The following is a 1,153,433-nucleotide window of genomic DNA, read 5'->3' on the forward strand; positions in this document are numbered from 1 at the left end:
GACTGGAAACATCTCACCTGGTCGGACGAGTCTCGTTTTAAATTGTATCGAGCGGATGGACGTGTACGGGTATGGAGAAAAGCTCATGAATCCATGGACCATGCATTTCAGCAGGGGACTGTTCAAGCTGATGGAGGCTCTGTAGTGGTGTGGGGCATGTGCACTTGGAGTGGTGTGGGGGCCTTGATACTTCTAAATACGACTCTGACATGTGACACGTACGTAAGCATCTTGTCTGATTACCTGCATCCACTCGTCTCCATTGTGCCTTCTGACCGACTAGGGCAATTTCAGCAGGTCATTGTGACACCCCACACGTCCAGAATTGATACACAGTGGCTCCAGCAAAACTATTATGAGTTTAAACAATTTCGCTGGCACAAAATTCCGCAGACTTTGTAAGACGTCGTGGTCTCCTGACCTTCATAGCTTACATATTCCGCCCTCACAATCATATTCCGCACATCAAGACGCTTCATTCGAACCCAAACTCGATAAGATAAAGTCAATGTTGTATGAATTCATGTAAACGACATGCAATTACCAAGTAAGCGCACCGTGGTTGAGATACATTCCAGACACAACGGTCACAAAAGCTTTTATTTCGGGAGAGAAACTGCACAATGGGACGCCGGTCCCGTCAGAAGATGACCCAACCTATTTCGGCCAGTGACCGCCCGTGTAACGGACAGCATGGGCCCGAGTGAAAGGGGGGAACAAGCCTGTGTTCGGCTTAAAAGCAAATTCCGCTACATTGTGTGGGAGCGGCCAGCCTATGCATTCTTTACACATAGCACTCAGTTTCAGAGATTTTCACATGGAGACAGCAAAACGCCAAACGCCAATGCTACAGGTTTCCGGGTTGGTCGCCTTAAACGAAACGTTATTCTCCCGTTTTAGAAGAGCAATGCTGATTGGCAGACGATATTTCTGACGCCTTGAGCTGAAGGAGTAATGGAAGAGACCGAAAGATATACCCCTTCACGTCTGGCGTGGGGGGCGCCGTTCCGTTGTCGCTCTTGGAGCGAGGAACAAGTCTCTCCTCAGTACGTCACTGGGAGAGCACCTCTGTCGAGAGCGAATCGAAGTGCTACTCTGTATTGAGTCCTTGCGATTAAGCGTTGCTCACTGTGTTGGCTGACACACTTATTGTGCTGTGTGAGCCGACGGAGTTATAGTTAAACGCCTGCGAGCGAATTTTGAGTGTCATCGTAGTGAACTGGTTATCTGACTGGAGTACCACGCCAGTAGTTAGACTAGGGGCCAATAGGAATCCTTGACATCATCAAGGCATAGGGAGAGTTTGATTGGCGAAGATCAATGCAGATAGAACGAGAGTTATCTTATTTGTCAGCAGGGAGCGGCGCAGACAGCAGTCATCGCAGGTAACGGTATTGTGCGCTACAGCTATTGCGAGCCCCATATTGCCTCCACAACAGTACACTTCACTGCATTTCACACGCGACAGCCTCGACCGTACCTAGCAACATTCTAAAGGATAATTATTCAAGCTGAGTAGGTGCGCCTCTCAGCCTTTCTGCCAAGTCAACAACCATCTTAAACTTTGTACAGAGTTATCATTGAGAGGTAACTTCACGTTCTGAAAAGAACCAGGATATAACTTGTTCTATTCATAACTAAAAGTGCCATTGTGATTTCTCAGAATTTTTGCTAAATAAATAATAACTTTCGTTAGTTTCATGTTTTTCTTACACTAACTAGCACTACTCCAGTACCCAAGTATCCCACTAGTTACGTAAGAAATTTTGTGAATTTTTGTGTCATTTCCTTACAGCGGACGACTCCAGAAGATATTTATTGCTGAAAGTTTTTCAGACATTTCTCTTTAGAACGTTAGCAGCGTCTGTTTGACTTCTGTAGTAGTGTGGCGGTGGAAATTGCATCTTGCAGGAGCCACAGGGTAAAGGGTACATCTCAGATTAATCCGATGCGCAGAATAACAGAATAACAGATCAACCCCATACCTCAGAACTTGAACTTTATTGAGCAAACCTGGAACGCCTTGCAGCGTGCTGTTCAGGAGATCTCTCCACGCCCTCATACCCTTACGGATTTATGGATAGGCCTGCAGGATTCATGGTGTCAGTTCCCTCCAGCACTACGTCAGACGATAGTCGAGTTCATACCACGTCGTGCTGCGGCACTTCTGCGTGCTCGCGGCGGCCCTACACTATATTAGACAGGTGTACCAGTTTCTTTGGCTCTTCAGTGTACCGAAGTTAAAAGTGGACAATAATGGAGCGCCGCCAACGAACTAGCAGTTTAGCTACTACAATTACGGAAGGAATACTCAGTGGCTGGGCACCAAGCCAGCTTTAGCGACAGGGCTGTTTAAACATTGCAAGACGGAATAGGTGAAGCGCCGCAATCCAGCTAGCGTGACAGTTTAACTGTGAACACTTACTTCTGCATAACCACTATACCCACTATGTAACCACTATGTATTCACGAAATAGAAAAAATAAGATATTGGGGATGTCCAAATGACCGTCACTCCAGGAAAATTTAGGTTTTTCATGATTTTACAAAGCTGTTTGAGACATATGTCTGGATGACGCCTTTCTAGAGGGGAGGCCCAATTTCCTTCCTCAACAATCTTCAAGACGAACTTGTGTTCTGTCGCTAACGATTTCGTCGTCGACGGGACTTTAAAACCTAATATTCTTTCCTTTTCCTTGGACTGCCTGGCAATTCAGATTTTTAAGTTCTTCTGCCATATTCTCCCGTCAGTCGGCCCTATATGCTCGTTATTTTCACCTAGTACGATGGGCGTTCGATAAGTTCAAATGGTTCAAATGGCGCTGAGCACTATGGGACTCAACATCTGAAGTCATCAGCCCCCTAGAACTTAGAACTACTTAAACCTAACTAACCTAAGTAAATCACACACATCCATGCCCGAGGCAAGATTCGAACCTGCGACCGTAGCAGTCACGCGGTTCCGGACTGAAGTGCCTAGAACCGCACGGCCACCGTGGCCGGCTGTTCGATAAGTAATGCAACATTTTTTATCAGTCAATTTCGGTTGTAAAAATACTGATTTCGTTCTGGGACACCGTGGAATATTCACGCTTCAGTCCCTATAGTTTCATGAGGGGTTTCGGTAAGTGGCAGCGCTATGCGTAGCCTTCAAAGTGGCATCTGTAACGGAGGTGCGTTCCAAACGGGGAGCTGTCATTGAGTTTCTTTTGTCGGGAAACCAGAGCATAGCAGATATTCATAGGTGCTTACAGAATGTCTAAGGAGACCTGAAAATGAACAAAAGCACGGCGAGGCATTGGGCGAGGCGTCTGCCATCATCGCAAAAAGGTGACACTGCACAACTGGACGTCTCTGTTGGTAGTGCTGATACACTTGTCCACCTGTTGGGGAACTTGCCGCCTAACAGAAGACCATAAAGGGAATATCTAGGGGAATTGCTTGCGCATTACGAGGCCAATCGTGACAACTTTTTGTCGATCATCGTCATAGACAATGAAACAAGGTTTCACCAGTTCGAACTGGAAACAAAACAGAAATCCATGAAGTGGCGCCACACCACCTTTCCACTTCCGACTTCCATCTGCTTAGCCCATTGGAGGATGCACTCCGCGATAAGCGGTACATGGATGATTGGAATTATTGATATAGTTCGGATGTCGACCAACAGAGTGGTACAAGGCGAGCATACAGGCTCTCCCAGTAAAGTGGCGTACGGCCATCGTATTGAACAGGATTATGTTGAAAAATAATAATTTGTAGCTAAAAGAGTGGGAAATAATATGGAGTATTGGAATCCTGACTAAAATGAACCTACTTTCAGAAACAAAATGTGTTGCATTGCATATTGAACGCCCCTCGAGTGCATCCAAAAAGTCCTTAGCAGTCCTCTTATAGACTGTACAAGTATTTTCTTAGCAATAAATTCCCAGTCGATATAATGAATTTCCCCTACTATTTTATCACTTTTTCCTTAGGTCAGGATACTCGGACACCAGAAGCGTTCGTCAGTGTACATGCTTCGGGTTTTACCAGAAGTTGGGCCGGCCGTGGTGGCCGAGCGGTTCTAGGTGCTACAGTCTGGAACCGCGTGACCGCTACGGTCGCAGGTTCGCATCCTGCCTCGGGCATGGATGTGTGTTAGGTTTAAGTAGTTCTGAGTTCTAGGGGACTGATGACCTTAGAAGTTAAGTCCCATAGTGCTCAGAGCCATATTTATCAGAAGTTGCAAACAATTCGGTGCTACAGTACCAGCCTCAATGCCGTTATTGTCGAATGTTGTCTGCGAAGAACAGACCGTTTGAGCTTGTGCAAAAAATTGGGGGGTGTCGAGGAAAGAAAGTGCTAATTCTCAGTTTTGCGAGTGTTAGTTTGATCATGGTATCTGTTGTAAATTTGAAAGCACAACTTACCGGTAACAAGCGCTTCAATTTTTACCTCTAGAGAGAACCGGCACCCATATAAATTATTTGATCTGATTGTCTTTAATAAACATATAACATTCAATAACAAAAATTAACGTTTCGTCGGTTAAGATTTTCTTCTGACGCCCCCTTCAATTAAACAATGTTCACCTCTGCGGAGCAGCTTTAAACCCATAGTTGCTCTAAATGAAGAGCTAATCGCAAGTAAATTTTTTTTCTTATGTTGGAAGCATTTCAGTAGGAAAGTAATAGTAACTTACCGTGCCCCTGTTCACTGGCCGCGACAGTGTAATAACGTCCACGACGCGCGGCCGCTCGCTTCTCACCAACCACGAAGGAAAACGTGAACAAACAGTACCTACAAGTAAGCCTATATGATAGTCACATTTCGCACCCTCAATCATTAACCACCACTCTAACTACTCCCTGACGACTTGTCTGACGAAGACCAACGGGGTAAACATATCTTATCAAATGTTGGTAGGAGGACGAGATGTGGTGAATGGATAGAGGACTTCCACCTATCCCCACCATGACTAGCCTTTCGACGAACTTCAAACAAGGTGGCAGGAGCTATCTAGCGATCATATTTCATCAAATCCAAGATGCCTTTGGGCAAATTGTGTTGTCTTTGTAAAGAGACGCTTATCTTCCCTACAATATATTTTTGTCATCGGTCTTCTGACTGTTTTGGTGCAGCCGGCCACGATTTCCACACCTGTGCCCACCTCTCCAACTAAGAGCAGCACGTACATTCCACGTCCTCGATTATGTGTTGGGTATATTCCAATATTTATCTTTAGCTACAGTTTTGTTCCCTACGGTTCACTCAAGTACAATGGAAGCTGTTCTCTAACGTCTTACCACATATCCTATCATCTTGACCCTTCGTTCAGGTAGTGTTTCCCGCGTATTCCTTTTCTCGTCAATTCTGAGGAGGATCTCTCATTCCTTCTCTTATCAGTGCATTACTTTCCAGCCTCATCACATCTCAAAAGTTTCAATTCTCTTCTTTCCTGGTATACGCACAGCCCATGGGACATTGCCATAAAGTTCTATGCTCCATAAGTACTTGCTGAGAAATTTATTCCTCAAATAACATGTTTCGTACAGCTATACATCTTCTAGCCAGGAATGACCTCTTTGCCTGTTCTGATCTGCTTCTTGTGCTCTCCTCTCTTTGTCCATCATCCGTTACTTTTTTAACTGAGTAGAAAATTCTATCACTTAAAACACTACGTGATCTCCAATTTTGATGAGAAGTTTATAGCTAATCACATTTCTGCTAGTGCTGATTACTTTCGTCTTTCTTTGCTGTCAGTCCATATTCGGTGTTCACTTATCACGTTTCGTACATCGCATCAAGGTTTACATTAATAGAAGAATTATGGACACTTGATGTGTGTACTGAATCTGTATAGGCCTACTTACCACTATGCTGCTTATGCTATTAATCTCTGAAATTTTTTTCTTGCATTTGATTAAAATAGGTTAAATCGTACATCATTGTTGAGTAACGAAACAAACTAAAAACTAAAACTGAACCACTTTACAGCCAAAAAAAAAAAAAAAAAAAAATGGCCCTGAGCACTATGGGACTTAACTTCTCAGGTAATCAGTCCCCTAGAACTTAGAACTACTTAAACCTAACTAACCTAAGGACTTCACAAACATCCATGCCCGAGGCAGGATTCGAACCTGCGATCGTAGCAGTCGCGCGGTTCCAGACTGAAGCGCCTAGAACCGTTCGGCCACAGGGACCGGTCGTTGCAGCCACCTCTGTCTCCTCTTCAAATGAAACATGCAGAATGCTTCATTTATTGCTAATTAGAGAATTGCCTTGGCATGTGTCAAGTGAAATGAGCCGTATTTGTCTGCAAACTAGCGACGGAAATAAAGTATTTTATAAAGTGAATGATAGCAGCTCTCATTTGTATTTACAATTGATTTTGCGCTTCGCAAAAGGAAAAAAAATTAGAATCCTATAATATCACCGAGCCACAGTTGGAATTAGTGAACTAGTATATTTGCCTTGGTGTATCACGTTGTGGAGATATGAAATGGAACGATCACATAGGCTGGGCAGTAGGTAAAACAGGAGGCAGACGTTGGTTTATTGGAAGAATGCTGGAGAACTGCAATGACTCTACAACGGAGATTGCTTACAAAATACTGGTGCGACCCATCCTAGAATACTGCTCAAGTGTCTTGGACCTGTACCAATGCCTCACAGGTGATAATGAAAGTATACAAGGAAGGACAGCAGGAACGGTGAAAAGTTTGTTTGGTACATGGGAGAGAGGCGGTGAGATGCTGAAAAGAGCAAACCTGGCAGACGCTCGAAGACTGTCGCAAATTGTTCCGTGAAAACCTGCTCAATAACTTCAAAGTCCGCAGCTCGTGGTCGTGCGGTAGCGTTCTCGCTTCCCGCGCCCGGGGTCCCGGGTTCGATTCCCGGCGGGGTCAGGGATTTTCTCTGCCTCGTGATGACTGGGTGTTGTGTGCTGTCCTTAGGTTAGTTAGGTTTAAGAAGTTCTTAGTTCTAGGGGACTGATGACCATAGATGTTAAGTCCCATAGTGCTCAGAGCCATTTGAACCATTTTTAAGTTCAAAGAATCAACTTTAAATGATGAAGCTAGCATTATACTTCAACCCGCTACAAATAACTGCAATAGGGACCACGAAGAAAATATTACATTAATTACAACAAGCACAGAGGCGTCCAAGCATTCATTCTTCCCTCTTTCCATACGTGAAAGAAACGGCAAAAAGCCCTGACAACTGGTACAATGGAGAGCACCTTGTACCTTGTACTACACAGTGTTTGCAGAGTGTGCGTGGGTAGATGGTTTTTTCATTAAAAAAGTCGTGTGATTGTTCCTGACTTAATCTGAGGATAGCATGTCGTCCGCGAATAGTATCATTGTTGTCCCGTCCACGCGAATGCCACTCCTAAACGTAAAGACAGTCTTTCATTCTTAATCTTCCCTCTTGGTTCTTGTGTATATTGCATATTACTTGTCTCACCCTGAAGCTTATCAGGGTTTTTCTGCCGTCCGTTATATCCGAGCTGTGCTAGGCGCATCTGTCCAGAACCGCGCTGCTGCTACGGTCGCAGGTTCGAATCCTGCCTCGGGCATGGATGTGTGTGGTGTCCTTAGGTTAGTTAGGTTTAAGTAGTTCTAAGTCTAGGGGAGTGATGACCTCAGATGTTAAGTCCCATAGTGCTCAGAGCCATTTGAACCATTTTCAGGGTTTTTCTGAGAACTTCAAACAATTTTCACAATTTTATGTAGTCGAACCCTTTTTTTAGTTCGACAGATCCTATGTCTTGATCCCACTTTTTGACTAAAGCATGAGGGACTATCGTAGGGATTTGAAAATTGTTACAGATGCGCGGAGGGCAGAGGTGTCAGTATATTCCGTGTGTAGTGAGGAAGTGGCAGCTGCAGGCGGGCACTGGGGAGGCTGGCTGGTGGGGAGGCGAGGACATCGCGTGACTGCGTGCCACGCCCCCTGGCGTTCCTGCGCACGCCAGCAGGCCGCATCGCGGCATTGCGCCCACGTGGCCGCGATCCTCCACTATGACACGCGCACTCTAGGAGACCCTCGGGGCGAAGGTGGCTGATTGAGGAGTCGACGGAAGTCACTGATATCGACCAGTATTGCGTGCATTTTTTGGCCGCTGGCAGCCTTATCTGGTAGATATCTTGATTGTTTGTTGCTCCGTAGAAAGTAAATATTTGTTGAGTAACGCCTGGTAAAACCCATAAGCTGCATTTAAACTGGGTTTGGAGTGTAGAAACCATCGTCAGTTGCATCTGATATAACGTGCTTACTGTCATGTAGGACAGATTTCATACATAGTTATGACTAGATTTGAAATATCCGCGTGGTTTTATGGTTTCCAGATGAACATTGATTTGAACATGACAAGAAATATATAATTATCGCGAACATAATGTATATAGAGATTCGTATTATGTAAGAAAACTTAGGTTTCTAGTGTTGTGTGTGTGTTTGTGTGAAGTCCACTAACTTATGCTAAGAACAACACACACACACCCATGCCCGTGGGAGGACTCGATCTCGGCGGGAGTGCACGCGCAATTCGTGACCGCGCGGCTAGTGGTCTGCATACGGTTGATATGCTAAAGATACTGACATGCGTAAAATTGTTTGTTGTCTTCTGTATTAGGAGACGCTGACTATGAGTTCTACATCCGAATACCAATTTGAGTACTAAACATTTTAAATGCAGTTCATGCGTTTACAAGATGTGCTTTAACAGTTATCTAGTAGACAACACTGTGTTTAGTGTAGCTACGTCTACAAATGTACATGAGAGACTCTAAATATAGATAAACGTAAATTAATGCAGACGAATAGGAAAAAGAATACCGTAATGTTTGAATACTCCATTAGTAGAGTAGCGCTTAATTATTTGGGCGTAACATTGCAGAGCGATATGAAGTGGGACAAGCATGTAATGGCAGTTGTGGGGAAGGTGGATAGTCGTCTTCGATTCATTGGTAGAATTTTGGGAAGATGTGGTTCATCTGTAAAGGAGACCGCTTATAAAACACTAACACGACCTATTCTTGAGTACTGCTCGAGCGTTTGGGATCCCGATCAGGTCGGATTGAGGGAGGACATAGAGGTAATTCAGAGGCGGGCTGCTAGATTTGTTACTGGTAGGTTTGATCATCACGCGAGTGTTACGGAAATGCTTCAGGAACTCCGGTGGGAGTCTCTGGAGGAAAGCAGGCGTTCTTTTCGTGAATCGCTACTGAGGAAATTTAGAAAACCAGCATTTGAGGCTGACTGCAGTGCAGGTTTACTGCCGCCAACTTATATTTCGCGGAAAGACCACAAAGATAAGATCAGAGAGATTAGGGCTCGTACAGAGGCAAATAGGCAGTCATTTTTCCCTCGTTCTGTTTGGAAGTGGAACAGGGAGAGAAGATGCTAGTTGTGGTACGAGGTACCCTCCGCCACGCACCGTATGGTGGATTGTGGAGTATCTATGTAGATGTAGATGTAGAGACGGGGAGCTCGCTACTACTGCAGATGACGCGGTAAATGGCTCCCCGACGGTCAGTGGAATTCAAACTAAGAAGTTATTACTCCAAGCTCTTTGTCGTTCATAAGTTATTCTGTCGTTTAGCTGTCCATAGGTCTCTGCTGTAATTGTCGTATTTCCTTACGTGCTGGCAACTCCTTAGCTGCCTAGAAGGAGTGGACGTCTGGTGGAGTTCAGTCGCTACAGCCTTCTATCGACTGCGCGAATGTGTCTGCAGACAGCGCTGATGGTGTGTAAAACACTCGCGCCGCCTGTCAGAACCTGTCACGGATGCCACGTACCTGGGTGACTCTGGGCAGTCTCGCAGTAGTTACGTCACAAGATGAGGGGCGGACGCGGAGTTAATGGTCGCTCTATGTTGTGTGTAATTTAATTGAATATTGTGGGGTCTTGCCCATTCGTCTCATATAGGGTGCCTAAGGGATGCTGCGTTCTCGGAACAACAGTTCAAGCAAATAACGCTAGGAGTTTTATTTCAATAAAGCAGATTGACAAAACTTAACTTTTAAATAACAGTGGTGTGGCAAGCGATGAGCGATATGCAACATAAATCCGAGTCCTTTGCTGTATATAATGTTCATGCAAGTTTGACACACAGTTTGTGGATCACTAATAACTGTTCTGCGAGTGCCGGTCTACAACTGCGCTAATCCTGTCCACTGATGTCCGGCCGAGGCTTGCAGGAGAGGCGCTTATATCAACTTCGGCTAGATGCCGCTCCTATCGTGGTGACGTCCTGGTCAGCGCGCTATTGGCCGATGTCGTTTCACCGCCTTCTCTTCTCTTACGTTCTTCACCATTGCTTCGGCGCTTGTGGTTACCCCAGAACAAATATCGTCTTGTGTATTAACATTTTCGAAATGCTGAACACAGTTGTGTGCAAGCTTAGAGACCAAGGTCCTTAAAACGCTCAGCAAAGTGCTTGCATAAGCGAACTGGTAAAGTCGCATGTGGCTAGAAGCACGACGAAGTGTGCGTCAGTACTGTTCACACAGAGATCAAGCTATCACAGCGTTGAGCGCTATAAGGTGATCTGTAATTCTTCCTTTCTCTGAGGCTGCTCCATTATATGCTGTGGTTGTAAAGAAGACGGATAAAAGGAAACTTTCATTCTAGGTGAAAAAAATCGATGAGCAGACGGAAGAAGAGGGATTGCATGACATTTCTTCGAAAATGACTTCTTTTGCAGTACGTATAATCGTTTCAAAATCGATTGAGAACGAGCGAGGATAATTAGCTATTCGTTTTGAACTCATGCAATAGAAACTAAGGAAGGAGGACACTGTGATAAAAAAGTTACTCTAAGGTTCCATGCCACTGGTACATCGAAGTCTGTCAAAAAACTTCAATTTTGGTACGTGAACATCCTCTCTGCCAGCAGCACTTTTTGTTTCAAATCTTAATGTCATGTCTTTCTCGGCGCTACTATGAAAGCAGACCTTTTATTTCCTTTTTAAATTCCTCCGCTGCCGTCTGCAGCGTACACTTGTTTAACGTACAACATGCTTCATTTAATACTGTCACGTTTGCTCCAGTCGCGATAATCTTTACGTCTGATATCGGGAAAACACGGCTTCAGTCCATGACATTCAATTAAAACACTCGCATGTTCTTTGCGCGGAATAACCTTCTTTATTCTCGAAATCGCTTTGTCAGTGCGTCGCGGGGACTAGAGTAGCACTTCAGCATTTGAAAGCACACGTGTGCGTCGAGTCAACGTTTCGGCTTTTACCGACACCATTCATGCGACATCGTATGAGCTTTCACGCATGGATATAGACTTGCTGTCGGTCTGAAGCAACGTGCAGCAGCAACGTGAGGGCAGGAGGGTGGGGAGGAGGGAGGGAGGGATAATAGGCTTCGGCAGTCTGCGCAGCTCCGCCGACTATTATTGTGCACAAACCGTCTCTGATGACCTCGTTGTCGATGGGACATCAAACTCTAATCTTCCTTTTTTCTTCTTCTGCGCTAAGAGAAACGTGTAAATAGACACATGAGTTGACAGCTGTCGAAAAGCAATAAGTACGGGTAGAGATCATTCTATTTCAATCGAGTCAGCTACTTCGTCAGCTACATCGCCGAGAGTAGTCTTTGAATGTTGTGGCAGTGCTGGAAACTGAGCTGAGCTACCTCACCTTAGCGTACTGAGAGGTTTGTAGAGAGAAGTGGGTCTTCCGGAGCCATTCCCTATAGCTGCAAAGGAGTCGGTCGATAATACACGTCGTAGGATTCCGAAAAAGCGAAACTCGAGTTTTAGGAAGTGCTTACTGATGAAAAACTGGATCGGATTTTTCCTTTAACGGCTAAGGCAAACGAAATATGCCCTTTCGTATGGAACCGTTTTCATGGTAAATTCCTAAAGGTGCTAGAGTTACAAGATTACAAACGTTAGAGAATTGATCCTACACCAATTAGCACTAATAAACACCCTCATATTTGACGAGAACTCTCCTCGTTAGTGGTACCTTGAAATAAAACCATGTTTTTTTTAGAGAGCACGGCAGTAATTGTGTTACGTTTAATCGAGATACGGTTGTCTACCGCCGTTGAAGATGATGTGAGTGCGCTTTATGACGGTAATGATTCAGAGATAGTTCGATAAAGGAATTAGAAAAAAGTAACATTTCATCGCAAGAATTTGCACTACTAGAGAAAAAGGGGTGGGGAGTGACTTGTTAATTCTTATCGGCAAGATATGTGATAACGTCATGAGTTAAGTCTAAACAGTCCGCAGTGTCTCGTGGTGTGAAAATACGAGTTACCGATGATGGGTGTACCTATTGAAACCCTTTTGTTACTACTTAATAACATAAACTGTGCGAGTTGGCACGGATGTGAAGAACTGGACTCGTATGTGGGAGAAGCAGGGCTTAAGTACTTGTCCATGTATCCTGATCCGAACTGCTTTAGTTTCCCTATACGACTTGGGGAAAATTCCGGTGGGTTGCCACAAGTGAAGCCACGGTTGATTTTCTTCCCTACTTTATCCAATACAAGCTTGTACTCCACCTCTAATGACTTTGACATCGAAGACATAGGAAATTTGCTTTTTCATTTGGGGTAGTATTCATGGTAAATTCTTAAGGGTGCTCGAGTTTAAAGGTCACAAACTTTGGATAATCGATCATACGCCAATAATCAACAATCAAACATCAACTTACCTTTTTTATGAAGACGAGGGACGTTTTCCGGCAGACAGTTTCACCCTCTCAACTCTCGCATCATCATCATCATCATCACATACATTAACAACATTGTACTCCACATGCTTTCATCGCGGTCGTTTAAGCTAATCACTTACAACAAACACAAAATAAGAAAGGAATCACTTTAAAAATTGAGGGGCTGAACCTACTGCTTGGAATGCGCTAGACAGTTGTGCAATACGACATTGGTTACCATTGAAGTTTTATTTGGAATTCCGGTGACAGCAAAAGAAAGCATTTATATTTTGTTTGCATATTTTGTTGGTCAATGTAAATTCACTACTCATTTGAATCATCGTCTGTATTAATGAATGAATTCTCATTAGGTGCTTCAATAGTAGCAGTCGGATGGAAACTCATTTTTCATCTGCGTATCACTTATCACTGATCAGTATAAGTCAAGACTTCTAAATCACTCTAACCGTCTTCTTCCGAAGGTAAGTTTTAGGTTTCTAACAAGTGCTTTTCCACGCGTCGATCGAAAGGACGCGAGCAGTCGTAGCACTGAAGGATGATAAAGAACACTTTACAGTCGAGCTGCAGACTGCGGTTAGTGGCTCCAGCACATCCAGCGAGCAGCGAGATGTATGGCGGGCAGTAACTGTTGAGCAGTGTCCGGCGCAAAGTGGCTGAGTCAGCGCCGCGACGGAAGCGGAAGGCCGGCAATCAGCGCGCTTGTCCGCTCCCCGGTCCAGGCGTTCCTTCCCAGACACTCCCCCTCCTGCTCTCCGGAACCCGACAAACGACGCAAAGTAAAGAGGCCGGAAGAGTCGCAGACATAAGCAATCAAACGGAAGGATGGCCCTCTCCCTTTTTAAATGTATCTCGAACAGTTATTTTGGATTGTGGTAAATGTTGATAGCGGGTCGCTTCTTAACGAGCTCCTAAGTTCTCGGCACAATATGGGCCTTCTGAGTAAGATTGTTCGCTGACTGCAAGAAGTACATCTGTCCGTAATTCCGTAATTGCAAGAGCGTACAGCTTTGCGGCTTGCACAGAGTGTTCTTCTCTCCTCCCTCCTTTAGTAAAATGCATGCAAGATGACTCCATTACCGAGAAGGGTGGTGCAGTGCTTAAGAAATTCGACCTGTATCCGTGACGATGAGAGTTCAGATACATGTGTGCTGGACCAGAGCTCGGAATCTTCCCTTACGCGCTCATTGCTCATGCCGAGCTATCTTTTACAGCTCCGACTGCTCCATTCTCTTTTACGGCCTCATGTCCCCATCCGACTGACAGTTTTAGTCTATCAGAAAAGTTTCTAACAGTACACACTCCTCTGCAGAGTGAAAGACACATTCCGAAAATAGCCCCCAGATCGCGCCTAAACCATTTTCTCCGGGATGTCCTTTTTCTCTGGAGTGCTGCTCCACCAACACATGCATGAGAAGTTCTTATTAGTTTGAAAAGTAGGACAGAGGTACTGACAGCAATGAAGCTTTGAATGCGTGCTGTGAACTGTTCTTGGATAACGCAGTCGGTAAAAGCAATGCCTACGAAAGGCAAGGTTTCGAGTTCAATCCCGGTCCGTCACAAAATTTTAATCTGCTAAGGAAGTTTCAGAACAGCACAAACTCAACTGCAGAATTAAATATTCAGTCTGAACCGCTTAAGTCACGTCCAATTCTTTTCGTAATTTTTGTCCGTTCAGTCATGTCCACTTCGGCCATAACCTCGGTGTCAACGACTTTCCTTTAAATGCTGCAATATTGTGTAACTGTTTCGGGATGCTAAAATATATCCATACGTGAGCAGTTCTTCAGTTACATGTTAGCGTTGCGTAACGTCGTACAATCCCAACAGGGACGCAAATCATATGCCTTTCATTTTCCTATACAAGTTTATGCTAGAGTACGAGTCATCGGTAAACAAGAATAGATGATAATACAGCAGTTAGCAAAGAACACAAAGAGAGAACAACTTTGGGACTACACATTGCTACCCTCGACAGCGTTTTACATGCAGTAAATTACCATTCCTTTTTTCCAAGATTGCAATGATATTGTTTTTTGTTACCGCATCGCTTGAATAACAGTGTGAAATGTTTAGTTTGCGTAATTTTGTTTTCTTATTGTTGACAAAAGGTATGGAGTGCAAGATTTAAATAGGCTGAATGTATTGGCACAGAGCTTATTCTTCTTGAAATGGATCAAAATGGACACCTAGTTTAACATAGCCATAGGTGGCTAGATATCCAGAAACTGTGACTAGCGTTTCCATTCCATAAGGTGTTTTGGAGATATTTGGGGTTAAAAAGAAAGGAAGGGAGATTACAGTGTAACATCCCGTCGACAGCGGCTTTATTAGAGACGGAGCATAAGTTAGGATTACAAAAAGATTGCGAAGGAAATCGGCTGTGCCCTTTTCAAACACAGTGTCGAAAAGAACAATTGAAAATTGCCATTTCTCCTCTTCTAACTGGCCGAATTCTGGAGAGCGTATTATTTTTGTCAACTATGTTACCACTGGGTGCCTCTACATCAGCTACTACCGTCTTGATAATGAGACTGACATACATTGATGTTTATAAAAGTTCCGATTCAGCGCAGTAAGCATGAAACAGAATCCCGGTGACACTCAATAACGGCTATTGTCGACGAACTGCCGACATTAGTGGGATGTATCGCCCGCTAACAATAGTGATCCCATTATGCATAATGTTGAGACCGAACATTACGAGTCACGTTTACGGATGGTCGGGACCATGCTGAATTTCCGAGGCAGTACAGTATTTCTTTCAGCGTAATGTGTATCGTAACAATGTAGTACGGATAACTGTTCTCGGAATTATGTGTTATGTTTGACTTTATTTGAATAATAATAGAAATAAAAGGATAGGAGCGGATGAAAAATACAACAAGCTCTCCTCACTTAACACCAAGGCGGCTGTTGAACTTACAGACAAAATTCTATTCGACAGTCTCTATGAAGTCTCGCTTGACTTCACTTCATGCCAGACACTGAGAGGAAGTTCGGGATTTGACGTCTCGTACATGAGACGAGAAAAAGTTTCGGGACTCTTACATCATTTAAATACAGAACAGTTGCAACATGTGATGCGAAATCGTAGAACATAGTATATAATATAAGATCACTTTCTGCCTATCCTCCTATCACCCTCCCAGCTCTCTTTCTCGCATCCCCCTCAAACACACACACACACACACACACACACACACACACACACACACAGACAGAAGGTCCAGTGTCATCAGGGAGAGTGACTGTGTACTGCATGTTTGCGGTATGACGCTGAACAAATACAGGTTGATTCAGGTGCCCCTACTGAAGTCATTTTATGCAATCCGCAATGTTATATCTGGCCTACAAAAACCAAGCGTGAGATTTTCATATTCTGTCGTTCGCAAAGCGCAAACCATTAGACCTACAGAGAAAACGAACACAACCTTCTTGTAGAAAATAGAATGTATTTAATTTTGTACTGGGATACGTTTTCGCGGAAGGCCACGGTTTTCGAGTTTTTCAAGAAAAACGTACAAAAGTGAGCCTCCACTCCCACACCCATCGCTTAACAATCAGAGTTTTTAGTGTGTTGTCCGTGGCACTCCCTCCTACCACTGTACACTAATTTCTCACTACACGAGCTATTTTCAAATATTCCACCTTTTTTGGTCGCTAATGATTGGGCTGTTACGCCACCACCATAGTCGGCTATTTCGTTAACATTAATTAATTTCAACGTGTCCATAAGGGTAAAGAAAGAAAAACGAATTTTGTAAACGTTTTGCTAAAACTAATTACGTTAACCATTCGAGCCAAACTGAAACATTACAAGCACAGTAGTCTCGTAGTCAGAAGGCCTGACACATACAACAATGTAATTGTTAGTTTATGCTGTTAGAATTCACAAAACTGTTAGCTAAAATTTACACAAACGTCAATTATTCAATTTGTAAGTGATCGACTAACCCGGTGGTGCAATAAAACCAGTCACTGAAGACTAAAAGAGGTCGGCTGTGGGGAAATAATTCGCGGTGTCCCAAATTTTTGTATCGTTGTAGGAAGGTGTGTCATGAACAACACTAGAAATCCTGAATGGTGGAGGCTGAGTGTGCGAGTGTGTTTGAAAGTCACTTTCGTACGTTTTTCTTGAATAACTCAAAGAGTATGGCCTCTAGAGAAAACTTCTCCAAGTACAAAAGGTCCTGTTCATTTGTTCTGTAGGAATAATACTTTGCGCGTAGCGAGCGAGAGAAAATGAAAACCTCGCACGAGGTTTTTGAAGGCCAGGTATAACATTTTGGGGTGCACAAAACGACATTGGTAGAGGCAGCTAAATCACCCTGTATAAGTCTATTAGCCGATCATCATCTCTTGTAGAATCTGACCAGGAAAAAATGGGTGTTTGGTGATAAGGAAAACACAGTAGAGTTTATATTTTTCAAAGGGAATCGTCTGAAAGTAGAATAAAGGACCTGGAAATAATGGACATGACGTAATTCAGACCTGACCAGTTTCATTACAGGAACTGAATGCTCTTGGTCAGGCTGCAGTCGGTGAAAATTTGATGTTCCTCACGAGTGACCATATCAGTTCAGAATTACCATACTGTATTGTCACTTGAGAGGTTCTCATGGACACACCTGGGTCTAGATTCTTCTTGTTTGGGGTTGCAAGAACAAATTCAATATCATCACTTTTGCCACAAGAATTTCACATTGCTTTCTGCTTACTTTTAGTGAGAAATAGGATAAGAGTATAATATTATTGTTTGCGGTTCCCAAAACGGTATAGAAAGCCCTCTTTTTTTCATGGAATGTAGGCCTTCGATGTAAACACAGCAGATGCTCACGTGAGCTGTCCGGATCTAAGGACAAGGGATGGAGCAGTCTCATGTCTCAGCGTGGGCTTGTCGGGTTTACAGGTCATCAGGAGCGCTCCATTGATGCGGGCAGGTGCCTTAACAGCCGCCGATATGAGGGCGGGCGTGATTCATGCCGGCGATTACCTGCCTCCTGTAATAAACACGGCGGCCGCGCCGGCTGCGAGGAGGCGCGTAACTAAGGCCGTGTCAGCGCCGGCCGTCCTGCCACGCAGTTGCCCGCTATCCTCAACGGCCGCGTCTTCATCCGAGCCTCCTCTAATGGCCGCTCCGAAACGTTTCCCTACGTCCTTTTTTTCAGATGAATTTGCCGTACTACGCAGAGCAGGCTTGGGCAAATGCACTATTATCGGCACGGGCGCCTGTGAGCACCCACACTGCTTGCCCACAAGTGCTGTCAGCCCCTTCAACATGTCTGCTAACACCACTCATTTGTTAGCGATGGCTGCACAGCGAGACGGGCCTCTTTACTTCGTGTCGTTATTGTTGTCGGTGTCGAAGTCTGTTTGGCATTCGCGGTGGGACAAAATTAGTGAGAGAAAAATGGCTGAGGACGAGCTCAAATCCTCAAAACGGAAATCGGTTAAATCTCTATGCTTCAACCGTCAGTGGGAAGAAGATTATTTTCTATTGAAACACAGATCGGCTCTCTGGGTCTGTTTCGTAATGCTGTTTTATCGGGATGGAATAAGTACAGTTTGACGAGAAATTTCCAACTCTTCCGTGATAAATTCGTGATCGCTTTGAATGGCAAGGACAAGAAGGCTAAACTACTCGAGACAAAACAGAAAAGAAAGAAAGAGGAAAGTTCATATACATGTATGGCATTTCCTGGAAATGTCTTTTAAAAGACGTTATGAGGTTTTAGCCTCTCTATTTTACCTCTCCGTTTTGACGTATTTACAGGGACAGAAACATCTCATCCACAATGATGGTGCATTGAGAGTGCACCATAACACATCTCGTAAAATAACCGAAACAGCACGTCCCTTCAGCGATGGATAATTTGTTAAAGAGAGTTTTGTTGCTGCCCCAACAGTCTTCTGTCTAGCGACTCTTTCGCTCTTCGAAATAGTTCTTGTTTCACGGAGAACAGTCTGCAGACGCACTGAAGATGTCGCGAACAAAGTGGAAACGCAACTGAAACATAAGACTAAAGATTTGGTTTCCTTTTTCCTTGGTTTTGGATGAAAGCACTGATGTAACAGATGTTGCTCAGCTTGCTGTATTTGTGAGAGGTGCTGACGCTGAGTTCAGAGGAAACATTATTGACAAATATGACCTTTGTTGGAAAAACTTTCGTTGATTGTAACAGGTAAAACTCCTGCAGTGGTTGGTCATAAGCCTGGTTAGTTACTTTGATAAGGAACAAGTGAAAGAGTTGGCATCTAGCAGGAAATACCAGCAGTACTCTGTGTCCTGCATCACGCTGATCTGCTGGCAAAATGTGTTAAAATAAGTGGCGTCGTGGGCGTTGTTGTAAAAAGAATTAATAACAAGAGATCGTACGGTTTGGGCCATTGGCAGTTTAAATTGTACCTGGCAGAGCTGGAGTATAATTAAGGTGATGTGCCATATTTTTTTGAAGTACGCTGGTTGTGTCGAGGTGTTGTTTTAGAACGTTTTATCAATCTGCGAAAGACGTGCAAAGTCTTATGATAAAAGTTGGGTCACAAAAACGTGCATCCTAGCGTAAATTCACTTAATTTTAATGAAGACAGAATTGGTATAAGATAACTATTATTACTTCTTCATTCGACGGCACTTTTATATAACAGAAGATTGGTCATTAAGACAACACTACAGCAAATGCTTTGCACATGTTACATTATGTCGTAAGTAATCATTGCATTGTCGTACTATAATAATTACGACAGTACAAAGAATACTAACGTGACTACAAATTCGAGCGTTAGCTGTCAATCGTGTATTATCGGCAGTTTTCGGTACTGTTCGCGAGCAGCAGAATGCGAGCTGCGTGCGCATCGTGCCCCTAAACGATAAAAAATGTCTACAGCGCCCGGGGTCAGCTCTGATATAGAGAGTTTGAAAAGAAACAGTGCGTAATTTAACAAGTTCAGTTCATTATCTTATATCGCACGTAGATAGAAACCACGAGTATTGAGGCTAGAGAATAAGCGAAGGAGGAAATGAAAAAAAATTTAACAAGTTCAGTTCATTATCTTATATCGCACGTAGATAGAAACCACGAGTATTGAGGCTAGAGAATAAGCGAAGGAGGAAATGAAAACCAAGTCATTAGAGAGGAAGCACATCCTAAATATAAAAAGAACATATTTCTGAAAAAAATAAATTTGTTAACATCAAATATAAATTTCAGTGTTAGGAAGTCTTTCTGAAGGTATTTGTCTGGAATATAACCTTCTACGCTAGTGAAACGTGGACAATGAACAGTCCAGACTATATGAAAATAGAAGCATTTGAAATGTGATTCAACAGGAGAATGCTGAAGATTCTTTGGGTAGATCGGATAACTGATAGGGAGGTACTGAATAGCGCTAGGGAGAAAAGAAATCTATGGCACAGCTTACTGCATGAAGATATCAGCTGATAGAATACAACCTGAGGCATAAATGAATCGTCAATTTAGTAACGGAGGGAAGTGTTGGGGGTAAAAATCGCAGAGGTCGTCTGAGGTTTGTGTACAGTAAGCAGGTTCAAATGCATGTAGACTGTAGCAGTTCGGTAGAGATAAAGAGGCCTGTACAGGATAGACTAGCCTGGAGAGCTGCATCAGATCCGTTTTTAGACTGGAGATCACAACATCGGAGGGAATTGGAAGAGATCTTTTCAGCGAAATCATCGAGGCGCTCGCCGTAAGTGATAAGGAAATACTGATGAAAACTGAAATCTCAGTGGCTGACAGGTGCCCTGAATCCTGAGTTTCCGGAATGTAAATTCATTGCTTTAACGTCAGAAACAATATCAAAAATGACGCCATGAGCATATTTAAATCAAGTATAATTTACAATATTTAAGATCAAGAATAACTTACAATATTTCATTTCACTGCAAAATTTAGTAAAGCATCACAAAAATTAGAAACGTAGCTCTAGAAAAAGCTGGTGTCAGAATAAATGAGAGTTTATTGTGGATGCAGCCGCTGCAGGTCATGAAAAAATCGCAAAGAAGGGACGTCTTCATTTTTTCGTGTGAATACTATTTATAGATGTACTAATAAAAAGACGCAACTCACTGAAAACGCAGATAAGAAAAGTAAACAAAACGAAAACCAGAATGAATCAAAGTAAAACCAACACTGCTCAACTTTTTCGAGAGGGATTATTAGTTTTTCGAGAGGGATTACTTGTCGCAACTGAGAGTGTAAATAGTGAAACTTCCACGAAGATCACAAAAAAGTGCAGTGTGCATAATACTAACTGAATGAAGGCTTTAGATGTACTGTTGTATGGCATAGTTAACATGAGTAGTAATTATGATCTGGGTAGGTCTTCTCATCTGGAAAACGTCTAGACCGAAATAGGCACCACAAAGCCACGTTGGCGAAACAGTGGAATAACATGTGCCAAGAATGTTGATTTCCTGTGATGAACTGTCCTATCAAACATTCCTGGTAGCCTCTGTCATTGCTGAAGTGCCGCCGCCATCCACTATAACTCTGTCTTTATCTCGCGCCGTTCTGTACGCCACAAAAATAGTGGTCCTCAGGATCCACCTGCGTGTAGTAGGCAGTCACTCGGCACTCGATTAAGTCAATAAATCGTTAGCTTTTTATGGATGTGTGATATTTGCCATTCTGCTTTGTTCATGGACTCAGTGCTTCTACACTGTTTTGCATGTCTAACGCAATGAAGACCATACGCAGTCAGGCTTATGTATAATGTAATTGTCAAAATACGGTCATCATAACGCCAGGAGAATAATAACATTAATATTATTCCTCAGTAAAAAACAATAACAAGATTACTACTATTTCCAATATTGGACTAAAACAACTGTAAACTCACCCTTTACAAAATCTTCCAGATATTGTTATGAAAAATTACAACTCTTTAAACAAACATGCTAAAATATGTGGTACATAATAGTAAGTAGAATAATAAAGTTATCTGAGGTACTACAGCCAAAGTTAATACTGAATATAAAAATCTTGACATTCCATTTGCGAAACTCTTAAAATAAGACAAGATATTAGTTTACTAGAGATTAAAGTCTTTGTCCAGAGGTGTTCGAGGAAGCCACGAAAGAGTTTTCTGGGATATTCTGACAAAAAAGTTAAAAACTGTATAAATAACTATGCAAAATCCTTATTTGAAAATCTTTGTTTGTTTTAAACTGACAGTAAAATGCACACAAGAGAATGAATTATGAGGTCATATATAAATAGAAGGATAATTCATAAATTGCGATGCTTGAATACCAACATACTTTTGTCTCTAATGATCAAACAGTAACAACTGCTAATAAAGGTAATTTTGGAAAAAGACTGATATGATTTAAATACGATAGCCACCACAGTTGAAAGAAATAATACGGAAACTTTATAAATAAAAGGAAGTTATAATCTGGCATAAGGAAAACAAAATAGAATAATGACAATTGAGAACAACTAAAGACTGAGAAAGATACGAAATTACAAGTCCACTGCTGTCTCACCAGTAGATTACAGAGAAAGTGTACAACGATATGACATGTACAAAAACGTTTGTTTTTGATTTCTTTTTTTCCTTTATGTATTGCTCGGAGAGATCGGAATTGTCTTTACTCGCTTAATACGTGATGGGTACCATTAAAGTACAAATTGCAGTTAGAAAGTTTTCCTGACATAGACTCTGTCATAATTGGTGAGAATATGCAGGCTGATTGACTGTCTTTTCGATAACCAGCCATTATTGCTCGGTTGTTTCCAGTCACTAAATTTTTTTTATATCAGTTAAATTAATTAAATTGTTATTCAGTGCATTCCGCGTAAGAGTAATTACATCATGACTTGTAAAGATACGTATGGCGTCTGCATTCATTATATTTTTTGGATTATCATTTGTCAGTATCAAAGTTGTCATGATGTGATAATCAATGCATAGGCGCTGTTTGCCGACCGATGTGGCCGAACGGTTCTAGGCGCTTCAGTCTGGAACCGCGCGACCGCTACGGTCGCAGGTTCGAATCCTGTATCGGGCATGGATGTGTGTGGTGTCTTTAGGTTAGTTAGGTTTAAGTAGTTCTAAGTTCTAGGGGACTGATGACCTCAGATGTGAAGTCCCATAGTGTTCAGAGCCGTTTTTTTTAGGCGCTGTTTTTTCATCGTCGTAGCTCACGCTTCATTTTCGATCTTTTCGTGTGATACTGATCAACGAGGAACACTTGCAACTTCTTGAAGCAATGTCAAAACGACCCTTGGAAGTTATTTTGGGACTCTGGCGCTCAGTGCTAACAGGATGGTTATATGGTAGAAACCCAAGAGCTTTAGAAACAGAAAATAGTTTCACAATATCGTACATACAATCAGCTGCTGGGCAGAAGATTTTGTGGAGACAGTGAGTTCATCATCAATTAACGCTAATAAATTTCTCAGTTTGCAGGATCATACGTATTCAACGGCCATGTCTCTCCAGGATATCTGTGATTATGTAAATCGTGCTGCCAAATTACTTGACGACTCGCTGCTAAAAAATGGGCTAGCAGTATCGTCTCACTTATCACATTTAATAACTTACAAACATGTACAGAATTTTACGCTGCAGATGGAAGTTGGGAGACCTTGCAGTATTACTATTCGGGCTGCTCGAGTCTTGGGACCAATCTATGGCTCACAACAGACGAGGTATGCCCTCATCAGACCTGAGCTTCCGAGACTAGAACAAGCGATATATGTTATCCGTATCGTATGATTCGATCTAATCTGCCTCGCAAGCGTACTATCAACTGTCAAAACCGCAGTAATACGGAAGGACAGTGACGTTCATCTTATAAATGTCATGAAGAAAGCGGTTCCGCTAAGGCTGTACGAGGACGCGAAGTGCAGCATGCACTTACTTATTGCCAATTTCAGTGCATCCAACAGTATATATATATATATATATATATATATATATATATATATATATATATATATATATATATATAACGTCTTTAAGAGGCTGTAACCCTGTAACCTGGACACATCTAATCTTACACAGAATGTCTGTAACGTATCATGGACTGTTGTGCAAATCATCGTATAGCGAGACGATGAATAACGTGGTAATATAGTTACAGAACAAGCTACTGTAATTGAGCTGTTGTTTACTATTTTTTCCTCGATAATCCAAAAAATGTTACTGTTGTCCGTTCCCTGACGTCTTGTTATGATGTCTTATTAACCATTATGTGCTCTGATTGTATCTGTACAAATTAGGCTTCACTATCAAAGACACGACTTATCTAATAATCTGACGACTGAGTGGTCTGTTCACAAAATGTCAAAAGCATAGATATAATAAAAATAAAAACATGAGACTGTAGATTACGGCTTGTGACAACACCAGTAGTGCTGTCACCGACCTTCAATAACATGAAAAATGATCCTACTTGTTCTCGTAAAACAAACGACAGCGCTCCTCGTTGTTTTGGCTTTGTCTATGTTCGACGCAGTGGGACTATGTATGGTACAGTGTGAACTGGCTGGAGAGAACGACAGCATCTGTGGCACAGATAACTACTAAAGCCGAACGCAAACACGGCAGATACCCTCCGACATCTCGGATTTGTAGATGATCGATGTGCGTACGCCGATTACATGGATAAATTCCATACGGCCACATGCTGCCATAGCAGTGTAAACAACGCAGGTCTGCGACTTAATACGTCACTCTGAGAAATAAAGCCTTATCATGCATGCCGGATGGACTCAGTGACGGATGTAATAGCAAGGCAGTAGCGCTTTAATAGATAAGATACGAGTCTGTGAGTAGACAAGGATAATGGATGCTACGCTTTTGGAAAAAAATACCACTCTTAACGATAGTAACGGAAAAACACAAAAGTGCCTCAACAGCATTAAGGCAGTTTAGCAGTAGACAACAGGCAGTACCACTATTATCATAGTAGGAGCGATTCCGCGGACAACACAAAAAGACACCAAAACCAGTTCTGATATGGAAAATAAAGAATTAAGCGGGAAAAATAACGCGCAGCTTACAGAAAGATCCAAAGGGGATGTTTTCTCAACTAAAACCCTCTAACAACTTAAAAAAGTCCTGTTTCCATTTAGCTACTCGTCGACATCAAAATCAATCGAGGTTGGGAACACAAGACGTCGTGCCCTTTCAAAGGAACAGTTCCGGCATTCAGCTGAAGCGATGTGGGTAAACAGTGAGAAATCTGAATTATTATTTCAGGAGGTGGCTCTGATCCTCGAATATAAGTGAAGATTCTCAACGATTGTGCCAACTTACGCTGTAGTCTTTGAAAAGAGTCACTTCCTACAGAAAGGGCGTACCAGAAGACAAACGCCGATCCCGAATATCCACTGTGTCGCAGTAATTTTTCTTCTTTACTGCTACTAACAATTATGATAGATAAAAGCTTGATAGATAAAAGATAGATAAAAGCTGTGTACCGATCACAGAACTTCATCAACTAAGGTGCTCGGTAGCGACTCGGGACCTGCCCTAGCTGCAACTCTGTGAGAAATGCTCACTCTGGAATTAAACTACGGCTTGTGGTGTAGTCAAAAGTTTTAACTGCGTGACAAATTTGCTATTTTCGTGTTTTTTGAGGGCTCAGTTTGCTCGTAGTAGCGACTCTGTGAGGAGTAAGCTGTGGCAGTACTCACGCCATTACATACATTACATGATCAAAAATATCCAGACACCTATCAATATATAATAATTTTTTCATAATGCGGGCCACACTTATAATATATTTCTTTAAACTCAGTACTACCATTAGACTGTTGTTTATTAGCAGTGTTACGTTTACACTTACACAATCATGATTTCGGCTTCAGAGTGCCATGCCATTATCAAGTGTTTCAGGTGTTATATAGTACCTAAGATGGCATACTGTCGTATTTAAAATACACTTAGACACATTGGCTAAGGGGCGATATTTCTGGAAAAGCCTACTGCTTTGTTTCATCACTGAGTATACCATCTTGACAAGATGGTATACGCAGTGATGAAATACGACAGTATGCCATCTTAGGCACTGTATAACACCTAAAACACTTGATAATGGCACTTTGAAGCCGAAATAATGATTGTGTAACTGTAAATGTAACACTGCGAATAAATGACAGTCTAATGGCGGTACTGACTTTAAAGAAACCTGGTAATATGACGTGTGTCAAACCTTCGCATTTATGAAGGCTTGAACTCTGCTGGGGACATTTTGAATGAGGCGTCTGGCGTCCCAAGAGAGATGGCAGCCCGTTCTTCCTCAAGGGCTGAAACCAGTAAAGGTTGTGGTATTGGACGATGGAGTCTGGAGCGAAGTCGACATTCCAGTTCATCTCAAAGGTGTCCCATTGAAGTATGCTCGGGACTATGGGCAGACCAGTTTATTTCAGGAACAATGACCATAAAGCATTGGCTGACAGATGTTGCTTTATGACAGCGTGTGTTATAGTGTTAATACAAACAGTCACCGTTTCCCAACTGTTCCTCTACTGTACGCAGTACGCTTTACTGTAAGATTCTTTTAGAGTTTGTTAAGTGCAATAAGGGAACCGTATCTTAACCACGGAAACCACCCTAACCTTCCACCTTATTGCTAGGCGCATATCGTGATTCATAATAGCAAACCACTCGTTTCCAGGCACCTACAGTCCAATGGCGTCGCTCTTACCATCATCCCGGGCGTCACTTAGCGTTGACTACAGAAATGTGTGGGCTGGTAGACCATTGTACCTAATTCCTTTTAATTCGTTACGGACAATCATTCTGCCAGCTGGGCTGCTGGAAGCACTTTGGAATTGACGAGTGATTCCTTCCGCTGATTTCGTGCGATTATTTACGACAACCCTCTGGAATGCACGACGGTCACTATCCGTCAGTACATGAGGTCCGCCTGCCGGGGTGGCCGAACGGTTCTAGGCGCTACAGTCTGGAACCGCGCGACCGCTACAGTCGCAGGTTCGAATCCTGCCTCGGGCATGGATGTGTGTGATGTCCTTAGGTTAGTTAGGTTTAAGTAGTTCTAAGTCTAGGGGACTGATGACCTCAGATGTCCCATAGTGCTCAGAGCCATTTGAACTATTTCTGAACATGATGTCCCGCTGGTTTATATTTAGCTGTGGTTGTTCCTTCGCGTCTCCACTTCACAATCATACCACCAACAGTCGACCTGAGCAGCTTTAGCACGACTGAAATATCCATGATGGATTTGTTACTCAAGTGACTTCTATTGACCAGCCCACGTTCTAAGTCACTCAGGTCCGCCGGCCAACCTATTCCGCTGTTACTGCCTGTACACTGCCAACACAACACTCCCCGTCTCTACATCACATAGGGATGTCCGGATGCTTTTGATCAGATAGCGCACGTTACCTATACGTTACCCCAGTACGAGACTGCTTGTCATGTCTGCGTATGGTATGCGCCTGGCGCGCATCATTCGAGATGTGGGGAAGATGGACCGCATTGCGAAGACATCTGGATGACATTACGCGTGGCCTCATTATTAGCAGATCAGGGGCTGGTCACGGTCTCTGCGAGGATTTTAAAGAATTAAAATACGTCCGTAGTCTCATCTCTCAGCTTGTAGGAGATTCCATGAAGAAGGAAGCAATGAAGGGCAGCTTGGGAAGGTTGATCATGTGGTGCAAATAGGCCCCAGGGCCGTTTCTTCGGCTTGCATGCTAAAAGATTTTTAAGTAGAGTCGTAGCAGCAGTCTTTGGGTCGTACACCTTCCGTCAGAGAGCGCATCAGCGGCTTTTAGGAGATACAATGTATGATTGGCCATCCCACATGCATTGCATCATACACACAAACTCCAAGTGGCCAGGATGAATGTTGTGTCTAGCGTACAGTGAGTAAACTCAAGAACAGTGCGATATTTCTCTGTTCAAGGAAGAGTCGTGGTTGAACCTGGAGAGCGGTTATTTCTGTCTGTTCAAGTGATACGCCCTGGGTCTTCCATTAGATTAGATGTCAGCGTGCAATTGAAGAATCTCCATTTCCGTTAAGTGGCAATTTGCGCACGGTCTACGCCTGAAATGACGATCCACGCCATATTGAGAGACTCAACAGTCTACGCTTCTCCTTTCCAATATTGGAGAAACAGAGCACTCTACTAAACATTTACGCATGTTGTTGGGGCGATCTAATATTGTAATTTGTAATATTAGAAGCCAGAATAGCTTGACTTGAAGTAGTTTATTTCATGGCCAGTTTCGATAGTAACTAGCTATCATCTTTAGATTCTTAGGTCTCCCAGAAATATAACTGCTTGTCAGTCTCGTCGACATGCTGAGATCACGCTCCAGTTTCAATAATTCAGCTCCACACCGGTTTGTCAAACATGTAAAACTTGCTAAGTGAAATATCTAGTCTTCCTGAGCTGACGTCGACGTATCATCTTCATTGATCACCTATTTCTGCTCCTGTACTCCTCATTGGCGCTATGGATATTTTATTTAGCAAGTTTTATTTGTTTGACAAACTAGTGAGGAGCTGTATTATTTAATTGGAGCATGCTCTCACTATGTCGACGAGAGTGATGTGTATTTATATTTCTGGGAGATCTGAGAATTTGAAGATGACATCTAGTTACTGTCGAAACTGATCATAAAATAAACTATTTCACATCAAGCGATCTTGGCTTCTAACATTAAAAATTACTCTGCTAAAAATTGAGAATGCAAATTTACTTTTGTCTCGGTAACGCAGACGACTGTACGTGGCAATTTTAAATGCTTATAAGAGTGTCAGAAAGAGCTTTCCGGAAAAAAGGAGCAGGAACCATGTAACTCAGGGGAAGGGTTCATATTTTTGACCAGTGTAGTTGATTTATATCTTACACTCACTATGTAATGGGACGCCCTTTTCTAACTTGACCCTTTTTTTATGGAAGTCGCCGATACCAGGATTAATACCGAATCTGGTATAGGTGAACATTCTCGGCAGTTTCATTGAAGGAGTTTCATTTGATTTTGCATGCTATGTATTGTATTTCAGACTGGCATGTGAAAGGGGAAATCAACTTGTTACACTCTGTATGTACGGTTAAAATTATTCTTCTTTTAGAAGTATTTGAAATTACGAAATATTTGGCCTACTTAAAATTCATAGTATTATTTACGCAATCTGACGATATTTGTTAAATTTATTTCTGGACTCATTTATAAAATAATGATATAATTTGGTAACGATTCTTCCTTTGTCAAGAAAATTTGAAAAACCTTTTACTTTGTGAACTCTTTGGAATACTGTGAGTACCGCAGAATGTAAGTAATATTGCGCGTGCTTCTGATGGAATCAAACGTGTTTTTGAGTGCGTCACTAATAATGTAATTGGTGGTGTGATAGAAGTGGAAATTGTGAAAAAATGGTTCAAATGGCTCTGAGCACTATGGGACTTAACATCTATGGTCATCAGTCCCCTAGAACTTAGAACTACTTAAACCTAACTAACCTAAGGACAGCACACAACACCCAGCCATCACGAGGCAGAGAAAATCCCTGACCCCGCCGGGAATGGAAATTGTGAAGACAGTGTGATATTTAATAATGTGACAAAGAATAAAATTCAAGAAATATACAGGCAAATCTTCATCAGTGATTTAGTCATCAGGAACCCACAACGTTAAATCAAAATTTCGGCAGCAAGAATGTACCCCTAGACACAATAACAGCAGCCAACAACAAGAGAAAATGAACATAAGTAAAAACTTGTTCTTGTGTATATCTTACGCCTCTCAAACCTTTAAAAATTTGTGTGGAGAGAGAGAATTTTAGTAGTGATGTGCGGGAACAACTAGAAAAATCAATTTCAGTTAAGGTGAACTGGTGACCAAGTTCCACGCCTGCTGTATGAAGGCGGAATAGGACCATCAACTACCGTCTAGTCTTCCGCTCAGCTTTATGAAGTATCGTACCTGCCACGGTTCTTTCGCTAGACACTCCGTGATTACTCCAGTTCTGTTGTGCGTCGTGCACAGTGCCCGCCAGCTACCTTGTCGACGCGGCAATGTTTTGGCGGACACGCGCAGCGCTGACAAGGAAGGGGGCGCGCGGCCCCAGATGTAGAACAGAACACAAGAGAAGGGGGCGCAGCGCGGCCGCGGAATCAAAACTTGTCCATTAGCCGCCCCGCCCCGCCCCTGCAGCCGCTCTTTTTCAGCTGGGCAGACAAGAGAAACTCTTTTCAACTATCGACGAGGGACAATCAGCGGCGGGGAGAATCGATACACCGCCACACGGCCGCCGCCGCCGCCGCCCCAGCACAGCCGCAGCTGTCTTACTCGGTTGGCTGCCCGTTTTAAACTTCGGAGTATCCGGCTGCGTCACAAATTCTACGGGAACACAGGCTCGACCACGAGATATCAACAGTTGTGAGCTATACCTATAATTTATTTAAATAAACTATGTGATCAAAAGTATCCTGACACCTGGCTGAAAATGACTTGGAAGTTTGTGGCGCCCTCCATCGGTAATACTGGAATTCAATTAGGTGCTGGAAGGTTTCTTGGGGAATGGCAGCCCATTCTTCACGGAGTACTGCACCGAGGAGAGGTATCGATGTCGGTCGGTGAGGCCTGGCACAAAGTCGGCTTTCCAGAACATCCCAAAGATGTTCTGTAGGATTCAGGTGAGGACTCTGTGCAGGCCAGTGCATTACAGGGATGTTATTTACGTGTAACCACTCCGCCACAAAAAAATGGCTCAAATGGCTCTGAGCACTATGGGACTCAACTGCTGAGGTCATTAGTCCCCTAGAACTAGTTAAACCTAACTAACCTAAGGACATCACAAACATCCATGCCCGAGGCAGGATTCGAACCTGCGACCGGAGCGGTCTTGCGGTTCCAGACTGCAGCGCCTTTAACCACTCCGCCACAGACCGTGCGTTATGAACAGTAGCTCGATCGTGTTGAAAGATGCAATCGCCATCCCCGAATTGTTCTTCAACAGTGGAAAGCAAGAAGATGCTTAAAACATCAATGTAGGCTTGTCATGTGAAAGTGCCACGCAAAACAACAAGGGATGCAAGCCTGTCGGCCGGGGTGGCCAGCGGTTCTAGGCGCTACAGTCTGGAACCGCTACGGTCGCAGGTTCGAATCCTGCCTCAGGCATGGATGTGTGTGATGTCCTTAGGTTAGTTAGGTTTAAGTAGTTCTAAGTTCTAGGGGACTGATGACCTCTGAAGTTAAGACCCATAGTGCTCAGAGCCATTTGAACCATTTTTAAAATTTTTTTTTTTTATGCAAGCCTCTTCCATGAAAAACACGACCACACCATAACACCACCGCCTCCGAATTTTACTGTTGGCACTACACACGCTGGCAGATGACGTTCACCGGGCATTCGTCATACCCATACCCTGCCATCGGATTGCCACGTTGTGTACCGTGATTCGTCACTCTACACAACGTTTTTCCACTGTTCAATCGTCTAGTGTTTACGCTCCTTATACCAAGCGAGGCGTCGTTTGGCATTTACCGGCGTGATGTTTGGCTTATGAGCAGCCGCTCGACCATGAAATCCAAGTTTTCTCACCCCCCGCCTAACTGTCATAGTACTTGCAATGGATTCCGATGCAGTTTGGAATTCCTGTGTGATGGTCTGGATAGATGTCTACCTATTACACATTACGACACTCTTCAACTGTCGACGGTGTCTGTCAGTCAACAAACGAGCTCGGCCTGTACGCTTTTGTGCTGTACGTGTCCCTTCACGTTCCACTTCACTATCACATCGGAAACAGTGAACCTAGGGATGTTTAAGAGTGTGGAAATCTCGCGTACAGACGTATGACACAAATGACACCTAATCACTTGACCACATTCGAAGTCCCCATTCTGCTCTCTCACGATATCTAATGACTACTGAGGTTGCTGATACGGAGTACCTGGCAGTAGGTGGCAGCACAATGCACTTAAAATGAGAAGCGTATGTTTTTGGGTATGTCCGGATACTTTTGATCACATAGTGTAGCATTAACTCGAGCTCCCAAATATCAGATCCGCAACTCCCGTGGATATACTTATCTTTTAGTCCTTTGCTATTCAAGGTTAGTTGATTGAGCTGTTTATCAGATGCATAAATAACGAACAGAAGTTTCGAATAACATTTCTTTATTGTGGCTTAAAAAACACTTGTTCGACCGGTTCTGAGCTTTGACCACCGGTTTTCTGGATTAATAGCAGAGACAAGGGGACCCTTTCGAAACTTTCGCACTTCTATAGTTTTCAGTAGTGACAGTCTTTGAAATAAGGGTTGTTGTTGTTATTGTTGTTGTGGTCTTCAGTCCGAATACTGACGTTTATTGCATCTCTCTATGCTACTCTATCCTGTGCAAGCCTCTTCATTTCCAAATAACTATTGCAGCCTACATCTTTCTGAATCTGCTTCCTGTATTCATCTCTTGGTCTCCCTGTACCAAGTTTACCCCCACGCTTCCCTCCAGTACTAAACTAGTGATCCCGTGATGTCTCAGAATGTGTCCTTCTAACCGATCACTTCTTTTGGTCAAGTTGTGTCACAAATTTCTTGTCTCCCTAGTTCTGCACAGTATTTCATTATTAGTCACGTGACTGACCCATCTAATCTTCGGCATTCTTCTGCAGCACCACATTTCAAAAGAATCTATTCTCTTTTGGTCTAAACTGTTTATCGTTCGTGTTTCACTTCCATACATGGCTACGTTCCAGACAAACACCTTGAGAAGAGTATTCCTTACATTTAAATCTATATGCAATGTCAGGAAATTTCTCTTCTTCAGAAATACTTATCTTGCCATTGCAAGTCTACATTTTTTACCCTATCTACTTCGGCCATCATCAGTTATTTTGCAGTCGAAATAACAAAACTCATCTACTACTTTAAGTGTCTCGTTTCTTAAAATGATTCATTTAGCTTCTCCTGATTTAATTCAACTACATTCCATTCTCCACGTTTTGATTTTGCTGACTGTCATCTTATATTCTTATCTCAAGACACTGTTCATTCCGTTCAACTGCTCTTCCAAGTCCTTTTCTGTCTCTGAAAGACTTGCAATGTCATCGGAAAATCTCAAACTTTTTATTTTTTTCTCCCTGAACTTAAATTTCTACTCCATTCCTTTTGGTGTCCTTTGCTGTTTATTCAATGTAAATATCGAATAATATCGAGGTTATGCTACTACCCTTTCTCACTCCCTTTTCAACCACTACCTCCCTTTTATGCCTCTCTACCCTTATAACTGCCGTCTGGTATCTGTATAACATTTCGCTTCCTGTATCTTACCCCTGCTGCTTAAGAATTTCAATAAGAGTATTCCAGTCAACATTTTTAAAAGCTATCTCTAACTACGCAAATTCTATAAATGTAGATTTGTCTTTCCTTAATCTGTCTTCTAAGATAAGTCTTAGGGTCAATATCGCCATGCGCGTTCCTGCCTTTTTTCGGAATCCAAACTGACCTTCCCCGAGGCTGGCTTTTATCAGTTTTACATTATTCTGTGAGGAATTCTTGGTGGTATTTTGCAACCATGACGTATTGAATTGATAGTTCGCTAATTTTCAAACCTGTCAGTAACTGCTTTCTTTGGAATTGGAATTACTACATTCTTCTAGAAGTCTGAGGGTATTTTCCCGATCTTGCACATCAGGAGGCAGAGTTTTGTCATGGCTCGCTCTCCCAAGGCTATCAGTAATTCTGACGAAATATCGTCTACTCCAGGGGCCTTGTTTCGACTTAGGTATTTCAGATTTTTGCCTAATTTTTCTCGCAGTACCATATCTCCCATCTCATCTTCATCTGCGTCCACTTTCCTTTCCATAATATTGCTTTCAACTTCATCTGCCTTGTATGGAGAAGCTTCCGCTTCTTTGCTTAGGACTGGTTTAACACCTAAGCTCTTGCTATTCATACAGGTGCTCCTCCTTTCACCAAAGACCTCTTTAATTTTCCTGTAGGCGGTATCTAACTTTCCCCTAATAAATTATGCTTCTAAATCCTTACATTTGTCCTCTAGCCTTTCTTGCTTAGCAATTTTGCAATTCCTGTCAGGGTCATTTTTAAACGTTTGTATTCCCTTTCGCTTACTTCATTTTCAGCATTTTTAAATTGTCTCCTTTCCTCAATTAACTTCAATCTATCTTGTGTTAGCCAAGTATTTCTACTAGGCCTTGTCGTTTTACCTATTTGCTCCTCTGCTGCCTTCACTATTTGATCTCTTTAAGCTACCCATTCTTCTTCTACTGCATTCCTTCCCTTGTTCTAGTCAATTCTCTCTCTGAAACTCTCGACAACCTCTGGGTCTTTCAACTTATCCAGGTCCCATCTCCTTAATTTCCTGCCTTTCTCCTATTTCTTCAGTTTTAATCTATAGTTTATAACCAATAAATTGTGGCCAGAGACCACATCTGCTCCTGGAAATGTATTACAGTTTAAAATCTGGTCCCTAAATCTTTGTCTAACCATTAAGTAATTAAATCGAAACCTTCCGGTGTCTTCAGATCTCTTCCACATATATAACCTTTCTTTATAATTCTTAAGCCATATATCAGAGATGATTAAATTATCCTGTGTGAAAAATTCTATCAGGCGGCTTCCTCTTTCTATCCTTTCTCCCCAGTACATATTCACCTACTGTTTATCCCTCTCTTCTTTTTCCTGTTGTCGAACTCCAGTCCCCCCATTACAATTAAATTTTGGTCTCCTTTAACTATTTGAATAATTTCTTTTATCTCATCACACATTTCTTCAATCTCTTCATCAAGCCTAGTCGTTGTGATAAGGGTAGTTGTGGGACTGGAGAGGAAACATCTTTAAAAATTAACCGAACGATGTGAAATAATAGTCATGAATTTATGGTACATCCCTGTATATACATTTTCATGTGTTTTGCATTCGGAAAGTTTGTTGCGGCTTATACGACGGGCAGTGATTAGGGCCTGTCAGTAGTGCCACATAACCCATAACTCTGAATCGACAAACGTTTTCAGTTACAGTATCCACGTTAGGCCGTAGTAGCAATAGGTAAATCACAATATAGGCGACAGTGACAAGTATGTTTGACGTTTCAGAAAGGATATTCATTTAGAAAGTCAGGCAGAGACAAAAGACTACCGCAGTGCTCACTCTTATTATATCAGACAGTACTGTATATGAATTATTCAGTTAATAAGTACTTTAAAGCAAATAAATGATATTTGTAAGTTAACACGGAAAGGAAGTCTCTTATTCGTGATCAGTAAGTTAGCTTCGTAAAATATAGGTAATGAAACGGGGCATCCATAATGCCCCTCTGCCTATGATAGTTAAAAGTCTCTTTTACGTTAAAATTTCGGTCAAATAGTGTGTTTTAGCGTAAAATCGGTATGCAATATCAGAAGTTGGTTAAAAAACCTTTCTAAATATACGTCATTAATCCCTGTAGAATTACTATGTGTTGAGCTAAAGGGATGTTGGCTTGAGATATAATATATATGATATGGAAGATCCAGCGATGAGGAGTACATTTCGACTCTCAGTCGTTTGATCAGGGCGACAGTGATACGGAAATACTAAACAGACGTTCAAGAGAGGGATTCTGCGTCAAGGACAGGTTTAGCCTAGTACTGAACTTCCGAGAGTACGTCCCGGAAAGGTCGGCCAGTATATTACTTGTTCCCACATAAAACTCGCGAATTGACAACAGCGAGAAAATCAGAGAAATTAGAGGTCATATGGATGTTTACAGACAATCTTTCCTCCTAAACACCATCCGTGAAAGGAACAGGGAAAGGAGAAAAAGAGTTCTACGAGAAGTACCCTCCGCCATACACCATAAGGCAGGTTGCAGAATACGGATATCGAAGCAGATCAGGTAACCGACTATCGTACATCAATTAATAATCAATACAAACACACTACTAAGGCACACAGATCGTGGATCACTTTGCAGTAAAACTGGCTAGCATAGATAGGACGCTCACTCAATCAGTAGTATTTTTAGTACGTATGAGAGGGGCGATAGATGTGGAAGACACCTTCATCTTTCAATGGAATTTAAAAGAGAGGTAGTGCAACATTTGAATAAGTTTTCTCATAACACAGCACAGCCACTTTTACTAGTATATCATTATTAGCTGAATGATCCCTTGAGGTTGTTCAGCCACCATTTCGGGAAAATTTTGTGTTCCAGACGCATTAGCAACTTTGTTGCATGCAAGACTTTTGTTTAAGCATATCTGTTTAGTGTATTTCTCGGTTACGAGTGCGTTGTTGATAGCGAAGTTAGGGGATGAAGTTCAGAAACCCATATAACCTACTTTCAAATAGCATCAGATGAGCCACGTATCATAACGTTATCAAACGACATACGGACAGCCATCAACAGCTCCATAATGAGAGACATTGCTGTTTTGTTTGGAGTTTAACAGTCGAAAGCACCACCGATTTTTGTTATCAGAACCTATACCGCATCACAGCTCTTCCGTTTGGAAATCATTTAATAGTGACGATAGCTTCTTCCAGTGCGTGGATTTAACGTGGCCAACTCCGTGTCAAGGATAATGAAGGACTGGAGAAACGTTCAGTTCTCTGATGCCGACCACTGTGGCCGAGCGGTTCCAACGCTTCAGTGCGGAACCGCACTGCTGCTACGGTCGCATGTTCGAATCCTGCCTCGGGCATGGATGTGTGTGATATCCTTAGGTTACATAGGTTTAAGTAGTTCTAAGTCTAGGGGACCGATGACCTCAGATGTTAAGACCCATAGTTCTTAGAGCCATTTTTGAAGTTCTCTGATAAGCAATGAATCATGTTACATCATCCGACGTGCGTAGTGGATACTCCACGTGGTACATCTTGTCTACGAGAGTCACCTGAGGTTCAAACACAAAGCGGTTGTCATAGTGTGTTTCATTCTGCATACAGATTTTGTTGTGGACGCGTCCCACAAAAGGCCCAATTATGCCGAAATATGGCGTCACAATTTGTATTTGTAATTTCTCACCCATCGCAGCCTTGTGGTTTACCGTACTATCATAGGCATTAACATGAGATTGTACCAGTAAAGGATAATCATATTTGTTCACAGTGCATACATTAGGAACTGCTAGCTTCATTACTATTATTTTCATTATTGTTAATAGATTTGACCAGGTATGAAGGCTATTCGCCGTAGAATGAACGATACTGAGCGGTCTGTACTCTCACATAATTTCCCAATTTTTACTCTGTCAAATGCACCCTTAAAGAAAGTTTAGTTACACGAACCAAAAACAAGGTGTGTAAGATAATGGACAGTCGAAAGTTTAATCTCTGTAATTGAAAGATAGTTACACGTCAATAATCGGAAATATCGAAAGTTCACAAAGAAAAAAACGACGTCTTTAGCCGCCTGGATTAGGTTGACTCAGATGTAACATTTAGACAGCTGCGGAAAATTAAATTCGGCATGATATTTTACGAGTTACGTCGGTTTGTTTTGGCTCCTTTAGCGTCGTGCTATGGTACTGTGGCGCTGTAATTTCAATGTCTGCTAGGACCACAGACATGTACCTACAGAAAAACAAAAATTAATTTCGTAGCTTTATTTTTTTGAGGTAGCTGTTAAGTGTTTGTGATTACCTCAAGTATCTGACGTAGAGGTAGCAGTGCGTTAATTGCGGCAAGTCTTTAACAGTACAGGGTTATCGACTGCTACTATATTCTGCAGAGTACCAACATAAAATTCACGTAGGGATTGTTCGTAACGGAGGTGTTGCCTGACGAGAGGGGAGCTCCTGTAACCGGTGGCCCGAGCCTCGAAGCCCAGTCGCGTCAGAGGCGGTTCAGGGCTCGAGCCGCACGCCACGCCGTTCCACACTTATCTGCTGCAGGGACTCCGAGGGAACGGTCGGCAGGATGGCCCCGTGTTTGTCCAGCGAGGATCCGACGAGTGTTGGGGTAATATTTGAGCCCGTAACTAATTTCCTGTGGCAGCGCCGACCATATGGCGCCGCGCTCTCGGCCGCGTTCGGAGTGCTATTTTGATAGCAATTAAACCGCATTAGATAGGTGATGATGCGAGAGACATATGCTGCGGTGTCTGCCCCGGTGATTGATGGCTGCCGACCCGCTTATCGTCCCCGAAAGACGCCTCCCGGGGCGGCAGCGGACGGCGGACGGTAGAGCTGGGCCTTCGGACCCGCACCGGGGTCCGCGCCCTGCGCACAGCTGTCGCAAAAAGCGAATTCACGGTTGTCAGAAAGCAGATAGTGCCCCTAAACGGGCGTATGGCGCCAGTTTTCCGTGTTTATTCGCAGGTTATCCGGTTTACATTCGGCCGTCCTCGTCGGATCGACACCAGAGAGCAACTCGTCACATGTCAACGTCACAGCTGAGTGCCTGTCGTAACTGAATGCTTCAAAGTCCGACATGTTGCCCAGTATTTGCCTACAAAATTATGCCGACAATTTCCCTGCAACGATAAACTTTCGTAATTGAACCGTTCCTTGTTAATCAATGCTCAGCGATAGTCTGGGATTACTGCTTGATGGTTTTACTAAAGAGAAACCTACACCTGCCTTCACATATTTTCGATTATCCTTATACGATATTTATATAGGTTCTACGAACACTTATGTATTGGATAGTACCTCATAAGCTCCATTAATCTCTTTGGTTGTCGACTTTTGCTGTGCTAAACACGATAAACGACATTGTTGGTTTTACTCATTTGACTTTCAGGGGTAAAACGAGAATGGGGTTGGGGGTGGGGGCTGGGGGTAAGAGAATGTAAGGGAACCGCATTAACTTCTGTCCTTCGTAGGGGTGTGTAGGTGGGGGGAAGTGTGACTTTCGTTTCCTCTGCTCTTTTAAATTACTATTCCCACCAGAATTTAAACTGACAAGTTTGCATGCAGAATGCACATACTTACACATAGCCAGATTGTATAGAAGTTCTTGATACAAACGAAGTAAATAGATCTCATTAGTATACACCGCATCCACAAAGAGAGTGTGTGTAATATTATTACAAGATAAACAAATGGAATATTAAACACTCGTTACTGCTAGGTAACTTTGGTGTAAAGTTTGGAGATTGTTTCAGTATGTACCTTTACTTTGTTAACATGGTTTTGCATCATATTAACCTCACTGTTTCTTCTATATCACCTCAAGGGGAGCACGCGCTCTGTTAGATTATCGTGTAGGGAGCTCCTCAGTTGGTCGACCAGCTTGGGGATCGCACTTGAAGCAGCTAGGGAACTGGCCGCCTGTCGTATAGATAACCCGCGCAACGCAGTGCTACGTGTTCTTCACACGCCACGACAGCACGAGTAACTGATGAACACTAACACATCAACATTACCCTCTCTCCGTCCAATCCACGTTTCACATGCACGTTACCCTTGAAATGTTGCAAAATTTCTCCTCAATATTTTCACATGATTGAAAGCTCTTCTAGTGTGAAATGGACAATCTACGATTAGAAAACCCTGCGCTTGGGAGACAACTATCACAGTGTTTTGTAGTGCGCTTCAGTGTTCTTAAAATGATTACAACGGCGTGTTTATAATTCTGAGGTTGTTAACAAGGTAATACGGCGTAAACTGTCATAGAAAGAATTGCATCGTAATATCGTGATTCAGCAGCTTAGAAAGCCCGTGCTGTGGTGACGAACTATTGGAGAGTAATGAAATAAAATGTTGCAAGTTTGTTGAGCTTCTTTGTTTCATGATCTTAGCTGTTTTGAGTTTTAAATTACCTTTGTGGCAACGTTATTCGAAATCCATATAAACCTTTTGGTTGGGTACACCAGTTTAGAGCAAGAACATGGCTAACAAAGTGATATATTGTTGAGATTAACCTTCGGACTCGTGACTATTTTGCTTACTTTTTGTTTACTACCCAACCAGACAGAATGCCAATGTGATCATTCACAGTCGTAGTTGTTCAGGCCATCGATATTGTGGACATTATCTAATTCAATTTTCGTTCTGTCCGAAACGGAAAATTTACAATCATTATGTTTTACCAGTTTTGAATTGCGCAGAGAGACATGGTAATTTAATGCGCAAACTCTTAAAAACTTAGGATGGCCCAGCAAACATGGAAGAATGTGTTTAGGAGTTACCATGAGAGATAGGAAAACAACAAATAAATGGATCTGGGAACAGGCTGTGGCCAGCGGCTGTGACTGTAATAACAATGAAGTCGAAGTTGTCGTGATATGTACCTAGATGGCCGAGAAGAAGGTGAGGAAGATAAAGAAGGTGAGGTAGATGGCATTAGAAAACGTGCTAGAGCTACGATGTTGTGTGTGGCTCATGCAGTGCGCGGAAAACCTGATCAAGTACAGAATGATTAGCTTCATTATTTTTCGGTATTGACGTTGACTTTCAAAATTCATGCAAAGGAATATTGGAATACGAAATCGCAAAGTAAGAGCCTCTCAGGATTTATTAGAAAAGGGATGAAATCCCAAGTACGTTCTACATATATCGAAGTTTTTGACTTCAAATGTTGTAATGAGAAGCTGGTTACGCTTTGGGTCGGTTTGATAATGGTAAAAATAAACAGCTGTTGGTCATCTGCAATGAAGTTTCCTCAAATTAAAGCGTAACTTAAATAGATATCAAACATTATGTCCACTCGTTTTCGTAATCATCAAAGACTGTTGCTGGGTAACATCGCCTTAAAGTTTGGAGAAACGACACTGTTCCTCCAACCATTTGCTGCATGGCATTTAATATTTGATTATACGTTGTACCAATAGTTACTTCTGTAAAGTAAGATCTGTTATTTAAAGCAATGTATTGGTTAAAAACATCGCATTTGAAGTATATCGCGTGGGTATGTTATATTACTTCAAATGAGATTAGGACAGGTAAAATGTGAATTTTCTCGTGTTCTTGTACACAGTTTTAAAAGAATTATCGTCGTCAGAAGACACATATACACTGAAGAATTATTGTATTAACTACAGAACTTCAGACGAAGATAGTATGCTCTAGACACATCAAAATAAGTTTTGCATCCTAGTGCAGTGGAATGGTTTCGATTGGACCTGACATCTCGCCAGCAAAGAATCGTGTTTGAGACCACAGAGTCGTAACAGAGAGAAATAAGGCATCTGCCAGGGTTCGGTATTAGGTCCATTAATCTTCTTACTGCACGTCAATGAGGTGTCGTCAGTTCCGCTCCAGTGTGAATACGACATGTATGCTGATGAACTCTACTTACGCGCAAGTGCAAACAAATCAATTCGAAGGGAAATATAGAGAATGTCAATGCTGACCTGTGTGCATTATGGGAATGGCACAGAACATCCATCCAAAATTCAAGCAGTCTTAGATGGTCATCCTAGGCTCCTTAGCTCGATTTACGGAATCCCCGTAGTCTTTAATCGTAAATGGGACGCATATAAATTCCTATTCCTCAGCAAAAAGTCTAGGAGTAATAACAGATGAATATCTAAACTGGAATGAACATGTAACTAGAATTTTCAAGAAGCTTCCAGCTTAACACCACGCTCTATAAAAAATTATGAAGCTCTTTTCCTCTTATTTTAAAAGAGAAACTTGTAAAAACCACTACTACCTCAAATTGTTCGCTTCAGTGATGTTATCCTGCGTGTGAGATAAGAAAGTGACTGCGTGTGAGATCGCTCTCTAAGTTTTCATATATTTTTAGGTTTCAGATACATATTTTAACGGTTTTTGTCGTAATATTTACTATATAAGTGACGTATTAGTGGTTTCTTCATTCACCTCTGCCTTTCTTGTGTTGTGACCTGATATTTGTGAGTGTTTCGTATCGAGCAACTTAACCTCTTGCCTGTGTTTACTTTCCGGGCTGAGCAGTTGCAGCTGTAGCAGCGCATCGAAAGCTAAGTACTAATTAATTGTTTGTGTATAGTGGTTTATTTAGGAACTTTAGTAGTCTTCAACCGGTGTTCTTGGTGTTTTCTGGTGAAATAATTTCAGAAGAACCTTTTGGGAACTGTTTCCAGCTTCGTTACTGTGTCATTAGACGTTTGATTCTCTTTCTGTATCAGTCTTTTGCTATATTCACATTTGTCGTTTATTAATACTGTTAATAATAGTAGTTACTTCCCTTGTAGAGTAAGTTTGTGATTATTGTAGTCAGGTTTTTAACATCTTCTTATTGTAGTAGCGGAACTTAGAAAAAGTAAAATTTTACCATGAGTGAGAATGTTGCTTTGCCGTAGGTTCGTGAGTAGTGGATTGCGGTGTGAGACTTGTTCGAAGTATTTTCACTGGGGGAAATGCAGTGGGGAAGCCAGTGGGCATTCTGGTGAGATCCTCTCCTGGAACTGCAGGTTATGTAGCAAGAGTAAGTTGATAGAGGAGCAAGAGCGTAAGATCTGTGCCCTTCAGGTGCAGTTGAAAAACGCACAGGAGGAGCTAGATAGGATGAGGAGGGAGAAGGGGGTTGGGGAATGGGAGCTGGCTGTTGGCAAGAGATCTGCTAGGAGGAGAAGATTTTCAGATAGTTTTACTATTGGTGTTTACAATAGATATGACCAACTGTCAGGGTCTAGTGGAGAGGGACCTCTAGTAGCTGTAGATGTAGGAAGTATGCAGCAGACCTCAGTAGTTACGGTGGCTAGAACAGTTGCAAAGTGGAAGAGGAAGAAGAAGGTTCTGCTGTTAGGTAGTTATCATGGCAGAGGTGTAGGCCAGCAGTTGCAGGAAGTGCTGGGGAGTGAGTACCAGGTCACCAGCATTGTGAAGCCTAATGAAGGATTGGCACAGGTGACTGTTAACATAGGGGGTTTATGTAGGGATTTTACTAAAGAGGATCAGGTAGTGATTGTGGGTGGGGCTGGTAATAGTATTGATAGGGATGGGGAGTATAACATAGATGGTGACCTGGAAAAGATAGCCACTCAGACTGGCAACACGAATGTGCATTTCGTGGAACTCTTTCAGCGTCACGATCGGCCTCATCTTAATACAGCCGTCAGGCGTAATAACATGAGACTTGGGGGTGCGCTGATGACAGAAAGCATGGGTCACATTTCAGTAGTGTCGGTGGAGTCTATCAGCACGACGGGTTTCACTGGACATGGCCTGTACCTCAACAGGTATGTGAAGGGGAGGTTGGCAAAGCTTATAGGTGACAGCATAGGTGGGGTTGGTGGGATCACTCATGGGAAAATTCCTGCAGTAATGGGTGTTAGAGCTGCACCTTTTTTAGATTGAAGTCAGCTGATAGGTATTCCTGCCTAAGGGAAGTCTCTATAACAAGGGAATCACTTTTGACAAAGCTTAGGTATCCGAGTAATGAGGGAATTAGTATATTTCATCAAAATATACAAGGTATTAGAATTAAAGTTAGTGAACTGCTTATAGATGTTGACTCTGAAATTATTGGTATATCTGAACACTTATTAAATAAGGAGACAATTCAGAGGCTTCCTTTACCAGGGTACAGGTTGGCAGGCAGCTTTTCTAGGAGCTCTTTCCGGTGTGGGGGAGTAGCCATGTATGTGAAAAACGGTATCCCATTTGAGTCAATTGATGTTTCAAAGTACTGCACTGAAAAGGTGTTTGAATGTTGTGCAGGTGTGGTTAAATTAAACGGAGCTAAACTTCTAACTGTTGTTATTTATAGATCCCCAGACTCCGATTTCACAACATTTTTGCTAAAGCTAGAGGAGGTTCTTGGTTCACTTTATAGGAAATACAAAAAGTTAGTTATATGTGGTGACTTCAATATTAATTGTATAAGTAACTGTGCAAGGAAGAGGATGCTGGTAGACCTCTTTAATTCACATACTCTTATGCAAACCGTATTCGTATTCTTTCCAACTAGAGTGCAAGGGAACAGTAGAACAACCATAGACAACAAACATTTTTGTTCATTCATCATTACTAGAAGGGCATTCTGTTAGCCAAAAGGTGAATGGCCTTTCAGATCATGATGCACAAATTTTAACTTTCAAATATTTTTGTGCAGCAACACGTGTTGAATATAGTCATCAGCTGTTCAGGAAAGCTGATCACTTTGCTATAGAGACCTTTGTAAACCTTATAAAGGAACAAGAGTGGCAAGATGTTTATAGTGCTGATACAGTAGACGATAGCTCTTTGAAAGTTGCTTTCCGTTAGAACGTTTAAAACAGGGAACTAGCACAAACAGGCAGCCTGGGTGGCTGACTAGAGGGATAAGAATATCTTGTAGAACAAAGTGGCAATTATATCAAAACGTTGGAAACAGTCAAAATCTAAATGCAGCAGCCCTTTACAAACAGTATTGTAAGGTGCTAAAAATGTTATTAGGAAGGCAAAAAGTATGTGGTACGCAGATAGAATAGTTAAGTCTCAGGATAAAATTAAAACCATATGGTCAGTCGTAAAGGAAGTTGCTGGTCTGCAGAGACAGGTCGAGGATATAGAATCAGTGCGTAGTGGGAATGTCCGTGTTACTGATAAGTCGCATATATGTACAGTATTTAATAATCACTTTCTGAATATAGCAGGTGAACTAAATAGAAACCTAGTCCCAACAGGGAATCATATAGCACTCTTAGAAAAAAGTGTTCCGAGACTGTTACCTGAAATGCTCCTCCATGATACTGACAGGAGGTAGATTGAGTTAATAATTAAATCACTAAAGACCAAGAACTCTCATGGATATGACGGGGTATCTAGCAGAATGCTGAAGTATTGTTCTATGTATATTAGCCCAGTTCTCAGCCATATCTGTAACTTTTCCTTTAGGAGTGGTCGGTTTCCTGACCGATTAAAGTACTCGGTAGTGAAGCCACTTTATAAAAAGGGAGACATTGATTATGTTGACAATTTTAGACCTATTTCTATGCCATCGGTGTTTGCTAAAGTTATCGAGAAAGTTGTATATACAAGGTTACTGGAGCATTTAAATTCACATAATTTGCTGTCAAATGTTCAGTTTGGTTTTAGAAATGGTTTAAGAACTGAAAATGCTATATTCTCTTTTCTCTGTGAGGTTTTGGACGGATTAAATAAAAGGTTGCGAACGCTAGGTGTTTTCTTTGATTTAACGAAGGCTTTTGACTGTGTTGACCACAAAATACGAGGGCGGTTCAGAAAGTAACCTCCGATTGGTCACAGTGCGGGTTGTGGGGGGAGTAGCGACGCCATTTGTGCGTTCACGCACTCAACAGGTCTGTCGGCATCAAGCCGTGGTCGAGTGAACGTCGTACCTGCGCTAGTTTAGTTTTTGTGGCAGTTTGAAATGTGTGCTGCAATAGAAAACCCCGCCAAATGTGAAGTGCGTGCTGTCATAAGGTTTTTTACAGCCAAAGGATATTCTGCAGCAGCTATTCATCGTGAGGTTTGTGCCGTGTACGGACCAAGAGTTATGAGTGAAGGAGTTGTCCGTGAATGGGTACGTTTATTTAAAAGTGGACGAGAAAACGTTCATGATGAAGAGAGGAGTGGTAGACCATCATTGGTGACTGACGAACTCGTTCAGAGAGTTGATGCAAAAGTTCGTGAAAATCGACGTTTCTCAATGTCGGAGTTGTCTACTGGTTTTCCACAGATTTCTAAGACTCTCTTGTACGATATATTGACATCAAGATTGGGTTACCGTAAGTTCTGTGCACGATGGGTGCCCAAAATTCTTACCGATCACCACAAAACTCAAAGAATGGCCTCTGCATTAGACTTTCTGTCACGTTATGAGGACGAAGGAGAATCATTGTTAAACAGAATCGTGACCGGTGACGAAACCTGGATTAAGTACGTGAACCCTGAGACAAAAGAACAATCAAAGATGTGGACACATTCAAATTCGCCTACCAAACCAAGAAAAGCCTCGCAAGATTTTTCTGCCAGAAAACTGATGGCAACGGTGTTTTGGGATGCCAAAGGGCTGTTGTTGGTTGAATTCATGGAACGTGGTACGACCATTAATCAAGACGTGTACTGTGAAACAATAAAAAAGTTACGACGGGCTATACAGAACAAATGCCGTGGTATGCTGACTTCCGGTATCGTTTTTTTGCACGGTAACGCCCGTCCTCACTCTGCTCGCAGAACTACGGCCCTTCTTGAGTCCTTCAAGTGGGACGTTATCAACCATCCACCTTACAGCCCAGACCTGGCGCCAAGTGATTATCACCTCTTCATGCATTTGAAGAAATGGCTCGGGTCACAGCGGTTTGATGACGACGAAGAGCTCAAAGATGCGGTCACATGCTGGCTCCAGGCACAAGCGGGTGATTTTTATGCAGAAGGAATTTCAAAGCTTGTGAAGAGATACGATAAGTGCCTCAATCACTATGGAGACTATGTAGAAAAATAGTGCAAAGATGTAGTTGTAAGATGTATATATTAAAATATTTTTATTTAACTTGGTGTATTTTTTAAATCAACCGGAGGTTACTTTCTGAACGGCCCTCGTATTACTGCAGAAGTTGGACCATTATGGAGTAAGGGGAGTAGCTTACAATTGGTTCACCTCTTACTTTAAGAACAGAAAGCAGAAGGTAATTCTCCGCAATATTGAGAGTGGTAGTGATGTTCAGTCGCAATGGGGCACTGTTAAGTGGGGCGGTCCCCAAGGGTCGGTGCTGGGGCCACTGCTATTTCTTATTTATATAAATGATATGCCTTCTAGTATTACAGGTGATTCAAAAATATTTCTATTTGCTGATGACACCAGATTGGTAGTGAAGGATCTTGTGTGTAATATTGAAACAGTATCAAATAATGTAGTACATGAAATAAGTTATTGGCTTGTGGAAAACAATTTGATGCTAAAACACAGTAAGACTCAGTTTTTACGGTTTCTAACTCACAATTCAACAAGAACCGATATTTTGATCAGACAGAATGGGCATATTATAAGCGAGACGGAACAGTTCAAGTTCCTAGGCGTTCGGATAGATAGTAAGCTGTTGTGGAAAGCCCATGTCCAGGATCTTGTTCAGAAACTAAATGCTGCTTTATTTACCATTAGAACAGTATTTGAAATAAGTGACAGTTCAACACGAAAAGTAGTCTACTTCTCATATTTTCATACGCTTATGTCGTATGGTAGTATTTTTGGGGTTAATTCTTCTGGTTCAAAAAGGGTATTTTTGGCTCAAAAACGGGCTGTTCAAGCTATATGTGGTGTAAGTTCGAGAACCTCTTGTCGACCACTATTCAAAAATCTGGGAATTCTGACATTGCCCTCACAGTATATATTTTCTTTAATGTCGTTTGTTGTTAGCAATATTAACCTATTCCCAAGAGTTAGCAGCTTTCACTCAGTTAATACTAGGCAGAAATCAAATCTGCATGTAGAATGCACTTCCTTGACTCTTGTGCAGAAAGGAGTGCAGTATTCTGGTGCATCCATTTTCAATAAGCTACCACAAGAACTCAAAAATCTTAGCAGTAGCCCAAAGTCTTTTAAGTCTAAACTGAAGAGTTTCCTCATGGCTCACTCCTTCTATTCTGTCGAGGAGCTCCTGGAAGAGCTAAAAAATTAAGCAAATTCCAGTGTTACATTGTTGATTTTCTTCATTTAAACTTACGACTTGTCACCTGAATATTTTTTTTTATATTTTATTTTATCTGTTTCTAATATCTTGTTATAATTTCATGTATTGACTCGTTCCATGACCATGGAGACTTCTCCTTAATTTGGTCCCACGGAACAATAAATAAATAAATAAATAATAAATAAAATTTTTCTGCGCTTGTAGCTTCTGCGTACGATGTATCTCGAACTTCCGACTGTCCGCTAAGTTTTTGAGATCGTATGCACTGTTTTTCTGGTAACGTGTAGACATTTCCGTATACTCAGTCTCCTATACCTTTTTAAAAACTTATACTGTCCTCATATTTCTTCCTGACCTTAACGCACTTGCCTGAACCACACGGCAGAAACATACATTCCGATCAGAGTAAGATCATTTGTTTCTCACACCACCACTCAGCTCCCTTCTGTAAGTCATATTTAGCAGCAGGTACTCGACTATGGAGTGTCTCTTCCACTGTATCAGGAAACTAAATAAAATCACCAGCTTCAAATGACTGCTAATAAGATATCCACCAAAACAACTGTAAAGTACAGTATGTCTCTGTTCTACACACACCCTTTATTCCCTTACAACTATATGCTCTTCCTTCCCACCAGGTCTTCCTCATTTCACAAAGCCTTAGCTGGGGCAGTCTATCGGAATTTCTCTCTGAACTCACTATGTCATAAAATACCACTTTGTGCACAGTTATTTATATTTGTACCTACTACTGTCTCTATTATCATACTTCTAGTAGTAGCAATAAGGTATTGCTGGTTTTGTTGCTATTAATTCATTGTTAATACCATTATTTCAAACGGCATTAGATAAAGCCAAATACTGTTCAAAACCATTTCATATTATGTTACTATCATTTCAATACTGTTTATCATGTTAAAAATATTAGCAGTTTGTAAATAAACGTGATGTAAAAAGTATTGTACGTGAAAAACCGTTGTTAGACGTAAGAAAGGGCCTGATAGCCGTAATCTGATGAGGGCTATAAATTAGTAACGTCGGGTGATAAAACGGCCCAGGAAATGTGTCTAACATATGCCAAGCACTGCTGCCATCGCAGTGGTTTAATTGCATTTGTGCGTGGAAGAACGAGGAAAGTATGTCATCATTTGATCCGTAGTATACTGACTGTTTCTCTCAAAGGAACAGAAGTAACCACGACAGTTCAAAGACGACTGCATAGTTCCAAAACATCATGTTCAAAACACCCATTGCTTAGTGTCCGAGCTGCAGATTTTCTGAGATGCAGTAAGTTGCTCAGGTGTGTTATTATTCTCTTCGGTTTCTCTTGGTTGTGTAGTTATTCTAAACCGTTCTGTGTGCTTGTTCCAATCAATTGTCAGTTCACAATACGATGGGAATGCGACTGCTTTTCGGGACAGCTGAAGTTATGCCACTTTGCTGCAAAGTTATGAAGTAATAATTTAACATTCTGACTCGTGATATTGTTATCCGATCGGTTACTCTGATGGCAGAATTCGTCTAGGAAACGTGGAGCTTGCCCACATAAGAAGAAGTGCCAAGCATGTACCACACGTACGTCAATCGGATGGTTATTTATGATGTATGGTGGAGCTGGCCTGTTTAGTTGTACTTCGATGAGCTACTGTGTACAACATTCAAAAATGCTTCAAATGGCTCTGAGCACTATGGGACTCAACTGCTGTCGTCATAAGTCCCCTAGAACTTACAACTACTTAAACCTATCTAACCTAAGGACATCACACACATCCATGCCCAAGGCAGGATTCGAAACTGCGACCGTAGCGGTCGCGCGCTTCCAGACTGTAGCGCCTAGAACCGCTCGGCCACTCCGGCCGGCTGTACAACATTCAAATCATGTGATGACGAACTACTAAAAAATCTATACGGGGAATAATATCATTTGTTTAACCCGAGTCTGAGAAATACAATATCAAAATTCCGTTACATGACGGTGAGTGTTCCCTACAGATGGTATGCGTAGGATAAATAACAATTTTTTAAGTGGACAGGGTTTGAAACGGCTCAAGCTATCCTAGGTTATGATGTTGCTAACGTCAACATGATGACAAAGAGGAAAACAGTGGCTCGAGTATTGCCTGTACTATTACATGCTGAAACGCCCTTTCTGTGCCAGTTACAGCCGAACAGAGCAACGAAATAAAGAATCGCATCTTCCTGCCACACAGTTGTGAAGCTCTGTGTGAGGAATGGGACAGTATTAATGAAAAGGGCATAACTACGACAGTGAAGATAGCATGCAGATGAGAAGAGTGTCGATGACTGCGAGAAGTAGCGGTCGTCCAACATTGGCGACAGTAATGGCGCCATCGAAACGGGCGACCGCTAGAGCAGTGGCTACGCCGGGCGTCGGGCCGAACATCTGCTCCGCCACAAGAACACGGCTTTTCAATAAGCCAGATAAAGGGGCCCGCGCCGTGGCTATATGTGCTTCGTTAATTTCCCCGGCTAATGCATTTTCTATCAGAAACTCGTTTTTCCAGTCGGAGGCCCGGATGCGGGCGACGCACCTGCCGGCAGGAAGCGACCGCTAGCCTCCCACGGACAGCAGACAGATGCCGCACCGCTACTCGCGTGACACCACCTCCACGCAAACACTCTCTCCCGTGACAGCTCCCGGGAACAGGAAGCGTCACCGTCACCGCTGCCAAGAAACACCCGCAGCATGTTCACTGTTTCGGGGTAACCTAGCAAGATGATAATTACAAAATTATGAAGGCTTTCGTGGTCACTTCTTGACAAACAGCCTGTTGGCTTCTGTCTCGTTTTCTTCGGCCGACGGTTGCTTGATGATTTTTTTCTGGCATTTCACCAGCACGAGTGGCTGGCGTTGTCAAAGCTTCACTCTCCATTGCTGGTGGTGGACTGACGTGGAGCTCGAGGCCACAGGTTATATATACCTGTCGCACCGACGTAATAACCAGAGAAAAGACCTCGGAAGCTGACGCGACAGGTAGATATTATTTGCGGCCGCGTGTTCGACTCCAGTCCGCCACCAGCAATGGAGGGTGAAGCTTTGACAATGACAACCACTCGTGCTGGTGAAACGTCAGAAAAATCATCAAGCAAACGTCTGTCAAAGAACCGGGACAGAAGCCAATACAGCTAATTGATTGCCCACTTCAGTTAGGCCCCAAATATCACGCAATGGGCCCATGTATGAGGTTTATGTAAAGACATTTTAAACAGTGTGAATGGGGGACGCCGGCTACATTTGTCAACTTCCAGTATCTCATGCGTCTGCTAACTCGCGAACAAATGGCTCTGAGTACTATGGGACTTAACTTCTAAGGTCATCAGTCCCCTAGAACTACTTAAACCTAGCTAACCTAAGGACATCACACACATCCATGCCCGAGGCAGGATTCGAACCTGCGACCGTAGCGGTTCCAGACTGTAGTGCCTAGAACCGCTCGGCCACCTCAGCCGGCTAACTCGCGAACAGTTTTGCCACGACAAGGTTCTTGTGATACAATCATTCTGGAGGGATCTGTGTCTATTCTTTCTGCTACACAGTTGTCCCGAGCCCATCTCGTCACTGCTGACTCCGCAGCCATAGCTCTACAGTGAACTACGTGTGTGATCCGTCAGTATGATGCTCCCATGTCCACCACGCCAATGGTTCGACCTTTCTCAGTGTCCGAAGGATGGCAATAAGCTTCCCGTGCACGCCCTCTGGACATGCTGTGTTGCAGACTCCTTCTGAAAAGTTCTAGTGACGTTAGATACGTCCAATGGACATCAATATTCACACCATTAACCATCTGCAAGAACGACTTTCTTCTGCACTGAAAATATTGTTAATAATCTCGCATGCGGATGAAATTTTAATTAACATACCCCACAGGTAAGGAAATACGGCAATATGAGGGAAGCCTTCGTTCGAGATGTTCGTGTAGCACCAATTTACAAAACGCAGGAACATTGTGTCCTATCCACAAACCAGTAGGTCACGTTTCGACTCAGTGAACTCACACTAGTGCTTTTGTGTAACAATATAGAGAGGTGTAAAATAGAATGCCTTCATGGGGACCATCGTAGATAAAGCAGATGGAAGACTTCGGTTCATTGGTAGGATACTGTGGAAGTGTAGACAGTCTATAACTGATGTTGTTTACAAAACATTCGTGCGACTCATTCTAGAATATTGATCAAATGTGCGAAACTCGTACCATATAGGACTAACAGGGGATGTTATATGGATATAGCAAAACCGCGGGCTCGTTTATAGACTTTATGTCTTCAGTTGACAAATATGTGAATGGTCATAGGATTCTTTGAATCTCGGAAGGGTGTCATGGAATCGGTTAAAAATCAAAACTGCTAAATTTTTGAATACAGATGTCAACTACCCCACGAAAGCTTTCTTGCAAAATTTCAAGAACCGTAATAAGAGACAAATCAGCAGCATCCTATAGCCACCTGGCCTATCACCCCCGTAGGAATCGTTAAGACATCATCATCATCATTAATGTTCTGCCAAAAGGCAGGTTTTCACATGGTAGTTCTCCAGGCTGTCCGGTTTTCTGCCATCCTCTTCAGTTCCGCATAATTTGCTCTTCCCATTATGTCATCTGTCATCTTGTATCTGCTTCTTCCTCTCAGTCTTCACCCACAAATCAGTATTTGCTAGAAAGCACTCCCTTCTCTATGAATGTCCCAACCAGTTCTTTTTCCTGTCTCTTATAACCTTCAGCAGACATCTTCTCTCACCAGCCCTTTCCAGTACTCTTTCATTAATCACTCTTTCCATCCATCTTCTCCTCTCCATTCTCCTCCACATCCAAATCTCAAATGCTTCTAACCTTTTTCCAGCCTCTCGTCTCAGCGTCCATGTTTCTGCCCCATATAGTGCCACACTCCAGATAAAACATTTTCCAAGCCTTTTCCTTAGTGCTTTATCTGATTTGCCATATAAGTGCTCCTCTTTCTGCTTAATGCCTCCTTCGCTATGGAAATTCAAGTTTTCACCTCCTGGTGACATCTGAAGTCTTCAGTTATTGTGCTTCCAAGATATTTAAGTGCACTTACTTGGTTAATTGTAGCTTGTCCTCTTTTAATATTGTGCAGTCTGCGTCTTGTACTGATGACCATACTCTTTGTTTTTGCTGTGTTTATTTGCATCCGGAGAGACAAGAACAGCCTAATTACAGAGCGCACAGAGAAGTCATTCTTCCCGCGCTTCTTAAGCGACTGGAACGGCAAGAAACCTTAATATGTGATACAATGGGAAGTACCCTCTGTCAAGAAATTCGCAGTGGACTGCAGAGTACTGCATGATAATGGATGCTGAGGACACACACATGAGCGCTCGTTTCGAACGCGAGCATCTGGCAGGCGGGGCGGTGCATTAGTTCATCTCCTGGCAGCCAGGTAATCGGCGGGGCGCACAATGCACCGAACAAATGGTGGAACTCCCGACTGCTAAGGTACACACATATGGCAGGAAAGGGGTGTCATGACGAAACTCTGACTGAAATAAAATGTGAGAACGCGAAAATGTTTATTGCCGCATAGAATATTTTTACAGTAAAGAGCCAAAGAAACTTGTACACCTGCCTAATATCTTGTAGGGCCTCCACGAGCACGCAGAATTGCCGCAACACGACGAGCCACGGACTCGACTAGTGTCTGAAGTAGTGCTGGAGGGAACTGACACCATGAATCCTGCAGGGCTGTCCATAAATCCGTAAGAATACGAGGGGGTGGAGATCTTTTCCTAACAGCACGTTGTAAGGCATCCCAGATATGCTCAATAATGTTCGTGTCTGGAGAGTTTGGTGGCCAGCGGAAGTGTTTAAACTCAGAAGAGTGTTCTTGGAGCCACTCTGTAGCAATTCTGGACGTGTTGAGTGTCGCATTGTCCTGCTGGAATTGCCCAAGTCAGACGGAATGCACAACGGACAGGAATAGATTCAGGTTATCAGGCATGATGCTTATGTATGTGTCACCTGTCAGAGATGTATCTAGACGTATCATATCACTCCAACTGCACACGCTGTAAGACGTCGTGGCCTTCTGACCTTCATTGCTTACATATTCCGCCCTCACAATCATATTCCGCACATCAAGACGCTTCATTGGAACCCAAACTCGATAAGATAAAGACAATGTTGTATGAATTCATGTAAACGATATGCAAATAACAAGTAAGCACACCATGGTTGAAATACTCGAGGCTGGCGTACACACATACATTCCAGACACGACGGTCGCAGGGGCTTGCTTTTGGTTTGGGAGACGCAAACTGCACACCAGGGGGCCGGTCCCTTCAGAGGACGACTCAGCCTATCTATGTCGGCCGGTGACTGCCCGTAGAGCAGACATCGTTGGCCCAAGTTAAAAGGGGGAACGACCCCATGTTCGGCTTAAATGCATTGTTTACACATAGCACGCAGTTTCAGAGATTTTCACAGGGAGACAGCAAACGCCAAACGCCGATACTACAGGTTTCTGGATTGGCCGCCTTAAACGAAACGTCATTCTCCCGTTTTAGAAGAGCAATGCTGATTGGCAGACGATATTTCTGACGCCTTGAGCTGAAGGAGTAATGGAAGAGACCGAAAGATATACCCTTTCACGTCTGGCGTGGAGAGGGGCCGTTCTGTTGTCGCTCTTGGAGCGGGAACACGTAACGAGAGCGTGTGCGCTCGTACGTGTACTCAAAGAGCGAGGAACAGGTCTCTCCTCAGTACTTCACTGGGAGAGCACCTCTGTCGAGAGCGAATCGGAGTGCGACTCTATATTGAGTCCTTGCGATTAAGCGTTGTTCACTGTGCTGGCCGACACACTTATTGTGCGGTGTGAACGGACAGAGTTATAGTTAAACGCCTGCGAACGAATTTTTGAGTGTTATCACGGTGGACTGGTTATCTGACCGGTGTACCACGCCAATAGTTAGACTAGGGGCGAATAGGAGTCCTTGACTTCATCAAGGCGTAGGGAGAGTTTGATTGGCGAAGGTCAATCCAGATAGAACGAGAGTTATCTTATTTGTCAGCAGCGAGCGGCACAGACAGCAGTCATCGCAGCTTACGGTATTGTGCGTTACGGCTATTGTGAGCCCCATATTTCCTCCACAACAGTACCCTTCACTGCATTTCACACGTGACGGCCTCGACCATACCTAGCAACATTCTAACGGATAATTATTCGAGTTGAGTAGGCGCGGCTCTCAGCCACTCTGCCAAGTTAATAACAGCCTTAAACTTTATATAAAAATTTCATTAGCGAATCCTATCCTTGAGAGGTAACTTCACATCCCGAAAAGAACCACGATATATTTTGTTCAATGCATAACTAAAAGTGCCATTGTGATTTCTCAGAATTTTTGCAAAATAAATAATAATTTTCGTTAGTTTCATGTTTTTCTTACACTAACTAGCAGTACTCCAGTACCCAAGTATCCCACAAGTTACGTAAGAAATTTTGTGAATTTTTGTGTCATTTCCTCCCAGCGGACGACTCCAGAAGATATTTTTTGCTGAAAGTTTTTCAGGCATTTCTCGTTAGAACGTTAGGAGCGTCTGTCTGACTTCTGTAGTAGTGTGGGGGTGGAAATTGCATCTTGCAGGAGCCACAGGGTAAAGGGTACATCTCAGATTAATCCGTTGCGCAGAATAACATCTCTGATCAATCCCACGCACACAACGCCCTGACAGTCCCCTGCTGATTTGCAGGGTCCATGGATTTATGAGGTTGCCTCCATGCCCGTACACGTCCATCCGCACGATACAATTTGAAACGAGACTCGTCCGACCAGGCAACATGTTTTCAAGTCATCAATAGTCCAGTGTCACTGTTGACGGACACAGGCGAGCCATAAAGTTTTGTGTCGTTCAGTCATGAAGGGTACACAAGTGGGCCTTCGGTTCCGAAAACCCATATCGATGATGCTTCGGTGAAAAGTTCGCACGCCGACACTTCTTGATGGTCCAGCACTAAAACCTGTAGCAGTTTGCTGAACTGTTGTACTTCTGTCACGCTGAACGATTCTCTTCACTCTTCGTTGGGCTCGTTCTTGCAGGATTTTTTTTCCAGCCGCAGCGATGTCAGAGGTTTGGTGTTTTACCGGATTCCTGATATTCACGGTACACTCGTGAAATTGGGAAAATCCCGACTTTATCGTTACCTCGGAGATGCTGTGTCCCATCGCTCGTGCGCCGACTGTAACACCACGTTCAAACTCAGTTAAATCTTGATAACCTGCCATTGTAGCAGCAGTAACCGATCTAACAACTGCACCTGGCATTTGTTGGTTTATATAGGCGTTGCCGGCAGTATTCTGCCTGTTTACACATCTCTGTATTTGAATACGCATGCCTATACCAGTTATAAGTCCAAACTACGCACGTTACACCAATATAAATGTTTGTCATTTACACTAATGTCCTTTTCAGATGGTGTGAGAACTTTATGTGCTACGAACACAAACAAGTTAACAAATCAAATACACACGTTTATACTGTAAGCTATACTCACCATGCTTCGATACACTGAATAGTTTTATCGGTAAAAACGATAAATAATTCTGCACCTCAGCAAATTAAGCGGAATATGTAATTCTTCGCAATAACACATATAATGAAGTCACCCCATTGTAGGTGTATCAATTACCTGTTTCCTGTCTTACGATTCTACAATATTTAGCGTTTATGATAGTAATATTAAGACTGGTTAAATCAGCCATTAGTATAGGCTTTTGCCAAGAGCATAAAGTGCATGTGTTACAAATTCTGAGGATATCAGGTGCAAAAAATCTGAAGACGATTCGGAATAACTACCCACTTAATGTTTTATGTTAACTGATATGTCTTTTATCAATAATAAGAGTACGAACAGACCTAGAATGTAGTTTAGAGGTGGGTAATGACCGAAAGAAAGGGGGCTTTCTTTATCCATCTATACATTTTGATGCTGTTTTCACAAATAGAAGGACTAATTCATGAGCAAGGTTTGAATATACAGGGTGTTACAAAAAGGTATGGCCAAACTTTCAGGAAACATTTCTCACATACAGAGAAAGAAAATATGTTATGTGGACATATGTCCGGAAACGCTTACTTTCCATGTTAGAGCTCATTTTATTACTCCTCTTCAAATCACATTAATCATGGAATGGAAACACACAGCAACAGAACGTATCAGCGTGACTTCAAATACTTTGTTACAGGAAATGTTCAAAATGTCCTCCGTTGGGGAGGATACATGCATCCACCCTCCGTGGCATGGAATCCCTGATGCTCTGATGCAGCCCTGGAGAATGGCGTATTGTATCACAGCCGTCCGCAATACGAGCACGAAGAGTCTCTATATTTGGAACCGGGGTTGCGTAGAGAAGAGCTTTCAAATGCCCCCATAAATGAAAGTCAAGAGGGTTGAGGTCAGGAGAGGGTGGAGGCCATGGAATTGGTCCGCCTCTATCAATCCATCGATCACCGAATCTGTTGTTGAGAAGCGTACGAACACTTCGACTGAAATGTGCAGGAGCTCCATCGTGCATGAACCACATGTTGTGTCGTACTTGTAAAGGCACATGTTCTAGCAGCGCAGGTAGAGTATCCCGTATGAAATCATGATAACGTGCTCCATTGAGCGTAGGTGGAAGAAACGAAAATGAGCTCTAACATGGAAATTAAGCGTTTCCGGACACATGTCCACATAACATCTTGTCTTTATTAGTGTGTGGGGAATGTTTCCTGAAAGTTTGGCCGTACCTTTTTGTAACACCCTGTATAATTTGTAATTATAGTAATAATGAGTGCGTAATGAATGCAGCATTATTCGCTCCATATTTAATTGACGTTTATAGTGTCATCTCGTGGCAGTGAGTGGAGCTACGAACTGTTCGTCTAAAGAGGAGGAGACATCTGGCGGGTAAAACAATAAAGCAAACAACCGCCGCAACTCCAGACAGTAGCGAAACTTGACCAGAATCTATAGACATCTATCACTGTATATCTGTAAACATCACCAGATATTATAAAGACCCCCATCACGTTTCTCTGTCTGCATCTGAAACTTAGTCTCAGAAACTACTGTAGGGAGCTAAGGCATTCTGATACGTATTTTACGAATACGCTGTCTGACAAAAGAACGAAGCACCCAGAAGCTTCGCAGATTGAGAGGGTATGTGGTGCTATTTCAACAACAAAATGGAGTTAAACATAGAATGAACTCGGCAGTGCGAGCCCACTTTTCAGTACGACCTTGCACCACCTCTGGCATGGATTCATGCGCTGATTCAATTGGGAAGGGTCTCACAAAGCCATTGTACTCTGAAACAAGGTGACCCACAACTGTTGTAGTTGGTTCTTGTCTTCCTGGCTACTGGCACGGTGACTGAGTTGACGTCCGAACTGGCTCCACACATATTCCACTGGTGACAGATCTGGGGATCTCGCTGGCCACGGCAGTACCTCAAAGTCACGCAAACTATTCATAGCGATGCGTGCCATGTGTGGACGAACATTATTCTGTTGCAAAAAGGCACCACATACTGTCGCACGAGAGGTAACACATGATGAAGCAGGATGTTCGTGACGTAATGTTGCAATCGCTATCAGCCGTGACCTGAATTCATACCCGTTGCCTCCTCCCTCCACCACATCATGACGTCCGGAGTAATACAACTCTTCCACTCCAAAACATTGGAAGGATGGGAACTATCCTCAGGTCGCCGCCATACGCTGAATACAACGCGACGCCACTCATCTACGGTCCATGCTTCCCGGTCACGATACCACGCCGAACACAACCGTTTGTGTTGCGGTGTTAACGGTAGCCCACGCATGGGACAGTAATTCGCTCGACCGGCTGCTACTAGTGTCTCGCTAGTGGTGGGGGATGTCACAGGATACTGCAGGGAGACCATTACTAGTACTCGGGTAGCAGGCACAGATGTGAAGCGTTTACTAAGTGCTTGGAGCCCAGTACGGCGATCCACTCCTATGGTGTTTAGACGTGGTTTTAGGGAACCTTGACGATGCGTGTGTTATCTGTCGCGTTTCCATGGAATCTCACAGCGGGCCACTGTTACTTCGGAATAGCTTTCAAATCTGGATATTACACGTTTCGACCAGCCGGCAAAATGGAGACCCACAATGAAGACCCTTTCAAACTCTCTCAGGTGCTGATAACGCTGTCTCACACGAATATGCCGCCTCTCTGCGTTCTTCACAATGATCACTCAACATCTGACACTGTTCACGCCCCTTATTTCCCCGGCCTGGCCTCGTAAGAAAACTATACACAAACAATACTAATGGTTCAAATGGCTCTGAGCACTATGATACTTAACATCTGAGGTCATCAGTTCCCTAGACTTAGAACTACTTAAATCCAACCATCCTAAGGAACTCACACACATCCATGCCCGAGGCAGGATTCGAACCTGCGACCGTAGCAGCAGCGTGGTTCCGGACTGGAGTGCCTAGAACCGCTCGGTCACAACGGCCGGCCAATAGTAATGCAGTATGGTCGTTGTTGTAACTGTGACAGGTTGCACCTCAAATCATTTATATGTCTACTGATGGAATGTACTTGTAAGAAGTTACATTCACATACGACCATGTATTCTGGGTGATTTTTTGTCAGGCAGTGTAGCGCAATTAACGAGGGTGCTTCGTATCTATCATTTACAAGTCGTTCGGCCGTAGATACTTACTACTACGAGCCGCGAAGCCGAGGCGAATAGTTAGTATATGTATGGGTTCAGTGCATTTTTAGTGAAATTTGAATGGTAGTAAAACTAATGCATTTACGTTGTAAGTAAAGGGGCAGTGACATCAGGGTGTCCCAGGAGGAATGGTCAATATTCAGGGATACGACAGGAAAGATCATTCGAAGCAAAACTATCAACGATGGGTTATAAAATGCTTACTTTAAGAGCCACAAGCACTTCTTCATATTACGATACTGTGAAACAAATCTGTTCTAGTACGACCTCTCTACTTTACATATTTGGAGAGATGGTAGTATGGACCAAACCAAGGAAAAAGTGCAGTAAATGAAGGCTCTAAAGTGCACATCTTAAGAGCTATTAGGCACTTGTTCATCTTCTCTCAAGACATGCATTTTAGAAGCCCACGTTTCTTAGACAGTTTTTTCCTGTACAGGTCCATACTACCTCCTCCCAGAATATGGAGGGTAAAGAGCTTGCTGTAGAAGAGAATTTTTTGACAGCGTCGAAGACGAAGTGCTTTCAAATGAGCTCATATTTACTAGATTTTCTTGCATCAAATGATCGTACCTGTCATTTCCCTGAATACTAACCATTGCCGGCCGTGGTGGCTGAGTGGTTCTAGGCGCTACAGTCTGGGACCGCGCGATCGCTACGGTCGCAGGTTTGAATCCTACCTCGGGCGTAGATTTGTGTGATGTCCTTAGGTTAGTTAGGATTAAGTAGTTCTAGGGGACTGATGACCTCAGAAGTTAAGTCCCATAGTGCTCAGAGCCATTTGAACTAACCATTCCTGCTTGGACACCCTGCGTAAGCGAGACACACTACTGCCGCACTTTGCAGTCACAGCTCGGTGTATTCGCAGTAACATTTCAGTCTCAGTGGTGTTATGAATCTTCGTCAGCGGGTAGCGTGGAATTAGATTCTGGGCGTACCAGTGTGAAAGACGTTGAACTGTAAGCGATGTTTTGAACTTTGTTTTATTTCATTACTTTGCGCCTAACAGGTGCTCTCGGACAGCGAGAACTTTTAACTTTCGATTGATGTCAGACGCTGTTGTGTGGTGATCTACGCAGAATCATTTCTCTTACAAATTTTTGTAGGCATAACACAAGAGTGCCATGTTACTCATAAGCAGCAGCTTTTAGCTTCCCTGTATATTGGATTTCGGATCGCCTACCATGTCCCAAAAGCAAACGAGATGTCCCTTCTTGTAATCAGCAGTGTATAATTTCACATGATAGTCTTTCCGCTTTGTTTACGTGACAACGGGTCTAATCATCGTCGACCGACACACCTGGTACGCCGTTTGCTTTTTAGTGTCCTACGTGGTTTCTTGTTCTGTGTCGCAAGGCGTCCAGGAATAGCCTAGAGTATCCTAGGCAGCAGTTATAACTGATATAACGGATGGTCGGCTCGGCCTTTGATCTGTGAATACACAGGCATGTGGTGAAATGAATTGTGGCGCTGGAACAGTGTTCAGCTTGTAGAACCGCCCCCCACACCTGTCCGCGGGGAACACGCGTCCCCCGCGCCGTGTCTGCATTCTGCCCGGTTACACGCGACCCCTGACCTGCCTCTCCGACTTCCTCAGGAACGCCAGCTCCAGCTCCAGCTCCCCGCGGCTCCGCTGTTTACGACCCTCCGGCAGGCCGCCGCCTTGTCCGCCGTGTAGCTAATCGCCTATATCGCATATTTGCGTCGGTAACTGCTGTTCGCCGGGCTCGGGGAATCCGTGGGAAAGGCGCTTCGATACGCCTCGAACTCGTGTGTAAACCGTGTTGCGGCAGTCGAAAGGGATCTATTATGTTGCCATGCGCGAGCATCTTATTCGATTAAATTTCGAGATTAAGGAGTCGCAATATTTCTTCCTGTCTTCAGCCATCTGTTTCATTTCTTCATGCTGGCTCCAGTATCTGTTTAGATTATATGCAGAGAGTGAAACTAACTCTTTCTTGCCGTAAATCTGTTTCGTAGTTAACTGGTCTAAGCTTAGACTGCAGAAGAATAACTCGTGCGTAGGGCGTTAGCCAGCGACGTGAAACAACAACGAGCATATTACCCATATAACTGGAGGGCTTAGATAAAGCTTTTGACAATGTTGACTGGAATACTCTCTTTCAAATTCTCAAGGTGGCAGGGGTAAAATACAGGGAGCGAAAGGCTATTTACAATTTGTACAGAAACCAGATGGCAGTTATAAGAGTCGAGGGGCACGAAAGGGAAGCAGTGGTTGGGAAGGGAGTGAGACAGGGTTGTAGCCTCTCACCGATGTTATTCAATATTGTATATTGAGCAAGCAGTAAAGGAAACAAAAGAAAAGTTCGGAGTAGGTATTAAAATCCATGGAGAACAAATAAAAACTTTGAGGTTCGCCGATGACATTGTAATTCTGTCAGAGACAGCAAAGGACTTGGAAGAGCAGTTGAACGGAATGGACAGTGTCTTGAAAGGAGGATATAAGATGAACATCAACAAAAGCAAAACGAGGATAATGGAATGTAGTCGAATTAAGTCTGGTGATGCTGAGGGAATAAGATTAGGAAAAGAGACACTTAAAGCAGTAAAGGAGTTTTGCTATTTGGGGAGCAAAATAACTGATGATGGTCGAAGCAGAGAGGATATAAAATGTAGACTGGCAATGGCAAGGAAAGCGTTTCTGAAGAAGAGAAATTTGTTAACATCGAGTATAGATTTAAGTGTCAGGAAGTCGTTTCTGAAAGCATTTGTATGAAGTGTAGCCATGTATGGAAGTGAAACGTGGACGATAAATTGTTTGGACAAGAAGAGAATAGAAGCTTTCGAAATGTGGTGGTACAGGAGAATCCTGAAGATTAGATGGGTAGATCACATAACTAATGAGGAGGTATTGAATAGAATTGGGGAGAAGAGGAGTTTGTGGCACAACTTGACTAGAAGAAGGGATCGGTTGGTGGGACATGTTCTGAGGCATCAGGGGATCACAAATTAGAATTGGAGGGCACCGTGGAGGGTAAAAATCGTAGAGGGAGACCAAGAGGTGAATACACTAAGCATATTCAGAAGGATGTAGGTTGCAGTAAGTTCTGGGAGATGAAGAAGCTTGCACAGGATAGAGTAGTTTGGAGAGCTGCGTCAAACCAGTCTCAGGACTGAAGACCACAACAACAACAACTGGAGGGCACTGAAATCTCCAAAACTACATTAGTATTAGACAAATTACAACATCTAACTCTCCCTTGAGGCCGAGCCGCTACCCCTCATATAGGTATGCCTGACATTGTCAAGTTAAGGGGCGATCTAGAGCAATGTATAACCAGAATTACGGCTTCATACACCTAAGATCGCTATCGTACAACATTTATTATGATGACTGGATTCAACAAACTACATTGCATCATCAGGTCTGTAAACCGTAGATCAACATATTGAAGCACGCAGGAATCAGATGTAAAGGGGCGTAATACGCTTTTACATAAACACGGGCTATACCATGGAATATAACATACCTTCTGCAGTACAGTTCACTGAATCTTGATCTAATGCGTATTATACCTTATCACAGAACGATACTTCATGAACTTGAGAACAATAGTATAGCAGCAAGTCAAGCAAAAAGTAACTATTACGTAAAACAACCTACATATTGCACTTATTACACAAGCTCATGTTGGTAGATAAGCAGTATGAAGAAGGAAATTCTCAAGTAAACATCACAGATTTTACAACAAGCCACCAGGTGGCACTGTGATAGTAGTTACATACAAAAAAAGTTATGTCATATAAAGTATAAAGGTAAACCAATGATCCAAGAACGTTACATTGCAGACATTTTAATAAATAATTTACGTCAGAGTACGTTATGCTTATTTTGTTATAATAATTTTAAATTAATTTATATAAAATTAAAACCACCTTTAAAAAGATGAAAGAGAGCATTGTACCTTCAATATATTGTTTAATACACACGAAGCGAAGCCAGTCATGTGGCACGTTCGTATTATAGCTCTAGAACATCGTAACAGTGAAACACATCGCTGTTGCTAATGGCAATTCTCAGGGCTTAGTCGAAGATTTTTAAGGAAAACTGAAAAAGAAGTTAAGATAACAAGGATAGTGTACTTCAGGACAAAGAAAAAAAGCTAAAACCTAAATTAAAATACATTCCCGTGACATGTAGAGGCAAGTTATCGGACAAAACTGAACGGCACTTCCGGAAGTCAAATGTTATTTCCGCATTTAAAACTTCCAAGACGCTAAAATCGAAGTTAAGACGCAAAACTGAGATGAGTGATGACAAAAATAATAGAACGGGTGTTGACAAATTAAATTGTGGCGAATGCAGTGGTTTTTATGTTGGACAGACGCTTAGGTCATTTATTACGAAATTTAGGGAACACACTGGTACTCTTAATAACACCACTTTCGGATATCATCTCAGAGACAGGAAGCATAGCATTACTGATATTCGTCGTAACATGACAGTCTCAAATGTTCCCAAATGCAAAAGATTAGATATCTTAGAAAATCGACAAAGTTATAGTTTTAAGAAAGGATCATCGAACAATTTTTTAAATGACCACTTAATGTCTAGCGAGAAAAAAATTATTACTACTTTTGATGATCTTTTGTGATTTGTTTCTACGAAATTTCTCTTGTCAACATGATGTGCTTCCATAATTTCAGTTGAGGTCTCCTTGCTCTTCGATAATGTTCTCCTTTTGCTCATACATTGGGATTGCGGAAAGCCCACACTGGAAAGACATTGTCTTCCCTCTGGGGTTGCTGACATTCATCGTAATACTTCGACCTCGAACGTTATTTTTTGCACTTCGAACATATATCACGTAGACACTGGGCGACACACTGGTTGTGAGCCTTCTGGTCATATTTTGTTTTTGGTAGTTGTTAATTTATAAAATGTATAGAAATATTAAACATTACGACATGGCAGTTTTTCGGACTATGCTATTCGTTCCGTTTGTCCCTGACGGTTCCTATTTTACGCTTAGACCTCGAGCACTATGCCAGTACCTAAACCTCGAGCTAGAAGTAGATAGCTTAATATAGTGTGAATTATGTATAGAAAACTACATGGTCCTGTTTGTATAGCTGTTATGACTATATGAGTGTTTTTATGAGTTCATTAATTGAGTGTATTATGTAGCAAAATTTTTTGTATTACATAGCAAGTTTCAGGATTATGCAACATATTCCTGTGGTCTTGTAATTACTTTCTTTTATACCAAGAGCTAGAGCACCATATTAGTAACTAAACGTCGAGCTACTAGTTGGTGGGGTAAATATTGTAATATCTATAAAGCCAGATAAATGATTTCGTGGTACGGCTGCTTTACAAGTAATGACATATTTGTGGTAGTTATGAGTTCCTTCGTGTTTGCTTAACTACGCCGAGGTACTGAACAACAGTGGTTGTCGAGGCTTCGTGCTGTCTGCATATTATGACACGCATATTTTTATTGTATTTGTTTTTATAATACGAACATGCCATATGACTGGCTTCTCTACTTGTATATTAAATGGTATATTGAAGGTAAGTGCTTCTTATTATGTTTTTAAGGTGTTTTTAAATTTTACATAAATTTATTTAAAATGATTATAACAAAATAAGTGTAACGTACTCTGATTTGGATTATTTATTTTATGTCTGCAATGTACCATTCTTGGATTGTTGGTTCGTCTTTATACTTCATATGACACGATCTTTTTTTTTTTATCTATTACCACAGTGCTACCTGGTGACTTGTTGTAACTTCTGTGATGTTTACTTGAGATGGTTGGTTAGTAGGTTGGTTGAAAGAGGGCGGAAGGGACCAAATTGCTAGGTCATCAGTCCCTTTACTTGAGACTCTCAGTCTCCATCCTGCTAATGTACCAACATGAGCTTGGATAATCAGTGAAACATTTAAGTTGTTTTATGTAGTAGTTACTTTATGCTTGACTTACTGATATGCTGTTGTTCTCATTTTCGTTAAGTATCGCTCTGTGATATGACACTATAATCTGCTTCTGATCAACATTCAATGAAATGTACTACAAGAGGTATGTTATATCCCGTAGTTCAAATGGTTCAAATGGCTCTGAGCACTATGGGACTTAACATCTGAGGTCATCAGTCCCCTAGACTTAGAACTATTTAAACCTAACTAACCTAAGGACATCACACACATCCATGCTCGAAGGAGGATTCGAACCTGCGACCGTAGCAGTCGCGCGGTTCCGGACTGAAGCGCCTAGGACCGCTCGGCCACCGCAGCCGGCATATCCCGTAGTATAGTCAATGTTTATGTAGTAGTGTACTACACCCCTTTACATCTGATTCCAGAGTGCTTCAATACGGTGACCTATGCTTTACAGATCTAATGACGGCAAAGTAGTTTGCTGAAGCCTTTCATCACAATAAATACTGTATAGTAGCGAGTTTGGATGTATGAAGTTGTACTTCTGTTTCTATTCTTCAGTAAGCTCCTAGATTGTTCTTAAGTGACATAGAGGATCCTGCTCCATTCCTCCTACCTGCGACTACTCCTTGAAAGTACCATGACTTAAAACTCCTATTCTGCCTGTACCAATCACATAAACAGAACTTTCCATTACGGAGACGGACTACTACTAAAGCGAGAAGACAGAGGGTATGACTATAGCACGATGCCATTAAATAAGGCAGAACACTGTCAAGTCGTATTCCGCGATGTCCACTTACGTCCATGTTCTGCAAACGACAACAGAATGCGTAGCAGAGTATACTCTCGGAAAGGTCATGACTGTTTCTTTTACTTATATTATAATCTTACTAGCTGCATTAATTTTCCTTGACGTGTAGCACAAATTGCAAAATCACTAGCAAAGATATTTTAATTCATAGTTTTTTAAAGCCTTCTCCACAATAAGCTTCCAATCGCTGCTGCACATTGTCCTCTCAGACTACTCCCCTAATTGAATAAATTTCATATGTACATGACACCCATACCGCCATGTGGTCGAAATTGTGGAATAGTAACGAACGAAATAGTTTACTGATGTAACAGACAGCCTTGGCGGAACTGTGACGTCTTTTAATCGATGTTTGGTTGCTGTGGATCCTAGTATTTGGAAAATAGTAAAACAGATTATGAAACCTGAATGCCAGTGATTGTATTAGACAGAAACTTCAATCAGAATCCTCCCTGGACCGGCATGTCACGTATCCTACTAGTATTTCTGGTAAGAAGGAAGAAAGAAACAAATATGTACGGTGAAGTACTTGGAAAACTTGAATATGTTTTCGATATGGTTATCTACTTTATCCGCAACAGAATTAACTTTTTTATTTTTATTTTTTTTTTTGCCTCTAGGTCATGCAGCCAGCTCATAATTGATGTTGAGGTCTCACGCGCTCGCCCACACACACACACACACACACAAACACACACACACGCACACACACACACACACACACACACACACACACACACACACACACACACACGCATACGTACGCACTGTTGCGGAACTATGTTGCGCAATTTGAAATTGCAAGTAATTGATTGCAGACGTTACCGGAGGGGCAAGTACTTAAGGCATTATGTTCGACATTTATGAGTAGTTCCTGTCGAACAAGAGGTTATGGCAGTAGCAAAGATTTATGCTGGAGAAAATGCCACAAATATTACGCATGCTGTTGTTGTGTTACATGTGGAAGGAAATAGCACTACTGCAGGTTGCTGGTTAGCTGTGACAGACCTAGAAATAGAAATTTCATGTACTATGAAAAGAGAAGGCCGGCCGCTGTAGCCGAGCGGTTCTAGGCACTTCAGTCCGGAACCGCGCTGCTGCTACGGTCGCAGTTTCTAATCCTGCATCAGGCATGGATGTGTGTGCTGTCCTTATGTTAGTTAGGTTTAAGTAGTTCTAAGTTCTAGGGGACTAATGACCTCAGATGTTATGTCCCATAGTGCTTAGAGCGATTTGAACCATTTGAAAAGAGAAACAATTTGCCTTACGAGAAACGTAGTGGCATGTTCGTCAAAATTTAATTTTTTAAAAGATTGGTCAAATAATTAAAATTGTTTGCACTATCTTTCGGCTCCGACATTAAGGAAACAAACCTTTGGAAATTTACGTGTGAGGACAGATAATCGAGTAAGAGTGGTACCGAATGCGCAGGTCAGTTGCTCTACAAGGCCAGCACTCATTTACTTAATTCCTGTGAAGCAGTTGTAGAAGCAGCTTTTGTTGCGCAAATGGGTAGTGACCATAATTGTACCACTATGTTTAGAGCATTCTTAATCGGTTGCAGGGATCCACATTGTTATTTTTTCAAAGTTAGTTTATTTACTGTTCCTGGATGTGGCCTCATCGAGATTTTGTTGTAAATTTTATGTGCAGATTCAGTAGTAAATAATTTGTACACTGTTCATTCACGAGTGTATCAGAAAACAGTAATATGACCGAGAAGTTTCCATGAAAGCACGTAAAACTGCATTTAGCCGCGTCGATGCTGATAAACATAATTATTAACATGTTTTTTCGAAAGGCTCAAATGGATACAACATATAGTTTTTGGTTAGCAACTATATGAAATTTTGTGCCTGATGTGTAGCCTAGAAAATAAAGACTTTCGTATTGTACTCAACGTTTCTATTTGAAGTGTTCGTCGGCTGCACAACTCAGTTGGTTAAGTTTATGCTGTCTGGCCGCTGGTACAAGGGGCAAGCAAATGAAAAAAAGACAGGTGGAGAAAAGTACGTAAACTGCTCATTATTTCAGAAGTATTGGTCATGACTGTTACTACAATTGTTGCATTGTATGACAAGAAAATCAGTGCCTTCATGGGAAACGGATGCAGTGGCCTACGGAACCATGACTGTACCCAGACGAGCACACCTTCGTCCGAAGAAAATTGACGGTCACGAATGTGTTTTTTCAGGTCTCCAAAAATATGTAAATCGCACGGAGAGAGATCGGTACTGTTTGGAAATGGCATCCCAGTGAAACTTCCGCAGAGTAGTCGAAACAATACCGGCAACATGTGGGCGAGCATTATCCTGCAATATCATGATGCCATCCGTTAACATTCCAGCGCGTTTGGACTTCATGGAGCGCTTCAGTATTTGCGAAGTGTCCATGTACCATTGTGCGTTAATTGTGGTGCCGTGTTCCAGCAAGGCAATGAGCAGCGGGCCCTTGCAATCAAAGAAAAAGGTCAGCATGACTTTCCCGAAGATGGAACACCATATACACCCCCGAAAAAAAAGGCGACACCCTCAAGGACTGTGTTGAGTGGTACCAGGGCACAATATGCGCATGTTGAGTGGCTGTGATGTTACTGGCTCCTTTGTCACGGTCATCAGTAATCAGATGGTGTTCAGGAAGGCAATCTATGCCTCCTCTATTTTGACTCTGCAGGCAGTAACTGTGCTGAGTTTAGAGGAGAACAGTGTTTACAACACTCATTCTAGGGTGCAACCATGTGTCCCATCAGACGAATACGTACCCCAGTTGAAGGACTTTAGACATTTCAACGGTGTTGTGGTCGTGCGGAAAGCTTGATGAGTGTGTTGACGTATTCTTGCACGTGTTGGACTTGATATCGGTAGTTTGTCGTTGCTTTCGGAAGTGGTCTGTGGAACATTTCCACAGCTGTAGACAAGGTTGTCGACGTCTGCGTAGTACATACATATGCCAAGATCGATGCATCGCGCGAGAAGCGGTGGCCCACCGAACATCATCCTGGGACGAAATCCAGGCACATATTGAACCTACCGTGTTATCAGATACCATTGGGAACATTCTGCTTGCATCAGGATGAAGGTCACGGGTGCTCCGGGCCTGGCTACCACTGATGTCACGACACCGCCACGTATAGAGACTCTACTGTCGTGAAATAGTTGATAGGAGAGTCAAATGGTGCTCAGTTATCTTCATTTATGAGAGTAGGTTCTGTGTGTATGCGACTGAAGGGCGCACACACTTGGTGAGGTGTCTACTCCAGAGAGCATTCGCCGACTCATAAGCCCCAACCCAGTCTTCGTGGTGGTGGGGTTCATCTGTTTATAACTTGCGGTCACATTTGTGATCTGGTATTTCTGAAGTAATCAATGCCCGCTACAGCGCACAGGCGCAGGCTGTCATCCCAGCGCTACCGCCAATTGTTCGACAGGAAGGTGATGTGCTTCTTCAGGAGGGCAATGCACGTCCACATAAGGCTGTTGCGACGCAACGTGCTCCTCGTGGTGTACAATACCTGCCATGGCCAGCAAGATCATCAGATCTCTCATCAGTTGAACACATATGGGGCATGCCGGCCGAAGTGGCCGTGCGGTTAAAGACGCTGCAGTCTGGAACCGCAAGACCGCTACGGTCGCAGGTTCGAATCCTGCCTCGGGCATGGATGTTTGTGATGTCCTTAGGTTAGTTAGGTTTAACTAGTTCTAGGGGACTAATGACCTCAGCAGTTGAGTCCCATAGTGCTCAGAGCCAGCCACATATGGGGCACGACAAAACTCGTTCACAAGGGCCATACCATTGACGAATTGCAACAAAAGTCTTGAGATGCTTGGGACAATCTATCGCAAGATACCATCTGGCACCTGTATGACCGTTTGCATGCCAGAAAACACTGCTGCGTTGTCTCCAGATGGGGTGCATTGTGTATTGATGCGACTGCTTGGACATCCTTTACTATGGCAAATGTGTTTCATTTGGTCTGAATTTCTTATCATATAATCCTACAACGATGAACTACATGTAGCCTCACTTCCCAATAAGACTATCTTTTCCTTCAGGGTGTTCCAAATTTATTTTATTTTATTTTATTACGGGCAGTGTAGAAGTTTCGCTGGCGTTGGCCTGGAGAGTTCGGTGGTTTTCTCGTCCCCACGAACCGTCATTATTGTTCTGTGTTGACGACTGAACCTTCTCTTGTGACAGAGCGTGCTGTTGCTGTATCGTTCGTAACGAAGACTAAACGTAAACGCATTGTTCTTAGCATTTCCAAGATATTAAAATAACAGCTTAAGAAAGGTGCTAGAAGAATAAGAGAAAAAATCAACAACTGTACGAAGAATATGACTTGGAAGGATGCTGTCTAAAATGACGTTAGAAGTTACAGTCAAGGACGCAAAAGTAACAAAAGCTGTGAATAAATTCCTTCCCTCAGCCGGCCGGGATGGCCGAACGGTTCTAGGCGCTACAGTCTGGAACCGCGCGACCGCTACGGTGGCAAGTTCGAATCCTGCCTCGGGCATGGATGTGTGTGATGTCCTTAAGTTAGTTAGGTTTAAGTAGTTCTACGTTCTAGGGGACTTATGACCTCAGAAGTTAAGTCCCATAGCGCTCAGAGCCATTTGAACCATTTTCCTTCCCTCAGATGGGTCTACCACTGCACGTGAGGAGCTATCAATCAGTCAGTTTGTTTTCGAATTGCCAGGGCTGATTTAAGAATCTGCAGGATTTGAAGAATGAGACCGGGAATATATTCCAGACTGCTTCAAATGTGATATCGATGACCTGGGCTACAAAGTATTGACGAACGATGTCTCATCGGCGGCCAAGACCCTTTCGACGACGAGGAAGAGCGTAACGGCAAAGACTGTGCTGAGCAACAACCATCCAGTGAGGAAGTTTTTCACAGTTTTGTGATTAATTCAGTACTTATTTGTGTCATATTCGTATGAACACTGGAACATTATATTTACGTAAATGATCGATTATCCGTAATAATATCAACTATCGGAACACTCCCCTCTCGAACCGTCTCGGACAATCGACAGTCCACTGCAGTGTTTAGTTTCGGGCTGACCAATGCGAACGTGCGCCTCTCTGTCATTAGGCTGAGAAACAACCTGCAGGACGTCTACGTCTGCTGGTTAGTAGTAGGACAAGGCGACAGTGTCTTGCTGTGCAGGGAGGTCAGAATGTAATCGTTGCCGAGCCACTTGGAGTGCTTGAGCCCGGAATACAGGGCTGGCCTCATTATGGCAGTTCATCACTCATGCTGGCGCCTCGCAGCCAGGGCGGAGCGCCGTCTGCGGGAGAAGTCCCGGTCCTTAGCAGTCGAGAACCCATTGTTCTCACTTCCCGACTTAAGACAACGGGCGGCCCATTGTCTTCACTTATTAACTTGGTACAATGTTACAAACTTACTCCGCGGTCCGATGAAAGCGTCTAGCCTCTGTGAAGTGTTGTTAGTCGCATTAAGCTCGGATGCCTCGGCGTCTCTGACGTTGTTAACTTTACACAAAGGGAGCGCGCGCCCCTCGGTAGGAGCTTGTTTGGAAGGAGGCGTGCTGGCGACGGTCAACGCAGACGCTATTACCAGCGCGCCAGCAACCTGCAAACAGGAATAAGTTTAACAACTTTTTGCATAACTGGCTTCTACAGTCAAAATGTTATTAAAGCGATTAAATGTAAATCTATAAGTTTATATAACAAACCTTAGTAACACTGACAATTAATTAGAAGTTACGTATTCAAGACCTTGCTCCCGCTTGCAACAGGCATTTCGTTCTTGGATACAGTGTTTCTGTTCAACATACTGGCGATTCTTACAGTCTCCTACCCACCACTTGGCATGTAAGGATGCTGAGTGTGTGTAGAAGTGTTTATATTCTGACCTGCCAGGTAGATAGCAGAACTGCGAAATTGTTCAGATATCACAAGAACCGTTATTTGTGGATTCCTGAAAGAATTTCTCTACAAAGTAATTTAATTTAATGAGAATTGGCAGCCTATTTTTAGGACAAACAATCCGTTCTGGAATCTTAATACTAGTTTCAGATAGTTTTAGATGACAATGCCATGCTACTCGATAAGTGAAAACAAACAAATAAAAACAGGAGAAAACTGCATAAATGCATTCTGCAATGTACTTAACTTCAACAACGTTAATTAACATGCATCTGCATCTACATGGATACTCTGCGAATCACGTTTAAGTGCCTGGCAGAAGGTCCATCGAATCACCTTCACAAAAATTCCCTATTCTTCCAATATCGTACAGCGCGCGGAAAAAACAGTGCGAGCTCTGATTTCCCTTATTTTACTAAGGTTATCGATTCTCGCTATGGAGGTCGGCGCCAACAAAACATTTTCGCATTTGGAGGGGAAAGTTGGTGATTGAAATTTCGTGAGATAATCTCGCCGCAATAAGAAACATCTTTGTTTTAATTACGTGCACCCATTTCTTGTATCATGTCCGTGACACTCTCTCCCCTGTTTCGCGATAATAGAAAACGTGCTGCCCTTCTTTAAACTTTTTCGATGTACACCGCCTATCCAGTCTTGTAAGGATCCCCAACCTGCACCAGTATTCTAAAAGAGGACGGACAAGCGTAGTGTAGGCAGTCTCTTTAGTAGATCTGTTACATTTTCTAAGAGTCATACCAGTAAAACGCAGTCTTTGGTTTGCCTTCCCCATAACATTTGCTGTGTGTTCCTTCAAGTTTAAGTTGCTCGTAATTGTAATTCCTAGGTATTTAGATGAATTTAAGGCCTTTGGATTTGACTGATTTATCCACTTACGTGGATGAGCTCACACTTTTCGTTATTTAGCGTCAATTGCCAATTTTTGCACCATACAGACATCTTTGTTGTAAGTGGGCAACTATTCCTAACTGACGTTCAACATTACGATCTTGCTTGGTTGAATGCAACACAAAGAACGGTTTAATATACTACTCCAAACTAAACACTGATCTGGAGGAAGAGGCACGCTTGTGACTGAATCATATGTAAGGTACTCCCTGCGCGATTGCAATGCGTCATTAGTTTTGGTGTACGGTGTGTCCTTGGATGCGCGGGACGCTAGCCGACTGCATCTGCTTCGCGCTGCCTGTCAACCTACAAAACTGCTTATTCTTGAATGAAGTGCCGGTCGTATACTCTTATCGAGTTCTTGTGTGAAACAAAAGACTGTTTCTCCCTAGTATGTCTGTAATGGGTGTGTATACTCACTCGTCTGGTTGGTGGCGCGACATGGACAGCGATGTTCAAATATGTGTGAATTCCTAAGGGACCAAACTGCTTACGTCATCGGTCCCTAGACTTACACGCTACTTAAACTTTTTTGTCTGCAAATGCCATGTGTCGAGCTACCCCTCTGTGAAGAACACTACCTTCCTGCAAAACTGGAGCCTGCCAACGAAACTGCCACATGCAGGGATTATTCCTCCCACTCTCAAAACATTACTTTCAGCCATCCTGTCTGCTAACTCCACCTCCCTTTCCTCGAAATTTCCAGACTGTTCCATCAATGAGAGAACATACTACGAGAGGCCCAAGCTTCTACTACCTTTCATACACGTATGTAGATATCAAGCACTGTTCACATGAGTGCCATGTGCTGTTTTAACTACGTATCTCTTTCTCCGCCTCCGAAAACGCGTACCATCCAATTAGTGTGAACTATACAGTCGCCTCTCCATTAGGACACCTGATGCAATAAAGGCGCCTTTGACCCCCTGTGGCAAAACAAGTTACGCGACTCTGTTGAGACCCAGATGCATCCCCGTCATATTTATGACCCACCCCTCTTCTTCGACATGAGTGTGCGACGTGACATTTAAATAAAAGTATGGAATCGTGGCTCAACGCCTCCTCTCCATTCCATCTGCTTTGCTACTGAATTGAATGTACATGCAAATGGGAAAAGGGATTACTTAGTATCGTATTCCGATCAGAGAAGTACACTCTCATTATCATTTGATATTTTAATATGCAAATTCAGTCTGTTACAAGTAAAGTATATTCGGTGACATATCATTCTAAGCGTCTCGTCGAGGAGATGCCCACAGAAGGTGGTAAAATGGACTGTCCCCTTATCTGTTACTCATGGAAGGTGGTAAAAAATGGACTGCCACCATGCATCTGGATGAAAGAACGTAATATTTAAGTGCTTGGTAAACTGTATCAATTACTCAACTATTAGCGATAAACGTGAACAAAAGTCATTGTGTCTAAGAACAGCTGTTGCAGCATGATGACAGTTTCCTGTTCACAAACTACATTTCTACATTTGTGCCAAAAAAAGAAAAAAATAACTCGTGGCGATTACGATCATACACAAGTATAGGTATTTGCATTCAGGTATAAGTCGAAGTTCACAATAGCTTCGCATCATACATTACTGGCCATTAAAATTACTACACCAAGAAGATAACGTGCTACAGACGCGAAATTTAACCGACAGGAAGAAGATGCTGTGATTAGCTTTACAGAGCATTCACACAAGGTTGGCGCCGGTGGCGACACCTACAACGTGCTGACATGAGGAAAGTTTCCAACAGATTTCTCATACACAAACAGCAGTTGACCGGCGTTTCCTGGTGAAACGTTGTTGTGATGCCTCGTGTAAGGAGGAGAAATGCGTACCATCACGTTTCCGACTTCGATAAAGGTTGGATTGTAGCCTATCGCGATTGCGGTTTATCGTATCGCGACATTGCTGCTCGCGTTGGTCGAGATTCAATGACTGTTTGCAGAATATGGAATCGGTGAGTTCAGGAGGGTAATACGGAACGCCGTGGTGGATCCCAACGCCCTCGTATCACTAGCAGTCGAGATGACAGGCATCTTATCCACATGGCTGTAACGGATCGTGCAGCCACGTCTCGATCCCTGAGTCAACAGATGGGGACGTTTGCAAGACAACAAACACCTGCACGGAAAGTTCGACGACGTTTGCAGCAGCATGGACTATCAGCTCGGAGACCATGGCTGCGGTTACCCTTGACGCTGCGTGAGAGACAGGAGCGCCTGCGATGGTGTACTCAACGATGAACCTAGGTGTATGAGTGGCAAAACGTCATTTTTTCGGATGAATCCAGGTTCTGTTTACAGCACCATGATGGTCGCATCCGTGTTTGGCGACATCGCGGTGAACGCACATTGGAAGCGTGTATTCGTCATCGCCATACTGGCGTATCAACCGGCGTGATGGTATGGGGTGCCATTGGTTACACGTTTCGGTCACCTCTTGTTCGCATTGACGGCACTTTGAACAGTGGACGTTACATTTCAGATGTGTTACGACCCGTGGCTCTGTCCTTCATTCGATCCCTGCAAGACCCTACATTTCAGCAGGATAATGCACGACCGCATGTTGCAGGTCCTGTACGGGCCTTTCTGGTTACAGAAATGTTGAACTGCTGCCCTGGCCAGCACATTCTCCAGATCTCTCACCAACTGAAAACGTCTGGTGAATGGTGGCCGAGCAACTGGCTCGTCACAATACGCCAGTCACAACTCTTGATGAACTTTTTTTTTCACTTGGTGCTTATATTTTATGACCCACCGTCTAATTTCTTATGGTGGGTCGTATGTTGACACTTAGCCGCTGTGACTGGGTCCGGAGTCCGGAGTGACTGAAAGTAACACCACACCGGCTCCCGTCCCCACTCACACCGTTGCCCTTGTCCCGCCACGTGGAGGCGGGCTCTGTTTAGATCCATTTGATATCTTTTTTTTGTGCAGCATTAGAAAAACTTATAACTAATACTAAATCAAGTAAGATATTAATAAACAATACGAAATTAAATATTTAGAAAGAAGGAAGGAAGAGAACTGAATAGAGAAGGGATAGGTATAATATTGCCCGTCACCTGGTTGTGGGCGGCGGCCCGGGTCTTGGAATGACCCTCAAGACGCTGGCCGTTGCTCACCATGCCTTTAACATCTACCATCCTAAAAACTAACTTAACTAGAAGAGATTAGGGTACGTTAAAGCTAGAAACTAAGACTAAGACCTCCATGTCCAGCCTGCTAAACTATTTACGATATACAATAGAGAGGTAACTGATTTTGTGCTTTGCTCAAAGTTGCTAATGAAAGGGTACTTGTCGTAAAAGTAATAAGGTAATGACGCTAACGGTTTGTGTTGAGCCTACAAGGCTCCTAGTAGAGTACATCAGGCGCAAGCACCTCCCGGCCCCGCCGACAACACGACCTGAACGGTGGTTTTCCCCGGTCTACCATAGGTATCCGTCGGGTTGGGCTCAAAAGAGAGGAACCACAATTAAGATCCTTCCATCCAGGACGTGCACCGCCTCTTACCAGGATGGCGTAGGTCCCTTGAAGAGGTGCCTAACTTTAAGCTTCAGATCAGAAGTTGTTAGTGTAGAGGAGGTTGAGGTATAGGCTGTGTAGGTTGGTTGTACAAACAGTTCACGCTGAGCCATTGAGACTTACAATGATGCGTGGTGTGGCAGTTAGCACCTTCCGGCCCCGCCAGCAACACAGCCTGAACGGTGGTTTTCCCCGATCTACCATAGGTATCCGTCGGGTTGGGCTCAAAAGAGAGGGGCCACAATTAAGATCCTTCTATCCAGACTGTGCGCTGCCTCTTAACGGAAGGCGTAGGTCCCTTTAAGAGGTACCTTGCTTTAAGCTCTTATTAGACATGGAGATGCTGTTAACTATTTACATATAAGGTACAATCTGTTTTTAGGATTGTGTATGACTTGTGCACCTCTTGTCGGTTGTTCCACTCTGTTATTTGAATTTGACTTGGTTGACACTATGGATCATCCGCGCTGGACGCTTCAATATCTGTGTTGGTGCCCTGGTCTGTATCTGTTTCTTCTTCATTAGTCGTGGTGCTAATCATATCTGTGTCCCCCTGGGCATCGTGACGTCTGTTTGGACCGACTTGCCTTCGGTAGGGTCTGTTGCGCAAGTATTCTATTTGTTGGATCTTCGAGATTTCGTCCGTTAGTTTGTTGAGTTCAGTCCACCTTTCCGGGTCGCGTATTATGGGATGTAGTTCGTTCTGTGTGTTCAGGCGATTTATGTGTACTGTGTGTCTTATGTTCGTGCGTTGTCCGCAGAAGAAGACAGTATGTTCTGTGGTATAGTGTTGAAGCTGCATGGGCAGCTGTACCTGTACACGCCATCCATGCTCTGTTTGACTCAATGCCCAGGCGTATCAAGGCCGTTATTACGGCCAGAGGTGGTTGTTCTTGGTACCCGTTTATCATCTGCATTTCTTCTTGGTGTAGCATTTCCAATGGCCAGTAGTATAGATAAAAATTCTTAGACATAATGGATGAACGCATGTCTCAGGTAGCTAGTTCATTTCCAGTGGTGTTTTTGACAACTTTTAAAATTTGTTAATTCTTGACGGCGACTTCATACACAGACATAAAAGCACTGAAAACCCACCAAGTCTTAGTTTTCGTTTCTTATACTGACGGCACTTTTAAAAACTTTGCACAAACTACTAAGTACCGCTCTTTTTTACTTTTTTCCATATTTGAGATTGAGCTAAATTTACTGGTTTACTCTATCGTCACCGCAGTACATGGCCCAGTCACGTTAATGTGACCACTGCCTATGCTCGATGTTAATGTGCAGCAACCACTCACAGACGGCAGGTAGCAGGGGTATATAATGCCTGTCGGTGGGACGCGGAAACAGTGCAGTCGTTTTGGTATTGCGGAAAAAGGAGCGATTTATCTGACTTCCAAATGGGATTGATCATTGGCTTTCGGTGCAAGGGCGGAAGCATCTCGAAAACAGCAAAGTTCGTAAACTGTTCACGTGCCGCCGTGGTTAAAGTATACCTTGCACGCCAAAATGGTGCGATCCAAAACTGCCGCCGAGGCAACTGTGGTGCACCAAGGGCCATATATGACAGCTGTGGCGATATGTAAGGGAGAATAGACATCACTGTTGAGCTACTGACGATGAACTAAGAGGCTACCAACAGTGTCCCCTCAACGGACCTTTCAACGAAAGTTGCTGCATAGGCGTCTCCGCCGCAGGCGCCTCGTTCATGCAGCCATGCTGACAGCCATTCATCTGCGACGAAGGCTGGAATTTGCACGCCAGTATCGCTTCTGGACGTCCACTTAGTGGTAACATGTGGCCTCTTCAGATGAATCACGTTTAAGCTCCGCCGGACAGGAAGCAAACACTCTGCAACAATAGTCGGGAGGGTCCAGACAGGAGGAGGAAGCATTATGGTCTGGTGAATGTTTTCGTGGCATTCCGTGTGGGATCTCGTCATTCTGGAAGTCACTATGGATCAACACAAGTATGTATCTATCCTTGGGTACTATGTTCACCTCTACATACAGTGTACTTTTTCCTTGCACAATGGTATCTACCACCAGGACAATACAATGTATCACACAGTTCGCAATGTACGAGAGTGGTTTGAAGAGCACGAGGAAGAATTTACCGTACTCAAAAATGGTTCGAATGGCTCTGAGCACTATGGGACTTATCAACTGTGGTCATCAGTCCCCTAGAACTTAGAACTACTTAAACCTAAGTAACCTAAGGACAGCACACACATCCATGCCCGAGGCAGGATTCGAACCTGCGACCGTAGCGGTCGCGCGGTTCCAGACTGTAGCGCCTAGAACCGCTCGGCCATACAGACCGGCTTTACCGTACTCCCCTGGCCACCAGACTCCCCAGACTCGATCCCAATCGAGAGTCTGTGAGACCAACCCAATCGAACATTTCGCGCCATGGATTCTAAACAGAGAAATCAAGTGCAGATGGCTACGGCACTGCAGTCGGCATGAATCCACAGTCCCGTCGGCACCTTCCAGAACCCCACTGACTCGCTTCCCGACGTCTTCCGTCTGTCCGCGGTACAAAAGACTGTTATTCAGGCATTTAGAAGGAGGTCACCCTAATGTGACTGGACAATGTATAAGCGGCATATTAATGAAAGAATCTGCAGCTAGTACTGAACTTATATCTTTGCCTTTCAGGAGAATTCTTATACAGTATACTTCCCCATACCGATAAATTCGTCAAGCAGTCTAAATGTTTCGTATAACAACCTTCTTGCATCAGCCAAAGAAGATAAAAACTGGCTAGTCGAGGGCTTCCCGTACCGCAACGACACACATCTTTAGCTACAAAACTCGAACCGGACACACATTACCGACATTGTCCTTTAGAGGACAGAGCTCTTCGGTACCACTCTGGCTACTGTCCAAAAGACATAACTATATAAGTGGTCTCATGTTGATGGTCTCAAGTAGGACAAGGCAGGAAAGAGGTCGTCGTGGAGTTTCCCAGAACAAACAAAGACAGGGGTCAACGGCAGAGCACCACAGCGCTGTCATAAAGATCTCATGAGGGAGCACTTGCAACCGCTATAGCACCCAGGAAACTGTATTAGGAGCACCAAGAGAACTGGTCGTTTTACCTTACTATTACTTTGTGTTATATCCTTTCTAACGAAAAAGTCACACTTGCTGACCCAGAAGATACTCTCCTTTCCTTACACCTTCACCATACGCTGCAAGTAACTTGTCCCTGTCCTTCCAATTACCGATGAAACACTGAACCAGCAGTCGTGAGAAACGGGGCTCGAAACGCGTCGCGACATCCATGTGTAGGTTTTCAATGCGTTCCCTAAATCGTTAAGATGACTGCAGTGACGATTCCTGTGAAATCTCTTTCCCATCTTTCTTCAGTCTGAAGGTTTGCTTCCTCAACGTTAAGGATGATAAACCTCAATCATACTAAATCCAAGTTCGAAGGCGTGTTAGCTAATCAGGACGCTGGTCATAACGTTCTTTGCGCAAATACTAATTTAGGGGCCTAAGTGTTTTGGTCTCTGGAGAAAATGTTACCGATGACAGCTGCAGCATTCCCGGTAGCACCACTTTTGGTGCAGTTTTTCTGCACAGTTGCACAATGACTTTACTTGTACAGAAATGATCTAGCTGTATTTGTTAACAGTTTACATACATAGAACACTGCAGTAAATACTTCAAAAGTCGATGTTAATAACTCATTAAGAAACGATTTAGGCTGACAAAAAAGCTTTGGTTTACATCCTCTTCTCAGCATATACAGAGTGAAGTAGTCAGGCTCGTACAAGAGAGATACTTCTAAAAGTGCCCATAATTGATGCTAATTCTTGCGGTCGTTTCCTTAACAGTCGTGAGTGATGTTAGTGTGGGATATATCGTTTAATGTGCTCATCCCCGGATCTGAGAGAATACTTCCCACTCCTTGAACCGTCTCTCTCTTTCTATGCATCGCAGAATCATTAGTTAACCTGTAGCTTGCTAATGTTTTCGTCCCCATATGAGTACTAGTCCAACATTCTGTATAACTGTTGATGCTCTAGTCGTTGCGTACCCCTACGGTTCCACCCTGTGCTGGTGCTTGCAGCGTGCAGCTACAGGTACGTACGCACCACTTGCTGCCTTAGCGGATGCCCCGCTGGCCTGTACCTTTCTTCCAGAAAAGATTTCTTACAGTCTTTCCTCTCTCATTCTTTCCTCGTAATTTTTCATATCATACTTGAAGATTCCTCTGATTTTTTGATAATATCAATCAGTAGGTCTAATGTATCCATTTTTTCTCCAGTTTTGCGAAAGCCAACATTTTACATTCACACAATGTCATGCTCATGGCATATAGTTCCACAAACCCCTTAAGCTGCAGGCGAATATTTTATAGCGCCATAGTTCTTTTGTTGGTCAGCGTCATTGACCTGTGGAAGACTGATGCCTCCGTTACTTCGGCCATCGTATGTGATTTTCCTTCGTAACAACCACAATTCATTCTCGTTTCCTGGTACTGAGTCACGCCAGTTTTGTGTTTAGCAGCTAACTATTTTTATTTCTATTACGCTTCAATAGTTAGTCTTATATTTCACTATCGTTAAGTAGATTGTTATTACATTCTCTAGCAGCCAGTTGTAAATCTTTTTTTTTTTTATTTCAGCATAAACGCCTATGAATTATGTAAATATTATCTTTCGAATACGTTCTCGTAATATTTTTACTACCATTCCGATTTTTTTTCACTTGCTTCATTCTTTCTACACCCTGTAAGGTGAAGAACGGTAGTGAGGGGATGTAACCGTGCTTAACGACCTGGATTACAAAGTTTGTTACATCTCTAATGACCTGGTGGTCAACGAGACGTAAAACTTTACAACTCCATTCGTTTGAAGGACTACCACAGTAATTGTGTAATTTCCTAACATTAAGATCAAGGCTCACATTTAAAAGACCTGTCTATATTATATGTAAGTTGTCCGTCAGTTTTTTTGTTAGACACTGGGTTTCCGGGAATCGTATACATTTTGTTTCTTGAGGAGCGTTTTTAGTGCTCACAGAATGTCTTTCCCAGATTGTTTGCGTTGTATTACGTCAGATGGTTTTCTACAATGCCAGCAGAAGCCCTTATGAAAGTTAAAATGCAAATATTAAGAGAAAGGGATCATTCCAGAACGAGATAGCAATCACTCGTGCGTAAACAGGGACTGTAAAAATAAAAACATCGACAACGGCTAGCGTATTGTGCGGGACGGCAAACCGGACATGTTCACGAGAAAACCACAGCCTGGAAATTCGAAGTTTTGGAGCTGTCAAATGTAAAGTGGATGCCTCGACTTCGACACATCACAGGACCCAAACTAAGTATTTACGAACATTAGTTCCGTCTTGAAACTTTATCAGTTTACTTTCTTGCTCGAAATGCTAAGCGCTCCGCAGGCGCAGTCAGTGTGTTTATTTTACTGTTATGACTAATGTGCTCCATAGATGATTAAGATACGAATCGCAACCCGAAGAAGATCTGACACCACCGTTATAAAATTTAAACTCCCACAGCGCTTTCCGATCAATGGCTCCCTCTTAAAATATGATCTGTGGATCAAATGGACTTAGCGTAACGGGTTAAAGTAAACCGTTCCAAAAACGTTACTAGAGTTCAGTAATTGTTTTACAATGTTCGCAAGTCGTCGTTCTTTCGCACCAGCCTGAGCTATTGCTCATTCAGCTGCATCTTGGATACTAGCTGACATCCTTCGAGTCAGCTCAGCGGGTCCACGCCCAGGAAAATATATCAGCGACCCTGAAGCCATTGTGTACTGCTGGCGAACAGGGACCATCATTATAGGTTTCGCCGCCTGAAGACACTTGAGTGTTGAATAGGAGCGTGGATACCAAGAGGCTCTGGTCCTGTGCTGGCAGCACTCTGCGATGTGGTGTTGATAGAAGACAGTCAGTTCCTCCATCAGTAGTTGGTAGGCGGCGAGTAGCATGAAGTACATCTTTGTCTAGTTCAGAAACTGTGCTGGAGCATTTAGGACATAAATTCACTACAGTATCGTAACCATGGGATCGAGTGCTATTACTGTGAATGTCATTGATCCCAATGATCAGCTTATGACGAGAGCTAGAGCAGTGAAGCACTTAAAGGGAGCTAGCGTGGGGCTGTGAGGCGTGGCTCGGTTCGTAATGACTGCATGTGCCCTCCTTATTGTGCTTTATTCACTTAACAGGCTGTTAACTGCTGTGTCAGTTCCTCACTATGTGCCCTTGTGGAAGATATGGAGCTCCTTGCTACGTGTGTGACAAACTGACGAATATTCTAGTCTTGCTTCCATTGGTTTTCCATCGCAGCCTCCCTTCTGCTGAATGGGTATCCTCACTCGGCAGATAGTGTTGTAATTTGTCGTCGACCTGACCCACTTACGAGATACTGGATCGCTCCTTACATCCGCCTCTGTCTCAGGCATGAGCTTGTCCATGACAATGTGAAAGACTTAAACAAAATTTTCTAATTTCTACCCGTTTACTATTCTGCGCCATAACAATATTCTTGTGTTTTCACCAGCTGCAACATAGTCGCATATATGAACACTGATCAAATACTGTCAAATATTTTTTATTCCAATCTTTGATCACAATATCAATTCCTTTGACGATGACAGGTTTCAGTCTGTAATGACCATCCTCAGATCTTTTCAACACCATGTCCAAAAGTGACGATGCCATTACGGCCTTATCACTTTAGGACATGACGTAGGAAAGAACTGAGGACGATTAGCCGAGCGGTCTAAGGCGCTGCAGTCGTGGACTGTACAGCTGGTCCCGGCGGAGGTTCGAGTCCTCCCTCGGGCATGGTGGGTGTGTGTGTTTGTCCTTAGGATAATTTAGGTTAAGTAGTGTGTAAGCTTAGGGACTGATGACCTTAGCAGTTAAGTCCCATAAGATTTCACACACATTTGAACAGATCTGAGGATGGTCATTACTGACTGAAACCGGTCATCGTCAAAAGAGTTGATATTGTGATCAAAGACTGGAATAAAAACCATTCTTGTGTTTCGTCAGCAACTAGTCCACATCACTTTGCTCTGCACCTGGACTGAGAACTTTTGACCTTGTTTTCGTTGAAGTATTACCGAAGAACTGTTCGAAATCTTAGACGTCATTGCCGACAGTATGGTAGTTGTACTGATGTTTGATGTGGACTCCACACAAAAAGCTAGAGAAGAAAATGCCATAAAAGAGAATGTGTTTCCTGTACGATCAGAAGGCTAGAAATTTGTAGCTGACTGCAGCACTTTCTCTGGCAGGGAGTATTTGTCGCGGCTCGGCCCCGGCTTCTGGCAAACAGATTGGCGGACATGTGCTGCGGGGGCAGCCGAAACGGGAAACATCGGCGGCGCTGTCGCTTTCAATTCGCGGCGGCCATTGCTGGCGTGATTTAAAGGAAAGGGGGCCGGCCTTTTGTGATATTTTTCAGCGACTCGCTGTCCGCGACAATGGCGGCGGGCGCGGCGCGTGGCGGAAGCGGCGCGGGTCGTTATGAGCCGGAAGCGGGCGTGCGGACTGCGGAGGCGGCCGGGAGCCGCCGGTAACGAGGGCGAAGCCACACAGCACGCAGCGGGCGGCCCGCGCAGAGGCACTGACGCCACTTGGCGGCGGCGGCGCCTCATTACCGGCCGCGAGACAATGCAGCCGCCACAAAGGCGGCCGGCTTCCACCGCCCTTAGCACAACCCAACAGCGCCCTGCAAGTTCTCGCGCCCGTCTCCGTGGCTGAAAATGCGCCTATACGGCTGACCTGCACACCCTGGCGTGTTCTGCAAGCGCTCGTCTCTCCTGCGCCGTCATTTTCTCAAGCAACCTCTCTAAGAGGTGAGAATAATAACAAATGGTGGAGCCAGATCCCGCTGCAAATTTTCCTGTCGCTCGGTTTGTCTGGAGCCGTCCTCTGAGACAGCAGTCTGCAATCGCGATATTTATTACTTATCATATGGTTTTACAAGTACACAAAACTGTTGTTGTTGTGGTCTTCAGTCCAGAGACTGGTTTGATGCAACTCTCCATGCTACTCTATCCTGTGCAAGGCTCTTCATCTCCCAGTACCTACTGCAACCTACATCCTTCCGAATCTGTTTAGTGTATTCATCTCTTGGTCTCCCTCTACGATTTTTACCCTCCACGCTGCCCTCCAATACTAAATTGGTGATCCCTTGATGTCTCAGAACATGCCCTACCAACCGATCCCTTCTTCTAGTCAATTTGTGCCACAAATTTCTCTTCTCTCCAATTCTATTCGATACCTCCTCATTAGTTATGTGATCTACCCATCTAATCTTCAGCATTCTTTTGTGGCACCACATTTCGAAAACTTCTATTCTCTTCTTGTCTAAACTATTTATCGTCCACGTTTCACTTCCATCCATGGCTACACTCCATACAAATATTTCAGAAACGGCTTCCTGACACTTACATCTATACTCGATGTTAACAAATTTCTCTTCTTCAGAAACGCTTTCCTTGCCATTGCCAGTCTTCATTTTATATCCTCTCTACTTCGACCATCATCAGTTATTTTGTTCCCCAAATAGCAAAACTATCTACAATCAAATGGAAATGTCCAAGCATAACAACCAGTCAAGAGATCTTTGAGTCACTTGATGTTAAGTTCTCAGATGACCGTCAAATCCTCGAAGGGGGCAACCCTAGCCAATGTAACCCATTGTTTGCTCCTCCGCTCCGCTGTCGCATTTAGCAGATGGGCGGATAGCCCACTTCTTCATTGTGTATCCACCTTTTCCTTGCCCTGTCCTAATGCGGTCCAGCCTCAACTACATTGGCGTGGTACTTCCAGTCCCCTCGACCTTGCTTGCTGGATCTTGAATCAGGTATGCATTGTCAGTAGGTTGTTCATTCCTGCGTTGTCTCCGTTTGAAGGTCACGTGGCCGGCAGCTGTGACCGAGCGGTTCTAGGCGCTACAGTCTGGAACCGCGCGACCGCTACGGTCGCAGGTTCGAATCATGCCTCGGGCATGGATGTGTGTGATGTCCTTAGGTTAGTTGGGTTTAAGTAGTTCTATGTTCTAGGGGACTGATGACCTCAGATATTTAGTCCCACAATGCTCAGAGCCATTTGAACCATTTTGAAGGTCACGTGAAAATAAATGATACTTTCTAAATCAACTCAGCGTGATTAGTATGTTTTCAGACGAGTTGTTGGTGGATCTTGTAAGCCTCATACAAAGGAGAGTTCTTATGATAAGCAATCTTTTTGAGCAAGTTTATGTTTTCTGCTTTCCCCTTTAGATCTTGCGGAGCATTTTTAACTACGACAGGCAGCCACTGAAAGAGAATAGTTCTGACGTTACCAGTGAAAACTCATCTACATCTACATCTACATTTATATTCCGCAAGCCACCCAACGGTGTGTGGCGGAGGGCACTTTACGTGCCACTGTTATTACCTCCCTTTCCTGTTCCAGTCGCTTATGGTTCGCGGGAAGAACGACTGTCTGAAAGCCTCCGTGCGCGCTCTAATCTCTCTAATTTTACATTCGTGATCTCCTCGGGAGGTATAAGCAGGGGGAAGCAATATATTCGATACCTCATCCAGAAACGCACCCCCTCGAAACCTGGCGAGCAAGCTACACCGCGATGCAGAGCGCCTCTCTTGCAGAGTCTGCCACTTGAGTTTGCTAAACATCTCCGTAACGCTATCACGCTTACCAAATAACCCTGTGACGAAACGCGCCGCTCTTCTTTGGATCTTCTCTATCTCCTCCGTCAACCCGATCTGGTACGGATCCCACACTGATGAGCAATACTCAAGTATAGGTCGAACGAGTGTTCTGTAAGCCACCTCCTTTGTTGATGGACTGCATTTTCTAAGGACTCTCCCAATGAATCTCAACCTGGTACCCGCCTTACAAACAATTAATTTTATATGATCATTCCACTTCAAATCATTCCGCACGCATACTCCCAGATATTTTACAGAAGTAACTGCTACCAGTGTTTGTTCCGCTATCATATAATCATACAATAAAGGATCCTTCTTTCTATGTATTCGCAATACGCTACATTTGTCTATGTTAAGGGTCGGTTGCCACTCCCTGCACCAAGTGCCTATCCGCTGCAGATCTTCCTGCATTTCGCTACAATTTTCTAATGCTGCCACTTCTCTGTATACTACAGCATCATCCGCGAAAAACCGCATGGAACTTCCGGCACTATCTACTAGGTCATTTATATATATTGTGAAAAGCAATGGTCCCATAACACTCACCTGTGGCACACCAGAGGTTGCTTTAACGTCTGTAGACGTCTCTCCATTGATAACAACATGTTGTGTTCTGTTTGCTAAAAACTCTTCAATCCAGCCACGCAGCTGGTCTGATATTCCGTAGGCTCTTACTTTGTTTTTCAGGCGATTGTGCGGAACTGTATCGAACGCCTTCCGGAAGTCAAGGAAAATAGCATCTACCTGGGAGCCTGTATCTAATATTTTCTGGGTCTCATGAACAAATAAAGCGAGTTGGGTCTCACACGATCGCTGTTTCCGGAATCCATGTTGATTCCTACAGAGTAGATTCTGGGTTTCCAAAAACGACATGATACTCGAGCAAAAAACATGTTCTAAAATCCTACAACAGATCGACGTCAGAGATATAGGTCTATAGTTTTGCCCATCTGCTCGACGACCCTTCTTGAAGACTGGGACTACCTGTGATCTTTTCCAATCATTTGGAACCTTCCGTTCCTCTAGAGACTTGCGGTACACGGCTGTTAGAAGGTGGGGCAAGTTCTTTCGCGTACTCTGTGTAGAATCGAATTGGTATCCCGTCAGGTCCAGTGGACTTTCCTCTGTTGAGTGATTCCAGATGCTTTTCTATTCGTTGGACACTTATTTCGATGTCAGCCATTTTTTCGTTAGCGACGATTTAGAGAAGGAACTGCAGTGCGGTCTTCCTCAGTGAAACAGCTTTGGAAAAAGGTGTTTAGAATTTCAGGTTTACGCGTGTCATCCTCTGTTTCAATGCCATCATCATCTCGGAGTGTCTGGATATGCTGTTTCGAGCCACTTACTGATTTAACGTAAGACCATAACTTCCTAGGATTTTCTGTCAAGTCGGTACATAGAATTTTACTTTCGAATTCACTGAACGCTTCACGCATAGCCCTCCTTACGCTAGCTTTGACATCGTTTAGCTTCTGTTTGTCTGAGAGGTTTTGGCTGCGTTTAAACTTGGAGTGAAGCTCTCTTTGCTTTCGCAGTAGTTTCCTAACTTTGTTGTTGTCCCACGGTGGGTTTTTCCCGTCCCTCACAGTTTTACTCGGCACGTACCTGTCTAAAACGCATTTTACGATTGCCTTGACCTTTTTCCATAAACATTCAACATTGTCAGTGTCGGAACAGAAATTTTCGTTTTGATCTGTTAGGTAGTCTGATATCTGCCTTCTATTACTCTTGCTAAACAGATAAACCTTCCTCCCTTTTTTTATATTCCTATTATCTTCCATATTCAGGGATGCTGCAACGGCCTTATGATCACTGATTCCCTGTTCTGCACATACAGAGTCGAAAAGTTCGGGTCTGTTTGTTATCAGTAGGTCCAAGATGTTATCTCCACGAGTCGGTGCTCTGTTTAATTGCTCGAGGGGCTTCATTAAATTGCGCCTCAGTTTTTGACATGTGCGCAGCCTTTTCCCACACAGGAGCAAGAGGTTCTTCAGCAGATCACACAAGGGCGGTTGCAGAGGAGCGTAGAGTATTGCCGCCTGCATCCCAGCTGCTTCCGGGAAGCGTGTGAAATGTGTATTCATCTCTTGGTCTCCCTCTACGATTATTACTCTCCACGCTGCCCTCCAATGCTAAATTGGTGATCTCTTGATGCCTCAGAATATGCCCTATCAACCGATCACTTCTTCTAGTCAAGCTGAGCCACAAACTCCTCCCCAGTTCTATTCAATACCTCCTCATTAGTTATGTGATCTACCCATCTAATCTTCAGCATTCTTCTGTAGCACCACATTTCGCAAGCTTCTATTCTCGTCTTGTCCAAACTATTTAATGTCCACGTTTCACTTCCATCCATGGCTACACTCCATACAAATGCTTTCAGGAACGGCTTCCTAACACTTAAATCTATACTCGATGTTAACAAATTTCTCTTCTTCAGAAACGATTTCCCTGCCATTGCCAGTCTACATTTTATATCCTCTCTACTTCGACCATCATCAGTTATTTTGCGCCCCAAATAGCAAAACTATCTACAATCAAATGGAAACGTCCAAATCTAACAACGAGTCGAGTTTTTTGAGTCACTTTATGTTAAGTTCTCAGCGTCTCACTAAGGCTGCACGTCTACTGCTTAACACTGCCTGGTCACCACTAGAGGGTCGAATGCACATTTGTTGTTTGTAGTTGTTAGTTCAAGCTGCCACCGTACTTACGGCGCTGAAGTCGTTTATACGTCTGGAATGAAATTCTGGCCTGACCGTTACGTCCATCTGCGACGTGCGTGAATTGTCAAGTGGTTAACCACAACAGCATCTCACTCCCTCGGATGTGATGTCGAACGAGGTTCTGAAGATGAATAATTCCGTAACTAGCAAACTTTTGCCACATGTACTGGGATTTTGCTGAGTTCGTGTCAGAGTGGAGGAGATTTCGCACAGTATTGTCTGGAACTGAAGTAATCTATTGCATTCAAGGCAAGGGATGACTATGGGTGAATGGGTACTTACTTTTAGGAATCCTAATGAGTGCCGTTCGATATAGAGGGGGTTTGTTTTAACTCCAGACAGTTAAATATTTCGGAAACGAGGCATCGTACGAGAAAAAAAATGTTTTACGTGAAAAGTTAACACTAGTAAAGGGGACATGTGTCCATCCTAACCATCTACGAACCACCTTTCCTGCGTGGGCAGGATCAACCTTGTATTTTCAAATGGGAACCCCCCCCCCTTCCCCATTTTTATAGCATATTCGGATTCTAAGCCAAAAAAATACGTCTGGATTATTTAAACCATTGTTTTCCATTCGTGGAAGATGGTGCTGTAACCAATAAATATCAATTGTGGCTGTTTTTGCAATTAAGAATTGACGCATTCGACTCGACATTTCATTTACGATGTAAATGATGTATAGTTTTGTGTTCTGAAAGTTGGTATTGGTGATGAAACTTTACTTGTGTGTTGCAAAAGTGATTGTGAATATGGCTGCACATTGATATTTCTGGCAAATAAAGTACTTGTATGGCAGCGTAGTTTTATGTTCCCTACAGATTTGATCGTGATGAGTTCACAAACCACCGGAAAGCTTTATTTCAGTGGCCGCCGTCGGACCTTGCCACCCGGGTGAATGATTTCCATGTGTGTTTTCATCCAACTGTCGTAACTGGCACGCTGACTATACGGGGCTACCGGCAGAATATAAATCATAACTATTGTAATAACGCAACATGTCCATGACAGGTGCACCTGCTATGGATACTCACCGAAATCAAGCAGCCCACTGGTGAGAGGCAAGGGGAATCACCGAAATCAACGGGCATAGATAACTATTATAGCCACGGCGTGGATCGGTGATCCCGCTAAACGTATTTTCTAAGAAGACATTGAAAAGGTATGTCATATTATATTGTACAATCAAATTTTCACCACTAAAGTAAATTTCGAACATAAATATCAACAGATGGAACACAAAGGTTTTCATTCACATCGTAAATGAAATGTGGAGTCAAATATATCGATTCTTAATCGCAAAAACATGCACACTTGATATTTGTCGAATACAACGCCACCTACCACGAATGAAAAAGAATGGTTTCAGTAAACCGTACGTATTTTTTGGCGTAGAATACGAATATGTTAAAAATGGGGGGTTTCCATTTGAAAAAACAAAATTGAACCCGCCCACTCTGGGGAGGGGGTTTGCTTAGCAAGTGGCCACGTGTAGCATAGGCAGACGTCCCCTTTACTGGTATTAACTTTTCATCTAGAACTTTTTTTTTCGCACGATGCGTCGTTTTCGAAATATTTAGTTGTCTCAAATTTAAAGAAACACCCTGTATATTAGAGCGATAGTTGGAAAGAGTGAGGGCTTTGCTACAGCCGAAAGGATGAGCACACCGTCATTTCGGTGGGAAATGTGGAATGCTCGGAGGGGAAAATGGAAAACAACGCTCGCAGCTAGGCCCGAGGAGCGGCGGCAGGTAGTGTCTTTAGTGCGGAGGCGGGCACATCCGTTTGGGCTGAGCGCGCGCCGGCCGTGTCCGGTTAATCCGGCGATCGGCCGGCGCTGCGTTGTTTATAGGCGGGCGAGCGACTAATCAGCGGCGGCCGGCGAGCGGCGCCGTGTCGCGGCTTATCTGGCTCTGCAGCCGGCTCAGGCCAGATTAATGTCCAATCAGGCCGCGCAGCGCCGCGCGGCACCTGCAGCCGCCGCTGCCTCCGCCCTGTCACGTCCCACTGTCACCCGGCCACTCACACCCGCCGGACCACGCGCCTCCGAACCTCCTACACGACTGGAGCGAGTCTCGCGAGAAATCGTACCGACCTATAGAGCTGCTTCTTAAGAGCGAGTACACTGGAGTGGCAAAAGTAATGGGGTAGGGGTAAACATACAGGGTGAAAAGTATTTAAACCGACAAACTCTGGGAGGTTGTAGGGGACATCAAAACAAATATTTTTCCCTAATGTCATTTTTTCCTATGAGGAGTATTTAAACCGGTAGAGGAAGATTTCTCTGGCAGCAAATTAATTAAACCAACAAAAACTTTTCCACTTTTTTATGACCAAGAGACAACAACTAGGTAGCAGATACGGCCCAATTAAACAGTCTCCAACAACACCGACCCACGCATTTAACGAAGAACCGCACTTGATGAGCGCTAGTAACTGTGGCATGTGGGTTATCCTCACTCCAAACATGCGAATTGTGCATGCTGAAGACTCCATCACGCCCGAACGTTGCTTCATCGGTAAACAACACAGAGGATGGAAATCTAGGATGCATTTCACACTGTTCCAGGTACCATTGCGAAAACTGTGCTCTCGGTGGATAATCAACTGGTTCCAGGTTGTGGACACGCTGTAAGTGAAATGGACGTAACAATTGCTCTCGAAGGACTGTTCTTACAGTCGTCTGATTCGTCCCCATGTGACGTGCAATTGCACGAGTGCTGATTGAAGGATCCCGTGTAACCTCCCCCTCACTTATCGACCTTAATGACAGTGAAAAATTAAACCGCGTGTACCTAATGGAAATTTGGGAAAGCAATCGTCACCGAAGTTAATCTGTCGGTAAAGAGGGAGGAAAGGGTTACATCTAAATGAAAGGAAAAATGCAAATGAAACTGGTGGAAATTAATTTTGAAAAGGGGTAAAGTTAATAAAGAAAGTAAATGTGCGGCCGTTACGTTAACAATTAACTAGCGGTAATTAGATATTTGAGATTTGGGGGAAATCACGGTCGCCAGTCCTAAGGACAATTACTATAGTAACTGAAAAAGAAAGGTTATTACACATATAATTAGCACTAGAAGCGTGGCAACTGAAGGTTGACACGTGTAGTGTGAAAACTGAAAGTTTGCCAGAAGTAATAAATTTCGCTACACTCTGACTTAATTTAGCAAATAATTAATAAAACCAGAAAATCGAAAGTTAATTTAGTGACTGAAGTTAATAGTGAGCTTTCTTTCTGAAGCACATCGAAATCCAGTAAACTACGGTTAGTCTTGGACTACCTCAACAATCATTTCAAAAGCAACTTGACTCTACGCAATTTAGAAACAAGAGATTTAACTTTGAACTTGAATTAAATGATTCTGAACAATTAACAATAGTAAAATTTAGTACGTACCAAGCTGAGCTGCAGTCACAGGTAAGCTAAAATATGCTAACAAAACTCGCACTCTTAATTTGTGCTCGTGTAATCTAAATATTGTAGCCAGCTATGAATACTTTAACTGAACTTTGAAATTAAAGCAGTGAAATCTAATTATATTATTTTAATGCTGGCGTTTGAATTTCAACGACACTCGGGTTCATTCCGGAAAAGGAAGGGACCCTGCTTGGTAATGCAATTGGGACAATGAGCAACAAAAGTTCATGCTAAGTTGCTGTAATTTTGCGAGGCAAATGGAACAGTTTGAAAAGCTGAGGTCTGCCATACAGTTCTGAAACTTTACGTGCTTTTAGTCTTCCTTGTTGGTTGATTGAAGGTTTGAAGTCGTCGATCGAGGAGGTGGCGACAGTCACTCATTGTCGGCCGTCGCTGTTGCAGAAGCTGGATGTTGGCGCGCCTTCTTCTCGACACGGTCACCAGACGAAACGGGCTCTTGATGTGCGCCAGCTAATGCTTCCCGTCCGCGACACCATGTCAGAAACTATCATCGCAAGTCGAACGCAATTACATGCTGCCAAACCCCGAAAGCGCGGCAACTCGCGGGAGCGTCACACAACACACCTGCTCCACTGCACTACTCCAGCCAGACTCCCTCCGCTTTGCCCGCGCTCCACGCGGCAGAGTTAACACTACCAAAGATCCTACACACTTTGATTCTTCACACGACCTATCGATGTAATCTTGCGATAGCAGTTTTCCTTAGGCAAGACCCAGCGTAAAAATACAAATAATATTTACGAAACAAACCAATTATACATCGACATAAATGCATAAATATATATATACAAATACTAAAACAATTACAATATGTAAAGACACAGAAATGTCATATATTGAGGTAACAAAACAAGGAAAAAAAATTATAGTACAATAGATGGAAATAGGAGGATATGCATTTCCGGCGTTACACCCGCTCCACATGCTGCAAGACAGCTTCCTCAAATTCCAGCGTTCTTACCGTGCGACGGCATCCCTGTCCAGGTAATCTGCTAAATGACCTGGACTCACTCAGACGTTGGTACACAGCATCAAATGTCGTATGATGCAGGATATGGCGATTAGGATATTGTTGTTGATAAACCCGCTGTGTAGCTCGTCCGTTGTGGTGCGCTATGTAGTACGCACCAATCATGTCAGTGTACTCACTCCAGGTGTATCGCTCCATTAGTGCACTACTACAATGGTGGACGGCAGCTGCCTACAACTGAAGAGCGTAATACGCCCTCTAACTACTGAAGATCGTATTACTGCCTCTATCAACTAAAGAGCGTAATACGGCCTCCAACGGTTTAAATAATCCTCGTAGGAAAAAATGACATTAGGGGAAAATATTTGTTTTGATGTCCCCTACAACCTCCCAGAGTTTGTCGGTTTAAATACTTTTCGCACTGTTTATACAGATGGCAACAGTATCGCATTCGCACGGTAAAGATCAGTGCATTGGCAGAATTGTCATTTGTACTCAAGTGTTTCATGTGAAAAAGTGTCCGACGTGATTATGCTCGCACGACCGGAATTATGACTGTGGACACGGAGTGGTAGTTGGAGCAACACGCATGATACACTCTATATTGTAAATCATTAGGGAATTCAATATTCCGAGATCCACAGTGTCAAGAGTGTGCCAAGAATACCGAATTTTACGTATTGCCTCTCACCACTCTCTTCACTTAACGACCTAGATCAGTGGTGTTTGCGTAGTGCTGCCAGTGCTAACAAACAACCAACACTGCTTGAAATAACCACAGAAATTAATTTTGGACCTACGACGAACGTATCCATTAGGACAGTACGGCGAAATCTGGCATCAAAAGACTACAGCAGCAGACGACCGACGCTGTATATTAGATACAGGCTCCCAGGTAGATGCCATTTTACCTGACTTCCGGAAGGCGTTCGATACAGTTCCGCACAATCGCCTGATAAACAAAGTGAGAGCCTACGGAATACCAGACCAGCTGTGTGGCTGGATTGAAGAATTTTTAGCAAACAGAACACAGTATGTTGTTCTCAATGGAGAGACGTCTACAGAGGTTAAAGTAACCTCTGGCGTGCCACAGGTGAGTGTTATGGGACCAATGCTTTTCACAATATATACAAATGACCTAGTAGATAGTGTCGGAACTTCCATGCGGCTTTTCGCGGATGATGCTGTAGTATACAGAGAAGTAGCAGCATTAGAAAATTGCAGCGAAAAGCAGGAAGATGTGCAGCGAATAGGCACTTGGTGCAGGGAGTGGCAACCGACCCTTAACATAGATCCTTTATTGTATGATTATATGACAGCGGAACAAACACTGGTAGGAGTTACTTCTGTAAAATATCTCGGAGTATGCGTACGGAACGATTTGAAGTGGAATGATCATATAAAATTTATTGTTGGTAAGGCGGGTGCCAGGTTGAGATTCATTGGGAGATTCCTTAGAAAATGTTGTCCATCAACGAAGGAGGTGGCTTACAAAACACTCGTTCGACCTATACTTGAGTATTACTCATCAGTTTGGGATACGTACCAGGTCGGGTTGACAGAGGAGATATAGAAGATCCAAAGAAGAGCGGCGCGTTTCGTCACAGGGTTATTTGGTAAGCGTGATAGCGTTACGGAGATGTTTAGCATCTAAACTCAAGTGGCAGACTCTGCAAGAGAGGTGCTCTGCATCGCGGTGTAGCTTGCTGTCCAGGTTTCGAGAGGGTACGTTTCTGGATGAGGTATCGAATATATTGCTTCCTCCTACATATACCTCCCGAAGAGAACACGAATGTAAAATTAGAGAGATTCGAGGATTTCCGGCAGTCGTTCTTCCCGCGAACCATACGCGACTGGAACAGGAAAGGGAGGTAATGACAGTGGCACGTAAAGTGCCCTCCGCCACACACCGTTGGGTGGCTTGCGGAGTATAAATGTAGATGTAGTGCCTTTGGTAACGACACGAAATGGCCTGCAGCTCATCTCCTGATCTCGTGCCATATCGGTTGGACCCTTGACGACTTCAAAACAGTGGCTTTAGTCAGATGTGTCCCGATTTCAGTTGGTAAGAGTTGATGATAGGGTTCATATGTGGCGCAGACCCTACGAATCCATGGACTCAAGTTGTCAATAAGACACTCTGCAAGGTGGTAATAGCTCATAAAGGCGTGGGGTGTGTTTACATAGACTGACCTCGGTCCTCTGGTTCAACTGAATCTATCACTGACTGGAAATGGCTGTGTTTGACTACTTGGAGACCATTTACAGCCATTGATGGACTCACGCTTCCAAAAAATGATGACGTTTTTATGGATGACGATGCTCCATATCACTGAGCCGTAGTTGATCGCGACTAGTTTGATGAACATTCTGGGCATTTTCGAGCGAATGATTTGGCCACCCAGATCGCTCGACATGAATCCCAGCGAATATTTATGGGACATAATCGAGAGATCAGTTCTATACACAAACTTGCACCGGCAAAGTTTCGCAATTACGGGCGGTAATAACGGCAGTATGGCTCAGTATTTCTGCAGAGGACTCCCAACGACTTCGTGAGTCCGCGCCACGTCGAGTTGTTCCACTACGCCGCGCAAAAGGAGTCCGACACGACATGACTTTTCTCACCTTGGTGTAATACTGTGTGGCATAGACCGTGCAGAGTTAACGACGCAGCCATCTGATGGGGCTGGTGCAGAGATCCACGCCGTTCTACAAAGCTGGACACTAAAACTGCATCACCCTGAAAACGTTATGAAATAAACATTAAAGTGGCATAAAGAGTGTAACTTCCTTGGAAGTGCAAATACTGGATATTTAGAATTAAAGTGCAGCTGCTCACAGAGGCCCAGTGTGGGCTGCAACTATGGTACGGGATGCGAAACTTGGTAGATATTCTAATGCGCTAATGCGGAACCGATTTACGCTGGAAGAAATTAGAAACACGTACAGAAACGTTTTCATACGTTATCGATTAGCAGCGGGACATTGGCAGAATAGGTCAATCAAGTGAGAATGCATAATGTTGATTTTATCAGTAATCGTTGCTTAGACAATGTGTTCAATTTGAGCGCCAGAGATGTGGACGAGATGCTGCATCCGTAAAATGATGTGTTTTATGCAGCAGTTACAGTGAAATCCGAGAAACGTGATCTTGTATTCTGGCCTTCAGATCACGTGGAGTCCGAACGTGTCCCTGGTAAACGAGTTGTTATTGATAATCCCAGAGCCAAAAGTCAGATCGATTTAGATCAAGGTCATGCATATGAAAGAGCTCTGAAGATAGCACCTTTGTGGAAGGTTGCATTACGCAGAAGTTTCACTGGGCGAGTGACATGAGATATTGCCACATCAGGGGACTTATGACCACAGCAGTTGAGTCCCATAGTGCTCAGAGCCATCTGAACCACTTTTATTGCCACATCCCGCATGAAAGCAGTGGTTTCCACTCAGTTGCGCTCTTCCAAAGCAGGAATCACAAAATGGTTCAAATGGCTGTGAGCACTATGAGACTGAACATCTGAGGTCATCAGTTCCCTAGAACTTAGAACTACTTAAACCTAACTAACCTAAGGACATCACACACATCCATACCCGAGGCAGGATTCGAACCCGCGACCGTCAGGAATCACATCCTGTACAACGAGGTCTCTATAACATGCAGACTTCACGGTACACCTGACACACTCTCTGGGTGTATTCTCTCCAAAGAAGAACGGACGAGAATCAAGGTGGTTGTGAATCCATACCGCACAATCAGATACGACGAGTGCAACGACTCTTCGTTCACAACACGCGGTTTAACAGAACTCCAAAATGGGCAGTTTTGTGTATTGACTGTACCTTGTAGTGTAAAATGTGCCACGTTATTCATCAGCTTTGATCGGTACCAGAAACCGAAGAGAAAATTCAGATCGTTGCTGCACCTTTTGATCTTGTTCATGCCATCTTCTTTAAACCGTTAAATGACATCCGGCCTCTTCTCAGACCTTTCTGTGGGCGATACTCTCTCACTGCAGCACTGCAATTGCTACCGGGGCACATGAAACAGTTTCACTACTCGCACACTGTCTCTCTTTTTTGATAGTCATATTGTTCACTCAAGCCCCAAATGACGGCGTGGATGTCATACACATAGTGTACAGCGCCAGATTTGCACCTGGTGGCGACCGACTTTAAAGTTAAATGGTAGCGTAGATGTTTATGGTACGGCCACGCATCTGTCGCAGTGTCCGATTATTGTGAATCTAACTTCCAGATAAGTGGCTAACATGCAGGTAGGATATGATTGCTGGGTACTATCTTACAGTGTAAATCGGTTCTGCATTAACGCATTAGCGTATCTACCAAGTTTCGCTGCCGTAAGATAATTACAGTTCACGCTGGACCTCCGCGGGTAGCTGCACTTTAATTGTAACCAGCCAGTAGAAGTATGTCAGCATAAGCTCCCGAAGTGGGTGTGAGAAACACCGTTTACATTTCATACAGGGTGGTGTACGATAAGCCACCCGATTGAATTTTGATCTTAGAAGTATACTATTGGGGCAATAGCTTTCAAATTGTGCGCTCAACTTCGTGCAGTTCATGGAAATTACGCCAGATGTCGTTGAGAGTTGATCGCTTCGGTTGCGAGTTCGCCATTTCGGTTTGCCGCTGTGGCTGACAAAGGACGGTTGACCGTCGCACAAAGGACGAAGATTGTGTTACTGTTCGCGGCGATGAACAGTGTTACACTGACACAGAGAAGGTTTCGTGCTCATTTCGGCACACGGTGGGCTACCAGCCGACAGACAATACGCAGATTACATAAAAAATTTGAAGGTACTGGTTCTGTTTTGGAGTTTCAGCGGCCACATGCGCGTACCGTACGTTCATCGTTACTCGTAGTCCGAGTAAAACAACAAGAAGAGCCAGTGCCGAGTTGGGAATTTCACGCCGATCTGTAAAAAGAATTATTCAGTCCGACCTTTGCTTGTATCAATACAAGATGACTGTGGCGCATAAGCTTACTGCGAGATATAAGGAGCGGAGAGTGCAGTTTCCAAGGTGGTCAATCGAGCAAGACCAAGAGGCAGTGCTACACAACACATGGTTTTCTGGCGAAGTTTATTTTTACTTGAACGGTGTTGTGAACAAACAGAACGTTCGATTCTGGGCACGTGAACCTGCGCGAATAATCCACATGAAAGACACCTATGAGGAGAAAGTGTGTGCTCCCTGCCGCCGTTGCATAAGCAGCTGCCAGCAGCAAGTCGTATACCCTTAGCTTACTTATTTGTTACATAGTTTAATTCTTAATTTCTTTGCGTGTTTTTGGGTACTTGCATTGTTTAATTCATAAATTTCGGGCGTATCATAGTATTTGAGAGTTGTAGCATCGCGCTTTAGTGTTTACTTCGTAGATTCTTACTTGAATTGCGTGTGAGTTTCGTATAGGATGTGTAATTTCGAGTTTTAGTTGCTGTAATCGTAAATTCAGAAAGATTGTAGCGCAGTCGTTAGGCATTTGTACAGATAAGTTCATACATTCTTTGCGTGTTTCCCTTGCGTTATCTAGGCATGGACTCGTGTTTCAGTAACTGTTGTTCAACATCGATTAGAATGGACAGGGACTGTGATTGCTGTGTTCGGATGAGGGTTGAGTTGGCATCCCTTCGCTCACAGCTGCAAGCGGCGCTGACTTCGGTCACGCAGCTTAAGGCTGTTGCCAATGGACACCACTGTGGGGAGCTGGACTTGGGTATCACGGGGATGTCAGCCTCGTCCCGTCTGTCCCCAGATCGGTCTGCCGCTGTGGTTGGCCCGGTTGCTGCCCGCAGTGGGGTTGACCCCTCGCCTGTGGTTGATTGGGAGGTCGTTCCAAGGCGTAGCAGGCAGCGAAAGGCGTCCCCGGAGGCTGATCAGAAAGCCTCCCGGTGCGTCTGACTTACAGGTTTCAGACACTGTCTTTGGCTGAGCCAGATGCAGCTGCCTGCCCTGTTTCAGAGGATGATTCTCAGCCTTCAAGGTCCGGGCAATCGCAGAGGGTGGGCTTATTGGTAGTTGGGAGCTCCAATGTTAGGCGCGTAATGGGGCCCCTTAGGGATATGGCGGCTAAGGAGGGGAAGACATCCAAAGTGCACTCCGTGTGCATTCCGGGTGGAGTCATTCCTGATGTGGAAAGGGTCCTTCCGGATGCCATGAAGAGCACAGGGTGCAGCCAGCTGCAGGTGGTGGCACATGTCGGCACTAATGACGTGTGTCACTTTGGATCTGAGGAAATTCTCTCTGGTTTCCAGCGGCTATCTGATTTGGTGAAGGCTGCCGGTCTTGCTTACGAGATGAAGGCAGAGCTCACCATCTGTAGCATCATTGACAGAACCGACTGCTGACCTTTGGTGCAGGGCCGGGTGGAGGGTCTGAATCAGAGGCTCAGACGGTTTTGCGACCGTGTTGGCTGCAGATTCCTTGACTTGCGCCATAGGGTGGTGGGGTTTCGGGTTCCACTGAATAGGTCAGGAGTTCACTACACTCAGCTGGCGGCTACACGGGTAGCGGAGGCTGTGTGGCGTGGACTGGGCAGTTTTTTAGGTTAGAAGGCCTCGGGAAAGTACGGAGTGGGCTGCAATCTCAAAGGGTGCATGGCAAATACAGGACGTGCTTGGATCAAGGAACAGTCGGAATTGTTGTAAATTGTTGTAGTTGTGCTGGGAAAGTCCCTGAGCTACAAGCGCTAATAGAAAGCACAGAAGCTGAAATCGTTGTAGGTACAGAAAGCTGGCTAAAGCCTGAAATAAGTTCTGCAGAAATTTTTACGAAGTCTCAGACGGTGTTCAGGAAAGATAGATTAGGCAGAATTGGTGGTGCAGTGTTTGTGTCTGTCAGTAGTGGTTTATCTTGTAGTGAAGTCGAAGTAGATACTCCGTGCGAATTGGTATGGATGGGGGTTATACTTAACAGCCGAACTAAGTTAATAATTGGCTCCTTCTACCGACCCCCAGACTCCGATGATATACTTGCTGAACAGTTCAGAGAAAATTTGAGTCTCGTAACAAATAAATATCCCACTCATACGGTTATAGTTGGTGGGGACTTCAACCTTCCCTCGATATGTTGGCAAAAATACTTGTTCAAAACCGCTGGTAGGCAGAAAACATCTTCCGAGATTGTCCTAAATGCTTTCTCCGAAAATTATTTCGAGCAGTTAGTCCACGAACCCACGCGAATTGTAAATGGTTACGAAAACACACTTGACCTCTTAGCCACAAACAATCCAGAGCTAATAGAGAGCATCATGACTGATACAGGGATTAGTGATCACAAGGTCGTTGTAGCTAGGCTCAATACCGTTTCTTCCAAATCCATCAGAAACAAACGTAAAATAATTTTATTTAAAAAAGCGGATAAAGTGTCACTAGAAGACAATCTCCATTCCTTCCGAACTGACTCTGCAAATGTAGACGAGATGTGGCTCAAATTCAAAGATATAGTAGCAACATAAATTGAGAGATTCATACCTCATAAATTGGTAAGAGATGGAACTGATCCCCCATGGTACACAAAACAGTGAAAGGTGGCTACACTGTGCCACTGCGCCAGAGATTGCGCCAAAGAGTACTATTAAGCCGCCTCCACAGTGGTTGTCGAGAGATCGTAGAAGTCAGTGCTTGTTGAAAGTTCGTAGCAGACAGTGTGTGTTAAGAGCTCGTAGCAGTCAGTGTGTGTTAAGAGATCGTAGAAGTCAGTGCTAGTAGAGAGCTCGTAGAGGGCAGTATGTGTTAAGAGTTCGTACCGAGATGTGCTAGTGGGCACTGCTTGTCATGAAGTCGGAGTGAGATGTGGTAGTAAAGAGTGTTGCTCCATGTTTTATGCAATTATTTGATGGGAGAGATAGCAGATGTTATTGTAATGAGTGCATTTCGTCAATATATATGAAGGTAAAATCTACAATGTTCTTTTATTAATTGTGTGTCTGAAATAATGCGTCACTACAGGTTCAGTCAACAAAGCATCTGGCTTGTGTTCTTGTATTAGAGTGAATTCTGGTTTTCTTGCGTAATTATAGTTTTTCTAAATTTCTTTGTCACGTCAGTATAGTTGGTATTTAAAAATTCTTGTCTTGTTGGAAAGGAACCGTGCCAGATGTGGGCGTTGAGTCACACTCCCACATACAGAACAGTTACATTTGTGCTTGGATTTTGTAGGTTTTATAGTTGCTGGGGACTTAATTAATTGATTGTGTTTACGAAAATCTTCTTACATTGTTTGTTGCAGTCAGATTGCGTAATAATTCTAGTCAGGGCCAACCGTTTACGAGACACTGCGTAATCATACAGTTACTAAAACTAAAAACATTTTCAATTAATATTTAGTTAAGCCCCCATCCTCGTGGCGACCGCTGCTTCGGATCGTCCCTTGGAATCTTCTGATTGTGAAAATAGTAGACGGTAGTTGTGTTGTAGTAATTTGTAGTTTAGTAATTGTAGTCTATATTGCATGTGTAGATTTGGTAATTAGCATTCTTCTAATGGTATTTTTCAAAATTTAATTTTTATTGCCTTGTATACGCGTTTGACGATTTAGTGCAATTATTTCAATTGTTCGTTAATCGTGTTTGAAGGAAACATCTCGTGTGAATAGTATTGTTGGAGATAAGGAGGCATTGTGTGTAATTTTCGAACAGTGACGAATTTTTTATATTTTGTAAATGATTACGCGGTCAATGAAACAGGCAAAAATGATGAATAGTCAGAATAACGAAATTGTTAACATGGCGAACTCGCCAACAGAGGAAAACAGTGTCATGAGTAATGTAGTGGAAAACAATTTAATAAGCAAGGAAAATAGTCCGGTAACAGTTCAAAATGTTTCTCAATCAGAAAATTCACAGATTACGAGATTAACGACAAAAGAGATAAAGCAGTTGATGAGTGTAATATTAAATTTTCAATCTGAATTAAAAACAGAGATAGGAACAATTATAACCAAGTTGAAAGCAGTGAGATCACAGTTAGGATCTGAATTAAAAACAGAGATAGGGACAATTAAAACACAGATGGGAACAATGGAAACTCGGTTAGGGTCTGAAATTAGAACTGAGATGGAAGCAATGACAACACGGTTATGCTCACGAATAGGGACATGTTTCAAAAATACGAATGACGAATCAGATAAAGAAATTAGAGAAGAAGTACAACCGATTTTGAAGGCTCACAATAATAGCTTAATTTCAACAGAAGTCAGACATGAGGAACAGGGCAGGGACGAGGAAGAAAAAGATCGCGTGATAGTACAGAATTTTTCAGAGTTAAATTTACAACGTGCAAAGGATAAGGAAGAAATAATTGAAGGAACCGAGGAATCCGTACCAAATGACAGAATAAATAACTTAACGCAACAGTGTGAACAGTTAACTACTAAATGTGACAACACCGAAACCCGAGTCGCGACATTTACAGAAGACATAAATAAACAGAAAGGACAATTAAGTGACTCATCGGAAAGAGTTGAGATGATCTCAGATAAATTGACAAGTGTTAGTTTAGCAGTAGGGTATGAAGAAAATAATTTATTTCATTTACGGGATGCGACAAGAGAGCGCCAGGCGCGCGAACTTGACAATAATCGACATTTGGACCGGGACAGACGCGGTAGGTCTTTGTCGCCACGAGGTGCAAACATTGACTATAAACACTTCTTAACTGTTCGGAAGATTAAGATACTTCGCAATTCGAAGAACGACATACATCCATGTTCATGGCTAGATCAATTTACGTACGCACTTCCGCCAGATGTGCCACTAAGTCACAAACTAGAAATTATGTGCAGCTATTAAAGTCCTCAGGGGATTCACTACTCTAAGTGAATATGTGCCGTAGCGAGCATAGGGCCCCGAGCTGTAGTGGTGCTATTTCTCTTTTAGTTTTCTGTACCGCTGCCTACTCTTTTACTATTCTTTGCATCTGTCAAACCAGCTCTTCGACTATCAATCTATCTAGTGAGTAAGTAAACAATAACCGGATTTGACTACTTACCTAAATGAGATTTCGAAAATTACTGTTCTAACTTATTAAAGTCCTCAGGGGATTCACTACTCTAAGTGAATATGTGCCGTAGCGAGCATAGGGCCCCGAGCTGTAGTGGTGCTATTTCTCTTTTAGTTTTCTGTACCGCTGCCTACTCTTTTACTATTCTTTACATCTGTCAAACCAGCTCTTCGACTATCAATCTATCTAGAGAGTAAGTAAACAATAACCGGATTTGACTACTTACCTAAATGAGATTTCGAAAATTACTGTTTGAACTTATTAAAGTCCTCAGGGGATTCACTACTCTAAGTGAATATGTGCCGCAGCGAGCATAGGGCCCCGAGCTGTAGTGGTGCTATTTCTCTTTTAGTTTTCTGTACCGCTACCTACTCTTTTACTATTCTTTGCATCTGTCAAACCAGCTCTTCGACTATCAATCTATCTAGTGAGTAAATAAACAATAACCTGATATGACTAATTGTACCTAAAAGCAATTTCGGAAATTACCGTTTGGACTTACTGTATCTTCAGCAGCATTCATTCGTAGCTTAAATGAAATTTTACCTGTTTGTCTTCGTGACAATATTACTTCTTATGTTGACGACATTCTTATTGCTAAACGTTCTTGGAGTGAGCACAACAAAATTTTGGATTCATTATTACGTATTTTTGCACGAGTTGGCATGACAGTGAACTTGGAAAAATCTGAATTTGGTCGTTCTCAGGTGAAACTTCTCGGTCACATTATTTCTACAGAAGGTATTCTTCCTGATCCAGAGAAATTAGACGCTATTCGTAATTATGCTGTTCCTACTACAAAACGTGATGTTCGTAGTTTCCTTGGTGTCTGTAATTTTCTTAGACGCTTTGTTAGATTGGACGATTTGGCCACACCTCGTTTTTGCGATCTATTTGGAAAGTTCTTTTTAAACGAAAATCGGTCGACAACTCCGTTTGGTTAGTCTGTATTCCTGATGAGTGGGTCAATAAATTGATTTGGTATACGCATTTCAGTTATGCACACTTTGGTCCCAGAAAATGCTTTCACAAATTACGAGAAAATTGTTACTTCAGTAATATGGAAAAACGTATTCGATCTGTTCTTGCCAAATGCAAATTATGTCAAATGGCTAAGCCTCCAACGATTTCTCACAGAGCACCGTTGTTTCCCATCATTCCAGCGAAATTAAAGGAGATGGCTGCAGTCGATTTGTTTGGTCCAGTGGTTCGTTCTTCTAATGGTTTTGCGTACATTTTCGTAGCAGTGGAGTTGACGTCAAAATATGTGTGTTTTACACCTTTACGCAAAGCAACAGCTCGTTCAGTATCCAACGCTTTTATCAAACATTTTCTTAAAGAAGTTGGTCATGTTGATAAGGTTATATCAGATAATGGATCACAGTTTCGTTCTAAAATTTGGCTTCGTACTCTACAGCGTCGTAAAATTAAACCAATCTTCATTTCACTTTTTCACCCTCAATCTAACGCTTCAGAGAGATGGATGAAGGAAATCAATAAATTGTACCGTCTTTATTGTCATCAGAATCACAGAACTTGGGATCAGTATCTTCATATTTTTCAAAACATTCTGAATGAACTTCCTAATGACTCAACTTCTTTACCGCCTCTATTGATATTAAAAAATAAAGTACCAACAAATCGCATTTCTGAAATCGTTCCTTTTCCGCCTTCACGGAAACTGCGGCATTCTGAAGTTGTCAACCTGGCTCTACAAAATATTGCATCTGCGGCTGCTAGAAGAGAGAAATCAGCTAGACGTCCTGGTCGTTTAAAAATCTTGTCAGTTGGTCAAAAGGTATTAATTAAATCCCACCGTTTGTCTCACAAAGGAAAAGGCTTATGTCGCAAATTTTTTCTGCTTTATAACGGCCCATATAGAATTCGCAAAATTATACATGATAACACTGTTGAAGTAGAAACTCTTAAATCTCGACGCTCTAAAGGAATACATCATATATCAAACGTAAAAATTTTTGTGGAATGACATACTTGTGAGAAACCAACAGCTAGATGTAAACACGCAGAGAGTACAAGGATACCGCGCTGTGTTTTGGCGGCGGCACATACTCAAAGCAACAGTCAAGTCTGCGCGCCGCACAAGGCAGTCGTTGACCGCGACAATAGCTTCCTACGTCACGCGCCTACAGCTGATCGAGCGCTCAGTGCGAATGCACTGACAGCCGTAAACAAATACACAGTCTAATTTCTCCGACTAAATTCAGTATAAAGCTATAAGGACTTGTTGAATTGTGTTATTAACATTCAGTATTTTGCAGGATACGGTTGTATAAAGTATTTAAGAACTTCAGGTAAATTCTGTGCGTGTCCGACGTTAAGACGACCTGCTATCGAGAAATTTTCAGGAAGAATGTAATTTCGAAGAAGAAACTAATAAACTAAAAAAGGTAACTGTTAATTGAGTTTATTTTTCAGGTAACATATTTCCACTTAGGTACGTACTTTAGACGTAATTTGCTGCTTGCGATTACGTGACTCATACTTTGTGCTAATTTCATGTTCTATGAATTTACGTGTGAAGCGACGCGCTTGCGTACGTTAACTGAATTTGACAATGATTATTAATGAACTGGGTTGTAACTTGTATATATTATGCATCGCTTGGCTGCTATGCTTTTTCACTGATGTCATATTTTTCTATTATGTGCCTGCTGTGCTTATTTATTTAAATTATAATTGTAACCTGATTTATTGTGCTGATGTGATTAGGTATGTAAGTTATACTTTGTGATTTATCTGCTTGCGCCTTCATGTTTACTTATTAAGATTACATATGAACATTTATTTGCGTATGCAGATATGATGATAATGACCTGTTTATTACGTAAGATATATGTTTGCTGCTTTTTGTATGGATTGCATATTTACACATTTCTGTTTTGTTGTCATAACTACTCTTCAATTTAGAATATAGAAATGCTGATATACTGTGTATAAACATAGAGTTTAGGTCACACTACTGTATTAATTATAGATTGTTCGCTTGGCAGAGCCTCGTTGTAGGAATTGTGCTGCATCCACTTGTTGACATTCTGTTCTCCACTGGTATATTTACTCGCTATTGCTTGTTTTGCTTACGCTCAGTGCCTTACATTTTAAGATAAGAAAATGAACTGCTATAATTCGACGAACGACATTAGTACAAGAAAGTCATAGAAGTCACATGAGCTGAGGTTTTATGGAAGCTGTATAATTTATGCAAATAGGAAGGAAGCTAACGACATGACATATCATTTCTAGGTTTAGACCATTGACAGTTATTACACTGCATTTTTCGTGAGCAATTGAAATAGGAAGTGACACTTGACACAAAAAATACTCCACATGTTTGCTTCTGCTATGATTCTTGAAGTGGTGTACACACTGTGAAATATTATGATCATTCACACTCCGTAATCGTACTTAATTACTGAGAGTTATTCGAACTAAGTCTGTTAGAGGTTATGTATGCATTTCTTTGTTTATAATTTATAATGAGTAGAAAATTTGGGTCAGATGGATTACACAGAGGTTGTGTGTGGACACTGTGTCTTCGGATTGTATGGGATGCTGAATTGAAGTTGCATTAGGATTTTATCTGTACTTGTTCGAGGAGACTGACTAGAGGAAAGAGTTGTGTTGGAAGTGACATGATATTGGCAATAAGGTTCACATTTATCGACGTATTATTATAGGTATTGAGAGTATATGAAGTTGATGATTATTGGAGTTTTTGTGGACAAGAGGTAAGGTAAATGATATTGATGATAAGACGTATTGAAGAGGTATTATTGAGGTATTATTGAGATTGTGTGAAGTTGATGATTATTGGAGTTTTGGTGTATAAGAGGTAAAGTAAGTGAGGAGCATATTTTTTTTGTTGGTCTTATGGAACAAGGAGGATGAAGATACCAGACTAGAACACTAAAATAGAAGGAAGATAGTCTATACACACACTTTGTTAAATAACTAAGCAGTATATACTTTTTTTTTGAAGAGAGGAAGTAATTTGCATATCTTGGCTCACTGACAGTTGTTCAGCAACAGTACATTTTGATCTGGCTTGGCAAACATTGGTCTTGACATGATGACTATGACGTTGACTAACTATTATTGACTGTTATACATTGCTGCCAGTACTACTTGATACACATGATGAACATCAGATTTAGACAGAATTTCATTTACACAATTAACACTATTCAATTACACAGTAGTACTTAATGTGGATGAGAGATGAGTGAGTGTGTTCTATGTGTTTTCCTTTACTAATCCTACCCACCCATCTCCTAAATATTATTTTATTGTTTGTAGTGGCTTGCACTGACACCCATGAATATTATAGGTTTACTGGTATTTGTGTATTGTAATAGTTAATAGGATAATTATCTGATATCATTTGTGTGTTTGTTATGATTTGTATGTTACTGTAAAAGCATTTGTATGTGCATTCAAACTATTGTTCATGCCTGAACTGTCTGATTAGTGAAGAGAAATATTCTGAACTGTTACCTGCACTTTTCAACATGATGTGTGACACTAGGACATGTTTAATTTCTGCTCATAAACTCTGATAAACAGTGTGATCAGTGCTAGTGAATTTTTTGGAACTGTTTCTACTGAAATGATGTTACTTCTTGCTGTCTGCACCGGCTCAACATTGCTGGGTACAACTGATGAACTGTTTCTACTGAAATGGTGTCACTTGTTGGTGTCTGCACCTGCTCAACATTGTTGGGTGCAACTGATGAACTGTTTTTACTGAAATGAAGTCACTTGTTGCTGTTTGCACCTGCTCAACATTGCTGGGTGCAACTGATGAACTGTTTCTACTGAAATGAAGTCACTTGTTGCTGTCTGCACCTACTCAATATTGCTGGGTGCCACTGATGGACTGCTTCTACTGAAATGGTGTCACTTGTTGGTGTCTGCACCTACTCAACATTGCTGGGTGCCTCTGATGGACTGCTTCTACTGAAAAGATGTCCCCTGTTGTTGTGTGCACCTGATCAACATTGCTGATGCCACTAATGGACTGCTTCTACTGAAATGGTGTCACTTGTTGCTGTCTGCACCTACTCAACATTGCTGGGTGCCACTGATGAACTGCTTCTACTGAATTAATGTGACTTGTTGCTGGGTGTACCTGCTAAACTTTACTGGGTGCAACTGATGGACTGCTTCTACTGAAAAGATGTCACCTGTTAGTATCTTTTTTTTGTATAAATTAATCATTCAAAGCATGTGAACATTTGTATAAACTGATTTTTTTTGTATATTGTGTAAACTATTATGTAAAGTCACATGTATGAAAAGAAGTTGTATTGCTTACTGTATTTCATATATTAGGTTAGTGAAAGGTCAGTGCAAAGCCAAAATTTTAACTAATTATGTGATATTTAGGTATTAATATTATCCTTTATTTTTGTCTGTATTTTTCTGGACGAATTTGGTGGTATTTTCACCACCAATGCTGGCAAAAATACCATCAAATTCTGGCCTGTGGAGGAGGGGCATATGAAAGGTGGCTACACTGTGCCACTGCGCCAGAGATTGCGCCAAAGAGTACTATTAAGCCGCCTCCACAGTGGTTGTCGAGAGATCGTAGAAGTCAGTGCTTGTTGAAAGTTCGTAGCAGACAGTGTGTGTTAAGAGCTCGTAGCAGTCAGTGTGTGTTAAGAGATCGTAGAAGTCAGTGCTAGTAGAGAGCTCGTAGAGGGCAGTATGTGTTAAGAGTTCGTACCGAGATGTGCCAGTGGGCACTGCTTGTCGTGAAGTCGGAGTGAGATGTGGTAGTAAAGAGTGTTGTTCCATGTTTTATGCAATTATTTGATGGGAGAGATAGCAGATGTTATTGTAATGAGTGCATTTCGTCAATATATATGAAGGTAAAATCTACAATGTTCTTTTATTAATTGTGTGTCTGAAATAATGCGTCACTACAGGTTCAGTCAACAAAGCATCTGGCTTGTGTTCTTGTATTAGAGTGAATTCTGGTTTTCTTGCGTAATTATAGTTTTTCTAAATTTCTTTGTCACGTCAGTATAGTTGGTATTTAAAAATTCTTGTCTTGTTGGAAAGGAACCGTGCCAGATGTGGGCGTTGAGTCACACTCCCACATACAGAACAGTTACATTTGTGCTTGGATTTTGTAGGTTTTATAGTTGCTGGGGACTTAATTAATTGATTGTGTTTACGAAAATCTTCTTACATTGTTTGTTGCAGTCAGATTGCGTAATAATTCTAGTCAGGGCCAACCGTTTACGAGACACAGCGTAATCGGACAGTTACTAAAATTAAAAGTATTTTCAAATTTATTTAATTAAGCCCCCCATGCAACAGGTCCGAACGCTGTTGCAGAGGCAACGGAAAAAGCATGCGAAGTTCAGAAGAACGCGAAATCCCGAAGATTGGCTAAAATTTACAGACGCGCGAAACTGGGCACGGACTTCAATGCGAGATGCCTTTAATAGGTTCCACAAAGAAACATCGTCTCGAAATTTGGTAGAAAATCCCGCGCGCTGTCGGGAGTGGAATGGTAGAGAGATAGTATGATTGTGGTTCGATGAACCCTCTGCCAAGCACTTAAATGTGAATTGCAGAGTAGTCATGTAGATGTAGATGCAGATGTAGATGTACGTGTGGATCGCGATGTCAAGCCATGGAATCTTCGGTCCGTTCTTCTTCGATGCTGCAGTAACCGGTGAACGCTATTTACACATGGCCTCATGTCTTCCATTGAAGGAACAATGGTTCATGCAGGACGGAGCACCCCCCCCCCTCCCCCCATACTGCCAACGTTGTGATTGATTTCCTACACGAAAGACTTGGCCCCTTTGGGGGTTCCTTAAAGAGAAGGTGTACCACAGAAAACTCGAAAATGCAGTGCAACTTAGGGCCATAATTGTGGAGCTATACCGTGCCATTCCAGAAGATTTGTGTCGGAGAGTCGTCCCAAATGCACGTGTGCGACTGGAGGAAGTTGTAAACCAAAACGGCAGTCATATTGAACACCTGATTCATTAGGCTGCATTTACAAGCTGTATTCTTTACTTCAGCATCAATAAATTACAAATCTTGTCAACAACAAATGTGTTACTCATGAAACAAATCAGGTGTCTTATCGTGGGCCACCCTGTATATAAAGAAAGATTAAGCAGTGGGTTTCTCATTCACAAATCTCATCTGAATCGACTTTGTATGTGGGAAGAAGGAGAAACATCTACAAGCACGTTTTGGAGTTCGACTGCGGCGAGGTCGTGGCCTATAGAGACTGCAGTTTAGCGTTTCATGATGTTGTAACCCGGAGGCATTCCTCAGATATACTTGTATAAGGGGCGATTAAAAAGTTTCCGTCTGAAATCCTCACAGTCCAGAATCGGTTCGCCAGTCGGCAAAATCAACTTGAGCGTTGAAGCAGTCATCTCACCAACGCAGCAGGTTGACGATACCGATTTGGTAAAACACCGTGTCCTGCTGCATGAAGAACTCAGTAATTGCCTGCTCGACATTCTCGCCGGACAGGAATCGTTGACCTACCAAGGCCTTTTCGAAGGAACCGAAGGCGTGGCAATCCCAATGGGGAGTGATCAGCACTATAAGGCGGACGCTCGGGTGTCTCCCAACTCAAGTTGCCGTAACTTCTGCGTTACGACCTTTGCTACGATTTGGTGACGTGCTGTATAATGAAGGAGCATCACCCCTTGTCGCACTGTTTCACAAGGACGTGTACCGCTTTGTTTCCTTCGGCAGCAAAGAAAAGAATAACTTCACTTTGCTCCTATTTGTACTCATCTGGCAGTAACGTTACCATTGTTCACGTTTTTGCATTTACGTCACACACGTCGGAAAGACGCGAATGCCATACTGAACCCTTTCCTACGTGTCAGTGCTTATATACCGCATTGGAGGCGCGCTACGTTGCCTATACACTGTAGCAATGCCGTCAAACGGAAACTTTTTGATCGCCTCTTATATGAAAAACATGGCAAAGCCTCAGTAGAGTGTCTAATAATAGCGGAATCGAATGCTTAAGTGAGTTCAGTGATAGTAGGCAAGCAACTGAAAAGTCGATGAAATTAACCAGTTGTGGCCGTGCAGTTCTAGGCGCTTCGGAACCGCGCGACTGCTACTGTCGCAGGTTCGAATCCTGCCTCGGGCATGGATGTGTGTGATGTCCTTATGTTAGTTAGGTTTAAATAGTTCTAAGTTCTACGGGACTGATGACCTCAGATGTTAAGTCCCATAGTGCTCAGAACCTTTTGATTTTTAACCAGTTAATTTACGTGTTGCCAACGGCCATGCCGCATTGGTAACACCGGTTCCCGTCAGATCACCGAAGTTAAGTGCTGTTGGGCTGGGCTAGCACTTGGATGGGTGACCATCCGGTCTGCCGAGGGCTGTTGGCAAGCGGGGTGCACTCAGCCCTTGCGAGGCAAACTGAGGAGCTACTTGATTGAAAAGTAGCGGCCCCTGTCTCGGAAACTGACCTACGACCGGGAGAGCGGTGTGCTGACCACATGCCCCTCCGTCTCCGCATCCCGTAACGCCTCTGAGCTGAAGATGACACGGCGGCCGGTCAGTACCGTTGGGCCTTCATGGCCTGTTCGGGAGGAGTTTAGTTTAGCTTTAATTTAAGCGTTAAAAATAATTTTCCCCGACCAAATGAAACCACCCATGGCTTGCCTGAAAAAAGGCCATCGAATAGTGTATTTGTGTGTGCGTGGGAGGGGTAGCAGTTTTCAGTCAATTCAGAAAACTCACGAGAAGGCGAAAATCAGTAGAAGTTCATAGCTGTTACTTTCAAATTCAACCTGCAGCCACGTCGACACGTGGGGACACCAGTTCTGCCTGTGTCTGGAGACTGGACGACTTATCATTGCTTCTCATTTGTTTCTCAATATTTTTCCGTATATTTTTTCTTGTCCTACAGCAAGACGACAGTTCGCCAAATAACCTAAAATTGTGGGCTGACTAAATTCCAATGTATGTGCCGAGACTACCTAGCGTTTACCATGTTTTTATCATCAATATATATTATTTATTTCCAATTCACTGTGACTTACTGGTTTGTAGTTTGCCTCCTGTCCCGTTCATTAACTGAGTAATTAATACAGGACATAGAAACAAGCACTGTAGGAGAAGAGGGCTGATGTCTCCACGGTCCAGGGAACAGATGACTGGCATGTGAGAGTGTTTTTATCTGCTGATAGGGAACCAGTTACGGGCAGTGGATCTCACTTTCATCAAATCGATCAATAATAAATCCCCAAAGCCTGCAATATCATTGCTGGCACTGGTCGTGATCCCACAGTTGTCATGCGGAAGTGGTATCGATGGGTTCAGTAGGGTCTTTCGCAACACCATGCAGAACCTCAACGGACTCACGTGACTATCGCCTGAGAGGTGAGACGTAGACGGTGTCCGGATTAAATGTAGTAACTTGAGACTAATTCAGATATTTATTGGCGATTTGCTTCTACATGTATGGTAACTCAAAATGTTTCCTGTATTTGCATGCGGCAGCTGGTACTGCGTGCGCATTCGCGTATTTGCTTCGTTCACATAAGCGCGCGTCGGTAGCTATGTGGACCACAGCAGGAGGTGTTATGGCGTGCTTTCTCTCGCTGACGTAAAGTCTGTTAAACTGGTAAAACTTCGATTTCAGCGTCAGTATGGACTACGACCAACTGACGATGTACCCACTTAACGTAATAATCAAGAAATGGGGCAAGAGGCTTCGGGGAATTGTGAGTTTGCTTTCGATGATGGGCCCCCGTGCCAAGCACGCAATTCCAGAGACTACTTTTGAATTACTCCCTACGTCCTTCCAGCGGAGTCCTCGTAAGTCAATCCAACAACAAGTAGGCAGTTATAGCTGTCTCCTTGGACTGTACACGATGTTGTCTGTGAAAGTTTGCGCTTACGGGCGTGCGAGGCCACAAAATCAAGCCTGAGGACATGCCGCGACGAAGATACTCGCGGAGACAATTCCAGTAAAAACAGATGAAAACGACGCATTCCTCAATTTCGTCTGTTTGACGGACAAGGCTACATTCTATACTTCCGTCACGGTAAATACACACGGTCGCCGCATATGGGGAATTGAACCTCCCACCCCCACCACCCGCCCCCTCCCACGGAGTGACAGAGTGCGAACATGGTTCTCCGAAAGTGAAATGTGGATTGCTGAATGATATAGTTACAGGCCCTTCTTCCTCGTGGAGCCTACAATTATTGCAACAACGTACGTAGACAAGTTGGAGCTGTGTGTAGGGCCACAACTTCCTCGTGACACGATCTTTCAACAAGATGGCGGGACATGCCATTTTGCGAACCTTGTGAAGCATTGCTTGGATCATGAGTTCCTAGGGAGCTGGATTGGGAGAAGTAGGCCGTAGATTGCTTGGTCCCCTAGAAGCCTAGACACTAAACCACTTGATCTTTTTCTGTATCAAGAATTAAGTGTACCTGACACGAGTTCGAGGTCTACCAAACCTGCGCCATTGCATTCGCGGAGATATCGCGAATGTTACGGTTACAGTGCTAAAAAACAGTAGGAGAGAAGTGGAATGCAGAAAGGATGTGTGTCGCGCCAATAATGGTAGCCCATATTGAGGTGTATTAGGTGTGTAAAAATACATTTTTAGTTACCATTCTTGTAGAAACATACCACCAGTAAATATATCAATTACTTTTCAAGTTATTACATTTTATATTATTGTATGTTGATCGTGGACAGCGTGTATTATTCGCCCGGCCGTACGGGATCATACAGGCACGTTACATTCCTTGAGTCAGGATGTGGCAAGTATCCACACAGGTAGTGCGACAGTTCATGAGCACCACGGGCTCCCAGCACCGCGAGGATTGCCGCTGCCCTTGGCGCGGCAGCATAGTGAGGCGTAGTGGCATTGGTGCGTCCAGTGACGACATTAATGGATGCAGGAACGGGATAACGTACCCTTGTGTGGAGCTTCTAAGGAAAAACGTTGCAATGAGTGTGATGGTATTGGGTACTAGTGGCTACTCAACAAAATGACTTATCGTTCGCCTAGTTGGTAAGTTTGACAGCTACCGTTACATTTTTGACGTTTTACGGACGGTGGTTATGTTCTATCTTCGAGGTCTCCGTGACATCTTTCAGCAAGATAATGCAATACTACATGTTGCCCGTGCAGCCCTGACCTTCCTCGATATAGTGGGTGTTTGACAGCACTTTCTCCAGATGTCTCACTCAAGCTGCAAAATTATATTATTGGACAGCTTAAAGTTTAGGAGATACGACGGCATAATCATTACTTTGAGTGAAAATGAAACTGCAGGGTGGAATTCTCTAGATATACAGGTGAAATATATGTACTAATATGAGCAAAGTATGTTAAACGTGTATGAAATATATTTGAGATGCGCGTATGCGAGCAAAGTCACAGGTAAAAAGCTCATCCTAAACCCCTCGAACGAATTCATTCAAATTTGGTAGGCATGTTAGTCCACTCTGGAAAGAAATACTTTAGGGGTAGGAACGACCAGCTTCCTATTGTGGTGAGTGTGGTAACATGGAGAGAGAACGGAGGACGAGGAGTTGGCTAGTCAGTGAGGGGGAAGAAGGAGATAGGCACAGACAGGAGCAAGAGGAGACGGACATAGACAGAGAAAGGGTAAATGTACAGAGAGAGGGGTGTGGAGGAGACGGCCAGAGTAAGGAAAGAGGAGGAGATAGAGAAAGGGGGAGGAAGAGACAGGCAGAAAGATGTGGAAGGAGGGGATCAAAACATACAGAGGGGAGGAGGGAATGGACCGAGAAACGGAAGAGGAGGAGTGGACAGAGAGAGGAGAAATGAGAAAATGGACACAGAAATCAAAGTCGAGGTCATGAACAGTGAAAGGGGAGAAGGGACTAGACAGAGAGAGGGAGGAGGAAGAGATGGACAGAGAGATGGGGAGGAAGATGTTGACAAAGAGAGGGGGAGTAGGAGATGGAATTAGAGTGGAAAGGAAGAGATGGACAGTGGGGGACGGAGCAGATGGACAGAGGGGGGAGGAGGAGCAGATTGAGAGAGGAAGATCGATAGAGAGAGGAGCAGGAGGAGATGGGCAAAGAGTGGGGGTGAAGGAAGTGGACAGAGAGAGGGGGTAGCGGAGATGAACAGAGAGAGGGAGGGGTTGAGGTGATGGACAGGGCTGAGGGGATGGATAGAGAGAGGACAGATGAGAGGTGGATGAAGAGAGGGGATAAGAAAAGATAGAGAGAAAGAGAAGAAGGGAATGGACGGAGATAGGGGCAAAAGGAGATGGACAGAGGGAGAGGGAACAAGGACCGAGCTAGTAGGGAGGATGAGATGATCTAACAGAAGATATGAATAAATAAATACCCAGGCAACACCGGATTTCTCAGTTAGTCGAATAATACATGTGGAGGTACTGAATCGAATGTGGGAGAAGAGTTTTATGGCACAACTTAAGTAAAAGAAGTGATCGGTTAACAGGAAACATCCTGAGTCATCAAAGACTTTTCAATCTGGTAATGGATGTTTTTCCAGAGTAAAAACTGTAGAAGGATACCATGGCTTGAATACAGTAAGCGGGTTCGAATGTATGTAGGATGCGGTAGATAAGCACACATTTATGAAGTTTGCACAGGACAGACTAGCAAGGACAGTTATACCCAATGAGTCTTTTGACTGAGCATCGCAGCAACCACCACAAGGCATATATAAGCCACCATACTGTAAGACACTGGCAGAGTGTTGTCGCAATCCTTGGAGATCTGTAATGAACTACACACATAATATCAGCGACGACCTCATAATATCGACCGAGCGAGGTGGTGCAGTGGTAAGGCACTAAACTCGCTTTCAGAAGGATGGTGATTCAAGATTCCGCTTGTGGCCGCTCAGCTTCAGGTATCTCACTGTTCCCCTAAATACGGTGAGATGGTACCTTTGACAAAAATTGGCTGACTTCCCCCTACATCGTGCTTTAACTACGTCTCTAATGATCTCTTCATCGACAGGACGTTAAACCACTAGCTTACTTTTTCTTCCTTGAGAGTACTGGTGACGCCGTAGCCGAGGACAGGCGCAAGTGAGAACCCTAATATTATTCTAAAGATTACTATTGTACCAGCAATCACTTACCTTTCAGATGAATGTTTGTTGGGACTCTCTATGCAAAGTGAAGGCAAATTAATGTAGGTTAATTCTTACAAAGAAGAAAACAGCAACAACACACCAAAAATACTTCGCCACAGTGGAATAATAAAAATCGGAAAAGGACGATAATGTAAAATATATCTTGGAATTCATGTGAACCGCCGTCTGATGATGAACTTGCCAGTTCGAAACCGGTAACGGCGCTATTTACCTAAATAAATAGCAGTATTAATAGTGGCTGGTTGCTGTTTTCTTCTTTATAAGAATTAACCTACATTAATTGTACACAGAGATGATCTCACCATGTCAGTTTTAGACAAAATAGCATAAGTGAAGTTAATCTGTATATAATGTATTTCCTCATTCACCGATGGTTCAGTCACGCACACTATCGGATATTTGCCACAGACATCAACTGCATTGAGCCTCCAGTACATGGTTTTTGAGGAAAGTAGAACTTCCAAAACAGCTGCGCTACTGCATCAGTCAATTTCTGATGCCCGTATGACACAAGTCTGTGACACACAAGTAACATTTGAAGCCGCTGGCTTCTGGATGGGATAGAATTAACTACTTTAAAAAGGAAATCGCTCGCCAGAAGCAGCAGTGATGCGAGACGTGAGCAGACTGGCGCCTTGCGCTGCCCCAGATTCGCGCTGAGGCACCTGAAGTAGCGTTCTCTCGCGTCAGCTGCTTGGACACCTGTCTGTTGCATCCGCTTTTTGCTCGCTGCTTGTCAGCGACCATTCAACAGCCACCTTGTTCGCTTCCGTCTACTTCTTTTCTTCTGCCGCAAACAGAACATGAGTTTCACTTCTAAAGCCTTGTGAACGGTAACGGATAGCATACAATACAATGGGCTCATTTCTTGCTGATAGTGGATGTTGCTGTTGTGGCACTCAGTCCGAAGCTCTCCACGCACATCAATCCTGTGCCAGCTTCTTTATCTCCTGATAAGTACTGCAGCCTACTTCCACTTGACCCTGCTTCCTGTATTCATCCTTCGCTCTTGCTCTACAATTTTTACCCTCCACACTTTCCTTTATTACCAAACTGACTATTCCTTCATGACTCAGGATGTGTCCCATCAACCAACACGCTCTTTTGGTCAAGTTGTATCATAAATTTCTTTTTTGCTCAGTTCGATTCAGTGCCTCCCCATTAGTTCCACTAGTCACTTTCATACAAAGCTACACTCCAGACAAATACCTTCAGAAAAGACTTTCTAACATTTAAATTCATATTAGATGCCAACAATTTTCTCTTTTTCAAAAGCGATTTTCGTGTTGTATCTCTCCTGCTTCGGCCGTCATCAGTTGCTTTGCTGCCCAAATAACGAAACTCGTCTTCTACTTTTCGTGTCTCATTTACTAATCCACTTCCCTCAGTATCACCTGATTGTATTCGACTACATTCCACTATCGTTATTTTACTTTTGTCCATGCTCACCTTAGAATCTCTTTACAAGACGCTATCTTTTCCATTCAATTACTCTTAAAAGTATTAGCCGTCTCTGATAAAATTACGATGTCATCCGAAAATCACTGTTTTAATTTTGTATTTCTTGTCTCTGATCTTTAATTCACTTCCCAAATTTTTCCGTGGTTTCCTTCACAGCTTGCTCAATGTACAGATTGAATAATATCGGGAATACTCGACAAGCCTTCTCACGCCCTTTTCATTTATGGCTTCCCTTTCATGTCCTACGACTCCTATAACTGCAATCTGGTTTCTATACTAGTAGTTGTAAATAACCTTTTGGTCCCTGAATTATGCCAACACTACCTTCAAAATATCTAAGAACGTATTCCAATAAACGTTGTAAGCTTATGTTTGCTGTCTTCAATCTCTCTTCTAAGATAACCCGTAGTGTCAATATTGCCTCCCGTGTTCCTACATTTCTCCAGAACCCGAACTAATCAGTTTCATGTCTTCATGATCGGCTACTACTAGTTTTCCCGTTCTTCTGTAAATAATTCGCGTCTGTATTTTGGAAGCATGACCTATTGAACTGATATGTCGGTAATATTCACACCTGTCTGTATCTGCCTTCTTTGACATTCCAGTTTTCACATTTTTCCTGAAGTCTGTGGACATTTCGCCTATCCCATATATCTTCCACAACAGGTAAAATAGTTGTATCACGGCTGGCTCTCCGAAGGATCTCAGTAATTCTAAGAGAATGTCGTCTACTCCAAGGGCCTTGTTTCCACTTGGGTCTTTCAGTACTTCTCACAGTCTCATGTCTTCCAGTTCTCTGCATCTACTTCCTCTTTCTTTATATAGTACTGTCTTCAGGTTCGTTTCCTTTGTACAGCTTCTCTATATATTCCTTCTAATACTTAGGTGTTACTGGTATGTACCAGTCTAATGTGCCTTGTGTGTAATTCCTCTCTTTTGGTTTTGGTCACCCGGCCTGAGAACACACCAAAAACTCTTCCCTAACATTTAGATACCATAATAAAAATTCCTGTGTGGCAGTGTAGATACGTCAGATGAAACAGAAATACTATCCAATTCATATCATCTTCAGATATGACAGATCAGCCAAAGAAGGGCAGTTTTCCAGAGTTTGAACTTCTTATCATGCGGACAAGACGACAGAACAGAGCGAGTATGGAGACGTGCGGGTGGGCTGCTTGAAGATTAGTGTAGCATATATAACACTGATATTCGGGATAGTTAAAAGGAAATGTTCCGAAAAATGGCAAACTTGTGTCGCCAAACCCTGTTGAGTGATTTTAGAGAACCTGTATTCGAGGAAGGCTTGAGAAGCCACAAGCCCTTTGCCTCATCTCCTTTCACTTCTTCAACTTTAATTATGGAACTGGAGGTGAATTGAATTAATGAGATCACAGTGATTGTATGAGCTGATTTTACTTCCTCTTATTAAATTTCTGTAATTTAACATGGTACTGGGTACATCAGTTTGCTTTATGGCCGAGCTTTGGAAGCAAAGAAAGCTGTAAATATGAGACAGGTGACTTGTGGCTGGCTCTGAGCACTATGGGACTTAACATCTATGGTCATCAGTCCCCTAGAACTTACAACTACTTAAACCTAACTAACCTAAGGACAGCACTCAACACCCAGCCATCACGAGGCAGAGAAAATCCCTGACCCCGCCGGGAATCGAACCCGGGAACCCGGGCGTGGGAAGCGAGAACGCTACCGCACGACCCGGTGACTTGTAGTGAGGCTTGGTCAAATGAGCCACAAGGACTGTGGGCCCTGCAGCTTTCACAGAACTGCAGGGCGGAAAGGAGCAGGTACAGCTGCCTTAAAAATGTTGGGGGCAAAAGGCGCTTTGTTGAATGTTGAGCAGGCAGAGAGGCTATTCTACAGTTTACAGCATGGTCAATTGCCGAGATAAAAGCTTTTGTTCCAAAGGACGGAACGCTACCAGCGGGTGGTAAGTGCTAGGCTCTATGTTATGTTGTGCAATTTCACTTCCTTCCGTGCTGCAGGAAAGGCTGTGAGCATACTGTTTTTCAGCCTCTCGGTTTCTTAGGATACCAGGAAGAGTTCACCGTCAGTATTTCTGTCACTTTTCCAGTGAGAAGCCAGCTTTCCGCAGAACAACCACCTATTCGCTGAACCGTCATGAGATATACTGGTAAATCCTAAACGTGAAATCCAAATTTTGTGTAACTTGGAAACAGGTCCGGAACGATAAAACTTTACAAGGGACACAGAACAATAATGGCAGAGAGAGAGAGAGAGAGAGAGAGAGAGAGAGAGAGAGTATAAACTGTAAGTTCTGTTTACACTTGAACTACATTATTGGAAAAAGGGTAGAAACGTCTACTTATCATACATAATGCTCAGTTTTATCATTGATGTTCATGTTTGACAGTTTTAAATTTTCATCTCTAAAACCATCGCGATGACAAATATATAGCTCACCGCGTCAAGCTATCAACATAATAATAGTGAGGGCACAACCTGTCACTCCTTGTATACTTTCGTCGTTACATTCATAGTTCATTAGTTTACGGCCATTTTGAAGCTGCTTCTTCGTTCATTGTATCGTGCCTCTGGAGTGTTTCCTTAATGGTTATTATGTTCGTGTTGTATGTTTTAAAATATATACCATGTTGCTTTGTGTATTCACTAATCTATGCTGCATTATGTCTTCAGCTTGTCTTCCATTGACCGTAGGGCCAAAATCACCCTGCACGTTTCTACGCTGCTGTTATTTGAGCGTACCACAGACCAAAGAGCATTATACCGTAGCAAACAGTCACGTTCGTAACGACTGGAGACGGAACAGTAAGCAGAACATTGGACTCAAATTCAGCCATTAAAGTGTGTGGACATAACAACAAAAACATGCGGACACACATCGTGCGGCTGTAAGGTAAGGAAGATGACATCTTCTCACACATGGGTTTTCGATTCTCTGGTAATTATTTGCAGCAATCACGAAATGACCAAGAAAGATGCCATATAAAGTCCTTCCTCAGTCTACATTGCAAAACAGGATGGGAACAGTTCTTCTGTCGATCTTAGCGAGTCCCGTAGAAGGCACGAGCTTCGGCAAAACCACCTAGTGTAGCCTGACTGACACTACAAACTAACAAGAAAGGAATAGAATCTTGGTAGATCAGTTTACTAATAAAGAGTGGCTGAATCGGATTTAGCCAAAAACGTTAACGAGACAACTTGACTAAAAGAGGGGATTGGTTGATAGGACACATCCTGAGACATCTAGGAATAGCTAATTTGGCAACGGAGAGCAGTGTGGCAGGAGGTGGTTAAGTTTGTAAAATGAGACTAACGGGTGAATACAGTTAACACTTTTAAATGAATTTAGGATGCAGTAGTATCGTAGGCATGACAGTATTTGCAGAATATAGACTTGTGTGGAGGGCTTAACTTCGGATTGATTAGTGAAGTACAACAACAACGACAACGGCGGCGGCGATGACGACGACGAAGAGACACTCAACCCACATGCAGGAAAGTTGAATACTTCTCACCCTAGGACACAGATGTCACGTTTATCAATGAATTTGTTTCGTGCTCGACATTGCGTGTCATGTGGAAACTTGATCTGTAGGAAAACATTATTCATAAGGTCTTTTAAAGTAGCATTGGTGTGTGTTTTATATTCGACGGCATAAACTTGAATACTGTACAGTCATAAAATTCTTTGACTCAGAGAGTTATATTGGGACAGACATTTCAGCCAATGCTGATGAAAGTCTATGAGCAGCGTACTTCTTTATTTTTAAAGTTAAGAAATGGACGGCTGAATTCCTTGTTTTATGACGAACCAAATGAAGGATGCTACAGAACAGGAAACATAGAGAAAATGCATAATATAGCAGGTGTAGAAGTATGAAATCGGAATTTCCCTCTAGATGGTGCCAGACGTCAGTATAAGGCCCGTGAGACCGCGTCTGCAGCGCCACCTGCTTCCTGTAACGGTTGATGACGAATGTCAACACACAGTAACTCAAGTTCCATGCATCGGTATCTGCTTCAAGCCCGTAAACATGTCAAGTTTTGTGCCTATAAACTACAATTTGCGGACAGCACTGGTTTTCTGTTATCATTTGAAGGAAACAGCTACAGAATCGCATCGAATGCTTGTCGAAGCTTTCGGCGAACATGCTCTTGGGAAAACATAGTGTTTCGAGTGGTTCAAAAAAATTCAAAAGTAGTGATTTTTGCGTGAGAAACGACTAGCGCTGGAAATCACCGAAAAAGTCCGAAGAAAACGAATTGCAGGCCTTATTGGAAGAAGATGATATTCAGACTCAACAGGAACTCGCGGAACAATTGAATGTGACGCAAAAGCTGTTCTACTTCGGTTGAAAGCTATGGGAAAAGTGCAGAAAGTGGGAAAACGGGTCCGCATGAACTGAATTAAAAACAGCAAGTAAATCGAAAGACTACTTGTGAAATGTTGCTCGCCAAATACAAAAGAAAGTCAATTCTCCATCGAATAGTGACAGGTGATGAAAAATGGATATATTTTGAATATACTAAGCGTCGTAAATCATGGATGAATCCAAGCAAACCACCGACATCTACTGAAAGACCAAATCGCTTTGGAAAGAAGACAATGCTCTGTGTTTGGTGGGGTCAGAAGGGTGTCATCAATTATGAGCAGCTAAAACCTGGTGAAACCGTTAACAATGTTCACTACCAACAGCAAGTGATCTATTTAAATCGAGCATTAGGTGAAAAACGCTGCTTTCATTGCTGTTTCATTCCTGCCATGAACTGTTGCACCATTGTTTCACCTGCTGACCAAATGGCCCCACGAAGGATGAAGGCACCCAGCTTGCCAACAATGCTCAGCAGACCCGGACGATTATCCATCCAAGTGGTAGCCAAGCCCGAAGGTAATAACTTCGGTAATCTGCCACGAACTGTTGTTATCACTGCAGAAAGGCCGTTGGCAATATTAATAATAATAGTAATAATAATAATGATATTATATGGAGTACTTAATAATAATAATGATATTATATGGAGCACTATGTGTGTGTGTGTGTGTGTGTGTGTTTGTCGGTAGCTGAGTGGTCAGCGCGGTCAATTCTAAGGGCCCAGGCTCGAATGTTCGATTCCTGGCTGGGTCGGAGATTTTCTCCGCTCAGGGACTTGGTGTTATGTTGTCCTAATCCCCATCGACGCGCAAGTCGCGGAAGTGGCATCAGATCGAAAGACTTGCATCTGGCGAATGGTCGACCCGATGGGAGACCCTAGTCACACGACATTTACGTTTTTATACAGCACTATAGTATGCATTGTGCTGCTACTGTTGTGTTATACTGTCTGTTAGTTTCCTTATCTGATTCAAAGTGAGTGATGAAGCAAGAAAATTCTGCTAGTGTCAAACATGGGCCTTAATTTGAGGAAGAAATTTCTGAAGAATGTACATTTGCAACACGGTAGTGGAATATGGACTGTGGGAAAACAGGAAAAGAAGAGAACCTAAGCATTTGAGAAGTAGTGCTACAGAAGAATATTGCAAATTAGGTGGACTGGTAAGGTATGAAATGAGGAGGTTCTCTACAGAATCAACGAGGAAAGAAATATATTGGAAACAGGGAGAAGAAGGAGGGACAGGACGATAGAACATCTGTTAAGACATCGGGGAATAACTTCATTTGTACTAGAGAGAGCTCGAGAATGGTTCAAATGGCTCTGAGCACAATGGGACTTAACATCTGAGGCCATCAGTCCCCTACAACTTACAACTACTTAAACCTAACCACCCTAAGGACATCACACACATCCATGCCAAACCTAACTAACCTAAGGAAATCACACACATCCGTGCCAAACCTAACTAACCTAAGGACATCACACACATCCATTCAGGATTCGAACCTGTGGCCATAGCAGTTGCTCGGGTTCAGACTGAAGCGCCTAGAACCACTCAGCCACAGCAGCCAGCTTAGAGAAAGCTGTAATGGATAAAAACTATAGACGAAGACCGAGAGTAAAATACAACCAGCAAGGAATTGAGGATGTAAGTATTGGGACAAAACTGGCATCAGCGTACATTGTGGGCTGCCTACATCAGGGTCAAGTGTACATTCAGAGCCAAACCTATTGTTCTCTTTTGATTGACAGTCTTAACCTATGGTTCTGCTAATGGAATTATGATTGCCTGGGGATAATCTGTCCTATTGATTGACAGATCCTTAACCTTTTGTTTGGTTAAGTGGTTTCCCAAGAAATGTCCACCCCTCACCTCCTTCTTCCCCTACTCTTCCCCATACTCATGCCCAACCTCTCTGGGAATTCTCCTCGCTCATACAGGTACACTTTTGATATCAAATTGATTGACTAATTAATTAAATTGATCAATTAATTAACCTCTCCCCCTCTGAAAAATCATCCAGCGATCCCCCCTCCCCTCCCCCCCCCTGGAAACTGTCGGGAAAAAAACTCAGTTGAGTGGCCATTTGGTGGGGAACAGATTGCAGTGTATGGAATATGTTTAAACAATTTAGAGAAAGTGTGAATATTGTTTATTTTAACAGCTTGTGGAATACAAGACAGTGTATAGAATACAGTTTATTCATTTATTTAAAGAATTTTACAGGAAATCGATTGCAGTGTATGGAATATTGTGTAAACAATTTAGACAATGTGTAGAATATTGTTTATTTAAGAAATTTACAGATTCAAGGTGGTGTATGGAATATTTAAACAATTGTTGTGCTTTTTCATGCCGATTGCGTAAGGAAGCATGTAATTACACCATCACAGATCGCTTAAACATATCTGAAAAACTTTCTCGCATCTCGCCACCCGCTCAGGCTGCCCATAGTCAGGGTGCGCCGGGGATACTGAAGCACCACTGGTCTCTCCGCACTGCTGCCAGCTGTCTGCTGCCATCGAGTATGTGCGACGATCCTGTTAAATATGCAGTAATTGGTTCATTGCAATATGTAGGCTGTAGTCAAAAGGTGACTCGTTCGTTAGGTGAGAGTAACATGAATGTGAATCACCAGTGACTAATCATTAAAAGACGTCTCCATAGGATGCAACTCAAGTATGTGGTTGAATGGGCAGACTTGACTCCAAATCGCAGACCGCATTTCTACCAGAAAGTGTAACGCTATCAGCGAGTCTTGAGAGTGCCTGTAGAACTAAGACTATGCGGGGTGACGATAATATAGTCGTTGTATCGTGTTTTTAACAGCGCGGTCCTTACGCGAAATGTATCTTGCCAGTGGTAAAATCCTTCTGCGGTCAGCTTCAAATGTCGGCTCTTAATACTGTTCCTCGAAAGAGTTTGAAAATGAGCGGAGGTCTTGTGACAGAGGTAGATCTTAGCGCTCCATCATGAGCCAAAAATGAGTTTAATATTTTAGTCCTGTCATGCATGACGTAACGGATAAGAAAATACTTTTTTTCCTACCTGATCATAAAATACTTAGAGGAAATGTAGATTATGCTATACTGTTACAGGATTTCACATCAGGTAACGATATTTCAGCGATGTGGAAAACCATGTATGCTCTGTTTTCTTCTGTCTTCGAAAATGATTGAGTAAAAGAGAGAAATCTACATATCGCATGAGAAATTCGAGTTTTATGGTCAACAATATAGCTGTCTCGGATCGGGTAAAGTGGATTTTATAAACTTCGGGGTATGTCGGGGTGGAATTGGTTAGAATGCTGTATACTTCCAAGTTGTAGGTGCTTGTTTCGCAGTGCACTGGAACTGGCTGCAAGGGCGATCACGAGGGGTCGGCAATCAAAGTAACGGCTTAACTCAGCCTGTGATGGTTGTTTTGGTACAAATAATGTACCAAATTGTCTGATCTTGCCCACGGCAGGGAGGGCTGGTGAAATGATCAATGTGCTGGGTGAACTCGACAGAACTCGACGTGTGTGTTGTTTGCGAGAGAGACTGCGCTGGATGTACTGATAACGTCCGATTTCCTAAGACTCCAATCATCCCTGGATGCCCTCCATGGCCGGGGGTGGTGCACTCTGGCATACACGTGCGTCCACGACTGCAACTGCGATCACGGCTGTAATTTTCACCGACCTCTGGGCGTTGCCGACGGCAGTGTATGAGGTGGTTAGCGCCGTATGTGTGGATCTCGGGACATGAGCATGTGGGATGTGTGAATGTTTCAACATTCTATGCCATCTACCCATGGCATCTACTGCTACAGACTGGATCGTGGTTTAAGTGTGTCGTGTTTAACGCTATTCAATAAATCACAGCGGACTCTGTTGTGTAATGGTATTTGATGTTGTCTCTATCCTGTCATGCAGTGGGCCTTCCTCCTTCACGATACAATGAAGAGAACCAGTTTAGGAATTCTACAGCGCTTGACAAAACCAATCGCAATTTATAGCGATCTCTGACATGTAGCAACGGCAACGTATTACTACGGATTGGATAACGGTTTAAGTGTGTCATATTTAGTACTTCCTAATACCTCGCAGTGCACTCTGTCTTGCAGAGGTATTTGTTGTTGTATTACGATCCCATCGCGTGGTAGGCCCTTTCCTCTGTCCTTAGAGAGAGAGAGAACCAATTTAGGAACCCTGACGGTGTAAAGTCATGTCGAAATTAGAAATTTCAACTATCATTTCATACATCACCGCTTCCAATCGTGACGTCAAATGATAAGAAGTTTAGATTATTTAATGACATATCTCATCAAAAACATATCGCTGTTGCTTATGCACACAGACTACCGTGTACCATTTTTTTATTTCGAGTAATTTTAAATTGTGTGAAGCAAATTTTTTAAATGCTTATATTAACGATTTAATTAATGTTTCCTACAGCGTATCTTCCGAGGCAACATTTATGACATCCTCAAGATGTGATATTCCACACCAGATGAAATAACTCCTCAAGAAGTTCCGTAGGTGTACCACAGTAAGGTGCTCCAGGAAGGGTGGGGCAGTTCAGAGTCAATGGTAGAATGAAATATCCCATGCTAGTTCCTGTGTATCTGCAAAAAAAGCTGCAGCTCTCCCTCCCTTCCTCTCTCTCTGTCTTTCTTTCTTTGTGTGCAGTGATCTTTTTTAAAGTGTATTTCGAGTCATCTTGCTACTGGTTTTGTGACATCGTCAATTTGTGTGTGTGTGTGTGTGTGTGTGTGTGTGGGAAATAGCTACTGTGTTCGCCTTATATCCCCTACATCACGATCATGTGATCGGAAATTAATTATTTATTAACTTCAGCAGTATTTCACGGTCGAATCCCAGTTTGGTATTTGCTTTGGGAGGAAGGCGTGTCTCAGGTGCGCTGGTGTCCGACACGATGGTTCACGCATGCTGAAACAGTTTGTGGTCACTTGAGATGGGAGCAGCAGCCGGCAGCAGCGCGGAGAGACCATTACCTCCTGTACACCCTGACTCCGGGCAACCTGCGCGGGTGGCGAGATGTGAGAAAGTTTTTCAGATATGTTTAAGCGATCTGTGATGGTGTAATAGCGTGATTCCTTATGCGATCGGCGTGAAAAAGCGCCACAACTGTTTAAATATTCCATACACCACGTTGTATCCCGTAAATTGTTTAAATAACCAATATTCCACAGTTTGTCTAATCTGTTTAAACAATATTCCATAAACTGAAATCGATTTCCCGCCAAATAGTCAATCAAGTGAGACTTTTTCTCTCAATTTACAGGTGGGGGAGGGGAGGAGGAGGGTTAATTAATTGCCCAGTTTAATTAATTAGTCAATTAAATTGATATCAAAAGTATTCTTGTACCGCCGGCCGAGCGGTTCTAGGCGCTTCAGTGTGGAACCGCGCGACCGCTACGGTCGCAGGTTCGAATCCTGCCTCGGGCATGGATGTGTGTGATGTCCTTAGTTTAGTTAGGTTTAAGTAGTTCTAAGTTCTAGGGGACTGATGACCACAGATGTTGAGTCTCATTGTACTCAGAGCCATTTGTTGTTGTACTGGAGACGTGCATTCCCAGAGGGGTGGTGGAAGAGGAGGGGTGAAGGAGGGGGAGGAGAAGGGTCGAGATTTCTTGAAAAACCACTTAACCGAACAACAGGTTAAGAACCTGTCAATCAAAGGGATAGATTATCCCGAGAGGGGTCATGATTCTGTTAGCAGAAAATAGGTTACGGATCTGTCAATCAAAAGAGTACAGTAGGTTTGCCCCTGAATGTATACATGCCCCTGATGTAAGCAACCCGCTGTGTGCCATTATGTACTCTTTTTCTTCCACTACTGACATAGATCGCCAGTGCTACTGTGAAATGAAAAGGTTGGCGCAGCAGAGGAATTCGTTTTGGCCGCATCACACCAGTCAGAAGACTGATGACTAAAATAGAAAAGAAAGAAATTTTAGTGAGATATTTAGCATTTGCTACCTACATGTATCACTTTTACAGTCATAGATGGACATCACAAAACGAAATCTACTGGATACACTGGGCCTGCGTCTGTGGCTTGGTGCATGTTTCAAGCAGCCATTCGTCTGATGGACAGTGTGTGTAAACACGACCGTCGACCTGGTGTAATGAGGAACATGATTCATACGACCAGGCGACTCGTTTCCATTGGTCCACGGTCCATGCTTGACGATCCCATGCCCAGTGCAGTCGTAACTCATAATGTCGTTGGGTCAATATGGTGATACCTACCTACTGGTCGTCTGCTGCAGAACACCACGTTGGACGATGTGAGTTGTACGGTGTGCTCCAAAACTCTTGCACCTGCACCACCATTGCACTTCGTCATCAGATCTGTCGCAGATCGCCATTTTATCCTGCTTTACAGCGAGGACAAGTCTCTGACTTCCACGATCTGTAACGAGGCATCGTTTTCCAACGCTTTGTCCCCTACTCGCTTTTTCACCGTCGTTCAACCACTTTTCATGGATGCTTGCGGCAGTAGCGTGCACACAGCTGATCATCTTTGCCGTTTGTGAGATGCTCGTTCGCAGGCGCTGAGCTGCAAAATTCTGTCTTTTTTCAACGTCGGCTATGTCGGTGGATTTCCCTAGTTAGTACCCGTATCGTCATTAGAATGTTTCGTCTCTGCTCACCTTACATACTTTCATCAACGCGTCACGTAATCGCGCCCACACCAGGCACCATTCTTTCTCGCGATGGGCAATGGTGGTTCATCAGTGTAGATTGTTCTTATAGGTTCTATCATATTTATACGTAGCAACACAAAAAATCCCCTCGTTGTGTATTAGACTGGTGCATAAGTTCATAGCATTTTGTGCGTAGTAGTCTTCTGATTGATATAGGTTTTATTTGGCGATTGTCATTTTTATTCGTATCGTAATTCACTATTGCTATTTGAGTTTGTTGATTGTCATTTTGTCATTTGGAGATAGTGAGTGGAGCTGTGGACGCTAGAAAATGAAGTGCCAAGTGGAGAATCGTAACATTTCCGACATTTTCTTCTGTTTGAGTTCAGTTGACGGGTGGCTGCAGCGGAAGCAGCCAGTATCATTTGCACGCTGCATGTTGACAATGCCACTGGACAGAGCACGGAGAGAAATTTTTTTCTCTTCTTAAGGAAGATCGTTTTGATATTAGTGACACTCTGCGGTCAGGAAGACTTACAGAGTTTGATGAAGAGCGTTTAAACACATTAATCCAATACAGTCCAAACGCAACGATCCATGTCAGTGTACTCGTGAACTGGCAAATTTGGGGAACATGTGCATGCAATAGGGAAGCTTAAAAAATCGTGTGTATGAGTACCGCATGCTCTAAGCGAAAATCACAAAAATAAGCGGGTGGCCATATGTCCTTCTCTCCTTCTGCATCTACATCTACATCTACATTTATACTCCGCAAGCCACCCAACGGTGTGTGGCGGAGGGCACTTTACGTGCCATTGTCATTACCTCCCTTTCCTGTTCCAGTCGCGTATGGTTCGCGGGAAGAACGACTGTCTGAAAGCCTCCGTGCGCGCTCTAATCTCTCTAATTTTTTACACTCGTGATCTCCTCGGGAGGTATAAGTAGGGGGAAGCAATATATTCGATACCTCATCCAGAAACGCACCCTCTCGGAACCTGGCGAGCAAGCTACCCCGCGATGCAGAGCGCCTCTCTTGCAAAGTCTGCCACTTGAGTTTGCTAAACATCTCCGTAACGCTATCACGGTTACCAAATAACCCTGTGACGAAACGCGCCGCTCTTCTTTGGATCTTCTCTATCTCCTCCGTCAACCCGATCTGGTACGGATCCCACACTGATGAGCAATACTCAAGTATAGGTCGTACGAGTGTTCTGTAAACCACCTCCTTTGTTGATGGACTGCATTTTCTAAGGACTCTCCCAATGAATCTCAACCTGGTACCCGCCTTACCAACAATTAATTTTATATGATCATTCCACTTCAAATCGTTCCGTACGCATACTCCCAGATATTTTACAGAAGTAACTGCTACCAGTGTTTGTTCCGCTATCATATAATCATACAATAAAGGATCCAGGATCCTTCTTTCTATGTGTTCGCAATACATTACATTTGTCTATGTTAAGGGTCAGTTGCCACTACCTGCACCAAGTGCCTATCCGCTGCAGACCTTCCTGCATTTCGCTACAATTTTCTAATGCTGCAACTTCTCTGTATACTACAGCATCATCCGCGAAGAGCCGCATGGAACTTCCGACACTATCTACTAGGTCATTTATATACACTCCTGGAAATGGAAAAAAGAACACATTGACACCGATGTGTCAGACCCATCATACTTGCTCCGGACACTGCGAGAGGGCTGTACAAGCAATGATCACACGCACGGCACAGCGGACACACCAGGAACCGCGATGTTGGCCGTCGAATGGCGCTAGCTGCGCAGCATTTGTGCAGTGTCAGCCAGTTTGCCGTGGCATACGGAGCTCCATCGCAGTCTTTAACACTGGTAGCATGCCGCGACAGCGTGGACGTGAACCGTATGTGCAGTTGACGGACTTTGAGCGAGGGCGTATAGTGGGCATGCGGGAGGCCGGGTGGACGTACCGCCGAATTGCTCAACACGTGGGGCGTGAGGTCTCCACAGTACATCGATGTTGTCGCCAGTGGTCGGCGGAAGGTGCACGTGCCCGTCGACCTGGGACCGGACCGCAGCGACGCACGGATGCATGCCAAGACCGTAGGATCCTACGCAGTGCCGTAGGGGACCGCACCGCCACTTCCCAGCAAATTAGGGACTCTGTTGCTCCTGGGGTATCGGCGAGGACCATTCGCAACCGTCTCCATGAAGCTGGGCTACGGTCCCGCACACCGTTAGGCCGTCTTCCGCTCACGCCCCAACATCGTGCAGCCCGCCTCCAGTGGTGTCGCGACAGGCGTGAATGGAGGGATGAATGGAGACGTGTCGTCTTCAGCGATGAGAGTCGCTTCTGCCTTGGTGCCAATGATGGTCGTATGCGTGTTTGGCGCCGTGCAGGTGAGCGCCACAATCAGGACTGCATACGACCGAGGCACACAGGGCCAACACCCGGCATCATGGTGTGGGGAGCGATCTCCTACACTGGCCGTACACCACTGGTGATCGTCGAGGGGACACTGAATAGTGCACGGTACATCCAAACCGTCATCGAACCCATCGTTCTACCATTCCTAGACCGGCAAGGGAACTTGCTGTTCCAACAGGACAATGCACGTCCGCATGTATCCCGTGCCACCCAACGTGCTCTAGAAGGTGTAAGTCAACTACCCTGGCCAGCAAGATCTCCGGATCTGTCCCCCATTGAGCATGTTTGGGACTGGATGAAGCGTCGTCTCACGCGGTCTGCACGTCCAGCACGAACGCTGGTCCAACTGAGGCGCCAGGTGGAAATGGCATGGCAAGCCATTCCACAGGACTACATCCAGCATCTCTACGATCGTCTCCATGGGAGAATAGCAGCCTGCATTGCTGCGAAAGGTGGATATACACTGTACTAGCGCCGACATTGTGCATGCTCTGTTGCCTGTGTCTATGTGCCTGTGGTTCTGTCAGTGTGATCATGTGATGTATCTGACCCCAGGAATGTTTCAATAAAGTTTCCCCTTCCTGGGACAATGAATTCACGGTGTTCTTATTTCAATTTCCAGGAGTGTATATTGTGAAAAGCAATGGTCCCATAACACTCCCCTGTGGGACGCCAGAGGTTACCTTAACGTCTGTAGACGTCTCTCCATTGATAACAACATGCTGTGTTCTGTTTGCTAAAAACTCTTCAATCCAGCCACACAGCTGGTCTGATATTCCGTAGGCTCTTACTTTGTTTATCAGGCGACAGTACGGAACTGTATCGAACGCCTTCCGGAAGTCACGAAAAATAGCATCTACCTGTGGAGCCTGTATCTAATATTTTCTGGGTCTCATGAACAAATAAAGCGAGTTGGGTCTCAGACGATCGCTGTTTCCGGAATCCATGTTGATTCCTACAGAGTAGATTCTGGGTTTCCAAAAACGACATGATACTAGAGCAAAAAACATGTTCTAAAATTCTACAACAGATCGACGTCAGAGATATAGGTCTATAGTTTTGCGCATCTGCTCGACGACCCTTCTTGAAGACTGGGACTACCTGTGCTCTTTTCCAATCATTTGGAACCTTCCGTTCCTCTAGAGACTTGCGGTACACGGCTGTTAGAAGGGGGGCAAGTTCTTTCGCGTACTCTGTGTAGAATCGAACTGGTATCCCGTCAGGTCCAGTGGACTTTCCTCTGTTGAGTGATTTCAGTTGCTTTTCTATTCCTTGAACACTTATTTCGATTCAGCCATTTTTTCGTTTGTGCGAGGATTTAGAGAAGGAACTGCAGTGCGGTCTTCCTCTGTGAAACAGCTTTGGAAAAAGATGTTTAGTATTTCAGGTTTACGCGTGTCATCCTCTGTTTCAATGTCATCGTCATCCCGGAGTGTCTGGATATGCTGTTTCGAGCCACTTACTGATTTAACGTAAGACCAGAACTTCCTAGGATTTTCTGTCAAGTCGGTACATAGAATTTTACTTTCGAATTCACTGAACGCTTCAGGCATAGCCCTCCTTACGCTAACTTTGACATCGTTTAGCTTCTGTTTGTCTGAGAGGTTTTGGCTGCGTTTAAACTTGGAGTGAAGCTCTCTTTGCTTTCGCAGTAGTTTCCTAACTTTGTTGTTGTACCACGGTGGGTTTTTCCCGTCCCTCACAGTTTTACTCGGCACGTACCTGTCTAAAACGCATTTTACGATTGCCTTGAACTTTTTCCATAAACACTCAACATTGTCAGTGTCGGAACAGAAATTTTCGTTTTGATCTGTTAGGTAGTCTGAAATCTGCCTTCTATTACTCTTGCTAAACAGATAAACCTTCCTCCCTTTTTTTATATTCCTACTAACTTCCATATTCAGGGATGCTGCAACGGCCTTATGATCACTGATTCCCTGTTCTGTACATACAGAGTCGAAAAGTTCGGGTCTGTTTGTTATCAGTAGGTACAAGATGTTATCTCCACGAGTCGGTTCTCTGTTTAATTGCTCGAGGTAATTTTCGGATAGTGCACTCAGTATAATGTCACTCGATGCTCTGTCCCTACCACCCAGCCTAAACATCTGAGTGTCCCAGTCTATATCTGGTAAATTGAAATCTCCACCTAAGACTATAAAATGCTGAGAAAATTTATGTGAAATGTATTCCAAATTTTCTCTCAGTTGTTCTGGCACTAATGCTGCTGAGTCTGGAGGTCGGTAAAAGGAGCCAATTATTAACCTAGCTCGGTTGTTGAGTGTAACCTCCACCCATAATAATTCACAGGAACTATCCACTTCTATTTCACTACAGGATAAACTACTACTAACAACGACGAACACTCCACCACCGGTTGCATGCAATCTATCCTTTCTAAACACCGTCTGTACCTTTGTAAAAATTTCGGCAGAATTTATCTCTGGATTCAACCAGCTTTCTGTACCTATAACGATTTCGGCTTCGGTGCTTTCTATCAGCGCTTGAAGTTCCGGTGCTTTACCAACGCAGCTTCGACAGTTTACAATTACAATACCGATTGCTGCTTGGTCCCCGCATGTCCTGACTTTGCCCCGCACCCGTTGAGGCTGTTGCCCTTTCTGTACTTGCCCAAGGCCATCTAACCTAAAAAACCGCCCAGCCCACGCCACACAACCCCTGCTATCCGTGTAGCCGCTTGTTGCGTGTAGTGGACTCCTGACCTATCCAGCGGAACCCGAAACCCCACCACCCTATGGCGCAAGTCGAGGAATCTGCAGCCCACACGGTCGCAGAACCGTCTCAGCCTCTGATTCAGACCCTCCACTCGGCTCTGTACCAAAGGTCCGCAGTCAGTCCTGTCGACGATGCTGCAGATGGTGAGCTCTGCTTTCATCCCGCTAGCGAGACTGGCAGTCTTCACGAAATCAGATAGCCGCCGGAAGCCAGAGAGGATTTCCTCGGATCCATAGCGACACACATCATTGGTGCCGACATGAGGGACCACCTGCAGATGGGTGCACCCTGTACCCTTCATGGCATCCAGAAGGACCCTTTCCACATCTGGAATGACTCCCCCCGGTATGCACACGGAGTGCACATTGGTTTTCTTCCCCTCTCTTGCTGCCATATCCCTAAGGGGCCCCATTACGCGCCTGACGTTGGAACTCCCAACTACCAGTAAGCCCACCCTCTGCGACCGCCCGGATCTTGCAGACTGAGGGGCAACCTCTGGAACAGGACAAGCAGCCATGTCAGGCCGAAGATCAGTATAAGCCTGAGACAGAGCCTGAAATCGGTTCGTCAGACAAACCAGAGAGGCCTTCCGTTCAGCCCTCCGGAATGTCTTTCGCCCCCTGCCACACCTTGAGACGACCTCCCACTCTACCACAGGTGAGGGATCAGCCTCAATGCGGGCAGTATCCCGGGCAACCACAGTCGTAGTCCGATCGGGGGATGCGTAGGACGAGCTGGCCGTCCCGGACAAACCCCCATCCGGAACCCCACAGTGATGCCCATTGGCAACAGCCTCAAGCTGTGTGACCGAAGCCAACACTACCTGAAGCTGGGAGCGAAGGGATGCCAACTCAGCCTGCATCCGAACACAGCAGTTGCAGTCCCTATCCATGCTAAAAACTGTTGTGCAAAGAACGACTGAACTAATCTACAGAGAGCGCAAACAAATCGACACAAAATTTAAACGGTTATTAAAATACAAGATTGCCTAGTAAATGCAGTAATGCTGCTACTTGCGCACTGCTGACGCACTGCTCGGCGGCGGAAGGAGACTACGCGATTTTACACTATTCAGGTACTAAAACGCGATGCTACAACTCTCAAATACTATAAAACGCCCGAAATTTATGAATTAAACAATGCAAGTACCAAAAACACGCAAAGAAATTAAGAATTAAACTATGTAACAAATGAGTGAGCTAGGAGTATACGACTTGCTGCTGCAGCTGCTTATCCAACGACGGCAGGGAGCACACTGACTGTGACCAATAGAGTGCTGCAACGCTCATTGCTCGACCGGTCACTGCTCGCCTGTTGACGGGGGGACCGAGCCGCTCGTGTCCGGCCCCACACGACTCGGCTCGGTCACGTACTCGCGCCATGTCTGATGTCCGGATTCCGGACACGCGGATAACCGAGCATGACCGGTCACCGCTGACGTCTCACCTCGCCTCGCCCCGGCTCGCTGCACTGTACTGTGCAAATCCAACGCCTCTCTCTCTCTCTCTCTCTCTCTCTCTCTCTCTCTCTCTCTCTCTCACACACACACACACACACACACACACACACACACAATGTATTTATCTCTGTGTCTCTTTCGTTTAACACAAAAGTAACGTCTACTAGAACGGCTAAATTCATAAAGCACTTGGAAAGTAAAATGATATACAATCGTGGATAGAAGACGAGTGTCATTTCCAAACAGAAGATGTATTTTTCCTTTCATTAACAGGAAACACTGAATAAGTGTTGTCCCTGTAATCTAGAAGACAACCATCTTCACAAAGAAAGCATACAAAGAACATTCAATATTTACAGACATAACTTGTCACACTTTTGACTTGTTTGCAACAGAAACAAATTTATAGTTATTGTTGATCAGTAAATCACTAGCGCGTTCCGGATTTAACTGGCTGACTTTTGCCACGTTATCTTCTCCATAATGCGCACCTAGATGTATTAATTCTTTGCCTAGTTCTCTGAAACCTTCACCGGAATCAGCATTAAAAGGTCTCATATCGTTAGCACACATTGCAACACACTTTGCTGTAATACTATTTTTATTACTGCCGGTATCCCTGAAGGAGCTGCATCTTTGTGAGGTTTCTTGCAACTATGTTTCTTTAAATGAGTGGTTTCCGACTGGAAACGCACTAATGTGGAGCAGTTTATGCACGATACGTATCCAGTATACGCACTGTTTTCGTCTACAACTAACAGAAATGTAGTCCATACTTGGCTTTTTAGACCTTCCCGTTTCTTCAATGTGTAAACATTGGTTTCAATCTTACGTCTTACTGCACTGGCTTCCTCGCGCTGCATGATTACAGAGAGAAACACACACACCACAAATGAGAAGCCCGTACTGGCTGCAGTCTCACACGGATAATGACACGTGTAATGTGTTTGAAGTTAGGTGCTACGCATTCGGTCACGGCTTCTATGCTCGGTCACGAGAACTAGTGCGGGCAGCCTATCCAGTTAGGGTGTGCTCGCCCCATCTCGTACTTTGTGCTCGCTTACTCGGTCATACAGGACTCTAGTGACCAACCGACACTGGCCGTTCAAAACAAAAACAGAAGACAAACGACTACGCGAATTTACACTATTCAGGTACTAAAACGCGATGCTACAACTCTCAAATACTATAATACGCCAGAAATTTATGAATTAGACAATGCAAGTACCAAAAACACGCAAAGAAATTAAGAATTAAACTATGTAGCAAATGAGTGAACTAGGAGTATACGACTTGCTGCTGCAGCTGCTTATCCAACGACGGCAGGGAGCACACTGCTAATGTATCAGCAGTTGGCTCATGAACAACTACGACCATACCCATCCTTTATCGTTACTGAGGACGAGGAATGGTGTCTTTCTGGTAACATACGGAAAAGAAAGAAATGGTTGGGCCGAAATAAAGCAGCAGCTCCTCGTACAAAGACCTGTGAGCATCCACAAAAGATAATCTTATGCATCTAATGGAACAGCGACGGTGTGGTGTACTGCGAATTCCTTCCCCGAGGTGTAACCATCCCTGCTGACATTTATTGTCAACAACTAGGACATCTTGCGGACACATTCCAAGAACAAGGACCAGGAAGATTGTGTGAACTGACGCTACTCCACGATAAAGTCCGCCCGCATTATGCTAGACTGACAAAAAACGCTATACAGCAGTCGGATTGGGAAGCCATTCCGCACTCACCTTATTAATATCGTCTTGCGCCCTCAGATTTTGATCTTTTCATCTCTCTGTCGAACAACTCTGAAGGAAATTCCTTTCCGAATGAAAATGCGCTCCGAACATGGTTCGGCGACTTCTTCGCCTCAAAACCACGTGATTTCTACACATACTTAATCGAAAAGATACCCCAGTTTTGTGTAACACCCCAAGAAACCTGAAAACCCAAATAAGAATATCATGATAACTTAAAGTAGGGAACAGTGTTATCCTGGCAGGTACGACAACTTTGACAATAATATAACACCTTAAAGTTTTGATGAATACCACTTTCAATAATTACTGAGTATGTCATGATATAAAGCTAGAAAGAAAGAAAGGTTATTTTTAATTAGCTATTAACTATCTTAGTAATTAATTGAACTGTGTGATAGTTGATCAAAATTAATTAACTGTGAACATTTTAATTGAAAGAGTAACTTGATGAACATTGAGCATTGAAAGGAGTGTTTTGCCGAAATAAGATTACGACGAACGAAAGCAAGATAGCATTATAGATTATCTCTGGATTTGCGTCGTGCCGTAGTGAATAATTCTGCCTAGCAACGTAACAACAACTACTGATACTGAACCGCAAAGGCATTTTTCCTCGCCGGTGATGAATGATTCACTGCAGTTAACTAACTAACTAACTAACTGGGCACAGCAAATATCATAAAACCATAACAGACAATTAAAATCAGCAGTTCGCATCGCTGAGAAGACTGTGCGGACTCGCAAATGGACTTTCATACATTACGCGAGGAACAATTTTCTTTAGAGATTTTCAGGTGCTGTTCCACGTTATCCGACGGGACAACCATCACTGCGCGTCGTGTCTCCATTCCACCGACCGAGCTGTAACAGTAGCGGCTCAACATCAACAGCGACAACAAGAAGGGGAGAGGGGGCGTTACATTTGGTAGACTGCTGGATGTCTCAGTTATTTGTATCTGTTCTGTTTATTAAACTTATGGGAAAACGCTACGAACTTATGCACCAGCACAGTAGTTCCAGATTTATTCGCAACGCAGATGCATTTTGGACTTTCTCGGTGTTGCATTAACTGGTCAGCGGCTGTTACAAGAGTAATTTGTCGCAGACACAGTGGCACAAGTCGGTGCGCACTGATCCTGGCTGCCGCCCGCTGGCTTAATGGAAACCCGCAGCGCGCCGATGACTTTGATGTGTGGCCGACATGGTGACGTAACAAATGAGCCGCCTTACTGACGCCCGCGGTCGATCATTAATTGACGCGGGCGGGCACGCCACAGCCCGAAATGGATAGCCCGTCCGCCGAGCGCTACTGACGCACCGCCCGCCGCGGGTTCGCGCCACTCGCTAACAGTGTCGGCCGACAGGACACACACTGCACGTAGTCGTATCGCATAGCTGAAAGCTCCTTTGATGTCCCTGCTATGCATAAGGCGAAGGCTACGGATTTTTATACACTAGTGGCCATTAAAATTGTTACACCAATAACAAATGCAGGTGATAAATAGGTATTCATTGGACAGATATATTATACTAGAACTGACAAGTGTTTACATTTTCACGCAGTTTTGGTGCATAGATCCTGAGAAATCAGTACCCAGAACAACCACCTCTGGATGTAATAACCGCCTTGATACGCCTGGGCATTGAGTCAAACAGAGCTTGGATGGCGTGTACAGGTACACAGCTGCCCATACAGCTTCGCGCCCTACCACAGTTCATCAAGAATAGTGACTGGCATACTGTGACGAGCCAGTTGTTCAGCCACCATTGATCAGACGTTTTCAATGGGTGAGAGGTCTGGAGAATTACTGGCCAGGGCAGCAGTCGAACATTTTCTGTATCCAGAAAGGTCCGTACAGGACCTGCAACATGCGGTCGTGCATTATCCTGCTGAAATGTAGGGTTTCGCACGGATCGAATGAAGGGTAGAGCCACGGGTCGTAACACATTAGAAATGTAACGCCCACTGTTCAAAGTGCCGTCAATGCAAACAAGAGGTGACAGAGACGTGCAACCAATGGCACCCCATACCATCACGCCGGGTGATACGCCAGTATGGCGGTGACGAATACACGCTTCCAATCTGTTGACTCAGGGATCGAGACGTGGGTGCAAGATCAGTTACAGCCACGCGGATAAGGTGCTTGTCATCTCGACTGCTAGTGATACGAGGCCGTTGGGCTCCAGCACGGCGTTCCGTATTACCCTCCTGAACCCACCGATTCCATATTCTGCTAACAGTCATTGGATCTCGACCAACGCGAGCAGCAATGTCGCGATACGATAAACCGCAATCGCGATAGGCTATAATCCGACCTTTATCAAAGTCGGAAACGTGATGGTACGCATTTCTCCCCCTTACACGAGGCATCACAACAACGTTTCACCAGGCAACGCTGGTCAACTGCTGTTTGTGTATGAGAAATCGGTTGGAAACTTTCCTCATGTCAGCACGTTGTAGGTGTCGCCACCGACGCCAACGTTGTGTGAATGCTCTGAAAAGCTAATCATTTGCATATCACAGCATGTTCTTCCTGTCGGTTACATTTCGCTTCTGTAGCACATCTTCGAGGCCAGTAGTGGTTTAAATGGCTCTGAGCACTATGGGACTCAACTGCTGAGGTCATTAGTCCCCGAGAACTTAGAACTACTTAAACCTAACTAACCTAAGGACATCACAAACATCCATGCCCGAGGCAGGATTCGAACCTGCGACCGTAGCGGTCTTGCGGTTCCAGACTGCAGCGCCTTTAACCGCACGGCCACTTCGGCCGGCGGCCAGTAGTGTATTTATTAATGTCAAGTTAAATGAAGAAATGAGGTGCTCCACTCAATCGTTGAGGAAAGGAATATGTGGAAAACAATGACAAACGGCTACAGGATTATAGGATATGTGTTACGACATTTGGGAATTACTTCAATGGTACTAGAGGGTGCTGTAACGGGAAAAACCGTAGGGGAAGACGGAGATGTATAAGGGTGATCAGAAGGTCTCTGTTCGAAGGCTGTACAATCGAGAATATGTAAGCCAGTCAGGCGAAACTGGCGTGAGAATTGAGGCAGTCATGCTAGGTGATGATACCCGTTTGGTAAAACATTATGTCCTGCTGGGTGAAGAAGTCCGTAACTGTGTGCTGCACATCTTCGTCCGACAGGCACCATCGAGCCATCAAGGCGTTTTTTAAGGGACCGAAGCGTGATGATCGCATGGGGGGAGATCAAGATTGTAGGGCGGCAGCTCGAGTATGTCCCACTTGAGCTGTCGCAACGTCTGCGTTACGACACTTGCGATATGGGGACGTGCATTATCATGAAGCAGCAGACCCACCTGCTGCAGTTTTCCCGGACGTTTCGCCTTAATTGCGAGTCGTAATTTCTGAAGCGTTGCACAGCACCATTCTCCAGTGATGGAGACACCGAGGTGCCTTGCAGTTAATTAGCAATAGGTCTCAGTACTGAAGGAACAGTGTGAGCATCACTTTCCAGCAGATGGCTGACTCTTTGAACTTCCTACGACGAGAGGACAATGGATAATACCACTTCTTTGTCCACGCTTTCGACTCCGTTCCCCAGTGGTGGCACCAGCTTTCGTGATGACGCTGGCATCCCACGTTGATCAGCGTATTATGTTGAGTCGCGACCAGCACATAACTTTGCTCTCCGTTTCACGACGTTAGTTTTCAACAGAGTGGCCGGCCCATGCACACACTTCGTTCTCCGCTGGGTGTCGGTCGGTGTTTGTCCTTCGGCAACCAAGAAAATAATAACAGCACATTGGTCCTCTTCGGACGCATTTCTACATCTACATCTACATGGATACTCTGCAAATCACATTTAAGTGCCTGTCAGAGGGTTCATCGAACCACCTTTACAATTCTCCATTATTCCAATCTAGTATGGCGCGCGGAGTGAACGAACACCTGTATGTTTCCGTACGAGCTCTTATTTTCCTTATTTTATCTTGGTGACCGTTCCTCCCTATGTAAGTCAGTGTCAACAAAATATTTTCGCATTCGGAGGAGAAAGTTGGTGATTGGAATTTCGTGAGAAGATTCTGTCGCAACGAAAAACGCCTTTCTTTTAATGATGTACATCCCAAATCCTGTATCATTTCTGTGATACTTTCTCCAATAATTCGCGATAATACAAAACGTGCTGCCTTTCTTTGAACTTATCGATTTACTCCGACAGTCCTATCTGGTAAGGATCCCACACCGAGCAGCAGTATTCTAAAAGAGGTCGGACAAGCGTAGTGTAGGCAGTCTCCTTAGTAGATCGGTTACATTTTCTAAGTGTCCTGCCAATAAAACGCAGTCTCTGGTTAGCCTTCCCCACAACGTTTTCTGTGTGTTCCTTAGAATTTAAGTTGTTCGTAATTGTAATACCTAGGTATTTAGTTGAATTTAGGGCTTTTAGATTAGACTGATTTATCGTGTAACCGAAGTTTAACGAGTTCCTTTTAGCACTCATGTGGATGACCTCTCACTTTTCGTTATTTAAGGTCAACTGCCACTTTTCGCACCATTCCGATATTTCTTCTGAATCGTTTTGCAGTTTGTTCTGATCTTCTGATGACTTTATTAGTAGATAAACAACCGAAGACGGGTGTTCAGATTGTCTCCCAAATCCTTTATGTAGATAAAGAACAGCAAAGGGCCTATAACACTACCTTGGGGAACGCCAGAAATCACTTCCGTTTTACTCAATGACTTTCCGTCAATTACTACGAACCTCTCCGACAGGAAGTCACAGATCCAGTCACATAACTGAGACGATATTCCATAAGCACGCAGTTTCACTACGAGCCGCTTGTGTGGTACAGTGTCAAAAGCCTTCCGGAAATCCAAAAATACGGAATCGATCTGAAATCCCTCAATAGCACTTACCACTTCATGTGAATAAAGAGCTAGTTGTGTAATAATGTTTGGTAATAACGAAGCCATAGTTCCACATTTAGCGCACGCACGTCGGAAAGACACGATCCCACACTTATCTCTTGCCTACATGTCGGTGCTCGTACATATGCATCGAAGTCACGTTACCTTGCATATGCGCTACAACACCACCCTCAAACGTTTGGTGTATTGTTACCAATCCTCATATTGTATTTCATCCTAAACACATGAGGCAACCAGTTGAGGTAAAAGTATATTCAGTTTTTCACATGATTAAGGCCTTCCTTGAAAGAAATTCTAAGAAGAAAAGAAGCCGTACGATGAAACAAGACATGAATCGTAGGAGGCTTAGACTATTCATTTCTTAGTTGGCGAACTCAGTCACTTGTCTGCACTTATGATCCCTACATTTGGAAAAAAAAAAGCGTTTGCCTAATCGACCAGAACCATTAAAAATAGCAGCTCTGTCCTTTCATAGAGATAAGTGGATAGTGCAAGCAGGAAACTTAACTCAACTGTAGAGGGATTTCTTTTATTTTAGGTACAGTGTCAGCGCACTCCGTCAACTAGCTTGCTTATCTGTAGATAAGAGTTTCCTGAAGAGAGCAGAAGTACTACATTCCAAAACAAGAATAAGACTGAACAAGGGCAAAAAGGAGAGACAAGCTACAGACAATCATCTGAGCAGTATTCATGTATCTGAGTTTCGTGAAAAGCTCAACACAATTTTATAATGATAATTACAAGAACGGAGAGGGGGAAAGACGATTCACTCAATGCAAAACTGTGATCGAAAAAGAGCTTGAGAACATTTATTGAGTTTTAATTTACCGCAATATGGTAAACCGGATGAAGATAAGGACCACTGGACACTTAGGTGCACAGGAGAAAATGACACTACAGTCGTACACGTAACATCCAGTACGTTCACGAATCTCGATGAAATGAGTTTTCAGGAGGAATGTATGTTGAAGGTTGTAGTCGGAGTGTTTCAAATTATTTGCCCGAGGTTTCTCAACGTGCTTAAGTTACATACATCCGTATTAACCCAATGAATACTGAACCTCCGAAGAAGACAACGTGGTCTAAACATGAGAAGGGAACGGCCCTTCGCAATATGGAAAATATCCATCAGTTTATATACACTGACGGAAAAAAATCGCAACACCAAAAAAATTCTTAATGTAGAGTAATGAAATTTGGAGAATAATTTTCCTGGGAAATGCAGTTAAGATAATGTTTTTGGTGCGCAAAAGTTTCCATACGATGATGTCCCAAATGTGCTCGATTGGAGACAGATCTGGTGATCGAGCAGGCAAAGACAAGTCGACACTCTGTAGAGCATGTTGGGTTACAACAGCAGTATGTAGGCCAGAGTTATCCGCTTGGAAAACACCCCTTGGAATGCTGTTCATGAATGGCAGAGCAACAGGCTAAATCATCAGACAGAAAATGTACTGTGAGGGTGCGTGGGATAGCGACGAGAGTGCTCCTGCTGTCGTACGAAATCGCATCCCAGACCATGACTCCAGGTGTAGGTCCACAGTGTCCAGCGCGCAGACGAGCTGGCAGCAGACCCTCAACTGTCCTCCTTATAAACAACACATGGTCGTCACTGGCACCAAGTCAGCGCCGGATTTCATCAGAAAACACAAAAGACACTACCATGCTCCAATCAGCTCTCGCTTGACATCACTGAAGCGGGTTGTTCGGGATCAGTGGAATGTACCCTACAAGGCATCTGGCTTCGAGCTGTCCTTGAAGTAACCGATTTGTAACTGTTCGTTGTGTTATTTTGGCCATCCGGAGCACGGTCTTCTTGCGACCATACATTATCGGGACCACTGTTGCCAATAATCTTGTACAGCGGCTACATTCCTGCCAAGTCTTTTTTCTGCAATATCGCAGAAGCAACATCCAGCTTCTCATAGCCCTACTACTCTACCTCGTCCAGATTCAGTAAGTATTGATAATGGCGACTTTGTTGCTGTAAAGGCATTCTTGACTAACATGAACTCCCCACGTCCAATCTCAAAGGCAGCTGACACTGAGGACCACTTAAGCGTGTGTTTAAAGCAAACCCGATTTACATATTATGAGCCTGGTGCGAATATTTAATAGACATCATCTTTCTGATGTAGAAACACGCCTACGAATTTTCGTTTATGTCGCAAACCTCCTTCGTGGCGTTGCGATTTTTTTTCGGATGCAACACTGTGACTGGGATATCGTCCTGATTACAGGTAAAAGGCAGCTTCCTTCGCCGTACCACTTAAATGGGGAGGCTAACGGACCTATCTTCCCAGCCACCTTTTACCCTGAGGAAGAACCACACACTCATTTGATAGTAGGATGATTGGTCCTGGGACCGTCCTGGAGAGACTGGAACGAGGAAATACCCATGCTTCGATCCGGGATTGAGCAAAGCGCCTCGGGAGCCTGTGTCTAGTGTCCTAGTGCTCTACCTAATACATCACCACATTTTTTTTCTAAATACAGTTCTTGGTAATATGCTTATTCGCAACAAACCACAATACACATTGATGAAAACCTGAACAGGAAGTAGCATGTTCCATCATCTTTCGGGCGTGCACTCGGGACAGCGACAATTCTTCTTGCGATATTTCGGCTAGAAACCTCCCAGCCATCTTCAAGGCGAGTCAGAGACTGAGTTCATAGCGTTTGCGCGTGTCTATTTATACGGAGAGTCACGTGATACAAAGCTGCTGAGGATTGAAAGCGCATGCGTCAAAGATATCAAAGTCGCCACTACTGCGCTAGTCGTAGATAAGATGTATATAGCAAAGATAAACATATAAGCGCAGAGTGCAAACAAAATAGTGCTACTGCGAATCCACCGTGCTTGTAAATAAAATAATTAATCTTTAAAAGTGGTGACATCTGTCGGAAGTGAAGATGCAGAAATTCTTTCCGAACGAAGGTGTGAAATAAGCGATTTCCAAGCATTATCAAGATGAAATCCTTCGTCACGGTTTAGCAGGTTGTCGGCTAGTTGTATTTCTACAGCTTCCTTAACAACTGAGTCCCAGGAAGATGCCATGCTATGGATTATAAAGATGTTAAGATTTTAACTACTGCTTCATCTTTCTGGGACTCAGTTGTTAAGGAAGCTGTAGAAATACAACTAGTGGACAACCTGCTAAACCGTGACGAAGGATTTCATCTTGACAATGCTTGGAAACCGCTTATTTCACACCTTCGTTCGGAAAGAATTTCTGCATCTTCACTTCGGACAGATGTTACCACTTTTAAACATTAATTATTTTATTTACAAGCACGGTGGATTCGCAGCAGCGCTACTTTGGGCACTCTGCGCTTATATGTTTATCTTTGCTATATACATCTTATCTATGACTAGCGCAGTAGTGGCGACTTTGATATCTTTGACGCATGCGCTTTCAATCCTCAACAGCTTTGTATCACGTGACTCTCCGTATAAATAGGCACGCGCAAACGCTATGAACTCAGTCTCTGACTCGCCTTGAAGAATGCTGGCAGGTTTCTAGCCGAAATATCGCAAGAAGAATTGTCGCTGTCCCGAGTGCACGCCCGAAAGATGATGAAACATTATGTCCGCCGGGAAAACTTCAAGAATCACAGGAAGTAGCATGTTACTGAGAACCTCAAACAATTAAGTTCAGCTACTTTTACTCTTTGTATAATTGATAATTTTGGAAACAAACGTGTGAACTTGCTAGATTGCGTATTTCCGATCAATAACGCCTTACGGGATAATCTTCTGGGGTAACTCATCACATAAACAGGAAATATTGCTTGTACAAAAACCAGCAGTAAGAATAATTCACTGAAAGGAAAAAAAAGGTCATGGGATAGCGATACGCATATATACGTATGGCGGTAGCATCGCGTACACAAGGTATAAAAGGGCAGTGCGTTGGCAGAGCCGTCTTTGTAGTCAGATGATTCTTGCGAAAAATTTTGCGACATGATTATAGCCGCACGACGGGAATTAGGAGACTCTGAACGCGCAATGGTAGTTGGAGTTAGATACAAGAGACATTCCATTTCGGAAATCGTTAAGGCATTCAATGTTCCGAGATCTACAGTGTCAAGAATGTGCCGATAACATCACATTTCAGGCATTAGCTCTCACCACAGACAACGCAGTGGCGACAGGTTTCACTCAACAGCCGAGAACAGCGGCGTCTGCGTGGAGTTGTCAGTGCTAACAACAAGCAACATGTGTGGAATAACAGTGGAAACCGATGTAAAATGTAAGAACGTATCTGTTAGGACAGTGCGACAAGAATTGGCGTTAATAGGCTATGGTAACAGACGACCGACGCGAGTGCCTTTGCTAACTGCAAGATATTGCCTGGAGCGCCTCTCCTGGACTCATGAAAATATCCTTGGCGACCGAAAAACCTGGTCTGGTCATATGAGTGGCGATTTCAGTAGGTAAGAGCTGACGGTAGTGTTCGAGTGTGCGCAGACCCCTCGAAACTACGGCTCCAGATTGTCAAAAAGGCAGTGTGTAAGCTAGTGATGGCTCCATAGTGAGGCTAGTGATGGCTCCATAGTGCTGTGGTCTGTGGTTACATGGAATGGACTGGATCCTCTGTTCCAACTGAACCAATCATTGACTGGGAACGGTTATGTTCGGCTACTTGGACACCATTTGCAGTAGTTCATGAACTTCATGTTCCAAAAAACGATGGAATTTTTGTGGGTGACAATTCGCCATGTCACTGGGCCACAATTGTTCGCAGCTGGTTTGAAGAACATTCTGGACACTTCGAGCGAATGATTTGGCCCTCCACATAGACCGATATGAATCCCGTCGAATATTTATGGGACATAATCGAGGTTGTTCACAATATCCTGCACCGGCAACACTTTCGCGATTGTGGACGGCTATAATGCAGCATGGCACAGTATTTCTGCAGGGGACATCCAACGACTTGTTGAGTCTATGGCACATCGAGCTGCTGCACCACGACGGGTACCTTGAGGTCCGAGACGATATTACGAGGTATCGCATGACTTTCGTCACCTGAGAATATGTGGTGTTCACCAACGGGCGCCATGTCGGTACCACTTCAAGGCGCTAGGCATTTTAACTTCGCAGTCACAATAGTTATATTCGCTAATAATATTATCCATAAATAATCGAGAAGAAAAGTGATGTCTACGCCTGCAACACTTGAGAGAAAAAATGACCTTTATTACTCACTATTAAAACCATCAGTGACTCAGGAAGGAGTTCAGTATGCTGAAACAAAAAGTTTTGATCATTTGCCCAATAACACAAAATGCCTGACAAATCATTTCTCCAATACAGTTCCTTCTATTTTATTGACGAAGTTCTACCTATACTCTGGTAACCAGTAAAAAATAAAAAAAACAACTGTTTGAGTAGGACTAAAAACAATAGCATGTTCATTAATGTTTTACAACTACATCTACGTGATAACTCTGCTATTCACAATAAAGTGCCTGGCAGAGGGTCCAACGAACCACCTTCAAGCTGTCTCTCTACCGTTCCACTCTCGAATGGCGCGCGGGAAAAACGAGCACTTAAATTTTTCTGTGCGAGCCCTGATTTCTCTTTTTTCATCGTGATGATCATTTCTCTCTATGTAGGTGGGTGCCAACAGAATGTTTTCGCAACCGTAGGAGACAACTGGTGATCGGAATTTCATGAGAAGATCCCGTCGCAACGAAAATCGCCTTTATTTTAATGATTGCCACTCCAATTCACGTATCATATCTGTGACACTATCTCCCCTATTTCGCGATAATACAAAACGAGCTGCCCTTCTTTGTACTTTTTCGATTTCATCCGTCAGTCTCATCTCATGCGGATCCCACACCGCACAGCAATACTCCAGAATAGGGCGGACAGGCGTGGTGTAAGAGTCTCTTTAGTAGACCTGTTGCACCTTCTAAGTGATCTGCCAAAGAATCGCAATCTTTGGTTGGCTCTACCCACAACATTATTTATGTGATCGTTCCAATTTAGGTTACTCGTAGTTGTAATCCCTAAGTATTTAGTCGAATTTAGAGCCTTCAGATTTGTGTGACTTACCTCGTAATCAAAATTTAGAGGATTTTTTTTAGTACTCATGTGAATAACTTCACACTTTTCTTTATTCAGGCAACGGCCTTGCCGCAGTGGATACACCGGTTCCCGTGAGATCACCGAAGTTAAGCGCTGTCGGGCGTGGTCGGCACTTGGCTGGGTGACCATCCAGGCCGCCATGCCCTGTTACCATTTTTCGGGGTGCACTCAGCCTCGTGATGCCAATTGAGGAGCTACTCGACCGAATAGTAGCGGCTTTGGTCAAGAATACCATCATAACGACTGGGAGAGCGGTGTGCTGACCCCACGCCCCTCCTATCCGCATCCTCCACTGAGGACGATACGGCGGTCGGATGGTCCCGGTAGGCCACTCGTGGCCTGAAGACGGAGTGCTTTTTCTTTATTCAGGGTCAATGTCCATTTTCCTCACCATATAGATATCTTATCTAAATCATTTTCCAATTCGTTTTGGTCATCTGGAAACAATCTAAGACGACTACTCAGATTGTCTCCTATATCGTTAATATAGATTAGGAACAATAGAGGGCCTAGAACACTTCCTTAGGGAACGTAGTATATTACTTCTATTTTTCTCGATGGCTTTCCGTCTATTACTACGAACTGTGATCTTTCTAACAGGATATCACGGATCCAGTCCCACAACTGAGGCTATATTCCGTAGACAAGTTGCTTGGTCAGAAGACGATTAGGGGGGGCGGGGCTGAAAATCTAAAAATATGGAATCAATTTGATATCTCCTGTCGATAGCACTCATTACTTCATGAGTATAAAGAGCCAGTTGCGTTTCATAAGAACGATATTTTCTGAATCCGTGCTGACTATGTGTCAATAAATCGTTTTATTCGAGGCAATTCATAATGTTCGAACACAGTATATGTTCCAAAACCCTATTGCAAATCGACATTAGTGATATGGGGGCCTGTAATTCAGCGGATTACTCATACTTCCCTTTTTGGGTATTGATGTGACTTGAGCAATTTTCCAGTCTTTAGGTATGGATCTTTATGTGTGCGAGCGGTTGTATATAGTTGCTAAATATGGAGCTATAGTATCTGCATTCTCGTAGAGGAACCTGACTGGAATACACTTGTAAGTAGGCTGTTTAGGTTTTCTTATTGGTAACGCCACGTAGCGCTCTGTATGAAAATCACTGGCTGTGCTGTGTGCAGTCGGTGGCTAGTTTGCATTGTTGTCTGCCATTGTAGTGTTGGGCTGTTGCCCGTTAACAGCGCGTAGCGTTGCGCAGTTGGAAGTGAGCCGCCAGCAGTGGTAGATGTGGGCAGAGAGATGGCAGTGTTTTGAGAGCGGATGATCTGGACGTATGTCTATCAGAAACAGGACATTTGTAAGAATGGATGCCATGAACTGCTATATATATTATGACTTTTGAACACTTTTAAAGTAAATACATTGTCTGTTCTCTATCAAAATCTTTCATTTGCTAACTATGCCTATCAGTAGTTAGTGCCTTCAGTAGTTTGAATCTTTTATTTAGCTGGCAGTAGTGGCGCTCGCTGTATTGCATTAGTTCGAGTAACGAAGATTTTTGTGAGGTAAGTGATTTGTGAAACGTATATGTTAATGTTAGTCAGGGCCATTCTTTTGTAGGGATTTTTGAAAGTCAGATTGCGTTGCGCTAAAAATATTGTGTGCCAGTATAAGCACAGTCTTGTATAATTGTTCAAAGGGGACGTTTCACACTCTTGACCAGAGGCCTTGCCTTATTTAAGCGATTTAAGCTGCTTTGCGACACCGAGGGTATCTACTTCTATGTTTATGATTTTGGCAGTTGTTCTTGATTGGAATTCAGGAATATTTACTTCATCTTCTTTGGCGAAGGAGTTTTGGAAAACTGTCATCAGTGACTTCACTATTGTTATCGCCCAGTGAAGGTATTAATTGCCTCTTGCCGCTGGTGTGCTTTATGGATGACCAAAGTCTCTTGGCGCAAGCCTTGGCACTTTTTTCCCTCTGCCCTTCACACCGCTACCCTTCGTTCGAATTTCGACCCAATCTATCTCCAGATGAGCGTGTGTTAATGGTTAAGCTTAACCAGACGTACGCAAACATCGCAGTACCCACATCCTGCGAGACCTCACTTTAGTGAAAAATAACCATTATAAAGGGATGGCAGTAGACCTTTCGTCTTGGCCGTCATTCCGGTGTTTGCGTGGACCATCTCCACCTCTTTTTTTACGTCATTGGTATCGACATGAGCCACCACCTGTAGTTGGCTGCACCCTGTGCTCTTCATGGCATCCGGAAGCACCCTTTCCATATCCGGAATGACTCCTCCCGGTATGCACACGGAGTGCACACTGGCTTCATTCTCCTCCTTTGCAGTCATGTTCCTAAGGGACCCCATTACGCACCTAACGTTGGAGCTCCCAACTACCAGCAGACTTACCCTCTGTGAATTCCCAGACCTTGAGGGCAAGGGAACTTCCTTTGGAACATGGTGGACGACTGCATCCGGCTTAGAGACTTCGTCAGCTACAGGTAAATCCCGAAACCTGTTCGTCAAACAAACCGGGAAGGCCCTACGATCGGCCCCTCAGAAAGTCTTTCGCTGCCTGCCAGACTTTGGAATGATATCCCAGTCGACCACGGGTGAGGGTTCGACCTCAGTGCAGGCAGTACCCGGGGCGGCCACACCATTGGACCGATCGGAGGACACGTGGGATGTGCTCAAAATCCCTCGCATCGCTCCGTCAACCCCCCCCCCCCCCCCCCCCCCCCCCCACACACACACAGTGATGCCCCTTGGCAGCAGCCTCAAGTTGTCAAGTTGTGTGACGGAAGCCAACATCGTCTGGAGCTGTGAGCAAAGATTACCAACTCAGTTCGCATCTTACACAGCAGTCACAGTTCCTAACCATTACTGAAGTCGCTCCTGTTTGACGCTCATAAAAATACGAAACAAACGAATGGTGCAATCGGCTTATTAGCAGCAGGAACTCGAGGTGCTCTCTCACTGAGAGCCATACTTACCAAAACAAACAAAAGCCTGTACGATGCGAGCATCGACACAAGCGTCGATAACAACGGTGGTACTTGTGATATTCGCTATTTTTGACTTCATTAAAACAGCAAATGCGAGTAGTTAATACTTTCAGCCAGAAGGCAAATACTTGTTTGTAAATAATGATTAATGTATAATGAGGCGTCGCATGGCGACGGTGGAATTTTGTAAATAATGTAATTCGTCGTCTTTGGGCGGCAATATAAACAGAAAAATACGGATGGATATGCGATCCTTCACTATTTTGTTCGCTGGAGAACAAATGAAGCCTTGAGCGCTAAAGACTTGTACTGTTTTTCTCAAGTAAGATGGACGCAGATTTGTGGCAGTCTGATCTAATTTTTACTAAATGTATAAAAACGTGTTATGTCTAAGTTTGAGTGAAGTGTAAAGAACTATTATAACTTCCCGTGACGACGCACGAGCGACTCAAAGAAGGCAATGGCTATATAAAAGAGCGCTCAATGGACATGATACGGACATAAAAATCTACCGTTATTGTAGTACTAAGCTTAAGGTACGATATATGTTTTAGTTATAATAAATATTTGTTCTGGGAATACTGAATCATTTAGCAGTGCTCATTCCTATCATCTCCTCAGTATTATTTTCATTTTAATTATGCATTTTGCTAAGATTACAGACACCAAGATCAGCAGTCCAATGTGCGTGTTACATTGATAAAAAGAAAACTGTTTTATCGTCATCTTGCATGAGCTTTAATATTGAATTTCCCTTTTGTGTGATGTTACAGTTGTTTTTGCGCCTTTGAGAACTTTCTGGTCCCTTAGGAAATTGTTTTGTCATAACAATAACTTCACAACCGGGTATGATCGTATCTACGATCATGAAGTAATTAGAAAGACGATAACGCAATTTCTTAATCAATAGCACGCTAGTTGTGACTGCCTCAAGCCACGCGAAACTGGAAGTAAAAACTATTCACATCTCATAATGCAATATTTTATGACAATGGTCAATCCATGATTCTTACGCCAATTGTGATTGATAAAACAGTAAGCTAAATCTCACTTTCCAACTTTCCATTGAATAACAACATCACTTCTATTTTGTAACATCACACTTGGCGCCCGAACAGGGACTTGACCAAAAATTAGTTCAGATACTTGGAAAATTTTCTATGTGCTTGTGTTAATAAATGTTCTGTCGTTTCATGTACACATCATCTCTCTGTGAGAATGACGGAAAATATGCTGGTCAATATCGCAGTTTAATTACCGAGAGAAAAGAAAAGAAAAGAGACGTGAATTTGCTGAGACAACATAGCGGTCATCAAGCCATCAAAAAGTAAGTCAGAATTTTGCGTACGCAGTGTAGTGCTTCAGTAGCAACGTTGCTTTTCCAAGTCGATCCACATTTTTTCTATCTCCTTCCTGCTATAGAAAATCTGCTTTATTTTATCTTTCAAAGTAAAATTTTTCGTAGTCTGATAATAGAAATTATTTCTCCCCATTGTTAGTATAGCTGCATTACATTTTCAGCATGGTGGATAGTGTGTGCAATTTGCAGTGAAGAGCATCTTCATTTGTCTGAAACGTTTAGGTTCCATCTTGTCTTCTCGTCAGATAGAATTTCATTTGTTGCTCACGCGAGAGCGGTGCTGTTGGCGGACTCACCACGTCACTGACAAACGACGAAAGCCTTGCGTAGCACGTGGTTTACTGACGAAAATGGCAGATAGTAAACAGAGACAGGTGACAACAGGAGACGGGAGTGAAGACGTTAATAGTATTCCGTACCCTTTACGATCGCGAACGGTAGGTTCCCGTGTGGAAACTGAACTAACCATATCTGTAACAGGGGAAAGTGACCCTAAAGTCCAAATTCTTCCCGCTGCAGCTACAAATGACCTCGGTGCGTTAATGGAAATGCTGAAACAACAGTTTGACGCAGTAAATGAGACTATAAAAACACAAAATGAGACTGTTAACGCCCGATTAGATGCTTTAAGCGAATCAGTAAAAACACAAAATGAGACTGTTAACGCCCGATTCGATGCTGTAAGCGAATCAGTAAAAACACACATTGAGACTGTTAACGCCCGATTAGATGCTGTAAGCGAATCAGTAAAAACACAAAATGAGACTGTTAACGCCCGATTCGATGCTGTAAGCGAATCAGTAAAAACACAAGTTGAGGCTGTTAACGTCCGATTAGAGGCTGTAAGCGAATCATTAAAAACACAGCTAGGCACAATCAAAACAGATCTGCATAAAGAAATTACGGCTGAATTAAATACCCATTTGGGTGAGGTGCAAACTAAGATCAGTGATCAAATTCAGAAAATGCAGAAACAGGTGAAAAGTGAAATAGCTGAAGTATCTGGAACATTAAACACAAAAATTCAGGCAGCTACCAAAGAAATAAACTCAGTTAGAAATGCAGTATCTGACATTGAAGGTGTAGTGGAGGATCTGTCGAGGCAGGTAGACTCAATCAATATTGAAGAACAGGTTAAGAGCACCGTGAAAGCACACACGGAGGCATTGTCGGAACACTACGGTGAATGGATAAAGGGTAAAGATATTTTTACCGAAAAGAAGGTCAGGGAGGAGCTTAGGGAGACTGTCAAGGATGTAACTTCTGAAATCTTAGCTGCTCCTGGTAAGTCGGGAGACACAGTGTTTTCTGAATTGGGACAGATTCGGAGGACACTTACACGGGATCTTCCCGAGTGGAAGCAGCAAGTAGTGGACGAAGTCAGAATGCTGAGAAACTGGGTAGAAAATCCGCACACGCATACGCAAACTATAGGGAACAACTCTTTAGACGGTGACGAATGTCAGTCAACTCCTTATCGTTCACCGCCTGATTACATGCAAAACAACAGTCCTGTTGAGTCCCGATTAGGGAAAATAAATGATCCGCCCACAATCATGAGTTTAATGCAAGAGGAAAGTGTGATTAAGCATCGCACTTTTCCTGTTTTTCGTCCGCAGAAGCGAGAAATACACCCCATCCTGCTCCTAAAGAATTTTTCCGGCATATTTCCCAGGAGCTGGACAGACAGACAGCGTATTCAGTTCGTCACTGGCTTTATTTCTGGTGATGCAGCATTATGGGGAACGGAAATGGTAGACACGTGTAGGAATTATGAAGAGTTTGAGAAAATGTTCTTGGCAAAATTTTGGAGTAATGGGGTACAGCAAAGATTAAGGAAGGAGGTGTATGGTGCGGAAATTTTCAATGAGAAGCATGGAAGTCTCCGGCGATACTTCGAGAAGTATCTAGCAAAAATTAAATTCTGGGATTCTCCGATGTCTTCCAAGGGCGTAATTATGATTCTCAAAAGCAAACTCCCTGTGTCTATTAGAGAGAAACTAGTAAATGTGTCCGAAGAAGACACGGATGTATTCCTTTCTGTGCTGGATTCCTTAGATTTAATTAGCGAAGATGTGCGCTCCAAGGTTGGCAGCGGCAAATTCTTCCCTGACAGCCAGCAGAATGCATCGCACGCGGACAACAATGCGCCGAAGGAGAGAGCGAGCTACTGCGACCGCTGTTGCCAACCTGCCAGCCGTTATGAAAACGCAAACGGCAATAACTTTAAACGGAAGCAGAAAACCAATTACAGTAATCAGCAGAGATACCACCCAATTTACAACCACCAGGTACAACATCAGTACGGAAACCCACCCTTTAATTCTGCGCCTGAGCAGTATGGAAATTCTTCACAAACGATTGGTAATTTTTCAGATGGGCCAGTGTACAATCAAAGTTATAGGTCGAAAAATAGCAGGTGGTATGGGCAAGGCGGAGGCCACCCAGCACAACATCAGAACAACTTTTCACAGGATAGAGGACTGCGGAACAATTTTCAAACGGCACCAAATGCGAACTTTCCTTCACAAGGAAATGGTTTTGCCGGCAACCAAAAGATTGGGCGAAAACAGCCGTCTCAAGTATTTAATTCACAAGTGAATGCACCCAGTGGATTTTACCCCTTTACACCGGCATTTGTACCACATAACCAGCACCAATATGAAACGGAACAAACACTTAAGGCCATGAATGACAAACAGGTTAAACATCCTGCGGAAAATTAGAGGCAGCGCCTTTCAGCCTCCTAGAGGTCGCTGCCGGTTCCAGTGGGGGTACTAACGAATACTCTGATTCTGAGTATGTTAATGCGATACGGTACGACCATGAGACCGACTTACGAGATGACCTTGGACCTGACCTAGAAGCTCAAGACATTAATGACATTTATGATGAACAGGTCCAGGCTTCGATTAAGATTTCTATTGCCAACATTCCTGTCACAGCCATTGTTGATACAGGAGCAAACATCAATGTGATGTCATCATGTCTCTTCAGACAGGTGTCTTCTGTTTCAAAAGTTTTATCATTGCCGATTCAGGGTTGCTCCATATCGGGAGCGATTGGTCCATTGAAACAGAGAGTTAGTTTACAGACGCAGCTTCAACTGCAGATAGAATCTGTTTTGGTTTTTTGCCACTTTCTAAGAGTAAAGAACTTGTCAGTTCCATGTCTCTTGGGGATGGAGTTTCTTCGACAAACAAAAGCAGTGATAGATATTGAATCTGGAATGTGTACCTTTATCGTAAATCAACAACAAGTTGTTGTTAACTTGTTAAGGAGTAAAGTAAAGGCAGTGTTGACATTGCATCAGGTTTGGAGACGACAGAGGACAGGCAAACCGTGCTTTGATCAGACAAATGACCTGACTAAATGGAATGACATAAATGACAATGAGTATGAAGACTTACTTCCTGACACAGACGAGATCGATGGTAAAGCCAAGGAATCAACTGAACTCAGGGGGGGAGCAGAAATATGAGTTGTTCCATTTATTAGTAAGTTACAAGAAAATCTTTTCAAAGAAACCAGGAGTAATAAAAGGGTTCGAGTACAAAATGGAAGTGCTTCCCCACTCAACGTTCTGCAAAGCAAGCTATTCAGTACCCTACGCCCGACGAGAAGCTGTAAAGCATGAGATTAGGAAAATGCTGTGTTGGGATGTTATCGAGTTATCGAGTTATCGAATTCGCCGTACTCAAGTCCCTTGTTGTCCGTACTTGAACAGGACGGTAGTGTCAGGCTAGTACTGGACGCCAGATCAATAAACAAAATAATTGTACCGATAAGGACTCGGCCTGAAGCACTTGAGGAGCACTTGCAAAAATTTCATGGCATTAGATTTTTGAGTACACTTGATTTAAGAAGTAGCTATTGGCAGGTGAAATTGGCCAAGGAATCCAGAAAATATACTGCTTTTATATTTGCCGGCCGCTCGTATCAGTTTAAGGTCATGCCTTTTGGTTTAAATGTAAGCTCGGGAATATTTATTTCTGCTCTCGATTTTGTGTTAGGACCTGAACTTCTGGATGAGGTAACTGTTTATGTAGATGACGTGTTGATAGCCACTAAGAACTGGGAAGATCATTTAGCTATTCTACGAAAGGTGTTTCAGAGATTTCAAGAATATGGTGTTACAGCAAATTTGAAAAAGTCAAAATTTGGAAAAGGTGAGGTAAAGTTTTTAGGTCATGTGATTACACCTGAAGGGATTAAACCCGACCCGGAAAAGTTGTCTGCGATTAAGAATTTCCCTACACCGGTAACTAAGGGGCAACTAAGAGGATTTCTCGGTCTTTCGTCTTTCTTTCGACGATTTCTGTCTGGTCAAGTAATGAACAATCCCGCTTTGCACAATCTTCTGAAGAAAAGTACGCATTGGATATGGACACCAGAGTGTCAGAAAGCTTTTCAGGCAATTAAAGATGGTCTTTTAAACAATAACATTCTCTGTCATCCACAAATGGACAAAGAATTTTGTATCACCTTAGACGCTTCGTTTGTTGGAATTGAATCTTGTTTGTTTCAGATTGAATTAGTAGACGAAACAGAGCAGATCAGAGTGATTAGTTTTGCGAGTAGGGTCTTAACAGAATGTGAAAAGTCCTATTCAGTTACTGAGCTGGATTCACTTACAGTTATTTGGGCCTTCAAGAGGTTTAATTATTACATTTTTGGCAGAAAGATAAAAGCATTTACAGACCATCAAGCACTTTCGTATCTTTTGACCTGTAAATTAAAACATCCGCGCCTGACCAGGTGGTGTTTATTTTTGCAAGAATACGACTTTGATATTGTGTATATAAAGGGCAAGGATAACATTATTGCAGACGCACTTTCTCGTTCACCAGAAGGTCTGCCTGAGACAAGTGAGTTGGTAGAACAGATGTCGAATTACAAAGTTCTTCTTATGCAGGATCCCATTCATAGAAAATATTTCTCGGAACTGTGCAAGCAAATCCAGACACTGCAGAGCACTAAGTGGGGAAAAGTAATCAGACTTCTTCAAGAAAATCCAAACTATAAGTTGTCCAAATTCTTCAAGATTCATAATCAGGTATTATTTCATCGTACCTCTGTGTCATCAGACAACTGGCTTGTTTGTATACCTAGCAGTTTTGTCGAACATCTTTTGTGGTATACCCACATTTCTTGGGGCCACTATGGTCCAGAGAAGTGTAAAAAGAAGATTGCTTCTTACTGTTATGTGCCCAACCTACATCGTCGGATACACAAGTTGCTAAATTTCTGTGTCATCTGCCAAAAGGCGAAAGCTCTGAATATTCCTACTTTAATTCCATTGAATCCGATCATCGCAGAAAGACCTAATCAGCTCATTAGCATTGACCTGGCTGGCCCTCTACCGATGGGTAGGGGAGGTGTCAAATACCTCGTTGCTGTTCTCGACAACTTTACAAAATACGTTCGAATGTATGTTATGAAGACATCTTGTGCTCCGCCTATTATACGCTGTCTTGAAAATGACTATTTCCCTCGATTCGGAGTCCCCGAATCTATACTTTCAGATAATGCATCCAATTTTACTTGCCGCAAATGGCGTGAGTTTTTGGCCCATCACAATGTCAAGCAGATCTTAATATCACGTTTTAGGCCTCAGTCGAATTTGACTGAGCGGATCTTCAAGGAGTTTAACAGTTCGGACGTACATTCCAGACAAGCAAACTCGTTGGGTTGATTTTGTGACACCTTTTGAGGAGATAGTTAATAATTTGCCACACACTTCCACAGGTTTTACTCCACACGAGTTGATATCTCGAAAGAAGGAACAGAATGAGTGGGTTGATCCTCTTCCCTAGATACCTAGCCCTGAGGTAGATCTAGATGTCAAAATTCGAGAAGCTTTAAGTTCCATTTCCACCAATGCTCAATTAAGGAAGAAAGGCTATGATAAAAAAGTAAAAAAAGTTGTAAATTACCATGTAGGTGAAAAGGTATTACTTAAGACTCATTTCAAGCCATCCTTAATATGTAAGAAAAATCGCAAGTGGCAACATATGTACCAAGGTCCTTACCTTATTTTAAGGAAACCGCACATAGCGAGTTATTTATTAACTGACCCGGCTACGGGGAGAGTAAAAGGCTTATTTCACCACCAAGACTTAAAGAAATTTTATAATGGTAGTGGTTAAATACTGTCGTGGAAATGAATTCTTGCTTACTGGAAATTTCCTTGTGTGAACTGTTAATGATAAGTTGAACAGCGCACTGACTACATGGTAACGGCTACTACATGTAAACTTTAAGTATTAAATGCTATGTATGGAAAAATTGTTTATATTGATGGACATGAACTGATATTTCTTCAACAAGCTGAAGCAGGAAATTAAGGTTGCAGAAAGAATTTCAATTTAGCTTTAAGTTAGTATAAAAAAATGTACTTGCGAGGTGATTGCCAGGATCTATATAAATATGTAAAGGTGAGAAATGGAGAAGGATGCGTAAATAAGCACTTCTCTCAAGGTACAAGAAGATTTATAGATTTATATTTAGTAATATAAGTTCTTGAAGTTCTGTTGTAAAAGCCCAAATTACCTGCCTGAAAAAAAAGGTACATGTTCAAACACTCCAGACAGTGGACAGGAGTAGAAGAAATAGCTTAAAGTTCAGTTAAAGCGTGCTGTTAAATGGAAAAACAAGTGGTAACCCGCATGTGTTCACGCAAGGAGACAATAAGCTGTAGTAAACTAAGTTAGGTGAAATACAGTACAAATAGAGGCAAACCATGAAGTATCAATAATGTAGTGTAAGTACTCCACGAGGCCATTAATTTCTATGAAAGTAAACTATTTCCCTGTGATCTGAGCCCAATGTAAAGAGTATATGAGGAATGTTAGCTGACGAATTGATTTCAGTAGAATCAAGGTACTAAATAACCACACAGCAAGCCCCCTGTATCATAGATAAGTCCAAGTAAAGATCTTCAGAAGATTTGTAGTGTAATCTAGCGACCATTAAATACCCTAATTGAAGGCTAATCTAAAGAACAAGCAATGCAGTGATATTTAAACTTAATACTGACTATAACCAGAGTAGACGTAGAAGTACCAAAGCATGCTGTAATGTAAGAGGTTGAAATTTATATATGTGCCTATGTTTATTATGATAATTTTATTTACATGCAGATTTTATTGCAAAAATGTCTCCTAAGACACTCCTCTTATGAAATCCATTTTCCTTGTGCCCGTTCCTTTTGATCCTGGTTCATTAACCCAGACCAAGGGTCGACTTCTAAAAGGCACGTGTGCTTCGAGGCAAAGCAGTGCTTATGAGAAATGAGACACGTAGCGTGATGAACTTCGCTAGCTTTGGTAATGTTTGTTATGGACCGGTTGCGTAAACCCAGTGAACTGTCGGTAATTCCATTCATGCGAAAAATAGTAGACACGCATTACCCTATTTTTTTTAACAGAGAACGATTGCTGAGTACATGAAGCGAAGAGGGAGACCTATTGTTATCCAGTCTGCCCTCAAATATAAAAAAAATAAAATTGGCAAGCACAAAGGAAAGCACAAAAAAAAAAGATTCAGCGTTAAATGCGTACTCGTTAAGTAGTAGATATGCTGCGTGGCAGTAGATAATGATCTTGGGTGCACTAAAGAATAAGTGCAACGAGTGTTGCGAAATCTGTAGTTTTCATAATGTGGAGATGAGCCCTTAAAATAAAGTTTGAAAGTATATTTTTAGGTTCACTAGTGAAAGTAAACCTTGAGATATAAAGAGTCCATTCATAAAGCAGTTGTTCACTGGACTTAACAAAAGGAGTGACCATTAATTGTAAATATTAGCTCGTAAGTGATCTTTTGTAAATAGTAGAATATAAGTGTTTCTGTACCAATGGAAGAAACCTGCAAAATTGATTGTTTTGTAAATGAACTCTATCGGCGAAGGAACCAAGCACAAATGCTGTGTGAAGATGCACACTAACGTGCGACGTGCATAATAAAAATAACTGTTCACTGTATATTAGTGGTAGTGTTGTACTGCAAGTGTAAAAAGAAGTCAAGGCTACGACAACAAGTGCAACGCAAAATTCAGTGTCGTTCTAAGTGCAGCGACAGCTAAAACATTCGTCGTCACTTACCTGTGAGCCTCATGGGAGGCAGTTGACAGAGAAGTATGGAGGCAGCTTCAGTGTCCGGCTCCTCCGATGGAAAAAAAAAAGGAGCAATCGACGACCAGCAGCTCTGTTACAGCCTGAGCGCGAACGGATACTGAGTATTGGAGCTCACCCAACACTGTGCGGCCGCTGTGAGTGGCTGACGTGTGGGTGACGAAACAATCCAAACTTTAAACTGCTAACCGCCATGACTTCCATCGTACATACTGGAGGAAAGACATTTGTACACTTGTGTGACTACATTTTCATACGTAAATTAAGCAATTTTCTTGAGTTGAAGTTAAGATGAGTGAGAAGTAGATTGTTAGATTACTCAGGCCTTAAAGCCATTAATACCGGCACTCCTGAACACTGCTAAAATGATTTATAATCCTGCCGCTTGATGGACAAAGAAAATGAATGTGCACTATAGGAAGACCCTAAACTCCAGACCAGTCCCGATCCTTAACAAATGTATCCAATAGGTTGTAAGTTATACTAATAATTTTCCACTTCTTCTGTTTCATATTGTAAATAAAAACCCGGGAAGCCACTTGAATTCCTGGCACCACAGTGGAAAAGACAGATGTACTGCATGATGAACGCCGTAGACAGCTAACACAGAAAGTGAAAGCATCACGAAGTGTAGTGCTACGTTATTAAACTGTAATTGAACCACAATGAGTCAACAGATGCTCGAACATTGTCCACTCTAGTTTAGTGAAAATAAGCACTCACTGTACTCATGTATTAGTTGTTAAGCTCAAGAGAAAGTAATTTCTGAATTCTATCCCCTAAAGTGCGAAATGAACGTTCACTTATTGTTATAAGCAAATATGGACCAAACTTAAATATACACATAAATGTTAATCTTGGTATTGTGGAATGAAGTGACTGATGAACAAAGAATGAAAAAACTTTATTTTGAAAAATGATAAATATCTGATATATGTTTATAAATGTAATTTCAATTTATGTACATAGTACGCCAGTAACATTATGTAAATGTCACACCAAAAATCACGAATATCTCATGAGGACATGAGGATCGAGGTAATCCTTCGGCATTCCCTCTCTCCTCATGGGAGGCAATGTGATATTCGCTATTTTTGACTTCATTAAAACAGCAAATGCGAGTAGTTAATACTTTCAGCCAGAAGGCAAATACTTGTTTGTAAATAATGATTAATGTATAATGAGGTGTCGCATGGCGACGGTGGAATTTTGTAAATAATGTAATTCGTCGTCTTTGGGCGGCAATATAAACAGAAAAATACGGATGGATATGCGATCCTTCACTATTTTGTTCGCTGGAGAACAAATGAAGCCTTGAGCGCTAAAGACTTGTACTGTTTTTCTCAAGTAAGACGGACGCAGATTTGTGGCAGTCTGATCTAATTTTTACTAAATGTATAAAAACGTGTTATGTCTAAGTTTGAGTGAAGTGTAAAGAACTGTTATAACTTCCCATGACGACGCACGAGCGACTCAAAGAAGACAATGGCTATATAAAAGAGCGCTCAATGGACATGATACGGACATAAAAATCTACCGTTATTGTAGTACTAAGCTTAAGGTACGATATATGTTTTAGTTATAATAAATATTTGTTCTGGGAATACTGAATCATTTAGCAGTGCTCATTCCTATCATCTCCTCAGTATTATTTTCATTTTAATTATGCATTTTGCTAAGATTACAGACACCAAGATCAGCAGTCCAATGTGCGTGTTACATTGATAAAAAGAAAACTGTTTTATCGTCATCTTGCATGAGCTTTAATATTGAATTTCCCTTTTGTGTGATGTTACAGTGGTTTTTGCGCCTTTAAGAACTTTCTGGTCCCTTAGGAAATTGTTTTGTCATAACAATAACTTCACAACCGGGTATGATCGTATCTACGATCATGAAGTAATTAGAAAGACGATAACGCAATTTCTTAATCAATAGCACGCTAGTTGTGACTGCCTCAAGCCACGCGAAACTGGAAGTAAAAACTATTCACATCTCATAATGCAATATTTTATGAAAATGGTCAATCCATGATTCTTACGCCAATTGTGATTGATAAAACAGTAAGCTAAATCTCAATTGCCAACTTTCCATTGAATAACAACATCACTTCTATTTTGTAACATCACATACTCTACGCTATACTGTTATTAAAATAAAATGTTGTGTCTTGTAAGCACTCAAACACGCAAGAAATTATGAAAATAAATTAATAACTACAGAAATAGCTGAAAATAAGTCGCTTCTGTTTGAAACTCGTAAAAATATGTAACAAAACGAACTGTGTACTCGCCTTATTAGGAGCGGGAACTCGAGGCGCTCTCTCACTGACGGTCTAACCGACACTGATCATGTAAGCTGACTCGTTCTACATAATTTCGATAAAAGACTTGTTCAAATGTTCTATGGAAGTTGCAAATATATAAAAAAAGGAAGTTTGCTACCCGAGTGTTAAAATGCTATTTAGGTTCTTAAAAAACAAAACAACAGTCCGAACATGAACGATTAGTGGATTGTTAAGAGTTATTAGGCAAAAGGATTCCACTGACGATAAAGGAAAAACAATGTGTTACACAGTGTTGTGAGGGCAGCAATGACGAACGGAAGAACTATTCATCTCAAGTGAAGATACTATCATCCAAAAGAAAGAAATGAGGTCGCGGAGAAAGGATTTTGCTGCAGTAAAAATGAAAGTAATGGACTAGGACATGAGACAGGAGGGTCAAGAGAAGTTAAACCTTTCTCTAGTAACAGATGTAGAAGAGGGAAGAACGTGAAAATACGGAGATAAGAGGGTGAAGAGAAGTTAGACCTTCGTCAAGTGATAGATGCAGAAGAGGCGAGAACGTAAAAATGCTGAAAGCTCTAGAAAGAGATACTTCGTGGGAAAACGAGGAAATCTGATGCACGAAAAGAGAAGTGCAGAGCTAGTAGTCGCTGTTAATTTCGCCGCCCCGTCCACTTGTCGTGTGAAAAGACCATCCAGCTGTCCAACTCCGGCAGTTTTTCGTCCCCTCTTTCCTCCCCAGAGAGGAGACAGAGTGCGACATGCAGATGTCCGGAGGGCAAGAGGCTACAACGCTTCTGCACAAAAAAGAAAATGAAAAAAAAGAAAAAAATATAGGTGCCCGCAGGCGGAGTTGCTCTCCGGCGGCCAGTACCGCTGCCGCCTTTGTTTACTTTTCGGCGTACATAAGTCGCGAGGCGGCGGGCAGGCGGCGCGGACGGCGGCGATCGTGCGACTTGTGGCGCCCCGGGGAGCCGGCCAGACATGTGTCGCAATCTGCGCCACTCTGCGCCCCCGCCTCGCCTTCCATTAGGCGGTGGAGTGCCGCCCCCGCGGCCGGCAGTAAAACCCGGCGCAGACAGCCGCCTCCGGCGACACGCGCCGCGGGGGGCGGCGGCGGCGGTGACGGGGGCAGGCTCTTAGCGCTGCGCCTCCGCATAATGTCGCGCTCCCGGCCACCTGCCACTCTTACTGCTCCCTACACTCCTTCAACTGTACTGTCTCTCTCCTTTACGTGGCAGATGTTTTACATTTTCCCCCTTTCCTTTCCCTCATGTCGAAACGACATCCGTCAGACTTACCCACCAACAAGATGACTTTCAATTACTATTTCTCAAAATGTAATTAGTTGCTAAGAACTCATGTGCATCGAGGGAGGGGAGGAGGAGCTTAAGGCGCAAAAATAAGAATGTAAATAACTAAAATGTGGACTTTCACGGCCGGAAATGTCATGCCCATTATAATTATCCGGGCAGTTATGCCGCGGTCGGTTGATGAATTCTGTGTCAATTCCCTTTTTATTTTTAACGTTTCGTCCCCGTCTGCGGAGGACATCTTCAAGGGGGTCTGTAGTTCGATGGAAGGTCCAACAAACCCACTGGCTCGCTACTGACTGCCGCTAAATTCCGTGTCCGCGCGCTCCCGCGCCGAGGCGTGATGTCACGTGTTTTGAAAACGTCAGTGCAATTGGCCGCTGTCCGCTGCCGTCGATCGCCGTTGCCATCACCCAGTGGTGGACGGCTGGTACACATCTTCAACACCGGCATCCATATACCGCTTAATTTCACGCCCTCCTCCTTTCGATTGAAATTATTAGGGTGTTGGGCGATTTCGATTGCCTCCCTGTAGAGCCTTTCGTAATATCCGCTAGTGCTTGCGTCTCCTCAAAACGAAGATGGTGGTTACCTGGTTGGAAAGCATGCTCCCCAACCGCTGATCGTTCCGTTTCTCCTCTTCTACAATTGCCCTTGTGCTCTTCCAAACGTTTCGAAACAGTTCTTTTAGTGGGACCCACATAATCATCTCCACAGCTGCATGGGATCCTATACACTCCAGCTTTTTCCAATGGTTTGCGAGCGTCCTTGGCAGGCTTAAGGTATTCCTGTATCTTCCTGGTGGACTTGTAAATTACGGTAATATTCCGCTTTGTCAGGATCCTCCCTATTCTTTCCGTTAAATTTTTAACAAACGGTGGACGTGGAAGTAGCTTTGCGTTTACTCACAGGCAGTGTTACGCAACAGGATGTTTCAGATAGGGTATTTTCTCTGTAATTTACAAAAAGTAAGTGAAATGGGTATAAATTTAAATGGGTAAGCGTAAGAAACGTTATTCTTTCTGCAGGTCCGTGAACATGGTTTCTTTAATTACGAGACAGTTTTAGAAAAGAGTTACAACTTTTTAAAGAAGATTATTCTTTCTGTCATTTAGCTGACATATTTAAATCTACAGTACATCATGAACTTACATTAAATTTAGTTTGGGAATTAGAAACGTTTAATATTTTAGGGATGGGTTTAACATCGATACATCATGAACTTACATTAAATTTAGTTTGGGAATTAGAAACGTTTAATATTTTAGGGATGGGTTTAACATCGACAACGCGCTTTTTGATGCTGTTGTATTCCGATAAAAGAAAGTGGTGATACTAACGGTGAAGCTGATGAAAATTGCATGACCTCTGATTCCCAATAAACAGATGCATTTAGCTGTAACTGCAAATTTACTGCTGTCTCGAACGCTGTCGCCATTGAACCCCTATCTTTTCTAGCAGGCATTTCTGATTGCTAAAAAAAAAAAAAAATAGTTCGAGGGTCGTATTGTATGTTCTGAGGCTTCCCCGGCATATACGTTGCTTCCAAGGTTCTTGGGTGTACTGCCGGATCCAATCGTCGAAGGTCCACGATATTTCAGTAAATAACCGTTCCTCCATCATCAGGTGATGCTCATGGAATGATGTATCTGCTGTGTGCTGGCGGCATTTGTGGCTGACGGTCCATAGTTCAGGCCTCGCCGGCCCCGCACCGTGCACGGTAGTGTGGGGCACATGTTGCGGTGATCCAGTGGAGATTGTCGCATTTAGCGTCCAGAGGGCGCGTTCTGTTTTGATGGAACTCAGTACTGTCCCCCACGCCTTGCTGGATTGGAAGCCCGTGCCCCTGTTGATCAAACTATCAGCCACATGATTTCAGTCACTTCTTTGGAAACTAAGACTCAAAATTTATGGTGGCAGCCAGGCTTTTGTTTGCCGATAATTCATTTTATGTCCATTTTCAGTCTAGTGTCCTGCTATTGCAGACTTGTCGGGCTGAGTGAGCGGGTGTGGCACTCATATTCTGTACATCGATGCTCGATTGTGCCGATCATTTGTTCAATATAAGTTTTCCCGTATTCACACGGCACTTGGTACATAGTCGCTTTTTTTCAGAACCAGATCGCCTTTCATTGTCCCTCGTATTTTGGATAGTGGGCGGATAAGTGTCGTTATGTGGTGTTTTCCCAGTAGTCTACTAGTTTTTGATGATACGTTGCCAGCAAACGTTATGAAAGCGGTCTTCTTATCGTTTTCTTCTGTGAATTTCGCTTTCGTTCCGTTCTTGGGGTTCTTGCGCCGCAGAGCCCTCCGAATCTGTTGGTTGGCGTATCCATTCTCGTGGGAGGTGGATTACAGGTGCCGCAGCTCTGCCGTCAGACTTTGTTCGTCTGAAAAGGAGTATGTCCCGTGTACCAGAGTCTTGAGGACACTGTTCTGCGAGGGTTAGTGGCTGCTGGAGTCATGGGGATGTACTTTCGTACACGTTAGCTTACGGTCAACAGTGGGTGTAAGAGAGCCATCGAGACTATGCTGAACTAGGACGTCGAGAAAAGGAAGGTTGCCATCTTCTTCTATTTCCATGATAAACTGGATGTTTTCGTGATGGAATGTAGATGTTCTGAGAATTTCTGTAATTGTTCCGGTCCATGTGGGCAGATGACTAAAGTGCGTCACACCCGCTTACTGCAGCCCAAGAAGTCTGCAATAGCAGAACACTGCACTGAAAATGGGCACAAAACGAATTATCAGCAAAAGAAAGTCCTAGCTACCGCCATAAATTTTGGGTCTCAATTTTCAGAGAAGTGATTCAAATCCGTGAGACTGATAGTTCAATCAACAGGGCACAGGCTTCCAATCCAGCAAGGTATGGGAGACATCGGAACAGAACGCGACATCCGGACGCGAGATGTGACAGAGACGGCGTGCGGAAGGCAATTGAGACTCCCCTCTGCTCCTCCCTCCGCCCCCTCCCCCCTGCCCCCACCAATAGACGCAGCGGCACGCCCATCACCACTGAGAACGGCGAGAGGCCAGCGAGGCCCGAACTCTGGACCGGTAGGCATAAATGCCACTAGCACACAGCAGATACATCATTCAGTCATCAACACCTGACGATGGAGGATCGGTTATACACCGAAATATCGTGCACCTGCGGCGAGAGGATCCGGCAAGCACACCAGAGAACACTGGAAGTTGCGTCGCGTTGTTAAAAAAAGGAGAGGAAGCCTGGTACAAGTTAATTGCGACTTATCGACACAGTGTTGATTAACCTAGCCTGGAAACTCTTCCCACAGGACAAGACTAAAGAAACAAGTAATTGCAACATGAATGTGCGTTTGATAACTCGGCCAGCCCCTAATCCCACAGAAACTACACTGACAAATTCGTCAAAATGATTTGTAGCCGCGAGAATTGAGGAGACTGAAACCAAGGCAGACAAAGTACTATAAAAAAAGCGCCTGTTGACTGAGACGCAACCCGCTGCATTTCTACGAATTCTCGACCTAAGAAATCGCGGTCGCGTTACAGTGAATCTGTCGTCAGTTTTGTTAGCGAGGACACTGCACCTCAGAATGCGCCCGCCGGCGGAAAGAGGCGTGAACAGGGTGAAATTAGGATTTGTTCCGTCCAATAAAGCCTCGTCTACGGTCTAGGGATCGTTGGAGTGGTGGCAATTCGACGAAAGGGGTCCGCAGCTCGTAGTCTGGTGGCTAGCGTTGCTACCTCTAGATCACGGGGTCCCGGGTTCGATTCCCGTCCGGGTTCGGGATTTTCTCTGCCGATGGACTGGGTGCTTGTGTTGTCCTCATCGTTTCGTCATCATCATCATCATTGGTGACAGTGGCTAGATTGGGCTGTGTAACAAATTGGACTGAGTAGAACTTCGGACTTTGTAAGGGTCTGATGACCGCGCAGCTGAGCGGCCCACAAGCCAAGCATCATCATCATCATCATCATCATTATCGGCGAAAGGGGGGACGGACGAGTGCCCCTGCTCCATGGGGAAACCGTGACAAGAAATTCCAAGTAACAGCGCGACCAGCCTTCGTGGCTATTTGCCATTTTGCGAATAATTATGGACCAGGGGATCCAAACGAAACTTCTGCACTTTATAGTTTTAAATAATGACAGTATTTTTAATGAGTGTGGTTGTAGGAATAAGGGTAGTGTGTGGAGTAATGGGAAACATCTTTAAAAATGAACCGAAGGACGTAACATAATAATATACATGAATTTGTGATACATCATTTTCTATACATTTCCACGCTTGTTATTCCTAACTTTCGACCGCAAAATTTACATTTACCTGTTTTTGAAGAGAAGTTTGATGAGAAATACGAATATGAAATGCAAAGAATTAAGTGAATGCGAAATATATAGGTCGGAACGTAATGTTCGCATCTTTCCTGGTAAATCACTAAGACCACAATATCTTCTAATTGTATTCTGAGATTTTTAATTGCACATTGTGAATTATGTAAGCACCTCAGGCTTTAGAAGCCGTCTGTAAATCACAACTCAAGGCGACAATGACATGTAAGTTTGTCGGGTCGTAAAGTATGTTCGTTCAGAAAGATCAACTTGTACGACAGGCAGAGGTAATGGTCTACCGCAGTGGTCACGGTTATTATCTGTGGCAATGCTGCATATGAATTATCCAAATATCTAAAGGGAATCTCCTATTCGTGATTAATAAGTTAGCTTCGTAGAATATAGGTGAGAAGCTGAGGTACCATGATGCCCTTTTGCCTACGATAGTTAAGCCTCTTTTATGCTAAAATTTTCCTCAATTAGTAAGTTTTAGTGCAAAATCGATATTCAGTGTCAGAAGACAGTTAAAAATCTTTCTATTGGTACCTCATTCATCCGTGTCCGATTAGTATGTATGGAGAAAAAGTTGTTGGTTTGAGTAACAATATACAGGGTGAGTCACTAACTATTGCCACCAAGAATAACTCCGAAAGTGTGATACGAGCTGAAAATTTTGTGGGACAAAAGTTGCATGGGACAACGGGGGCCATAATATGACGATTTTTTGTTGCTAGGTGGAGTCGCTTCAGAGATGTGAAGGTCAACTTTGTTTTTTTAATTGGGATGCTATAGTTTGGACCTATTTTCTGATAACGGCTATCAAGATGAATCCAATTATGTGTAACAGTAAGGTCCTTGAACGTCAACGAAGGTCACAAAGGTGGCATGAACGTCCTCTTACAGAAAGCGTTCGAAGTGATGACCACTGGTATCAATGCAGTGCTGGAATCTTCTTGTCATGGATTGAGTGGTGTTCCTTATCACTTTGGCACTTATCGAAGCACATGCTCTGACAATTCTCTTTGGTAATTTGGAAATTTGTGGTAAGGTTCTGTGGGACCAAACTGCTTAGGTCACCGGTCCCTAGGCTTAGACACTAATTAAACTAACTTACCCTAAAGACAACACGCACACACCCATGCCCGGGGCAGGGCGCGAACCTCCGACGGGGGGAGCCACTTGAACCGTGGCAATGCGCCCAAGACCGCGCGACTACCCCGAGTGGTGACAATTCTCTCTCGCATGTCTTCAGGTGTAGCTGGAACGTCTTTATACACAATGTCTTTTACGAATCCCCACAAGAAAAAAAAATATCCAGAGGCGTCAAGTCTGGCGAACGAGCCGGCCACGGCACATCTCCTCATCCAATCCAAAATTTCTCCCACGAACGTCTCAGCTAACATCATACTTTCGGAGTTATCCTAGGTGGGAATCGCTAGTGACTCACCCTGTATATGATAATTAAATGAAGGCTGGAAAAATTCCTCTGATTAGCCAATACAACGGTGATCTCTAAATGTCGGGGGAAATTAGTTTGATACCATTTAATTAATTATTAATTTCGTCTACTTTGGGAAAATTATTCAGACTGATCCAGGACATACATCAAATGATTTGTAAATCTGCGTACAATCTCAACCTACCGCCGGAAATACGAATTACATTTTGCTGGGCCACTTTCTTGTTATCAGGAAGGCTGAACAGGGCGGCAATCATTCCTAGTACTCACCTTATGGTAGGTTAGAGAAAAGTCTCTGCTCCACACGCGGTTTGAAGCCGTCTGGGCCTATGAGTTCGGTGACATAAACACGATTCTTTAGATGTGCTCACAAAAAGAAATCTGGCGACCATGCTGCCCATTTTAACAAAATGCAGGAAGAGGTGCAGAGAGTGGATGCTTGTTGCAGGGATTGCAGGGATCGTAGTTGACCCTCATAATATTCTGCGCCAAATAGCTGGAAAGACTCCATGATGTTTCATTACATGAACCATCGTTGGAAACAGTCACAGCTATTAAATATCAGAAAGAAAAGTACTCCTACCGAAGCACAAAAAAGGCGAATATGTCCGGGCAGGCCGGCCTTGTGACCGAGCGGTTCTAGGCGCTTCAGTCTAGAACCGCGCGACCGCTACGGCCGCAGGTTTGACTCCTGCCTCGGGCATGGATGTGTGTGATGTTCTTGGGTTAGTTAGGTTTAAGTAGTTCTAAGTTCTAGGGGACTGATGACCTCAGATGTTAAGTCCCATAGTGCTCAGAGCCATTTGAACCATTTGTCCCGGCAGAATTAGGAATTTAAGAGAAGGGAGCTAGCATTTCTATCTGTCTGGGAACTTCAAGGACATTTATATCAATATATTTTGACGCACTCGTACTTCCTTTACCCATGTCGTGTAATATAAACCATCATGTCAAGTAATGTAGCATGCTACATGATGTCATGTCGTGCAGTATGATACAACGTGTCATTAAAGTTTAGGATGCAAGCAGCCTCACTCTGGGATATTTCCTATTACTGATGCACCCCCCCCCCCTCTCGGACACATCCTATTGTAGATGTATCGCACTGTCTAGAAACACACACATTTGTGTCTATTTGCTCTTACACCCCTCACGATACATGTAACAAGAAGTGGGTCTAAGAGAACTCAATGCGCTCGGTACATAGGGTTAAGTCGTAAAAAAGCGTGAATATGCCAAGATGTTTTACTTTTAAAGGTCTCTGAAGCTGCTAGCTAAGTCGACAAACTAGTTCCCTTCTTTTATATCCCTAACTCCGCTCAGGACATATTCGCTTTTATTTCATTTTGGTTCTTAAATTTTACTCTGCCTTAATTTTGATGTTAGACCGCCATACCTTGGCAAATGAAGTAGATTTTTGTTGATTCGGGGGACAACTGATTCGGTGTAGGTTTTTTGTTACTGTCTTTCGAACCATATTGCTTATATAGTGGCAACGGATAAAGCTTTCACAAAACAACACGACGACCATTAATTACATGTACTTGCTACCCTCTTACAAAATTTGAACCGTATCGCCCAAGTCTAAAGTATGCAAGAGGCACGCGTAAAAAAACAGGTTTTTTGCACATAATATCGGAATGAAGCTAGGTTTTTGAGAGGGAGTTTTCAAATTCATCGCAAGAATGCATTTATTATTTATTTGATTCATTTTAAACACATTCCGCGTATTCATTTACTATGCAAGGATTTTTACGTGCTACATTTATCTCGACTTTAAACCATCGTATCTTGACAACGGATAAAGATTATTGGATAACAAATTTCCTTTTGACTCTATCTATTTGCCTAATTTCGTGCAGAACTTAAACCGATTCATACAAGTTTAAAATATAGATGTGGTGCGCTTCTAAAACCTCCCAGAAAAACGTTAAACATTAGTTTCTCTACAACGGACAAAAATTATTGGATAAAGAACATTTCGCTTTGACTTTATTCGTTTGAACCGATTCGTCCAAGTTTGGAGCACAGAAGTGGCACGCTTTTAACACCTCCCAGAACAAAAAAATGGTTCAAATGGCTATGAGCACTATGGGACTCAACTTCTGAGGTCATTAGTCCCCTAGAACTTAGAACTAGTTAAACCTAACTAACCTAAGGACATCACACACATCCATGCCCGAGGCAGGATTCAAACCTGCGACCGTAGCGGTCTCGCGGTTCCAGACTGCAGCGCCTAGAACCTCACGGCCACATCGGCCGGCCCTCCCAGAAAAACATGTTTTTTTTTTGCACAAGGACAACTATTTTTGCACGTAAAATCCGAATGGTGCACATACAAATGGTGCCAAGAGCTGAGCATTAATTTCAGCTCAATTGAAATCTTTTGCAAAAGGAATTAATTTATTCACACAATTGGCCTCGGCGCAAGCTCCGTTTCGTCGTTCAAACGTTGCTTAGTACACTGCGACATAACTACAATAAGACAGATGTTGAAATGGCTGTACAAATGGTCGCTGGTTCAGCCTAAATCAGAAACTTTGTACCCCGTGTTCCTAACTCAAATAGGAACCGAGCACCAGACACACCTCCCACCCAAACTGCCATTCTGCGCGCGTCCTTTTCAGACATATTCGTCACAGCGCTTCGGCGCTATTAACTATAAGAGCGTGTGTCTACAGAGATATTTACTGCCACATAAAAATATCGTAGCCAAGAGCATATGACAGACTGTGAGATTCATTGGAACAATTGTCAGTAAGTACAGTCCATACACGAAGGGGGCAGTTTAGAAAACCCTCCCTCGACCGATACCTTAGAACTGCTAATCAGCCTATGATCGTTTCCAGGTAGTGGAGACGGAGAAAACACAGAGGATAAAGAAAAGAGCACAGTGTTTCGTCACATGCTCGTTTAGTAAGCACGAAAACGTCACTGAGATGCTCAGACCCATTTCAGACGTAACAACATATGCGTTGCGTACATTTAATTATCTCTTCCTCTTCAATAGTCAATTTAAAAAACCAAATGGTACCAACAAGAGGATGTTGACCTTGATATCACTCGTTAGTTTGAGAATTACATGTAGCAGGTAAGCAAGTCGTTTAAAATCGCTTCCAGATTTATAAGCACGTTAAAAAAAAAATGATACGTGCGTCATACTGAGAACAGCATATGCGTGTCCTCGTAGAGATGCTTGACTAGCTTGTAAGACGAAGTATTTAGTCTGCTAGGAGGAAATGGTAGGAGGACGCCTCTGCAAGACGGACGCCTCTGTCCTCGTCATGGTACTCAGTGAAGGAATCTGGCAACTGTTTCCAGAGGAAATTTAAGGAAGCGAAGCTAGAGGTACTTTCCTTCTGGAGCTATGATTTCATTACAAGTATTGGGTTGTAAAGGGCCGCGGCGAAACTTCTCGCCTGCCGAGGTTGCGTGTATGTTCGTTAATGAAGACTCTCTTGTCGGACAGGCCGCGGGGCGCCTGACCCAAGTCAGCAGCTAATTAGGGGTGCGAAGCACTGCGGCAGTGGCAGCGCCGGAAGTCTGGAGGAGGCTCACCTCGCGGAGGACGCTGGCGTGGCGTGGGCGGAAACAGCCGCCAGCGGTTACGTCACGCCGACGTCTTCACTGGGCCGGCGCACGCCACGCCAGCGGGCGCCAACCAGGCTCACTGCTGGTGGCTGGTGGCATTACGCTAACCTTTGGGGGAAACTACGCCTAGGAAGTAGCGATCACACACACACACACACACACACACACACACACACACACACACACACGTATGTATGTATGTATGTTCCAAATAACGCATAAAATGCTTTCAACTATTGTTCTTATAAACGAGTACTCACCGTCACTCATTGTACGACTGTTGAAATGCCTTGTGGACCAGCAGTGGTCACCTGTTCTTGCTCTGAATACTTCCCGGCGTCTTCTGTATTTCGAATTTGTATTTGTCTGCACGTTTATTTCAGAAATAGCCGCGGTCATCCTTTGACCTTACCTACTGGCGATAGACTTCAGTTATCGTACCTCGGGCTAATGTCCTTCCTGAAGATTGTGGTCGGAATAGTTTGTTATGCTGATCAGCCTGGAGCGGCTGAGTGGGAAGTTGACACTTTGACCTTGTCGACACAGAAATGTGTTTTGAAGCGCCGTACTCTTGCGAGGATATTGAAATGACGTAAATATCTTCATGATGACTTTCCGCTCGATACATCTTAATACCGGTATTTTTCCTCCAGTGCAAAATATTAACTTCACGAAGATTTGGTTTTAGTTTTTAGTAACAGGCTGGTGAGTTCCGCCTCCTCCAAAGTATGTGCTGTCTCTAACATGTCTTCCATGTCGACGGAACATTAAACAGCACTTTATCCACAACCACGACAATTATGAAAATGACGATTATTGATCTATATGGGTATCTGATTATTTTTGTTCTAGATAGGTGATTCGCTTCTGCACAATAACTATACTCCATATCCCTCTTTGCCAGTACGCGTTCCGCAAATTCATTCATCTTCATTTGGCGTAATAAATATTCGAATCTTCTGCAAATTCATAGTTAAAACATCAACAACAAATTGGATGCTGCTGCTGTGCTCTGCAAATTCGCAATTCTGTTTAGTTATTACACTTCGCTAGTCGTATATTTACGATATACTGCTGGTTAAGCGTGTTTACTTTCTACTCTGCTTGTTGTTATTCTGATTTTCGCGTTTATAGATGTGGCACGAAAACTTTTCCATTTGTGTCTTGTACAAATGGCTCTGAGCACTATGGGACTTAACTTCTGAGGTCATCAGTCCCCTAGAACTTAGAACTACTTAAACCTAACTAACCTAAGGACATCACACACATCCATTCCCGAGGCAGGATTCGAACCTGCGACCGTAGCGGTTGCGCGGTTCCACACTGTAGCGCCTAGAACCGCTCGGTCACTCCGGCCGGCTGTGTCTTGTACAGAAACAGCCCCATATCCACCACGTTCTCGACTGACTTCTTTGTTTACATCTGAAATTTATATCTATTGTCAGAATTATATTTTGCTTACACGTTCTGAAAGCACCATTTCTAGCTTTAGCTTCTGTATTAGTAAAAAGAATTAAAATTGTTTATCATGGATGTGCTGGGTACTCTGTATGGTTATTAAATAACTGCGTTAGTGACTATTTAATTAGACAATATGGAATATTATAAAAATAAAAATAATATGGTACATTTTATGTAAAAGAATTACTATTACATATTTTACTCAGAGTTGGAATGACATTTACACACAATAAAGATATAACAATTGCATTGGACGGCCTCACAACGGATTATTTTTTTTTGTGGTTGAACTTTGTTTATAATTGTGTGACCAAATTATCGACATTACTTAGAAGAAATTGTTTGGTAACTATGTTTGGTAATTTTGGACGTCATTTCAGGATGCACTACAGTGTCAGAAAGTGGTCGACGGGAAGTAGCCATATCTTTGTTTATATCAGTTACAAAGTAGTTAGCGCAAAGCAAACAGCAGGTAGAGTTCCAACTGAGTACAGGCACACTTGACCTTAATGCGAAGGAAAATGCCGGCTGACAAAAAAAAAAAAAAAAAAATGGTCCAAATGGCTCTGAGCACTATGGGACTTAACTTCTGACGTCATCAGTTCCCTAGAACTTAGAACTACTTAATTACTTAACTACTTAACTAACCTAAGGACATTACACACATCCATGCCCGAGGCAGGATTCGAACCTGCGACCGTAGCCGTCGCGCGGTTCCAGACTGAAGCGCCTAGAACCGCTCGGCCACTCCGGCCGGCCCGGCTGAGAAATATCGAGCGTATTATGTAAACTGAAGGTGGAGAGTGGAGAGAGGAAAGGAATGGGAAAGGGAGGGAACTGATGATACTAGCTGCATCGGGACTTTATGCAGAATCAGAGGTGACGAGTAAAAGTGTGTGCTAGACACTCACTCGATCCCGGCAGTTATTAGGCAGTTGTGTTACCGCTTCGTGACCGAGACACAGTGTTAATCGCAAAAGCGAGGACAAATCTCAGCACGCTCCTTGCGCCAGCACCTATCCACAGTTCCTATCCATATCCTCCGTGCTCGCTGATTTTAGATTCCCGCTGGAGGTCGAACATAGCCGTGCATTGGCACTGATGGTTGAGGATTCATAGCCCCTGCATATGAATGCGTGATGTCTGTTCTTTCGGACACGTGCGAAATAACATTTACTACACATTCAAATAAATATCTTGCGTACACAGCACATTCTTTTTTGAGACGACGCTGCGTGGTAAGAAGCTTTGACCTATAATGATAACCTTTTCACCTAGATATTGAATTAATTGTTAATAAGGATTTTTCAGTTCGAAAGAAGTTGCACAGTCGTAGCAAGAGAAAGGTTTATGGAAAACAGGTCTCATTTCCCGTCAGCACCGAATGCAGAGCAGAAATCGGGATCTGAGGCGCGCGTCGGGCTTCAGTGTGGTACCTGTCGGCAGACTGGGGCGCCCTGTGAAGCGGACGTGACCCGCCGCCAGGGGAGGGGCTTAGCTGAGCTTATATCAGGCTGTCAGTGCAGTGCAGTGCAGGCTGGCTCACACGTCCCGGAGCCGCGCCTTATCCTGGACGTCAGACGTTCGACACTCTGGCGTCAATGCTGGGCCTCGCTGACGTCCACCGCAACAGTCCGTGTTAGCAGTGAGCCGCCCTTCTGTGTCGCATCAAACATCGACACCCTGAATGTGAACCGTGGCGGTCAGAATAGGAGGGGACTGCGGTGCACAACTAAGGCGTTTATTCACACATCCTCGATCTTCTAAGTAAGAGAGTAAGTATACAATCCGTGCACTAAATCTTCCGCGCCGCATAACATAACACTATCGTGTACTGGCTTATCATAACAACATTCAGCTACTTGTGAATATTGGGATGCAGCTGCAAGCATATGAAAGATGTGATTTCGTCAACGGCAAGTTTTGATTGGCTTTCTTATACTCTACTGCAGTTTGCATATCCCTGCAGGATATTTCCACATCATTAGCTTAAATTAACTTCGTGGCGCTTCACCCCGTAAGGCTATCTCCCACCTACCGAGCACTGATGTATCCTCTGCGTAGTGTGTCATTGGATGGAGATAATAAGAGGCCATGTGGTGAGAATATTGCCCCTTTGACGGTTTTATGTTATTAAATAAATGGGCACTTATTTTTGCGGCTTAATATATGGAACGAAGGAGAAATTTAAAGAAGTTCAACAAGCAGAAATAAGGACATTGAGATCTTCCGATGACCCTGTAATTTTGTCAGGAACGGCAAAAGAATGTCGCAATCAGTTGAGCGGAATGAATAATGTGTTAAAGACAGGTTGTGAGATGAATATCAGCAAAAGTAGAACAGGTGTAATGTTGATGCATTAAGTTGTTCTGAAAGCGGTGCTGATATTCAAGACAGTAAAAGCGGGTTAAAAGCTGTGAGCTATTTGGGGAAGTTAACCTTGCATTACTGAGCAACTGTTTCACCACGTATCCAGTCTAGCTTACCAAATTCGCAACCAGACTAACGTTAATTATAATCTTTTAGTACTCATCTTACGATAACCGGTGATATATATATATATAAAAAGACAATTTAAATAAAAAGAAATAAATCAGTTTATATTTGGACATTTATTTTAACATCGATCATTGTTCCGTTAAAATTTGAGCATATTAAACTTGATACATAACTAAACTGGTGCCTTATTTAGGATTGTGAAAATGTGAGTTTGTAATCTTACGGAACACATCAAATATGGAGCCAAGATTGGGAGACTGCATACGACACTGCATTCATAAAATAACACACAAAGAACGTTGAAACATATGCAAGAGGAAATTAACCATCACCAACCGATTCAACTTTCACCCAAAGAAGTTACGTTCGTAGCGCAATCCTGTCCGTCACGAAATTACCACACACTGCTATACTAAATTCATACTAACTCTCTGTGAAATCTTCTCGAAATGAATAGCTGAGGGCTGCTTTGGTGATTACACCACATGCTACACGTGGTCAACTTGGTTTACACAAAGAGCGTAACTCCACAATAATTTTATAATTAAAATAAATTACATCGAAACGCAATTTAGAAAAGAAAAACCTCGAACTGGTTACTATCGTCTTACTATTAACCTGATGGGTCAAACAATTGTATAAGCACGTTGTACTGGTCTCACAAAGTACACCCCACGTGGGTTGAACACAAAGAAAAAAGAAATGGTTCAAATAACTCTAAGCACTATGGGACTTAACATCTGAGGTCATCAGTCACCTAGGCTTAGAACAACTTAAACCTAACTAACCTAAGGACATCACACACATTCACTCCCGAGGCAGGATTCGAATCTGTGACCGTAGCAGCAGCGCGGTGCCGGACTGAAGCGCCTAGAAACGCTCGGTCACAGTGACCGGCTATCAGTTTTCTTTGCCCATATTATGAATTTAAACAAATGAAAGTGTGGTGCCTGCTGCTATCTCTTCTTTTGAGATTGTTTGTAGCGCAGTGCATAGTAGAAATGAGCGTATGGCATTGCGGGCCGGGAGTCCCCCATCCGGGGAAGTTCAGCCGCCGAGGGCAAGTACTTACTGCATTCGACGCCACATTGGGCGACTTGCGCTTCGGAGATGGGGATGAAATAATGATGAGGACAACACAACATCCAGCCCCTGAGAGGAGAAAATCTCCTGCCCCAGCCGGGAATCGAACCCGGGCCCTTGGTGTGGCATTCCGCCGCGCTAACCACTCAGCTAACGGGGCCGGACGTAGTGCATAGTGAAAGAGACTATCAGAAACTTATTGACTAAGATTATGTAACACGGAAAATCAAATTGTGAACTGACGAGACAGCACAGAAAGCGGGTAGTCACACTCCAAAAACGATGAGGTATTTTATCCCTCAGAGAAACCGTTACGGAGAGGGTATCACTATCCTCCCCCCTCCCCATCCTAGAGAGCAGTCAGGTTTTGAATGGCGAATCATAATTTATGAATTACCACCACAGTGAGTGAGCTGAATAGAGATACTTAATGTGAGAGGTATATTTTATAAATGCTACATAATAAGTCAGTATTTGAAACAAAGGGAGGCCGCCTGATTTGTGGTGGAGAATTTGGCGAATGCTGACTAGTCCAATTCAAAATAGCGTACCTAAGTGCAAGGCGGATACCAGCCTGCTCAAAGCCGCTGAGATGGATCTCTCTCTTGGCTTTGATGTGGTACAGGAATTATGTGTCCCAGGTGCCTCACGAGATTATTATCTGAACTAAATTTCCATGGAAGTACGGTAGCACACATAAATGAGTCTCTAGGATTACCTGCTATTTCCTTACCTGTAGTATTACAGTATTTCTAAGATGCTTCTTTTTTGTGACTACGTGGAATAAAGTTATTTATATTAAATGTAGATGAATGTTACTGTGCCTCATGACACCAAAACGTCGTCATAACTTGTGTAAGATCCGCCAGTTGATAATACAGAGTGTTACAAAAAGGTAGGGCCAAATTTTCAGGAAACATTCCTCACACACAAAAAAAGAAAATATGTTATGTGGACATGTGTCCGGAAAGGCTTACTTTCCATGTTAGAGCTCATTTTATTACTTCTCTTCAAATCACATTAATCATGGAATGGAAACACACAGCAACAGAACGTACCAGCGTGACTTCAAACACGATGTTACAGGAAATGATCAAAATGTCCTCCGTTAGCGAGGATACATTCATCCACCCTCCGTCGCATGGAATCCCTGATGCGCTGATGCAGCCCTGGAGAATGGCGTATTGTATCACAGCCGTCCACAATACGAGCACGAAGAGTCTCTACATTTGGTACCGGGGTTGCGTAGACAAGAGCTTTCAAATGCCCCCATAAATGAAAGTCAAGAGGGTTGAGGTCAGGAGAGCGTGGAGACCATGGAATTGGTCCGCCTCTACCAATCCATCGGTCACCGAATCTGTTGTTGAGAAGCGTACGAACACTTCGACTGAAATGTGCAGGAGCTCCATCGTGCATGAACCGCATGTTGTGTCGTACTTGTAAAGGCACGTGTTCTAGCAGCACAGGTAGAGTATACCGTATGAAATCATGATAACGTGCTCCATTGAGCGTAGGTGGAAGAACATGGGGCCCAATCAAGACATCACCAACAATGCCTGCCCAAACGTTCACAGAAAATCTGTGTTGATGACGTGATTGCGCAATTGCGTGCGGATTCTCGTCAGCCCACACATGTTGATTGTGAAAATGTACAATCTGATCACGTTGGAATGAAGCCTCATCTTAAAGAGAACATTTGCACTGAAATGAGGATTGACACATTGTTGGATGAACCATTCGGAGAACTGTACCCGTGGAGGCCAATCAGGTGCTGATATTGCCTGCACACACTGTACATGGTACGGAAACAACTGGTTCTCCCGTAGCACTCTCCATACAGTGACGTGGTCAACGTTACCTTGTACAGAAGCAACTTCTCTGACGCTGACATTAGGGTTATCGTCAACTGCACGAAGAATTGCCTCGTCCATTGCAGGTGTCCTCGTCGTTCTAGGTCTTCCCCAGTCGCGAGTCATAGGCTGGAATGTTCCGTGTTCCCTAAGACGCCGATCAATTACTTCTAACGTCTTCCTGTCGGGACACCTTCGTTCTGGAAATCTGTCTCGATACAAACGTACCGCGCCACGCCTATTGCCTCGTGCTAATCCATACATCAAATGGGCATCTGCCAACTCCGGATTTGTAAACATTGCACTGACTACAAAACCACGTTCGTGACGAACACAAACCTGTTGATGCTACGTACTGATGTGCTTGATGCTAGTACTGTAGAGCAATGAGTCGCATGTCAACACAAACACCGAAGTCAATATTGCCTTCCTTCAATTGGGGCCAACTGGCGGTGAATCGAGGAATTACAGTACATACTGACGAAACTAAAATGAGCTCTAACATGGAAATTAAGCGTTTCCGGACACATGTCCACGTAACATCTTTTCTTTATTTGTGTGTGAGGAATGTTTCCTGAAAGTTTGGCCGTACCTTTTTGTAACACCCTGTATGTGGTTATGAAAGCTGAATCCCTTCTCTGACATAGACATGAAAAGCAGCAGATCCTACTCCTTCATTTTATAGGCATTAAAGCCCAGTGGAGACCACGTTATTTAATATTTAATTTGTTTCTGTCATATTCCAGAGTTACCAGTTGTCAAGCTACAGTTGAGCATTCAAGTCCGAACCTGGTGATATATACAATGAACAGACCGTTCCCCATAACTTGTGAAATGTTACGGAAAAAGAACTAATGAACAACTGGATTTAGACAGGGTAGCCCATTTAAACACGAAATACGTGTTCCATAGCTCAGAGAGATACAGCGAGAAAGGGGCTTTATTGACCTACGAAATGAAACCAGATCTCACATTAAAATCTTGCTCATTATTAAGAAGAATTAACTTGATCCCAGTGAACAATAAAATCTTGCTCATTATTAAGAAGAATTAACTTGATTTCAGTCACTGAATAGAGAAGTCAAATAATAATAATAATGAATTATAAAAAACATGATGAGACCGTGAGAGACAATTGGAGATGAAATTATACAATTAACTAAGTCCATGTAAACCCCCAATGATTGTTGAATTACTTAACAGTTTAAAGAAAAGACCAAGAAAGGTACATATAAGCACCAGCTCCCTTGCCTAAGAGCATGTTGAGCTTAACTGTCTGGCTATATGAATTAATTAAGGACGCTCAAGACTCGCCCCCCTGGTCACGACGTACGGAAATGTGGCTCATGCTTACAATTGTTCTAAAGAGGATGGCTACAGTGATAACTGAGAATTAGGAATTCAGTCCCGAAATCGAGGATCAGCTATAAGACAAAGTCCTTCCTCCCTCATGTCTAGGGGGAAAGCATCTCTCTCTCTCTCTCTCTCTGTCTGTCTGTCTCTCTCTCTCTCTCTCTCTCTGACGATCCAAGGCGAAGAATTCCCCTCTGGAACGCTTAGGCGAAATGTTTCCCCTTTGGCGATCAAGGACAAAGTGTGTACCTGCTAGCGACTCTGACGTAAGGGCCACTTGCTGTTGTATCCCCACAGTCTGCCAGCGGACCCAGCTTACAGAGAAACATAACACACATGATTCACCGAAATAATGAAACTGAAAACTTACTAGGTTCCGTTATATCCACACATTCATGTGTCGCTTGTAAGATGATTAAATTTGGAATTGTGAGTTATTAATTATTAGTCCGACTTCTATCTATTTGGCCCAACGAAGCATGCACTCCGCGGGTAGCTGCACTTGGATGACTGTGAGGTTACTGACGCAGCAAGAAGTTGGCTCCGACGTCGAACAGTGGAGTGGTGCCATGCGGGTATACAGACTTTCCGAGTAAGGTGGCGCAAAGCGGTCACATTGAAAGGAGATTATGTTGAAAAATAGGATTTTGTAGCCAAAAGAGTGGAGAATAATATGGTATATTGGAATCCTGAATAAAACTAACTTGCTTTCAGAAAAAATGTGTTGCATTACTTAATGAACGTCCCTCGTAGCTGTGGGACGATGTGGAAATGATATGGAGGTGATAAGGTGATAAAGAAGCACGTACTGTGCAAGACAATAGATAATCAAGGAACAAGTTAATACGAGTAACTCCACAAAGTTACGCGTATCTAATAAAATATAGGAACCGAATATTTATGTACCATATTCCATGCATGTGAATATTTACAGAACTAGCACTGATTTTCAGCGGTTCAGAAACGATAAACTGAAAGATCATAACATTAATTGATACACATGTAAAATGTGGCCGTGGCGGTCTAGCAAATGGAGCACTTGACTCCAGCCTTAAGGTTTTGGGGTCTACTTCAGACAGGGCCTCGGACTTTCCTTGTTCCTGTGCCTCCAGAACGGCCACAGGTCCACTCTGGCTGCTGTCAAATGACTACCGGGGAATAAGGGGCCGGAGCCATGGGACCGCCACCCTCCCCCTCCTAGTGCAGCGGTGAAGAAAGGATGCACTCTCCCTGCAGTTAAGACAACACCCCGATGTCGAGTTTATATCACAGTCTTAAAAATTTCTTTTACATACATAGAATGGTTAAGTTAACGGGTTTTAAGGAGCTACTTCGTCTAAGTGAAGCATATTAATAGTAAATGCACAACTTGTTTAGTGGTGAACCATTTGGAAGAGGACGGCACCTATGAAAACACATTACTTCCTGTTCGTCCACGTTTGGCCGTAAGAGCTACTTTTCGAACGCAGTCAAGCGCATGTGGCATACTTTTCACTACGAACCTAGAGGCCCCTTACGCGACTACTTCTTCCGACAGCTGCTGAGGCTGACGATGAGCAAATTTCATCTGCAAAATGTCTGTACTTTTTGCAGCCTGTACACGTAGAAAAGTTATCCTGTATACCGAATAAAGAAGATACATTCTATAGTTCATTTGTGGTGGCATTGTGTGTGAGTGTTCCACAGTACATTTAAACATCTGACCATTTCAATCAAAAATGATATACATATATTATACTATCTGGAAAATAATACTATCAAGATAAATAAGACCGTTTCAGCTACATGATAAATTTTTATTTCTGATACTACCCTCGCGGCGTCAGAACCATATCTTCGGGGACACAGATTCGTAATTTATTCCAAACGATAAGCAGCAGATAACAAAACATTCATTGTCTCGATGTGATAAAACCGTTCAACCGTCAAGAGGTCGGTAGACCAAGTTAAAATAAAGCAAAATGTATGAAACATCATCCAGATACAGGAGAACTAAGTTTTACCGTCGTCGTGACAACATGAGGTCCACACCTAGACGAACTGTCAATTTGTCACAATGAGGCAAAGAATACTGGGTCATCTACTGCTTAACGTTTGGAATCAATTATAAATATGTATCCCTGAAGATGTGGCCTGATGCTGCGAAACTAGTTGGATCAGAAAAAAAAAATCATACAAATTATTTGGTCTTACTTATTATAGTTCAGTTCTGCAGCTGTGGATGCCCACGATATAGGATTTGCTGCAAATAATACTGTTTGAGCAAGACAACCATAGTGTCACTTGGGGGCATGAGTTATGATAGAATGTGAGCGATACGTAAATATAACCGAAAAATACTAACGTTAGTGTCTGGTGCCTACTTTCTGGCATCACTTTGCAGATTGGCGACGCTATATAAGGCATTCGATTCAAGTTTTAGTCTTAAAGTACCGATAGAATTTTGTAGAAACTTTTTAGGTGCAGTCTAAATATAATTCTTGGACTACATGAGTTCATAATATTATTCCCACGAATAGTTTTGTGTTGCTTGTTCAAAGGCTGATTCCACGAGGAATTTATTTTGTCTTGCTTCAGTAAATTGTAATTAAAATTAACTGATCTTCCCAGTGATGATTGACAGAGCATGGGAAGAATATTACATAGGAAACACTTCCATAATGTTCTGCTAAATATTTTTCATTTTAGGGATTCTTTTGTGGCTTCTTTTAGAACAGTTTCGCATTTAATGTTGAAGAGAAAACAGACTGCGTTTTTGTTCTACTAATTTTATTTATTTCGAAATAGTTTACGGCTTCCCTCCCAGGGGGAACGCCTTATCGAAGGAACCTTTAGTGCCAGGCGGGAGGGTTTGGGTGCTCCAACGAAGTGAAGGGCTGTGCCGGCGGTAGCATAGCTATCGCCAGGGGCAGCCAGACTGTAGTAGTCTTCACAGAGAGCCAGACGAAGACGAAGTGTGGCCCACGATATAGGGCAGCGAGGACTCAAAAGGCGTAAGGAAGCCAGCCCTGCTAGGGGTGTAAACCCTAAAAAATATCCATATAATCCAGAGTGTGTCTGTGTGTATGGGGGGGGGGGGAGGGGGGCAATAACCAAACACTCTAAAAATTTCGTATTAAGTAACCCCAACAAGAGTATCGGTTAACGGATGGGACATACAGAACACGACTTCGATAAAGAAAAAGTACAGTACTTGCTAACAGTAACTTGGAATATACGAACAATGCTGAAACCTGGAAAAATGAAAGAAACAGCGGAAGAGATCATGAAGTTTAAGTACAGTTCTGTGGCACTACGAGATGTGAAATGGCAGGGGCAAGGGCAGATGGACACGCCTCAGTATTTTCTGTTCTACAGTGGAACAGAAAGAAGAGCAGGGCAATCTGGAACAGGATTTATAATAACAAAAGATATTATGAAAATTCTTTTGGAATTTGAACCTATAAATGAAAGACTCATTAGACTGAGAATAAAAGGGAAATTCAAGAATGTAACAATAATAACAGCATACGCATAAACAGAAAACGCAGAAGAGAGAATAAAAGAACAATTTTATAAAGACAGTGAAAGTATATGATGTAAAGTACAAAACTACGATATTCTGCTATTTTTGGGAGGATTTTGATGCACAGGTTGGGCGAAAAGGATGTGGGAGAGTATCAGGAAGATACGCATTCCATGAAGAACGCAGTGAAAATGGAGATATGTTTTATCATTATGGTGTTACAAATAATTTACTCATCAAGAGTATGTGTTGTCCACCCAAAAGACAACGTCTTGGAAAATGGAAATCAACTGTAAGTGGAGTAGTTAACCAAAGAGACCATGTGTTAATAAAAGCGCGATTTGCCACTTCAGTCATAGATGTACGGAGGTGCAGGTATCAAACATTGATTCAGACACTGCTGTAAAAGCCATACTGAGAGAGCAGTTAGCAAAACGGAATGACCCCGAAATTGTAAAAGCATAATGAATAAAAGTTAAAGACGTCCTGACAGCCAGCGAAGAAACAATGGGAAATCAAGATAGCTGGGACAAGACACAGAAAGTGATGAAACAGCCAGCAGAAGAAAGGAAAGAAACGAATGGTTTGATGATGAATGTATTATAGCAATAGAACATAAGAATGCAACAAGACTGAGAATACTACGGAGAGAGACAAGAAGAAATGTGAAAGTGTGTAAGAATGTGGAAATGTGTAAGTAAAAGGAAAATGAATGGCTAAATGAAAATTTTCAAGCGATAGAAGAACTAAAGAAACAGAAGGAAAGAAGGAAATTCTGTCATGCGATAGGAAAGATCAGAAAAAATTTTCAGGCAACGGATCTGCATATAAAAATAGCTATGGTAAGATAATCAGAGACGAAAATTTTTTGCTGAAATTAGCAGAATTCTTTTAAGATATGCTCAAAACCAACTCAGACTAGGCACTGAGAGATCCACAAGAACAGAAGAAGAATTTAGGGATAAGGGAAGATGAAAGGACTGAAGCAAAAAAGACCAACAATGCAGGAGGTGGAGTCAGTGACATATAAACTGACAAATAATTTCGCACCTGGTGAAGATGGGATAGAGTCAGAGCTTATAAAATTTGATAGTTATCCTCTAATGTGTGTAATACATGCGCTAATAAATAACATATGGAAAAATGAAAGCATGCCTGAGGACTGGAAAACTGGAATAATATGCCTTACGTATAAGAAAGGAGAAACGTTAGCTCGTCTAAGTTACAGAGACGTAACCTGATTGAATACAGCCTGCAAGAACTCTATTTTCCGGGGTGCTAAATGAAAGGATATAAAAGTGTGCTGATAACATCCTCGGAGAATACCAATGTGGTTTCCGGACAAATAGAGGCACTTCTGATCAGTTGCTTGTTGTTAGACAAATGAAGGATAAATTTTACGAATAGATCTCCACTTCATATTTATTGATTTTGAATGAGTTTTTGATAGTGTTAACAGGCCAGCATTGTATGACGTACTAATAGAATTGGACATCTGTGACAAGCTAAGAAGGTTAGTTGAGTTAACAAAGGCAAAAGTAAAAGTGTACAACAAAATGACCAAAAGCTTTAACTTTACAGATGGAGTGAAACAGAATGATGGTCTCTCTGCAGTCCTGTTCGACTTAGCGCTGCATAGATTGTTACAAGAAATAGACAAAAGAGATACAATAACGATGAAATCCAGTCAGATATTCATATGTCAAGATGATATTGCAATTGTGGCAATAAATGTAAACACCCTTAAAGAAACATACTTAATAATGAAAGGAGAAGGAACAAAAATTGGAATCACAGTAAAAAAACGCAAGGCCAGATACATGGTAACGTCCAGTTCAAAGGGCGGAAGACCACCACATGACCTGAAGGCCTCAAATAAATATTCTAAAGCTGTCAACTGCTTCCACTGTATAGGTGTCCTCTTAGCAGTCGATAATAATATGAGGCAATGTATTAGAGAAAAGATACAAGCGGGAAACAGAGGTTATTATGCAAATTTAAAAATATTCAAAAATTCCCTGATTACAAGATCAACCAAGTTAAGACCATACTATTCCCTCGTGCGACCAGTTGTTACGTAACTGTCTGAAATGCGGCCGATGACTGAAGCAGATATGAACAACCTAAGGGTATTGAAAAGAAAATCTTGAGAAGAATTTATGTGCCGTTGAGAGGACGAGGGTTGGAGAATAAGGCACAACGATGAGATACGAGAGCTTATTCAAGGGAAAGATATAGTGAAATTTGTTAAACCTCAAGGAATACGCTGGTTAGAACACATGGAGAGAATGACAGATGACAAGATGCCCAAACGAATCATGAAACGCTGTATGCCACCTGAAAGAAGGGCCAACTGAGAGGTGGATGACTAGATAATGTCTTGACTAACCTTTTCAGGACTGAGATCCGAGGATGGAAGAGAAAAACAGAAAACAGAGAGATGTAGAGGAAAATTGCTGAGGAGGCCAAGACCCAACAACGGCTTTACTGCCGAAGAAGTAGTAGTTTTCGGCTTGTTACCTCATAGCCAGGGCACAAATGACTAGTGTCCACAAGAAGCAATGGTGCTTAGGATACGTAGAATTTGAGACAAGGGTACTATAAACACAAACAGAAATTTAGGTCGGGACATCAGGTGAGAAATTTCAAATTGAGCGTTTTGTCATTCAGGTCATGCAGCAAACATGTAAAATTACAGTGTATAATTATAATATACAGATGGATAGTATCGAACACAGTACGTAACGACAACACACAATATTAAAATAAATACGACACTAAAGGTAAGGTGTACGACAATTCTGTAATGATACAGGTTTGTGGGGACGAATGTGATCATTAGGACTGAGATTTGGGAGTATGTGGCTGCTTGATTGGATCGTGTGAAGCTCAACAGTGAGTATGTGCTCAGCTATAACTGATCATTTAGAACTAGGTTGGTGTATTCAGCTAAATGATTAATGCAGTTAAGTTTTTCCCTTTGTTGGTTCTATGTAGCACTTCTGTGTGGATTTTGTATCTATGACCTAATTATTTTTTTTTTATTTTTACCATCAAGTTTTGTATTCAATTGTTATTATAGTTACAATGTGTAAAACATTTGACCTAAATTTGTGTGTTACATTATTACTCTTAAAAAGATATAATAAAATATGTTTGATTTTACGCAATAGACGATATGGATTCATATTTTTTCCGGTAGCAGACTGATGAAAATATGTGACCACCTATCGCTAGGTGATCAGGTAGTTGTTGATAATTTATGCTATTCATCAATACATGCAACAGCAGGAGGTCATCAGATTTGTAATATCGCTCCGTCTTTGTCGTTTGACTGAATATAGTTCTTCACTTTAATAAAAAGTTTGCTTTACTGGTACCTATCTTCTGTCTATCAGATCTCTTTTTTTCTGATGCAGTGTCTGCGCTACATCGAGGCTTGTACATTCCATCCTTCCTACACGTGTTATAGTTGTTTTGGTTGTTTTTCTTACGTTATACACCTGCAAACTAGTAATCTCCTGTAGAGCTACTAGGAAAGCGTAGACAAGATTTAGCTTTAGTGGATATTTAAAGCAATTAAACGTCACACATTGCCGTTCTGTGTTCTCTAGACCGTTGTACATACAATCTCATTTCGTATTCTTCGTACCAGCCGGTTTGGAAAGCCACACATTGGTCTAATATTAAGGCACGAGGTGGCACAGTGGTTTAGTCAAATCCTTCGTGCTGGCAGATCTCTCTCATACCGAGTTCTCCATTCTCAACCTGCTGGGAAACGCCAAAGAGGGCGTCCCAGGGTCCGATGGAAGTATAGAGTACCAACAATCCTTAAACAAGTGAAGCCGATAGTGGTGGAAGGTGAAGCTATAGACCGTCAACGATGGGATGGCATCTGCAGTAGATGTCTGCTCTGTTGTGACTGATGGACCTCGTTTTCTAGTACTTTTATGATGTGTTCTTTTATATTTTTTTCCTTTTGTAGTGTGGTTATTTCTTTTTTTTCTGTGGTATTCCTTGAAGGCCTGTTAATGCAATAAATGAAGGTGATGATGAGTCTACGTCTCCACGAATTATGGAACTAAATACTAGGTTTATCTTCAGATACCGCTAACCACTTGCTTATAAGAAAGTTTAAATGAGAAGAAAGAGTTTTGTGTAAGAACTCAGGAAGCTTCGTGATCTACTCGTCGACAAAAGAACGTGAGTAGAAATCACATTGAATCGTTACGGTATACAGCTTAAGACGAAGTACTGAGAGTCAAGTGCTGTAGACCAAGTCTAAAACATACTGCTAAACAAGTATTAGAGTCGGATTTTCCAAATCCCCGAAATTTCTCGTTGCCTCGACAGTGGTACATGAACCTGAAAGAAGTCGCTTGATATCGATAGCGGTCATCCTGAAATGGTGCAATGTCTGTTCCTAATTTGTCCATCTGTTCCACTGCCTAAGGAGTACACAGAGTAATTACTCACGTGAAACGTCGCCAGTAACGTGCTCATTGTACCGTATTTCTCTATCGGCCAGAAAGTAAAATCTTTAGCCATGTAGACATCACATTAAAAATTAGCGTTGGAAAAGCGACTAACGTCTCCGTTTCAGCAGAAACTGATCGCCCCAATAAAGGAATGAAGTTCTTAAGCGTCCGCAGTTAGGGAGGGTATTAGTGTCTAGTCCAGGAGGCATACATCGTCAGTACACAGCCCAGTCGCGGAGCAGCTGGCAAACGAGTTTAAACCGAGGGAAACCGGTTTCACTGGCGTTCATCATTCTACACGAACCACGCCGATCTCTGGTCTCAGAGCACTCCGAACGTCTACTCAGATGAAATACCAGCTTAATCATCTGCCTCTTTACCAACGCGCTTCTGAGTGATTAATAGCAGCGCTATAATCCATCGTTACTTTTTATTAGATAGTAGATAAATCTCCTGTGGTCATTAAGCATTTGCTACTATTTCATGGTTTCATCTTCGGCTATCATCGACGAAATGAAAAGTAAACTTACAGTACTGGCTGAACGTTAGTTAAGAAAGTAGTCGTTTGAGACCTATCTGCTTCAGGAAAATAATACATATCTCTCATCTCTCATTTTCTCTTCTTTCGTTATGCTTGGCTGAAAACAAAAGATTATGAAAACACACCTAAGTGTTCGAATTTAGATGATTTTTGATTACGCCCTTAGTATAGCAAGAAAGAGATTAGTACAATCATCTCACTTTATATGAAGAGGAGAATTTCAAGTAGAGAACTGTAGAATAATTACGGAATTATCAAACAGTGTATTCACTGCGAATTTTATCCCTACTAAAGCACATGTGTAGAAGAAAATCCATGCGCGCCGCAGCTGAAAATAACAACTATGCACTGTATTAAAATATTGCAAGTCCAATCGCGAATTCTTAGAATACGTCATTCAGAAGCGTATCATTTATCTGCATAGAAGTAAGAACTAAGTTGTTGGAGATAAATGGAATAAAGACAACATATGAAAGCAAAAAGAAAAAGTTAACAATAGAATGAAAGCCAAAAATGTTGGTTGCCTGGTGAACAGTGTGGAAATATATTAAGTGGTTGAATACTATTAGAAAGAGTATTATATACATAACAAATATGAAAATAAGCGAAACACATCAAAATTCAGTAGTCAAGTATGGCTACCAAATGTCTTCAGTTGTTGGTAACCATTGAAACACCATGACACCTGGTGTAATGCAAAGGGAGGTAGGTTCATTCATCTATACTGACATTAAAGATCGTTGTGTCTCATTGAAGGAAGACGTTTTGAAAAAGAACAAAAACATATCAGTAGCTGGATGGACTGGGATTTGAATTGTTATACGTGAAACTGCTGTTACGCTGCAAATTAGTAAGGGAATGGGAGACTAAAATTTTTAAAATAGGAAAATGGAGAGTAAAATTTTTAAAATACGAAGCGCAGGTGTTACTCACTCGGAAGTATCAAAAGCCGCCGGCCTAGATGTTCAAACATTTCGACGCCGTTACTCTTTCAGAAAGGCAGCAAACTCGACACTCTTGAGACTATGAGCGGGCTCAGCAGAAAATCGTCAGAAGTGTGCACATCGAAATGCCTCCGTAAAGTTATGTAACATACACGAGGTAGGACGCAATATCGTCTATAAGGCGTTCCACTCGGCAGTAAAGACACTGAAACAAATTCATTAAGCAAATGTCGTGGAGGACGATCACTGACGACTTGAGAAGATGGTTCAAATGGCTCTAAGCACTATGGGATGTAACATCTGAGGTCACCAGTCCCCTAGACTTAGAACTACTTAAACCTAACTAACCTAAGGACATCACACAAATCCATGCCCAAGGCAGGATTCGAACCTGCGACCGTAGCAGCCCAGCCGCGTGGTTCCGGACTGAAGCGCCAAGAACCGCTCGACCACAGCGGCCGGCACTTGAGAAGAGCAGAACCGATTTGGTCATAACGAATGGCATCAAAGAGTTGAGTCTCTCCTCGACGACGTAAATACTCCACGCCCACTAGCCGAGATCACTTGATCTGTAGGACCGATAGCGTCCGTTTCGTCCGCACTCTACTCTCGGGTTATGGTACGGTAACATTTTGTGTGTGAGATTGTCTAGTGCTGATCTTACACTTACTGCCTTACAAGAAGATTAACGATCCGTAACCATGGGCAATGAAGTCCATCATCCGTTACTGGAGTCAGTAGAGCGGCCAGCACTAATGGAAAGTAGAGACTTCTACCAAATGTGACTTCAGTCCAAGGCAGAGTCTGCCCTAAAATCCCAACATCGCACGAGTCTGACAACCTACCGTACCGGCGGGCAAGGTTCAGTGTTCAGCACATCACAGCATCTGCCATCGTGGTCCACTTAATGACACAAAGTAGGCAGTGATCTGGGAGAGATTGACCGCTCTCCAAAACGGCATAAGAATCAAACGTACATGAGGCGATCGCCACCATATCCAAGCAGAGCTACCGACGGGACATGCCTGCCACGCTAACGGGCGGCAAGCCCCCGAAACAGGGCGTCGTCGGCATCAGCTTCGAGCTGAAGCAGCGTCCGCGGCAGCCTTCAGTTCGCTGTTTGATTAAGTGTATTCCTCACCGGATTACGTAGCCACCAGCCATCGCGGTAGACCCGTATTCTCAGCAATAAAAATGCTTTGTAGTTTTTGGCGATAATACACTGAGGTGACAAAAGTCATGCGATAGCAATATGCCCATATATTGACGGCAGTAGTATCGCATACACGTGGCATGTAAGGGCAGTGCATTTGTACTCAGGTCATTCACGTGAAACGCTTTCTGACGCACGACGGGAACTAACACACTTTGAACGCGAAATGGTAGTTGGAGCTAGACGCGTGGGACATTCCATTTCGCCCAGTGTCAAGAGTGTGCTGAGAATACCAATTTTCAGGCATGATGCCTTACCACGGACAGCGCCGAAGGCCTTCACTTAACGACCTAGAAAATCGGTGTTTGCGTTGAGTTGTCAGTGCTGACAGACAAGCGGCTCTCCGTGAAATAACCGGAGAAATCAATGTGGGACGAACGACGAACGTACCCATCAGGACAGTGTGGCGAAATTTGGCGTTAATAGGCTATGGCAGCAAACTACCGACGCGAGTGTCCTTGCTAACAGCACGACATCACCAGTAGCGCCTCTCCTGGTATCGTGACCATATCGGTTGGACTCTAGACGACTGAAAAACCGTGGCCTGGTCAAATGAGTCCCGATTTCACTGGTAAGAGCTGATGGTAGGTTTCGAGTCTGGCGTAGACCCCATCAAGCTATGGACCCTAGTTGACAACAAGGGAACAGTGCAGGTGGTGGTGGCTCCATAATCGTACGAGCTGTGTTTATACGGAATAGAGTGGCTCCTCTGGGCCACCTGAACCTATCATTGACTGGAAATGGTTATATTCGGTTACCTGACCATTTTCAGCCTACCGAGCGAGGTGGGGCAGTGGTTAACTCATTAGACTCGCTTTCGGGAGGACGACGGTTAAAACCTGCGTACTGCCATCGAGATTAATATTTTCCGCGATTTCCCGAAATCGCTCGAGGAAAATGTCAGGATAGATCCTTTGAAAGGGCGCGAACGATTTCTTTCCCCACCCTTGACACAATACGAGCTTGTTCTTCGTCTGTAATGACCTCGATGTCGACGGGACCTTAAACCCAAGCTTCCTTTCCTCCTTCCGTAGACATTATGCTCCCAAAGAACGATGGAACTCTCCGGGGTCACAACTGTTCGCAACTGGTTTGAAGAACATTTTGGACAATGTGAGCGAATGATTTGGCCATCCAGATCGCCTGACATGAATCCCATGGAACATTTACGAACATTATCGAGAGTTTATGCACAAAATCCTGTACCGGTAACACTATCGGCATTACAGACGGCTATAGAGGAAGGATGGCTCAATATTTCTGCAGGGGACTTGCAACGACTTAGTGAGTCAATGCCACGTCGAATTACTGCACCACGACGGGTAAAATGAAGTCAGACACATTAAGTGGAACCCCATGACTTTTGTCACCTGAATGTAATCTTGAACTCTGTTTTATTGCGTCTATCTACGCCACACAGGTCCGCACGTTAGCAGAAGTTTGGGGGGCGGGGAGGGGGGCGGACAAGTGCCAAGAACAAAACAGTTGAGAATCAGTAAGACATGAATGCGCAAAGTTATCGGTACTGTTTAATATAATATATAAATCCAGTTACATGTCAGTGGGGAATTACTCTGGTAAATAACTGCAAAGTAAACAATGTGGTTCTAAATGTTCTTATTTGCAGTGGTCAGGTTATTCTTAGCTGCTTAGGAGATGACCTGCAGTCTTCAGCGATTAAGCTGGGAAACCCGGTGAAAAACTTTAACCCGGAATTACCGGTAACATAAACAAAGACGATGGGTTTCCAAGAGAAACAACTTTTGAGATGTAAGGTAGTTATGCAGGATGATATTGAAAAAGTACACAGTTTCAATTACTGAAGGTGTATCTTATTAACAGAGAATGGACAATACCAACAAAATAAATAAATTTCAAAGAATATGAGACACGGTTAACAGGACATTAAGGGGCGAAACCCAGAGGGAGGAAACCCAGTTCCTTAATCTAACGACAGTCCCCATTTTAACATATACGACAGGACTTTAGGGAGCAAGTTTCACATGGCGTCCCTCGCTAAGACCACTGCGCAGCAAGCAGTTTGACACAGTTTTTGCCGGCCGGAGTGACCGAGCGGTTAAAGGCGCTACAGTCTGGAACCGCACGACCGCTGGTTCGAATCCTGTCTCGGGCATGGATGTGTGTGATGTCCTTAGGTTAGTTAGGTTTAAGTAGTTCTAAGTTCTAGAGGACTAATGACCACAGCAGTTGAGTCCCATAGTGCTCAGAGCCATTTGAACCATTTGACACAGTTTTGTCCTTAGTGCTTATTCCATTTCCTAAGTAGGCGTATTTTACTCCCTCTACCCGTTCTTCTGCAACTCTCTATGTCCTCCAGCAAATATTCACTGCCAGAAGAAAGTAGGTCTACATCTTCTGGTTGTACTGCAGACACTGCTCTGCTTCGGTACGGATAGAGGTGCTTCAAAGCGTGGAACTGAAGCGGCGCGGCAACTAGATACGTGTTCCAACGTTAAAGTACGCAGAATAGTACGATTCTTACGAGCAAAAGGTTTAAATTTGCACTCAGATTCACCTCAAAATTCTGGTGGTATGTGGACCAAATGCAGTATCACCTCCAGTCGTAGCGAAAGGTTTCCAACAGTTTGACCGGCCACATAGACATGGGTGATGCTGATCGAGGCGGAAGGCCATCGACATGGAACGCAGACGACAGGGTCCAGACAGCCAAGGAACTGATGCGCAGAATCTGCAGATTTTGCGACGATGAGGACATTTATACAGCGGCTTTCGAAAGGCTCCATGACCTGGGAGCATTTTCTGGCGTCGAGGAATAGAACGATTGTTATAACGTTCCGACCGATGTTTACAGACAGTAGACGAATATGTTGAAAAACAGTGTCATGTGTCTGTGTCACTTTGAAGTGTTGTGCGGCATGCACCACGATTACTTGGCGTGCTATAATTATAATTTTTGAATTTTCCTCGAAGCTGTGAGAACAGGACACTAATAACTCGATGAAACAAGAGGACATCAGAAACTGCTGAGGGGTGGCAGTCTGAACACCCTTGTATTAAAAAGATGTAGGTGAAGGGGATTGGGAATTTTCAGTACAAGTGCTTGCATTGAAAATTGCTCAACAGATTGCAGGATAATAAACTGAACACGAAAGGACGTACTGAACGAAAGAAAAATAACGGAATCCAGAGACATTTAGTAGAGTATGAACCAAAGAGCACCGGAATTTTATAGTCATTTATTGAGTCATTTTCCTGATACATATTCTTGAAGGAAAACTCGTGTTTTCGGTAGGCAAGGGAAAGCCAAGGTATTCAGAAGGTAACAAATACTAAAAAATTAATAGTAAACAAAGATTAGAAGCACAAAATACAGAAGACTCCCGCTGTAAGAGGTGATATTTATATCCATAAAGATATAGTACAGGTTAATATGATATTAGCAAACTCTAGGAGCATCCAAAGAAAGGTCCCAGAAATAGCATCACTTATTGAAGGCTACAATGTCTAGGAACAGAAAGCTGCGTGGAACCGGAAGTGAACAGCAACGAAATCATAAGTTCACATTCGAATATTTAGGTTAGTCACCGAAAAAAAAAAAAAAAACTTGCTAGGTTATCACGAATCCCCGATGTGAATTAGTCTGAGTGAAATGGTAGAACACTTCGAAGAGAATTTACAGAATATCGTTAGTAATTTTCCTGATCATGCGTTTTAAAAGGGGTGACGTCAATTTGTCACGTACAGATTTGGAGAATTATGCTGTCAAAACTGTTGCCAGAGACAGGGATTTGTTTGACATTATTCTGCATGTCTTCTCCGAAAATTAGTTTGCACAGTTCGTTAGAGAACCAACTCCAGAAGGTAATGTCTTAGACCTACTAGCAACAAGCAGATATGAATGTATCGAATCGGTTAACGTAGAGGAAGATGTCAGTTATCGCAAGACTGTGAGAGCAACTACGAATACGGGTTTAATAAGGAATATTAAAGGAAGGTAGGAAGATATTTTTGCTTAGCACGTGTGACAGGATATAAACTGCAAGGTAACAGAGTAGTCTACATCAAATATTCAGTGATGACGACGAAGATGTGGAGCACAAACTGAAAAAAAATTCAAAAGCACCGTTCAATACGCCTTAGACAAGTACGTTCCGAGTAAGATCATAAGGGCTGGGAAAAACCCACCGTGGGTTAATATCCGTGTTAGAAAACTGATCCGTAAACAAAGAGAGGTTCGTTTCATACTCAAGTCAAGTCAAAACCTAGCTGGCAAACAAAAGGTGAAAGAAACGATATGAGCGTAAGGAGGGACGTGAGAGAAGCATTCAAAGGTTCTGAAAGTAAAATTTTGTAAGCAGGTCTGCGTAAAAATCCTAAAGGGTTTTGGCCTTATGTAAAATCGGTAAGAGGATCGAAGTAAACTATTCATTCGCTCAGAGTCCATACTGTCACCGAAGCGGAATGTAACAGAAAGAAGGCCAAACTAACGAATTCGGTCTTCCGGAATTGTTTCACCGCGGAGGATCGTCAACACAATCCCTCCTTTCAATCATAATACGAACGTCGAAATGGCAGCTATCGAGATAACCGATCGTGGAACAGAAAAGCAACTATAATCGCTTCACAGTGAAAAGGCATCAGGATCAGATGAGATAATAATACGATCTACAAACGTTATGCTAAAGAACTTGCTCCCTTCTAGTTTCTCGTAGATCACTGGAATAACGAAGGGTACCTAGTGGCTGGAAAACAGCGCACGTCTTTCCTGTTTTCAAGAAGGGCAGCAGTAAGGATTCACACGATTATAGGCTTATATCGATGATGTCAATCTCTTCTAGAATTATGGACCACGTTCACTTATTATGACTTTTTTGGGAAACGTAAATCTCCTATAAAAACCAGCATGGATTCAGCAAACAGAGATCCCGCTAAACTCAGCTCGCTCTGTTCCTGCATGAGATACATAGCACTGTGAAGAACGGCTCTCAGGTAGATGCCCTGTTCCTTGACTCCAAGAAGGCATTTGACACCGTCCCGCGTTGTCGTTTAGTGAAAAAAAAAGAGCTTATCGAGTATCGGAGCAGATTTGCGACTGGATCAAGACTTCTTTGGAGACAGAACTCAACAGGTCGCCCTTAACGGAAGAAAAGGACGGGCGTAAAGCTAATTTCTGGAGTGCCCCAAGCAAGTATGGAAAATGAAATGTCGTGAGGCGAGGGCCACCCGGCGGGTAGACCTGATCGCCTGATGCAAGTCTTTTGAGGTGACGCCACTTCGGTGGCTTGCGCGTCGATGAGGATGAAATGATGATGATGAAGACGACACAAACACCCAGTGCCTTCGCGGAGAAAATCTCCAACCCAGCCAGGAATCGAACCCGGGCCCCCCGGCATGACAAGGTGGCGTGTTGTCCACGAAGCTACGATAGCGGACCAAAGAAGTGCGTTAGGACTGTTATTGTTAACAGTGTGTATAAATGAAATAGTAGAAAGCACTGGATATTCTTTGCAACTGTTCGCAGATGATGCGGTTGTCTATGACAAAGTAGCAACGCCAGAACACACCATCGATTAGCAGAATGACCCGCAGAAGTTTCTGGCAGTTAAGCCTGAATCTAAATAAATGTAACATATTGTGCATACTTAGGAATAGAAAGTCACTACTTGATGAGAAAATGCTGGCAACAATATCTACCGTAAAACATCTAGAGCTATATTAAGTTGAATGACGACAGAAAACAAATAGCAGGAAAAGTGTATACAGCACTAAGATTCATAGGAAGAATCTTAAGGGAATGTAACTCATCGGCGAAGGAAGTGGCTTAAAAGGCGCTTGTTGGACCCATTCTTGAGTACTGTTCATCGATATGGGATCCTTACCCGGTAGGACTGACAAAAGAGATAGAGAAGATTCAAAGAAGAGTGGCGCGTTTCGTCACGGGATCGTTTAGTCGGCGCGAGAACGTTACCGAGATGCTCGGCAAACACCATAGGCGGTTGTGAAACTTCCTGGCAGATTAAAACTGTGTGCCGGACCGAGACTCGAACTCGGGACCTTTGCCTTTCGCGCTCTACCAACTGAGCTACCCAAGCACTCCGCTGCACAGTGAAATCTCATCCTGGAACCATAGGCGGTTGTTTACAGCGGTGGCATTGTGCATAGCCGAGAGTTTTGCTATTGAAATTTCGAGAGAGCGCTTTCCATGAAGAGACGGACAACCTATTGCTTCCTCATACATACTCCTCACGCAATGACTTCGAAGAGAAAATTCGAGAAATTAGAGCCAATACTGAGGCTTGCCGACATCACTCACCTCATACGCAATTTGGAATAGGGTAGGAGCATTGGTTAGTGGTACCAGAATTACCCTCCACTTGTTAAGTATGATGTAGATAAAGTACACAGCGATTGCCCCAATGACATCTGATACAGATTATGGTCACTACCTTCTGCGTGGCTTTGTGCAAGGAGATAGTTCTCGATTCTTCAAAAGTTCTCTGTCGAAGCGCTTAGGCGTCCAACAGTAAAACCATAAGCATGACTGATGAGAGTACGTTGTGGGATTACAAACTGTTGAGTATCCTGATCAGGGCTGGGTGCTGTTCTAGGAAGTGATATTGCTAGCGGGAAGCTGCAGGCAGGCGGGCTCTTTACACGAGATAAACCCGGCACCAGCTTTGCAGCTACGGAGACGAGGCGCCAGGCGCCAATACGCAGAGTCGGGTGCGGAGGAAGTTGGCCGGCTGCCTGGAGCGGCGAGCGCTCGGAGGCCTTTTCACGGCGCTTTGATTAAGTTTTGCCTCTCCTCCGCCTCGCGCGCTCTCATTTGTTCGACACGGGCGCCTACAAATCCAATACACGGCGCTGCGCGGCGGCAGGCATCTGATAACGCCGACAAAAGGAACCGCCACTGGCGTGCGCCGCGCGCTATCGGCCTCCGGCTTTGTGCGGGCCGCGCCTGCCGCCCCCAGGGAGGCGGTCCGCCTTTCACAGCCCGGCCGCAGGCCTGCATCCATCCTGCCTCCCGCCTCACGCCTCCAGGCGCCGCCAACAAGCGCTGCACCGCGCAGGGCAGTACCGCACTGCTGACGGCACATTTCGTTTCGTCTTTTCTTCTCTCGAAAGGGAACGCGATGTTTTTCGAACACACAGGCAACCTATATTTGTTCTTCACACTGAAGTAATGTCCTTTAGAAATTCCACCGCTTTTCTCTCAGTCATTTTCCTGGTGTGCTCTCTCAGTTCTCTATCCCTTCCCCTCTTCTTCTCAGTCTCTCTTCCTCAGTCTCTATCTGCCCGTCTTTCTGTATCTCTCTTTCCCTCTCCTCTGTGTGTGTCCTCCCCTTTCTTTTGCTCTCTGTCTGTCTGCCCCCCCTCTCTCTCTCGCTCCCTACGTCCCTGTGTCTCTCCCCCTCTCTGCCTCTCTCTCTCTCTCTCTCTCTCTCTCTCTGTCCCCCTCCCACCCTTGCTCTCCCTCCCTCCCTCCCTCCCCCCCTCACTCTCTCTGAATGCTTCGATCTCTCTCTTCGCTGTCTATCTGCCTGTCTCTCTCTCTCTCTCTCTCTCTCTCTCACGCACACACACACACACACACACACACACACACACAGCGGGAGTTTTTCTAGGTAACCTGTTTCTGCAGCAGTTTATATATATATCATGTATTATTTGTTTCAATGAGAGTAGTACACAACAGTTGTTTCAGTTTTGAATACGACGTGTCATCACTGTTGGCTGATGTTTATTACTCGGTTTTACATGTTTTGAAGTCTTCGAGTTTTTTCCGCGTTGCTGACAGAGGTTGTAGTCAAAATAACTTATTTGCCTTTCATTCTTCGCGATTTTCAGGTTTTTATAAGCTTGATTTTTCTTTTGCTGCATATGCGTTCTTTGCACTTCACTCTGGAAAATTTCATACAAGTTTTTTTCACAACAATTTTAGTACATTTTTACCTCTTTCGCATTTAGCAGTTTACACAGTGAATCTGCAACCAAGTTTTTCGACTACAACCTCTACTAGCAACGATGGAGAAAACTGTCTACTTCGAAACATCTAAAAAGGAATGTTGTTGTTGTCTTCAGTCCTGAGACTGGTATGATGCAGCTCTCCATGCTACTCTATCCTGTGCAAGCTTCTTCATCTCCCAGTACTTACTGCAACCTACATCCTTCTGAATCTGCTTAGTGTATTCATCTCTTGGTCTCCCTCTATGATTTTTATCCACCACGCTGCCCTCCAATGCTAAATTTATGATCCCTTGATGCCTCAGAACGTGTTCTACCAACCGGTCCCTTCTTCTAGTCAAGTTGTGCCACAAACTCCTGTTCTCCCCAATTCTATTCAATACCTCCTCATTAGTTACGTGATCTACCCATATAATCTTCAGTAGTCTTCTGTAGCACCACATTTCAAAAGCTTCTATTCTCTTCTTGTCCAAACTATTTATCATCCATGTTTCACTTCCATACATGGCTACACTCCACACAAATACTTTCAGAAATGACTTCCTGTCACTTAATAAAAAGGAATAATAAATGCCAACCGCTACTGATGTAAACAAAAGCGAAAAGCACACTCTTCTGCAGTGCGCTTAAGACACAAAGAATGAACTGACATACTTTTCAGTATGTAGGTGAGGCTACTGCGAAGTTGGCTGTTACTGAATTATCATTACTGCTGTTCTTCTTCATAAGCCATCGCCTTTGAAAACTCTGATCATGAATAATACGAGGGCTATTCGGAAAGTAAGGAACGATAGGTCGCGAAATGGAAACCACAGTGAAAATCAAAACTGTTTTATTTGCAACAGTTAGCTACAACTTCCAGCTACTTATCTCCATAGTCACCTGTCCGACTTAGACGTTTGTCGTAGCGCTGTACCAACTTTCCAATACTCTCGTTATAGAAGGCAGCCGCCAGTGCTTTCCGCCAATTGTCTACGCTGGCCTACAGCTCGTTGTCTGTGCCAAAATGTTGTCTTCATAGCCATTGGTTCACGTGAGCTGAGATGAAACTCAGAGGGAGACAATTACCTGCTGTATTGTGGGTAATCAAACATTTCCAATTGAAAACGATGCAGGGGCATTGTCTTGAAGAAGAAAACGCACGACAGTTATGTAATGCTGGCTGCATAGCTTCAGGCGAAATTTCTCACCAGGCCCTCGTACTTGGTGGGAGACACTATTATTCTATGTACTCGTATCCTTATGTGCTTCCTGTGTGCTCCGAACTAAAAAGAACGACGTAACGCGTTCGACGGGCATACTAGAGACACTGTGCAACACACATGTGCAAAACTTCATCGGCTTTTCACTGTGGTTTCAATTTCGCGACCGATCGTTCCTTACTTTCCAAATAACCCTCGTATTAGTCCACGTGGAATATTAATCACTAACGTGTGATCCAATCTACAATCGGAGGACTCTACACAGATTACAGTTAAATGAGAGACTTACTCTCCACCACTGGCGTCTGCAACTCGTGGTCTAGTGGCTACCGTTGTTGCCTCTGGATCAGGGGGTCCCCCGTTCGATTCCAGGACGGGTTGGGGATTTTCTGTGCCTGGGGCCCGGGTGTTTGTGTTGCCCTCATCATTTCATTATCATCGTCATCATCATCATTCGTGACGGTGGTTAGATCGGACTGTTACAAAAAATTGGGACTGTGTAAAAATTGGGACTTTGTACGGGCGCTGATGACAGCGCAGTTGAGATCCCCACAAACCAAACATCATCATCATCATCCACCACTGGCAGCACGCACCTAGGTACCTGAAGTCGCCAGCGAATTTCGCGTTTGCCGCGGAAGAAGTCATTCATTTCTCAGGCTGTGGAATATAAATTTCATAATTTATATTACCAGGTGGGAGGGGAAGGGGGATTTCCCTAGGCAACGTTGGGTTACTCGCTGAGGAAAATAAGAAATCGTGGATGACCCAGGAAACGCTGCAGAAAACTGTAACACCGGAAAGGCCAAGAATTCCTGATCCACGAAGTGAAGAGGAGGAAGAATTTATATTTGATCAGTAAGGAGAGAGGGGATGGCAATGACACTGTTCATGATGACTAGATTGTGACTTTTTGTCAATGGACACTTTCCTCGGAAGGCAACACTAATAATGAAAGCATCGTTGAACCACCATGCGATCGAATGGGGACTCGTTCACACCCTCTGCCATCAACAAAGCAGATACGACATAATTTTTTTTTACAAACGCCTGTAGATTTTCTTGTTCTGATAGATCACTTAAGTGTCAATAGTCGTGTATGATCGCACATTGTTCACGGCACTAAAATCGCATTCGAAAGAAGAGTGATTCAAATCCCCGTCCAGTCATATAGACTTAGCTTTTCCGTGGTTTCCCTCAATCGGTAAACGAAAATGCCGGAATGGTTCTTTTCAAAAGGACATAGGACATGGCCAGTTCCCCTTTCTTCCATATTCCGATCTTGTGTAGCGTCTCTAATGACTGCGCCATCGGTCAGACGTTAAATGCCAAACTCTAATATTTCTTAATAAGCAGTACTAACACATCGCGATGGAAAGGTGTCTATATGAGCAAAAGGACAAACTGTTTGGAACTGGGCAGCTGAATAACTCTGTAGCGACTCCATAACGTTTCCATATGACTCATTATCTCTGGATATCTCTGTTCCTTGTGTTAATACCGAAGCTTGCTAGCTGCAACAGACGCAACGCAAATACCGTACTGTAATACTTGACAATCCGACTGCTTCACAAAAGGTTTCCACTTAGGCCCACCTTATTATGGTGAGACTTCCCCAGAGCCATAGAAGACGAATAGATGCGACGTACAGAAGCTCTGAAAATGATGTCTCGTTTAAGGGCTGACTGACAGCTGGGGAACCTGTGGGAAGCGTTTTAAGCGCCCCCCCCCCCCCCCCATCCCAACAGGCAAAGCTATTTGGCGATTAAGCAACGCAAAGATCCACAGGGTATTGAGCACGGGCTTCTGGTGTTGCACTGTGTACGCATACCCACGTGTACTCGTTGTCTCCCATCCCAATGTGGCACGCTTGGTTGCAATAGTCGTCGTGAGATATCCTAATGCCTAACAACAACTCTCCAGTCATCCCGTAGAGAGAGACTAGGAGAGTTGTCGATGACATGTAGGTGGCTAGGAGGCTGTGGGGGTGCGCCTTCCCCAGCTGGAATGTAGACAGCTTGCAGTCCGTCGACCGAAGTCCCTCACATTGCAATAGTTGACCGGACACCAGCTCCCCTCGTTAGTAAAGCTTCCTCAAACCCCGAAGCCGCCAAGGTATGGCGCGCTTCGTGCCAGAACTCTGTGAGTTAATCAGTGGACAGGTAGCTAGCCGATCTTCGTTACCCAGTGTCAGTCATGGTTCCTCTGAAATCCAAAAGCAGACAGAATGGCGGCACGTCTGAATGATTTGAGCGTAAACTCGGTTACTTATATACTTACAGCTACGCTATTGATGCAGTTCTGCTGCGGGAAGTGGGTGGGGGTGAACGGGGGGGGGGGGGGAGTGTGGACGAGTAGGTTTGTTGGCATAATATACTTGTCCTGTCAGCTTTTCCTAGCTAGCTTTCCCCCCAGTACGAGTTGCTAGGCCCGGTTAAATTTGCAACATATGTGTTTCTTGGTAGTAAGCAAGTGTTCGGAACTATAACAGTCTGTTACTTCATTCCTGGTCACATTGTGTTTCGGCGTTAGCGGTTCTATACGTCTCGGCTGTGACCAGTCTCGCAAACCCCGTCTGTCTACAGTGTACTGATATAAAGTCAACAGTACTGCCAAGTGGGTTACTTGATTAGCAGATAGGTGGCGCTGGCTTCTACTGCCCAGCCGCGGCTGAAAAAAACTTAAAAATATCTATATAATTGGCGGTCTTTGAAGGAAAGGAGTGTGCGAAGAAGAACGTATCTCGCTGGCAGGTGCATTCAACGGATCATTTGGGGTTCTTTTGGAGAGATCATTGTGGGAGAGATGTATTGAGGTCATTGAGAGCTCATTCAGAGAAGCATTCAGATGGTCATTGTGACGTTCGTTCTGGGGATCCTTTTAAAATAATTTCACATGAGGTCATGCTACGTGATTTACACGTTCTTTCGAATAGTGCATTTGACATTGGATGTCAGTCTATTTTATACTTAGTTTTCAGTCTCTGGGTCTGATACCTGCATTCAGTTCGGTGTCCAGTGTCACTAAGCGACATTTTTACCTTTCATTCCACACTTTTTCTTTAGAATCAATGTTCAGATCCATGAAACAGGACTGTTTACCCATCACTTGACCTACATTTCCAAATATCACTCAGACGCCGGGACAATAACGCTGAATCGACCGCCTCGTGGTTGTTTTACCTGGAGAACTATTAAGAAGGAAGAGAGGAACAGGAAATAGGTTATTTATGCTGCTCTGTCGCCATGCAAAGCTGTGGGTGCATGGAGATGAAAACTGCTGGCAGTCAATCAATGGTCAAGTGACGCCACATAGACTTACCTGGACAGCGACATGTTGTGCCAACATTAGACCAGCTGCCAACATTTTCATGCTCTGCCGATTCCATTATGTGGTGAGATAAAATGGCTAATTCCCCTCCCCCTACACGATCAATTACCGAGTCGTGTCTAAACTCAGTCAAAGTGGCGCCGACAGTTTTGTATTTCTGATTTATGCATAATTTTCTTGTTTAATGATTCCAATTACTACATTTTGGAGCCCAGCGAAGAGTAATTTCAAATCCTATTCAAAACATTTTGACGCACTATTTAAGCCACTTCATTCCACTTCTACTTTACTGCTACTGAATTGATTACATTTTTAGTGCTCAACGCAGGGCTTCGATTTAAGTGCATTCTCAGTTCACTGCCAATGGGGGAATGTCGAACTTATTAGAAACAAAATCGGCAACATTATACCTGTTACGTCAGACGCACTGATGACTTGTATTTATGAAATATTATGGATAGATGATAGACGATCAGGCTCAGAGGACTGCACGTCGTCACGGTTAGGGCTCTCCACCTGCTTCTTTCTTCCGCTGCCTGTCTCCATTTCTCAAAGACAGCAAGTTGCAGCAACTCTTGTCTTTCCCATCCATCTGTCTCCTAAGTCTTCCCACTGGTCTGCTGACTGATAGGATCCAGTTCATTGCTGTTTTGGGCCATCTTGTTTCTCCTATTCTCATAATGGGTCCAGCCCACAGGAATATTTCGGTTTTCGTCATTTCAACATGCTAGACTCCTTGTATAATTCTTCTAGTTCTGTACTGTCTTCTCCATTCTCTCGGAGCAGGGTCCCACAGTCTTCATCTTTTTCTTGTGCTGCGCGGGGTCGGCATGATTATTAACGGATTTGGCACGGACAATTTATGGTGTGGCCGGATGCTCTCCCTTTCGCCACCATAATACCCTCCTGGATTGAGTACGTGTACACCAACTGTTTGCGAGTAGTTGGGTCCCAGATTGGTCCGTTTATTTTTCTTAGATAATACACAAACAGACACCGTTTGGATCCCAACTTTTTATTTACTGACCATCGGTTTTGATCTGCATTGCAGATTGTGTTGAACTCTGGAGCCACTAAGTGCTGTTTGACAACACTTGTGTGAAACACATACTGAAACCGATAGTCGGTAAATAATAAGTTGTGATAAGGATGGTATTTATTTATTTATTATAACAAAAGGGGCACAGTTCCTAAGACATGGAGTCAGTTGTCTTTCCCTGAGGTCTTTTATCTCTAACGTAAGCAGTTGTTTAAGACCTTGTTATCATGTGGTATAGTTTTAGAGCACACATCTGGTGCTGCTAATGTCATGGTTGCATGTCGTTGGGCCCATCTGTACCGCAATGCATGGTCTCGTGGTTGCAAAGATGGACCTCCCATGGACATCGGTAGTGAATTTGCGCATCATGCAGCCTATTGCGTACAGTTTGAGTCGTAACACGACTTCCTGTGGCTGCACCAGCCTTTCTCTAAAAGTGTCATGAAATATCCACACATCAAACAAATTTTGCGTCACCAAGGTTCCCTGATCTCCTGAAGATAGACGTTGACTGTGGATATGGTATCACAAACACAGTCCCTTTGATTATTAAGACATGTCACTAAACACGTCCACAAATGTAAACAACCATGCATGAGCAGCGCCTATTAGGCAGAGGTAGTCCGACAGCCGATCAGTTCCAGTCATTCCACCAGCGTGGAGGTACACGGCTCGTGTTGTCTGTAGTTCAACCATGCCTAGACGGCCAATACTGCGGCTCGATCGCGTCCGCATTGTTACTTTGTGCCAGGAAGAGGTATCAACAAGGGAAGTGTCCAGACGTCTTGGAGTGAACCAAAGCGACGTTGTCCAGACATGGAGGAGAAACAGAGAGATAGGAACTGTCGATGACATGCCTCGCCCAATGGCTGCTACTGCAGTGGATGGCCGCTACCTACGGATTATGGCTCGGAGAAACCCTGACAGCAACGCCGCTATGTTGAATAATGATTTTCGTGCAGCCACAGGACGTCGTGTTACGACTCAAACAGTACGCAATATACTGCATGATGCGCAAATTCACTCCCGATGCCCATGGGAGGTCCATCTTTGCAACTACGAGGCCATGCATTGCGGTACAGATGGGCCCAACGACATGCCGAATGAACCACTCAGGACTGGCATCATGTTCTCTTCAATCTTCGGATACGTGTTTGGAGGCAACCTGGTCAGGCTGAACGCTTTGAGACACTGTCCAGCGAGTGCAGCAAGGTGGAGGTTCCTTGATATTTTGGGATGGCATTATGTGGGGCCGACGTACGCCGTTGGTGGTCATGGAAGGCGCCGTAACGGCTGTACGATACGTGAATGCCATCCTCCGACCGACAGTGAACCATATCGGCAGCATATATGAGAAGTATTCGTGTTCATGGTCTACAATTTGCACCCCCATCGTGCACATCTCGTGAATGACTTCCTTCAGGATAACGACATCGCTCGACTACAGTGGCCAGCATGTTCTCCAGACATGAACCCTACCGAACATGCCTGGGATGGATTTGAAAGGTCTGTTTATAGACGACGTGACCCACCAACCACTCTGAGGGATCTACGCCGAATCGCCGTTGATGAGTGGGACAATCTGGACCAACAGCGCCTTGATGAACGTGTGGATAGTATGCCACGACGAATGCAGGTATGGATCAATGCAAGAGGATGTGCTACTGGGTATTAGAGGTACCGGTGTGTACAGCAATCTGGACCACCACCTCTGAGGGTGTCGCTGTATGGTGGTACAACATGCAATGTGTGGCTTTCATGAGCAATAAAAATGGCGGAAATTATGTTTATGTTGATCTATAATCCAATTTTCTGTACAGGTTCCGGAACTCTCGCAACCGAGGTGATGCAAAACTTTTTTGATGTGTATATTTCAGGATACTGCGTGCTCATTCCCTTGATCATTGTAGCCGTTCTCTTACGCTGCTTCATAATTGCATACAGTATTCAGTACCACCAGTGACTGTCCAGCATATTGGTTTCTTTCCTTTTCTCTTTTCTAATGGTAAGGCACTGACGAATGCAAAGCCTTCAGCATTCTTCGAAGAATCCTTTTAGAAAGATAAAGTTCTAACCAGGTGTTCCTTTCCAGAGGCAAGTGTGAGAAACGCCACTAATTCAGCAACCATGCTGTGGAAGAACTTTCCCTTTAAACTTTTTGAAAGCGTATTCCCATTGATTCATAATGTTATTGTCCATAGAATACGCACTGTCTCGTGCATGCCTAGACGTGTGCCTTTCAGTGGGTCTGCTTCAGTATCGTATCATTGAGGGGAGAAGTCTCATGGCTTCCTACCCACGCTACAGCGCTATTGTTTAATAACAACGAAATACGCAGGAATGGGAGATTTTTTAACATTGTTACTAAATATATACTGGACTGAACTCGCAATGCAAGCTACCATTGGCTGACGAGATTCCTCCTCTGACACAGACAGTCAAGTTTCAGAGCGTAATTATTGACAACAGAGGAAAGACGATGACTCCAGCCTAGCTGTCACAGAGAAGAATGTCCTCAATTTAGCTCTTGGTACAAGGGCAAGCTAAACACAGAATCTCCAGCCGCCACTGCCACTGCCTTGCACATTTACGCCATACAAGTTTGGTAAGAATGGGCCGGCACTGCAAACACTGATGTTAGTTAACTCCCTGCAGGAGTCAATTGCACGTTGTTTTAACGTCTCGGAGCCAGCTAGTTGCTTTCATTATGCATTGGTGTTCGTAACTATTTTTCTATGTCTTTTTTGTAATTAATTAATCACTCTTTCAGTCAATGGTCGTATCCATGAAACATTCTCATAACTGTGCTTTTATCATGCTCAACCACCGGTGCCAAGGTTAAATTTTGCATCTATAATCTCTTGTGTTGTTATTAAATGTTCAGTTATGTCAGGTGTAAGACGTCGTGGTCTCCTGACCTTCACTGCTTACATATTCCGCCCTCAAAATCATATTCCGCACATCAAGACGTTCATCCGAACCCAACCTCGATAAGATAAAGTCAGTGTTGTATGAATTCATGTAAACGATATGCAAATAACAAGTATGCGCACCGTGGTTGAAATACTCGGGGCTGGCGTACACACATACAGTCCAGACACGACGATCGCAGAGACTTTTAGTTCAAGAGAGGCAACCGCACGCCAGGAGGCTGGTCCCACCCCATCTACGTCGGCCGGTGACCGCCCGTAGAGCAGACAGCGTTTGCCCGAGTGAAAGGACGGCCCCGTGTTCGGCTTGAAAGCAAATTCCGCTGGTCGCTGGTGGCCGAGCGGTTCTAGGCGCTTCCGTCTGGAACCGCGCGACCACTATGGTCGCAGGTTCGAATCCTGCCTCGAGCATGGATGTGTATGATGTCCTTAGGTTAGTTAGGTTTAAGTAGTTCTAAGTTCTAAGGGACTGATGACCAAAGATGTTAAGTCCCATAGTGCTCAGAGCCATTTGAACCAAATTCCGCTACATTGTGGGGGAGCGGCCAGCCTACGCATTCTTTCCACATAGCATGCAGTTTCAGAGATTTTCACAGGGAGACAGCAAACGCCGATACTACAGATTTCCGAATTGGTCGCCTTAAACGAAACGTTATTCTCCCGTTTTAGAAAAGCAACGCTGATTGGCAGACAATATTTCTAACGCCTTGAGCTGAAGGAGTAATGGAAGAGACCGAAAGATATACCCCTTCATGTCTGGCATGGAGAGGGGCCATTCCGTCGTCGCTCTTGGAGCGAGAACACGTAACGAGAGCGTGCACGCTCGTACGTGTACTCAAAGAGCGAGGAACAAGTCTCTCCTCAGTACTTCACTGGGAGAGCATCTCTGTCGAGAGCGAATCGAAGCACGACTCTATATTGAGTCCTTTTGATTAAGCGTTGTTCACTGTGTTGGCCGCCACACTTATTGTGCGGTGTGAACGGACAGAGTTATAGTCAAACGCCTGCGAGCGAATTTTGCGTGGCATCACAGTAGACTGGTTATCTGAGCAGTGTACCACGCCAATAGAGTAGGGGCGAATAGGAGTCCTTGAATTCATCAAGGCATAGGGAGAGTTTGATTGGTGAAGGTCAATCCAGACATAACGAGAGTTATCTTATTCGTCAGCAGTGAGCGGCGCAGACAGCAGTCATCGCAGCTTATGGTATTGTGCACTACAGCTCTTGCGAGCCCAATATTTCCTCCACAACGTCCAAAATTACTACAGTGTGGCACCAGGAGCCCTCTTCGGAGTTTAAACACTTCCGCCGCCCTCCAAACTCCACACACATGAACACTGTTGAGCTTATCTGGGATGCCTTTCAACGTGCTGTCCAGAAGAGATCTCAATCCCTTGTACTCTTACGGGTTTATGGGCAGCCCTGTAGGATTTATGGTGTCAGTTTCCTCCAGAACTACTTCAGACATGAGTCGAGTCAATGCCACGTCATGTTGCAGCACTTCTGCGTGCTCGCGGCGACCCTACACAATATTAGGCAGATGTACCAGTTTCTTTGGCTCTTCAATGTAGCGCTCTGCAATATTTGGTTTAGTCGTGGCCATTCACCCGATTGGACAACTCAGACTATTCGTCTTGCCAAACGAATTCTTTGACAATAACTTTCGTTGCCATTGTGTGACACGAGCTTTTACCATGCTGAAAGAAACGTACACATTTGCCGAAAATGTTCCCCTCAAATAACATTTCTGCATAATGAAGATTGTTCACTCTCTGTGATAGCTACAGAATTCCATGTTATGTTTAGTTCAAGATTTTTCAAACCCTTCGACCGTCTCCTCTGCTCTATTACCTCCAATGTACATGACAACTAAGCTTGGATGGCGTATATTGGAGTAACACCTAGAACGGTCTTCTTGAAGATGTCCGCAGTGACATTGTCTATTTGTCAGGGCCGCCTCCCTCTACTTGCTCATATACGACTCCAGTTTGCTTGTGGTTCCCTGTCTTGACATGTTACAACACAAATCAGACTCCACAAAAATAAAATCGTCACCCCAGATGGAGAAATTTATCTGTCTAGTTCGAGTTCAGACAGTGAGTACAGATCATTGGGCGAAGCAGCGGTTGAAAATCTCTACGACAGCTGTCGAAATATTATGTACAAAAAGGAAATCATCTACGCGGTTGGACATAGGGGAACGTATCTTCTACTAATGACACTGGGAAAAGCTCAGAAATCAAAATCCATAACGATTTATGGAGCCTTAACGCACGATTTTCTGATATACGGGCTGATTATTATTAACGTTTAAAAAACCCCTTGTTATGTAGATGACGCTGAGACACATAATTTAATATAAGATACACGGCGCTGAAACTGTCGGGAAATACCCAAAAGTGGATTACAAATGTTGAAAACGTGACGTCACGAGGTGACGCACCAAGCTGCGCGTATAGCGGCGGTTTGTCGACTCTGCTCTCGCCGGTAGGAGGCAGTGCTATACATTGCTCAGCACTACATTATCCGATGTGATACGGTAGTGCCCGTGGCAATACAAGACTACCATGAATAGTTTTACAGTTAACGAGCTTGCAGACATACATCTATGTTACGGTGCTGCCAATTCCAATGCGCCTGCAGCAAGTCGTATTTACGCAGAATGTTTTCCACAATGTGTTTTAACTTCTAACGCTTCGTTCGCTACTGTGGATCGTCGAATGCTTGGAACAGGGTCCCCTCTCATATTTCTATCTTACGATTTTGCTCTCTACTTGCATGCAGTGAAAAGTCGCTATTCCTTCACACGCGGACTTCCCACGCAGCGTGTCTCGTCACCCGGGTGGTCCGGTGACAGGCGGGCACTTCTGATCTGGAAAGGGTTAAGTCGACGGGTGTGAGGAAGTCGAGTGAATGCTTTGCAGACGCCGACATTGTCAAAAGACACGCCCGGAGGGGTCTGAAGTAGCGGCTGCGCTAGAGGTTCCGTTACTTCGCAGAAACTTTGCGGAAACACTTTCTGGTGGGCTACCAGCGAGGCGTGGAAATGACTTGTGTACCCAGGCAGTTGTGGCGGGAAAATTCCCGCGCTTTCTGCAAAATAGTAACTGTGATTGGCTTGCTCAGGGCATAGCTCCGTGACGTAGCAAAATCAGCGCAGAAATTGGCGCCAAGAATCTCCATTGGTGGAATGGTAGTGCTCCGGCAATAGAGTGGAATTTTCCGCCGGTTTTTCGAGTTGCTGATTGGAATGTTTAACCACGGCCACTGTCGTGGGGGCGGGAATGTTGTGTGTTTGGCCTGTACGGGTGCTCTAGGTAGTCAGCTCTCGCCTTTCGGTCGAGGACGTCGAAGCAACCAGCCATCGCCTCCGGTACGCCAAATCGTGTTCTTGCAGTTAAGAAGACAGATTGGTAAGGTATGTCCGCAGCACCGGCAGACAGGGATTTTCCTAGGTGATAATCAGAGCTCAGCAGAGCGCGCCTGTTCGTCTTTTTCTAACTTTGATCTGGCTTGGGTAGCAGCAATTAATGTTGGGTTGGCTATGTGTTTTCTCTTAAGATTTGAGTTGCAAGGAATTGGCTCCACATACCACTTCGTCATAATCCTCACAATCTAGTTTAGGGACAACTTCACATTCACAGCGTTTGTTTGAGTATCCAATTTGAGCCAGTTCGATGTATTGTAAATGTTTCATGTGTCTTTGTTTATTATTTTGTGTTTAGTCTTAATAAATCATTTTGTTATTTTGGACAGAACTTTCATTCTGTTAATCGGTTGAGCAACCCTATCATTCCTTACTATGTTAATGAAACCTTCATTTATTTAACTTATTTATCAAATTAAATTATTGCAGGTGCCAAACTCTCTTCTACTCCACTGGCAGGGTTGATTAGAGTCAGTTCGCGTATTTTTTTTTAAATCCTTATGCAACAGCAAAAGTCGGAGTTAGAATAGGGGGGCTTAGAGCATCAGTTACATATGTAGATTCTAGAAGAATTTAGTGTTAAATACACTGCTAGCCCCGGCACCTCGCATAAAATGGCGACCCTGCCAGGATCTTTCCTGTGAATCGCTGAGAAGCAAGTATTATTTGTAGTAGGGACATTCAGAATTTTTTTTGCTTAATTTTTTTTATTGATTAATACCCAAGTTTTTTTCTGGTAGTTCCGTGTTTAGTTTTAAGAAGCGGCGCATGATTACAGTTTTTGTTTTCAGTGTATATATTCTTTTGTTCATTGTCTTTGTGTTCCTTTGATGGTGTGTCCGTATCACACCCCACTTTGTCGGGTTTGTGTGCGGTTTCTGTATCACAACATATCGTGCGTATAATAACAGCGTTGGAGAGGCATTGTTGAAATTTTATGTCTTTGTGTAAAAAATATATGGAGTAGGTTAATTTTATTGTGCATTTTAGATAAATTTGTTTTTCATGAATGATAACGAGAAGTAAGGCACGACTATTATCGAGCGAAGCTAAAACAAAAGAGGATAGCATAATGGATAAGGGGCAGTTTACTGACGGGAATAGGTTCAGAGATGAGATGGGCACATTTTTAGCAGGACAGGACGCCAGGGTCATTGATGAGGAAGGTGATTTGGACGCGATCTCAGAGCAGCGTTGCGGCCGTGATTATAATAGTGAAGTAGAGGATGAAACAGAGACAGGCACACAGGTCGAGACGGTAGCAGAAGTTTATAATCAAACGAACGAGAGCAGACAGGGACTAGCTCGGCCACGTCAGAGCTCTAGCGCCCAGGTGTCCAGAGTTACATCTCCCATGTTTGAAGAGGATCAAAAAGATGACGTAAACCCAATACTGAGCTTCCTACTATCAATGAAAGAAGAAGCTGACGAACAGCGTAAGAGGGAGAAGGAAGAAGAGGAGAAACAACGTAAGAAGGAGAAGGAAGAAGATGAGAAACAACGTAAGAAGGAGAAGGAAGAAGCTGACGAACAGCGTAAGAGGGAGAAGGAAGAAGAGGAGAAACAATGTAAGAAGGAGAAGGAAGAAGCTGACGAACAGCGTAAGAGGGAGAAGGAAGAAGAGGAGAAACAACGTAAGAAGGAGAAGGAAGAAGCTGACGAACAGCGTAAGAAGGACACTGAGGCAATAATTTCCCATATAGGGGAAATTCGTGGAGAATTACTAACAATAAAGAAAGAATGTGGAGAAGTAAAACAAATGTCAATGGCTGCACAAAAAGTAGCAGGCCTGGCCAAAACGGCAGCAATAGGGGCAATGAAAGTCGCGGAAGCAACTTCTAAACTCGCAGGGCGCTTGCGACGTACAACACAATCCCACTCAAAATCCCTAGCATTCTTAAAAACTCAAGGTAATATCGCGGTTGCGAACACCACGAAACGAATGGAAGAAGTAGAGTCGGATAGCAAAACTAGGGCAAAACGGGCACACGAGCACTGCGCGTTCGGATACCAATGATGGAGTAGACAGAATTGTGTCTCCGAGGAAAAGCCCGCCGTGCTCTAGCCCAATGACCGAGTGCGGAAATAACAATACACACGCAGAAACAGCGAGTAATAGCTCCAATAATTATAGCCCACTTAGGAGAGTGAATTCTGAGTGCCACTTCCACTGTGATACAGAGGTAGCACATCACAGTTATCAGCAAGATAGAACAGGACACTCAGCAGACGTGCAAGTATCGGAAACGAGTGACAACACCAGTGCGAGGATCAGACAGGATTTTGATCACAGTCACTTCCTGTCGATACTAAAATTCCAGAAGTTCAAAGAAAATGGTGGGTCGATGCATCCGAAGAGCTGGGTGATGCAGTTTACAAATTCATTACCGGCATCATGGCCAACCCAGGCAAAATTAGAATTCATGTGTGGACACATCGAAGGCCAAGCCGCGGAAAAGATGCGGGGTGTGGCAGTGACGTGTCGGACTTATCAGGAATTTGTTGGTGAATTCCTGCGGACCTACTGGTCAAAGGAAACGCAAGACAGGATTAAAGAGGAAATAATATTTTGTCCTGAACTGGAAGTGTCCGGGCATAGGAGCGCAACCAAATTTCTTGGTGATTTACTCAAGAAGAATCAATTTTTAGATAGTCCATATAGCAACGGAGAAATCATTAAATTTTGCTTTTCCAAATTGCCAGTTAGGTACCAACAGACACTTGTCGGGAAGTGTGGATCTGACATAGAAGCATTCAAGAGTCTATTGCGCGAACTCGAAGTAGTCTTTGATAAACAAGACGCAAAGGACAGGAATAAGGGGCAAAGTAACAAATACCACGGGCCAGGAAGGGAAGACGACAACAGATCGCATAATCACACTGGTCAGTTAGGAAACCAGGGTTACGGAAGTCAAGGTTACGCTATTCAAGGTTATGGAAACCAAAGACACGGAAACCAGAACGTCAGGGAGCAGGGTCAATCTAGACAAGGAATCTGGGATAGGAGGAATAACGAACGGCAAAGCGACCGTAATTGGAGAGAGCGAAATCAAGGACAACAGTGGAACGAGGAGATTGAAACTAGGCCCGCAAATCCTAATGCACGTCAGAGGAGGGGAAGCTTAACAAGGGATTGGCGCCAGACTTGTGCGAACACAGGCCGCCGGAATTTCGCAGTAATCTCGGACCTGGCCAACTACGGATGATACATTACGAAGATTTATCAGAAATCCTGCTCGAGGAACATAAAGGAACTCCTCGACAAGATCGGTAGCCTCTTATCACAGTAGCAATAGCTGAAAAGAGTATGAATGCGATAATAGATAGTGGAAGCTACATAACAGCAATATCTGAGGCAGCGTACAAGAGGTGCTCTCAGGAGGTGGACTGGCCTGTCCTATCGGTTAAGAAAACCAAAATAAAAGGGGCATTAGCGGGTAAATGTACGGAGGTCACCCAACAAACAAGACTGGAATTCTACTGCCAAGGACACAAAATAGAGTCTAACTTCTGGATCGTGCCAAATCTGGCGATCGACATGATAATAGGAACGGACTTCCTAAATGAACATGAAGCGATAGTTGATCTAGGACGAGGTGAAGTGGTTTTGAGGAAAGGGAATCCCGTCCACATTAAGTTCGACGACCAGCTGATCCCAGCTCAACTACCGTCTAACTGTGTACGGATAAACTATGCGTGTCTGAAAGACAGAAAGAAGAACAGGTCGACGTTGCTGGTAGGGGAGAGGACACGGATGAGAATGAAGTCGGAATAATGGGAGAAATAAAGGAGAAAATAGGAGAAAAAGTGGAAGCAATAAAGAATATAAGGCGCGACCACCGCAAAGAACTTTATAAATTACTAGTAGAACATGCGGAGGTCTTCCTTCCCAAGACAGGATCAATAAAGAACTTCCAATATGAATTTCGTGTACGTCCGCACAACCAGTTTCGTGTGCCACCCTATCCAATCCCCTTGGCATATCGACAGAAAGTAGCAGCTGAAGTTACGCGAATGCTGAGTGAAGGAATAATAGAACCTACGGCTTCAGCGTATAATAACCCGTTAAGAGTAGTCGAGAAGGCAGATGGTAGTATTCGTTTAGTCTTGGACTCGCGACAAATTAATACCATAATAGAACCCGAAACAGACAGACCGGAACGACTAGAGGAACTCTTACAAAACTTCCATGGAATATCAATCTTCTCATCAGTTGATCTAAAATCGAGTTTCTGGCAGATCGAGCTCCATCCAAATTGCAGACAGTACACAGCCTTTTTAGCATTTGGAAGATGTTATCGGTTTCGTCGTCTACCATTTGGTTTGAACGTTTCATCTGCCGCATTCATTCGGGGACTGGACGGCATACTAAGCGATAATTTGAAACGTCATGTCACCAGCTATGTGGACGATTTGCTGATCGCGGAGAAATCTTGGGGAGAGCACAATGCGGTCCTCGGTGAACTCCTTGCGACATTCAAGGAATACGGAGTGACTATCAATATCGAAAAATCGAATTTTGGGACGTCCTCTGTCAAATTTCTAGGACATATCATCACGGGTGAGGGCATTGCGCCAAATCTCGAGAAGATCGAAGCGATTGAAAAGTTTCCCATTCCTACGACAAAGAAGCAGTTAAGGGGGTTCTTGGGGATCATAAAATTTTACAACCGCTTTATATATGTCAAAACTCAGAGCAGTCCTAGGTTGCATCAACTTACAGGAAAGAAGATTCCTTGGGAATGGGATGAGGCGGCCGAATCCGAATGGAAAGCATTAAAATTCGCATTATTACAAGCACCCATCATATCACACCCTAATTTAGCAGAAGAGCTTTGCATAGTAACGGACAGTTCATACTCAGGTCTGGGTGTCATGGTGTTCCAAGACTACGTACATGAAGGAAACAGGGTGTGGAAGACAATTGCGTTTGGTAGCAGAGTACTAGCCAAGAGTGAGAGGAATTACTCAGTAACCGAGTTAGAGGCGCTGGCTATTGTATGAGCGTTTGAAAAATTCAGATACCTTTTGTTTGGTCGCAAGACGAGGGTCTACACAGACCACAAGGCACTTGAGTTCTTGATGACTGCAAAGCTTAATCACAGGCGGCTCATTAGGTGGGCATCATATCTGCAGCAGTACAACTTTTCGATAGAATATATCCACGGCAGTCAGAACATTATTGCAGACGCCTTATCACGGTCACCGATCGGATTTGAGCACAACATTGAAGAAGATCTGGAGGAAAATTACTACTGCCTTTTCTATATGCAGAAAGTAGCCTTTGAAAATTTTATTACCTGTAGTATGCAGGACATCAAGAAGAAGCAAGACAAGGACCCTGCCCTAGTGTTATTGAAACAGAAATGGATAGACAGAAGACACGCCACCATCAGGCAGTTCTACCTCTTGCGGAACGGCATAATTTTCCACCGAAATTATGCAAATGACACTGAATGGGGGGTATGCATCCCTGAACACCTAATAAACAAGGTTATATGGCATACTCACCTCAGCTATGGACACTTTGGACCACGCAAGTGCAATCTCAAGCTAAGGACCATGTGTTACTTTCGAAACATGGAGCGTCGAATTCGGAGGGTACTGTAGGTGTGTAAAGACTGCCAAAACGCTAAGCACACCACTGTGAGCATGCAGGCACCATTATACCCAATCGTACCGACCAAATTAAGACAATTAGTAGCAACAGATTTGATGGGACCTTTGCCAAGAACAAGAAGAGGATATGCTTACGTATTAGTGTTTGTTGAACTAACGTCCAAATACGTTACCTTTACGCCACTGAAGAGGGCGACAGGACGAACTGTATCACGAGCCCTAATCCGGGATTTCCTACCACAGGTTGGTCATGTGAGTAGAATTATTTCTGATAACGGGCCACAGTTTAAGTCAAAAACATGGAACGAGACCTTGCGTCAATGTAAAATTGATCCCATTTTTATATCTTCACACCATCCGAGCTCGAATGCTGCAGAACGGGTTATTAAAGAACTCGGAAACTTGTGCCGGTTGTACTGTAACAAACAGCACACAACATGGGACGTTTTCCTTAAAGACTTCCAGGAGGTGATCAATGAGGCACCCCATGGGATAACAAAATTGGCACCCATTACAGTACTGAAAAACCGGATTCCTAAGGACTTGATAACCGAGGTCGTAAACTTCCCACCAAGGGCGCGAACACAGCACCAAGCCATAGTGGATTTGACTCTCAAGAGGATACGGGTGCAGCAGAGGTCAGGAAGAGACGTGCCGACAGGGGAGCTCGTCTACGACACTTCGAAATTGGACAAAAGGCGCTCGTTAAGTCTTTCCGACTTTCGAACAAACAAAAAATGAAATGCCAAAAATTCTATTCTGTTTACAACGGTTCGTACCGTATAAGGAGAGCAGCTCACCGCAATGCTTATGAATTGGAGACGCTGAAAGGAAAGAAGTCCATAGGACTCACATAAAGGAGTTCGTGGAATAGTAGTAGTGTAAGTAGTGTACATAGTAGAATGGACAAATACATGAACCTTGCTATAGTAATAGTGTAAGTGGTGTACATAGTAGAATAGGCAAAGATATGAACCTTTCTTCGGGGAACAATAATCGTTGCGTTAATAGATTAAGATTGTTAAAGTATTAACATGCTGCGTTTTCTCGCGTAAGAATTTACTGCTGTTAACTTTTTTTGTCTATGTTCTGGATCTCCTCTGTCGTTGCGATAAGAGGCACTACCTTTCCATGAGCTATGTGTTTGTCCTTTCCTATCTGGTGTCCATGTTAAGGGATAAAGATAAGTGACGAGATGTCGCACAAACGGGCGCATACAAGAACGTGCTCTTAGAAGCGTTCTGAGAAGTCGTGATACGCTCCATAGCGGCCACAACCAGTTCGTGAGACGTTCATATCAATGCTTGCAGGCACGCGTCAGTGCACTGCAAGATTGTGGTATATTGCGTGATTTCGAGGATGAATATGGGCAGTATAGTTTTTTGCAGAGCTGCGCCAGCATCGTTGTCTTGCAAATCGGGGTGAACCTGTGAGCGTTTGACTCCAATGGTGCCCTAGACGAGAGAAATGCAGGCATAAAGCCTACCATGCCAATGTGCTGGTTGGGGATTTAGCGTGCTGCTCGTGACTGTCACAGATGAATAACCAGGGACTTATACTTGGATATTCGTGACATACTGTGTAGCTGGCGTGTGTTGGGCGACTGAATCCTCAACAGGAACCAGTCCTGGCTTGGTCATATTACATTGCCTCTGGAAAGGTGTGCTTTGATCGCGAAAACCGCATCACATAGAGAAGGAAGCTGCAACTATAAATTTATTGTCGTGTATAGCCATGGCTAACCCAGTCTCTGGAGTTTCAGTGAGGCGTAATGAAAACTCGGAGGTCATGTCGTACGGCGCGCACATCACTGTCGTCAATAGCGGCGAGCAGCGAGACATCTCAACGTAACAGGAATTATGTAAGAGTATTATATAAGGTAAACAAACAAAAAAAAATGTACGATATACAAGGATAAGTTAAACTGTAGGATTTAACAATAACTAGATTAATATTGTGGGGGTTTTCTACCACAAGTGTTTGGTGCGCGCCTGTTGGGATGTTATTTTTCAGGTCATCAAATCACAGACCCAAGATGGAGGGACGACCGGCGAGCGAACGTAGAATAGTTGCTTGTTCTTTATAAGCTCAGTAAAACTTCGACCTGCATAATAACATAATTTATTCGAAAGACATAGAATGTAGATCGTTGGTAAATGGTAGTTAATTCTTGAGCATGTCTACTGTCGATCTATATAATTAATAATAATATTAGTGCGGGCCCGCACATTTAGCTGTTCATCCAGTGTAGCGTCACACACCATGTACAGTAGTGAGACCGGTCTCTACACAAATATCAAGATAAATTATTTCCATGTCTAAATTTGATACACCAAGATTTTGTTATAATGATAGCCATAGATTAATAACTATAAAAGTAAAATAAGAGTGTCTGAAATGACAGACCATCAATGTGTCATTATGTAAATTTATTATAACATAGAAGGTCATGGGAAACAGTTAGGCATAAGATTTTTGTCAGAACTGTGCAGATGACGGGTATCGTGGCAATGCAGAGGCCAGCCAGCGCAAAAACAAGAGGTCTTCGGCTACCTGCAAGAAGGCGAGCGTCCGGTCCTGCAAGCTGACAGTCACCAGGCCGTATACCTGAGGGATTAGGCGGGATCCTCGCCGGGCCACAAGCGAAAATGAGGCTGGCCGTTGACACTGACACGTGACCCACACGCGACAGCCTGCTAACTCTCTGGACGCGGCAGCCGTTTGGAGGGATTCCCTGCGGCAGACCACGTTGTCGTGAGTACATGAAGAAGATCACAAATCGTGTCAGAACCTGCGCCTCATGTGCCTCAGGACAGAAAGGGACGCTATATACTCACCTGTTTGGGTTTTTACAACTCACTAGCATTGGCCGATCTGCATACACAAAGCAGTATCGTGCCACACTAACAAATGTATGGTCTCATTTCTAACTTCTCCTCTCTATTAGGGAGCAGTTTTAGCAATCGTCGCTCCTAGTTCGATCCTGTATGGATGACCTCACACACTTGTGGAGTCACTCCACGTGCCATCATCCCTCGTCGAACTGCAGTATTGGGAAACGTAAAGTACTGTCCAGTGAGAGAAGAGACCTAGACTAGTGATGTATCCCAACAAGTAGACCTCAGAGACAATTAATCGACGTGAGGAGAGCCTATCACTGTGTCTTCCTACCGTACTGCCGTGATCATATGCGTGGGTCTTGGAGCAATCTCAACAGAGTACTGCAGATGCTCCAGCACACCCTATTGCCGTTGCAACAACGTAGCAACAACACCCGACGTTTAGCCCTATGTGATGTCAGTACTGTGGAATTTGTGAAGTGCTTCGAATATTTCTAACAATGTGATTTAGTGCCTCATTCTCAGCACAGTCATGAACTTTGTGCAATGTGCACGGCACAACTTGATGCCCCATGAACCTTGTTTTTTTTCTTAAATTTCTTTCTCTAGTGTTGTTTTTGTAATGTATGTTATACCTTGTATGTGTTTGTGTTTTACACTGTAATTCTTATTACAAATTACTGTATTGTTCTCCACACCATGGTTTTTTTGTATTTTGTATTTATTGTTGTGTGTATGCAAACAGTGTGTCTGAAGTCCCCATAAACTGAAGCAGATACCACCACTGTCATTGTGAATGGACCATCAGTTCAGGGAACATTTTGTAAAGGTTGTTCTTGCTGCAGGGAGACACAATGAATCGGAGGTTGTAATTAGATTCTGAAAGCTCACAAAGAGATTGTTAACTTAAATAGTATCATGTGTGAGTGAGTTCAGGTTAGTTTAATGATTAAAATTGTTGTAACATCTTGGGCATTTAATTACGGAGCACTCCAACTCTGATTGTAAAGAATAAATTGCTCCATATTTGGCTCACATGCCCGGGCCATATTTAGAGAGTGAGTGTCTGTGTGAATCGGTGTTTGGAAGGGGCTCCCTGGGTATGGATGTGTGATGTGAGTGTTAGTGTTCCATATTAAGAAGGTTAAGTTGGCTACATCATAAATAATCCTCCCTCTATGAGCTGCATTTTTCAGTTGCAGTGATTTTCTTTATAGAGTGCGGCATGTGCAGCCAGTTTGCGAGATTGTTCTTGGGCGATTGACTCACTACCTTGCTCCTAAGTGAGCCAACCGCTCACCAATTACAATCTAAAATGGCGTAGGGGCTATGAGAGGTGGCATGAGCCCCCTCTCATATTTCTATTTTACGATTTTCCTCTCTAATTGCATGCAGTGAAAGTCGCTATTCCTTCACACGCGGACTTCCCACGCAGCGTCTCTCGTCACCTGGGTGGTCCGGTGACAGGCGGGCACTTCTGATCTGGAAAGGGTTAAGTCGACGGGTGTGAGGAAGTCGAGTGAATGCTTTGCAGACGCCGACATTGTCAAAACACACGCCCGGAGGGGTCTGAAGTAGCGGCTGCGCTAGAGGTTCCGTTACTTCGCAGAAACTTTGCGGAAACACTTTCTGGTGGGCTACCAGCGAGGCGTGGAAATGACTTGTGTACCCAGGCAGTTGTGGCGGGAAAATTCCCGCGCTTTCTGCAAAATAGTAACTGTGATTGGCTTGCTCAGGGCATAGCTCCGTGACGTAGCAAAATCAGCGCAGAAATTGGCGCCAAGAATCTCCATTGGTGGAATGGTAGTGCTCCGGCAATAGAGTGGAATTTTCCGCCGGTTTTTCGAGTTGCTGATTGGAACGTTTAACCACGCCGCCACTGTCGTGGGGGCGGGAATGTTGTGTGTTTGGCCTGTACGGGTGCTCTAGGTAGTCAGCTCTCGCCTTTCGGTCGAGGACGTCGAAGCAACCAGCCATCGCCTCCAGTACGCCAAATCGTGTTCTTGCAGTTAAGAAGACAGATTGGTAAGGTATGTCCGCAGCACCGGCAGACAGGGATTTTCCTAGGTGATAATCAGAGCTCAGCAGAGCGCACCTGTTCGTCTTCTTCTAACTTTGTTCTGTCTTGGGTAGCAGCAATTAATGTTGGGTTGGCTATGTGTTTTCTCTTAAGATTTGAGTTGCAAGGAATTGGCTCCACATACCACTTCGTCATAATCCTCACAATCTAGTTTAGGGACAACTTCACATTCACAGCGTTTGTTTGAGTATCCAATTTGAGCCAGTTCGATGTATTGTAAATGTTTCATGTGTTTTTGTTTATTATTTTGTGTTTAGTCTTAATAAATCATTTTGTTATTTTGGACAGAACTTTCATTCTGTTAAGCGGTAGAGCAACCCTATCATTCCTCACTATGTTAATGAAACCTTCGTTTATTTAACTTATTTATCAAATTAAATTATTGCAGGTGCCAAACTCTCTTCTACTCCACTGGCAGGATTGATTAGAGTCAGTTCGTGTATTTTTTTTAATCCTTATGCAACAGCAAAAGTCGGAGTTAGAATAGGGGGGCTTAGAGCATCATTTACGTATGTAGATTCTAGAAGAATTTAGTGTTAAATACACTGCTAGCCCCGGCACCTCGCAACGTCACATGTTCAACATTCGCCAACCACTTTTGGGGTGCTTTCCGACAACAGCGGCCTCAAATTGCTTGTCTCTTCGTTATCTATGTCGCTTCATGGATTTTTATACATTAATAAGATTCGCCCTGTATACTGTCAGGTACCGTGGCATCTACTGTTTACGCATTCTCCCAAATGTTGTGATTTCGATGGAAGGAAAATATAGACATTCTCGGACAGTAAGATTGTGGAACTAGTACATACTTCCCTGTATTCATCTGTAGAAGGAACGTTGTATTAGCTCCCGTGTACCTCTGAACTAAGGCGAGTACGGCCCGAACCTGCAGCGCCTGTAGTGGCCCAAATGACGGCTTTTCGATCTCTCTCCCCGCTCCCCGCTGCTGCCTAACTGCTGCATACGAGGAAGACAGCTGTTTCTGTGGCGAGGGCGTGGGTTCTGGCGCGGAGCGGTATCGGCAGCTCGGATCGCAGCTGTAAATACGGCATTCTCCACGCGGCCCGCTGACGCGCCCGTGATGGATGGCGGTAAATTACACCAGCCCAGGCACCGCTGGGCCGCGCCGGACTGACTCGAGCGCCGAGACGTCCACTCCATATTACAACTCCACACGATAGCCGAGATTGGCCGTTCGCGGTTGATGGTTGACTTGACAGTTTTCCGTACTTCACTCACGCAATTTTCTCTACTTACTTGGACAAACGCCAGACTGTACCACTACTCATTCAGCTACGCCATCATTTTCACTGACAGTACAATTGTTCTGGCAAGTTATGCCTCCAAATTTATTCGTCCCTCTGCATCTTGCATTACGTGCACATGCCTCAGTCAATCTACACTCAGTGAAGACGAGAGAGGCTGCATGTAGCAGGAAAAATCACAAAGGTACCCGAAATACTGCGACCCACCCAGATCAACGTAATTTGGCATACTAGTCGGGTGTCACTCAAAGACATCACCTGTGAGCTTAATATCGCTACGCTCCCGCTTTCGAAGAAATTCACGAGAGGTGTTCAATAAAAAATAATGCAACACATTTTTTATTGGCCAGTTTCTGTTGAAAAAATGCGAAATTTGTTGAGGAACATCGTGGAATATTCGCGCATCAGCCCCTATAGTTTCATGAAGTTCCGGGGTGTCGTATGTAACGGAGGTAGGTTCCGATCAGAGAGCTGTCATTCTGTTGGGCATTCTGTTTAGCATCGCAGATATCCATAGGTGCTTGCAGAATGTCTACGGATACTGAGCAGTACGGTGAGTCGTTGGGCGAGGTGTCTGTCATCATTGCAACAACCTCACGAAAACCTGTCCGATATACAGCGTGCTGGCCTGCCATACATAGCTGTGATCCTACAATGTTGCAACGTTCGCACACTTTCATTCGAGGTGATCGATGTTTCACAAACACCTCGCTTGCTCAAGTCTTTGTTGGTAGTGCTGACACTGTCGTCCACCAGATGAGGTGCTCAAAGGTGTGTGATCGCTGGGTTCCTCGCCGCCTAACAGAAAGCCATAAAGAGCAACGACTGATCGTGACAATTATTTGTCGAACATTGTGATAGGCGATGAAACATAGTTTCATCACTTAGAACCTGAAACAAAACGGCAATCCATGGGGTGGCAGCACACCACCTCTCCGAAGGAAAACTTGAAAGCCCCACCCTCAGGCGGCAAAGTCATGATGAGGTTCTTCTGGGACTCCGAATGGGTTATTCTGTTTGATTGCCTCCCTCATGGTGCAATGATCAACTCTGAAGTGTATTTTGCTACCCTCAGTATACTAAAGAACCGACTATAGCATGTTACTCGCCACAAAAATGTAAACGAAATTCTCCTTTTCCATGACAACGTAAGGCCTCTCACAAGTCTGCTCAACCGAGAGGAACTCACAAAACTTCATTGGATTGATCTTACTCATCCGCCCTTCAGCCCGGATCTCGCACCTTCCGACTCCCATATATTTGGCCAAATGCAGTATTCAATTCGCGAAAGCAGTACGTGGATGATGGGGTTACTGATGCAGAAAGACTTTGGTTACGATGTCGATCAGTAGAGTGGTACCATGTGGGCATACAGGTTCTCACAGTAAGGCGGCGTAATGCCGTCGCACTGAAAGGGGATTGTGTTGAAAAATAGGTTTTTATTGCCAAAAGAGTGAGGAATAATGTGGTGTATTGCGATCCTGAAAAAAGCCAACCTGCTTTCACAAAAAAATGTTACATTACTTATTGAACGCCCCTCTTATACTAAGCGTTATGACGCAGGATTCGTTTCACATCAGACATAATCGTAAGATAATTGGAAGCTACAGAAATTTTATTATGCATATCAGACCCGGAACATAATAAGTTCCGTGAAATCGTAGAATTAGTGGGTGACCGGTGTCACTGATTTTTTTTAAAACATAAGGGAAGCGATCGAAATACGCTAATACAATTTACATCGGATTGGCCTCTGGCTGTTCATTCAAAATCGATGGGCTACAAAGTTTGGATTCACTTCGTCAAATGTAAAGATTTTCGAAGCTGACTGAACACTGATGCTACAGAGACTGGACATAGTATCACCAAAGTTATGCAGAGCTAAATATTTATTTTTTTACTATCTCGCTAGTCTAACCAGAGTAATGCACTGATACCATCTACATCTACATCCACACTCACATCTACACCTACATCTACATCTATATCTACAATCCGCAAGTCACTGCGTGCTGTGCGGAGGAGGGTACCCTGTACCAGTACTGGTCATTTCTTTTCCTGTTCTAATCGCAAACTCAGCAAAGGAAAAACGACTCTCTACATCCCTCCGTACGAACCCTCATCCCACTTATCTTCACTGCCCTTAAGCGAAATGTATGTTGCCGGTTGTGGAATCGTTCTGCAGTCAGCCTCAAATGCTGGTTCTCTAAATTTTCTCAATAGTGTTCATCGAAAAGGTCGCCTTCCCTCCAGTCATTCGTTTAACGACAGTGAGCAGCAGAACTTGTGGAAATATTCATTTACATCATTTTTACATAATTAATTAATTTTATGTCTTACTGACAACCAAAATTTGTACTAGAGTGCAGCAAAGCAGTTAAACATAAATTTCATTTTTGTTATCATAGTTAATTAAACTCGGTAAGCCAGTACACAAAACTGAATAATTTCAAGAAGGGAAATATAATTATAACTACTGAAATGTCCGCCCCCGGTAGCTGAATGGTCAGCGCGACAGAATGTCAATCCCAAGGGCCCGGGTTCGGTTCCCGGCTGGGTCGCAGATTTTCTCCGCTCAGGGACTGGGTGTTGTGTTGTCCTAATCATTATCATTTCATCGACGCGCAAGGCGTCACATTGAAAGACTTGCACCCGGCGTACTATCTACCCGACGGGAGGCCCTAGTCACTCGAGATTTATTATTATTATTACTGCTGAAATATGGGCTTGATCCCTTTCTTATATGTATCTCAGCCGTTTCTTGCAAAGAGGCGCAACAATAAGAGCAAAGAACCAGAACGCAATGATGATCATATTCCTCCCAGACGTGGGAGCAGCTTCTGCAAGAATCTGCCGAGCCCTATCTAAGGAAGGTACCGAGCTCATACTCCTACCGTCTGCAAAAATTAGGAACCTTCTGGGAAAAGTGAAAGATAACCTCGGACTTCGTACACCTGGAGTCTAGAAAAGATTTGGGAAAGACCTCTGTCATCTGCTCACCGAATGCTTTCTGAAATAGCATTATTGAGGAGGAAATCGAGATGGGAGTGACGACGAATCATGATAATCGAGATAAGGGTTTTGCCTTTGACGTAGCTTAACAAGAGGCTTTGAAGTAATAAGACGTAAGAGGAAGCAGTGTGCACCGCGTGGGGCAGCGGTGGTCGCCCGTCTCGGCTTTACATCTGCGTAAAGAACCGACCAGGCCGCTGTTCAACTGTTGTGGGGTTGTTGTTGTGCGGTTTATGGGCCGGCGATACCTATCGTCGAAATGTCAAGCTCACACTGCTATCTTACGCTGCAAGAAACAGATGAAAATTTTGTGAAATCAGGTGATGCTGACTGAATGAGATTGTGGACCGGAAAGAATTGACGCGTTTTGATGTTTGGACTGCAAACCGACAGACAATGGCCAAAATAGAGAGAAAAATAAACACAGACTGGTAGCAGCAAGAAAAGCATTTCTGAAAAAGAGAAATTTGTTAACGTCGAGTGTAAATTTAAATGTTAGGATGCCTTTTCTGAGGTAGTTGTCTGGAGTGTAGCCTTGCGTGGTAGCGAAACGAGGACGACAGGCAATTCAGACAAGTAGAAAATAGAAGCTTTTGAAGGGTGGTTCTACAGAAGAATGCTGCAGATTAGATGGGCAGATCAAATAACAAATATAGCAAATCAGGAGTTACTGAATCGAATTAAGGACCAAAACGAAATAAAGGAATCCAACTGGACTAAAAGAAGGGACTGGTTGAAAGGACACATCCTGACACACAAAGAAACCACTAATTTAGTACTGGAGGGAAGTTTGGGAGGTAAAAACAGCGGAGGGAGACCAAGGGATAAATATAGCAAGCAGATTAAGAAGGATGTAGGTTGCAGTAGTTATTCGGAGATGAAGAGGCCCGCACGGGATAGAGTAACTTGGAGAGCTGCATCAAACCAGTCTACAGACTGAAGTGAACAACAAAAATATTTGTTTAAAGGCGGCGACAACTACGACATGATTTAAATATATTGTATTGATTCCATATAATGCGAGAGAGCAGCGAAAGGTCGTACCGAATTTCTGTTTTTCAATTATTCTGTCCCATTTTTTTCTTAGAATGGCAGCTGTCACCACTACCAAGGATTCGCAATTTTTCTCTTGGTCTTATCTGAGTATTTACGCACTTCCTCGACAGTTAATCCGTTTTCTATACGCTTCTTGTCAATTAATCCGTTTTCTATACGCTTCTTGTCACATAATGAAAGTCAGGAAAATAATTTGTATGTTGTTCGTGCAAGGTGCCAGCTAAACATAGCGCGAAAACCAGCGCGAATGTAAGATAAAGGAGCTTAGTTTTTCGCGTTCCATCGATGACGAGGTTATTATAAACGAAGTTGAACGTCGAGTTGGCAAAGGGTATTGAAAATCGGCCGTGTCCATCTCACTGTTTACCTACAGCAATTTGGGGAAACCTAGATCTGGGAGGTTTGAACGGTCATAGTCCCGAATGCGAGTCAGGTCTCTCAACCAATGGCCCACCTCTCCCCATGCGAACGAAAACAACCTGTGTGTGGACCCGCCGTGCGACGGTTCTGCAGCCTGTGAGAATTCCGCGCGTCAATTTCCATCTAACAAACAATGGTCTACGTGTACGATGTGTCCACGTGGTGGTAAGTTCCTATGGGACCAAACTGCTGAGGTCATCGGTCCCTAAGCTTACACACTACTTAATCTAACTTAACTTACGCTAAGGACAACACACACACCCATGCCCGATGGAGGACTCGAACCTCCGACTGGAGGAGTCACGCGAAACGTGGCAAGGCGCCCAAGACCGCGCGGCAACCCCGCGCGGCTGTGTCCGCGGATTGCGGCGCAATGTTTAATAAGTTCCGTAGCTTCTTACTAATAAATGCTTCTCGTTGCTTCCGCGGCGCTCATCCATCTTCTGTTCCCCTCCATCTCTTCCTCGTTCACTTCTTCCTTTCACTCTATTCTCTCTTTTTCTCTCTCCCTACCAGCCCTCTGTGTGCGGAGAGGACGGAGGGGGAGGGGGCTAGGAGAGGGGGGAATGCGCGAGCTCATGTACATGTTGTGAAAGTTACAGAGAACTGCTAACGTTTGTACAAAAAAGGATAGGTCTGGAGGTGGAAAAGTAAGAGAAATGACGTGGCAGGGTCATGGAAACCTCATGAGTAAGAGGGTATAAGATTGTCGTGATTCCTCTATACGTCATAAGTTAACACCCGCTCAAATTCCAGGCTTGGAACACACCGAGAGAGGTAGCCGACCATGAAAGTTTGACCTGTGACTATGGTGGCCTTACTTCAAATACTACTACCCCCAAGCGATTTCGTCTTCTTGGATTTCGTAAACACTAAATGGGAACGCCAAGAAGGTTCCAGAAATAAGGCTACAAGTCCTTTGATCCTCTTGCAGTTATCATCCATTCCCATCCGTTAAAGTTCTTATCCCGTTATTATCAAATCTCAGCTGAGACACAAACTCTGAATGTCGTTTCGAGAGAAAGAACTGCTGCTGGTAACTATCTTATTTTCCGTTGTTTTACATTAAGCGACTACAGATACAGCGTCAAACGTAATAGCAGTATTCAGCCGTGTGGCATGATCTTTGACTGCAAAACACTTCGACAAAAATTATTTACTGTCTTCAGTGCTCATTCTAGTGACCTTGTTGATGTACTGAATAACAGGAGACGGATGGCGCTTCATACAGCTAAAGTATAAGAAGTCGAATAAATACAGGAAAAAAGAACCAACAGATTGTTTTCCAATATTTTTACACTTCTTCCCTTCTCATCCTGTCCCCACAGCTAGAGGTTGCAGTGGCGTCCCACTCTATACGTGTTTTTATACATTTGGTTGGAATTTTTCCAGGCGGTCCTGCTTTATGCTTTTACGTCATCCTTTTCCATCCCCACCCTCAGCCATGGATGTGCTAGCGGTGTCTTACAGTACAGTTATTTATTCCAGACCAGCACAGAACCAGATACCGCCAGATTACGTATTTATTTCAATTCTTATGGTCAGACACATCCCTCCCCCTCTTTCTGCCATCTCCTCTGCCCCACCTTTGAATATCTCCTTCTCCTCCGTTTCTCTGTCCACCTCATCCACCCCCAATTCTCTGTCCTTGTCCTCCTTCTCCTCTCTCAGTCCGTCTGCTACTCGCCCCTCCCTCTGTCCAACTCCTCCTTGCCACTCTCTGTCCGTCTTCTCCTCTTTCTTTTCGATATCCATCTCCTCCTATCCCCTTTCTGTGTGCCGTTTATAAGTACATGCAGTGGCATATGTGGATACGGTGTGCTAATTGTGTTGCGAATAGAGTAAGTCTCGAAGAAGTAATAAACTCAAACGTCATGCTCGATGCGGCCGTTTTTCACGCATCTCAATGTTTAGAACGTCTTATCTGCTGAACTATGAGCCGTACAGAGATATAATTTTGCACGCATATTCAATGCTACACGTGAACACTGTTTGCAAAATCTGTCACGATTACAGTCCGTAGTCAATAAGTTATGAAGTAAAACGTCGTGCCTTATGCGAAAGTTTTACAGCGACAATCTGGTAGGTGATAAGCTGTTTTCCTTTCACCATTTTGTGGGAATTGTAAGCGAGACAAATTTTCATAAAGGAATGAAATGATGTGTAAAGATTGTTGCTAGTCAAAGTGTGAATAGATTTTTCAAAGAGTAAACATCTTCCCCTAATTTGAGCAATATACTTCAAATCAACAAGTATCTTGTACTACACACTTTCTAAAATAGTCTGTGTTCTTCCTCAGGGTTCAGGCTAAACCCTTGTCGTATTTCAACGAAATCTGTTCAGCGCGTTAGTAATAACAAATTTAAACGTCTTGCATGATGCGATAGTTTTCACGCATCCCAGTGTTGATGACACAATATATCCTGAACTATGATCGTAAAGTGATACAATATTGCCGGTATATTCAATGGTATTTGTGAACGCTATGTTCAAAATGTGTCGAGAATACAGGTAGTAGTAAAGACGTAATAAATTAAAACTTCATAGCTAATGTAAAAATTAACAGCGGAAATGTAATACAGGTGGTTGGGGGTCTCCATAATTATGTGGGAGCTGTCAGCGAGAGAAAGTGTCATAAAGTTTTAAAATTAAGGTTTGTTTGCAAGTCACTAAGTTGGTTCAAATGGCTCTGGGCACTACGGTTCTTAACATCTGAGATCATCAGTCCCCTAGAACTCAGAACTACTTAAACCTAACTAACCTAAGGACATCACACACATCCATGTCCGAGGCAGCATTCGAACCTGCGACCGTAGCAGTCGCGCTGTTCCGGACTGAAGCGCCTAGAACCGCTCGGCCACCGCGGCCGACCAAGTCACTAAGTGCTCTCGGTCTCAAAATACTGGATGAATAAAATCTGGGTGTTCGCGCGTCGTGCTCCACACTCTTTTCCATCCTCAGTCTTACTCCTTGAAGGGGTATGTGGTTCTTACCGCTACAACGATTCTTTCCAGACAGTAAGTGATTAGTGTACCTATTTTGGTTGAAATTGGTCCAGTGGTTTCGGAGGAGATGAGGAATATACAAACATACATTCATACATATGTATGTTTTTATACCACGTATGAATATCTATTTTCCGAGACCTGATTTTGATGAGCTAAACCCCTCAAGATGTCCGAAATTATACTCAAATTACCTGCGAAAACACATGAAATTTCGTCTATCAGCTTTGGAGACTAGTGTGTTCAAACAGACAGAGACAACGGTTTTACAAATATATTGTTAGTGTCGATAGTAACTAATGCGTGTGCCCAGTTTGGTAGAAACTGCTTTCAGCGTTGCAGATATATGCTGATATGTAACTGTCTTTTCATCGCTACTCTATCGCTAGACCCCGTCCTCGATCCCTACCCTACTACTAGGAGTGTAACGTAATCGGAACTGCCACAAACGAGACATGCCACCCTGAAACCTATGAATTCGATAGTGATATCGATCGTTATGGAACATAGTGGTGGTTCGGGTCATACTACCCCCAAAGTATTTTTATACAAAAAGCTAGACAATTGATGTCATGTATACACCAAATTTGGTTGAAGCTGCCCTGGCGTTCCTGATTTATGCTTTTGTGCCTTCCCTTCCCACCCCCACCCTGATCCATGGTGGTGCTACGAGTATCTTACTGTCACAGTAATCAATTGCGAATAGCAAGTGAGATGTGTAACAAGTTTGGTTGAAACAGATTTAGTGGTTTGGGAGGAGACGTGGATCGTACACAGAGTCATCAAGAGTCAACACACACACACACACACACACACACACACACACACACACACATACATGTAAATATATAGATGTGCAGATAATAGATAACTTATTTTAAAACCGCACTCAGAAATGTCCTGTTCCCATAACAGATGGAAGTTTTCTCGAGGCGGTCGCTTGTAAATACTCAGCAACAACGTTAATCCCCGGGTACAGATAAACAGGAAACTGCGGACAGTGCGTCCGCTTCGTTGCCACGCACGCGCGCTGCTGCGTTACCTGTGAGGGAGGCAAGAGGCGCGGAGGCGGCGGCCGGCGGCGGCGTGTGGCGGCGAGCAGTGGCGGCGGACCACTGCACCGGCGCGCCGGCCGCAGCCTCGCCGGCCCTGATTGCCGGCCGCCCAGCCGCGTCCCACACACGAACCCGTCCGTCCGTCGTCTTCACGCGGCGGCCTTGGACCACGCACGCACAGCCTCTCCGCAGCCTCCCGTCACGCCGGACCGCGCCGGGCAATCCCATCCACACTTACTGGCTGGGACGTACGCGAGCTGGACAAAAATATGGAAATACTGCAAGAAAAGTGTGCTTGAATATACATTGAAGGGCCAAAGAAACTGGTACATCTGCCTAATATCGTGTAGGGCCCCCGCGAGCACGTTGAAGTGCCCCAACATGACGTGGGACGGTCGTGACTAATGCCTGAAGAAATACTGCAGGGAACTGACAACATGAATCCTCCAGGGCCGTCCATAAATCGGTAAGAGTACGAGAGGATAGAGACCTCTTCTGAACGGCACCTTGCAAGGCATCCCCGATATCCTCGATAATGTTCATGTCTGAGAAATTTGTGGCCAGCGTAAGGGTTTAAACTCAGAAGAGTGCTCCTGGTGCCACTCTGTAGTAATTATGGACGTGTGGAATGTCGCATTGTCCTGCTGGAATTGCCTAAATCCTTCAGAATGCACAATGGACATGAACGGTTGCAGGTGATCAGACAGGATGCTAATGTATGTGTCACCTGTCAGAGTCATATCTAGACGTATCTCTGTAGCAATTCTAGACTTGTGGGGTATCGACATCGTCCCGATGGAATTGCCCAAGTCTGTCGGAATGCACAGTGGACACGAGTGGATGCAGGTGATCATACAGGATGCTTACGTCCGTGTCAACTGTCAGAGTCATATCTAGACGTATCAGAGGTCCCATAACACTCCAACTGCACACGCCCCACACCACTGCAGAGCCTCCACCAGCTTGAATAGTCCCCTGCTGACACGCAGTGTCCACAGATTCATGAGGCTATCTTCATACCCGTACAAGTGCATCGGCTCCATACAATTTGCAAAGAGATTCGTCCGACCAGGCATCATGTACCCAGTCATCAAGAGTTCAAATCAAACGTGCGTGAAATCTTATGGGACTTAACTGCTAAGGTCATCAGTCTGCGGTAGCGTTCTCGCTTCCCACGCCCGGGTTCCCGGGTTCGATTCCCGGCGGGGTCAGGGATTTTCTCTGCCTCGTGATGGCTGGGTGTTGTGTGCTGTCCTTAGGTTAGTTAGGTTTAAGTAGTTCTAAGTTCTAGGGGACTGATGACCATAGATGTTAAGTCCCATAGTGCTCAGAGCCATTTGAACCATTTGTCATCAGTCCCTAAGCTTACACACTATTTAACCTAAATTATCCTAAGGACAAACACACACACCATGCCCGAGGGAGGACTCGAACCTCCGCCGGGACCAGTCGCACAGTCCATGACTGCAGCGCCTCAGAACGCTCGACTAATCCCGCGCGGCCATCAAGAGTGCATTGTCGGTGTTGACGGGCCCAAGCGAGGCGTAAAGTTTTGTGTCGAGCAGTCATCAAGGGTACACAAGTGTGCCTTCGGCTCCGAAAGCCCATACCGATGATCTTTGGTTGAATGGTTCGCACGCTGACACTTGTTGATGGCCCAGCATTGATATCGGCAGCAATTTGCGGAAGGGTTGGACTTGTGTCACGTTGAACGATTCTCCTCAGTCGTCGTTGGTCCCGTTATTGCAGGATCCTTTTCCAGCAGCAGCGATGTCAGAAATTTGATGTTTTACCGGATTCCTGATACTCACGGTACACTCGTGAAATGCTCGTACGGGAAAATCCCCACTTCATCGCTATCTCGGAGATGCTCTGTACTATCTGTCATTCGTGTGCTGACTATAGCACCACGTTGAAACTCACTTAGATCTTAATAACCTGCCATTGTAGCAGCAGTAACCGATCTACCAACTGCGCCAGTTACTTATATAGGCGTTGCCGACCGCAGCGCCGTATTCTGCCTGTGTACATATCTCCGTATTTGAATATGCATTCCTATACAATATCCTATGGCACTTCAGTGTATATGCCGATGTTAGCCAAGCCTGCAGATTTCACTATTTGGCACTGGTGAAAAAATATTCAGCACCAAGAATGAGGTGTGCGAGATAAACGAAACGTCTATTCAAATTTCGCGTAAGTCGCAAAAGAGTTGTGCTGGTAGCGCCACAATGAGGATGTAAATTAGGTTTGCTGTAAATACACGCTGTAACAGTCGTGAGAGTTCGTTATCTTTGAGACTGGACAAGATTAATTAATGTTCGTCAAAAATGCCTTTAAGGCGACAAACACGCCATTATGAGCACCTCACTGAATTTGAACGAAGTCATGTAACAGGGCTTCGAGAAGCCGGATGTTCCTTCTGTGCTATTGCAGAAAAGCTTGGCAGCAATGTATCCATTGTACATGATTGATGTCAATGGTGATCACGGGAAGGTGCGGTCGCAAGAAGACCCGGCTGTGGCGAGCCTACCACTACCCAGATGGAAGACCTTCGTGGTCGGCGTACGGCTCTGGCGCATCGTACTGAATCTTTGGCAGCAATTCGAGCAGCAGTTGGCACCACAGTGCCACAACGAACTGTTAGGAATTGGTTACTGCGAGGACAGCTCCGAGTCAGACGCAGTGCAGCGTGCATCCCAGTGACCCGAAAAGCACCAAAGTCTGCGACTTCAGTTGTGTCGAGCAGGGCTCGTCGGAGGGCAGAGTCGAGCTCTGTTGGGTTTTCTGATGAAAGCTGGCTCTGCTTCGTAGCCAGTGATGGGGACTGTGTTGGTTAGAAGGCCATTTGGGGGCCTGCAGTCAACCTGTCTGCGTGCTAGACACACTGGACTTACGGGCTGTGGTGCGATTTCGTATGACAGCAGGGGCACTCTCGTCTTTATCCCATGCACTCTGACCGCGAAACTGTACACCACTCTGGTGATTCGATCTGTCACACGGCATTCATGAGCAGCATTCCAGGTGGTGTTTTCCATCAGGATAATGCGTGTCCACATATTGCTGTTGTATCCCAGCATGCTCTATAGAGTGTCAAAATGTTGTCTTGTTCTACTCTATCGCTAGAATTGTCTCCAATCGATTACGTATGCAACGTCACCGGACGACATCTACAGGGTCATCCACAAGCCGCATTAACAGTCCCTCAATTGAGTGACCAAGTGGAACAGGCATGGACCCATCCCAAAAATTAACGTTCGGCATCTGTAAAGACACTTCTCGAATTTAACATTCTGTCGGGTACACCGGTTATTAATGTACCAGCATTTCATATTTTCAATGCTTTTCTTGTGAGCCTGCAAATTTAATCACTTGAATATGTCACCTAGACAAATGTATTCCTGAAATTTCATTACTCTACATAAATTATTTCTTGATGTAGGGATACTTTTCTTCGTCAGTGTATTTGACCGCGAACGCCACCTGTACAGTGTCTTCAATAGTTTATATGTAAATTGAAGGTGGAAAGGGGAAGAAAGGAAAGAAAAGGGAGGGGATTACGGCTGTCACGTATATCGGGACATTACGCGCTATCGGCTGCGACGAGTGTAAATGGTTTCCGATCCGGTATTTGAACCCAGAATCTCCCACATACTAGGTAGGTGAGGTAACCACTGCGCCATTCGGGACACAGCGTTACGCAACTGCGCGGGCTATCTCGGCATCTCTCAAGGCCGATTCTTATAGAGCGCCATCTGTCCGCAGTCCCTGTCTATTCCCTCCATGTTCGCTCTCTGAGATTCTCACAGGAGGTCGGACGTATTTGTGCATCCGCACTGAAGATGGAGGGTCCATTGCCCAGCTAGGCCAATCAATTTACATGATGTCTTTCGGAGATGTCCGAAAGAACAGACGCCTTACATTAATACAGGGTGTTACAAAACGGTACGGCCAAACTTTCAGGAAACATTCCTCACACATAAATAAAGAAAAGATGTTATGTGAACATGTGTCCGGAAACGCTTAATTTTCATGTTAGAGCCCATTTTAGTTTCGTCAGTATGTACTGTACTTCCTCGATTCACCGCCAGTTGGCCCAATTGAAGGAAGCTAATTTGACTTCGGTGCTTGTGTTGACATGCGACTCATTGCTCTACGGTACTAGCATCAAGCACACCTGTACACAGCATCAACAGGTTTGTGTTCATCACGAACGTGGTTTTGCAGTCAGTGCAATGTTTACAAATGCGGAGTTGGCAGATGCTCATTTGACGTATGGATTAGCACGGGGCAATAGCCGTGGCGCTGTACGTTTGTATCGAGACACATTTCCAGAACGAAGGTGTCTCGGCAGGAAGGCGTTAGAAGTAATTGATCGGCGTCTTAGGGAGCACAGAACATTCCAGCCTATGACTCGCGACTGGGGAAGACCTAGAATGACAAGGCAATTCTTCGTGCAGTTGACGATAAGCCTAATGTCAGCGTCAGAGGAGTTGCTGCTGTACAAGGTAACGTTGACCACGTCACTGTATGGAGAGTGCTACGGGAGAACCAGTTGTTTCCGTGCCATGTACAGCGTGTGCAGGCAATATCAGCAGCTGATTGGCCTCCACGGGTACAGTTCTCCGAATGGTTCATCCAACTATGTGTCAATCCTCATTTCCGTGCAAATGTTCACTTTAAGATGAGGCTTCATTCCAACGTGATCAAATTGTAAATTTTCACCATCAGCATGTGTGGTCTGGCGAGAATCCGCACGCAGTTGTGCAATCACGTCATCAACACAGATTTTCTGTGAACGTTTGGGCAGGCATTGTTGGTGATGCCTTGGTTGGGCCCCACGTTCTTCCACCTACGCTCAATGGAGCACGTTATCATGATTTCATACGGGATACTCTACCTGTGCTCCTAGAACATGTGCCTGTACACGTACGACACAACATGTGGTTCAGGCACGATGGAGCTCCTGCACATTTCAGTCGAAGTGTTCGTACGCTTCTCAACAACAAATTCGGTGACCGATGGATTGGCAGAGGCGGACCAAATCCACGGCCTCCACGCTCTCCTGACCTCAACCCTCTTGACTTTCATTTATGGGGGCATTTGAAAGCTCTTGTCTACGCAACCCCGGTACCAAATGTAGAGACTTTTCGTGCTCGTATTGTGGACGGCTGTGATACAATACGCCATTCTCCAGGGCTGCATCAGCGCATCAGGGATTCCATGCGACGGAGGATGGATGCATGTATCCTCGCTAACGGAGGACATTTTGAACATTTCCTGTAACAAAGTGTTTGAAGTCACGCTGGTACGTTCTGTTGCTGTGTGTTTCCATTCCATGATTAATGTGATTTGAAGAGAAGTAATAAAATGAGCTCTAACATGGAAAGTAAGCGTTTCTGGACACATGTCCACATAACATATTTTCTTTGTTTGTGTGTGAAGAATGTTTCCTGAAAGTCTGGCAGTATCTTTTTGTAACACCCTGTATAATATCCTCAATACGTTGCAACTCTTAGTAGTGGTCAGAACAGTGTTCTCTGTAATGGCGAGCTAAGTGTGTTCGAACGTTGACAAATTGTTCGTGCTCTTACAGTGGGTGCTTCTGTAACCAAGGCAGCCGACGTTTTTGGCGTTGTAAGATGCACTGTATCGAAGATTTATGCCGCTTACAGGGAAAGAGAAGAAACAGCATCCGAAAAGTCACAACGCAGACGAAAGTGCGTGTTGAGTGATAGTGACAGACAGTCATTGAAGAGGGTTGTGAAGAAAAATAAGAGAATCACGACCGGAACAGTCACTGCGGGAATGAATGTCACATTCGCGAAACCTGATAGCACCAAAACAACGCGAAAGAAGCTTCACAAGCTGGGAACCGCTGGTGAACTGAAAATCCAAAACCACTCATCAGTGATGGAAGTGTCCATAACAGGAAAACGTGATGCCGAAGTCATAAAACGTGGACTATGGATCACTGGAAGAAAGTCATTTGATCTATCAGTCTAGTGTCAGCACTGTTTCCAACTTCTGCCCCGGTTTAGGTCACAAGAGTGACACAAGGCGGGGGTTTGGTGATGACTTGTGCAGGTATCTCGTGGTACTCCATGGGCCCCATGAGTACTCTGTAAGATCGCACTACTGACAGCGCTTGTGTGACAGTTGTGGCTGGTCAGCTCTATCCCGTGGTACAGTGAATGTTCCACAATGGCGATATTGTGTTCCGTGACGATAAGGCGCCTGTTCACACAGACCGCATCGTTCAAATTGGTTTTTCGAGCACCAGGATGATTCGTTACATCCGCCGTGGGCACTACGCTCACCAGATCTCAATATCTGAGCCTTTTTGACTTACTTTGGAGAGAAGGATGCGTGACTGCTATCCACTCCAACATCGTTACCTAAATTTGTCACATTTTTGCAGGAAGAATGGTATAAAAATCCCTTGAAAACCACACAGGACCTGTATTTATCCATTACGAGACGACCGGAAGCTGTTCTGAATGCCAAATTGTCTCCTAAACCGTATTAGGTATGCTAGCTGCTGGGTTTTTGGTATTTTCATACTTTTTACAATTCCTGTAACTGCGCTGACCTACGGTTTCAGGCTACATGCTACAGCAGTTGCAATTATACATAAATCTGTTATTACCATTTCACTGAATTAATTTGCTACGGGCGTGACTGTACTGGAAACCGTGACACCCATTATTACGAGGATGGAAGGAAGGAATGTTACGGTTTAACGTGCCGTCGACTACCAGGTCTTTAGAATCACAACGTATGCTCTGATTGGTGAAGGATGGGAAAGGGATGGCTCACTGATATGGACGGTGTCTCTTCATATTACATTTATTTCAACATAATTAAAAAATATATCTGATACTCAAGTGTTCCCTGTAGTTATATTGAAGAATCATTGCATTAATTACACATGTCATGATTAGTTACTGCTTTTCAAACACAGTCGCTTCAGTAATGTAGGTACATTGTCAAAAAGAATAGTAACTGTTTCCTGTGTATTATACTCGTATTACACATGTCAGCCTCGCTGATTCATTGGTCACTATCTCAGTTTGAAATGCAGGCCAAATTGACTTTCAAGGAACCGATATTTCACATAGATGGACATCACGTGCGTTTAATTACTATAATTAGTAATTATATTCAAGATGATGCTGTTGTGTATATTCCGGACATAAGAACTTAAACTTCAGTACAGCAGTTTTCTGGTTTTTGAAATTAAAAATCGACTCATTTGATTATAATTTACATTTTCGATAAAAATGTAAACCTTTTGTGTGCAAACAGTTGAAACAAAAAAAAATTAACTGAAATTTGAAAGTTTGATTGTACAGTACAATTTTTACATTTACACATTTAAAAGTCTGGCAAATAAGTTACATTTAACGTAATGTAGTTTTCTGTTCCCTTCGGGGCTGATTTTGGTGAATCTCCTCGAATCTCACGATCGGGATGACTGATTTCGTCGTATTCCTTCGTCCAACTGCCGTAACTCTTGCGCCGGCTACACCGCCATCTACCACGAATGGAAAAATTATTGCATTTAAATCCTAGCTGCTCTTTAGCGTAAATTCCGAATTCGATTTAAAAAAAAGGGGAGCGGATCCCATTTGAAAATCATAAGGTGACCTCCCATGGAGGGGTAGGAGGATTAGAGGATGGCCAGTTTTAGCAAAGACAAATATCCCTTTGAAAATATAAACTTTTCATCTAGAATATTTTTCCATGTGTTGTGTATTTTTAGATATTTGTTTGTCCCAAGTTAAAACAAACACCTTTATGTAGGGTGAACCAGAACTCCGCCGACAAAGTTTCAGAAGTGGCAGTATGTACCAAAACAAGGATAAAACGTCTAGTAAACGTTGGCTCCAAAACGAATAGCTTAAGAACTGTGAGCGCTTGTTCGTCTTCGATACTGTGAAACACGTCTCTTCTGCTGGCAGCTCTCTGCATTCCACATTTTCGGTGGAGGTAATATGGACTAAAGCAAGGAAAAAAAGTCCAGAAAACACAGGCTCTAAAATGCATACCTTAACAGCTACGAGGACATGTTCAGAAGAGGTGTGTTCCACAGTAGCGAAGATGAACAAGTGCTCATTGCTCTAAGGTATGTCTTTGAGTGCCAATATTTATTAGATATTTTTTCTTGTTTTGGTCTTAGCAGCTCTGAAAGCCTGTTGGTGGAGTTCTGATTCATATACATAGAACGGTGATACGAATATCGTGTTGATGCATAATTTTAATGTAACTGCAATACTGACTGGAAACAGGTACTCGCATTGACTTTCGCAGGCTCTCGTCCTGACACATAGGTCCAGCACCGTGTTGATTGAAGCATATGGCCGTTTACCACTTTTTAAGATAATGGAAGTTCTCGTGAAAGTTGTTGAGAGCGCCTAGTAGGTCCACGTTAGACCATCACGGTTGACTTGTCTTCAAATATACTGACGGAAATGGATCGCGTTTCACCATGAACCACTAGTCCGATGTTTATCAAACTTTGTGGTGATGTTCACCACATAATGCCTTATGATAATTTAACTCATTCCGTCTGTAACTGATGTACGTCGTCAACGACAGTAGAAGGTATGAGCCCACGACCGCAAATCACTGTCGTATTCATTGCTTCTCTGTTGACAGTCGCTCGAGAATTTGTCGGCAGATTAAGGATTGTAGCTCGAATTATATTCTGAAATCCTAGAGCACCCATAATTGGCGTGATATATTCATGGCTGAACCTGTCGAATGCCTTTTTGTAGTCAGCTGATATATTATGCTGTGGGAGCGTAGGTAACTGTTGCGTATCCAACGCAGTCGCGATACGTCAGAACTGCGTCGCATTTTGTCCTGCCTGGTACGGCACAAATTTGGCCAGTATTAACAGTTTTGTTCATGACCGTCTTGAAGCACCCAGCAATCACTGGCCTACGATTTTACAGTTTAGAGCATTTAAAATTTACTTTGACTTTTTGGGATTCGGACAATTCAGTCTTCGAGGAATTGTGCTGAAACATATGCTCCTTTTATAGTTCCCTTGTTGATTTGTAGAAAGCTGTCTTTCAGATTTTCCCAGAATACTACACTACTGACCATTAAAATTGCTACACCACGAAGATGACGTGCTAAAAACGCGAAATTTAACCGACAGGAAGAAGCTGCTATGATATGCAAATGATTAGCTTTTCAGAGCATTCACACAAGGTTGGCGCCGGTGGCTGACATGAGGAAAGTTTCCAACCGATTTCTCGTACACAAACAGCAGTTGACTGGCGTTGCCTGGTGAAACGTTGTGATGCCTCGTGTAAGGAGGAGATACGCGTAACATCACGTTTCTGACTTTGATAAAGGTCGGAATGTAAGCTATCGCGATTGCGGTTTATCGTATCGCGACATGGCTGCTCATGTTGGTCAAGATCCAATGACTGTTAGCAGAATTTGGAATCGGTGGGTCCAGGAGGGTAATACGGAACGCCGTGCTGGATCCCAACGGCCTCGTATCACTAGCAGTCGAGATGACAGGCATCTTATCCGCATGGCTGTAACGGATCGTGCAGCCACGTCTCGATCCCTGAGTCAACAAATGGGGACAATTGCAATACAACAACCATCTGCACGAACAGTTCGACGACGTTTGCAACAGCATGGACAATCAGCTCGGAGAACATGGCTGCGGTTACCCTTGACGCTGCATCTCGGACAGGAACGGATACGATGGTGTACTCAACGACGAACCTGGGTGCACGAATGACAAAATGTCATTTTCTCGGATGAATCCAGGTTCTGTTTACAGCATCATGATGGTCGCATCCGTGTTGGGCGGCATTGCGGTGAACGCACATTGGAAGCGTGTATTCGTCATCGCCATACTGGCGTATGACCCGGCGTGATGGTATGGGGTGCCATTGGTTACACGTCTCGGTCACCTCTTGTTCGCATTGACGGCACTTTGAACAGTGGACGTAACATTTCAGATGTGTTACGACCCGTGGCTCTACCCTTCATTCGATCCCTGCGAAACCCTACATTTCAGCAGGATAATGCACGACCGCATGTGGCAGGTCATCTACGGGCCGTTCTGGATACAGAAAATTTTCGACTGCTGCCCTCGCCAGCACATTCTCCAGATCTCTCACCAATTGAAAAGGTCTGGTCAATAGTGGCCAGCAACTGGCTCGTCACAATACGCCAGTCACTACTCTTGATGAACTGTGGTATCGTGTTGAGGCTGCATGGGCAGCTGTGCCTGTACACGACATCCAAGGTCTGTTTGAGTCAATGCCCAGGCGTTTATGGCCAGAGGTGGTTGTTCTGGGTACTGATTTCCCAGGATCTATGCACCCAAACTGCGTGAAAATGTAATCGCATGTCAGTTCTAGTATAATATATTTGTCCAACGAATACCCGTTTATCTTCTGCATTTCTTCTTGGTGTAGCAATTTTAATGACCAGTAGTGTACATAAAATTCGACTGGCTGGCCGCCAGTTCTGAGTTAGATTAGTCGTGGAATTGCCTTCAGTGCGCCGTGAAGGTCGCCGTCAGTGAGACGTTCGTTGAGTTGGGAGTCTTTCCGGTTACGTACAGATTCGTGGCACGTCGCGCAGGAGATTAGAAGTCGCGTTTTTTCAGAGATTTTGATCTCGAAGAGTTCTTTAAAATGTTGCTGTATTTCAGATTTAATGTACCTCCCGGACAGCCGTTTGTGTTAACAGCCCAGCTTCCGTGAAGGTGAGGTGCCTTGGCTCTGGATCGAACCCGACCGGTGGATTATTAACTGGTAGGAGTGCCGATCATCCTAGATGTGGAGTTTACACGGGTTTTTCACATTCCACTAAGCGAGTACCGGACTGGTACCCAAGTCCCGCCTCAGTTACACAATTCGCAAACATTTACAAAACTCACGCTTACTTTCACATGAATAACACTGGAGGCAGACAATTTTTTTCTCAATTTACTTGCTTTCGGAATGTGCCCGTACAGCACTGGAAATGGTACATTATAATCCATTTGGGACATTTCAGAGTAGACATTAGTGTAAGTCGTAGCATGGTACGATGTTACATAGGCTTAATAAAAGACTGAGTCCGATATAAAACATACCTTACAAACACAATATACTGAAAAGAGTAAAGAAGACGAAAATGTAACACAGGATACACAGACATACTATACAATAAAAATCCTACTAGTAGTACAGTAAGAAATCACGAATCGCCGTTGGAACACGTTTGGGATATTGTCAATACAATCGATATTAAGAACCATGTATCTGACAAGGGGAGGCCACGACGCTGGGATCACAGACTTACTTAAAACTTTGTACGCCTTTAGTAGGCAATTAAAACAGCTTAATGTGCAATGATAGAAGGTTGTATACATGGAAGAACTCTGGAGATACCAAAAGGTATCAGATAGATTATATAATGGTAAGACAGAGATTTAGGAACCAGGTTTTAAATTGTAAGACATTTCCAGGGGCAGATGTGGACTCTGACCACAATCTATTGGTTATGATCTGTAGATTAAAACTGAAGAAACTGCAAAAAGGTGGGAATTTAAGGAGATGGGACCTGGATAAACTGAAAGAACCAGAGGTTGTACAGAGTTTCAGGGAGAGCATAAGGGAACAATTGACAGGAATGGGGGAAAGAAATACAGTAGAAGAGGAATGGGTAGCTTCGAGGGATGAAGTAGTGAAGGCAGCAGAGGATCAAATAGGTAAAAAGACGAGGGCTAGTAGAAATCCTTGGGTAACACAAGAAATATTGAATTTAATTGATGAAAGGAGGAAATATAAAAATGCAGTAAATGAAGCAGGCAAAAAGGAATACAAACGTCTCAAAAATGAGATCGACAGGAAGTGCAAAATGGCTAAGCAGGGATGGCTAGAGGACAAATGTAAGGATGTAGAGGCTTTTCTCACTAGGGGTAAGATAGATACTGCCTACAGGAAAATTAAAGAGACCTTTGGAGATAAGAGAACCACTTGTATGAACATCAAGAGCTCAGATGGAAACCCAGTTCTAAGCAAAGAAGGGAAAGCAGAAAGGTGGAAGGAGTATATAGAGGGTCTATACAAGGGCGATGTACTTGAGGGCAATATTATGGAAATGGAAGACGATGTAGATGAAGATGAAATGGGAGATACGATACTGCGTGAAGAGTTTGACAGAGCACTGAAAGACCTGAGTCGAAACAAGGCCCCCGGAGTAGACAACATTCCATTGGAACTACTGACGGCCTTGGGAGAGCCAGTCCTGACAAAACTCTACCATCTGGTGAGCAAGATGTATGAAACAGGCGAAATACCCTCAGACTTCAAGAAGAATATAATAATCCCAATACCAAAGAAAGCAGGCGTTGACAGATGTGAAAATTACCGGACAATCAGTTTAATAAGCCACAGCTGCAAAATACTAACACGAATTCTTTACAGACGAATGGAAAAACTAGTAGAAGCCGGCCTCGGGGAAGATCAATTTGGATTCCGTAGAAATACTGACCTTACGACTTACCTTAGAAGAAAGATGAAGGAAAGGCAAACCTACGTTTCTAGGATTTGTAGAGTTAGAGAAAGCTTTTGACAATGTTGACTGGAATACTCTCTTTCAAATTCTAAAGGTGGCAGGGGTAAAATACAGGGAGCGAAAGGCTATTTACAATTTGTACATAAACCAGATGGCAGTTATAAGAGTCGAGGGACATGAAAGGGAAGCAGCAGTTGGGAAGGGAGTAAGACAGGGTTGTAGCCTCTCCCCGATGTTATTCAATCTGTATATTGAGCAAGCAGTAAAGGAAACAAAAGAACAATTCGGAGTAGGTATTAAATTCCATGGAGAAGATATAAAAACTTTGAGGTTCGCCGATGACATTGTAATTCTGTCAGAGACAGCAAAGGACTTGGAAGAGCAGTTGAACGGAATGGATGGTGTCTTGAAGGGAGGATATAAGATGAACATCAACAAAAGCAAAACGAGGATAATGGAATGTAGTCGAATTAAGTCGGGTGATGTTGAGGGTATTAGATTAGGAAATGAGACACTTAAAGTAAAAAGGAGTTTTGCTATTTGGGAAGCAAAATAACCGATGATGGTCGAAGTAGAGAGGATATAAAATGTAGACTGGCAATGGCAAGGAAAGCTTTTCTGAAGAAGAGAAATTTGTTAACATCGAGTATAGATTTAAGTGTCAGGAAGTCATTTCTGAAAGTATTTGTATGGAGTGTAGCCATGTATGGAAGTGAAACATGGACGATAAATAGTTTGGACAAGAAGAGAATAGAAGCTTTTGAAATGTGGTGCTACAGAAGAATGCTGAAGATTAGACGGGTAGATCACATAACTAATGAGGAGGTACTGAATAGGATTGGGGAGAAGAGGAGTTTGTGGCACAACTTGACAAGAAGAAGGGATCGGTTGGTAGGACATGTTCTGAGGCATCAAGGGATCACCAATTTAGTATTGGAGGGCATCGTGGAGGGTAAAAATCGTAGGGGGAGACCAAGAGATGAATACACTAAGCATATTCAGAAGGATGTAGGTTGCAGTAGGTACTGGGAAATGAAGAAGCTTGCACAGGATAGAGTAGCATGGAGAGCTGCATCAAACCAGTCTCAGGACTGAAGACCACAACAACAACAATGTGCAATTAATAACGTGTACTGCTCTGGAAATTCGGAGAAAATCGCGAGAGAAGTTTTACGAGTCTGTTATGTGGCTCGTGTATCTGTACGGAGGTTAAGAGTTCGTGGCTGCTAAGTGATGCCGGCGTGATAGCTCAGCGTGTTCGGTCAGAGGGTTAGCTCCGCTCTGTAATAAAAAGACTGAGTGAACGGATCAACGAGGAACTTGAACAGGTGTCATCAGACGTCCGCCACGGACAAATGCAACGAACCGAGATCAGCAAAAAAAAAAAAAAAAAGTCATTAGAGTTCGAGCTTAGATAGGCGTATGAGGTGACGGTTCGACTCCCGCTCAAACTTAATTGTTGATGAAATTTTTTTCATAACTGGTCATGTTACTTAATTTGTATAACATTTGAGAGGTAATGTAATGAAAAAAGTGTATTTGCATGCAGTTTCGATTTACGTTTTCCATGTCTGAATGACAAATACCATCCTGCAACGCGTGATGTCGCGAGCAGATCCGATGGGTAATTGTACATTACTCTTGTATGTGGCACATTGTGACTTACTATATGAATGATTGTGAGTGACGACATTCGCATCATTATTTATCGAGGTTTGACTTGGGCTTTCCAAGGCTGTCCGTCGTCCTTGAAAATTTAATTACAAATAGTAAATAGTCAAATAACATATGTAAATCACCACAACTTCATGAAGATGTACGTAGTTTTTTTTCATGATATTACCTCTCAAACGTCATACAAATTAAATGTTGTGATCAGTGATGAAAAAAATATTTGTAGATTAAAACAGTAAATAGTAGCGGTATTCTGTCCTCTGCCTCGTCCACAACCAGCGTGCAAAGCGCGAACGCTAAACACTTGACGATAATGACTTATTACAAAAAGCACCTTCATACCGATACATCAGTCACGTAACAGACGCGTAAAACATCTTTTGCGATTTTCCTGGAATTGTCACACTGATGCACCTTACTACTTGCACATTATTTGTTTCAATGGCCTATTAAACGTGTAAAAAGTTTGAAGCATATTCGTGATCCCACCGTCGTGGCCTCCCCTTGTAAATTAACAACAAAATGTTCTTTTGTATGAGCGGTAAGAATTGTGTCAGAAGCTGCGGATAGAGAATTGAATATCTGTGCAGGTATATAAGTACCATCTAGACAGTATATGACAACAGTATAGAAGAACCAGATTTGAGTATCACATCCATATGCATAAACAGACCAGTATTCAGACACATACATATAGGAGATACATAGTGACATTTAGAGGCTGAGCATTCCGTTTCCTGATGAGTAGCACGTGGGCATGTAGTTATCTAATTGTGCTTTGGTCTTCTGGCGTTCTAATTACCAAGAGCATTACATTAGCAGCGTAGGGAGCTGTATCTTGATGTTGGCTCTGTTGAAAACTCGCACAATAGTTTTATATGTTGCTGTATTGTTGGGCGCTAACAAGATTTGGAGGCTGCTTGGGAAGTGATGACCAGGAGCCCGAAGATTGCTTGTAAGGACTTTTATGTGATACGTGTTCCGAGGACATTGTAGGAATATGTGGTTTGGACCTTCTTCCTCCCCGCATAGAGCAGTAGCGCTGACGTTGAGCCGAGAGAAGTATTTGTTGAATTTCCAATGACTGAATTTCAGCTGTGATGTAACTGTTGTCAAGCTCCCGTTTGTGTCTTATAGCACGGTACTTTTGGAATCGTGAGATGAATAAAGGCGTACTGACTGCCTTTGATTTTAGATGCCCTCGACAATTCCTCTTGCCAAATTGATGACAACCGCTTCCTGAGCATGAGTACCACATCTGTGAGAGAAAATTTATCGTGTTTAAAATCTCCATGTAGAGATGCTTGCTTTGCTACGACATGTACTTTTTCATTTCCAGGTATCCCAGAGTGGCTTTTCATCCATACCATTACAATGACCCATAATTATGCAGACAGTTGGGGTACCCGTCTTCCGTCAAGGAGAGTAACGAATTGGCGACAGGAAGTGCATCCGGCTACCCCTTAAAATTAACAATGCCAAATACGTTCATAGCCAATCCGGTCCTGAGTCGATGCGGGACAATGTCACTAGAAAAAGAAAAACAAAGTTTCATACGTAAGGTAGTGCAGTGTTTCGGTGCGTTCCCCATTCAGTTTACGTAGATCGATGATTTTCTTCTGTAGTTACCTGGCTCTCTCGCAGTCTAAGTGGTAAACTTGAAAGTGTCTTCTCGTGTGTTTTCGATTTTTTGACATCTACCGGTAACCGTTTCGTCTTAAGCTTCTTTATTTGTGGCAACATAGTTGCATTTGCTCCTAGCGGGGTCTTTGGCGCATCTCGCAGGCATTGCTTGTAGGATCTTCTGTGCTGCAGCTGAAAATAGTACGGGCTATTTCGCATAAAAAGTCGATCACATCAAAGTGTTCCCGTACGTCACTTTTTTTCTGCGAACTCCGTTCTCACGAACGGAAAACTACACAGCGGAGACTCGCGTCTTGTAGATGTTGGATTTTAAGTTTCCACTTTCCAGACTCCACGGAGGCAGCATCTAACTATGTTAGAAAGGTGTATGAAGTAAAAGTGTGCGCAGTGGCCTGGGAAACTGGCTGAAAACTTTAGGCAGTCGACTGCATATTGGGAACAGCACTGCGATATGTAGACACGGTCGATTCTACTTCGATCGTCCTTGTGGGTCATGGGCGCCTACTTTCCAATATTTTTGTGGTGCATATCGATGGCGATATGTGTATTCAAGTCGGTTTCGATTTATTTTTTTAAAGTGATTCCTTTTATTTGTTTCCCGCTAATGTACTACAGGAACTGGTAGAAACCACATTCTCGGGTCTCTTATTTTTTGATTGATCATGGTTGTCACTATGTTCAGTGTCAGTAATATTCCCCTCCTGTGATGACACGACAAACTTACGACGAATTTACCCATAGTGACTAGCAAACATACTGTATGAATACGAAAGTATATTAAAGAAGCAATACTCAATATTGTGTTTAAGCTTTCCACACGCGTCAATTTATCGTGGCAAGATGAAAAATTGCGAAAATTCTTGCCCGCGGGAGAGCTTTTGCTCCACGTAACCGGTCAGTAGACACTCTTCTTTGTACTGTTACCACGGTGACACCCCTGTTTCCCGTTTCTAATTATGGTAAACACAGTACTGGAATAACGTAGTTTGAGCACTAGCACTTAAGCTGTGCTGTAGCTGTATGTTGAGACTGTTCCAAAATTTACACAATCTCAAGCAGAAAATGTGACGAAAATTGTATTGCAGAACCTAGAACCAGTCCAAAGATAACGTGCGAGTTGTCGATCGTGCACTAGTTAAGGAAGTTTCTATGCTACTTTTAGATGCTGTTTCCATAACATCGCGGTTGCACATTTGAAGAGTAGCGAGGAATAACGATCGAAGTCCGTCCCAGATCGAGTTTTAATTTTCACTGCCATCTTGTAGTAGAAATGAAGAACTTCCAGGCTGTGAAACTTTAACTTCGGAGAAGTGAGTGATGTCCAGAATACGAGATTGTTATGTAGACTACTTTGGAGTAACAGTCAAAGTTATATTATTCCTTTGAAAGGGCGATCAGAGTCCCCACATTCATGCATTAATTGTTCATTATTGTTTTTCATTGTTGTAAACACAGTCCTGCGATAATATAGTTTGAGACTATAATTTGTGCTGTAGCTCCATGTTGAGACTGTTCGAAAATTTACACATCTCAAGCAGAAGCTGTGAGGAAAATTGTACTGCAGAAACTAGAACCAGTTCAAAGAAGAGCAGACAGAGTTCATGGGCAAATTTCAGATGCTTCAAAACGTATTCGAGCTACGAGTCACAATAACGGCGATGACTGTAAGCGTTCACGTTCGTATTGATTTGTAAATACAACAAGCACAGAGAGAAATGCGTTGATTAAAGAGTTTAATGAAGTAGCATCTCGTGATAAACAGAATGCACATTTATCTGGTCTAACCACTGTGCAGCCTACTTTGCGCAGGAGGCCAAAAAACAATTCCGATGAAGCACAATATCGTAACTTCTCACACAGCTACAAAGTTATGGTAGTAAGGCATGAGAAGACATTTAAAACACCAGTTTGTCATGCAGCACGTCTGTCAGTCCATGGTAAAAATATCAGTTTGCCACGCAGCACTTGTGTCAATCTGCGGCATTAAAAACCGAGCCTCATGATTTTGAAACGTTAACTAGCCACTAGGTAGAAAGCACAAGTCGAGTCCAGGGTAAACTTGGCAATAGGCCACACAAACTTAACGATGAAAGAACAGTCAAAGTTGATGAAAATATGCATTTTATTAAAAGGGCGCACTGCCCATTATAACTTACATGACAGTAAGAAACTATTTATCTGAAGACCTTAATGCTAAGAAGTTACACCAGATGTACTTAAATTTCCGGCCAATCCAGTACGCTGTGAACAATATCGTTTAATTCCTTTTTGACAAAATGTAAGTTTGGGCTATCCTTTGACTGATATCTGCAGAATATGTGACAAATTTCAAGCCGATATTGCTTGAGGCACAGAAAGCTAGCAGTCTCGACGAGATTTGTCTACAGGTTCTGACTGCGAAGAGAAAATGTTCATGTGTTCAAAATGAACTACACTATAGAAAGGCTGCCAAGTTGCATGAAATATAGTGGGCTTAACAAGGGAAGTCTACAAAAATCAAAAACAGATTTGCAGTTGCGCTGGATTACCAGAAACATCACCCACAAGCCAGTATCTCAGCAAGTAAGGTGTACTGCGGACGGTAGCTGTCATTTTACTCATATAATGTACATTGCTTTGCTACAGGGAGTTCCGTGTCCAATAACTACGATCAGACCATTACAAACAAAGGTTCAGGTGAAGTTTCTTCTATGCTATTGCATTACTGCACTGAAGTCATACGCCGAAGTGTACTTGCACTCAGTGTATTCTACGATTCTTCCTCAGGACAGAACAAGAAATACCGTGTGTTTCCTTCCTGTCATTTCTTGGTGCATGCTGAATGATGTTTGAGCGAATCCATATAACTCTTCCAGTGAAGTGTTATTCCTGTCTTGAATGTGGCAAAAATATGGGCCTAGTAAATGCAAAGACAATACGCGAATCGCCAAATGACTGGCTTCAAGTAATTGAAAATTCAAGAAGACTTCCAGAACCCTTTGCTGCTGTGGACTGTAAGCAACATTTTTTTCTTCAGTGGGGCAGTTTCTGAGTGTAAGTTACAAGGATAAATGTCCTTTTGCTAAAAGAACTGTGTCACAGTTCTTAGTGACACAGACTGGTACGCTGACCCATCTGCGACAGTCATATGTTAATCCATATGAATCATACAAGATCATTGGCGCTCTCATCTTCAAGTATTAAAGGACGAGCCCTACCTCCACAAGGTCAGCTACAACTTCTAGGCATCCCTAAAGAAAAATAAGACGATATGTAAATTTTGAAGCAGTTTTGTGGCCCAGAAGTTCAACAGTATTTCAGTTCATTATCAGTAGGCGAAACTCATAATGAAGAAGACTAAGACAACGTTTCGTAATATTACAGACATTGTAACTGTGGCCTTAGATTTTTTCGCCTATTTATATATCGGAATTAATTAATGTTACCGTTTTGCATTATTAAATAATAACTTGTGTGTCATATATAAGGTTGAAAATTTTAGAAGAAAACTGGCTCATTATAATAAAGCTCTGACAATGGTTTCTATAATTTTAAATTCATTTCAGATATTGTAAGGGCTTTGATAATAGTATTTCCTAATTATGTGTATTGCTGTCTTAATTTTTTCACTGTTGTACTGCGTTACTGCAAGTAGACGTCTTATTATGTCAAGATAAAAGATTGCTTTATTGATTATTTGCCATGTGTCAAGTATAAGAGTATACAGTGGTAATATATTGAGGAGGAAAGAGCAGTTTTTAAGCCTTTAAATACATTTACGAATGGGCTTATATCATTTTTATCTTGCAAATTTTGTGTGCTGTTGTACAGATACATATTTTCATTGCTGCACTGCACTATTGTAAGGATTTATTACACCATGATATAACAAATAAAGTAAGCAGCAATTTAGAGAAAATCTACAAATTATTTCCAATTAAAATCTGGTAATACTCCTCAAAATTTAAAATTTGATTTGCTCAGAATCATCTAACTTGGACTTGGATCATTATTACCATTCAGTTTCTCGGTCAACATTTAAGTGAGTGCAATAGCTCGGTATCTTTTGTTTACCATCACTTGTCAGTTCCTGATCACTTGTCAGCTCTGGTGGACACGTTTAAGTCCGCTAGTGCTAATATTTTATAATCTGTTTTATTGATGTTTGTTAAACGGACGTTATACTCGCATGGTTCAGTTGGAGACTCTATTAAAATGTTGCATCATAGTGCTTAAGTAACATAAAATTTTGATCTCTGAGTTAAGGTGAGCGGTCGAGTTGTCCATTGTTGGTAGATACTTAACATTTTCAATCTGACATGTTAGATTCAGTCCCCGTATCTTAAACAAAATAAAATGCAAACCAAGCAAAACATAGACAAAAAAAAAGAAGAACTATCCTTATGTTAACTTATAGAACAATTATAACTGTGAATTGTGTAATCGCTTTCAGATTTGAATTTTTGATTAAATTTCTGGGTCGTCTGCCTAGATATATTTTTCGAGAGTCTCGCTGTCGGCGGTGTCTTTCTTATCTCCTGACGTGCTTAATGCGTCGGGAGGGGTGTCGACGGGGCTTGGTCAGAAATACCTTTTCCAGACTGCTCGGTGGAGTTTATCTTTGTTCGTCTGATGCGCGAATCGGGCAGTTTGCGCTTCGTACTCTTCGCTACCGCCTTGTCTTGACTACTTAATATTTTGCTCATGGCTTTTTTTCGTCTGCTGCTTCCAGCTGACTGTGTTAGTTTTTAGGTGTTGCAAAAGTTTCCTGTTGTGCTATTTCGGAGACTTCCATAACTTCCACGGCTTTAATAATATATGGAAGTTTGAAAGTTGCGTGGCTATCTGCGCGCTGCGGTTCACTTGTTTGGCTGTCTTGTCAGTTGTGGAGTGCACCGTGGTAAGAGCGCTTGGCGCGGTCTGATCTGTGACAGTATTGGCTCAGGATTTTCCTGCGATGTCCTCCCTGTATCGGCGGCTGGCTCCCTGCAATAGACGTCCCTGCAGCACACGTTCCTGAGCCAGGGCCGCATATGTTGTTGCACTACTGCCTGCGTTATCCCAAGAAAGTTGTATTGGTTTCCTTTTCGTGCTGTTTGCACATACATATAGCGACTGTCATGACTGTCCATTGTTTGAAATGAGAGCCTGCTGTCCATCCATAGTTATGAACGAGGGGCTGTTTTTCGAATCTGTATGAACGTCTCTGGCAATGTTGTCTACTCTACATCTAAATGCAGCACCCCGTGTTTCATTGGCTACCGAAAGAACTTTTCCAAAGTGTCCAAAGTATCTCGCAATTGCCTGATATGGGAATTAGGACGGCAAGTTGAAAAGACACACGATTCCAGTTCCATATCCAACATGAAATACATTTGCGTCACTCAGAGAACCTTCATTATGTCGAAATGACCTTTTTCCACTGATGTCTGTGACGTGTATTTCTCGTCTATGTTGATTTTTATAAACAGAAAATTTTATATGATCCAGTTGGAGTACTACTACGTTACCCTCGGCTACCTTTAATTCTAGATTTACGCATTCGTAAATTTCTTAGCCAGGATGGTAGGCCACCTGCTTATCAAACAGACACTGAATAGTCGCTGTTTTGTTGTAAGATCCCATTGTACTTACTGAATGCATGCAAACAGAGCGTACGACGACTATCCCAAGCAGCCAGTTTCCACCAGAGAGCGCTGGAAAACCACCGTCCTCGCAGTGAACGGCGCAGACGACACCGAACACTGCCAGCGGTCGAGTACTTCTCCAAATAACCCAAATAATTCGACGCTTTCACAGCAGGGGACATTGACATCGGCTTTCTCAGAACGGTCGTTGCCGCGTGCTGTGTCTACGCGGTTGAGGTGCCATGTCACGGATTGCGCGGCCCCTCCCTCGGACAAGGCTGTGTGAGTTGTTCTTAGCATAAGTTAGTTTAAGTAGTGTGTAAGTCTAGGGACCGATGACCTCAGCATTTTCGACTCATAGGAATTCACACACATCTGAACATTTGAACGGTCGTTGCTAGGAGACTGGCCTAGTCGTCGCGGACTGGACGTGTAGTCCTGCGTACGGTTGCGCGCCAATAGTGCCGTTAGCCTCCCCTGGTAGCGACAGTCAGCTGTGGACTTGGTTCGCAGCACCCGGCAAGAACTCCTTCAGGGATCAGTCATAACTGACTATGATTGTTTGTTAATATGTTATCTCTCGGTAACTTAAAGAAAACGCTAACTATGCAGCAATGATTTGTCCAGGATTGTAAGATTTTACTTATAGGATTATTAGCCCATTTTTTAAATCTTTACGAAATTTTTTCAGAAAAAACGGTTTGAGATTTGGCAAAACTTCGTAAACTTTGTGAAGCTACAACTAATGTCAATGTCTGGATTTGCCTTTTAGTTACACTTCATGTAACGCGAGTCACTACACCAAAACACATTCTAATGCAGATTATGTGCCTAATGTTATGCTGATTGTATTTCGAATTGTGACTTGATATTTGCGAAGGAAAGTAACTGATCAAGGAGTTATATGCAATCTATTTTCCACAACACAGGAGAAAAACGAAGAAAGAGTACAGCTTAATATACAGTCGACGACAAGATCATTACAGTGTTTCTATAACCTCAAATGAAACGAGATTGGAAAGAAAATTAAAGTTGAGAAGAATATTAACAGTGGCATTTCAAAGGACCATCGCAACACTTGCCTTAATCACTCTAAGGTAAACACAGGAAACCTGTGCACTCGGGGCAGGACGTATATCTGAACGCTGATCATGCTCAGTGCAAATACGGTATGTTAATCATCGCACCAATTCGCTCGCTTACGACCTAAGGTAACAAAGATCGATGTATGAGAGTCGCCTATGGGATATATTTGATAAATTACAGCAAGGTAACGAAGATCGATGTATGAGTGTCACCTGTGACACGTATTTGATAAATTGCAGCATTATTATATCGTTCGTAGTCAGATGACTTACAGATTGATATCAAAATAATGGAAATCTTTCTACGAACATAGATAATGTACCGGTAATGATGTACCACGTTCATCACACAATGCGTATATACACTGAAGCGCCAAAGAAACTGGTATAGGAATGCGTATTCAAATACAGAGATATGTAAACATGCAGGATACGGCGCTGCGGTCGGCAACGCCTACACAAGACAAGTGTCTGCCGCAGTTGTTAGATTGGTTACTGCTGCTACAATCACAGGTTTTCAAGATTTAACTCAGTTTCAACGTGATGTTATAGTCGGCCGCAAGCAATGGAACACAACATCTCCGAGGTGGCGACGAAGCGGGGATTTTCCCGTACGACCATTTCACGAGTGTTCCGTGAATATCAGAAATCCAGTAAAACATCAAATCTCCGACACCGCTGCAGCTGGAAAAATATCCTGCAATAACTGGAACAACAACGAATGAAGAGAATCGTTCAAAGTCGTAGAAATGCTACCTTTCCGCAAATTGCTGCAGATTTCAGGTCTGGGCCATCAACAAGTGTCGGCGTGCGAACCATTCAACTAAACATAATCGAAATGAGCTTTCGGTGTCGAAGGCCAACTCTTGTACGCTTGATGACTGCACGACACAAAGCTTTGCGCTTCGCCTGGGCCCGTCAACACCTACATTGGACTATTGATGACTGGAAACATGTTGTCTGGTCGGACGAGTTCCATTTCAAATTGTATCGAGTGGATGAAAGAGAACGGGTGTGGAGACAACTTCATGAATCCGTGGACCCTGGATGTCCGCTGGGGACTGTTCAAGCTGGTGGAGACTCTGTAATGGTGTGGGGTGTGTGCACTTAGAGTGACATGGGACCCTCATACGACTCTGACAAGTGACATGTACGTAAGCATCCTGTCTGACCACCTGCATCCGTTCATGTCCATAGTGGATTCCGACGGACTTCGCCGATTCTAGCAGGAAAATGCGACGCCTCATACGTCCAGAATTGCTACTGAGTGGCTCCAGGAACACTCTTCTGAGTTTCAGCACTCCCGCTGGACACCAAACTCGCCATACATGAACACTATTGAGCATATCTGAGATGCCTTGCAACGTGCTGTTCAGAAGAGATCTCTACCCTCTCGTATTCTTACGGATTTATGGACAGCCCTGCAGGATTCATGTTGTCAGTTCTCTGCTGTATTACTTCAGACATTAATCAACATCGTGCCACGTTGTCCCGCGGCACTTCAACGTGCTCGCAGGGCCCTACACGGTATCAGGCAGGTATACCAGTTTCTTTGGCTCTTCAGTGTAGTACTCATTACATGAATCCAAAATCATTTTGCAGAATACATTGTAACCTCCCCCTCACTTATCGACCTTAATGACAGTGAAAAATTAAACCGCGTGTACCTAATGGAAATTTGGGAAAAGCAATCGTCACCGAAGTTAATCTGTCGGTAAAGAGGGAGGAAAGGGTTACATCTAAATGAAAGGAAAAATGCAAATGAAACTGGTGGAAATTAATTTTGAAAAGGGGTAAAGTTAATAAAGAAAGTAAATGTGCGGCCGTTACGTCAACAATTAACTAGCGGTAATTAGATACTTGAGATTTGGGGGAAACTACGGTCGCCAGTCCTAAGGACAATTACTATAGTAACTGAAAAAGAAAGGTTATTACCCATGTAATTAGCACTAGAAGCGTGGCAACTGAAGGTTGACACGTGTAGTGTGAAAACTGAAAGTTTGTCAGAAGTAATAAATTTCCCTACACTCTGACTTAATTTAGCAAAAGAATTAATAAAACCGGAAAATTGAAAGTTAATTTAGTGACTGAGATTAATAGTGAACTTTGTTTCTGAAGCATATCGAAATTCAGTAAAATACAGTTAGTCTTGGGCTACCTCAACAATCATTTCAAAAGCTACTTGAATCTATGCAATTTAGAAATAAGAGATTTAACTTCGAACTTGAATTAAATGATTCTGAACAATTAACAATAGTAAAATTTAGTACGTACCAAGCTGAGCTGCAGTCATAGGTAAGCTAAAATATGCTAACAAAACTCGTACTCTTAATTTGTGCTCGTGAAATCTAAATATTGTAGCCAGCTATGAATACCTTAACTGAACTTTGAAATTAAAGCAGTGAAATCGAATGATGCTGGCGTTTGAATTTCAACGACACTCGGGTTCATTCTGGAAAAGGAAGGGACCCTGCTTGGTAATGCAATTGGGACAATGAGCAACAAAGGTTCATGCTAAGTTGCTGTAATTTTGTGATGCAACAATTTTAAAACCTGAGGTCTGCCATACAGTTCTGAAACTTTACGTGCTTTTAGTCTTCCTTGTTGGTTGATTGAAGGTTTGAAGTCGTCGATCGAGGAGGTGGCGACAGTCACTCATTGTCGGCCGTCGCTGTTGCAGAAGCTGGATGCTGGCGCGCCTTCTTCTCGACACGGTCACCAGGCGAAACGGGCTCTTGATGTGTGCCAGCTAATGCTTCCCGTCCGCGACACCATGCTAGAAACTATTATAGCCAGTCGAGCGCAATTACATGCTGTCCAACCCCGAACGCGCGGCAACTCGCGGGAGCGTCACACAACACACCTGCTCCACTGCACTACTCCAGCCAGACTCTCTCTGCTCTGCCCGCGCTCCACGCAGCAGAGTTAACACTACCAAAGATCCTAAACACTCTGGTTCTCCACACGACCTATCGACGTATTCGTTCGATAGCATAGTTTTCCCTAGGCAAGACCCAGCGTATAAATACAAATAATATTCACAAAACAAACCAATTATACATCGACATAAATGCATATATATACAAATAGTAAAACAATTACAATATACAAAGACACAGAAATGTTATATCTTCAGGTGACAAAATAAGAAAAACAATTTGCAGTGCAATAGATGGAAATAGGAGGATATGCATTTCCGGCGTTACAACATCTCGAAGGGCTACAGTTAGTTCTGTGGTTGATGGGAGGAGATTCAAATGGCTCCAAGCACTATGGGACTTAACATCTGAGATCATCAGTTCCCTAGACATAGAACTACTTAAACCAAACTAACCTAAGGACATCACCCACATCCATGCCCGAGGCAGGATTCGAACCTGCGACTGTAGCAGCATCGCGGTTCAGGACTGAAGCGCCTAGAACCGATCAGCCACAGCGGCTGGCTGATGATGGGAAAGGAAATATAAATTTGATTCTCTGATATCTATAGAAGTCGGGAATTGTACGACCCGTGAGGGTAGGATACCATGCATACGTGGGTCAGGATATCGTGTCTGCTTCCCTATCCTCGTCTTTCGGGTTTGACTGGCGGTCATGCAGGTCAAAGCCCAGTCAACAAGAAGTCAGCAGCTGTGTCAAACTATTTTATTAACAACATAGTATTCAGTACAATGTCGGAGACGAACAGATCCTCGCGTCCTGCAAGCGTGGCAGTCTAGCTTCGAACCGAGGTACACGCAGAGCGAAGCAGTGGCACGTCTTCGAACTATGCTACGACAGGCTCGGGCGGTAGCGCTAGGCTAATCACACCTCGCATAGTGCTATGGCATATGACGGACGTCACCTGCTGCTGACTCCCCTGTGTGTGGCTGTCACAGTGACACGGCTCTGAGCGCTGGAAGTTGCAGTCTGCGAGTGCAGTGCTGGGGCGGCTGTGATTCAGTGTGGCACGGGCGACACGGAACTCCACATCTCGACAAATGAGTGCCGGTTAACGAACGATGGCTGTCCAGGGGATGCCGACTGCACAGATGACACAGTGCGAGAATGATGATTTGGCGCCCTGTGTGATGTCCTACTGCAACGCCGTTGCAAATTCTGGCGACGCTCTGTGCGCCAGTGTTGTCGGCTGTGAGGAAACTCCAGTAACAGGTCATTTCGCGCACACCTACAGTACATCTGAAAATGCTCTATCAGATTTGTAAACGCCTGCCTCAGGTGACTGAATGATCTAAAGAAGTATATGCATGCTCTTTAACTTACAGCTGGAGCTGATAACACAGCGTCGTGTTAGCGAAATGCTGCGAGAGTGCACATATTGCTATTGATGCGACTTGTACCGACATCTTCGACAATCGCTGAAATACTGTGTGCAAATGAGGTATCTTTAAGATGGCTATCCCTAGAACGTATCATCCATCAAATATTCCAGGGAAACCTCGGAAACGACGTAACATCTCAGCAGCGTTGTCTGGAAATAATAGCATAAAAAAGTAATTTATTGATGGCAATAGTGCAACGCATAAAAATTCTTAAAACATGACCCATGTACTGTGGTGGGAAAGAAGAGCACGGTATCATGTTGTGAACAAAGTTACAGGTGCTAATTTCAAAGAAGTGCTCAAGAAAATAATTCTACAATCAAGCAGAAAGAGTTTAATAATGAATAAAATCGCTCAATGACCTATTCTAATATGAAGGAAGCGGCAGCTATCAAAGATGTCACTGCAGTAGCTTACGTCCAGCGTGGCTTTTCAGATAGATCCTTAAAATGATTACTTGGCTATGTACTTTGTCCATTCAAGGTGCAACATAACCAATTAATCAACAAGTAACTTTGTTTAATAGGAAATACCAAACCTATAACGAGGCCCGGTAATCCATTGACAACAGTAAACTAAAGATAATCATCAAAACGTTGCAGCCATTCACCTACATGCTATCACACCAGGTAGCCTACATTACATCTAACCTGCCTAGTCAATATCACAATCCGTCATCTCAGAATACCATAAAAAAGTAGGCCTTGTGTAGTAAATGAGCAACCAAGGCTTCTGTCACGGAAAATTATCAGGTATCAGTTACGTAATTAGCACCATGAGATTATGTGCATAAAAATGATTCATTTAAACTTGGCTCTAATATTGCAATACAAGTACGGGTGAACCAGTGCCTTATCACCTTCATCATCCACCTAATAAGACGTGTACAGATTCAAATATCGAAAATCTATCAATTCGATGTACAAGCGCCTACAAGTGGCTCATTTAAAATTACTCTGTTTAAACAACTTAAAACTTGAGAAAGTGGAAATAAATCAACAATACCAATCAAAGAAACTACTAATCTCATTCCTTCTGTCTTAGAATTACCTTTCCTCACGTTACTTTCTATCTCAAAAAGAAATATCTATGTAAATAAAAATCGGTTACAGCATATATCGAAGATATTCTCTTGAGAATGGCTCTACCTATTTGGTTGATTTTTTTATGATCATAATTATCAGGACAAGATTTTTATGACAGAAAATTTTTGGAAAATCCGTCAGAGAAGTTGGAAATCTGCGTCGTATTTCTGAATGAAAATCTCAATCAAAGAAATATAACATTCAGTTTGACAGTTGTCCTATAGTATGTTTTCATAACAACGACAAATTCATATTTTGCAGAAAAGAGCACAATTGAAAGCAATATTTCAGTGTGTTATCGGTGGTGATTTAGTGTTTTGCGAAGATTAAATTGATGAGTTCGTAGTAATTTGAAATGTTGCAAGCATTCAGTTAATTTCAGTTCGTAGTTTATTTCTCTGGAAAAAATACCACCAGTGAGACTGTAACATCGCGAGTCAATACGCCATAGCATTTTATTGCAGTAAACTACTTTGCAGTACGGCTCGTAGCATTGGAGCTGTTGACAGTGATAGAAACAGCAGCTTGTATCTTAGCGTGACTCATTTGCACCCGTCGCTAGCCTAGCCATGGGAAGCGATAGCTGTGTCAATTCGAGCTACAGAATATTCAAGCCCCTAAGAATCTAAATAGGCTATATTACATGTTATTCAATTTAGTTAAAAGTCAATATACTGCCCTTTGTTATTAAAAAGAAGATTGCGTAAAAATCTCAGCTTTCTAGCTGGCATACTTTTTAAGTTAGAGAAAATTACCTAAAACACCCCAAACCGACACTTGTAAGATTAAAGTCAGCTAGGATTCATAACAGTTTGTCTTTTAGTATCTTTTGGAATCATTACTGAAGTTCAAAAAATGTTAGGCCAATTTGTTTGAATTTTCATAATTAAAAACGTTAACTATTTTTCATTTTCGTAATATAAAATTCAGAAAAGATAAGTATTTATGTAATGTGTTGTTGTGTGAGTAAATGAGAATGAGTGAGAGTGTGTATGTGGGACATACGAAAAAATTCAATATTATCTCATGTTAAAACATTACGTAACTATGTCATGGGTAAGTGTTAAGCAAGCAAGTTGCAATGAAAACTGTAATTTCCACACCTTGCTGATGACGTATGTCCAAGGTTACTTGCTTTTGTAAGAAGGCAGCCAGAACAGCCATTTGCAGAGTAATAGTTTTCCAGTTATTTCATGATTAGGTTTCTTTTCGTTTGGTTTCGTTAAACATTTTATTATTATTTGAATAATGAAATGACGTAAATGCATCTGCGAATGTTGATTGGCTTAAGACAGTTTTAGCGTGAAAAAGGACTCGAAGGATTGTTTTGATTGGCTGGTCATTTTGAACAACCAATCAGAGTTAAGCATTTCCCACGCATTGCAAGTAGTTATAGGCTCTGGAAGGAGCAGTATTGGGTCATTTCGCTGGCTAGCGATCAGACGTGCAGGTCATGCTGGACGTGTCCGTCTACATTATGAGTAAAATGAAGAAGTTACTGGTTTCTCGTGTCCGGATTGTATTGCCGTGAAAACAGTTGCATTTACGGACAGATCATGAAAATTTCAGCTTGGTGAAGAAATTTGTTAGAGAGATAAACGCGAGTGAACTTTCAGCCTTTGTAAAGTTCCGTGTGGCAAGTTTCATATTCGTCTGTGGAATATTTGGCGAACAGCTTCTTTATTAGAAATTCACTGAAAAAGAACCGAATGTGAAACTCGTATATTGTAGCAGAGTAATAACCGTAAATCGCTTAGTAATTCGTGCCGGACTTAAGTACATCTCTGGCTGCCTTGTGTGTGCACTGGGCTGTATGAACTGTGAGATGAGGACAGTGATATTATTCGTTAATTAAATACGGGCTGACAGCAAGTGTTTACTTTTGAACCCAAAAACCGGCCAGTGTGGCCGTGCGGTTCTAGGCGCTTCAGTCTGGAACCGTGTGACCACTTCGGTCGCAGGTTTATTTTTAGTTCATGACAATGTTCTTTTAACTAAGAAATTTTACATTGTTATTCGACTTATAACTCATTGGTTAGTAATGACATCATGCCGTCAGAAGTGGGCGGCGCCTTCATTATATATAGTAAGACGTGCACTGATTTCTCCAGTAGTGATTCTCCAGCAGAAAGAGGTTCTTACTCAATGGTAATTTATCGTTTTATAGCTTTATAACTTTATGTATTTTCTTTAATGTATGTAGCCCTCTAATTAAAGCTTTGTACACTTGTAGGTCTGAAGATGACCACAGTAGTGGTCGAAACCGGTCACCTTAATAAATAAATCGTGATCAAGACTGTTTTTATTAGTAAATAATTTTTTCTTTTCATAAGACATTACAACTTTTTACAAACTTTTATTATTAATCAGATAGAAGACGTTTTTTTATTTGTGGAGATTATGAACAAATAGCAACATAATATCCATAAAATATGTTATTGATATGTATGTATAATTGGTTTCATTTAATAATAAGACATTCTGCACTTTTATTCGAAACTTTAATTTATTATGAATATTCACAATTTATGTGATTATCAATTAAAAATAAAAACGTTGTTTTATTGAGGATTACAATTCAATATTAATTAATTAACATTTCAGTCTGATACTAAAAACAGAATTTAAATTCAAATAAACCTTACACTAGTGAGAACCAAACAAGCATCCTCAGATTTACAAACCTAGAAGATTGTGCATGCAATTGCCAAGATTCTAGTTAGGAGATAGAAATGTTTTGAGCTGAAGAGTGCTCAGAATCTTCAAAATCGATTTTTAAGTGGTTTGCTAGAAGTAGATCGTATAGCTTTAGAAAGCTGATGTCTGGGCTTTGAACTTCTAATGCTGTAAGTATGAAGAAAATCTGCGTGGGTAGAGTGGTCCATACAGTCTTCTTGTTAGGTATTCCACAGCTGCGTTTGCTGTGCCTGACAAGCCCGTCTGTTTAGTAACAGATGTTAAATTCATGTTAAAAGTTTGGCTACACACACGCATTTGCTTCCTCCTCATCTCTGGTTCTACCAGATTCCATCATCAGTATATCCCATACTGCCTTTATTTTGTCGTCTGATTTGGCTGTCTTTTAGTCGTAACGCATTTAGTCCGATATCGATATTACTTTCTGCAATATTTTGCAATACGGCTTTTAATGAGCTGTAGTAACAATGTGTGATCTTAAGCTGCCCCGGGGCATCGACTGTTTGTACTGATCTCGGTTGTCCAGCTGGGTGCAGTCGTCTTCGTAACACGATATTTCGAAAGCGTACATAGCCTTTATCTCCAGCTACCTGTAGAATGAGCTTCTTCACTACAACCTGCCACCCTTCACCACTACCTGGTCGTACGACGCGTCGGTTGGAGTGATGGAGGGAGGAGGCGACATCGCCGAAGGCTGTGTGCGAATCCCAATCCCTCAGATCTTCTGTTGGCCCCCATCGGGCGCGGAAAAGGCTCTCGGTCGACGCTGTGATTTCAGTTGGCTGAACGCTCCGTCCCAAGCTTGCTGTTGATCAGCCCGCCGGCTACCCGAATTTCAATTTCCCCCTGCTGAACACAGTCCCATAACGACGATATCTGTCTTAACACTTACAATTTCCCCATACTAAATTGCGCCCCTGTAGCCTCGCATTGTTCTGCAACCACATATTTTGTTGGTTGTTCATTGTGTCTTCTGTGTCTGGATGTATGTCTTACCGCATTTACATGGACTACCATAAACACCCGGTTTACGGAGCCTCGAGTCCTCTATCACCGTACGTAGTTGTGCACGTCTTTTCGAAGATGGGCGGAAAATGCGTCCAATGTTACGTAGAGCCAGGATTCTGCCGGTTTTATTCGATACTTTTCCAGCGTACGGCAGATATGCCATTGTCTTATTCTCCTCGTCGTGTTCTATTTGATGGGCCTGTACCTTCTTCCCAAGGCATGTAGGATTTGTCTCCGCTCTTCTTGACATCCTTAAGGTGGCTGACTATCCTTGTCAGACTTTCTTCATCCGATATTCGACGGGCCTTGTGTGCCAGTGTACGTAGCACACCCTCACGCTGTGAAGGATGATGGCAGCTCGCAGCATGCAGATGCAAATCTGTGTGGGTGGTTTTTTCTGTGCGCACTTTGTCCCATAGCGCCGTCGGTTTTGCGCTTGACTGTTGTTGTTGTTGTTGTTGTGGTCTTCAGTCCTGAGACTGGTTTGATGCAGCTCTCCATGCTACTCTATCCTGTGCAAGCTTCTTCATCTCCCAGTACCTACTGCAACCTACATCCTTCTGAATCTGCTTAGTGTATTCATCTCTTGGTCTCCCTCTACGATTTTTACCCTCCACGCTGCCCTCCAATGCTAAATTTGTGACTACGACATCCAAAATGGGGAGTTCGCAATTCCCTTCCAGTTCCATGGTGAATTTGACACTGGGACACTCCAAGTTACTGATATGGTCGCTGACATTTATCGACGAAGTGGCCTGATACTGCCTTAGAGGTTTGGCAAGCTGGTATGTCAGTGCGTACTACTGGATGTAGAGGAGCATCGTGTTTGTAATCCTTTGGTAAGCCGTAGAGCCTTGACGGTTCAGCATCTCGTGGTCGAAGCTCCTTAACTATTTCCTTCGATACAGAGTGGCGTAGAAGCTCAGTGGTCTCGTTCTCAACGAATTGAAGAACAAAACCAATGGGCTTCTACGCCAGTCCCTGCCGAAAGAAATCATTAAGAAGCACTAGCGCTGTTACAAAGCAAACGGTGGCTTAAAATTCTATGATAAATAAATGGTGGTTTATAATGCTAAGCAAAACATAAAAAACAAAAAATAAAAATAAATAATAATAATAATAATAATAAAAATATGGAAAAAAGAATGTAACAAATGAAAAATAATCAGTTGAATATAGTTATATAATTATGCGGATGGTGTATTTTATTCAGCATGTGACACCACAGTGGACGTTAAAACATGTCAACTAGTTGCAAATGCACTGAGAGGCCTGTTGCTCCATGCAATCGTAGCAGACACATCAACAAAGTTGTTGTTGTGGTCTTCAGTCCTGAGACTGGTTTGATGCAGCTCTCCATGCTACTCTATCCTGTGCAAGCTTCTTCATCTCCCAGCACCTACTGCAGGCTACATCCTTCTGAATCTGCTTAGTGTATTCATCTCTTGGTCTCCCCCTACGATTTTTACCCTCCACGATGCCCTCCAATACTAAATTGGTGATCCCTTGATGCCTCAGAACATGTCCTATCAACCGATTCCTTCTTCTTGTCAAGTTGTGCCACAAATTCCTCTTCTCCCCAATCCTATTCAGTACCTCCTCATTAGTTATGTGATCTACCCATCTAATCTTCAGCATTCTTCTGTAGCACCACATTTCAAAAGCTTCTATTCTCTTATTGTCTAAACTATTTATCGTCCACGTTGCACTTCCATACATGACTACACTCCATACAAATACTTTCAGAAACGACTTCCTGACACTTAAATCTATACTCGATGTTAACAAATTTTTCTTCTTCAGAAACGCTTTTCTTGCCATTGCCAGTCTACATTTTATATCCTCTCTACTTTGACCATCATTAGTTATTTTGCTCCCCAAATAGGAAAACTCCTTTACTACTTTAAGTGTCTCATTTCCTAATCTAATTCCCTCAGCATCACCCGACTTAATTCGACTACATTCCATTATCCTCGTTTTGCTTTTGTTGATGTTCATCTTATATCCTTCTTTCAAGACACTGTCCATTCTGTTCAACTGCTCTTCCAGGTCCTTTGCTGTCTCTGACAGAATTACAATGTCATCGGCGAACCTCAAAGTTTTTATTTCTTCTCCATGGATTTTAATTCCTACTCCGAATTTTGTTTTGTTTCCTTTACTGCTTGCTCAATATACGGATTGAATAACATTGGAGATAGGCTACAACCCTGTCTCACTACCTTCCCAACCACTGGTTCCCTTTCATGCCCATCGACTCTTATAACTGCCATCTGCTTTCTGTACAAATTGTAAATAGCCTTTCGCTCCCTGTATTATACCCCTGCCACCTTCAGAATTTGAAAGAGAGTATTCCAATCAACGTTGTCAAAAGCTTTCTCTAAGTCTACAAATGCTAGAAACGTAGGTTTGCCTTTCCTTAATCTTTCTTCTAAGATAAGTCGTAGGGTCAGTATTGCCTCACGTGTTCCAACATTTCTACGGAATCCAAACTGATCTTCCCCGAGGTCGGCTTCTATCAGTTTTTCCATTGGTCTGTAAGGAATTCGCGTTAGTATTTTGCAGCTGTAACTTATTAAACTGATAGTTCGGTATTTTTCACATCTGTCAACACCTGCTTTCTTTGGGATTGTAATTATTACATTCTTTTTGAAGTCTGAGGGTATTTCGCCTGTCTCATACATCTTGCTCACCAGATGGTAGAGTTTTGTCATGACTGGCTCTCCCAAGGCTGTCAGTAGTTCTAACGGAATGTTGTCTACTCCGGGGGCCTTGTTTCGACTCAGGTCAACAAAGATTAGGCGGGAAGATGTACTGCAGAAGATATTACAAGTTGAAATGTCCCTTCTTGACTATGAATGTTGACTTTTGTATTGAGCACTTAAGACATTTTTGCACTCGTCCACGCGCACAAACACACACACACACACGACTAACACCACCACCATAGTCATAATGAGCCAAAAAATGGAGGAAATTTCCGGCCAGCCACTTAATTCGTAGTCCCATAGATGAAACATATCCGGTTTCGCCACCAAGTTCCTTTGCTTGGTAATGCTTAGGGTAGCGCAAAGAACCAACGAGTATCTCAGTTTCAGAACAGCGGCACAGATGGGCGTCGTGGCCTACAGCCTGGGTGGACACGCCTGGTGCTGGAGAGCCCCGTGGGGCACTTGTTGGCAGCGCCACGACATGCGGCCGTCAGGGAGGCAGCAGGTGTAGCGACCAGCGAGTGGCGTGCTCCGGGCCGCCCACCCGTTTCCGTGAGCTGTCCACTGGAGGCGCCTAAGGCGACGCGGCGAGTGTCGCAGCCGCCATTACCTAAATGCGCCGCCACGCCCTGAGATTAGGAGTGTCACCCAGTGCGAGCACTCATACTGATGAGGGCGACAGTTTTATATAAAAGCGGGAAAACTGACGCGCCAGATAGCACCTGTCGCTCCACCACTCTCCGTCATACCCCGACACTGTACACCTCCTGTATCTGATGTTAACTTACACTTTCCTTACACATCTCTCTGACTCAAATAAAAAATTTTATTATAATTAAACTTTCGCTACCTGACAGCGCCGCCACGAAAAATGAGCTACCGTAGGACAGCGAAACTGTGTGACAAAAATTTCTGAAGACATGCCGAAGAGAAATAACGAATAAACCATTGAAAGAAACACATTTTAGTTTCCACATGACGGTAATATTTGTTAACTGCGTACCATGTTTACATTCCAGGTTAAAACGCCACGCGGCAAAAGTTGATGAGTAATGTAAAGTTTGTACGGATACCATTGTTCGCAATACTTTTAGAACGGTGAAAACTGGAATACTCAGCTGTCGTGACACAGCTCGTGTACTCCTTGAAAATCGCACATTGCATCCAGCATTGTCAGCCATGGCAACAGTAACTTGTTCAGCAACTTGTGGCGCAATTGGCGGTCGGCCTCTCCCGGGAGCAGTTCCCAAATCGCCAGTTAATTCGAACTTCTGAATCACGTTCTTCAACTCCGGTGCGGAAAGAGGACCTCCTCGTATTCCTTTAGCGCGTCGATACTCTCGAAGAGTAGCAGAACATTTTTACTGTTGTTTTCATAAAACGTCTTCACGGGTAAAGCCCCTTTCACCTTGTCCAGGCCCATGCTGACTGACTTCAGCTGCAACACAGAGTGGCGCTTGTGTTGCAGTCCTATCTCGTCGTACCAGTAATGGCGCCTAACGGCAAGTCATGACGCAAATTCTGCAGTGCACAGTGTGGACATCACTCCTATATAATTGGTTATCTATACGGCAAATAAACCGATGGAAAAAATCACAGCACCAGAAATTAATGAATGTAGAGGTACGAAAGTTCGGTAGTACTTTTGTCTAGGTAACGTATGTATGTAATTAACATTGAAAGACCACTGTTTAAGTGCAAGATAATCCATTGCAAACGAGAAATGCCGGTACATTAATAACCGTTATTAATTGCCAGAATGTTGAATACAAGTGTGCAAATGTGCTTGCTTTATATTGTACAGGTGGCATATGTCAGTTTGTGAGATGGAGTTCCATTCTTGTTGCACTTGGTCGGTCAATACATTGACGGTTAATGCTGGTGGTGGATGACGTTGGAGTTGTATCCAATGATGCCCAAAATGTACTCGAGTGGATACGGATCAAGTGATCGAGTAGGCGAAGCTAACATGTCGGTACTCTGTACAGCATTTTGGGCTACAACAGCGGTATGTGGGCGAGCGATATCCAGTTGAAAAACGCCTCCTAGAACGCTATTGATGAATGGCAGCACAACAGGTCGAATCACCAGACTGATGTACAACTTTGCAGTCACGGTGCATGAGATAACCATGAGAGTGCTGCTTTTGTCATACGAAATCGCACCCCAGAGAATAACTCCGCGTTTAGGCCCAGTGTGTCCAGCACGCAGGCATGCTGGCTGCAGGTGCTCAACTGGCCTCCTCCTAACGAACACACGGCCATCATTGGTACCAAGACAGACCAAGCTTTCATCAGAAAACACAACAGACAACCACTACTCCGCCTCCGATGAGCTCTCGCTTGACATCATTGAAGTCGGTTGTTTGGGGTCAGTGGAATGCACGCTACAGGGCATCTGGCTCGGAGCTGTCCATGAAGTAACCGATTTGTAACAGTTCGTTGTGTCGCTGTGGTGCCAACTGCTGCTCAGAATGCTGCTGCAGATGCCCCGAACCCCACGCCGAACACGATGATCGTCTCTTTCGGTAGTGCCAAGTGGCGGTCCGGAGCCCGTTCTCTCTGCGATCGTACATTCTCGTGACCACCGGAGCCAGTAATCATGTACAACGGCTACATTGTTGTAAGATGTTTCTGCAGTATCCCAGAATGAACATCCTGCTTCTCACATCCCTATTACAAGACCTCGTTCAGTGAGCTGTTCCTAATGGCGTCTTTGTCGCCTTAAAGGTATTCTTGACTAACATCAGCTCACCACGTCAAATCTCAAAGGTAACCAACGCTCACGACTTTCACAGCGTGTATTTAAAGCAAACTTGATTTGCATCCTCATAGTGACGCTAATAGTGCCACTCTTGTGCGACTGGCGCGAAATTTGAATAGACAACATCTTTCATTTATGTCGTACAACTTCTTCTTGGTGTTGCGATCTTTTTCCATCAGTGTAGTTTTCCGTCTATGCTGGCTCAAGTAGCGAATGTTTCATTATAACCTCCATTTATTTCAGACTTGCCGGTACCATCATCTTCGGATCACGAATTAGGTGAGAGTTCCATTTGCTGTTGCATTCGTAATAGAATCAAATCTTGGAAATTTGATTTTCGTTGCGAATAATTTGTTTTTAATCTTTCAATCGGAAGTTCGTTTACGAAAGGAGGTTCGGTGGGGGATCGGCCTTTTCACATGGCTGTCATAGTGTTGCTTCAAGTGTTGTTCTTTAAGCGATAGGAAGACATGTCAGTTATCAGCTGGTAATAGTAACAACTATTGACTTTTTACTAAAAAACATTTTCCACGAACCGCTGTGTTGGAAATCGCATATGTCTGTGTACTAAAGATTTTTCATAAGTTTCACCGTTCAAGTAATCTGCTAATAATGTTTTGAAAATGGGAAATGAAGACACGGGGAGCACATTCACCGTGGATTTTCTTGTTATTTCTACAGATCTCAAGCATTAAATCAAAAATGACCTGAGGAATACAGCAGTTCTCATAAGTATCAGATTAAGTAAGATAAAGCAAACCAAACATAGTCTAAATGTTACAACGTATTAATATGTTATATTCTGACTAGTAAATATTCGAATAAGTTAGAAATTAATTAAAAAATTCATCTTGGTTGCAGGCACTCACGTGGACGTTAGTTTCGAAACAAAATAATACTTCATTTCATTATATTTCAATTTGATATGTATCCTCTTACATGACGTAAAATGGAAATTCTCGTATGGCGTTATTGGCCGAAAGATCCCACCTGGGGTTGTTAAGCCGCCGCTTCTGCGTCCTGCGCTTCCGATGCGATGAGAATAACACAAACACATAGTCCCGAGGAAGAAAATATCTGTCCCATCCTGGAATCGAACGCAGGTCGCCGCGGCCTAGACGCAGCAACGCTGAACTCTAAACCACGACCCGATGACTACATGGTGACAGGTAGGTCATCATACTTAAAGTGTGTACTAAATCTTATTTGCGCTACATATGTGACCTGCATAATATATGATCAATGCCAGACAGGATTAGTGTGTAGCAATGCTTGGTATTTGTAGATCTGCAGTAATGTCTTAGGACTTCAGAGGCCCCGAACAACAGTCCTCATCTGCTGAAAGCATATGGTACATATTTTTTGAAATTTAACGAAATGGAATACTTGGCTTAATAACGCACTCTACCTTCGTTATATGCCAGCAACAACAAGTTGAAATATTCGTTTATTGGCGATCTTTGGCACAATAGTCGTTTTTCCCATCAACATGCATCTTTTGTGAGTATAGGCATTTATTTTGAGAAATACGTATTGTTTATACTATATCCGTTATAAAACAGTAGATATATTTATGTAAAAAACAATGCTGTCACATGCCCGAAGATTGATTTGACCACCGCACTGATTTGTTTAACATACTCCTGTTGCCTTCTTCCGGCGTTTGAACTGACGTATAGGAAATTCTATAGTTTAACGTGAGTTGAAAGAAGCGATATGTGAAAGAAAAGTCCTGGGATCGACTGCAAACTGAGCCTGTAATCTGACGCTTCAATGCTGAACCACTGAATAGATTCTAAAATGTGTTAAAATAAACCTGTTGAATGCTCATTGGCAAGATTCAAACTCCCTAAGTATCTATATGTTGTACCTCTCATATGAATTTAAATTTGACGTATCACTTTGGCATGTCCGAGGCATACAGAGCAAAATGATTATTTACCTTCGATTATAAGATTGCTTTTTATTTCCACAACATTTTCACCATCAAATATCAGATTGGCTGTAGTACTGAAACATATGGTAGAAAAACTATCCTTAATCATACAATATATTTGATTTTGCTTCCTACATGTCGATAACTACGACATTTGCAAGTCTGAATGCCACTTAGAGAGCGACCGAGGAGAGATAATCAGTCACATCGCTCGGACGGGGCCACAGATCAAAGATAGAGCATTGCAGTGAGTGACTGACAGTTTGAATGTAGCATTTGAATGTCGTGCCGTTACTGGATTGAATTTTTAATCATCGCCGTTTGTTTGGTACAGGGACAACACGACGAAACGGCCAACTGTTGATAACAAAATATCTAGACAGAAAAATCACAACGTAAAGAGTTTGATCAATGATTTAATTTTGCTTTACGCTTTCCATATAGCTAAACGCATATAACAGAAATCGTGAATAAAATAGAATATCAAAAAGGGCTGAGCAGACTGGGAAGCGTACACCTGGATTTATTGACAATAAAACCGGAGCACTTATTAGAACGGAGGCCTTCATTTTCACAAGGTTTTGCAGTAGGCACTTTTGCTGTGTTTCAAAGACACGAGAAAGTGGTTTAAATCTCCTTATTCATAATAATAAGCGCAGAAAGGGTTACCTTTTATGGTTATCCAACAACTTGCGTTATTCTTATTTCATCGGTAGCTTAGACCCAGTCTCGTCAAATATGAGGAGAGGAAGTGATACGAATGACGGCAGCCGAGATGGAGCATGTTACTTGACTGCCGTCGTTTGCTCGAATGCATCTATCTATTGGTTACCTCTGCAAACACATTTAAAGTGTATCTCGATATAAGTGTATATGTGTTTGTATGTGGGTCCCTTATCTCTGTATAATTATATATTTTTATTTTTATAATTATATTTTTTATGATTTTGGTTGGGATGGCTTTAAATATTGTGGGCTTTTAATTAACTTATCCGCGATAAAACTCGTACGGACATCGGCTGCCCTGAAGTACGTACGATATAATATTTTTTAAACACAACGCACGACTCACCGCCTTCTAATAAATAGTTTGCGTGAGCGCTGCTATTTAGAAAGGAAAATATGCGTATTTTACGCAAACTGTAATTATTAATATGCGTCTCAGGGGCTACTGGTTATTTATGTACCAAACTACACAAAGATTAACTGAGATATTGCTAAGCTTATTGAATGGAATGATTTTCAAGGCAAACCTGGAGAGAATCTCATCTGCCGTTAGGCGGCCAAAATGAAACATACTGAACTCATTCAGTGCTGTGAATGTTGGTAAATAAATCTATCACTACTCTTTTTAACTTTGAAATTACTGAAGGATCAAAATTGAGAAGTCTCTCGTATTTACATTTAATAACATGAATTGTCAGCGTAATGGCCGACTAAATTCTGCTACGGGAGATGAGCTCCCTGCACTACGAAGTCCTGTAAAAATCTTGTTAATCATGAGAGGTTACAACTAACTCAATAATACACACTTTCTAATAACAATTATAAGTAAATTTTACTAAATTACAACCAAACTTACATTAAATATTATCCAGCGCTACAATGGCGCCCTACCGCTAGACGAAACAAAACAGGAGAGCTGGTTCAATTAAAGCATTGTCTCTGATCTTCATGGCCTATGTTACACAGAGATTATACAAAAACTGTTCTTTTTTAATTACATCTATGTTTGTGATTTTTGGTGGTATTATTTAACTTGCATTCTTTACTGTTTGTTATACATCGCGCACACGTACACAGTCTTGAAATGATTTCTAATTCAAACATCTCATAACAAAAACTTCTTTTCCTTTTCTCCAAATGTCCATTTATGTGACGTACCGTCACAAGTGCCAGTAATTTGTCGTAATGATCGACTAACTGTAAGGAAATGTTCAACAATCTCTATAACATTATTTGTTTCAAAACGTACACTGTTTCAAAAATTACAGCTGGAATCATCTAGTCTATGACAGTTTTAGTTACTCAAGTGGCCCATTCCAACGACAAACAATAATACAGTACAAACCCGTAATTAATATCATACTGGGTGACATGTAACACATCTAAATCGTTTACATGTTTCGTTATAGTAGACTTTACTGTAGGTGGAAGTTGTGTAATCATCTCTTTAATTTTAAGAAGTGAAAACCCATCGAAAAAGAAATTTGAGATTTTATTTGGGTAACTTCTTTAAATAATTGCTAATGTTTCTGGCAACATTGTTACAGTTATTGTGCTCCTATGGGTCCTCGCTGTTACTGAGTACACAAAATCAAAACTATTTTCTTCACATTAATTTCCTGTTGCAATAATATTTCTGCTCTAACAACGTAAGAGGTTCCCAAAGAGTCTCTGGACACTAGTATTACAATATTCCACATTTATGTACAATTTTGTCGTGAAAATCGCTACTCAGTAAAACGTCATTCGTTTTCCCTAGCTCGAAGACCAAGTTAGTTACGGTAGAATAGACTTCATTTTGGATGAGACACTACTTCATTATTTGTATCTTCTAAACGTTAGATTTCTCTCGTGTTGACATTTAGTGAGTACGTGATGTAATGTATACCTCTTTACAACTTCTGACCGCGCTGTAATTGCGTAAACATGTAACAAAAGACATTATTAACGAAATGTGCTACAAGCCAATAGAATTGAAGTCATACTATTAATGACACACTAGTAATGAAATGTGCAACAAGACGACAGAATTGAAGTCGAACTCTTACTATGATTATTTGGATTCAAATTGAAACTGTTGAACTTTTGCGTAAAACGTCCACAAAACACTCTGTAAAAGAAATATAATGTACTGTTACAACAATGGCGAGTTACTTGTTTACAACAATTACTTTCCAAAAGCTGTTTCTCGAGATCTTCCTCGAGAATCCTGCAACTTCGAGCTGTCCTTTCGTAATGACCGAAATTGCGTCCTAACAGTAGCAGTGATGACAGAATGTTCGAAGAAGTGACACGTTACCACACTTCGCTCTCTCAGTTACTTGTAATGGATTTGACTTCTCAGGCGTTCATTACTTTCTGTTGAAAGATTATTGAAGCAACGAAACGTCCGGAACATTTCTCTCAAACTGTGGTATGAACTTCACTTCAAATGGAAGGCAACTTATTTCTTTCATGCATTTTATTTCTTGTAGTTACCTATTTGTAATATCTGGCCCCAAATATAAGTATTAAAATACAGATTTTAGCTCTAACAATTAAGTCACAAGAGTTGTACGCCAAAAGATCGTTTAAGTTAGCAAAAAGAAAAGTACTGACATATTTGTATTCTAATACCTGTTTCCACATATATTTAGGTACTCAAATACATATTCTGCTTGTGTCAGATACATCGTAAGAGATTTGTCTAAAAAGTTCGGTCAAACAAATTGCGCTGACAGAAAACTTTTTGTTTTTAAAATAATCTCAGTCGAACGCAATACATTTTTGACAGTGGCGTAGAGCTGCTGGAGACGGTTAGAAAAGGCTTGCTTGGAAAATGTTAGAAGCGCTTATAAAACTAAAACACAGTACTTCAGGTTTTTCTGATTTTTTCTTTTCGCGTATTTAAGAGAAATTTCAGATCATTAATATTTATTTTGTTACGTCATTGTCAGTAATAATTATTTGCAATCCCGTAATGCAAATTTATAGCAAATAATTTAAAAACGGTGTTGTAAAGGAATGTAGTAGATACGTAGACAAGGACAGGGTTTATGCTGTGTGTAAAACAATCTCTAACCAAGTATAATCTCGGCATGGCACTAGCATCGTTGGTACGCGAGAGCGCAAACACAGAAGCTGCAAGTCGACAGTGAGTCAGTAACTACGAGAAAGTATGGAAAACTCACTGTGTGAATTTCGTAGTGATAAAATGTTAGGCAAGGCACTATGATAGTATGGGCCACAGTATCATAATGATTTAAGAAGAGTTCAGTTGTCGTTATCAGATCATCACATCGTATCTACAGCAACTCCACATCAAAGAGAGACCGTGCCCTTTTAGAAGTTCAGAAAGTAGAAAACTTACCAGTGTACTAGAACTGGCAACTGAACATTATAGATAATTTGTTACCTTTAAATTTTGTCAGTGTCAATAATTATCCCAAGTTGTCACTACCAACAATAGGATGGGGTTCCTATCATTGTAATAACCAAGTTTCACATGAATGAGAACAGTTACATTTTCAGTTTCTGAAAGAACAAGATAATAAATCTGAAATCTTGTTAGCTCACTGGAAAGCGAAATTTAACTGACATTGTTGATCAGCTTTTGTAAATTTAAGTACTTTCATTACCTTTTCTGAGAAAGGAATCATTAGTCATTTTCTGGTAAGACTACAGTACATAATTTATTTCAGCAGAGTTATGTAACTTTATATATTTGTCAGCGTGTTGTGTGATGCTTGGCTTTCGCACTTTTAGCTGTTGCTTATGACGTATTCAGCATTCGTTTATTGTGTTACTCGCAATGAGTTTTTTTTATTGAAAAGAAATGTTTAGTAAAACCTGGAAACAGTAAAAATTACAGTGAAATAACCTTTCTCTATTATTACCGCGTTATGTGTCAGTTTAGTAATTGAATTTAGATTCTGAAACATTACAAAGTGTTCAGTGTGATGTTAATTGACTTTCAAACATTTTATATTGTATCGCATTTTCAACCGAGTTTTCTCACATGCATTTATCGTCACTGTTTACAAAAATTTCAGCAGTTACTACGTAAATTCGTATTTTGACTCAACATCATAACTTTCGTAACTTCTGGTCAGATACAATGTGACAAGCGTAGTATTTCATTAGGCATCTTCAGTTTTTGTGAAATTACAGTTCAGAATTAATAACATTCTCGCTAACTACTCAGAATCAGTTGACAAAATTGCGCAATTTTCTAGTTTAGATCTTTGTAAGCGGAGCGTATTTGACTAGTATAACTTTGACTGGTATAATAACTTTCAGTATTACGCTTATTCGTATTCTGCTGGTAAAATATTTCTCAGAGTAGATATCTTTTACGAAAATAACAGAACATTAGACACACCTGTCACTCTGTTGCTAGGGAGAGTGGATAAATTACATATTGTCATAAATTGTCTTTGGATATCAATCGATATGTAGTAAATGAAGTTGTGCTCTGTGGCCACGAAGTTGACATGTTATCGACAGGGTACCGATGAAGAAAACTCAAAGTGTCACATACGAAGTACTGCTGAAGGCCAACAAGCAGCATTTTCTTCTGCGTACTATGGATTGACCTCAGTATGTTGAGGAATATTCTTGTGACGTTTTCTAGGACATTGATCCACCTGAAGAACACTCTTAATCGAAGTGGTTATATCTGGAACGTGTTTTATGTAATAGAATTACTTGGAGTGTCAGGAAATTGGTAAAATAGTTTGAGCGAGATTAATCATTTTTAATTTACTTTTTGTTTACTTCAATTTCCACCGTAAAATTGCTCAGTTGAGTTAAATCGATAGTTAAGTAATTTTGTTTGAGAAAATTAGCCTTCTCTGATCAGAGAGGTGTCGATTAAACTTTTACTGTGCAGTCTGACCCGTAATTTTCTGCACGTAAACGGAGCCATGTGGTACTGTAGTTAAGGCCCTGGACTCACACTCTTGAGAACGAGGGTTTAAATCACTCGTTCGGCTACCCAGATCGAGGTTTTACGTCGTTTCCACAAACTTCCTAAGACAAATGCCAGAATGGTAGCTTTGAAAAGGATACGGCTGATTTCCTTTCGCATCCTTCCCAATTCTAAGCTTGTTCTCCGTCGCTGATTACCATATTGCAGACAGAACGTAAAAGTCTTAATTTTCCTTCTTTCCTGCAACATATAAGACATACTTCCACGAGAGAACCTCCACGGGACGAAGTGGCTAGAGTTACGATCTCCACCCACTATGTTTCTGAAATAGCAGTAACAACGGTCAGGAGTTTTCGGTCTGGATGTTTCGAAATTTTAAGACATGGGAGGTCGGCCTACATGCTTTCTAGCCTGTCTGGAAATTTCTTGACAGCAACTGACTCGAAAAAGCTGTCGATATAATACTGAGCCTTCGAGGAGAAGAAGAAGCCTGGCAAGCAATACAAACCCTCTCAAAACAGGCAAACTAAGCAAAAATAAAGTAAAAGTAAGCACACCGGCAATGAATTAACCAGTCCCAGAAGACACATCGCTAATATCGTGTAATATTGCCTCTATCTCTGATAATGGCCACAATCCGTAGACGAAGGGAGTCCACAGGTTTTTTCAGGTATGCCATATCCAACAGAAGCCAGTCATGAGTGTTTCGATCCTGAAGAGATGTCAGTTTACGTTGATGCTGATTGCTTCAATTCACCCGCTGTTCCAAATAGATTATGTGGGATTAAGGGAGGCTAATACAGCGGGCCAATTGAGGTGCGATATGATGCCTGAGGATTCGTCAAACCATGAACGGATGTGTGCTGTTCTGTGAGCAGGGCTGTTGTTATTTTGGGACCTGGGAGGATGCACAGAACACTTGTCACTTGATGTAGAAGTAGGGTAGCAAAAGATCACTGATGACGTTGAAATAAACATCCTGGTTCATGTTCACGGTAATATCAAGCAGTGGTCCCAAGTAATGGTACAGAAAATAATCCCAAAAACAACGCAGAATCACCTTCGGGATGAACTGGACCGTCCACACACTGTGGATCAACGCCTTGTTGGACCTGAGTGCACTCTGTGGCTGGCATCATTTTAAAGCATACTAAATGGCAGCTCATCGGACCAAATTGCACGGCCCCTCGTCAGCTACTGTCGTCGTTCTTTGTTGTTTGGCCCTCTACAGAAATGCATATTTATTTACCACTGTGAGCATGACTTTTTGCGTAATACGCGACTTGAGACGTCCAATGCACAGCAATATTTTCTAGGTAATTGGTTGAGATGCACCTGAATTCACTGATAGCACCATTTCCTGTTGGATTTAAAATCGATTATCACTGACAAAGCGTGACACTCGTTCCGGGCCACTCTCGGTTAGGACCTTTTTATGACCTCTGTTCTCGCGACGTTTTATAGCTGCGGTTGGTGCACCATACCTTGTAGACACGTTAACAGTAAACTCTGACACACATATGAATCGAAGAATTTCATTCACGGTGTTGTCAGGGCCATGTCCAAACGTGATAGATGGAGTTCTACCATTCTGTCACGTCTCTACATCGACCCATCTTACTGCGCTGATCCCATACAACCGAGCGGCCCACACGAATGACTTCTGTCGACCAACTGGCACCAGTTCTACATCATAGCAGCCCAAAGTGACCTGTGAGCCGTTTTAAGCGGATGACTAATATTTTGTATTATCAGCTGACACATTGACACATTGATTTCTTACAGACTTCCGCCATTCATTCTGTTTATTATACACAAGGAGGATAAGACCTTTGAACAGGATGTGCTCCACATGGCTCGAAGAGACGACGGTCATTGCTACAAAGTACTACCCTGATATCCAAACACAGATATCTCAACTCAAAAGTACATCTGTGGTGTCACTTCGAATGCCATGGAGAGTGCTGCTGGAAATATTGGTACAAATTTCTATGATAGTCTATCGAACTGTAAGCATATGAGGTTCAGGAGCTCCAACTACACTACTGTTTGGAGAAAATGAAACACCAAGACTGGGAGATGTTATTACAACGAAATTTATTCCATCGATTAGGGACATGAGGCTACACAAATAATTAGATTTACGGATCTGTATAAGCCCTGTGACTGTGGTAATTCAGTACTGAGCAGCGCCACTACGTGCTGCAGTCAGAGCAGCTAGACGTAGTGGCATGGACTCAAAGAGCGCGTGAATGTACTGCTGGGGAATAGTCTGCCATGCGGTTCGTAGGCACCTCCACAAAGCATCAACTGTGTCTGCAGAAGGACCTGACTAGTTGCCGACCGACCATATGCAAGACATGTTCGATGCGCGAGATGTCAGACGAAAGGCAGACTGGGCTTGCACATTCCTCGCCACAAGCAACCGGGCGTTGTCCTGCTGAAATATGGCATGTGGAACGACCTGCAATGTAGGCAGTGCTACGGACTGTAAAACCTCCCTGATGCAGCGGTGGTTGTTCAGATTGTTCTCAAGACTTAAGAGGCCAGATCGCGTGTTATTTGCAATGGCACCACAAACCATCACACACGGAATTTGTCCGCTATGCTGACCAACAATACAAGCTGCCCAATTGCGTTCACAAAGGCGGCGTCGAACGCGTATGCGTCCATCACTGTAGGACAAGTTGAAACGCCTCGTCCGAAAACACTACGTTTTGCCACTCAGTACACCAGTGTCGGTGTTCATGTGTCCATTGCAGTCAGAGGTGGTAGTGGGTACTGGTCAGTTGAAGCCGATGCAATAGTATGCGTGCCACGAGGCCATCCCGCAGAAGACAACGCCGAACCATCGACACAGACATGTCAACACCCGTTGCAGTGCTCCAACATTGCGTCAACGGTATGGAAGAAGTTCTTCTGTCTGTTACAGTCAAGTGGACAAGATGACAGTAAAGTCGCGCTGTGGACACATTCTGTCGTCCAGTGCTCTATCGGCTTCTGTGTTCAGCCTCTTGGCTCCACTGATTCCACATACGCCTAACCTAACCTAACCTAACCTATGTTACGGAATGACAGAAGCGCCTCCCGGAGACCACTCCTTCTGCTCTATTCGCACCCAGATGCCGATATTCCACCCTTCGATGTCGGCGAGGCATAGTGGCACTTCATTACATGTTTCCACTTCATAGGACGACTCCGCACCAACTAAGCGTTCCGTAACGCTGACCCGACCGCTCACATAAAAGAGGACGCTATTGAGCCTGCGTTCACGCCATCTCTGTCGCTTTTAAGTTATTTTTATGGTTTCGCTATTCTTCGCGTCCTCTTACCGTGGCGTGTTGTAGTTCACAACTTGTGATTGTTTCGCTTGTTACAACAGTAGCGTAATTATTGTTAGTCAACAGAATGTACAGAAAATCTGATTGCTTCTGTGAAATTCATTGTAACGGCATTTGGAGATCAGACAATACAACGACAATAACTTAACTGGGAAGTAAGTGTTAGCTGAAGGCAGATAATGTCATAGAATGGCAAAGTATCGGGATGGTTTCGATGCTGCCACAGACACAGAGATCGCTCATTAAGGACGCAAGACGGTGTTTGGAGACCTGGATGAGACGGCCCTTAGAGCAGGCGGCGCTGTGTTTTGAGCAGAGCGGAGTTCGCCCGGTGCCCAGTGGACTGGGTGTCGCATCGTGTTAACGAGAAGCCCGCGGCGGCAGCTCTCCTTGTAATTAGCGGGATAATGAGGAGGCGGCCCAGCCAAGAAGACGCGCGGCGCGGCGCGGTGCGGCACTGTGCGGCGTGTCGCTTTGTGGAGCACAGCGCGGGACACTGCTCCTCCACTGGCTGCGAGCACCAGTAATGAGGCCGAGACGCGCCGGGCCGGCTGCCCCTCGTCATTGTCAAATGGGCCGACACTTGTAGGCCCGCGGCCAGACAAGGCCGGCCTCGTCATCCGCTTTTCCTTGAGGCCCGCGCTGCCTGCGTCAGCCCGCCTCCTAGGAATGAGTCTCCACCGCTCATTAGCAGCCGCCTCGGTTGTGGCCACCGTTACCTGAAAGGTATTTCAAATACAGGGTGATTCCGTGAGGATCTTACAGACTTTCCGGGATGACGGAGAAGGGTAAATGTACAAGGGGCGTTCGATAAGTAATCCAACACATTTTTTTCTTGGCAAGTTTAGGCTGAAAAAATGCGTAATTTGTTGTGGAATTTCGTGAAGAATTCTCGCTTCAGCCCCTATAGGTTCATGAAGTTTCGATAAGTGGCGGCGCTATACGCACCCTTCAAAATGACGTCTGCAACGGACGTGAGTGCCAAGCAGAGGGCTTTCACTGAGTATCTTTCGGCGGAAAACCAAATCATTGCATATCTTCATAGGCGCTTGCAGAGTGTCTACGGAGACCTGGCAGTGACAACAAGCACAGCGAGTCTTTGGTAGGCTGTCATCGCAACAAGGCCGCGCAACGGCCGCCCACTGCTGTGACTCCTACAACGGTGAACGGTGGAACGTCCGGACGCTCTCATTCGAGGTGATCTGTGGATCACTATCGAACAATTTGCTGCTCAACTGGACGTCTCTGTTGGTAATGCTGACGCACTCTTCCACCAGTTGTGATTCTCAAAGGTGTGTTCCCGCTGGGTTCCTCGTCTCCTAACAGAAGATCGTAAGGGGCAACGAGGGACCTTCTCTGCGGAATAGTCGTTACATTCGCGATCGTGACAATTTTTCCTCGAAAATCGTCACAGGCCACGAAACATGAGTTCACCACTTCGAACCGGAAACAAAACGGCAATCAATGGAGTGGTGCCACATCATCTCTCCTCCGAAGAAAAAATTCAAAGCCGCACCCTCAGCCGATAAAGTCATGGCGACTGTCTTCTGGGACCCTGAAGGGATTGTTACAGTACACTTGTTCGTCCACTGCTTGAATACTGCTCACCGGTGTGGGATACATACCAAATAGGGTTGATAGAAGAGAGAGAGAGGATCCAACCGGGAGCAGCGCGCTTCGTTGCAGGATCATTTATTAATCGCGAAAGCGTTACGGAGATGATAGATAAACTCCAGTGGAAGACTGCAGGAGAGACGCTCAGTAGCTCGGTACGGGCTTTTGTTGAAGTTTCGAGAACATACCTTCACCGAGGAGTCAAGCGGTATATTGCTCCCTCTTTATCTCGAGAAGAGACCATGAGGATAAAATCAGAGAGATTAGAGCCCACACACAGGCATACCGACAATGTTTCTTTCCACGAACAACACGAGTCTGGAATAGAAGGGAGAACCGATGGAGGTACTCAAAGTACCTTCCGCCACACACCGTCAGGTAGCTTGCGGAGTATGGATGCAGATGTAGATACTGTTTGATTTACTCCCTCATGGCGCAACGACCAACTCCGAAGTGTAGTGAGCTACACTCAGGTAACTGAAGAAACGACTGCAGTGTTCGTCGCCACAAAAATGCAAACGAACTTCTCCATAACAACGCAAGGCGTCAGACAAGTCTGCACACCCAGAGGATCTCACAAAACTACAGTGGACTGCTCTTCCTCATCACAACATGGATCTCACATCTTCTGCCATCCATCTGTATGGTCCAATGAAGGATGCCTCTTCGGGAAGCAGTTTGTGGATGATGGGGAGATTACTGTTGCAGCAAGACTGGCACTTCCATCGACCAATAGAGTGGTGCCATGTGGGTATACAGGCCCTCCCAGTAAGGTAGCATAACGCTGTCACATTGAACTGAGATTGTGTTGAAAAATAGGATTTTGTAGCCAAAAGAGTGGGGAATAATATGGTGCATTGAAATCCTGAATAAAACCAATCTGCTTCCAGAAAGAAAAAAAGTATTACTTATTGAACACCGCTCGTATCAAGATGAGGTAATGGAACCTGGCCGGAACGACCGGTTCGAAAGTTATAAGCGAAAATGGTTCTGATACCTCTGACAGTGGAATACATGTACCGGCACTGTTGTTGCTAACGCTGTAGGGTAGACAACTTTCAGAACCGGTAGTATGGACAAAAATGTTTAGTAAACATGGGTTCTTTAAAGCTCACCTTATCGTCTACGAGCACTTGTTCATCTTCGCTAGTGTGAAACACGTCTTTTCTACCACAAGCTTTCTGGTTTCCGTGTTTTTGGATGAGGTAGTATGGGCCAAAACAAGAAAAGAAGTCGAGTAAATATGGGCTCTCAAATGCATGCCTTAAGAGCTAAGGGCATTTGTTAAGTAGAATAGATGTGTTTCATAGTAGCGAAGATGAACCAGTGCCCATAGACCTTACGATACTAGAATGTATTTTAGAGCCCCTGCATACTGGACTTTCCTACGCTAAATTCTTATCAACAACTGTACTAGTAGATGTATTTCACTGTCAGCGATGTCAGACCGATGTGCACTTATAACTTTCGACTCGATCGTTTCCAGACCAATGTCCCTTTCCTCAAATTGATGCACTTACCCTTCTCCATTACCCATGAAAATTTGTAATATGTCACGGAATCATCCACTTTATCAAACTGAGACGATTCGCATCTCCTGTTCACAAGTCTGAAAAGAATGAAACCTGAACAGTATTTACAAGTACTTAATAGATGCCAGTTATTATGGTGAAAATGCCCTGAACCTCTTGACAGCCCACCTCTATACTGCAAGGATTAAAGTATCCGCCCCTAAACTGATAGAACATTCCTTCTCAGGAAGTACTGGCAAATTTGGAATTGTTCCCCCAGTAGTGTGTGGGCACTGCATTTAATATCATAAGGATACTTCCAGTTCGTAGCTGAGTGTTCGCCGTAATGAAACTGCCTGATTGATTACGTGTTCCCTGTACCTGGATTCGAACCCACCTTCAGATTCGTGTCGAGCCATCCCGTCACATCTTGTTGTCTGTATGAAAGCTTCACTCTGTCAGTACATCTATTTCTTCTTTTCTAAAGCTCTGTTGCGACATTTCTAGACGACGTTATCTGGGGGGACTCATATAGTGGGCAATGCCGTAACTCTTACAATATCAACGTACATTCCATAACGTGCATTACCAAAGGGATGGGGAAGTACTTTAAGCCCATCCGAAAAAAACTAAAGTCGTTAATTGTGGTTGGTCTATATTAACAACACACTTTCTAAGGAGATACTTACCTGTAGGTAGGGTACGGATCCTGAAAATATCTTTTAGCAAACTCTTAGCAATACCAAAGAACTTTCAATAATGTGTACTACCAAAAGGGAGCTACTTTATGATCCCCAAAAAATAAATAAGTAAATGAAGTACAGATTTCGTTAACCGTTACTGACTTCTACTCACAATATACTTTTCGACATATCTCGTACATTCAAAGATATGTTGATGCGTGTATGGGTCCATAACCTCACAATATTGAATATGCATTCGTTGTGAAATATCACATCACTTTTAACAAAGACTTACATTTTTCGGTTACGTTTAACCGAAAAATTTAAAACTTTTATGGAGTCTGGTAAGATATTTCATTAAGAACAATAAACAATTTTAAAATGTAACGAACCTGAATAGATTACAATATTTTCGAAAGGTGAGCATAAAGTACCTCCCACCCCCCTTTCCCTTGGTACTGCAAGAGTTAATCATAATCTATAGATTGTTTCCAGCCACAGAGTTTGAGACCGGCCATTATATTAGGCTTGAGTCACAGACCAGTACACACCTTTAATCTGTCAGAAAATTACCTATAAGATTGTACATGTGACTTGGGATGACACTTTTCCAGACAATGAGAGACTCAATTTGGTCTGACTGTAATATCGTTTGGGCTAACTCCAATTTACTTGATGACCTTAACAAATACACGAGGAGTTTTAGAGTAATGTTCGCAAAGACCAGATAGCAGTACATTTAATCTGCTCAGCCTTTAGATGGGAGAACCAATAGCAATAACTAGGCCAGAATTTGACAGATCTGCCAGTTTTCTGCTACTTAACACAGGCGCTCACGTTTTAGATATCTATGTGTATTATCCTCCAACAGCAGTGACACTTTGCTGAGACACTCTGCAGCGTTAAGGATGACAGTAGCATTTACTGTAGGTCGAATACGACCGAAAAATGTTCAAATTTGTGTGATTTTTTAAGGGACTAAACAGCTCAGGTCATCGGTCCCTAGACTTACACACTACTTAAACTAACTTATGCTAAGAACCAGACACACACCTATGTCCGAGGGAGGACTCGAACCTTCGACGGGAGGGGCCATGCTGTCCGCGAAATGGCGCCTCAAACCGCGCAGCCATTCCGCGCGGCGAATAGGAGCGAAATTCAAACCTTTGTTCAAGGCAGGAATGGTTCGATCGCCAAAAATTTTACCTAGCAGTTTGATGACAGTGCGCACAGCTCCTCTGGATTACAAAATGGTTCAAATGGCTCTCAGCACTATGGGACGTAACTTCTGAGGTCATCAGTCCCCTAAGAACTACTTAAACCTAACTAACCTAACGACATCACACACATCTATGCCCGAGGCAGGATTCGAACCTGCGACCGTAGCGGTCGCGCGGTTCCAGACTGTAGCTCCTAAAACCGCTCGACCACCCCGGCCGGCCCTCTGGATCACACCACGCCTTCTACGCCTGACGAGATCCAACCAGGTAGGTGCTAACCCAAGGTCGTCTAGCGAGCTATGGATGATGCTGTTACAGCATAGCTCAACGTTACTCATTTGTTATGTCGATGCAACTGCGTGTTGCTAAATTTCATCTAACCCCAAGAAAACCCATACGGCACTAGAAATGTATCCCACAATTTCTCTTTCGTTGACATAAAATTGCAAAACCTCTACAAAAATATAGTGTCCATTGAAAATAATATTCGAGTATTAAACACCTGCAGCAGAACACGAATGTTGTCTTTCTCAGATGGATAACACACTATTGTGAACGTCAGGTAATACCCAGCCACCGGGAAACAGTCGTGGGGCTAAAGGTTGGGATCGCTGTTTTAGAGTGCCGCATAGCACGCTACCAACTTTAATGTTACTGCAAAACCATAAAACTTAAGTGCTCCGTTCCACGAGACTCAATAACTGTCGAGCGGCGCCCGCAAGCATCCGCTATATGGAGGCTCCCCCGGCTCGGAAATTGCATGCCTGCGCATCCTGGCCGCGTATCCACACAAAACACGTCGATTTACGGATTATCGCGGCGCCCGCCGGATTTTTTTCAGATTAATAAATTCCAGAATTTCAATTATACGGAGTTGGCGTTCCTGGCGCGGCCGCCGGCTCCCCCTAGGCTCGATCCCGCGGCGGCTTTTAATATTCAGCGCAGGAAACGAATCTGCCATTGTGCGGTCCCTGCCGGGGCGCGGCACGCTGCGGCCTATTGTCGCCTCGGCTCGGCGGCGCGTCTGCTTCCGTGTGGAGGAGACAACACGGGGCGCTTGCCCGGCCCTTACTTAATACACGACACCGAGCACGTACTACACGCCGCGCGGGGGCGGGACCCCACACACTCTGCATTGGCCGTCGCGAGAAAGCCGTGGTTCCAGCAAATCCACGTCTATACTCCGCAAACTACAGTCAAGTGCATGGCTAGGGTTACTTCCCATCGTACCTCTTAACATGGCTTCTTCCTGTTCCATTCTTATATGCTTCTGTGCGTGTTCTAATTAGTCTAATTTTGTCTTCGCAATTCTTACGGGAGCGACACGAATGGGGTCTAGTATATTCTTAGATTCTTCACTCAGTGCTGGGTCTTGAAGTTTCCTAACCAGGCTTCTGTTTTATGCTCGGTGTCTGCTAGTTCAGGTTTTTTAGTATCTCCATGACTCTCTCTGACAGCCCCAACAAACCTGTGCCCATTTCCGGTGCCCTACTTTGCATATTTTCGGTATCCCTTGCTAAGCCCATTTTGTATAGGCCCCACACAATTGCGCAACATTCTGGGATGGGTTGCATGATTTTTTTGTAAGCAATTACCTATGTAAACTACGAGAGCCGTTCAATAAGTAATTTTTCCTGAAAAGAGTTTGGTTTCATTCTAGATTCCAATATACCATGTTATTCCTCACTCTTTTGTCTACGAAACCCTATTTTTCAACATAATGCGACGGTCCTACGGCACCTCACTGGGATTATCTATATGCCCGCGTGGTAACAATCAACAACGGCCTTGCCGCAGTGAACACATCGGATCCCGTCAGATCACCGAAATTAAGCGCTTTTGGGTGTGGCCGGCACTTGGATGGGTGACCGTCAGGGCCGCCATGCGCTTTTGGCGTTTTTCGGGGCGCACTTAGCCTCGTGATGCCAATTGAGGAGCTGCTCGACCGAATAGTAGCGGCTCAGATGACAGAAAACCATCGTAACGTGCTGACCACACGCCGCTCCTATTCGCATTCTCAGCTGATGATGACACTGCGGTCGCATGGTGCCGCTGGGCCACTTGCGGCCTGACAACGGAGTGATTGTGCATGGTACCACTCTACTGGTCGATGGCGGCACCAACGTCTTGCTGCATCCATAGCCTCCCCATCATGCATGTACGGCTTCCCGCGGAGTGCCTCCTTCAATGGGTCAAACAGATGGAAGGTACGAGATCCCAGCGGGTACACACCTTCGAGTACTCCAGCTGGTGTGCGAGTGTATCCGCACTACCAATAGAGAAGTCCAGTTCAGCAGCGACGTGTTTGATTGTGATCCGTCGATCACTTCATCACTTCGAATAAAAGTGCGCACGTTCCAACACCGCAGGAATCAGATACGTGTTCCGTCGGCCAGCACTCGGAGATCGGACAGGTTTGCGTGATTTTGTAGTGATGGTGACAGACGCCTCACCCAACTACTCATCGCGCGTTTGTTCACTGCCAGGTCTCCGTCTGCATTCTGCCAGTACATACGGATATCTGTGATGTTCTGGTTTGCCATCAGAAGAAGCTGAACGACAGTTCTCTGCTTGGAACGCACCTTCGTTACAGACGCCATTTTGAAGGCTACGGATACTGCCGCCACTAATAGGAACTTTATGGATCTATAGGAGCTGAAGTGAGAATATTCCACGAAGTCCCATAACATTTTCCGTATTTTTAACCGAAATTGGCCGAGAAAAAAGTACTGCTTTACTTAGTGAATTCTCTCCGTAATTATATTTTGCCTGTGTCATTGTCCTACCAATGAATCGAAGTCTGTCTCCTTCCTTACCTAGGGCTGGCCTATGTTACCATTACGATTCATATCCCTACGACTTGTTACATCCACACTTTGTATGAGAAGATTGATTTCATTAGCGAGTCTACATCTATATCTACACTACATGACTGCTCTACTATCCGCACTTAAAATCCTGGGAGGCGGTTTATCGAACCACTTTCACTGTGTTTCTCTACCGTCCTAGCCTCGAACAGCGCGCAGGAAACACGAACATTTCTGTCTTTCCATGCGAGCCCTGATGTCTCTTATTTTATTAAAATGATCGTTTCTCTCTGTGTAGGTGGATGCTAACAGAATATTCTGTCAATCTGAGAAGAACATTGTACACTGAAATTTCGTGAAGACATCTAGCCACAACGCAACTGCCACCCCAAATCGCTTACCGTACGTGTGACACTCTCTCCCTTATTTCGCGATAATACAAAACCAGCTCCCTTTTTCAACGTTTTCGATGTACTCCATCAATTCTACCTGATAAGGATTCCGGACAAATGTTCTAGCAGAGAACAGCAAGCGTAGTGCAGATTCTGTCCCTAGCAGACCTGTAGCATCTGCAAAATCCAGTGAGTGTAAATGGATTTAACTGAATCAGAATTAATCGTGAAACAAGCCGAGCAGTTCTAGGTGCTTCAGTCCGGATTCGCGCTGCTGCTACGGTCGCAGGTTCGCATCCTGCCTAGGATGTGTGTGATATCCTTACGTTCGTTAGGATTAAGTAGTTCTAAGTCTAGGGGACTGATGACCTAAGATGTTAAGTCCCATAGTACTTAGAACCATTTGAACCAAGCGCATCATTGAGGCTCAGTTTTGAATTTAATGTACGTGCTCTGAAACGTTTGGAATCATAAACATCGAGGTAGCCAAGTCAGGGCTGTATGGTGGGTGATAAAACATTTCTCATGAAAAAGCTGCAGGAGCGCCCTGCAGTGTGCGGTCGGTAGTTGTCATGAAGAAGGAAATGCATGACAGGTACATTATGTTGAGTTGCATGCAAGCGGGCAACACTTCGCAGCGGATAAGTCACACTTGGCGGGATAATCCAGAACTGAAAAGGGCGACGTGACGAGATCGACAGGCATACTAGAGACATTGCCCAATGTATATGTGCCACATTTCATCGAATTTTCACTGTCGCTTCCATTTTGAAACCTATTGGACCTTACTTTCAGAATAACCTTTGTATCAACGCTACAATGACATACTCCCCGATCAGAAACGTAAAACTAATATCGTTAGGCGGCAAAGTTCCTCTGTGGGGTAGAGTTAGTTGTTTAATAATCTCACATCTAGCTCTGCAAGATCATAAAGCCAAGAAAGCCAAGCAAACATCGTATTGAAATTACTGTGCGTGTACCGTACAGTAGGAGCAGTAGATGTCAGTAGGTGATTTAAATTTTTAGGTGATTTTGGAGTATACGCTACACATACACTACTGGCCATTAAAATTGCTACACCAAGAAGAAATGCAGATGATAAACGGGTATCCATTGGAGAAATATATTATACTAGAACTGACATGTCATCACATTTTCACGCAATTTGGGTGCATAGATCTTGAGAAAACAGTACCCAGAACAACCAGCTTTCGCCGTAATAACGGCCTTGAGACGCTTGGGCATTGAGTCAAACAGAGCTTGGATGGCGTGTACAGGTACAGCTGCCCATGCAGCTTCAACACGATACCACAGTTCATCAAGAGTAGTGACTGGCGTATTGTGACGAGCCAGTTGCTCGGCCACCATTGACCAGACGTTTCCAATTGGTGAGAGATCTGGAGAATGTGCTGGCCAGGGCAGCAGGCGAACATTTTCTGAATCAATAAAGGCCTGTACAGGATCTGCAACGTGTGGTCGTGCATTATCCTGATGAAATGTAGGGTTTCACAGGGATCGAATGAAGGGTAGAGCCACGGGTCTTAACACATCTGAAATGTAACGTCCACTGTTCAAAGTGCCGTCAAAGCGAACAAGAGGTGACCGAGACGTGTAACCAATGGCGCCCCATACCATCACGCCGGGTGATACGCCAGTATGGCGATGACGAATATACGCTTCCAATGTGCGTTCGATACGTTACAGCCATATGGATAAATGCCTGTCATCTCGACTGCTAGTGATATGAGGCCGTTGGGATCCAGCACGGCGTTCCGTATTACCCTCCTGAACCCACCGATTCCATATTCTGCTGACAGTCATTGGATCTTGACCAACGCGAGCAGCAATGTCGCGATACGATAAACCGCAATCGCGATAGGCTTCAATCCGACCTTCATCAAAGTCGGAAACGTGATGGTACGCATTTCTCCTCCTTACACGAGGCATCACAACAACGTTTCACCAGGCAACGCCCATGAGCTGCTGTTTGTGTATGAGAAATCGGCTGGAAACTTTCCTCATGTCAGCACGTTGTAGGTGTCGCCACCGGCGCCAACCTTGTGTGAATGCTGTGAAAAGCTAATCATTTGCATATCACAGTATCTTCTTCCTGTCGGTTAAATTTAGCGTCCGTAGCACGTCATCTTCGTGGTGTAGCAATTTTGATGGTCAGTAGTGTACCTTCCACCTGCGGCAATAACAACTGCTCTAAGCTGATTGGGCATCGATTCGAGCTGAGCTTGGACCGTAGACATAGATACCTCATTCCATACTGCTTCAATTCAGTGCCAGAGTTCTCCAATAGCAGCAACTGGTGAGTTGTTAATTGCTGTTCTCTCAGTAACCCGTAACCAGAAGTTTTCAGTGGGTCCATCATCTGGTGTACGTACTGGTCAAGTCTACAGCCCTTTGTTTCGAGACATGTCGAAACACAGTGGGAAACGTTCGATCTTATGTTATCTTGTTGAAAGACAACGCCACGGAGATCTTGAACAATAGGACACACTCACTGGCTTGAACAGTTCCGAAATATTACGACTGTTATGCGAACCAGAGATGTTCGCATAGTGTAACCGGCGCCACTCATGCCGTAACACCAAGTGCTGGACTCGTGTCACGATGACGAACGCAATCTGGCAAAGTTCGTTCCCCTCCGAATATCCACATACAGGTACATCAACTGATATATTGTACAAAGAACCGGATGCTCGTCTGAAAAAAACGGTGTGGCACCACTTCTGTGTCCATTGTGGTCACTAACACGTGAGCGTGCTGTATCGGCGGAACTCCCTCTACTGCTGTGTCAAGGAAAGCAGCAACAACGTCTTCGTGCAGACAGTCGGTGCTCCTCCAGAATTTGTCGCACTGTCCGTTTGGATAATTGTCTTGATGCAAAGAACCTCATTTCCTGAATTAAGGTACGGGACGTTCTTTCAACATTGCCTTCAGAAACGGAAAACACTGTTTCGTTGGAGGCTCAAGTAAAAATATCCTAAGGGCATTTTGTAAAGAATTCACCATGATGAAGGTTCGTACCCGATAATACACAAAAGAAAGGCTTTCTTCACCGCGCTGTAAGTTTCACGCCGCTGCCTGTCCTGCGGTTCAATGTCTGGAACGTATTTCCTTAGACGAATACGGCACCATGTCTGTGCGCAGCTATTCACTTCAACCCCTCCCATATGTAGTTTTGCCGGTTATGATTACAAGCCATTTACGTTCATCTATTAATTCTTCACAGCAATGATACATGTTTGTGTAGCTGAACACAACTGCCCCGCACGTATACGTCAAGTAATAATTCATTTTCATTAATACCCGTGACATAACACAAACACACGTACAGTGCCAAAACTATGAGCTTTGAGAAGAATAGATATTTACTAATTTGGTAGTTTGTAGGTAAACGAGAATGTTCAGTCCTTCATGGAGGCTCTAGGGAATTTCCTCAACGTCCCTACAGATATGGCCCCTCTGCCGGTGACTGCCAACTCTTTTTGGATATTAAAGCATTTATTTCATGTCATATCGGATTTACTTTCCGGATCATCCTCAAGCAGAGTATTTCAAGTTTTTGATTAAAGTAAACAAACTTTAAAAGATAAATAAGAAAGGCAACAAAATAATAATATATATTCCGTGAGACTTGGTTGGGTGATTGCACTATCAGACACGTTTCGTATTATCGTGACACTACAATCATTACTATTTATTTATTAATATGAATTTCTAATTACTATTTATTTATTAATATGAATTTCTAAAAGGCGAGGATCTGGAAATAGCAAATGACCTACTTCATAACCTCAATGCAACCAGACGATTTAGATGGACAGGGACTGCTGAATCACTCAATTTTCGAATATCAAGTAGAAAAGCATGCTCATTACTAAGGAAGTGGGATGGAAACAAAGTAAGGAACAACACTCGTGTATAAGCTTATGGGATTGCATCACATCTACTGTCCACATCAAGAACACCAAGGGGTAAAATTCATACAAAATACATCAGACGCAAACTTGCATTGCTCAAAAAGAATACGAACGAACAACCTGACTTCTCAAGAACTTCTGCTGCTCTTAAAACTCTAAAACCGGGAAAGGCACCGGGAAGTGACGAAATCCACCCAGAATTTCTTCTGCATAGTGGGAACAAGGAAAAAAAATGATTTCTTCTCTTATACTATGATGTCTGGTTCAGTCCCACAAAAAATAAAGAAATCAAAATCATAGCAATACTCAAGTCGAGCAAGGCATCAGACCAGCCTAAGAACTATCGCCCAGTCGCACTATTGAGCATCCCATTCTCATCACAGCCAAGACTCTCTGTGCTGTGATGAGAATGAGATGTCTTGATCTTAGTCTTTTTCGCTCCTCGGGGATTACGTAGTCCATTTCTGGAAGGTCGGTGTTATTAGCAATCTTTTGGTATTCATACAATAGCGCGCTCTTCCGTCTCTATCAGGAGACGGAATGTGGCTCAAGGTAGGTATGTGGGAGTAGATCGTATTGACACACTAACAATGCGTATGGCCTCATTAAATTGTACGTGCATCTTTTTCACGTGTGGACTATGAAGCCAGACACGCACACACTAGTCTGCTGCTGAGTGTACCAAGCTGAGTGTAGATACCCAGAAAGAGTCTGCTGATGATCGCCAACGAAAACCGCAAAGTTTATGGAGACTATTGTTTCTGGTTTTGAGTTTAGCAGATATTCGTGTCAAGTGCTCCTTAAAAGAAAATGTCCTATGTAACGTGATCCCAAGGTATTTTGGGTGCATATTATGATGAAGTTTGTCTCCTTCAAAATAGACATAAAGGGCTCTGTGTGCCAATCTATTGGACAGATGAAAACATAGAACTTCTGTTTGTATTTGAGTGTGATTGTAATCTCCATTTGCGGAAATAGTGGCTTAAGATATGTAGATCAGATGTTAGTCTTTCTTCAGTTATGGTATGGCAATACATATACAAAGATTACAAAATTACTACACGTCACATTTAAGCACAGCTGTCCAGCACAAAATAACACAAATAATAACAGCTATAGATGGATATCAAGGTCTTTTATGTATTTTACATCATCACTCGTCACTGTGACGAAATCTTCGAACGGACCATTGTAGGCACGTGCGGTACATGTCGATATAATATCGGCAACTGTCAGTCACAGAATGGTGAAGAAGAATTTACCTTACATGTAGAAAATGTCTGCACATCGTCCATGGCCCGTTCGGATGCGGCTCAAAGTAGTCCACACTGTCCGTAGGTGGTCGAATCCACATCCGAACGGGCCATGGACGATGTTTTACAATTCCATTCATTAACAGCCAAAGAAATTGCTCGTGTACTCGTTGAAGGGTTATTTTTCACGGGATGCGGTATGCCCTCTTCCAGTTCTGATGTGCGGCGTCTCCTTGGAGAACCGCAGTCAAACCTGCTGACGGTGAAGGTAGTCTTCCTTGAAGCCACTGCGTCAATGTGGCGAAAATGGTATGCGATTGAGTCTGACGTTGTGGAACCGATCTTGCTAAAGGCGACAGGCAGTGAGACCTGATACCAAGGAAGTCAGGATTGGGCTACGATTGTGGATGGGACCGTAATCAATTGCTGTTGGTTAGTTCATTTTTCAATCACGTACACTTTATTTGGAAACAACAACAAATAAAAGGTGACGATAAATTAAGAAACTTTCCACGGCTGAAGGCCTTAATGACAACAAATTCGAAACTATTTCTCGGCTGAAGGTCCCAGTAGTGATAATTTAAAACTGTTTCACGGCTGAAGGCCTGAATAGCAATCCCTTAAGAACCAGTTAAACATCTTCGAACTTGAAATTACAGATATTAATTTGAAAAAAAGTCATAAAAACTGACCAAACCAAGGAGAGGGGGGGGGAGGGGGAACCACAGACGTTGCACCAGGAATCGATCTGGGAAAGTCCCTCAAAATTTCGCAAGCGATGGGACAGGCAGCCAAGAGTTGCATTCACTTTACGAGATGGTAACTCAAACTAGTGGCAGTTTAATCGCATGACCAATAATCATTTGCCGAATCTACCTAACGTCCGAAGACCAACGCAACGATGGAATAGCACATCCAAGCCGGAACTGGCGGTCAGCACTGCGTCTTCAGACTCCAGTGTTTAGAGCATCCAGAAGCAGAAAGGAACCACTACTACGAGTAGGAAAAAAAAAAAAAAAAACACCACCCGGCCCACAAATCAAGGAAGCTGACGAACTACACGCCTTACTGGACAGCAGCGGCAAGGGGAGGAAAAGTACACTGCTGTAACATACACTAAGCTCCAGGCCAGGTAACTGGGGCGTTAGCAGCCACTAGGCAGGAAAAATACCACTGGTTGAACTTCACAAACTTATAGAATGCAACAATTAATAATAAGAAGTGGAGGAAGGCTAATTAGGTTCGCCTTCCCCAAAAGCTCCACCAGCTGCCGTTCGTCTCAGCGACACTGCGAGCAGCAACACGCAAGCAAATGGCGAGATCTCACAATAATGGAGTGATATGGCGCGCGCCGTTATCCTGTGATCTTGTCAAAGCGCGCACTGTAATCGATTATAGTTCGCTGTCCTGGTGCGGGTGGCGCTCGGGTGGCGATTTGCTATGACGTCGCTGGCGTGTTTGCGGTGGCCGGCGGAAAGCGAGAGGGTAGTTGGTTTTCCGGGTATTGCACGGAACGTGAAGTTCGCTCTGCCTGACCTGCTAGTGACTAGCGCTAAGGTTGTTGTTGTGCCTCGCAATATGAGCAGAGTGGTCTGTGGCGGAGGCGACTCGCCGCTGTGCTGGCCATGCGGTGGTGATTAATTGGAGTCCCCCGTACTTGTTCTTCCTGCCTGTCTGACGGGGAGGTCCGGTGGGGTCCTGTGATACTCTGGCCCGGAGACAACTAGTTGCTGAATTTTGGAGTCGTCTGCCAGGTTAGGGTATGGGCTCGGTTGGCTCTTCAGATTTTCCCCTGGAAGCTCCAGCAACGGTTTCTGAACTTTTATGATGTGGGACGGTGTTGTTGGAACTTTTTGCTGTCTGAGTGGCTCGTTACGATATTTGTTGGTACTAATTTATTTGCTCAACTGGAGTCCTGCCCGGAGTTGCGTTCGTGTATGGTACATTTGGCAGTTGATGTGTTAGGTAAAGTCTGCCTAAGAAGGGTGGTTTTGTACAGTATATACATAGTGAATTACTGCTGCTTGGTATATGTGGTCTTCTGGGACCTGAACAACACGATCTCGTCAATTTGGTTGTGTAACAGAATTTAGTGGTATATTCTGTTTTTTTTTTAAATGTGTTATTATTAACTTGGTGGAATAGTCGCGTTTGGTGTCATTAAGGCACTTTTAAGACTGTGGTTTCACTATTCATGCGCTCTTGGCTTTTATTGTTTCGTTTTAAGAAGCGAGAATTGTTTGAGATTTGTGTGTGTTGGCTTCCGGCACTTATTAAGAGCGCCCGAGTTAACGGCGCCGTGGTTACTATGTGCTGTCCGGATGTTATACTGTATTTTTGAATTTTATCTTGTGTTGATATTATCTGTCGTGTGTTACAGGACATAACCAAGGATCGTAAGTGATTGGCAGTTGTGGGAGGCGTGTCGGGGAGCTCTCAGCGGTTTATTTCGGGGACCGTTTCTGGTGGGAAGGCTCCGAAGTGTTGAGAGTTTGCTCGTCTGTGATTGCGTTGGGACTTGCCCTCGCCCTTCTGTTGTATCAAAGTATTATTTTGTTGTTAGATTTATTGGTTATGTGTTGCGCTTCTTTCATTTTATGGTGCCAATCGCCATTATCTTTCTCAAAGTTTTTTATATAAATCATTTTAAATTGTAGTGCCAAGTTAACTTATTATTGGATTTTGTCTTTTGGGTAAACTCTAAAAGCACTTTTGTAAAAGGTTCTTGGTTTCATGGTGGCAAGCTGCCGTTATTGTTTTTAAAGCTCACTCTTTAACCATTTGTTAAGTTTTGTAAGTTATATGAATTTGTTGTTATCAAAAAGAGTTTAGTATTGGAAATTTAATAAATTGTGTACAGAGTCTGCTGTTTTGATATTATTGGGTGAATCTCCTTGGATAGTTGTCCTACAAGAATACACATTTCATGGAGGTTTCACTGCTTGAATTAAGGTCCATTCAACTTAAACTTCCTGGGTCTGTTTGACAATGAGGTTGTACCCCTTGCGATTACAGCCCTTCCATCCGGCAGTGAAAGCGTGCCGCCAATGGTCCCGGCGTGTTCTTGCTCTGCGCGGACCTGTCTGTTCGTCCGTCTCCAACCGAATTGCCCACTCACCACACGGAAACAGCATAACGTCGCCCCAAAGATAGTACCACCGTTACTAGATAACGATAACCGCCGCTGCTGCCACTAGCGGACAGACAGCACTTGCAAACGTAGTGGCGCCAATGGACACAAGAAGACGACAACCGTAACTATACCAATTAAACGATGACAACCTAGCAATGGCACCAACGCGAGCCGCAGCGCGGCTCAAGCTCTTCCATTATCGTAATCTTCGCCATTCAGAAGGATCGTGTCGGCGTCTTCTGCAAACGTGCGCTCAGCGATGTTGCTTTAGCACTCACAGTCACGTGAATGAATCTCGAACCAGACCTGAGAGCTAGGATAGGCCTCAAATGACATCGTCCGATCCAACGCAACCCCCCCCCCCCCCCTCCCCCAACATGACTACCCTGTTGCAAACCTGCCTAGCAAACGGTACATTTTAGGACATGGGCACCTATTCAGAATATTGCCTATTCACTCCCCTCTACAAATCCTAGAAGTTGAAAACGACAACTTCCGAACAACCTGTGTATCTATTTAATGACGTCTATCCCTTCGGACATTTCAGGAGGACCAGACACCACTTATGTAGACCTAGTTACTTTTAAGAGGGTTAGAAATGGTGCACTGTCGCACTGACTGAAAGTCTGTGACTTCCACAAAACTGTCTGATATCTTGCGGGAATATGTTGTGTCAGTGGACGGCATTTGTATGTTACATGCGTTAGCACAGGTCGCTGTATATTCTTCGGATATTGTTGGCATACCTTTCCTCACATTGCGATGAAAACTCATTTCTCGCAGTCTTCCCTAGCTTCAGCTTACAGAAGTGTTCATACACTCGGTGACGCAAGTGGAGTCGCCCGACAACGTATGAGGAGACAGTAATTAGGGAGGCGGCCAAATAAGGCCGTCAGCCGAGTGGCTCCCCTCCACCTGCTCGACGCCGGGCCTGGAGAGCCCCCGTATTAATTACGACTTTAATCACGACCCACGCTACGTGGCCTGCCACGCTCTACCCGGTAATTTTCAGACCTGTTACGAGCCGGCACCCGTAATAGCATTATGTTTTCACTGCGCACAAGCATCTAGTAAACCAGCATTTAGACCTTTTTAAAAATCGTAAAATTATATAGATTATACGAATAAGTGCGTGTCTCGATTATTAAAAGAAACAGGTAACACGCTCGCATCTATTAGGGACAGATGAGAGGGGCAGACAAACTTGCAACGTGATTCTGATGCGCGTAGTGTCGTGGAGACGGCATCGGTTTAGAAATATGCTGACCCTGTCCAAATTGCATAATTTATGTCTTATTGATTAATGACGCTGTCTTGCGAAACTGGCTCCGCCCTCCTTCCGTTATGGTTGTAGAAGTATCTCTATCGTTGCTAGGGCTGTATTTGAACACGACCGGATCTGTTCGAACAATTTACATCAAAGTTCCGGAAATCTCCGGTTCTGTTCGACCTTTTGATCGGCCTACGATCTAGTGACTTTTGTTGGTACTATCACAACTACCTGTCTTAGCGTTTTTAATGCACTATGGATGTTAATAATTATTAATTGTGAGACACCTACTGAAATATCTTCTATGGTGCATGTCGTGCGTAACAACTGCAACAAATAAATGAAAGATTGCATTCATGATTCTGTCTTATTCTCCAGGTTCCGCTCGTCCCGCGATCTAGTGACGTCTGATGGTACTATCCAAGACGAGTCTTGCTGTCGTAATTCATTCTCACGACAAGAATTACACCCACTTTATTACGATATATTTCGTTATTTCGGCGTTTAATTCTTCATTAAATGCCTTGATAGTTTCATCTGATTGTTACCATCTTGTTCTCAAACTGATTAACGTACGGTAACGTTTTTACCTTTTCGCCTGGTATGTGGACAGGAATGGACCGCTTATTGCAACCTACACTGTAAATCATTACCGCCTCTTAAATAGCAAAGAATATTTTGGGGAGGACAACAGCTTCGTCTTTGTTACCTTTATTCAAAAATCAGTATAAATATTTATATAGCCGTACAATCAATACAACCTGTACTGTGTGAGAATTCGTATTGAAAATTTGTTTAAACACAATAGGAGTTTGTACAGTAACAATACATAATTCTATTTTTATCAGTTTTTCACGAAAATGTCAATTTTTGTCAGAGCCATGGCTTACTGTTGTGGCTAGTATGTAATTTCTTGCATAGCCGTTGCACTCACACCAGGCGAGTCAAATATCACATGATTGTTCGAACAAGCTTGATATTGTATCGAATGCTGGAGCTTATTGGTAAATCCCGTTTGAACGTATCGTTTGCCTAGCCCTAATCCTTTCATTGTCTACGGTCAATTTTTTCACACCCACGGCGTCCTCCAATCCTAAAACCCCTTGCCTTCGCATCAATAGAATACTTGAACCATTACTTCATATAATACATGCCGAAGGCCACTCAAGTTCATGCAATTGAGAGTAAACAGTGTTTTTTTAATCTTTCACATTGTTGCGATTCTAAATGAACTACATATTACTCTGTGTTCAAATAAATTTGGAGAAGGAATTCCAGTTCAGGGAACAGAAATAAAAATATTGAAATTTGTCGATGACATTGTATAAGGGACAATCAAAAAGTTTCCGTTTGGGGGCATTTCTGTAGCGCATACGCAAGGTAACGCATTCGTGTCTTTCCGGGGTGCGTGCGGTAAAATGCAGAGTCGTGAAATTTGGCGACGTTATTGCCAAATGCGCCCAAAGAGGACCAACGCGCTTTTATTCTTTTCTTGGCTGACGAAGGACAAACGAGGTAGACATCCATCGGAGAATGGAGAATGTTTATGGGGCTGCATGTCTGTCGAAACACACCATTGTTGAGTGGTGTGCCAGATTCAGTGCTGAGTGCAGTTGCTTTATGATAACGCACGTCTCCATATCTCAAATGTAACGCACAAGTTACAGCAACTCAAGTGAGAGACGCTCGAGTACCCGCCCTACAGTCGGGACCTCTCCTTATGAAATCATCACGCCTTCGGTCCCTTAAAGAAGACCGTGAAGGCTCGATGGTGCCTTTCGTACGAGGACCTACAGCAGGCAGTTAGGGACTCCTTCGAGCAGCAGGAGACGGTGTCCTACCATACGGATATCTTCAACCCGATGCGTCGGTGCGATGATCGCCTCAAGACTCATGGCGAGTTTGCCTGATTGGCACACCGACTGTGGACTGTGCGACCTGCGAACGAAAACTTTTTGATCACTTCTTATAATTCTGTCAGAGACAAAAAATGGCTTGGAAGAGGAGTTGCGAGGAATAGACAGTGTCTTGATAGGAGGATATAAGATTAAGGATAAAGGAATATAGTCGAATTAAATCAGCTCATGCTGAGAGAAATACATTAGGAAATGAGACACTAAAGGTAAGATGGTTTTGGCTGTTTGGGTAGTAAAATAACTGATGATGGCCGAAGTAGAGAGGATATAAAATGTAGACTTACAATGGCAAGAAAAGCGTTTCTAATGAAGGGAAATATGCTAACATCGAATATAGATTTAAGTGTTAGTAAGTGTTTCCTGATGATATTTGTCAGAAGTGAAGGCTTTTATGGAAATGAAACGTGGACGATAAACAGACAAAAAGGTTCAAATGGTTCTAAACACTATGGGACTTAACATCTGAGGTCATCAGTCCCCTAGACTTACAACTACTTAAACCTAACTATCCTAAGGACGTCACACACATCCATGCCCGAGGCGGGATTCGAACCTGCGACCGTAGCAGCAGCGCAGATGCGAACTGAAGCGCCTAGAACCGCTCGGCCACAGTAGCCGGCCAGACAAAAAGGGAATAGAAGCTTTTAAAATGTGACACTGCAGAAAAATGGCGAAATTTCGATGTACATCATGAAACTAATGAGGAGGTACAGAATAGGACTGGGAAGAAAATAAATTTATGGCACAGCTTAGCTAAAGGAAGGGATCGTTTGACAGGACAGATTCTGAGATATCAAGGGATCACCAGTTTAGTACTGGTGGGCAGTGCGGGGGAGGGGAGTAGGTTAATATCGTAGAGACAGACCAAGAGAGGAATACAGTAAATAGGTTGAAATGGATGCAGATTGCAGTAGTTATTTCGAGGTAAAGAGGTTTGGGCAGGACAGGGTAGTGTGGAGAAACCTTCGGACTGAAGACCAAAACTACAACCATACAAATTTTTTAAATAATTTCAGTCTTCCAGTTTTTTATGTTACACAAAATTTATTAATAAAATTCTAACTCCACACATTCATCGTTATTTGTAGCATTTAATTTGCCTTACAAGATTTTTCAACGTCCGATGTGCAATATTTATTTAATCGAACCATCATAAAACTAGCACCAAAGAGACTGATTATCGCAAAATTACAGAGACTGCCTAAAACATCGAATTTTCACACTACTGTCAGAATTTGTTATGTATTAAATGATGACGGTAAAAAACAGCGCGAAATTAGTGGACGAAATTTTTTACAATATTAACACATTACATGTAGATCTTTTACAACGGGCAGATCATGGACTGGAAACTCAATGGTAGCGTCTTGCCTGTATAAATTACTCTGAAACAATCAAGGCTGACCAAAGTTACTCTGTTGACGGCAAAATTTACATAATTTGATACCCTGCATTAGGACTGGACGATATAGTGGATACAACGTCAACGATGTGTAAAATGTTCACAGCCAAAACTGACGTTCGCTGTCACGGCGAAAACGAAGAGAGATTTATATTAGTAATCCGTTGGACAAATGATCACAAATGAAATATTTGATATGAGGCAAATGGACATTTTATTAGATTATGCTGTGCCAGAAGATCTACATAGAGTGCGTACTACAGGAAGTCGCTCAAATTTTGTTCCAAAGGCCAACGCTGTTGCGAAAGAGTGACGAAAGAGCGTCAAAGTGTCCTAATTTTTTTTTAACACAAGTGAGCACGTACTTGATATGACTTCATTGAAAATGAAAATGACCTGAAAATATGCCCGTTTTAAGCAACATTTTAAGCCAAGATTCAATATTACCGCTATCTGCTCCGATATGATTAATATATGCTTAAGCACCCCGTTTTGGAGACAGAAGGGTGAAAGAGGCCCGACCGCCCGCCGTGTCACCCATCAGCCAGTGGTGTCACGTGGATGCGGTATAGGGTGTTGGGCGCAGCACTCCGCACTGCCGGTCGCAGTCTGGTTAGCAGACCTGGTGCCGGTGCTACACGGCCAAACGGCTCCGCAATTGGCATCCTGTCCTGCCACCAAGGACAAAACACCTGGCAGTAACGGAAATCGAACCCACATCCTATTTATGACAGCCACCCACAGTGACGACTCAGCTGCAGAGAGCCATTTTGGTGTTTCATCGATAGAATATATTCACACTTACTCTTTTCGGAACAATTTCTTTGAATCACATGATTGCTGTTCGTGTTTCGGAAAACACCTACATGTCGTTGCTTTTCACTGACACAAAAATTTTTTGTTGTTCAGTATGATTAGTCTGTTACATTTATTTCATGGGTATATTAATAAGTGTGTGTTTTAACATTATTGACTTAGCATAATACTTGAAGTTATAGAGTGTCCGACTAATTCTGGAACACTAAATGCATAATAATAATTATTATCTAAACTTCAATATAGGAATACTCATTTTGTGTAAGTGCATGTGAGGTGAAGTAGTGAGCGGAAATTTGTGATAAACTGAGTGAAAGCAGTACACTAAACAGCACCTGATTGAGACACGTAAAAGGAAGGAAAATTTTGCAGATGCTGTCAAAAAATCGACGAAAACGAGCACTAAAATCGATGTATAATAATACAGTTCAGTTAACGATGTAATTTTAAGTAATAAAATTTGACCCACAGAAGATCACATATTGGTGTCAAAACATGTCTAGGTAAATATAAAAAATAAACTAATTGTGTTTGCATAAGGCCACCCAGTTTTTCAATATAGAGTCTCGCTAAAGTGAGATTTTAATTTTTCCATATTACCCAACAGCATGTTATGAAAAACCTTATCATGTCATTTCTAATGCATTAGTCCTGAAAAGCTACATCCAGCCTGCTCTAAATGTTACCATCTTCATTTTTATGCGTTCGTGTTTACCCTACTTGTCTGCTACTGTCGTGTGTCCGTATAATGTTATGTTGTTTTATACGTGTTTTCTCGGACAATGAAGCAAACTTCCTTAGGCCATCGTCTACTGGTGAGTTTGACAATATGTCCAAGCTATCCCTATTTTAGTTTCCTTGTATTACGAAGTTTCGCATTTTCGCTTTCCTGTTTATTTGCCTTTTTCCGTTTTCCCGTTTGGCATTTCTAAGCTCTATAAGTGTTTGCGCATTCATTGCCTTAGGTTACAGCTGCCGGAACACATCGACTGTAGACTTTTCGTTTCACTAATGCTGGACAGTCTGCCGTTGGATATGACATAAAGATAGAGAAATGAATTACAAGCGTTTTAATTTATTATTTTATTTGTTTCATATTTAGTTCAAACAGTCTCTTTGCAGCACGACTTTGTTCAATAATGTTATCGCTTCCTTCTGTCTTTCATTGTGGATGTAAATTATGCGATGTTTGGGGGTTACTGTAGTTGATTTTCTGTGCTATTACGGGATTACCTCTGTAGAATTATTGCCTTATGGTATGTGACACCAGGAGTAAATGTGTGTTTCGCTTTCTTTACGCTTTGATTGCTGGCAAATGTGTCTTTGACAACTGTTATTATCACAACAATTGTTCAGTGGTTTTCTTTCGTATGTAAACTTGTGTAATAAATTTGCTCTCATATATTCTTAATTCCTTTCTTCTCCTCATCAGCTTCCGTTTTACTTGTGAAAAATTATCATCACATCCTTGACACATCTGGCCTCTCTAACCATTTCTATCAGTATTTTAATTCTATTGTTAGTTCCCAAATTTAAGCATACGGTGTCCTCATTCGCAAGAGCTGAAGACAGATGCATGTGTTTCATTTGATAATTTACCAGATGTATAGATGTTTTTACGAGATAATGTATCTTCGCTGCTAAATGGAATATGCACTGCCAAAACAGTTCAAATGGTTCAAATGGCTCTGAGCACTATGGGACTTAACATCTGTGGTCATGAGTCCCCTAGGACTTAGAACTACTTAAACCTAACTAACCTAAGGACATCACACACATCCATGCCCGAGGCAGGATTCGAACCTGCGACCGTAGCAGTCGCGCGGTTCCGGACTGAGCGCCTAGAACCGCTAGACCACCGCGGCCGGCGCCAAAACAGTTGACACAAGTATCGTTCGCTCACGTTACATGCTGTGACTTGTCTGACGAGTTACATGAATTAATGTGCCGTCGATTACAAGGACGTGTGAGATAGAGCCGGTTCGTTACCTCCAGAATATCGTACTTGTTGAAATACTACTGATGAACCAGCGACTTGGATTAAACGAAATTGAGAGGTAAAGCCTAATAATAAGACCCATGCCTCCGCAGTAGACAGAATTGACGGTGAACATCCAAAAAGATAAAAGAAAGACAGCTTGTTTTATGTTATAATGAAATAAGAGAGAGAGTGCCACGGATATGACACATGAATTTGGTTGGCTCTAATTATGACAAAAGCGTTTTACGGTGCGGCGGGACCTTCTCATGAAATTACAATCACCAGCGTTCTTCTCAGAGTGTGAAAATATTTTGTTGACGCCTACCTACAAATTGAGCATCATAATAAAATAAGAGTAATCACAGCCCCACGGAAAGATTTCAGTGCTCGTTTTTCCGCGAGCGGAAAAGTAGGGAAATTGCTTGAACGTGGTTCGATGAACCCTCTGCCAGGCACTTAACTGTGAATTGCATAGTAATCGTGTAGCTGCAAATGTAGACGTAGATGCTTCGTACCTTGGCCTGAAGAAAGGCCGCGGCTTGCTGTGAAGTCACGGAACTGTTGCGGTTCAAATGGTACGAAACATTGATCGTTTCCTTGTGTAAAACCGAGCTACGTGCCGCATTGGACGAAGCACCGGACCCGCATTCCCCGTCTTTTCTCGCGTGTTTGAGTTTTCCATGCATTCAGTAAATTACTCAAAGGAAATCTCCAGATTGTAAGTTTAGAAAGTATACGACCTAATTCCTTTCTTATCCTTTTCCAATCGAGGCTGGTGTTCCGTTTCTAATAACTTCACTGTTGACGACGCGTTAGATCCTAAGTTGTCTTCCTTATTTGTGTAAAGTACAGACATTCGAGTAAGAAATTTTGCGCTTTTCTATTGGGACTATTAGATTTCTTAAAAATTTAGTTTGTGCAGTAGTATAGCACAGTAGGCTGTAAAGAGACTAAGACCGTCGGTAGTGACGAACTGCGTGCTCCCGATCTGTCGCCGGCCGGGGTGGCCGTGCGTTTCTAGGCGCTACAGTCTGGAACCGCAGGACCGCTACGGTCGCAGGTTCGAATACTGCCTCGGGCGTGGATGTGTGTGATGTCCTTAGGTCAGTTAGGTTTAAGTAGTTCTAAGTTCTAGGGGACTGATGACCTCAGAAGTTAAGTCCCATAGTGCTCAGAGCCATTTGAACCATTTTTTGAACCCGATCTGTCGTCCCCTCCTCGGCAGCAGCTGTACCGTCAGCGGGCAGATGCAGGCAGGCTTCCCCGAGGTCGGTGACCGTGTCTGCGTGGCGCTGCCCGCTGCCCGCTGCCCGCTGCCTCTGACCGCCGTCCGCCGCTGACAGTTTTCCGCCTCGGAGGAGCCGAGCCGTCCCTCAGGCACGGCGCCCCTGCCCGGGGGTCCCCGCCGCCCTTGTCCGGCGCCTGTGAAGCGAGAAGCGGCTTGTCGGGATTCACACGGCTGTCACTCGTTCACACACCAGGGGCGTTGCAGTCAACATGTGTTTACATTTCTTATTTTGTTCGGGAATTGTACAATACTCTCTCCTATGTCTGTCTCTCCCTCCCTCCCTCCCTGCTCCCCTCCTCTCTCTTCCCCTCCCGCCCCTCTCTCACTCTTTCTCCCTCCCTCATTCTCTTCAGCTGACTTTTGGAACATACAGCCTGTTCGCTATTCGGTAGCAACATACAACTTTGTAAAATCATCATATCACTTACGAAATACGCTATGTTTTTTCCATTTTCCATAGCCAGCCTCCATGGTGTTGACACATCTTCTTTCCTTTCTAAAATGGTCACCGCAGGTTCGAGTACCGTCCTACGCAATAGTGCAGGATCAAATATGCCGCGGCTATGCGTATTTACACTGAAGATCCAAAGGAACTGGTACACCTGCCATGTAGGGCCCCAGCGAGCACGCAGAAGTGAAGCAACACGAAGTCACATGGTCTCTACTAATCTCTGAAGTGCTGCTGGAGGGAACTGACACCGTGAATCCTGCACGGCTGTCCGTAAATCCGTAAGAGTACGAGGGGGTGGAGATCTCTTCTGAACAGCACGTTGTAAGACATCCCAGATGCTCAATAATGTTCGTGTCTGGGGAGTTTGCTTGCCAGCGAAGTGTTTATAAACCCAGAAGGGTGTTCCTGGAGACACTCTGTAGCAATTCTGGACGTGTGGGGCGTCGGATTGTCCTGGTAAAATTGCCCAACTGCGTCGGAAGGCACAATGGACATGAAAGGATGCAGGTGATCATACAGGATACAGTCAGAGACGTAGCTAGACGTATCGGGGGTCCCATATCATTCCAAATTCACACGACCCACACTATTGCAGAGCCTCCACCAGCTTGAACAGTCCCCTGCTGACGTGAAGGGTCCATGGATCCTTGAGGTTGTCTCCATACCCGTACACGTACATCCGCTCGATACGATTTAAAATGAGACTCGTCCGACCGGGCCACATGTTCCCAGTCATCAACAGTCCAATATTCGGTGTTGACGGGCCCAGGCGAGGCGTAAAGCTTTGTGTCGATCAGTCATCAAGAGTACACAAGTGGGCCTTCGGCTCCGAAAGCCCATATCGATGATGTTTCACTGAATGGTTGGCATGCTGACACTTGTTGATGGCCCAGCATTGATATCTGCGGCAATTTGCGGTTCTGTCACGTTGAATGATTCTATTCAGTCGTCGTTGGTCCAGTTCTTGCAGGACCATTTTCCAGCCGCAGCGATCTCGGAGATTTGATGTTTTACCGGATTCCTGATATTCACGGTACACTCGTGAAATGGTCGTACGGGAAAATTCCCAGTTCATCGCTACCTCGGGGATGCTATGTCCCATTGCACATGTGGCGACTGTAAGACCACATTCAAACTCACTTAAATCTTGATAATCTGCCTTTGTAGCAGCAGTAACTGATCAAACTACTGCACCAGGCACTTGTTGTCTTGTATAGGCGTTGCCGACCTCAGCGCCTTGTTCTGCCTCTTTACGTATCTCTGTATTTGAATGCGCATGCCTATACCAGTTACTTTGGCGCTTCAGTATATATTGTTAGGGGTATAAATGCATATATTGTGATCATTAGTACTTTAATATGTAACAATCTCTGTGTGTTCCTTAGTTCTTCTCTGCATCTGACAATCTTCCCGCGAACACGTCACGTAATTTACTACCTGAAGTTTCCCGTACGGTCGTAATTTGACAGCGGCTGTCAGTGTAGACCAACAGTTTTGCATCCACATGTCTGCACTTCAACACAAGTCGTGCTGCCCAGGGGAAAATAAGCATTAAAGATTTGCCTCTTGCCATATGTACTTGCAGCTACTACCCAACCTAAAACCTCACTACTGCTATTCCTATAATTAACAGTCTACAAATGGAGTCAGTGCTAATGTAATGTTGTTCACTACACTGTCCCTAATCACTAATAAAAATATCTGCACTTGTATCTCTAATACCTTATAGGTTTGTGTAAGGATGAACAAGAACTCCATCGGCATACTTCAAGAGGCATTAGTATGGACCAAAACAAGAGAAAACGGCTGATAAACATGGGGTCTAGAACGCATACCTTAAGTGCTATCGGCATCGGTACTGTGACACACATCTCTTCTGCTGAACAAGTTTCGGTATTGCGAAACACATCCCTTCTACTGAACAAGTGCTTATTGCTCTTAAGGTATGCATTTCATAGACTATGTTTACTTAACATTGTCTTCTTGTTTTGATCCATACTACCACTTCTAAAAGTTTCTTGGTGAAATGCAGGTTCACCCTATATATACAGAGTGTAAACCACAATTATTTACAATGTGGCACAGTGAAGGAGAGCGATTCGAGACAAACAGTTTGATGCAGGACGCCTGTAGCTGGTCAAGTCGGAATACTACCTTAAATTATACTACAAAACCATCTAACCGCATGCGCGTTATGAGAGGTTTTCAGTGTACTTTCACTCTTCCCGTGTCAGCTGTTAACTTTAAAGAAAAGTGAATAGTGCCTTTTTGTAAGAAGTTGAACGTAGTTTATTTTTGTACAGGATTACGATTTCGCTAAATTCCATGGTTTTCGGTTTATTCAAGAAAAACGGACAAAAGTGATTTTGAAAAGCACCCCCGCGGCCTTACTAATTCCCCACCGGTCGGGACTGTTAGTATGCTGTTCATGGCACTCCTACCGGTGTCGTGGGCTTTACCACAGTGGGTTTTGCGACCTGTGACGCGTAAGTGGGGTTTCCGACTATAGATATTCTTGCCATGAATTTCCCGACTGTCAAAGGAAGACGCAACAGTTGGGGTGAGGCTGTGTCGACCGTTTCATAATAGGAACATCTGTTCGCATTTTACCCAGACTTAGGACTGGCTACGCACATAGCGCAAAGGCATGCTTAAATGCTTATTTTTAAAAAATTTTATTGTTACCTTTTCATATTTATTTTCCATTTTTCTTTCTACAACATTAATGCAGCAAATGATTAAACATAATCATGCTAATGCGTTAACGCGGAAAAGATTTACTCTGTAAAAATGTTAGTTCCATTTTTGACCACCATTTGCAAATCTGGCGCTGTGAATGCAAGAAAGATATACAGATTGAGTCACTAACTATTTCCACCTAGAATAACTCCGAAATTATGATAGGAGCTGAAAAGTTTGTGGGACAGATGTTGCATGGTACAACGGGGGCCATAATATGACGTTGGCTTTTGTTGCCAGGTGGGGTCGCTTAAGAGATATGAAGGTCAACTTTGTTTTTGCTATAAAAATGGTTCAAATGGCTCTGAGCACTATGGGACTTAACATCTGAGGTCATCAGTCCCTTAGAATTTAGAACTACTTAAACCTAACTAATCTAAGGACATCACACACATCCATGCCCGAGGCAGGATTCGAACCTGCGACCGTAGTGGTCGCGTGGTTCCAGACTGAAGCGCTCAGAACCGCTCGGCCACACCGGCCGGCGTTTTTGATATAGTTTGGTAATTATTTTCTGATAGCGGCTATCGAGACGAATTCAATGATGTGTAACAGTAAGGTCTTTGGAGGTCAAAGAAGGTCACAAAGGCGGCATGAACGTCCATTTACAGAAGTTGTTCGAAGTGATGACCATTGGTATCATGGATTGAGTAGTATTCCTTATCACATCGGCACTTTCCGAAGAACATGTTCTGACAATTCTCTCTCGCATATATTCAGGTGTAGTTGGAACATGTTCATAAACAATGTCTTTTACGAATCCTCACAAGAAAAAATCCAGAGGTGCCAAATCTGGCGAACGAACCGGCCACGACACATCTCCTCCGCGTCCAATGCAGCGATTTGGGAATTGTCTGCACCTCATTTCTAGCCATCAACGAAAAATGTGCCGGACACCCATAGTGTTGATACCACATTCTTTTCCTCGTCCCTAAAGGTATTTCTTCCAATAACAAACCTAATGTTTCTCGCAGGAATGTGGTGTACTTCCTACATTAAGATTTCCTTCGATGAAATTGGGGCCTGCAGTTCAGACCTCCAGAATTCCACACCATACATTCACCGACCACTGTTTTTGGTGTGCAACGTGCCGCAGCCAACATGGATTTTCAGATGCCCAATAATGCATGTTATACAAATTAACATTTCTATGGTTCGTGAATGTAGCCTCGTCAGTAAATAAAATCATTTAATAAATGTGTCATTCCTGTGAATCTGAAGACGAGCCCATCGGCAGAATTCAATGCGACGTATTCAATCCGTACCAATTAATTCTTGGTGGAGACTCATTTGGTAAGGATGATATTTATGGCATGAAGAACACGAACAACACTACTCTGGCTCAAGCCACATTCCCTTGCGATTTGACGCGAACTGACACAAGGATCTCGAACCATAGTGGCAAGAGTACCAATTTCCGTTTCCTTGTTAGTAACTTTCCTTTGCCTAGTATGTTTCCGATGCGTTAAAGATCCAGTTGTTCTCAATTTATCAGACATATATTTAAATTTACGACGTGTAGGGTGAGTACGTTGAGGACATCTTTCAGCGTATAACTCTCTAGCTCTCACTGAATTTCGTTGGCATTCTCCGCAAATGAGAAGCATATCGACTCGTTCTTCGAAGGAATACATCATTCGCATTCGCTTGATTCGACGATACTAGTCTTACTGTTGCTATCAGTGTTGTATTTCGAAACCGTCGAATGGTGTTTACATGTCAATGGCACTTTAGTAGGATATGCCATATTCGGCAAATAATTACTATTTGCACGATATACGAGAGAGAATTGTCAGAGCATGCGCTTCGATAAGTGCCAAAGTGATAAGAATCAATCCATGATAAGGAGATTGAAACATTGCACTGATACCAATGGTCATCACTTCGAACACCTTCTGTAAATGGACGTTCATGCCACCTTCGTTGAACTTCAAAGACCTTACTGTTACACATAATTAGAATCGTCTCGATAGCCGCTATCTGAAACTAAGTACCAAACTCGACTCCACCTAGGAACAGAAAACCAACGTCATATTATGGCCCCCATTGTCCAATGCAACATTTGTACCACAAACTTTTCATCTACTATCATACTTATTCTAGGTGGCAATAGTTAGTGACTGACCCTGTATAGAAATGTTTACATATGTAATGTATTAGGAACGGGACATGGGCAGAAAAGGTCAAACAAGTGAGAAAGGCATAAAGTTGAGTTCGTTATTAACCGCCACTTAACCAGTTTGGCTTGTCAAATGACAGCGTGGATGTCATATCGTGATACAAGCAATGTACAGCGCCAGATTTGCACCTGGTGACCAAAACTGGAACTAATTTTTTCAGTATAAATCGGTTCCGCATTAACGTAGTAGCATATCTATCAAGTTTAGCTGGCATACGATAACTGCAGCCCACACTGGACGTCCATGAGTAGCTGTAGTTTAATTATAACCACCTGGTAGATCCTTGTAATGTCCTTTAACCATTTTTCAAGATCTACGTATCTTTTTCTTATTTTTTGAAGGAGCAAGCTAATGGAATCTTTTTTGATTTCAAATATACCGTTTACTGTTTCCTCTTTCAGCTTATTTATCAGAAGATCTATGTTCCGATGTTTTTAATTTATTGAGTAATTTAGATTTTCATGCCACCTTTCGACACAATTCGTCGTCCTGTGTCGCTGGTTGAAAACATTCCAAATTTCGATTAGTATGCTATGACTTTCCGCTCATTGAGTGACCATAATAGGCTGCGAATTTCATGACCTTTTCTCCACTCGGCATTTCCTCCGTTATTACGATCCACGCTTTATCAATACTGTTTGGTGAAAAATGTGCCATTGCAAGCACGCACGTGGCAAAACAGTCGGAATTCTTTTCTATCTCTGTATTGAACCGTTAATCCCAGTCTTGTGTTTTATTCTGCAGACATTTGCAGGAAGTGAAAATTCAGACCGGAAAGGGATGTTGCAGGGAACACTATTTCCATAGCTTTAGTTGTAGATATTTCAAAGTCCAACACTGCAGTTTTGGATGGGCACCCACACATCTTATTTTTCAATCCAGAAAACAGTCCATCTTAAGTATTTTGAATGTAGTCTTGGAGCAAAGGCAATAAAACAGGAGACACCTTGGTGCTTTTTCTGCGCTTCCCGTGTCAACGTGTATGGTGTATGGTGTTCTTTCGAACAACTATCAAATGCCCGGTTCATATGGACAGTTCAATTTTCACAGAGGATTATCTCCTCTTCTTCACAACAAAACACCAAGATTCTTTTGTCAGGAACAAACGCATCGTCAGTTTCCAAAGAAACTATTGTCTTTAGTTAATTTAAAATGTTTTTAGTTGAACCTAAGAACTAGTGCCAGCGTTCTGGGTCGTCCCAGTAGCTTCCTTTGGGGTTATTCTGCACAGTGCAGTCTTGAACGTTTCGTAAAATGGTATATTTGCAACGAAATCTAAACCTCTATCTTTCAGATCTTGAAATTCCTGTTTAAGAATTTCAAAAACAGGCACTGTGATTTCTTCGTGAAATATTCTATTGCAGTTAGGCAATCTTTTCTCAGTCTTCAGATCCTTCGTCAGGTGAGCAAAAATGTTGCTGTTCAGCCATGATTCCGCCAATTGCACTTTTTAAACATCCTTGGCACTTACTCCGTTCGTAATTCACGCACAGCCAGTTCATACACTCCTCATATTTCCTGTGCGCCCGATAGCGGTACACATCCTTCTGAAGACACGGCTTTCCTTCCATTGTAGTGATTATTTACATTACGCACAGCATATAGAACGCAAGTAGCTTAGGCATACGAAACTACGCGCAGACAAAGGCTGCACTGCCTGGCTCACGGTGGTCGGAAAACATGCGGTGCAAAACTGCTTGGTCGGATGTCCCACGGAATTTGTGGCACCTTCAAAAGGGGTGGAAACACCACGGTCGGAAAGCCACTAAGCCCTCCAACCTACCACTGTGCAAAAATATGCGACTGCACGAATTATTTATCATATTCAACCTTTGATGATGGTTCAAATGGCTCTGAGCACTATGGGACTCAACTGCTGAGGTCATTAGTCCCCTAGAACTTAGAACTAGTTAAACCTAACTAACCTAAGGACATCACAAACATCCATGCCCGAGGCAGGATTCGAACCTGCGACCGTAGCGGTCTTGCGGTTCCAGGCTGCAGCGCCTTTAACCGCACGGCCACTTCGGCCGGCCAACCTTTGATGAACTTCATTGACTGCATTACTACGCCACTGGCTTAGTTGGCTATTTCATTAAAACGATCAGTTTAAACTTTCCCTTGGGAGTAAGGAAAGAAAGCCGACTTCTGTAATCGTTATGCACGTTTACCTTTACAAGCACAGTAACATCGTAGCAAAAAGGCCATACAAACAAAACGAATAATTGTTAATTTTATGCTGTTAAAATTCACAACGGTTTGAGACAAAATTTACACAAACGTCAATTTTACAATATGTAACCGCACGGCTAAGCCGGTGGATTAACAGCCCAGTCAATGAAGATGAAAAGAGTTCCTGTATGAGAAATAATTCGTGTAGTCGCAAGTTTTTGTATAGTGGTGGGTGGGATTGGAGGGTGAGGATGCAGTTGAAGGCCACTAAAGTAACTTTTTCTTCAATAACCCGAATATAGAGACCAATAGGGTAAATATACCCCAGTACCAAATTAAACTACATCAAATGTCGTACAAAAATTATTCTATTCATTTTTTTCTCGAGGAGTAATAGCTTGCGCGAAGAGAATGACAGAATAATGAAAATCTTGCGCTATGCGCATGCACTGTAACGTAGATGGTTTTTGTAGGCCAAATGTCCCATGGCAGGCTGTTCGTCTTACATAACTGTAAGTGAAGCAGTGTCTTGTGCGCACGCTGAGTTACATGTTTCGTCAGTTTTAAATAATCCTGGAAACGTTTAACAAACTGTAACTCTATTTTCATCCAGCTGACTTGTGCTGAAGTCCACTTTAAACGAAGTACTACAGAAACATCGGTATCAGTTCATTCTTCCGTATAAGACAACAAGTAACTTAGGCTGACGTTAACAACAGAGAAATGGTATATTTTAAGTGCTGAAACTTATCGGGTCTACTAACTTAATTACTTTCTTCAAGATCTACTTTATTTGATGCAGAACTAGAGCTATATTTCCATCTGATTTTTTATACCAATATCTCTATAAATAACACATGATGACTCTCTCTTTCTTCCCTACTGTTTATCCGCCGTATCGGGTCCGTTGTTTTCACGATTTGGTAGATTTCTTTTATTTTTAACTTTGTCGCCGGATTCCCGTCCTGTCGCCATCTAGGTGAATGAAGTTCAGCCTTGCACTGTTTTATAAGACGTGTTTAACTAGAATGAACATCCATGTGGCTGTCGTAATGATCGTCATTTAATAGCTTAGTGGATGATATGATAATGAGCATGGACTCGAAACTAGTCATTAACAAATAAAGGAAACATACTGCAACCTAAACGATTCTCTGCAATTTATTGCATAATTTGGTTAACTGTTTGCTTTCGTATTTCTGAGGCCGAGACTGGTCGCCAGCCGAGTACTTGCCTAAACGAGCGTGGAAAAAAAACAAAATAAAACAAAACAAAAAAAAGACCAGCGCCTAAGAACTGACCCAACGGTAGTTCATCAGCAGCTTGGATTCGAATGAGGTCTGTTTCAGTCTGTTTCATCTACCTGATTACAAGCTAGCGCGTTATGCTCTGAGCCGTACGAGCAGATACGTAATTTATGTACGAGGTGCATTCAAGTTCTAAGGCCTCCGATTTTTTTTTATAATTAACTACTCACCCGAAATCGATGAAACTGGCGTTACTTCTCGACGTAATCGCCCTGCAGACGTACACATTTTTCACAACGCTGACGCCATGATTCCATGGCAGCGGCGAAGGCTTCTTTAGGAGTCTGTTTTGACCACTGGAAAATCGCTGAGGCAATAGCAGCACGGCTGGTGAATGTGGGGCCACGGAGAGTGTCTTTCATTGTTGGAAAAAGCCAAAAGTCACGAGGAGCCAGGTCAGGTGAGTAGGAAGCATGAGGAGTCACTTCAAAGTTGTTGTCACGAAGAAACTGTTGCGTGGCGTTAGCTCGATGTGCAGGTGCGTTGTCTTGGTGAAACAGCACACGCGCAGCCCTTCACGGATGTTTTTGTTGCAGTGCAGGAAGGAATTTGTTCTTCAAAACATTTTCGTAGGATGCACCTGTTACCGTAGTGCCCTTTGGAACGCAATGGGTAAGGATTACGCCCTCGCTGTCCCAGAACATGGACACCATCATTTTTTCAGCACTGGCGGTTACCCGGAATTTTTTTGATGGCGGTGAATCTGTGTGCTTCCATTGAGCTGACTGGCGCTTTGTTTCTGGATTGAAAAATGGCATCCACGTCTCATGCATCGTCACAATCGACGAAAAGAAAGTCCCATTCATGCTGTCGTTGCGCGTCAACATTGCTTGGCAACATGCCACACGGGCAGCCATGTGGTCGTCCGTCAGCATTCGTGGCACCCACCTGGATGACACTTTTCGCATTTTCAGGTCGTCATGCAGGATTGTGTGCACAGAACCCACAGAAATGCCAACTCTGGAGGCGATCTGTTCAACAGTCATTCGGCGATCCCCCAAAACAATTCTCTCCACTTTCTCGATCATGTCGTCAGACCGGCTTATGCGAGCCCGAGGTTGTTTCGGTTTGTTGTCACACGATGTTCTGCCTTCATTAAACTGTCGCACCCACGAACGCACTTTCGACACATCCATAACCCCATCACCACATGTCTCCTTCAACTGTCGATGAATTTCAATTGGTTTCACACCACGCAAATTCAGAAAACGAATGATTGCACGCTGTTCAAGTAAGGAAAACGTCGCCATTTTAAGTATTTAAAACAGTTCTCATTCTCGCCGCTGGCGGTAAAATTCCATCTGCCATGCGGTGCTGCCATCTCTGGGACGTATTGACAATGAACGCGGCCTCATTTTAAAACAATGCGCATGTTTCTATCTCTTTCCAGTCCGGAGAAAAAAAATCGGAGGCCTTAGAACTTGAATGCACCTCGTATACTGTAAGATGTTCAGCAATTTAAATCAGTGAGGAACGTCGTGCAATTTAATTGTACGAAAACAGAATTACAATACCTTAAGAAGACTCAGCAATATTTGTTGTTAATAATTTATACTACAGACACGGTTGACTTCAAAACGACCGAGCTGGCCTTATGGTCTAGAAGTCTCATAACCAACCCTCTTAAATGAATGGAAGCTATTAGCAAGGTCACGAAGTGTGTTCTCTACAGCTCAATTGACGACAGAATTGCCCACAAACAGCAAGGAAGTACTTTCCAGTACCAATGTGGCAGGAAAGCTGTTAGGAAGTTTCATTACGTTGTTGGCTACACCACAGGCCGAAAGTATTGCTCTGCGAACAGTCCGCAATCTGTAACTAAGTAACTCTCCCTGCTCCCACGGATTATCGTCCAGCAAGTCAGGAAATCTTCCGCGCTGTGGGCGACTAGGCAAGAGGTACGGTATAACATCATTTTCTCAGTTTCATTAGTAAATGCCGTAAAATGAATGAAAAATCCATTGCATACTGCTTGCTTTCACTATCATATCAAACAAATTTTAACGATTTCCACAGTCTATAGAGCAAGTGAAGAATAATGTGTCAAATTAAAAATGACTGAGCACTATGGGACTTAACTTCTAAGGTCATCAGTCCCCTAGAACTTAGAACTACTTAAACCTAACTAACCTTAGGACATCACACACATCCATGACCGTAGCGGAAACAAAAGTCTTGTGCTTTGATTAGATTTAGAACTTAACCTTCATGATTAGCAAACTTCCTTAAGATGAACTCCTTTTGTATTTTTATTAATAACTGAGAAATCATTAAAAAGTAACTCAGCGATCACCCGGAAGACCACGCAATGCTGTTCGGCCGCCGTGTCTTTCTCTGCCGAATGGCATCTTTCGGATGCAGTATGGATGGGCAGGTGTCCAGTGCACCACTCTTCCAGCCTTTGTCAGCTTTCCAGACCTTGGAGCCCCTACTTGTTATTCACATAGCTGCTCAGGTGGCTTGAACAGGCTTAGCTCACGTCCTCCAATCAAGGAAAAATTCCTGGCAGGACCGAGAGCTGGACCCGGGAATCTGAACACGTATAACCAATTTTTCTTTATTAGTACACGAGTAATACTGTATCTGAAGTCTCCTGAACGAGAGGTAGTAAAAATTTTTCAAGAAAATGAAACTGTGTAATTAATGTTATGCTTGTTTGTAGGTACGTCTGTAGTTCCGGTACACATTGAAACCAGGCCTCTAGAGAGGCCAAATGAAAATGCTGCAGTATATTCATTAATAGGAGTATCGTGCGGTAATTAGTTTGAAAAGGAACAACGCTGTAAGAATCCAAAGTGAGTTAGTGAAAGTGTACGCCAACAATGCACCGTCACAAGACACAATGCTTACGTGGGCCGGCCACTGCAGTGTGATCAAACAAATAAATCTGAATGACGAGGAACGAACTGGCACACTATCGCTCTTTGAAGACTTTGGAATGACAAGATAAGCGAAGGTCATGGTGCTCGAAGACCGGCGCACCATAAGCGAGACGGTTGTGGGACAAGTAAAAATCAGTCTCGGATCACCATTCTGCAGATATTTTGAACATCACGAAGGTCACCGTCTGCTAGGTTTCGTGACTGCACACATCCACTAAAAAGTACGCCGAACCGATACAGCAGCCGAAATGTTTCATCTATGTCAGGACAATCCAAATGATTTTTTCAGCCATTTAATCACCATAGACAACTACTAGATCCGTCACTATGATCCAGTGACAAAGAAGCAAAAGCATGCAGTGTGTTCATGTGGATTTACCAATGCTGAAAAAGGCAAAGACCCAACCATTATCGGGCAAAGTGCTGGAGAATTTTATTCGTCTTGCCATGGTGTGGTTCTAACAGGTCATGTTTGTAAGGGGCAAACCGTCTCCTGACGAGGAAGCGAGAGGCTGTCAAGACGTGACGAGGAAACGGGAGGTTGTCAAGACGATGTGTCGCGGGCTGTTGTCCTATGGGGTGTCCGTTTGTTTCAAAACGCCTACTAATTCTACACTAGAAAAATTCACACATTCTGCTCCTTCAGGAATCAAACTTAGTTACAGTCTCCGTATTCTCTTTTTATGACACCCAGTGACTTCTTGCTCTCCTTTCGGATAAGGAAACCGAACCGTGAAAGGCGATTCCAGAATGACGACGACGTTATTCGGAGGCGAAACGTGTCCTGAACTGTCAAAACGTTGACTTCTACGACTAAGGTCGTCAGCAGGTCATCCATCGATGGGATAGTGAATACATGATCAAGGGCTAACACCGTAGCGAAGTCGCAGCTTGATGCTTTTTGAAATGATGGCTAAAACTGTATGATCGCCCCTTATACTTACAGAATATTTTTGTATGAATCCAATAGCCTTTCATTTTTTATTATAAATTTTTATTCGTCTCACTGTATTATGTTTTCGACTGACACTGCAGAAAACTTACAGGATCAATAGAAAATGCATTGGCGTTACGTTCTTGCTGTAACTGGCAAGATTTAATACTTTCACTCAACATTGTTGAAAAACAGAACATTTTCGTCAGAACGAAAGTCTATCGGCGCCTGATAATGCAAAATTCACGTCATTTTCCTCGTGAACTGCATAGCGTCTGAGGCTGATAGATCACATCATAGGGAACAAGTTTTGTTAGACAAAATGTTCGCTGACTGTGCATGGGGATACTTGGCGTCCTTTTGTTATGGTTATGCCCCTAGCATGTGGCAAGGTGTAGGCACTCTGTGGCATGCATATGCCTTGTGTGTTGCCTATAATTCAGTCATCTACTACGTATGAAAGGGGGTAAGCCGAGCGAAATTAAAGTTCCTGGTGCACTGCTAGAATATCATTCTTCACATAGAGATACTCATTCTTATGGTTTTCTTGTTCGAAAACAATCACTTTACCGGAGTAAGTAGTATGCAACACGGCTGGTTAGTAGACCCCAATAGTTAGGTGAAATCCCGTCGTCCCAAGACCGGAAAACACCAAAGGGCACCTAACATATCTAGGAAGCTTCGCGTTTTGTCTGTAACAAAAGTTGTCCCCCTTGCAGTGGTCTATCACCCCTAGACGTTTTATGCACAAGACTTTGAAACATCACATACGGAGTAGGACGAAAGTCATTACCCGTCACAACCCATTGAAGAAATTAAGAAAATCTTGTTTGTTTGTGGTAATTACAGAAACAAGCACCAGAGTGCACTGCTATATTTTTTTCAGATATTGCCAGAGTGCTCTACTATTAAATCAGACATCTCTGGCATAATTCGGTCTTGATTCTAATCTGTTGTGAAGATGTTTTCTGATGAATAAAGAGTTTCTTCTTTGGAAACTTGGCTCAAAAATCGTTATAATTTAATAATAAATGTGTGGAAAAGTAATTTCAGTGCTGTTCTACCCACAAGGAAGGTCGTCCACAATTTACGGAAACCTACTGACAAAAGTGGATCCGCAGCGGAACGTCACAAATCAAGTAGGCCATCAGTAAGTGATGAAAGTAAGCTTAAAATCTTACAAGCGGTTACCCAGAGCCCTAAAACGTCTACTCGTAGGCTATCTCTCGAATAGGATACCTCTAGTACTTCTGTGCCAAATTCTAACATTACATAAACGTACTTCGTCTGATACATGGGATACAGTGTTAAATGAATTAAGATAAGGTGTTCAGAATTTCACCTGTTTTTTTGTATTCAGTCACATCATGACGGGTAAACATTATACAGAGATAGACGGAGGCAGATTGTGTTATCGTTTGTAAGAGGCGATGTTCCTGGTTTATGCTCCTCCTATGGCTTTTCAGGAAGGTTGTTTGGACAGCCTCTTACTGTAGAATATGTCAGGCCAGGAAAGAAATCTATGGGAACCTTTCAGAAGGAAAAGTAGATTGAAAATTTGTGACGCAGTCAGATATGTTGCCCTGGCCTGCAAAGGAGAAGTACAGGGGAAGATAAGAGTTCGCTGAACGGAGAATATTAAACGGAGATAGTAAAAATTCTAAGGGGAAAATATCAGCGCAAGATATTAGCAGATCGAGGACAGCTTTTAACCAGATGGAACCTTGCCGCTAAATAAAGGGCATGGCATTCATAAAAACAGTTAATTTTATTCGAAAATTCGACGTGTTGTAACCGTAGGGAATAATTGATGAATGGGTAAAGGTACTAACTGTGTAAAAAAGTCTAAGTGTGCTAGTCCCGCAAGTTTCGAAGGAGAACGTCTGTGAAGTTTGGAAGGTAGAAGACGAGGTACTAGCGAGAGTGAGTCGCGAGTTGTGCTTGGTTACCTCAACTTGCAGAGCACACGCCCGCGATAGGCTAACGTCCCGGGTTCGAGACCTGGTCCGGCACACAGTTTTAATGTCAGGAAGTTTAATATCTGCGCACATTCCCCTGTAGAGCAAAAATTCATTCACGTATCAGCTGTGTAGCCTCTCTGTCTGGCAGTGCTTCTCAAAAATGCCCAGGAAGTGATTTATCTAGACATAGTTACACCCTCACAGAACAGATGCTCTGACTTGAGGGCTAAAAATATTTTTAGTTGAATCTGATGCTATAGCTTGGTGCGTTCTAAAGTAAAGGGCGCCAAAGCATGACGGAGTCCCTCTTTATCGAGAGGCGCATATACCAAACCACCCAGCTCGTCGTTACGCTGTTCCTCAGATAAAATGGAATGTCACATTCTTGTCGCAGATAGGCTAAATGGTGGAAAAAGTCAGTAGAGATTCCTTTGATAGAAGCAGCATTTAAGATTTTTCACCACAAATCTTACACTTAACGTATTACTGGGAAAGCAATCTAATATAATTATGACGTTTAAACAGGGGGACGTGTTTATCCCAGCAATGGAGTGTGCTCTCTTCTGGCATGCATATATTAATAACGGAATCCTCTGACCGATTTCATATTTCGAGAGCTTTCACCCCGGCTTGTAGTCGCGTCCGCTACCCAGCATCACGACGCGGAGTTAAGTGCACAGTATAGATAAACCCGTCACTTAACTGGTTGTCCGACATCTTGTTCATTTACCTGTTCGAAACACGCCGATTTCGGGTAATCATGACCACTTACTGTTACTATAATACGAGCCAGATCACAGCCTCCGCCCTTCCCGCCGCCTACTCGGAGTCGTCGGCAAGACATCTCGGTTCAGCTAAAGCTTTTTTTCGAAAAAACTCGGAATGCCACCGCGGAGTCGCTGACGGAACGAAAATATTTGTTTTCGGAGAGCGATCGAATGTAAGAGAGTAATTTGGAGGCGGTGCGCCGGTATGGTAATGGCTGCGCGGTCGCGCTGGTGGCGGCGCGCTGGCGCGATTACCTGTACTGCATTACACAATTATGTAGTTACAGAGCAAATAAGGCGGGCGCCGCCGATTACGGCCGCTGATCCATTATTGATGAGCCCGGCGGCCGCCGCCGCTGGCGAACGACGTGTCCGCGGGCGCAGCGGAGCGGCCCTCGGGGGCTGCGGCGGGCTGACCAGGGCTTCGCCCTCACCCGTCCTGCGAGAGCGGAGGGAAGTGGCGAAGTAAGCTCACCGAACTACGCACTGATCACCTCCTAAAAGGTGCTCTAGAACAGGTTCCACGCGGCCATGTCACCCTCCACTGCTGGCGTATGTCATGGCAATTTTTTACACTACTGGCCATTAAAATTAATACGCCAAGAAGAAATGCAGATGATAAACGGGTATTCATTAGACAAATATATTATACTAGAACTGACATGTGATAACATTTTCACGCAATTGCGGTGCATAGACCCTGAGAAATCAGTACACAGAACAACCACCTCTGGCCGTAATAACGGCCTTGATACGCCTGGGCATTGAGTCAAACAGAGCTCGGATGGCGTGTATAGGTACAGCTGCCCATGCAGCTTCAACATGATACCACAGTTCATCAAGAGTAGTGACTGGCGTATTGTGACGAGCCAGTTGCTCGGCCACCATTGACCAGACGTTTTCGATTGGTGACAGATCTGGAGAATGTGCTGGCCAGGGCAGCAGTCGAACATTTTCTGTATCCAGAAAGGCCCGTACAGTATCTGCAACATACAGTCGTGCATTATCCTGCTGAAATGTAGGGTATCGAAGGGATCGAATGAAGGGTAGAGCCACGGGTCGTAACACATCTGAAATGTAACGTCCACTGTTCAAAGTGCCGTCAATGCCAACAAGAGGTGACCGAGACGTGTAACCAATGGCACCCCATAAAATCACGCCGGGTGATACGCCAGTATGGAGATGACGAATACACACTTCCAATGTGCGTTCATCACGATGTCGCCAAACACGGATGCGACCATCATGATACTGTAAACACAACCTGGATTCATTAGAAAAAATGACGTTTTGCCATTCGTGCACCCAGGTTCGTCGTTGAGTACACCATCGCAGGCGCACCTGTCTGTGATGCAGCGTCGAGGGTAACCGCAGCCATAGTCTCTGAGCTGATAGTCCATGCTGCTGCAAACGCCGTCGAACTGTTCGTGCAGATGGTTGTTGTCTTGCAAACGTCCCCATCTGTTGACTCAGGGATCGAGACGTGGCTGCACGATCCGTTACAGCCATGCGGGTAAAATACCTGTCATCTCGACTGCTAGTGATACGAGGCCGTTGGGATCCAGCACGGCGTTCCGTATTACCCTCCTGAACCCACCGATTCCAAATTCTGCTAATAGTCATTGGATCTCGACCAACGCGAGCAGCAATGTCGCGATACGATAAACCGCAATCGCGATAGGCTACAATCCGACCTTTGTCAAAGTCGGAAACGTGATGGTACGCATTTCTCCTCCTTACACGAGACATCACAAGAACGTTTTACCAGGCAACACCGGTGAACTGCTGTTTGTGTATGAGAAATCGATTGGAAACTTTCCTCGTGTCAGCACGTTGTAGGTGTCGCCACCGGCGCCAACCTTGTGTGAATGCTCTGAAAAGCTAATCGTTTGCATATCACAGCATCTTCTTCCTGTCGGTTAAATTTCACGTCTGTAGCACGTCATCCTCGTGGTGTAGCAATTTTAACGGCCTAGTAGTGTATTTGTGGGTGAAAGGGCACAAACCATGTCACATTCTCAGGGACAAGTGTGGCGTCTAAGGAGACGACTACATGGACTGTAGCAATGTCTCCAGGAGGCGTGTGTCCTTCCAAGAGGGCCGTGTGAGTCTTAGCGGTTCGCCACGCTCCATGTGGCCTGTAACAGCTGCAATCCCGCAGAATGTCGAAACCACTGAGGGAGCAACTTTGAACGAACGGCGTGTGAATCTGCGAAACTTGTAGCAGCAGTTCAACCTTAACTATGGTACGATGTATGATATTGCTCATGAGTCATTGATATTTCCTAAAGAAAGTGCTCGCTGGGTGCCTGAGAACCTGACAGACAACCACAGGGTCCAGCGAATAATAACTGTCTTGGATAAATTAAGGCGTTACGCCGCAGAAGGGCATGCCTTACTGAAAGGAATCGTCATTGGTAAATAGTCGTGTGCGTACCAGTGCACTCCCGAAAGCAAGCTGGCCCCTTTGACGTGGAAACATGCTCGTTCACCAGTATTTAAAAAATTCAAAGTGACTCAATCTGCAAGGTAAGTGCTTGTGACAGTGTTCTGGGATATGCACACTGTATGTTGTTGGTGGACTTTGCAGAACACACAACCACTGTGAATTCTCCAGCCTACATTAAGACTTTGGTTAAGTTGCGTCGTGCCCTTCGTGACAAATGCCACAACATCAATACCGATGGTGTCGAACCTCTTCATGACAACACTCGCCCCCATGCTGCTGCTCCTGTTCGGGGGAGCCGGCCGAAGTGGCCGTGCGGTTCTAGGCGCTACAGTCTGTAACCGAGCGGCCGCTACGGTCGCAGGTTCGAATCCTGCCTCGGGCATGGATGTGTGTGATGTCCTTAGGTCAGTTAGGTTTAATTAGTTCTAAGTTCTAGGCGACTGATGACCTCAGAAGTTAAGTCGCATAGCGCTCAGAGCCATTTGAACCATTTGAACCTGTTCGGGGGAGATGCACCAGAATCCACCATACAATCGGACTCTCGTCTGTTTGGTTCCATGAAGAAATTCCTGTCCGGTCAACGCTTTACACAGATGGAGAAGTGAAACTCCAACCTAACGGACTTCTACGAACAGGGCATATTGAAACTGATACCACGATGGGAAAAATGTTTTGAGAACACTGCTGACTATGTAGAAGAGTAAATATAAAAGATATATATATATATATATGTTCCTTTGAGATTTTGTTCGTTTTGTATTTCGCTCATCCAGAATTCTATGTAGGCTGCAGCAGTCTCCGTATAATGCAGGAGGTGCTCTTGAATGCGCTCTCTGGTTGCATCCACTAAAGGGCAATTTAGAAAATGTTTCATTATTTGTGTTTCACCCGTCTCACAATTGTCAGTGTCAGTGTAGGCTCACCTTTTCGTAAGTGGTTTTGATAGTCCCGTGCGAAGTCGGTTCAACGTTTTACAAAGTCTTCAGTGTAGGTGGTAGGCATGGGGTACAGCTTACTCTGTGAAAAGGGGGTCTGGATATTTTCTTGCTTTAATGATTTTATGGAAGTTTCAGTTAGTTGTACTGAGTGTATGCAACTTCATTTAGATGTGAACCTTTTTGGGCATGGGTTGATGGTTGTGTAGCTTGTGACGTTGGTCATTCGTCTGTTTGTTCCTTTCATTCAAGCTCAAGGATGATATTCTGACATTTGGCATTTGCGGGGGGGGGGGGGGGGGGGGGGGGGGCAATACCGATAACGAATAGGCTATAAATGGTCGACTATAGTAGATCTCAGGCAGCCAGTTATTTTGCTGCAGTTATTGTTTAGGACCGCGTCTATTTTTCTAGTGTGATGGGATCTTTCCCAAACTGGGCATCCATACTGAGCAACCGAAAAGCAGGTGGCGAGTGCTTTGGAACAGGGTCAGTTCGCGTTGGCGCTCCACTTTGCAGTGTCAGTTTGTTCACTATGCCAATATGTCGGGTAAGCCTACGAAGTCACGGAACCACCTTGAGGTTGAGTTACCGATTGGTTTCTTTCATTTCTTTGGTGTATTTTTTACACAAGAATCATTTTAGGTTGATCCGTCAATTACCTTCCAATAATGACCTCGGCGTCGCTTCATTGGGTTGATTTATCGTGCCTGACGATATTAAAAGGCAGTAACCTGAGAGCTACGTGAATGCGTAATTTAACTCTTTTTACAGGAATCATCAATTTCATTTATATACATTTTTTGTTCAGGTTTGCCGCTGTTTTTGAACGTTTCTCTCGCCGGTCACGGGATTGTGTAAGAATTGATATTTTTATTTGCCATGACGTACTGGGAAAAGTTTTCATAATATAATATCTCAAGTCTTTGTCTCGACTATAAATTCTGGAGCGAAATGCTTCAGTGTGCAATCCTTTAGAACGCAGCTGCTGTGATCTTGAAAAATGAGAGAGTTCACAGTATATCATGAAGATGTGTTGGTCGCCAACAATGTTGAGTGCATTCTGGTTCATGTTCACGCTAACATAAATGAGTGTGACGGAGTCATAGTACGAAAAACAGAACAATCTCGACACGCATCACATACGCGCCATTGGGTCGTCGGAGCGCTCAACGCCTTGCATAATTCGAAACGAGGAAAACCGTCGATTCGTCGGGCCACATAGTTCACTCCCATTCAGCTACCGTCAGCTACATTAGTAACTCAACTTCAAGGTGGTTCTGTGACTTCGTAGGCTTTCCCGGCGTAATAAGTCTTGAAAGTCTCTTTGGGTTTGATGCCGGATTCTAAAAGCAAATCGATTCAATATTTCGGCGATCCAGCGGTTCGCCATCTTGAGGAGAATACTGCTGCTGCTACTGAGTCCCGCTGAGAACTGATGCCAAGGCTGGAAGTCGACGTCCTATATAGGCATCCGTACCGCACAAGGCGCATGCGAAGCCCACCACAGTTGCTGGCCACCAAGACTGGACTGGCAGGTGGCGCTGCCGTTAGTACAACTCCGGCGACAAGTTGGCTCTGCTTAGCGATACTGAATGGATGACGAGTGAACACATGATGTGTTCGGTCTTTCTACCATCCAACAATTCGCCACCAATCCTTTCTTTACGTCTCAGAAAAGAAAGATACAAATATTCATACAAAGTTTTGGTTATTATCATGGGATATGATCAGGTCTGATACCGCAACTAAATTCGTGTTACACATTTAAAAATAAAATAAAAGAGATAGAGACAGGGAGAGGAGGGGGGAGGGAGAGAGAGACGAAAACGACACCGCAAAATGGCAAGAGTAATTGAAGCAAAGTGTCATTTGTTTTCACCTAAAGATATACAGAGTTCGTTTCTGTTTGGCCTCTTCAGCAAAAGTCTCTGACCAAATGTTTTTAATTATGATTTTCGTTTCAAAACATATTTTACACAGAAAAACAGAAACAGAAAGTCTTCACATACCACAGCATTAATATGTTTCTATTAGTCTATCCTCATCTCACACGCTAGACAGTTATCAAGTCACGTGGGGGGAATGGATATATGTATTTCATGGCTAACACATATAACGCTATACTACGTGTGTTCCTCGTTTGAAAGACACCCTATTCCATCTCGTAAACCCACAGAAAACTATGGGACTGTTTGGAACATCTTCGCAGTTTGGTGGCTCTGCAGCACCTATTGATCAACGACTGGCTTCAGTGGGATGTAGCAAATATAAAGAAACTTGTAGACTCTTTCTTTCCAATTGGAAGCCGTAATCTTGGCTTGCGATGGGGTGACATAGTGTCAGAGTGATGTCCCTGGGATTGGCTAATTATTTGTCCGATGTGCTTATTGTTTTCAAAGAAAATCGAAAAAAAGGTTTATGTGTATTATGAGCACAGATTTCTAAATGATTTACATGAATGAGTTCCTCATAGTCACCGAGTGCAATCTGCCAATTTTTTGTCAGTGCCTCTTGACTATATTAGTATAGTATCATATGCGGACATCATGTGACACTTTACCTGCAGTTGGGCAACGGCTTGTGATTATTTCTTTTTTAGTCTTATCCTCTAAGGAGTCGAAAATTACTATAATAGCCATCATATTTAAGTGCTAAGACATGCCAGCTGAGTAGTTTTTGTGGTACCGTAGAAAGATCACATTGGCACACCAAAGCTAGCAAAGTAAATCGATACCAAAGGCATTACAAAATGGTTCAAATGGCTCTGAGCACTATGGGACTCAACTGTTGAGGTCATTAGTTCCCTAGAACTTAGAACTAGTTAAACCTAACTAACCTAAGGACATCACAAACATCCATGCCCGAGGCAGGATTCGAACCTGCGACCGTAGCGGTCTTGCGGTTCCAGACTGCAGCGCCTTTAACCGCACGGCCACTTCGGCCGGCCAAAGGCATTACAGGGGCCTACTGTAATCCACATCGATGTATGAGAGGCGCTCTGAAGACCACCTATCGGCTCTGTAGCGCCCTCACGTTGAGCTAGCAAGAGCTCTCTCCCAGTTCGTAACTTCATCTGAAGGTGTCAGCTTCACAATATAGGAATGTAGGACCAACGTGATTGTTCAAGTTTCTAGTTGACTTGTTCATTTAAATGCCGAGAAATGTAATGCAAGAGAACTGTTTGTTAACCTCTGCGTCAAGTGTTGCTCTAATAGTCAATAAAAGCTGTTACTTATCAAACCCGCCAGGGTAGCCGAGAGCGCTAACGCGCTGCTTCCTGGACTTGGGTAGGCACGCCGGCCCCGGATCTAATCCGCCCCGCGGATTAACGACGAGGGCCGATGTGCCAGTCAGCCTGGATGTGGTTTTTAGGCGGTTTTCCACATCCCGCTAGGTAAATACCGGGCTGGTCCCCATGTTCCGCCTCAGTTACATGGCTCGCAGACATCTGAGCACATTCGCACTGTTCCATGGATTACACTCGACGCAGACAGTTGTGGTACACTAATTCCGTCCCAGAGGGTACGGGGTGGCGGCAGGAAGGGCATCCGGCCACCCCAAACCATGCACATGCCAAATCCGATTAACGATGGCTGACCCTGCGTAACTCCGGGACAAGACACAAGTGATAGATAGAATAGATAGAAAAGCTGTTACTTATCAAGCAGTTCTGTGACAAGGATCTGTCTCAAAGTTAAGTAAATCTTTTGTTCGTGTATGTAATAAATTGAACTAATATTTCATGTGTTATAATTTAATACGCCTCCCCACAGAGAATTCAAAGAACCCGCAGTTGTGGCCGGAAGATTGTAGATTTGTCTCGTCACAACAGTTTTTACCATTTCTATGAATGTCTTTCACACTGCTCACTGAGGGAACTACTTTAAACAACGTTTCCTATAATTACGGTTCAAATTTTTTGTATTATTTTTTCTGATTCGCATCACCAACGAGTCTTTGTGACTCGTCTGCGCTATGCCCGCCACCTTTGATGATTACGTGTGTCTAGCTTGAACAAATTTTCTTGTCAGTCATCTAGGTGATGCGTTCGTCCCCTGAATATCGACTTCAGATCCTTTTCCTGCTTAGAGTCATTGTCCCACTCCTAGAGCAGCGACATTTCTCCGCAGCAGTGTGGAGGTTTCAAAAGAGGACGAACCTAACAGAACATTAGGGTGTGGACAAGTGTAGCAGACGCGGCGCCATCGCCGGCCCGGCCCTGGCCCTGGCCCCAGGCCATCACGGATAATGGACGCCAGCCTCTCCTCCGGCGCCGGCAGCTTTTTATTTAACAACTTCTCCCGACATAAATTCTCATGTATAAAACAGGATCCTAAAAAGGCGGTGTTTCCTGGGAAACAGCGACGAGGCGCTCTGAAGTGGTGGCTGACTCAGCTGCCCAACGTGCCGTGACAGGCAACCGCAGCTGCAGCTGCAGCCTGCTCCGCTGACAGCGGTCACTGCAGCCTTCCCCCTCCAGCTCTCTCCCATTCTCCCTCTAATTCACTTACCCACTTCCTAACTTCCTCCCTCTTTCTTTCTCCTTTTATATTTCTCGGACACATTCTCTCAAACTCGTACTCTCTTTACCATGATTACTCACTACCCAACACTACCCAATTCACTTTCTTAACCGCCCCAACCTCTCTGCTCTCTCATTGTTCCCTCTCATTCTCTTTAACTCATTCTTTCATTTACTTAATCCTTCCTTCTCTCTCCCTTTGCGTATTTTTTTCTATTATATACCAACCAACCAACCTTCCCCCCCCCCCCCCCCCCAAACACAACACACACACACACACACACACACACACACACACACACACAGAATTAAATTTCTAAAAAAGTGTAAAAGAAATTTAAAACCATTTTAGGAAGCGTTTAAAAGAACTTCAAAACCATTTTCGGAAACATTTAAAATATTTTTAGAACTACGTAAGTAATTATGTTTATGCACAGAAACTTTGGTAAAATACAGAGGAAAGATCAATGTAAGAAAACAGGAAGCCAGGTATTATCAGGCACTTACTTGTCACACTGATCATAGGTACTTATGGAATATTTATTTCAAGACATACATTCATGTGATATCAGTTAATCAAAGAAACAAGAATTAAATTCGAAGGAAAAAAAAAACAACAACAAATATATTTCTTTCTTCCATAAGCGATTCCTACTGAAATCGTATGATACTTTTCTAGTTAAGAAGTGAAGGTGGCGATGTCTATTATCATAAAATATTCAAGCATATTGATGGGGAGCTAGTTTACACTCTGCTCTTGAACCTTTCCGGTTGGAAGTGGGTCTTGTACTTTGCTACCAGTCTTATATCCGTCGGTGAGATGAACATCTCGCCGGGAACCACGATTGGGGGAGTGCAGGGTTTTATCACAAAACTGATAAGAAACCAAAGAAAAATTACAAAATAATTTCCCATATGATCTGCTTATGAATGCTCCTTATATCATCTTACATCTTGACTATCGATATTAGATATTATACACACAGCCTGATCGGATCCACTTCCCCTCACTCCGTAATGAAAAAAAAAAAAAAAAAATTATTGGGAAATGTTCTACCGTTTAATATCCATTTAAGCCTCTTTCAAATGCTACAAACAGAAAGATGATTAGGTTGCACTTGCCTGGGTATTCTAATGCCGGAATGTATGTCAAAATTATCATAAACATTGTTAGAAAACTTCCTACTCCATGTACGTCTTGTCCATAATTATAAATAAATTCGGTGCTAGAGCCGTGTGTAGTGACCTCCCAGAGCTCGAAGTTGACGACATGAAATCAAAGACGTTCTACATAGTCTCCAGAACAGATGTATTCGATGATAGCCGACTGTTCCGTTCAAAATCCATAGTTGCTTCATCTTCAATGCAAAAAAAATGGCTCTGAGCACTATGGGACTTAACATCTATGGTCATCAGTCCCCTAGAACTTAGAACTACTTAAACCTAACTAACCTAAGGACATCACACAACACCCAGTCATCACGAGGCAGAGAAAATCCCTGACCCCGCCGGAAATCGAACCCGGGAACCCGTGCGCGGGAAGCGAGAACGCTACCCCACGACCACGAGCTGCGGACATCTTCAATGCAAATACAATAGTTACCACTGTACGTCATACAGCAAAAACTCTGACGTTTTGCTCTATCTCTCTTATAAAACACTGCTGTACAATGGCTTGATCAGATTGTGGAATAGTAAGAACATCCACACTATGTAGGACACCATCTTATTACTTTCCTCTTCACAACTAATGCTTATTGTAGTGAGTCGTACTCGGCGTTGGAGTTTCTTGGTGGTATTAAATTGCACGTACACTGACGGCAGAAAAAAGTATATGTATTCGCAACTCCAAGAGGGAGTTATGTGGCATAAACGAAAGCTGCTAGGTGTGTTTATAAATGTAAATATGATGACTATCCAAATTTATTCAAATTTCGGGTCACTTTATACATGTGAAGATGATGTGTATTCAGATTTCACGCCAGTGGCGTAAGAGTGGCGCTAGTAGCACCACTATGAGGTTGGAAATCAGGTTTGGTTTAAATACACGGTACTGAGAGATTGAACGAGGTAAGTTGACGCTATCCAAGAATGCCTTTAGGGCGACAAAGACGACATTATCAACACCTCACAGAGTTTGAACGAGGTCTTGTAATAGGGCTGCGAGAATCTGCATGCTACTTCTGCGATATCGCAGAAAGACTTGGCGGCAATGCAGCCACTGCACGTGACTGATAGTAGCGGATTTCACGAGAATGTGCGGTCGCAAGAAGACGGGGCTCCTGACGGCCATGTGGCGCTACCGAGAGGGAAGACCATCGTGTTCAACAAACGGCTCTGGCGCATGCAGCAATTTCAGCCGCAGTTGGCACCACAGTGACATAACGAACTGTTACAAATCAGCTTCTTCAAGGACACCTCCTAGCCAGACGCCCTGTAGAGTGTATTCCACTGACCTCAAACCAACGCAATTTGCGACTTCAGTGGTGTCAAGCGAGACCTGATTAGAGGTTGAGTGAAGGTCTGTTGCGTTTTCTGACGAAAGCCTCGGTGCCAGTGATGGCCGTGTGTTGGTTAGAAGGAGGCTGGTTGATGGCCTACTTCACCCTGTCTGCGTGCTATACACACTGGAACCTACACCTAATACTCTGGGGTGCAATTTCGTATGACAGAAAGGGCACTCGTAGTTATCCCACGTACCCTGACTGCAAATTTGTACGTCAGTCTGGTGAATCGACCCGTTGCGCTACCATTCACGAACACCCCTCCAGGGGGTGTTTCACAACAGGATAAATCTCTGTCCCCAATCGAGTACGTATGGGACATCGTCGGACGACAATTCCAGGATCATCCACAAACAGCACTAACAGTTCCAAGCGTTCCTGTATCGACCGAGAACGTGAAGAGTCAAGGTTGGTTCAAGTGGCTCTGAGCACTATGGCTCTTAACTGCTGAGGTCATCAGTCCCCTAGAACTTTGAACTACTTAAACCTAACTAACCTAAGGACATCACACTCATCCATGCCCGAGGCAGGATTCGAACCTTCGACGGTAGCGGTCGCGCGCTTCCAGACTGTAGCGCCTAGAACCACTCGGCCAGAAGAGTCAAGGAAGTCCATCCCAGAAGCAGACATCTGCCACCTGGACAGCATAATGCATTAACTTTTGCATGTTTACATTCAACGTTCTGGCAGTTAACAACGGTTATTATCGTACCAGCATTTTTAGTTCGCCGTGGGTTATTTCGCACTTACATTAAGCAGTGATCTTGCACCGTTAATCACACACATGTGTTTCCTAGACAAATGTATTCCCGAAATTTCTGTACTATAATTTAATTTTTTTTGTCTTGCGATTTTTTTCCGTTAGTGTATTTGTTCCAGGATTTTCAAAAACAGACATAATGTCTGATGGGATAACCGCAATCACTGGTTATACAATGTTACTTATAATCCGTCTTGATTGCAAAAAGACGGCCAGAGTGGCCGAGCGGTTCTAGGCGCTACAGTCTGGAGCCGCGCGACCGCTACGGTCGCAGGTTCGAATCCTGCCTCGGGCATGGATGTGTGTGATGTCCTTAGGTTAGTTAGGTTTAAGTAGTTCCAAGTTCTATGGGACTGATGACCTCAGAAGTTAAGTTCCATAGTGCTCAGAGCCATTTTTTTGATAGCAAAAATGTTTATTCATACGACCGGTTTTGATTCCCCAGGTCTGAAACGATAATGATAGTAATTTACTGTTTTACAAATGCAAATCTTTTTCATCCTATCCAGTCAACATCAAATGTACCAGAACGTACCTGCAATTTCGGTTACAGGAGTAACCTGTCCACACACAGCAACCTTCACATGCTGCGTCATATAAAATTGGCTGGAAGAATGCACGTCATTTATATTAATTATAAAACTATTACCGACAGATGGCGTCTGGTACATTTGTTACATTACATATGCACATACTGTATTAAGTAGATTTTTGTAATATACTTTTATTTCAAGGCTACACCAGCGCCATGGATATAGAAATCGCCCTTTGTTTTTAGATCGTATAAAAATGATAATTTTACTGTGTATTTTAATCTTGACAAGTACAGATTTTAACCTTGACATCCACAGATTTTAACTACTTTTGGAGATAAAAGTAAATTACAAAAAACTACTTAATACAGTATCTGCATATGTAATGTAACAAATGTACCAGACGCCACCTGTCGGTAATAGTTTTATAATTAATTTAAATGACGTGCATTCTGCCAACCAATTTTATGTGACGTAGCATGTGGAGGTTGCTGTGTGTGGACGGGTTACTCCTGTAACCGAAATTGCAGGTACATTCTGGTACATTTGATGTTGATTGGATAGAATGAAAAAGGTTTGCATTTGTGAAACAGTAAATTAGTATCATTATCGTTTCAGATCTGAAGATGGTTCTAGAGGAACCGAAACCGGTCATGTGAATAAACATTTTTGCAGTCAAGACGGATTATAAGTAATTTTGTTCCAGGAGCTGGTCATCATTGGTATATTTCAGATTTTCAGAGTTTTCCATTCATGGTTTCATCCTGCCACCTTCTACTCAACATAAATACTTTTTCTCAATATTTAAAGAGGCGCAGTTCTCGTGGACGGTTTTGGAAATTCCCGAAAGTTGCGCAGAGTCCGAAGTGTCGCGGTCTGGGTGTTTACGACACACTTTACAAATGAAGGCGACTCAGAGAGGTCCGCGAGCTGGCGACTCTAGCGGCGGCGGCCGCTGTGCGGGCTTAGCGCGGTCCGGTGCACGGCCGCCTCAGCGCACGCGGCGAAATACTGTATGTCGCGGCGGCGTCCCGTGCAGGCCGTTACAGCATGTTTATTTGCTCATAACTTTTCAAACGCGGCTAAAGCTGCTGTTCGTGCAAAGCAATCTCGCTAAGTGTTCCCACAAACTGCACTCAGGGCCGACGGTAGCAATTTCTGTCGTCTCGGGACCGTGGAGGAAAGTCGCACCAGTGGCTAATTTAATTCCTGTCGATAAAACGCGAAATGTAACATAGATAACAGATGCCGTTAGGAAATTCTAAATCTATAAGTCGTTTTTTGTTGCTTGAATAACGCATTCGCGCAGTCCGGAACCGCGCGACTGCTACGGTCGCACGTTCGAATCCTACCTCGGGCATGGATGTGTGTGATGTCCTTAGATTAGTTAGGTTTAAGTAGTTCTAAGTTCTAGGGGACTGATGACCACAGCTGTTAAGTCCCATAGTGCTCAGAGCCATTTGAACCATTTTTTTTTTAATAACGCATCAGTTAAATGAAAGCGAAAGTGGAGGGGGTGCGGAAAAGTGCACGCTTCAGAAAAATTAATGTTTTGACAACTTCATAATAACTAACACAATAGCAGTTGTACCGGGTGATCAAAAAGTCGGTATACATTTGAAAACTTGATAAACCACGGAATAATGTAGATAGAGAGGTAAAAATTGACACACATGATTGGAATGACATGGAGTTTTATTAGAACAAAAAAAAAAAAAGTATTGCTAGACGCGTGAAAGATCTCTTGCGCGCGTCTTTTGGTGATGATCGTGTGCTCAGTCGCCACTATAGTCATGCTTTGCCTCCCAGGTCCGCAGACCTCAGTCCGTGCGATTATTGGCTTTGGGGTTACCTGAAGTCGCAAGTGTATCGTGATCGACTGACATCTCTAGGGATGCTGAAAGACAACATCCGACGCCAATGCCTCACCATAACTCCAGACATGCTTTACAGTGCTATTCACAACATTATTCCTCGACTACAGCTATTGTTGAGGAATGATGGTGGACATATTGAGCATTTCCTGTAAAGAACATAATCTTTGCTTTGTCTTACTTTGTTATGCTAATTATTGCTATTCTGATCAGATAAAGCGCCATCTGTCGGACATTTTTTGAACTTTTGTATTTTTTTGGTTCTAATAAAACCCCATGTCATTCCAAGCATTTGTGTCAATTTGTACCTCTCTATCTACATTATTCCGTGATTTTTCCAGTTTTCAAATTTATACTCACTTTTTGATCACCCGGTACATAAGACTCCTGTGGTTTCATTATTTTCACTATACTAAATCAGTCTAAATGTAAGAAAAAGGACCAGTCAACGACGTTCAATATGATAAAGACACGATCGTGCACGATTTTCCACCCGATGGAGTAATAATCCGCAGTGTTTAGGGCTTATGCGCTTGAAAAGGGAAGCTTGTTTTAAATACTAGCTAGCAAACCCAGCATTACCCGTATATTCATTTTGCCAATTTTCTGCTAAAAACGAAAACAAATGAACTGTGTTTGTTGTGAAGTATCAAAAAAATTTAATTTCCACGTGTTCGTTAAAAAACATTTTAATTACGAAATAGTCGTACAAAGAAATATGCATAATGTCCAAATGTGTAAGTACAGTATCCCAATTAGGAAACATGACCCCAGACAGTTTCTGTACTCTGGGCGCAGCTGCTTCCTACGTCTATAACGCCATTTTGTAAACGTCTCCATGGCAACGCCTCTTCATAGCTCTACAGACGGTTATTGCTTTCGACTACAGCCGTTTGAGCTTTGCAGTTAAAAGCTGTCAAAAGTGCTGCCAGGTATCAGGGATTTTCTTAAACTGACTCGATTTTAGGAGTGTCTTAGTAGTAAAGAATAAATATGTTAAAATTTCACGCATGATGCGGCAGTTTTTCGCGGATCTCAGTGCTTATGACGTCATATCTCTTGAACTATGTGTCGTACAATGATGTGTTTGTGTTGGTAGATTTAGTGGAATACGTGGATACTGTCTGAGAAATTTGTCTCGAATAGAGTTAGCAGGAAAGGAATAATAAATCTGAACGTCAAAGATGATAGTGAAGTTTCTCATGCATCTCTGTGTTTATGATATCATATCTCTTGATCTATATGGGTCATACAATGTTATAATTTTGTAGGTACATTCAGTGGCACATAAGTATACTGTCTGAAAAATGTGTTGAGAATTGAGTTACTAGAAAAGAAATAATAAATTTAAGTGTCACGCACAATGCGGCAGTTTTTCACGCATCTCAGTGTTTATGTCCTCATGTCTCCTGAACTACGAATGTTAGGTGGTTCTTAGGCCTACAGCGATTGTTGACAAACAGTAAAGGATATGTGTACCAGCTATACACACAGACACAGACACACCAACACCCACACCCACACCCACACAAACACAGAGATAGACACACACACACACACACACACACACACACACACACACACACATTTTTATAACATGTATGGATCCGTATGAGTAAAAATAATCGGTACTTAAATTATCTGCCAGTTTCTGTTGGGAAATAAGAATACTGAAACATACTCAAGCAGCAACATGGAAGGTGTGATCACTTTCATTTTCAAATTTCCTGGATAAGCAGTCTTCACAATCGAAGTCTTGGTGTTTCTTCTTGAGTAGATGCAGCATGATTCCAAGCAGAGCAACCAAAACATCTGTACCACAATTCTTTGGCGTTCCTGTTCTCCACAAAAGTAACGTAACTCATTAGATTCTTTACTAGGTCTAGGTAGTAATTTAAAAGAACCAGTAAAGTGGTTATCGTATTCATCGTCATCGTCGACATCAAAATTCTGGAAACATCCGACACCTACAATGAGTCTAATGTTTTCTCCACAATTCCGGTTTTCTTTTTCTTGTTTTATGGCTGCTCAGTATAGCACCCACGTTCAGTTTTCCTATTTTTGTTCCTCGGTCAGTCCGGTGTTTCTTTTCACTCCATACTTTCTTCTTCACTTGAACTTCTTCCGGTTTCATATCCACTGGAGTTCTCTTTCAGCGCACCATTACCGCGCTCTGCCTTTCCATACTAACGATCAGATTCTCTGTGTTAAACATCTGTATTTAGAAAGTAAATAGTTCCAATGATACAGTGAATTACAGGTTTTAATGCATATTCAGATAATAATAAATCGTCAGTAGCTGTAACTTATCTTCTTATGCACACATCAAAAACAGTTTTGCATCACCTCGTTCCGAGAGTTCCGGGACCAGTACAGAAAATTGGAGTAGAGATGAACATAACCAATAGTTCCGCCCATTTTATTGCTCATGAAAACCACACATTGCACGTTGTACCACCATACAGCGAGACCTTCAGAGGTGGTGGTCCAGACTGATGTACGCACCGGTACCCCTAATACCCAGCAGCACGTCCTTTTGCATTTACCCATGCCTGTATTCGTCGTGGCATACTATGAACAAGTTGTTCATCAAGGCACTGTTGGTCCAGATTGTCTGGAGGACATGCTGGCCACTCAAGTCAAGCGACGTCGTTATCCTGAAGGAAATCATTCACAAGATGTGCACGATGAGGGCGCGAATTGTCGTCCATGAAGGCGAATGTCCCGCCAATATGCTGCTGATATGGTTGCACTATCGGTCGGAAAATGGCATTCACGTATCGTACAGCCGTTTAGCGCCTTCCATGACCACCAGCGGCGTACGTCGGCCCCACTTAGTGCCACCCCAAAATATCAGGGAACCTCCACCTCGCTGCACTCGCTGGACAGTGTGTCTAAGGCATTCGGCTGACCGGATCACCTCCAAACTCGTCTCCGACGATTGCGACACTCATCGGTGAAGTGAACGTGATGCCAATCCTGAGCGGTCCATTCGGCATGTTGTTGGGCCCATCTGTACCGCGCTGTAAGGTGTCGTGCCTACAAAGATGGACCTCGCCATGGACGTCGAGAGTGAAGTTGCGCATCGTACAGCCTATTGCGCACAGTTCGAGTCGTAACACGACGTCCTGTGGCTGCACGAAAAGCATTATTCAACATGGTGGTGTTGCTGTCAGGGTTCCTCCGAGCCAGCGGTCATCCACTGCAGTAGTAGCCCTTGGGCGGCCTGAGCGAGGCATATCGACAGTTCCTGTATCTCTGTATCTCCTCCATGTCCGAACAACATCGCTTGGGTCACTCCGAGACGCCTGGACTCTTCCCTTGCTGAGAGCTCTTCCTGGCACAAAGTAACAACGCGGACGCAATCGAACCGCGGTATTGACCGTCTAGGCGTGTACCTCCTTCCTTGTGGAATGACTGGAACTGATCGGCTGTCGGATCCCCTCCGTCTAATAGGCGCTGCTTATTCATGGTTGTTTACATCTTTGGGTGGATTTAGTGACATCTCCGAACAGTCAAAGGGACTGTGTCTGTGATATAATATCCACAGTCAACTTCTATCTTCAGGAGTTCTGGGAACCGGGTGATGCAAAACTTTTTTGACGTGTGTATTATGACTGCTGAAACTACCAAGAAACTGACTTCTCTTGTTTACCTCACACTCACGTATTCCACAGCTCAAGTAGCGCCTGTCTTCTTCTTCTTCGCCTTTGCTACGCACAGGAGTTAGAAGGGGACAGTAGCAGTCGGAATTTGTTATGTTTATCACGACCTTAATGTAATGAATACATTTCATTACTCACTGCTCTCAATTAGCCAACTCTTCCTTATCCGCTAAGGCGATTAAGAGGCAATAATAAAATCGAATATAAGTGTGAATTTTTGTGCGTGTTATATTTTAACCAATGAATGTGGCAGTTTTTTTCAGTATTACATCTTGAATAGTATCCTAGTAGATGCTAATTTTGTGATGCTACGCATGTAATGTCCACCACTGAACAAACCCAATTCTGCAAAACCTTACAAAATTATCAACTGATCTAATTTCATGATATTTTCTTTGTGGGACATCCATGACTGTTGCTAAAATTTTTCATGATGGATAAATCCGCTCCTGTTGTATTCGACAGATCCTTTATCAGGATAAAATCATACACACGAGCCTTGTTTCACGTTGGACATTACGGCGCAAGACAACGCTGCATTAGGTCGGGCTGCATGAACAGCAGACCACAGACCACAAACAGCAACGCACCGCGCACAAGACCTGACGCGACACTGGACGGAAAACAAGGAAGACATGCGGCTGTACGGCAGAGGCCGAACTAAGACAACGTACTCGCCCGACGAGCAGAGCAGGAATCACTGATCACTGAGCACTGAGCAGTGTTCACGCTACCTGTTCCTGGCCATGCTGCACGCGGTTGCACACTTGCTAGAGCGTTGTTTTTTAAAATCGCATTTCTATTAAACCTACTGGCGTGACTAAGTTTTGCTAGATACCTTTTTGCCTTCAATTCAGATGAGGAATCGCATGCCGGCCGCGCAATGCAGTATTTTTTCTTCACCCTGTATAGAGCTACTAACTGCGTCCTGGGTAAATGGTACGGTGTTCTACTCTGCCAGGCGGGCGAGACGTGTTCAAACCTCCCTCGTGCCTTTTTTTACGCTCTTCCCTGTATTCAAATTTGTGTCTGTGTCGTGGTGTAACGTTCGTTTGCAGCAGCGAGGTGTAAGGTAGTATTCTGTATAATTACTCTATTAGTAGCCAAAAGGAAGTGGCTTTCGAATGGGAACCGCAAACGTTTGCTGACAAGGCGACAAGTGAAGCTAATCCTACACGGGAAAACAGGTCTGGTGTGTGATACACGGCATTAGTACGTGTGTCATATGATATGAATCCCTTATCGACGCATCTAATTTGTATGCCTGGAGACACGTCTCCTTCCTGATGTAGTTATTCGTATGAATGTGGATGTGATCACTCCCAAGGAAGTGATGAAAACATAATACACTCCTGGAAATGGAAAAAAGAACACATTGACACCGGTGTGTCAGACCCACCATACTTGCTCCGGACACTGCGAGAGGGCTGTACAAACAATGATCACACGCACGGCACAGCGGACACACCAGGAACCGCGGTGTTGGCCGTCGAATGGCGCTAGCTGCGCAGCATTTGTGCACCGCCGCCGTCAGTGTCAGCCAGTTTGCCGTGGCATACGGAGCTCCATCGCAGTCTTTAACACTGGTAGCATGCCGCGACAGCGTGGACGTGAACCGTATGTGCAGTTGACGGACTTTGAGCGAGGGCGTATAGTGGGCATGCGGGAGGCCGGGTGGACGTACCGCCGAATTGCTCAACACGTGGAGCGTGAGGTCTCCACAGTACATCGATGTTGTCGCCAGTGGTCGGCGGAAGGTGCACGTGCCCGTCGACCTGGGACCGGACCGCAGCGACGCACGGATGCACGCCAAGACCGTAGGATCCTACGCAGTGCCGTAGGGGACCGCACCGCCACTTCCCAGCAAATTAGGGACACTGTTGCTCCTGGGGTATCGGCGAGGACCATTCGCAACCGTCTCCATGAAGCTGGGCTACGGTCCCGCACACCGTTAGGCCGTCTTCCGCTCATTCCCCAACATCGTGCAGCCTGCCTCCAGTGGTGTCGCGACAGGCGTGAATGGAGGGACGAATAGAGACGTGTCGTCTTCAGCGATGAGAGTCGCTTCTGCCTTGGTGCCAATGATGGTCGTATGCGTGTTTGGCGCCGTGCAGGTGAGCGCCACAATCAGGACTGCATACGACCGAGGCACACAGGGCCAACACCCGGCATCATGGTGTGGGGAGCGATCTCCTACACTGGCCGTACACCACTGGTGATCGTCGAGGGGACACTGAATAGTGCACGGTACATCCAAACCGTCATCGAACCCATCGTTCTACCATTCCTAGACCGGCAAGGGAACTTGCTGTTCCAACAGGACAATGCACGTCCGCATGTATCCCGTGCCACCCAACGTGCTCTAGAAGGTGTAAGTCAACTACCCTGGCCAGCAAGATCTCCGGATCTGTCCCCCATTGAGCATGTTTGGGACTGGATGAAGCGTCGTCTCACGCGGTCTGCACGTCCAGCACGAACGCTGGTCCAACTGAGGCGCCAGGTGGAAATGGCATGGCAAGCCGTTCCACAGGACTACATCCAGCATCTCTACGATCGTCTCCATGGGAGAATAGCAGCCTGCATTGCTGCGAAAGGTGGATATACACTGTACTAGTGCCGACATTGTGCATGCTCTGTTGCCTGTGTCTATGTGCCTGTGGTTCTGTCAGTGTGATCATGTGATGTATCTGACCCCAGGAATGTGTCAATAAAGTTTCCCCTTCCTGGGACAATGAATTCACGGTGTTCTTATTTCAATTTCCAGGAGTGTAGTTTGTCACATAAGCTGCAACAAATGAACGCAAAAAAAATGGTTCAAACGACTCTAAGCAGTATGGGGATTAACATCTGAGGTCATCAGTCCCCCTAGAACTTAGAACTACTTAAACCTAACTGACCTAAGGACTTCACACACATCCATGCCCGAGGCAGGATTCGAAGCTGCGACTGTAGCAGTCGCGGTGTTCCGGACTGAAACGCCTAGAACCGCTCGGCCACACGAGCCGGCCTTTGTGAGTAATGCCTTACTTCTCAGTAACGTAGTTTCAGTTTTTATTTAATTTCGATTTACTGCGTATTTAGAGCCCTGTTGCTTAGCATTTTAAGAGCAGAAAGTGCGTATTACATTTTTATGTGATAACAAAATTGCTCAATGTTAGATGCAAATATTGTTTTGAGCAATAAATATTCGAGGTGATAATAAAGTATCACAAAGAATAACTAATTAATTAACATGAACGGAGTGTGCTGAATAAGAATGTCAATAATTTGTTGAAACTGAAGAACGTTTAAAGATGATAGTAAAGATTAGGGGTGAGTTGCTGATTCCCGTCACTAAAACTTTGTGCCTACCTCAGTTATATAGATAGATTCATAATGAAATCATAATAAATTTGTGAGAAGGGAAATAAAAAATCTTACTTTTAAAAAGGAAATGAAAAATGACAGGAAAGTCTATAGAAAGAAATTGGAAGTCCCAACAACAAGTTACATCGGGCGCGAGGGCTCGGAGAACATCGAGCCCTTGTCACAAAAGGTTGCTTACTATATTTTTACCTCTTATGTTTACTAACTTAAAATAAAATAAAATGTGTTTCTATTGACTATTACTACTTGTTATAGGTTTTGAGTGTTTTATGTAGGACACTGCCATTGCGCTTAACAGAATTGATACAGCCTTTCTTCTTTTACGTTATGTAGGCGTCATACAAGTAGTTATCATACAGACACGATAATGATTGCTCTAAATCTATAATTCTTAATATTATCTCTTTTTTTTAGAACCATATATCTCTATCTTAAAGTAGTATCCCTTGAAAGCACTCGATCTGCGTTGTTCCGACTGAGCGAGATGGCACAGTAATTAAGACTATGGACACACATTCGGTAACAGCAGGGTTCAATCCACATCGAGTCATAAAAAACCTGCGTTTTCTGTGATTGCCCTAAATGGTTCCAGGCAAATGTCAGAAAGGTTCCTTTCCAACGCCACGCTCGATTTCGTTCCCCATTGTTGAAACAATCCTAGCTTGTGCTCTGTCTCTATCGCCCTAGATGTCGACGTGACTTTAATCTTCGTTATTTTGTGTCATGAAAAGTTGTATCTCCGACGGTTCCTCTAAACTGATGAAACAGAGGGTCGCATACAAACACACAGACGTTTTCAGTAGGATATCAATACAACATTCTTAAAGTGGATGAGAACATAAAGCACTGCTGTGCTTAGATAACAGAGCACCGGTGCAAATCGTGTATGAAAGCTAATAGTGTCGATGACCCATTTCAGATGGTTCAAATGCTTCTGAGCACTATGGGACTTAACTTCGGAGGTCATCAGTCCCCTAGAACTTAGAACTTGTTAAACCTAACTAACCTAAGGACATGACACACATCCATGCCCGAGGCAGGATTCGAACCTGCTACCGTAGCGGTCGCGCGGTTCCAGACTGAAGCGCCTAGAACCGCTCGGCCACTTCGGCCGACGATGACCCACTTCTTGAAGATACAGAGAAACAGAGTGATTGGAGTAATTAACTTCAAACAGCACTCTTCCAGTATTTATTAGTCTCAAAATTACACTTCTTGCACTTCGAAACCGATCGCTGTTTGAAAGGGACGGTAGTGTATTTAATTCTCATATCTAATCAGAATAATTGTTCTCTTCTACAAAGCCACGCTTATGGCGTATCATTATTTAGAATTCCCTTGCTGCGAATTTGGACGTCGGTATTTGTGTTCCCGTTCAGCTTGTACGTAATATTTCGTCGAGCCACTCGATGGAATTTTGATATTTTATTGTTGAGAACAGTAGAAATGCTTTCAAATTATGTCAGTCTTTTTAGCTCAAAAATAGGCAGCGCCAGTACCGGATGCAAAGGCTTTTTTTTGTTTTGTCCAGTAAAAAACTCGCCAGCGCTCTTGTCCCACACCGGAATCACACTGCGGAACCACTTTACATAAGCTGCTGTGAAAATACCTCCGAAATTAAATCAAAATACTGTTCGCTTTTTTAAACGCAAACAGTTACTGAGTTCCATAACATTCGCGCTCTTATTCCTCGCACTTTAAACTGTATTCTGTACAAATACGCTGCTACCAGCGGACCGAGCCGGACCGGCTCTCGTCGCAGAGATCCCTGCTGCGATTTTTACATTAGAGAGGAAAATAATTCTCTGTGGCGAGAGACAGCTCTGTATAAATGGAATAATGCGGCGTTCAGAGGTTGGAGTGGCGCCGCAGCCTGACACAGCTGCACCGGGCTTCAGCCGGCAGCCGCGTGCCTCTGCATAAAGCGGGCGAGCTCGGCCACCTCCTCGTTTCTAACCAGACACAGGTCTGATAGGTCAATGCAGCTCCAGCACTGTGCTAGCTGAAGGCGAGGCTTGTTCACAGCCAGATGTTACTGTAAACCAGTTGTTAAACTGTTCTAGCAGTGTGTTACACATTACGAGAATTATGCGACAAGCCGGCCTGTGTGACCGAGCGGTTCTAGGCGCTTCAGTCTGGAACCGCGCGACCGCTACGGTCGCAGGTTCGAATCCTGCCTCGGGCATGGATGTGTGTGATGTCCTTAGGTTAGTTAGGTTTAAGTAGTTCTAAGTTCTAGGGGACTGATGACCTCAGATGTTAAGCCCCCGTAGTGTTCAGAGCCATTTGAACCATTAATGCGACAACTAGAATTTTTTTTTTCTTGATGTTACTCCGCTTTCATTTAACGCTTTACAAGTGACTAGTCTTAGCCCATGGTGAATCTATCATTTGCTTCTGCAATAGTTTATTATTTAGAAGCGTGGGATAGCACAAGTTTTTCCAAATAAGATCGGATTCAGCTTACAAACAGTCCACCCTCAGAGCTGCTCTTATTACAGATTGATTCGTCATTATGACAGATAAATTACCTCGGTGTGTCAAATGAACTCTGAAAGTTCCTTTCACGTGTAGAAGCTACTTACCCTCTTACCTGATGTATTACTTTGTACCAAAGATAGATGAGAGTATGCATTGTGCAAATCCGAAACTGATCGCATTAAAACAAAATGCTGTTTTACAAGGGGAGGCCACGACGTTTGGAACGCGGATTTACTGTAAACTTTGTACACTCGCAGTAATCCAAGAGGACAACTAAATGTGTAGGCAGTAGCGCGTACTTCTCAACTGTTACTGAGAAAATCGCAAGATAATTTCGGTCGTCAAATATATATCTGTGCGTGGCCATTTTAGCCACTTAAGTGGCTGCAGCCGAGTGGTGCCGGCACGGTAGCTCAGCGTATTCGGTCAGAGCGTGAGCTTTCCTCTCAAATAAAAAGACTGAGCGAGCGGACGAACGAAAAAATGAACGGGTGACATCGGACGTCCGCCCTGAACAAATTCGGCGAACAATATAGAACAAATGTATTAAAAAAAAAAAAAAAAACAGTGGTTGGCGTTCAAGCCGCTAGATCGCTGGATCGAGTTCCGTTCGTCAGTTCTTTTTTATTTTCAACAGTCATTTTCTTTACTGTTTATATTACAATTGATATAATGGGAAAATACGTGTAATCGGATGGACTTTTATTAAATTTATAATGTTATTTATCAGTCTACTAATTTTTATTATCACAAATAATATAATATACATAACTAACTCCGCCATAGCCGGTCCCAAGCCCGGTTGAAAAAGGAGGAGGGGGAGGAGTAACACCTCATAAAAAAATCTTGGTTCACCTGGCCCGGGTGATAGTACCTCGTGAGGGCCCCTTGCCAGGGACACTGTGAAGACCTCAACGGCAGTGAAGGCGGAGATGAAGATCATCGGTACGGCGGAACTGGCGGAAGAGGCAACCTTGCTTTTTGGGATACTATAAAAGCTATCGTCCAACGTTATTTGGACAAAGGGCACGACGGTTCCACACGTTAGTGGCGGTAACCCTACAGCGTCTGTTCCACATGTTAGTGGCGGCTGATCTATAAAACTCAGAAGTGGAACCTTGAGCTTAACCAGACTGAAATCTCAATTTCAGTCACAAACCCAGTCCAATTAAATCAACATGGGTACAGCACTTTCAAAGACAAATTACCCCAGTGGGTCAAATCCCACGGTTGAAAAACCGTAAGTGATCTATTCGGATTCTGGGGAGACCACAGAAGTGTGCATGGAGGTAAATCGGAGTACCTCAAAACCCCGTAATAAGAAAATCAAACCAAAATCTAGAATTTGGCTAATGACATTTAATGTAAATTCTCTCTTAAAAATGGGAAAACTAAAAAACATCCTGGACAAATCCAGAGAACGTAAAATCAAAATTATTGCATTTCAGGAATCACGATATACAGATGAAAATCCTTTTGATTCGGAAGGATACAGGATATACAAAGGAAAACCTGGAAAACGAGCCATGGCAAATTCTCCACAATTTGGAACTGGATTTATAGTAGATGCATCAATACTTGATTCAGCCGCAATTTTCAAATCTTACTCGGGTCGGCTCTCCACGATGACAATAAAATCAGCTAATAAGATATACACCCTAATCAACGGACATGCACCAACTAACAACACTAACAAAAACAAAATAGAAGAAGTAGAAGAATTCTGGAACCAATTAGATAATATTCTCCAAAAAATCCCAAATAACCATGTCAAAATCCTTATGGGCGATTTCAATGCACAAATTGGTAAAGAAAAGAAATATCGATATTGGGTAGGTAAATGGTCAGGGCATACACAGACCAACCGGAATGGCATGCGACTCATTGAAATCTGCAAAAACCATGACCTATTTTTCAAATCAACATTTTTCAAGAAAAGAGCCTCGAAAACGAAAACTTGGATCTCACCTAATCCATTACTAGGTGAATATCAGTTGGATCATGTAATGATCTCCCGCGTAAATAGAGTAGAAATCATGAAACTTAAAGTACTTAATGGACTAGACCTAGATTCCTACCATTACCCAACAAAATTCTCCCTAGATGTCATTCCAGAAAAAAGAAAATTCACTAAGAAATCTCCACACCGTAAATATGATGTACAAAAGATAAATGGCAATGAACAATTTACAAAAGAAACGCAAAATTTAAAACCACAAAATTGGCAACAACTGCAAGCAGGACTTTTAAATGCAGCTGAAACTGTAGCACCGCAAACAAGAACACGTAAACACCCATGGTGGACAGATGAGTGTGACCAACTGATAAATCTCAGGCAACAGGCGTGACAAAATTGGTTGTGCAACAAAAATCAAAAAGACCCTGGAAGATCTCAAAGATACCAGGAAAACAGTCACAAAAGCAATACGAACAGTCCGTAAACAACACGAAGACAAAAAATTGCAAGACATAGAAAATGATTTCAAGAAAAACAATTCCCGAAATTTCTACAGAGTATTCAAACAAAAATTAACAAAGTACTCTCCTCCATCACTCCAGTTCAAAAATGACCATGGGGAAATTGCTCATACCAACACCGAAAACTGTGAAATTCTTGCAAAATACTTTTCTAAATTACTGAATTGTGAAAAGCCTGCAGAAAAATTTGAGTTCCATCGTACAAAACGAAACCCAGACTCAAAGCCACCAAGTTTACAAGAGATTAAAGAGATAATTCAGTCACTGAAAAATAACAAAGCATCAGGAGAAGACCAGATCATCGCAGAATTATGGAAAAATGCAGGAGAAAATCTTATTGCAAAACTCAAAGAAATTATACATGAAATCTGGAAAACTGAAAAAATCCCCACAGATTGGAAGACTGCAATCATACATCCTCTGTACAAAAAAGGAAGTAAAACAGACCCCAACAGCTATCGTGGAATCTCTTTATTGTCAATAACATACAAAATTCTGTCTAAAGCCCTACTAAAACGCACACAACCTCAGTTGGATTCAAAACTAGGCGAATACCAAGGTGGGTTCAGAAAAGGTCGATCTTGCGTAGAACAGATCCTTAACTTGAAAAACTCAATGAAATATTTACATAGTACTTCAAACAAAAGTTATGTCATCACGTTCGTCGACTTTAAAAAAGCATATGACAGTATAGACCGAGAATCCCCTTTTTAAGTATTAGCAGAATTTGGACTAGATCAAAAGACAACAAACATCATAAAAGAAACACTCACGGAGACCAAATCCAAAGTAAAATTTATGGGAGAATTGAGCACAGAAGTTGAAATAGACACAGGAGTACGACAAGGGGATGTACTGTCCCCAGTGCTCTTCAATTGTGCTCTTGAAAAAGTTGTAAGAGAATGGAAAAAAGCAGGTGCACCAGCACACACACTGGGACCAAGACGTAAGGGCATAGAATTACACTGTTTAGCATTTGCTGATGACATGGCACTGATCGCACAAGACATTACTGATGCACAGAAACAGCTAGAATTATTACAAGAACAGGCAGCTAAAATAGGATTACAAATTTCATTTGAAAAACCAAAATTTATGACTGATGTCAAAGATGCACCTTCTGATCTCAAAATTGGTAATAACTACATCTCTCGAGTAAAAGAATTTAAATATTTAGGTGAATGTATTGCAGAAAATTGTAATGAAAAGAAATCTGTCAGATCAAGAATCCAGAAAATGGAGACGGCGTTTCAGTTAACAAAAAACATTTACAACAAAAAGAGTCTCTCGTGGAACTGCAAAATACGACACTACACAACAGTAATTAGACCCGAAGCTCTCTACGCATCTGAGACACTAAACCTTCAACACAGAACACTAAAAGAGGAATTAGAGGTGAAAGAACGTAAGATAATGAGGAAAATCCTAGGACCAAGAACTAAAGATGGGGTACATTATCCAAAACCCAATATAAAAATATCTCCAAAATAACAGACACAATGCGCATGAGAAGAATCCAATTCATGGGGCACTTAGAAAGAATGGACTCAAACAGGTTAACCCACAAAATCCATTCATTTTTAAAGAACAAAACTACAAGACCGAACTGGTACAAACAGGCGGAAAAAGACCTGAGAGAATTAGGGTCTCCAAATCTACATGATAGAAATGAAATCAGAATAATCACAAACACACGGGGTTTTGAGGAAGAAAAGAGAAAAACTAACCGACATACATGGTCTACGCAACGAAAGCTAGCCCATTCGTTGTTTATGAAGGAATACTGGGCGAAAAGGAAGGCCAACAAATGTTGATTACGCGTGGTCCTAAGTGATCCATCCGCGAAGAAGAAAGAAATATACATAACTATCGACTAGTAAACGACCAAACGCATAAAGAGATACTGAAAATGTATGCATTACCGTGCCCAATACGGTGTAGCAAAAGCGTTGGCACTGAAAACAGCTTCCATTCGTCTTGGAATGGATAAATACAGGTCCCCTGTGGTTTTCAAGGGACTCTTATTCCATTCTGCAAAATAGTGGCCAGTTCGGGTGACAAGGCTGGAAGTGGATAGCGATAACGCAACTTCTCTCCAAAGTAAACCACTAGGGCTCAATAATATTGAGGTATGGTGACTTTGATGGCCAGGGCTGATGCGAAAATCCATCCTCGTGGTGCAAAACCATCTCTTAACGTTGCAAGCCGAGCAAACAGCGTCCCTCCGTTTTCGAACACATCATCACCATTGGTGATGTCAGGTCGCCGCCATACTCCTCGTCGATGATCGTCCGGGATGCTACGGAACCGTGATTCATAGCTAACAATAATGCGATATCGTTCAACAGCAGTCCATACTATACGGTTACGGCACAACACCAAAGGCAGCCATCTGTGTTGTGCTGTTAACGGCAGCCTATGCATGGCATGATAATTGCCCATTCCGGCTGCCTCTAGTCGCGGACCAGTGGTGTGAGATAACACACAGATTGTCACAGCGTGTCCATTACTTGTTTTCGGATGACAGATGCAGATGTGAAGGCGTTACAATGTGTGTTCGGTGCACATCACGACGATCCTCCCTCGCGGTGTTCACGTGTAATCTACAGAGCCTTCACTTTCCTGTGGAGTCCAGCATGAGGCCACTGTCACAAGCGAATGCTCCATAAATCTGCCTACTACACATCTCGACGAACTGCAAAAACTGGAGAACTGGGCGTCGGTCCGGGAAGGGGCCGTTTGCACCACAGGTGTTCGATGAAATCGCTGTTGCTATGGCAGACAACACTGCGTGCAATTCCCGATCCTTAAGCGGTGCGCGTGCTGTGCCACGACAGTTGAACATCCCATGGTCCACTGTATGGAAGGTGCCTCGAACCAGGCTCCGTACAAGTTCCATATCGTGCAGCAGCTTACACCATAGGACGCACCACGACGTGTTGAGTTCGCTCTCCACTTTCTCGCAAGCATTGAAGTTGACGAGGGCTGGCCCAGGACCATCCTATGGACAGACGAAGCTCATTTTTCTCTGACGGCTGAGGTGAACACACAGAATTTCCGAGTGTGGGAATGTTCACCTCGAGTCACTGTGCATGAAGTTCAACTGTATAGTGAACGTGTCACCGTATGGTGTGGCTTCACGTTTACGTTCATCATTGGCCCATCCTTTTTTGAACAGGTTCGCGCTCAAAGACCAAAGATGTGCAGTTTGACTGCCCAGCGTTACTGCGATAAGCCTCGCCAGCATGTCATACCCGCCCTACAGGGGAGACACGCATTGAGCTCAATAGTTTTCATGCAAGATGGCGCCCCACCACACATCGCTCGTGAAGTTCACCTGTTCCTCCGAAACAGATTTAGAAACGATCGATTTATCAGTCGACCGTTTCCAAATGATTGGCCGACAAGATCACCTGATTTTACTCCTGGGGTTTCTGGTTGTGGGGCTCCTGAAGAACAGGGTTTACTGGGGGAACATTCACACATGTCCTGATCTGAAGCGCAGCATATCAAGACAGGTAGCCACCTTACCTACGGATATGCTTCGCACTGCTGAGCAGAATGCAGTTCTGCGCTTTCTGACTCTTCTGGACACTGATGGGCTGCATATTGAGCCCCTTTTGTAGCAGTATTGGTACCGGTATGTAATGGTATGATGTACCGTAACAGCACATTAAAAGTGTTTCAATTAAATTGATTCTGCATTATTTATCTTCCCCATATCCTTGACATTAATGCTATCACGTTTGGTACTCTTACGGTAATTAGTTTCCCTGTTCGATAGGGAAACTTTAATTATAACCACCCGTACATTAACGGTACTACGTCGGTGCTGTGCAAGACGGGAGAAATTTTCTAATCCTCTTATCATGGTATGTTCGTTTGCCTTTCTCATATCGTTAAATGGTGACAGCAACATTGTGTACTGTCGTCCACTATTCGTGATTTCTTAAAAGTTCGTATTGTGGGTGGTTAGTCTGGATTAGTTTCCTAATTCCATTATGGGCGTCCACAACTAAAGATGATATGATCCAGTATATCTGTCTCACCACACTGACATTTATCGTTGCCTTTCCTGTTGAACATGCACGGGTTAGCTGGGTATGGGCCATAGTTCGTTAAATAATGTACCATGCCCTGACTCATTGTTACAGGATCAAGTATAGGCGTTCGCGAGTGCTCGGAAAAGTTGTTGGACGCCTCGGTCTATTTCTGGGTTGTCCCAGTCGCTGTGTCACGCATTCTCCTTCCAGTTCAGGAGTTAGGCCTTGATTGTTATCCTTTGTCCGATGATTTGTTGGATTGTCGCCAGATCCCCTTTATGTAATCTGTAGGAGGCTGCAAGCCAACTCCACGTAATGTCTACTGGGTAGGTTCCCTTGATCACCAACAGGTCCCTTTGAGATTTAGGAGGACACCTCTTTGTGGAGGTCGCAGGATTTGCCTTTCCCACTTGCACTGGTCTTTACGCTCAGACTAGAGATGCAGTGATGGTTTAAAACGGTTAATTGAGATTTGTTTAGGACAAAAGATGGTTTAAAATTGTTTAATAATGTGCTCAAAAGGTACAGCTGGATGAACTAGTGAAAAGGGGAAGTATAATCACACAAAGGAAATTTTCTAGAGTTTACATTCTTTATTTCAGGCTGAGAATTTATGGTGGTTGTGTAAAGTAATTATTGTAAGTCCAAAGTGTCATTTAAATGGTTTGTTTCCTTTATTACAGGTAGCAGTTTTACGTTTGGACTAAATGCGATAACTGTACCAAACACAAGATAGTAGTTCTGCCTTAATATGTCAAACTTATTTACGAAGTTGTTGACTCAGTTTGCAGTACTCAGATGGCCGTAAGATTCAGGCCTTATCCGGTATTTTCTGGAGGATGTAATGTATGTGCTCGATATATACAATTCCGCAATAAAAATGAAGGAAACTAGTGTTGTGGCCTAATCCATTGTCTGACCTTCTTCATTTGTAGCAAGAGGTTTCCCCTCATACTCTGGTTTCACAAGGCGTGATGCTAAGTGGATCATTTTACCCGTAAACTCTTTCCTAAGTTTCACTGTAACTTTTATAACTGACTGCTGTCGTGCAGAAATATTTTACTGTCATTTACACTCCTTCTACGTTAGCTGAAATCGCAATAGAAAGCTCATATGCTTCCGGAAAAATGTTTTTGTTTATTTCTGGTCGCGTTGTAGCGTGATACGCAGATTGCAGTAAGCTCAATGCTTCTTCCCGCCGTGTCTCATCCTCTAGCACGGCTGTCTTCACGTCCTTATCGAATTTCACATTGGGACAAACAATTGTTTATAGCAAAGCCCACCTGTTCTTTAACATGACATCAAAACATATTGCTACTGTAGCGCGTCTCTTTCGAGACGGAAGTTTGAGTGTGACAGATGATATACAGGTGATACACCGTATTTGTTGTTCCTCTTAGTCTCCAATACTGCACTAGGAACACGACTGTATTTACAGGATACAACTACCTTTTCGGGTATATGGTTATGTTCATGGAGTATTATGTTCATGGAGTACTTCTAGAACCATAACGTCTTTTATCAGTAAGCTGATCGTGTGCACTGCATACTCAACGTTGGCGATATGCTGATATCGTTGGTGTAAAATGCCAGCGTATTTCAGACACTGCATGTTATAACAGCAAAGGATTTCATTGTCTGTTTCGTCGGTGGAAGTCCACTCTACACTGGGCAGTTTCCTTTTGTTCTCCAAGACGAATGCTCTTGTAAAATAATGGATCCAGACTTTTGTCTGGAACATCCGTCCAGCCATTTATAGTTAATGTCAGCGAATGTGACTTCTGGATCTGTATAATAGCTGCCTGCACACGGTGGTATTCAGTTTATAGAGGCCTCCTGCGAGGCAACTCGCCAGTGTTTAGACTCCCAACAGTGATAGTGGCACACCGAGCGAGGTGGCGCAGTGGTTAGACACTGGACTCGCATTCGGGAGGACGACGGTTCAATCCCGCGTCCGGCCATCCTGATTTAGGTTTTCCGTGATTTACCTAAATCGCTCCAGGCAAATGCCGGGATGGTTCCTCTCAAAGGGCACGGCCGCTTTCCTTCCCCGTCCTTCCCTAATCCGATGAGACCGATGACATCGCTGTCTGGTCTCCTTCCCCCAAAAAACAAAAACAGTGACAGTGGCTCACCTGTTGCATAGACTGATTTTCCAATACTCATCAACGGTGACAGTCATGAGTGGAAAGGCAGACGATGTTATCGGGAAGGGCACATCAGATGTCTGTGCAGGCTACGACGTGCTCAATGATGTTGAAAGGTAAGGTCGAAACTACTCCTTTCAACAACTGTTGGTGATTAATTCGGTTTCTTTTTTATTGCAGGTTGTGATGAAAGTATCTTTCGTAGGCGACATAGCTGTCATTCATTCAGATGCTGGTGCAATCCCGACACCAGTGCACAATGACAGAAGTTGTCACAGTATATTTGACTTTCGTTTTGTCATACACAATTCATGTTCCATACTGATTTCGTACAACGTCACGAGGTCGCATATTTGCAGCAAAATTGACCTCCATCACCTTCTAGCTGTGACGACCGTTCCCGTGTCTACAGGTATTTTGCTACTATTAGGAAACATCGGTTTTGCGACTTGCAGCATTTTAAGCAACAAAATAAGCCTGTTATATGTCCTTACGAGGGCTATTCAGGAAGTAAAGTTCGATCGTTCGCGAAATGGAAACCACTGTGAAAATCAAAAATGTTTTATTGCAACAGTTAGCTACACTTCCCAGCTACTTCTCTACATAGTCGCCGCTCTCTATGCTGGTCTATAGCTCGTTATGTGTGCCTGAATGTTGTCTTTATAGCCAGCGGTTCATATGAGCGTAGGTGCGACTCACGAGGAGCCAATTACCGGCCGTATTGTGGGTGATCAAATACTTTCCATCGAAAACGCTGTAGGAGCATCTCAATTGCCGCTGCAGAGAGCAACCGAGAATTGTCACGAAGAAGGAAACGTGTGACAGTTATGTGGTCTGCATTACATCAGGCGAAATCTCCCATGAGGTACTCATACTTTGTGGGAGACACTACTCACCTAGTCATCTTTACGTGCTCACTGTGCGCTCAGAACTAAGGAAAGCGACGTGATGCAATCGACGGGCATACTAGAGACACTACCCAATTCATCTGTGCAAAGCTTCATCGGATTTTAACTGTGGTTTCCATTTCTTGTCCGATGCGACGTTACTTTCCGAACAGCTCTTGTGTTACGAGAAACAGGACTTCAGCCACCTTACGTGCTTTGAAATAAATCAGTGGCGAAGGATGAAAATTTGTGCTGGGCCAGGACTCGAGCCCACACGCTCCGCATCTCTGCAGCCGCTGCACCAGCATTGGTGTTGTTCTGTCTGACATGTCCGACAACATCATTTCAAAAGTTATACAACAGTTTAAAACTATACCTACTGCTATTGAGCTCTTCAATGCAGATTTTTCCATATGTTTCAGAAAAACTTTCTACGCTGAAGTGCCAAAGAAACTGGTACAGGAATGGATATTCAAATACAGAGATATGTAAACAGGCAGAAGTGTATGGCGCAGTTCTTAGATCGGTTACTGCTACTACAGTGACAGGTTATCAACATCTAAGTGAGTTCGAACGTGTTGCTATAGTCGGCGCACGAGTGATGGGACACAGATATCGACGTAGAGATGAAGTGGGGATTTTCCCGTAAGACCATTTCACGAGTGTACCGTGAATATCAGGAATCCGGTAAAACATCAAATCTGCGACAACGCTGCGGCGGGAAAAAAATCCTACAAGAACAGGCCCAACGACGACTGAGGAGAATCGTTCGACAGAAGTGCAACCCTTCCGCAAATTGCTGCAGATTTCAATGCTGGGCCATCAACAAGTGTCAGCACGCCAACCATTAGCGAAACATCATCGATATGGGCTTTCGGAGCCGAAGGCCCACTCGTGTTCTCTTGATGACTGATCGACACAAAGCTTTACGCCTCCCCTGGGCTAGTCAACACCGAATATTGGACTGTTGATCACTGGGAACATGATAGCTGATAGGACGAGTTTCGTTTCAAATTGTGTCGAGCAGATGGACGAGTTCGGGTATGGAGACATCATGAATCCATGGACGCTGCATGTAAACAGGGGACTGTTCAAGTTGGTGGAGGCTGTGTAATGTTGTGGGGCGTGTGCAGTTGCAGTCGTATGGGACCACTGATACGTCTAGATACGACTCCGACAGGTAACACGTACGTAAGCATCCTGTCTGATTACCTGCATCCATTCATGTCCATTGTGCATTCCGACGGACTTGGGCAATTCCAGCAGGACAATACGACACCCCATACGTCCAGAATTGCTACAGAGTGGCTCCAGGAACATTCTTCTGAGTTTATACACTTACGCCGGCCACCAAATTCCTCAGACACGAACATTATTGACGATACCTTGGATGCCTTGCAACATGCTGTTCAGAAGAGATCTCCATCCCCTCATACTCTCACGGATTTATGGAGAGCCCTATAGCATTAGTTCAGACATTAGTCGAGACCATGCCACGTCGTGTTGCGGCACTTCTGCGTGCTCGCGGGGGCCCTACACGACATTAGGCAGCTATACCAGTGTCTTTGACTCTTCAGTGCAGAACGTGACTAGTGCAGGGACACACAAATTAATATTCCAGTCATTTCAAATTCTGAAGTACTGATAAGTAGCAATCAGGCGAAATACTCCACTGGACTTTTTGTTCTGACGTTAACATATTAATGTCCTTCCACTAATCTGCGACTCTGCTCTAGGCGTATGAATACTTGCACTGGCAAAGTGATGATGCACGTAGCCGCTCGGCGAGTTCTGCCCTGCTCGCCCACGTGGCGACAGCTGCGGAACGAGCGCCTGCTGACGCTTCCAGAGCGGCAGATGCGGCCACCGGCGCCACGTGTCACGTGTTCGAGTCTCGACGGCTCGGCGCGGCGTCACCCCCGCCGACAGCGTCCCGGGTGGGGACGCCACCCAGCCATCCAGCCAGCCGGCGTGATTTATTGCGGCCCAGGGGGAGGCGGAAGCGAGCGCCTGCATTAAGACGCCCTCGCTAATTAATACTCTTTTAGTAACGTTTTAATCATAATTGGCTGACGTGCAGGCGGCTGCTGCCCCCCAGAGGCCAGACTTGTTGCCCCTCCTGCCCTCCCTTTCGTCCCCTGATGCTGCGCGCCAAATCCAATCTTGGGGAGCTCTCGCGCGTCTACAGCCAATGCCTGAGGCAACAACTCCAAAGCCGGTGCCGATGCTTAACATAGAGGACGTGTACATCTACATCTCTGCTCCTCTAGCGCCCTTACGGTGTCTGACGTGGAGTACTTTGTGTACCACTTGTAGTGTCCCCAGTAGAAATATTACAAAAACTTGAAAGTGGTATTTGAAAAAACAAGAAATTGATATTGGATTATACGTGAACATCAACCGCTCAGGCGATATGTAATTTTCCCTCATGTGTATTATTATTATTATCATATAAATTTCTGTGTCATTTTCGAGTGAAAAGAATAAAAAAGATGCACTCTGATAATAATGGACCACGTAGACGGAAAAGAAACCATCTTTTGTTACCTTTTATCTGTTATTCCGTTATGACTCTCTCTCTCTTGTCTTCGATGCGAGTAGTCGGACATTTTGGCGAAAGCTGTTGAATGTAAGCATTATTGTACTTGTAATCAGATAATATATTAGTTTCATGCTATTATTCACTTTTAATCGTAAGAGGTGAGCCCTATCTCATGTCCCCTTCCTTTGAATATCAGTAATTCAAGTTATTTTCAGCGCAACAGTTGCAGCCGCCATTACCTGGCAATTTTAATTTATGAATTAGCGGAAGCGAATTATTCGCCCGCTTCAGTTATAGTACACATTTTTTCCACAACCGCCAGCCGCTGCAACGGAAGCCATAGCTTTAAGATTTTTATTTTCAGTTTAACAGCCGAGATCCAGAGCCACGACTCAGATTACAATGCATTACGAAAGAAAATGATAAGAAATTATTCTCTCGCGCGTGTGTGGGCAAATGCAAATAATGATCAGAGCTCTCATGTTTGAGCAGAAACGTTTAGCCGAGCAAGAACCTAAAAAAGTTTATTTCATTTTTCAACTTAATGTATTGTGTTACAAGATCAGTGTGTCTTACAATTATTAATCTGATTAATGATTTTGCTATGGATTAACTTTCATTGAACAAACCGTCTTACAAAAAGCAATTTAATTCAAATCAAAGAAAAAGTCAAAATTAAATTAATAACAAAATTAGCAATTAATTTTTAGAAAAGCCCACCACGCAATAACGATATTCATATGAAAATAAAGAGAAAAATATTTCATATTATCACAAATCACGCGAGACACTGTAACTTCCTTTCCCGTTCCAGTCGCAAAAGGTTCGCTGGAACAATGATTCTACATCAGCATCTACATGCGTACTCCGCAGTCCACCACAAGGAGCGTGGCGGAGGGCACTCTGATTTGACTAATTTTTAAAGTATGCGACCATTACATTTGATCCGTTGTAATTTCTTAGAAATTTCTTGATCTCTAAATACTTTATTTATAACGCGTTTCGACTAATTATTAGTTGATACCCTGAACCACAACTAGTTTCTTTTCGTGCTCCACTCGCAGATAGAGCGAGGGAAAAACGACTGTCCATATGTGAATCTTCAGGTTTTGGCGGCACAAAGACCGTTCCATTAAGTTTCGGGTGTGCAGCCGCAAGAAATCTCCTTCCTCTTCTAATATTTCGGCTGTATAACGTTATACAGTCGAAATATTAGAAGAAGAAGGAGATTTCTTGCGGCTGCACACCCGAAACTTAATGGAACGGGACTGTCCATATGCCTAGGTATGAGCCCTAATTTATCTTATCTTTGTGGTCACTGCTGCAGAATGTATGTTGTTGGCAGTCGGATCATTCTGCAGTCAGCGGCAGATGCTGGTTCTCCAAATTTTATCAGTAGTGTTCCCCGAAAAGAACTTTACCTACCCTCCAGCGATTCCCATTTGAGTTTCTAAAGCATCTCCGTAACACTTGCGTGCTGTTCGAACCTAGCGGTACCAAATCTAGCAACCCGCCTTTGAATTTCTTCGAAGTCTTCCTTTAATCTGACCTGGTACTGATCCCAAACATTGGAGCACTACTCGACGATAGCTCACTCTGGCGCCCTATATGTGGTCTCTTTTAGAGACGAACCACACTTCCCTAAATTCTCCCAATAAACCGCTTTCCCTACCGCACTTCTCATATGCTCGTTCCATTTCCTATCGCCTTGCAATGTTAGACACAGATATTTAAACGAAGTTATGTATCAACCAGGATACTACAGTAGTAATGCTGTGTTCGAACATTACTAGCTTATTTTTCCTTCTCATCCGCATTAACTTACATCTTTCTATGTTTAGAATGAACTGTCATCCATCAGACCTACTAGAAATTTTGTCTGAGTCATCTATTATCCTATAGCCATTTGTATTCGATCCCCTCCCCGCGTCCCACAGTATCATCAGCAAGCAACCCAGGTTGCTGCCCACCCTCTACGCCCGATCATTTATGTGTATAGAGATAATAGAGGTCCCATCACACATCCATGGGGCTCTCCTGAACGATACCCCTGTCTCTGACGATCACTCGCCGTCGAGGACAACATGCTCGTTTCTATTATCTAAGAAATCGGTAGGCCTACGTTGAGTTACAGTCTATCTGATTTCGCTTTCACGCTCTTTTTACGAGATATAGACCCTACGTTTAAGGAGGCAATATATTGACAGATTATTATAGGAACGTAAGCTCTTGGAGTTTTAATGGCGAACGGCACACAGGTACACAACGCCTGACCTGTAGCGACTGACACAGATGTTCAGTGAGCATTTCCCTGGCGATTCCGCGCTTACTAAAGGCTTCTAAGACGAAACACGCAGTTCTTGTTGCGATATCCTCTGTTCCCTCTGTCAATACAATCTGGTACGAATTTCAGACAATGCTCTGGTACTGGCCGAAGGAGGGCTTTATGATCTACCTAATACGTGGATGGACAGCTCTCCCTGCAAATTCTTCCAGTGAATCTCAGTTTGACATCTGCGTTACCCGCGATTACTTTTATGTGGTCGTTCCATTTTTGAATCGCTACGTACACATAAATCTAGATATTTGATGGATTTTACTGCTTCCACTGATTGTTTGGCAATCGTGTAATCCTATAATAATGGGATTTTTCCCTTATTTATGTGCAGTACGTTACATTTTTTTGTGTAAAGGGTAAACTGCCAGTCCTCTTATCAAGCGTCGATCCTATCCAGATCTTTTTGCATTTCGCTGCAATTTTCTAATGTTGTGAATTTCTATACAAAACAGTGTAATGGGCCTTTTGGCGTTACCGGCTGGGCCATTAATATGTGCTGCGACTGATAACAATACATAAGACCTTGCAACACTCTCCTGGGGTGCGCACGAAGTTACTTCTACATCTGAAGACTTACTTTCGTTAAGAATGACACCTTGTGTTCTATTTTTAAGGAACTCTTCATTACAGTCACAAGTCTGGCCTGATTATGTTTGCGCTCCTGATTTTTTTGAATAGCCAACAGTGCGGAACTATAACGAATGACTTCCGGAAGCCAACGAACACGGCATCAACCTGGGCGCCAGTATCTATTGCCTTCCGAGTATCGTAGACGAACAGGGTTGATTAGGCATTTACTATGTGACTGCGCTAAGTCACAACATTGGATTCATCATACTGCTCCATTACCAATTCCAGATTGAGTAATATTCTCTTCCTTCCTCCAATTCGTGGATTATGCGAACTACACTTAACTGCAGAAATATTTGTGGAAATTGCACCTTAAGATGGATTAATGTGATTGAAATGAACTTCATACCGCAGATTAGATACACAAAGATACAAGCGACTAACATTACAGAAGAGTAAACGGTGTATTACTTAGCGAGTTCAGTCGGAGATTCTAAACATTGTAGCGTGGAATCAGTATAGAGTTGCTCACGTTCCCGTAAATCTTCCTCCTTAGAGTTAAGTTTAACCGTACCTTTTCTGACTATACAGCGAAGCGCCACTCGTTTTGTCACGGGATTGTCTGGTAAGCGGCAAAGCGTCACGGAAGTTCTCTACACATCCCAGAAGCAGACACTACCAGAGACCGTACGCTGGATGATGGGTCGGGCCACATACTAGTTCCTGCTACACATGTCTCGTGAAATGACCACGACGGGATACTCAAAGAAATTATTACTCATATGCAGGCTTACAGCCAGTTGCTCTTGTCACTCACGATTCGGTAACGAAACGGAGTAAGAGGGGAATAATCGTAATACCAAAAGTAATCTCCTCCACACGCCTTTTGGAGTATAGTTGAAAATGTAGACGGCGTATATTATTGTTGCCTAACAGGCAGCAGTAACGCCTAAACTGCCTACCGAAGGTGTTACGAGTTGTATGATCTGGAACAGATGACTATCTCCACGTTGAGGGCAATCGCCCACCAAGACAGGTTGTATAACAACAAGAACCTTATATACTAATAGACATCCGAAGTACGACATTTGAACAGATCACTGTGGCATACGATTGTGGCATCACACCTCTTAATGGCCGTCTACGTTACCGTCTCATACAGCTGTACCAGTTGTAAAATCTGCGCAAGTGGTTTGGCGGAAAAATGGGTGAGGCGTTTGTGATTTCTGAGCTACGGAAGTCGACGCAATGGCACAGGTACCATTAGCCCAGTACACATGTGACGGGTAGCACTCCAGGCCAGGTTGTGCAAGCTGGGGTAAGCAGCGCCGATCGCACCCGAGAACCGGTAGCGTCATCCGTCGCACACTCGCGACTTCTCAGGGTGCGTTTGCCCCTGACTTCATTTTTATGTTTCCAGAATGAATTTTCACTCTGCAGCGGAGTCAGCCCTGATATGAAACTTACTGGCAGATTAAATCTCTGGAATTCTACACTATGTGATCTGAAGTATCCGGACACCTGGCTGAAAATGACTTACAAGTTCGTGCCGCCCTCCATCGGTAATACTGGAATTCAATATGGTGTTGGCCCACCCTTAGCCTTGATGACAGCTCCCACTCTCGCAGGCATACGTTCAATCAGGTGCTGGAAGGTTTCTTGCGGAATGGGAGCCCATTCATCACGGAGTGCTGCACTGAGGAGATATATCGATGTCGGTCGCTGAGGCCTGGCACGAAGTCGGCGTTCCAAAACATCCCAAAGGTGTTCTGTAGGATTCAGGTCAGGACATTGTGCACGCCAGTCCATTACAGGGATGTTACTGTCAAGTAACCACTCTTCCACAGGCCGTGCATTATGAACAGTTGCTCGATCGTGTTGAAAGATGCAATCGCCTTCCCCGAATTGCTCTTCAACAGTGGGAAGCAAGAAGGTGCTTAAAAGATCAATGTAGGTCCATTCTGTGATTGTGCCACGCAATACAACAAGGGGTGCAAGCTCTCTCCATGACAAACACGATCACACCATAACACCACCGCCTCCGAATTTTACTGTTGGCACTACACACGCTGGTAGATGTTGTTCACCGGGCATTCGCCATACCCACACCCTGGCATCGGATCGCCACACTGTTTACACTGATTCGTCACTCCACACAACGTTTTTCCACTATTCAGTCGTCCAATGTTTACGTTCCTTACACCAAGCGAGGCGTCGTTTGGCATTTACCGGCGTGATGTGAGGCTTATGAGCAGCTGCTCGACCTGAAATCGATGTTTTCTCACCTTCCGCCTAACTGTCATAGTGCTTGCAGTGGATCCTGATGCAGTTTGGAATTCCTGTGTGATGGTCTGGATAGATGTCTGTCTATTACACATTACGACCCTCCTCAACTGTCGGTGGTCTCTGTCACTCAACAGACGAGATCGGACTGTACGCTTTTGTGCTGTACGTGTCTCTTCACGTTTCCTTTTCACTATCACATCGCAAACAGTGAACCAAGGGAGGTTTAGTAGTGTGGAAATCTCACGTACAGACATATGACACAAGTGACACACAATCATCTGACCACGTTCGAAGTACGTGAATTCCACGGACCGTGCGCCGGGCCAAGACTCGAACTCGGGACCTTTGTCTTTCGCGGGCAAGTGCTCTACCATCTTTTTTTTAAAATCTCATTTTTTTCGTTTTCGTTCGTTGCAACTGCTCGGGGCGGACGTCGCAAGACACCCGTTTCAGTTCGTCGTTGATCTATTAACTCAGATTTTTTATTACAGAGGGCAGCTAACTCTCTACCATCTGAGCTACCCAAGCACGACTCACGACCTGGTATCACAGCTTCAGTTCTGCCAGTACCTCGTCTCCTACTTTCCAAACTTCGCAGAAGCTCTTCTTCGAACTTCACAGAACTAGCACTCCTGGAAGAAAGGATATTGCGGAGACATGGCTTAGCCATAGCTTGGGGGATGTTTCCAGAACGATATTTTCACTCTGCAGCGGAGTGTGCGCTGATATGAGTTTCAATTCAATGTTCGTTTGTATATCCTGCAAGAACTGTTTCAAATGCTGTAGGCAGAGAAATGAAAATCTGTGCAGGTCTGTAAGTACAACTAAAAAGAATATGAGAACAATTTTCATGAACCAGATTTGGCCATGACACCCATACATGTAGTTACACCAATATTCAGACCCGTACATATAGTACACAAATAGTGACATACATTTAGAGGCTGAGAATTCCATGTTCTGCTGAGTAAGACGTTGGAAGATAGTCAATTGAGTTTCGGGCTTGCCAGGAGCATTAGCTTAGCAGCCCAGGGAGCTGTATCTTGATGCTGGCACCGTAGAGAAACTTTTACAGTAGTTTATACGTTATTATATCTAGGATGCTAAGAAGGCTTGGAAGCTGCTTGGAAACTGTGGACCAAGAGCAAGAAAATTACTTGCAAATACTTTTATGTGATACGTATTCCGAGGACATTTGCATCTTCTTACTCTCTGGAAACACATAGAGGGATGGCGTTTAGGTTGAGCCACTAGACGTGTTTGTTGAACTTCAAATGAAAGACTCAAAATACACACTGGAATTAAAGACATTAGCTGCCAGTGGGCACTGATTTATATTAAGGGGGCAAGTTTAAAGTTTGTGCCAGATCGTGTTTCGAACCAGGATCCTCTGCTTCCTCAGCAGATGCGCTTACCACTACACCAGCTCGACCCAGTGGCCACCAAAACTGCAGGGACTACCCCAGCACATCTGCAAGTAAGCAGGAGACCCAGGTTCGAATCCCAGTCTGACACAAATTTTCAACTTGCCCCGTTGTACTACTTAGCACCTGTGCGGTCAGCGTGGCAGATTCCTAAGCGAAGAGGCTTGGGTTCGATTCCCGGCCGTTCCGGAGATTTTCTCCGTTTAGGGAATGAGTGTTGTATTGTCCTTACTTTCGTATCGTCGTAATTACTATTGAGATGGCTGAAAGGGTCCATAAATAGGAAAAAAGAGAAAAAAGAAATAAAATTGCCCTATTGATATAAATCAATATCCAATTGCAGTTATCTTGATTTATAGTGGCACCAGGATCTGTCTCGCAGAGTGAATTCGTCCAAGAACACTGGCTCCACCCCAGGCCTTATGGTGTGGGATTCGATGAGCTACAACTCTCGTTCACCTTTGTTGTTTCTGGAGGGAACGCTAACGAGCACTTGGTACGTGCAGAATACTGTTAGACTCGTTCGTTTGCCCTTCTTGCAACAGGAAGGTGATGTGTTATTCGAACAGGAATAACTGCCCATGAAACTGCCCTTGAAACTCAACGTGCTGTGTAAGACGTGCAGCAACTTCCCTGATCTGCACGATCACCAGACGTGTCTCCAGTCGAGCACGTGTGGGATGTGGTTGGACGAGAAACTACTCGTGCGACTCATCAGCCAACAACTCTAACAGAACTACCTGAACAGTTCGAGCAGGCGTGCCATAACGTGTCCCAGGACAGTGCCCGCCATTTGTACGATCGACTGGACGCCAGAGTCAGCGCCTGCATTGCAGCCCGTGGTGTCTACACCACGTATTAATATGGGCATTACTGCATGGGTCGTACTTGGTGCCTCAGAACCGCTTGTGCTACTGATCTACAAATGTAATCATTTCATGTACTCCAATACACTGTTGCAACAATAAAACTTCAGTGAACTGGAAACCTCTGAAAGGGTGCAGTGTATTTAATAGCTCCGCGCAGAGGTGCCTACTTTGTTAGGGTGTCTTCTTGTTCATTTCTAGGTATCTCAGAGTATAATTTCATCCAGCAGATGTGTGGTTCAGGAATGGAACAACCTACCACAAGAATTTATCAAGCTTGAGGCCGATATGGGAGCACGTTGCAGAGCACGTGTTGTCGTCCATGCTGATCACGCGCTCTGTAAGAACCGTGTCCCTCTCTTTGTAATCTCCAGGGAACCATTATGAATCACAGTGACGACAGTACAATTATTGTCTTTCAGTAAAAGTATCATTTCAGTTCGTCTCATTGCATATTTCTTTCAGTTACCTTCTGTGCTGTATTATATTGCAGCAGTTCTTTCTATGTGTGGTCCAAGTTTCATCGAGCTTTACTACTTGGCAGTGGCACACAATGCAAAAGTCACTTTTTTCCCAACGTTTAGCCCACCACTTTTTTATTAAATCCCGTTTTCAGATTTCACTCTTGGAAAATTGTACAAGAATGTGGAACATACATGGTGGGGCACTGGCACATTTTGCTGACGATTTAAGACGATATCTAATGCTCCAGTATTGTCCAACATGGACAATACCTTGGTGTCTTAGATTACCTGGCTTCAATCCTGCTGTTACCTCAAAGTGAAGTGTACAGCATTTCCACTGATAAGATTGAAGAAATGGCGTAGCGGCTCGTATAGTCTTGTCATGGAGGAGGAGATTAGTTATTAGGGTCCTGTCGACAACGAGGTCATTAGAGACGGGGCACAAGCTCGGATTAGGGAAGTATAGAGACTCGGCCGTGCCCTTTCAAAAGAACCATCGCGGCATTTGCCTGAAGCGATTTGGGGAAATCAAGGAAAACCTAAACCAGGATGGCTAGGCACGGGTTTTAACCGTCATCCTCCCGAATGGGAGTCCAGTGTGCTAAGAACTACACCACATCGCTCGGTTCAGTCTTGTCAAGATAATTTGAGTTGATTCACGGGTGTTGGAAGAGGCGAGTGCGTTATCGCATGCAAATGGGAGGATGACACGTGAAACACTTCGTTTAACAGTCTAGTGTACAACAAATTGTAACATGTAACGTGCTACAATAGTACTTTATTCTTAATATAGGCCAAGGGTGAAATTTCAACCCACTTAAATGAGTATTTAAATTAAAAGTTTTCATTTCAAGAACAATTCTACTAACATGTACAATATTTTGTACTGAAGTCAGTGGTGCTGGCTCGTAGCCCCACATTCCCAGTCATCAGTCAGTGCGGGTACATGTTTACTTGAATGTCTTTGTTTCTATTATTGGTAGTATCCTTTCACCCATGTCAGTTCTGGCTGTTAATTACGATACGCTCCGTAAGTTCTAGAGATGATCTGCAAACGAGTAGTGGCACTGATTGCGCGCAAATGCTGGATAGAGCTGGGATAAAGTAGTTTTAGTAACGAGAGGATGAGCTTGGTGTAATTTATTTTGGAAGGATGAAAAAAAAACAGCACCGTTTTGCAAAGCTCATCTAGAATCAACAGCACTTACGTGTTGGTTAACCTAATCGTCAAGGTAGGCATCTATCAGTATATGAAATGCATTCGCAGTTGCGATAGGAACAATGGTCAGTTGTTTAAGGGAATGAAGGCAATGAAAATTTGTGCTTGGCCGAGTCTCGAAACCGGATTTCACGCTTTATGTGAGCCGTCGCCTTAATCACCTTTTTTGCCTCTCTCATTGTGATTGTTATTGTTCGTTGCATTTGGTCGGGGTTGACGTCCCATGGCATCTGCTCAACTTCATCGTTGATGCATTCACTCAGCTTTTTTTTTTTATCACGGAGGGTACCAACCCTCTGACGCTGAGCTGTCGAGCTGGCAACCATTTCGACGACTCACGGCCAGAACCAAACTTCCATTATGTAGTCATTCCTGCGACACAACCGGTTCTCGTACACATATGACGTAATTTCCGTACAAGGGAGGACATTTTAACTGAAAGCGGGCTAGCTGGTATCGGCAGTGCGTATGTTGTTAAGAACAACAATGTAACGTTCCTTCGGACATACTTCGTTCTTATTAACATACCGTGTCCATCAATATATTCGAGAACAAAAGATCCACGTAGTAACTCTGACTTATGACTTTTAGGATAGCGTATGGCTATGTATTCCGGGATGAATTCGAGTGTACACGAAAACATTATGTATGGAAAAGAATAGGATGGGGGGGGGGGGGGGAGGGAGTAGAGACGAATTCATATCAGGCTACAGGCTAGGAAGAGGAGAAAAGAGCGTACCGTAATGTAAAAGAATTTGTGGCTGAGCTAGCAGGAAGGTAATGATGCGGTGTTTCCGGATGATGAAGCGGAGGTGAGAGACAGATGCCGCCCCGTGTGATTGCGCAGTGTGTCGGCGATGTTATTTACAAATTTCAAATTTTAATTTAATTCCGGCTTATCACAAGCGCGCACATTCGGGTCGCCCCACACGCGCCAGGGGCAGATTAAAAGCGGCCGCCGCTTGTACAGCCGGCTTCTGTTTCCGTGTTTTTATTTCCTGAACGCCGGCCCGGGGCGCGACACACGGCAGACACACATCGCTCTCCGGCTCCGTGTTTCACACAGCGCGTAATTGAACATTTAAAAAAGTTAATTAACGACCGAGCAAACAGGCCCCCCAGGTAAATATAATTACGCCGACAAGTATTAAATCAGCAACAGAGATGAGATGGCGGCGCCATCGCATATCCGCGGGCTGGGAATGTGCCTTGTCGGGTGCTGGCATCTGGCGGCGTGTCGCGAATTACAGACTGCACGAGAGGGGATCTCTCCCGGCCGTCATACGCTGCTGATTAAGTGCGGGGGGCTCGCGGGTGATCCGGCGCCTGCGCGCCGAACTCTGTGTTCCGACGGTTGTCTGCCTCAGCTGACAAACGTGATCACGCCTGGCTGTTCACAGCTTGTACTTTCTGCTGCTAATGGAAGCACAGGTCGACATAGGAGGGACAATCAATAAGTAATGCAACACATTCGGACAATTTCGGTTGAAAAAATACGGTGTTTCTAATGGAACATCGTGGAATATTCCCGCTCCAACCCCTATAGTTACAACAAGTTCCGATCGGTGGCGTCTGTAACGGAGGTGCGTTCCAATTTTTCTACGGAAAACCAAAGCGTCGGAGATATTCATAGACGTTTGCAGAATGTCTACGGAGACCCGGCTGTGAACAAAAGCACGATGAATCGTTGGGCGAGACGTCTATCATCATCGCAAGAGGGTCACTCAAACCTGCCCGATCTCCCGCTTGCTGACCGGCCGCTCACATCAGTAACTTATGCATTGTCGCAATATGTAGACAGTTTCATTCGAGGTGATCGACACGTCACTGCTCAACGTAAGGCCTCACACAGGTCTACGCACCTGACAGGAAATCACAAAACTTCATCAGACTCTCCTTTCTCATCCCCATACAGCCTGGATCTCGCACTTTCCGACTTCCATCTATTTGACCCAAGCAAGAATACACTCCGCAGGGAGCAGTGCGTGGATGATGGGAGAGTTATTGATGCAACAAGACGTCGGCGCCGAATCGAGCAGTAGAGCGTTGGAAAAATAGCCAAAGGAATCGGAAATAATATGGTGTACTGGAATCCTGAATCAAACAAACCTGCCTTCAGAAAAAAAGTATTGCATTACTTACTGAATGCCCCTTGTACTTCACTAATTCATTAACCCATCCTTTGAAAAGTGCTTTGCAGCATCTTTTCTGCATCCGAAAGGAAGGCCACAATGCAGCTACCAATCGATTGAATTAGGGGAATAAGTAAAAATGGTTCAAATGGCTCTGAGCATTATGGAACTTAACATCTGAGGTCATCAGTCCCCTAGACTTAGAGCAACTTAAACCTAACTAACCTAAGGACATCACACACATCCATACCCGAGGTATGATACGAACCTGCGACCGTAGTAGCAGCGCGATTCAGGACTGAAGCGCGTAGAACCGCTCGGCCACAGCGGCCGGCGGAATAAGTTAGTCGAATATCATCCCTACCTCTAAGATCATCAGTTCTATCAATGAATGCAAACATTAGGGAAGGACAGAAGGGAGGAAGGTTAGTGTTTAACGTACGGTCGACATCGACATCATGAGGGACGGAGCACAAGCTCGAGACTGGGGAAGGAAATCGGTCGTTCCCCTTCAAAGGAACCATCTCATCATTTGTCAGGATGGGCTTAGGGAAATTATGGAAAACCTAAATCAGTATGCTCGGATCCGGAATTGAATCGTGGTCCTCCCGAATACTAGCCCCGTGTACTAACCACTGCGCTACCTCGCTCTGTAGCAAATTTTGTACATATTACGGCCTCAAGCACGTAACTAGGTTGCGGCAGCTCGGGCACATGTCCTCGGCGCCCTTTTCGTGGGAGCTTGTAATTGTGACAAGAGTAAAAAGGAAGGGCAAAAGAAAAGAGTAAAAGGTATGGTAAAGCACTCCGTCAGTCCAAAAACAGATCCGCAAGACTTACCTCTTCCTGGCACCGAAACATCTTGTTTTCGGATTAGCGGAAGTGTACAGACTATAATTTGCGTTTCTTATGGTTCTGCATTTTTTGGCAATGAAACAATAAAAGAGGAATCCCGCTATTCTTGCAGACAGTGAGACTTTGCATTGTGTATTATTCTTCGTTTTGAACTGTGACATAGAAAAATGTAACTACTGATTTTACTTAATTGTAATGTCTTGTTGATCTCAGTAGACAAATTAACAAGCTAACAGCAATGAGCGGAAAAAAGGGTGATATCGGCAATGGAGCGTAGGGAGTTAGGGGTGAGGGCGGCAGGGGGGGGGGGGGGGCGGGGGCGTCAGGGGGGGAGGCGGAGAAAATAGTGTTTGCCCTGCGCGCCAGTTATCCCATTTACGTCCGCGATCCGCTCACATTTGCCGTCAGTCCTTCGAAATCTTTCAACGCCATGTATTTCGTCTCTCTTTCTGTATCTGTTTACACTTTCCCGCTCGTAACTCGTGCTAACTGATAAAATTTCCCACATGTCCTTAAACGCTTTAAATACCTTCGCGACCTACGGTTCATATATAACAAGCACGGACGTGATAGAGAATCTAGAAACGCAAAGTCTCATTCTAGATATAGTGGGGCTAAGTGATGTGAAATGGGAAGACGAAATGGATTTGTGGTTGAACATAGAGTAATACCAATAGCAGCAGGAAACGCTGTAACGGGAATGGGATTCGTTATGAATAGGAGAATGGGGCAGGGAGTGCGTTACTGTGGACAGTTCAGTGACAGAGTTGCTCTCAACAGAATCGGCAGCAAACCAACGCCAACAACAGTAGTTCACTTTCACAAGCCAACGTGAATAGCAGAAGACAAGGAGGTAGAGACAGTATGAGGGTTTGAACGGGCACTTCAGTATGTACAGGGGGACGATGATCTAATAACCACATGTGATTCTAACGTGTTAGTAAGAGAAGGAATAGAAAAAAAGAGTTACGGCAGAATATGGGCTTGTAGTACGAATGAGAGAGGAGAATGACTAATCGAGTTCTGCAACAAATTTCATTCGTGATTGGAGTACGATAGGTATTATTTTTCACACCTGATTGGGCCGGTACTAAACATTCTTAAATCTCACTACAATGAGGTGGATCGTTGTGTGTGCCATCCACATTTTTATCAACCGTCCGAGTGGCGTCCAGAATAGTGTCAAATTTTAACTATTTTCAATGTTATTCTGAGTCAGACGTAGTTAATCAGGATGGAATTCACTTACACATGGGTTGAGGACACTCTATATTTACCTCCCAGTCAGGTCAATGGGTCAAATAACAATTCTGGAATTTGAGTACCGTCTGATGATTGCTGTCTCATAAGCTAGCTAACTAAGCCTTATGTTATATGGGCACGTTTTATACGAATAACTGGCAGGGAGCAGGCGGGTAGCTTGGAGTGGTAAGGTGCAAGACCATGAACAAGCACAATTTTTAACGACGCTATTTGTAAGAACAATTTTGCTAATTCTTAGCTTGGCCTACAACAAAGTTTCTCAACATAGATTTTGTTAAGTCAATGCTTTCCTTGACAACAGATCTGAACATTTTTTAAATGAATAGAACAACATTTTCTCAGTTTATATGCTAGAGAATATTTGTGAAATTCATTAGCAATGGAGGCCTTTGAATGACTGGTTGAATTAATTAAATAACTCTTACATCAACACAATTAAAGAAATATAACTCCGTTAACACTTGAGTAAAACAGACAGATCTATGAAAAAATTAGGTTTACAGGCGTTGACATAAGCATTAAACCAGCCAACATAACAATACGTTGTTTTTTAAAAGCGAACTGGAATCTTCGAATAGTAATAACGATCTTTACATTATTTAGGACAAAAACTGATGTAGAAGTACTACAGAGAGAGAAACACAATTAAAAAGAGCATTCGCACATGTCAATAACACATTCTACATCCCGTCATAGCGTCCTGTAGAGAGCTGAGGTCTCACAACACGTCGATTACAGTGGCCCGTCCGCCATGGAGAAATAATTTGTTAGATGATCCCCTCGGTCTTCTCTGAAAATGTTACATTATGTATTTTTATTTTCTGTTCTTTTCCATAGAAAGACGGAAACGAAATTAGAACGTTAATAATTCGGTAAACGCAAATGTACGATACATTTGAATGCGAAACATAGATATTTACTAGAATTGACAAGCCGCCTCCATTGTAACCCCACCGGTGAAAAACGGGAAGTAAAATGTATTGTCAGCTAGCTACTGCTAACAATATCGACTTAGTGATGCCTTATATACTGTATACAAGTATGAAGAGATTCCTTCCGGGATATATGGTGCAGAATTTGGTACGCTACATTCATCAGCAGTTCACTGAATTGTACGACTGCTTACCTCAGTCTGTCACAACGGTTTTCAATCTGACTACACAGCTTCGAGTTTGACTGAATTCGTGTAAGCGTTTGAGTAACGTAAATGGGCTTCTGGTTACTAACATCGACAAAAATTCTGAATACTCTTGTCTCTCGTAAAATGGAGTGATTCCCTAACCCTCCAAGGATTATCAGAAAGCCATTCGCTTCTCTGTAACGGCGCACCACCCTCCCTAGCACACCGCCAATGAACTTTCGACTGAAGCGTCGCAGTGACTGGGATGAAACAACCTCTTTCATAGCAAACGGTAGGGTGTTGACATTTATCTCAATGAAATCGTTCTCTCTTCCAGTCTAATAGCATTTTTCAGTTCTTTCTTCCCTTCAGCATTCATCTTACCACAAGAACAAACTGTTACAAGGGATATTACGGCAGGTTGGCTTCTCTGAACCCAAAAATTACGAAAAACACTAGCAAGCTCTCTGCAGTTGTTAACAGTTGCACCAGATGCGTGTTTAAAATAGGGATCACATCAAGATGTCATTAACTGCCAGCCCAAATTGTGTGCGGCCGCTGTCGGTCTCCACGCACTGTTGGCGATGTGCAGCTCGCGACACCTATCATGGGACGTACTGTTCCGTAGATTAGTCGGTTACATTTATTGGTGAACCCTAGTTACATCCTTAGTTTGCTACAAGCGTAGAATAAATGCAAGTAAAGGTGCGCCACCCTCGTTTTGATCCTCAGGACCGGGTTAAAACTTTTTACAATTCAAAAATTAACACACTGTTCAGTCACATCAATATGACCACAGGTCAAAAGCCTGAATAGCCAACTTTGGCAGCGCAGACCGCTGCGAGATGTGCAGGAAGAAAGATGATGAGATTCTGGATTATACCGACAGGGACATGGAGGCCTGCCGACTCCAGTGCCGCAGTCAGTTGAGCTAGGTTTTCTGGTGATGATCCATGGCACAAACAGCCCGATCAAGGTGGTCCCACAGATTCTCGATTTGGTCTAAATTTGGGGAGTTTGGTGGCCACTTGAGTACGGTAAACTCATTCTGGTACTCTTCGAACCACGCACAAACAGTGCGAGCTGTGTGATATGTTGTATTGTCCTAAAGGTGGATGCCATCGTGCCGAGGTAAAACAAATTGGATCTAGGGGTGGACATGGTCCCCAAGAATATTTGTAGAAGATTAATTGTTTAAATCCACTGTCGCTTCCAGAATAATGAGACACCCAGGGAATGCCCTCCAACCTGGACTCTTCAGACACGCCGTACACGCCAATGGCTATCTGACGGATGGAACATAAAACTTACTTCACCTGAAAAGACCAACTGTCGCCACATAGTCGACGTAAGGTTGCGGTAATGGTCTGCAAATTTCACCCTCCGTCGTCGATGAACTGCAGTCAGTATGGCTGCGTCAACCAGGCGCAAGTTGTGGTGGGCAATACGTTGAGCAGCAGACACTGCTGGTTCATCTGGACGGTCAGTTGCTCAACAGCAGCGCTTCTATTGGCCCATACACATCTCTGCAGGTATCATGCAGGTGTATCGTCTATGGCCCGTTATAAACCACAGCTGTCTCGGCACTAGACTTGGATAGCACCTTTCTACCATTCTCGGTATACTTTAACCACAGAGCCAAATGAACAGTTTACAAACATAGCCGTTTCGGAAATGCTTTCTCCCTTAGCTCGAAAGCCAAGGATCACGTCCCTTTGGACCATGTAATTAATAGCCCTGCAGCATTATAACCAAGTTCAGGAAAATATCGATATCCTGTTGCTTTACTGGAACAGGCCCACAGGTAACAGTTCATACACCACCTCCGAATGGCCACTATCAATCTCACCAGTAATCACCACAATCATAAAAAATGAATTTGGTTCGAAGTCGATACGGAAAGATGCACACAAAACAAACGTAACGAATCATTTTAGGGCCGCGATTGTCAACGAGTGCTGGTCGCTATTGTCAATGACACTGCGAATTTCCGAATGTCTGTGGGACTGCGGTTATTCTCCAGCCTGGAGATAAAGGGGGTGGCTTCCTTCACTTCGCTAGAGGCTGATGGTCTGACCCAACGGGGAGGTCTTCAAAGGGGAGTGATTTCGGTGCAGAATGGTTGGCGTTCCCTGGTACCCTCCTGATAGAATCGGCTGACAGCAGCACTTTGTACTAGGTCTATGAGCGTTAATTGGAAATGGCCAATCGGAATGTCTGCTTTCCGCTCTGGAGGCTGATTGTCCAGACCGTCTGCATGTCAAACGAATTCGTGGAGCTGTGAGCAGCTAACAAATCGAGGAATCGGTCGGTGGCGCTGGAGGGGCACAGGAGGCGCGTTTGAGTCATCCGGGGCGGAGGAGGAGTGGAGGCGTATTTCCCAAATTTGTAGTCAGATGCCAGTAAGATGGTTTTCGTGTATGGAAGGTGCAGAAAGTCCTCACGTAATGTATTGCTCTATAGACTTACTTCCAAACGTTTGTTGGGTGACCTGGATAATGTCCAGGCCCTACTACACATACACTAGCGCAAGATAAGGTTCACCAGCCCGATTTAGAGTGGCGAGACGGAGTTAATTCAAAACCTCATCGGTCCAAGCACTGGATGGGACAACAAACACTCCAATAAGTCACTATACCGTCATTAACCTGTCTCCCCCATCTCTTGTGTAAGGAACAGGTCCTAAAATCAAGAAGGTTAAGGACATGTACGAGAACCCCACAATTCAAATTTCTATTGGAGCAAAACACAATTTGTTCTTATTTTACGTAATAACCATCGCCAGTTAGCTTCGTTCGCGAGGCAAACACTCGAAGCAGCCATGAGCTCCACACTCTGTTAGGAGGCCTTTTACGTAACACCCTCCTCGAAACTCACCAATAGATAAGACGTTTCAAACGAGTGCGACTGGGAACGTACTTTCGAGGACTTTCTGCACCTTCTATACACGAAAACCATCTTACTGGACTCTGACTACAAACATGGGAAATACGCCTCCACTCCTCCTCCACCCCAGAGGGCTCAAACACGGCTCCTGCGCCTCACCAGGGCCACCGACCGATTCCTCAATTTATTTGCTGTTCATAGCTCCACGAATTCGTTTGACGTGCAGAAGATCAGAACAATCAGCCTCCAGAACGAAAAGTAGACATTACGATTGGCCATTTCCAAATAACGCTTATAGTTCTACTACAGAGTGCTGCTGTCTGCCGCATCCATCTGGATGGTACCAGGGAACGCCAATCATTCTGCTTTGAAATCACTCCCCTTTGAAGACCACCCACTGGGCCAGACCATCAGCCTCTAGCGAAGTGAAGGAGGCCACCCTCTTTATCTCCAGGCTGGAGAGAGCCGCAGTCCCAAGGAAACTCTAAAATCCGCAGTGTCGTTCACAATGGCGACCAGCACTCGATGACAGTCTTGGCTCTAAAATGATCCGTTACGTGTCTTTTGTGATAATCTTTCCCTGTAGACTTCGAACCAAATTCATTTTTTATGATTGTGGTGATTATCGATGAGACTGGTAGTGGCCATTCGGAGGTTTTGTATGGACTGTTACCGGTGGGCCTGTTCCAGTACAGCAGCCGGATATCGGAATTTTCCTGGATGTAGTTATATTGCTGCAGGGCTTTTAATTACACGGTCCAGCGACATTAGTGTGACCATAGCCCATGTTCGACGTCAACATGCAGTAATCACTCACAGAGGGCAGGTGGCAGTACTAGGAATGGATAGCATATATAAAGCGTTCCAAGGGGATGCGGAAAACAGTGTAGCCGCTGTAGTAAAGGGAAAAAAACAGCTATTTGTCCTACGTCCAAAAGGATGTGATCATTGGCTTTCGAGCTATGGGAGGAACCGTTGCGGAAAGGGCTAAGTTTGTAAACTGTTCACCTGGCGCTGTGGTTAAAGTATATTGAGCATGGCAAAATGGTGCTTTCCAAAACAAGTGCTGAGTGAGCTGTGGTTTACCACGGGCCATAGATGACAAGCGTTAACGAAGTAGGGAGCGTTCTTCTTCCCGTTGGTTCTACTTTATCTCACACCTCGCTAAAATATTGCAAAACTTATTGTTTCACGTGAGGAAATGGCCCCTCAACGCGTAACGACAGGAAGTGACGTCACAACACTCTTAGTACGTTAACGTTACCTAACTCGTCCCGAGTGCCGACGGCTTTAGAGTTCGTTGACTCTGGCCAGAACCACGACAGGACTTCACCAGACGCTACAGAAACTCCAAGATGATGGACGAGGAGGAACATTTGAGACGTCACTCTAAAATGTGCACGGAAACATATGAAGGCCTTATTTCAATAGTGGCTCAGATCCATTTTTGTCCATTCTGAGACACAGAGTCCTAAAGTTAAATGGGCACTGAAAAATCTGCAGTTGAGATACCAGAAATATTCAAGTATATATTTCTGGTATCTTAACTGCAGATTTTTCAGCGCTCATTTAACTTTAGGACTCTGTATCTCAGAATGAACAAAAAAAAAAAAATAGCTCTGAGCACTATGGGACTTAACATCTATGGTCATCAGTCCCCTACAACTTAGAACTACTTAAACCTAACTAACCTAGGGACACCACACAACACCCAGCCATCACGAGGCAGAGAAAATCCCTGACCCCGCCAGGAATCGAACCCGGGCGCGGGAAGCGAGAACGCTACCGCACGACCACGAGCTGCCGACAGAATGAACAAAAATCGACTTGTACCACTACTGAAATAAGCCCTTCGTATGAAAGTTACAGATGAGAAAATCCTAGCCAAGAAAGTCTCGTTTACTATCACATTACCAACCAGCTAGCTACTGGCTTGAGGATGTGTTCTGAGATCTCTGTTTTTACTGTAAGGCCACGCTTACTAATTCGTCCACGGTCAATAATCCCCAACATTCGCGGAGAAAAACAGGAAAGTGCCTGAGCCGTTTTCTATGCTCGCACGTTGCATCGCACTTTCGAATGATTAGTACCGGAAAAGTAATCTCCCTGATTACGAAATTTCGGAAGGCGGGATTACCGATAATGAAAGATCCAGTATTCCCATCTAGACTTCTCACTGGCAATCTCTTGTTCCCGCTGATAGAGCTTCTTCAAGGTGCTGCTTCCTGGACGCTCGCTGGAAATACCGGTCGTCATGGGGACAATACTCGTACTGTGGGACTACCATGTACAGGCCAGCCACAACCGATTTAAGAGGTTTAAGGAAAGACGGGCCCATCATCTCGAGGCTGAAGAAGGCCTCCTTCCCATAGAACTCAAACCTGTCTTTAGACAGTAGTCACAGGTAAGCCACACAGGTATGTGCCGAAAAGGAGATGCTACCAAAGAAATGAGATTTAATTGGTTCACCTAACATGAAGAGCAACTTACAAAGATTCTGGTCGGTACAATACTGTACCAATAGGTACTACCACCACCAAATGCGTGGAAAGACATGAAGACATATCAACCAGTTGGAACATGTATTGCAGTGTAGGAAACCTGCAACTCATGATGCAGTTCCATATGAAAATTCATGGACTATGCGTGCAGTGACGTTTGGAACCGCTGTTTTTACGTCACTCCCTTTTGTAATGGACATTTGATTGCCCATTTGACTATAATAACCTTTAGAACATAATGTCGTGCTATGAAGAAATAAGTACGCAGCTCGTGGTCGTGCGGTAGCGTTCTCGCTTCCCACGCCCGGGTTCCCGGGTTCGATTCCCGGCGGGTCAGGGATTTTCTTTGCCTTGTGATGACTGGGTGTTGTGTGCCGTCCTTGGGTTAGTTACGTTTAAGTAGTTCTAAGTTCTAGGAGACTGGTGACCATAGATGTTAAGTCCTATAGTGCTCAGAGCCATTTGAACCATTTTATGAAGAAATGAAACTCGACAAACCAATAAAAATTAATATCCACTGGTTATTTTTCTAAGGAAAAGAGGTTTATAAATCAGAAAAATTTAAACTTTCTTTCAGTTAAGAGTAACACCGAGCTTAGTTAATATATTTGCCCAAACATCACAATCAGGTTATGAGAAAGGAACAAAATGTGAAGCACCTTTCAAATTCTTCAACATTGAAGAATACATTTTTTGGACATACCTGGTGAGAGTAAACACTCCTGTTAAAAGTAGACAAAATGTGACATAATACTCCGCTTGTCAAAGTCAAAAATGCGAAAAAAATACGTGTAAGCAGTTTTTTAAAGCTGTAGTTTAAGAAAATACATAGATATTCTCGAATTATTTCCTTTTTCTGTCTTATAGTCGAGTATTTACGATGTATATTTCAGAAGAGTTGAACAGCAAACGACACTATGGAAACTTCGTTCAATAATACAAGCGCACTTCAAAAAGTAAGTTACACTTATCGTCCCACACTAAGTCCAACAACAGTGCCGCACTGTAAGAGGAGAAAACATGTTTTGAGTTTCCTGCAGACACAGTTCTGTTGCAGTACGGATAACAGGTGCATCATAGTGTGGGAGCGAAATGGCGCGGCAGCTGGAAATGTAATTTTAGAGTTGACGTACGTGGAAAAGTACGATTTTTAAATAATCTATTTTCACTCTAAACCGATGTGTGCGTTGATATGAAACTTCATGGCAGTTTAAATTGTGTGCTGCATCGGGATTCCAATACAGGACCTTTGCCTTTCGCGGGCAAGTGCTCTAAAGACTGAGCTACCCGAGCTCAACTCATGACCCGTCCTCATAGCTTTGGTAGGGCACTTGTCCGCTAAAGGCAACGTTCCTAGGTTCGACTTCCGGTCCGGCACACAGTTTTAATCTGCCATGAAGTGTCCTATCAGCACACACTCTGCTGAATTGTGAAAATTCATTTTGAGATAATCCCTCAGACTGTGGCTAAGTCACGTTTCCGCAATATCTTTTCTTCCAGGAATGCCAGCCCAACAAATTTCGCAGGAGAACTTCCGTGAAGTTTGGAAGATAGGAGATGAGGTACTGGGGAAATAAGGCTGTGAGGAAGCGTTGTGCTCTGTGCTCTGGTAGTTCAGTTGGTAGAGCACTCGCCAGAGAACGGCAAAGGTGCTGGGTTCGAATTCCGGTCCTGTACACAGTTTTAATCTGCCGGGAAGTTTCAATGCGATTCTTGTGGGAAAAGCGTCCAAGTTGCACACTGATTCACCGTTAAATTTTGTAGGTATATGAATCAAATGCAATGATGCATCCAGCCGCAGTGAAATGGTACCAACAACTTGACCAAAGCTGCACAGACACGAGTGACGCTGATCGTGAATAAAGGCTATCGACATCAAACACAGACGACAGTATCCAGGCAACCGATAAATTAGGAGCAGTCGCAGATTTCCCAACTATTAAGTCCTTCACTCAGCGGTTCTCGAATGGCTCCTCGACCAAAGGGCTGTCGGTAAAAAGCTGAGCGACTGCTAGAATTTTCCGACCGTTGCTTACAAAGACTGAGTTGCTATGTTGAATAATAGCGTCACGTATCTGGGTCATTATGAATCGTGGTGCAGTGCTCAATGAAAGTTAACTTGGCCTGCCGTAGTAAAGTCCCCTCGTATCAGTTTGCAACAGCTTACAGAGTGTGTTTTGCACTGGACGGCTCTTACAACGAGCACGCACGTTTCCGCCCCGCTGCACGGCTCGCAGAGCGCCCAGGGGAGCAGAATCTCTCTGGGGGCCGACGGCGCATGCGCATGCGCCGTCAGCGTCGGAGCGCCATGCTGTGCATCGCGTGGGAGTGGGGACGGCGTACAAGCGGCAGGACGGTGTCCCTGTGTTCTCGCGACACGACACGCACTTCGTAATTCTCCGTGTTGTCTTCATCTTTTGGCTCCTTTTCCAGAGCGAGAAGAATTCCGTTCTCAGAAACCAGGACCTGTTTATGCTTTCTGTTTTGAGTTTGCATGGTTTTCCAGTGTTACCCGCTGGTCGTCGCTAAAGCGTACATTACAGCAGTAAGACGCTGATATCTCTATCGGTGCGAATGAACAGGAAAAGGACAACTGATTCGAAGGTTTTGGTATACGTAAGACACATCTTTCGCCCACAATCGCCGCAAAATAAGATTAAAATTTGTATCGTCCCCTAGTACTCTCAATTTATCAGTTTTAAATTGGTGAAGTGGTCTGATACATTTAGATGCTGGATTAGTAGACAATGCATCTTGCCTTCTAACAACCACTCAGGCCGTCCTTGTAACTACGCCCAAGATGACGTACACTCCGGCTTTCGGTTATTACACCGTGTTAGAGTGTTACGTTACTGGAAAGTAGGAACTGGCAAAGAAGCCAGATCATTGGGTTACGGTGTATTGCACCATTTGTGGTTAATAACCACATTATCTTCAATAGCGACGTTGTAGTGTTCCTGAAAAGCTAAGTCAAGGTTCTGGCGCCATCTGTTGTGTCACCTGTTCATAGGGAAATAAATTATTTCAAAATGACAAGCGTCAAAAAAAAAAATAATTTACATGTATTACCTCTACACCGCACCTTTCCTGTCTTCAGCTCGGGGTCTAGTGACTAACATTGCTGCCTGTGCATCACGGGGTCCCGGGTTCGATTTCTGGCCGGATGGGGGATATTCTCCACCTGGGAAGTGGGTGTTTGTGCTGTCCTCATCATTTCATCATCAGTCTGGAAAATGGCGAGACTGGACAATGAAAAGATTGGGAATTTGTATTGGTGCTGCTAGCCGTGCAGTTCAGCGCCCCACAAACAAAATTACATCATCAGCTATACCTTTTCTTTGCCTTAGAGTGCCTAGAAAATATTCCTGGATGTCACAGAGATTGCTACGCAAGCAACCAAGTCTTGAACTAAGTCTCGGACAGAATCGTTCATCTAGAAGCCTGGAACAGAAATGTTACCGCAGAAGCCTACCACACATGTGTCACTATTCCTTTTGTTATAGCTTCACCACATATCGTACCAGCGATAGCGTTTACCGATATGCCTCTGAATCCATATACGCTCAATAAACATTACCCTCCAAAAGCATCCATAGTGACAAACATTTTGCGCATTATCAGAGTGTTTTCAGAAGGGCAGTTCGGCATAAGGTCTTTTAGCATCCACGCCAGTTAAGCTTGACTACTGTCGTCTGTCCTATCTGTGATGAAGGCAATAGTATAGTTTTCGCCTTCAACTATACTCTGGGGTATTAAGACACTAGGCTCTTACTGCGCACAAAAATGTAACGTCCTTTGAGTCTGTCTTTCCATAGTGCAGAGACATAAAAAGTAACTATATTTAAAAACGAAGGTGGAAGTGTTGATCGACGTAACAGAGGCAACACCACTTAAAGGGCCTCTGTAACGGACATTTTCTAGTATTTATTAAAATTTACTGCCAGAGTAATTTTTGAGCACTAGGGCGAAAAGGGAAAGTCCGCTGCAAACCTCACATAGAGCATGAATCTGGATGGTGTCACCTCAAGTGCACTAAAAAGTTCTCCATGATGTTGAGCCACAGTCATGCGATACTGTTTAGAAGAGTAAACCGCCATTTGACTGTGTGTTACTGTATTTATCTTTTTTACTATATAGATTTCGGCTTTTATGCGATTCTGTAGTGAAGTTCTAAAAATTGTTAGACCATTATTATGTCATATCTGTTCAGGCATTCAAAAGCATAATGGTCTAATAACTTTTAGCACAGTACTTGAGAATGACATAAAAGCTGAAATCTGGATGGTACGAAAGATAAATACAGTAATACACAGTGCACTAGTGTCTGGATTTTATAAACGAAGACCGCAATCAAGCTCGAAGGACCATGCAGTGACGACTGGTGACTGTATCATCCTCTACCATATGGCTAGATGCTGTATGAAAGGATATGGAGACAGCTTTCCATTCAGAGGTGCAGCTCCGGTTGGTTTTAAGCCTACACTAAATTTCGTGTGGCAGAATTCGATGTGAATGCATTCTGTGTGGCGGAATTGGAAGTGTTAGCATAATTTAAAGTGTACGAATGCGTGGTTTCGCAGCAATATATACTGATAAAATTACCTAGGACTTCCAGCAGCATACAGTGGTTTAAAATCCACAAGCTTTCAGCTGAGTACTCGTCGGCATTTGTCAAGTGCGTATGATGGCTGCTGCCGTCCTTTTATAGTGCCCCCTTCTGTGACGTCACTGCTGCCCACTCCAGCGTCACGTAAGTCACGTTTTGGTTGGGGAATCGTCACACCCTGCTCAGGCTTCTGATGGCCAGGTACCACACTGCTGTCGTCTTTATTGAGGATGCTGTCACGAATCTTTATCCTGATTGCTTCTTTTACAATGGTATCTCAGAAACCGTAATACCTGTGAAGAGAATAAGTTAAACAGGACTTGGAGCCAGCAACAGAGGGTCAGGATGGTAAGTAAGCTACATATAGAAACAGGCAGGCGCTGGTTAGCAACCCTCAAGCTGAGCGGACTTCCACTACCTTTTTGTGATAGCTGTTTGGTGACGGAGGAACTTGAAGAACTACAGCTCGATCCCCTGCCGATTACGACTACCTATTGCCTTCACTCCAGATAATTCGGCATGAGACACTAACGCCGTGCAAAGCAAGCTGCAGCAGCATTTAAGCCAGCACGAACGAGCTCATTCGACCAGCTGAGCAATTATATGAAGCCCAGTCTGTGCCTTCCGGAGCAACCGCCATCGCCACTGTCGCAGCCGCTCCATGACGCACAGACCTCCACCTGTCTGCTCAGCCCGGACAGACAACACTGCCGCCCGCCTCTGTCGTTAAGCACTGGTCCAGACTTCGACTTTTGCCAAAACTATCGCCTGGCCGTTGGGACCCTCGCCCTATGCCGGTCGACCTCGCCACCAGCCCGCGCCGCAGAAAGCCACTAGCGGTGCTTCGGTATTTGCCCACTGTTGTCAGCACAACGTCAACACGTCAGAGACGCCAACTCAGCATGCTCTCTCCCGAGGAGTATGCGTCCACTGTACGCTGCGCTATTTGGCGTGTTGTTACTACACTAGACTATTATGTGAAGATGGAAGTGCAGTTGAATGACTGTGAGGTGTCAGCTCAGAGGGGTTATCTGAACACAATTTCGACGCAAAGCAGCTCAATAGGCTGTGGAGTGGAAGGGGTAGGCTAGCAATAGAACAGTGCATCACCATTGACTAGCCACTCATTTATTGAACACATAAGTCAGGTATTACCCAAAAGGAACAATCAGTACAAATTACAAAATAATATTCTTTTGCTCTAAGTCACTCAAACGTTTGAACAGGCAAATAGCAATCATTTAACTGAAAGCCTTTTAAGAAAGCAAGACTAGAAAATTTGAATGATGAGTTAAAATCGTATTTAAATTGGCTTTGACCGAGCACATATTTTAAAACGAAATAGTTCCTTTAAGAAACCAGCGATTACATAATCCTCAACAACCATATTACATCCAAGACATTTAAGATTAAACAGTAATATATAACATCAGAGAGCTGCAGCCCCAAGTTTTAAGCAGCACGTTTCAGACGGACTGAACTGCAACAGTACAATACAAGTCCCACAGAGGATCTTCACACACAGGAAGTTATTGCCGCAATCGACAAAATATCAACATCATTCCATGTACAGACCTAAAACAAACTAAAAGCTCTCTTAAGTTTGGTACAGTTAATTCCCTTTCAACATAACATACAAGTCTAGCCCTAGGACGGCACCGACACCCCGCAATTTAGCACGCGAGAAACTACAGCGATGCACTCATCACGTATCCTTACACAATCCAAGAACAGAGAGCCGGCTCCCCAATAGTGGAACATTTAACCACACGCAGCGTGGGGGTTTGCGGGATGCTGATCTCGCCCTTAACCTCAACACCAATTCAAATACTAGTCAGCCTACAATCTTTAACCACCATACACATTCCTTCAGTTACTGCATGGAAAGCCAATGTGATAGGCAACAGACCAGCATATGATAAAAGCTTAAGCAATTTCCTTACTAGACAACCCTTATGAATAGTAGCCGAAATATTTTTTTTTAAACGTGAGCACACCCACAATCAAAAGACAAACAACGCCAATCGTAAGGACAGTAGCACATAAGCAAGTAACAATGGTAACTCCTGCTTAGATTGGCTACAAATCAGCGCGTGATTTAACACACCAGAGAACAGTCTTTACAACATAACCATCAATACAATAGCAAATTACTCACACGTGTACTCCCCCGCGATTTCGATTCGCAAAGCCATAGACAAAACGTGGAGAACGTATCACTTAGACCAACATAATGGTGCTCCCTCAGTTATCCCAAATAACTGACTCCCTTAGTTGCACAGCAAAGAACCAAACCTAATGAAACCACCACAGTTTTCGCCTCTAAATTGTCACAGAACAAGTGAGACTCAATCACAAATGTAATTTTACATCACCAGTTCCCGTACAGTCAATACAAGCGCCTGATTTTCACCCGTTTATAACGGCAGGCAGCAACATCGTACGGAAAATAGCGTAGACACAAGCTCCTACCAATTCTCTTCTCCGAAAGCGGCCATCGCAACTCTCGGGAACCACTGGGACATCCAATGCAAAAATCGTTACTCCTTCACACAAATTACAGGACGCCCGCTACCCGCTGATTGCTACGGCGCCTTCCGTTCAGAGCCAACTTGTATATCTCCATACGATAAGTCCGGTCCCACACTTGCTGCGTCAACCCGACAACCGTCTTCCACCACGCCCCCCCCCCCCCCCACAGGACCACGCCTCGTTACTTCTCGCGTAGACCCCAGAGGGCGCTGCTTACCGCCCTGACCGTGGCAGGAAAGATAAACCACCAGAGTGACACTATCGATATGAGCCGCCACGGCTCAGACTGTATAAGTTGTGTGGCTTAAACACTTGCTGCGTTCGTCGTCACGCCTGTTCAAAACCACTTCCAGCCACTAAGATGTTAGAGTCCAAGCTGTATAAATTAATGAAGAAGTAATAAAGAAGTTACTGTATGCCATACCATATCTACCCCATCTTCGACAGAGAACCATGACCACCAAACCCAGACCCTTTCGTCCCGTTGCAATCCATACAGTAACACATGTCTCATCGAATGCATTTCGGTGCCCATTCTCTAGAGTATGCTTGGTACTGCTGACTTCTCAGGTTAGTGTAGGTGGAAACATGTCTCAGGAATACGTCGCCTCCACCTTGCCGAATACAAGACTAGTCTATTTAAAACAGTGCTATCTCATACGGTGTATCCCTAGTGCACAGTACTGTTTTACGAAGAAGTTATTTCATGTGAAAAGGTAATGCTACACTGTTCATTCATCTCTCACTCCCAAGCAGTGCACACGCTATACACACATTGTTTCATAATGTAACACTACACACACTATCAGCTGATATCAGTAGCGTAGCGACGATGTCTGGTCTCCATTTTGTGTACCACACCACCCCATTTGCTAGCCTGAAAAACTGAGTCAGCAACCCTTGATAACGAGTGAGATTTGAGCTCAGGAAGAGGACAGGGCGTAAGTATTATACATTGTTTAGCTTTCGGAGTAAGTTTTTCCAGAAAAAAAATAAAGGAGGAAAACGCGTAGTGAGAAAGTCTTATGTGAAATGGTAAATGTTTTAATGTCGTTATTGTTATTTATAAGTGTTACATCTTTCAACAAACCCCACTCTGTGTTGTCTAAGCAATCATTCCATGTGCAGAATGTATAGCTTAATAGGTATTTTTAACAGTCTTTTTAAATAAGTTTGTTTCAACAATATGTTTAATCTCTTCAGGCTGCTTTATTCCTTCTTAGAAAATACTGTTTTGAGCTTTATGTTTCTTCTTTTTTGGTAAACGTAAGTTCAGTCTAACTCTTGTTTTATGGTCGTAGACAGAGAAGTTTGTGCTGTAATTACCAACGTAATTTTTGATGAGTGCAACTAAGTGGTAGATGTACTCACGGTGTTGTTAAACGTCCCAGACACTTACAATGAGCTTGACTACCACTTTTGGTTATTATTCTTATGGTCCTTTGCTGCAGTTTGAAAACTGTGTCCATTTTTTGTGAATTTGTTCCCGAGAAAGAAATTCCATAATTTATATGATTAATAAATAACTAAAATACATTGGCCATTACATACAGATGACAGAACTCTAAGGACACAAAACGCTGATGACATTTTGTCTCCAAGTAGTTTTGTGTGTTCACATCACTTTAACTGACGATCAAAATTCATTTCTAGAAATTTTGTGTTTCTTATTTGTTCTGTAGAGGTACCATCTACATTTATTTAACGGCATCATTTTCCTTCTTCAAACTGAAATTCACGGTATTTGTTTTCTTTATGTTCAATGTCATTTTATTGCTTGTTGACCAATTATTGTAAACTTCCTCGAGGAGTTCATTGGTTTTCCCACAAGGCTTTCTCTTGTTTTCTCAGTGACTATCAATATTGCCGTCGTCAAGGGAAAATATTTTTGCCCTTGACTGACATTCCTGGGACAAACATTGATGGATATCAGGAACAGTATTAGGTTAAGTATGTTACCATGAGGAAATCGTATATTAATGTATTTTTGTCCTGATACGTGCTTCACTAGCAATTTAGACATATTTACGTTATGTGTTACCTTTTGCACCTTCTCTGCTAGATATGATGGGAACCGGTCATTAGATACACCCTTTATTCCCCATCCTTCTAGATTACTTAATAGAATCTTTTGGCCAACGTGTCAAAAGCCTTAAAATAATCGGAAAATATGCCTGTGACTCACTCATCTTCGTCGAGAGCATCAAGTACCAATTTTGTGAATTATACTATGGCTTATTCTGTACTTCTACCACTTCGGAAAGCAAACCGTGATTCACCTAAGATGTGTGTATTTATGCAAATGATTCATTAATCCTTCTTTCATAATTGATGCTATTATTTTTCAGAATGGTTACAACAAAGAAATGGGTCAGTACTTTTCTATCACTTCTGCTTTACTTTTCTGTAGGAGAGGTACAATTATCGCCTGTATTCAATTCTTTGGAAATTTCACTAATGCAAAGGTATCATTTATTATGTTTGTTAAGGAAGTTTGTATACCCTGTATGCATTGTTTCAGCAAACAATTGACACTTCATCTAAGCCTACTGACACCACTTTATTTTTTAAGGTTTATACAGTTTTACTGACTTCATACTCTGTGGTTGGAAGTAATATCATTGTACTCAGTTCGTAATTATTTAAAGGTGACATATTGGTTTTGGGGAATTTTTGCTGTAATTTGTCTGCAGCAGTTGAAAACATTCGTCCACTGACTCTGATAGATGTATATCATTATTTACTTTACCCTCTTCCCTGTCAGTATGTTATTATGCATTTGTTTCCTTTTAAATTACTTCCCACACATTTTTGCTTTTATTTTCTTTATTTTATATTATTTCGTCGTCAAATGAATTTCTTACAGCAATCAGCACCTTCCTATAGATCTTTGTGTATGTGTTATAGAGATTTAAGAACTCTGGCTAATCATGACTCTAGTTCATGGAGCTGAGATACTTAAGGATTTGGAAGGACTTCTTAATACTTGCTGTTATCCATCTGTTTTGTGAGACATTGGGAAAGGGATAATTTTGGAAATGTCATTTCGAAGTTCAACATGAATAACGTTTAGAATTGAGCGAATTTCGCGTTTACATTGGTTTTTCTACACACTTTATCCCAAATTTGATTTTCTAGTTATCTTATAAAATTTTGAATTTTGATTTATGATAAATGTTTTTTGTAGGCTTGTAGCTAACGAATGTCTTCCATAGACAAGTTTACTGTTATTATTTGGTAAAATTGTCTTATAATCCACGATCCTTTCCAGCTACATCACACTTTTCCCTGTCCTTATTTTTTGTCAAATGATCGATTACTGATGCGGTCATTGTAGTCAAGCTTGTTGTACTGGTGACCAACAGGGACATGCCAATACCATAAAGGGTACTTACGAGGGTGCTACCAATTTCGTTTGTAATATCTGTGTTTATGTTTATGTTTCCACAGAAAATTATGTTGACTTTTGTACTTGAGATTATCTGGAACTTCCGCTAATTTATTGAAAGAAGTGTCCAAATCATCACTGGGTGACTGATTCACAGAAAATGATTAATTTCTTGGTGTTGTCAAGCGCTATTAATTCAATATCCGATATTTCGAAGTGTTTGTGCTCACGTAGTTAAAAATGCATGATCCTTCAGACTTTGACATAGCTCCACACCAAGAGTGTGTCATTTTATGCGGTGATGATTCCACATGTTCGATTTTTTCGTTTCTACACCGGTGCTCAGTACACAAACTACTGTGCAGTTCAACAACTGGAGCTCATCGTCAAACTGCTATATTTTATTTTTTATTGATTCCATGTTTTGACGAAGGATTTTTAAGTCAGTGAACTGTCCCGTGTTATTGTTTTCTAGTAGTTCCCTCCATCACGATGCCAACCGTCTGGTTAAATATTCTCCACCACATAAAATATACGATAACGTAAGGACGTGATTAAATAAATCCACAATAATGTTGTCAAACAAGCAGCGACAGCAACCATCACACGACAGCCACCAGCGGGCAATGGCCGAGAAGTACTCGGCCCAGAGCTAGAGGGTTTTAAACCACTTGGTGCGGCTGGAAAATTTGATTAACAATGTTAAGTTGTTTTACAATCGTCTCTTGAAGTTAGCCGTTGGTGACAATAAAGCTCCACTACACGTATCTACAACCTCTCTCTCCCTCTCCTCCCCCCTTCACCCGCCCCCTCCTCTCTCTCTCTCTCTCTCTCTCTCTCTCTCTCTCTCTCTCTGTCTCTCGGAGTGTACTATGACTGCTAGCTATCACTTTTAAAAGCTATAATGAGATGTTAACGTGGACAGTGTGAGGCTATACTGCAGTGTTCATCCGTCCTTGTGGACGAAGCATACGCCGTTAACTAATCCAATGTGGCTCGGTGGTTTTCGGCGTTGTAGTGTTGTGTCAACATGTTACTGAAATTCACTACGTGTTAAAAAATGAAGCAGGAGTTTCATAGCCGCATTATGTCATTACCAAACTGTACGCTGGCGTGTTTTCCTATGGCTGGTATGGAATTAACTTATAATAGCGGGTCATTAAGGCTTGTTCCCACCGAGGAAGCTGTTGATAGGGCGTGGCCGGTAACGTGACTGAGCACTCAGCGTCGCTCCTGACATGTCGTTTCGGCAATAAAATTACTCCCATCGCCTCTAATTTAGGCGCATCTAATCATCGGGAATACGCGTAAAATGATTATGATTTAATAACGTTTAATCACAGCTTTCCACGATATAGCAATTAAAATAATGTGGGCGTTATAATGAAACTGAGCAACGGTACCCTGTCACGCTGTCACTGGAGAATAAAACAATCCACAACAACCGGTAATAATAGTCGCAATATAATGTTTTCCGAGAAAAAAATTTGACGACGCAACACGGGAAATGTTGCATAGATGACGTAGCTGTATAAAGTATCGAACGTTAGTCTGTCAGAATGAGTGCGACTCCAGAGACAGTTAGAAAAAAAAAAAAAAAAGAGATTTTCGTTTACAGCTTGGAATATAGAAGCCGTCTTTGTTACTATTGAGCTTTTGTACTGTGCGAATATTTAAAAAAATATCTATTTAAAGATGTACTATTTCACGTTAGATGCTCATTTTTGTCGTGAAATTTGGCCAGAAAGAAGTTACGCTTCTGTAAGTATCAGTGATTATCACCTAGCCGACAAATGTTCACCTCACAAATTGTATCCAGTGGTCTAGTTTAGGATCCGATTTGGTTCTTGGGCTTTTTTCCCTATTTTACGTGAACTCCGTATCTACTGGAAGCTTGTGCGGTTGTTGCGTCATTGTGAACAACAGTGTGTCGCGAAATATTTCGCACTCCATGTTGTAGTTTCCCCATTCGGAGTCGTGGGAAAGAAGCAAAACTGAAATTGAGCCTCCGGTCGACATCGAAGTCCTTAGAGCACTAACTCACAAGGATTAAGACTGGAGTAAGGGGTTGGGGTGAGAGAGTTAAATGGTTGCAGCCATTTTGAAGGCAATATATCGGCATTCACGTGAATTGATTTAACGAAGCTAAGGGAAACATCCATCAGGAAGTCCGAAAACAGGAGCCCACTTCTCCCTAGTACGAGTCAGCACGTCAACCATTGCATCACTTCACTTATTAGTCTCATGTGTCAGTTCTGTAATCCGCAGAAGGCAACCCTTCTCCTTTAGGTTCGAGGTAGGTAATGCAACATAGAGTAAAGCAGCCTCTTACTATGGTTCATAAAACCCAGAAAGCGGTTGATACCTGTTTAGCAATGTCGCCTAATGAACATAATATGGAGTATCAGACCAGTTTTGTGACTAGATTCTGGAGTTTTTAGCGAACATAACGCAGCATATCGTTCTTTGCGGAGAGATATGGCTCTGAGCACTATGGGACTTAACTTCTGAGGTCATCAGTTCCCTAGAACTTAGAACTACTTAAACCTAACTAACCTAAGGACATCACACACATCCATGCCAGAGGCAGGATTCGAACCCGCGACCGTAGCGGCCGCGCGGTTCCAGACTGTAGCGCCTAGAACCGCTCGGCCACCCTGGCCGGCACGGAGAGATATCTTTAGGTGTAAAAACTTCTGCGATCATACCTCAGAGGAATCATACACTACCAGTTAAAGGTTTTTGATCACCTGTTACAGTCAAGGATTTGTGGTAGAAACAGGAATTGCATATTCCATCACATCGCCTTCTGATAATAAAACACAATAAACATTTAAAGGCTAAGCGTCTCTATTGTGTATTTGACTGGTTGTTCTCACAGAGCGGTGTTGATGATTATCCTTAACAACAATGACGCGCCTTTACCTAAGAGGATTACATTCGAATAGGCCTCATTCTTTCAGCTGTATGTAGCAAGTTCATATCATATTACCTCCTCGTGGGACGGAAGCAGGAGACTGGAACAGAAAAACGTACTGCAATTGTAGCTCTGCTTAGGGAAAGCTATTCTAGTAGGACAACAGCAACAAAAGTTGGCGTAGCCCAATCTACAGTGCAATATCATCCAGAGAATATTTTATGTACAGAGCAAACAGCAGAAGATTCGTACCACACCTAAAATTTACGAGTAAGTAAATAAGACGCAAGAAGCTCCAACCTGTATCAACAGTGGAAAGCAGTCTTCTACGTAAATAAAATAAGGTGAAGTTATTGCAATGCGGACAATAACATGAAGCACCAATGGTCCAAGATGTTATTCACGGACGAATCTAAGTTGGAAGTACTGTATTTGGAAGCCATTATCGAATGTTTGTTTCTCGACTTATTGGAGAACGTATGAAGAGTCAGAGAAGCATGATGGAGGTTCGGTCATGGTGTGAGGATGTGTTAGGGGTGATAAAGTAGGTGCTCTGGTAAGAATAAATAGAACGTGAATGAAGGAACGATATCACAGGATACTGATCGTCAATACAGTGCCATCTGGCGAGATACTTATTTCTCGTGGGTTTGTTCTGCAGCAGGTCATTGACCGCAAACTTCCTTCTAAATTGTGTAGAGGGAATGTCGCCGGGAAAGTGGCGTCAACTCGAAAGACCTGCACCCGGAAAGGTCTAACAGACGGTAGGCCATAGCCGCTCGACATTTACATTTTTGTCGGTAGAACAGAGAAATGCGGAGGACTGAAAAATATGATTCGGCCCAGTCAGTCACCTGTCTTAAAAAAAGGGTTCAAATGGCTCTGAGCAGTATGGGACTCAACTGCTGAGGTCATTAGTCCCCTAGAACTTAGAACTACTTAAACCAAACTAACCTAAGGACATCACACACATCCACGCCCGAGGCAGGATTCGAACCTGCGACCGTAGCAGCAGCGCGGTTCCGGACTGAAGCGCCTAGAACCGCTCGGCCAGATTCTTCAAAATTCTAAAATCTAAACTGTATCATATAGCATTTAATGATAGAGAGAGAAAATATCTATTTTATTATTTAGTTCGTACGATGCGTTTGTACCTTGAAATAAGGTATGCGTATAGTTTTTATCATGGGCGATCGAAAACTTTTGACCGGTAGTGTATGATAACAGTAGTGGACACAACAAATGTAGAGGATGTAGTGTGTAATGCCATAATGTCCAAGACGCTGCTGTATATAGAAAAGTCGCAACGCTAAGAGACTGTAGAGAACTGTAGGAAAAGGTTTTTCACTTCATGGAGGGTACGACAGTGTACTCCCAATACGAAGAAAAGTAACTTAGTTTGTATAAATAAGTGAAAAGTCACGTTATTTTTTTGATTGCGCAGTTGCCGGACAACCACTGTAAACAATCACACTCATTAAACGTCTGGGAGTACGCTTCCGAAACAACGTGGGACGACCACGTGAAAGACATAGCAGGATAGACAGATTTCAAACGGAGATTCAGTGCAAGAGTCCTTAGAAAGTGTAGTACATCCACGAAGAAGGTAGCTTACTAATCCTGGTTTGACCGACACTTGAGTGTTTCTCCCCAGTCTGATACCATTACCAACTGGCACTGATAGGCGAAATAGAGGAGGTCCAAAGAAAAGCAGCACTTATCGACACGGATTCGTTTAGAAAATGCGAAACAGTTACGGAGATGTTCATCCAACTACAGTGATACCCGCTGCAAGAGGTGTGTTTCACACCACGATGTGATATAATGTAAAAATTCCGAGATCGACTTTCTCAGAAGATTCCTGGTCATACCAATAGTTATTTTTCTCAGGCACTATTCGCATCTGGAACATCCGGTCGGGTTTCGACTTGAATTGTCTTCTGTTTTTTGTAAGGCGAACTAATAAAACCGCATGCGCAAGCTCGTCTCATTATCAGTCTGTGTCTGGGCTTCATTCGCACTACATCGTACTGGAGAAGAGTGGTCCTGTGCAGGAAAAAACAGTTGGACTGTTAGTAGAACAGCCGTAAATCTAGGACGTCCAGTTTTCCAATACAGACTGATTTGCATGTTTAGCAAGTGATGGCGAACAGGTAAAGTGTGCAAATCCTCTGCACATTAAGCCATGATTTACGGAACTTTTATTTTAGCAACTGCTTCGCAATTTACTTCCGCTGAAACAGCCACAACGCCAGATGCCGCAGCCAGTGTCCTGTCTCCGCAGACAAACGCGTAAAGAACCTGTGTCGGGAGTACAGTACTCCATTTAAATTGTCGTCCTCGCTGCTCGTACCATTCTCTTTCCAACCACTTTTCATTACTTCGGCCTTGAGAATTAGGCTTACTGTGTGTCAAGTGTTCTTCATGTTAGAGGTAGGCTACGGTTAAACACGATGATTGTTGTGTTAACTACCTAGATAGCGACAGGCCAGACCCTACGTTAAATTTATGATTAAATTTTCTGTTAATAGTTCCCGTAAACAATTAAGATGTTTTGTATGGCAAATGGTAGTACACTACTGGCCATTAAAATTGCTACACCACGAAGATGCGCTACGGAGGCGAAATTTAACCGAAAGGAAGAAGATGCAATGTTATGCAAATGAATAGCTTTTCAGAGCATTTACACAAGGTTGGCGTCGGTGGCGACACCTACAACTTGCTGACATGAGAAAAATTTCCAACACAAACAGCAGTTGACCGGCGTTGCCTGGTGAAACGTTGTTGTGATGCCTCGTGTAAGGAGGAGAAATGCGTACCATCACGTTTCCGACTTTGATAAAGGTCGGATTGTAGCCTATCGCGATTGCGGTTTATCGTATCGCGACATTGCTGCTCGTGTTGGTCGAGATCCAATGACTGTTAGCAGAATATGGAATCGGTGGGTTCAGGAGGGTAATACGGAACGCCGTGCTGGATCCCAACGGCCTCGTATCACTAGCAGTCGATATGACAAGCATCTTACCCGCATGGTTGTAAGGGATCGTGCAGCCACGTCTCGATCCCTGAGTCAACGGATGGGGACGTTTGCAAGAACAACCATCTGCACGAACAGTTCGACGACGTTTGCAGCAACATGGACTATCAGCTCGGAGACGCTGCATCACAGACAGGAGCGCCTGCGATGGTGTGCTCAACGACGAACCTGGGTGCACGAATGGAAAAATGTCATTTTTTCGGATGAATCCAGGTTCTGTTTACAGCACCATTATGGTCGCATCCGTGTTTGGCGACATCGCGGTGAACACACATTGGAAGCGTGTATTCGTCATCGCCATACTGGCGTATCACCCGGCGTGATGGTATGGAGTGCCATTGGTTACACGTCTCGGTCACTTCTTGTTCGCATTGACGGCACTGTGAACAGTGGACGTTACATTTCAGATGTGTTATGACTCGTGGCTCTGCCCTTCATTCTATCCCTGCGAAACCCTACATTTCAGCAGAATAATGTACGACCTCTTGTTGCAGGTCCTGTACGGCCCTTTCTGGATACAGAAAATGTTCGACTGCTGCCCTGGCCAGCACATTCTCCAGATCTCTCACCAATTGAAAACGTCTGGTCAATGGTGGCCGAGCAACTGGCTCGTCACAATACGCCAGTCACTACTCTTGATGAACTGTGGTATCGTGTTGAAGCTGCATGGGCAGCTGTACCTGTACACGCCATCCAAGCTCTGTTTGACTCAATGCCCAGGCGTATCAAGGCCGTTATTACGGCCAGAGGTGGTTGTTCTGGGTACTGATTTCTCAGGATCTATGCACCCAAACTGCGTGAAAATGTAATGACATGGCAGTTCTAGTATAATATATTTGTCCAATGAATACCCGTTTATCATCTGCATTTACTCTTGGTGTAGCAATTTTAATGGCCAGTAGTTGTTAGTAAGTATATCTTTTCTGAGTCACTCTCAGTCTTCACTGAAGAATACGACAGGTCCAAATGTCAGTCTACTTGTTATGCTAAGTTGTTGAACACCATCTCCTAATGTTGCCTTGGTTTCTACTGTGCTTTTATCCCAACTAAGATCATATTCTGGTAGAAAACACCCATCTCTGTTCAGGAGGTGCACAAAAATATCTAAATTCCAAGAACACAATACACTTCGTGCCTAATACGAAGTAGGAAAACGGCTGGCATTCTAAACAGCTTTCATACTGGATAAATACAGGTCCTGTGTAGTTTTCAAGGCAATTTTACACAATTCTGCGTGCAAAAGAGTGGCAATTTCAGATAACGATGACGGAGGTGAACAGCGATCACACATCCTTCTCTCCAAAGTAGACCACAAAGCCAGAATAAAACTGCGACCTGGTGACTGTGGTCGCCAGGGAAGATGCGAAAATTTGCCCTCACCCTCGCAAAACTGTGTGAACATGACCCTGTTGTCTTGGAACGCAGTACGACTGTTGGGGAATAAATATTGTACGATGAGGTGGATCTGATCAGCCAAAGTGGTTAAATAATCCTAGGCAGTAATGTAAACTTGCAGAATACTAATGGGGCCCGTGGGATACTACGGTAGGGCAGCCCATATCACCACGAAACCTCCGCCATGTTTCATTCTTGGCAGCATCGTAGGCTTGGGACGGCGTACGCCAGACTTAAAATGGACCAAAAGTTGGAAACGGTGTGAAACAAGATTCAACCGTCCAAACGACTTTCTTCCATTGCTTCATAGTCCAGGTTTTATGACTTCGTCATCACGTTTTCTTTTTACGGTCACATGCATAGCTGATCAGCGGTTTTGGAATTCAGCTCGCCCTCAGACTCTCAGCTTACGCAGCTCCCTTTGTGCTGTTTTGGAGCTGACCAGGTTCATGAGTGCGACTCAGCACTACAGTGACTTACGTATCTGTCTTCCCCTTATTTTTAGTCATAATGATCTGCAATAACGGTTCGTCAGGATCACTCAACACAACGTTACGTCCCCGTATGACGTAGCGGAAGATATTTTTCGCTTTCCCTGTGTGTAACATAATTCTGCCTCTTGAAACATTAACTACTTCGCGTCCTTTTGTTACGTAATCACTCACCACACGAGCACCAACAAGTTGCCCAAGTACGAATTCACTTTGCTTTGACATATTGCACTCACAACAAGACAGAACACAGTTCTGACCGCGACTGACACATTGTATGGATGGTACTGCACAGGTGTCGTTCGTAGTCAAATGCAACAGTCTCATGACATGTATTCGCAGTTGTGAATACAAACAACCATCAGCTGTAGAATGGAATGACGACAGTGAAATTTGTGCAGGTCTGGGAGTCGAACCCAGATTTCCCGCTTTACGCGAGCGGTCGTCCCAACACGTTGCTTATCCGTGGACGACTCACGGCCAGACCCAAAGTTTTACGTGTCATTATTCATACGTCAAAACCTGTATACGTACACACGTTATGTACAAGGTGTACAACTTTGCTTCCGCCGTTATTTCCCCAACATTTGAGGCTTTAATGAAACAAACTGGTTACACATGTATGATTAAAAGTGTTTTCTATCGCTAGCCACTACTTTATCCCATCTCTCGGGCAGTGTAAGAATCCCGTGTCGAAAAAAGTGTTCATCTTTTGAAGCGATCCAATTTGTGACTTCTTCATGAGATCGGAAGTGTTGATCAGTCAGGCCACGCGCCATTGATCTAAACAGGTGATAGTCAGAGGGAGCAATGTCTGGAGAATACGGCGGGTGGGGTAGGACTTCCCATTTTAACATTTCCAAGTACGTTTTGACCTCTTTTGCAAAGTGGGGTCGAGCGTCGTCGTGCTGCAAAATCACTTTATCGTGCCTCTCGCTGTATTGCGGCCGTTTGTCCTTTAACGCTCTGCTCAAACACATTAATTGCGTTAGACAACGAGCACCTGTGATTGTTTCACTTGGTTTTAACACCTCATATTACACGACGCCGAGCTGGCCCCACCAAATGCAGAACATGATCTTGGAGCCGTGAATATTCAGTTTGGCCGTCGACGTGGAAGCATGGTCGGGATATCACCATGATTTTTTTTGCGTTTAGGGTTATCGTAATGAACCCATTTTTCGTCCCCGGTCACAATGTGATGCAGAAATCCCTCCCGTTTTTGCCTCTGAAGCAACTGTTCACAAACACACAAACGCCGTTCAATGTCTCTTGGTTTCAGCTCACACGGGACCCAAGTTCCTTCTTTCTGAATCATGCCCATAGCCATGAGACGTTTTGAAATGGCTTGCTGTGTCACTCTCACTAATCGTGCCAATTCTTCTTGAGTTTGACGCGCGTCTTCACTCAGCAATGTCTCTAGTTCTGCATCTTCGAAAACATTCTCTCTTCCACCACTAAGCCGGTCTACGACGTTATAATCACCGTTCTTGAAGCATTGAAAGCACTCACGACATGTTCTTTCACTAATAGCGTCCTTAACATATGTACTTGAGACCATTAGATGAGACTCAGCCGCTGTTTTCTTCATATTGAAACAAAACAGTAACACTCCCTCAAATGACGAGAATTAGCCTCGTAACCTGACATTTTCAATCAAGAACAACTTTAAGATGCAGACACAAATCGACTAATGTTTGAATGAGGTTATGTTGACCGAGGTCCAAGCTAACCGCCTGACGTCTGCGATCTGTTTCTTTCGACCGCTACTTATTGTTGTCGCCATCTATCGGTAAACGGCGGAAGCGAAGTTGTACACCTTTTAATTCCCGTACATGAGAGGATGTTTTAATTGAAAGTCGTTGCCTGATGTCGGTGCGCATAAATAAGATATTGTTGTGCCTGTGTTGTTAAGGAAAACAGTGCAACATTGCTTCGGAGTCGAGGCAGGGTCCGGCACAAATTTTCACTGTCGTCATTCCCTTATGCAGCTGCTGGTTGTTCGTATTTGCAACTGCGAATACAATTCACATGTTTCATAACGGTTGTAGTCGCCGTAGTACGAGGTTAATCCCAAAAGTAAGGTCTCCTATTTTTTTATAAGTACATAGGCCTGTTTATTTCTACAATGGTTTACATCAGTTTACAGCTTGAACATTTAGCTATTTTTCGACAAAATCACCATTTCTGTCGATGCATTTTTGTAGACGCTGCGGCAGTTTTTATGTGCCCATGTCATACCAGCTCGCCGCCATGCTGTTCAGAAAGTTATGAACCTCTTCTTTCACCTCGCCGTCGGAGCTGAATCGCTTTCCGGCCAAATTTTCTTATCATCTAGGGAACAGGTGATAGTCACTGGGCGGCAAGTCAGGACTATAGGGTGGGTAGGTGTTTATGTTCCACTGAAACTGTTGCAGGAGAGCGATATGTAGGCGAGCGTTGTCATGGAGAATGTGTACGCACTTCCTCAACATTCCTCTTCTCTGGTTCTGAATTGCCCGTTTGAGTTTTTTGAGAGTCTCACAGTACCTGTCAGCGTTAGTCGTGGTCCCAGCGATTCAGATCCGACGACGAGGTGAAAGAAGAGGTTCATAACTTTCTGAACAGCATGGCGGCGAGCTGGCATGACATCGGCAAACAAAAACTGCCACAGCGTCTACAAAAATGCATCGACAGAAATGGTGATTATGTCGAAAAATAGCTAAATGTTAAACTGTAAACTGATGTAAACCATTGTGGAAATAAACAGGCCTATGTACTTATAAAAGAATAGGAGACGTTACTTTTGGGATTACCCTCCTACCTGTCCCCTCGGACATGCTTGTATGTCCGAAGGACCATTACATGTTTCTGCTCAATAACACAGGCACTACAGAAACGTATTTATCCACCAATACCAGGCGGCGACTTTCAGATACAATCGGTAATTACATAATGTACAGGTTGTGACGAAGGAACTACGACATATGGAAATTTGGGCCTGGCCGTGAGTAGAGCACGGACAGCCAAAGTGGTGGTTTCACACTGCATTCATGCGTTTTACCGCTGGCGAAGCAGCTGAAATGAGGAGGACTCGGAAATTTGATGACAAACAGCTGGAGACAGCGTCTGCCGTAAAATATCTAGACGTAACTATCCAGAGCGACCTTAAGTGGAACGACCGTATAAAACAGACAGTTGGAAAAGCAGGCACTAGACGCAGATACATCGCAAAAATCTTAAGGAAATGTAACTCATCCACGAAAGAAGTGGCTTATAAGGCGCTTGTTCGCCTTATTCTTGAGTATTGTACATCTATCTGGGATCCTTATGAGGTAGGACTGATACAGTAGATAGAGAAGATCCAACGAAGAGCGGCGCGTTTCGTCACGGGATCATTCAGCTGGCGAGAGAGCGTTACGGATATGTTAAACAAACTCCAGTGACAGAGGTTTCAAGAGAGGCGTTGTGCATCACGGAGAGATTTACTATTGAAATTTCGGGACAGCACTTTTCAGGAGGAGTCGGACAACATATTACTTCCCCCCACGTACATCTCGCTTATTGACCACGAGGAGAAAATTCGAGAAATTAGAGCCAATACAGAGGCTTTCCGACAGTCATTCTTCCCACGCACTATTCGCTAGTGGAACAGGGTTGGAGGGATCAGATAGTGGTACCGAAAGTACCCTCTGCCACACACCACTAGATGACTTGCGGAGTATGATGTTAAAAAAACCTTTTATGCCGTTCTGCGTTGTCTTTAATACAGCGCTCGTGGCGTCCCTTACTATAACGTGAAACTCCTGAAACTCCAAAGACTACAATTATGTAGTCTTCGTTTTCGATCCCAGCCACGTTCGATTCTCCATGATGAGTTAGCGTCTTTGTATTATCTAATTCGGCGTCGAACGCGATCTCAAATGACGTGTCTCACTACCATTCGCTCTATAGCTTGTCATGACCATCTCAACCTGATACAATGCGTGAAATGTCCCGGTATTTTTCCGATGTTTATATTGAAGTGGCATCAGACGATATACCGTCTTCTGATTTTACTTTCCTCCTTGATAGTGTTGTTGCGCCAGCTGTCCATGAGAAGTTTTTTACCATGATGAGGCATCTGACATTGTATTTCGGTCTTCTTCCCGCAAATCGGAGGGTTTTGAATGGCTTCCCGAAGAATTTTATGTTCGGTTTTGGCCTCTGATAGGAAATGTGATAACATCTATCGTGAATGAAGTGGTGCAAGGTTTACACATCCAGCCCTCTTTTACGGTCTGATGCTGCACGACGGATCTTCACCTCTCTACTTACTGGTGTTCGGGAGTCTATTGACGTGAATGATCGTCTTACTCCCCCCGAAGAACTGTGTCGAGGTGTCCCGCGCGAGAGTCCCCTTCCTACATCGTTATTCGCGCTATTTCTGTAACCCTTACTGCGGTCCATAACTACTCGATTGGCGGCTGGTCGTCATTAAGAGAAAGGTTCATCATTCACTCATATGCAGATGACGTTATGGTACTTTTTCTTACTCATGACGACGTACCGGTACTGAAGAACGTTTTAGATGCATTTTGTCGTCTTAAGCCAGCACAGATTAGCGAGCCGGCCGGTGTGGCCGTGCAGTTCTAGGCAAGTCAATCTGGAGCCGCGTGACCGCTACGGTCGCAGGTTCGAATCCTTAGGTTAGTTAGGTTTAAGTAGTTCTAAGTTCTAGGGGACTGATGACCACAGGTGTTGAGTCCCATAGTGCTCAGAGCCATTTGCACCATTTTGAACAGATTAGCGACCGGAAGTGTCTATTACTCAATTTGTGAGTATCTGACGCAGTTGAGATTCCATGGGCTGTAGTGGTCTCCCGCCACCGGTCGTTGGGCGTTATAAATGATCGTTGTCCGACGAAGAAGGTTACGTTAAATTGGAAATGCGCCACTGGCAGTATTCAAAGGGCGCTTCTTGAACACAAGGATCGCTCTCTCTTGCTACTTCATAAGGTTCGGACCTTGGAAATTTATGCGTTGAACAAATCCTATTTTGTTGCCCAAATTTATCTCTTTCCTGCGATGATATTTCGAAAGCTACAACGGTTATCGTTCAAGTTTACCTGGTGGAATATTTTTCGAGTGTGCTATGAGGTTATCATGAGACCCCTGTTGATGAGAGGTTTGGGCCTCTCTGATATCCGGGCAGAGGCTTCTGGTTCCCTTCGACGCACTGTTTTAACGTGACTTTGCGTCACCCAGTTACTCATAGCTCGCCTTTTTGCCTGCCTCCGACCTGTGAGCTTAACGCACCAACAGATGTTGGTAAGATAAATAATTAATTATGGCACATTCGTGTTTTTTTTGTCAGTTGTTTGGGAGTTGGTATCGTTTCCCACTCGCATTTCTCTGTCAAACTACTGTTATGTCCAGGAAGTTTCCAAATCGCGCTTTCTTTCAAAAAATGGTTCAAATGGCTCTGAGCACTGTGGGACTTAACTTCTGAGGTCATCAGTCCCCTAGAATTTAGAACTACTTAAACCTAACTAACCTAAGGACATCACACACATCCATGCCCTAGGCAGGATTCGAATCTGCGACCGTAGCGATCATCCGGTTCCATACTGTAGCGCCTAGAACCGCTCGGCCACTCCGGCCGGCGCGCTTTCTTTGTCGGGTCCCTATTACCAGAGACAGATTGGAAGGCTGTTTGGTCCAGTGTCAGCCTACCTACTTTTCCGGTAGAAGTGGTGTCGTTCATAGCATTGTCCCTACCGCATAGGCCTTAGTGAGACAGATCGATGCAGTCGTTGCCATGAAACTGGGTCCGCCGACTATTGGCCTTTCTTGTCAGGCCGACGGAAGCTGCAATCTCCAGTGGGATTCTCCCGCGTCTCTAGCCAACCTTCTTCGTCAGAACGAAGAACTGTACGATTATGTGGTTTGTCGGGAATTGTGTTCATTACATGGTGGAGAGCGGGTACGACACATATCCGTGTGCCTTTTACCAATACATGGTTATGGCCCACTGGAAATGCCAAAGGATGCCACGCTATCGTGAGCTTCTTGCGAAAATGCACTCGCTGGTATTCAGTCGACAAGGAATTTGATGATGTGTGGAGTCCCTTCCCTGTTCGAAGGTTTCATTCTTGTTACCTTGCTTTTGGCGAACTTGACAAAAAAAGTGTAGAGTTAACTGGTCCTCCTGGTATTTTGTCACGGTCCCTTTTCTGGTGTATTTTGAAAGAATTTATTTAATATTTGTGGCGCTGTTTGTCTTGTTTCTTTTTCGTTTAATTAATAAAAAGCAAACAAAAATTGTTGCTGGCCACGATTGAAAATAAAGTTTTTTCTCTTTTGAGTCTTAGAAATAAAAAAGCAGTTGAGGCGACCGCTGATGTAATGCAAAAAATCCAGATTCGTGTCCAGATCTGGCACAAAATTTCATTGTCGTTATTCCATTATACAGCTGATGGTGGTTCGTATGCGTAACTGGGAATATATTTACTTTTTTTCATAACGGCTGTAGTCGATACATTGCCTGTTCCTTAGGACATGCATACATTTCCGAAGGAACGTTGCATCGTTTTTCTGAACAACACAGACACTGCAATATTCTGCTACTGCCTCATTTTCAGGCTCGGCTAGCAACTGACTTTATCTTCAACGACGTTATTTCTCGCCGGTTTTCAATATTTTTCTCTAACCCCCGTTGCCAATTTCCTGTAGTTTTAGTAAAAATCCGGGTTTGTCACAGTTTCGCTAATATTTCTAGAGATATTATGTACATTTGTGACGTTGCTTGCTAAGCTGTCAGAAACGTGAATCGCCGGTACTGCAGGTATAATATTCTGCTGGCCATTAAAATTACTACACCACGAAGATGACGTGCTACGGAGGCGAAATTTAACCGACAGGAAGAAGATGCTGTGATATGCAAATGATTAGCATTTCAGAGCATTCACGTGCCGACATGAGGAAAGTTTCCAACCGATTTCTCATACACAAACAGCAGTTGACCGGCGTTGCCTGGTGAAACGTTGTTGTGATGCCTCGTGTTAGGAGGAGAAATGCGTACCATCACGTTTCCGACTTTTATAAAGGTCGGATTGTAGCCTATCGCGATTGCGGTTTATCGTATCGCGACATTGCTGCTCGCGTTGGTCGAGATCCAATGACTGTTAGCAGAATATGGAATCGGTGGGTTCAGGAGGGTAATATGGAACGCCGTGCTAGATCCTAACGGCATCGTATCACTAGCAGTCGAGATGACAGGCGTCTTATCCGCATGGCTGTAACGGATCGTGCAGCTACATCTCGATCCCTGAGTCAACAGATGGGGACGTTTGCAAGACAACAACCATCTGCACGAACAGTTCGACGACGTTTGCAGCAGCATGGACTATCAGCTCGAAGACCATGGCTGTGGTTACCCTTGACGCTGCATCACAGACAAGAGCGCCTGCGATTGTGTACTCGACGACGAACCTGGGTGCACGAGTGGCAAAACGTCATTTTTTCGGATGAATCCAGGTTCTGTTTACAGCATCATGATGATCGCATCCGTGTTTAGCGACATCGCGGTGAACGCACATTGGAAGCGTGTATTCGTTATCGCCATACTGGCGTTATCACCCGGCGTGATGGTATGGGGTGCCACTGGTAACACGTCTCGGTCACCTCTTGTTCGCATTGACGGCACTTTGAACAGTGGACGTAACATTTCAGATGTGTTACGACCCGTGGCTTTACCCTTCATTCGATCCCTGCGAAACCCTACATTTCAGCAGGATAATGCACGACCGCATGTTGCGGTCTTTCTGGACACAGAAAATGTTCGACTGCTGCCCTGGCCAGCACATTCTCCAGATCTCCTACCAATTGAAAACGTCAGGTCAATGGTGGCCGAGCAACTGGCTCGTCACAATACGCCAGTCACTACTCCTGATGAACTGTGGTATCGTGTTGAAGCTGCATGGGCAGCTGTACCTGTACACGTCATCCAAGCTCTGTTTGACTCAATGCCCAGGTGTATCAAGGCCGTTATTACGGCCAGAGGTGGTTGTTCTGGGTACTGATTTCTCAGGATCATGCACCCAAATTGCATGAAAATGTAATCACATGTCAGTTCTAGTATAATATATTTGTCCAATGAATACCCGTTTATCATCTGCATTTCTTCTTGGTGTAGCAATTTTAATGGCCAGTAGTGTATGTGCGACAGCAGTTCAGGGTGGCGCCCCCTAGCCGCTACAGTGCGGGCCGCAGCAGCAGCAGCAGCTTCGCTTCCCACCCCTGGCCGGCGCGCCGGCGAGGCTTACGCCTGGAGAGCCACCCCATGCTTCGCCCGGCGCGGCGCCGCTGATACCGGTGCTTCAATAAAACTTCGCGAGATTTAGAACGGGAGGCGGCGCGCAGCACACAGCCCGACGCCGTATAACTTATGATGGTTTCTGCGCGAGTGAGCTGTTTATCATCGGGATTGCTCATGCTTATGAATAACAATGAAGCCGGTACTTGTGTTGCAGAGCGCGCGGAAGAATCCCGGGAAACTTAGCGAATGCTCGTGGAGATGTTGCGGCTGGCCACGATCGATTTACAATCATTGCCAGGAAACTTTCTGGAGAAGAAATAGTAGAACAGAGGAAAAATTGTCCAATGCGGTGTTCCTGTTCTATTTGGAGATTATTCCAGATCACAAGTTTTAGTTCTGTTCCACATTATAATTTCCCAGTTCCCATATAGTTCGAGGTTTTTTGAGAATGAATTTGACCTCTCGGATACAGCCAAGTGTTTTAATAAGCTCTTAATTAATTCATTAACTTACTAGAACCAATTCCAGATTTTCGGAACGAAGCCTGGTCGTAATATCCCTTAGTCACGAAAAACATTCCAGGGAATTGGTAATGTGAATTAAAGACGTCTAAAATCTTCTTTTCCGGCCGCTGTGGCCAAGTTGTTTAAGTAGTTCTGCGTCTAGGGGTTGATGACCTCAGATGTTAAGTCACGTAGTGCTTAGAGCCATTTGAACCATTTTTGAAAATCTTCGTTTAAAGTCATATTGGCCCGAAGTTAAGCCTCTGTGTTACAAAATGGCCCAAAGAAATACTATTAAACTACGGTTTGCCTTTTACCATCAATATAAATATAAGGAAGGTAGTATGAATGCCGTTTCTTAACAGTACTACACTGAAAAGCCACAGAAACTGGTACACCTGCCTAACATAGTGTAGCGCCCTCGCGAGCACACAAAAGTGCCGCAAACGACATTGTATGGACTCAACTTATGTCTGAAGGAGTACTTCACGGAACACACACCATGAATCCTGCAGGGCTGTCCATAAATCCACGAGTATGAGAGGATAGAGATATCTTCTGAACAGCACGTTACAAGGCATAATGTTTAGTCTGGGGAGTTTGGTGGCAAGCGGAAGTGTATAAACTCAGAAAAGTGTTCCTGAGGCCACTCTGTAGCAATTCTCGAGGTGTGGGGTGTCGCATTGTCCTACTGCAATTGTCCATGTCCGTCGGAATGCACAATGGACATGAATGGATGCAGGTGATCAGACAGGAGGCGTGTCACCTGTCAGAGTCGTATCTAGACGTATCAGAGGTCCCGTATCACTCCAACTGCACACGCCCCACACCATTACCGAACCTCCACCAGCTTGAACATCCCCTGCTGACATGCAGGGTCCATGGATTCATGATGTTGTCTCCATACCCGTACCCATCCATCCGCTCGATACAATTTGAAACGAGTCTCGTCCGACCAGGCAACATGTTTCCAGTAAATTAACAGTCCAATGTCACCTCACAGAGACGAGGCGTAAATCTTTGTGTCGTGCAGTTATCAACGGTACACGAGTGGGCATTCGTCTCCGAAAGCCCATATCGATGACGTTTCATTGAATGGTTCGCGCACTGACACTTGTTGATGCCCAGCACTGAAATCTGCAGCAATCTGCAGAAGGGTTTCACGTCTGTCACGATGAACGATTCTCTTCGGTCGTCGTTGGTCCCGTTATCGCAGGATATTTTTCCGGCCGCAGCGCTGTCGGACATTTGTTGTCTTACCGGCTTCCTAACATTCACGGTACCCTTGTAAAATGGTCGTACGGGAAAATCCCCACTTCATCGCTACCTCGCTGATGCTGTGTCCCATGGCTCGTGCGCCGACTATAACATCATTTTCAAACTCACTTAAATCTAGATAACCTGGCATTATAGCAGCAGTAACCGATCTAACAACTGAGTCTGACAGTTTTCGTTTTATATAGGTGTTTCCGACCGCAACGCTGTATTCTGCCTATTTGCATGTCTCTTTATTTGAATAAGCGTGCCTATACCAGTTTCTTTGACGCTTCGGTGTATTACAACGAAAATATATAAGAAATCACACTTTGATTTCCTGTGAAGGACGTCTACGCATACAGTAAGTATTTACTCAGTTCACTAGGTGGTACGCTACAAGCTTCGGATGTATACTGTAATCTGTCAAGACATTTGGCTTGTAAATCGCAGCATAAGTCTTAACCGAACTGTAAGTTTATGGAGTTACACGTTGCTGTGTCATGAGTCAAGGCGTTGCTCACTAGCAGGAAACAAACGAGTGTTAACAGAGAAGAGGCCTACATTCAGCTATCAGTGTTCAATCAAGTGGAAAACAAATTCATGTGCCGACCCGCTAGGCTCCCGCTTATGTATGTTACAGAAATTTCATCTTCTCATTTGCACATGGTATGAATAGTGCAATAAACAGTAAGTATGATTTAGAATGAGCTGTTAATGAAACCTTCATGGTCGTTAATAACAGCCGTTAAACACTGTAAAACCTCACTACTTGTTTCTCTGAATCTGCATATGCAAAGGCGTTAAACACGAGAACATGGAAATAGTTTATCCTGACAAGGTTATATATTCATGATTAAGACTTAAATTCAGTTGGAAGAAGCGTATCACAGAGCTGCTGCACCAAATAAACATACGAATGTTATCAGACATAGGTGTCACAGAAATAACAAAAAGAAAACCAATATTACTGTCGTTCTATAAATGCAGACACTGCAATATTTTGACGTGTTCATCAAGTCAAACGAAAGTTTTGAGTCTAAGAGGGAGCAGTGCGAGTTATCTGAGTTGTTTTTCACAAAAGTCTTGCATAAAATTGTTCATATGGCTCTGAGCACTATGGGACTTAACTTCTGAAGTCATCAGCTCCCTGGAACTTAGAACTACATAAACCTAACTAACCTAAGGACATCACATACATCCATGCCCGAGGCAGGATTCGAACCTGGTCGCGCGGTTCCAGACTGTAGCTCCTAGAACCGCTTGGCCACCCCGGCCGGCTGCAGAAGTAAAATTGGAAATCTGTGGTAAGGTCTTATGGGACCAAACTACTTAGGTCATCGGTCCCTAAGCCTACATACTACTTAATATAACTTAAACTAACTTACGCTATGAACAACACACACATCCATGCCAGAGGGAGGACTCGAACCTCCGACGGGGCCAGCCGCAAAATCGTACTTGCAGAAGTCCATTCATAGAACTCGCTATCAACTAACTACTGATTTTTGGCATTTTTATTGTTTAATGTAATTTTTAGTAAATAACATTCATCTCCTTCAAATCACCATCACTGTGACAAGTAATCAACACTATTAATAACAACATTCCACATGAAGTCTTTAAGTTACTTATGTTGGCCCTGTAAGATATCCATTATTCTGAACACACATTTTCAATTACTTACCAGTAGCCACAAAAAGTTTAACTACTAATAAATTCTGCTTATAGTGCTACCTAAAGGATTTATTGTTGAGCAACTCCTACTCCACTAACTACCAAGTGTCGATGTATTATCAATAATGCCACATTACATGAACGCCGTATAATATCTGACTTCTGCCCATCTTCAGAGTGGCAACACAATATTTTGTCTGTCGATGGTTGTGATACAATAACCTAGGGATTATGCTACTCTATTAGACATTTTCATGTGTGATGGTATAAGCTGGGATTAGTGTTTTTAAAAACTTTTGTGTGAGGATTCCGTAACTTGTGGAATCTAGTGGCTCGAGACCTGCTCTGCACTGCTGAACTACAACTTACCACCACCCATACCTTCCTTCACCTCTGTGCCCTATCGTACAGCCGTACACGATGTGCAACCTCATCAGGAGGAACTAATAAAAACACCAATGTTGCCATCAGGTTCCCACCCGGAATAAACAAGAACTAAGTCACGATAAGACTTTTTTTGTTACAATTGTTATATCCCAACGACATATATTACTGATTTACTTTTTGGAAACATTATTTATATCTTGTTCTAATTACTTGCACTAAAACGACTTGGCCACAAATTGTTCCTGAATAGGAAAAGCGAAGTGAATGGAGCAAAGTAACTGAGCCACAATGTCTCATCATTTTACTCAATTTTTTCCGCCAGCTCACAGGTGTCGATGAAGAAGTCTACTGCTTCCGCTGCTCACGAGTGTTCTGGAGGAAGCGTGTTGTTCTAGCGGTGCCATCTCCAGTCTCGCTCATATAATGAATGCTTGTGCCAGCCAATCTGGAACAGGTATCTCCCGCCATGCTACTTCAGCTTTTAATGTCATTTACAGTAATTTCAGCATTGAAAAAGTAGTTAATCTTCCCAGATGACTTGGTGGGAGACTGACCGTCTTTACCTATTTGTCCTGAATAAAGAAAAAAGCTGTTATAGTGAACAGCACAAATGCAGTTTAAGTGCAGGTTTGTGATTCGTTGACTCCGTACTTTCGCGGACTCCAATATTATTTAGTCGTGCATGGCTGGCTGGACTCTGGGTGGTCAATAGTTACGATGTCCGGCCCCGGTTGCTGAGTGGTCAGCGCGACAAAATGTCATTCCTAAGGGCCCGGGTTCGAGTCCCGTCTGGGTCGGAGATTTTCTCCGCTCAGGGACTGGGTGTCGTGTTGTCCAAATCATCATCATTTCAGCCCCATCAACGCTCAATTCACCGAAGTGGTGTCAAATCAAAAGACTTGCACCCGGCGAACGGTCTACCCGACGGGAGGCCCCAGTCACACATTTTAACAGGTACGGTTGACGCTGTCCCATTCGCGAAATCCAACATGACGTATTACACCTTCCCATTCACAAAGGACTGTTGTTTCTGTTCAAACGTAGCTGGCCGCTTTCCACTCTAGCATTTGCCCTCACGTCATTTTTGAGGGCAAACACATAACTTGACATTGAACTTTGCTGTCTCTATCTACATACGTACTTTGTTCTATTATTCATGTTTGTGAAAATTTTTATGTCAAGGTATTCGAAACGCTTCTTCATACCACATCTTTGAGAATCATTTCACTTACTATCAGGCGGAAATAACTCTAGCATACTAGTTATTTTACAAGACAATGGTCGTGCCTCGGTGGATACACCGGCTACCGTCTGATCACTGAAGTTCAGCACCTTCGGGTGTAGCTGGCACTCGGATGGGTGACCAGCCCGGCAGCTGTTGACCTACTGTCGTGCACTCAGCCTCGTGATTGTGATTGACGAGCTACCTGACCGAGCAGTAGCGACTCCAGCGTCATCCACAACAAGCATTAACCGTCCCTGTAATGACCGACCAAGCGTAAAAGGCATGGAACTCCATCCCACAAACTGACGTCCGTCACTAGTGCAACATATTACATGCGCGTTGGCACGCTTGCATTCGTTATTCTTGTTGTTACACCAGTTATTAATGTACCAGCATTTCACATTTGCAATGGCATATCTCGCTCGTACATTAACCTGTGACCTTGCAAATTAATCACTTAAATATATTACCTAGATAAATGTTTTCTCGAAATTTCATTGCGCTGCAATAATTAATTTTTGATGTTGCGATTTTTTTCCATCAGTGTAATAATCGGCTTTTCTACTTATTTTGAACTAAATTTGCTTCAGATGTTCTTTTTCTTATTCATTTTAGTAATTCGTTATTCGATTCTCAAGAAAAAAAATCCTTCAGAAAAGAATGTTTTTATATGATGACGTAGACTTTCCCAGCGTAATGACTGATGATACTCTTCTCAGGTATGCATCCGCATAATGTAGTCATATTGACACAGTATTTCAACGGACCAACTCACCTCTACCTTCAGGTGAGAATGCTGATGCACAATCTCGCCCATACTGAGTTTGCAACAATATTGGCTGCTCCTTTATAAAACCTGTGTGCCCGACCGAGACTCGAACTCGGGACCTTTGCCATTCGCGGGCAAGTGCTCTACCATCTGAGCTACCGAAGCACGATTCACGCCCGGTCCTCACAGCTTTACTTCTCCCAGTATCTCGTCTCCTACATTCCAAACTTTACAGAAGCTCTCCTGCGAACTTTGCAGAGCTAGCACTCCTGAAAGAAAGGATACTGCGGAGACATAGCTTAGCCACAGCCTGGGGGATGTTTCCAGAATGAGATTTTCACTCTGCAGGGTTCGCAGGAGAGCTTCTGTAAAGTTTGGAATGTAGGAGACGAGATACTGGCAGAAGTAAAGCTGTGAGGACCGGGCGTGAATCGTGCTTCGGTAGCTCAGATGGTAGAGCACTTGCCCGCGAAAGGTAAAGGTCACGAATTCGAGTCTCGGTCGGGCACACAGGTTTAATCTGCCAGGAAGTTTCATATCAGCGCAGACTCCGCTGCAGAGTGAAAATCGCATTCTGCCCCTTTATACATGGCGGCCAGCCGTTAAAGTAGCCCGAGTTTCTGCTGGAAACTCAGTACAGTCACCTGAAGATGGCGGCAACTTGGTCCCTTGAAATACTGCGTCAAGACGATAACATTGTCTGGCTGCACACCTGAGACGATTATCAGTGTTTTTGTGCATTAGGTGAAAAAATTACAGTCGTCTGAAAATAAAGGCCTACACGAAAGCCGGCGCCTTTTGTTGTAATGGATTTCTTTTCAGTTACCAATCGTTATCTGAATGATCAAATTATATTTTGACCAGTAAATGCACTGAATAAGCTGTATAATGTTCAAAACGGCATGTTTGCAGATTTGTTATGTCAATCAAACACTCATGACAACTTTGAAACTGTCCTCAGATGATACTTCATGATGCTACTCCAAAAGCAAGTGTAAAATGAATGTGCGAAACGGAAAATAATAAACGCTCAAATGATGATTTGGCCCTGTCTGACTACCCCCTGAAGCAGATCTTAGGGTCTCTTAAATCTATAAATTACAATCTAAACATAAATGAATGATGACGGCAACTAATCCTACTAAATGATAAACGTTGTTCCTGCCTATATATTTATTGTAGATTAAAAAAAAACTGTATATTATAAAGTCTACATTTCCTAAGTAAAATTACTAATCAATTGCCCAACTCTGCCCCTTATTATATCATTCTAATATCAATAACGCAAAATGGCTGACATCATCTACGTAACCAACACTAGACGACACTACTTTCAAAGATGATCTACGGTGGTGTGGAACCTCAGTGGAAATAAATTAACGTGATCAACCGCTGTTTAGCTTTTATAATCGTAATAAGCCGAAGCAGTTTGCGATATCACCGTATGTACTGCGTCCGGTTCGTCGAAGTGATGGTTCTCGTACTCGTCTGCGACGATGGAAGAACTCCAGCCACAAATAAAACGACTTCCAACCCGGAGGTGAAGTCCAGAATCATATAGGTTCGCAACAGTACAGTCCCTAAGTGTTATAACTGCAAATTCTAGCCGGCCGGAGTGGTCAAGCGGTTCTAGGCGCTACAGTCTGGAACCGCGCGACCGCTACGGTCGCAGGTTCGAATGCTGCCTCGGGCATGGATGTGTGTGATGTCCTTGGGTTAGTTAGGTTTAAGTAGTTCAAAGTTCTAGGGGACTGAGGACCTCAGAAGTTAAGTCCCATAGTGCTCAGAGCCATTTGAACCATTTTATAAATTCTACTGAGAGCAAAAGCAGCAAATCCGTCTGTACTAACAAAAGCTGATATCAAGCGATCGTCACACACGGGTGCTCACAACGGAAGACCACATCTCTCCAGAGCTGGCTTCCCAGCAAGGCTCGGTTCCCCACCATCGTAATTCCCAAAACGAATCATATTCCCGAAATCACGGAATATTCTCCCTCTCTACAGATTTTTCCGAGCGCCGACCAACCATATTTTAGTCTTTAGTCGTTCAGCGCGGAAAGTTTGCGAGGTAAAACCTATACTCGTACAGTGGTACGCTTCTGAGTAAAAATCGTTGGAAATAACCCCGCCTGCGTGGTTTCCGAGGTGCCGCTTCTTCGTTCCTCTCACCTGCGTGCAAGATTTTGAGCGTTCAGAAGTATTATCTGGTTATCCTTCCGGCCCCTACTACAATAGCGGCCAGCCGTCACCCTATTGTGCACCAGAGCTCAGGTGTCACGACGTCCGTCTAGCTACTTCCTGTGTTTAAGCAGGACCAACACCTGTGCGGGCCTTCCACCCAGAGCTTGAGTTCTGCCTGCCGTTTCATCTCCACTGGCGTTCCAACGTGTACTAGTATAGGGAGTCATTTATTACGCCGTTTCTATAATAAAGACACTCCATCATCTTTCACGCAATAAGCGTTAACAATTATTTGAAAGACTTACGTGACAATGTCAGTCTCCTTTATCTACGGTGTTACAAAAAGGTACGGTCAAACTTTCAGCAAACATTCCTCACACACAAATAAAGAAAAGATGTTATATGGACATGTGTTCGGAAACGCTTAATTTCCATGTTAGAGCTCATTTTAGTTTCGTCAGTATGTACTGTACTTCCTCGATTCACCGCCAGTTGGCCCAATTGAAGGAAGGTAATGTTGACTTCGGTGCTTGTGTTGACATGCGACTCATTGCTCTACAGTACTAGCATCAAGCACATCAGTACGTAGCATCAACAGGTTAGTGTTCATCCCAAACGTGGTTTTGCAGTCAGTGCAATGTTTACAAATGCGGAGTTGGCAGATGCCCATTTGATGTATGGATTAGCACGGGGTAATAGCCGTGGCGCGGTACGTTTGTATCGAGACAGATTTCCAGAACGAAGGTGTCCCGACAAGAAGACGTTCGAAGCAATTGATCGGCGTCTTAGGGAGCACGGAACATTCCAGCCTATGACTCGCGACTGGGGAAGACCTACAACGACAAGGACACCTGCAATGGACGAGGCAATTCTTCGTGCAGTTGACGATAACCCTAATGTAAGCGTCAGAGAAGTTGCTGCTGTACAAAGTAAGGTTGACCACGTTACTTTATGGAGAGTGCTACGGGAGAACCAGTTGTTTCCGTACCATGTACAGCGTGTGCAGGCACTATCAGCAGCTGATTGGCCTCCAGGGGTACACTTCTGCGAATGGTTCATCCAACAACGTGTCAATCCTCATTTCAGTGCAAATGTTCTCTTTACGGATGAGGCGTCATTCCAACGTGATCAAATTGTAAATTTTCACAATAAACATGTGTGGGCTGACGAAAATCACGTCATCAACACAGATTTTCTGTGAACACTTGGGCAGGCATTGTTGGTGATGTCTTGATTGGGCCCCATGTTCTTCCACCTACGCTCAATGGAGCACGTTATCATGATTTCATACGGGATACTCTACTTGTGCTGCTAGAACATGTGCCTTTACAAGTACGACACAACATGTGGTTCATGCACGATGGAGCTCCTGCACATTTCAGTCGAAGTGTTCGTACGCTTCTCAACAACAGATTCGGTGACCGATGGATTGGTATAGGCCGACCAATTCCATGGCCTCCACGCACTCCTGACCTTAACCCTCTTGGCTTTCATTTATGGAGGCATTTGAAAGCTCTTGTCTGCGCAACCCCGGTACCAAATGTAGAGACTCTTCATGCTCGTATTGTGGACGGCTGTGATACAATACGCCATTCTCCAGGGCTGTATCAGCGCATCAGGGATTCCACGCGACGGAGGGTGGATGCATGTATTCTCGCTAACGGAGGACATTTTGAACATTTCCTGTAACAAAGTGTTTGAAGTCACGCTGGTACGTTCTGTTGCTGTGTGTTTCCATTCCATGATTAATGTGATTTGAAGAGAAGTAATAAAATGAGCTCTAACATGGAAAATAAGCGTTTCCGGACACATGTCCACATAACATATTTTCTTTCTTTGTGTGTGAGGAATGTTTCCTGAAAGTTTGGCCGTACCTTTTTGTAACACGCTGTATATACATATATACGATGTACAACCTATCACATGATACCTAATTGTGTTTGTAGATCATGGCAATGTAAGTGGATGAGTTCTTGCAAGGTGCGAAATTATAGCCACCTTACAATACGTAGATATGCAATCACTTCGTGAAAAAAGTGATTAATACTTAGAGCCATCTTAAGATATGAGCCAGCGGCTTTGCGGCAGTGGTAACACCGGTTCCCAGATCACCGAAGTTAAGCGCTGTCGGGCTGGGCTAGCACTTGGATCGGTGACCATCCAGTCTGCCAGGAGCTGTTGGCAAGCGGGTGCACTCAGCCCTTGTCAGGCAAACTGAGGAGCTATTTGATTGAGAAGTAGCGGCTCCGGCCTGGTAAACTGACATACGGCTGGGAGAGCGGTGTGCTGACCACATGCCCCTTCATATTGTAACCTCCCCCTCACTTACCGACCTTAATGACAGTGAAAAATTAAACCGCGTGTACCTAATGGAAATTTGGGAAAAGCAATCGTCACCGAAGTTAATCTATCGGTAAAGAGGGAGGAAAGGGTTACATCTAAATGAAAGGAAAAATGCAAATGAAACTGGTGGAAATCAGTTTTGAAAAAGGGGTAAAGTTAATAAAGAAAGTAAATGTGCGGCCGTTACGTTAACAATTAACTAGCGGTAATTAGATATTTGAGATTTGGGGGAAATCACGGTCGCCAGTCCTAAGGACAATTACTATAGTAACTGAAAAAGAAAGGTTATTACACATATAATTAGCACTAGAAGCGTGGCAACTGAAGGTTGACACGTGTAGTGTGAAAACTGAAAGTTTGTCAGAAGTAATAAATTTCGCTACACTCTGACTTAATTTAGCAAAAGAATTAATAAAACCGGAAAATCGAAAATTAATTTAGTGACTGAAGTTAATAGTGAGCTTTCTTTCTGAAGCACATCGAAATCCAGTAAAATACGGTTAGTCTTGGACTACCTCAACAATCATTTCAAAAGCAACTTGACTCTACGCAATTTAGAAACAAGATATTTAACTTTGAACTTGAATTAAATGATTCTGAACTATTAACAATAGTAAAATTTAGTACGTACCAAGCTGAGCCGCAGTCACAGGTAAGCTAAATTATGCTAACAAAACTCGCACTCTAAATTTGTGCTCGTGTAACCTAAATATTGTAGCCAGCTACTGAACTTTGAAATTAAAGCAGTGAAATCTAATCATATTATTTTAATGCAGGCGTTTGAATTTCAACGACACTCGGGTTCATTTCGGAAAAGGAAGGGACCCTGCTTGGCAATGCAATTGGGACAATGAGCAACAAAGGTTCATGCTAAGTTGCTGTAATTTTGCGAGGCAAATGGAACAATTTGAAAAGCTGAGGTCTGCCATACAGTTCTGAAACTTTACGTGCTTTTAGTCTTCCTTGTTGGTTGATTGAAGGTTTGAAGCCGTCGATCGAGGAGGTGGCGACAGTCACTCATTGTCGGCCGTCGCTGTTGCAGAAGCGGGATGTTGGCGCGCCTTCTTCTCGACACGGTCACCAGGCGAAACGGGCTCTTGATGTGCGCCAGCTAATGCTTCCCGTCCGCGACACCATGTCAGAAACTATCATCGCGAGTCGAGCGCAATTACATGCTGCCAAACCCCGAAAGCGCGGCAACTCGCGGGAGCGTCACACAACACACCTGCTCCACTCGTTACTCCCGCCAGACTCTCACTGTTCCGCCCGCGCTCCACGCGGCAGAGTTCACAATACCAAAGATCCTACAAACTTTGATTCTTCACACGACCTATCGATGTAATCGTTCGATAGCAGTTTTCCCTAGGCAAGACCCAGCGTAAAAATACAAATAATATTTACGAAACAAACCAATTATACATCGACATGAGTGCATAAATATATATATACAAACAGTAAAACAATTACAATATATAAAGAGACAGAAATGTCATATCTTGAGGTAACAAAACAAGGAAAAAAAAATAATAGTACAATAGATGGAAATAGGAGTATATGCATTTCCGGCGTTACAATATCTGCATCCAGTGACTCCTGTGGGCTCAGGATGACACGGCGGCCGGTTCGGGTGGAGTTTAGTTGGATTTAGTAATCTTACATATGACAGGAGACTCTGAAGACAGCTGCCTGTGACAGATCGTACTCGCAACGGCTTGGAGACTGCACGTGTAGAGGCGCAGAGCATCAAATGCTTTTTCCAGCGTCGTCGGCATACCTGGGACGAATTTTACTCTAGCAGTAAAAACGAATGTCCATCAGAAGACCTGGCCTGATTACGGCCGCGCCGGGACGGGAGGAAATTCTTGTGAAATGGGCCAATTGCGGCGGACGCGAGCCGCATCGATATCGCTCATTTGCATAATTTGGCGCCGGTGCAGGTGAGCGCCGTGTTAGGCAGTCGTCGCGACCGCCACTGCTCCCACCTCGGCCCCGTGGCACGTCGGTGCCCTGGGTCTCAGAAACAAACCGATGACAACCTACTCGCCTTTTTGCATCCATTCTCGTTCTTTTTGTACTAATTAACTGGCAAGCCAAGTGTATTTTTGTGATTTTTATCGAAGGTGATGGCTTTCCTTATTAGTAGCTAACAGAGCAGTGGCTCCTGCAAAATACCGACGCCACCCTCAGCTCTTGACACAACGTCAAGAGGAAAAAACGTTTGTCGTCTTGCCAAGTTCCTTTGAAAGCCATGTTGCTTCTCACACCTTTCACAATTTATATCGTTTGTATTGGGTTGATGCTTAAGTTCGGAGCATTTTTCCACAAGTTTAAAATACGTAATACACTACTGGCCATTAAAATTGCTACACCACGAAGATGACGTGTTACAGACGCGAAATTTAACCGACAGGAAGAAAATGCTGTGATATGCAATCAATAGCTTTTCAGAGCATTCACACAAGGTTGGCGACGGTGGCGACACCTACAACGTGCTGACATGAGGAAAGTTTCCAACCGATTTCTCATACACAAACAGTAGTTGACCGGCGTTGCCTGGTGAAACGCTGTTGTGATGCATCGTGCAAGGAGGAGAAATGCGTACCATCACGTTTCCGACTTTGATAAAGGTCGTATTGTAGCCTATCGCGATTGTGGTTTGTCGTATCGCGACATTGCTTCTCGCGTTGGTCGAGTTCCAATGACTGTTAGCAGAATATGGAATCGGTGGGTGCAGAGGGTAATATGGAACGTCGTACTGGATCCCAACGGTCTCGTATCACTAGCTGTCGAGATGAAAGGCATCTTATCCGTATGGCTGTAACGGATCGTGCAGCCACGTCTCGATCCCTGACCCAACAGATGGGGACGTTTGCAAGGCAGCAACCGTCTGCACGAACAGTTCGACGACGTTTGCAGCAGCAAGGACTATCAGCTCGGAGACCATGCCTGCGGTTAACCTTGTCGTTGCATCACAGACAGGAATGCTTGCGATGGTGTACTCAACGACGAACCTGAGTGCACGAATGGCAAAACGTCATTTTTTCGGATGAATCCAGGTTCTGTTTACAGCATCATGATGGTCGCATCCGTGTTTGGCGACTTCGTGGTGAACGCACACTGGAAGCGTGTATTCGTCATCGCCATACTGGCGCATCACCCGGATTGATGGTATGGGGTGCCATTGGTTACACGTCGCGGTCACCTCTTTTTCGCATTGACGGCACTTTGAACAGTGGATGTTACATTTCAGATGTGTTACGACCCGTGGCTCTACCCTTCATTCGATCCCTGCGAAACCCTACATTTCAGCAGGATAATGCACGACCGCATGTTGCAGGTCCTGTACGGGCCTTTCTGGATACAGAAAATGTTCGACTGCTGCCCTGGCGAGCACATTCTCCCGATCTCTCACCATCTGAAAACGTCTGGTCAATGGTGGACGAGCAACTGGCTCGTCACAATACGCCAGTCACTACTCTTGATGAACTGTGGTATCGTGTTGAAGCTGCATGGGCAGCTGTACCTGTACACGGCATCTAAGCTCTGTTTGACTCAATGCCCAGGCGTATCAAGGCCGTTATTACGGTCAGAGGTGGTCGTTCTGGGTACTGATTTCTCAGGATCTATGCACCCAGATTGCATGAAAATGTAATCACATGTCAGTTCTAGTATAATATATTTGTCCAATGAATACCCGTTTATCATCTGCATTTCTTCTTGGTGTAGCAATTTTAATGGCCAGTTGTGTAGATATACGTTACAGACTTGAGTCACCAACAATATATTTTCCTTCATTATTTACAACTGCCTTCCAACGCTGTGGCTACTTTCCGTTTCCGCGACTGTCGAAATGGTGTGGTCTTGAGGCGATGAACTTGTCGAGCCATGTTCGGAGCGCATTTTCATGCGGAAAGGAAGTTCCTTGAAGAGGCTGTTCTATAGAGAGCGCGAAAGAAGAAAATTTGAGGGCGCAGGATCACGTGAGTAAGGTGAGTGCGGACTGACTTCCCACCCAACTCCTGTATAATCTTTTTTGTCAGTGTAGTAGAACGTGGGCAGGTGTTATCGTGGAGTAGCATCACTGCACGCAGTCTTCCTAATCACTGCTCTTGTATTGCGTCTGCGAGATGTCCCAGTTGTTGACAGTAAATGTCAGCATTTATGGTTATACCTGGGGAAGCAGTTCCACCAGATGCCTAACTTCGTGGAAGCGCCCGTGTCTTTGTACGTGGTGTTGCTGCTTTGTTTGGGCTCAAACATTCCTTTATTTTCCCTACGTTAACATAAAAAAACCATTTGCCGTCACTAGCAGCGATACAGGAGTCAATTGATGACGTGCAAGCAGAGAACACATATGACCGCCTGCCGATTTTTGTGATTTTGGCTTAGAGCATGAGGTATCCATACACCCGATTTTTCAACTGCATGCAAATGTCTCACGATGGTGGAATGATCACAGTTCATCACATTTGCCAGTTATCGAGTACAGTGACGTCTATCGCTGTTAATTAATGAGTTTAAACGGTCTACATCAAACCGCGAACGTCTTCTTCAACCTGGATACTCACTAATGTCGCAACGATCCTCCGTAAAGCGAGAAAACCGTTATCTTTACGTGCTCTGTCCACTGGCATTACCCCGTACAAGGCGCAGATATTTCTGGCTGCCTCCGTTGCTGTCATCCCTTTATTTTAAACAGAAGAATGTTTCGGAAATGTTCTGATTTCTCCACTTGACACTCGGTTTTCTAGAGTCCACAGGTCCGCTCTCTATGTCCAAACGACAAAATAACATGTACTCGTAAATACCACCAGTGAACTACAAATAAAATATGACAATCTATGAATAAACCCTTGTCAACCGGTATACGAAGATGCAAAACAAAAACGCTACGAGGTTATACACCAACATAATACCGTTGGGATGGCATGATCTTGTTGCTCTTAATTAGCTACATCATAATCACACTGAAACTTGAAGGAGGATGGGAGCAAGCTACTTACTTTGTTTTACTTTTGCTTAAATCCAGCAGTCTCTCTAATGGAGCCCTAATATTTTCCTTTTCCCACCTTGACCGTTTGTACGAGATCCATGACTAAGGAATTTATTGCTAGTGCACTCGAGCAGATGTAATTTCGATGGATTGCTCATGCGCTGCCTGCGATATGTAAGCTGTAATAGAATCGCAGACCAGAGAGCAGTGTCCACCGATTGCAGTAGGAGCAGTGTCGTCAGTAGTGGTGGTAGCTTGCAGTCGGGCGGTTGGGCCGGTCGTGCCTGAGCGATGTGGCATAAGGAAAAAACAGCCGCGGACATATCTAATTTGTTACAACTAAACTTGTACTATTATTATATCAAGTCCCATGTAAATGTTTAAAAAAATCTTTTAATAATAATCTTTTTTATGAAATTAACTTTTTGACACCCATTCATCTGAATTTAAAGAAATTACTAATTTCTGCAATCCATGAGCATACCGATTATCGTAAAGAAAAATCAGTTTTTTTTATACATAACAAATCTAGCGGCCAGCATTGCACTGGGCCGTACCAGAAAAATTTCCTATAGGAGCAGATATATACGCGTTATCCGGCGACTTCATTGAGGTAAGAATTTTCAATTTATTCAGAATGATCTTTCAGGGGCATGGCGCAGCACTGCTGACGTCCAAATTTAGATTCACAGTCAGTTAATTATTGAAAGGTTATATATGAGTCACATTTTTTATTAGGAGGTTAGTCACATTTTATTATTGGTAGGTTACGGAATAATAAACTGTTGGGAGGTTACACTAAACGTGAATACAAGTATAATATAATTATTTTTTCTGTTGGGAGGTTACACGTTTAGTTAGAAAGCAGAAGCCAAAAACATCCTTCACTTATTTTCCCAAGTATCAGTACCAATTTTTATAATTTCGCTTTTCACGTATTTCTGGTGTCGCAAGCAGGTCTCAGTGAACTAACTTTAGCGAATCACAGATCTTCCCACTTCGTTCGAGTCGTCTACTGAAACAGCAAGTAGCTCTAGCGGCTATTCTGCCCAATCTCATTGGGTACTGAAGTGAGCGTCACCTGCCTCTCCTACAAAATTCAGCCTCCGTCCTGAACAAGTAACAGAGGTTCACTTTGTGTCGTGGGATCGTGTTCTAGCCTTAGGCGTGTGTGTTCCGAGTCGTCATAAAATTACATTAAGTCGCTACGTGTCTGGGTTGGGAAGTTAGTAAACTTAAAACCATCAGCGCTTTTTTGTTTAACAGCAAATTCTTTGCGTATTTTTCTATGTATTGCTTGTGAATTTCACTAAGCTGCGAAACATACTGGATTCTATGCTTGTGCGTTATCCGCTATTCACTTTTCCTACGCGTCGACACACTGGGCACCTACGCTAAGTAACGCCTTTTCCGCTTAGTTTGATGTTTTGTCTCTAGTGAGTTCCCCCTTTTATTTAATTCGTGTGTGAGTAATTTTCTTGGGGGATAGAATCTTGTTGCTGTTTTCGCGATCTTGAGACCACATGGCGAGTGGTTAATACGTTCGTGTACTGATAAATATTCGTGTTCGCGTTAATAGTAATAATTTTGTTTTCAAATAATCCCAGAAGCGCGTGAAGACTTTGAGCTAAACTTACGTAAAGTTGCGGATGGGAGGCCACTTTGTTCTTTTAGCTGACCTGTAACGAGTTGTCCTATCGATGTAGTCGCATGCTTATTATTCCGAGTTCTTTGCAAGCACTATCGTAATTTTCGTTCCGTGGCATTCAAGCTCCTGCGCATACTTTTCTTTTCTCGTCTAATCATTTTACTTTATTCCTTATGGAGATGAAAACCAGATAGAGCAGATCAAATTTTGAGAGAACAGAGTGAATTACAATAACTAGTTTTCCTTGTAATTTGTATCCAAAGGTAAGAAACTTTGTGTAAGAAATTTGATGTTTGCCTATGAAGTCTTTTTAATGATCATATCAGAATCCGAGAGAAGTATATTTGCAAAGCACTTGTTAAAAAATTCGTAATCCTTCTAAAGAAAACATTGAAAATTGTATCATGTAATCGTACCGTCGGTGGGATCTTCTGTTTGAAGAATTACATTCGTGAATGGACTTAAATTATTCTCCAAGAAGACACAATCATTCCACATAGGACAGACATTACTTGTCATTCATTAGTTGTCAGTAAACCAAAATTCACTTGATATGGTGAAAGAGAGTGCGTTATCAGGAGAATTATAGTGAGAGATATTAATTGTAGTCATATCCCCTTTTGATTGAACAACACCGTCCAATGAACGTAGCCTGCTCTAGAAATCCCATAATGCTACTTCTCACTACCAGGTACCTCTTTTGCAGTAACCATTCAACTCAGGATACCGGACGTTGTATGCATATTATGGGAGCCAGCATCAAACTATGTCCGGACGAACAAGCTATCGTCTTACGAAGGTGTTATTACTTTGCAGTTGTCACAAAGAATTCGCACATCCACCAGTTGCAAGTCCTGATCCCTTTTATGGATCCATGCTTTGAACTACAGCTCTAACAGTAATGACTGCCACTAAAACGAATGGTGAAGCAACTGACCAGAGTGATGTAACAGCAGAAATCTGTAAAGTGCTCGTGACATCTGCTTCGGAAGCCTTGTAGCGCTTTTCACCCAGATCACTATGAAGAACACGCTTCCTTGCGGACGAGCTAATCTGGAAGGGTGAAAGAGATGTAAGCGTGACTACTCGACGTACCCTCCTTTTCGACTCCTCTAAAATACACTGAAAATATTCTAGCGAGTGCTGGAATGTAGGCTCGGAAACGTTATAGTTACCAACCACCAACGTGGGTTTGTTAAGGGCTGCAGCACTATCGATGAAATCCATGCCGCACGGTAGTTCATGGAGAAACTATATGGAGAAACGGAAGATTGTACGTATGCCACTTGTGGACGTAGACAAAGATTTCGACTGAGACCTGCACGGACTCATCCGGTGAATTCTTCGTTGTCCCGGAAGCCTATGTAAACTGGTTACAGCTTCTGTGTCCCAATGTCACCAGTGTGGTCTGGACCTCACCTTGAATGTCTCCACCTTTTGTATCACTATCAGTATTTAGCAGGGCACTGCTATCACTTTAGTCATCCTTCGCGTGGATAAAGCAAAGGCTGATGTACAGACGCCATATCCCTGGACACATATTTACGCGTGTGATGTGACCCTAGCCCGAGAAACACGTTTGAAGTCCATGTGGGTGGTAAGAATGGCTGAAAATGGGCTGCACCACAGAATCCAGAGGGCTGAATACCTGTACGGCAAGAAAAAGGAATAACAGTTACATAGTGTTAATACTTTCATCCTTCTTTACCTCCTCTGCATTACTGCAGACGACGTGTCACTGAGCACATTTGTACCGTGCATGCAGTACACGTGAGGTGCCTAGTTGTTTCCACTGCCCTGTGTGGAATACATAAGTCCTTGTACACTTCACTAACCTGCTGTCTTCATGATGATGATGTCCCCAGCGCAGAAAACAGCACGCAGGTCGTGGGTTCTTTTTCTTGAGGCTGAAATTAACTTCGCAAGGAACTGCTGCTACGAATAAACTATAACTCATTTGGAATGCAACTCGCGTTTTATTGATATAGACACGAGAAACTATTCTTGATCACAACTATTGAACATATCTTTCCACAGTCATTATATCTGGCTACAATAACACGAAATACATTGTGCCACAGACAACATGTCTGTCTACTGGAACCGTCAGAACTGGAGAATAAAATTACATGAACCCAAATACTACTATTACAGACAACATGTCTGTACCTAGCGACGGTCGGAACTGTAGTAAATAAAACTGCATGAAACAAATACTGCTATAACAGACAACACGTCTGTCTACTGGAACGGTCAGAACTGGAGAGCCGGACTGCCCGAGACACTTCGCGCGCCAAGCCAGCAAGGCGTGACCCGAACGCCACCGAAGTGCATCGGCAATAATATCGTCAGTCATTTGTTTTAGTAATACTTCGATTTTAATAATTTTGAAATGACTGATTGATAGCTGGCTATTGAGAGATGTTTATTTAAAAAATGAAGTAATTTGGATGACAGGTTTAATTAATAATAGCAACCAAAGTTTAACGCTTTGGCGCCCTACCGCCGAACACAGCAGCCAATGACAGAGCAGCAGCATCATGCAGGCGGTCTTTCTCACGGGAATGGTACCGAATCTAACATTTGTCACCGGTACCTCATCCCACATTGCGTCATCTCTATGCTTCCTGCAGCTCCACTGCCATGGGAATAGCTTCCTGGAGCCTAATATGATGGCTGAATAAGCCAGATATATTACACCTGGAATGAGGTCCCCAACCCAATGTTACTATCAGAATTAATGATCAAGACTTTTAAATAACTAGGATCAGTTGTCATCTGAGACTGGAACGCCAGCTCTGATGGCTCAGCGTGGTTTTAGTCAAGCCGATTTTACAGCTTGACTAAAGTGGAGACAAGTCACTGGGGTCCTCTGAGATCTAAAGATATTCCACCACGTAAAGGCAAGAATTTACATGACCACAGTTCGACCAGCAATCATTTAAAGGGCAGAACGCCGTCTAATGACGAAAAAGCACGACCATACTTATCATTCAAGAGAGGTGAAGATTTGATATGATCAAGTATGGAACGAGCTTGTTCGGTGAAGATTTTGTATTGCTGCAATTGTGGATAAACTGAAGAAATCTCGTCTCCGCTGGTATGGTTACATAACGAGGGGGCAGGACAGTTCTGTCGTAAAAACTGCGCTCCTATTTGACGATGCAGAAGAGAAACAAATCCGTTTGCCAACATGAAGTCCGACATTCGCGACTTTGATTTACAGCCTGAATACGTCAACAATAGACCGAATTGAAGGCGTTAAAGTATTACAGAAAACACGGCACGGACTGGATAAATGGTGCGAAAGAAAGCAAAAGTGAGTAGGTTCCGTTTACCACGATTTCTTCCTTCAGATTACGTTCGGCAGCGGCACCTGCAAAGAAACAGTAAATTTATGATTCTTGGGCTGTGACATATCTCGGTGAAGCTAACACTGGAAGAAAGATCTAGAGACTCAATATGTGGGGCACCATCGAAAGAACTTCCGGCCCCTCCGCCGGATGTTCGAAACCTCCCTGGGGAATGGGTGTGTGTGTGTGTGTGTTGTTGTTAGCATGTTGTTGTGGTCTTCAGTCCTGAGACTGGTTCGATGCAGCTCTCCATGCTACTCTGTCCTGTGCAAGCTTCTTCATCTCCCAATACGTACTGCAGCCTACATCCTTCTGAATCTGTTTAGTGTATTCATCTCTTGGTCTCCCTCTACGATTTTTACCCTCCACGCTGCCCTCCAATACTAAATTGGTGATCCCTTGATGCCTCAGAACATGTCCTACCAACCGATCCCTTCTTCTAGCCAAGTTGTGCCACAAACTCCTCTTCTCCCCAATTCTATTCAACACCTCCTCATTAGTTATGTGATCTACCCATCTAATCTTCAGCATTCTTGTGTAGCAGCACATTTCGAAAGCTTCTATTCTCTTGGGTTTAAATCGGGGGAATTGCGTGGCCAAGGGAGTGCTGTAAACTCGTCTTGTTGCTCTTCGAACGACGCACATACACTGCCCGTAGAGGCCATCGCGCCGAGGCAAAACAAACTGCGTGTAGGAGCGGACAGCTTCCCCAAGGATAGGTGCATACTGGCGTTGATCGACTGTGACTTCCAGAATGACGAAATCATCCAGGGAATGCCACTAAGACATTCCCCAGACCGAAATGTGTGCAGGGTGTTGGCTTTCAGACGTTTCACGCCCTACGTGCGAACGGCCATCTGTCCGATGGAGTAAATGGTACAAATGACTCTGAGCACTATGGGACTTAACATCTATGGTCATCAGTCCCCTAGAACTTAGAACTACTTAAACCTAACTAACCTAAGGACATCACACAACACCCAGCCATCACGAGGCAGAGAAAATCCCTGACCCCGCCGGGAATCGAACCCGGGAACCCGGGCGTGGGAAGCGAGAACGCTACCGCACGACCACGAGATGCGGGCGATGGAGTATAAAACGTGATTATTACCTTTATTAGCAATTCTATGTCATTCACCAGCCACAGCTGGGCAGACAGCGTCAAGATACAACATTATCAAAATACATGAATACAACTCTACTATGATACTAATTTAATTCCGCAAGAGATATTTAAATTATAAATTAGATTACAATAATATCACAATAATAAAATAGATACAAGTATATAACGAAATTAAATATAACGGTTGCTGTTGGAGTCATGGAACAGAGCTGCAGCTCAAGTAAAGACTATGCTATTACTAGAGAAGAATTCTACAGTATTGTAGAAGGGTTGCTCTTTTAGCTTACACAAAATAATATTTTTAAACCGCTCCCATGGTAAAGACTGAATGTCATCAGGTAGAGCATTAAACAATTTTAGGGCCACCACTGGGAAGCTGTTTTGTGTTGTAACTAACCTGTTACTACGGGTTATTACGCTATTATTGGGAATGGAAATACTTATTGCTTATGAAATTAACGTGAGAAAATTAGGGTCGCCACCGACTCTAACCATACAACTAATCAAAGTTTGGTCGAGTCGGAAAATAAATTAATTTGATCACAGACCAAAAACTCACAAAAATGCATACGTTGTGATGTTGCTCATATGGGATACGATGTAATTAATAGTATTCCACGTGCACTGTTCACGACAATCAAACATTTAAGATAGCACATGCAAGAACACTGTGCAGAAGATCAGCTCCCAGCAACACACCTGAAAATAAGACTTAATCTAAGGCATTTGTCTTAAAATAAAGGGAAACTAATCACTGGACCTCTGCGTAAGGAAACGCGTTGGATGTGCTAACAGGAAAGCTACGAGGTAAGTGGCTTAGGTGCAAAAACGTAACCTCGGAATACAAGAGGAAATTGTCGATAAAATCATTTATTTGTAAGACATGGATGTGAAGCATGTACACAATTCCTGATAACATTGAAGAAGAGCGTCGATACATTCATCGCTATAATCTACACCTAAAATCATTGGTGTAAATCATTCGTACAAATGCTGTTGCCTGATAACTGATAGCAGTAACTCATGAAACGGTACACGTTTCGCAGTACACCCGCGTGCCCACGTGGTTTGTGGAGACACAATTTCTAGGTATAGTGCCAAAATTGCAACAATAACACATCACACAATCATCTTAACATTACCTAAAACAAACATGCGAGCGGACAGGTAGTGATGCCGGTAGCCCAACAAACTATAATGTTCCACCACGTGGTTGGCTCCCCACGGACGAAAGACACATAAAGCAAGGAAAATTTGCGAGAAGGCAAAGCTATAAATATTTAGAAAAATGAAAGCTTATACAGGCACAGCTGAACGCAAACAGACATTCATACAGAAGCGAGTGCTCACTTCTTATCGACACCTTTGTGTGGCGCTCTTCCGGCGGATCCAAGTCTGCTACAGAAATTTACTAAAAGAAAAATCTGCCAAAGTTTTGCATTCCTTGCTGCGACAAGGCAAAGCAATCTTTCAGATTTGAAAAGCGAGTCCAAAAGCTAACAGGTCTCCTCTCGCCAAGTAACAGCGCGCCACGCGGTCAGTCTAACTCACCCTTCTTCGACTGGAGCACAGCTGTGGACGCTTCCCGTACCGGCGGCAGACTGCCACCCTTTTTCCTCTCCAGCCTCCTCCACGCTCCGCGTGGACCGGAAAACCCAAAGATGCCATTTCCGCCACCAACCTAACGCAGGTGGATTTCTCACAAGTTGCGCAAACCTCTTTGCCCACTTGACCACTACGAGAGTTGGCTATTCTGTACAACTGCTGCTGAATCTGTATGACTGTCACAGACTTTCTGCTGCAGACTACGCCACCGTCTAGCAACGTGACACACAACGACATTCATTCAATCACACCACTATGAGTTATGAGAGACGATAAACAAGGAAAGAAAGAGAAATACTAGTGAAAATGGGCTACCGGACTAATGAAAGGTGGCTACAGGACCCTTTCAGTGTCTTTGCTAATCGACACCTTGGCATGTCGATACTGTCTTTGTTGCGAGTGCTGTATTTGTGAACTTCATTTCTCTTTCTGTAGATATCAAGGTTTCTCTTTATGTGGAAGAGGCAGTTCAATATGTACTGGCTGTAAACAGTCAGAACTCCTAACATGGTGAAAATAGGTTTACAGTGGTCTGCTTTTTTGCTTGAAGTAATGATCCTCCTTGCTTTCTTTTGCCGTAAAAACACATTCTTGCAGCCTGCAGAATGGCCCCAAAACAGCAGCCCATAACTGATGTGGCTGTGGAACATTGCATAGTACACAGTTAGCAGGTACTGTTCTGGTACTATACTTTTCAATTTCCTCAAGAGGTGCAGGACCAGTGAGAGTTTGGAACATACATGTTTGGTGTGCTATTGCCTGGGTAATTTGGCATCAATGAGAAAACCCAGAAGTTTAACATCTGCTGCGTTACCCAGTGCTCCAGTATTTCTGAGGCAGCATATCATCCTCTGAGTTTTTTCTTCACTAATTTTCATATTGTTCATGATAAACCAAGCCTTAGCTTCACTGAAAGAGACTTCTGCTTGTTGGACTGCCTGTACAACATTCTCTCCTTTTGAGAACAAGGTTGTGTCATCCGCAAACTGCAAGGTGTGCAGTTGGAGCCTATATCATTTACGGAGATAAGGAACAGCAGGGGCCCTATTACCGATACCCGTGGCACACCGTGCTGTAGCTTCTTCTCACCTGAATCAGCTTCTTGCACGGATACAATGTGTCGTCTGTTTCTCAGGTAGGATCCAAGAGTTTGCAGGACGGATCCTCCTATACCATATGTGTTTAGCTTTCTGAGAAGGGCCTTACGTGGGATGCAGTCAAATGCCTTATTAAGGTCACAGAGTACTAGTGCTATAGACTCTTTGTCTTCAAAACACTGACTTATGTTTGTAGCTAAGTCAAGTACAGCTGCTGTTGTTGACCTGCCCTTCCGAAAGCCATGTTGCGCACCATAAAAGAGACTATTTCTTTCAAAGTAACTTAATAGTTATTCTTTCATTATTGACTCCATCACATTCGCTAGTACTGGTATTATGGGTCTGTAGCTTGACACTTCAGATGGACTGCCTTTTTTGTAAACAGGCAATGTGCGTGCTACTTTCAGGAAGTCTGGAAATTCCCTTGCTCGGAGGCTTTTATTTATTACTACTGTTAATGGTTGTGCAATTTCACTGATTATAGTTTTTAACATAGTACAGGACATGCCACAATTATCAGGGCTCCCTGAAGATTTGTAGCTTTTTACAGTTTTTATTATTTTTTTGGATACACCTCTTCCACATTACCATGCTGCATTTATTCTCAAAATTCACAGCAATTAAAAAGGCCACCTGTCGCCAAGCAATGGACGTCCAGTTGCGGTATAGTTGCAAATTCCAGCCATCGTCGCCTGTGAACAGCAGTCAGCACGGGAGCATGAACCAGGCGTCTGTTGCGGAGACGCATGCAGTAACGTTCGCTGAGTGGTCGCTGAGGAGACACTGTTGGTATCCCCTCGGTTCGTCTCGGCGGTCAGCCGCTCAGCAGTTGCACGTCTGTTCGCCCGTACACATCTGTGCAGCCGCCGTTCACCCCTTTCATCTGTGGCTCGTAGTGCACCACAGTTGCCTCGGTGCCTCTTTTGATAGCGCCATCTTACTATGCATGTACACTTTAACCACGGCGACACGTGAACAGTTTACACAGCCGTTTCGGAAATGGTTCCACCTTGGCCTGAAAGGGAATGACCATACAGTTTTGGATGTCACATAAATCGCTCCGTTTCCACATTACGACAATGACTCCATTGTTTTTTTTTTCCATCACCCCGACATGCTTTACATATCCTCAACTCTTAGTGCTGCAACCTGCCGTCTGTGTGAGACTGTTATCCGTGGACGTTGACCATTAATGTGACTGGACTATGTAACTGAAAAATTATGGCTGGGTATGGAAACGAAAGGAAGCGAGATGGCGGAAGCCGGAGTAACGTCTTCATCTGATGGTCACATCCCCGTCCGTGGTGTTACTTTTCTTTACGCCAAGAAACACTGACGAGAGGTAGTTGGGAAATACCGTATGTCAGTACACTGGAAACTATACACTTTCCCTCCTTGCCGGCCAAACAGTGCTAACTGAAATTCATTTCACCACCAGAATTTTAGAAACCTTTAGTGCCTTTTATACAAATACATCAGTCACACTGATGTAATACTTTATTCTTGTTGAAGGACATCCTCTTCTTTTCGTTCTAGTAGGCAGTGCCTTCTCCAGCACCATAGCAATCACACCCAGCCCTTTGTAGTCTTGTCATTTTTATCACTTCCGTAACACTTTAGAGTTTCGGCAGTGCCTGCAGTACATTTGTTCCTCATTCCTCTTGCCTTTTATTGATTTACATATTTTTGTTTCAACTTTCATTTCCAACTGCAGCACTCTTCCTTCGTCTGTCTTCCTAAACTGCGGAACCTTATTAGAAGCCGGCCGAAGTGGCCGTGCGGTTCTAGGCGCTGCAGTCTGGAACCGCGAGACCGCTACGGTCGCAGGTTCGAATCCTGCCTCGGGCATGGATGTGTGTGATGTCCTTAGGTTGGTTAGGTTTAACTAGTTCTAAGTTCTAGCGGACTAATGACCTCAGAAGTTGAGTCCCATAGTGCTCAGAGCCATTTTTGAACCTTATTAGAAGAAAGACAGAAAAGTGGAGGTGCGGGGAGGTACCACACATAATGAGGGTGCTATAAAATCTGAAGGTTATGCTGCGCTTTGTGTGGATAGATTAATCCTGCATTTATTTTGCGCTAAGAGACTTTTAGCTGCTTATAGCACTTATTAATTTTCCTTACTTATCGCAAGGCCACTTTCTCACAGTTTTGTTTACATGTGTATTCAATTTCATTCAATTTTTTTGAACTTCTGCATCATACTTGTGAAGCCTCTTCCTGGAATTTATATTTGCTGCTCCATGTGTATACGAAAGTCCATCGGCCGATAACCCCTTGATTGAATTAGTTTGGGATTTGTTTTCATAAACATTTTCCACGAACTCCTTAGATTTTTTTCTAGGCTGATATGAAATGGAACAGACAAGGTTGCTTCTGCGTCTATTAATCCAAAATTAAATCTGACTTTGTTTCCATGTTGGATTCTTCATTCCACATAGTGATTCTTTATTATACATTCTTGTTAATCCGGAATAATTTTGAGAGTAATTCGAATTCTGTTATACAACTTATTAAAGTTTGATGTTTTACGCTATCGTCAACCTTTTTTAAATCGACAAAAACTGTTCGAAGGTCTACGCTTAAGCACCAGGCATTGGCTGTTGTCTGTCTCAATGCAGGTGCGCTGGTGTGCTAAACTTACGGACGAAAGAAACTGTCTCATGATGTTTCACTGCCAAGTAACATAGCTTGATGAAACTTGGACAGTACGTCGAAAGAACTGCTGCAATATAATACTGAAGATAACTGAAAGAAATAAACAACGAGACGAACAGGAATGACACTTTTATTCAAAGACAATAATTACACTGAAGACGCCGGCATTCATGACGGTACCCCGGATACTACAAAAGGAGGGACACGGTTCTCAATAGAAGTGTGATCACTACGGATGGCAATGCCTGCTCTGCGATGTGTTCCCAACGCTCGCCAGAAGGTTGGTAAGGGTCGGTGGTGGTTGTAGACGTGCTGCAATACGGGGGGACCAGTCCATTCGCCGAATGTACTCTGATTCCAAGAAATCCTCCACTTGCGCTGTTCGATGCGGTCGCGCATTGTTATCCGTAAAAATAAAGGCAGGGTCAAATGAACCCTCTAAAAGACGCACGTGGGGAACGAGTACAGTGTCTCAATAATGCTGATCGGCGACTGTACTGATTTCAAAGATATGGAAGTCAGTACGCGCATGCAACATTATGCCTCCCCACCTGCATCACCATACAGCTTATGTTCGACATTGCTGGACGTGGGAGGTGGAAACACGTCCCCTCCCCACCCCCCTTCCCCACAAACACCCTTTACTTCCATCGAGCACGTGTGAGGTGCGCATGAGTGAGTTGCGTTGGGGCAGACGTACTGCAGCACGTTCACATGACCAAACGACCATCCAGCAGTCGTCACCCTTACTGGAGGAGGAATGGAACACCCTACTACAGGAACTCCTAACCAAGCTTGTGACCAGCGAGGGACCATGGTGCAGAGCATCCAGTGCCATCTGCAGTGGTCACACGCTACTAAGAACCACGCTCCGCTTCTTGTAATATCTTTGAATGAGTGTCATTCTTGTTCTTTACCATAGAGTAAATATATCTGGAGTGAGCATTCACATGCGCAGAAACAGATTTTGTGTTGTCAACATACATTGCCATGCTGGTAACGTGTTCTCGGGACGTCGTGTGTTTGTCCGTATAGCGCCCTGTATATTTAGAATGTCACTACATCCCTAGTACAGACGGATTCTTTTCGTACGTGTCGTGGATTATTTATATATGTTGCGCAGACATTTTAACAGTATCCATTTGATACCGGGAATAAAACAGATACGTAACTTTTAAGGGCAAGTGATATTGCATTCTTCTTCTTTGCGATAAGTGTCGCTGTTCAGATGCACTCGATTTTTGGTAGTTTTCGGTAGATAGGCACTTCTTAGTATTACAGAGCCAGATGTACATTTTGGCAGTGATAGTCTTGCAAAACGACTTGACAGTACGCTACTACTTTTGCACGTGTCCGAAAAACACCGAATTTGCCACGCAATAGCGATTATATCCCTGCTGATTCGTCCTTTTTTTCTGCTATTTCTGCGTATTTATTTTCTCGTTTTTGCGACCAAAAGCACAATTTTTATTACTGGTGACACTTTCAAGTATTTATTTCACGCATTTTCCGTACTTGCTCCCAGTTTATTAAATAAATAGTAGACTGAGTAATCCATATACATAATCGACAAGTCACTGATAAATGCATGGAGGATAGTATTTGCTGAAACAACTAACTATTCCCTTTCCTGTTCCACTAGCAAATTTACGAGAGGAAGCGATTATTTGCAAGCTTTTGTACGAGACGTAATATCTGTTATATAGTCATAATATCGTAGAAAAATAGGTCTACAGAATCAAGCCTTAATTATAATGCGTCTCGAAATTTTTAAACATATACAGTGTGTCTTACTAATATGATAACCATAATTAGAGCTACATGGTATGTAGCCATGAAAAGTTACTATCCCTCCCTTCACATATTTTTCTTTGCATACATAGCAACAACAGTAATTCACCATCGGTATTAAACTATCAACAAACGGCGAAACACAACAAAAACTCTTCATATTATAAACTTAAAACGCTGCAGAAAGCACACACGCACAGCGAAGTCCCGAAAACACGTGACAATCCTGGTTTAATGTTGACAACATGCGCAGAACGCAATGCACACTCCAGAGATATTTACTCTATGTTCGTCACACTGTGTATTTCTTTCACTTACCTCTTGTGCTACACCGTGCAGTTCTTTCTAAATATGGTCCAAGTTTTATCGGGCAATGTTAACTGGCAGTGATACTTCATGCGATAGTTACTTTTGCCATTACGTTATCCATCCAGAGTACATAATGTACTGTAGCCATACACCACAATTTTTTGTCTGTTAATGAGCCAAGTGGTGCCGCGGTTAAGGCATAAGACTCAGGCAAGTTTGAGGTGGACACAACTGTATCCTCTACAACAGAAATGTACCTACACTACTGGCCATTAAAATTGCTACACCACGAAGATGCTACAGACGCGAAATTTAACCTAAGGAAGAAGATGCTGTGATATGCAAATGATTAGCTTTTCAGAGCATTCACACAAGGTTGGCGCCGGTGGCGACACCTACAACGTGCTGACATGAGGAACATTTCCAACCGATTTCTCATACACAAACAGCAGTTGACCGGCGTTGCCTGGTGAAACGTTGTTGTGATGCCTCGTGTAAAGAGGAGAAATGCGTACCATCACGTTTCCGACTTTCATAAAGGTCGCATTGTAGCCTATTGCGATTGCGGTTTATCGTATAGCGACATTGCTGCTCGCGTTGGTCGGGGTCCAGTGACTGTTAGCAGAATATGGAATCGGTGGGTTCAGAAGGGTAATACGGAACGCCGTGCAGGATCGCAAAGGCCTCGTATCACTAGCAGTCAAGATGACAGCCATCTTATCCACATGTCTGTAAGGGATCGTGCAGGCACGTCTCGATCCCTGAGTCAACAGATGGGGACGTTTGCAAGACAGCAACCATCTGCACGAACAGTTCGACGACGTTTGCAGCAGCATGGTCTATCAAGTCGGAGACCGTGGCTGCGGTTACCCTTGACGCTGCATCACAGACAGGAGCGCCTGCGATGGTGTACTCAACGACGAACGTGGGAGCACGAATGGCAAAACGTAATTTTTTCGGATGAATCCATCATAATGGTCTCATCAGTGTTTGGCGACATCGCGGTGAACGCACATTGGAAGCGTGTATTCGTCATCGCCATACTGGCGTATCACCCGACGTGATGGTATGGGGCGCCATTGGTTACACATCTCGGTCACCTCTTGTTCACATTAAGGGCACTTTGAACAGTGGACGTTACATTTCAGATGTGTTACGACCCGTGGCTCTACCCTTCATTCGATCCCTGCGAAACCATACGTTTCAGCAGGATAATGCACGACCGCATGTTGCAGGTCCTGTACGGGCCTTTCTGGATACAGAAAATGTTCGACTGCTGCCCTGGCCAGCACATTCTCCAGATCTGTCACCAACTGAAAACGTCTGGTCAATGGTGGCCGAGCAACTGGCTCGTCACAATACGCCAGTCACTACTCTTGATGAACTGTGGTATCGTGTTGAAGCTGCATGGGCAGCTGTACCTGTACACGCCATCCAAGCTCTGTTTGACTCAATACCCAGGCGTATCAAGGCCGTTATTACGGCCACTGGTGGCTGTACCTGGTACTGATTTCTCAGGATCTATGCACCCAAATTGCGTGAAAATGTAATCACATGTCAGTTCTAGTATAATATATTTGTACAATGAATACCCGTTTAGCCGGCCGGTGTGGCCGAGCGGTTCTAGGCGCTACAGTCTGGAAACGCGCGACCGCTACGGTCGTTGATTCGCATCCTGACTCGGGCTTGGATGTGTGTGATGTCCTTAGGTTAGTTAGGTTTAAGTAGTTCTAAGTTCTAGGGGACTGATGACCTCAGATGTTAAGTCCCATAGTGCTTAGAGCCATTTTTTTGTATACCCTTTTATCATCTGCATTTCTTCTTGGTGTAGCAATTCTAATGGCCAGTAGTGTAGTAAACTACCGCTGTGCTAAGAGAATGTTCTCTCTCTCTCTCTCCCTCCTTCCCTCCCCTCTTGCTGGAGCACTGCACAGTAGATGCGACATGTCAGACCTATGTATTCTAAAAACTAAGAGCTTACTTATTAACCTACTTCTTTTTTAGCTTGAAGGATCAAGTACATAAAGCTTCCTGTTGTTAAACTGCGTATGCACTTGCGAGAAATTTACTCGCTGCGGCTCATGAGCGAGCCACCTTGCTCTCGAGAAAGTGGGTAGAGTGCTTTCCTCACTGAGATAAACATCCCTTTAAGATCGCCGGAAGACCTGACTGCAGGTAACTTGCTGAGCGGCTCAGGAGCTGCATGCGAACAACGTACACTATTTCGAGTAACGTATTTGCGAGTGGCTCACGACCCGTTCGGCTGGCAATTGTATACGCGGGGTTACAATTCTACACGAAATTCGTCCATACTATTTTGTAGTGGCGCATGTTATGCTGGCGCCATGCATGATAAAAGCTTGCTCCTCACAGGAAACACGCCCCTAACACCGGTGTGTGGATATGGGAGTCTGTATTTGCACCGCTCAGTGAACCCTCCATGAATTTAACGGCATTCATCCCACTTCAGGCCGTTTATTAATACTTGAGGGCCGCGCTTGTGCGGCATCACCGGTTGACGCCATGTTCGAATTTGTCAATTCGAATCGCAAGTGTCGTTAACGCTCTCGTAAATGGACTGTAAACTGGCTGTGCGCTGGTAGCGAAGTGCTATCCAATCGACAGCGGCGAAGGCGGCTTTACGGTCCATAACTCGGGTGCGCTGGTAACGCCAGAGCGGTCATCGTCCCTGCTTTACGGCTCGCTGCCCAACTGCGTCACGTCAGCACGGACACCACCGGCCAGAGCGGCCGCATTCTGACCCGCGGAACAGCCTCGCTTAATCCCGCACCGAGCGTGACTGTTCGTGCCGGAGCATGTTGTTGCCACGTCCGACGGAAAACCGGTTACATCCATTTTTTTAACAGACAGGCTTGCTGAATCCAATATAGATGACTTATATGAGCGCCACTGACAAAGTGGCGTCCGTTTTCATGTATGCTGGGGAGTAGTGGAGGGAACTGAACGGTCTCTGCACTGACTTGCGGAGAAGACCAGTCTGCTTATGGTGAAGCTTTTCTATTTAAGTCGTTTCATTGACTCCAGGACTGATACCCACTGTTACATTTCTGAACACTATCGCTTAACTGTCGGTTTTCCTACGAATTCAAACTGAAGGGAAGATGATCAACTGAGTGATGTATCTGACAGTAACAGTGCTATTTCAATACTAAATTGTCATATCTGAATTGTGTTTCGTATCTAGATCGTTTTCCACATTACCTAGGTAGTTTAATTTGAGACGAAAGCATTCATCATATATTTGCATGTCACTAATTTTCCTTTTTTCCGTCCCTCTGGTTGTCTACTTGAAAGTGTGTTTGTCGTCTGTTGGAGTTTCTATATGCCTTTGTACTTGAGGTAAATTTCTTTGAATGCAGGGACTGCATACCGAACTTTTGGGTGCAGCAAAGGGAAACTCCTCTGAGTCGGAGAGACACCGGCGAGTGATGATTCGTTCACTTTTGCAAGTTGGCACAAATAGAGTATGCATTCTGTCACTGTGCCGGCTTCCGGCCCGCGGTAGCGACTGTGGGTGAATAGCGAGCAGCCTCACTGTGCTGGGATTCGTCGAACAGATAACATGTAATTCTAGTCCTTAGTACTGTAATTTAGTGAATGTGTAAGTCTCTGCTTAACTGAGTCCTTAATTCATTTCTTAGCAGGTTTAAGCTATAATAGAATAACTCGGGATACCTTGTGTAGGTAGGAATTGAGCCGGCCGAAGTGGCCGAGCGGTTCTAGGCGCTACAGTCTGGAGCCGCGGGACCGCTACGGTCGCAGGTTCGAATCCTGCCTCGGTCATGGATGTTTGTGAAGTCCTTAGGTTAGTTAGGTTTAAGTAGTTCTAAGTTGTAGGAGACTGATGACCTCAGCAGTTAAGTCCCATAGTGCTCAGAGCCATTTGAACCACCTTTTTAGGAACTGAAAATAATTTCGCAATGTTGTGACTGTGGAGCACAAGGCCACGTGGATCTGTGAGTGTGACTAGGTTGCTGAAGAGCTCGTGTAACTGGTCTGAGCAGTGCGTATGGTTTTAACATTCAGTTTGTCATATTACGAAAAAGGCCACCGGGTTTTGTGCAGATTTGAGTGAGTTTTCTTTGTGCATGGTTGGTAGCCGTTACAAGCTGTGTTGTTCGTGAGATTGTGCTTTAGTATTCTTTGTTAGCAACTGAACCAGTTTCCTTGCTTAAGTAAATTCTAGAGTTTTATTGTTTGATTTCGTGAGCGTTCTTGTCGTGGGTCTTTGTTATATTTTATCGTTTTTTCTTTGCAGTGGGTAGCCACATAGTTGTTACTAATTTTCCCTGGCTTCTATCTCCTGGAAAAAATACAAGACGTATTTCCTATTCATTGTCCTTAATCGCAATCTCCCGTAATTTTTTCTATAAATTTGGGAATAATTTTCTGTAAAAGTATTCGACCATCTAGGCTACTGTCTCTCTCTCTCTGATCTACTTTGGATCTTGTTTCCCTTATTAAATTATTGAACGAATAGTTAGTCTGAATGTGTGCGTCTGTAATCCATCTTTCCCACCTGACTCTCGATTTCAAATAATCGTGTTGTCCATGAATGCACTTCGGACCTTTTTAACAATAACAGTCAGTAACAACATTCCATGCTAGATTAAGGTTTCTCTGTTAAATATACGTTTGTTCATGTCCTTCCCTTTTAAAGATTTAATCATGAACTCTATTGTATAGTAAAAGTCATTTCTGACGTTTAATAACTCATCTGTTATTTACCCAATTCCCTATCGAGACTCTTTCAGGCTTGCTTACCTCACACTTCTGTGATTTTTTCAGTATATTTAAGAATATTTCCCAAGCTGATTCTCCTACAGAATTAATCAATAATTATGAGGGTAACCATAATTTCAGTAATTTTTCATGAATTGAGGATTATCCGCTAGTTGTTTTTTTCTTTCCAAGCAAACATTCAGTGTCTTTATATGGAAGGTCAATTGAGATGGCGACCCGGGATATCTTTGTCATAAAATCCCAATTTACATTCACATAGTAATGTACCAGGCTACGTAAGAGAATAACTTTCCATCAGCCAACGTTACTATGTAAATAAACAGGTAAGTTACAATTGTTGCAATGAATCTGCATTGTTCCCGTTCATCAACTGTAGCAATTTAAAACGCACACTATCGTTCTCCAGTTCCTCTCGTTTCCATGAGCGTTGTGGAGGGAGTATTTAAAACTATCTTGTTGGTGCATTTTGTGGAAAGTGGAAGGACGATCGAGGGTAACACTGAGAAGAAGCATTTAAAAAACAAGCTACGTTGTGTTGACAGTGTGAATTGCATATTTTAAGTCTACCACCATTCGGGTAAAGCAGATGCCATATTGAGATTCACTGGAAGAATCCTTTGGAAGTGTAGTTCACACAAAAAAGAAATAGCTTACAGAACTATCGTTCGACTAAGACTAGAATATTGGTCGTCATTTTCTTATCAGTACCAGGTTAGATTAACAAAGAAATACAGAAGATCGAAAGAATGGTAGTACGTATCTTTATAGGTCATTTAGTAACCGCGAAAGCGTCACGCAGATGCTCAGCCACTAATGTGGGAGATAACACAAAAGCGATGCTCTGCATCAAAGTGTGTTTTACTGTTAAAATTCCAAGGACATGCGTTTTTAGAAGAGGGCCACGAAGTTAAAATTAGAGAGAAACGCGCTCCAACTGCGGATTCACGCGGATTATTCACGACTGGAAGGGAATTGGGAAGGGGAGGGGGGAAGAAGTGGAGGGAATAGGAAAATCACCGTGTATACAAAGTGCCTTCCTTCACTCACCTTACGGCGGCTTGTATAAATGTAAATGTAGAACGTCGCAATGCTCGCAACATTCTGCGTCAGTTCAAATCATCCCAGACTTAGCTCGAAGTAATTTCCACCTCTTTATCCGAATCGAAACCAATGCCTTCACTCCGACGAAGGCCTTGGAGGGCTGTCACTGGTTGGGTGCAATCGCAGAAGGCAGAATTTTATGCAGAGTAAATTTCTAACCCGTTTACAGGTAAAATAAATTCGTAATTCTGAATGATGATAATGTAAAGAAGCAGTACGGAGGCGTAGTTTTAAGATTTTTGGAATAAATTTACTTTTTCTATTCGAGTTATTTATTTACCTAGAACAAGTGAAAGAAAACCGCTCACCTATAGCGGATGGAACACAGGAACACATAACAGAAAACAGCATTCACACTAGCTTTCGAGCATAAGGTCTTCTTATACCAATAGAACGTATTCACACACAATCACACAGAGATCCAAACACACACTCCCCTGGCCAGGGCAAGTACGTTATCTGTATCACATCAGAAGTTACTCCCAGGATATCCTCGTAAAGTTTGAGTACACGTCATTAATTGCCTGCATGGCACAATCAGAACGTTAACTACATTGTGGGTTTAGTCTGCTTTGTTATCGGTCTTTAAGTGGGGATGAAAGGGATAATAATCCCCTTGGTTGGAGGGTGTTAGCTTATAGAAGATTGGTAACACTCCTGGAGTTGACAGGTTTGATTTACTGAAGTAGCAAATTATTGTTGTTGTTGTTGTGGTCTTCAGTTCTGAGACTGGTTTGATGCAGCTCTCCATGCTTCTCTATCCTGTGCAAGCTTCTTCATCTCCCAGTACTTACTGCAACAAACATCCTTCAGAATCTGCTTAGTGTATAAATGTAAATGTAAATGTATTCATCGCTTGGTCTCCCTCTACGATTTTCAACCTCCACGTTGCCCTCCAATGCTAAATTTGTGATCCTCTGATGCCTCATAACATGTCCTACCAACCGGTCCCTTCTTCTTGTCAAGTTGTGCCACAAACTCCTCTTCTCCCCAACTCTATTCAATACCTCCTCATTAGTTATGTGACCTACCCATCTAATCTTCAGCATTCTTCTGTAGCACCACTTTTCGAAAGCTTAGCAAATTATTACTCTTTCTTTAATCAATTTATTGTGCTAACAAAACACATTTACGTAGTGAAGCATCGGACCAAAACTCCTTATCAGAATGTCAGATGGTTTCAATAATTACTAGAAAGAATCTTTAACAGTAACGAGTGCTTGACTGTCACCCGGTATGGCAACTATCGGCCACTTGGTCTAACTTTCGATCATCAGCACTGTGATCTACTTCACTAGTACTCACAGGCCACTTTTCCTATCGTATAAGAGACAAGTACTAAGCAGTAACTTGTTCCTGCTACTCACTGAAATTCCGTTACTGTAACTCCTTGAGACAGAGTGTCTCTGTTCAGTACTATTCCAGTGAATAGTACAGCAGTTACTGTGTGCCCACCAGTCCGTCACAGTGTTCCTTAAATTGAAGTGTTCACTGCTCCACCAGGTGGTGCTGCGGACTTCGTCACTGTCCTCTAGATTTTCGATACTGAAACTGATGATGATGATGATGATGTTTGGTTTGTGGGGCGCTAAACTGCGCGGTCATCCGCGCCCGTACAAAGTCCCAATTTTTATACAATCCAAGTTTTACGCAGTCCAATCTAGCCACTGTCACGAAAGACGATGATGAAATGATGAGGACAACACAAACATCCAGTCCCCGGGCAGAGAAAATACCCAACCCGGCCGGGAATCGAAACCGATACTGAAACTGAATGCTCTTCCTACTCACTGCTACATAACTCATTTATACCGTTTTTAACTGATTGCGGTTGCACACGGCCGTCTCATTCTCTTTCTGGAACATTCCCTTGGACAGCTCCGTTGACATGAGATCACCTTAATGTTTCAATCCTCTCTAAATCATACTCACAAGGGAACCTCCCCATCGCACCCCCGTCAGATTTAGTTATAATTTGGCACAGTGGATAGGCCTTGAAAAACTGAACACAGATCGATCGAGAAAACAGGAAGAAGTTGTGTGGAACTATGAAAAAATAAGCAAAATATACAAACTGAGTAGTCTATGCGCAAGATAAGCAATATCAAAGCAACTATGAACAGAGGAGCGCCGTGGTCCCGTGGTTAGCAGGAGCAGCTGCCCAGCGAGAGGTCCTTGGTTCAAGCCTTCCCTAGTGCGAAACTTTTAATTTTTTATTTCTGGTTTACATGACAAACTCTTATGTTTTCATCACTTTTTTGGGAGTGACTATCACATCCACAAGAAAACCTGAATCGGGCAAGGTAGAAGAATCTTTTTACCCATTCGCGAAGTGTGTAAGTTAGGTAGGTCGACAACATATTCATGTCATGTGACGCACATGCCGTCGCCAGTGTCGTATAGAATATATCAGACGTGTTTTCCTGTGGAGGAATCGGTTGACCTATGACCTTGCGATCAAATGTTTTCGGTTCCCATTGGAGAGGCACGTCCTATCGTCTACTAATCGCACAGTACTACGGTGCGGTCGCAAAACACAGACACTAAACTTATTACAGTGAACAGAGACGTCAATGAACGAACGGACAGATCATAACTTTGAGAAAAAAAAGAAAGTAAAATTTTCACTCCAGGGAGGACTTGAATCCAGGACCTTCCGTACCGCAGCTGCTCACGCTACCCACGGGACCACGGCGCTCCTGAGCTCACACTTTCCTTGATGTTGCCTATCTTGAGCATGGGCTATTCAGTTTGTATATTTTGCTTACTTTTTTCATAGTTCCACACAACTTCTTCCTGTTTTCTCGATTGATCTGTGTTCAGTTTTTCAAGGCCTATCCACTGTGCCATCTTGTAACTAAATGTGAGGGGGGTGCGATGGGGAGGTTCCCTTGTCAGGATACTTCCATTGCGCGCATTGGAAAGTTTTCTATTATTCCGTTGACCTTGACCCTCCGTACCATTGGCGAGGTGTCAAATGCACTACTTGCTGGCGTGTTTGAGTAAGAAAAAACAGTGTCCACTTACGTTGGGAAGCGTTATTTGCCGCGATATCGTATTTGGCTACCCTCTGTCATTTACCGTGTCATCTTGCATTCAACACCCAACTCACTTGTAATAAAATTCATTAAACCTTTCTAAGATCGCAGAATCATTACGAAATAAATTTTATATCCTATGCTGCTAATACAGCCAGGAACAGTTCAGCTGATACGGCGTCTAAGTGTAAATAGCAATGTTTGAGAATAAATTCCAGTTAGGATATGACGCCCGGATTAGGTTTGCTGTAGTTTTATTAGATGCTGTACTGCTTCAGTTGATTACGTAAACATATATTTTCTGATTGGTAGAATCTTGTCTAATTGAGCTTCTCGGCCGTGACACAACAATATTCCACGAGATCTTGCCATATCTGTGTATTGTTCAAGCTTTACCTTATGGGAGCCATCATCTTATGTACAATACCGAAAAAATGTGAAGTATTTGTACTATTCTTAACTTTTCCCCTCACTAATTTAAGGGAATTGTGTATCACGTGTTACAATAATCTATTCTCAGCTGTTTTGTGCTCTGCATGTTCTTACACATTTTTCAAACGTCAGATATACTACTCATATTATAAAGTGCTAGCCGTATATGGTGACACTAGCCACGTACAAATAAAGAATCTCATCCTCCTTCCCGTCACCTCTCCACTTCACCACACTCATTTCGCCTCCCCAAACTCTACACTCCAACACATATTAGCCTACAAATAGAATAACGAAATGATGCGGTAGGAGTGTAGGTGGTGGAACTGGAACGTGCTGACAGTTTTACTGGGCATAATTTTAAGTCACCATTTATTAATAAAAACTGGTTCTGAACATTACACTTAACTGTAGGAGCGGTTTCACAATAGCTGATCATAGCACTGTTTTATATATATAATGTGTTCGATAATTCTCGTTGCGAACTTAGACAACATTTAGGGGGAACGAGTATGTAATATTCTGAAAAGGAACCCATGTCCGGAAACATCATTCAACGACTCTACAGAGTGTCAAAGTTTTAGGCGCCGGCGCCTGTAAATATATGTACTCGTACATACAAGGTGATTCCGTGATGATGGTACAAACTTTCAAGGATGAGGGAGACGAATAAATGTATCACCTTGAGGTAAGGGTTTCTGGCCCGGAACGAACGGGTCAAAAGCTACTAGTGAAAATATTCTGATACCTCTGCCAATGGAATACATATGCCGGCACTGTTGCTAAAATTGTAGAGTATGCAACTTTGAGAGGTGGTAGTCTGACCGAAAACTAGAAAAATGTCTGGCGAACGTGGACTCTAAAGTGCGTACCTGAGGAGCTATGAGCACTTGTTCCCCTTCGCTAGTGTGAAACATCTCCTCTGCTGAACAAGAAATACATTCAGTTCAGCAACAAAGAACAGTTCGTGTAATTTGCGCAGTGTAAAAGAAAGTCCACCCCTTAAAAGGACACACTGGTTGATTTGAAGCGTTGTTGATGATGTAACCAGGTACTACGCATCATATTACTTTACACCCCTGACGGAGAAATGGTAGATGTGTGTCTGTGTATGCCAGTCGACTGTATGCAGTCTGCGCTGTGATATGGGTCAACATGGAGACATGAAAAACTGACAGAAAAAGAGTTACCGTGTTCGGATGTGCCCCGTGCCACATCGCAAATGAAGTTGTCCTGTTTATTGGTGTATCAACGTGGAACATCCAGCGTGTCCACAAGAAATACGTTACCGGTCGCAGCTGTGTAACACAGTGTAAGGTGGTTGTAAAAAGAAACTATCTACACGAAGAACCTCGTCACCCTTGCCAAGTTCCACTGCTAGAGCAGCTATCATCAAGTCATCCAGCTAGAAAATCACTGAAAGACATCTGTTACCCAAGCTGCAATCCACTACTAAATCCACCGACTTTACTTCAGCAGGCAAATGTGACAACAAAGTGCAACGTTACCTCTTGCAGGACCTTCTACAAGGCCTGACGTTAGGCCTATTTGGCTTGTGATTTCAAATGAAACGAACCAAGTCACCCCTACAAAAATTCCGAACAGTTTTTCACCTGTGCCAGCTAGACCCGAACCTTAAACAAACACACGTAGGCCTAGAAAAATTAAAGCTACTAACTTGACGTCAAAACAGAATATTAAAAAATTAAAATTGAAACTTAATGCAAAAAGGAAAGCAAACTATACCAAATGAAAAGAACTAGTGCAACACAGGAAGGTTAAAGGTACTTTAGACAGTTAAAATTCGTCAGATGACGCTCGCGAAAAGGAAGAGACAAGTGATGAACTTCTTGTAGAAGAAAAAAAGAGTGCGTTGGGTGTGGGGAAGACTACTCAAAAAGATGTGTGCCATCAATGTGATAATGCAGTTAAAAAAAAATAAATTTAAGCCTATGAAGTAAACATTCCTTTTCATAAATTACGCTCTGTTCTAGATTCAACTAACTGCATAATAGACAAGTGTCGTGATTTATCAAAGGTCAATGGCAATCAGTTTCAAAGCCGACATCAACTGCTGCTGTCGGTGAATGTAGGTCCATCTTAACCAGTGTCCGAGCTAGCAATGTGAAGACAACAGCAGGTAATGGACTTTTGTAGTTGTGTACCTCATAAAAGGCCATGCGTCACAGTGGCACATAAAGTTGAACGTCTTCAGTGGGACAAACAACACAGGAACTGGACATTAGATGACTGGAGTTGCGACTTTGTTTACTTTCCAATGTTGCTCGGCATCGAGAACACCGACGGCTCCATGATGTATTTCATCTGCAGTGTGCTCAGGTCAGAGGTGTTTCCGAGGTTTTGGGGGTGTTTTCGTCGCATAGTAGGGCCAACTCTTTCGGGCTACTGTCAACACGTACTAGTATGTTTATTTCAATATTCTCGGTGACCAAGTGTTATGTTTTATTCCACGTCTTCATGAAGAGTATGCTGTGGACATTCCCGTGTTCCAAAAGCTAACAGCCGTGTCCCCAGGGCTGCACGCTTACGGAGTGTGTTTTGACTAACACTTCGATTAGCCGAATAACCTGTCCTATCTTAATTCCATGAAAATGTCTGGCAATATTTGGAACAGAAGGTGAAAGGCAACAATAAAAATCCCGACAGTCTGGTAGCTCTACATGATACACTCCTGGAAATTGAAATAAGAACACCGTGAATTCATTGTCCCAGGAAGGGGAAACTTTATTGACACATTCCTGGGGTCAGATACATCACATGATCACACTGACAGAACCACAGGCACATAGACACAGGCAACAGAGCATGCACAATGTCGGCACTAGTACAGTGTATATCCACCTTTCGCAGCAATGCAGGCTGCTATTCTCCCATGGAGACGATCGTAGAGATACTGGATGTAGTCCTGTGGAATGGCTTGCCATGCCATTTCCACCTGGCGCCTCAGTTGGACCAGCGTTCGTGCTGGACGTGCAGACCGCGTGAGACGACGCTTCATCCAGTCCCAAACATGCTCAATGGGGGACAGATCCGGAGATCTTGCTGGCCAGGGTAGTTGACTTACACCTTCTAGAGCACGTTGGGTGGCACGGGATACATGCGGACGTGCATTGTCCTGTTGGAACAGCAAGTTCCCTTGCCGGTCTAGGAATGGTAGAACGATGGGTTCGATGACGGTTTGGATGTACCGTGCACTATTCAGTGTCCCCTCGACGATCACCAGTGGTGTACGGCCAGTGTAGGAGATCGCTCCCCACACCATGATGCCGGGTGTTGGCCCTGTGTGCCTCGGTCGTATGCAGTCCTGATTGTGGCGCTCACCTGCACGGCGCCAAACACGCATACGACCATCATTGGCACCAAGGCAGAAGCGACTCTCATCGCTGAAGACGACACGTCTCCATTCGTCCCTCCATTCACGCCTGTCGCGACACCACTGGAGGCGGGCTGCACGATGTTGGGGCGTGAGCGGAAGACGGCCTAACGGTGTGCGGGACCGTAGCCCAGCTTCGTGGAGACGGTTGCGAATGGTCCTCGCCGATACCCCAGGAGCAACAGTGTCCCTAATTTGCTGGGAAGTGGCGGTGCGGTCCCCTACGGCACTGCGTAGGATCCTACGGTCTTGGCGTGCATCCGTGCGTCGCTGCGGTCCGGTCCCAGGTCGACGGGCACGTGCACCTTCCGCCGACCACTGGCGACAACATCGATGTACTGTGGAGACCTCACGCCCCACGTGTTAAGCAATTCGGCGGTACGTCCACCCGGCCTCCCGCATGCCCACTATACGCCCTCGCTCAAAGTCCGTCAACTGCACATACGGTTCACGTCCGCGCTGTCGCGGCATGCTACCAGTGTTAAAGACTGCGATGGAGCTCCGTATGCCACGGCAAACTGGCTGACACTGACGGCGGCGGTGCACAAATGCTGCGCAGCTAGCGCCATTCGACGGCCAACACCGCGGTTCCTGGTGTGTCCGCTGTGCCGTGCGTGTGATCATTGCTTGTACAGCCCTCTCGCAGTGTCCGGAGCAAATATGGTGGGTCTGACACACCGGTGTCAATGTGTTCTTTTTTCCATTTCCAGGAGTGTATATTCATTAATGAGTGGCTTCACCTGTATATGGCATACCGTACCTGAAGAAACTTGAGACTCACCATGATCTAGGCGAGAGGCAGTATCAGCATGATGTCTCCTGGACCTGAATAATTATTTGCCCAGAGTGCTTATTGGTACGAGTGCAGCTTCTTCTGGAAAATGTGTAATGCCGCAAGAAATAGAATACATGCAGGAGGGTCAATGTAAAGGCCCGTTATGGATGTATAATAGGAATGCAGACAACAGAGGACAGACGAGAAAAATGCAGGAAGTAGAATAATTAATGGTATTAAAATTTCATTTGAAAATGCACGGTACGAACTGATCAAAGACGCTTTTAATGCATGAAACGACACACATATAATGGGGAAGAAACGCATTTAAATAATTATTAAGTCTTGTTATCATTATTACTGTTATTATTATCATCATTTGAGAATAAGCTCATTATGACTACGCAAACTTGTCAGAGCTGGGCTTTCGCCTTCCTTTGTACCCACATTCCTCTCCTTCTCCTCCTGCGGGCTTTCTTTCTCCCTCGAGACCACGATGTTCCAGTCTTTGTTTATTCCTCTTCGTCAGCTTACCATTTGTGATGTTTGGACCTGAAGATTTCGCGGCTTTGGACTTCTGCCGGTGTAACTCATGCCGACTTCAGATAAGTTTTGATCTCCACAATTCGTTTCATGGTATCCGTTTAGGCGTTCCTACTGCCGCCAAAGAATTCGATTCTTTGTTTCGTAATTCGGCCTGAGTTCACTCTTTTAATGTGCCCATAGACTTTCAAGCTGCGTTTTCTAATGTCACTAAGGATATTTATGTATTGCTTGATTTTCTGTTTACCTCTGAGTCGGTGCACAAGTTTCATGCCTAAAATTTATCTTACGATTTTGCGTGTCTTTTTCTCGATGCTTTCAGTGTCTGTTAGCATGTTCAAAATTAAAGCTTCTGACGCACAGAGGCATTTAGGTTTAATTACTGTATTGTAATATCTTAGTTTTGTGCGTTTAGAGATAGAGTAAATCTGGTATAGACGGCCATGACTTTTTCAACAGCCAGTTTCACAACCTAATACACAAGGACAACATGAAACATTGTAAACATTGCCTTTTCAGTTAATGAAAAATAAAAGTCGACTTGATTTACAAAGATATACCAAAATTCATACTAAGTAAAAACTCTTAAAAATATGTAACACTTGGCCAACTTCCCATTATCAGGGTTAGATGGCCAGACATGTAAGGGATAGATAGCCATCAGACAGAGCACTTTAAAATCCAAGAAAAAATTATAAAAAAAGCTTAGCACTTTAAACATGTTTCATTGGATCTCGATGTAAGAAATACTTTTTATTAATATATTAATTTTAGGTTAATTACAGCTTAAGCTTAATCTCATTTTCAAAAAATATATAAAAAATTGAATTTCTTAACATTTTTATTGACTTATTGGAATATACTAGTTTTATGTAGAAAATAGTGAGATATAGTGTCAATTATGCAGTTAGTTGTATCTAGAACTGAGACTAATTTATGAAAAGGAATGTTTACTTAATAAGCTTAAATTTTTTTAATTGCATTATCACATCGATGGCACACATCAACGTACAATGTTCACGATTCATGTAACAGCGCTTACACCTGACACACAGAATGCAGTCACAGGTTTTACCTCTTTTTGAGTAGTCTTCCCCACACCCAGCACATTCTTTCTCTTCTTCAAGAAGTTCATCTCTTGACTCTTCCTTTTCGCGAGCGTCATCTGACGAATTTTAACTGTCTAAAGTACCTCAACCTTCCTGATCCGAGCGTATTGCACTAGTTTTTTTCCATTAGGTCTAGCTTGCTTTCCTTTTGCATTAAGCTTCAATTTTAATTTTTTAATATTTTCTGTTGACGTCAAGTTTGTAGCTTTAATTTGTCTAGGCCTATGTGTGTTTGTTTAAGGTTCGGGTCTAGCTGGCACAGGTTAAATACTGTTCGGAATTTTTGTAGAGGTGACTTGGTTCATTTCATTTGAAATTACAAGCCAAATAGGCCTATCGTCAGGCCTTGTAGAAGGTCGTGCAAGGGGTAACGTTGCCCTTCTTTCAGGGGACTTTTGGTCACATTTGCCTGCTGAAGTAAAGTCGGTGGATTTAGCAGTGGATTGCGGATGGTTAACAGAGCTCTTTCAGTGGATTTCTGGCTGAATGACTTGATGATAACTGCTCTAGTAGGGGAACGTGACAAGGGTGACGAGTTTTTTTTCCCTGAGGGACCAAACTGCTGAGGTCATCGGTCCCTAGACTTACACACTACTGAAACTAACTTAACACAAAGGACAACACTCACATCCATGCTCGAGGGAGGATTCGAACCCCCGGCGGGAGAGGCCGCACGATTAGTGACATGGCGCCTCTAACCGTGCGGCCACTCCGCGCGGCTACGAGGTTCTTTCGTGGAGTGTCTGGTCAGATACTTTAATGTTTACATTTCCTGTAAGTCTATCTGGATCACTTCTAAAAGAGTAATCTGGAACTGCATTGGGATTAAACGGGTAGATTCCCGTTACTCTGAATCCAGAGAGGGCGTTCCTTGGCGTTGCCGCTTTTCCCAAACAACCTTGTAGTAGCTCGCCAAATTGCAATCCTCCTAGATTCCGATGTGGGTGATTCCTTTGCCATTTTTCAGCGGCACTGTTAAAATAAAGCTTTAAAAATCTGAAGACAAATCGGTTGAGCGGTTGGAGATAAAGGATAGTATGGCTGCGGAGGCACACTGAAATGGTGCTATTCTTCACGGCAAACTCTAACGTCTGTACCGAACTAGGGTATGAAGTATGGCAATCCAGAATCAGCATATGTGTTCCAATGGTTTGCGAGGCTCAAAATGGTCCCTTAGCCATTCGAAAAAGATCTCAGCATTCACGTAGGCAGATTTTTTTCATTGACGTGACAAATTTACTTCCCAGAGGCATGTTTGTCCTCCCACGTTTTTATTTTTTGTTAACTCCCTTGAGGACAACAAAAGGATGAAGAAACATCGCTTCAGCATTGCAGCTTGCAAGTTACAGTGTCTCCTTTCTCTGACGAAGTAATCGCAGAAACTATTGTTGACCGCTTTTCGGGAACAACAGCTCCTGGTCTGCCATTTAACTGGAGGCCTATATAATCCTTGTTAAATATACTTGCTGGTTTATTGAGAAAATCATTTTCTTCCAATAGGGTTGAAAGTAAGTTAAAATATTCCTTGAATTCATCACGATTCATTCCCTACGCCTTCACATTTTCGCACACTTGCTGCCGGATGTCGAGATAAGAAAAACTGTAACCAGTCGTAACCTACATTTCTTTCCATTCGTTATTAAATTTTTGTTTTCGGCCAAACTGCACAGCAAAATATTAAGCTAGACTTCGTACACAGTTCCTCGTTAAGGAAGAACCATGGGTCTGCACTTTTTTGTGTGGTGGACAAGTCGTAACTCAATAGTTAAACCCAAACGCGAACTAGGGCCCACTGGAATTTTGGAATCAAAGCCGGTCTCTAATTTTCTCTCAAGAGATTTACTGGAAATATTAAACTGTATGGAAGCTTTTCTTATAGATTAACCACAGTTTTTTACTTTTTTAGAAGCATTTTTAAAGTCTTCTTTCCATGATCCCCTAGAACAGCCGGCTTTCGAATGTACTATTTTGCATCTGTAAGAAAATAACGATGCTATAAAAATTTATTACACTGAAGCGCCAAATAAACTGGTAGAGGCATGCGTATTCAAATACAGAGATATGTAAACAGGCAGAAAACGACGCTGCGGTCGGCAGCGCCTATATAAGAAAAGAAGTGTCTGGCGCAGTTATTAGATCGGTTACTGGTGCTACAATGGCAGGTTATCAAGATTTAAGTGAGTTTGAATGAGGTGTCATAGTCGGCGCACGAGAAATGGGACGCAGCATTTTCGAGGTAGCGATTAAGTGGGGATTTTCTCGTACGACCATTTCACGTGTGTACCGTGAATATCAGGAATGTGGTAAAACATCAAACTTCCGACATCGCTGCTACCGGAAAAAGAACCTGCAAGAACGGGACCAACAACGACTGAAGAGAATCGTTCAACGTGGCAGAAGTGCAACCTTTCCGCAAATTTGCAGATTTCAGTACAAGGCCATCAACAAGTGCCAACTTGCGAATCATTCAACGAAACATCATCGATATGGGCTTTCGGAGGCGAAGGCCCAGTCGTGTACCGCTGATGACTGCACGACACAAAGCTTTACGCCTCGCCTGAGCCGGTCAACATCGACACTAGACTGTTGATGACTGGAAACATGTTGCCTGGACGAAAGAGTCTCGTTTTAAATTGTATCGAACGGATGGACGTGTACTGGTATCAAGACAACCTAATGAATTTATGGACCTTGCACGTCAGGGACTGTTGAATTTGATGGAGGCTCTGTAATGGTGTGAGGCGTGTGCAGTTGGAGTGACATGATTCCTCTCATATGACTCTGACAGGTGACACGTACGTAACCATCCTGTCGGATCACCTGCATCCATTCATGTCCACTGTGCATTGTGTATTCCGACGGAGTTGGGCAATTCCAGGAGGACAATGCGACACCCCACATGTCCAGAATTGCTACAGGTGGCTCCAGGAACAGTCTTCTGAGTATAAGCACTTCTGCGGCCACCAAACTCACGAGACATGAACATTATGGAGCATATCTGGGATGCCTTGCAAGGTGCTGTTTAGAAGGGATCTCGTCCCCCTCGTACGGATCTCTGCAGGATTTATTGTATCAGTTCCCTCCAGCACTGCTCCAGACTTTAATCGAGTCCATGCCACGTCGTGTTTCGGCACTTCTGCGTGCTCGAGGCCACCCTACACTATATTAGACAGGTGTACCAATTTCCTTTTATCTCCAGTATATGTTACACGTTTATGGGATGTTCATCTATTCCGATGACAGTACGGCCGTCTTTCCCGATCAGCTGGGGGAGATGGTCATAGCGCGTCATCAAACATACTGAACGCAAACTAAGACAAAGCACAAAACCTACCTACCGGTATGCAGTTGGACCTAAATAACCCTAAATTTGAAGTTTCCGTCGCTACTCACAAGCTAAATTATGTTTAAATCGAAAGGTTATGACATAGTACATAATTTCAAGGTACAGTCGTGGACAAAACGAGCGAAACCACTCCCCTTTTCGTTATGCTGATCCGCTTAGCTTTAAAGTCTGCTACACAGCATAATAGACAAGGCGACGAAGTGCTACTAACATACTACGCACAGGCATGAAATTGACAAACTATCCGAACTTTGTCAGACTGTTTTCAATCATGTCTAAGACTATATTAATGCTGATTATTGTGTTAAACAGTACACGTAAATATAAGACATAAATGAAAGAAGAAACTATAATTAGTATGAACTGTCTAATAAAAATGAATTTCAGCTTATCGAGATAACATCACTGTTTTAGTAAGACAAAGTACCCTAGATCGTTACGAATTAGCAAAATATTATGCGCATTCGGCTGCGAAACGATCTGTATCAACGCTCAGAGCAGCCATACTGGATTACCTTTTTTGACCTACCATGAAAGTGTGCAAATTTAGCAATGCGTGAAGATTCATAACGAAAATCAGTTAAAAATCATTCAGTGCCGCACGTAAGTTAATTCAATTGTTGACAGAATCGGAAAAAGTAGGCAGTAACAAGTATGAAATTCTACAAGATCTTTATATTTACATCCACAGGTTGCCGGTACAGAATAAATATAGCAATAAAACGAACTGCGGGCACGAGAATTTCTTAAAATTGCTTTTCTGCCTCCATCAAGATTAGAACCGTAAACAAACCAGACCCCCTTGCAGTAGCAAATACCTTTCACTACGCTAGCCGACAACCCAGGCAAACAGCCCTATATTATTACCCCAGACATGAATAAGCCGGCAATTTCGCAATGAAAATGGCAAAATGATCTGCACTTTCTGTTGCATAGAGCTTTCTGGACTCAAAAACAAGAATCTTCTACCATTATGTCACCGCTTATCTGAAAATCATTCGGGATGTTTATCGTTATAACAAAATACTGTTATTAGCGAGTAAATTTAGTAGGATAATTCTGCACCACCTCAGGAAATAAACGGCCACATAGCTGCCAAAATTATTCTTCAATGTTTCGAATTCTCCATTAGACTCGCCACAGCCAGAAAAGTTCATTAGCCGAAGTGTTTCTTAAGCTAGCTAGCAATGGGAATGCTCGCACTTCTAAAACGCGGTGGCATTAATACTGGGATCTGAATTACCACGTATATAGGCAAATGGATTTTATTTGCATTCCTGTAAACGTGATTTGCATCGAAAGCGTAGCTACGAGTAATATGCTGATGTATCGACTACAACTAGTACATTTCCAATAAAGGGCAGGGGAAATTATTTATGCAGCCCTTATCTTCAGAGACTGTCGTAGCTATTTTCGTTGTTAGGATTTCGTCACCTAAATCGGTAAAAATGGAACCCTACTAGTCTCACTTTCTTGACCGTCTATCTGGTCTCTCAACCCTTAAAACCTGTTTACCACGAGTTCGGATAGTTTGTCAATTTCACGCCTGTGCAATAGTATGTACTTCGTCGCCTTGCCTGTTACGCTGTGTAACAGACTTTGAAGCTGTGCGGGTCAGCAAAACGAAAAGGGGAGTGGTCTCGCTCATTTTGTCCACGACTGTACACTGAAAACTGAAATCATGAAAATTACTTACTTTTAGTAGACATAAAGAGTCATTCGGAGCAGCGACAGGAGAGTTACCCCACATTTCTTGTTGTAGATAATTTGAGTAAGTCGGTACACAGTTTCCGTCTTTTAGCATCTAATTTCGTTTGCTATCAATTCAGTTCTATTTTCATGAATAGTTTAATCGATGTATTTAAACTGTGAATCTCGTTTAATTTTGGAATATTTCGTCTCACTGAATTATGATGCCTATTTGTTGCAGATCATTTATTCTGTCTTTTCAAAAGAAATCTGGAGACCGATTTTCATCGCTGTCCCTTTCAGGAATTAAAGCGGATTTTGGGCTTATAAAACGTCGCAAGTTAAGATAGCTAAATCGTCTGCAAATGCAAACTCCTGCTGGAGGCAATGCTAGGCTGTTCGAATGTTACGTCAGCACACATTTTCAGTCACCTTCGAGAAGTGGTGGGAAGGGACGGTATTGGAACCAAGCTGACGGAGTGCAGTAGTCGGAGTCTAGAAACAAGCGTAGCGGTCCCTCTCTGGGCGCAGGGTGGAAGAGTTGAGCGGAGTTGGTTAATGGCTGCCGCAGGAATCGGTAGCGTACTTTGCCGCCCTTGCTGCACACTAATTTCATTAGCAGTTTCATCTGTCCGACCACCCGAACGAACGCTTAGTGTTTTTCGCGCTTGCGCTTCGATCGGTCTCCAAGGCGGGGCCCATCTCCACGCAGCAGAACCGACCACGAGTAGCAGCCGTCATTAGCACACCGCCTTGAGCCGTACTGTCGGCAACATACGTAGCTCCGGCCTGTAGGATTTCAAATGAGTTGTCAGTCGTCCAAAATTCGAATTGATGTTTCACTTTGATTCGTTAGGTGATTCGCATCCGATTACCCACTTGTTTAACGATATTATGCATTTCAGTTGTTCTCTTTGCTCCCCCTTCTTGTCGTAGAGAAGCACACTAGATTCAAGGCACTGTCGTTCGTACTAGGTTCTTGCCAACACTTCTATCAGGTGAGAACTATTTACATGTTTGGTTTACATTAATAAGTACGATTGTTTCTTGTACAAATTCATGATCAATTTTGTGTTCCATTCAAAGAAAATAAATGTAATCGTAAATTTTTAGGACGACATTTATCTGTTAAACAATCACACTCACCAGAACCTTTTCCCTCATCATTTTTGGAGGGGAACTTCAATCAATTAATTTAATGACTAAATTATAAGAGAAGCTAGCCACCCACGTAGGATTTATATAAGGGCCATTATAAGATTACGTTACACATCTTGCGCAGATTCAATATAAACCCACTTGTGTTTGGTTTGCATAACATCGTGATTTTACCCAATACTTGTACATCAGTTAAGGGTCCCACGATAGCAAAAAACACAGGTAGTTTTAACATATTTTGTTTGCAATAATTTTCAAGTGGCTCAGGAAATATTTACTGGCCGGAAGTAAGACATATTGTTTAACTATTTGTATAACATAATAGCAACAGCATTCATCCGTCACTCGGGTCAGAATTACACAGTAAATTTTAATAAATGACAACGATTTCTTACGTATAATGCCGCGGAGCACATATTATTTGATATTAAACCTTATTCAAAATACGTCGCAGCACTCTCAGTGAACTCTTAGTGCGCCACAGAATAACAGATCCGAAGCTCGGACGACAGGCTGCCAGCCCACCTCGAACAAACCGAATAACTTCTCGAAAGAACGTGGTCAGGCAGATATTCACCCCTCCAACTCCGACGCAATCCGCTCGAATTAACCTGACAGAATGACATAATCGGAACCACAGCGAGACCGAGAGCAGCTTTGAATATACGTTTCAACTGCCCTGCCGTCCTGGCAGCGGCTCCTCCCAAGGCACACCGCTATAGAGATACAGTGAGTCCAAAAAGCATTCGTCTAGCTGCATATCTTTCAGAAAACAAAGTCTGTGTAACATGAAAAGAAATCTATTCAAAATCTAAGGAGTCAGTCGTGTAAGAAGTACCTCGGTAAGTCATTTTTACTGAAAATCAAAGAAGGAAATACATCCAAATCGACCGAAACGTTAGCAAAATAGAAAATGTAATGCAAGAGTTCGTTCATGAAGTATTCGTCTACCATATGAACACGCCGAAATTCTGCTAGCAGTGATTAAACTATAACGCTGACCCACGGCTCACACTAGAGCCAACCGTGTGCGGCCCCACTCTATCGCCTGTTGTGGTTCTAAACGGGGTCGATACAGTGCAATTAGCACCATGGGCCGTAAGGGTAGTGAGACGACGCTCATCAAAAGGGAACTTATTCTGCACTTGAATATTGAGTGAAAATCTTCTTACGAGATTCCTAAAGTAGTCGGTAGACCTAGATCGACGGTTCAGTGGATAATAGATCGATTTTGCGCAACAAAATCATTAAGAAAACAACCATGTACCGGGCGCCCTCACACTTTGATTGATGCAGACGTGAGATTTATCATGAGGAAGAAGAAACCTAAAATTAGTGCTCCTAAGTTGGCTGGGGATTTAGAGTCTAGGGGAAAGAAGGTATGTGCCAGCACAATCAGAAAGACCTTCAAAACGTATGGGTTTCATGGCCGGGTAGCGCGTAAGAAATTTTGGGTCAGTGAAGAGAATCGAAAGAAACGTCTTCATTTTGCGATGGAACATAGAGTCAAGAAGAAGACTTCTGGAATACAGTAATATTTTCTGATGAGAGTAAATATAAAGTATTCGGGTCGGATGACAGGCGAATGGTGCGGCGTAAGAAGAATGCGGAGATGTCGCCACGCAATCTTGTGTCAACGGTTAAACACAGTGGTGGCTCCCTAACGGTGTGGGGCTGTATGAGTGTTGCAGCTAGATGGTACAATCGATCACCGTATGTATATCAACATTTTAAAGGACAATCTGAATCCTAATGCTGAAAAATGAGGTTTGCAAGGAAATCACATTTTTCAACAAGATAACGACGCAAAGCATAGGGTTCTAAATACAAGGCTGTGGCTCCTGTACAATACCCCAAAAAAACTTAACACCCCTCCTCAGAGCCCAGACATTAATCCTATTGAACACCTTTGGAAAGTTCTGGAAGATAGCGTAGGAGGAGACACATTTCTAACAAGAGAGACCTAAAAGAAGCACCTCAAGACGAATGGGACAAAATTCCAGCCTCTCTTCGGAAAACTTGGTAAAGTTTATTTTTTGCAATTGAAATAATATTTTCAGATTTTAAGTTAAAAAATTAGTGGACGAATACTTTTTGAAGTAGCCCTTGAATAAATTCTCCATTTTGTCAAATTTGTTATCGCTATGGATGTATTTATTCCCTTGTCCATCAATAAGAATGACTTACAAAGGTTCGTTGCCTATGACTTGATGTTCACATTTTACGTTCCCTTCCTTTCACGTGACATATACTTAGTTTTTTAATAAAATTGCAACTAGACGAATACTTTTTGGACTCATTGTAAATCCGTCCTTTATAATCCTGGAACCTGTCGCAGAATTACATCTCGTGACGGGTGACTGAGACCTGTTGCTTACTGTCGGCTGTCAACTGCGCTCCACGCTGCACTGGCTTTCTGCACTAGGCCAAACCTGGAAACACAGCTCAGCGTTCTTGCCGAGAACACCGCCCTCACACTGCTGGCAAACCTAAGCACTACTACTTGTAAGCGCCCCAAGAGCACTGTGACCAGAGAGCACTAGCCACTCACGCGCGTCTCTTTATCCCTCAGCTTCCGCCCATCCCCTGGTGACAACCACCTATTGATCAAAAGTAAATATCTCTTCCTCGGCACAATCTTAAGGGAAAATCGCACGGCACAGGTCAGAAGTGTTAGAAGAATACAGTGATTAGTGTTAAGACCGTATCTCTTAGCGTTAGTTCCGTATGACAGAAGATGCTTTTTGTCCTGAAATTCTAACAGTCGTGTTCTTCCGCCCCTGTCACTTGAATAGAACACTGGAGGGAAAGTCGTTATCTCGATAGGTGTACGGGTCGTGTATATTTTTCTCTCGAAAATCAGCCTCGTAACTTACTAACACGCGAGATATGCCGCCTGAAAACCTCACACGGTCTGACCCGTCTACGAGACCAAGGGCCGGTGTATTTCAGCATAGATTCAATCTCGGTTAAACTCAGCTCACTACCAAGATAGTAAATTACTTATTTTCAATAGGATTGTTACCTAATTGAGATATTGTTGCTGTTGTGGTCTTCAGTCCTGAGACTGGTTTGATGCAGCTCTCCATGCTATTCTACCCTGTGCAAGCTTCTTCATCTCCCAGTACCTACTGCAGCCTACATCCTTCTGAATCTGCTTAGTGTATTCATCTCTTGGTCTCCCTCTACATCTACATCTACATCTACATCTATACTCCGCGAGCCACCTTACGGTGTGTGGCGGAGGGTACTTATTGTACCACTATCTGATCCCCCCTTCCCTGTTCCATTCACGAATTGTGCGTGGGAAGAACGACTGCTTGTAAGTCTCCGTATTTGCTCTAATTTCTCGGATCTTTTCGTTGTGATCATTACGCGAGATATATGTGGGCGGTAGTAATATGTTGCCCATCTCTTCCCGGAATGTGCTCTCTCGTAATTTCGATAATAAACCTCTCCGTATTGCGTAACGCCTTTCTTGAAGTGTCCGCCACTGGAGCTTGTTCAGCATCTCCGTAACGCTCTCGCGCTGACTAAATGTCCCCATGACGAATCGCGCTGCTTTTCGCTGGATCATGTCTATCTCTTCTATTAATCCAACCTGGTAAGGGTCCCATACTGATGAGCAATACTCAAGAATCGGACGAACAAGCGTTTTGTAAGCTACTTCTTTCGTCGATGAGTCACATTTTCTTAGAATTCTTCCTATGAATGTCAACCTGGCGCCTGCTTTTCCCACTATTTGTTTTATGTGATCATTCCACTTCAGATCGCTCCGGATAGTAACTCCTAAGTATTTTACGGTCGTTACCGCTTCCAATGATTTACCACCTATGGCATAATCGTACTGGAATGGATTTCTGCCCCTATGTATGCGCATTATATTACATTTATCTACGTTTAGGGAAAGCTGCCAGCTGTCGCATCATGCATTAATCCTCTGCAGGTCTTCCTGGAGTACGTACGAGTCTTCTGATGTTGCTACTTTCTTGTAGACAACCGTGTCATCTGCAAATAGCCTCACGGAGCTACCGATGTTGTCAACTAAGTCATTTATGTATATTGTAAACAATAAAGGTCCTATCACGCTTCCTTGCGGTACTCCCGAAATTACCTCTACATCTGCAGATTTTGAACCGTTAAGAATGACATGTTGTGTTCTTTCTTCTAGGAAATCCTGAATCCAATCACAAACTTGGTCCGATATTCCGTAAGCTCGTATTTTTTTCACTAAACGTAAGTGCGGAACCGTATCAAATGCCTTCCTGAAGTCCAGGAATACGGCATCAATCTGCTCGCCAGTGTCTACGGCACTGTGAATTTCTTGGGCAAATAGGGCGAGCTGAGTTTCACATGATCTCTGTTTGCGGAATCCATGTTGGTTATGATGAAGGAGATTTGTATTATCTAAGAACGTCATAATACGAGAACACAAAACATGTTCCATTATTCTACAACAGATTGACGTAAGCGAAATAGGCCTATAATTATTCGCATCTGATTTATGACCCTTCTTGAAAATGGGAACGACCTGCGCTTTCTTCCAGTCGCTAGGTACTTTACGTTCTTCCAGCGATCTACGATAAATTGCTGATAGAAAGGGGGCAAGTTCTTTAGCATAATCACTGTAGAATCTTAAGGGTATCTCGTCTGGTCCGGATGCTTTTCCGCTACTAAGTGATAGCAGTTGTTTTTCAATTCCGATATCGTTTATTTCAATATTTTCCATTTTGGCGTCCGTGCGACGGCTGAAGTCAGGGACCGTGTTACGATTTTCCGCAGTGAAACAGTTTCGGAACACTGAATTCAGTATTTCTGCCTTTCTTCGGTCGTCCTCTGTTTCGGTGCCATCGTGGTCAACGAGTGACTGAATAGGGGATTTAGATCCGCTTACCGATTTTACATATGACCAAAACTTTTTAGGGTTCTTGTTTAGATTGTTTGCCAATGTTTTATGTTCGAATTCGTTGAATGCTTCTCTCATTGCTCTCTTTACGCTCTTTTTCGCTTCGTTCAGCTTTTCCTTATCAGCTATGATTCGACTACTCTTAAACCTATGATGAAGCTTTCTTTGTTTCTGTAGTACCTTTCGTACATGATTGTTATACCACGGTGGATCTTTCCCCTCGCTTTGGACCTTAGTCGGTACGAACTTATCTAAGGCGTACTGGACGATGTTTCTGAATTTTTTCCATTTTTGTTCCACATCCTCTTCCTCAGAAATGAACGTTTGATGGTGGTCACTCAGATATTCTGCGATTTGTGCCCTATCACTCTTGTTAAGCAAATATATTTTCCTTCCTTTCTTGGCATTTCTTATTACACTTGTAGTCATTGATGCAACCACTGACTTATGATCACTGATACCCTCTTCTACATTCACGGAGTCGAAAAGTTCCGGTCTATTTGTTGCTACGAATTTTACCCTCCACGCTGCCCTCCAATACTAAATTGGTGATCCCTTGATGCCTCAGAACATGTCCTACCAACCGATCCCTTCTATTCAAGCTGTGCCACAAACTCCTCTTCTCCCCAGTTCTGTTCAATACCTCCTCATTAGTTATGTGATCTACTCATCTAATCTTCAGCATTCTTCTGTAGCACCAAATTTCGAAAGCTTCTATTCTCTTCTTGTCTAAAGTATTTATCGTCCATGTTTCACTTCCATACATGGCTACACTCCATACAAATACTTTCAGAAACGACTTCCTGACATTTAAACCCAATTCCATGTTAACAAATTTCTCTTCTTCAGAAACGCTTTTCTTGCCATTGCCAGTCTACATTTTATATCCTCTCTACTACGACCATCATCAGTTATTTTGCTTCCCAAATAGCAAACCTCCTTTACTACTTTAAGTGTCTCATTTCCTAATCAAATTCCCTCAGTATCACCCGACTTAATTCGACTACATTCCATTATCTAATTGAGATATCATTTGATTTATTTGTGCAGAAAGTGCGCGAGAATAACACTGAGCCAGCTCGCATGGGCCACGGTTACTTGATTGACAGGTTGAGCTAGTCTGGCTTCACAGCCCCACTGGCTCAGACTGCGCTGTTTGCGCGCCGGCAGCTGCGAGCCCGCCACTGCTCCGCGCCCAGCCATCCGGAAAATTCGCAGTCGCGGGCCGCTGTTTGTTTACCTGTGGCGCCAGGGAGAGGGGCCTCCGGCCGCGGCGCGCGTCTCGTCTCGCCTGCACAATGGGAGCGCCGCACTGTGACGGCCGTCTCGCCGCCTACAAGGAAACCAGATTACGTTGTCCCCCGCGTTGTTCGCACCGTCGTCGCTGTCGACAGCCGTACTACAGCTAAACGTGTCCTGTTGTATTTCTGACCAGAGAGCAGACACGTGAGCAACGATGGACAAACGCTTTTGTGGTCTCACGCAACTCCACATCTCTTGTCAGTCTGTAACACAAACAACTCTCCGTTTTCCGGTATTTCTGTTTGTGCGTTAATGACGTAATCTGCAGGGATTGCTGTATTGTTACTCGAGTCACCTTTACAGCTTCGTATCACGTTTGGACCTAACATTTGATTCTGATCTGCTACATATCCATTTGCTGACTCGTGCGGTTCTAGGCGCTTCAGTCTGGAACCGCATGACCGCTACGGTCGCAGGTTCGAATCCTGCCTCGGGCATGGATGCGTGTGATGTCCTTAGGTTAGTTAGGTTTAAGTAGTTCTAAGTTCTAGGGGACTGATGACCACAGGTGTTAAGTCGCATAGTGCTCAGAGCCATTGTTTTGCTGACTATTAAACTATATGACCTGAAGAAAATAGATATCTACAGCCGTGATTTTATTTACCTACCATGTTCGGTGTGTCATTGGCACCATCTTCACGCCCTTGTACTAATCGACAAAATCATCAAGCTTATAATAGAAATCGAATCTGTTACCAACATCAATCGTCATTCTTTAAAATACGTTTACCATACATAAGCATTAGTAAAAATTATAAAAAGAGAGATAAAAAATATCAGGACGGTAAAATAAAATGCACGACATACAAACACTGGTTACTGAAATGTCATATAACAACTTTAATTAACAACTTTAATAAAAACGCTTAAACAAAATAGAACACTAACTTAATATTATGAAATATGGTAAAAATTACTATATTACAGTAATTAGGAACCCTTCATCGTTCGAACGATCATGTTTTGTTCAGGTGCACTTCATATTTTTTAACATATCAGTTTTCCTCATAAACTTTTTTATTCTACGTTATTTCAGTTTAAGTCGATTGACAATGTTTCTTGTTACAACAATTCACTTATTAACTTATGTAATGGTAGCAACTATAAGGGCTGACTGTATTTTAGAGTTCCTTCTCTCTAGGCTCTTACACTGGCGTTCACAGATTGAGAGTTTACTTTTTTGGTGACTTCTGGATTTATATTTTCTTTTCTGTCTTATATCTTTCCCTGCATTATTTGAAATTTCGTTTGTAGAGGCTATGACTCACAACTACGTACTAAAAGAAAAAAATTACGTTTTCGAACTTAGGCTCTTACTGTGACGTAAATGCATTGTTCCTCTTCCTGGTTTTTTATTCTTTTTAGCGTTTCTTGCATTTTCCACAATTTAATGACACCGTTAGAGACGATTCGCCTTCTTCTTCTGTTGTGTTTATGAATACATTATTTCGATTCCTTGTTTTGCAAAATAATTATTTTGAGACAGATTCTCTTTCTTCATTGCGTTTCGTTACAGTATGACCATTGTATGCTATACCATTGTTTGAACCAGATTACTCTGCGCAATTTTCAATGAATATATAGTAATTTGTATTGTGTTTCTTAATATTGTGTTAGTATTTTATTTTGTTAAGTAGTTTCATTAAAACTGTTAACGTATACATAACAATTCAGTGACCACTTTGTGTATACCGTGGATTTTATTTAATCATCTTGATATTTTTCATCTCTCTTTTCATACTTTTTACTAATGCGTAAGGATAATTTATTTTAAATAATGACAATTGATGCTGCATAACAGATTCGATTTCTGTCGTAAGCTTGATGGTTTTGTCGACCTGAGGATGAAGCCAATGAGGCACCGAAACTGGTAGTTAAATAAAATTATTAAATAAAATTAAATTTTATATGTGATAGCATTGTCTTGTGTTGATAGTGCTGATTATACAAAACAGTCAACATCGATCATTTTCTTACTTTTTTGAGTCACATTCACGTGAATTACCGTAAATAACGATAACACTTTCCACATTTGACTGCCCTTTTATTTCCTTTTGAAAAATTCCAATCTACATCTGCACCTACATGGATACTCTGTAAATCACACTTAAGTTTCTGGCAGAGGGTTCATCGAACCACCTTCACAATAATTCTCTATTACTCGCCTCTCGAACAGCACGCGGAAAAAACGAATTCCTATATCTTTCCGTGCGAGCTTCGATTTCCCTTATTGTATTGTGATGATCTTTTTTCCATATGTACGTCAGCGTCAACAGAATATTTTCGTATTCCGAGGGGAAAATTGGTGATTGAAATTTCGTGAGAACATTCCGCCGCAACAAGAAACGGCTTTGTTTCAATGGAGTCCACCCCAAATCCTGTATCATGTTCGTGCCACTCTCTCCCTTGTTTCGCGGTAATACAAAACGTGCTGCTCGTCTTTGAACTTTCTCCATGTACTCTGTTAATCCTATCTGTTAAGGATCCAAGATCGCGCAGCACTACTCCAAAAGAGAACGGATAAGAGTAGTGTAGGCGGTCTCTTTAGTAGATCTGTTATATTTTCTAATTGTTCTGTCAATAAAACATAGTCTTTGGTTTGCCTTCCCCACAAAATTTTCTGTGTTCTTTCCAATTTAAATTGTTCGTAATTGTAATTACTGAGTATTTAATTGAATTTCTGGCCTTTAGATTTGATTGATTTACCGTGTAACCTAAGTTTAACGGATTCCTATTAGCGTTCATGTGAATGACTTTTCATTATTTAGGATCAATTGCCAATTTTCGCAGCATTTAGATATCATTTCTAAATCATTTTGCAATTTATTTTGATCTTCTGACGAGTTAATTGCAGCAGCGTCCAAAAAAGTCAAATAGAGTCTGTAACGTAACAACCTTGATGAATGGCCTAATGGAAGACGAATATGAATGGGCGGCTCACCGACACGCACTGCACACAAAGTGGAGAGCCATAGTCTGCAACTCTTCCGAGTAAATTAAGCCCAGTCACTGACTGACTGCTCATTCACGTTGTTGGCTGGGGGAGCTAGTTTAGCTGGCACAGGATCAGCTTGCTTACTGGTCTTGTCGATGCCAGACATTCGGCAGTACTCACGTCTGGGTTCAGACTGCATTGATTGTAAGTCTGCCGAGGTTTAGCGCTGTTCACGTGTCTCATCATGCTCTTCGGCCCCCGGCAGTCTAGTGTATCAGAATACTCGATAGACTTAAGTGCCACTCTTCTGTGACGTCGGTACTGCGGCTTGGGTGACAGAATATTGAGAGTACTGGACTGAGGGGATTCACACCGCAATGGTTTCAGACCACACGTCACGCTCAGCTACTTTTGCCCTAGCACGTTACTATACAAAGTTTGACTTGTCATATTGAAACTAATCGTAATCTTATTGCCAGTAGCAGTTAACGACGCTTGATGTACACAACACAAATTTCAGCTATCGACGCACACTGGAAGTTAACTGAAAAATCGCGTATACTGACGCTTCTGGCTTGACGACTGCGGCTAAAAGAGATGGATAGCCCTGAATATCGATAGCTCTGCTGAATAGTGCAGCATGGATGATCGAAGAACTACGGTCGGCGGCGCGGCACTCTTTCAAAAGAAATGTCAATGCTTCGTTAAAAGCGGAAGCTGATATTAGTTTTCTTTGCAGTACTTTCTGGTAAACGTTAATTTACTTTTTGGTAAATGTTTGGAATCACATAGGTTTAACCATGCTTCAAAGTCCAAAAAAATTATTTACTAACAATCTCGCTTTGTAAGCGATGCAAACCACACGAATGTTGCGACGTTACTGTCACATTTCTTATGTGATAGTATTTCATTTTCTGCGGCTATTTGTCAGTTTCCTAGCGAGTTCGGCACTGTATCTGAGGAAGCTGCCCTGCTCTAGTCACGGCAGATGGTTTGCTGCCACAAGCGTCCTTATAGCCTTACTTGTTGGCCGAAAAATCATCGCTGAATCTCATTAGCTCGAACGTCCCCGCTCTACGAATAATAAGCAGTTTGCAAAACCCCGGCAACTACCTAGTCTGCGATTACTGAAAGTCATCCCCCTCTGCCGCCCAAGGGACAGTATGCTACCTCTGCCCTACTGCCCCCCAGAGAATAACTGAAAGCGACATTCCTCCTTTTCTGCCCGCATCTCGTGGTCGTGCGGTAGCGTTCTCGTTTCCCACGCCCGGGTTCCCGGGTTCGATTCCCGGCGGGGTCAGGGATTTTCTCTGCCTCGTGATGGCTGGGTGTTCTGTGCTGTCCTTAGTTAGGTTTAAGTAGTTTTAAGTTCTAGGGGACTGATGACCATAGATTTTAAGTTCCATAGTGCTCAGAGCCATTTGAACCTCCTTTTCTGCACGGCTTCAAAAGACATACACGCAGACACCAGGAACACATGTCGCCAGCATGGGAGAATCGTTGTGATCCCTCTAAAACAACTGGTTCAGCCAATAGTATTGCATTGCACTGCATAGAGTTCTTCGTTCATAATGCTGACGAATCATGAACACATCTCTCTGGCCAAGCGCCAATTCTGTGTTAAGAGATGTGCGTCTCGTACGCAAAATGAAGGAACTTATGTGTGCTTTCCCCTGCTTTTTCATAGATTTATCAACAGTTCCCGCCCATCAAATTGGCAACAGCATCCCCTCCATGTAGTGATTTTCAGAGCCAAGGGACAGTATTATTTCTGGCAGTGGTTTGGTGCTGGTCGGCGCACAACTGTTTAAGCGGTTATGTAGAGCAGTCGTGGTTGCGATCCATATTCTGCTCAGTTTGTCACTTGCTTACTTTGGAACGCAACTTGTGTTGCTCATTTTGATCATATTTGTAGCTCCTTACTATAACGTTGTCCTCAATTAGGTGAGCTGCCCAGATAAACAGAACTTTTGGGTTTGCCCCACACAGTCTTCCACAGTTTTTTTGTATCTCCCACTGTCTCAGTGTTATTTGTAATCTAATTTTAACTGTAGGGAAATTTTCTCTCTGTTAATCTCATTGTGATTCATGACAATCAGTAGAGCAAATAAACAATTGGTAATCTCAGACGTGATTTCAAGATGCTTCAACTTGTCTTACAACTTGTCCTTGTTAGGCGACCCATTAAAAAAACGATATAACCGGTTGTATTAAAAAATGGTTCGTTCTACTGCGTCGGCGTTGTCCTTGTGCACAGTGACCCAGTACAAAGATAACTTGCTTATATTATTCTGACAAAGCAATGTCAAAGCAACCAGCACTGCAGTCGCTTGTCTTGTATCGTACGATTTAGTTCCTGCACGTATTACTTTGTCACAGCAACTAGCATTGCATTCAGTCACTTATATCAGTACCAGTTAATTTCCTCTCCTATTCAGCGTCAGTATGACGAGCATTGCACTCGCTCGTACTGCATCAGCACGACGTACTCTTGTGTGGTGACAGACGTGTGAAATCTACGATCACTGAATACCAGGACGCTGGAAAAATACCGTTGCGTGAACAGGCAGTTAAAGCCTTCGAAGGAGGCCAGTAGGGAACACAACCAACGTTACACAACGTGCCGCTGCCCTGGAGGCAGTCATGTCTCTGGTGAGTCGCCGATCCACGCAACTGTCTGACTAGGAATGGCTGGCAGTGACAGACAATAAAAGACGACTGGTGAAGCAAGCTATTCGGCCGTGGTCCTCCTCATGCTGGTGACTTCACCGGGTGAAATGGCTCTGACCAGTCTTCGAAAAGGGCACTGTCCTCTAACGGATGGCTTTCTACTCCTGTAGGAGGACCTCCCAGTCTGTGATCCCCATGACGGGAAATCATTGTACGCCACATTTTAACTGAATGCATATTATTTTGTGGCAAGCGGGTAGATGCAAATTTAGTTTGGAATCTTCCCTCTATTTTAATTAATGACGAGACAAGTGTGATCAAGATTTTATAATTTTGTGACGTGTCTGGGCTTTGATCAAAGCTCTTAGGTTGGAGATTTCGAGCGCGCGCACGCGCGCTCTTGCGTATGTGTGTGTTTGTTTGTGTGTGTACGTTTGTGTGTGAAAGTGTGTGTGTGTGTGTGTGTGTGTGTGTGTGTGAGAGAGAGAGAGAGAGAGAGAGAGAGAGAGAGAGAGAGAGAGAGAGAGAGAGAGTAGGACGTTCTTTATATTTTCATTTGCAGTTCCCATGTTAATAATTTTGCGTCCGAGCTAGAGACCTTGCGGTCGCCCGTCCTCAATACAACATAATAATCATCAAGAGCACTGCATTACCGTATTCTTCCGGAAGGAAATTAAATAAAAATTGACCGAGCACAGGCAAAATGGAACTGTTTTTTTTTTTTTTTTTCTTATTCTCAGACAACAAATAAGGTCTAGAGGAACTTTCGAGTGGCACATGGACATTGATTCGCAAGATGCAGAATAAAAATAGATTCAAAACTTAAAAAAAACTGACTCATCTGGCAGAACATATAAAATGCAGGTCACGAAAATTTTATTTAAGATAGGGGGTACTGTCTGAGGAAGATAGCTGTAGCTGCAGAAAATAGAAGTGAGACACGAAAAACATGGAAAAATAAAAGATAGTAATGTTTAATTATTAAGTTGTTTCGCATATGAAAAACAGTAGCGGCATCATGCAACGGAAAGAATAAAGCTACTTTTTAATTGCGAGACGTACCAAATAACTTGATGCGGAAAGAAAGCTCACAGGGTAAAAATCGCGCATACTAAAATGGTGAACGGCTTTCGAATTGGTGAACAAGAAAGGAAAGCTTTGAATGCAACGAGTGACGCGATCCTCAAGCAGCGCTATTGTATTGACTGGACTGCGTCCCTTTGGACGGCGGTTCGCTTTGGAACCACGCAGGACACGAGGAGAGAGAAGGAGGGAGAGAGAGGGAGAGAGAGAGAGAGAGAGAGAGAGAGAGAGAGAGGGAGAGAGAGAGAGAGAGTGAGAGAGAGAGAGAGAGAGGACACGTAGCGCCCACGCTCCCATGGCGACCGCCGGCTATTGTGGGTCTCTCTCGTTCTGCGCGCTCCACTGGCTTCCATCGAATTGGATCTGAATGCTTTCAGGGACATGAATGTTTTCTGACAGCTGACACACACACACACACACACACACACACACACACACACACACAAAACCGCCTAGCATATGTTACGCTTGTTGCACGACGCTTGAGCCAGTTAGTTCCTCCAACGCAGTACAGGTATCAAACCCATTTTCCTTCCTGCGTGTTTTTAAGTTTCTACACGGTTTAAATGTAATATGAAAATGTTGTAAGTAGGGTACTCCACAGCGTGTATGTATTTCTTGTGTGTATATCTTGAGCCGTACTTCAGAATTACTGTATGTACTTCCCAGACCGCTATTCGCACATACAGCCCATCATTAGTGGCATGTGATACACAGGATAAATAAACGTGTGTGTACTTTTGTTAATAATAAAAGAATATTGTACATACAGTGCAGTAGACACAGTCTACTTCAAACGACGTGTCTGTCAAGTATAACATCTGTATAATGATTAAAAATGATATCGACCCAGAAAACACAGAACCCTACGATTATTTAAAACCTAATTATAACCATACACATAACTATGCCAACATGATCATGGTAGATGCCATTATCTCGTGGTAAAACAAAGATCGTTATTTGTGCATCTTATAAAACTGTGAAATGCTACACGGAATGAGAATGAGCAATCGACAAAATACGAGGTCATTCCTTAAGTCATGGCAAGTGTGGTATATCTTGCGATAATCCGACAACATGAGAATTCCACGATGTGCATTGAACCGGTACGGCAGTGTGTATCTGAATGCCTTCATAAAATAGGGTTCCAATACTGAATGTCAAGGTAAAAAATGAAATGACACACTCGCATTAGGACTCTGAGCAGCCGCGCGGGATTAGCCGAGCGGTCTCGGGCGATGCAGTCATGGACTGAGCTGCGGGTCCCGGCGGAGGTTCGAGTCCTCCCTCGGGCATGGGTGTGTGTGTTTGTCCTTAGGATAATTTAGGTTAAGTAGTGTGTAAGCTTAGGGACTGATGACCTTAGCAGTTAAGTCCCATAATATTTCACACACATTTGAACATATTTTGTAAGATCTGTCTTATCAGCTGTTCTTTCGTGGGTAGATTACATTTCCTTAAGATTCTTTCAGTCAGTCTCCGCTTGGCATGTGCATTTCCTACAGTTAGTTTCATGTGGTCACTCCAGTTTAGCCCCGGACGGTAAGTCTAAGAGATCTCTCTCGTCACTAAAGGGATCTGTTATATCCCCTTCATTATACACTACTGGCCCTTAAAATTGCTACACCACGAAGATGACGTACTACAGACGCGAAATTTAACCGACAGGAAGAAGATGCTGTGATATTTATTTTATTTATTTATTGCCAAATTATAGACCTGTTACCTGATGTTTAAAACAGGTCGTACATCTTACAATTTTTGTTTTTCATCTTTTTACAGTTATCTTTCCTTTTATTTTATCTACAAAATTTACAAAGAATGATTCAAAATAACAATAATTTGAGGTTGAAATATAAATAAAATTTTGTTGTTTTTAAGAAGAATATAAAAAGAAGATAGGATAGATGAGAGATTTGTTAGTACCATCACCGAGTGTGACTGACGGTGAATACCTCGGAATGGTTTCATCGAGCCGTTGACCGCCAGTCACACACACACACACACACACACACACACACACACACACACACACACACAATGGTTATTAGTAGAGGAATGTTTCTTATCCTATTTGTTACTAATCCTATGTATTAACTACATTAGGTGCGCATCCATGTACAGCATTTGGTGTTTTCTTGGCTAGATTGCCAGCAATTTGCTTATTTACTGTCACATCTCAGCTTCCTCCTCCTGTTCCTCCTCATTGTCACTATTTTCGCTGTCACTGTGGGTATCGCTGTCCATTCTCTGGAGATTTCTGTTACGCTGCACATAGGCATGTCTGTGACGTCGTGTCCGCATATACTCGTCATGTGCTGTTTTTGAAATACTGTTTGTCAGTGCGTTTAATTGTGCCCATTGTTCTTCGTCTCTTATTGCTGTGCATATATCTATGTCTGTATCTGTGTAATCTAAGTGTAGTGTATGTCTATTGTTCGCGTATCGCCCGCAGAAAAAGACAGTGTGTTCTGGGGAACCTTCTTCCCCGCATGTGCATGTAGGTGTCTGCCTCAGACTCACGCGGTTTAAGTGCGTGGGATAAGGTCCGTGCCCGGCTAAGAAATGTACCATACCGCGGCTGGGATCGATATGTCTCATTCTCAACCGCTCCCTTATGTCAGGGAGGAAGTTGTGCAGTCTACGTCCCTTATCACTTACATCCCACTCACCTTGCCATGTATCCAAACGCCAACTTTTAAGGTGACGTACCGTCTCTATGGGCACACCTGTTATTGTGTGTACCTTATCTATTCCCCCCACCTTTAACCAGTACCTTGCAGCTCTGTATTTGATAGTGATATCTATGGGGCATATTCCGAGCACCACACACAGTGCATCTGCTGAGGTGGTACCGAAGGCTCCAGATAGCCTAAGTAGGACACTTCTCTGCCCTCGTCTGACGGATGCTTTGTTGGTGACCACGTTCAGTCTATGTGCCCACGTGCTAGCTGCAAAGCTGAGTACTGATTCGAAGAGCGCACAGTGGTATGCAAATTATTATCTATTCAGAGCATTCAAGCAAGGTTGGCGCCGGTGACGACACCTACAACTTGCTGACATGAGGAAAGTTTCCAGCCGATTTCTCATACACAAACAGCAGTTGACCGGCGTTGCCTGGTGAAACGTTGTTGTGATGCCTCGTGTAAGGAGGAGAAATGTGTAACATCACGTTTCCGACTTTGATAAAGGTCGGATTGTAGCCTATCGCGATTGCGGTTTATCGTATCGCGACATTGCTCCACGCCTTGGTCGAGATCCAATGACCGTTAGCAGAATATGGAATCGGTGGGTTCAGGTGGGTAATACGAAACGCCGTGCTGGATCCCAACGGCCTCGTATCACTATCAGTCGAGATGACAGGCATCTTATCCGCATGGCTGTAACGGATCGTGCAGCCACGTCTCGATCCCTGAGTCAACAGATGGGGACGGTTGCAAGACAACAACCATCTGCACGAACAGTTCTACGACGTTTGCAGGAGCATGGACTATCAGCTCGGCGACCATGACTGCAGTTACCCTTGACGCTGCATCACAAACAGTAGCGCCTGCTATGGTGTACTCAACGACAAACCTGGGTGCACGAATGGGAAAACATAATTTTTTCGGATGAATCCAGGTTCTGTTTACAGCATCATGATGGTCGCATCCGTGTTTGGCGACATCGCGGTGAATGCACATTGGAAGCGTGTATTCGTCATCACCATACTGGCGTATCACCCGGCATGATGATATGGGGTGCCATTGGTTACACGTCTCGGTCACCTCTTGTCGCACTGACCGCACTTTGAACAGTAGATGTTACATTTCAGATGTGTTGCGACCCGTGGCTCTACCCTTCATTCGATCCCTGCGAAATCCTACATTTCAGCAGGATAATGCACGACCGCATGTTGCAGGTCCTGTACGGGCCTTTCTGGATACAGAAAATATTCGACTGCTGCCCTGGCCAGCACATTCTCCAGATCTCTCACCAATTGAGAACGTCTGGCCAAAGGTGACCGAGCAACTGGCTCGTCATAATACGCCAGTCACTAGTCTTGATGAACTGTGGTATCGTGTTGAAGGTGCATGGGCAGCTGTACCTGTACACGTCATCCAAGCTCTGTTTGACTCAATGACCAGGCGTATCAAGGTCGTTATTACGGCCAGAGGTGGTTGCTCTGGATACTGATTTCTCAGGATCTATGTACCCAAATTGCGTGAAAATGTAATCACATGTCATTTCTAGTAAAATATATTTGTCCAATGAATACCCGTTTATCATCTACATTTCTTCTTGGTGTAGCAATTTTAATGGCCAGTAGTGTAAAAGACTTATTCGACCGAGTCTTGACTATTGCTTATCTGTGTGGAAACGAGGCTGATTTCATGGAAGAAGTAGGTAAGATCCAACGAAGAGTGGTGCGTTTCTTTAAGGAATCGTTTAGCAAGCACAATAGCGTTACGGAGATGCCAACAAACATCAGTGCCAGATGTTACGAGAGAGGTGTTGTGCATCATGGAGAGTTTTTCTGTTGAAATTCAGAGACCATGCGTTCGAAGAAGAGTCAGGAGGCGTACTTCCTCTGATATACATGGGTTGGATAAAAATATGGAAACACCGCGAGAAATGCATGCTTGAACATAAATTCAGATGGTAACGACGCCTGCAGGTTGCGCTGTTTTACTTGTGTAGTGCCCTCAATACATTTGCAAACGTCAATCGTGGTCACAACAGTATCCTGTGCAGTTGTGAGTGCATTTTGTCGGAGATAAGTGAATTCAACGTGGACAAATTGTTGGTGCTCATATGGTGGGTGTTCCCGTTTCCAAGAGAGCAGAAGTGCTTGATACTTCAGGATGCACCGTATCGATGATCTACACCGCATACAGATTGGACGAAAGTATTTGTTTGGTGTTCGTAAAGGACGGTCACTGAGGAGGATTGTAAGTAATTGTAAGAGGGCAACAGCTGTAAAAGTCATTGCAGAACTGAATATCGCACTTACGAAGCCTGTCAGCGCTAAAAAACGCGAAGGGATGTCCACGAATAGGGATTACAATTCTAACTGGAGTTCCAAAACTACTCATCAGTGATGCAAGTGGCCGTAACGGGAAAACGTGGTGTCGTAGCCATAGAACCTGGACTGCAGATCAATGGAAGGATGTCATTTGGTTGGATGCGTAGTTTGAAACAGTTTGCAACTTCTGGCCGAGTTTAAGTCCCAAGAGTGAAACACGGCGTGGGTTCCGTGATGATTTGGGGAGCCACATCGTCGTATTCCATGGGCTGCATGGTTACTCTGCAACGTTTATGTGACATTTTTGGCTGAACACGTCCATCCCATGGAACAATGTTTGTCCCCCAAGAGTGATACTGTGTTCGAATAAAATGGGACTTCTGCTCACACAGTTCGCAAGATGCAGAACTAGTTTTCTAAGCACGAAGATAAATAGTCGCATCTCTCCTGACCATCTCAGTCACCAGATCTTAATTTTATTGAACCTTTGTGGTTTTCTCTGGAGGGAAGAGCGCCTGACCCTCATCCATCTCTATTATCATTATCTGAACTTGCTACTACGAAGAGCGTTCACTAATTAATACAACACTTTTTTTTCCAGAAAACATGTTGGTTTTATTCAGGGTTCCAATCAACCATATTATTCCCCATTCTTTTATTTATTTACTTATTTATTTATTCAACCTGGCAAGATTTGGGCCATCAGGCCTTCTCTTACATCTAACCAGGAATTCTACTTATTTTACATTCATATGCTTTAGTAGGCACGTTACACTACATCTACTACAAAAAGTGAAATAAACAATTACAAAGGCACACTTGGAAAAATACATACATATAGAGTTTATATTCGTAGATGGTAAGTAATGTTATAATTAGACATTATGAAAGAGACAGGTTTTAGATAGTAGCGCTAGCAGCAGGGAGTGTGAGGGAGACTCATGGTGAAGGGAGGAGAAGAATAGAGACATGATGAAACATAATTACGGAAATATAAAGGAAAAGAAGATTGCAGGCTAATAGAGATAGATGAAGATGAGAAAGGAGCAAGATAGGAGACACTAGCTTTGCTATTTGACAGAGGAGAGGATTGGCCTTGTACATTAATTTTGTGGAAAACATTATGAGGGTGATAGTAGGAAATGCTTCAACTTCTTAAAAGCAGCAGGGGATTGAATTTTGCGCAAGGTCAGGGACAGTTTGTTCCAGAGGCGGACAGCGGCAACTGAGAAGGTGTTTGCAAAAGTTTTTGTTTTGTGAGTGGGCACAGTTAGGATACCAAATAAGTGACCTCGTGTTTCGATTATGATGGCATGAAAGGTGCTTAATTTCTGAAGCAAGGTACTGGGGTGCTTGCGCGACGAGGAGTCGGTGAAGTAGACATAGAGTGTGGTTTCCAGAATGAGATTTTTACTCTGCCGTGGAGTGTGCGCTGATATGAAACTTCCTGGCAGATCAAAACTCTGTGCCGGACCGAGACTCGAATTCGGGACCTTTGCCTTTCGCGGGCAAGTGCTCTACCAACTAAGCCATATCTCCGCAATATCCTTTCTTTCAGGAGTGCTAGTTCTGCAAGGTTCGCAGGAGAGCTTCTGTAAAGTTTGGAAGGTAGGAGACGAGGTACTGGGAGAAGTAAAGCTCTGAGGACGGGACGTGAGTCGTGCTTGGGTAGTTAGCCGGCGCGGTAGCTCAGCGTGTTCGCTCAGAGGGCTATTTGCTCTCTGTAATAAAAAAAAAACTGAGTGTAAGGATCAATAACGAACTTAAACGGATGTCATGTGACGTCAGCAACGACCAAACACAACTATCAACAACGAACAAAATGCGAAAAAAAGGAAAAGCCGCCGGCACGGTAGCTCAGCGTGTTCGGTCAGAAGGTTGTGTGCTCTCTGTAATATAAAAAATTGAGTCAAGGAATCAACGATCAACTTGAACGGATGTCGTGTGACGTCCGTCCAGACCAAACGCAACGAACTATGTATATCGACCAATTTTTTTAAAAAAAGAAAAAAAAGTTGGTAGAGTACTTGCCCGCGAAAGGCAAAGGCCGTGAGTTCGAGTCTCGGTCCGGCATACAATTTTGATCTGCCAGGAAGTTTCATAGAGTGTGGTAGTCACGCAATATGTCCGGCCGCAGCCACCCTAGTTGGGAGTATGAAGCACTAACATGATCGTATCGGCGAATGTTGCAGGTGTAACACACCCAGGCTTTGTCTACAAAATTTCAGTTTTCGACTTAATCTCCGTTCAATACAGCTTCCTTATGCCACCTTACTGGGAGGGCCAGTATGCCCGTATGGTACCACTCCCCTGGTCGACATCGGATCCAACGTTTCGCCACATCAATAATCTCCCCATCATACATGTACTGCTTCCCGCGGAGTGCATCCTTCATTGGGCCGAAGAGATGGAAGTCGGAAGGCGCGAGATCCGGGCTGTTGAGTGGATGAGGGAGAACAGTCGAATGAAGTTTTGTGTGCTTCAAGCGGGCACGTACCTTTGAGTACCCCAACTGATGCATGAGTGTGTCAGAGCTACCAATAAAACATCCAGTTGAGCAGTAAGTTGTGATACGTCCATCACCTCGAATGAGTGTGTCCACACGTTTCAACATTTCGGGAATCAGAGCTGTGTGCGGCCGGCCGACACGCAGGAGATGGGACGGGTTTGTGCGACCTTGTTGCGGTGATGACAGGCGCCTCGTCCGACGACTCACCGTGCTTTTGTTCACTGTCAGGTCTTCTTAGACATTCTGCGACCGCCTGTGAATATCTGCGATGCTCTGGTTATCCACCAAAACAAAGTCAATGATAGCTCTGCGCTTGGAACGCACCTCCATTACAGACGCTATTTTGGAGGCTACGTATAGCGCCACGATCTATCGGAACTTCATGAAACAATAGCTAGTCAAGCAGGACTATTCCACGATGTTCCACAATTTTTTTAATAGAAGTTCGCCTAGAAAAAATGTTGCATTACTTATTAAGAGGGGTAGGATGTCAAACGGGCCGACTTGGAGCAGGAGAGGCACCACAGAACATTTTAATTTCCACTGTCTATACTTTTACAAGTAAATTCATAAAACTTTGCCAGCCTGACCAGGAAGCATTCAGGATTTACACTCGTAGCAGCGGAAGTTCAAAAACATAACGAAATAATTTTTTTACATGTGAAATTTCATCATTGTTTCACTTACTATTGGCTGCATTTGTTGCTATAGGTACACTTTTCTTCATAAGTAAGAGAGACTGCTCGATGAATTTTGCACAGCTTACAAACCATACTTACAGGTGTCTGAAACTCTAGAATGCAATTAATTTATGAAAAAATGAATGAGCAGTTACGTTTTAAACTTTATGTTTAGAAAAAATCAAATTTTGTAGTTAATTATCTCAATTTTTACCGCAGTTTTTAATAGATTTGGAAAATTGTAGAGTTTCATACATCTGTAAGTATGGTTTGTACGCTGTGCAAAATTCATCAAAGAATCTCTCTTACTTGTGAAGAAAAATGTACCTACAGCAACAAATGGAGCCAACAGCAAGACAAACAATGATGAAATTTCATATCTAATAACAAATTTATTTTGTTATGTGTTTGAACTTCCACTGCTATGAGTGTGAATCCTGAGTCCTCCCTGGTCATGCTGACAAAGTTTTATGAATTTATTTGTAAAAGTATAGCCACTGGAAATTAAATTGTTCTGTCGTGCCTCTCCTGCTGCAGGTCGGCCCGTTTGACGTCCTGCCCCCCATAAACGTCCTCTTATTTTGCAGAAAGAGTGGTACAACATTTCCTTGAAAACTATACAGGACCGGTATTTAGCAAGTCTGAAACTACCGGAAGCTGTTCTGAATGACTAAGGAATTCCTAAATCGCATTAGGCATGGTAATGCGTTTTTGCTTTTTTATATTTTTGCCCAACCACTGTATGTCACCCGAAATGAACACGTCGAGAAAACATGGAAGTACAGATCACACACAAGTTGTTCGACTGTCATTCTTCCTACGGACCATTTGCGTATAAAAGGAGTGAAAAGCCATGGTACCTACAGTACTCTCCGAAAGAGTCTGTAAGGCAGCTCGTGGAGTAAAGACGTAGATGTCGTAAGTCTGGTCTGGCGCACAGTAGCTGTGCGGTGTGCAGCGGCCGCAGCGCTAACGGGCGCTGCTCGCTCGGGACGTCGGCGGGCGCTCAATCACGGCATCGGCTGCCCGCAGGGTGATGGATGTGCCGAGCCCGGGTGTCCGCGGAGGCGAGCACTCGCTTCTTTCCTCGTTTCCCCGCCGCACTCCGCTCCCCGCGCTCTGCACCCGTCCGTCCCCTTCTCCGGGCCTGATGAGCAGAGCGATCCGGGGCAGCCGAGAAGACGTCGAGGTCTTAATTAAATTCCGGGCCGGCCAGCGCGAGCGAAGAAGCGCAGACAGACAAATCGCCGTATTATGCAGCGGGTCGCGGCTGCGCCCTGGCGCCCGGCAACCAGTTTATTCGATAAAATGCATTATCCAGTCAATTTATAGGCGATAAATGAGAGTGAGGGGATGTGTGAAGCGAGGGTCCGCCGCCGCCGCCGCCGCCCCTGCGCTGTGGCTTGGGGGAAACCGCCGCAGCCTCCGGCAGAGCCGCGGGGCCCCCGTCACTGCTGCGCCTGCCAAGTGGCAGAGCAGGGCAGAGGCAGGAGGCACGCGTAATGCAGCTGCTGCTCGCCCAGCGAGGGGTCATCCACATCTACTTGGTTGGCGCACAAGTTCGTAGCGTTCTTCCGTTAGTTAATAGATACAACACATACACTTAACGGAGATTTTAGTCATCAATAATATATTCTCCTTCACTATTTACGATAGTCTGCCAACGCTGGGGTAACTTTATGATTCAACGACTGTAGAAATCATGTGGTTTTGATGCGAATAATCGTCGAACCAAGCTCGTAGCGTATTTTCATCCGTAAAGGAAGTTCCTTGCAGGTTGTTCAAAAATGGTTCAAATGGCTCTGAGCACTAAGGGACGCAACATCTGAGGTCATCAGTCCCCTAGAACTTAGAACTACTTTAACCTAACTAACCTAAGGTCATCACACACATCCATGCCCGAGGAAGGATTCGAACCTGTGACCGTAGCGGTCGCGCGGTTCCAGACTGAAGCGCCTACAACGGCTCGGCCACACCGGCCGGCGCAGGTTGTTCGACAGAGAGTGGTAAAGGTAAAAATCTGAAGGCACAAGCTCAGGTGCATAAAGTGGGTGTGAAATGACTTCCCAACCAACTTCCGTGTACAGTGTTTTTGTCAGTCTAGCAGAATGTATAGCAGAATGCGAGGGGACGTTATCGTGGAGTAACATCACTTGTTCTTGGACTGCGCCTGCAAGATGTCTCAAATGTTTACAATAAATATCAGCACTGATGGTTACATCTCGGGGATGCAATTCGTAGCACGCCACACTGTAGCTGATCCATGAGATGCCGAACCGCACAATAACCCTGGGTTCGGTGTAGGGCGCCAATGGACTGCTGTGGCTTCTTTTGGGGTTGTGAACCACTGAGGGCTACGGCAGGACGAAGCCTCTCCGTCGTTTCTAGGTCCCCGGTTTCAGTACAATACAATACATCACCGCATTTTGTGGATGCGCGCAGGTACAGGGAGTCGCTGCTTCGTTTGGGCTCAAATATTCCTCTGTTTTCCTATGTTAACTTAAAAACACCATTTGCTGTTGCTGTCAGTGATACAGGATAGGAATGGTCGGTGCTACTCGCGAACCAATTGAACACGATCAAGCAGAGATACACATATGGCCACCCGCTGATTTTTGTTATTTTGGCTTAGCCCATACGGTGCACATACACCCGATTTTTGAACCATCATAACTGCCGAACTGTACTACTGTGGCCTGTTGTGGGGTTGTGAACCACTGAGGGCTACGGCTGGACGAAGCCTCTCCGTCATTTCTAGGTCGCCGGTTTCAGTATAATACAATTCAATACATCATCGCACCAAACCACTGAACCACTGAGGGCTACGGCTGGACGAAAGCCTCTCCGTCGCTTCTAGGTCCCCGGTTTCAGTACAATACGATTCAATACATCATCGCACCAAACTGTTGGGAGACGACTGCATGATGTGAATTTTGATTCCCGACAACCATGGCGAGCACCACGTTGTACAAGACACCACCATGTGCTCCGTTGCAGACAGACAGAAGAGTCATGCACAAATGTCGTCCCAGGGTTGGCGTCGGCGATAGTTTACGTACGTAACTCGGACCTGTTTGTACCCTGATAATCGCAGACAACGTGTTTCGTAACAAAAACTTCGTGTTCTGCCTTACGGCAGGCCATGTCATGGGGGAAGCCTCGTCAGAGCGTCTAGGTAAGTGATTCCAGTGGTGGTTCCCAGTTGCTTCCACTGATGATGATGATATGATAATGAGGACAACAAAACACCCAGTCCCTGAACGGAGAAAATCTCCAACCCAACCGGGAATCGAACCTGAGCCCCCTGGCGTGAGAGACCGCCGCGCTGACCACTCAGCTATCGGGGCGGACTTCCGTAGCAACTCGGTAATACTGAACGCATCCAACACGGTGTCCCACACGTACAGGAAGGTGGTGGTGGTGACTGAGTAATTCTCTTGTGTGGCATTCCAAGTGGCCACGGCATACCTCTCGTGGTTGTTGACGGCAGTCTCACTGCCCTTCTGTAAAGGCACGAGGTTCTGCAACGAACAGTGGGACGGTGTTGCCGACATTTCGGAAACAATTACATTTTGATGAGATAATTCGCATTCTCATTGTGCTCTTCTCGTGAACACGATCCTTCAGCATGCTAGCACCACCAGACTAGAATGGCGGGCCTGCTCCCCCGATGTGAATGGATTAAACTGAACATGTGTGTGATTGATTGGACGTCGACAACGACCACGTACTCTTCACGACTTACGCAGAATCGCCATTGAAGAGAGAAGCAATTTGGACCATGTCTGATTTGATGAACCAGCCGATGCCATGCCACTACGGGTTCAACAGTCTGTCCGAGCAAGGGAACTTTGCATCACTTACTGACGTTGCTCAGGAATGTTGTGAACCCCCCTCCCCCCCCCTCCCCCAACCCCCCAATGGGAAACAGACGTCTGTGTCGGTATAGAATTTCTTTCTATTTAATGATCTGGGCACATTGGGAATGAATATACACTGAAGTGACAGGTCGTGGGGTACCTCCTAATATCGTGTCTGACTTCCATTTGCCTGGCGTAGTGCAGCAACTCGACGTGGTGTGGACTCAACAAGAGGTTTGTAGCCCCTGCAGAAATAGTGAGCTTTGCTACCTCTGTAGCCGTCCATAACTGCGAAAGTGTTGCTGGTTCAGGATTTTGAGCACAAACTGACCCCACGATTATGTCCCATAAAGGTTCGTTGGCATAATGTTGAGCGACCTGGCTGAATAATCATTCGCTCGAAGTGTCTAGAATGTCGTCTAACCAATCGCGAACACTTCTGGCCCAGTAACAGTTCAATCGTTGTTTGGGAACGCGAATTCGATGAGTGGCTACATATGGTCTCCAGGCCGCGGAACCATTTCCAGTCAATGATCCGTTCAGCTGGACCCGAGGACCCAGTCCGTGCCATGTAAACACAGCTCACGCCATCATGGAGCCACAGCCAGCTTGCAAAGTATCTTTTTGAGAACTTGGGTCCATCGCTTCATGGAGTCTGCGCCGAACTAGAACACTGAAATCAGCTCTTACCAACTAAAATTGGGAGTCGTCTGACCGAGCCACGGTTTTCCAGTCATCTAGGTTCAAATGGTTCAAATGGCTCTGAGCACTATGGGACTTAACATCTGAGGTCATCAGTCCCCTAGAACTTAGAATTACTTAAACTTAACTAACCTAAGGACATCACACACATCCATGCCCGAGGCAGGATTCGAACCTGCGACCGTAGCGGTCGCGCGGTTCTAGACTGAAGCGCCTAGAACCGCTCGGCCACACTGGCCGGCAGAGAGTCATCAAGGGTCGAACTGATATGGTTACGAGCCCAGGAGAGACACCGCAGGCGATGTCACGCTGGTAGCAAAGTCAATGCCGTCAGTCGCCTGCTACCATAGCCCATTAACGCCGAATTTTGCCGCACTGACCTAACGGATGCGTTCATCGTACGTCCCACATTGATTTCTGAGGTTTTTTTCGGGTAATGTCGCCTTCCTGTTACGACTGTCAACTCTACACAAACGGCGCTGTTCCCTGTCGTTAAGTGACGGCAGTGGACCACTGCGTTGTATGTGGTGAAGGGTAATGCCTGAAATTTGTTATTCTCGGCACAGCCTTGACACTGTGCATCTCGGAATATTAAATTCCCTAACGATTTCCGAAATGGAATGTCCCATGAGCTCCAACTACCACTCAGCGTTCAAAGTCCGTCGGCAACCTTTTTATATGAACCACCAGAGTACAAATGTCGGCTCCGCCAACGCACTGCTCTTTTATACCTTGTGTACGCGACACTACCGCCATCTGTATATGTGCATGCAGCTGTCTTGCGACTTCCTTAACCTCAGTGTCTAAGTCACATTACGGTGAGTGGTGCAGTCACACAGTCACTTGTACCTCGTCATAAACCGAACCATTACGTATATTCTTTAGATATATATTCTTTTTTCTACCACGGTAATCATGTAAAATCAAAACTTTACTATCGCAAGGAGTTCAAACAGTCAGTGGTGTTGAATATTTTAAATTCTCATGGCTGAGATTAGATCGAAATCTCTCTTCCAAGTATCACATTCGAGATCTTTTGTAGAAACTAAATGCTGATATGGATCGTAAGAATGATCTCCACTGTCTATGATATTGAAATGCAATGGATTCTTTGCTATCTGATATAGTGTTGTATTTTTGGTGCAACTATTTGCAGTCGCCAAGAATACTCTTGGCTCAGGAAAGGGCAGTCAGACAGATATGCGGCTTCAGTTCGCGAACTTCGTGTTCATGTCTCTGGGAAACCTAACTTTGCCAGTCCTCTTCATATAATTGATCATGGGATTTTTTGTTGACACTGTTGATTCATTCGGCAGAAACTACAACATTCATTCAGTGAACACTGGGTGGAAAAACTACATGCACTTGGATAATAATTCTTTAAATGTTATGTAGAAAGGTGTGCCCTATTTAGTGATTTCATTTTCAAATCAAATGGTTCAAATGGCTCTAAGCACTATGGGACTTAACATTAGAGGTCAGCAGCCCCTGGTCTTAGAACTACTTAAACCTAACTAAACTAAGGACATCACACACATCCATGCCCGAGGCAGGGTTCGAATCTGCGACCGTAGCGGTCACGCGGTTCTGGACTGAAGCACCTAGAACCGCTCGGCCACAGCGGCCAGCTATTTCATTTTCAATAGGCCTTGGGCAGAACTGTAAAAAAAAATCAGTGATGAAACTCAAGTATTGAAATCCAAGTTGAAAGTTTTCTCAGTGGCTTACTACTCCTATTCTGTGCAGGAGTTCCCCACAGTAGTTGAGAACTTTGCTCCGTAATGTATTATCTATTAATATACTCTCTCACCATTGTTTCGTGTTTCATTAATTCTTTATTTCTTTTGTTTATAAATTTTCTAATTAGCATTCTGTAACAAATTTGGAATAATCGTATGACATTACTAGCCAGGAGACCTCGTTTGAGGCTGTCTTTGTTGCTGAGCCACCAAAAAGTATAGGCATGGATTTGGGAAATTCCTGAAAATTTTTCACAGTTATGGCCAAAACGTAGAATTTAAGAGCCACAAGGACACATTGGGTGGGGGGTGTTGGCAATGTTGGTATTAAGCAAACGGTTGTGAGATTTAAGTTTACGACACCACTCGCAGGCGATGAAGCACGACCTGGCGGGCACTATAAACAAGTGTGGAGATGGGTGTGGAGTAATCAGGCGGAATGCAGGGCACTGATGTGCTATGAAAAAAACCCGTATGCTGCAGTTACAACAGCGCCTAGCAGCCTGTATGTGGGGGCCAAAGCTAGCTAGAGAAAAGTGACCTTATTTTATTGACGAACACTCCAGAGGCATTACGTTAGAGGTGTAGGAATAAATATGGGAGCGCAGAAGCTCAAGGCAAGCAGTCATCGCCATTCTGTCCGCGTCTGTAACAGAAGAGGGGGCGGCCAGCCTCTGAGTGGCATCGTCCGACGGACTGCAAGCTGCCGTCGGCAAGGGCGGCGCCAGGGCGCGATCTCGCGGTCTCGTGGGTTCATGGCTGCCCTCAGTCACCGACCGAGCCGTCCTGGGCGGGCGATTGAAGCAGCTGAGGCTCTAATGCAACGACAGTTTTATCCTTCCGCGCTCTACACGAGGAGCCCTTGGAACAGTCAGCCGCGCTGTGGAGAGCAGGCGCGGGGCTTTCGGCTCAGCCACCACACGATGCCTGCCCTGCCACGCCGCCAGGCGGTTGCTTCTGCAAGGATGGAGCGGCTGGATGCAGGACCTGCAAAATTCAAATGTGTGTGAAATCTTATGGGACTTAACTGCTAAGGTCATCAGTCCCTAAGCTTACACACTACCTAACCTAAATTATCCTAAAGACAAACAGACACACCCATGCACGAGGGAGGACTCGAACCTCCGCCGTGACCAGCCGCACAGTCCATGACTGCAAGAGCTTCAGACAGCTCGGCTAATCCCGCGCGGCCCCGGACCTGCAGATTCTGATTCCAGTGCCTTACGTATGCACTGACACACATACTCACGGCCGAGCGAGATGACGCAGTGGTTAGCACACTCGACCCGCATTTTGGAGGACGACGGCCGGCCGGAGTGGCCGAACGGTACTAGGCGCTACAGTCTGGGACCGCGAGACCACTACGGTCGCAGGTTCGAATCCTGCCTCGGGCATGGATGTGTGTGATGTCCTTAGGTTAGTTAGTTTTAAGTATTTCTGAGTTCTAGGGGACTGATGACCTCAGAAGTTAAGTCCCATAGTGCTCAGAGCCATTTGGAGGACGACGGTTCAACCTCACGTCCGGCCATCCTGATTTAGGTTCTCCGTGATTCCCCTAAATCGCTTCAGGCAAATTCCGGGTTGGTTCCTTCGAAAGGGCACGGCCTACTTCCTTTGTCATCATTTCCTAATCCGATGGGACCGATGACCTTGCTGTTTGGTCCCCGCCCCCAAATCAACCACCCAACCAACGTACACAGGCCGCGCTGCCGTCACCTGGATCAGCAAAGGCACTGTGCTTTTTTCGACGGAATAAAGCCAATGCCAAACTTGCCTGTGTATCTCTGCTCGCCTCAGTGTTATTCATCCCCCTCTCCCAAATCATATCTCTCAGCCATCCGGCGCATTACCACCCCTGTGGTCGAGGGGTCGAACATTGTGATGATTGTGACATGAAGTGTTAGGACAAGACAAACTCCCACCGCCTGAGCAAAGAAAATCTTCGACAATGCCAGGGATAGAAATAGGGACCCCGCGATCTAGAGACACCGACGCTAGCAACTTTTCTTTTCATTTCATACGTTTCTTCGCTGTTTTTCTCCTGCATTTCTGTCTGTATGTCACTAAACATCGCTCAAATCCCAACGATGAAATCTTACTCAGTTTTTAATTTTTTAATTTTTTTAATAACAGAGGGTCGCCAGTGCCCTGACCGAAGCACGCTGAGCTACATTACCGGAACCGCTAGATCACGAGCTGTGGACAGGACCCTGTCTACTGTATACCGATTCATTTCATTTCATGAACGACTAGGTATTGCTTGCGTGGACCCACGGAATCTGATACATAAATAAAATATAAAAGCTTTTTATGTTTTGTTTAGTACTTTAGGAAGACAAGTACGTTCACTGTTAACTGCCTCTCAGGTCCTGTATGTTAATGCTGTTACCGATACTGTTGTGCGCTGTCGTAATGCTCTTATTGATAAGTTTGCGATCTTTTTGTCTTAGTTGCATCTGATGATGATCTCATAGCTCGAAACTGCTCATAAGATCAAGACAAAATCTGCGCTCGAAGACAGCTCTCATTTCCATTAATTTTGAAGAACAGGTCACTGCATATTTCGGAGTGATTATATAACAAATTACAAAGACGTGAGTGTTATGGAGATTCAGCCATTGCAATATTTTTTCAAGTAGTGGTTTAGCACAGGGTGCTCCACGGCGGGAGATCTCCATCTGTGCATACGGCGTGTAGCGTGATGCTTGTATCGGGCCGGTGATGTGAGGAGCGGCTCGCTACGTGAAAAAATACTTTACATGCTAATATATAAATCGTAAATGAGCCAAAGAAGGTTCACCAAAAAATCATAACTTTAATTATAAATGTTAATAACATTTCATTTTTGATAGAGAAAATGTCAGGGGAAGCCTTTCAGCCTTTCTCCATAATTGCGGCGATATTGCAATGCAGTAATCTTCAAGTTTTGCTCGACAAATAACGGGGACTGAGTCTGCCGAGAATATACTAGAATGTATCAAGTCGTACGAAGTCACACAACAGGTTTTTTTAACTCGCAGAGTGCGTCAGTCAGCGTTTACACAAGATCCAGCAGAGACAGCCAGCCGGCCGCGGTGGTCTAGCGGTTCTAGGCGCTCAGTCCAGAGCCGCGCGACTGCTACGGTCGCAGGTTCGAATCCTGCCTCGGGCATGGATGTGTGTCATGTCCTTAGGTTAGTTAGGTTTAAGTAGTTCTAAGTTCTAGGGGACTGATGACCGTAGATGTTAAGTCCCATAGTGCTCAGAGCCATTTGAACCATTTTAGAGACAGCCATGTTGGCTAGGAGCACAAATAGTTTACATTTCCGGATTGGTTACATTTCCTCTTATCCGAAGTGTATTACTGTAATGTTCACAGTGTTTAATTGCAATAAACTCAACGTGGTAATGTTCCGATTTTTCATTTGAAGATGGTTACCTACCCACAGTCCTATCAGAAACTACAGTTTATCTGTTTGCGGTGCGATGGCACCGCCGCCTGCGAGGGACTTCATCGAAAGGTACTGCAACACGGCGAAGGCAGGAAACTTGAAACGTGTCTCGAGCTTATCTCTCTGTCTAGTTAACTTCACGTTGCCTCCCTCAGTGAAAAGGATTAACAGAGAGTACGTTTACGGCACTGGTCACCACTCACGGACGAAGCTATATTTGGGGCTATGCCTGAGACGGATGTAGCAACTTTTGCCTTTGCCTGTCCCAGTCGCGAAAAGTACACGGAAAGACAGCTGGAATCTAGTTTTATCTGCAAGATACACGAAAAAAAAATAAAAAAAAAAATAAAAAAATAAAAAAGATTACAGTTTCAGGAAAACTGGATGATTTGAATGAGAAGGGGTTTCACAAATTAAGCAAGTCAATAACGTGTTAGTCCACCTCTGGCCCTTATGTAAGCTGTTATTCTGCTTGGAATTGACAAAGTTGTTGAGTCTTAACTCCTGAGCGATACCCTGTCAAATTCTGTCCAGACGGCACGTTATATCGTCGAAATCCCAAGCTAGTTGTAGGACTCTGCCCATAAAACTCCAAACGTTCTCAATCTGGCGACCTTGCTCGTCAGCGTAGGGTTTGGCAAGCACGAAAACAACCAGTAAAAACTTTCGCCGTGTGGTCGGGCATTATTTTGGTGAAACGTAAACCCAGGATGGCTTAGCATGAAGGGCAACAAAACGGAGGGTAGAAAGTCGTCGACATACCGCTGAGCTGTATGGAATGACAACTAAAGGGGTCCTGTTTTGAAAATAAATGGCATCCGAGATCATCACTCCTGGTTGTCGGGCTGTATGGCGGGCGACAGTTAGGTTGGTATCCTACCACTATCCAGGGCGTATCCAGACACTTCTTTATTGCTCATCAGGGTTCAGTTCGAAGCGGAACTCATCACTAAAGACAAGTCTGCTCCAGTCACTGAGATTCTATGCCGAAGATGTGTCTCAAGACGCCGCGGATAGCAGTGCTAATTGGACAGAATTGGGTATGAAATCCCTCAGGAGAACATCCAACAACTCTGTTAATGCAAAGCTGAATAACTACTTGCAAAGGATCAATGATGGACCAACGTGTTACTGACTTTCCCAATTTGTGAAGCTCTAGCTCTTGAATAAATTACTCAATTTTTTTTTGAAATTGTAATCATTTGTTTGTCTGTAGGTGTACATCACATCTACCGGCTTCCGTCCCATTCGGTAATCAATTAGTGATGCATTGTTTCTTTTTTTGTCTTAATGTGTATGTATTGGTCGTTTTGCAAGACGTATGTAAGAGGGAGCGATACGATTGTTTTACTAGGAACATACACTTTCGAAATGTTAACATTAAACCACATCTTGATCCACAATGCTTCTGATATAGCGTCTGCCATTGGATCTCCGTTACGCCTTCACGCTTACTAAATGAACTTGTGAAGAAACGCAAGCTTTCTCCGCATCTTCCCCATTTCTTCCGTCAGTTCCTCCTGGTGAGGGCCCCACATTGGGGATCCCTATTCAAGTATCGTTCCAGTAAGGTTTTTGTAAGCTATCTGATTCGTGGTTGGACTAAACTTCCCGCGGATTCCTCCAGTGAACCTCTTTAGCATCTGTTTTTCCTACGATTATTGTTTGTGCTTGTTCTACTTTAAAATGCCCCTAAGGATACTCCCGGACATTTAATGGTTGTGGATCTTTCCATCATATAGTAACCGGTCTTTTTGCGCAATGATTTATGTTTGTTTGCGTCGAAGTTCAATTGCCTATCATGGCACCAACATATGTGGACTGCATATCTTTCTGAATTTCGTAACAGTTTTCCAGCGTAATTGTAAAAATTACGACGCGAGCAGAAACTGCTTTGTGTGGCAGCTGAATGCTAATAGGTGTGAGTGCATTTGGTCTTAAGCCGCTAATCAGAGAGAGCATTAAACCAGTCGATGACAGAGAATCGTTCATCTGTCTTTCTTCTCATGACACAAAACTGCGCAGGAGTAAGTTGTGAGCACTGGCTTGTCAAAGATTCAAAGATGGATGTTGTGTTGCGTCGTGATAGAGTTTCCTACTGTGCAGGGATATTCTAAATTAGTTACCTAAAAAGTAACAGTGGATAATTTCCAAACCATTGATCAATTATTCTCCGGGAGCTCTTCGAACCTATTGCAGGGTTCTCGAGTTTCACTCGTACGCCTCCAGATGTCGCTCCATTCGCTTGTTGTGCGGATACAGTGCGTGGAGAGGTACAGCGATGCGGAACGCACCAAGAGTTTCTTTTGGTACCTTGAGTCAAAATGGTGTACTCAGTAATGAAACAAAGTAGTAGGCTCTGCCAGAAATATCGACTCTTAGACAATGTGTCTAATAGAGCATTTTGATACGACAGGCAATTTATAACACATAAAACACTTGATTGTGGCACTTTGAAGCCGAAATCATCATTGTGTATGTCTAAATGTAACACTGTAAATAAACCACAGTCTAATGGCTGTACTGACCTTAAAGTAATATGTTATGACTGTGGCTCCGCATTATAAAAAAAATTATTAATTGAATGCTGTGTTTGTTGTCGGTGGGGTAGGTCTCTTGATACAACCTCGCTGTACGCTGCCATTTCCATTTGCCTTTCCGCAAGTACACATCATGTCGGGAAGCTCTCGATTCGAATACAAAACCATTGTGTACAATGCTGTATCACATCCACTACAAGGTGAGTCAGCAACGGAAGTAAATCGGACACAACATTACCAATTACTATAGCAGAAGAGGGTGCTAGGGCATTACATATGAGGAACAGTACCACCTTCTAGGAGGAGACCATGCATACTGTAACTGTGGCTGCATGGTACAGCGCATATTAGACCACAGACACTATAACAAAATGTGATTGAATAAATGGCCTCTAGCATGGAAACCATGCATTTCTGGGCATACGTTCATTAGACGTTTCTTGTTCCGTATCCTCTTATCGATCAATCCGTTAAGGTTTGTACTCGGTAGAAAAAAATCACCCTGGATATGCAGACTGAAGCGACGATGAGGGAGGATTGTACTATGGATAGGATTCAAACTCGGGTCTCCTACTTATGAGGCAGATGCGCTAAGCACTTTTTTAAAATTTTGTCCGTCATTATTCTTGTCATTTGGTCTGGACGGTCCTTCAGTCCGTCTTCTTTACCCCAGCATCGAACAAAACCGAGGATCCTGCCTGAACCCCAATGAAAAGTGGTTCAAATGGCTCTGAGCACTATGGTATTTAACATCGGAGGTCATCAGTCCCCTAGAAAGTAGAACTACTTAAACCTAGGTAACCTGAGGACATCATACACATCGATGCCCGAGGCAGGATTCGAACCTGCGACCGTAGCGGTCGCGCGCTTCCGAGACAGGTATTCGCTTGTTTTGTCTCCTCTTCCACTGAGCGAAGTCTCTAGGAAATCGGTTTATGGCACTTGCCGTGTTCGCCTCGTGAGCGCTGCGGGACGTGAACGGCACGGAAAGCGAAGGGAGGCTGGCGGCTCGTGTTGGGTTCGGCTGCGCCGTGCTGCGGGACTGTGGGCGCGCGTGAGCGGCGCCGAGTGCTGTCTCGTCTAGCGGGGCGGCGGCAGCTACAGGCAATTACTTGCAGAGCCGCGCTCCGTAATTTATGTGGCCATCCCTCTGCGAGCCGACAGCTAGCCGCCGCCGCCGACTAATAATGAAGCTTATTGGCCGACTCGGACTCCGTAATGGCGGTCACCACTCACCGTGTCAACAACATTGACAAAACCGAATTCTACAACCGATTCCCTTCAATTACGCCAATAAACCTGTCCAAAAACTATGTCCCCGAGCGCCGAGGCCGGATTGTGCGCGCCCTATAAATTACGGGCGTCGGGTGTCGAAAACGGCGCGCGCCGCGCCGCCCGCGCTGATTCAGTGCGCAGCATAATTGGTATAAATCACCCGCGGCCACCAAGACATTATGAATTGTAATCGACAGGCCGTGTAAGGCTTTTAACATTAATCAAGCGCGCTCGCCGTGCCGTACGTGTAATGGACTGCGCCGGCGAAAACGACGGACGAGATGAGTCTGTGAGTCTGGTGCCGGTTCGATGCGACATGCAACGCCCGCACTATAAAGGCCGTCCTCCCTACCCCAGAAGCTGTTCAGATGATTTTGACAGTTAATGAGTTCTACAATATGAAAATTAAAGGTCCATGACAACGGCACCTACACTGCCTGATAAAAAGAAATTGAAAACACAGAATACATAGTCGAATGTCAGTGCAGTTTCGCATAGTATACATCATTGGCGGGTAAGTAAACGATTAGACTTTCAATATTCTGTGACGTGTAGAACGGCTACTAGAATGGAAGACTGTTAGCGAAGCTACGAGGATGGGCAATGGGATCTCAGATATGTGAGTGGTTCGGAGACACCGAAAATAAGTTGTCCTCCTCAACGAGTGCTCATCAGGGACAAAGGTATCGTCAGGAGGTCCACAGGGAAGTGTGATAGGAGAGCTATTATTTTCCGTATATATAAAAAATCTGGCGCCCAGGGTGAGCGGCAGTGTGCGGTTGTTTGCTGCTGACGCTGTGATGTACAGGAAGGTGTCGAAGATAGGTGTCTGTAGGATGATACAAGATGACTTAGACAAAATTCTTACTTGGCGCCGGCCGCTGCGACAGAGTGGTTCTAGGCGCTTCAGTCTGGAACCGCGATGCTGGTGTGGTTGCAGGTTCGAATCCTGCCTCGGACATGGATGTGTGTGACGTCCTTAGGTTAGTTAGGTTTAAGTAGTTCTAAGTCTAGGGGACTGATGACCTCAGAAGTTAAGTCCCATAGCGCTCAGAGTCATTTGAACCATTTTTTGATTACATTTTCACGCAATTTGGGTGCATAGATCCTGAGAAATCAGTACTCAGAAAAACCACCTCTGGCCGTAATAATGGCCTTGATACGCTTGGGCATTGAGTCAAACAGAGCTTGGATGGCGTTTACAGGTACAGCTGCCCATGCAGCTTCAACACGATGCCACAGTTCATCAAGAGTAGTGACTGGCGTATTGTGACGAGCCAGTTGCTCGGCCACCATTGACCAGACGTTCTCAATTGGTGAGAGATCTGGAGAATGTGCTGGCCAGGGCAGCAGTCGAACATTTTCTGTATCCGGAAAGGCTCGTACAGGACCTGCAACATGCGGTCGTGCATTATCCTGCTGAAATGTAGGGTTTCGCAGGGATCGAATGAAGGATAGAGCTACGGGTCGTAACACATCTGAAATGTAACGTCCACTGTTCAAAGTGCCGTCAATGAGAACAAGAGGTGACCGAGAAGTGCAACCAATGGCAGCCCATACCATCACGCCGGGTGATATGCCAGTATGGCGATGACGAATACACGCTTCCAATGTGCGTTCACTGCGATGTCGCCAAACACGGATGCGACCATCATGATGCTGTAAACAGAACATGGATTCATCCAAAAAAATAACGTTTTGCCATTCGTGCACCCACGTTCGTCGTTGAGTACACCATCGCAGGCGCTCCTGTCTGTGATGTAGCGTAAAGGGTAACCGCAGCCACGGTCTCCGAGCTGATAGTCCATGCTGCTGCAAACGTCGTCGAACTGTTCGTGCAGAAGCTTGTTGTTTTGCAAACGTCCCCATCTGTTGACTCAGGGATGGAGACGTGGCTACACGATCCGTTACAGCCATGCGGATAAGATGCCTGTCATCTCGACTGCTAGTAATACGAGGCCGTTGGGATCCAGCACGGTGTTCCGTATTACCCTCCTGAACCCACCGATTTCATATTCTACTAACAGTCATTGGATCTCGACCAACGTGAGCAGCCATGTCGCGATACGATAAACCGCAATCGCGATAGGCTACAATCCGACCTTTATCAAAGTCGGAAACGTGATGTTACGCATATCTCCTCATTACACGAGGCATCACAACGTTTCACCAGGCAACGCCGGTCAACTGCTGTTTGTGTATGAGAAATTGGTTGGTAACTTTCCTCATGTCAGCACGTTGTAGGTGTCGCCACCGGCGCCAACCTTGTGTGAATGCTCTGAAAAGCTAATCATTTGCATATCACAGCATCTTCTTCCTGTCGGTTAAATTTGGCGTATGTAGCACGTCATCTTCGTGGTGTAGCAATTTTAATGGGCAGTAGTGTAATATTCCCCCGCCAGCGCTGAAAAACTTCTCTCCACAACCACGAAGAAACCCTCGCAACTTTATGCTGCTGTAGCTTTATTTAAGCATGTTGAACGAGACTGAATTTGTATTCAGACTGAAAATGAGTAGTGTGACCACGTGTGCGACGTCAAGTTGGAAACCGCCTTTGTTGGCTTCGAGAGTGTTTTGACGACCTCTCCCAACAGTGCCTTTCGCCAGCGAACCGACTGGTGTTGTTACGCTCCCTTGTCTGTTATAGTGCTGATAAATAGAGATTTGTAATAATTGTTGTGCTTATTTGTGACAATCTCACCTGAAACGTTGCCATGTGAGCAATAACTTCATGGTTTTTTTATTGTTATGTCTTTAAAGCTATGTTAAACACATGCATTTTTGGCAAAAGTTGGCCAAAATATCACTTTGACTAAAGTTGGCCGAAACATGACCTACTACTAATGTAAGGTATAAAACTGATTTTATATGGACAATAAAAAAATATTTTTCTACACTACAACACCTTGATTCGCCATTTTTGTGTAATTCACCCTACGGTACAGGAAGAAAATTATGATTTGACATTAAAACCCGGGTTCATGAGTTCAGATCTTGGCTGACATACCACGTACTGATGTGTTACATCTCAAGCGACGGGATCGTAATGGCGCGTCTCAGTGCTGTCTGTATTGTGTACGTTACGGGGCCATTTTGCGGTAGCTGGGAAAATAAGGTTTTGTGCAACCTGAAGCTAACAGGCACACTCTTTCCCTAATTTTTCCGAATATATCTGCGGTACAATAAATCTTATGATTTGTCTCGCGTGCCGTACATTCTGCTTCAGACTGCGGCCGTGAGTTTGATTTCACGCGATGCCACGAAAACTCCAAGACAGAGACGAGATGCAATGTTTCAAGACATCCACGTAGGCGTGCTTGGTGTTTTTTATTTTTGTATAAAGCGATAGCGTCACCTTTCATAGCTGGCTATGGAATCAATTAACTCAGTAGCATTCGGGAGAATTTTCATTCTGATTGCTTCCACGACAGATTCCTGTAAGAATCTTTACATTAAAGGGTGAAGTTCTTTGGGCACTGCATAGAGGTTAGCCCATCTTTGGTGGTATCCCAAGCTGGACTTTTAGAGAGACACGCGTGGGTTGTGACAGCGGTCATTTCATATCTTTGCTTCACCGCAGATTCACGTTTCGTGCTTGTATTAATACGGATTGTTAGAGATAGACTAAGGCTATGAAGAGGCTATGCATTAATTACCAGTTTTGTAATTTCAATTTTTGTTTGACAAAGTATTCTTTTTTTAATTTATTTGTGTACACTGTTCCAAGTGGTCGCACCCTTAATATACAGCGTAGATGCTTAAATATACGAACTCCGTAAACAAGTGGTCCACAGCCGTAGCTGAGAGGTTAGCGTGTCTCACTGTCAAGCGGACGACCTGTTGCAAGTTACTGTACCGCAAGGTATTGCCCTCACAGAGTACAATTAACATCGTGGATCCGAATGTTTTGCGAATTCAAAATTAAATATCTCGAAAACTAAGCTTTATAGACGAGTGAAACGAAAGCTACGTTTATTGTGAAAGCTTTAAGTCTTTTATATAGAACTTATATAGAAGTTTCGAAATAGTTCGAAAAGGTGCTTACAGATGGTACTGTACACTGTACAGGTCTTATAGTACCAGGATGCATATTAAACTGGTCCTCCGCAAGCAGTCTTGGCAATCACATCACATTCTTTTCGATATATTCACCACTCTCAGCACGGAAGTGGCGCAACCGAACAATGAAATAAACATTGCCGTCACATCGTTTAGTGTCGCAGTCCAGGTGCCACACAGACTGCCAATTCAACGTCTTCCAGCGCGGTGGGATGCTTCCGGTAGACAGTGTCTTTCAACGTGCTCCATAAAAAGTCGTCTCAAGGAGTCAGATCGAGCGAATAAGGAAGCCAATCCATCCCTGTGCTAGTAAATTTGCAAAAATCCAGCGCAATGACTCAATTCCCAAAGTGTTCACCCAGAAGGCCAAACAACTGTTACCTGCGTTGTGGTTTGGCCCTATCTCGTGTAAACCACTCCGTACCTGGTCAATCCTCCAATGCTAGCTGTGTGGAGTCAAATTTTCCCCAAATTGAACCGTAACGTTCACTAGCGATCGTTTCTCGCATGAAAAAAGGCCAAAAATTCCTCTGTTACATACTGAAATCTAGACAGTAACTTTGTGATAATACAGCGGTGTCACTTCACACAAATGGGGCCTTTCGGAAAACCAAAATTGTCAGTTATTCATCACTCCATTTGGGTGGAAGTGTGCTACATCTGTGAACCAGTTTGCAGCCAACATCAAACTTTTCATTATCAATCGTTTCAAACTGTTTCTGCTGCAATCTTTCCGACCCATTTCCGTGGATTTTGCTGAATAATTCCAGAAAGCGTGACGTCATTTTCACGAGTTACTGCAGTTTGCCTGAGGCTAACATTCACCGCTAGAACGTCAGCCTCGCTGCCTGTCTGTTGGATTTTGCCGTAGAACGTACGAATGGTTCTCGCATCGGTTCTTTTTGGAACATTAAATCGTGTTCGAAAACTGTGCCTTGTTGCTGTAGGACTGCGTTGGAACCTGCGATATTCCGGTTCCAGAAATACACGTTGCTCTACGAAATAAATGATTTCAATCTCTTTCTTCGGTACGCTAACCTTCTTTTACGTTCCAGCGTTGGACCTGTTCCCTCTGAGCTTTGGCGCACTATTATACAGCGCGCTGTCTGTTAGCAGCTTTTCGAACTATTTCGAAACTTCTGCATAACATCTGTATCTAATTCTTACAGCTTTCACAATAAGCATAGTTTGTTGCACTCGTCCATCCCGCTTAGTTTCCGGGATGTATAGTTTTGAAATCAGAGACGCCTTCGATGAACACTCTATACTTGCAAGAGAAGAAGCGGGTCGAAGGTCTGGAAAGTCGACAACGGCCGGGAGAGTTTTCAGCTGACCCCGTGACCTTCGATGCTGCATCCTCATGACCTCATGTGGCAGAAGATGACACGGCGGTCGGCGCAGGGTTAATGTTTTTCGTGCGTAAATGCTCCAGTTCCGACACCACTCCCTCCCCCGCTGCAGTCGCCATTCATCCAAATTACATCTGCGACTGACCTTCTAGTTCATTTTCACGTTTGTGGGTGTGGTCACCAGCAGGCATCGACGTCACCGAATCAATCAAGACACGAGGTAAGTGTATTTCAAAGTAAGTGCTTGTAACATATAGCGTTTCAGCACGTCAAGTAGCAACAATGCAACGGGATGCTCTGTCCCACAGCTGAACACTATATGGCACCTTGCGTGACTAGTTACGAGCCAGATTTAGTTCTAAATTTAACTAAGATTCGCATGTGGCTATTATTATGTACTAGTGGTGATAATTAATGATAATGGTTCAAATGGTTCAAATGTCTCTGAGCACTATGGGACTTAACATCTGAGGTCATCAGTCCCCTAGAACTTAGAGCTACTTAAACCTAACTAACCTGAGGACATCACACACATCCATGCCCGAGGCAGGATTCGAACCTGCAAGGTAGCGGTCGCGCGGTTCCAGACTGAAGCGCCTCGAACCGCTCGGCCACTGCTGCCGTCAATGATGAGGGTAATAACGCTGATAATGATGACGCAAAAGATGACAGTGTAGCTGGTAACTACTGGAAGATGAAACCTTCAGAGGTGGTGATGTCGTTAATGCACTGACCTCGCTGGAAGGAGCAGAGTTCAAATACTAGTACCGTTGACAATATTTAAGTAGTCTGTAATTTCCCTGGATCGACTGAAGTACGTTTTAAAGGAGCAAGGTTTCTTTCCCTAACCTTTTATAGTTACTGTCAGAAGTATCTTTCACCGACAACCGGCTACATCGCACCTGTTGACAGCCCTTCTTCATGCTCGGACTTGTTAATAGACACTGTCTCCGCACACTCATTGCTTCGAGTATTGTAGCGAGATATTTCTTGAAATATTATATTTGAGTTGCTTAAACAGATTCGTGGAGACGCCTAAATATATACTCGCAAGAAGTTCTTTTCATACTACACTTATATGTGGAAATGTGATCACTAGGGACCTCGTACATCAGAAGCACTTGGCATCTAAATGGTAACAGGAAAAATGTGGATACGAAAATATCCAGAGGAAATCAATAAACTTATGCTAGGTTCTGCCTCCAGTACCTTCCAGTTGGAGAAGACTTCCGCGATTTTGTGTTTGCTCGGACGAGGACGGTCTGTATAGAGACGAGATAACACCCACCGAATTTCAAATTTGGCCCAGCTCAAAGTGGAAAGATAAACACGACTTCTTGGAGTTCCATCGAGGGTGAGTCACATGAATACAGAAATACGTTTTAGAATTTATGCTATCTTTTTATCCAGTGGAAGAGACGCTTATAGTCCACCATGTGCACTATAAAAGTAGCGTTCACGTATCGAAATGAACCAAAAAGTGGCTAAAGAGGCAGAAGTATCGGCTTTGCAATGGCCCACAAAAATTCCAGACTTAAATTCAGTCCAACATGTAAGGGCACTGATGGTTCGAGACCGGGAGCGGCGACAAGAACGTATTTCAGAGACTCTCCGAAATCAAATGTACCATGCGGGAGAGCACAGGACATCACTGTGTTTACAGCTCCCTCGTTTTCTCCTCCCTTGAAGACTGACGAAATTTTGGAGAAAATAAAACAAGCACCTTTTATTTTAAATTACATTTGAGCAACAATTTTTTTGTTTTATTTGAAATGTGCAATGTGTCTCCAGATTCCTCAAGTCACAATAGTCCTAGACGTTCGTGAACATAATATCAGCAGGGAAAATGGTGTCATTTATTTTCATTTTCTGATTTTTTATTTCTTATTACTTCTTCGAAATGGGGAGTCATCAAATGCAATCGAAAAATACAAGTTCGATACATCAGCGAATATAAAAGAAAATATTGCTCATCTTTCGCTCATTTTTACTTTGTAATCACACATTTTCTTTGAATATAACCAAGTCAGAATTTGAAAATTTTGTCACCTACCCAATTAGTGCAGCAAAAATGTAAATATTTGCTAACCGGTGCCTGATTTGTGTAGAAAAAAAATCTACCAACCACTCACTTTTGGATAATTTAATGTCAAGAGGTCTATTTTAAGAGCTGCAGGTTCGATAACAATAAAAGAAAAATATATTTATTTATTCACTTATTTAAAATGGTTAAAATAGCTCTGTGCACTATGGGACTTAACTTCTGAGGTCATCAGTCCCTTAGATGGTTCAAATGGCTCTGAGCACTATGGGACAACATCTGAGGTCATCAGTCCCCTAGAACTTAGAACGACTTAAACCTAACTAACCTAAGGACATCACACACATCCATGCCCGAGGCAGGATTCGAACCTGCGACCGTAGCGGTCGCACGGTTCCAGACTGAAGCGCCTAGAACCGCTCGGCCACACCGGCCGGCAGTCCCTTAGAACTTAGAACTACTTAAACCTAACTAACCTAAGGACATCACACACATCCATGTCCGAGGCACGATTCGGACCTGCGACCGCAGCAGTCGCGCGGTTTCAGACTGAAGCGCCCAGAGCCGCTCGGCCACAGCGGGCGGCGTTACTTATTTAAGCTGATCTGATTACCAGTTTAGGCCCTTTCTTACATTGGACCAGGTTTTCACATATGCAGTAGCTATTACATCATAGTTACCTAATAAAATAACAGTTTCAAATTGACAACTAGTATTAAAATGATTGGAGTGTCTCTATGGCGGGATAAGTAAACAAATGACGTCAGAAAATTATACTGACTATGAGCTAAGAAAATTAATAGAGACAATACTTGTAGTCCTGCAGCAACTAATAGTAATACTAATACTAATAATAATGACAATAATTGTGAAGTTACAAACAATAGTGACAGTGGAAGATATAAGAAAAATTTATAGGACTATAAAATAGATGTTTTCTGATACAGCGAGTTTTGAGAAAGGGAAATTCAAGGAGACTACACTGGCCAGAAACTGGGAAAATAAGGAAGATCATACTGGAAAGGGTGAGGAACAACGGTACCGAGTGCATAGAGGGACAAAGGTAATATTATTGTTCCTTTAGTAGATATGCCATTACCTATATTCTGAAGCTGGAGACGTTATTTAGTTCTCTAATATAACGTGAGAGGTTATTCCACAGTCGGTTTGCTGCAGCTGAGAATGATTTCAAGAAACTGGCTGAACGATGGAGTGGGACAGAAAGGATTTTACTCTGATAGGTACGGGTGTTTTTACCGTTTTGTTCAGAGAAGAGTGTTAAGGTCGAGGAGCGATATCAGGGACGGTGCTAATTGATAAGACTGTAGAGAAAACAGACGGTATGGAAACCTCTGCGCTTCTCTGCACACAGCCGACATAACTGTGCATATGATAGTGAAATGCGATAAAAGAGACGAATAGACAAATATGTAACGGAAATAGGCATTGGTAATCAGCTCCAGGTTCCGTGAGCTTTTATGAGAAAGGTAATGAGGGATAACATCTCTGTAATCAATAATTGGTTGTTTAAGTATTTGTACAAGTTTCTTTTTCAGGTTAAGAGGAAAGAGCTTTTTATATTTTGGTATGGCATGGAGAGTTGCTAGTGCCTTCTTGCACATTACAGTTACGTGCTCAGCCCTAATTAGATACCGGCCGTTGTGGCCGAGCGGTTCTAGGCGCTACAGTGTGGAACCGCGCGACCGCTACGGTCGCAGGTTCGAATCCTGCCTCGGGCATGGATGTATGTGATGTCCTAATGTTAGTTAGGTTTAAGTAGCTCTAAGTTCTAGGGGACTGATGACCTCAGAAGTTAAGTCCCATAGTGCTCAGAGCCATTTGAACCATTGAACCTATTTAGATTTTAATCTATTATTACTCCTATATTATTTTCTGAAGGACAGAAGTTATTATTTGTCCTATTTAAGGTTAAAGTTGGCAGGAATTCCCGATATTTCGGGGTAACGAGACTAGAGCGACCAACCAGTATCTCTTGGGTTTTGGGTGGGTTGAGTTGTAGCTCTATGTCCTGTGCCCATGTTGTCATGGCACTCAGCTCACAAATTTAAATACTTTATGAGGAGAAGCTTCTTAGTGAAAGGCGACATAATGTCGCCGTAACATTTCAAAAATTTTGCCGAAGTTTGAGGTGCTATATTGCAGTGAATAGTTGGACTTCAACTTGTAAATAGTTTCGCACCCTACTTGCTTGTAATTGTCTGAGGTCATTGGTTTGCAAAATTAAAGCAGATGATATCACTCTGTAACTGTATGTACGTATGACGTTGAGTTCATCGCTTGGCGCACCGTATGCAGTGAGTAGTAAAGCGGAAACAAAAGCGCGTCCGGTGTCAGGCGCTGTGTACTCCCGCGGCACGCTGCACAGAGCCAACCACCCCGGCGCAGACGAGGCCAGCCAGCACTTCCGCAGACTAACCGAGACTCGGGCGCAGTTGTCGGCTTGGCGGGCTGCACGCCCCGCGTTTAGTCGCGGAATTCTCCGGCGAAAACTTGCTTTATTGTCGAGTGCGACTCCCGGCTGCAGGAAAGGGGCGGGGGAGGAGGAGGAGGAGGAGGGGGAGGAGGGGAGGGTCGGAGAAGAATGTGGAGGTGGCGCGGGTGGGGCGCGCGCCCGGAGCTGCCGCCGCGCCGTCTTTGTGCTCCGCAGAACAAAACTCGAAACAGCAGTCGCGAAGCACAACTTTGCCGCGCCCCGAATAACAATAAGACGAGGAGGGCGACAGATGGCGCTGAGCTGCGCCGCGCCGCCAGGAAAGAGGGCGCCACCGCCATTGTCGTTGCCGGCGGGCGGCCGCGGCCTGGCTGCCTGCTTACCAAGTCTCCCGCTGTGCCCCGGCTCTCTGACTACCAAATACAGGATGGCCACACCTGTGCTGCCATCCAAACGGCACAGGTTGTGCACAAAATCTGTAAACAGCCATTAGACGGAGCAAACCAACTCTGCCCGATATTTATAATTGTAATTACCTTACCTTCTGATGAAATCACCCTCAGAGTTGACGAAACCAGGTCAAGGTATACAGGGTGTTACAAAAAGGTACGGCCAAACTTTCAGAAAACATTCCTCACACACAAAGAAAGAAAATATGTTATGTGGACATGTGTCCGGAAACGCTTACTTTCCATGTTAGAGCTCATTTTATTACTTCTCTTCAAATCACATTAATCATGGAATGCAAATACACAGCAACAGAACGTACCAGCGTGACTTCAAAATGTCCTCCGTTAGCGAGGATACATGCATCCACCCTCCGTCGCATGGAATCCCTCATGCGCTCATGCAGCCCTGGAGAATGGCGTATTGTATCACAGCCGTCCACAATACGAGCACGAAGAATATCTACATTTGGTACCGGGGCTGCGTAGACAAGAGCTTTCAAATGCCCCCATAAATGAAAGTCAAGAGGGTTGAGGTCAGGAGAGCGTGGAGGCCATGGAATTGGTCCGCCTCTACCAATCCATCGGTCACCGAATCTGTTGTTGAGATGCGTACGAACACTTCGACTGAAATGTGCAGGAGCTCCATCGTGCATGAACCACATATTGTGTCGTACTTGTAAAGGCACATGTTCTAGCAGCACATGTAGAGTATCCTGTATCAAATCATGGCGGTGAATCGAGGAAGTACAGTACATACTGACGAAACTAAAATGAGCTCTAACATGGAAATTAAGCGTTTCCGGACACATGCCCACATAACATCTTTATTTGTGTGTGAGGAATGTTTCCTGAAAGTTTGGCCGTACCTTTTTGTAACACCCTATATAGAAAATATTTGCAACCGGTTAGCAGATTATTACATATTTTTCAAATCTACTAATATTGTATTTTGTACTCCCCCCTGAATCGTTACCTCTCTGGAAGCGTTCTGAGCCACCAATCCTGATGTAAGGTCATATCGGATGTCAAGGAGCAAACTGTCAGTCCTCGCGTTCAAATGGCTCTGAGCACTATGGGACTTAACATCTTAGGTCATCAGTCCCCTAGAACTTAGAACTACTTAAACCTAACTAACCTAAGGACATCACACACATCCATGCCCGAGGCAGGATTCGAACCTGCGACCGTAGCGGTCGCGCGGTTCCAGACTGTAGCGCCTAGAACCGCTCGGCCACCTCGGCCGGCAGTCCTCGCGTGTAGACCGATTAAAATTACTCGATAGTTGACACTTTACGTATTGTAGCTGGTTTCCTCCAATCAGAACCCTCAACGTCATGCGCTAACCGTTCTTTGTTGATGTGTTTTGATCTCGAATCCTCGGTCTGCGCCTTTCATTTCATATTTCATCACACATGATAACCATACCCGGCTGCTACGGTCGCAGGTTCGAATCCAGCCTTGGGCATGGATGAGTGTAGTGTCCTTAGGTTAGTTAGGTTTACGTAGTTCTAAGTCTAGGGGACTGATGACCTCAGATGTTAAGTCCCATAGTGCTTAGAGCCTTTTGAAGTATTTTTATAACCACACCAAAAACAACACACACACACACACGATTCTAACGAAATACACAGCACAAACCGAACACTTTTGCATTTTCTGCACAAGACACGATCCAGGGTGACATATACCGTCATTATAATCACTGATCTCGGCTTTCATTGGATATGCTTCGCACGACATTCAGTGAAGCCGAATTTTTGAAGATTGCTGTTAATTTATGAACTGAAGACATAAAGTCTGAAAATGAGCCTGTGATATTATTGTACAGGATGGCGGGTATGGGCAGGCGGTGGGCGTTATGGAATAATAGTGTAATTTTTAGAGAAAGGCCATTTATTGGCTAAAACATGATGAAAAGGGGCTACATAGGCCTAGGGAGGTGAGGGTGAGCCAGAGCTTACAATTTGGCGAACATTGTTCGCGAAGCTACTGAAAGTGGATGTCTTCCAAAACTAAGTCCACAGTGCCGCAGCACCGGGAGAAGCGGGTGATGTTCAATGCTACAGGGCGCGCATCCGACTCGCGGGAGAGCAAGAATACAAGAGAGAGGGGGCCCGGCGACGGGCGGCCGGGTATATTCGACGCACCACGCGGCTTCCTTCACCCTGATTGGTCAGGACCGAGCAAACCGTGCGGTCGGCATGGAACTTTCCAGAGCGTTGCCTGCTAAGCGACGCCTGGGACGGCGTTACCTCGTCAGCACACGAGAGAGGCGCGTGAACAAGGTGCCCTTTCTCGGTGCTGACTTCCTGTTACTAGACCGTGGGACGAAAGAATTTACAGGCAGCTAACACTGCCGGCCGTGGCTTGGCCGTAATGGAGAAATGAAGTTACCGGTTGGAGGCTCATATAATAAAGTAAAATCCTTTATTGTCTGGCTCATCCTTTACATTATTTTTGGTACTTTATTTGACAGGTCCGTCCCACTCACACAAACTTTTACACTTCACTATTACCGGTTTCGGCTGCTGGCATCTTCAGATCAAAAAATGGTTCAAATGGCTCTAAGCACTATGGGACTTAACATCTCAGGTCACGAGTTCCCTAGACTTAGAACTACTTAAACCTAACTAACCTAAGGCCATTACACACATCCATGCCCGAGGCAGGATTCGAACCTACGACCGTAGCAGCAGCGCGGTTCCGGACTGAAGCGCCTAGAACCGCTCGGCCACAGCGGCTGGCATGTTCAGGTCATAAAATATTCTGATGTAGTATCAGCGTCAAACTAAACATGTAGGTACATAGTAAGTAATCTAAGTACTTACATGTTGAGTTTGACGTTGATACTACACCAGAATATTTTACGATCTAAAGACAGGTAATAGTGAAGTGTAAAAGTTTGTGTGATCAAGACGGAACTGTAAAATAAAGTTGCAGTTAATTGTTGCGACTGAGTCACCAGAGTCAGAAATACAACAATGTTCTGCAGTGTAATAGCATAACGCAATAGTTAGTGAATAAAGCAGACCTGACATACGGGACGCCGCAGGTTCAAATTTCGTCAAATGTAGCGAATGATTTAGTTTTCATTCCCATTATTATTTTTTTTCAATTAATTCAATAATGGCTCTGAGCACTATGGGACTTAACATCTGAGGTCATCAGTCCCCTAGAAATCAGAACTACTTAAACCTAACTAACCTAAGGACATATCACACCTCCATGCCCGAGGCAGGATTCTAACCTGCGACCGTTGCGGTCGCGCGGTTCCAGACTGAAGCGCCTAGAACAGCTCGGACACCTCGGCCGGCCTTTTCAATTAATTGGTTTATGTCTAATATTTCACCGCGTCATTTTCATCATTGTATTGTCTTTTTTATTTGCTCTTATTTTTATTCCTATCATTCTTTTTCCGTTTGGAATCTGCACGTGACGCCTACAATCTGCAACCAAGTGCCAAACAGGTCTGGTCATCGGTTGTAACACGGCAGTCCATGTCGCCAGTGTGAGGATAGTTTCAGGTAAACAATAACAGCGAGAAATTACAGTTTCCTGTTACCGCTCAAAGCGAAATTTTGCAGTCTTGAGTTTGCTCGTAGAGATTAGCCATACGCCTGAACAAACCGATAGTGATTTTAGTTCTGTCGCAGATAGATGATGGCCGTTTCCTCGGATACATTGCACATCACTGGTTAGGTTAGGACACGAGTTTACATTCAGGACTACAAAACCCGTCGTCTGCCGCGGATTAGTCATTGCTCATTTAAAAGCACTAGTCGACTGAGCACCTCCCATTACCGTCTTATCTCGCGGCGGCCGCTTGCTACATTGCTCCGCGTTACTCATTAAGATCATTTGTGATGTGACCCGACGTGTTTGTTTGTCCTCTATAACCAAGCGGTAGCCGGCAGCGGGAAGTGACAGACATCAACTATCAAGTAATTTTAATAAGACGATTGTTGGTAGACATCATCCAGCATTAGAAAATCATCTACCTCCTTACTGGCAGTAGCTAATGCATTCGCATGTGCTTATGCATAATTTAGAGATAGTCGATTTAACTCCCGGCGGTGAAAGAAATATTTCATTGCCGGAAAGGGAACAGATGGTAGCGTAAAGTTACCAGTCGAACTACTGTCGTGGGTCCAGTTCTGAACCTTCTTGCAGTGTTTTGAATCTCTACATCGTTGCTGACGATGGCATCTTGGAGTCACGCTACTGCAGTGTATTTATAATGTGACAGATCACAGACTGAGGCTGCACTTCATTAGTGTTGATTATAATTATAATAAAATGGTCGACTGAGAAAACAGTCGTATTTGCATCGATTCAGTGAAATACATCCATGCTTTTAGCCCTACAGCAAATGACTCTCGGTATCCTCCCATACAACTTTATGACGTAGGTAAATTCACTTAAAGTTATGCAAGACTACTTTTTAAGCTCATATGAAATCTAGACTTCCGGTGCTTCACGGTATGAAACAGTATGGAACTGTTGACGGTGATCAGTCCGATTGATGAAAACAGTTTCCGTTGTACTCTTCGAGAGGATTAGGTTGCGTTTCGCCGCCAAATTTTACTCTCATTATCACGAATATCAAAAAGCCGACTTTGCTCTCCATACATGCACTAATTATTATCGAAGCTAAAGATCGGTAATAATGACAGATACGTTGCGAGAAGACTCGGATTGAAAGGCTTCCAACAGCTTATAAGATGCACAGAAAGAAGAAGGGAAGGACATGAATAAATACTACAAATGGTCTCTTGGTCTACAATATCTAATCTCAAAACAGAATTCATTCATGTGAAACTTTCTTGTTGTAGATTCAATAGTGAAAGATAAACTAAACATTTTGACCTGCAGGAAAGAAGACGAAAGACAAATGTAACCAAAACAAGAAATACGATTGCCAGGAATGTGTGTGTTGAGCTTAAGTTGCGTCTAAAACGACGCAGTGCCAGCGAAAACTAAACAATGTGATCAGCGTGATCAACAGATTCTGGCGGACCTACTTTTAATATTACCCGATAAGCCTTTATACTGCTCAGAATCGTACAAAGTTTCTGCGTGTTCGGGACATCATGGAAGAAGTATAATCTTGTTTATCTCATTGCAGCAATGTATCAATGTAAGGTAGCGCGTTCGTAACCGGTAAGTTGGTCATAAATTAGTTCGCTCTGGAGTTTGAGGAAAAACTGGAAGTAAGTCTGATGATAAACGAAAGGGTGAAAGACTTAAAAATACTTACGTGATCTTCGTTGAATTTTTCGGGGAAAACTACATTTTTTTATATTCCTTCCACACTGGTAAATGTAAAAATCCACGTTTGGATAGACGAGCATAAGACCAAGTTAAGATATTTTCCCAGGCGTGTAAAATCACTGAATTTGAATATTATCAAACCACTGTGAATCTTACGAAGCATATTGACATAATTAAGCTGTTTGGTTACACGATGGCTCAACAGAACGGCTTTAAGTTATCAGCTCCCAAACTTAAGACTGAATAATGTCTGGTTTTGACAGCGCTTTTTTAAAATATAAACGTGATACTGTGGGTTAGATTGGGAACTATTTTGCTAAGCTGTGTTCTTGTAAATGACCGATAAGGGTTAGAGTTAAAATATAAAAGTAAACCGAAAAAACTTACGTGTGGAAATATTTCTGTTCTAGTACGTCAAATGATGATGTTATTGAAGCAGTCAGTGTTACTGACAGTAAAACTGACATGCTCCGTCGAATACAACATCGATGTGCTCACGTTATGTTTTTAATGTTACTTTATATATAAAAATAACACTTTCTCAGCTTCAGGCACGTTTGTTTTTCGGCACCTATTGGAAGAACACGCTTCAGCAGCATCAAGTGCTTACATTACCACAAAACTAGGGATTAGGCATCTGAGGATGATAGCCTACTGAAACGTGACGTGACACTAGGTATGGAAAAACGAACGTGACTGGAGGACAGTTCCATTTTGTCAATTTCGTAATATAGTCGCAGATCCAGATGAAATCAATAGAACAATAACAAATTTCTGTACAATGTTTCAAATTCAATTTACACCGTTAAAGTCGTCCGCTGTGGCCAAGCGGTTCTAGGCTCTTCGATCCAGAACCGCGCTGCTGCTACGGTCGCAGGTTCGAATCCTGCCTCGGGCATCGATGTGTGTGATGTCCTTACGTTAGTTAGGATTAAGCAGTTCTAAGTCTAGGAGACTGATGATCTTAGATGTTAAGTCCCATAGTGCTTAGAGCCATTTGAACCAAGACTGTTAAATTGGCAGAAACTGATGCTTTATGAAATGCAGAATACAAAATCTGTACATTGCGACGTTGTACCTGTACTGGAAGGTGTATAACTAGGAGGAGCCGATGTCTATTATGTCGCTGTGATCTTTGATTGACCGTGACTTCTACGAAACATTGGAGAAGTTAAATGATACTGCTAATGTGTCTTCAATATTTGCTGCTGTTCGTCCTCAGTTGCAATTTCATGTATGAGGTAAATAAGAGGTGCGTTGAATAAACAATGCAACACATTTGTTTCTGAATGCCGGTTTGTATTGTTCAGGATTCCAATACACCACATTATTCCCCATTTCTTGGCTACAAAACCCTATTTTTCGACATAATCTCCGTTTAACGCGACTGCCTTACTCCATCTTACAGGAATGGCGTGTACGCCCACAAGGTACTGATCCAAGTCGGAGCCAACGTCTTGCCGCATCAGTAACCTCCTCATCTTCAACGTACTGCTTCCCACGGACTGCATCCTTCACTGGGTGAAGTGGATGGAAGTCGGAAGATGCTAGATCGGGGCTATAAGGTGATGAGGACTGAAGAAGAAGTTCGTTTGCATTTTTGTGGCGACGAACACGCCGAAGTCGCTTGTTCATTTTCCTGAGGGTAGCACAGTAAAGTTCAGAGTTGATCGTTGCACTCTGAGGGAGGACAGCAAACAGAATAACCGCTTCAGAGTCCCAGAAGACGGTTGCCCTGAGTTTAGCGTCTGAAGTTGCGGCTTCGACTTTTTCGTCGAAGAAGAGGTGGTGTGGCGCCACTCCGTGACTTGCGCGCTTCGTTACCGGTTGGAAATGATAAACCTATGTTTCATCGCCTGTGACGATGATCGACGAAAACTTGTCACGATCGGTCTTGTAAAGCGCAAGCAGTTGTGCACAGAGGTTGCTGTTTGTGGCCTTCTATTGGGCGGCGATGAACCCAGCGGGGGCACATCTTTCAGTGTCTCAATTGGTAAACGAGTGTGTCAGCATTATCTACAGAGACGTCCAGGTGAACAGGGAGACGCTGAATTGTGATCCATCGATCACCTCCAATGAGAGTGCTGCATGTTCCACTGTTACAGGAGTCATAGTTATGAGCGGCCGCCCGGCACGTGTGAGATCGGAGAGATTTGCGCGATATTGCTGCGGTGATTGCAGACGCCTCGCCCAACAACTCGCCGCTCTTTTGTTCACTACCTAGTGTCTGTAAACATTCTGCAAACACGTATGAATATCTGCGATCCTCTGGTTTTCTGCCAAAAGACACGGAATGACAGCCCTCTGGTGGAAAGCACCTCCTCTCCAAACGCCATTTTGTAGGATACGTATAGCGCTGCCACCTATGGCAACTTTGTGAATCTACAGAGGCTTAAGCTGGACTATTACATGATGTTCCACAATAAATTCTGAATTTTCTCAGCCAAAACTGGCCGACAAAGAAATGTGTTGCATTAGTATTGAACACGCCTCGTTTAATCCTCCGATTAGTGCGATTTTTTTCAAAATTAAAATCTGATAGTGAATACGGTAAACCAAAGATACTTCCATTAGTTTGGTACGGCCATATGAATCCTGCTCAGGTACTGGATCTTCATTACACAACAAACTCCACACTCGTTATGAGAAACTGCGGTGGTATCACAAAGAGAAAATATGATTTTGCACGGAGCGCGAGTGCTGTGCTTTTGGCAGTTGCGGCAGGGAGCAGCAGATGCGCGGCAGGTGCCTGGCAGCGCCGGCTGCGTATTTGCAACCGACTGTGGGGCACGCGCCGCTGTTTGCCTGCAGGAGCGTGTCGCAGATAGCGGAGGAGCGGCAGTCGGCTGGAGAGGGGCGCGGCGGCGAGCCATGTGCCGCGCCGCGCTTTAATATCCGCGGACGTCGTGACAAATGTCGCCGGGACAGACAGCGGCGCGTGAGAAACGCAAACACCGGACCCAACCCTAATCATAACGTCCGAGCCGTGGCGGTCCCCAGGGGTCGCGAACGCCGTGTGACATCTCCAGCTGTTAACTCTGCCAGCGACGTTCGGAATCATGAGAAATAAAACACTTTACCGTCAACTAGCATCCATTTCACCAATTTCAGTGATTATGCAATAACGGCAGCCCGCTGGAAATACGATAATCATCCTTTCGTTGTCAGACGCGAAGAAGATACTGTCACGTCTCAACCACAATCAAGCCCAAATCCGAAAGCCGGGTCGTCAGTGAGTTGCACGGTGGTTATAATAAAACTTTTATTACTTGAGACGGCTTCCATGACAAAACGAATAAACCATTGAAAGAAACACAAAAAAAAAATGGTTCAAATGTCTCTGAGCACTATGGGACTTAACTTCTAAGGTCATCAGTCCCCTACAACTTAGAACTACTTAAACCTAACTAACCTAAGGACATCACACACATCCATGCCCGAGGCAGGATTCGAAACTGCGACTGTAGCGGGCGCGTTCCAGACTGTAGCGTCTAGAACCGCTCGGCCACCCGGGCCGGCAAAAGAAACACATTTCAATTTCCGCAAGAAAGGGTAATATTTGTTAATTGCGTACCATAACTTTCAGGTTACACACATTGCTCAATGGGACGACCACGACAGCGTGAAGTTTGTAGCGATAAAATTTCACAGCTGTTCTCCTCACTTTCCGAACCGTGGACCCTGGGCCGGCCGGTGTGGCCGAGCGGTTCTAGGCGCTTCAGTCTGGAACTGCGCGACCGCTACGGTCGCAGGTTCGCATCCTGCCTCGGGCATGGATGTGTGTCATGTCCTTAGGTTAGTTAGGTTTAAGTAGTTCTAAGTTCTAGGGGACTGATGACCACGGATGTTACGTCCCCTAGTGCTCAGAGCCATGTCGTGACACAGCTCGTGCACTGTTTGAAGATCGCACATTGCGTCCAGCAGTTTCAACCACGGCAACAGTAACTTCTTCAACAATTTCTGGCGCAATCGGCCGTCATCCTTTCCCAGGAGCAATTCCGAAATCGACGAATCTTCCTCTTCAACCCCGGTGCCGGAAGGGAGTTAGAATGGGATAATTTTTTCACATTTTCGGATTTTTGTCTCATTATAAAATTTGCAATTTTCCGAATAATATTTGTCACTTATAAATTCACATGGGAAGTACTTTTTTTAATTTTTTAAATATAATCTGCACCGGTTGGAAAGTTAAAATTTTTTGTGCGTTACTTCAAGATCTAATAAAATCGGTATTTTTTTTATATAGAAGGCTGTGGATTGCTGTGTTATAAAGGTTAAATTACGTGTTTGTATTGGTCATGTACAGAAGAGGATGGACACCAGGTTGAGGATGTTGAAACAAAGTTTGAGAGACAAGAAACTTTCTGATGGTAAAACCATAAGACGCAGGCTGACATACAAAATGATTGATGAACTACAGCGGTATTACGGGATGGCCATTAGAAATGATAGGATTTGTTGAAAATGAAGCATGCAGTATGGGCTACCTTCTCCCACAGACTGTCAACTGAGAAAAACCAGACACCACCTTTGCCCTCCTGGACCTGATTCATGGTGCAATTACCGCAATGCTCACTACTCAAACACTTCATACAGCCATAAACATTCCATCCCAGCAGCAGTCATGGATATCGTAAAACCTATTTACAGAGCTCTGGCAAATCCTGAATTACTGAAGAAGTGTCTGCATGGTCAGACTCAAAATCACGTGTCGTTCAATAATCTTATATGGACTAACTTACCAAAAAATGTTTTTGTTGGAATGAAGACACCAAAGTGGGGGGTTAGTGATCTGTTATTGCTTTTAATGATGGCAACATTGGTAGGTTGAGAGTGCTACCGCATATGGGAATTAATCCTGGAGCAAACTGCATCAGAGAGGTTGAACGGATGGACAAGGTTCGCATTGATAAAGCAGAGTATGCAGCATAGTTGGCCACTAAGGAGTCCAGAAAGAAGAAGAGAAGAAAACACTTGGAAAAATATCAAGAGGATGATATATAGTATGGTGCAGGGTGCTTCTGTGTGACTAAAAATAAAAAGTTAAACATGTACTAAGTGAGTTACAGTCTTTTGAAACTTTAGGAGCCGTTACTCAAAATTTACATTTTCTGTTGCGTTTTTCTCTAAATCTCAGAAACCATTTCGAGTAGAGTATTCAAATTTTCAGGAAGTAATAACATACATATCCTTAGTCTACTGAACTAAAAGAAGAACATAATGTTACGTATAATTAAAATTATTTAGGATAACGTACAAAAAAGTGCACAGTGTAGTTAAAAAGTTGTATTTTCGAAAGCAGTGGCTTAAATGCGATTGCTGTAGTTCAGTAAACTCGGAACACACCGTTTAATGTCCTGTAAAAGTTTCATGTCAATGGCTGCAGTGGCTCCTGAAATACGGGGAAGCCAAGTCACTAAATTTAACATCGTCGGGATGGGGTGTTCCAACTCTCCTTAATGCGTCAGTACTCGCCACTAATGCTGTTGTTTTGATAAAACAGCTTCACGAGTAAAGCCCTTGCTCACCTTGTCAAGACCCACGATGAGTGAGCGCAACTGTAATGCACACTGATTCCTGTGTTACAACGCTACCTTCCAGTACCCGTACCAGCACCGCCACCTACCGGCAAGTAATGCCACTAACGCTACGAACAACCCAAATCCCGCAGGGTGCAGACTGGTGAACTTCACTCCTATGAAGTTGGGTATCCGTATGGTAAATACACTCATGCTCATAAATTAAGGATAATGCTGATACATGGTGAAACAACGCTCTGGGGGGCGGTTTGCAGGTGCATTTGATCTGCGGTCGTCGCACGGTGGCGCTGGCAGCAGTCCACATACGCAGAGATGTGTTGGTGCATGTCAGAGTAAGGTGCAGCGAGTAAGTGTGCACACGTTTTCAGACGTGCTAATGGTGACTGCGTGTTGGAAATGGCTCCAAGAACTCATATCGATGACGTTATGAGGGGTAGAACACTAGAACGATTGGAGGCTGGCCAAACACAGCAGGTCGTAGCACGGGACCTCCGTGCGCCACGAAGTGTGATCTCAAGATTATGGCAACGATTCCAGCACACAGGAAACGTGTCCAGGCGCTACAGTACGGGACGTCCACAGCGTATAACACCACAAGAAGACCGATCTCTCACCATCAGTGCCCGCAGACGGCCACGGATTACTGCAGGTAGCTTTGCTCGGGACCTTACTGCAGCCACTGGAACGGTTGTCTCCAAACACACAGTCTACAGACGATTGAACAGACTTGGTTTATTCTCCTGGAGACCTGCAATGTGAATTCCACTGGCCCCTGGTCACAGGAGAGTACGTAAAGCCTGGTGTCAAGAACACAGTACATGGTCATTGGCACAGTGATCCCAGGTTATGTTCACGGACGAGTCCAGGTATAGTCTGAACAGTGATTCTCGCCGGGTTTTCATCAGTCATGAACCAGGAACCAGATATCAGCCCCTTAATGTCCTTGAAAGGGACCTATATGGAGGTCGTGCTTTGATGGTATGGGGTGGGATTATGTTTGGTGCACGTACACCCCTGCATGTATTTGACAGAGGAACTGTAACAAGTCAGGTGTATCGGGACGTCATTTCGCACCAGTATGTCCGCCTTTTCAGGGGTGCAGTGCGTCCCACCTTCCTCTTGGTGGATGATAACGAACGGCCCCACCGAGCTGCCATCGTGGAGGAGTACCCTGAAACAGAAGATATCAGTCGAATGGCCTGCCTGTTCTCCAGACCTAAACCCTATCGAGCACGTCTGGGATGCTCCCGGTCGACGTATCGCTGCACGTCTTCAAACCCCTACGACACTTCAGGAGCCCCGACAGCACGGGTGCAAGATGGGGAGGCTATACGCCAGCAGCTGCTCGACCACCTGATCCAGAGTATGCCAACCCGTTGTGCGTCCTGCTTAGGTGTGCAAGGTGATCATCATATCCCATATTGACGTCAGGGTACATGCGCAGGAAACAGTGGAGTTTTGTAGCACATGTGTTTCGGGGCGGCTTTCTCAACTTATCACCAATACCGTGGACTTAATTATCTGGGTCGTGTGTGTTCCCTATGTGCCTATGCTATTAGCGTCAGTTTTGTGTAGTGTCATGTTGTGTGGCACCAAATTCTGCAATTATCCTTAATTTATAATCATGTGTGTATTTTTCCGTCTGCTCTGGCTCAAGTAGCGAAAATTTAACCGCTCTGTAGGACAATTAGCACTGAAATCACGTTTATCACTGACACCAATGTACAGACATAACAGCCACGTGGGTCGAAAGTACTGGTATTTGTGCAGACATCGACTATTTCAGAATAGGTAAACATTACAGATATAATAAATTTCGAGAACCTTCCAGAAATGACAAGAATTAAATGACAAACATTTGCTGGTGGTCGGCTAGTAGCACGGTAGCCAATGACGTTAATCACTGCACCAGACTGCACGTGGCACAGTTCGCGGCAGCATCAACCATGTGCTCCCTTCTTACCTAGTTATTACACAGCCAAACAGGTCTCTCGAACTCAGTCTCTCGAACAGGTCTCTGGAACTCCGCAATTAAGCAGGTGACGGAAATTGCTTGTTTCGAGTTTCCACTGTGACTCGGAGTGAATGGCTTAGCGGAGAACTGTCCCTTCTGCACTGAGGTGATAAAAATCATGGAATAGCAATATGCACGTATACATGCATTGGCAAAGCTGTCATTTGTACCGAGGTGATTCATGTGGAAAAGTTTCCGACGTGATTATGGACGCATGACAGCAATTAACAGACTTAGAAAGCGGAATGGTACTTGGAGCTGGGCACATGGGACATTCCATTTCGAGAATCGTCAGGGAATTCAGTATTCCGCGATCCACAGTGCTAGAGTGTGCCGCTTTTTCAATGCCCACTTTTTTCTTATAGTATTCGACGTGACAATATGCACATTCGCCCAACGTGTACGAAGAAGGTATACCATGATGAGCCAAAACATTACGACCACCTAGAGGGACGTTCAATAAGTAATGCAATGCATTTCTTTTCTCGGCCAATGTCGGTTCAAAAATGCGGAAATTGTTGTAGAATGTCGTGGAACATTCCTGCTTCAGCACCAATAGTTTCATGAAGTTCCAATATATAGCCTTCACTATGGCGCCTACAACGAAGGTACGTTCCAGATGGAGTGCTGTCACTGAGCTGTTTTGGCGGAAAATATTCATAGGCACTTGCAGAAAGTCTAGAAAGGCGAGGTTTCTCTCATCATTGCAACAAGCTCGCACAAACCTCTCCGATCTCCCGTGAGTCGTCCGGCCACACACAGCTGTCACTCCTACCATGTTGGAACGTGCGGACACCCTCGTTCGAGGTTATCGACGGATCACAGTCAAATACCTCGCTGCACAACTGGGCGTCTCTGTTGCCAGTGCTGACACACTCGTCCACCAGTTAGCGTAATCAAAGGTGTCTGCCCGCTGGGTTCCTTGCCGCCTAACTGAAGACCGTAAAGAGCAACGAAGGACCACCTGTGCGGAATAACGATGCTGATCGTGCCACTTTTTTGTCAAACTTCGTCACAGAATACTTTGTCTGCGACGTCGACCAATAGTGTGGTACTATGAGAGCATATAGGCCCTCCCAGCAAGGTGACCTAAGGCCATCGCATTGTACGGAGATTATATTACGAAATAGGATTTTTTAGCCAAAAGAGTGGGGTACAATTTGGCATATTGGAATCCTGAATAAAACCGCCTTGCTTGGCTTTGCCTTGAACGCCTCTCGTACTTAATATCGTGCTAGTTCATCTTTGATACGTAGTACAGCAGTGTCATTTCGTTTCGAGGGTTCGACAAGTCCTTGGTAGGTTTCCGGAGGTATGTGGTTCAAATGGTTCAAATGGTTCAAATGGCTCTGAGCACTATGGGACTCAACTGCTGAGGTCATTAGTCCCCTAGAACTCAGAACTAGTTAAGCCTAACTAACCTAAGGACATCACAAACATCCATGCCCGAGGCAGGATTCGAACCTGCGACCGTAGCGGTCTTGCGGTTCCAGACTGCAGCGCCTTTAACCGCACGGCCACTTCGGCCGGCAGGAGGTATGTGGAACCAGATATATGCGTACAGGTCTCGCAATTCTGATTTGTGGGCACTGAGCTGGCGTTTGGTTAGTTCACTATCATGCTTCTCAAACCACAGTAAGATGCAGTCGTCGTCGGAGAAGACACCAAGTGGGCGGTCCACAAAATCACGTAATCTATACCTGTCACTGTGTCTTCGAATAATATCACAGGGCCCATGCAAGATGAATACCGTCCTCTCCCGTCTCTCTCTCTCTCTGACACACACACACACACACACACACACACACACACACACACATACACACGCACACAAAAGAGAGAGAGAGAGAGAGAGAGAGAGAGTGAGAGACCATAGTACTGCCCCTAAACGCCTGCGTCGTTGACGCTGTGCGTGTTTCGAGTAGCCATTGATCTGGATGACGGCGAATCCCGGAACGATCATAGACCCGACGTAACAACAAGCCAAGTTTCCAGTCTTGATAATCCCGTGCCGATTGCAGTCGTAATTGACGAGGTCGTTGGGTCAAAATGAGAACACGTAGGGGTTATCTCCTGCAGAGTCCCATGTTCAACAAAGCGTTCCACAGATTCCCCCCCCCCCCCCCCCCTTCACAGAGGGGCTAAGCTCCGAAGTCCGAGTTTTGTAATGAGGCGTAGTCGTGCAGTACCATGTCACCTACTCAAGGTTCCATTACCCTTCAATGACTTTCCACAGATGCGCATGACAGTGACACACGAACAGCCAATTTGCATATTTCCGAGGTACTCGTTCCAGGTGCCGGTCTGTGTCAATCTGCCCTCTGTCAAAGTCGCTCATGTCAGTCAATTTTCCCATTTACGTCCCATACCGCTGTTAAAACGAGTCCCCATTTGCCTCTTCTCCACTTATATACTTCCATTACCGCACTACGTGCTTGCAACGCCACCAGGCAATATGTAATTTGTAGGGGGTAGTGTTCATAATGTTTTGTCTGATCAGTGTGAATTATACGGGGTGTTAATGGTGATATTGTGCAGATATTGTGATCATTGGTACCTTAATATGTACCCACTTCAATGTGTTAGCTGTTTTTTTCTCTGTGTCCGACAGTCTTCCCGCAAAGAAGTTACGTAATTTACTACTTGTTGTTTTCTGCATAGTTGTGACTGCACCACCAAGTGGACTATGCTTGTCAGTATAGACTAAACGTTTTTGCTGAGAGTGTTCACACTTCAATACCTAATCCGCTGCCCTCGGGAAAATAAGCGTTAGTGGTTGGCTCTTGCCACGTATACTTGGAGGTAGTAACCACCTAAAAAGTACTATTTCTAACAGCTGTAACTATTAGTTTACAAATGAAATAATTACCAATAAGAATACCTGCACTCAAATCCTCAACAATTAGTACATTACGTTTAGTTCCTGACGCTTTATGGGCTTTGTGCTTTATATCTAGACATACAGTCTCTGCCGTCCTCCAGTTATTATATCGGACCGACAATCCTCAATGCCGTTCTTTCGAAGTGTCGAAAGGTTAAAGAGTATGGCAATATCTGATACATCAGTACTGAGTTCCCGCAGCGCTTTGCAAGCTTACGTTTCAGTTCGCTGATGGGGGACTACGTAAGTATCATTGTCTGACAGCGGTGGCGGTCCTCTCCTGCGTTTATAGCAGATGTGTTTGTGCGAGGAAGGGAATAAGCCAACGCCCTGCGCGATGACGCCCTCGGCAATAAGAGGAAGCTGCCGCCTGGCCCCTACGTCAAGTGTCGCTGCGTGGAGGCTAATCCAAGGAGGGGCTGCGCGGCGCAAACACTCCACAGCGCACGCTCTGCTCCGCGACTCCCAAGTAAAGTGCGGCTGCCAAAGGCTTGGGGCTTCCCATTACTCCTTATCCTTCAAGGTCGAGGACATACAATGACTGATGCCACAGTATACATCTCTTACTGAAAATAGTAACACCATGAAAAAGGGAATCAAATTTTGCAGTTGAACACAAACCACTGCAGGATACGCTTGTCGACCAAGGAATGACTAGATTCATATCGTCTTCTGCCAAGAAATGCACATTTTCCGTACAAGGTACCAGAGGGTAATATGGAGCGAGGACTGGCTGTCAGAATTCCGGGCTGACTGTTTGAAATTATTGTTAAAACTAAACTTTCACCAGCGATTAAAAATTATTAAATCATTAATCGTCATCTTGCTTTTTGGATACACATTCAGTGGATTATATCTCCCAGTGGATATTTAGCAAATAACATTCAATTAAATAATTCATGGAAACTCGCAGCTAAATAAAACTACTTTCCTTTAAAGTTTTAATTTACTGGAAATTACTTGACCAAAAAGCCTTAAAAGAATAATGGCCAATTACACAATTAAGATTTATTTGAAACTGCTCCGCAAGCCACCTGACGGTGTGTGGCGGAAGGTGCCTTGAGTACCTCTATCGGTTCTCCCTTCTATTCCAGTCTCGTATTGTTCGTGGAAAGAAAGATTGTCGGTATGCCTCTGTGTGGGCTCTAATGTCTCTGATTTTATCCTCATGGTCTCTTCGCGAGATATACGTAGGGGGGAGCAACATACTCCTTGACTCCTCGGTGAAGGTACGTTCTCGAAACTTCGACAAAAGCCCGTACCGAGCTACTGAGCGTCTCTCTTGCAGAGTCTTCCACTGGAGTTTATCTATCAACTCCGTAACGCTTTCGCGATTGCTAAATGATCCTGTAACGAAGCGCACTGCTCTCCGTTGGATCTTCTCTGTCTCTTGTATCAACGGTATCTGGTATGGATCCCATACCAGTGAGCAGTAATCAAGTGTGGGCGAACAAGTGTACTGTAACCTACTTCCTTTGTTTTCGGACTGCATTTTCTTAGGATTTTTCCTATAAATCTCAGTCTGCCATCTGTTTTACTGACGATTAATTTTATATGGTTATTCCATTTTAAATCACTCCTAATGCCTACTCCCAGATAATGTATGGAGTTAATTGCTTCCAGTTGTTGAACTGCTATATTGTACCTAAATGATAAAGGAAGGATCTTTCTTACTATTTATTCGCAGCAGATTACACTTGTCTACATTGAGATACAATTGCCTCAGTGAACTTCCGATGTTATCCACAAGGTCATTTATATATATTGTGAATAGCAACGGTCCTACGACACTTCTCTGCGGCACACCTGAAATCACTCTTACTTCAGAAGACTTCTCTCCATTGAGAATGACATGCTGCGTTCTGTTATCTAGGAACTCTTCAATCCAATCACACAATTGGTCTGACAGTCCATATCTCTTACTTTGTTCATTAAACGACTGTGCGGAATTGTATCAAACGCCTTTTGGAAGTCAAGAAACACAGCATCTACCTGTAAACCCATGTCTATGGCCCTCTTAGTCTCGTGGACGAATAGCGCGAGCTGGGTTTCACACGATCGCCTTTTTCGAAACCCATGCTGATTCCTATAGAGTAGATGTCTAGTCTCCAGAAAAGTCATTATACTCTAGCACAATACGTGTTCCAAAATTCTACAACTGGTTGACGTTAGAGATATTGTAACACCCCACCCGTCACTTAGCTGGTTTTGGCGTGTGTTCACCCCAACTAATTGACTAACAGATCAACAGAGAGTGCAAAACTGCCGCAATATCGGATAACGCAAAAAAGTAATATGGCCCTGTGACTCTAGATTGAACTGCGGTGGCTGTGTTGACATTAATTTATTCAGAATTGATCACTTGTAATTAAAAAGGGGTGCACATTGATGTTATATTCAGCTATTGAACACCAGATGCAAATGTTGAACATAAAATTAATTAAGAAAGTGACTTGGGATTTCAGCTAATTGATTGAAAACAGATGCAGTCGATTAGCACAAATTTATTTTAACTACCGACCTTCAGTCATCACATTACAAGACTCTCCTATAAGCCAGTGGTAATAAATTGCGTTTGCATGAAGCACGATATCTCAAAAGTATTTCCTATTGACTTACCCAGGCGTAATGCGAAGTGTGAGAAGAATTCTACAATACACGGCCCATGAAACCCTCGTGGAAACTTTGCCAACGTGATCCAACAAATTAATCAGTGGCCGGAGCGGGCGCAATATCACCGAATACAGCGTGGCGGAGCGGCGTCGTTGTGTGGACGTCGGCCGACCTCATGGTGCTGCAAGGCTGTGCTCATCTATTCACTCCTAGCTATCTTTCTCAGTACATAGCTGAACTAAAACTTTCTATCTCCAAGCTCAATCGTTCCATTTGCTAAGTCCTAAACTGCAGAGATGCTCACTCTTTCTGAGACAAGCTGAGTAAAGAACGCCACGTCTGCACTCTAGGCAAGATGGGAACGGAAGACCTCTACGGAGACTTCTCACAGTCCGCTCTTCGACTCGGTTTCCCCTCCAGCAAAATCACTTACGCCAATTGCAGCTCAAGTAGCGTTAATTAAGCATCGCTTCCCAGCGCCGACCAATGCCTGCTCTGGGAAGTGAACAAATTCCCACAAAATTTCCCTTCCTCTCAACTTCTGTTATTTAGCTGCTCCCAGGCCACCCATCAAGGTTAGCGTATGCACGACACCAAGTTTCCCGGAATTCTGACTCCCAGGAGAGTACTTCGAATTCCTTGTTCCTACATTCCCATCGGAGGCCGGCGTATTTCATTCTGTCGCCCTTCACCTGATTTGCTTCAGACTCTGTGGACCGTGAATTCAGCATGCAGTTGCTATAGTCACGAACACGCATATTTTGAGGTCTGTTGACCGCTCCACCGTAGCTTTGCACGGCTTTCTCGCATGTTTCACAGAAAACGGGACAACGGACATTTATCAACAGGCATACAAGTTCTCCGACTGTTTCCCTGTACACCAGCATGGAGTCGGGGTCAACCATCCACTCACTGTCACTCATCTTAAGGCAGCTGGAGGCTGTGCCCCGTTACCGCTTTCTCAGAGCTTGAGCCGCCCTAAGCTGCCTATTGTTGCTTCCCTTAGCCGCTGCCCCAGCGGCCACGGTCAATTCTGAGTACTTCCCTGGGGTAAACTAGCCTCCAGTAAATCGATGTGTTTCCACAAAGTTTTCATGTCGTGTGAATTACTTTAAAACTATCACCCGACATTAATTATTCCAGTATGTCCATACTATACCCTCTACAAGATGCATTGTGCCTTGTCAGTCATTTTTGTTCAGCCCTAGTATTCACTGAAGGTCGACGAACGCTAAATATCATGAGGTAATCAAAAAAACATCCATAATTAGTTCATGGAAACCAGTATCACTAATGCAATTACCCCAGGACTTTACCAAGTTGTGAGAAAATTACAGTGACAATACTGAGAAACTAGTCTCTTCAAGATAACTTTTTAAAGAATAACGCATTAGTCTGTGATATTACTGCCTGTGGCCACTGGTATTTTGTTTTGATAGAAACCCGCCTTCATCAGGCTGATACTTGTGAAGTCTGATATGGTACAAGCGACAGATGGTACAGTATGTACCAGTCCCATGGGAGAGCCCGCCAGTTGTACGGAGCTTGCTTCTGATTGGTTGGCACGTTCGGGAGCTTGGCACCAAAATGCCTAACTTCTCTTATTAATTATTTATGTACTTTTCATTGTATTTAATCCAGTTTTTAGTATGACAGTCTCTCATGGTTACCCCGCGAGTCTATCGTTTTTGTTTATTAAATTTCACTAGTTTTGAGAAACGTGAGATTAACGATATTGCAACCGAAGTGCTTCGGATACCTTCGGGTCGTTTTGGTGCGCCTGGGAGACGAAGTACTTCGGCTGCACTAGTCACTCTGTTTCGAGACTTCTGGAGCGCCGGACAAATATCTTTGTTGCGGGCGTTCTGGAGGGTCGGACATGTATCCCAGAATCGTGCGTTACATAGATGTGAATATTTAATAGTTACTCTGTTTAGGGTGTTCTTCAGAATCGGACATTTTGTATTCTATATCGGGCGTAGCTTAGTTGTGAATATGATATACTCACTCTGGCTGGTGTCCGCAGCTCGTGGTCTAGTGGCTAGCGTTGCTACCTCTGGCTTACGTGGTCCCTGGTTCGATTACCAGCTGGGTTGGGGCTTTTTTTTTTTGCCCGGGGACTGAGTGTTTGTGTTGTCCTCATCATTTCAGCATCAGCCTCATCATTCGTGACAGTGGCTAGAGTGGACTCAGAAAAAATTAGGACTTTGTACGGACGCTGATGATCACGCAGTTGAGCGCCCCACAAACCAAACATCATCATCACTCTGTCTAGTGCGTACTGGAGAGCCCGACGTGTATCGTATTTCGGAAGTTGGACGGTAAAGTTATCATACAATTGAGAAATCTGGGGCGAATGTTGTTAAAGACAGTGTAAATGCGTGAATATTTGAATAATAAGCAAACAGGATACATTAATGAGATGTGTCGCCTACCATCATTGACAGTACAACAGATCTTGCCCTTTGTAGATACAGAGACTAACCTGGGCAAGTTGCGTCGCGCAAAAAACACAATGACAGGGTCGAATTGACAGCGAAGCAGCCTCCACCGAAGAAGATCCCATGACTGATGAACTGTCGTTTGCGCTAGGGACACTACTTTAGAAGACGACGGGTTGTTGGAAAGAAAGGTCAGAGAGTCTTATTCAATCTCTCCAGACCCCTACAACTCCCAGATCTGACTTCCAAAGGGACACATAGTTTGTAGGTCACACGTTGTAATTTAGTCATTCATATAGCACTAGAACTTAACACAAGCCTCAGATACCCCTGTACACAAAATTAGCTTAAACATGGAGTGCTAACAGCATGAATAAAACAACCCCCGCACCCCGCCCCCCCCCATGTTTTTTTTAAATAGAAAGATCATTACTCTTAATACCATTTCTACATACATTTGAATGTTTGTCACTGCAGTGCGGACCTTTAAAATCACTCTACACATATCACACAGAAATACCTCATTCGACTTTTATTTTCCCAGGTGTGGCATGTGATAGACGTGTAATAAGAAAGGCTACGGCGAAGTGAGGAACGGCTAGATCTGACATACGAATTACAATTGCTCCCAAGAGAGACGCTTGTGTGACGTAATCACAACCGTTAGCAGCAAAATCATAACAGAAAAGTGAATTGTCACCACTAATATCCACAACAGGCTGCGTAAATAGAAATGTAGTCACACGTTATACAGCAGAAACATAGGCGTAGAAAACACGATTACCCGTACCGCCTTAATTCTTTGTTGTCGATAGATCACCCAGCACACTACTGTCGTACGAAATCCTACAAACTTCGCCGCAGGCCACGGTTTCACGACATCTCCATATGCAAACCCGGCAGTGAAATCTGGGTAAACATTGATCTCTCCCAAGTTCCACTGACTACCTTTAGCCTGAAAAACTCGCACGCAACCCGTACTGAGCGTACCCAGGAGGAACCAGCCGTGTTCTCGTGCCAACTCACACTGACTACCAATCTGCGCCTCTACCTCCGGTTTCGGACCCAGGATGGCGCCAGCGCCAACCGTCATCGACGCTGGCCATAACTGATGTGCCACTCCACGGCACAAGAAGACGTTCCTGTTGCAGAAAACCATTGGGTGAAAATAGTTAAGTATAACTGCAACAATGGGCCAGCGTTGGTATCAGCAACAAAATGAAATGGTTCTCATTTGTGATCAGGTAACTAAAAATGGTCGGCTGCGTTGGGGATCTCACTACATTTGGTGGATTTTGGACGACGTCGTGGAATTACCATGTTTTCAGTCTCATGCCATCTGTGAATGTTGATAAAATCATGAGACAGGTTCCCACAGTAAACATACCTGATTTTCTATTGATCAGTTTTCAGGCACATCTGATGATGGGGCGGAATGTCCCGAAATCGATAATGTGAAAAGAAATAATAAAAACAGTAATGATAGTCTGAACAGTCAGTTAGGTCAGACAACATAAAATTATGACTACGTGTCTATCATCGGCAGTGATGGAAAGGATTTAATTGGCTTACGACCTGCCAGCAAAATGTAAACCAAAAAAATGTAACCTACACGAAAAAAAATCTACGGTTTTAGCCAGCAGTGAGTGTGCGCATGTTTTTGACAGCGCATTTTCCTCTCGGCGAAGTACACTAAAGTTGGTGCAAATTTGAGCAAGAACGACACATGACACTTAAAGTGCTCCCGGTAGCTGAGTGGTCGGTGCAACGGAATGTCAATCCTAAGGGCCCGGGTTCGATTCCCGGCTGGGTCGGAGATTTTCTCTGCTCAGGGACTGGGTATTGTGTTGTCCTAATCATCGTCATTTCATCCCCATCGACGCTCAAGTTGCCGAGGTGGCGTCAAATCGAAAGACTTGCACGAGGCGATAGGTCTAACCGACGGAAGGCCCTAGTCACATGACTTAAAGTGGTACCACGGAATAGGTAGACAGGAGGTAACATAATGAATAGTTCTACAGAACTCTGCAAGCTCAGTGATTTTCGTAATGTAGTACTGTATGAAGCCGCATTGCGCTGCAGTCAGGGCCTCTAAAAGTCGTGGGCCCCAGAGAAGGCTCCTGTTTGTAGAGGTGTCCACAAGGCATCAACATTTGTTGCTAGAGGACCGTGGCGAACAAGCTACAGACCAACCGCATTCGGATCAAATTCGATAGGCCCATGCCCGGTGGATGCTAAGGAAGCAGTGGATCCGCTTCTTTGAAAAACTGTTGTATAAGCCTAATGACGTGTGGCCTGGGATTGTTCTTTTGAAATTCGGTATGTAAAATTGACTGAAGATGGGGCAGTAGCTTTGATTCTTCATATTTATTTTCCAGATTGTCCTCAGTGTGCAGGAGTTAGGGTCGAATGTTGTATCCAGTGGTGTCCCAGACCATCACATCTTACAGACGTTTTCCCACAATTTCGCTCAACAGTGCACGTTGCCAGTTTCAAAGCGCCAGAGTTGCATCTGACAAGTATGCGCTCCTCGCTGTAGTAGGTCGATATGAGAGTTATCAGAAGAGATTAAACTTTATCACTGAGGATGTTGGATATAGAGTCCATGTTCCCCTTGCACACTGAAAAAAAATGCCATAAAAGGCACCATGTCAGTCTGAAATGGACGCAGTCAAACCGTTGACGCAGACTGATACACAGTAATTGCATTGTTCTAGTGTTGAACCAACATCGTGGACAACTGTGTGCGCTCCATTACTGCCATGCGGGCAAGATGGCCGTCTTTCCGTGCCGTCACAACTTTACGTAGTACAGTGCCTGCCCGTCGCTCGCTGCGATCCTCTTACTTCGTATTGCTACTCAAATGCTTCAGTTCGTAGCATCAGTTTCACAGAATGACAAATCCCTGTTTTAGATGCCTTCGTTCTGCCACGTTACTACTTATTCACAGACTGCTATTGCGACCTTCCACAATGACATTTCAGTAATGCGCTAACTGAAATCTCAGTTTTCTAAAGATCTTGTAACATGCCATAATTCTGTGGTAGACTTAACGGACAAACATGTCGCATGATGTGAGACCTGAGTTTCTCCTGGCTTATACAACTTTCAAATAACTTCCGGGAATTCATCCAGGTAATACTTTCAGCGACGGCTGATTTACGTCTTTTGGAGGGACTGTGGTTGAATGACTCTGATATTTCAGTGAGTTTCGATGTGTTCTCTCTCTTCACTCGTGTTCCTCAGTCTGATTCGTTGCGGTTAATTGAGGCTGGGTTTGGTGCTGAATTAACTCATCTCTTTCGGCATGTGTTGACATCCACTTACTTTTTATTCAATGACCAGTGTTACGAGCAAACAGATGGAGTTGCGATGGGTAGTCCGTTGTCTCCTGTGATCGCAAATTACTTTATGGAAGACTTCGACGAACGTGCATTGGAGTCGGCGCCTTTGAAACCCGCCTGTTTCTTTAGATATGTTGATGATACCTTTGTTGTTTGACCTCATGGCAGGGAGAATTTGAATGCCTTTCTAGAACATCTGAACTCGATCCATCCGAACATTCGTTTTACGATGAAGGTGGAAGAGGATGGTTGCCTTCCCTTTCTTGACATGTTGGTAGGAGGAAGGATGATGGATCACTGGGACATGCAATTTACAGGAAACGTACTCACATCGATTTTTACTTACAGGCTAATAGTTGTCATCATCCGGCTGAGCGTGAAGGGGATTTTTACTTACAGGCTAATAGTTGTCATCATCCAGCTGAGCGTGAAGGGGTACTTCGTATCTTGGTACACAGGGCACATGTCGTTTCTGACGCTGAGACTTTGCAGCTGAGCTGTCCCATCTTGAAGTTACACTTCGTCAAAATGGTTGTAGTGATAGACAAATTGAATGTGCGTTGCGCTATCGACCAACTGTACATCTGGTGGTTGATGGTAATTCTGAGTCGACACCTAAGTCTACTGTCTTTTTGCCTTACGTAGGAAACACTTCCAACAAGAGCGGTCGTTTTTTACGGAAATACGATGTCAAATGTGTTTTCCGGCCTCCACCTAAAATTGGAGCGCTTTTGAGTTCTGTTAAAGATGATCTTGGTCTGCGTAAGGCGAGTGTCTATCGTATTCCTTGTAGCTGCGGCATGACATATATTGGTCAAACTATCAGGACCGTGGAGGACCGATGTACTGAGCATAAACGGCACACACGATTACAGCAGCCAAGTAGATCCGCTATTGCCGAACATTGCTTGGATACTGGTCACCCCATGTTATATAGTAACACCGAGATATTGGCATGCACGTCCAGCTACTGGGACAGTGTTATTAAGGAGCAGTTGAGATTAAATTAGCGAGCAACCTCGTTAACAGGGACGGAGGCTTTTGTTTGAACTTTGTTTGGAATCCGGCTCTCTCCCTTGTCAAAAAACAGAGGGACAGAGTCAATGCTACCTCACCTGCGAATTCATAGTCTCACTATCGATAGCTGACTTTGGTCATCTTTGGTGGCACTAGCGTTAAGTGTGTGTGTTATCTTTCCTGCTTCAGTCCGAGAACCGAGGTTTTAAATTTGCATGTACGTCGCCTGTCCGTTGCAGTTTGCCTTGAAAATGGCGGGGTGTTCTCCCGTCGAAATATCGGCTGTCGCTGAAGTGTTACCTGGCTGAATTCCCAGAAGTTATTTGAACGTCGCATGATCACATTATGGAAATAATTTACACGCCGATATGTGAGTAACGGCATGATGTCATTTGTAAAATGTTTTGTCTTCTTTGAAAGTTGCTGAATATGTATTGTTGTGGAAAAGCGCTTCGAAACGAACATCCCTCGTTGACGGGCTCCTACTGTAGCCATAATCGTTCAAGAGAGAACCGGTGCTGTGCGATGTAAAGCGAAGGTTAAGACACTGGACAGTACACGGATACGGCCCATATGTCCGTTCGGCAATCCTGCAGTGGGTCTGTTGAGGTTCCTCTACCGCTTCGCTGAGCGATGCTGCATTGTTTCTTTAGAATGGGTCCCAGCCGCTTTTTTTACCCTTGTTCAATATAAGCTATAGAACATGTAATACCTTTGAAGCAGATAGTACGACAAACTGTAGCGTTTCCACAGTATTCCAAATCGACGCAAGATATTTATCTTATGAATTTGGAACAGTTTATGAACCAGTAGCATAATATCGCAGTAACTGTATAGTCCCACAAATGAGTTACTCAGACTTCTGAACTGAAGCCACCATCTCTAGGCTACTAGTATCTTCAGTTTTCAATGATTACTCCCACGCTGCCCCTCAGTATTCATAAATAGATCAGAAGTTTGTTAAATGACATAAAGTCACACGACCTCCGTAGATTAAGGCACAAAGGAGAGAGAAAAAAGGAATCCTAAAGAAAAGGTATAGCAGAAATTCAACTGGCCAACGCAAGATAACAAGAAAATAAAAGTAACTGAAGGTTCTGAACGTCTTAACTATACCCATTTCATACTCAGTGTAGAAAGTGCAGGGGCACGTGAGCGGTACAGGTCTGTATGAGCAGTTCTCACATGTAATCACAGGATTTTAGAATGCGAAGTAAGTTTTCTCTCACGATGCTGAGGCACTGATATCACACCACGAATGACTTCCAAATTATCTAGACACTTACAACCTCAAGATTCGAACATGAGTATGCTTCCGGCTTAGCGAGACTACAGAAATGCAGGTGGCTTCGGAAAGAAACTCCTCGTCATTGGTTCGAAACCTTTCATTTCCAACACCCACCGTCCACAGCCACCCCCTCTCCCCTTCCCCTGTCCATTTTTGAGGTAACTGCAAGGAGTTCTATAACTGTAGCCTTATCTGGTAGATATTCTGGTCAAATACAATAAATATTGGTGTTGAAAATAATCTCTTTTCCGATTCAATTCTACGCAGATACAGTCGTAAACGATGACGATGATAAACAATTGCTTTCCTGTCGTTAGTCCATTGATTCGGCCACATAGTTAAGTATAGCAACGGCTTCAGAAGTCGGAGGTGATATTTATTAAGAAAATACTGTAAAAGTCGTTATAGTTAACCACGAAAATAACGAAAATTATAAATTCTTATTGTCTCTGGGGATACATAAACAAAATAATGGTGTAGTGTAAACACTGGATATTAGGCGCCGGCCAGAGTGGCCAAGCGGTTCTAGGCTCTACTGTTTGGAACCGCGCGACCGCTACGGTCGCAGGTTCTAATCCTGCCTCGGGCATGGATGTGTGTGATGTCCTTAGGTTAGTTAGGTTTAAGCAGTTCTAAGTTCTAGGGGACTGATGACCTTAGAAGTTAAGTCCCATAGTGCTCAGAGCCATTTGAACCATTTTTGATATTAGGCAGATACCTTGGGGATATACTCAGCTGTGAAATAATACGAATATTGCACAATTTTAAGCATCCATGTGTGTTTTATATGCGGTTTCGTATTTTTATCCCACTACAAATTAGCAATGTATCGAGTGTCGCTCCGCTTTATCTTACTGAATATAGACACTGTCTCTAGCTGCATTGATGCCGTAACTAGCGTGCTTTAGCAGTGCAGCTTACGGAAACAAACAATTTCCATTCAAATTACTTTCTCTTACTGAAAATAGCCCTTTATTGAATTAAAATGGTTAAACAATAATAATTTGCGCAACGGAATCTCACTGTAGTCCTGCTCTGTAACCCGTGGACTCGTTCTGCGGTGACACGTTCCTCATATTCTGAAAATGGAGATATGAAATCGATAAAAAAAAACCAACAAAAAGACTAATTGCAACCCTAGCTGCGGAGCATCGTGGAATTGTATGAGCGACAATTTTGAATTGTTCACTTATACTGTTACCAAAAACACAGGTAATGGGGTGTAACGTGCATCAGTATTGTTAACGCAGATGGTCAAAGGCTGAAGGCTCACAATCAAATTCGTGCCGATGTGTCACTTGATCAAAAATATCAACAGCACATTAGACTGATAAATTAACTGCTGCTAAGGCGTGAAAAACTAACATAAAAACGCCAAACAACACAGGAAAGGAGAAAGAGGCTATTTTGTCTACGAAATGGACTCGCATTTTGCAAATATGGATTGACATCAGCTGTTCGTGTCACATGAAAATCTGTGCCGCACCTGGACTCGAACCCGGATTTCCCGTTTATCGCGAGCGGTCGCCTTAACCACTTTTTTTTTATTGATATAACTGAATTTATTTACAATTCTATATTATATTAAAAGTATAACCTTTTTTATATCAGAGTACTAAACATAGATTCATTCAAGATCTGCGAACATTATCAAAATAACAAAGAACAAAAATTACCACAGTAGAGCCCTCGAGGCGAAACGAAACAAAATGACGACCGCCTATCAACCAGAGATGCGTAGTTTCATAGTGACTGTCAAGTCCGAGCAGGCGTTATTCGGGCACGTCTTCTCGAAGAATATCTCACAGTCCTGTTACATGGGTGAAGTTTCAGAACAAACATCAAACAAGAATTTACCACCTCATACCCGGCACACCGCAACTGTGTTGAGTATCCACGAAAATACCACCAAAAAAATTGGAATAATATTGACGATTTCTCTAATGGCGCATTAAACAGGTGTGACAATCTTGGAGAAACGCCCAAAAATCAAGGGCGCTCTTGCTATTACCTTGAAACAAGTAATGAACTGAGTCTTTTCATCAAATTCATTGCATTCCTCGTGAATGGTAAAAAGGTCTCATCCAGGAAAAGAAACGACAGCGGCACAATAGCATGTGAAGCAGCACGAAGAAGAAAAGCAAGTATTTTCCGTATCAACAGCGACACTTCTGCAGAAGGTCCACACACCAGTCGCTGTTCATCCGTGTCAAGCTTATGACACTGAGGGCAAAGGGGAAAATCTGCCATATTAAATGCATTTAAGAAGTTTGTTTCCATGGTCAGTCAAAACCTCAAATAACAGTAAGTAAGCACTGATTTACATAAAGACGTGAACTGTTTTATAATCTACAAATATCGCATGTCAAAACAAAACTGTAGCATTCTAAATTCCACTGAAGATGCCTTAAGGTAAAAGGCGTCTGGAAAAAATAAAATACATTGTCACAAGGAAAAGACGTGTCTTATTTACTTTGACAATGAGAGATCAGGTCGCACAAGTCTCCGTAGCGAGAAGAATGTGGTGAACGGAACATCACATGTAACGTCTAGTAAGAAACAAAAGCAACATATTATGTAGTAACGAGAAAATTATATGTATCATATTGTGTTATTGTATAAAATTATGTATTTTTTTTATATTTATTTTTGAGAATATCTGCGTCGGCGAGTAATGAAACCGCCACAGACGATAAATGTCGAACAAAGATTAAAATAAGTAACTAGTATATAATACGTGACGAACATCAATTTCTTTGTCTTCTTCATCTGGGAGTCGAGCGAGTAAGATATCCTGTGTCGTAGTAGCGAACGCTAGTGTAGCATTCTTTTGTCGAGACTAAGAGATGTACGCCATTACGTGTGAATTCATAAAGGTGTGTAACAATTGAAATATTTAAATGTTTTAATAGAGTTATGTAAATGAAAACTTGCATTATTAATTGTTAAAGCTTGCTTGCCTATTATCCCATCCTGTTGAGACATTTTTCAGTTATATATATATTATCTGTGGTGCTGAGCTGCGTGGCGAACGAAAGAGCCGCTGCCGCGGCGTATTCAAACGACTTCCGATATAGTCTATCATACCGCAAGGAAGCGGTAAAGTAACAGTAAAATAATATTATTTCTTTTAGCTTCCAGACTTGCAGTGCAGATCAGCAGATTTTATGATGTGTTGCAGGTTGACGCGAGCTGCTGATAGTGTATAACTCACAGTACAAATAAGTTAATGTACCGTCAAAATCTAATAGGAATCTTGCTGTGCTCCGTTCTGGTCTGGCAAACTTTATAGTGAAAACGTATTTTTTTAATAAGAGTCTCATGTTCTTGTGCTAGTCGTGGCATTGAATGGTGTTTTACCGAGAAACAAAATCCACTGCAAAATTTTGTTGTTTGAACGATCATACGAACTGTAACATCAGTGTTCATAACCAAGTAATTTCAATTTTCAATAACTATAAAGTAGGGAAGATATGTTGATTTTTAGAATGAGTTACAGTCACGAAAAAACGTTCCTTTAATTGTAGGCCAGATACAGAACAATAAGATCTCAATATATATATTTTGCTTTGTTAAAAGGTAATGATGATAAAGAAATTCAAAGCACGGCATTACTAACAGATATTTCGCTGCTCTTTTCGTATATGCGTTATTAAAAAACGCGAAACACACTATGGGCCATGCGTCTCAGGACGCAGGCTCTGTACCGTGTTCCACGTGTGACCCGTGGTCACCACTTCGACTCTTCGAGCATGCCCCTGTGATCGACTCACACTTCAGTAAGTCACGGGGTCCACAACCACCACGTTTGCACATTTTGTGATTCCCGCACAGGGTGAGATAAATTATTTTATCGTCACTGTAGCCCATCGATGCATGGATACGTTATTGCTGGCTACGATTTCTACGTTTGTACAGTGTCCGCAAATTCACATCACAGATGATTAGGTCAATTGGACTAGAGGACCCAGTCCATTCCATATAAACCAGCCCACAACATTATGGAGCCACCACCAGTTTGCACAGTGCCTTGTTGACAACTTGGATGCATGGCTTCACGAGGTCTGCGCCACATTCGAGCCCTCTCACCAGCTGTTACCAACCGGACTCGGGACTCATCTGGCCAGGCCATGGCTGTCCAGCCGTCAAGGATCCAACAGATATGGTCACGAGACCAGGAGAGACGCTGCAGGCGATGGCGTGCCGTTAGCAAAGGCGCTCGCGTTGGTCGTCTGCCGCCATAGCGTATTGGACGCCAAATTTCACCAAGAGGTACGTTCGTCATACGTCCCACATTAATTTCAGCGGTTATTTCACGCAGTGTTGCTTGTCTGTTAGCGCTGACACCTCCACGAACACGGCGTTGCTCTTGGTCATTCAGTGAAGGCCGTCGGTTGCTGCTTTATCCGTGGTGAGAAGTAGTGCCTGCAATTTGGTATTCCCGGAACACTCTGGACATTGCGTACGTCGGAATATTGAATTCGCTAACGATTTCGTAAATGGAATTTCCCATGCGTCAAGCTCCAGTTATCATTCCGCGTTGAAAGTGTGTTAATTCCTGTTGTGCGGCCAGACCTTTTCACAAATGACTGATCCACTAATGCACTTTGTGTAGACGATATTATCGCCAGCTGTAAATGTACTTATCGATATACCATGACCTTTTTTCACCTCAGTGTAAATGAGAATTTCGAATGTGAATCGAACGTGTTGTTACGATTGAAAATATGTGCCGTATTGGGACTCGAACATTTTCGTCACATTGCTGTGCCAGCACTTCAGGACGGTTTGCGCCCACATAATTTCTCCGTATCGATCCATCATTTAATTCAATTCAAAATGTCAATCGAGTGCTGTATGTCGATTCCCCGCGAGGAAGTCCGGTCCGCGCTGGCGATGGAGACGCCTGGCGCAGCCGTGGCGGAGCCTGCGGCGTGAGTCAGCCCGCGGCGTGGTGCGCTGCGGTGCATTTCAATCACTCGCAGCTCAGATAAGCGCCTGCCGCCTCCCCCTACCCACACCTAGCAGCACGACTGACTGCCGCCGTCCGCACATGAAACATAAGCAGGCGACCCCGGCGGCGGCGGCGGCGGCTGCTGCTGTGGCCGCCACTTCCGCAAATACAAACATTGGCTTCCACTGTATCCCACTTACCTCCCCCTGGGGGTAGCCACATAGTCCATCTCATTTAATTTCATGGCTTGACGGCTCGACAGAAATCAAAACAAGTCTCACAAACCAATATCAACAGCGTCGACAGCCCAGATACTATCAGACGAGTCTCGTTCACAAAGTACACTGAATTCATTTTCCTATCAAGCTTATATTACTTATCTAGACGTATTTTCCCTGCGAAGTAAAAAGGACTAGCACGTACTTTGGACTGGAAGAAAATTACACAGTGATTCCACTTTTCTGATTCATCAGAGACTGTTTGCATGGATCTCCGATCATTCGACCTTGATAATATACTGTTAGTCTATTTTATTCCTAGCTTAAATCACAAAATTTTGGGTGTTGCTTTCAAAACAAGTGTTTATCGCTGACTTTTGCTTTGTCGCTAAGTATTAGGGGGATTTGATAAGTCTGGTAAATTTCCATGAAAAAATGGAACATTTTTGTTGCACCTACAAGACTGATAAGCTTGATTATTTCAAGGATCGTGTAAGGAATTTCGACAATATATAGCTTAAATTTCATTGTTGGCGACCGTCGGAATTGGTCAGTGTATCGACTGCGATTGAAAATGGAGAACACAGAGTTCTGCGCTGTTATCACATATTTTCATTTGAAAGACTGAAGTGCCGCACAAACCAAAACAGGACCAGCTAAAGTTCACACGGTCTCTGCACTATCACTGAAGGACATGCACTTTTGGATTAATGAATTTAAACATGGTCGGACGAGCACCGAATTCGAAGCACGCTCCGTCCGTCCAGTTGAGGTGGCCACAAAGGAGACCATTGACAAAATCCATACAACTGACGAACCAAAATTCCTTGAGAATGCTGAGACTGCAGCATCTTAACTGAGCGAGTGCATGAAAACAAGGATGGAGAATTGGCTATGAAGAAGCGCATCCAGCACAAGATTTCAACACAGTGTCTGGCGATGTTTAATCGCAGTTCTGAAGATTTTTTGTGCCGATTTGTGACTGTTGGATTCATCATTACACACCAGAGTCAAAATGGCAGTCAAAACGAATGACAAAGGCTGGTGAAAGCACACCGAAGAAGGCAAAGACCATTTGGTCAGCTGGTGAGGTGATGGCCACTCTTTTGGAATTCCCAAGGAATAATCATCATAGATTATTTGAGAAAAAAGACAGGACCATAACTGGATACTACACTCCTGGAAATTGAAATAAGAACACCGTGAATTCATTGTCCCAGGAAGGGGAAACTTTATTGACACATTCCTGGGGTCAGATACATCACATGATCACACTGACAGAACCACAGGCACGTAGACACAGGCAACAGAGCATGCACAATGTCGGCACTAGTACAGTGTATATCCACCTTTCGCAGCAATGCAGGCTGCTATTCTCCCATGGAGACGATCGTAGAGATCCTGGATGTAGTCCTGTGGAACGGCTTGCCATGCCATTTCCACCTGGCGCCTCAGTTGGACCAGCGTTCGTGCTGGACGTGCAGACCGCGTGAGACGACGCTTCATCCAGTCCCAAACATGCTCAATGGGGGACAGATCCGGAGATCTTGCTGGCCAGGGTAGTTGACTTACACCTTCTAGAGCACGTTGGGTGGCACGGGATACATGCGGACGTGCATTGTCCTGTTGGAACAGCAAGTTCCCTTGCCGGTCTAGGAATGGTAGAACGATGGGTTCGATGACTGTTTGAATGTACCGTGCGCTATTCAGTGTCCCCTCGACGATCACCAGTGGTTTACGGCCAGTGTAGGAGATCGCTCCCCACACCATGATGCCGGGTGTTGGCCCTGTGTGCCTCGGTCGTATGCAGTCCTGATTGTGGCGCTCACCTGCACGGCGTCAAACACGCATACGACCATCATTGGCACCAAGGCAGAAGCGACTCTCATCGCTGAAGACGACACGTCTCCATACGTCCCTCCATTCACGCCTGTCGCGACACCACTGGAGGCGGGCTGCACGATGTTGGGGCGTGAGCGGAAGACGGCCTAACGGTGTGCGGGACCGTAGCCCAGCTTCATGGAGACGGTTGCGAATGGTCCTCGCCGATACCCCAGGAGCAACAGTGTCCCTAATTTGCTGGGAAGTGGCGGTGCGGTCCCCTACGGCACTGCGTAGGATCCTACGGTCTTGGCGTGCATCCGTGCGTCGCTGCGGTCCGGTCCCAGGTCGACGGGCACGTGCACCTTCCGCCGACCACTGGCGACAACATCGATGTACTGTGGAGACCTCACGCCCCACGTGTTGAGCAATTCGGCGGTACGTCCACCCAGCCTCCCGCATGCCCACTATACGCCCTCGCTCAAAGTCCGTCAACTGCACATACGGTTCACGTCCACGCTGTCGCGGCATGCTACCAGTGTTAAAGACTGCGCTGGAGCTCCGTATGCCACGGCAAACTGGCTGACACTGACGGCGGCGGTGCACAAATGCTGCGCAGCTAGCGCCATTCGACGGCCAACACCGCGGTTCCTGGTGTGTCCGCTGTGCCGTGCGTGTGATCATTGCTTGTACAGCCCTCTCGCAGTGTCCGGAGTGTATTATGCTTCACCACTGGATTATTTCAAACTTACAAAGGTTGAAAAAAAGACCAAGGCTGGCACACAAAAAGTTCTCTTTCAGAAGGATAGTGCACCATCCCACACATCAGCGTTAACAATGGCAAAAGTGCATAACTGGGATTTGAATTGGTTTCTCATCCGCCATATTCACTAGCCTTAGCCCCGAGTTCAAAAATGGCTCTGAGCACTATGGGACTTAACTTCTGAGGTCATCTGTCCCCTAGAACTTAGAACTACTTAAACCTAACTAACCTAAGGACATCACACACATCCATGCCCGAGGTAGGATTGGAATTTGCGACCATAGCGGTCGCGCTGTTCCAGACTGTAGCGCCTAGAACCGCTCGGCCACTCCGGCCGGCTTAGCCCCAAGTGACTTATTTCTGTTCCCTAACTTGAAACTTTGGCTTGCTGGGAAGAAATTTTCATCAAATGAGAAAGTGATAGTTGCAGCGAGTATTTTGCAGAGCTTGACAGAACATTCTTTTCCCATGGGATGAAAATTCTAGAGGATCGTTGGACTAAGTGTATGTCGCTCAAATGAGACTATGTTGAGAGGAAAGGTAAGCTGTCTATGAAACAAACATTTTTCCTTGCTTTTTTTACCAGAACTATCAAACCAGCCTTGTATATTTAACATTTACTTGCACAGTTTCGGGCCAATTTCTCCAGTTTTATTCATTTTATGGTTACTTTCACTTGAACGCTTTGCCGGCTGGTGTGGCCGAGCGGTTCTAGGCTCTACAGTTTGGAACCGCGCAGCCACTACGGTCGCAGGTTCGAATCCTGCCTCGGGCATGGATGTGTGTAATGTCCTTAAGTTAGTTAGGTTTAAGTAGTTCTAAGTTCTAGGGGACTGATGACCTCAGATGACAGCAAAGCTCGATCTGTTTTCTACACTCGGCACGGCTCTCGTTTCCAGATATACATTGCGCTAGATTAGCTTATCATGCTAAGCCCGCGGGCTCATGACTCATATTAATGACGAACTGATACTGGCGCTTATATATCGTTAATGTCAAGGTGCCCGTCAGCTACCTAAACTGTTGTTATCGTTGACTATGTTCATTTTTGTAACACTTACGGAACGTTATGTTTTCACTTATGTCTGCATCTACTTTGGAAGATATTTCAAAATTTCGTCTCCAACTCCTTAGACATATACTGAGTGTAGGCTATGTAATTATTTGAAAAGAAAACCGAGTGCAGATTGCAGTCGTTTGAAGTCATATTTTGCAACTTCCTGCACCCATTAGACGAAAGAACAATACGACTTTTCTATGACTCTGGTAATTATTATATTCGGAACCCTCAAACAAGGTGATAGGTCAGTAATAAGGTACATTTATTCCTAATATTCACGTTTCACATTACACTACGTGTTTACCTTGTTCCGCTGACAGTTTGCATCACGTTCCACCACCAATAACGGTTACTATTTTGCATTCTTACGTTATTTTTTATGTGGTCGTAGTACAGCCTGGTGATTGCTACAGTTACTGAGGCTGGCGTATCTCTGTATCTGTTTCCAGTGTAAGTGACTGTGATGAATACTTGTGAAGTGCATAGTTGTGTTTTTCATGATCAGAGAAAAAGAACGGGGTAAAATCCTGTGCCAGCCAATAGCCTACCTCTGTTGAGTAGTATTATTGGGCAGGAGTTGTACTTAACGTCCCCGTCTGACATACGTGTCACCATAAAGAGTGTTAGATGTCTTTAGTTGATGAATCACGTCAGAAATGTATGAAACATAAAGCAGAATATTAGCATAAGGTTGTCGAGTAGAGAACTTGTTATCAGTTGTTTGTCAAATGCCGACGATAAAAAAATCTTCTACTTGCAGAAACTGAATCAGTTTCTCTTACTCACACTAGTGTGCGTGACTTCGGCTACAGGGCGGGTACTTCATTAGCTGTCAGGTTATAAATATAAAATCATCACAGAAATTACTGTGAGTGTTCCATTCAGCAGCAATGCGGCCTCTAATTTTATATTTTTCATTCAATATCACAGAAACAGTACGTCTCTAAACGTGAGCCTAAGTTCAAACCTTTATTACTGAGACATGTGTTCTCATCGTAGAGGCTATAAGTGGATTAGAAACTCGTTATGTATTCCACGGATCACACTAGAGTATATGACGGACAAAAGTACTTAGTGACGTTAGTTTTAATAAATGTCTATGATCTGTCTTATTTCATCCTTATTGTATCAATGCGAAGTATATGGTTTAAATAGTAGTGGAAATAAACACTACATTTTTTTACTTGACAGGATTGTGTTGCAGGCTATGTGTTTCTGTTACTTGCGGAACGACTCAAAAGTTGTACCAAGCAAGATCAGTTACGGTGCAACATCAGTTTTCACGTGCACACAAAATTACGAAATCGCAAGGCATGTTTAGAATCAGAAAAACTGAACAAGTCCTGGAGATAACGGTTTCGAATTTGACTCACACCAGTTGAAGAGAAAAGCCGATCACTTACAATAGTAGCTGCATTTTGCTGTATTGTTTTTCAATGTTTACCTTCAGACTAACTGGATGAGTATGTTAAACACTGCAGCAATAGTGAAAAGTTCGTGAACCATAACCTGGAGAACTGTGCTTCTCCGTCCATCCACTCATATTTGGACTTTTCACGGTTTCCCTAAATCGCTTAAGGCGAATGCTGAGTTGGTTAACGCTTATTTCGTTACTCATACTTTCCAGATCCGACATTGTGCTCCGACCCCTACGATTTCAACGTCGACGGAACATTGAACACCAATGTTTCTTCTCATTTTGTTCTTATTGAAAAAGCACCTGAGAAATTTAGATTTGCCTGTTACTCCCACTGCAAACAGCATTGGCGTGACGCACTGGTTACGGTCCTTGACTCACTTTCGTGATGATTAGGGTTGCATCCTCATTTGGTGAAACAGATTTAGGCTGTCCCTACGGATGAGAGGACACATTCAGTTCCCTTCCCAATCTTTGTCCAGTCCGAACTTATGCACTGTCTCTAAAGAATAAGTCCGTCGCTGGGACATTAAACCTAAACCGTATAACCATTTTTTATTGTTTTGTAGTGTTATATCTACATGTTTAATCTATGTGACAGAGTCAGTAAGTTGACTGTAATACTGCAACGGGTTCTATGACATTTTGTCCACATTCGAATTCACATAACATTCAGAACACCAAATGGAAACTTTTCCTGACACTAATCCAGGTTGATACTTTCCGGTGGACAGGAGCACCTTTCGAGTTTCGTAAAAAAGATACTCCTCATTATTTCTGAAAAATTGTTTATATATACTGAAGCCATTAACGACACATGGATTCTTAAAATGGCATCCAGCTACGATTTTATCAACACACATAAATTTAGGAGAAATGTAACTTATAAAAGGCGTTAATGGGCTTCCGTCGTGAGGTAGCACTTTACATATTTTCCGCTGTTCAGTTGGTTCTCAAGATCGGGACTATTTATTCGGCTGTCCAACTTGTCAAACACGTTACCGTTCGCAAAGTTTAACTTTTCAGCTTTTGTTGTCTTCTGTTTGGTAACAAACTGATCGACGATTAACTGAAGGGAAAATTTTGTGCATCTCAACGAATTGCGTAGGATCTGAACTTCCCAGATTCTCCGAACTTTCTTACGTAAGTTATCGTTATGAAAGCAGACGCACTTAAAGCGTAGATCTTCTTGCACATGCTCGAGTTAAATCTTAAATCTAGCTTGCAGAAGTCTGAAGTCTTAGCACTTTCTGAACGATTGCATAAAATGACTTTGATCACTCGAATACTTCATTACTTATTTTAGTATACAATGTGTTTATCTAGTCTATTATGAGCAGCATGTCTAATCTGCGTAACATTCAACTTATCCTCCTCATATTCGATCTAAAGCCATTCGGTTCGTATAGCAAGTAGGGTTATTGCTGCAGCATATGTTTCACCAAATGTCCAGTACTCCTATAGGCTGACGTTTCCGTGCCAGCACGCCGTTTTCCAAATTAGGTCGTGGAACTTCAAATGGAAGCACGTCTTGGCACAGTATTATTATAAGGTAGAGTCGAAATTCAAATATAAACGTCAGTGGAAGAAGCAGTAGTACTAATTAAACTGCTCTAAGTTCAGTGAATTTACCGATTGCTTGACTAGCCATGGTACCATTTGACAGACTATAGGGCATCCATAATCAAAGTTACAGTTTCAAAACATTGTAGTAAGAGAACCACTGCTCAGAATGACGTACGATTTGGACAGCATATTACTGACGCAGCGGGAATAAAACGAAAATTTGATCACTTTAAAAGTGTCACTTTAAAAGTGACAGAATATGCACACTGTAACGTCCCCTTAGAAAAATTATGAATGACTGTGCTAGTAAACGTCTACGTTATTTGATAGAAAGTAAGCTGAGTGAAAGTCAACGTACTCAAACAGTTTTCTCTTTACTTATTCTGATCATCACTAAACTGACATACAATATTTTTAGCGCAACGCAGTCTGACTTTCAAAAATCCCTACAAAAGAATGGCCCTGACTAAAAATAACCTATACCTTTCATGAATCACTTACCCCACAAAAATCTTCGTTACTCGAACTACTGCAATACAGAGAGCGCCAATACTGCCAGCTAAATAAAAGATTCTAACTACTGAAGTCACTAACTACGGATAGCCATAGTTAGCAAATGAAAGATTTTGATAGAGAACAAACAATGTATTTACCTTTATAGTGTTCAAAAGTCATAATATATATTTATCAATTCATGACAATCATCTTTACAAATTTCCTTTTTCTGGCGGACACACGTCCAGATCGTCCGTTTATAGTAACCTCTCAAAACTCGGGCATCTCTCTCTCCACATCCACCACTGCTGGCTGCTCACCTCCAACTGCCCAACGCTACGCGCTATTCACATCCAACCGTCCAACACTGCACAAGCGAATATTACAACAATGAGTCCAACCGCCGCGCGGGATTAGCCGAGCGGTCTCATGCGCTGCAGTCATGGACTATGCGGCTGGTTCCGGCGGAGGTTCAAGTCCTCCCTCGGGCATGGGTGTGTGTGTGTTTGTCCTTAGGCTAATTTAGGTTAAGTAGTGTGTAAGCTTAGGGACTGATGACAGAAGCAGTCAAGTCTCATAAGACTTCAGACACATTTGACCATTTGAATGATTCCAACCAGCCACAGACTGCACACAGCACAGTCAGTGATTTTCATACAGAGCGCTACGTGGCGTTACCAACATAAAAACCTAAACATCCTACTTACAACACCAACAGACGAGCTTCGCACGGCTGTGCCTCAGATTGCGTCCGAGACGCACAGTGTGACTATCCCCATGAAGAATCACGCGCTGTTAGTAGAGCTTTTTTTTTACAAAAACCGGTGACTGAGCGTCAGTAGCCCTGTAGAAGTTCCGCGTACTCAGGAGTACGAAAGAAGGCGTTGGTCTAATGTCTGCTAAGGGCCTGGAGAATATGATTACAAAAATCGAAAAGACAGTTCTTTTGAAGTGCAATATGTCAGAGGGAGGAACATCTGTGGAAGATGCAGCCACAGCATTTCAGGAGGGGCTGAATGATGGTGGGAAAACATGCAGTGCAAGGAAATTGCCCGAAAGTTTTACATGCTTGCCAGCGTGACGCACAAAATCCTACGAAACATCCGGCATTGCTATCGATACAAAATTGTCCACGTTCAGGAGTTGCTAATTGCCAGACCTGCCAAGAAGTAAACATTCGCTCTGGAATTTCTTGTTCGCATGGAAGTGGACAATGCACGTCCATGGAACATTCTGTGGACAGACGAAGTGCATTTCCATCTCCAAGGACATGTCAATAAGCAGAATTGCAGAATATGGACAACGGAAAATCCGCAAGCACATTTACCAGTATCACTTCATTCTGCAAAGGTGACTGGTGCAAGTTGACGGCATCGTTTATCATATCGGCGTTTTGAGGGGATGAGTCCTGCGGTTCCTTTTACCTATACCATCACCCCCCCCCCCCCCCCCATGAACCATGGACCTTGCCGTTGGTGGGGAGGCTTGCGTGCCTCAGCGATACAGATAGCCGTACCGTAGGTGCAACCACAACGGAGGGGTATCTGTTGAGAGGCCAGACAAACGTGTGGTTCCTGAAGAGGGGCAGCAGCCTTTTCAGCAGTTGCAAGGGCAACAGTCTGGATGATTGACTGATCTGGCCTTGTAACAATAACCAAAACGGCCTTGCTGTGCTGGTACTGCGAACGGCTGAAAGCAAGGGGAAACTACAGCCGTAATTTTTCCCGAGGGCATGCAGCTTTACTGTATGATTACATGATGATGGCGTCCTCTTGGGTAAAATATTCCGGAGGTAAAATAGTCCCCCATTCGGATCTCCGGGCGGGGACTACTCAAGAGGATGTCGTTATCAGTCATAATAACTTGAGAAAGTAAACTGGCGTTCTACGGAACGGAGCGTGGAATGTCAGATCCCTTAATCGGGCAGGTAGGTTAGAAAATTTAAAAAGGGAAATGGATAGGTTGAAGCTAGATATAGTGGGAATTAGTGAAGTTCGGTGGCAGGAGGAACAAGACTTCTGGTCAGGTGACTACAGGGTTATAAACACAAAATCAAATAGGGGTAATGCAGGAGTAGGTTTAATAATGAATAGGAAAATAGGAATGCGGGTAAGCTACTACAAACAGCATAGTGAACGCATTATTGTGGCCAAGATAGATACGAAGCCCACGCCTACTACAGTAGTACAAGTTTATATGCCAGCTAGCTCTGCAGATGACGAAGAAATTGAAGAAATGTATGATGAAATAAAAGAAATTATTAAGATTGTGAAGGGAGACGAAAATTTAATAGTCATGGGTGACTGCAATTCGAGTGCAGGAAAAGGGAGAGAAGGAAACATAGTAGGTGAATATGGATTGGGGGACAGAAATGAAAGAGGAAGCCGCCTGGTCGAATTTTGCACAGAGCACAACATAATCATAACTAACACTTGGTTTAAGAATCATGAAAGAAGGTTGTATACATGGAAGAACCCTGGAGATACTAAAAGGTTTCAGATAGATTATATAATGGTAAGACAGAGATTTAGGAACCAGGTTTTAAATTGTAAGACATTTCCAGGGGCAGATGTGGACTCTGACCACAATCTATTGGTTATGACCTGTAGATTAAAACTGAAGAAACTGCAAAAAGGTGGGAATTTAAGGAGATGGGACCTGGATAAACCAAAAGAACCAGAGGTTGTACAGAGATTCAGGGAGAGCATAAGGGAGCAATTGACAGGAATGGGGGAAATAAATACAGCAGAAGAAGAATGGGTAGCTTTGGGGGATGAAGTAGTGAAGGCAGCAGAGGATCAAGTAGGTAAAAAGACGAGGGCTAGTAGAAATCCTTGGGTAACAGAAGAAATATTGAATTTAATTGATGAAAGGAGAAAATATAAAAATGTAGTAAGTGAAACAGGCAAAAAGGAATACAAACGTCTCAAAAATGAGATCGACAGGAAGTGCAAAATGGCTAAACAGGGATGACTAGAGGACAAATGTAAGGATGTAGAGGCCTATCTCACTAGGGGTAAGATAGATACCGCCTACAGGAAAATTAAAGAGACCTTTGGAGATAACAGAACAACTTGTATGAATATCAAGAGCTCAGATGGAAACCCAGTTCTAAGCAAAGAAGGGAAAGCAGAAAGGTGGAAGGAGTATATAGAGGGTCTATACAAGGGCGATGTACTTGAGGACAATATTATGGAAATGGAAGAGGATGTAGATGAAGATGAAATGGGAGATATGATACTGCGTGAAGAGTTTGACAGAGCACTGAAAGACCTGAGTCGAAACAAGGCCCCCGGAGTAGACAATATTCCATTGGAACTACTGACGGCCGTGGGAGAGCCAGTCCTGACAAAACTCTACCATCTGGTGAGCAAGATGTATGAAACAGGCGAAATACCCTCAGACTTCAAGAAGAATATTATAATTCCAATCCCAAAGAAAGCAGGTGTTGACAGATGTGAAAATTACCGAACTATCAGCTTAATAAGTCACAGCTGCAAAATACTAACACGAATTCTTTACAGACGAATGGAAAAACTAGTAGAAGCCAACCTCGGGGAAGATCAGTTTGGATTCCGTAGAAACACTGGAACACGTGAGGCAATACTGACCTTACGACTTATCTTAGAAGAAAGATTAAGGAAAGGCAAACCTACGTTTCTAGCATTTGTAGACTTATAGAAAGCTTTTGACAATGTTGACTGGAATACTCTCTTTCACATTTTAAAGGTGGCAGGGGTAAAATACAGGGAGCGAAAGGCTATTTACAATTTGTACAGAAACCAGATGGCAGTTATAAGAGTCGAGGGACATGAAAGGGAAGCAGTGGTTGGGAAGGGAGTAAGACAGGGTTGTAGCCTCTCCCCGATGTTGTTCAATCTGTATATTGAGCAAGCAGTAAAGGAAACAAAAGAAAAATTCGGAGTAGGTATTAAAATTCATGGAGAAGAAATAAAAACTTTGAGGTTCGCCGATGACATTGTAATTCTGTCAGAGACAGCAAAGGACTTGGAAGAGCAGTTGAATGGAATGGACAGTGTCTTGAAAGGAGGATATAAGATGAACATCAACAAAAGCAAAACATGGATAATGGAATGTAGTCTAATTAAGTCGGGTGATGCTGAGGGAATTAGATTAGGAAATGAGGCACTTAAAGTAGTAAAGGAGTTTTGCTATTTGGGGAGCAAAATAACTGATGATGGTCGAAGTAGAGAGGATATAAAATGTAGGCTGGCAATGGCAAGGAAAGCGTTTCTGAAGAAGAGAAATTTGTTAACATCCAGTATTGATTTAAGTGTCAGGAAGTCATTTCTGAAAGTATTCGTATGGAGTGTAGCCATGTATGGAAGTGAAACATGGACGATAAATAGTTTGGACAAGAAGAGAATAGAAGCTTTCGAAATGTGGTGCTACAGAAGAATGCTGAAGATTAGATGGGTAGATCACATAACTAATGAGGAAGTATTGAATAGGATTGGGGAGAAGAGAAGTTTGTGGCACAACTTGACCAGAAGAAGGGATCGGTTGGTAGGACATGTTCTGAGGCATCAAGGCATCACCAATTTAGTATTGGAGGGCAGCGTGGAGGGTAAAAATCGTAGAGGGAGACCAAGAGATGAATACACTAAGCAGATTCAGAAGGATGTAGGTTGCAGTAGGTACTGGGAGATGAAAAAGCTTGCACAGGATAGAGTAGCATGGAGAGCTGCATCAAACCAGTCTCAGGACTGAAGACCACAACAACAACAACAACATCACTGGTAACCGATATGGCAGTCTTTACCGCGCAAACGTCATTCCAACCCTTCAAAAGCGTGGATATGTGGGTAGGTTCATTTTTATACAATCAGGCGCTCACCCGTACACTGAACATCCAGTGGAGCGACAGCTGGAGAGGAATTTCGGTACAAGTGCAATTAAAAACCGATTTTTCCCATCCGATGTGGTACGACCTTGCAGTTGTGGATGAGCTTACCTTACTAACAGTACCACATCTGTTGACCGCCGAAGTCGTGCAGTCATTCACATTGAACAGTACGAATGGTCTAATGTGAAACTCAAACCGTAGCTGTCGTATTGCGATTCATCCGTCATTAGTAGCCGGCCCCATTTGGCTCCACGACGTTTGCCCCTGCTTCAGTAACATGCTGTTCAAATTCGATGTCATTCAGAGCAGTTGTTCTCTTTCTACAGATTTGTGAAACTGGAATTTAATTACTATACTATAATAGTTAATAATGGCCAATTCAGTTGCAAAACTCGGCGCCTGTGAGAGAAGACTTCTACAGGAAAGTTTTCACATTTGATGCTTTCAGAATTCAAAGCCTACGCTCACAGAAATCTGCAGAAGGGCGACGGTTGCTCACCGCTTATAACTACACGTTGCCCACTTCCTACTGCACGTTAAAACTGTGTTCTGTGTTGGTTGTTGTGGGTGTTGTGAAGGTCAGGATGCAGACAGTTGCTGCAACCGCTTCAGTCAGCAGCTGACACCACAGTGGCCGTCATTTCCATAACGTCTTCATTACCGCAGCCACTGCCGTTACACAGGTACGGCGTTATTTGAATGAAGACATTTAGCTGTACTAAATATTTCCACTACCAATCAAATTGTGATATTAATATTCATTTAAACGCCTCAATATAGCAGATTCTCGAAAACGCTCAAATTATTGTTGTTTACGAGCATTTTAACCGGAATTATTTACATAAAAAATGAAGAAACTGATCGCAGTTGTCACATAATATTAATCTTCTTAAGAGGAAAAGGCTCGTTTCATATCGATTTGTCAAGTATTTCCTGCTTATTCTTTAAAACACTCAATCATAGAACAAATAATCTCATTAATAATCCTGTTGAAATAATGGATTATTCTTTTTTCTTTCTATTCAGCGTCTCGCTGGCAATCGGATATTAGGAGGGGACCGTCGGCAGTATTTTACCTGAACAGAGGAAGAAGCCAGCAATTACCTCAGTGAGAAATAATTCCATCACTCACCGGAAACACTGTTAAAACTAAGAACGCCCCCGCGTCTGTCTGTGTTATTAGGTTTCTATACATAATCGTTCAGGATTCGTCAGATTTCCATAGAAAATTGAAGTGAAGAGCGCATAAAACTTAGTTATTATTACGGCAAACAGCTCCTGATCTTTTTTGTTATAAGTTGTGTCCCTTCCAGTCTATAAATAAGTGTAGCGTGAAAGTAACTTAAATTATTTTGCAGAAATGCCAAATCATTTCACAACTCAGAGAAATTGCGAACAGTTTCAAGTTGTTCATATGGTCATTTCTCGTCTGGCAGCTCCATTCGTAGTTACCTACCCAACAGAGTGCTTTTTTAGTTAGTAGAAAACTTATTTATTGTATCTTTTATTCACTTCCTACGCATACAAAATTGTAAGCAAGTTTGCCTCTACGATCAGGGCTTATTTACACAAATACAAATAAAATATGTTAAATATCTTCTCTCTCTCTCTCTCTCTCTCTCTCTCTCTCACACACACACACACACACACACACACACACACACACACACACACACACACAAATAAGCCCAAGTGCCTAACAGCTAAAAATTGGACAGAATCTAATGGGCAGTAGAAATACCACATGAAGTTATTACTAGGACAGCATATGGATGAAACTCATTACAAGTCGACTTTCAAGCAGGTGGAAGCGTTTCAGAGTGAAACAGGTTAGTTCCAGGAAAAGTATTACCGAACAATCATGTAGTATTCACTCGTTTCGCATTTACATAAACTCTTAAAAACTGGAAGTTAAAGCGGTTGTCTTCAAAAAAACGGAGGTGCTGGAGTATACAGGGAAAATAAAAATGACTTAGAGAACAGAGTTCCAAGGTACAAAGAAACACGGTAGAGGAAAGGAAATACAGTACTAACCTAACTATTTCAGACATTGGAAGTGAACACCATTCATCTCTTGGCACTTCTGGGCCATGGTCAGCAAGCTGCCGAAGGCGGGTCGAAGCTGGACTGCTGGAATTGCTGCAGTCTCATCCGGAATGTTCTGCTGCAGTTCTTCACCATGGAAGACCATGAGGGTTGTTGCGATACACCTTATACTTGTGGACTCCCCGCCCAAAGCAGTCGCACACTGACAAATCAGGTGACCTGGGTGGCCAGCTAGGGCCTCGAGCAGACTGACCTCTGCTAACAACGCTGTCTGGCGTGAAGATTGTGTAAATGTCCTTCAAGGTTCTGCCGGATGTGTGGGCAGTTTCTCCAGTCCCGGTAACTGCAGGCCTTTTCCTCCTCCGTCAATTCTGCCACAGATGGTTTCAAAACGTTGGCAATGTAACGCACCGAAGTCAGCGTCTGATGAAAGAAGATAGGTCCAATAATATGGCGTGCAGACACTGCACACCAAACCCAAATCTTCTGATCATGCAGTGTGGATTCTCCGCTGTCCAGAACCTATGATTCTGTGAGTTGTCACAACCACTCAGGTGAAACCAGGTTTCATCAGACACGAAAAGCAGATCCACATCCAAGCCTTTCATTGTTAGCTCAGTAAACAGTGGTTCACAAACTAGCGGCGGTGAGGAGCATCTGCTAGTTTTAATGCCTGAAAAACAGAAACTAGGTAGGTATGCATGTGCAGGTCCAGGTGCAGTATTCGTCGGCATGATCGACGTGATATGCTGGTGTCTTGCGACAGGCATCTGGCGGATTTGATAGGACTCTGAAGAATCTTCTGGTGAACTGCAGCCATATTTTTTGGCGTGGGGGCACGTTTCGGAATGTTTTTTAACTTGTTCAAAACGGATCCTGTCTGACGCCATTTACGGACGAAGCGTCGCGTGGGCACTCTTTGCTGAAACTTTGACACCATTAAACTGAAATGAAATGATCGTACGGCATTGTTGGCCGGGCGGCCCCATGCGGGGAAGTTCGGCCGCCGTATTGCAAGTCCTTTTTAGTTGACGCCACTTCGGCGACTTGCAAGTCAATGATGATGAAATGATGATGAACACACAACACCCAGTCATCACGAGGCAGAGAAAATCCCTGACCCCGCCGGGAATCGAACCCGGGACCCCGTGCGCAGGAAGCGAGAACGCTACCGCAAGACCACGAGCTGCGGACACCATTAAACTCTCAGAAGCAACTGATCACGCCGTTTCCATGCCTTTGTTTTCACGTAACTTTCGACAATAAATGCCCGCTGCTCCATTGTGAGTACCATCGCCCCCTTAGCACTGCTCCACTCACACTGACACAGCCTGCACCACGCTCTGAACAGGTGTGGACCACGTGGCGTGCGTATACGTGGTTTTCTCGTCACGGGATGTCGTTATATGCAATGTCCAATCGTATCCACTCGTTCAGGCCACTTATATTCGCCCCACCCTGTATTATATAGAAACTATATTTGCTTTCGTTATGCTTTCTGCAACTGATGCAATATCTCGAATTTTTCCAGGAAGAGTGAAAACAAATGTGAGGTTCTGGCACGGTTATGTATATGATTAAAAAAAGGCAGCATACTACATAGTACCCTTTTGTCATATCCGATGACGTTTAATTATTGCAGTTAAAATAGTGCATTTTGTACTTGTTGCATTTCTTATAACACAAGATGTAACGGAAATTTTAAGTGGCAGAAAATTAAAGTACACAACTGCCAGTATGATCATGTGACACCGATTTCATGTGGCCCACAAAGATATCAGGCATATTTATTTAATTTTACATAGTCTGTTTTTGTGATTAGCTGTCTGTGTTTGTTACTGAGAAACAGACAAATATGCCAGGCAAAGCTTTTCAGTTAATTTATTCATTGGTAATATGTCGAAGAAAGTTGCTGAAACCTTGGAGTGAAGCCGCGGGTCGATACTTCTAAAAGAAACGACTAGCAGAAAGATTTACGAGGGGTAGTAATGAAGCCAAAATCATCACCCGAAAGAAATTAGGTTGCGTACACAAAACTTGATTTTATTGGTCCTTCTCTACTTATTCGTCAACGAATGAGACAAATTTTCCCAACGATAAGTGACTTGGCGGAGATGTTGGTTGAAAAAGTCTGCGTTTGAGCTGTTTAGAAAACGTCCCACCTCGAAAATCATATCGTTATCTTCGGAAAATGCCTGCCACGTAATTTTTTCTTCATTAGAGGATAGAGAAGGAAGTAAGTACTGCTTTCCATTTCAGGAGAGCAAAAGGGAAGGGGCTGGTGGTGATGTAAAATCTGAACATCCTAAGAAGCAAATGTGTGACTGTGTCTTGTGCAGAATGAGCTGGAATAGTGCCGTTGAGCGAAACTCCCCTGTCGGACAGCCTCCCACGACGCAGCCTCATGTAACTTCGTCTGGAGGATTCAGTAGTTCGCGCTTCTGACGGTTTACCCCTTACGAACAAGAAGTGTTAGCACTACACTATGACAATCCACAAAAACACTAGGCTTCCTCAACAATGACTGGGTCTTCACTCTTTCAAGCAATGTGAATCAATATGTTTCATTGCTTGCTTTATTCCTTTGCGTCACTATAATACATTCACCACTCGTCTATGGTGACCCAGCTAAGGAAGTCATTTGGATTGTCGAGATACAGCTTCAACTTTTTTGCAGGTGCCTCGGTTTGGCGACGTTTTAGATTAGTGTGAATGCTAGAGGTCGTTCGGGTGTAGTTATTACTACTCTGTAAACACATGATAGTGGGCGACGTCTTTGACATGTGTTAATTGATCACCCCCCACAAAATAATAAATTAGGAGTCCTACGAATATTAAGTGAGAAAATAATTGCATTTACTCTTATTTATTCTTCTAAAGTTACCCATAAACAGATGACAAAGAATGACAATACCAATATAGAAACACCTTGCCATATCCAAGGAGGTTGAGGGAAGGTTCTAATAACTGCGCAAGTCAATTAATTGCGACCACGAAGTGCCCAATGATTACCTTGATGTTAATTGAAAGGCAACCCCGCACTACAAAAGGAAATATGTCCTACCTTTGTTCGGATTTGAAAGCAGCTTGTTCGTTAAATTAAGTCTTCAAATTGAAGCTTGAAGTGGTGGAAATGTTAAAAGTGACTTCAGTTTTCCTGCACATCGCCTCGCAGTTTCGACTCGGTCTCACCATAGTGTTGCAGGTGGCATCTGAAGTGGTGCAGAATCGGCCATAGGCAGCACCAACGACCGTCGCCAATGGCAAAGTGCCAACCAGCCAGAACTTTCTCTAAGATCCTACATGGGCTCTGAAGATGGCAGGTTGGTGGAAACTCTCGCTAGATAAGGTTGTCGATGTACTGGAGAAGAGAAAGTGATTTTTGATCAAATGTTTTATACAAGGAAACCTCACATTGATGTGTTTCGCATCTCTTACTGTATTCCGATTTTCTGGGCTTCGGATCCTCTAAGGGCCGACCGGTCAAATTGCTCCTTAGAATACACTAGTCTCCTTCCCTGGGCTATCCTCTCTTCGGCTAACCGATAATGTGGTTTCTAACATTTTATACAGAAAAAAGTCGTCTCACTCTTCCTCCATGTCTCTTTTTGCCCAATGAAGTGATCCTTGTCAGCACAGGCGAACTTCTCTGATCTCTTATTTATTTACATGAGACAACCCCTGTGATTCTTATATCGAGTGAACATTTAGTTTTTTGTTGAGTCAATGCGCCCAGCAGCATCTCATGCTTTCAGAGGCCCAAAACTGTTGGTACCCATTTCATTTTCGAGATTATCTGTGGTTTCTGCTGCTGTATGAGGAACAACTTAGCTTTCTGTTTCTGCGCACAATAGTTCCTTCTGCTAAAACGTTTCCTCCTCCAACTCTGTCAAGTCGTAAACTATTCTGAGCCAGGGGTCTCCTGCTCCACGGGAGATCCTACTGACCTTCACCTCCCTCCTGTGTCCTTCTGTGAAATGGTTCAAAGTGAGGCGGCTTCTTTTAATCCCCAGACAGTCCGCGTACCTCTGCACTGTACAGAATGATTTCATTATCCACTCATTTATATAAGGTGTGCAAATAAGAGTCAAGAGTAATGTAAGAGTGAGGTTACATTAGTGAATGGCTGACAATCTCTAGTACTGTGGTTATCATATTCCTCGATGTCGATTAAATGTTCTCATCAAATGGGTCTTTAATTATGAATTTGCATTCGTTACATGAACATTTCTGGAAAGAGGTCGCATAAAATAAGCAGTCAAGGACTCCATCGGTCCCTGAAATGTCGTCTCCAAAATGTCGTACAAGATGTTGAAAACTGATCTGTGACTGAGATTTTCACCTTCCTCCCGCTTCCCACACTTTCGTCGCGATACTGATAAATACATATCAAAAAAAGTTTTGCATCTCCTCGGTTCCGAGAGTTCCGGAACCTGTACAGAAAACTCGAATAGAGATCAAGTTAAACATCATTTCCGCTCTTTTTATTGCTCATGAATACTACACATTCCATGTTGTACCACTATACAGCAAGACCTTCAGAGGTGGTAGTCCAGATTGCTGTACACACCGATACCTCTAATACCGAACAGCACTTCCTCTTGCTTTGATGCATGCCTGTATTCGTCGTGGCATACTATCCACAAGTTCATCAAGCGCTGCTGGTCCGGATTGTCTCACTCCTCAACGGCGATTCGGCGTGGATTCCTCAAAGTGGTGGTGGGTCACGTCGTCCATAAACAGCCCTTTTTAATCTACCCCAGACATGTTCAATAGGGTTCATGTCTGGAGAACATGCTGGCCACTCTAGTCGAGCGATGTTGTATCCTGAAGGAAGTCATTCACAAGATGTGCACGATGGGGGCACGAATTGTCGTCCTAGAAGACGAATCCCTCGCCAATATGCCACCGATATGGTTGCACTTTGGTCGGAGGATGGCATTCACGTATCGTACAGCCGTTACGGCGCATTCCGTGACCACCAGCAGCGTACGTCAGCCCCACATTATGCCACCCCAAAATAGCAGGGAACTTCCACCTCGCTGCACTAAATGGACAGTTCGCCTAAGGCGTTCAGCCTGACCGGGTTGCCTCCAAGCACGTCTCCGACGATTGTCTGGTTGAAGGGATATGCGACGCTCATCGGTGAAGAGAACGTGATTCCAATCGCGAGCGGTCCATTCGGTATGTTGTTGGGTCCATGTGTACCGCGCTGCATGGTGTCGTGGTTGCATAGATGGGCCTCGCCATGGATGTCGGGAGTGAAATTGCGCATCATGCAGCCTATTGCGCACAGTTTGAGTCGTAACACGACGTCCTGTGACTGCACGAAAGCATTATTCAACAAGGTGTCGTTGCTGTCAGTTCCTCCGAGCCATAATCCGTAGGTAGCGGTCATCTACTGCAATAGTAGCCCTTGGGAGGCCTCAGCGAGGCATGTCATCGCTAGTACCTCTGTATCTCCTGCATGTCCGAAATACATCGCTTTGCTTCACTCGAGACGCCTGGACACTTCCCTTGTTGAAAGCCCTTCCTGGCACAAAGTAACAATGCGGATGTGACCGAACCGCGGTATTGACCGTCTAGGCATGGTTGAACCACAGTCAACACGAGCCGTGTACTTCCTTCCTGGTGGAATGACTGGAAATGATTGGCTGTCGGACCCCCTCCGTCTAATAGGCGCTGCTCATGCATGGTTGTTTACATCTTTAGGCGGGTTTAGTGACATCTGTCATCAATCAAAAGGACTATGTCTGTAATACAATATCCACAGTCAACGTCTATCTTCAGGAGTTCTGGGAACCGGGGTGACGCAAAACTTTTTTTGATGTGTGTATATTCTTTGACCAACAGACCTCTAGTTTCGCTATTTCTGGTTCTACAGAGAGGGATCATCATCAAATTCGTTCGTCATCATTCAGGTTTGTTTCACGTCACTGGAAGTGTCTGTGCCACGTGAAACAGAGTTTCTTATGAAGGCCCATCGTTGCCGTACATTTACATTTAACTTCACTGATGGTTCATCACTTAGATAACTAACTGGAGCTTTCTGCATTACATTTTTACACGTTTTACAAAAGATTATTTTATGCACCACAATATACACTTATGATCTTGACACTGAACATAAACTTAAAATTGGCTCTACTGAAAACTGGGTGAATTTAACTTAAAATTATGTCTTTAGGGAGGGAAGAAAAGGAGGAAGGTAGGGTAGAACGTGTGAGATCTTACCAGCAGCGTTACTCCAGTTGCGAGGGCCTCGTTGGTACACTTCAAGCCCCTTGCCTCTGTGTGGCATGTTGATTTCCAATCCTAGTAACTGACTAAGGGGGAACACCTCCAAATTAACGTGGAGTCGCTGCCTTCAGTCCATCTTCCATGCTGTTCTATTCCATTTCTATTCTCTTCTAATGTAATCTAAGTAATTTTATCATTCTATCGATATACTGATGTATTGATATTACTCCTACACTATACCTATTACAAGTTCAACTGTTCTATTTAGGGTAAATCCTGTCGCGTTTTTAGCTAGCTGTACTGAACAGATCTTACTATTTGGTGTCTCCTTATTTGAGAGCTACTAGCCATAAATCTCTCTGGCTATTAATCAGATATTGTGTGTCCATTTTGCTTCCACTGCGTTGCTTATTAATTAAAACTGTTCTTGTCAGAGTGGGTGTTTTCGTCATGTTTCTCGTCGTATACTTCCCTTAGGTCAGCTTCATCTAGGGTAATTATCACGGTCTTGCTTATATTCGCTGTAAGCAGTGGTACCTAACCTTAACATTCAAATACCTGAAACTCACGAACCGATGGCAGAAGCGGCACAAAGGGCATCCGGCCAAATGGTTCAAATGGCTCTGAGCACTATGGGACTCAACTTCTGTGGTCATTAGTCCCCTAGAACTTAGAACTAGTTAAACCTAAATAACCAAAGGACATCACACACATCCATGCCCGAGGCAGGATTCGAACCTGAGACCGTAGCGGTCTCGCGGTTCCAGACTGCAGCGCCTAGAACCGCACGGCCACTTCGGCCGGCACATCCGGCCATTCTCTGCCACTGTTGTTATGGTCTTCAGTCCGAAGGCTTGTTTGATGCAGTTCTCCATGCTATTCTGTCCTGTGCGAGCATCTTCATCTCCGAAAAACTACTGCAACCTTTCTGAATCTGCTTATTATATTCATATCTTGGTCTGCCTCTACGATTTTTATCCCCGATGCTTTCCTCCAATACTAAATTGGTGATCCCGTGGCGTCTCGGAATGTGTCCTATCAGCCTATTCCTTCTTTTGGCCAAGTTGTGCCACAAATTTCTTGTCTCCCCAGCTCTGTTCGGTACTTCCACATTATCGACCCATGTAATCTTCAGCATTATTCCGTAGCACCACGTTTTGAAAGCTTCTTCTATTCTCTTTTAGTCTAAATCGTTTATCGCCCATGTTTCATGGTTACACTCCACACAAATACCTTCAGAAAAGACTTCCTGCCACTTAAATATATACTCGTGTTAACAGATTTCTCTTCATCAGAAATGCTTTTATTGCCTTTGCCAGTCTACATCAGCAGTTATTTCGCTGCCCAAATAGCAAAACTCATCTACTACTTTAAGTGTCTTGGTTCCTAATTTGAGTGCCTTAGGTTCATCTGATTTCATTCGACTACATTCCATTATCCTTTGTTTCGCTTTTGTTGATATTCATCTTATATCCTCCTTTAGAAACACTGTCCACTCCTTTCAACTGCTCTTGTAAGTTCTTTGCTGTCTTTGACAGAATTCCAGTGTCATCGGCAAACGTCAAAGTTTTTATTTCTTCTCCGTGGACTTCAATTTCTACTCCAGATTTTTCTTTTGTTTCCTTTTCTGCTTGCTCAATACACATATTGTATAACATCGGAGATAGGCTGCAATCCTGTCTCATTTTCTCAACCACTGCTTCCCTTTCATGCTCCTCGACTCTTATTACTGCCGTCTGGTTTCTGTACAGGTTGTAAATAGTCTTTCCATCCCTCTTTTTTACCCCTGGTACCTTCAGGATTTCAAAGAGAATATTCCAGTCAACCTTGTTGAAAGCTTTCTCTGAGTCTACAAATGCTATAAATATAAGTTTGCCTTTCTTTAACCTTTCTTCTAAGATAAGTCGTAGGGTCAGTATTACCTCAAGTGTTCCTACATTTCTCTGGAATCCAAACTGATCTTCCCCGAGGTCTGCTTCTACCAGTATTTCCATTCTTCTGTAAAGAATTCGTGGTAGTATCTTGCAGCCATGACTTATTAAACTGATAGTTCGGTAATTTTCACATCTATCAGCAACTGCTTTCTTTGGAATTGGAATCACCACATTATTCTTTGAAGCCTGAAGGTATTTCGCCTTCATCTTATTCACCAAATGGAAGACTTTTGACATGGCTGGCTCTCCGAAGGCTGTCAGTAGTTCTGACGGAATCTCGTCTACTCCCGGAGCCTTGTTTCGATTTAGATCTTTCAGACCTTTGTCAAATTCTCCTCGCAGAATCATATCTTTCATTCTCATCTTCATCTACGTCCACTTCCCTTTCTACAATATTGCTTTCAAGTTCATCTCCCTTTTGTAGCTCCTTTTATCATTCAGGTTTCCGTTCTTTGTCTACGACTGGCTTACCATCTGAACTCTTGATATTCATACAGCTGTTTCTCTTAACCCCAAAGGCCTCTTTAATTTTTTTGTAGGTGTATCTGCCTTTCCCTTAGAAAAATATGCTTCTAAATCCTTACATTTGTCCTCTAGCCATTCCTACTCGGCAATTTTGCACTTCCTGTCATTCTCGTTTTCTAGACGTTTGTATTCCCTTCCCCCCGTTTCATTCGCTGCATTTTTAAATTTTCTCCTTTCATGAGTTAAATTCAGTATGTCTTGTATTGTCCAAAAATTCCTACTAGGCCTTGTCTCTTTATCTATTTGATCCTCTGCTGCCTTCACAATTTCTTCTCTTAAAGCTACCCATTCGTCTTCTACTGTATTCTTTTCACCTGTTCTAATTAATCGTTGCCTGATGCTTCCTATAAAGCTCTCAACAAGCTGTAGTTCTTTCAACTTATACAGATCCCATTTTCTTAATTTCCTACTTTTTCCAGTTTCTTTAATTTTTATCTGCAGTTCATAGCCCATAAATTGTTGTCAGAGACAACATCTGCCACTGGAAATGTTTTACAGTTTAAAATCTGGTTTCTAAATCTCTGCCTAAGCGTTACGTATCAATCTGAAACCGTCCGGTGTCTCCAGTTCTCTTCTACGTATACAACCTCCTCTTCCACGTATGCAACATTTTTTATGTTTCTTAAACCAAGTGCTAGCGACGATTAAATTGTGCTCTGTGCAAAACCATTAGACGGTTTCCTCTTTCATTCCTTTCCCTCTGTCCATATTAAGCTATTATTTTTCCTTCTCTTTCTTTTCTTACTATCGAATTACAGTCCTCCATTATAATTAAATTTTCGTTTCCGTTAACCATCTGAATAATTACTTTTATCTCATCATACATTTCTTCAATCTCTTCATTATCTGCGGAGCTAGTTGGCATGTAAACTTGTACTACTGTGTAGGCGTGGGCTTTCTGTCTATATTGGTCATGATAATACATCACTATGCCGTTCATAATAGCTTACCCGCGTTTCCACTTTCCTATTCATTATTAAGCCCACTCCTGCATTACCCCTATCTGGCCTTGTATTTAGAGCCCTATATTCACCTGGCCAGAAGTACTGTTCCTCCTGCCACCGAACTTCACTAATTCCCACTATATCTAACATCAACCTATCCAGTTCCCTTTCTAAATTTTCTAATCTACCTGTCCGATTAAGAGATCTAATAGTCCACGCTCCGATGCGAATAATGCCAGTTTTGTTCCTCCTGATGACGATATCCTCCTGGGTAGTCCTCGCCCGGATATCCAGATGGGGGACTATTTAACTCCGGAATATTTAACCCAAGAGGACGAAATCATCATTTAACCATTCAGTAGAGTTACATGTCCTCGGGAAAAATTACGGCTGTAATTGCTTTCAGCCTTTCGGGAACCACACGTTTGTCTAGCCTCTCAACGGTTACCACTCTGCCGTGCTTAGCACCAACCGTACGGCTATCTGTGTCGTTGAGGCACGCAACGACACAACAGACGAAAATTTCCATGGTTATTGGGTGGGAGGGTGGGGGAGGGGGGGTGTACCACAATCACTGCGAAATTCATACTAACGTGTCAACTGCATAAAGGAAAGAAGGAAAGAAATTGGGCTGGTCGGATCCTCACATACTTGGGTGATGTAACATTCCCAGTACCAACAAAGTGCGCCGACTGACGTTGAACCTTCCCTTGTGATAATGTAACGGCCAGCAGCGGAGCTCGGCTTAGAAGCGTGTAGCGGAAGACAGTGTTGCGGTGCCAGTGGAGCGTCGTCAGGAAGGAGGAAACAAGTGTGCGGAGAGGCGGACGCCGGGTACAGGATGTCGCCGATGATTGCGGACGGGCGTGTCCGTGCCGGGCCCGGCGGAGATTAGCAATGGAAATGTAATTACTCGGGCTGTTATTGTGCCGGCGGCAGATAAGCCGCGGGGCGGGCTGGGAGTGGCTCTCGGCTGGCGCTGTCCCTCTTATTGGCGCTGGCGGCCGTGTCGGGGTGACACCGGCGTCTCGCTACAGCGCCTGTCGCGCGTGTCGCCGCCGCCGCCGCCGCCGCCCCGACTCTCGCTCTGCCCTATCGATTTCTGTTACTTAGCAACCGCCACAGCTCCACTCAGCGCTCCGCAACCGCTCGCAATCTGTTACGCGTTTTATTCTACTCGCTCATCCCATCCAAACAGACGGGACGTACAACACAATTTTGATACGAATCGAATTTCCTGGCAGCTACATCTATACTCCGCCAGCAACTTTATAATGCGTGATGGAGGGTACTTTGTGTACCGGTGTCACTTCCCCCTCCGCGGCTCTCCCCGTCGTAGCTTCGAGTCCTCCTTCGGGGAGGGGTGTATGTGTTGTCCTTAGCATACGTTCTACATCTACATCTACATCTACATCCATACTCCGCAAGCCACCTGACGGTGTGCGGCGGAGGGTACCCTGAGTACCTCTATCGGTTCTCCCTTCTATTCCAGTCTCGTATTGTTCGTGGAAAGAAGGATTGTCGGTATGCTCTTGTGTGGGCTCTAATCTCTCTGATTTTATCCTCATGCTCTCTTCGCGAGATATACATAGGAGGGAGCAATATACTGCTTGACTCCTCGGCGAAGGTATGTTCTCGAATCTTTAACAAAAGCCCGTACCGAGCTACTGAGCGTCTCTCCTGCAGAGTCTTCCACTGGAGTTTATCTATCATTTCCGTAACGCTTTCGCGATTACTAAATCATCCCGTAACGAAGCGCGCTGCTCTCCGTTGGATCTTCTTTATCTCTTCTATCAATCCTATGTGGTACGGATCCCACACTGCTGAGCAGTATACAAGCAGTGGGCGAAAAAGCGTACTGTAACCTACTTCCTTTGTTTTCGGATTGCATTTCCTTAGGATTCTTCCAATGAATCTCAGTCTGGCATCTGCTTTACCGGCGATCAACTTTATATGATCATTCCATTTTAAATCACTCCTAATGCGTACTCCCAGATAATTTATGGAATTAACTGCTTCCAGTTGCTGACCTGCTACTTTGTAGCTAAATGATAAGGGATCTATCTTTCTATGTATTCGCAGCACATTACACTTGTCTACATTGAGATTCAATTGCCATTCCCTGCACCATGCGTCAATTCGCTGCAGATCCACCTGGATTTCAGTACAATTTTCCATTGTTACAACCTCTCGATACACCACAGCATCATCTGCAAAAAGCCTCAGTGAACTTCCGATATCATCCACAAGGTCATTTATGTATATTGTGAATAGCAACGGTCCTATGACACTCCCCTGCGGCACACCAGAAATCACTCTTACTTCGGAAGACTTCACTCCATTGAGAATGACATGCTGCGTTCTGTTATCTAGGAACTCTTCAATCCAATCACACAATTGGTCTGATAGTCCATATGCTCTTACTTTGTTCATTAAACGACTGTGGGGAACTGTATCGAACGCCTTGCGGAAGTCAAGAAACACGGCATATACCTGTGAACCCGTGTCTATGGCCCTCTGAGTCTCGTGGACGAATAGCGCGAGCTGGGTTAGGTTAAGTACGAGAGTAGACCTAAAAGTAAGGTCTTCTATTTTTTTATGAGTACAGAACTCTGTTTCTGTGGCAGTTGGTCACACTGTTATGAAGAGTGCAGCACGCGCTAGGTGAAAACATGCGCACGCCGCGCTGAGGCGCTCAGTCTTGGCTTGGCAGCCGTTGAGAATGGAGCTCCCGTTGGATGTTACCGCCAAGTGAGAATTGCGCGCAGTTATTCGGTTTTTGAACGCAAAGGGCACCGCGCCGATTGAAATCCATCGCCAATTGACGGAAGTGTATGGTGAGTCGTGCATGGATGTCAAAAATGTTCGTAAGTGGTGTAGAGAGTTTGCAGTCTGCCGGTAAAGTCACGACAACCGTTTTTTGGGATCGGAAAGGGGTATTGTTGGTCGACTTTATGCCCACTGAGACCACAATTAACCCTGATAGGTAATGTGAGACTGAAAAAATTCAAACGGGCAATTCAGAACCGGAGAAGAAGAATGTTGAGCAAGGGCTTACACGTTCTCCATGACATTCGCCCACTCATCGCTCGGCAATCCGTTGTTCTCCTGCAACAGTTTCAGTGCAACGTAATCATCCACTCACCCTACAAACCTGACTTGGCGCCCAGTGGCTATCGCCTGTTCCCTAGGTTAAAAGAACAATTGGCCGGAAAGCGATTCAGCTCCGACGACAACGTGAAAGAAGAGGTTCATAACTTTCTGAACAGCATGGTGGCGAGCTGGTATAATATGGGCATACAAAAACTGCCACAGCGTCTACAAAATTGCATCGACATAAGTGGTGATTATGTCGAAAAATAGCTAAATGTTCAAGCTCTAAACTTATGTAAACCATTGTAGAACTAAACAGGTCTATGTACTTATAAAAAATTGGAGACCTTACTTTTGGGATTACCCTCGTAGTTTGTAAGCCTAGGGAGAGGTAACATCAGCAGTTTGGTCCCTTAGGAACTTACAACAAACTTCCAGATTTACTTCCCCCTTTTCCTGATCCATTCGCGAGTGGTCCTTGGGCAGAACGATTGTTGGTAAGTCTACGCGAGGGCTAGAATCTTTTTAATTATACCTTCGTGACCTTTTAACGGGATGTACCTTAGAGGAGGCAATATACTGGTGGAGTCTTCTGCGAAATTACTCTTTCACAATCTTAAGAGTAAAACCATACAGTGAGCCACAACGGCTCTCTTGCAGCGTCTGCCACTGGATTTGACTGAGCATCTCCGTGACCCTTTCGCGCTTCCTAAATGAACTTGTTACGAAACGCGCTGTTGTCTTTAGATCTTCACAATTTCTTCTAGCAGTCCTTTCCATTGCGGGTCCCAGACTGATAAGTAATATACAAGACTTGTTGAAAGAGGGGATTGTAAGCCGCCTTCTTCGTGGGTGGAGTACTCTTTTTGAGGATTCTACAAATAAATCTCAGTCTGGGATCTGCCTTACCAGCGGTTAGTCTTATGAGGTCGTTCCAGTTTAAATCACTTCGTACGCGTAGTACCAGATATGACCATTATCGCTTGCAATAATTCATCAAACATGTAATCACTCAGTGACTGGCTTTTCTGCATATTTAGCACAATGCGTTACATTTATTTGAGAGTCCACTGCTAGTGTTTGAACCAAGCGTCAGTCGTCTGCAGGTCTTTCTCTATTTCGCTACAGTTTCCTGACCTGGCGATTTCTCTTTGTACAACGACATCATTCGTGATAAACCTCACTGAACTTCCGACGTTACGACTAATTTATCTCTTATTGCTTCGATGAACAGTTACTAGGCGTTGATCAGTTGGTCAAATTCGTAAAGTTTGGAAGGTAGGAGACGAGGTACTGGCGGAAGTAAAGCTGTGAGGACGGGGCGTGAGTCGTGTTTGGGTAGCTCATTCGGCAGAGCACTTGCCCGCGAAAGGCAAAGGTCCCGAGTTCGAGTCTCGGTCCGGCACACAGTTTTAATCTGCCAGGAAGTTTCAACTTCGTAAAGGATTACACGCACTGTCGTGTTCTGCCTCAGAAATGTTCTCTCCGTCTTTTCTATATGATGACCAATATTCCGTTTTCCGCTGCGACTAAATTGTAAAGCAGTTTTAGTTACTAAATTGTCTTTCATACGTTGAACACGATTCCTCCACTGTGCTTTGTATTTTGTACCGCATCTGTTCCTGACGCACATTTAATTCCTGTCTAACGTCAATAGTCTTCTTATGTTAGAGGGGCGAAGACCCCGCTACATAGCGGGGAAGAGTTATTTAAGACGATTCAGTCTGTGTCATTTGGTCGCATCCGTAAACACTAACAAAAAAGCTACAATTCTGCACAGTCTGAGTAGAGTTTTCATTCGAAAATAATTTGTAATGTTCGTCGTATTTTACTATAGAAATACCAAAATTTCTGAAGCTTTATTTCATCACTGACTGATTTTTTTAAACCTACACTGGAATGCTAAACTGAAGGGCGAAAGTAACCCTCGCATGATGTGTAACTGCTCGATGAAACTTGGAGCAAACACAGAAAGACCTCCTACAGCATAGTACAGAAGGTATGTGAAAGAAATACGCAATGATGCGAACGAAAATGACACTTTTATTCGATGATAATAATTACACTGAAGTCACCATGATTTACGAGGGTTGCTCAGAAAGTAGTGCACCTCATTTATTTTTCTTCAACAGTTCTTTATTAAACGTAATGGGCATTACTCACACGAAAGAATGGTATTTTATCTACATTCCCTATTTTTCCACGTAATCTTCATCCCGTTCTACGGCCTTCCTCCAGAGCGAAACAAGCGCGAGTATGCCCTGTCGGGATCAATCCTTGTCTTGGTGGCGGAGCCAGTGCTTCACTGTGTGACTCACCTCCTAATCGTCCTCAAAACGTCTTCCACGAATGGCAAACTTTAATGACACAAACAAGTGGAAGTCCGAGGGCGCTAGGTCAGAGCTGTAGGATGGATGAGGTAACACTGTCCAACCCTGCTTTTGCGATGTGTTCAGTATTCCTGAGATCTCTGTGGGGCCGAGCGTTATCGTGTTGCAGCAAAACATCTCCTGGGTTGCTGTGGCGCCGAAGTCGCCGGAAGCGAGTCTTGAGTTTCGTTAATGTGTTGAAATATACTTCTGAATTAATGGTACCGCTTGTTGGCATCAAATCAATGAGAATCACACCTTCTCAGAACACGGTGACCATTACCTTACCGGCAGACGCATTTGCTTTGAATTTCTTCTTCCGTGGGGAGTGAGAATGGGGCCAATCCATGGACTGTCGTTTTGTTTCGGGCTCAAAATGGTGAAACCAGGTTTCATCACCTGTTACAGTCCGGGACAAGAAGGCCTCCCCTTCAGCTTCAAAACGTGGCACAAATCAAGGCAAATGTTTTTTTTTTTTTCTGTGCGATTTGTGATCCACCGTTAGACACCGTCGGACCCATCTTGCACTCACTCTTGGATATCCAAGAGTGCGGGTAATTGCATCCACACTTCCTTTGTTGATTGACAGATGCAGCACGAAAAGCGGAGTCGCAGTGCCTCTATCCTAGCGGCCGGCCGGGGTGGCCGAGCGGTTCTAGGCGCTTCAGTCTGGAACCGCGTGACCGCTACGGTCGCAGGTTCGAATCCTGCCTCGGGCATGGATGTGTGTGATGCCATTAGGTTAGTTAGGTTTAAGTAGTTCTAAGTTCTACGGTACTGATGACCACAGATGTTAAGTCCCCTAGTGGTCAGAACCATTTGAGCCATTTTTTTCTATCCTAGAGAATGACAACATCAGCTCGCTGCAACATGTCAGGTGTGACAGCCGTGGATGGTCTCCCCCGACCGCAGAAAATCGTGGAGCTCCGCCGAACAGCATTCTGATGATCTCACCCTCCGTTCCCAGCGACTAACTGTACTTCTGTCGGCAGCAGATGCCCCATACACTTTGCACAAGTATTTGTGAATTTTCTCCACGGTTTCTTTACCTGTAGTGAGTAATTCAATGACGGCATGTTGCTTGTAACGTACATCAGTTACAGAAGCGATTTTGAAACTGTCTTGCAGCTACGCTGTCTGTCAGAAGTGACGGAAAATTGGCGTGCTCTCTCAGGAGACTTCAAATAATACATATGTAACGTTTCGCATTCGTAGCATTGTTTTCGGCTGAGAAGAAAAGATGCGGTGCGTTACTTTCTGGGCAACCATCGTATAATTGTCCCCTGGACGTTACAAGAGGCGAGCTATTGTGTCTAACAGGGTGTGTGATCACCTTGGACAGCAATGCATGTTCTGCAATGTTCCGCCATTCTGGTCGTAGGGCTGGTTGGGCTTTCTTGTCTTAGGGCGTTTTAGCCCTCCAACAGTGCGATAGATAGCTGCTGGACGGTCGTTGTTGCATGCGGACGTGCTGCAGTACGCCTCCTCAATGCATCCTAAACGTCCTCTATCGAATTTAAGTAGTAGGAATCCGCAGGCCAGTCCATTTGCCGAATATCCTCTCGTTCCATGAGCTTCTCCACATGCGATATTCGATGCGGTCGCGGTTTGTCTTGCATGCCGTTTCTTGGCACAGGAAATGGGAGGAGGCTTCTAAGGACGAACTCGGCGAAGAACACGGTGATATTGTTAGTCTCTGCCCTCATGCAAAATCGCCCTTTCCGAGTAGCTTAACAAAGACAAATCCTTCTGTTGCTACTGTGGGAGGATCGCACCCACGACACGAACTAGGTTGGCAACACGTGATGAGCCAGTGCAGCAGGTTCTCTGCAACTAACTGCCGAAGAAAGACCAAAGGTCTTCGGTGTGGAACAAGAGATCACTCTTAGATGGACGGACGGACGGTATTAAAGAGAGGAAACGTGTCGCGTGGCCGCCTCCGTGATGGACGAGCCTCGGCTTGCGATGCCGGTTGGTGCTGCACTGAGTTCATTGTCGCAGCAGCAACCTACGTTGCGTTATGGATGTAAACTCTCTGAGCGTAGCAAAACTCTGGAGCAGTTATTCGTTTGTTGACTTGCGTGTTCGTCGGATTTATCTGCGTTTTTACTATTATAGCACGTGTGTTGAAATGCATTGAAATGTATGTGCAGTTTTTACCGGGTTTTCTGTGTTTAAAAATTCTTGTACGTGACTATCCCAAGTAAAAGACTGTGTGACGCTGTCACCTCCTCCCCCGCCCCCCTCCCACCCCCGACTCACTTTGTAGCTGCAGAATCAATCCACTATCAGTTGCTCTCAGTCCTGCAAGTACGATCGAACCGATGGCATTTGCCTTTTAATATCCGTGTTGCTCTTCGAGAGGAATCGTAGGGTTACACTTATCCGACGAACATGTTTTAAGTAATTACTTCAGCCTCAGAGGGGCAGATAATATCATGGGTAATTAAGTCAGCTCAGGCGCAGACCGACAGGGGATACTGTACCTCAAAAACACTCATGGTTCTGTCAACCAATTACTTGAATTATCTATATCTATCTATACCCGGATCCCACTCCAGTACTGCCGGGTCTGGGAGCTGATGAGTCCTCTCCATTTGGCTCGGCCCTCCCACGACTTTTGCCGGTCGCGGTGGCCGAGCGGTTCTAGGCGCTTCAGTGCGGAACCGCGCGATTGCTACGGTCGCAGGTTCGAATCCTGCCTCGGGCATGGATGTGTGTGATGTCCTTAGGTTAGTTAGGTTTAAGTAGTTCTAAGTTCTTGGGGACTGATGACCTCAGATGTTAAGTCCCGTAGTGCTCAGAGCCATTTGAACCATTTAGCCACCACTTTTCTTCCTTCACTTGCTACCAGGTCACTCCTCTCCTTTCAACAGATATTCTCACTCCCATTTTCCACCGTGTTCTTGGGCGCCCTCTAGGTCTTTCCCCATCCATAATTTAGTTCTTCCACAATTTTGGGGAGTCTCTGCCCATGCATCCTCTTAACATGCCCATACCATCTTAATCTCTCTTTTTCAATTTCTTCTCTCATACTTTCTTGTTTAAGGTCCTTTCTAATCTCCACATTCCTTACTCTGTCCATTTTTGTTTTTCCCTCATCTGCTCTGAGAAATTTCATTGCCCCTGCTTGCAGTCTGCTCCAGTCCCTTTCTGTCATTGTCCATGTTTCTCCACCACAGGTGACAACACGGAAGTAACAATTCTTATACGTAAGGAGTTTACTTTTTCTGAAACTTCCTTATTCCAAATCATGTGTTTTATTGTTTGGTAGAAATTGCCTCCCTTCTGTAACCTCCTATTAATTTCGTTAGTTATTCTTCCATCCCTAGATATTTCACTCCCTAAATAAGTGAAACTTTCTACCACTTTGAGGGGTTCTCCATTCAAGGTAATATTTCCGTTGATCCCCTTCTCTCTCCCAAATACCATTACTACACACTTGAATTATCTCAACCTATAAATCTGTTAAATAAATATTCATAGATGTAGAACACTCACGAAATGAAAGAAGTGATTAAAATCACAAACAGGAGGAGATAATAGTGAGTACCTCCAACGGAAACCACAAAACATATATTCCACATCTCAGTGCTCCTCTGAACTCGAACTCCTTTCTTCTGATAGCTAAAAATACATCACAATCTTCTCTGTCTACCAGTTGGTTTTTAGCATCATGAAGTCTGCTCCTACTGATGGTATACGCACGGTTTCCAGAAAACACCTCACGCCACCTTTAGATGCATTACAGCTTTGACTTCTACTAGTGCTAAAAGCTCCTTACTGTCCTTATTCGTGCGTTGCTGCGATAAGGATGATCGACCCTAACATAACACATGAAGTTGTGGAAGTAGAACTGAATTTCCATTATAATCTTTATGTCTCAAAATCTGTTTATCAAAAACGCTTTCATACTCATCCTATAACTGCACAATGAATCACATTCTCATTCACAGAGCCGCAATTTAATATTGTGCACACAAATTTGCGCCATCAAACTCCAATCTGTCTTTGTCGAAAAAGTTATTCATAAAAACACAACAGGTCCCCACTTGTGCCTCGACGTTTTTTTTTTCTCTCTTGTATGATGTTTCTGGACGGTATGAATGTAATATTTCTGACATTTGTATAAGGATGACGTGTGAAACATACACATGCATTATATGGACGAATTTAATAAGTCCCTACGAAGTACATCGTTGTGTTTGTGTTGTGACGGTTGGTTATAGATACGTTAGATAAAATAAAGATGAAATCTGGTTCCACTAAATTGTCCATAAACTACCATTTCAACATTCTGGTCTCAGTACAGGTGATTGGGATAACGTATAGAGATCAAAAACCTCTTGCGTCCACAAAGTGTGACCTTCTGGCTACGTGATAACAAATCCAGATATGGGCGTTGGTTGTGCAACTTTTTTCTGATCAAAAATAGTTCAAATGGCCCTAAGCACTATGGGACTCAACATCTGAGGTTATTAGTTCCCTAGGCTTAGAACTACTTAAACCTACCTAACCTAAGGACATCACACACATCCATCCCCGTGGCATGATTCGAACCTGCGACCGTAGCAGCAGCGCTGTTCCGGACTGAAGCGCCTAGAACCGCTCGGCCACAGTTGCCGGCCCTTCTTCTGTCTGTTGCCGCATCTTTTACTTCTGGCAGTATAAAAAGTGTGTGTGAAAACTGTCCCATTGGACTGTAGTTCAGAGCACACAATGAAGTGTACTTTCCCCTGTAACTAATTGGATAACTCATTTCAAATGTTATCGGAAGGCAACGTGTACCACCTTCAATGGAACAATGTTTAGTGAAGATCAAAAATATATTTGCCTTCCCGGGAATACACAAGCAAAAAGTTTATCTCTATTGAGAAGTTATAGATCAGACATTACCCAAGTATCTTCAATGGTTGGCCCTTGTCGGCCAAATACATAACATAAAAACTGGAGCGCGCGGTTTAAGGCGCCATGACACGGATTGCGCGGTCCCTTCCGCCGGAGGCTCGAGTCCTGCCTCGGGCATGGGTGTGTCTGTTGTTCTTAGCTTAAGTTATTTTAAGTAATGTGTAAGTCTAGGGACCGATGACTTCAACAGTTCGGTCCCTTAGGAATTCACACTCATTTGAACATCTGAACATAAAAACTGATTACTAACAGCAAATTCAAGTGCGACGAGATCTAGATGAGGTATGTCTGTCGTACCCAACGGGTACATCTACATATAAATCTATATGGCTGCTCTGCAAATCACAATTAAGTTCCTGGCGGAGGTATCATCGAACAACCTTTAGAATGATGATGATGACGAAGTCCCATACTCCTTGACAGAGCGTAGCGGACGATGCGGGAGACCCGCAACGCTGTACTAGGCAAGGTCCTAGCAGAGGTGGTTTGCCACTGCCTTCCTCCGACCGTAATGGCGTTGAGTGATGATGATGAAGACGACATAACAACACACAGTCATGTCGAGGCAGGTGAAAATTCCTAACCCCGCCGGGAATCGAACCCGGGACCCCGTTCTCAGAAAGCGAGAACGCTACCGCGAGACCACGAGCTGCGGACAACCTTTACAATAATTCTCTGTTATTCCTCTCTCGAACAGCGTGCGGGAAAAACAAACGCCTATGTCTTTCCGTGCGAGCTCTGATTTCTCTTATTTTATTATGATGATCATTTGTCCCTGTGTAAGTCGGTGTCAACAAAATATTTTCCCATTCAGAGGGGAAACTGGTGATCGAAATTTCGTGAGATCTCGCCGCAATGAGAAAAATCTTTGTTTTAAAGATGCCCACTCCAAATCCTGTATCACATCCGTGATACTCTCTCTCCTATTTCTCGTTAGTATAAAAGGTGGTGCTCTTATTTGAACTTTCTCGGTGTACCCCGTTAATCATATCTGGTGAGGATCCCACACCTCGCTGCAGTACTCCAAAAGAGGACGGGGAAGCTTAGTATAGGCAATCTCTAGTAGATCTGTTGCATCTTCTAAGTGTTCTGCCAATAAATCGCAGTTTTCGGTTCGCCTTTCCCCCAACATTTTCTGTGTGTTCTTTGCAATTTAAGTAGTATAGGACACACGATAGTATGTTACGGGCATACCTTTCTGTGAGTTTGTTCGCTGCAGATGTTGAGCATTGCTCCTCGAGAATGCTCTAAGTAAAATTTTTACGTTGTTTAACCACCACCCTTGAACATGTTGGTATGTAGCTCAGGTAATTAGAAAGTAAAAATACACGCAAATTAATGGCGTATAAGCGCTACAGCTTTCATAAACATCACACTGTAATGCACACCGTTTTAATGTACCTAATTAGGCCCAATGGGCACAGTTAATTGGCACCGTGACTCTTACGAGTTTTGTTACAGTAACACCAATCCAAACACTAACGCTCGACTCAATGTGTTTTGCACACAGCGACCCATGCGTGAACATATATAGTACAGCGAATTTGGTGCTCGCTGTTACGTATTTTCGCTACAGCAGCTAGCATTTAACATACTCAGCTGAACTGAGAAAACTTCTGCTCTACCTCTAACATTATCAGACTCTGGACACACAATAAGAGATTGCCGTTATAGGAGTTTTATTTATTCATCAACGCGGCGAATCTTTATTTTTGTTAGAATGCCAGAGGACATTTCTAAATAAAACATTTATATTGAACATAAAAAGTACGACCGTAAATTTGAGACCCAGTCAAATGAAAACTAGGCAGATGTAAAAACGTAAGCAATCTGTCTGCTTAGTATTTTATCCGTCCTCTTTATTGGATGATTATTATTTCATTATAAACTGCCTGTTATTTCAAAAAGTTATCGCTATAAATGCTAATATAAGAGGCGATCAAATACTTTCCGTTCTAAGGCCGTACACTCCAGAATCAGTATGTCAATCAGGCAAAACAGCTATGAGGCAATCATCTCATCGACGTAGCAGGTTGACGATACCTTTTAGTGTCCTGCTTCGTAAGGAATTCCGTAATTACTTGTTGCACATCCTAATCCCGCTGCAATCATCGACCCTTCAAGATCCTTATTTAGGGGACCGAAGGCGTGACATCAGATGGGAAGAGATCAGGACTACAGAGCAGAAGGTCGAATGTCTCCCACTGGATGAGGCTGGCCTCGAAGATCGTCCGCCGTCTTGTGATGAATCGCAATCAGCACGGAACTTTGGGCATCATTAAACATCAATGGTTTTCTACAGACGTGCTGCCATGCACATTTTTCATTTCCCGATGTATGTCTACCGGTGTATGTCCTTCGGTGGCCAGGAAAATAATAAAAGTACGTTGGTCATGTTTGGACGAATTTGGTAAAAATGTCGCCATAGTTCATATTTTCACATTTATGCACAGACATGGGGAAAATACGAATGCCACACTAATCCCTTTCCTACATGTCGATGCTTACATACCCTAATCGGAGTCGCGCTACGTAGCATGTACGCTGCAGCAGTGCCCTTAAACATAAAATTTTTGATCGTCCCTTAAACATTAATCGCCCTGTGAGAGAAGACTGTCTGCGCCATCAAGAGAAAATGTCTACAGTTAACTACGGAACAATGATTGCACCCAGGTGTGCTCATCTTCATCCGAAGCAAATCGACGGCCACAAATGTCTTCTTTTAGCGTTCCAAAAATTCAGAAATCGCGCTAAGAGCGATCTAAACAGAATGGAGGATGCGTAAGGGCTTTCGAGAGAAATGTCTGCGCCATAGAATAAACAATCTTGGCAGCATGTGGGCGGCTATTGTCCTGCAACAGAATGAAGCCGTGTGTCAACGGTCCTGCATATTTTGTCTTGATGGTGCGCTTCATGTTTTGTGAAGTGGCCACTTACAGCTGTGTGCTAATTGTGGTGCCGTGCTCCAGAAAGTCAATGAGCAGCGGCCCCTTTGAGAAAAAAAAGGTCGTCATGACTTTCTTGTAGCTATCGTGCGCGGCTTTGGATTTTTTCTGTGGTTCTGAATGATGGCGACTAACATATGGTTATGATTTCAAGAGAGATGACCAACATCTGACCAGGATTTTGAGGAAGGTTTGATGGAGATTTAGTCGCAATGAATTTCAATTGCACAACTATTTGGGATTTTCTTGGAAAGGGTGGGAAAGGATATATAAATATAAAAAAAGCTGGCATACTTTTCTTGTTTTTACCTTATTATATCATACGGTATGATATTTCAGGGTTATTCCTTAAATTGAGAGAAAGTTTTCGGAGCGCAAAAGCATTTAATGAGACATAATGCGGTGATGTTAAGCAAGTACAGTGGCGACTAAGGAAAACGCATTGCATTGTGTATGGTTTCAAGACAGCTGCACGTGTACTTTCAAGCGGGCCAGCGCCTCCTCGTGAAATGCCACGATAAACACTCCCGATAAGCAGACCGAAAAAAGCGGCCTCACTCTCAGGTGCAGTGATATTGTGGTGGACTAATATAAGACGAGGCATCCTTCGGTTGCCAGTCTTATCGACAAACAAGTAAACATTCCCTTTCTCACGGTCCCTCTAGACGCGTAGGTTATGCCATTCTTTCCCCATTCCTCACATTCCCTTGAGCCAAACAGTCTTCTTTCCGTAGAAGAACGTACAAAAATAGTATCGATGATTATACGGAAGCTTTTCGAGATCTGACCGTCAGCGAATTTGAACTATCCATAGTTAATCGTGAGATTACTATTTATAACAGTGGACACTGCTGAAATATTTGAGGGAACAAGAGCGCAATACTCGACCCGGGATTATTACAAAAAATGCTACAAAACAGGAGATTCCGGGAAATATGGGAAATTTGGTCACCCTTGACTAAATGCACATACTTCAATTGTTAGTTCCGATGCTTGCCCTCCAGCTCAAAATAATCAAAGCTTTTACGACAGTACGCACAGGAAACGATATTCTTCATCATAATGCCGTTACAGGTGCTGCAGTGATGTTAACATTCTGTTCAACTTTTGGTTCTCCTTCAGGCCCTGGGGAACCCAGTCTGGACAGATTTTGCGGAATTTCAGCCTCTCTGTCATGATGTCGTGAACGGTACTGTGACTGATGCCGAATGTGAGTCGTCGGTCATTCCTGAAGGCATCATCCACTGCAGTAATGACAGAACGGGTGATGACACTATAAGCCTGCCCTTGCCAACTGGTGTCTTCTAGCGAGACCCGACGTTCTCAAATCTTTTATTCCACGCAGACACACGCAAGCGTGATATACTGAGTTCACTATTCGCTGCAGACATTCGTACATGAATTTCAATCCCTGACACTCCCTCCACAGTCAAAAATCTCACTACACCTCACTGTTCCTTTTAGACGGCCTCCATCTTCTCTATACGTAAAAGACAATGTCCTGACTGACCCTATTATCATTGCTCAGCCCAAAACGCTAAGGATAGAAACGGGAAATTTGGAGAAAGCGTCGTATAAGGAAGGGATTTTTCGAAATTCCAATGCTAAGGTGGTGAAACAGGATATGAAGGGATTTTTGAAAAATGTCGCTATTAAGGCAGTTGTAAAGCTACACCAACGGGAACTAATATTTCGTTCTCGGCAAGAAATAAAGAAATACGTGTATCAGCATTTTTGAAAATTTATCCCTATGGGGGTGAAATAGTGGGTGAAAGTGTTTTTTGGAAATATATCATTATTAACGAACTGCTAAATTATTGTGGTTCCTGAGTTTCTCCCGGCGTATTTGATAATCAAAATATCCACGGGTGTGCTGCCGGTCTATAGTGTCCAATGGGCACAATATTTCGGCGATCATACATGTCGCCATCATCAGGTGAACTGACGGACTGAGCTCCTGTGAACGTGCCGGCACGGAGATCCGTACACTATGGCTGCTCAGAGGGAACTGGGTTCGGTCGCGGCGGCGGCAGATTTAAATACCCTACGCCCGCGGCGCGCTCCCTCCGCCGTCCGCGCCCCGCGCCACGGTCGCGCGGTGGAACAGATTGCGACGGCGTCTGAGATGACGTCGGTGTGATGGCTCTGTCCGCCGTGGTCGTCACAACTATACGTTTGCTCGATTTACTCTTGATTAACCCAATCGCTGGTTCCCAAGCCTTGCTAAGATTATAGCCACAGTCACGGTTTATGAGGTCGTCATTGGTGCGAATTTCGATGGCCTCTCTAACAACGCTGTCCCAGTATCTCGACGTCTGTACCAGGATCCTCGTGCGGTCATACTCCATGGCGTGATTTTCCGACAAACAATGTTCAGCGACCGCCGACTCGCTCGGATACATCAGTCGAGTGTGCCTCTGGTGTTCACAGCGTCGATCCTCGACGGTACGCATCGTCTGACCAATATACGACTTGCCACATTGACACGGAATCTGGTACACGCCGGCCTTCCTCAAACCGAGGTCATCTTTGGCGCTCCCCACCAGTGCACGAGTTTTATTTGGAGGACAAAACACAGTTCCGACCTGGTGTTTCTTCAGAATGCGGGCGATTTTCCCCGAGAGTGCGCCTGTGTATGGAATAAATGCAGTGCCTACCTCCTCCCTCGTGACTTCATCCATCTCAACAGGTTGTGCTGCAGTGGTTGGGCGGAGAGCACGTTCAATCTGCCACTCTGAGTACCCATTTTTTCGAAATACAGTTTCCAGGTGTTCCAATTCCTGGGGTAGACTCTCTGCGTCAGAGATAGTGCGCGCCCTATGTACTAGAGTTTTAAGTACCCCGTTCCTCTGTGAAGGGTGGTGGCAGCTGTCTGCGTGCAAATACAGATCAGTGTGCGTTGTCTTCCGGTACACCCTATGACCTAGGGTGCCGTCAGCCCTTCTCTTGACCAAGACGTCAAGGAAAGGTAATTTACCCTCCGTTTCAGTCTCCATAGTGAATTTGATGTTGGTGTGTATGGAGTTTAGATGTGTAAGGAAGTCAAGGAGTTTATCCATACCATGTGGTCAGATGAGAACGTGTCGTCCACGTAACGGAAAAAGCAAGTAGGTTTCCATACGGATGACGACAGGGCTTCCTCCTCGAAGTTCTCCATGTACAAATTCGCTACCACTGGTGAGAGTGGGCTACCCATGGCGACTCCCTCCGTTTGTTCGTAGTATTCTCCATTAAAAAGAAAATACGTGGAAGTCAAGACATGCCTAAAAAGTTCAGTGGTCTTCTCGTCAAACTTCTGACTAATCAATTCTAGTGACTCTCGAAGGGGTACCCTCGTAAACAAGGAAATGACGTCAAAACTCACCATGATATCTGACTCATCCAACCTGAAGCTATCAAGGCGTTTAACAAAATCCACGGAATTACGGATGTGATGAGGGCATTTACCCACATAAGGACTTAATATTCCCGTCAGGTATTTGGCCAACAAATATGTAGGTGCCCTGATGTTGCTGACAATGGGGCGTAATGGTACCCCCTCTTTGTGAACCTTCGGGAGTCCATATAGTCTAGGCGGTACCGGACCTTGGGGTAACAATTTCTTAGCGTCACCCTCCGGTAAATCTGCGTCCTTGAGAAGCGCCCTCGTCTTGTTCTCCACCTTCTTTGTAGGGTCAACGCTGATCTTCCGGTAGGAATCGTCATTTAGCAGGCTCTGTATCTTATCAGTGTAGTCCTTATGAGAGACAACAACTGTAGCATTGCCTTTGTCAGCCGGTAAGACAACAATTCCAGAGCGCTCCCTCAGATCACGAATGGCCGCCCTCTCTTTACTGCTGATATTTGACTTCATCGGCTTGGATTTCGTCAACGCACGACAAGTTTCACGACGTATTTCCTCGGCTGATTCTGGCGGAAGTCGAGCTGCAACCTGTTCAACAGCACTAACAATTTCTGCGACCGGAGTGAACTTGGGGGTGGGAGCGAAGTTGAGACCTTTCTGCAAAACCGAGACCGCATCATCACTCAACACCATGCCACTCAAATTGATGACAGTCTTGCACGGAACCTGCAGAGATGGTTTGTCAAGGAGACGTGAGAACTTAGCTGTTTGACGTCCCGTAGCCTTCTTATGGGCGGAATCAGCAGACACCCAGGTGACACCATCAATCCAATCCCAGGAAAAAGAAGTGAACTTACTAGCCAGTTGCAAATGTAGTTTGAGTAATTCCTGTGAGATAAACTCAAGGCTCCGGCGGGTGAATTGCACTCTCTCACGTACCAATGCGAGGCTGGCTCGTTTCTTGATTCTCTTAGCTGCTGCAGAGTCGATGTGATGCATAACCTTAGCAAAATTTGGAACAACATTCTCGGAACGACATCTCTTTAGAAAGGCAAGAGTACTTAGCAAACGACATCTACGGTGGCGCAACTTTTCAAATTTCTTCATGCTGCGATACATCTCCTCCCCGTAAAGGTGTATGATGTGGTTCCTGAGTTTCTCCCGGCGTATTTGATAATCAAAATATCCACGGGTGTGCTGCCGGTCTATAGTGTCCAACGGGCACAATATTTCGGCGATCATACATGTCGCCATCATCAGGTGAACTGACGGACTGAGCTCCTGTGAACGTGCCGGCAGGTTCCATTCCAAAAATCATTATCAAAAAGACCTTCCTTCTTCAAGAATGTCTTAATTTAACTTTCGTGGGATCATTTCTATTCAGAGTGTATGTTGCAGCCAAAATTGCCTCAACCCACAATCATTTTGGTAAGGTGTCTTTGGAGCAGAGACAAGATCGTGCCATATGACATTATATTCTATTTTCCCGCTCATTTGCTAAGGACTATATGGCACAGTAATATATTTCAGTCCAGTTGTGTGACCAAACCATGTACACCTTTGGTACAGAGCTTCTTGTCACCATCTTTACATAATTCAGTTTGAGTCTTTATCAGCTGAACTTGGTAAACCAGTCTGCTATACTAGACACTGCTGCCACTAGCTTTGGAACTATGAACCTTGCGTAAGTCCAAATGCTGCTTGAAGCTGAACTGGTGCCTTCCAGCTGGTGGGCCACCTGATAGCTCACATCTGTTGACTGCGAGGCGCCCATTTGGGGTTCCGTTGTTTTGTAGGGGTGCCAAGTGGAGACACATCTACATTCTCAGGACGGTGTTGTGGAACCTTGTAACGTCTAGAGAAACAAAAACAATATATTATGTAGTAATTAGAGAATTAGATGTATCATATTGTGTCATTGTATAAAATTATGTATTTTTTTTTTTGTTATTTATTTCTGAAAACGTCTGCGTCGGCGAGTAATAAAACCGACACAGAAGATAAATGTTAAACAGAGATTAAAAAAGGAACTAGTATATAATACGTGTTGAATATGAATATCTTTGTCGTCTTAATTTGGAAGTTGTGCGAGTAAGATCTCCTGTTGTTGTCGTAGAGAACGCCAATGTAGCATTCTTTTGTCGAGACTAAGCAATGTACGCCATTACGTGTGAATTCACAAAGGTCTGTAATCACTGAGATATTTAAAGGTTTTAATAGAGTTGTTTAAATGAAAACTTGTATTATTTATTGTTATGCTTGCTTGCATATTATCCCATCCTGTTGAGACATTTTTCAGTTATATAAATATTATCTGTGGTGCTGAGCTGCGTGGAGAACGAAGAGCCGCTGCCGCGGCGTATTTAAACGACTTACAATATAGTCGAGCATACCGCAAGGAAGCGGTAAAATAATAGTAAAATAATATTATTTCTTTTAGCTCCCAGACTGGCAGTGAAGATCAGCAGATTTTATGATGTGTTGCAGATTGACGCGGGCTGCTGATAGGATATAATTTACAGTGCAAATAATTTAATGTACCTTCAGAATCTGATAGGAATCTTGCTGTGCTCCGGTCTGATCTGGCAAACTTTATAGTGACAACGTATTTTTTAATGAGAGTCTCATGTTCTTGGGCTAGTCGTGGTATGAAATAGCATTTTAACGAGAAATAAAATCCACTGCGAACTTGTGTTTTTGAACGAACACACGAACTGTAACATCAGTGTTCATAACAAAGTAATTTCAACTTTTAATCACTATGAAGTAGGGAAGATATATTGATTCTTAGCATGAGTTGCAGTTACGAAAAATCGTTCCTTAAATTGTAGGCCAGATACAGAACAATAAGACTTCCATATATACATTTTATTCCGCTAAAAGGTAATGAGGATAAAGAAAAGCAAAGCACAGCATTGCTAAAAGTATTTCACGTAACTCTTTTCGTAAATGTGTTGTTACAAAGAGAATAAATAAACCAAAGAGCAACAATTTTACAATCCGCGAGAGAGTTGTACGTGAAACTGTCGCCCAAAAACGCGGGGCCCGAATTTGCAGTGGCCACAAATATAAAATTTTATGTATTTTTCTTTCAGTGTTGATTGTTATGTATGTGTAGATATATATGTATTTAGTGATAAATGTATGTATATATATCATGATCAATGCTATGTATTAATGAATGTGTAAACACTCTTTCATGACAAAACGTACTACTGCAAACGAGTCTGAGAAGACGATCCTGATAGTACTGAGAAGCTGTAACGACTACGTAATCCGGGGGCAGCCGAACCCCGAGATAAGATAAACTAAAGGTAAGACTACAGTGTAGTTGTCCTGTTTGTAGAAGTCGAGCTCCAGTGAAGTGATCTCATTTCGCTAGTGGTGTGCATATTGTGCGTAGTTTGATGTTAGTGTTTGTGACAGGACAAAGTTGATGGTAGATAGTAATTTTTAGTGTGCAGTTAGTGTAGATAAATTAACGTATTTTGTGTGCAAGGGGCAAAACTGTCAGACTTTGTGGTTTAGTAAGCAATTTAGGAATATGGTTAAGTTGCGTAGTCAACGTCCGAGCAATATGGATACTGAGGAACAACAATTAGGTAGTGCAGGAAATGTGGAACCGGGTACCTCAAGTAGTACTAGTACTCTCTTTGAGGATATAACATGTGAGAATGTGGGGGCAGGGGCACAGGAAGTGGTGCCACCGCCCACTAGTCCTCAACGGGATGTAGAGAAAGAAGTTGTACCACCACCAGAAAAGCAGGAACCAGAGAGTGGTAATCTGCCTGGTGGGTATTCGCTTCAGGCTATATTAGAGCGCGTGCTGAATTACCAGGCAGAATTTGCGCAACAGCAAGTCGAGCGAGACCGCCAGCAAGCTGAGCGAGATCGTAGGCTAGCAGAAAATTTACTTGCCCAGCAAGCTGAGCGAGATCGCCAGTTAACAGAAAGTTTCCTTGCCCAGCAAGCTGAGCGAGATCGCCGGCAAGCTGAGCGGGACCAGCAACTTGTGCAATCGTTAGAAAACATGAAAAAAGAGATTGCAGATATGAAACAGAATTATGAGTCGATACCTAAGGCCGTGCAGGAGCTGACTGAACAGGTCAACAACCTGCAAGTAGCAAACACTAACAGGGTAGACGAAATAGGTGTATTAGCCAATCGAGTAGAAAAGCTAGAAATAGATTCCACGCAGCTTGTAGAGCAGAAGTGGAACGAACAAGCAACTAAAATTGAAACAGAATTCAACTCATGGCTAGAAGTGAAGGAGTGTGAGATTGACAAGAACATTAATTCCAAAGTACAAGCAGCCATAGCAAATAGAGGCTCCGAATCGTTCAGTACCGCAGTGAATAGTCAGGTACAGAACGACGTGCAAACCATCAAACAAATACTCAGTGAGGATATTCCGCAGTGGCAAGTGAATATGAACAAACGGATATCCGACCTGGAGAAGGGTTTAGCACAAAGCAGAAAACATTTGGAACAGGAACCTCTGTCGCCAACAGCCCATGGTTTCGGCAACGCACAAACTTATACGCGATACAACAATGGGGAACCTGTAGTCGATAATGCGAAGAGCTGTAGCTTCGGTTCGGAGCGCACAGCATATGTCCAAGGAGCAAAACCATGTAGTTCAAAAATACACTCCTGGAAATTGAAATAAGAACACCGTGAATTCATAGTCCCAGGAAGGGGAAACTTTATTGACACATTCCTGGGGTCAGATACATCACATGATCACACTGACAGAACCACTGGCACATAGACACAGGCAACAGAGCATGCACAATGTCGGCGCTAGTACAGTGTATATCCACCTTTCGCAGCAATGCAGGCTGCTATTCTCCATGGAGACGATCGTAGAGATGCTGGATGTAGTCCTGTGGAACGGCTTGCCATGCCATTTCCACCTGGCGCCTCAGTTGGACCAGCGTTCGTGCTGGACGTGCAGACCGCGTGAGACGACGCTTCATCCAGTCCCAAACATGCTCAATGGGGGACAGATCCGGAGATCTTGCTGGCCAGGGTAGTTGACTTACACCTTCTAGAGCACGTTGGGTGGCACGGGATACATGCGGACGTGCATTGTCCTGTTGGAACAGCAAGTTCCCTTGCCGGTCTAGGAATGGTAGAACGATGGGTTCGATGACGGTTTGGATGTACCGTGCACTATTCAGTGTCCTCTCGACGATCACCAGTGGTGTACGGCCAGTGTAGGAGATCGCTCCCCACACCATGATGCCCGGTGTTGGCCCTGTGTGCCTCGGTCGTATGCAGTCCTGATTGTGGCGCTCACCTGCACGGCGCCAAACACGCATACGACCATCATTGGCACCAAGGCAGAAGCGACTCTCATCGCTGAAGACGACACGTCTCCAATCGTCCCTCCATTCACGCCTGTCGCGACACCACTGGAGGCGGGCTGCACGATGTTGGGGCGTGAGCGGAAGACGGCCTAACGGTGTGCGGGACCGTAGCCCAGCTTCATGGAGACGGTTGCGAATGGTCCTCGCCGATACCCCAGGAGCAACAGTGTCCCTAATTTGCTGGGAAGTGGCGGTGCGGTCCCCTACGGCACTGCGTAGGATCCTACGGTCTTGGCGTGCATCCGTGCGTCGCTGCGGTCCGGTCCCAGGTCGACGGGCACGTGCACCTTCCGCCGACCACTGGCGACAACATCGATGTACTGTGGAGACCTCACGCCCCACGTGTTGAGCAATTCGGCGGTACGTCCACCCGGCCTCCCGCATGCCCACTATACGCCCTCGCTCAAAGTCCGTTAACTGCACATACGGTTCACGTCCACGCTGTCGCGGCATGCTACCAGTGTTAAAGACTGCGATGGAGCTCCGTATGCTACGGCAAACTGGCTGACACTGACGGCGGCGCTGCACAAATGCTGCGCAGCTAGCGCCATTCGACGGCCAACACCGCGGTTCCTGGTGTGTCCGCTGTGCCGTGCGTGTGATCATTGCTTGTACAGCCCTCTCGCAGTGTCCGGAGCAAGTATGGTGGGTCTGACACACCGGTGTCAATGTGTTCTTTTTTCCATTTCCAGGAGTGTATTAGTGGAAGAAAGTTTAATCAAAAATAGACAATTTCAAACGTTTACTACTGAACGGAAATCAGTACACCCAGTAGTATTCATAAAAAGGTTTAAAAATATCTTGCCCAGTGTGTGGAACGAAACACAGAAAATTCAGTACGTAATGTCGTACATTCAAGGTGATGCAGCGTTGTGGGCTACAGAAGTAGCAGACAGCTGCATGACATATGAACAGTTCGAAAGGGCATTTCTATCGAAATATTGGTCGCCTTGTATACAAGAGCGGCTAAGAAAAGAAGTATATAATCCCGAACCGTACTCACCTCGTCTGGGGAATTTGAGACGGTATTTTGAAAAATATATAAACAAAACACGCTACTGGGACGAGCCTATATCACCAAGAGACATAATAAGACTACTAAAATCACATTTACCCATTCATATCAAAGAGAAATTAATACACGTACCAGAAAGCGATATGGAAAACTTCCTGTCTGTTCTAGATTCTATAGACTTGATACAGGAAGACGCAAAATCAGCGTGTGATCACTGGCGGAATAATGGGTCAGGATGTAAACATGACAGAAATAGTAGTGCACAAAACCACAACCATGGAAATGGTGGGGGTGGCAACAAGCGGCAAGAACATTCGCAAAATGGTAGTAATGGTAGAGGCCAGAACGGGTATGGACAAACAACTTATAACAAAAGGCGTCGATTTGACGACCGGTACGAATCTGGAATGTCAGGGACCAACCGCTGGAAAAATGCGCGAGGTCAGTGGCAGAGCAATTATAGTGACAGTAATCGAAATTGGCAGCAAAATCAGCGAAGAAGCCCAGAGCGACAGGGTAATGACCGGTATGACAACAATAGACCACCGCCGCAAAACGCGCCTATTGCGCAGCCGTGGCGGCCGACAAATCAGAGTGTACATATAGTGGAGGTCGCGGACAATAGCCTTCCAAGTACTTCACAAGTAACTAATTGAACAAACTAGAATCGGCCTCGATATGCTCTCCATCGATGGCCGAGGGATGGAGTGAGAGCAACACGAGTGATAATAATATACCTGGGATACGTATGCTGCGATACAACGATGGTGTCAGTATGGATAAAGATCTACTGAACGAACCACACGAATGTAAGAAAGATAATAACGAAAATGTGCAAGCTATTATCGAAGCGAAAATCAATGATGTTGCAGTGAATATAATCATCGACACAGGTGCCTCAGTAAGTGTAATGAGTATGGAGTTATTTAAGGCACTGGGAAAAGGACATAGCATTCCGACTATCCCGGTTAATAATTGTAAGGTGTCTGGAGCCATTGGTGCACAGAGCCAATCAGTTAAGTACCAGGTGCAGGTGGAGATTTGTAAGGAGGGCGAAGCCATAGTGAGCTCGTTCCTCGTTGTTAAAGGATTGAAGGTGGCCTGCATTCTGGGAGTAGATTTTCTCCGTGAGAGGGACGCATTGATCGACCTCTCCTTGGGGAAATTAAGCATAGTTAATAGGGGTAGGAGGATTGAGTTATCTATGATGAAATCGAAGGAGGTACTTGTGCCGTGTTGTAATCGAATCAATATCAAGGGTAGGAACCCTTGGGTACTACACCTTGATGATTTGTCACATGCAGCAGACCTCTATTACCCGACTTTAGAGGATCGAAATTTTGAAACAAATGTTGAGGCATTTCAAATCAAAGTGCAGGAATCTGAAGGTTTAAGCGGTAAACAAAAGCAACAGTTGACGCAGCTGCTATCGGAATACACTATGGTATTTACCGACCGACCAGGAATAGTCAAAGGGTACCACTATCACATAGAGGTGATGCCCCACAAAACATACTGTCGCGCAACTTACTCCATCCCTTGGTCGAGGAGGGAATTAGTAGCTAAAGAGATTCGGAAGATGTTAGAGTGGGATATCATTGAGCCCTCCTTCTCTCCATACAGTAGTCCTCTTGTAGCAGTGGCGAAAGCCAATGGAAAAATCAGGCTAGTGTTAGATGCGAGGGACATTAACAAAATTATCATACCTGTCCGGACTCGCCCTGAGAATTTAGATGAGCAGATACAAAAATTTCATGGAGCACGGTACTTGACCTCGGTCGATCTGAAAAGTTCATATTGGCAAATTCCCCTTACACCGGAATCCAGGAAGTACACAGCTTTCATATTCGGAGGGCGGAGTTACCAGTTCAAGGTACTTCCCTTCGGATTGAATGTGAGTGCTGGAGTGTTTATTACTGCACTAGACACGGTATTGGGTCCAGACTTATTAGAAAAAATCACTGTATATGTTGATGATCTAGTAATCGCTACTGCTACTTGGGACGAACATATGGAATTGTTGCGTAGAGTACTAGAGAGATTTAAGCAAGCAGGTGTGACAGCAAACCTAGAAAAGTCAAAATTTGGACGAAATAAAATTAAATTTTTAGGCCATCTTATTACACCACTTGGTATACGCCCAGACAACAAAAAACTAGAGGCGATCCGAGAATTTCCAAGCCCCCGCACTAAGAGGCAATTGAAAGCGTTCCTTGGGCTCACGTCTTTTTTCAGAAGGTTCGTGACCAATCAGTTGTTAAATGACGCGTCGCTACTAAATCTGCTACGAAAAAGTGTGCAGTGGGTTTGGACTGACAAATGTCAACAAGCTTTTGAAGCGATTAAAACCGCCCTACTGAATGCAAATATTTTGCAGCACCCAGATCTGTCAAAAGATTTTTGTCTTGCGACGGATTCATGTTCCTATGGCCTGGGAGCGTGCTTATTTCAGTGGGAGGAAGGAAACGACCCGACAACAATAAAGATTATCGGCTTCGCCAGTAGGACTTTAACTAGCTGCGAGAGAGCCTACTCGGCAACCGAACTGGAAGCACTTGCAGTAGTCTGGGCTGTAAAAAAGTTTAATTATTATCTACAAGGGAAGGAGATTAGAGTGTATAGTGATCACCAGGCGTTAAGTTTTTTGATGTCATGCAAACTATTCCATACCAGACTGAGGAGATGGATGCTTGTCTTACAAGAATACCGGATAAGGATTATGTACATAAAAGGCCAAGATAACGTAATAGCGGATGCTCTGTCGCGACTGCCGGTAGGATTACCGGATTTAGCAGAAATGTTAGAGCAATCCGCGGAGTATAAAGTGCTGTTAGTGCGTGACAATACTTACATGAAGGATTTTTTATATATATGTAAAAACATGTGCGAATTACAAAGGGCAGATCCGATGTGGAAAAAAATCATTAATAATATTGAAGAGGGTGTTAACAATAGAGATGAGCAAGGTTTTAAAATAGTGAACCATATTTTGTATCATAAACTTAATACGAAAGAAGACTGCTGGGCGGTATGTATACCTAACCAGTCGGTAAAAGTTATGATATGGCACACGCACTTGGCATGGGGCCATGCAGGGATTGGAAAGTGTGCAGAGATCATGGCGAGATACTGCTACTTTCCCCGTATGAAACACCAGATTCAGGCAACAGTTAGAACTTGCGTGATATGTCAAAAAGCAAAACATTATAATAGATCCACTAAGTTTGAATTACACCCCATAGTTCCACTCAGGCCGCTTCAAATAGTATCTGTGGATGTAGCCGGTCCTTATCCCATGGCCAGAGGAGGTATGAAATATATACTGGCCATGTACGATATTTTTTCCAAATACTTGGCAATTTATTGCATAAAATCAGCTACTGCCAAAACCATGGTCAGGCGGATCAGTCAAGAATACTTGCCTCAAGTGGGAAAACCCGAAGCCATAACGACTGATAATGCTTCTTATTTCACGGGTCGAATTTGGAAAAATTACCTACGGGAACAAAATATACGGCATATTCTGGTATCCCGGTTCCATCCCGAAGCCAGTCTAGTTGAAAGAATATTCAGAGAATTGAATAAGTTCCTTAGAATCTACATAGGGAACCGACATACAAAATGGCCAGGGCTAGTACCGAAATTTGTAGAAATACACAATTTAACACCCCATTCAAGTACAGGCTATCCACCGGTAGAGATATTGAATGGATTTAATGAGACACCGAATGAATGGCTCACGCCTTTGCCGAGACTACCAGTCAAGGCAGAAACAAGGGAGGAAAAGATGAAAAAGATATGGAACAGACTAACCAGCTGTGCCGCAAAGAGGAAAAGGAAGTACGACCGAGGTGTAACTAACGAACAGAAATATAATGTAGGAGATCTAGTACTTATTCGTAACCACGCTAAATCCTCAGCCACCTTAAAACAGAATAGTAAGTGGCAATTGCTATATTCAGGGCCTTTTGAAGTAATAAGCGTGCCACACGAATGTAGCTATTTGTCAGCACATCCCCATACGGGGAAGATCAAAGGATTGTATCCACGTAAAGATGTGAAGTTATTTATTCAGTGACATATCACATATAAAGAGTAATAGTTGTAAGAAAATTTTAATTGTGTTTTAGAATATAAGTATGTTAGTATTAAGAAAGAAATTTGTGTGTAATGAAACTTGGAGGAAGTGGATTCAGAAAGTAGGCAACAGCTTACACAGGAAAGATTTTGTTTACAGACAATTAGAGCCATTTAAAAATTATAGGCTCATTAAGCAACGAACAATCTTCTTGTTGATAAAGTGAGGATTAATTTCGTGAATCATTATACAAAGGATTAATTTCTTGAACCATTTTCTATGTGGAGTATGTAAGTGCAATTAATGATGCAATCTAATATAGTAAGGTAACTGTTGTAATTGTATTAGGATAAGGAACCCTGAGAGAGAGAGTCTTGACTAGCCAAACATGGACTCTGTAATATGCAACAATTATGTGATGTTTGCTGCCAGTAGTGATATGAGAACGACACTGGAGCATAAGCTAATCAAAAAACAAGCCCGTTCCGTGGAAAATCCGCTTTGTATATAACAATGCTTCAATTGAAGCCTGTGTACTTGGTACACGCCCTTGAATATTCATTACGCGATACGCGAATTAAGTCAACCAATGTGGAACCTACACTGTAGTCATATAGGAAAAATCATTAAAAATAATGCTAGTGCTAAATGAAGTATTTATTGATCAATATGCCCAAGTCAAGCTGTCATGCACATGGTAAAATCTGTTTGATAGATGGGTGATAATCAGGCAAGCTACACTGATAAGAAAATTAAAAAATTTTACAAAAGGGCTATATACGCCTAGTAACAATATGAAAAGTGTGTTGTGATAAGGTAAAAACAAATAGACGCCATGTAGATGAGAGTGAGTATGCGAAGAACAGTTAAAAGGTATTAAAAAATAAACTGTGTGCATAAACAATGGAGGAAAGGACAGAATATTGTGTGTAGCAGGGACAGAAAATGACTGTTGTATCTGCACCAATATATACGTCGATAAGTCTAGTGATGAGTGACAGACTGTCCTAGTGCAGTGCTCAACGAACAATAGACAGTGTATAAAAACAGTAGTTATTGATCCGTTCGGAGTCGAGTTAAACGAACATCGCTCGACGGGGACATTTAGTATGTGTGTTACGAAACATTTTCACGTGTTGAAAGACGCTCTGGCAGTGTACCAACCGTGGAGTGAGTGAAACTGTGTAGTACAATGTGCGTGTGACGAACCTTGAATACCAGTGTCACAATGCCACAAGAAACCTGTTATCACGCCAAACCATCCTGTGCATACCAGTGAAGCGACGGCTTAATGAACAATAAACGCTTTTAACAAGTTGCATCTTCTTCCACAGCTAGTAATCTGTGTCCTTAAAGACAGTACACCGTTGTGGAATGTTTGTTTCATGCGCTACAACGGGGAGCCATGCGGAGAAGCTGAGACGAGTGCCGTGCCGCCAGCCAGCCGGTCGCGGTAAACCACTGCCACTCGCCGACATCGGCGAATGGTTCGCCGCGGTTCGCGACTGCTTGGGCGCCACGTCAGCACGACGTCGCTGTTACTGAGAGCCGGTCGTCGAACCCAGCAGCCGTCGGCACGCGGCGTTCCAGACGACGCTACTCAACAATTGCTTCGCGCCGCCAGCTCCGTACAACATTGTTGTCATTCAAATGAACTATCAAATATGTGTTTAATGCACTAACATGAATAGGGTTTAGTGGACACGAAATGACGTGACAAACATTTGTTTTTTTTTTTCCTTGAGTTATTCAATACGGACTCAAAGTATTCATTGGTTCAGTGATATATAGATATAATATGTTTTCGTCATGTTAATGAAGTATACTCGCATGAATGCTGGACATTTTAAACCAATTGTCGCGAGTAAATGCAAGGACGATTCATGATACTACTGTAAAAATGTGTAATAAGTGACTTTCATTACAATCCAAAACACAAATATTATATGGGTAACAAAGAGACTAAAGGTTTAACATGCTCTCACAAATAGCCTTTGTTATATGTGAACATTGGATAGAATCTGAACTTTTTGTGATCAAACTGGGTATTAAAACAAACCAGACGAGATGACCATGGCTCCGGCGCAGTTTTCCCAGGTTTTCTGATCGCACGTAGCCCGAATGGGGGAGCCAAATAAATGTAATGACCCTGGGACTAGGTTGACGGTCACCTCGCAAAGTGAAAGAACAGTATAAAAAGTGTAATTAAACCTACAGTGTAAAAGAACTAAGAAGTGTAAAGTGAATGATCCAACCAAGGTAACAGACAATAACCGAACAGACGTTAGTGGCAGCATATTGCCGAACATTTCCAACGTTAGTCAATTGCTGCCAGGGGGCATTGTAACGTCTAGAGAAACAAAAACAATATATTATGTAGTAATTAGAGAATTAGATGTATCATATTGTGTCATTGTATAAAATTATGTAATTTTTTTTTATTATTTATTTCTGAAAACGTCTGCGTCGGCGAGTAATAAAACCGACACAGAAGATAAATGTTAAACAGAGATTAAAAAAGGAACTAGTATATAATACGTGTTGAATATGAATATCTTTGTCGTCTTAATTTGGAAGTTGTGCGAGTAAGATCTCCTGTTGTTGTCGTAGAGAACGCCAATGTAGCATTCTTTTGTCGAGACTAAGCAATGTACGCCATTACGTGTGAATTCACAAAGGTCTGTAATCACTGAGATATTTAAAGGTTTTAATAGAGTTGTTTAAATGAAAACTTGTATTATTTATTGTTAAGCTTGCTTGCATATTATCCCATCCTGTTGAGACATTTTTCAGTTATATAAATATTATCTGTGGTGCTGAGCTGCGTGGAGAACGAAGAGCCGCTGCCGCGGCGTATTTAAACGACTTACAATATAGTCGAGCATACCGCAAGGAAGCGGTAAAATAATAGTAAAATAATATTATTTCTTTTAGCTCCCAGACTGGCAGTGAAGATCAGCAGATTTTATGATGTGTTGCAGATTGACGCGGGCTGCTGATAGGATATAATTTACAGTGCAAATAATTTAATGTACCTTCAGAATCTGATAGGAATCTTGCTGTGCTCCGGTCTGATCTGGCAAACTTTATAGTGACAACGTATTTTTTAATGAGAGTCTCATGTTCTTGGGCTAGTCGTGGTATGAAATAGCATTTTAACGAGAAATAAAATCCACTGCGAACTTGTGTTTTTGAACGAACACACGAACTGTAACATCAGTGTTCATAACAAAGTAATTTCAACTTTTAATCACTATGAAGTAGGGAAGATATATTGATTCTTAGCATGAGTTGCAGTTACGAAAAATCGTTCCTTAAATTGTAGGCCAGATACAGAACAATAAGACTTCCATATATACATTTTATTCCGCTAAAAGGTAATGAGGATAAAGAAAAGCAAAGCACAGCATTGCTAAAAGTATTTCACGTAACTCTTTTCGTAAATGTGTTGTTACAAAGAGAATAAATAAACCAAAGAGCAACAATTTTACAATCCGCGAGAGAGTTGTACGTGAAAACCTGTAGGGTGTCTTTTGACGCTAATAAAACGTGATTAGCCAATTAATATTTATTCAGTCAGGCATAAAGATCTGTATCTTCTCATCAGCCCCTGTCGATGCCTTGTGCCAGTGACACTGGTGAGTGTGCTGGAAGCCAAGGCCGCTGAATCAGCAATTTCGACCAAAGTGTTTCGGGCTTCCGTCTGGCAGGCGAAGCTGTAGAGATCATTCCCCCTCGCTGGGTTAGAGCGTCCTTATCGCACTCTGGAAGATGACGATGATCCGTGCTGATCCATTAGGATGTGCTGTACTTTCAGAAGTCGTGTAGTCATCTGATCTGACCGAGCGAGGTGACGCAGTGATTAGCACACTGAACTCGCACTCGAGAGGACGACGGTTCAAATCCGCGTCTGGCCATTCTGTTTTAGGTTTCCCGATATTCCCCTAAATCGCTCCAGACAAATGTCTAGGTGAGTCCTTTGAAAAGACACGGCCGACTTTCTTCATCATCCTTCCCTAAACCAATGGGACTGTTGATGTCGCTGTTTGGTCCACTCTCCCAAATCAGTCTGATCCTGACCTCGCCAGGCACGTAAGTCCTGTCACCTGAAGTACCTGTGGTGATGATACGTTTGTGACTATTACAGTACCATCTGTCACAAAGCGGAAAAAGTGGTCCAACTAAAACATTCATATTTATTTATGTACTACACGAATATGTAACAAAAATGGGGGTTCCTATTAAAAAAAAAAAAAAAAAGAAAAACGCAGTTGACAACCGTTTGATTGTGGCAGCGCCATCTAGCGGGCCAACCATAGCGCCATCTGGTTTCCCCCCTTCAAGCTAGACGAGTTTCGTTCTTTGTAGTTTTTTCGTTAACGCTATTTCGTGAGATATTTAGCCCGGTCACTATCAATGGACCACCCTGTATATGCCTTACTTCGAGCATCCTGTGTAGTCTTCTCCCTTGACATTGCTTCACTCCTCCCGCTGTCATACTGTTAGGAAATACATTTTTAAGCCAGAAGTTATTCTGTTTTTTTTCTACTCTTTACCCCTTTGTGTTTGCTTTGTTTACCCTTAAGCTATTTTCTGTGCTACGTATGTTGCATATTATTTACAGCTGGTTCCCAAAGTCATCATTACGTTCAGCCAAAAGACCTATGCCGTCTGCGAATCTTCCCTTCGTACATTCCCTCCTGTTCGAAAATTTTGTTTCGTATCTGTCAGAGCTTCTTCGACGCACAAGATGCAATAGATGAGCGATAAGCTGTAACCCCGTCTTAGAACCTTCTCAACACAAATTTGCCATTCGTGACCTTGTAACGGTCCTGTTATATACTTTTCATGTTCCCTGTTAAATTTAATTTCATATGTAACGAGAGGACTATGAATCTTTAAACCGTTGGTGAGTGATGGGAGAAGGCAACAAGTGGGAAAACAGTTCTATTATCCATAATTTTGGAAAACATTTTAAGAAACACGGCATCCACAATGCCCATTTGTCACTGAAGAAACACGAAAATTTTGAGGTTGTGTTAGTCTGTCATTGTACTGTACTGCATTCGTCCTACACTGACGTGCCTATAGTTGCACGAGGCTACGGCTGTTGCAGTTACAATTGACATCATTTTTAACTGTATTAGTAAGGTTAATGCTACGAGGTACATTCCTTGCAATATTTATTATTCAGAGAATATAAATTATGTTTTTAATTCAGTGAACAATGGCTTAATTTTAAAAAGTGAACTTAAATGAAAATATTCTCATTTTGTTTTCAGTAATTTATTGCAATGTGTAGTTTTTTTCATTGCTGCATGAAGCTGAGACAGTTATTTACTCTTTGTCTGTTCTTTGGTTGGTTTAGGGGCACCCGGAGCAACGGCGGAACATTTGAATGCAGTCAGATGCGAATTCTAAGGCCCCAGTTAAGATTCGTGTAATGCTACTTACATTTTCCAGGGCATTTCCATTTTAGTCCCTTTGTAGCAGTGATTCACCCGAGACAAATTATAACAACAAAAATTTTCTCTGAACTTTAGCGCTCCAAATGCGACGGCACTCGACGATATTTAATTAAATTCAGAGCCTTATTTTACGGGAAGGTAGCCGCCACTACCTTCCAGTTTTTTTTTTGGTTCTCATTTAGGTTTTGTAGGTGCAAAGACTAGCAAGAGGATTCAATGTCTGATTTAAAATAGTAGTGAACACACAACGAGAAGCCAAGTATGCAGTAAAACATCGTTTATACTACAGGTGCTGAAAGCAACCAAACTCTCTGTGCTTAAGAATTTATTGTTTCTCTTGACTGCGTCTCCTGCTATAACATAAAAGTAGATTACTCTCAAGACTGTAACAATCAGAAATGACTTAACGAAGATTTTCTCCGTCAAGAACTAAAGCAGCATATTTCCAATGATACACAATATATGTGATGATCATTTAGTGTAATTCTGTATATAAATAATTGTTTTATAAATGTAAACAAATTCAAAGTATTCTGTAAACATTTTCTTACGTCCTACGTAATTTTGACTGTAAGTAATTTATACGTAAAAGAGACTACGTTGGTCCGATAGGAGAAATATAAATCTTGCAAGACGCAGACGTGGGTTTCAACGTAACTGGTCGCTTTAATACCTGTCTTCGTCATGAATGTCGGGAATCAGAACGCTCTCCACGTATTCATATGTTTGAGGCGCCATGTCACGGATTGCGCGGCCCCTCCCGCCGGAGGTTCGAGTCCTCCCTCGGGCATGGGTGTGTGTCCTGCTCTTAGCATAAGTTAGTGTAAGTCTAGGGACATATGACCTCAGCAGTTTTGTCCCATATGAATTCACACACATTTGAATATTTTATTCATATGTTGTTATTGTTGTGGTCTTCAGTCCAGAAACTGGTTTGATGCAGCTCTCCATGCTACCTATCCCGTGCAAGTTTCTTCCTCTCCAAGTACCTATTGCAGCCTACATCCTTCTGAATTTGCTTAGTGTATTCATCTCTTGGTCTCCCTCTACGATTTTTACCCTCCACGCTCCCCTCCAACGTTAAATTGGTGATCCCTTGATGCCTTAGAATGTGTCCTACCAACCGATCCCTTCTTCTACTCAAGTTCAGCCACAATACGTCTTCTCCCCAATTCTATTCAGTACCTTCTCATTAGTTACGTGATCTATCCATCTAAACTTCAGCATTCTTCTGTAGCACCACATTTCGAAAACCTCTATTCTCTTCTTGTCCAAACTATTTATCGTCCATGTTTCACTTCCATACGTTTCCATACAAATACTTTCAGAAAATACTTCCTGACACTTAAATCTATACTCGATCTTAAAAAAATTTCTCTTCTTCAGAAATGCTTTCCTTGCCATTGCCAGTCTACACTTTATATCCTCTCTACTTGGACCATCATCAGTTATTTTGCTCCCCACATAATAAAACACATCTACCACTTGAAGTGCCTCGTTTCGTAATGCAATTCACTCAGCATCACGTGATTTAATTCCACTACATTCCATTATTCTCGTTTTGCTTTTGTTGATGTTCATCTTATATCCTCCTTTGAAGACACTCTCCATTCCGTTAAACTTCTCTTCCCAGACCTTTGCCGGCACTGACAATGTCATCGGCAAACCTCAAAGTTTTTATTTCTTCTCCATTGGTTTTAATTCCTACTCTAAATTTTTCTTTTGTTTCCATTACTGCTTGCTCAATATACAGATTGAATAACATCTGGGATAGGCTACAACCCCAACTACTGCTTCATTCTCCTCGATTCTTATAACTGCCATCTGGTTTCTGTACATATTGTAAATAGCCTTTCGTTCCCTGTATTTGACCCTTGCCACCTTCATAATTTGAAAGAATTCCAGTCAACATTGTCAAAAGCTTTCTCTAGGTCTACAAATGCTAGAAACGTAGGTTTGACTTTCCTTAATCTATCTTCTAAAATTAGTCGTTGGGTCAATATTGCCTCACGTGTTCCAAAATTTCTACGGAATCCAAATTGATCTTCCCCAAGGTTGGCTGCTACCAGTTTTTCCATTCGTCTGTAAAGAATTCGTGTTAGTATTTTGCAGCCGTGGCTAATTAAACTGATATTTCTGTAATTTTCACATCTGTCAACACCTGCTTTCTTTGGGATTGTAATTATTATATTCTTCTTGAAGTCCGAGGGGATTTCGCATGTCTCATACATCTTGGTCACCAGATGGTAGTATTTTGTCAGAGCTGGTTCTCTCGAGGTTATCAGTAGTTCTAATGGAACGTTATCTACTCCCGTGGCCTTTTTCGACTCAGGTCTTTCAGTGCTCTGTCAAATTCTTCACGCAGTATCATATCTCCCATTTCATCTACGTCCTCTTCCATTTCCATAATACTGCCCTGCAGTAGATCGCCCTTGTATAGACCCTCTATATACTCCTTCCACCTTTCTGCTCTCCCTTCTTTGCTTAGAACTGATTTCCCATCTTAGCTCTTGATATTCATACATGTTGTTCTAATTTCTGCAAAGGTATCTTTAATTTTCTTGTAGGCAGTATCTATCTCACCCCTAGTGATATACGCCTCTACATCCTTACATTTGTCCTCTAGCCATTCCTGCTTAGCCATTTTGCACTTCCTGTCGATCTCATTTTTAAGACGTTTGTATTCCTTTTTGCCTGCTTCATTTACTGCATTTATATACGTATTCATATATGTAATATTAAATTATCATGCAACGGACAACGCAGAAAAATCGTCGTAAATCAACAATGCGTGAGAATCTAGCATTAATTATTTAATTTACTTGCACTGGTGGTACAGGAATTGTTGAATGGGTCATGTTATATGGACGGGATGTTAATCAGACACGTAAGAAATTAATGGTACACACTTGGCCTTGCATGGCCAAGCTTGTAGTAATGTGTGGACATGATTCACTAAGGTGACACCCACTTGTGACACGGAGAAAGAAACTAGTTTAACCATTGCCATGGAACTGAATAAATCACGCGTCTCCGTAAAATTCCTTCAGGATTAAGAACGCCTACTCGAATCTACAGCCTATCCATCAGAGCAGTGCTTATCAAAACAAATGTCAACATCACTGTCTAAAGGCAGCGTCTGTCCCGGTCGGAATCTGAACCGAGGGTCCGAGCATCCGCCTACGCCTAGATCTGAAGACAGTGTCTCGAAAACTTGCTGCTGAACATTCTGCGAAAAAAAAAGATAAAAAGCTCCCTCAACCCATCAAACCGTGAAACCTTGTAATTATCGGTCAATCAATGAGAAGAGGAGAGATGGACTCTTTAAAATCCTAAGAAAATTTCGAAAATTTCAAACTGGATTATCTCAAGCAATAGAGATGAAATTATGATGAGGACAACACAAAATCTAGTCCCTGAATGGAGAGAGGGGGTGAGGAAGGGGGGTGGAAGGGGGGGGTGGACACCATCTCCTAGCCTGCCGATGTGGCCGAGCGGTTCTAGACGCTTCAGTCTGGAACCGCGCGACCGCTACGGGCGCAGGTTCGAATCGTGCTTCGGGCATGGATGTGTGTGTTGTCCTTAGGTTAGTTAGGTTTAAGTAGTTCTAAGTTCTAGGGGACTGATGACCTCAGATGTTAAGTCCCATAGTGCTCAGAGCCATTTCTGTCGGTCCGAGCCTACAGGCAAACAGATTTGTAAGTGACAAATTTTGCAACACACAAGAGGGAGGCGTGTCTTGAATTGGTACGCACATCACAGCGACTCACCCGGAGTGTAAATGGTGTCTGTCTTTTGAAGCTTCCGTCACACAGTGTATGTAAACACAAACAACGAGATACCTTTCTTGAAGGGACACGAGAGGGATAGCGCCGACTCAACTCGCGGTCAGGTTATGGATGCTACAGAATCGAGTTTTCTCATGCTACACGTGGCTTCACCCACTCCTCACTAGCGCTGGCCATACCGGTTTAGTTAGCATGCGAAAGCTCCTTTGCTATAGTAACGAATAAAAAAATTGCTAAATTACACTCAGAAGATGGGATGTGGGATGTGCTAGCTACTAATCGTATGCAGTTACTTCTTGAATTCTTTATCCATTCTTTTAATCAGAGTGGCGGAAATTGGTATCAGATGATTGAAGCCAGGCAGACCACTGGCGCACGCATTCTGTGCAAATTTTTAATGAGAGGGGTGACAAATGAAAAAGAAACAAATGAAAAAGAATGGTTGAAGCTGAAACGTGGCTATGTAAAGACGGAAGAGACTTGGCGTTTTATTCGTGTGAGAAAAAGAGATAATTTTGCGGAAAAGTGGCAGTATTCTTTATAGTATTAATCGGAATGTGTAACATGGGGAAGATTGTTATAGCACAGAGACAGTGGCAGTTTGAAGACGCAGCTGTGGGCGAAACGAAGAGGTAGCCAGCAAATTACCATAGCAGCGCTGTTGCAATAAAATACCAAAGTTAAAGAGTAGGCCACAATTTTTTTTTTCAAATTATAAACGAAGAGGAGAAGACAGAAGATAAAGAAAGTCCAAGGGTCGAGATATCAGAGTTGAAGATTCAGCAGAAAGTTGATAAGAAAGGCAGAAGATTATCAAGATGAAGAATCAAGACATCGAAATTACAAGCTGGGACTAGTCACCATATGTTGCGCTAACAGAGACTGTGTACGAAAAAGGTAAAAGTTTCTTTCAACTGAGAAAAAAAGGACTCTTTTTTATAAAAGCAACTGTTATCGATCATTCTTGTTAGAGAAGTGGGGTACGAACAGAGAAACTGTTTTTTAAAAGCATTTACCATGATGGCAAGGGACATGTTAAATTTGACATTGACATATTAAAAAATAAATACCATTCATATACATCGCTATGTGGGCATCGACTTTTGTGCTAAAACTGTGTCCACATATCAATCCAGCACATTACATTCCTGTTTCATTTTCAAAGTGTTTTAGATGGCTATTTCAGTGAAGTTTCCACAGCAAGATGGCGTTCCGGGGTTGCAGCGGGTTTTTAGTAGCGTTTTCTAATTAATTTTCGATACGACGCATTGCCATCTTACTGTCTTCCTGTGGGCCGAGGAACATCCGATTTACTATGTCTCCTGTGATCGTCAGCTACTGCAGAATACGTCTCATGCGAGGAAGCAATTATATTTCTCTGGTGATAGCCTTTATTTTCGACAGATCAAGGACTGTTTACAGCAGAACTAAACATTGCGTAGAAGATTTCGAGTAACTGTAAACGACAGTAGGGAATGTCGAAACTAAATGAGTTATTTCAGAACAATTACAATAGATCCAAACATATCCGATTCAACACTCAAATGCCTATTTTCCTCATAGTCGAATGTTTTTGTTCTTATGTAAGTTAAGCAGTGAATGTTAATAGCTATATCAAGTGCCAGTAGTAACTTATCTATTTTAGTTTATGGAACAGACATCCTAAATTATAATCTCAAAACAGAAGTCGGCTGACATGGTTGCATACACTGCAGCCATAGTCTTTCGATAGAAATTCAGTATCGCAAGTTTCATTCCTATTATCAATTGGTGTATATATTGCACAATAAGTTTCAAAGAGTCACATTAATTTATATGTTATTAGTTCTACACAAGAAAAGTTGCGCTGACTATGTTGACATAGACGAATTTCGTTGAAACAGAGAAATATCTTAAGTATGTAAATACTTACATAATAATATTCCTGTTATTTTATATTTGTACCTGTTTCATGTAAGAATATCGTACGTAAGTGTGTGTGGAATTAAATCATTCGTCAGAAGCAAGAGCAGAAGTGAAGCTAACAACACGTAGTTTAGGCGAAAGTATATGTCTAGATCTGAATTATTTGGCGAATTGGTAGGTCTAATGGTATTCAAGCGCTCAGCAGTAGTATCACAGAAGTATTCCAGTGTTATTCTGGTAGTCAATCAGACATATTAAGTAATTAGAACCGTTTTATGTTTACATTATAAATCGGTTTGTTTCATCATATTACTAGTGCTATCCATTGGCTTCTCATGATTAAACTTCTGCAGCAATAATCACGTTTTTGTATCGTCTGCGAGTTAGCCACTACCTTTGTGAATTAGTTCAGGGTAGACGGAAATGGAAAGGTACTCCAAGGGAAAAAAAGGGGGTGGGGGGCGCACCACAAAGAAATTATCAGAATGGGATGGAAGTCGTTAGATGTGATGTGATGTGATGTATATGTACAGGTATATGCACAGAAAGACAAACAGTTACAATTTCAGAAAAATTGGGTGATCTATTCAAGAGCAAGAGCTTCTCAAACTGAGCAAGTCAATAACACGTTGGTCCACATCTGGCCCTTATGCAAGCAGTTATTTGACTTGATATTGACTGTCTCATGAGAGGTATCGTGTCACATTATGTCCAACTGCCACGTTAGATCGTCAAAATCCAGAGCTGGTTGGAGAACACTGCCCATAATACTGAAAACGTTCTCAATTGGGGAGATATCTGGTAACATTGTTGGCTAATGTAAGGTTTGGCAAGCACGAGGGCAAGCCGTAGTAGCTCTCGCGGTGTGTGGGTGGGAATTATCTTGCTCAAATGTAAGCCCAGGAAAGCTGGCCATGAACGGGAATCAAACGGGTCGTAGAATACCCTCGACATAGCGCTGTGCTTGCCATACCTTACCTTGGCCAGTAATGTCGACGGACCTCTCCACAATCGAGAACGTTTGAATACTTGTGGGTAAGCCCCTCCAATCATCTCAGGATTTTGACAACCTAAAGCGCCGTTTCGACAGAATTGGGCACGTTATCCCTCAAGAGGATATCCAACACCTCTACCAATCAATGCCGATTAACTGCTTGCATAAGCGCCAGAGGGAAACCAACGCGTTACTGACTTGCTCAGTTTGAGATGTTCTTGCTCTTGAATAAATCATTCAGTTTTTCTGAAATTGTACTCATTTGTTTGTCTGTACATATGCATCACATCTATCGCTTTCTGTCCCATTCCGATAATTCCTTCGTGGTATGTCTTTTCTTTGGGCTAAGAGTGTATTTAAGAGGGTAATTATTAGTATATATTGCAATAAGCAGCGATAAGGCTATGTAGATAAATGAAATTTCCTCACTGGATAGACTGAAAGGGTACAGTACCGCCCGACATTGAAAATAGGCACAATATTCTTCGTTATTCTTGTCAGAACAACATATTTTTTGTAATAATAACTCAATTTCACTTAATACACAGAAGCCGGATACCAGTGTACAAAAGAATGACAATTTATTTATTTAATTGATCACATGTGCACTCCCACAAAATAAATCCCTACATCCAATTTGGTGAGATCTGTGAAATGAATGAATGTATGGTTGTCTGCTAACCGCAGATAGTGAATGTGCTATATATGCTCATCTTTGAGACGGTCCTTTGGTCACCTTTTGTGGAACCAAAGAGATGAAATTTACCTGAGCTTTGAGCGCCTGAAATGTGGCTGACCAATACGGTAGCAAGGTGCTCCCCCACCTTGACGGTGGTGCAAGCTGACCTGAAGAACGGCCATGTTTCAGCACTCTGGTGCTGGATCTTGTGTTGGTAAGACCTGTCTTAGAGTGTGTTCCGTAAAGACAAAAGAGTGGAGGGAATGGTATGCATGTGGAATACTTAAGAGTAGTTTGGAATAATAATTTCTCTATTTCAGGAACTTTTGTGGGGAGAATTAAATGACAGAAAGGTAATATTAAGGGGATCGTAGTAATCTTCGGAAGTGACCAACGGTCAGAATGAAACCACGTGTAGCAATAAGTTGAAATACTTCCGAGTGCATAAGTTAAGCTGAATTACTGACATGTGTACTATAAGTTGGAAATATTTAAGAAATGGCGTGTGCAGGACTTAAAATTAGAGACTAGTACTTCCACGTGGTGAGTACTGTGTGAGTCTCAATTTGTGTATGAGACAAAGGATAAGGAGAAGTACTCGTCTGTGGTATCAGTTGAGGACTCGCGTGTGTGATGAATATGTTCTTAACATTACTTTGCGTGTTATGTTTCCGTGTGACGCTTGATTCAAACTATAATACTCTGAGAGTGAAGCAAGGTGAGTCAGCCATCTATCCAGCTACGCCACTTGGCTTGCATTGCACAGGAAGACGTGCATATATCCTCCAGAGTTCATAGTAGGAAAGAAAAGTTACGAAGTGGGGCAGTGTCGTGTGAAACTGGGATGAATACTAATTGAAGTGGGGAAGCTGAAAGTGATGTGATTATAATGTTGTGACTATTCTTTGTGATGTATGTTGCCAGTGTGATGTATTTCATGTAATTTAAGTATGTGTGATTTGAATGGGAGAGTAGCAAGATAGGTTCAGAGGAAGTGGGTTAAGCATGTTCCTTTTGTATCGGTCGGTCTGGAGGAAATTTTCGTGATGATTGGTGTGAGAGTCGAAGTGTGAGATATAATAAAAGATCCACCATTCTATCCAGAAAGTGCACCGTAGCGTTAGATCATTACGAGACCATAAGATAATCACCAATGTAAAGCCATGCCCACTGGGCGGAGTTTCTCATGTGTAATTGTAGTAGAAAATGTAATGGTGTGTTTAGGTTATAGAATTTATCGGAATAAAAAGGATAGTGAAAAGAAAAAGATTGGTGGCATTTTCCTTCGAATAGTATGTTGTCATGATATCCAGAATTCATTATGTGTGCTCCATTTTTATTCAGTGCGATGGCCACGTGTTGATCAAAGCCGTTGGGTAAGAAAGAAAATGTGTTATTGTCAGTGCGTAGTGAACAGTCAGAGTTGTGTAAATTACTAATAGTCAGATGTGCGTTATCCGTTTCCGTTGCGTAATATTCAAACAGGAGAATAATTTGTAAATTAATTGTGAGTACTAGAGCTCATGTTACTCGATAAATAAGAATTAATCCACTCGCTTGGCAGACCACTCATCTTGCAGGCCTGACTGCTTGATGCCACAGTATGAGCAAGGCATGTGGGTGCCTCTCAAGACAAACGATTTTAGTATGAATTTTCTCTGTCTCGATTTGCTTCGATGGACACATTTTTTCCAAATTTAGAGTAAATCAATGATAGTAATGTATTTACGCCTCCCGACGTGTCTCTGTGTTGGAGATTTCGACGTTTTCAATGTGAGTCGTGCGGGTCTAACGTTGAGTCTGTTGAAGTCCCTGTCCTGCCTTAATGTGCTACACTGTTACCGTGTGCATAAAACGGCAGCAGGTGAAGGCATAATTCTGCGTGCTTGTAGGAGACACTGCTGCGGCGATGACGTCGACAAAAACGCGAGGCAGGCAGGCCGGAGGAGATATCCGCGGAATTCAGCCGATACAGCGCGCCGGGGGGCGCCGGAACATCCATCAGGATATTGGGAGAACCGCGGCCCCGCCCACTCGATCAATAGACAGCCCCACCCCTGCGTTTTCCGCACAATAAAAGTTTGTCGCGCTAAAATATAGACATCCGGCCGGCCGGCCGGCGATCGGGCGCGGGCACTCCCAGACTGCTGCGGCCGCGCGGCGCCGGATGTGCAGACCGGGTTCCGAAAACTTGCCAGCTCTGCTCTTGCAAGTAGAGGGGCGGAAACAGCCGTTACAAGTGAGAGATAGCAATCCAGCGAGGCTACGACGAGTACAGCGGCTTACCATCTACCCTCGTCCGCCCCGGCGCCTTAGTTCCCTTTCTTTTCGCAAACCCATTTGTTCGGTCCAATTGATCATCCAAAAGAGCTATAAGGCAGCAAAACGCACAGATGTACAGATGCTTAGGTCGTCACCAAGACGGTCAAGCAGTGTGTAACTTTTTTTTTTTTATTATGGGTTTAGGACGCAAAACTGGTACGGTCATAAGCGCCAATTCTGTGGCTTAGTGAAGGGTAAAAAACCGAAATGTAGATTAGCAGCAATGGGAGCTAAACTCAAGAATCAAGAACGAGAACACTAAAAACGGAAGGAAATCTTAAAAAATTGCTGTAGAAGGGGGGTTCTTTTCCCAGAAAAGAGCCTCAAATGACCGATGTCATCTCACTAGCACTGATAAACTCAAGGACGCGGTCGTCTGAGTACGCATCATCTGTTAGAAGGGAAGATATATCAGGCGACATCTGTACAGGGGCGCGAAGCGGTTTAAAATAGGGGCACTCAAGTAAAAGATTTCTCACCGTCCACGATTGAGAGCAGTGAGAACAAAGCGGGGGAGGATCGCCACTTAAAAGATGTCGATGGCTAAAAAGACAGTGTCCAATCCAGAGTCTAGTTAAAATTACCTCCTCCCGACGACGAGGCCGGGAGGAAGAGGTCCAAGCAGAGGGAAGAGTTTTTATGTCCCGTAATTTACTATCGGGAAGTGCAGACCAATGTGTGTGCCATAAAAGAGCAACACGACGACATAAAACGCTCTGTAGATCGGCAAAGGGAACCATGCGGACAGCGGGACGAGGAAGAGAGACTGCAGCCTTTGCCGCTATATCGGCTGCCTCGTTTCCGCAGATACCAACATATCCTGGGATCCAGAGGAATGCCACAGACACACCCCCCGCCCCCACCCCCCTCCAAGTGGAGCATATGGAGGCAGTCCTGAATCCAGCGGAGCAGAGGGTGGACGGGTTAAAGAGCTTGGAGTCTGAGAAGAGAGCTGAACGAATCCGAGCATATAATATACTGTATCTGTTTATAGCGACAGCCTGGAGAACAGCGTAAAGCTCCGCAGTAAAAACCGAACACTGGTCGGGAAGTCGAAATCTAATAGTGGTGTTGCCAACAATATAGGCACCAAAGGTGGTCTTTGAGCCGTCGGAGTACACGTTCAACTCGAAGTGATTCGATGTTACCAGGGCCGAGTAGGGCTTTGCAGTGGCAGAAAAGGACAAAGTGCCTGGATGTGGCAAGAGCCACAACTTTTGGCTGCTGAGCATTTGAATTCCGCATCTTACCCATGGCTGTCCTTACCAGTAGTACACGAAATCCAGAACTAGCAGCAGACCTGTGATTTTCGTCTGAAATTTGGAAATTTGTGGTAAGGTCTTACGCGACCAAACTGCAGAGGTCATCGGTCCCTAAGCCTACACAGTACTTAATCTAAATTAAACTAACTTTCACTACGGACAACACGCACACCCATGCCCGAAGGAGGACTCGAATCTCCGACGGGGGGAGCCGCACGGACCGTGACAAGGCGCCCAAGACCGCGCGGCTACTCCCCACGGCTATTTTCGTCTGACCACTTCCCGCAACACATAAGTAAGCCATGTTGTAAAGTGCAGCCATGGTAACCGTATGAATACTATTATATTTTCTTTACAAATTTACAGAAAATTAAACCATCATCAGGACGACGGCCGGCCGATGTGGCCGTGCGGTTCTACGCGTTTCAGTCTGGAACCGCGTTGCTGCTACGGTCGCAGATTCGAATCCTGCCTTGGGCATGAATGTGTGTGATATCCCTAGGTTAGTTAGGTTTAAGTATTTCTACGTCTGGGGGACTGATGACCTCAGATATTAAGTCCCATAGTGCTTAGAACCATCTGAACCATCCAGGACGACGAAGAAGTGTTAAAAGGATAGAAATTACATGATAATGAGTTTGAATTGGAAGCACTTTATTCGGGAGATATTTTGTCGCTAACAACAATATTTAATCTTTGTCCGTAACACACATCAGACACTGCGTTCAGTCCATTTTGCCACTGCACTACATAGTTCTGGATCAACACTCGTGTTGACACGGACAGTGAATAGCAGATAAGCTACCATTTAACCACTTCTATTATGCGCCCACTCATTCACGTTAATCGTTAACATGAAACACGATTTTGATTTCAACATTCTTGGCAACATTCACAGGGCCGCATGTAAACGTTCCCGGCTTGACCAACACTTTGGTAACCTACACCACCTCGACTGTCCCACTAAATCACTCGACATTAGTCTCATAGACAGTGTCTAGGAATATTCAAAATGTAGCACTCAACATACCTGCAACTTCGTATCTCTATGGTGTAGGCGTGAATCCAGGATTTTGGTCTGGAAGGGAGGAGGGGGTCTACAGTAATAAAAATATTGTATTATTGTATCACAAAGATGGATCAAAGTTTCTTCGGGTGACCAACGGTCTTTTCTTAACCCTTAAGCTGTTTGTCATGACATGAGTGCTAAGACTTAATTTTTTGTTCTGACACGCAGGAATGCCATTAAAGTGCCATAGAGCACACTGTATTCAGTTTACAGAGCTGGAAAAAAATACAGCTTACCCATGAAAGTGTCTAATTTATTATCGTATATGCACATCTTTATTCTTCTTCACTTTAAATTGTTAATGAGACACCAAATAATAAGTTTCTCTTTAAGAAATATAAATTTGATTTTTCCTTTGTACATTAACATTATACTTTGTAAAACCCTGCTTGTGTGTAAAAGGATTACCCCCAGCTAGAAAATTAATTAAGAGCTGGACGCACCTGTGAGACTAAAGGTGATGCTACTGTGTGCGACGGAAAGCCTCATGTGAAGAATATATGGCGCTAACTGTGGATCCTGACGTGGAGAGTTGCACACTATTTAATGTGACTTTAAGTGAAGGTGTTAACAGAGACAAGTTTTAGATAAACACATTAACTTATTCAGTTAAAACAAAAACGTGGAACGCATCGACTCTGAAAGAACTGATACTAAGAAGTGATGCTACAAGTCTGCCCTGCATGAATTACACCAGGTGAACATGCTGGCTTTCAGATTTACTTGAGCGTGAATGAAAAAAAAACACCCTTTACACGCAACTGACATTCAAAAAACTGACTCATGAACATCTAATTAAGGGAATATAGTGATTATTGGTCTGACAGTCTCACTGAGAAATGCATCTACTAAATCAGTGCTCGGCCTGTGATGACAGATGCTAGTGCTGTTAGTAATCCTCGCTGTAAATAATCTATATGAGACATACAGAACGCTGTCGTCATGCTTGGGTCTCTGAAGTACTGAGTGAAACGAATTGTGGGTCCCAATTGGCTGCTAAGATGCACACCAGATGTGCCTTGATTTCCACCCCTGAACAAACTTTCAGATGCACCACCATCTCCATCCCGGGCGAACTCTAAATTTTTCAGCTGAATCATACGGCTTGCTCTATCCTTCCCATCAAACGATATATGACCGCCAATCAGTGAGGAAGGACATTCAGGCAGCAAATGGCATGATGGCTTCTTTCACAAATATCCCACCAAGTAAAATACGTTATATTCAGACTCAAAAAACTTTTTGATCGACCCTCCTTTCTCAAAAAACTACTGCGTTTGCACCAACTTAGGAGACATCACAAGCATGTTTACCAAATATACGTATTAACACCCAATAGATAGCATCACTTCAGAGATTCTCAGAAAGTAGAAAAAACTGTATTCAAGGCTAGACTCTTATATTTTGACATGTTGTGTTTCTTCAGGACTGAGTAAGATTGTGACCTGCTGAACGCACTCTTCAGACTATAGGAGAGCGCTGGCCACTCGCTGAGGAAGCTCCTCCCTCACCAGTGGTCAGCTGCTAGGCTTGAGGCGAGTCGTAAATGCACACTAGGACCAGGCCCCTGGGGCACACCCGGTGAGGATACTTTCGTGCTGGAGACCACACCTCCTTCTACCGATCCCCAGACTCCGATGATACAGTTGCTGAACAGTTCAGAGAAAATGTGAGTCTCGTAACAAATAAATACCCCACTCATACAGTTATAGTTGGTGGGGACTTCAACCTTCCCTCGATATGTTGGCAAAAATACTTGTTGTGGTAGGCAAAAAACATCTTCCGAGATTGTCCTAAATGCTTTCTCCGAAAATTATTTCGAGCAGTTAGTCCACGAACCCACGAGAATTGTAAATGGTTGCGAAAACACACTTGACCTCTTAGCCACAAACAATCAAGAGCTAATAGAGAGCATCATGACTGATACAGGGATTAGTGATCACAAGGTCGTTGTGGCTAGGCTCAATACCGTTTCTTCCAAATCCACCAGAAACAAACGCAAAATAATTTTATTTAAAAAAGCGGATAAAGTGCCACTAGAAGCCTTCCTAAGAGACAATCTCCATTCCTTCCGAACTGACTATGCAAATGTAGACGAGATGTGGCTCAAATTCAAAGATATAGTAGCAACAGCAATTGAGAGATTCATACCTCATAAACTGGTAAGAGATGGAACTGATCCCCCATGGTACACAAAACAGGTCCGAACGCTGTTGCAGAGGCAACGGCAAAAGCGTGCGAAGTTCAGAAAAACGCGAAATCCCGAAGATTGGCTAAACTTTACAGACGCGCGAAATTTGGCACGGACTTCAATGCGAGATGCCTTTAATAGGTTCCATAACGAAACATTGTCTCGAAATTTGGTAGAAAATCCGAAGAAATTCTGGTCGTATGTAAAGATATAAAGTACACAAGCGGCAAGACGCAGTCAATACCTTCGCTACGCAGCGCCGATGGTACCGTTACCGACGACTGTGCCACTAAAGCGGAGTTATTGAACGCAGTTTTCCGAAATTCCTTCACCAGGGAAGACGAATGGAATATTCCAGAATTTGAGACACGAACAGCTGCTAGCATGAGTTTCTTAGAAGTAGATACCTTAGGGGTTGCGAAGCAACTCAAATCGCTTGATACGGGCAAGTCTTCAGGTCCAGATTGTATACCGATTAGGTTCCTTTCAGATTACGCTGATACAATAGCTCCCTACTTAGCAATCATATACAACCGCTCGCTCACCGATAGATCTGTACCTACACATTGGAAAATTGCGCAGGTCGCACGAGTGTTTAAGAAGGGTAGTAGGAGTAATCCATCGAACTACAGACCTATATCATTGACGTCGGTTTGCAGTAGGGTTTTGGAGCATATACTGTATTCAGACATTATAAATCACCTCGAAGGGAACGATCTATTGATACGTAATCAGCATGGTTTCAGAAAACATCGTCCTTGTGCAACGCAGCTAGCTCTTTATTCGCACGAAGTAATGGCCGCTATCGACAGGGGATCTCAAGTTGATTCCGTATTTCTAGATTTCCGGAAAGCTTTTGACACCGTTCCTCACAAGCGACTTCTAATCAAGCTGCGGGCCTATGGGGTATCGTCTCAGTTGTGCGACTGGATTCGTGATTTCCTGTCAGGAAGGTCGCAGTTCGTAGTAATAGACGGCAAATCATCGGGTAAAACTGAAGTGATATCAGGTGTTTCCCAGGGAAGCGTCCTGGGACCTCTGCTGTTCCTGATCTATATAAATGACCGGGGTGACAATGTGAGCAGTTCTCTTAGGTTGTTCGCAGATGATGCTGTAATTTACCGTTTAGCAAGGTCAACCGAAGACCAGCATCGGTTGCAAAGCGATTTAGAAAAGATTGCCGTATGGTGTGGCAGGTGGCAGTTGACGCTAAATAACGAAAAGTGTGAGGTGATCCACATGAGTTCCAAAAGAAATCCGTTGGAATTCGATTACTCGATAAATAGTACAATTCTCAAGGCTGTCAATTCAACTAAGTACCCGGGTGTTAAAATTACGAACAACTTCAGTTGGAAAGACCACATAGATAATATTGTGGGGAAGCCGAGCCAAAGGTTGCGTTTCATTGGCAGGACACTTAGAAGATGCAACAAGTCCACTAAAGAGACAGCTTACACTACACTCATTCGTCCTCTGTTAGAATATTGCTGCGCGGTGTGGGATCCTTACCAGGTGGGATTGACGGAGGACATCGAAAGGGTGCAAAAAAGGGTAGCTCGTTTTGCATTATCACGTAATAGGGGAGAGAGTGTGGCAGATATGATACGCGAGTTGGGAGGGAAGTCATTAAAGCAAAGACGTTTTTCATCGCGGCGAGACCTATTTACGAAATTTCAGTCACCAACTTTCTCTTCCGAATGCGAAAATATTTTTTTGAGCCCAACCTACATAGGTAGGAATGATCATCAAAATAAAATAAGAGAAATCAGAGCTCGAACAGAAAGGTTTAGGTGTTCGTTTTCCCCGCGCGTTGTTCGGGAGTGGAATGGTAGGGAGATAGTATGATTGTGGTTCGATGAACCCTCTGCCAAGCACTTAAATGTGAATTGCAGGGTAATGATGTAGATGTAGATGATGGTGCCTCGCTTTGCGAATGTCAGAGGCCCCTCTGGCAGCTTGGCTCCACATTTTTGTTACTTCGGAGAGCGTCTCCTTTCTGTTCCAGATACAATAAATGCAATGTTCCCACGTACTCTCAGAAAGTAGGGAGAAAGGAAGACGCTCACCATGATGAAGTTAGAAGTGAATATGTACTGTCACTGTAGTCCACTTCACATTTATAAACAATGTTATCATATTTTTCCACTTGTTATCCTCTGAGTAGTGTATGAATCTCATATGGAATGAAAATAGACGTACCGAATGGCTTCCCACTTTTCAACTTAAGGAAGGATCACTAATGCCCATAAAATCTACATAAATTTCTGAGTAAAATGGTATAAAATGTAATTATTGTTAGTATTATTATTGTTCTGATGGAACTGCATTTTCCTGGTTAGAGATATATGAGTCTGAACTTTACTTTCGATAAGGATAGAAGCTGACGTAAACAATTAAAACTTGCATGAAGGTGGGGTTTTCAACCCAGGTCTCCTGCTAACTAGGCAGATTGGTTGGTTGGTTAATTTGGTGGAGGGGACCAAACTTCGAGGTTATCGGTCCCTTAGTGATCAGGAAGGAAGTCGGTCGTTCCCTTTCAAAGAGAACCATCCCGGCGTTTGCATGAAGCGATTTAGGGAAGTAATGGAAGAACCTAAATGAGGATGGGCGGAGCGAGGTTGAACCGTGTCCTCCCGAATGCGAGTGCAGTGCGCTAACCACAGTGCACCTCGCTCAACTAGGCAGATGTGCCTGTGACATTGTGGCTCAGACAGCTGCATGCCCTCCCTAACACCAGAATAACGGTTCGCCTACAGCTGAGGTACAGGAAGGATTTCCCATTACGCGCAAAGCTGGGGTGCTATTCAGATATCGGAGTGCTTAGGCAATACTGACGATTTAAGAAGGGGGAAATGGGCTGGAGGCGTGGAATGTAGTTTGCGTTAGGGAGGGCAATGGAAAATGAAATGGCTCTGAGGACTATGGGACTTATGGTCATCAGTCCCCTAGACCTTAAAACTACTTAAACCTAACTAACCTAAGGACAGCACACAACACCCAGTCATCACGAGGCAGAGAAAATCCCTGACCCCGCCGGGAATCGAACCCGGGAACCCGGGTGGGAGGGCAATGGACTTAGCTAGTCTGTACAAGTGTGTGAGCCACAATGTCGGGTTGGTGCAGTGGTTAGCACATCCTCCTAGGAAGCAGGAGACCTGGGCTCAAAGTTCTGGCCTTGGCGCAAAGATTAACTCATTACTTAACTTGCGTCCTTATCGAAAACAATTATTGTTACTTTTCTGAGAGGTAAAGAACATAATGTCTGGAGAGTACGTTACAGACAGTCCCAAATATGCACTTCGGTGTACGAATATACACTGAATAGCCAAAGAAACTGGTACGCCTGCCTAATATCGTGTAGGGCCCTAGCGAGCACGCATAAGTGCCGCAACACGACGTGGCATGGACTTGACTAATTTTTCAATTAGTGCTTTACGCAACTGACACCATGAGTCCTACAGGGATGTCCGTAAAGCCGTAAGAATACGAGGGGGAAAAGCACGTTGCAAGGCATCCCAGATACGCTCAATAATGTTCATGTCTGGGTAATTTGGTGGTCAGCGGAAGAGTTTGCACTCAGAAGAGTGTTCCTGGAGCCGCTCTATAGCAATTCTGGAGGTTTGAGGTGTCGCATTGAGCTGCTGGAATTACCCTAGTCCGTGGGAATGAGCAATAGACTTGAACGGATGTAGGTTCAAAATGGTTCAAATGGCCCTGAGCACTATGGGACTCAACATCTTAGGTCATAAGTCCCCTAGAACTTAGAACTACTTAAACCTAACTAACCTAAGGACATCACACACACCCATGCCAGAGGCAGGATTCGAACGGATGTAGGTGATCAGACAGGGTGCTCACGTGTGCGTCACCTGTCAGAGTCGTATCAACACCTATCAGGAGTTCCATATCACTGCAATTGCACACGCCCCACACCATTACAGCCTCCACCAGCTTGAACAGTCCCCCACTGACATGCATGGCCCATGAATTCTCAGGTGGTCTCCATACCTGTACGTGCCCATCCGCTCGATACAATTTGAAACGAGTCTCGTCCGACCAGCCAACATGTTCCCAGTAATCAACAGTCCAATGTTGGTGTTGAGGGGCCCAGGCGAGGCGTGGAGCTTTGTGTCGTGCAGTCATCAAGGGTACACGAGTGGACCTTCGGCTCTGAAAGCCCATATCGATGATGTTTCGTTGAATGGTTCGCTCGCTGACACTTGTTGATGTCCCAGCATTAAAACCTTCAGCAATTTGCTGAAGGTTTGCACTTCTGCCACGTTAAACGACTCTATAGAATCGTCGTCGGTCTCGTTTTAGTAGGATCTTTTTTCCGGCTGCAGCGATGTGGGAGATTTGACTTTTGCCAGGTTCCTGATATTCACGGTACACCCGTGAAATAGTCGTACGGGAAAATCTCCACTTCATCGCTACCTCGGAGATGCTGTGTCCCATCGCGCGTGCGCCGACTATGACACCACTTTCAGACTCACGTATTTCTTGATAACCTGCCATTGTAGCAGCAGTAACCGATCTAACAACTGTGCCAGGCACTTGTTGCTTTAGGCAAGCAGACGGCCGTATTCAGTTTGTTTACTTATCTCTGTCTGTATCAGTTTCTTTGGCGCTACAGTGTATAATAACAGCGTGTAAACAGTGAGTGCACATATACTTTTTTTTTTTTGAGCAATGTACTTATAGGGGACGGTGTTACAGCCCTGCCGTCCCCCTTCCCCCCCTCCTCACCCCTCCTCCTGAATACGCCACTGCTGCCGCGCGGGATTAGCCGAGCGGTCTCAGGCGCTGCAGTCATGGACTGTGCGGCTGGTCCCGGCAGAGGTTCGAGTCCTCCCTCGGGCATGGGTGTGTGTGTTTGTTCTTAGGATAATTTAGGTTAAGTAGTATATAAGCTTAGGGACTGATGACCTTAGCAGTTAAGTCCCATTTGAATATTTTTGAACGCCACTGCTGCAAGATCTCATCCCGAACGAGCATCTTCAGCTGGATGTGGCATACCTGAAGAAATGTGTGGATTCTCTTCGAGGCCATATTGGGCCCTTAACAAAGTTGGAGGCGTTGTTACGCGGTATGTTGTTACACGGTATTAGCGTGATGTCTGTTGGATGTCAGTAATTTGTTGTGCGATGTGCTTAGAGCTGCACTTTATAAGCCTGGCGCAAATGACTGGGTAGCTCGTAGGTAGCAAGAATCAGTCCGTAATTTACGCTTGTTAACTGAAGGGTTCAGAGTCCAGCGGCGACACGCTGCTACTGACCGCAGCTGTGTGCGCGGCTGCCGCCGGGAGACGCCTGTTTCCCGGAGCCCTGAGCGGCGACGCGCGTGCGTCGGACGCCGGATATTAACGGGCGCGGATCGGCGGAGGCGTGCCGCGGGCGCGGCGCCTGTGTGGGCGTTATGCCTGCCTGCCTGCCTGCCTGCCGGCCCCCGGCGGCCCGCGTGCCAAGCGCGGCCGCGCCGCCGCGCACTTTATCCCGGCCTGCTGCCGACGGCCGCACAATGAATGAAGTTCTGCTCGATTAGCCGCAGCACCACGCCGCGCCGCGCCACGCCGCGCCGGCTGTTTGTCGGCGCCTCCCGTGCTGCAACTGACGCGACCGCTGCTAACGACCCGGGATAGACCGGCCGACCATCTTTCACGATCGCAGCGGGCGTTTCTGTCTACTCCTTTCTTTCAGCAGCAGTAGGCCTACCTATGTCGCTGCGGGGCTCTGGTTGTGCATTTGAAATTCTGAAGCACCGCAACATCACAGCTACGATTCAGACAACGATAAAACGTTGTTGTTGCTGACGCTGACGAAATAGAAACCAACATCAGATATCATATTACGAGTACCTGAACTTCCCTGTATATAAAAATGCAATGTCTTGACTGACTGACTCATCATTGCCAAGGCGAAACCGCTAAAGACAGAAACCTGAAATTTGGAAAGGATGTTGATCTTCTACTGTAGGCGTTGTTTATGAAGCGGTTTTTCGAAATTGTATCCCTAAGAGGGAAAAACAAAGGATGTTTTTTGAAAATATGTCGCTATTGAAGCAATTTTTAAACTAGAATTACGAAAATTGGTGTTTGATTTCTCGGTCATAAACAAAAAAATGCGTGTTTTAGCACTTCTGGAAATCGACTACTTTGGGAGGCAAAATAGTGGCAAAATGTTTTTTGTCAAAGAACTGCTCGGGTTGATATAAGAGATAGAGAAGATCCAACGGAGAGCAGCGCGCTTCGACACAGGATCATTTAGTAATCGTGAAAGCGTTACGGAGATGATAGATAAACTCGAGTGGAAGACTCTGCAGGAGAGACGCTCAGTAGCTCGGTACGGGCTTTTGTTTAAGTTTCGAGAATACACCTTCACCGAAGAGAAAAGCAGTATATTGCTCCCTCCTACGTATATCTCGCAAAGAGACCATGAGGATAAAATCAGAGAGAATAGAGCCCACACAGAAGCATACCGACAATCCTTCTTCCCACGGACAATACGAGACTGGAATAGAAGGAAGAACCGATAGAGGTACTCAGGGTACCCTCCGCCACACACCGTCAGGTGGCTTGCGGAGTATGGGTGTAGATGTAGATGTAGATGTAAAGCATTTTAAAGCTACATTTATGAAAATTGGTATTTGACTTCTCGGTTAGAAATTAAAAAAAATGTTATAGTGTTTCTTGAAATTCAATTCCTTAAGGCAGTGCATTACGGGATGAAAAATTTTATGAATTTATTTCATTACGAAAGAATTTCCAAAGGTAAATCTATTAAAAATTGTATTAGGCTTCTCTGTTAGAAATTAAAAAGTTCGGGTTTCACTGGGTTTGCAAAATTCAACCCCCATGGGGGTAAAATAGGGAATGAAGTATTTTATGGAAATATTTCAATATGAAAGAATTTTTGGGGCTTAATTTATAAAAAATTGTATTCGGCATCTGCGTTAGAAATTAAAAGAGTTCGCTTGTCACTGTTTTTGGAAAATCAACGCCTGAGGGAGTGAAATAGAGGATCAAAATTTTTAAGAAAATATTTCATTGTATTAAATATTTTTTAAAGCTAAGACTATGAAAATTGCAATTTTACTACTCGGTAAAATATATAAATATGTGTTAATCGATGAAAGTTTCTATGGGAATACCACCACAAGAACGAAAAACGCACAATTTTCAAAAACCTTCGAATCCAGTTACCAGAATCACTTTTTTGGTCAGATGAACACTCGGAAAACACTGTGCTGCTATGGCCTTAATTAGCGTGAAAAGTTTAGAAGCTCTTACAATTTGTGAAGATCATAAGAAATGGATTATAGGAGAAAAAGTCTTGACATAGAGTCTAAGCTCGCGAAACATCGGGCACTAAACTAGTTTAATATAAATTCATGTGTTGGGAAGCCTTTTCTGAAGGTACCGGTATTTCTCAGGAGTGTAGCCTTGTATGGTCACATACCAGCACACGTCCTATCACCAGCTTCGGACAAAGGTGTGGCCTGCGTGGCGCAATCAGGATGTTGACGACAATAAGTCTGTGGCCTTTTATGTTAACTTTAACTGAATGAAAGAAAGTCTCCTAGGTTACTCAGCACAGGTGATTTTGGTATGGAGAGGAGACGTTGTTGGCTTCGTAGGAAGTGAATAAGAGTGCAGACACTTAAGGATTCCATTTAAGAACAATTAACTTCCGTGTAGTTCAGCCACGTTCAGAGAGGTGCCTTACAGTGCGTTTATACCTTCACGAGTCAACGAGTACCCACTATAACTGTATAACTATGTTAGTCGTTTCTAGCAACTCCCTTTTCCTGAGTTCTACTTTTCGCTGTCAGGGACTAGCACTCTGCTTGCAGCTCTTTCCAAAATTACACGGTCACATGCTTTAACCACTATGGAAGACAAGTTCAAACTCGACACAGCTTTTTCGTTGCTAAAGGGCAGAAAACTCAAGTCAATAACGTGTACAAACTTCTCATAGTTTTTACTGCATCAGCATTAATGTATAACTGTATAGTGACTGCTCCCGATGACTCGGTTCCAGTACTGCTCCTAGCAGCTTCCTGGAAACCGCTGTCTTGACCTCCTGCATTGGCCATTTTCTTCAGGATCTTTTGTACAGGTTTTTCCGTAGAGATATTTTGTCTGATTCTTCCGATTCTTTCAGATTTTCGGAAGGTTCTCGAATATTCTAGTCACGTTGGTGCCACAGGGTGATGTTCCCACGTAGCCTTTACAGCATCGCTGCTTCCTCGGCAGGTTATCAACAAGCCTGCTTCACATGGAGCACTGGCCCACTATCTGACGCCCGCCTGACATGCTACCTTGTGCCTTGTCTTAAATATTACTGTTAATACAGTTCTTCTCCTCTCCTCGCAGCTATGGCACTTCTTACGTCAGTAAAATTCAATACCTGTGACAACCTGGAAAATAGGCGATTCAGAGAGGAAGAGAATAGAAGCTTTTTAAATGTGATCCCATAAAAGAATGAAGAAGATTAGTTGGATATGTTAAATAACAGATGAGGAGGTACTGAATCGAACGGGGGTAAAAAGATACACTCCTGGAAATTGAAATAAGAACACCGTGAATTCATTGTCCCAGGAAGGGGAAACTTTATTGACACATTCCTGGGGTCAGATACATCACATGATCACACTGACAGAACCACAGGCACATAGACACAGGCAACAGAGCATGCACAATGTCGGCACTAGTACAGTGTATATCCACCTTTCGCAGCAATGCAGGCTGCTATTCTCCCATGGAGACGATCGTAGAGATGCTGGATGTAGTCCTGTGGAACGGCTTGCCATGCCATTTCCACCTGGCGCCTCAGTTGGGCCAGCGTTCGTGCTGGACGTGCAGACCGCGTGAGACGACGCTTCATCCAGTCCCAAACATGCTCAATGGGGGACAGATCCGGAGATCTTGCTGGCCAGGGTAGTTGACTTACACCTTCTAGAGCACGTTGGGTGGCACGGCATACATGCGGACATGCATTGTCCTGTTGGAACAGCAAGTTCCCTTGCCGGTCTAGGAATGGTAGAACGATGGGTTCGATGACGGTTTGGATGTACCGTGCACTATTCAGTGTCCCCTCGACGATCACCAGTGGTGTACGGCCAGTGTAGGAGATCGCTCCCCACACCATGATGCCGGGTGTTGGCCCTGTGTGCCTCGGTCGTATGCAGTCCTGATTGTGGCGCTCACCTGCACGGCGCCAAACACGCATACGACCATCATTGGCACCAAGGCAGAAGCGACTCTCATCGCTGAAGACGACACGTCTCCATTCGTCCCTCCATTCACGCCTGTCGCGACACCACTGGAGGCGGGCTGCACGATGTTGGGGCGTGAGCGGAAGACGGCCTAACGGTGTGCGGGACCGTAGCCCAGCTTCATGGAGACAGTTGCGAATGGTCCTCGCCGATACCCCAGGAGCAACAGTGTCCCTAATTTGCTGGGAAGTGGCGGTGCGGTCCCCTACGGCACTGCGTAGGATCCTACGGTCTTCGCGTGCATCCGTGCGTCGCTGCGGTCCGGTCCCAGGTCGACGGGCACGTGCACCTTCCGCCGACCACTGGCGACAACATCGATGTACTGTGGAGACCTCACGCCCCACGTGTTGAGCAATTCGGCGGTACGTCCACCCGGCCTCCCGCATGCCCACTATACGCCCTCGCTCAAAGTCCGTCAACTGCACATACGGTTCACGTCCACGCTGTCGCGGCATGCTACCAGTGTTAAAGACTGCGATGGAGCTCCGTATGCCACGGCAAACTGGCTGACACTGACGGCGGCGGTGCACAAATGCTGCGCAGCTAGCGCCATTCGACGGCCAACACCGCGGTTCCTGGTGTGTCCGCTGTGCCGTGCGTGTGATCATTGCTTGTACAGCCCTCTCGCAGTGTCCGGAGCAAGTATGGTGGGTCTGACACACCGGTGTCAATGTGTTCTTTTTTCCATTTCCAGGAGTGTATTTATGGCACATGATTGGATTATCATGGAGTGCTGCATCAAACCATTCTTTGGACTGAATACAACAGCGACATCAAAAAACTCAGTACTGGACGAAACAGTCATCTGCTAGGGGGGGTACATCAAGAGACTTAATTTAAAGCTCACAGTTAGGAATTAGGGTGTCACCATCTTCTGGGGAAAACGTCACTGCAGCGGCAGAAAAGGAACAATAGACATGCTGCACAAAGCAGCCGCTTACAATGAAGAGAGAGTCTCTAAACGTTTTCATACGAAATCAGAGGAAACCTGAACCCAAAAAGGCGTTAGTTATCCAGATACACTGACGGAAAAAGTCGGACACCACAAAAAATAATTAATGTAAATGAAATTTCGGAAATACATTAGTCTTGGCAACGTATTTAAGTGATTAATAGTTATGGAATATTCCGTCGGTTCTTGGAAGAACATAGACAATTAATAACTTGAATACACAGCATTAATGTTCCACAATAATATTTATTCAATAGTTCGTTATTAACCGGCTTTCGGTACAAAAACATTTATTTAACAGTTCGTTACGATCCGACATTCTGCTTCCTAGGCCATCGGCAGGTAAGTTATTTGACGACGGCCTAAGAAGCTGAAAGCCGGTTCATAACGAACTATGAAATAAATATCATTGTCGACCATTAATACTGTTTGTTCAAGTTATTAATAATTAAGTGATTAACATTGCAAGATCACAGGTTAATGGAAGCACGAGATAAGCTTTTGCAAATGTGAAACGCCGGTACTTTAATAACCGGTGTAACCGCCAAAATTTTGAGTGTAAGCGTTCGAACGTGCATGTATTTTGTTGTAGAGGTGCCGAATGTCAGTTTGTGGGATTGAGTTCCAAGCCTGTTGCACTCAGTCGGTCAGTCAATACAGGGACGGTTAATGCTGTTTGTGGATGACGCTGGAGTTGTCGCACGATGATGTCGCATCTGCGCATGATTGGAGACTGATCTGGTGATCGAGCAGGTCATGGCAACATGTCGACACTCTGTAGAGCATGTTGGGTTACAACAGCGGTATGTGGGCGACCGTTATCCTGCTGGAAGACACCCTCTGGAATGCTGTTCATGAATGGCACCACAACAGGTCGAGCTACCGGACTGAGGCACAAATTTGCAGTAGGATGCGTGAGATCACAACTAGAGTGCTCCTGGTGTCATATGCAATCGCATCTCAGACCATGGCTCCAGGTGTAGGTCGAGTGTATTTAGCACTCAGACACGTTGGTTGGAGGCTGTCAGCTGGCCTCCTTGTAACCAACAAACGGTCGTCACAGGCACCGAGACAGAATCAACTTTCATCAGAAAACAAAAGAGACTTTCACCTTGTCCTCCAATGAGCTCTAGCTTGACACCGCTGAATTCGCAAATGGCAGTGGTTTTGGGTGAGTGGAATGCACGCTATAGGCCGTATGGCTCGGAGTTCTCACTGAAGTAACCCAATTGTAACAATTCGTTGTGTCACTATTGTGCCAACTGCTGCTCAGTTCCCTGCTGAAGATGCAGTACGATGCGCCAGACGCATACTCCGAACAGAATGGTCTTCCCTCTCGGTAGTGCCACGTGGCCGTCCGGAGTCCAGTCTACTTGCGACGGTACATTTTCGTGACCACTGCTGCCAGCAATCATATACAGTGGCTACATTCCTGCCAAGTCTTTCTGCAATATCACAGAAGGAACATTCAACTTCCATATCCCTATTACACGACCTCGTTCAAACCTACTATGGCGTTGATAATGGCGTTCTTGGCATCTTAAAGGTATTCTTGACAAACATCAAAACACCAGAGCCGGCCGCGGTGGTCTAGCGGTTCTGGAGCTGCAGTCCGGAACCGCGGGACTGCTACGGTCGCAGGTTCGAATCCTGCCTCGGGCATGGATGTGTGTGATGTCCTTAGGTTAGTTAGGTTTAAGTAGTTCTAAGTTCTAGGGGACTTATGACCTAAGCTGTTGAGTCCCATAGTGCTCAGAGCCATTTGAACCATTTTGAACTCACCAGAGGTACATAATGCTCACGACCGTTACGGCTTGAAGCAAACCTTATTTGCACCTTCCTAGTAGCGCTATTAGCGCCGTTCTTATACGACTGAGCCGGCCGAAGTGGCCGCGCGGTTCTGGCGCTGCAGTCTGGAACCGCGAGACCGCTACGGTCGCAGGTTCGAATCCTGCCTCGGGCATGGATGTGTGTGATGTCCTTAGGTTAGTTAGGTTTAACTAGTTCTAAGTTCTAGGGGACTAATGACCTAAGCAGTTGAGTCCCATAGTGCTCAGAGCCATTTGAACCATTTATACGACTGAACAGACATAATATTTCAGATTTAGAAACACGCCTACCAACTTTCATTTATATCGCACTCCTTCTCGATGTTGAGATTTTTTTTTGTCCGTCAGTGTATAAAGAAATAGATTACACGGAAATCAAGCTCTAAGCTGGTGACTACCAACGGACTGTCCGATCAGATAAGCTGCTACAAATCAATTACAACTACGTCAGTTCTACAATAGTTGCCGTTGCCGCCTTTGTAGCAGTACACCACCTATTATGCAGACAACCTCCGGATTCATCATACTGTAATGACAAGAGGATAGACAGAAGCGGTCGATGCCGTGAAGTAGGACACTGATGGCCATGACCCATCGTTGCGTCACAGCACTCAACGGGAGTCGTGCCTGGACGATGACAGAGACCAGGGACACTTTGGCACGCCGCATACGTGACTCGTTAGGCCACGACGAAACAAACCCGCTTTGGTGCGAATAAATACTGTCCGTCCGGCAGGCTGGGCATGCGTCGAGGCGGAAAGACACCGAACAGTCCAGCGTCTTAGTGCCGCGCTGCACCGTGAGACCACCGTCACTCTGCCGTAAACCTGACGTTAGTGATGGCACAACCGAATGGGCTTAACAACCTATTGGTCAATCCAGTGCTTTTTTTCAGTTCAATGAAACTAGACTCTTCAGGTGCATCATTTGTGTGAATGGTTTCACTCACACTCCGGGTCTGAATGATTTCGCTTAATGTGAGACAACCGACTGACACAAGTCGCTGGTGGTTACATCAGTTATATGAGTGTTTCCACTCTGTCTCCATGTAGGAGTATTTTCACTTACGTACTTTCCAGCGTTTTCCGCTAGGGTAAAATAGGACGAAACCGGGTACCTTAAATTACTTTCAGTTATCAGTATGTATTCAAATTAAGATAACTCAGATCTGCTATACGCTATATTCAATATGATTCTATTCCAGATTCAGTTTAAAATAAACCATCTCACAACAAAAATAAAACCTCATTAACTGTAAAATACTCGGCTTTGCTCTACAAGTGGGGTAAAATGGGCTACCCACGTAAATGAACTAAAAAACTTGACAAGACAAAAGTTTTATTCTACTCCAAAAATATATGAAAACATACAGGAGTCCTTAAAAATACTTCCAAGGGATACCGTAAATCTGTTTTAGGTACTAAAACTAGTTTCCGTCAAAGAAATTTAAATTTTGAAAATATTACAGTAATATGGGCAAAGTTCTCAATAACTGGTCCTAATAAGAAACAGTAACACACACGATTAAGAATAGAAATCGCAGACGAAATCTTTCTCAGCACTGGAGCATTGTTCATGAGCCCATGCACGACAACATAAACACTTGATCCATCCATCCTTCATTAATGAATCTGAACATAGATATTACAAAATATACATGCTTCGCCTGGATCTTACTCCCCTGATGAGATCGAAGACTCTAATTTTTTGCACCCCACTGTCGTTTCCTGCTTTTTCGCCTTGTTTACGGCTTAACCGCTCGGCGTTATACCCTATAAAAAGTTTTCTTTTTGAGTGTTCCTTTTCTTCTCCTCTTTTCTGTTTTTCCTTCAGCTTTCAGATTATTTTTGTATGGAGAGGAGACCAGTACTGCTGTTTTTCCATTTCTGCTATTGGTGATTTTCCTTGCACTTGATACCGAGCGAGGTGGCGCACTGGTTAGACGCTGGACTCGCATTCGGGAGGACGACGGTTCAATCCCGCGTCCGGCCATCCTGATTTAGGTTTTCCGTGATTTCCCTAAATCGCTCCAGGCAAATGCCGGGATGGTTCCTTTCAAAGGGTACGGCCGACTTCCTTCCCCGTCCTTCTCTAATCCGATAAGACCGATGACCTCGCTGTCTGGTCTCCTTCCCCAAACCAACCAACCAACCTTGCACTTGCTGCCAAACAACCTCTGAAGGAGGTATTAGAAGCTTCGGTGACTTACAGAAGTTCCAGAACTGCAAAAAACCTACCCGATGTCACTTCCGAAGTCCCATCTTGTGGTTCTTGAAATTTTTAAGTTGTAGGAGATTGAGAATCTTTGCCTTTAAGCACTTTGGCTTGAGGGACGTCATCTTGAAATGTCTCAGCTACTGATACGTCCCTTTTGTGGTGCTTTTTCTTGTGCTTCTCTCCCTTTTTTTCTTTAAAGTGTGGGCAGAATTAGGTTGGATCGGTTATTCCCCACCTGGTGTACCCGGTTTGGCCCACAACGCAAAATTCAACAAATTAGGCGTTGCAAAGTTAGCGTTACATTATGTTCATTATATAAGCATTGAAATACAAGAAACACATGTTTAATCGAATTAATTACTTCCCTATTCGTATCAGGTAATGTTTCTCTTCAGAACACTTCTCCAAGAAGTGCCAATATCGGAGAGAATGTCATCAAAAACGTAAAAAAAAAAAGAAAAACACGCATCCGCTAATGACGATTGTCGGCAACTCTTCTAAATGACCGTTACTGAAAGTACCTAGCATTATCTGACTCTCATAAGTCTGGAGGTAGCCAGTTTGCCCCACATACCCAGTTTTACCCTGTTCTTCTCTACATATGAGTCTTTACTAGGGCTGCCTACTTTTTTAGATGTAGATAACGTGTCTCATTTTAAGGTGAAGTAAATAAAAGATATAGCCCCAAAAACAAATTAATTTGAAAATTTAATTATTCATTTACTTAAATATTAATTTGTTGTAATTCTTGCATTAACTATCAATTTTTCATTGAATTTAAAAGATCAATAACTGGCGCTACATTGTAAATTAACCCTTAAATAAATGAACGATTACTATTTACATTCATTTAAAAACTGTCCGGGTCTTTCCGCTGGTTTGCACCGACCACTGGCCGTTCTCTTTCGATAAATGCTGAGGCGACGTGAACAGAGAGCTTTAAGGATAGAACTTTTTTTACTTGTTTGGCGACTTACTAACGCATATAGTGCTACATTTTGGAAGTATTTGTTCACGAGAAATATTTAGGGTTCGTTACTTTTCTTAGGCTTATTAACCAGCACAGATTCGTCGAGTGTGAGGAAACTGCCTAAAAATCACACTCAGATTGGTCAGGAAAACCGATAAAAAGACTGCAGACTGGTCTCACATGAAAAGAAAGAAGCCCACTCATATAGCCCTGTATCTGGAAGCTACTGGTTGTCACCATCCGGTATAAACGATGGGCGTTCTAAAGACCTTAATCCACCGAACTCATATCATCTCGGATGCAGATAATATTCAAACAGAACTGGACCAGCTGTGAACTGTGTTCCAGAACAGCGGATATTCTTCCCAGCAAGTACAGAGAGAGTTACAGACGTACAAACGACAAGACAAACGTGAGGATGAAATCTTCAAAACGACTGCTTATTTACCATATACTGGAAATACTTCAGTTAAAATAGCAGCTTATTAAGAAAACATAAACTTAAAGCAGTTTTTAGTCCTCTTTCTAAAGTTTCGTCACTAGTGGGGTCTGTTAAAGACAACTTAGAGTTGCACAAGGCAGGTGTTTAAGAATTCCCTGCGAATGCGGCAAATCTTACATTGGACACACGACGTGCGCAGTGTTGGAACGCATCGTAGTGCGTCAGCGGCACACTCTCCTCTTCCAAGTCAATATGTTCGCTATCGCCGAACATTGTATTTCTGCTGGTCAGTTGATGAAATACGACCTTGCCTGAGTCCCTTAGTAATGGAGACGGTGGTTTCCAGTTGATTTCTACATGGAATCCCGTCATAGAAAAACTTCGTGCTCTACGTAGCTGGTGTCGTTTGGTATACGAAGATAGCCGATCTGATATCGATAGAGCCAGCTTTCACCACTGTGGGCGCGCGACACAGCGCACAGACTTGCAGACAAAGAGCGCATGATTAACTCCAACGGGACACACCACACATGCGCCGGTAGGGTCTCAAATACGTGAGCCCCGTGCCTTTCCTGTCAGTATTCACCTGAAGATGGTCAGAAGACTCTGCGCCGAAGTATCGTGGCAACAAATTACAGACATGCGGCAGTTCGCCCGAAATTTTATGTAACAATCTGTACTCCGGGGAAGTTTTAAACCTCACAAGAATGGATAATTCAGTGAACGGAGCGTATCCATCATTTCCATTCGGTTCTCCCACAGACTAGTTTCATTCGAAAGAAAGAAATGAATTGTGATCCAACCGATTCTCCAAGAAGATGAGTTAAGTGATTATTCAATTTCTCCAGGCGTATTTTATGACTAAATAAATCTCGGGTGAACAGCCTGGTATGAGTGTGCGTAGGACACAATATTTCGACAATCGACCACGTTGCTATCATCAGGTGCGCTGATGTACAGTACAACCAGAATGGCCCAATGAAAATATGAACATATTTTACTTAAATAACGTTGCAGCATCTCCATAAATACTGATAAAGAGCTGAAGTCGTAAGTTACTGACTGAATCGACAGTAAATTAAATATTTTTTGTTACTCTTTTAGCTTTGCTACATTTTGTTTTCAGCCCAAGGTGTATAGACAGAACTTCGGCTTCACGACATCACTTCCTACCAGTTACTATGAAGTGTGATTTTTCTGACAGGAAACCACGAATCCGTTGCACAGATGAGACGATGCTCCATAGGAAAGACGCCGCTTGTGACGAACGGCTTAAAAAGCATTTTGGAAATCTAGAAATTACGAATCAACTTGAGGTCCCCTGTCGATAGACATCATTACTTGGTGCGAATGAAAAGCTAATTGTGTTTCACAACAACGATATTTTTCTTCGAGATGTTTCATAATGTACAAACATAGTATAAGTTCCAAAATACTACTGCAAATCGATGTCAAAGATACGAGTTTATAATTCAGCGGACTGCTTTTACTCCATTTTTGTGCATTGGTGTACAGGAATAATCGGACATTGTGGTAGAACCGATAACGTGTAATGGGGTAAGGGCTGGGTGCATGATCACGTTGTAAAATTTCTGGAGCAAGGCGTTGCAGGGCAAGTCCCGGAACTGTCTGTTGCCGAAGAGCAGGTGGGGGCGGTGCTGAGTCAGAGGCGGTGGCCACTCGCGCAGGCGTCGGTCCCGCTGCGCTGACAGCATCTGATGCCGTGGGGTGGGCGCCGGGACCGCCCCCGCGGTCTGCTCCCGGCCGCCCCCATCACTCATCGTCTAGCCGCGCGCATTCCGACACACACACAACCACTCGGTCAACACACACGCAGCACCCCTCGCTTCACTGCCCACTTCTCGCCAAAGCCTAGCATGAGAGAGCAAAGTAAGGGTAGAATCTCTGTGTCTGAGTTTAGTATACATACTGCATACTTAGGCATTTTCAGCCAGGACCTCATTAACAACCACATTACAGATGACCTATACTGTTCGAGAAGTGTTCGTGACCAATGGGAAGAAACGCTACTACTGATGTACGCAGTGAGCAACGAACAATAGTGCCTTTATTAATAATATGAACACGTGGTGTCTCTTTTTTCGGACATGTATGAAAGAACAGGCCCCACGCATTCATATAACTCATTCGCCTCGATGGGCAAGTAATTCACAACCTTCAGCGCGAATCCACATTTACGATCGACCTACCGTTGGAATCTAAAAACTATCGAGCATGGTGGACATGGACGGGCCTGCGGATAGATGGCGCTAGATTGGCGCGTGGGTCAGCCGGGGAGCGTACCGAGATAGTCCGCGCATTGGGGCTAAGCTCTGTCTCAGGGTAGCTCAGTTATTAACACAACTGTCCAGTAAACAGGAGATCCTGGGTTAGACTCCTGGTCCGGCACACATTTTTATTCGACGCCGCTGATTCTGCATGAAGACCCGATGCAGCTAATATCATTTGTTCCTTTCCTTTCCCTTGCCCTCCTTCCGTCTTCAGTTACGTAAAAGCTCCCTTAAAGCCTAGCATGAGAGAGCAAAGTAAGGGTAGAATCTCTGTGTCTGAGTTTAGTATACATACTGCATACTTAGGCATTTTCAGCCAGGACCTCATTAACAACCACATTACAGATGACCTATACTGTTCGAGAAGTGTTCGTGACCAATGGGAAGAAACGCTACTACTGATGTACGCAGTGAGCAACGAACAATAGTGCCTTTATTAATAATATGAACACGTGGTGTCTCTTTTTTCGGACATGTATGAAAGAACAGGCCCCACGCATTCATATAACTCATTCGCCTCGATGGGCAAGTAATTCACAACCTTCAGCGCGAATCCACATTTACGATCGACCTACCGTTGGAATCTAAAAACTATCGAGCATGGTGGACATGGACGGGCCTGCGGATAGATGGCGCTAGATTGGCGCGTGGGTCAGCCGGGGAGCGTACCGAGATAGTCCGCGCATTGGGGCTAAGCTCTGTCTCAGGGTAGCTCAGTTATTAACACAACTGTCCAGTAAACAGGAGATCCTGGGTTAGACTCCTGGTCCGGCACACATTTTTATTCGACGCCGCTGATTCTGCATGAAGACCCGATGCAGCTAATATCATTTGTTCCTTTCCTTTCCCTTGCCCTCCTTCCGTCTTCAGTTACGTAAAAGCTCCCTTAAAGTTGCACTGGGATGTTCTTACACAAACGAAGTCCGTGAAAGAACGACAGGCCGCTTATATATGGATTGTAGATAGTCCAGCAGAGCGGTGAGCTTGAGGACGGTGAAGCTGAAGTCCAGTGAAGCAGTGAGCTAGAGGACGGGTTGAACAGACATCCAGTAAGGCGGTTTCTCGGGGACAGCTGTAGTCCATGGAAGCTGCTGTGAGCTGCTCCTCGTCGGCTAGTCGAGGTGAATCCGATTGATGAGTTGCTAGGTGCAGCCGGCATAAGCTGGAAGAGTGCACTGTTTGCAAAACTGTCGGTTGGCGACCTAAGTACTCGCCTGGCGAAATAATACCGTCCGAGTTACGTGACTCGCAGCAGTGAGGTAGTGCTGCGCTGGCAGAGCTGGTGGTAGCGATGGTTACCCCTCTGTTGGCGAGGTTGGCGTCGCACGGTACAATGACAGTTGCTAGAAGTTTGGTTCAGAACAGTAGGGCGTGTTTCTGTCTGTGGAGGCTGTTTCTCTCCGCTCTTCAGAGGAAGTGTTGTTAGCGGGCTACAGCTGTGGAAACCTGCAATACACGGCTGTATGGATGGTGGCTGTGTCTCAGGCGGTAGCGTCGGGTACAGCACTTTGCGGGCTAAATTCGAAATGTTCCTTCATCCCGCCCTGAGAAACGGCATGGAGTTGTCCTATTCAATACCAACCGCCGCTGGAACCTACGCAAAAGATGTTAACTGTGCAGAAAAATTACGCGACATAATACACCAATCATTAACAACGAACAATTTTTTCGATGGAGTTAGATCAGTTTCCTGCACAGCTAAACTTCCAGAGTCGTCGTAATAAGAATTGAACGCTGATCTCGATTCTGGGATAAAACGGATGCTACTGTTCAGACTGAAAGTTGTCTAAAGGAAACCTAAATGTTAGACAACGTACCTTGTTGTTGTTGTTGTTGTGGTCTTTAGTCCTGAGACTGGTTTTGATGCAGTTCTCCATGCTGCTCTATCCAGTGCAAGCTTCTTCGTCTCCCAGTACCTACTGCAACCTACATCCTTCTGAATCTGCTTAGTGTATTCAACTCTTGGTTTCCCTCTACGATTTTTACCCTCCACGCTGCCCTCCAATACTAAATTGGTGATCCCTTGATGCCTCAGAACATGTCCTATCAACCGATCCCTTCTTCTAGTTAAGTTGTGCCACAAACTCCTCCCCAATTCTATTCAATACCTCCTCATTAGTTATGTAATCTACCCATATAATCTTCAACATTTTTCTGTAGCATCACATTTCGAAAGTTTCTATTCTCTTCTTGCCCAAACTATTTATCGTACATGTTTCACTTCCATACATGGCTACACTCCACACAAATACTTTCAGAAACGACTTCCTGACACTTAAATCCATACTCGATGTCAGCAAATTTCTCTTCTTCAGAAACGCTTTCCTTGCCATTGGCAGTCTATATTTTATATCCTCTCTACTTCGACCATCATTAGCTATTTTGCTCCCCAAATAGCAAAAATAATTTACTACTTTAAGTGTCTAATTTCCTAATCTAATTCCCTCAGCATCATCCGACTTAATTCGATTACATTCCATTATCTTCCTTTTGCTTTTGTTGATGTTCATCTTATATCCTCCTTTCAAGACACTGTCCATTCCGTTCAACTGCTCTTCCAAGTCCTTTGCTGTCTCTGACAGAATTACAATGTCATCGGCAAACCTCTATGGATTTTAATAACTACTCCGAATTTTTCTTTTGTGTCCTTTATTGCTTGCTCAATATACAGATTGAATAACATCGGGGATAGGCTACAACCCTGTCTCACTCCCTTCCCAACCACTGCTTCCCTTTCATGCCCCTCGACCCTAATTGTAAATAGCCTTCCGTTCCCTGAATTTTACCCCTGCCACCTTAAGTATGTGAAAAGTCTCTTTGAACTTTAATCAAGAATTTAACACCATGCCTTTACTTTAGGTCCTACCCCGACATGTACTGAAGATCTCCTGTTCCACTCAGCTTATCCCTAAAAAGGACGCTTAACTTCGACACGAACTTAATAACTGTGAAGTATATCCTGAAACTGAGACGACTTGCACGCTACGCATGTGATATTACGTGCAATATAATTTCTCTGTACGACTACTCTACGTCTTTTGGACACGTACACCGACGAACGTCTGTTAAGAGCTGAAGGAGAACAAATTCATATACCTGCATGTGCACTGTAAGCAGCTTAGAATGTTACAGAAACGCAAGATCGTGACCTTCTTCCTAATAAGGAGGCAATTACGAAAAATTATGCTCTCGTTATACGAAAACACTTCCAACTATTTTGAATCTGCACTTCCGTAGAACCTTTCCAACATGCACTATTCTTGGTTTTACGTGGTCGTCGCATTTCGTATTGCTTAGTAGTATTGCCCCTAAGTACCTACATTCTGTGACGTGCTCGGGACGTTCACCACTAATCTTGCAATCAGATACTATATCGTTATATCTCGGTGTTATAGGCTTCATAGGATGTATCTTACTGCATTTAAGGAAAACTGCCATTTATTGCACTAAGTGGAATTTCTGTCTGAGTCTTACTGAAATTCCTGTAGAGTAGTGCACAGTCAGCGAACAATCCTATACTGCTGATCCTGGCACGTAAATCATTTATTTACAGGATGAACCGAAACACCACCGACAAACTTTCAAGAAAAAAATGTTTTATAAACATGGGCTCTAAATGCATACCTTCATAGCTGTGAGCACTTGTTCAGTAGAAGAGACGTGTCTCAAGTGGCGAGGATGAACACGAGCTTGTAGGTCTTGAGGTATGCCCTTACGGGCCATGTTTACTCGGCATTTTTTTTTTTTTTTTTTTTGTTTCTATCTACGCTACCACATACGAAAGTTAGTCTATGGAGTTCTGGTTCACCCTATACAAGGGACGTTCAATAAGTAATGCAACACATTTTTTCCTCGGTCCGTTTTGCTTGAAAAAATGTGGAATTTTTTGTGGAACATAATTCCTGCCCTTTATTTTTCTGAAGTTTCTATAGCTGGCGGCGCTATACGTAGCCTTCAAAATGGCGTCTGTAAAGAAGACGCGATCCAAGCAGAGAGCTGTCATTGAGTTTCTTTTGGCAAAAACATAGAGTGTCGCAGATATTTATAGGTGTTTGCAGAATGGCTACGGAGACCTGGCAGTGACACAAAAGCACGGTGAGTCGTTGAGCGAGGCGTCCGTCATTATCAGAACGATGTCGCACGAACCTGTCCAATCTCCGCCCATCCGAGAGGAGCTCACAAAACTTCATTGTACTCTTCTTCCTCATCTATCCTAAACCCTGGATCTCGCACCTACCTACTTCCATTTGTTTGGCAGAATGAAGAATGCATCAGTATGTGGACGATGGACAGGTTATTGATGCAGCAAGGTATTCGCACCGACGTTTAAAAAATATAGGGTTTCGTAGCCAGAAGAGTGGGAAGTCAAAGTAAGGTGGCGTAAGGTCGTTGCATTCAACGTAGATTATGTTGAAAAATAGGGTTTCGTAGCCAGAAGAGTGGGGAATAATGTGGTGATTTGAAACTCTGAATAAAACCAACTTACTTTCAGGGTAGAAAAAAACGTGTTGCATTACTTACTGAACGACACTCGTAAACTTTAGAGTTCCTTTTGTTCTTTCTTGGGGCTCGTTCGATGTTACTTTCGTTTTTGTAGAACATTTGTGGCTGGTATATCTGGATTCTGTTAGTCAAATATTGCTCGAGCGTTTCACATAACTGCAAAAGGTCTCCTTATAGTAGTATCTTGGTTAGACTCGAGACTGTGGTACAGCGTCGGGTGTGTTATCGAAATCTTGGAAGACGCACTCAACCTGCTCCCTGCACACATTGTTTGTAAGATGTCGTTACAAATAAAGCAAGTCCCGTTTCACACCAGCGATTTTTTTTTCTAAATCCGTGCAGATTCTTTACTCCCACAAGGCATTTAGGAGGTATGGCACTCCTCATCCGGGGGCCTACTGTCCCGTCCACAGCTCCCAACCAGCGACCAGGCAGTCGGACAATGCCGGCAGCCAACAGCGAGCAACTGGTTTCAGCCGGCGCCGCCGGCCCGTCTAAGCTGCGACTGTTAATCTCCTAATGGATCCCGGCTCGGCCGAGTCCTGGCGCTGCGTTAGCTTTGATTTACTAAGAAATTAGACTGTGTTAAGGAGTTTAAAATTAAAATCCCTTGTATCCCGGCGAAATGCACTTTATATTAAAATAGCCCGCAGCGCAGAAGTAACACGCCGGCAGTCGTAAATAATAAGCTAATAAGGAGATTAAAGCGGGCCGTGTGTCGGCGGCCCTGCGACAGTGCAATAAGCGAGAAATATGCCCGACCCGCCCCCGGGCCGCCGCTGTAGCCGACAATGCCGCCGCCTTTATTGCCACTACAGTTTTTATGGCAATTTCAAATCGCAATTTGTTGCCAAGTGCTCCGCGATTCTGTCCCCCGCTCGCCCGCGAGCGACGTACTCTGGGCACCCAGTACGCTGCGAAATTTTATCGCGACCTCGTCTAGATTTGTCCCACTGAAATCTCGTGTGCCTGTTGCCAGCGTTTCCACCGTTCGTTTCAACATAATTAACGAATTAATTTGGCTCTGCCTTTGCGCAGAAAGGACTGCTGCTTTTATGATTGATTTTAGCAAAGGAAATTCAGACTCAACGCGTCACTTGTCGTTTCTGACGAAAGAGAGGAGGACACGTGTGTGAAACAAGTGCTGTTATTTTAAAATCCTGAGAGCGTGTAAGCGACCCGTGTTTTGTTTAAGCTCTGAGTGCATATACTATGGGCGTTCAGTAATTAATGCAACACGGTGTTTCTCTGAAAGCAGGTTTGTTTTAATCACGATTCCAATGCATCATTTTGTTATCCACTCCTTCGGCTACAAAAACGTATTGTTCAACATAACCTCGACTGCCGGAAAGCCTCCGTGCGCGCTCGAATCTCTCTGATTTTACATTCGTGATCTCCTCGGAAGGTATAAGTAGGCGGAAGCAATATATTCGATACCTCATCCAGAAAGGCATCCTCCAGAAACCTGGGCAGCAAGCTACACCGCGCTGCAGGGTGCTTCTCTTGCAGAGTCTGCCACTTGAGTTCGCTAAAAATCTCCGTAACGCTATCACGCTTACCAAATAACCCTGTGACGAAACGCGCCCCTCTTCTTTGGATCTTCTCTACCTCCTCTGTCAACCCGACCTGCTACCGATCCCACACTAATGAGCAATACACAAGTATAGGTCGAACGAGTGTTTTGTAAGTCACCTCCCTTGTTGATGGACTACATTTTCTAACGACTCTCCCAATGAATCTCAACCTGGCACCCGCCTTACCAACAATTAATTTTATATGATCATTCCACTTCAAATCGTTCCGTACACATACTCCTATATATTTTACGGAAGTAACTGCTACCAGTGTTTGTTCCGCTATCATATAATCATACAATAAAGGATCTTTCTTTCTATGTATTCGCAATACATTACATTTGTCTATGTTAAGGGTCAGTTGCCACTCCCTGCACCAGGTGCCTATCCGCTGCAGATCTTCCTCCATTTCGCTGCAATTTTCTAATGCTGCAACTTCTCTGTATACTACAGCATCATCCGCGAAAAGCCGCATGGAACTTCCGAAACTATCTAGTAGGTCATTTACATATATTGTGAAAAGCAATGGTCCCATACCACTCTCCTGTGGCATTCAGTGCGACTGTCTTATACCATCTTGTAGGGAGGGCCTGCATTCCCCTCACGGAACAACAGGCGTCGCTGCCTTGTGCGGCCGGCAGGCACGCTGGACATCGGACAGGTTTGCGCGACCTTGTTTTAAGGATTACTGACTCCGCACCCAACGACTCACCGTGCTTTTTCTCACTGCCAGGTCTCCGTAGACATTCTCATAGCGCCTAGAATATCTGTGGTGCTCTGGTTTTCCTCCCAATGAAACTCAGTGACAGCTCTCTTCTTGAAACGTAGTTCCGTTACAGACGCCATTTTGAAAGCTGCATTTAGCACCGCCACATATCGGAATTTTACGAAACTATAGGGATTGAAGCGGGAGTATTCCACAATGTCCCACTACAAATTCTTAATTTTTTGAACCGAAACTGACCAAAAAAAAAGTGTATTGCGTTAGGTATCGATTTCCCCTCGAATTATTGTAATGAGATCTGACTTCACTTCACGTAAAAGTTAACACACAAGCAGCTTATTTCGCTCAACGGTTAATTTGGGATAAAGAATGTGTAAATTCTTTATAATGATCGAGTTTCCCAATGGTAGATCTATTATTTGATTTACGAAATATTTAATGTCCTCCGTCTTATAGGCAAAACATGGGCATTAAGCATGATTAGGTCGTAATTGTTATTTAAACACTTTTTGACAAGATATGACACCACGGTTGGGCATTTTGCATACCTTTGAGACGCTAACAAGATCTGAAACTCGGAGTGACCTGTACCGTTAACAGACCGCTCGCCTGCCGAGGTGGCCGAGTGGTTCTAGGCGCTACAGTCTGGAACCACGCGACAGCTACGGTCGCAGGTTCGAATCCTGCCTCGGGCAGGTCCTTAGGTTAGTTAGGTTTAAGTGGTTCTGAGTTCTAGGGACTGATGACCATAGATGTTAAGTCCCATAGTGCTCAGAGCCATATGAACCATTTCGAACAGACCGCTCGCAACAACGTCCTGTGAACTGTTGTGACAAAGACTCGCACCGGAAACTAATGAACGTCTGAATTCGAACAGGGGTGGACCAATTAAACATGATAAATGGCTGCCATGGCTCACATAGATATAATAAGAAAATGTTTCATCGAACTTTGGAATGAAACTAAGGTCACAATAAAAATCTGCTTATTGCTAAGGTGCATTAACTTGATTCAAGTCATTGAATAGGTAATATAAGTAATCAGAAAGTGCACAAAGGTTCAAACGAATGACAAAACAAGAACAATAGTACCTTGGCACATGTGAGTGGAGCTGGAAATGAAATAATACAATTAGCTAAGTCCACGTAAGCTGCCAATGATTGCTGAATTATTGTACAGATTAAAGAAATGACCCAGGAAAGTACAAATAAGTGCATGTTGAGTTCATCTAGCTGACCGCCTGAATTAATTTAGAAAAGCAAAACTCTAACCCGAAACAAACGACTTCGCGGTCCCCTCCTTACGTCGTGCGCCAATGCGGGTCAAGCTTACCATCGTTCTAAAACTCAGCTGCAGAGAATTCCTGCAGTTGTAGATAAGCACAGCGCCGACATCTATGATCAGTTCTAAGGCGAAGGCATCTCAGCCTCTGACGATCCAAAGAGAAGTGTATATCTGCTCTCCTTCTCAAAATCTCCCTGGTTCTGGAAAAAACTGTCCAGTTACAAAAGGAACTGAATCACTGAATAATAGAAAGACACTGCATTAAACTTGATATACTTATAAGGAACTTCATACATTATTCACTGCTAGGAAGATCTCGACGAAAACTTACTTTCTGGAACGTGGAAGAATCGTACTTAAAATACTTTTGACAGTCTTATGTTAGCTGAATGCGTGTTGCACATTGAAAACAGTTGTCACTTAATAATACTCTGTCGAAGGTAAATGATCACAATAGCTTCCTCATTACGTAATAATTTATAAATTCATGACAACATGGCTTCTTCAAAAAGAAGCGTTATATAAATAATCTTTGTTTAATGATGGAAGGGTGAGTGAATAAATGTACAAAGATTTTGTATCACTTGTTGGTTATTGTAACCCAAAATCGAAATAATTTTACACATTTTAAGACCGATATGAAGAACATCGTTGAAGTCACATGAACCACGTGGCATCTATACCACTGCAAAACAAAGACTTGCTCACAAAGTACTCACAAAACGGACAAAAATAAAAGGAGTCGTTTAACGGATTCAGAATCGATCTATGTAACATAGAATGGAGGAAAAGAATTTTCCCGCGTATTAATTCATACTGGGTATCCCAAAGTATCGCTCATAATGTCTCAGAACAGACGTAAATACCTTGCGTCAACATAGCACGTCAATTAGCGTATTGCACCACATATTCCCTTACTAATCGCCGCTGGTGAACAGAGAAAGTGGATCGCAATTCTTATTATAATTTTTCGCGTACTAACTCCAGTTGTAATCACCAATCAGTTTCTTTCTCTGTATGTACGAGATTAGCCACTCTTACAACTTGCGTCGAACACACCACAGAACAGAGTAGATCAGAACCTTTTTTTGTTCCCTAATCGAACACAGGCCATGCTGCTTCCGCACTTGCCGCGTTGAATACCTACTGGCCAAGCCTTACTACTCACCAAAAAGCATCGTTGAGACCATAACTGAACAACAGCTGCTTACACTACTAATATCGTCTAGTCGGCACAGATTATCATAACAAAACTGCTTGCAAGTTAGTAGACAAGTAAAACATGAGAAATTCAAGCATGCACATCAAGATAGGGGAAGACGCTCGTATTTTCTTCCGTATACTTCTCACGTATTGACCATAATAATTAATAGGAAAGCAGGGATCTTCAGACTTACACGAGGGTGTAGGGGCAGGTGCCTTCCAATATGGATATAGAATACCGTACAGTGGATTAGAATGAAACAGAGCTATAGTAGGAAGGTAGGCCGGATTCCCAGGATATTCATTTATACAAGTGAATGAGACTGAACTATTTGGAGCCACTCAAAGTGAAATGTTGTTATTTATTTTTACACATTTAGAAAGTGTTACTGATGGAGAAAGAGGAAAGGATCATAATCAAAAAGTTTTACGTTGATAAAAAATGTAACTACGGAACAAACTCCAAACAAGATGAGTTGTTAACAATGAAAGCTTTGTAGGTAAAATAGATATGTGTGCGTGTGAAACGCATGCTGTTCCATGCTATGAAAATGTGGACGCATGTGCGCAAAGCACATGAGGAACAGTAAGAGTTGTGTAGTACAATGCTAGGTATCATTTAGTAGAAAACGATTTTAAAAACAGGATTATCCACTTTGGATCGATTTAGTTCTTATGAGAAAGTGACACTAATTAAGATAATTTTTTTAAAAATAATCACAGCATGTACGTAAACCCCTAGCACTAAGTATCATGAAAAAAATATCACCCTTAGCAGACATGACACGAATAGCTTCTAATAGACATTTACCCTATATCCTGATCTCAATTCGCCGAGAAAGAAACCCAATGTTTTTCTTCAGGAGTGCCATGTTCATCATCAGCTACCGAGGTGTGACGGGGCTCCTGAGCCTCCATCAAGCCAGAAAAGTATGCATCCAGTCCTATGAATGTGGCCGTTGTCATCTTGGAAGACGGGGATGTCCACAGAAAACTCAACATGGAGGTATACAAGACAGAGTGCCACTTGCTGAACCAGAATGTTGAGATAAGTATTGTAGCTCATAGTTGTGATAACCTGATTGAGTGGGCCCAAGCCATGGTACAGAAGGAAACCTCAAAACGTCACAGAACCAGCTCAGGCCTTTCACACCCTGCGAGTTAGACGTCTCAATGTCATGCATCACTTGAAAAGAGTCAAAATCGCCTCTCGTGGGAACGCACTGCTTAGGAGTTTCGCCATTCACCTTCTGTCCAGTTTATGCGTTGTTTAACACGTTTAAGACGTACAGTGTCACGGTGCTGCTTTAAGCAGATAGCTTTTGCGATGATATGTACCCGAGTCGACTTTCCACTGCGTGTGCGTCTCCCTTCCCAAGGTGCGTCTGGAAACTGGTTGACATGGAGCTCATTCACTGGCAGCATTAGCAGCTGTTGGATCTGAATCTGATTGTCACTTACAAGACGTCACACTCGTCTGTGGTTTCTGTCAGGCTTTTTGCATCATATATTAGTAGGGATTTCATCTGACAGTGATCGTTGTTACCAGATTCATCTCTGGAATCTCTGAGCTTACAATTTACATTATGTGGAAGATACGTACATGAATAGTAGTGGCTCTGTCTGTTTTCCCCTATGTACATCAGACTTTATATCTGTCTGTCAAATTCTCTCCAGTTTCCGTTCTACCAGTTAAAAATGGTCAAGAAATCGTAAATGGGCCATATGCACTTCTTGTCTTTACAAGCTATTAGAAAGGTAAGATTCATCCAATCTACACGAATTTACTGAGAATTCGTACTAACATAACAATCTAACAGATGCAAGGACGACAGAGGTGACCTTTCGGATGAAATAAACAGCGTACTTAGCACAGAATGTAGATTATGGATAAACAAAGTAAAGGCGAAAATAACGTAGAGCGGTAGAAAGGAGAATAATGATTTCCTTATCATCAAAAGTGGGAACGACACACTAGTAGAAAAAGTGGAACAACTCCCCTGACTATGGAGGATTCTGGATTGCCAAAACAAGCAAGATGTCGGGAGTAGACTGGCACAGGTGTAGAAAACTTTTTTCAGTAAAAGAGCTCTGCTGCTGTTAGCCGTTGATACAGGAATGACGAAGAAGTTGAGCGCCTTGAGCATAGCATAGGATGGAAATGAAATGCAGAAGAAGGACCTGGAAGTGCTGTCGAATAATGTTAAAAACGATGTGGGTAGATAAATTAATAAATAAAAGAAATGTGCCATATATAGGTTGAGGAAAAAAGTCTGCACTAATATTGCTTCAAGATCCGACAGCACTAGAATAATTGTTATCCAAGAACATGACCTCATAAAAAACGAACTCATATGTGAGAAGCTGTAAACTGAAATAAATACTGACTGTTAAGTCATTAATATAGAATATGACCGGATCCATCACATTCCTTAGTGTCACGCCAGAAATTATTTCAGAGTCTGTCGATTATCCTAGAACTAAGATTACGAGCTGCGTTGAGCCAGCAAAGTAGTTTCAGTCTAATCACTACATTACCGAACGAACTTGATACAAGGGACACTGAACCTTCTCGCAGTGTAAAGTCGCTAGTGACACTGTCATCTAAAGACGGTTCTTCTTTCTCTCTTTTTTGTGATGTCGACCTACTAAAACTTTTCTCCGCATTCACACGACAAAAGTTTCTTACTATTAATTTAGACTATATTCACTCGTCACACTCGTCACACGACTGAACATACACCAAGACTACTGCTCAGCACAGCGTTGCATTCACAGCTAAAGAGTCGTGCAACAGTTGCATCGTGACAGGTCGTTTTGTGTTTGCAGTTGTTTGGCTATGGAAATTTGTGAAAACTAAACTTTTAGTTTCTTAGTCTGTGATGCACAATTTGCACCAACAAACACTTTCTGTATATTCCACGAGAAGCACCTGTCACGGACACAGAATACTAGATAGCATTTGTGTTCGACGAATAATTATTCGCTACAATCTAGCTTAATTATTTCTAATTCTCAGTTGACTGGACGTATTACTACGTTTTCAATAAACTACAGATTGCGCACAAGAATGGTCACAAGACAGAACTGCAGAACAACACGACAATAACTTATTGCTTCCCATGGCTAGAGTTTAAACAAATTTAGAACAGACCACCATACGTTTTCATATCCTGTGAAGCATGTTATAATTTCATCAGGATCGTGAACATTTTACTGTCACACATTTCTGATCATGATTGCCGCTTTCTTATTTGCTACCAAATAATTACACGTGAGAACCTCGGAAACAAACGTTGACGAGGAGAACAGGACGACTGCCACAACTCGATTTGCCAAAAAGTTCACTCAGTGGAAGAGGAGACAAAATAAGTGACCACCTGTCTCAGCTTATCCATAGATACTCGACCATTTAAAAGAAAACGACGGTCACAGTTTCCGATGTAATTTATGTGACTTTTAGGGTGTAAATAATACATCAGAATTGGAGGCAGAATCGCTAGCGTCGCGGCTCCACTGTTTTTCGCCCCGTGTTCAAAACCGATTATTATTTTTATTTTTGTTTTTCATGTATCTACCCATGTCCGTAGAAGATTACTGCATGAATGTTTCACAATGTATAATGAAACGACGTTATCCTTATTCAACTACTAATTGTATGTCTGATGAGGGAATTAAAAGAAAAAGAACGAATGAGAAAATTATTTGAAATTGATTTCGGTGAAATTCCTGTAGTGTATCTTGATTCTTAATCATATGCAAGCGCCAGTTTCAGTAAAGTGATGCGTTACGCGTGGTTTGCCGTGAAATTATTGCCAATGTGTGAATGACGCTGCGGCAAACCTGTCCTCGCGCGATTTTCGTGGTGTTCAGAATTTCTATGTTTCGATTGCTTCTGCGTTCGGTATCATCTAAGGGAATGCACCAAAACTTCCTAAAGAATAAACATAAAAATAAAATATAAGATTTAATACAAGAATTGAGAGAAGAATGAAATATAAGAATTTTAAAAGTTTGGAAACCCTGGAAATACGTACATTTTTAACATTATTAGCCAGTTGTAATATTACAATTAATGTAACCCCATAGTATCCTCTGACTCGATAAGAAACATACGTGTAGTAACCTTCTGCGGAAATGGTTCGATAAAAGAAAATAAATAAATAAATAAATAAATGAAATAAATAGAAAACAATAATCGGTTTTCGAATATGGAGCGCAAAAGTGAGAGAACGAGAAGCTAGTCACTGTGCCACCATTTCGGCTGAGAGTATGACGCGCTAAAATGCTTCTAAATTCAGTTCAAAACTTTGGCCGTAATATCTACGGATAAGCTTATTATGACTCCTCTTCAACTGAGCTAAGTTTCTGGGAAATCGGGTCATGGCACTTGCTGCATTCTCCGCGTGAGCTGTTTTTTAACTGAGGTGCCACCAAACTGATGTTTCATCGGAAAACATTAAGTAAGTGATCCAAAATAAGAAAAAAAAGAAAATGTTATACTGAATATGCAGACGCAAGTGGCACTCGGTAACAGCATACAGCGAAGACGTTCCTTTGGTACCTGTGTTCGTCACACCATTGGATAGAGACAAAGAATCACGCATACCCATCACAAACACAATTAGAATTTCTTGAACTGAAGTAATCGACGTAATTAGACTGGCATTATCATCGATATACGAAGAAATACTTATAATAGTGTGCTTATGACAGAAAATTGCCGGCCGCGGTGGTCTAGCAGTTCTAGGCGCGCAGGTTCGAATCCTGCCTCGGGCATGGATGTGTGTGATGTCCTTAGGTTAGTTAGGTTTAAGTAGTTCTAAGTTCTAGGGGACTGATGACCACAGATGTTAAGTCCCATAGTGCTCAGAACCATTTGAACCATTTTTTTGACAGAAAATTATTTGTTTTTTTTTTTTCTCGCTGTTAATTGTTCGTCTGCGTCACGAACTAAGTCCGTCTCGATGAAAACAATTTTCAGAAATTCCTTGAGAGAGAAATCTTTTACTGCATGGAGAGTAGGCCTACATGTTGCGTTGGTCCTATGAGACGCGTTAGAACTTGGTGGGGTAGCGGGACTCTATCCTGGATCCCTGCCTTTTCGAGTATAGCGTGGTGGCAGTTTCGCCATCCGAACAGTCTTAAAGGGCTACGACTTGTCACGAGCTTCTTTATCAATGTATAAATGCATTGTACGGTGAAAAAACAGAGTAAATAAATGCGTAACCTAAAAAAGTTTGCTATTTTAAAATACTATTACAAGTTAGGTGTCGAATATATTTCTTTTGTACTTATATTACTTCATATATTTTGGGGCGTCTTTATGGATTAATGTATATCAGCATCCGGCGGATAAGGAAGACAGCCACAAAAAGAGATGTTTCACTTAGAATAAGGTATTATATATTACATTGTGGAGGAAATTTGTGTTTTCTTCCCCTCTTGATAGTTATATCAAGTTTGGTCACTTATTTATGAACTAATTAGTTATAACGTTACATCATCGATGATCTCAAACCAAAGTTCACCTGACAGTTTTTTATATTGAGAAAAAATTCTGTTTCTTCTTGAACAAAATTAACACAAACAATGTTGCGGTGCATATACGTAAGTATATACCGAGTGCAATTTCAGCTCTTCTGTGTCGTGATTGCTGCTCACTGGTTGTGAAGTATAATATGTTTCAAGTCTCTGCCGACGCTGTCGTTCCATATATTGTCCACGCACATGTATACAATTCAATGTGTTTGTTAAATTGGCCATAAACGTCTAGGATTACAAGTGCCAAAGTGTACCCATTTTCTTTATCAAGTATCGAAGAAATTGTCACTGTAGATGGACTTCTGACATTTCCTTCCGAAGTGTGGATTACGTTTTTCTCCATGGAAGTAAATGGAACATCTGTTGCAACACAGCATTCACTAACAAATTCTTTCAAACTCATGGACAAAATAATGTAACTATAAACGAGATAAATGGAATCGGGAACACGGAAAAAAATTCATGAGACTGGCGCTGCCTGCCAGAAACACATATATTTTATTAACAATTAGAAACAGGGATATTTTCTGTTAGATACTGATTTTTTTAAATGTCATTTTACTTCTTTATTCGTTTTAGAGAAAAGAGCTGAAAGAATTGTCACAATGGGATTAAATGAAGCCTCGTATTCAGCTTTAGAAATTATATGAAAACGTTTCAAAAATTAGTTTTCTACACGCAAACTATGTAGGCAATATTATTCTTCATCGTAACTCCTAATAAATAAAACCGCCTTGTGCAGTGGTTCTTTCTTTTTATGCACTGAGGTTTCATTTACTTTTTATGGGCCTCTTCGTTGGGTCCTGCAGTAACAGTATATATTCGTGAACATTTGTCTGCACATCTTTTACATTCTCTCATGAGGGTATTTATTTAAATACTAGACAGCGTAACGTACTCATTGACGATTAATTGATGCCAAAAACACACAGATTTTACAAAGAAATGACTGATATTAACTTTGTGAGTGATAATAAATCATTTCGCATGTTTTTTGTGGCTAAAAAGCAGATATAATCACACCACTTTTTACGTAAATGCACCACCCTTCTCGGAATGAAATTATCGTACTGTAAAGATACGCTGAAGAATGCGAATTGGATACAATTGCTCAAGGACAGAAAGGAAAAGAAAGCACGGTACAGCAAAGAGAAAATATAATGATAATCAGAGATCGCATCAAAGCAATTCGTTTCACTTGTTTCGACTTAGATATAAGTCGAGTGAAATATGTGATTTTCACACAGTCACGAAACGGGCACTTTTCACGTGGTTGAGGAGTCGTATAACTCTTCCTCCTTTTATGCCAATAAGAGACTGTTTTCACATGAATGGATCTCCGGCACTTGCGGCTGAAATGTTGCAGCCTGTGTCGTCCTCGCGCGAGCTGATGAAGCGCCCTGCAGCCAGCCGATCCTCGAGGATGCAATAACCGCGGCAGCTGCCTCTTCCACAGTGGCAGCGGGGCAGCGGGGCTGGGGGCTTCTCAGAGCGGCCGCCAGATAGCGCCGGCGGCGCGTTTTCCGGGCGGCGGGGCGCGCTGCATGCCGGGAGGCGGTGGGAGGGGCCTGTCGCCGGCCACGCCCACACGCCGCGCCTCGCCGAGCCGCGCCGCGCCTCGCCTGGACGGGATTACGTGGCGCGAGCCGCTTGTAGCGCGTCGCCGCGCGCTCTGCTACCACCTGGTATTAACAGCGCGGGAATTAGCGCTATTAGCTGCTGCAGCCCGCCCGCCTGGCTAGCTTATTGCCTGAGCTGGTTCCAGCAGTTGCGCCCAGGCTCTTCTTGTGAGATAGCGCTGCACGACAAAGCCTCTCTACTGAGAATTTCGCACCGTTTACAGCAGGAGTCCTCGTAAATGCTCTTTATGTTCGGACGCCGTAGAGTTAATAGAAATATAAAATAAGCAAACCTCTCCTTTTGTAGAAAATAACAGGTTCGATGTTCCAGATACGAGGGCTATCCACAAAGTACAATACGTTTTGGAATTAAAAATAAATAAAGTATTGGAATTTTTTTTAATTATATACAGATGAAAGCCACACTTAAATACTACTTTTCTACATAGTTGTCATTTAAATTAAGGCACTTATCGTAGCGATGGACGAGCTTGGAAATTCCTTCGTCGTAAAATTCGGCCGCCTGCGCCTTCAACCACGTGGCGACTGTCTTTTGGGACAGAAAAGGTGTGATTTTTGTGGATTTCCTGGAAAGAGGCTCTACAATCAACTCTCAAAGGTATTGCCAAACTATGCACAACCTTAGAAGAGCAATACAAAACAAGCGCAGGGGAAAGTTGGGCTCAAAGATCTTGCTGATTCACGACAACGCCCGGGCCCACACGATAAATGCCCCTCGTGAAGTTCTCGAATCTTTTAAGTGGGAGTTGTTTCCTCATCCGCCGTACAGTCCCGACCTGGCACCGAGCGACTTCCACTTATTCCCAGCAATGAAGAAGTGGTTGGCTATGCAGCGTTTTGATGACGACGCACAGCTTCAAGAAGAGGTAACCACTTGGTTGAAGGCGCAGGCAGCCGAATTTTACGACGAAGGAATTTCCAAGCTCGTCCATCGCTACGATAAGTGCCTTAATTTAAATGGTAACTATGTAGAAAAGTAGTATTTAAGTGTGGCTTTCATCTGTATATAATAAAAAAGATTTTCAATACTTTATTTATTTTTAATTCCAAAACGTAATGTATTTTGTGGATAGCCGTCGTACATTAAAAAATCATTCTGCCACAAAATGAACAAAAGCATTACACAGAACAGACGAACAACACAAAAATGGAGCGAATAAAACCTGTTTTGCATTACTTATTGCCCGACGATCGATTTCGATCCGATTTTCAGATCCCCAGCGTTTACCCTGCATGGTATAAGGTCCGCTTCTCCGGATTTGGCAAATTTTCTTCTGTTAGGTTGGTGCGTAATTCATAGCATTTTTCCATAACACTAAAAAACGCAATACACAGACACTTTAGTCATCAATAAGACCGTATGTTCTCCTTCACTACTTACAACAGTCTGCCAACGCTGGGCTATCTTTGCGAATCCGCGACTGTAGAAATCGAGGGATTTAGAGGCGAAGATCTCGTCAAGCCATGTTCGCAGCGCGTTTTTATCCGGAAATGATGTTACTTGAATGCTGTTCGTAGAGAACGGAAAATTGAAAACCTGAGAGTGCAAAATCAGGTGAATAAGAGGGGTGCGCAGGTCGTCTCAGTTATCGATAGTAAATGTCAGCATTGATGGTTATACCTCGGGTGTGTTATTCGTAGTACACCATAACGTCGCTGTTCCACTAGATGCATAACTTCGTGTAAGCTTCCATGTCTTTCTACGGGGCGTTGTTGCTTTTTTGGGTTCAAACATTCCTTACTTTTCAATATGCTAACATAAAAACACAATTTGCCGTCACTAACAACGATACTGGATAGGAATGGTCGATGTTGTTTACTAGCCAATTGATGACGAGCAACCAGAGATACACGTGTTGCCACCTGCCGGTTTTTTTTTGTGATTTTGGCTTAGAGCATACGGTGCCCATGCACCCGATTTTTGAACTGTATGCATATGTCTCGCGATGGTGGGACGATCACAATTCATAACATTTGCTAGTTCTAAAGAACAATGACCTGGATCATTGTGGATTAACGGGTAAACGATCTCCATCGAACCTCGAAGGTCTCCTGAACGTGGAGAGTCACTAATGTCAAAACGATCCTCCTTATAAGGATGAAACTATTTCTTTGCCGTGCTCTGTCCACTGGCGTTATTCTCATTCATAGTGCAAATGTTTCTGGCTGCCTCCGCTGCTGACAGCCCTCTATTGAACTCAAACGGAAGAATACAGTTATGTCGGAAATGTTACGATTTTTCCACGTGACACTCCATTTTCTACCGTTCACTATTCAACTTACTATCTCCGAATGACAATATGTGAAATCAAATAGAAACAGTGGACTACAAATTAAAAACGGCAATCGATAAATAAATTCGTAGCAGACGGAATATCAATATGCACAATAAAAACGGTACGAACTTAAGCGCCAACCTAATATTACGTGTCTTTGTGGCCAGATGCTCTTTCTGTCGCTACGGTCGCCAAGGTAAGCCAAGAGAGGGAAGTCTTGTGCACCGCTTGTCTGTGAATCATGGAAACTTTCGATCTGTTGTGAATCATATAAACTTTTGTTTTGCTTGCCTGTGTGGGAAACCGCCTAAGAACCATACTCAGGCTGGCAGGTGTACCACGGTGCGGTCATTAATCTGCCTCGCGGATTTAATATGGATGTGACAACCCCCCTCCCCCCCCCCCCCCCCTTTCCATGTCTCACAAGCTAGAGTGCTGCGCGTTACGCTACACGAGTAGGTCTGTCGTTGGAGAACAGCAAGTAATACTATTATTACATGCCATGACATTGAATTTTCCCATGTATGGATTTTAGGTCGCGACTGCACACAACTTCAAATACAGGTTCAGTCACATATAATACAGATCCCTTAATTTAAAGTGTGTCGGGAATGCACATACCTTCAGCTTCAGGTATATGTACACACAATATTCTTCACTGTACGTTTCACATTCAGAGACGTTCATCCAAAGTCCTCACAGTAGCATCAGTGACGTATAGCGTAAAAAAAGACAGAAAAACGTAGAAGTGGATAAAGCAAATTTCATGATCACTTCCCTGGTAATCGCGTCCAATACTTTTAAAGTGGTCCATCGACATCTGTACTTCACCAAAAATAAGTCAGTATAGGAGGAGCATGGGTGTTGGTAGCGACGTAGTGAGGCATTCGTGTGCATGGCCGCTCCTCCAACAAGTAAACACATCCGAACGTCTACAAATACGTTACACGACTGCGTAACTCCAGTACGTTATCGAGGAAGCAAAGACATTCTCATCAGGCATCACAGGTGCCGAACATCCACTATGGAAACGACCGCACGCCACAGGTACTTAGGGCACCCACGTCTCTAATATGACGACCATTTAAGATAGCTAAACACATGAAGTTAAAATTATAACATTCGACAGAATTTTTAAAAGATCTGTTCGTGTCAATTACGGGAATGCAGGCTATCTCGCAGAATTTCGATGATGAAGTCTCCTCGAGTTATCAGCCGAATCAAGGCGTCGTTCTGCGGTACGTTTCGACTAATTTCCTACTCGTCATCTTCTGGCAAAGTGAACGACGACGCCTTGACCCGGCTGATAATCCGAGAAGACTTGGTCATAGTGTGTACCTCTGGACCATTTCGCACGACCAACAAACTTAAACCTACTGTTTCAGAAAACTGTATCACCCGCAAAGTCTCACAAACGATCCGTACAACCACTTACTACGACCGACAGCTCGGTAACAACACTGCCGACCGACTGCTAGTGCCCGCGGCGCTAAACACAGGCCAGAGATATAGTTTTATTTATTTTCTCATCTCGCCAAAGTTATTGCTCGCTAGGCTCTTGTGCACACATAGATATTGAGACGAGCTGTGAGAACAACAACCTTACAGTCGCCAGTATCGTAAAAATGCATGGCTACAGCCGACTTCCCATTATTATTAAGCCGAAATGCACCCATGTGTTTGCTGTATCTCGTTTTGAGCAACCTTCCAATTTGATCGATATAATTCGCACCATAACTTTTACGCTGAATTTTGTCATATTTGTCCAGGTAGTGTTTTAAAGTTGTGCCTCAATTTAAAACGTTAGCTATTTTCGCGATAAATTACCAAAATATGGAATCCCGACCACCTGACTTTGAGTATAGCATTCCGATGTTGTTTCGAGTGCTTTTTCATTCGTATTAATTTTATGACCGTATTTTCTTGGTATGATTTAAGGCACAACTTAAACCATTTTTTTCGTTGATGTTTTGTGTGCTCCAGTGTTGAAAAACGAAATGTTAAATAAAGCCGCATGTATCTCTCATACTGCAGATATTCGAATAAACACGGTGTTCTACCGTACATAAACTTCTCTGTGTGCATGCTGCTCAGTACTTCGTATCAGAGATCAATCCCTGTTACCTAAATCGCCACACACAAACTCACTTCTCCGGTATCCTAACTGTGGCCACCCGGAAAACAAAAACATTCGCAAGTTCCTCCTCTGTTGCTGTCTTCCGCTTCTCGATCAAGCTCCCCTTTACTCTGAGCGCAATTCAATGCCAGCTGCATTTAGGAAAAACGCTGAAGCACTTCCTTCCGTCAGTCTCCTAATTTTCCCTAAAAAAGGTAGCGAAAATAGTCAATTACTCTCTGCCAAACACTAAAGCAAATTCTTCCATCTTGTCTCAGTTATGCTTCTTTTCTATCACGTCATGCCGCGCTCTTTCCCATCTCTTCGTCACCTTTGCTCTACCGCCTTCCTCTTTCTCTTTGTCATGTTATTGCTATTTCTGAGCAGTGTATCCCACATTAAGTCTTCTTGTGACATAAATGTCGTTATGAATAAGACGAGGAGAATGCCTGATTAGATGTAAGAAAACCTGATGACAGCAATATGCCAGAAAAAAAAATCATTAAATAAAATTAAAATAAATAAACAGTTTGATTCCACGCTCAGAATCATACGCGTTTCCACCTCTTTACAACTGCATTGTGAAAAATATGACAAGTTAAAATTGTGTGGTTGCTAGAAGTTAAACTGAGACACTTGCGAATCGTTGATAATGAATTAACGTATTTTCTACAGCGTTAAATTTTTTGTATTTCAGTCTCTCAGGCTCACATAGTTCTTCGCGGATGCTATACGAGCAAAATAATGCAATTGGAGGTAAATAAAATGGCAAGCTTTTATAGGAAAATGTATTTTGTTTACCACAAAAATTTATTATGAAACATTTGTACGGTCTGCAATGAAGTATGGATCAAGCGCGTGAAATCCATACCATGTTAAACACCGAACATATACGAAGAATGAAAGCACGAGAGAGAGAGAGATGGAAATGATAGATAGGCTGATTCAGCTGTCCCCGTCGTTTTACGCAGACCGCAATGTAATAAGTTGGCCTTCGTAAACCACGCTCGAAATTTTCATATTCTCCCTCTCGCTACGCGCAAACATTAGTCCTTCATAAAAGAAACGAACCAGACCTTTTTGTAGGAAATGTAATGTAGTTAAATTTTGCACGAGGATACGTTTTCGCTGGAGAGCAGGGCTTTGGAGTTATTCAAGGAAAACGTACAAAAGTGGCCCACAAACGCTCCTCCACCCCACTGTTATTGCCAACCACCTAGGATTCCTAGTATGTTGTTTGTGAGAACCCCCCCCCCCCCTCCCTCCACCACTGCAAAAACTTCCCGACTATACGAACTATTCCCGATATTCAACCTATCTCGGCCTCTATTAATTGGGCTGTTACGCCACCATCATAGTCAGCTGATTCGTTAACATTGTTACTTCAAACGAGCCAGGGAGACTAACGAGCGAAAAACGACTTTGGTTAATGTTACGCTGAAACTAATCACGTTTAACAATTCGATCCTAATTTAACCGTTAGAAGCACAGTCGTTTCGTACTCAGAAGGCTTGCCGAATACAACGATGTAATGTTTATTTTATGTTGCTATAAGTCACAAAACTATTAGGTAAAATTTACACAAACATCATTTTTACAGTTTTTAAGTGCTCGACTAAGCCGATGGCGTTATAAGGCCAGTCAATATAGACCGAGAATGTGAGAAACAATTCGTGCTGTCACAAATATTTGTATAGTGGTAGAAGGGAGTGCCATGAACAACATACTAGAAATCCTGACCGGTGGGGACTGCGTGTTGGAGTCAGGTTGGATTTGAAGGTAATTTTTGTAAGTTTTCTTTGAATAATTCAAATACTATGATCTCTAGTGAAAACATATCCCAGTATAAAATTTAACTACATTAAATTTCCTACAAAAAGGTCCATTTCATTTTTTCTGTAGGGATAATATGAAGATTTCACGCGTATTTTATGAAGGCTAGTTATAACATTGCGGACTGTAGAAAACGACAGCGATAGGGGCAGCTGAATCACCCTGTGTAATCTGAATTGGCAGACATTTTCTGAAAGTCATTTTAACTTATTTCATTACTCTCACGCGTCATACGTGTTAGACCGTTTAGCATATAGCCCAACGTAACTCCCCTGTGCAAAGCGCGCTACAACGGCAACAACCAAATCGGGAAGGGGTATACTTTATGTGAACTTTAGTTGTAAGTCGAAAGAAACAAAAAAGTTATGGCAGTCGTCAAATGAGACATTATGAGAGTTGAAATCTTCAGGATTGCTAACCATGACCCAAGTCCAAGCAATCCAAATAGGTTATTAGTTTCAGGTTATCAGCTCCTCCATGTTACGTACTGTTTGAAGTAGTCTGTGACGCGAGCGCAGACGCTTGCAATGAAAACTTATGGGTGAACAGTCAAGTAACAGAGTCATCTTGAAGCAAAGACTGTGCGTTATTATGCTTTACAAATTCTGGTAACTTATTTCGCATATAAAAGGAGTTTTAGTGGACCCAAAATTGAACCTTTTAGGAGCCCAATCATGGTTACTCCTCAGACGCTAAAAGTTTCCCTCCTTCCAAAATTGTCTGAATTATTATGTACCACATCCTGCTTTCCTTTAATAAGATACAAACGAGTTGCTTGTAACAGTATTAACTCCATAAAATGCAAGTTTTCTAAAAGAGTGCCTTACTTAAACACAGTTAAATGCTTCGGCTAGATCGCGAGAACATTTTGGAAAAGATGCAGGTAAAGCGACGGTCATTATTTAAATCTTCCTTGTCACCATTGAAGTAAGTAGGGTTTAGAAGGTCACATTTATTATATGTCTGCAAAAAAATTTCCTTGTCTTAGTGATATCTTACATAGATCACTAAAGACATGAGTTGCTAATTTAGAACAACTCTTCAGGATTCTGTTTATCAACACCAAGTGAGATTATAGTTCTGAGCATTTCAAGAAATTTATTAATTTCAGTAAATGGTGCCAATGATACAATGAGTTGGTTTAATTTTTAGGGAATGAAATTTTCGATACATATCCTTGCTTCTTCAGTTCAACTATTTGATCCTGTTTCTGTCGCTGTGAGTGTATTTACAGACTTTTTAATAATTCTTCTAAGCCTGTTGCAATATTTAATAGTTCTTCTAAGCCTGTTGCAATAATTAAGAATACAACTAATACATGATCTTTACTCACTCTTGCTATTATGTATGTCCTTCTTTTATGTCTACAAAACATATTAATTCCATTATTTATATATGACTTTTGCTTACATACAATAATAGTCGTCAGTTTCATTTTCTCTGCTGTTTCCGAAGGTATTTGCCATTTCGTTTTTACAACATGTAGCTGGAGTCAGCCCAAACAAGTACGGCTTCCATGCGACGACCAGAGTCTACGGAAAACGTCGGTTTTTGTCTCGTTACAAACAAAATGGATTTTAAAAGCGGAATTTAATATGCCCATTCGATAAAGCGGTCCGAAATTAGTCTACTACGATATTTGCTCTATTGTTATTTAATAACAGGGAGAATTAAACAACAAGAATAACCAGCAATGTAGCAACGGCGCTACCGCCCTGGCCTGTGCTGACTGCTGGTGCCACGCAGCAGCGCTGCTCGGTCGCTGCTTGAGTACCGGCTGTTCGTAGTGACGCAAAATTCAATACGACAATCAGTTAGCTTAACAATGAATCGTATTTATGAAATCACAATACAGTACTCCAGACACCAGTTACAAGAAGTTAATTATAACAGAAACATTTCACCAGCACATGGAAGCTCGTAACTCTCGATACACCTCATCAATGTATTATCACCTCACATTCGTAACAAGTGAAGACTTAAAAGAACTGCATAAATGTTATGTATGGATCAATATTTCGCGGCCAGTCCTAGGATTTACATATGTCGCTTATCACTTCCTTCACCTCTGGCAATGTTTGTTGATGTGAAAATACCGAGTCGATCCGTGGCTCGGATTGCGCCTCACCCTGTAGCCAGCTGACTCAGCCAGTCCACAGGTCGGAGGGCCATAGCCTACCACTTCCAGCAGGACAGTGCCTAGTGGGGCACCTTCGGGTTGATGGCAGCTTTATCTTATGAATACGTGCACCGCCGGCCGGAGTGGCCGTGCGGTTATAGGCGCTACAGTCTGGAACCGAGCGACCGCTTCGGTAGCTAGTTCGAATCCTGAGTCGGGCATGGATGTGTGTGATGTCCTTAGGTTAGTTAGGTTTAAGTAGTTCTAAGTTCTAGGCGACTGATGACCTCAGAAGTTAAGTCGCATAGTGCTCAGAGCCATTTGAACCATTTGAATACGTGCACCACTCAGATCTTGCTGTGCTTTAAATATCGGTACGAAGGGAATACGTCCAACTTGCTCTACAGAGCAGCAGGAGTCATCACAGCAACACACCTTCACGGACTATTGACAGCTGCAGAATTCCAGTTTTTATCTGTTCTACTATGACGCGCTTTTGTTATAGTATTGGTACTATTTATTTTACACTGCCTAGGAAAGACACACGACAATAAGGCGCACTGCGACACACGCACACAGCAACACCACATTAATTTTTGGGGCACTTTCAATGTAGTCATGCCCTTAAAACAGATTTGCTGGCCGCGCAATTTTCTTCGTTGCTATAGACCCGATACTTAAATCACGCAAAACATAGTTGGTGCCAAGGACGCAACAGGACGCAACATTGCCCAAACTCAAATAAACATGCCGATCTCGCAGCGTAACGTGAAACGCCAAGGAAGAAGAAGAAGAAGGAGGAGGAGGAGGAGGAGAATCAGCAGAACTGAGTTCAGCAGTGCCTAACACAAATAATAGGTCTCCCTTTTTCTTGACCTACTGCATCCGTTCCGGGGGATGATACTCATCATGGCAACGTGGTGTTTATCTTTTGTTGCCTCGAAAACAGCAGACGGTGTTTTCACATTCTGTTTAGGCCTACTCAGACTGATTGAAAGTACACTACTCTTCTCCCACGGTTTTCATCCTTTCACTTTTGTTGGATATTGATCAGGAGAAGGAAATAATCGGCGTGGAGTTTCACACCATTGTCAGAATATTTGAGTTTACATTTCTTCTTGGATAGAATAACCCATGTTTCCACTTGATTGCTTTCATAGCCTCTCTGTTTCGTACACAGCCGATCCATGCTATAAAAAGCTTCGTAGTCTTGGCTTTTCTTTTCGCAGATAAGTGTCAAGCCCGCCTCTTCTGCTCCATATACAGGGCCGGTTTGAGAGCCGAGCGACACAAGCCGCTGCCTGGAGCGCCAAGATCAGAGGCGTACCAGAGGCGACACAGCTGTAAGATTTCTATACAGGATGCATCATAATTACTAGGGGCAGCTTGGGGCGGCAAGCTTAGAGAGGCGCCAGCGGCTGCTTATTGAAACGTTTGTACAAAGGACGTATTGCAGTTAATAGCGATAGCTGGCACTGATGATAGTGCACGAGAGAAGGGGGAGGGAGGATAATTTGATTGTTTAGAAAAAAGATCTTAAAACTAGCCCTGTCCATATGGAAGGACTGGAACGATTTTAGGATCCACATCCATCTCGCCATTTGCGGCACGAACCCCACAAGTGTGGTTTCATCGTGCCATAAATGATTCTGGTGCAGTGGATATGTAGCCAAATATCTTGCGAGTAATGCAATCAACATCCTGGGGTGTCCCCATGTTTTTTAAGGGATGGTCGTTGCCTTGATGGAGTAAAGATGCTTATCACGATGCCGTTAACTTGTTGTCTCTGTGACGTTTAGAACCAGCCTATGGCTTTTATTTGGGCTGGGGAGACGGTTAATCCGCTTCCGTAGGCCTTGCAGTGTGCCTGTCAGCGGTATAGTGCTTCCTGATTGCGGGACACTGCGATCGCGGTTTCGCCGGCCTTAATATCCCATTGAAGACAGTCAACCTAGGATACTTCCAAAAAGAATATTTTGAATGCACATCGAAGAGTGTTGTTGTGTGTACAGTCGTGCCTCAAGTTTTGTTCGGAATGCAGTCATTCAGATGGATCCCCTACAATCCACACTACTACTTTCTTTTCTCAGAAATTATTTTGTGAAACGAGTATTTCTTCCACCAAACCATGTTGTTTGTGGTATCATCATTGTTTAGTCACTCTTAAAAGTCTTATTCTAGCCCCTGAAGCTTGAAGTAAGCCACGAGCGATACGTCTTCTACATTCTTAGACTATAAGTGAAGTGAATGGTAGTTCTTTAGTTCCAAGCTTGTTTCAGAAGCCTTATGATGCTTCGCGAAATAACTTTTAGGTATATTATATAAATCTCTCCTGCAGTTCACCTCTCGTTTTACTTGTGGTTGTAGGTTCGACAGTCGTTAACTGACTGTTGTAGTGACACTGAATGAATTGGTGTAGTAACAAGAACTGTAAATAACCGATGAAAATTATTGATATTAATATTCATATTGCAGTATTGTTCTCTTCTAGATGTACAGACAACAGTTACCGCTCGAGAAATTAGTCGTAATTCATCTGCGTTTTTATGGTACGTTTTTCTCGGGATATTGATGCTGATATTGAAACTGATAGACGTATTGCACTATTGTATATTCAAAGTTATGATATTGTCTGCGCATAAATTACAGTACATTGAAATAATGAATCGTACTTGCACATTTATGTATGAGTTTACTCAATTCAGCAAATCAAAGGAAAGGAAAGATTGTACAGCTAATTTGAATCTCAATTTTCCTTGATTCATGCACGTACAGAAGCAACCGATTGGCTGAATTTGCTTTTAAGTAAAGTTCCGGGTTAATTTCAGTAAAATAATGAAAACTGTGGCATTTGTTAGAAACGTACCATGTGGGAAAGCGGTAAATATAATCCACAGCCTCTGGAAAGTGAGCTTGGTCAAAATAAATAACGCAGCCTTAAACTTAGAAACATCGGTTGACGATCGGAAACGTGATGACCGACTTTTTTGTTTTAGCTTGTCATTGTGTATAAATACGTATTGTTATTTCAATTATCGACTTGCTCTGTTAGGGATACTGAAATTTTCTTTATGTGAAGTAACACGTTGCCATGTTGCACAGGTCGGTTGTTTTATGCACAAATGTCCGAAAACCTTCATGCCCTTGACAAAGTCGCTTACGAATAACAGCAAGAGCGACAGGTGATGCGGACAAAAGACATTGATCTTCTGCTCAGGTCAGGTCGTCTTAGAAACTCGGTCCGACCAGTATAATTCAAATGTTTTCCCAAATAATTGCAGAAAAAGTCATGACTGATCCTTATAACAGAATGATCCACTGACTATGCTTTCTTAACGCCCTGTAAGTGCGGCTTAAAAAATTTGCTTATGGCTGTACGCTATTGAAAGCACGTGAAAACCAAAACATTCATTGCGGCTTATACGTGCATTCCGTTTTAAAGGTAGCACAGTATTGTACGAGAACCCACCCTCGAAGGCGATGTCGCTATCGCCTGTGCGGTGGCACTCGAATTGAAGGCAGCCTGCTCGGAAGAAATTTCCATCAACAACTTTAGGATGACAAGAGGAGATACGGTGGCATACGGTTACTTATCACCAGTCTCTGAGCCAATGTCCAGCATTAAATTCCAAACCTCACAGTGTCTCATGAAGTGAGCGCGTGTGGCACTGTCGATAGTGCTTCGTCAGTCGCCTGGAGACGTTAAGCTCGGCCCTTTGGTGCAACTAGAGTACATACCAGCATCAGCATTCAGCCTCTCCCTTCTTTCATCATCACACGACACAAACATTGCTGTGCACTACACACGCACGCGGTACAATGATGTACATTGGGGTTTAACATGGTGTCAGTACTATGGTAAAATTTGGAACTTATGACATATACAAAAATTACGGGAGTTAATGGAGCTCGTGCTGATGCCAGAAGAACTTCTCACCCTCAACCGATGCTCTTCCACTTTTAGTCCCACACCTATCGTCAAACGACTGGATCACGCACTTGATTTAGAGAACAAAAGAACTAAAACGTAGCTGCCAATATGACAGCACTATGACCATCACGTTTACTGAGAAGTAAGTTCCGAAAGAATTTCGATAATCTGAATCTCATAATTATATCATTTCATATCGGAAATAAATGTTACATCTGTGTCAATACCCCGCGAGGACCTACTCACTTTATGGCGAGTGGCAGATGTTAGCTTTGGTAGCATTATTATTTTTCCCTTTTTACTGTTCCACTCGTGAATGGCGTGAGGGAGAACGGCTGTCAGTAGCCCCTCTGTTAGCTGAAATTTCTCTCCTTTCGTGAGATGTCTGGGAATAAGTGAAATCTTGTCTTACTCTTTTACGGCTCCATCACCTCGGAATGCTAACAGTGAAACTCTGTGATGCACGAGGTCCCTCTCTCTGCGTCTTCCACGGTTTAGAAAAGACACACAAAGCTGTTGTTAGGGTTGATAGGGGATCTAGAGAATGTAATCCAAACAAAACCACTGGTGTAGACGCCATTACCTCACAGTTACTGAGACCTTTAGGAGAATTAGCCATAACAAAACTATTCCGCCTGGTATGTGAGATACTTGAGACAGTGTAAGTACCAACAGAGTTCAAGAAAAATATAGTGGTCCTAATCCCAAAGAAGGCCGGTGGTGTCAGACGTGAATTTTACTAAACCATTTAAAAAATTTAATAACTCATACTCGCAAAATATTTACGCGAATTAGAGGAGTGAAAGAAAGTAAAATAAAATAAGAAAAGACTGATAGACGCTGACTTTAGGGAAATTAGTTTGGGTTGCGGAGAAATGCCGGTACACTTGAGACAATACTGACGTTGTGACTTATCTTAGAAGGCAGGTTAAAGGAAAATAAGCGTTCGAGTATACCATTTCTAGATTTAGAGAAAGCTTTTGAAAATGTTGCCTGGAATGCACCATTTGAAATACTGAAGAAAGCAGGGATAAAATACAGGAAGTGGGACAGGGTGGTTGCCTAGCCTCGATGCTATTCAGTCTATATGTTGAGCAGTCTGTGAAGAAAGACAAAGAGTAATATACAAAACGGATTAAAATTCGAGGAGAAGCTTTAAAAGCTTCCAGATTTACTGTTGACATTGTGGTTATGTCATAGATGGTGAAGGATGAGGAAGAGCAGTTAAACGTAACGGATCGTGTCTCGAAAGAAGTTGTAAGATTCATATCAACAATCGTAAAATAAGGGTGATGGATTTGGTCGAATTATATTGGACAAATCCTGAGGAAGTGAAATTAGCACATGAAATACGAAAAGTAGCAGCTAAGTTGTTTTTCTTTATCTTTTCTATCTGGACAATAAAACAAAGTATAAGGTTTGGGAAAGGTGCTGCAGAAGAATGCTAAAAGTCAGGTAGGTAACTCCGACAACTGATGAGCAAGGACTGAGCAGAACTGTGGTGAAAAGAACTTTATGATATTAACAGAATCTTCCGTCGGTTCTTCGTAGAACAACATTATAGTAATAAATGAAAAGCACCAGTTTGCTTTTGTTCTACAATATTACTTTTATTGCTAACCGGATTTCGGCTTACAAGGCCATCTTCAGACAATGGAAAAAAATGGATCAGTTGGCTCTGAGCACTATGGGACTTAACATCTGAGGTCATCAGTCCCCTGGAATTTAGAACTACTTAAACCTAGCTAACCTAAGGACATCACACACATCCATGTCCGAAGCAGGATTCAGACCTGCGACCGTAGCGGTCGCGCAGTTCCAGACTGAAGCGTCTAGAACCTCTCAGCCACAACGGCCGGCTGATCTAACGAAGATCGGGTTGAATATAAAGGGTAACACCATTGTAAAGGCCTAAGAAAAGTGTTTCTTGACTCCTTCTTTTTCTACAGGGGAAAGATGGTACAGAAATAATACTTAAGTTAGTTGTTGAGCGTATATTTAAATATACCACAAAAAAGTTTTTGTCAGGAAATATAAAATGTCTGAAGATGGCCTCGTAAGCCGAAAACCGGTTAGCAGTAAAAGTAATATTGTAGAACAAAAGCAAACTGGTGCTTTTCATTTATTATTAGAAATTTATGATGTGACTTCACTAAAAGAAGGTATTAATTGCTAAGATACAGCCTGTGGCTCCACGTGATCTCCAATTTCGTAATGGGGGAAGTGTGGGACTAGAAACTGAAAAATGAAACTAAGGATTGAATGCAGTAAGCAGGTTCAAATGGATGTATGTTGCAGTAGCTGTACACAGGTGGAGGGGATTTCATAGGATACAGTAGTGTGAAGAGTTCAGTCTTGGGACTGAGCACCACCACAGCCCAGAGAATATCCAACATGGTAGGAGCTAAAAACTATAGACTGATAAGTAATACTCAGGACTCTATGGAAAGAAATTTTGTAAACTATCTCTTTCGTGGGTGCATTTAAAGTCCTTCCAATGAATCTTACTCTGGCATTCAGTTTCGTACATTTTTTTTTTTTTTTTTTGGTCTCACTTTGGCTCACTTTGAAATATTATTTCAAAATTGTGGTTAAATTTTCAAATGAAAAGATTGAAAATTGTTGGAGTTACGCTGCTTGTCGTTTTGAAAAATCGAATTCCGAGAAAAAAGCGTTTGAAATTTTGAAATGATTTACAGACGTGAACAAATGAAACAATTCTACCTTTGGAAATCTCTTACCATTAATCTGCTATCCGAGGACAGCCGTTTCGTACTGTTGCCGTTGTGAATGAAATTATATCAACTAGTTTCTCACAAAACGACTGAAATGTCGGTTCTGGCAGTGCCATGAACGCACAAAACTCCGTTTCGCTCTGCTCCAAGCAGGCGCATTGCTGGGACGATTGGATGGTTGACTTCATACACATTTCATATAAACCTACTGTTCGGTATAACAACTTCTGGTCAGCTTGAACAAGCAGTAATTACTCTGAAGCCTAAGCCTCGACGACTTCATTCTCGCAGCGCTGTGTCTGCATTGCACGTTCTACTTTTCACGTGTTGAGAAATAAGAGAGAAAACGACAACAAACTTATAATCATACAGCTCAGTCCGTAATTTCCACGAAAATCCTGGTCATTGTCTTTCAATTTCTTACCAAAGGCACTGACTCCTTCCGAACTGCTGTCAGCCTCATATCTATTCTTTGGACGCTTTGATCACATACTGCTTCGATGCCGCGTTGAATACAATGTTTTCGTACATTTTCAGTCCTGAGTACACTCTCTTACCACTCATTCTTACTTGAAAGACAAAACTGTATACTATAAGATCACAAATAAACTGTCAAAAGTCACTGCTGCACACAAAAATGAAGATTCGAAGCGAAGGAATTGTCTTTTTCGTACATGTACTGACGCTTGCTGATGCCAAACTAACGTATTATTGTTTTGAAATGCTTCTTTCTAACTACACCCAGACGCTACAGGCTGAGGCGAAGCAAGCATTGTATCATTGTAAGAGGTACAGAGGCGAGCGTGTGCCAGGACTTACCCCAGTTCATTACTACTAGCTTCACGTCATCATAACGTACATTTGCTTAACATGCAAAAGATTGCACCATAATTTAAGAGTGAAATTAAAGATTAAAATAACTTTTCCAAATTTCGTCAGCTAGAAAGCTAAAACTGGTCAAAATATGCAAATGTATATCACTATATCACAATTAAACGTTACAAGTCTCATGTTTTATCAGAGCAACATTTTTAGTTAAAATCGGGGTTTTTACAAAAGAACTAAAGCCACAAAATCTTAGCCTAGAAGGCTGAAAACTGGTATGCAGCCTCAATTTCATGTAAAAACATTAAATATGTGACTCCAATAACCTACCTCTATAGTTGTTCCATGGAAAGCTTTAAACATCATACTTCTATAGTTATTAACTAAAAACTAAATCTGGAACCAAAACGTCCTTATTCATAGTCGATTAAGTATCATTTGTATTTGTAATAGAAAGTTCAAATTATAGCACCCGATTACATTCATGAGATCGTAAAGTTCTGCCAAGCTTCAAGAATGTATTGTAAATAACAATGGTTACAAGGAATCTGAAAGAAGCAGTGCAGAGGTCATGTTCTAATGTCGGTTCCGTTCTAAAAATTTTAACCAGCAATATTTAAATGCAGTTGTCCTAAGACTTTTTCAGCAACTGAAACAAACTTAACTCTATTTGTATAAAAATTAAGAAGACCGTTAATCGTTAAATGATAGAGCTATTAATTAATATGTCTCCGAGGAAGCGGCCGTTTGCCTGTGCCTATGGCAGTTGATGGCAGATGTTCCGTTTGGCGTCCCGCGGCGCCCCTACATAAATACAATCAAAGAGGTAGTGGAAGGACACACTTCGCACCGAGATATCAAACTGACCACATTAGTCAAACGCCTGCGTGCGTTGTGCCTCGGACGACGTCATAGATGGGCAGACTAGAATGCGTTTCTGGTAAAAGGGGGAAGTGAACTCGCGAAGACTGTACACCGTCCTGGATCGCTTAGATTTCACGGAAGTAACTGTTTGTCTGCTGCCCGTAATGTTGACAAAACCGCGTGACAAGGGGCGGGTTTATTTTCCACTCTTAAGGTGTGCAATTAACTTTTGGTGGCTAGAAGTCCGGGCGATAGACCATTTTCTTGGAACTTGTCGTAGAGTAGTCTCTGAAATGTTAATAGGGCTGTTTCCGATAAAGATGTTAGCTACAATACTAAGACATATATTTTGAGCATGTGAACTTCTGCAGAATATATCAATCAGTTAAAACTCAAAACTTTTATTTATAGTCATAGTTCCTGATACCGCTGAGTAAATAGCAAGTAGGAACATTTACTTTCAGTGAACATGAAGAGTAATGTGGACTTGCAGACTGGAAATTGTGGTCAGTATGTTCTCCATCGCTTTCTGGCTGACCGCAAAAATAGTTTTCAGGCTCTTGTATACGGCGAAGGTAGGTGGAAAGCGCGCACAGACAATTTAACGACAGACTGAAGTGACAGCCATTTGATCATTACCCGTCGCCTCACAAAGGGGTATGTAGTTGGGCCATTTAGGCCGCTTCGGGTCATCTGAGGCGCTGGAGGAGGAGCTCTCTAACTCTATAGAACAAATTCTGTTTCTGGGATTAGACCTTTTGCCTTATGTTTCAGAAGGTTCAAAGCATCTTTTAAGCAAGTAAAGAAAAACTTTTTGTTTATTGCTCTTACCCATTAAGCAGATCATCAGGAAACATCAAAGTACGAGGAAGTGGGATACCTACGTACTGGGGAACATTAACACGCTTTCGATGTTCTCTGCGGCTATAGAGACCACAATAATAAAAACCACAGTGCGTACCACCGAGCGAGGTGGTGCAGTGGTTATCACACTGGACTCGCATTTGGGAGGACCACGGTTCAATGCCGCGTCCGGCCATCCTGATTTAGGTTTTCCGTGATTTCCCTAAATCGCTCGAGGCAAATGCCGGGATGGTTCCTTTGAAAGGGCACGGCCGACTTCCTTCCCCGTCTTTCCCTAATGCTATGAGACCGATGACCTCGCTGTTTGGTCTTTTCCCCCAAATAACCCCCAACTACTGCCCCATCGCTGTGATGCACCTGCCCCCCCGTTCGTACACCTCCACAGCCCTACCTACCTACCACAGTGGGTAGTTGAATTAAAGAGGAATGCGAAATGCGAATGCGAAGAGATTGTGCGAGACAGAAGAAATACCTAAACTGACCGACGAAAGAAGATAATAAAAACATCTTCAGGAAAAGAAAATCATACTACAGCTACGTAAGTAACTTAAGAATTAAATCAGTAAGATACGCAAGCAAGCTAAAATCGAAAAGCTGCAAGGAAAACGTGAAACTTCGAAAACGATGTAGTCGTTAGAAGCACCACTTCAGTAGAAAGAAAAGTTAATATTACTTTCAGAGAATTTTGAAGCAGAGATATCAACACTAGGGTTGCAAGAGGAATTCCACTGTCAATGCAGAGGAGTGTGCGGGTAAGAGAAAAGAGTTGTCTGAGGACTTCTTCAAGGGGGATTAAATGTCCACTGATGTGATACGAGAGTAAAATGGCCTCGCTTAGGACATGGGAGGTCCGGCATTTCAGTCGGAATTTGGTGGAGCTCTATAAGACTTGCGTATGTAAATTCCTAACGGACCAAACTGCTGAGGTCATCGGTCCCTAGACTAACACACTACTTAAACTAAAAAAAAAAAAAATTCTAAGAGCAACGCAACACCCATGCCGGAAGAAGGACACGAACCTCCAGCCCACGCAATGCGTGACATGGCACCTCTAACCGCGCTGCCACTCCACGCGGCTATAAGACGTGTTCAGAACATGCAGAAAGAAGAAATTACGAAAAACACTGGGGTAATGGCAGTTAACCTATTATTCTGTGATGAGTTTTCAAAAAGCAAGTTGCACATTATTGATGCAGGTCAAGTAACTATAATTGAATGCCCTTCAAAGCGTCATAGATACATGACATTGGTTTTTAATATTGTTACGAAGTCCCTATAAAAATGGATTTAACATTCCAAAAATCGTTCAGTTCTTCCAGGGTCACGAAGCCATTAGAGAACTGCTGCCTGTTAGTCGTTATCGATGAAAAATCTGTTTTCCACCAGCGATTCTTTCAGCTTAACGAAAAGATGGAAATCTCATTACACAACATCTGGACTTCGGATCGGATCATCGACATTTATGCGGCCTTTATCATTTACCATTTTAGTACGGCTAGACGTGACAATGCATTTGGTCCATACACCGTCAAAATTTAACGGTAAATCTGTGTGGAATTTAGACTTTTTGCCCACAGGAATCCTACTTTACCACGTACTTAACTCTGGAGTATGTTTAAAGTTGCCGCGCGACCTCAAACACAGTGATATGCCTGTTGTCTGTACCGCAACAGAATTCTGTCCGCAGAAAACCCGAAAAATGTACTCCGTTCTGACAATGTACCATTCTTGTTACACAGTGATCTTAGCGTGGGAGACATATGTAAATTACTTCTGAAGTCAATGTTAAAAAATATATCGGCTGAACCACTTGTTTATAGTGTAAAACACTAAGACTGACGCTTTCCGGAAGTCAAGCTTCCATCATCAGAATAATAAAAGGTAAAAGAACCTGTAAAACTCGCTAAAATGGAACATGCACCAGGCACAATAAAATTGATAATAAAATTAAAACATCGTAGCTACTTCCCTTGTTGCAGCTGTGTCTTCCAAGGTGCATCTCCACATAGTCGTCAAAATATAAAAACTCTAAAATGGCGTCGCCTATGGTGTTCAACATCTAACCAGGTGCGTCTTCTTTGATACCACGCACCACGCAGCCAAACACGACACTGAAACGCGAGTGAGCTCACGCGCAAGTAAACAAGGAAGTCACTGAGATGTCTATACAAACAGATAACGTAAACATGTTCCAAGGACCTCATGAAATGATGGTATCCTGCCAAACGATAAAGATGGAAGAAGCTTTCTCTTCATTTCAACTTATTCAAGGAAGAGCCAAAGAAGAAAATAAAGAAAACTTCAGATTTGTGTTAAAGTTCACGGTGGAAGGATATGAATGGTAGGATTCGTTGACGAGGTTGGTATCCTTTGTAGAAGTGAGGAAGAATTACAAGACCAACTGAACGGAATTCCACCGACCACCGACCACAGAGTACGAATTGAGGGATTGAGAGTAAACGGAAGAAAGACGAAAATACTGAGCAGGATCAGAACTAAGATTAGGGAAGAACATCAATAATGGGGACATCAAGGAGTGAAGGATTTGTACTACCTTGGAAGAAAACTAACCAGGGCAATCACCGTCAAATGAAGTCGTCTACTGTCACACACTGGCCTCCATTTTGGAATCTGGGAATGCACGTCTGGAGCGCAGAACTGTAAAGAAGTAAATCGTGGAGTGTAGGAATACCGGAAAAAAGAAAATGGAATAATTTGACACAAAGCATTACAAAATGATGTGACGTTAGTGGATTGATAACATAAGAAACGAGGAGGTTCTTCGCCGTATTGCTTCGGAAAGTAATGTGTGGAAAACACCGAACAGGAGAGGGGACAGTCGACAGAACATCGCGGCATAACTTTCATTGTACTATAGGGAATCGTAGAGGACAAAAATTGAAGTAGATGACGAAGATTGGGACATAATATCCAACTGTCTTGTCGCGGGCGTCAAGGAACACAAAGTCTGCTTCGACACCGGTATCTACTGTCTTCTGCAGCTTATGCACGGTGACAGCGAGTTTTCAAGAGGGCACTTTTCGTGAAATCCATGTCGGTCCCTGTAGAGCAGTTTTTATGACTCTAAACCTCTTTCAACTCATTATTTAACTCACTTCCAGACGTTTTCATCATAATAGGAACCATTATTTACACTAAGAATCTGTAGTAGAGCAGAGTACCAAATGTTAAAATGTCTATCCATCAGGTAGATGAAGAAGAGCCTATCATTTGGACCACATTTTAAATAAAAAGGCCGAGAAGTTGACGCTGACTGGCACTTGCACATTTCTGCAATCTGTGTAAAAAATTTAATACGTATTTCCTCGTATTTCATATTTTGTTACGAGTAATGTGACGTATTAAAAGACTCTGGAGTAGTGGTGGCCTCAGGCTGTGATTTACTGCGAACACTGGCGCCAGATTTGTGAGTGGCGCCAGCCCGACGGCAACGTACCCGTAAAAAGCCAGCTCCGGCCCGTACGCCCCGCTTCATCCTGTCGGCTCGCATGTTTGCCTCGCACTCGAGTTTGATTCAGAATATTTACTCACGCACGTATATAGCCCCCAAGTGCACTTACATCCCGTGCTCCGCGCCTGCCAAAGCTCACCCCTGCGCTCGAATCGAACCTGTCTGGCGCAAGTAAACCAGAGTTCAGAGACCTGTTTATCGAGAGAGCTCCGAGGCGGGGTAGTTTTATCGGGAAGGCCCTTGCTTTTCCTGTTTCCTGTCGTTGGATACTTATTCCGCAAAACATAAAAAAATCAGGTTAAAACTTCCGAGTTGATATGCCGTGATTGATATATAAAACTATTCACTGACGTTCCGTCTCCATCTGCGGGAGACATCGTCAGAGATAAACCGATAACATCGCATTTGGAGCCACGCAGCAAGTTAGCGATTTATCACACACTGAAGTATTTTCAAAGACGAAACCCTTCCATTTTTACTTTCTGGTGTAATACATTTAATCTTCTTTCTCTGAAACTAAAATACTTATCGCACATAGCCATTCTCCACGTCAGAGGTATTAGTACAACAGTTTGCTGTATCTCGAAACTCTCAAAATGTGTTTACATTGACCGAACTGAGAGCACACGCCCACATAGCGAATTTATCTAGTACTTGCCTCAAAAAAAATATGACCACAATGTCACATACGATAATAACTCTTTATTACACTGTAGTTCGATATTTGTTAACACGTAAGGCGCCTCTACTAAAGTCATCAGATGATCCAAACGAATTGCAAAATGATTTAGTTAAGATATCTTTATGGTGCGAAAAGTGGCAATTGAGTCCGAATAAAGATTAGTGTTAAGTTATTCACATGAGTACTAAAAGGAATCCGCTAAATTTCGATTATGCAATAAGTCACACAAATTTGAAGTCTGTAAATTCAACTAAATACTTAGGGATTACAATTACAAATAACCTAAATTGTAACGATCACATAGATAATAGGTAAAGTAAACCAAAGACTGCGATTCATCGTCAGGACACTTAGAAGGTGCAACAGGTCTACTAAAGAGACTGCTTACACCACTCTTGTCCGCCCTATTCTGGACTATTGCCGTGCGGTGTGGGATCCGCATCAGATGGGGCTGACGGATGATATCGAAAAAGCACAAAGGAGGGCAGCTCGTTTTGTATTATGGCGAAATACGGGAGATAGTGCCACAGACATGATACGTGAATTGGAATGGCAATCGTTAAAACAAAGGCGTTTTTCGTTGTGACGGGATCTTCTCATGAAATATCAGTCCCCAGTTTTCTCCTCCGACTGCGAAAACATTCTGTTGCCACCCACCTACATAGGGAGAAATGATCAACACGATAAAATAGGAGAAATCAGGGCTCGCAAAGAAAATTTTAAGTGCTCGTTTTCCCGGCCGCTATTAAGAGTGGAACGGTAGAGATAGAGTTTGAAAGTGGTTCGTTGAACCCTTTTCCAGGCACTTTCTTGTGAATAGCAGAGTAATCACGTAGATGTAGATGTATGACCACTAGGCCTTTGTAGTACCCATCTATGAAAAGTAACTTTTCCTCCTTTGCCATGTTTTGATTTGCGTCAGAAAAATCAACAATTATTTGCCGTTGATGTTATTAACAAACGTATAAGTGTGGTATTAACTTTTCATCCTTAGCGCAAATTGTAAATAATCGGCGCTACACAGAAGTGACATGAAGATTCAGGTTTGACATTGGTGACGTGCAGTACGATACGCACACTCCACAGATATTCCTAAAACATGGTTCATGTCAGAGAGGTCAACAAGAGATGGAGACATGTTAAAAAGTAGACAGCAACCCTATTGGCGTCTCACGTTCTTAGTGAAGCTGTAATAGTAGAACCAGCATAATCATTTAATCATGCAATGAATGAGAAAAGTTCGAGACGTGTTTTCTTTGTAGAAGAAATTAGTGTTGAGCCATAAACAAAAGTGTCATGAAACGAATAGAAGATAATTTCTTTTAGTTGTTAAGAAGCGGTGTGAGTACAAATTATTGTAAAACGAATGTGAGAGTGAGAATTTGTAATTCAGATTGACTTTCTTTTTCTAAACAAATACACAGAAAAAGTTATAAAATTTCAGGTTCAGTGTATCTCAATATGTGAGTTTCTCTATAACAGAAAGAAAAATTCCTACCCACATCCTGAACCGTAATTCTGTTGAACTATTTTTTTAATTTACAGGATAGCAAAGTTCATTGTCTGAAGAAGATTTAAGCCCTGGAGTTGTATATTTCTCCTACTGGAACAGGCTACCGAATAACATTGTTAGACAGAACGACGACAGTCAAACAGACAACATTTTAGCGAGGAAGGCACTGATCAGAGAAGGTAAGATCGTTGATCTTCTGTTGTCTACGAAAAATCATCACACTTACGGTAAACCAAAAATAACGGACAGAGAAATAGAAATAGAGAACTGAGTTGTCTTTAATGATTCAGAAGCTTCCTGAAGGCTTGCGACAGAGCTTAACGTAAATTACGTATTTTCAAAGACGAAACTCTTCAATTTTTACTTTCTGGTGTCATACATTTAATCTTCTTTCTCTGAAACTAGCCATTCTCCACGTCAGAGGTATTAGTACAACAGTTTGCTGTATCTCGAAACTCCCGAAATGTGTTTACATTGACCGAACTGACAGCACACGCCCACATAGCTAATTTATCTAGAAATTGCCTCAAAAAATATGACCACAATGTCACATACGATAATAACTCTCTATTACACTGTAGCTCGATATTTTTAACATGTAAGGGGCCTCTTACTAGTACTGTCTTGTAATACGTATATAAAGTAAGTAATACGTATATAAAGTAAGTTAATTTCTTCATTTTTGGATCCACTGTCTCGACGTAATTTCTGAATACTATTCGAAACTATTTTAAATATTCACCGTAGGCTGTCAAAAAACCTTACGCAGATGTACACTGTTGCATCATGTATTATATTAATATATGCGCAAACTAAGTTGACACTCTGCGCGTTGTCTGATGGGAACCACTGTATATGGGAAATGTCTTTGCAGTCACTCCCAGCAGCCACCCTTAAAAAATGTCCTATCATCCTGTCCCTTCTTATTGTCAGTGTTTTCTATATAATCTTTTCCTGTAAATTCTCCGGAGAACCTCCTCAGTCCAACTTAATTTTTAACATTCTTCTGTAGCACGACATCACAGATGCTTCCCGGACATTCTTCCTCAAATTAAAGCAAGTATTTGGTACTAGCAGACTTCTGTTGCCAGGAATGCCCTTTTTGCCAGCGGTAGTCTGATTTTATGTTCTCCTTGCTCCGTCCATCACAAGTTATTTTGCTGCACAGGCATCAGCATTTTTTAACTTCATCTACTTCATCATCACCAGTTCTGACATTAAGTTTATCATTGTTCTCATATCTCTTATTACTCATTACTTTCGGCTTTCTTCGATTTAGTCTCATTCCGTATTCAGTACTCATTAGACTCTTAATTCCATTCAGCAAATCCTATAATTCTTCTTCACCTCTACTGAGGATAGCAATTTAATTAGCGAACCTTATCACTGATATCCTTTCACCTTGAACTTTAATTCCAAACTTGAACCTTTCTTTTACTTCCGTCATCGTTTCTTCGATGTGTATATTGAACGGTGGGTGCGAAAGACTACAACCTTGTGTTACACCCTTTTTAATCGTAGCACTTCGTTCTTGGTCTTCCACACTTACTGTTCCCTCTTGGCTCCTGTACATATTGCATATCACCCATCTTTCCCTTTAGCTTACACCTATTTTTCTCTTGTACCATCTGATATCTTGGAACGCTTTTTTCATAGGCTACTCCTCTCAAAAAGCACGCAGTGGTAGCCGAAAGTTCCTGTGCGACGGACAAATCACTAGTAGCAGTGTCACATGCACTCACACCATGAGACTCTGTGGAGAGGTTTGGAATTTATTCTAGGACACTGACGCTTAGTTCAGGAAGTTATCGCTATCACAGCCAAATACTGTTGGTAAAAGTTTCTTTCACCATCGGCTCCTCCAAATCGAGCTCCATCACTCCTCAGGAGTCAGTGCTGATTAATTAAGTTATGCAACGGAACTGAATAACACGATAAGTTATGGGACCATAAGCACTATATCCTGAGTGGGTTTCAGCTGACTCTCCATTACTCCTCCCCATGGACGTGGGATTCATTAAGTACAAAAGGAAAATCAGTGACTCAAACACATTTATAATTGATTCCACAATGTCGTATTAAACCTTGAACGGACTAAACTTTCACTACACAGGGCTGACTATCATTGTTATTATTTCGTGAAGTTAGATTACAAGTACACAGTGATTCCAAGGCGTGAGGATAACAGCAAATGAAGACAGTCATATTACTACGGCAGAGTGACCAATAGACTGTTCGCCGCTACTATAGAAGTTGACGAGTTATCGCGCCTATTCGTCCGTATCATGTGGTTGCTACAATCTGTTCTTACCGTAAGCAGCGGTGGTCGGCTTCGAACCATAACGGCATAACTCGAGGGGGTACTCCGTCTCCGCCAATCTCGTGTGTGCTCCACTGAGTCCACCCACCTCTGAATCTAATTCACGGATTCCCACTCCAAATGTCCGTCTATGAAGCTCTGTACCCCAGTGTCCAGTCCCCAGTGTGTGTATCCAATGTTTGCCAATCCTGGTGACGGTTTTGTGTGTGCCTCAAATTTCCAATCACCAGATTTTTCGACAAAAATGACCAATAGTATACTTTTATAATATCTTTCACGGTCCTTTCACCGGGTCTTCTCCCAATGTCCTTCTCCCAATCAACCGCCGTGCCACCCCTCCCAGTCAAAAACATAGTGCTCAGGACCAACGTCATACACCGTCTAGCAATGCTGGAGCGTGCTTTTCCTGCCAGGGCATTTTCGCCATCGTGGGAAAACAAAAAGTTAAAAACGGCCCTGCTCTCCTGACATCAGCTGGACGAGCCACCAGCCGTGCACTAAGGCCACAGTCGGTGGTATTTTGGTACGCTTTCTAAAGGTACTATTTGCTGTCAGAGACTATGCTTTTGCACACCCAGAGAAGCCGATAGCTTTTTTTTTTTCAAATCCCCCACACCACCGGGAAAATTTTTTTCGTTACCTGAGGGTGCTTTGTATGGCCCACGGGTTAGACTATGGGGTGGAGGAGAGAGGGGTTGAGCTTTTAGCTCAGCAGAAGGATCTCATTGTATTTTCACTGGCTCGGGAAGTCTCCGGACCGGTGCCAGCACAGTGACTGCCGGCGTTGCCTTCTGTTTTCCTTCGGCCAAGAGGGCACTGTCCAGCTTGTGAAGGATAGCGCCTCCTACGTCCCAGTGGAACGACCCCTCTCGTGGCTTCTCCAAGAGTTCTCTCACCCCTGACTGTTCACGCCTGCTTCTATACACCATTATACAGCTCAGAATAAATCCCATCAAAATATAAAAGCACAGAGAGTTTGTACTGCTTCTGCAACCACTGTCTTCCCTCAAAGTTCTGAGTTAGATTGGCCCGTTTAGTTGCTAATAACAAAGTAACCCATCCATTATCGCTTACATGGATGAGATGTGGCTAGCTAGCACAAACGGTTAGCCACCTCTCAATGTTACCGACTTCGGCTGCTAAGTGGGTAGTTTCAGGAAAACTGTCACGTACAGAGATTTATTATTATGGTATGGACTCCTCTGACTTCTGCAGTCTATAATCAGTAGTCACACTAACCTCATCAATCATGTCATTCAGGTTTCTTTCAGGATTCTTTTTTTCTATGACATTGCTTTTCAGTCCTCCTTTTCAGCGATGGCAAATGTGAGTCGAGTTTGTAAGTGGAGAATGACGACGCTGTGACTCTAACTCGGCGAAAATTAATCCATTAACAATTGCTGCAACAAGCACATAATGAACGCATCGTGTCTATCCGTATTCCAAATATGTTTTTACTTAATTACATCAATTATAAGCCGATTTCTAATACATTATTGTGCCGTATTGGATGGTGTAGATACCACTTCTTACAGAAGCATATCCGTATAAGAATTCTCTTGCAGTTTATGCAGTATATATACTGAACAAAGCTGAAATATGCATGACATTTTGTTGTGCCCGATATCGCTATAAAGTAATAATCAATAAATAATTAATACCTGTATGTAAATGCTAAGTCAGGTGCTATTATACAGTTATTTTCTCTGAAACTCTTAAGTTCATATCGCTTCGGAACATGAATAATGGAACATGGACCTATCTAGTGGGAAACATGAAACTGACAAATTAAAGACATGACTCGCATCATCCAAACACAAAATAAGCTTTGTGGCCAGGCCCCGAAGACTACGCCATGACGATTGGCCGACAAGTCATCGTCTGCCACAGTTTTACATTGATGAAGCCCTGGGGGGGGCGGGGGGGGGGGGGGGCGGGAGGGAGCGAGTGGTCGCGCGGCGTGCGCTGGCATTAGGAATTCACTCCTACCGCCCAAGCCATTGTCAGCTTTCCAGAACTTGGAGCCATTACTCCACATTCAGGTCTTCCAGTCGCTTCTTAATCGGCTCCACGAACCTAAGTGCAGCTTTAGCAGTCTTCTGACCAAGAAAAAGAACGCAAAACTCTCAATATTGGCGAAGTTTTAGAGAAGCTCGAAATGTAGTACTAACTTCAATGCGAGCTGCTTTTAGTACTTTCCACAACGAAACCCTGTCTCTAAATCTGGCAGAAAATCCAAAGCATACCAGCAGGGAGACACAATCAATACCGCACCTCCGAGTTAACAATGTTGATGTTACTAATGGCAATGCCACTATAGCAGTTACTAAACATGGTTTTACGAAATTCCTCCACCAAAGAAGATGAAGAAAATATTTCATAATTCGGACCAAGAACAACTGCCAACATGAGTAAGTTAGAAGAAGATATCCCCGGTGTAACAAAACAGCTTAAATAACTTAATAAAGGCAAGGCCTACGGTCCTGACTGTATACTCAGAGTATGCTGAAATGACAGTTCTATACTTAACAATCATACACAACCGTTCGCTCGAAGAAAGATCCATGCTCAAAGACTTGAAAGTTGTACAAGTCACACCAATACCCAAGAAAGAAAATTTAAGTACTCCACTGAATTACAGACCCATATCACTAACTTCGATATGCAACTGTACTCGAACATTATGATTCAGTCGAAGAAAACGATTTATTGACAAATAGCTTACACTGATTCAGAAAATGCTGTTATTGTGAAACACAATTAGTTTTTTCTCCTCACAAAGTAATGAATGCTGTTAACAGGGGCTGTCAAATTGATTCCATAGTCTAAGATTTCCAGATTCACCGTACCCCACAAGCGACTTGCGTGCCTATGGAGTATAGTCTGAGTTGTGCTGCTGTATTTGTGGTTTCCTGTCGGAATGGTCACAGTTCGTAGGATCTGACACGAAGTCATCGAGTAAATCTTCCCCAAGGAAGTGTTATGGGCCATCTGCTTTTCCTGGTCTACATAAACGATTTATGAGATAATCTGAATAGCACTTTTAGATTCTTTGCAGATGATTCTGTCAATTACCACCCTGTAAAGTCATCAGATGATCAAAGCAAATTGCAAAACGATTTCGACAAGATATCCGTATGGTGCAAAAGTGGCAATCGACTCTAAATAATGAAAAGTGTAAAGTCATCCACGTGAGCACCACAAGGAATCATCTAGATTTTGATTACACGGTAAATCACACAAATCTAAAGACTGTAAATTTAATTTAATACTTAGAGATTAGAATTACGAATAACGTAAGTTGGAACGTTTACCTAGGTAATGTTGTGGGTAAAACGGACCAAAGAGTACAATTTTGTGCCAGACCACTGAGAAAATACAAAAGGTCTGCTAAAGAGAGTGCTTACATTACACTTGTACGTCTTCTTCGTGAGTATTACTGTGCGGTGTGCGATCTGCATCAGACAGGGTCGACGGAGGACATCGAAAAAGTTCAAAGAACGGCAGGTCGTTTTGTTCTATGGCGAAATAAGGGAGAGAGAGTCACGAATGTTGTTGTTGTGGTCTTCAGTCCAGAGACTGGTTTGATGCAGCTCTCCATGCTACTCTATCCTGTGCAAGCTACTTCATCTCCCAGTACCTACTGCAAAATACATCCTTCTGAATCTGCTTGTGTATTCATCTCTTGGTCTACCTCTACTATTTTTAACCTCCACGATACCCTCCAATACTAAATTGGTGATCCGTTGATGCCTCAGAACGTGTCCTACCAACCGGTCTCTTCTTTTAGTCAGTTTGTGCCACAATTTCCTCTTCTCCCCAATTCTATTCAGTACTTCGTCATTACTTACGCGATCTACCCATCTAATCTTCAGCATTCTTCTGTAGCACCACATTTCGAAAGCTTTAATTCTCTTCTTGTCTAAACCATTTATCGCCCATGTTTCACTTCCATACATGGCTACACTCCATACAAATACTTGTAGAAATGTCGTCCTGACACTGAAATCTATACTCGATGTTAACAAATGTCTCTTCTTTAGAAACGCTTTCCTTTCCATAGCCAGTCTACATTTTATATCCTCTCTGCATCAACCATCAACAGTTATTTTGCTCCCCAAATAGCAAAACTCATTTATTACTTTAAGTGTCTCATTTCCTAATCTAATCTCCTCTGCATCAACTGACTTCATTCGACTACATTCCATTATCCTCGTTTGGCTTTTGTTGATGTTCATCTTATATCCTCCTTTGAAGACACTGTCCATTCCGTTCAACTGCTCTTCCATGTCCTTTGCGGTCTCTGACAGAATTACAATGTCATTGGTAAACCTCACGAATATGATACGTGAATCGGGGCGGCACTCATTAATACATAGGCGTTTTTCGTTGGGGCAGGGTTTCCTCATGAAATTTCGATCATCAGGTTTCTCCTCATATTGTGAAAATACTTTGTGGTGCCCACATGTATATGGAGGAATGATTATGATAATCAAATGAGAGAGGCCTGCCGGTGTGGCCGAGCGGTTCTAGGCGCTTCGGTCTGGAACCGCGCGACTGCTACGGTCGCTGGTTCCATTCCTGCCTGGGACAACGATGTGTGTATGTCCTTAGGTTAGTTAGGCATAAGTAGTTCTAAGTTCTAGGGGACTGATGACCTCAGATGTTGAGTCCCATAGTGCTCAGAGCCATTTGAACCAATAAAATGAGAGAAATCTCAGCTCGCACAGAAAGATTTAAGTGTTCGTTTGTCCCGCGTGCTGTTCACGAATGGAACTGTAGAGAAATAACATGAAGGCTGTTCGATGAAATCTCTGCTAGGCACTTAACTATTAGCTGCAGAGTAATATTTGGACGTAGATGAACTCTCTGGCAGTACTAGCAATCGAACCCATGTCTTCTGTCTAGCACTTAGACAAGATGACCAGTCAGATACGGCCGTTAGTGTTCAAGAGTATTCCGCACGTTGCTTTAAACAGTGTCATTGTCATTATTAAAAAGCTTCTAAATGGTGTTTAGAAGCGTTGTAAAACTGCAAAATCATTGCAGTTCACATATTGCCTGTTGGCATCTGTCTCGAATTCTTCAACCGCAGTTTGTTTGATTATTTTTCTGACATTTTGCTAGGAGGGGTGGTTGGCATTGTCAAAGCTTTACCCTCCAGTCTGCCATTAGCAATGGAGGGTGAAGCTTCGACAATGACAGTATCTGTTAATGGCGAAAAGTAAAAGAAAAAGAACCGTCAAACAAACGTCGGCCGAAGAACCCAAGACAGTAGCCAACATCACTAACTGCTTTCTCTTTCTTTCTTTTGCTTACACCATAGTCCCGCAGCGATCACAGTGGTTACAACGGATTTGGCAGTGTTAGTGTTAGGCATGGCCAGATGCCCTTCCTGCCGCCACCCTGTACCCCCATCCCCCTCCCGCCCCCGGGACGGAATCAGTGTACCCCAACTGTCGGCGTCTAGTGGAAATCGTGAAATGGTGTGGACGTTTTACAAATGTCTGTGACGCGTGTAATTGAGGCGGAATGTGGGGACCAGTGCGGCATTCACGTAGTGGGATGTGGAAAACCGCCTAAAAACCACATCCAGGCTGGCCAGCACACTGGCCCTCGTCATAAATCCGCCAGGCGGATTCGATCCGGGGCCGGCGCGCCTACGTGAGTCCAGGAAGCAGCGTGTTAGCGCTCTCGGCTACCCTGGCGGGTTATAAACTGCTTTCTCTAATTTACTGAATGTTATAAAGATATTAGCATTGGCACTAAGTGCGTGCGGACTTGTTTCGTAATTTTAATGCAGGTTATAGAATTACTGTGGCAATGGCCTTGCCGCAGTGGATGCAGCGGTTTCCATCAGATCACCGAAGTTAAGCGCTATTGGGAGTGGCCGGCACTTGGATGGGCACCATTTGGTCCTCCCTGCGATGTTGCCATTTTTTGGGATGCACTCAGCCTCGTGATGCCAATTGAGGAGCTATTTGACCGAATAGTAGCGGCTCCGGGCACAGAAAACCATCGTAACGACCGGGAGAGCGGTGTGCTGGCCACACGCCCCTCCTATCCACATCCTCGTCTGATGATGACATGGCGGTCGGATGGTCCCGATTGGTGGCCACTTGTTTCCTGAAGACGGAGTGCTATAGGATTACTACAGCTTTCTCGAAGCATTGTGTCACAATGAAAAAAAGAAAACAAAACCAATCTTAGAGTAACCCATCCTCCGAAAAATAGTTCAATGCATATATACATATGTATTATAAATCACAATTCCATAACATCTAGCAGATACCATATTTCTTTGGTTTCAATTACATTTTCAGTCACGAATGCACGTCCACCCAATGAAGACTGTGGTGTCACCGCCAGACACCACACTTGTTAGGTGGTAACTTAAATCGGCCGCGGTCCATGTAGTACATGTCGGACCCGCGTGTCGCCACTGTGATCGCAGACCTAGCGCCACCACCAAGGCAGGTCTCGTGATACGAGAGTGGACTCGCCCCAGTTGTACGAGAACCAAGCTACCGCCCAGTTGTACGCGAACCTAGCTATCGCCCAGTTGTACGAAGCCTTTCTCTCTCATTAGCCGAGAGACAGAATAGCCATCAGCTAAGTTAATGGCAACGAACTAGCAAGGCGCCAGTGGTATCAGTGCCTATAGCTTACAAGTATTCAAGAGAGATGTATTCCAAGGCCTAAATAAAAGATAAGTAAAAAGCATCTACCTACTTTTCTTCTTATTCATTTATAAGTTCTCATGTTCCAGACTTCACGCCCGTCGGCGTGTGTGTGTACGCGTGCCTGCCTTTCTTTTGGCTACTACCGTGTGGCGTAACAGTCTTGTTACGTCACTACAGATTGGCGACGAGTAAAAACTTCTTTCTGATTGCTTACATTTAATTGTGTCATGGCTTCGCCACATTCTCCAGATGTACTGTCCGAATTTTATCGCTTGCAGACTCAGCAGACGCAGGCGTTACTGGATGCCCTTGGACAGCTCGTCCAGGGTCAACGTACCATTCAAACCGATGCGGCCGCCGCCGCTTCTTCGCTACCGCTGCCACTGAACGCTGTTGCACCTCCCTTTCGACCATACGTGGCAGCCGATGAGACCTGGCAAGAGTGGTCTCGTCAGTTCCACTTCCACATGGCTGCCTACAGAATTCAAGGTAATGAGCGGCAGCCGTTTTTGCTTTCTTGTGTCGGTGTGTCCACATACCGTGTGATAGTGAAATTGTTTCCCCGGCGAGACGTAGCAACTCTGTCCTACGAGGAAATTTTGTCTGCATTAGATGCCTATTTCAAAGAAACAGTTAATGTGGTTGCAAAACGGTATACGTTCTTTCGTACAAAACGTACGGCCGGTCAAACTAATAGGGAGTGGGTAGCAACATTGCAAGGACTTACTAGGGACTGTGCCTTTGAATGTGACTGTGGTCTTTCTTATTCAGATACAATGGTGCGTGATGCAATTGCACAGAACGTTTCTGATGTTCGCATACGGGAGCAAATTTTGAAACTAGTTAATCCCTCCCTTCAACAAGTGATAGACATCTTGGATAGACAGGACACACTGGACTGTGCTCAGGAATCTTTTGCAACTTCGCCAGCCGTGTGTAACATTAACCGGCCCGCTGGACGCGCTGTGCGACCCAGTAACCGGGCCTCGCGCACGGACACACAGCGACCGCCGCGTGCTAAGCCAGGTGTGCCGCGCCAGCACACAAATACAGTGAAATCATGCCCGCGGTGTGCTACTAGACATTCGCGTGAACATTGCCCGTCACGCCAAGCTATTTGCTTTTTCTGCAATAAGAAAGGACATGTGCAAAGTGTTTGCCAGAAAAAGCTCAGATCAGACATTCACAATCATTCCAGGCCCTTTGCTTCGCGCCGGAATCGAACCAAGGACACTCAGGCTCGTGGACCTTCGCCTATGGATATTCATGTCGTTAATTCCACTTCGTCCAGTGACACTTTCTCTAACAGTAACTGTGATCGTCCCACAAAAACTGTGCGTCGACGTCGCCGGAAATCACATCAATTAGCAACTGATTCTGTACCAGTGTCTGTTCCAATTGCACAAAACAGTCGCTCTTGTCAGCAGAACAATAAACTTTTTGTGGACTTAGACTTTGAAGGCAAAGTGATCCCATTCCAGCTCGATACCGGAGCTGCAGTTTCATTGCTCAATCATGACACATACAAACAACTGGGCGCACCTCCGTTGCGTGCCGCAAATGTTAAGCTCACTACATATTCCGGGCAGAACATTCCTGTGTTAGGACAGTGCAGCCTTCTTGCAACATACATGGGACAAACAAAACTTGTGTCATTTTACGTTCTTCGTTCTTCTTCTGCAGTGAACTTATTTGGTCTAGATTTATTTAAGTTGTTTAACATGTCTATTGTAAATCAGGTCCTATCAGTGAATCAGACTGTGCCTACAGACAGTGTTTCTCGGCTGTGTGACGAATTTGCAGACATTTTTGCACCGGGCTTAGGTTGCGCTAAAAACTATGAAGCACATTTAGAACTGAAGGTAAACGCGCAACCGAAATTTTTCAGGGCGCGCAATGTTCCCCACGCATTGCGTCAGGAGGTCGCAAGAACATTGAACAATGTAGAATCACAAGGGTGAGTGAATGTGCGCAATGCCTCTTTCATTTCAGCTCCGCTTCATCGCTTACGCCGTGCAGGTGTTCCGTTTCTCTCGATGACGGAATGCGAACGCGCCTTTTGCCAGTTGCAATCGGCGTTGCTTTCTAGTACTTGCCTTACGCCATTCGATCCCCAGAAACCCCTTTTGTTGATGGTAGATGCATCGGATTTCGGGATCGGTGCTGTGCTTGCGCACAAAGTTGGCTCCCATGATCGCCCTATTGCCTTTGCGTCCAAATTGCTCTCGTCTGCGCAAAGAAATTATTCACAGATCGAGAAAGAAGCTTTGGCTCTCGTGTTTGGTGTTACTAAGTTCCATGATTTCTTGTATGGTCGTCACTTTACCATCATCACAGACCACAAACCTTTGACATCGCTTTTTCATCCGAACAAGCCTGTACCTCCACGTACAGCGCAGAAATTCATTCGCTGGTCTATTTTCCTCTCGCAGTACCGCTACGATATCTTGTATCGGTCCACTGCTAAGCACGGAAACGCCGATGCGTTGTCCCGTTTGCCTGTTGCTGAGGATAAAGCATTCGATTCTTCCGAACTTGCTTGCATGTTCATTGATTCGGAAACCGATGAAGTGGTCGAATCGTTTCCGATTGATTTTCGTCGTGTAGCTACAGCCACAGCTGCTGACCCTGTTCTTGCTACTGTTTTACGTTTTGTTGCTACGCAATGGCCTTTGTCAAAGTCTCGGATCGAGGATCCGTTGGTTCGCCGATTTTTTGCTCACAAGGACAGACTTTTTGTTCGACGTGGTGTTTTGTTGTTGCGTTCTGATAATGATCAGTCCAGAGTCGTGGTCCCACGTTCGTTACAGTCCTCTGTTTTACGGCTTCTTCATCAAGGACATTGGGGTATAGTGCGAACGAAACAACTTGCTCGTCAGCACTGTACTTGGTTCGGAATCGATGCTGCGATTACGAATATGTGTTCTTCGTGCCCGGCGTGTGCCGAACAACAGTCCGCACCGCCGCGGAAAGTCTTTGCGTGGCCAAAAGCCACTTCCCCTTGGCAACGCTTGCACATTGATTTTGCTGGTCCATTCTGGAATGCTCGATGGTTGGTTCTGGTCGACGCCTTCAGTAATTTTCCTTTTGTTGTCCGGATGTCTTCCACGACGTCCTCCGCCACCATCCAAGCGTTGTCTGCTATCTTTTGCATTGAAGGTCTTCCGCAGACTATTGTTTCCGACAATGGCCCACAATTCATGTCCGCAGAATTCCAGTCTTTCTGCCAGGCCAATGGTATTCAACATCTGACATCCGCGCCGTTTTCGCCTCAGTCCAACGGTGCCGCTGAACGATTGGTCCGGACTTTCAAGTCACAGATGTTGAAATTGAAAGAGTCGCATTCTCGGGAGGACGCATTGTTGCTCTTTTTGTCTTCGTATCGCTCTCAGCCCCGAGATGGTCGCTCGCCGGCTGAGTTGCTCCACGGTCGTCCTCGTCGCACCTTGATGTCTTTGCTGCATCCGCCGCATCAGGTTCCTGTGCAGCGGCAGACTCCTGCTTTTGCTCACGGCGACGTTGTATTTTATCGCAACTATCGAGGTTCACGGCGTTGGCTCGCAGGGCGCATTCTTCGCTGCCTCGGCCGCGCGATGTATTTGGTTTTGGGGGCCTCTGGTGAGGTGCGTCGGCATCTCAATCAGCTGCGCCTCTGTCGTCGCTCGGGTTCTGCCGCTCCCCGTCTGCTTTCAGCGACGGTGCCGTCCGGTCAGCGCCCTGGGGACCCATCTACTGGCTCGCCTCATCCCCAGGTGTTACCGACGATGCCTTCCATTTTGCCCGATGGCGACGCGCCGCCGCCGCCGCCGCAGCAGCAGCCGCCGCCGCCGCCGCCGCTGCTTGTTCTCCCGCCGCCGGCGCCCGCGTTCGACGCTTCCTTGCAGCCGCCAGGCGCCTCCCAGGGTCACGCGCCGCCGTTCGCTTCCCGTGACCAGCTGTCCTCCGCCATGGAACTCCCGACCGCTCCGGACCACATGACGTCATCGCGCGTCGGCTACCCCGACGCAATGGAGGTCGACAATTCGGCCCCTCATGTTTCTTTACGGGCGCATACACCGCATGTTGACGTGCACCCTGGACTAGTTTTGCAGGCGTTTCCTAGCTCCCCTCGGACCGGATGGCCGGGTGCGGGTGGCACAGCCTCGCCTGTTGTTAGGCTCCCCACCTCCTCGCATACGTCAACATGTGGTCCTCCCCACGGCGGGCGGAAGCCTTATCTCACGACCGTTCGCCGATTTGCGGGGGAGGAATGTGGTGTCACCGCCAGACACCACACTTGTTAGGTGGTAACTTAAATCGGCCGCGGTCCATGTAGTACATGTCGGACCCGCGTGTCGCCACTGTGATCGCAGACCTAGCGCCACCACCAAGGCAGGTCTCGTGATACGAGAGTGGACTCGCCCCAGTTGTACGAGAACCAAGCTACCGCCCAGTTGTACGCGAACCTAGCTATCGCCCAGTTGTACGAAGCCTTTCTCTCTCATTAGCCGAGAGACAGAATAGCCATCAGCTAAGTTAATGGCAACGAACTAGCAAGGCGCCAGTGGTATCAGTGCCTATAGCTTACAAGTATTCAAGAGAGATGTATTCCAAGGCCTAAATAAAAGATAAGTAAAAAGCATCTACCTACTTTTCTTCTTATTCATTTATAAGTTCTCATGTTCCAGACTTCACGCCCGTCGGCGTGTGTGTGTACGCGTGCCTGCCTTTCTTTTGGCTACTACCGTGTGGCGTAACAGTCTTGTTACGTCACTACAAAGACAATTAGAGGTAACTGGGCGGGTTTCATGATTTGAATTGATGGTATCGTTGCAGACAGACATATCACGATTTTTATAAACAGTGAATACAGATCATTCTGAAACAGGTTCACTTTGGTTTCCATGAATCGTTTCAGGTGGATGCTAGTTCCCTCCTCCTTCCTATATCTACATGGTGAACCCAAAATCCTTCAACATTTTCGAGGTTGTTTAGGGCTATTTTCTGTGCTTTTTGTAAGTGGGACCGATGGTCTCCTGTGGCTCGTCACAGAGAAATAATATTTTGGAATTTTTCTTACCCCAATTTAACTTTTTATCTATTCTGGAACAAAAATATCTGCTCAATAATGCAACTATCGACAATATGCGGCATGTGTCTTGTTTGGAAACAGACTTGTTCCATTCACACACAGTTCTTACTGTTGGTACCAGTAATGCCCACTTGACTCTGTACATTAAGTAATGCTCGGTTCTGTCTCGGGTTTGTTTTTCCGGTTGTGTTACTTGTACGTTAACAGAGATACACACCTTCTATATGAGTTCACTGATTGCGGTGAATGAGCGGTGCAATGACGCTATGCTGAACTGCTCTAGCAGCGGCGGCAGCCACTCCGTAGTATATTCACATCGGGGGGCTGTGACGATGCCATACTGCAGGCTTCTTCACTTTTGTGAAGGTATATTCAGAAACACAAAGTAACTAGATAACAAAACTAAGAAGTTATTATATTATTACTCTGTTATGAGCCACCAGAGACAACGGTATCGTTTTACCGAAATATCCAGAAAATTGAATAACTTTTAAAATTCTTTCGATGGATTTGTGGATCGTTCCAAGTACTCCGCGAGCTACTACAGGTTATTAGTGTGGTAGAGAGCAATTTCGCTACTAGCAGCACCCTCTCCTTTCCCCCTCACCCATTTCCAGTTCTATTCGCAAATGGTGCATGGGCTGATCTACTGCGTACTTGTCCCCATATGAGCTGAAATTGAAATTTTGAAATTGCGGTCGTGGTCATTTCAGGAGGTGAAAAAAAAAACAAAGAAGTACCAGCGTTCTGGTCACAGATTGACCAATAGGGACCGATGGACCTCAGTGTCACTCTTTGTCATGTCGACATTAGGATGCGGTATGGAGTAGTGGGTAACAGCACACCACGCTTCCGGCCGTTGTCGGGTTAGCAAACCTGGTGGCACTACTATTCGGTTAAGCTTCTCATCAAGTACCATTCCTAGGAAATATCCCTGGCAGTGGTGGGAACCGAATCTGGGATCTGGGTTCCCCACTGAACGTTCAGAAACTGAGGCTGAACGGGATGTCGCTTGACTGTTCTCGGAACACACGCTGTCGGAGTTTTAACAGCGAACCTGCATATGAGCACAACTCGTCTATTGCTGAGCCAGCCACGAAGTATCATGGACACTCTCGTGCGTTAGTGAACGCTTGAGATTACGTGCCGCCCTTAATTGGGATGTCAAATTGATTCCATATTTTAAGATTTACAGAAGGCTTTCGACACCGTTCCTCACAAGCGTCTTCTAACCAAACTTCGTGCCTATGGAGTATCGCCTCAATTGTGCCACTGGATTCGTGATTTCCTGTCAGAAAGGTCACAGTTTGTAGTAATAGACGGAAAGCTGGCGTTCCCCAAGGAAGACTTATAGGCCCTCGATTGTTCCTGATCTATATTAACGACGTAGGAGACAATCTGAGTAGCCGTCTTAGATTGTTTGCGGATGATTCTGTCATTTACCGTCTAGTAAAGTCATCAGATGATCAAACCGACTTGCAAAATGATTTAGATAAGATGTATGTATGGTGCGAAAAGTGGCAATTTACCCTGATTAAAGAAAAATGTGAAGTTATTCACATGAGTACTAAAAGAAATCAGCTAAATTTCGATTACGCAATAAGTCACACAAATCTGAATGCTGTAAATTCAAGTAAATACTTAGGGATTACAATTATAAATAACCAAAATTGGAAGATTCCATAGATAATATTGTGGGTAGAGCAAACCAAAAACTGCGATTCATTGGCAGAACGCTTAGAAGGTGCAACAGGTCTACTAAAGAGACTGCTTACACCACACTATTCTGGAGCATGTGCGGTGTGGGATCCGCATCAGGTGGGACTGACGGATGACATCGAAAAAGTACAAAGAAGGGCAGCTCGTTTTGTATTATCGCGAAATAGGGGTAATTGTGTCAAAGACATGATACGCGAATTAGAGTGGCAGTCATTTAAACAAAGACGATTTTCGTTTCGACGGGATCTTCTCATGAAATTTCAGCCACCAGTTTTGTCCTCCGATTGCGAAAACATTCTGTTGCCACCCACCTACATAGGGAGAAATGATCATCACGATAAAATAAGAGAAATCAGGGCTCGCACAGAAAAATTTAAGTGCTCGTTTTTCCCGCGTACCGTTCGAGAGTGGAACTGCAAAGAGGCATCTTGAAGGTGGTTCATTGAACACTCTGCCAGGCACTTTACTGTGAAGAGGAGAGTAACCGCGTAGATGTAGATGTAGATGGGTCGTTTCGGTCTTCTCTATTAATCGTAAGGTTTGTGCTCTGTCAGCGATATTCTGTAACTGAGCGAATGCTTCGTCACGAATGAACTGGAAGTCAACCTTCCTGCTTTCTTTCCTGAGAGATAGCAACACCGAGCACACCTGAAACAAACTTCGTGGAATTGTCAGCTGTGCTGCTGGAAGCGAGTGAAATATCGAGCACTGTCTGCGCCGTTACGACGGGGGAAGAAACCGAAGGGCAGAGGTGCAGCGGATCTCACAGATGGAGCCGTCTCGGTTGGCGGCGCGCACACGCGGCCAACAGGAGGCAGACGGAAGGCGGCGGGCGGCGACAGGAGGCCGAGGTTATCGCGAGCAGGCCGGGGCAGAGCAGCAGAGCAGGAGCAGGCGCGGCGCGCAGCTGCCGCGGCCAGTAACGAGGGACGCTCCGGCTAAGTGGCTGCGGCTGATACGGCGCCGTCGTAAATCCGTCAGCGCGCGCCGCGGCGCCCGCACTTGAGGCGCCGCCTCGCTCACCACCAGGATCTGCACACCCGGAAGTCGCCGGTCGCGGAACGCCTCTCAAGTTTACGGTCCTCTCAGCACGAAACTGCCGTGTCCACACAATATTCTCGTACTCTAGGAGAACAAACAGTTAAATACCAGCGAAAAAATGCTTCTACCGAAGCGCAAAAAATACAAATATGTTCCTGTTTATTTAAAAGGCTATGTAAAAAGTAGGGCACCAGCTGCCTCATTATATTGAGGCAGCTGGTGCTCTACTTGCAACTTTAAAAATTTTCGCAAACATTTTGGCATCCGTAAAAGGTGTTTTCTTTTAAATTTTTTTTTATTTTTTTTGACGTGAAGCTTACTCCCTCACAAGCTTTTCCTACTGGGGCCCTGGGGCCGGCCGTGGTGGCTGAGCGGTTCTAGGAGCTTCAGTCTGGAACGGCGAGGTTCGAATCCTGCCTCGGGCATGGATGTGTGTGATGTCCTTGGGTTAGTTAGGTTTAAGTAGTTCTAAGTTCTAGGGGACTGATGACCTCAGATGTTAAGTCCCATAGTGCTCAGAGCCATTTGAACCATTTTTTTTCCTACTGTAACTCACCCATATCGATTCGTTCATCGCTTTAAGTCGCTAATGCCCATCCATATCTAGCTGCCCTTTCTCATGCACTCATTCACCCCAGCTCATTGCCATTATATTAAAAAACTAAAAACCCGCCTCGACTGCGAAAAAAGCACCTAGTGTTAGGTGTTAACCCAGGTTTCGGCGTAGATAACTACACCTTCTTCAGAACAACAATAAAACCCACAAGTGCCTAAGAAGACGTTTGTCAATGATTAAAAGAACACCATAGCTATACATTTATAAACAAAAAAGAAAGGAAAACACAAACAGTACATATGTACAAAGTCAAAACCACTACTTAACTGAATGGTGTACGCTCCACCTTGCACCGGCCTATGTTGCAATTTATGGCGGGTCATGGCCCATCGAACATAAGCCGGTGTAGGGTGGAGCGTACACCATTAAGTAGTGGTTTTGACTTTCTACATGTGTACTGTTTGTGTTTTCCTTTCTTTTTCGTTTATAAATGTATAGCTATTGTGTTCTTTTAATCATTGACAAAGGTCTTCTTGGGCACTTGTGGATTTTATTGTTGTTCTGAGCCGGTCGGGGTGGCCGAGCGGTTCTAGGTGCTACAGTCTGGAACCGCGTGACCACTACGGTCGCAGGTTCGAATCCTGCCTCGGGCATGTTTGTGTGTGATGTCCTTATGTTAGTTAGGTTTAAGTAGTTCTAAGTTCTAGGGCACTGATGACCTCAGATGTTAAGTCCCATTGTGCTCAGAGCCATTTGAACCATTTTTTGTTGTTCTGAAGAAGGTGTAGTTATCTACGTCGAAACCTGGGTTAAAACTTAACACTAGGTGCTTTTTTCGCAATCGAGGCGGATTTTTAATTTTTTAATATATTAACCAACGATTGCTGACGCGCTGCCATGTTGAAGGTTCATTGTCATTATCTCTTGATGTGTCTCTGTCACTGTCTCCTGTGCCAAAGCCACAGTCTTCTTCGTTCTGTCTCATTGGTACAGTCTCACTGTCACTGTCTCCCTCTTGCTCCCTCTTACTGCCAATATCTCATTCCTTCCTTTCTACTGCTGCTGTCTCTTTTGTCACTATCTCATTCCACCTCGTTGTCGTTATATTGACTGGCTCCCACTCACTTCCACTTTGTTTCTCTTTATTCCTCTCCCTCCTCGCAGTGTCTCCTTCACTCCTTTCCTAGCACTATTCCGTCACTGTGAACTACGTTCCACTGCCACTATCTCCCTCTCCTTCGCTCCCACTGCCATTATCTCCTTATTCACTGTCTACTATCTTCCAGTATTTATTACTTTCCGGTCACTTTGCCGTTGGCATTGTCTTCTTCGCCCTCAGGATAAAAAATCGTGACAAGATTTTTGGGGAACATTTTTGAAGGTGCTGAGGAATATAGAATGAGGCAGCTCAGGCAGCTGCCTTTTCAGTCAGCGTCATTTAAACAAACAGGAGCATATTCCCATTTTTTGTGCTCGAGATAAAAGCACTTTCCCACTGGCTCCTTTCTTTTCCATGCTGCAGCAGGGCATTTAACTAGTATGAAAGCAAATGTATTGCTCAGTAAAATTTAGATAGCTTACTTATGTGAAACTGAAATAACGTAAAACTAATTTTACACCTCAGACAGATTTTAAGCGCAAAAAATTCTGCATGTGCTTCAGTACTACAACATCGGTTTCTCAGATGATAACGGAGACACTTTACAGCATATTTCTCCGTGATAAGTCACTTTATGAACTACGTTTTCTCCTCACTTCGGATTCTACGTGTAGAAGTATGGTACATTTGAACCAATGTACCTCGGAAACAAATAAAGATATGAATAAACTTTTCAAGGCTGTTCGGGATCGGCATCTTAGGAATGCATCGTAAAAATTACAACAATCTGCTGTGCGTAGAAGTCTAGGAATGTGGAGCTGGGTTTTGGTACCCGAAAAACAAGTTCTTGGAGTGTTTCTCGATGTTGTTGTTGTGGTCTTCAGTCCTGAGACTGGTTTGATGCAGCTCTCCATGCTACTCTATCCTGTGCAAGCTTCTTCATCTCCCAGTACCTACTGCAACTTACATCCTTCTGAATCTGCTTAGTGTATTCATCTCTTGGTCTCCCTCTACGATTTTTACCCTCCACGCTGCACTCCAATACTAAATTGGTGATCCCTTGATGCCTCAGAACATGTCCTACCAACCGATGCCTTCTTCTGGTCAAGTTGTGCCACAAACTTCTCTTCTCCCCAGTCCTATTCAATACTTCCTCATTAGTTATGTGATCTACCCATCTAATCTTCAGCATTCTTCTGTAGCACCACATTTCGAAAGCTTCTATTCTCTTCTTGTCCAAACTATTTATCGTCCATGTTTCACTTCCATACATGGCTACACTCCATACGAATACTTTCAGAAATGACTTCCTGACACTTAAATCAATACTGGATGTTAACAAATTTCTCTTCTTCAGAAACGCTTTCCTTGCCGTTGCCAGCCTACATTTTATATCCTCTCTACTTCGACCATCATCAGTTATTTTGCTCCCCAAATAGCAAAACTCCTTTACTACTTTAAGTGCCTCATTTCCTAATCTAATTCCCTCAGCATCACCCGACTTAATTAGACTACATTCCATTATCCTTGTTTTGCTTTTGTTGATGTTCATCTGATATCCTCCTTTCAAGACACTGTCCATACCATTCAACTGCTCTTCCAAGTCCTTTGCTGTCTCTGACAGAATTACAATGTCATCGGCGAACCTCAAAGTTTTTATTTCTTCTCTATGGATTTTGATACCTACTCCGAATTTTTCTTTTGTTTCCTTTACTGCTTGCTCAATATACAGATTGAACAACATCGGGGAGAGGCTACAACCCTGTCTTACTCCCTTCCCAACCACGGCTTCCCTTTCATGTCCCTCGACTCTTATAACTGCCATCTGGTTTCTGTACAAATTGTAAATAGCCTTTCGCTCCCTGTATTTTACCCCTGCCACCTTTAGAATTTGAAAAAGAGTATTCCAGTCAACATTGTCAAAAGCTTTCTCTAAGTCTACAAATGCTAGAAACGTAGGTTTGCCTTTCCTTAATCTTTCTTCTAAGATAAGTCGTAAGGTCAGTACTGCGTCACGTGTTCCAGTGTTTCTACGGAATCCAAACTGATCTTCCCCGAGGTTGGCTTCTACTAGTTTTTCCATTCGTCTGTAAAGAATTCGCGTTAGTATTTTGCAGCTGTGACTTATTAAGCTGATAGTTCGGTAATTTTCACATCTGTCAACACCTGCTTTCTTTGGGATTGGAATTATTATATTCTTCTTGAAGTCTGAGGGTATTTCGCCTGTCTCATACATCTTCCTCACCAGATGGTAGAGTTTTGTCAGGACTGGCTCTCCCACGGCCGTCAGTAGTTCCAATGGAATATTGTCTACTCCGGGGGCTTTGTTTCGACTCAGGTCTTTCAGCGCTCTGTCAAACTCTTCTCGCAGTATCATATCTCCCATTTCATCTTCATCTACATCCTCTTCCATTTCCATAATATTGTCCTCAAGTACATCGCCCTTGTATAAACCCTCTATATACTCCTTCCACCTTTCTGCCTTCCCTTCTCTGCTTAGAACTGGGTTTCCATCTGAGCTCTTGATATTCATACAAGTCGTTCTCTTATCTCCAAAGGTCTCTTTAATTTTCCTGTAGGCGGTATCTATCTTACCCCTAGTGAGATAGGCCTCTACATCCTTACATTTGTCCTCTAGCCATCCCTGCTTAGCCATTTTGCACTTCCTGTCGATCTCATTTTTGAGACGTTTGTATTCCTTTTTGCCTGTTTCACTTACTGCATTTTTATATTTTCTCCTTTCATCAATTAAGTTCAATATTTCTTGTGTTACCCAAGGATTTCTACTAGCCCTCGTCTTTTTACCTACTTAATCCTCTGCTGCCTTCACTACTTCATCCCTCAAAGCTACCCATTCTTCTTCCACTGTATTTATTTCCCCCATTCCTGTCAATTGCTCCCTTATGCTCTCCCTGAATCTCTGTACAACCTCTGGTTCTTTTAGTTTATCCAGGTCCCATCTCCTTAAATTCCCACCTTTTTGTAGTTTCTTCAGTTTTAATCTACAGGTCATAACCAATAGATTGTGGTCAGAGTCCACATCTGCCCCTGGAAATGTCTTACAATTTAAAACCTGGTTCCTAAATCTCTGTCTTACCATTATATAATCTATCTGATACCTTTTAGTATCTCCAGGGTTCTTCCATGTATACAACCTTTTTTCATGATTCTTAAACCAAGTGTTAGTTATGATTATGTTGTGCTCTGTGCAAAATTCTACCAGGCGGCTTCCTCTTTCATTTCTGTCCCCCAATCCATATTCACCTACTATGTTTCCTTCTCTCCCTTTTCCTACACTCGAATTCCAGTCACCCATGACTATTAAATTTTCGTCTCCCTTCACAATCTGAATAATTTCTTTTATTTCATCATACATTTCTTCAATTTCTTCGTCATCTGCAGAGCTAGTTGGCATATAAACTTGTACTACTGTAGTAAGTGTGGGCTTCGTATCTATCTTGGCCACAATAATGCGTTCACTATGCTGTTTGTGGTAGCTTACCCGCATTCCTATTTTCCTATTCATTATTAAACCTACTCCTGCATTACCCCTATTTGATTTTGTGTTTATAACCCTGTAGTCACCTGACCAGAAGTCTTGTTCCTCCTGCCACCGAACTTCACTAATTCCCACTATATCTAACTTCAACCTATCCATTTGCCTTTTTAAATTTTCTAACCTACCTGCCCGATAATTATTTTTGTAAACGTGGAGATGGCTCTCCTATATAAATGCCATTAAAATTTGAGGAATTTGCTGCGGTTATTTATTATTTAAATTGTGGCTCATACCGGATTTTACGAGTAGAAGTAAAGTAAATTTCATCCCTTGTGTCTTGAAAAACGGATAAATATATCAAAAAATTTTCAAGTTTGTTCGAGATCGAGATCTTAGAAACATATCCTGGAAATTTCAGGTATTTGCTGTGAACAGCTGTCGCGGAATCCTCAGCTCGATTTTTGTCCGCTGGTGATGGGGAAAATATAGTTAAAAAACCCTTTTTGTGGGGTTTTCCAAGGAACTGCCCATGGACTAATGCTGCCTCCATAAGTCCCACCAAGCCTACAGTAGACGACATCAAATACAAAAACTTCTACTGTACGATGCTGACACTAAGGCAATCCTTTTGCGGGGTACACAAATGGTCCCCAACCCAGCGGTTGTTAAAAAAACTTGATTCTACCTTTTTAATCACCAAAGGAACCAAAGATATCAGCACAGGAAAATTCCGTTTTTATACGCGGCTTTTTGAAACATAGGTACGCTTAGTATCACGTGAATGCTGATACAAGTGTGTCATTACTAATGGTGAAAACTGGCTCACTTTTGTTCACAAATATCTTGATCACATTTGATGGATTCATTGCAACCGGTTTCGACTCTGAGTCATCAACAGAACCTATATCTTGTTACGAAAGTCAGAAGTTGATTGTACTGACCACGATGAGCATTAGATTACGACTTCAGTAACAAGGCACTGGTGACTCAGCTGAGACAAATCCAGTTAACTGTCGTAAATCTATCAAATGCGATCAAGACGTTTGTGAATAAAAGTATGTCTTTCAAGTAGATCACGCGCTGCAGTTTAAAAATGTCGTATTTAATGAAACTGATGTGAGTGAACGTACAGATAATAGAGGAAAAACATTATAGTGCACATGAGTCTGCAAATGAGCAGTTTGCAAGGTAATTGAGAAAGTGTGGCTACGAGCCATCACTGATTTCAGTTTGGAATGTTGAGCTCCTTCGTACCAAAGTATTTGAAATGTAAGCTTTTCGACTCCGTCCGTCTAGTTAGGCTCGGATTTCACCAGGGAACATTGTTGTGGGATGTTGTGGATGCACGAAGGAACATGGCACATTTTTCTGCTAATGTAAGACGACATCTACAACGCCATTATGGCACAAAGTGGATACCTCAAGTAGGACCTTGCCCCCAAGACCACCTGATGTCAACCTTCTCATCTTCCTGTCTGTGATCATTTCAAAAATAAGACACACTGCACTCTCGTTGGCAGAATTAAAAAACTGAAGTAGCAAATTGTACAGATTTAAAATCCTGGAAGTAATACCGTGAAACGAATAGAAGTAACCGTTCGGTACGTCATCAAGTGTAGTAGCAACATAGAAGTAGTTCTATAAAAAAGAGCTGCCATACTGACATTCAGTCGAAGAATCGTAAGGCAATTTGACATTCAGTCGCCTCTGGGACAGTTACCAGTTACAGTTAATAAAAGAAAATGTAACGAAAAGCAACGAAATAGTTTAAGAAGTACGAAAGCTCTTTAAAACCCCAGTCGCACACGTTACAAGGGAGACGCTGTACATCACGGAGAAAATTACAGTGAAAACTCTGGGAGTACAGCTTCGGAGAAGACTCAGGCAACATATTGGTTCCTCAGACATATATCTCGGGAAAGTAACATGACGAGAAAATCAGAGAAATTCGAGCCCATGTGAAATTTTATCAACAGACGATCTTCTGAAGTTATATATCTTGAGTGTAGCCTTTACTGAAGCTGGGGTGATGATCAGTTTAGACAAGAAGGGAGTAGGAGCTTTTGAAATGTAGAGTTACAGAAAAATGCTGCAGCTTAGATGGATACATCGATTAATTAACGATGGCGTCCTAAATCGATCTGAAGAAAAAAGATATTTATAGCAAAGCTTTACCACTCCATTAAGGACCCCATATGTTGTGAACGTAGGCAATTTTTCAGCTACGTGGCTGAGCACTTCCCTGTGTGATGGTAAAACAGCTGCGATAACATCAGTTGGTACTTCAAAGGGAAGCTCGAAGACGCGCAGGGAGTGCAGTTCGAGCCCCACATAATCGGAGCTAACCACTCTTATGTGTCCGTTGGTGTGTTTGAACTTGAGGCCACTGGAGAATCTGGATATTATGTCGTGACAGACGGCGTCTGCTTGTCATATGGACGTATACGACGCTACTGCTGGTAGATGGACGCGTACTACGTCCTTGGGACCGGGGTGAACTTCGTTGCGAAGGAAATATTCAAATTCAAAGGCTCTGCGTCGTGCATAATCTGACTGAAAACTGAACTTGATCGTGGAATTCCGTGAGCCGTGGCGCGTCTGTCAACGGTTGTAGCACTAAACGGCGACGAAGATGTAAACAGATTGCGTGCGCTCCTGTACGCTGCCGACGGGATGCAAACAAGACGTACTAGCCGCTACCTTGCCGAAGGCAGACTGTTAACATGTCTATGCATTACGGCAGGATAGTTGATGAAGCCCTGCTAAAGAAAGGGGATCGGTTAATTAGACACATCCTGAGGTATCAAGGAATCGTCAGCTTGATAATGAAGATACTGAGAACTGTGGATGATAAAATTTGTAGGGAGACCAAGGATTGACTATAAATGGCAGGTTCAAATTTATGTGCACTGACGGGGAAAGAGCGAAAAAAAAAATAGTGCAGAGGACTGAAATTTCAGGAATACATTTGTGTAGATAACATATTTAAATGACAGACATTGCAAGATCACAGATTAATGTCGGCGAAAGGTAGGCCGCTGAAAATGTGAGACGGTGGTACATTAATAACCGGTGTTGGCTCTGAGCACTATGGGACTCAACTTCTGAGGTCATCAGTCCCCTAGAACTTAGAAACACTTAAACCTAACTAGCCTAAGGACATCACACACTTCCATGCCCGAGGCAGGATTCGAATCTGCGAACGTAGCGGTCGCGCAGTTCCAGACTGTAGCGCCTAGAACCGCACGGTCACTCCGGCCGGCAATAACCGGTGTAACCGCCAGAACGTTGAATAATGGAAGCATGATAACGTGCGTGGATTCTGTTGTAGAAGTGGCGGATGTCAGTTTCTTAGATGGAGTTCCATACACGTTGCACTTGGTCGGCCAATACAGGGACGGTTAATGCCGTTTCTGGATGACGTTGGAGTTATCGTCCGATGATGTCCCCAGATGTGTTCGACTGGAGACACCTGGTGAATGAGGAGGCCAAGGCAACATGTCGACACTCTTAGAGAATGTTGGGTTACAACAGCTCTATGAGACGAGAGTTATCCTGTTGGAAAACACCTCCTGGCACACTGTTCATGAATGGCAGTACGAGAAGCCGAATCACCAGACTGACATACAAATTTGCAGTCAAGCTGCCTGGGATAACCAAGAAAGTGCCCCTGCTGCGAAATCACAATCCAGACCATAGCTCCTTGTGTAGATCCAGTGTGTCTAGCAGACATGTTGGCTGCAGGCCTTCAACTGGCGCCTTCCTAACGAACACGCGACCATCACTGGCACCGAGGCAGAACCAGCTTTCATCAGAAAATGCCACAGACCCCCCTCTGCCCTCCAATGAACTCACGCTTGGCACCGTTGAGCCGCTCGGAGTGGGCGCGTGGTTTGGTGCAAATGGTTCGAATGGCTCTAAGCACTGTAGGGACTTAACATCTGAGATCATCGCGCACGGTCTGAAGCGCCATTTCACGGACTGCGCGGGCCCTCCCGCAGGAGGTTCGAGTCCTCCCTCGGTCATGGGTGTGTGTGTCGTCGTTAGTATAAGTTTAAGTAGTATGTATGTCTAGGGACCGATGAGCTCAGTAGTTTGGTCCCTTAGGAATTCACACACACACACACACACACACACACACACACACACACACACACACACACACATCACGGAAGTCGCAAACGGCTGTGGCTTGAGGAACGCACGCTACTTGACATCTGTCTCGGAGCTGTCCTTGAAGTATCCGACTTGTAACAGTTCGTTATGTGACTGTGGTGCCAGCTGCTACTCAGAATGCTGCTGCAGATACACTACGATGCGCCAAAGCCATACCTCGAACACGACGGTCTTCCCTCTCGGTAATATCACGTGACTGTCCGGAGTCTGGTCTCTCTTGTTCCGCATATTCTCGCGACCACCGCTGCAAGTAGTCATGTACAGTGGCTAAATTCCTACCAAGACTTTCAGCAATATCGTAGAACGAACATCCAGTTTCTCGTAGCCCTTTTACACGACCTCGTTCGAACTCAGTAACGTGTTGATAACGACATCTTTGTGGCCTTAAAGGCATTGGTGGTGGCTTTAAGCACTATGGGACCTAAGTAACCTAAGGACATCACACACACATCCATGCCCAAGGCGGGATTCGAACCTGCGACCGAAGCAGCAGCGCGGTTTCGGACTGAAGCGCCTAGAACCGCTCGGCCACAACGGCCGGCTTTAAAGGCATTCTTCACTAACATCAACTCACCTCGTGCAGTCTCAGAAGTAAAGGCTGACGACCGTTACAGCGAGTATTTACGGCAAACCTGCGACTGGTGTGAAAACTGAGTACATATCATTTTTTGTGTATAGAAACATGCCTGCCAACTTCCTTTTATGTCGCACAATTCCTTCTTGGTACTGAGATTCTTTTGAGTCATTGTGTGCGACAATAGTTACACATAAGTGAAGGGGCTTGCACAGGATAGAGTAGCGATGGTGAGCTGCATGCAACCAGTCTTCAGACTGAAGGCAACAACGGGAAGGCTTACGCTTTCTTGATCCCTATGAATCACAGTCCATACACATTCGCTGATGTGCAGATGGTGCAAAATGTTTTTCGAGCAGTTTGTCTAGTAGTGCTACGGTGAGTGAAATAGTGTTTTTCCGACGGCGTGTGTGTCAAGTTGTGTAGCGGTCGTCTGGACCGCGCGACCCGGTGATCGCGGGCCGTGTAGGACAGGGGCGCGCATCGATCGCCGGCCGCTCTCCGCTCTGCGCCTTCTTCTGGACGCCGTCTGCAAACAGCGGCCGCGGCCGCGGCGCCCGCGCTCTGAATTATGCAGCAGGCGGGACGCCGCCCCGTCGCCCCGCCGCCCCGCCGCCCCGCGGGCTGTCCGCACACGCACGGACACTCAGCGCGCCGCCCAGCCCTCGCGCCCAACTTGGCACTACACTTTCTCACACGTCCCCCGCCTCAGGCAGACACGCTGCTACATTAACCGCGCTCGTAGGAGCACGTCAGAGGCGGATTTCGCGACCAGTCCTTCGACACCGCAGTGGTCTGTGATCAGAGTCGCAGTGGGTGCGTGTCTTATTCTGGGGACTGGACCTCGCGGTATCGGGCGCCATCTGGGCGGCCGCACTTTAAAAACAGGCGCGCCGCCGGTCACGCCGCCGCGTTTCCCACAGCCGGCGCCGTGGCATGAGGGCGCTGCAGCGAACGCTCACACCACTTTCATTGATATGCAAGCAACTCGTCTCCGGTGGTAATGTCGCTTGGGAGGAGAAGGCTCGAAGAACTTTTATTCTAAGGCGCCTCCTCTCCAATGGGACCCTGCATAGTGTTTAAAGTACAGGGTGATCAAAAAGTCAATATAAATTTGAGAACCTTACAAACCACGTAATAATGTAGATAGAGAGGTAAAAATTGACACACATGCTTGGAATGACATGGGATTTTACTAGCACAAAAAAAACAAAGTTCACAAAATGTCCGGCAGATGGCGCTGGACAGCAAAACGTCAGTGACTACGCATGACAACCGTGGTTCAAAATGGTTCAAATGGCTCTGAGCACTATGGGACTTAACAGCTATGGTCATCAGTCCCCTAGAACTTAGAACTACTTAAACCTAACTAACCTAAGGACATCACACAACACCCAGCCATCACGAGGCAGAGAAAATCCCTGACCCCGCCGGGAATCGAACCCGGGAACCCGGGCGTGGGAAGCGAGAACGCTACCGCACGACCACGAGATGCGGGCGACAACCGTGTATAAAAGGAGCTATGAGAGAGAGAATCAGATGCGCCAGCAGTCGCAGCATCTCACTTGATTTTGTATTAGTTATAAGTTTTTCTAATGCTGCGCAAAAAAAAGATAGAAATGTAATCAAATAGAGCCCGCCTCCACGTGGCGGGACACGGGCAACGGTGTGAGTGAGGACGGGAGCCGGGGTGGTGTTACTTTCAGTCACACCGGACCCCGGACCCAGTCACAGCGGCTAAGTGGCAACATACGACCCACCATAAGAAATTAGACGGTGGGTCATAAAAAATAAGCAGCTAGTGAAAAAAAAAGAGTCGTTAATGTTACGTGAAAAGACGCTTTTAGTGAACCTGTATTATCAGACTTGTGAAAGACCTCTTGTGCGCGTCGTTTGGTCATGATCGAGTGCTCAGCCGCCACTTTTGTCATGCTTGGCCTCCCAGGTCCCCAGACCTCAGTCCGTGCGATTATTGGCTTTGGGGTTACCTGAAGTCGCAAGTGTATCGTGATCGACCGACATCTCTAGAGATGCTGAAAGACAACATCCGACGCCAATGTCTCACCATAACTCCGGACAGGCTTTACAGTGCTGTTCACAACATTATTCCTCGACTACAGCTATTGTTGAGGAATGATGGTGGACATATTGAGCATTTCCTGTAAAGAACATCATCTTTGCTTTGTCTTACTTTGTTATGCTAATTATTGCTATTCTGATCAGATGAAGCGCCATCTGTCGGACATTTTTTGAACTTTTGTATTTTTTTGGTTCTAATAAAACCCCATGTCATTCCAAGCATGTGTGTCAATTTGTACCTCTCTATCTACATTATTCCGTGATTTATTCAGTTTCCAAATTTACGCTGACTTTTTTATCACCCAGTATTCTGCACACAAGCAGTAATGTATTCCTCGTCTTATTGTATGCAGACAGAAGTATGTTCTCTTCTCTATTCAAAGCTACACTCCTGGAAATGGAAAAAAGAACACATTGACACCGGTGTGTCAGACCCACCATACTTGCTCCGGACACTGCGAGAGGGCTGTACAAGCAATGATCACACGCACGGCACAGCGGACACACCAGGAACCGCGGTGTTGGCTGTCGAATGGCGCTAGCTGCGCAGCATTTGTGCACCGCCGCCGTCAGTGTCAGCCAGTTTGCCGTGGCATACGGAGCTCCATCGCAGTCTTTAACACTGGTAGCATGCCGCGACAGCGTGGACGTGAACCGTATGTGCAGTTGACGGACTTTGAGCGAGGGCGTATAGTGGGCATGCGGGAGGCCGGGTGGACGTACCGCCGAATTGCTCAACACGTGGGGCGTGAGGTCTCCACAGTACATCGATGTTGTCGCCAGTGGTCGGCGGGAGGTGCACGTGCCCGTCGACCTGGGACCGGGTCGCAGCGACGCACGGATGCACGCCAAGACCGTAGGATCCTACGCAGTGCCGTAGGGGACAGCACCGCCACTTCCCAGCAAATTAGGGACACTGTTGCTCCTGGGGTATCGGCGAGGACCATTCGCAACCGTCTCCATGAAGCTGGGCTACGGTCCCGCACACCGTTAGGCCGTCTTCCGCTCACGCCCCAACATTGTGCAGCCCGCCTCCAGTGGTGTCGCGACAGGCGTGAATGGAGGGACGAATGGAGACGTGTCGTCTTCAGCGATGAGAGTCGCTTCTGCCTTGGCGCCAATGATGGTCGTATGCGTGTTTGGCGCCGTGCAGGTGAGCGCCACAATCAGGACTGCATACGACCGAGGCACACAGGGCCAACACCCGGCATCATGGTGTGGGGAGCGATCTCCTACACTGGCCGTACACCACTGGTGATCGTCGAGGGGACACTGAATAGTGCACGGTACATCCAAACCGTCATCGAACCCATCGTTCTACCATTCCTAGACCGGCAAGGGAATTTGCTGTTCCAACGGGACAATGCACGTCCGCATGTATCCCGTGCCACCCAACGTGCTCTAGAAGGTGTAAGTCAACTACCCTGGCCAGCAAGATCTCCGGATCTGTCCCCCATTGAGCATGTTTGGGACTGGATGAAGCGTCGTCTCACGCGGTCTGCACGTCCAGCACGAACGCTGGTCCAACTGAGACGCCAGGTGGAAATGACATGGCAAGCCGTTCCACAGGACTACATCCAGCATCTCTACGATCGTCTCCATGGGAGAATAGCAGCCTGCATTGCTGCGAAAGGTGGATATACACTGTACTAGTGCCGACATTGTGCATGCTCTGTTGCCTGTGTCTATGTGCCTGTGGTTCTGTCAGTGTGATCATGTGATGTATCTGACCCCAGGAATGTGTCAATAAAGTTTCCCCTTCCTGGGACAATGAATTCACGGTGTTCTTATTTCAATTTCCAGGAGTGTATAATCAATAAATTTCATATATCAGAAATATATTAAGTTATTTAAGGAATAATGATTTCAAGTAGCAATGAACTATATTGTACTTAAACTAACAAGTTACTAACATAAGTATATTTCTCATGTGAAGCTAAAATTCATGTATTCCATGTATGAAGTGCTCAATCACCTTTTAATCTGTATAATCTGTATAAACATACATTAGCGCTAACCATTTCAGATGAGAATAGCTCGAGGTTGCACCGAGACCTTCTCATTTGAAACAGATAGAAACAGGCCATTACTAACCAGCATGCTACTTAGACTGTATTACTCACCAAATACAGCACATCACTTCCCTCTATATATTACTAATTATTCTTAACCACGCTCATTGTGTTACATTTTCTTTTTCTTATTTTTCTTTGTCATTTGCATTATATTAATTATATTCTCATCAACTAGGTAGTAACAAATTATATGGAACCATTGTAACAATTATTAAGCATTCAATTCGCTGTAACCTCAGAGAAATCTTTATATGTTATGTTCTTTATATTATTTTACGACTGTAACAGTGAGAAGTCTTTGCTATCAGATTCAGAAGCATCCGACCCACCTTACATTTCAAGGCGCTGGATTACTCTGTACTCTTATTGAAATAAAGAAAGAAAAATCTCCGGAGATCCAACAGCGGTGTTTTTATCTTCAAACAGCGATGGAGAGAGCCCATTTTGTGTGTTCGTCATTTCATAACTTTCACAGTTTTTCATAGATGTCAGGCCTCGTCGTCTACGGAATAACTTATGTATTGAAGACCGACTGAACTGTAATCCTTTGTATCTGTATATATTTCAACATTCAAATCTACCTTTATAGACTGACGCTACAGCTGTAGCAAACAAAGTTATGCATCACTTTTACTATTTGATACTAGATGTAGAATAACCTACTATCTGGGTTCTCTGCCTGCGAACCGCATCTGTTTCTCGCTCTTGTAGCCACTAAATAATCACAAAGCGTGCAAGAGAATTTACAACAGGTGTCACATTCCCCAACTCCCTTAAGGTTTATCGCAGCACGATTACTTTGAGAAGATCGCAGCTGATTTCCTTATTCATCTTAATTTAATTAACTATTAAAACGTCATAGTCGACTGTCTCAAAGGCTTTACTGAAATCTTCAGAAACACATGATATTTGCCTCTTGTGCATCCATGGCAAGCTTCAGGCCATCAGTTACCTTTATTAAGGCAGATGTTGTACTGCGATGTTTACGGTAGCCTGGCTGGTATTCTTCCATTGGGTTTTTTGTTGTTAGGCAGTTTGTTAGCTGGTCTTGGATTGTATATTCAAAGGCCATGGACAGAGCAGGAAGAATGCAGATAGGTTCGTGATCGGAAGGTACTGTGGCAGCATTCGTTTTAGGAAATGACTTAACTCGTTCCTCTTTCCAGGACTCATGGAAAACACTTGTGGTTAAGGAATGGTTAAAGATATCTGTTACTGTGTGTATTAGTGGGTGAGTAATAAGCTTCATCATTTGCACTTTGATGGTACTGTGTCCAGGAGCTGCTGATATGAGCCTACATCGGACTGGACAACAATCTCCCAGGAGACATCACGCTAACACCGTGAACAAAGCTCCTAACTTGATAATGCCCTGAGTTCAGTGAGTAAGGAAATTTCTTGAGGTACGCCTTGTCTAGTTGAAGCCACTCGCTGATTAGAGCTATCAAATTGCGGAGATGATTGCTACGCTACACGCACTGATCCAAATTATTCCAGAAATTTTGTGAGTGATTAACATTAGATGATTTAGCGGGCACTCGAGATGCGATAGAATGCTTGAGAGTTCGCCAAACAAAGAGCGTACTGTCATCTTGGAAGACAGGCGTGCCCAAAACGTACACATCATGCGGAAATTGAAGGAAAGACGAATATCTTCGCCAAGAATCTTTAAGTAATTTGCCTGGTTCATGTTCGTGGCAATGTATGTTAGTGAACCCAAATCATGCTACGAAGAACAGTCCCAAAACATCATAAAGGCATCTGTGGCATTGGGCCTCATTGGGCTGTCGGTGCGGTCGACACCGTGCATATTTTAGAAAGAGGCAAACTGATCAGGACCTCACAACACGCCTCCAGTGAGCCACTGAACAATTACTGTGTTCTACAGCCCACTGCTGAACAGTTTATGATTACTCATACTGGCGGTAACGCAGAGACAGGTCGAGCAAACAAGGGGTTCCTGAGGTCGATGACGGCGGAGTTCACGAAGTGAACTGATAACCAAGAACAAGTCCAGAGTGCAGCAGTTATGTCTTAAGCGTATACCCCCCGTACCAGGGAGCAATCAGGAACGAAAACGTAATACAGACAAGGCCAAAACTGTACTGATCAGTTGTGTGTACTTAATTCTTCAGTGAACTATTGAGACTGACCGACAAGTGTCAGGCCGTGGTCTTTGCAGGCAGTATCCACGTGAAACGAAAGCTTACAGCAGCCAAGAAAATCGGCGATTGCTGAACACTGCCTTGCTAATGACAATCACATGGAGTACAATACGAAGTTAACGATTTTAGCTTCGTAGCATTCGGATAGTCTTACAAGGCATCCATCTAATTTCAGATGACAGGGACAGAGAGTTTTGGTTTATTTCTGTACGGGGTCATGCTTTTTCTTATGTGAAACATACTATGGATAAAATGAGCATCACTCCTGGGTCTTACAAGGCATCCATCTAATTTCAGATGACAGGGACAGAGAGTTTTGGTTTATTTCTGTACGGGGTCATGCTTTTTCTTATGTGAAACATACTATGGATAAAATGAGCATCACTCCTGGGTTCGTTCCCTACTCGGTACTGTGAGACATCTGATCGATATTTGTCTCTGGGAGACAGTGGCCCTAGCGTCATGGTGTGTGGTATACCTACATGGCCTCTTATTTGTGTGCGCCTCTGCAGGTCCGCCTTACCAGCATACTACAGCTCGAGTTTGTGCCTTGAAAATGACGATGGGTCGATATATTTGCCATTTACCAGCTTTTTCATCCATGTTACTGCGAAATCTTCAAACTTCCTTTGTACAGCTTACTGATCTCTCTTTGTGCCAGAAAGTAAATAATTTGCTTATGTAGTGGATTAAACACCAGTTACGTCGTGCCATAGAAGCGTTAGAAATTAAACAAATGAGTCCGGGGGATGTGGCCCTTACAAAAATCAATAGTAATAAGGGGTTACGAGTTTCAGCTAGCTACCGAAATGAAAGGTTAGTGCAAATTGACACCAATTTATTGTAACTACAAGTGTGAACAAAAACAGACAAGTGTTGATAATAGCACAATATTAATTCCGAACGATCAGAGATAAAAAAAAATTAAGACGTAAAAGTCGTAAACAAATTCAGTTACAAGCGACTGTATTGTGACTAAGCCCGTAAGGTCTGGGGAAGGAAATGCTGATAAATAATTCTCAATTCATTGAAAAATAGAGCAGATACAGTATTACGCTGAGGACATTGCTTTCAATTGCGACCAGGTGAAGGATATCACATACAAAAACCTCAATGGGCCCGAATCTTTATTGAGCCACCAATTATTTAGTGCAATACTTTAACAAAATTCCAGTAAACTATACACGTTCCAGTCTCATTAATGTGATCACCGCATTTGTCCGACGCCAACGTGCAATAACCACTCAGACGGCAGGTAGCAGCACTGGCAGTGGAGTGAGCATTAAGCAAGTCGGGTGGACGTGGACAGTAGTGCAGTCGTCGTAATGCGGAAACGGAACGGTTTTCCTGACGACTAAAAGGTCACGTGGAAGCATTATCGATATTGCTAAGTTTGTAAATCGTTCTCTTGCCGATGTGGTTAAAATACAACCTGCATGGTAAAATGGCACAATCCGAAACCGACGACGAGGCAATTGTGGTGATCCACAGGCCACAGATGACAAGGGGCGAGCAGACATGCAACTGTTGGGCAACTGACTGCCCAGATGAACTAAGAAACTACCAAAAGTATCTCCTCAACGACCGTTCAGGGAACGTTGCCGAGTGTAATATCTGTTGTAGGTGCCTGGTTCGTACGCCCTTGCTAATTGCTGTCCATCAGTGACGAAGGCTGGAATTTGCACACCAATATGCAACTAGACGTCCACTGTGTGGCCTTTTCAGATGTATCACGTTTTATGCTCCGTTGGACAGGTGGTAGTCACAGTGTGAAACATGTGACAGCACACATCCTGCAACAACTATTGGAAGAGTCCAGGTTGAAGGAAGGAGCGTTGTGGTGTGGGAAAAGTTTCTGTGGTAGTTCCTGAGTGATCTCGTCATTCTGGAAGGCAGAATGGATGAACTCAGGTATTTATATATCCTTGGGCATTATGTCCACCCCTACATGTGGTTTGTTTTCCCTCAGCATGATGGCATCCACCAATAGGACTACGTAATGGGTCACACAGCTCGCTGTGTACGTGCTTGAATTGAATAGCACCAGGATGAATTTACTGTACTCCCCTAGCTATCAAACTCTGCGTATTTAAACCCACACGAGAATATGTGGGACCTACTAGATTGGGTTGTTTGCACAATGGGTCCTCAACCGAGAAACCTAGCGTAGCTGGCCAAGGTACTGGGCTTGGTACGGCTCCACATCCCTGTCAGTCCCTTCCAAAACCTCACTGACACTCTTTCTCCACATCTCCCAGCGGTCTGCACCTCAAAAAGTGGCTATTCCGGCTTTTGACAGGTGGTCACATTAGTGTGACTGGACAATGTAGAAATGCGCCTACATTCTCCTAACCGTTCCCTTCTGCTATTCGAAAAAAGATTTTACCATATTTCCTCTTCACGGCAATGTGGACTGCATGTGACATCTTGTCACACATAATTAGCGTCAGATGCTGGATGCGAGCTCCATCCAAAGATTGTAGTCTCTGAGTGTTTCGCTATCAGCAGTCTGTCTGCATACCTTCTAACCACAAATTCCAGTCCAAGTGAGTAGTAGGAAAAAGTTCGTTCTGGCGTGTTTTGTTAGTGTGGGTTGCCCACATCAGAGGCATGTATGCACTCAGGGGAAAACCTATTGTTCTCCTTTGACTGACAGGTACTTAATCAAAGCAGAGCAATAGGCTAAGTTCCTGTCAATCAAAGGAGAACAATAGGGACAGGTCCTTAACATATTGTTCTGCTAAATGGATCCTTCTTTTTGATAGACTGGCACATAATCTATTGTACCCCACTGTACTTCCCTCCACCCCTCAGGAAACGTCACCCCTCGCTCTACAGGTGCACTTTCATCTCTGGAATAGCCCCCCTCCCTCTTATCGGTATCATTCACTATTTAATTTAATTGATCAATTAATTAAACTAACTCCTTTCCCTCTCCGCTCCCCACCCACAGAAAGACAATGCTACACACCATGGCTACCTCCAATAACCTAAGAAAATGTGGGAAAATAGGTCACTTGGGCTACCTCCACTGACCTGAGTCATCACTTCTTCCTAGGAATTGGCTGGGAAAGGCCAGTGCTGGATAGGATGGACATAACTCTTTATTTTCAGTCTTAATTTAAACAATTAGAAGCAGTACTGCCATCAGATGTGTTGGCCACAAGTTCCAGAGTCCAACTGACGTAGTACACAGTACTGCCACCAGAGGGCACCATCGCCTGTCCTGTGACATCATCCATTATGACAGTGTGGAGGGGTAAAAAGGCAGGGATAGGAACCAGTATGTTCTGGGTTGCTGGAGAGAGGAAGGAGTGTACTTTATTTATTTTGGAACAATTTATTTAGGGACGGATTTGACATAGTATATTTATTTCATTGATACAAAACGCTTGCTCTGATGTGCTTGGGATCAAAATACACAGTTTACAGACCTGCAAAGTGCCCATAAATAATGCAGTACACTGATGTACAGACATGCAAACAACTCGTAAAATACCAAAATAATGCAGTACACAGCATACAGACCTGAAAACTACTCGGAAATCACCGAAATAATGCAGTACACTGATGTACAGATAAGTAAACAACTCGAAAATTACCGAAAAGTGCAGTACATGGCATACAGACATGTAAGCAACTCATAAATTGTCAAAAAATAATGCATGTTTAATGATATGCAAACATGCTCACAACAATCGAATATACTCCAGTGCAGAAACACTAATTGCACATAAAAAAGCTTACAAACTATCATCAACTGCTACATATCAGAGTCTCCAACTCATGCACACCTCACCAACGCTGCGAGCCACCGGCAGTGCCATGGCAGCCAGCAGGTAAAAGTCACATCTACAGTTAGGGCTCATCGCTTACGCACACTGCCCATCATCCCCTGTCCACTAGAGCACACAGGATGCTCAGGATGCATCGGCAGCCCCTGTGACGTGATGACATGGCCGTAAGCAGCCGAGCCACACACAGGTGTCCGCTACCTCATCTCATGCTTGCATTACTCGAATGGACATATGTGTGTGGCTCAGCAGCTGATGGCCATATTGTCACTTTGTGGGTGCTACCGGTGCTTCCCGACTCCTGGGAGCATGTGCAGTAGCATCCTGTGTGGTCCAGTGGACAGAGGATGGCGGGTCGTGTGTGCCCACATTGGAATTCTGTGACATCAATATAACACTTGAAAAGCTCTAACTGTCAACACGACTTTCACCTGCATGCTGCTGTTGGCAGCAGTGGTGGCTCATGTCAGCGTCAGCGTGTGTAGGAATTTGAGACTCTGATATATCATGATTGATGATAGCTAGAAAGCTTTTTTAAGTGCAATGAGTGTTTGTGCACTGAATTATATTCAGCTGATTGAGCATTGTGAGCATGTTTGCAAAGCGTTACATGTGCATTATTATTTGACAATTTATGAGTTGCTTCCATGTCCATACATCAGTCTACTGCATCATTTATGAGCAGTTTGCAGGTCTGTAATCTGTGTATTGTGTCCCCAAGCACATCAGAGTATAATAAATATACTATGTCAAATAAGTCCCTAGATAAATTGTTCCAAAATACATAAAGTACACTCCTTCCTCTCTCCAGCAGCCCAGAACAGGCGGAGTCCTTTTCCCACTATTTTTCCTCTCCAGACCGCCGTATTGGATTATGTCATGGGAGGGTGATGTCGCCCTCTGGTGGCTGCACTGTGAACCAGGTCAGCTGGACTCTGGACCTAATGGTGAACACATTTGACAGTGGTACTTGGTACTGCCTCTAATTGTTTAAATAAAAACTGAAAATAAAGATTTATGTGCAGCCTATCCAGTACAGGCTGAGTCCTTTCCCAGCCATTTCCTAGGAAGAATCTATGGTCAGATGTCTTAGGTTAGTGGAGGTAGCTCAATTGATCTATTTTCTCACCGTTTTCTTAGGTTAGTGGAGGTAGCCACGGTGTGTTGCATTGTCCTGATGTAATTTGAACTTCCTGCCATTTTCTGGAGGAGGGGAGAGGAGGGGGTTAGTTAATTGATCAATTTAATTAAGTAGTCAATCATACTGATAAGAGTGAGAGGGGCTATTCCAATAACTCAGACATGAAAGTTTACCTGTAACAGTGAGGGGTGAGGTTTCCTGAGGAGCAGGGTGCTTAATGGGTCTGGGAACACAATAGGTTATGCACTTGTCGAAAGGAATGATCCTTTTAGCAGAACAATATGTTAAGGACCTATCAATCAAAGTAAAACAATAGGTTAAGTACCTGTCAACCAAAGGAGAACAATAGGTTAATTTACTGTCAATCAAAGGAGAACAATACGTTAAGTATGTGTCAATTAAAGGAGAGCAATAGGTTTGCCCCTGAGTACATACCTGCACCTTATGTAGGCAACCAGCACTAACAAAACGTGCCAGAATGCTCTTTGTTCTACTACTCAAGTGTCCCTCGCCAAATCCGCTCCGCTCCCAGATCTTCACGGAACTCCCACCAAAACACACTTTTCTTCGAATCAAAAAATTTGGTTCCCTCAGTGAACGGCGTCTGATCCACCAGTCAAGCTCCTCTTTTTAGGCACTGTCCAATCATTGATCTTTCCACTATTTCCTGATGTGCCCAAGTCAATAAACTTTGTAGCCTGACTACAGAGTGTTGGTACATTGGCCTTACAGAACACAGTCGACATTTCATTTCCAAACATGAGTTATGTACTCTCATGAGTCAAATAAAATCTTATCCACATTTCTGGCTATCCTCACACCATTATTTGACCATCAGCTTCTGGCCTGCGGCCACCAAACAACGCGTAATACCATTTTAGCTGAATAGTGCAGTACGTAAAGAAATGCCGAAGCCTCACACAGTCCCAGCTTTCTCTTTAATTCTCATTGCCAAGGTCCATTGGGCGACACCCGACTGCTAGATGCCTGCCCAGTTTCTCCTTAAAGCCTGCAGGCATCGCCACTTCACAGTGAACGCAACAGCATTGGTTATGTGACTAGTCACTCTCTGGAGCATTTTCTTGCACTGAACGGAGACGACCTTCAGATCTCACCTTAAATTTTCTCCTGGATGCACTTCCCTAGCCTGTGGCTAGTACGTTGATGCCATGCAGATGGCTTCCAAGATTTGGCCAAATTTTCCTACACTGTACTGTATTCAAACTAAATTCTCAGAGTTAATCAGACTTACTTCATGGAAGGATGACTTGACTTCTGCAGTCATCTGTATCACCATTTCGATTTGAATTAATCAAGAAACAGGAAAAATATAATTTTCGCATGATCGATGATTAATTATTGATCATCGCAATGAAACAACAGTCTGGCTACAAATTGACGCGTTTCAGCTCTAACATAGACAAATTATTGAATGTAAATGCTTTTATGTCAGCCCTTGTTCGACTGTTCTAAGTTGGTTCTCCATTACCTTCTGTAGGGTAGCAATGCTTTAGTATTATTCAACCAAGAGAAAGTAAGGAACAAAATATTCTGAATACACTATTTACCGAAGCACTGCAGACCGTAAAGGTACACAGTAACAACGAATTTAATGCTTCCTTTTAGTGGAGAGCACTGTCAACAGCTTTTGTCAGAAACAGGCTGCAGTCTGAAGATCTGTTTAGTGATACAGAGTCTTTATGTTGAGAAATATAAACTGGTACAAAGGAACAATATTAAAGCCATTAAATACATTAACTCTCTTTGCCTTTTGGAATGCTTGTGAAATGAATAAGACAGGCTGCTGCAGAAACGTTTTATACATTGGTGAAAGCTGAGTATAAATTTCTTAAACAAATCGAACTGATTATTTAACCAAAATGAATACATATGTATAAATCGTTACCTACAGCATTATGCAAAGCACTAACAAATAAATCAGAGGATGAAATAGCAGGGTGGTCGCCTTCAGTACTTCTGGAAATAAAAGAATAGGAAGTCTATTGGCCACCTACTTTAACATTTACACCTGCACTTAAGAAAGCATCGTACGATGGCATGACAAGGGACTTTAGAGTTTTGATATATTTTTACTGTACTCAGATGCCTCTCTGAAAAATGCTAAGTTTTCGTTTAATCCCATAAATCTTTAATTTCATCATAAATGACATTACGCGAGATGTATGTGGGACAAAATTAGTTAACCTATTTTGAGGTATCCAGCATCAGTACACGCGATACTCGAACCTTTTTATGCAGCATTCTAATTCTGTCGCGCTCTCTTGCTCCCTAAAACTCCCGTGATGAAACAGGAAGCTGATCATTAAATATCTTCAAATCTTCTGATAACACAGCTCTCTAACGGTCTTAAATGGTAACCGATGTTCAATCGGAAGAAAGTGGTATACGAAGTCTCCTTCGTGAATAGCAAAGACAGAACAAGATATAATTAAAGTGAACCATTTATTAACCATAAGATTTGTTTGAACATCACAGAGTATTACTGGTCGTGGTCCTATTGTCTTATTCTGACGTGAGAACTAGTTTGTCTGCCCAATTATGAGATATAGTTTGAACACGTTGTTAAATATGCAGCAGTAGCAATAGATGACATACAGACAAGATAGGCTATAGTGAACCTCTCGTTCTGATTGTCTGTAGACGCCATAATGTGCGCTCCAGATTTTATACTGATAGAAAAGCAATACCAAAGTAGTTTAGAACTTAAAATAATAATGAAAGATCTTCCCAGGCTGTGATTATGCTTTAGAATTTTACGCCACGCTCATAGAAGGGGTGATACAAGCAGTACTCGAAGTGAGAGAAATTAATATGCCTACATTTACACAATATAATTATTATGACTTCTATTATTTTAATATACCTATAATACCGTACATAAAAATTTGTAAATTGAAATAGTCAACAGTAATCATACTGTGTCTTTTTCTATAGATTACCCACAATAGATAATAGCTTTTGGCATCCGTTATTTAGCACATGTACAAACATGGATATTGCTAATACCTTGCGAGTTTTCACCGAAGAGTTTATCAGACGTTTGTAACGAGAACTTCGGTACCAAATCTTACTGACTTCGAAAACATAACTTAAAACAATGGTACTTCCAGTTTTATTGTGAGCGTAACTGATTATATTTTAGAGAGCCATTGATCTACATTTACGAAATATTTTTGAAATTTAATGTATCTGTTAAGGAATATAGTAGCCATGTGTAACTTAATTTTGATTTGTGACCGGCAACGTAACAGATCGTTAGTGGAACAATTTTATAGCTAAGTACTCTGCAATGGCTGTACAAACCGGAATAGTTTGCCACTGATTCGTGTTTACATGTAAGAGGAAGATAAAAAGTTCTCCAAACCCCGTCTGACCTCGGACAGAAATCCTTCCCTGACACATCTCCCAGTTATCATGATGTTGCGCCAACAGCCGTACGTTAGTTTCTGCTGTAACTTGTGAAGTGTTTCTCTCAGCACATTCCGCAATCTGGTTATTAGTTATAGTTGAGTAAATGATTTCCGTATAGCAAAAAGTAGATTTTATTTCAAACTGACGTGTTCTCTTTCCACGTTACAGTGTTCTCCACAGCAAAGATAAGGCGATAATATGTGTGTCTGCTATGAAGTCAAAGATCTGTGCTCTGCTATAATATCCAAGGGTTTGGCTGCTAATTTTGTAATCCTTTCGGAACTTAGTAGGTCAACAGATTTAACAAATGTATTTGTGAGTGAACACATGGTGTGTCGTGGGGCGATAATTCTGTTTTTAAAATAATTGAAAAACCACGATCGCTTCAGTATCGTTTACTAGATCACTCCGATGCCGACCGGTGTTAGGTAAGCAGTGATGGTTTCATCTGGTGACTACAGTTTTGTATTTTATGGAAAGAACGACCATGAGAGCAGTTTTTTTATTATTTTTATTGGTTGCGACAATGATTTTTATCAGATGGTCTGCCCCATGTGCCATGATGTTCATATGGTTTTATAAATGTTAATCCACGTTTCAGATCCGATGATGGCACCTTCAGAGTGCTGAAACCTGTCATCTAGTAAACGATATTGAAGCGATCGTAACTTTTCAATTATTTTAAATATATTTGTATCAGACCAGTTGTTAACTTACATTCTCCAATTTCTCCCAAAGTTTTTTGAAGATTAAAACTGATCATCAATCACAATTTGCAAAGTTTTTATCGTTTTACTAGTGTGCCTTAAGTTTAAAATTAAGGTTTTATTTTATATGTTAGTTACATAATAGTTTATTTTAATTTATCATTTGGAATTCAAGTATATCCTTCTATTGTTTGATGTCGGTTTAAAATTCTGAGTACAAGCATTACACAAACAAATATTTTCGTAATATGTACAGTAAAAAATGGATAAGCGGAAGAACAGAAATTCCAGAGAGAAAGTTTCTGACAAAACTGAATGTTTACACGTTATTTCGTAGGAATATAATTGAAGATATCAGGAAAGAATAAAATATACTCAATTTGAATTAAGAACTAGTGAAGTTGAGGAATAGCTTCAACAATAATGCAAGAAAACAGAACACAAAAGTTACTGCTGAACTACCGGGCGGTTAAAGTTAAACTGACGGTGTTCAGAGTGCTGCGGTGTGGGCTGTACACATTGCAGGAACTTGACACATCATAGGTTATTTTCACTCATTAGTGCGCTCGCGGAGTTCGCTAAAAAAAAGTAATAGTTCCACTTTCCGCCACCAGGTGAAAATATGGTGCTGTAAGGAGTGACAACGTTGTGAGGTTGAGGGAAAGGGGAGAAACGATCAAACACATAATAATGGTGGTTATGACACATTTTTTGAGATATGGTCACAAGGTACAACATGTATTCAGTATTTTGCCATGGTCGACAGTTGTTCGTAGCATATCTGGTGTAATCAGAACGATATACGGAGGCATGCTACCGTTCAGACCATGAAGAGTCCAAATACACCCTTGATAGCACAATGATTTGTGTCGGTGGATCAGGAAGGCCAGACATCTTGAAATTGTCAAGAGATGGTGTAGTTATTAGCGAGTGTTTCTCGAAGCAAATCTTTCACCTGGCAAGAAACATGTGGTGTCGCTTGTTTTTTCATGGAAATGGTGCTGTGGAGACAGCTGCATTCTTGCAAAGCTGGAATCACGTGTTGCACAACTAAGTTTTTACATCGTGCAGACGTCACTCACTGTACACCTAACAGGCCCACGAGGTGTCATCTTTTCGAAGAAAAACGGATCGGGAATGAAGGAGCTTGTGACACTACACCACACACGAGTTCAATTGATATTCTTGCACAACATGTGGCGGAGTAGAGCCCCATATTCGACAGTTCTGTGCATTCTGGGCACCGTGCCGAGTAAAATGTGCCCCGTCCGTCCAAAGAGTTTTCCCCGGCCCGATGTCACCAATTTCCATGCGTGCCAAAAGACGAAGGGCAAGGTCTCAGCATTGTTCAGTTGGTGCACATTCTGAATCTTGTAGGGATGCAGCGTAAAATGCCCTGAAAAATGTTTTGAACTGTTGACCAGGGGAGAGACACTTCCCGTGACACACCTCGAGCACTGGCTGCAGAATTTGAGGCATGTGCTGCAGCGTCAACAGTTGCCATGGGGTGGCGACCTTCCTCTCCCTACTGCACAACTTAAATCTCCTGCTTTTTAAAATTTTTTGGCCATACTTCTTAGCCCATCTACTGACAATGCGCCCTCTTCGCAGCTGTTTCTGTCGACGATATACCCGTAATGCAGGGCCGCTATTGCCGTCGTTCTGAAAAAAAAAAAAAGTTGCAGCAGTGCATGGTCTTTCTTCTCAACAGCCATTGCATTTCATACGGAAAACTTTAACCTTTCTAACCCTTCGCACCAATAGCCACTTCACAAAATAAATCGACATGCGTCGCCAAGTGAGAAACAGCACACTGGCGTCAAAATGGGAAACAACTCGCATTCTGGTTACCTACAGCGCCATATTTTCACCTGGTGGCAGAAACTGGAACTATGTTTTCAGCATACTCCGTGAGCGCACCAATTAACGAGCATACCTGCGGTATTTCAGCATGCTGCGATGCATACAGTCCGCACTAAAGCACTTGGAACACGATTTGTATAATTGTAACCACCCAGTAGAAACCAAAACGAGGAAGGAGGTAGTTCGGTTGGCCAAAGAGAAAAAGACGTAGTATTTATTTATTGTACTCTTTCAGGAAATTGGATGAAAAGAATCTAGTTATTGAACTAACAGCAATGAATGTAGCCGCCCCCGACCTCCACTCCGCCCCTCCGCCCCCCCTCCGCCCCCCCCCCCCTCACCCATCATAGACAACGAAAAGCGAATAGGCTAGTGTGATCGCATTACTGATCATACGGCTATCTCAGAGCCATACTTTATGTATTTTTAGTGTCCTCAGTTAAGGGTTACATTACCGTGTTCATCATCAATTCGCAGTTTCTCTATCCGACGAGATACATCATGCCCCTGTTTCAAGGAAAAACGATGTCATACATAAGTGAACGACATGTTCGAAGATGAATTTGCAACCAAATCGATCAAGAGTGTCTCGATCAAGAGTGGCTCGATGGTTGTAGAGAGTGTCACGCAACCATTCCATTCCCCAGAAAGTTAATCTGCCTCCTCTGGAATCTGCCAACTGCTACAAAGCAGAGAAGGCTATCTGTCGACAGTCAGCAGCAGGCACTGCATTGTTTATTCGCATCCCCTCTCGATACACCGTTATTACGATCTCTATAGAGGGACTCCGATACTTCGAAGCAAACGTACGCAGCCAGCAGCTATTTTAGTAAATACAAACCTTGTCATGCCTAGACATTCAGTCCGTAACCGGTTTCACTGCTGCAGGTCAACGAGGGTCCACTCTTGTGACTGACGTTAACCACGCACATCAGCTACGTGCTGTGCTCTCCAGTTATTCACAATGACGCCATTATTATAGTCACGGCAAATAAAAAAAAGTAAAAAGAGTAATGCTGACTCCATCGGGGTGGAAGAGATGCGGCATCAGTTGCAGTTACACTTAGTAGAAAGCCCTAATGAAATGATATTCTGTTCCAATTTGCTTTAAGTTGGACAAGTTTGAAGGAGGTAGTAGCGGTGGATTCATGCGGGGGACATGGCACGTATCCACTCAATCTCATGAGACCAGTGCAGTCACTTTCCGATTGCACTAGGATTCAATTTCGGGAAACTTGCAGCCCTATGCAAAAGTTGAGATTTTCTTTGTTTCCATTACCGACTGTTACAACACGTATTATTTTATTTGTTGTTGTTGTTATTTTATGTGTGCTGCTGAACAATGTCAGGAGCAGGCGTTATTATGAGGAAAATCAGTTCGACGCTACCTTCTTGGCAACGGGGAAGCCGTGTGACCTCAACTTTGACAAAGAAAAATTTAATTTTGGCCTATTTGTCTTCGTTTATAAGGCATTCAAAAACTGCTGCTCCAAAATGACGCGTTTTTCGTCCCAAAAGAGAGTCAGAATAACCTCCCTTGCTGATGGTTCTGTTCGAAACTTCTTTGGTTTTGGTGATGAGGAATGGTGCCATTCCTTGCTCGCTCTCAATGTTTCCAGTTGGTGGAAGTGAACCCAGGTTTCGTCCCCAGTAATGATTCTTGCAAGGAAGCCATCACCTTCTCGTTCAAAGCGCCGAAGAAGTTCTTCACAAGCATCAACATGTCGTTCTCTCATTTCAGAAGTCAGCTGCCGTGGCACCCATCTTGCAGACACTTTGTGAAACTGGAACACATCATGCACAGTGTGGTGTGCTGACCCATGACTTATCTGTAAACATACTGCAATGTCATTCAGTGTCACTCGGCGGTTTTCCTTCACTACGGCTTCAACTGCTGCAATGTTCTGTGGAGTCACAACTCGTTGTGCCTGACCTGGACGAGGAACATCTTCCACTGAAGTCATACCATTTGCGAACTTCCTACTCCATTAGACTTTCTGCTGTGACAAACATGCGTCACCATACTTGAACCTTCATTTGTCGATGAATTTCAGTAGGTTTCACACCTTCACTACTAAGAGCGCTGTTCTTCCCTGGTGCAAGTCGCAAGTGGGGCGGGCATCTTTATACCGATACTGCGACGGTATGTGTGCATCTGCACTATGCTGCCACCACCTACAGGGCATTCTGCACGCTGTTTGTAGCACGCTTACCAACTTACAGGATAACGACGTGAAATTTCGATTTGTTATTACAAATTTAAGGTTTTCATTTGACTCATCCTCGTAGTATTTTCTCAAAAGCTTTATTCGTCCGCGTTCTGTTCTGTCGGCTACTAAAATCATGCAATGGGCTAATTTAAAAATACGGGTGATGTACGGAGAGTTCCGTACAGTATTAAGATTTGGCGCTATAAATTCAGTATTGCGCGATAGTACAGACGCGGTCCACAGTGAGGTGAAGTCTTAGCCCTCCGCTGGCTAACCCGCCGCTCTCGGGCTTATCGACAGGCTGGCCAGCTAACATGCCGTCCACGATACAAGCGCGCGTTCACTCGGAGAATGAGGAACTAGCCGTGGGGAGAGCGACGCCCGTGGGCAATCCCAGGCTCGTGTACCAGATAAAGCCCAAAGTGAGACATAATTAACACGCGCGGTTCCCAGCGGGACAAACATTTCTGGCCGCTCCTCTTTTTGTCACTGAACCTCAGATTCTAGGGCTTCCTATCCAGCCTCTCAGGACTGGCCGTCGTTTTACGGACATACATTGTCTGATGTAGAGTATCCGGACACCTTTTAGTAGACATGAATACAGACCGAGCGAGGTGGCGCAGTGGTTAGCACACTGGCCTCGCATTCGGGATGACGCCGGTTCAAACCCGCGTCCGGCCATTCTGATGTATGTTTTCCGTGATTTTCCTAAATCGCTTCAGGGAAATGCCGGTATGGTTCTTTTGAAAGGGCACGGCCGACTTCCTTCCCCATCTTTCCCTAATTCGATGAGACCAATGACATAACTGTTTGGTCCCCTCCCCTAAATCACCCAACCGACCTTGAATATGGGGTGTGTCCAATTTTCGCCTTTATGACAGCTTGAACTCTGCTGAGGACACTTTCCTTGTAGTGTCTGAATGACTGTGGAGGAACGGCAGACCATTTTTCTCGAGAGTCAAAACTAGAGAAGATAGTGATGGTGCACGCCGGGGTCTGGAGCGAATTCAACGTCCTAACTCATCCCATATGTGTTCCATTGGATTGAAGTGGGGACTCTGAACAGGTAGGTCCATTTTAGAAACGTTATTGTCCATAAGCCGCTGACAGATAGGTGGTGTTTCTTGTCATGATGCATTGTCGTGCTGATAAAGTCATCGCCTACCTTCCAAATTTTACAGAAGCTCTCCTGCGAACCTACCAGAACTAACACTCCTGAAAGATAGGATATTGCGGGGACATGGCCTAGCCACAGCCTGGGGGATGTTTCCAGAATGAGATTTTCATTCTGCACTGAAGTGTGGGCTGATATGAAACTTCCTGGCAGATTAAAACTGTGTGCCGGACCGAGACTTGAACTCGGGACCTTTGCCTTTCTCGAGCAAGTGCTCTACCACATGGGCTACCCAAGCACGACTCAGGTCCCCTCCTCACAGCCTCACTTCTGCCAGTACGTCGTCTCCTACCTTCCAAACTTTACAGAAGCTCTCCTGCGAACCTAGCAGAACTAGCATTCCTGAAAGAAACGATATTGCGGAGACATCTGCCAGGAAGTTTCATATCAGTGCACTGCAGAGTGAAAGTCTCATTCTGGAAACATCCCCCAGGCTGTGGCTAGGTCATGTCCCCGCAATATCCTTTCTTTCAGGAGTGCTAGTTCTGGTAGGTTCGCAGGAGAGCTTCTGTAAAATTTGGAAGGTAGGAGACGAGGTACTGTCAGAAATGAGGCTGTGATAAGGGGGCGTGAGTCGTGCTTAGGTAGCTCAGATGGTAGAGCACTTGCCCGCGAAAGGCAAAGGTCCCGAGTTCGAGTCTCGGTCCGGCACAGTTTTAATCTGCCAGGATCTTCCTTTACTGTGCGCAGCACACTGCAGCATAATGTGTTCAAATCATTCCGCATTTAGCGTTTTCTTAAGGGCAATAAGGGGAGCACGATTGAATCCACCATATGGCTAAACCAATTCCTTCGTACTTCACTGTGGCACTACACAGGATGGTGGTACATGATCCACGCACTCGCCAGAGCCAAACCTTTTCATCGGATTTTAACAAGGTGTACCGTGTTTCTGCACTCCAAATCAGTGGTTTCTAGTCTTCTTCCGCCCAGTGGCGTTGCTCTTTACACAAGCTCAACCTTTGCTTATCATTAAGTACAGAAATGTGTGGCTTGTGAGGGTCTGTCTCGCTATGTACAGTCATTGTGCTAATGGGGCCTTCTGGTAGCACTCTGTAACTGACGGCTAAGTCTTTCTTCTGATTTCATGCTGTGTTTAACAACCGTCCACCGCAATGGTCGACAGTGCCTATCCTTCAGTACAAGAGGTCTGCCAGGTCTTGGTTTATCTGCAGTTATTTCTTCACATCTCTACGTCACAATCACATGACCAACTGCGGAATTGGGCTGCTGTAAGGGGTGACTCAAACCTTCTGGGTCAAACTGAAACAGTGGATATTGGGTCCACAACCAATTATTTTGCTATAGGGGACTACCTATCGGAAATGCATATTTATTGTGTTATGGACATACTTAACAGCAATGTAGCTCATAGTAATTCTCTGTATGTCCATCTTTTCAGAGATGGTTGCGGAATTCGGCTGTTCGATACAGGATGTCAAATCAAACACCTTACAGCTGTCTGGTTTCCAAACTTATTTTGTTTGACTACCAGTTTCGGCGATTTACTACGCCATCTTCAAGCCCATGACCGGTTCTGATCAAAACAGGGGCTACCAATACTGGTATTAGCAGATTTCTGTTTGCTGTAGTTATCTATAGTGATCGCTACAGCCAGCAGAAATCTGATAATACCAGTATTGCTGGCCACTGTTTTGACCAGGTGGTATCTTCCTACGTGTCGGTCAGAGGCCTGAAGATGCCGTACTGACTCGACGAAACTGGTAGCCAAATAAAATAAATTTGGGAACTAGTCGGCTGAAAGGTGTTTGATTTGACATCCTCATAGTAACCGTTCAAAGTGACGAGCGCTAGTGTCAGTGCGTGCGTGGCAATAGCGCATGAGTTCTGCCGCACTTCTCAAGGTAGCTGGTGTCTATTGTCCAAAGAGACAGGCAGTAACACATCTCACCGTGGACACATCACAAGCTATCTGATGAATTGGAGCTGACACCAGGGATACCACAGGTTAATGCACCAGTGCGATGCATGTGGTCATCACACGACACATTTGCTATGAGCTAAGTTGTGTACAGTATGTCTGTATAGTGGTCAGGGATGAACGCTGTTTATCACTCGCTGCCTCATCTAGTCTACAACAGACACTTGCGATCTTTGCGAGAGTGCGACAGAACTGCGTGCGCCGTTGCAATACTTGCGTTGATACTGGGGGTCATCGTTTTGAACAACTGCTACGAGCTACGTTGTTGTTATGCGGTGTACGAGGTGCGACAAGAAAGTAATGAGACTGAGCAAGATTTGGCAATCCTGCAGGCTTGCGTAGGCACAATATCTTTGACCTGGTCTATAATCTGCTCCTAGTCCAAGCGTCATATTGATGAAACTGCTCATTCGTGAGTTGTGCTGTAATAAGGTAACACGTGTTTGTGTCTCTCGTCATAGAAAAATGTGGCAGCCGGTATGTTAGAGCAAACAGAAATCAATCCAGAATTGTTGAGCCGTGTTATCACTGCTGATGAAAGTTGATTTTTTCAGTACGATCTGGAGACAAAACGCCATTGTTCGCAATGGTGCTCAAAGTGATCACCCAGAGCAAAAAAAAAAAAAAAAAAAAAAAAAAAAAAAAAAAAAAAAAAAAAAAAAAAAAAAAAAAAGCTCGTATGTCAGAGTGAAAAGTGAAATGCATGCTTGTGTGCTTCTTTGATTCCAAGGGAATTGTTCATAAAGAGTGCCTCCTGGCAAACAGTTAACCGATATTACTGAAAAGAAATTTTAGAAAGACTTCGTAAAAGTGTTCTTCATGTCCGTGCCAGCATTGCTGATAGTTGGATTCAAATTTCAGTACTACCACAGCCACCTTATTCACCAGATATCGCTCCATGCGACTTTTCTATTTCCAAGAGGCAAAACGGCGGTCAAGGGACACCATTTTCAAACAACACAAGATGTCAAAAAATCTGAGATATGGGTCTTGGAGGATATTTCTATATTTCAGAAGATGAGTTCCAGAAATGTTACCATAAATGCCAAAAGCGCTGGAAAAAGTTTGTGCAATCAGAAGGGATCTACCTTGAAGGAGACAACACTAAACTTGACTAAAACGGTAAACACCATCTTTTTCGCATCAGTCTCATTACTTCATTGTCGCACCTTGTGTAATGTGTATTCCATAACAAAGTAAATAATAATAATAAAAATAAAAATACGAACATTCGTTTCCTAACTGAATATAATTAACTGTGGGTCCACTATCACCTGTTTCAATTTGGATCAAAAGGTTTGATACACCTGTAGGAGGGTTAAAACGTTGCTCATGGATTTGTTACACAGGTAACTAGTCAAGATTCGAAGTCACTCAGCTCTCTTGACCAGCAGTTGCCCTCATCTGATACTTTCCCCTCTCTGGGAAGTGTTTTGGGGAGTCTGTAGCCTTGCGGCTTTTACTCCACTTGGTACTTGTGTGTGTGTATTTCTGTATGTGTCTGGTACTAACCTGGGTTTGGTGAAATGATTGACGTTACGGGGGAGGGAAGAGGAATTGGGTGTAGGGATTTTCTCTTCGACTTAGTCGTCGAAGATCGTCATTGGGCGCTTGTGCTTGTCACGGGACATGTCATACCGGCCTAGGGAGTGGATGAGGACGTTTCCTGACCTGGAAGAGCTTTCATAGAAGGCCCTTGCCAGATCTTGGAAGCGCTCTTTTAGGAATGGGATTTCAGCAGAGGCGTGCAAATCGTCAATAGGGAATCCGAGGGGTAGGTGCAGTGCTCTCCTGAGGGCGTGGTTCTGCAACCTCTGGAGTTTGTCCAGGTGCTGCTTAGCCGCGTATCCCCAGACAGGGCATGCATACTCCATTAATGGCCATCTCAGGGCCTGATATACTATCACACCTACAGAGCAGGGAAGGGAACTAGTTGAGTTGAGGATTGGGTATAGGGTGGACATTCTGGCACAGACCTTCCTGTGGACCTGTGTGGGGTTTCTACGTAAGACGAGAGTCCAAGGTTACGCCAAGATACTTGGCGGTTCTGTGCGCCAGGGGGGTCGGGTTCCGTTTAGGTGAAGGTGAAGGGGGAGGGGGGCGTTGAGGAGGTAAGCGCCTTCCGAGCCTGCAGGTGATGAGCATTTCCTGCGTCTTTTCAGAATTGATGGTGATGCGCCAGCGACGGGCCCAAGTTTAATGTGTCATCTAAAACCCTTTGTAGCCTACGGATGAGCGGGTCCTTATTCGCATTTCTTGTGTAGAAGGCTGTGTCATCTGCGTACTGCGCTGTATGCACCAGGGGGGCCGTTGGGGTGTCCGCAGTGTGCAGACTGTACAAAACGGGCACCAGGATCGATCCCTGTGGCATCCCAGCACGAATACGCCTTTTGGTGTAGGCTGCGGTTTCTACTTTGACAGAGAAAGTCCTATTCTTGAGACAGCTTTTGATCTGCTTAACTATGGTCCCAGGGAACCCTTGTGTGTATAACTTGTAGAGCAGCCCTCTATACCATACGGTGACCAGCAGTTTCTGCTGTTACTGTCTACTGGGAACACAATACTCCCCGCCTCCTTTTATACTGGCAGGTCCACCTCTAGTGACATCTGTCCACCTCTAGTGACATCTGGTGGTCAGTCCGCATACTACTCATCAGATAGTGTAAGAGCGTGTATTGAGAGATTTGTGGACCCGCGGCTCATCTGCGTAGCTGCCGTGATACCTACGGTGGAGAGACCGGGCATTGCAATAAATACGGACGCTCCCGCGGGGAGAGGCGGGCGCCGGTGTTATGAGCGGGTTGACACGGCGTCACGGCGCGCCGCACGGCACCCCAGGGCCGGCGCCGGCGCCGCCGCCGACAACTGATTCGACACCGGGACAGGTGTTCGCGCGGCCCACGGCGGCAGTCGATACCGGCCCAGAGGCGCGGTAGCGCGCCGCCGCTGCTTGTACACGCCAACGCGCTCTGTGTAGGCAGAGCCGCCCATTGCTGGGTAATGTGCCGCTGTGACGCCTCGTACACTGCGACCAGAACTCTAGGCTCTAGGGGACTACATGCCTATTCATGTGCATCTACGCCGTTTCAATCTATACCAGTATTTACATGCCGGTGGAATGTGCTGATTAAAATTTTATCCTCATACTATTTCATCCTTTTACTATTTTCAGTATCGTCAGCTTAGAGAAAGCTCGATTCTAGAGATGAAGAATACGAACAGGGTGAGTGCGTGATGGCCACAGAGTGTGTCTAACGTTGCATGTACAAGTGCACCTTGTCGACATCTTTCGAGTTTGGTGAAACGGCGAATCAGTGGCATGGCGGACGTCGAAACATCATACCGACCAATCACACATACAGTCAGCTGCTGTGCAGTGACCGCAGAACTAGTGACATAGAAACGGACTTTGGACAACAGGGAGGCAAGGAGAATGAAATCGGGCTCCTCCAGAAAGAGTACTCCGCTAGATGATCGTAGAATTGTCCGACTGGCTCTGACGAATAGACGGATGGTAACAGCTTAGATATAGAACAGAGGTTAGAGGTAGTGGGTCATCACGAACTATCGGAAACAGACTGGTGAAAGCTAGATTGGGATCCCTAACTACAAGGGCGCGCTGAAGACTAACGCTTCCGATTGTTTTAATGTGGAAACTATTAAAGTTTTCCAAATAAAACAATCTTAATTAACGTTCTACGTCTTTATTTTTCATATGTACATATTTGTTTCTCAACATAGTCACTTTGGAAACGAACAGATTTCTCTCAATGAGGTTCGTAGCTCGTGATGTAGTGGCTACCGTTGCTGCCTTTGAATCACGGGGTCCGGGGTTCGATTCTCGGCCGGGGTGTTTGTATTGTCCTCATCATTTCATCATCGTCATCATTAGTGACAGTGGCTAGATTGGACTGTGTCAAAATTGAACTGTGCAAAAATTGGGATTCTGTACGGACGCTGATGACTGAGCAGTTGAGCGCCCCACAAACCAAACATCATCTTCATCATTATCATATCCCAACGAGAGACCAAGGAGTTGATGCAGACACTGTAGAATGTTTGAATTTGTTGACGAAGCCACAACCGCACCTCTCTACTAATACCGCTTCATCACTATCAAAGTGAAGTCCTTCTAAAGTGTTCGTTAAGTTCTGGAAAAGTTGAAAATCGGGTGGGCCAAAATCAGGACTGTATGGAGGATGATCGACGACAGCGAACCCAAGGTGTCTGATTGTTGCAGATGTCGCAACGCTCGTATGTGGTCTGGCATTAACATCCTGAAGAAGTGGGTGCTAAGTGTGTGGATGAACTCTTCGAATTTCTGTTTTCAGTTTTCTGACGGATTACAGCATGCTGTTTCTCGGGCACCGACATAGTTACATTAAACACCCCCATGTTACACTATACGATTCGGAGCCCTCCAGCGGCAGGAGATTGCAACTTGTGTCACCGAAGTGGGTAAGTCGATCGAATAATATGCGTGACCTGTAATGTCTCAACTCATATTGAGAACAGAATAAGAAATTCGAAAGTATTACTTTTCTGCACTCCCTCGTCACCATGCGCATTTTACTACCGACACCACAACACAGACAATATGTACTTGCATGATGTACGAGTAGATCCAGCGCCAACTGGGACATTAAGTGGTATTCTAGGACGATCCTGCAATCATGGTGTGGGAAGCTGTTGGCAATGGGACCGTTTTTGTGTTTATTGAAAGCATGCTAAATGCTCGCAAGTACGTGGCAAGAATGATAAACCGTATGGTCATACCACTCACGACCAGTGTACCAAATGGCATATTTCAGCAGAATAATGCAAGAGTCGACACCGCAATTCATATCACTTGAAGAATGTACGGATCCTCGACTGAATTAGCTAGTTCCATGATTTTTCACCCATAGAGCATGTATGGGAAGCGATGGGAAGACGCTCACTTTCAAATTAGCTTCCAGCCAACAATTTTCATGCACTGATGCAAAATCTGTTTCACGCCTGGCATGAAATCCCTCAAGATGACTTTCGGAGATTGTCTTCATGTTGCAAATGATAGAAGAGTGTAATCGTATCCCCGTTATATGACAAATATCTCCACAGCGTTTGATTAATTTCGGACTGCTGCTGTAATGGTAAACACTTACAGTTTCCACCCGTGCATTTTCCTACTGTTCTTTCGAGTGAATATGCATGTTATACGCTTCTTTCCCCACACATATGTACGAGTATGTTCTCAGATACTATATGGTGGAGAGAGAGGCGATATGTAGCACCCCAGAGCACTTGAAAAATTCACCATATTTATAAGTGCGCGATTTGTTTAATGTAGTTCCCTTATCAAATTTGAACCTATGAACGATTTACGATATTAGCACACTCTCTATCAAATTGTCCCTCCCCAAAATTTCCAGATAACTCGCCAATGAGTCTAGCTTCAATCTCTATGCACCGGTGTAAGAGGAACTGTTCTGACTGACTCATCATCGTCCATCCCAAACCACAAGGGACAGAAACATGAAATTTTGAGAAGCTATTGATCTTATACTGTTGGCGTCGATTAAGAAGGAATTTTTCGAAACTACACTCTTAAGGGAGTGAAACAGACGAGAAAAAGTTTTTTGAACACATATTGCTATTAAGGATATTCTGAAGCTAGGACTACGATAACTGATATTTGGTTTCTCGTCCAGAAACAAAGATATACGTGTTTCAGCGTTTTTGAGACTAACTCCTACGGGGGAGAAATGGCGAAAGTTTTTAAAAAGTAAATCATTAACAAAGAACTACTAAAGCATTTTTCAAGCTATATCTGTTATAACTGGTACTGAGCTTTTGTTTCAGTGTTTTTGAAAATTTAAAATGGAAAATTTTTATGGAAATATTGTATTGCGATATCATTTTTGAAAGTAAATCTCTGAAAAGTTGTATTTGGCTTCTTCGTTAGAGATAGTATATGTTTCAGCGTCTTTTGGAAATTTAACCCTTAAGGGGCTCCGGAAAGGCTCAAAATCATGAAAAGTTCAATTTTTACTTTTTTGCGTTTTCTGAATCTGCAGACTATTACCTTTTAATAGATATATAATTTATTCAATTCCGAAGACTACAACTAATTTTAAATTTTTTTTGAAATGTGTTCTACATGGGCGTGACCCACTGTGGCGCTATTAAACTGATGTCAAATGGTGTTATTATTAACGTCCGTGTTCATCTGGTACATTTTAGTGATGTGAGATAAAGTATGTGTTGTGGCTAACCTGTGATGGCTCAATATATATCGCTGGTGTGATTGTCGATTGTTTCATGTTTATTTACTCTGTCGTTATCTCGAAAATATTCGTAATTAATTCTGTTTCTTGAGTCTCTGTTTTGTTGAATGAGTAAAAGTAAAGTTATTAGAAATCCTCTGAAGGCTTTTAAGAAAAGGAGAAATGTTGGAAAGCCAAAGGTATGTGTTATTACTGTAAACAATAAAGACGATAACGAAGTGAGGGAACCTAACCTCTCAAGTACACCTGCCCATAGCAGTCAAAGTGGGAAAGAAAATACTTCACAGAAGAAGCTTGGTTCAATGAGTGAAAACTATGAATGTTTTATGGGCGAATCGGATGTGAATGAAATATTTGATATGTCGGTTCTCAAAGGAATTTTTTCAAACTGTGTAAGATGTATTCATTGTAGTGAAGTTGGTCTGGAACTCTCCATAATAAAGCACGTAGGACTTGCTAGTGAAATACAACTGAAATGCGATAAGTGTTCATACACGACCACCTTTTGGAACAGTGTTGCAGTAACTGCAACTGAAGAAAATGGTAGCAAAATCGACGAACACAACAACGAGCGATGCTTGCTTTGAACAAGGAACACCTTCGGGCTGCAGACAGGGCTGTAAAGAGTCTAGAAATACAAGCAAGAGTAAACAGGAGGAGGAACAAGAGGAAGCTGGAGGAGGAGTTTGCAGAGGATGAAGATAATCCATCCTATGGACCTGGAATGCACTAAAAAGTTAATCCAATCTTTGTCGCTCGATTCCCAAAACTTTTATTTTCTCATACTAATTACATGTTTTCTAAGAATCTTCCAAACATATTTGTTTCAAACTTTCAGTAAATGTTACACAGTACCTTCTGCATAATTTAACACAACCTTTTTCCAAAAAACTGTATATTTTTGAATATATAAATAAAAAATTGCAAAAAAAATGTTGTGAATTTTCATTACAATTGAAAAAAATCATCTTTAATAACTGAACTAAAATTTTGTAAAATCTCTGTGTTAAGTTGTAGCCCATATTCCAATAAATAATCTGTAAAAAGTTCAACTTCCTACCTCAAATACTTTGTGAGGAAAGATGTAATTTATAAGCGTTATTTTAACATTGCAAGTATAGGGCGTTCCGGAGCCCCTTAAGGGTGTGTAGTAGAGGATGAAAATTTTTATGAAACTATTGCATTACATTAAAAAACATTTACAGCTAAATCTATGATAACTAGTATTTGACTTCTAAAAAAAATATCTTAAGGGATAAGAGTTTTAATGGAAATGTCACCACAAGAGATGAAAATGCAGGATTAACCAAGACCGAGCCCAGCTACAAAATCACTTTTTGGTGAAAAGTGTATTCACAAAAGTCTTAGCGCGAAAAAGTGTAGAAAGATGTGGGCATCTGTTAAAGAAAAAAAAATCTCTGCAGATCATACAGCCTACGCGAGCGAGACAGCTGGCGCTAAGCTGGTACTCTCATAACAGCCGACATTCCTTCAATATATCCGCACCACATTTCCATCACCATGACAGACAGCAGCTTGCTTATTATTATTGTCCATCGCAATTTCTCAGATTTCAGATTCTGTCACTCGTGTAATCAGCAATCAGAGTCTGACGTATTTACCAAGCAAGTTGGTTCGTCTGCTGAGACAAGAAAGTTACATTTGTTAAATCGAGTTGGTACATTCATCCGCCGATTCCGATCCTTAAAACGCTCAAAGCAGATAGTCCGGCGATGGCTTGCTTACTGACAACTTCTGCAGAGTCCTCAATACTACAACCAGACATGGTTAATGCATTCATTCCCTCAGCCAAAGCCAATGATGATGATGCTTTCACTACCAGTTGGCTCATCGACGATAATACATTTATCCCAGCAGGGTCTGTCGCATCCTCGAACCCACAGACATCAGCATCAGTCTGTACCTAGCAGTAGCAGCACCCGGCTCTGTTACAGGTCTCTAGGTAAATCAGGCGGCCATAAAGGACTACTCTGTGGCTGCCAGCTCTTTTGGGATAGGATCTTCGAAGCTCACATTGCTGAAAGTAATGTGCGCTACCAGTATCCAGCCATAGAAAAGCGTTGTCAAAATTTCGGGAAAAATGGCTTGTTACCGTGGGGCCAATCAATTGCAGAATGATTTAGAGACTTAACCAAGTGTGTCATATTGAGCCAATTTTCCAAAACGCAGGAAAATAGGTCTGTTATGGACTCGCCGTACTCCATCTTTATGTGTACTAGAATGTTTCTGACTCAGCTAATGCCTGTCCAGTTCCATCCCTTGTCTGAAACATACTGCTGCTAGAAAAATACGTATTAATGTTCGAAATCTTGTTGTGGGGAATGCTATTGCTTTACATGGTTACTTCTGGATTGCAATAGATATTATCAAAAGCGCATGTCTTACGAATACATAAGCAACGTCTTGCGTCTGCAGGTATAGTAACTTGAACAGCATCTCACTCCCCATAAAACTCCAGGATGTACCAAATTAGAGAGGCTGAACCTCCATCATTCAGTTTATGTTTACAGCGTGGGGATGGATAAAATCAAGCCAGAAGAAGAAGAAGAAGAAGAAGAAGAAGATGAAGGGCACACTGACAGAAAGAAATAATGAATAGAGCAGTCACACCCGTCTACTTCTCCAAAGTAGCCAGTCAGATTCCCAAACACACATATTTGATGCTATTCTCCTTGAGAAAGAAGCATCACTACGTCTGAATAAAAAATATGTCCTACTTACTTGCTGCTCAGTTAAATGTCATGATTTTTTTTCGGAGGGGACGGGGGGGGGGGGGAGGAGGGGTCATCAGACTGGTTTGAAGCGACCTGCCACGAATTCATCTCCTGTGCCAACCTTTTCATCTCAGAGTAGCACTTGCAACATGCGTCTCCAACCATTTGTTGGATGTATTCCAATCTCTCTCTTCCCCTACTGTTTTAGCCCTCTACAACTCCCTCTAGTACCGTGGAAGTCATTCCCTGATGTCTTAACAGATGCCCTATCATCCTGTCCTTCTCTTTGTCAGTGTTTTCCACGTATTTCTTTGTCCTCCGACTCTACGCAGAACCTCTTCTTTCCTTGCCCTGTCAGTCCACCTAATTTTCAACATTTGGCTGTAGCACCACGTGCCACATGCTTCGATTCTCTTCTGTTCCTGTTTTCCCACAGTTCATGTTTCATTCCCACTCAATGCTCTGCTCCAAACGTGCATTCTCAGAACTTTCTTCCTCAAACTAAGATTTATGTTTGATACTAGTAGACTTCTCATGGCCGGGAATGCCCTTTCTGCCAGTGCTAGTCTGCTTATGTCCTCCTTTCTCCGTCCGTCATTGATTAGTTTGCTGCCTAGGTAGTAGAATTCCTTAACTTCACTTACTTCGTGACCATCAATCCTAATGTTAAGTTTCTCTCTGTTCTCATTTCTGGTATTTCTCATTACTTTCGTCTTTCTTCAATTTGCTCTCAATCCACATTCTGTACTCATTAGACTGTATACTCCATTCAGCAGATCATGTAATTCTTTTTCACTTTCACTCACGATAGCAATGTCATCAGTGAATCGTATCATCGATATCCTTTCACCTTGAATTTTAATTCCACTTCTAAGCCTTTATTTTATTTTCGTCATTGCTCATTCGATGTACAGATGTAGGATCGAAAGATTACATCCTTGACTTACAGCCTTTATGATCCGCGCACTTCGTTCTTGGTCATCCAATCTTAGTATTCTTTCTTGGCTTTTGTACATATTGCATATTACCCGTCTCTCCCTATAGCTTACTCCCGTTTTTCTCAGAATTCCCAACATCTTGCACCATTTTACACTGTGGAACGCTTTTTCCAGGCTGACAAATCCTATGGACGTGTCTTGATTTTTCTTTAGTCTTGTTTCCATCATCAAGTGCAGCGTCAGAATTGCCTCTCTGGTGCCTTTACCTTTCCTTAAGCCAAATTGATCGCCATATAACACGTCGTCCATTTTCTTTTCCATTTTTATGTACATTATTCTTGTCGGTAATTTGTAAGCATGAGCTGTTAAGCTGATCGTGCGATAATTCTCGCATTTGTGAGCTCTTGCGATATTAGGAATTATGTGGATGATATTTTTGTGAAAGTCAAATGGTATGTCGCCAGGCTCATAAATTCTACGCACCAACGTGAATAGTCGTTTTGTTGCCACTTTGCCAATGATTCCAGACATTCAGATTGAATGTTGTCTATCCCTTCTGCCTTAATTGATCTTATGTCTTCCAAAGCTCTCTTAAATTCTGATTCTAATACTGGATCCCCTATCTCCTCTATATCCACTCCTGTTTCTTCTTCTATTACATCTTCCTCTTCATAAAGGCCTTCAGTATACTCTTCACACTTATCCGCTCTCTCCTTTGAATTTAACTGTGGAATTCCCATTTCACTGTTAATGTTACTACCCTTTGTTTTGATTTTTCTGTTCGCTCAGTCCTTCCGACAATCATTTCTTTTTCGATATCTTGACATTCTGAACATTTTTGTGCTTCCTTCTTTCATCTATCAGCTGAAGTATTTCTTCTGTTACCCGTGGTTTCTTCGCATTTGCCTTCTTTGCACCTATGTCTTTCTTTCCACATCCTGTGATTGCCCGTTTTACAGATGTACATTTCTCTTCAACTGTACTGCATACTGAGCTATTCCTTATTGCTGTATCTACAGGGGATAGGCAAGATAATGAGAACAGTGGTAGTAATGGGATGGTTGTGTTTGACGGTCAACAACGCAGGTAAGGCACGTGTCGCGCTGGACTGTGCGTGTTCAGTACGGACTTGGCATCAGTGGATGTTGTTTACGAGTAGTGCACCCTTCGTAATTGCATTCAGAGACCGAGGTCGACGTACGATGAAACACCTAACAGAGTTTCAAAGAGGGCAGATTGTGAAGAGCTGATCAGCTGAAGCATCAGTAACCAAGACAGTCAACTTATTTAATGTTTCAAGAGCAACTGTTTCAACAGTCATGAGAGCCAACACAAAGCATGGACAGACATCATCGTGTAAACCTAATACTGGGCGCAAACCAAAAGTAAATGACAGAGATTGTCGTACGCTAACACGAATTGTGTCAAAACAACACAAAACTACGGTGGCTAAAGTGACTGTAGAGCTCAATAGCCGTTTTCGAGACCCCGTACCTATCGACACCGTTCGCCGAGAACTCCATATAGCGAATATTCGTGGACAATGCTATACCGAAACCATTAGTTACTACAACTATCGCAAAGAACCGTAAAACATGGTGTTAGGAGCTTAAATCCTAGTCGGCTGATCAGTGGAAACACGTCATATCGTCCGACGAGTTGCATTTTCGTTATTTACAACATCGGGCCGGGGTTACGTCTGGAGAACGCCAAAAGAAGCCTACAATCCTGATCGCTTGATTCCAACGGTTAAGCATGAAGGTGGAATAGTGACGGTATCAGCAGTCATATCATGATATTCTGCTGGTCCCATCATTGCTCTCAAAGGCCGTGTTCCAGCCAACGATTGTGTGAACATTTTAATTGATCAGGAGCATCCCATGATTCTAATGTTGTTCTCCAACACTGATGCCATGTTGAGGACGATAATGCACGCATTTACACAGCCACGACAGAACAATCGTGGTATGAGGAGCACACGACTGAACTGCAGCACAGCCCCCAGACTTGAACATTATGGAACCATTGTGGGCAGTACCGGAGCGCAGACTGCGGAGCAGATTTCCGCCTCCCTCGTCACTACAGGAGTTAGAAGAGCTTCTGAACGAAGAGTGGCAAGACATTCCAGTGGAGACTATCCAATCATTATATGCCAGTATTCCAAGAAGAATATCAGCTGTATTACGGGCAAATGCAGGTCCAATGGGTGTCCACATTATTTTGCCTGTCCCCAGTACAGCGTTAGAGAACTCCAAGTGTATCTCATCTTTCTGACTAATCTCTTGAACTTCAGCCTTCTCTTCAACGTTACTAAATTGAGATCTGAGTATATATCTGCTACTGGGTATGTCTCACAATACAGCATCTGATTTCGGAATCTGTCTGCTCATGATATAATTTAACTGAAATCTACACATATCATACGGTCTTTTCCAACTATACCTCCTTCTCTTGTGATTCTTGAACGATTATTCACTGGTACTAGCTGAAATTTATTACAGAACTCAATTACACTTTCTCCTCTCTCATTTCTTGTCCCAAGCACATATTCTCCTTTAACCTTTTGTTTCACTCTTTCCGCTACAACTGCATTCATCTCCCTTTACGTAGTGTATTACCCTTTCAGTATCCTCATCTACTTTACCTCATTTTAAGCTTGCGACGTCGGCATATATAACTGAAGTATCGTTGTCGATGTTGCATTGATGTTGATTCTGATTTGAACAACCGTATCACTGAACTGCTCGCAGTAACACACTCTCTGCCCTACCTTCCTATTCATAACGAATCCTACTTACATTTTACCATTTTCTGCTGCCGTTGATATTACGCTATACTCAACTGACCAGAAATCCTGACCTCTTTCCACTTCACTGACTCCCGCTATATCTAAATTGAGCCTTTGCATTTCCCTTTTCAGCTTTTCTAGCTTCCCTGCCACGTTCGAGCTTCTGACATTCCACGCCCCGACTCACAGTACGTTATCCTTCCGTTGGTTATTCAATGTTTCTATCATGGTCACCTCCAGGAGATCCGAATGGGGGACTATTCCGGAATCTTTTGCCAATGGAGAGATCATCATGACACTTTTTCAAGTACAGGTCACATGTCCTGAGGATATATACTGTATGTTTTTAATGCATTGGTTTTGTTCCGACGTATCGGCAAGCACTGGCACGAACATCGCAAGAGCAAAGAAGGTGGTGAGACGACTTCAGCCAATAGCCCACTGACATCACCACGACAGGAGCTGAAGAGAATATAAGTGCCGCTCCTGCCAGCCTCGGCCGGACAGTATTCGAACACGACTAGGAGAGCACTACGATAGCAGTGACGTGTGATCCATTTAAATTGTCCTCATGGACCTTGTGTGCAGCAAAGCACTTTGTTTGCAATGTCGCCCGTCACTTGCGACACCATTGTAAATTCAAACTTAAGTATCGTCTATCTTCTTTGTTGTAATAAAAACTATTAATGTGATTTGCTTGAATTGTTGTATAGCATTTCAAGAATGCAGAATCCTTTAGGCACCCTATACAAGACGAATGGGCAAGGGCCTCACATTTGGTGACGAGGACTTCCAAATAAACTCCGTGCCTGGCGGCCATGGAATTAGCTGTTTTTCGCTGGCGCCTTAATTCTATCTTGTCTTTACTTTGCAGGGGCGTATACTTTCATTAACAGTTTCTTGTCGTTTTTCGTAATCAGTGTTTTCAGGTGGGCCTTGCCGAAATTTTCTTTGCTTTTTTTGCTTCCTTGCCTTGTCTGCGCGTTGCATTTGTGTCTTCCAACATGCCCACCACATCTGTCCTGCCCCCTGCTCAGGCGCCACAGCCGCAATCGTCAGATGCCACACAGCTAATGCAGATGTTTCAGCTCCAGACGCAACAGATCTCCACGTTTCTCAACACTTTGCAGCAGCTATTGGCCAACGCTGCACGCCTGACGGAACAAGCACCGCCTACTGCAGCTGCTATACCACCTTTTCGACAGTTTAGTGAACAAGAAGAGGAATGCTTCGAGTGGTTGTCCCAGTTTGAAGCGCATCTCCTCCCTCACAACCTACCACGTACTGTGAAAAGCCATTATCTATTATCAATGGTAGGAAGTGGAGTGTTCCGCCTAATCACAAAACTTTTCCCTACCGCAACTCCGAGTGAACTGTCTTATGACTAACTGGTGGACTCGCTAACTAACTATTATGACCAACAAGTGAATGTGGTAGCAGGTAGGTATCAATTCTTTCATTGCAAAAAACGGTCAGAACAAACTTATCACTAGTGGGTAACAGATTTACAGGGTATGACAAGGAAATGCAAATTCAAATGTGTTTGCAGTGCTTTATATTCAGATGTTATGTTGTCTGATTCAGTCTTGTACAAGGTACCTGATAAATGGTTCAAATGGCTCTGAGCACTATGGGACTTAACTTCTGAGGTCATCAGTCCCCTAGAACTTAGAACTACTTAAACCTAACTAACCTACGGACATCACACACATCCATGCCCGAGGCAGGATTCGAACCTGCGACCGTAGCGGTCATGCGGTTCCAAACTGAAGCGCTTATTACCGCACGGCCACACGGCCGTCCACCTGATGTCAAACTCAGAGAAGAGATTCTGAAACAGTCCAATCCATCATTTCAGCAGGTAGTTCAAATACTAGATCAATATGAATCCCGTGCCTTGTTGGCTCATAAATTTGAGCGGCCAGCTATTTGTCGGGTTGAGTCCATTGCTTACGATCGCTCATTCCGCACTGGCGGCTCATGGTAGCCACGCCAAGTAAACAGCCTTCTATGCCAAGTAAGCAGTTCGCTAAACAGGCGAACGGACTTAAGTCTTGCTCTAGGTGATATTCACGGCACAAACGCCAAGACTGCCCCTCCCGACAAGCCCCGTGTAACGCTTGTGGTAGGAAAGGACGTTTACAATCTGTATGTTTGCAACGGAACAAAGGTAAATATTCGGCCCACTCACAAAAATCTCGTCACAAGGCCCATGTCATTAATGCAGTGTATTTACAGTCTGCAACAGGCATCAGAAAAACTGACAAGCGTGCAGTTTCTTCAGTGATACGCCAGTCAAACAAACGTTTTGTTCATTTACTTATTTGTGGGAACGTGTGAAATTTCAGTTGGGCACGGGTGCCTCTCTCACATTGCAGAAACGTTACACATATGAACTGTTAGGCTCCCCACGCCTGTTAAAAACTAGTACACAACTGACGGTTTATAATGGACAAGACATTCCTGTTCTCGGAAAAAGTACTTTGCCTGCCGTGTATCGCTCGCATAAAAGAACAGTGTAGCTCACGTGCTAAAAGAATTCCCGGAACTCTTTTCTGAAGGTTTAGGAAAGACTAACAATTTTGTTGCACATATTACGCTGAAAGACAATGCTCAGCTGAAATTTTGTCGGGCCATAACTGTTCCCATTACATACGGGACAAAGCCGCTGCTGAACTTAAAGAATTGCAAGGTAACGGGGATATTGTGCACTTATCAGCTACTCAAGGGGAAGGCCACTGGTTTTGCTCCCCAAAACCTTTAGGGTGCGTTTGCCCCTGTGCTGATTTCAAGTCTACAGTCAACTCACAAACTGTCACTGATACTTATCCATTGCCACGCCCAGAGGATCTCATGGACAGATTAGGCGCTGGACGCTACTTTTCAAACATTTGTTTGCACGACGCATATTTTCAAATACCGCGAGATGCAAAATCTCAAAAAGTGTGTGTAGTAAATACTTATTTGGGCTTGTTTAAATATTTGCGTTTGCCTTTTGGCTGTGCTTCCGCACCCCCCGTTATCTAACAGTGCTTGGAACAGCTGACTGATAAGTGCCAGACGATTTAAACTATTTGGATGATATTGTAGTAGCAGGTCGTACACCTGAAGAACATATTGCAAAATTATGTGCATTGTTTCGTGTGTTATCTGAGGAAGGACTAAAGTGTATTCTGGATACGTGTGATTTTTTTTAACCTGAGCTGCTGTATGTTGGTCATGTCATAAACAGTCAAGGTGTACATCCTCTTCAGTCGCATTCGTTAGCCTTACGAGACTTGCCAGTTACTCACAATGTCACAGAGTTGCAGTCAGTTTTAGGGATATTCGGTTCCTACCGAATGCTGCACAAATCGCAGCTCTATTGCATCGCTTGCGTCGCAAAAATATCCCCTTTGTTTGTACAGATGATTGCCGAGTAGCTTTTCAAAAACTTAAAGATGCAATGTTCAGTGATCGATGCTTAGTTCACTTTGATTCTGACAAACCAGTTGTCTTGTAAGGTGGCGTTTCCTCTCACGGCATCGGTGCAGTGCTTTCGCACAGAATTGAGATAAAGACAGGCCTATTGCTTTCGCATCAAAAGTGTTGTCCAAGGTTCAGTGTAACTACTCACAAATTGAGAAAGAGGCATTGGCTATTGTGTATGGTGTCACCAAATTCCACCACTACTATTTGTATGGCAAAAAATTCTACTTAGTAACGGATCACAAGTCTTTACAGTCCTTGTTTCATGCGACTAAAACAGTTGCAGTTCGAACTGCCCAAAAATTGTAACTATTGTCTCAATACCAGTAAGAGATTGTGTATCGTCCAACAGCTTAACATGGTAATGTGGACGCACTTTCACGCCTTCCGATTGTCCCTGACACAGACATAGACGCTTTGCTGCCTCTTGTTGTCACATCGATGCTGAGTATTCTGAATTGCTTCAGTCTTTTCTGCTGAACTATAAGAAAATTTCCAGGATGAGATTTTCACTCTGCAGCGGAGTGTGCACTGATACGAAACTTCCTGGCAGATTAAAACTGTGTGCCGGATAGAGACTCGAACAGGCGAAGGTCCCGAGTTCGAGTCTCTGTCCTGCATACAGTTTTAATTTGCCAGGAAGTTTTATAAGAAAATTGCACAGGCCACGGAAGCTGATCCAGATTTGAACATTTTGGTAGCATACATTCGCACATATTGGCTTTGTTCCTCGCGTAGCATAAATAACTCTGTAGTGCCCCATACTTTACACGTCGGCAAAGCCTCGCTGTACAGAAAGGTGTGATTGTTGTTCAAAATGACAGTGGACATTCACATGTGTTGATCCGCAAAGCTTTGCAAAAGGAAGTGTAGCAGTTACTTCACCAAGGACACTGGGGGATTGTTTGTACGAAACAGTTAGCGCATCGACACTGTACTTGGCAGGGTATGGACACCCAAATAGAACAGATGACCTCACAGTGTCACGCCTGTCCGGAAAATCAGTTCGCAGCGCCACAAACATTCTCTGCTTGCCCTAAGTCGCAATCACCATGTCAACGTGTGCACATAGACTTTGGGGGTCCTTTTTGGAGCACTCGTTGGTTGATTGTGATTGACTCGTATAGCAAGTTTCCTTCTGCAGAGTCAATGACCTCGCCAACGTCACGTAGCACAACTCAGGTGTTCTTATCGACTTTTTACCTCGAAAGTTTACCTGAAGCAATAGTGTCAGACATCGGCACGCAGTTCACGCCAATTAATTTTGCAAGATTCTGTAAACGCAATGGCATACAGCATCTAGCTAGTGCACCGTTCCATCCACACACCGTATCACTATACCCGGTGGCAATGTTATGGTACTGTATTATACATGAAACTGCCATACAGTGGTGGGTTAAGAGCGTGCATCGTGCTTCCTCAGCGGCTTTCATTATCGAAGATTATAAAAAGTCTCTGCTTGAGCGTCTTGGCGGTATTCTACATACGGTTTGCTAAGTAGTAAATTGGAAATTTGTGTTAAGGTCTTACGGGACCAAACTACTAAGATCATCGATCTCTAAGCTTACACACTACTTAATTTAACTTAAACTAACTTACGCAAGGACGACACACACACACCCATGCCCGAGGGAGGACTCGAACCTCAGACGGGGGAAGTCGCGCTGCCAAGTAGTCTTTCGCTTGTGCGGTCATGAAATACTTATTGCAGTCCAGCTGAAAGTTGCCTCGTTGCATCATGGGGACAAATGGTTCATCTGTGCAGATGGAACTGGAACCTTCCCATTCTGACAAAATTCACTTCAATGACTAGTTGTTTGGACGTGTATTTGCTTGTATACAGTCGATACGTGCATGGATGTACGTGGAATAGCTGGATGATCCATTTTTCACAGGGCTGTTTATGTATATGTGTGAATGGTTGCACGATATGTGCGTATATATATTGTATGCACTATGCACACAAGTGTGTACAACATGTGGACATGAAAATATATGTGTGTGTATGTATGTCTATGTGTAGTTTTCCTTCACCTGCTGCAGCTGCACCACACGTTTCCCAAACATTATAGATACTGTATAAAAATGAAAAAATTGCTTACAGAAAGAGAAAGATAAAATTATTTTGTATAATGATTCAATGTGTTGTGTATGTAGATATATTATTAGTCTTAGCGTAAATAAATTATATATAGGTATCTCTGTACCTGAAAATATTTATATATTCATCTTTACAGCACAAAAATAACTGTTTACAGAAAAGGTGCTATCGGTATTACATCATAGAGCAGTATCTCCCCGTGAGGTGGTAACAGTGCAGAACCAATTCTAGAGTATGAAGAGATTACGCGTTTTAAGTGTTTGTGTAGCGTAATATTCTCGATGATTCTCTCGGAATCCAGTCATGATGCATCAGTAGCATTTCGTGAAATAAAAAAGCTTTATTGATTCCCAACCTCCTTTGCCAATATCAACAAAAGAAAAATCGGTTTCATAGCATCTACCACAGGAATCGCACTGACTAAACGATAATGTGCAGTGAATGTTCAGTTAATGTAACCTAGTAAGGATCTCAGTACGACAGACAAACAAGTGTTTTATGTGTAAAGTCTTTCGTGTATCAATGAAACTTTCTCAGTTAGTCACTTTGGGTCAGAGGCCGGTTCCCTGTACCGACCGATGAAAAAAAAAAGGCATATTTTGAGATGCAGTATGATTTTTCAGTACGTTACAGTTAAAATTTACATGTGTTCACCTTACTGTAATTTCTTCTTTATAACGAATCGTAAATTTGGAAATAATATTTAACTTCATTAATAAAACATGCAATAAAAAACTTGTGGCGAGGCTAGTTTTTTACCAATACAGATGTTATATTCACACTTTTAAAATTCCCAGAAAAGCATTAAAATAATGTTTAAGGAAGTCGAATTTCAAAAACCCTTCTCGGAAGGTCACAGTACCGAAATACCTTTTCTTTTACTGATCAGATACTGCTCTTAGATATGATATGATTTTTACTGTTTGCACCAGTAGTGGAACCGAGAAGTAATGGGTTGTTCCCTTATTTATGTGCAACAGATACACTTACCTGGATCCATGTCACCGTAGCAATTATCTATCCTCTGCAGATCACTATCTTCTTATAGACAGCCGTCGGCTAGAGTGGCCGTGCGGTTCTAGGCACTCCAGTCTGGAACCGAGCGATCGCTCCGGTCGCAGGTTCGAATCCTGCCTCGGGCATGGATGTGTGTGCTGTCCTTAAGTTAGTTAGGTTTACTTAGTTCTAAGTTCTAGGCGACTGATGACTTCAGAAGGTAAGTCGCATAGTGCTCAGAGCCATTTATAGACAGCCACGTCACCCACGACTTTGTGCAGTAAAGTGATACACGTTGCAGAACCCCAAACTATCTACAATGTTTGCGTGATTGTGATTCCACACAAGAATCATTGACAGACTGGCAAAGTGTACCAATGGCCCATTATAGAAGCATACCTCTACCTAATACACACTTGCACTCCCTTATGTGTGCCATCTCCTTCCTATATTGCTGCGTAAACGAGAACATGTTCTTACATAATTTACTCGAGTAATGCAATGTGTAATTTGATGTATAACTTACAATGCGTTATAGTTTTCCCTCCATTAAAGTACATATGTGATGTCTTCCCCTTATATACACTCCTGGAAATTGAAATAAGAACACCGTGAATTCATTGTCCCAGGAAGGGGAAACTTTATTGACACATTCCTGGGGTCAGATACATCACATGATCACACTGACAGAACCACAGGCACATAGACACAGGCAACAGAGCATGCACAATGTCGGCACTAGTACAGTGTATATCCACCTTTCGCACCAATGCAGGCTGCTATTCTCCCATGGAGACGATCGTAGAGATGCTGGATGTAGTCCTGTGGAATGGCTTGCCATGCCATTTCCACCTGGCGCCTCAGTTGGACCAGAGTTCGTGCTGGACGTGCAGACCGCGTGAGACGACGCTTCATCCAGTCCCAAACATGCTCAATGGGGGACAGATCCGGAGATCTTGCTGGCCAGGGTAGTTGACTTACACCTTCTAGAGCACGTTGGGTGGCACGGGATACATGCGGATGTGCATTGTCCTGTTGGAACAGCAAGTTCCCTTGCCGGTCTAGGAATGGTAGAACGATGGGTTCGATGACGGTTTGGATGTACCGTGCACTATTCAGTGTCCCCTCGACGATCACCAGTGGTATACGGCCAGTGTAGGAGATGGCTCCCCACACCATGATGCCGGGTGTTGGCCCTGTGTGCCTCGGTCGTATGCAGTCCTGATTGTGGCGCTCACCTGCACTGCGCCAAACACGCATACGACCATCATTGGCACCAAGGCAGAAGCGACTCTCATCGCTGAAGACGACACGTCTCCATTCGTCCCTCCATTCACGCCTGTCGCGACACCACTGGAGGCGGGCTGCACGATGTTGGGGCGTGAGCGGAAGACGGCCTAACGGTGTGCGGGACCGTAGCCCAGCTTCATGGAGACGGTTGCGAATGGTCTTCGCCGATACCCCAGGAGCAACAGTGTCCCTAATTTACTGGGAAGTGGCGGTGCGGTCCCCTACGGCACTGCGTAGGATCCTACGGTCTTGGCGTGCATCCGTGCGTCGCTGCGGTCCGGTCCCAGGTCGACGGGCACGTGCACCTTCCGCCGACCACTGGCGACAACATCGATGTACTGTGGAGACCTCACGCCCCACGTGTTGAGCAATTCGGTGGTACGTCCACCCGGCCTCCCGCATGCCCACTATACGCCCTCGCTCAAAGTCCGTCAACTGCACATACGGTTCACGTCCACGCTGTCGCGGCATGCTACCAGTGTTAAAGACTGCGATGGAGCTCCGTATGCCACGGCAAACTGGCTGACACTGACGGCGGCGGTGCACAAATGCTGCGCAGCTAGCGCCATTCGACGGCCAACACCGCGGTTCCTGGTGTGTCCGCTGTGCCGTGCGTGTGATCATTGCTTGTACAGGCCTCTCGCAGTGTCCGGAGCAAGTATGGTGGGTCTGACACACCGGTGTCAATGTGTTCTTTTTTCCATTTCCAGGAGTGTATATATCTGGCACCTAGTGTATACTACAGCTCCGAGCTTTTGTTGCAAATTCCAATTATCTCCTACATATATCAATTTTCCCAGTGTAATAATATTAAAGAAATGTGACACATGGTTGTAGGCAGCTGACTGTTACGTTACGGATGATAATGGAATCGAATTTTTGATCATGCAATATACCCCAAATACAGAAACGGGTCCACACAAATTAACAGCATGTACACGTTGCCTTTGGCATGGTATTCCCAACATCACAAAGCACGCAAGTTAATGGATGGTACAGAGCTGTATAATACAGGTTAGTGTTTTCGAGGGAATAGTTAACATCACGGCGTAATCACAGTCTTCATATTAACTAATGATGATAATATTTGGCATGTGGGGCGATCAACTGTTAGGTTAGTTAGGTTTAAGTAGTTCTAAGTTCTAGGGGCTGATGACCTGAGCAGTTACGTCCCATGGTGCTCAGAGCCATTTTTTGAACCTAACTAACCTAAGGACATCATACACATCCATGCCCGAGGCAGGATTCGAACCTGCGACCGTAGCAGCAGCGCGGTTCCGGACTGAAGTGCCTAGAACCGCTCGGCCACAGAGGCCGGCAATCTCGTTGGCAATAACACAGTACATACATAGCTCAATTCAAGGAAAAATGACGGAAGTAATAGAAGGCGGCGGGACGTCCGAAAGATGGATAAGGGCTGAGAGAGAATGTGGTGTAAGGGCCTCCAGCAACAGGCTGGTAAGGAGCGTAGGTGGAAAGGGCTATCGTTCTGTCAGGGACATGATACAGGCCTAAACTGCCCCTTGCATCTACATCTACATCTACATCTACATTTATACTCCGCAAGCCACCCAACGATGTGTGGCGGGGGGCACTTTACGTGCCACTGTCATTAAATCCCTTTCCTGTTCCAGTCGCGTATGGTTCGCGGGAGGAACGGCTGCCGGAAAGCCTCCGTGCGCGCTCGAATCTCTCTGATTTTACATTCGTGATCTCCTCGAGAGGTATAAGTAGGCGGAAGCAATATATTCGATACCTCATCCAGAAAGGTATCCTCTCGAAACCTGGACAGCAAGCTACACCGCGATGCAGAGCGCCTCTCTTGCAGAGTCTGCCACTTGAGTTTGCTAAACACCTCCGTAACGCTACCACGCTTACCAAACAACCCTGTGACGAAACGCACCGCTCTTCTTTGGATCTTCTCTATCTCCTCTGTGAACCCGACCTGGTACGGATTCCACACTGATGAGCTATACTCAAGTATCGGTCGGACGAGTGTTTTGTAAGCCACCTCCTTTGTTGATGGACTACATTTTCTAAGGACTCTCCCAACGAATCTCAACGCTTTCATATAATCATACAATAAAGGATCCTTCTTTCTATGTATTCGCAATACATTACATTTGTCTATGTTAAGGGTCAGTTGCCACTCCCTGCACCAAGTGCCTATCCGCTGCAGATCTTCTTGCATTTCGCGGCAATTTTCTAATGCTGCAACTTCTCTGTATACTACAGCATCATCCGCGAAAAGCCGCATGGAACTTCCGACACTATCTACTACGGGAGAGTGAGGGTTTCGTACTTTACCTTAAACTGCAAGTAACGGCAAACATATTAACCCAGTGCTGCTAACATGTGGCGGGCCATGGAAGGTGGAATAGGAAGTGTCTCTGACACTTAGGGGATACATGACGCCAAATGCACAGCTCACCTCCCTCTCTCGTCACGTTGGTGGTCATTTGATAGCAGAACGGTGCCAATTTGAGGACTTTGATTAATGTTCTTACGACTGATGATGGGCAGCGTTTAGATACCCAACACGGTATAGCATCTGACCTCCATGCACATTATGATAAGTTGTGCTCTGCACAACGTCACCACCCTGCCAGCATTACGGCAGATTCTCCTTTGGCTGGGTTCCTGGGGGTACAATATGGCTCTGCTGGCCAGTCTCACGGAAAGCAAAGCCCATGCTGCTATCCAAGTAGGTACAATGAAAACGTCATCTGGCCCTATCGACTCCTACTAGAGTTTTGTGGGACATTTCTTCGTCCTCTAATGGCGCCGGTGTGGACGGAAATTTGTCGGCAGCTTATGTTGCGTCTCATACATATCGCGGACAGTTTCCTCGATGGTCTCCTCTTTCCCATCCACAACGTCGGATACATCACAGGTGAGCAATTAACACCCCTTACGTTGCTCAACAGTGACATGAAGATCTTTATCCAGCTGTTGGCTGCACAGCTTAAACAGACAGTTCTGTACAAGGTTTCCCCTGATCAAACTTCTTTCGGAGGTATCAATAACATCTGCACTGTCCTATGTCATTTCACACAGTCACCTGGCTGTGTCGATCACGAGTACCCGGAAGGGTGCTCCTCATTAGGGGATACCCTAACACTAAAGTCGACCTCCTAAAGCTTCTACATCATGGAGGTATAGCTTATGTACTCTACAATATCTGTCTCACTCCTCCTCTTTGATCTATCGTTCGGTGCGTCAAGACTGATCGCTCTCTGCACTGTTCCATGCTTTCGCCGAGGAACCATTGCTCTGTGGGCTCCATCAACGCCTGTCTGGAATGTCTCTCGGTTGCCGTGTATTCAGCTGCATTGCTTATGCCGACGATCTCGCCATCGTTCTTCATACCACTGCTGTGGTCAGGGAGTCACTGGAATTGATTAACACCTACGGCGAAGTTTCTGGTAGCCGCGCTAACTTTCGTAAGTCGAGGGGCTTCTTGTGGACAGCGCTGCTTCATTGCATGTGTTACTATCCGATGCTTAGGACTAACTTTCGCAAGTGATCTGTGGTGCACGATTGTCCTCAGTTTCAAGAGCCTGCTGTTCCAACTAGAGACTGGGCTCCTAGATCATCGTTTACAAGCCATCGGTCTTCTTCAATGGACACAGCTGTGTCTGTACTGTGCTACTGCCAATGCGCTTTAGATCCACGAAGACGATCAGTGGCTTTCTTCCGCAGCACAAGACTCCGATTGTGGCTGATGGGAGGCATAAGCCCCTTCGACTTGCGTGTCGTCTGACGCCCTGGTGAATATGGTACGACAGCACATTCCCACAGAATGGTGAAAGAGAAATCCTGGGTTCGTCGTCACCACGCCGCGACCTTCCTTCCATAACCAAACAAGGCCTTGCGGACGACAGGCTTTGCACAGAGAACCAACCATGACAGAACAGTGATATGCATCGCATCGTCGACGACAAACTGTGCACGTGGTCTTGATGAGCTGCTGGCAGTCAGGTGAAGTGAGATGGACCGTGTTCAGTTTCCATGGTTCCTGACCGCGCTACACTCTTAGTGCGGCAGACTCTGATGGCACAGATATATGCTTCATGGTCAGAGGAAGCAATGAGCTAGACTTCAGATGCCTGCACCTTACTCACAACATCATGGGTGATATATGCATCATTGAGGCGACTAGAAGAATGACTAGTGAAATGTGTAAACCCCAGACGCCCCTGACGACCACCATGAACATGTCCCAAGAGTCCACAAACTTGAGGTGCTGGAGAACTGTCCCTAGCACTGCGCATGGAGAGTGGCGCAACAGATGCTCTTTGGGTGACTTGGTGGAGTTGCAGAGAATAGTAGAGAGATGGGAGCATGAGTGCAATTTTGATATCAAATTGATATGCAAATTAACTAAATTGATCAACTAATTACCCTCAAACCACGCCCACCCCCACCCCAGATGGCGTCATGTGTTTTTGTCAACCTACACTTGGGTCCCAGGCTCCTCCCCCCTCCCTACCCTTCCCCCTCCCCCATCCCCACCTGCCCTGTTGGTTGGAATTTTGAATTTTGGCGGGTATTTCTTTGTCCCAGAGCTGTGCAGACGTCCCGTCTCACTCCCCCCCCCCCCCCCCCAACCTAGGAATTGGCGGGAAATTGAAAATGGCAGCACCCTTTATGGGACTCAAACCCTGGTTCTCCTGACAGCCTGAGTAGGACACGTCTCTGTCCTCGTCTGACTGATGCTTTGTTGGTGACCAGGTTAAATCTGTGTTCCCACGTGCTAGCTGCGAAGCTCAGCACTGATTCAAAGAGCGTACAGTGGTATGACTGCATGATTGGTAGAGATGGTCTCTATTGTTTTGAATTTAGCCTCGGCTGTTTATGTTGTATTTTTTCTGTTTTGTCTGTTATTAGCTTTATACGCTCGTGCAAATTCAATTTCACATCTATGTGTACCCCAAGATAGTGCATAACATGTACTCGTTTGATGTTTGTGGCCGCTTTTTTAAGTTAAGGGTTCCTTTGGAGAGATCCTTTCAGTAATGTGTATGTTGCTTTCTTTTTGGCTATCCTGAGTTTGTTGTTGTGGCTCAATAGTGAAATTGTTTGAATTTCCCCTGGCTTTCTCTTCCAGCTGGGTTTCTGTTCCCTGCAGTGACTACAACTAATAGCTCACCTGCATAGCCGACAATTACGTCTGACCTGCCATCCCCATCTAGAAGTTGTAGAAGGGGTTCGTTTGTTATGTTCCAGAAGGCGAGGCCGCAGATGAAATCTTGAGGTCAGCCTTTGGTAACTCATTTAATTACTTTACAGCTGTCCATCTGAAATTCAACCACTCGGTCTTTACAGTAGTTTAGGGAACTGTTGTACAGGGACTGCGGTATCTCCAGATGTCTTAGCCTTTGAAACATTGTGGATAACTGGAAGTTATAGCATGCCCCAGGATGTCAGTCATTATTCCCCTGGCGTATGTCTATGTTGTAATACTATGTGTAGGGCATGGTTGATGGAACCATATATGGTTTTGCCGGTTCTGAAGTCGAACTCATGTTGGCTCGTGCCCCTGCGAGCTCTGTGGGTTGGCAAGCGCGTACACAGTAGCTTCTCCTGTACCTTCGCTAGGATGCTTATTACGCGTATTAGCCTGTACGCCTTTGGATCGGAAGGATCTCTGTCTGCTGATTTCTTAATAATGACTGCTTTGGAGTTTTTCCATACTGTAGGTACCCTGCCCAGCCGTAAGGCATCGTTCAGTAACGTTGTTAGGAACGGGACGATTGCGCTGCCAGTTTTGTCAGTGTTTCCAAGTGGATATCATCTGTTCCACGTGCTTTTGTTTTTGGGTTCTGGGGTTGTTAGCGCAACCTCTTCTTGCGTAAAAGGACAGGTGACAGTTGCAGTGTTGTGTGGCGTGTGTAGGTCTTCTCTTAGTGATGTATCATATTGTGTGTCTGTATCGATGACGTCGTCAGGAAGCAGTTTATACAGCAGAAACTCCGCTGTATTCCTCCATCCCCTCGTCATCGTGCCGTCGTCCTGTCTTAGCGTTCCCAGAACTAGTCGTGTTGTTATCTTCTCTCAATATTTTCAAAGGTTCCTCCCAAAAATTAAACTCTGTTTGTGTGATCGAATCTTCTCCATTGTTTATACGTGTTTCATGGGGTCTGTTTGTCAAGTCTTGTGCATGCCTTTATGCTTCAAGTCTTATGCGTCTGTCTCCATCTAGAATCACCCTTTGAAATAATTTTCGTTTCCGTCTGGCGTCTTGTTTGAGTCTGTGAGTTTGTTGGTCCATGTTACGGGTGAGCGTTTTGTGTCCTTTGCCATCGAACTTAATGTGTTTTGTGCATGTTGTATTACCTGTGTTAGTTCGGGTGACCTGTGATCAGTACCTCCGTTGATACTTTCTGGATCGTGGTGTTGGAAAATTTCCGTTATTTGTTCTAGTCTGCTTTGTATGTGTCTGATGTATGATTTGGTAGTTGTGTTCTGATGTGTTAGTATGTATGTATGTTATGACATTGCGGTCACTATCGGTTACATTGTCGTGTGTGGTCCAGTTTGTTACGTGTGTCATTTCTGCATTACTTGCTAGCGTAAAGTTGATATTACTAGTCGAATCCTGCGTATGTTGGTATAGTCTCTCTGTGTTCATCACATGGAATTGTGTTTCTCGTATTAGGTCGGTGATTTTGCGCCCTCTGTCATCCTTTCTGTCTGAGTTCCAGAGGGTGGATCTTGAATTAATGTCAGTACTTACCACTAATTTTTTACTTGTGCCGTCTATTGCTAGGTCTCTGATGTGGTCTGCGTAAGGTTGTATTTGATACCTGTAGCGGGTGTACATGGACGCAATCACTCACTTAACGTTCCCATTGGTTACGTCTATGATAAAATGTTGACTGCGTTAACTGTATTACCTTAATTACGTTGTAAGTTTTATTTAAAATTACTATTGAAGCCTTGCAGTCACTGCTGCCTGTTTTTATGATAGCATATTTTGGTTGACATATTACTTGCCAATTTCTGTTATAAGGTTGTTGTAAGCACATGATGTCTGTCTGCAGGTCTTGTGCTATTTTCGGGATCTCCGCGGTAACCGTAGTACTGTTTATTATATTACGTTGTAATGTATTCATTTTTGTGTCTGTGTGTTCTGGGTATTTTAGGTGTACAAAACATGTATTATCTGTCTGTGAGTAATCAAAATACATTCGTTCATTTGCTTTTACATGGTCTGCATGTGTTTTGTCCAAGTCGAATGTTTCTGACCTGGAGCGTGAGGTCGAACAGCGGCCCTGCTGATGTAGGAATATTCTCTGCCCTTAAGATGATTCTTTCTGACTGCTCAGATACTGGAAAACAGAGAGAATCACCCTCTAGATTGCGAGGTGCCGGGTCTAGCAGTGTATTTAACACTAAATTCTAGAATCTACATATGTAAATGATGCTCTAAACCCCCCCCCCCCCCCCCCCTATTCTAACTCCGACTTTTGCTGTTGCACAAGGATTAAAAAATATACGCGAACTGACTGTAATCAACCCTGCAAGTGGGGTAGAAAAGAGTTTGGCACCTGCAATAATTTAATTTGATAAGTAAGTTAAATAAACGAAGGTTTCATTAACATAGTGAGGAATGATAGGTTTGCTCTACCGATTAACAGAATGAAAATTCTGTCCAAAATAACAATATGATTTATTAAGACTAAACACAAAATACTAAACCAAAACACAAGAAACATTTACAATACATCAAATTGGCTCAAAATGGATACTCATACAAACACTGTAAAGGTGAAGTTGTCCCTAAACTAGATTGTGAGGTTTAAGACGAAGTGGTATGTGGAGCCAATTCCTTGCTACTCAAATCATAAGAGAGACACACAACTAACCCAACATTAATTGCTGCTACTCAAGACAGAACAAAGTTAGAAAAAGACGAACAGGCGCGCTCTGCTGAGCTCTGATTATCACCTAGGAAAATCCCTATCTGCCGGTGCTGCGGACATACATTACCAAACTGTCTTCTTAACTGCCAGAACACGATCTGGCGTACCGTAGGCGATGGCTGGCTGGTTCGACGTCCTCGACCGAAAGGCGAGAGCCGACTACCCACAAGAGCACCCTTACAGGCCGAACACAGAACATTCCCGCCCCCACGACAGTGGCCGTGGTTAAACGTTCCAATCAGCAACTCGAAAACCGGCGGAAAATTCCACCCCATTGCCGGAACACTACCATTCCACCAATGGAGATTCTTGGCGCCAATTTCTGCGCTGATTTTGCTACGTCACGGAGCTATGCCCTGAGCAAGCCAATCACAGTTACTATTTTGCAGAAAGCGCGGGAATTTTCCCGCCACAACTGCCTGGGTACACAAGTCATTCCCACGCCTCGCTGGTAGCCCGCCAGAAAGTGTTTTCGCTAAGTTTCTGCGAAGTAACGGAACCTCTAGCCCAGCCGCTACTTCAGGCCCCGGTGGGCGTGTCTCTTGACAATGTCGGCTTAACCCTCTCGAGATCAGAGGTGCCCGCCTGTCACCGGACCACCTGGGTGACGAGAGACGCTGCGTGGGAAGTCCGCGTGTGAAGGAATAGCCGTGTGAAGGAATAGCAACTTTCCACCACATGCAATTAGAGAGGAGAATCGTAAGATAGAAATATGAGAGGGGGCTCATGCCACCTCTCAAGATAGCAGAAACTAAGTACCATCCGCAGCGCTCTCTGCAAAATCTCTTTTTTCTCTAGTCTACTTAAAGGTTAGTTAAATTCTAAATTATCATAATTAAGTGCAGCTGGCTTGTTGTTGGAGGTATTAGATGGATTGTAGTTTGATGTTGCCCACTGTCTGGGAGACATTGTTTGTTTCTAGATGTACAATGACAACGTTGCAAATGTCGTATGTCTCTCCCTCAAATTTGTCTTCGTATAATTTGTCTACTTGTATAAGTCTGGGTTCGGTAGTTTTGTAGCCTGATTGTTTCGGCGTATATTGATTCAAGCTCTATGTATCTGTCTGTTCCTTGTTGTTTTTGTCCTGAGTCGAGAGTGCCTCCCGAGACAAATCTGTTTTGATGTATTGTTCACATGTAGTATGTAGTAGGGTTTTCCATGCGATGGTGATTCTGTTTTTTGTGCCTCTTGTGTACGTGTGATGTGATGTTCTTCGGTTGGGCGAAATTGTGTTTGAGTGTCGGTTTTGTTTATGCATTTTTCTTGTGTAAGGTATTCATAAGCTCATCTTCCAACTCGCGTATCCTCTGCTTTAATATTATGTGGCAATTTATCCAATGGGGTAATTGCCTTTTGATTTGCTTTGCCGCCTCGTAGTTCGGTTCAAATGGCTCTGAGCACTACAGGACTTAACTTCTGAGGTCATCAGTCCCCTAGAACTTAGAACTACTTAAACCTAACTAACCTAAGGACATCACACATATCCATGCCCGAGGTAGGATTCGAACCTGAGACCGTAGCCGTCGTGCGGTTCCAGACTGTAGCGCCTAGAATAGCTCGGCCACCGCGGCCGGCCGCCTCGTAGTGGATGGGGCCACCGATTGTCATGTCATTTAGATATTCCATCGTCTTTCGTGGTGTCAGCACTCAGATTCTGCTCATAAAAGGCTTTCTATAAATTGTATCGGGCAAGTGATGTACTGCTACAAGAGGCTTGCGTTTCTTCGGCCCTTCGAAGACAATGGTATGCATGTCTTTCGTTGCTTTCTATTATTTTCCACAATCCTCCTGTGTTGCCACTTCTACTATAACTGCAGTCTGGGTGGTTCTGATTGACTTGAAATGTAGATTCCCTTTCCCGTGATTTATGTTCTTGGTGATAGTCTGTCATGCAGCTTTGGCGTCTTGATTTGCTGTCGATTTGGTATTATATAGTGCTGTGGGCCGTTTTGTTTTATCCTGTGTTGCATCTCCATTCCTTTGGGCTTACGAGAGACAGTTATTATGATTTGCGTCGAGAGAGTATGGCATGATTACCCTCGCGCGATCCGCCGCGTATTGTCGACAAGACAAGAACCGCGTTGTTGCCTGTCCTGACATCTGTGTGCGCCTGCTCGTTCCGGTCACAGCTTGATTCCTTAGATCATCCCTGTAAACAAAAACTCTGTCGTAAATTACGAACTAAACCATTGGTCAAATAAAAGAATGGAAGAAGTATTGCAGTCTGCAGATTATCTGTATTTTCTATAAGTGTCGTTTCTGCATACATCGAAAGATCGCACTCATATCTATGTCGTCAGTATACTTCATGTGACCCGCGACATGAACTACGGACGTAGTTTGTTACATATAGCAAGTAATCGTGACGTTGTGACACACCAGGTGGGAATTCGATTTGTCTGCTACGAGCACCAGAGCGCGATTCTTCGAGAATGCTGGCCTCTTTAGTTTGGGCATTGACGGTTAAACTGTGCCCGTAACAGAACCAGACTAACAAGGGATCTTCCTGACTGGATGTCGCCGTGTCCACTGCTGTCGGAGACAAACGACGTCGAAACCGTCGGGGCGAGGCAGAGCGCGGCGTGGCGGCTGCAGAGCGGATACCTGCGGCGGCGTGGGGGTGGCTGTCGGCCGGCGGCTAGTGTTCCCGGCGGATAATGTCTGGGGCTAATCAGGCGGGCTGGCTCTCCCAGGCAATTAGAGGATCCCTGGTCCCCGGCCCCCTGGCCGCTAAGTAGAAAGCCGTGTAGCGGCTCCCCGGCTGAGTGATGGGGGCCGCCCCCGCCACCCCCACCGCCCCTGTGTGACCGCGCCCGCCGTCGCCACCGCCGCCGCCCGTTGCTCGCCACCCCGGCCCCGCGCCGCCCCGCCGACATCAAAAAATAAACCCCCGCTGCTCAATTAAAAATAGCCGACGAAAAAAGAGCGGAACCGAGGAAGAAATAACGCTATTGAACACGACCCGCGTCCGTGGTCCGACCACCCCGCCGCTTTTAGAATGGTCCGCAAGGGGTGGAGGGTGGCGCAGGGGTGCGACACTCCCAGCCGCCCGCTGGCTTTTCTTCTGCTCGCCGGTCCTCGGCGGCTTTCCGCAGCCCCGTCTGCTCACACTTGCTCTCCCGTGTGTCACGACTTGCGATCTTCACGAATCCGGTGTTTTCCGTGTACAATGACGTGACAAAAGTCACGGCGTATCTCTTAATATCGTCTCGGACCTTCTTTTCTCCTGCAACTGCAGCAGCAGGGCGTGGCATGGACTCATCAAGTCGATGAAAGTCCGCTGCAGAAATACTGACCCATGCTGCTCCAATAGCCGTCCATAATTGTGGAGGAGTAAACGCTGCAGGATATTGTGCGCGAACTGACCTCTCGAATTTGTCCCACAAATTATCAATGTGATTCATGTTGGGCAATCTGGATGGCCAAATCGTTCGCTCGAAATGCCCAGAAGTTCTTCAAATCAATCGCGAACGTCTGTGGCCCGATGACATCGCGTATTGTCATCCATAAAAATTCCATCGCTGTCCAAGATTCGCCAAACATAGCCATTTTCAGTTAATGATCGTCTCAGTTGGACCAGAGAACACAGTCCATTCCTTATAAACACAGCCCACACAATTATGGAGCCACCACCAGCTTGCACAGTGACTTGTTGACAACTTGGGTCTATGGCTTCGTGGCCCTGCGCTACACTCTAACGCTACCATCAGCTCTTACCAACTGATATCTGGACGCATCTGACCAAGTCATCGTTTTCCTGTCGTCTAGGGTCCAACCAGTATGGTCACGAGTCCAGGCGCTGCAGGCGATGTCGTGTTGTTAGCAAAGGCACTCGCTTCGGTCGTCTGCTGCCATAGACCTCTAACGCGAAATTTTGCCACAATGTCCTAACGGATATGTTCGTCACACGTCCCACATTGATTTCTGTGGTTATTCCACGCAGTGTTGCTTGTCTGTTAGCACAGACAGCTTTGTGCAAACGCGACTGCTGTCGGTCTTTAAGTGAAGGCTATTGACAACTGCGTTGTCCGTGGTCCGTGTCCGTAATGCCTGAAATTTGATATTCTCGGCACATTCTTGACACTGTGGGTCTTGCAATATTAAATTCCCTAACGACTTCCACGAATTCTTTACAGACGAATGGAAAAACTAGTAGAAGCCAACCTCGGGGAAGATCAGTTTGGATTCCGTAGAAACACTGGAACACGTGAGGCAATACTGACATTACGACTTATCTTAGAAGAAAGATTAAGGAAAGGGAAACCTACGTTTCTAGCATTTGTAGATTTAGAGAAAGCTTTTGACAATGTTGACTGGAATACTCTCTTTCAAATTCTAAAGGTGGCAGGGGTAAAATACACGGAGCGAAAGGCTATTTACAATTTGTACAGAAACCAGATGGCAGTTATAAGAGTCGAGGGACATGAAAGGGAAGCAGTGGTTGGGAAGGGAGTAAGACAGGGTTGTAGCCTGTCCCCGCTGTTGTTCAATCTGTATACTGAGCAAGCAGGAAAGGAAACAAAAGAAAAATTCGGAGTAGGTATTAAAATTCATGGAGAAGAAATAAAAACTTTGAGGTTCGCCGATGACATTGTAATTCTGTCAGAGACAGCAAAGGACTTGGAAGAGCAGTTGAATGGAATGGACAGTGTCTTGAAAGGAGGATATAAGATGAACATCAACAAAAGCAAAACAAGGATAATGGAATGTAGTCCAATTAAGTCGGGTGATGCTGAGGGAATTAGATTAGGAAATGAGGCACGTAAAGTAGTAAAGGAGTTTTGCTATTTGGGGAGCAAAATAACTGATGATGGTCGAAGTAGAGAGGATATAAAATGTAGGCTGGCAATGGCAAGGAAAGCGTTTCTGAAGAAGAGAAATTTGTTAACATCCAGTATTGATTTAAGTGTCAGGAAGTCATTTCTGAAAGTATTCGTATGGAGTGTAGCCATGTATGGAAGCGAAACATGGACGATAAATAGTTTGGACAAGAAGAGAATAGAAGCTTTCGAAATGTGGTGCTACAGAAGAATGCTGAAGATTACATGGGTAGATCACATAACTAATGAGGAGGTATTGAATAGGATTGGGGAGAAGAGAAGTTTGTGGCACAACTTGACCAGAAGAGGGGATCGGTTGGTAGGACATGTTCTGAGGCATCAAGGGATCACCAATTTAGTATTGGAGGGCAGCGTGGAGGGTAAAAATCGTAGGGGGAGACCAAGAGATGAATACACTAAGCAGATTCAGAAGGATGTAAGTTGCAGTAGGTACTGGGAGATGAAGAAGCTTGCACAGGATAGAGTAGCATGGAGAGCTGCATCAAACCAGTCTCAGGACTGAAGACCACAACAACAACAACAACAACGACTTCCAAAAGCAAATGTCCCATGCGCCTAGTTTCAAGTACCATTCCACTTTCAAAGCCTGTTAATTGCCGTCGTGCGGCCATAGTCACGACGGAAGCCCATTCGCATGAATCACCGGAGTACAAATGACACCTGCTGACGTTTTCTACACGGCCGTGAACACACTATTAAGTGGACTGCACTTGTCAATATAGACTAACCATTATGCGCCCACGTGTCCACACTTCAACACTGTACTTGCTGCCCACAGGAAAATAAGCACTAATGGCTTGCTCTTACCATTGTACTCGGTGGTACTAACCAACCTAACACATATTACTCTTAACAGCTATAATTATTAGTCTGAAAATGAAGTAAATACTGATGTAATGCTGTTCAGTAAACAGTCTCCAGCCACCAATAGAAATATCTGCACTTTACTGCACTTTACAACCTGTATTAAGGTACCATTTATCGCAATATCTGCACCTGTACCCCTAATACCATGTATTATAACGTCCTTTCAAGTTCGGTCATTTTCCAATATTTATTACCACGACGCTCTCTCTAAGCGTATTTCCATCATTCGGTCCCTGACAACTATTTGTACATCAAGCATTCATTTATAGATTTCTTTGAAGTGCGAAACATTTTTTTGCTAGATGTGCTAGTGATACTTCGGAACATAGTCACTGCCACATTCAGTAAAATATTATTTCGCTCTTCACACGAATCAATAATAAAAATTAATGTTTAAATAATGGTTAGGCATCTGATGATGGTAACATCCTGCCGAAATCCACCTTGCCAATAATTTTTGTAAATTAAGCGTGACTTAAGACACGAAATTGTTACGATGTAGAGAGTCTTCCTTTCTGTACCACTGCCACCAGGAGAATTAATCTCACAGATCCATAACAAATTTCTTGCTAACCGCTCGGTGATAACTTTTCCATGTTGTACTTCGGTTTGCGGCCACGTTGAGAAGCTGTTATACTTAGGATTTATAATTTACAATTAGTAAAACTCCGTTAACTATCACAAATATCGAAATTTAAGATGGTTTCTGTATTGATGTATGCTCCGTATTGCCATTAAATTATCGCAATAGTTAGCACTAGCTCTTTAATTTCAGTGCTGTCAGATATAGGCATAGGCGATAGAAAAATAAAAAAGGAGATGTACGTTGCTCGCTTTCACTCCAAAATGTCATACGGGATCACTTTTGGGTAACTCATCAAGAAAGATACAATACACCGAGTCCCAAGGCGTATGATGTGAATTACTTGAGGTGTGAATTCAAGTGAGACCTGGAGGGGACTGTTCAAGGAACAACGAATACTAACAACAACTTCTCGGTAAATTTTCATTCTTTAATGAAATCTGTCGAAAAAAAAAGTTGAAAACCGTTTTCTATTTGATGAAGTATGTCTATATTAGCCTATGAAGTATCGTATGCAGTATATTTGAACGTTTCTACATCTACCTCTACATCTACATCTATACTCCGCAAGCCAACTGACGGTGTGTGGCGGAGGGTACCTTGAGTATCTCTATCGGTTTTGTGTTGATTTTTAAATGACACTATGGTTCAAATTTTTTACTTATTTTTCATCTTTCTCATCACATATGTTGAAGAATTTTAGCATGTATATTCTCTTGTAAAGATGAATTACATGTTTTTGATCCTACGACGTTTTCTTGATGTAAATACACGGCCCAGTCACAATATTGCGGCCATCGTCTAAGTTCGATGTGAACGTGCAGTAACCTCTCACAGGCGGCAGGAAAAGGGGGGGGGGGGTTATATAAAGCGCGTCGGTACGGTGAGATGCGGGATACAGTGCACTCGGTTTCGTAATACGGAAACGGAGGAATTTATCTGACGTCCAGAAGGGCATCATCATTCTTTTTCAGGCCAAGGGTGAAAGTATTTCCAAAACGAGTACATCTGAGAACTGTTTATATGCCGCCGCGGTTAAAGTACACCGTGCATCGCGTAATGGCTCTATTCAAAACCAGCACCGAGATACACCACGTGCCATAGATGACAGGGGGGAACGACGGTTGCGAAGATGTGTGGAGGCGAACTGACGAGCAGCTGTTAAGCAACTGACCGTCCAGTGTCTTCTGAACGACCGCTCAGCGTATGGGTCTGCACAGCATGCGCCTAGTTCATGCATCCATGCAGACTGCTGACTGTTTGAAGCGTCTGAGGGCAAACACACGGCAACAATCGTCGGAAGGGTCTAGGGCGGAGGGTATTCCCTGGGTGATCTCGTCATTCTGGAAGGTACAATGGATCAACACAAATATGCATCCGTCCTTGGGGACCGTGACCACCCTTACATTCAGTTTGCCTTTCCTGGGTACGGTGGCATCTGCCAGCAGGACAATGCAATGTGTCACGCAGCTCGCAGTTTACGTGCCGTGTCTGAAGAGCACCGGGCTGAGTTTCCTGGCCTCCCCTGGCCAGCAAACTTGCCAGATTTAAACCCAATCGTGAATATGTGGGACCAGCTCTATCGCGCTGTTCACCACATTGATCCTCATCCGAGAGTGCTGCTGGCTACGACTCTGGAGCCGGCACGGCTTCACAACGCTGTCGGCACCTTCCAAAACATCACTGACTCTCTTCCTGCACGTCTCGCAGCAGTCCGAAAAAGTGTGCTTATTCAGGCTTTTGACAGCTGGTCACAGTATTGTGACTGGACAGTGCACATATTAATTATTTTCGTTTCTATGACATGTTCTATGTGTAAATCAGTGTTATGCATTTTTGTAATTACGGAATATTCAACATGTAAATTTGCGTTCCGTATTTTTTTCGTATGTCATGTTCTGCTCACCCGAGAGCCTCTTCACGTTGAAACCATAGAACTACTAGCACATCTATTGGCCTACATAAGTATTTTACTCATTCATTTCCTTGTCCGGTCAGCATTTCCAGAATGTAGCAACTCCGATGGCCTTGTTGTTTCTCTTGATCAGGTCCTGTGTTGTGCAGGGTTATTTACTATTTCTGCGTTGACCAGTGGTGGAAGAATAAGCCGCTGCTAATGTCCAACGTTGCCCCGGGTGCGACCGACTGCACTGATTTTTCATTGTGTAATCCGTACAATCTTACCAACAGTAAGTGATCGTGCACGTCACTGTACCTGTTCACACCCGTAAGCGGAGTACTAGGGTAGTAAACTAGTTAACATCAAGTATTTCGCATCAGGAAATTTGTTATAAATTTGAATATTTTGATACAGCCAGGGATGAACAAGAATGTTAATCAGTAATTTGTCTATCGGCTGTTTTTCTTTATTATATATGGGCCTCTAATTTTCTAGATTTTAATCAGAAACCGCATTGCCACAGCCCCAAATAATGATTTATTATCCACTAATTATGCGTTCCATACCATTATGGTACCTAAAGTCAAATAATTGACTTTCATAATGCTATATTTTCACGAATACTGAAAATTCATATGTGATTATATTATCACTGTATCAGACAGTGTTCGAAGTTTCAACTGTCGTGTTTGACTGCATAGCCTCCTTGGCTGTTCTAATACCAGTACGGAATACAATTACAATTTGTCACCTATTGGGTGATTGAAGAGGTTGTGCGCAGATTAAAGGAGTTGATAAAGGAGTCGAAATACAACAACTATGGAACAGGAACTTACAGTCTTGGGAGTAACGCCGAACCAGTGAAAGCTCTGCAATGTCAGGAACAACAAGGACAATCAACGCACACGGCCGTGAGTTCAGAAGTGATAATGTACTGTTTCAGTGTACGTCCAACTGCCCGTCGTTTAAGCACTTTACGTCTGTTGTTATGCCGTTAAAGTCTTGTGTATTAGTCCCTGAGTAAGTTCATCTGCTTCTCATTCGTGCGTTCTGTGATATGAAGGGAGGTCCTGTTACTTGGCCACGCGACCACACACACACCTGATACGCCATCTCCTGCTTTTTTTGGGGATGGGGGGGGGGGGGGATGGAGGTTATATCAAGTGCCTATCGTACGTGACACCATTTCCCTATGAAGAAACGCTTGTCGTCATAATACTTACAGCGTCTGATAAGGCTTGTGCGCTGCCTGGTGTGCTCAGAGTGCGCATAATTTTCCACGAAGATGTTACGTCTGTATTAAATGTTGTGGTTGCCGTCTTGAACACCTTCTGCAGTGTACAGGTGCGTTCAGTAACTAGTACATTTTTCTTGTTAAACTTGGGACGCGTGTGCGCTGATTGTCCTTGTTGTTCCTGACATTGAAATGTTTCCAACACCGTAAGTCCCTATTCCAAAGTTGTACTTCGATTCCTCTCGGAGCTTCTTCAATTTGTGAGCAAAATTTTGGCTCATTCTTAGAAATCACCTCAACTTGCAAGCTGCAGGAATACATTTTCAGGATACAATGTTAGCAAACATGATAGTGATACTGACAGTAGGTGGTACTTCCTTGCAATCGCTGTGGGAAGAGATAATCTGTTTTGAGTAGTAAGCGCATTTTAATGGGACTTGTTCCTCACATACGACACTAGCGTCAAGGTACTACGAAGATTTTCAGAACAAAGAATGCGTCTGCTATCTTAGCAATAGTAAAAACTGCAAGCTAACTCCAGATAAAGAAACTTTTCATAAATGCGCACAAATTTTGTGTTGAACGTACAGGGCCTACGCTGTCGGTAATAGCGATTGTAACAATGCGAAGTAAGCGTGCGTACAGTCATGTCTTGATTCAGCTAATCAGTCGTGTTGGACCATTGGTGGGCAGCAAAATTCGTAGCTGTTCGTGTTGGATCATTGGTGGGTAGCAATATTCACGAGGTGGGGGAGCAGTGTTTCGTTCATCAACAATGCTGAACTGCAGAGTCTTACTATAACTTACACGCAAGGAGACGAACTGCTACCAACTTATTGTCTACAGCAGGGATTTCGAAACATTTTAGCATATGGACCATGCTGGCTCCTAGACTACGTCCCGAGGTCCACATTTGTACATCAAAGGCCAGGAACAGCTAAATCAGTCCCTCTCATTGCCATTAGTCAGCAGGATACAACATGTTCTGCACATAGCCTGCCAACTTACCGAATCTCTTAGTACGTCATTTTGCTGTGTGGTTTCGTTTAACCGGAAGTTAGCATCGCCTGATGCAGAACATGCAATCTGATTTGTTTCACATGATATGTAAAGGCTGTAAAGCATACCTCTTTACATCGTACCACAGTGACGTTGAGGAAGTCGAGTAGAACAAGTTGAAATAAAACACTTGCGGTCTATCAAGCTGGTAAATAAAATCAAATTGGCCTACGAAAGGCATTTAAGCTGCAGGAAATGTGCACCTCCCAACACTTCCAATATTCTCTCGCTCTGCTACGCCATCGGCTATTTCGTTGATATCGTAACCGGTTACATATACAGATCCATCTAAACTCAACCCTGACAAGGACAGCATTTTCGTAGTAAGAAGATCCGACAAACAAAGCAATTTAATTGTTAATTTTATGTTGTTAAAATTGACAATATTTTGAGGCAAAAGGTGCACAGACGTCATTTTCACATTTTGTAATGACAAGAACTACCACGATTTTATCCAAGGATTCGCACGGCATACATGCGCTGAGACTTATATGGCTTTTGTATACCAGTTGCAGGCTGTTTCCTAGACAGACACCTCACAGGTGTCACATCAATTTGTTCGTCTCAACTTCACCTTCACTACTGTGGTTAGTTGTGCTTAGTTATCGTATTCACACTGTATATACTCATATATTTAAGATATTGTAAAAGAGACTCGTGAGGAATAAAAGCGGGGAATCAACAAAGACAAGATCGTATAACTAAGGAGTGTTCTTTAGCTTGTGTGTCGAAGAAGGAAGGAAGTAAAAAGAAATCGAAACAGGAGTTAAAGCGCGAGGGACCAAATGCCAGCGGCACGGTTATCAGGTGATGTACTTCTCATGGCCGAAGGACAGAAGAAGTGATGAATGAAGAGCTTACTTAGCACAGAATATGAGGTATGAATAAACAGAGCAAAGACATATGCGTTACAGAGTAGTATAAAGGAGGGTAGTCTCTCGCTAAGTATAAAAGACTTAATGCAAGTTAACGAATTTGTTGCCCAAGATGTATGCCTACAAAAGATAGTTGATGCAAAGATATCATAAGCGGTTGAGAGAGGAACAAGTAAGATTTCTTTAAACAACTAGTAGCAGCTTTTGACTTGAAAAATAAAGAAGATGTACCTGAACTTGAATACCTGGGAAAATACTACATGGCCGTGAAAGATGGACCACGAGAAACTGGTCTCTCAAACGTAGGACTACAAACTGACTTTGGCACTAGGTAGATAGTCAAATTATGAAATAAGTAGACACGAGGAAAATGTATGTGAATAGGAATCAACTGAATTTCGTCACCTGAGGAAAGGACATTCCACAACACGTTGAGGGATATTTAGCTTCCAACCACAAGCAGTTGTAAAGAGGAAATACTGTAGGGACAGACGGTAGATTCAAAGACTGTTGACCTTAAAAAGAAACGAAAACCAAGATTTTGCAAAATAGAACCCATTACTACAAAATTACTAGTAATGGCCATTGTCAGGTATCTGTGCGGCTATATTATGACGAAAATTTGACAGGCATGTTCCTGCAGGGGAAAAGTGAGAGAGAAATACATTACATCACGGATATTTCTATGGTTGTTGTGAGGTACAGAAAACTTCCTTTTTACCTGCCCCGACATGGACTTGGGAAGATTTATTTCGTTATTTTTATGCTCACCATGTTGTGGACACATCACGTTAATTCCTGTGATCAGAAATCCTGTATGTCATACACACTACGTCAAACGGATTTTGTTGTTGTTGTTGTGGTCTTCAGTCCGGAGACTGGTTTGATGCAGCTCTCCATGCTACTCTATCCTGTGCAAGCTTTTTCATCTCCCAGTACCTACTGCAACCTACATCCTTCTGAATCTGCTTAGTGTATTCATCTCTTGGTCTCCCTCTACGATTTTTACCCTCCACGCTGCCCTCCAATACTAAATTGGTGATCCCTTGATGCCTCAGAACATGTACTACCAACCGATCCCTTCTTCTGGTCAAGTTGTGCCACAAACTTCTCTTCTCCCCAGTCCTATTCAATACTTCCTCATTAGTTATGTGATCTACCCATCTAATCTTCAGCATTCTTCTGTAGCACCACATTTCGAAAGCTTCTATTCTCTTCTTGTCCAAACTATTTATCGTCCATGTTTCACTTCCATACATGGCTACACTCCATACGAATACTTTCAGAAATGACTTCCTGGCACTTAAATCAATACTGGATGTTAACAAATTTCTCTTCTTCAGAAACGCTTTCCTTGCCATTGCCAGCCTACATTTTATATCCTCTCTACTTCGACCATCATCAGTTATTTTGCTCCCCAAATAGAAAACCTCCTTTACTACTTTAAGTGCCTCATTTCCTAATCTAATTCCCTCAGCATCACCCGACTTAATTAGACTACATTCCATTATCCTTGTTTTGCTTTTGTAGATGTTCATCTTATATCCTCCTTTCAAGACACTGTCCATTCCATTCAACTGCTCTTCCAAGTCCTTTGCTGTCTCTGACAGAATTACAATGTCATCGGCGAACCTCAAAGTTTTTATTTCTTCTCCATGAATTTTAATACCTACTCCGAATTTTTCTTTTGTTTCCTTTACTGCTTGTCAATATACAGATTGAACAACATCGGGGAGAGGCTATAACCCTGTCTTACTCCCTTCCCAACCACTGCTTCCCTTTCATGTCCCTCGACTCTTATAACTGCCATCTGGTTTCTGTACAAATTGTAAATAGCCTTTCGCTCCCTGTATTTTACCCCTGCCACCTTTAGAATTTGAAAGAGAGTATTCCAGTCAACATTGTCAAAAGCTTTCTCTAAGTCTACAAATGCTAGAAACGTAGGTTTCCCTTTCCTTAATCTTGCTTCTAAGATAAGTCGTAAGGTCAGTATTGCCTCACGTGTTCCAGTGTTTCTACGGAATCCAAACTGATCTTCCCCGAGGTTGGCTTCTACTAGTTTTTCCATTCGTCTGTAAAGAATTCGTGTTAGTATTTTGCAGCTGTGACTTATTAAGCTGATAGTTCGGTAATTTTCACATCTGTCAACACCTGCTTTCTTTGGGATTGGAATTATTATATTCTTCTTGAAGTCTGAGGATATTTCGCCTGTTTCATACATCTTGCTCATCAAATGGTAGAGTTTTGTCAGGACTGGCTCTCCCAAGGCCGTCAGTAGTTCCAATGGAATATTGTCTACTCCGGGGGCCTTGTTTCGACTCAGGTCTTTCAGTGCTCTGTCAAACTCTTCACGCAGTATCGTATCTCCCATTTCATCTTCATCTACATCCTCTTCCATTTCCATAATATTGTCCTCAAGTACATCGCCCTTGTATAGACCCTCTATATACTCCTTCCACCTTTCTGCTTTGCCTTCTTTGCTTAGAACTGGGTTTCCATCTGAGCTCTTGATATTCATGCAAGTCGTTCTCTTATCTCCAAAGGTCTCTTTAATTTTCCTGTAGGGAGTATCTATCTTACCCCTAGTGAGATAGGCCTCTACATCCTTACATTTGTCCTCTAGCCATCCCTGCTTAGCCATTTTGTACTTCCTGTCGATCTTATTTTTGAGACGTTTGTATTCCTTTTTGCCTGTTTCACTTACTGCATTTTTATATTTTCTCCTTTCATCAATTACATTCAATATTTCTTCTGTTAACCAAGGATTTCTACTAGCCCTCGTCTTTTTACCTACTTGATCCTCTGCTGCCTTCACCACTTCATCCCTCAGAGCTACCCATTCTTCTTCTACTGTATTTCTTTCCCCCATTCCTGTCAATTGTTCCCTTATGCTCCCCCTGAAACTCTCTACAACCTCTGGTTCTTTTAGTTTATCCAGGTCCCATCTCCTTAAATTCGCACCTTTTTGCAGTTTCTTCAGTTTTAATCTACAGTTCATAACCAATAGATTGTGGTCAGAGTCCACATCTGCCCCTGGAAATGTCTTACAATTTACAACCTGGTTCCTAAATCTCTGTCTTACCATTATATAATCTATCTGATACCTTTTAGTATCTCCAGGGTTCTTCCATGTATACAACCTTCTTTCATGATTCTTAAACCAAGTGTTAGTTATGATTATAAAATGGATTTTATCATGCTGAAAAATGCCACCATAATAGTTTAGATTAAATCCTCGAACAGCTATCAGAATTATCTGAGTGATATGTTGCCAAGGTGTGTCTGACATTCAGTAAGCAGTAGATAGCACTTGCAGCTGATGATCGTAGCAACTTACATACTGCATTTAGTGTCAACAGTGTGGGGTCGTTCCCTGTCACCTTCATCAACTTCACTGAAACTGAGAATCAATTTACAAGATGGCACACGCTCTGGCCTCTTCATACTCTTGTTAAGGGCTATCAAATCGGACTATTTTGCATTTCTAATATCTGAAATTGTATACATGCAAATTAACGTCATTTCGCTATCATATTACACTGTCATGCAAAGTAGGTAATAGGGAGCTATGTGCCGGCATTTACTTGATCGGAAGCAGGATGCTTGAATATCGTAATTGTGTCCATTTCACATAGGAGACGAGCAGGAACTTTTGAGCTGTGGGGAGGTCAACCTCTCCCAGTAGCAGGGGGTAGAGGGGACATCCGGTCCCTGGGAATTGCTGACAGATTCCCGACCCCTCGCTGGCGGGTTTCTCTTTTCATGTTAAGGGTTCCACCATAGCACACACGCAGCTAGTTCCCAAATTCACTGAGCAAGGAATATGGATACTGACCTTGTCATCCCGATTCTTTTAAAGGACAAAAACATGCCTTTAGTAGCTGAACTCCTGAACCTAACAATAAGACTTACTAGTGTACTATAGTGGGTATGTTCTACAATGATATGTACCTTTCAGGAATAATGGGGAAGAGCAAAAGTAGCAATTTTAAACCTTTATCCGTGGTCTCGAAACGAATGAATGAAATGCTATAAAAATAGCAATATGGCCAGTAATGGGGCTATGTGGATACAGGTTGCAGTCTGCACTGTTGTCACATTCCTGAGGTCGCTTTAGCTAAGTACAGAATCCGAGATGGTGCATCTGGGGATAAGGGTACACCCTGCAACTTGCATGGTTGCCAGATTTTGTGTGTTCTGAGAATATAATCCTGTATTACGTATAAAATGGTGAAGAATCAAAAAAATTCAAAGATTGAGCATTTGTCCTTAGTTCAGAATTGTGTATCACATCTTGCATGATTAAGCAATATCTTCCATCAAAGCTATCCTAAGTTTAAAACATGTAGATCACTTGTGCTGTTTGTTTAATAAACTTTTACAGTTTATGCGTGTGTGTGAGAGGGGGGGCGGGGGGCGGGGTAGTAGGACATGGTAGGAAGAAAGGCCTCCTTATTTAAAATGCAGGACGCACCAGAAAGCCCCCCCCCCCCCCTGTGCTGCCTTTGCTGCCCCCACAATGATGCACGCTATGGGCAATGGGCAATAAGACGCAGGCTTTGAATCGAAGAGACTACTTGTCATAAGTTAAAAATTGTGGGAAATTCAAAATCCAAGATTGCGGAACTAGTGCAGTTGGTCCTTGTGTTTGTCACTCGCTGCACAGGCTCCACCACCCTCACAGACTGGGCGTCAAGGCTTGCAATCAATCAGCGCCTCAGTGTGTGTAGCAGTATGGGAAAGGTTTATTCATTTGTTTAAAAAGAGAAGGACCTTTACAGGACACAGTAACTCACCCTGAGTGCCACATGGGTTCACAGTGAGTCGTGCAAGGCACAGCAGCTTTTAACAGCTCAGGCCCAATGCAGGAGCTAGTGACATCAGGTGTCAACTGCCATCTGTATGAGTTGGCTTTCCAGAACGAGTCTGAACAGGTCCATACAAATTTCGCCAGAACGTGCTAAGGGCGTTACACTTAGTTTAAAACTTGTTTTCCCCAAATGCTCTGATGTCGCCACTCATTGTCGGAGCCAGCAGGGTTGTCTGACTTACTTCACCCACGCAGAGTTGTCAGATTTCCTCTGATGTCACAATCCAAATGCAAGATAATGGAAATGGAAATAAGCGTTTGGCGTCATTGGCTGGGAAGCCCCTTACGGGGCAGGTCCGGCCGCGTTGTTGCAGGACTTATCACATTCGACGCCACATTGGGCGTCCTGCGCGCCGGGTGGGGATGAAATGATGATGAAGACGACACAACACCCAATCCCTGGGTGGAGAAAATCCCCGACCCAATCGGGAATCGAATTCGGGCACGAAGGACGACAATCTGTCACGCTGACCACCCAGCTATCGGGGCGGACAATGCAAGATGATGAAACGAGCACACTTGTCGAAAGTTAAAAATTACGGTAAATTCAAACATTCAAGACAGTAATTTCTATTTCTGCTACTTGAGGTGGCGCTGCAGTCATCGACTCACTCTTCCGTGCATCACATTCTACTATTCCTCATTTAAAAGAGTGGGAAATTAAAAAGTCACAGGGGCACATTTTTCCTCATGGGAGAAATTACATTATGCCCTTGGAGTTGGAAGGCTAGGGTGCTATGTTTTTAAAAATGCACCTCACAAATGTAATATGTGGAAGGCTGACAAAAATGCAGTAGTGACCCAGTTGCATGAAAACTCGAGCCGGCAGCTATAACACTAGCGATAACTGGTCTCATCAATATCATGCCTGACAGATCCATGGAAACAGTATGTTATATGTATCATGCATGTACCATTTGCATTTGATAGCTGAACACGTCTATATGAAACGACCAGATGAATTGTAACCACCAAAAACGACACAAATACAGATGAAGAAACGAACAACCTGCTTGTGCGATGTATGCTAACGGAAAAATCGCAAGAAGGAGTTGTACGAAATAAACAAAAGTTGGTAGGCATGTTTCTACATCTGAAATATGAAGTCTAGTTAGATTTCACCCCAGGCACATGAGAGTGGCGTTAGTAGGGCCGCTATGAGGAAGCAAGTCAGCTTTGCTTTAAATACATGCTACAATGATTGTGAGCGTTATTTACCTTCGATATTGGACGTCGTTAGTTGATGTTACTCAAGAATGCCTTTAAAGCGACAAAGACGCAATTATCAACCAGTCAATGAGCTTGAACAAGGTCGCGTAATGTTCCTTCTGCGATCATGCAGAAGTACATGGCAGGAATGTAGCTCGATGCTTTTGGCCACTTTGTATGATGGAGGTGCTGCTGTTCGGTCGACGGTCCTGGTGGGCTCTGCTGGCTGCACCTCCTATCAGATCGCTGTGTGGCCAGGAATGGAGATTCCACTATGTCAGAAAGCTCATGCATGCTGTACTATGGAACGAGCCAATCGCTGTCGTGTGGAAAGACGCACAGCGACTCTACCATGCCAGCCATTATAATGTGGCTGTTGTCCACTAGAAGTGTTGCACCTACTATTGCTCACTGTTTTCCTTCTCGAAATACACTGACGAAAAAAAAGTCGCAACACCACAAAAAGCGAAAGATTTAGGCAATATGTAGAGCATGTTGGGTTACAACAGCGGTAAGCTGGCGAACGTTATCCTGCTGGAAGACAACCCCTGGAATGCTGATCATGAATGGCAGCACAACAGGTCGAATCATCAGATTGGCGTACAAATTTTCTGTCAGAGTGCTCCTGATTTCATACAAAATTGGATCCAGACCATAACTCTACGTGTAGATCTAGTGCAGACTGGTTGGTTGCAGGCCTTCAGATGGCCTCATTCTAACCAACACACGGCCATAACTGGCACCGCGGCGGAACCAGATTTCATCAGAAAGCACTACAGAGCTCCACCCTGCCCTGCAATTAGGTCTTGGTTGATACCACTGAAGTCGCAAATGGCGGTGGTTTGGGATCAGTGGAATGCACGCTACAGAGCGTCTGGCTCGGAGCCGTCCTTGAAATAACCGGTTAGTGAGAGTTACACTACTGGACATTAAAATTGCTACACCAAGAACAAATGCAGATGATAAACGGGTATTCATTGGACAAATATATTATACTAGAACTGACATGTCATTACATTTTCACGCAATTTGGGTGCATAGATCCTGGGAAATCAGTACCCAGAACAAACGCCTCTGGCCGTAATAACGGCCTTGATACGCCTTCGCATTGAGTCTAAAAGAGCTTAGATGGCGTGTACAGATACAGCTGCCCAAGCAACTTCAACACGATACCACAGTTCATCAAGAGTAGTGACTGGCGTATTGGGACGAGCCACGTTTTCAATTGGTGAGAGATCTGTAGAATGTGCTGGCCAGGGCAGCAGTCGAACATTTTCTGTATCCAGAAAAGACAATATAGGACCTGCAACATGCAGTCGTGCATTCTTCCGCTGAAATGTAGGGTTTCGCAGGTATCGAACGAAGGGTAGACGAGTCGTAACACATCTGAAATGTAACGTTCACTGTTCAAAGTGCCGTCAATGGGAACAAGAGTTGACCGAAACGTGTAACCAATGGCACCCCATACCATCACGCCGGGTGATACGCCAGTATGGCGATGACGAATACACGCTTCCAATGTGCGTTCGATACGTTACAGCCATACGGATAAGATGCCTGTCATCTCGACTGCTAGTGATATGAGACCGTTGGGATCCAGCACGGCGTTCCGTATTGCCCTCCTCAACCCACCGATTCCATATTCTAACAGTCATTGGATCTCGACCAACGCGAGCAGTAATGTCGCGATACGATAAACCGCAATGGCGGTAGGCTACAATCCGACCTTTATCAGAGTCAGAAACGCGATGGTACGCAATTCTCCTCCTTACACGAGGCATCACAACAACGTTTCACCAGGCAACGCCGCTACACTGCAGTTTGTGTATGAGAGATCGGTTGGAAACTTTCCTCATGTCAGCACGTTGTAGGTGTCGCCACCCGCGCCAACCTTGTGTAAATGCTCTGAAAAGCTAATCATTTGTATAGCACAGTATCTTCTTCCTGTCGGTTAAATTTTTCGTCTGAAACATCTTCGTGGTGTAGCAATTTTAATGGCCAGTAGTGTAGTTTTCTGACTGTGGTGCCAAACGTTCGTGAAATTGCTGCTGCAGATGCAGTACGATGCACCATAGCCGTAAGCCGAACACGATGGTCTGGTTCAAATGGTTCAAATGGCTCTGAGCACTATGGGACTTAACATCTGTGGTCATCAGTCCCCTAGAACTTAGAACTACTTAGACCTAACTAACCTAAGGACAGCACACACATCCATGCCCGAGGCAGGATTCGAACCTGCGACCGTAGCGGTCACGCGGTTCCAGACTGTAGCGCCTACAACCGCACGGCCACGCCGGTCGGCCACGATGGTCCCACCCTCAGTACCTCCACACGGTCGTCTGGAGCCTGCTCTTCTTGCAACCGTACCTTCTAGTGACCACTGCTGCCACCAGTCATTGTGCTGCTGTTTTGGGCTCCAGTTCACCGAGGCCGACTGCTGGTGCTGGACTCAATGCGCAGGTCGTTCAGCCCTACCGCGAGGTCTAGTGACAAACTATGCAATCCCGTAACTATTGTAACTAGCCTAAAGCAGTCGCTGAATTGACCCACATAGTCGCTTTTCTAAGACCACAGTTTGTAACTTGGCAGAAGTATCTATGTACAGGTAAAAATTGAAAAGGAATGTAGTGATAAAGCGGCTTTTTAATGTTTTTCCAATGAAAGTTCTTTGAGAAAAGGACGTAAAGCCACAAAATTTGATGTTGAAGTCAACAGTTTCTACATCTATTGGCACATACATATAGCGCAATGTCAACTGTACTGTATCACCAGACTGGGTCAACAAATGTAACGCAGCTTCCACCCAAAACATCATAACCACATGCTCGACATCGTGTTGATGCACCTACTGGATCCAGTACGACAGTGATTCCGCATGACACGAATTGGACAATCCCTTGGTAGGTTTCCAGAGATCTGTGGCTCCAAATGTTTACGAAATTACCGTAAATTTCGGGTACAGAGTTGACGCCCCATCTGGTACATCTCACGCGAATTTGGTGACAAAGACGTCACAGATCTAGAAAACTTAACTAACGCGAAACTGAACTTTCCCTTTTCTCCCATGATATCTTGCAAACCACGGATAAACGCCAACAGGCAGGTTCCATATTGCTAAATATCCAGAAGGCATTAAATGTATTCGCAATTGCGAGTAAGGACAACCGTCAGCTGTAGAATGGAATCATGACAATGAAACTTTGTGCCGGACCGGGACTCGAACCCGGATTTGAAGCTTATCGCGAGTGGTCGCCTGACCATTTGTGTATCGGTGCACGACTCACGGCCGCACCCAAACCTCCATATGTCGTCAATCATGCGGCTACGACCTGTACATGTACATCCAATATGAATATTCCAGTACAGGTCAGACGTTGTACTTGAAAGTCGTTGCCCGGTACCGGGAGATAAATACAATATTGCGGTGTCTGTGTTATTTTGATTACGATGCAAAATTCCTTTGGATATGCATGCATGCTGAAGATTCAAATTCAGTTCGTACGTCTATAGGTCCAGAATTAATAATCTCGTTCTGTTTTGAGCAGTCTCTTACGATGATCGGTGATAGCTCCTCGAATTTCCATGGACTGAGTAGACACTCTCCCCCTTCTTCTTCAGCACTTTCATAGTAAGGAGCACGAAACTTCGCATACATGTCATATGTTAGACTATATACATTTCCATCCCACTGCAGGTGCAAATCGTCAGATGGGTAGCATTCTGAATTCAGGTAGTCTCTGGCATTAGTTAACTAGCAGTTTTCGAACACAGTGAAATCATTTGCTATATTCCACACTGTCAAAGAAGGTCCGGGCAAGCGGAGTAGGGGACCGAGATATGTGAGGGGCTCACAGACTTTAAAAGCAACAGAACCCAGTACGTTGTCTTAGACGGCGAGTGTTCATCAGAGACAGGTGTTTCGTCAGGAGCGCTCCAGGGAAGTGTGGTACGACTAGTCTTCTGCTCTATACAGAGTGATTCTTATTAACGTTTAAAAAACCCCGAAGTGACGTAGATGACGGTGAGGCAAGTAATTGAATATGAGACGCATGGGCTGCAGATGTCGGCAAATACCCCAAAAGTGAATGGAAAGTGTTGAAAATACTAGGTTATCAGATGACTTACCTTTCCGTATGTGCATGGTTGAACATACCGATCTGTCGCACCTGATCATCCCAACACTAGTCAAGTATTCAGGTCGCTGTGGCTACAAGCTCAAGTGCGCGACTTCAGTGCAGGCTCCGAGTTCGGGTCTCGGGGCTGGAATCAGCATTTATTTCCATTTCGCCAGGCAGTTATGTGTTTACACTGAGGTAATAAAATGGAAATGCCGTGTGGCTAGGGCCTCCCGTCGGGTAGACCGTTCGCTTGGTGCGAGTCTTTCGAGTTGACGCCACTTGCGTGCCGATGGGGATGAAAGGATGATGATAAGGACAACACAACACCCAGTCCCTGAGCGGAGAAAATCTCCGACCCAGCCGGGAATCGAACCCGGCCCGTCAGGTATGACATTACGTCGCTCTGACCACTCAGCTCCCAGGGGAAGACTACACTGAGGTGAGATTTATTATTTTATCTGCCGATCTCGCGGTCTCCGCTGGTTTATTGCAAAGTACGGTCCAACAAAAATCTACCGTATTGCGTCCAAGTAAACAAACGGTGTTAGAAATTTGCACCACTTGCTCGAATGCAGGTTTTGGATCGCCTAATCATCGCTTCACGCCCAAGCCCAACTGCTGTACCTGCGGCGAGGTGCATCGTCCTGTGGCGTCACGTGTTCAATATTTCTCATCCCCTTTTGGCTATCTTCACATTTGCGGTCCTGTGTGCCTTGTATTAAATTAGTTGTCTGAGCGTCATCTACGTCGCTTCAGCCGCGCGGGATTAGCCGAGCGGTCTGAGGCGCTGCAGTCATGGACTGTGCAGCTGATTCCGGCGGAGGTTCGAGTCCTCCCTCGGGCATGGGTGTGTGTGTCTGTCCTTAGGATAATTTAGGTTAAGTAGTGTGTAAGCTTAGGGACTGATGACCTTAGCAGGTAAGTCCCATAAGATTTCACACGCATTTCAACATTTTTTTGAACGTCGCTTCGGAGGTTTTTAAACATTGATAAAAATCACTGTGTGTATATAAATGATCTGAGAGACAGGGTGAGTAGCAGTCTGCGGCTGTTTGCTGATAACGCTGTGATGTACGGAAAGATATCGTCGCTGAGTGATGGCAGAAGGATGTAGGATGACTTAAACAGATTTTCTATTTGGTGTGATAAAAGCAGAAAAATGTAGGAAACTGCTGATGAGTAGGAAAAACAGTTCGAAAGTAGTTTTAGCGTGACACATCACATATTAAATATCTAGGATTAACGTTACAAAGCGATATGTAATGGAAGGGACACGTAGAATGGTAGTAGGAAAGGTGAATGCTCGACGTCGATTTATTGGGAGAATGTTAGTACAGTGTAGCTCGTCTATAAAGGCGACCGCATATAGAACACTAGTGCGACACATTTTTGAGTACTGCTCGAGTGTTTGACACGGCATCGAAACAATTCAGAAGCTTTGTGAAGTCAAATGTGAATTCCCGGTGGGATTTAATGTATTCTATTGGCAGAAAATGATCTAGTTTGTATCTTTGAACACCTTACTATACGACAAGTTTGTTATGGTGGTGTACGGTCATTGATGCCGTTCAGTAGACTACCACGGAAAATTGTTTCTCCCGCTGGTCCGCAGGAGAGCAGAATTACCGTTTGCTCATCTCCCCCTTATCGCGCGGCCCGTATCGGCCGACAGCCGTGTGTAATTAAGGGAGGCTGCGTCGGCGGCGTCGGCGTCGGCGTCGGCGTCGGCGGCTGTCGTCACCTCCGCCCCCACCCTCGCCCCTAGCCGCGCAGTGGCGGCGCTACGTGCGTCCCCGGCGGCCGGCTGGCTTCCGGCGAGTCCTCGTAATGACACCACCGCCAGGATTGGGTTGCCCGCCCGCCAGACCTAATCCCGCGCAATTGCTTTTATTTGCCCTCGAGAATTAAAGTCGGCCGGGTGTCGAAATCGCCAACTTAGCGCTGCAGTCACGTCCGCGTGCCTCCGCGGCTGCGGCGCCGCCGCCGGCATCGGCATCGGGTTTTGCGCGGTGCGCCCGCCCCCGCAGCCGCCGCCAGACACGCAGGTACCGGCCGCGACACTTGCTGGCGCTGCCTCTCCACTCCTCTGCGTCTCGTGTTTCCCTCCGCGCTCGTTATTTGGCCTGAAATACGACGCGTATCTGGATCCGTGCCTAATGGCTGCGGGCGACTTACTACGCGGGCACCGCTGTGTACACGCCTGTTAGTTTTCCGAGGCGAGCTTCGTACTCGAGTCGGAAAGAGACACGCAAGAGCCAGCAAAAACCGAAAGGCGAGAGTCTTCACAATTCCACTAAACTCTGTCTGTGTCTGGAGGCACTCTTCCACCAGCACAGCAGTCTACCAGGCTACTGCACACACGAGCAACTTCGTGTACTTCCGACTGTTCCCCCATTCCTACTCTGGTAGTGAATGGTGCAAGAGAAAGACCATTTCTGGAAAACATCTATTCACATGTTATACATAGGAGGAAGCAATATGTTATTTGACCTGTGTGCTGCCATTGGCCTTGTCGCAATGGTAACACACGTCAGTTTACCCAAGTGAAGCGCTGTCGTAATTGGGCTCTGCACTGCTTTGTTTAAAGTGAATAGCTCGATAATGTCGTAAGGTTAAGCTGCACACATTTGCTTTCATGCCCAGCAGCTAACCCACTGCAGATAAGTCACCCTGCAGCCAAATAGTCTATCCACTGGCTAGAATTGCGAATTAATAAAATGACGTTTGTGATTCATGTTGATTGATTTACATGACAACAGAGAATTATGTTTGCGATGTTGCCCTGTGGGGGCATGTCCAAATGCGACGTTCATCGTGATTTGTCAACTTTTTGTACTAACATTCAAATGGTTCAAATGGCACTGAGAACTATAGGACTTAACATCTGAGCGCAGTGGCTAGCACACTGGACTCGCATTCGGGAGGACGATGGTTCAATCCCGCGTCCGGCCATCCTGATTTAGGTTTTCCGTGATTTCCCTAAATCACTCCAGGCAAATGCCGGGATGGTTCCTCTGAAAGGGCACGGCCGACTTCCTTCCCCGTCCTTCCCTAATCCTATGAGACCGATGATCTCGCTGTCTGGTCTCCTCCTCCAAAACCAACCAACTTAACATCTGAGATCATCAGTCCCTTATACTACTTAAACCCAACTAACCTAAGGACATCACACACATCTATGCCCGAGCAGGATTCGAACCTGCGATCGTAGCAGCAGCGCGGTTCGGGACTGAAGCGCCTAGAACCGCTCGGTCACAACGGCCGGCTGCCCTAACATTCTCGGCAGCTATGTTGAACAGATTTATTTCACTCTCATTTATGGAAGAGGTTAGTTTTGAGATTTATAGAATCCGAGGAAATGTGTACCGGTTCTCTGAGTTCAAGCTAGGGTAACGAAGTGCCACAATGGCCTGCCTTTCCATCAGATTCCGGAAAGTTGATACTCGTAGTAAGAAATATGCAGTAGGGTATTGCCAATACCAGAATTTGATCTACAAGTAGAAGAAACTTCATGAAAACGTTTATGAAATCGAAGTAATTCGAATCTAATTTCACTTTCCTGCTGGATCAGTTTCAAAAAATTTGGTACCTACGCCTACTGTCTATCTTGGTCATTATAGCTATGTGGACCCCTCAGCACCATTACCAACAATGATCATTCAGAAACTAAGAACGCCTATTTTTTGACTTGACTTCAGTGTATGAGGCTAATTATACTCGTGTAGTATTAATTTTTGAATTTCGCCACTAATTTCTTGACGGTCTCATTGACCTATGATAGCACTAGCAAGACAACGTTCAACAACGACGTCTCACATAAATATGTGTCATTGAACTAGTCAATGCTGAGGAAAGTGCACCAGTTGAGATCCATGCTGAAGGTGTGGGGACGCTACAGGAGACGTGAGTAAAGACACAGCATCTTAATGAACAGCATTTCGACAAACTCATCCGTGGAGATCAGTGGACTACGACCAAGCAACTGTGTGCACATACGAATGTCAGCTGTAATGCCCTGGACAAGATGTTACGCCCCCTTTGTTATAGGCTTACAGCAATTCGTGTGCAAATGGATCCCGTGGATGCGGTCACAAGACAAAAAGAAAAGTCATCGGATGGAAATTTGTAAAGACATCTTGGACCAGTACAACACACATCGGATCTGGTGGTCTAGCAGTCAGCCCGGTTTAGCAGGTGAGCGGAGCAGATGAACTGTGTGTTTCCGCCTGCAACAGGAGCACGCTAGCCTTGTTTACTTCCTCTGGCCGACACGAATGTGAAGCCGTAGCGCGACAAAATGATGGCGAATCAAACAGAAAATCAATTTTGAAATTCGCTTTTCGAAACAACTTTGCTAGCACTCAGTGTCGAGCGCTTTTTATAGGAGGAGGCCAAGATATCGGCTGCTGACATTGCCCGCACCCACTTTTCTATCGTAGATAATACTGTTTGTCTGAAACTTACTAACGATGCTACACGCGGCAAGGTTATTTGAGAGATGAAGCAAGGGTTCGTCTTCTGCCACACGAACAGGAATGTCAGCAACGTCGAGATTGACCGTCGTCGCGCGGGATTAGCCGAGTGGTCTGTGGCGCTGTGGTCATGGACTGCGAGGCTGATCCTGGCGGAGGTTCGAGACCTCCCTCGGGCATGGGTGTGTGCGTTTGTCCTTAGGATAATTTAGGTTAAGTAGTGTGTCAGCTTAGGGACTGATGACCTTAGCAGTTAAGTCCCATAAGATTTCCACACATTTGAACATTTTGACCGTGCTGGACTGGGACTGCAGACTATACGCATATTCGAACTCCTCTTGGAATTCCCAGCATCAGATGTCGTTGCAGCACTCCGCCCCTGTGGCACAGTACAAGAACACGTGGGAGAAAAATGGACCCAATTTCAGAAGTATACAGCTCTAATTGAAGCACACTACGAGCACATTGAACTCCGACGGTATGTAGCATCACACCTCCAGATAATAATAGACTACCAGGCCATAGTTATTTATGACTATACACGTAAAATCTCCCCATAAACCATGGACCTTGCCGTTGGTGGGGAGGCTTGCGTGCCTCAGCGATACAGATGGCCGTACCGTAGGTGCAACCACAACGGAGGGGTATCTGTTGAGAGGCCAGACAAACATGTGGTTCCTGAAGAGGGGCAGCAGCCTTTTCAGTAGTTGCAGGGGCAATAGTCTGGATGATTGACTGATCTGGCCTTGTAACATTAAACAAAACGGCCTTGCTGTGCTGGTACTGCGAACGGCTGAAAGCAAGGGGAAACTACAGCCGTAATTTTTCCCGAGGACATGCAGCTTTACTGTATGATTAAATGATGATGGCGTCCTCTTGGGTAAAATATTCCGGAGGTAAAATAGTCCCCCATTCGGATCTCCGGGCGGGGACTACTCAAGAGGACGTCGTTATCAGCAGAAAGAAAACTGCCGTTCTACGGATCGGAGCGTGGAATGTCAGATCCCTTAATCGGGCAGGTAGGTTAGAAAATTTAAAAAGGGAAATGGATAGGTTAAAGTTAGATATGGTGGGAATTAGTGAAGTTCGGTGGCAGGAGGAACAAGACTTTTGGTCAGGCGATTACAGGGTTATAAATACAAAATCAAATAGGGGTAATGCAGGAGTAGGTGTAATAATGAATTAAAAAATAGGACTGCGGGTTAGCTACTACAAACAGCATAGTGAACGCATTATTGTGGCCAAGATAGACACAAAGCCCATGCCTACTACAGTAGTACAAGTTTATATGCCAACTAGCTCTGCAGATGATGAAGAAATAGATGAAATGTATGACGAGATAAAAGAAATTATTCAGGTAGTGAAGGGAGACGAAAATTTAATAGTCATGGGTGACTGGAATTCGTCAGTAGGAAAAGGGAGAGAAAGAAACATAGTAGGTGAATATGGATTACGGGGAAGAAATGGAAGAGGAAGCCGCCTTGTAGAATTTTGCACAGAGCATAACTTAATCATAGCTAACACTTGGTTCAAGAATCATAAAAGAAGGTTGTATACCTGGAAAAATCCTGGAGATACTAAAAGGTACCAGATAGAATATATAATGGTAAGACGGAGATTTAGGAACAAGGTTTTAAATTGTAAGATATTTCCAGGGGCAGATGTGGATTCTGACCACAATCTATTGGTTATGAACTGCAGATTGAAACTGAAGAAACTGCAAAAAGGTGGGAATTTAAGGAGATGGGACCTGGATAAACTGAAAGAACCAGAGGTTGTAGAGAGTTTCAGGGGGAGCATAAGGGAACAATTGACAGGAATGGGGGAAAGAAATACAGTAGAAGAAGAATGGGTAGCTCTGAGGGATGAAGTAGTGAAGGCAGCAGAGGATCAAGTAGGTAAAAAGACGAGGGCTAATAGAAATCCTTGGGTAACAGAAGAAATATTGAATTTAATTGATGAAAGGAGAAAATATAAAAACGCAGTAAATGAAGCAGGCAAAAAGGAATACAAACGTCTCAAAAATGAGATCGACAGGAAGTGCAAAATGGCTAAGCAGGGATGGCTAGAGGACAAATGTAAGGATGTAGAGGCTTGTCTCACTAGGGGTAAGATAAATACTGCCTACAGGAAAATTAGGGAGACCTTTGGAGAGAAGAGAACCACTTGTATGAATATCAAGAGCTCAGATGGCAACCCAGTTCTAAGCAAAGAAGGGAAGGCAGAAAGGTGGAAGGAGTATATAGAGGGTTTATACAAGGGCGATGTACTTGAGGACAATATTATGGAAATGGAAGAGGATGTAGATGAAGATGAAATGGGAGATAAGATACTGCGTGAAGAGTTTGACAGAGCACTGAAAGACCTGAGTCGAAACAAGGCCCCGGGAGTAGATAACATTCCATTAGAACTACTGATGGCCTTGGGAGAGCCAGTCATGACAAAACTCTACCATCTGGTGAGCAAGATGTATGAGACAGGCGAAATACCCACAGACTTCAGGAAGAATATAATAATTACAATCCCAAAGAAAGCAGGTGTTGACAGATGTGAAAATTACCGAACTATCAGTTTAATAATTCACAGCTGGAAAATACTAACGCGAATTCTTTACTGACGAATGGAAAAACTGGTAGAAGCCGACCTCGGGGAAGATCAGTTTGGATTACGTAGAAATGTTGGAACACGTGAGGCAATACTAACCTTACGACTTAATTTAGAAGAAAGATTAAGAAAAGGCAAACCTACGTTTCTAGCATTTGTAGACTTAGAGAAAGCTTGTGACAACGTTAACTGAAATACTCTCTTTCAAATTCTGAAGGTGGCAGGGGTAAAATACAGGGAGCGAAAGGCTATTTACAATTTGTACAGAAACCAGATGGCAGTTATAAGAGTCGAGGGACATGAAAGGGAAGCAGTGGTTGGGAAGGGAGTAAGACAGGGTTGTAGCCTCTCCCCGATGTTGTTCAATCTGTATATTGAGCAAGCAGTAAAGGAAACAAAAGAAAAATTCGGAGTAGGTATTAAAATTCATGGAGAAGAAATAAAAACTCAGAGGTTCGCCGATGACATTGTAATTCGGTCAGAGACAGCAAAGGACTTCTAAGAGCAGTTGAACGGAATGGACAGTGTCTTGAAAGGAGGTTGTAAGATGAACATCAACAAAAGCAAAACGAGGATAATGGAATGTAGTCAAATTAAATCGGGTGATGCTGAGGGGATTAGATTAGGAAATGAGACACTTAAAGTAGTAAAGGAGTTTTGCTATTTAGGGAGTAAAATAACTGATGATGGTCGAAGTAGAGAGGATATAAAATGTAGACTGGCAATGGCAAGGAAATCGTTTCTGAAGAAGAGAAATTTGTTAACATCAAGTATAGATTTAAGTGTCAGGAAGTCGTTTCTGAAAGTATTTGTATGGAGTGTAGCCATGTATGGAAGTGAAACATGGACCATAACCAGTTTGGACAAGAAGAGAATAGAAGCTTTCAAAATGTGGTGCTACAGAAGAATGCTGAAGATAAGGTGGGTAGATCACGTAACTAATGAGGAGGTATTGAATAGGATTGGGGAGAAGAGAAGTTTGTGGCACAACTTGACTAGAAGAAGGGATCGGTTGGTAGGACATGTTTTGAGGCATCAAGGGATCACAAATTTAGCATTGGAGGGCAGCGTGGAGGGTAAAAATCGTAGAGGGAGACCAAGAGATCAATACACTAAGCAGATTCAGAAGGATGTAGGTTGCAGTAGGTACTGGGAGATGAAGAAGCTTGCACAGGATAGAGTAGAATGGGGAGCTCAAACCAGTCTCAGGGCTGAAGACCACAACAACACGTAAAATGGGTTACAGACGTGGCAACGAAGGGCACGTACGTTCCGAGTGCCTCCAGCGTCAGATCACACAACTTCCACAACAGGACGTGGCTCCTCCACCAATGCCGATGATCCTTCCAGTGACTTACATGGTGGCCGTAACAACTTGTGTGCTTGTCTAAGACACAATGTCACTGACATTGCATTAGCGTAACAGCCGTCTGCAGACCAACGCCTGGCCAATCAATCAGCCTGGCCAGCGGCTTAACTTCATACAACACCTTCGATACCACAAAACACCACAGGCACCACTGACAGCAGGGCGGAAATCGATTTATTTGTCGTACCAAATGGAGTCGTTGTGATGTTGAAGCTTGTCAATGCCATCATCCGACACAGGTGGCCAAACACGAAAACAGCGTTCACCGAAACGTGGAAAGCGATGCCAGAGGACCACGTCGGAACACAGAAACTTCCACTTCTGGAGGAAAAAGAATTGTTCTTGCAGTACGCTGAGGTTGGTACCAGTGCCACTGATTACACCCCCACGGAGCCGATGATGGGGCTGCTGGTGTCCTTCTGCCAGCCCTCTGCAGTAAACAATGATCAGCAGGAAGGATCCAATGCAGGCTGCGAAGCCGCTCGCTCCCTTCCTATCAGCCACTACGAATTTAAGTCTTACCACTTGGCTATTATGAATATCAACATGGTTAGATCCCTGCCAAAATACCACTCCTGAGAGGAACAATGGGGGTCTACTTCACATTCCTGCAAGAAGTGCTAATGTTTGTGGTTAAGCAATGTACCTGACAGCTGCTGCTTCTGCAGGCACCAGCGTGGCGATTTTAGTACATGATGGTATCCCCCCTCCACTCGAGGATTCATGGTCACAGCACTCGACACCTGATTCGTTAATACTTCTGCACTGTCAGGCACCACCAAACGTTGTGACTGGGCCAGGTTCTACTTTGTGGACATCGCCCGTCTTTTCCTAGGGCGGTATGAACACAGCATCCTCGCTGGAAATTTTAATGTGAACTTCATCCCAAGGACCCTATCCTGCACTACATGCCTTGTCCAGAACTGTGTATGGTGGTTCACAATCTTCACATGCGTTACTCATGGGAAAGGTATACTACGACAGCTCTGGACACATACATCTTACCAGTCATTAGGAAAGCCGAATGGATCGTTTACATGTGCCACGAGGTCTTACACAGGGAGTCCTGGCCACTGAACGACGGCATCTGGCCTTCTACGGTCACAGCTCATATATCTGCATGATGCACCTTCACCTCCAACAAGTCTGGCATAATAACAGTTTTTGCAAGATGAATGTAAGTCACCTCCAGGACCCAGACTGCCATCAGCCACAACATGGGGCAATTATGAATGATGTCAGCCCCGATACCCCTCGACTTTGGTGCTGTGTTTCCACTGCTCCAATCCAGCAATGTGCAAGACACATAACAATTTGGCAAGTACACAGCTGTGTGGCACTGGAATTTTACTATGCAACTCTCCAGGACCTCGAACTCTAACCTAATTGCTGGACAGACCATAAAACTCACACTGAAGCAAGGCTCGCAGACCATGGTGGACAAGCGCCTATTAGAAGACGCTGTAATCCGCCTGCGTTGACACGACCGAACAGCCACAGAGATACCTTACCATGCACCACGATGTGGCGGATATGTGCCGAAATCATCGACGGTTAATCACATTACTGTACTACCCACGCAACCATAGTGAGAGCAATGGAGGATCATTTTCGTCATGTTTACCAGGATACAATAATAGACGATGAGACCACTGTAAAAGCGTTACAGCAGGTGATGCACACTGTCGACACAGCAACAGTGATGGCATTAAGGAAGGCAGTATCTCCTGAAGAGGTGGGAGACACCTTGGATGAGGATGTGGTCAATAAATATCCAGGGTCCGATCGATTACCAGTCAAGTTTCTCTGTACCTTCCATGTCTTTACAATGCCCTGTTGGTTGCAATGTTTCAGAAACTCATGTCTCTAGACTGCACTGAACTATCTACTTTAGTTGAAGGATTTCTTATACCGGAACATGAGCCAGTGGCAGGGCAACCAGTCAACCACTACTGGCCACTTACAACGTTGAACACTGACTACAAAATCTTCGCCAGGCTTTTGGCAGGCCGCATGAAGACGACATTGTCGACAATCCTCACCCTTGAATACATGTCACAGTTAGGAGATGCCAACACAAAGAGGCATTGGCGACTGTAGGGACTTAACAGCAATCGTCTCAGTGTGCCTCCTGAGAGCGGCAGTAGTCTCCATCGATTTTGATGGGGCCTTCGATAGACTGGACAATAACTTTCTCCTACATATGATGGACCATATGTTACTTCCACTGAGCCTCATTAATACTCTGTGGTGTCTTACGGTAACAGCCAGCTCTCATGTCCAGATCAATGCATTTCTAGTGGGCTTCATACCCATTAAGAGGTCTCTATGATTAAGAGGTCTCTGAGTCAAGGTTGCCCCATTTCTGCCTTTCTCGAGCTACTCTTCAGAGTTCTCGACCAGTGGCTATCTGGCATCATCCCACCAAAGGCTATCTGGCATCACCCTACAGGACATCACCTCCCACTCTAGGGCATGTGCTGACGACCTGCTGCTTCCACCGATGAAGTTCTCAGCGTACTAAACTGGATTGAGCAGGCATCTTGTGAGCATCAACAAGTCACTGGTGTTGAATATTTCGCGCGTTCTAAGGCTTAGCACTCCTGGCCCCCTCCTACCAGTTACGGAACTGAGATATTTGAGAATCACGTTTATGAAGGATGGGTGCAGAACGGCAGCGGCAAACCATGACAGTTACTGCAGACCGTATGGGTGATGGTGCGCCAGAAGCCGCTCTGGGACATGAACCAGTGCAGTGTGTGGAATACCTGAACCTCTACATGGCGTCAAAACTCCATTGCGCGCACAGGTCCTCTCGCTACTGGCAGTACAGGTTGCAGACTTCAGGCGACCTTCGGTTATTTCCATTCCGCAGCACACGTGTATAAGTACGTTACGACACTCTCGGCCTCCACCTGCTTGACGGTGCGCTAGGACTGGTTAAAGTCTGGGCCCGGGCAGCTGCGCTCTACGTAAGTAATATATGGAAACTAAGGTCCAGTCAACACACCTGCCTCACGGGTCGTCTACAGGATGTTCTGATGGCGCATCTCTTACGTCCTGCTGGTATCGGTGGCACATGTCGTGACACAGCTCTCCAGTGTATTGACACTGATTCTCGAACACAGCTATGTGATCTTGAAACACCCCCGCCGAAGTCAAAAGATTACCCCACATTCTGACGGCGGTACGGCGTAATTTGATAGAAACCAATTACCCAACTGTCCATTGGTCACAAGCGTCGAAAACGATACATGAGCACTTGCTGTCCACCACCGTGCTTACGGCATGGTATCAAGTGGCCAACAACAAATATGCGACAAGACGCCGGCTCCATGCTATCGAATGAATGGACTCCCGGAATTTGCTCTGACTGTCGCCGCCCTGGACACTGAAGAACATCCCTCCACGTTCATGTCATCGATCGGCATTGGCTACTGGCACCGAAGATCTTTGCTTGTTATCTCCGCTTAGCACCTGACCTGGCTGAACCTCAGACTCTCCTCTGTCCGGATGATTATTACTTTCCCCCGCAAAATATCATGCGCTTACCTGGTAATTGAATGGAATGACCGTCGACTACTTCTTCGATGAAAGGAAGAAAGTGGAACCTTATTACTGTTGGTGCTTGCAGAACACTTCCCAATACCTAGATACCTTAAGCTCCTCACAAATTATTTACGCAGTGTTTTCGTTAAATTCCACCATAGTTTGGCGTTCCGCACAGCTACACTTTGAAGATAGAATGTCCTGAATTATAAGCAGTGTGAAGGAAAGAGACTGGCTCATTCATGGAAAGTTGCATTTATTGAGGCATAAGCAAAGCAGAGTGAGTCTTCTAAATACTTTTACGTGGCATTGTTGGAGATAAAAAACGCCAACGGCGGTGGACAATAAAAATCCAGTTGCGCTTCTTAAAGAAAGATTCTTTTAGCTGAAGTAGCAAAAGTAATATACAAATGTTACTATGTTTTATCCTTTGGATAACTTTTGTTTGTAACATTATGTTTCATATGATTTTCATTTGTACACATTTACTGATTATAATCATGTAATAAAATAAATAAATAAAAAGGAAAGAAATTATAGCACCTTGGATCCTAGAGCCTCGTAAAAATTTTTGGGAATAGCTAGGGGAAACGCCTGAAGAGGAAAGTTCATTTTCTTATGATAGCGTAAAAGTGGCGGGGCAGAATAGAAGTAGCTTTGATTTTTGTTTCATTTATTTTGAAAATTCAACTTTTTTAGATAGGTAGACAGTTTGGCAAGAGAGAGAGTGAGAGAGGGAGGGAGGGAGAGAGAGGGAAACACACACACACACACACAGAGAGAGAGAGAGAGAGAGAGAGAGAGAGAGAGAGCATGGAAAAGAAGTGATAAAGCGCGTGTCAGGGAAACGAGAGGTCGTGGGATAGAATCCTGGGCGGTCCACGGTTTTATCCGGTTTTCCTTTAATCTAGCCTTCACCTTTGAACGATGTGAGGAGTTGTCAGAAGCGGCACATGATTCAGGTTCCACGTTAAAGTGTATGTCCGCTTTTCCTGTTTGGATAACTGGGTACGTTGTGGACACATAAGTCGTATTAGTGGCGTTCAGTTCGAAGACTTGCACCAAACCCTCGAGCAACGCGTAGGCCTCTGAGTCTGGAAAATGTTGGCCACATGATATATCTCCCAGAGACACCGAGAGTGGATGCTGAAGGTGTTAAATCAGTGCTATGGCCGGAGGTGATGGTACAGAGCAAAACCGTTGTGGAGGCATAGCGATGTCGTGTTGCACGTAAAAAATTGATTTTTCTAGGTCCTTCGGAAATTCTGGCTTTCAGCAGTTGGACAATGGCTAGCCCGACTTTTCCGCTTTTATATGAACGTGCCATGCACTCTCCCGTCCATCGTTAGTAAAAGGGCACAACGATTGGTGACAACTCAGTGGAGAAATAACAGCATGTAGCTGAAGTATTACACTGTTTAAATGAGTCATTATGCTTACTGCATCTTGTCACAGTTTTACAAAAAATAAATGGGAGGCTTTAATATAACTATACAACAATTCAAGCAAAATCACATTAATAGTTTTTATTACAAGTAAGAAGATTGACACTACTCAACATTGAATTGACAATGGTGTCGCAAGCAATGCGTGACATGCAAACAGTCGAAGTCCTTTGCTGTGTACAAGGTCTATGTAAGCAATTGGTAGGCCCTCTATGGATCACACATCACTGTTGTCGTAGTGCTCTCCTAGTACTGTCCGAATACTGTCCGGCCGAGGCTGGCAGGAGCGGCGCTTATATTCTCTTCAGCTAGAGGATTCTCCTGTCGTGGTGCGGTCCTTGTCAGCGGGCTATTGGCTGACGTCGTCTCACCGCCTTCTTTGCTCTTGCGCTCTTCGTCTTCGTGCCGGCGCTTGTCGATACGCCGGAACATTCCTCCCTTCCCCCCCCCCCCCCCCTCCCCGCCTCAACCAAAGTGACGGACGGACCGTCGTCGTGTAGGGAGGCGACCATGCCGGGCGAGGCAGGAGTGTGGGCACAACATCAGGCCGGAAGCTATGGTTGCAGGGGACGTCAAGCTTCCGGCCGTACCCCGCCATCCAGCCTGCACTCTGGTGCAAACGCCCCAGAAAAACGATAAGACGACCAGAAGGATACGCGTCCACCTCCTGATGACCAGATGAAGAAGGCGGCGACTGCTGCAGTATGGGCAGGTCTAGCTGCACCGGTAGGACGAGAGGAGGCGAAGGAGGCGAGGGCTCCACTGGTCGTCCCACAGTGTCGTGAGGACTCCCTCTGGCGTCTGCTGTGGACGCGCTGTCCTCTGGACCCGTGAATCTGGGGCAAGAGTTATTGACAGATCATTGTGCACATGACAGAGGCGCTGCAAGCCATCAGGACCTGAAATAAGATACATGCAAAAGCCAAGTCGACGGGAGATCTCGCCTCGCGCCCGCCGTTTGCTGCCGCTAAAAACCTTGTAAAAGACAATATCATACGGCGCGAAGCGATTCTTGCGGCCTTCCTTCGGCGTCACATGCTGAGAAGGTTGGCACAGGTGGAGCAGCGTCCGATGGTGGCGACCGTGAAGCAATTCTGCCGGCCATGATCCATGTTGTGGGTGCGAACGACATGCGGTGGGAAACAGTTGCAATGCTTGATCCCTGGTGTCTGCAGAGCGGTGTTTGGCCATCTGCTGTTTGAGGGTCCTGACAAAACGTTCCGATTCGCTGTTTCACTGTGAATGGAACGGTGCACTACTTAAGTGCAGCATGCCATTGCTTTCACAGAATGTTTCATATTCATTTGACGTGAAGTGAGGTTCATTGTCTGATACTATTATTTCACGTAAAGCGTTGAGGCAAAAAATCCATGGCAACACCTGAATTATGCTACGTGGCGTTGTCGAGCTCATTGACACAGCAAAACGAAACTTGCAATACCAACCAAGGAGTGTTGCAGAAAGGTCCCGCAAAGTCTGTGTGCACACGTTGCAATGGTGGTTGCGACTTAGGCCAAGCAGAGAATTTTTGTGGCGGAGCGGACTGAGGTTCCGCTCATACGTGACACTGTGACGTAATTGTTCTACTTGGGTGTCCATACTCCGCCAAGTACAGTGTTGATGCGCTACTTTGTCGTACGAACAATGCCCTTGGCGGAGTAACTGCAACAACTCTTTTTGTAAAGCTTTAGGGATCAACACACGTGGTTGTCCACGGTCATTATGAACAAGAGTCACACCTTTCTGTACAGCGAGGCTATGCCGATGTGCAAAGTATCGGCGCATTATAGAGTTCGTTATGCTTTGTAAAGAACGACACCAAGATCTGCGAATGTATGTTATCAAATGTTCAAATCGGAATCAGCTTCCGTGGCCTGTACAATTTTCTTATGCTTCACCGAAAAGATTGAAGCAATCCAGAATACAGAGAATCCATGTGACAACAAGATGCAGCAGAAGCGTCAATGTCTGTATCAAGGCCAATCTGAAGATGTGAAAGCGCGTCCGCATTACCGTGTTGAACCGTCGGACGATACACAATCTCGTACTGGTTTTCAGACGACAACAAAGCCCTTCGCTACAATTTTTGAGCAGTTCGTACAGGAACCGATTTCGTCGGATGAAACAAGAACTGCAAAGACTTGTGATCCGTTACTAAGTAGATTTTCGTTGCCATACAAATTGTGGTGGACTTTAGTGGCACCATACACAATATCCAATGCCTTTTTCTCAATTTGTGAATAGTTACACTGAGCTTTGGACAGCACTTTTGATGCGAAAGCAATGGGCCTGTCTTTATTACCAATTCGGTGCGAAAGTACTGCACCGATTCCGTAAGAGGAAGCGTCAACTGGAAATACAACTGGTTTGTCTGGATTAAAGTGAACTAAGCTTCGATGACTGAGCAATGCATCCGTAAGTTTTTGAAAAACTACTCAGCAATCATCTGTACAAACAAAGGGGACATTTTTGCGATGCAAGGGATCCAGTGGAGCTGCGATTTGTGCAGCATTCAGTATGAACCGAATATCACAGTTCATTTTCTCTAAGACCGATTACAATTCTGTGACATTCTGAGGACCTAGCAAGTCTCATACGGCTAACTAATGCGGCTGAAGAGGATGTACACCTTGACTGTTTACGACATGACCAAGATACTGCAACTCAGGTTTGAAAAAATCACACTTGTCCAGTTTACACTTTTGTCCTGCATCAGATAACACACGAAACCAAGCACGCAAATTTGCAATATTTTCTTTAGGTGTACGACCTCATACTACAATATCGTCCAAATAATTTGAAGAATGCTGAAGATTAGATGGCTAGATCACATAACTAATGAGGAGGTATTGAATAGAATTAGGGAGAAGAGAAATTTGTGGCACACCTTGACTAGAAGAAGGGAACGGTTCGTAGGACATGTTCTGAGGCATCAAGGGATCACCAATTTAGTATTGGAGGGCAGCGTAGAGGGTAAAAATCGTAGAGGGAGACCAAGAGATGAATACACTAAGCAGATTCAGAAGGATGTAGGTTGCAGTAGGTACTGGGAGATGAAGAAGCTTGCACAGGATAGAGTAACATGGAGAGCTGCATCAAACCAGTCTCAGGACTGAAGACCACCACAACAACAACAACAACAATTTGAACAGTTCCGTACATGTACAGTCAGCTGTTTCAAATATCACTGGAAAATGGCGGGCACGGAGCCACTGACAAAGGGAAAACGCAAATACTTAAACAAACCTAAATGAGTATTTACTACATACACTTTTTGAGATTCTTAATCGAGTAGTAATTGAAGATATGCATCGCGAAAATCATTTTTTGGAAAGTAGCGTCCAGCGCCTAATTTGTCCATGAGATCCTCTGGGCGTGGCAATGGGTGAGTATCAATGACAGTTTATGCTTCGACTGTAGACTTAAAGTCAGCACAGAGGCGAATGTGATCTGAAGGTTTGGGGAGCAAAACCAGTGGACTTGCCCAATGACTAACCGATATGGGTACAATATCCCCACTATATTGCTATATTGCAGTTCTTTAAGTTAAGCAGCGACTTTGTCCCGTAATGCAATGGGAACAGTTTTGGCTCTGCAAAATTTCAGCTGAGCATTGCGTTTCAGCGTAATATGAGCAAAAAAATTTGTAGCCTTGCCTAAACCTTCTGAAAAGAATTCCGGGAATTTTTTAGCTACACTATCTTTTGCATGGAATGCAGACACTGACTACACATTGTCCTGAATGTTATAGCCAAACAATTCAAACGAATCAAGACCAAATATGTTCTCACTGTCGTGTGATTGTAGCACTGTAAAAGTCACTGTTCGCAAATGCGAGCGATATATGGCAGGCAGTGTGCATTTTCCGAGAACGGGAATGTCTTGTCCATTATAATCCGTCAGTTTCGTGCTAGTTTGAGACAGGTATCGGGAGCCTAACAGTTTATATGTGTGACGATTGAGCGATGCGACAGAGGTACACATATTTCCCACAAATAAATAATTGAACAAAAGGTTTGTTCGACTGGCGTATCACTGACGAAACTGCTCGAATGCCAGTTTTGAAAATGCCTATTGCAGACTTGCAATATACTGCATTAATGACACGGGCCTTGTGACTAGATTTTTGTGAGTGGGCCAAATTGTTATGTTTGTTCCGATCCAAACATAAGGATTGTACATGTCCTTTCCTACCACTAGCTTAGCACTGAGCTTGTCGGGAGGGGCAGTCTTGGCCTTTGTGCAGTTAATAACACCGAGGGCAAGACTTAATTCTGTTCGCCTGTGAAGCCGCCTGTTTAGCGAACTGCTTACGTGGTGTGGAAGTTTGTTTACTTGGAGTGGGTTCAAATGGTTCAAATGGCTCTGAGCACTATGGGACTCAACTGCTGTGGTCATAAGTCCCCTAGAACTTAGAACTACTTAAACCTGACTAATCTAAGGACATCACACACATCCATGCCCGAGGCAGGATTCGAACCTGCGACCGTAGCGGTCGTGCGGTTCCAGACTATAGCGCCTTTAACAGCTCGGCCACTTGGAGTGGGAAGCTGCTGCCACCGCTGAATGGGCCGATCGGAAACCAGGAACTCAAACGACAAATAGCTGGCTGCTCAAATGTATGAGCCGACAAGGCACCGTAATCGTACTGATCAAGCATTTGCACTATCTGCTGATATGATGGATAGGACTGTTTCAAAATCTGTTCTCTGAGTTTGACATCATGTACACTGTACATGATTGCATCACACAACACTACATCTGGATATAAATCACTGCAAGCACATTTGATTTTGCACTTCCTTGTCATACCCTGCAAATATGTTATCCATTCGTGATAAGTTTATTCTGACCATTTTTTGTAATTAAAGAATTGATACCTAGCTGCTACCACATTCACTGGTTGGTCATAATAATCAGTTAACAACTGTACTGCCTGTTCGTAACTAAGTTCACTCGGAGTGGCGTTAGGGAAAGGTTTTTGTAGGAGCCTAGACACTGCACTTCCTACTGTTGATAATAGATAGGGAAGTATCACAGTACCCGGTACATTGTGAGCAACGAAGTGCGTTTCAAACTGGGACAACCACTTGAGCCACTACTATTCTGGTTCATGAAATTATCGAAAATGTGGCATAGCAGCTGTAGTAGGCAGTGCGTGTTTCGTCGGGCGTGCAGCGTTGGCCAGTAGCTGCTGCACCGTGTTGAGTAAAATGGAGATCTGTTGTGTCTGAAACTGAAACGTCTTCATTAGCTGTGTGGCATCTAAAGCTTGCGGCTGTGACGCTTGAGCAGGGTTGGGGGGGGGGGGAGGGGGGCATATTGGAAGACATAAATGCAAGAAACATAGAAGGCAAAAAGGCAAAGAAAATTTCATCGACGCCCACCTGAAAACACTGATTAGCAAAAGTGACAAGAAACTGTTAAAGGACATAAGCGCCCCTGTAAAGGAAAGACAAGAGAGAATTAAGGCGCCAGCAACAAAACAGAAAATTCTTTAGCCGTCAGGCGTGGGGTCCGCCGGATACTCGTCGCCAAAATGTGGGTTCCTGCCCACTCGTCGCTTATAGGGCGCCTAAAGGATGCTGCATTCTTGGACTGCTACACAACAACTCAAGCAAATCACATTAATAGTTTTTATTACAATCAAGAAGATGCTGCATTCTTGGAATGCTATACAGCAATTAAAGCAAATCACATTTATAGTTTTTATTACAATCAGGAAGATAGGTAATACTTAAATCTGAATTTACAATGGTGTCGCAAACGATGGGCGACATTGCAAACAATCAAAGTTCTTTGCTGTACACAAGGTCCACGTAAGTAATTTAAAAGGATCAGACGTCACTGCTGTCGTAGTGCTCTCCTAGTGCTCTCCGAATACTGTCTGGCTAATGGTTGTGCTTGCACGTTGCTTGGGAATATGTCGTGGGGCGGTCCTAGCAGCGGGCTATTGGCTGATGTTGTCTAACCGCCTTCTTTGCTCTTGCAATCTTCGTCTTCATACTGGCGCTTTTCGATACGCCGGAACAGAGTTGATCAAGTTTCTAATGGCACTGTTGTCAGTTCGATGGCGCCACACTTTCACTATCCCTATCACTATTCTCTTTTGTTGCAAAATACTTCTTCTGAACCCTTTTCCCAACCAGTTCTCAAACTGATGATGTCTGGCGATTGTCCTCGCGATAGAAATTTTCTGATACATAATATAGTAGTGGCAACGAATCTGGAATGATGGATTTGGATGATACGTAACTGCAGTTATCATGGAAATTGTATTGAAAAGATAAAATAACCAAATCTCACCTCCTTCCATATGTGGCATGGAGACAGATCGTGTTGGAAAATCCACTGCGGATCCGACAAAGCATCATTTGCGAGGTACCTCAAGAGGGCGCCGAATCACAACTTCGTACTGATTGAGCCTTGGGGGAGTCGCTGGTGCCGGAGATTCTCTTGTCTAGTAGGGGCAGTAATCCCACTCGTTCTGGCACGCACGCTTTCTCTTTCGCATTCCTCTTCTGGCAGCTATTTAAGCTCGGCGCTATGTGCTATGGCTCTTTTGGTTTTCCGCTACGGTGCGCTAATGGTTGTGCTTGCTCGTTGCTTGGGCATAGGTTGTGTTGGCGAGTCCTGGAGTGACCGTTACGGAGGAGCGAAGGCTGCTCGCAGCGCTGTGTTATGATTTGAGGAGTGTCTCGGCAGCGGGTTGTTGGTGATGGCCTCCAATGCGCTAGCAAGTGTGTATATTGTACTAAGTGATGCTCAATACCTATGTATGCTATGTGGATTCTCGTCGTTTGCTGCTACTAACGGTGAGCATCAGCTACTTCTTTGAAGTTGTGTTTCTGATCAATCTGATCGTAATTTGTGTTCACAGCCGGAAACAGTGATTTGTATGTGATTAACCCCGTCGTGGCGGGAATAAGGAATTCACTCTTGGTTCCAGTATATGTTGAGTAATGCTATTAAGATTGTGAAACACTGCTCAGTGACGGAAGCACTAAGCGCGAGTAGTGTGAAGGCTGTATGAGTCATTCTTGGATAGTTCAGAGGCCATGTTTAGTGTTGAGACAGTGTGCTGGTAATGTTACTTGAGTATCTTATGATTTCTTCTGTGGTCTTTTGGAGGAGCAATGACTTTGGTGGCTCGTATTACGGGTTTTTATGTTCGTGGCTCTGCAGGTCTAACTTTTCCAGAATTTATGCTTGGTATTGGGGTCTGTCTGTAACGGTAATTAAGAGTGAGCTGTAAATAATTTTCCATGCTATTTGTTTGAGGTCTAACATGTGTTAAGGATATTAAAGGGGAGAGGGGGCATAACTCTGAAATAAGAGGGTTTGTGTTGTGTCTTCTTTTTTAATGTTACAATGTACTACGAGCGTTGGGCACAATCAGTTCCCAATTAACCAATACAGGAGGCGGCGCCTTGATTGAAATATGTTCGGATGGCGTTAGCTCGCCCAGCTACGTTTTGCTCATGGTCGGTGCTACCTGGCTGTGTCCTGTCAGAGTCGTTGCTGGCCGCAGTAGTTGACATCAGTTGAGTATTCTCTCTTGTAATTAGTAGAAGATTCTTTTCGTTAATGTGTTCGGGTTGCGACAAGATGCGTTCCCTGTTCCTAGTAGTTTGGTCATCCGCTGGGCTGTGCCTGCCTAAATATTATTATTATACTTGAAAGGGATTTCACGAATGACTTGAGCGGAATAAGTCACTATACGAGGTGAGTCACTAACTATTGCCATCTAGAATACAAATGTTGCATGGGACAAGGGGGGCCATAATATGACTTTTTTTGTTGTTGCTAAGTGGGGTCGCGTCAGAATATAACGGTCAACTTTGCTTTTTTAAAAGGGATTGTATAGTTTGGTAAGTATTTTCTGATAGCGGCTATCGAGACGAATCTAATGATGTGTAAGAGTAAGGTCTTTGAAGGTCAACGAAGGTCAAAAAGTTGGCATTAACGTGCATTTACAGAAGGTGTTCGAAGTGATGGTCACTGGAATCAATACAGTACTACAATCTTCTTATCATGGATTGAGTGGTATTCTTTATCACTTCGGCACTTATCAAAGCACATGCTCTGACAATTCTCTCCCGTATATCGTGATAATATAAATATTCGCTGAATATGACGTATCCATCTAACGTGCCACTGACAAGTAAACACCATTCGACGGTTTCGCAATACAGCACTAACAGGAACGGTAGGACTAGTATCGTCGAATCAAGCGAATGTGAATGATGTAACCCTTCGAAGGACAAGTTGATATGCTTCTCATTTACAGAGAAAGCCAACGAAATTCCGTGAGAGCTAGAGACTCATACGCTGAAAGATATCCTCAACGTACTCACCCTACACGTCGTACATTTAAATATGTGTATGATAAATTGAGAACAGGAACGCATCGGAAACATATCCGGCAGAGGAAAGTCACTAACAAGGAAGTGGAAATCGTTACTCTAGCTACTGTGGTTCGAGATCATTGTGTTAGTTCGCGTCAAAGCGCAAGGGAATCTGGCATGAGCCAGAGTAGTGTTGTTCGTGCCGTGCGTCGCCATAAATATCATCCTTATCACATCAGTCTCCACCAAGAATTAACTGGTACCGATTATACGCGTCGCATTGAGTTCTGCCGATGGACTCAACTTTAGATTCAGAGGCATAACACATTTATTAATTTGATTTTATTTACTGACGAGGCTACATTCACGAACCATGCAAGTGTTTATTTGTATAACATGCATTATTGGGCAACTGAAAATCCATGTTGGCTGCGGCACGTTGCACACCAAAAACCGTGGTCGATGAATGTATGGTGTGGGATTCTGGAGGACAGAATTATAGGCCACTATTTCATCGAAGGAAATCTCAATGGTAGGAAGTACACCACATTATTGCAAGAACATTAGGTCTGTTATTGTAAGAAATCCCTTTAGGAACAAGGAACAGAGTGTGGTATCAACACGATGGGTGTCCGGCACATTTTTCTCTGATGGCTAGAAATGAGTTGGAAAGTCAATTCCCAAATCCTTGGATTCGATGCGGAGGAGACGGAAATTTGTGGTAAGTATTATGGGACCAAACTGCTGAGGTCATCGGTCCCTAGACTTACTTAATCTAAGTTACACTAAGGACAACTCACACACCCATGTCCAAGGCAGGACTCGAACCTCCGATGGGGGTGTGGGGGTGGGGTGGGGGGGGGGGGGGGGGGGAGCAGCGCGAACCGCGGAAAGGCGCCTTAGCACGGCTATCCCGCGCGGCGCGGAGGAGATGTGTCGTGGCCGGCTCGTCGAAGCCTTGTAGGATTTAACATCTGATGTCATCAGTCCCCTAGACTTAGAACTACTTAAACCTAACGAACCAAACGACATCACACACATCCATGACCGAGGCAGGATGCGAACCTGTGGCCGTAGCAGTCGCGGACTGGAGCGCCTAGAACCGCTCGGCCACAGCGGCCGGCGCCAGCTCGTTTGCCAGACTTCTGGATTTTTTCATGTGGTTATTCGTAAAACACATTGTTTATAAGGACGTTCCAACTACACCTGAAGATATGGGAGAGAGAATTGTCAGAGCATGTGCTTCGATAAGCGCCGATGTGATAAGGAATACCACTCAATCCATGATAAGAAGATTGCAGCATTGCATTGATACCAATGGTCATCACTTCTAACACCCTCTGCAAATGGACGTTCATGTCACTTTTGTGACATTCGTTGACTTTCAGCAAAGTTGCCCTTCGTATCTCTGAAGCGACCCCACCTAGCACCAAAAAACTAAAATCATATTATGGCTCCCGTTGTCCCACGCATCCTTTTTCCCACAAACGTTCAGATCCTATCATACATTCGGAGCTATTCTTGGTGGCAATAGTTAATGACTCACACTGTGTGATTGGTGGAATTCCGTTGTTCTTTGATCTGTTTATTGGTCTAAGATTCCCGTTGGGATTTTGCTCTTTTACTTAAAATTTGTTATTTAATATTCTGCTGTGTTGCTTGTGTTACCAGTGGGGATTTAGTCCTGGTAGATTTCTGTTAAATGAGTGGGAAATTATGCTTGTCATCTATATTTATGTAGGACTATTTGCTATTTAGTTAAAAGGAAGAATCTTTACTTTACTTGTTTCATTCTATATATTGTTACAAAGACAGTGTAAGGTTTTTAATTCTATTTGTTATTGGTGGCTATTGGAAGGCAGATTTGTAAAAGATTTTGTAAAACTGTTTCTGGAGATATGTGTAATAAATATCTGTGAACTACAAGCCTGTGTTCGCGTTTTCTTGTGATTCACGTCCCACTGATCACTGTTCGTTCTTCTCTGAACAAAATACTGCGTTACAACTCCTTGGTATGTCATTGCTCCCCGTACCATTTCCAATGTAGCACTTTCACGGTTCGCACAAAGCAATCAGGATCCGTTCTTTCATTGGGTTCACACCTGATGAGCTGTTGTCTGTCACTCATCATGGAAAATCGGCTTTCATCTGAAAGCATCACAATTCTCTACAACTCTTTTATGCAGTTTACGTGCAGTCTGCCACGTTCCAGCCTCTTTTTCCTCATTGCAGCAGTTAAGAATGGCTTCTTCTTGGGAACGTCAACATTCATTCGCGTTGCACAGAGTCTTTTCCTAACAAATGATGCCCTGGAATGAACACCCGTCATGTTTTTTCAGTTCAACTGAAGTAACAACTGCGATTTTCCTGCTTATTTCAAATGGTTCCAATGGCTCTGAGGACTATGGGACTTAACAGCTGTGGTCATCAGTCGCCTAGAACTTAGAACTACTTAAACCTAACTAAGGACAACACACACATCCATGCCCGAGGCAGGATTCGAACCTGCGACAGTAGCGGTCGCGCGGTTCCGGACTGTAGTGCCTAGAACCGCTCGGCCACTTCGGCCGGCTGCTGCTTAGTTGACGGGTATTATGTCCTACCGGGCGAAGAAGTCCATGGGCGTCCATATCGTAGTAAATTTTCCATTTCTCTTTTGGCCATCTGGTTCAGCAGCTATCGACTCACTGCTGACCTCAAATAATTTCATCTCTTCTCTAATTCAGTGTTTTTAGGCCTCAGCTGTGTAAAACCTCGATGTACTTTTTCTTTCTAGGGGCTAATTGTGAATTTTCATCGTGTCGGCATTGCATATACGCACAGTAGGAAGAAAATTAAAAAATTCAATTGTACTTTCGAGCAGAGGTAATGAACGCCCAAACCTCACTTAACCATAGTACTTTCAGAGGGAATAATCGGCATTGTTACTAGGCATTATCGCAACGCACTCGCTCCTCCCCCCCCCCTCCCCAAAAAAGATATAAATACATACACATTTCTGCGTGAAGATGTATAGCTAATAAAAGAACATCACTGCAATGAAGGGAGTGCAATACTTTAGAAGAGTAATGTGTGTTTCGTATTACCGATTACAGTACGGAATCCTAAAAAAAAAGAAAAATTACACACACACACAAACACACACACACACACACACACACACACACACACACACACACATGTATAATACGATGTGGATAACGAGACTTACCACATGTTACTTGCTTGCGGCGAGACTTTCACAGAGTGGTTCTTTTACGCTGAGCAGTGGTGGGGCGGTTGTGGGTGAATGCGCCGGCTTTTTGCGGCGGCACTTGTTAGCTGGGCTCGGCTCGGCTGGGCCCAGCGCGGCGGCGGTGGAGTGTGGTGCGGTGGAGAGCGGCAGGGCCATGTCAGGCGAGCCGAGGGGAAATTTCCCTTGATTTGCGAGGAAAGAGTAACAACATTTCCCTATACAGCGCGCAGCGCCGCGGCCCCCGGGGCACCGCTGTAAACTCGAACGAACAACGGCGCGCCGCCTCCAACCCGCCCTGCTGGGTGGGGACCGTGTTCCTCGTCCGTATCGACCCCCGAGGCACGGCGACGCGCCGCGCCGAAAGTCGCCGCTCAAGATACTCTCGCTGTCCCGCCGCGGCCGGCGCTCCAGCGTTTTGACAGGACGACGTCCGCGTCTCCGTAGCCGTACTCCCCACTGACTCGTTATCACGTCGAGGATACCAGACTTCAGTGCCTCCACTGTATAATAACGACACATTAAAGGGGCTAGAGGCATTTGTGAACAGCACATAACAAATCAATTTCAGGACGTCTTCCGAGGCGAGATGGAACAAGTCTCAATCACTTAATAGCGCTTATCACAAAGGAAAACGTTTGCTGTGAGTGACATCTTTGTAATAATTTCTAACTGCAACATATTTATACTTCTCTGAAAAACCTTCGTATGTGAAGACAAAACTGCAACCAGTAACTTTTTTGAATTGGTAATTATTTTTCCATGAACCGGTTTTCCAACCTTTTCAGGTTCGTCTTCCGATGGTTTTCTGGAAGTTACATCACTATTTATAGCATAATACTGGTTGTTGGCTCTGTGACAACTTCTTGTAACACAACTTCTTGGTTGTCGTCGTTGTGGTCTTTAGTCCCGAGACTGGTTTGATGCAGCTCTGCATGCTACTCTATCTTGTGCAAGCTTCTTCATCTCCCAGTACCTACTGCAACCTACATCCTTTTGAATCTGTTTTGTGTATTCATCTCTTGGTCTCCCTCTACGATTTTTACCCTCCACGATGCCCTCCAATACTAAATTGGTGATACCTTGATGCCTCAGAATATGCCCTACCAACCGATTCCTTCTTCTAGTCAAGTTGTGCCACAAATTTCTCTTCTCTCCAATTCTATTCAATACCTCCTCATTATTTGTGTGATCTACCCATCTAATCTTCAGCATTCGTCTGTAGCACCACATTTCGAAAGCTTTTATTCTCTTCTTGTCCATACTATTTATCGTCCACGTTTCACTTCCATACATGGCTACACTCCATACAAATACTTTCAGAAACGACTTCCTGACAATTAAATATATACTCGATGTTAACAAATTTCTCTTCTTCAGAAATTCTTTCATTACCATTGCCAGTCTACATTTTATATCCTCTCCACTTCGAGCATCATCAGTTATTTTGCTCCCCGAATAGCAAAACTCGTTTACTACTTTCAGCATCTCATTTCCTAATCTAATTCTTGGAGCACGCTTTAATGTATTGCCATGACAATTGTTTCTCGATATGGAAGAAAAATTTAGTTTTGTACTTACTGCAACAGTATCTCCATCTTTTTCTCGTTAGTGTCCAACTGTCGGCTTTTTTTCTTTTTTCTGTTGGCCAGTTAGTATATCACTTCACACGTTTTTACACAATCTGTATTCATTTACACTGTGATAGAGAAACTTTGCCAGCGTCCAGAATGTGCTATACAACTGTTGCTTGTAACAAAATCTTGTCAAAAGATGTGGCATAGGCCTACTTTGCTCAGAGGTGTAATTTGTTCGTGTTTACATGTATTAAAGTCGATATTAGGGCAAATACTTAATCAGATTGGCGATAACAGGAGGGCACAAAATAAATAAATAAATGAATTACTACAAGAACAAACTTAAATTGATCTGATGTTCTTGTAGTAATTCATTTATTTATTTATTTTATTTTGTGCTCTCATGTTATCACCAATCTGATTAAAATATTTGCCCTTATATCGATTTTAATACATGTAAATACGAACAAATTACATCTGTGAGCAAAGTAGGCCTATGCCAAATCCTTTTGTCAAGATCTTTGTTAAAAGCAACAGTTGCATAGCACATTCTGGATGCTCGCAAGGGTTCGCTATCACAGTGTAAAGGAATACAGATTGTGTAAAAGCGTGTGAAGTGGTGTATCAACTGGCCATCAAAAATGGACGCAGACAGTTGGACACTATCGAAAAAAGCCACCCATACTATCGCAGTAAGTACAAAACTACATTTTACATCCATATCGACAAAAAAACAATAGTCATGGCAATACATTAAAGCATGTTCCATCTTCTTGTCACAGAGCCAGCACCAAGCATTATGCTAAAAATAGTGATGTAACTTCCAGAAAAGCATCTCAAAATGAATCTGAAAAAGTTCGAAAACCAGTTCATGGAATAATAAATAACTATTCAAAAAAGTGACTGGTTGTAGTATCTGGTGGGTTCTAAAATCGCCGTAATGGACAAGCTTAATCTAAAACAATCGTACTTGAGCCGTCTAAGGTTGTCATGTCTAGGTCTCAAGCGAGTGCTAGAATGTATTGACTCCGCCCCCACTGTGGGTTCCAAAATGCTGTGTATGCAACTCTGATTTAATAAATCGTACATGCAGAATTTTATTTCTACAACGTTTAATTTCTACGGAATTTCTTGTGGTTTAAGGTGGTGAGATGCCGCCTATCTGCAAAATGAACGTTGTGTGGCAGGGCTGCCGAAAAACATCAGAATTTGAAAATAATGGCAGGCACCCACGAATGGCTTCTTGAACCTTTGATCAGAAAAACATGTAATTGCATACAAAGCATAATTATGCCACCTTGATACACACAACATATGAGCATGTAATACGAGATACCAAGACTTAAACGTCGTGAAACAATTGAACAACTGACAATTTATACGCATCTGAAAATACTGAAAGAAGCTTATTCTATGGTGATGAGTTCAAACACCCTAATAATAGTATGAATTAACCGCTGTTTCATTCTGTATCGTGTTTTTAAAGTCGTCCATCTTACAAAAGCTACGATCGTAGCATATCAGTATAGAAAGCACTTGCAAAAGTTCTGAAAATACTGTGAATATAATTCCTCCCCCCTCCCCAGCCTTAAGATAGGCAGACATTTGTAGCACAACGTCTGCGGGTGACATGCAAATGTACTCAGATCGTACTCACCTGTAAAGCGTCTCACCACAGCTGTCCATGTCAAGCCTCAGCGCCAAGCGCGACGATGCTTTGTTTATTTAAACCCAACACTGCAGCTCTCTCACCAGACTGCTTACTCAAGCATACTGCTGACTGTATCAATGCCAGTCATGTTATTAGATCCCGACAGCTCGATACAGAATACGACTTTGCAGAATATATGCGATTCAGAAAAATGCGAAAGAAATTCAGCACTGGAGTTGTGAACTTGACAGACAACTGTCAAGGTTTCCCTTAAGTCGTTTTGAACTGGGTGCTAGGCAGGTTACTAGAAGCCAAATAGTGCACACCTGATACAGTAAATATCAAGAAAAATTATACAAGTTCGAAACGGAAACGTAGGGAACCAGAAAATGAAACATTCATAATACAGTACACATCAAGTGAAATTACAGAAATGCAAAAACGGAAACGTAGGGAATCAGAAAATGAAACATCGATGTTAGTAATTGCATGTTGGAATACTTTGGTAAGGTAGGAGCTTGGAGAGTTAAGGTACCACTGCATAAAAAAGATAACACTTAATCCAGAAAAACATATAAGAAGTTGTGAAATTCAAAAATTACAAATGAATGTAAGAAAACGAGAAATAAATATTTCATATTTGAAATTCGATAAATTTCGACGCCCACATGGCTTCAACTAAAATAGCAGTGAGTGAAATTGAACTTACATTGACCCCAAGTACAAAATAAACTACAAATAACCAGCGCAAATAATGCTGATTAATTATCAACAGTGCTCTCTTAACCAAATGGAAAATGGTAAGCTCTAACTAAGATTGGGGTTAACACAGAGCTAAACACATTGTATAGAAGACCATACGGCACAAAGAGAAGCTCTGAATAACTTTTCGTATAGCCTACACTCACCAGACAAGCCCAAAAAGCCGCTATGACTACAGCTCAGCAATCCACATTACCTGTGAATTCTGCAGACACCAAATAACGGACCAGGTTACGGTGCCGTTTTCCACCAGATCCAAGCTACGTGCTTTTTGTGAGTGAAAAATATCAGCTTCAAGGATCACGCACACACTGAAGGTGATATTCAACGTATAATTTACATGTCCCACATAACTAACTCCAGTTGTTCTTGGACTGCCATCTTGCAGTCACTGGTGAGAAACGACTGAGAGTGAAACCATGGGCGTTGCCATTATGTTGCCATGGGAGAAAAAGTGCTTGCCCCAAGGGGGGATGTGGAAGAGGCGGTTGCTTAGCTACAAGGACAAAGAGATTTTTATCGCGCTTTCAGTTTCATATGGAAGTGCAAATGTGTCACTCCTCACTTTCTAAAAATATCAAATATTAGGAGGGTGGGGGAGGGGTAATTGACCTGAGCTCCACTGGCCACACTATCATTAGACCTTAACCTGGCTAAGGTGAAGCCTACGGAGTTTATCTTATCAGTAGCCAAATTTTTAACTAGGAGGTAGGATTCTGACATGGTCCAACATAATGCGGCAATAGCTTGGCTGAAATACAGTCTGCCACCTTCGTCTGGGCAGGACTGGTCTTCTGCACCTCATGCAAAGTGGAATTGAAAGTAAAATTAAGCCAGTTGATGGATTTATCCCACTTATTCTGAGACTGGATATGACAAATAATCAGCACTGTTTTAAGTGTCAATTAAAATGTTCAGCAAACGACAATTTGGGACAATATGGGATGATAGTGACATGCAATATGGCGCTACCAAAGCCAGAGTTCCTTAATTGTCCATAAGTCAATGTAGTGGGAGGGCCAAAGAAAAAACTGTCAAATACTTAGTCATACATCTACTTGCTACAAGCTACAATAACTGGATGAATGTATACCCAGCAAGATAAATATACTTACTACCAATCTTAGTGCATGGAAGGATCCTAAATAATTGACAATCAATTTGTCCATTTGCCTCTCTACGCGACTGGAAAACAACAAACCATGATAATTGGGACTGAGCTCTGCAGACTCACTATACCCAAATGACCCCATACAATGAATGATGAAAGTACTTAAATACAGCCAGGATCAAGTCTTTGGGTAAGCAAATCTTTAACTTGCCATACAAAAACATAAAGATCTATGTTAAGATGATACCCAGATACTTGCTTCCCACTAAAGAGCTGCTCCTTAATACTCTTGAGCACTTGATCCCAATGCTGCTGCTCTTTCAAACTCCCGAAGAGGGATGGAATCTTGTTTAGTATACCTGCATTACATTGAAGATTATCATCTGATTGTATAATCCCAGCAGACTCCTGATCCACATTGAACGTGCTAGTAAATGCAATGGCCAGCTGATTGTAAGAATCATATACGTCTGCAATTTGAATTGTTCGGTGAACTACTCTGCCAGTCTTACAGGATCTAATCTGCACCCCTCTTAACATTGTCTGTTTCTAATAAGAAATGTTTATGCTCCACATAGAACCTAAATTTTTCTAGGCCAAACATGACTGCATATGCTTCCAACTCTTATACAGAGTGTTTAAACGCTGCCGCCGAGAAAGCCCTCATTACATATGTGACTGCCCAAAATCTCCATCAGGTACTTGTAACAAGATGGCTGTGTATCTAGAATTGGAGACATCAGTCTTGAATATAAACTGACACTGAAAATCCGGAATGGTTAGCACGGGGACAGTACGGAGAGCCTGCGTCAGTGCATCCAAAGCTGACTGCTGGGATCACACCATTGAAACAGCTCTTCCTTATGATAAAGTTGGCTGAGTTCAGAATGAACTTTCTGAAGACGTTAATCATTTCAATAAAGTGTGCTGCTCCCTTTTTATCCTAGGGAGGTGGAAAATTATAAACAGTCTTGATGCACTTATTATCTGTTTTATCCCCATTGGCTGAAACTACAGTAGATGACCCTGAAAAGAAATTTCAGCATGGGCTAATTTAATTAAATACCACCTTCCTGGAATGGGACAAAAGCTACCAAAGATGATGAAAGTGCTCACCAAAAATTTTGCTGTAAGCAGCCACACCCTTGAGGTAGTTACACACACAATGAAATTTCAGTTCTCCCGAGGTGGAATCTAGCAGTCGTGATAAGATTGCTGCACAACGCAATTGGAACTCTGTTGAATTCAAACAAGTTCTAGTCCATGCCGAAAACAGTCAGAGACTTAGATTGTTCAGTTAGAGGTATCTGGTGGTAGGCTAGGTTCAGATCCAAAACGGTGAAAGATGAGGAAGATGAGGCAAGAGCAGTACTCCAAAACTACCAACTGGTTAAGCACTTGCTGCTCCACAATGGGCCTATAACCTTCGTAATTGCCTCAGGGAACGAAAAACTTCGGCGAGGCGTACAGAGAAGTAGAAGACCTCTTGACCCCCTCCCCTCTCCCACCCCCACAACCAATTTATCAAGAATCTGACTTAGGCCATGCAGTTATTCGGTAAAGGGAGTGACGCACCAGAATCTCGTTAATGAGTAGGACGTGAGACTTGATTCTGTTGGTTACATCCAAGCATCTGGTCAAAACTTCAGGAAAATTACTGAATAAGTACAGTAACTCTTAGGCTTCATCTTCACGTAGTTGTCAGACAACAAACTGAAGCTCACTGAAGTCGGTATTATTATTTGGAGGAAGTTGATCATGGCTGGATAACTGATAATCCTTACCCAGATGAAATTTAAAGGCAATTTTGTTTCCAGAGTAGTCGAAGAGACAAACCACTTAGTCTATGAAATGGCACCCCAATAGTAAGTCAGTAGACAAACATTTGTCGACAAAGATTTTAAAAGGACATGAGAATTGCTGAGTTTTTAAATTATCTCGTATCTCCACAACAAAGGTAGTGCTGCCTGTTAACAACCCGAACCCTTTTATCCTGTGATCTTAAAGTGGGAAATTTACAAATCTTCCTATTCTTGAGATACCATGAGTCATTAAGCAAGGAAACATTGCTACCAGAATCTAAGAATCCACAGACCGGTTCATGGTTAAAGGGAGCACACATGAAGGGTAGGGAGAACTTACTGATGGGTGGACAGTCTTTTCACAACCCCAAATGTCATCCATCATTACATTTTTCAGATCTAATCGCACAATCCTGAGCAAAATGTCGCAGTTTATTACATCAAAAAAATTTTCACTGTGTGATCCACAGTGGCCACTCTCATATTTTTCGGTGGAAGAGAGTCCAGACAAGTTACTTTTTTGTTTAGCCGCCTCTGCTTCTAATCAGCGAAACAAATGATCCCTGTATCTTGTGCAACCTCATCCAAGTCAAGAAAGTACTGGGTTTATTAGGAAAAACTATCCCTGAATGATCTTCTGGCCGCATCCTTTCAATTACATTATTGAAGACGTAAATTTCGCTAGCCTCAAAACATAATATTAACTGAGCCCATCTAATATTCTCAGTGTGATTCAGCAATGTTTTTGTTGAGCTTTTACTATCTGGGAAATCTTGATTAGCAATTCTACCTTAAAAGTCACTCAACGTTCCTCCGTCTCGAATCACCTGATCCACAGTACACAAGAAATGCCATTAGTTAATGAGTGAATGGTCTCAAAAACTATAAGATCAGGAAACAGAAGGGCGATAGCCTACTATTGTAGTGTAACCAACAGTAAAAAAGTGTACAGTTTGGTCGCTAGCCTCCATTGACAGTTTAGTAATCGTTTCTATAATATCCACAATAAGATTATGTAATCCGTTAAATGCTTCCATATCCCCAAACCACAACCATTCCGTGATCATCCTCTAACCTTATCTGATCGTCGGAAATTTCTTTTCATTGCAGCAGAGTGAGTGGGATGTTGTAGTGCTCTAACCTTTTCTTGCATATTTTAGAATCGCGTGCCCTGCTTGAAATCAGGGCAAATTTTCCCTAAATCCTGTACCCGAGCACTTGAGTAATCAAGACGAGCTTGCACCCAAAGTAATTGACGCCGTCACGGATACCTATCCTGTGGATGTTGCGTTGCACACTGACGAGGGACTCGGGACTAAAAAGCGATTGTTTGACTTACCCCGCCGAGGATAGTGGCCCTTAGCTGCAACGGGCAGTCCAATGCAGCATGGAGATGGTGTGACAATTCGCTAACAGTTCCCTCTACTACTTGATTCTGGCTTTGTAATTAATTTACTAAATGATCTTCCTTCTGACGTTCATTTCCTACCATATCTCTTACAGCCATGACTGAAGACAGAATCACCTGGAACAAAAACATTTGAATACTATGCGGTGCGAAAAAAAGCGTTACAGAATGAATTTAGCCTTTTTCTTCCTTTTCTTATATGATAACTCATTCACCCCCCACAAGTACAGTCTGCTAAAACTGTAATACTTCAGCAAACGAGGATCTGGCAGTGATAATGTGCCAGGCCGCAATATCATAACACTACACCCGGGAAGAGGACAGATGTTTTTAAGAAGTTGTTATATTTAACAGTCTCAAATGAATATAAAAAGGAGCAATAAATATTTCATATTTGAAATTCTAGAAATTGTCTGTTGTGTTTTGACAGCGTGACCATGACTGGAGCTTCTCTCACCATACAATTTCAACAAAGCGCAGTACGGATTCACGCACTATTGCAACACACAGAAACATTTCAGTAAACAAACGTTCCAAAAAATACATCAAGCACCATCAAACATTTAGTTAATACATCAGTTAAGAAATAAGAATAGCAGATGAGAACAATAAATGAGCTGCTATAAAACAATTTAAAATGTAGCGTTTAGGTAAATCATTTGATTTCAAGTAACTCAGGTTATCTCTATAAAGGAATGTTCAAGTAAAATGTAACCAGCAACGCCCACATGGCATAGGTACTAAAGGTGAACTTACATTTACCTCAGGTACAAAATAAATTAAGTGCATAAAACCAGCTCAAGTATAACCGGTAAATTACCAACAGAGCTCAAACCCTATGAACAATTTTAACAATGTCAGTTAACGAAATGGGAACGTGTAAACTCTTCAAATAAAGTGGGGAGGTAACACAACTCTGAAGCCATAGTAAAAAGACCCCTACAGCATAGCGGGGAAGCTCCGAACAACTTTTTGTATAGTCTACACACATAACTGACAACGCCAGTACTGGAATGTTTATCCTTCAGTTACCGGTAGTAAACAACTGATTGTGAGCTCAACCACATCGCTACAAGTCGTTGTGGTCGAGAGCTCGTGTACCCCTTGGTGGTACACGAAGGTCAATCTTTTGCCAATTAGGATGGTGTTTATACGTCCTTGGCTTCCTACTACAGAAACCAGCGCCCACGATGATAGAATTACCTCCTTGCAGTTGTGGACTGTCCCGCCATTCCTGATGTATCTAAACTCATCTGATATTATAATATGTAAAAGTGAAAATTGATTACTTCAACTCTTCGCACACACTTTGGGTCAAATCACAAGCACCGTAGATGACTGCACCACAAAGCAGCTGCCTTCATCCCATTAGAGCGTTTATTTCTTTAATCACTGCTCTAACGACACAAAGCAAGACTCTCAGAAAGTTACTTTCCTGATAAGGAAGAGCTACTCTTTCTTTATTATGAGTATCATAGGCCAATAGACAATTATTAATGTGATTACATTTGGCGATGATTCAGCATCCGAGGACATGAACTATTCTTTCATAGTACATCCCACGCAATATGCCCTGTACATTGATAGCTGAAAATATACAATAGCGAGACAAAATACAATGACAAAAACGCAAACTGAAGATAACCGCCTCCTGATAGTGTTGCGAGCACCTGACGTGGTAAGGAAAACGCTGCAGAGACGAACGTGGAATCGTTCAACCAAAGATACGGGCAGCAAATGAAGAAATCAACTGACATATGACTTTGACAGAAGGCACGTTCTTATGGCTCGGCAATTGTGAACGAGAATATCTACAAACGGTTTCGATAGATTTTGCTGCCATCTCCTGGGCGTGAAAAATTTTTGCAAAACAGGTTCATTGGGAGTTGCAACCTCCTGCCAAGTTGTTATATTAGTGGATAAAAAGTAGAATATTATGCAAAGGTTTGCCAGAAACATAACATTTACAATCAACAAGCACCTTATTCCTATGGATATATGCGTATATGTAACACTCACATATGATAGTTAAGTCTTAAGAATAACAACATAGGGTAGAATTAACATTAGCACATCTTTTTCGTTAGCTTGACATGTTCTGTTCACAGATGATCCTCATTAGATGGCATATGTGGTACAAATGGGTGGCAGTGTTGCAGCGACAACAAATGTAATGCATGTTACACTAGATGGCTCTTACATCGGCATTATAAGAACAGAGCGTAAATTATTCTGTTTTCACATTTAAAATTACATAGTTTTGCGAGTGGTCTTTAAAATTGTAACGATTACAAAACTGTCTCATATGTAAGCAAAACAAGTTTTACATTCTCACTATACACTTCATACTTTCTTATTACCACATATATGATGGATAAATTTTGGTATTTATCCTGCTACAGTTTAATTTTGTGCTACTAACCATCCAAGAGAAAGCCCACAATAGACTAATACTACAACAGGCTGAACTTGGTGATTATACTCCTCCGCTATTGTGAATACCTACAAAATGTTGATTCGACCCATCCTCTGCTACCCAAATTTTGCACAGATCTTCACCCCACGAAAGTTCTGCAAATCCTTGAACGTTACGCCCTCCGTTTTTCTTCCACCAACTGGATCCTCTGCCATCTTATCAGATTCTCACCCCTCCTCGCCCACATCGAACAAATCCGCATCTCCTATACTGGATTCCAATCACCTCACAGTCTCCTCTCTGATCATCAACCCTGGTATGCTGCCGAGCCTTCACAAGCACATCCCTCCGTCCCTACGCCTACACACACACTCCATATCCTATCCCAGCGCAACTTCAACCAACTTCCTTTCTCAGACAATTAGGTCCACCCCGATATTTGACCCTCTTACTAGATATTTAACCCTCCTACTAACTTTAACCCTGTCCCGCCTATCGCACTTCACGTTATGGCTCCTCTCTCCTTTCCCTCTCATCCACCCCCATCTCCTTCCTCTTGGAACCACTGACCTACACACACGACACATTACTCCCCGTCCTCTGTCTTTCCCAATCACTGTATATCTCACTACCCATCTTACCTCCTACTTCTCATCTCCATAGTTTTTCCTATCGAACAGACCCCTATTTTTCCTTACCACACTGCTCAACCCTGTGGAACATATCCTCTCCTGCAGCAATACTTCTCACGCTAGTGCAGGTCCTTCAGATTTTTAGTGAAGGGGAAGTGCTTCAGCATTTTCATCAGAAGAATTTCACCTTCCTGCGATGAGTTTTAAAATGTATGTATTTCCGTTTTTTTTAACTGTCTGTGTTTGATTTTTAATTTAAAGTAGAAAACAGCCCAAATATTGTTTGTGTTTCTCACTGTAATTCCTTTTTCTTCAGCTCGCTTGGTTGATGAGCGGAGAATTGTACCATTGACAGCGTCCCCCCCCCCCCTATAGGGGGTGAGGGTGACGAAATAACAATAAAGCAAAATAAAAAAAAGAAGTCTTGTGTTGTTGTGGCGTATGCATATCAACATCTACAAGATCCCACCGCCAGATCCACTGTGCACCAAGTACGATGCTTTGCAGGCCACCAAACCCGACGGACATCACAGAGAGGGGGGCATTGGGGTATGGTGCAAAAGTGACAGGAGCACAGGCAACTGGAAATTGTAGTGGACATGCCCAGCAGGGATGGTAAGGAGGGGGGGGGAGGGGGGAAGTGTGCAGGTTCACATTACAACATCTGTGGAATATTTACACACAACAAAATTTTAGAAATAACAAAGCATTGAAGAATGGGAGGGTGGCGGAGCGGGGAGAGGGACTGGCTATATATGCCATGGACACTGACAAAATGGAACTTGTATTGCATATATTCAGTACATGCCATCAATCTACAAAGAGTGTATAAACTACGCATTATAGAATATTAAAGCACTGAGTTATAATTATTCACAACGGCAGTATGAGTGAACATATTATATAGTAACCTTGGTGAAACTAAAAAGAAAATTATGCTCTAATCTTATGATACAGATGTGAGAACCATCTAGTGATTGTACACATGGAACACGTGTTATCATTGCAATACTGCTGTACAGTTGTACTATATAGGGTGTTACAAAAAGGTACGGCCAAACTTTCAGGAAACATTCCTCACACACAAATAAAGAAAAGATGTTATGTGGACATGTGTCCGGAAACGCTTAATTTCCATGTTAGAGCTCATTTTAGTTTCGTCAGTATGTTCTTCCACCTACGCTCAATGGAGCACGTTATCATGATTTCATACGGGATACTCTACCTGCGCTGCTAGAACATGTGCCTTTACAAGTACGATACAACATGTGGTTCATGCACGATGGAGCTCCTGTACATTTCAGTCGAAGTGTTCGTACGCTTCTCAACAACAGATTCGGTGACCGATGGATTGGTAGAGGCGGACCAATTCCATGGCCTCCACGCTCTCCTGACCTTCATTTATGTGGGCATTTGAAAGCTCTTGTCTACGCAACCCCGGTACCAAATGTACGTAGAGACTCTTCGTGCTCGTATTGTGGACGGCTGTGATACAATACGCCATTCTCCAGGGCTGCATCAGCGCATCAGGGATTCCATGCGACGGAGGGTGGATGCATGTATCCTCGCTAACGGAGAGCATTTTGAACATTTCCTGTAACAAAGTGTTTGAAGTCACGCTGGTACGTTCTGTTGCTGTGTGTTTCCATTCCATGATTAATGTGATTTGAAAAGAAGTAATAAAATGAGCTCTAACATGGAAAGTAAGCGTTTCCAGACACATGTCCACATAACATATTTTCTTTCTTTGTGTGTGAGGAATGTTTCCTGAAAGTTTGGCCGTACCTTTTTGTAACACCCTGTATAAGGTGGGTCATCAATGAATGGAACATGTCAAGCTAATGTTAACAGATGTGCTACTGTCTTTTCTACTGTATTCTGTAATTTTTTAGATTTAACACCCTCTACGAGGGCTTCATAGCTGGACATGGCCATGTGCACTAAGTGCTTTTTGATTGAAAATGTTTTATTTCTGACAAACTTTTGTGGAATGTGGTGCATTTTATCCACTTGGCTGGACGTTCCAACTCACAATGAATGCGTTTTGTAAAAGAGAAAAATGGAAGACCAGAAGATGAGAACAAAGTCTGTCGAAAGCTATTGCCGATAAAGACATATTTTTGCTATCTTGGCAGCAGAATTGTTTTTAACGAAGTAAAACAGTTAGCCGCTTCTCATTTCTCAACAAGAGAGAATTCGTTTAATCTCAGAAACACGATGGTTTTCTGTTGACCGTGTGCTGCTGTCGGGAGCATCTACTGAAAGTGGTTGAAAGATGGAAATACCAAGAGTGGGCGACAAGTTGCTGGACGTCGATCCCTCATCATAGAACGTGGAAGTCGAAATCCTGTCTGCTCTTGTAAAGCAGAGCAGGCGGCGGTCTGTGGCAGACATGACGACAGAGAACAACGATGATGCAGGCGCTGGTGTTTTGGAGGACAGCATTCAGCGCTTAATGTTGAACCTGGAGCTCCGCATCCGACGACACCGTCCTTTACTATTGAAGTAGACACAAGATGATCGAGGCTATACCCTGATCATTCGAAACGTGTCACCTCGTCGGATGAATCACGTTCTTGTTACACCAGGTCGACGGTCCAGTCTGATACCCGTCATTCAGGCGGACGGCTGCTCGAGACAGCACGCCACAGACCCAAATATCTTATCCGAATCTGCTGAAAAAAACTTAATACGTGGGTCAACATTTGTAAAACTGTAATTCCTCTCTCTCTAACCCCACCCTATGGAGAGAGGGGGAGAGTTTTAGTTTTATCGAATCAAAATTTATGAAGTAAATAAGTATTTTCATTTATCCGTAACCATTTTCCACACACAAATGAGAACATGGATTTTCTTGAATTACAGCGCCTATTACCAAGAATCAAAACAAACGTTGAAGACAAAATGTACGTAGTTATCTTATGTAGAATCTGATTCTGCAATAAAAATGGGGGTTCCCATATGAAATTTTAAAGTTGCCCTCTATCCCACCCCCAGGATGGCGGGCTAATTGTAGCACCAGCAGATGTCCCCCTAGAAAATAATCAACTTTAGATTCTACACATTTTTCGTGTGAAGCTTATTTTTCGAGTTATTCTGGTTTATCAACTTAAAATTTACACCCTATATTGTGATAGGAGAGAGCCTCACCTGCGAGTCCACTGTTCCACTGGACCTGTGGTAGCATTCAAAGGCACCATGGCAGTTGTGGACCATCTGATCATTACCGGGACCACCTGAATCCCTTCATGCTTGATGTCTTCCACAACGGTGATAGCATTTTACGGCATGATAACTATTGGTGTCGCAAGGCCAGATTCGTGCTACAGTTGTTTGAGGGCCGCGATAGTGAACTGATGTTGATGTCTTGACCACCAAATTCACCTGATCTGAACTCGAGGGAACATATCTGAGATGCTATCCGGGCGCCTGCTCTGTGCTCATAAACCACCTGTAATTTATGGAATCTTTGCGTCCATTCACAAAATATATGTAAATGACCTAGTAGATAGTGTCGGAAGTTCCATGCGGCTTTTCGTGGATGATGCTGTAGTATACAGAGAAGTTGCAGCATTAGAAAATTGCAGCGAAATGCAGGAAGAGCTGCAGCGGATAGGCACTTGGTGCAGGGAGTGGCAACTGACCCTTAACATAGACAAATGTAATGTATTGCGAATACATAGAAAGAAGGATCCTTTATTGTATGATTATATGATAGCGGAACAAACACTGGTAGCAGTTACTTCTGTGAAATATCTGGGAGTATGTGTACGGAACGATTTGAAGTGGAATGATCATATAAAATTAATTGTTGGTAAGGCGGGTACCAGATTGAGATTCATTGGGAGAGTCCTTAGAAAATGTAGTCCATCAACAAAGGAGGTGGCTTACAAAACACTCGGTTCTAGGCGCTCAGTCCGGAGCCGCGCGGCTGCTACGGTCGCAGGTTCGAATCCTGCCTCGGGCATGGATGTGTGTGATGTCCTTAGGTTAGTTAGGTTTAAGTAGTTCTAAGTTCTAGGGGACTGATGACCACAGATGTTAAGTCCCATAGTGCTCAGAGCCATTTGAGCCAACAAAACACTCGTTCGACCTACACTTGAATATTGCTCATCAGTGTGGGATCCGTACCAGGTCGAGTTGACAGAGGAGATAGAGAAGATCCAAGGGAGGACGGTGCGTTTCGTCACAGGGTTGTTTGGCAAGCGTGATACTGTTCACGGAGATGTTTAGCAAACTCAAGTGGCAGACTCTGCAAGAGAGGCGCTCTGCATTGCGGTGTAGCTTGCTGTCCAGGTTTCGAGCGGGTGCGTTTTTGGATGAGGTATCGAATATATTGCTTCCCCCTACTTATACCTCCCGAGGAGATTTTTTTTTGGTCATCGGTCTACTGACTGGTTTGATGCGGCCCGCCACGAATTCCTTTCCTGTGCTAACCTCTTCATCTCAGAGTAGCACTTGCAACCTACGTCCTCAATTATTTGCATGACGTATTCCAATCTCTGTCTTCCTCTACAGTTTTTGCCATCTACAGCTCCCTCTAGTACCATGGAAGTCATTCCCTCATGTCTTAGCAGATATCCTATCATCCTGTCCCTTCTCGTTATCAGTGTTTTCCACATATTCCTTTCCTCTCCGATTCTGCGTAGAACCTTCTCATTCCTTACCTTATCAGTCCACCTAATTTTCAACATTCGTCTATAGCACCACATCTCAAATGCTTAGATTCTCTTCTGTTCCGGTTTTCCCACAGTCCATGTTTCACTACCATACAATGCTGTATTCCAGACGTACATCTTCAGAAATTTCTTCCTCAAATTAAGGCCGGTATTTGATGTTAGTAGACTTATCTTGGCCAGAAATGCATTTTTTGCCGTAGCGAGTCTGCTTTTGATGTCCTCCTTGCTCCGTCCGTCATTGGTTATTTTACTGCCTAGGTAGCAGAGTTCCTTAACTTCATTGACTTCGTGACCATCAATCCTGATGTTAAGTTTCTCGCTGTTCTCATTTCTACTAATTCTCATTACCTTCGTCTTTCTCCGATTTACTCTCAAACCATACTGTGTACTCATTGGACTGTTCATTCCGTTCAGCAGATCATTTAATTCTTCTTCACTTTCACTCAGGGTAGCAATGTCATCAGCGAATCGTATCATTGATATCCTTTCACCCTGTATTTTAATTCCACTCCTGAAACTTTCTTTTATTTCCATCATTGCTTCCTCGATGTGCAGATTGAAGAGTAGGGGCGAAAGGCTACAGCCTTGTCTTACACCCTTCTAAATACGAGCACTTCGTTCTTGATCGTCCACTCTTATTATTCCCTCTTGATTGTTGTACATATTGTATATGACCCGTCTCTCCCTATAGCTTACCCCTACTTTTTTCAGAATCTCGAACAGCTTGCAGCATTTTATATTGTCGAACGCTTTTTCCAGGTCGACAAATCCTATGAAAGTGTCTTGATTTTTCTTTAGCCTTGCTTCCATTATTAGCCGTAACGTCAGAATTGCCTCTCTCGTCCCTTTACTTTCCCTAAAGCCAAACTGATCGTCACCTAGCGCATTCTCAATTTTCTTTTCCATTCTTCTGTATATTATTCTTGTAAGCAGCTTCGATGCATGAGCTGTTAAGCTGATTGTGCGATAATTATCGCACTTGTCAGCTCTTGCCGTCTTCGGAATTGTGTGGATGATGCTTTTCCGAAAGTCAGATGGGATGTCGCCAGACTCTTATATTCTACACACCAACGTGAATAGTCGTTTTGTTGCCACTTCCCCCAATGATTTTAGAAATTCTGATGGAATGTTATCTATCCCTTCTGCCTTATTTGACCTAAGTCCTCCAAAGCTTTTTTAAATTCCGATTCTAATAGTGGATCCCCTATCTCTTCTAAGTCGACTCCTGTTTCTTCTTCTATCACATCAGAAGATTACGAATGTAAAATTAGAGAGATTCGAGCGCGCACGGAGGCTTTCCGGGAGTCGTTCTTCCCGCGAACCGTACGCGACTGGAACAGGAAAGGGTGATAATGACAGTGGCACATAAAGTGCCCTCCGCTACACACCGTTGGGTGGCTTGCGGAGTATAAATGTAGATGTAGATGTATGGGGTGCCACATACTTCTGGTAATTTATTAAGGAACCATGTCACTCACTACCGCTACTGCATTGCGTTCCAAAGGTGAACTAAGACGCTATTAAGCTTTACACTTTGGACCATCAGTGTCTTTTTCTTCCGCGCTTCGTCCATATTTGTCGGACTTTAAGGCAGACAACTGTACTGCGGGTGATGTGGCGGTAATAAAGCACTTCGTGAATAGACAAGTATGGAAGATGTCGAAACAAACTCCTAGTTTAAGAGAAAAATACCGTCCTGTAGCAACAGACACTGGAAATTTGTTGAAGTGTTCTTGTGGTTTAATAGTGCACACAGGGATCAAAGTGACTGAACAAAAGAAACTGATACAAATGTCAAAAAGAAACTTGTTCTCATAGCAAAATTGTCTTTCAGGCGAACAACAAAACATTCCAGAAAATGAGTTTTCTCGTTGGAATTCAGTGCTAGAAATCTTGATTAGCTTTGTATGCAAACTGTTGCAAGTACTTTTTCTGGTTGTGCAAGCAGGATCCCGCTACGTCCAATAAAAATTTATAAAATATAACGGATTGACGGTAACGACTTCTTTGTGTCTACAAAAAGAACAGATTTTGGAATAGCCTAAACCAATGAATGTTTGAGCGATTCCGGAAAACATATCTGAGCCGTGGTGGCTCGTGTTCGAGCCATTTCTTATTTTACACCATGTTTTTACCGTTCTGTCACCTCGTTTTGTTAATTTTCAATTACTGGTGTCACTGAGTTGCTGCCTTGCCTGCCCGTGAGCTGCAGCAGCAGCGCTTATCGATATAGGCCCTGCTGTATTATCTTTACTGGACTGCTATTAATTACCGGTCGTCGTGTGGGGAGTTAGTTCGGACCGGGCAATGAAGTCAGTTGGAACGTGCTAGCAGTTAGTTTGGATCTGGCAGTGTTTGAGTTGGCACGCGGCACAAGTTTAGTCGAGGAGCGGCAGCAGTGAGGTCCGGACCGCCATGACTCGCCCGACGGTTTGCCGACACACATGACTGGAGTGGCGATGACTTTGGTTCATCGTCGGTCGGTTGGCTGTGTGTGCCGACTCGTGATTCGTCCCTGTTATTATACAGTCACTGCCGTTAGAATTGTCTGGTTCTTCACGCAAGTGTTCGTGAAACTGTGTGTAGTTTGTGTGATTTTAATTGACAAGTTATTTTAAATGTTGTCGGCTTATTGGTTCTGAGTAGTCGGTCGGTTGGCGTGGATCAGTGAGAAATTCTCGGCGGGGCGTAGTTTGGCCGGGGCCCGCTGGCGGTCTCTACGCGGTGTCGGAGAGTGTGGCGCTGTTCCCATTGCTACGAAGTCCGTGGCTCACCGACCCTGGGCACGAAAGTTGAGTTTTCATTTAATCTACCAGCAAGTCAAGACTGTTCACATTGTGTCGTTTGGAGTTCGTTGTCAGCTGTTGGGATATTCCCGCGAGCAACAACATGGTTTTCATGTTGGAAAATTCTAGCCACCCTCCGGTGGAGGTTCACTGTATCTGGTTATTTGAATTGAAGTGCACCAGCGGAATCTTTTGCCTTGTGGCCGTTAAGGTTCCGGTTACTTCGCATGGGCGTTGACGTAAATTTCAGGCAGTGTAGTTGTAAGTAGGCTGTTTAGGTTTTTTTGTTGGCAACGCCACCTTTGTATAAAAATCACTGGCTGTGCTGTGTGCAGTCTGTGTCTAGTTTGCATTGTTGTCTGCCATTGTAGTGTTGGGCAGCGGCAGCTGGATGTGAACAGCGCGTAGCGTTGCGCAGTTGGAGGTGAGCCGCCAGCAGTGGTGGATGTGGGGAGAGAGATGGCGGAGTTTTGTAATTTGTCATGAACTGCTGTATATATTATGACTATAAAGGTTAATACAGTGTTTGTTCTCTATTAATATCTTTCATTTGCTAACTATCCCTATCAGTAGTTAGTGCCTTCCGTAGTTTGAATCTTTTATTTACCTGGCAGTAGTGGCGCTCGCTGTATTGCAGTAGTTCGAGTAATGAAGATTTTTGTGAGGTAAGTGATTTCTGAAAGGTATAGTTTAATGTTAGTCAGGGCCATTCTTTTGTAGGGATTTTTGAAAGTCAGATTGCGTTGCGCTAAAAATATTGTGTGTCAGTTTAAGGACAGTCGTGCATAACTGTTCAAAGGGGACGTTTCATATGGCGACCCTACCAGGATACCTCACTGGAATCTTCTGATTTTTTCTTGTAGTTTGTGTAATTAGTGTAACTATTGTTTATTGCTAGCGCATAATTGTAGAGAGAATCTCCTTTGTAGTTGCAGTCTTTCATTGTTGTTGTGGCATGCATGTTAATTTGCACCAAGTATTTCGCTGCTGCACTTGCAATTAACGAGATATTATTTTCAGTACTATGTTAATGTGTTCTCTTATTTTTGCTCTTCAAATTGTGCTTTTCTGTGTTATCGTGTGAAATATTGTGACAATAATGGCGTGTGAAAAACGTAATACTAGGCTCCAACGTAAACTGAGAAATGACAGTGAAGACGAAAGCAGTGTGTTAGCGCCACCGAGTAATGAATTAACTAATGTTCAAAGTAGTAATTTGGTAACTGTGCATAGGGAAATGGAGCGGGCGGCAAACAATGGCGTAGGCAGTGAAACAGTTAGTGAACAGGGAAGCATTATCGATCGATCGCTCGGCAACAGCTCACCTCAGGAATCCGAAATGACAGGACACAATTTTGCAAATACTGTAGATTCACGTTTTGCGTCCTCACCGTTTTCTCAAATAAGTCAAGACACGTTTTCTGCTTGTCGAAATGTGAATGTTGCCGGTGCAAATGTACTGCTGAAAAGTGTAGAGGAACAGATTCCAGACACTAATGCATTGTTATTACAGCTAATGCAACAAATGGAACAACACCAGAGACAAACACAGCAAAAGCTTCAAAAGTTAGACACAGTGGAACAAAATCTTAAAAAGTTAGACACAATGGAACAAAATCTTAAAAAGTTAGACACAATGGAACAAAATCTTCAAAAGTTAGACACCACACTTGAACAAACACGTGAAGATTTAACTACTGAGTTACATAACATTGAATCGAAATGTCAAAAAGTCTGTAATGACGTAAAAACACAAATTTGTGAGCATTTTCTACCTATTTTTTCGTGGCATGAAAATGCATTACAGAATCACGAAGCAGCCATAAAAGAACTGCAAACCATTGTTCATGAAAATCATGAGACCTTGTGGGCTAAAATTGACTCACTTGCATCTACCGATTTGGTTACGCAACTTGCAAAAACTCAGGAAAACTTGAAGGATATAGTAGATTCGATTTCAACACAAATGGACACTCTGAAACTTGGTTCAAAAAAACACACTGAGGAAATGTGTTCACTATCGGAGAAAGTAGCCGAACTTTCGGATCAGGTCACTAACTTATCTACAAAGGTAGATGATGATCTGAATGACACAAGACCTGTAGCCTTCACTGACACAGAAGAGTATGAACAAATAAGAAAATTCAAACAAAATCAAAATCAAATCAATACACAGTACAAAAGAGAAATCTGCGAAGTACAAGATCAGCTGACACAGGTAATACAAGAATTACGTATTTCAGAGGACACTCACGCTCCAATACGGGAAGAGGGACATAGAAATACGGAACAGCCACAAAATAATAACACAGAGCACTTCGGAAATTATGAAAGAAATTGGCAAGGTACACCGAATTTTGAGATGGAACCGCCGAAACGACATAACAATGACCGACATGCGACTCGCCGACATGATGATTTTGACTATAAGCTGTTCATTACTACACGTAAATTCAAAACATTTAAGAATTCTGACAACGACATTCATCGACAAGCATGGCTTCATCAATTTTCTCATTGTTTTCCTCCCAATTGGTCATTGGAGCACAGGTTAGAATTTATGTGTGGCTACTTGGAGAATGAATCAGCTGTAAGAATGCGATCGGTCATTCACGATTGTCACAGTGAAGGAGAATTTTATCATGCCTTCCTCTCAGCGTATTGGTCTCAAGCTACAGAAGACCGAGTAAAACATGGCATCATAATGATGAAACATTTCGAACAATCTGAATTCTCCAGTCTTGTGAAATATTTTGAAGACATGTTGCACAAGAATCAGTACCTGTCAAACCCATACAGCCCCTCAGAACTCATCCACATTTGCTTAATCAAATTGCCTGAACATTTACGACATATTATTTTAGCAGGACGTTGCAAAGACGACATTGAAGCTTTTCAGGGACTGTTGCAAGAACTGGAAATTGACACTGACAATCGCAGATATCGCGGAACACGAAAACAGGAACACAACAATTACAGGTCACATCTGTCACAATTCCACGATGAAAGAAATAATAACTGGACGCGACAAGGCTATTCTCACAACACAAATCGTGACCAAAACAGACACCACCCTTATGACAACCGCTGCCAGAATAATAGTTACAGAGAAAGATCGCATTTCCGTAGTAATGAATAAGACAGAGACAATCACAGACAGACAATATGGCAACCAGAACTATTATTATCACGGGAGACAGAATAACTTCAGACGCAACGGTCCGCCGTGCAGTGATAATTCAGGGAGAAATTCTCCACTACTTGACTGACAAGAAAGAAACTACAGGAACTACCGACAAAACGACAGACCTGAATTTCATCAGAACTGGCGGGATTTAAACAGGACTGGGCCCTCTGGGCAAGGTGAATTTGTAGAAGTTCGGTCTCCTAATCCCAATAACGACGCGCGCCAACAAAGGGACAGACAATGACTCGCACCGCAGGCAGCCGCATGCGCCGGCTGGTTCAGAGAAAAATAACATAGCTAACCTTGATAAAAATTCCATTATTCTTTACCGACGTATACGACATGATAATTCCGTTGAAGCTCGAGCTTTGCATAGTAGGAAGAGTAAAGGCTTGCACCACATTTCACATGTAAAACCGTTTATTGAAAGATAATCTGCTTTTTAACTTTGTCTTTGCCATAAAACTTTTCACTTTACATTACTAGTATGCTTTGTCAGGCTTAGAATCTGTTAATATACAACAATGTTTGAAGTTAAATATCCTGTCAAGAACCAAGAGAACTTATTTAAACAGAAATTACGAATGCATTGTTATTGAGAACAGACGACACAGTGTTATTGTGTGTCTACATTCTTGCTTGTTAGTTACACGATTACGTAACGACTATAAGACTTACATGCTTAGAACATATACTGGTACTGCTAATGAGATTTTTATGCAACATTTTGGTTTACTTGAAAATACATTCTGGATTTAAAGTACTTTATGTGAGATACCAGATGACACAGTTATTAGTTTATGTAACAGCTACACGATATTATCACGACGCTACTAATGAGTGACAATTTACAATGTTGCTTTTGCGGTGTTTCTGTTTTATGTCTGCACAGTTTTATGTATTATTCTGGAAAGTAAAACATGTTTTAGTAGTAACGTTTGTGGTATAGCTACAATGAGACAGCCTTTTCCGTAGCACAACAATACGTTACATTATAGTACTTTCTTGATTACGGTCAGGTACGTAATAACTACGATATCTATACGCAAAGATTTTCACTTTCGTTTATGATGAGGTAAGTACATTGACTTCTGCAGAACTTAGCTTTCGGAGGACGATAACTACGACACTTCCACAGAGATTATCTTACAACAAGACGCACAGTTTAGCGCTGTAGTACACGTATTTGAGTGATTAATTTTGTACTCAAAACATTTATTTTTTAAAGATATTTGAAGTACAATGATACAAAGGTTTTCCGTGATACATTTCATTCCATTGCTGTAATTTGTAACACCTGAGGGTATAATTACATTAATCCTCAGGGGGGTACACGCTCACTTTGTGTACCGTGTGTTTGGCAAGCACAAGGAGCCCTAGCTAATATGGTATTTGCTTAAACAACTTTCCACATCGGTACCATATTTCTCTAATACACAAATTACACAGCTATCTGATCATTTAACTGAGAGATAAACATTTTTTTTTACTACATCAGTGACAGATGTTTACGTAATTACATAGTTGGATAACTTCACACTTATGAAATTGTATTTTGTCTCTACTTTGTGAAATGCTCATATTTTTCGGAACCATTGTGATATTATGAGAGCTTTGAATGATGTATTTGGTATGGGATTATGACTACTGAATGATTATTTTATGCTTTACTTTGTACATAGTTGCTTATTTCATTTGATATCTGGTTTCCAGCTGTGTTGCAGCATTAGTTTTATAAAATAAAATTAAATGCATTTGCTAATGTGAACACTTTCTGTCAACAGATCTATTAAATAATTATTTTATGATCCACATTCTTCGAAAAAGGAGCTCTTGGAATGGAAAGAACAATAAGAAGGGACTAATAACAGTAACTGCATATATCATTTTCTTTTCAAGTACTTGGTAACTTTTTTGGTAGAATAACTTCTTGTGGTGCACCACTTTAATTACATAGACATTAAGATGCTATTATATATTTCCTTTATCTGCATTGTTGTCTTTAGTGTACTATTTTTTCTGCTTGAGCTTTGTCATGCTTAGGTATACGTTATAGCATTTACTGCTGCTGTTTGCCAGGCATAGTGTTACTGAATTTGACTTTGTGTTACTCTGCTAAGCCAGTTTACTACTGATTTATTTTTCTTGTTTGCTGCACAGTGCCTTATATTAGTTGTAATATTGCAATTGCTTTGCTGATTTCTATAATGCTGCTTGCTTTGCAAATTTGAATTTTTTTGTCATTGCTGTTTGTGTTAATTGTTTTGAGCTGCTGCATTGCCTCGTCCCTTAGTTTAGCATCTGAGCTCAGTAGATTTAAGTTAGCTTAAGAGGGGGTAGACTATATAAGAGAATGAGTTGCGATGAATTGGAAGAAATGCATTGAGAAGATATAAGAAACAGATTTGGCAAAAATGAGTATTGTGCACTGAGAAATAATTATTTTGAAAGAAATATGAATAGAATACAGAAAGCAGGTATAGATAGGACTTTTTGGGAATAATGATGAATGAAGGGAGATCTCCAAGAAGTAAAGAAAGTTTTGTTTGCAAAATACCGCAGTAAAACAAACCCTGTCCTTTCCTTTTGTATTATTATGCTATGTGTTTGTGCACCCTTGTGTATTTCTTTTCTTCCCATCTCTGTGTACTGTTTCATAGAAATTTTTTTCTGTTCTAGTACTAAGCTACATTCACTATGATGAATACTGTTATCCTCAAATATAATTTGCATTTATAATATGTTATTTTCTTTGTAAAGATGTTTAGACATTATTTATCTGTTCTGTTTTGTTGCTCATATGTGAAGTTGATGTTTCAAAAGTTATTCTAATCTTTTATGTATGAACTTATGTCATAATTCCAGTAACACTGATGTATAGATATATTTTTATTCTTTTGTAAAGCCTGTATTACTACAAATGTTATCTGTATTGCTATGTTTTTAATGATGTTTTCTGTATCTTCGTAATTGTATTCTTATGTTATAAAATTGTAATTGACACCAGTTCATCATATTATTAACTTGTAAGTTACATTTCACTGCACACGTTTCTGTTGGTCATAGTATATGGACAATATGTGAGAAGTAGGGACTGTTAGTGTTTGCACATGTGTTAATAATTCGGAAAGGGACTGGATAACAGCATTGCTGGTTCTAAGGACAATTCCAAAAACTTCGTGAGTGTACAAGTGGTGGTTTATGGACTTGCTATCTTCTCTGCAAGACTCTTCGATGGTGATTGTGCACCTGCACAGTCGCAGCAGATAGCTTCCGGCCATGTCTACAAGAACTACATTGGGGCTGCATCTTTCATGGCCCACCAATACCATTATTTCTACAAGGACTACAGTGGGTCTGCGTCTTTGCTGACTCACCAGTACCATTATTTCTACAAGGACTGCAGTGGTTCTGCGCCTCTGGTGGCCCACCAATACCGTAATCTCTACCAGGACCACAGTGGGTCTGCTCTGTGATGACCTACCTACCAATAGTCTTCAAAACTTCGAATGACTCTGTTGTGGGTTTGCTCTGCTGTGGCCCATTACCTGTCAGCATGTCAAGAGTCAGCACTGTCTTTCCATTGGAAGGACAACACTACTTCTTCAAGACTGCATGGAAATCCACTACTTCCATGTGCATTGTCTTTTACTGCTCAGACTTTGAGAAAAGAAACGGCAGTTTACTGTGATGAATGATCAGGCTGTCTTTATGGACTGTGAGAAAATTTTAGCTTTTGATCAAAATTGTATTAATAAGTGTGTGCATTTGATATATTTCTTACTGTAATTATGAAAAATTTTTTCATATCTGTATTGGCCAGTGCCCAAAACAATTTGTAAAATTTTTTGTGGGGAGCATGGGGGCTATGTAAGTAGGGTGTTTAGGTTTTTTTATTGGTAACGCCACCTTTGTATAAAAATCACTGGCTGTGCTGTGTGCAGTCTGTGTCTAGTTTGCATTGTTGTCTGCCATTGTAGTGTTGGGCAGCGGCAGCTGGATGTGAACAGCGCGTAGCGTTGCGCAGTTGGAGGTGAGCCGCCAACAGAGGTGGATGTGGGGAGAGAGATGGCGGAGTTTTGTAATTTGTCATGAACTGCTATATATATTATGACTATTAAGGTAAATACATTGTTTGTTCTCTATTAATATCTTTCATTTGCTAACTATCCCTATCAGTAGTTAGTGCCTTCCGTAGTTTGAATCTTTTATTCAGCTGGCAGTAGTGGCGCTCGCTGTATTGCAGTAGTTCGAGTAATGAAGATTTTTGTGAGGTAAGTGATTTCTGAAAGGTATAGTTTAATGTTAGTCAGGGCCATTCTTTTGTAGGGATTTTTGAAAGTCAGATTGCGTTGCGCTAAAAATATTGTATGTCAGTTTAAGGACAGTCATGCATAATTGTTCAAAGGGGACGTTTCATAGTTTCCTCGTCGTGTTGTTGCTGTCCAGTACGGTGTGTAGTTTGACAGCTCCGAGTATGATTGGCTATGGGCGTCAATATCTTCTACGTTGTTCCATTGAACTCCCTATTGTACCCTGGTCGGGTGAGGTGGAAGTTATCTTGTCGGTAGGTCCGCTGACTGTCGGTCGGTTGGGTTGTCGTCGGATCGGCTGCCTGTCTCACGTAAGCGAGCGTTGGTGTTTGAATTACAGGCCGACCCCCGACCATCTGGGCGCCCTTGTGTGTACTGCCTTATCTTTTTAAATTTATCTTTGTTGTTGGTACTTGTATGGCTTCTAGCCGATTTGGTGTTATAAAAAGTAGTTGTTTTATTCTTAAGGCCTTCAGCATAGTTTAAAGTACTGTTTCACGTAAGTCTTTTGGCATTTAAAAATTGTTTTTGAATTTTTAAGTCTTCGGCCTTCAGCCGATTTGAATTTCACTTGTTTACTTCAGCCTAACTAATGAATAGTTGTAACAAAACGCTTGCCTTTTAAATTTCTGATTATGCTTGCGTTTTAAGTTATTGGTCTTCAGACGTTTATAAATTAAAGTGGCTTTCAGCCGGTAATTAAGTCCCAAAGATTAAGGCTGTGTATTTACAAAATTTTATCGGCTGTTGTAATGTTTGATCAAATAATAAATTTGTATGTTCGAGTGTAACTGACAGTCCATTATTTTGGCCCCTTTCCATGATTTATTCTATCTGTCCTGTCCTGTCCTGCGGGTTAAGCAGGGCGAATCAATATGCATGTATTAAAAGTAACGACGATAGCATTTTATGGTGTCATCACATTAAGTTGTACTCAAAGGTTTCGCAACAGCCGAAGCATTCTTGTAGGTGTTGATACGTGTGTGACAGCTGTAGTTGAAACTTGGATAAAATGTCCTAATCTCCACAAAAGTTCCGTGCAAAGGTATTTAAATTGCCAGTATTCCCAAACAGAAATCTAGATATCTGTTTTCCATTCCAAGAACAGCTGGCGCTAAAACCTTTGCTACACTTGAAACCTTCCCGTCTCCTCTATATCTCTTTTGTTCCCTTCTACAGTAACCTATGAAACGTTCCCTTAGGATTTCTATCTCTTGCTTAATAATAACAAATGAAATCTTCCCTTTGAAATTTATTCTCTTTCTCAATCTTCTCATACAAATTTAATTGCTGCTTATTAAAAGTGACTTTCTGATTATTTTGACGAAACATAGAATGTGTCGTTGTCGTGGCACTCAGTCGCTACCTGCGATAACCAAATGGCTGTTCCTTACCTTGTTTACTGTTGCTGGATCGCCATCTGACTGCTACATCGAACTGCGACATGAATATACTTACTCTGGTTTACTATACTCTGTTAACTGCTGGTGGGCTGTGATAATAAGTGGCTGTATTTATTACCAAAGCTGACGTTATTCTTTAATAGCAAAGCGGACGTTATTATTTAATTAATTTGACTGAAGTTACGTAATTCATAGTTGCACTTTTTCTTGACAACAATAAAATTTTTGCAGAGTTTTTCGTTGATCGTTTTTGGGATGGATTATAATCAGTAATGCAATATTGCTGGCAAAATTAATTATATTCTGAATGAAATGATTTTACAAACGTTCAAATGTGACTTACTTTTTACAATAATCTTACAACTGGCAATGCGCAAACATACCTTCAGTAGTCTTGAGTTTCTCAAAAAATTAATTCAATAATATTAGTTCCTCTTATGATAATAGTTAGCTGATGTCTCTGTACATCCGTTTATAATTTCTTGTAAATCATAGCAGGCGCACTGCTCCTCTCAACCTCTCTCTTCAGACCTGCTACCAACTCGCTTCACATCTCGCTTACTACTGACTTCCTACGAACGCTAAAGAGCGGTCTCTTTTCCCCCTCTTTTCTTAAAATGTATCTATACGCGGTCTCTACCACCCTTTTTAAAATTATATCAATGTGCGGTGTCTCTTGCCAACAATACTTTGGTGCAGACATTCCCTGCTACCACAATTATTTCCAACATGACAAATATTAATTATTCCTACTTAGTCCTATTAATAAAATATAAACATCTGAAACGTCCCCTCAGAAAAATTATTAATGACTGTGCTTAAACTGACACACAATATTTTTAGCGCAACGCAATCTGACTTTCAAAAATCCCTACAAAAGAATGGACCTGACTAACAATAACCTATACCTTTTATGAATCACTTACCTCACAAAAATCTTCGTTACTCGAACTACTGCAAAACAGAGAGCGCCAATACTTCCATCTAAATAAAGGATTCTAACTATTGAAGTCACTGGCTACTGATAGGCATAGTCAGCAAATGAAAGATTTTGATACAGAACAAACAATGTATTTACCTTAATAATGTTCCAAAGTCATAATATATATATCAGTTCATGACATCCAGTCTTACAAATTTACTGGCTCTGATGGACACACGTCCAGATCATCCGCTCTCAAAACTCCGCCATTTCTCTCCCGACATCCACCACTGCTGGCGGCTCACCTCCAACTGCGTAACGCTACGCGCTGTTGACAGTCAACTGCCCAACACTACAATAGCAAATTCCAACAATGCAAACCAGCCACAGACTGCACACAACACAGTCAGTGATTTTCATATAGAGCGCTACATGGCGTTACCAACATAAAGACCTAAACAGCCTACTTACATAAATCTTTCATAAATTGTGGTTTGACAATAGAAATATACGCATCTTACACACTCGCCGGGTCAATGGAGCGTATTTCTGATATGCACACTAAACGAGGCCGCAGGGGTGTTAGCAGATGTATTACGGGCCGTGCCCGTTGACGCTGGTGTGTTATATGCGTAGGCGACAAAACTCGCGCCCGTAATGAAGTCCGCGGCGCCGGCAGAACAAGCGCGGCCGCGACAGTGTTTCCGGTGTTGCGGACGGGGCTCGAACCTCGGCGCTGTCGGCTGACCGCAGGCCCCCCGGACCCTGGCTGCGGCCTGCGGTCGCCGCACTACGTCAGCCGCGCCGAATCCTAGATTTGCGGCCGCACTCACTCCGGCAGGCGGGCCGCAGCCGCAGCCACCATCTGGCTGGCTCGTAACGCGCCGCCTCGCTGCTCCTAGCTTCTCCGGTGCCAACACGTCGATATTTTCCCACACCAAAGCAAGAAAGAGATACCATTCAGTTCATCATACTCATTACATATTAGACAGAATTTAAAAACATCGCTATGCCGAAGCTTCGTTTGGACGTCACGGTCTTTTAATAACTGTTGCTCTACTGGAGGCGTATCTCCTTGCTTTCCTTTCCACTGGATACATCATTACGTAAAAAAATACGCCTATCTGATGACCTTGTGAATAACATCGGAAGTTCACTGAGGCTTTTTGCGGATGATGCTGCAGTACATCGAGAGGTTGCAACAATGGAAAATTGTACTGAAATGCAGGAGGATCTGCAACGAATGGACGCATGGTGCAGGGAATGGCAATTGAATCACAATGTAGATTAGTGTAATGTGCTGCGAATACATAGAAAGAAAGATCCTTTATCATTTAGCTCCAATATAGCAGATCAGCAACTGGAAGCAGTTAATTCCATAAATTATCTGGGAGTAGGCATTAGGAGTGATTTAAAATGGAATGATCATATGAAGTTGATCGTCGGTAAAGCAGATGGCGGACTGAGATTCATTGGAAGAATCCTAAGGAAATTCAGTCCGAAAGCAAAGGAAGTAGGCTACAGTACACTTGGTCGACCACTGCTTGAATATTGCTCACCAGTGTGGGATCCGTGCCAGATATGGTTGATAGAAGATATAGAGAAGGTCCAACGGAGAGCAGCGCGCTTCGTTACAGGATCATTTAGTAATCGCGAAAGCGTTACGGAGATGATAGAAAACTCCAGTGGAAGACTTTGCAGGAGAGACGCTCTGTAGCTCGGTACGGGCTTTTGTTGAAGTTTCGAGAACATACCTTCACACACAGAGGAGTCAAGCAGTATATTGCTCCCTCCTACGTATATCTCGCGAAGAGACCATGAGGATAAAATCAGAGAGATTAGAGCCCACACAGAGGCATACCGACAATCTTTCTTTCCACGAACAATACGAGACTGGAATAGAAGGGAGAACCGATAGAGGTACTCAAAGTACTCTCCGCCACACGCCGTCAAGTGGCTTGCGGAGTATAGATGTAGATGTAGATGTATATGATAGTTACATGTCCTATTATTTGCTTTCCATGCCTCTCTTCCACAGTCGCATTGGGAAAAAAAAGAAAGAAAGAAATGAATAATAATCCCCATTCGCTCACACAAGTCAGGACATATTACTTTGCTTCCTTCTTCTCAACGCTACTTCCATTCCTTCCCAGTTCTCTATCCTGATTAACAACAAACAACACCCCCGTCGACAGTCTGAATTCATCTTCAAGCGTGCCTCAAGGATCCATGACGTCACCGCTCCTTACTTGCAAGCCCTTTGCATTTAATGCCGTTTCACACTTCTCAACCTCCACAGCTTACGGTCTTCCCACTCCATCCGTCTTTAGCGATTAATTTCCCTGGACGCTAGTCGATATTTATTCTCTTCCTTCTTTAGCAATCTTTGATGCATATACAGGATGATTCAGTTGCTCCTATTAAGTTTCATGCAACTCCCACTGCGTCTGTATCAGGAATGGTATCGAGACAGGTGGCAGGCATGTAATCGGTATATGTTCCTTCTCATAGCTTTGGGCAACTCTTAGCAAACGGAATCAACACTGTAAAAAATGGTGTGACGATTACCCATGAGTAACACCTTGCTTTTGGACTGAGATAAACTTTAATTCTGCCATAATTATCCCAGTGTCTCTGACCTTCTTTTCCTTGTGTAATTAGCGGTGTAGTCATAGAGGTTTTGTATGTCTATTAAGTTTATTCCGTTTGTTGTACTTAATATTTCGTAAATGATTCTCAAACGTTGCCTAATAAAGAAACACAAAAATTGACAGGAGCAATCAAAATGGGAATTGTGGTAGTAATAACTTTTCGGTATATAACCCAGAGAAAAGAATAATACATGACGCGCTGCGTTAATCTGATGAAGTAATTTCATAAACAAAATTTGTACAATACGTCTAAATTGTCTTCGTATATTTTACCAGTTATTCTGCAAGACTTTGACAATTAATTTCACATTCCAAGAGCGAACTGGCGAACAACATTCTTCTGTCATGATGAGTTGCATAAACGGACATCGGTAGGGGCAGGTGAATCACGCTGTGTGTAGACGCTTTCTTTGTTTATAATTTTTTAGCTTTGTTTGTGTTCTTCGATCCAAATGGACATTTTCAGGTGACACCGAAATTCAACAACGTTTTCAGTAACTAATTTTGTAATTAATTTCCGCAAGTAATTTCTCACAAATATATGCCGATGTCACGACCCAAAAACGTCTAAATGCCATACATAACACTGAGGCACATTCTGGAACACGACGAGGACAGTGACACACTTCGCCGCCACCTGCCACAGCCGGGTGAAGCATTCCAAGGTGCTCAGAATGTACCTGCTAGTGTTATGTATGGCGATTAGACATTTTTGAGTCATAACATTGGCACATTTCCAGCACTTTTGAAGTGCTCCTTTCATGCGTATGTTGGAGCTTTCTACGTGTCGCGCGAAGTCACCGCCGCGACGGTAGCATGGACTCGCGTACTCTTCGCTAAGTGCGGCGCGAAAGACAAATTATGCGGCGCACTGCTCCGTGATTCTGCGCAACACTGCTAAAGGCACTATTTCGAAACCCTATAAAAGTCTCCCATTGTGAAACATGTCTGAAATTTGGATAAAAGGTGCTTACGATCTTCCTTTGTAACGGTGCGAAAGCGTGGCACCCTGCGATGTCTCTCGGTCGGGCACACAGTTTTAATCTGCCAGGAAGTTTCATATCAGCGCACACCCCGCTGCAGAGTGAAAATCTCATTATGGAAACATCCCCCAGGCTGTGGCTAAGTCATGTCTCCGCAATATCCTTTCTTTCAGGGGTGCTAGTTCTGCAAGGTTCGCAGGAGAGCTTCTGTAAAGTTTGGAAGGTAGGAGACGAGATACTGTCAGAAGTAAAGGTGTGAGTACCGGGCGTGAGTCGTGCTTCGGTAGCTCAGGTGGTAGAGCATTTGCCCGCGAATGGCAAAGGTCCCGAGTTCGAGTCACGGTCGGGCACACAGTTTTAATCTGCCAGGAAGTTTTGAAACGTATTCTTTGCAATGGGATTAGAAAAACTGACCCTTCACTTATGTTGTGCAGTGTAGTTGGGACCGTTTATTTGCGGACTTGAATTTATTCTCTTTTCTGGTACTCTATAAAATGACTCCAAATAACAGTTGACAAACTCACTTTGACACTCGATGCAGAGTTTAACTTCACAACTCCGAAGCGTTTAAGTAAAGGTCTTGTCGGTACCTGAATACTTTCAAGAAAGATGACGATATCCGACCACTGGGCTGGAACAACTCACCGCTAACATTTGACACGCCTCCAGATGGACACGCCTCCAGGTGGCTACTAGCAACCCCTCGCCGATAACCTCGATAACGAGGGACACAATTCAGAGTTAACAGGGAAATGCCTTTCACATACCAGTCTCACATTTTCACGGAAACAAGTGAAATTTGTTGGCATCAGTTAATCCTGGGCATAGCGCCACTTTTATCCAACAACTCCTCCAGCTAACTAAGGTCTCCATGCCTTGCTCTAAGGCCTTTTTATTTTTACCGAACAAGTCTACACTCATTAATCTGCAAGACTCTTATATAAAAACAGGGAAGTGGTTGAAGTGGAATTCAGCGCCCATGTGCGCTGTAGATTTTCGAATACACTGCAGGCTTTTCGTAGCGAAAAAGTAAATCCTTTGATCATAATTAATCACTAACTCCAAGCTTACAAAATTATGACCACTTTGTAACACCATCTCCGGGCCAGGTCGCCTAAGAATTACCACCTTACCCCCATCCCCCTCGCACCCTCCTTCCTCCCCTCCCCCCCCCCCCCCCCCTGCCTTACGAGGGATGACGACCGACTCCCTATGTAGATTGCGCTCAAAACTGCTCCACGAGATTATTCAAACAATGAACAGAATGTAGGAATTCTCATTCACCACTTCATTTCCAGCTCAGTGCTCTTCTGCAAGATGCCAACTTCTGCCAGCATTCTTTGTACACTATGTGATCAAAAGTATCCGGACAACTGGCTGAAAATGACATGGTGTTGGCCCACCCTTAGCCTTGATGACAGCTTCCACTCTCGCATCCATACGTTAAACAGGGTGCTGGAAGGTTTCTTGGGGAATGGCAGCCCATTCTTCACGGAGTGCTGCACTGAGGAGAGGTATCGATGTCGGTCGGTGAAGTCTGGCACGAGGTCGGCATTCCAAAACATTCCAAACGTGTTCCATAGGTTTCAGGTCAGGACTCTGTGCAGGCCAGTCCATTACAGAGATGTTATTGACGTGTAACCACTCCGCCGCAGGCCGTGCATTATGAACCGGTACTCGGTCGTGTTGAAAGATGAAAGATTGCTCCTCAACAGTGGGAAGCAAGAAGATGCTTAAAACATAAATGTATGCCTGTGCTGTGATAGTGCCGCATAAAACAACATGTGGTGCAGGCCTCATCCATGAAAAACACGACCACACCATAATACCACCGCCTTCGAATTTTACTGTTGGCACTACACACGCTGGAAGATGACGTTCACCGGGCATTCGCTATACCCACACCCTGCCATCGAATCGCCACATTGTGTACCGTGATTTTTCACTCTACGCAACCTTTTTCCACAGTTAAATCTTCCAATGTTTACGTTCCTTACACCAAGCGAGGCGTCGTTTCTCAATTACCGGTGTGATGTGTGGCTTATGAGCAGCCGCTCGACCATGAAATCCAAATTTTCTCACGTCCCGCTTAATAGTCATAGTAGTTGCAGTGGATCCTGATGCAGTTTGGAATTCCTGTGTGATTGTCCGGATAGATGTGGTTCAAATGGTTCAAATGGCTCTGAGCACTATGGGACTTAACCTCTGAGGTCATCAGTCCCCTAGAACTTAGAACTACTTAAACCTAACTAACCTAAGGACATCACACACATCCATGCCCGAGGCAGGATTCGAAAAAAATGGTTCAAATGGTTCTGAGCACTATGGGACTTAACATCTGTGGTCATCAGTCCCCTAGACTTAGAACTACTTAAACCTAACTAACCTAAGGACATCACACACATCCATGCCCGAGGCAGGATTCGAACCTGCGACCGTAGCAGTCACGCGGTTTCTGCAGGATTCGAATCTGCGACCGTAGCGGTCGCGCTGTTCCAGACTGTAGCGCCTAGAACCGCTCGGCCACTCCGGCCGGCCCTGGATAGATGTCTGCCTGTTACGCATTATGGTCTCTGTCTCTGTCGGCGGTCTCTGTCGATCAACAGACGATGTCAGCCTGTACGCTTTTGTGCTGTCCCTTCACGTTTCCACTTCTCTATCACATTGTAAACAGTGGGTCTAGGGATGTTTAGGAGTATAGAAATCTCACGTACAGACGTATGACACAAGCGACACCCGATCAACTAACCACGTTCGAAGTAGGTGGCAGCACAATGCACCTAATATGAAAAACGTATGTTTTGGGGGTGTTCGAATACTTTTGATCACATAGTGTAGTCGGTAGAAAGTACCGACCGTCACTGGGGAATCACTAGATCTAGAAAGGTTCAATAGGGCGCCTACTGGGTTACACAAAAGGACAGGTTTTGAAGAAGGATCCAAGTAAATTTTACGTCAGATCAGATTGTGGACGTACTTCCCGTCAGCAAAATCCGAGTCGAGTGTAACATTTCAACGGACTCCTACCTCAACGTCAGTCTGATTGATATTATTTACGGATTCTTCCCCTCAGTTGCAACGGAATATAAGATTGATGAGACCCCCGCCAGTGTAATATACCTTCCAGTGACAGCTCAGACATTGGACTATTTGGAGCTGCATATTGTTGATCAGAATAATCAACTTGTTGATCAGAATAATCAACTTGTCTACATTCGTGGTGAGGAAATCATTGTACGATTAAATCTAAGGCCGAATGGTGCATGCAATCCACAGCACGTCACTTCACTACTGAACTGCAAAGTGACAACACGTGAGAACTACGAGTTTCTTAAATCAGTTGGCTCGAAACCTCGCAATGACGTCCTCACTCAATATAACCGGTCCAGTAGAGTATGACGAGAGAATTATACGCCAGGAATACGTCCCTCATAAATCTTACGCTTCGACCACATTTAACAAGAACGATGAAATTAGGATTGTCATTCAGCACCAAGACGCACTGACGCTTCCATGCAAGAGTTTCATATATCTAGAGGGGTCATTCAAGAAAACCGACGGCAGCGATACAGTGGGATCCAAACTTAAAACTAACGCTTTAGCATTCCTGTTCCAAGAGATACGCTTTGAACTCAGTGGGTCTGAGATCGACTATCTACGCAGTTTCGGCACAACATCAAACCTTAAAACATATGTCTCTGCATCAACCGCGGATTTGCATACTTTAGAAATTGCGGGGTGGTTCATAGACGATACGGAGGATAGAACCGTTGCAGAGTGCAAGCGATTTACTGCTTGCATACCTCAAAGAATACTTATGGGCTGCTTTCAGGACATGAGACTGACTAATATGAACGCTAAACAAGATCTCATTCTGGTACTGAGTGCGACGCATAATGCCTCATACATTCAAGGAGGCCAAGAAGAGAATGTTATCACAATCAGCAAGATAATATGGAAAATGCCTCACATCAGTGTATCAGACGAGGAGCGTTTGTAACTTTTATAACGCCTGAATTCCGGTACATTTCTATCACTGACATTACGCTCGTGGGAGGTTTTCGAGTACCCAGTGTTACCGACTGCGAGCAGACAAACATGGGCTATTAAAACCTCCTCTCAGCTAGAGACACCTAGATTCATCACATTTGCCTTTCAGAATGATAGAAGAGATAATATAGAAAATGATTCCACCGTGTTCGACAACTGAAAGCTCACTAATGCCAAAGTCTATCTGAAGTCAGAATTCTATCCATATGACAACTTACACCTGCAGCGGAATGAAAATGTCTACAATCTAGCATATGACATGTAAGCAAAGTTTCGTGCTTCTTAGTAAGAGGAGGGTATCTACTCAGTTCATGGAAGTTGAGGGAGCTCACACGAACGTCATAATAGACTGCTCGTAGCAGAACGAGATTATTAAAGCTAGACCTAAAGATGTGCGAATTAAATTTGAATCTTCGTCAAATTTCCCAGAACATACTGCCGGGTATGCTCTACATTACTGTGTGATCAACTACTGTCTGTTCACTTGTGTTGTGCAACGAGCTGTGTAAATGAACAGGTGCATTTCACAATGGCATCTCAAGGCTTGAACATCGTTGCCGACGCTCAGGGTTTCTATGATGATGAGCATAGACAGTTCATATTTAAAGTTGTTGCATTCGTAGCCTACACACAAGATGCAGGAATAATAGAGACATTCTTAGCAAACATTGCATCACCAAGGTCTCTCAAGTATGTGAAGTGTGCTAAGACATGGAAGAGTGCAAAGTGGTTAACACATTTCTACCATGGAATTCACTGGGATGAACCTGGCATACCCTATGAAGATATGGTAACTGCGCTTAAATTATTTGATCACATGGATACCATCATCAAAGTGAAGGCGAAGGAGAAGATCTCATGGATACGCTGAACCTTTAAGTTTGTTGCTATTCAAGACCTGGAATTCTGTGGGTGCCCTTCTCTCCATCGACACAAGAAGAAGAGGATGTGTGAAAATAGTGTTGCTGTGTCTGCTTATGAAAATGTAAAATTACTTTTAAGTTGCATAAGAAATAAATGAATTTTTACCTCACAACCTCTGTTTTCTTTTTCTTTTCAACTCTGTTCCCGCTTTGACAGTGTACTGTTTTAACCACATTCCTTGTCTGTGATTTTCTTCAAGCACAGGAGATATAATTTTAGACAAGTCTGCTATATATCTTTGGAAGCGGACACGTTCACGTACCTATTGCTCCCACAACCCTATTCGTGCTGCATCATAGGCGTAATTTTATGCAAACTATCTGTATATTTTGTTATATTCCATCTTAAACTTCACCTCCTTAATAGCAGACATGCACAGCCTTTGTATACATACACACACATAATGCAAAAATAACAACAAAGAACCGAGCGAGGTGGCGCAGTGGTTAGACACTGGACTCGCATTCGGGAGGACGACGGTTCAATCCCGCGTCCGGCCATCCTGATTTAGGTTTTCCGTGATTTCCCTAAATCGCTCCAGGCAAATTCCGGGATGGTTCCTTTCAAAGGGCACGGCCGACTTCCTTCCCCGTCCTTCCCTAATCCGATGAGACCGATGACCTCGCTGTCTGGTCTCCTTCCCCAAAATCAACCAACCAACAACAAAGACGTATGGTGACTAATTTTTTTCTTGGTTTATTTAGTTCACACAAATACAATATAGTTCTTGAGGTACAATATGATTCTTGAGGTACAATGTAGTTTTTGAGGTACAATATAGTATTCTTGAGGTATAAATAGACTCTGTTTTTCCAACGCAGAAATACCTTTAACTTGCTACAACAGTAACACTGGTTGGAGCTTTTTTTTTTTTATAAATCTACACTACAAACTAATGCGGAGATTTTTTACTACAACTAAATTCCACAGTCCCATTAGCATAGCTTTAACAATAATTCTGATGGACTGTGCATGCTTAGAATCTAATTTCAACAGTCTCCAATGGCAAAGGTTTTTACAGTAACAGGTCTGATTGACTATATACACTTAAAAACTATTCTGACTTGGTTGGCTAGTGTCGGGGGAAAAACTTAAAAGCTATTCTATTTACATAGTGCGTAGATATATATGTATTTACAGGCTACACATACATTGCGTATGAACTAATAAATTTCTAATATTTTTTTGTTTATGCTTCGTTTTTAAGTTTTCTTTCTTTCACACGCATGGTGTGCATATATAAATATAAATTTTGTTTTTTTCATTTTTATCCTTTATTTTCCACACATTCTCTCTATGCATATATATAGATGTGTACATAGTACACAAAAATATTTACACGACGAGACACACACACACACACACACACACACACACACACACACACACACAAACACAAAATATTACTTTCACTATGATAAAAGGGTCACACTACTACTCTGAAGACACCTTCTCTCTCTCTGTCACTCAATAAGAGTCCCCTACCCTTTCTCTCACTACAAGTGAGTATTGTGAATATGGGAGAGTTTCAATACCATCGTCACAAATGACCCTTTTATCATCGTGAGGCGACTGACCGATTTTAGACTGCAGCATAGTGTACACCTCAAGTCCTCTCGATTAAATACTGGTCTGCCGTACCATGTGCGGTGGCTGTGGTGCAGCACCGCGAACGCCACTGCACAGGCACTGGAAATAGTCTTCCATAGAGAGGGCTCTCGATGTTGTATGGCGCACACCCTTAGCCCACCCCTCTGGAAGGCACCTTTCAATGTGCGATACACATACATTTTTGAGCGTAGTCGTACAAACCCCACTATCGGCAATCCATTCGCCTCGTCCTTCATGAGACTGATAATCATCTTTTCTGTGGAATAATACCATTTGGATTATTGGCTGTGTATGAGAATTCATCACCGAATTCATTACCGTGGCACCTCATTACTTCATATGGATTGCAGTTCTTCACCAAATAGATGAAGCTATCTGTATCCATATAAAGTAATTTAGGATCAGCAAAATGAATTTTCACGAATTCATGGTGAAAGCGGTACATGTGGAGTTTCGACAGGTCTAGTATGCACATCCCCACATAAATAGATTTCGTAAACTCTACTGCAGTCTTCGCCATCTCCACAGCAACAAAGTTCTTATTGAATATGGAAAGCGTTTATGAAGAAGAAAAATTTGTTGACATCGAGTGTAGATTTAAATGTCAGGAAGTCGTTTCTGAAAGTATTTGTATGGAGTATAGCCATGTATGGAAGTGAAACGTGGACGATAAATAGCTTAGACAAAAACAGAATAGAAGCTTTCGAAATGTGGTGCTACAGAAGAATGCTGAAGATTAGATGGGTAGATCACATAACTAATGAGGAAGTATGGAATAGAACTGGGGAGAAGAGGAGCTTGTGGCACAACTTGACTAGAAGAAGGGATCGGTTGAAAAGACATGTTCTGAGACATCAAGGGATCACCAATTTAGTATTGGAGGGCAGAGTGGAGGGTAAAACTCGTAGAGGGAGACCAAGAGACGAATACACTAAGCAGATTCAGAAGGATGTAGGCTGCAGTAGGTACTGGGAGATGAAGAAGCTTGCATAGGAGAGAGTAGCATGGAGAGCTGCATCAAACCAGTCTCAGGACTGAAGACCACAACAACAACATGGTAAGCCACTTAAAATTTGGTCTGGCAATGCATTTTCTTACGCCATAACGGCCATCCATTCGGTTCTAATTTATAAAAATCTTTCTCAAAGTCACATCTCACAGAAGCGCTCTGTCTCCTATTCAAGTCAATATGCTCCTTCAACCGGGGGACTGCTTGAAGGAGATAGCTCTGGTGATTCTAACCATCTCCATACCCAAGCTGAGACATTACTGGGGATTACGATAATGAATAATGTATATCCGCTTATCGCAGAGCGTTGTCATCAGTTCTGGCATGGAGCCTCGTCGCGGAACTAGTTGCTCTGGACACATCGGCAAATCGGCGTGTGCCTCATGCAAACTAATAGGGTATATGAGTTCTGCCTCCACCACAAACCCTACATCAGAATCAGCTGCCATACCTCCAATGATTTTGCCACCTAATCCATTGCATTCTTCTTCGAGCACCCATCGAAACCCACCAGTCGACAGTGATTGCTGTATGGCATGCCCTTATAAGTTATTTATGTCCAGGTACATTATGTAACTTGAATCAAGGGATGCGTTGAACCTGTCACCCATACATGGGTTATTTGCCTTTGCATGCCTATGGACACATTGGCAAAGTACCCACAGATCCCTCGGTCAAAGAAAAGAAGAATGTCAGCATTGGTCAATAATTCAATGCTGCACTTCGTTTCCTTTTGCTGTGTAATAAAAGGTGGGATCCAGAGAATATGTGGCCATGCATAGACTCCAAAATTTCTCGGAAATGTCTGAAAGGAAGCTCACGTCTGTGTACATGTAAAGCCGCGCATACTCTACTAAAGTTGAAACATTGAATTCCTGCCAGACATTCACGGCATTCTCATACTCTGCATCCACTATGGCATCGCCTATAAGGTTGCTGGAGAGTACAGTCATGTCGGGTGGCCTGGTTTCATTTAGTTTCACCATACTATCCGCTTACTCGTATGGGGGAACCCCCTTCCTAGTCATAAGTCGAAACTTTTCCTCGTCGGGAAATGCAGCTCTAGTGATATGCCTATCCCCCCGAAGTAGAGTTTCAACGGGTTTCTTGAGTGCCGCCTGCATAGATAATAGCACATCAAGGAAGTGGAGCGTAATTCTTGGCATCATTCGTTTGGAGAATGAAATGTATTTCTCGACGCTTTCAGGTAGGACACTGACCTAATTGTTCTCCAAACCGAAAACAGCTAAGTGTTCAACTCGAAAGTGTGCATCATACCCTCTTAAATTATGAAAGAAAACAGGTATGTGTCTTGGTAGCTGGTACTTCAAATTGCATGCGTTGTGAGCTACACCACGGAACTTTCCCATAAGATGACAGTGGTCCCTACAAGAAGTTTCCACTTTTCTGTTCTAACAACCCTACCACAACAAAGGTCAAAATTTTAATAATGATTATGGTGTTGCTCACGCTGTAAATACTGCATTTTCGGGCAACAACAAAGTTATTAAGTGGCAGGTGTCAATAGGGCACAGTTAATAAAACCATTTCATGTAATAATGAATAAACTAGGCACTCATCTTTTCGTGTTTCCCACGCTGGTCTCGTTGTATAATCATGGCTCAATCGTCGAAATTCTAGGTGGTGATGATTCCAAGCTCGGATGCAAAGACGCCTAGGTTTTATTCTGCTATATTCAAACGTTTTATAGATATGTTTCACAAACCATTCTTGAAGATCCTTTGAAAGTTAGCACAATGGTGATGTAAAAATGTAATTAGCACTCCGAATTCAAGTTACACTTCTTTTTTATTGCTTTTGTTGCAATGGCGCGTAACACACAAAACATCACTTCACAATACAAAACATACTTGAAAACATCTTCCTCACTGTTAAAGTTCACGTTTTATAAACTGGCTGCAATACGCGTCTTTCCAACATGACGAACAAGACTTGACTTTTTCGGGGTCCGACTCTATAACAACTACTTACGCGCCCAAAAATCAGAGTTACAAGTACGACAAAGATCATAGTGACAAAAGAAAGAATACACACGAAAATAATATCATTCCAATACAAACACATCGATGTATCAAAGTTCCTCTACATTAATGAAATCAAATCTCAATGTTGTCTCAGAAACATGTCAACTACTTTACAGAAATACAGTAGAATATTTCTGGTATCGAGAGGTTCAGATGAGATGCCGTAATGGTTACATAATTCAAGTACCATTACACTGTCTAAAGGCAGCCCACAAATATGATAATCAACCACATTATTATAAAAATCTTCATTCTCCTACGATTTGGTTGCTGTAAAGCTTATCACCCTCCTGTGAAAATTTTTCGAGCTCAGTGAGCAGCCAAACTGCATGATTATACCCGTCATAAGATTTCTGGCAGTTAAGACCGGAATCATATGACCATGCAATTTGGTACACTACCGCATAGGTACGTGTTTTTCTGTAAAGGTGGTATGTAAGGCTGTAGGGTCACCTTCACAGCGGGTCACAGGAGCGAAGAGGCATTCAATGTCGGCGTACGCTACAAATGGGAGGAAAGGAGTCGGGACATGTCTTTAACCCAAAAAAGTGGTAATTATCACCTTCAGAAAAGAGCAGCATGTTTACATGCAGCTCATGCTCGCCGGAAAATTTTGAGAAATGGAGGGGACCTATAACAGTATGCTTGTCTTGCTCGTCTGACTTGCCCTTCTTCCTCAGCCCACAAACATGAACCGATATGCTGGTATTCTGAATCTCAAATTTAGATATGTCGTGGATCTTGACGACGAATTCTATACCATCAAAGTTATAACACAAACGAATATTATCACCTACATGGTATGTACTGGGACACTCAGGATGATCCCTACTTTCGTAACTCCTTTCGCAAGCCAGGATTGACCACACAAAACAAGCCTGATCTTTTCTATTTTCAACATTAATGCATGCCTTCTTGTTAGCTATTTCTTTAGGGAGCTTGATATAGCTTGCCCCTCCATTTACCTGTTCATAGAAATGTGTATGGATGTCCAGGTTTAGAATTCAGCTGAGTACTTTAGCTGACCCTCTGACTTCCATCTTGGAAAACTTGGCGAATATATCACTCAAGGTGGATTTACGAAACCACTCGGCGATTTACATTCTCTGCATATCACGCCATAATGAACAGTTGTCTCTTCAACACCAGACTCAACTTTGGGGAGGGGGGGGGGGGGGGGAGCGACAATTCGATGCAAGGCACTGCACTGCGATTACTGGCGGACTGGCGGGATACCACAGATCATTCACTACCCTGAGGAGCTCCGTTTCCTCAGAAAAACAGTAGGGTCGGAGTACCCTCCTGCTGGGTTCTCAATCCTTGTCAACGAGGTTCGCTTCTCAAAAGCATCTGCAGTCATCGAGTATTCTAACTGCGGTATGGTATCACTGACCTGATGTCCTTCACTAAAAGGATGGGAGAGAGAACTGCCACTAACCACATCTGTATTAGTATTAATAATATTTTGAATCCACCCTGTTGATGATGGTGTTGGGGAGGGGCAAGTTGGTATGCAGTGAGGCACACATACCTTACGCTTAAGTCGATTCTTACAAGGCTCATACGATGATGATGACGATGATGATGATGATGATGACGGAGGAGGATGTTGCGATCTTACTGGGTCAGAGTGATAGGAACAGCCAGGCTGCGGCGATTGCTCCCAATGCTGTTGTAGATCCGACCCAGTAACTTGAGGGGTGGTGTTCATTGCTCGGCCCGTGGACACCAGAACGGCGTGCTGGGCCCGCGCCAGCTTCCTGCGCAGTGAGTTGCAGCGCCATTATAGGCGATGTGTGGTTTACCGGGCGCCGCTTTGGTGAGGAAGACGGTTTAGCTGCCACCAGTACGCGCGCCACCCTGTGTTGAGGTTCCTGAGACACGATTGCTGTAGAAGAAGAGATAAAATAAATAATAGTTATGTACATTGTTTACTGCTGCTGGTGCTGTGAAAGAAAGAATTATGACCATCACATGGTTATCAGCTGAGTGAGTAACTACCTTTTTCACTCTGGCTCAAGGGCATTAACTCTTGACTGGGCGATTCCACCACACCCTCAAAAACGTCATTCATCATCATCTAATACGGCCAAATCAGAGAGGCTTTGCTTGTCCTCGTTTGTCACAGAAAATGAAAACTTTCTATACTACTACCACTACTACTAGAGGCATGTACAAACGTAATCTTTCTTAAACTCACAAGTATGCATCTCATTACTTGCTGGAGGCTGTTCCTGCATCTGCTGAACAACCTCTGGCTGCCTGTCCAGCAAATCTAACTCCTCTAGAGCTGTTTCTGAAACAGAACGAGACAACTTTATTTATTTTGAATATCGAGTTACACAGAAAGATCACACATAGATTTAGTGAGTGTTGTTGTTGGTTATCCACAGCTGTTCCATGTAGCTTTGCAGCTGCTGCAGTAGTTAGTTGTTTTCAGCCCCCACCTCTGCCTCCAGCTCAATTTGCATTTACTTCAAATGAGTTAGAGAAATAAAAAAAAGTATGAGATCAGAAAATTTTGAATTGCTTGAGAGGTGGCATGAGCCCCCTCTCACATTTCTATCTTACGATTTTCGTCTCTAATTGCATGCGGTGAAAAGTTGCTATTCCTTCACACGCGGACTTCCCACGCAGCTTCTCTCGTCACCCGGGTGGTCCGGTGACAGGCGGGATCTGCTGATCTGGAAAGGGTTAAGCCGACGGGTGTGAGGAAGTCGAGTGAATGCTTTGCAGACGCCGACATTGTCAAAAGACACGGCCGGAGCGTTCTGAAGTAGCGGCTGGGCTAGAGGTTCCGTTACTTCGCAGAAACTTTGCAAAAACACTTTCTGGCGGGCTACCAGTGAGGCGTGGGAATGACTTGTGTACCCAGGCAGTTGTGGCGGGAAAATTCTCGCGCTTTCTGCAAAATAGTAACTGTGATTGGCTTGCTCGGGGCATATCTCCGTGACGTAGCAAAATCAGCGCAGAAATTGGCGCCAAGAATCTCCATTGGTGGAATGGTAGTGCTCTGGCAATAGAGTGGAATTTTCCGCCGGTTTTCGAGTTGCTGATTGGAACGTTTAACCACGGCCACTGTCGTGGGGGCGGTAATGTCGTGTGTTCGGCCTGTACAGGTGCTCTAGGTAGTCGGCTCTCGCCTTTCGGTCGAGGACGTCGAAGCAACCAGGCATCGCCTCCGGTACGCCAAATCGTGTTCTTGCAGTTAAGAAGACAGGTTGGTAAGGTATGTCCGCAGCACCGGCAGACAGGGACTTTCCTAGGTGATAATCAGAGCTCAGCAGAGCGCGCCTGTTCGTCTTTTTCTAACTTTGTTCTGTCTTGGGTAGCAGCAATTAATATTGGGTTGGCTATGTGTTTTCGCTTAAGATTTGAGTTGCAAGGAATTGGCTCCACATACCACTTCGTAATAATCCTCACAATCTAGTTTAGGGACAACTTCACATTCACAGCGTTTGTTTGAGTATCCAATTTGAGCCAATTTGATGTATTGTAAATGTTTCATGTGTTTTTGTTTATTATTTTGTGTTTAGTCTTAATAAACCATATTGTTATTTTGGACAGAACTTTCATTCTGTTAATCGGTAGAGCAACCCTATCATTGCTCACTATGTTAATGAAACCTTCGTTTATTCAACTTATTTATCAAATTAAATTATTGCAGGTGCCAAACTCTCTTCTACTCCACTGGCAGGGTTGATTAGAGTCAGTTCGCGTATTTTTTTTAATCCTTGTGCAACAGCAAAAGTCGGAGTTAGAATAGGGGGGGCTTAGAGCATCATTTACATATGTAGATTCTAGAAGAATTTAGTGTTAAATACACTGCTAGCCCCGGCACCTCGCATGCTACTATACAAGAACAAATTACATTGGCAGTTATACTCAAAAGGCAATTCTGACTGTGAATCAAACACAAGAGGCTGGACTTCAAGAGTCTGTCACAGTCCAGCCCCCTCCTGTCCCTCCTTACACTCAGTACAAAATCCTGGAGTTTTAATATATCAAGAAGACAGAATTAATGAGGCGAATTTAACATACGCAAAAAATTTACACTCAAAATAGAAATTACTTACTCCGTGGTAATCGTGTCTCCAGAACTCTAAGCCTCTTACCGTTACACTCTGAAGAATTGCTGCAGCTACCTCTCTTCATCTTGCGGAGAGAAAAGAACAATTACATACACAGACGATGGAACCCACAACAAGGTGGACAGCAGCGGATTGAGGAGAATAGAGGTTGGTTGTGGATTTATATATAGACCGAGACAACCAATGAGAGAGCTTCATTTGAATGTTCAGCGAATGAAAATCTTTTATGGAACGTCACTGTTTCTGGAAGGACTTGATGCGACCATCGTCTCTCTCTCTCCCCAACTAACAAGAATGCTTTTATGGTTAGGGGTGTTTTCGCAAGCGTGCACATACATGATGAATCTTTTTAGTCGTGAGAAGGTTACAGTTTCTGAGACATACGTTCAAAGCAGGATATTACGATTTCTGGGTAGGATAACATGTGATGCCTCATTAGCACGATCAGGAAGAATTCAGTCGGTGTTATTCTGCTCTATTTTCGTTAACAGGTACTGTTAAGGACAGGAATTTCAATTCAGTCAAGCTGAGACGTCACGAAAGCTACAACAAAAACGACGGTTAACCACTTCTGTGACTAACTCTGAGAAACGGCTAGTAAGTAATGGACAGGCTGTCCCATTAGGATCGAGAGGGAGAAAGCAGTCCATGTTATTCTGGGCTATTTTCGTGAATAGGTCCTATTAGGACAAGAATTTCCATTGAGACAAGCTGAGACTGCAAGAAAGCTACAACAAAAGCGACAGTTAACTATTTCTGTGACACTTTACCAATTCCGAGAAGGCTCTGATAAGTAAAGGACGGGCTGTTCCATTAGGATCGTGAAGGAGAAAGCAGTCGATGTTATTCTGGAACAGATTTCTATAGTGCGAGCTGTAATTTCAGTATCCACAGGTAGAGAGGTTTCGCACCAGCAACGGAAAACATGGGCACGCGGCCCAGAGGGCGATTTGGCTCTCATCTACATAGACATGTGACAGCAGTAGACACTCGAAGAATGCTAACTGTAGACACGACATTCACCTGTTTGCTGTAGGCGGCAGTGGCGTGACAGCGACGGCTAGCACTCTGGTGTTAGCTTGTTTCTTCTGGTGGCTCACAGTGGCATCGAATCGTGCGCACTTTGGAACAGTTCGTGGTAGACGGTAGCTCGAAAGCGTTTTTTTTTCCTTATGTGCGATGAGTGTTTGTGCAGTGCATTATTTTCGGCTACAAAAAAAATGGCTCTGAGCACTATGGGACTTAACTTCTGAGGTCATCAGTCCCATAGAACTTAGAACTACTTAAACCTAACTAACCTAAGGACATCACACACATCCATGCCCGAGGCAGGATTCGAACCTGCGACCGTAACGGTCACGCGGCTCCAGACTATAGCGCCTCGAACCGCACGGCCACTCCTGCCGGCCTTCGGCTTCATGGTGTGCGTGTTTGCATAGTATTACTCATGCATTACTTCGGTCATGTACGAATAGTTTGCACTTCTGTATGCTGTGTACTGCATTGTTTCGCTAATTTACGAGTTGTTTGCGTGTCTGTACATAAGTGTACTGCCTTATTTACGAGTAGTTTGTAGGTCTGTTGACTATTTGCTGTGACCCCAAGCATGTCAGGGTGCATGTTTTGAATCAGTGTAATAAATATACTATGTCAAATCCATCCCTAAATGAATTGTTCCACAATAAATAAAGTACACTCCTTCCTCTCTCCAACAGTCCACAGCAGGCTGAGTCATTTTTTCACCATTTTTCCCCTCCAGACATTCATTTTGGATTATGTCATGGGAGGGACAACAGCACCCTCTGGTGCAGTACTGTGTACTATGTCAGTTGGACTCCAGACCTCATGGTTAACACACTGGATGGAGCTACTGCTTCGAATTGTTTAAATAAAGACTGCCTGCAAAATAAAGACTTATCGCCATTCTTAGGAAGAGGTGGCGCTCAGATGACTTAGGTTAGTGCAGATAGCCCAAGTGGCCTCTTTTCCCGCTATTTTAATAGGTGGAGGCAGCTGTGGTGTGTTGTATTGCCCTGCTGGAATTTGAACTTCCCGCTTTTTTCTGGGGGAGGGGTGGGGAGAGGGTGTTAGGTTAGTGGAGGTAGCCCAATTGTCCTTTCTTCCCTACAAAATTTGAATTTCCCGCCATGACAGCATTGCGAGCTTGCCATCTCTATCGCCACCATCTTGGATCCGCCATCTTGAATAAATATTTGCAACAGTGGAGAGTCTGCGAGAATATAGTTTGTTCTACTACTCGCGCAGCATTGTGTGCCATTGAAACAGTGATTTCATCAACCATCTGTGGTGCATCCGATCGTCAGCCTCTTCCCAGAGCGATACCCATTTCTCCAGTGATTCGAACTTCTTCATCATGCTCTGCACAGGAGGTGGAGAAAGAGGTCCCTTAGTTAATCCTTTCAGCTGGCGATATTCTCAAACTGCAGCTGCAGCATTAGTGTTGTCTTGATAATAGAGGTTGAACAATAATGCCCTGCTCCTTTTCTCCATGCTGCACCACAACAAGTACACTTCGACTAGTCGGGTGTGTGAGACTGTGAATCACGATGGCTGATCACGTCACCTGGTGGCCGTAGTTGGAACTGGACGGTGGCGTTGTGACACATGGAAATAATGCAACCCATACTCTGGACATTAGTGCTACCAAGTTTAGTACTCGTATGGTAATTAGTATCCATGTTAAAACGTGTTAAATAAGGAAAGTTTAATTACAACTACCCGTTACTAGGTTATATTGTAAAAATTAATGGTCCTATATCGCTCTCCTGGGGAACACCTGAAGTTATTTGTACGGCCGAGGACTTCCATCCGTTGAAAATGACATGCTGTGTTATGGTTGCTGGAAAATTTTCAATCGTAAAACTAAGCTGGTCTGATATTCCGTACCCTCACATTTTGTTAGTTAAGCGGAAGTCAAGGAACACGACATCCACCTGAACGTGATATTTACTACGTTCTGGATTTCGTGGACGAACAGAGCGAGTGGCGTTTCCCACGATCGTTGCTTACGGACCTCACTGGTTCCTACAGGGGAGATTTTCGGTTTCCACAAAAGTCATATTATGGGAGCATATAACAAGTTCCAAAATTCTACAGCAGACGGAAGTCATATAAGCCTATAGTTTTTTGCAGCTGTTCGACGACCGTTCTCGGAAACGGGAATGACCTATGATTTTTTCCAATCATTAGGAATGTGTCGCTTCTCAAGATACCTACAGTGCAGTGCTGTGCATCTATTTTCATTTCTATATATGTTCATAGTTAGATTGAGCAAGAAATCAAACGAAATGCCATTTGCAACGTACCATCTGAGACCTTGTGCCGCTTACACCAAAACATGAGAGTCATTTCAAAAGTACTACACACTTCGCGTGCGCGACTGTTATGGTGGCGAGATCAAGTTCAAATTCACATCAGCTGTGAGGGAAACCTTAGACGTGACGGTCCTATATGTGTTTGCTAGTTATTGTTAACGGCGTTTTGAGAGAGGATCGATGAAAAACGTTTGGAGAAACTGCATATGAGTCCAGAGTGCCTGTCATTTCAATTTACAGAATCATATTTGGAAAGTTAAGACGAGAAAAGTTGCTACCAAATGGGTTCCTCAGTGAAGGGCAGAAAGTAGATCGCAAAAGAATTTCAGGAAAATTACTTCAACGTTATCGAACATAAGGAGAGCAGTTTCCTTTACGGAATGCTGCACTTGATGAAGCCTGGCTACCATATTTTGAGACAGAACTGAAGTCTCAGTCGTCATAATGATAAAGTACCGACTCCTGACGCTCGATAAATTCCACCGCCAACAATCAAAGGTGAAAATGATCTTTGCGTATGATATGAATGAAGTCATAGCTAAAAACAGAATATCCCAGGGGACGTCTGAACGGGCGCGTACTACAAGCTGTTTCTGCAAAATGTTTTGCGTCCGAGGTCTGACATGCTTGGAGCTAGTGTCTTCATTGTGCATTATAATGCAAGACTGCATATTGCCCTAACATCGAGGTAAAAGATCGACAAATATGGATTGGAAATACTTGCCCATCCACAGTTCTGGTATGAGCCAATCAAACTTTGATTTGTTTCCCACTTTTAGGAAAAAATCCGTGGAAAACCTCTTGATGCAACTGATGAAGCTTCTACTGCCGTGACCCGAGTAATGAGACAGCTCAACATCGAAGGTGACACATCCGGAGTACGGAAGTTGCCAAAACCAGGAAGCTGTCGTAAGCAAGAATGGAGATTATATTGAAAACCTGTAAAGGTATCTTGTAAAAAAATTATTATCTTCAGTTCTATCTTACAGAGTACAGAACTTTTGAAATGGCCCTCGTACATAACAATATCCCTAATAATCTCCGAAATTTTGTGGAGTTCGGATCCACCCTGCAGAAGGAAGCCAAGCAATCATACAATAAATACCATTGACACATATATCTGCAATGTTTTCAGCTGTTAACACCTAACCATATTCCACTCCTTTTAAGTGTTTCGTGAAAATTGTTACGTTTCGTTAACGGTCAATATGAAAAGACACTCAGAGCCACAGGGGACAAAGCGCCTACTGTGAGATAAAACAGGCGTAGATAAGCAGTGCTGGTCGGCGAAACTGCAGATGAGCAGCTGCCACAGAGGTAGGTGCCGTCGGCGTCCAGGCAGACGGCAAATGGGAAGAGAGCAGGGGGCGCAGGCCGCGCCGTTTCCGGCGGTCGTTACGGCTCCGGGCCGGCGCGCTCCGCTCAGGTGCAGCCAGGCCGTGAGCCGCGGGCGGCCTAATCCCAGGCGCTACATCTGGCTGATCCGGTAGCTGATGCCCGCGGGCCATAAAGCGCGTGTTATCGGCGCGCGCAGGCGCGGCAGCGGCAGCAGCCACTGGCGGATATCGCCAGATAGGCCGCCCACCTGCCGCCTAATGCCCTCGCCTGCTCACACGTGGACGCAACCCATCCGAGCCGAGCCCAGCACAGGCACATTACCCGGCACCCGCCTTTACGCACTCTCGCATGTTGCAGCCTACTCGAAACTTGCCTCATTGAACCGAGAGCGGGAACACATTCTTTGGTTGTTCAAAATAAATAAACAACGCAGTAACTTCAGAAACTACGACGATTAAAATACACCATATTATTTGCCAATCTTTTGACTGGTCCATTACTCTTCTCACTGTACATTAATGATATTTCAACAATGATTCACTCCTGTAACTACCATCCATATGCCGACGACATCCAACAGTACATAAGTGCAAGCCGCAAGAACATTACTGACGCAGTAGCGAGTATGAACGCAGATCTTTACTCTGTTTCTTGCGGGCACAGAACCTAGGTCTGAAACTAAACCCCAAGAAATTCCAGGTCATTCTTATATCTCATCCAAAGTTAATCAGCCAGTACCTTCGCGAAACAGTCCCTCAAATACTCCTCAATGGTACACAACTACCATACCAAAAAACAATAAAAAACCTTGGAATAATCTTGGATGAACACCTAAACTGGGAAGAACAAACAGTCACAGCTTGCCGGAAATCGCTCTCCTCTCTACATGCAATCCAAAAATTTAGAAAAATATTTCCAACCCATGTTAAACAAAAATTAGTCCAAACACTAGTCTTGCCTAATCTTTACTACTGTGATGTAGTCCAACACGGCACAAATAGTGAAAATTCGAGATGCCTCGAGCTAGTGATGAATGCTTGCGATAGATACGTGTGCAATATACGGTTGTATGATCATATCAGTCCTTCATACTCCCAGCTAGGTTGGATACGCCCACATAAGGCACGCGATCTCCACACGATGTGCTTACTTCATCGATTTCGTAGCCACTGGTGCCCCCAATACTTATCTTCTCACATTAAACACCTATCATGATTCCACAACCGCAATGCGAGATCGGATACGTCTAGCATCTTGGCTGTACCTTTACATAACACAAAATCTTTCTGCGTGTCATTCTCCATCTCAGCCATACGACTATGGAACGCGCTCCCCTGTGATCTGCGTCTTATCCAGAACCATTCAACATTCAAGAGGGAACTCAAAACTTACATGTTAGGGACGGTATAGCCACCATTGTTGAGGCCCTCTCATCTCTTTCTTTCTCCTCTCCATCACAGCTTCGAATTTTACCATTCTATTTCTCTTCCTCTAACCTAGCTACCTCTTCTACACTCCTGGAAATGGAAAAAAGAACACATTGACACCGGTGTGTCAGACCCACCATACTTGCTCCGGACACTGCGAGAGGGCTGTACAAGCAATGATCACACGCACGGCACAGCGGACACACTAGGAACCGCGGTGTTGGCCGTCAAATGGTGCTAGCTGCGCAGCATTTGTGCACCGCCGCCGTCAGTGTCAGCCAGTTTGCCGTGGCATACGGAGCTCCATCGCAGTCTTTAACACTGGTAGCATGCCGCGACAGCGTGGACGTGAACCGTATGTGCAGTTGACGGACTTTGAGCGAGGACGTATAGTGGGCATGCGGGAGGCCGGGTGGACGTACCGCCGAATTGCTCAACACGTGGGGCGTGAGGTCTCCACAGTACATCGATGTTGTCGCCAGTGGTCGGCGGAAGGTGCACGTGCCCGTCGACCTGGGACCGGACCGCAGCGACGCACGGATGCACGCCAAGACCGTAGGATCCTACGCAGTGCCGTAGGGGACCGCACCGCCACTTCCCAGCAAATTAGGGACACTGTTGCTCCTGGGGTATCGGCGAGGACCATTCGCAACCGTCTCCATGAAGCTAGGCTACGGTCCCGCACACCGTTAGGCCGTCTTCCGCTCACGCCCCAACATCGTGCAGCCCGCCTCCAGTGGTGTCGCGACAGGCGTGAATGGAGGGACGAATGGAGACGTGTCGTCTTCAGCGATGAGAGTCGCTTCTGCCTTGGTGCCAATGATGGTCGTATGCGTGTTTGGCGCCGTGCAGGTGAGCGCCACAATCAGGACTGCATACGACCGAGGCACACAGGGCCAACACCCGGCATCATGGTGTGGGGAGCGATCTCCTACACTGGCCGTACACCACTGGTGATCGTCGAGGGGACACTGAATAGTGCACGGTACATCCAAACCGTCATCGAACCCATCGTTCTACCATTCCTAGACCGGCAAGGGAACTTGCTGTTCCAACAGGACAATGCACGTCCGCATGTATCCCGTGCCACCCAACGTGCTCTAGAAGGTGTAAGTCAACTACCCTGGCCAGCAAGATCTCCGGATCTGTCCCCCATTGAGCATGTTTGGGACTGGATGAAGCGCCGTCTCACGCGGTCTGCACGTCCAGCACGAACGCTGGTCCAATTGAGGCGCCAGGTGGAAATGGCATGGCAAGCCGTTCCACAGGACTACATCCAGCATCTCTACGATCGTCTCCATGGGAGAATAGCAGCCTGCATTGCTGCGAAAGGTGGATATACACTGTACTAGTGCCGACATTGTGCATGCTCTGTTGCCTGTTTCTATGTGCCTGTGGTTCTGTCAGTGTGATCATGTGATGCATCTGACCCCAGGAATGTGTCAATAAAGTTTCCCCTTCCTGGGACAATGAATTCACGGTGTTCTTATTTCAATTTCCAGGAGTGTATATCTCTTTCACCCCATTCTATCGTCTTATGTCTCTCCTCGATGAGAATAACTCACAAGCTGCAAGAACATAACGAGAAAATTCCCAACTAGCAATAGGACTGACGTTCATAAAAGAAAAATATGTTTACTTTCACATACGTAGTCATTACTATTATTATTATTATTATTATTCTTGATTGTTATAATTATTTCTTGATTGTTATAATTATCATTGACTACTGTTATAATCTCTATTTTTTTCTTCTTTAACATTAATACTGTATAACACGTTATATGTCCTTAATGTTCTGTACAAACTGAAGTTCCTTCACTTTGAGTATGCCTGGTTAGGTGTAAGAGAGGGCCTGAAGGCCCTAATCTTGCCAGTTAAAATAAATGCATAAATAAATAAATAAATATAAGCTTAATTTTTCAACTTAATCTCTTTTGGATGCGAAGGCCTCATGTCACCTTGCTGGCAGGCCTCTATGCCTGCATGGTACCACTCTACTGGTCGACGTCAGAGCCAAAGTCTTGCTGCGTCAGTTACCTCCCCATCATCCACATACTGCTTGCTATGAAATGCACCCTTCATTGGGCCAAACAATGGAATTGAGAAACTGCGAGATCTGGGTTGTAGGGTCGTTGAGAGAAAACAGTCCCGTGAAGCTTTTTGAGTTACTCTCGGATATGCAGACTTGTGTGAGACCTTGCTTTGTCTTAGAGAAGGAGGTCGAAGTAGGGTGTGATTGTGAAGTTATCTGGACACGTTTAACAGGGCCAGGGGAAATAAAGTTAATTGTGGGGTGTTATTACCGGCCACCAGGTTCCACCGTGACAGTTCTAGGATCATTGAAAGGGAGTCTACATTCTGTATCGCAGAAGTGCCCGGATCATGCTATATTAGTCGAAGGCGACTTCAACCTACCTAGTATAGACTGGGATGTCTATGGATTCATTACAGGTGGTACAGACAAGCCGTCGTGTGAATTACTTTTGAACACATTATCCGAGAACTGTCTTGAGGAGCTAAATCGACAGCCAACGCGTAATGGAAATATTTTAGATCTGGTAGCCACGAACAGACCAGACTTCATTGACAGTGTCAGTGTTGAGACAGGGATTAGTGATCATGATGTTGTCATTACGACTACGGTTACGAAAGTTGAAAAGTCGGTCAAGAAGGCTGGGAGAGTATTCTTACTAGAAAGAGCAGATAAGCAGTTGTTAGCATCCCACTTAGTAAAGGATTCGACTTCATTTACTTCCGGTACGATGGACGTGGAAGAATTATGGGCAAATTTTAAACACATTGTAAATCACGCATTGGACAAGTATGTGCCGAAAAAGTGGGTTACGGACAGGAAAGACCCACCGCGGTTTAACACCGCAATTCGGAGAATGCTCAGGAAGCAAAGGCAGTTGCACTCGTGGTACAAGAAAGATTGGGAGAATGAGGACAGGCAAAAGTTAGTAGAGATTCGTGCTGCTGTAAAAAGAGCGATGCGCGAAGCATTCAACCACTACCACCCTCATACCTTAGCAAAAGATATTGCTGAAAACCCAAGGAAATTCTGCTCTTACGCAAAATCGGTAAGCGGGTCGAAGGCTTCCATCCAGTCACTCACTGATCAGTCTGGCCTGGGAACGGAAGACAGCAAAACGAAAGCTGAAATTTTAAATTTAGCATTTGAGAAATCTTTCACGCAGGAGGATCGTACAAACATACCGCTGTTTGAGTCTCGTACAGATTCCCGTATGGAGGACATAGTGATAAACATCCCTGGGGTTGTGAAGGAGCTGAATGGGTTGAAAATAAATAAATCGCCAGGTCCTGATGGGATTCCAATTCGGTTTTACAGAGAGTACTCCACTGCATTGGCTCCTTACTTAGCTTGCATTTATCGCGAATCTGTTGCCCAACGTAAAGTCCCGAGCGACTGGAAAAAAGCGCAGGTGACGCCTGTATATAAGAAGGGTAGAAGGACGGATCCTCAAAACAACAGACCAATATCCTTAACATCGGTTTGTTGCAGGATTCTCGAACATATTATTAGTTCGAATATAATGAATTTCCTTGAGACAGAGAAGTTGCTGTCCATGCATCAGCACGGCTTTAGAAAGTATCGCTCCTGCGAAACGCAACTCGCCCTTTTTTCGCATGATATCTTGCGAACTATGGATGAAGGGTATCAGACGGATGTCATATTCCTTGACTTCCGGAAAGCGTTTGACTCGGTGCCCCACTGCGGACTCCTAAGGCAGGAGCATATGGGATTGGTTCCCAAGTATGTGAGTGGCTCTAAGACTTCTGAAGTAATAGAACCCAGTACGTTGTCTTCGATGGTGAGTGTTCATCGGAGATGAGGGTATCATCTGGAGTGCCCCAGGGAAGTGTGGTAGGTCCGCTGTTGTTTTCTATCTACATAAATGATATTTTGCTGATGATGCTGTGTTGTGCGGGAAAGTGTCGTCGTTGAGTGACTGTGGGAGGATGCAGGATGACTTGGACAGGATTTGTGATTGGTGTAAAGAATGGCAGCTAACTCTAAATATAGATAAATGTAAATTAATGCAGATGACTAGGAAATAGAATCCCATAATGTTTGTACTCCATTAGTAGTGTAGCGCTTCACAGAGTCACGTCGATTAAATATTTGGGCGTAACATTGCAGAGTGATATGAAGTGGGACAAGCACGTAATGGCAGTTGTGGGGAAGGCGGATAGTCGTCTGCGGTTCATTGGTAGAATTTTGGAAAGATGTGGTTCATCTGTAAAGGAGATCGCTTATAAAACACTAATACGACCTATTCTTGAATACTGCTCGAGCGTTTGGGATCCCTATCAGGTCGGATTGAGGGAGGACATAGAACCAATTCAGAAGCGGGCTCCTAGATTTGTTACTGGTAGGTTTGATCATCACGCGAGTGTTACGGAAATGCTTCAGGAACTCGGGTGGGAAAGGAGGCGTTCTTTTCGTGAATCGCTACTGAGGAAATTTAGAGAACCAGCATTTGAGGCTGAGTGCAGTACAATTTTGCTGCCGCCAACTTACATTTCGCAGAAAGGCCACAAAGATAAGATAAGAGAGATTAGGGCTCGTACAGAGGCATATAGGCAGTCATTTTTCCCTCGTTCTGCTTGGGAGCCAGATCGGTACGAGGTACCCTCCGCCACGCACCGTATGGTGGATTCCGGAATATGTATGTAGATGTAGATGTAGATGTGGTGCCACTCCACAGATTTCCGTTTTGTTTACGGTTCGAAGTGATGAATACATGTTTCATCGCCTTTCACGATGCTCCATAAAAAATTATCACGAATAGCCTTGTAACGTGCGAGCAGCTCCTCACAGATGGTCCTCCGTTGCTCTTTATGGACTACCGTTAGGCGGCGAGGAATCCACTGGGCACACACCTTTGAGTACCGCAACTGATGGACTAGTGTGTCAGCACTACCAAGAGAGATGCCTAGTTTTGCAGCGATGTATTTGACTGTGATCCGTCGGTTTCCTCGAATGAGAGTGTTTGCACGTTCCAACATTGCAGGAATCGGACAGGTTTGCCTAAGCTTGTTGTGATGACTGTACATGCCTCATCCAACGGCTCACCTTGCTTTTTTTCATTCCTAGTCTCCATAGATATTCTGCAAGCATTTAGAGGTATATACGATGCTCTCATTTTCCGCCAAATGAACTCTACTAAGGAGATTGGTTACAAAGCAGTGGCGTAAATCATCCTAGAATACAGGCGAAGATCGTGGAACCCATACCGCGTAGTACTGACAGGTGTCAAAGTAGGCCTGTATAATGAAAATCAATACGAATTGACAGAGATTTGGTTGACTCATGGAAGAGAGTAACGTAGATGCTGAAAAATATGAGGTGTTAGATACTTTAAGATCTACATCTACATCATACTCCGCAAGCCACCTAATGGTGTGAGGCGGAGGGTGCTTTTTGTACCACTATCTGATCCCTCCAACCCTGCTCCACTCGCGAACAATGTGTTGGAAGAATGATTGTCGGTAAGTATCTAAAATGGTTCAAATGGCTCTGAGCACTACGGAACTTCTGAGGTCATTAGTCCCCTAGAACTTAGAACTACTTAAACGTAACTAACCTAAGGACATCACACACATCCATGCCTGAGGCAGGATTCGAACCTGCGACCGTAGGGGTCACGCGGTTCCAGACTGGAGCGCCTAGAACCGCCCGGCCACTCCGGCCGGAGGTAAGTATCTGTATTGGCTCTAATTTCTCGAATTTTGTGCTGTTATGAAATTTTAATAGTAAGTCTCTTCTTGATGCACAACGTCTCTCTTGTAACGTCTACCATTGAAGTTTGTTTAGCATTTCTGTAACGCTCTCTCGTCAGCTAAACGATCAGTGACGAAACGCGCCGCTCTTCGTTGGATCATCTCTATATCCTCTATCAATCCTACCAGATAGGGATCCCAGGTAGATGAACAATACTCAAGAATCGGGCGAACAAGCGCCTTATAAGCCACTTCTTCCGTGGATGAGTTACATTTCCTTGAGATTCTTCCGATGATTCTCAGTCTGGTGTCTGTCCCCACTATCTATGTTATGGTATTTCACTTAAGTTCGCTCTGGATAGTTACGCCAGATATTTTACGAGAGACGCTGTCTCCAGCTCTTTGTCAATAATAGTGTAGCTGTATAGTATTGGATTTCTTTTCCTATGTATGCGCAATGTTACATTTAGTTACGTTCAGGGTGAACTGCCAGAGCCTGCACCATTCATAAATTCTCTACAGGTCGTTCTAGAAATTCTTACTACCTTCTGGCGTTGCTACTATAGTGTAGACAACTGCATCATCTGCGAATAGTCTTAAAGAACTTGCGACGCTTTCTACTAGATCACTTATATATATTGTGAACAGCAACGGTCCTATGACACTTCTCTGTGGCTCTTCGGATATTACCTTTACATCTGTCGATTTAGTTCCGTTAAGAGCGACGTGTTGAGTTCTATTTGCAAGAAAGTTTTGAATCCAATCGCAGGCCTGCTCCGATACTCCGTAAGCTCGTACTTTTTTCAATAAAAGGCAACACGAGACGGTGTCAAATGCCTTACTGAAATCAAGGAACACGGCATCAACCTGAGCGCCATTGTCCACTGCGCTGTAGATCTCATGGAGCAACAGAGCGATCTGAGTTTCGTAGGATCACTGTTTGCGGAATCCATGTTGATTTTTATAGAGGAGATGTTCATTTTCCGAAAACATCATAATTCTTGAGCATAAAACATATTCCATAATTCTACGACAGATTGACGTCAACGATATAGGTCTATAATTGTGTGGATCTGTCTTATGGCCTTTTTTAAAAACAGGAATGACCTGCGCTTTTTTCCAGTCGTTAGGTACCTTTCATTGCTCAAGCGATCTACAATAAATTACTGCTAGAAGGGGAGCAAGTTCTTTCGGTTAATCTTTATAGAATCTTATAGGTATCTCATCTGGTCCTGAAACCGTTCCACTACTAAGCGATTGTAGCTATTTTTCAATTTCGCGATCGGTTATCTCAATGTCTGCCATTTCGATGTTCGTACGACGATTAAAAGGAGGGACAGTGTTACGATCTTCCGCGGTGAAACAACTTCGGAAGACCGAATTCAGTATTTCGTTTCCTATTCGGTGCTGGTGTGGTCGCTGAGAGAAAGAATAGATGATTTGACTCACTTACTGATTTTACATACGACCAGTATCTCTTAGTGTTATTACTCAGGTCGGTTGACAATGTCCTACTTTCAAAATCACTGAACGCTTCTCTCATTGCTCTCCTTAGGCTCATTTTCACTTCGTTCAGCTTTTGTTTGTCAGCTAGGTGTTTACTCCTCTTGAGTCTGAGATGTAGTGCGCTTTGTTTACGTTGCGCTTTTCTATCAGGGCTATTAAACCATGGTGGATCTTTCCTATCCCTTAAAACATACTTGTCCAGAGCATATTGAACGATGCCTTTGAATTTTATCCATTTGTTCTCCACATCTTCTTCCTCATCACCGAATATTTAACGCTGACTGTTGAGATATTCTGACATTTTTAACGTGTTACCCTTGCGAGCGAATATATCTTCCTACTTTTCTTAGCATTCGTTGTACGACCCGTCGTCATAGATGCTGTCAAAGCCTTATGATCCCTGTACCTTCCTCTGAGTTAAATGAATCGATAAGTTCAGGTCTGTTTGTTGCCAGGAGTTCTAAGACGTTACCCTCACGAGTTGGTTCTCTATCTGCCTAAGGTAATTTTCGGACAAGACATCCAGAACAATGCAACACGATTCCCTGTCTCTGGCACCAGTTTTGATGGCAAGTTGTAGTCACCCTCTATTATCAGGAAAATTAGTAATGATATTCTGCAAGTTCTGTCTGAAGCGCTCAAACTACATATCCTGATCCAGGTGGTCTATAAAAGCATCTGATCACCATTTTTGACAGTTCTTTGATACTCAATTTCACCCAGATTAATTCACATTCGGAACCCGTGATAATATCGCTAGATTTTATCGAATCTTTTACTGGATTAAACGCACCGCCACCACTGGCAACTAACCTATCCTTACGATAAACTTTCCAGTCAGAACTTAGGATATTGTTGTCATTGACGTCTGGTTTCAACCAGCTTTCTGTTCCCAGTACTATCTGTACTTATAACCTTTAGTAAGCGATACTAATTCTGGGACATTTCCTTGGATGCTCCTGCAGTTTACTAAAATCATATTAATCTTTTCTATCTCTGATCTGCAAGGACCAAGATTCTCTGAGGTCATTGTGGCTGATTTAACAGGCAAATCGTCCTTGCTCCCAAGGGAGGAGTTCTGTAACCTAAAAAAGCCCCATGTGCATGCCACTTGTACTCCGCTACCCTAGTAGTCGCTTCCTGCGTGTAGTGCACCCCTAATCTATTAAACGGAACCCTACAATTCTGCACCCGATAGCGGAGGTCGAGAAATTCGCATCCGATACCATCGTAGAGTCGTCTGAGCCTCTAGTTTAGACCTTCTACTCTGATCCAAACCAGAGGACCGCGAGCAACCCTGGGTACGATGCTAAAAATAGACAGCTTAGCCTGCACCCCGCGTGCGTTGCTAGTTGCCTTCACCAAATCAACCAGCCGCCGAAAGGAGCCAAGGATGGCCTCAGAACCCAAGTGGCAGGCGTCATTTGTGCCGACATGTGCCACTACATGCAGCCTGTTGCACCCAGTGCGCTCGATAGCCGCCGGCAGGGCCTCCTACACATCACGGAGGGGACCTCCCGGCAAACTTACCGAATGCACACGAATTCTTTCCCGCCTTGCCTGCTATCTCCCTGAGGAGCCCCGTCAACGACCTAACACTGGAGCTGCCAGTGACTCTGTACTTGTCCGGCTGGGCGGGAAAATCGACCGCTGGCCCAACAGGAGAGGCATCCCCAGTTGGCTCAGAGTTATTTTCAAAACTGGTTAGCACCTCCTACCTGTCGCTAAGACGTAGGGAGCCAGCTGCACGCCCTGCTCCCTCTTTCGCCTTCCGCCCAGTGACACGCGAACCCACCACTGCTGCCACCCACTCTCGATTGAGGACGGACCAGTCAGATGTTTCGTATCGGAAGCCGCAGTGACTTCCGGGTCACCAGAGGATTCCAGTGGCACAAAAGGTGTCGCAGGTCTCGTCGCTGTCTCCCCGACGTCACCGCAACTTTGAACATTAGCTAGAAGCTTGTCGACGATAGCCAATGCAGCTCCCACCTGTTTACGGAAAAGAGCCACCTCTCCTTGCATCCGCTCACACAATAGATGCCAACTACCCCTAAAAGCTTTCTTGTTAAATTTAGAGCAGCATTATCTAGGAATCTGGGAATATACTAGTCTCCTATGTATCGCTCTCGCAGTGACCGCGAAGGCTAGGTTAGTTTAATTACGGCGCGCACAGAGGCATTTAAACAATAATTCATCCAGAGCGAATGCAGAGCGAAGAAACTAATGTTTGGTACCATGGGAAGCACCTTCTACCATCTGCCTCACAGTGGTTTAAAGAGCACCTAAGTAGATAAATATATCTTTCGTAGCTCGCAAATCGAAATAAAGCCTGCTTTACTTGAGCGACTTATTTGTCTAGGTGGACAATTCGTAATGAACATTCGCAAGTCGTAGCGTGTAAACCTGCTGTCAACCACTCTGCGGGTGTCTTTGTTGATCCATTGTGGCCGTGGGACAGCGTCTGGCCAAATATTTAACAAATAAATTCGCCAAACAACCGTGCAAATTGAGAAGTTATTTTATTTTATTTCGTTACCAGTTTCGGCAATTCAGTATGCCATCTTCAGGCATTATATGCACTTCTAAAAAATTATCGATATTGGCATGCTGGGGCCAACTGTTTATGGGTGTCGTGAATCCTCGTGGCCCCAATATGTTAATTTCTATAATTTTTGAGAAGTGCGTGTAGGGTCTCAAGATGGCATACCGAATTGCCGGAACTGGTAGCGAAAATAGAATAAAATAACTTCTCAATTGCACGGCTGTTTGGAGAATTTCTTTGTAAACACTGCGAGTGAGTAGGTGAAGTCATTGATGAGCTGAGTGTGCCGAATGTAGAATTTTAAAATCCGGGGTACGTTGAGTAGGGCGCATGCTCATTTGCAGAAGCAAAGAACGGTGTCGCCGCCTCTTAACATGGTGAGTTAATCAATTCTCGCCTCGAGCACTCATGTTACAGTACTACATTTTGTGCTTTAGTATCCTCTTAAACTTCATTTTAATGTTTGATTTCCTTTAGTGACACATTGTGAAGGTTTCACGAGGAACTGATATTTTTCCTACGTATATTAGCCTAAAGAGAAATCAAATATCTGGAAGCAGAAGTTGTACTGGTTTTACAGTAAAAACAAAGCCTGCTCGGTAAGTCAATAAGACTATAAAAATGAAAATCGTTTGTTTAATTAAAATTGCTTCAACAGTGAAAATGTCAGTTGCAATGGAAGAGAAATATGATTGTGGAAGTTATTTGGCATTTACAAAGGAAACAAGGCACAATGGATAGAGTAAAAAGGTGCGAAATATTACTTTTTAAATATTGGTTCATGCGTTCGATTCCATATATTTGCTATAGCCAACACATGTTGAATGTGTTAATTCCTCTACACAGAAAGCGGAAAAGTATGAAATAAAACTCTTTTAATAGGCATCGACAAGCGAAAATAATGACAGTTCCTCTCATTTGTTACTGCTTCTAAAAGTGGTTTTAGCACTAATGAATTTAGTTTTCCGAAGGATGTAGGCTCTGTTTTTGTAGCGGAGTTTAGCCAGGAGGTGGGGGTGGGGGTGGCGGAGGGATGGGGGGAGCGATAATGCGTGAAGCTGGAATGAGTGACTGAATGTGAGAGTTCGTCAACCAGCGTTGAAACTATAAGGGGCAGTAAAATGAAAACGAAAGAGATGGAATAAAAAGTAAGTAAACTGTGTATTATTTCAAAACATTGCCATGACTGTGTCGAGAACGCTGCACAGGTTTCACTGCGACTTACATATTTTTTGATCCCTGAAGAAAGACGTTCGTTGCTGTCCTTTTTGTTCCGAACAAGGAGGTGCACATCTGAATACATCCATGGTTCTGTAGGCAATTCCAAACGTTTTTCCCGTGAAGGCATTGACCATTGACCATTTTGTGTCACAGTGGGATAAGTGTATTAACAGTTATGACGACTTCTTTTGAAATAATAAACATTTTACTTACGCTTTTCCCATGTGCCTCGTTTTCATTTTACTGCACCTTATGAATGATGAAGAGAAAATCGTTGATGAAATTCAAAAACAATGACAACTTGAAGCTTTGTGTCAAACAGGATGTGTGAATGGGGAAGTACTCAGTCGATGCAAAGCCGAAGAACCCTTCATCCATATCCTGTTTAAGAAACGGGCTGACAGCTTGTAATGCCACTTCCTCGGACGAGAAATAAAAATCAAAAATTAGCTCCCAATACCCCAAAGATTTCCCCCAAGTCTCAAATTCCCAGTGAAGTGAATAAGCGAACGAAGTTCCATTTATCACTATTATTAGGACAATAACAAGTAATTAATTCAGGAATCTAAGACTAGACCATTTAGCGATCTACGAAAGAAAGATTAAATTTCAGTAAAATTAAAATCAAAATCATAATAAATTGCAAAATTAGCATGAATTAACATTCGCAAAGTAGAACCAACGATCCCAAAGAATACTCCGTGTGATTACTCTTTGGGAATCGTGAGTAATGACTAAGTATAATTCAATGCATTGCCACTACGTCACGAGAGTTAGCCGAAGCAGGTCATATATTTGAATGGTCGTACATGTAGGCGCGCTTAGATTGTTTTTGAGATTGAATAATTACGATCTATTATGACGCAGTAATACGATCTTCTGACTTCAAATATCACGATATTAGAATTCGAACGGAGGACTTTTACCTACTAGAATAAAGTGAACTTTTAACTAGATAATTGAACTAAACATTACTTAAAATAGACTGTGATTTAGGCAACGAACACTTATAGACAATTTTCATTCATAATAGCCAGTGGTTTATGGAAGTTCAGTGATAGGTCCGAAGCGTATAATTTGAATCCCCCCAACACCTTTTCTTCTCAAGGCTCGGTTAGGAACTGACTGATATTGTGCAATAAAACACCCTCTTGTGCCATGTCTTGCATTTGTGATTTAAAATTCTATCAAATTATTGACATGAAACTCCCGAGTAGTAATTTAATAATTACGCGCAGCGATAATATTTGACTGTAGCGCTTGTGTAGAATCTTTGACTCAAATAACAAGCCCACTGTTACGATTTCTTACATACCTGAAATTACGACCAGGTTGTAGGGAATTTGTTATGGATGTGACTGTATTGGTTTTATCATTAATATTTCATCATTAATCACTTACGTATCGATTACGAACGATTAATTACGATTCTTGGTGAAGTAAATATCTCACGCACGTCGACATTTCAGTTCAGCGCTGTTATTTTGTGTAACGTCGTCTTCGTAACTTGATAACGATCTCAACACTCTACCGACTGTCGGCGAGTTTTAGCCGAGGTCAAGTACAAATCAAACCAAATCATCAAGAAGAAGAGGCGTTATAAGCTTCAAGTACTTAGTGAGTAATTATACGAGGGGAGTCCAATAAGCAATGCAGCACAAGGTTTTCTGAAGGCAGGTTGGCCTTACTCAGAATTCAATACACCATATCACTTCCCACTCTTTTAGCTACAAAACACTATCTTTCAATACAACCTCCGTTCAATGGGACGGCCTTAGGCCATCATACTTGGAGACCCTGTGTATACGCATGGTACCACTCTAATGGTTGGGGCCAACGTTTTGCTAAAGCTTTAGCGTCCTTATCACCCACTTACTGCTTCTCACAAAGTGAATCCTTCATTAGACCAAACTGATGGAAGTCGAAAGGTGCAAGATCCGGACTGTAGAGTGGAAGAAGAAGAACAGCCCTATGAAGTTTTGTGCGCTCCTTTGAGATGCGCAGAAGACTTTGCATTGTCATGAAACAGGAGAAGATAGTTTGCATTTTTGTGGTGACGAATGAGAGTGACCGCACCTTTTTAATATTGCAGAAGTCACATCTGTGTGTGAATGGCTGGCAATCGGGATATCGGTCAGGTTTGCGCGGCCTTGTTGCGATGATGATAGACGCCTCGCGTAACGGCTCAGCGTGCTTTTATCCACTGCCAGGTCTCCGTAGACATTATGCAACGCGTATGAATATCTGCAATGCTCTGGTTTTCCGCCAAAAGAAATTTAGTGTCAGCTCTCTGCTTGGGACACACCTCCGTTACAGACACCATTTTCAAGGCTACGTATAGCGCCGCTACATATCCGAACTTCATGAAAGTATAGGGGGTGAAGCAGGAATATTCCTCGATGTCCCACAACAAATTCCCTACCTTTTCAACCTAAATCGGAACAAAAAATGTTTTGCAGTACTTATTGATCGCCCCTCTTTACAGCAGAAAGCATACAGCCGTAGAGACTTGCGAAACAACGGCTAGCAAAACATTTTTCAGTTTTACCAAAATTCTAAAGAAAATATCACCTAGTAAGAACTTAAAAACCCCTTGTACTAATACCGTTATACCAGTAAACGTTCACAGATGTGAAGCATTAAGATTTGGAAAGAAAGATGAAGAAAAACAGCTTATTTTCGAAAGTAAAATAGCAAGAAAAATTTTTTGCCTTGTACATGAAGAAAATAACGTGGAATGGAGAACAAGAAAAACATGGAGAGTTAAGACAGCTGTCCGTATACCGAAACACCGAAGAAGTGCAAAAAAAGAGAAGGTCGAACTGGGCAGGCCAGAGTATAGCAAGAATTTCGGGATACATACTATCTACAATAGCATTCTGCTGAACAATAAAAAGAGCGAGAGTAAAAGGAAAACCCAGAATTAAGTGGCGAGATAACAACCGGAAGGACACAGCTAGGATGAACGTCGACACCAATTGCGCAAAACGGCGCACTCGACAAAAGGCAACGGAAGAGGCTCGTAGAGCAGGCGTTTGGTCGATAAGGCCCAAGCCACCCGTAAAATAAAAGTTAGCTGAAAACTGCTGTTTACGTAAGTGCAAATGACGTTTCAGAGGCGCTATCTTCGACGAGGCGGCTACTCAGATACGGGAAGAGGCATGCTCTAGACTTCTCCAACTGTCGCCGCCAAGTCTCTTAGCTTACAGGATTTATCCCAGCAGCTGGGGAGCAGCGCTGCAGGAAGCTTGTTGGTAAGGCCAATTATTATTCATAAAGCGGCTACGGCGAGGACTTGGAGTGAATGCGGCGAGCAGCGGCGGCCAGCAGGAAACTGGAAACTGCCCTGCAGATCTGTCCGTGAGTGTGCCGTCTGGTACTCCAGCACTGCATCAAGGCCCTGTGTCTGCACTACTCAAGCAACGGCGAAAAATGATGTCGCGCTTACAATCCAGTCGAAAAAAAAGTACTGCGTGTAGACAGAACTGAACGTTGTTAAAAACACAGCACTAATAACGATTACAATCCAGAGGTCTTAAAAAAATTGTTCCGTAAGTATAATAATTAATGAAAGAAGGAAGGAACTGAAGAAAACTTGTAGGTGGTTACTGTGCCATATTACGTAACAGTCTCACAAAACACAGCTAATATTTGTAATCCTCACTGCGACAAAGCAGCGTTTCAAACAAATAAATTGTAAAAGAAAGAAGAACTTTTTCGGCCAGATACCAAGAACATGAAGACGCTTTTAGGCCGAGGACGTAACAACAAGTCAGCAGCAGGTAACTTTGTGTATGAAGCACGCCGTCCCTTAAACAGTATAGAAAACGACTTGGAAGTTTTGTACACGGGAAAAAAAACTGCTTTGCTAGAAGAATTAGAAGTAACCACTGACGATAATAAATTCCACAATGTTTTTAATCGGCTAATGGATGAAAACAGAACGATATTTTCTGGATTTATTTTATGGAGATGAGTAGTTACAAGTATTTAGTATTACATGGAAGTAATGGATAGAGGCTGGCCAAATTATTTCAAAATACAAACACAAGCAATCTGTGACTGCACTGTGGTACATCGGGAATAGCATCTCACAAATACTTCCGAACACCAGGAGGAGCGTCGATTGGAAGGAAGGAAGGAAGGAAGGAAGGAAGGAAGGATGGAGGATTAGGGATTAAATTAACGTCCCGTCGACATAGAGGTCATCAGAGGCGGAGCACAAGATCGGATGTTTTTCAAGGATAGGGAAGGAAATCGGCCGTGGTCTTTCAAAACAACCATCCGAGTATTTGTCTGTAGCTATGTAGGAAGATCACTGAAAATCTACATTCGAATGGTCGGACGCGCATCGGAACCACCATCCTCCCGAGTGCGGGTCCAGTATGCCAACCAGTGAGCCACCTCGCTCGGTGCATCAAGAGGACACCGTTGGTACACACAACAGAAGAAGACACTGACAGCTACTCGGTTGCGGTCTGCGAACTGGGCGATTTTATATAAGACGAGGACCCTTCGTTCAATGTGTTTAATTATCTTTTACTTTACGAAAGCAGCAAATTGAGTGGCAACAACCTGATGTTGAGAGCGCTGCCTCTCAAAACGCGTAGTTAAATTGTACCAAGTATTATTAAAGTAGCTGAGTGCAAATAAGTATTATTAATCATCACTCAGTTTCACAAGGTGAAATCCTATGCCATATACTTATCATTGTAGCTATGTATTGGGAAAGTACTTTCGTGTTCAGTTCCCGGTGACATCAGCAGGTGGTTTGAAATACTAAAACAACGACATCGACACAAAATCTATCAAGGTACAAAAAATCGCTGTTAGCCACAGCTGGTGAGCCACAATGCATTAATCGCCTCCGCTTTGGGTGCAGAACGCAGTTAACAATAACTTGATGGATGGCACAACAGCGTAAAGCGATGATTGGAAGAAGGCCACGAAGAAGAGGTAATTTCCACATAATATTTCGTTAAGGTGCCGAAGAGTTGCCACTGACGTCGAAGTTGGTGGCAATCACTTGCGTGTTGACGCTCGAGTAGGAGATGACAAGTGCTAATGTTGGAATTTCATGACAATTCGGCAGGATTTGGGAACGATGGTTTCCGTGATCTAGGGAAAACTTCGCAGTTTTACTGAGCTGAAGTTGCAATTCGAGGCTTCAGTCATGCTTCCTTTCTTTCTTTCGCTACTGCCTTTATTCTGCATTGGGCGCAGGGTCGGCAGGGTTAAGTACGGCCTGGCATGGTTAAGTTAAGGGGTGGCCAGATGCCCTTCCTGCCGCCACGCCAACCCCCCCCCCCCCCCCCGCCCCCGGGACGGAATTAGTGTGCCCCAGCTGTCTGCGTTTAGTGTAAATCGTGAAATAGTATGAACGGGTTTTCAAATGTCTGCAAGTGGTGTAACTGAGGCGGGACGTGGGGACCAGCCCGGTATTTACCTAGTAGGATGTGGGAAACCGCCTAAAAACCACATCCAGGCTGGTTGGCACACCGGCCGCCGTCGTTAATCCGCTAGGCGGACTCGATCCGGGGCCGGCGCGCCTTCCTGAGTCCAGGAAGCAGCGCGTTAGCGCTCTCGGCTATCCTGGTGGGTCGAGGCTTCAGTCACGCATTAGGACAGAAATTTCTGTCAATTACAATTTATAAATTATACATTTACCATTACCATATAATGCAGAACGCACAACGCAATCAGTAGAAGTAAACGTAAGAGCTGTTAACAGCTGCACTACTGTAGAGAGTATTTAATACAACGGCTTTTATTTTTACTATTTTTTCCCCTTTTTAACCACAATAATATTGATAGCAGTGACCCTTTAAGGCGTTTAACGAGTAATTCTGAAATAATTAACCTTTCCTTCACTCAATAATATTGAAAAGAGAACAGAAACAATTTGCCTTTATTAATAATAATCCTAATGTCCCTTTCCTGGATTTTTGTTATTGCTTTGAGAAGAAAGGGACTTTGACAGGCGGTCATTATTGGCAGAGCTTTACTACGTATCATTATGTAACAGTAAGCGGTTTGGGGGCGGCGTCGGTCGTTAGACGGCGTCCAAATAGAGACCCGAATAGAAGCAACCACTGGAACCGGAGTCTGAGTGTACAGCTTCAATGAGGCCAGTCGGGACCAAATGCTGCCAGCAGTAACTCCGTTGTTTCAAAATTTCTGGCATTGCTTACATTCAGAACCAAAGTCTTGGGCTACTTTCTAGTGCCCCTCACCACATCTAACAGTGAAAGTGCTCCGCATCGAGAATGTATCTGTCTCCTCTGCCACGTAGCTTTATGCAGCATCCCCCCTGACACTGTCCTTACATTTGATTGAGCATGTTACATTCTTCATCTTACCAGTCTAATTATTCGTTAGCAAACGTTGTAGCTCTTCCATTGCGCCTCACAATAAGACACACACACTAGCTAAATAAACGTTCATACTGTGCAAGGCTTTGTTTGTCGGTATCCCCTCAGACTCACCGAGCGCGGTGGAGCAATAATGGTTAACACACAGGACTCGCATTCGGGAGGACGACGGTTCAAACCTGCGTCAGGCCATCCTGAATTAGGTTTTCCATGATTTTCGTAAATCGCTTCAGGCAAATGCTGGGATGGTTCCTTTGGAAGGGCACGGCCGACTTTCTTCCCCATTCATCGCTAATCCGATGGGACCGATAATCGCTGTTTGCTCCCCTCCCCCCAAATCAATCAACCAACCTTCAGACTCTACAAACTCCATCTTCTGTAGGCTCAAAGGTTATGTTGTTCCCTTGAGGGACTCTACACTGCCCTTTTGCCTTGCCACACTGAGGACATCTGTTCCCGACCGATCACCTCAGTTAACTAATGTTGGGCCCGGCTAGTGCTAAGATGGGTAACCTTTGGGGAAAAATCTGGTGATATACAGGACATAGAAACCTGGTGCCGTAGGTTTCCATGTCACGCAAGTAGCCGAAATATCATCCAGTTGAAAGACTTGCACCAGACCATCGTGCTACACAACATTTATTTCTGTGTGTTATCATTATTTATTTACTTGCGAATAATAATTTCCTTTCACAAATAAAAAAATACCGTAAGCATGGTTGAAATGGGTTACCTGTAGTAGAACTGCCTGTGGGCGTTTACACTCCCGCCCTGAGGTCAGCTTAGCCACCGACGCACTTCAAATCCTACATAGGATTTTAAATCTGTTGTTAATGAATAAGTCAAGTTTCCTACCTTGAACTGCACCCTTCTGCTGTGAGAGTTTCATCACACGAAGTCAGTGACAGTGGACGTGCAGTTCATTGCAAACGCACTATCGCTCTCCGTGAACTCTCTTGTGTGGGAACTGGTTTTAAAGAAAAGAAACAGTAGCTGCAAAATCTCTGTACTAACAGTTGGAATTTATAGTGACTGACTGCAAAGTAAGACCCATTTGAGTCTATACACATGTGTATCCGTTCGCACCACTTCTCAAAATATTTCTGTCTGTCGTTTTGAGTGACTGCGCAGGAATTCAGCCATTTTCGACTTTCAGGGAACAGCAAGAACGCGTGTCTAATGAACTGTTCCCTCACTGTCACTGAATTTCTCTATATTGATTAAACTTATCACTCCTAAATGCACAGTTAAGGGTCGAACCTTCATAAGTAGTTCCTCAGTCAATCAGCCATAGGATACAAACACGGATAAACTTCACTGTGGATTCATCAGTGACAACTGTGTACTGTTACGCGCTTGCGGTTTAGGGACATCTTGCTGTGAACTGAATGAAACATAAGTAATAAATAATAATTACATATAAATCTGATGTGTGGAGTTGATTTGATTACACTGCAGTGTTGGTATGATGGCAATATGTATAAGAGGCAGTCAAAGGAAAACGAGGCAGATGGGAAAAAATAAGTACACTGTTTAATATTTCAAAGATTATCCTACTGTGAGGCGGTCAGTGTGTTCATGGAAAAATATTTGCGGTTGCATACAGAACCATGGTTGTACCCAGGCATGCACCCCTTCGTGTGAAGCAAATCGGCGGCCACGAATATCTCTCTTCAAGGCCCCATAAATATGGAAATCGCATGTGGAGAGATAGGGAGGGTACGAAGATTGTGTGAGGGATTCCCAGCAAAACTTCTGCAGTGTTGTCGAAACAACCTTGGTAACATGTAGGATCGCAGGAAGGCCCTTACACATCCTCCAAACATTCCTGATCTCTTCTCATGCGATTCCCATATTTTTGGAGCTCTGAAGAAAGACATTCGCAACTGTCGATTTGCTTCGAACGAAGAGGCTTAACGCCTGGTTACAATCATGATATCGTAGGCAACCACAAACATTTTTCGATGAAGGCATTGACCGTATTGTCTCATAGTGGGATAAAAGTGTTAGAAGCTATGGCGACTACTTTGGGAATAATAAACACTTGACTTTCTTCTTTTTCCGTCGTTTCGTTTTCATTTGAATACCCCTTTCACTAAGAAAGTGTATGCAAACAAGATAACATATACTGTACATTTTTATACTGAGCATCGAAGAAAATATTTTGAGAAGTGGAAGTGTGAACGAAAAAGAAGGCAAAAATGTCCATTAACCAGGGGCTATGAAAGGCATGCCTCGTCAGCTAAGTCTGTTTGTTCACCGTTGTTCCTGTCAAATACATATCTTTTATTGAAAGCTCTCTGCTATTACGAACGACCTACATAATGCAGTAAACAAACCAGGACACATAATTCTGTTATTTTCCATGCAGTAAACATCAGTTATGCCAACGTCCTTGCCACACTAGTAACACTAATTCCCATCAGATAACCGAACTTAAGTGCTGTCGGGGTTGGCTAGCACTTGGATGGGTTATTGTCCGGTGTTGGCAAGCGGGGTGCGCTCAGCCCTTGTGAGGCAAGCTGAGGAACTACCTGATCGAGAAGTAGAGGCCCTGGTTACGAAAAATTAACAACGGCCGGGAGAGCGGTGTGCTGACCTCACGCCCCTCGACATCGGCATCCAGTGACGTGTATTGGTTGAGGATGACACGGCGGTCGGTCAGTACCATTGGGTCTTGCAAACCCTGTTCGGAATTAGTTTAGTTTAGTTTTAAACATCAGTTGCTAGAATGTATTAATGAAGGAATGAACAAGGAACAGAAAAAAGATGGGAAAGCACTTACCTGGTATTTCCCTAGGCTGAGAACAAGTTTGTTAGAAAACTTGCTTCTTCATAACTGACCTGTCCATCAGGCCTACGTTAGCGACGTGCGTAGTGCAACCTCAAAACTCGAAGCTGACCTCATGAAATCTAAGATGGCTTACTTATTGCCTTGAGAACAGGTGAAAATGTATTTGTATTTCCCTCGCTCTTAATAATTCCAGTTCATCTGTGCGACGATGCAAACCGAAAGGATACATTAGTAAAGAACCTACATATGGATACTAGTAATATCAAATGCAACCCTATCCTATTACTTTATAGCTGACAAGGGTACCTTATGAAATGAAGTTAAACGATTTGATTCATATTGACAGTGTGTGTAGGACCTGAGTGGGACTTTAACATGCGTAAAGAGGAAGATGCAACCCTCAAGCGTTTCTGAGAAAAAAGAGTTGGAAAATTGTATTCGTGATGATGCTGTATGCTTTGTAGGGCCGCTGCTGTTCAGCGAGTCAGCAGCCGAACCAGTAAACGCGTACACCGATGAGCGGGAGAGCTCTGGATCGAAGCTCGCTATTTTTCAGTTTCATTTCTGTGTAATTCCAGCCCAAAAACAGATTTATTATGATCGTATAATGAATGAATATTTAATAATTTATTTGCTATTTTACTAATCTTTAGCATGGAAAAAGGAGAATTTTTTTTAAGAGATTGGAAACGAAGGTAGGATACTCGAAAACCTTCAGTTAAATCAGTGTAGTCATTTTATGTATAATGCTGTATCTGCATCTGTGACAAGTATTACGTATAACCTGTGCAGTACTGCACGTGTAAGGACGAGACTGATCGTAGAAACATGGAAAACAATAGTTACCGCGACATACAGCAGTTGTAATGAACGCCAAATGTTTGGGTGTCCATAGATTTTTTCATTATGTCTGTTGTAAAACAAACTTTCGTTATAATAATAACTGGTTCTCGGTCATCGCTCAGTGTCGAAGCAAGGCACCAAATATTGGCTGCAGGTAACTCACGAAAAGAAATAATGCAAGTAGCGACATTCGATCCAGAGAGCTCGTGCTTATGAAACTAAGCGCGTCCTCACTTCCCTCCTGACTCGATAAACGCTAGCGGCTCTACATAGCATACACCATAAGCACGCCTACAATTTTCAAACTCAATTTTCTCCAAAACGGTTGAGAGTTGAATCTTCCTGTTTGTACATATTATTGTTCTCGCTGTGCCCTACACACCCTCTCAATACGAACCAAATGAGCGAGGGGAAGTTCGTACAGCCCCTTTTGAGCATTTCTCTTCAGCAGTCGCCTTACATTAAGCCCCATTGGCAACGTCAGTGCCACTGTGGACAACAGCGCACTGTAGCCAGAGAGAGGAGTCGAAAGGCGCATTTCACAGTAGAGCTACGCTATCCCACAAGCTGTGCAGCAGGGCAAGATAGCGCAGACTGCAAACCTTTGGTGGCTTGACGCTCGTCGTCGATCGTAAGGGTGAAACAGTCAAGAGAATTGGAAAACGGTAATGTGGACACGCCCAGCAGCAGCCGTGTGCCAAATCCGATATCTTGTCGAGGGCTGTAAGATTCAGTATGATGAAGTGACAATTCGGGGATAGCTCACAAACGCAAAGCTGCCGCCTTCTTAGCTCAGTGGTATTCAGCCCTTGATTACGCCTGCCTGTGGGCCTCCCTTTCCACCTTCTGTAGGTAAGGTGCACATTGCTGTTAACTATACCTAACTGCGCCGATACGTGTCCTTGTGTTTTCTGCTACCCAGAAGTTCACTGTAGGCGCCAGTGCAAGGCGCTACACGTAGCTCACAGTGCCTGGGTATAACAAAATACGATATTTCCCTGCTAACACTGACCCCGTGATGTTTTTCTCCTCTATATCTTTCACGAACAATTCTCACCGAAAGCCACTTCAGATTCGATTAATTTCCATGTGACGCTGGTGTCATTGCACCCTGTGCTAGTTCAAGGGATATACTTTGAACTGCAGTAGTTAAGAACAATGCTCGACCACTGAATTTATACATCGGAGGAACAGGACTCAGTTCGTGTTTTGTATATCCAATTGGCTTCCATATATCACTTGAACCGACTAGCGAGATGGTCTACTTAAAACGTCAGTTGGCAGTTAGATGTCGTGGCGGTCTGTTGCACTCTGTTAGATAAATGTAGATGTCGCAAATTGGTTAGTCAATGTGGAAGAAATATGTTGGAAATGTTCGTTTGTGTTTCACTGCAGCCACTGTAGAAGGGAAGCTAGTAAGTTATCAGATGAGACTCTCCCGTGTAGTTGTACATTATAGTCAAGACAAGAGCATAGTGAAACAGGGAAGAAATATTTGTGCCTTCAGGCAGAAACAGAACTAGCTTATTTTGAATAAGTAGGAAAGAGACTTTGGGAACTGGGGATAGGTAACAAGTAATAAGCAAAAGGAGAGAACCTCAGCAATTTAAAATTCGGATTAGTAATCAGTTCGACATGTTACCTCAATAGGACAGCCTCAAGCAATGTTTAAGCAAAGTAGAGTGAAGCAGAGTCTTAGGAACAACTTTATGACTACTTGGGTAGAAAAGTCGTGTAGAAACAAAAGAGTTTTCTTGCTAGGTAGCAGTCACAGGAGGGGTGCAGGCCAAATGCTACAGCAAAACCTAAGTGTAGAATACGAGGTCAAAAACATTATGAACCAAAGTGCTATGACAGATATCATAGCTGCTTTGTACAGAGGTGCTGATTAAAATGGGATGCATATAGTCAGAGAAGCAGGTAACAGCCTGGTGAGCATTTTCTGGTATAAAGGTGACGGGTGAAACAGGAGTAGCAACAGCACACACACGTGTGGGGTTTGTGAGGGTTTTGCAGCGCTATGACCAGCCGTGGGTTAACATGTCTGTCAGCTACGTAACAAAAATCCGAGTCAATTGCCTTCGATTAAAACAAATTACCATGTCTGTGCTGTATATGTTGCTACAATTGGTATATGGGAATGCACAAATCATAGTGTGCTCCTAAATAGGAGGTGGAAGAACAGATTAGCCCAGCACAGCACTTTGCAGGAAGTGTACGGGGGAGCGCTGGCGCACAAGACGCAGTCGCTGCGATTACTGCAGTCGCAGGGACACATTTTTAAAGATAGGGCCAGGTTACAGAGAGATGGTCTTGAAAGAATTTAAAACAAAACAAGACCATAGCATATGTAACAGTTTCCAGAAAAGCTGAATTTATATCACCAGAACATGAGAAAACTGAAAAAAAGATATAAACTCCATGTGTATGATGTGAAAAAGATGTGAAAAATTCTGAGGCCTTAAATGTTCTGTGCCTCTCCGAGCACAGTGTAGCCGGGATAGAGACGTTAATTATTAGGGGTTGTAGACTAGCATCATTTTCTTTTGGAGTCAACGTGGAAAAAGGAGGAGTTGCAGCACAAGTAGAAACTGGATACAAAATCAAAGATATAGAAAAAAAGCAGGTATTATTTAGACCAGAACCTGTGAGTTGTTACTGCAGAATACAGAATACTTCCCCTGTAACTGTAATAGTCCACGGCTCCACTAAGGTAACTTGAAGCTAATTACGAGAAATTTAAGTTCATTTTTGAGCTACCTGTCAGACAAGAAGGACAGATAACATTTTAGGAAAGTTACTTCCAAATTTTGACACAAATTTACTGTGAAATACATTGAATTTCACATTAGCACATCTTTATATGTATACCTCATTCCATTCCATCTGTTTTAACTTACTTTGAAAATATTTTATCCTGATACCATTAGGAAGCCTCACGGCTTCGTATGAACGTGACGCATAGAATGATACGGTGTTGATTTCCATTAATTATGCAGCATCGGTTTGTGGAGATATCGGTATAGAGTTCTTAAGAGATTCAGACAATAAAAAATGAACTGGAATCATTATTTGCCTGCTTGAATCTGATTTCAGTAATTAATTTACCTACTTCTGTACAATAAGATATCAGAAACCTGATTCAAAATATTTTTCTAGACAGTGCTCAGGCTGAAACAAATAATCTGTATCCAACTATAAATTGGCTGTCTCATAATGATGCACAAGTAATGGAAATAAACAATGTGTCATTTTACAAATCTGACGCATGTTCGAACAAAGCAGTGAGGCTTATTAATTATTTCAGGATTTATATTTTAAAAATAAGTTAAAATAAGCGGCAAAGGATGAAGTATACTTAGAAAGATGTGCTAATGTGTAATTCAGCGTATTTCATATTAAATTTGTTCAAAAATTTCAAATCAATTTTCCTAAACGTTACCAGGAAAATGCATTAAAATAGAAGTAAGCCACTGATAACAGAAATTAATTCTGCAGATGATCTATTTACATTAATGTGACAACCGCTATGTTCGGCGTTAGGTGGAATAACCACTCACCGACAGCAGCTAGCAGCGCTAGCAGTGGAGGGTATATAAAGTGTGACCGGATGGGCGTGGAAAACAGTGCAGTCGTTGTCGCAATGTGGAAACTAAGAGATTTATCTTGCGTCCAGAAGGGCATCATTATTGGCTTTCACGCCAAGGGTGGAAGGTTTTTCGAAGTGACAAAGTTTGTAAACAGTTCGCGTACCGCCCTGGTTAAAGTATGCCGTGCATGGCGAAATTGCGCTATCCAAAACTGGCGCCGAGGCAAAGCACCACGGGTAATGGATGACAGGGGGAAGCGACGGCTGCTTACGACGGCTGTTTACAGGCGAACAGACGCGCAACTGCCTAGAAACTGACAGCCCAGATGAACCCAGGTGCTATCGACAGTGTATGCTCAACGACCGTTCAGCGAACGTAGTTGCGTATGACCTCCAAAGCAGGTGCCTAGTTCATGCAACCAATGCACCCATACTGGTTGCTGTTCATTAGCGACAAAGGCTGGAATTTGCACGCCAATACCAAATCTGGACGTCCCATGAGTAGCGACAAACTGTCTTCCGAGACGAATCACGTTTTATGTTCCGTCAGCGTGAAACCTATGGAAGCAAACACTCTGCAAGAATCGTCGGAAGAGTACAGGCCGGAAGAGGGAGCGTTATGGTCTGGGGAATGTTTCCTTGGTACTCCCTGGGTGTTCTCGTCGTTCTGGAAGGCATAATGGATCAATACGGGTATGCATCTACTTTTGAGGACCATGTCCACCCCTACATGCAGTTTGTTTCTCCTCGACTCGATGGCATCTACCAGCAGGACAATTCGAAAGGTACACAGTTCACACCATATGAGCGTGGTTCGAAAAGCACAAGGATGAGTTTACCGTACTCCTCTGGTCACCAGACTCCCAGGATTTAAACCCAGGTGAGAATCGGTAGAGCCATTTACCCTCAACCGAGAAATTTAGCGCAGCTGGCCACAGCACTGGCGTCGGCATGGCTCCACACCCCTGTCTGTACCTTCCACAACCTCACTGACTCTCTTTCTGCACGTCTCGCAGAGATCCGCACTACAAAAGTTGGATTTCAGGAATTTGACAGCACGTCACATTAATGTGACTGGACAGTATAAGGTTATAACTATATGCGATGCAGTGAAACAGTGCACAAGATACTGTCATAATTAAACTGAGTGCTAACTGAGTAAACAACTCAGACAATGTGGTTGTTGTTATGTTGGTAACCTGGCTCCTTGTTTCTTCTTTGTCCACGCTGTGTACAAGGTGTGGAATATATCCTGTTCGTGCGAGTACCATGTAACACGTTCTCTGTGGATACAGGTATTATAAATAGTTTAATCGTTATTTATCTTTACCTCCACAAAAGTCACTCTGCCAACACGTTATGGGCTAAGAACGGCAAACCCGTTCAGTGAACTATGTATGTTATGCGGGTACGAGGAAAAATAACAGGACAAGCAGTTAAGATTCTGTGACCCTGTTGGGAGTGGTGCGCGCGCGTTTGTGTGTGTGTGTGTGTGTGTGTGTGTGTGTATTGAACCTGGGACTTAGACACGACAGAGAGACTACGTCCCGTCGTAGCCCTTAGTGGTTCACAACCTCACAACAGGCCACAGTAGTCCACCCACCAACCGCCACCCCACATCGAACCCAGAGTTATTGTTTGAATTAGTAAGGGAATGGAAAGGAAATGTTATTGACAATTTATCACATTGGTGGTTGTTGGCTTAATGTCTACCACGGCTGGGATAATGTGATCACTATTCTGTTTACAGTAGCATACCCGCATTTCTATTGTCTTTTTCGGCTTACTCCTGCATTATTCCTATTTGATACTGCGTTGAGACATCTGTACTGACCTGAGTAGAATTCCTTCTCTTCCTAGCACTGCACTTGACACTGTTTCAAACATCAATCTACCCATTTCCCTTTTTAAATTCTCTGAACCGTCCACCGGTTTAATGGATCTAATATTTCACTATCCGACCTGTAGAACGCCAGTTTTGTTCTTCCTGATGGCGGCATTCTCCTCGGTAGTTCCCACCCGGAGACCCGAATGGGGGACTATTTTACCTCCGGAATACGTATTTTAGCCTAGAGGATTCACTCACTGTTGGGCCATACAGTAGAGCTACATGCCATTGGGAAAAAATAACGTCTGTGCTTTCCCCTTCCTTCCAGACAGTACTAGGAGAGTACTCCGTATTGGCTAATGTTACAAGTCACTGTACATGATTTCTGGCACCGGCCGCAACGAGAAGCTACGATAGCAAGGAGAGTGGGGTCTGGACGGCCAGGTGGCACTGCCGAGAGGGAAGACCATCGTATGCGGCATACAGCTCTGGGCCATCGTACTGCATATGCAGAGGCACCGGTTGGCACCACAGTGACACACCGAACTGCTGCAAATCGGTTACTTCAAGGAAAGCTCAGAGCCAGACGTCCTGTAGCGTGCATTCGTCTGACGCCAAATCACCGTCGTTTACGTCTTCAATGACGCCAAGCGAGAGTTGATTGAAGGCAAGGTGGAGGTCTGTTATGTTTTCTAGTGAAAACCGGTTCTGTCCCGACGCCAGTTGAGGGTCTGCAACCAACCTGTCTACGTGCTGGACGAACTGGTCCTACTCCTGTAGTTATGATCAGGGGTGCGATGTCGTACGACAGCAGGAGTAACTGCGTGGTTATCCCACGCATCCAGCGACAGCACTCTGATGATTCGACCTATTGTACTGTCGTTCAAAAACAGCACTGTAGGACGTGTTTTCCAACAGGAAAACTCTCATTGCATACCGTTGTTGTAACTCAACATCCTCTTCAGGGTGTAGACATATTGCCTTCGCCTATTTAATCACCAGATCTGTCTCCATCCGAACACATATGTGACATCATCGGACAACAGTTGCAGCCTCATCCACAAAACAGCATTAACCGTCACTGTATTGACCGATCAAGTAAAATAGGCATTGTACGCCATCCCACAAACTGAAACCTGGCACTTGTACAACACACTGCATGCCCTTCTGCATGCTTGCACTCAATGTTCTGGCGCCTATACCGGTTGTCAACGTATGAGCATTTCACATTTGTAATGGCTTATGCGGCGCTGGCATTGTAATCTCTATTCTTAATCACTTAGATATGTTACCTAGACAAGTGTATTCACGAAAATACATTACTCTACGTTAATTATTTTTTGGTGTGGAGTTTTTTCCCGTCAGTGTATTCTTACAGAGTCAAGAGAACGTTCCTCTGGAGTACACTCAAAAGTTTCTCTGGTTCAAGCTAAAACGTCGGTTACCGAACAGTTTATAAAAAGATAGTCTCTTATTATAAACGGTGCTATTTGCTTGTGACAACTGACTTACTTCTGGGGCTGCGCAGGGTTTACCAGTTGTTCTAAGGAGGCCGTATTTCAAACGGAGAAGACGGGTAGATAGGGTCTCCAGGTTTGACATAACTTCAAACATTTTTAACGGCGCATTTACACCGTGTTTTTTTACGGGGCACACCTACGGTCTTGAGCCGTCATTAGGGGGTTATATATAGCGTCGGCGCGACACTTATAGCGGCGGATGAATGGCCGCGATCCATCTGGGCGGTGGCGCGCGGCCACCCACGGCCAGCCCCCAGCAATTAGTATTTTTAGCGCCGTGTTTGACACGGGCGAGGACTAGAGACGCACTGCCGCTGCTGCCTAATTCCCGACCAGCTGCTCGCCAAGCTCTCGCCCGGCCGCGCCGGCGTCAGTCCGGCACCTGTGCCGACAACACTCTGCAAGGCCTTCGTGGCATTCACTCCTTTATACTCATACAGGTAAATGCTGAGATGATTCTTGAACCATCCTTGCGCAGTGCTCCCTGATCAACGTGCTCCTCCTTTACTCAATGCTTTGCTTGCAGCGGGATTGTAAATCTGATAAACAGACGCTTAGGGCTTTGTATTATTTGACACTGTGGTTACAGTAAGAGAACAATCGCTGCATTGTAAAAGCTGGGTTTTCAATAGACGTATGAGAACTGACATCCCCTATATCTGCTACATGTAAAATTTCTAACTAAACTCCTTCCAAACAGACCTGAGAATGCCCAACACTACTGTCCGACCGCCGTGTCGTCCTGTGTGGAAAGGCATCACTGGATGAGGATATGGAGAGGCATGTGATCAGCCCACCGCACTTCAAGATGCTGTCAGTATTCGCGACTGGAGCCGATACTTCTCAGTCAAGTATCTCCTCAGACGGCCTCACAAGGCCTGAGGGCACGGTAATCGCCAACAGTGCTCGGCCGACCCGAACGGTCACCCGTCCAAGAGCTAGACAAGCCCAACAGTGCCATTCTTTCGCGATCTGATGGGAACCGGAGTTACTTCTGCAGGAAGGCCATTGGCGTCTACTACATTTAGACTCTATAAAAACAGGTCGCAGAAATTTCGTGGCTTTATTCTCGACATCAAAACATTACTTAAATTTCATACAACCATCGAACATAAATTCCTCTTTTACACTACTGGCCATTAAAATTACTGCACCACGAAGATGACGTGTTACAGACGCGAAATTTGACCGACAGGAAGAAGATGCTGTGATATGCAAATGATAAGCTTTTCAGAGTATTCACAAGAGGTTGGCGCCGGTGGCGACACCTACAACGTGCAGACATGAGGAAAGTTTCAAACCGATTTCTCATACATAAACAGCAGTTGACCGGCGTTGCCTGGTGAAACGTTGTTGTGATGCCCCGTGTAAGGAGGAGAAATGCGTACCATCACGTTTCCGACTTTGATAAAGGTCGGATTGTAGCCTTCCGCGATTGCGGTTTATCGTATCGCGACATTGCTGCTCGCGTTGGTCGAGATTCAATGTTAGCAGAATATCGAATCAGTGGGTTTAGGAGGGTAATACGGAACGCCGTGCTGGACCCCAACGGCCTCGTATCACTAGCAAATGGTTCAAATGGCTCTGAGCACTATGGGTCTTAACTCCTGTGGTCATCAGTCCCCTAGGACTTAGAACTACTTAAACCTAACTAACCTAAGGACATCACACACATCCATGCCCGAGGCAGGATTCGAACCTGCGACCGTAGCGGTCACGCGGTTCCAGACTGTAGCGCCTAGAACCGCACGGCCACTCCGACCGGCGTATCAATAGCAGTCGAGATGACAGGCATCTTATCCGTATGGCTGTAACGGATCGTGCAGCCACGTCTCGATCCCGGAGTCAACAAATGGGGACGTTTGCAAGACAAAAACCATCTGCACGAACAGTTCGACCACGTTTGTAGCAGCATGGACTGTCAGCTCGGAGACCATGGCTGTGGTTACCCTTGACGCTGCATCATAGACAGGGGAGCCTGCGATGGTGTGCTCAACGACGAACCTGGATGTACGAATGGAAAAACGTCATTTTTTCGGATGAATCCAGATTCTGTTTACAGCATCATGATGGTCGCATCCGTGTTTGACGACATCGCTGTGAACACACATTGGAAGCGTGTATTTGTCGTCACCATACTGGCGTATCACCCGGCGTGATGGTATGGGGTGCCATTGGTTACACGTCTCGGTCACCTCTTGTTCGCATTGACGGCACTTTGAACGGGAGACGTTACATATGAGATGTGTTACGACCCGTTGGTCTACCCTTCATTCGATCCCCGCGAAACCTTACATTTCAGCAGGATAATGCACGACCGCATGTTTCAGGTCCTTTACGGGCCTTTCTGGATACAGATAATGTTCGACTGCTGCCCTGACCAGCACATTCTCCAGATCTCTCACCAATTGAAAACTTCTGATCAATGGTGGTCGAGCAACTAGCTCGTCACAATACGCCAGTGACTGATCTTGATGAACTGTGGTATCGTGTTGAATGTGCATGGGCAGCTGTATCTGTACACGCCATCCAAGCTCTGTTTGACTCAATGTCCGGGCGTATGAAGGCTGTTATTACGGCCAGAGGTGGTTGTTCTGGGTACTGATTTCTCAGGATCTATGCACGAAAATCGCGTGAAGATGTAATCACATGTCAGTTCTAGTATAATATATTTGTCCAATAAATACCCGTTTATCATCTGCATTTCTTGTTGGTGTAGCAATCTTAATGGCCAGTAGTGTACATTTGTCTAGGTAACATAGTTAAGTGATTAACAATGCAAGATAAGCCATTGAAAATGTCAATAGCTGGTACATCACTAACCGGTAAGACCGACAGATAATTGAACGCAAAAATGCATGTATTTTTTCGTACAGGTGTCAGATGTCAGTTTGTGCGATGGAGTGCCATGTCTGTCTCAGTTGGCCGGTCAACAGAGACACGGTTAATGCTGTTAGTGGATGAAGCTGGAATTGTCGCCTGATGATGTCCCATACATCGTCGACTGGGAGCAGATCTGCTGATGAGGCAGGCCGAGGAAACTTGTCGACACTCTGTGAAGCATGTTGGATTACAACAGCGGTATGTGGGCGAGCACTGTCCTGTTAGTAAACACTCCATGGAATGCTTTTCATGAATAATAGCACAACTTGTCGAATCACCAGATTGACATACAAATTTGCAGTCAGGGTGCGTGGGATAACGACGAGGATTCTCCTGTGTCATACGAAATCGCACCCCGGATGATGAACCCAGGTGTAGGTCCAGTGTGTCTAACAGGGGGACAGGTTGGTTGCAGGCCAACACTCTTCGAGGTAGAACCGGCTTTCATCAGAAAACTCAACAGATCTCCACTACACCCCTCAATGAGCTCCTGCAAACGAACGGTGGTAGTTTGGTGTCAGTGGAATGCAGGCGACAGGGCGTCTGGTTTAGAGCTGTCCTTGAAGTGGCCGATTTTTAACAGTTCGTTGTGTCACTGTGGATCCATCTGCTTCTCCAAATGCTGCTGCAGACGCACTATAACGCGCTACAGCCATACACCGAATACGACGGTCTTCCCTCTCCTCTCGTTAGCACCACGTGGTCGTCCAGAGCCCAGCCTTCTTGCGACCGTACCGTCCCGTGACCACCGGTGCCAGCGATCATGTACAGTGGGTACATTCCTGCCAACTGTTTCTACAGCATCACGGAAGAAACAAACAGTTTCTCGTAGCCCTATTACATAGCTTCGTTCAAACTTTGTGAGTTGTTAATGCTGTCGTCTTCGTCATCTTTAAGGCATTATTGACAAACATCAATACAACATGTCCGATCTCAAAGAAATCTAACGCCCACGGCCGTTGCAGTATGTATTTAAATTAAATTTGACTTACATTGTCATAGTGTCGCTTCTATCGCCACTCTTATGCGGCTGCAGCGAAATTTGAGTACACATCTTCCAAATGTAGAAAAACGTCTACCAACTTTAGTTTATTTTGCACAACACCTTCAACGTGTTGGAATTTTTTCCACCAGTGTGTCATTCCATAGGGTTACCCATTCAGTGTGAGTTAACATAACAGTTTTCTAGGTATGGTACCGCATCGTATTGTAAATAACCATCACTGATGAAACATACATTTCAGCCACGGTTGCAGTGGCTTCTTCTGCGTCTATTGGTGGACTCAGAAACCCAGAAGATGGCCAATGTAACCGTTGCTGTAAAGGTGGTTTCTTCAGCGATACTTATTTATAATAAGACATGGTACCATAGCCAGAAAACTTTTATGTTAACCCTGTGTGCTGTTCTATTCCTACCTTTCCGGTAAAAACGTTTGTTGGTCAGAAGGATTTGCCTGCGCGTTTTCTTATTCCATCACTAACTTTACTGATGCTACTGTTGCCAGTCAGCCTGCTCTACCTATCCCTAGCTAACCCCTTCGGAGAAAATAACAGGAATGTAACACTTGTCGAATATCTCGAGTTCTTTAATCTGTGGAACAACGTAATTAACTTCGTCGTCGTATTCTTCGCCATATAGATAATCTGTTTTACATCTGCGTGAAGTCTTACGGTTTAAGAGATAGGTAAAAGGCTGGAGTAAAATCACTCCCCCCATGAACCATGGACCATCCCGTTGGTGGGGAGGCTTGCGTGCCTCAACGATACAGATGGCCGTACCGTAGGTGCTACCACAACGGAGGGGTATCTGTAGAGAGGCCAGACAAACGTGTGGTTCCTGAAGAGGGGCAGCAGCCTTTTCAGTATTTGCAGGGGCAACAGTCTGGATGATTGACTGATCTGCCCTTGTAACACTAACCAAAATGGCCTTACTGTTCTGGTACTGCGAACGGCTGAAAGTAAGGGGAAACTACAGCCGTAATTTTTCCCGAGGGCATGCAGCTTTACTGTATGATTAAATGATGATGGCGTCCTCTTGGGTAAAATATTCCGGAGGTAAAATAGTCCCCCATTCGTATCTCCGGGAGCGGACTACTCAAGAGGACGTTGTTATCAGGAGAAAGAAAACTGGCGTTCTACGGATCTGAGGGTGGACTGTCAGATCCCTTAATCGGGCAGGTAGGTTAGAAAATTTAAAAAGGGAAATGGATAGGTTAAAGTTAGATATAGTGGGAATTAGTGAAGTTCGGTGGCAGGAGGAACAAGACTTTTGGTCAGGTGAATACAGGGTTATAAATACAAAATCAAATAGGGGTAATGCTGGAGTAGGTTTAATAATGAATAAAAAAATAGGAGTACGGGTAAGCTACTACAAACAGCATAGTGAACGCATTATTGTGGCCAAGATAGACACGAAACCCTCGCCTACAGTAGTACAAGTTTATATGCCAACTAGCTCTGCAGATGACGAAGAAATTGATGAAAAGTATTATGAGATAAAAGAAATTATTCAGGTACTGAAGGGAGACGAAAATTTAATAGTCATGGGTGACTGAAATTCAAGAGTGGGAAAAGGCAGAGAAGGAAACATAGTCGGTGAATCTGGATTGGGACTGAGAAATGAAAGAGGAAGCCGCCTGGTAGAATTTTGCGCGGAGCATAACTTAATCATAGCTAACACTTGAATTAAGAATAATGAAAGAAGGTTGTATACATGGAAGAACCCCGGAGATACTAAAAGGTATCAGATAGATTATAAAATAGTAAGACAGAGATTTAGGAACCAGGTCTTAAATTGTAAGACATTTCCAGGGGCAGATGTGGACTCTGACCACAATCTATTGGTTATGAACAGTAGATAAAAACTGAAGAAACTGCAAAAAGGTGGGACTTTAAGGAGATGGAAGAGTTTGGCAGAGCACTGAAGGACCTGAGTCGAAACAAGGCCTCCCGGAGTAGACAACATCCCATTAGAACTACTGAAAGCCTTGGGAGAGCCAGTCCAGACAAAAGTCTACCATCTGGTGAGCAAGCTGTATGAGACAGGGGAAATACCCTTAGACTTCAAAAGGAATATAAGAATTCCATTCCCAAAGAAAGCAGGTGTTGACAGATGTGAAAGTTACCGAACTATCAGTTTAATAAGTCACAGCTGCAAAATACTAACGCGAATTCTTTACAGACGAATGGAAAAACTGATAGAAGCCGACCTCGGGGAAGATCAATTTGGATTCCGTAGAAATGTTGGAACACGTGAGGGAACACTGACCCTACGACTTATCTCAGAAGAAAGATTAAGGAAAGGCATACCTACGTTTCTAGCATTTGTAGACTTAGAGAAAGGTTTTGACAATGTTGAATGGAATACTCTCAATCAAATTCTGAAGGTGGCAGGGGTAAAATACAGGGAGCGAAAGGCTATTTACAATTTGTACAGAAAGCAAATGGCAGTTATAAGAGTCGAGGGGTATGAAAGGGAAGCAGTGGTTGGTAAGGGAGTGAGACAGGGTTGTAGCCTATCCGCGATGGTATTCAATCTGTATTTGAGCAAGCAATAAAGGAAACAAAAGAAATTTTAGGAGTAGGTATTAAAACCGATGGAGAAGAAATAAAAACTTTGAGGTTCGCCGATGACATTGTAATTCTGTCACAGACAGCAAAGGACTTGGAAGAGCAGTTGAACGGAATGGACAGTGTCTTGAAAGTGGGGTGTAAGATAAACATCAACAGAAGCAAAACGAGGATAATGGAATGTAGTCGAATTAAAGTCGGGTGATGCTGAGGGAATTAGATTAGGAAATGAGACACTTAAAGTAGTAAATGAGTTTTCCTATTTGGGGAGCAAAACAACTGGTGATGGTCGAAGTAGAGAGGATATAAAATGTAGACTGGCAATGGCAAGGAAAGCATTTCTGAAGAAGAGAAATTTGTTAACATCGAGTATAGGTTTAAGTGTCAGGAAGTCGTTTCTGAAAGTATTTGTATGGAGTGTAGCCATGTATGGAAGTGAATAGTGGACGAGAAATAGTTTAGACAAGAAGAGAAAGAAGCTTTCGAAATGTGGTCCTACAGAAAAATGCTGAAGATTAGATGGGTATATCACATAACTAATGAGGAGGTATTGAATAGAACTGGGGAGAAGAGGAGCTTGTGGCACAACTTGACTAGACGAAGGGATCGGTCGGTAGGACATGTTCTGAGACATCGAGGGATCGCCAATTTAGTATTGGAGGGCAGAGTGGAGGGTAAAAATCGTAGAGGGAGACCAAGAGATGGGTACACTAAGCAGATTCAGAAGGATGTAGGCTGCAGTAGGTACTGGGTGATGAAGAAACTTGCACAGGATAGAGTAGTATGGAGAGCTGCATCAAACCAGTCTCAGGACTGAAGACCACAACAACAACAAAATCACTTATGTCATATTTGGCTGAAGTTTCATAGAATACACGTAGAATGTTTTTTCTGAATTCGCAGTTGATTTGAAAAACCTCAATTGTTTTTGCCAAATTCGGGAAACTGTATTATAATCTTAGTCCAAGCCCATTGCCTTAATGATGCCCCGCTTGGTACTAGTTCTTAAAGCGAATTTGTATCAGGTGATTGGGAGTCACCTGTGTCATACGTCTGTACGCGAGATTTCCACACTCCTAAACATCCCTAGGCCCACTGTCTCCGATGCGATAGTGAAGTGGAAACGTGAAGGGACACCTACAGCACAAAAGCGTACAGGTCGATCTCGTGTGTTGACTGACAGAGACTGTCGACAGTTGAAGAGGATCGTAATGTGTAATAGGCATACATCTATCCAGATCATCAAACATGGATTCCAAACTGCACCAGGATCCACTACAAGTACTATGACAGTTAGGCGGGAGGTGAATAAACTTGGATTTCATGGTCGAGCGGTTGCCCATAAGCCACATATCAAGCCGGTAAACGCCGAGCGACGCCTTGCTTGGTGTAGGGAGCGTAAATATTGGACGACTGAACAGTGAAAAAACGTTATGTGGAGTGACGAATCACGGTACACAATGTGGCCTTGCGATGGCAGGGTGAGGGTAAGGCGGATGCCCGGTGAACGTCATCTGCCAGCGTGTGTAGCGCCAACAGTAAAATTCGGAGGCGGTGGTGTTATGGTGCGGTCGTGTTTTTCATGAAGGGGACTTGCACGCCTTGTATATTAGTTTTGTGTGCCACTATCACAGCACAGGCCGTCATTGATGTTTTAAGCACCTTCTTGCTTGCCACTGTTGAAGAGCAATTTGGGGATGGCGACTGCATCTTTCAGCACGATCGAGCACCTGTTCATAATGCACGGCTTGTGGCGGACTGGTTACACGACAGTAACATCCTTGTAATGGACTGGCCTACACAGAGTCCTGACCTGGATCCTACAGAACACCTTTGAGATGTTTTGGAACGCCGACTTCGTGCCAGGCTTCACCGACCGACATCGACAGTGCAGCACTCCGTGAGGAATGGACTGCCATTCCGCAAGAAACCTTCCAGCGTCTGATTGAACATATACCTCCGAAAGTGGAAGCTATGATCAAGGCTAAGGATGGACACACCATGCTGAATTTCAACATTACCAGTGGAGGGTGCCACGAACTTGTTATTTTCAGCCAGGTATCCGGATACTTTTGATCACATAGTGTATAAGTCCGAAGAGTAAATCGAGGGCTTACATGTAGCGAGATCAGGAACCGACAACAATGAATACGATATACAACACAAGAGCGCAGTCGGATCACGTCTGACTTCTGAGCCCCTGCGCTGCCGGCCTTATACTCGTACGCCGCCCGTGAGTGGCGATGAGCTAGCACGGCAGGCGTGGTCCGCGCACAGCGCTGTGGCGGTGGCAGCGGCAGCGGCGCTCGCACGTTTTAGGGACGCCACCTGGCGGCTGTCGTCGACGCCCGTTCCCTCTGGCAGGCTGTCCAAATTGTCAGATCGGGATACCAGACAGAAAGTTGAAAATGGTAATTTCATACGAAATGCAGTTGTTTCCAGTTCAGAAAATGCATCATTCACCCCTGCCCAAAATTCAGAGAGCGATTTATTAGTAAACTGTCTTTTGAGTTCACCACTGGCCGTGAAGTATGTGAAAATTTGTTCTTCCGTAGTTGAGAGACCTTCGGGAGAATTTTGCAGTGGATCCTTAACCCAGTCGTAATTTATTACCAATTTTCGTTAGCAAGAAATTACTTCTAAAATCCTTTTCCAGCATGGTTAAATGATTTTCAATGGCTATCAAATTCGTTTTATATGTGTTCTTCTGCCTTTTAAGTTTAAAAAAAGTCTGTGAATATTTCTACGTTTACATTTTTTTATTAAATTTCTGCTGCACAGTTTTCTACAGAAAGCATTTACTTTATCAATCATTTCCAACATGCCCGCATCTCGTGGTCGTGCGGTAGCGTTCTCGCTTCCCACGCCCGGGTTCCCGGGTTCGATTCCCGGCGGGGTCAGGGATTTTCTCTGCCTCGTGATGGCTGGGTGTTGTGTGATGTCCTTAGGTTAGTTAGGTTTAAGTAGTTCTAAGTTCTAGGGGACTGATGACCATAGATGTTAAGTCCCATAGTGCTCAGAGCCATTTGAACCATTTCCAACATGTGAGAATTTGCTCCGTAGAGTTGAAGATTCAAGGTATTTAATCTCTCGAATATATCATCCAAATAGCTCACTTTCAGCACAAACAAACCATCTCGAAATTTCACAAGCATGTACACAAACATACAACGCTCCACGTAAGACGTAGCATATCTTTCAGTTCTTGAACGATTGCAGATATCGAAATGAGGTTTATAGGAAATAATAATACGCTAAGGGGAAAGTAATTCGGTGTGTAATACAGAATCCTAACTGTTGTTTCGATCGAGATACTGAATCAAGTATGGTTTTTTAAGCAGAATGATATACTTTCTAATGGCATCCGAAAGCGGTTTATGCGACAAGTATAGCGGTATAACGGTTGTCAATGCTGAGACTGAAACACTTCTCAAAAGAATTAAAGAAAAAGTCTACAGTTGAAAAGCAAGTCGTTCGAAGTCGGCTATTGCGTTGTGAACACGCTCATGCCAGTAGGAACTACGTTCTCCACCGGCAAATCATTTCTGTTTCAGCATTTCTTGCATGCAGACGTGTACATCAATGAGAAGTTAGACACGCAACTGTTATATGGCGAAAATTAAACAAATGTTGTCGAAATGGTAATTGAACCCTATTGACGAAACGGTAATTTTTTCCACAGAATACCTGGACACATATGCACATTTGAAATAGTTTTCCAAAAACCAATCTCACCCGCCATAAGCTAGCAAATGCCGTAGTTCCACATAAAAAAATCGTTGCTGACCCTCTATGTCGTGCACGTAATGAGGTTTTATCTTCGTAGTGTAGGCCTGTCTTACTGCATGTAACTACGGAGCTCTGCATGGCAGTGTTTACACCGCAGTAGCCGAGTCTGGTCATATTGTTTCCAATTTTAGTGCTCTTCTCAGATTCCTTTCGCCGTGAAGACTAACAAGTGGTATATCACTGTAATTGTCTTTGCAAGATCTTTGAATGCAGTCAATAGAAAAATACTTGTTTCAGTATCTCGGTTGATACCACAGCATTAAACATACAGAACATTACGTGCACTTCTTCATACAATAATTGTGGAAAATCTCGTTTCGATATCTGGAAACCTTCAGAAGATAAAAGACATGTTATCTCTGAAGTGCCTCACCCTGTTCACAGCGTGCTTCAAGTGCCCCTACCTATGGTTTTCATGCAACTTCCAAGTCCTTCAAATACCTGTGCACAATTTTCATATTTTCTCACTCACTAGTGCGATTATTAACCCTACACAAAAAATGAACTGGACCTTTTCTTAGGAAATTTAATGTGGATGAACTTTGTATTGGGATACGTTTTCGCTAGAGGTCGTAGATCTCGAATTATTCAAGAAAAACACACAAAAGTGACCTTCGAACGCGTTTTTCATGCATGATTCTAAAACCGTGCCCTCCAGCGAAAACGTATCTCAGTACAAAATTTAACTACTTTAAGTTTCCCACAAAAAGGTCCTGTTCATTTCTATGCATTACTAACAGTTTGCATGTTGTGGGCGAGAATATGAAATTCTCGTGTGTGGTTTTTGAAGGCGTTGCGGGTTGCATAAGACTCATAGGTAGACCAGCTGAATGAGGCTGTATATTGTTATCGTATGAGGAAGAGTGTGGGGGCCACGAAATTTACGACTGAAATTTTGTTGTTCGAACTGAAAGGCTGAGGAATGCTAGCTTAAGCGGAAAAGCGACACAGAGGAAAAAATGAATAAAAAAAGACAGAGATCGGAGTGGTATCCTGTGATAATGATCGCAGACTTGTGTAATGACATATCTCATTTATAGTTAAAAAGGCATTGATAGCTACGCCATTTCGCTAAATGGTCTCATATGTTTCTTTCGCCGATGAATCTGCAGGCGGTGTAGGAGTTGTTAGCCCTGATTACGGAGAAATCGGCGGTAGAAGGACTAGGCGGAGAAGCGTTGTTTTACAGCGAGCTGCTGCCCTCTCTTGGGACGGTGTGAAACCGGAGCGCGCGGCGGCGCGGCCGACTTTGTGCAGCCGTCGCTCGTCGTTAGCATCGCACGATGAAACCGAGCCGGCAGGCAGTGGCCCCCTCCCTCGCAGCCGGCAGCCCGCCCCCACCTTGCCGACGAGCCACTTTGCAAGAAACCACGGAGCAGAGGCGGCGCCGCCCGTTCCCAAAATTACGTTCCTTGTAAAACCACACGGCTGGCGAACCCCATTTGCATAACTTTCAGTTTTCAAGATGAACAGCGCCTCGCGCGCTGTAGAAGCGGAGGAGATGGTTTGCGGAGAGAAGGCAGGGCGGAGGCGGAGGTGGAGGCGGCGTCAGGTTTTTGCGGCTCGCGGTCGCTTCTAATGAAAGCGCGAAGCGCCGCGCCGCCACTGTGTAATTTACAGGCCGGGCTGCTCAGCCACGTCACGTCGCGCCGCCGGATGTGCTCCTAGCGACGAGCGAGCGGCCTCTCGTGTCGGACCAAGCTGCACAACACACCTTAAATACCAGTTGAGTAAATTACGCAACCTACTAGTAAAAGCTAGATGAAATCCACCCACGCATCCACTGTTGCTCCTGTTGTAGTCAACATCCTGAAGACTGTACGAGGGTTTTCAATAGGTAATAGATTTTTTTCTGAAAGCCGGTGGGTGGTACTCAGGATTCCAATACAACATATTATTCCTCACCCTTCTGGCTACAAAACCCAATTTTTCAACATAATTTCTGTACAGTATGATGGCCTTAGGGCACTTTACTGGAAGGTCCTGTATGCCCGCATGGTTACACTCTACTGGTCGACGTCGCAGCCAACGTCTCGCTACACCGATCACCTCCCACCATTCACGTATTGCTTTCCTCGGAGTGCATCGTTTATTGGGTCAGAGGGAAATCGGAAGGTGCGAGATCGGGGCTGTAGGGTGGATGACGAACAATAGTTAATGAAGTTTTGTGAATTCTCTCGGATGTGCAGACATGCGTGAGGCCTCGCTTTGTCATTGAGAAGGAGATGTTTGTCTGGATTTTTGTGGCGACGAACGCGCTGAATTCTTCAATCCCCTGAGGGCCGGTCGGCACGCGGGCGATCCGACAGGTCTGCGAGACCTTGTTGCGATGATGACAGACGCCTCGCCTAACGACACCCCATGTTTTTCTTTTCGCTTTCAGGTTTCTGTAGGCTTCTGCAAAAGCCTATGAATATTTGCGATGCTCCGAAACGCAATGACCGCTGTCTGCTTGGAATACACCTCCGTTACAGACGCCGCTTTGAAGGCCACCATTTAGAATTTCAGGACACATTCTCAGGCGTCATGGAAAATTTGATAATGGAGGAAAATGTGGAGATGGGATGGATCTCGCCGTGTCCTATATTTACTTTCATCCCGTGTCATTTCAGTACATTAGACACTCTACCTACCTATCTGACCCTCAGCGTTCTTCTGTAGCTCCACATTTCAAAAGTTTCTATTCTTTTCTTCTCTATGCTGAATATCATTCACGTTTCACTTCCATATAAAAAACACTCCATTCAAATAGTACCAGAAAAAGCTACGTAGCACATATAACAGTATAAACAATTTACTTTTTTCAGAAAAGTTTTTCCTGCTATTGCCAGTTTGCATTGTACATCCTCTTTACTTCAGGCATTGCCCCTTTACTTTGCTGGCCATATACCAAAACTTATATATAGCTTTTCGTGTCTTCTTTCATAATCTAATTCCTTGTCATCGCACACTTCCACGGGGTTCAGTTCTGAGTCCACTTCTAAATCTTGTATATGTGAATGACCTTCCACATAACTTTCAAGAAGCACAACTAGTACTTTTTTCAGACAATACTGGTGTTATAATAAACCTTATGAAAGAGAAAGTAACGGAAGAAATAGTAAATGATGTTTTACAAATAATTATAAAGTGAATCTCAGAAAATCGGCTCTCCCTAATTTCTGAAAAAGCGCACGATAATCAGTTCTGTATAACAACTAATCATAGGAGAAACTGATGTAGTACGTGAGCAGGGGTCAGTAAATAGGCTAGAATGCTTCAAGCTTTTGGGTGTGCATATTGATGAAAACTAAATCTGGGAGAAGCGTATTACTGAGCTTCTCAAACAACTAAGTTCAGCTGCTTTTGCTCTTCGTATAATTGCTAATCTTGGAAAATAACGAATCAGCCTCTTGACATATTTTGCATATTTCCACTCAATAACGTCTTATGGAATAATTTTCTGTGGTAACTCTTCACTTAGAAAGTAAGTATTGACTATACAGAACGTAGTGTTCACCCAACGAAGTCATGAAGATGGCTCTTCAAGGAGCTATGCGGCTTAACTGCGCCGTCATAAAATATATGCTCGCTAACTAAGTAATCGATCACAATTTGAGAAGAAAAGTGAGGTCCATACCTACAACTGTACAGTGACCATAAAAACATAAAATGTTTGACAGGTAGCAAAGAAAGTTTTAAATCTAACTCAAAATCATATCTCCTGGACAACTCTTACTACTCCATTGACGAATTTCTACTTAAAAACGGGTAACTGGTAAAAAAAGGAAAACAAGTCAAGTTTCATGAGTGTTACTAAAATAATAACGTGTTCATTAATGTTAACAATAATCATGTAAATTCACAAATTCCACAACATTTCGATAAAAGAATCGTTCAAATGATCTCTGGAACGTGAAACTAACTTCGGATACAAGGCATTTTCCCCATTTTTCAATTTTTATGTTCGTATTATAATCCCTTTTTAGCAGCCTGCCCATTCAACTGATTTTCCGAGTCCTTTGCGGTCTCTGGTAGAATTAAAATATCATTAGGAACCTCAACGTCGGTATTTATTCTCCTTGAACATTAACTCCTTTCGAAATCTCTTCTTATTTTATTTACTGCTTTGCTTTGTGTCCATACTCAATACTATAGGGGCTCAACTACTGCTCTCATCTCATGTCCTTCACTCTAATACTTCTCTCATACGGACGACTTAGTTGCTGCGATTCAGCGGCTCGGTTGGATCTCTGCAATGAGCGACTATCGTGCGATTAAATTGGTGCATCCTGCACCAATTTGTTCGCAAAAGAGGTTGATTAAAGTTGGACGAAACTTTGGAAACATTTGGTTTAGAAAATGTATGCGCCACTAAGCATATAAGAAGCCGCTATGTAGCGAGTATACGAGACAAACGCGCAGAGTAATTTGTTAGCAGCTAAGGCTCTGTTGTTTGCCAAATGAACAACATACGAAATGTATCTAAGAGTAATCAACAAATAGATGCTTATGAGATTTGTTTTTTTATACAGTTTTATTTTCAAAGTAAAAAATAAATTTTTCCCCATCCAAGCGTCACGTTTTTCGGCCTTATTGCTTTAATCTTTATTTACTGAATCCCAAATTATGGACAATGTTCTGGTACATTGACGTAAAGTTCGACGTCGAAAGTAGCTTTTAAAGCACGAAAGGAGAACAAAAATCTGTAAGGGGATAGCGCTCTCTCAATGCATGAAAAGTATTTGACTTTCGTGATATTTTCCCATGTAAAGTAAAATTTAATGGTAAATCTGATGATATATCGTTATTCCTTACTTTTTAATAACATCATTTTTATGTCCTCATGGGACGCTCTCTGTAACCACTGCACCTGGTGGAAGAATCCTTTGCAGCCGGAACATTGGTCATCGGCGGCAACTCTATGTTTATTCCCCGGTGCTCTCCTATTGGACCTGTAACAAAATAATTTTGCATGACTCATCTTCAGTATATTTTTTATAAGCGTACGTAAGATTTTATTGAAAAATATTAAGCTCTAGTAAAATGGTGACATGCTGAACCAAACGTCACTTCCTTCGCCCACCAAATCGGAACAAAACCATGCAACGAAAATAGACTTTTTAAGACGTAGCAAAACGGCTACGTCCGCTGATAGAGAATTCAATTTAGAATGCGGGCATCAAATTCCGATCAGATCATATTTAATTTTCTCAATTTATGTTTCCTACCAATTTGAAAAATCCTGTTTGGAGAAAAACGCATTTAAATTTTTGGCTTAAATGTTTTGCAGTTAAGTTAAACATACCTCTAGTCAGCGATCGATGGACCATACAGAAATCCTTCCAGAACCAGAATGAGGTCATCGTCCATCTTCTTCGTGGTCATTGTGGCCCTGTGGGCCCGTTTGACAGTTTCTGCCATCCGTTGCTCTACTATGATTTTCGCCTGCCTTTGTGCAGAAGAGAAACCGTTCCAGAGTCTCTTCGCATTGTGAGTGCTCTTAGTTCATCTGTACCTGTATGTAGGCCTACTCTCTGCAGTATATTAATAAGCAATACAAATTCCCTGCATGAGTAAACAATCGGTGTGAATGTACTGTGAATAAAACTGTGTCGATCGGTCAATATATATCTTCACTTATTACACCGTTTCGGCTACTGAAATCATCAAATCAGAAGTTTTAACTTTTAACATAAGATTCAGAGTCAGTATAAATGAATAGGTTTTATTGATACTGACAATGAACTTCATTTTACAAATTCTAAGTTCTGATCTAATGATGGGAATAGGTGAAACTATGTAATAAATAAAGGCATACATTAAGCGATCTACACCGTTTTATCCGTAATGCACAATGCCTAAACAATTGTAAAGAGCCTCATGGAGGCCATTTCATATAAATAATCTGCATCTACATCTTTATGAATAACTTCGTTAATAATCTGAAATTACTCTCTTTCTTATTCATTATCATGTGAAGCGAATGCCGCTGCTACATTTTATCTCTTGAACGGTATGCAGATATAAGTTGAGGCTACGGAATTATTGCACAGATTTCTTAATTACCAGAAATTTACAGGTAATTATTTCTGGAGAACATGTGGGGCGGCGGGTGAAATAATTGAATAAATGTTTTGTATTTATGCTGTTTGCCATTCTCAACCCTGGCTCTCTAACTACAATATTGGCAACCAGAAAGTGATTAGCAAAACGTGAAGCCTGTAATTAGAATTCCTAGTGCCCACTTCATCTGAGAAATACATTTATAGCTACAGCTTATAGCTCTGAGGAATTAGGAGATTGTCTGGGATCCATAATCAAAAACCATTCTCTCTAAAATGTTCATTATATTCTGAAAGTCACAGACCAAAAAGGATCGACACAATCCAACTACCAGAGCAGTTCAGAGTCTAATGCACTGATGCAACTATAACTGTTCAAATTAAATGTATAAGTGAATGCTCGTCGTAATTTGATGATAATGTTCATCAAACGCCACGCTAATAATGGTAGAATGTCTTTCCTGCGACGGCACGTGAAAATACGACATACGCAAACTAAAGTTAGATCATTAACGTCATCCCAAAATCAACACTCCACTCGAAAACGATTTCATGGTTACGTGTATCCCGAGTAACTTATTACTGCATCCGGGCTGTTTATATCAACGATACCGACGCAACGCGACTCCTGACACAGGTGGTGCGCTAATCAGCGTCTGGAGAGAACTGGGGCCTTCTTTTTCTCTCACAGCGTTCTTACATGTAAAGCCGCGGTGCGGACGGCTAAGGGAACGCCTGATCAAATCTGCTCTTCCGACTAGCTGCTGGGCTAGTAATGCACCACTTTAAGTTTTCGAATAAATCATTGCTTCCTTTGCTGATGGCTGATGAAGCTTTCAATTTAATTGTGCAATAAGCACACAAGTAAGTAATCATAATAAAAGTCTCACGTGGCTAAGTCAAATATTTTGGGCGAGAGAATTAATCTAATTACACTACACGCAGTAGACGAGCTCTGAACTTGCTCTTTGGAGATACGCTATAGCTATAGTTTTATAGTTATTCTGTTGAAACTTCTCACATTTTTATGATTTTAGCGGATCTCCGTTCTAAAACATCCTAGCTTTATTTATTCGCCTACTTAATCTATCTTGCTTCCTTAATTTCTAAGACAAAAACCAGAAAATAATGAATTTCAACTAAAATTTTAATTTGTGAGATCCAGAATACTGTTTCTACTAAATTATTATGCAAAAGGAATCTAAATATACATTTTTAAGTTTCTAGCTCTTTTATGTTGCGCCAATGATTTTTACAGAAAAACATCAAAATTTCTAAAATGGTTAACGTTATTGAACTGATATCCAACACATATTGATTTTGTATTACTCCTGACATGCTAGAAACGTTTCAGGTTATTTACTTCATTTTAAAGTATTGCGGAATATCTATGACGTCAGAGCTAGTTACAGCGGACTAGGCTGGCACACAATGGAAAGACTGATGTGAATTTTATAAGGCGTGAGTATGCTGCTTCCCTACAAACGTAACCCTCTTTTTAAAACTATCATGTCTTTTCCCTGAGCTATTCTGTTACAGCTGGGTTTGAGAATATCAACTTAACTTTCGTTGTCCGAAGTCGGGCCGAGTTGAAAAGTACTCCAGACACTATAACGGTACTCTATAGTAGGTCACACCAGTGGTTTGTACATGGTTTGTTTAACAAATAATCTCTACTTTCCCAAAATGGTTCAAATGGCTCTGAGCACTACGGAACTTAACTGCTGTGGTCATCAGTCCCCTAGAACTTAGGACTACTTAAACCTAACTAACCTAAGGACATCACACACATCCATGCCCGAGGCAGGATTCGAACCTGCGACCACAGCAGTCGCGCGGTTCCAGACTGTAGCGCCTTTAACCGCTCGGCCACTCCGGCCGGCGGCTCTACTTTCCCAGAAAAGTTATCTGTTAGTTTGTTTTTCCCTATAACAATTTCACGTGTACGCTTCACTTTATATTGCCTCGTTCCGTTACTCCGAAATTACCATAAAGAGCGATCAAAAAGTTTCCGTTTGAGGGCGTTGCTGCAACATATATGCAACGAATCGCGACTCCACTGCGGTTAAAAATGTGCCGACATGTAGGCAAGGAATCTGTGTGACATTGGTGTCTTTCCGACGTGCATGCAGTAAAAGCGGGAACTTGAAACTATGACGACGCTATTACCAAATGCTTCCAAAGAGGACAAACATGCTCTTGTTCTTTTCTTGGTTGCAGAAGGACAAAAACGGGCAGACGTCCATCGCAGAATGAAGAATGTTTATGTGGCATTTTGTCTTTCGGAAACCAGCGTTGTGGGATGGTGCGACAGTGGGTGCTGCTACCTCATGATACCGCACGTCCCCATCTCGCAAATGTAACGCAGAAGTTGTGCGCATTCAAGAAGGAGACACTGGAGCACCCGACCTGTAGTCCTGATCCCTCCCTATGCCATTATCTCGCTTTCGGTCCCTTAAAAAATGTCTTGAAGGATTGATGATTCCTGTCGGACGATATTGTGCAGCCGGCAGATACGGACTTCTTCACGTAGCAGGACACAGCTTTTTACCAAATGAGTGTCTTCAGTTTGATCCGTTTGTGAGATGATTGCCCTAATGCTGACGGCGATTTTACCTGATTGGTATGCCGATTCTGGACTGTACGGCCTTCTAAAGGAAACTTTTTGATCGCCCCCTTGTAGAATGGCACAGTCACACAACCCTTTCGTCATTAAAGTCAAACTACTCGTGCCATATGTTGATGTGGAACTGTGGAAGAAGTTCCAGTGTATTTATGAAGTACATAAGTCAGTAGAAATGAGATATGGACCAAGGGAAATCCAGAGGAGAGAAAATTCTAATTCTTGGAAGTTAGTGTTATGGAAGAATGTTAATTACCAAGTGGACAGATTAAGTACGAAATGTAGTAGAAAAAAAGAGTAAGCAGGGAAGTATGCCTATGGAGGAGCCGTAATGGAAGAAGGAACAAGTTAGTAGGATATGTGTTTCGGCATCCATGTGTACTTAGCTTGGCAGTAGAAAGGGCGGTAGAGGTGAAAATTAGTAGCAGCTGGCCAAGGACGCAAAATACGAGAACACACGAAAGAGGCTTCTAGAGGACTTTGGCTGAAGCAGTTGCGTAGAGTGAAAACGTTACCACGAGATAGGAAATGGAGTTTAACATCAAACTTCTCGAAATACTGATACCTGAAAGAAAAAAGGATTACTTGCAGATATTTCTATGATCTCGAAGGCTCCAGAAGTTTACTGTTGGCTGCTTAATCAAAAACTGCCAGGTTCTTTCTCTTGTTCAAGAGCATTGTTCTTCATTTATTCACATTTAAGGTGGTAGACCAGGGTAGAATTTGTTTTCAGCCTAATTTTTATTGGCTTAAAACACTCCTTAGAGAGTCTGTTTTTAAGATTCATTCATATAAAGTATTCCATAAATGTTAAAATACGTTGAAATCGCAATTTACTGGATGGGGTCTGCGCATATGAGCGCTCGAATACAACCAATGTAATAACGTTACAGTTACCAACCGAATAAGGAACCTGTTACTTTCAGATGGTATTACAGAGGGCATTAATATCAACTAAAATACTGTTCTCAACACGATTTCACATCTCAGCATGATTCACTTATAGTAAACAGTCGAAAAGCACGTGCTTGTCTCTAGTCTGCTTAACTCGTCGTTTAGCTAGTTTTTATACGAAGTAAAACGTGAGTGCTTGAAAATGATAACCATACGTATTTTATACGGATAGAAAAGGCTCGAAAAGTAATCCCATTCGTGCAAAAAATGCTTCGATTAGTAAGCGAAAGCCAGTTAATCGTTGTTGTTGTTGTGGTCTTCAGTCCTGAGACTGGTTTGATGCAGCTCTCCATGCTACTCTATCCTGTGCAAGCTTCTTCATCTCCCAGTACCTACTGCAACCTACATCCTTCTGAATCTGCTTAGTGTATTCATCTCTTGGTCTCCCCCTATGATTTTTACCCTCCACGCTGCCCTCCAATACTCAATTGGTGATCCCTTGATGCCTCAGAACATGTCCTACCAACCGATCCCTTCTTCTGGTCAAGTTGTGCCACAAACTTCTCTTCTCCCCAATCCTATTCAATACTTCCTCATTAGTTATGTGATCTACCCATCTAATCTTCAGCATTCTTCTGTAGCACCACATTTTGAAAGCTTCTATTCTCTTCTTGTCCAAACTAGTTATCGTCCATGTTCCACTTCCATACATGGCTACACTCCATACAAATACTTTCAGAAATGACTTCCTGACACTTAAGTCTATACTCGATGTTAACAAATTTCTCTTCTTCAGAAACGCTTTCCTTGCCATTGCCAGTCTACATTTTATATCCTCTCTACTTCGTCCATCATCAGTTATTTTGCTCCCCAAATAGCAAAACTCCTTTACTACTTTAAGTGTCTCATTTCCTAATCTAATACCCTCAGCATCACCCGACTTAACTCGACTACATTCCATTATCCTCATTTTGCTTTTGTTGATGTTCATCTTATATCCTCCCTTCAAGACACCATCCATTCCGTTCAACTGCTCTTCCAAGTCCTTTGCTGTCTCTGACAGAATTACAATGTCATCGGCGAACCTCAAAGTTTTTATTTCTTCTCCATGGATTTTAATACCTACTCCAAATTTTTCTTTTGTTTCCTTTACTGCTTGCTCAATATAGAGATTGAATAACATCGGGGAGAGGCTACAACCCTGTCTTACTCCCTTCCCAACCACTGCTTCCCTTTCATGTCCCTCAACTCTTATAACTGCCATCTGGTTTCTGTACAAGTTGTAAATAGCCTTTCGCTCCCTGTATTTTACCCCTGCCACCTTTAGAATTTGAAAGAGAGTATTCCAGTCAACATTGTCAAAAGCTTTCTCTAAGTCTACAAATGCTAGAAACGTAGGTTTGCCTTTCCTTAATCTTTCTTCTAAGATAAGTCGTAAGGTCAGTATTGCCTCACGTGTTCCAGTATTTCTACGGAATCCAAACTGATCTTCCCCGAGGTCGGCTTCTACTAGTTTTTCCATTCGTCTGTAAAGAATTCGTGTTAGTACTTTGCAGCTGTGGCTTATTAAACTGATTGTTCGGTAATTTTCACATCTGTCAACACCTGCTTTCTTTGGGATTGGAATTATTATATTCTTCTTGAAGTCTGAGGGTATTTCGCCTGTTTCATACATCTTGCTCACCAGATGGTAGAGTTTTGTCAGGACTGGCTCTCCCAAGGCCGCCAGTAGTTCTACTGGGATGTTGTCTACTCCGGGGGCCTTGTTTCGACTCAGGTCCTTCAGTGCTCTGTCAGACTCTTCACGCAGTATCGTATCTCCCATTTCATCTTCATCTACATCCTCTTCCATTTCCATAATATTGTCCTCAAGTGCATCGCCCTTGTATAGACCCTCTATATACTCCTTCCACCTTTCTGCTTTCCCTTCTTTGCTTAGAACTGGGTTTCCATCTGAGCTCTTGATGTTCATACATGTGGTTCTCTTATCTCCAAAGGTCTCTTTAATTTTCCTGTAGGCAGTATCTATCTTACCCCTAGGGAGATAAGCCTCTACATCCTTACATTTGTCCTCAAGCCATCCCTGCTTAGCCATTTTGCATTTCCTGTCGATCTCATTTTTGAGACGTTTGTATTCCTTTTTGCCTGCTTCATTTACTGCATTTTTATATTTTCTCCTTTCATCAATTAAATTCAATATTTCTTCTGTTACCCAAGGATTTCTACTAACCCTCTTCTTTTTACCTACTTGATCGTCTGCTGCCTTCACTACTTCATCCCTCAGAGCTACCCATTCTTCTTCTACTGTATTTCTTTCCCCCATTCCTTTCAATTGTTCCCTTATGCTCTCCCTGAAACTCTGTACAACCTCTGGTTCTTTCAGTTTATCCAGGTCCCATCTCCTTAAATTCCCACCTTTTTGCAGTTTCTTCAGTTTTAATCTACAGGTCATAACCAATAGATTGTGGTCAGAGTCCACATCTGGCCCTGGAAATGTCTTACAATTTAAAACCTGGTTCCTAAATCTCTGTCTTACCATTATATAATCTATCTGATACCTTTTAGTATCTCCAGGGTTCTTCCATGTATACAACATTCTTTCATGATTCTTAAACCAAGTGTTAGCTATGATTAAGTTGTGCTCTGTGCAAAATTCTATCAGGCGGCTTCCTCTTTCATTTCTTAGCCCCAATCCATATTCACCTACTACGTTTCCTTCTCTCCCTTTTCCGACACTCGAATTCCAGTCACCCATGACTATTAAATTTTCGTCTCCCTTCACTATTTGTATAATTTCTTTTATTTCATCATACATTTCTTCAATTTCTTCGTCATCTGCAGAGCTAGTTGGCATATAAACTTGTACTACTGTAGTAGGTGTGGGCTTCGTATCTATCTTGGCCACAATAATGCGTTCACTATGCTGTTTGTAGTAGCTTACCCGCATTCCTATTTTCCTATTCATTATTAAACCTACTCCTGCATTACCCCTATTTGGCTTTGTGTTTATAACCCTGTAGTCACCTGACCAGAAGTCTTGTTCCTCCTGCCACCGAACTTCACTAATTCCCACAATATCTAACTTTAACCTATCCATTTCCATTTTTAAATTTTCTAACCTACCTGCCCGATTAAGGGATCTGACATTCCACGCTCCGATCTGTAGAACGCCAGTTTTCTTTCTCCTGATAACGACATCCTTTTGAGTAGTCCCCGCCCGGAGATCCGAATGGGGGACTATTTTACCTCCGGAATATTTTACCCAAGAGGACGCCATCATCATTTAATCATACAGTAAAGCTGCATGCCCTCGGGATTAATCGTTAATCGTTATAATTTCGTCAAAATGAGTTTTGACATCGGCGGAAAAATGGTCAATTTTTCGGTGCTGGCATTGGCGATTTGAGGCATGTATAAGCGCAAATTGAAAGTTTAAACACTCGTTTTTTCCGAAACAGTACTATACAAGTTCACGGGAACTGTGACTCATGAAATATTATGTGATTACATTACACCTTTTTGTAATTTATGGGTCGGTGTGTTTTCTACTGTGGTACATAGGATTTTTGCGATATATTTTAATTTCGATTTTTGGAGCACGTTTTTGTAACGGCTTTTTAGTCAAAAAATTGACTTTAACTTGAGAGTGTTCCCATTTTCTTAAAAATCTTTTTTTTAAATAAATATTCTTTCGTACTACTTTAGATAGAATCAACATTTTTAAATCAATTTTTGAAATTTGATTCTATGTTGAAAATAGTGGCGTTCAGAGCTCCCACCAACCGCCCTCGTACTCCGCGAAGGCATTTAATTTCTGTCGTGTAGTGTCCTCTGTGTGCAAGTTCTTTATATATATATATATATATATATATATATATATATATATATATATATATATAATCTTAAGGAGCTGCTACGATGAAGGTATATTTGTTTAAAAAATCACCCGGTTTCACATTTTCTACGTGAATGAAGATAGAAAATTGAGGTGAATATTAACTTGCGCATATCACTAGAAGTTTTTATTTTCAAAAGAATTTTTTATAAACACATTTAATGCAAAAAATTATATTTTTATTTCAGAAGCTTTCACCTTGCCTTCCACGACAAACATGGAACTCTCCTCGTACTTTTGCGGTGGGCATGTCGGGAGTCACCACAATCACTGCTGTTGCTACGCGGCTCGCAGTTCACCCAAAGAGGTAGGCGCGTAGACATGAGACCCTGGAGGCAAGTGATGCAGTGCGAGATCTCCGTGCCTCACAGGCTGCATGAGCTGCAGTACTGCACTCTTGACGAAAACTATGTCACGCGGTTGTAACCGTATTGCTCCTGTTGAAACCAAGAGCGCAAATCACTTTTGTTGGTGTGTTACCGCCATCTCTCTTCGGTGCCGACTGAATAGTGAACGAGAGACCAAGGGGGCTCGCTGCACGAAGCGGACACCTACCATCTCAACCGTGATAACCGGCAACATCCGTCGCCGAGGTCTAGTATCAGTTTCGATGACACATTCAAATTGCAACCCAACGGTGTATCTTCTACATGAATGAAGATACACTGACCAACCAAAACGTCATGAATACTTGTTTAATAGCGTATCGGTTCTTCTTTGGAACGCAATGCAATAACGGTTCTGCATCCTTGTTTGATATCTGTAGGCATGTAGGCGAGATGACTACGCATGGTCATTCAGTTCCCGTAAATTACGGGACGGTGCTTTGTGGGCCCGGAGCTGACGGTAAATAGCGTCCCAGACTAATGGCATCGTGTTCATATTATGGGAATTTTGGTGGCCAACAAACCAACGAGAATTCACTATGATGCACGCCAAATCACTGCGTCATGATTCCGACATTGTGACACAGCCGGTTATCCTACTGGAAAATTCCATCGCCGTCAGGGAAGACATCAGTCATAAAGGGTTGCAGGTGGTCCGTGTTAATTTCCATAACAGTCAGCCGGTCGATGTGGCCGAGCGGTTCTAGGCGCTCCAGTCTGGAACCGCGTGACCGCTACGGTCGCAGGTTCGAATCCTGCCTCCGGCATGGATGTGTGTGATGCCCTTAGGTTAGTTAGGTTTAAGTAGTTCTAAGTTCTAGGGGACTGATGACCTCAGATGTTAACTCCCATACTGCTCAGAACCATTTGAACCATAACTGTCATGATGCTTTCGATTACTTCTTCACGTCCCGTGGAATACCAAATGAATATCACCCATAGCATAACCCTGCTCTCATTGGTTGCGATGGTGAGTCGGTGCATGTTTCGAGCAAGCGTTCGCTTAGTTGGTGGGGTATCTGATTCATCCGACCGGGCGACACGCCTTTTCATTGATTGACGGTCCAATCTTGATAATCCCATTGCAGTGTTGTTGGGTCATCATGGGAACGTGTATGTGTAATCTGATACGGAACATCATCTGCAACATTACGCGCTGAACAGTGTCCCCAGAAACAACAACCTGCGCCAGCGTTTTAGTCTATCGCTAGAACTGCCAGAGATCGTTGCGTCACCTATTGTGCGTTGCACGACCTCCACGTTTTGTGACGAGACGTGGATGTCCAACATCCTGTCTCCTGTCCATTTTTTATTGTCTTTCGGCCACTTTCCATAGATGACCGCAACAACAGCACGCGCACTGCCGACCACCTTTGCCATTTCCGAGATGCTCGGTCCCATTTGCTGGACCGTGTAAATCTACGCTTCGACAGAGTGACTTTAGTCTTTGTAACAGGGACCGTGGCATTCAACGTGCAACGTGCTGACTTGATCTTCACCGTGCTGCTGAACGCTCAGAAACTACACGGCTTGTGCATACGGTACGTGCGCCTCAGCGTGGTATGCGCCACCATAGCGAACTCCGTCGGCACTTGCCGGATGCATCTGGATCGCAAATCACACAGTTTCTTTACGAAACGGACGGTCGTAAGATTTACATTAGATGTATTAAAACGCACATTCCCTCCCTCGGCCACATGCTAGTCACGTTGCTCTGACGGTAGTATACATAAATTGCAGTATCGATGAACATGTTACAATGCCGAAATGAAATTTCCATGTCCAGTCAGTAACGACAACGACTTATAAAATTTCCAATATAAACATAGAAATTTACAATAGTCCTCCATATAAGATAAAAATTATTTCGCCGTTTTCACTTTTTAGTTAAACCCTAAGGCCACTCTTACTTGATCGATGCTTATATTCAGTCGAATAGTCCGCAGAACATATGAAATACAAGAAATTACAAAATGTCTCACAACAAGTAGTGCAACGTCTCTTGTAGATGTTTATGTTTACGTAACATCCAGAAATGAAATATGAACTGGCTACACTTCGTATCACATTATAACTTCGCGTCTCCGTTATTTCTTTTTTTAAGTCATCACTCTTCTGATTGGTTTGATGCGGCTCGCCACGAATTCCTATGCTGCGCCAACCTCATCATCTCGGAATAGCACTTGCGACTTATGTCCCCAACTATTTCCTGGATGTATTCCAATCACTCTATCTTCCTCTACCACTTTTGCCCTCTGTAGCTCCTTGTAGTACCATGGAAGTCATTCCCTGATGTCTTAACAGATGTCCTACCAGCCCGTTTCTTCTCCTTGTCCGTGTTTTTCACATACTCCTTTTCTCTCCGATTCTGCGCGGGACCTCCTCATTCCTTACCTTGTCAGTTCACTTGATTTTCAAAATTCGTCTGTAGCACCGCATCTCAGTTGGTTCGATTCTCATCTGTTCTGCTTTTCCCACAGTCCATATTTCACTACCATGCGATGCCGTGCTCCAAAGGTACATTCTCAGAATTTTCTTCCCCAAATTAAGGCCTATGTTTGACACTAGTAGACTTCTTTTGGCCAGGAATGCCCTTTTTGCCAGTGCTAGTCTGTTTTGGATGTCCTCCCTGCTCCGTCCGTCATTGGTTATTTTACTGTCTATGGAGCAGAATTCCTTAACTTCGTCTACTTCGTAGCCATCAATCCTGATGTTAAGTTTCTCGCTGTTCTCATTTCTGCTACTTCTCATTGGTTTCATCTTTCTTCGATTTACTTTCAGTCTATATCTCTACTCATTAGACTTTAAATTCCATTCGGGAGATCACGTAATTCTTCTTTACTTTCACTCAGGATAGCAATGTCATTACGCTACACGGAAGTTCGGTAATAGAGGACAATGTTTTGCAGGTTCTAATCTTCTGTAGGCTTTAATCACATATATTTTATTAACTGTCATTTAATTATAAAAATTCCTATCAAGAACCATGCGTTTTTGACGCATCTTCAATGCGCCGTTTTCTTGAAAAGAAATTCTTTCATAACACGCAAGCTACAATTGGAAAACTCCTTAACCATCAATGCGATGTTTCCCATCATTACATTACAACAAACAGCACCAATAAGCACAGGGTTTTCGAGGAATCCTCAAGTGGCTGGTTTTTTGAAACGCCATATATTCATAGGACGTAAGTTATAACATAAAATTTATGAAACATGGGCTTCAACTGACAGCCAGTACGGCGTTTCCGGCTCTGTACTGAAAAGAGACAGCCTGCATGGGAGGTGGGTGGCGTTCTTCCATCTCATTGGCCTACATCCAAACGTAAATTTGGAGTATCTGCCATGCCTGATATTGCCCTGCACGTTCGGAAAGACTCCGCAAAGTACTCGTTCCACGCTATGACGTTCGAATGCTTGGTCTATGTGACGACGGCTTTATGTCAGTGGATTTCCCAGTCTGAGGCCCATGCCATCACTAGAACGATTCTACATTCATCTCCGCCCCGCTTAAATACGTCTCTTACCCCGTCAGGTGCCCGCAACGCCACGAGGCGCCGTTAAATTTCGCGGTGAGCAGTGGTTGTGGTTCTTTGCTCATCAGTGAATGTTCAAGTGAAATCGGATGAATCTTTTTAAACGTATTTTATAAAGCTAGTTAGGCATTTTCTTTCACTTACTACGCTTTATTCTGAGACAAGAATATCTACTATAGATGGAGTCAGAAGCTATGGCGTTCGAATTTAGGCTCCTTCTGTGTACCTTCGCACGCTTTCTCTGACAGCTAATGAGCTCTCTGCTGTGAATGTCGTAGTCGAAGCGAACATTAAGCGTGATCGTATCGAGTTATTCAGTGTATTTTTGTTCCATAAGTTACGAGTTGTCAAGCGCAGACGTTGGTGGTAAGCGGAAAATTCGACATTAACAAGCAAGAGATATAATTTGCAGAATGCCCACTTTCTTCAAGAGCTAAACACGCGTTTGTGCGTGCTACAACTGTCACTTGGAACCGGCAACAAAGTAATCCCACTTCATGCCTCGAACTGCATGAATCGCCATCGTTCGTGAATCAAGCTGTAGTGCAGCTACGCAACCTAGTTTCTTGTGTCTGTGTGTCGTCCCCTCATCTCGCATCTTTGTCGATGCCACCTCGAGTGCGGAGTCGTGGTTAGAGCGTCGGGCCGCAGAAGTGACCGGCAAGCAGGACGCCTGGTGGGCCCGTCGCCCCTCCCTTTGTTGCGCGTCGGGCCGGCGGCGGTGGCGACATCAATCACTCTTTAATTCCCATTTGTCAGCTGCGCTCAAACACGGCGAGGGCGCGGGGCGCGCGCTGGAGGCGCGGCGCTGCTGGCTGGCTGGGGTCGGCCGCACAGTGCCGGCGCGGCATTACCGCTCCATTAGCGGCTCCCGGCGGCTCGGCCTGGCTCGGCCGTATCGCGTCGTATCGTATCGTATTGCAGCGGCTCGAGGGCGCCGGCCGGGAAAAAGTGCAGGCCGGGCCCGGGGCGCTTACCGCGGCCGTAACGAGCCATTAAAACGGAATCAGCCAGCTGCTATCCATCAGGCAGCACCTCCTGCGGCTGTCCCTCCTTGCTCGCACTTGTGGCTGTGAGGGCCTAACATAGTCCTCACTTGCCAAGTAGTAGCTGGCCTGCATCCTTACACTGCAACGTTCGCACCGTACTGTAACAGTATTCGAGTGTCCATACAAATTATAAAAATGGATGTATGTGTATATGTATGTATCTATGTTCCACATCTTTTCCTAAACCACTGCACCGATTTCAACCAAACTTGGTACACATGTCACTTACTGTCTGGAGAGATTCACTATGGAGGTAAAAAACACGCAACTGTCAAAGGTGAGGGTGTTTTTTGAAAACAGCGAAGCCCACGAGGTGCGAATGTCCACACTTCAGTCATCTAGTATTTGACAATGAGAGAACTTAGAGACTTCCAACTAACTATAAACATAATTTCAAACTTTTACGAAACTCTTTCTCGCTGACGACCCCCAAAAAATGATGAAAAGAAAAGACTTTGGCCATCAGTTCGTTTTCACGCAGTAAAGCTGCAGCATGAAGTATGAGGGTTTAATTTATTACTTCTTTACTACTAACTGTGTTTGTGACACATTTTTCAGACAGTATTCACGTATACTAATGAATGTACCAGACAATTACATCACTGTACAACATTTAGTTCAGGAGATATGACGTAATAAAAACTGAGATGCTCGAAAAATTACAGCGTCATCCAAGACTTTTAAATTGTTTACTTCGTTGCTACTATGTCTATTGGCAACAATTTTCGTAGACAGCATCCTCACCTTCCACTGAATATAGCTACAAAAATATGTCATTGTGCGGCACATAGTTTAGGAGATATGAGGCCAAATAATGAGACGTGTGATAAACTCTGGTATTATGTATCACATTTTAATTAATTACTACTTTCCATAATGAAATTTTCAGTATGCAGTGGAGTGTGCGCTCATACGAAACTTCCTGGAACATTAAAACCTTGTGCCGGACCGAGAGTGGAACTCCAGACCTTTACCTTTCGCGGGCAGGTGCTCCCGAGTTCGACTCTTGCTCCGGAACACAATTTTAATCTTCCAGGAAGTTTCAGTTACTACTTTGCTACTATATTCAAATGCAAATGGTTCAAATGTCTCTGAGCGCTATGGGACTCAACATCTTAGGTCATAAGTCCCCTAGAACTTAGAACTACTTAAACCTAACTAACCTAAGGGCATCACACACACCCATGCCCGAGGCAGGATTCGAACCTGCGACCGTAGCAGTCCCGCGGTTCCGGACTGCAGCGCCAGAACCGCTAGACCACCGCGGCCGGCTATTCAAATACATTTCGTATATAGTATCCACATATATCGTCGAATGTACGTAGAAAAATATATCATTGTACGACACATAGTACAAGAGATATGACGTCATAAACACCGAGTGCATTTCCATCAGCAGTCTGAGCAGCAATTGGCACCACAGTGACACAGTGAACTGATACCACTAAAGTCAGCACTGAAGTCATAAATGTCGGTGATATGGTGACAGTGGAATGCACGCTGCAAAGTTTCTGGCCATGAGGTATCCGTTAAGTAACGGTCATTGTGGTACCAACCGCTGCTCAAATTGTTGCTGCGGATGCAGTACGGTGCGCCAGAGCCCGAAGCCGAACACGATGGTCTTCCCTCTCGGCTCGCTCTGAGCACTATGGGACTTGACATCTGAGGTCATCAGTCCCCTAGTACTTAGAACTACTTAAACCTAACCAACCCAAGAACATCACACACATCCATGCCCGAGGCAGGATTCGAACCTGCGACCGTAGCGGTCACGCGGTTCCAGACTGAAGCGCCTAGAACCGCTCGGCCACTCCGGCCGGCCCTCTCGGAAGTGAGGTATGACTTCTGGTCTTCTTGTGACAGTACATTCTCGTGACCATCGCTGCCAGCAGCTTATACAGTGGCTACATTTCTGCCAAACCTTTCAACAGTATCGTAGAGGGAACATGCACCTTCTCGTAGCTCTATTACACGACCTCGTTCAAAGACAGTGAGGCGTTCATAAGGGCGCCTTTCTCGGCTCAAAGGCATTCTTTAATAACATCAACTACCACGTTCAATCCCAGAGGTAACTGAGGCTCACGACCGTTACAGCGTATGTTTAAAGCAAACCTCTCTTGCACCCTCGCAGTGGCGCTACTAGCGTCACACTTATGGGGCTGACGCGAAATTTGAATAGACATCGTCTTTCAGACATGGAAACACGTCTACCAACTTTCGTTTGTGTCGCACAAATCCTCCTTGGTGTTGCAGTGTTTTTCGTCATTGTATAAAGTTAATAACTCAGCTAATGAGCCGGCCTGAGTGGCCGTGCGGTTCTAGGCGCTACAGTGTGGAACCGAGCGACTGCTACGGTCGCAGGTTCGAATCCTGCCTCGGGCATGGATGTGTGTGATGTCCTTAGTTAGGTTTAATTAATTCTAAGTTCTAGGCGAGTAATGACCTCAGAAGTTAAGTCGCGTAGTGCTCAGAGCCATTTGAACCATTTAGCTAATGAATATGACACAAAAGTGTAGATAACTTTATAGGGATCGTCTGTTTACTGCGATTTCATCGTTATCCTTAGATATTCTGTAGTCATTCTTCAGGCGATTTTAGAGTTTTTGATGAATAAATATATTTTAGTTTTAGACGCAGTCAGAGTCTCGCCATACTACCAGCGGCCAATAGCGACATGGTGGCCTCGTTCCACCCTTCTCCCGCATGGGGAGATCCAAGGTACAGCCGCCCACTGTCCGAACACGTTACTATCTTCCTCTGGCTGCAGCCACCGCTCGACGATTCCTGCTTCACCGGACTGGCCAGCGCACTATGGTGCAGCTTTACAGGAACATATCGCTCAATTAAACCTCACATACCATGACCTATGTGTATATATGACATGCTGCTCGTAACGTCACGCACCGATGTGCCTCTTGGTACCACAATATTACAACACTTCCGTAGATGAGCTCACTAGCACAGTGAGGGAAATATAAATTCCATACAACGACACACGGTTATGGTACATCGTAAGTAATTTATATAAAGACCGTAATAAAAAGAAAGAACGATTGGCAAGTAAACTGCTCACGAGCAGGGAAACATATGTGATGCAGCTTATAGAAAGTTTATAAGTCGTGAGAACCTGTTGATTGTAGAATATAACTATGGCCCACTGCTACAAATATTATTCTAACGCATCCGTAGCAACGACGACGTCCTATCACAGACTGGTCTTTGTAAACACTATCTGACCATAAATATCCCGACACTTATTACTGTCCGCCCGTAGCCTTTATGACGGTTTAAACTCTCTTTGGTCACTTATAGAAAGTTTATAAGTGGTGAGAACCTGTTGATTGTAGAATATAACTATGGCCCACTGCTACAAATATTATTCTAACGCATCCGTAGCAACGACGACGTCCTATCACAGACTGGTCTTTGTAAACACTATCTGACCATAAATATCCCGACACTTATTACTGTCCGCCCGTAGCCTTTATGACGGTTTAAACTCTCTTTGGTCACTATCAGTGATGTGTATGAATGTCTGTGGAGGATCGGCAGATCATTCTTCTTCAAGAGCGGGAACCGGAACCAGAGAAGATATTGATATTTGACTCTGTTGTCCAGAGTGAAGTCGACGTTCTAACTCAACCGATGGGTGTTTTACTGGGTCACGCGGCTCCAGACTGAAGCGCCTAGAACCGCACGGCCACTCCGGCCTGCCTACAGGCTTGTGACAAACCTTATGTTGTAAAGTAGAAGAAGAAGTTCGTTTGCATTTCTATGGCGACGAGCACGGCCGCGCGGGATTAGCCGAGCTGTCTAGCGCGCTGCACTCATGGACTGTGCGGCTGGTCCCGGCAGAGGTTCGAGTCCTCCCTCGGGCATGGGTGTGTGTGTTTATCCTTAGGATAATTTAGGTTAAGTAGTGTGTAAGCTTAGGGACTGATGACCTTAGCAGTTAAGTCCCATAAGATTTCACACACATTTGAACATTTTGAACGACGAGCACGTTAAGCACTTTCTTGAGTTTCCTAACAGTAGCACAGTACACTAAAGACTTGATCGCTGCGCCATGAGGATGGATATGAAGCAGAATAACGATTTCAGAATCACAGAAACTTTCACCACGGCTGACGGGTGCGGCTTTGAACTTTTTCTCAGGAGGAGAGGAGATGTGCCGCCACTTTGTTTCCGGTTCAAAGTGATGAACCAATGTTCATCGCCTGTGACGATATTTGACAAAAATAATGACGATCAGCCTCTTACGTGCAAGCAATTCCGCACGGATGGTCCTTCGTTGCTCTTTATGGTCTTCTGTTAGGTGGCAAGGAACCCAGCGGACGACTCTTTTGATTACCCCAACTGCTTGACTAGTGTGTCAACACGACCAGTACAGACGTCCAGCTGTGCAGCGAAGTGTTTGATTACGATCCGCCAAACACCTCGAATGAGAGGGTCCGCACGTTCCAACACTGCAGGAGTCACAGCTGAGGGCGGCCGGCCGGCACGCGGGAGATCGGACAGGTTTGCACGACTATGTTGTGTGATGACAGAGGCCTCGCCTCACAACTCACCGTGCTTTTCTTTGCTGCCAGGTCGCCGTAGACATTATGCACGCGCCAATGAAGACAGACGGTGCTCTGATTTTCCGCCAATAGAAGCTCAATGACAGCTCTGCGCTTGGAATGCACTTCCGCTACAGACGCCATTTTGAAAGCTACGTATAGTGCCGTCCGCAGTTTTTCTATCGAAATTGCCCGAGAAAAAATGTGTTGCATTACTTATTGAACACCCCTCGTAGCACAAGTATTGATACAGCCAGACGTAGTCCATGAAGCTATCAATTACTGTGAAAATGTCACTCTGGTACCCCTAGTGTTGGTAAGACTGGAAATCCGTTCTTACTCCGGTGAGAGTGGATTTCTGACCGCCGCTCGTCTCCGCTGCTCGCCGCCCCTTGCGCGGGCAGGGGTCTGCCCCACCCTTCGTTTCTCGGACGGTCTGAAGCGTGCGACACGACGCCAGGGCCTGAATAAAACATGGCGCCGGTGGGTTTCCGCAATCGCGCCTGAGCGGCGCGGGGTCAGCCGAGGCTAATCTGCCGGCTAAGTGCAGAGACAGGTACTTCAATTACAGCGTCACACATGTCACCGTCCGGCCGTCACCGGAGATCGCCGCGTCGCACCAGCGCCAAAAAGCGTACTTTTTGAAAACTTGTGCATTATACAGAAGACTGCCTGTCGTCCAGGGGACAGCTCCAACACCTTCGTTCTGGGGCGTGCGTCACTCGCGAATTGTCGCAACTCATTCATTCGGGTATTCTCGCTTCGCTTGTAGGGGAGATGGCTGCCATGGAATTGACTCTCTCGGGGTCGCGTTGCCGAATTTCTAATTCATGGACATCCATTTTTTGTCGCTACTGACGTCGCTCGGCGTTTTCCGACGGCGAAATTCACTCCCCCTGTCGTCGAAAACAGAATTTGGACAGACGAGCATCCTTTTAACTGTCGCCGCGCTAGCACGTAGGATTTTGTCGATAACATTCTCCAGCAAAGAGGGATAAATCTAACAACTGAAAGTCTGTTCAGGACATCTCTGCGTAGATGCACTCGTGACCTCGGACTCTTGTTGAGTAACTTTTCATTAGCGGCTTTCTGCGATTTTTCTCTTTAGTACTGAATGTATTCTTAGTCATCCCTGACGCCGTTTCTACCGGTGTATTCATATACGATATCGAGTGACTGACTCGAATTCCCAGCTGATTTACTTCCTCTGTGGTATCCTTAATTCTCTTGGCAGGGGTATCAGAATGATTCCTTCAACAAGAGCATAGCTTTAGTTAGGTTAGGGCTCAGACATTATCTCTACAGCAAACAGCAACAGTTGTATTTGTGTAAGTATATCTGCCCTCCATCCGAAGTATGGCTGCAACACCAAGTCCATACTAGGCTTGGGTCTATTGGGAGCGGTGTGCTGTTGGATTCCTCCGATCTGTGAAGCGACTTATCAAAATGTTCAAATGTGTGTGAAATCTTATGGGAATTAACTGCTAAGGTCATCAGTCCCTAAGCTTACACCCTACTTAACCTAAATTATCCTAAGGACAAACACACACACACACATGCCCGAGGAAGGACTCGAACCTCCGCCGGGACCAGCCGCACAGTCCATGACTCCAGAAGCGACTTATCCAGCCATAAAAGTAAAGTAAAGTCGTATGGCATTAATGGCTGGGAGACCTCGAGGAGAAGGTTCAGCCACCTAATAGAAAAATTTTTTCCGAACCTTCACGCCCGTAACTACCTTACCTTCGCGAAGAATGAGAGCTGTGCGTGCAAGTGCATATGACTGCAATGACGTGTGTGCACTGTGTCATGCTCCTGTCAGAGATGATATGAGAAGGTAGAAGATGGAACTCGGTGCCAGCACATGGTCTATTCCCGCGGGAATAGAACCAAGGGAACCGCCGAGCTTAACGTCATCATCCGGCGGACGGATCATCGGGAACAGTGTCATATGCCCACACTTCATGAAACACTGCGGGGAGGTTTGGAATTTAATCCATACGTTGACGCCAAGATTGGTGATCAGAAAGTTTACACCACACCTCTTCTCTACTTGCCAGCCAAGCATTTCATACACAACCAGGATTGGAATCACCTTACTTCGGAGTCGAGCGTAGTTGGACAGGCAAGCGTCAGCGACCTCGGATACTGAGTCCGGTATCCAGCCACAGAAGGAATTCTTTGGAACCTACCGCGCCTTTTTTTAAAAACAGGCGTTCTTCTATTTATACTGACTCCGAACAGGCAAAAAGAAACGTAAGAAAAGGGTAGAATTTAATACCAATACAATCTGTGATATTTTATAAAGTAGGTCTGACAGTAGACGTCGCAGAAATTTAGAGATGAGCTTCTAGGGTCATCTTTCTTGTGGCATTCTCTTGGGTAGTTTTAGAGAACCGATGTTCAAATGAGACTGTCGGGCAGCTATGTTACCTCCAAGACGTCTCTCTAAGGGATCATGAGAATAAGAAAAAATATATTGGAACGCATGCGGAGAAATTCTGATAGATTTTCTTACCTGTAGCTCCATACTTGAAATGAATAGGATAAGGAATGACTGATATTTATACGGAGTACACTCTGATTTGTTGTTTACAGTAGTTCCCGGAGTTAATAGAGGGCTCTCTTGGTAGTAGCCTCCGTTGGGCCACAAATAAAATACCGCAGTATTAAAGCAAACTTATTAGAAAAATCTTAAGACTTCACCTTCATATTACAATAAGCAGTCAGGTTTGATTATTGACCATACCTGACGTCGAATAGAGACATTCCCGTTTCATAAATCTTTGCAGCATGTCATAGCAGCCAGGCCTTTTATAGCACGATGAGAACAGGACGCATAGCATTCTGCATGTTCTGTCAGAGTCTCATGCGAAACGCTCCAAGAAATGTGCTGATGGTTTGACCACTGCTGAGATATCTTGAGACGGTGGCTTAAGCTATTCCTTTACTGAGGTTTCTGTACTAGATCGTTTCTGCTTACAGGTGGAACACCACTTCAGTCATCAATAGGATCAATCTTTCATTCCACATTTAGGGCGCAGTACTGTCACTCGTCACATTCGGTCTTCAAACACTATAAATTTTGCGATGAAAATCAATAGTTTTGAGAAATTTTCCCCTGAAAACTATATCAAAAAACAGATTTCAAACTAGTGAGCTTTTAAATTTCTAGTTTTGAAGGGATAAGTAGATGAACAAAATGTAAAGTGATTTTACTCAAAAATGAACATGAACAGTCACAACTGCAAGAAACTTCACTTTTTTATGAGGTTATCGGTTGCGGTCTGTTTTAGACCATCTTCAGACCTCACACCATGATGGTAGATGGTGGCTATGAACTGAGTAGGCGCTACGACTCCACGAACGCTAACTGCTGACTGCTGATATTTGAGCTGTTAAAGTTTGTGGAGCCGTAGCTCTCGCTCCGTTCACATCCACCGTCTACCATCGTGATTAGGAGTCTGAAGATGGTCTAAAACAGACCGAAACCGGTAACCTCATAAAAAATGAGTAGTTTTTTTACGGTTGTGAGTGTTCATGTTCATCTTTAAGTAATAAAAAGACCGCTGTCTTCAAGTGAAATGTTCTCAAAAACTATTGCAAAGTGACTTTATTGCAATTGCAGCTCAAAGCACACTGACCCCCGTCATCAACCAATGCAACGACTGTTTCTTTTCTCCCCGATACTTCCCATGCCATTTTTAATTCATTTATGGTTATTTATTTACTGGCTTTGATCTTAAACCTGCTGTCTAGGTCAGGGGTTCCCAACAAAATTTACTCGAGGACCCTCTCATCGAGCATGACTGGTACCTTGTCATATCACAGTATCAAGTACCTAAAACAGCCAAATTGTCTTTTTATACGTTTTCTATTTTTGGTACTTAGAAAAAACATCGACGTATTCATTATTGAAAAAATATTGAGCTTAAAACTGCTCATGCAGGAAGCGGCCAAAACAAAAAGTCTGTTATCATACGAAATATATTTAATATATTTTTTATTCTAATAGCATCTTGCAGACCCCTCTGGCATAGCTCGCAAACCCCTGGGGGTCCGCGGACCACCTGTTGAGAACCACTGGTCTAGGTACTATAATCCATCCATTGCTACAAATCGCTTGTCCTTGTATTCTGATTAACTATGTGGCGTACGAGAGGCATCCAATGTAAGGTAATGAATTATTTTCCTCGTTCAGTTTTGATAGAAAAAAATAGAATTTGTTGTGTGACATAGTCGAATATTACCGCTTCGGTCCCTATAGTTTTAAGAATCCCCGGCAAGTGGCGGTGCTATATGTAGCACTCAAAATGTCGTCTGTAGTGGAACTGACCTGGCAGTGAACAAAAGCACAGAGCGAGGCGTCTGTCCTCGTAGCAACCAGGACGCACAAGCCTGTCTGATCTCTCACTCGCTGACTGGCAGCACACAGCTCTGACTCAAGCGATGTTGAAACGTGCGGACACTCTCATTCGGAGTGATTGGTGGGTCACAAACAAACACCTCGTTGCACAGTTGGACGTCTCTGTTGGTAGTGCTGACACACTCGTCCACTAGCTGGGCTACTCAAAAGTGTGTGCTCGCTGGGTTCCTTGCCACCTAACGGAAGACTATGAAGAGCAATGAAGAACCATCTGTATGAAAATGCTTGTGCGTTACGAAGATGATCGTGGAGGTTACTGATGCAGCAAGACGTTGGCTCCGACGAAGGCCAGCAGAGTGGAACCGTGCGGGCATACAGGCCCTCCCAGTAAGGTGGCGTAGGGCCGTCACATTAGACGAAGATTACGTTGAAAAAAAGGGTTTTGTAGCCAGAAGAGTGGGGAATAATATGGTGTATTGGAAATCTGAATATAATCAGCCTACTTTCAGAAAAAATGTTTTGCATTACTTAATGAACTCCCCTCGTACCACGTAGCTATGTTATGTTAATCTGTTAGCAAACTATATGTCTTATGGTGATACGTTAACATGTTAGTGTATTATAGTGAAGATAGGATATGCGGGTTGGGGAGGGCCATAGTCAGCGCCATTCAGGGTCTCAGCTAGCCTGTTGGCTAACTTATAGATGTTTTCGATTGGCCGTGGAGCATCATACAGATGGGTCACGTATCTCGAGTCAGGAAATGGGCTTATTCGTAGCAACACAAGTATCCACAAGGACACTACGACGACGTCTGCAGCACAAGCGACTGTCAGCAAGGCGAACATTGTTACGGCTTCCCGTAATGCGACATCAGAGAGGTGCCACGTCATGTTATCAGACGAGTCCCAGTTTTGCGTACAGCTCACGATGGATGTAACAGTGTGCGGGGGCTCTGAGATGAACTTTACGTTACGAGACTGCATTTGTCATCATCATACGGGCTCAGCAGATGATAGGAGACTTGGGTACTCGTATACGTCATCCAAGCTCAGTTCGATTAGATTCCGAAGCCGGCTAGACCCATTGTTGCTTCCAGAGTTGCTCTGCGTATCCAATTTCGCACTGAGTTGACGAAAGTCGTGGGACAGCGATATACACATACACAGATGGCGGTAGTATCGCGTACACAAAATTTGAAGGGGTAGTTCCTTGGCGGAGTTGCCATTTCTACTCAAATGATTCATGTGAAAAGGTTTCTAACGTGATCATGAACGCACAATGGGTATTAACAGATAATAGTGAGAGCTAGGAGCGTGAGACATTCAATTTCGCAAATCGTTAGAGAATCCAATATTCCGAGATCCACAGTGGCAACAGTGCGCCGAGAATACCAAATTTCAGTCATTATACCTCACCACGAACGACGCCGTGGCCAACTACCTTCATTTAACGACCGAGAGTAGCGGCGTTTGTGTAGAGTTGTCAGTGTTAACAGACAAGGAACACTGTGTGAAATAACCCCATAAACCAATGGGGAGCATAGTTACTCTACCACGCAAACATTGGGCATTGGGGTTAGGCTCGTCTGGTGTGAGGGCCGAACCGCACAATAACCCTGGGTTCGGTGTGGGGCGGCTGTGGAGTGAGTGAACTACTGCTCCCTGTTGTGGGGTTGTGAACCACCGAGGGCTACGGAGGGGACGAAGCCTCTCCGTCGTTTCTAGGTCCCCAGTTCCATAAATACAATATCGTTTGGACTCTAGACGGCTGGTAAAACCGCGTCGGATTTCAATTAGTAAGAGTTGGTGGTAGGATTCGAGTAAGGCGCAGTTCACATGAAGCCATGGAGCCAAGCTGTCAACAATGCCCTGTTAAATCTGGTTGCGGCTCTATAATAGTGTGAGGTTCGTTTACATGGAATGGACTGGGTCCTCTGCTCTAACTGAGCCGATCCTTGACTGTAAATGGTTGTGTTCGGCTACTTGGACATCATTTCAGACATTGATGTATCATTGAATTAAATGTTCTCGGTTTTCCAACCACGGCAATTGCTTAAAACTACTCTAGCTTTCGGCCAAGCACTCCTTGGCCATTGTCAAGTGATATGAGTGCTTGGCCGAAATCTCGTGTAGATTTAAGCAATTGACGTGGTTGGAAACCCGAGAACATTTTATTCAACGTTATCGCCGCGAAGACTCTGCATTCATACATTGATGTATCATGTTTCAAAAAACTGTGGAATTTTATACATGACAAAGGCCATTTTTTTGGACCACAGTTGTTTGCAATTGGTTTCTGGACAGTTCGAGCTAATAATTTGGCCAATCAGATAGTCCAACAAGAATCCCTTCCAACATTTATGGGACATAATTCAGAGGTCACTTCGTGCACTAAATCCTTTACCGGTGGCACTTTCGCAATTGAGGACGGCTACAGAGGCAGCATGGTTAATTATTTTTGTAGGGAACTTCCAACGACTTGTTGAGACTACGACACATCGAGCTGCTGTACAACGGCGGGCGAAAGAAGACCCGACACAAAGTTAGGGAAAATCTCATGACATTTGTCACGTCAGTGTATTCCCCAAATTATCCAGAAATTTAATCGTGCATTATTCCTACAATACCGCACACGTAAAAAATGATCAAAATTTCATTCTTTGCTATCTTTCCTGCTTAATGGCCAGCAACGTGGATGCGGACGTGTTCTTTCACACTTGGAGCGCCAGTGGGCCGAGTCTGCCCCAGGGCAATGCGGCGGATGCCAGCCCGGCCCTGCGCAACGCACGGCCTCAGCGAGCGACACGTCGCGCTATTTGTCGACCTCGTAACGAAGCGACGACGTGGCGGCGAATGGCTGCTGGCGGCTCTATATATACACGGGCGCGACCAGCCCACGGGACAGCCAGCGTGCCGTGTCGCGTGCCACACGCATCAGACACTGCCAACGCGCCTGTTCAACACGAGCGCCCGACCAGAAATCAAATGTCCGCGCCTGGCTTCCCTGTATTATTTCTAGAGTGCGATGTCGCGGATTCTGTCATTGCACCACTGCTTTTCGAATCTCCTCCCCGTTTTCAGCATCAGCCAAAGATAAATGAAAGACTGCGGCCCTTGCGGCAAACACCTATCGCGGTGATACAAAGTTAACAAAGTATTTATGCGACTCCAGACGAATGAACGACTTATTTCTCAGGATCCAAGGACGGCTAAGAAAGCAGCAGTTCCACTCAGAAAAAAAAAAGAGAGACCACACGCTTCCCGGAGACTTCACGGAATTACCGTGTGGCTGTCCTTCTGGCCTTGATAACAAACGGAGTCCACTAGTAGCTACATCCACATGCAATCATTCATCATTAGATCCAGTAGATCCACGAACTGAGGGCGTGTCAACTACTGCGTTTCACTCCTTGTTCTAATTAGCTATATTCTTTTTCTGTAGCATTAAGAAGATGTGACTGAAGGCCGGTTCACACTGACCGTCACGTCATAGTGTATTCACACTGTCCGTCACGTCACGGCGCGTAAATGATTCAAGTCACGTGATCTAAACTCACATTACTGTCCTCGATAGTTGTTTCGAGGGAATTAAGATCTTCGCAAGATGATGTTCGACTATTTTTACTCGCGAGGTGCACATACACAACTCGGTAGCTTACGTTCGTGGATGCCGGAGTTCACATTGTACGAAAATGATATTTATCGGACTTGAAATGGTTTGCAGCTTACAGGAATAGCTTGCGTATTTAAGAAGGAAGGCAGAAGTGCAAAACAAAGCGAAAAACGAGTGTGGGTCAGCAAAATGTCATTACATACTACAGAAGGCGAATTTCACACAAGAAGGTCAAGGAAGAGAAATCTGTATTTTACAAGTATTTTAGAAAATAGAGGCACCAATTTTTTCACTTTTTTACGTCAAACTGCACCAAAAATTATGAAAAGGAACACAGTCCTGCGAGCAACCAACACAGCCTACGACAAACTGGTTTGCTTAAGTCCAGTTGCCTGTTCTGTACATAATTTTGTGTGGTAGTCATATCATCCTCAATATCATTCCCTCTAAGATGTATAGCTTTTCTTTATGTTTTGGGTTAAATAGTTCAGGTGCCTTATCTGACTGCTGTCAGGTAGTGAAACCAAATAAATATTGACCACAGATGTTAGCAAAACTGTTTATTTTTTTATTTTTTGTGGTAAGTTCCTATGGGACCAAACTGCTGAGGTTATCGGAAGGAACCTAGGCGAGGACTCGAATCTCCTAAGGATGAGGGCAGGAGGGCGCGATCCGTGGCAAGGCGTCCCAGACCACGCGGCAGCAAAACTGTTTCACACACAATTGAGAGAATGGTTCAAATGGCTCTAAGCACTATGAGACTTAACAGCTGAGGTCATCAGTCCCCTAAACTTAGAACTACCTAAACCTAACGACATCACACACATTCATGCCCGAGGCAGGATTCGAACCTGCGACCGTAGCAGCAGCGCGGTACCGGACTGAAGCGCCTAGAACCGCTCGGCCACCACGGCCGGCACTTAAGAGAGCTACTTTACAATAAATAAGCCATTCACAAACACATATTTATACAAACAACTCTAATATATTACTTGATGTATATTTCACAGTAAAATATTTTTCCACTGTTGCAGAGTCTAAAGGATTTAGTCCATTTCTGTATGAAAAGTTACAAATACCTGACAAGATACAAATAAATTCCACTTATTAATCAATCTAATTCTATCCACAGTACTTTTTACACTTCGAGTTGCAGCAATGTTCCAATTTGTTTCGTTGTAAAACATTAAATACGGTATAGGTATGTACAAAAAATCCACTTTATGAAAGTAGTAGAAGGCAACTAATTTAATATGCTCATGCCATACATTTCAGACTGCTGCCTCACTGCTTCAATTAATCGTTCGTCATTCATTATGAAATTATAAACTGTAGCAAAATAAATAACGAAAGAAACAATTCATAGTAAATACCAAAAGCAACGAACAACAAAGACTGATAACCACCACGAAAACCATGACGAAACTAAACATTGAGATGAGCGCACGGCTTTTAGGGAAGATAGTTTTCACGGCTGACGTCATCATCCGTTCTGATCACGTAACACCAACATGGGAGGAAGTGACTTTGGCGTTGCGTGATCAGAACGGATGATGACGTCAGCCGTCAAAACTTTCTTCCTTAAAGCTTTGATGGTGCCGTTACGTGACGCGATGTGACGGCCAGTGTGGTTCAAAATGGTTCAAATGGCTCTGAGCACTATGGCACTTAACATCTGAGGTCATCAGTCCCCTAGAACTTAGAAGTACTTAAACCTAACTAACCTAAGGACATCACACAGCACCCACTCATCACGAGGCGGCGGCCAATGTGGCTGTCGCCACTTGAAACGCATTACAGAATATTTTGACGAGTGTGTATTAGACTTTACCGGGTCAGCCAAGGTGCGATTGGGTGTCTGAATGTTTTTTTGAAGGAGGAACGTATTCCTGCTGCCCTTTAAACATGGTGTGTACGTGGGATACTCATAGCGAAGATGTAGAACAAAGAGCAACACTTGGTCACCGAGAATCTTGAAATAAACATCATGATTCATGTTCACGGTACCTAGAATCTGCGAACCCAATCCATGGTATGAAAAACGCCACCAAAACTTCATAGAATCATCTTCGACCAGAACTACAATATCTACATATTACGGGTTAAAAATATCATAAGGCCACCAGAGAGAGCACTTGACAACTTGCATCACTTGGAAAGAGGCAAAATCAAGACTCTTCTACCACATTGCAAACCTCCCGTCACCTACTGCCCAATTTCTGTGTTCTTCGACCCACTGAAGACAGGCAGCTGTAAGTGCCGTTGTCGGTAATAGCCTTTACCCAGACCCCCCACTCCAAATTTCCATGGCATGCAGTTCCATTCACAATCTTTGTTCGCAAACGGATTGAGGGGAATACCCATTCACTGAACGCAGTAGTTCCTGTCGGGATTGAAAACAATTGTCAGTGAGAAGGAGTGTCACTCATTTCCGGTTCCTGTTAGTTAAGACCTTTTTACGCTGTATTACATGACTGCTACTGGTACACACCATTCCTTGTACACAGTCCGCCTTGATACACCAACAAATCTGGCAACTTCATTCACTGTGTTGTCGTGGGTACATCGAAAAACGATCTCTCCTTCCAGCCATCCTTTCGCGCCTTCATGTCTATCGATCCGTTTTGTTGCATTGACCCGATACAGCTGACTGCCAATTCACAATTCACTGCCATGACTTACGGCAGTACGGGAGGACAACGTGGACCGGTTCCAGTTGTACACCATTTACACCGTTCCAAAACTACCGACATTACTAACATTTTGCCCGGATAGGTTAGACGGTATACTGTTCAGTTCGGGCCTTAACCTAAACATCTGATGAGGCTTTAGAACATGGAGATAGATGCAAATGCCGGGAAATGATGTACACTCTTTGACATAAAACTCGACCGGCGGCCGGGCGTTTCAGAGACTAAGTCCGCGCCGATCGCGACATGGGACAAATAAACACCGATGTCAAAATTTTGTCCAGTAACCATCTTGCGGCAGATTTCCTGCAGACTGTCCTCCTCTGGACGCCGTATGCGGCAAAGCTCGAGGATCCGTTAGCTGGCTACCGGCAGCGGCCGTGGCGACAGCAGTGGGGCTGCACTGCCCCGTTCTTTATCGAAAGCGCCAGCTACCGCTCATCGCTTTTGATGATTTAAAACGCTTTGTTATTAAATGTTGCTCCACAGAAAATTTCTACGATTTTCACTCACGCTCAAAAGCGACGTAGACAGACGCCCTGATTAGTAGATGGGTATTGTATTACATTAATCGGCAAGAGCTGAGTATGGCCCGAAATTGATTTTATAGACTGGGACGAAATTAAACCACCTCACTACAATCGACGAATTTATAAATGCTTCATACCTCGTTTCTTTTCCTTTCAAAGTCAATTATTTGTGCAACTGTTGATCAATGTTCGGATGTTTTCGTCAAGCCAGAGTGAGCGTCTGTGGTGTAAAGTGTATTACAGTTCTTGTTTCATTCCTTATGGTAAGTCTATGCGATAAACTGTGTGAATACCTTGAAATGCATGCTTTGTAGCAGTGCAGGGACACTGCACATTTGAAATTCCATGTATGGATTCATGAAGTATTTAATGTTGATCGGAAGTGATAGTTAAGGTCATCAGATTTAAACCAGAAAAATTTACCGTTTTGGAGAGTTCAGAGAACGGAAAGGAATTGCTAACGCCGGTGTCAGAAAACATCTACAGTTAAATGCTATTGCAAAAATTTAGAAGAGAGGAACTATATTAATCAACATGTGCACTTCATAAACAACCTCCTGACATGTTAGACCTATATGCCGAACAAATCTCAAATTGGTATCGTTGACAGTCGGTTGAATCTTTTCAGGATCTATTTTACAGTGAAACACCTTGGCATTTGCAAAGCAGACGTCCATGATATTAACATAATTTACTAAGTCGAAATTGGACGAAGATTGATGTGTAAAGGCATTCTTCAGATTTCGTATAAGGAATTTTTACTAGCAGTTTGTAACTCCATTAATTAAGATGGAAAATAAAAGGTTGTATTCCGTGGCTTCCACCTAGGTTGGAACTGCTATGTCATATAGTACGAGCACCGCAACGCACAAGGGAACCTCTGAGCTAACGAGACATTGGCGGCAAGAGGCGGACTATAGTCACTGCGATGTTGCCTGAGCCTCAAAACGCAACCTTAAACACACAAACAAGTATTACTCATGCGAAGAACACCGTTCTTGGAGTCCAGAAATTAAATACACTTTCTAAGTGTCTCATCTTACAGTGGATTATATCGTACGAGTCTTCGATGTGACGGAACCGCGCGACTGCTACGGTCGCAGGTTCGAATCCTGCCTCGGGCACGGATGTGTGTGATGTCATTAGGTTAGTTAGGTTTAAGTAGTTCTAAGTTCTAGGGGACTGATGACCACAGACGTTGAGTCCCATAGTGCTCAGAGTATTTTGAGCCATCTTCGATGTGGGAAACGAATGTCAAGTGAATTTAGCGAGGTAATGCCGCCCTACACTATCGCAGTGTTGGCAAATACTTGCTACGATGCTGCCAATTCTCGGTCCTCTTACGAGGCAGCTCTTCAGCGAAATGCTTGTCGTGATTGTCCGATACTGTTCTCCAGAGTGGGACGCGGGCGCACGTTTGGTTTTATGCGGCGTTTTTTCCTGATGGTTTCTGACGTCGCCTTGTGGGCTATGTATACATTTAAGACATTCAATTATCATTAATCCAGAATGATACAAGTTTCAGTTTCCGCGTGAAAGAAGGCTGTTGACGCCGACATTATATCATTTCAACGTAGGGAAAGGAAAACGAATGATTCAATGTTTCACCATTCAACATAAAGCATGTGAGATAACTTTCCATAAAGTTCATAATCATCTAAAAATACAAACGAAGTAAAAATACATCGGAAGCTTATTTGAATGGAATATAATGTAAGATACCAAACGCTTTGCACCTCGATGTCGAATGTGTCCACGTGTAATCTTTTGCAGCATACATATCGAATGTCATGATTACCACGAGAATGAAGAAATATGTTGGTAAGGATGAAAGCAAGAAGAGATGCAGTCAACAAATATTCGATTCCTCATGGCATTCATTTCATTTGAGATGTAAGAAGAGGTAAAGCGGGATATTACTTTCGTTAACACGAAAGATATGCTGCACATATTGATAACGAGGAGGTCTGCGTCTTCATACGTTTCCTCCTTGAAATCTGTATGCTCTGTTATATACTAAGTAGCCTGATCATTGTTTCAGTGATGTTACCCTCTTGTTTGACCCCGTAACGATGAAAGATTCCAAATGCATGTCTCTGCATGAAAGTAGTTGTTCGAACCCTTCCTGCGTTGTTTTTTGCTTGGAATTCCTGAAGCAGACCCTTCTTTCATAGCTACTCTTTATGTGCATCGATACTAAATAGGGATGTGAAACCTCTTGAAATTGAGAGAATGACAATAATAATCGTAACAAGAACAAGCAAATAATGAATGAAGTTTATTGCAATGCAGAATGAGAATGGCTGTGAATATAAAAATCTATAAAAATAGATTGATCTTTGAGTTGGCACAACGCAAATATATTCTTAGCATTTTGTAACTGAATTTAGTTCTGGATGTTTGCAGAGAAAAAGGAAAAGTCGGTACATCTCGCTAGTGTAATACAATGTGAACCAGCAACTACCCTTTCCTTAGTACACGACTCGAGCAGGTCTCCAAGTAGCTACCAAGGCACTGCAGCATTCTGTTCCCTGATATTGCTCTGATGACCGTTAATGCAGATAGTTCCGATCATGAAATACAAAACGTATTGCAGGTTAGGTCCTAGGATCGTAATATTAAATTTGCGATGTAGATGGCACATGAACGTGATACAACTATCCAGATTACTCGTCAATATAGAAAGACAATATTTTGTTAATTGAGCATGGTCCTTCGGCACCAGTCCTGAAAGAGAGTGAATGACCACAGGCATGCCAAACCCTTTCAAAACGTCTGCCAAGTACCAAAAACAGTAGCAATATGAGTAAGGCATTGGACAGATCAGAAAGGCCTCACAGCTATCCACAGTCTGGTTCTGTCAGCCCTAGTGAAGCTGCGCTGCCAGACGCCAACCCGATAACACATTAGACCGCTGAAATCTACCAATGAATTGTGTACTTATACTCATCAGCTTCAGTGAAATTTGTTATACATCACTAGGATATAGTTGATATAGTTAATACATCAATAATAACCTCGTTTATTGCTTCAGTGACTGTTACTATCTTGTTTGACACCGAGATGATGTAAACAACATAAATTCGGGTCCCTGATAGATAATCCTAGTCTCTTCAGGGACTTAGTCTTGTTTTGTTGTTGTCGTAAATTGGCATTCGCGAAGAATACTACTGTCGCAAATCATGAGAGGTTTCGAAGCACATATGATACGGAGGGTTAAGAACAGTCTCTCAGTTTTGACCTTTAGAATAGCAGCTGCCGCGCGGTGTGGCCGCACGGTCTAGTGCGACGTGTCACAGATTTCACGGCTGCTTCTGCCGGAGTTTCGAGTGCCTCCTGGGCATGGATGTGTGTGTTGTCCTTCGAGTAAGTTAGTTTAAGTTAGTGTAAGTAGTTTCTATGTCTAGGGACTGAAGACCCCAGCAGTTTGGTCCCTTAGGCATTAGAACTTAAAAAAGAGCACTAGCGGAAGGAATTGATAAGATCAAGCTTCTGCAGAAAAACTCTAACTAATGAAAAAAAAATAGCTACAGTTATATAAATTGAGCGCTTTACTGCAACAGTGCCTTGTTCACACAGTAGTAAATACTGCCCTTACCATAATCGTAGCTGACGTATGCAGCTCCCAACGTGAAACATGAAGAATACGACCACCTTTTGCATGAAGCGACCATTTTGAACTGAAATACGTTTCCTAACTCAAAACCACTCCTTCTGTGATAATTATTGACAATATTTGATCGAGATGACAAGAAAATATTAAATGGATGTAGCAGATACAATGTAGTCCCACAACCGCAAATCATTCTCATACCAACACAGTTGCCAAGAAAGGCGTACGACGTTGTGAGTCCTTGACTTCGTTAGTGGCAAGAAGATTCCGTTTGCTTAACAGGAATTCTTCACGAACGGATGGGGATACAATGCAGTCAGATTGACAGATATGGCGGTATGCCTACATGTCTAAGAAAGAGCAGAAAACCTAATTGTTAACCCTTTGAGTAATATTCCCACGTCTGTGAATCGTATCATGGTTAAAGCCCTTGTATTACCACTGTTCGTGCTTACCTACATTATCAAATAACAGCAGAAACGGAGAGAAGTACTTTCGGAGTATACGACTTGATATTTGAATTCATTTTTGGATGTAGCAGTTTTTCTTTTTCAATAAAGCTATTGTTTCTATTTCCAGACAACATTTCATATCCTTCTTACTTCTGCTGCAGCAGTTATTTTGCTGCCCACATTGGAAACCACGCCTAAAACTACCATCTTCTCATTTCCTGACCTAATACCCTCTGCGTAGCCTTACTTAATGGGTGTCTGCTTTGTAAGTGCCAAGGTGCTTCACTGTAAAATAGATCCTGAAAAGATTCGAACCGACTGTCAACGATACGAATTTGAACTTTGTTCGTCATATAGGTCTAACATGTCAGGAGGTTGTTTATGAAGTGCACATGTTGATTAATATAGTTCCTCTCTTCTAAATTTTTGCAATAGCATTTAACTGTAGACGTTTTCTGACACCGGCGTTAGCAATTCCTTTCCGTTCTCTGAACCCTCCAAAACGATAAATTTTTTCTGGTTTAAATCTGATGACCTTAACTATCACTTCCGATCAACATTAAATACTCCATGAATCCATACATGGAATTTCAAATGTGCAGTGTTCCTGCACTACTACAAAGCATCCATTGCAAGGTACTCACACAGTTTATCGCATAGACTTACCATAAGGAATGAAACAAGAACTGTAATACACTTTACACCACAGACGCTCACTCTGGCTTGACGAAAACATCCGAACATTGATCAACAGTTGCACAAATAATTGACTGAAAGGAAAAGAAACGAGGTATGAAGCATTTATAAATTCGTCGATTGTAGTGAGGTGGTTTAATTTCGTCCCAGTCTATAAAAACAATTTCGGGCCATACTCAGCTCTTGCCGATTAATGTAATACAATACCCATCTACTAATCAGGGCGTCTGTCTACGTCGCTTTTGAGCGTGAATGGAAATCGTAGAAATTTTCGATAAAGAACTGGGGAGTGCAGCCCCACTGCTGTCGCCACGGCCGCTGGCGGTAGCCAGCAAATGGATCCCGGAGCTTTGCCTCATACGGCGTCCAGAGGAGGACAGTCTGCAGGAAATCTGCCGCAAGATGGTTACTGGACAAAATTTTGATATCGGTGTGTCAGAAAGCGAAATACACTCCTGGAAATTGAAATAAGAACACCGTGTATTCATTGTCCCAGGAAGGGGAAACTTTATTGACACATTCCTGGAGTCAGATACATCACATGATCACACTGACAGAACCACAGGCACATAGACACAGGCAACAGAGCATGCACAATGTCGGCACTAGTACAGTGTATATCCACCTTTCACAGCAATGCAGGCTGCTATTCTCCCATGGAGACGATCGTAGAGATGCTGGATGTAGTCCTGTGGAACGGCTTGCCATGCCACTTCCACCTGGCGCCTCAGTTGGACCAGTGTTCGTGCTGGACGTGCAGACCGCGTGAGACGACGCTTCATCCAGTCCCAAACATGCTCAATGGGGGACAGATCCGGAGATCTTGCTGGCCAGGGTAGTTGACTTACACCTTCTAGAGCACGTTGGGTGGCACGGGATACATGCGGACGTGCATTGTCCTGTTGGAACAGCAAGTTCCCTTGCCGGTCTAGGAATGGTAGAACGATGGGTTCGATGACGGTTTGGATGTACCGTGCACTATTCAGTGTCCCCTCGACGATCACCAGTGGTGTACGGCCAGTGTAGGAGATCGCTCCCCACACCATGATGCCGGGTGTTGGCCCTGTGTGCCTCGGTCGTATGCAGTCCTGATTGTGGCGCTCACCTGCACGGCGCCAAACACGCATACGACCATCATTGGCACCAAGGCAGAAGCGACTCTCATCGCTGAAGACGACACGTCTCCATTCGTCCCTCCATTCACGCCTGTCGCGACACCACTGGAGGCGGGCTGCACGATGTTGGGGCTTGAGCGGAAGATGGCTTATCGGTGTGCCCAGCTTCATGGAGACGGTTGCGAATGGTCCTCGCCGATACCCCAGGAGCAACAGTGTCCCTAATTTGCTGGGAAGTGGCGGTGCGGTCCCCTACGGCACTGCGTAGGATCCTACGGTCTTGGCGTGCATCCGTGCGTCGCTGCGGTCCGGTCCCAGGTCGACGGGCACGTGCACCTTCCGCCAACCACTGGCGACAACATCGATGTACTGTGGAGACCTCACGCCCCACGTGTTGAGCAATTCGGCGGTACGTCCACCCGGCCTCCCGCATGCCCACTATACGCCCTCGCTCAAACTCCGTCAACTGCACATACGGTTCACGTCCACGCTGTCGCGGCATGCTACCAGTGTTAAAGACTGCGATGGAGCTCCGTATGCCACGGCAAACTGGCTGACACTGCCGGCGGCGGTGCACAAATGCTGCGCAGCTAGCGCCATTCGACGGCCAACACCGCGGTTCCTGGTGTGTCCGCTGTGCCGTGCGTGTGACCATTGCTTGTACAGCCGTCTCGCAGTGTCCGGAGCAAGTATGGTGGGTCTGACACACCGGTGTCAATGTGTTCTTTTTTCCATTTCCAGGAGTGTAGATTGAATCTGCGCTACTTTTACATTCACGTCTTCAGCATTCAGACAGAAGTGGCTATAAAAATATTTTATGGTGGCTGCTCTCGATCCACTGACATTATGAACAGAAACAACACACGCTACCGCTAGACCACAGGCGTAATCAGACTGTGGGTTTTCTATCATGCGACAAGTTTACCTTCAGGAAGTGCCGCAGTCTACAGTGTTGCCAGATTGTGCAGATAACCGGACTTAGAGAATTAGCGAGTTGGCCAGATTATTTGTCCCAAGTCGCGATCGGCGCGGACTTAGTCTCTGAAGCGGCCGGCCGCCGGTCGAGTTTTATGTCAAAGATTGTACATGCTGGTGCTTCTACAAGTCTTAACCCTCGTGACTGCAACTAATAGCGACTCGTGTACTTTCGTTAGCTAACTGTCCATCAGAAAAGATACTCCTGTCACTGGAGTGATGATCACTAATGCTAATAGCAGTCGCTCAACCCACTTACGCCAACGACCACATTCAGTGCAAATATTGTCGCCCTATGTGCCAGATCTGCCGACACTTCGTCACCTCCGAAGGTCGGCGCCTAGGTCAAAGACGAACTCAGATCGGACGGACATTTCCATAACACTGGAAAGATTTAACCAGTCGTTACCTGTTTTAACCATGGTCGCACACTTGTCTTCTGAAAAACGAGTACCAGGCACCAAACTGACATCACGAAGCAGGACGCTCTGATGACTACAGTCAGTGCTGTCTATAGTGATCTGTTCTCCATCCACCTGAAACGAGTCCCATCTATGGGAATGTTGCAGTGGCAACAGACACAAATGGACGAGAGGATGATCCAGAATGATGTCACCTCTGGGAATGAGTGAGCTGACCTAAGCATATTCAGTTTTTGTTAGTATGCCCATCATCCGCAGCAAGCACGTAAACAAGTGATTACTTACAGTTATTCGAGTTTTTCGCTGGCATCTGCATTTACTCGCATCTGGCAACTACCAGAAGGTTGCACTGTAACTTCGTTTACGAAACAGAAGCAGATTTTCACGTTACCAACTTTTTTTTCCCAATTTCCTTTTTTTTCTCTAATTTCTCTGGAGCGGTACTATTCTTTTCTCACTAGTTGTAGATATTTTACTGAAAACAATAATTTAACGTTGTAACTACTGCTGTGTGCTTGCCTTATGTCTGTTCCTGGTTGGTTTGTTTACCTACCTATTGCCAACCTATCAAAGTATTTGCTGAAAACTAATAACGCCCATTTCTCTCTGTCTCTGTCTCTGTCTCTCTCTCTGTCTCTCTCTTCCACTCCTTTTCTGAGTGTGTGTGTGTGTGTGTGTGTGTGTGTGTGTGCGTAAATGTGTGAGTGAGAGGGAGAGAGAGAGAGAGAGAGAGAGAGAGAGAGAGAGAATATTGTACGGATTATTTTGTATGTGTGGGTGTGCGGTGATGGTGGGGCGGGGGTGTAGGGGGAGGGAGGATTGGTGGGTGGGTGGTTAGGGCGACTTATAGAAACTTGAATGTGAATATAACAGGTGCCGGAGAGTGGTTGAAAGTTTTTATATTCAGCTGATTTGAGGTTTGGTTTAAATGGATTGTGGAGTGGTTCCTCGAAAGGTGAGGGGAAAGGGGCTGGGTGTTTTTATTACGACAATAATCGTATGTTGGAGTGTTCATCTGATATTTCATCTATTAATATAAACAGTGAGTTGTTGGTTATGTGTACTTTGTGTACTTGGTCATTCACAGGATTTTCCTTCCTGCTTTGCTTTTTGTATCTGATAATTTTCTTGCAGGATTAGAAGGTGTTTTTTTATTGTTTATTCTAGTTATTTTCATGTCTCCATTCATGTCACAGTTCGTGACTGTGTTCTCTTAGATGTTGTGCAAATGGAGAGTGGTTGTCACACTTCCAGGCTCTCGTGTGTTCCTTGTATCTGACATCAAACATTCCGCCTGTTTATCCTGTGGATCTGCCGTCACAAGTGGTACACCGTAGTTGATATGTAACTGCTTTCTATTATAAGTCTATGTCTTTTTTCAGTTTTTAGAGTGTACTTTTGAATAGAATTGTCTATTGTGAAAGCTATCTTTCTTTTCAAATGTTGCTGAGTTTATGTATGAGTTTGTGTTTGCATGTCGTTCTGTACCATCTTGTGTCTTCTTTATATTTTCTTGATTATCCTGTGTAGTTGTTATGCACTGAGTATCTGTGATTGTGTTTGGCTCCGTTGCATTGCTATCTGTGGTTAGAAAGCCGACTATCAAAATTAAAAGAAAAAGAAAAACAGAAAACACAAAACCAGAGTTAACAACACAACAGAATCAAACACAATCAACAACACCTAGTTAGGAGAACGTGTTCTGGGAGACCTACGCACAAAATTTATGAATGAAAATGTTTTTTGTTTTTCATGATTGTTTAGTTAATTTTGCTCTGATTTTCATTGCGGCAACCTATGCAATCTGGGTTCTTTTTACACGTAGAGCAATTACAATACAATTAATTATTTAATCACATTTGACTAGTACCCGCATGAAAATTGCATTTCTTGCAGCATCCAGCATGATGTATAAATGAATAAGATTATTTTAGGAGACTGTGATCCTCTTACTTCCGAAACTTTAATAATCAGAGTGCCGTAACTTGTAGTATTTATTCAATTTTAACTGAAACTAGTGGGGTCACACGTTCAATTACAGGTCGATTGAAGAGCGAAAGACTCTGATCTTTCCTCTTTAGAAACTTAACCACTAGTGCAAATGTCTTTTTACTGATCTTCTCTTTTCTTCTAAAGCTACGAGCTTACGTGTCAGTACTCGGTGTATGTTGAGGATTCCCATGCCTGTAACTATTGCCACGATGCAGTGCATGGAGCTCGGGATATTTAAAAGGATGACTAGCTACATGCTGGGAGGATTTCAGTACAACAGCGATCTTCGGAATATTTAAGAGTTTTGAGCTACTTCAGTTTTCCTCCCAGGCAATGTTCACTCTCCACTCCGTTACCACTGTATTGCTGTAATGAACTGTAAATAACAGAACAGCGTGTTTTCCAGTTGTATCTTAAATGAATCTGACAGAATAAGACCACTTATTAATCTCAAACGAGTACCCGAGTCCCTCGGCAGTGAGCGCATTTTCTATCGTTTTAGTCTACCGTCCAAGTAAATCTAAACCATTGTATGTTAGGGGATCACTTGATGTTTATTACAAATATTTTGATTTTTAAGTGTTTACCCGCTTGTCCCTGCTCTTAGAAAAGGAAGTAAAAAGTTGTCATTGAAAATAACAGAGGCATTTCACAGCTTTCGCAAAAAGTATCCCGAGCATTTCGGAGTTTTTTTCCCCCTTATTACAACTCGTCTAATGAGAAAGCGTGAGAGGGGCTTCATAGTGGCATCCTTTCGATGTTCAATCAAGTCTAAATTGAGTAAATGGAGTAAGTACGAAAATTGTATGTACTCTGTTAGGTCACTTTCCACTACTTGTTTGTTTATAAGAGGTTATTCTGTTGCGAGAAATTACATTAACTATTCTTTTAGCTTCGTTTAGTTGTGATTTCATCCTAATCACTGATGCGACAGGCGAGTAAGATGGCGCGAGGGCACAAAACAAACATAGCTAGTAAGTGGAGAGAAAGTTTTCAATTCGGTAAGGGCATTAGTCTAACGAAGTGAGAATCATAATCTGCTATTTCCTGATTCGCAAATCGCGCTGGCTGATTATCAGGTCAGGCGTTGGTGGAACATTGACGGTTATTACGGCCTAAAGTTTATAGTTTAGACATTCCACTAATACTTACACCCATTACGTGTCGTCATTATTTATTGTGTCGTGATTATTTGGGAAGTTAAACAGAACTGTTAATTTTACAGTTGACTGAAACAGATCGTCCTGCGTATTTCTCTGGCTGCGTCGGCGGCATGATTCACGGCGCCAGTGCCCGGCGACTGTAATATATACCGCTATAAATCTGCCTCGTACGTATTTTGGTGTTCCCTGTCGACGCAACACATTTTTATCACTACACTGAGTCATTAATGCCTTCCGCCGAAGTAGATAATTATGAAGACAGATACCTATAGCTAGAAATAGTTGGTGCGGCACAAATTATCGAATTACTTACATTAACAGTGATTCTCAATAGATACCGTTTTGACAATGATTAGAAAAGAATATTCATTACTGATGGTGGCAGATCTAAAACATGTAGAAGTAAATATATAAGAGAAGCGAAAACTAAAGCAAGTGATGTAAAAAAAGATCGCATTAAAGAGAAATTAGGATTTTCCTTTCGTCGAGGCTTTAAACTAGCGTTTCTTTCCACTGCCACACGATACCCTGCGAATGGAATATACAGGGTCCGGCATAAAAAACTCTCCGATTACAAAGTAACGTGCAGCGGACAGTAGAAGGAGCAGAGTGGTGGGGGGCGCGTCGTTAAGTAGCTGCCTACGTGCCGTTTTCAGTGTACGCCATGGCGTGGTTTGGTGAACATCGTGCCTTCGTAGTGGAAGATTTTATTCAAAATGGCGAATCGCCTATTTATATTCAACGTGCTTTTCGCGTTCGCTTTGCGCTCGAACGACGGGACCCTGTTCCCGATAAGAAAACAATTTATTCTTGGGTTGCTAACTTTCGTGAGACAGGTTCCGCATTAAAAAGGAAACCACCTGGACGACCACGGACTGCAACAGGCCCCGGAAATGTTGATGCAGTTAGAGCTTCAGTTCAACAATCTCCTCGACGATCCGCTAAAAAGTATGCGACAGCATTACGGATATCTGATGGAAGTGTGAGAAGAATCTTGCATCGAGATCTTAAAATGCATCCTTACAAACTTGTAACTACGCAGGAACTGAGTGAACGAGACTGTGGTGTCCGTGTAAGTTTGTGCCAAGACCTTCTTCGGAACATTCGTCCCAACGATATTGTGATTTTTTCTGATAAAGCACACTTTCACCTTGCCGGAACAGTGAACAGCCAAAATTGCAGGTACTGGTGTGAACACAATTCCCAAGAACTTCATCAACGACCACTTCATAGCCCTAAAGTAACAGTATGGTGTGCTGTTTACAATTCCGGAGTGATCGGTCCTTACTTTTTCGAAGAAAATGACAGGAATTTAACCGTCAACAGTGAAAGCTATTGTGCCATGCTCCGCGACTTTCTCCAACCGCAACTAAGGAGCTTTTTGGTGAAATAGAGAACGTGTGGTTCCAGCAAGATGGTGCTACAGCCCACACAGCGCGGCAGTCACTGGCATTGGTGAAGGAAATGTTTCCTGGACATGTGATCTCGTTGCGTGGAGACATTGGCTGGCCCCCACGATCGCCGGACTTAACGCCCTGTGATTTCTTTCTTTGGGGCTATTTAAAAGCAAAAGTTTATGAACAACGTCCACAATCTTTACGAGCCCTGAAAGAAGCAATTACACAAGAGGTTGAAGCTATTCCACCTGAAATGACTCAAAGAGTAATGAATAACTTCAGGGAAAGACTCAATCAGTGTGTCGACAGTGCAGGAAGCCATTTAAGGGATGTTTTATTTAAAAAGTAAGATCATAAGAGTATTTTCTAAAATGGCATAATATGTACTTTTATTTAGTATAACTAAAATTGTTCTACCTTATTTGGTTTTGTTTTTATTAGCTTTCCTTAAAGGGGAGGTTTTTCTGCCGGACCTTGTATCTGGTGGTCGGTAGACAATGGTATCATACGGATGAGTCTGTACGCAAAGGATGGATAAGTGACCTTGACGATATCGCACGGTCTACAAAATTTTACGGCATCAGCGGGACTCGAAGTTTGTTCTAGTGTTACATACAGCAATTTAAAGAATAAGTTAGCAATCAGCTTCGAAATGGCTAGCACAGTATTAGATGATGACCAACCACGCCTCATGCAAGAACATAGGATTGTCCCATTTTTGACGAAGAATAACAGCCAATTTGAAGCAAGGCTGCAATGGCTAAGATTATCCCCGGTTGAGATTACTTGTTTTCTGCGTAAATACTATACGGAGTGTCCACGGTAACCTATGTGACACATGAATGTTTTACGTCTAACTTTGCCAACTCACTTTGCTAATCTTGAACGTCACAGCTTAAGTATTTCCAGTCTTTCTGTCATTCTGAATTAACAACATTCTCTACGACTACATGTAAAACGTTTACCCGTTTTATACACAACAAGTTTTCATGTTATGTCATCCGTTGACTCTAACTTTTCTTGAGGACCATACAATTTTATTTTCATTTAAATATTCTTGTACTTGTTTACATATGTCTCTATTTATCTGCTTAAGTATTTTTATCTCAGGAGACTGATGAGAGTTTACTGGAACAGATAACAGACTTGTTTGTGTTTCATAGCTAATTCTGGCATACTCACCTTACTTTTTTAGTGTTTTCAAATATTACTCTTGTCCTTCACTGGATTCCCAGTACTCAGTGGCATTTGTAGTTTAAGCGGTAAAATTAAATCCTTCCGCTAACTCTGGCCACATCGTATTTCCTAGAAAATGTTGCATTCATCTACTTATTACTGGTATACTGTTAGTACTAAACATGAGATTCTATTTTAATGTTTTCATTGTTTCTGTCAGTGTATAGTAATTTCAGTCTTCGCAAGAATTTACGTGGTATCAAAATTTTTGCAATATTGATACAGATCGTCCAATTCTCCAGTCCGATCATTTCTTTATATTCTGCCTCTTAGTTTTCGTATTTCGTTTATGCTGTTTATGTGTTCTACTCAATGGCTAACTGTAGTCACAGTCAGCAATAATCTGTTTATTTTGCCTTAAGTTATGGACGTCGGGAATACTCTTGTTTTTCGTTAGTACTTGTGAAAAGTATAGCATTTCTGAGATGGTTCTGTGAATCATTGTTGAAATCTTTCTTTAAATAACATATAAAGAGAGGAGTTTCTATTGTCATTCAGGAATTTTTCGCATATACCCGTATACAGCTTCCCCTGTCCAAGCTGCTAAACTTCGGTGACGTGATAGCGCCCTTCGTAAGACGCCGCCAATAACGTACATTACTTACATTAGAGTTTGGCCGATGACAAAGAGCTCATTTTTTTCCCCAGAAGTCCTGAAAGTGCCCTCTGAGATAAGAACACGAAAATTGTGATGCTCGCAGAAAAAAAGAAAAAAATCTGCCATATATTTACATCTACATCGCAAGCTGCAACATAGTCACGAATCGAACAGTGATCCAGAAAGTGTAGAATAAATTTCTTTATTTCCGTCTATGATCACAGACTTGTAAGTCTTCAGACCACGGTCAGCAATAACCGTCTTCCCATCTGCAGCGAAACATGGGACAAACAAAGACAACTAGTGGATTTTCTTTAGCTTACGGAAATTGACAACAAACAAAAATTTTCAATTTACAGAAAACCTACATGTACAGATAGTATCATCAATGCCAGTTCATTGCATCCTCTACGATATAAAAAAGCTTTCTTTGCCTCAATGAATCACCCTCTCCTTCGTTTACCTATGAAGGAAAGCGAGATATATAAAGAACTCAGCATCTTAAAGCAAATTGCAATAGCTAATGTTTTTTCTGTGAATGATGTCACGCACCCTTAGAGTAGGCTAAAAAAACGCATGATAGACAGCAGGCAGACTCGCCCTCACCCAGAAAAAAGAACCAATAAAGAACGTATGAAAACCATTCCAATGAAATTTTAGGGCAAAATGTCTCAGCAAATAGAGAAAGGCTTCAGGAAATATAATGTTAGATATGGCTTTCAAGTTAACAGACCCCTAAAACTGCGATTAAAACATAAACTGAAAGGGTTGTATCACAAATCTGATGGCTCTGGAGTATACAGGATTGACCATAATAACTGTGATATATATTAAATGGGCCAAACCGACCGCTCTCTTAACGTAAGGCTAGAACAGCATTCACAGCCGCGTAACAAAACTGCTTTGGGACCGCATTTATCAGGAACAGTTCAATCTGTAGACACCATTGGGAATAATATGCTTATTCACCACGGGATGCACTAAGGCCGTGCTCTCAAGTTGTTAGAAGAGCTTGAAATTAAAAATAAATAAATAAATACAAGAGCCGAAAAAGCGCTCAGTAGACAGAGCAATTTTGTACTCAGTACCTACTTTGCTTTGATTGACTACGTTGTCCGTTAATTACCGAACACCTCTCTTATAATTTGTCTTTACCTCGCATAGAGGTTGCTTTACATATTTACTTCGTTTTCTTACTTTGAACGTATTACTCTTATATTTTCTTGTCCCTTTTCAGTTTGTGTAATATATTTCATTAAGTAAATAATCTTGTTAATTGGCTGGTACTTTGTTTAATCGTTCTTTTCTTGGATTGGCGTCTCGCGGGTTACGCAAGGCGCTTTGGCGGTTAAGTCCCTCTGAGCACTTCTTAACTAAGCACCATTCTGGCGGTAAAACCCACACAGGGTACTGATTGCTTATTACAGTCTGTTTTCTCTTTACTGGCCTCTTTCCTTATTTGTTTTATAATTTTTATATTACTCTGTGAACTCCATCAGCTTGTTCTTATGCATGTCACATTTTTATCTAAAATTCGCCACAAGAGCGTATGAGAATTATTTTCACTCAGCTATCTCCTTTTTAACAATCTCACTCTGATCGTCTTTTAATTTATTGCATTTTATTACTGTAATGTATGCATCTGGTATGTCTACTACGGACTTTATCGATTATATTTTTGTTTTTATTCCATATCGTACAATTACATGATTGAAGAATATGTATACGGCTACAGCAGCGACGTCCGGCGAGATTACGACACAAACCTTTTGTAGATACTGTAAGGCAATTTGTTTTTAACATTAGTGCTGTTAATAAAATGACTCTAGTATAGCCCACATTTTATTTATGTGTGACGATGCTGAGGTTAATTTATGTTTATCTTTCTACGATGCCGCTATGGCTCCATTATATTAGGACACGTTTTTAAAAACAGTTATGCTTCATTATATTTAAAGCCCATAATTTTACATCACGTGAACGTCAGTAATATTTTTCATTATGGCCTATTTTATTGTTTTAAGCTCTAGATAATCTCATAGTTGCATTTTTGTTTTTCCCATGTTTTGTTGCAGATCTGTAGATTGTCATTGCTGACCGAAACCGGTAGTCTGAGGACGGAAATAAAGAAGTTGATTCTACATCTACATCTGCATATACTCTCCGCAAGCCACCAGACGTTGCCAGGAGAAGGGTACCTTGTACCAATGCTAGTCATTCCCGGTCCACTAGCAAACAGAGCGAGGGAAAACCGACGTTCTATAGCTGCTTCTGCTTGTCTTGTCTTCGCAGTCCTTTCGCGAAATGTATTTTGGTGGCAGCAGAATCGTTCCACAGTCTGTCGCAAATACCGGTTCTGTAAATTTTCTCAATGTTGGTTTGTTCGTAGAGTGTCTTATTCCCTCCAGAGGCCCCACTTGAATTCATAGACCATAACACTTGCAAGTTATCGAATCTATCGGTGACTAATCTAGCAGTGTGCCTAAACAAATGGGTCACACACGCCTTCCTTTATACATGAACTAAGCCTTCCCAAAATTCCCCCACTGAACCGAAGTCAACCATTCACCTTCCTACAACCCACCACCCGAGCTCGTTGTATTTCAGGGATGTTTCTCCTACTTATCTACATTAAATTACATTTTTCCATATCAGGAAAAGCTGTCATTCTTCGCACCTCATAAGAATTCTATCAATTCATCCTGTATTCTCCTGCAGCCATGCAACAGCGACACTTTCCCGTACACAACAGCGCCATCAGTAAATAGTCGCAGACTGCTGCTCGCCCTGTCCGTCAGGTCGTTTAATTTTTATAAACAAAACAAGAGCTTTTTCTGAGCCCTCCTGACGACACCTTTGTCCCCGATGACACCACACGCCATCCAGAACGACGTACAGGATTTTATTACTTTACGCCATCTGTGTTACACTTTGTCTGTTTTCATTTTTGTTGACATGTTGGTCCATTGTTCCAACAAAACACAATATCGTGATTGAGCGGCGTTTATATTTTGCGCAGAATGACCCATATTTGGAGATAGCTCCTGATTAATTGAAAGCCGGCCGCGGTGGCCGTGCGGTTCTAGGCGCGTCAGTCCGGAACCGCGTGACTGCTACGGTCGCAGGTTCGAATCCTGCCTCGGGCATGGATGTGTGTGATGTCCTTAGGTTAGTTGGGTTTACGTAGTTCTAAGTTCTAGGGGACTGATGAGCTCAGATTTTAAGTCCCATTGTGCTCAGAGCCATTTGAACCATTTTGATTAATTGAAAACCCAACACAGGGTTCCTGATGCGTGCAGGTTGAAAAGTCCCTGCTATGTTAAACTGATTCAGGTAACTGGAATTTTATGTGATATTTTAGTATTACTATAAACACTCTTAAAAAAAGAAGAAAATGCACCATGAAGGAATTATTAGAATGGGAAGGAAACCAGTAGATGTGATGTATATGTGTTGACAAACACATGGTTACAATTTCAGAAGAGCTGGATGATTTATTCAGGAGGAAGAGCATCACAAACTGAGCAAGTCAAGAATGCGTTGGTACACCTCTTGCCCTTATGCAGGCAGTTATTCGGCTTGGCACTGATTGAGAGAGGTGTTGGGTGTCCTTTTGAGGGATATTGTGACAAATTCTGTCCAGCTGGTGCGATGGATCGCCAAAATTCCTAGCTGGTTGGAGGGCACTGACCGTAATACTCCAAACGTTCTGAACTGGGGAGATATTCAGCGACCTCGCTCGTCAAGGTAGACTTTGACAAGCACAAAGACAAGCAGTAAAAACATTTGCCATGTCCGAGCGGGCATTATATTTCTGAAATGTAAGCCCAGAGTGGCTTGTCATGAAAGAAAACAAAACGACGCATAGAATTTAGTCAACGTACCGCTTTGCTGAAAGGGTGCCGCAGATGGCAACCAAAGTGGTCCTACTATGAAGAGGTCAGCAGCTCGTGGTCTCGTGGTAGCGTTCTCGCTTCCCGAGCATGGGATCCCTGGTTCGATTCTCGGAGGGGTCATGGATTTTCACCTGCCTCGAGATGACTGGGTATTGCTGTGTCGTCATCATCATCATCATTCATTCCCATTACGGTCGGAGGAAGGCAATGGCAAACCACCTACGCTAGGACCTTGCCTAGTACGGTGGTGCGGGTCTCCTGCATCGTCCCCTACGCTCTGTCAAGGAGTATGGGACTTCATCATCACTATGAAGAGAAATGGCATCCCAGACCATCAGTTCTGGTTGTCAGGCCGTATGGTGAGCGACAGTCAGGTTGGTATTTCACCACCGTCTGAGGCGTCACCAGGTACGTCTTCGGCCTGGTATCTCATTGACTGGAGTAGGATCTTCAGTCCCGCTTCGAAATGAGACCCGATGAACAGCGAAGATATGTCCGTAGTCGCCCTGGACAGCAGTTAGTACCAACGTAATGGTCGCCCGCCACATGGCACGACAACCAGGAGTAATGGTCTGTAGTGTCATTTCATTTCATAGCAGGACCCCTTTGGTTGTCATCCACGGTCCCCTTACGGCACAGAGGTCTGCGACGATATTCTACACCCTGCTTTGTTGCTTTTCGTGGAAAGCCATCATGGATTACATTTCAACAAGACAATGCTCTTCCGCACATGGCTTTGTGCTTGCTAATCCCCAACTTGGCCAGCAATGTCTCTGGATCTCTCCCCAGTTGAGATTCTGACTTCTGCATTTTAATAAAAAGTGGTTCAAATGGCTCTGAACACTATGGGACTTAACATCTGAGGTCATCAGTCCCCTAGACCTTAGAACTACTTAAACCTAACAAACCGAAGGACATCACACACATCCACGCCCGAGGCAGGATTCGAACCTGCGACTGTAGCAGTCACACGGTTCCGGACTGAAGCGCCTAGAACCGCTCGGCCACCGTGACCGGCGCATTTTAATACAGTTCACTTATATACTTGGCTTGCCGATGCAGAAAGAGGGCTTTATATATATCGTAAACAGCTTTCATTTCTCGCTCGTCCTGTGGCTCTTATGCTGGTCAAAGATGCCGCGTGAACTATAGTCAGTAAGACAAATCACTGTTGAGATGAACCACGGTTCGTCTTAAGTGGGTAGAAGGATTTAGCAGAAGTTGATGAACAGAAACCAGCCGACATAGCCTCGTGGAGGGACTCGTGGGGACACTTTGCACGTAGGTTGTTTAGGTTTTTATATTCGTAACGCCACGTAGCGCTCTGTATGAAAATCACTGGCTGCGCTGTGTGCAGTTTGTGACTGGTTGGCATTATTGTAATATTCGCTATTGTAGTGTTGGGCAGTTGGATGTGAACAGCGCGTAGCGTTGGGCAGTTGGAGGTTAGGCGCCAGCAGTGGTGGATGTGGAGAGTGAGATGGCGGAGTTTTGAGAGCGGATGATCTGGACGTGTGTCCATCAGAGAGAGTAAATTTGTAAAACTGGATATTATGAACTGATATATATATATATATATATATATATATATATATAATGAATTTTGAACATTATTAAGGTAAATACATTGTTTGTTCTCTATCAAAATGTTTCATTTGCTAACTATGCCTATCAATAGTTAATGACTTCAGTAGTTAGAATCTTTTATTTAGCTGGCAGTATTGGCGCTAGCTGTATTGCAGTAGGTCGAGTAACGAAGATTTTTGTGAGGTAAGTGATTCAAGAAAGGTGTAGGTTATTGTTAGTCAGGGCCATTCTTTTGTAGGGATTATTGAAAGTCAGATTGCGTTACGCTAAAAATATTGTATGTCAGTTTAGTGTTGATGAGAATAAGTAAATAGTGAAATGTCTGAGTACGTTCAGTTCTGCTCAGCTGCTTGACAATCAAATATCGTAAGAGGTTTATCAGCACAGTAATTGATAAATTTTTCTAAGGGGAGGTTTCAGCTTGGGTCGCGGATACTGCCTGCGGCAGACGTTGTCGCTGCTGCTGTCGGAGTACCCGGACTGATAACTTGTCCGATCACATCAATGTGACCATCTGTCAGAAACTTGGGTAACCTCCTTTTGCAATGCAGAGCGCTGCGAGACGTGCAGGAAGATAGTCAATGCGGCTCAAGAAGGAACTGACAGGGATGTGGAGCCATGCTGACTTCAGGTTTCTCAGTTGAGAATCCATGGTGCGAACAGCTCCATCGAGGTGGTCCCACAGATTCTCGACTGTGTGTAAATTCGGAGAGTTTGGTGGCCAGGGCAGTGCAGTAAATTCATTCCAATGCTCTTCGAACCAAGTACGTAAGCTGCGAGATGTGTGACACCTTGCATTGTCCTGTTGGTGGATGCCATCGTGCCGAGGAACAACAAACTGTATGTAGCTGTGGACATGGTCCCCAAGAATAGATGAATCACGCGACCGCTACGGTCGCAGGTTCGAATCCTGCCTCGGGCATGGATATGAGTGATGTCCTTAGGTTAGTTAGGTTTAAGTAGTTCTAGGTTCTAGGGGACTGATGACCTCAGATGTTAAGTCCCATAGTGCTCAGAGCCATTTGAACCATTTGAACCCAAGAATAGATGCATAGTTGTGTTGATCCGATGTGCCTTCCAGAATGACTAAAACAAAAACGTAATGCCACAAAAACATTCCCCACGCCATAAATCTCCCTTCTCCGGCCTGGACCCTTCCGATTGGTGCAGAGAGTTTGCTTGAAGAAGTTCACGCGGGGCACGTCAAAGGACATCTGTCCGATGGTGCATAATTCGTGAGTCTTCTGGAAAGACCATCTGTCGTCGCTCAGTGGACGTCCAGTCGCAGTACTGGCGTGTAAGTTCCAGCCTTTGTCACCGATGAACAGTATTCAGTGTGCATGCATGAACCGGACGCCTGTTGTGGTGGTCTTTTCGTAGCTATATTTGCAGAACGGACGTCGAGGAGACTCTGTTGGTAGCACTTTGATTCACCTGGGCCGTCAGCAGCTCGGCAGTTGCACCTCCGTTCATCCTACACGTCTCTGGAGCCGTCGTTCACACCTGTCATCTGTGGCTATGGTATACCACAGCTGCCTCGGTGTCGGTTATAGATAGCTCCATTTTGCCATTACATTGTATTGTATGTTAACCGAGGACCTAGAAACGACAGATAGGCTCCGTCCCCCCCCCCCCCCCCCCCCCCCCGCAGCCGCAGTGGTCCACAACCTCACGACGAGTACCGCAGTCCACTTCACCCCTCCGCCGCCCTACACAGAACCCAGGGTTATTGTGCCGTTCGGCCCCCGGTGAACCCCCACAGGGAACGTCTCACACCAGACGATTGTAACCCTTATGTTTGCCTGGTAGAGTAATGGTGGTGTACGCGTACTTGGAGAACTTGTTTGGGCGGCATTCGCCGACATAGTGTAACTGAGACGGAATAAGGGGAACCAGCCCGCATTCGCCGAGGCAGCTGGAAAACCGCCTAAAAACCATCCACAGACTGGCCGGTTCACCGGACCTCGACACAAATCCGCCGGGTAGATTCGTGCCGGGGACCAGGCGCTCTTTCCCGCCCGGAAAGCCGTGAGTTAGAGCGCACGGCCAACTGGGCGGGCTCCATTTTGCCATGCAAACCTAGTTGTTTCAGAAATGCTTCCACCCTTGGCGCCCGAAAGCCAATGATATTTCTCTTCCTCCCCCCCCCCCCCCCCTCCCCCGGACGCGTTTTATATATCCTTCACTGCTAGCGCTTCCACTTGCTGTCTGTGAGTGATCCTTGCATGTTAATGTAGAACAGAGGGTGGTGATCGCAATAATGTTATTGCACCGTGTATGTTACTTGTTATTTAGTGGCTTGAGTTTCCAGCTTTGGCACTCTAAGAGTGCCGAGAATATCCTATACCGAGGATTTTTATACATACATTCGCGTTTGCATCTTCGCATCTGAGCGAGTACCTGTTTTAGTGAGATAGGATTTTGTCCGCGTGACAGAGAATACCTCCTCGGGTGGCGGCTGCAGCGCCCCCAGCGCGGCGTGCCTGTGGAACGGCGCGACGCGAGGAGTTTGTGCTGGCAGCCTCTCAAGCACAACTGTGCCTGGCGCGCCGCCCACAGTCGCCACGTAATTGATGGCGCCGTGGTTAGCACTCGTCGTGTATTAGCCGCCCCGCGCCGCAGCGCAGCACGGCACGGCGCAGCACGCCAGCCAGCCAGCGCCGTATTTTTAGCGCGGCCGGCCGCAGACTCAGACACGGACACCGTGCGACTTCTTCTGATCTCCCCCTCTCGTTTGTGCCCTCCCGTGTAGCTCTCTGTTCCGAGGTTGTCCCATTTATTTTGTTTCACGTGTTCTTTCAGTGTCTTTGGATGTAGACTACGTTTCCAGAGTTACTGTCACTTGATATTTCCAGCAGTGCTCAACATTAGGCTGCCAGTGAAGATGTCCAGGAACCGAATGAGCTTACAGTAGTACGTATCTCCTACTTTTGATACTCAGTGTTTCAATAAGCTCCTTAAACACCCCTAATAACGTTCGTCTCGATATTCGAAACAAAAAATGGCTCTGAGTACTATCGGACTTAACATCTGAGGTCATCAGTCCCCTAGAACTTAGAACTACTTAAACCTAATTAACCTAAGGACATCACACACACCCATGCCCGAGGCAGGATTCGAACCTGTGACCGTAGCGGCCTCGCGGTTCCAGACTGAAGCGCCTTGGATCGTACGGCCATATCGGCCGGCCGAAACAAAAAAGTGGTTTTTCTTTTAGCAACAAAGGAATGTAAGGTCACTAGAAAATTTTCAATCTGCAGCCGGATTCAGTATTTGTGGATTCCCGGAAGGCTTTCGACACTGTACCACACAAGTGGCTCATAGGAAAATTGCGTGCTTACGGAATATCGTTTCAGTTATGTGACTGGATTTGTGATTACCTGTCAGAGAGGTCACAGTTCGTAGTAACTGGCGGAAAGTCATCGAGTAAAAAAGAAGTGATTTCTGGTGTTCCCCAAGGTAGTGTAGTAGGCCTTTTGCTGTTGCTTATCTATATAAACGATTTGGGAGACAATCAGAGCAGCCGTCTTTGGTTGTCTGCAGATGACGGTGTCGTTTGACGACTAATAAAGTCATCATAAGATCAAAACAAACTGCAAAATGATTTAGAAGAAATATCGAAATGGTTCGAAAAGTGGCAGTTGACCCTAAATAACGAAAAGTGTGAGGTCGTTCACATGAGTGCTAAAAGGAACTCGTTAAACTTCGGGTACACGATAAATCGGTCTAATCTAAAAGCCGTAAATTCAACTAAATACCTAGGTATTACAATTACGAACAACTTAAATTGGAAGGAACACATAGAAAATGTTGTGGGGAAGGCTAACCAAAGACTGCGTTTTATTGGCAGGACACTCAGAAAATGTAACATACCTATTGAGGAGACTGCCTACACTACGCTTGTCCGTCCTCTTTTAGAGTAATGCTGCGCGGTGTGGGATCCTTACCAGAAAAGTCTGACGGAATACATCGAAAAAGTTCAAAGAAAGGCAGCACGTTTTATATTATCGCGAAATGTGGGAGAAAGTGTCACAGAAATGATACAGGATTTGGATGGAAATCATTACTAGAAAGCCGTTTTTCGTTGCGACGGAATCTTCTCACGAAATTCCAAATGTGATTTGCGTAGTATCCATGTAAATGTAGGTGTTGATGTAGATATTGGCAGATTAAAACTGTGTGCAGGAGCGAGATTCAAAACCAAGGACCCCTGCCTTTCGTCTGCAAGTACTCTAGGGACTGAACTATCGAAGCACTGCTGACGACTGCTCTAACAACTTTACTTTTGCCTCCCGCCTACCATCCAAAGTTAGCTTAAGTCCTTCTGTATGCCTTGCATAGTGAAAATTCATTATGGCTACCTCTAAGCAATGTACTTTCTTCCAGGAGTGCTAGTCCGGCAAGATATGCAGAAAATCTGAGAAAAATGTAAGTGCCGTCCTGCATCGGTTTCCAGTATTATTTTGCTTTCAGGCATTACAGATGCAGTCGTAGGCATAGACTCTCAGGGTGGTAGTCGGGCAGCCTTAACCCTATCATCTCTGGATGGTAGAGGTATCGTTTTCACAGCGGCAGCGGACTTCATTTAATCGTAGCTCACCCAAGTAGCAGGAATGTTTGTAAATCTTCCTCCTGATTCACCCTACCTATTATTGAAAACTAGATCGAAATCCCTACAGTAGATCCTGAGGTTTTCGATAGATCACGAATACAATATAAGTTTGCAGGAATAAAAATGTGATATGATAACAATGTAACAATTTTCGGATTTTTCTTTACTTGTACTGTGAAACTTTACAACTTGCCAAAGGCAAAAGGTGTTTTCATGGTCCGGTCACAGTTCTAATCCGCCAGTGAGTTCAATGTTACCTCATAGTTGCGAATATGACATACAAGAGATATTGGAATCTATGAAATACACCCTCTCCCCTTTAAGTATTCCTCGCGTCGGCTGGTTTAAAAATAGCATGTTTATTTTCTTATTTTCTTGTCAACACATATTTCGATGTATTGTTTCCTTACCAGAGACTCACGGAAATAACATTGACTATTGATGTAAATGTACACAACAGTTGGTGACCATTGTCATTTGGCACCCCATACTTTCGTCTTTTTATCAGATTCTGTGGACAACAATGAGTCTTAATTACCTATTAATCCTGGTGGGTAGAGCCATTCGTGTAGCTCGTTTCCTCTGACGTTTGACATACATACGCAACACATTTCCCATTCCCTTCGTTATCGACTTCTGGCTGAAGATTTCTGAAACGTGAATCTCTACTGTATATCTCGGTACCTACATACTGATCACTCACCATACGGTTTCTCTTTAGTTATAAATGTGTTGAGCGTTCTGTGTTCTTATTTACATAATATAATACTTCATAAAGGAGCTTTCATAGCTTTTGAAAGGCATCATGCAAATGAAAAATCTATATCCAGTTTTCATTTGATGATTTCTCAAGCGGATAATTACAGAAATTGTAGTATCTGGGGCAGAAAGGCAAATAAATGAAATTCAAAGGAAAATGGCAGTTGCTCATTATTATTAGCCGGAATGTGTCAGAAGAGATAAATACTGAAAAGATAGACTGAAATTCAATACACGAGTGATGTTCTCCATTATTACTTTTCGTTCATAGCCTCCTGGCTGAAAGCACAACGCCTGACGGTCATCCACAGCGAAGCTGCAGCTCTGAGATTGGGAAAATGGGCAAGATCCCTAACGAGCTGTACATGTCTACACGTGATTGTCTGATAAACGCATCATGATTCATATTTTAAATATAGTTTTGTATTGTAGAACGCACTGCTGGCAGAACATAACGTCAGCGTCTGACAACAAATTAGCTGTTTCATACTTTCTTTTGGCAGTGCCGGCCATCTGACCATTCGAAAGCAGCTGAAATACAGTTTGAAGATGGTATAGCTGTCGCTTTAGTAATGGCAGTACTAGTTGCCAAAGACCATCCCGTGTATATTGTGCCAAAATTATTCGATGTGTCACAGACGCATAACGTGTATGATTGATCATTTTACGGCAGAAACTGCGGTCATTACATTGTCGTATTCCGTGGAAAGGTTCATAAATTACAGTGCTAATATAACAAAACAATAATTTTAAGAGCTTTTGTGATGGCTGCCCACATTGGATTAGAAGAAGATACCCAACAGAGCTTACATTCTGTACCAAACTCTACAATACTACATAAAAGACATTTAATGAGTCAGGTTGCTGCATATATGCGTCCTCATGTATCTGACAACTTTGTGTTCTGATGTTAGCCTCTCGAAGTGTTTGTAGAAAATGTTTCTGGTTCTAGTATTATGTTCATGCTTTTCATAATTTAAAAAAGACAGAAATATCTTGATGTTAAAAGATATTAATTAATATTGTGAATCAGCTGTCACGAAATGAAATTTTTTTGAAAACGTCTCTAAAGGTCGTCCTACAATTTACATCAGATATAATTCTCTGTGTCCTGAGAATACTATCCCTGCAAGTTTAGTTTCTCACAATAACGATTCTCTGACACAGACTGATATGAAATATGCAGAATAAACTAGTTTGTTTAATTGTCATCGATAGCCGTAATCATGCGCAGTGAAAATATAGCACAGAGCGAGGTCACGCAGTGATTAGGGTTCCGGTCTTGCACTCAGGAAGAGACGGTTCAAATCCAAGTCTGTCGCTCAGAGTTCGATTTCTGTGATTTCCTTTAGTCCCTTAAGGTAAATGCCGAGGTTGTTCCTTTGAAAGGGCACGGCTAATTTCCTTCCCCATCCTTGAAACAATCCGAGTTCGTGCTCCATCTTCAATGAACTCGCTTTCAACGGAACGTCAAATGTTAATCTTCCTTCCTTCCTTGAAATGTAGCTGAATAGGGAAATCAGTTCTTGTGCTTCAGTGTTTGAGCAGACTATTTTTATACCTGGTAGAGTTCTACGAGAAGGGCAGAATTGTTTGCACTGACCTTGGTCCAAATTTGAAAAGAATTTGACTGGAGCTCTCTGTTGATATTTTAATATTTCGTTAATTGCCTTTTGAGTGAGGTGGCAGGTATTTCTTTTTATTCCAATACTTGCGTCGTCTGCAAAAATGATACAATTTGGGTCTTCTGTCAATACAAGTGGAAGAGTAGATGTGCATTTCAGAAACAATAGTGAGCACAAAATAGGACCGTGTGGTACAGCGTGTCTGACTGCTTCAAATTATGACCGTCTGTTGTTGTGTGACTGAAATGGCAGTGTTTTAATTCGCGAAGTACGAGAAGTTTCAGCTAGTTGCAAATCAGTTCATCAAATACAGGGAATATCTAGCATGTCTCCCATGAATAACTTTCGCATGGTGATCAACCCCTCAAAAGAAGCAGTGGGCACAAAGGAAGCGGGGGCAACCGCTGCTTTCATCGACAAAGCTTCGGATACTGGACTGGCTTCTGCTGTAGTAAGTGCTTTCGGTCAGACTATTTTGCTCATTACTATTGTTTTGTGTTTGTTTCCTGCTCTTGTTTTGGTTAGTGATGCATCCCTTCCTCACGACAGCTCTGAATCATTTAGTCGTCTGTAATGTTGAATGTGTGTACTTTATATGCACCTAAACCTTTGGGAAATTAATCTCCATTCAGGGCAGCCCATAATCCAAGAACAAGTAAGTTAAATTGTAGAATGTAAGGTAAATAAGGTAAATAACTTCATGTGTGGTAATTATAAACTTTAGAAAACATTGTCACTACAATGTTTTTAAAGATATGGTTTAATTTACCTACAAGGGAGAAAACCTCCTACTGATATCAGTTACATTAGTAAGTTATACAAGCTGCAAGTTATGACAGAGGTGGCGATCTCGAGTGTTTTATACCGCGCAACGCAATGTAAAGCGTTTCTTATTAAAAGACGCTTTATTCTCTTTTACGAAGGAACTTGTTACTTGGGAAAACACTACCACTAAAACTGAAGCAAACTCAGTCCGAACAGGCCTTGGAAGGCCAAACGGTACCGACCGGCCGCTTTGTCATCCTCAGACCACAAAACACTGTCACTAATAATATAAATAATGTCATTGAGTAAATAACAAATTGTAGTTATAACTCAAAGAGTGTACGCATGAAAAGTAAAAAAGGAAACTTCTGTAAGAGAGCTATGTTCACTTTTCTAAAGAGAAACATTTGATTTATGGAGAAGTGGAGACTTCTCCTAAGAGATACGTGTGGAGGTACGTATGTTATACATTGAGCCGACAGAAGTCATGAGATGCCTCCTAATATCGTGTCAGTCCTCCTGTTCCCTGCATAGTGCAGCAACTCGCCGTTAGATGCACACAAAATGTCGTTGGAAGTCCCTGCATTACTATTGAACCATGCTGTCTGTATAGCTATCCGTAAATGCAAAAGCATTGCCAGTGCAGGATTTTGTGCACGAACTGACCTCTCGATTACGTCCAGTAAGTGTTCAGTGGGATCCATCTGGGACGATCTGGGTAGCTAAATCATTCGCTCGAATTGTCCAGAATGTTCTTCAAACCAATCGCGAACAACTGTCGCTCGGTTTACGTACGATCCGCAAAAATTCTAACGTTGTTTGGGAACATAAAGTCGATGAATCGCTGAAAACAGTCTCCAAGTAGCCGAACATAACCATTTGCAGCCAATGATCGACTCAGTTGGACCATACCCTGTAAAGACAACCCACAGCTTTAAGAAACCACCACCAGCTTGGAGAGTGCCTTGTTGACAACTTGGTTCCATGGCTTCTCATTGTCTGCACTACAGCTCGAACCCTGCCACTAGGTCTTAACAACTGAAATGTGGATTCATCTGACCGGTCCACGATTTTCCAATCGTCTAGAGTCCAACCGATACGGTCACGAGCCCACGAGATTCGCCGCGGGCGATGTCGAGTTGTTAGCAAAGGCCCTTGCGTCGTTCGTCTGCTACCACAGGCCATTAATGCCAAATTTCACCGCACTGTCCTAACAGATACATTCGCCGTACGTCCCGCATTTGTTTCTGTGGTTATTTCACGGAGTGATGCTTGTCTGTTAACACTGAAAACTTTACGCAAACACCGCTGCTTTGGTGCAGGTTGGTTGGTTGATTTGGGGGGAGGGGAGCAAACAGCATGACCACAGTCCCATCGGAATAGGGAAGGACGGGGAAGGAAGTCGGACGTGCCCTTTCAAAGGAATCATCTTCGCATTTAGCTAAAGTGATTTAGGGAAATCAAGGAAAACTTAAATGGGAATGGCCGGACGCGGGTTTGAACCGTCGTCCTCGCGAATGCTAGTCGAGTGTGCTAATCATTGCGCCAAGTCGCTCTGTGTCAGTGAAGATCGTCGGCCACTGCGATATCTGTGGTGACAGGTGATGCCTAAAATTTGTTATTCTCGGCGCACTCTTGACGCTATGGATCTCGGAATATTGAATTCCCTAATGATTTCCGTTATGGAATGTGCCTCGCATCTAGCTCCAAGTACCATTCCGCATTCAAAGTCTGTTAATTCCCTTCTTGCGACGCTAATCAAGTCGTAAGCCTTTTCACACGAATCACCTGAGTACTAATGACAGCGCCACCAATGCACTGCCGTTTTATACCTTGTATAAACGATACTGCTGTCAGCTGTATAAGTGCACGTCGCTATCCTATGACTTATTTACCTCATAGTATGTTTATTATGGTATATTAATGACTTTCATTCGTAAATATCGATGTCTGCAGTAGTAAGCCGTTTAGTATCACCATACTGAATTTGTTTAATGAGTATACATTTTCAGGTATATGTAAGAAGAAATTGTGCTGAAATTGCTTCAAGTCAAAGCGACATATAGCTTATCGTGTCATGTCGTTCGAGATCCGGTAAGTCTGTACTATCATCTTTTCCGTGGAAGTCACAATAGTATTTTAAGGTCAACAAGCCCTCAAATAGTAACCACCAGGGACTGTTACATCGAAAGAAAATAACGAAGGTGGCGTAAAGATTTAAAAGTAATGACAATTAAACGTTCTAAAACGATTCATTACATATGTGATGTGCGTAAAATTCCTAACCATATCGACTTCGCCTCGCCAACTGCCAGCCGAGCACAATCGACCAGTGATCCGACGACAAAAGACAGAGACCTACTCGGAAGACAGAATAGCAGCTCTCACCCCCTTGGTTATAGATCATCGTCCATGGCTGATTCAGACAGGGAACGTCGTTAAGTGAACTCTCAGGAGTGAACAGACAGTTGTTGTAACTTGCATTTGCTATGTACTGTGAAGTTTACTTACGATTATTTCCACATAACCATTGAGGGCCTTTTTTTGTTATATTACATGCAGTGTTACAGACTTTTTCATTCAGCAAGCTACAAAAATAAGTAAACCTTTTTAACTCATTTGTTTGACTTCGTTACTAATTTGCAGGACTGCTGTAAAACCTTCGTTCTCCTATCCTGTTCCCTGATCCTGGGGGATAGCTGTGTAATAGTGGCAGGGAGAAACTGTCTTAGCGGTGTTCTGCACCAGAAGCCATTTCCAGAACTCACAAACTCGGCCTAGGGCGTAACAACAGTGGCAACTCGGCGTCCACAGCAGTATAGACGAGGCCTTTAAAAAACTGGCGACGATGGTTTACAAAACACTCCTTACACAGTCTGTGCCTTGGTGGATATGACACCGTTCCATCTCTGTCGGCGAATTCCAGTTTTGCGTCAGCAGTGTCGGTCGACACCTCTGTGCCATATACAGGGACGGCTGGCAGAATTTCCGTGCATTACCCGCGACCTTAGGAGACTCGCCGCGGCCGCGGAGTCTCGGGCTCCGAGAGGGACGGCCATGCATCTGCCTCGCCGGTGTACCCGTGACTTCACGTGGGCGGCGGGCGGCGGGCGGCGGGCGGCGGGCGGCGGGCGGCGGGCGGCGGGCGGCGGTTTCAGCTTTAAGACCGTTAAGTATGGTCAGTTGTTATAGTGATTTACCATAATCTGTTGCGTCAACTGAGATCCACAGACAGCTGCCAATGTCAGGAAGAGACCCTTCATTTTATGAGTCATCATTTCTTGCTGAACGAAATTTCTATTGACTGTTTTGATTAAATATTAAACGTATACATAATTATTATATTATTAGTTTTATATTATTATCCTATTCGAGAGCTTTCTCTGTGATAAGTCTTTGCTGTTTTTAATCTTTGAAGTGTACGTTATTAACGATTTAAATGGTCTGCAGTGGTTTTCAAAAATATTCTAAAACACGGTGCACGTAATCAACCCAGTTCTACAACTCAACTACCACTCTGTAACGCATTTTGTGTATGTAATCCAAACATAAGCACCTAATCGTCGACGAGAAGTTCTATATGAATTCAATCTAAGACTGTGGCTGTCCTATTCTTTATAGCTTTTAAGCTCCCATCAGTTTTCTCATATCAGCGTCGTCCAGGATTTTTGCGTCCTTTAGCTCGTGTAAAGTCTGAATTACCTGTTCATATGATTATTTGTTACAACGATATATCCATTCCTCCTCTACTATAATATTGAGAAGTATACGAACCTTTTCTTGATTAACTTATCAAAATTTTTACAAAAAAAAAAAAAAATAATCACTTTCTCGTCTGCTGAGTGTTTTCTCCACAAACGTCCATTTGCCTGCTGTGTAAATCATACTCCATATTGCTAATGAAGTACTCCTTTGAGTCCGCTTGCGCTTTCCGATTTATGTGTTCCGAATTATGTCTTTTCTGTTTATATACATCATAGTTTTCATTTGAAGGATTATTTCTATAGATCTTCAAAGCGTCTTGTTTTGATTTAACCGCTGTTTCCATTTGTTGTGTCCCATCCTTATTCCTCTATGTTTGGTCTATTTTCTTTTCTTCCCTAGACCCTCATTACCTATGTTTGCTACAGCTATTTTTAAGTTTTGCGATTCTCTTTCCTTCTGCCGTTTTCAAATAGGCTAAAGCTCTTGTCTTACGAGATTAAATTTGATAAAGTTTTTATCATCCAAGTTTGTTAGAGATATTTTATGCTGCTATCTTTTAAAAGGCACACGTTAAAAACTCGATGTTCAGTTTGTACCTTAATAGGTTTCTTCGATTTTTTCCAATTTTCAAAAATGTCTGTTATTGATCCTAATGAGAAGTGATCAGATTTAATGTCCACTTCTCGTTAAACTCTTGATATCTCTAACCTGCCCAGGAAATACCTCCTTTAATATTAAGTAACCCATATCCTCTTGATGACTATGTAAATTTGTTCATTTCTTCCTACTTACTGGTAACTCGAATTATTAGGTGTTTCCTTGCAGCAGAAGTAAAACACAAGGAGATAAAGACTGCCAACAGCTTGTCCAGAAAGAAAAATGTAAGTATGAAAGTTGAAAGGGTTGATAGGGAAACTGCAGTTGAGAAGGAAGTCAATCAGCTTTCTAATTTATCCCAGATGTTATTCCGTACGTACTGTAAAACCCCGGTTAACCAAACTCGCGTCACCTGCTTACCCGAAGCGACTCCAAAAAAACCGCAAAAAAAGAAAAAAATTGTGCACGGGGAAACAGTTCAAGGTAATTGTGTGCCGGGCTTCGGTTAGCGGGGAAAGATGATCTCCCGGCCTTGAGTTGATTTCCAACCCACCTATTCAACGGTCTAAACAAAGCTACAGTGCCAACGATAATGCATGCGAGTGGTTGTTTCTTTCCATTTCGTGTGTGTTTTGTGCTATGCTACTAACTACGGAATACAGTATACTGTATATTAGTGTACTGTAATCCTGAAACTTTAATTTTAAAACATAAGCGTAGTCTAGAGAGAGAGAGAGAGAGCGTTTTGAATTTGTTTGACCTTCAAAGCTTTCAAAATAAGTACAATACAAAATGCTGTAGTAGATATTAAATGCTCATGGATTAATCGAAAAATGTTATCCGAAATGCCTTTGCCCCATCCCACCCTCCTTTCTTTCACATTTCGTTATCTTACGTCTTCCTGTCCTGTAACACTGTTTGAAGTTATGCAACGATCCTCTACCCTCTTTGAAATCCCTGTAATCCACGTAGCACGCAATGTGATGTGCATAATGTAGCAGGTCAAAACACGCACATCCTACAAACTGTATCGAGCATCCTTGAAACGTGCAAAACCAATTTTTGTAACAAGTGCGTCTTTCCGCCCTTGAATATCCGTAGGTATTATTATGCACTACGGTCATACATGGAAGAATCCTGGAGATACTAGAAGGTATCAGATAGATTACATAGTGGTAAGACAGAGATTTAGGAACCAGGTTTTAAATTGTAAGACATTTCCAGGGGCAGATGTGGACTCTGACCACAATCTATTGGTTATGAACTGTAGATTAAAACTGAAGAAACTGCAAAAAGGTGGAAACTTAAGGAGATGGGACCTGGATAAAGTGACTAAACCAGAGGTTGTACAGAGTTTCAGGGAGAGCGTAAGGTAACAAATGGCAGGAATGGGGGAAAGAAATACAGTAGAAGAAGAATGGGTAGCTTTGAGGGATGAAGTAGTGAAGGCAGCAGAGGATCAAGTAGGTAAAAAGACGAGGGCTAGTAGAAATCCTTGGGTAACAGAAGAAATATTGAATTTAATTGATGAAAGGAGAAAATATAAAATTGCAGTAAATGAAGCAGGCAAAAAGGAATACAAACGTCTCAAAAATGAGATCGACAGGAAGTGCAAAATGGCTAAGCAAGGATGGCTAGAGGACAAATGTAAGGATGTAGAGGCTTATCTCACTAGGGGTAAGACAGATACTGCCTACAGGCAAGTTAAAGGGACCTCTGGAGAAAAGAGAGCCACTTGTATGAATATCAAGAGCTCAGATGGAAACCTAGTTCTAAGCAAAGAAGGGAAAGCAGAAAGGTGGAAGGAGTATATAGAAGGTTTATACAAGGGTGATGTACTTGAGGACAATATTATGTAAATGGAAGAGAATGTAGATGAAGATGAAATGGGAGATACGATACTGCGGGAAGAGTTTGACAGAGCACTGAAAGACCTGAGTCGAAACAAGGCCCCGGGAGTAGACAACATTCCATTAGAACTACTGATGGTCTTTGGAGAGCCAGTCCTGACAAAACTCTACCATCTGGTGAGCAAGATGTATGACACAGGCGAAATACCCCCAGACTGCAAGAAGAATATAATAATTCCAATCCCAAAGAAAGTAGGTGTTGACAGATGTGAAAATTACCGAACTATCAGTTTAATAAGTCACGGCTGCAAAATACTAACGCTAATTCATTACAGACGAATGGAAAAACTGGTAGAAGCCGACCTCGGGGAAGATCAGTTTGGATTCCATAGAAATGTTGGAACACGTGAGGCAATACTGACCTTACGACTTATCGTAGAAGAAAGATTAAGAAAAGGCAAACCTACATTTCTAGCATTAGTAGACTTAGAGAAAGCTTTTGACAGTGTTGACTGGAATACTCTCTTTCAAATTCTAAAGGTAAAATACAGGGAGCGAAAGTCTATTTACAATTTATATAGAAACCAGATTGCAGTTATAAGAGTCGAGGGACATGAAAGGTAAGCCGTGGTTGGGAAGGGAGTGAGGCAGGGTTGTAGTCTCTCCCCGATGTTATTCAATCTCTATATTGAGCAAGCAGTAAAGGAAACAGAAGAAAAATTCGGAGTAGGTATTAAAATCCATGGAGAAGAAATAAAAACTTTGAGGTTCGCCGATGACATTGTAATTCTGTCAGAGACAGCAAAGGACTTGGAAGAGCAGTTGAAAGGAATGGACAGTAAGGATATAAGATGAACATCAACAAAAGCAAAACGAGGATGATGGAATGTAGTCGAATTAAGTCGGGTGATGCTGAGGGAATTAGATTAGGAAATGAGACACTTAAAGTAGTAAAGGAGCAAAATAACTGATGATGGTCGAAGTAAAGAGCATATAAAATGTAAGATATAAAATGTGGCAATGGCAAGGCGAGAAATTTGTTAACATCGAGTATAGGTTTAAGTGTCAGTACGTCGTTTCTTAAAGTATTTGTATGGAGGTTAGCCATGTATAGAAGTGAAACATGGACGATCAATAGTTTGGACGAGAAGAGAATAGAAGCTTTTGAATGTGGTGCTACAGAAGAATGCTGAAGATTGGATGGGTTCCTGTCTGACGAACTTCGGCAACTGTTGTTGTAGATACAGCGCAATGTTTGCTTTGATTATTGTTGCCATTACTCTGCTTTGTATCATCTTTGTTAGCACTGTTGTGAGTTACTCGTCGAGTAAGAAGTTCGACTGCGCTCCGTAGCCTCATGCTGTGCCCACCACTGGATAACTCTAGTCCTGCCCCCTGTTACTAACAGAGGTCAATATTGTAGTTGCATGGTAGGCAATATGTGGGGCGTCGAATGTCATAAACATCACTGGCCTTTTGCGACCTCGCACTCTATGGGTTCCTTGTGAGTCAAATCGGAGAGAAAAGAAATTTATGGTAAAATTTGAACAAAAGTTGGGACGGGTTCATCGGACACGTCCTGAGGCATTAAAGAATCACAGATTTGTTAATGTTAAAGAAAATATTTTTGGGGAGGGGATTTTGTGGGGGCAGGCGTAGACTTAAATAGAATGAGGAGGTTCAAATATGTTTAGGATGCAGTAGTTACACAGAGGCGATATGGCTTGCACACGCCAGTGTATCACGGAGAGTTGCATCAAATCAGATAATACATGATGATAACATCACAGCCCACGACGCTGCGAACTTTCGAAACAACACCTCTATTCAGGCACTGGCAGTAAGCACGATGCAAGAGCAGGAGCACAACTAACAACTGGTTCAGATTCTTTGCCACTGTTCGACATGTAAACGAATGCTGTTCAACAGTAACAGGATGCGACTTATGAGGCGTGAAGGCAGTCACCCCTTCTGGACGTATATACACTGCAGCGTCGTCGCGGCGCGCCTCAGCCGTTGGAAATAAGAGGACGACGCGAGGTGGTCCCTTTGAGGCATAACGCCGTCGCGGCCCGTTTGGCGGGGACGATGCGTCGCGTCCTTTCATCGCGGAACTGCCATCGCCGCCGGCTCTGGTGGCCCTAATTGAGACGTGATGGACGGCCGGCGGCAGGTGCCCTCCTCCAATTAGAAGCGCCGCATTGTGGCGCAAACCGAGCGCGACCGTCTTTGAGCGGCGGCCGCGGCGGCGGTCCCGTGTATTCCGGGCGGCCCCCCGCCCGTAAATAACGGCGCAGTTAACCCCGGCGCGATGTCCGGCACGCGGGCCGCGAGATTTACTCGCGACGCCGTCGCCGACGCGGACGCAGACGCCGGTAATTCGGGCACACGGGCGACAGCACGCTCGCGTGTAAACAAAGTGCGCCAGCTTGTTCGGTTTTATTGTCGGCACGCCCTCTGCGCCGTCGCGGCAGAGTTCCCCGCGTCTACAAGTCGCCCACGCCGTTTCAGAGCTTCGAGGAAGATTGCAGCAAGTTCTTGTCCTCGTAGACGTTTCAGGAATCTCAAGGCTACCTGCATGCAATCTGAACCAAACTGTTGGAACTGAAGCATCGTTTGTGACATTTCTAGATCTACTCTCTGTGGCAGCTTCGACCCAGCAGGTCGTAACTATTCTACGGCTTGTCCTTCCAGCAGTATGGCTCCTTCCTGCAATCAAAAACAGCAGAGCATACAAGATGTGTGAGAAAAGTGACGAGACTGGCAACACTGCGAGTTATCTGGAAATGCTGTGTCGCCCTACTTCTGTGGACCGGTGTCTTCATCCCTTGCTCAGTTACAGGTTCAGCTTAGTACAGCAATACGTGATTATTGAGGGCGGCAGCAGTGAAGTTGTGTTTTTGTTGTGTGTTACGAAAATGGAACAGCGGAACTGACAGCAACGTTATGCAATAACGTTTTGTGTTTAACTTGGGAACCCGCGAGCCTGACCTTAGAAAAGTTGAAACCGGCCTGCGGGAATATTTCTTACCAAGAGCACAAGTTTCTCGCTGACACAAATCATTTCCGGAAGGTCACCGACACATTGAAGATGAACCTCGCTCAGGGTGACCTCCAACTACAAAAGCCGAGGAAAACGTGAACGTGTGCGTGTTGTTGTGAGATCTGATCGCCGTTTAACAAGAAGGACGGTCGGTGGCATGTTAAACACTTTCCCCGTACATTAAATTTTGACAGGAAGTTTTGCACATGAGGAACGTTTGTGCCAAAATAGTGCCGAAAGAACTGAGAACTGAGCAGAAAGACAATCAAAGAAACTTGTGCATTGATCTTATTGAGAGGATTACCAGTGACCACGAATGGTTCAGTCGTGTGATTACAGATGATCAATCTTAGATTTTTGAGTACAAGGCTGAGACAGAGCCGCAAAGTGAGGAATGGCACACACAGACATCTCCTCGGCTGAAGAAAGCACGAATGAGCAAATCAAAGATCAAGAAAACGCTAGTTTGCTTTTTGAAACATAGGGGTATCGTCTATGAAAAATCTGTTCCTCCAGGACAAACCATCAACCAAGTGTTTTAGAAAGATGTCCTTGAAAGGCTCAGTAAATGGATGTATAGATTGAGACCTGACATTAAGGACAAGTGGATGGTGCATCATGACAATCACGGAATTTTTGGTCTCGAAGGGTTCAAAATGGCTCTGAGCACTGTGGGACTTAACATCTAAGGCCATCAGTCCCCTAGAACTTAGAACTACTTAAACCTAACTAACCTAAGGACATGACACACATCCATGCCCGAGGCAGGATTCGAACCTGCGACCGTAGCGATCGCGCGGTTCCTGACTGAAGCGCCTAGAACCGCTCGGCCACACCGGCCGGCAGGTCTCGAAGGGCATTCCTGTTGTTCCACAGCCCCCATATCAACTGATATGAGTCCTTGTGACTATTTTCTTTTCCAAAAATGTCTTAGAAGGTAGTCATTTTGAGACTCTGGAGAAGATTCAAAAGAGTGTGACCAACGCGTTAAACACCCTACCAGTTGAAGCCTTTCAGCGCTGCTACCAAGTTAGATAGAACGACTCCGCCGGTGAACAGCTGGCGAAGGAAACTACTTTGAACAGGATAATACTATTGTTCGAAAAAGTAAAAACTTTGGTGAATAAAAAATCAGACTCACTATTTTTGTGACACACGTCGCAGTATTGTGAGGTGTCGGTTGAGTTTTTGTAACATACATAACATCATGTAAATTAAAAAAAGCAAGGTCAAGCAATGAATAATTGCTTATTTAGTTGAAAATTACAAGGGGTAATCCAATTAAGCAAGAAAGTATAGGCACCGAACCTTATACGGATATGTTAGGAAAGGGATCCATCACACTACGAAACGGAAGTAACGGTCAGTTTAACAATCTTGTTTATTGCCAAAAGGCAGAAGAAATTATTTACCCACTCAATGAAGAATACGAACATTTGACTGCAAATACAAACTATAGCCTTGGGACAGGTGGGCGGATACACAAAGGAATGATATAAAATTGTGTAGCAAATACGACCAATAATTGCGGAAGAGATTAATAGTTTCAAGAAAGATCCACGGGAAGGCATGAACGTATCCAATACTGCCATCTAATCGCATAATGGATGCAACTAGCTGGCTGTGAAAATTAGATCTGCAAAGCAAACGCCTGATAAAAATTAACAGACTACGCTCTCGCCTCGCCTCCGTGGCTACGGCAAAGGCGCATGCTTGCCACTCTTAAGATGTGCGAGAGGAGAAGACGGCTGCAATAGTGACTGAAAATCCTGAATTCAGCTCCACCTTTGTATTCTGGCCTGAGTTGGAGCCGGCCGCGGTGGTCTAGCGGTTCTGGCGCTGCAGTCCGGAACCGCGGGACTGCTACGGTCGCAGGTTTGAATCCTGCCTCGGGCATGGGTGTGTGTGATGTCCTTAGGTTAGTTAGGTTTAAGTAGTTCTAAGTTCTAGGGGACTTATGACCTAAGATGTTGAGTCCCATAGTGCTCAGAGCCATTTGAACCATTTGAACTTGAGTTGGAGGCCTCCCTCTCTGCAGCTCTCTGCAACGACCCGGAGCAAGTGTGTTCTGCCGCTGCCTCAGAAGAAGTACGTTCGGTTTTGTCTCCTTGAAACAAGTTCGTTGAACTCTCCTCTACGAAATTTAGTTGGTCCTGCCAGAAACGGAATGTCGCAGACCAATTGCGACAAATCTTGTGGGCTCTGATCATTGGTAATTTACGGAACAAGCTTAATAATTTCCTACTCTTGCGAATTTTGGTTATGCAATAAAGTATATTTCTTCAGTAGTATGAGAATGAAGGTAGAAAATCTCTACCACAACACGACAGATTTTCAGTCATGGCCAGTGACAATATTCCCACATTTTAGTTTCCTTTTCTCTCTGTTCATTTCGTTTGTTAGTGGTCGTTGCATTTGGTCTGGGTGGACGTCACATGACACCCTTTCAAGTTTCTCGTTGATTCCTTTCCTCAGTACTTTTGCTACAGAACGCAGCCCGCCCTCTCTAACCGGACACGCAGAACTACCGTGCCGGCTCTCCCAAGAGCGCACGCACACACACGCACTCAAGCGCTTGGACTAGACATCGCTACCGAGATAATTATTATGAGCCACCCAGAGAACCCCTTATGTTATGTTAACCGGGGGCCTAGAAACGACGGAGAAGCCCCGTCCCCGTCGCAGCCGCAGTGGTCCGCAACCCCACGACGACTACCGCAGTCCACTTCACCCCTCCGCCGCCCCACATCGAACCCAGGATTATTGTGCGGTTTGGACCCCGGTGGACCCCCCAGGGAACGTCTCACACCAGACGAATGTAACCCCTATGTTTGCGTGGTAGAGTAATGGTGGTGTACGCGTACGTGGAGAACTTGTTTGCGCAGCAATCACCTTCATAGTATAGCTGAGGCGGAATAAGGGGAACCAGCCCGCATTCGCCGAGGTAGGTGGAAAACCACCTAAAAACCATCCACAGACTGGCCGGCTCACCGGACCTCGATAGAAGTCCACCGAGCCGATTCGTGCCGGGACCAGGCGCTCCTTCCCGCTCAGGAAAGCCGTACGTTAGACCGCTCGGCTAACCGGGCGGGGTAGAGAACCCCTTAGTAAACTTTTAACAAACATTCGAGCTGTCTCCACTGGCCCTTACGGCTGTTCCCATGTTTTGCAGGCTTGTGTTCTCGTTTGTCTTCCATATTGTTATGTTAGCAATTCTTGCTCAGTGGAATTTTATGGCGCACGATCCATCCTCACTGCAAGCTCCTTCTGTGGAAGGATGGCAGACATCTCCTGTGTTGTACCTATACTTGTACAGAGAGCGGTTTTGCAGCAGAAAACCACTTTTCGACCACTCCGTTGCCATAAGTGAAATTTCCCTTTCGCAAGCCAGCTAAAATCCCGAAGACTGTCTTAATAACAAGACCCCTCGCCGTGCCAAGAGGTTCAAATGGTTCAAACGGTTCTGAGCACTATGGGACTTAACATCTGAGGTCATCAGTCCCCTAGAACTACTTACACCTAACTAACCTAAGGACATCACACACATCCATGAGATTCGAAGTTGCGACCGTAGCGGTCGCGCGGTTCCAGACTGTAGCGCCTAGAGCCGCGCGGCCTCTCCGGCCGGCTGTGCCAAAAGGAAAGGAGATAAAAAAATCATTATAAATGGAATCATTGGCAGTCGTGAATACTGCTTGCAGTTTTGTGAAGCAATAGTAATTTCACTTGACTGACCATTGGGATCTGCATATTAAATTATGAAATGGGTTACGGGACAGTTTGGGGTAAACTGACATGTAGCACTGCGTAAACTTAACAGCTTACTATAGTATCTAGTTGATATCCAACCCTACACCTTCTGGATCTAGTTGATAAATTATACGCCAAAATCATGAAGGCAAGATTAAAAAATAGCTTGAAAAAACGGAAGTTCAACTGTTGATATTGTGTTTACGCTACAACACGTTTTGAAAAGGCATTTGATGACGAGAGCAGAAGAACGCTATGGAAAACAATATCTGAACGAGGTTGTTATCCATCTCATCTCATAAATGCCATTAGGAGTCTATACACGAACACCGAAATCGTTTCGCATATGGAAAATGCAGTAAAATCAATAGTCAGTAAAGTAAAGCTAGGAAAATGTAACTCTCCGATACTGTTCAGTTTACACATAAAAAAGCGATCAGTAGTGGGAAAATAGTAAATAAAAAAGAGTACATTTTCTTCATGGCAGTGAACTAAATGCACTCTTATATTCGGATAACCTAACACTCGACTAAAGGCACTCCTATATTCAGATGACCTAACACTGATGGCAGAGAAAGAAAGTGACCAACAGATGAGATTCTACAAGTAGCAACAGGTAGCTTCAGAATACAACCTAAGTTGTCTGTACCTAAAACGAAAGTAGTCTTGAATAACAAAATCTTGGAATGAAGTAAACATTTTGAATACATAATATGCAACATCATACATGAGCACTCACAACGTGGACCAAAAATTAAAGGAATTTATTTCCTTAAGTCGAATAACTGTGCACAATTTGCGGAATAAAAGCTAGAAAGAAATCCAGCTGAAGCTTTCCAAAACCATAGTGATACAAATACTTATTTACGAAAGTAAAGCATGGGTGCCATCAAGACACCAAGAAAGTGGAATGCAGGCTCAATAAATGACATTTCTAAGAAGAATGAAACGATGTATAAGACAAAATCGCAAAAGAAATGAGGATATAAGGAACATTTAGGAATATATAACCTAAACCGAAAATTATAAGGAAATGGAAGGAACCTGTAGACCGTGTGGATGCTAAAAGAGTCCCAGTAAAGGCTGTCAATTGCAAATGCACTGGATGAAGAAATGTAGGAAGGCCATAATACAGATGGAATACCATAAGAGGCAGTTTGCCTAACACATGAAGTGAAGGAAAAGAGGACTAAGTATAGAAGGAGCGAACGACGAGTCGGTGAAACGACGAATAACACGGAAAAAGCGCTATCGAGCTACCAAGGGGCTTGCGGTTTGGGGTTCCGGGTAATCTACCGTCATTTACTGTAAGACGCCAAAGTGATAAATGTATGGATGCAGGCTGTTCAAACGACACAGTTTGGACGAAACGATCTAGAGTGGCCGCGTCATAGGAGTTGACCGTTGCCGCCGAGCCGAACATTATGGGACTCAGCCTGAGGCGAAACAAGCGGTGCATCATTGTAAGAGGCGAGCAAGTCTGCCGGGGATTACACTAGTTCATTTCGACCAGCGTCACGTCATCAAAACGCGCCTGTGCTTAACATATAAGGGAGTGCACCTTAATTTAAGAGTGAAATTAAAAGTTAAAATATCTTTTCCCAACTTCGTCAGTGTATACTTAAGTATATTAACGTTAACATCATAAAGTTTCAGAATGATCAAAAGAATATGTTGGACAAAATATAAGATTTCAAGAAAAAAAAACTGTCGTTGAATAATAAAACTAGAAAACTAAAAACTAATCAGCATATGGAAATGTATGTCACAATTAAAAGTTGCAAGTCTCAACTTCATCAGAGCAACAGTTTGGCTGAAATCGTTGTTCTTAGGGAAAAATTGAAACCTGCTAAATTTTAGACCCAGAAAGAAGGAAATTCTTACGTAGCTTCAGTCTCACATAAAAACATTAAATATGTGGCACCAGTAAGCTACCTCTATTAGTTTTCAAGTTATTTACTAAAACCCAATTTAGAACGAAAACGTCTTTATTCGCGGTAGATTAAGTATCATTTGTATTTGCTATATAAAGATGAGGAAGAAATTGAAGAAATGTATGATGAAATAAAAGAAATTATTCAGATTGTGAAGGGAGACGAAAATTTAATAGTCATGGGTGACTGGAATTCGAGTGTAGGAAAAGGGAGAGAAGGAAACACAGTAGGTGAATATGGATTGGGGGACAGAAATGAAAGAGGAAACCGCCTGGTAGAATTTTGCACAGAGCACAACATAATCATAACTAACACTTGGTTTAAGAATCATGAAAGAAGGTTGTATACATGGAAGAACCCTGGAGATACTAAAAGGTATCAGATAGATTATATAATGGTAAGACAGAGATTTAGGAACCAGGTTTTAAATTGTAAGACATTTCCAGGGGCAGATGTGGACTCTGACCACAATCTATTGGTTATGACCTGTAGATTAAAACTGAAGAAACTGCAAAAAGGTGGGAATTTAAGGAGATGGGACCTGGATAAACTAAAAGAACCAGAGGTTGTACAGAGATTCAGGGAGAGCATAAGGGAGCAATTGACAGGAATTGGGGAAATAAATACAGTAGAAGAAGAATGGGTAGCTTTGAGGGATGAAGTAGTGAAGGCAGCAGAGGATCAAGTAGGTAAAAAGACGAGGGCTAGTAGAAATCCTTGGGTAACAGAAGAAATATTGAATTTAATTGATGAAAGGAGAAAATATAAAAATGCAGTAAGTGAAACAGGCAAAAAGGAATACAAACGTCTCAAAAATGAGATCGACAGGAAGTGCAAAATGGCTAAGCAGAGATGGCTAGAGGACAAATGTAAGGATGTAGAGGCCTATCTCACTAGGGGTAAGGTAGATACCGCCTACAGGAAAATTAAAGAGACCTTTGGAGATAAGAGAACGACTTGTATGAATATCAAGAGCTCAGACGGAAACCCAGTTCTAAGCAAAGAAGGGAAAGCAGAAAGGTGGAAGGAGTATATAGAGGGTCTATACAAGGGCGATGTACTTGAGGACAATATTATGGAAATGGAAGAGGATGTAGATGAAGATGAAATGGGAGATACGATACTGCGTGAAGAGTTTGACAGAGCACTGAAAGACCTGAGTCGAAACAAGGCCCCAGGAGTAGACAATATTCCATTGGAACTACTGACGGCCGTGGGAGAGCCAGTCCTGACAAAACTCTACCATCTGGTGAGCAAGATGTATGAAACAGGCGAAATACCCTCAGACTTCAAGAAGAATATAATAATTCCAATCCCAAAGAAAGCAGGTGTTGACAGATGTGAAAATTACCGAACTATCAGCTTAATAAGTCACAGCTGCAAAATACTAACACGAATTCTTTACAGACGAATGGAAAAACTAGTAGAAGCCAACCTCGGGGAAGATCAGTTTGGATTCCGTAGAAACACTGGAACACGTGAGGCAATACTGACCTTACGACTTATCTTAGAAGAAAGATTAAGGAAAGGCAAACCTACGTTTCTAGCATTTGTAGACTTAGAGAAAGCTTTTGACAATGTTGACTGGAATACTCTCTTTCAAATTCTAAAGGTGGCAGGGGTAAAATACAGGGAGCGAAAGGCTATTTACAATTTGTACAGAGGCCAGATGGCAGTTATAAGAGTCGAGGGACATGAAAGGGAAGCAGTGGTTGGGAAGGGAGTAAGACAGGGTTGTAGCCTCTCCCCGATGTTGTTCAATCTGTATATTGAGCAAGCAGTAAAGGAAACAAAAGAAAAATTCGGAGTAGGTATTAAAATTCATGGAGAAGAAGTAAAAACTTTGAGGTTGGCCGATGACATTGTAATTCTGTCAGAGACAGCAAAGGACTTGGAAGAGCAGTTGAATGGAATGGACAGTGTCTTGAAAGGAGGATATAAGATGAACATCAACAAAAGCAAAACAAGGATAATGGAATGTAGTCTAATTAAGTCGGGTGATGCTGAGGGAATTAGATTAGGAAATGAGGCGCTTAAAGTAGTAAAGGAGTTTTGCTATTTGGGGAGCAAAATAACTGATGATGGTCGAAGTAGAGAGGATATAAAATGTAGGCTGGCAATGGCAAGGAAAGCGTTTCTGAAGAAGAGAAATTTGTTAACATCCAGTATTGATTTAAGTGTCAGGAAGTCATTTCTGAAAGTATTCGTATGGAGTGTAGCCATGTATGGAAGTGAAACATGGACGATAAATAGTTTGGACAAGAAGAGAATAGAAGCTTTCGAAATGTGGTGCTACAGAAGAATGCTGAAGATTAGATGGGTAGATCACGTAACTAATGAGGAAGTATTGAATAGGATTGGGGAGAAGAGAAGTTTGTGGCACAACTTGACCAGAAGAAGGGATCGGTTGGTAGGACATGTTCTGAGGCATCAAGGGATCACCAATTTAGTATTGGAGGGCAGCGTGGAGGGTAAAAATCGTAGAGGGAGACCAAGAGATGAATACACTAAGCAGATTCAGAAGGATGTAGGTTGCAGTAGGTACTGGGAGATGAAAAAGCTTGCACAGGATAGAGTAGCATGGAGAGCTGCATCAAACCAGTCTCAGGACTGAAGACCACAACAACTACAATATAAAGTTCTATTTGCAGCACTCGATTATGTTCGTGAAATAATAAGCTGTACCAAATTGCAAGATGTCTTGTAAATAACAGCGGTTACAAGGACTTGTAAAGAAACAGTTCAAGGTCATATTCTACTGTCGGTTCCATTTTAAAAATTTAGCCAGCAAAGTTTAAATGCAGTCGAGCTAAAACTATTTCACTAACTAAACGGAACTTAACTCTATTTATAAAAATTTGAGAACCTCGTAAATTGTTAAACGACAGATCTACTCGTTGGTATATGTCCGAGAAAGGGGCCATTTAGGTACTAATGCCTGTGCATAGGGCGGTTGACAGAAGGTGTTACGTTTGGTGGTCCGCTGCGTCCCTATACAAATACAGCCTGAGAGGAAGTGGTAGGCCACACTTCGCACCGAGATATCAAACTGTCCACGTCAGACAAACATCCGCTGGCGTTGTCTCTTGAATGACGTCAGAGCTGGGCAGACTTGAATGCGTTTTCGGTAAAAGCAAGAAGTGAATTCGCGAGGTCTGTATACCGTCCTAGATCGCTTAGATTTCACGGAACTAACCGTTGGTGTGCCGCCCGTAATATTTGATGAAACCGCATGGCAAGTGACTAGTTTAGTTTTCCACTTTTAACGTGAAAAATGGTTCAAATGGCTCTGAGCACTATGGGACTTAACAGCTGAGGTCATCAGTCCCCTGGAACTTAGAACTACTTAAACCTAAGTAACTTAAGCACATCATACACATCCATGCCCGAGGCAGGATTCGAACCTGCGATAGTAGCAGTCGCGCGGTTCCGGACTGAAGCACCTAGAACCGCTCGCCACAGCGGCCGGCTTTTAAGGCGAGCGATTAACTTTTGGCGATAAGAAGTCAGGGCGATAGACTATTTTACTGAGAACTGCCCATACACGTCGCCTCCGAGCTGTTAATAGTGCTGTTTTCGACAGGGATATTAGTTACAATAGTAAGAATTGTATTTTGTGCGCGTTAACATTTACGGAATATACCAATCATTTAAAACTCAAAACTTTTATTTTTACTTGAAGTTCATGATCCAGCTGAGTCAGTAGCAAATAGGAACATTTTCTTTCGGTGAGCGCAAGGAGAGTATTTGAGGGCTGGAAATTTTGGTCAATACTCTCTCCGTCGCTTTCTGACCGCTGATTAGTTTTCAGGCTGTTGTAGTCGGTGAAGGTGAGTAGAAATCACGTGCAGACAATTTAAGAGTATTTTCATCACGACATAAAGAAGTAACAACCATATGATTATTAGCTGCCGCCCCACAAGCACGTGCAAAACGCCAATAGTTCTGTGCGAATTCCCATTTTGCTTCCTTATCGTCTGATTCCTCTGTACTTTAGTTAATGCTAACTTAAATACTAGGTATTCGATCTCATTGTTATCTCCAGAAACTTAGAATAGACGCCCATCAATATTATCAAAAGTTTTCTCTAAATTTAACGTATGTTTGCCTTTATTCCATCTAAGATAAGTTCTAGTGTCAGGTGAGCCGGTGGGTTTCTGGCGCCAGGCGATATCGATTCTGACTTCCATCTTTGATCGTTGTCCCTGTGCCTTGTTCTCTTTGCGTCTTTGAGGGAGGCTATTTATGGTGGCGCGAGTGCGCAAGTCGAGGAGAATGGGTCCGCACATGAGCGGAGTCAGTCTGTGACGTGACGTGGTTTCGATGTTGCCGTTGTGGGGAGTTGGCGACACCATGTCACGTGGCACGGCCTTATGCCGTGAGGACCAGTTGAGTTGGAGCAACGAAGAAGCATGGGCCGCTGCCGGAAGGTATTAAAGTTGTATGACACGGCTGGCCAGTGGCGACCAGAATTTCCTAATCCCTCGAGAACTATGTGGAATGATGGCGTGTCAATTTCACATGAAGAAGAAAAAATTAACCGTCAAGCTTTCGTGGTGGGTCCCTCCTCCTATATATAGTCAATATTATTGTGCACTTAAGGACTGTTGATTGTTGCAGTTGCTCGTGCTAGTGGCCAGCAAAACATTCACTGCAGTGGTGGCGAGGCGAGTTATGTTCTGGAACGGTTATGAAATTATGTTAGTAAAGTGGCTAGAAATAACGCCTCACATTTGTAAGTTTGGATTTGGTGCTTAGTGACACGCTGAAGGTAGCTGGTTCACTTGAACGTTATTTCTTAATTTAGTTATCGATTTAGAATTTTCTGGTTTTACGAATTAGTGGTAGTTGTTGTTTCTTAATCATTTCTTGTGTGTATGGTACGCAAGTGGCCATGATAAATATAGGTCATATTGTGTTTTATGGTCGGATAGAGGCCGTGTGCATTTTGGTCTGTGGCCATAGGGGCCGTGCTTATTGCATTAACCACCTATTGAAGTGTTATTAGTTTTCTATTGCAATTTCAAATACCTATCTGAAGGTTGATTGTCACGTTAGGTACTGCACGTCTGATTTATGTGGTGTCAGCCATTCAGCCAAGACATATTATCTTTTAAGGTCGACCTTAAGTCATTGGGTGTGGACTGACACATATTTTGACGTAGTATCTAGATTTTTTTCTTTGGATCAAAGGAAACTAAGCTCCTTAATTCTGTTCATTGGTTAACTTGTAATGTGTCTATATTAAGGTATTGCTTTTCTCTCTCTCTCTCACACACACTCTATATATATATATATATATATATATATATATATATATATATATATATATATATATTTGTGTAACTTGTATGTACTACAGTGTGTCTGCCGCTCATGTTTTCCTGTTTTCAGAAACATGTATAGTGGTCGATGCGAGCAAACTTCGCCCCCCGCGAGCTTGCAGTGGGACGGAAATCTCGGGATGTGAACTCAGGGCCGTCCGGACCCCGTTAACACGCGATATCTCTATTCCATTCAACGAGAGGCTTGTTTTAGGCAGAAGATTTCCTGCTGCCCAAAGCTGAGTATAAGGTCAGCCTTTGGATCGTGCGTTTGTGAAATCGTAATAGATTAACTTTTGCTCGCGTCCATCACATGTTCATCAAACTGACGTTTTGCCTTAAGCTTTCATAAAGTCTAGAATCTTCCGGACGTTGAGTGTAGTAAAATGCTAAGTGTAAACAGAACAATTAATAGTATCCTTCAGGTCAGATAGCATCAAATTAATTTTACCTTTTCAGTAAGTGTAAAACTGATTGAGAAAAGCGATAGCCAACATTGTAATCATTTGGTTATCTATTTCATCTATTATTTTGGTTCTTGTTACCGGCACGTAAAGGGGCCGTTGTCACAAGTGACGGTTTATATTGTAAATACAAACTGTGGATAGGGCCAAGATATGCAAATGTTGTTAATTGATTATTACTGCTGATGAATTGATGTGTACGTGTAATCAATAAAGAAGTGTTGCAACTACAAACTTGTTGTGTTACTGGTACGCAAGGTTTGAGTGTGCAATCGCCACACCATCAGGATTACCTCACACTGATCCTGTGTTTCTCCTGAACTCAAACTAATCTCCCACAAAGTCGGCTTTTATCAGTATTTCCACTCTTCTGTAAATGATTCGTGTCAGTATTTTGCAACCACGACCTTTTTAACAGATGTTTCATTACGTTAACACCTACAGCACCCTCTACTTGAGTTGATGTTTCTTTTTCAGTTGTGTAGCAAACGAAAATTAATCAACTATACACTGCCCTCAGTTGCACGCGTCTAACTATTAACCCTGATGAACCTATTCCACGCAGAAGTTTGCTGTTTTAAAGCTGAGGAGGCAATGAAGCGAAGTATAACTTTCGTTGATTTGATTCAACCAAGTAACACAATTTTATTCGGAAGTGTAAGAGGCAAGGTAACAATCAGGTCTGTGTGAGGACGCAAACCAGCGAGTCATGGTCTACAGCAAGTTCCACATGGCTGTCACGTCCCGTTATTACATCTAATCTAGCGAGGCAAAGGAATTGGACGAGAGTGGGAAACAGTCATTTGCGAGGCTGCCAATTGAGAGAGTCTCACCTCGAAAAGGGTCGCAGACGGAGGCACCACACAGAGTATGTAGTGAGAGTGGCCTTGTGGAGAACTTCAAGAACAGCAGCCGAAGGGACTGTGAAGTTGTGAAAACGCACATTCATGACGAAGTGGCGCAACACCTTGAGTCACCTGCACTGCCAACAGTTGCAGATTGAACTGCCACTCGAAGAGTTAAATTTTCTCATCTATACCTTTTATTAAACGAAAAGTCGCACGTCACGTTTTCAGTAATAGACAGTCCGATTCACTAGGAACATTTGTGTATATCATTTGTTACTGCTACGCCAGAGAGTTCGTCCAGTCGCAGATAGTGCCATCCGTACGAAAGCGGGGCGGGTCTCTATATTTGCCTACGTTCTGGGCTGTCAGCTAATAAAACCTATAATCGACATGCTAGCAACACATAACGAGAATTCCTGTATCACCAATGAATCTCATCTCTGTCAAGGGTCGTTTGAGATCCACTGCTGGATAAAGATTGTAACGGGCTGACCTGACTTATGTTATTATATGGTATACTTACTACTCCTGATCGTTGTCGTTCTGTAAAACACTAATGAAGCCTGTATGTCCTTTACTGTATTTTTCCTTTTCTGTGTTAACGTTACTTATCTTGCCTTTTCTGTGTTAACGTTTCTTATCTTGGATTATAGCGAGTTTATATGTACCGCTGCAACGTAATGTTTTATGTAGAATCAGCATTATACTTACTTACTTATCGCGAATGGACCCAGAAGGATCACGCAAAGCTTTCTGACGTCGTTTCGTCCATACTTCTTTCATTCGTTCTCCATGTTTTCTTTTTCTTTCTTCTGTCCATTTTGTTCCTGGTCTCTTTAGTGCTTCCTTCTCCGACAATACAATCCACTTTTCCACCTTATTTCTAAAAGTTTTTCTATCTTTGACATCTTCAAGTTCAATATTTGCTTTTTGTAAATCTAATTTTACTTGGCTAATCCATGGTGTTGTTGATTTGACTTTTTCTAGGTAAGTGAGAATTCTGTTGGTGAGTCGTGTGGGGGGAAGTCTAGTGACATGTCCATAAAATTTTAATCTTCGCCTTGTTATGTCTGCTGCCAGGTTTGATATAGTTTCTGTGGTTCTTCTTGATTGTATCCGGTATCCTTCTTCTGTTAATTTTGGACCTAAAATCTTTCTCATAATTTTGCGTTCTTCTTTTAGTATTTTTTCTAAATCACATTTTGTGTGGAGTGTGAGCGTTTCACTAGCGTATAGTGCTGCTGGCTTAATTACTGCGCAGTAGTGTCTGATTTTTATGTTCGAGGAGATGCATTTTTTATTGTATATTTCATGTGTCATACCATATGCTCTCTTCATTTTCTGTTGTCTGATCTTCTGTGCAACTTTCTCTCCTCCGGTTGGCTCCAAAATTTCACCTAGGTATTTAAAATGTTTTACTCTATTTTTCCATATTTTGTGTTCAAACTGTGTATATGGAATTTCGTACAGAAAAATTCTGTCTTTTGAAACGAAATTTGTAAACCTACTTTATCCGCGCATTCCTTAAGGATCTCTATTTGTTTGGTGGCGATTTCTTCATCATCTGCAAGTATGGCCAAGTCGTCCGCGAATGCTAAACAAGATATCTCCACGTTGTCTTTGGTTCTACCAAGATGGATTGGTTTCCAGTAGGATTGATTTTTTAATTCTTTTTCCCATTCCTTAATGACTTTATCCAGGACTATATTAAACAGAAGTGGAGATAGCCCGTCACCTTGACGTACTCCAGTTTTTATGAGAAAAGGTTCATAGATTTCTCCCCTGAATTTAACTTCAGATACAGTGTCTGTCAGTGATTCTTTGATAAGCCTTAGTGTTTTGGAGTCAAGTCCAAGTTCCTCTAAAATGTTAAACAAAGATTGCCGGTCAATTGAGTCATAGGCTTTCTTAAAATCTACAAATGTACAAATTATGGGGGCATTTCTAATTGCTTTGTGTTTTAATATTGTCTTTAAATTAAATATTTGTTCTATGCATGAGCGACCGGGGCAGAAGCCTGCTTGATAATCACCAATTTGGCGTTCCAGCTGCTCTTGTGTTCTTTTCGGCAGGCATGTTGAGAGAATTTTGTAGGTGACTTGTAAAAGTTAGATTCCCCTATAGTTATTGACATTTGTTCTGTCTCCTTTTTTATGTAACGGGTGAATAAGGGCACATTTCCAATCCTCTGGTAATTTTTCGGTTTCCCATATTTTTGTTATTATTTTTGTGAGCTCTTGCAACGTCTTTGGTCCTAGGTTTTTTTAATAGCTCTGCAACAATGCCATCTTCGCCAGATGTTCTATTATTTTTTAAGTTTTTGATGTGACATTTGATTTCTTCCTGTGTTGGTGGTAATGAATCCGGTTGAGCGTTGGCACAGATTTCTTTGGGAAACCTTAAACTAGGTTCTGGGAAATTTAGTAGGTTAGAAAAATATTGAGTCAATACTTGACAGTTTTCCTGGTTTGTTAGGGCTAATTTACCATCTGGTTTTCTGAAACATAAATTTTGAGGGATATATCCTCGTATTTTATCTGCGAAAGTTCTGTAGAAGTCTCTTGTATTATAGTTTTGGAAATTTTCTTCTATGGCATCCAGTTGTGCCTTTGTGTACCTCCTTTTTGCTTGCCTAATAGATTTTGAAACCTGTTTTCTAACCTCGTTAAATAAATGTAGACTTTCTTGTGATTTTTTACTGTTGTATTCTTGAAATGCCTTTTTTCTCCTTTCCAATGCATTTTCACAGTCTGAATCCCACCAAGGGTGTTTGAATATCTTTTTCAAGGGAATAGTTTCCTTAGCTATTCGCGTGATTTTAGAATGAAATTCTTCCCATGTGTTTGCCTTTTCCTTCTCCCATTCTTCTTTTACTTTAGATTCTTTAATCTTCTTGGTGTCATATTTCTGTATTTCTGTTTTCTTCTGATGAGTTCTTCGTGCTGTAAACTTGATTTTAATTCTAGTTAGGTAATGGTCTGAATCAATGTTTGCTCCTCTGCGTACTTGGACGTCGTAAATTTCTTTTTGTGCTGGGTATGAAATCGCCACATGATCCATTTGAAACTCGCCAATTTGTTATATAGGAGATCTCCATGTCCTTTGTTTTCTTGGACATTTTCTTAGAGATGTTGACATTATCTTCAGGTTATTCTGCTTACATAGTTCGACGAGCCTTGTACCATTTTTATTGGTAAATTTATGTGCAGGATATTTGCCTACAGTTTTTTGGTGGATTTTCTCTCTACCAATTTGGGCATTAAAATCGCCGAGTAGAACTTTTGTATCATCTTTTGGAATCTTGGCCATTATACTCTCCAAATTTTCCCAGAACTTTTCTGTTTCTATGGGGTTTTTCTTGTTGTCTCCGTTTGTGGGAGCATGAACATTAACCATTGTGTATGTTTTGTTGGCACATTGTAAGCGCATCGTCATTATCCTATTATTTACGGGAGTAACTTCCTTGATGGAGCTGAGCACGCTCTTGTGTATGATAAACGCCATCCCGAGATGGGGGGCTCCTCTTCCAAATCGTTTATCCGTCTTGCTCTTAAAGATGCGATAGTTGCCATAATCTGATGTTTCTTCATCTGTAAAACGTGTCTCCTGTAAAGCTAGTATTACTATCTTTTGCTTTTCAAGTTCTGTTGTAAGGTTTAGAAGTTTTCCTGGTTGGATTAATGTATTTATGTTAAAGGTTCCAATGTATGTAGGTGTTTTAAGTGAATCAGCATTATTATTTATGGTGTTATACTGTTCTCATGTATTAAGTAATTTAGTTGTAATTCTAGGAGCCTTGGCCCGTGCTGAACAGAGACAGATTAGCCGCCACAGTGAGTGATAGTATGTTGTTGTTACGAGTAATGCTGAACACTACGAGCGAGACGGATTGTCGTGATTTTAGAAGGTGAACTCTGTATAGTCAGGTTTCATACCCTCAAAACTGTATCTGAAATTTATGTGAGGACCGAGTTCCTAAATAATTTAATGCTGGCGTTGTGAAAAATCGACAGGTGGACTGTACGTGAGGTTGGATTTTCGGCCACCCGTCCGCTGTCGTCTTCTGGAAATCATCTTGTATTCTTAATATTAAAATCACTTGCTCGGCCTTTCCCGTCCTTCTGAAATACGGAAAGTTTATTACGGAGTACTTCGAAGGGGCAGCGAATGACGAGACAATGGAGCATCGACACCAGAGATTCTACAGCAGTCGTCTCCGGTAGAAACACGAAGGTGAAAAATAAAGGGAAGTGTCATTACGTCACAAACTTGAAGCCTATGCCCGCCATCTTAACTACACTCATGCTCGTAAATTAACGACGATGCTGGTACATGGTGAAACAAACGCTCTGGTGGGCGGTTGCAGGTTTAAATCACCTCGGGATATGACCATGCGGTGCATCTGACCTTCCGTCGCCGCACGGAGGTGCTGGCAGCAGTCCACATACGCAGAGGTGTGTTGATGCATGTCAGAGGACGGTGCAGCGAGTAAGTGTGCACCATTTTCAACACGCAGTCACACATGACTGCGTGTTGAAAATGGCTCAAAGAACACATATTGATGACATTATCACGGGTAGAATACTAGGGCGACTGGAGGCTGGTCAAACACAGCAGGTCGTAACACGGGCCCTCCGTGTGCCACAAAGTGTGATCTCAAGATTATGGCAACGATTCCAGCAGACAGGAAATATTTCCAGGCGCTACAGTACGGGACGCCCACAGTGTACAACACCACAAGAAGACCTATATCTCACCATTAGTCCCCGCAGACGGTCACGGGGTACTGCAGGTAGCCTTGCTCAGGACCTTACCGCAGCCGCTGGAACAGTTATTTCCAGGCACACAGTCTACAGACGACTGAGCAGACTTGGTTTATTCGCCCGGAGATCTGTAAGGTACAATCCACTGATCCCTGGTCACAGGAGAGCCCGTAAAGCCTGGTGTCCAGATCACAGTACACGGTCATTGGAACAATGGTCCCAGGTTATGTTCACGGACGAGTCCAGGTATAGTCTGAACAGTGGTTCTCGTCGTGTTTTCATCTGGCGTGAACCAGGAACCAGATACCAACCCCTTAACGTCCTTGAAAGGGACCTGTATGGAGGTCGTGGTTTGATGGTGTGGGATGGGATTATAATTGGTGCACGTACACCCCTGCATGTCTTTGACAGAGGAACTGTAACAGGTCAGGTGTATCGGGACGTCATGTCCCACCAGTATGTCTTCCTTTTCAGGGGTGCAGTGGGTCCCGCGTTCCTCCTAATGGTTGATAACGCACGGCCCCACCGAGCTGCCATCGAGGAGGAGTACCTTGAAATAGAAGATATCAGGCGAATGGAGTGTTCTCCAGACCTAAACCCCATCGAGCCGTCTGGGATGCTCTCAGTCGACGTATCGCTGCACGTCTTTGAACTCTTCCGACATTTTAGGAGCTCCGACAGGCATTGGTCCAAGAGTGGGAGGCTATACCCCAGCAGCTGCTCGACCACCTGATCCAGAGTATGCCAACCCCTTGTGTGGCCTATGTACGCGTGCATGGTGATCATATCCCGTATTGATGTCGCGGTACACGGGCAGGAAACAGTGGCCCCACTGTGGCATATGTGTTTCGGAACGGTTTTCTCAACTTATCACCAATACCGTGGACTTACAGATCTGTGTCGTGTGCCTATGCTATTAGCGATAGTTTTGTGTAGTGCCACGTTGTGTGGCACCACATCCTGCAATTATCCTTAATTTATGAGCATGAGTGTAGCTTAAAACATTAGGTTCATCGTATTCATTCCTCCGTAACTCACCGCGTTGACATTTCCCAATGACGTCACTCTGACGTGCCCGTGCTTTGATTGTTTCTTTGACATTTCAATAATCAATCATCATTCATTTTGTTGACATGCACAAGATACGGCAGCATCCCTTGCTTCTTTTCTCATTGCACACGTTTATGGACCGGCAAAGAACACATAGGTGAGCTTTTTGCAAGCGTGAGCACTAAAAAATCTTTTGCATAGGAATTGAAAGCTGTATACGTAACGAACAAGAAGCAGTGCCAGTAAGGAAACAAGCATTGGTTTCAGACTTCCAGCTTCATTTGCTATAAACACAAATAAAGTGTAATGAAATGGATTTCGAAAGTGTGTTTTTCACATCATTTCCTTTTCTTGGTTATTCGAAATATATCTACGAAAAACAAGTTATATTGACGAGGCCAAATGTGTCACATTACTACAGCAAATAAGCATTTAAGAACAGAAATCGTTCGAAACTGCCTTCTTTGACGAGGCCAAATGTGTCAAATTAGTACAGCAAATAAGCATGTAAGAACAGAAATCGTTCGAAATTGCCCTCTAGACACTATGTTGTTCATGTAAGTACTGCAATTTTTAATATTTAAAATAGTTGTTGCATGCACAAACCAGAAATAATGAACAAGAAACAATCGTAAACCGTAGTATGCTAATGGTTTGGGCTACTTAAAATGGCAGTAGGTCACGGTCACTGTGGCTTCAAAACAACGTACAGCGTTAAGTCTGTAGTGCCAGCACCCTTCCTATTTAACTCCGGGGGTAGGAAGCTGCAGCACACACATCTCCGCATTCACATTGCTGATTTACAGTCGACATTACATTGCTGCGAGTAAATATTATAAAAGTGCGTTAGTAAGCCGGCCTCAGTGGCCGAGCGATTCTGGACGCTTCAGTCTGGAACCGCGCGACCGCTACGGTCGCAGGTTAGAATCCTGCCTCGGGCATGTATGTGTGTGATGTCCTTAGGTTAGTTAGGTATAAGTAGTTCTAAGTTCTACATCTACATCCATACTCCGCAAGCCACCTGACGGTGTGTGGCGGAGGGTACCTTGAGTACCTCTATCGGTTCTCCCTTCTATTCCATTCTCGTATTGTTCGTGGAAAGAAGGATTGTCGGTATGCCTCTGTGTGGGCTCTAATCTCTCTGATTTTATCCTCATGGTCTCTTCGCGAGATATACGTAGGAGGGAGCAATATACTGCTTGACTCTTCGGTGAAGGTATGTTCTCGAAACTTTGACAAAAGCCCGTACCGAGCTACTGAGCGTCTCTCCTGCAGAGTCTTCCACTGGAGTTTATCTATCATCTCCGTAACGCTTTCGCGATTACTAAATGATCCTGTAACGAAGCGCGCTGCTCTCCGTTGGATCTTCTCTATATCTTCTATCAACCCTATCTGGTACGGATCCCACACTGCCGAGCAGTATTCAAGCAGTGGGCGAACAAGCGTACTGTAACCTACTTCCTTTGTTTTCGGATTGCATTTCCTTAGGATTCTTCCAATGAATCTCAGTCTGGCATCTGCTTTACCGACGATCAACATTATATTATCATTCCATTTTAAATCACTCCTAATGCGTACTCCCAGATAATTTATGGTATTAACTGCTTCCAGCTGCTGACCAGCTATTTTGTAGCTAAATGATAAAGGATCTATCTTTCTGTGTATTCGCAGCACATTACACTTGTCTACATTGAGATTCAATTGCCATTCCCTGCACCATGCGTCAATTCGCTGCAGATTCCCCTGCATTTCAGTACAATTTTCCATTGTTACAACCTCTCGATACACCACAGCATCATCCGCAAAAAGCCTCAGTGAACTTCCGATGTCATCCACAAGGTCATTTATGTATATTGTGAATAGCAACGGTCCTATTACACTCCCCTGCGGCACACCTGAAATCACTCTTACTTCGGAAGACTTCTCTCCATTGAGAATGACATGCTGCGTCCTGTTATCTAGGAACTCCTCAATCCAATCACACAATTGGTCTGATAGTCCATATGCTCTTACTTTGTTCATTAAACGACTGTGGGGAACTGTATCGAACGCCTTGCGGAAGTCAAGAAACACGGCATCTACCTGTGAACCCGTATCTATGGCCCTCTGAGTCTCGTGGACGAATAGCGCGAGCTGGGTTTCACATGACCGTCTTTTTCGAAACCCATGTTGATTCTTACAGAGTAGATTTCTAGTCTCCAGAAAAGTCATTATACTCGAACATAATACGTGTTCCAAAATTCTACAACTGATCGACGTTAGAGATATAGGTCTATAGTTCTGCACATCTGCTCGACGTCCCTTTTTGAAAACGGGGATGACCTGTGCCCTTTTCCAATCCTTTGGAACGCTACGCTCTTCTAGAGACGTACGGTACATCGCTGCAAGAAGGCGGGCAAGTTCCTTCGCGTACTGTGTGTAAAATTGAACTGGTATCCCATCAGGTCCAGAGGCCTTTCCTCTTTTGAGCGATTTTAATTGTTTCCCTATCCCTCTGTCGTCTATTTCGATATCTACCATTTTGTCATCTGTGCGACAATCTAGAGAAGGAACTACAGTGCAATCTTCCTTTGTGAAACAACTTTGGAAAAAGACATTTAGTATTTCGGCCTTTGTCATCCTCTGTTTCAGTACCATTTTGGTCACAGAGTGTCTGGACATTTTGTTTTGATCCACCTACCGCTTTGACATAAGACCAAAATTTCTTAGGATTTTCTGCCAAGTCAGTACATAGAACTTTACTTTCGAATTCATTGAACGCCTCTCGCATAGCCCTCCTCACACTACATTTCGCTTCGCGTAATTTTTGTTTGTCTGCAAGGCTTTGGTTATGTTTATGTTTGCTGTGAAGTTCCCTTTGCTTCCGCAGCAGTTTTCTAACTCGGTTGTTGTACCACGGTGGCTCTTTTCCATCTCTTACGATCCTGCTTGGCACATACTCATCTAACGCATTATGTACGACGGTTTTGAACTTTGTCCACTGATCCTCAACACTATCTGCACTTGAGACAAAACTTTTGTGTTGAGCCAACAGGTACTCTGAAATCTGCTTTTTGTCACTTTTTCTAAACAGAAAAATCTTCCTACCCTTTTTAATATTCCTATTTACGGCTGAAATCATCGATGCCGTAACCGCTTTATGATCGATGATTCCCTGTTCTGCGTTAACTTTTTCAAATAGTTCGGGTCTGTTTGTCACCAGAAGGTCTAATATGTTATCGCCACGAGTCGGTTCTCTGATTAACTGCTCAAGGTAGTTTTCAGATAAAGCACTTAAAAAAATTTCACTGGATTCTTTGTCCCTGCCACCCGTTATGAACGTCTGAGTCTCCCAGTCTATATCCGGCAAATTAAAGTCTCCACCCAGAACTATAACATGGTGGGGAAATCTACTCGAAATATTTTCCAAATTACCCTTCAGGTGCTCAGCGACAACAGCTGCTGAGCCAGGGGGCCTGTAGAGACATCCAATTACCATGTCTGAGCCTGCTTTAACCGTGACCTTCACCCAAATCATTTCACATTTCGAATCTCCGTCAATTTCCTTCGATACTATTGCACTTCTTATCGCTATAAACACGCCTCCCCCTTCACTGTCCAGCCTGTCTCTGCGGTATACATTCCAATCTGAGTTTAGGATTTCATTACTATTTACATCTGGTTCCAGCCAACTTCCTGTCCCTAGTACTATATGGGCGTTGTGACCATTTATTAATGAGAGCAGTTCTGGGACCTTTCTGTAGACGCTCCTGCAGTTTACTATTAGCACATTAGTATTGTTATTCCCTGTTGCATTTTGCCTACTCCTACCTTGCTGCGTCTCAGGAGGCGTCTTGTCGGGCCTAGGGAGGGGATTCTCTAACCTAAAAAACCCCCATGTGCACTCCACACGTACTCCGCTACCCTTATAGCCGCTTCCGGCGTGTAGTGCACGCCTGACCTATTCAGGGGGACCCTACATTTCTCCACCCGATAGCGGAGGTCGAGAAATTTGCACCCCAGATCTCCGCAGAATCGTCTGAGCTTCTGGTTTAAGCCTTCCACTCTGCTCCAAACCAGAGGACCGCGATCGGTTCTGGGAACGATACTACAAATAGTTAGCTCTGACTTCACCCCGCGAGCGAGGCTTTCCGCCTTCACCAATTCCGCCAACCGCCTGTACGAACTGAGGATGACCTCTGAACGCAGACGGCAGGAGTCATTGGTGCCGACATGAGCAACAATTTGCAGTCGGGTGCACCCAGTGGTCTCTATCGCCGCCGGCAGAGCCTCCTCCACATCTCGGATGAGACCCCCTGGCAAGCAGACAGAGTGAACTCTGGCCTTCTTCCCCGAACTTCCCTCTATTTCCCTAAGGGGCTCCATCACCCGCCTAACGTTGGAGCTCCCAATAACTAATAAACCCCTCCCCCCGTGTGCCTGCTCGGACCTTGCTGAAGGAGCAGCCACATGTCCACTCACAGGCAGAGCGGGCGATGCCACACGGCCAGCCTCCACATTGACCCTCCGCCTCGTGCGCCGCGAACGCCGCTGAACCCGCCACTCCCCTTGGGGAGAGGGTGGCCCAACCGCGCCCAGTACACGCGAAGATGTCTCGACAGCAGGGACAGTGGGTGAAGCATGTAACACCTGGGGTGTACCTTGCGACGCACCAGACTCCCCACTGCCGCTACACTCCGAGGCAGCAGCCTGAAGACGGCTGACCGCGGCCATCAACACGCTCAGCTGTTCGCGAACAGTGGCCAGCTCCTCCTGCGTCCGTACACAGCAGTCACACATCCTATCCATCCTAAGGAATCAATTTACTGAAGAGAGTTTATCAACCTTTAACTAGACTGCTAATTCACTAAAGGCGGCTGTTCATTAACTAAACTGTGGTTGCTAGGCACTTCTTGTAGAAAACAATGAAAATAGCACTACCTGTCTCTGGACTGTATTGAAAACAAACACTAGCACTACTGGCACTATGGCTGACTAAAGAGACTCTCTCTGATTGTATTCAAAACAAACACGAAATCTATGGAACACTATTAATAGCACCCGACAATTAAAGCTTCCTAAAAGCAAATACACACGGAAGAAGAAGTGACAAGTAAGAAAAATACAGTTAATACTTAAATTAAGGTAGCTCGCTGCACAGCAGACGGCAGACGGCAGTTCATCACATTTACTTGCGACGCTAACGTGTTATTACCACATGACTCATATTCTATAACCAATGTATCGTATGACAATTGTCAAGACTAACGAAAGAGAACAGACATTTCAATGACCGCACGGACAGTTCATATTGTTGCGAAAAAAAATAAAAATAAACGGCCCGCCCACTTGACAGTTTAACACCCTGACCACTTACCTACGACGTCACTGCCGTTTGGGGCTGCTCTTTATTGCACTTCTTGTTCTTGGACCGTTCACTGTTTCTATTTCGCTTTTTTCGGAGTTCAGTACACCTACTTCCTGTTTTCATGCTTGATCTGTATTCAGTTTTCCACGGGCTATCCACTGGGACATTTTACCATTAAGTCTGAGTGGAGCGCGAAAGGGAGTTTCCCTTGCAAGTAGATTGCTTCTTTCCTGAACTAATATACGTGATCGTCTGTTAGATAATATATGTTTCTGAGGATTATTGACAGAGATAGCAGATATGGAACACAAGTACACTTCTTCACATACAAAATAAGTAGATATAAGTGACACAAATGAACAGATAATCTAATGTTGGCAAATTAGGGCTGTTAGAATTCAGAATGTCCTTGGCGGGCAACTTTAATTATTAAGCAGAGCAATCAAAAACAAATATATGATCCGTGATTGAAATAAAGTTAATTTCAGCACTAAAGAATGAGCGATGATCTGGCTATAGATGCTGCATCTGTAAGAAGTTTTTATTTCAAGTCGTAGTTAACCGATTAGCAAGGTCTCAGAACGGAGGTGTTACTGGAGAAGAACTGTTGAACGGTAAACTGAAACTGACTTGAATTTACTAACGCAAAAAAATGGCTCTGAGCACTATGGGACTTAACATCTGTGGTCATCAGTTCCCTAGAACTGAGAACTACTTAAACCTAACTAACCTAAGGACATCACACACATCCATACCCGAGGCAGGATTCGAACCTGCGACCGTAGCAGTCTCGCGGTTCCGGACTGAGCGCCTAGAACCGCTAGACCACCGCGGCCGGCTGAACAGTGAGAGCAGGCGAAGTACCAAGTAGACGGCTCACAGAAATGGAAACAACAATTAAGCGGGTGTGAACTATTTTACAACAAAGTAATTCAAGAATCAGGGCTTGGAATGGAACTTACGAAACGTCAAAAATACATTTTCACAGAGCACAGAGAAACTGTGTGATTGTGAAACTGTTGCATTCATTTTATGCAGGTTATGTAACAAACTATTACGTTTTCATCATTTCCTTGTGAGTGATTACATTCACATTCATATGAACACCTATCTCGGACAAGGAGGTATAGCTCACTCACTCACCAGTCGTACAAATTAGGCGCATCGATAAGAGAATCCCGTCATGTGATATATGACAGACATACTGTCACTAACGCCGTTATGACGCGACGTGATTTCCGGTGGAAGTTTTGGTTGACATGTCGCCTTCTCATAAAATTTTTGCGGTTCTCATTTGCAAGCCACATGCTTTCGGCTGCTAACAGAGTAGTTGTGCCGAATCAACTGTCATTATAGGTCCCTACCTTACACCTCGCTTTTGCAAACGGACGTTGCATCACAACAGAGACACAAATCTGAGTAAAGCGAACAGAGAGAGAGAGAGAAAAAAAATGGCACGAGACGGGTTTGAAAGCGACTCACAGGCTTGGTGCTAGTACACCGTAACCACTTAACAACGACGCCATGGCTTTTTCCCCTTCCTCTATATTGCACTTTCTTTTCAATGCCCACTACACCTTCTTCCTGTTTTCATGCTTGATCTGTGTTCAGTTGTTGACAGGCTGTCCAACGGGCCATCTTACCGCTAAATCTGAAGAGACTGCGCGGGGAGCTTCCCTTGTCAGAAGTTGGATTAAATGGATAAGTGTGTGATGTTTTAATCATAACAGTTCACGAGGTGTTTTGGTGAATGTCTTGCTAGAGAACCTTTATGTGGTATTTGCAGTAAGGCACTTTGAAATTTTGCAAGTTAACTGACAAGGTGGAGGAAGGTATCAGATGAGCTGGGCACTGTGGGCACATTATAGAACACGTAGCAGAGTGACAGTGCCTATAACTTTTCATAAACAGTCGTAACCAAACAGCGGCGGTAAGAAGACGTTACGTTCATTTTAAGGCCTCATCTAGCCATGTATGAAGATCATCAGTTAGACACATCTATTTTGCTTTTGCGCGTTTTATGACATATAACCACCTTAAATTAATTCTTTTTCCCTCTTCATTTTCAACAGCAAACCTCTCCTTCGTTCGTTTAAAATTAGCATCCGTTCGCCTGACTACGTTTCCTGCCTACCTGAATTTCATTTTCATTGCCGTCGTGATTACGTTTTCCAGCAGGGTCTGTCCCAGACTCATTTGTTTGTCCTCTGTCTCTCTCATCGTAATCCGCAAAATGCATCAACCCACTGCTCAATGAGCAACTATAGATTTTGAATGGCCTTGGTATTACGTCTCATTGCCTTGAAAAAAATTGATGATGGCGATAGATCGTAACTATCGGTTTTCAGATAAACTGAAATTGTAGTTCTGAAAATGCTAATTAGGTACTTAAGGCCATTTTCAACAGCACTGCTTTCGGGTAGTCATTATTCTCATAGTTAACTATCTATGCTTATGTTCTGAGCTTGTCATAACACATCGCAATGCTCTCTTTCTCTATCTGAACACTTGTGATCTCTGTCCAAGTTTGGAGTTACTGTGTAGCAAAACCACTTATGAGTACTAACGAGAACTAAGTAACACGATAATGTATAAGTGTATGTTGGGGCGCTATATGACAACAGATTAATGCATTATAATTACACTTGACACTTTGAATGTGTACCAATGCGGTGATATGTGCACAGAAACTTTTGGTGGGTAACATCACAACTGTCGTTCGCGATGACGTGGAGTAGATTACAGTATATAAGTTGACAACTACGGTTATGTAAATGGGCCAGACATACACACACACACACACACACACACACACACACACACGCACACGCACACTCACACACAGAGGGAGGGAGAGAGAGAGAGAGAGAGAGAGAGAGAGAGAGAGGAAGAGAGAGAGAGAGAGAGTAGTCAAAAAAGTGACATGTATGTAAAGATCTGAGAAGACATGAAACTTGAGAATGTGCAGCAAAACAGTAACTACGTCATCCACTTTAACTGTCTTTATTGTAGTTAACAATAATCAAATTCTTGTTGTGTATCAGTTACCTAGGGCGTACAGTGATAAGAGTGTACAGTTTCACAGCTTATGTGGAAAATGTTTCAATAATAATGCGTAACTATGTATCTTAGGTTGACTGTTGTTTACATTTAACCAATTAGCGCCGGAATTAATTTTTTCGTGATTTTTTTAAAAAAAATGCGTTATTATGTCTGTAAAAGCCATCATTTACACAGCAGAGTTGTTTCGACGAAAGTCATTACCGCCATTAGCGAGATATTCGATGTTGTCATATGGCAACGCTAGGCGCTTTCACTGCATAAATTTATATGGATCACAACTTCAACTAAAATGAGTAGGTTATTGCAATTTCTTATTACATATACAAGTTTTGTGCAAATTTATTATTCAGTCTTCATCATACAATTGATACTTTATAAGGCAGTACAATTAATAATCAAAAATCAAACCTTGAACTCAGCACTATTTTACATGAAATGGAATAAAACAGTCAATACACAATCCCACATTACATTACACTTTGAACACATTGTTCTCACAGTAGATTTACAGTCCTTGTGTGCACACCTTTTCTTCTTCTTTCCTCATGTGTGCTGGACGAGGTGGTCAGTCTTATCAAACCTAACTGAATCTGATATACGGCTGTCGGAACATGCCCTTGATGCAGATGGTCTCCCGGCTCCTTTTGGTTAAGCTTGATGTCTTTGCAAGTACACTGTTGCTACTTCTCTCTTGAAATCAAGCTGAGAAATAGTTTGGTTTCTTGCTTAATTATACAAAATCCAACTGTTTTGTATGGCGACATCTAACATCCATGTAAAGAGACACCAGTTCCATTTCTTGCTTCTTATTGCAATGCGATAGGCTGCTAGATTCTGATCCATCTGATCAGTACCTCCCATATATGTATTATATTTGGTTACCAGTTTTGGTCTGGGAATCATTATATTTCGCTTTCTTAGCAGTGAGAATCTCTTGACTTGGCCAACTTCTTGTGCACCACATGAAGAAGACATCATTGCGACAACTGAATTGTCCAGCCACCGCACATACAATAATCCATCATTCTTCTCTATTGATGTCTCAAAATATTCCCGATCTTTCTTGGCATTGTAAAGAATCTCCAGCGCCTCAGCAAGCGAGAAACCTCTTCTAAAACAAAAAAGAGAAAATTCATCCTTTTATTGAGTACAAGCGCTTAGCGTTGCCATATGTCAACACCGACTTTCAAACGGCCTAAATGAACGTAATTTATTTCACAGCAAGCAGTAACCTCCAAGGAATATATATTTGAGTATTTAAAGCACAACCATTCTAAAAAACCAAATTATATATCGTAAGTTACTGTGTAAAACATATTTACTCGAACTTATACTGCACTTTTCTTCGTCATTCAGCAAACGACGACTTCCAACACTGCTTACGCCGCAAAATTTAGATGTATTGTTAAAACTGTTGCATTGTAGTGATCTTTACAGTCTTGCCGAATGGAATCCAGTGCTGCCAACACTCTCGCTTTGTTGATGTCGTGGAATCAACGAATTAAAAAAGTGTTACAAACGTTGCCATATGGCAACGCACGATGCTAATGGGTTAATGCAGCTGAATGACGAGAGTACGAATATTCCGTTGCGTGAGTGGATAACAAAGTAACAACATGTCTTTAAACGAAATGTCCCTCTTCAACTGCTGTTGATGACTGGCTGATGATATTAGTGAGATGTGTTTAGTGTTGAGTGAAACGTGCAGCTTCAACCTTGCTAAAGGCAGTAATTAAAATGTCAACAATAGTAACAAACATATTAATGATATTCGACATTGATTATCTTGCAATTAAAAACACATTTTGGTTTCTAGTTAAAATTCACAAAGACATGTGAGGTTGCAAAATGTGTTCCTTTTCATTATGTGTTTCCATTTTCGCCCGTCAGCCAGCAACAAAGGTACACGCTTCTTGTTGCACAGCTAATGTATGATATCGTTTAACTCATGTGCTTTGATATGTTTCGATATTGTTGCGCATATATGCATATCTCTGAGTGTGGATATGTATAGCAATGTGTTGGCCTTTGTATTGTCTGTATTTTAAGTTGTAGTGATGCTGAGTACTATTTCATTAGGTCTGCTTCGTGTAGTGCAGGACGTTCAGTAAGAACCGTGTGTCAGACAATGTTCCGATACCGGGAAACAAAACTCATTCTACCTTATGTTAGTACTGGAGTAGTTAGACCTGCAGCTACAGCGTACGTAATGATGCAGTTCTCTTACCGTACAATCGCGGGGACTGCTCATAATCGTGTTGTGTAAAGGTTCAGTACGGCGCAGTCATATTCCTTATAAGCAAACATGTTTCACAAACTGCGAACTAGAATTACAGAGGCCTTACTTCATCATCCCCCATCTCGCTGTACGATAACACTGTCAGAACATTAAACTCTTATCGCGAAATGGAAAATTTTACGGCTGGAAACGTCACATTTGCTAAACCATACCAGGCTGACAGCTCGAGGTCTAATTACACAGCCTGTCAAAAATAGTGAAGCACCCAGAAGACATGGTCAGATGCCAGTGTATTTTCGTAAAATTGTACACCATAGGTCGGTATGTAAATGATCAGAGTTGCAATTCTCTGTGACAGGTAGAATGGCCACCAGAGGGCATTAGCACTGATCGTTTTTACTGTCGTTGCCATACTTGTTAAGATATGTACGGGACATGAACAGCGTCAGAAATTGATCACTGTGAAGGACGGGTAGATACCGCATTCTTCATGTGAGAAAGCGTTAAAAGCACCTGGCAAAATTTGAAAGAGGCATCATTGTGGACCTCCATTGGACCGGCAAGTCGAATAGTTCCGGTCGACCACATCTCACCACGACAAAGAGAGGATCGGACAGTCGTGCATCAAGCACTTCATGGCCCATTCACATCTGCATCTTCCAGATGAGAGAAAGTAATGGACTGAATTGGTCCGAGACTAACAGCATCTGGCTATGGGAAATGTTCAAAAATGTGTGAATTCCTGAGAGACCAAGCTGCTGAGGCTATCGGTCACAAGACTTACACACTACTTAAACTAACTAATACTAACTTATGCTAAGAACAACATACACGCCGATGCCCGAGGGAGGACTCGAATCTCCGGCGGGAGGGGCCGCGCAATCCGTGACATTGCGCCTCAAACAGCGCGGCCCGGCTACGGAATTATTGCCCACGTGTAGGCTGCCGGTAACGCAACAGAAGCAGCTTCGTCTGGAATGGCGCCGAGACCATGAAGCATAGACTGGTCATGAATGGCGTCGCGTTCTATTCAGCGATGAATCGCGCTTGTGCAGTACGCCGTATGGCCATAGTCGGCGAGTACGGCGGTGGCATGGGTCGAGGTCCCGTACTATCACTGGTGAACCGTCCCCAATGAAAACTTAAGAATGACTATGCTGGTAAACTTCTTACGTTATTTGATACGGAAACAGCTGAGCAAAACTCAACGTAATCAAACAGTTTTCTCTTTACTTATTCTGATCATCACTAAACTGACACACAATTTTTTAGCGCAACGCAATCTGACTTTCAATAATCCCTACAAAAGAATGGCTTTGACTAACAATAACCTTTCATGAATCAGTTACCTCCCAAAAATCTTCGTTACTCGCAGTACAGAGAGCGTCAATATTGCCAGCTAAATAAAAGATTCTAACTAGTGAAGGCACTCACTACTTATACGCATACTTAGCAAATGAAAGATTTTGATACAGAACAAACGCTGTATTTACCTTAATAGTGTTCAACAGTCATTATATATATGGTTATAATAGAGGGAAACATTCCACGTAGGAAAAATATATCTAAAAACAAAGACGATGTGTCTTACCAAATTAAAGTGCTGGCAGGTCGACAGACACACAAACGAACACAAACATACACACAAAATTCAAGCTTTCGTAACAAACTGTTGCCTCATCAGGAAAGAGGGAAGGAGAGGGAAAGCTGAAAGGATGTGGGTTTTAAGGGAGAGGGTAAGGAGTCATTCCAATCCCGGGAGCGGAAAGACTTACCTTAGGGGGAAAAAAGGACGGGTATACACTCGCACACACACACATATCCATCCACACATATACAGACACAAGCAGACATATTTAAAGACAAAGAGTTTGGACAGAGATGTCAGTCGAGGCAGAATTGCAGAGGCAAAGATGTTGTTGAATGACAGGTGAGGTATGAGTGGCGGCAACTTGAAATTAGAGGAGATTGAGGCCTGGTGGATAACGGGAAGAGAGGATATATTGAAGAGCAAGTTCCCATCTCCGGAGTTCGGATAGGTTGGTGTTAGTGGGAAGTATCCAGATAACCCGGACGGTGTAACACTGCGCCAAGATGTGCTGGCCGTGCACCAAGACATGTTTAGCCACAGGGTGATCCTCATTACCAACAAACACTGTCTGCCTGTGTCCATTCATGCGAATGGACAGTTTGTTGCTGGTCATTCCCACATAGAATGCATCACAGTGTAGGCAGGTCAGTTGGTAGATCACGTGGGTGCTTTCACACGTGGCTCTGCCTTTGATCGTGTACACCTTCCGGGTTACAGGACTGTAGTAGGTGGTGGTGGGAGGGTGCATGGGACAGGTTTTACACTGGGGGCGGTTACAAGGGTAGGAGCCAGAGGGTAGGGAAGGTGGTTTGGGGATTTCATAGGGATGAACTAAGAGATTACGAAGGTTAGGATATATATATATATATCAATTCATGACATCCATCTTTACAAATTTCCTTTTTCTGGCGGACACACGTCCAGATCGGTCGCTTATAGTAATTTCTCAAAACTCTGGCATCTCTCCCTCCACATCTTCCACTGCTGCCGGCTCACCTCCAACTGCCCAACGCTACGCGCTGTTCACATCCAACTGCCCAACACTACAATAGCGAATATTCCAACAATGCCAACCAGCCACAGACTTCACACAGCACACTCAGTGATTTTCATACAGAGCGCTAGGTGAAGTTACCAACATTAAAACCTAAACAGCCTACTTACACTGGTTTGGGAAGACACACTGGTGCTACGCATGGCGTTATTGTGTGGAGAGCCAGCAGGCGCGACTTCAGCTTACGGCTGGTGGTTTTTGAGGGAACTCTGATACTCACTTCTCACATGACACTATCGTGGTGTCATTTTTCAACAGGATAATGCTTGCTCGCAGTGACACGTATCACTGTAAATTGTCTGCGTGATGTTGAGAAACTCCATTCGCAACAAAGTTCCAAGATCTCTCTCCAATATAAAATCTGTGGGACTAGTTTCAATGCCAACTCTGTCTCAGTGTCAGGATCCAGGACATCAAGGGCCAGTTACAACAGTTTTAGGCTATGTTGCCACAGTAAAGTATACTACTGCCTTGTGATACCCAAAGGAATCAGTACGTGCGTCCAATGCAGGGAAGGTGGAATTTCATAAACTTAAATAATATCACATGCCTTCTCAACCAAAGGAGTGTGATACTATTTGTTGTAGAAAAATTTACGCTACCAGTTATTAATAATGATGCTTCATCTTTATATAAGTACAGATATATTTTCGACAAATGGTGCCTTGCCACTTACAATTGTGCGACTTGTATCAGTTTAGTCACCAGCGAATAATTTTTTTGTATTTATACAGTGATCTCCAACAATATAAACATGTACATGAATGTATAAACACCTGAGGATGGGCGCAAGCCCGAAACCGGTCGTGTGACAAATAAATGACACTTTATTTTGACTGGTAGCGGAAATTTTTCTACAACCAATAAAGGAACAGTCATGGAGTTGAATTGCATCCACTGTGGATAAAATTCATGCGATATTATTTCCTTCTCCCCTTTTGCGCACTTCGCTTTTGTTATAAGGCGGTCTAATATCTTGTACAACCTCAACGTTTTGTTTCGCACCTTCATAAGACATTTTCAAGTGTGTGCTGTACAGGTTGATCCCTAATTCCGTTAGCACTTGACAATTTACTAATTCACAGAATAATGTAGGTAGAGAGGAAAAAATTGACACGCATGCCGGAAGTAACAAGGCGTTTTATTGGAACCAAAAACTAGTGCAATAACTGGCCAGCAGGTAGCGCTGGACAGTAATACATTAGTGACGCCGCATGAGAATCGTGTGTAAAATGATCTGTAGTGAGAGAGGGAGTCAGCTGCGCCAACAATCGAGGCATATTGACTTTACCAGAGAAGGCACTGTTAGGGAAGCTAAACTATCAGAATGGAGAAACCCCTACTACAGTTTTACGGTCCTATTGCCATAAGAAGTGTATTCCAGTGGGTAAACGCCCTGAAACAAACGTCGCTACGAAGAAAATCTTCATGAAGTTCAAAGCCACTGGTTGTTTAGACGATCGGCCCCATGGTACACAACCAGTCACTAGTGCTACTGCTCTCGGACAGTTCAGGAAGAAATGGACGCTTCAGCGGGTTCCTTTCCGCATGCTGAAGTCAGCGCTAGTTAGGACGCTCGTTGCACCAGCATTCCATGCAATAGTGCTTGGAGAGCACTAAGGCGCGTCCTCCAATGGTATGTGTACAAAATCTAGCGTCATCATGAGCTGTTAGCCAACTGATTTTTTGACGCGGGGAGCATTTGCGGTGTGGGCACTTCAGAAACTGGCGGAAAATGACTACTGGTTATTTAACATGTTGTGGAGCGACGAAGCCTATTTCATACTCGGAAGGTCTATCGACACTCACAGCAGCAGAACTGTGGCTGTCGAAAATCTTAGAACTGTCGAGTAAACTCCACTGCAAGACGAGAAAGTCACTCTGTAGTGTAGATTTACCACATCAATCGTGACCAGACCCTTTTTCTTCGCGGAAATACGGTGTGCTCCTTTTCAGACTCTCAGCGTGAAAGGTGCAAGATATGCCAATGCGTTACAGAATCGCGTTATCCCCAGCCTGGCTGACAAACACCTGCCGGAAGGTACAACTTTTATGCAGACTGGAGCTCCATCCCATACTGCTACACGTGTGAACAGTCTTTTGCGCATTTCGTTTGGTGAGAATTGGGCGCTGAGCCGCCACTTCCGTCATGCTTTGCCTCCCAGGTCGCCAGACCTCAATCCATGTGACTGTTTTTTGGGGGGGTTACCTGAAGTCGCAAGTGTACCGCGATCGTTAGATCTCATTAGGGATGCTGAAAGACGACATAAAACGGCAATTTCTCACCATATCTACTGATATGCTGTACAGTGCTGCTCACAACATTGTCCCTGGACTACAGGTATCGTTGATATATGACGGCCAACATGATGAGCGTTGGTTATAAAGAACATTATCTTTGCTAAACTCCAGTTGTTTTATAATTATTGCTTTTGTGTCACATGAAGCGCCATCTGATGGTCATATTGTGCAATTTTATGGTTTCAGTAAAACTCCATGTCGTTTGAAGCATGTATGTCAATTTATATCTCTCTACCTACATTAATCCGTGAAGTACTGATGTTTCAAATGTTAATGGACTTTTGGGTCACCCTGCAGTTTCTGCGAAAGTCTCATTCACACCCTGATCCGCTACTGTATAGGAGTCAGGGTGGAAATTGGATCTTCATAGGAGCTCAACCTTCTTGAAGATGTCCTTCGTTGATGTGGAATAAAACGTTGCGTTTCTCCAAGATATCCGATCCCGACATGATAGTCTGGTATATTTTAATAAGTGTGACATTACACTCAACAAGCATCATCTTCGTTACTGACTGTAGACACATTTTATATATGATTGGCAATTTGTGATGGAATATGCCCGGCAAGTGGAGATTAGGCTGGCTCTGAGCACTATGGGACTCAACTGCTAAGGTCATTAGTCCCCTAGAACTTAGAACTAGTTAAACCTAACAAACCTAAGGACATCACAAACATCCATGCCCGAGGCAGGATTCGAACCTGCGACCGTAGCGGTCTCGCGGTTCCAGACTGCAGCGCCTTTAACCGCACGGACACTGCGGCCGGCGTGGAGATTAGGAAACAACAGAAGACTTCTAGGGCATCGGTGCCATACTACCTACAGATATACACAAGTGGAAAAAAATCGCAACACCAAAACACTATTCATGTATAGTAATGAAGTTTCGGGAATACCTTTGTATAGGTAGCATATTTAAGTGATTAACATTGAATTCAATCACACAAACATGCATGCATTGTTTTGGACAGGTGCCGGAAGTCAGTTTATAGGAAGGAGAACCGTGCCTGTTGCACTTGGTCAGTCAACACAGGCGTGGTTAATGCTGGTTGTGGATGACGCTGAAGTTGTCGTCCGATGATGTCCCATACGTGCTCGACTGGGAACAAGTCTGGTGATCGAGCAGGCCAAGGCAACTGGTCGACCTCTGTAGAGAATGTTGTGACACAATAGCGGTATGTGGGCGAGCGTTATCGTGTTGGAAAACACTCCCTGGAATGCTGTTCATAAATGGCAGCCCAATAGGTCGAATCATCAGACTGACGTACAGATCTACAGCCAGGGTGCGTGTGACAACCACGAGAGTGCTCCTGCTATCATACGAAATCGCACCCCAGACCATAACTCGAAGTGTAGGTCCAGCGTTCTAGAACGGAGACAGGTTGGTTGCATTCCCTCAACTGGCCTCCTTCTAACCAACACACAGCCATCACTGGCACCGAGGCATTACCAGCTTTGATTAGAAAACACAACAGACCTTCACACTGCCCTCAAATGAGCTCTAGCGTGAAACACTGAAGCTACAAATGGTGGTGGCCTTGGTTTAGTGAAATGCAAGCTAGAGGACGTCTGGCTGGGAGCTGTCTTTGAGGTTACCGATTTATAACAGTTTGTTGTGTCTCCGTGGTGCCAATTGCTGCTCGGGCTATAGCCGCTGACGCAGTTCAGATGGTTCAAATGTCTCTGAGCACAATGGGACTTAACTTCTCAGGTCATCAGTCCCCTAGAACTACTTAAACCTATCCAACCTAAGGCCATTAAACACATCCACGCCCGAGACAGGATTCGAACCTGCGACCGTAGCGGTCGCGCGGTTCCAGACTGTAGCGCCTAGAACCGCTCGGCCACTCCGGCCGGCCGCTGACGCATTACGATGCGCCAGAGCCATACGCCAAACACTATAGTCATCCCTCTCGGTAATGCCACATGATCGTACTGAGCCCAGTCTTCATTCTACGGTACATTTTCGTGACCATCGCTTCCAGCAGTCATGCACAGGGGCTACATTCCTATTAAGTCTTACTGCAGTGTGGCAAAAGGAACATCCAGCTTCTCGTAGCCCTATTACACGACGTCGTTCAGAGTCAGTGAGGTGCTGATAATGGCGTCTTTGGCTCCTTAAAGGAACTCTTGATTAACAACAATTCAATCTCAAAGGTAGCTATTGCTCACGGCCGTTACAGAGTGTATTTAAAGACACAAGCAGAAACAAGCCTACTAACTTTTGTTTATGTAGCACAACTCCTTTTTGGTGTGGTGATTCTTTTACGTCAGCGTGTTTTCCGCAGGTTCAAATGGCTCTGAGCACTATGGGACTTAACATCTATGGTCATCAGTCCCCTAGAACTTAGAACTACTTAAACCTAACTAACCTAAGGACATCACACAACACCCAGCCATCACGAGGCAGAGAAAATCCCTGACCCCGCCGGGAATCGAACCCGGGAACCCGCGCGTGGGAAGCGAGAACGCTACCGCACGACCACGAGATGCAGGCTTTTCCGCAGGCAATGTACAGTAAACTACTCGAAACCGAAGAGATGAGAATAGTTTCTTGGAGCACACAGTTGTGCAGAGCGTCTTTACAACAAGGCACTAGCTGGATCACGTGTCTCCGGTAGCTCCATTAGCTGAACAAGCTGCCCCTGTGGCTCGACGGCTGTGTCGATAATTTGCGCTGCTTATAAGTCTGCCCGTCCGACGCCGCCTCCGCCGCACAACTTTTCACTTTGCGGCGCGGCGCACCGACCCGCCTGCCGAGGGCCGGAGGAATTTGTTTTCGACTTGGCCGCGCTCCCTCTGTATTAGTTCCAATACAGCCCGCGGGGCGCCTTTTGTAGAAAATATATTATTATAAGCTGTTTGAAGTTAGCGGCTTCTGAAAAGGAGCATCGGATCGTGCTGCCGCCCCCCGCCCCCGCCTCCCGAGCGCCTTCTGGCTCCCTAGCCTCCACCCACAGCCGCCCGCGAAACCTCGTCTCCAAACGAGAGATAATAGCTCCGAGTTTCAGCAGCGCCGGGCTCCGCTAGCAAATGAGAAGATTTAGCACAAGTCTTAATGCGCTCGCCCGGGAAGAAAGACAATTAATATCAATTATCATTGGGTCGTGCTAATTAATTCTGGCGTCCGCCGCGCGGCGCTTCTGTAGGGAATATTCCTGGAGAGGAGAGCAGATAACAAAAGCCAAGTTGGAGCGGCACACAGCGCTCGGGGAAAACTTCTTTTCTTGCGCCAGTCTTCCTTTCCCTCCCCGCGCCGGTTTTTCCCTTTCTTTTTTTTTTTCCTCCTGCGCCGCACCCCTCTTTTGTCGTCGACGTCGTCGTCGCCGGTGACGGTGTCGGCACGGCAGCGGCAGCCGCCTCGGTGGCTGAGTGACAGCGATTTCATTAGGCGGCTGTCGGGACAGCGCTGACTGTTATGAAAAGAAACACAGCCGGCCGGCGCGCCAGCATATTGCGTCGCCTTATTGCGAGCGCTGGCAAGGCGGACGACGCGGCGCGGCCCGCCTCGGTAAATACTCTGCCGCCGCGGACACCTCGCCGGCGCGGCCCACAGTTCCGCTCCACGTTCCGCAGAATTAGCGACGACGACGGCGTTCCCGAGCGACAGCGCCCGAAGCAGGCTTTCTTGAATTCTTGCTTGTTTCAAATGATGAAGATATCTTTCCTCATCGTTCCTGAATTTATCTATGGCTCATCCTCGGGAGATCTTATTGCATGCTTGGAGGGACAATAGTACTGCAGGCGCCCCAGTGGTCCCGGTCGCCTACGGTGGACTGGATGGGCGAGCGGCGACCTCTCCACTGTCAGTATGCTAGGAAATGACTGTGGACGCGTCAGAAACGCCAAAGAAACATTATTAATTCATAACATCTTTATTCCTGCCGAGTACAATGTGGCTTGGTGATATCAACAACCTTCCCTGAGTCCTCACTGAGTCGTAGCAATGACACCAGCTCCGGGCCGCACAGTCTTGCTAGTGCAGCGCCGCGTGCTGTGACGTAGCGAAGGAATGTCCTTACTTCGTACTTCGGCCGCACGTGGCTGGTGGCGCCTGGCTGGCCGGCTGGATCGGCTGCTGACAGCAAGCTGCTGCGCGTGGGAGGCTCCGGGTTGGAGTCCCGGCGCTGTCGGCATGAGAGGCGGTCTCGTAGTGCAGAGTGTACTCTATCCCACTCCGTCTTCTTCCCTGCTCCTTCTGGTGGCTCGTCCGCGGTGGACGGGCGGAACGGGCTGCAGTCCCCCAGCGTCATCGGCTCACCCGGTTGTGACGGCGGATGCACAGGGCCTAGGCCCCGCACGATCTCGACGACGGCTCACTGATGTGGTCAGCATTGGCGGCGAGCGAGTCTGCCGCGATGTCTGCTAATCCTGGGTTGATGATTGACAGTGGCAGCAGAGAGGACCGGAGCTGGTACTGCCCTCACGTCTGCTGCTGGATGGGCCAGCCCTTACTGCAACATCTCCTTAATAAAGATTAACATGTCAATCACTGAGCTGAGCGCTACGCAGCGACCCAGTACACATCTAACTGCAAGTCTAACTGCGAGTGCCTTGTTGCTATCACAGCTGGCGTATTTAAAGGAAGCACCAGCGAAGTCCTGACGTCGTGCTCGTTTGTAATGACCACATTCGTTCCACTTATACTGCTGATTCATCTGTCGTACTCGCCCCTTAGGCGTTCTTGCGACAGAGTTACGTGTTGTTACTGCAGCCTTACGTGAAGTCGTGAAATGCAGTACAGCTGACGCTATACCTCTGTCTTGCACTCTAGGAAAGTCTCCACCTAACACAAACCCGCGTGCTAAGCAATTCGCTCTTGCCTGTTGTGTGTAACCAGGCCATTGCCCCTGCGTGACGACACATTCTGATATATGTGCAATCCTCCTACCTCTTGGCTAACGTACTGCCTTTGGCACTTGGCATAGACAACGAAACTTTGACAATATTCCACTTTTCCAACTCTTTACTATTCCGCGACACTACAGTATTTGAGCTCAGTGTGGTCGTTTTCTCGGTGAAGCATGTTTCATTAGACACCACTTCTGCGGCCTGCGTATCGTATTTGTCACATGTACAGGGTGTAGCATAATTAAGGGGGGTAGGACGTCCAACGGGCTGCGTTGGAGCAGGAGAGGCACCACAAGACATTTTAATTTCCACTGTCTATACTTTTAGCAATAAATTTATAAAACTTTGTCAGCATGACCAGGAAGGATTCAGGATTCACACTCATAGCAGTGGAAGTTCACAAACATGAGAAAACAATTTTTTTTTACATGTGAAATTTCATTATTTTTTCAGTTACTGTTGGCAGAATTTGTTGCTATAGGTGCACTTTTCTTCATAAGTAGGAGAGACTCTTCAATGAATTTTGCACAGCATACCAACCATACATACAGGTGTATGAATAGAATTTACTTAATTTATGAAAAAATGAATAAGCTGCTACATTTTAAACTTCATGTTTAGAAAAAAACTCAAATTTTATAGTTAATTCAAATGGTTCCAGTGGCTCTGAGCACTATGGGACTTAACTTCTGAGTTCATCAGTCCCCTACACTTAGAACTACTTAAACCTAACTAACCTAAGGACATCACACACATCCATGCCCGAGGCAGGATTCGAACCTGCGACCGTAGCGGTCGCGCGGTTCCAGACTATAGCGCCTAGAACCACTCGGCCACACCGGCCGGCTATAGTTAATTATCTCAATTTTTACCACAGTTTTTAATAGATTTGGAAAATTCTAGAGTTTCACACACCTGTAACTATGATTCGTACGCTGTGCGAAAGTCATCGAAGAATCTCTCCTAGTTGTGAAGAAAAGTGTACTTATAGGAACAAATGCAGCCAATAGTAAGTGAAAGACTGATGAAATTTCAGATATAAGAAAAAATTATTTTGTTACGTTTTTGAACTTCCACTTCTATGGGTGTGAATCCTGAATCCATCCTGGTCATGCTGAAAAAGTTTTATAAATTTATTTGTAAAAGAATAGACAGTGGAAATTAAAATGTCCTGTAGTGCCTCTCCTGCTCCAAGTCAGCCCGTTTGCCGTCCTATCTCCCTTAATAGCGAAAAACGACATGCTTGAAAGTATACATTCTGGAAGCGATAAAATTCCAGTAAACGTAAGTGTGCAAGATAATTGCGAACGACCGTTACGACTCGCATTTGTCTTTCCAGCCGATCCGTATTTACATGTTCAAACATGTCATCGGTAGCTACGCTCCCGTCGAAATTGGCTGGAAAGTTGGTGGTGGACATAATACGAGGTGTGTGAGAAAAGTAACGAGTCTGAAGTTTTATCTACTAAGGCTTTTATTTTTTTCGAACAATAATATTGTCCCCTTCAGAGTAGTTCCCTTCGGCAGCTACACACCGGTGGGGTCGTTGCTCCCAGTGCTGGTAGCAGCATATGGACTTTATGTTGTTGTGCATCTTCTGTGATTACATTGGCCAACATCTCAGCATTTCTTCATAAGATTACTTACTGTACTTCACTGTTATCAGTGGTGTACATAATGTAAGATATTTATACTGAATATTTAATTTATTCAAGTTGTTGAATTAGTGTGCATCTGCCATCACATGTTTGTGTACACAACTGTAGCTACACCTTGTTTTATTATGTTTGTGAATATATTTGAATGAAAGGCTTCAGCTATTAGGGGCTCTAACATGTCGCTCACATTCTGTTGAATGTTGTCCAGACTCGCAAAATGAGGTTTTTTTCAACACATTTTTCATTTTCTGGAAAAGAAAAAAAAGCACCGCGGTGCCCGAGCGGTTCTAGGCGCTTCAGTCCGGAACCGCGTGACTGCTACGGTCGCAGGTTCGAATCCTGCCTCGGGCATGGATGTGTGTGATGTCCTTAGGTTGGATAGGTTTAAGTAGTTCTAAGTTCTAGGGGACTGATGACCTAAGATGTTAAGTCCCACAGTTCTCAGAGCCATTTTTTAATAACAGATAAAAATAAATGTTTATGAACGCGTAAGAAGTCAGTCCATAAGTTTAAGTAAAAGCAATCAACAATACTACAAGAATCAGCTTAATTTTTCAAGGAACTCCTCGACAGAATAGAAGGAGTGACCCATGAGGAAACTCTTCAGTTTCGATTTGAAAGCGCGTGGATTTTTGAATTCGAGTGGCAGCTTATTGAAAATGGATGCAGCAGTATACTGCACACCTTTTTGCACAAGCATTAAGGAAGTCCGATCCAAATGCAGGTTTCATTTCTGCCGAGTATTAACCGAGTGAAAGCTGCTTATTCTTGGGAATAAACTAATATTGGTAGCAAGAAACGACAATAAGGAATATACGTATTGAGAGGCCAATGTCAAAATACCCAGACTCGTGAACACAGGTCGACAAGAAGTTCGTGAACTCACACCACTTATTGTACGAACGGCCTGTTTCTGAGCCAAAAATATCCTTTGTAGAATGGGAAGAGTTACCCCAAAATATAATACCATACGACATAAGCAAATAAAAATAAGCAAAGTAGACTAATTTTCGTGTCGAAGTATCACTCACTTCTGATACCGTTAGAACAGTAAAATGGCAGTAATAAGTCTTTGAACAAGATCCTGGACGTGGGCTTTCCACGACAGCTTCCGATCTGTCTGAACACCTAGAAATCTGAACTGTTCAGTTTCACTAATCATATGCCCGTTCTGTGAAATTAAAACCTCGAGTTTTGTTGAATTGTGTGTTAGAAACTGTAAAAACTGAGTCATACTGTGATTTAATGTTAGTTTATTTTCTACAAGCCATGAACTGAGGTCATGTACTGCACTATTTGAAACCGAGCCAATGTTGCACACAACATCCTTTACTATCAAGCTAGTGTCATAAGAAAACAGAAATATTTTAGAGTTACCCGTAATATTAGAGGGAATATCATTTACATAAATAAGGAACAGGAGTGGCCCCAACACTGATCCCTGGGGCACCCCCCACTTGACAGTAACCTACTCTGATCCCACATCACAGCCGTTATCAACATTGTGAATAACGACCTTTTACTGCCTGGTGCTAAAGTAAGAGGTGAACCAATTGTGAGCTACTCCCCATGGTCCAACTTCTGAAGCAATCCTCGTGAAGTTTAACAGGTCACTCATCATAGTTTTTGTTAAACTTCTGTTTCACCTCACAAGAGCTCGCACACGTTTGATGTTTTCGTCGATTTTTGAAGTTGAAGGTCTCCCTGAACGAGGTTAATATTCAATGTGTTGTTGGCTGAGACGCCCTGCTTAACCAGCAGGACAGGACAGATAGTTTAAATTGTGGAAAGGGGCCAAAATAAGGGGCTGTCAGTTACACTCGAACATACAACTTTATTATTTGATCAGACATTACAAGAGTCCAAAAATTTTTTTAAACACACAGCATTAATATTTGGGACTTAATTACTGGCTGAAAGCCACTTTAATTTAAAAACGGCTGAATGCCAATAACTTAAAACGCAAGCATAATCAGAAATTAAAAAGGCAAGCCTTATCTTACAATAGTTCTTTATTTAGCCTGAAGGCCCAGAGAATCTGAGGTTTTCAGAGCAAACAATGTGATCCAAAAATCTGCTGAAAGCCCAACACTTGAGACTCCATGGTCGCCTGATCTCCCAGTGTACGACACACCAAGATGTGTGTGGAAAGCTTCGTCTGTGTACCTTCCGTTACAGCAGTTTTGGGTAAATCGGGACACCAAATACCAGCAGCAGTCAATGTAGTACCTCCAGCCATTCCACTAGGAGTGTCGGAAGACCCTTATTACCTTCTAGATGTTTGTACGCCCAGTGAGGAGCAAACTGGACATTCTTCTCCTTTGGCTTCATCCCTTCCAGTACATGATCCACTTTTCCAGGATTTGGCAAATGTTTATTTTATTAGCTAATTTTGTGGCCGAGTGCAGTTCGTGACGCAGTAGTCCTCAAGGTAACCTAAGGAAGGCAATTCGTGTGTGCCATCTGTTTGCGAATCTCGTAAGCTTTGTTTTGTGTGTTAACGTGTTTTAAATGTTAATATATCGTATTCTCTGAGTCCGAAGCTGGGGTCCAATCCATCATTTGTCCAGTTGATCACGGTAAACCGCGTAAAAGCCACACTCAGGCTGGTCGTTTATTCGTCAAGTAGATTCGATCCGAGTCTTCCACACCTCCCTTTCCTATAAGCTAGCACGCAGCGCGTTATGCTATAGTAGGTTCAGTGAATATTAATGAAATAGGGAAGAAACCTTCGGTTATAAACGTAGCTGTAAAAAGTACCACAAGGTTGTTTGGGCTTGCATATAGAAGACAATTTCTTGTGAAGTGAAATGATTCTTTTGACAACAAAAACATTATAAAGCGTTAACTTTGATTGTTCGGAAATGTCACCCCTTATTAAAATATTCCGGACTATGTTGTGATGATCGGATGAATATCTTATTGAAACCCAACGTTTCGTCCAGTCAGAGGACATCTTCAAGGGGGTTGTAGCTTTTTGAATGTCCGGTGGACACACGGGCTTGGACACACAGGCTCGCTACTAACTCCGTTTCGGCGAGCTCTTATAGAGAGGCATGACGGCACGTATTTTAATAACTCGAGCGCAGTTGACCGTTACCGCTTCTCTCGTCCGCCATTGGTAGCACCTCAAGGTGGAAGCCTGGCACACATCTTCTTCAGCGTCACGATCCAGCTACCACTCACTTTCACACACCCTTCCTCCCGTTTAAAATAATATAAATTTATTAATATCTGAGACCTCCGATTACAGCCATTCGCGGTATCCGCTACTGGTTGGTTGCCAGTATCTGAGTCTTATCACATCGAATCCGGTGGTCTCCTGGCTGCAAATGATGTTCCGCAACAGCTAAGGTGTGAGTTTTTCCCCTTCTACAAGAATTACCCTTGTGTGATTCGGGTCATTTTTCGACCGTTGTTTTAGTAGCACCCACGTACACGTCTCCACAACTACACAGAATCCTGTAAATTGCTGCTTTTCCCTGCGGGTTAAGAAGTTTGGCCGAAAAATTGAGTTTCAATAAGAAATTCATCCGGTCACGCCAGAATAACTCAGTCTGTTTCAACAGAGTTGAATAATTTGACAGTCCTATGCGTAAGTTAAAATTCACCGCAAATTTCTATCTTTATTTATGTGGAACATATCGTCTTGTGAAATCTGATGAGTCTTTTTGGAAAAACCTGTATGAAGAAATAGTATTAGTGCACACTCGATTATCCCGGGCCGGCCGATGTGGCCGAGCGGTTCTAGGCGCTTCAGTCCGGAACCGCGCTGTTGCTACGGTCGCAAGTTCAAATCCTGCCTCGGGCATTGATGTGTGTGATATCCTTAGGTTGGTTAGGTTTAAGTAGCTCTAACTCTAGGCGACTGATGACCTCAGCTGTTATGTCCTATAGTGCTCAGAGCCATTTCATTTTGATTATTCCGGTTCGTTGTTGGCGCCATGACTAGTACGCTATACTCACTCAACAATTCCTACTCTGTTTAACTGCGTAGACTTCTGTAGAAAGAATAAGTTGACATGATAGTTTTGAGTAGTGTATTAATGTAAAAAAAATATACTGTACAAACCAACTTTCTGCGTCTGTTGATGTTCTTTATCTGTGTGGAGTCATTGCTGGTCACTGAGGATGAAGTTACGTCACAATTTTGAAGAGGTCGATTTCATGATTGGTCACTTGCGGCGTAAGGAGGGAGAACATTATTGTAATAGGGCGGCTGTGGTCCTTTGCTTCTTGCATTCTTCGCTATGACTGGTGCTCATGGGCGAGTGAGGCATATGCTTCTGTTTTCCTCGTGCGTGACATGAGTGCTACTGGCGAGTAACTGTCGCGCGGCCTGTGTCTAGCAAATAAAGCACATAAGCAGAGACAGAAGAACGCCGCTGTAAGCGTGGCCGAAATGTCGGTTTCACCAGTATTTTTTTTTATCAATTAGTACGATACTCAAAAAACTTTTATGTCCACATTTCTACTATATGTTTGTAACTAGCAGAAAATGACGTCTAGTAGTGACATCTAATACATTTACATCTACATCTATATGCTGCAAACCACCGTGAGGTGCATGGTAGAGAATACGTCCCATTTACCAGTTATTAGGGTTTCTTCCCGTTCCATTCACGTATGGAACGCAGGAAGAATGATTGTTTGAATGCCTCTGCGAGTGCAGTAGCTATCCTAATCTTACCCGCACGATCCCTATATGAGCGATACACAGTGGGTTGTAGTATATTCCTAGAGTAATCATTTAAAGTCTTTCTTGAAACTTTGTTAATTGACTTTCTCGGGATATTTTACGCCTGTCTTCAAGAGTAATTTTTTTCAGTACCTCTGTGACACCGTCCCACGGATTGTATACTTTCAGTGACCCCCGTTAGTACTATCTGGCACGGGTCCTACACACACTTCATTGGCTGATTGGTTGATCTGAGGGAGGGGACCAAACAGCAAGGTCATCGGTCCCATCGGATGAGGGAAGGATGCGAAGGAAATCGGCCGTGCCCTTTCAAAGGATTCGACCCGGTATTTGCCTGGAGCGATTTAAGGGGCTCCGGAAAGGCTCAAAATCATGAAAAGTTCAATTTTTACTTTTTTGCGTTTTCTGAATCTGCAGATAGATATATAATTTATTCAATTCCGAAGACTACAACTATTTTTAAATTTTTTTTTGAAATGTGTTCTACATGGGCGTGACCCACTGTCGCGCTGTTAAATTGCTGTCAAATGGTGTTATTATTAACGTCCGTGTTCATCAGGTACATTTTAGTGATGTGAGATAAATTATGTGTTGTGGCTAACCTGTGATGGTTCAATATATATCGCTGGTGTGATTGTCGATTGTTTCATGTTTATTTACTCTGTCGTTATCTCGAAAATATTCGTAATTAATTCTGTTTCTTGAGTCTCTGTTTTGTTGAAGTATAATAATGAGTAAAAGTAAAGTTATTAGAAATCCTCTGAAGGTTTTTAAGAAAAGGAGAAATGTCGGAAAGCCAAAGGTATGTGTTATTACTGTAAACAATAAAGACGATAACCAAGTGAGTGAACCTAACCTCTCAAGTACACCTGCCCATAGCAGTCAAAGTGGGAAAGAAAATACTTCACAGAAGAAGCTTCGTTCAATGAGTGAAAACTATGAATGTTTTATGGGCGAATCGGATGTGAATGAAATATTTGATATGTCGGTTCTCAAAGGAATTTTTTCAAACTGTGTAAGATGTATTCATTGTAGTGAAGTTGGTCTGGAACTCTCCATAATAAAGCACGTAGGACTTGCTAGTGAAATACAACTAAAATGTGATAAGTGTTCATACATGACCACCTTTTGGAACAGTGTTGCAGTAACTGCAACTGAAGAAAATGGTAGCAAAATCTACGAACACAACAACGAGCGATGCTTGCTTTAGACAAGGAACTCCTTCGGGCTGCAGACAGGGCTGTAAAGAGTCTAGAAATACAAGCAAGAGTAAACAGGAGGAGGAACAAGAGGAAGCTGGAGGAGGAGTTTGCAGAGGATGAAGATAATCCATCCTATGGACCTGGAATGCACTAAAAAGTTAATCCAATCTTTGTCGCTCGATTCCCAAAACTTTTATTTTCTCATATTAATTACATGTTTTCTAAGGATCTTCCAAACATATTTGTTTCAAACTTTCAGTAAATGTTACACAGTACCTTCTGCATAATTTAACACAGCCTTTTTTCAAAAAACTGTATATTTTTGAATATATAAATAAAAAATTGCAAAAAAATGTTGTGAATTTTCATTACAATTGAAAAAAAATCATCTTTAATAACTGAACTAAAATTTTGTAAAATCTCTGTGTTAAGTTGTAGCCCATATTCCAATAAATAATCTGTAAAAAGTTCAACTTCCTACCTCAAATACTTTGTGAGGAAAGACGTAATTTATAAGCGTTATTTTAACATTGCAAGTATAGGGCGTTCCGGCGCCCCTTAAGGCACGAAAAACCTAAATCAGGGATGGCCGAACGCAGGTTTGAACCGTCGTCTTCCCGAATGCGGGTCCAGCGTGCTAACCACTGCGCCACCTCACTCGGTCACACACTTGAGCAATATTCTAGAATCGATCGCTAGAGTGATTTCTAAGCAATATCCTTTGTGGACTGATTGTACTTCCCCAGTTTTCTACCAGCAAACCGAAGTCTACCACCTCCTTTACACACGACGCAACCTATGTGATCATTCCATTTCATATCCCTGCAAAGTATTAAACCCAGGTATTTGTACAAGGAGTTGGCGGATTCCAACAGTGACTCACTAATATTATACTGATAGGATACTAAGCTTTTCCGTTTGGAGAAGTGCAAAATTTTACAGTTCTGATCATTTAAAGCAAGTTTCCAATTTCAGCACTACATTGAAACCTTATCCAGATCTGACTAAATATTTATGCAGCTTCTTTCAGACAGACCTTCGTTATAGCTAACTGCATCATCTACAAAAAGCCTGATTTTGCTATTAAAATTGTCTGCTAGGTCATTAATATACAACATGGACACCTAGGGTCCCTAAACTCTTCCCTGGGGTACATCCAAAGCTACTTATACATCGAACGATGACTCTCCATCCGAGATAACATGCTGTGTCTTCCCTACCAAAATGTCCTCAATCCACTCATAAATATCACTTAATACTCCATATTATCGTAGTTTTGACCACTAGCGTAGTTATGGTACTAAGTCAAATGCTTTTCGGAAATCAAGAAATACTGCATCTACCTGGTTGCCTTGATCCAAAGGTTTTAGTACGTCACGTGATAAAAGTGCGAGTTGGATTTCAGATGATCGAAGTTTTTGAAATCTATGCTGGTTGACATTGAGGAGGTCATTAATTTCAAGATACGTCATTATGTTTGAGCTCATAATATGTTCTAATATTGTACAAGAAATCAGTCTCAAGGATACTGGACGGTAGTTTAGTGGATCAGTTCTATAGTTTAGTGGATCACTTCTACTACCCTTCTTGTGGGCGGGTGTGGCCTGTGCCTTTTTCCAAGAACTGGGTACGGTTTTTTGTTCCACGGATCTACGATAGATTATAGTCAGAAGAGGGGCTAATTCAGCCACAAATTCAGTATAGAATCTGACAGGGATTCCATCGGCGCCTGGAGCTTTGTTCAATTTTAACGATTTCAGCTGTTTCCCAACACCACTGACCTCAATACTTATTTCATTACTCTTTTCACTGGTACGAGGATTAGCTTGGGGCAGTTCTCCTGGAATTTCCTTTGTAAAGGAAGATTTGAAAACGATTTTAAGTATATCAGTTTTTGCTTTGCTATCCTCAATTTCAGTTCCTGTCGCTAGGGACTGGACACTAACTTTTTTGTCACTAATAACCTACAAATATGACCAGATTTTTTTTTGTGCTCTGCGGAGGGTCACTTGACAATACTTTGCTACGACAGTCATTGAGGGCATCGCGCACTGCTTTCTTGGCAACCAAACGCGCTCCATTCAGAATCTCTCTCTCTCTCTCTATAGCCGTACGATTTGTTTTAGACCTATTATATTGTATTCTCTGTTTATTTACAACTACAGTATATCATGTAGGTTCCCTCCAATTACGAACAGTTCTACTGGGGACATATATGTCCAGTGCATGGTCAACTATTGTTTTAAATCTGAGCCAGAGTTCCTCTACATGCTCCTGCCCTGTGCTGAAAGTTTCAGTTCCTCATTGAGATATGACACTACTGATTCTTTATATAGTTCACTGATCATATATACCTTTCTGCTTGTTTTAGTTGTCCTTTGTACTTTAGTTATCATCGTTACCACAACCTTGTCATGGTCACTGATACCAGTTTCGATGTGGACGTTCTCAAATATGTCTGATATATTTGTTGCCACTAGAACCAATATATTTCCTTCATGGGTAGGGTTACTAGCTATCCGTCCTAGATAGTTTTCAGAGAAGGTATTTAGTAAAGATTCATAGGATGTCTTATCATGCCTACCACTAACAAAATTGTAATTTTCCAAATTAATTGTTGGATGATTAAAGCCCCCAGCGATGATTAAAGTATGATTGGGAAATTTACGTACAGGTGAACTGTGGTTTTTCCTAAAGTTTTTGGCTACATCAGGAGATACGTCTGGTTGGCGATAGAAGGAACCAATTATCTTTCTATGCTTACCTGTGATACTGAGTCTTCCCAAACAATCTCACATGCTGCTTCAGTCTCTATCTCTGTGGATTTCAGTTTCTTGTCCACTGCGAAAAATACATTACCTGTATTTCCCATTTCCAAATCATTTCAATATACGCTTAAATTTACCCCAAAAATCTGATTGCTATCATTTTCAGATTTCGACCAGGTTTTTGTACCTAGTATTATGTGAGCTTCACTACTTTTCATGAGTGCTTCAAACCCCGGCACTTTGTAGCAAATGCTTCGGCAGTTTACGATTAAGATTTTAATTCTGTCTCCTATGGGAGGTATTTCTTTCGATCTTACACTGATAATTCTCGGTTGCTACAGCAATCGTTATCTGGATTGAATGGAGAGTCGCCTAATGTAAAAAACCCTTGTATGTACGTGACACACAGTCAGTTACTTGAGTAGCAGCCTCTGATGTTGTAAGGCGGCGTGGTCTCCTGACCTTCATTTCTTACATATTCCATCCTCACAGTCGTGTTCTGCACATCAAGACGCTTCATTCGAACCCAAACTCGATAAGGCAGAGTCAATTTTGTATGAATTCATGTAAGCGATATGAAATCTAATAAGTAAATCGCAAGTGTGCACCAAGGCTGAAAAAGTCGAGGTTGGCGTACACAACATGATGGCCACAGGAATTGTCGTTCTAAAGAGGCAACCAGCCCGCTGGGAGGTCTGTCCCTTCAGAGGGGGAGTCAACACACATGTACTTCGGCTGAAGCGACCACCCAGAGAGAGGACAGCTTTTGCCAGAGTGAAGGGATAACGACCCCCGTGTTCGAGTTAAAAGCAAATTCCGCTACATTGTGTGGGAGGGCCCAGAAGACGCCTTTTTTGACGGGCTGACCGCACAGTTAGAGAGTTCTCACAGGAAGAAAGTATATGCCTAACGGAGATGCTACATATTTCCGCATTGGTAGACTTACACGAAACGTAATTCTCAAGTTTAAAAGAACAACGCTGATTGGCGGAATATTTCTGACGCAAAGAGCCAGAGGAGTGAGGGAAGACAGCGAATGATACACCCTTGAAATTTTTCCTGAATCCGAAAGGGGCCGTTCCGTTGTCGCTCTTGGAGTGTGAACACGTAACGAGAGCGAGTGCGCCCGTACTTGTACGCAAAGAGCGAGGAACAAAGTCTCTCCGCAATACTTCACTGGGAGAGCACCTCTGTCGTTAGCGAATCGGAGTGATACTCTATATTGAGTCGCTCGCGAATAAGCGTTGTTCATTGTGTTGGCCCCCACACTTATTGTGCGGTGTGAACACAGACAGAGACTGGTTAAACGCCTGTGAGGGAATATTGAGTGGAATTGCGGTGGACTGATTATCTGACCGGTGTACCACGCCAATAGTTAGAGTAGGGGCGGATAGGAGTCCTTGACATCATCAACGCGTAAGGAGAGACTGACTGGCGAAGGTCAATCCAGATAGAAAGAGATAGTTGTGTTATTTGTGAACAGCGAGCGACACAGGCAGCAGTCGTTGCAGCTCACGGTATTGTGCACTACAGCGTATGCGAGCCCCATCTGTCCTCCATGTGTTCCTAACTAGCACTCGTAGAATATGTACACTGATTGATAACTACTAAAGCGACTAATGCAGCCATCGTATGACCTAGGGAGCTCATGGTTTCTAGTACGAGACGACAGACTGTCTTTGGCCTGTAAGAAGAGACAATGACGTTTGGAGCGCGAGATAATCACGGTTTGCTGGCCTGCAGGGCTCTGGCAGAGGGGTGAGGACAGAGGCGCAGCCACGGTGCCCAGCTGTAATCCGCGGCCGGGGCGCGCGCCGCGCCACGGTCTGCCGCTTTTATTGCGGAGCCCGTGTATCCACCCGCCCGCACGCCACGCCTGCACTGTACTTCGCTCATTGCCGAATGAGCTCGGGGCCGAAAAAAAAAAAAAAAAGAGCCGAGAGGAAAGGGAACACCGCCGAAGCAGTATTTCTCTCCCAGATTATGTACACAAGCGGCGTCCGGAATAAACTCACAGAGGTTTTAAGTACACGCCGGGACGGGCCGGACCGAGTCGGGGTTCCCTGCGATTGGGCGGCGAGTCATAAAATTCATTGCTATAACCGGCCCATAAAGCGCCCTCCGCCGCCGGCGCTCTTTGCCTCCCTTCTCCAGAATTACAGACTCGACTTGCGCTGTAGAGCGTATCACTTTCTATTATTCCGGCCGATTAAACAAAGCATCTTCTCGATTGCTGCACGTTGCTTTCTCATTACTTTCAAATCAAAACCAAGCAGTGCGTCCTACTCTGCTTGTACGAGACCGATTAAAAAGGAGGCCACAGGTACGGTGCGGAGAGGCAATATGAGAAATAATAACACAACGGAAACAGAGAGCAATGTTAAAGTTCGTGAATGACACTGGTATTCTTAATTATAAAGTTTATTTCAGTCAGTGTTCATCATAGATGTCCTAAAAGTTGTGGTCACTCACGGATGAGGGGTGGGGAGGGATGCAAGGAAGGGTACTTTCCTCCTCCTGAGATACGTCGTATGGAGGTTTCATTCATTTCAGAGCTCTGATGCGCTTCTAGAAATGATTGTAAGTGATATTTCAAAATCGTTGCGTTGGCAAACGGTAAGGGAGAAACTTGACAATCGCTACACAACTTAAGTTTATTTAACAGTCATGCTATCCACGGGAGAGTATGCCGTTTTGTTCACATTTGAAAGAACCCCCCACTCTTACTAAACCTCCAAAATTGTCTGAGTTTAGTCGTTGAGTCCGTAGATGGTGGTGTAAGGGGCGTACAGTGTAACTGGGCACGCTTTCCTATCCTATTTTGCGGTAAGTAAGCAACTCCGTCCTTAAAGTTAGTGAGCCGCCACCTAGGAATTCTTCCTACCTGTTACGTGCAGATGCCCTCGTCGTTTTATGTCCTCTTGGAGAGCCGTAGCAGCGCCGTCGGATTCTGAATGTGCGATTCTACTGTGTGTGTTTGGCGCAATGAAGCGGGAAGAAGTTTTTTGCGCAAATGACTTTTACCCGGGATGCCATTATGGTGCGTTTAGTTAAGGAACAACAATAAAATGAACTTGTTCCCACTGATTATAAGCTAACTATTAACGGTACGAGATCATGATCTACCGCATGACATGATGAAAAGGCATTCTATCGACGACTGCAGACTATGACGCACCGTCTGTAACTTGAGCGTACAACCGGAATAATTCGAATAAGATCGTACATCTTCGGTTATGCCAAAATTATTCATTTATTTATTAATATCAACGTTTCCTGGCACTGTAAAATTACTGAAAGATAGTATTTATCTCTCATAGACTCCTCCTAATGTCTAAGTGGCAAAAGGCAACATTCGTTAGCAAATATTTATTAATACCATTACTTGATTCCCGCCAGAATAAACGTGATTTCTCTATGTATCTCTTTTTGCTGACGTCACGAGCGATTTCTGCATCGTCACCTCATTCGACAGGCTCTGATTGTGCCAGATGCCCAACCGCCTCTGCTAGCCAGCGTGGAAACCCACAGCTCGCTCCTTCTACATACTGCAGCGCTGATATATTCGCTCCATGTATGAAAAATATCAAAACTGGATATAAAGTTAAATGCGCTCTTATCTACAAATACGAGGCACCTTACCCATTCCAGCAGTTCCAGCGCTGTTCTGTAGGCAAAGAGAGTGCGAGCCTTTATAGAACACTGCCGAAAAAGTTCCTAATCTTCTGTCTGTCGTTTTCTCATACACCGCTTATTGAGTTGTGTAAAAGACCGGTCTGACACCCAACACAGAGTCCGCTACCAATTGCTCAGACACAGTTTCGTCATCAGTATACATAAATACTACTGCAGTATCCTTGACCAACATTCATCCCCAAGTACCACAATCACATCCCCTTTTACTGCTGCACAACGTAATAACAATTAGTAGTTTACCTTTTGTCCAAGTACGAACTAAAGTTGCATTGCATGGTTGGCTGGGACATTCCGGGGAGAAGATTCGGTCTCCTAACTACACAGGGTTTTCCCATCCTTCGAGCACACTGGCACCTTTCGTTCATGAATCGTGAGAGTAGTGTGTTAAGTGTATCTGATATGTGTAGATGACTGTAATGGACATGTGTCACACTTGCGGTGTTTGATGATGAATACCGGCGCGTAGACTACTGCTGTCGAATAGCACCGCGTGGGATGCTGAGGTTAGCGTCCTTAACCAATGGCTGGATCACCATTAATTGTGTCACTCACATGCCCTCCACTCCCCGAAACACTGAGCCAACGTTTCAGATTTAATTCAGGAGATTTGCGCAAAGTCTGGTGATCAGAAACTTAACTGCACTACCCCGCCTCTCCTTTCGCCAAAAGGCAAAGAGAAAGCAGCCAACAGAGTTTGTAGTACCTGCCAGGTTACCCATCCAAGCACCTGTCGTTGCTTAACTTAGGCAGCCTGACGGGTTCCACTGTGTACAAAGAGATAAGGCCATTGGCGTTCCATGCACAAACAAGACACATAACGGCTTGATGAGACTACATTCAGTTTATACGAGGGGTATGCGGAAAGTAAGGTCCGATTAGGTGCCTCCGCCCTGTGAAAATGTGATGAAGATGTGCACAAATGCGTTGGGCAGTGTCTCTAGTATGCTGATCGATGGCGTGACGTTGCTCTTTTCAGCTCTGAGCGCACAGTGAGCACGTAATGAGGCCTGGAACTACAGTGTCTCCAGCTAAGTATGTGGACCTGGTGAGAGATTTCGCCTCAAGCTATGCAGCCCACATAACATAAATGTCATGCGTTTCTTTCTTCAGTTCCGACCTGCATACTGCACGGTCAATGAAGACGCTCCTGGGAAGTGTTTGATCATCCACAATACAGCCCATAAATTGCTCCCTCCGATGTTCATCTCTGTTCATATGAACCGCTGGCTACGAAGACAACATTTTGGCACAAACAGCGAAAGGCAGACCAGTGTAGAAAATTGGCGGAAAGCATAGGCGGCTGCTCTCTGTGACAGGGGGGGGGGGGGGGCGGGGAGGGGGAGGGTACTGGGAAGTTTGTACAACGCCACGATAAAGGTGTAAGTCGGAACGACGACCGACGACTATTTAGAGAGGTAGCTGGAAGATGTGGCTAACTATTGCGAATAAATTTTTTTTTATTTTCACTGTGTTTTCCATTTCGTGACCGACTGCATCTTACTTTCGTAGCAGTCCTCGTACACAACAGGAATTTTAGTAGGACTAAAGGCTAGTAACTGGTTGATTATTATCTCTGTAACTACTTGGCAGCAAATCATACTCCCTCGCCCACGCTGAGGCCCATGGGCAATGCGCTGACTTTGAGAGTAGCAGAGGGGGTAGCGAAAAGGCATGTCTCTGGCACCTTTGTAACTGAAGCATTTCGGGTAAGGTGACAACCCTGGCAGAAATCCCACCAGCCGAAAACTTTTACATACGAGGGTTGGAACTTAATTAATGGCAACTATTTATTCACAACCGATACAAAAGAATTACATGTTTCCACCTCTTACTGACCTTCAAAGTAGTCACCAGAGTTGTGTAGAACCCGTTGCCAGCGATGTGGAAGGCGTAGTATACCGTTAGCAGAGCCTGTTGATGGTGCGACTGGAGCGGGTTACTGCCTGTCGAATCTATGAAACAGTTTTGAAGCGAATGCCACGAAGTGGTTCCTTCATCTTCAGAATCAAATCAAAGACACAAGGACTCAAGTCTGGGGCATATGATGGATGGTACAGTACTGCCCAGTCCCATCGACCGAACAGAGCAGCCACAGCTTGCGCTGTATGCGCCCGCCCATTGTCGTGCCAAATGACGGGTGGGTTGCGCAAAAAGTGTCGCCGCTTCTCACGCAAAGCTGGTCGCAGGTGATGTTCCAAAAACGAACAGTAATACTGTGCATTGACGGTCTGCCGCGGAGAAATGTAATGCTTTAGGATAACACCATAACTTTAGACCGCTCCGTTCGCAACATCAACAGAACAGGCTCTGCTAACAGTACACTACGCCATCCACGTCGCTGGAAACAGTATCTACGCAACGCTAGTGACTACTTTGAAGAAAGTAACAGGTGCAAACATGTAACTCTATTGTATCGGTTGTGAATAAATAGTTGACTCTATTTAAGTTCCAACCCTCGTACAATCTTCATAAAGCAAAGCCAGATGGGTCTATTCGAAGACGAACTAGGCCAGAGAAAGGCAAACTACATGGCATAACAAAAAACTTGTTTGGCACATTGTATGTGAGGTGATTGAGAAAGAAAGAATTAAGAAATAAACCTTAATAAGATACTGAAGAAACTAAAGAGGAACATCACGGTGATAACTGAACAAAGAAAAAGTACACTATGATTTAAAGTGGAGTGCTACAAAATGGAAGAGTATATTGCGGAGCGTCTGTAGTCTTAAAAATGAATGGCAAAATACAAAGACAAACTATGCATACATTAATTAAAGAATAATAACTAAGAGATTTAAAATCTCATATCATAGGTATTCGATGTATGTACGGGAAAAGGGAAAAAAAGATGATACAGCTGTGTTTATGACAAAATGTTAGGAACAATGAATAAAAACCAATAAAACAGACGATTTTTTAATTTGTGAATGTCTGAGCGCCAATACTGGAAATTTGCCACGAATGCTGGAAACGTTTGGGGGAAAATCCAGACAGTGGAGAAGACCACAACAGTTTGTTCAGTACGTAACAAATTAAAACTAAAGAATACTTATTCTGACACATGGCGCGCGAGAGGGTGGAGGTCACTAAAGGTTGCACAATAGCAAACCAAAAAATGAAAATTCTTGTCCAAAATGCAGGGGCTTATAGTGGTTATAACATGTGTTCAGACCACTATCCATAGTATCTACAATTGTATTATTAACCAAACCGAAGGAACAAAAAATGAAGTACCAGCAGCAGTAGATGTACATAGAAAATACACCTTGTCGAAGATGATGCGTAAGGTCACTATAACGTCATAGATTAGGTAGTTGCTTACATGGTACACAGATCATTTGAACGATTCTTTCACCGAAACGACGTGTAAAGAGTCAGTTTAGAGAATATGTACTCATAACCGGTGTTAACGTTAACAGTAGAACGCCCGGCGGGGCTCAATCGACCGTTTTTTTATTTTAAGAAGCGAAATTTTTTGGTGTTTTGAATACTCTGTTCCTGTGACTTTCTGACTTTCAGTGGCTTTAGACGATGTTTAATTTTCCTTAATAGTTTTACTTTGTAGCAAAAATTTTTAAAATAATTACACGTATACCTTTGGTTCCCGACGGCGGTCAATTGACCGTTTCTCACAACTACGCAGTTTACCTGTTTTATTTGGTGACTTTGTTTGACAATAATGACTTTATTGAGTAGGGCGGGTATTAGACTTCTGCTTTTTGTCAGTAGCAGTTCGACTAGCAGCTATAATGGATTTCTATCTCTGTCGTGGTCTTTCTGAAGCTGAATCTGTAGAAGCTTTTCAGATATCTCCAACTCAGTCCCAAGTAGAAGAATATATGGGTGAGGACAGTGAAAGTGACACATCGAGAGATGAATACAATCCTCCTGCGCATTCAGTTAGCGACTTATCGGTAATGATCATGACTGACCAAATATCTCTTCCCACCACAGTGATGCTGTAACCTGGTGTCTATACATCTGGCACTGCTTTGCGAAATGCATGAATTAGTAATCGTCTCAGAAGGAGAGTAAGAGGAGAATAAAATATTACAGTAAGTATAGTAGTCAAATATGAAACTTTTTTATATTACTTACGTTTGTTTTTTTGTTTTATCTAATAAAACTTTTTTATATTATTTACGTTTATTTTTTGTTTTACCCAAATTTAAAAATTTCTTTTCATAATATGTACTTTGATTTTATCTCGTAACATGCAGATTTTTGCAGCTGCTACAGTAAAAAAAAAAAAATTGGAATGAAAGCTGATATTGGTAAACACGTTTGGGACTGATGGAACAATGTCGACACACACTTTTTCTACAAACTCTACAGGGAGAAAGAGTCAACAAAATGTTATTAGAGAGAGTGCCGGACCTAGCTAGTGCACTTCGTCTGTTCATTAGTGAAAACATGTGGCGCCTAGTGAAAAAATGCACTGAAACAGAAGCACGCATAGTACTCAACGATAATTTGTTGAACTTGAATTTGGAGGAGCTGGAAGCATTTATTGCCATATTGTATGCTCGAGGGACATACGGTGCTCGGAGTCTTTCTGTGAGAGATTCGTGCAGTCGCGAGTGGTGTCCTGCTTTTTTTACTCAAACATTGGCAAGAAACCGATTCTTAGAAATCACACGATTTCTCTTTGACATCAACAACACAAGATTTATGTCCCATTTGAGATCAGGTATAAGTTTTTAGATACCTGCATTGCAAGTTACAGTCCAACTGGATTCCTAAATGCGACTAAACGGTTAAATTCGACTAAATGTCGATCTCCATTCACACAATGCATGAGTGGCTAACCTGATGACTACAGCATAACATATTGACAACTCACACGCTTGGTTTCCTTTATCTGAGAAAAGACGAAAAGAGACTGCCGGTATAGTGCCTGAGACAACATATAACGCCACGTCTTACGGAACTTTACTTACGAAAGGGGAGATTATGTTATAACATACAGAGTCTTCACTTTTCTCTTGCTGGCAAAAGAGCTGAAAAAAAGAGATTAAAGCTTTGTTAGTACTTTAAGTAGGAGGAGAGGGGAGGTGCCACTATCTGCGAGGTAGGAACAAGATGTACTTCATTCAAATGTTGTTTAGAAGCCTGATGGCATTACTCTAACATCTAGCCGAGGAAAATGTAAGAAAAAATTCTTATTATTTCTTTGCACTCCAGTGCAACAATCAATGAGGCTGCAGAAACGGATACTCCAGAAACGGTTGATTTTTATAACAACACCAAATTCGGCGTAGATACGCATGTACAGCGTAAGAGCCATGAAAAGGCGCGGGCCAGTACAAGTCTTCTATAAAATTCTGGATCTCTTATAAACAACACTTCAACATTGTACAAGTGATGACTGGTTCTACCATCTCCTGATGGTCTTTTACAACGAAAGTTGTGGAAGAATTAGTGGTACCGGTCAGAAATGCTCGTCCTCAGCATCTGCATACTCCATCTACCTTTACTGCTGACAGAGAAGAAGAAACAGCTAAGCCAACTAAACGAAAAACTTGCCAAGTGTGATTGTGTAACAAAACCAAAACTACAGATAACTGGTTCATGTCTACGTAAACAGATTCAGGAAAAGTCCACTTGAATAGTTTAATAAAACAGTACTTACTTGTAACAGGATAAAAGTAAAATTAGTAAATAGCTAAGCAATCCAATGATAATATCGTTTGTCATCTAGTTTTATATCATTTAAAACACAAACACTTAAAAATATACGAAATTTTATGACCTCTAATATGGCATAACTTATTATTGTACTGTGTAACATAAAAATAAAATTTATTAGATTCAAATTAAAATGCGCCCACATTACAATTATACATAAAAATTATAGAATCATTATTAATGACAATAAATAGGAAACATTGTAATATTTTCTAAAATGAAGCTTCTTCAAATGTGATAAAAGCCTAAGTGGTCAGTTGTCCTCCATTGGGCGTTCCAGTGGGTAAAGCTAAGCTGGTGGTTCTAGTGTTAATGAACACATTATTCTTTCAGTCCTACTTTTTTTACTTGTTACCATGTTTTAAGTAGAAATACATTTTGTCTAAACTGCCTACTAGTTTTTAGGTAGAAGTTCAAATTGCTCTGCTGAAAGACACTTCATGTTAAGAGGCAAATTACCAAAAATTTTTGTTGCTGTCTATTGAACTTTCCGAAAAACTGACAGCTTTCATAATGGGTTATAAAAGTCATTTTCCCTCTAGTGTTGTAGATACGGTCGTCACTTTACTTCTCAAATTATGATGGGTTATCTATGACTAATTTCATTAGCGAATTGTGATGGAACAGTTAAAATGCCTACATCCCTGGCGACGTACATACATAATATCTGTGGGTAAGCACCTTATATTATTCTTACTGCTTGCTTCTGTCCTATTAATACTTTCTTTCTAAGTGATGAGTTAACCCAGAAAATTATTCAGTGTACCATTACTGACTGGAAATATTCTGAATATATTAGGAGGTTGATACGTTTGTTTCCAAGTTTAGTAATTATACGAAGGACAAAAGTTGCTGAACTTAATTGTTTTGAGAAAATAAGTAATACCATTCTTTCAGTTCAAGTTTTCACAAATACGTACACCTAAAAATCTGTAGCATTCTACTCTGCTTACTGACTTCTGCTCATGTGATACATTCATTTCTGGTAAGACTCCATTTGTTGTAGAGAATTGAATGTAGCGTATTATTCCAAAATTTAGGGAGGGTCCGTTGTCAGAGAAACATTTAATAATAGTTTGGAAAATTTCATTTACCAACTCTTCTGTTGCTTTCTCTGTAATGGGACTTATTGAAACACTAGTAACGTCAGCAATAAACTCCATTTCTGCCTGTTGAACGCTAAGTGGAAGGTCATTCACATATGTAAGGAATAGTAGATCCAATATTGAACTCTGTAGGACTACCTTTGTGATTTCTCACCAATCACTAAAATTTTCTGACCTTCCGACATTATTTGAATTATTCAGCACAACCTTTTACATTATGTTTCTTAAGTGTGATTCAAAGCAACTGTGTAAAGCCATCGATTCCATACAACTCGAGTTTTTCTAAGAGAGTAACATGAGCCATGCAGTCAAACACCTTGGAATGATTGTAAAAACACCAGCTGGCGATATTTGACTAATGAGTATGTGAATAGCATTCAGAGTCGAGCATCCATTCTGGAATCCAAACTGTGAAATGCTAACTAAATTGTTTCCGCTTAAGAGTGAGAGTATTCTTGAGTTCATTACTTTTTTGAATACTCTGGAAAAAGATGTCCGTAAGGAAACTGAATGATAATTGTTTAAGTCTACCTTGTTGCCTTTCTTATGAAAAGGTTTAACAATTACGTATTTTAACATGTTGGGAAAACTCCCTTGTGCCAGTGATGCATTTCATATATCACTAATGACATTATTTATTAAGCTGCAATAATATTTCACAACTTTTTCTGACACTCCACCAACATAACGTTAACTCTTATTTTCCAGAATTTTTATAATACTGTTGTCAATGAAGGATTCTGGTGTTTGTTCTAGTATTCTGTTGCTTCTTCAACTGAACAATTTAATCCTATCGTTGTTGCTAAGTTTAGGAAGTGGGTATTAGAAGTACCTGCAACTTATGATTTATCAGTCACAACATTGTCATTTAGTTTAACTGTTATGGTATCCTGTACTTTCGCTGGCTGTTCTCTCTCCCATTTGAGTTTAAATCAAATTATCTGCATTACTTATTTTTGTCACGATGTGCATACTTCTGAGCACTAAGTCATGGCTATAAAACGGAATCAATGATCGCAACAATTGACATCTGTTAACAATGTCGACCCCAGGCTCTTGTAAATATTTGTTAACTTTGTCTATTTGAGACACGTCATCCGAGAAATCAATCAATATTCCTGTCTACAGCTTTTTTAGTCTTTTCCGAACCTATTCTGCCTCATTCCATGTCACTCTCTTTTCTTCTTTGTTCACAACAGTTTCTTCCAATGACATGTAAACATCATCGAAATTCTGTCGAACACCTGATACTGCTTTCTCGCGGCACGACCATCTAGTATATGACAATGTCCTAAGTCACTCATTACTCTTCACAAGAATGTGAAGAATGGAAGCTACATAAAAGTCATGTAGTAGTTGCAAAATTTGAAAAAAAAGTCCATCTGAATTTAATGATTATTTTGCACTGTTTTGGACAACAAGGTTCAACGACTGAGTAATACATGGAACATAAAAAGCTAATGAATACAATTCCCTTATCATTAAACTTAAACTTACATATTTCCCACTCATATTACTGGCATTGTCATAGGACTGCGAGCGATAGTCTCTATCCTAATGTTGCATTTTCCGAAGTGATCTAGGATAACCCTCGTGAGACTTTCTGCTGTATGATTGTGTGTGGGAAGAAAACATAAAAATCTTTCGCGAACTCTTCCCTCGAAACAATACCTTACTACAACAGCTAGTTGATCTTCATATACCATGTCCACCGTTGAATCTACAACTAGTCCGTATTACATTGGTGTTTGAATTTCCTCAACTATTTTACTCAATACCTTGTTTCCCATAATGTTGATGAATTTTTCACAAACAGTCTTGGACAAATATGACTGATCGCCATGATCTTTAGAGCTATGAATCTTGGATGTGTTGTTTCAAAAATGGGTCAGAATAAGCAGTTAATTCAAGGGAACCTAGGTAGTTATCATCATTTAAGGATCCAAAAGTTTTGCTGTCATCACGAAAAGCAAGACCTCTTATTGCCAAATGTTGAACTACATCTACCACGCACCGAGGCACTTCTTGCCAATAAATTTTCTGTTTCGATCATATGCTGCAGTTCACTGTTCATATGTCCATGTTTTCGGTGGCATAAGCCACGTCACAGAATTTTTGCGATGATTAGCGCTGTTTTCATGAGACGTAATTTTTTCTTCACCCCTCCTTCCAGTCAGAAAATCCACGGGTTGAAAATGGAGTAATATGTCGACTAAGTCCATGCTCTCACTGAATAATTTACAGGAAATACAAAATATATTTGCTGTAGATTTGGAATACAACCGCCATTTTCTTTCATTTTTCTCTCCGTTTAGCAGTTTTTTAAAGAATAAGTTTTATATGCGTACCTTTTTTGCGATTTGTAGACACGTTCAGATTTACTTAGAGCGTCTAAATAGCTCTTAAAATAGTCTATATACAGTTCCACAAATTCGTTTTTCACTTTTTTCCATTTCGCTGGATCTTTATACAATGTTGGGGTCTTCACTAATTCACTGTCAGTAGTCACCGGGTTTGGTTTTATGATCGCCTAGTTCAACATCCGCGTTCATCACCACCTCACTTACAAAATACTACTCCACAACAACTTAATATTCACCGGAACTTGTCAAACACCCCTTAGAAGAATCAGGCACAAATGCAGGAGGTTCTGGTTCAGTACAAACTTCACTAACGTTACCGATGGAGCAGTCTCTCTTCGTAAAATACGAAGTCACTTTTGGCAGTTTCTTCACAAGTTTAGGTACTTCACCAAAAACGAAAAATGGAGCTTAAATGTTAGTTAGACACTAACTTATTAGAAGAAGCATAGCCAGTCCACGCACTAACAACAGTCAATCTGTGAATACATCGTAAATTACAAAGCTCTAAACGATACGGCCACACGAATTAACCGCTCACTCTATAGCAACAGACAAGTGATAGAAGCAGCGAATGGAAGAAGGAATGGAGTGCACAAAAGTGTTCGAAGTAACACTCCTATTATTAAGGTCAAAAAATTCTATCCGACACTACGCCTACGGATTTTGTAACTAGATGGAACTTGTTGCAATGAGAGGAATATATTCTATTGCGGAACTGCGGAATGACTTGATATTTCGCTGGATTGGGACTAGGTACTCTATAGCCACATGAGACTGCAGAACACTTCCTTTAAACGAGAAAATATGAATCACGATTATCATGCACTGTAGTCTATCTTCTTTTTTAAAACTGATAGATGCTAACTCATTAAGGTGGTAGATGTAACAAACGAAGGAATTTGTTCTTTATTTTTGGTCATAGTCTGTCCTATGATGACTGTTTCTTGAATTATTCTTATTAGACAGAATGGAGACCCCTCCCGTCAACCTGAAGACCTAGTTCTAGAGGCCTCCAAATCGCCACCACCCGTTAGTCTAGTCTTTAATACAGTGCAACATGCAGTCATAGGGTTACGAATTTAGCGACAGAGTTACCATGACTGCCTAATAATAGTCAAGCTGGGGTGACGAAAACGGTCTCGGTTCAGTCCTAGGATGTTAACAGTCGGTTCTTCAGGCACATTTGAAGATAATTTTGGGACGTTTATCACATTTGCCAAGTTGAATGTTGGACGTGGGGTGCATTTTACAGAAACCGCTCAAAAAAATGCGGCTCCCAAGAGACATTTTCTGGAAGATTAATTATGTCAGTCTCCCTCATAAAAATAAGGCACGAAAAACGTGCAAGGTATCTAACTACTAACTTAATAAAAAATAAAGTTCTGTAACCAAACAACCTCTTGTTCTTTCAGTTTATCCAGGTCCCATCTCCTTAAATTCCCGCCTTTTTGCAGTTTCTTCAGTTTCAATCTGCAGTTCATAACCAATAGATTGTGGTCAGAATCCACATCTGCCCCTGGAAATGTCTTACAATTTAAAATTGACAGGAATGGGGGAAAGAAATACAGAAGAAGAAGAAAGGGTAGCTCTGAGGGATGAAGTAGTGAAGGCAGCAGAGGATCAAGTAGGTAAAAAGACGAGGGCTAGAAGAAATCCTTGGGTAACAGAAGAAATATTGAATTTAATTGATGAAAGGAGAAAATATAAAAGTGCAGTAAATCAAGCAGGCAAAAAGGAATACGAACGTCTCAAAAATGAGATCGACTGCAAGTGCAAAATGGCTAAGCAGGGATGGCTAGAGGACAAATGTAAGGATGTAGAGGCTTGTCTCACTAGGGGTAAGATAGATACTGCCTACAGGAAAATTAGAGAGACCTTTGGAGAGAAGAGAACCACTTGTATGAATATCAAGAGCTCAGATGGCAACCCAGTTCTAAGCAAAGAAGGGAAGGCAGAAAGGTGGAAGGAGTATATAGAGGGTTTATACAAGGGCGATGTACTTGAGGACAATATTATGGAAATGGAAGAGGATGTAGATGAAGATGAAATGGGAGATAAGATACTGCGTGAAGAGTTTGACAGAGCGCTGAAAGACCTGAGTCGAAACAAGGCCCCGGGAGTAGACAACATTCCATTAGAACTACTGATGGCCTTGGGAGAGCCAGTCATGACAAAACTCTACCATCTGGTGAGCAAGATGTATGAGACAGGCGAAATACCCACAGACTTCAAGAAGAATATAATAATTCCAATCCCAAAGAAAGCAGGTGTTGACAGATGTGAAAATTACCGAACTATCAGTTTAATAAGTCACAGCTGCAAAATACTAACGCGAATTCTTTACAGACGAATGGAAAAACTGGTAGAAGCGGACCTCGGGGAAGATCAGTTTCGATTCCGTAGAAATGTTGGAACACGTGAGGCAGTACTAACCTTACGACTTATCTTAGAAGAAAGATTAAGAAAAGACAGACCTACGTTTCTAGCATTTGTAGACTTAGAGAAAGCTTTTGACAACGTTAACTGGAATACTCTCTTTCAAATTCTGAAGGTGGCAGGGGTAAAATACAGGGAGCGAAAGGCTATTTACAATTTGTACAGAAAGCAGATGGCAGTTATAAGGGTCGAGGGGCATGAAAGGGAAGCAGTGGTTGGGAAAGGAGTGAGACAGGGTTGTAGCCTCTCCCCGATGTTATTCAATCTGTATATTGAGCAAGCAGTAAAGGAAACAAAAGAAAAATTCGGAGTGGGTATTAAAATTCATGGAGAAGAAGTAAAAACTTTGAGGTTCGCCGATGACATTGTAATTCTGTCAGAGACAGCAAAGGACTTGGAAGAGCAGTTGAACGGAATGGACAGTGTCTTGAAAGGAGGATATAAGATGAACATCAACAAAATCAAAACGAGGATAATGGAATGTAGTCAAATTAAATCGGGTGATGCTGAGGGGATTAGATTAGGAAATGAGACACTTAAAGTAGTAAAGGAGTTTTGCTATTTAGGGAGTAAAATAACTGATGATGGTCGAAGTAGAGAGGATATAAAATGTAGACTGGCAATGGCAAGGAAATCGTTTCTAAAGAAGAGAAATTTGTTAACATCGAGTATAGATTTAAGTGCCAGGAAGTCGTTTCTGAAAGTATTTGTATAGAGTGTAGCCATGTATGGATGTGAAACATGGACGATAACCAGTTTGGACAAGAAGAGAATAGAAGCTTTCGAAATGTGGTGCTACAGAAGAATGCTGAAGATAAGGTGGGTAGATCACGTAACTAATGAGGAGGTATTGAATAGGATTGGGGAGAAGAGAAGTTTGTGGCACAACTTGACTAGAAGAAGGGATCGGTTGGTAGGACATGTTTTGAGGCATCAAGTGATCACAAATTTAGCATTGGAGAGCAGCGTGGAGGGTAAAAATCGTAGAGGGAGACCAAGAGATGAATACACTAAACAGATTCAGAAGGATGTAGGTTGCAGTAGGTACTGGGAGATGAAGAAGCTTGCACAGGATAGAGTTGCATGGAGAGCTGCATCAAACCAGTCTCAGGACTGAAGACCACAACAACAATAACAACCAAACAACGTTGCAGGTGGCATGAAAGTCGAATAATTTTTTAATTTTATTTACTGTATCTCGATTTCGAAGAATATTGCTCAGTGGTACTTTTTGTTAGCTGTGTTTGTTGATATTCAACAGAAATTTCTCATTTCTGTTTCCCTTGCTTCAGATTTCTTCACTTAACATTATCGCTGTACGAATAAGAATATGTTCCGCGAATATTTTCTACTTTATTTTACAGTTCATTGGATACGTTGGACTTCTTTATATAAATATGTAATTTATGATAACTGACTCAGAATAGCAGCATCCATAATGATATTAGTAATATAGAAAGATGTACTTTGAACATATAATGAATATGTAATTAAATATGTGTACTTGTTAGCTATCAAAATATTCCATCATCAATAAAATATCGAATGGGTACCTTCTACTCCTTGGAGGATTATTTAGTTCTTGGTGCACGATGCGTCTTCAAACTCATCGAATCAGCTACAGTAGTGACAATTTTAGAATCTTGCTCTCTCTTGGATAAATTTCTGTGGACGATCATGATGTTCACCTAAATTACTTAATAGCTATACTGATTTCAAGTGACTGATCATTATCAATAGTCGCAAATACTTGTTAGCCGATGCCAAACTTCTCAAAAAGTAAACAGTTTCATGAGTCTCCTATTAGAAGTGTGAATAGTCACAGCCTTCTTTGACTCCCGATGTACAGAAATACTGCAAAATGTAAACTGTTGTGCTGTTGAAAGTGCATCGCTTGTATCTAATGACAATTCACTTACATTGTTCAGGTAGATAGTTTCCGAGCTGGAATCTGCATTCATCGGTAAGTTTACTATGTATCACTAATATAAGGGACCGCGACAATGTAGTACGCCTGAAGATACAATGTTAATGAGTTCTTCAACCGCTTCTAGATGAGGTAATTTGAAACACAAAGTAAGAATAAAAGAACAAGACCTTAATAAGGCTCTGAACTGCCATTGAAAGATTTTATGTTTGCAAATATGACTTACAAATCTCACAGAGGAAAACTGTTTTCCACAGTACAGACGTGCCACAGTGGAAAACAAACTAAACATCCCCACCTCTATGCACTCTCGCATTTGCTTCCAGAAAACAGTATGCCATCCAAAGCCTGAATATGCCTGAAGATGGCAATACGTTAGAATCGTGAAACTACAGAACATCAGGTTATGTTAAGAACATCGCATCTCAGTATTTTTAACAATAAGTAATCAAGACAAAATTAATAGAGTGTGTGAAGTTACTTTCCTTGGCTATAATAAGGTTGACTTTACCTTATTCAGTCAGGCAGAGATTCGTTGAACATTAACGTAGTTGGGGTCTGCATAAGTCTGATGACATTTGCTGAGCGTACGCTCACTAAAGATCACAGGATCAGCTTCTCCATCTGACAGTGCTGGAAGTCGTTTAGGTTAAGGAACATCCAGCATAAGAGCCACACTTAATTTTACACGATCGTACTCGATATAGTACACTCATGTTCAGGAAGAACAGAACCTTGAACGACAAGATGTGGGAGGTTCATAGTAACAGGACATGTACATTAATATGTTTTCCAAAAACGAGTAGCATTTGAACCATATCGTCCCGAAGGTTCAAGGTCAACATCGCTACCGTGGCGCAACAACACCTACTGGTAAAATGTGCCTGCAGCTCTCGTTGTAGCTATGTAGTGAAAGTAATGGATCAGCATGATTTGTACAGACGCGCAGGATACCTCGCAGATGTATACGCGCTCCGTACCGACAAATTGGTGAGTTTGAAAGAGAGCAGATTATTGGCATGAGAGAATGTGATGCATCCATCCGGGAAATTGCAGCTCTTTTGAGACGAAATACTGCGGGAGTGCAAAGGGTGTGTGCCGAATGGTTCACGGAAGACCGTAGAACACGACGAGATGGGTCACGTCGCATTATCTACACCATCCCCCGAGAACGTCGACATCTCATTCGAATGGCATTGCAGAACAGATCTGGGTTCTCCTCGGCTCTGTCGCAACAATGGAACAGTCTAACACACCGTACACTATCAGGGGTGACAGTCTGTCGCCTTTTACGAGTATTTCGGGAAGGGGTATGTAAGCGTCGTCCCCTTCTCCGCTTACCATTGGCGAATGTGCAGAAACATGCTAGACGACAATGGTGTATGGAATGACGTCACTGGGGGACAGGGATGGCATCAGATAGTATTTTCGGACGAATCCAAGTCCAGTTTGTTTGAAAATGAGGCCGCATTTTGATTCGCCGAAGACAGGAGGAGTGGCAGCACAGTAACTGCATTCGCAAAAGACCCACACGACTTACAGCGCCAACTCAAAGCCTATGGTGTGGGGTGCAATTGGGTACAACCACAAATAACTGTTGTACGTATCCATGGCACTGTCACCAGTGTGACCTGCGTGAATGACATCCTGGAACCTGTAGCGATACCCTTTCTGCACAACACCCCAGACGCCAGTTTTCAGCAGGATAATGCACGACCACATTTTGATGCACGAACACGTGCCTTCTTGGTGTCACAGGATGTCAGGCTTTTGCACTGGCCCGTCAGATCACCTAACTTGTCACAGATCGAAAATGTGCGGGATATGGTGAAACGACGGGTGCAGCACTGTGACCCCGTGCCAAGCACCAGAGATGATCTTTGGAACCAGGTGAACGCAGTATGGATGGCTATAACACAGGACGCCATTCATACCTTATACGCGGCGATGCCGTCATTTGTGGAACAAGTTATCAGGGTCCATGGTGGACCCTGTGCCTTCTAGGCAACAGGACACATATTGCACCAAGGTGACTGAAATGCTAATCATTTCTGAAGAACATACTAACGTACATGTCATGTGAATACGCACACCCTAGTCGTTCAAGGTGTTCTGTTTCCTCTTTACTTCCACTCTGCTGAGCATTTAGTAGTCCTCGTACAGTTCTACTCTTCCCACATTATCTGCAGTCATCGGTTTCCTTCTCCGTTTATTTTATTTTTAATGTATTATAAAAAGTTATTATTCTGTTCTTTTATAATTTATATGTTAAGGTGACCCTAATATTTAAGGTTGATTTTTTTTCTTTTTGATACCTCACGAAATTCATTCTATTGCACAAAAAAAATTACTTGCCTGTCGTTTGGACTCAATAGGAAAAGGGGAAGGAGCGCACTTCGGGTCCTATATTCAAAATTATATTTATTTCAAAAACTATGGAAAGGAATCAGCAGATTAACCGTTACTTTAGTGCTTTAATCATAAAGATTACTGTACAAACCTTAGCACTGCAGCTTATAATGCTACTATGTGCAACATTTGTAGGCCAAATATGGTGAGAAAATGAATGATATTTTATGTTAAAATTTTAATTCTTTTAGTAAGACTCTTTCAAGCACATACTGTTTCTGTCTGCCGTTTCATTATGAATATACTTAACATCTCTCGAAACCCGATCATTGTCACCATTATTGTTACTGAGTAAGTGGAATTTTAATTTATGTGTTACTGGGATTGGTCAGACTTACGAACTTGCCACATTTGTCAAATCTGCCAAGAAAGGGCCGTGCTTTGTTAGGAACTAACTCCTTAGTCCCACTGATGATCATTTGTGTGAGTTGTTTAATGACAATATAAACCAAATTTCGTCTGTTGATCTTGCTTTGTAGGTCAATGAATACCAAATGTGAGGAGAGGTGTCACATATGGTTTATCAGTTTTTGTAAAGTCACACGAGAGATATCATGTTCGACGTCCTGATCTTAACGGAGTTTAAATATTACACTGAAATCTAAAAATGGAACTTTTTATAAAGAAGGCAAAGAGAAACATGATATAATATACACAGAGACAAAGAAAATACAAACACATGATAAGTTCATCGTGGAGCAAAAATTTTCTAGCCATAATCGTACTATTTTTCATCCCCCTGAATGATAGACAGCCATGGAACACGTAACGGTACTCCACCTAGAGACATCACAGTTAATTCTATAAGTTCTGTGTAATCCTCTCTGGGCTGTTGTTCTCAGTACACATCTCGAAAAAAAGGTTGAGGATTCGAATCACATGTATCTGATACAAGTGTTCATTGACCATTCCACGCTGAATTCCAGTTTGGAATTAATCAACGTCGTTTGCACATCAAGAGTTTTGAAATATTTAAAGATTTGTGCACTCAGACATGAGCTTCTTCAACCCATTGGTTCTGAAAAACTGTCTGGAAATGAATTCATATATGTGGCGCCTGCAAGATAAATGCAGGAGACCATTTTCAGGAACGTTTCCAGCAAAATACACGAAAATCTGAATATCTGAAAGCCAAACAGCGAAATTTTCACAGACAGCTGCTGGATACTCCTTTTTATTCCCACATCGCACTGCATGCTTTCTAAGAAATTGGTTCAAATGGCTCTGAGCACTATGCGACTTAACTTCTGAGGTCATCAGTCGCCTAGAACTTAGAACTGATTAAACCTAACTAACCTAAGGACATCACACACATCCATGCCCGAGGTAGGATTCGAACCTGCGACCGTAGCGGTCGCTCGGTTCCAGACTGTAGCGCCTAGAACCGCACGGCCACTCCGGCTGGCTTTCTAACAAATTGCTCACTATCATAATTCGAAAGCAAGTTAGTCTACCGTGTCTTCGATATCTTGTCCTAGCGCTTCGATAGTATCTACCATGATGAGATTTACTACCCTATCACAGATCTACATTTATTTATGGGTGTATCAATCTTAAGAGATATTACTGCCTAGCACCCGCCTCCCTCCGTTACCTGTGACGATGGAACAGTTGTGTCAGCGTTACCAGTCGATTTTCAAGGAAAGGCTTCGAAATCGGGTAACACTGTATCAAATCTCTTAGACTGGCGTTACCAGTTTGCTATATTAGTCCCAAAAATGGGAAAAGTTTGAACGACAGTAAGTTAAGCGATCAAAATATGCAAAGTTAGCAGCACTGAATGAGTAGTGGATCTTTGGTTTCTGGCTTTTAAATAAAAGTATGTATAAAATTACATGCTAAATTTGCCTGTATCTTACGAAAAAATTGCAAAATAAAACCATTACTGTTCATTTGACAGTTAGCAGTTTACTTCTAGTTCATTACGTGCAAGTAATATCAGGTGAAAAGAATTTACTCCTGTAAGCCAATCAGACTGCTGCCACATTGTCTCGCAAGTAGGGTTCGGCTTGTCTCGTACTGCCCTCTCTCGACTTGGCTCGGGATTGCTGACCTGCCACATCACCAGACCATTGCTATTTGTGTAATGAAGGTGCATTTAGCTAAGGAGATAAAGGTGAACAAGCGCTTACTTTAGGTCAATAATGAATTTGTCACTTAAAAGCAATATTTTTCGGAGTTGTTTCATGTTCTGAAAGCCCAGGAGCACTTCTCCCCTGAGCTTACTGAGCCCAAATTCCATACAAGTCTTTCTATATGGAATGCAACCAAACTGCCCCAAGGAAACTGGTCCGAACGCTACATAAGAGCCAACCCTTTGTACACCTGCTCTGCAACGATGAGTAATATATTATATTTTCATAAGCACACAAACATTTGTAGCATGTAGATATTGGGTGTGTTACAAATTTTGATGTATCCATAAGAGAATTAGGACCTGTAATCTAATCTAACTGGCCCTGTGCAACTTCCCCATCCCTATGGCTGTATATTTATTTGGGTGTTGTTCATTGTTGTCCGCTGTAGCGACCTCATTGTTGAATATAATTTTTGCTGAGACTAAGCTCTTGGATTACGATATTACGGCTATTTACACGATGGCAAACTTTTCTAAAACATTTACATCATTTCGCTGTAAGTTTTTACCGTGTTTTCATTGCGTTAAACGATAAAAAGTCGTATTACACTATCTTAGAATATTTATAATTTACATGAAATGTACCCGAGAGTAATTGATGAGGTAATGTTCCACTTTGGTGGAATATGATTTTTTTCTGAAGGGCTCACGTGATAATGGAGGGTTGTGAGTCAGTATGAAAATCTGTGTGGGGAACGACCAGGGTGCTATTGTAAACTTCTATGATCCTTTTTTATAGCGACTGAATTTTCCTCAGGTATGTATGTAACTGTTACCCAGATTTCTTTGAAAGCAACGGGATTGATGACCATCTCAAACAGCAAGTTGACGCAGTGGTTAGACACCAGACATGTATCCGGAGAATGGCAGCTCAGATATGTGTTCGGATATCCACACACACATTTTCGGTGGGTTCCTTACATGGCAGACGGGACTTAAAACTTTAATCATTCTCTTCTTTATCACGATCTACCGGACAACTCGATGTTGGGGATTATCCATTTACCATTCGTGGATGAAGCAATCTTCAATCCAAAGAGCAGTTTGAGGCATCTCTCCCTCTGGTCTATTCTGTGCAAGCCTCTCCATCTCTGCATAACTATGGCAAAGTACAACCATTTCAACATAGAGTATGCAAAGTATTATATTCCTATACAGTACTCACACTTCCTCTCCCAAACCTACACACACCATCATTCATTACGAAATTAAGTATTCCTTGATACTTTACGAAGTGTTCTATCAGCCGGTCCTTTATTTAATGAACATGTGCCTTAGATTTCTTTCCCCCCTGATTTGATGCAGAGCCTTTGTAATGTGTCGTTGGATTTGTTAATTTTGAATGCGGCAAAGAATAACGTTCTGACTGTCTTCTCAAGCCCAGGGTGGTAAACAGACATTCCACATAGCTATTATTTCTGGCCCTATCTCAAAGTAATCAAAAATGCTACTGTGACATTCAAAGAATACATAAATTGATATTAATGACAAGTCTGGGATTTAACCTAAAATGATAACACAATCTCTCCCTTTTCCTTATTACATTTAATTTACCAAAGCTCACAAGAATCAAGTTATAATCAATAAGCAAGTTTAATTACTTCTTCTCTCAATAAATCAATTAATATTTAAACGCTGAATATTAAATTAATGAAACTGTATCTCTGTATGTGAAAATGTTATCAACTGAAACATGTAAATTTTTAGCAGCGAAAATTACACCTACATCATAGCTGTACAATGAACTAAGTTTGGGGATGATGACTTCATCTAATCTATTCTCATGTACTCAGTGGAGGGTAGATTAGTAATTAGCTCTTGAATTTCTCTATTGAAAGCGCACTCATGTTGGAGTATGCAACTCTCGCAAAATTGGACTCAACATTTAATTTCGCCAGAAGCGCTTCGTACATTACCAAATGGCAGCTGCCGTGGCGTTGTCTCCGTGCTACATCTGAAATCGCTAATTCCCTACTCTGGCCTTGACTAAAAGTAATCAGTCTCAAACGCTATGCGTTCCCTGGAACATTGAAATTTCCCTAGTCGAAATTAATGGCAATTGCATACTCGCTCTGGGTTGAAGCCACGTGCGCAAAATTCAGCCAGAAAAGATTCCTGAAGGAATATTTAACTGTCGCTTTACGTTTGTCGCCGCGATACGTGAGGTGTATCGCCCTCACTTCGCAAATGTCAAGTAGAGTCAGAGTCGCGCCTTTACAACACGCAGGTGTGTGGCCCGCCGCTAGACGTGAGCGCCCGCTCTCTCTGTCTTTGTGTCTTAACTGAGTTCTCGAAGTGCTTTTATGTGACGTTATCATCCCCACCTTGATTCTACTACATCACATGTCTGGCTTCAGCTGACGGCTCCCACGTTAAAGGTAAATTCTTATTTCTCTTGCCCCGGTCTCCAGTCCTTAATGTACCCTGGCAACTTACTTGCGTCTCGGCCGTGTTTGTTCTGATAGGTATTATATTGATTTTCCCTTATTGCTTTCTGTAGTGCTCCTGGGCTTTCTTTTGTTAAAGCGTTCCAATGTCATTAGCCACCTGCCCTGTCCGTCTTCAAGCTGCGTTCACTTTGTTATATTACTCATGCCCCTGTCGAAAGGGTAAATCGTTTGTTATTCCGTTCATGAGATGTCTCTAATTATTTCCTGGTGTCAATAATATCGTTATTTGCTGGTGATTTTATTCGCTATCGTCTTTATGCAACTTATATAAGGCCCGAAAATGTGGACACCTTACGCCACTTTGTTAATTATCAGATTTAACCATGTAATTTTCAGCACTCTTCTCAAACACTATATTTCAAACTTTTGTGCTCTTTTCTTATCGAACTGTTTCTCGCACACTTTCACACTCCATTCAAATGCTTTGATAAAAGACTTCCTAACACTTAAATTAATATAATCAGTCATGTCTTCAGCGATAAATATTTTTCTAATAATTAAATGTATTTGAAATGTAAACTTTTCGATCATGTCTCCGTTCATTGGGGTTAAAATTTATCATCTACCCGAACAAGAAATACACTACTACTTTAGCATGTTATAGTGTAGTGGAAATAATATTTGTTAAAGAGGCATTCTCCATGTCGTCCTCACATTTGGATACAATACTGAATCTCTTTCCTGCAGTGATACAAGTTCTTATGAACACACTCAAATCATCCCGTAAATCTTGATAAGGTTGCAAGTCACTGCTACAGGGCTGTTTACTTCGCCTTTAAGATGACACCAAACAGAAAAATCCAGAGGACTGGGGTCAGATGATGTTGGAGGCCAAGGGAAAGGCCCTGCTCGACATGTTTGTCTTCGACCATTGTGGCCTGGTATATGGCGTATTACATCAGCAGCAAGTTGTGCTGTGGTTCAGATATGTATGTAACATATTTCCCAACCATTGGACATGAGAGAAATTTTATACTATTTCAGTGGCTGCTTGATCAAAAAGCTTACATTTCAAATACATTTTTAATAATCAAGACAATATTTCATACTGAATGTCAGTGGTGACCCACAATCACACAATGCGACAACTCTCGCAAAATACTTGTTTTTGCACCCATGTTTAACGTTTTGCGTCTATTTGAAAAGCAGCTAGCCATTCGGCTTGTCTCTTTTCATTTAGCGTGATAGCTTTGAAGAGTAAGTATGACTGTAATGACCGTGTATGCTGATTTCTTGGTGACTTCTGTTCTTAATTAGCCTTTCACATTTAACCTGGTGTGTAAGCTGGTGTAATGACTGGATGTGCTAACTTCCTGGTGACTTCTTTTCTTAATTAACGTTTTCGCATTTAACGTGCTGCAGTGACTGTATATACTGGCATCTTGATGATTTCTTTTCTTAATTAACGTTTTCACATTCAACCTGGTTCTTTGCTTTTTTGAGAGAACTTGGCAATCACAACCACGGAGGACTCGAGGCAAGCGATGCAGAGTGTGGGAGAAAAAAACGGGTCTTGGTAAGCAGTTGGGACACAGGCAGGAGTTTTTCCATGCCGCAGGAAGAGAGAAAACAGTTGTCAAGTTGAAGATCTCGACGCTTGGCAGCTTCCTGGTTGACCGCAGCTGCTGTTCAGTTTTACAGTATAATTCCACTCTGGCTGACGGAACAGAGAGCTGTGGGGTGGGAGAAAGAACGCGTATCATCAGAAGGCCAGTGCACTGTTCATGCTTAGGATATTAGTGTCTTCAGCGGATAAGAATTTTCAGAGTTCCAAAAAATGTGAGGATGTCACAGAATTAGTGACTAGCTACAGGCACAGTTCTTTAACTCTGCCAGGACTTGGAAAGCGAGTCTAGCTACTGGATGCGTAAACACCGATTGGTGAAATTCATATAACTTCATGGGGTCAGATATTATAGAGAGAAGTTTTTTAGAGTAGAGGAGAGAATAGGGACGTCATTGGAGTTTTTTTAACATGACACCGTTTCTTGGCAGGATATTTTGATGAAGAAGCAGTTATGCCGTTGGTGGACAGAGAGCACCCGTAAAATGATTGGTAGTATTGTTTTCTTCAGAGGAAAGAAAGAGTAAGCTACTCGTTTCTGACAGACATAAGGCGACTACGATGTGGATCGTGGCGTTTGGTGCATCTTAGTAGGTTGCAGTCGCTACTGGAGCAGCTGACTGGGGGTCATAAATTCGAGTCAGTTGAATTTTGATCCTAGCCTCATACCTCATAGAGACAGAGGCAACACTCTTCTCATATTGCAGTGATAATTCCTTTTGAATAGCAGCACCGGCATGATAGGACAATACTTGGTCATAATTCAGTCTGAGCATTGCACTTAACTGTTTGATGTTCGTCAGTGCACTGGCAGATGCATGAGTTTCATTCAAATTTAACATACAACAAAGCAGTCCTGAATCGATCAGTAGGAAAATCGTCAGTTATTTGAGAATATAGTTGCGCTCATAGGTACTCTCTTCAAACTTTGGAAGTAACTTTGCCAATCAGAAACTCATGGTGCATTTTTGTATTCCATTGTCAGATATTTGGATGCATTTTCGTATATCTGCTTTGTTTGAATAAACTAATGCACACATTCAAATCTCATATATGTTACCACCTTAAATATTTCAGTTTCTGATATTACGCAATCCTCCCTTTAGGATCCACTGCTAGGGCCGTAACATTATATTGTGTTAGTTAATCCATCTGTGTATAGTAATTTAGCTTGGGTCTTAAGGATGTGTGTCTCATAATTAATGTTATGATTTAGATTATTACCGTCTATACATGTGAGGTTTTGTGTACAGTGATTCACATTCCCAAGCGTAATTTTAAGCTTATTACACTACTGGCCATTTAAATTGTTACACCACGAAAATGACGTGCTGCAGACGCGAAATTTAACCGACAGGAAGAAGATGCTGTGATATGCAAATGATTAGCTTTTCAGAGCATTCACACAAGGTTGGCACCGCTGGCGACACCCACAACGTGCTGACACGAGGAAAGTTTCCAACCGATTTCTCATAAACAGCAGTTGACCGGGGTTGCCTGGTGAAACGTTGTTGTGATACCTCGTGTATGGAGGAGAAATGCGTACCATCACGTTTGCGAATTTGCTAAAGGTAGGATTGTAGCACATCGCGATTGCGCTTTATTGTATCGCGACACTAGTGCTTGCGTTGGTCGAGATACAATAACTGTTAGCAGAATATGAAATCAGTGGGTTCAGGAGGGTAACACGGAACGCCGTGCTGGATCCCAACGGCCTCGTATCACTAGTAGTCGAGATGACAGGCATCTTATCCGCATGGCTGTAATGGATCGTGCAGCCACGTCTCGATCCCTGAGTCAACAGATGGGGACGTTTGCAAGACAGCAACCATCTGCACGAACAGTTCGACGACGTTTACAGCAGCATGGACTATCAGCTCGAAGACCATGGCTGCGGTTACCCTTGACGCTGCATAACAAACAGGGGCGCCTGTGAGGGTGTACTCAACGACGAACCTGGATGTACGAATGGAAAAACGTCATTTTTTCGGATGAATCCAGATTCTGTTTACAGCATCATGATGGTCGCATCCGTGTTTGGCGACATCACGGTGAACGCACATTGGTTGCGTGTATTCGTCATCGCCATACTGGCGTATCACTCGGCGTGATGGTATGGGGTGCCATTGGTTACACGTCTCGGTCACCTCTTGTTCGCATTGACGGCACTTTGAACAGTGGACGTTACATTTCAGATGTGTTACGACCCGTCGTTCTACCCTTCATTCGATCCCTCCGAAACTCTACATTTGAGCAGGATAATGCACGACCGCATGTTGCAGTTCCTGTACGGGTCTTTCTGGATACATAAAATGTTCGACTGCTGCCCTGGCCAGCATATTCTCCATATCTCTAACCATTTGAAGACGTCTGGTCAATGGTGGCCGAGAAACTGGCTCGTCACAATACGCCAGTCACTACTCTTGATGAACTGTGGTATCGTGTTGAAGTTGCATGGGCAGGTGTACCTGTACACGGCATCCAAGCTCTGTTTGACTCAATGCCCAGGCGTATCAAGGCCGTTATTACGTCCAGAGGTGGTTGTTCTGGGTACTGATTTCTCAGGATCTATGCACCCAAATTGCGTGAAAACGTAATAACATGTTAGTTCTAGTATAATATATTTGTCTAATGAGTATCCGTTTATCATCTGCATTTCTCCTTGGTGTAGCAATTTTCATCACCAGTAGTATATTTATGGTATACTCTGTATAAACTATCCAAACTACAGTGCCGGAAGAAAAAATAATACAGCTGCAAAGACAAAGTGTAATTTGATCCAAAGACAGCATAAGTCACCTGGGGGTAGCAGATGCACAGGTAATGGTTTCAACGTTGTCTGCCAAAAGATACCTTAGTGGCATTGCTGCTGAACGCCGCCTATGTTCACCCTTTGAAAGGGAATACTCCCAGCCTGAAGGCTCAGTGTGGTGCAAACATGTAAAGCAAGCAGGAAATCATGCAAAGAAGACGTATTGTTGCTTCCTACAGCCAACTGACAACTTTGAAAGAGGTAAATTTGCGGTCTTCCGAGTGGCAGAATTACCACACAGGCTGAACATGCGACATCACTTGTGAAACTATGGTGGTATCAGTGGTGACTTAAATATTCTCCTACCTGTATATGTGGTTCTGGACGTCCTCACAGTACAGACGACCATTGGGATCGTCGTATTGTATGAGCAGTAATGGTAGATATTATAGCTACCGCAGGGCAGATAAGAGGGCTTGTGAGCCCAGACATGTCACCTCGAACTGTTGTGAACCGTTTATTAGCAGTGCGACAGCTGGAACGCGCAGCTCTATGCGTAGGATGCACATCTGGTGAGTGCTGTCTCGTAGAGTGCACTCGTACAAGACACTCTGGCCCCATCCCAGGCCTTATGATATGGGGTACGATAAGCTACAACTCTCGTTCACTTTTGGTATTTCTGAAGGGGACGCTAGCCAGCGCTCGGTACGTGTAGAAACATTTTAGAAGCGTTATTCTTGTAACTGGAAGATTTGTTGTTCCAGACGCTGCCCTTGAAACTCAACGAGCTCTGCAAGATGTGGAGCAACTTCCATGGCCAGCACGACCTGAATTTTCACTAGTCGAGCACGTGTGTGATGTGACTGGACGAGAAGTGAATCGTACGAAACGTCAACCAACAACTGTTACAGAAGTACGTGAACAGGTCGAGCAGTCGTGATTGAGCCGTGCTGTGGCCCGAGTTGTTGCTGTTTGTAGGTTTCCGTCCTCTGTTGTAGGCCAGACCGTATCGTTTAGTTGACATGGTTGCAGTTGTTGTCTTCTTCTCGTGTTGACTGGCGCCACTTGGTTTCGCAAGTGTTGCCTGTCCGCTAGTGGCAGCAGCGGCGGTTATCATATGTAGTAACTGTGGCCCTATCTTTGGGGCGAAGTTGTTGTTCTACCAGGTCGTGTTAGTGTTCGGTTGAGGACTGAGGAGGAGCCAGGTCCGCGCAGAGCGAGAAAACGCTGGGACTGCTGGCCGCATGCATGCACTGCCCGATGGAAGGGCTCTAGTCACGAGGGTGCACGACCTCGTCATAAACAGGATTCAGCAAGATTCAGATGAGTGCATTTCAAACCAAGTAGAGTGGGCCCAGTAGTACGTATGTGACGTTGTGACAGATTATCATCGTGCCGTCAGGTCCAGTTTGGTGGGTCTGTGTACCGCTTAGTACCTGAAGATCCTACTGTGTTAAAAGCACTTGGCTCAGTTATTAGAAGGTGTGGTTATTCAACTGTGAATTCATAAAGCAGTGAAGAGATTTGTTTCATTCTGCCAACCGTCGTCAGAGTTGTCACAGTGAATTCAGTGTGCGTTTGTGTGCCTAATGAATTTAGTGTCACCCATTTGATACATGGTTTCGGCTCGCTTTAAAGATTGTTTCCGCAATGACGTGCGGTTGCTGATTCCGGTTCGTTACATTTCGCTTTTTTCCTCGCACGCAAATCCAATGGCTTCCAATGGTTCCAATGGCTCTAAGCACTATGGGACTTAACATCTATGGTCATCAGTCCCCTAGAACTTAGAACTACTTAAACCTAACTAACCTAAAGACATCACACAACACCCAGCCATCACGAGGCAGAGAAAATCCCTGATCCCGCCGGGAATCGAATCCGGGAACCCGGGCGTGGGAAGCGAGAACGCTACCGCACGACCACGAGCTGCGGGCGCACGTAAATCGAGTGGGGTTTTAGTTACTGTTAGTTTGTGTGGTGTTCTGTACTGTGACTTGTTTGTTCAGATTTTCGGGTTTGTGGAATCGGACTGAAATCTGGTAGTGGTTCCTTTCTCCTTCCGGGCGCTCTAAACACAGTATTCTGGGGACGTAGTGCAGACCGCCGATTCCGGCTTTGGCGTATGGTTCCATTGTTGCATTTGGTTTATCGGACGTCAGGTAGCTTCAGCAAGATTATCATTAATCATTCGTTAGACTGCCACTAGTCCGAGTTGCCATCTTGTGAAGTGAATGCAACTCTTGGCTGCCTATGTCATCGCTCGCGAAAGTGTTTGTTGCCGGACCTTCTCAGAGGTCGATTCCTGGATCAGTTGCTTGTTTTTTAATTAACTTTCATTATTGTATTTGCTATTTTACAGCAGGTTTCAATTTTTTAATATTATTGCAGTTCCTGGCGTGTAAGGCCTTCAGCCGTGATTGTGGTCATTTGCTTTAAAATCATATTTGGTATTTGTATTTTAGCAGTAAACCTTAAAACCTTATTTATTGCCTCTGCTTCTGCGGTGTTTGTGCCGACTTGCCTTTAATATTTCAATTCCTGTAATTTGCTAGTTGCAGCAAGTTTTAAACAATTCTTAATTTATTGTCATTCCTGGCGTGTAAGGCCTTCTGTCCAGATCACAGTGGCTTGCTTTTAAAACATTATCTGTTGTATCTGAATTTAATGGTGATTTCCTAAATTGTGGCTCACTGAAAACAATATTATTTACTCTTGTTTATTTCTTCATTAATAACGTGTGGCTTTTTTTAAATTTATTGTTGAATCTGGAAATACTGATTTAAAATAAATTGTGTGTAACTGTAAAAGGCAACCAACAGTAACTGATTACGGTCCAGTCCACAATGGCAACCGAATGCTCCCTTCCCTTGACCACCTGGTCTCAGTGACATAACGTATCACAGGACAGTATCTGCCATCTGTCGATAGGCGGGATGCCATAGACAGCGCCTGTATTGTCACCCGTGCAATTCACAACCATATAGGGTACACCTGGTACCTCTGAACCATTTATGTTATTGATCTGTAAATGTACTCGACATACAATGATGCAGCAATAAATCTTGAGTGAAACGGAAACCTCTAAGAGGAGTATTATTTTTTTCTTCGTAGTGTATTAGTTCACATAGGTCACAAATTCAAAGAAGGCGTGGGACTATTTTTCTGACCAAGATGACTCGACCGTACAGTACCAAAGTTGGTACGTTTAGTGACTCGGAGGTTAAATTATCAGTATGACGCTGCATCTCTGCTTGTAACTGCAACTGTTCCCGCACGGTACGCTAATGTATGGCGTACACCGCGAGCAAGTTAGCTGGTAAACAAGAAGGCGTGGCCAGTCCGTTACAGTGTGCAGGCCGACCAGTGGGTGAGAGGGTGCAGCCGGCTATCAGCGGCGGACTGCCAATTACTGGCGCTGCACGGCGGGCTGTAGGGCTGCAGGTAGCGCCTGTTAATCAAAATGGCAGTGGCGCCGAGCGATAAATTATATCGGCCGAACGAACTGCAGCGCGCGAGACACAGTGGCAAAGTGGTAACACAGTGTCGACAAGCCCCGCGCGTATAGCGGGGCGGCGGCGGCGGTGCGGCGGTACACGCTGTAATTAGGGCGGCCCGCGCCGCTAATAAGAGGCACGGCGCGCCGTAACGCCAGTACACGCGCCGCATTTGCATAGCGTGCCAGGTGCGCGGCGTGGACCCGTCCCCACGCTCTGTCACTCTAAACGCTCTTGCTCTAATACTGCTCGTGTAAGTGACGATGGATATTATCACTCTCGATATCCTGGCTGTGTGGCACCTTAAATCATATACAGCCCACGGCTGGTGTCAGTTCATTGTGTTTCGCACACTACTGGCAATTAAAATTGCTACACCATGAAGAAATTCAGATGATAAACGTGTATTAATTGGAAAAATATATTATACTAGAACTGACATGTGATTACATTTTCACGCAATTTGGGTGCATAGATCCTGAAAAATCAGTATCCAGAACAACCATCTCTGCCCGTAATAACGGCTTTCATACGCCTGACCATTGAGTCAAACAGAGCTTGGATGGCGTGTACAGGTACAGCTGCCCATGCAGCTTCAACACGATAGCACGTTTCATCAAGAGTAGTGACTGGCATAATGTGACGAGCCAGTTGCTCGGCCGCCATTGACCAGACGTTTTCGGTTGGTGAGAGATCTGGAGAATGTGCTGGCCAGGGAAGCAGTCGAACATTTTCTGTGTCCATAAAGGCCCGTACAGGACCTGCAACATCCGGTCGTGCATTATCCTGCTGAAATTTAGCGTTTCGCAGGGATCGAATGAAGTGTAGAGCCACGGGTCGTAACACATGTTAAATGTAACGTCCACAGTTCAAAGTGCCGTGAGTGCGAACAAGAGGTGACCGAGACGTGTAACTATTCAAAGTGCCGTCAGTGCGAACAAGAGGTGACCGAGACGTGTAACCAATGGCACCCCATATCATCACGCCGGGTGATACGCCAGTATGGCGATGACGAACACCCGCTTCCAATGTGCGTTCACCGCGATGACGCCAAACACAGATTCGACCATCATGATGCTGTAAAAAGAACCTGTATTCATGTGGAAAAAATGACGTTTTGCCATTCGAGCACCCAGGTTCGTCGTAGAGTACACCATCACAGGCGCTGCTGTCTGAGATGCAGCGTCAAGGCTAACCGCAGCCATGGTCTCCGAGCTGGTAGTCCATGCTGCTGCAAACGTCGTACAACTGTTTGTACAGATGGTTGTTGTCTTGCAAACGTACCCATCTGTTGGCTCAGGGATCGAGACGTGGCTGCACGGTTCGTTACAGCCATGCGGACAAGATGCGTCATCTCGACTGTTAGTGGTACGAGGCCGTTCGGGTCCAGCACGTCGTTCCGTATTACCCTCCTGAACCCACCGATTCCATATTCTGCTAACAGTCATTGGATCTCGACCAACGCGGGCAGAAATGTGAATGCTCTGAAAAGCTAATCACATGCGTATCACAGCATCTTCTTCCTGTAGGTTAAATTTCGCGTCTGTAGCACGTCATCTTCGTGGTGTAACAATTTTAATGACCAGTAGTGTATAAAAATTTTCCCGTACTGCACTTGCGTAATTATTATCTTTCCTCTCGGCGCCCTTCTTAATTCCACTTTTGATTCAAAAAGCCGCAACGTCATGACGCCAGTATGTAACAAACTTCAAACCAGCAGAAAGTGTATTAAATGCATTGATGTGGAAATCATAAGCATATCAGCGTAACAGAATAAAGTACGTAAGAGTAACACCATCTACATGGCCTAGAATCTCATTGGTTTGCAGCAGAATTGTCTTCAGTAATGGTCTCGCTTTAGCCGTGTGGTATACTGCACTACTTTCCGGATTGGGAAGGAGCGCCTGTTCCCTGGCACGAATCCGCCCAGCGTACTTGTGTCGAGGTCCGGTGAGCCGGCCAGTCTGTGGATGGTTTTTAGGCGGTTTTCCATCTGCCTCGGAGAATTCGGGCTGGTTACCCTTATTCCGCCTCAGCAAGAGTTGATCGGTGTGGGGCGGCGGAGGGGTGAAGTGACTGCGGTAGTCATCGTGAGGTTGTGGACCAATGCGGTTGCGGCGGGGACAGAGCCTCTCCGTCATTTCTAGGTCCCCGGTTCACATACAATACAATACAGTGGTCTCGTTTCTAACTGAGCTCCGATAACCAGCGAAGATGTATCTGGAGACACCCAGGACAGCATTGATATACCAGCCTGACTGACGCCCGTCATACAGCCCAGCAACCAGGAGTGATGGTAAGGGGTGCTATTTTTTTTTCGTAGAAGGACCCCTCTGGTTGCCAAGCTCGGCATTCTTACAGCACAGCGGTACGTCGACGATATTCTACGCCTCGTTTTGCATCCTGGGCTTTCGTTTCACAAGATAATGCACGCACGCTCTCAGCGGGAGTTTCTACTGCATGTCTTAGAGCCTGCTAACCCCTGCCTTGGGCAACAAGTGCGTCGGAACTCTCTCTAATTGAAAAAGTTCGGAACATTAATGACAGAGCCCTCCAATAAGCTCGAGATTTTTACGACCTAGCGCTCCATCTGCACGGAATTTGGCACGATAAACCTCAGGAGGAATCCAACAACTCCGTCAATCAATACCTAGCCGAACAAACGCTTGCATAAGGACCAGACGAGAACCAGCGTGTTGTTGACTTGGTTAGTTTGTGGAACTCTTTCTCTTGACTAAACCATTCAATTTTTCTGAATATGTATTCATTTGTTCGTGTGTGTACTTCACATATACCGATTTCGCCGCATTCAGATAATTCCTTCGTGGTGCGTCTTTTTTTCTTCTTAGAGTTTATATTGCACACCTCTTCCTTACCCATCAATCTGTCTCTTCATTTACTCGCTCCTCCTCCCTATGCCTATCTCCTCCAACTCACCCCCTCCCTCTCTCCATATCACCGTCCTCCTCTCTCTCCCCCTTCCCCTCTTTCCAATACCCCCCTACACCTTCCCGCACTTTCCTCCAACTCCCTCTTCTCCCCCACTCTATCTCCCTTTGACCATCTCCTTCCCTCTCTTTTTCTGCCATCTCAGCCTCCCATCCCCTCTCTCTGTCCGTCTCCTCTTCGCACCTCTTTTTGTCCGTCTCATCTCCCCCTCTCTCTGTCCACCCCATTCTCCTCCGTACTCTGTATGTCCACCTTCTCCTCCCCTTTGCATGGATGCAACGGAACGTTGGTTCTTGTAATGTAAAAATGTGTCACCCTGCTGGCCTTTTGAAGCTGTAGCAAACATCAAAGCCAGTCGTTATTCTTTTTGCTGAGAATATTCCTGTCATGGAGGTCTTTACGTTGCTTTACATATGCATACAGTTGCCCGAGTGCTGTGTATTTTCTTTTTGGTATTGTTCTACTCGCTAGTGATGTGAAGTTACAAAACAAAGTGTGTGATTTTACCCACTGAGCATATGCGCTCGAGCGGTGGCTTGTTAAATGCTGTGTAGGAGTTGTGTTTGTGCCTCTTGCACCTAAGTGATAGATTCTCATGAACGATTGCAGAGGATAACACATGGTGTTGCAATTATAGGACCTTATTAGTGCACATAATAATGATAAGGAACTAGATATCTCTTACATTGACTGTAACTGTTCTCTCACGGGTGCATGGGATCACTGCGTTGTGAGCAGCATGGCACAACCAAACATGACGTATGATGTCGTGTACTGAACGTATCCACGGATGTGCCCCATTGTTGATAGATGGTGAAGCAGATCATTACTAATCCCACACTATCCATGTGCCCGATGGGGCAACCTGTACAGCATGGGCTGGGTGCACGATCCCCTTACCCATACAACACAGATACTGAGATAAGAGAGAGAAGTTGGTTGACAGAGAGAGTGAGATGGAGCTTTGGCTATGGACCTATTTGACACATATATTACAAACGTCTCCTGTTACTCCCTCACTCTGTACATCTCCTTCTCCCGACACTATCAATGTCCAGCACTGCTTCCTGGTCCATCTCCTCTTCCCCCTCTCTCAGTTCCTTCCCTGTTCGCCATCCAGCCTATAAGGAAGGGGCTGAGAAACCGTCTTGGGTCCCTAGCGTCTAGATTGCACTGCAGAGTAGGGCTCTAAGACAGACCAATACTATTCCCACACAGTCCACAGCCCCTTAGATTTCTATTGTAGGTCCTATGAAAACTCAGGCAAATGCCGCCCCCCACCCTCCCCGTATCTTAATACTGCCTCTGCTTGTGCAACTGTGGCGCAGTGAACATTCCGAGCAGTTGTTCGCATGGATTACCGTGTTTCCAGATAGGACTCTCGACCTGACATTACGATTCATTAAACTAGATGACTCCTTTCTATTGACCAGCGGTCAAATTTTGGCGATCTCATGCCCACTGTAATTGTAATTGGCGGTGTTGCTAGGTGGCTTGCTACGGAGCTCCATGTTCAACATTGTGCGCTGAACGATTTGTTTCGAAACACTTGCCTCCGTATCACCGTTGTCCCACACATTGCCTCCTATCTTGCTTTATGGAGCATGCAAGATTTTGACCTCCACTTTCTGTGAGTGGCATGGCTGTCCAACACCTTGGCGCGTACTCGTTGTTCCACCACCCTTCAACCATAGTTGCTCAAGGCAGTAACAATTGAAAAACGGACCAGCTTCGCGTTTCCGAGATGCTCATTCCCAGACGCCATGCCATAACAATTTGTTATTTGTCAAAGTCGCATATGACAGTGTATTTCCTCCATGTGCTATTCGTATTGTCGTTGGAATAAATCCCTATTCTTCTTTAGACATAGCGCCTTTGTGTCGCGCCTATGGAAATGAGATGAGACGCGCTACGCTCGCAGGTTCGAATACTGCCTCGGGCATGGATGTTTGTGATGTCCTTAGGTTAGTTAGGTTTAACTAGTTCTAAGTTCTAGGGGACTAATGACCTCAGCAGTTGAGTCCCATAGTGCTCAGAGCCTTTTGAACCATTTTGAGATGAGACGAGGTAGCTTCTTACAGGTGATGAGTCATGCTTCTAGCACGAGAGATGATCCCGGAGGATCGATTAAACCTGTTAGCTTTAACTAGCAACGGCTGTGGCCGAAATATGTCAACATCCTAGAGACTAGTTTTTACTAAGTAGTAAAAAAAATGTATTTTGCAACTGAAACTTTATCTTCGGTAAGCATTACATTTTTTATTAATTATTTCTGGTTTTGTGTGTTTAGTTATTAGTGTGAATGAAGATATGAATGCAAAGTAATATAAACTCTAAGATAAAAAATAAAAAAAAAATAAGAAGAAACAACGCACCACGGAGGAATGATACGAATGGGATGGAAATCGGTAGGTATGATGTACATATACAGACAAACAAATGATTACAATTTTAGTAAAATTAGACGCCTTATTCAAGAGAAAGAGCTTCACAAATCGCACAAGTCCATAGCATGATGGTCGATCTCTGGCCCAGACGTATGCAGTTACTCGGCTTGGAATTAACAGTCAGAGTTGTTGGAAGTCCTCTTGAGGGATATCGTGTCAAATTCTGTCCAAAAGGAGCAGTTCGAGGGTGCTGGCCATAGTACTCCAAACGCTTTCAACTGGGAAAATAGTCGACGACCCTGTTGGCTAAGACTGGGTTTTGCAAGCATGAAAACAAGCAGTAAAAACACTCGCTGTTTGCGGGTGGTCATTGTCTTGCTGGATTGTAACCCAGGGCTGGCTTGCCATGAAGAGAAACAAAACGGGCAGCTGAACGTCGTCGACATACTATGCTGTGCAGTAAGGGTTCCGTGGATGATAACCAAAGAGGTCCTGCCTGCTATGAAACGAAATGTCACCACAGACCATCAACTTCCGTTGTTGGGCCTTATGTTGGACGACAGTCAGAATGGTATCATGCTGTTGTCTGGGGCATCCCCAGGAACATCTTCGCTGGTCATCAGGGCTCATTCCGACGAAGCGGAACTCATCACTGAAGACAATTCTACTCCAGTCAACTGATACCGCGCCGAGGACGTGTCTAGAGGCAATGCAGGCAGCGGTGGGATACCAACCAAAACATATGTTAAATTTTAATATTAAACAAATTTCTCGATATAATTAAATACACTACTGGCCATTAAAATCGCTACAACAAGAAGAAATGCAGATGATAAACGGGTATTCATTGGACAAATATGCTATACTAGAACTGACATGTCATTACATTTTCACTCAGTTTGGGTGCATAGATCCTGAGAAATCAGTACCCAGAACAACCACCTCTGGCCGTAATAACGGCCTTGATACGCCTGGGCATTGAGTCAAACAGAGCTTGGATGGCGTGTACAGGTACAGCTGTCCATGCAGCTTCAACACGATATCACAGTTCATCAATAGTAGTGACTGGCGTATTGTGACGAGCCAGTTGCTCGGCCACCATTGACCAGACGTTTTCAGTTGGTGAGAGATCTGGAGAATGTGCTGGCCAGGGAAGCAGTCGAACATTTTCCGTATCCATAAAGACCCGTACAGGACCTGCAACGTGCGGTCGTGCATTATCCTGTTGAAATGTAGGGTTTCGCAGGGATCGAATGAAGGGTAGAGCCACGGGTCGTAACAGATCCGAAATGGAAGTCCACTGTTCAAAGTGTTGTCAATGCGAACAAGATGTGACCGAGACGTGTAACCAATGGCACCCCATGCCATCACGCCGGGTGATACGCCAGTATGGCGATGACGAACACCCGCTTCCAATGTGCGTTCACCGCGATGACGCCAAACACAGATTCGACCATCATGATGCTGTAAAAAGAACCTGTATTCATCCGGAAAAAATGACGTTTTGCCATTCGAGCACCCAGGTTCGTCGTTGAGTACACCATCGCAGGCGCCGCTGTCTGTGATGCAGCGTCAAGGGTAACCGCAACCATGGTCTCCAAGCTGGTAGTCCATGCTGCTGCAAACGCCGTACAACTGTTTGTACAGATGGTTGTTGTCTTTCAAACGTCCCCATCTGTTGACTCAGGGATCGAGACGTGGCTGCACGATCCGTTACAGCCATGCGGATAAGATGCGTCATCTCGACTGTTAGTGATACGAGGCCGTTGGGGTCCAGCACGGCGTTCCGTATTACCCTCCTGAACCCACCGATTCCATATTCTGCTAACAGTCGTTGGATCTCGACCAACGCTAACAGCATTGTCGCGATACGATAAACCGCAATCGCGATGGGCTACAATCCGACCTTTATCAAATTCGGAAACGTGATGGTACGCATTTCTCCTCCTTACACGAGGCATCACAACAACGTTCTACCAGGCAACGCCGGTCAACTGCTGTTTGTGTATGAGAAATCGGTTGGAAACTTTCCTCTTGTCAGCACGTTGTAGGTGTCGCCACCGGCGCCAACCTTATGTGAATGCTCTGAAAAGCTAATCATTTGCATATCACAGCATCTACTTCCTGTCAGTCAAATTTCGCGTCTGTAGCACGTCATCTTCGTGACGTAGCAATTTTAATGGCCAGTAGTGTAAATTTTAATATTAAATAAATGTACCAACCAAACTATCGCCCACCAAGAGACGCTCTGGGGTGATATTTAGTTTTAGGATTTTAGCTAGTTGTGTGTCTTGAGAACGATTGTTTCTGAAATGAAGTGACTAATGGCCTTATTTATGTTGGTATTCTTGATGTTAAAACTTAAAGCAGGTATTTTCTTAACGTCAGTATTTATTAGCCTTAAGTTTTGGCAAGAATTCAGGGAGTTGCTGGTAGTTTAAGATGTTGATTGCGTTATTAATTGTTAGATATGTAAAGCAAACTAAAATTCAATAACATCTTAGCGATAATTTAGAGGGATTAAAAGTGATTAAATTAATGTCGTGCACTCTCTCATAATGTATGAAAATATTGCTAGTCATACACTTAAATACAGTTTAGTTGCTAGGTGGCAAGCAAATTCAGAAAGGCACTTTAAGAGAAACCTTAAAACATATTCACATTAACGCCACTGTTATGTGCATATCTTAGTCCACCTTAATCCAAAGCCAAAGCCCCAACCCGTTCTCATTTCTCACAGCAATATTACCTATATGGTTACTGGACTGCGCAGTTCCTTCCTTCATCAACTAACCGGCCTAGACCATTTGGACCGCCATAAACAGCTTGAACCGCTTGCCCAACAACTTGGAGATAAAGGCGACGAATTACAGGACCCGACGATTAGTGCATTGAAAAAGACTACGTTATAATGTTATTAAGGAGCACTATCTGGCCACACCGAACGCTTATGTTGCTTAAAGAGAACTTGGCATATCAGCATTGACATAAGGTTAAACTCTGTTATCTGACAATACTGAAACCAGCGTGTACAAAATTACTGCCAGTCTGCACTAAAAGGGGTCAATGTACGCAACTGCAGTAAGCATGACAGAGCAAGGGAGCTTTTACAGTTGTGAATACTAGCAGATTAGTCTATGTAATTCAGCTGACTAAACTATACCACAAAGCATGCGCAAACGTATGCTTGAACCTACTACACTCATAACACTTTTAACCTCGGTAGGCAGTTCCAAGCATTAAGTTCGATTCATGGGAAATATTCATAACCAGCCACTGAAACCTTCCCGTCTCCTCTATATCTCTTTTGTTTCGCAACCTTCCCTTCTACAATAACCTATGAAAGCTTCCCTTAGGATTTCTATCTCTTGCTTAATAATAACAAATGAAATCTTCCCTTTGAAATTAATTCTCTTTCTCAATAATAATAAGTGCAGTCTTCGCATACAAGTTTAAATGCTGCTTATTAAAAGTGATTTGCTGATTATTTCGACGAAACATAGAATGTGTCGTCGTCGTGGCCCTCAGTCGTTACCTGCAATAACCCAAAACTGTCCTTACCTTTTTTACAGTTACTGGATCGCTATCTGACTGCTACATCGAACTGCGACATGAATATACTTACTCTGTTTTACTATTTTACTATACTCTATTAGCAGCTGGTGGGCTGTCATAATAAGTCGCTGTATTTATTACCAAAGCTGACGTTATTCTTTAACAGCAAAGCTGACGTTATTCTTTAATAGCAAAGCTGACGTTATTCTTTAATTAATTTGACTGACGTTACGCAATTCACAGTTAAACTTTTTCTTGACAACAGTAAAATGTTGCAAAGTTTTACGTCGATGGTTTTTGGAATAGATTATAATCAGTAACTCAATATAGCTGGCAAAAATTAATTATATTCTGAAAACGATTCTTCAAAAATTTACTGCTGGTAATGAAATGATTTTACAAACGTTCAAATGGGACTTACTTTTTACAGTAATCATAGAACTAGTCTTGAGTTTCTAAAAAAAAAAGAAATCAATAATATTAGTTCCTCTTATGATAATAATTAGCTGATGTCTCTGTGCATCGGTTTATAATCTCTTGTAAATCATAGCTGGTGGCTGGCAGGCACACCGCTCCTCTCAACCTCTCGCTTCAGACCTGCTACAGGATCGCTTCACATCTCGCTTACTACTTTGGTGCAGATATTCCATGCTGCCACAATTATTTCCAGAATGAAAAATATCAATTATTCCTACTTAGTCTTACTAATAAAATATAGACATCTTTCATAAACTGTGGTTTGAAAATAGACAATAGAAATACACACGTGTTACACCACTTACCAAACATTTGTTACATTCAGATTTGTCCGAAGTGCAGCAAGGCTCACCGTTCTCAATCGCCGTACACAGTGGTATCAACAGACACCATTTCACAACTCCACTGACCACCTCAGCGAAATACAATCCTAGCAGACCAAGGCAGCTGGGCAGGGGCAGTCCAGCCTCCGCACCCTTTGCAGGCCCACAGCACTCCTCCAAATTCCCTCTCTGAGACGCCGTCTGTAGATGTCCCGTCGTTCGTGCCTGAACCCCGACCTCTCGCGGCTAGTTTCCCTATTCGACTTCTCCAAATTCTCAAAAAGATCTTCTTGATGAAGGAAAGCGTCCCCCCCACATTGAGGGTCACATTTAGTAGTAAATGAAGCGGGTTTGCGCGATTTAATACTGATAGCGGATTGGCTGTTGTCTATATTAGCCACGCAGGGGACAGTACATTAGCGTGTATTATGTGGGCTAAAAAATTGCTCGGCAAGTCTAAAGGCAGTTTGGAGTTCAGCCATTACGACATTAGGAGGTGTATATAAGACACTCTGAATCGATGTAACAATTTTGCGGAATTATGAGCTAAACTTCATCGTGACAGCCGCAGAGACAACACTAACGAAAGATATAGAGGGAACGCTTGAAACGTCCCCATAGAAAAATCAATGAATTACTGTGCCGATAAACCTCTTACATTATTTGATTTTCAAACAGCTGAGCAGAACTGAACGTATTCAGACATTTCGCTCTTTACCTATTCTGATCAACACTAAACTGACACACAATATTTTTAGCGCAACGCAATCTGACTTTCAATAATTCCTACAAGAGAATGGCCCTGACTAACATTAACCTATGCGTTTCACAAATCACTTACCTCACAAAAATCTTCGTTACTCGAACTACTGCAATACAGCGAGCGCCACTACTGCCAGCTGAATAAAAGATTCAAACTACTGAAGGCACTAACTCCTGATAGGCATAGTTAGCGAATGAAAGATTTTGATAGAGAACAAACGATGTATTTACCTTAATAGTGTTCAAGAGTTATAATATGTACATCAGTCCATGAATCCAATATTACAACTTCACTCTTTCTGATGGACACACGTCCAGATCGTCCGCTCTCAAAATTCCGCCATCTCTCTCCCCACATCCACCACTGCTGGCGGCTCACCTCCAACTACGCATCGCTACGCGCTGTTAACAGCCAACTGCCCAACACTACAATGGCGACTATTCCAACAACGCCACCCAGTCACAGACTGCACACAGCACAGCCAGTGATTTTCATACAGAGCGCTACGTGACGTTACCAACATAAAAACCTAAACAGCCTACTTACACACGCTAAGTTCTGGTTTTTATGACTGCACTATGATTTTTGAAAAAACTAAAATCAGCGTGGCATATTGTGCAAGATGGGACGAAGAACTGTACGTTCAGAAGGATCGGGTTGTGGAATATTTGAGCAAGCACTCTGCACAGACAGTCCTTATTCTATTCTTTCCAGTAACAAGTCCGGTTAAATACGATAAGCTGCTATCTATATGAGTGACCTAACTGTGTGTGAATGACGGAATTGTAACTTCTAACTAGCACGGACTCGGCGGTGTTTTGTATGAAATAAGTAGCAAGTTTATCTAAGTTTTAGTTGAAAAACTATCTCTTATCAAAGCCTAGTAATCGTCAAACAAGAAAACATTAGATGCACCCTTTAGATTCCTGTAATGCTACTGGTTCTAATGCAGCTCATACAGTCGACAAACATTATCCGTGTTTTAGCAGGAAAGACGTGAGTGCTGCAGGTGAGTGGAACTATTTACGGCCGGCAGAACATTTAACCGCGCCATTGCAGTCTCTGCCCCGTATATACACGAGAGAGTACTGAACAACAATGCCTCCGAGTTTTATTTATTCTGTTTTAATACCGAGTCATACGTGTTACTCTGACGACACCTGTAACCGAGTGGTTCTAGGCTCTTCAGTCCGGAACCACCCTGCTGCTACGGTCGCAGGTTCGAATCCTGCCTCGGGCATGGATGTGTTTGATGTCCTTAGGTTTAGTTAGGCATAAGCAGTTCTACGTCTAGGGGACTGGTGACCTCAGATGTTAAGTCCCGTAGTGCTCAGAGCCATCTGAACCATTTGAACGTTACTCGGACGACATTTCCTCTGCCGCTAGAGTGCTGCCAGTTGTAGCGTGTAACGTGGCGGTGTGTACCGGAACTATGTCGGAGCATGGGAGGCTTTCAGAGAACTAAATCACGAATTGGGAGAGTTCGTCCACACATGGCGCACCCTTTCCATCAGCAGGACAGTGCCAGATCACACACGAACGCTGCGACATCTGCATTAATTAGACGCCTTGGTTTCATTGTCAACGTTTCATCCCCCATACAGTTCAGGCGTAGCCCCACACAATTTTCATCTATTTCCGAAGCTTAAAGAACACCTTCGATGACTTCACTTTGATAGTGATGAAGCGGCATAAGCAGAGGAGAGATTGTAGCTCCGCCAACAAAGTCAAACATTCTACAGTGACGGTGTCAACACATTGGTCTCTCACTGGGACAAATGTGTTCATCTCCGAGGCGTCTTAACTGCACCACTAACAAAACTACACGTCTCCATTCTTCAACACCTTACTGCTTAAGTGCAAATAAGCATGAATGGCTTGCTTTTGCCACTTGGAGATACTAACTAACCTTAAAACATGGTACTCCTAGTAGCTATAATTATTAGACTGCAAATGAAGCAATTATTGACGTAATATTATTCAGTACACCGTCCCCAGTCACCAATAAAAGTATCTGCACCTGTACCCCTTAACACCCTGTATGCAGGGTGGTGAGAAGCAGTCTGAAAAGCTTGTAAGGCCGTTGCAGGGTAGGTAGCGCTGAAAAATAATTGTGAAGGAAAAAATTCGATATGTTCCACATTTCCAATTTAATTACCATTGAAATTATCAGATGGCTGTGAGCACTACGGGACTCAACTTCTGAGGTCATTAGTCCCCTAGAACTTAGAACTAGTTAAACCTAACTAACCTAAGGACATCACTCACATCCATGCCCGAGGCAGGATTCGAACCTGCGTCCGTAGCGGTCTCGCGGTTCCAGACTGCAGCGCCTAGAACCGCACGACCACTTCGGCCGGCATGAAATTATCCAATAAGGACATTGTGGGCGCAAATTCTAGCAGCTGGCCAGAGAAGGAGATGCGAAAGGTATTTTTCGTTTGGTTTTCTCACGGAAAACAAGAGAGTGATACAAAAATTGAAATCTTGACGGTAGCAAGGATCTAACTCACCACCATTTTCCCTTTTTTTGCCTTCTGTTTCCGCTAACGAGACGAAGAAGACATTTGGCGACTGCACCTCTGGGAGGCTGCTTGGATTTGCACATACAACCTATCCTGCAACATTCTTACAAGATTTTGAGACTGTTTCCGACCACCCTGTGCATATGCTTACCATAGTACCAACTTCAGCACGGCAGGACGACAAAAATGTGTCTATCCGTGCAGCAGATCTGCGAATAATCTCCTGCTGCTATGTGATGACTAGAGGGGACGCAGAACATACAGCTACCTTTCAACTGGAAACAGTAATAACGAATGTATATGGTGCACTACAAAGTGTGCGCTGTCACGCGCATCACAGCGATTTTCATAGTTCACATGCAGATCCGGTGCAATCAAAAGCCATACTGACAAGGGAAACTCCCCATCGCAACCACCTCAGATTTAGTGGTAAGAAGGCCCAGTGGGCATCACGTCAAAACCTCAACACTGATGGCATGTAAACGTGAAGAATGTGTACTGAACCGTAAAAAAAAAAAAGGGGGGGGGGACCAGTGAATTGTCCGAGGACAACACGTGCAATATGGAGCAGCGTCCGACAGCAACTGCGTCGTCGAAAAGTGGGCGCTATGTTCGACTACCAGGTGGGCGAGACGTGTTCACGCATATCCCTCGTGCTAGTTCTTTTTCTTTTTTCATTGTTGTTCCCTGTATTCAAATTTGTGTCCATGTCGTCGTGTTCCGTCCGCCTGCAACAGCGAGGTGTAGGGTAGGGACCTACACTGCCAGCTGATTCTGCACAACTACTCTATTAGCAACCGAAAGGAAGTGGGTTTCGAATGGGACCCGCAAACATTTGATGACAGGGCGACAAGTCAACCGAACCCTCCACCGGAAAACGTGTCTAGTGTGTCATACACGCCATAAGTGACAGTACGTGTGTCATATGATATGAATCACTTATCGACACAACTAATTTGTATGACTGGTAAGTGAAGGAGACATGCCTCCTTGCCCGATGTAGGTATTCGTAAGGATGTGAAAGTGATCGCTCCCAAACATAATAGTTTGTCACATTAGCTGCCACAAATCGAACGCAACAGTTTCACAATTACACAGTTTCTCTGTGCTCCGTGAAAACAAACGTTTTTGAAACTGCGTTCAGTTTTGGAAGTTTTGACTCTTGAATTTCTTTCGTGTAACATAGTTCACATTCGTTTATTTGTTGTGTTCATTTTTGTGAGACGTCTGTGTAGTATCTCACCTGCTCTCACTATTCATCACATTTACTTGCGACGGTAACGTAATCTTACCACATGTTTCATATTCTATTACAAATGTATAACATGACAACTGGCACGGCTACGGAAAGAGAACAAACATTCAATGACCGGATGGACAGTCCACAATGTGAAAAACATACAAATGAATGGCACGAGCGAGTTCTGAGCACATTGCGTTCGGTTTACAGGCCAACACCGTGACCAATTTTTTTTTTCTTTTTTAATGATCCTTCTCGACGCCCAAAGCGACGCAGAATGGGTATGGGTCGTAACCCAAGGCTTGGCCATCATGTACCGTTCCCGCCCTCCAGGAACTAAGGAAAGGGTAGGGAACTTGGAGTAGAGGTACAACGAACATCGTTTATTTACATATATTCCTTTTATTATTTTTTTATTTTTATTTACTTATTGTTGTCATTAATACCATAACCACAACGCCACAGCAGGTGTTAAGATTGGACAGTTCACTGTTTTTATTTTGATTTTCTTTCACAGTTCAGGACAGCTTGTTCCTGTTTTCATGCAAGATCCGTGTTCAGTTTCTGGCGCGCTACACACTGGGCCGTCTTGCCACTAAATGTGAGCGGGGTTCGATGGGGAGTCCCCCTTGTAAGAATGTAAACACAGTGGAAGAGTCGGTGAGTGTGACTTTGCACCGTTACGGAGTGAGAAAGCCGCTGTGTCTCTCTGCGATGCACAGGTGACGGGGCGCGGTGCTGGCGGACGGCATCGGCCATCATTAGCGGCGGCCGAGACAAAGCCCGGCCGGTCTGGCCGAGGGACGTCAGATAGGGACCCCCCCCTCTCCCCCCCCCTCCTTGCCAGCCACCCTAATGATGCCGCCGCCCCCTCTACCTCTGGCCGCCTGTTTTATGCCAGACGCGCCCACGTTGTCAGCGGCCACTGCTGTGTCTTGCCAGTCTCCTCCTGAACGACCGCAACACATTATCAGCTCACTACTGGAAATAACAGTAATATTTGTAAACTGCTGAGGAATTACTTTTTTGAGCTCTTCGTTAACGTTTGTTAGCAGCCAGCCTGCTGCACATGTTTTATCTTTAAAAGTTTCTGTATATGAAAGAAGAAAAGTCCTACACAGCGTCTAGTTGTCCAGTGAAATGTAATAATAATAACTACTGTATTTTGTGACACTGTAGTCAAAATTTGTCGGTGATCAGCGGTACTGAAATGCCCTATTGCTGTAACAAAACAGAGGAAATGTTTCTCTTGATTTTGTGTAAGAGCACGAGTTCACTCACTCTTTTTTGTCTTTCTCTGATAGTGTGTCGTAACGAACAGATATGCTGGGTAACTTGTGTTGAAATTATACGTGTTTGTTGAATTACAGTAATTAAATGTGATATTCGTTTAGAAATTCAGTAATCATTTTTAAATCCTTCAACTCCTAGTATGATAGTATGAATTGTAACATGTGTTTTTGCTGTTGTAAAACGTTTTGCAGATAGGATCCAACTGAGTCGGCAGATCATTGTTCTAAACAGTGAAGGAACCGGAGATCAAAGTTCAATTATTTTAATGTATCTTGCAGTCATTGCATGCAAGAGATGTACGAATTATTCGGCAATTCGTCTCCGAACAACGTTGTTGGCAGTGTTTTCCCATGTTAGACACCGCCCCTGTTTAGTACTTAAATGGTCCACCATCTTATAATGATCTGTTGTCCTCCTTTGAAATTATAAGAGTGAAGTAAAACTAAAGCCAATAGTGAGTCGCAACGCATCACTACGTTACTGCAGGGAGGACACTTATGACTGAAATGAACTTCATACAACAAATGAAGTACGTGACAATGCGTAAACATTTCGAATTAGAGAGCTCTGGATGATCCCAGACTCTGACAATTGGGTACAGTGTGGAGTACCCCTGTCCGGCAATCAGAGCATCTCAGCATGGTGGTTTGAAATGAAGACCGTTCTCCATATGTCCCAGAGGGACTTTGTGCGGTTTGTATACGAGTCTATAAGATATGAAGAGTGGTTGTTGGAAAATGGTGACTAACCATTTGCCTACCAGCCGTAGCACGAGTGTCGAAACGACCCTTTCGTGTCGGCCTTGGAGCTCAGCGTCTCGCGAAGCCTCATTTGTGGTCGCGGCCAGAATCTGGGCACACTCACCGACATGTGGAGCTGAAGACATATTACGCGGCATATTGCTCGTCATATTTATTCGGGAACATTTACTTATGAACGTGGATTAATTCTCTATATTATTGTACTATCAAACCTGGTTAAAAGGGGGTCGTCACTCTCTCCGTAAGCCGCAAAGCGGGTTGCACTCGTTACTGTTTCAAAACAAGTGATTATTGCTCTGTAGCTATCCAACTGCATTCACTGCACCACTGGACTGGAAAATTTACACTCCTAACAGTTGGTACACCATCTTCAGCTGGCCCCTAGCAACTTCCGGCAATAATTCCCACAAAGACAAAAAGCCGGATAAGTGTGAGCAGGACTCGCAGTCTGAGTGTTCCAGACAAACTTAATTATGCCTCGCAGATGATAGTAGTAATAATTTCGTGTGACTCTGTGACTGATGCAATTCTTTCTATTGGACGCCAATTCGCCGACTTCCGCCTCCCTAACCTACACCAGTTGTACAACCAGAGATAGGGGTCCTACAGTTTAACGTGGAATCGAACCACGTGTTGTCTCTGGCGACTCCTGACATCATTTAGAGGTGAAGCCTAGGTTAACACGAAGACTGAAAAATCCGTAGTCCGACAGCGATTCAATCCCGCGACTGCTGAGTTTGCAGGTATGCGCTTTACCACTAGATCTTTAGATCCATTATGGATATACTTACTTCATCTACAGGTTCTGAAGGGCGACTTTGCGAGTATCGAAATATGTGACATATATCGCCGTATCTTTTGATTGCATTGACTTAGAATTCTAATTTTCATACCGCCAAGGGGCCGTAGCCCTTAGTATGTGACACACATTTCTACCGCTACCCGTTCCTGAGAATAAGGGGTCATAACAGTTTGACAGACAGAGAGACAGACAACATAGAGACCCAACAAGGGTCACATTTTAACCAGTTGTTGTATTGAATCATAAAGAAAGGAAAATAAGTCAGTTAGTCAAAGGACACACAGAAAAAAAAACCATTCTTCAAGTTTCCATAGAAACAAATGTAGTTTATTGCTTTTATTTAGACCTCGGCAAATCTACCTCGTTTATTTAAGCATCATTCCTAGCTTAATACGTGATCTCTGCCTACTGATCGCCTGCACACTAAATAAACTGCAATACTCGTTTATGAAAAAGGAAATAATTCAACCACAACGCCAAGCCCTTTCATTGTAACTCACTTCAGAATGCGTTTTCCACATTTGAAAATTAACTTAGTTGATCACTCACGATCACTTACTGCGGACCTCAAAAATACACTTCGAAATAAATCGTCAGCCAGAGATGGTACACGGCTTACCTCGTACACCTCGAAAGACCTCAAGGCTGACTTGTTCATTTCGCGGTCTCCAAGCAGCTTCACGAAATTATTTTGCGCTCATGCCATTCGGTCTGTCACACTCGTCAGCAGAATTGCGGCAGTGTTAATGACCATGTCCTGCTCACGCTAATAACATTTCTCTACGAAGTGCTTTTCCCTCTCACAGTCTTTCAAAAATTTAATTTTTATCCACCCTTAAACGACCATAATATACTCTATTGCAACCGTTTAAGGATTACGGAAAGACCCACCCGTCATCTCCAGGCTGGACGAAAGACCCGGTCTTCTAGATACTGGAAATTCTTTCAAATGTTAGCAATGGCGAACACGGCGATTACAGACTGGCAGCCAGGAACGATATGTAATAATTCATTAGGCTACTTGGCAGGTGGATGTGAAAGCCAGGGAATAGGTGGTGTTCGTCGTTCTTCGAAAAAACCATGCACATCTTCACCGCGTGTAACCAAGCGTTTGCTGCTGAAATACGCCATGTGAAGTTGCCTGGAGGGCGGCCGTAGCTCGAACTCTTTGGTGTAGCGGTTGTTGATCTGTTATCAAGAGGCATAACGTGAGATCGTATGTTATATCCAATAACACTTCAGCTATTCAACTTAGTGGGCCACTACACCGTTTAACAATGCAGGCCCCCAGACTGAAATCATCACGATACCGTCTAAAATGTATGCAGCTTTCACAATTTCTTCACAATTACATTCTGTTATCTAAGAATTATAACGAAGGCCTTACAACTCGCATTATTGCGGATGATAAAAATTGTATACAGTTGCACATTGGCTCCAGTAATCCTGTGCTTAGCCGACATGATAGACGAATTTGTATGGTACAGTGTTGGCCATCGGTTGCTCTGAATACTTTGCCTGTGCAGAAGTCACATATCGCTGCGTAGTTCTCTATCTACTAGTGCCACATGCATTACTGTTAGAGCAAAATGCCCTGCATGGATCAAATGAATTGAAATGTGAACCCCTTTTCCCGGAGATGGTTACGTCGTAATGGAACTCACTCGTATGCTGATATTATGCCGTTTGGCATCTAGAACCAATACAGGTACAAGATCTCACTTTTTCACAAACCTGCATGGTTTTTCACTGGAGGAGCAAGCAGTAAAGTTAAGTTTTCAGTAGCAACACAGACGGTAACACTACTTGCCCTTCTATGAGCCATCTCGACGCCATCTTAATCAGTATTGTTGGTAAACTGACCTGCACACTATGAAAGTTACGATTCAAATGAGCTATTCTTCCTCGATGTTGCAATCTTCATAAAAGTTGCCACAGCTTTATCAGTCAATTGGTTTGGTGTGTGAAATGTTATAAAACAATTTTTCTTTTGCCTCTCGGTCTGTTTGTATACAAAGAATGTGTATATATACGTATGTAAGTCCAGGATCTCCTCTCAGACCTCTCGATCGATTTCAACCAAATCTCGCACAAAAACAGCAGGCCTCATGAGTATCAGTACTGTGGAATTTATAACCTCCTGGCTCCAATAGAAGTGGATATACGGACAAAAACGTGTTTTTTCCAGCTCGTGTTGTATAGGCTGCCCTGCGCAACAGGCATGTTGTGTTCAAGTAGTATCAAGCTGCCAATTCAAACTGCTTTTGAAGGGCAGTCTACAAGTCTGGGATAAGAAACAGTTGTCCATGCCCCAATATGTAGGCTCTTAATGACAGGCATGTTGTGCCTTATTCAGCTGTACTGCAAGGGATACAAGTGTTGATGAGCATGTCTGGGGACAGATTGAGTGAATGGATGGAGTGAGATGGAGGAGGAAATGGATAGAGACAGTGAAGGCGAGAGAGTTGCATGTAGCAGGTGACGGATGTTGAGGGATAATGGGCAGGTAGAAAAGGAAGAGAGAGAGAGAGATGGAAGGAGAGAGGGGGAGGTGGAGACGGTCAGACAGACGGGAGAGGAAGTTATGGTCATAAAGAAGGATTGGAGGAAATGGACAAAGAGAAAGGGAGGGGGAGATGTAGAGAGGTAGAGAGAAAGAGAGATGTAGAGGGGGGTGGGCAGAGGAGATAGATAGTGGTAGGAGAATGAGGTGGAGAGACCAAGGGAGGAAGAGATAGAGATAGAGGACGAGGAGTAGGAGGAGGTGTATTCAATACATAAGTCGAATGCATAAGTCTTGGGGAAAGGCAAGTATTCCATATTTTTGAAAAAAACGTCTGTTGTGCCTCGGATAGGAGATGTATTATTTTCTGTAAAACCATTGTTACTAAAGTACTACAGAATATAAGGCGGCATTCACATTGATGACGATTATTTTTTAAACAATGGAAAATCCAAGACGATATTCTTAATAATTCTTATTCGACTATAATCGACGAGGAACTTAATCAGTGCAACTAATGCACACAGGAGATAAGAAGCGTGTTATTTTGCTGAGAGAACAGCACTCATAAGTTAAGAAGAAGGAAGGAAAGCTAAAGTTCAAAGTTTTTTTACGTTAGCACCATTAATAAGGGAAGCTAGATGGTGAAATGAATAGGATTCCAAGTGTCCTATTCAATGGCACCACTCCAGCATATTCAATACGAATCATAAGAATGTAGCAAGGAACAGCAGGATCGCAGCAAGCAGTCAGTTGACCCTCCACTGCTGAGAGAAGCGGTGGGTATCCATGCGTGGATTGCATGGAAACAGCTCAGTAAGTTTGATGGGCGAGAAACATGAGAGAATGCCAGAAAGCAGCTAAGGCGTGTAGACGTTGCTCACGAAGACATCGTGAATGAAGCTGTTGGTGCACCAATGTGGACTGCCGAACATGTCTACAGGGAATGAAGCACCACTCGCAGCCACGTAGTTTAGTGTAAGAACAGTGATCTTAATCAGATCCCAGCGACGGGAACCTGAGATAAGTGTCATAGCTGACCAAAGAAAATCGGTTTCAGATGTAACATGAATTATTCGTGTCAGTAAACTAAGGTTCATTTGAACCAGCTTCAGAGTGGATGTTTAGGAAACTGCACACAATGGGCATTTGGAGTCGGATACCTCCGGAGAGGTCATTGTCCACTGCTGGATATAAAGCAGCAGACATTTAATTGGAAAAACAACATCGCATCTAAATAGTAATTAACTGGAGGTGTTTAGTGCGGTCCGAAGAGCCGCGCTTTGCCTCTTTTGAAAACGACTCAAAGCGTCGAGTGCTCCGGCGGTAGAATGAACCATTTAAATTGCACTGTATGGCTTTAACTGTTTTGAGGGTGATATTCCTACTACGACTTGGGAGCACTCATTCAGATTATTGTGAAAATGAACCGGGATGATTATTTGAACATTCTCGGTGACCAGGCATTGCCCCATCTTCTACATATTCACGACGACTACGATGTGGACGCTCCCATCTCCAAGGTGACAATATCTACGTTTCTGTTTGACAAACACACAGGCAGTCTGTCGTTAAGTCACCAGAGCTTAATCCTTTAGAAAACGTACAATGTGGTGCCAAGTCACGGGGTAGCATATACAGATGACGTTAGTATCGCGTACGCAAAGTACAAGAGGCCAGTGCGTTGCCGGAGCTGTAATTTGTACTCAGGTGATTCATGTGCAAAGGTTTCTGACGTGATTATGACCACACCACGGGAATTAACAGACATTGAACACGGAATTGTAGTTGGAGCTAGACGCATGGGACTCTGCATTTCGGAAATCGTTGGGCAATTCAATATCCCGAGATCAACAGTATCAATAGAGTGCCGAAATACCAAATTCTATGCTTCACTCCTGACAGCACGACATTACCTGCAGCGCCTCTCCTGGGCTGGTGACCATATCGATTGGACCCTAGACGACTGGAAAACTGTGACCTGGTCAGACTGAGTCCTGATTTCTGTTGGTAAGAGCTGATGATAGGGTTCGACTGTGGCGGTGACCCCTCGAAGCCATGGACCCAGGTTGTCAACAGGGTACTGTGAAGTCCGAGGTGACTCCAGAGTGGTGTGGGCTGTGTTTACTTGGAATGGACTCGCTCCTCGTTTATATTCGGCTTCTTGAAGACCGTCTGCAGCCATTCATGGACTTCATGTTCCCAAACGATGAAATTTTTATGGATGACACTGCGCCATGTCACTGGGTCACATTTGTTTGGGATTAATTTGAGTACATTTCGAGCGAATGACACTGACCACCCATATCACCCGGCTTAAATCCCATAGAACTTATGTGGGACATAATCGGGAGGTCAGTTCGCCCACAAAATCCAGCCACGGCAACACGTTCGTTATTATGGACGGCTATAGAGGCAGCATGGCTCAGTATTTCCGCAGGGGACTTCCAACGACATGTTTAACCCATGCCACGGCAATTGCTGCACTACCATCGGAAGAAGGAGGTCCGACACGATATTAGGAGGTATCCCATGACTTTTGGCACCTCATTGTAAAGGGCTGTTGAGAAGAACCACGCAAAAAAGAACACCCCTACAACTTGGTAGCTATATCAACAGTGAGTTTATTCAGCTCGACATGTCACACCTAAAGAAACTTGTTAACCCACTTCCTCGTCAGATTGGGATCATTGTCAATGTTGGAGACGCCGTTACATGGCATTAGCGTTATGTCTCCTGGAAGTGATCAGTTTTTTTGTCCGGTGCACCTATGATGTTTACTACAACGAGAAGTCACGGTTTGTACCAGAGAGCAGGCACAGACATCGTGCGGTAAGAACCGTCTTCGAAACCGAGGCCCGCGAGATGCGATCTGCGACAGGAAGCACTAAGGAACCCACGTCACCCCGCTGGCGCCGCGCCGCGCGCCCGAAGATGCACGACGGCCGTCGCGGGCGCCACCGCACACCTAACGGAAGCAGGCGGATTTTTTTGTGCGCGGGGCGGAGCCGCGTCGCTCATCTGATAAGCGGTGATTAGTGGCGGCCGCGGCCAGGTGAATGGACGGCGCGCCTGCCAGATAGCATCGCCAGTCCGCATGAATGGGGAGGCGGCCGGGCGCCGCATTTGTCGCGCCGCCTCTCGCGATGCCATCGACATGGCGGGCGTAATGCTGCGCTCGGCCAGGACGACCGGTCGCAACACGAAACAAAGGAAGCGGCCCGCGACGGCAAAAAAGGCCGGGCCCGGAACAGGAATCGAAACAAGCGCCGTGGAGCGCGCCCGATCCTGGCGCCGGCGATGCGTCGCCCACCCGGCGCCACCGGCCGCCACTGTTGCCAACCTCACCACAGCACCGATTCAAAAGCCATGGCGACTGGGTTGCTCATTTCAGTTAAGACCAGTTTGCACTGGCTGTCACGTCACGTCAAAACATTCTGCAGCGCATTTCAAGTAACTGCATCCACACTGGCCGTCACCTCACGTCACATCACGTACATAACATCACGTCAAATCACCGTTAAGGTTCCTCGAGAAGATAGTTTTGACGGCTGACGTCACCATCCGTTGTTAATCACATGATCACCAAGCTCATTACCTCCCGATATGCAGCCATGCGCTCGTCTTCGTATTTCGTTACATCGTGATCTTCGTGGGTGATATCAGTTGTTATTCTAAGTCTCTGTAGTTAGTTATTTTTGATGTTCACTATAAATCGTATGGTTTGTTATTTCTTTTGTTAAAATTTATAATTTCATAATGAAATAAATGGTTCAAATGGCTCTAAGCATTATGGGACGTAACATCTGAGATAATCAGTTCCTTAGACTTAGAACTACTTAAACCTAACTAACTTAAGGACATCACCCACATCCATGCCCGAGACAGGATTCGAACCTGCGCCGGTAGCAGCAGCGCGGTTCCAGACTGAAGCGCCTAGAACCGCTAGGCCACAGCGGCCGGCCCTTATAATGAATTATGAAAGATTAATTACAGGGGTGAGGCAGTAGTCTGAATTGTACGACACGAGCTTACTAAATTACTTGCTCTCTATTGTATTTATAAAGTGGATTTTTGTACATACCGGTCCCGTATTTACGGTTTTACAGTGAAATGGATTCCAACTGATTAGTAAGTGTTACGTTGTCATCCATTTCTGATGTTGATACAGAAATGGACTGAAACTTTCAGACAGTGCAACAGTGACAAATTTTTTTATATTTTTTTATGTGAAGATTACATGAAGTACAGTATTAGAGTTGTTTGTTTAAATGTGTGTTTGTGGCAGGCTCATTTATTGCCAAGTAGCTTTCCGGATTGTGTGTAAAACAGTTTTTCAAGCATCAGTGGTCAATATTTGTGTTTCACTGTCTAACCCCACTACAAACAAGGCACTTGAACTATTAAAAGCTGATGTAAAGATGTAAAGAAAATTAAAAGCTGATGTAAAGATGTAAAGAAAACCTGTAAATCTTGAAGGGAAAGATATAGAGGGAGATATGACTACTGCACAAAACTTTTCATTGTACTGCCAACTAAACTTAAACAAGCCAACTTTTATCTGGTTGTGATGGCAACTCTTAACACTGTGTTGCTTTTAACAATTTTGAGCGCAATGTGACGTAAAAAATGAAAAAACTGGCGCTTGGACTTCCCAAATTACTTGTAAAATGCAGATACCTCTTCCTCGAGCTCTGTACCACCAAATGAGATTTTGCAGACCCCAACTCTTTTTTTGCTTTGTTTTGCACTTATGTCTTCCTTCTCTAATACGCAAGCTATCCATGCAAGCTGAAAACCAATTCAAGTCCAATAAATGTCACCTTCGTACAAATGTGGACTCCAGCATCCTCATGTATGAGCTACAGGTTTGGGCATGAGCTCTTCGAGTGAAAAAAAATAAAAAAAATAAAGATTAAAATCATCTGACAAAGACGACAATTCCCGTGAAAGAACAACTGAGGGCAGCCATCCATGCGAGCTGATGTCACCTGACTTGAATTGACCTGCCCTGCCGTGACATGACGAACAGTGTGACGACGCCATGAGGTGACGGTATCGTGACGGCCAGTGTGAACAGGCCTTTACATAAACCGTCGCCAGCAGACACACATAATCGCAAACGCTGTGAAAGGAAGAGAGGTGCCTTTTTTTCATTAGTTTCAGACAATCAGTGAAAGGAAACACAAAAAAGGTAATCTGAAAATAAATTAAAGTAAACTTGTTCGTCCGTATGTGCATGGAATATTACATCATGGACGATCAAAGGCAGGTAACGTCGAGAGCATTTATAGCTGCTTGAAGCAGATCTTCCTCGGTGCAGAATATGGGACAGAGCCAGCAGCAGAACAAGAGGTTCACAGTTTGCAACGCAGTCGCAGTTGATAGTGAAGACTGCAAATCGACAGTATTGGAGATTACATACAGATCCGTTGACTACCGAGAAACGGCGTGTACTCCGCAATCAGGTCCTCTCTCACACCTAAGCAGGCATTCCGTATATTTTACATTACCTTCATTACGATGAGCGTGTTGTGAATCTAACTTTTAGGAATTACTACACAGCAGGAAGAAACGTAATTTGCATAGTATTATCTATACTAAACACTTTTTTAACATCTTTTAATCTTCCTTAACCTCTTTTAAACTTTATTATTACTGTACGACTTAGGTTTCGGTTTATGAGCCCACCTACTAGTACATAACTGATCGTAAAGATGATAACCAAGGAAAGATAAAGATGTCAAATTTTTAAGCTATTGATTGATGGTTTAAACTGTAAAAGTTATCTCTGCTGAAAATTTTGTTTCAATTACATACTGAGTTACAAAATTCATTAGGTCGGCATTTACAATAACTATACACTGGACTAGAGTTATGCACAAGAAAAGAAGTTCGTAAAACATAAACTTTCACGCCCGGAAATGTTACTATCAACAAAATGTTCCAGGCTGTTTTGCCGCGCTTGATTGGATTTCATCTTAAAACCCAACGTTTCGTCCCCATCTTCAGAGTATATTTTCGATTGGGTCGAGCTTCTTTAAATGTGCAATTCGCAGCGTGGCACGCTACTGACTACGATCCGTCTTGAATATGTCCTCCGCAAATGGGAACAAAACCGTGGGTTTTAAGGTGAAATCCATTCGATCACAGCATAATATCCCGAAACATTTCGTTAATTGTGAATGGAAATATGTTATGTGAATGAAAGCACCAAGGCTTTTCTTCTATGTAGGGACTGCAATATTGTCTAAAGGGGTTACTAGTTGAACTCAGTCCGCAGCTCGTGGTCTCGCGGTCGTGTTTTCGCTTCCCGAGCACGGGGTCCCGGGTTCGATTTTCACCTGCCTCGCGATGAGTGAGTGTTTGTGTTGTCCTCATCATTTCATCATCATTCATGAACGTGGCGAGATTGGGCTGAGAAAAGATTGGGAACTTGTACGGGCGCTAACTGCGCAGTTGGGCGCCCCACAAACCAAACATCATCATCATCATCATCATCTTACTAGTTGAATCGAGTTTATTCATTCAGTAATAAATGTGGAAATATACACGTGTGTTTCTTAATATCTAAAATTTGTAATTGAGATAGTCTTGCACTCTTTCCCTCTATATGTAGGACGTCTGTATCGATGTTGTATTTGTGGTGTACATTTATGCAATATTCGGCGTAGGATGCATCTGGCTTCTTTTAACATCCATCTTGTGTGGCGTTCTCTGAGCTTAGTGCAGATTGACCTCCCAGTCTGTTCAGTAAAGCACCACTGATACTCTCGGAAGATGATCTCATAAACACCAGTTTTCATGATGTCAGATTGTTCCTCTTTTGAACTGGAGAGAGATCTGCCTACTTCTTGTGGGACGCAGAAAAGCACAGAGATGCCATCTCCTCTTAAAATATTGCTTATCCCATTTCAAGTTTTACGTAATAAAGCTAAATTATACCATTTCCTTTCCGGTCTATCTATGTTGTCCACTGGGTACAGTAGAGTTGTGGATTGCTTCTTCAATTTTTTCCTTGAGAAATTTATCAACAATGTTGGAATCAAATTCATTATTTACGGCTATTGTTTGTTACATGGAATTTCTGGTCATAGTCTTCTTCGGACATGGGGACAGAAAGGAGACGGTTGATCATGTGGTGGAATGCTGCATGTTTGTAGGTTGTAGGATGCTGAAGGAAGCTGGAACGACTGTGTCGGTAAAGGAGTCTTTTCGCTAAATTTAAATTTATGTTGCTATTTCCTATCTGTAAGCTGAAGTCCAGGAAATTAATGCTGGAACCACCTAACTCCATACTGAACTTTATGCTAGTGAGTCTCTGATTCATATTTTCCATGAACTTCTGGAATTATTCAATGGAATCTTACTACATACAAGAAGTGTCTTCGATGTATCTGTACCAATATGCGACATGTTTTGCTACTGGTTCACTCTTAAAAAAATGAGTCTCCCACTGTTCGATAAACTTTTCTGGGATAAGGGATAAACTATTGGCAAACCATCTGATTCCTCATGATAGCTTCCTTGAAAGCAGAAATAATTTTGACTTAAACAACACCCCAAAGTACTAATTATGCTCAGCTGATGTTCTGGATTAATAGTGTGTAAATGGAACAATATTGCCACCCGTACGTAGAAGAAAAACCTCGGTGCCTTCACTCACATAACAAAATTCCATTCCTGCGCATAGCTCTATTCCAATGTATAGTCATGGTTATTGTAAATGCTGTCCTAATGAATTTTGTGAAATCATATTTAATTTTGACAAAATCGTCAGCAGAGATAAGCTTTAGAGTTTCAGCCAAGAATAGATAGTTCAAAAAGTTGACATGTTTATTTTTGCTTGGTACTCAGCTTTGGGATTAGTTATACATTTGAAAGTAGGCTTATAGCCCGAAACCTAGGTCGTGCAGTAATGATAAAGTTTGAGAAAGAAGGCTAAAGAAATGCTTAGTTTACTTAATATAAAATACATTTTTTCTCCAAGAACCCACAGTTGGATCAATGAAAATTATTTACATTCGTTCATGAGAAGAACAAAAACAATGATGAGTTACAGGCATCTGGTTTTAAATTAAGGGCGCCAGCAGTAAAGAACACAGGAAAACAGATAGAAGAGGTGGAGAAAGAGGAACGTGTTAAAACACAAGTAAAACAGATAAGAGGAAGAAAAATGCCAAGACAGAGTGAGAAATTAAAAAGGAAAGAAGGGTAGCTGGGATATGATGAGAGTATTTGCTTTACAGTTTGAGAGAAATCTGGCCATATACGTTAATTTTTAGGGGAAACTTACGAGGCTGACACAAGGAAGTTTTCCAACTTCATCTTCAAAGCAATACTGCGTTAAATACCACGCAGAGTGCAGGACTGCTTGTTCCAGACGCGGACAGCAGCAATGGAGAAGGAGTTTACGAATGTTTGTGGATGGGCACAAATTGGATACTAAGAGTACAATGAAGCACCAAGGAAGCTAGTGCAGAAATGCGTACTCAAATACAGAGATGTGTAAATAGGCAGAATACGGTGCTGCGGTCGGCAATGCCTATATAAGACGACAAGTGTCTGGCGCAGTTGTTAGATTGGTTACTGCGGCTACAGTGGTAGGTTATCAAGTTTTAAGTGAGTTTGAACGTGGTGCTGCACTCGGCGCACAAGCGATAGGACACAGCACCTCCGAGGGAGCGATGAAGCGGGGATTTTCACGTACGATCATTTCACGAGTGTACTGTGAATATCCAGAAACCGGTGAAACATCAAATCCCTGACATCACAGCAGCCGGAAACAGATTCTGCAAGAACGGGACCAATGACAACTGACGAGAAACGCTCAACGTGACAGAAGTGCAACCCCTCCGCAAATTGCTGCAGATTTCAGTGCTGGGTCATCAGTAAGTGTCAGCGTACGAACCATTCAACGAAACATCGTTGGTATGGACTTTCGGAGCCGAAGGCCCACTCGTGTACGCTTCGTGACTGCACGACACATATCTCTACGCCTCGCCTGCGCCCGTCAAGACTGACGTTGGACTATTGATGACTGGTAACGTGGTCGGACGAGTGTCGTTTCAAACTGTATCGAGCTGATAGACGTTTACGGTTATGGGGACAACTTCATGAATCCATGGACCCTGCATATGAGCAGGGGACTGTTCAAGCTGTAGGAGCTTCTCGAATGGTGTGGGGCGTGTGCAGTAGGAGTGATGTGGGAACACTGATACATCTAGATATGACCCTGACAGGTGACGCGTACGTAAGCACCCTCTCTGATCACCGTCATCCATTCATGTCCATTATGGGCAATTTCAGCAGAACAATATGACACCCCACACGTCCAGAAATGGCACAGAGTGGTTCCAGGAACACTCTTCTGAGTTTAAACGCTTCCGCAGGCGACCAAACTCCCCAGACATTATTAAGCATATCTGGGATACCTTGCAAAGTGCTGCTCAGAAGAAATCTCCATCCCCTCGAACTCTTACCGAATTATGGACAGCCTTGCAGGATCCATGGTGTCAATTCCCTCGAGCACTTCTTCAGACGTTAGTCGTGTCCATGACACGCCACGTTGCGCCACTTCGGCGTGCTCGCGGGGACCCTACACGATATTAGGCAGGTGTAGCAGTTTCTGTAGCTCTTCAATGTATATGAAACCTTGTGTTTTGACTTTGTAGGGATGATAAGTACTTAATTTTTGATGCGGAGTACTTGGGTGCATCTGCCCTCATGAACTGATAAAGTAGACGTAGTGTGTGGCAGTCACGCAACCAGTTTGGATACAACCAACCTGACTGGGCTTGAGAAGTATTTGTTGTGGCCAGAAGATTTTAAGGTGGTTGAGGCTCATGAAGATCGTTTACTACCTGTGCTTTCCATATTTCCATTTCTACTTTGCATGGGAGAATTTGCAAGATGTTGGTTGTTTTCATGAAACTCTTCTTGGGTTTCAATCTCTGGTCGGCTATTACATTAGCGTATAACATGCGGCTACGCCACTTTCCACACTGGCAGAAACCTCACGCGGATGTCCACATCCACACCTGCCACATGATACATAAGGGGAAATCCAATCAAAACCTAACATCCACCAAAACGGTACCATGGGATGGTTTCATTCAGAAGTAATCACCACACCCATTAGGATGTTTAACTCATCCGGATATGAGACGATCAGTTCCCTAGAACGTGGTCGGCCGCTGATAGATCCACAATCGCGCCCACTCTTGCACTTCCATGTCCGACTGACGGTCACAATGACCTTCCTCTTCGATTGCAGGAGCCCTCTCCTCGTCAAACACCTCGAGCGTGGAGCCGCAATCAACGAGCAGCGCTATGAGGACCCTCTGCAGGAGCGGCGACGCGCCACAAAGTCAAACCTCCAAGGAATGCTGTCGGACGGAATCATCCCGCTGCACAATAACGCCCTCACCCACACTGCCAATCGGACTGAGGCTACGCTTCTGCGATTTGGTTGGGAAACGCTGCAGCATCAGCCATACAGCCCGTATCCTTCACCGTGTGATTTCACATCTTTGGCGACCGGAAGAAAAACACGCTGACGTTGGTTTCAGTCGGACTATGAAGTGCAAAAGTTGGTGGTGTTGTGGATCTGTCAGCGGCCGATCACGTTCTACGATACAGGAATTGATCGTCTCGTCTCTTAGTGGGATACATGCCGTAACTCATGTGTTGATAACTTTCGGATGAAACCGCTGCATAGTCCCATAGCGGCGAATGTTCGGGTTTCATTTGACTGTCCCTCATACCTTGGCAAATGGCGTAGGCAGAATACATCCAGTAATAGGTTTGCACGTCTTACTTAGCGTCTCGTCGTTTTCTTTGATAAGGGCAGACCTGTACCAGACAGGACATCCGTATTGTACCACGGAATATCAGACTGGCAATGCCGCTGTTTTCTACGTTCGAGTTTTGAGAGCTCCACTGCCGATTATCTTCCTTAGGAATGATTATCTTAGAAATGACTATTTTTCTTATAAATCCTAAGGAAGATAGTCGGCAGCACACAGGCTGTCACACCTCGAAATTTAGGATCAACGGCATTATCAGTCTGTTACTGACCTCCTCTTAGTAGTGTCTGGTTTCCTCTTAAAGCCTTGAATCGTGGCAGTTCTGCTTGTAAGTCAATGTACGATCATGTGCGATATCTGTATATTTGGATTTTATTTCTTGCCATAAGACACTAAGTTTAAGATCCTTTCTGTGTTTAAATTTATTCTGTCGTTAAATTTATCGTTATTTTAACTCAAAGCATGACTAGAGATAGACGGAGTAATAACCGGTTTAACAATTTTGTGTTGTGTTACGGCGCATGTCACTAGCTCTGTACGTGACATACTTATGCTCTGTAGGATCCTGTGCCATGTTTTATGTTTAAATATCGTATATATACAGATTTTTCAAGTGGCAAAGTACAAGCTGTTTAATCCATTGTTAGATGTGTGGTATTTTAAAATGTTTTAAGACAAAGCCCTATAGTAGAGAGCTACTACTTTAAATCAGTTATTTTAAATGGTGAATAAGTGGACGACACGCATATGTATTAGACAGAGTCAACCTCTCCCACATCGGATATAGATGATATGTGACTCTACGTAGAAAATCTTATGTCGAAGGCAGTTTTAAAACTGTCGAAACCATGGTCAAGATTTAATACACTTGTATTTCCAAACAGATTGACTGTTATTTCCAATCCATTGAAGCTGAACCGCAGCCACGTTTCAAATCTTTAGATTCTATGTCTTCCCATAAATTGATACTTTTATTGATGTAATTAACGGCTTTCTCAGAACTTGCAACAAATTATCGGTGCCGCCTTAGACATAGCAGTTAAATAAAACCATTTTCTTCTTCATTTCAGGAAAGCAAATGGCCTGGGCATGGTCCATATCCCAGCTACTTACTGAAAATAGAACAACGTACAGCAGACACCCGTGAATGTGGAGCAATCAGCACCCCGAACTGCGTTGTCTCGGAGTGCGCCCTTAGAGAGAATGTTACATACCAGGACAGGAACGTCTTTGGCAATACATCTGTTTATAATGAAATAATAAATGCCAAAAATGCTAACAGGCAGAATATCAGCTTACGAGCTGCAATCTTGCTTCACCGAGAAACAGCCGAGACACGAGAACGAGACGTCCCACAACAGGGTATTCACCTGCAACATCCTTCCTGAAGCAGCCTGGAGATGAGCCTCAGATACAACCAAGAAAGTTTTCCTCGGACCCTGAACGCTGTTACCCAATCTCTTCAATCCCTGCGAATGCCTAGCTCTGCCTGAGCACACCAGCGGCTAACTATCCAGAAAACGCTCATAATTAGTTTAGTCCTGGTTACAAGTACAGCTGTGTACCGTCGTTCCGTGTAGTGTAGCGATGTGTGCTATAATATAGTGGAGCGTAGTCTAGAATTATAAATTAAAGAATTTGTGATTTAGCAGTGTAGCATAGTACAGTAGACCAGCAGCAAGCGCTCTTTGGATTACAGCTGAAAATATATATCTATGCGCCAGATGGCTAAAAGGCAATACATAGGTTTTTAAAATATTTATATAAATTTAAGGTAGATATTTTATGTATTTTATAAATGCCATAATTTTTAGTTATACTAACTCATTTGAAATTAGGTTAAAATATTGTGTTATATTTATATATACTAACTCATGAGCAACGCTTGGTCTGTCCTTGTATCTAGATAAACTAAAATAAAATGGCAAATAAATAATATGTCATTATTTTCAACAAAGTAGTGGCAATTCATTGAATGTACGTACGAAATTTCTGCTAAGCCTAATTCCAAATCACAGCAAAGGATTTTTACTATTTTCAGTTACTAATGAACTTGCACTGATGAGCCAAAACCTTATGACCACCCGCACAGTAGCTTGTTTGTCCGTCTTTTGAACGAAATACATGACTAATTCTGTGTATCAGCGATCGGAAAGTTTGTTGGCAGGTTTGTGGAGGTATGTGGCATGTCTTCGCACAGGTTATGTAACATGCTGAAATATAGGCCGCTGACTTGCGTACGGGATGATGAAGCCCGATAACGACCTAGATGGGTTCCATAAGATTTACATCAGGTGAACTTGGTCACCGAGACATCAACGTGAGTTCACTACCTCAGACCACTGTAGATGGTTCTGGCTACGAGGCACGGATAATCATACTGATGAAAGACAACATATCCGTCGGGGAAGACATCAAGCATGAAGGTATGCAGGTAGATCGCAGCTGTCAGCTCATCTTCGATTACTGTTACAGGATCCGTGCAAGCGCAGGAGAGTGTCTCCCATGGCACAGCACTGCCCCCACCAGCCTGCGTCCGTGGCACGCTGTACTTTTCGAGCAACTGTTCATCTCGATGATGGCATTTGTGGAGACGACTGTTGACCTTATGTAGCGAAAATGTGATTTACCCGAAGAGCCGACACGTTTCCATTTCTCGATGGTCGAATCCCGATGGTCCTGTGCCACTGCAACCGTAATTGACGATGTCGTTGAGTCAACATGTGAACACGTAGTCTTGGTCTGCTATGGAGCTTCATGTTGAACGATGTACTATGAACAGTGTGCTCCGAAACACTTGTGCGTGTGCGAACATTGCGCTCTTTCGGCAGAGATGCCACAGGTCACCGTCTTTACAGAACAGACAAGCTTCCGAACCCCACGTTCTGAGAAGAATCGCAGACGTCCAACATTTTAGCGCCTAGTGGTAGTTTCACTGTTTTTCTATTTCGTTCCGTAGATATTCATGACAGTAGTACGTAAACGTTCGCAGATTTCGAGATGCTCGTTCACCGGATCTGCGTAATAATGATCTGTCCTTTGTCAAAGTCGCTTATCTCAATGGATTTTCCCATTTGCAGCCCATATCTTCGCTAGGGTCATCCCCCTTCCCCATCTGCTCCGCCTACATACTTTTGCTACAGCGTCACGTGTCCGCAATGCCACCAGGTGCATCCAACGTCACCGTGGGCAGTGATCATAATGTTTTGGCTTATCAGTGTAAAAAGCTAAGTCCGTCGGGTGAATTTAAAAATCTTCCTACAATACAGCGATGTTTTTTACTTAAATTTAAAATTTCTCTCTTCAGCAACAGTATAAGCTACCAGAAGACATTATTAATTGCCAGTAAAGGAGTAAGAATGAAATGAGGAGCTGTCTTTTATTGCCAACTAAACTTACGGTTTGTTACAAGTAAGGCTTTGTTAAGGAGCGAAGAGTGACTTTCTCGAATCAGGAACTATTCAGCAAGTAATATATGAAGTTCTGGCTGTTTTAACTCGAATTGACGACTGTCTTGAAAAGTGATTGCGTTATTTGTGTGAGAATTTAAATCTTAGTTATCACAAAACTTTACAAGAAAAATATAACTTATGTTCAAAGATGTAAAGTAAATACCTGGGATCGAAAATAAATAGTCTGTATAAACAGACATTGGTTGTCACGTCACAAGAATGACCGGATATCTGCTGTTCGCATATACTGGTAATTTTCGCAGTAGGATTTGAGACATTATTCTGCTGTGTCTTTACTTTAGTTATTCAAGATTCAGATTGGTTAGTAAATTTACTATATTTTTAATTCAGTTCCATTAAGCATCAGTTAGAGGCGTTATCTTACTGTTTATTCGATTATGTCAACCAGGTGGCTCTTAGAATAGCGTTGGATATGTGGAGGAGAGATGGTTGTCGTCGAGTCCTCTAGCTGACTGTTCATTAGTCGATTTGTACGGTGCGATTTTTTCCACCGTGTACAAACTCTAGGGACTGATCGATGAGAGGATATGGAACTAAAAACGTCTAACGAACGTATGTCCGGAAATGCATGTTTTCCATGCAGACTGCTTATTCAATCATACTTTGTTACAGAGTCTGCGGTCTAATACGGGCTGTACGATGCAGTCACGTTTACACTACGCATAGTTTACTACTACATGGTGACACTGATCTCATACGTCATGGCCTATCGCTCTCTCCTGCCGTAGTAATTGGTAGTGTTTTGTCCAGTTCACTTCTCTTGCCGACATCACCTTACAGTGGATGTGATACAGCGTTGTACACAGTCGTTCCCGTATTCGAGTATTCGAATCGAGAACTTGCCTATATGGTGTTTACTTGCGGAAAGACAAATGACAACGGGTGGCGGGCAGAAAAGTTTCATCACGGGACATACCCCCGCCGACAACAACCACAGCATTCAGTGTTTGCAACAGCGTTTCGCCGTTTGTCTGAGACAGGGTTGCTACAGGAAGCAGTAAATCAAAAAGGACGTACCCGGAATGTTCAGACACCAGACTTCGAAGTAAATGTGATTAACACTGTGGAAGGTGACCGCCGTGTCCGTAGCAGGCAGTTGGCCCGCCAGTGCAGGATAAGTCAGTCGACCGTACGGAACGTTCTCCATGACAGCTGTTACTACCCTTATCACTCATAGCGTGTGCAGGGCTTACTAGCGACAGACTTTCCACGTCGGAGCAGTTCTGTCAATGATTTCTTCACCAGGAAACAACGATTCGGGGATTCATATCATTCATCCCACTCACAGATGTGGCCACCTTTACGAGGAGTGGTATCTTCAGCTTTCGTAACAGTCGCGTGGGTGATGGTATGCAAAACCTCCGGGTTTTGATGACAGCGAATCATCAGTTGTACATATGTAAAGCCTTTGGCATTTTTAAAATTAATGTTATTGAGGCTTAAGTATCGGGCCATTAGCCGATTTTGAATGTAAGTGGTTTTGCTCTTAAAGTGTCAGATTTTTGGGGCCTTCAGCCGATTTTGAATTAAAGTTGTTCTGCTCTTAAGGCGTTAGATGGTTTGGGCCTTCAGCCTAATTAAGGAACTGTTTTAAGATAAGGATTTGCCTTTTAAATTTCTGATTTTGGTTGAGCTTTAAGTTATTGGCTTTCAGCCGTTTTTAAATTATAGTGGTCTTGCCCTTAAGGCATGAGATTGCACGGCGCATTCAGCCGCTAATTAAGTTCCAAAACTAAACCTGTGTTTTTTTTTAAATTTTTCTTGGCTGTTGTAATGTTTGATCAAATAAAAGTTTGTATGTTCGAGTGTAAGTGACAGCCGCTTATTTTGGCCTCTTTCCACAACTTAAACTGCCTGTCCTGTCCTGCGGGTTTAGCAGGGCGTATCAGTTTGTTATCGTTCTCTAAACTGTAAGATCGGTTGGACAAGACAAGAAACGCTAAAAAAATTAAACAACAAGAATAGCTGTCGCCTTTTAGCGCCGCACGTTCCTCCTATATTTCCTCTCCCCCGACCTTCGTTTCTTCTTGGCGCAGATGTTGTCACCAGCGTGACCATTGTAGTCGTAGCAGCACCTAGGCTGAAGGAGGCTGGAGAAAGGTTTCTCGATAGGACTATTTCAGGGGCCCATCCTCTAATTCACACGCCGTCAGCCCAAAAGATTTCGTTACTGGATTAAAAAAAATAGAGAAAAGTTAAGATAGTGGTTTTAATGATTTATATTTTATATAGCTCTTCACACTGGCTCGTATCTGAGCTACGTCGTCGAAGTGTTAAGCCCTCATGTGAATTTCAGCGCTTTGTCGTTTTGCAGTAGGTTCGTATCGATAACACCAAGTCTCATTACCCGTGATGATTAAGTTCCAGAAAGGAACATTTCAGTCAAGTCTAGCAGGCGTCCACGCATCGTTGTTGTTCGGGAGTTCAAAAAATGGCTCTGATCACTATGGGACTTAACATCTGAGATCATCAGTCTCCTAGAGCTTAGAACTACTTAAACCTAACTAACCTCAGGACATCATACACATCCATGCCCGAGGCAGGATTCGAACCTGCGACCGCAGCGGTCGCGCGGTTCCAGACTTAAGCGCCTAGAACCGCTCGGCCACTCCGGCCGGCTTGTTCAGGAGTCTACGTGGACGGGACAAACGTCGCACTCATTTCTCTCCTCTTCAAAATACTGAACATCTCGAGCATTTGATAAAGAGATGTTGCTCCCCTGCAGTCTGTGACACAACAATGTTGACACACTACGGTTCAAATGGTTCAAATGGCTCTGAGCACTATGGGACTCAACTGCTGAGGTCATTAGTCCCCTAGAACTTAGAACTAGTTAAACCTAACTAACCTAAGGACATCACAAACATCCATGCCCGAGACAGGATTCGAACCTGCGACCGTAGCGGTCTTGCGGTTGCAGACTGCAGCGCCTTTAACCGCACGGCCACTTCGGCCGGCACACACTACGGTCAAACATCTATTAGTAATTGCTGCCTTCTCACAACTTATTGGTGGAATGTAATGTAATGTTTACTATTGTTAGTTCTAGCTGCCAATGTACTTAGTGCACTGACATCGCTTGTATGCCAGGAATAAAATCAGTCTCAGAAATTTTTGGACGGACGGTGTATGGAGCAAACTAATTGAAAATCGTATGAGATCTGGGAGACCTCGAACGGCAGATTCAGCCGCTCTAGTGGAAAGGTTTTTCTCTCCTTCGGGTACGGTGGATCATTTCCTTCGTTATGTTTCCTTGTTCCGTGCGTCATGGGTTATCTTTCTGCCTAGGTAGTAGAATTCCTGAACCTCGTCTACGTCGAGATCCCCTACTCTGATGTTAAGTGTGACGATATTCTCATTTCAGTTACTTCTCATTACTTTCGTCTTTCTTCGATTTACCTTTACCCCCATTTTTTTCTGATCAGATTGTTTTTTCTAATCAACAGATCCTGTAATTGTTCTTCACTGTCACTCAGGAAACAGATTAAGAAAACTTAAAAAATCAATTTTTGTTACTGATATACACTTTTTGTAATAAAGACAGTAACAGATGCAGTTTTGTACTAAAGTTCACAGTTAAAATTATAAATGCTCGCCGAAAGCATTTTCTGTGACTTCATTAATTTCTTACAGACTCTTTTGGTTCAAATGGTTCAAATGGCACTGGTCACTATGGGACTTAACATCTGAGGTCGTCAGTCATCTAGAAGTTAGAACAACTTAAACCTAACTAACCTAAGGACATCACACACGTCCATGCCCGAGGCAGGATTCAAACTAGCGGCCGTAGCGGTCGCGCGAATCCAAACTGAATCGCCTAGAACCGCTCGGCCACATCGGCCGGCTGCAGACTCTTTTCGCCATATTAGATCCACCATTTCGAATTTTCAGTTCTGATATAAAAATCGTTATCATAAGGATCAGAAACCTCATTATACCCATTTTTCGCTATTTTGGAGAAAATTTTGAAATTTTGACCAGCTTTTCAGCATTCTGTTCCACTGTGGGCCGCCGAACTTAGCGTCCACATTCAACAGACGGATCACGATCAACAGTCTCATAATTATGTCATAACTTCATGAAACACTACCGAGAAGTTTGGAATTTAATCCAGGATACTGGCACAAACTCCAGTGATCAGGACCTTTCCGCCTTTCTCTGGCGTAGCCAGGCGGCTATTCATCCAAGAAATGGCAACGCCCGATACGCCTTAACTTCGATGATCTGACGAAAACATGTATATTGGAAGAACCTAGGCCATCGGCGGTGTATGCATTGATCTGGGGGAACCACAGAACACTAAATTCCCGACTGTCAGATTGGTATTTGACCCCGACCCCTTGTGGCGCGTCAACGGTTCTTTAATGAGAGCGCAGCAGCGCCCTGTAGCGGCGTCGTGTGATGTTCGCCTGGGAAGGAGACCCCGCGACTTTTGCGCGCACTGGCGCCAGCAGTTGGACAAAGACGCGCTGGCGCCAGCCGGCATCAGCCAGCCGCGCGCTGACTGGCCTGTGTTCCGCCGGCGGGCGGGCTTTGTCTTGCCGGGCGGGTCACTAATTAAACGCGCGGCCCGTGTCGCCGTCTTGTGGCGGCCGCCCCGTGCCTACGGTAATGAGCCCGCCTCCGCCTCCCCAGCACGTGCTCCCACGTGTTCCTTTGTTGGGATCAGGACGTCACCACAACAGTGGCCGCCTACAGCGCCAGCAGACGCGAGGCGAGCTGGACCATTTTTTACCCTGAGCCAGTCCCAAGTCGTTCCCCGTCGTGACACTCCTGACATCGCTATGGCGACGAAATCGACAGCAAGGTCAATTTCCGTGTCAGCTTTATAGACAGCCGAACGGATCACTCAGTAGAGCAAGGTAATAAAGCAAGTACCAAATGTTGCCCACAGGACTCATTATTTGGACCAAAATTATAGGCCCTGACGATTTGATGCTACTGGAATTGAGTGGCGCAAGGTAATACAAAATACCAAATGTTGCCCACAGGATTCAATATTTGGACCAATATTGTAGGCCCTCGCTATTACGTTGCTACTGGAATTGAATGCCACATGGTAATGAAGTACCAAATGTTGCCCACAAGATTCAATATCTGAATGAATATTATGGATCCTGATGACTAAGTTGCTGCTGCAACTGTTGGATGAAGGTGATGATGCCTACGGGGTCATAATTTATGCTATATGATCTTGGTATGGTGGGATTACTGTATGAAGGCTTTAGAAATACTATCAGAGATGCAACGATGGTGCAAGAGAAACAAATTACCAATAACTGGGAATAAATGTAAATATTTTTTGCTTAAGGGCAGGCTACACCCAAAACGGAATACGAGCTATACAGTATAAAAAATTTAGCTACTAAAGTCACTATAAATTTTCAGATTCAGGTGTGATTAGCAGGACTATTTTTTAGCTTCTGTGATACTTATGTTAGTGAACATATGGGCTTGTATGTACACATTACGCATTAATGAGTACATACGTTTCCTAAAATACAGAGGAAGTAACGGAAGAAATTGTAGGTCGTCAGAGTTAGCTTGGATTTGCTGAAACATTGACCGGCCTTCCACCACAACTGTCAAATACCATTCCATTAGCCCTCAGTATTTTAAAAACACAATGAAACATTGACCACACAACAGTAAAGAAATTTATTTCATATTTTCGTAAGCGCTTTATTAAGCGCCATAAACGAAGAAACTTAATATGGTACATAATTGAATCAGTTAGATCCAACGTCAGAACTGTAAATATAATGAGATGTAGAGGGATGGAGTAACAGATATACAGCTCCAAATTTAGTTGAGCGTAATACCTTAAATTTCATGTCTCTTAAAGCTAGATCCTCATTTAAACACCCAGGGCCATTAGAAATGGCTAACTCATTTACTGTGACAATATCTGGCACTTCTAGCGAAACAAACTTCATTCCTTGTTTCCGATAATACTTGACACTATATATTGTGTTTGAATAACTGCCTGAACTATAACAGCTTGCAATTTGGGTGCTGTATGACTGAAATTTACTTTTATTAGTTATAAGCACATTAACAATTAGAAATTAGTCTTCATCCATATACCGACGATTAAAGTTTGTATTCTTGACTTCCGCACTGTCATTGGCACCAAAACTGTCCAATGAATTCCTGGGGTATCAATGATGAGTGGTAAAAGTAACCCCAAAACAGAGAAATGATGTACCTTACCTCAGAAATCGTAGCATACTGAGATATACACATGTGAAAAAGCAGCTATCAGTGGTCTGTTTTGAGAATTAATCGAGCAACATACTTAACATAATCGAAAACACCAATGACTCATGCAGTTAAATGACATCAGTGGATTTTGCACAATCACATTTTAATACACTTTTTCATATAAAAATACAAGTCTCAACAGGTTCACCAAGTTTCGCACAAGAAAATGGGCACTACACCGCGCAATCTAGCTTATATTAATGGAACTTTGCCACCAAGCGATGTATACTAAAAACCTAACAGAGAGTCAGCAGAGGGTTGTAATATTTTGGTGTATGAGAGGTCAAAGAAACTACGGCGGTCAATGTCTAACCAGTTTACAGCGTTTGCAGGCACTAAAAATATTTCTCGATGAAAATTTTTTCTTTCTTTTTTCCACAGATAGATACGTCAAATAAATGGCAACAAAAATCATGCGTAAAATTGCCAGCGCTGACACTTCCAGCAATAGTTTACCTTCTTACTATTCCAAGATTCCACACTGATTGCAGTTGTGCATTCTACATTATGACAAAGAATCACGCAGTCAGGTCTTCTAAGGCTGCTGGGAAACTACACTACTAGAGCACCAGTGGCTGTTCTAGTCATTCTTGGAATTCGTCACAGAAAGACACCTGGCCATATCATAAGGTAAGCCATTAGGGAAAACGATTTTCAAAATAAATAATAAATCAAGAGCTAGAATCTGTGCAAGGTGTCAGACAAATAACACACCTTACATTGAATTCCTGAAACAATCCCGGTAAACTCAATATGTCACATGACATAGTTATGTGAAATTGAATGAATTTTATTAAAATGGTGATGTAATAAATAAGCTAACATTTCATGAATATAAACCACTAACAGTCACAATAGTAATTGCCTGCAAGTAATTTCCCTGACACGAGCTACGAGATGCAGTTCTGAGGAAAGAGAATTTTACGATGGCAATGACCGTCCCATGTAGGCCGACATCTTTCGCCACAGGGCATCTAGCAAACACAATGAGACGCCTGCTGCCATTGCGTAGGCCGTAGGCAAGAACCCGCCCCTTGTCCCTGCTTTTAATGATGACCCTTTGGAAAGCCTTTTTACAGGACAATGGCAGGAGATGCCAGATAAAACATCCAGAGAAAAAACGTCGGGAGAAATTCAACTCAAAACATAGGTGACTCATTGCAGCCATCTGCATTAAGAACTCGCATGAAAGAGAAAGCTGTTTATCTCAATAATGTGTAGCAAAAGCCCTACGAAAGAAACGACGCCTGTGGTAGGCTACAAGATCTCTAGTGGATGGATTTACAACAAAGTACGAACGCTCTTATTGGCCAGAAAGAAAACGCCCAAGTCCGTCGGAATGCACAATGAACGAGAATGGATGCAGGTGATCAGAAAGGATGCTTACGTACGTGTCACCTCTCAGAGTCGTATTTAGATGTATCAGGGGTCACATATCACTCCAACTGCACACGTCCCACGCCATTACAGAGCCTCCACCAGCTTGAACGTCCCCTGCAGACATGCAAGGTCCATGGATTCATGAGTTTCTCTCCATATCCTTACACGTCCATCCGCTCGATACAATTCGAAACGAGACTCGTCTGAACATGTTTTCAGTCATCAACAGTCAAATGTCGGTGCTGACGGGTTCAGGCGAGGCGTAAGGCTTTGTGTCGTGCAGTCATCAAGGGTACACGAGAGGACCTTGGGCTCCGAAAGCCAATATCAATCACATTTCATTGAACGGTTTGCACGCTGACACTTGTTGATGGCCCAGGATTGAAATCTGCATCAACTTTCGGAGGGGTTGCACTACTGTCACGTTGAACGATTCTCTTCAGTCGTCGTTGGTCCCGTTCTTGGAGGATGTTTTTCTAGCCGCAGTTATGTCGGAGATTTAATGTTTTACCGGATTCCTGATATTCCCGGTACACTCGTGAAATGGTCGTACGGGAAAATTCCCTCTTCGTCGCTGCCTTGGAGATGCTGTGTCCCATCGCTCGTGCGCCGACTACTATACCTAGTTCAGATGCACTTAAATCTTGATAACCTACCATTGCAGCAGCAGTAACCGATCTAACAACTGCGCCAGCACTTGTTGTCTTATGTAGACGTTGCTGAACTAAGCGCCGTATTCTGCTTGTTTACATATCTCTGTATTTGAATACGCATGCCTATACCAGTTTCTTTGGCTCTTCAATGGATAAAGGACCCTGTAATACAGTGGATGTCTCTCAATAACATTACCTGTAGTCTAAACACTAAGATTCACTAAGTAAGTCTAACAAGCACCGATGACTACGGCTCACTTATTCCACGTTGCCCATGATTTTTGTATTCACAAACAACTTCTAGGGCCGTCTCCCACCAAATCCAAACGATGTTCTTCTTGGGCTTGTAAGATGATGCCAACACAAACTCTCTGAATACATTTAAATGCGTCAATTGCTAATAGCATTCATGTCCTACATGATTGACATTGTCCAGTTAGTGTTGGTAAATGGCAGAAAGGGAGCTCACGCGCATCTCTGTCAAGCAGACAGTAATGCCTGTGACCCCCTGCGGGACGCCAAGAAAGTAGCATGCTCACTTAGACAGGCAAAGTGACTTCGTTATGCTTGTAAGATCATATTGAATCATCGTATGAGTCAATCCTCTTCCCCTGAAAGTCAAACCTTGGGAGATGGAGGAGGAGTCAATCGGCCTGTTTTGCTTCTTCTCCCTTTTGTAGAACTCCGCTTACCTTACGGTCGTTAGGAGAACACCAGCCTTGACGTGACTAAGGTAAAACCAAAGGAACTTGCCGGAAGCCAAATTTTTAATTAGGTGAGTGGCCAGATGGGCATACATCTTTAGAATCTAACATTGTCCGACAAAAGGCAGCAACAGTTAGTAAAAATTATTCCACTCCCTTAGTCAGGGTCAAAAAATTCTTTACAAAATAGGATTCCCAGCTCTTAGCGAGGAAGACTGCCCACGGACATAATATTCGCGGACCTCCTGCCTATGGGCAAAACGTTTGTTATTAATCACCTTACTCCAATTTCTAGTAATGGTGTCAGTACCAGTTTTGTCGAGGAGAATGTTACTGACGAACCAAAAGTTGGATATGAAGGAGTTAATTGGGTATGGCAGTATTATTTTTGCCGGGGATTGTCTCCTCATGCACAGCGACACTAAAAGAAAAATTAATTCGGTTGATGAATTTCCCCAGTCGTTCTGAGATTGGATACTATAAACAATCAAGACTGATTTAAGTTTCTGATTAACATGTTCAGTGAGCTATGGCTGATGATAGCATAGGATGATGCTGATATGCGGGAGGTCCCAAAAGGAGTGGCAGACTGTATGGAGAAAGCTCAACAAGAACTCATCGAGGCACCTAGTGAAATCAAAGTTAATGACACAACAAGATTCCGCAAATTATTACGAAATTAAGCAGCACAAGTTGCTTAGCAACGTAAGCTAGAAGAGCTGCTCAGGATATCGATAGTGCCACCAAACTTCGACACGATTACCCAAAATCAATAAACCGTGCATAAATCAGCACCAAATGACAGCTGGGAGACGAGTGGGAGCGAACATACGTACATGGTACGTATTTGTAGATCTTGCCGTGGCACCCTGGACATCAGGCGCCGACGGCATCACGCACAACTTATTCGTCCTGCGGATTGCAGCAAGCTAAACTCCTACATTGTAGATGACATGGAACTTCTCAACCCCAGAACTCCGCGGTCAGATCAGCGTGGCTACGGTAGAGGTAATTGACAAACCGCACCTCTTTATGTGACCGCCATGTCACGTGTCAAAAATAGGCTCGCACACACCCGTCCGCAAGGCGACTATTTAAGCCGGTGCACGAGCTAAGGAGAGGAATTCCATCGCATCCGCAACCTGAAGATCTCCACTAGTCCACTTCAAGAACTGGGCCATCGACTTCTGGACAGGACACCACCTCCTCAGCTGGGTCTCTACGTTATCAGCTACTTGGTATAATTGTACCGTTGTTCTTCTAGCCGACAAGACAGTGTTAGACTTTAATTTTCTATCCTTGTCGAAATTCTATTACTGGTGGCTCTCAATACGTTAGCAAGGGAAGTTCTTAATTGTTTATTCTTCTTGACTGAAGCTTGGATTTGGATTTTGGTCTCAAACCTGGAGTTGTTAGAAATTCAAGACACTGCTCATTAAATGGCGTGTGATTACAGAAACTTAATATACTGTTGTTAGCGTAAACCTCCTAAGACGTTAAGACTGTGTTCATTGAAGCGCGTGTAACTCTTTCAAGTATCACAGAACCTATTTATTTACTTTGTGAGTCAGGAAGCCTAAGTGGTCCAATTATTTACGAACCATCATTTATTTTGTTTTAGTTACTGAAGGAGAAGCATCTATTTTGTTTCACTTATTGAAGAACTATCTTTTCTTTTGTTTCATTATTGAGAATATTTTTGTAGAAATTGTTTTTAATAAACTTATGTTTGTTCCCAATACCTGGACTGTTTGTTGTAACTTTGTAACTGCTAGCAGCAGACACATCAGATCTCCCTTCACAACTCTCTACTTGCCAAAAAATAAAAAAATAAAAAACCGATCCTATACATGGAAGGGGGGACTGAATGCTGTTGCCAATGTGCTGGGCGACAATATTGGAATAACGCTTATTTTATAAAAAGAACAGTTGAATGCTACAGAAAGTGCCCACATTTAATGTACAAAACGCACCTTAACAAATAAGAGACTGATCCTGGGACGACGCATAGTCCCTTCGATTAGTCGAATTATTTGTTCCAGGCACAGTGGCAGAGTGACCCAACTCGATTGTGAAAACCAAATTTTGGAGCAAAAGAAACAGAGCTTATTATGGTGTTCGGGCCGCATCTCGGTATCTAGTACTGTAATGTTTGAACAGAACAGGTGGAAATGTCATGCTCAGTTATTCTCTGGATATGGCAGTGATGTCCTGGTGCCTTTCACTCAGAGCCAGGAGAGGCGCAAGCTCTGGCTAAAATAGCACGAAGCAGACCAGAAACCGCACCAGGAGAACGTGTTCTCAGAAAAACGCAAAGCATTCCTCCTAGAAAATGTACCAAATATACTCTAAGTATAATCAATAGTTAAATGATGGTGAAAAATGAATAAATATCATAGCGATATGTGACATTAATGGCACAATCTGAATTAAGAATTGGGCCGAGTAAGGATCTCTTTAATATCCTAGGCTTAAGTACCCAAATGATCCCCACACAGGGAAAAATGAATGTATTTCAATAGAGCCGGTATTAACTCTTTGGAGAGACAGATATTTTTTTAAATTTATTTACTCGTCAAGTTCCGTAGGACCAAATTGAGGAGCAAATCTCCAAGGTCATAGAACGTGCCAATACATGAAATTACAACATAAACGTAACAACAGATAAAAATAAATGTTCATGAACCTTAAAAATGTCAGTCCACAAGTTTAAGTAAACGCTATCAGCAATACAATAAGAATCAGCTTAATTTTTCAAGGAACTCCTCGACAGAATAGAAGGAGTAACCCATGATGAAACTCTTCAGTTTCGATTTGAAAGCGCATGGACTACTGCTAAGATTTTTGAATTCGAGTGGCAGCTTATTGAAAATGGATGCAGCAGTATACTGCACACCTTTTTGCACAAGAGTTAAGGAAGTCCGATCCAAATGCAAGTTTGATTTCTGCCGAGTATTAACCGAGTGAAAGCTGCTCATTCTTGGGAATAAACTAGTATTGGTAACAAGGAACGACAATAAGGAATATACGTATTGAGAGGCCAATGTCAAAATACCCAGACTCGTGAACAGAGGTCGACAAGAGGTTCGCGAATTACCACCAGTTATTGCCCGAGCCGCCCGTTTCTGAGCCAAATATATCGTTTTAGAATGAGAAGAGTTACCCCAAAATGTAATACCATACGACAATAGCGAATGAAAACAAGCAAAGTAGACTAATTTTCGTGTCGAACGATCACTCACTTCTGATAGTTCGGATAGTAAAAATGGCAGTATTAAGTCTTTGAACAAGATCCTGAACGTGGGCTCTCTACGACAGCTTCCTATCTATCTGAACACCTAGAAATTTGAACTGTTCAGTTTCACTAATCATATGCCCATTCTGTGAAATTAAAACGTCAGGTTTTGTTGGATTGTGTGTTAGAAACTGTAAAAGCTGAGTCTTACTGTGATTTAATGTTACTTTATTTTCTACAAGCCATGAACTAAGGTCCTGTACTGCACTATTTGAAACTGAGCCAATGTTGCACACAACATCCTTTACTACCAAGCTAGTGTCATCAGCAAACAGAATTACTTTAGTTACCTGTAATACTAGAGGGCATATCATTTTCATAAATAAGGAACAGGAGTGGCCCCAACACTGATACCTGGGGCACCCCCCTACCCCTCCTACTTGACAGTACCCCACTCAGACCCCACATCACATCCGTGCTCATCATTGTGAATAAGAGGTGAACCAATTGTGAGCTACTCCCCTTATTCCGTAATGGTCCAACTTCTGGAGCAATATTTTGTGATCAACACAATCAAATGCCTTAGTTAAATCAAAAAATATGCCAAGCGTTCGAAATCTTTTGTTTAACCCATCCAGTACCTCACAGAGAAAAGAGAATATAGCATTTTCAGTTGTTAAACAACTTCTAAAGCCGAACATTTGATAGCAAATCGTGTGATATAAAATGATCAATTATCCTTACATACATAGCCTTTTCAATAACTTTTGCAAACACTGATGGAATAGAAATAGGTGTAAAATTATCTACATTATCCCTTTCTCCCTTTTTATAAAGCGGCTTTACTACTGAGTACTTTAATCGCTCAGGAAACTGACCATTCCTAAAGGAAAAATTACAAATATGGCTAAATAAAGGGCTAACATGTGCACCACAGTACTTTAATATTCTGCTAGACACTTCATCATAACCCTGAGAGTCCTTAGTCTTCAGTGATTTAATTATTGACTCAATCTCCCTCTTGTCTGTATCACAGAGGAGTATTTCAGACATCAATCTCAGAAAGGCATTTGCCAAGAAAGTTGTATGGTTTCCTGTAGAAACTAAATTTTTATTTAATTCACCAGCAGTGCTCAGAAAATGATTGTTAAATACTGTACATATATCTTATTTATCAGTAACAGAAATATTTTTACTGCAAACTGACTTTATATCGGCGATCTTGTGCTGCTGACCAGACACTTCCTTCACAACTGACCATATGGTTTTAATTTTATGCTGTGAATTAGCTATTCTATTTGCATACCACATACTCTTTGCCTTCCTAATAACATTTTTAAACACCTTACAATACTCTTTGTAATGGGCTACTGTAGCTTGATTGTGACTACTTCTAACATTTTTATATAATTCCCGCTTTGTTCTACATGATATTCTTATCCCACTAGTCAGCCACCCAGACTGCCCATTACTGTTAGGACCCAATTTAGAATGTTCTAATGGAAAACAACTCTCAAAGAGCATGAGAAATGTGTTAAGGAAAGCATTGTATTTATCATCTATGTTATCGGCACTATAAACATCCTGCCACTCTTGGTCTTTGACAAGGTTTATAAAAATCTCTATTACTGTTGGATTTTCCTACATAGTTTGTAATTATTTATGACTTTGGTTTGAGTACAAAAGCCTTTTAGTGTTAAAATTTGTGCATCATGGTCTGAAAGGCCATTCACGCTTTTACTAACAGAATGCCCATCTAGTAATGAAGAATGGATAAAAATATTGTCTATGGCTGTGCTACTGTTCCCCTGCACCCTAGTTGGAAAAAACACAGTTTGCATCAGATCACATGAATTTAGGAGATCTACCAACATCCTTTTCCTTGCACCATCATATACAAAATTTATATTGAAGTCACCACATATAACAAGTTTCTGGTACTTCCTACAAAGTGAATCAAGAACCCTTTCTAGCTTGAGCAAAAATGCTCTGAAGTCGGAGTTAGGGGACCTTTAAACAACAACAATTAGAAGTTTAGTTTCACTAAATTCAGTTACTGCTGCACAACATTCAAATATCTGCTCAGTGCAGTGTCGTGATACATAAATTGACTCAAATGCAATATTGTTTTTTATGTACAGAGCCACTCCCCCACCCCGCAAGAAACTCCTTGAGAAACAGCCAGCTAATCTGTAGCCTAGTAAAGGAAGCCTCTGAATTGTAAGATTATTTAAGTGGTGCTCTGATATACCAATAATTTCATAGTCATCATCTATAAGCAGTTCACTAACTTTATCTCTAACACCTCTTATATTTTTGTGAAATATGCTAATTTCTTCTCTACTTGGAAACATTACATCCTCAGAATGTGAACCCTTAGTTAGAGGGACTTCCTTTAAGCAGGTATACCTATCTGCTGACTTCAGTCTAAAAAAGGAAATTTTTCCATGAGTGACACCACCACCACCACCCACTACATTGTCACCTATAAGCTTAGCAAGCCTCTCCTCCCCATACCTATTGAGGTGCAGCCATGCCTAGTTAAACCCAATATACTGACAGACCCAACTGGCACCATTGAGATGTAACCCATGCCCTCTGCCATCAGCGCCCTCCCCAGCCCCACGTTAATGCGCCTAACAGCCGCATTAAGGTGAAGTCGATCATGACGATGAAATATTTGCACGAAGTGCACATTAGTGCCACCAGTTTGAGTAGCTATCTTTACCAGATCACCACCTACATGATATTCCCCGTCCCTATCGAGACTGTTCCCTGCTCCACCCACTATCACTACCTGATGCTCCTTCGTAAAATTCTTACATAACTCCCCTCTGGTGTCAGTCACCTGAGCCAACCCTGCACTAGGCTTCACAATGCTAGTGACCTGGTACTCACTCTCCAGCACTTCTTGCAACTGCTGGCCTACACCTCTACCGTGAGAACTACCTAGCAGCAGAACCTTCTTTCTGCTACAGTTTGCGACTAACCTACCCCTCCTAATTGCTGAGGACCCCTGCGTGTTCTCTACATCTACGTCTAACTTCCCATCGTAAAGAGCAGTGTGTAATAAGAGACCTTTCATAAGATGATACCCCAGATACTTGATTGCCACTGAGGATGTGCTTCAAGAACCATTCCGATAAAGCGTGCAACTCCTTCCTTACGCTGAGGGACCAGAAACTTATAAAAAGCCTCTGTGCACTTTTTATCAGATTTAACTCCATTGCCTGAAACTAGATGACCGAGGAAAGAAACCTCGGTACAAGATAAATTAACCTTAGTAGTTTTGACTGTTAATTCCACCTCTCTAAAATGGGACAACTCCTGGCTAATATATTGAAAGTGCTATACAGAGGGTTTGCTGTAAACGGTGACATCGTCGAGGTAATCATATACACAAACTTCACTTCCCGCAAATTGGAATCTAACAAATCTGATGAGACTGCTGCACCAGCTAACAATCCAATTGAACTCTATTGAACATAAACAAGTTCTAATCCATGCGGAAAGCAGAGACTCAGAATTTTTAGCTAGAGATATTTGGTGATGGACTTGATTCAGATCCAAAAACCGGCGGGGATGACCGAGCAGTTCTAAGTGCTACAGTCTGGAACCGCGCGACCGCTACGGTCGCAGGTTCGAATCCTGCCTCGGGCATGGATGTTTGTCGTGTCCTTAGGTTAGTTAGGTTTAAGTAGTTCTAAGTTCTAGGGGACTGATGACCTCAGAAGTTAAGTCCCATAGTGCTCAGAGCCATTTGAAACATTTGAATTCCAAAACCGTGAAATAGCGCGCTCTAACAAACCAAGGAAGTCACATGTGAAGATAAGGCAGAGGGATCCAAACTTGTTTCTGGTTAAGCTCACGGTAATGCACGACGGGCCTATAACCACCCTCATTGCCTTTGGGAAGCAAGCACACTGCCGAGGGATAGGGAGTGGTACAAGCCCTAATGACCTTCCGCAAGAAGTTTATCTATAATCCACCTCTCCACTCGCCCATTTTGTACGGAGATAAAGGGTAAGGAGACTGACGCACTGGAGCGTGGTCGGTGAATTGGACCTGACACTTATTTTTCTTGGTTACTCTCGCGTGTTCAGTCGAAACATGCACAAATTCATTAAATAAACTTAGTAACTATTGGACTTGCGCTTCCCACAAATATCGCCCATCAAATTGTAAATCATTGGGATCGACACTATAAACAGAAAGAAGTTGATCATGGCTAAATAGCTGCTAGTCCTCTTCTGAATGAAATTTAAAGGCATACTTATTTATGCAGTAGTGTAAGACACAATCCGTTTCATCAACCAAATCGCATCTAAGTTGTAAGTCAGGAGACAAATATTCGTTGGCGAAGATTTTTATAGGCCACGAAAATTGCTCAACTTTCAAATTAACTCATATCTCCCACAACAAAGATAATGACTGGCCATTAAAGGTCCGAACCAGTTTATTCAGTTGCTTTGAAGTTTTAAATTTACAAAGTAAGGAAATATTGCTGCTGGAATCTAATAATCCAGAAACCATTTCACAATTAAGGGTAGCAGAGATAGTTCACGCACAGAGCACAGAAAGAGATTTTTTTTTAACGCATATGTGCAAGTTGTAATTCTAATCTTGTCATACGATCCATATGGGATCGATACGTAGGGGATTGTAGTAAATTCCTAAAGCCATCATTTACTGCCTATTCTATAAACTCTACAAGTAGCTTTTCTCGGGATAGTTTACGGCTATCTTCAAGAGTCTGCTAGTTCAGTTTCTTCAGTGTTTCTGTGCCACTCTCCCACGAGCTAAGCAAATCTGTGATTATTCGGGCCGCAGTTCCGTGCATACTTCCAAGATCCCCTGTTATCACTGTTTTCTGCGGCTCGCACGAGTGATTTGTAACCAATCTCCGTTGCAGAAGGATTACATTTACCTAGCATTCATACAGAAGTCCCCTGCCTGGTTTACCTACGACTGAGCCTATGCGATCGTACCATTTCGTGAGTCTTCTGAGTTCGGCGAAAATGCAGTATAAGAGGTAGCCCTCATGTTGCACTCAAAATTTAAAGTTGCCTTACCCAACCTGTTTACTGATTAGAGCTGTTCTACGCGTTTCAATTATACATCATTTTAAAAGGCATATGCCTTCGTATTTAGATACTCTGCATCTACTAAGAATATGAGTGCGCAGTACCTAGTCATCTATTGCTCAGGGCAGTGTTACACACTGGGGGAGTCCAGATGTGGAAAGGATGCTTCCAGATGCCATGAAGAGTACAGGTTGCAGCCAACTGCAGGTGGTGGCTCATGTCGGTACCAATAACGCGTGTCGCTTTGGATCAGGGGAGATTCTCTCTGGTTTCGGGCGGCTAGCAGAAATGGTAAAGACTGCCGGTCTTGCTTGCGAGATTAAGGCGGAGCTCACTATCTGCAGCATCGTTGATAGAACCGACTGTAGTCCTTTGGTGCAGAGCCGAGTGGAGGGTCTGAATCAGAGGCTCAGAAGGTTCTGTGACCGTGTAGGTTGCAGATTACTTTAGCCATCGGGTGGTGGGTTTCTGGGTTCAGCTTGATAGGTCGGGAGTCCACTACACACAGGAAGCGTCTACATGGAATGGACTGGGCGGTCTTTTAGGTTAGAGGGTCTCAGGAAACCACAGAAAGGGCGTCCGTCTAAAAAGGGGCCGGTAAGACACAGGTAGTTGTAGAAACGATCGGCATTGTAGTTGTAAATTGTCGTAGCTGTATTGGGAAAGAACCAGAGCCCCCAACCTCAGTAGAAAGCACTGAAGCTCAAACATTTATGGGTAAGGAAACGTGGATAGCGCCGGAAATAAGTTCAGCCGAATTTTTTTCAAACGACCTAACAGTGTTCATAAAGGATACATTAAATACAGCCGGTCGTGGAGTATTTTTTGCTGCCAGCAGTAGTTTACCTTTTAGTGAATCTTAAGAAGATAGTCCCTGCGAAATAGTATGGGTAGAGATTATACTTGACGATCGTCTTACCGACTCCCCGACTGCCGGCCGCGGTGGTCTCGCGGTTCTAGGCGCGCAGTCCGGAACCGTGCGACTGCTACGGTCGCAGGTTCGAATCCTGCCTCGGGCATGGATGTGTGTGATGTCCTTAGGTTAGTTAGGTTTAAGTAGTTCTAAGTTCTAGGGGACTAATGACCACAGCAGTTGAGTCCCATAGTGCTCAGAGCCATTTGAACCATTTGAACTCCCCGACTCAGAAGACATAGTTGCTGAACAGTTCAAAGAAAACTTGAATATCATTTCAAATAGGTACCCCACTCATGCAATTATAGTCGGTGGTGACTTCAATTTACCCTCGATATGCTGGAAAAATTATACGTCTAAAGTCGGCGGCAGGCGTAAAACGTCATCCGCAATTGTAATGAATCCTTTTTCAGAAAATTATTTTGAACAATTAGTTCATGAACCCGCTCTAAGTGTGAATGATTCGAAAGCATACTTGACCTATTAGCAGCAAATAATCTTAAACAAATAGAGAGTATCATGACGAATACAGAGATTAGTGTCCACAAAGCAGTTGCTGCTAGGCTGAATACCGTAACACCCACAACGCAAAGTACGTTTGTTTAAGAAAGCTGATAAAAATGCTTTTAACGACTTTTTAAGGGACAGTTTCCACTCCCGATCTGATAACGTAAGCGTAGAAAAGATGTGAAATGATTTCAGAGAGATAGTTTCAACGGCAATTGAGAGATGTGTACAACATAAATTAATAAGTGATGAAACTGATCCCTCACGGTACACAAAACTGGTCAGATTGCTGTTGCAGAAGCAACGAAAAAATCATGTCAAATTTAAAAGAATGCAAAATCCCCAATATTGGTAAAGTTTTGCAGAAGTTTGAAGTATAGCCCGTACTTCAATGTGAGATGCATTTAATAATTTACACGATAAAACTCTGTCTCGGAATCTGGCAGATAACCCTAAGAGATTCTGGTCATACATAAAGCACACCAGTGGCAAGACGCAATCAACACCTTCACTGCGCGATAACAAAGGTGAAGTAACTGATGACAGTGCCACTAAAGCAGAGTTATTAAACACGGTTTTCCGAGTCTCCTTCAACAAAGAAGGCGAAGTAAATATTACTGATTCCAATCAAGAACAACTGCCAAGATGAGAAACATAGAAGTAGATATTCTCGGTGTAGCAAAGCAGCTTAAATCATTTAATAAATGCAAGGCCTCCGGTCCTGACTGTATACCAGTCAGATTCCTTTTCGAGTATGCCGATACAATAGCTCCATATTTAGCAATTGTATACAACCGCTCGCTCACAGAAAGTTCCGTACCTAAACATTGGAAAACTGGTCAAGTCACACCAATACCCAAAAAGGGAAACAGGAGTAATCAGCTGAGTTACAGACCCATATCACTAACGTCGATTTGCATTAGGGTTTTGGAACATCTACTGTGTTCCAACATTATGAATTACCTCAAAGAAAACGATTTATTGACACATAGTCAGCAGGGATAGTTGTGTTTCTTGTGAAACACAACTAACCCTTTATACTCATGAAGTAATGAGTGCTATCGACGGGGGATGTCAAAACGATTCCATATTTTTCGATTTGCAGAAGGCTTTCGACGCCGTTCCTTATAAGCGTCTTCTAACCAAACTGCGTGGCTATGGAATATCGCCTCAGTTGTGTCACTGGATTCGTGATTTCCTGTCAGAAAGGTCACAGTTCGTAGTAACAGACGGAAAGTCATCGAGTAAAACAGAAGTGACATGCGGCGTTATAGGGCGTATTATAGGGAGTATTATAGGCCCTCTATTGTTCCTGATCTACTGTATATTAATGGCGCAGGAAAAAATCTGAGTAGCCCTCTTAGATTGTTTGCAGACGATGCTGTCATTTACGGTCTTGGAAAGTCATCAGAAGACAAAATGAAATGCACAGTGATTTAGGTAAGATATCTGTATGGTGCGATAAGCGGAAATTGACCCTGAATAGAGAAAAGTGTAAAGTTATTCACATGAGTACTAAAAGAAATCCGCTACATTTAGATTATGCGGTAAATTACACAAATCAGAAGGCTGTAAATTCAACTAAATACTTAGGGACTACAATTACAAATAACCTAAATTGGAACCAGCACATAGATTATGTTGTGGGTAGAGCAAACCAGAGACTGCGATTCATTGGCAGAACACTTAGAAGGTGCAACAGTTCTACTAAGAGACTACTTGCACCACGCTTGTCCGCTCTAACTTGGAGTATTGCTGAGCTGTGTTGGATCCGCATCATGTTGGACTGACGGATGACATCGAAAAAGTTCAAAGGACAGCTCGTTTTCTATTATCGCGAAATAGGGAAGATAGTGCCACAGACATGATACGTGAATTGGAGTGGCACCCATTAAAACAAAGACGTTCATCGTTGCGACGGGATCTTCTCATGAAATTTCATTCACCAGTTTTCTCTTCCGATTGCGGAACCATTCTGTTGGTACCCAACAAGATAGCGAGAAATGATCATCACGATAAAATAAGAGAAATCAGGGCTCGTACAGAAAAATGTAAGTGCTCGTTTTTCCCGCACGCCGTTCGAGATTGAAATGGTAGAGAGACAGCTTGAAGGAGGTTCATTGAACCCTCTGCCAGGCTCTTTATTGTGAATATCAGAGTAATCATGTAGACGTAGACGTACATATTTTGTGATTTCAGCTGTGACTCTCTGATATTATATTCACAGGATATTATGCTTTTTCGTTTTATGAACTGCAAAATTTTACGCTGATGTGACAAAACTCATGGTATAGCTATACCCACTTATACAGATGGCGGTAGTTTCGCGTACACAAGGTATAAAAGGGAAATGTATTGTTGGCTCTTTCATTTATACTCGGGAGATTCATGTGGCAAGGTTCCCTCTTGTTTATGGCCGCACGACGCGAATTAACAGACTATGAACATGGAGTGGTAGCTGGAGCTGGACGCATGGGAGAGAAAATTTGAAAATGGTTAGGGAATTCAGTTTTCCGAGATCCACAGTGACAACAGTGTGCCGAGAATACAAAAAATTCAGGCATCACCTTTCACCACGGACAACGCAGTGGCCGACGGTCTCCACTTAATGACCGAGAGCAGCGGCGTTTGCGAACAGTTGTAAGTGCTAACAGACAGGCAACACTACGTAAAATAACAGCAAAATCAACGTAGGACGTACGACGAACGTATCTGTTAGGACGGTGCAGCGAAATTTGGGGTTAATAGGCTATGGAAGCAGACGACCGCCTTTGGTAACAGAGACTTTCCTGGGCTCGTGACCACATTTGTTGGATCCTAGACAACTGAAAACTGTAACCTTTTGAGATGAGACCCGATTTTAGTTGGTAAGAGCTGATGGTAGGGTTCGATTGTGGTGCAGACCCCACCAAGACAAGGACCCAGGTTGCCAAGAAGGTATTGTGCAAGCTGGTGATGGCTCCACAACGGTGTAGGCTATGCTTACATGGAATGGACTCGGTCCTCAGGTCCAACAGAAACTATCATTGACTGTAAATGGTTATGTTCGGCTACTTGGAGACCATTTACAAAAATTCATGGACACCATGTTCCGAATCAACGACGGAAAGTTAATGGATGACAATGCGCCATGTCACCGGGCCACAGTTGTATGCAATTAGTTTGAAGACAGTTCGAACGGATGATGTTGGCCACCCATGTCGCCCGACATGAATGCCATCGAAAATTTATGGAACATAATCGAGAGGTCATTTCGTGCACAAAATCCTGTGCCTGCAACACTTTCGCAATTGTGGATGGCTGTAGAGGCAGCATTGCTCACTAATTCTCCACGCTCTTCCATCAACTTGTTGAGTCCATGCCACATCCAACTGCTACACTACGGCGGGCAAAAGGAGGTCCGACACGATGTTAGCAGATAACCCATGGTTTTTGTCACCTCAGTGTACATGTCTGAACATTTCATGTAAGATGCCAGTCTTTGTATCGCCTTGAAATCTTTTGTATATCTGACTGAATATGTCTTAGGTTCGTTCAGATTATGCTCCGTTGTAGATAACTGTAACAACTTTGAATACTTGAGGTTCTTGTTAATATCGTTCCGATGGTCATTAACAAACCACCTGAACAGTAACGCTCCCCTGAATTGGGGTACACCCCAAGTTACTTCCACATCTGTCGATGACTCTCCATCCAAGAAAACATGCTGTGTCCTCCCTACCGAGATATCTTCAACCCAGTCACAAATTTCGCTTGATAATATGAAATACGATCGCTATTTGATAACAAGCGTACGTGCAGTACTTCGTCAGAGGCTTTTTGTAAATCAAGAAATATTGCATTTATCTGACTGCCTTGAGCCACAGCTTTCAGAATGTCATTTGAGAAAAGTTCGAGTCAGCTTTCACATCACCTATGTTACCGAAACCCATGGTGATTGGCGTGGAGGAGGTCATTCTGTTCGAGGTTTCTCGTTATGTTTGTGCTCAGAATATGTTCTAAGATTCTGCAACAAATGGATGTCAAGGATATTGGACGGCCGTTTTGTGGATCACTTCTGCTACACTTCTTGTTGGCAGATGTGCTCAGTATTTTCTTACAGCTACTGTGCACAGTATGTTGTTCGAGGGCTCTATGATGGATTACAGTTAACAGAGGGGATAGCTCAGCCATAAATTGGGTGTAGAATCTGATAAGGATTTCATCGGCCCCTCAGTCTTCGTTCAGTTTTAACGATTTCAGCTGTTTCTGAACCCCACTGTCAATAATATCGGTTTCACCGATCTTTTCAGTGGTACCAGGATTGTGGTAGTACTCCTGGGTTTTCCTTTATGAAGAAACATTGAAAACAGAGTTAGGCGTTTCTGCTTTTACTTCGCTTTTCTCACACTAACTTACGTACCGCTTACAATCTATACATTCGACCAGACTCTCTTTGCGTTTTGTAAAAGATATTTCGAGAATATTCTGATACGATAGTCACTGAAGGCTTCAAGCACTGCTCTCTTTAGTGGCACACGTGTTCCATTCAGCATCTCTTTATCTCTAGCCCTATTAGTAAGTAGTTTTTTCTCCCTTAGAAGTTCCTTTACGGTGACTGTACACCATGGACGGCCCCTCCTATCATGAACAGTTCCACTGGATACGTATCCACCAAGATCATGGTCAACGTTTCTTCTAAACTTCACCAATTGTTCCTCTACAAGCTCCTGGCCTGATCTAAAATTTCAAGTTCCTCATAACGTTATTGCCTCTTTATGAAGTTTGCTGAACATATAAATCTTTCTAAATGTTTTAATTGCCCTCAGTACTTTGGTATTCACTGTTGCTATTAATGTGTCATCGTTACCGATATCAGTTTCGATATGGACGTCATCTAAGAAGTCATGTGCGTTTGTTCTCATTTGGTCTAATAGATTTCCATCACGAATGAGGTTTCGAACTTTCTGCTCTAGGTAATTTGCCGAGAATACATTTTAATGTTTTGTATGATCTTTTGCCACGCACACCATTATCGAAACTACAGTTGTCTCAAATGATTGTTGGATGATGGAAGTCTCGTCCAAATGTTTACGCTATGATTACTCTGAAGTGACAAAAGCGATAAGATACCTCCTAATATCATGTCAACCACCTTTTTCACGGCGTATGCAGTAACTCGGTGGCGCATGGGCTCAATAAGTCGTTGGAAGTCCCCTGCAGAAATACTGAACCATGCCTCTTTTGCCGTCCATAATTGCGAAAGTGTTGCCGGTGCTGGATGTTGTGCACGAACTGGCTCCTCGAGTAAGTCCCACGAATTTTTGATGGGATTCATGGCGGGAGATCTGGGTGGCCAAATCATTTCCTCGAACTGTCCAGAACTTCTTCAAACCAGTCGCAAACAACTCTGGCCCAGTGACGTTACGTTGTTTGGGAACATGAAGTCAATGAATGCCTGCATATGGTCTCTAAGTAAGCGATCGTAACCATTTCCAGTCAATGGTCAGGTCATTTGGACCAGAGAAACCAGTCCAGTCCATGTGAACACAGCCCAAACCATCATGGAGTCATCACCAGCTTGTACAATGCCTTCTTGAAAAATTGGGTCCATGTCTTTGTGGGGTCTGCACCATACTCGAACTCTATCATCAGCCCTTACCAACTGAAATCTGGACTCATCTGACCAGAAAGCGGTTTTCAAGTCGTCAAGGGGTAAATAAAATTGTCACGAGCCCAGCGGAAGTGGTGCAGGCGATGTCGTCCTGTTAGCAAAGCCACACGCTTTGGCTGATGCTGCCGTAGCCCTTTAAAGCGAAATTTCCCCGCACAGTCCTAACGTACATGTTCGTCGGATACATTGATTTCTGCGGTTATTTCACACAGTGTTGCTTGTCTGTTAGCACTGACAACTATACTCTAACGCCCTGCTCTCGGTCATTCCTGTAAACAGTAATTTTAGAAAGGTAGCTAATATAGGAAATGTAAAACATGTTATTAAATTCCGCCATTTACTTCAGTGACCCTAAAGAGCAATAAAATAGTCAAATAAATATTTGAAGATTGCTCCTGTTTGTAGGGCAGCATTTTCTGTTTTACACGCTTCCTTACGTGCAGGGCTATCAGCACACTTCTAAATTAATTTGCTGACTATGAATGTCTTGAAATCAGCTGTATTAGATATAGAATTACTATGCAATAGCGGCATCTTAAAACGTGGAACTCGTACCCGCATTTCCCGCTTATCGAGAACGGTTGTCTTATCCACACACCTATCCATGCTCGCTCCCCGGCCTGATCCAGACTTCCAGATGTCTTGCTGTCTGCATAATTTTATCGTAGTCCACTAAATTCAACACCTAATGCTCACAACTTTACTTGGTTCCCGCAATATGGAGAATGAGACGTTGCAGACCAATGTTGTTACCGACGTTTGCCTCCCTAGGCTTGTAATACTGTCGTAAAGAAATGTGTTTAAGTACACTCCTGGAAATGGAAAAAAGAACACATTGACACCGGTGTGTCAGACCCACCATACTTGCTCCGGACACTGCGAGAGGGCTGTACAAGCAATGATCACACGCACGGCACAGCGGACACACCAGGAACTGCGGTGTTGGCCGTCGAATGGCGCTAGCTGCGCAGCATTTGTGCACCGCCGCCGTCAGTGTCAGCCAGTTTGCCGTGGCATACGGAGCTCCATCGCAGTCTTTAACACTGGTAGCATGCCGCGACAGCGTGGACGTGAACCGTATGTGCAGTTGACGGACTTTGAGCGAGGGCGTATAGTGGGCATGCGGGAGGCCGGGTGGACGTACCGTCGAATTGCTCAACACGTGGGGCGTGAGGTCTCCACAGTACATCGATGTTGTCGCCAGTGGTCGGCGGAAGGTGCACGTGTCCGTCGACCTGGGACCGAACCGCAGCGACGCACGGATGCACGCCAAGACCGTAGGATCCTACGCAGTGCCGTAGGGGACCGCACCGCCACTTCCCAGCAAATTAGGGACACTGTTGCTCCTGGGGTATCGGCGAGGACCATTCGCAACCGTCTCCATGAAGCTGGGCTACGGTCCTGCACACCGTTAGGCCGTCTTCCGCTCACTCCCCAACATCGTGCAGCCCGCCTCCAGTGGTGTCGCGACAGGCGTGAATGGAGGGACGAATGGAGACGTGTCGTCTTCAGCGATGAGAGTCGCTTCTGCCTTGGTGCCAATGATGGTCGTATGCGTGTTTGGCGCCGTGCAGGTGAGCGCCACAATCAGGACTGCATACGACCGAGGCACACAGGGCCAACACCCGGCATCATGGTATGGGGAGCGATCTCCTACACTGGCCGTACACCACTGGTGATCGTCGAGGGGACACTGAATAGTGCACGGTACATCCAAACCGTCATCGAACCCATCGTTCTACCATTCCTAGGCCGGCAAGGGAACTTGCTGTTCCAACAGGACAATGCACGTCCGCATGTATCCCGTGCCACCCAACGTGCTCTAGAAGGTGTAAGTCAACTACCCTGGCCAGCAAGATCTCCGGATCTGTCCCCCATTGAGCATGTTTGGGACTGGATGAAGCGTCGTCTCACGCGGTCTGCACGTCCAGCACGAACGCAGGTCCCACTGAGGCGCCAGGTGGAAATGGCATGGCAAGCCGTTCCACAGGACTACATCCAGCATCTCTACGATCGTCTCCATGGGAGAATAGCAGCCTGCATTGCTGCGAAAGGTGGATATACACTGTACTAGTGCCGACATTGTGCATGCTCTGTTGCCTGTGTCTATGTGCCTGTGGTTCTGTCAGTGTGATCATGTGATGTATCTGACCCCAGGAATGTGTCAATAAAGTTTCCCCTTCCTGGGACAATGAATTCACGGTGTTCTTATTTCAATTTCCAGGAGTGTATTACAACACTAGGCGGGCTCACGACGATATAAAAAATTAATCCTCATTGACTTATTCTCCCTGTTTCGAGCATCACGTGTTGAATTTAGTGGACTAAGACAGAAGGATGCAGCCAGTGTGACATATGGGAGTTTGGGTCGGCACGAGAAAGGCGGGAAATCTGGTTACGAGTTCCGGACCGGCACAAATTTTCATACGCGAGACAACCTTAGTAGTATGCGGGCAAGCATTGCCCTGCAGCAGAATGATGCCATCCGTCAATTTTGTTGGGCATTTGGACTTGGAGAACTTCACCGTTTGCAAGTGTCCAGGTATAGCTGTGCATTAATTGTGGCGCTGTTTTTCAGAAAACCAATGAGCAGCGAGTTGACGGATGACATCATTTTATTGCAAGGGAATGGCCACTCACATGTTGCCAAGGTTGTTCAGAGTGCGCTACAGAAGTTTCTCTGGGAAGCCCTTACGTATCATTTATACAGTCCCGACCTCTCCTGATGCAATTTCCAAATTTTTCGACCCCTGAAGAAAGATATATGTGGTAGTCCATTTGCTTCGGACGAAGAGGTGTATGCCTGGGTGCAATCATGTTTCAGTAGGCAACAGCAGATGTTTTCGCATGAAGGCACTGACCGTCTTGTCTCACAGTGACATAAATGTATTAACAATTATGACTATTACTTCGGAAATTAAAAAAAAAAAACAGTTTACTTACTTATTCCATTTGTCTCGTTTCCATTTCACTGCCTCTTACAATAATCATATGTACTAAACGAAAATATGAGCACTTAATGCGTGTATATTCAGTGAAGTGCCAAAGAAAGTGGTACAGGCATGCATATTCAAATACAGAGAGATGTAAACAGGCGGAATACGTCGCTGAGGTTGGCAACACCTATATAAGACAACAAATGTCTGGCGCAGTTGTTAGATCGGTTACTGCTGCTACAATGGCAGGTTACCAAGATTTAAATTAGTCGGCGCACGAGCGATGGGACACAGCGGTAGCGATGAAGTGGGGATTCTCCCGTACGACCATTTCACGAGTGTACAGTGGTGAATATCAGGAATCCGGTAAAACATCAAGTCTCCGACATCGCTGCCGCCGGAAAAGATCCTACAAGAACTGGACCAACGACGACTGAGGAGAATCGTTCAACGTGACAGAATTGCCACCCTTCCGCACATTGCTGCAGATTTCAATTCTGGGCCATCAGCAAGTGTCACCATGCGAACCATTCAACGATAAGTCGATATGGGCTTTCGGAGAGGAAACCACACTCGTATACCCTTGATGACCTCACGAAACAAAGATTTACGCCTCGCCTGGCCTTGTCATCACCGACTCTGGACTGTTGATCACTGGAAACATGTTGCTTGGTCGGACGAGTCTAGTTCAAAATTTCTTTGAGCGGATGGACGTGTCCGGGTATGGAGACAACGTCATGAATCCATGGACACTGCATGTCAGCATGGGAATGTTCAAGCTGGTGGAGGCTCTGTAATGGTGTGGAACATGTGCAGTTGGATATGGGACTCCCTGATAAGTCTAGATGCGACTGTGGCAGGTGACACGAATAAGCATCCTGTCTGATCACCTGCATCCATTCATGTCCATTGTGCATTCCAACGGACTTGGCCAATTCCAACAAGCCAATGCGACAAGCCACACGTCTAGAATTGCTGCAGAGTGTCTCCAGGAACACTCTTCTGAGTTTAAACACTTCAACTGGTCACCAGACTACCCAGATATCAACATTATTGAACATATGGGATGACTTGCAACTTGCTGTTCAGAAAAGATCTCCAACACCTCGTACTCTTACGGATTTATGGACAGCCGTGCACTACATTAGTCGCGTCCATGCCACGTCGTGTTGCGGCACTTCTGCTTGCTCGCGGGGAACCTACACACGATATTAGGTAGGTATACCAGTTTCTTTGGCTCTTCAGCGCACATCAGGAAACGTAACTCAGCTTCATTTCAGTGCCGGAAGAGTCTCAGGGATATATCAATCTTTTATGGTGGATTTATGTCATCCTCTTTTCAGTTTTTGTTATTTTCAGCATGCTCCTTTACGTTCCTCGTTCGGTAGCTCGCAAATTTTTGTTGGTTCGCGAATTTATGCCCGTGCTTCATTGGAGAACTTTTCAGCCAAATTATAGCGGACTGGAACTGGGACTGAGAACCCACAATTTGGAATATATTGGAGATTTCCAGTTCCAGCATTTGTCTTACAACCGGACGACATCTCCTGGAAACTTGGTTTAGAACTAGGTGACTGGAACTAATTTTGCTTCTGGAAATATAGGACCGAGACAAATATGTGAATATTAATGCGTGTGTGTGCTCGCAGAGTATAAGGGGCATTCAAATGAAACCCGGTTACTAATGTAAAGTAATGGTAATGATTTTACTAACTCAAAATGTAGCTATACACAGTACACGTAATCAAAAATAGTCGCCAAAACTGTTGGAACATTTATTCCATTACGACTCTAGCCGGTCGATTCCATTCTTGAAGAAGCTAGTAGGCTGCTGTCGGATCCAGGCCTGGACACAGTCACACACTCCGTCGTCCGTTGTGAATCGATGCCACCGAATAGCTTGTTTTAGAGGTCCAAACGCATGAAAGTCACACGATGAAAGGTCGGGACTGTACGATTGATGTTCCAGCGTTTTCCACCAAAACTGCTGCAATTTCGTCTTCACCGCATTGGCCATGTGTGGGCGGGCATTATCACGCAGGAGGATAACGCCATTGGACAACATGCCTAGGCGTTTCGACTTGATGGCTCGTCTAAGGTTCTGTGCAGTGGCTTGATAACGCTGGGCATTGATGGTGGTTCCCCGTTCCAGTAACTCGACAAGCAGTGGACCCTTGTAGTGAAGAAAGAAGGATATCATGACCTTACCAGAACTGGTGTGCACGGCCTTCGATTTCTTTGAAGGTGGAGAAGTCGCTTGCTTCCACTGCTTGCTCTGATGCTTGCTTTCTGGTTTAAAATGGTGACACAGTGTTTCGTCACCTGGACAATATGAGACAGAAAGCCATATTCCTCCTCATGATTACGTTGCAGATGACTCAAAGACAGCACCATTCGAGTATTGCGTTGTTAGGCGGTCAGTTGGTGGGGAACCCACTGGCACAGATTTTTCCAAAGTTCAAGTGTTGGTGCATTACGGTGTGGGCAGTGCCCACGCTAATACCCGGCAACCGACGGTTCTCGTCCACGGTGATTCAGTGGTTGTCCAAGACTAAAACATTCACTTCCGCAACCATTTCCGATGTGATGACACGATGAACCTATCCAGGACGAGCACCGTCTTCCAGTGACTCGCGTTCCTCAAGGAATCGTTTGCGCCATTCCCCAACACTTGAACGAATCAGACTGTACTCAGCGTACACAGCCTTCATCCGTCAACACATTTCACGGCCTCCAACTCCCTCCGCCACCAAAAATCGAATCGCTCCTCGTTGTTAGTGCTTACTCGCCTGCATGTTCGGTAGTGGACGATAACTTGTGTGACCACCTTCTCTTCGGGGTGACACCACACTGGCGCTATGCAACATCAAACGGGGTGAACGCGTCAGTCTCTCTACCAATAGATGGCGCCGCCATGACGCAGTTACGTGTTGCCACCTTACGTGTAAGGCAAAGGTAGACACACTGACCAGGTCTCATTTGAATGAACCTCATAGTTAAACCTTCTGAACGTGTTACATAATCTACCTTGCGAAGCGAGAGAGTATTCAAAAGCCGCATTTGTTTTGCATTGTCAATAAGTGTGAGAGATTTGTACCCGAAAAACTCTGGAAGATTTCAGCTCCAGTATTGGCAGTAATGCGTTCGTCACATCAAAAGGAGGTACACGGCAAGACGACTGAGCGGCCAAGGCAGCTATGTCACTCGAAGAGAGCTGAGAGGCGCAACACCCAGGCTCCACAGCCGTCACACAAACGTTTGCTGATAGGTGCATGTACCTCTGAAGGAACAGACACTGTTGATGAAATTAATTAGCCGACTGCTAGCTCCTTGAAATCAGCTGTATTAGGTATGGATGCACATTGATGGTCTTGTCTCGTAGTGGGATATATATATATATATATATATATATATATATATATATATATATATATATTAACTATTATGGCGATTGCTTTTGAAGTGATAAACAGTTTATTTACTTTTTTCCATGTGTCTCGTTTTCATCTGACTTCACCTTATACAGGGTGTTACAAAAAGGTACGGCCAAACTTTCAGGAAACATTCCTCACACACAAATAAAGAAAACGCTTAATTTCCATGTTAAAGCTCATTTTATTTTCGTCAGTATGTCCTGTACTTCCTCGATTCACCGCCAGTTGGCCCAATTGAAGTAAGGTAATGTTGACTTCGGTGCTTGTGTTGACATGCGACTCATTGCTCTACAGTACCAGCATCAAGCACATCAGTACGTAGCATCAACAAGTTAGTGTTCATCACGAACGTGGTTTTGCAGTCAGTGCAATGTTTACAAATGCGGAGTTGGCAGATGCCCATTTGATGTATGGATTAGCACGGGGCAACAGCCGTGGCGCGGTACGTTTGTATCGAGACAGATTTCCAGAACGAAGCTGTCCCGATCGGAAGACGTTCGAAGCAATTGATTGGCGTCTTAGGGAGCACGGATCATTCCAGCCTATGATTCGCGACTGGGGAAGACCTAGAACGACGAGGACACCTGCAACGGACGAGGCAATTCTTCGTGCAGCTGACGATAACCCTAATGTCAGCGTCAGAGAAGTTGCTGCTGTACAAGGCAACGTTGACCACGTCACTGTATGGAGAGTGCTACGGGGCAACCAGTTGTTTCCGTACCATGTACAGCGTGTGCAGGCACTATCAGCAGCTGATTGGCCTCCACGGGTACACTTCTGCGAATGGTTCATCCAACAATGTGTCAGTCCTCATGTCAGTGCAAATGTTCTCTTTACGGATGAGGCTTCATTCCAACGTGATCAAATTGTAAATTTTCACAATCAACATGTGTGGACTGACGAGAATCCGCACGCAATTGTGCAATCACATCATCAACACAGATTTTCTGTGAACGTTTGGGCAGGCATTGTTGGTGATGTCTTGATTGGGCCCCATGTTCTTCCACCTACGCTCAATGGAGCACGTTATCATGATTTCATACGGGATACTCTACTTCTGCTGCTAGAACATATGCCTTTACAAGTACGACGCAACATGTGGTTTATGCACGATGGAACTCCTGCACATTTCAGTCGAAGTGTTCGTACGCTTCTCAACAACAGATTCGGTGACCGATGGATTGGTAGAGGCGGACCAATTCCATGGCCTCCACGCTCTCCTGACCTCAATTCTCTTGACTTTCATTTATGGGGGCATTTAAAAGCTCTTGTCTACGCAACCCCGGTACCAAATCTAGAGACTCTTCGTGCTCGTATTGTGAACGGGTGTGATACAATACGTCATTCTCCAGGGCTGCATCAGCGCATCAGGGATTCCATGCAACGGAGGGTGGATGTATATATCCTCGCTAACGGAGGACATTTTGAACATTTCCTGTAACAAAGTGTTTGAAGTCACGCTGGTACGTTCTGTTGCTGTGTGTTTCCATTCCATGATTAATGTGATTTGAAGAGAAGTAACAAAATGAGCTCTAACATGGAAAGTAAGCGTTTCCGGGCACATGTCCACATATCATATTTTCTTTCTTTGTGTGTGAGGAATGTTTCCTGAAAGTTTGGCCGTACCTTTTTGTAACACCCTGTAGTTTCAGTCCCCTGGTACAGATCAAGATTTGTGGGCGCCTTATCCTGAAGGTTCGACACATGCTGCAACTGTGATGTCATATATTCCCAACTGAGAAACCTCTTCCCAGTACTAGTTAGCCGCCGAGTGGATGAAAAATCCGTTCACTATAATGGCAGAGATTCAAGGAAGTTGACCCATCTGAGGAAATACTTCGTGTAATTTCAAGCTTATGACAGTGACACAGGAAACATCAATGTGCTTACCAGCAAAATGTTGCGAGCTACCCGATGAACAACGCAAGCGATTATGCTGAGAATAAAGAGAAGAGACAAGAAGTAGTCTACGAGAAGAGAAAGCTGTGGTTTACATAGTGACTGCTACGAGGTTAAAACATAGTTATCAAAGGAACGGAAAGAACGCGAACCGAGCAGATTGTAGGGGCCATTACTCATCAGCATATGAAAAGACTGGTGCTGGAGACGACGAGCAATATATTACACTCAGATTAAAGTGGCAGAGTTCCACTTCGCGATCACTCAGCGAGGCAGACACGAATCGTCTGGCTGGCCAAGTGTGCGGTGTTCTCCAGCAGAAATTCTCTGGAAACCGGAGCCTGGAGCTTCCAGCGCGCGCCTCAGTAATCCCTGCTTCCACAGAGCTGAGCGACTCTTGCCCTTGACAGGCCGTGTCTGCCAGAGGATGCGCCGGATTCGGCCGCGTAATCGCCGCTTCAGAGGGGAGACCAGCCTCGCAGCCCCCAGTCACAGCTGTTCAGCTGACATCCCTCAGACAACACATCAGGTCGTTTGAACATTAAAACGCAGCGGTACTGGGACAGTATTGTTATGGAGCTGGCTTACTGATCTTTTCTGGAGAAACTTGAAGCAGATATGCTCGCAACATTGATATTCTACTTGCTAAACTCAGACTTCAAAACTTTTCTTCGAGTAGTGTGCACTGCTGCCACTCATGCCTTACATACCGCCGACAGTGTGTAATGATCGGAACGAAGTGGTCACAGTGGAAGAAGGTAGTATCAGCGTTCCCACAAGGATTAGTGTTGGGCCCATTATTTTTCTCATTTTAAGTTAATTATGTGTCGAATATTGTCTCATATTGTAAATATCATGTACACGCTGATGACCTTCACTTACACCTATGTGCAAGCACAACAATTCTGTGCACAGCCATTCAGAACGTAAATGCTGACTTCCTTACTGCATCAGAATGGGTACAGAAAATAAATTTGAGACTTAACCCATTCAAATGTCAAGCACTCTTAGTCCGCCCACAAAGGACATTTTACTCCTCAGTTCAGAGAACCTCTTCCACCCTTAATCCTATACAGAAGAGAAATCACCATTTTTTCTTCTGCATAGAATTTGGGGATCATTCTGCACCATCACATAGACTGAACACGCAACTGCAGTCTATTAATGGTATCAGCATCACTTCATTCATTACAGAAATATAAAATTTTATTTCCTCTCGCGCTTAAAAAGAAGCTTGTAGAGTCTCTAGTACTTCCCACCCCTCGTTATAGTGATCCTATTCTCCAAGGACTTTCGTATGAGAACTCACGTCGATTGGGACTGGCGATGAATGCTTGTGTGCGATGCATTTGTAATGTACGCTGTTTCGACCGTATCACTCAGTGTCTACAAACGATTATCATGGCTACGTGCCAGTATTCGTAGAGGTTATCAACCCTGGATTTGCTGCATCGTCTTCTCAATCATTGCACTCCTTTCTGTTTATCTCCAACCCTTGCTACTATATGAACAATGCAGCAGTGACACTCGTTATCAACAAAGTAAAATCCTCTCTGAGCCACTGCACAGCACTACCATGTTCTCTAAATAATCTTCTGTATCAGGAACTTGACATTGGAATAATCTTCCTCAAAATGTTACAGAAATTAAAATCCTTTCAAACTTCAAAAGAAAGCTAATGGTCCACCTTCTATTACAGTCGCTATCTTTTCTTGCAGCTTACTCTCATCAATCTTCCGTCCCTCACCACTTTCACTCCCCTTGCCTACAGAGTTTCCTATTACATTTCTCTTCTTTCCTACCAGCCATTTTAACTTTCATTTCAAACCTCCCCTTTCAGTTCCACTATCCCTTCCATTCCATTATCCCTTCCACTTCTTCTAATACAAAACAAGGCTTCAAAAGTGCTGAACTAATCAATATCATTATTAATGTCTGCATAATTTTATTATTAGTAGTAGTGTTACTATTATTATTATTATTGTAAATTACTACTTTCCGTTAATAAAGAAAATTATTATTATTGAGTTTGTTACGTAATAACTAATTAAAATCATTCTTAATTACACCATTATTTTAATGTCATTATAAGTCTTATCATTATTGCTAATTAGTGTTTTTATTAACACAGCAGGTTATTATTATTGTCATTACTATGTAATATTTTTTGCTGTTTGTTATTTATGGTCATGTGTAAGAGATGGCCTTAAGGCCCTCATTTGTTGAGACTAATAAGCAATAAACAAATAAATATACCTCACGATAACGTGCTTACTGTCTTCTTGGATATGATCGTTAGATATGTATAAAAGAAAGGTGCCAAATAGTTTGTTTCATGCGATTTGTTTTATTTAGGAACTTTCGGAACAGCTGGCAAAAAGCGTGATTGGAAACTGAGTGGTCTTGAGCTTGAACCCCGGTCAGACCAAGGAAATTAGCAGTCTACCTTTGGCCTAGCCACTACTTCTCAGTAATATGAGGAGTCGCCAGAAGCGACACAGGGTTCGGATTTCACGTTAAACTGTAGTTCGTTCTTGGATACTGCAGTACATTTCAGACACGCAAGTCGCAGAAATGGCGTCCAGTTGAAAGAGCTGCACTTGGCCATTGAGCCACACGGAACTATCAGTTACAATTTATTTCACAACCTGTTTCGGTAAGTTGTGGCAGTCTTCGTCTATTGCTGTGCCGTATGAATGTTATTTTCATGGATAACTCTACGAAAGATGGTTAAGAATGAATTGATTAAAATGAAATGGCGCTAAAAGTGCGAGGTTAAGAATTAAAAGACTTAAAAAGCGATTATAATATGCTAACTTTCACACCTTGTAATGTTAGTTCTTCAGATGTGATTGTTCAAATCTAAACGATACCACTCATTAATTTTAAAAGTTACAAACAAGTCAAAATCTCACACTGAGCGCGTATAAGTTTGTCATTATTTCACTGCACACTGTCCACATCATCGGTCATGTGTCACACGAAAAACTAATAAAGAAAGGATACCATATTTTTTTCTTTCTTTATATTTTAACTTCCAGAAAGATTTGGTGGTTCCCTTTTACGCTGGTATAATGAGGCTAAATTACTTCACACGTTACATAACTTCGTGATCCGCCTCCGTAACGCTGATATCTGAAGCCAGCCCGTGCGGCAACAGTGTATGGGTCGCAAGAGAAGGAAATGCGGTGGCGTACACTTGCTGATCACCCAGTAGTTTCACTATTTCCTTGATCAAACCTAGAACTTCTCCTCAGAGTTTCAGCAACAATCTGTTGACAGCCCATCGCATGGAGCTCAGCTCCCAATTTTTGATAGTTGAGAGGCGTGGACTGCCTACTAGCCCCGACGTCTTTCCGCAAGACTGACGGTGATCAGAAAGTGAGTACACGCCTGTGTCCTTTCTGCTAGCCTGATGTTATTACCCACATTCGGCTGTCCAATATAGTAGTTTCTGTATACTTCCAGTATACTATTTGTGACATACATCTCACATTAACAACGTTGTCTCCATTGCTACAGTTTGCTTTACGGCCGAGGTACTGCAGTGATTAAGACAATGGACTAGTTTAATGGCGGACAGGGCTGCAAATACACATCCGGCCATCCAGATTGAAGTTCTCATTGGTTTCCCTGAATCGACTGAGGTTAATGCCTAGACGGTTCCTTTCAAAGGCACAGCCTATTTCCTTCCCCACCTCGTTACTGTTCTGTCTCTGAAGACCTCGTATTGCACTAAACGTAAATTCCTACTCTTCATTCCGTCCTTTTAGTGCCAGTTTATCTTAAACATAAACTTTTGCGCACGTCTGTCCAAGGGTCCCCTTTCCAAACAAGTGTTTAACATGTAATATTTTCCTATCGTGTTATGTTTCCTAGGCTATCCGTTCGGCTAGTTAAAGGTAGTCAGTCTTTCATGAACACAACATTTGAGAAGCTACTTTCTTCTTTTCTGCTTTCAAATTCCCTTTCTACACCTGAAGATTTTTATAGATCACAAAATTTTCTTCTTTTGTGTCGCACAGAACTTTGTCTTCCTTACTTCCACCGCTATTCCCTAGATAGATAGAAATCGTCTATCTTACTGTACCTTATTCGGTTTTGCTGTTCATTAAGTTATTGTTCTAATTGTTATCGTTCTTAATTACTCACGTCTTTCTTTCTTGCCCCTTAGAACGTTTTGCATGATAAGTAGACTATATTTTCTATTTAATAACAGTCATAAAGAAAACGACACTATGGTTCTGGAATCTACAGAGTTACCTCGTGCACACTTATTCATTGTTTACTCGCAGTTACGCACTAGTGAAGGTAATCTACAACTGTGACTTAAGTCCAGTTTATTAGAGGCTTATCTCTTGGGTTTTCTACATTTATACCGTTTTAACTTCACGTCATGATATTAATAAAGGTGTGTCAGGTGAAATTAGGGAGAGTCCAACAACTACGAGCGACGGTGTAACAGGTGTGGGTGTCCGTCCTTTCGATCCTAAATGACAAAAAAATAAATAAATAAATAAATAAAAAGTGGGGAACCCAGGACGAAAAAAAATGAAACTTTACGAATTGAGTTGGTACGTGATATTATTGTATTATTGCAGTGATTACAAAATCTGTGGCCTGGGTGCATGCAAAAATTCGGGTCGGTATGTTGTCATAACGCAGTTGTATCATCTCTAGAGACAAGCCGCCCCATAACTGTTGCAACTGGTAATTGACATCCTGGATACTGCCAATGGGACAGAGTTGACATCAGAGCTGATTACCCATTTTCTATCGGTGACAGATCTGGGGATCCTGCTGGCCACTGTGCAGAAAGTTAATAGGGATACGTGCCAGGTGTGAACGTGCTCTGTCCTATAAAAAATGACACTACGATGTTGTGACATGAGAGGTGAGATATGAGGACGCAGGATGTTCGTGACGTACCGGTGTGTAGTCATAGTTACCCCAATCACTACCACTCACGACCTGATGTAATACCAGATGGCTCTCCACACGATGTCACAAGGAGTTAGACAGCAGTGCGTCTCCAAAACATGGAAGAATGATTCTTCTCCCCATATCGCCTCAGTACTCGCCAACGATGGAAATCTGGAGTGGTGGAGTGCGGTACCATTCATCAATTGTCCATGCTTCCCGGTCTCAGCAACGTTGTAGAGGCGTTAACGGCAGCCTACGCATCAAATAGTAATTTCCTAATACGGCTGCTGCCAGTCAGTGACCAGTGTTGCGGGATGACACTAAATATTGCAGTGAGTCCCCTTGTACTCAGATGTCAGGCGTAGATGTGACAGTATCACGACGTGATTGGTGCACAATACAGTACAATATGGGTATCCTTCGGTGTGGTGGTCATACGTGGTCGATCGGAACCTTAACGACAAATACGCTTGCCCTCATATTCCCACGCACTCCAACATGGGGCCGCCGTCGCATATAAGTGCCACATGAATCTGGGATTACACGATTCGACCAGCCGGCCAAATGGAGATCGACCGTGGGATCCCTTAAAACTCTGTCAGGTGCTGATAGAGCTGGTCGCACGAGTACGCCGCACCTTCGTGTCCTTCACAGTGATCACTCAAAGTCTACGTTTCTTTTACACACTAGGCTTGGTAACAACACTAAATGCGAACAACACTGATACGCACTGCTGCCCGTTCTACAGGTCACGGAAAATTGTAACTCTAATCATGGCTTGTACGTTACGACATTACATCGATACCTGACCATCTCTTCTAAGTGCTTCACTTTTTAGTGAGACGGTGTAGGAAAACTCCATTCTATTGATACTATACACATTCGAGGACAGAATCTGACGTTAACACAAGATGAGAAACCGGGACTCTCTTCCCTGTCTGTTATAAATTCAGTGCAGCATTTAGAAGACGCTAGCCACGGGTCACTACGGTGAATCACGGCACCTCTAGAAAATAGTGGCATTTCCACGTTAAGACATACCATAACTGCTGGAAGTTATTTAAAAAAAAATGGTTCAAATGGCTCTGAGCACTATGGGACTTAACATCTATGGTCATCAGACCCCTAGAACTTAGAACTACTTAAACCTAACTAACCTAAGGACATCACACAACACCCAGTCATCACGAGGCACAGAAAATCCCTGACCCCGCCGGGAAGGAAGTTACTTAATTGAATTTTTAGTTACTAGGCATCAATGCAGCCACAAATAATCTCATCCTTTAACTCAGTTGTGTGGAGGCTGACTATGATCGGCAACACATGTTCGCATTGCACCCTCAGCGACGCTAAGTGATTCTCTGTCCGACTACGCTTTCATTACCTACAATCTTCCTCGGTCAGTGAACGAGGGTTTCTGCAGGGAATGCGAGAATCGTAGATGGTCTCTCAAAAATGTTAAAAGTGATAGTCTAGCACAACAGTGGGTAGCTCAGTTAAACGGCTTAGCTACCACTGTCTGAACAGGCTTGTGATCTTCAAAGAAAATTATCTTCAGCTGACGTCTACGATACCGCGTGTTTACCTCCGTATGGTTATACCAACGGAATTGGTCTATGCGTGGCTCTGTTTAAAAAGGACGGCTCGGTGAAGTCGTATAGTGTAGCCGCACACGTGTGCTTTCTTTCATGCACTGCAGCTAAACTCGCTGCAAATAATAAAACGTATCTGTGAACATACAATCAAGTGGTCTATGCATTGGCTAGAACTACAAATTAATAAAATCATCAGAAATATTAAGTAAAAGGTACACTCCTGGAAATGAAAAAAAGAACACATTGACACCGGTGTGTCAGACCCACCATACTTGCTCCGGACACTGCGAGAGGGCTGTACAAGCAATGATCACACGCACGGCACAGCGGACACACCAGGAACCGCGGTGTTGGCCGTCGAATGGCGCTAGCTGCGCAGCATTTGTGCACCGCCGCCGTCAGTGTCAGCCAGTTTGCCGTGGCATACGGAGCTCCATCGCAGTCTTTAACACTGGTAGCATGCCGCGACAGCGTGGACGTGAACCGTATGTGCAGTTGACGGACTTTGAGCGAGGGCGTATAGTGGGCATGCGGGAGGCCGGGTGGACGTACCGCCGAATTGCTCAACACGTGGGGCGTGAGGTCTCCACAGTAAGTCGATGTTGTCGCCAGTGGTCGGCGGAAGGTGCACGTGCCCGTCGACCAGGGACCGAACCGCAGCGACGCACGGATGCACGCCAAGACCGTAGGATCCTACGCAGTGCCGTAGGGGACCGCACCGCCGCTTCCCAGCAGATTAGGGACACTGTTGCTCCTGGGGTATCGGCGAGGACCATTCGCAACCGTCTCCATGAAGCTGGGCTACGGTCCCGCACACCGTTAGGCCGTCCTCCGCTCACGCACCAACATCGTGCAGCCCGCCTCCAGTGGTGTCGCGACAGGCGTAAATGGAGGGACGAATGGAGACGTGTCGTCTTCAGCGATGAGAGTCGCTTCTGCCTTGGTGCCAATGATAGTCGTATGCGTGTTTGGCGCCGTGCAGGTGAGCGCCACAATCAGGACTGCATACGACCGAGGCACACAGGGCCAACACCCGGCATCATGGTGTGGGGAGCGATCTCCTACACTGGCCGTACACCACTGGTGATCGTCGAGGGGACACTGAATAGTGCACGGTACATCCAAACCGTCATCGAACCCATCGTTCTACCATTCCTAGGCCGGCAAGGGAACTTGCTGTTCCAACAGGACAATGCACGTCCGCATGTATCCCGTGCCACCCAACGTGCTCTAGAAGGTGTAAGTCAACTACCCTGGCCAGCAAGATCTCCGGATCTGTCCCCCATTGAGCATGTTTGGGACTGGATGAAGCGTCGTCTCACGCGGTCTGCACGTCCAGCACGAACGCTGGTCCAACTTGTAACCTCCCCCCTCACTTATCGACCTTAATGACAGTGAGAAATTAAACCGCGTGTACCTAATGGAAATTTGGGAAAAGCAATCGTCACCGAAGTTAATCTATCGGTAAAGAGGGAGGAAAGGGTTACATCTAAATGAAAGGAAAAATGCAAATGAAACTGGTGGAAATCAATTTTGAAAAGGGGTAAAGTTAATAAAGAAAATAAATGTGCGGCCGTTACGTTAACAATTAACTAGCGGTAATTAGATATTTGAGATTTGGGGGAAATCACGGTCGCCAGTCCTAAGGACAATTACTATAGTAACTGAAAAAGAAAGGTTATTACACATATAATTAGCACTAGAAGCGTGGCAACTGAAGGTTGACACGTGTAGTGTGAAAACTGAAAGTTTGTCAGAAGTAATAAATTTCGCTACACTCTGACTTAATTTAGCAAAAGAATTAATAAAACCGGAAAATCGAAAGTTAATTTAGTGACTGAAGTTAATAGTGAGCTTTCTTTCTGAAGCACATCGAAATCCAGTAAAATACGGTTAGTCTTGGACTACCTCAACAATCATTTCAAAAGCAACTTGACTCTACGCAATTTAGAAACAAGAGATTTAACTTTGAACTTGAATTAAATGATTCTGAACTATTAACAATAGTAAAATTTAGTACGTACCAAGCTGAGCTGCAGTCACAGGTAAGCTAAAATATGCTAACAAAACTCGCACTCTAAATTTGTGCTCGTGTAACCTAAATATTGTAGCCAGCTACAGAACTTTGAAATTAAAGCAGTGAAATCTAATTATATTATTTTAATGCTGGCGTTTGAATTTCAACGACACTCGGGTTCATTTCGGAAAAGGAAGGGAGCCTGCTTGGCAATGCAATTGGGACAATGAGCAACAAAGGTTCATGCTAAGTTGCTGTAATTTTGCGAGGCAAATGGAACAGTTTGAAAAGCTGAGGTCTGCCATACAGTTCTGAAACTTTACGTGCTTTTAGTCTTCCTTGTTGGTTGATTGAAGGTTTGAAGCCGTCGATCGAGGAGGTGGCGACAGTCACTCATTGTCGGCCGTCGCTGTTGCAGAAGCTGGATGTTGGCGCGCCTTCTTCTCGACACGGTCACCAGGCGAAACGGGCTCTTGATGTGCGCCAGCTAATGCTTCCCGTCCGCGACACCATGTCAGAAACTATCATCGCGAGTCGAGCGCAATTACATGCTGCCAAACCCCGAAAGCGCGGCAACTCGCGGGAGCGTCACACAACACCTGCTCCACTCGCTACTCCCGCCAGACTCTCACTCTCTGCCCGCGCTCCACGCGGCAGAGTTAACACTACCAAAGATCCTACACACTTTGATTCTTCACACGACCTATCGACGTAATCGTTCGATAGCAGTTTTCCCTAGGCAAGACCCAGCGTAAAAATACAAATAATATTTACGAAACAAACCAATTATACATCGACATAAGTGCATAAATATATATATACAAATAGTAAAACAATTACAATATGTAAAGACACAGAAATGTCATATATTCAGGTAACAAAAATAAGGAAAACAAATTATAGTACAATAGGTGGAAATAGGAGGATATGCATTTCCGGCGTTACAAACTGAGGCGCCAGGTGGAAATGGCATGGCAAGCCGTTCCACAGGACTACATCCAGTATCTCTACGATCGTCTCCATGGGAGAATAGCAGCCTGCATTGCTGCGAAAGGTGGATATACACTGTACTAGTGCCGACATTGTGCATGCTCTGTTGCCTGTGTCTATGTGCCTGTGGTTCTGTCAGTGTGATCATGTGATGTATCTGACCCCAGGAATGTGTCAATAAAGTTTCCCCTTCCTGGGACAATGAATTCACGGTGTTCTTATTTCAATTTCCAGGAGTGTAAATGAATGATTAAATTTTTTTGTTCTAGCGTCTCAACCTGATGTAGATGACCCCAGATATTTATGTTGAATATTGTTTATTCAAGTAAGTGATCTCAAGTAAACGGAGAGTGGTCCTACACGGAATAATTGTAGGGCAGACAGAAATATAACCTAATTAAAAAATGTTTCATTAAGTACGTTGCAAGAAAGATACAGAAAACTGAAGAGTCATTGAAGACGCGTGAAAAACTGAGTCCATTTCTTGATTACAATAAATGAAATATTCTTCTGCTCCAAATTAATTCAGAGTTCAACACGACGATTTACACATTTACACACGAGAGATGAAGACAAGAAAATCATGCTCTGTCTAATTTTAATTCCTCAACGCAGACCGAAAAAATTGTAAATTTCTGAATTGGAGCACATTCAGATTTCGCGAATGTTAAAGTCTCTTCTAAAGTTTAAGTATTGTAGAGAATGTTCACCGCCCATAATCTATTACCTATCTGACAAAATATCGTACGTTACCTCAGGGAGGTCTGCCTTCTTCTAGATCTTGACATAAATGTGGTCATCGCTTCCTTGAGCTTCCCCTTCCAAACAAGCGTCTGTCTTCACTTGATTCCAATAGCGTTCGGTCACTTCCTTATTCTCATTGGCTGAAGGCCATCCCCACCAAAAATACATCGTTCTTGTGTTCTACAAGTGTGATTTGATTCAGCTTGATCACTTTCCGCACTAAACCGCTATATTATAATAATATTTAATAAGGAAATGTTAAAAGCTTTCTGTCACAGACCATTTACAATAAGTGTAAATAATTGTATTTCATAAATAAGTAAGCCAGTGTACTTGTACACAAGCTAAGTGGCACTAAAATGTTAAATATTGGTTAAACAATTAGTTAGGCTTGCTTGACAGAAGCATCTTTTGACACTCTTTTTCAATGGCGGTGTCAATTAACACATGTGACTGACCACTTTTAAATTACAACGGTTTTTAATATCAAGCGTAATCAGCAGCTAAATAAAGTCACTGGAAAAACAGCAAAATATCCACTAAATAACTACAAAAGTATGGCAAGATATGAGGCATTCATCCTGCATTCAGTTTTGTTATAGTGGGTAATACGATGCTGTGACAGACAATTGTGTAATGAAAATGATATAAAACAGTAATAAATCAATATATAAAATAGATATAGGTGTGAGGCTTTCAGGGTTAATAGCAACTGTGCTATATTCTCACCTGTGACATCATTTTTTTAAAAGACATGAAGCACTTAAAAGTTGTTAATTTTTTAGATTCATTGTAAAAACGTTCAGACATTGTAAATATTTAAATATTGTAGTTTTTAAGATATTGGAAATATTATTATTTCACTGGATGTACCTCATTTTTCTGAGATCACAAATGTGTCCAGATTTGCTGTACTCTAGAACTGTGATACATTACTGAATATTTAAGGGTTGTAAGTAGCCACATATCAGACTGCGTTAGTACGCCTGCTTAGTTGGGTGGTAACGTGTATGCCTACCATGCGGCGAGTCAGGGTTGAATTCCCGGCCGGGCTGGAGATTTTCTCCGCTCATGGATTGTGTGTTGTGTTTTCCCCGCCGTCCTTTCATCATCACCGCCCAGGTGGCGTCGCCTAAAATAAGACTTGCAACTTGGCGGCCGAATTTCCATGGCTGGAGCATCCCGGCCATCAGTGCTACACTAACATTTCATTTTTTTCATACTGCCTTAAGCCGCCATACACAGGCCAACAGTCGTCCACCCCCTTCCGAGCTGATCTCCCCCGACATGTTCGCCTTTGTGGTCTACGATTTTATAGTGGTTAGGTTCAGGGTCAAGGTGTGTCGGCTCTACCGATGCACCACTATCTGCTAGCCCCGTCCTCTACCTGCAGTTTCACACTTCGTCATTTTCCCTACTGTTTTGGTGCGGTGAAAACTGCCACTCGACTGGGTGCAGGTGGGATCCACCAAACAGTCGCAGAGTGCCCACACATAATCAGGCGGGTCAGTCATCCACTAAGCAGGGAGGGTTAGCCAACTCGTCAACCTTTGAATGGGCCGAGCGGCTTTGGATACCGCCATTGCTGGTATATCTTCTGCACCCCGAACACGCGAGCAACCACCGTCTAAATTCTTCCTTCTCTGGTACTGCCCCTATTCGGCCGCCCACTCACCGCCTCTGTACCTGAATTCTCCTAGAGCGTTCTCGACACACCGACTCGCACCCAGCCAAGCATGCAAAGTCACCTGTCCGTAATAACAGCTCTAGTCGGCCGAACAGCTCGCCTAAACACTTTTAAATTTCAACATCCAAGCGATACGAACGATCCAAAACTCCAATAAATTTCTCACACAGCCTCTGTGGACACACCTATTTGAATACATCTCAGGCATTTTATCGACTCATAAGAATGTATTGGCAATACAAACCAACAAAGAGGACTTCCAAGGAATATAAGACAGAAAAAATTACTCACGATTTGAGAAAACGTCACCTAATTCCGTGTAATTGTGAAGAAACGACAGCTTAGTGCTCATTGCAGGACTTGAAAGAGCGAAAAACAGAGTGTTATTAGTCTAAGCTCTAGCCAGAGAAAAGTTTAAACGCAACTTATGCTGTGGTGGCTGAACAAGTCTTACAGAAACCTCATAATTTGGGTATCACATGTATATGGACAGTGACCTGAAACGCAGAGAATTAATGGCTTTTAAGTAATATTGTTTTAAGTACGCGTGTTTACGTATTATCCACCCCTCCCGCATCCTCCCTCTAGAATATCACTGCCAAAACTACAAGGGCAGTTGAAAAGTAATGCTTCGGAATTTATTAGGTGAAAAATCTTACAGCTTTTGAAATAAAACAAATATTATTAACATTCTACAACTTTATTTTTGACGTCTACATATTTATTTCTCAACGTAGTCACTCTGGCGACGAACACATTTCTCAAAACGAGAGACCAGCTTTTTGATACCATCGATGTGGAGTGTTTGACTTCTTTGACGGAACCACGCCGCTTTTTCACTATCAAAGTGATGCCCTCGAACAAGTTCTTTAAGTTTCAAAAACAGATTAAAGTCGGATGGGGCCGAGTGGAGGATGATTGATGACAGTGTATCCAAGGCGTCGGATTGCTGAATATGTCGCAGCGATCGTGTGCGGTATGGATGAAGGAGAGGGTGCTTCATGTGCGGACTAAATCTTCGAATTTGAAACGCGATTACAGTGCGCTGTTTCTCAGCCACCAACATAATTACTTTACAGGCCACTGTGTTCCACGCTACAATTCGCAGCCCTCTAGCGGCAGAAAGCTGAAAATGTGTAGACATGAAGAATCAAGACGTAAAATGTTAATAACGGTTATTTTATCTAAAATTCAGCATGATCTCGAACATGATAAGCAACAAAGCCCTTCATTACAACACCTAAAAGCTCATGGTCGTTGTATAGTAGCAGTTGTAGCATTCAACAACATGAGTTAGACATAGTTAGCTCTTTATGTGGGTGTTACTAAACCACAATGCGACAAAAATGAAAAAGGGCCATATATGTAGGAACTGAGCACTTCTTGCGTCAGATAGGTCCACGACACAAACGAAATACGGTGCATTAAATTCACTATGCCTCAGTCATGTTTGAGATTTATTTGTGAGCAGCTCTACTTCGTAGGATGCCCCAAAAATGCCATCAAACCCGGTTATGCAGGATAGAACCCTTGGACATTTTCGCACATACACAGACTGCGTTCTCAACTGCGCTGAACTCATAATGAAGCACCATTTCAAAACTTTGGTAACAAGTGAGATGTGTGAGGAACGACTGATTTAGGGCAATACGAGATGGACCTAATATAACAAACCTGTTGCAGGCTCAACATATTTGCTTAGTGACAAGCCTAGTTCCAGCGATGTCGAATTCTTTAGAGCTTAAGGCTGTTAAGATTTTTTTTCGCAAAACAATGTTCTTGAAGCTCAGAGCAGTTGTTTCGTGTGTCCGGCGTTCTGTTGTGTGTAGCCACCTCACAGAAACTGAAAGACGGATTGTGTAATCAGCAACACAGACAAGACCATGACTACGAGTAAATGGAGGAATGTGTTGGTAACAGATCAGTACAGTTTCAGTTCGAAAAATGATTCTTCTTTAGATGAAAGCAGAGCCCGATACTGTAAGAGAGATGCCGGGATAAAGAGCACTCTGGTAGTATAGAGATCCTGATACGGCAGGCATCATCGTTTCAAGAACCCATTGCCTGTAAGTGGATTACTGTTAGCGGAAAAAGTAACAGCTATGAAGTTTTACAGGGGGCACATAGGCGATTTTCCAGAGTTGCAGTTCGCTGAGACTTCCCGTTGATTAACGATAATACTCGTCCTCACTGAGCTGTTTTGGTGGATGAATTCCTTACAGGTACAGACGTACGTAGCGAGCTACCTGGATCTGAGTCCTACAGAGTGAGTGCCGCACGTGCTGTGTAGAGGGATCTCTTTCCTTCAGTTGCCACGAACTCTTCCTAATAAGCTGACAGCTCTTACCTAGAAGTGAAATAAACTATCAATCGACTTTTCCGGCTGTTACACAGAGATAACATCACATCACTGAAAACATGTATGTCAACTACAGATAAACATATCATCAAGATACAATATAGTTTTTATCGAAAAGATTTTTGCTTTTTTTCATGTAATTCTTCTTAGTAGTGCCCACACCGTATTGTGAAATGGTGAACCAACATTTCGGCCACTAGTACGACTGATGTCAGTAAGGGACTAGTAAGGTCCACTGTCGGAAACGTTAACTCACCATTTTATAGCACGACACATTTTACAAAACATAAAAACTTCTTGATACCTGAAACTTTCAGCGGATGTCTATGAACAGACATTTTTGTTACCTTTCTTATGTGTATTTTCACTTTCAGAGCTTTCCAGATTATATTTAGGACAATGCTGTGTGTCAAACTTTTTTTCAGCATATCAGACGTCCTGTACAAAACAGGCTATTGTTTAAAAGTTTACATTTATCCACTGGCCAACTACACTCCTGGAAATTGAAATAAGAACACCGTGAATTCATTGTCCCAGGAAGGGGAAACTTTATTGACACATTCCTGGGGTCAGATACATCACATGATCACACTGACAGAACCACAGGCACATAGACACAGGCAACAGAGCATGCACAATGTCGGCACTAGTACAGTGTATATCCACCTTTCGCAGCAATGCAGGCTGCTATTCTCCCATGGAGACGATCGTAGAGATGCTGGATGTAGTGCTGTGGAACGGCTTGCCATGCCATTTCCACCTGGCGCCTCAGTTGGACCAGCGTTCGTGCTGGACGTGCAGACCGCGTGAGACGCCGCTTCATCCAGTCCCAAACATGCTCAATGGGGGACAGATCCGGAGATCTTGCTGGCCAGGGTAGTTGACTTACACCTTCTAGAGCACGTTGGGTGGCACGGGATACATGCGGACGTGCATTGTCCTGTTGGAACAGCAAGTTCCCTTGCCGGTCTAGGAATGGTAGAACGATGGGTTCGATGACGGTTTGGATGTACCGTGCACTATTCAGTGTCCCCTCGACGACCACCAGTGGTGTACGGCCAGTGTAGGAGATCGCTCCCCACACCATGATGCCGGGTGTTGGCCCTGTGTGCCTCGGTCGTATGCAGTCCTGATTGTGGCGCTCACCTGCACGGCGCCAAACACGCATACGACCATCATTGGCACCAAGGCAGAAGCGACTCTCATCGCTGAAGACGACACGTCTCCATTCGTCCCTCCATTCACGCCTGTCGCGACACCACTGGAGGCGGGCTGCACGATGTTGGGGCGTGAGCGGAAGACGGCCTAACGGTGTTCGGGACCGTAGCCCAGCTTCATGGAGACGGTTGCGAATGGTCCTCGCCGATACCCCAGGAGCAACAGTGTCCCTAATTTGCTGGGAAGTGGCGGTGCGGTCCCCTACGGCACTGCGTAGGATCCTACGGTCTTGGCGTGCATCCGTGCGTCGCTGCGGTCCGGTCCCAGGTCGACGGGCACGTGCACCTTCCGCCGACCACTGGCGACAACATCGATGTACTGTGGAGACCTCACGCCCCACGTGTTGAGCAATTCGGCGGTACGTCCACCCGGCCTCCCGCATGCCCACTATACGCCCTCGCTCAAAGTCCGTCAACTGCACATACGGTTCACGTCCACGCTGTCGCGGCATGCTACCAATGTTAAAGACTGCGATGGAGCTCCGTATGCCACGGCAAACTGGCTGACACTGACGACGGCGGCGCACAAATGCTGCGCAGCTAGCGCCATTCGACGGCCAACACCGCGGTTCCTGGTGTGTCCGCTGTGCCGTGCGTGTGATCATTGCTTGTACAGCCCTCTCGCAGTGTCCGGAGCAAGTATGGTGGGTCTGACACACCGGTGTCAATGCGTCCTTTTTTCCATTTCCAGGAGTGGAGTAATGATGAGACGTTACCCTTTAGATAATCGTATCGTTATGTTCGGTTAATCTTATTAGTTTCATAATCATTTTTGCTAGTTCGCAAAGTCTTTTATTGTGAGGGGTAACATGATAAGATATCCAGATCGCTTGCTGTACTGTATTAAAATATGAAGCAAAGCTAGATGTTCCTCACAGAGACAGTAGTGAATCAGGGCCCGCTATTGTGAAGCTACAGGGTGTGCCATTACAGTGCTACAAGAATAATAAAAAGAAAATACTGCACGTTTAGTCCGCATCTCGTGGTCGTGCGGTAGTTTTCTCGCTTCCCGCGTTCGGGTTCCCGGGTTCGATTCCCGGCGGGGTCAGGGATTTTCTCTGCCTCGTGATGACTGGGTGTTGTGTGATGTCCTTAGGTTAGTTAGGTTTAAGTAGTTCTAAGTTCTAGGGGACTGACCACAGATGTTAAGTCCCATAGTGCTCAGAGCCATTTGAACTGCACGTTTAGGTTCTGTCTCGGTACTTCATAAATACTCTCATCAAGATTTCAAACAATTAATTTAGCGTACCAAAACGTAGTGACTAATATTGTTAAAGTCCTTCCGTATGTCCACAAATGTCGTGAAGGTATATTGCATGTTCTGAACTCTTCCTATCATTTCTTAGTGTAATCTGGGTGTTGTCTCTTTGGTACACTTAACCAATATGAAGTTGAACCAGCATTAGTTATAGTTAACCTCTTTTATAACTGTATATACGTGCAGTCAACAATTTAGAAATTTGGCCATTGTACTGTCGGCTTGGTAGTTTCCACGTTTACTTGTTCATGCTTTCTCTGGCAGCCTTGATCCAATACCGTCTATGAAATGTAATGGAGGAAGTATTGCCGTACTACACAATTTTTCACCCTTTACACTGCCCATTGATTTTCGTAGCAGCGAAAATATCTTTTCGATACTTTTTGAACAGTTTGCAGTGGAAGCACACGACGTTTCTTGTGATACTTCTTTAAAACCGGCTCCTCGTATCCTTCCACAAAAATTTCTCAGTCTTGTCTGACATAACACCAGATTTTATTCTATCTGGTTTTCACTACATTCATTCAATTTGTGTTATCTTTCTGTGTAGTTACTCATTTGCAGTTTGAATATTAGCAACTAAAGACTTTTTTCTCCAAATTACTTTTATTCTTATTGCTAATATAGTTTGTTATTTAAGCAATATTTTCGGTTTTTATTTTTGAAACTTTGCTTTGGGGCAGTTTTAAGCTAAGTATAATCCTGTGTACGTAAATTTCAGTCTTTGCATCTACATCTATATCTATGCCTACATCTTCATCTACAGGATGGTTCATATGAAGCAAAAGTCTTCACATGGACATATGCATTATTACGAATGGCTTCCGAAATAGAACACATGTACTGAGTGGCTATAATTAAAGTGCTGATACTCACAGATGTTGAGTCTAGGCTGTAATTAATGTATGGCAGTGAAACTTGGTAGATATTCCAACGCGTTAATGCGGAATCGATTTACGCTGGAAAAAAATTAATTCCAGTTTCGGTCACCAGGTGCAAATCTGGCGCTATGAATGCAAGAAAGAGGAATAGAAATGTTTCCATATGTAATATATTAGGAATGGGACGTGGAAAAAAAGGTCAAAAAATTGAGAAAGCCGTAATGTTTACTTTGTTATTAACCTCCAGTTGCACAGTTTATTCAATAGCACTCCGTCTTCGGGCCACAAGAGGCCCATCAGGGCCCATCCGACCGCCGTGTCATCCTCAGCAGAGGATGCAGATAGGAGGGGCGCCTGGTCAGCACACCACTCTCCCGGTCGTTATGATGGTTTTCTTTGACCGGAGCCGCTACTATTCGGTCGAGTAGCTCCTCAGTTGGCATCACGAGGCTGAGTGCACCCCGAAAAACGGCAACAGCGCATGGTGGCCCGGACGGTCACCCATCCAAGTGCCGGCCACGTCAGACAGCGCTTAAGTTCGGTGATCTGACGGGAACGAGTGTTTACACTTCGGCAACGTCGTTGCCTTATTCAATGGGAACACCGGATATGTCGACGAGGATTTGTACCTGGTGGCCAGACTTGTAACTAATTTTGTCCAGGGTAAATCGGTTCCGCATTAACGCATTAGCACACCTACCACGTTTCGCTGCCATACGACAACTACAGACCACACTCGCATTCCGTGAGTGGCTGCACTTTACTCATAACTATTAAGTCCATTTGTTTCTGGGCTAGCGGCGCTAACGTATGGGTCTTACCCACCTTTATTCTAGCCCAACCTACGTCATTTCATGTAAGTTATTTGTCAGACGTCTTTCTGCCGTTAAATTAGCTTGCTGAATGCACAGATGCCCATGGTGTGTTCGGAATACAGTAATGCGAGGGACCGAGAGCGTATTAAAGAGATTGGACACACACTAGCTAAAATGCCACGCTTCTACAATAATGAAGAATAAATATTTACGGCTTCTGCGAAGGTAGTGCCCCTACTGCTGTCAAAGAATACAGTCAGTGCTTTCTTGATCGTAGAGTGTTTACCAGAGTTTTCAGCACAATGCGTGAAACAAATGTTTTGCCAAGTCCCAATTTTCTTCTGAACGTGTAGTTTAGCAACCTGTGCAGAAAAAATAACACACTGTTGAAAAGATACAGCGTAATCATACTACCAGTACACGGCCATTTTCTGCACGTATCAGTGTCTATCAACGTCCCAAAAACACTTGTTTGGCAACCATTACGTGCGAAATACTTGTAGCATTCCACACACAGCGTGTTAACGATCTTCACGTTGGCGACAATGCCAAGTGAGTTGATTTTTTTCACTAGTTAAATGACAATCGTCATTTGCTTCCATTAATGCCATTCACTTATGAAACAACGTTTGCGTGGAATGGGATCAAAAGTACACATAATTGTGAGTGATGGTCGCAGGAAAATACACACGCTACAGTGGAAACCAATTTCTAGGTTAGTTTTTCCATCAACGTTAGGTGCAGCATCGTCGGTAACGTATTGAAAGGGCCACTCATTGTAGAAGAGCTAGTGGCGGGACAGATTTATTTGCATTTGGGGAAATTAGTTTGTTGAATGCCTTGAGGGAGTTCCTTTGGCCACGCTGACTGCGATGTACTTCCAGCATGACGGAACCTCTCCACATTTTGCCAGACGTGTGACGGAACATCTCAATCACGCGTACCCCAATTGCTGGATTGGTCGTGGTCGTGCAACTTACTTGTCGGTGATTCGGTTGTTCCCTATTTATAAAATGAGTTGCGACAGACGACATATGATGTTCTTATTCTGTTGATTGTTTTCTATATGTGGAGAAGAAAGGTCGACAGTGGGTGGAGCTACAGCCAGTTTCAGGGCTTCCCTATGTTGCTCTACCTGTCATTAATTTTGAAACTGTCCCTCAAAAGTAGTTCCGTTAAGGGGTGCGGGGTAAATCCAGACTTTAGCCTCGGCAGAGCACCGATAGCCAACTTCCTGTGCAGTGGAAGATGCGGATTGGCTACATGTTGTTGTATTCCTTAACTAAACTTCTCTGTCTGCGAACATTAGGAGGGGCTATACGGCTCAAAACATGTAGTCAAGGAAGGGGAGTGGTTTTTATATACCTATTAATTATTCCCATGGTGTCATTCAGTTTGGTGTTGAGTTTTGCTGCGATGTTTTCTACATGCTTTTGTAGAAAATAGTGTTCAGTACATTGCTACCCCTAAATATTTTGGGAAAGTATTATGGCGAACTAAGTTATTGTTGAAGTGCATGTGGGACTTCAGTCGTGCTTGTTTATTGTTGAAGTAAAAGCACGACACTTCAGTTTTGGTCTTCCTTGGAATTAGTCTCCAATCTGCAAAATATCTCCCCAGCTCTGTAAGGTCTTCCGATGAGATGTTGCTGCCTTTTTCAGTGAACTTACGGAGGGAGGCAATAGCAAGATTATCGCCCTATATAAATTTCGTGTATGTCGTATTTGGAATATCCGAAATATATAGGTTTTAGTCCGCAGCTCGTGGTCTCGCGGTAGCGTTCTCGCTGCCCGAGCACTGAGTCCCGGGTTCGATTCCCGGCGGGGTCAGGGATTTGCAACTGCCTCGAGATGACTGGGTGTTGTGTCGTCTTCATCATCATTCTTCATCCCCATTACTGTCGGAGGAAGGCAATGGCAAACCACCTCCACTAAGACCTTGCCTAGTACGGCGGTGCGGGTCTCCCGCATCGTTCCCGTACACTCTGTTAAGGAGTATGGGACTTGATCATCATCATCATAGGTTTTACAGGACCAGAGTGAGTACTAAGCCATGAGGCATCCCATTATTTACATGTCGCATTTTACTGTTACCTATTATTAATAATTGGAAAGGCCTGTCGTAGAGCATATTATTTAATAAAGATCTTATTCGGCTACATGGTACCACATTGAGTAGTTTATAAATAAGACCGTCCCTCCAAACCATATCGAATGCTGTCAATATACACCAATGTGGTTCGTAAACATTTCTAACGTGTGTGTTATTGGGCTGAATACTGGTCAACGCAACTGCGATGGGGTCTGAATCAAGCCTGTTTAATGGGACTGTGATCTAATAGTAGTGGACCTATTCACTCCAGAATCATTCTTCGCAGGAGTTCTTTTTTTCAAATCGATTTTTTTTCTATTAATACTTCGTAAAATGTATATTGCAATGTCTACTAACTGGTCTACAAGCGTACGTGTATAAACCTGACAATGTGCACAATAATACAGAAAATAAATAACAGCGAACATTAAATATGTTCTATCCTGGAAATTATTCGGAATAGGACATATGTCCACATGAAATTCTTGCTTGAAATGATCGTTCCTGCCATATCCCTGAATATTAAACATTCCATCTATGAAACTCTGTTACCGGGCAAGCCACCCTATCGCGCGTGGTTGAGTGTACTTCTGGTACCACTATCTGATTCTCCCATTCGCATATGACGCGTGGGAAGAATGATCGTAGGAGAATCTCCGCGTCAGTTCCAATTTTTCGGATTTTCTCGTGGTCATTTCTCGAGACGTGCAGGGGAGGAAGTAATATGTTGTCCGACACCTTCCGGAAGGTATTCTCTCGGAAATTCAGTAGTAAACCTCTCGCAAGTCAGTAGTAAACCTCTCCGTGATGCACAGCTCCTCTCTTGAAGTTTCTGCCACTGTAGTTCTTTTAGCATCATGTAACGCACCACAGCTAACACTGATTCTTATTTTTGGAGGTCATTCTGTTTACAACTGTCCAAAGTGAAATATTTTTCGAGAACTGAAGCGTATCCATGTGAGATGAAGCAAGTGGCAGAATATACAGAGAGAAATCTCCACTTTTTACCATGTACGAATACATTCACTATCACTGTTAACGTAAGGATTACTTCACGTACAAAATTAATATCTTCTAAAACAACTCACTAAATAAATGTGTTTCGAAACTTACCACACTTCAATAGATTCTGCTGAATGCGTAATGTCATCGTGTCCTAGCCCGGGGATCTCGACTCGCTCGTGCACAGCGCCTGTATAAAGTCTTTGCTCGTCAGAGTATGGAAATGAAATTGCTCCATTGTTTTATGACAGCCATCTGGCAACAGCCCAGTCCCATTTATCGGCGTGTATATTTATCTTCTGGCGGTATGCATGACACGAAACAAACTGGCCCCCGACAGTTAGCGCAATGAGCTTAGCATGAAAATGCGGCCATCAAATTAGTTTTCTCTTTCGTGATGTCGGAGTCGTGTCAGCCGGCGAACATAGAATATGGATGTCGTAAATAAAGTTTATTCCTTTCTGTTGCGGATTAAACATCACGGCAGACTACTTTGCGTTTCTTCCTTTCTGCTTGATGATTAGTACAGAGATGCTTCTGGAGTTTATGTTCGATTGCGCTTACAGCCACACAGCATCGGAGCCACAATGTGAAAAGAGTGAAAGAAAGACAGAAAGAGAAAGAGAAGGAGAAAGAGAGAGAAAGAGAGAGAGAGAGAGAGAGAGAGAGAGAGAGAGAGAGAGAAGCGGTGGGGAGAGAGGAGGAAGAGAGGATGGGAGAGAGGGCGACATCTCTCTCATTTTGGTAAGATATGGGTCACAGGTCCTCTTCTCATATGTAAGTAGGCAGTCTTCGTATTTTATTATTACACTCTTTGTGACATATTTGTGAATCAGTGTTATATTTGGTACTGAGTGTAACATCTTTATTGTTAAGAGTCAGAATTTGGTGACACTATACATCAACATGTCTTGTCCATGTCCTGTTTTTCTACGTAGTCTCCATCACGTTCTATGGCCCGCACGCCAACGTTGTGGAAGGGCATGTACGCCTTGCTTTCTCATATGTAAGTGGGTAGTCTTCGTATTTTATTATTACATTCTTTGTGACATACTTGTGATGAGTGTTATATTTGGTATGGAGTGTAACACCAATAAATCCGTACATATTATAAAAATGAATGTATGTATGTGTGTATGCTCCACATCTCCTCCTGAACCACTGGACCGATTGAAAAAAAAAAAAAAAAAAAAGTTCAAATGGCTCTGAGCACTATGGGACTTAACATCCGAAGTCATCAGTCCCCTAGAACGTAGAACTACTTAAACCTAACTAACCTAAGGACATCACACACATCCATGCCCGAGAGGCAGGATTCGAACCTGCGACCGTAGCAGTCGCGCGGATCCAGACTGAAGCGCCAGAACCGCTTGGCCACACCGGCCGGCGGACCGATTTCAAGTAAAACTAGCAAACTTGGTATACATATCACTGTTGGTGTAAGAACCACCTACTTATTATTGTTCAGGAGGTAAACAATGAGATGCGCGAAAAACTGCTGCATCAAGGATGAAGTTTAAATTTACTACTTCTGTGTTAACAACTCTACTCGCAACATACTTCGTAGACACTACCCACACAAGCAGTTGAATGTTCGCACACAATTATAGAGTGCACATCAAGTTCGGGAGCACTTTCAATTGTTTATTCCACAAGAACCTAACATTGTACAGATATCATACGTATCTCGTTTTGAAGAGAAACCCTGAAAGTTTTTTTTTTTTCATGTTTACCGCCACAGCGTAGTTTGGTAATTTGCCGATAGTCAGCGCTAGTCGCAAACATGGCGAGTTCAGGTGCGATGGATCGGCCGTGCTACAGAAGGGGACAGCTGTTTCATGAAATGGCATCCTCGGTCACAAGAAATCACTCTGTGTGACCTTTTTCTGTGTGTACACATTAAAGATATGGAGTATGTACCGCCTCTACCACGTGATGTAGCAAAGCTCCAGGAGAGAATACGGGAGGCGACTACCACAGTCGACGATGGCATGCTGGGACGGGTATGGCAAGAATTCGATTACCGTAATGACGTCTGTCGGGTCACTCATGGTTCACTTATCGAATGTTTGTAAAAAAAAAAAAAAAAAAAAAAAAAAAACTTTCGGAGTTTCTCTTCAAAATGCAGTATGTATGACATCTGTACAATGTTTAGCTCTTGTGCAATAAATAATTGAAAGTATTCCCGGACTTTATGTAGGAGACATAGCTCAAGTGATATCATTTCATTAACATTGAGATGTGTGATAAAGTGCCTCATCATGCATGAGCTCTTAATACATATATTTTTCACTGCTAAGACTCTCCTACAGTCGACTCAACTTAAGGAAGACCCTGACGCTTGGCAGCGCTTTTGACAGATTTCAGCTCCAAGCGCAAACAGATGTTGAGTAAAGCAATCGCCATCTCTAGATATATGAAGGGGCATTCCCATAGAGACGTGTACAAAATCGCGTTATAGACACGCAAAACAGCCGCGCCCAGTGGGATCATCACACACCGAGTCTACTGCAGCAGTTAAATAAACATTGCAGAAAATTTATATTTAGCATACCATGTTTCTTAATTTGGATACTGTACTTGTAAATCTGTACATCACGCACATTTCATTGTACGACTGTTCAATAATTCCGAAGGTTTTTTTCATGAATACATGGAAATGAGATGCTTTCGATTTTACTCTCAAACTGATTTCGTTTTTGTTTTCGATTCTTATAGAAAATTGGCAAAATCAATATCTGGGCAATGCCAGGTTTGTCAGCTAGAAGTAATGTCAGAAATAGTGAGAGCAGTAGTATTTGCAGCAGAAAGGCTTACATTTCCTTCTGAGCAGTAGAATAATAAATTTAATTTGTTGGCAGATAAATTTATATTGAGATCTGTGCCAATATTTGACGTGAAGGAAAGATGGGAGAACGAGGTAGAGAGAAACGTAATGAAGTGGTCGAACTGTAGTAATGAAGAAAAGACAGAAAAGCATATGACTACATTGACTGAGAAGAATAACTTAAAGGAAAGATGAAGTGAGTGTTTTCTTTGCTATTTCACGGAAAGCAATGGACGTATATGTACATTTTTGAGGCTGAAATTAACACGTCAGCAAATAGATTTTTAAGTTCCTTATTAAATCTGTGGAGAAGACATAGACATAGAATGTTTATTTGTTTATATGTAATAATCCGTGGTACCATGAGACCCAAAGCTACTTTCACACGCAACAAATCATTACATTGTTTATAGAAATCAGGTTTGGAAACTTGTAAACAAAGAACTAAAGAGCTTTTAAAACACGAAAGTAGGAGTATATAGAAATAAATAACACATAAAACAGAAGATTTCCCATGTACTCCTGAGCATTTCTCTGAAGAATAGGAGTGTGTCACGAGGAAACCTTTTAACTCGAATCTAAATACCTGGGGTTCATCTCTCTTTTTTTCAGTTCTTCTCGAACACTACTGAAAAAGAAACCTACTGAAGAGTGGGCAGTTTTCTGTGCTGTGCTTAAGGAAGTGTATAATGTTCAACGAGTGAATGCTGCTGTTTCTTTTGAATGAGTTAACATTGTCAACACAAATCCCATGATGGAATATACGTACAGCCACGCTAGAGTTAGAATTCCGAAACACCGGAACAGTGGACAAAAGTAAGGTCGCGAATGGGATGAAAATACTGCGAATGCACAGAATGCCCCAAAAGTATAGTGTCATACAGCATGAAACAGTGAAAGGTAGGTAATTAATCAAGGCTCCCCGTTTCAGTGCCAAAGACAGTCGAGAACGTTTTCGGAGTCAAGATAGAAGCATTTAGTTTTGGCACAAGATCTTGGACATGAAAGCCTTCCATCTACCCTAAGAAATTAACATGGTCAATTTTACTACGTGACCAGCTTCGAAGAATACAGTTCTGCCTTTCGAAGAGATCCGCACCAGTAACTAATGCGTTTTGTTGGAGTCTAGCGTAATGTATTCCCTTAAAGCCACGTGTACTGCGGGGTCAAGGCTAATGTCCGACAGGATTCACAAACAACAGCTACACTCTCAGAGCTGCCTATCGGGTGACTATTAGCAATTTCTGACGTAGCTACATACATTAAGTGTCAGTTACTATAGGGAGCCATCAAAAAGTTTCTGTTTGTGCGTGTTTATGCAGAGTATATGCAACTCAGCGTCATTCCGATGCTGGTATATAAGCTTAGCGTAACAATTGGATGGACACTTTTTGACCATCCCGTTTTTAAGATTTAAATCTTAAATGGATCAAATTGATACTTTATCTTTATCTTTTACTAATCAAAAGCTGTTTTCATCGGTCAAGTTACAACTGTTTTGAAACCATGTTAAGTGCATGCTATCATATTTAGTGACTTTTCCTTTTATTTCCACTATTACTGTGCTAGAGACTGGCGTTATTAACAGAGGTTTGCTCCTGTAATAGATGCCATTGTGTCACAGTTTACGTCAAGCATGGCGGATACAAAGAAGGGGAGCAGCTCGTTGGATACAGCGTAAACTTTTAGCATAAAACTTCTTGAACAGATAAAGACCAAAGTTCAGCTTCGTGATTTGCGAATGGTACATGTCGAGCCTTGATTACATACTCTGCTGCCGGAGGTATCCGATATCTGAAGAACGTTACGGAACATGTTCCTGTGATGTGAATTCGTGCAATATACTATTACTTACTTAAGATGCACAAAGTATACAGACGTCCGCATCACGGTTTGAGTCAATGGCTTGGCTCTGAGCACTATGGGACTTAACATCTATGGTCATCAGTCCCCTAGAACTTAGAACTACTTAAACCTAACTAACCTAAGGGCATCACACAACACCCAGTCATCACGAGGCAGAGAAAATCTCTGACCCCGCCGGGGATCGAACACGGGAACCCGGGCGTGGGAAGCGAGAACGCTACCGCACGACCACGAGCTGCGGACTGAGTCAGTCGAACAGCAAGATACTCTCTGTGGACTTCATTGACCCCTTAAAGATGAAATTACAGCTATTGAGCCATTCGGAAAATAAAATTCCCAAGTATTTCCTTCTGTGAAATTATTTTAAACATTTTGTATTGTTAGGGTCTTCAAATAGTAATGAGACACTGAAGATTCCATGGACATTAATGTCTCTCGCACTAGTCTCCAGATATCCAAAAATCTGCGATGGCAATTCCATACAACACAGTTGTTCAAAACAACTAGGAATCATTGTGATAATATTTTTAGTTCTGTTAATAGCGACTGATACAAAAATGTTGGCAATCTATCTTTAGACTAATACTCTGCAAACCACTGTGAATTGTATGACGGATGGTGCATTCCACTACATTATATATTAGGATTCCTCCCGTTCCATCTGCGTATGGGAGAGTGGGAAGAATTAGTCCTTAAATGGGGCTGTCGGAGGTGTAATTAGTTTAATCTTATCCTAGCAGTCCGTACGGAAGCCCTATAGTGCATTCCTAGATTCCCCACACTTTGTAAGTACTCGTAAGTTTTCGCTGGATTGCTCTCATCTTCCTTTAGGTGTCTACCTGATCAAGTTTTTCAGAGTTTCCGTGGCGCTCTCCCCTCAGTCAAACAAAGGGATAGCTCTTCGTGTTGCCCTTCTTCGTACTGAATCGATATCACTTGCCACTCCTATCTGATACGGGTCCCACATACTAAAGCAGTACTCTAGAACGCGTTGCACGAGTTGTAAGCTGGTTCTTTTGCAGGGTACCTGCTTTCTCACAATACTCTGCCAATGAACCGGCTTCTATCATCTACTTTACCAACGTTTGAGCCTATCTGATCATTCTATTTCTGATACCCACAACTTGTTACAAGCATGTACTTGCATCGCTTGAGTGGCAGCAATAGTAATTCACTGATATTGTAGTCGAAGGATACTACCTTTTACCTTCTGTGAAATGTACAGTTTTACATTTCGGAACATTTACATCAAACTGCCAATTTTGCACCACTCACTGCGTGGCTGAATACTTGTGCAACTTCTTGCAGCCAGCGTTTCATTTCAGATAAGTGCCTTATTTGCAAAATGTCTTCAGTAACTGTGAATATGCCACGCCTCTGCCGTCATTCCTCTTCTTATCATACATGCGCAATATACTGTCGGTTGGAAAAGTGACCAACGAAGTCAGGAAGATCAAATTGGCTTTAGTCTATAGCCTCAGTTTTATTTGATGTAATGACTACCAGTTTCGATATCAGACACCATTATCAGGTTATCCTACCATCAAAAAGTCAAAATACATACTTAAAATATGCATACAGAAACATTTGAAAAATACTGTTTTCTGTCACGGTTAACATATGGCATGAAGTGCAATCTTAAAATAAGCAGTTCCTTACTCCTGGTTAATGGTCACCAAGCTCGCTTACCGAGAGGGTGTGTCATATACTAAAAGTAAACATCAATGCTATGCTTTACATACACGGAAACTGCATCCAGAACTGATAAGTGTGCCCCTTACGTACAGAGATTTTTTATTTCTTAGAAAAGTCACAATGTAAAACATATCTGTAAAGAAAAAGCATATAAAATGGATGTAAGGGTGTTACGTCAAGTCGATTATTAGATACGATTGTGATCCACAACTTATTGATCTTGATAGTAGTCTCGCCTCTTCAGCAAAAACTTGATTACAATATTCGTGGTCGGATCTACGTTTCGTAGTAATACACACTGCGCAAACGTGGTAGCTGGAAACATAGAAGTGTAAAGATTCCTTTAATACTTTGTTACATTGGAGTTCACTTCCTCCTTTATGTTACGCTGTTTACCTTGTTGGATCCCACATTTTATAGGATTTTTGTTTTTAGGTATCTTTTACATAGTGATTTTCTTAAGACACTGAAAGCCTCTGTATGTAGGGGGCACACGTATCACTTCTGACCATAATTTGTGACCATTTAAAGAACACCATTGGCCTTTTAGTAATTGAAACATCTTCTTGGGTAAGCCAGTTGACGGCTGCTTGTCAGGGGTATGGACCTGTCTATCAGGTCGTTTTCTTTTCTGTCTGTCTGGCCGATACAAAATTTTGTAGTTGATTTTAAACTATGTTCCTGATGAGCTATAGAGTTGATGTTTTAAATATGGTTCATAAATGGATAACAGTGCTATATTAACTCGCTTTCTTGTCTGTCTGATCCACCCTTCTTGTCTGTCTGATCCACCCAGCTCCCATAGAGGTATGGTGGCCACAAAAAATGTTTATAGCTCATGACACATCAGCTGCTCTGCGGCACCGGCATGCTATGCAGGTAGTATCGCAATGTGTTTGAGGAGGTATCGGAAAGAAGGAAACGGGTCTGGTTGACCAAAAGAATGGGGGAAGAGAAGATGGACAGAGAGATGGGGAGGGGGAGATGTGAGCAGTATATGTGACCTTTGTGTAGATGGATAAAGCTGTGGGTGAAAACCTAGTGCCTATATATAGCATGTTAATGGTAAAAATGCAGATATTTTTATTGGTAACTGGAGACGGTTTACTGAGCAACGTTGCATCAGTATTTACTTCATTTGCAGACTAATAATTAAACCTATTAGAAGCTGTTTCTTCTTTAGGTTGGTTAGTGCCTCGAAGTGCCTGGGCAACAGATCAGGTACTGAAGGGTGGATGTGTAGACGCAAAATTGTTAGTGTATTGGAACAGGCGTAGCCCACTTACTGGTGCAGCTGGAACTGTGCAACAAACATCAGGTAATAAATTACGTTATGTGTTTGCGGGAAGACTAGTAGACGCAGAGAAAAGAACGACTAACTCTCTGAAGTGGGTACATGGTAAGGTACCAATGATCACAATATCCGTACTTACACTCCCAACTCCCGGTTTAAATAATTATTTAAATAAAAAGTATAATCCCAGCAAAATGTTTAAAATCAATTGACAAGTATCACACACAGAAGACTAAAAAGAAAAAAAATGTTTGTTTAAACAGAAACAATTTTTCTAATAACACGTTTTTAAATCAGATTAAAAAGTATAAATGATTTCTCTGAGCCTCATATCTATTAATAACACCATACAGATAGCTTTGAAAGTTTGTCATTGTGAATTTGTGTTAACTGTGGCAATTCTTGTCAAATTTATAACGGAAACGTGGGGCGCTTGCAGTACATAATTGATACATGAATTGTTCAGGTCTTATTAACGATTTTGTTATAAATCTTACAAGCATTGTCATGGCTGTTAAAAATTCGCAAGCACAAATTTTAGGGCCCTCTGTATGAGATTGGGAATCTGTATGGGGCAAGGAGAAATTATTTTATACTTTTTAGTCCCATTCAGAAACGTTTTATGTAAAAAGGTATTAAAATAAATAAATAAGGTTATATTTCGTGTCATACATTAGCTACCACAAAGAATAATATTTTGTAAACTTTTCTTCAAGAATGTTTTAAATATGTGCTGTGATTTTTTGATCGTAGGACGATCTGATTGGTACTGAAATGAGTAGTCATTAGATGAGCTAAAACTGAGATTATAGATAAGTAAAATATTTTTTTTCCATCTCGTATACCAAGCAGACTGAAGACCAAATCACAAAAACAACACTTGTTACTTTTTTCGTTTTCGCGATTTCAGCGCACTCTTGTAGTCATCCCCGAGACATACGATTTGTTCTAATGTGATATGACAGAAACGACCCTTGCACTGAGATACTGCAACTCAAAAATGCGATGTATCTACAAAAACAGCCTTTGCCAAAACAATATCAGGCAAAAACAGCCGTTGACATTTAACAAGGGCTATTTTCGTGTGAAAGTAGGCGATCAATACAACCTCAGTGTTCACTGTTGCCTTTGCAGTATTTGTTCGATTATTACTGTCCATTCTTTGATAAGTAGTGGTTCAGTGTCTGTCATCCTATAATGAATTCAGAGGACAGTGTTTAGTGGCGTATAAAGTAGATACGTTAAGAAAGAAACGAAAATGTAATAAAGAAGAATAAGCAAATGGGCGAGGAGCACATGAGTTACGTCGACAAAACGGCCTAACGAAGTGTCCTCTTTATTGAGGGAAATTTTGTGACGATGTATTTTCCGTATATGATAGAGCACAGCCTTAAAATGTGCAACTAAATAACTTACATCTTTGTCATCCTTTTAGCATCAGTGATCAAGATTTCTCCTTAATTTCACGTAAGAAACAGGATAAGGTAATTGAAGTTCTTGAGAATTGGGACACACTCATTACCCGTTCTTGAAATCATCCAACGCCTCTCCGCATGGCAAAGTAGACCAGTCTATGATATTCATCATGAAAGAAGCTGTTGACCACCACTTCAAACCACCTGCGAAAGAAACAGCTAAATTGAAAGGGCTAAGGATATATGAAACTGAGGCATCTAGGAGATAAGTTTTTGTGCGGAACAGTTATACAGAACCTTGGCGTACGGTTATACTTCGGAACAACATGAAGCTTCCCCATGAATAAACTTGCAGTGAGATTTACAAGGTACTCAAGATTAAGAAGTCGAAAGCTGACGAGTGACAGCCAAAACTTTTTAAAAATACTGATTGCCTGTGAACAGAAAGAAGATAGATCGAACTTGGATACGATTTAATCTTACGATAGTGGCGGAGAGGACCAGTGAACGTTTATGTGATCATTTCTGTGTATCTAAGTTAATCTTTCCAGTAAGTATAGCTCAGTCCGAAGAAGCCACATAAAAACATTATTGACGAAAAGGCGTTATACAACAATTTAGAACGTTGTTTCGCTCTCCTGAAAAATGTAAATTTTTGACAAGGGTCGTTTCTGTTATGACTTCTTCAATTGTTGTAACAAGGTATTTGTACGATTTTAATTCAAATAGTTAATCATTGTAACCGTAGCTGGAGACTACTACTGTTTTTCGTTTTGTCGTAGTTCATTCAATGTTCCACTTAAAATGTCAGTACATCGTTGACAAAAATAAATCGAGCTTTATATTGACGTCTGTTAGTACGTATGACTTGATAGGACACCCAGAAACTCGCCGTGTCTTCATTAAGAACGCCGCGCCCGTGACGCAGCGAGACGTTTGGTGGGTCAGGGAAAACGTTTTATGAGCCCTCCGCGATATAAAACGGAGCGACGGTGGATCGGTCGGTGCGGTGGTCCGCAGAAGCAGCTCGTTATCCTACTGGCCAGATGAGGAACGTGTAAATGGTAATGTGGCTCCAGATGACGGGTCTGGCGAGCCCCACTCCGGAGGCGGGCAGCGAGCTGCGGGCTGCGGGTTGCGTACCGGCGCCTGGCATCCGGGCGGCCTTCGGCGCCGGCGGTAGGCCGGCCTGCCCGCATATTTGGAGCAGGCGACGCGCCCGTGCCGCGTCCCAAAAGACGTCGCGACGCCGGCGGCGGCGTCGCCCGCGTGCCTCCCCGTCGTGCCAACCGCGCACGTGACAGAGCCTCGTCACTGCTACACGAGAGCCGGTCGCGCCGAGCTCATCTGCCTCGCCATATTCGGTACAAAGATGTTAAGCCACCTGATTAGGGAAGCAAACTCTCTCTGGCCAGATAACTAATTCAAACGAATGGAAATCGGTGACCGGGAAGCGACGAGGAATAAAAAAAAAAAAGGGAAAGGTTCCGTGTCCGTGCTGGGATGTAAATGAGGACGTGATGGATGTAAGACGGCGGTCAGCCGGTCAGCGTACCTGTTGGGGGCGTGACCGCCGACCCCGCCCTGAGTTCTGATTGGCGGCGGTGGAGGTACCTACCAAGATGGTGGTGTCTGGCGCCAGAAATGCACCTACACGAGCAACATGGCCGCAACACGGTGCCTCGCAAGCTGACTCACGTCGCGTGAGCGCCGGCGGAAGACCGCGCCGAGGGCAGCGCCGACGATAACGAGTATGCAAATCGGCCGCGCCGCTCCGCTTCTGAGCGGCCCTACATGCTCCACGGAACAAACACCGCGCATTTGCATTGTGTTCGCGGTGGGCCGACAGTCGCAGAACTAACGAGACCGGCGCGTTGATAGACGTGTGCTCGTGTCGGGGGCTACCATTAATATGACGCGACCACTCACGTTGCTGACTGTCTATAAATTCTTCACGTAGCACTGACGAGCATTCTTCACTCCAATCGACAGCTTTGTTTTCCTGTTTGAATATACAGGGCGGCGCAAAATGTGTGTTACAAAGTGTTCGTCTATTGTGGTTTAGTTGCCTGCCATAAATGATTCTCCTTTCATATTGTGGTATTGTAGATCAGAAAATTCTGTAGCTCACTCACTGACCTCCTGTACCACATTTGACTAACAATGGAACAGCGCTGTTGTGAATCCACGCTTTCAAGCTGCTGCTTCAATCCTTCAACAAAAAGTTTTTGTAAGTCCATTCTTATGGTTGATGGCTTGTGGCACCTCAGCCGTTCACTTATATAATAAAATGAAACACCTACAGCAGTCGTTGTGATGTGATTTACTATATTGCAACCATTTTCGTTGACTCAGTACACCAATTTCACACCGGCCGCTGTGGCCGAGTGGTTCTAAGCGCTTCAGTCCGGAACCGCGCTGCTGCACGGTCGCAGGTTGGAATCCTGCCTCGGGAATGGATGTGTATGATGTCCTTAGGTTAGTGAGGTTTAAGTAGTTCTAAGTCTAGGGGACTGATGACCTCATATGCTAAGTCCCGTAAAGCTTAGAGCCATGTGAACCATTTGAACCAACTTCACGCCTTCCCTGACGCTGAGGGGATGAACTCCAGTCGTATACACGATCCCATCAGTGGCCGATATCTAAGAACTGGCTTCTGTAGAATACTGTAACACAACATCGCTGTTACAGTATTTACCATTGATGGGATCGTGCACACGATTGAAGTTCACCCTTTCACTGTCAGTTAGGGACTGAAGATGGTGTACTCAGTCACCGAAAGTGGTTGCAATATAATAAATCACATCAAAACGAAGGCTGCAGGTGTTTCATTTTATTACGTCACCAACAAAAGTCACTGTTTTGTGTGCAGTCAGTGCACAATATATTCTTGGGCCTATTTTTACTGAAGTGCCTGTCACAGCGGGAAAATATGGTCTAGTTCTTGAAAATGAACTTGTACCGGCTACACGACGGTGCCAAATGCTCTGCAACTACTGACTGACGTAGTGTGGAGCACATTCACGCCGTACTGCGGACGTCTCCCGTTTCCTTCAGGAGTCATTAAGACATCGGATCGTCGCCCTAGGCACCTTATCATTCATTGGAAACGATGTGGAATGGAGCCGTTATAGTCACGATCTCAACCTGTGTGATTATTTCTTATGGGGTTACCTAAAGAGCAGAGTTCAAAGGTCGTACTGCAGTTTCCAGGTAGATTCATGTAGTCGAAAATTATGTTCTTCAGAAACAGATCACGGAATTCAATTCACAGACTCATTATTGCAGAAGGAAATCAGTTTGAAAATACTATACATTGAATTTCAAGTTGTCTGCTTTAGTATAAATCTGAAAACAAGAATATATAACCCAGTATTGTTTCGTAGTAGACAAAAGATTTCTGACACCTATTTTGCACCACCCGGTATATTTTTTAGCCTTCAGACATAAAAATGTTATCATTACTGTTTTCGACTTATTATTAAGTATTTTTATATTGAAAATGAAACTCCTCCAGCTGCATTTAAGATTTCCTATTTATTTGACTACTAGTTACGACGTAGCGTCAACGTCATCTTCAGGCCCGTACGCTTTGATGAAATCAGTTGTGGCAGTAACTGCCCGTCATCCATGTGGAGCACGTATTAGTCTCACAGCGGACTTCTAGTACTCAGCCACAAACAATTGATATCATCAAAGTGTACAAGCCAGAAGATGACGTTGACGCAACGTCGAAACTAGTAGCCAAATAAATATGAAATCTTAAATACAGCTAAAGGAGTTTCATTTTTAGTAAAAAAAATGATACCAGCTGACGTCCAACCATCATACAATTTAAATATGGATGTACGAAGATATTTATCAAGTAATCATCTGTAGGTTTCAATACATTACATACCAATTCGTCAAATGAACATGCGGGGTGCTTACATTGCAAACATAGCTGCACCTTCTCGAGTCTGTTCAGCTGACGAGTTACTTTGTAACGTACTCAAACCATCAGGTGATGACTCCATGATATGTACACACTGCTAATGATACCACCTCCGTGACCTGAAGCTGAACATACAGTAAAAAAATACAGGGTGTAACAAAAAGCTATGGCCAAACGTTCAGGAAAAATTCCTCACACATAGAGAAATGAAATGTGTTAAATGTACATGGGTCCAGATGAACTTGATTTCCATGTTGGAGCTCATTTTCTGCCTGTCTGCATAATCACGTTAATTATGGAGAAGACACAGAAACAGAACGTGCCAAAAATTCATGAAATGTTTTCTTCCATGAAACGTTAGCAATACCTTACTGGTTGCGTTTGGTTGGGATGTACAGTAAATTGTAATTTCAAGGTTTACCGCAAGTTTTTGTTGTTCCAATGGAACGAATGTTGACATGTGATTGTTTCACTGCTTGTGTTGACATGCTACTAACTTCATTGGGCTACTAGCATCAAACACGTAGCATCAATTTTCACAGACTTGGTTTCCGGCACAGAGCAATGGAAGTATACTCAAATGCGGAGTTGGCGGATACTCATTTGCTACACTAATTAACAGATGGTATTGATCGTGAACCTCAAAGTCTGTATCGGGAGAGATTTCCAGAACGGCGCTGCCTCAAGAGGAGACGTTTGAAGCAATGCCTTAGGGAGCATGCGACGTTTGAGGTTACTTCCGGTGGCTGGGGAAGCCCTGGAAGGACGGCGAAACTTCAGCTGGGGGAGAAACTTTTCGTACATTTCACGACAACCATACTGACAGCGTAAGACGATTAGCTGAAACAAATAACGTTGACCACAAGACTGCCTGGAGAGTGCTACATGAGAATTTGCTGCATCCGTACCTTTTACAGCGCGTGCAGCCACTATCAACAGCTCATTACCCTGCACTGGTACTCTTCTGTGGATGGTTCATTGTAAAATGTGTCAAATCTTCCTTTAGTGCAGATGTGCGGTTCATGAATGAGGCTTCGTTTCAACGTGGTCAGACCGCAAATTTTCACAGTCAGCACGTATGAGCTGTCGAGTATCCTCATGAAATTGTTCAGTTACGTCATCAACAAACATTTTCTGTCCAAGTTTGCGCCACCATAGGTGGGACTGTTTGTTAGGGCCCCATTTTCATCCATCCAGGTTCAGCGGAGAAACTTATCATGCATTACAAAAAATTTTGTGTTGGGGGCACTCATAGTCGTAGAATCGTGTGAAGATGAAAAATACTTCTTCAGCTGCATGATAAAATTTATTTGTAAATAAATGTTTATCATACAGCTGAAACAGTCTTCTTCATTATGTCTCCATGTCATTAGAGAACACTCTCCTGTTCTGCTACAACTTGTGCCTTTGAGAGTGTGACAGAACTTGTAATTCATGCAAGATGAAGTTCCCCCTCATTTCAGTATTAATATGTTCATAGGCTTCTAAATCAACGACTCCGTGACAGAGTGGTAGGTAGAGGTGGACCAGTTCCTTGGCCTCCGCGCTTTCAGGACCTAAACCCACTAGACTTTCATTCGTGGCGCCATTACAGAGCTTTTGTGTACAAGGTGTATGGAGCCTTCGTGCCCGTACTGTGAAAGGTTGCGAAAAAATATGCAATCCTCCAGGGACACAACAGCGCATCAGGGATTCAGTGCGAGGGCGGGCTGATGCATGAATCCTTGCTAATGAAGGGCATTTTGAACATTTCCTTTATAAAAGTGTTTCATACTGTGGTGATTCATCGCTCTCCTGTGTGTTTTCCATGATTAATGTGTTGAAGAGCTGTACAAGCTGACCTCTGACACGGATCTAAAACATTTCCGAACCCACGTCCATATAACATGTTTTCTTTGTGACGTATGAAGAACGTTTACTGAAAGTTTGCCGTACCTTTTTGTTACACCCTCTAGTAGAGGACAGTCCCAAAGACTGTGTTAACAGTGCTTTGTCTAGCGCCATGAGGCTTATTTTTTTCAGCAACGTGCTAATTATAGATAGTGTCAAATCTAGTTCCATTATCGACCATGCAGTTAGGTTAATTTTTGTTGGAGAATATATATATATACACCAGCCATACACTTCAAGACCTGTCCTATGGCAGTGTTTAATTATTATATGTGTGGTGTTTGTTCTCTCGGACGTATCCTAAAGAACAGACGAGACACATTGATGATTTCGTGGCCGTATATACAGGGTGTTACAAAAAGGTACGGCCAAACTTTCAGGATACATTCCTCACACACAAATAAAGAAAAGATGTTATGTGGACATGTGTCCGGAAACGCTTAATTTCCATGTTAGAGCTCATTTTAGTTTCGTCAGTATGTACTGGCTGGCTCTGAGCACTATGGGACTTAACATCTATGGTCATCAGTCCCCTAGAACTTAGAACTACTTAAACCTAACTAACCTAAGGACATCACACAACACCCAGTCATCACGAGGCAGGGAAATCCCTGACCCCGCCGGGAATCGAACCCGGGAACCCGGGCGTGGGAAGCGAGAACGCTACCGCACTGCCACGAGCTGCGGACTCAGTATGTACTGTACTTCCTCGATTCACCGCCAGTTGGGCAAATTGAAGGAAGGTAATGTTGACTTCGGTGCTTGTGTTGACATGCGACTCATTGCTCTACAGTACTAGCATCAAGCACATCAGTACGTAGCATCAACAGGTTAGTGTTCATCACGAACGTGGTTTCGCAGTCAGTGCAATGTTTACAAATGCGGAGTTGGCAGATGCCCATTTGATGTATGGATTAGCACGGGGAAATAGCCGTGGCGCGGTACCTTTGTATCGAGACATATTTCCAGAACGAAGCTGTCCCGACAGGAAGACGTTCGAAGCAATTGATCGGCGTCTTAGGGAGCACGGAATATTCCAGCCTATGACTCGCGACTGGGGAAGACCTAGAACGACGAGGACACCTGCAATGGATGAGGCAATTCTTCGTGCAGTTGACGATAACCCTAGTGTCAGCGTCAGAGAAGTTGCTGCTGTACAAGGTAACGTTGACCACGTCACTGTATGGAGGGTGCTAGGGGAGAACCAGTTGTTTCCGTACCATGTACAGCGTGTGCAGGCACTGTCAGCAGCTGATTGGCCTCCGCGGGTACACTTCTGCGAATAGTTTATCCAACAATGGGTCAATCCTCATTTCAGTGTAAATGTTCTCTTTACGGATGAGGCTTCATTCCAACGTGATCAAATTGTAAATTTTCACAATCAACATGTGTGGGCTGTCGAGAATCCGCACGCAATTGTGCAATCACGTCATCAACACAGATTTTCTGTGAACGTTTGGGCAGGCATTGTTGGTAATGTCTTGTTTGGGCCCCACGTTCTTCCACCTACGCTCAATGGAGCACATTATCATGATTTCATACGGGATACGCTACTTCTGCTGCTAGAACATGAGCCTTTACAAGTACGACACAACATATGGTTCATGCACGATGGAACTCCTGTACATTTCAGTCGAAGTGTTCGTACGCTTCTCAACAACAGATTCGGTGACCGATGGATTGGTAGAGGCGGACCAATTCCATGGCCTCCACGCTCTCCTGACCTCAACCCTCTTGACTTTAATTTATGGGGGCATTTGAAAGCTCTTGTCTACTCAACCCCGGTACCAAATGTAGAGACTCTTCGTGCTCGTATTGTGGTCGGCTGTGATACAATACGCCATCCTCCAGGGCTGTATCAGCGCATCAAGGATTCCATGCGACGGAGGGTGGATGCACGTATCCTCGCTAACGGAAGACATTTTGAACATTTCCTGTAACAAAGTGTTTGAAGTCACGCTGGTACGTTCTGTTGCTGTGTGTTTCCATTCCATGATTAATGTGAGTTGAAGAGAAGTAATAAAATGAGCCCTAACATGGAAAGTAAGCGTTTCCGCACACATGTCCACATTACATATTTTCTTTCTTTGAGTGTGAGGAATGTTTCCTGAAAGTTTGGCCGTACCTTTTGTAACACCCTGTATACGTAATGAAAGAGAAATGTTGACGTCAGCCGCATGATGTCATTGAAATAGTTCAGTGGCGACAAGTTATTTGGACGAGGGTCGTCCTAACAGACTCGGCCATCCGAGAACGCTTCACGTCCAGCCCAAATTCTCAGCTTGTCGGACACTATTTCCGTAGCGCTCCCCCCCCCCCCCCCCCCTCACCCATCCCCCATGTCCACTATCCTCATTGCTCGCAGCATGTAGCACGATGCCCGCAGGAGGTCGAACCCACGGAGAATCCATATTGGAGATAATTATACACATGAGCGAGAACACAAAAATCGACAATGTGTTCATGAAGTGCCGTTGTCATCCGTCGTAGTTTATTTCTTTTATGCCAGAATTTCAGAGTGTCCCCCAAATTTCGCTCGCAGGACGTTAAGGCGATATTCGAGTTCTGCCGGTGTACGGATCTGTATTCCGGTGTCGACAGTTCTGATTGCTTCATTGATTCACACACGAAGTATTTACTTGGTTGTGATGTGTACACGCAATTCTTGATGTAACCTTACAAAAAAGCCAAATAACTTGATATTGTGAGAACACAGGGGCTATGCGATCTACTCACATGTCAGAAAGACACTAACATTCCGGACGTCCTGGCTCCAATGGCAGGTGTAGTGTCGAAGTTGATGGACGGCAGCAGCTTTCCGATTTGCGGTTGCGGGAAATGTTGAAACATGCGTAGGTAAACATTTCCCATTATGGTTTTCTCTGAAAATGGACCTATCATCCTTTCGTGCATCGTACCACATCAAACTTCGGGCTACCACCGATGCATTCAGGTGGGATGAGTGCGTTTTCGGAGCCCTAACTCCTAACTAGTGACGATTCGCATGTCCAGAAATGTCCAACGTTGAATAGTCTGAAAATAGGTACTTTTCAGGCAGGCAGTGTCAGCAGCTATGGAGGCCAGCATGGAACACGAGAATCCTTACGGCAGAGGACGTTTGGCTGCAGTTCTTGGGCCATTTGCACTTTGGACGCAAAAGGCGTAACCGCTTATGTAATTTATTATGGATAGTTGATCATGCTTCCAACAGTTGGTGTGATACACGATGAATTGACGTCTGGGGGGTGGGCTGAAATGCAGCTTTCACTGTGTGAACACGTGCTGGAGACCGGAGAGGAAGTCAATTTCGAGGAAGGTCTTTGACCTTGCTTGTCTCTTTGAACCACCTCATTGTGTTTGTTTTTTTCCAATGGTGCCTTCCCATACTGGCTTCAATAATTCCACAGTACTACTGCCAAAGATTTAGATTATGCATACCAGATGACACACTAAACCGGTTTCTGCCGTGTCATTATTTTGATGCACTCAAGTCAAATCTGCAACAACGGACAAAGAAAGAACTTTGAGAGCTGCTACACGTTAAACGAGCCACGATTCTCTGTCTCCAATAATTTCCGAGTTATGATTTTTTGTTTAGATTGATAGCGGGACTTTATGGACTCCACGTACTTTGTGCTGGATGAGATTGTACCCAGCGTAATAACTGCTCTAAAAGTTCACTGGCGCCGCGTCATTGTGTGAACTGTGCAATGTTTTCTCGAGACAGCTGTTCACCTTCTTCAGCTGCTACTAGTCAGTAGCACCTGAAGATGGTGTGGAGCTGTCTACAGGAAATATTGTGTAGTTTGCACAACACTATCCGACGCCATGTCCGTGCACCATTCAAGCACCCTATACTTTCATTCTGATGTCTGGCAACCACTATCGGAATATTGCTGCAATTATCATACTAACTAAAATGTATGTACACTTCCAAAGCTACAGAAGGCATTTTCAGTAAGCATCCTAGGCGGGGCAGTAGAAGATAATATTTCACTAAACAGTAGAACTGCTAACAAACGCAGGCGTCGCACGTACGGGAAGAGTGATCCTTAAGAGTTAATGTACCCACAAACCGCTACCAGGAGCATATTTTTATATGCTGTATTTCTAGTTTCGCTAATCAGACTGCAGTGTCTTCAGACATTCGTTGCCCAGGTGATGAACGGAGCTTTGAACCTCTGAGGCGTTACCATCAGGACTTTTTATATCTGCAGAATCTCTCGTTTGAAGAGTGGAGCTAGTAATAACGCAAATAATATGTGATCTGTTTATCTGTACATTACGTAAAACTGTTGTTACAAAAACTATGTGTGCACGTGATCACTATCAAGTGATTCAGGAGAAGGAAATATACCAATAGCAATGGAGTGGCAATCTGTAGAGCAGTAATTTTACCTAATCGGAAAACATCGTAAGATTCACATAGATGCTTCACCTCGTATCACATTATAATAGCACATCATTTACTATTCTGGTGTTGTAAGAGAGCTCATCAGTGGAAAGAAACTTCCCAGTTCCTAGGGAAAGCCTCACTTTTGGCAGTATGTAATGCTAACAGTCCTGCGGACTTAGATAGTTACTGCTCGTCCCGCACAGTTTATTCCTCCAAGATTATTTTGTTTTGTGTGTCAGACAACTACGTGCTGCTGTAGACTGATTAACCTAGTTAGAGGAAGGAATGTAATTAACGGCTGTTCTGTTATTTACAGAATAGTTACGTCGGAAACAAAGAGTAAACATTACTGCTAGGAACGGAAGCGTTCTGTAACATTAGACATCAGCATAACGACCTGTTGATTTAGGATACATGGATTCCGTGTTTAGATGTAAGTATTCAGAGTGAATTTTCTTTCATTCAGTGGTGAGATGAGAAATTATGTCCTCCAAACAACAAATTGGTTTGGTAACATAGTACATTTCCCATCACAACGCTATGTGCCGAGGACTTGTTATTACATACCAATATCTTTGGGAAAGAGAATGAATGAATTTCTTCAGACAGTGGGTGTTCTCTGCTACACCGTTTTGTTGAACCGTTTTGTCCACAACGTTAAGATCACTTCATTTCATTATGAACAGTGAAAAATGTGAGGATAACAGTAGACGGTTTGGACACGGAATTCACACATGGACTTTCCTGGACGCATACAGTAATTATTGGCAAAATAACCCATTTCATGCTGTCAGCTTAAACACCAGTATAGAGTATTCGAGGTATAGAGCTGTAGGCGTCTAGAGAAGGTCCTAATTCTCCTATGGATGTCAAACGGCTGGTTTACCATATCAGGTATTTCATATTTAATTTACCTATCAGCTTGAATTTCAAAAGTGGTTTCTGTTTTCAACTTACGTGCAAATAAGTTTAAACAGCATTAAATGAGATTTGTTCTACTTCCAGTTCCTTTTTTTATGTTTGAATTACATATTCGGGATAAAAAAAATTGCTTGGTTAAATTACCCAAGTTGTAAATCTAATAAGTGAAGATGCTACATTAAAGAACTGAAAGCAGTTTTACAGATTCTGGGCACGCTTGTGGTGTTACTCATTTTCTGGACTGTTATTTGGAATATTTCTCACGGGTGTATTCAGATTCGAACACTGAGAATAATGTAAGGTTTATTCTTTCGGAAGAAAGAATTAATTCTCCACATTGTCTTCTAGACTGGATAGTCCACCAACTCCACTTTCATTTCTTGCTACATATGCTGCTTTTTGCTTCTTTCTTGTTGTTGGTTGTTGCTTGTTACATATGTTGCTTGTTACGTATGTTGCTTTGTACCGTTTGTCACATCTCCAGGGCAAACACTTGCTTTTTTTCTGATAAACAAAGAGGCAGTTACTACAATAAACAAATAATATTACAGTGCTGAATGTTTAAATTTTTGGATAGGAGTTCATCAGTATTTGGTTTCTTGCAGTTAGACGCGGCGAAGAAATTTAACGCAAAAAAGTTACGGCAGCTATGTGGGTTACTAAAGTGATTGTAACTCATTCCGTTAAACACACGTACAAGATGAAAGCATTCATATAACAGTACAGGAACATGCAGCTAACCAGCAAACTAAAGACAGCGAAATTTTGTGCAAGGGTGAGACTTAACGTCTCCAGCCACCGTAGTGTGTGTGACGTCAGGCTATATAACCCTAGATTTGTGAGGGCAGTCGTAATGGTTCAACATTGTCCTGCGTGATCTATGTCAGAGTGACTTATCAAAGAAAACTAACTCGATCCAAGTGGAGTACGACTGCAAAGGCCCACGTGGGGTCATTCCATCAGACAGTTTACAGATCACGCGTGATCAGGTGTACTGTTTACTACTGTCAGTGGCAGCAGTAAATTCAATGATTATCGCTCTAGTAACCATAAGTGATGGGTTTAAGAAGTTAACACATTCTGCCATATATGGTTTCAATCTTCATCTATCTCAATGGTCAGAGAGCTCATGCAATGTAGTGCAGTTAAATAAATTAGCGATGTTTACAATGATAACTGACAGAATTTTGAAGACGTACACGCATATGCACACTGAGCCTTTGTAGTCAGTGACACTAACTTACGCTGTTCTCAGACCTATTTTATCATCCGTGAGAAAGGTTTTATGTTGACTACGCAGTATGACTTTACTTCTTCCTCCTCTACAGATTCGTTCGTAAGACTACGCGTCAGACCATTTGAATACCGAAGTGAGTCACTATGTAGTGACTTTGAAGAATCTACAGAGCCGTTTCAGTCGTTTCCGACCGCTGCTATCTCGAAGACGTTAATTAAACAATTCCTACATTCCTACGCCAGCTTACCTCGTTTTACGGTATAAAGCTATTAGTTCTGAGCAATTCGATCATATATTACATACTGACAAAAAATAACGTAAGGTATAAACTTATCCAAATGAAAGTTAAATGTTTATCTGAAGATCTGTAGTTTTAGTACCTTATGTTTCACTAGACTTACCGAAACTTCACGGTACCGCTTGACTTCCTTACAGTCTATTTCCTCGGCAATAGGTGACTGTATCATGCCCCGGAGGATTCCGTAGCCACTTATTGAAATAGATGATTGCGAGGACAGAGGACGTCAGAGAGCAATCTGTGATCAGGAAATCTAGAGTTTCACCCAATTTTTGTTACGTGGCGAACCAGAGCACAATGGCAATGAAACTTCTCCGTGCGCTTACAAGTCTGCATACGCAGCGTAATCTATTGAGCAGTCTCTCGTTTAGTCGGTGTCTCACTACTGCAATCCCGAATTTGTTTTTCTTTTTCGACGTTTTATACTAGCGGTACACTCATTCCAATCTTCAGCATAACGTTTTTAAAATATGTACAGCGATACGTAAAAATTACAAAAATGAAAAATTTACGGTTTTAATAAATTGCACAAGACTACTTTCAGCGTCAGCATAAAAACTGTTGAATTTTTTCGACATGAAGTATCAAATGATTGGGAAGAGGGAGGAAAGAGCTTGAAATGAAACGGTATATGCACTGAGAAACGTATTGCTCTGGGAACGGACAGAATTAAGCGAGGGAAGGCTGGAGGTTTGTACTAAAGTGTGGTATAAACAAGGGTCAGGTGGGTTGTTGTGTCGAGATGAGAGTATGACTGGGTTTAGATCGCAAGATAAAGAAATGGGGTGGAAAAGACTACTGTGAAGACAAGGCGATAGAATGAAAGCGTAAGGAACAGATATATACCCCCTCTGACCAGAAAGTTTCTAGGCTAGAAAATAAAAGAAATAGAGAAATGTTAAGGTGGTGGTTTTAATGCTCAATGTGTTTCACATGGTCTTCCGCCCACTTAAGTAAGACACACAGAACGTTCATATTATTTATGTGGATCTGTCAGAAAAGTATTTCTTTGGGATGTTGTTAAGCTATCGCGTACACATTGGGTGAATGTCGGCTATGATGCCAAAGCGTTGAACCTTCATGATCTCTTTGCGGTTTTGTGGTAGGATCTTATGGATAATAACGAGTTCGTCATCCATGATGATTATCCTGGCAGGCATCCAGGCGTCGTTGTTTTTATTCAGGAGTCAATGTTTGCGGCACAAACTTCGGTTACACTTTTCTCTTCTTCTAAACATTCTGGAGAATGTCTTGAACTCCTGATTCAGAGATGTTATCCCATTGCAACAACAACGTTGACGCGCTACGGTTGCACGTCTACTACCTAATACAGCCTGCTCACAACCGACTGGTCCAATGGACATCTTTTGTTTAGAGTTATAAGTTGAAGCTGCCACAGCACTTACTGCACTCATGCCGCTTGCACACCAGGAGTAAAATCGGTTCTCTTATGTTACTGCTGTCGTGTAACTTCTGGAATATGGGTTCCAACGCTACATTACATCCCAAACCTCTGGACCACACAGTGATCCCTGTCATCGTTAATTCCTTTCTCGGACGTTTTAAAAGTGCATGTCTTGAAATTTTTCGACGGACGATGGATGACTGTAGAGTCAGAGACTTTTCAGCCAAATACCAGTCGAGCTGATGGTGGGACAGAAAACTCACAATGGCGAACTTTCTAGAAAGTATTTCCAGTTAGTCTTACAACCACAGGAAACTTTCAGAATCCTTGGATATAGCCGGGTGGACGACAACTCTTTCTGATTTGATTGTAGTACATCTACATCTAAGTGATTATTCTGCTATTCACAAATAAATTGCCTGGCAGAGGGTTCAATGAACCACCTTCAGGCTATCTCTCTACCGTTCCGCGCTCGAACGGCACGCGGGAAAAAGGAGGACTTAAATTTTTCTGCACGAGCCCTGATTTCTCTTATTTTATCGTGATGATCATTTTTCCCTATGTTGTTGGGTGCCAACAGAATGATTTCGGAATCGGAGGAGAAAACTGGTGATTGAAATTTCATGAGAAGATCCCGTCGCAACGAAAAATGCCTTTGTTTTAATGATTGCCACTCCAATTCGCTTATCATGTCTGTGACACTATCTCCCTTATTTCGCGATAATTACAAAGCGAGCTGCTCTTCATTGTACTTTTTCAATGTCATCCGCCAGTCTCACCTGATGCGGCTCCCACACCGCACAGCAGTACTCCAGAATAGGGCGGACAAGCGTAGTGTAAGCACCTTCTAAGTAGTACTAGAAAAAATGTCGCTGTCACCTACTTAGGGTCATATTCCTTCCCAGTTATTTAATAAGTGAATGTCATTGTTTAAATAGTTACAAGAAAAGTGTTATAAGACTGTCACTGCCAGTTTTGTTTCTTTGCTAAAATGATAACTGAAAGTAGTTAATGATGCAGCTTTAATAAACCAACAGAACTGTTCAATAATATTTAGAGACAAACCCATTCTTGGTAACTGAATGAGAGCAAAGTGACGTAACTTAAAATAGTTCCGGCAATTTCAGACCCTCGTATTTGGATTTTGCGGTTCTGTGAATCTGCTGAAGGCCTACAGTTGCTTTTTTGACCCAGCAAACTTTCATAGTAATTACAGACTGTGCAAATCACCTAGCTTTCCAAGCTCAGGAATCTTACGTATCTAAGTAAAATTTAATCTGAAGTCACATAAATTATTGTTGTAATAAAAGATCCGAATGCAGTAAATCATTTACTCTTCAGTAAAGAGTTTAAATACCTTTTCTAAGTTAACATATCTGAGTATTGACGGTATAAGACAATTGCTTTTTTTATTCATTGTTATTTCCGAACGTATTACGTTGTCAGAAACGTGTGTCAACCTTATGTTGCCATGCATACAGCCGAACGGTTACGTATTCATTGCTGTCCGCATCATTGATGGGATATTCGACAGGGAGAGACCAGTTGGGCTGGCTACCGTATTAATTCTGTAAAATTTAAATTAGATTTATTGTGGACTCTCTGAATTATATGGTACCCCTTTCCGTTTCGTGTTTTATGTGTGTTGAAAGGTGGCTACACTGAGTCACACCACCAGAGATTGCGCCAAAGAGTATTATTCCGCCGCCTCCACTGGGGCATCAGTTGTTCAGAGAATGTCGAGAGCAGTTGCAGTTCAGAGGTTGCCGTGAGAGTGCTTGTTGAGAGGATGTCGAGAGAAGGTCGACGACATCTAAATCTACGTCAATACTCTGCAAGCCAGCAGATGATGTGTGATGTAGGGTACTTCTGGTACCACTATCAGATCTCATCTTCCCTGTTCCATTCGCGCTTGGCACATGGGAAGAATGATTGTTGTCGAAACTCTGTATTAGCTCTAATCTCTGGAATTCCTCGTTGTGGTCATTTCACGAGACGTAAGAGAGAGGAAGCAATATGTTGTCCGTCTCTATTTGGAAAGTACTCTCTCAGAATTTCAATAGTAAACCAAATGGTGATGCAGAACGCATCTCTTGTAGCGTCTGCTACTGGAGTTTGTTGAACATCAGTGGAACGTTTTCACGCAGACGAAACGACGCTGTGGCGAAACGCACAGTTCTTCATGGGATCTTCCCCACCATTCGTCCTACTTGCTCGACTTGTGGAGTGTGCCCATCGCAGTGTCGTGCTACGTCAGAGATGGCAGGTGGGAGATTGCATTGCCTGCAAGAGTGCATCGGTTTATTCAACTGGAAAAGCTTGTGGAGCTGGTACGGGGTAGTATGTGCGGTTAAAAGCGTAATCTACGAAGTACATTGCTCATACTTTTCCCAAACCTGTTATGATGTGCCTGCAAAAATTAAATAATTACTTTTATACGTGCTCCAATAAATTACGATATCTGAAATGCCGCTACCATCTTGTAACAGGAATCTACTACGCTGTAACGGCAGAGCGAATCAAGCCACCTAGCACGATCTCTCTTAGTCTCGGACCAGCACCAGTATCCACGCAGCACTTGCTCGCTCCCAAGCAGATGCTGTCCTCTGGCGGTCATCCACTAAACGCCGCTCCGACCAGGGTATTATTAGCGACAGCGCGCCGATGGCCACGCGTCTCACTGCTTACAGGCCGACACGCTACCGAGCGATAACGCTGCACGTTCCAGACGTACTTCTGCACTGTTGCCTTCGTGCATCGACAAACGAGTTAAGATTGGAAGAAAACAGACAATGTTAATTCAAGCGTATCCGCTCAGTTTAATGCTTGTTCATATGTGCATTATCTCTGCTGAGCCCCTTTCAGTGTGCCGTGCTTACAGTATCAGAAATATTTCGTACTAATGATTTAGTCTTGTCTCCTGACCTATTTCCAAAATAAGGGAAAAATATTTGGCAATTATCGTAATAAAGCTGCTCGAAAAGTATCTGGGAAACAGACAACAGTGTATTGCCTTTACAACCGAAATATTGGAAGCGATTTCAATTTTCATCAGCCTTGGGGAAATTACTTCTGTCCTTATATGTCCATCCCAATAACTGTATGTCAGTTTAGTCGTCTTACAAATACCTTTTTGATACCGATCTTCAGTTCCATTTAATCTCAATTCCTTGCGATATGAACACAACTATCGCGGGCATGACAGTTTATGATTGGTGTGTCAACAGACGGTAAATGATGGTCTGTAATTAAATAAAATGATACTCTAGCAAATTTTAGTCAGTCTTGCTGCTGACAAAGATGTGAATGCAAAACAATGTCAGCTGTCTTGCCGAATACATTAATAGCTTATGTAGGATTTGACATATTGTCAGGATGGTCCAAAGTAATGTTCGCAGTATCGCTACGGTCATCTTCTGATGTGGAAGGATTACGGTGATTCTCACAAAGTTATTCGTCAAGAAGAAGAGAAACATGAATTAACAGGACACGGAAGCGCTGCAGAACAGTTCGATGTATCTTCTAAGTCATGTAACTAAAGCAGCTGGCCAAGCCTAGTAGTGTGTGTCACATTAAGGTCTATCGCGACTAATTCATTCATTTGTATTTTTCTTGTCACTGGCAGGTCGATTCTTGCATGGACTACGGATGCTGTGAAAAGCACTTAACAATATGTAGGAACTGAATCCAGTACGGAAATAGAGTTTCTTTCAGATAGGTTTAGGAATTTCCACAAGTTCGTATCTTTCTAAGATACGACAGAGGTAACCGACGCGGTGGTCGAGTAGCGTTGTACGTACGCCCTAATTTAGCACCTACACACATCCAACAATAATGAAGATAGACCAGTAGAATATAGGTTCATGTAGACTAACACCCTTAAAAGAAAGCGCCTGACCTCCTAAAGTAGACTGGTTTACCTGCTTCGACACTGCTCTTTCAAGTCTCGGATCGGCATACGAGCATGTAATTGGTGACACTAACAAAAATTTTCTATGCAGTAATCCTTCCACTGTGAAACGTAAGCGAGCGCTTTCTTCTTCAAACGTTTCGCTAGTTCAGCTTACTCCTACTCGTCATACGAACAGTAGTCACACTCTCGTAGATGCATTTGCAACGAAACCCCCAAACAGAGTGATTCATATCTCTCGAATACATGCTCCTGGCATATTCACCCACGATATAATTTTCATGACGTTCTCACTAGAATGTACCAGTAAGAAAACACAACTGTCTACACACCGAGACTTCAGAAGCATTGATTTATCTGAACTTGCAACTGAGGGGTACTAAGTAGTTTAGCGGACGTATTCTATTTCATTCTAGCAAACAAACGAAAAACTCCATGAATTTACTAACAAACTCACTCAACTACATGACAAATATGCTGCCCTAAAGGCCGAAAAAGTAAGAACGAAACGTAATTGAACAACTAAATCCTCTCTGCTCATGAATCTCAGAGACGCTGTACCACATAGGGCATACAAACTAACAAGCTACCCCCCAACCCTCTCCCCCCGCTTAAAAATCATTTTGCTTACAAGCAGAAGCAAAAGCAAAACAGAGTGACTGAAGCTGTGAGAAATGCAAAACTCAGGCATGCCCATACATGAACAGACAACCGAAACAGTTAATCCTTCCTCTTGGGAAACCTGTGTGGTCTTGGTACATCCCAACCGGTACTTTACATTATCTACAACCACAACTGAACCACGAAAGAAACAGTGACTCATTGATTACTTCATGGGAGTAAACGACTGCAGGTACGATAAATCATCTAAAGCATGTTACTTGCAATACTGTCAAAAAAACATCTTGCATATCGGATCAGTATCTACTGAACATGACAGAATCGCAATGCAAATGATGAAGATTATTATTAACCCTCTACTGCCCATTGTAAGAGACATCTTCAACCATTCCTTCAACACAAGTGCCTAATTATGCCACAACAAACGATCGACATTACCACAGCAGCCTCTGTTTACCAGCCTATTTGCATTCTTCCTGCACTGTCCAAGGCGTTAGATTATACAGTCCACGACCAGCTAACAAACTATGTAACTACAAACAACCTACTAGGCGAATACCAATCAGGTTTCCGTAAGCATCGCAGCACAGTATCTGCCTTAACAAATGTAAGAGATGACCTGAAGTTTACCATGGATGCACAGGAGATGTGTTTCCTAGACTGCAGAATAGCCTTTGACAGTGTCGACTTCGGGCATTTTACTCATCAAATTTAGTAGCCGAGATTTGTCGCCAAGTAAAGTGTAGTTATTTCGCCCACACCTGATTTCTCGCCAGCAATGCGTCATGTGCGGCACCATAACATCACAATAGAAGCAAGTAGTGTCAGGCGCCGCCAAGAGTTAGGTATTACGTCCTATATTATTTTAACTGTTCATAAATAATTTGTCATCAGTTTCGTCCTACTGCAAATACGGAATGTGCTGATGAACTCCAGCTACATCTGTGTGCAAAAACCAACAAACCTCAAGACAGCTATCAAGAATCTCAATAACGACTTGTAGGCACAGAGTACAGGATAAAAGCTCAACTCATCTAGTACCCAAACGGTACCAGTTAATCATTCTAGGCTCAATAGCCCGAAATATCGGGAATCCCTATCATCTTTAACCCTAAATGGGACTAGTATCCCCTCCTTCAGCAAAAAATGGTTCAAATGGCTCTGAGCACTATGGGACTTAACATCGGAGGTCATCAGTCCCCTAGAACTTACAACTACTTAAACCTAACTAACCTAAGGACATCACACACATCCATGCCCGAGGCAGGATTCAAACCTGCGACCGTAGCAGCCGCACGATTCCGGGCTGAAGCGCCTAGAACCGCTCGGCCACTGCGGCCGGCTCCTTCAGCAAAGAGAACAGGAGTAATAGTAGATTAAACTCTAAATTGAACTCAGTATGTAACTTCAATATGGAAGAAGGCGTCAGCATTTCTACACGCCCTACAAAAATATAAAAAGCTATTCCCTCTTGACATGAAAAAGAAACTTGTATAATCGCTTGTACTTCCAATTATAGATTACAGCGATGTTATCCTGCTTTTCTCAGGAAAGCTCACAACGCCTGGAATGGTTATGAATGCCTGTTCAGGTTATATCTGTGATATTCGACTCTTTGCTCATATTTCACCATCATATGCACAGTTATCATGGCCGCGTGCAAAGCTTAGAGGTTTCCATTGTCTTATCGACGAACACTGTTCGACGTATCTTTCCTCGACGTTGAAGCTATTATCTGAAAAACATGGCTGAAACACAAGTTCCAACCATCTTTTCTGTCCCATTCCATCGTTCAGCCACTTTCTCGAAGCCATTGTAAGCGGCAGGAACCCGATTTTGGAATAACCTCTAACATTGAATGACATCTCCAACTTCAGAAGACAATTAATGACATACCTATTAAAACAACAATAATAATTACCACAGTTTCTGTACGTAGTATTTACCCTCGTACAGCCTCCGTCCCAAAGAAATCTTTCCCTTTTCCCAGCAGTCTTAGCTGATGCAATCGCCTTAAATTTCCTTTCCCCAGAACTCACTATATCAGAATACACCTGTCTTGTACACATATAAATTCTTTTTATATCTGCCACTATCATTATTGTTATTATTGTCATTGTTAGTGTCATTACTACTATTGGTTCTGTCATCACTGTTAGTGGCAGCATTTGCAGTAGAACAAGTACTACCAGCATTAATTCCATTAGTTCATAGCCAACATCATTTACTCATATAGCCATTTCAGACTCTCAAATCATTTCAATATTATTTGTCGTATTGAAATTCTTATTTCTTACGAAAACATGGTGTTAAAAAAGTAGTGTATGAGTAAATCCCTCGTCCGATATAAGAGAGGCGCCTTACCGACGGAGTACTGCCAGCATTATTAGTTCATAACCATTATTACTCATATTGCCACTTCAGACACTCAGATCATTTTAACTCCATTTGTCGTATTAAAATTGTTATTTCTTAGGACTCTATTATGTAAAAAATGTAAGTGTGCAAAATCTGGTCCGATGTAAGACAGGGCCGCGTGGTCTTAATCAGAAAAGGTTAAATAAATAAATGTTTTCACAAGATGAAACAATTATTTACACAATTATATCGTGAACGGCTGAAAGCAAGGGGAAATTGCAGCCGAAATTTTTCACGACGGCACGCAGCTTTACTGTATCGTTAAATGATGATGTCGACCTCTTGGGTAAAATATTCCGGAGATAAAATAGTCCCCCATTCGGATCTCCGGGCGGGGCTACTCAGGAGGATGTCGTTATCAGGACAACCAAAACTGGCATTCTACGGATCGGAGCGTGGAATGTCAGATCCCTTAATCGGGCAGGTAGGTTAGAAAATTTAAAAAGGTAAATAGATAGGTTCAAGTTCGATATAGTGGAAACTAGCGAAGTTAGCTGGCAGGAGGAACAAGACTTCCTGTCAGGTGAATAGAGGGTTATAAATACACAATCAAATATGGATAATGCAGAAGTAGCTTTAATAATAAATAAAAGATAGGAATGCAGATAAGCTGCTACAAACAGCATAGTGAAAGCATTATTGTAGCCAAGATAGACACGAAGCCGACGCCTACCAAAGTAGAACAAGTTTATATGCCAACTAGTCCCACAGATGATGATGAGATTGAAGAAATGTATGATGCGATAAAAGAAATTATTCAGGTAGTTAAGGGAGACGAAAATTTAATAGTAATGGAGGACTGGAATTCGATAATAGGAAAAGGAAGAGAAGGAAAAGTAGTAGGTAAATATTGATTGGGTGTGAGGAATGAAAGAGGAAGCCGCTTGGTAGAATTTTGCACAGAGCGTAACTTAATCATCGCCAAAACTTGGTTTAAGAATCATGAAAGAAGGTTGAAGAGTCCTGGAGACACTGGAAGTTTTCAGATAGATTATATGATGGTAAGACAGAAATTTAGGAGCCAGATTTTAAATTGCAGGGTATTTCCAGTGGCAGATGTGGATTCTGACCACAATTTATTGGTTATGAAGTGTAGATTAAAGCTGAAGAAACTGTAAAAAGGTAGGAATTTAAGAATATGGGACCTGGAAGACTTAAAGAGTTTCAGAGGAGCATTAGGGAACGGTTGACAAGAGCAGGGGAAAGAAATACAACAGAAGGAGCGTGGGTACCTATGAGAGATGAGATAGTGGAGGCAGGAGAGGATCAAGCAGGAAAAAAGGCGAGGGGTAGTACAAATCCTTCGGTAAGAGATGAGGTATTGAATTGAACTGATGAAAGGAAAAAATGTAAAGATGCAGTAAATGAAGCAGGCGGAGAGGAATAAAAACGTCTCAGACATGAGACCGACAGGAAGTGTAAAATGGCTAATCAGAGATGTCTAGAGGACAAATGTCAAGATGCGTATACAATTTTAAAAAACTAACAGGAATTCAGCCAGGTAATGTCTACAGCGACTGCCGATATTTCGGCGGGAGTACACCCCGTCATTATCAAGGCACGAACTGCAACGGACAGGTGATGTACCAGCAAATTTAAAACCTCTATCCTAGAGTAATTAAGCAAAGATAACTCACACGCGCGTTGCGCTATCGACCAACTATGCATCGGCTGACAGATAATAATACTGAGTCGACACCAAAGTCTACTGCCTTTTTGCCTTATTCAGGAAGCATACATTGGTCAGACTATAAGGACCGTGGAGGACCGATGTACTGAGCTTAAACGGCACACACGATTACAGCAGCCAAGTAGATCCGCTATTGCCGAACATTGTTTATTGGTCAACCTATGTTATGTAACAATACCGAGACATTGGCATGCACGTTCAGCTATTGGGACAGTGTTATTAAGGCAGTTGTTGACATTAAATTAGAAAACAACTTTGTAAAGAGGGATAGAGGTTTTTGTTTAAACTCTGCTTGAAATCCTGCTCTCTCCCTTGTAAAAAAAAAAAAAAAAAACAACAAAAAAAAAAAAAACAGAGAGACAGAGCCCATGTTACCTCACCTGCTACTTCGTAGTCTTTCACTATCGGTACGTCTGACTTTGGTCATTTTTGGTGGCACTAGTGTTCATTGTGTGTGTGTGTTATCTTTCCTGAGTTACTCTAAGAACCGAGGTTTTAAATCGCTTGTCCGTTGCAGTTTGTGCCTTTAAAATGTGGGGGTGTACTCACGCCAAAATATCGGCGGTCGAAATAAATATAACCTGGCTTAATTCCGTAAGTTGTTTCAAAAAATGTAAGGATGCAGAAGCATACATCACTTGGGGTAAGATAGATACTACCTACAGGAAAATTAAAGAGGCCTTTGGAGAAAAGAGAAGCAAATGCACGAATAACAAGAGCTCAGATGGAAAACCAGTCCTAAGCAAAGAAGGGAAAGCAGAAAGGTGGAAGGAGTATATACCTGAGGGCAATAATATAGAAATGGAAGAGGATGTAGATGAAGACAGGATATATGATACTGCGTGAAGAATTTGACAGAGCACCGAAAACCCTGTGTCAAAACAAGGCACCGGGAGTGGACATCATTCCATTGCATCTACTGATAGCCTTAGGTGAGCAAGCTATGACAAAACTCTTCCATTTGGTGAGCAAGATGTATGAGACAGACTTCAAGATGAATGTAATAAGTCCAATTCTAAAGAAAGCAGGTGTCAACAGCTGCAAAAATTACCAAATTATTACTTTAATAAGTCACGGTTGCAAAATACTAACACGAATTATTTACAGACGAATGGATAAACTAGTAGAAGCTGGACTCGGGGAATATCAGTTTGGATTTCGCAAGTGCACGAAAAGAAAGCAGTGATGGAGAAGGGAGTGAGACAGAGCTATAGCCTATCGCCGATGTTATTCAGTCTGTATATTGAGCAAGCAGTAACGGAAACAAAAGAAAAATTTGGAGTAGGAATTAAAATCCGTTGAGGAATAATAAAAACTTTGAGGTCTTCCGATGACATTGTAAATCTGTCAGCAACAGCAAAGAACCAGGAAGATCAGTTTAACCGAATGGACAGTGTCTTGAAAAGAGGATAAAAGATAAACATCAATAAAAGCAAAACGAGGATAATGGAATGTCCTGGAATTAAATCGGGTCATGCTGAGGGAATTAAAGTAGAAAATTTGACGCTTAAAGTAGTAGATGAGTTTTGCTACCTGGGAAGCAAAATAAATGATGATGGTTGAAGTAAAGAGGATATAAAATGTAGACTAGCTATGGCAGGGAAAGCGTTACTAAAGAAGAGAAATTTGTTAACATCGAGTAAAGATTTAAGTGCCAGAAGTCTTTTCAGAAAATATTCGTACGGAATATACCTACGTATGGAAGTGAAACATGAACGGTAAATAGGCTAGACAAAAAGAAAATAGAAGCTTTCGAAACGTGGTGCTACACAAGAATGGGTGGATCACGTAACTAATGAGAACAGAACTATGGAGAAGAGGATTTTGTGGCACAGCTTGACCAGAAGAAGGGATCGGCTGGTAGAACATGTTCTGAGGCAGCATGGGATCACCAATATTGGAAGGAAGCGCGGATGGTAAGAGGGAGATGCAAGCACTGAGTAGATTCGAAGGACGTTAGTTGCAGTAGTTACTCGGAGATGAAGAGGCTTTCACAGGATAGAGTGTCAAGGAGAGCTGCATCAAACCAGTCTCTGGACTGAAGACCACAACAACAGCATCATCACCTGATGGTTTCTGGTTATTAAATTGCCGCCAGACTACTGCATTCAGTCCACGCACATCTATAGCCTCGTCAGATGCAAAATAGTAGGAATTAAGACCAGTAAAGCCACCTAGGCAGTAATTTAATGTTGTATTACCTACGTACAATAAGGATAAGAGGAATGACTAACTAGTATCATGACAGTCGCCCTTACAGATGCACGACCTCCGTAAACAGATAACATACATAGCACACCAGACACACACGATAACTCGACCTGATCTTAGTACAAGCTCCGTTGGTGAAGCACACGTATTGTAGGTGCTTCTTCCACAAATACTTGTAAAGAAGCTGCCGTTTTTAGGAAAAAAGAGAGTTAGTGATTTACGTCAAATATGTGAATGAAGAAAGCTCTTCCAGTTTGAATGATATTCACTGAAAGTCAGGAGAGGTTTGCACTTTTATTTTCGATATCAATATATGTCATTTATAAGGAGTCGTTCTGGATTATAAAAGTGGCTGTTCCATCAAAGAAAACGTTTTATCCTTATCTGTGACATTTGCAATAGGAATGAAAAACTTCCGAATCCTGTGTGTATTTTTATGGATGTACGATGACTGCTGCATAGATATTTGCAGACGCTGTTTAAATGTGTTAAAGTCTCTTTTCAGTTTTTTTTTTACTTAGAGTAAAGCGAAAGTTTCAGTATTAATACAACAAAACAATAAAATCATGATATCTCTGCAATATGCCACCGACTTTGCTTTTTCATTAAGAGAATAAAATAATTTACAACACTGATAGCTTATTATCTGATGCTCACCTCGACAGAGATGGAGCAACCCGTGACTATACCGTAAGTAATTTCATCGTTGATTCATTGATGTAGAGCCCTGTTTCGTGCCTCTAACTCTGTGTGTATTTTTGATAGACGAGTATATAACTCTTAAACAGTGTACTGCTAATAAGTAAGGTGTATTTTTTACGTGAACGTGAAATGAGTCACGATTATGCAAGATCATGTGCATGCAATCATTTAACTGAGCTTTGTATGGAAGTCATACAAACAGAGCTGAGTAAATTTCACTCTTTTTAATGTTAATCTGATTTCAGTAACATGTCGTTCCCCCAGCCATTTCATGTTATGATTCAATTTTTGTCTGAATACACACAACCAGAAGCACCGTGTATGTATGTAGAAGAAGATCTTCACGTATGGAAAATTCTTTTATCCAGCAGTGCCTGTGAAATAGTTGGTTGTTAACTATTTCACAGGCATTGCTGGATAAAGGAATTTTCCATTATTGAAAGTCTTCTTGTACACATATGCACGATGCTCCTGGTTGTTTTCTAGCCTCATCCAACCATGTTCTATCAGATTATATTTTCGGTCTCTTCGTATTTCTCGGAATACAGTGAAGAACTTCCATAATCGAGCTACCATCCATAAATGACGCCGCCGCAACCGACGACCCTAAAAAAAAAAAAAATTACAGCTATAATTACATCTTCCTCTCCTGTCTGTTCCCTGACTCATTTGTTCTGTTGTCTCACCTACTATTTCCACTATGTATCTATCGATTTCTGGTTGGCAAATCCTCTGTTTTTGCATTAAAAGCCCATGTGTCGCTACTATAACTCATAACCGTTAGTATGTACTAATTACAAACTTATAATTGACTTGCATTTGTTATATTAAGTTCATCTACGAGTTTTTAGACTTCTCTTTACTATAAGCAAACGGTTATCAGCAGAATTATGTTTGTCCACATATATTCAATTAAAAAAAATTTCTTCTTCGTTTTCTCAGTCAACGATCTGAAACATTTCTATAATGGTGCCAAAACTTGTTTTAATAACATGGAATATTTTTCATAGACCCTAGTTTAAATTCTGAATTTCTCACTACCTTCATGAACTTTAATGGAAGCTGAAGCATTTATGTATATTTTCCCCAGTACGGTAACATGTCAATGTCTTGTTGAAACTAAATAAACAAAAACTCTCTATAAAATATTTGAATCCCAGGAAAGCGGAAGTTCACTTTTATCGTCCCGTTCTGTATATCGTTCAAGAGTAGCATGTGAATATTCCGCGACATACACTTCTGAAGCCATCTTCCTCCTATGATTTATTAAAATCCAATGTAATATTTTCGATGCATTTAGTAATAAACTTCGAGTGAACGTTGGACAATATGGATACGATACTGAGAGTGTCTCAAATTTTGTCAATCTACGACAGTGTTCCAGATTCGAAAATTGTCTTCTGAATCATTCTGTGAATAAGTTTGCAAGTTGCCTTTATATCGTTTTCCACAATGTCCTTTGAAATACCAGTAACTCCAGACCGATGTTTCTCTTCAGCGCTACGAGCATTAAAATAGATCTCCAAATACCTACAATTTTCTATCTGTCGTTACTTACTGCGCCCTCTTAACAAATGGCATTTTATGACTTTTTGCAGCACAGAGGTACTATTGTCAAATTTTCTAATTCATTGTTATATAGCACTGAAATGTATATATTTATCCGCTAGCATTCGAGACATTTCCTCGAAGTAATGATCCAGTGGCGGTCCTTAAAAAGGGTGTAAACCTTAACGAAATGCTGATTTTTCCCCACTAAATTTGATGCTTAATGATCAGCAACTACTACTAGTGTTTCAAAATTGACATCATGGTAAACTACACCACCGACAAACACAATATATAACGTTCTCATTCCTGCCACATTCAGTGTTTTCAAAAAATATTTATTTCACCATTATCAAATTCAAATGGTTTCGAATGTCTTGGGCAGCAGATTTTTAGTCATATGTATGTTTTGATGTCAACGACATGTTGCGTGCCGATAAGTCTTAGAGAGCTATTTTTAAATATTGATGTAACAACAAATAGTGGGACACATCCGATTACTTTACATGTCGTGTGTAAATAAACTTAAGTGATGGGAGCAAAGATAATCAGTTTTCAAATTACTGCATCGGCTGTCAGCTTGTCTTCAATGCATATTTCATGTTATGAATACTGACGTCCGGACCGCGAAACATCTAAGTCTTGTTCTTGATTGCTTCTTATTGCATTTGATATGTGCTTCACAGTGTATTTAACGATTGTATATAAACAGAGTTCACATTCAAGGTCAAAGGCTAACGCTATTGAATAAGGAGCATTGTTGCTGACATTTATCGTACTTGGTTTTCATAGCAAACACTAAACAATCGCTTAATTGTAAAGAATAAATATTGACGCATACAATAATTAAGCACTGTACATCAGTACCAATCACTAATGATTCTGAAAGATGTTGTCTGGATTTATTTTCATGTTGAGGTACGGAAAAGTTGTACGGGTATGTGCATTACTAGATACGTATAAAGTACTCAGTCACGTAAAGTCTTTCCATGTTTAGCAACAAAATATAACAATAAATAATACAGCAAACTATTTACACCCCATTTAGTGGTATGAGACGTCCTGCTGTATGACGTTTGTAACGCTGTAGTGGATGTAATATAGTGTTCAATTTTTGACAGAGACTTAATACGACGTCATTCTCAACGTAAGTGAATATTTTACGTAAATCACCATTTTGTGTGTTTTGCTAGTTTTTCTTTTTCTTTTTTTTTTTTTTTTTTTGTCCTTATCTGCTTTTAAAACAAAGTCCCGTTTAACAGCGAGAAGTTATAAATTTTAACACATAAACGTTTCTAACTACACTGCCTGACAGAAAAAGTGAAGCTCCAATAAGACTATATGAATTATTAAGAGTTGCAGTTCTCTGTGACATCTAAAAAGTACATCAGAGTTTATTAGTGTTGTTCATGTTTAGGTTGTTACCCGACCTGGTAGTGTATACGTGGGATGTGGACAACGACATATGCTGAGAGGCAACAGTGAAGAACACGAAGATGCCGCTTACTCGTGGGAAACAGGGTTGTCAGCATCTAACAGAATTTGAAAAAAGCCTCATTGTACGTCTACACCTGCCTAGCTGGTCGAGCCGTCAGTGTCCAGGTTTATGGGGCATTTGGATGTGACAGTGGCCCGCTGTTGAGCTACAAGTGGACGTGAGAGCAGGCATACCCGCAGTCAAGATTCTGGTAGACACCTGTGACCACCCATGGGGGTCACAGTAATGTGCACCAAGCATATCGTAACACTTTTCCATCTGTAACTACCATTCGCAATAAGTAAAGGTCTCCCCGTAATGTTTTGTATGATCTTGCACTATGGACCAGAGACTACAGTTGCAGTAACGAATGATGGCAGTCGATTTTAGGTTTGTTCTACACAGCTACGTCACGCATACTCCGACAGCCAATGAGCGTTCAGTAGTATTCTGAGCGCTTTGCTCTAAATGCCGTAGTTATGCGAGCATTAAACGTGATCGCAGGGAGTTGTTTAGTGAATTTCTACTTCATTTTTGTTGCGAGTTGTTATCGCTGATGGTGATGGTAAGTGATAAATTGTGCATAAATAAGCGAGAGACATAATTTGAAGGATATATGCTTGCTTCAAGGGGAAAGCACTTGCATGCGCGTACCGCAACTTCGCTTGGAATCGACAACAATGCCATCTGCGTCTGTGCCTCAACATGAGCGAACCACCATCTTTCGTGATTCGGACTATAGCAACACCCAGATTAGGGAATTACCGTGCCACTGGTAGGCTTCCATTAACCCCACAATACAAACGGCTACGTTTGGAGTGGTGCCATGACCGACAAGCATAGACTGCGAGTTAATGCCATCGTTTTGTGCTAAACGATGAATGGTGATTGTAGACTACCTAGGTTGACCCTCGTTGGCGACTACAGTGGCGACCAGCAGAGAGGTCCCATTCTTCCAATGTTTTGGAGACTCACTGCGGTGTTACTCCTAGGGTCATGGTGCAGGTGGGCGTCGGGTATGAATTAAGGTCACGACTGCTAGTACTTGAATGAATTCTGTTGGTACAACGGTACGTCAAGGACATCCTGCGTCCACATGGACACATGGAACCTGTCACTATGGAATTTATGCATGGTACTGATGTACTTTTGTGCCCAGTGAACTTCTCAGATCTGTCCCCGATAGAGGGCGTGTGGAATCCGCCTGGACATAAACTCCGCCAAAGTGCCAGTATCAATGATATCGAGAACCGGCTAAAACGACAGTTGTGTCCCAGTTTGCCTCAAGAGAGGATAGAAAGGCTTTACGATATCCCTGCTAATCGAAACCGTACTTGCATCCAGGTCAGACGGGGTGTAATGTCATGCTGACAAGTGAGCTATTTGCAGATTTGTTCGAAATAACGCCACGTACCCTCCCAACCCGTGAATTTTCATACTGTTTTCGTCTTCCCTGTTGAGTGCTTCACTTCTTTGTCAGACAGTGTGTATTATTCCTGAAACCTTAAAGGTCTGGAACGTGCATACTCGAAATAGTTTTCCTACGTAGATTCAGTGAATGCAATAGACATTGTGACTAGCAATCTTTTTATTACGTACTCTCCAATGAACAACTGTGGCTTGCACTATCCAGTATTGTTCTTGTGACATCTTCCATACTTCATTCGGTGGAAGCCTACTCGTCTCTGCGTAACTGCTGCAACCCACTTCGACTTCAACTCGCATATTGGCCGGCCGCAGTGGCCGAGCGGTTCTAGGCGCTTCAGTCTGGAACCACGCCACCGCTACTGTCGGAGGTTCTAATCCTGCCTCGGGCATGTATATGTGTGATGTCCTTAGGTTAGTTAGGTTTAAGTAGTTCTAAGTTCTAGGGGACTGATGACCTCAGATGTTAAGTCCCATAGTGCTCAGAGCCATTTGAACTTGCATATTGTAGTCAAGTCTCACCCCCCTCTACAACTTATACCCTTTAAACTTAGTTTACATAATTAAGCGTTTTTTTTTTTTTTCAGAGCGAATGATAACTGCGTCGTTTACTGAGTGTGAGTGGAACTTAAGTAAGAAATTAAGTTCTCTGACTAGAGTAGGTGTAATAAATGATAAATTACTGTTTTTGTCTTCACTAAACGTTTTGTCCGCAGCTCGTGGTCGTGCGGTAGCGTTCTCGCTTCCCGTTCCCGGGTTCGATTCCCGGCGGGGTCAGGGATTTTCTCTGCCTCGTGATGACTGGGTGTTGTGTGAAGTCCTTAGGTTAGTTAGGTTTGAGTAGTTCTAAGTTCTAGGGGACTGATGACCATAGATGTTAAGTCCCATAGTGCTCAGAGCCATTCGAACCAGCACTAAACGTTTTTCAGATGGGCATCCGCAGCGTTACGTACTAACTTTTACCAACGATTTTTATGTTTTTATTTGTTTTACCTGCTCAGATCAGTGTCTTCCGATCCTCTCGTAAATCGGAGCAGGGGTTTACAATTTCAGTACTTTTTATACGTCACTTACCAAAGGAAAATGAAATGGTTTTAATAGAATCAAAAATGATTTGGAACAAGGTATGAATATGTATAATGACTGCGTGAATAACAGTATTGACTAAGCACCAATGCAGCTAATCCTAGTACCTCTACTAGTGCTGCTATTACTATTAATATTGTTAACAATGAGATACAAAATGAATTTTAGAGTTACAAAAGTGATATTTGTTCATATGAGTGCCGAGGGCGAGAAGGTAGGCTGTAAGAGCGAACTCTTGGAAAAATGAGGAAAGTCTGGTTGTACTTGGTTATTAGTTGTAATGGGGTAAGTTCCATTTACAGAACAAAGGCAGGCATTATTGTTGTTTTAGTAGATATGTCATCAATTGTTGTTTGAAACTGGAGACGTTATTCAGCTCGCTAACATAACTAAGGAGGTCATTCCAGAGTCGAGTTTCTGTTACTGAGAAGGACTTGGAGATCGCAGCTTATTGATTGAGTGCGAGAGAAGGGATTTTGCTCTGATAGGAACGAGTGTTTTTGCTTTGTTGTTCAAACAAGAGCGTTAAGATCAGGGAGAGATATGGGAGACTGTGTACGTTGGTAAAACAGTGGAAGTGACAGAGTGTGTGTAAGTCTCTAGGCGACGTACGCTTGTCCGCAAGTAGCCTGGGTAGTTCTGCATAACATGGTGGAACATGATCAAATAATCGAAAGTCAATGATATATCGAATACAGGACTGTATGAGGGCGTTGTGTTAACTACTGGGCCAGCGTTACTTCAGCTTCCGTACTTCGGTGTGTCTTTCTATGCCAATTACCATTTGTAAACAGCGTCACACCGCGTTTTATTTTGTGGAATTTCCAAGTATCGATACGAAGTCTTCGACAAGTGGTATTACTCAGATGGACACGTAAATTTGTGGCCCTATACTAAATATTACCGATTCAGGACTAGGAATTGTTTTTAAATGGTATGGTATATGAACTACTAATTGCAGAAAGCAAACAAATCCAGTTTTATAAATTTTACATGTACGAAAACTCAAAAACTAAAATATTATACACATTTTCCGTAAGGTATATGGTTTTCCAGTGATTTGGATTATGTAATTTTTATTCAACTTTGTTTTATGATAGCTCAAAAAAACTTTTGGCAACCGGTCATGCAGCTTTCTTGCAGTAAACAACGTGGAACGTAAATTAAAACCCTTCTGTTTTAAGAATACAATTTTTTTACACATATTCCTCAGAATAAGTACATTTTCAACATTATTACATCTAAATAAGTTCATGAAGTTAAACATTCTCCACAGTTTGATTTCTCTTATTTGTCATATATCTCCAAATGTAATTCCAAAATTGTTTATTTTCTTC

General features: G+C 43.5%; 1 non-coding gene and 1 pseudogene across 1 annotated transcript; one reads left to right on the forward strand and one right to left on the reverse strand.

Annotated features, from left to right (window-relative positions):
* The first annotated feature begins 111,071 nt into the window (after positions 1 to 111,071).
* Positions 111,072 to 111,189, forward strand: LOC124724613 (annotated as a pseudogene).
* A 769,170-nt stretch (positions 111,190 to 880,359) lies between these two features.
* On the reverse strand, positions 880,360 to 880,443 carry Trnas-gga. Its single transcript is given in 2 exon segments — positions 880,360 to 880,394; positions 880,404 to 880,443. It is a non-coding gene; the product is annotated as a tRNA-Ser (tRNA).
* Between the last annotated feature and the right edge of the window lie 272,990 nt (positions 880,444 to 1,153,433).

Source organism: Schistocerca piceifrons, chromosome 1 (genome assembly GCF_021461385.2).
Source record: "Schistocerca piceifrons isolate TAMUIC-IGC-003096 chromosome 1, iqSchPice1.1, whole genome shotgun sequence".
Taxonomy (NCBI): Eukaryota; Metazoa; Arthropoda; class Insecta; order Orthoptera; family Acrididae; genus Schistocerca; species Schistocerca piceifrons.